Source organism: Caretta caretta, chromosome 8, assembly GCF_965140235.1.
Source record: "Caretta caretta isolate rCarCar2 chromosome 8, rCarCar1.hap1, whole genome shotgun sequence".
NCBI lineage: Eukaryota > Metazoa > Chordata > Testudines > Cheloniidae > Caretta > Caretta caretta.
In genome coordinates, this window is record NC_134213.1 from 86,619,615 (window position 1) to 87,773,047 (window position 1,153,433).

General features: G+C 40.9%; 4 protein-coding genes and 2 long non-coding RNA genes across 11 annotated transcripts; 4 read left to right on the forward strand and 2 right to left on the reverse strand.

Moving 5' to 3' along the window:
• The first annotated feature begins 255,471 nt into the window (after window positions 1-255,471).
• Window positions 255,472-882,065, forward strand: NEGR1 (neuronal growth regulator 1). 3 transcript variants are annotated; one of them, XM_075131735.1, is made up of 8 exons: window positions 255,472-255,901; window positions 536,808-537,040; window positions 647,308-647,433; window positions 692,189-692,320; window positions 741,757-741,877; window positions 752,615-752,766; window positions 790,243-790,284; window positions 864,117-882,065. In XM_075131735.1, the coding sequence occupies exons 1-8, from the start codon at window positions 255,726-255,728 to the stop codon at window positions 864,239-864,241; spliced, it is 1,107 nt and encodes a 368-aa protein (XP_074987836.1). In that variant the 5' UTR covers window positions 255,472-255,725; the 3' UTR covers window positions 864,242-882,065. The 3 variants fall into 3 exon arrangements, with proteins under 3 accessions (XP_074987836.1, XP_074987835.1, XP_048718581.1); XM_075131734.1 differs by lacking the exons at window positions 790,243-790,284; window positions 864,117-882,065 and adding an exon at window positions 789,175-790,039 and having other exon boundaries at window positions 255,473-255,901; XM_048862624.2 differs by lacking the exon at window positions 790,243-790,284 and having other exon boundaries at window positions 255,474-255,901.
• LOC142073055 (uncharacterized) lies at window positions 351,752-442,471 on the reverse strand. The gene is made up of 4 exons (XM_075131940.1): window positions 441,858-442,471; window positions 440,816-441,755; window positions 352,189-352,358; window positions 351,752-351,964 (listed from the first exon to the last, which is right to left on the reverse strand). The coding sequence occupies exons 2-4, from the start codon at window positions 441,657-441,659 to the stop codon at window positions 351,752-351,754; spliced, it is 1,227 nt and encodes a 408-aa protein (XP_074988041.1). The 5' UTR covers window positions 441,660-441,755; window positions 441,858-442,471.
• On the reverse strand, window positions 839,978-841,961 carry LOC142073026 (uncharacterized). Its single transcript, XR_012669719.1, has 2 exons — window positions 841,355-841,961; window positions 839,978-840,853 (listed from the first exon to the last, which is right to left on the reverse strand). It is a non-coding gene; the product is annotated as an uncharacterized LOC142073026 (long non-coding RNA).
• An 80,669-nt stretch (window positions 882,066-962,734) lies between the features above and the next one.
• Window positions 962,735-973,566, forward strand: LOC142073118 (uncharacterized). Its single transcript, XR_012669799.1, has 3 exons — window positions 962,735-962,962; window positions 969,458-969,629; window positions 972,554-973,566. It is a non-coding gene; the product is annotated as an uncharacterized LOC142073118 (long non-coding RNA).
• A 9,096-nt stretch (window positions 973,567-982,662) lies between these two features.
• ZRANB2 (zinc finger RANBP2-type containing 2) lies at window positions 982,663-998,464 on the forward strand. Of its 2 annotated transcripts, none has more exons than XM_048860064.2 (10): window positions 982,663-982,864; window positions 983,972-984,024; window positions 984,136-984,244; window positions 985,593-985,675; window positions 987,007-987,083; window positions 988,130-988,267; window positions 989,381-989,553; window positions 993,103-993,189; window positions 995,813-995,977; window positions 996,514-998,464. In XM_048860064.2, exons 1-10 carry the CDS (start codon window positions 982,809-982,811, stop codon window positions 996,575-996,577), a joined length of 1,005 nt encoding a protein of 334 aa, XP_048716021.1. In that variant the 5' UTR covers window positions 982,663-982,808; the 3' UTR covers window positions 996,578-998,464. The 2 variants fall into 2 exon arrangements, with proteins under 2 accessions (XP_048716021.1, XP_048716022.1); XM_048860065.2 differs by having other exon boundaries at window positions 982,665-982,918.
• A 7,672-nt stretch (window positions 998,465-1,006,136) lies between these two features.
• PTGER3 (prostaglandin E receptor 3) lies at window positions 1,006,137-1,032,300 on the forward strand. 3 transcript variants are annotated; one of them, XR_007357938.2, is made up of 4 exons: window positions 1,006,137-1,007,520; window positions 1,023,961-1,024,158; window positions 1,030,219-1,030,305; window positions 1,031,838-1,032,300. XR_007357938.2 is itself a non-coding variant. In XM_048860063.2 (2 exons), exons 1-2 carry the CDS (start codon window positions 1,006,672-1,006,674, stop codon window positions 1,024,246-1,024,248), a joined length of 1,137 nt encoding a protein of 378 aa, XP_048716020.2. In that variant the 5' UTR covers window positions 1,006,137-1,006,671; the 3' UTR covers window positions 1,024,249-1,029,710. The 3 variants fall into 3 exon arrangements, 1 of the variants encoding a protein (XP_048716020.2); XR_007357939.2 differs by having other exon boundaries at window positions 1,030,222-1,030,305; XM_048860063.2 differs by lacking the exons at window positions 1,030,219-1,030,305; window positions 1,031,838-1,032,300 and having other exon boundaries at window positions 1,023,961-1,029,710.
• Window positions 1,032,301-1,153,433: the final 121,133 nt, after the last annotated feature.

Here is a 1,153,433-nt window from a genome sequence, read left to right on the forward strand (position 1 = left end):
ACAAGCCCTGTCATTATAAGTGTCAGATGAACTTTAAACACTTGGCATACAGTAAGACTACATTTATAAAAACACTGGGAAGATTATTTTTATACATACTACCTGTTGTCAGATGAATATTCGGGAGTGCAAAATTAAGTGAAATCTGGGCACTCCAAATGAAAAAGCCAGTACATAGAGTGGCTTTTCTAAACTCCATGCCATTTTTTTATAAAAAAGACACAAATACAATTGTTTCTAGATATACATTTATATATGATATATCTACATTCTCTCTCTCTCTCTCTCTCTCACACACACACACACACACACACACACACACACTTTAGAAACTATTGTTCATTGAAACTGTTGTGATTCACATGCCAAGGGTGGCTAATGTTGCAACAAATTGTACCTGAGGAATGCATAGCCCAAGGTTCCTGGGTAAACATAGTTTTATATACAATATTAACAAATAAATGGCATTTCTCAGTTGTTTGTATCTAATTTTGCATTTCAGCAAATAGCTCTATGATGTTTGAATTTTCTCTATAGAACGCTGATTCATCATGAAGTTTATGTTGCGATTATCTGTATTCCTCACTGTATTTATTAAGCTTCTGTAGATAATTGGAAATATTCAACTCAAGCTGTCAAAATTCCAAAACATCCATGAAGGGACTTAGGCATTGCTACACTGAGTGTCGTGATATCTAGAATCACAGGAACAACACTCGGATCCATGAAGCCAAGTTAAGCACTCTAGGTTCCCTATACAGTGAATGAGGAGAGAGAATATGATCCACAAAAACCAGCACAGTAGGTGGGGAGCAGCCTAAGCTTGCCAGTGGGAGATGCCAAGCGGAGGGGGGTGAGTTCAAGCTGCAGGGAGGTGCCTAGCTTTCTTTAACAATTCACAAATGGGAACCCTATGGACTTAGGAGGCTTAAGTGCCAAAGCAGTTTCTTGCAGGAATGAGTTATACGCCTGCCTCATCCAGCACAAAACACTTAGAGGAGGAGATGATAGTGGTGCCACCTTATAATTGTTGTCCCAGTGGACAAAGCACTTGCCTGGGATGTGAGAGACCCAGGTTCAAGTCTGCCCTCTCTGCAACAGGAAGACAAAAGGATTTGAACAGGAGTCTCCTACCTCTCAGCAGAATGCACTAACTGATACACTATGCAAAATTCTGCTGATATTCCTCAGTCTCTCCTCTTGAAGCTGTTGCACCCTGGATACAAAATGAGAGTGATTAGAGCAGGGGGACTGAACCTAGGATGCCCCACCTCCCAAGTGGGTGCCCCAACCACTGGACAATAGAGTCATTCTTTCTCCCTGGCCCAATGACTGTTTAAGTAGTTATCCACAGTTGTACAGTCATTGAGCCAGGAGGGAAAGTGAGTGAGAATAATTCTGTAGCCCTTGTACTAGAAGTTATTAATGTGCCCTCAGTGTTCTGGATAGAGACCTCTCTTCTTCAGGAATCCGCCCCATAGTAATTAAGACACATGAAAACACAGTACAGGAAAACTATTTAAATGGAATGTCTCTGAATGAGATTATTTGAGTTTAATGATTAATGGTAAGTATTGCTGCTTAATTGGGTCTGTAATTCTGCTTAATTGGGGTGCCTTTAGGCTATTAAATTATGCATTGGTCTTTTGTGTGTGTCACTCTCATTCTGTGTGTTTGCTTCTTTTTACAGTGTCCAGTACACATAAAGATCCATCTATATCACAATTATAACCTAGTCAGAGGATCCAGACTCTCCAAGGCTTTAGCTTGGTTATACACATTTCAGTCAGGTTGCCAGGCCAGGAAAGAACCATGTTGCAAATGGGCTATTCAAAATATTTGCAGTTAAACTCCAAAACCTAAGTCTTATGATTTAACCATTCACCACCAATTCACAAAAATTGGTGTCAGTTGGTGAAAGATTTGTGAGACTCAGTTTGGGCTCAAAATGGGGTAATTTTTGAGTGGAAATTTTACTCACAAATATTATATTATACATTATCTAGCACCTCTGCCTTTAAAATTTTATGAAGACAAGGATCTGTTTTTGAATTCTAATGTTCTAATTTCTGCATGTTTAAATGATAAAATAACTATTTGTTTTAATGGGGTTTTTTTTGGGTGGGGGAGGATAAAAAATAGGAACTGACTTTACCCTCAAAGCAAACCTAACCCCCCAACCTTTTTCGAGGTTCAGAAAAGTTCAGATTTTTTTTTTCAGTAGGTGTTGTGACCGATATCATACAGTATGTTTGTATTAAATTTATGAGTGCTTTATGTATGATTCTTTTCTACTCTATTTGGGAGGGTTACTACAACTCCTCCGGGAACTAAAAATTGTGTGTGTGGAGGGGCGGGTGAGTAAGGTGGGTCACTGAGACTAGACAACTCTAGAGATGAACTACCCCATGGACAGGTTTCAGAGTGGTAGCCGTGTTAGTCTGAATCAGAAAAAAGAACGAGGAGTACTTGTGGCACTAACAAATTTATTTGAGCATAAGCTTTCATGGGCTACAGCTCACTTCATCAGATGCATGCAGTGGAAGATAGATATATACAGACACACACAGAGAACATGAAAAAATGGGTGTTGCCATACACACTATAATGAAAGTGATCAATTAGGGTGAGCTATGATCAGCAGGAGGAAAAAAACCTTTTGTAGTGGTAATCAGGATGGCCCATTTCCAACAGTTGACAAGAAGGTGAGAGTAACAGGGGCAGGGAGGGGCGGAAATAAGCATGGGGAAATAGTTTTACTTTGTGTAATGACCCATCCGCTCCCAGTCTTTATTCAAGCCTAATTTTATGGTGTCCAGTTAGCAAATTAATTCCAATTCAGCAGTCTCTTGTTGGAATCTGTTTTTGGAGCTTTTGTTCTAATATTGCGACTTTTAGGACTGTAATTGAGTGACCAGGGAGATTGAAGTGTTCTCTGACTGGATTTTGAATGTTATAATTCTTGACGTCTGATTTGTGTCCATTTATTCTTTTATGTGGAGACTGTCTGGTTTGGCCAATGTACATGGCAGAGGGGCATTGCTGGCACATGATGGCATATATCACATTGGTAGATGTACAGGTGAATAAGCCTCTGATAGTGTGGAGTGGTTTGCCTATACAGGCTGGGTTTTCCAGACTGCAAAAAAAAAAGAGGGGTTGATATAAAAGGATGAACTTGAACTGACTTGCAGCCTTCATATTGATTCAGCAAATGGACAGGTTCTTCTGTCCAATGGGAAGTTGGAAAGGCTTTGACTTACTAGGGCCCTATAGGACCAATGGGTGTCTCCTAGTATATTTAGTGTGTGTTTAAATCTTTTAATTATTTTTTGTTTTCTCTGCAATGCTTTTACCTTAATAATAAATGTGCTTGCTTAGAAAGAGCTGTGTGATAGCTTGTAATTGTGGCCAATACATTGTTCAGAGCCCTCAGAAGGAAAGCAAAGCACAAGTGCTGGCCTATGGTCAGAGTGGCTTGCAGGGGATATCAGGGAGCTGTACAGACTTAAAAACTCCCTGATCAGAAAGGAGTGGAACAAGGGTCTCTGTGCAGAGACAGGTGATGGCAGGAGTCCTGAGACCTGACTGGACACTCCTGGAATGGACTGTGGAGGAGAGGATACAGGGGCAGTTACCCTGAAATTATTACAGTCATTTTCACGTTTCTGAAGTTCCTGGTTCCCACCATGATCAGAAACAAAGCACCAAAATGGGGGAGCTGTTGTGATATTTCTGTCCTAGGAAGAAGGAAGGTGGAATTAGCATAATAGAATGCTTATTTTAAGTGAGATCTCTTGCCACTTTTTCTAATCCAAGTGATATAGATCAAACATTCATACATTTGAGTGTTATGCAAACTGAACCAAACTTCTGAAAATGTTCAGGTTCACCCATCAGAAACTACTACCACACTTACAGTGTCTACCAAAGAAAGTGATTGACTTGGAGTATTTGATCAGTACAGCATGCTACCTTTAACTGTGTGTGTCTATGAAAACGATAGGCATACAGAATATAGCCATTAAATCAGTAAAACTGTTAAAGAGAATGGGGAAGAAGCTTACAACAACATAAGTGGCAAAAATATGTCTAGAAGATAAAGGACCATAGCACTAAAACTGAATCTGTTGATTCAGTGATCAGCAGCAACAGAAGAACAGGAAAGAGGTATTACAGAAGCAATTTCTGCACCTGTGACAATAAAACCAATGGCATTTGCATTTCCTCACAGGATGTTGTGCTAAAAGGACTACCCTGAGGATGCATGGCTAATGACAGTGAAAAGCGGACAGCAATTTCTTCCACTCAATCACATGAACTCTTAAGAGATGGTCATCAAAATCCTGTTTTGAGTTTGATCATTCAGTTCTGTCTTCTCGGGGTGGGTAAGACAGAGGAGAGAGAGAGAAAAGTAAAATTTAAGTGAATGTCATTGTCCCTTATATTCCACTGGTATAATAAATAGGTAAAGTACAATGTTCTTTGCACAGAACTTTAGATTGTGACTCCTCAGGATTAAGTTCATGAGCTTTGGAAGCCAACTCATCCATGGTCATACAGGAGTAAGTTAGCCTACCATGGAAAGATCTGTCACTTACTATCTGTATAATCACACACACAAAAGCTATGGTAAAGTAACATTAAGATTACAAAGTCAAGCACTCAAAAGTTAGGAAATGCCATGTGTAGCATTCATGCAGGGTTCATGCACTTGGCAACATTCAGGGCACACCCGGAGTGTTGTGTAGGAGCAGTGCACACACAGCTCCTCTCAAGGGCATGAACCTTGGAATCTCACCCAGATGACATGAACCGTGGGAAGCCTCCCAGGACTGGGCTCAAGGCCCGAGAGCAAGGAATGTGGTAGATAGATATTGGTAAATAAGAATATTAAAAGCCAGTGTGTTCCTTTTATCTGTTGGAGTATGTAATGCGCGGGGGGAGAGAAAGAATAAAAGAGAGGGTGGAAAGCTGACAGGAGACCAGCCCGTTGGCAGACCAGCCTGCTTGCTTGCTTAAAGCCTTGTTCTGTCTTGTATTTGAACCGCAACAGCCATGGTTAAGGTTGCCTGTGCAACTGAAGAAACAGAAATTATGTCCTATGGCACCATATTGACACTCACATGGTTCACTGGCAGGGTTGGAATTTTCAATTCACCACACAGACCTCTGTCACCTGAACTAATGAAGTAACCAATAGCAGTAGTAGCTTTTTAGCCTCTAAGTGGACCAGCAATAGAGGGGGATGAAATGCACGCTTTGCCATTGGGATTCATAGATATTTGCTGACAGCAGAGGAATGATGAGACTAAGGAATCTTGAGTTCCATTCCTGGCTCTGGAAGGGATTGTGCTCAAGGAGTCAGACCATTTTGCCCCTGTTCAGACTAAACCTGTCCTGTTCTGTCTCTGTGTCTTCCCGCCTGTCCCTGTTCCAGTGCTGTCTTTCCCCTACCCCCATCTTCTCGTCCAAGTCCCAGACTCCGCATTCCATCACAGTTTCTTTGCTTATGCAGTCTTATTCTCTGCCCCTGGGCTCCCCATCCTAGTCCCAGTCTTCTCCTTACCTCAATTCCCAGCTGTAGGCTGCCTGCAAGTTTCTACTGAGCATGTGCACATTGCAATTTTTCAAAGGCTTATAACTTGGCCAAATGAGGGCATTGTTTCACATTAACAGCAAAAGTCACATCCCTGACACAAAGGCCACCTTCCGGTGCTCTTTAACAGCACTGAAGCCAGCTGCCCTCACTCTGCCCCCTCCCCCACTATTGGCAGGCCTGGGTTGCCTCTGCCTTTTCCCTCCCCCATTTGCAACATGCCCCTATACCAAGTGGTGGGAGATGGGTGACATAAAACCATCTGCACTGACTTTGTATCACTTAAGATTGTCCTGTGTCAAGGTAAATGCTCATCAGCCCCTTTAGGGGTTGAGCCTACTGTGTATATGAAAAGAGATAAAGGGTCTTGAAGCGGGTCATGTTCTCAGAAGTCACTGAGATACTAAAGCATTGGTGACTGTATGCAGTACCATTCCAGCATACCTTAGTTTTATTTGACTTTGCTTTGATGGATTTTCCTGCCTCCCTTTTCACTGCAGAACTGATGAAAATGTTAAATACTAAAAGCCTAATAGATCCTCAGCTAGTGTAAATTGGCAGAGCTCTACTGAAGTCAATGAATCAGCTGAAGATCTATCCCAATATCTTCACTCTGATTTTTCTCTGACAAACAGATTGTTTGTTTGCTTTAATTTTTGCATCTCCACTGAAAGGAAAACCTAAATCAGTAAAAGCCTGGGCCTGGTGAAAATAAGGGGACTTATAGGCCATTCTCCTGCAGCTTGTGCAGGCATTTAAACCTGTACAAAATGTGTGTACAAAGCTAGTAAATCAATATGGAGGAATTTCACATCCACTTTCCTGTACTTTGCATGCTATAAAAAGCTACACAGAGTGCAGGGCAGGGAAGAATCAGGCCCATTATTTTTGAGAAACCTGCTACAAAAGCAACACCCTCCCACAACTTGGTCGTAGCTTGCCTATTGTGTGAGCTCCCAAATCACTGGTGTGTTTCTGAATTGCAATTCAATGAACAACTCTCAATACACTTTCTCTGCATTGCAGTCTTAATGAACTTAATTTAAACAAATGTTTCCAAGAAATTTCATGGCAGGAAGGGGCATTCCTCAGCCAAATGTTCTAAATAAATGAACTGTTGCTTTGGGTTTGTAGTGTAGCAATCCTCTATAAATCTGTTCAGGGGGTGCTGGATAATGCTGTATAAAACTGGAGGTGGACAATACCTGCCCACCCAATAGCTTTTAACAGATCTACTCAAACTATAGTTTCAAATACAGTTTAGAATGTTCTGTAAATCTTAGAAGAATGTATTTGGCAGCAGAAGCGGTGCCATCACAATGCATAAGTAGTTCAAGTACAGCAAGATATTCATTTTAAGTGAATTAATTTTGGCAACCCAACTGACATAAAGCTCTTTTAATCTGGATTTCTCTGTTGCCAATTTACTTAGAAAATGGAGAATAATTTATTTTTAAACATAAAGCCTGATCCTCTCAAATCTTACTCATGTGAGTCATCCTTATCCATCAAAGTAGACCCAGTGCAGGTAATGTGGACTACTCACATTACTCATGCGAGTAAGGTTTTGCAGGACTCAGTCTGTGTTTTGTGTTAACAAAAATATAATTATAAAGCTCTATTGCAGGCTCTACAGAACGTTCTCAATTATATGACCATTGATTTGGAAGCCTGAGGTTTCTCTTCAGTGATTAATATACATGTAAGGGTCGCCACTGAGTTTATTGATGGGGATTTGAACAGTGGCTTAATAAATAGCATAGATAATGGTGATGGACGTGAGCACCATGGAGGTTGGCAATTTCAGCTGTTAAAGAGTGGCTAAGATTTGCCTTGGTGATAGGGGCCATATATGAACTGAAATAGAATTTTCTCCTGGAGGATATGTGAGCAATGCCAAGAGTCATGACTCCCTAAAGGAGTTCTGTGGTCTGTAGCGTGGTTCAGAATACATCAGAGCTGTCTGTTGAATAGGACTGATAGGAAATTTTCTATGAAAACATTTTTTTCAATGGTTTTTCAGCTAGGTAAAATGATGGAAAGTGCCTACTTACTTGAACATTTTTGATTTTTCAATGGAAAACCAAAGCCCAGTAAAAGTTCAGGGTTTTGCTTTTTCTATTAAAAACCCTAATTTTCCACTGCAAACTTTGACAAAAATGGTGGGGGAAAAGTTTATATTTGTCAAAAATTTCCCAGGTGCAGGGGAGGGGAATTCCAATCAGCTCTTCCGTTGAATACATTTTTAGGGGCAAATTTTTAGCCAGGCTTTGAGCACATGGAAAACTGCAAGCATACATTTTGGTATGCACACGTTCTGGTACATACCATAGTTTGTTGATGTAAGCACCTGCATTCCCACAAGTGCCACAATCACAGCCATAAACTCATTTGTCCCCATAGATACAAATTCTAACACTTCTGTGTAAATAGATGTTTACACTTGCAAAGAGTAAGCATGTATATGTGTACATGTAAGTGAAGGCTGGGCCCTGGATATTTACTAATTACTGTTTAGAATGACTATTAAAATCTAGTCACCATTGGCCATGTAATGCTATGAATAAGGATCCTGGACCGCCTATGGAAGAACTGCACTAAAGTTCTTGTCATCAGAGGTATTTAGCAGAGCCAGACTGATACTGTACTAGAAATTGATCTCCAACTTTCCATTAAGACATATGTGCCATTATGGAGCTCCCTTACTTAATTAATGGTTTGAACTTTGAATTCTTAGAGCCACATTGATTGTGAGAAAATGTATTCTGTCAGTTTGGAGAATACAAATCACACCAAGCTGCACAGTTTTATTAGATATCACCAGCCACAAAATATATCTTATCTCTTTTATGAAGTAAGTAAGAAATGTCTACATGAGAGTGGTATGTGTGAAAGGGGGGGGGGGTACAAATGAATGTCCCCAGTTTGCCTGCCAGTATAAATATACCATGTACATGTAACTGTCAACATTAGAATTCTGCTGTAATGTGCTTTCAACTACAATTGTTCTGGTACATTTCTGTGACTCAATTGTCCACTTTCCCTGTTTTCTAGCTTTTAAAAATAGAAACAGATTTATTTGTAAATATCTTCATCTTCTGCATCCACACTCCTCTTCATTCCCTACTCATATGCTTCCTTTCTGTCATTATACCTTCTACTAATAGGCTTTGTTGAAATTAAATCCAGTCATTTTAAATATGAAATGCAGAGATGGGTCCAGACTGTAACCCAAGATCCAGATATTCAACACGGAGTGTAGGGCTTGAATTGGAATGGCTTGTGGCAGCTTAGTCAGCCCACACTCTTTTGGAAGCTGTTATCTGGTGCTTCAGAATTTAAACTGTCCTATAAAAAATGTGTAGATGGTATGGTTGAAGAAATAACCCTAAAAATGTGAAAGAAAGGTAACAGCCTGAAATAATAGCTCTAAGAAATGTGTGAGCTGCCCCATTCATCTCAATAGAAGTGTTATCTCAGAGGCCCAGTGACAATGCTATCACGCAACTTTATTAATTATTTTGCCAAAAATCCAAGATCACAAATAAGGAGAGGGAAGGACATATTCAGATTTGCACAATCAATGATTGACATCAAAGTTTGCCACCACCGGCAGGTGTCAGTGAAGAACTGCACGAACACATATTTTTCCCAATATGTCTCATATAGCCAACAAGAAAGAGGGTAGAGCTGGTGTCTGAGTCCCATCAAGGAGGAGCCAAGTTCACAGAGACTAGTGGGGCATCCAAGTCTTATCAAAGGGAGCTGAGTTTAAGGCATTTAGCAGGACATCTGATGGTAAATTGAGACTGAGGAACACAGTGGGGTCCAAGTCTAAGTTCAGCACACTATGCATGATATTAGAACATTTGCACTATTTATTACCAGTATCATCTCATTTGGTTGTATCAGAAAGAGGCTAAGCTTGGGAGAGTACCATTGCTTTTGTATTTCCCAATTCAACCCCTGAATGAGGGGTTTCCAAAGCCAGAGCTAGATCTCAATGTTGTGGCATGGGACTCCCTCTACTATTGCATTTAACAATGCACTGAGTTGTGCTGGCTTGTGGTTTCAGTCTACTTCCCATTAACTAGCACCCTCAGCAGAGCTGCCCGGGATTGAATTCGCAGGAAAACCACTAACCTGTCAGCCCTAAAATGAAGCACATAGGGAAGAGGCCCAGCAGTAGCCATGCTGCCGCAGCTCTACTCTCTAATCAGATAGTGTACAGGGGAGATGTTACTGTTTGCAGTAGCATTAGTATCTCACAGCTTCTAGGGTGGTTCTTCCAATTAGTTTTCAGAGTAGCAGCTGTGTTAGTCTGTATTCCCAAAAAGAAAAGGAGTACTTGTGGCACCTTTGAGACTAACCAATTTATTTGAGCATAAGCTTTCGTGAGCTACTCACGAAAGCTTATGCTCAAATAAATTTGCTAGTCTCTAAGGTGCCACAAGGACTCCTTTTCTTTTATTCCAATTAGTGAAGCTCCTCCCCTCCCTCCCAAACCTTAGCCATACCCTCCTTCTTGTTTCTCTGAATTTTATGCAGTCAAGGAAAAGATTGCTTCACAGAGCGGGAACTGCCTGAAGAGCTTCTTCTCCCCTCTCCATTGCCCCATCGTGGCTTTTCCCACAATTTCACAACCTTTTGTGTTGTGCAATAGCAACATTTGTTAATGCTGAGTTTAGCAGCCGGATTTAATTGTCTAGATCAAATGCTTGACCTCTCTGGGTTACCGAAAGAAGGTTAGCTAAAACTGCCCTCGTTTTCGTATTATTTCTCAGACATTTGGATGCGTGTGAACGCATTTTGGAAGCACTGCTCTTGTACAGAATTACTATTGCACATGTTAATCAGGATTTATTTGTGGTTCACAAATAAAATCTATCTCATTTGCCCTCAGCACCTGTAAAAATCTTACATTGCAGTCATGAGGAATATATTGCTTACCATCGTGAGGAATATGCAGTACGTTGCAGATCAAGATAGGTATCCTAACACTATTCACCTTCTCAAAGAAACCTCATCTTGAAATAATTATAATTTGTCACTTAATAGCATCTCCAATGAAAAAAACCCCAAATGGGTATCCTACTTTTTAAAGCTCTGACAGTGCCATTTTATAAGGAACAAGGAAAATCCCATTTATATTAATGACACTAATTTAAGCCTATTGACCAGATAAGGACATATTAGTTATACTGCCATAGGCACCAGCATTACCAAGGAGGAAAACAAACAGAACCCACCAAACCTATTCCTGACAACTGTGGAAACAAGGAGTGAAACCTTGGCCCAGTGAAGTCAGTGGCAAAACTCCAGTGGCCAGGATTTCCAGTGGCCAGCATGTTTAGATAACACATCCTTAGGGGCTCCCAGTTTGACAAAGGGAGACATACAAGATGCAAATTGATGTACTACAGTGTTTGGAACACTGCCTTACTGTGTACTACTATTGTCAATCAGTTCAGAGAGTCCAAAACCAATCAGAGAAATGACAAAAGGCCTAGAGACTAGAAGTAATGAGCAACACTAAACCCTAAGGAGTTAGTTATCAGAAACAATAATTAATAATATATTAAATGAGCCAACTATTGTTAATTGCAGGATTCATCTCAGATCTTGGATGCCTTCCTGCCAAACTTCCCACACAAACGCTCTCCCTTCCACCTCATTTCTATTGACAGCAGCCCACCATCCTCAGTATTGCCCATTCCTGCAAGTCTTCTACCTGGGAGAAATCTATTTCCCATAAGGTCACTGTGTCTTTAGAATTCCCTCTCCTCAGTCCCAATTATCCTGATGCCATTTCAGCAGTTGGGAGAGGGCCAAGGTGTTGTGGTTCATGTTGTTATTTGGTACCTGTGTTGCAGGGGATTTTGCATTGTAGTGTTTCCTGGTGATTGGCTGGCTTATGTTGGTGGGAAGGGGAGAGGAAACTGCTGCTGCATTTGTGGTTTTGTTTTCCTTGAATGCTCAAGGTTGAATTTCCCATGGTTAACAGGGTACCCAGAGCCAAAGTTCAAGATCCTTATCCTCCCTTTCATCACTCAGCAGTCTACATCTCCATAGCTTCTCTCTGCTTCATTCTCACTCTTAACAGCTCCCTTTCTTTTAATTCTTGGTTTTGCATCTTTTCTCATGCTGTCCTTGTATATGAAACAGTCAACAGTTTCAGAGGTATAAAATACATCCACCCCATCTCTTTGTCAGTGCATGGTTATCGCTAACAGTATGTTCATTAGTGCTGCAGCTTGCTCAGCCCATTTAAAAAAGTTCCAAGTGATGGTTCACCATCTCCCCAGGCAGTGTTAGCTGGATACTCAGCCTAAATGTCTCCTCTTCATTTCAGCCCATTACTCCTACTAATTCCTCCACAGTGAACAAGTCTTCTTCATCCTTGGTGTTTACACCCTGCAAATACATTTATAGGCAGTTACCCTGATTAAGCATATTTTTTCAAATAGCTGTTCCTTCTTTATTTTCATGGTTAAGCAAAGAGTGAGCGATGACTGAGAATAATGCAGCCTGTTGTGAAGTATATTGAAGATTATTCTAATTACTGCACAGAGACATCATATTGGAAGCAGAAGAGTTCAAGTCATACTAACATATTTCCTTCCACTGTATTTCCTTGAACACAAATTTGCAGCTCCGCATGCCCATCAAAGGGTGCCTGAAGTATACCGTGTGCTGCGCTCCATAGAACAGAGGGTCCAAGCTCCATCAATATCACTATGTGTGTTCACGTAAATGATGAACTGATAAAATGTAGCTTTTCATTACGAACCCATATAGATCTGAAACATGCCCTGGCCAGCACAGTGAAAAGGAACAAAGACACATCTTCTGTAAAAGGACTCTTGTCAGGGGAGATTTATTATAACTGGCCTGAAGGGTAGTCTAGGAAGTACACTTTTCTACTCCTTGGAACAAAAGTGATGTATATTCCTGCCTAGCAGCTCCTGCTGTCTGCAGCAGTCAGTACATTTCCCCTACCCATAGGCTATGCTCCCCTCAATACATGGGCCCTGATTCTGCAATCCCATAATCCTTACCCCCAAAACAGCTGCAGGGGATTCAGTGCTACTGTAATATAAATAAATATTAATAATGATAATAATACAGTAGGGAATAGTCATGTGAATAACGACTATAGACCTGAGTTAAGGGTTTGCAGGAACAGACCCCAGTATGCATGTCAGCACATTAGCAGGCAGTCCAATTTAGCATTCCGTACAGGGCTCGGAAAAGATCCAGCCCTGATACATACGCAGGGAATAATGCTCCTTAAGTCCTCTTACACATCCTTCTCCAATCCTTCCATGCACCAGGTCAGTAGAGAGCAACATTTAGCTCTGAGTTTCTCTAAACTTAAGGTTGGCAAAAACTTTTATGTTTTGTCATGCATTGACTTGGACTTGAAAGGGATTTTGTACAGATGTCAGGCTTCAGGAATACCCAAAGGGAAAGTAGAGAAATGGAGGTGCAATAGGTTCACAGCTGACAGCACATGAAATGCTAAGAAAGAGCCACGGAGAGAAAATATCAAACACAATTATATGGTCAGATCCTGAGTTCGCTGACTTCATTTGGCCTCCAGGTGGACAAACTCCAATTAATTTCAATCAGAGTAAAAATGGAGGTGATATCTCAGGATTTGACCTCGAAATTAAATGCAAAACCAAGGAAACAAACCATTGTTTTAAAAATAATGACAGAGCTACCTGCTAACATGTAGAATTAAATGTGAATAAAGTACAAACACGCTATGTGTTTCGTCATTACAGTAATAAAATAAAATATTTATTTTGTAAAAAAGCAGCAAGAGAAAAGAAAAACATTGAGCTGAGCACGTATAGTCACAAACAAAATCCCAATTGTCCTTGGCAGATATCTGGAATTGGGGCAGAATGTGAGAGCTTTGCTATTTCAGATCCATAACAAAAATACGTTTTTTAAACTCATTTTGCTCTTAGGGCCTATTTACACTGATAAAAGCCTGCAGTAGCTGGTGCACACTAGCTACTCCGAATTAACTCTCCTTGTGGACACTTACTGCACACTAAGACTGCCTTTGTGCCCATTATCTTAATTCACTTTGCAAGTGTACTAAGCTAAACCTCCCAAGGGCACTCTTAATGTGCAGTAAGAGTGTCTACATGGGGAGATATAGCGTGGAGTAGCTGATATGCTCTAAATTCACTCCCTAACTTAGTGCCTGCTAGCTTATCTGTATAGGCAAGTCCTAGTGAATTAAAGTAAACTGAAGAAAGGCTACCTTCATTCTGAATGTGAGTGTCTACAACGGAGTTTAATGCAGTTTAACTAATCCACTTTAAATTCACATCTTTAGTTCATTCAGATTAATTTTTCTGAACATCCTCGTGTAGATGAAGCCCGGACATAGTTCTGAATCACAATTCCTTCTTACTCTGAAGGTGTAGTGAGTGAAACACCCTCCATGCCTGCTCAACTGTTCTGGCCAATGAATAGATTGGGGTTGGGGCCACAATGCTGCCCATTCCCCACCCTTCTCACCCCTCCCACCCGCTTTTAGGAACAGGAAAGCAGATGCAGATCACCTGTATAATCCCATATGCCAAGTCTGGGTAGGCCATGCAGGGGTGCTCAGAGAGTTTTACTTGCTCTTACACCTTAGCAGGGGAGTGTAGTCCAAGTCAGAGTGTAGCCTTTTACGCAGCCCCACTTTCATATATGTATTCATAGCTTTTAAACAAACAGCTGGATATTGGATTCCTTATGCACCCAAACACTGGACGTTTTGGGTGAAAATGTATTGCAGGAGAAAGCTTGTATTTGCCTTAGTATTGCATATACATCATGACCATGACTCAAAATAGAATAATAGAGCAATGAGGAGAGAGTGGATCTACTATCTGATTTACATTAATGTTCATTATAGAAGGATAACAGTAGCTCTCTTCTCAGCCATGTAATCAGGGAATTGTACAAGAGAGACCAGTCGTGTTATGCCTGTATTTTCTTTCCAAAGTCTATTCCAATCTTTCAGTGCTTCACAGTTTGCTCTGTTTACACTCCACTCATTTTCATCTCTTCCAAGAGTGCATTAGCAGAATGAATGATCCGGAACATGAATGCTTTATCATCATGGGACACTGAGTTTGGTCGGGTACAAAATCATGGCTTCTGCTCTTTCAATGGCAAATTGTTTCCTCACTCTTTTAATCTGTATTGCTGGGCAGATGCTAGGAAATAATAATCTTGTAGGTGCCTTGTACAGTGCTTGTTGGCTTTGTTAATCTTAATATTTAATAGCTTTCAATACTCTCTCTTTGCTGTTCCCATGTGAAAAAGTTACTATCATGGTAACTGCTGCCTTTCTACTATCAGATGACTCTCTCAGGAGCAATTTAATGACACCGCTCAATTACTCTTGAGTAATTATTTTGTACATAACATTAGTAGTTAAAATCATCTGGCCAAATTCTGTTCTTCTTACACCACTGTAAATCTGGAGTAAATTTCTACTCACAAGCATGATTTGGCCTCTGTTTTCTTTGCTGATATGTGTGAACATTTGTATACATTAAGCAGGTGGTCAATAACTACATTATTCTTAAAATATGTTTTTTAAAAGTATTAGAAATGGAATGTGCTAAGCAATTGTCACCCCAAGTTGATTTAAATCATAGGTGTGTAGAAGACAGCCACGCAAGCCAAACCATTTCTAGAATTTGTCTGTTTTCACTGGGACTTCACACAAAGCAGATGTTCAGAAATGAGGCTGTCTGGATTGCAAATGAGGCAGCAGTTCAAGTTGAAATGAAAGCTCATCTGACATCATGGGTGGGGCTAATTTTCCTGTACTGAGGAATGATGGCATGTACTCATCCTTCAAATCCCTCCCCTGGACCCAACTACAGAAATCAGCCAACCAAAGATGACCCAGATGTGTGACAGGCACAGCTGATTCTATTTATTTTTTTAAAAGGGAACTATTAGGAACCATCAAGGTGAATAGAAGCTAGCCTATTAAAACAAAAACAAAAAATGTGATGATGCTTGACCTCCTTTCCCCTTTGAGTCTTGTCTCAAATTGGATTGCAATTTCTGGGACAGGGGCACTCTTTTCCTTTTGTGTCTCTACAATGCCTGCATACTGGGTCCCCACTCTTGATATGGATCTGTAATAATGCAATGGGATTATTTAATCCCTGAGAAGGCAGTGAAATTTGATTGTGAGTGGCTCTAGAATCCCTTTCTTGCCAAACTCAGGTTCATTCAGAATATAATCAACTGTCAGATACAGAATGAACATCATGGGCAGAGATTACCAAAATTGTGAGCCTAAATGACATATTTTGCAATATTTTATAACAATAACTACAGGCAAACTTAGGTGCAAATTCACCATCCTCATGCTGTTACTAATAAAGTACAATCATGCTTTTGATTTGGAAATATGTGAGCAGCCACTTATCTTCATTTGATTAAAGTGATGTCATATAGAGCTGTGTTAGAAAAAGCTTTGTGTAATATTGTTCAGATATAAACTGCAGATGTGAAGCTTGTGTGGTTTCTAGGTTTTGCAGGAAGAAAGGCTTTTGAAACACACAGCAGCCAATGATCAGGAGGTTCTGGACAGAGAGTTATGCAGTATTTGTGACTTTGGCACAGGAACATTTCCCCCTGGTGTTTGGAACTCATTTCCCCTCTTTATTTTTCTCATTTGTAATTGTTTACATGCTGTGGTGTCAGAACGAGAGCTAACTGTGACCTGAAAGTGATTGGGGCATGTACATTGTAAACAATTTTCCCTTAAACTGTGGAGAGTACCTGTTTGATTAGTTTCTCTCTCTCTCTCTCTCTCTCCCCCCCCCCCCCCTTTCATTACTAAATAGCTTTAAACTTAAAATGATGACTGTATTAGTAAATAACTTTGATGTGGGGTGACTCTTACCTCCACTAGGGTGACCAGATGTCCCGATTTTATAGGGACAGTCCCAATTTTGGCGGCTTTTTCTTATATAGGCACCTATTACCCCCCACCCCTGTCCCGATTGTTCACACTTGCTATCTGGTCACCCTAACCTCCACACTGGTAAGTGGGTGCACACAGGACAAACCCTGCTTTTATGCACAGCCAGCATATATAATCTGCTCTGTGACTGCCTTTCAACAAATAAAAACAAGAATCTTTGCAAGGACCAAGCACGATGTTTTCCATCAGGCTGGACATTAAAACCCTACTTCCTGTGGAGCCACCAGACAATATTTTCCCATTTTGAGATTACATCAGTCAGAAATTAATTATTTATGCCTTTTTTAAAGAAATGTGCCAAGAACATCAAAACATTCCACTAACACAGATGAAAGATAATTGAAATCCTAAAGAAATGGGGACCTGATCCTGACAAGCTTTTAGCACCCAAACTTCTACTGGGAACATCTCTGAGGATCATAAACTCTTTTGTGAAAGCTCTTTTCAAATGCACAACCCAGAATATGAGTTTGGGTTTAGATGGGCTTGACATATTGACTACACCAACATAAGCACATGTGGTTATAGACATCAGTACACTTCTACACAGGTATATGGCTATTTACACATCATTATACATACTCATAAATCTTTTATACCCCTTCATGTTTCACTTGATTTCATTTCTCAGGTGCAAATAATCCAGTGGCTAAAGAGGTATATTGACATTAGTAAACTGCCTGAAGGACAGACTGGGGAGAAAATGGATCTTTCCAGGCTGTTTTCTTAGTGCAGATTTGTAGTGTGGTGCTTATAAATGCAAGTTTAAAAGTGATTAACAGAACAGGAAGTGCACTGGGACCCTACATAATGAAAGCACTGCTGCAAGGCTGTCAGCTTATTCCTGTCTAGTGGCAAGAGTAAGGCCAGTGGAGAGCAGCTGGCATCGCAGTGATGCAGGTGCATGCAGAGGATGACAGTTCCTCCACCTACTGATCAACCCTTTTTTACATTCTGAACTCTTGAGATTTACTTCTGCTTGAGTTGGAGAACTCTGCTTAACACTTAGTCATACCTACACGCACACATAATTTCCAATTATACTACAAAGCAACAGCCTTGCCTCCCTACTACCCATTCCACAAGGCCTTGCAGGAATAAGATATTGATTCATAATATATCTTAGATTCCTTGGTAGTGCCGAAGAGCAATCTGAGAGCTGAATTGTTTGAACTGGGAGTGGCAGATGAACATTCCATGTTCTGTCTTGGAGAGGCAAATTAGGGCTTGCTGCCTTCTCATTGGGCACCTGGGGAGAAGGGCTAATTATTGCTTATTTCTATTCCTCTGCAACGCAAAGTAACCTGTGCCCTTTCCATAACAAGAAAAAAGACCTCTCTAAAACACACATTCAACAAATATGTTGGCTTTACTTGTATTAGTACCTTAAATCTTGGACACTATTCAGGAGCATATTCATTTTCCTACCACAGCACCAGCAGAAAATAAAAAGAGGCTTCTAAGCCATTGTGGATTTACCTGCAACTGGAAGAGATTAGCAGGCAGGTTGTATGTGCTACTAAAAAAGTGAATGCTAATGTTTTCACTAACTACAGTATCTCAGCTCTCCTTTGTGTTGAATATATTTTCAAGTTGTCACCAATCAGTCAAGTGCTGAAAATGTAGTCAGGCATCTCCAGCTGTCTAGTGGATAAATGTGTTTCCAGAATGCTTGCTCTTAACAGTAGTTTAATGAGTGTTAATTTTATGTGTTGATGTATGTTGTAGGGAATATGAGAGATCAGCTGAAGGCGTATTTATTGACACCATATGGCAATCCCATAAATCATGGCCAGTTGCAATTCTGCGTTTTCTTCCCCAGGTGTAAGCTAATTGAATAATATGTATGCATCAGGTGTGTGGTGAATTCGCTTGTAAAATGTAAATAAGTGGTGGAGTGATTTTTGGAAGAGGATCCTACACTTTCCCTGCCTGCTGCGGAGGGCAAAAGGGGAGAAATGATCTCAAGTCCATTTGCAAAGAGGTATTTGATGGTTCAGTGGGCTCACCTTCTAGCCACAAGTTTGGTAACAGGTGTTTAGGTGGAGCAGGTATTTAATAATTCAAAATTGATTAATGGTAGATAACTACAAGGGTCCAGATCCTCACCTTGTATAAGCCAATATAGCTGCACTCCACTCAGTGGAGCTGCACCAATATACATCATCTGAGGATCTTGTCCATTGTATTTAGATGAGTTTGATTACTCATGTGTATTGATGTTTTGGTAACGTATGGACAGTGATTGTGTCTATTTAAATACATTAATTAAATATACAGTTGTGATAAAACTGGCTCTTATTCCTCTCTATTTGTATTTTGACTCAGCTCAGATCTGTCATATCCTAGAGAATAGTAGGTTTCAGAGGAGCAGCCGTATTAGTCTGTATTCGCAAAAAGAACTGGAGTACTTGTGGCACCTTAGAGACTAACCAATTTATCTGAGCATAAGCTTTCGTGAGCTACAGCTCACTTCATTTCCACTGAATGCATCCAATGAAGTGAGCTGTAGCTCACAAAAGCTTATGCTCAAATAAATTTGTTAGTCTCTAAGGTGCCACAAGTCCTCCTTTTCTTTTTAGAGAATAGTAGTTTCATAATATTTGCTTTTCTTCCTGACAGATCCCAAGTCAGTGCTGTACCCTGGCTACAGCAGATTTTAATATTTAATGAGATTTATCTGCACCAATATTTCTTAATCTTTGGGTTAAAATTGATTTTCATTCTCCTTGGAACAGAATGGACTGTTTGCTCTTGGATTTTCCCTAGATTGTGACTGAGGCCAGATGGGCCACAGAGTGTCAGAAGTGCAGTTCCCAGTTCAGCTGAAGGATAATTGCAAAGGGAATTACAAAACAGAATCCCAGCAGTAATGTTCAGACTTTCAGCGGGGGACTTTCCTCATTCATCCTAAGAGTGTTCCATTATTCCCTTCGTAGCGGATGCATATTTACGTGGTGTAGATTAAAGTCCGATTTTAATTAAACACATGCTTGTGCTTTGCCCTTTATTAGGTGAAAAACCATTTGTAATCCTATGGACTTTATAATTTATGACCTAGAGCTAAACCATTGTATGACTATGCCTTTTAAACTCTGGAAGGATATAATTCTACACAAAATAAACATAACTTTAGAAAACCTGCACCGAATGTGGCTCTCTTTGCCTAGGTACCTAGATGGCCGCTAATACGGCAGCATTTGAAAACCTCCCCCACACATGCAAAATAGAAATAAGAAGAAGACAGTTACATACCATGGTATCAATATGGTTCCTCATGAAAACTGCCTCTGCCTGTTCCCGATTATGGAATGACCTGTTTCCCTTGATTACATTGAGCCTTGGGAACCTTCTGGAAACCAGTGCCACACAAGTGTCCTTTCTTGACACCAAATGTCAGCAGTTGAGTTTATAAAAGAGACCGATCTAATATTTCTGGGGACTGGGCATGTAAGGCCTTCTCAGAAAGGAAAGCACAGAGCCTTTGCAGCCCATTAGCAATTATCTTTAAAAAGTCATGGAAGATGGAAGAAATTCCAGAGGACTGGAAAAGGGCAAATACAGTGCCAATCTATAGAAAGGGGAATGAGGACAACTGGGGAATTACATACCAGTCAGCTTAACTTCAGTACCCGGAAAGCTAAGGGAGTAAATAATTAAGCAGTCATTGATATTAGAAAGAAATGTTTCCTCCAGGAACTAAATCTCTACAGCATATCATGTGGCAGATTTCTTTAAATCACAAATCCAAACTTCCCCAACCTTTTGGCCAAGCAGAAATTGAGTGAATAGCAACTGTATATGCCTCACCAGGCACATTTAGAGTAGTTCTACAATACTATCCTAATACATGATCCTCTGGGATTACCTTTTAAGAGCAGCATATTTGTTGCAATGATTCTGCCTATTGGACTTTGTAGATAGTTAAGCCAGTCCTGATAGCTTCTATTTCTTTTGTCTGTGCTTTGTAAGGAGGCTGGAGACTCAGTGTAAAGCCATTTCCAGTTCTATATTTTTGTATACCACCAGTGCTTTCCAAAGAACACAATAAGCTATTTTATTTAAGCTAAGGCATGGGTCTGAAGTTCTGCCATTAGTTATTTGTTGTACTACAACAGTGTGCTTGACGCTGAACTGAACTAGTAGAAGTCATGGGGTCCTGACTTCAAGCAATTTATGGTCAAAGATCCACCACCTACACAGTGCATGGTGCCTACAGGGAGATGCTGAGTGCTTTCAGCTCCCAGTGAGATGAGGGCACACAGCACCTTGCCACTCTAGACTCAGAGCTCAATGCCATAAGGTGCTCAGCATTCTTGTGTGGTACTGAGCACCCTCAACTCCCACTGTCTCCAATGGAGTTCAATGTACTTAGCATGCATTGTGGGGTGGAATTTGCATAATCCGATTCTATAAAACCTTTTTCATCTTTACACATGAGAGTAACAGCTGAAATATTGGGTCCTAAATCTGTGTATCTGCCATAAAACGTCTTATTTTGGAGTGGCGCATGGTAGGAAACAAAATCTTGTGCTTCTTGGGGAGCAGGGGGAATCCAGCTGATGCATTTGTCTCAGGAGATTTGTAGTTATGACAATATAAATTGTGAGGAATGAAAAAAAATCACTTTGGTGAGTAAAATTAATAGTTCACCTTTTAAAGTCATCTTTTTACATAGTCTCCACAAATGCAATTGAAATGCTAATCTTAAGAATTTAAATACCACAAAGAAACAGTAGCTAAACTATTAAATTATAAAGAAAGATCACTTCCTTTGTTTTAACCTTTATAATGAAAATTATTTTCTTATTAAAAAAATCAGTGCTATTACTATATTCTTGGGTTTTTAAAGAGGTAATGAGCAGTAAACATGGCAATTACTCACATACATTACTAAATATCATTTGTTAAACAATTGCATACTACGAAGAGGAAGAGATATCTATTCAAGGAAGAAACTTTCGTCCGATTTCATACTCTGTGAATTCTAATTCTTTAATGTGATGCTTGAATAATTTTATGCACAGCACTGCAAATAAAGGTAGAATTTGCTTGATGTCTGTTTGACTATGGACTTAATTGAAATGCTTCTTACACCATCTTGTGTGCTAAGTCAACCAGCAAAAAACCCCAATGTGCTTTTAAACTATACAAAGCTAGATAGTATATCACACTTTAAACATGATATATAGTAATATCAAATAATTTGTGTTGCTTTTACCAAACCACTAGCCCAGGTTTTGCAGATCTTTTTATCTGCAATAATAATTACTCCAGCAAGAACAGTTTTAATTAAATGTCTCTCTTTAAAATCAAGAAACATGTACTAGGTCAAGTATTCTAGGTGAAACTTGTCAGACTATTTTGGGTGATTATTTCAAAGTTTTCTTTCACACTCTTTAATATTTCTGATGTTATTTAAAGGATAATAAATGTTGTACCATGTTTATTATTTTTGTCATCAGTATTGTGTTTTATTGATCGCTCTTTTTTATTAGAATTTGGTCATAGTAAGATCTTCAAATACATTTGTAATGAGGAACTGTATTCGCTGTATAATGTTCACCTGTGCAAAGTATTTAAAATCAACATACAATGGTTGCTATTAAAAAGTCAGTGTAGTTTAGCTGTAGGTTCTGATTCTGCACTAACTCAGATCTTGCAGATTAATTTACATCTATGCAAAACAGCAACCATTGTGATTTGGTAACATTTTGTACTCCCTTCGTACAGGTGTAAATCACTGCACAACATTGAAAGCAGGAAAGAATTGGGGCTCTGGTATTTATAGGAGGCCAATCACTATAGTACATGGGACTCATTATCCAGATTTACATAAGCATAAAAACAGGTTTCAGAGTAACAGCCGTGTTAGTCTGTATTCGCAAAAAGAAAAGGAGTACTTGTGGCACCTTAGAGACTAACCAATTTATTTGAGCATGAGCTTTCGTGAGCTACAGCTCACTTCATCGGATGCATACCGTGGAAACTGCAGCAGACTTTATATACACACAGAGAATATGAAACAATACCTCCTCCCACCCCACTGTCCTGCTGGTAATAGCTTATCTAAAGTGATCATCAGGTGGGCCATTTCCAGCACAAATCCAGGTTTTCTCACCCTCCACCCCCCACACAAATTCACTCTCCTGCTGGTGCTAGCCCATCCAAAGTGACAACTCTTTACATAATCAAGTCGGGCTATTTCCTGCACAAATCCAGGTTTTCTCACATCCCCCCCACCCCCATACACACACAAACTCTCAAAATGAACTCTGCTCATGCCCATGCTCAGATATCACTGCTTGTACTTAGATTCATTCTTTCTTTCTATTTCTCCTCTCTCCAATGTTGAAAGACTTGATCCTGCACTCATTGAAGTCAATGGCAAAAACTCCCATTGATTTTAATGGTGTAGGATCAGACCTTCAGCCTGTGCTATCGTGCTCGCTTAAAAATAAGAGTGTTGCTCAAGACTTTGAAGACATCATGTTGGAGTCATAGAAGTGGCAATGAGGCCCTGGAAAGTTGGGTCCGAGTCCTCTTGTGATGGAGGATGACAATACTCCTTTTCTATGGTTATTTTCCTGCTCTTCCAAAGGCGCCGGTGCTGTCCTTCCAGGCACTCTCCATTCCAGTCAGCTTGCCATCTTCCTTGGTGTCTGGACTCACTAGGCTTGGAAGAATTCCTGCCACTCTTGAATCCACTCTGGTGGCCAGCACATCCAGCATGTTTCTGACATTTTTGATTTGCTCCTTGACTCAAGAATATAGAAGTCTATTTTCTCTTGGTAGGTTGTGGGCCTCCTTCATCATCAATGCATGAGTATTAGAACCAGTGACGGTGTAACAGATGTTATTAGCGTTGGTATAAATGTTAGGGTCTGGGCCAAATAGCTCCCTATAGTCACACATGCAGACTCACTGCCTCCCACCAAAGTCTGTACTTAGAAGGAAAAATCACGTTAGATTGGCTATTGCAATAGTGGTACTGTAGAGCTTCCTTTAGACATTTGAAATAAAAACAGGTATTGAGCAAATTGTGAGTTGTTCCTTATATTGGGATATTCACATGAAAGGGATTTTTTCCTAGGTGAAGAAATACAGAATACAAAAGTGTATTCAGTAATGTAGAATTGTGTACATGAGAAAGATACAATGTGGCAGTTATTCTTTTACACAATGATCCGAAGTCTAAATGCAGTCCACATCCACTATATCTCCTGTGCTTTTCATATTGCAGAGGCTATTATAATTGATAATGCATAATATGTATCAGTAAAACATCTACAGTGATGCACTGCATTGCATTTGGAATTGGCTAATATTAATTTATTTCACTTGTATGCCACACATTTTCCTTATTTTGCATATGAACCTGATTAAATTAGTGTGGCAACTGATTAGATGTTGTTCATCTCATCTGTGTTTCTATGTCAACTATTTCTGTGGGTTTATATATTGGTCCCTGATTCTGCAAACTCATGCACACACTTTAACTTTACTACCATGAATAGTCCCTTTGAAGTAATTGGGACTACTCATAATAGTAAAGGAAACTTACATGTAAGCGTTTGCAGGATTGGGCTTTGGTTACTGTAGTAGCTCCAGCTAAGGCCAACCTAAGAAAAAGTAAGGAATATTTGGAATATCTCAGTAATGCTTCATCTCTGTGTCAAATGCCTCATATGGATCTTGGCAACAATCTTGTTTAAGGAAAGCTCTGTGCTGTACCGTGGGGCTAGGAAGGTTATGCAAGTAGAACGGGGATTCTTATACAACGCATTCAATAACTATGTTTTACCAACTTACAATTTACATCCAGGAGCAACTTTTTGTTGTAATAAAAATAAACACTTAGCCCATGATTTTCAAAAGTGAGTGGTAATTTTGCTTCAGTGTTTTGATGCCCAACTTGAGACTCCTCCAGGATGGGTGCTCACCACTTTCTGAAAATCAGGCCCCTGGAGTCATCTCAAATGGGCAACAGAAAGCGGAATAATCCAAAATCACTACTTGCATTTAAAAATCTTGCCTCTAAGCCTGTAGAGAACACGAAGTATAGTGTGAGGGGCTAACAGACACCCGACTTTCTGAAAGACAGTAGAAATAAATGGTAACCAGGAGCAGCTGCTGTAAAGAGGCAGGAGAAGAGACTCTAGTGATCCTGTGTGGACTGAATTGTAAAGTGTGAAGATATTTCCGTTCCCGAAAACTTGCAGATGTCTAGAGACTAGAGAGACTTGCTAGGTAAGTAAAGGGATAGCAATGAGATTAAACAAATTACGTTGATCTGAAAAGGGGGAAAGTGCTTTGATTGGAAAGAATTAAAATAATTAAGGAAATAAAGGACAATTAAAAGACCCCCCCCCCAAAAAAATCCTTGAAAGTGTCAATGATGTGGTCTGGTAAAATGGAGGGAAATCATGTTTCGTAAAATAATTATTAGAAGTTATAAAATTAAAAACAAACCGGAAGCACCTTTACCAATGAGAATGCTATCTAATGAATTTTAACTGCTAACAGTGAAAGAGAAGTTTCTGAGTAACAGCCGTGTTAGTCTGTATTCGCAAAAAGAAAAGGAGTACTTGTGGCACCTTAGAGACTAACCAATTTATTTGAGCATAGCTTTCGTAGCTCACGAAAGCTTATGCTCAAATAAATTGGTTAGTCTCTAAGGTGCCACTAGTACTCCTTTTCTTTTAGTGAAAGAGAACTGAGTTATTCCAGGAGCACAAAGGATCAGCAGAATTCTTTGATTAGGACGAGGGCACACAAGGCAGGTTTACCTCTGGCTTCAGTTGGCCACAGCCAGAGTGCTAGCATTTGGCCCCGTAGCATCTGAAACCATGTTTGCTTGGTCTTGGTTCTGCAGCTCTATAGTATTTACTTGGGATTCAGACATAACCTCCCATCTATTGCAGCCCATTTAACTTCTACAATCATACAAATTGTGCAGATAAGGACAGAGAAAACATGGCCGTTTGCTGTATCAAAAGTGATCAGCTGCGTTGCCCTGGCTGAATTTAGAAAAAAAGGGTGATTACATGGGGAGCCGTGGTATCTAGCTTAATGGTGCTTATTAGGCCTAGGGGAAGTATGATCTCTACCTTCTGGCAACTGCCAAACCCTGATAAAACTAGATTTTGAGATGAATGATGAATATTGGGTATCCCAACTTCTGCAATATATTTAAACGGAAAGACCAAAAGCAGGTAGGGTTGCAAACCCTCCCAGTTTGGCCGGGAGTCCCCCAGAATCAGGCTTGATCTCCCAGGGGCTATTGAAGCCAATCCAGGAGATTTTGGGCAGCTAAAAGTCTGGTGGTGCAGCGGGGCTAAGGCAGGCTCCTTACCTGCCCTGGCTCCGGGCGGCCCAGAAGCGACCAGCATGTCTGGAGTAGTTCCTAGGCAGAGGCGCAGCCAGGGGGTCTCCGCACACTGCCCCAACTCCAAGCACCTACTCTGCAGCTCCTATTGGCTGGGAATGGGGAACTGCAGCCAAGAGGAGCTGCAGGGGCGGTGCTTGCAGACAGGGGCAGTGTGCAGAGCCACCTGGCTGCCCCTGAGCATAGGAGCTGCTGCTGGACATGCTGCTGCTTCCAGGAGCCACCCGAGGTAAGTGCTGCCCAGCTGGAGCCTGCACTCTGCACCCTCAACCCCTGCCCCAGCCCCCTCCCACACCCAAACTCCCTCCCAGAGCCCATACCCCAAATCCCCTCCTGCACCCCAACCCCCTGGTCCAGCCCTGAGCCCCCTTTCACACCCAAACTCCCTGCCGGAGCCTGCACCTCTCACCCCCTCCTGCACCCCTGCCCCAGGCTCAGCCCAGAGCCCCCTCCCACACTCTGAACCCCTCGGCCCCAGCCCAGAGCCTGCACCCCATCCTGCGCCCCAACCCCCTGCCCCAGCCCAGTGAAAGTGAGTGAGGGTGAGGGAGAGTGAGCAACAGCGGGGCTGACATGAGAAAGGGTGGGGCCTCAGAAGGGGAGGGGTCTTGGAAAAGGGACGGGGCAGGGGTGAGGCAAGGGTATTTGCGTTATTAGACAGTTGGCAACCCTAAAAGCAAGCAGGATTTCCATATCTGACCAGTAAAATGTCTGCTGTAAACCTGATGGTCTACAATAGGTACATTTACAGTCCTAATAGGACATTTAACTGGCTCTTGGTTTCCTGTTGTGTTGTAGGCAGTAGAAAGAATTCCCAAACAATACCCTATTCATGTCTTTTTGACATCTCAGTGGAGTATTTTATTTAGTACCAGTCTTCTGTTACAGCATTATATTTTACCCAGAGAAACTTCCCCTTTGCTATTATTTAGACTAGACCTATGGTTTCCATTTCTCATGTTTAAAAGGTTTAACAGAAACTTTTCTGCTATCTTTAGACCTCCCCCAGGACCAGCTTCTTGCATGGAGGTGATTATGATTTGAAGGGAAGTATTTTCATTGCAAATTTCAGCATCAGGATTACAAATATTTTGTACCACACTATACCATAGCAACAGCACCATGTCTGCTGCAGATGTTTGCATAAGAATCGTGTAACACTTTGCTCAACGAGTTAGAAGTGAGGGGACTAATAACTAGGCTTTTTGAAGTATCGCTATTTATTATGAATTGAAAAAAGAGGAAAGAGGGATGAAGTCAGGCTTTAGAAAAGGCTAAAGGTCCTGAAGGTCTGATTGTGGGGAATTATAAATTAAACATTGCATTTCCACAAATTACACAGGACTGCCCGACAATTTTACCAGTCACTACAAAATTGCCTCATGCCATGCTATATCAGAGAGACTAGGCTCCTTGGGAAAGAGAAATGCTTTTTCCAACAGGTCATTAAACATCTTTGGTCATTTTACAGAAACATAGATTACTTTAAATGGATGTGGTGGTTTTAGTACATTTCAAAAGCTTAACTGTTTCTTTTAGTGTTTTATGTATTTATTTTCTTTCATCAACCAGTTGATTTGGGGCTTGAGTCTGCACTTGTTGAGAAGTACTATATTTCATTTTAGTCCCATTGAAGAGTCTAAGTTGGCATGAATTACATCTTCTTGTGGCCTCCTCAGTGTCTAAGCTGCACATGAGTTAGGTCTGTATCCATTTTCCAAAGTGTAAATTACACCTACCTCTGAGCTCTCTGAATTTAGCCCACTGAGACTGAGATAGTCTAAGATGATATAACTTACATCCCGAGGGTCTGAGAAAGAGGGAGTAATATGGAAAGAAACTACAAGGAGGGTGTAAGATAATGAACGCCAACTGCTTTAACTTACAACTTTTTTTGGTCCTAGATGTGTAAATTACACTAAGTATTCTTGTTACATTTCACCTCTTTTTGTTTTACTTTGCAAGATTATATGTAATAAAGAATAATTCCAGTTACTTCAATGTGTTCTGATGGATTCAGAATGACATGTGGCCTTGTGGAGGGTGTGGACTAGACAGGCCAGATCTAGGAGTCTGAAAAACCCCTTTTCTATAGTTAAGAAATGTTAAGTTTGCTAAATTACAGAGGCTATATGTATTGCTTTGATTTTAAATTAGAGAATTGATTCTTGCATGCTCAAATGCAATCTGGATATGAAGTCTAAACAGTCATCACAGTAGTAAATATCTGCCAAGTCTCATGTGTTCAGTCTCTCACAGGAATTCCTTATGCATTGAACAGGCATATACTTAACTCTGCTTTTCAAATGGGCACTACAACCCACGGGGACACTTTTATGAGCTCTCTGGGGTCACGCACTGCTTTAGCTTGTTTGACTACTCATCAGTCTGATTTCACACACAGGGTAGCAGCAGAATGGTTTCAACCTCTCCAAAAGAAGTGGTTAAATTTAACAGCCTTTATGGGGGCCACAAAGATAATGTACACTCTACAAAACTTTTTTAAATTGATTTTCTTTTTAAAATTTTTGACAGGAAATTGCTGAAATGATTTCATTGTTGGGTTCCCCAAAATGCAATAACTCTAACATGCCTTTTAAATTAACTATTATGACTTTAATTGGGTCAGAATAACAAGAAGAAAGAAACATGAAGTCATGGCATAAAACATATAGGTTCTTTATAACAAACTTCAGCATAGGTTCCTTCACCAGCTAACTCCTACTGCATTTAATCCATCTTTTAAGTGTGCTACGTAGAAATTGCTTTGCCTTAACATGGAAATTACTTTGGGAAAACATTCCCTTTTGTCACCTACCTATAATGAAGAGGTGAGGGTGAGAGGTAGAGAACATTTCCATTTTGGGAAGCCTGCTTTGTATCTTCTGCTCCTATGGTAATATTTGCAAAATTCCTACATCTTATTAGAACTGGTCAGAAAGTTCCCATCAATATGGTTTTGAACAGAAAAGGCTTTTCAACAAAAGGGGATTTTTTACAAATTTCCATTATTGTCAAAATTTGGGGGGAAGAAAGAAAACCCAAACTAAACCCCATTTTTTTCAGTTTTCAATTGCTAAAACCTTAAAAATATTTGGTATTTACTTTTTTGACAAAGATCTATACATTTTGATGAAAATAAACCTTTATTTTCATCAAAATATTTTGTAGGAAAAAAGTAGTTTACAACTAGGTCTACTTCTTATCACTTTCATTCTCTAGTTTATGCACTTTAGATAAAATGGCTAACATAACAAGGGTCCCATCGAAGATACGTTCCTCTTGCCTTTTAAGAAATGTCTCATATTTTAGATCATAAGGAGACACTGTCTAGAAAATTCCTCTGGAAAAATGAGAAGTGAACAAGAGTGGAAAGAGCAAAGCAAATGCAAATGACTTGCAACTTGCTCTATGATAAAAACAGTGGGTTTCAGTTCTGCGTGAACAGGATAACTGATACAAGTTGTTCAACTGGAGCATCTTATGCTTTCTCTGTCTGTACCGCAGATTCCATTTTTGACAATGTAAACCTCATTCCTCATTCTCTCAATGCAGATGCAGTCAAATTAGCTGTGAACTGCTGGTCGCTGTATCACTGACATACAGTTCAATGAAAGGTGAACCTAATATACAGATATCCTTTCCTTACACTAAGAGCACCCATATGGATGCTTTCTGTCAATATATAATAATGCATCATCATACCTGATGGTGTGTACAGAAGAGATAACACCGAAATATCCCCCCCAAAAGTGGTTCTACATAATGTAGCCCTTCCCTGAGGTGTGGCTCAAGCCTCCTCCTTGCTGATTGCCTGTTGAAGTGATTTCTCCCCTCTCCATATATGGGTTTGGTCCTGGGTTCTTTCTTGTGGCACCTGGTGCCACCACCCAACGTGATGCCTCACTGTGTCCAGGACACAAGGGGTGCTGTCCCTTAGAAAACTGAATAAGGCGACTACTGCCGGCAAGCAGTATTAAAAAAAAACAGTACACAAGAAACAATAAAATACATTAACACAAACCCCAGCAAAGAAAAGTCACACCAAAAAATATAACAAGAGGGAACTATACTGGGAGCAGGAAAATAGGATATGGAGAAGGAGAGAGTTATGATTAACTAATAAATGCTACATTAATAAATCAACAGATTCCACACCTCCAAACTTCCATGATTTTTCCCAACCTCAAGGTCGCTCCCTGGCACCTTCCCAGGCAGATGGTACACTGAGGATGAGTCTGGAGGTGATTGCTGTAGTGCTGTGAATATTGACTGGCTCTAACAAAAAAAGGGGTCCTCTTACAGTGTCTTTGCCTCTGGGTAGGATAAGTTCCTCTCCTACCTTTCTGGTCTGGAGCCATGTGGAGGTCTTGGCTGGCTCTCGGTAGTCAGCACCGGCTCAAATCTCTGCCATCCAAACACGTTATCTCCACAGGGCTGGAACTGCCTGACCCCACACTAGATCCCACAGCAGTTCAGACTCCCTTTGTTGGGAGAGGAATTAATAAGAGACTCCCTGAACTGTTCTGCATCTCTCTCAGCTCCAAATTCAAAGCTCAAAACTGAAGGAAACTAAACCTACTCTCTTTGTCTCTGGGTCAGGCTGTCTCTTCCCATGGAGAAGTCAAGCACCCTGTCTCATCATTGGCCCAGCAAACTATTTGTCCATATCACCCCTTGCAGAAGCTGCCCCACTGGCCTCAGCTGTAGTTTCCAGTCTGTTCTGTTTCCATCCCAACTCCAAGCATGCTGGTAAATGGTGTCAGAGGACTCTGGTGACCATTATGGTTGTAGTGATAGGGTAGGAACCCCTAGGAGCTGTACAGAGTTCCAGGAGCTGAGAAACTTCAAGTGTGCCACAACTGTATGTATTATAATTTTGTTTATTTAATTGAACAGCATCATAAACTGGATTATTGGACGGACTGAGTTTTGGAATGTTGGATACGTCTACTCTAGAAGTTGGAACAGAGGATGAAATATACTTTTTCTTTTTTTCCAAATGCTGTGTAAAAAAAGCTTTGTAAAGGGAGATTCACTCTGTAGGGCTTCTGCCTTGACACCTACTTATTTATGGGAGTGTGGTGTAAATTCCAGTATTCCTTTGTCTTTAAGGTCTTGTGCTGTATTCAAGCACAACAGGCTGAGGGAGAATATGAGATTTTCAGTTTGTGGAATATTTGAAATTAAAGATATTTCTATTGTTTCTTGGCAATGCTGAAGCAATTGTCTAACAAGGAAATTTGCTTGCCCGTGCACTTTGGAGACAATAATGAAGAGCTTCTTCTAACCTTACAGAGCCATTTATCATTGTCTGAAGTAGGGATGTCCTTGGGGAAGCTTTGTAAGTTGATATAATATTAGTGGACCTCAGTGCTGGCTTGGGCAAGTTCAAGAATAATACTTACTGTTATAATAATGATGCCCGTTCTTAATTTCCCAGCCACAAGATGATAAAAATCTCCCTTTTTCTTGTCTCACCACTAAGGATACAATTTAGTCATGGAGGTCCTGGCACTTCCAGATGGCGTGACTTTACTAGACCTCTGTGACTTAGTCAGCTTCAGCTGTCAGCAGCTGAAGCTGGGGCTGGAGCTGGGACTGTGCACCCCCTCTGCAGCTTCAGCTGGGCCCATATGCCCTCCCCCACAGCAACCAGGGCTAGGGCCTGGACTGTGTGGCATGCATGGTGGTGGGGTTCAGGCTGCCAGTCCCCCCCAAGTGGCTCCAGCTGTCATTTCTCCCCCCCCCCCCCAGCTCTCTCCCCCTCTCCCAGTTATTTTTAGTAAAGTCACAGGCAGGTTATGGGCTCCTGTGAATTTTTGTTTATTACCTGTGACCTGTCCATGACTTTTACTAAAAATAATCATGATAAAATCTTAACCTTCCTCCTGACCAATGAAGACGTGGTTGAAATGGCAAATGACTGTACTGTACAAGGGATAACGCATGCCTTAGTGTAGTTTCTATCAGCTGTAATTAAAATGTTATATTAGTCTTGTAGTACATATTGATGTTGATCAGCAGAGATCACTATAAAATAAATATATAAACCTATCTTACAAAATTACACAAACCTGTAATTAACTACTCTTAGTAACTATTTTAATCACACTTCTCTCATCTTCCCTCTTCCACTCACTCCCATCTGGTACCCCAGCTTGTTGTATCTTGCCTTAATTGTCTCTTGTCTCTTCTGGACAGTGATTGTACAGTGCCTAACACAATGGGCCCCTGACCAATCTGGGGCCTCTGCAAATACCTTAATAACAATCATTAATAGTGACAGTGTTATTCCCAGTCTTCTATCACCTGAAGGTGTGACAGTATGTTCAGCGACTGAAATAGCCTTACTGCTCCTCTGGCACATTTTTGCTCAAATTTCCAAGCATGTCTTCTAAAAGTGCTATTCCACTTTAGGGCTGTGCATTCAAAGCTGCACCTATCTCTGTTTCTATACATGTTTATATGTTTTCCTGACTTTTGAATGCCCGAGGAAGTTGTTTAAGGTGTCAAAATAACATATCTGATCTTCTCATGACAGTTTCCGTATCTCATGCCCTATAAATATTTTCCTGTGTCATTAAAAAACAAAAAGGAAAAATAAACATAAAAAATACTTGCAAACAAATACTGACACCTAGGAAAGCCCCATATACCAGTTCTTAGAGTTCTTGTTTTGTTTTATACTTACATATTCTTTGTTTATATACAATAACCACAACAATACCCCAAAAAACTATTCCATTAGAGTCTGCAGATGATGTGCCTCTGACTTTGACATAGCAAACTAATTTTCAATAAACAGAACATTTGTATCTAAGAGCCATACAACTAGATATTGATTTATTAGGTCCGGGGCTTCTTTGCACATTCTTGGCAAAATTTCACCCCAAAATGTAGAAGCCAAGCTGACGTGCCTGCGCCTATCTCATTATATTAAGAGAGTCTGAGTGTAGCTGACGTAACTCAACAGAAGACCTAGCATAGAGCCCCATTATCACTTCTGGAAGTGGAGTCAGTTCTATTTCCCACCTCATGCATGCTCATATAGGACAATCTCTAATCATTTCCATTTTAGAAATGAACTATGAAGGGCCTGATTCTCCTCTGCCAGGTGCTTAATGAGTTCCTTTACACCAGTGTAATTTGGATGCAAAATGCTACTAAATCAGAAATCTCCACTCATTCACATTGCTGCTTGCTTTTTGCTATGACTTTGTATAGGTGTAAATGGCTATATAACTGGAAAGTCAAAGGAGAATAAGTCCTAATGTCTCTTATACATCTTGATCCTTTTATAATACAGCTCCTAGATCATGAATTGCTTTTTCTGGCTTGTTTAGGTTCTGATAATAATACATAACAATATTCTGACATGGAATGTAACATCCCATGGTTTCTGCACATTTTGGGTGCATTTTTAAGACCTGATATAATGTATTTCAAAATTAATAACTCTGATTTAATAACTCTGATTTATGAATGAGAATTTTCTTTTTGCAAATTAAGCTAGCATTCTTTTGTGTGTGTGCTTTCAATTATTATCAGATTTAATAAAAAGATTCTGACCAAAAAGAGGCTTTCCTGCCACGAAAGCATTATGAAGGCTTCTGAATTTATGCTCAAAACACATTTTGAACAAAGACAGAAAAAATAGATATATAGGAATGTTGGGAACACTGGGGCATGGCCACTAGGTAACTCGAGGGGATGGAAGACCACGAGTGTCGATGAAGCCCCCTCGCACTAGGCCCAGGTGTCCTTGGCCCCCCCTCCTCCTGCCTGGAGGCACTCGCAGCAGCTCTGCGTGCTAGGCCCAAGTGTCCTTGGCCCCCCCCGCCTGGAGGCACACACAGCAGTTATGCTGAGAATCTGCAACAGTATGTTGCAGAGTCAGACTGCCTGAAACTAAGCAAGGCCAAACAGGGGAGATATGAAAGAACAATGCTAAATAAAGCAGCTTTATGTATAGTTTAACAAATGATACAAAAAATCAGGGAACTAGCTGGGAACTGGATTGGCTGGCTATATGGATACTTGGAGCAGCTTGCTATTGGATAAGTATGCTGGAAAAAAGGATGTATAAAAGCCTGTGTAACTTCCTGCTCTGTTGTACAGGATTTGAGATTCAAATCTCCCTGTACCTTTTTGAAGCTTCAAATAAACTTTTCTGCTTCTCCACCCCGTTGTGATTATTGGGTGTAGCACACCGGGTAACGAACCAACTCAAGCTGTTGTTCAGCCTCTCGGCACTGGGTGCCGGCAACAGCTTTTGGCGTCCCTGGGTGGGCTCGAGGCTGCAATTTAGCCTTGCCCGGACCCCTCCTGGAGGTCGAGGATTGCGGCGAGAACCGACGCCCAGCGCGCACCGGTGAGTTCATCGGGGGCCTCGGAGAAGACGCGATTTGATCGACCCCAGAGGGCACAACGGTGCAACGCACTCATATAGTGGAGAAGCTGTTGTGGACGGCGGTGAAGAACCGGTCCCTTAGACATGGGGGAGGAGCAGCTGCAGGCCACGGTGAAGAACCGGACCCTTGGATAAGGTAGGAACCTTTTAAAATCCGGATTATATGCTCTGTTGGAACCTGGGGACGCCCAGAGTTACCCTGTAGGTATGGGACAGGGACAGAGCTCAGAGGTTAGGGCACGGTGTACGCCCCTAGAGTGCATTCTAGCAAACTGGAAGGTATTTGGTGCGGATCCGATGACTAAGAGCCAATTAAAACGATTCTGTACAGTTGACTGGCCTCAATATCAACTAGAGGACCAGGAGTGGTGGCCACCAGGAGGGTCAATTAATTACAACACGATCCTCCAATTCGTTTTGTTTTGTCAGTGAATGTGTAAATGGAATGAATATTTGTATGCACAAGCATTTATGGCTTTAAGAAATAGAAAAGAGCTGTAATTCTGCAAAGTTGTAATTTGACTCCGACTGGTTCGGTAGTAGCTAATGTTAGTCTCCAGACCCCCACCCCCACTGTAATGGCAGAGCCGGTGTCCCCTTCGGCCCCCACACCCCCACCGTATAAGGGTAGGATGCCTCGGGTTACAGAGATTGTCCCCTCGGTGGTACTCTATCCTTTGCTTACCGAGACTGTTGTGGCTTGCCCAGGGGCAGACGGACGTCAGGCTACCACTATGCAAGTGTATACCCATGTGCCATTCAATCCAATAGACTTAGCAGCTTTTAAAACACAGGCTGGGGAATTCTCAACGAACGCAAGCAGGTTTATTTCAGTCTTTGAGGGGTGCCTCAGTAGTCACAAGCCGATTGAGACGACTGTAATATCCTCCTGAGAACCCTGTTGTCTGAGGTGGAGAGGGATCAGGTTACAGCTAAGGCAAGGGGAGCGTCAGCTTTCAAGCGAAAGAAAGGAAGCTATCTGTCAAGTTCCTACCCCAAGTAACCGTAAGCGGCTCAGGGCATTTCTGGGTATGGCAGGCTTTTGCAGGATATGGATCCCAGAGTTTGGACTGTGGGCTAAACCCCTGTACGACTGTGTAAAAGGAGCGGATCATGACCCCTTCTATTGGACCCCAGAGGCTGACAGGGCATTTAAAATCCTGAAAAGAAAATGGATGGAAGCCCCAGCTCTGGACCTGCAGGATCTCTCTAAGCCGTTTCAGTTGTATGTACATGAACGAAGGGGGGTGGTCCTAGGAGTGCTTACACAGCTGTTAGGAGCATGGAGACGTCCCGTGGCTTATTTTTCTAAGCAATTGGATCAGGTTGCAAAGGGTTGGCCGGCATGTTTACGGGCGGTCACAGCTACTGCCCTATTGCTTGAGGAAGCCGAGAAGCTAACATTGGGAGGGGTTATGCAAATCTATACTCCCCATATGGTCCGAGCCTTATTGGATGCAAAGGCAGGGCTTTGGCTCACCCAGGCTCGGATTGCTCGGTACCAGGCTAAGCTGTTAGAGAACTCTGAAGTCACCCTACAGCCTTGCCCCTCCCTTAACCCAGCCACTCTCTTGCCAGAAACAGAGGAACAGAAACATGACTGTTTAGAGATCATAGATGTCCAGTACTCCAGCCGTCCGGATTTAAAGGATGTACCTCTCCCAAATGCAGATTATGAGTGGTACACTGATGGTAGCAGTACTGTAATAGATGGGCAAAGGAGGGCAGGTTATGCTGTTGTGACCCTCCATGACTCTGTGGAAGCTGAAGGTTTGCCTGCTGGGACCTCTGCCCAGCTTGCCGAACTAATAGCCCTGACTCGTGCACTTGAACTGTCAAAAGGAAAGCGGGTCAACATTTTTACTGATTCAAAGTATGCTTTTGGTGTGCTGCATGCTCATGCTGGCCTATGGAAGCAAAGGGGAATGCTGACAGCCCAAGGCTCCCCAGTCAAGTACGGGCCCTAAATCCTCCGGCTCCTAGAAGCCATACAACTCCCCTCGGAAGTGGCGGTGGTACACTGTAAAGCCCATCAAAGGGAGGATCAAGATGTGGCCAGAGGTAACGCCCGGGCAGATAGAGAGGCTAAGCATGCTGCCACCCTGCCATCCCCTCAGACTGAGAACGCCCATATGCATGCCCTTATCCCATCAGTAGGGGAGCTTCCAACCCCTCAGTACTCTGGGGAGGAGAGACAGCTAACTGACAAACTCTGTCTCCGGGAAAAGGAGGGATGGCTCCATTCCCCAGAAGGGAAGGTCCTCTTACCAAAGGGCCTAATCCGGCCAGTGCTGCAGAAACTACATCAAACCACTCATGCTGGCAGGGAAGCACTTATCCAGCTAATGGGAAAATACTTTATCACTTCCGGACTCCGACCCCTGGCTGCCCAGGTACAAGCGGACTGCTTAGTCTGCCAAAAGAATAACCCCCGACCGGGACATCCTGTGCCACCAGCTGCCCTAGAACCCACTCTGGGCCCCGGACAAGTGTGGCAAATAGACTTTACTGAGTTTCCCCGGACCCAAGGGTTCAAATATCTCCTTGTTATAGTGGATCGGTTCAGCGGATGGCCAGAAGCCTTCCCATGCCGTAACTGCACTGCCAGGACAGTGGCCCTCAAGTTTGTTAAGGAGCTCATTCCTCGCTTTGGACTCCCCCTGTGGATGGAATCTGACAATGGGACACACTTCACGTCAAAAATCATTCAAAGCATCTCACATGCCTTACAGGTCCCCTGGAAACTCCATACGCCCTGGAGACCGCAAGCCAGTGGTGTAGTGGAGCGTACCAATCAGACCCTTAAACGGCATCTCTCAAAAGTGTGCCAAGAAGCCTCACTGCGATGGCCTGATGCTTTGCCCCTCGTCCTACTCCGTATCCGCGTTCTCCCAAAGGGTAGATTAGGGCTCAGTCCCTTTGAAATTATGTTTGGAAGGGCATGGCCCATGAATGGCACCCCGGTTCTGTCAGGAAAATGGGAGTTGGGTAATGTTTTTTTTGTCACAGTATATGTGTTCCCTGTCTGCTGTTCTCTTGTCTCTTCACAGGCATACCAAGGATTCCCAGCCTCTCCCCTTGGACTCTCCCGTTCACTCCTTACAGCCCGGTGACTCTGTGCTTGTTCGCACCTGGAAAGACGAGCCTCTCCAGGAAAAGTGGAAAGGACCCTATACCGTCCTGCTGATCTCCCATACAGCGGCAAAGATCGAGGGAAACTGGATCCATCACTCTCGTCTGAAGGCAGTACCCGCCCCCTCGTCAGCAGAACAGTGGACCGTCCAACCTGCTGACTCCTCATCTAGTGACGATCTCGGGCTAAAGCTACTGTTTAAAAGACACAAATAGCGGGCACCTTAATGCTAAAATGGGCCCACCCAGGTATTGGAGACCTTGGGTTGGGAAGACTCTGGTAATAATTAATTGGGTAACATTGTTATTCTTTGTATTGGTATTTCCAAACTGTGCATATCGGGAGCATAACTCCTTTGTTTTGCTTGCGCACCATGTTGCTAATTTAACAAACCAGACTGATTGCTGGGTATGTGCTCCAACTCCACTATCCCCCAAAACGGGAATGCCCCTTGACATGCTGCCCTTGACCCTAGCAGAATTAGCCACCACCAAAGAGCAGGAAAGAACGAACTCACCGTTCTGGAACAAGACCTCTTTACAGCAAGCCACCTATCAGGACCAGGAGTATTCAGTTGCAGTACTCACTGAGGGAGTGTTATGTTTTACCCAAAACCAATCTGATCCCTATGGGCATCCTGTGGGAAAGAGCTCCTGTGTTATTACACAGTGGGCTGATGGGTATTGGATAAAAACCAACAGGGGAGGCCAACAGTGTGGGTGTAATGGTTCCTCCCCTTTTAGGGAAACACTTACAAATAATCTTACCACAAAAAAAAGGGGTTTGGAAATGTAACTTGCCGTCAAGTTAACATCTCCAATGTAGCAAGCCCAAGTGAGAAAACTCAGAGCCAAGGCTGTTGAGTGTTCTCAAAGGAGGGAGTTGTTGGGAACACTGGGGCATGGCCACTAGGTAACTCGAGGGGATGGAAGACCACGAGTGTCGATGAAGCCCCCTCGCACTAGGCCCAGGTGTCCTTGGCCCCCCTCCTCCTGCCTGGAGGCACTCGCAGCAGCTCTGCGTGCTAGGCCCAAGTGTCCTTGGCCCCCCCCCCCCCCCCCCCGCCTGGAGGCACACACAGCAGTTATGCTGAGAATCTGCAACAGTATGTTGCAGAGTCAGACTGCCTGAAACTAAGCAAGGCCAAACAGGGGAGATACGAAAAGAACAATGCTAAATAAAGCAGCTTTATGTATAGTTTAACAAATGATACAAAAAATCAGGGAACTAGCTGGGAACTGGATTGGCTGGCTATATAGATACTTGGAGCAGCTTGCTATTGGATAAGTATGCTGGAAAAAAGGATGTATAAAAGCCTGTGTAACTTCCTGCTCTGTTGTACAGGATTTGAGATTCAAATCTCCCTGTACCTTTTTGAAGCTTCAAATAAACTTTTCTGCTTCTCCACCCCGTTGTGATTATTGGGTGTAGCACACCGGGTAACGAACCAACTCAAGCTGTTGTTCAGCCTCTCGGCACTGGGTGCCGGCAACAGGAAAATAATAGTTTATAGTCTAAATGTGGGGGACACCATATTTTTCATACAGCTCCAAGTATTGAATTCCATTCACTATTATCTTTGCAATACCTGTGGTCAATTTCACATTAGGGCCCTGATCCTGCAGTGGGTAAACCTTCATGCTTGCATGGAATACCACTGATTTCAGTGGGACTTCATGCTGGAATAAAGACCCATGTAAATCCCATTGTAGAACTGGGGGTTAGTTGCTGATGAGGTGGCCTGGAAAAATGCCTACATGTATTCAAAAAATAGTAGGTCTTTTTAACATTATATTTTCTGGAAAAATATTCCCCTGGATAATATATCTCTGAAGATAAGAAGCCCTGGGAGCTAATAAATCAATATTTATTTGTATGGCTCTTTGCAAAAAATGTTCTGTTTATTGAAAATTAGTTTGCAATGTCAAAGTCAGAGACACATGATCTCCAGAATCTAATGGAATTGTTTTTGGAGGTGTTTTGTTTGTTTGTTTGTTTTTGGTTATTGTACATAAAGAAACAATATGTAAGTATAAACCAAAACAAAGAACTGGTACATGGGGATTTCCTAGGAGTGAGTTAAATAGTCCCCCCCCCCCACTTCTTTTTTCTGTTAGTCATAGCAAATTCCTGATTTGAACTATAAGCTTGAACTAAACTAAACAAAATAAGCTAACGTTAGAAATGGGACGTTCATTTTCTAAACAACATATAGCTGACAAAATGGGACTGCTCAGATGAGTAAAGATTGCAGAACTAGGCTGAGATATTTTCGTAATGTTAATTGGCTGACTTTCAGTATGTTTAATTGTAATATTGCCAGTGTTGTTTTCATTTCCAAACTAAAGGTCTCTCCTAGATGTAAGAGTAAAAGTAGTTACTAAAGTTATAATTAATGGCTAGGACAAATCAATAAGCAAATATACTCTTTCTTGAAGAGTAAACAGATACAAGAAACATAAAGACAAATGAATAGGGAGAGATGCTCAGCTGGTATGAACTGAAGCCAATGGGCTCATGCTGATTTACACCAGCCCATGACATCCACCTATTTTAATTAAATATTTAATATTTAATTTTCTTTGGATTTTTTTTTCTTGATCTCTGCCATTCACCTCTGGGTGTGGGCTCACTGATGTTACTGCTATAATAATTCTGAATTTATTAATGCTTTTTATCTTGAATGATCCCAAACTGATTTATGCATTAAAAAGGATCGGTCACCTTGCCACTGAAATGGAACATGGAATATGGCTGCCATTCAGCCCCAACAACATTATTCACAACAAGGTTTTTTCAGGAGATGTAGAGAAGATTATCTTCTCCAAATAACATTATAGCAGGAATTTAGGTACTCAGAAAGTAATTATACAAGTTGGAATCTGGCCAGGACACCAAGATTAGCCTAACACCCTTACCTTTACGAAAAGTGACATAGGATCTTTAATGACCGCAGCTGCTCTGGGCCTCTGTTTTACATCTCATCCAGAAGATAGGTCATTGATGGTAATATGGGTTAGACTCAGACCAAGAGTAAATGATGCAACAAGCTAAATTTAGGTTTGACCCTCTCCCCTTTCGATTGTGATGCTCTACTTTGAGTTTAACTAAATGAAAAGAAGTTTCATTTGCAAAAATTGCTTTATACTATAAGCTGCTGTCTTAGAACTGCGTCCAATAAAAATAATGCTCTTTTCCCTGTCACTAAATAAATACAAACATAAATACTATTAGCTGTTTCAATCCATTTAATTTCATTTCATATGTGGCCTTTTTTGGCTGTTGGTGGTAAACTGTTATAGGTTGAATAACCTAGCACATTCATGGAAACTGCTTGCCTTTTAAAGTTTCAAATACTGACTTGTCTGTATGATATTAAACTAGCCAAACACATACGCATTTATTCCACTTTAAACATGCAAGTAGTCCCACTGATATCAATGGATCTATTTATGTTAAAGTGACCATATAGTCCTGTTTTATTGGGATTTTCCTGCATTTTTCATAGGACAGCCCAGTGTCTTCTTTCAGGACCTGAAATTAATTTTTTGCACCTGGAATGTCCTTGTTTTTCATTTAATCAATCAAAACATTCGATTGTTTTATAAGCACAAATGGTTCAAGATGTATTGCTATTCACAGTAGAATTTAGCAGGACAGTCCAGTGGAATAAGTGTTTAGTGTGATGAACATTGTTTGGAGCAAACAGAAAAATCATTATTAAAGTTGTTTCTTTTCTGAAAAGTGAATGCTAATGACAGTTGTTCAGTGTTTCAGAATAAATTCATTCAGAACGCTAAATTAGTGGGAAAAAATCCTTTATTGAGAAATGAATAAATACATTGCTGTTGAGTCAGCAGTTGACAGCAGCAACATGAACACACTTCTTTTAGAAAATGGGCACTTTTTTTTGTCTTTTGTAGGAGTGTTAGGTGACTCTGAAAATATTGCCCACACAAAAGTATCTCAGGTTTTAGTTTTGAAAATAATGTCACTGTAATTCATATGCTTAATTTTAGGTACATTCTTAAGTTCCTAGCTAACAAACTAAGAGCACTCAGTATTCAAGGCCAATGTGTCAACTCATCACTGTCTGAAATGTTGATGCCATAGATCCATAATATGGCAAGAGACCACCCTAGCTTAGCCGGGAGATCTTCAATGATCTGAAACTCAAAAAAGTGTCCTACAAAAAGTGGAAACTAGGTAAAATTACAAAGGATGAATATAAACAAATAACACAAGTATGTAGGGACAAAATTAGAAAGGCCAAGGCACAAAACAAGACTAAACTAGCTAGAGACATTAAGGGTAACAAGAAAACATTCTTTGAATATATGAGAAGCAAGAGAAAGACCAAGGACAGGGTAGGCCCATTACTCAATGTGGGGGGGGGGGGGAGGGGGGAGAGAACAATACCAGAAAATTTGGAAATGGCAGAAGTGCTAAATGATTTTTTTGTTCTGCTTTTCACCAAAAAGGTTTATAGAGATTGGATGTCTAACATAGTGAATGCCCATGAAAATGAAGTAAAATCACAGGAAAAATAGGAGAAGAACAAGTTAAAAATTACTTGGACAAGTTAGATGTCTTTGTGTCACCAGGGCCAATGAAATGCATCCTAGAATACTCAAGGAGCTGACTGAGGAGAGATCTGAGCCATTAGTGGTTATCTTTGAAAAGTCATGGAAGACAGGAGAGATTCCAGAGGTCTGGAAAAGGGCAAATATAGTGCCAATGTATAAAAAAGGAAATAAGGACAACCCAGGGAATTACAGACCAGTCAGCTTCACTTAAGTACCTGGAAAGATAATGGAGCAAATAATTAAGCAAACTTGGTAGGCCCTCAAAATTAGGGTCTTACTAAAGACACTGGATTTATGGCTTATTACAACAATCTGTAACCCACTAGCCCCCCCCCCCCATTTTGACCTATGACTGCAGAGATGTTAACAGCCCAATTCACCTTGTATGGTCTAGTACAATATGCGTTAACTACTTGAGATAAACAATCTGTTCCACTTTGTATTTAGCTGTGACACTCTGAGTACCTTTCCCAGAGCTAAAGAAGAGCTCTGTAGTTTGAAAACTTGTTAGTTTCACCAACAGATGTTGGTCCAATAAAAGATATTACATCACCCACCTTGTCTCTCTGATACCATAGAAAACAGTTAAAGCTCATGCTCAAATAAATTGGTTAGTCTCTAAGGTGCCACAAGTACTCCTTTTCTTTTTGCGAATACAGACTAACACGGCTGTTACTCTGAAACCAGTTAAATCCTTTAATCTATAGCAGTTTAACACCAAAAACATGGAGAGACCACATATGAAGTTAGCATTAGTGACTGATCAAAGGGTAACAAATTAGCCATCACTTCCTGTTAGGAAGCAAACTGTTGTTTAATAGGGTGAATGGTTTTCACTTCACTTCAGTGACTTCCAAATAGAAAACGTTGGAAGAATAAGAATCAGAGCTGTACAATAAAGATCAATAGAAATGCTTTTATTTCCTTTCATGCAATTGTGGGATTTTTTAAAACTATATTACATAAGCTTATGAATTAATCTTTAAAGCCAATTCTGTATGTGGAATATCCATTAAATATAGTTCGTTAATATTTACCAGTAGTAGAATGAATTTTGTACAATGTTTGCTAAATAGTCTTTATGCACATACTTACTGGTATTTATTAACATATGAATAATTTATGTGTGTGTGTGTGTGTATATATATATATATATAGTGGTGTTATATTGTATAACGTTGGAATTGGACCAGGTGGAAGAAAGATATGACAGCAGAATGTGGTGTAAACATAACCTCAACTTTATTGCATACATACAACTGGTATAATACCGTTCCAGTACACAGCTACAATACCAAACCTATTAAATTAAGGTTTCCTGCCGCTTAAATCAGACTTATTTGGAGTCAGTACATGAACTACATTTCATGTAGTCTCCTGCAATGGAATCCTGGCCATGTTGAAGTCAATGAAATTTTTGCCCACCTGACCCAAGGTGTTTAAAGATAAAACAGCACGGACAAAATCAGTTAAGGCTGAAATTTTCAAAACTGCCTAAGGGTTTTGGATATCAAGTTTCCTTTAGAAATTAATAGAAATTTGGAATCAGCAGCTTTAAAAATCCCACTGAACGCCATTGCATTTCCATTGGTGTCAAAGCCGAAGAAAAAGTCTTGCATTATGCAAAGATGTGAATTGCAACACCCGTATTTCATGGCGTGTATCATTTTCAGAGATTTACCACTCCCGTTTGAATACATTATATGCAGAAATCTATAGTGTCCAGGGGGAAATTTCGGTAAACTCATTTAAAATATACCACACATAATATAATGTATATACTTGTAAGTAATCAATCAATAAACATACAGTTTAGTTAAGTACTCAGTTGTTTTATGCGTTATGATTTTTCACCTTTCCGTTTCCTCGCCTTTCCTTAGTTTCTCTCTGATCTCCTCTCCTCTCATATCCCATTCACATTCCGGAAGAGCTAATTTTGCACAGTCAGGTGTCTGTGGGATGAGTGGAGTGAAAATCAAAAAGACAGTTATAGAGATGGGGAGTTATATAAATCCAGTATGTAATAACTATACTTAAAATGTCTCTACAGTCAATGGGGAATGACCTGCATCACTGAGTTATGGCTATGTTCCTCGTAGGGATGGGGCCGGCCCATCCCATCGAAATGAATCCCAGTATCTTATTATACAGTGGCTGATGCAAACTACACCTGATGCATATGACACTTGAAAAAAATAACAATAACTGTGAGGAAATGGTTTGACTGAAACTGAGAGAAGCAAGGAAATTCCATATTCAGGCATGCTATCTTCTTTTTCACCACAGTATTGCAGCAGGTCCTCAGGTAACTGCAATTAATTGCCTGGCTTTGGTTTGTTCCACGTCGAACCCCTGGAGTGTTATGTCAGTATCTTTTTATTTATTTATTTAAACTGATGTTTAACACCACAGTTAGACACTAGTATGACAATAAACTGCCACCGATATATTATTGAATATGTGGCTCCTTTGGATCAGTTTTGACATAAACTGAAACCTTTTTTTCTTTTCAAATTTCCATTGAAATCAAGGGATAATTTTTGTAAAAGGGTGGGATTATCAAAAGCACTCAGCATTGGCCTAGTCCTGCTTTCACCTAGGTCGGTGGAAAATCTCCCATTGACTTGAGAGGGAGTAGAGTTAAGGTAAAGATGACTACTTTTGAAAAATGCTATCCTAAATAGCTAGGCATCAAATGCCTGGAGCTTCATTTCAAAGAAGTTACATCTGCATAACTCCAGTCTATTGTAGTGGTGAATTAGGCGCATAGTGTTGGATATTTCTGTTAATGTTGTATTGAATCTGTGCATGACACAGCTCTAATTAGAAGTGAGTTGTAAATTCTCATATAATTCAGCAATTTTCAAGGGAGGGGTTTTTAAAGAAGACCAACAGACTTAGCACTCCGAATCCCACAGAATATCTGATTGAGAGGACCATGGGCACCGGAACAATTTTATATAGAGGGGGGTACTGAAAACCGTTGAACAAAACTATAAAACTTGAATATGATGGAAGCCGCTATTATTACATCAAACCTGGTGCCACACCCCCAGGACCTCTAGTTCTAGTAACCCTGCCAAGGAGCCACAAATCCAATATGTCAGTCCCAGTTTATTGGCATGCTACTTTCTAACATCCCAGCCCCAATTCTTCCTACTTATTATTTGATACAAGCAAATGGGATACAATCCTGGCCCAGCTGAAGTCAACGGTAAAACTCCCATTGACTTCAACAGTCAGGATTTGCCTTAGTGAGCTAATCATTCTACAAGAGACAAATATTTACAGTCCTGACCTTAAAATCTATAGGGCATGTCAATGGGATTTGACATAATAAAAGACAACAAATAGTTGGGCAAATAGTTTTAATAAAAAAATGAACTAATTCAAACCCAGTGAGTATGTGTTATCCAAATGGCACATGAACTTTATAGGCAATGCTCATGGAACTTGCAAAGTTAAAATTACTTCTCAATTTAGCAACCCCAGCGTACACTGTGAAGGCCCAGAGATGTAATAATAATATGCTCTGAATGTTACTGCAGTAAAATGCTGTTATAGTATCATCCCATTTTGGTTACAAACCTGGACTGTGCTCCCATTGAGGTCTTCAGTGGAGCAAGAATGGGTCTCTCTATGATGAATAAAGGTCAAACAAAGGTTCTTCCAATTTCCTCTGCTGACATGACTGCTCTAAGTGATTGCTAATCTTTACATGGTACTGACTGCCCACTGTAATTCAAAGCAAATTTGAAAAAGCAGACACAAAAGCACAGCACGAGAAGAAAGGCATTTATGTTATGATGGATGAAATTAAGCTTCCATTTCCATTGCAAATGGTTGGACATATGGACTGTAATTGGGGAACTTTTAAGCAGAGATTTCAGCTCTATCTCACTACAGCAGTTAGTGCAGCTGAAATGCCTGACAAATGAAAAATGGCATTGCTTCTCACAACTGCAAGGTCACCAGCAATTGATAGCTTGAATACATTTACATACAATTTTCAGCTTCTCTGTAAGGAGAAGCAAGGAGAAAACATACTAAAATGGAGATGATTTTTGCAAATATTTGATGTATGCTGCTCCCCATAGAAAAACGAGGCATATGCAAAGCTGTGTCTTCAGTAGTAGAACAAAGCAACAAAGAGAGCCATTTGACGCTTTCGTCACAGATCAAAGGTTTATCATGTAAGTCTAGTGAAGGCCAAATATCCTAAGGCAAAAGTGTAAAGCTTAATGCTACCACTACAAGCAGGGCCACCATCGCAGGGACAGGTGTGAATGCTGTCCTGGGCCTAGCATTAGCATGGATCTGGGACATCTGCTGAGCTGACTAAATGACACTTTTTAAGGCTGCTGGTTGCCATTCAATTCAAACATGAGCACAATGCATGGGACTGACTCCTTTTAGCACCGAATATCTGTGTCTTCATCTCTCCCGTTGGATCCTGCCCCAGATTCAAGCAAATAGGGAAAGGACCCAGGGGATGATAGGGGTATCTTTCCATCACGCTCAAGAAGAGGAGATAGGAAATCAGAACTCTCAGCACGGTCTTCCATGGGGAGGAAAAGAACATGTTACTCCAATGACCATCCTTGAACGGGACAAGATGATCCTAGCTCCCACTCCTATTGCCTGTGGGGAAATGGAGTGGAGATTTCCCCACTCAGACTACAGAGGAAAAGATTTCTACCGAGTAAATGGGGTGGATGGTCATGTGCACGTGCATGTGACTGGGAGAGGGCATGATCAGTGTACAATGGATGTACAGACGTTTTGCTGTAAAACCATTACATGGGATTTTGAAAATCTAGTTCATTATCTAGTCCAAAATCTATTATGTAGCATCTATAAATCATGATTTAAAAAATTAGAGCCCAGTAATGGGGATCAGGTATCATGTCTGAAGGAATAACTGTTCTTCCACTGTTGTGGTACTTGTCACGCTGTCAAACACAATGAGCTAAACTCTGGCTTCACTTCCCCCATGGAGCAGTGCTCCATTTGAAATCTGCAAGAGTCCGGTGCATAGGTCTCTGGTAGAAGTAGGCCTCATAACATGTATGATTATATTTCTCATGAAATCCATATTGTGTAATCATTGAACCTTAGCAGTCATATCTGGTGATTTATTCCAGAAAAAGCATCCCTGTCAACTAATTAATTCACACATGTCACATAATGGAGTTCTGACTATGACATAATTTATGTAGCACTATATTTGTGCATGCTGCTGTACAGTAATTAAAAAGATACTGGCTGGCATTTTCAAAGGACACATCACGGCGAATTTTGGTGGTGTTTGGGTGCCTTAAGCCCCTTAGGATGATTGAAAATCCCAGCCACAGTCTCTTACCCAAGGACTTTATGTTCCAAGTTACAGGAACAGAATAATTGAATATAGTTGGAAGGGAATACTGCTCTTGGGAAGTATAGGTTGCCCACAGTTGGCATATAACATGCATCAATTGTTTATCATGGTTTTGTCAGTTACACTGGGACAGGATTTGTGTTTGTGCATGTGCGTATGTTGCTTCTTAGTTGTTGTGTCTAACACAATAGAGCCCCATCCTCTTTGGGGCCTTTGGGTCCCAAACTGCCATAAGGAGTAGATTAACAAAAAGATTTCCAGGTACACTCTAGTAAAAATACTTTACAATACTTGTACACCTGTGTTGACTGCATACCTGGAGCATGTTAATTACCTTCCTTTCTCATCCAGCTCAGCGTGTCCCTAATCCACATTGTTTCTCCTGTAAGCTGGTGTCTGTATATAATAAACTTTCTCCAGTCCTTTTTGGTTGGTAACCTAGTCTGACACGTCCCCTTAAATTCCCCCTTTCCATATGTCTGTGTGAGTACAGAGTTTCCACATCCGGTTAACAAGCCCCTCAAATGACACAAGGGCTCCTCAAGCTGTAACACCTCTCTAATCGTTGCACATTAGTCTCTTCACAACTTTTCATACACCCACACAAAGCAATACACCGTCGATGTACTGATGTCTGCATGCAGGGCCTTTGACACATATCATGATGCAGTATGGCTCTTATTTTCTTTGCTTTGGATTTTATTGCTTTTAAAGAGCATTTTTCAGGTGACCCTTTGTGTTTTTCAAGATTTAAAATATGGGTGAATTTAGTGCTCAAAAACTGGGGCTCTAGTTTCAGCCAGGGATGTTGTGGGCAAACGCCAGGAAAGCTTCCGACGCACCTCTGTGTGACAGAGCAGAGGCTATCCGTGGCCTGGGTCTCCCTTGAGCAGATGCTGCCAATTGTATGGAATTGTGCCCAACTCTGTGTTGTTGGATTTTTTTTTCAATGTGGCCAAATGGGGAGTAGGACAAGGCTGCCAAACTCATTTTTATTTGTAACCTAAATAAGGATTTGAACCTAAGTCTCTGGAGAGGCAAAAGCTATTGTAGTGACCTATGGTGCTATCTAGCCTCAATAGCTCTGTAATTAACATTTGTTGTACAACTGTCTGTCAACTACTTTTTGCTTAATTATTGTAGATTATGTGCATTTTTCATTTGCAGCCCAAGTCCAGTGACTTGCTTTGGCAATTACAGCTTTCCTTACAGTACAAATCAATCTATGCATTTACGGAAGAGAATGAAAAGGCAGACTGATAGCTGTCCATCAGAGATGAAGCCCATAAATTATCCTTTACAGTGAACATAAAATGCAAGACAGTCTTTTCAAGGGCTCTGAGATGAATAATGTCTGAGAGGATTCTATTTTTAATAGGCTACATTTATGTGTCTTTGTGAAAAGCTTTGTGAAATCATGAAAAGTCAAAAGAGAAATCATCCCCTAACGTATTTGTTAAAAGCATGATCACTTATAGCTCAAACAATAGTGTATCACCATTGTAAACTCCAATGTTTTGGACTGTGGCTGTATAACATTGTGTTTGGTTTATTTTGGTTTTTAATGATGGTCATCAGTTGAAATCAAACTGTCTAGAATATTCTGTTTTGTGTCAACTGATACCTTTCAGAACCTGAACAGCAATATGATTGGTAGCGACCATTAAGCCATTTCTTGTGCTTTGACACAATTTCCCAAAGTGTTCCCTATTAAACAAGATCAGCCGGTTATTTTCCAGTATTTTGAAATGAAGCAACAGCATGTGTAACATGATGTGTACCTCTTTGGCAGCACATCTAATGTTTTAGCTGTTATTAACTACATACCTATGGCTCTGTGGGCAGCCCCTAAAGGCATGCATTCAGGGCAGATGTGAAGAACCCCTGTGTTCTAGTCCTGGATTCACCACTAATTTCTTCTATGGCCTTGGGCTAGTCCCTTTACCTCAGTTTATTGAAAATAAAAATCTAGCTTGGTGGGAAAACAGCAGTAAAATGGAGATTGTATGGTGATGATGAGATGATCCTGTTTAATTGAGAACACACATGACATTTAAACTAAAACACTTTGAATTGTTGCCTGTTTTGTTTTCTGTGAACCCACAGACAGGTGCGCCTCCCATGGGTTTTATCACCTGAAGAATTTAAATATCAAGAGTGTGAGTTCACCACGGGAATCAATCCACACTGTCATAGGAAATCTCTGCATTTGCTGGTACCTCATTGTTTACATATCTCCCTTTCTACTGAGAAATTGTAAATTGTACATTTTGTATCATGCTACTTTACATAATATAGACATTGAAGCAATGTGAAGTGATTTTTCACTACACAGCATGCAATGCAATTTATTTGTATGTAATTTCCTTCACATTAAATATCATAAAAGGCTTTGCATAAAGTGTTAATCATAAGTTAGATAGAAAGGGCATGTTAAATGGAACGGATTCTGATGAATAACATTGCTCTGGGTTTACAACAGTGTAACTGAGATCCGACCTGATTTAATGAAGTTACATCAAGGATGAATTTGGACCCATACCTCACAGGGGAGGGAGGGAGTTGTAAATAATAAACTAAAAGAAATGCTTAGAGAAAAAGGCAAAATAAGAGAATGGTGGAAAAATTAGATTTTTGCTTGAGGCACACAACAAGGAAAGTTGCACTGAGATTATTAAGTAGAATGAGGAGCGAGAGAGAGAGAGAGAGAGAGAGAGAGAATCTCTGAACAGAAGAAACAAACAGGTCATTACTGCTGGGAAACGGGTAACCTCAGCATTGTGAAAAGACCAAGGGCCATATTAAAAGTACAGATGAGGGAATAATTGATTTTTCAGTTTGCTGGCCAAACTGAAAAATCTGAAAAAAAAAATTGGTTTATTTTAACCTGAAATACTTTTTTTTCCCCTCACAAAAGGAAAAACAAAACAAACAAACATCATTCAGGTCAAAGAAAACGGTTCAAGTGTCAAACTGAATTGACACTGTCTAAACAAAATTTCAATTTTAACCGACAGCTTTGGAGTATCAATTATTTAAAAAAGTTTTAAAATTTAAAAAAATGCAGGGTTTTTTTTTTTTTTTGGAGGGGAGCTAAAATATTTATTGAATGTAACGTGAATTTTCAATTTTTTTCAGTGTCCCAAAATGCCCCACATTTTTTGGAGAATAGTCAATTTACCAAAAATATTTTACCCACCTCTAAATAAAAGTCATCAAGAAAGAAAAGTTTGAAGAGGTGGTCATAGGGCTAAGAGGACAATACAATATTCAGAACTTTTCTAATGAAAGGGGTTGTAGATAGGTTAGCATTTAGAAAGTGAAAAAGACACACAGGAAGATTTGGTTTTTTTCCAACGTAAAGGGAAACATTCAGGCGAAATAAAGTGGTGGTTGGGGGTTGGATCTAAGTGGCAAAGTCAGAACTGGTGAAGAGTTACTTTTCTCATTGATTAAATGAGACTGATCACATTGAGATAGAAGCTGATTATACTCAGTGGTATGGGGATGGGTGCCATACTATTGGTAGATAAAGGAAATATGAGGCACCTGGTGCTCAAGTCAGTAATGGTGGAGTGTATTTGTTGCTGTTTAGCAACAAGACTATAGCAAACTTCACACAATGGTCAGTGGGGAAGATATTTTGGGGAGCGGGGTAAGGAGTCATCAGGAACATGAGCAATGATACACTGGAGAGATTGAGTTGTGCATTCCACATGGTTAATGGACAGTAAGCTCTGGCATATGACCCCAGTTCAGCCAAGAATTTAGGCACATGCTTAACTTTAAATATCCCTGTTCAGCAAAGTACTTAAGTATGTGCTTACCTTTAAGTACGCATTTAATTCCCATTTGATTTTAATAGAACTTAAGCAGGTATCATAGAATCATAGAATCATAGAATATAAGGGTTGGAAGGGACCCCAGAAGGTCATCTAGTCCAACCCCCTGCTCGAAGCAGGACCAATTCCCAGTTAAATCACCCCAGCCAGGGCTTTGTCAAGCCTGACCTTAAAAACCTCTAAGGAAGGAGATTCTACCACCTCCCTAGGTAACGCATTCCAGTGTTTTACCACCCTCTTAGTGAAAAAGTTTTTCCTAATATCCAATCTAAACCTCCCCCACTGCAGCTTGAGACCATTACTCCTCGTTCTGTCATCTGCTACCATTGAGAACAGTCTAGAGCCATCCTCTTTGGAACCCCCTTTCAGGTAGTTGAAAGCAGCTATCAAATCCCCCCTCATTCTTCTCTTCTGCAGGCTAAACAATCCCAGCTCCCTCAGCCTCTCCTCATAAGTCATGTGTTCCAGACCCCTAATCATTTTTGTTGCCCTTCGCTGGACTCTCTCCAATTTATCCACATCCTTCTTGAAGTGTGGGGCCCAAAACTGGACACAGTACTCCAGATGAGGCCTCACCAATGTCGAATAGAGGGGAACGATCACGTCCCTCGATCTGCTCGCTATGCCCCTACTTATACATCCCAAAATGCCATTGGCCTTCTTGGCAACAAGGGCACACTGCTGACTCATATCCAGCTTCTCGTCCACTGTCACCCCTAGGTCCTTTTCCGCAGAACTGCTGCCTAGCCATTCGGTCCCTAGTCTGTAGCTGTGCATTGGGTTCTTCCGTCCTAAGTGCAGGACCCTGCACTTATCCTTATTGAACCTCATCAGATTTCTTTTGGCCCAATCCTCCAATTTGTCTAGGTCCTTCTGTATCCTATCCCTCCCCTCCAGCGTATCTACCACTCCTCCCAGTTTAGTATCATCCGCAAATTTGCTGAGAGTGCAATCCACACCATCCTCCAGATCATTTATGAAGATATTGAACAAAACCGGCCCCAGGACCGACCCTTGGGGCACTCCACTTGATACCGGCTGCCAACTAGACATGGAGCCATTGATAACTACCCGTTGAGCCCGACAATCTAGCCAGCTTTCTACCCACCTTATAGTGCATTCTTCCAGCCCATACTTCCTTAACTTGCTGACAAGAATACTGTGGGAGACCGTGTCAAAAGCTTTGCTAAAGTCAAGAAACAATACATCCACTGCTTTCCCTTCATCCACAGAACCAGTAATCTCATCATAAAAGGCGATTAGATTAGTCAGGCATGACCTTCCCTTGGTGAATCCATGCTGGCTGTTCCTGATCACTTTCCTCTCATGCAAGTGCTTCAGGATTGATTCTTTGAGGACCTGCTCCATGATTTTTCCAGGGACTGAGGTGAGGCTGACTGGCCTGTAGTTCCCAGGATCCCTTTTTTAAAGATTGGCACTACATTAGCCTTTTTCCAGTCATCCGGGACTTCCCCCGTTCGCCACGAGTTTTCAAAGGTACTGAAGTTCTTTGCTGAATCAGGACCTGAATCACTGAATCTCCTGGAACTTTTAGCTGGAACAGGGTTGAGTAAAAGCTAGCTTGAGGGCTATCACAGCATATTTAATAGATGTGAGGGGACCATCAAGGCAAAAAAGAAGTACCAACTCTAATATAAGGCCCAAAGCTGCCTTCAGAATAGACGGAGACTGGAATTAGGGGAGTAATTGCTAATGACAAAGTCAGAGAAAGAGTGGCATAAACAGCAGATGTAACTATTGACTATTGACCCTTACAGAGGGGATGAATTTTGCCCTAGGGCAAGATGAAATGAGACTGAGATGATTGCTTAAATCAGGGGTATGAGGTGGAGGTGGGACATTTACAGCACCTAGATTTTCCAGGCTATCAAGTTTGAATATTAGACTGTGAGACTGCAAGAGTATCCAAGAGGAAAGGAGGTTTACAGGGAAGATGGCCAGAGGTGTCACCTGTGAACTTCCCAGTGTGATACAATGCATAAGAAATGTGAAAAAAACCCTCTGCTTTTAACTGAATAGCACTCCCTTGTGATCACTGAAGCCTGTAATTCAGTTCTACAATGTGTCAGCTACTTATTATTCCAGCCTACCAAATTATAAAACCGGCCATCTTAATGCTTCTCCAGTCTATGCTATTTTATACATTATTTTAAAAAAATTAGCCCAGACAGAAATACAGCACCACATAAGGAAACACATATGCTTTTTAGGAAAGGGTCATGAGAGATAAAAATGACGATGCATACTGCTGTGTCATAATCAAAGTATAATGGTCTCATTAATTAAGATCAATATGCTGTTATATATTGGGTCCGAGAGTGATTAGGACTCAAACGCCTGCTAAAATGTGTGAATTTATATTCTGGTTTACAATTTGCAGCCACACAAAGCATTTGGTGGAGGTTAAAAAGTTCAATTGCTGCTTTAAAATGTACTTGAACTTTAGGCGTGAGTAATCGTCGATCTGCTCTTCAACTAACCAATTCGCAAATTTCAGTGTGGGGTGGATTGTTGGGCTCCCCCCCCCCCACAGCATTCTAATTACTTTTCCAGCACCGGGAAATCTATTTGCTCTCTTCAATATGCAGTGACATAACATTGTACATAATGCTGCCTCACACAAAAGTGTTCCAAGTTACCAGCACCAGCTAAAATTTACTGAACATCCATTGTTCTGTCTGTGATATGCGTCTCTTGTAGTGGGGCCATTACAACCCACCTCTTGAACCGTAAATCATGATGAATGATTTTGTGTGACATAGAACCACACGGAAGATTTACGACTCCACTTATTTCAATGCAAAACTGAGATACTGGATATCAAAAAGTTAAAACACAGATAAGCGACATAGTTGTTGAAGTGGGAATTGAATCATGAGCCAGCTCATTCATTACTACATAGATAATTTGATGAGCACATGTAACTGCAAACACCTAAAAATTCTTTTTTCACAAAATCTTCTGACACTGATCAAGCTAATTTTCATGAATTCCCTGCCAAATGTGAAAAGCTTTGTAACTCTGAATGTTCAGGAGTAATTAGATCAAGATTTAAGCAATTTGCTGTAGGCCCTCAACTCAGATCATCCTTCATATGTCTCGCTGCTAGATCTGTCTTTAAATTTGATATAATGAGCTCAGCAGCACTATTAATAATACAGCAAATCATGGGAGAATATGGTTTTATTTCATTGGTATTATACGCACAATCATGAAGCTTTTTGCTTATCTAAAGTAGGTGACTGCTCAAAGCTTTATATCTTTTAATCATGGAAACCAAATATTAGGACACAGATATTACCAAAAAATAAAATACATTTGCTCATTTTCAGCAACAGTGATGGGTTTAAAACATAAACTTTAACAGATTATTTGGAAATGGCATCATTTAGATCAAATATTATTAGGGCCCTTTCTCTGTCTCTAGAGATTATTTTATTTAAACAGTGTAATTCCTGGTCTTAATAAATGTAGTGGCTGAAAATTGATCCCCTCTAAATTATTCAGTTTCTCCATTTTTGAGTCACAATTGAAAGATTACTGTGGCTGATTAAATATGGGACAGCAGCACACAGTGATTGTGACTTGTCAGCCTAGCATGAAAGTTATAAGTTAGTTAAATATATCTTATGACAGGAGATGGACTGAAGTACTTTGGAATTAGTGTGACAAGTATATTTGCTTCACTTCAATTAAAATGAAATGGCCCCTTCGTTGTGGATATTAAGAGTGCAGGGACTGAGATAATTGCCTCTGTAGTGTAATGTGTCCCCTATCAGTCAGAAACACAGGGAAGTGAAGGAGTTTAAAGTTCATGCTACTTGCTTTTCTGGAAGATCAAGAGGGAGAACACCTGTAGGTCAGCTCACCCTCGCCTGTGGAAAAATGCCTGGGAGAGGAAGTAAAGCCCAGTGAGAATTCTCACAGCGAGATTTCCCACAATCCAATCTCCCTTCCCATCCTCCCCAGATCCATGAGGTTCCCTCTGCAGGATGGGGAGGCAGAGTGTGTGTGATGGAAAGCTGACATCCCCCTACAGTGCAGCCAGTAGCATATCCACACAGAGCAGGTGTCCTCTGTACCCAGATCTAGGAGACACAGTCTATCTGTTGTGGCACCTTAGAGACTAACCAATTTATTTGAGCATAAGCTTTCGTGAGCTACAGCTCATCTTCATCGGATGCATGTAGCTCACGAAAGCTTATGCTCAAATAAATTGGTTAGTCTCTAAGTTGCCACAAGTACTCCTTTTCTTTTTGCAAATACAGACTAACATGGCTGTTACTCTGAAACCTGACATTCTATCTCTGTTTATCCACTGCATTATTCATTATATGTTGAAGGGATTGTCATTAAGAAGTCAGGGCTTGCCAAGGTGCAGTTCACACTGCTATCTGAAATACCACTTCTAAGTGCCTACGTCTCTTTTCAAAATGGGACTTAAGCTCCTAAATCACTGAGTCACTTTTGAAAATTGTACTCAGTGTGTCTTAGAAGTTCCATTTTCCTGCATATTTCTGGAAGACCATAGAACCTTAATAAAGACAAACTATTTAAAAGACTTCTTCATATAACTGAACAGATATTTCTAAAACACAAGCCTCTCGGTCCGAGAGAAATTTATTAGTTCAGCAGTGGCCTAATAAGGGTTGTATCTTGTTCAGGTTTCTACTGTCTCCCTGTTTTCAGTGCCACCATGCAGAAGACTCAGGATGATCTTACCGAAAGTTAAAAAAGCCTCAAGCTGAGTAAAGTCACCTCCTCTCCCAAAGGCTAGGATTTTTTTCTTCTTTTTTTTTTTTTGGCTCTTTGAAATCTATCATTTTAATTTTTGATGTAATAGCATGAAATGGTGAAGCTAATCATTGATTAGCTTGGCTTGACTCCTAGCGAGAGAAGTGTATTTCACTAATTGTGTTGTTCTGGGGCCATGCATTGACCTACCAGTCATTTTTAGTGCCATGCAAAGTGAAGCACCTGAGTAAGTAATGTGGGTAATTTAAAAGCACAAGTACCAAGAAGCTGTGTTTAAACTGCTGTGCTCTGTGTTTGCTGAAAAGCACAGCTGAGCAATTATTTTAAAGAGTATTTGTTTTTAACTTTCCTAAAAATGTTTTTTAAAGACTCTGTTGGGGGCCACCTGTTGTGTGCGATCATTACACACTGAGCTGCTCTGATTTGTAGCTGAGGCTTAAAAACCAAGCCATTTGTTTGAAGTTTTCGATACTACTGTACTTGCAGTGGGGAGGAAGGGAACCACAGACATTCAGCAACAAAATATTTAAGACATAGGCATCTAGGGAGCATGTTTCTAGTCTTGGTATGGTGATGATTTCCTAAGCATCCTCAATCTCTTTCTACTCTGCATGCCTTGCTATTACTTAGACAGTTACTTCAACAGTTGTCTTATTTGCTCTATGCGAAGGCCAACAGCAGAAAAAGAAAAAAAATCACTCAGGAGCTGCCATTCCAAGAAATTAGAAGACTCAGCCAATTTGCGGGTAGACTGAAGACTCTGTCTCCATCTCAGACCCTCTTTATCAACATGGACAGTTAAGAAGCCTACTGCCCCTAAAGGAAAGATAAGCTAGAATTCACAAACACAGGCATAGCTTCCTCTGGCATTTATTGGAGTAATATGGTTCCTCTGCTATCTCAAGCAAAAAGAGATTTCTAGTCCAATTTATACCACTGATCACAGCTCTTATGATTGAGTAGTGGCCAAACGAATGCTGCCACTGGGTCGAGCAGCTACCATTATTATGGAAGGATGTGGGGTGAGGCCATCAAGGCCAAAGGTCATTCTTCATTTTGGGATGGTGACACCCAGATTCAAAGAGGATGCACTGCACAGTAGGCTCAGGTTTCTGTTGTGTTAGAATTAAGTAGCATTTACATGAAAGAATGGAATTGTTAAAATACAGGCTCTCTTGTTTTAATGTAAAGAACAACACTGATACCACCAAAGATAAGAGGACTTGAATTACCACGAGAGATATAGAGAACTCAAAATATAAAAGAACTATAGGAAAGGCCAATGTTGTGGCTTACATGTAACATATCATGCTGCTAAGGACTTAGAGTGCAATTCTTGAGTCCATTCTTTCACTTAGTTGCCTGGCATGAGGTCGGAGATGGAGCATCATGGAAGTGATCCCCTTAATGGCAGTGGAAAAGTGACTAAGTCTACATCTCCACATGGAGCTGAGGGTATGATTCCCAGCTTGAGTAGACATACTCACGCTACCTCTCATCAAGCTCTCAGTTAGAAGTAGTAGTATAGCTCTGATAGCATGGGCAGCAGTGAGTGATGGTATGGGCTGGCTGCCCCAACTATGTACCCACAAGGTCTGGGCAGATTTTTATGTGGCTAGCCCATGCCACCACTTGCCGTTGTCCTGGCTACACTAGTATTTTTGGTGCACTAGCTTTGTGAGTGCTAACATGAGTATGTCTATTCAAGCTGGGAATCACACCCCTAGCTCCAAGTGTGGACATAGCTGTACAGTTCTTGTGGTTGCCTGTATTGGACAATATATGGGAAGCGATGATTTTCTGGAGAGGTCTTAGTGCCTGGCCTCAGAAAGACCCAATAGCAGACATTACTGAAACATTTGTTCTAGATCTCAAAGAGAGAATAGTGTCCTCTTGGATAGGAATGCTCTTGGGAGGAGGAAGGGACTTGAAGAGTGAAAGAATACTTTGTTATGAAGCCAAGAGTTGAATTTCCCCTGCTTCCTGACACCTAAATATTTCTTCTCAGAAGGGCCATGTTATGAAATCTAAGGAGCAGAAAGAAACCAGACAGCTGTTGTCTGGGGAGCGTGCACATTTTGATGAAAGGCAATGTCATTCTTTTTCAAAATAATGTTTAAAATACCTTTAAAGTCCAGTGAAGTCCTCTGTTGGTTTGAGTGACAAGGACGTGCAATGTGGTCAATTACAATGGAACATTACAGTATTTGACATAGACCAAGTGTTGCCTGTGCACTATAGGCCCATAGGGCTCTGAACTGGTTAAAAGACACTTCTTTCCAGGGGGTTGTATTCCCATTATTATTTTGTTTGTTTTTTAACAGCTGAAAGATCAGGGATAGTCAGAAAAATTACTATGTAAAATTACCCGCTTCTTACTCAGCAGCTCTGCTCCTTGTATGTCTGATTCATATCTTCTGACTTGAATGGAATAATGTGTTCAGTCCTGGTTAACCTATCTCACAACATGAATAGCAGAAATAGAGGGGAGATTCAGATCAGGATAATGAAAATTATCAGTGGTATGAACTGACTTCTATTAGGAGAGATTGAAAAGAATGGGACTGTTTAATTTATGCTCTGATTGCCCTGAAGACCAGTGTGCTTTGCATCAGACTCTTAGAAAGGGATCAAGGTATACAAATTAATGAATGGTACAGAGGAGGCATAACAGGTGCTGCTATTTACCTTTTTATGATACAAGAGTAAGGGTAGATTCAATGATGTTGAAAGGCAACACATTTAACATTGATAAAAGAACATGTATGGAACTCAATGCTACAAGATAAAATTGAGACCAACAGCTCAGTAGATTTAAAAAAAAAGGATTAGGTATTTCTATGAATAATGAAAACATTTTCAGTTATATTATATTAAAGGGTAGCTTTAGAAAGAATATAAACTTTTATGCTTCAGGGCATAAATATACCATTAACTAATGTGGGTTGGGAAGAGTTGACCCCTATGAGCAGGTTTTTCCATAATGGTTCACTACATGGTTTCTTACACCTTCAACTGAGGCATTAGGAGCTGGCCACTGTCAGAGGCAGGGTACTGGTCCAGATGGGTCTCTGGCCTGATCCAACATGGGAATTAGAACTGGTTGGGAATTTGTCAATGAAAATGTTTTTTATTAGAGAAAAACTGATTTGTTGAAAGGGTTTCTCAGGCTCAGGATGGAAATTCCTGCTCAAAAATACCAGCAAGAGAGAGAAACTGAAACAGACCCCAGATTAGCCAAGGGGTTGTGGCACTGATGTGGGAGACTCAGGTTCAAATCCCTGCTCTGCCTAATTCAGAGCAGAGATTTGAACCAGGTCCTTGGCATCCCCACACAAAGGTTAACCATTGGATTATGCAGCTAGCTGCTCTCACTGGTGCAATGAATATTAAATTATTTACACAAAGTGGAACAGCTCAACAAACAGCAGTTGGGACTGATTCTATAGTTTGGTGGTTAGGGCACTCATCTAGTATGTGACAGATCCAGGTTCAAGCCTCTCCTCTAAATCTGGCAGAGCAGGGTTTGAGTCTGGCTCGCCTCCTTCCCCTGTGAGTGCCCTAACCCATCCTATTAGCTATTCTGTAGTAGCCCACTCTCTTCATTAAAAACTTCAAATGCAAAATGGAATTCTTCTTTTTCAGCCTGGTCTAATGAGAATACAGCTGAGGAAGTTTGATCCTGTTCAACCTGGTGCATCGTCAGTATAAATTACGAGCTAAGCTCCATTAGAGAATTTTTGTTTCCATTGATTATAGCAGCAGATATTGGACTCTCAGATCTGCAGTTGAATTTCCAGGGCTGACGGTTAGAATAATTGTCTTCTGACTTGTAAACTGAGCAAATCTGATATGAATCTTTGAGAGAGACTAAATATAGCACCCCAACATGTCACGTTCATTGAGTCATTTTCCTGGTGATTATTGTACTCCTGTTCCTAGATAAAAACCTGAGATTATTTTATTGAGTGAGGAATAACCATGCACAACACAGTGTCTCTTCACTTCGCACTAGCAATCATGAATTATGTACTCATCCTGCTCCTTTCTCATGAGAATAAAACCACTCTGCTGGCTCTCATGTAGATTATCCCTTTATCTATCACTATATCCATACATAGATGTGTATATATTATATTGGTAAGGGTGAGATCTGTCACAACAGTAAATTACAGTTTGTAGTATGGAATAAATCCATCTGAAATAATTGATTTTTTCTTAGCTGCATATGTTCAGTTGGCATTTATGTTAAAGGGACCCATGCCTGTTTACAGTGAAAAAAGTAGACTCCCATCAGTATAATTGCCTGTCAACCACACATATGCATTTGGCATCACTACGCTGTCTGTTATTTTGAAATGTAACTGGGACTTGTTGCAATGTTAATCCAGATATTGGCAAATACTAACTCAGCAATGTTAACTAGTCTAGTTGCTCATGCTGCACTTGTTTTGTGGTGGAGGATTTAAGTCTTCTGGCCAATCTGTTTCCAATTTTGAGCACTAAATTGAATGGAGCGGCCAGTCCCTTTTGAAGATCAACCTTGCATATTTGAAGGAGAAAAGTAGAACATTGTTTTAAAAAATGGTTCCTAATTTAAATCTGCCAGGGGGTGGATCTAATTTCCACTTTGAATAGAATATTGCTTCAGTAATTATCCTACTATTTAAGAACAAGAATGATTAGTGTAGTAACCTCAAAGTCTAATAGTACTCACAGCCTGCTGAAGGAATAAACCCTACAATTAGCATTGGGAAAGAATATGAAACTTTTTTTACATAAGTAACTGTTTCAATGCTTTGCTCTATAAGTAGATTATCATTATTTTTAAGGAAGAAAAACCTGGCAGCTTGGAAGGAAAAAGAATGGTATTTAATCAGTGAGAAACCTATAAGAGTTTTTTTTAAAAGGACCTTTAAAAATACACCGTTCCCAGGTCACTTTGACATGATCCAACTTAATGGTACATACGTCTCTTCAGTCATTTAATGAATCAAGCATAACACTTTGAAATCAAATGTCTGTTACTTAGGTTCTCTTCTCCCTTCCTTTTTAGGTGCATAGTTTCCACTGATGTCAAATAGAGTTCTACTCACAAGGGGAGATGAGTTTTTTTCACCATTATACAAATGTCTCATACTACAGAGAACTCTTCTTTGAACCACCTAACAAACAGATCTTTCTCAGCAACTAACCAAATCAGATTCATACATCATATCCCGTAAGCAGACATCCCTATATTTTTTCTAGGTTTCCTGAATTCCTAGTTCTTCTCTCTTGAAGATGGAACCCTGTGGCTCAGGGCTAGATCCAAAGCCCATTAAAGTCAATTGAAAGACTCTGATTGTCTTCAATGGGTTTGGAACCAACCCCTCTTCCCTCTAATGGGAGAACATCACAGTTGACATTGGATCACAGTTTCTTCCCTCTTTAGGGAACAGCAATATGGATAAGCAGTTTTCACTGGCATTGTCTTGTGGTCATCTTGTGTTCAATTTTGAAAGGGGTTTATCAGGATCTGCTTAACCATGTTTCATTTAGAATATTTTATTTCTACCTTCGGATAAACTTTTAATTGACTTTTTTTAAGAGAGAAAATGAACTAGACAGGGATCCAGATAACTCAGGGGGATGCACATCCTTTCACATCTGTATCATTGGTTCAAAGGTAATGACCAAATTATATCATTACCATCTGAATTCCATATGGATGTCAAATTAGTTATAACTCTCAAGTCATTTTTCAGTGAGTAGATTAACAAAAAATACCATCAGAATTGGTGCCATGGTTGGTACAATTAAAATTATTAGCATAGAGGCTGAATACCTCTATACCAACATTTTGATGCCTCACAACCACCTCATTGCCTTTTGTGACCCCCACCAGTAGAGAAACATTGTTCTAGCCCATCAGTCTGATACCTATTATGAGAACTAAGCTGAATTTTAAAAATGGAAGTATACCCCTTAAATACAGAATGAATGTTCTCACACTTGGAGCAAATACACATTTTAAATTTAATGGATAAACTTCCAGTTAGTAGGGACTTTTTATTGAGGTAAATCTATAATGTAACTCAGACACTCTTGGACAGTTGTTCAAATCTCCAGCAAAATGGCACCCATAAGGATGTCTATACATTCTGTTGTTCTAATGTCATATTATAGTGTCTGTATTTTTAAACCATGGTGCTTGTTGTGGCTGAGATATGGAAATAAGTATGAAGTTAGCTTACATATTGAATGCTGTATCTGCTCATCTTTAGGCATTTCAGCAAGTCCTCCTAGTAATGTATGAGCTCTACTCTGTAGGGCAATCACAGAACTCTTTAATGTTCATTAAGATACAAGGTGTTTCCATTGTATTCAGCAAAATTTCACTGCATTTTAATGAGTACCACCATATCCAATGGAGAAAAACTCCTAGGCCCAGATAGGAAAGAGGTGTACTTTTGTACAGAGCATACTGTGTGTGAAATTAAAACAAGGGAGAGGTGTTGGAAGCAAGATTTTCAAAGGCTGGATTTGTAAATTATAATTAGAGTGGGCCCATCAGTTCACATATGAAGCAGAGTCTGTAATTTTGAAGTTGACGTTCACTCAGACAAATGGAGGTGGATCTCAGCATTGCCAGCTCTGACAACTTTATCAAAAGTCATGCAATGTTTGGTGCTTTTCAAGCCTCAGCTGCTGGAGTCAGGTGATAACATGAGAATCTTAGCCTTCATTTTTCTTAAAAAGAAAAGTTTCTAGCAGAGAAAACCTTGAAAACATGCACCCCAAAGGCTCCAATATAGAAGGCAAAACAAGTATCCAAATATTAATATATAAAAATAATAATTTTAAGCCATTGTTAGGGTCTGATGCATGATTTTTTAATGCTTGGCTTGCCGTTACTGAGATCGACCCAACGGATTTGACAAAGAATTAATGAAGGGCATGTAACTTTCAAAATCTGGGGTTCCTTGAAGGCTGTCATACTTGACTGAATTTCTGAGCAGAAGGTGAAGGAAATCTATAAAACACTGATTCATATTCACTGTGTTTCTTATGTTTGATAGTATTCTTTTCTCTTTTTAATAAAGCCTTATATTTCTAACAATACAAAGCACATCACTGAACATGGAATTCCAGATGCACTTGTCTTGACAATATGTCAGTTGGCATGCCAGATTTTGTATTAGTTAAATACTCAGGCCCTTGGGCAGATGTTCAGAGAACTGGCCCTTGGGCAGATGTGACTGGCCTTTGTGATTGGCCCGTGGGCAGATGTGCAGAGGATAATTGGGTATAAGAAGCCTCACTGCCCTACTCAAGAGCCAAGGACAGTCTCAATTCTTGTGCTCAGAGGAGCACAGGATCTGCTCCCTCTGCACTCACTATGCATAAGCAGGTGGGGAGGGGCAAGTAGGAAATGCAGGGATGGTCCCATCCCTCTCCATATTAGGCCAGACGTAGTGTGTGAGGGAGGCTGTACCATCCTAAATGTTGGGTACAGCGTATACGTTTAGGAGCTTGAGGAAATCTGTGCTTATCTAGGAGGTCAAATCATATTTATCTAGAACCTTTGTGGAAATTTCTTCATACAACCATCACTAAATACTGCACAAAGCCTGATGTCTATCCAAGGTCATAATGTACTTTTGTCACGCTGCTAAATCCTAAATACACTTACAGGGAAGCCCTTTTCCTGCGTGGAGGTCGAGGACTGACAAAAAAGTAAAATTATTTAATAAAGATAATATCTATTCGTCTATCCTATCCTCCAGTGCAGATCCTTGAGAAGTGTAGTAATGTATTTAAAATTCGTTGTTTATATCACCACAATGTATAAGTCTATGTTTATGGTTGATTTAGTAGATTTATTTAAAAATAAAAGTAGGAACATTATTTAGAAATAACTGTTCTCTACAGTTCTGAGGTCATTATGTTACCTCCAAAACAGGAGGTCACATACTGGGGCAAACTATTGGTTCAAGAAACTTATTAATTATTAATATCATTATTATTGATTCTAGAGATACCCAACTAAGATCAGGACCCCCACTGTGCTTCAGCACATTACAAACTCATACTAAGAGATAATACATGCCCCAAAGAGCTTGCAGTCTAAATAAACAAGGCAGGCAAAGAGTGGTAGAGAGTCCCGGTTCCTGTATTCAGCAATAGACAATGAGGAGATAATTCATAAGAAGACTACACCTACCTAATTATACATTGCAATATCAAGAAGGGTTTGAAGGAGGGGGCAGAGGTGTAAGAGGATTCCTTCCTGACCCTTGCAAGTAATTCACCCTGAAATTTGAGAATTTATATCCTTTATAACTGTAGGCTGAAACTGCAAATGATCATGTACATATAGATTTTTATTGCAATGATTAGGGCAAATTGTCTTGGAGAACGCTACCTGCTGTCATTGCATTTCACTTAAGCTCCTTGGATCCTCATAATACTGAAAACCAAAGACATTTAAGGTTGATGAATTTTGCATAATTTCTCCCATATGAAGAATTTTCACTTATGAAAGAATAAACTGATCCTTTTTGCCATAATATATTGTTTTTTCCCTTGTATACAGATAACAGCTGAGCTTTAATTCATTTTAATTCTCATACTGTACATAACCATAGTGTGATGTGGTAAGTATCTCTCCTATATTAAAATGGATTTTGCAGTTTATGTTAATCATAAGATTCATATTGCTAAATCTTACAACCCTAGGTCCAGCAATAGGCTAACTATTCAAACCTTGTACTAATTGCTGGGCCCTATTAAGCTGCAAGCTTATTGTAAAGTATTTCAAATATTTTACATCTGATTTTCCCCTGCTTGCATTGTAACTTTAATTGTTTTTATTACCACTTCCTTAATCATCTTAGGTTTTCCTAACATATAGATTATAGTTTGATTGTAGGTATAGACCTCTCACAACCATGTCTGGAGTCAAAGATCAACATACCTAATCAACAGTTTTGAGTTAGTCCAGGCTTCTGGAAGACAAGAATTAAAAGGAAGTATAGTGCAAGTAGACTCATTCATCCTCTTGTGAATGGATGGGGGTAATAAACTAAATTAAAAGGAAACCAGCTTAATAGGAATGTTTTCACTTTTCACAAAAACCATGTGTGTAAAATAGAAGCATGGCTTAATACTGGATATTCACTCCTTCCAATTAATTGCCTACTAGGCATGCATGGTTACTCACGAGAGATATAGGGCTAGGTTCAGTAGGAGAAAGTCAGGCAGGAGCAGGTACTGGAGTAATATAAGGTTCTCATATAACTAGGGCCCTACCAAATTCATGGCCATGAAAAACGCATCATGGACCATGAAATCTGGTCTCCCCCTGTGAAATCTGGTCTTTTGTGTCCATATATCCTATATATTGTTACATATGCAGCCATCAGCACCATCAAAAGCCTGCCTGTTATGAACCAACTCAACGATGAACCGAATGTTGAGGAGCTTAGCCTTGCCATAGATGGCCTCCCACAATGGAAAGACCCCCAGAAAAGACAGCATACCATCCGAGGTCATAAAATGCAGAAAACCTATTCTACTGCAACATCTTCTTGAGTTGCTCTGCCTGTACTGGAAAGAAGGCGAAGAATCACAAGAAATGAGAGATGCCAACATCATCACTCTCTATAAAAACAAAGGTGACAGCAGTGACTGTACCAACTATTGTGGCATTTCCCGTCTTAGTCTTATGGGAAAAGCCTTTGCCCGAGTTGTCTGAACAGACTTCAGACCCTTGCAGACAGAATCTATCCTGAATCACAGTGCGGCTTCAGAGCTGAAAGGTCATGATTTTCTCACTGAGACAACTACAAGAGAAATGCAGAGAACAAAAAAAGCCCCTCTACATAGCCTTCATCGATCTCACAAAGGCTTTTGACTTTGTCAGTAGAAGTGGACTATTCACGCTTCTAGAAAATATTGGACGTCCCCCCAGGCTATTAAGCATGATTCGATTCTCCCATGAAAACATGTACAGCACAGTTCAATATGATGGCTCAGTGTCTGAGGTTTTTCAGATTTGCAGCAGTGTTAAGCAAGGTTATGTACTTGCCCCAACTCTGTTTGGGATCTTCTTCTCCCTGCTACTGAAACAAGCTTTTGGTTCCTCAACCACGGGAGTCTTCTTGCACACAAGATCTGATGGAAAGCTGTTCAATCTTCAAGACTCAGGTCAAAAACCAAGACTCGGGAGGCCCTTATCCAACACCTCCTCTTTGCTGATGATGCAGCAGTGACAACCCACAGAAGCTCATCATCAAAGCCTAATGGATGGTTTTTCCAAAACCTGCCAAGACTTCAGGCTTACTATAAGCCTAAAACAGATGAACATAATGTGCCAAGGAGTTGAGGAAGCACCCTCCATCAAGATCAACAATTATGAACTTGAAGTGGTGAACAAGTTCACATACCTGGGGTCACTATTGCAGTCAACCTTCATGTGAAACAGAACTCAACATCTGCATTGGAACAGCTGCTACAACAGTGTCTAGACTGAACAAGAGGGTATGGCAAAACAACAAACTGAAAGAACACACCAAGATCTGTGTGTATTGTGCATGTGATATCAGCACACTTTTGTATGGGAGCGAGACATGGACCTTATACTCTCATCAGGAAAAGAGGCTGAACAGCTTTCATATGCATTACCTTTGGAATCTCCTGGAAGGACAAAATACTGAGGTGCTCAAACAGGCCAGCATATGCAGAATGCAAACACTCCTCAAACAGAGACGCCTCTGCTGGCTTGGGCATGTATGCCAAATGAATGATGCATCCCAAAGGACATCCTCTACAGTGAATTGGCATCTGAAAAAAGACCCAAAGGATGTCCAAAATTGTGTGTGTCCAAAATTCAACAACATGTGCAAGCAAGACCTCAAAGAAATGGATATGGACAAATGGGAAGATCGTACTCAAGACTGCAATGTTTGGAAACAAGAGCTTAACAAAGGTCTCTGGAGTTCCAAGAGGAAGCCGTCTAGCTTAGCAGAGGAGAAAAGAGCTCACAGAAGTCAGAGCCCAAAAGGTCAAAACATCTCCTTTAAATGTGACAGGTGCTGCAGAGATTGTCTCTCTCGTGTGGGTTTCTTCAGCCACGTTTGCTGCTGCCATAAAACCAACTAAGTAAATCCTTTACCTCTCAGGGTCGCATACCCATGGTCTCTCGAGACTGAAGGATACCTACTACTACCTACTACCTATCCTATAGTATACAGATTTCATGGGGAGACCAGCGTTTCCCAAACTGGGGGTTCTGACCCAACAGGTAGTTGCAGGGGAGTCCAAAATTATTTTCAGAGTGGTAGCCGTGTTAGTCTGTATCAGCAAAAAGAATGAGGAGTATTGTGGCACCTTAGAGACTAACAAATTTATTTGAGCATTGGCTTTCGTGGGCTATAGCCCACTTCATCAGATGCATGCAATGGAAAAATACAGTAGGAAGATATATAGATACAGAGAAGATGAAAAATGGGGGTTGCCATACCAACTCTAACAAGACTAATGGATTAATGTGGGCTATTATCAGCAGGAAAAAAAAACTTTTGTAGTGATAATCAGGAAGGCCCATTTCAAACAGTTGACAAGAAGGTGTGAGTAACAGTAGGGGGGGAAATAGTTTTTAGTTTGTGTAATGACTCATCCACTCCCAGTCTTTATTCAAACCTAATTTAATGGTGTCCAGTTTGCAAATTAATTCCAGTTCTGCAGCTTCTCGTTGGAGTCTGTTTTTGAAGTTTTTTTGTTGAATAATTGCGACTTTTAGGTCTGTAATGGAGTGTCCAGGGAGGTTGAAGTGTTCTCCGACTGGTTTTTGAATGTTGTAATTCTTGACTTCTGATTTGTGTCCATTTATTCTTTTGTGTAGAGACTGTCTGGTTTGGCCAATGTACATGGCAGAGGGGCATTGCTGGCACATGATGGCATATATCACATTGGTGGATGTGCAGGTGAATGAGCCTCTGATAGTGTGGCTGATGTGATTATGCCCTATGATGGTGTCCCCTGAATAGATATGTGGACAGCATTGGCAACGGGCTTTGCCAATGGTTCTTGGGTTAGTGTTAGTGGTTCTGTTGTGTGTTGTGTGCTTGCTAGTGAGCAAGGTTGCTTCAGGTTGGGGGGCTGTCTGTAAGTGAGGACTGGCCTGTCTCCCAAGGTCTGTGAGAGTGATGGGTCGTCCTTCAGGAGAGGTTGTAGATCCTTGATGCTCTGGAGAGATTTTAGTTGGGGACTGAAGGTGACGGCTAGTGGCGTTCTGTTACATTCTTTGTTGGGCCTGTCCTGTAGTAGGTGACTTCTGGGTGCTCTTCTGGCTCTGTCAATCTGTTTCTTCACTTCAGCAGGTGGGTATTGTAGTGGTAAGAACACTTGATAGAGATCTTGTAGGTGTCTGTCTCTGTCTAATTTAGGGGTTCACGATATTGCCACCCTTTCCTCTGTGCTGACTTCAGAGCTGAGTAGCCGGAGAGTGGCGGCTGTTGGCCAGGTACCCATCTTTGAAGGCAGCAGTGCAGAAGTAAGGCCATCCTTCCTTTTGCGCTGCTGCCTTCAGAGCTGGGTAGCCAGAGAGAGGCGGCTGCTGACTGAGGGCCCAGCTCTGCAGGCAGCAGTGCAGAAGTAAGGGGGCCATACCATACCAGGCCATCCTTCCTTCTGTGCTGCTGCTGGTCGCGGCTCTGCCCTCAGAGCCTGGCCAGCAGCTGCCACTCTTCAACTGACCAGCTCTGAAGGCATTGCCACCACCAGCAGCAGTGCAGAAGTAAGGGTAGCAGTACCACAACCCCCCCTACAATAACCTTGTGACTCCCCCACAACTCCTTTTTGGGTCAGAACCCCTACATTTCTAACCCCATGAGATTTCAGATTTAAAAAGCTGAAATCATGAAATTTACAACTTTAAAAATCCTATGACCATGAAATTGATCGAAATGGACCCTGAATTTGGTAAGGCCCTACATATACCCCCTCCTACATATACTTTGCACTAGAGGGCCCACAGTCATCCTGCCACAAAGGTAGGTTGTGTTGACCTGCAAGAAGGAGCTGAGCACATTCACTCACCAGTCCTGCCCTGACTACAAATGAAAGGTGACGTCCTCATTTCTGCCTTCCCTTGCTCACCTCTTTAGAGTCCCAATGGGTAGATTTTTAGTGATGATGCACCACCCCTCTTTGAAAATCCTGATCATCTTCTTGATCCCAGGGAGAAGAGCATTACTTAAATGACTTGAGTTCTAATGGACAATTCTTATCGAATCTTTTTTTTTAAAGAAAGTATTGCTTCCATTTATTAATGAATTCATTTGCTTTGAGCAGAGCTTACCTCAGGACTCAGGGAGATCTCCATTGATCTTTAAGCTAAATAAATACCTTACAATCACCATTTATGCCTCCACATAGCTGGCATAACAGCTGAGGACAGAAAACTAGTTAAGTACAGATCTAATTAAAATATTTAAATTTGCTGTGTAGGGGATGGATGTGCTTTTGCTGTCTCTTCATAGCCTTTGCCCCTGGAGCCATGTGCAACCCCATGTGTGCTCAGGTTTCAATGAATTACAATGCTGCCCTAAAAAGTTGTGCTATCGAAAGAACTGGAGTGCCTAATATAGAAAGACACTAGATTCTAATTGCCTGTAAATTTTAAAATGGAGAAATGTAAAAGGGAAGCCTGTCCAGGAGATCTGTTACTGGCCAGCCTTCTTCAACCAGCCCTGTCTGTGCCATAATTAGCTGCCTCTCAGGCTAAGCGGTGTCAGGTGACAGCCTGGAATACCTGGGCTTCATAAAAAGCCTAAGAAAACTCAGCTAGGGTGAGGGGGGAAGTCAGAGGGAGTTGTGTTGGTCCCAGGATATGACAGATGAGGTTTTATCGGACCAACTTCTGTTGGTGAAAGGTAAATGCTTTTGAGCTACAAAGAACTCTTCTTCGGGTCTGGGGAAGGAAGCAGAAGAGTTCTGTGTAGCTGGAAAGCTTGTACCTTACAACATCAGAAGTTGGTCAGTAAAAGATATTACCTTGCCCACCTTCTCTCTTGTAGCCAATTAGTTCATTTGATCATCTATTTATTATTGTGTTACCATGGACACATGTTGTGTACAGATGTTCATGAGAATAAGGGGAACTAAGAAAACAACCTATGAATAATGAAGGAACTGAACATTCATGGGGTGTGGAAGTACAAATAAGGAAAGAGGCTTGAAACTCCTATGCATGTGCATAAAGTGTAGGTATGGTCGTGACAACAGGATAAAATAGGTTCTCTGGTTAGGCTAAGGAGGGAGGAAGACCCTTGAGAGCTGCTTGGTGAAAAAGTAGACATTTCTGCAATCAAGGCTGGCCTCAGTGTCAAAGTAAAAGTAGGAGATGACAGCTCAATCAGCAAGTGGGTCTGATAGATAGGGCAGGGTTATAAGATGAAGGCCCTTAAAGGCAATTAAATCTCATTGGGATGACCCCAGCAGGAACCACCCCTTTCTCGATGACCACCTATTGAGAGATCCACCCGACTCTATGAAATCTTTGGGTATGTGAGTATGGGTATGGCACTGACCAGTGCATGGACTCTCTCAGCTTGTACAAATGGGTATGCAGGTGTACTGGGTATGTTTGCACACCAATAACCATCCATGGCTGGCCCAGGTCAGCTGACTGAGGCTCATGGGGCCGGGATGTGGGTCTATAAAATTGCTGTGTAGATGTTTTGGCTGGGACTGGAGCCTGAGCTCTGCCACCCTACTGGGAGGGTCCCAGAGCCTGTGCTCCAGCCACTGCCCAAACATCCACGCTCCAATTTTTAGCCCTGCAAGCCTGAGTCAGCTGATCCAGGCCACCTGCAGCTGTGCTGCAGCCTTCTATTCCAATGTAGATGTACCCTTTGAGTCTTGGGCCTTAGAACTGATGAATGCCTGTGTCCCCAGATCTGATCAAACCAACCTTGAAAATGGACTCAAGATTTTCCCCGAAATCCTACTTTATTAACACTATAAAAATAAATGGCATCAATCAAAAGAATCAAATCAAACACATCCCATACAATAAAAGAGCTTGCTTCTAGCTAGGTGTCTGGATTCCCTCTGCACTAGTTGAGTTCTAGGCTAAAAGTGGCATTTTTATGAATTTGGACGGGGAGTGGGTGGGTTTCTCATATGGCGGGTGGCTTGAGAGCTGCTTGGCAAAAAAGTAGACATTCCTGCAATCAAGGCTGGCGTCAGTGTCAGTGTCAAAGTAAAAGCAGGAGATGACAGCTCAATCAGCAAATGGGTCTGAAAGATAGGGCGGGGTTATACGATGAAGGCCATTAAAGGTAAATAATTCTATTCAATTGAAGTAATTCAAGCTTCAGTTTGAGTATAAAATATATGGAATTGAAATTGGTTTGGTCCCAGGTGTGTGATCCTTTGAGGTGCTGGGCACTTTAATTCCCACTCATGTCAATGGTAGCTGAGGGTGCTGAATACTTCCCAGAACCAGGTCTTTACCTTGTTAGAGAATGCTACATACAGTACATTTGATACCCTTCTTAGCAGTATATTGCCCTCTACCTATCCTACAATCCACTTACTCTTTTTTTCCCCATCTGTTGATGATTCATGCAGTATTTGGTGAATAAAAGAATTTGACTATAATAAAAATGATGCTGCTCTGAGTTTATTATCTTTTATTTCTTCCACCAGATCTTTGCATGGTTTCATAAAAGGCTTTTCTTTCCATTTAATATTCATAAAGTTAAAGTAGTTTTCTGTGCAAATAATTAAACATGCCTTTCTGCATTCCCTGGGTCTTCACCTCTCTTCATAAAGAGCTAAACAGGGGAAAAAACATATGGAGGTGGCAGTTATAACAGGATAAAATAATGTTGACCTGTTACCACTTCCACTGGAAATTAGCATTTCTTTTTTTTCTCATCTGATGTACTGTCATTACAGGGATGGTGTGTTCTGGTATTTTCATCAATAAACTTCACAATTTAACAGCTAGGTTAATGGCAATTTTAAAGAAAAATAATAATAATTAAAAAACAGTGACAGCTTTGATCTGGTTTTCTCTTCTTGAAACAAACTGATTTTTAGAGTCTCCTGCATGTAGCCACCCTGTCTTCCAAAATACACAACATATGTGCCAAGGTTGGGGGGGTTGTTTAAAAGTTGACAGTTAATATGCACGGTTTGTACTATTTGGTTGGATATTTTCACTTCACAGAGCCTTTTGGACAAATGCGGATTCATGCTGCCGCAGCCATGGTATTTACAGATTGCTAAATCTTAAAAGGTTTGCATAAACAGGCATCTTGCTATTGATAAGGCAGACAATATGACCATCTGTCTTTTTTCTGTAGCCAAATGAAAATGACATGAAGTATGGGTCTTGTCATTTGAAAAGAAGTAATTTCCTAGCTCTTGTTAGTATTAATTTAAACTCTTATTTTGCAATGTGCTGCTAAAAGGTGATTACTTTCAGAAAGTGTGGCATATCAGACTTTGATTTAGCTGCACCACAAATCGCTGTTGGAGAAAGCAAATGGAGAAGTGTTTGATTCAGCTCTCCAGAGCTTGCCCCACCCCCTCACCCCCCATGAAGATCTTGAAATGTTGATCACAGCACTCCTGGTTCCCTGAAGAATTCAAAATGCCATATCCCAGCTGTAGAGTTACCAATATAACAGTACAAAATCACGGCATAGGAACCTTAATGTTTTTTAATAACTGAGTCAAAAAGTCTGTAGTGTTAGCTTTCCCTCTAACCTTATCTAAAGATAGCTCAACAGTTCAGTGTTTTGAGAGTTCTTTTATGCAGATTCCCAGCTGTGTCACTATTAGTAAAGCCTTTAAGGTTCCTCTATTGAAAGCCAGTCTCTAGGGAAGTCCAGATTTTGGCTTTGTCCTTCGCCTTTTCTTTCTCAGCTCTTCCTTTGCACGAGGGGTAGTAACAAGTTCAGCATGTACAGCTAGAAAAGAAATGCTGGTTTTCGGCAAATCAGAACACGGCATGTGGTAGCAATTGATTCAGTGATGTGTTTTGACTAAAGGTTCAAGGTCACTCACAGATGTCCCTGTTATTTTTCCTTCCACTCTCAAGAAAACTTCTCAATGGACTATCCGTCTTGCTTCGGGGGCTGAGTTCCTAAAACAAGTACTAACTACTCTGGCTGCAATTCAAGACCAGATCTTTTTTTGCCAAGAATAAGACAGTGGGCCCTAGAATGCACAAACAACAAGCTGGCCCTTGGCTGGTTAAGTCACCATGCTGCCACTTCATCACAGACACATTTAAGTTCCCCCCAGGTAAAAATGTGTATATATATATATACATATATATATATTCAAAGCTGTTTATAATTAAGAGATGCTGAACAGGCAGCAACAAGCTAAATGTGCCACAAAGACAATTAGAGAATGTTTTCTTTTTTACTGAAAAAAGAAATCATCAGCTCCTTCAACCATATTGCAACAAGCCCAGATTTATGTTGAGTATGATAACAATCTACAATGTATACTGTATCAGGGATTTACAATATTGTCTTAATGCTGCATAGGAGCATTATAAACAATAACAGTACTTAAGGTCTGTCTATAAATCTTGGGATGTTAATAAAGTGAAACTGAAAATTTACTGCATGTAATTCCAAATTCACCTCCAAACGGATAGTGGATTTTTGTTTGTTTTTATTATTGTCCCAGTGTCATTGTGCACACTGATCATCAAGAGACTCTGCTGAGACTTCCTGTCATTAAACGGGGGAGCATGGGTGCATTGTCCTCTTTCTCTTACCCCCCAGTTCATTTCATACTACCCCGTGGTTTTCATATATTTAACTCCAAATACAGACCTTGTTCTAGCAAGTCACCCAAGTGCTGTCTGCGCTATTGCACAAGATGTCAAGAGCCCTAAAATAATAATAAACCTTGACTCTTTCATTCTGACTTGTGTAAGTGTCATGAGATCAAGTTACCATGTGATCAGCTTTCCTGTGATCAGAAAAGCTTCATGCCCCTGTTGGAAAAGCCCTTTCTCCAGTTAATTTACTGATCCCAGGGACAGTCAACAGTAAGGGCGTGTCTAGTTTCAGAAAATTTGCACTTGTGTAACAACATCAAGGTCACTACCCCACCGCAAATCCTGACTATAGTTACTCTGCACCCATGCTATTTATCCTTGTATGTTACCACAGTACATTGCACAGGTGTGTTCCTCTTCTTATACTAGTACATCTACACTACCAGTTAACACGGGTGTAGCTACACCGGTGCAAGACCCCTCTCTCACACACACACATATGATTTAGTTGGGGATGAGCCTGCTTTGATCAGGGGGTTGGACTAGATGACCTCCTGAGGTCTCTTCGAACCCTAATCTTCTATGATTCTTCTATGATTCTATATACGTTATATAGAAGAAACCCAGTATATTGACTCTATTGTTGGAACTATCGATTGATGCAAATAGCAGTCCTCACACTTGTAGGTGCAGAAGGCAGTGAATGGTTACTCCTGCTGTTAATTGATTTATCTCATTAGACTGACCTCACACTTGGTAAAGCAACCCCCATCCTTTCATGTATTTATACCTGCTCCTGTATTTTCACTCCGTGCATCTGATGAAGTGGGTTCTAGCCCATGAAAGCTTATGCCCAAAGAAATGTGTTAGTCTCTAAGGTGCCACAAGTACTCCTTTTCTTTCTGCGAATACAGACTAACATGGCTACCACTCTAAAACCTACTCCTGTTTTGGGTCTAAAGAAGGAAAGAAATGTTGCCAGGGAGGAAGGTGACCTTGCCTTTATATGTGGATAGGGAAAGAGCCACACATGGAGAGGACCCTCCATACAGCAGCTGATCATGGTCATTTCCAATTCCTGTTATCTATTATTAAATATGTAATGAGCCTATCAACAGAGTAGGGGTTTGTCATTTTGTCTTTGGCCAGAGTTCCCTCCATACCCTCACTTCACATGTTGTCATGCAATTTTAAGTGGGGCAGCTGTTTGCCATCCTCCACCCCAGTTGTGGCCACCCATAATTGTGTATTATGTGCCATATATACGGCATGATCCTGGAATGCCCGTTCAGACAAGGAATCCCATCGAAGTCAAATCCTGAGAGGTGCTGAGTACCTGCAGGTTTCATTAACCTCAACGGGAGTTACAGCTGCTCCTTACCTCTCAGGAGCTGGTCCAGTGACTAGAATGTAAAAAGCAAAATTATTATCATCGTTAGTTCCAAATGCTCTGAAAAATTAGCTTCATTTATGCATGCAGTCCATTCTCCCAGTGATGTGTCACATTTACATCCATAACTCCCATTAGCAGTAATAGGAGTTAACAGCATAAATTCTCCATGAAGCAATAGATGAATGGACTCTTATAAGTGAAACATTGTGAAACACATTAGAATTTTAGTCTTTTCTGATATCATATAGCTCTATGAAACTCAGTTCTAGTCACGAGCAGTATATTTATAAATGGACGCTACAACAGTTTACTAACCTTTCTTAGATATAGCAAGAAAATAAATAGCACTGTATTAGTTATCATTCTAAACAGATGATCTGCTACTGATTCATTTATATCTCCCTTTCAGTCATTTTGTCTATAAACAAAAGTTAATAAGCCTTTGAATTGTAACTCAGCTAAGATAGGTAACTGTGTGTTCCCCTTACAAGTCACCTACTATCAACTGTCTTTTATGTTATGATGGTGCAGTGCACAGGAAAAGAGAGCCATGATCCTGATTTGTATCTTTGGGTACATCTGTAATACAAATAATAAATAATGTAATAATAAAGTCAAGTACCTCCATATGTTGATAAAGAAACACAAAGCTGCAACTACTATAACATTTGATTAACCAGTTAATTTTTTTTATAATCTATGTAGTATTTTAATTGTGCTAGGTCCCAGAACCAGAGCTGGCTGGGAATTTTCCATTAGATTTTATTTTAATTGCAAATGTAGTTTCTGCAAAATTGAAATTTTCCAGGAAAAAAATGTTAATTTTTGACTACATTTTCAATTGTTTTATGGAAAATCAAAACATTTCACTTTGGGTCTGGTCGATATTAAGCTGCATCCACCTGAACTGCCACGGTGCGTCATGGGAGTCATAGTTTAGGTCTCTCATATCCCCATTCTCTCCTTCAGGGTGGGATTCTTCATTGGACTACATCTCCCATGATGCACCACAGTATCTCCTTTGGCTGGGCCCCCATAGTGCCTAAGGAGAGCTATAGTCCAGTGAGGGAACCAAATTCTGCCTGGCCTTTGCACAGAAGCACCAACTGTGGGGAGGGTGCATAGAGCTATTCATCCTTGCAGAGGAACCAGGCACAAAGACTACTCTTTGCTTGTGTCCCGTGGGGCATTAGACCCTCTCCTAAATTGTGGTGCAGGGAGTGCCCTTCCACTGTACACCAGGGAGTTCTAGGAGGCCGTTCCCCTCCCTGAATCACAATGTTTCCCGTACCTCTCCTTGGGTTGGTGCTGCTCTGGATTCCCCTCAAAGTAAGTGTGTGGCTAACAGGCCTAATCTAATTGTTAAATATGGGTTTAATAATGTTGCTATTTTGCTTATTAAAAACCAAAGTAAATCTTATTTTAACAGTTTGTTTTTTTTAAAGATGATTTTAGCTTTTCACATTGGGATGGTTGGGTGTGATAAGGCACTATGTAAGTCTAAATTGTTAAAGGGCTCTAGTCTCTTAATCTCTGTGCATGAACTTCCTTTGTGCTGAAAATCCTTAGGGCTGGTCTCCAGTATTGGGGAGATAGATGCTGCTGCAATTAGCGTGACCAGATGTCCCAATTTTGTTGGGACAGTCCCAATATTTAGGGCTTAGTCTTATATAGGTGCCTATTACTCCCCACCCCCATCCCAATTTTTCACACTTGCTGTCTGGTCACCCTAACTGCAATCAATTCAGCAGGTATCAATTTAGTGGGTCTAGTGAAGACTGCCCTTTGTCCATCCCCACATAAGTTGTGGAAGAAAATCAAATCCCAGCTCCAAATACACACGCAGTATATAACAATTCACACAGTGAACAAGTGTTGATTGTTGATGGCAGGCAACAAAGGTGAAAAGTAAAAACAAGAAGAACAACGCTCGTAGCAAAAGAGGTATGTTTAATAGAAGCTCATGGGTCCTTCTATGATTATGATTTCTTGCATGGAGGGGAGTACAGAGACTGTCACGGAGCGAGACTCACCCCTGTGGCACCTCCTGCTGGTCTCTCAGGGAATTAGCTCTTCCAGCCTCCGGAGCACCCCCTGCAGGCCGGTGTCTCGCTGCCTCTGGCCCCTGTGTCCCTCCCGGACCCCTTCCCACAGATCTGGGTCTCCCCTCCTCAGGGAACCCCCACCCACTATCCCCACCTCAGTCTTTGGCTACTGCCAGTCACCATTGAGCCCACACACACTGGGGCAGACTGCAGTGTTTAAGCCAATCATCAGAGGCAAGGGGGGTTTGGACCTGCTGCCTCTGCCTACCTTTGAGCTGCCCCCTGCAACCCCAGTACCTATCTTAGGCTGTCTGTCAGGCCTGCAGCCTGGGGCTTGGGGCTTTTCCAGTCTGGAGCTTCCCAGCTCCTCTGGCCTTCCCGAGCCCTGCTTAACCTCTGGCATGCTCCCCAGCAGCCAGGCCCATCTCCCTCCACAGCTAGAAGAGACTCCATCTGCTCCTGGCTCACTTCCCTCTTATAAGAGACAGCTGAGCCCTGACTGGGGTGTGGCTACAGCTGAGCCTGCTTCCCCCAATCAGCCTGGGAACTGCTTGCTCCCAGCCACAGCCCTCTCAAGGGCTGTTTTAAGCCCTTTAGCAGGAGCGGATGACCACCCCGCTACAGAGACCATAAACATATTTGCTTTCATTACAGTCTTACCCAGACAGCATTAAATTGACAATAATTGGATCCCTCAGGAGGGCTTCTGGGGCAGATGCGTCATGTCCCTTGCTGGAGTCACGTTTCCATTGAGCTGGGGGCGGGTTGCAGAGCAAAGGAAGTAGACACATGACATCTGCAGATCCCCCAGACTCCACCCAGATCTTTGGCGTTCTACTGGATTGCAGGGGCTAAGCCCCTGTGCTGCTTGGAAAGGGAGACGCCTATGATTAGATGGCATATGAAGGTTAACTCTCCCAGTTAAGTTTTAGGCCAGCTTCTTTGTTTCACTGTAGGAGCATTCTCTGTTACACCTTCTTCCAATTACTTTCCATTTTCCACCTCAGCATATCTCTGCCCCATTAGCACACTGTATATCACCCAGGCAACCTGAAAATCCTGAAGGAAATATGGACAGGAAGACATTTTTTTCTGAGACACATTTACATTGGTTTGCAAATATGTGACTTCTTTTCTTTTTGCAGGTGATAGTCATATATTTAACGTCTGACATGTTTTCCCAGCCAAAACATCCCACAGCAACCCAGCCAAAAGAATTTGCTGGTGACCTCCTAACCATGTAAATATAGGCACAACTCAAACAAGAGTTTTAGAAGGTTACATGACTGCTTTACCAGCCTAAGTACCAGAAATCTTCACAGCTACAGAAAGGGAAAGGGAAGGGACAAAAAGGCAACTCTCAAAAAGGAAAGAAATTTTGTTGCTTTTTAGCAGGCTCAAATGGAACTTTCTGAGAATTCTGTATTTGTAATCCAACTGAGGTGACTCCAATTACCCTCCAAAGCTAGAATTTCTCATTGTGCCATGTTATAAAAGTGAAGCAAAAATTTCAGCCAATCAGAGGCCAAAAAAGAAGCATCAAGTGAAAGTCTAGAAAATTAGATTTAGCAGAGTTGATAAGAATCAAGTTAAAAATTCTGCAGTGTATACACGTTTGAAGATTATAAGACCACTGATAAAGAATTCAGAGGACAATATCTTATTAACATAAACAAGTTATTATTTTCACAATAATTTCTAAAGCAGTGTTTCACATAGCCCTGAACTAGAAAAGACAAAACATCCTTGCGATCTAATTACTTTTAAAATTCTATTAACATAATTCAATATAGCTGTTTTCAGGGTATCCCTGTTTAGGACTTTAGTTCCCATGACGACGGAACAGTTTTTAAATATAGCTTAGAACACCAGGAAAGTTCCAGGAGTCTGGATAAAAGCTAATGCTCTGCTAATATTTTAAAAGGATAAGCGGGATGACCTGGTAATCATAAGCCTCTCAATGTGACATTGACCCAAGGCAAGATGACCGAATGGCTGATACAGAACTTAATTAATAAAGAATTAAAAGGGTAATATAATTAATGCCAATCAGCGTGGGTTAATGGAAAATAGATCCTGTCAAACTTGCTATCTTTTTTTGATGAAATTACAAGTTTGGTTGATAAATGTAATAGTATTGATGTAATATACTTACTTAGACTTCTGTCAGGCATTTGACTTGGTACCATGTGACATTTTGATTAAGAGACTAGAAAGATATAAAATTAACATGGCAAACATTAAATGGGTTAAAGCTGGCTAACTGATAGGTGTCAAAATGTAATTATAAACAGGGAATCATCATTGAACAGGTGTATTTCTAACGGGGTTCCACAAAGATCAGTTTTTGGTCCTATGCTATTTAACATTTTTCTTCATGAACCAGAAGAAAGCATAAAATCATCATTGATAAAATTTTCACGGCACAAAAATTGGAGGAGTGGTAAATAATGAAGAGGGCAGATCACTGATACAGAGCAATCTGGATCGCTTGGTATGCAGGGCACAAGCAAACAGTATGCATTTTAATATGGCTAAATTGTAAATGTGTGCATCTAGGAACAAAATATGTCGATCATCCTTTCAGGATGGGGAATGCTATCCTGAGAAGTAGTGACTCTGAAAAAGATTTGGGGGTCATGGTGGATGATCAGCTAAACAAGAGCTGCCAGTTCTATGTGGTAGCCAAAAGGACTAATGCAATCATTGGATGCATAAACAGGGGGCTCTCACGAGGAGTAAAGAAGTTATTTTATCTCTATATTTAGCACTGGCGCAACCGCTGCTGGAATATTGTGTCCAGGGCTGATGTTCACAAGTCAAGAAGAATGTTGATAAAGTGGAGAGGGTTCAGAGAAGAGCCATAAGAATGATAAAGGATTAGAAAATATGCCTTATGGTGATAAACTATGTAGACTAAGCTCTCTGAGTCTAAAAAAGAGAAGGTTAAAGGTGACTTGATTATGGTCTATAAATAACTGTATGAGGAACAAATAATTAACTATGGACTCTTCAATCTAGCAGAGAAAGGTATAACACAATCCAATGGCTGGAAGTTGAAGCTAGACAAATTCAGACTGGAAATAAGGTGTAATTTTTTAACAGTGAGAGTAATTAACCATTGGAACAATTTACCAAGGGTCGTGGTGAGGATTCTCCATCACAGGCAATTTTTAAACTCAGATTGGATGTTTTGTAAAAGATCTGCTCTAGGAATTATTTTGGGGGAGTTCTATGGCCTGTGTTACACAGGAGTGCAAAGTGGATGATCACAGTGGTCCCTTCTGACCTTGGAATCTATTAATCAGTTTTGTGGGTTTTGGTTTTTCTTTGGCAGAAAATTTCAACAAAAACTAATTATTTTTTGTTCAAAGTTTTTCATGGAAAAAGCCTCCCAATTTCTGAGCAGCTCTAGTGCAAATCCTAAAGTACCTTCCTCCAGTGAGTGGCCCCATAAACAATACATCTATGCTGAAAATGAAGGTGTGATTGCAGCTCGGGTAGGCAGACCCATGCCAGCTTTCATCTAGCTATCATGACTAAAAACAACCGTGAAAACATGGTGGCGCAGGGTTCAGTGCAGGCTGGCAACATGAGTACATACTGAGGTGGGATTGTACAACCCACACTGAAGCCCATGCTGTTGCATCTTCACTGCTATGTTTTAGCCCTGCTACCGAGAATGAAGCTATTACAGGGTTTGCCTACCTGAAGTACAAGGACAGCTTTGATTACAGAGTAGACATATCTTTCATGTCCCAATGCTTCAAATTAGCTATTAGATGTTCAGGTCTATTTCTGAGGAATAAAACCATTCAACCAGTTGTACGCTCCATGGACTTCAATGGAGTTGAGTTAATATACTCTGAGGATCAGGCCTATTGTATTCCCCCCACCCCCTCTCTCCCTCCCTCTTTCCAAATGAATTTGATGTCATAGGGTGGTATATTTTATGCTGCAAAATCATATCTGAAAAACGAATGGAACATAGTGATGGATTTTCTTGATAGCAAGTTCCATCCCCAAACCCAATTTCAGGGAATAAGGCTAGAAAAACATTAGGGTCCTCTGGGATTCCCCCCATTGCAAGCATGAAAACTGGGTACCCTTATTTGAACATTGCTTTTTCATGTAAAATAGAGTCTTTGATAAACTATATACTCATTCATAAATTAAAAGGCAGCATAGTCCAGCGGTTAGCACAGGGAACTGGGAGGCAAAACTCCAAGGCTGATATCTTGGGCCCATTGAAGTCAACAGCAAACACCCATTGCCATCAATGGGCCCAGGATTTCACTCCCAGGTTTTATTTCTCATTTTGACATTGACTTGCTGTATAAGCATTGACAACTCACTTAATTGTCCTGCACCTCAGTTTACCTTTCTGTAAAATGGGGATAATACTGTTTCATAGCAGTGCATAAAGATAATTAAATGTTCATTATCCTCAAGTGAAAGTCATTCCATAAGTATTATGTTATTATTTACTGTACGGTTGTGACATATGAAGAGGCTCACTGGAAAATAAGTTTGTGGAAAGCTTTGTGAGAAAGAAAATGCTAGGACTCACTTACAGGTAGGAAGAAGTAGCTGGGTATAGTTCAGGGATCGGCAACCTTTGGCACTCAACCCATCAGGGAAGTCCGCTGATGGGCCGGGCCGGTTTGTTTACCTGCAGCGCCTGCAGGTTCAACTGATCGCAGCTCCCACTGGCCGTGGTTCGCCGTTCCAGACCAACGGGGGCTGCGGGAAGCAGCGTGGGCCGAGGGATGTGCTGGCAGCCCTTCTCGCAGCCCCCATTGGCCTGGAATGGTGAACTGCATACAGTGGGAGCTGCGATCGGCCAAACCTGCAGATGCTGCAGGTAAACAAACCATCCCGGCCTGCTAGTGGATTTCCCTGATGGGCTGTGTGCCAAAAGTTGCTGATCCCTGGTCTAGTTTAGCCTCAGCATAGGCTGTCAAACAGATTTTTCTATCAATACATACAAGAATAATTCTTGTGATCACATGGATGAACACAACAAGAGTTTCCTGAGATGTATAGTGTATGAAAGCATTGTTCACAGGCCAGTCAGAATGCCCACTGCAACTGACGCAAAGCTAGATAACAGGTTGTTTTGTACAGAAAGATTAGATGTAAAGTAGATAATCACAGGATACAAGTTACACAGCCACAAGTAGTTCTAGGGAGGTGATGAATTGGTGCTGTTCAGAATTCAGCTTCAAGCTTCTGCTCAAGTGGTGTGGTGCTGGGTTGTTTAATACCCGGATGGGATTCTTTTCAAATAGCAGTGGTGATCCACCATAATTAATCCTCATGCCCTGCCAATTTATAGGAAGCAGCTGCACCCAGCATCTTTGAGGCTTCAAGGTTTAAATGCCAGGGTGTGAAAATAGTCCCCAGATTAAAATGGAATCAGGAAATAACATCTGACATCAGGTAAGATAATGTAACACAATGGAATTCAGCACAACTGAATGAGAATAAAAGGAGACCGCATCGTCTAGAAATGAAACAAATCCAAGAATATTAAGCAAAATGAAGAAATGGAAAGATTGTCAATTGGAATGATAACAACAAAATCAGGGACTATTTAGTTCTTAATTTAGTCCATGGGACTAAAGACTGGATTAGGTCCTCGGTTATATGACTTGCACCCACGTAACTGAGCACAAAACTGGGCTCCCTTTTTTTATTATTTTACAGAAATTTAAATTGCTAATAGTAGTAGGAAATAATAATATTTGCATATTAGTCCTACATCTTTGTCAGTCCCTGTACACCAATTTGAGGTAATCCAAGTATATATTCCTTACTTGAAACCTTACTTCTCATGATGCCTTATTCTGAAAATCAAATCTCATGAATAATTGAGGTGTGATGTGCTGAAATCATGACTTGTAGTTTTTAGGTAAGTAAAGCAAATCAGTTGTCTAGTCTATGGGTTTATGAAATGTAATAATAGAGGGCTGCTTAACTATTTGCATTTGATCCTTTGTGGCATTCTGTCATATGTAGAATTATAGGGTATGTTAGGAACAACTGGCAGAGAAATGTCAAGCAATATATGCTTCTTGCTTTTGCTTTTTAGATCCATATGAATTAAATCTATACGTGTTTGGTTTTGTTCCTCACACCCAAAGGAAGATTAAAGGGGGAAAAAATCCTGCGGTAAAATAGATGCTGAAAATGTCTATCAAATGATTTATTAAATTCCAGAAGAACATCTTAATGAAAGTTACAAAGGCAACCAAGTTAGCCTATTTCTTAATGCCTATTGGGCTAAGTGTAAGACCCAGCAAGTCTCAAACGTAGGTCTGCAGAGTTGCCAGGCAATGAACACCTCCACATAGCTGTAACCAGCTTGCACTCCACTACCTACCACCACTTCAGACACACCTCAAGGGGTGAGATAGGCAGCAATCTCATGGCTCCTGATTGGCTTCCCACCCTATATACACCCAAAGGGCATTCCAAGAAGTGTCTAGGCAATGGTATGGATCTCCTGTAGTTGTCATGACCATAACTACTCTTGAACTCTGGTCTTGAACCTTGCCTTGATCTGGACCTCACCTTCTAACCCAGATCCTGAAACCCGATTTGGATACTGATCCTTGGTATTGGGCCTGGAACTTGACTGCAGACTTCTCTGCTACTCTTGGCTTCAGGTTTTACACTGCTCTGACCCTTGGTCCAATTACTGTTGTCACAATCCTGACACTGAGGAACCTCTTTTTGTTACATATATCTTCAGAAATAACTGTGTAGACTGGCTTTCAAGCTGGAAATATATTTATATTCTTTGCAAACCATCACAGATAAAAGCTGCTTCTGAAGTTTAAACTGAATTGGTTTAGACCCTGATTCTGCTCCCATTGAAGTCAATGGGAATATTGCCATGGATTTCAATCATGGCAGGATAGGATCTTACACAGAAACTATTTTCTATTTATCAAAAACCTTTTAGGATTTTCATTGCTCTGTTTCTTTGACCAGATGTCTAGATTCTGCAAATGATTACCATTTGACATCTTTGTCACGTCTTCTGTATGATTCTTACACATTTTATTTCGAAAAAGAACACTCTTTTTCATTCTAATATATGGTTTTATGTCTTTAAGAGCCCTTTCCCCCTCCATTTGCCTACTGGTGCTTTCTTGACAATTTCACACAAAAAGGGTGAAAATGTCAAATTCAAATGAAGTCAAGTATATTGTTGCCATATAGCAGCTATTCAAGACTTTGCTGTAAGTAATGATTACAGTAACAAAAGTGAGTTGCAAAGATAATTTCTAACGGTACTCTCACCAGAGCTCAGATTCTATAAGCACATATAGATCCACAGATATATCTTCATCATTTGTTTCTTCTTCTTTATGCTCTACATCCTCATGTGTATAGAATGTTGACTAGTTTCCACCATTTACTCAGGCCTCTGAATGTCATGTTGATGGATTTGGCTTCTTTCTCTGTTGTTCAGCATAATGTTTCTCAAGCACATTAGCTGACCTCTGAAATTTCCTGGCTAGAAGGCAACACCTTTTAGGAAGTTTATTGTACGTGGGTCAGTTACAAGGTCTGTTGGGTGAAGACATAGGGCCACACAGCTTGATGGAGTTCTCCATATGTTAGTATATTTTGAATAAGCATCCATCACTAGTCCTCTATAATTGGATCCATACAGGCAGCTTCTTGTGCTTCTGGGCCTGAGTGGATCAGATTGCAGGTTTGGGACCTAGAATAATATATGCAGTTTTGCTGTGAAAAGTTGATTTAAATGTGGTTTAAGGAACACTGTTGCTAAGGTGAGGCTAGTTTCAAGGGTATCTGCTGAAAAAATACTGTACAGGGAGCAAATTGTTAAGCGTACACTAATTAGTGATTCTTCACTCCATTATACCAGTTTTAAACTAGTTTCAGTGGAGTTACACCATCATAAAACTGGCATAACAGAATGGAGATCAGGCCCTTTATGAATAAATATTGTAGGAATCAGAGTAACAGCCGTGTTAGTCTGTATTCGCAAAAAGAAAAGGAGTACTTGTGGCACCTTAGAGACAACCAATTTATTTGCGCATAAGCTTTCGTGAGCTACAGCTCACTTCATCGGAGCTTCATCTGATGAAGTGAGCTGTAGCTCACGAAAGCTTATGCTCAGATAAATTGGTTAGTCTCTAAGGTGCCACAAGGACTCCTTTTCTTTTATTGTAGGAATATAAGGTTAAATCCACAGCTCAGATAAATCAGTGTTCTTCCATTGAAGTCAGGGGAGCTACACTGATTTACATGAGTTCTGGATCTCATCCATTATGTGAGTTTATTTGATAAATCTATTGTATAATTCCCAATTAATGAAAAACTGTTTTAGTTAAGTGATTTGGTTAGTAATTGACACAATCAGATCCTCTTTTATTTTTCATTTTTTCTACCAAAGCAATACCTTTCATCTTTCCAGGACTCTGAGGTAAGGCTGCTGCTTCACATACATTTACTTGTTGCCAGGCACAAAAGGTTCTAATCAAGAAATGATTGATAGCTGTAGTTAAACAGAACATTAGGCTAATGACGTACCAAGCTGCAGCACAGTTAACTTATTTTTAAGTGTATTCTTTATAGAGGAATTGAAGTTGCCTACTTTAAATCCAAAAGCCGTTAGGCAGTCTCTCTACAAATGTGTCCTACAGCTTAGTAGGACTTCTCAAAAATTGTTTTGACAGAAAATGAGGTTTTTGACTTAATAAAACATTTTCTGAAAAAATATGTGTTTTCCTAGAAAAATGCATTATTTCACTGAAAAAGTCAACATCCCGAAACTGCTAACCCCGGTGACTCAAGGGAACTGCAATTCAGTTGTCTCATGTCCCCATTCTTTTTTATGGGGCAGGCTCCCAAGTGAGACTTTCTCCCAGCCAGGGAACATCCATGATCACTGTCTTGCCACAATAAGAGGGGAGACTGTGGTCCTACCAGTGAGGCCTATAGAGGTGAATGAAAGCATGAGGCATTTTGACAGCCTCCCCAAATTGAAATATTTGGGGTTTTAATCGTTCACTGAAAAGTTGAAATTTTCCTCCCAACTGTACTACTTAACCTTCTTCTGACAGGCACTGATCAGACACAGTCCATCCAACTGCTTATCACTTAACATCAACCATGTCTGCACAGAGCGCTGAAGGAATGTCTGATGGTACAAGTTGTGAGTGGAAAGGCAAGAGCAGTCAAGATACCATTATTAGTGCTCAGCATTAGTATGGCTATGTTCCAAAACATACACATAGCCTGTGTTCTCTGTACATTTTGCCTCTCATTGGCTCACTCTTCAGACCATATTGCTTCTTTTAAAATGTTTTTGAATGCATACATGGACTGAATGTTGTCACAGTTTTTGGAAAGACTGTTCACTCTGAGCATTGAGGAATGATGGAGCTTTAACAATCCGAGTGTTGCTTTGGCCATGTCTACACTACCACTTATGTCAGCAAAACTTATGTTGCTAAGGGTTGTGAAAAAACACCTCCCTGAGTGACATAAGCTTTGCAAGCATAAGAGGTAGTGTGCACAGTTCTCCTACCGACATAGCTACCCCTGCTCATTGAGGTGGTTTTACTATGTCGATGGGAGTGCTCTCTCCTGTCAGTGTAGTATGCCTACATGAGCGATCTTACAGCGGCGCAGCTGCATTGGTACAGCTGTGCCACTGTACGTTTGCTAATGTAGACGTGGCCTTTGGGTGTATTGGTGAAAGCGTGGTGCAAATCTGCAAGCGGAGAGCCCATGTAACGCACAGAAAGAGAAACATTAGAACTCTTCTCAGTGGCTTGACTTATTTGGTGATCCTCCACTCCGACTTCAACTGCCAGTTTCAGAGCAACTTCTTTTATTTTGATTAGGCTGATCTCAGCAGTTTAACTCTGTTGCTTAAGTGGTCCTGTTAGTTCTCTGATGTCAGGGTGCATTTGAAGTAGTTCTAATGGCACAGTCACACTGGCTCAACCACCAAAGAAAACTTCACAATAATAATCCAGCTAATGGTAAAGTACAAGGTGCTCAATACACAACAAGAACCAATGTGTATACTGTGTTGTTTTTATGTTTCTGTATAAGCAAGGTATCCCAGTTGCATAGAAATGGGTATATTTGCAATAAAAATATGAATGCTCTTATAGTTCTCCAGCCAGCATATCTCTCATAGAATAGGTATGGTAGGGATTAGCCATCTCCTTAGAGTACTCTCATACACAAACACCCCCCACCCCCCGAAAAAAAACAAAACAAAACAAAACAAAACCACACCTAGATAATTGCTTTGACAGTTCCAGTGATGGTGCAGATGTCATTTATACTGCTTGAGTCATTAATAACCTGATTTAACCTATGCAATGAGCAATGTTCAGTCATTGCTTTGGGGTATTTCTTTTATGAACACCTTCTACTTTTCCTGCCCTCTATTACTGCCGTGGCAGTCATATCTTTGAACATCTAATTTGAAAAGGTCAAGCCCAAAGTCAGATGCACTTGTTAAAATTGTTATTGGCTACAGTTTTTGTACTCAGTGCAAATACTGGGACAAAACCCAAGAATTCCTCTTGAACACAGGCACTTCCACACTTCATTTCAACAAACCTCATTCCTGGAGACATTTGTTCACTCTCCGCAATGTATGTCGGCTCATCAGCTAAAATAGAAACCCTACTGATGCATTTGCTGCCTCAACAATATACTTTCTCACTATTTGACCACAGATTTCAAAGAATTCATTTTGCATTCAGGGTGATGTGTAGTGCACCATAACTGAAGCACTTTCCAGATATTCTCCTTGGCTCAGTGCAGAATTCAAATAGTGTTTGCACATTCCCTATGGTGCTGTCCTGTGTAATCAAAGCATAGTGACGGACACAGTTGGGTGCAGCTTTTGGCAATTTTCATGATATACACCACTGAGAATCCTTCATTTAGCTATTCCTCGTGGATGCTATCTTCTTGGGCAAGATGTATGCAAAGTGGGCTGCATGCTCATAAACAACTCAGAGGCATCCAGATATTGTGTGGTGCCTCGCTGCTTCATTGAAGGTCTTGTGTTTGGAAAAATATCTGATGATGTCTCAAGTCACTTTTGGCTAGAAAACAGCATGGAGCTCCTTTCATAGTTGAAGAGTAAGAAAACTGTAGTGAACAGTGGACAAGCAGTAAACGGTGAATTGATCTGGGCCCATCTCACTCTTGACATCATAAATGGTGCGTGGAGTCTATTATGCAGTAATGAGATCATGCTTCAATCTGTGGACTAATAGGTGGAACCGGATCACATATTCTCAGTATCAAGGTGTGTAGTTGATTCTGAAGGGCATGGTTTTCTATATAGTCTCTTTGCCTGAAATCGTTCAACAGAATCTGTGGAGCCTTTCTTGGGCATTTGAAGTTTTCTGCATCTTAAAAAAATTGTGAATATTCATAGCTAACTCAAATGGAAGAACTAAAAAACAGATTTTGAATTTAAAAAATCCAAAGTCTTAAATACTTCAAGTTTAAATCTATAGTTCACAAGGATCTATTGAGAAGAATAGGTGTCACAGTAAGACAGGCTTATTTTCAAAAATGACAAACCAGGCACTAATATCCAAGAATGAGTTAACACAATTTTAAATATTATTTACATCTTCGAAAGATACATAAATCAGTTAATGAGATCATAGGGCATGCTGCAAAATTCCATTCAAAGACTTCCATTTTCATATCTCTCCACGTCAGTTTCCCCATCTTACAAACTCTGCTCCTGCTCCCATCTCACTGGGCCAAACTTCATTTCCTCCAAACCCATGTTGGACTCAGATTCTCCAGGACCCTGCTTCATTCCTGCCTCGTTCCATCTTGTGTCCTGGGAACTCCGACCACCTCAACCCATGTTCTGTCCCCATCACTATCTGACTGTATTCATGCCTTAAAAAAAACAGCATTCCAACTCGCATCCTCTAAGAACCCAACTTACCTCTGCATTCTTCCCTTACTCATCCTCAGGAACCCACCCATCTCCAAATCTAGTCATTCTGCTACCTGCCTCCTTTATGGCTAAATAACAGCTGACATCTGCAGCTCAACTGAGCTGTAGCAAGCCCAGGAACAGGAGCACATTCCCAATGAAAAAGGGGTGAAAACAGTTCTTGGGTAGACAGATTCTCCCCACCCCTCCCCAGTGGTAATGACATGTTAATAACAGAATTTGTAGGGGCCATTATGCAGCTGGGGATAACCTAATCTCAATGCACTCTGGGCATGCTTCATCCTACTTGGGACAATAAGCCTGGATATGGCTGAGAGGAGGTGGTGAACAATCAGCTAAATTAGCAACACTAGAAGGGTTCCCTCATGCCAGTAGAATCCCCATGGCCCTGCTCTTAGTGTACTGCATGAAGGGAGAGCAACATCTTCTTTTAAAGTAACAGTACAGGTGAAAAACATAACCATAGTTGTCCAAGATCAGTTAGTGAAAGCAAATGGCAAAGCTATCTTGTGTGACATATGTTTTAAAATTAGTTAGGGAAAAAGTAGCCTTCTATCTTTAAGAGGGGAAAAACCCATTTACCCATCTCTTTAATGAGATATTTTCCTCGCAGATGCTTTTCAAACCACATGCTAAAAAAGAAACAGATTTGTATCAACAAATCAAAATACTCTTAATTCATTATCTCAGACCAATAAGTGAAACTTACTATTTATTGGGTTACTTTAATTTTGTCTCCCACAAAATTTTAATGGCTACGTGTTTCTTTGCCTTTAAAGATGTACTTTTTCAGTTTTATTATACACTGTAATATAATATGCATTGTTACACAGTGAAATGTATTTTCTATCAAAACTTTCAGTATGCATATTACCCTACATTACATGTAAATATTATGGGACAGATCCTTAGCTAATGTAAACTGGCATCCTTCTGTTGACTTAGTGGAGTAACACTGATTTACACCAGCAGAGACTCTATTTGTTTAATATTTATGGGGAGTGTTTTTTCTAATACAAGTAAAGCCATATCATATCTATCCCAAGTGACTGCTGTTCTTCCTGACCTGGTGTTAGTCTATATAATATATTCTAAATGAGTGTGTGACTCTCAGCCTCTTCTGTCCCTTCCTGTTTTTCCTCTACAAGCTCAAACTGCCAAGAATTCAAAGCCCATGGGACTTCTGTCTGAATTCCCAAATGTGAAATTTGACAACATTTCACACCGGAAGACGGATTTTGCAAATTAATCTATGAAAATGGTTTGGGTCCTCAAAATTTAATGAAAAACCACTTCAGAGAGAATGGGGGGGGGGGGTGAAACACATGGAACTTAATAAAAAACTTTCACTATCTTCCTTCAGCTTTTCTAGCGAAGCACTGATGGAAATTTTGCCCATGCAGGTACCCAAATTGGATAGCACATGCAATCATGGAAATTACACCAGCATTTATACGTACTCTTTTATGTACACATATTTATTGTGCAACCATTGGACATTTGATCATTAAATGTAAAATTAGAATGTGGGAGCTGCTCTGGAAAACCAATGCCAGATGTCATTCTAAAAAAAAAATATAGCGAATAGAAATTCAGACACTTTTTGATATCTTGAAGTCCATATGCCAAACTCAATAAGAGGTTAAGCTTTCTGTGTTCTAAGGGTGAAGATAATCCACCTTGCTCTCAGAAATCTAGAGAGTAATAATATAAATCCAATAAATTAATAGATTTTTCTTAGGAAACCTCAGGATGATAGCCAATATGGCAACAGGCAGTGAGTTACTTTGGTGTCCTACAGTATTCTGGAAAGTTCAACAGTCACCTATTTTACAAGCCAGAATTTATAGTTCAAAAGGAATGGGGGTGGGGAAGACAGAAATGAGAATATTTCCTATGTCTCAAGACAATTCTTTTAGCATGACAAACATAACTGAGGAGCTGGAAGAGGATAGCTTGCTACTTTCTCAGCTAGAGGCCTGGAGCCTGCCAACTATAGTTACTAGGTAGGCACACCTAAGCAGGAGTCAGATGATTTCCCCCTACAGAAGCAGCAGGACGCTGCAGAGAAAGGAGATGTACAGGGAGAAACAATTAGTATCAATGGTTTTTTGGAGCAAGGAACCCTGAATTTTCAGGGAAATGGCTCCAGGCAAGAAGGCCTGGGAGACTCTCAGAGGGATGACTGGGAGCAGGGACTGGATGGGGATTTGAGAATTTTTATTTTGAATATTTTGTTATGTTGATAAATTAGACCCAGGGAGAAGGGGCATTATGGACAAAAAAGCCAGTGTAGAATTTATTTAGGAAGCCCCTTGAAGGGAGAACTGAGGCAGGCTGCCTGTAGAGTGATCTCAAGCCATGAGAGGGCAGATGGGAGGCAGCACACTCATTGACACTAGCATAGTCAGCAGGCTCAGAGACTGCTCCCTTCTCCTAACATGAAGGAAGTTTTGAGGGTCAAGAGGGAGAAAAATGAAGGATGTGGTCTGCGTACTGGCCAAGCAGCAGTTGAGGATTCAAGCCTTCCTTCTGCAGCTCCTGCAGAGTCAGCAGGCAACCCAGGCAGTGCAGCTCAAGGCACAGCGGTGAACTGTTGCCAGCAGGTAAGGAAGATCCTGCTATGCTTTAAATGTGGGAAGCCCACACCCAAACTGGAGTGCCTCAGCGGGCAGTGGGTGCACTCAAAGTGGGCTCAGGGAAGAGACCCTCCAGGGGCAGTCTGGAGGTAGAAGACCCCATCCCAGTGTTTTAAGTGTCGAGAGGAAGGATCTGCCTCTTTAAGCACTGTAACAATATAAAAGCAAAAGAAGATGAGCAACAGGCTAGCTCAACAGTGTCCCCTGTGGCATGCGAGATGCATCCAGCTAGGGCAAGGGTGGGAGAAGATTCTCTTCCCTCTGAGACGTCATTTGCTGTGGAACAGAAGGACATGTGGTAGAGACTTGTCCAGATATGGTTCAGGACCCTGGAGAAAAGAAAGATGGGGTCTGAGACAGGGAAAACCAGGCAATCTCAGAGGAAATAGACCCCAGACCTGCAAATTAACACAGGGAGTACTACATGTGCTGTTAGAGAAACTTGGCAAGCTCTAGGTGCCTGAACTGAAAAAGGCCCTTTCCCAGTTCAGGAAGGAAAAGGAACTTTCAGAACTGATGACCAGTACCACTGCAGAGTTGAGGTCTGAGACAGAAGTAGCTGTGGGGCCACAGCTGTTCCGACCTTATACAGAAGGGTAATTAATGCAGAATGTCAAGAGGAGAAAATAGAACCACTGAAGGCTCAGATAAAGGATGTTAAGTTGGAGACAGGACCAGTCCTGGAGATGCAGGACCAGTTTGTGGAAATGCCTAAGGAGTGGCAGGACAGGGCTGCTGGATGTGGAAAGATTACATACAATACTGTTGGGAGAGAACATTAGTGGTTTACTCTCCTTGAAGGAGAGCTATCAGAAGGAACTATCTGCTTTGGAAGAAGCCAGGCAGCTGGCCCTGAAGGAAAGTGATGAGCTAGCTTCAGATAAACGGGGCATGGGGTGGCAGAGTGGCATGCTAGTGGATGAGAGAGACAGGCTTTGCCTCCAGGCAGCACTGATGGGGGCAGCTTGGGAGAAAGAATGGTTTCTCTTTGAACATAGTCAGAAAAAAGGAGAGCTGGACAGGGTAGAGTGAGAAACAAATCTGTAAGGGGCAACAAAGAAATACAGCATTCCCTTAAGTAGAACTTGTCTTGTGGTGGGCAATATTCGGGAGTGAGGGCCGAATAGAGAGGATAGCTCCAGGTTAGGGGGCCAGCCAATCCTAGTTACTAGGTAGGCACACCTGAGCAGGGGGTCAAGTGATTCCCCTGTAAGAGCAACGCGAAGCTGCAGAGATAGGGGGATACTTAAGGACACCAAGTGGAATACAGAAGCTGCTCGGAGAGTGTGGCCCTGTGAGTTAGGAGTGAAATTATGAGGAAGTAAAACTCCAAGGAGAAAGTGGTGAGAAACCGAAAGATAGACCCTCAGGGAAGAAGGGCTGGGCCTGGCTTGGGATTGGGTGAAAGAAAGGGACTTTAAAAAGACAGACGGGGTGGAAGACTGGTGTGGAAAAGACTTTATTTTTAATTTATTTTATATATTCATAAACCAGACCCCAAGAAGGGGCATTGTTATTGAAAGCTTTTTGTGAGTTACCGAGGACCCCAGGAAAAGGGGAAATTGAGGCAGGGCACATGCAGCAATACCTCAGAAAGTGGCCAGCCTGTTTACAGGAGCCAATGTTCTATAAAAATGTCTGGCAAAAGTGGTTATGCATACGTAATCGCAGAGCTGATGATATTTAACTATAATGTGGGGACTGTAAATTTAACACAAAATGATTAGTAGAGAGTGTTAATAGAAGGTATTATGACACGAGAGTCTTTAATTATGATCAATTACAGGTTTTTAAGCATCAAGTTAATATTTATAAAGTAGCTTGTACCCTGACAAGGTCTAAGTATAGTTATACATTTTATTAAAATGATATAAAATATATGATTTTTTTAATTTAAATGACATTTTTGATAACAACAGGAATGATGGGAGTTCATCTACCAGCTGTAGAGTCTAGAGAACATATCACTACTTCCACCTTCTCTGTGTTAGTTTAAAAGAGGAATAATTATGAATACACTTTCCTCTCCTGCTTTTCCCACGTATATGCTATGACATACACCTCTGCAATCATTCCATAGCCAAACTGTCACTTACAAAGCTAGACTTCACTCACTCATTTTAGCACCATTCTCACCATAGCGTCCCACAGCACAGAACAGTACTATCTAACCCTTCTATCTCTCAAAAGAAAGAAAAGAAATCATCACTTCTTGCACACTAGGCATAAGTGTAGTAAAGGTCAAAGTCATTCAAAAACCACTTACTATCTTCTTTTATCTCAACCCTTTGTGAGCCCTGCTGATCCTGGGAAAGAGAAGTTTCCTATTCATTCCAAAAACAAGCCCCAGACACAAACCGCAGACACATACTAAACTACTGGACCTTATTAATCATGATAGAATTTATTTTAAAATAAAATAAGGAATTCAAGATAACTTTTTTTTTTTTGCTTTTTCTTCCACAAGGAAGATTTGTTTTATTTATCATACTTTGTTGATCAGATATAGAAGACAAGAATCTATTTTGTATTGCTTCATTTAATCTTGCATTTGCAACAGTCATATTCCTCTTAATGATTAATTTTGTTCCTTCATCAAAAGAAATACAAGCATTAATTGCACAGTTAAGGGAGAGAAGGCCATTCAAAATGCCTGTCACTTATTCTCAGTGATTAGCATGATGCCAGGATAGTCTTTTGCTCTCTCCTTTCCTTTTCATATCCATTGTTGGTTGGGAAAGTCACAATCCATAGCTGAGTTGTTCTCACTTGTACCTGCCAACAGATTGGCTGTTGTTCGTAAATCAGATTCCCTTGCTTCCTTACTTTTGCAAATGGTGTCTTTTTATTATGTATCTCTATGGAATATCAGCATGTCTGTACTCTGCATGGAAGGCAAAGCATTACACCAGTACTTGGTCTTGGCAACTGGGAGGTGCACTATGAGGGATTCTGCAGCAGCTGGGGAGGGAGAGCAGGAATATCCCAAGTAGATCTCTCTAAAAGGATCACTTTTGCTGTGCTGTTTTATCTACCCCAGGGTGGAATCTGTTGTTATCCCACTCTTAGACCAAGGCCAGGGCTACAGTGCCCTTGTGTGCCAAACGTGATTCTTCAGCAAGTCCAACCAGGTATGGCGCTTACAAGTCTTCCCCTGGGGAGCTGTGACCAACAGTGAATAGAGTGACGCAAAACAGACTTTCCAAAATGAATTATTGTTTAATCTTAACAGTAGGAACAAATCATAACGAGAGAAAAGGGTGTTAAGTACAATAAAAGGCCTTGGCATTTATCTATCTATATCTACATCTACTTATAGGCTTAGGTAGGCCTAGCTTATCCCAGATACCCCAACCTTTGGGACTGGGGTTCAGCCTTACTCTGTGCCCTGTCCTTCAGCTGTTGTCTTTTTATCAACTCAAAGTTCTTAGTTCCAGTTTCCTTCACTTGGCTCCCTCCCTCCATGGCTACAGGTGCCCAGTGAACTCAGCTGGAGTTTTCGGTTAATGAAGGCACCAGCACCATGCCTTAATCTTGACTTCTATTTCATATGTTTCTGATATCAAAATCAACATCTTTGATGCTATCATCAAATATACAATGCATAGATTTAAAATGTGCAATTTATTTGACTCATTAAATATATTTTGGCATATAATGAAGAGCAAACATGAAGGGACCATGTTAATGAGAAGAGGGCCCTTTATTTTTAGGTCAACAGTTCAAGCCAGCTTAAATTTGCAGTGGATGAAAGTGATTCTTATTACCATTCTATGGCTATTTGGCCACATCCCAAGTGTCAACATTTCCAAAAGACAGTGGTTTTAAACTGCTAAGTGGTCAGCTGAGTGACATTCTGAGCAGAGAGGCCATTCTCTCAATTGGCAGAGAGAATGAATATCCGCTTAACCTTAGTGATAGTGCCTCTAAATCTTGGTTGAGGTATGTTGGCAGGAGACTGGGGGGAGTGGGAGGGCAGATTTACATTGCCAATGTAAATCCTGTATTTGTTCTGTTGATAGAGAGAACTTCATCCTCTGAAACTGCCAAATTTGATATTGTTCATATGCACTGCTGAAGGGTTCATGTAGCGTTCATGCACCTGGAAACAGTCAGGGCACACCCTGACTGTTGTGTAGGAGCAATGCACACATTGCTCTGTTCTATCCAAGGACATGGACCATGAAAACATGGACCATCTGGGAAGTCAAAATAAGGACATCAGACGTGGGAAGCTTCCTCGGCCGAAGCTCAAGGCCTGAGAATAAAGATTGTAGTAGATAGAGGCTAGTAAATAGGAATATTAATCAAAGTCTTATTATTTCCTTTGTTGATGCCTTTTGCGGTCGGTTGGGGTATGTGATGCGCAGGGGGGGAGAGAAATAAAAGAGGTGGAAAAGCTGACAGGAAAGATCCCATCAGCAGACCAGCCTGCTTGCTTGCCTAAAGCCGTGTCCTGTCTTGTATTGAACTGCCACAACTGGCGCCCAAACGTGGGGCCCTCAGCACTCACCTCGCCCGGCAAGGGTTTCAGACGCGTCACTCATCCGCTTCGCGGATCCCGGTATGGGAAGTTCCCTCTCTGCTTTGCAAGTGCAACACCGCTGTGAGCTACAGTATTTGTTGCGTAAGGCTCAGCATGACTGTCCCACTAGAGAGCTTGCTCTCCTGCTACAGGAGGTGAGTGCCCAGTGCCCGTGGTACCCTGAAGCTGGAACCCTTAACTTAGCGGACTGGGAGCGGTTGGGCCAGACATTGCACGAGGAGCCTCGGGCGCCCATGCAGGCTTTACATGCCTGGCACCTCTGCCGCGACGCGATACAGCGTGTCGCCTCGGACAGACCCTCCCTCGCGATGTTGGTGATCTCGCCACCCCCGTCCACTCCTGCAACCATCCCTCCCCCTGCTTCGCCCCCAGGGCCTCTATTACCACCGCCCCCCTGGCCTTCCCCACCGGAGCCGGTGTGTGATCACCCTCCCCCCGTGGGGCCCCCCAGAGGGTCATCCGCGTCTGCTCAGGGGCTTTCGCTGGTGCAACGAATGGTCCATGCAGCGAAGACTCGCTCAGATCTTACAGCGGAGGAGCTGGCTGATCTGGTCTCAGTTTGCCCGGTGACCTGGCAGAATGATGACCAGGGCAACCCCGTGGGCACCTGGACCACTTTGCCATACTCGGTGGTTAGAGAGGTAAAGAAAGCAATTCGTGAGTTTGGCCTGACTAGCACCTTTGTGCGTGGTCTCGTTGCAGGGATAGGTACTGGGTACTCCCTAATCCCTGAGGATTGGAAAACGCTGCTGCGCATGATGTTATCACCCAGTCAGTATGTTATTTGGGTTAGTGAGTATCGGCAGATGGCAGAACGCCAAGCTCAGGTACATAGAGAGCACGGTATCATTTATGAGCATTTGGCAGGGGAGGGCCCGTTTGCTACTATTGAGATGCAGTCTCAACTCCCTCAGGCTGTCTTCCCCATTATTTCCACCTGTGCCCAGCATGCTTTCAAGAAGGTCCCGGATTCAGGCAAGCCTACCAAAAGCTTTGTCAGTATCCGTCAGGGTGCCTCAGAGTCCTTTTTGGATTTTACCAACAGATTGCAGGAGGCTATCCTCCGACAGGTGGATAACACTGAGGCAGCTCACGAGCTCCTGTTAAAATTGGCAGTTGAAAATGCAAATGAGGATTGCCGCCGTGCTCTCCAGGCAGCACAAGTCTCTGGTATTTTAGAGCTCTCAGACATGCTGCGGGCGTGCCAGAACATTGGCACACAAGCCCACAAGGCTGGAGTTCTGGCTGCCGCCCTGAGAAAAACTGGGAAGGAGGGGAAGCGTTGTTACCGCTGTGGTAAGGAGGGTCATTTTCAGCGGGAGTGCCGCTCATCGACGGCGCCCGCCCGCCCCTCAAAGAAGTGCCCCAAGTGTCGGAAGGGCTATCACTGGGCTAATCAGTGTCGTAGCGGGTCAGGAAACCGCGTGACGGGTCTCCCCCGAACCCAGGGCCAAACGGGGGTGTTTCCCACTCAGACAACCGCTCCTCTGCCTTAAAATCCATAGACTCTATGAGGGCGGCGACTGCTGGAAGTGCAGGGCTTGATTTGATCATGCAGGAGGACACTGACTTTTGGCTGCCAGGGGAGGTCTGTGCTATACCTACACAGGTGACGGGACCTCTCCCTGCCGGCTTTGTGAGTCTCGTTCTCCCTCGCTCACATGCTGGGAAACAGGGCTTTTTTGTCATTCCAGGGGTCATTGATGCTGACTACACAGGCATTATTAAGGTTCAGGTGTGGACTCATCTTCCACAGTCGCTCCCGCGTGGACAGTCAATTGCACAATTGATTTTAGTCCCCTATCAGGTGCCAGCTGCGGAGGATCGAGACCGGGGCGGAGGCGGCTTTGGATCGACGCTGGCTCAGTCGCCATCTCACAACACGTCCTCTCCACTTGTTGCTCTAACAATGTCGGTCCGCCCCTCGAAACCTCAGTTAACACTTCTCTTAAATGATGTTCCCTTTACAGCGCTGGTGGACACTGGAGCTGACGTTACGGTGATTCGTGATCTGGAGTGGCCGGTCAGTTGGCCAACAGTTCCTTCTAAGGAGTTGTGGGGGATTAGGGGTAGTAAACCCGGGCGCCAAAGTTTGTCTTGGGTCACGGTCTCTAAACCGGGAGGCCGTGCCCTTGCTACAATCCGTCCTTTTGTGCTCCCTGTCCACCTCAATATTTGGGGCCGTGACTTGCTTACAAAGCTGGACACCACCCTCGATATTAATATCTAATGGCCCAAAACCCTCCCGCACCCACCATGCCTTCAGCATTACCCTTGGTGTGGCAATCCTTAGAGCCCGTACGGATTGACCAGTGGCCCCTCCCTCTAGAGAAGCTGAGAGCACTTCATTCGCTGGTGCAGCAACATTTGCATGCGCAGCGCTTGGAACGCTCCACTAGTCCCTGGAACACCCCGTGTTCGTTATTAAGGAAAAATCGGGTGCATGGCGGCTGTTACATGATCTAAGGGAAATAAATAAACGCATCCAACCTATGGGCCCCTTACAATTTGGCTTACCGAACCCGAATTTAATTCCTCAAACCGATCAGCTTTGTGTGTTAGATTTAAAGGATTGTTTTTTCACTATTCCCCTTTGCCCACAAGACCGCGAAAAATTCGTGTTTACGGTGCCACAATATAATAATCAGCAACCCTCTCATAGGTATCAATGGAAAGTTTTGCCCCAGGGAATGCAAAATAGTCCGACCTTGTGTCAGCTCTTTGTGGATCGGCCCCTTGCTCCTTTTCGTGCCCGGTACCCCACACTAAAGGTCTACCATTATATGGATGACATTTTGCTTAGTGGTCCCCAGGTTACGGCAGAACAACTTGAATCTCTGTCCAAGATTCTCAGCCAAAATGGCCTATTAGTGGCACCAGAAAAAATCCAACGCTCTTATCCCTACCACTACCTCGGACATAAGGTTTTACAAACCTATGCTGCTCCGGTTTGTCTGGAACTAATTCTACCTCAACCCCTAACCCTTGTTAAATTACAACAAGTTTTGGGTCATTTAAATTGGATTCGGCCCTACTTTCGTCTCCCCACTTCAGTGCTGCAGCCGTTGTTCGAGCTCCTGCGTGGAGCCCGGGCACTGGGTGCAGTTATTGCCATCACTGAAAAGCATACTGCCTGCATTCGACAAATCAATGCAGCATTGAGTCAGCAGTTTGTGGACAGACTCCCAGAGGTCCGTCCCTTACGGTTGGTTCTTCTTGCCACCCCTCATACGCCAACTGCGGCTCTGTTTGTACCCCGTACAGACACAGCCGTCTCTATTATAGAGTGGCTGTACCTTTCATCCACCCCCCCTCGAAATATTTACCCGTATTTAGATGCCCTATCTGATCTTGTTCGTAAAGCCCGCCACCGTCCAATGCAACTTACTGGCACTGATTTAGTTGCCATTGTGCTCCCCTTGTCCCGTACTGAATTTGACTCTTTGTGCCACACCTCCTTGGCCTGGCAGGTTGCTCTTTGTGATTATATGGGAGAGATCTCTTATAATCCCCCTAAAGATCCCCGATTGGTAATTACCCAACAGATGCCCCTGGTTGTCCATCGTCTTAGTCGCTCTCAACCCATTGTTTCAGCCGTCACTCTTTTTACTGATGGCTCTCCACGTCGCGGTGTTGTCACCTATCAATTAGGTGACCCCCCTCGTTGGCATTCTCGCTTTACGCTGCCTCAGCGTTCTGCGCAGCGCTCAGAATTGGCTGCTGTTGTTTTGGCCTTTCAACTTTTTGTTGATTGTCCCTTTAATTTAATTGTGGACACCCATTATGTTTATCAAGTAATTGATCATTTACCCCTAGCCCTCATTACCCCTCAGGTCGATGCAGACCTCCTTCGCCTGTTTTTGTCTTTACAGTATCTCATCACCACTCATAATTTCCCGTACTTTGTTGCTCATATTCGCAGTCATACCCCTCTGCCTGGGCTACTCACTGAAGGCAATGCGCGCGCCGATCGCGTGTTACGTGGTGAGGTAAATTCTCTTTTTTCTGACCCCATTGAAAGCCATGCCTTTTTTCATCAGTCTGCCTCTGTTTTGGCCCGGCAGTTTCACATTCCTGCTGATCATGCACGTTCCATTGTTCGTTCCTGCCCCCACTGTGCTGCTGCTGCTCCTACTTTCTCTTATGCCGTTAACCCCCGAGGTACCGCAGCAAATCAGCTGTGGCAAATGGATGTTACTCATGTGCCACAATTCCGCCCCTATTCGTTTTTACATGTTTCCACTGATACCTATTCGGGATTCCTCTGGGCAACCCCACAGCATGGGGAAGCCACTCCTAAAGTTATTCACCATCTGCTAGCCTGTTTTGCTGTTATGGGTCGCCCGAGCCAAATAAAAACAGATAATGCCCCAGCCTACTGCTCCACAGCCCTTTCCGCCTTTTGTGTCCAATGGGACGTCCATCTCACACACGGGATCCCTTATAACTCCATGGGCCAAGCCATTGTTGAACGTGCAAATCGCACACTAAAAACCTTGCTTGACAAACAATTAAAACAAGGGGAGCTGCGTCTCCGAACCTTGGGAGACATTCAGCAACAATTGCATATCCTTTTGTTCACTTTAAATAACTTAACGCTAAACGCAGATCAGCAGACCCCCGCGGATCGGCATTTTCATAAATCCGAGGTGCTGGAAAGACCACGTGTCTATTACCGTCAGCTGCCTGATCCGCAATGGCTGGGCCCAGTACCTCTAATCACTTGGGGTCGGGGATATGCTGCTGTGTCTCTCCCTACAGGACCGTTGTGGGTTCTGGCCCGGTGTGTGCGACCGGCACTGAAGCAGCATGGCATGGCACCAGCGACTATCGAACCCCATACCGGAGTTTCAGCTGACCCTGGAGGAGGGAGCGGTGCCTCCCGGGTCGACAACGAAGGGACGGAAACGGAAGAGGCGTAGTGTCCCAAGCCAGCCCGTGACATGGGGAGCAGTAAAAGCATTGGTCGCCGCGGCTCAATGACGGCTGGCAGCAAACCAACAGCCAGAAACCCCTGAGACTTTGTTTGTGGCAATTCTTGCCCAAATTACTGCTAATTCTGTATTGATTGTATGCCTTTTGTGCCTGCTATTTCCTGTAGGGGTTGGCTCGGGAGCGCTTTCTCCGTTATGAGCCCGAATGACATATAACCTATGGGAAAGATTGGCTTCAATAGCAAATGTTACCCACTTTTGTTTATCTAATTCTGTAGCAGCTGGAGAATTGTTGGGTACATGCCTTATCCCAGTATGTCATCACCCTGAAGAAATAGGGAATGAGACGATGCTCGCTGCTTACGCGAATCTCTCTTCCCAATACTCTGGTATGGCTAATTGGGGCCCGGCCAATTATACTTTGTCTCACACAGCCATATCCCTCCACACACCGTACCCGGCCGGGGCCAACAATGTCACCTGTGCATGTGTGGTTAACTGCACTAGTACAAGGGTGCCCTTGGGCTGTCGGCAAGTTTCTCAACCCTTTTTAAATTGTTCCCACGCCGTAAATGTTTCATACAATTATGGCCATATCATCCTACCATCAGTATGGTTTTTTACCTATGGTTCACGCACCTTTAATTATATTCCTGCAAATTTAAGTGATGGCACCCTTTGCTGTCTTAGTAGAATGACACTTATATTGCCTTTTGCTGGTCAAAAACGTAGTAGAAGAAGTGTACCCCTTTCAGATGATTGTATTGCAGATGTTGAGCTTTTTAGTCGTGCTGAGTATACTGCTTTAGCGGCCTCTATTGTTGGGGTCCCCACGCTTGCCATTTATACAGCCAGAACTTTAAATAACCTGGCATGCTTTGCGGCAAAGGCAATTAATACAACATCCCAGGCAATTGCCCTACTTAACACAGAGCAACACGAATTAAGGGATGCAATTTTGGATAACAGAGCAGCCATTGATTTTTTGCTCCTGAAACACCATCTAGGCTGCTCCACGTTTCAGCACATGTGTTGCTTTAATTTAACTGATAATAGTCGCTCCATAGAAACTAGACTGGCCGAATTGGCCAATCTTACAGCACACATATGCCAAGATCTGGGGTTTGAGGGCTTTTGGGATTGGCTTACAGGATGGCTGCCCTCTCTAGGATGGCTGCGACAACTTTTCGGTTATGCTGTGTTTGTAATTGTTGGGCTTATATTTTGCTGCTGCTGTATACAATGTATTCCCTCCTTGCTAAGGCTTTGCAGAGATCTGCCCTGGTAGGCTCCCTGAGTTATGTCCTTGTCTGTCCGGGAGTTGAATCACTTACAAAAGCAAATTGATGGCTACCATGAGATGGCCGAGCATAATAATAACAAAAGGGGGGATGAAGGGTTCATGTAGCGTTCATGCACCTGGAAACAGTCAGGGCACACCCTGACTGTTGTGTAGGAGCAATGCACACATTGCTCTGTTCTATCTAAGGACATGGACCATGAAAACATGGACCATCTGGGAAGTCAAAATAAGGACATCAGCCGTGGGAAGCTTCCTCGGCCGAAGCTCAAGGCCTGAGAATAAAGATTGTAGTAGATAGAGGCTAGTAAATAGGAATATTAATCAAAGTCATATTATTTCCTTTGTTGATGCCTTTTGCGGTCAGTTGGGGTATGTGATGCGCAGGGGGGAGAGAAATAAAAGAGGTGGAAAAGCTGACAGGGGTAATCCCATCAGCAGACCAGCCTGCTTGCTTGCCTAAAGCCGTGTCCTGTCTTGTATTGAACCGCCACACACTGCAAACTTCTTCTTGCACCTCTAAAATCAGTGGAAGTCTTATTATTGACTTCAGTGAGGGCAGGGACAGGTGCTATATTCAAACATACAAAAAAAAACCCACTAGTAGGGACAAATAAAAGATTAATAAAATCAATGGCTTGAATACATCTTCCAGACTTTTGCCATTATTCTTTTCTTCAGTCCTACTCTTTCTAACCTTGCACTCAATTTAGGATGCACAGCATGTGTATGCCAAAAAATTCTAAACAGCACAGAACAAATATGGTGACACATTATCAAATTAAAGATTAGAAATGAAAATGTTTCTTGTAAACTATAATCCTTGCCTTGACTCATGCATTTAAAAAAATCAATAAAATAATCAGGCAACCATGCAAGTTTTTTTTTAATGACTTGTGTCTTAATAAATACTATATTCATTACAAACCTCCATTGAAATATATTATCTACACTTGCACCATGCTACTTTCCCTTGATTAGAAAGCTTCACCTTGCTAAAGCATGAAAAATGGATATCAGTGGAATGGAATACAAAAATGCTGCTTATTGTTGATAAACCAGCAAGGTTTGCTCTTGTACAGTAAATCTCAAAATTTTAAACGTGATATTATAATGGTGATACATTTCCTCGAGCACCACCTATATTATTTCAGTTTTACTTAAACCAGGAATAACTGAGTGAAGACTTAATTGGTATTATAATAATGGAAATGGTGGATCTAATTTAGGTGCCTAATATTGAAAACAGCATTCTCCAATTCTGACCCTGTTTTTGCTGGAGGGTGGGTGGCAATGGAGCTAAGGGAAACATTGTTCCAGACGTGATTCCTTCCCCACAGATCCCCAAAATTTGTCAGGTTGGAAGGATATCACTTCCAAATGCCACAGTCCCCCAAACATCTTCATCAGAGGGACAGTGCCAGGTCACCTCCATGAGAGGAACCTTGTGGTGTTTTCCTCTCCCTGGCCCTCCCCTCCCTGACATTTTCTGCCAGAGGAGGTTGTCTGGCCCTTGGCTGATGCGGTTAATGCCTATTTTGCTTCAGTCTTCACTGAAAGGGTAAATTGTGACCAGATGCTCCATACAATTAATATGAATAACAAGGGTGAAGGAACACAAGCCGAAATGGGGGAAAGAACAGGTTAAAGAATATTTAGATAAATTTGATGTATTCAAGTCAGCAGGGCCTTACGAAATTCTCTCTAGGGTACTTAAGGAGCTAGCTGAAGCAATCTCAGAACCATTAGCAATTATCTTTGAAAACTTAAGGAGGATGGATGAGGTCCCAGAGGACTAGAGAAGGGCAAACATGCTACCTATCTTTAAAAAGGGGAACAAAGAGGACTCAGGGAATTATAAACCAGTCAGCCTGACTTTGATACCTGGAAAGATACTGCAACAAATTATTAAATAATCAATTTGTAACCATATAGAGTATAATAGGGTTATAAGGAATATCTAGCATGGATTTGTCAAGAACAAATCATGCCAAACCAATCTAACTCCCCTTTTGACAGATGACAGGTTTCAGAGTAGCAGCCGTGTTAGTCTGTATTCGCAAAAAGAAAAGGAATACTTGTGGCACCTTAGAGACTAACCAATTTATTTGAGCATAAGCTTTCCTGAGCTACAGCTCACTTCATCGGACGAAAGCTTATGCTCAAATAAATTTGTTAGTCTCTAAGGTGCCACAAGTACTCCTTTTCCTTTTGACAGAGTTAGTGGCCTCTTGGATAGGGAAAAGCAGTAGATTTGATCTGTCTTGATATTAATAAGGTTTTTGACACAGTCCCACAAGACATTCTCATTAGGAAATTAGGGACACGTGGTCTAGATGAAATTATTATAAGGTGTCAGCAAAACTGGTTGGAAGACCCAATTCAAAGTAATTATGAATGGTTCACTGTCAAACTGGGAGGATGTATCTAGTCAGGTATCGCAGGGGTCAGTCATAGCTTCAATCCTAGTCATTATTTTCACTGATGGCTTGAATAATGGAGTGAAGTGTATGTTCATAAAATTTGCATATGACACCAGACTGGGAGGGGTTGCAAGGACTTTGGAGGACAGGATTTAAATTCAAAATGATCTTGATAAAATGGAGAATTGGTCTGAAATCAACAAGATGAATTTCAATGAAGATAAGTGCAAAGTACTTCAGTAAAGAAGGAAAAATCCAGTGCACTACTACAAAATGGAGAAATACTGGCTAGGTGGTAGTACTGCTGAAAAAGGTCTGGGAGTTATAGTGGATCGCAAATTGAATGTGAGTCAACAATCTTATGCAGTTGTGGAAAAAAGGCTAATATTCTGGGGTGTCTTAACAGGAGTGCCGTATGTAAGACACAGTAGGTAATTGTCCCCATCTTCTGAGCACTGGTCAGGCCTTAGCCCTGCTGGGATGGGTTTAATAACAGAAATAATTCTTTTCTGGGTTAGTGCCACCCCTATCTGGGGTTGATTTTGAACAGAAACATTTCCTAATAATCCTCAGAGTCCCAAAATAGAGTCTGTCACCACACAAAATCTCATACTTGGCTCTGTAGTCTTCTCTCATCACAAGAGCTCTTTTTCTGTCCCAGACTGTTCTCACAGCCAGTCGTAGAATCATAGAATATTAGGGTTGGAAGAGACCTCAGAAAGTCATCTAGTCCAACCCCAACTAAATCATCCCAGCCAGGGCTTTGTCAACCCAGGCCTTAAAAATCTCTAAGGATGGAGATTCCACCACCTTCCTAGGTAACCCATTCCAGTGCTTCATCACCCTCCTAGTGAAATAGTGTTTCCTGATATCCAACCTAGACCTCCCCCAGTGCAACTTGAGACCATTGTTTCTTGTTCTGTCATCTGCCACCACTGAGAACAGCCTCGCTCCATCCTCTTTTGAACCCCCCTTCAAGTAGTTGAAGGCTGCTATCAAATCCCCCTCACTCTTCTCTTCTGCAGACTAAATAACCCCAGTTCCCTCAGCCTCTCCTCATAAACCATGTGCCCCAGCCCCCTAATAATTTTTGTTGCCCTCTGCTGGACTCTCTCCAATTTGTCCACATCCTTTCTGTAGTGGGGGGACCAAAACTGGACACAATACTCCAGGTGTGGTCTCATCATTGCCGAATAGAGGGGAATAATCACTTCCCTTGATCTGCTGGCAATGCTCCTACTAATACAGCCCAATATGCCGTTGGCCTTCTTGGCAACAAGGGCACACTGTTGACTCATATCCAGCTCTCATCCACTGTAATCTCCAGGTCCTTTTCTGCAGAACTGCTGCTTAGCCAGCCAGTCCCTTGTAGTGGTGCATGGGATTCTTCCTTCCTAAGTGCAGGACTCTGCACTTGTCCATGTTAAATCTCATCAAATTTCTTTTGGCCCAATCCTCCAGTTTGTCTAGGTCATTCTGGACCCTATCCCTACCCTCCAGCATATCTACCTCTCCCCCCAGTTTAGTGTCATCTGCGAATTTGCTGAGGGTGCAATTAATCCCATCATCCAGATTTTTAATAAAGATGTTAAACAAAACCAGCCCCAGGACCGAGCCCTGTCTTCCCAGGTCTCCCTACCTGGAGCTCCTTTCACCTGTAAAGGGTTAAGAAGCTAGGATAACCTCACTGGCACCTGACCAAAATGACCAATGAGGAGACAAGATACTTTCAAAAGCTGGGGGGAGGGAGAAACAAAGCCTCTCTCTCTGTCTGTGTGAAGCTTTTGCCAGGAACAGAAAAAGAATGGAGTCTTAGAACTTAGTAAGTAATCTAGCTAGAGATACGTTAGATTCTGATTTCTTTAAATGGCTGAGAGAATAAGCTGTGCTGGAGGGAATGGATATTCCTGTTTTTGTGTCTTTTTGTAAGTTAAGGTTCTGCCTAGAGGGATTCTCTATGTTTTGAATCTAATTACCTAATTACAGAGGTGATTCTTTTTACTTTTTCTTCTATTAAAATTCTTCGTTTAAGAAACTGAACGCTTTTTCATTGTTCTAAAGATCCAAGGGTTTGGATCTCTGGTCACCTATGCAAATTGGTGAGGATTTTTATCAAACCTTCCCCAGAAAGGGGGGGGGTAATGTTTGGGAGGATTTTTTTGTGGGGAAGACATTTCCAAACGGACTCTTTCCTAATAATAATAATACCGGTTAGACGTTTGGTGGTGGCAGCGAAAGTCCAAGGGCAAAAGGTAAAATAGTTTGTACCTTGAGGAAGTTTTAACCTAAGCTGGTAAAAGTAAGCTTAGGAGGTTGTCATGCAGGTCCCCACATCTGTACCCTAGAGTTCAGAGTGGGGAAGGAACCTTGACATGGTGGCAGCATAGATCTCATTGTCCCCAAGGGGGAATCTCTGACCTTAATAGTTAGAGCACAGGGACACTGAGAAGGTGACTTCTGGTACCTTATTCCCAGTTGTTGCCTCTGAGAACAATAGTTCTGCTTGCTCAGACTTTGAGCTGAGCAGCAACCACTGCCTCATCCCCTCAGAAACCCAGCTACCATGCCTCCCTCTCAAGATGTTGAGCTAGACTCAGAACCTTTGAATGAGAGTTTCAGGTGAGCCAACATTTTCTGCAGGAGTGCAGCTGAAGAGCTGTCAGTCAAATACGGAGGGTCAAATCCTGTAGAAAGTTAGACAAGCTAATGTCATGCAGCCAGTGCACAATTGTCTAAAAGCCTAGCCTCAGATGATCTCCCCTACATAGAGCCACCATAGCTGCTCTTGCACCAGCCCTCTACCTGGTGAAAGGGATGTGGCTGCTAGGGGCCTGGTTTGGGCACCCTTGGTTACTAATGATCCCTGGTTGCTATAATGGTCCCAAAAGATCACTGGCAGCTGGTTCAAATGAAAACAGCCCTCAGACTGATCAAATTTGTGAAGAGCATCTCCAGGATCAGAGGTGCGCAAAGTTGGCTAAAAGCCACCACTGTACTCTCCTCTGCATCCACAGTAAGCCCTCCTGAGCTGCAGCAGCGGATTCTGGTCCAGAGAGTCTGCCTGTAATTATAATTTGACACATGTGTTTTCTCACTGTGCATAAGGTATTTCTGCTAGCTCATGAACTTGAGGGCTGTGTAAAGAATTTCTCAGTGAGGCCTGGTGTAGACATACCCTCAGTGTGGTATCTACAAATAGCGCATATGTGTTTTAACTTCTGTTTATGTTCCTTTTATTTGTTCTTTTGGTGGCACACCATACATTTTACAGAATAATAACCTGCAGTTATTTGTTTACCCCAAAACTATCTGATTTAATCAATCTTTCCCTGACTGATGAGCACAAATACCAGGAGGCCTGATTTCTACTAGACATCTATAAAAAGATTTAATAATGATTGGATTCGATTGATCAAAGGGAGCAAGCCATTGTTTTACCAGTACTTGAAACCCTTCCTCCCTCCCTCATCTCCCTAGACCTGGTTATTTGACAATCAGGTATCCAGAATGAGCAAATTACCTGGTTATTTGACAATGAATTAACTAAAATATAGCCCAACCCACCAAATATTCTAATTTCTTTAGAATTAGCCCATTTTTTTCTTTCTAGCTCAACAAAAAGATATGCTCTTCCATCTGCTTGTTAGGCATCATAGTTTTTTTAAAAAAGAAAATACTGCAGTTTTAATTTCACAATGAGATTTTTATAGTAAAGATGAACTAAAGCCTGGAATTTGCACATTTTTTAATTTTGAGGTAGAGATTTGAGACAACTTCTGACTTCCAAACACTTCTCCAGTTTCTGGATCATGTCCACAACAGGCAGGGGATCTTCTGAAATACCCGCCATCTTGGGCTGAAATCTCAGAAAAACAACTTATGACATTTCAGCCATAACCTTACCAAAACCTTTATTTTGACACTGTCGTATCTGAACCAGAACTCTAGCCTAAATCTGATCTAGATCTGGATCCTCACATTGCTTCTGCAGTCCATCTTTCCCATACTATGTACTCAGGGAGCTCCTACTCTGGACAGGTAGAGTTTTATACTTGCAGTTTGTTTTCATATGATAGAACTACTGACTTTTCTACAGAAGGAAGGAGGAATTTGCATGTCAAAGCATTTCAGCACCACCTCTTAAGTGGTAAAAATGACCGCTGACAGAATAGGTGGGGGGAGGGATAGCTCAGTGGTTTGAGCATTGGCCTGCTAAACCCAGGGTTGTGAGTTCAATCCTTGAGGGGGCAATATAGGGAACTGGGGCAAAAATTGGGGATTGGTCCTGCTTTGAGCAGGGGGTTGGACTAGATGACCTCCTGAGGTCCCTTTCAACCCTGATATTCTATGATTCTATGTTGTATGCAACTGTGAGTCCTATACAAGTAGAGTATGTAGCTGTTCTTCACATTGCTGCATATCCATTAGATAAATCTGGCAATTCAAAAAACTAATGTTAGTTTGACTGTGTATCCAATCAAGTAAGCCAGAAAGTCATTAAAAATAGAACCAAAATAATATTGACAAAAATAGCCTTCATCCAACCATTGAGCTTCTATTTAGAGTCCATTGGCTATATTAGATATCTAAAATGATAAATCATATTCAATGGCAAGAAACTTGGTTAACAGAGTAAATGTTTCCCAGTGACAGCTCATGTCCTTCTAGGATGTTGAACTCCGCAAAGCTCCAACTTCAGAAAACCAGGAAATACAGAGGTAAGATAAGTGCTCACGTAACCTTGACGCTCTCCCCCTGGAACTGGCAAGAAACCACTGGCACTTATCCGCATGCAGCAGCTGCATTCAGTGTGTGATTTGTAGCTGTACTGAATGGCTTGAATAGTGGAGGCAGGAGGTGGGACAGGCTGGCAGAGGTGCGTTGGATCTGAGGAGATGGGAATTACTCTGAGGAGCATCACAGAGCTGTGATTCTGATATGAGTAGATCAGGGTTTTGGGCCCATGCTATGTATACTCGTAAAGGAAAAGGAAGCATGTGTACACTGTGGAGCTAGTCTGCATCATTTTATTGAAAAACTGGGTAGGTTGTCTCAGTAGCAAGGCACGAGGGGTGAGGCTTGCCATGGGAATTCTCAGTAGTGAGGTGGGATATATGAGCAGTCTGTTGGTTTAATGATAGGTAAGGAAAAATATAGGTTTAGATGGTATCATGTGAGTCAGTGTGAAGTGGTTGTTGCATTTTACAAGTGTGGCATTCTGTCAGGGGAGCCGGTTAAGTGTTTGCATGTAGGGCAGATGCAAGTAGCTACCTGCAAAAAGTAATATAGCAAAATGGCAGAATGTGAGTATGTGTGTGATGATGAGCGTTTGGGAGCACAGCTCCGAGAGGGCAGTGTTAAAATTACGTTACCTTATCTCTGTATTCCCTGGTTTTCTTAAGTTCTGTGCACAGCTTAGCCAGTCTGGGTCTCTTCTCACATCCTCCAATGTTTTGTCAGTAGGTGCAGAACAGGGGTGTACACATCCATGTGCAGCACTGGAGGCTCAGAGGTAGCCTATTCATCTCAACGTGATGCTCTCACCTAAAAACAAAACACCTCAAGGAGTTGAATAAAGCCTGAAGCAATAGCTCTGAGATGTGTTAACTCCTCCATTTGTGTCAGTGGGTGTTCTCATCCTTTACAATGCTGGAGAGTGTCTGGTATGTGTCAGTCATGCCCCTTCTCAGCTCCTCACTCCAGTGTGTTCTTGGCACATGGTCTGAGCATGCCTATTCTGAGCTATCCACTCGGGGGGCAGGGCTTCCGCAGATCCTGACTCACATGGGAAAGGGGAGTAAAGAGAGGGTGGTCAGACAGCCCCAGTAAGTCAAACCCCTCCCCAGGACTTGGGTCCCATGAACGGCAGCAGGGAGGATGGTTGATCCCCACAGATGGGCAGCTCCCCCAGATCTTGTCACACATGCACTGGAGCAGGGAGGGGACTCAGACACCACTGGGGCAGGCAGAGTTTCCCAGATCCTACCAAACATGCGGGGCAGGGGATAGGGGTAGGGAATGGGTCTCAGACTGTCCATATCCTGGCTCATGCACACACAGAATGGCAGAATATGGGGCTGACAGGTGCCACACCCTATTCTCCCCCAGCCCCCTGCCACTCCCCCTCACCTGAGCCTCCCCAACACCTGTGATAATACAGAATGATGGATATATTTCAATTATTCAAGTTATTGCTTATGAATAGTGTTGTAAACTAATAAGGTTTATGTCTCGCCTCCACTGATGTAAATTAGTAATAGTAACTCCATTGAAGTGAATGGAATGAAACGAGTGCAAAATTGGTGTGAGAAAAGATTTAGGCCCAAGCTCTGTCTTGAGGATGTGTTTGTTTTACACTCATCAAGTTGTCATGGATTGCACTCACATAACATAGTGATGGGCAACAAAGATGAACTGGATGGATAGATTTCACAGAAAATGTGAAGTTGATTATTTGCCATGAAACACACAAAACTTCATTGGAAAATGTGAAAATTAATTTTCTGCCTCTTTTTCACTTCGAGCAGTTTGTCTGGCATAGAGAGTTTACCTCTCCCACATCAAAGACATAACAGTGAAAATCTTGAAGAACAATGCAGTCACAACATATTACCTCAACTGCAAGGTACAGTATATAGGTATATAACATACTGCAAACAGGTATGTGTGGAAAGCCCACATGACTGAGCTGGAATTTTCTAACCTACAGCATATTTTCCTATTGATGCACAAGTGCAAGCCTTTTCAGCAGCTCCTGAAAGATAGAAACCTAGTATTTCACAGAACTGTGCTGCCCAATGTATCTTTGATGGATGCCTGGCTTAACTCTTTCCAAAAAACATTTTGAAACTCTGAAATAGTTGAGGGGAGGGGAAAACAAGTGTGCAAATAAACAGTTTTGTTTTTAAAAAAAAATGAAGAGGATTAGTGCAAGTCATATCCTCTTTTCTCATATTTACATTCAGATTTTTAATGGCACTTGACTCTGAAATCATTCCAGTAAAGCGGAAAATTAATATTTTAATATGTCTACCTCTCCAGCAACTAGAAATAAGTAAAGTGGAATAAGTATTAGAGAAGAAAATATTTTACTATTAACTATATGTATGAATATCTATCATCACTTAGAATCATAGAATCATAGAATATCAGGGTTGGAAGGGACCTCAGGAGGTCATCTAGTCCAACCCCCTGCTCAAAAGCAGGACCCATCCCCAATGAAATCATCCCAGCCAGGGCTTTGTCAAGCCTGACCTTAAAAACTTGCCATCACACATCTGCTTATCAGGTGCCCTTTCACTTATATACACACAGTAAATCACTATGGGAATCACAGTAACAATTATTTTTATGTTGAACAGAAAAGAGGGTGATAATTTATTTTGTATATCTTTGATTAGATTTTACCATAGTTTTTCACTGAATGAATCCAGTGGTATCAAGCATATCTAATAAAAAATCATTATACAAGGGAGTCATGGAATTATACAATTCTCCTTTACCTATAATAAAAAGTGTATTTTGGTAGGGGGATAGAATGCTAGAGGAGAAAACAAATGCATTTCCTTTCAGCCTTCAGCAATGTCTACATTTTTGGTTCTGCTTAAGGGTTAGACTTGCAGAAAAATTACCCACCTGGTTTAGGTCTCTGTATCTTTTTTAATGAGTTTGTTTCAGTGATTCAACAAGTAAATGTCAGTTTTACAGGAGCCTGAACTGGTGGGTGGGTGGATTTTAGCTGAGTATGTTTGTGCAAACAAAGCAGCTACAGGCGTTTGATGAAGAGTAATGCTTCTGCCCCACAGAAAGGCTAATTATACAATCAACAGCTGGATTGTGTGTAGCCTCTTATTTTTCAATTTGGTGGTAACTGGAGGGGATTTTAAGTACTGTGAAATAGACAATGAACGTTTTGGCTAATGCTAGGGATAGTGTTTCCAGGCACTGTGTGAACTTTGCCCCCACCTGTGTTTCTGCTAGCACAGAATCAGACTTGATTTGAAATACCTCTGCTATTCCAGCACTGAGACTCTCCGGAACAAAGGAGTAAGACCATTAAGTCAAGAGGAAGAACTTAAAGTATCAATAGAAATCCAAACCACCATCTGTGGCTATGAGCCTTGCCAAGACCTGGCTGGTGCAAGGCACCCATGAGCATCTAACTTGCTACTTAATATAAATTGTTGATGCTTATTTGGAGAAAGCAATGTTCTACCCTATCTAAAAAAAAAAAAAAAAAAAAGGTAAAGGGCTTCAGTGCCAACAAAATAATGAATGTTACAACTAACCTTACCATCTAATACCACATGCCTAACCCCAGTTCATGAGCAAGATAAATGAGAAGCTAGTGATGAGTCAACTCCATTTACAGCTGATCTCCACCAATGTCCAGAACCCATCACAATCAGTTTTTCAGAGTAGCTCAGAAATGGGGCTGGTGGCACTAGTGGAATATTTCCTCTTAGCCATGTCCATGTTCATAACATTGGCTATCTGAGCAGCATTCAGCATGGTCAATCATAAAGTCTTGCTGGTCCTTATAGACTTGGCACTGTGAAAGATGCAGTGAACTGTCTCAGGCCCTTCTTCTAAAACCTGTCCCGAATGCTGGTGATGGGTGATTATGGTTCTGTCCCCACAGCTCTAACTTGTAGACTTCCTTCTTTTCCCTGTCACATCTGTATGTAAAATTCCAACAGTATGTGGACAATACCCAACGATAAATCTTCTTAACTTCACATGCTAACAACACCTGCACCCATGTCCCCCAGTCCATAAATGAGATCAGTGACTGGATTAAGAGCATCTGGCTGAAACTACACCTGTAGAAGACTGAGGTAATGCCCACTGAAAAGGAAGTAATATTTCAAATGAGATGGTCTCTCTCCCACCACTGCCCACTCTGTGGTCTATTAAGGATAGCCATGACGCTGCGACAGCACAAAGACACTTTGCTCCAGACCGCTTGATACTACACTCCTCCCAGTGTGTTGGGGAGCCATAGGAAGGCAGTGTGTGAGCACAAGAACAGCCTTCCTGTAACAGAAAAGAGAGAAGAAGGAGGGGACAAAGATGGCAGAAAGGAATGTTGACAGAAGGATGAAGGGAGAAGTACTGGCTCTCAGGAATCTATGTCCCACATTTGGTGGAATGTCTGTGTTTCAGATAGCAGCACACCATAAAATGTATGGATGCAGCTAATCTACCTATTTCAGATAATATGGGGCCAAATCCTAGTCTTTTCACACACTTTTTCCCCAGGCAGTGCTCCCATTCATTTAAATGGGAGTGTTGCTATGATGGGGTGGACTAGATCTGGAGGCCCCCTGCTGGAGGCCTCGTGACCCTGTCTCACCCTGCCCCTGGAAAGATCAGAGGAGAAGTCCTCCAGGTGGCCTAGTGTGGCTGAAGGGGGCCAGCCAATCGGAGGGCCTGCTGGAGCAGCCAGTCAGGGGCTAGGAGGGCCATATAAAAAGAAGAAGCAGAGACAGAGCAGTCAGTTGCTTCATAGAGCTGGAAGAGATAGCACTAGGTTCCTAGCTGGCTGGAAGAGCAGCAGGGCCATGGACAGTTCAGTGTGGGCAGGGCTGAGCCTGGGGAGGGTGGCTGCCAAAGGGCTGGGGGAGCTAAGAAGGAGCTTCTGGCTGGCTGCAGGGACCAAGCAAGGACTGAGCTCAGAACCAAGCCAGAACAATCAAGGGTACTGCAATGGGCCCTGTTGCTCTGGTTACAGACTAAACCCGGAGGAGGGAGAGGGGGACTGCTGAATGGAGGGTATCACGATGGGCCCTTTTGGACTGGTATAGACGGTAGTGTCTCCAGGAAGGAAGGGTTGGTGGAAGGTAAAGACTGTATTCCCCAGAAGGGTTTGTTCTGTTCCACTCACAGATGGTGTGTGTGACTTGGCTGGAGGGCTGAGTCACTGAAGACCAGCTAAGGAAACCATTGGCCAGGTGGGGGACTGCTCATGAGATGTAGTTGCCACCCTATTCTAAGAACTAAGAAACAGCAAGCTCACACTCAACCAGAAGGGGTGTGGACCCCGACTTACAGTTGCCCATTTAAGGACTGAATGAGACAGGATTCCAGAATTTGGCTAACAAAGATGCCAGCTTAGACATTGCTCTGGGTGTACCTAAGTTTTCTGGAGGAAATGGGAAGGGGGAAGGATGCTCTTCAAGTTGGCCTAAAACAATATGTCACCTGCCCACTCAGTGACTACATAAATCCATAAACAAAAACTAAGGCTCCCATTTGTTGTAGCTCAGAAAGTTGACATTTCCCCAACTTGTGATTAGTTTAATAATATTTCAAGCATTAAACAGCTCTGTTATCCTCTATCTTTAAAATTAAATAAAAATCCATGAAAATAATAAAGTCTTGCTATTTGTAAATACAAATGGCTCTGAATGTCAGATGCACGTGTCTAAACATCAGGACCCACACACACCACAGCTGTATTTGCTTGTGTAGAAACCCCATGTTGTGGTTGTGCATATCTGTAAATTAGTCTTTCTTCTTTGGATTCTATACAGCTCCCTGATTGCTTGTAAAATATAGGCATGTTTAGCTGTTATTCTATCTGAAAGAGAGGCTAATGTGCTGTTATGTTCCATAAAAATTATGAGTTGTATAATATATTATGCCTCTGCCATAGATAAGACCCTTTTCTGCTGTATCACAGGTTATAGACATGCTATTCTTTCAGGCAGTCTCAAAACTCAAAAGTTTAGGATATCAGTTTGTTTCTTAAAGATAAGTTTAATTTTCTGCTGTTGACTGATGTTAAATGTGGCTAGGAAATAAATGCCTCTTTACTCATTATCTGTGCAAAGTATTTATTCTACACTAGAGTCCAGTTAAAATTGTTAATGTCTATGTTCCACATACCTTTCAGAGTTGTTCTAATTTGCCACCATTTCACAGAGCTCATTATTCACTATGGTGATTTTCTGGAGACTGTTTCTAAATATACCAGAGATGATGGGTATATTACTTGCATAAAAACCTTCCAACCTATAAAACCTGATCTAGTCTTGGCTGAGGAAAATAAGAATGACTGAGACCATATCTAAGAGCTCTCCCCATAAATGACTTGCTTTCAGTACTACAATTATATAAAAATCCCCCACTATCAATGGAACTGGGGAAAATCATCATATTTCATAATTATTTTCACAAATCAGAAAACTTTCATTTTATAGGGATGAGCTGTAAAATGCCTGTGCCACTTTCTGCAGCTCCCATTGGCCGGGAACGGTGAACTGCAGCCACTGGGAGCTGCGGGTGGCCATACCTGCAGACAGTCAATGTACACAAACTGTCTTGTGGCCCGCCAACGGATTATCCTGATGGGCCACGTGCGGCCCGTGAGCTGCAGGTTGCCTACCACTGGTCTAACTGGAATCAAGTGGCCACCTTTCTGCCTTTTACTGTTGACATTTGTTAAAGAAATCAGGTGCACATTTTAAGAACAAGAAAACAGAGAGATCTCATCAAGGAACGGTTGAAAAAACAATAGCCCTTCCCTGTGTATCATTCATTGCTAGCTTCACACCTTGGCAAAGTCGCAGATGAAGGCTGTTCTGCTTTGACTATTGCCTTACAAATGGCTTCCGGTCTTCACTGATGTGATAATGCTAGAACTTGTTGCGACAGCTGATGCCAAGAGACCAGTCAGCTGTAGTTCCTACAAACAGAATTAAGGGAATGATGATTGTTTTTTTAATACCTAGTTCCCAGTTAATTGGACTGAGAAGAAAGAAAAATACTGACTGCATTTCTTAGAATAGGTTACTGGTGTCTATGACCAAATTATGCTTTTTTACTATTCAAACAAAAATGGTATAAACTATACTACCCTCCTGCTAATTTAAATAAATGGCTGAGGTATGCTCATTAATCTGCCTCTGCTATGTTCTGTTTTTAGAAGGACAGTAAAAATGGCAGTCTTCAGCAGATAGTTAATAGCACTGACACCTACTGGTGGTATTGTGTTTCCAAGGTTGGTTGGGTCTAGGCTGAAATCATGTGATATGCTTACAGCTTCTGGAAGGAAACAGCATGCCAAGAAGCGATATGTAGAAACAAGGGACACTGTCTTCCATAATGAATAGAGACGGGAGCTTGAAGTCTGGTGCTTGGGTTCTTTTCCTAGCTCTGCCACAGACTCTATGTACTCTACATAGGGACATAAATCAATATACTTACCAGAGTTCTTCTACAGAGTTCTTCTCTGACTTAAAATATCCTTTAATTTAGGAACCTTCTGTATACTAAAGGTGGAAATTATAATAGGATTTATTTTCTTTCCCTCCATAGGAATCCAGTACCAGTTTTTACTATAAAAGAGTTATGCACACACAAAATTAATTTCCTTTGTCTGAATAACACTCAAAAGATAAATCATTACAGCAGAGCACTTACACAATGCACCCTAGCTAGACTAGCATCACTAACTACAGATTTGTTATTTTCCTTTAAAATGAAGAATATAACACCAGGCCTAACCACTTCCCCTCCCCAAATATATGTAATACCTTACAAAATAAATACAAGGATTGGAACTTCTGCCAAACTGGCGATCTTCTGCTTTCATGTAGGCTTACCCTGGGTATTATATTAACAATTACATAAAATATATAAAAAGAAAAGGAGTACTTGTGGCACCTTAGAGACTAACCAATTTATTTGAGCATGAGCTTTCGTGAGCCACAGCTCACTTCATCAGATGTGTACATCTGATGAAGTGAGCTGTGGCTCACGAAAGCTCATGCTCAAATAAATTGGTTAGTCTCTAAGGTGCCACAAGTACTCCTTTTCTTTTTGCGAATACAGACTAACACGGCTGTTCCTCTGAAACCTGTCATAAAATATATAGTTGTACAACATACCCAATTGTTTCAGCATCTACACTATTGAACGTATACAGAATATCAAATAAAAAGAACTTGACAATTATGTCCAAATAACCTATAAAATTACAGGAAACTGCATTGAGATCCACCTCACAGATTCAGTCTGGGTTACTCCAGGCAGCTCTATATTCTCCCTGTAGGGCTGGGCTAGATCTGAACAGAGCTCACACTGGCTACCAGTGTTGTACCCTGACACAACTCACTACTGACTGGTCAGGAGCTTCTAGCTTCTAACAAAGTGGGGGAGGGAGTGGGGGAGGTGTATGTGTGTACATGCAGAAAAGTCTGCCCTTAATGAAGCCTTCCACACCAGCTTCAAAACTGCTACTGAGCATGGTTAACAACTTCCTGCACTCCTTCTAGTATGCTGAAATAGCAACTCCTTCTTTGCAAAAAGAAAAGGAGTACTTGTGGCACCTTAGAGACTAACCAATTTATTTGAGCATGAGCTTTCGTGAGCTACAGCTCACTTCATCGTGAGCTGTAGCTCACGAAAGCTCATGCTCAAATAAATTGGTTAGTCTCTAAGGTGCCACAAGTACTCCTTTTCTTTTTGCGAATACAGACTAACACGGCTGTTACTCTGAAACCTATCCTTCTTTGCAGTCACTCAGGGCTCTGTACTTGTCTGGGAATGTTTCTGTTATCAGCTCAGAGCAAGTAGAAACAGAAACAGCAGCTGTAATTACAGCAATCAGTGTTTTTGGCTAAACACCATGAAATAAGAAAAAGAAATAGGGAGTTACATAAGACATAGGGAATGTCACTTAGCCTCTGCAGTCCTCAGAGGGCCCAGTAGTCTAGTGGGTAGTGCCCGAGTATCCTTTAACCCCTTTGGGCCTTTGTGATGTCGCAGGTCTGGTTTGTGTCCCCTCCATCCTGTGAAAAGAAGTCCACATTTTTATTTTCTATGCCCGCACAATGGGTCATCTGGAAGCTATACGGCAGCATTGAGAGGTACCACTTCATAATATGTGGGTTGTGGTCTTTCATCAAGTTCATCAAGCCAGTGTACGTGGTCAGCTATTAGGCAGAAGATCTGCTCACACAAGTAGTAGTGTAGGGTATTGATGGCCCATTTCACTGCCAGGGCCTCCTTCTTGATGATCAAGTATGTTACCTCTCACAGGAACAACTTCCTGCTGAGATAGGAAACAGGATGTTCTTCTCCAAATTCTTGAGATAGCAGTGTTCTGAGCTCAACATCGGACACATCTCTATGCAGGATAAATGACTTTGAGAAGTCTGGGTGGAATAGGGGTCACTTTTTCAAGTTCTGGGGATCTAATACTTTATTTGCCTGGATGAACTGCTCATAAGCACTACTCAGAGTTGAGTCTGAGTTCTTTTGTTTTTCCATGAAGTCTACCTTGCTGTACAGCAGGTCCAGACTGAGAGGTGGCAGCAGACCCCTGCTGCTCAGGTTGGGTTCAGGTGAAGGGTCCTTTATCTATGAGGATGGTCTCTCTCCTTGGTCTTCATCCTCCCTCAGAGCCCTCTCTTTCAAGGCCCCCTCTCAGCTACTGCAGCCATCTCCAGCCCCCCTGGGTCTTCCTGCTCTGGCTTAGCCTCTTCTATGGATGTGCCCCAACAACCTTTGACCACTACTTCTAAAAAAGGTATAACTGGGTAATGCAGGTCTTTAGCTACGCCAGCCCATACTGTTTCAATGTGTTTTTGCACAGTCAGATGTACTTCTCTGATTGGATAGGGTCATATGTCTCCATGGATACACTGAATTTAGATCATGCCTCCAGATTTATCTCTGGACCCCACCAACATCTCCCTGTCTAAACTCCGGCTACAGTCTGAGTCTATCAGTCCTGTACTGCTACTCCATCCACTTGCATAGGGACTAACATTTTCCCTGGGCCCCTCTTCTGAGCCCAGTTTTTAACTGTCCAGGCCTGCCTGTAATTACAGTCCATGAACCGGCAGTATCTTCTGAAATGTCCTTGTTGTCCACATGCAAAACAGTTCCCCATGGGAGAAGCTGTTTCTGCTGTTATTCTCCCAAATGGGATGGCCTCTTCAGATAAGGTTGCTCAGTTTGATCAGGATCCCTCTTAGCTAACTGACAGTTGGCTTCCAGGGTCCTCTCTTGGCCTTTGTGTCCCCCTACACTAGGGTTGGGTGTTCAACTTCCCTGAGGTACACTTTGCGGAGTTTAGGTATCTGGGTTACAGCGGGGGGGGGGGGGGCATGCAGGGCTGACTTTTGGTGTTTCCACCTCCAGCCCAAGGGACACCAAGTCATTCTCCACCAAAGACACATCCTCTGCCAAGGTTTCCAGCTGATGTCTTACCACCCACTCATGCCCCCCCATCCCCCACCAGGGAGAATTTGGATGAACTGTTCCATGACAGTCGTCTCTGCCACATGAACTGCCATGCATCCCTCTTGCTAGAACCAATTTCAGCAATTCTCCTTCAGGTTCTGGGCAACAGTCCATGGTCATGCTCCAGGGATGGGGGTGGGGATTTCTAGTGGCAGAACCGCTGCCAGTAGGTTTCAGGTGAGATGTCTAGGATGGTTGCCTTGACATGAGTATAGTCCTGCTCAGCCTTCACATCAAGGCACTTATATGCCGCTGGGGCCAGTCCAGGCAAGTAGGGGGCCAATAGGGTGACCCAGCTTTTCTTGGACCATTGGATGCAATGGCATCTCTCTCAGACATGATGCCTCTGGGCTGTCCATGGGGCCCATTTTTGTCAGCTTTACAGGGATGGGTGGTATTGGGTTAGCATTCCTCCCTCCTGTGGTTAGACTCAAGGCATTAGGTGGCATTAGGAACATTGCCATCTGCTGGATGAGCCACTCCTGTTGTTCTTGCTGCTGCACTGCCATTTTCCTAATCAGCTGCTGCTGTGATGCTGGCAGCTGTTGTTGGGCAGCAAGCTGCTGGAGCAGATGACTGCTATTGCTGGGTGGCCTATTGCTGCTGGTTCTTGAGAACCCACTTCAGCAGTTCCTCAAAATCCATCTCTTTTCTCTGTCTCACACTCTCTGGCCTACCATCAGTCTTGGGATAGTATGTTGCCCACATTCTCCACCAAATATAATAGCGTCCTTAGAGGGCCAGATCATGATGGTCTAATGGGTAGCACACCCAGTATCCAGACTCTCCTCACAGTGGGAAGGCCTTTCAGTCCAGTTCCTCAATTGTGTAGGAGCTTAGCTTCACCTGGGGTTTTCAATGTGCTTGCCCTCTTCTTATCAGAGGGGGAATGGGGTGGGGATGAGGCTACTTCCCCTCTTGCAACAGGGACTGTTGGTAGACCCAGGCTCTGACCTAGGCTCTTATGACAGCCAATAGGTGTTTGGCACCTGGGAGTGCCCTCAGAGTTGTCCCTGGGTCTATCATCCATCTCTCCCCATAGATAATATGTCTGTTTATCTAGATAATCCATCTATTATCCCTATCATCCATCTCTCCCCACAGCTCTAAATCCAATATAAGTTAACAAAAGAAAAAGAAAAGGCAACTAAACCTTCTGCCCCAAACAAGCTCAGCATGCAGTCCTATTCCTCACAGGGAGGCTTCTTCAGCACTTTTGCTCAGGAGCCCTGAGGGTAGGTTTTTCTTTCTTCCCACTGTCCTCCTTCTGAGCTGGGTTGCTCTCTTTTAAGTCTCCTCTCCAGTTGGAGCATATTCTGAAGGTCAGGAAGGGCAGGACTACCTGGGCCCAGTACTGTCTTTTAACCCCTTTGGGGCCAAGTGTGGGGTTTGAATACCCCATCACAGGATAATAATTTACATGATTATAATAATGCTGCACAGATATGTTGTGAGGCTTAATGACTTAATGCTCATAAAATATATTAAGGACATTTGACTACTAAAAAATGCCATCAAAGTGCTGAATAGGGCTGTTGCTGAGAATTAGGGGTTTCCAAGGAAACAAAATAGGTGATACCTTTCAGTAACTCAACCAACTTTTTTTATTTATTTTATTTGTAGTTACTGATCAGTATTGTTTACCTTCTATAAATGCTACTTGGTGTAAAAATTTACTAATGCCATCTAAACGTTTTCCCTTCAAATACTGACATTTTTTACCACAAGTGGAGGTGAACTACATTGACTGGTTTACTGTGATTTGAACTGATACTATATATAAAAGGGTTACACTATAGGATAGGATAAAAATTCAAATATTCAGACGCTAACATGGCTGTAATCCAAATACCACAGAGAATGAATTGCTGTACAAGAATCTAAATTGCAGGCAAAACTGCTGCACTGTAAGCCCTCCATCTCAGAAAGTTGAAGATGATATTAGATATCTGTTATTCATAATATTAAAATCATTGAGGTGTAAAATTGTAGGTGTAGTGTCAAGCACAATGTATTATTTCTCTAGTCAGAAAAGACATATCCTTTGGGCATACCTAGATCTGCACTGCTGCTTTTTTTTTCTTTCTACCAGTGCTAGCTTGGGGCCTACAAATCTTTTGAGGGTATGACAAAGATGTCTTGGCTTGGTCCCATGAAACTGTGATAATTAGGGGACTCCTGTTGGAGGACAGCTGCTTCTTTACATCCTTCCGAATGTCCCACCATATCCCACTGAATGTCCCACCATATGTGCTCTAAGTTCCATAGGCTGTGTGGAATATAATCAAGGCAGCTGCCAGTCCTCAAATATGGGGGTGTTTCTTGGCAGAGTCCATTCTTAAGACTTTGAGACCTATGAATGGACAGGTTTCCATAGCTGCTGATCACCCTGCCACATCATAATACATTTCAAACCACACTTTTAATAATGTCTTGTAAGAAGTTTTCTCTCTCTTCAGGCTGCAGCCACTACCTTGACAGGCTCTTCGCCTTGAGAGGTTGTAGAAAAAGTGGAAAGCCTGGAAACTCTAGATGTTGCAGACATACGTTATTTTTAGTTGTGGCCCTGCCCAACATTTGTTAAGGGAATAATTGGGGCTTAAGTGATGGAGACAGCGTTAGTCACAGGAGAGAACTTTTCCTTTAGAAATTAAATATGTCAGTGTCTTTTGGTCAGCTTCGGAGAGCCCTTCCTACTGCTAATGTCAGTACTTTTTTCAGCATGTAAATTTCATGGATTATATCACTGTGGGATAGAGGTGCAGCTTCAGGCTTCACAGAAGACAGAAGGTTTTTGCCCAAGCCCGAAAATTCTGTTGTTTAGGAATTACAGTATGTAGCTTTTGGCTACATAATCAGAATTAGTCTTCATGGGTGAAATCCTGGCCCCATTGAAGTCAATGGAAGGCTTTATATTGTGGTATTAAATTGTCTCCCAAAAGGCATAATAATTCACTGAAAAGTTATGTCTCCAAATAAATACCAGAGTCCTGGTTCTACTCTCAGTAGAGTCAATGGTCTTTCTGTTATTGACTTCAAAGGGAGTAGAATCAGACCTATGGTCACTAAAGAAGTGAAAAGACTCAGCTACACTGATACAATAAGTTGGGAGTGATTCATCTTTAACTTACACTGGTTCTACACCAATGTCATATCCACACAGTTACTTCTGTTTTATGCTGATGAAAATGAGAGGACAATTATGTTTGCTAATGCTCATTATATATGATATAGTTCCACAAAGCCCAATCTATAATTGCTAAAATGCATGTCTCTGGAAGGATTTAAAAGGGATCTATACATCATGTTTGTATGCTTCCTATACGTCATGAATAGATCAGTTTTGTAACTCCCAATAGAAAACACCTGTATTAGATGCAATGTCAAATTTCCTACTTGTCAACAAAAAAATTCTATACATATTCCTCTGAGAAAACAGTGACCCACTTAAGAATGATTGATAAAATATATCAGTCATAGCTAGCTGACATGTTTTTATTTTTTAAAGCGAGTTCTTGCATAAATTGGAGATGCAAAATTCATCCTGTAAGGTACATTATAATTAAAGCACAATCTAAAAAAATTATAATGTTGGAATGCTATTAAATAATTATGGTTTATTCACATTTTCCCCATATTTCAATGTCTGTACTTTCTCTGTGATGGCTGTATGTTTACAATGAACCACTCATTTCTAAGTGTGAAACTGTAAGACTGAATTATTGATATGAATCCTGTTCAGCCCTATTTATATTTATATTTTTGATACTGAAAAATATTCTTCAAAGATTAAATTTAGTAATTAAAATTTAAAGAAGCAATTTGACAATGCACATTATTAAATCATAAACAACTGGGACAGAAGAAAATGAAAAATAAAACAATGGTGGGTGTCAACTAGCTCTGATGTTTTTCAGTCATTCATAAGTATTAATATAGTTTATTTTAATGGCAAGCTCTACATTTGAAATTACGTACAATAGTGACATGAACATAACTCCTGTTGAATTAAGTGAATGTGGCAGTCCTGTCTCTGAGAGCAAAGGGACTGATCTTGAAAATTTATCAATAAGTAGCCCTTAAACACATGAGTAGCCCCACTGTTATCAACAAGAATGCCCCACTGAATAATATAGGTCTACTAACATGACTAATAACATATAAGCCTGTGCTCAGAATCTAGCCACAATTTATTGAATGTACTGGTGTTTGAGCCTTCTGTGCGTGAAAACTACCTTGCGAAGAATGGTATTGGCAGTGTATGGGATTGGAAACTCTTACACAATCTGATGTGTGTGATAGAAATAACCTTAATGGTCAAAAAAGTAAAGACATTTTAGACATGTTTAGACATTAGGGCCAGATCCTCTTGAACAAATTCTGTTGACATGAGTGTGAGTAACAAATACAGATCAGCAACAGTATATGACACTACTTTGCATTTGACCATATTTTCAATTTATTTTAATCTGGATTTAACATTTTAATATTAATGGAATTTATACAGTGAAAGAATGAAATTTCTATTCTATTCACATTGTATTATGCTGTAGGTCAGACTAGATGACCATAATAATCCCGTTTAGCCTTAAAAATCTATGATTTTATGGGAAGTCCGCAGGCCACATCCTTAGCTAGTGTACATAAGTGCAGTTCTGTTGTCTTCAGCATAGAGCTATCCTAACGTATACCACCCAGGATCTATCCCAGCACTAGGAGCTAAAATTCAGAGATAGACAAAAACTGTATTTCTGTATTTATCCCAATCCTTCAAACACTGGTGTCTGGCTGAAGTGGGGTGTGAATGTGAACTGTCCCTGGTTTTGGAAACCCAAAAGTTGATTGGCATGGTTTTGAAAAACAAATCAGACCTGTTTTTGAACTTCATTGCTAAAAAAAACAGCTGCGGTCAGATCTGCTAGAAATTAGGTCGATTTTATAGAAGTCAATTTTTAGAATTCAATTTCATACAGTCAATTGCGTATGTCCACACTAAGAGCATTAAGTCGGCGGAGTGCGTCCTCACTACCGTGGCTAGCATCGACTTACAGAGCGGTGCACTGTGGGTAGCTATCCCACAGTTCCTGCAGTCTCTGCTGCCCATTGGAATTCTGGGTTAAGCTCCCAATGCCTGATGGGACAAAAACATTGTTGCAGGTGGTTTGGGATACATGTCATCAGTCACCCCTCCCTCCGTAAAAGCAATGGCAGACAATCGTTTTGCACCTTTTTTCCTGGGTTACCCATGCAGATGCCATACCATGGCAAGCCTGGAGCCCGCTCAGCTCACCGTCACCACTGCTGTTGTGGGCAAATCTACTGTGGGGGCTGCTGTGATCCAAGTAGCCAATGCAATCATTGATGGTCTGTTGTCAGGGGTGGTGACTCTGGGAAATGTGCAGGCCTTTTTCGATTTTAGGTGCATCATATTCCTGTCCTTTGTCGCTCGTGAAGAAGTCTTGCAGCCGTACATTGCAGTCTGCTAGACTGTCAACCCCATAGCACTTCTGTGGTTGACACATGTAACAGCTACAGGGCTCTTGCTCTTTTGCCTTGGCCGAGGTACTTTGCCCTACCAGGACCTCCAAGCATTCAACACAGAAGCACCTGCGGCAGCTGGCATTGCTACATAGCAGCAGCTCTTGGGTGCCTTCACAGCAGACGGTGCAGTAGGACTGCTAGCCGTCCTTGTCCAGGGTGTATGGCTCCACCACTTCCGCTGCAACTCTGCTCTCCTGCAATCCTGCAACTTTGCAGCAGACGGTGCAGTAGGACTGGAAGCCGTCCTTGTCAGACATGTAGGTTGGCCGGGGGTTCTGGGAACGTCTTCCCTGCCCAGCTCCTAGCAACCTCCAGGGCATGGTATATGGCTCCATCGCTTACTCTGCAACTCTGCTCTCCTGCGAGCTGGAGTCTGGAGCAGTCTCAGGCTGCTCTCCCAGCTGGCAGCACCGTACGGTCTCACCTACTCCTTGCTCCCATGGCTCATGAAGCTTGAACAGTAGTAAGGAGCAGTTCAACTATAGGCTGAGCAAGTGCAGAATGGCAGTAGAATGTGCCTTTGGATGTTTAAAAGCTCGCTGGCACTGTTGGTCAAACCTCAGCGCAACCAACATTCCCATTGTTATTGCTGATTGCTGTGTGCTCCATAATATCTGTGAGAGTAAGGGGGAGACGTTTATGGCGGGGTGGGAGGTTGAGGCAAATTGCTTAGTGTTCAATTTTGAGCAGCCAGACACCAGGGCGAGTAGAAGAGCACAGCAAGGCATGCTGCGCATCAGATAGGCTTTGAAAACCAGTTTCATGACTGGCCAGGCTACGGTGTGACAGTTGTGTGTGTTTCTCCTTGATGCAAACCCACCCCCTTGTTGATTTTAATTCCCTGTTAGCCAACCACCCTCCCCCCTTTGAAATAAAGTAACTATTGTTTTGAAACCATGCATTCTTTCTTTATTAATTAAAAAAAATGAGATAATGGACCCGGTAGCCCCGGTGGGGTGGGGAAGGAAGGAAGGACAAGGCCACATTGCTTATTGTAGCCACACTACAAATCAAACTGTTTGAATGACAGCCTTCTGTTGCTTGGGCCATCCTCTGGAGTGGAGTGGCTGGGTGCCCAGAGCCTTCCCCCACCCCCGCGTTCTTGGGCATCTGGGTGAGGCGGCTATGGAACATGGGGAAGAGGGTAGGTGGTTATACAGTGGATGCAGTGGGAGTCTGTGCTCTTGTTGGCTTTCCTGCAGCTCCAACAGATGCTTCATCATGTCCATTTGGTCCCCCAACAGACACTTCATCATGTCCGTTTGCTCCCCCATTAGCCTCAGCATCGCCTCCTGCCTCTGCTCTTCATGCTCACTTAATTCTTTCCTGGCCTCTGCCACTGAATGCCTCCATGCATTAAGCTGTGCCCTATCAGTGCGGGAGGACTGAATGAGCTCGGAAAACATGTCATCGCGAGTGTGTTTTTTTCACCTTCTAATCTGCGATAACCTCAGGGACGGAGATGATAGGGGGAGCGTAGAAACATTCCACGATTCTGGGGGGACTGCATGGTCACCTGTGTTGAGTGCTGCTGAGCTCGCCACACTGATCAAACAGGAAACGAAATTAAAAAGTTCCCAGGGCTTTTCCTCTGTACCTGGCTAGTGCATCGGAGTTCAAAGTGCTGTCCAGAGCAGTCACGATGGAGCACTCTGGTATGCCCCCCAGAGGCCAATACCGTCAAATTGCATCTACGCTACTCCAAATTCGACCCAGCGAGGTCAATTTTAATGCTAATCCTCGCACCGGGGAGGAGCACAGAAATCGATTTTAAGAGCCCTTTAAGTCGACAAAACGGGCTTGGTCGTGTAGATAGGTGCAGGGTTAAATCAACTTAATGCGGCTAAATTCGACCTAACCCGTAGTGTAGACCAGGGCTCAGGGGAGATTTTGGCATTTTATCTTTAAATACATTTCACAATTTCTCTCATGGCAAGGAAAGCCTCTTATATTTGACCTTTTGTACTGAAGGGGTGAATAAAATTGATGCTTTAAGTTTTTACCTTTGCAATGTAGACACTCTCCCCACTATGCAGTAGGAACAAAGCTTGAGCATTAGCTTCAACATTCATAACTGGGTACCTTAAAGTTGTCCAGTTTATATTCAGATATGCAGTTGTTAAGACAACGTTATGTACTGGTATTTTAATGTATGGTTTATTGCAAATAAACAAGCTATGCAGTGTTATGTTGCAGTTTTAAACATGTCAGGAAATGCAAAGTTATAGTTCCCACACCAGCAGTTACTGGGTCCTCTTATGCATACTCTATGCAGTATTTTATTTGACTGTACATATTGTTAACTTTTATGCTTTCAGAAACAACCAGAACTCCTACCCACATTTGACCTAACAGGAACAGATTTCTATCATAACAATTAAAATTTTAGGGCCCCGTCATGCAGGCTTTGGATATGTGAATGCTTCAACAATGAGTAAGAGCTGCAGAACCAGGCCCCTAGCCACTTACATTTTCATTTGTAGGCAAGGGTAACATACTCTGCACATAGGTTGATTCCTCTCTCTCCTACCTGGTAAAAAAAAGTAATGTATTTGCCTTGTTCAATGAATGGGCTACTCTGGGATCTGTAGCCAAAATTTATCGAGTAGATGGGGGTAAAACTGGATATATTGTGTGTATCTGTAGGGTGATGTGTCTGAGTCTCACCATATGAAGGAGGAAGAATGTGGAAGGCTGAGTGCCACCCTCATCAGCACCGCTTCCACACAGCTATTACTACAGATTATGGCCTAGAATAGCTGCTACACCATCTCTGTCCCACTCAGAGGGGTAGTGTTGTATGCAGAGCCAGTCAGAAGACTCCCTCTGTGACACTCAGGGCATGTGAATACACATACACCCCATGTGTTCCAGAGTGCACACCAATTGAGACCCATGGTGGAACTACAAGTGAGTTTCACACTGGTTTACTGCAACTGAGTATGTTATCACTGAAATAAACATAGCTGAGTTTACCTCACCATGCATGGGGCCAGCTATACTGATACTATGGGGAAGGAAGGATTTTGGCACCTGAGTACATTGCTAGAGTTTGAAGAACAGAGTTTGCTGTTCTTAAGTCATAGCCAGCTTAGACTACCACAGAGCTGTGCGTCTGGCATTCTTTACACAATCTTCCTTTTCTTAGCTGAAGGATACTTTTCTAATGACCTAAATCTGATTATTAAAAACCATTACATTTTTGCTACTAATGCTCCCTTCTAACCTACATAATAGTGCAAGAAATACTGAAATAAAAGAAAATAATTTATTGTGTTAAAATACATGGATAATAAATATTTATATGAATATGGCAATTTTTTTCAGAGACCCAAGATAATACATATCTTAGCAATTGCATATTAACATCCTTTACCTTACATATGACATTGTGCTGGTTTCTTTTGAAACAAATTAAAATGGAGAGAGAAATTCTTCTGTCTCTTTCATATTTGATAGTAACAATTTCCAAGACATGTTGCAGATGATTTCCTCAAGCTGGTCTTTTAATTTTACGTAACATTAACAGGTAGGGTATTGATAGCCGCTGTAGGCTATTTTAGCTTCTGTCAAAAGCTTTGCCATTAGTGTATCTTGTTTTATGCTACGCAGCATAGTAGGATAATGATAGCAAATGCATTTTCACCTTCAAGAGCAGAGATATACTGTACATAGTATTCTACTTCATTTCTAGAAAACTGCAGGGTGTAATTTTAATTCATTTTCTGCCTTTATATCTTTTTTACTGAATTGTTTATAATTCACTACTTTTCTATACCTTACCTAACTCTATGTACAGAACATGATATTTGTTGCTGACATATAAGCCCTCAGGAACCTATTTGGTCAAACAATGGAAGAATGTTATCAACTTTAATGACAATTTCCCCTCTATATAAACACCTGCTTTCCTGGTATATTACGTTAAAGCATTTCTAACAAGGTCAGTGATACTATTTTATCTTCCATCACTTTGAGGCATAAATATCAATCTTTATGAGCAATAAAGATGTATGAATACCAACAGTTTCTGTAACAGTCTTTGTTACATGTGTAAAGCTAGATTTATATTTTCTTTATGATGTATGGATGCAGAAATTCAGAAATAGAATCTGGGTCCTTAGAGAGAATATTCAATATATGAGGCCAAATCTTCAACTCCACACATAGCCTCTCTGGCCAGACGATGATCTGGGGATTCCTGGAGGGACACGAAGGAAGGCTAGGAGCCTAAGGAAGTTAGGCATCCAAATCCCATTGAAATTCAGTTAAGTCAAGCATATAACTCCTTGTGGTGCCTTTGGAAATTTCACCCTGAAGGAATATTCCCCACAGACAACAGAGGCAGTAGCCTCCATGACCTGTGTGCTCTGCATCTCTGGGAGGAAATAGCTGGTGGATCCACACTTCAGTGCATCCATTGCCTCTGCCCACAAAGCCTTTTGCACCTTGGGATCTCCTGTGGAGTAGGGGCTCTGTGGTGGTATCCAAATTTACTCCAACTTTCTCAGTGGAACACACCAGTTCCATTGGCTCAGGGCTGTCCTGAGCTGTGGAGAAGATGACAGGATGAAGCCCACAGAAACATATTTCGAGTGTTTGTTATTTAGCTACAATAAATATATATATGGCTATTTACATTTTTCTCTCTTCCCCTGAATTTATGGGTGTATCACATGCATGTATCCCAGAGTAGTTCTTGAAAAAGTATCTTGCTTACTATTCCCTCTCTTAATAAAGTACATTCTGACATCCAAGGCTGCTGTTAAGTCCATACTGGCTGCTTTGTTTGCTTACATAGGCACTGTATCAGCATTATTTAACTAACTACTTTGTGAACTACATGAGTTGGAAAGGCAAACTTTGTTTTCTGCTATATTAAAAGACTGTTAATGTTGCGAAGTCAAGCACTCTCAAGTTAGAGAATGCCAGAATTAAAAGTTATTAGTGCAAACTTAATTCAACTCCCTTGTGCATATGCATGATGATAAGAACTAAGGTGAGAAGAAGATGATGCTGAGGGAGGAAGAAACAATAAAGAAGAGAAGGAATGGGTTCTGAATGGGAATGGGAAAACCATCTCCCCTATTTCTGAAAGGTGTAGTAAAATGGCTAGGGCAAAGTAAAAACAACTGAGTAGTGGGGTGAAAGTAACCCTGAATGGGCTATAATGACTGAGCCTGACGTTCTGGGAATTATTCTCTCTTCATTCAGATCTTTTGTTCCATGTGACTTGTTTATCAAAACCTGCTTTCCCCTAGCCTTTGCCAAAACTAAAATAAATGAAGTATCAATTAATACATTCAGGATTCAAACAAACTAAAATAACGGTTTAATTCTTTGGATCTCCCAGTATGTTTCTGTGCCTCATCTTTGTCTGACTATTTATAGTGAGACAAGGCGGATGAGTTTTAGGTCAACAGTTTAGGTGGAGCAATGTGGTGGCCCTTTTCATTTTCTGCAGCCCAGGTCCTGGTCCCCCTGCCCGGTGTGGAGTGTCACAGGCCTCTGGTATAGGAGCTTTGGCTCCAGTGGCCCAATCCCTTAGCTGTCCATGAGCTTGTTACTAAAGTACACTTCTCAGTGTTCTCCTTGGAGCTGTATTGTTGCTGCCCGGCACGTAGTGCAACCAGGTACCTTTTGCTGCCTATTCTACCATGAGTGAGCACTATACAGTCTGTGGAGTCCCAAATAGACTCTTCATTTGGAGAATTATTCCACTATGTTAACAGCTGTGAATGGTGCGTGGAATTGTGATGAAGGTAAATTTACTTTACTCTGATTTATGCTCTCATTTTTCTAAGTTAGGCATTACCTTGAGTGCAAGGTGCCCCAATGGCAGAACTTCCACTGTCCCTGAAAATGCCATTGCATCGAATAATTATTGCTTAAATGAAGGTCAAGTTGGTTGGGCTGGAGAAGCTGGTAGTCCCTGAAATTCTGCAGTAAGAGGGAAAAGGTGATTTTGAACTTCATAGAAAGATAATGTTCTGAGCCTCGTTCATTTGGCAGCAATTATCTAGTTTACACCTTCCTGCAATCCCTACTTCTGTCCCTGCTGATGAGCTTCAGAACTCATAGGATTTGCTTGCTTTATATGGAGTCAGTTAATTGGTATTGTTTTAAGTTTTCCCATTCTCTACCTGCATCCCTTCATGTTCTATATTTGTATAACTTAGGGCAGGGTTGGGCAAACTTTTTTGGCCCAAGCTTTTTGGCCACATCTGGGTATGGAAATTGTATGGCGGCCCATGAATGCTCATGAAATTGGGCTTGGAATGTGGGAGGGAGTGAGGGCTTTGGCTGGGGGTGTAGGCTCAGGGATGGGGCTGAGGATGAGGGCTTTGGGGTTTAGGAGGGTGCTCCGGGCTGGGATCGAGGGGTTCAGAGAGCAGGATGGGATCAGGGCTGGGGCAGGGGTTGGGGCGCAGGGGGGTGGCTCAGGGGTGCAGGCTCCGGGCGGCACTTACCTCAAGCGGCTCCTGGACACAGCGGCGCTTGGGGTTGGGGCGGCGTGCAGAGTGGAGCCCCCTGGGTGCCCCTACACGTAGGAGCCAGAGGGGGGACATGCCGCTGCTTCTGGGAGCAGTACGGAGCAGCCCCCGACCCTGCTCCCTGGCTGGAGCACCGGAGTGACGCAAGCCCCAGACCCTGCTCCCCAGTGGGAGCTCAAGGGCCGGCTTAAAATGGCTGGTGGGCCGCATCTGGCCCACTGGCAGTAGTTTGCCCACCCCTGACTAAGGGGATGTCTATACTGCAATTAGAAATGTGACTGTGGCTCGTGCAGGCATCCTGCACAAGCTTTAATCTAGCTAGCGATGCTAAAAATAGCAGTGAAGAAACAATAGCACCGGCTTCAATGCAGGCTAGCAACATGTGGCCATACCCACGGGGACTGGATGAGCTTGTACAGCTTGTGCTCAAGCCTGTGCTGCTGTGGGCTCCATTGCTATTTTTGGCCATGCTACCACGGATATATCTACTTGAGCAACAATCACACCTCTGACTGCAGGATAGATACACCCTAAGGTTATATACGCTTCAAGGCAGGGTGAGTTTCATTCTCTTTCTTTCTTTTTCTGTGTCACGCAAATGTGCTGTACTATAAAAATAATCATAGTAATAACCCCAGGTCTGGTATGTGTTTTACTTTATATTTAAATAAATACTGCCCATTGTGTACCAGGTTTGTAGATAAACGGAAAGCTTCTGTCAGTCTAACACCTTTCCTGAGCACTCGGTTTACTCTGAGCATTAAATAAAGGACAGAGATAAGTTCTGGGAAGGGGGTTGTTGCAGCTGCGGTCTCCTCTTCATCAGTAACTGTGTACACTACAGCAAGTTTCAGCTGGATTTTAGTCAGGGCCACTGAACCAAGATGAAAAGGAGTACTTGTGGCACCTTACAGACTATTGTTAAAGTCTGTGGAGTATTCTTTTGTTACAGGCTGATTTCAGGAATTCCTTGATATTTATATACATTTACAGATCAGATCCAATGTCTTCCAAAATCCGTTTCAGTCCATGTGCGGTGACACGTGCCTGCATTTTTGTGATAAAAATCAGGCTCCTAGACTTGTATTAAACACCACTGACTATAGATCATGAGGTCCTTTCAGATCAATTGAAACATCTTGTAGGAGTGCCTAGTTCAGTGTTTACCTGGTTTTCTGCTTATTTACTTAAATGGTCACGATTTGTGTCTTATGCATTGAAGTATTCAGCTCAAGTTAATGTAGTTCCCCCAGGGCTTTGTTCTTTGTTCAATGCTTTTTAGTATTTATATGACCCTGATGGCTTCAGTTTTCCAACAGTATGGACTCAATTTTCACGGCTTTGCTGATAAAACTCAACTCTACCTGGCTTTTTTTTTTTTTTTTCTGATTCTGCTTATCCTGCCTGACAGAAGCTCAGACATAAATGTCCCAACATTTATTTTTAAATTTAATGTCTCATAGGAGGAATTTTTATGAACTGGAGCACCTGGTTACAGAGGCATTGCTCATTCTTCTGAAATACAGATTGATGGTGAAAACATTGCTTTTACAGATGTTGCTGTAGTGTTTATCTTAGTTATGTCTTTTGTTCAACATGTATCATCTGTAGTTAGAAAATTGTATTACTATTTAATAAATATTTGGCCTCAGATGTCTTGGTGCGAGGAGATTTATGCATTGTTTGCTTCATCTGTTTTACTATGACACTATTTTACTTTACAGACCCCCCGACAGAGCTGCATGGATTACAAGCTGTGCTGAATGCTCCGGAGTCTTTTATCATCACCAGGCATAGTCTTTATATACACTACCTAGTTCTGAAGTTATCACGCTGGTGCCCAAATTTGTATTGTATTTAAATTGCTATTTTGGGTCTGGATCCTGTGATTCTTGCCTACATGACCTGTATTATGTAAAGTCAGTTTCTCTGATATAGTATCATCAGGGACTGATCCAGCTTACATTGCAGTCAATGGGAGTCCTTCAATTGACCTTAGTGGACAATTGGAATAAGTCCTTAATTTGCAATCAATTAAGTGCACAAATGTGGATGAGATCAGTCTGAAACTGGCTGAAAGCTTGCCTCAGCACACCTGAGGAAGAATTACCAACTCTTATCACTCCCTGCAAAATGGAATCTGAGATGGGGTATATCAGAACATGGGGAAATATTTTTATGAAAAGTTGTATCAAAGCCATTTCCTACTTTATTCCAACATTTTTGAAATTTTCTTATGACTACCTGTCTGAGCATTTTGTTTAAGTTATTTGCACTCAGAGCAGTTCCAAAACCTAACTATTGTGTCCTAATTGACATTTTGGGCAAAAATCCCATTTCCCCACCCTGCTGGGTCAATGTAGAGTTGGTGCTTTGACCTATGCATTTTATCTGTGCTACTCACAGAAGAAACAGAGCTAATGGAAGACAGAGCAAAATCCCCACCAGCTTAGAAAACATCTTGAAGATGTAAGGTACTATACAAATGCTAAATATCATTATTAATAGTAATCATTAATATATTTCCAATTACATTCTAATATTTCTTTGGCTTCCTTTACAAAATAACTTCTATACATTTCTATTTTATGAATAATTGGTTTGTAAAAGCAACCTTTACCAGTGCTTGAAAACCTCGTAAGAAAGCAAGCCTACTAAGAATCCTATCAATGTGTAAAGCTTTATTGTGTTTATATGGTAAAATTTCTCAGTGTTTAGTAAAACTGGATCATTAAAATAAAATCAATTTTAATTTGGAGCCAAGCTAACAAAATTATATTTTAAGAAACCTACTAAATTTCTAACAGGCTTAGGAAACACTGAGGGGCAAAAATGCTGTGGGACAATAAGAAATGTGTTTAAGAGGTGAAAGTTAAAGATCACATAGGGAAAAAGATCAAATATACTTTCATCTTTAAACATAGCTCTCTTCCTTGGCATCTTGGGTTTTCTTATGCTGCAGTCAGAAAGCTTATTACAATATGAGATCTCATGGCTTGCGTCTTTTGAATGAGAACCCAAGCTGGCCTCAGCCTCAGACCCCTCATCATGGTGGTAGAAGGGTCAGTTGCCTCTCTTCACTATACTTTGCAATAATTACCTTCAGAATAGCCAATTACTCCTATTTGTGTTAAACAAAACAAAATTTATTCAACACGGAAGAAAAAGAGAATAAATTAAATTCATTGGATAGCTTCATACTGCTGCTAAGGTTGACACAAGCCTTTTCTAGGAAGGCAGAAAAAATCTTTTCTATTACAGATGAAATTTAAGTTGAAGGTCAGACATCTGGGGTTAAGCCACTGTCTTCTTCAGCTCCCCTCTCACATACTTCCTTCTTTTTACTCTCTATCTCCCTCCCTTTCTACCCTTTCCCATGATGGGTTTATCCATCTTGTCGGGACTGGTTATAAATGCTGCTTTAATTCTATCCATTTATTTGGTCTTGATCTTATTCCCATTGACTTCAGCAGCAGGATCTCTATATATTCAGACATAAAAGCTGCTGCTACTGAAGGCAACTGGAAAAATCTAAGGAAAGGGTTGGATAGACTTTGGGACAGTTACTGTGCAACAGGGAAGAGAAATGTCTAATGTACATTTCAATATTTGTATATAGTGTCTGTAAAAACTGTCTTGTGACAGAGTGTATACCCCACACAACCCCTGAAGGAGTTAATGTGGGCTTGAGAGGACAATTAACATACTTGGCAGCACCTGGGAGAGAGAACAAGAAAACCAAACTTAATTAATGATGGAGCCCAGATCGGGAGAGGGCTGGGTGGTGATTATAAAGTCAGGAAGTTTGGAGCAGTCAGGGCCTGCAGGAAGGGAGGCAGAACCCGTATTTGGTCTCTGGGGGAATAGAAGCAGTTCGGGGAGGTAGCAAGACCTTGAATGCTCACTACAGGGTCCTTAGCATGAAATCCAGCGTAGAGGGAGAGCCTGGATTCCCATACCAGCTACCAAGAACGGTGGGGTGAAAATCCCAGAGAGCTCAGAGACAGATGGAAGACCTGTTTTAAGGTAATTGGACTATAGCTGGGTTGATTTCTGTGCCCACCTGGAAGGGGTGGACTAATGCATGACCTGTCTAGAAGTCCAAGTTGCTAGAAGAGACGCTACCCCAGCAATGGAGTGACTGTTGGCAGGGAGTGCCAAATAAGGAGGTATCTGTCACACCTGGCTACCAGGAGGTGCTCCTGTGGTGAGTGAACTGTTTTACATACCTGATTCTGTGGCAAGTGATGAAGTGAACAACTAATAGACTCAGACCAAGGTCCTGTAGCCTGGTGTAGTGACACAGTTGAGTGAACAATAGAATAACTCAAAGGTGTAGTAGCTAACAGCACCATGGGAGTGCTTCAAGCACTGATGCCTCAGAGCAGAGGCATTAGGCATCCACACAGCTCTGCTCCCTCCATGCAGGCCCCCTAACCAAAACCCTGATCCTTCAATCCTTCCTCTGTATTCCCATTCATGCCCCTGCTACTCCAACATCCCCCAGTGCACTATTTAGGAACTTCCTGCAGAACAAAGAAGCAGTTTGAATGGCTGTGTAGAAAGGGAGTATGAGGGTGATGAAGGATATGGAGAGGAGTAGGGAGTGGAAGGAGCAGTGTTGTGGGGTGGAGACCTCAAGGAGGAATAGTGCTTTATGGGGGCATAGGGATTTACAGTGAGCAAGACTTTGTTTACCTCCATCTTCCCACAGTCGTGTAGGAGGAGATAAGTGAAAAAGCATAGCTTGTGCTGGAAGGGAGAAAGAGGAACCACCAATGGGGTTCATCAGATAGATCTGTGCTCCTCTGAATTACCTGTAGTTTTCTAATGAATGATTGCAAGTAAATACAACATAAAATTTTTATGTAGTGCGATTGTTTTAATACTTTAAAGGTGGCACAGGACAAAGTTTACACTCCCAAATCTGTTATCTCATTTCCTATTTATTATCTTCAATTTTTAGTGGAGCAATGACATTTAAATTAATGACAGTGTGAAGTTATAAGTAATTTTGAATGTAATGATTAATACTGAAATTGTACTTGACAACTAACAGTGGGTGAAAGTGATGGATTTTAGTTTGCTTGAATTTGACACCATATATAATATATATTTGGATTACTGTAGCATGGAAAGGTGGCATTTCAACACCAGAAAAGGCAGCTTTATTAAATGCAGGCCCCTTTTTAATTTAAATTAAGCCTAACTTTATAAGATGACAATAAATTGACTTCCTCTCCTGTCAAAGGTCTGCAAGGGCTTGTTTTTCAGGCAGGATTCATTTTAGGTTAAAAATACGGGGCTTGCCAATGACAATTTTTGTCACCTCATGCAAGCTAACTCAGGCTCTCTAGGTAGTTAGTATGAGATTTTTTTTTTCTTTGTGAACTAGGAGCCACATGACTCCATTGAAAGTAATGTAGCTTGTGTGGCTAAATTCCCTAAAACACATTGGCAAATCGCAACTTTATTTAACCATGCATTTATTTAATGTACAAGCTTACACAAACTCGCCACACAGGGCATTCATCCAAAGTCCCAGGAGCCCTTGACGTACATTTTAAAAACACTGGGACTTAGGGGGTACTACTTTAGTCATTTTTACTTCTTCCTCATGCCTGATCACTAATCATGTGACCAATATAGCTTAAAGCCCCATTGAACTGGGTCTAGCTGCAGGAGAAAGTGCATGACTGTGACACTTAAGTACCTGTTAATAGTTCTAAGCTTTTCATTGGCTTGGACCTTTTAAAATAGAAATAATCAAAATTTTACTTTTACAGAGTATGTTATTCCTACATGATGCCACTTCAATCGCTTGCTCAGGATTTGGGGGTTTTGCCATTCTTGTATTCCCACTGAATTATTAATTAAATGCCAATTCTGTGTTCACTGCTCAATATTATTAATAGAGGAAGGAAATTGTACGTGGCACGTGTCTATGGAATAATATTTATTTCATAATGTACAATACCAGTGTGGAGTATTATAACATGAGGTATGAACTGGTGTATTATTATTTAATTCCTTAGTGTCTCTGCTTCATTTGGTATTTTGATTTTTAATTTTAGCTCTGTTTAACAAATGCAAAAGAGGGATGCAACATCCCAAGACAAATGAGAAGACATTCAGATTTTGCATTAAGGCCCTAATATTGTAAGATACTTAAGCATGTGCCTAGATCTCTAAACACCATGTTGAATTAGGGTCTAATCTTGGAAATAAGTATTTTTTTTTTAGTTCGTTGCATAACATCTATGGATGTTAATGTTAATGTAGCTTCAATACAAGCTACATTACCGCTATCGCATCATTTGAAATTTGTTTGTAATTTCCTCTTTTTTGTTTTCATATTTCAAAAATGTATCACTGCAGATTAAATATCTTAAAGAATTTTATATTATACACAGGATTTTATATTGCACACTTTTGTAGGAAGAAAATGAATTCACATCTATTACTGCAAGGAAGTCCCAGTTGGTAAAGCTCTTGCTGGGAAAAGGTTATTTGTAATGACCAAATTCGTCACTGTTTGGAATCTTGTAAAGGTCACAATAGAAGGTTTTCTCTTGTTTTAAATAAAATTTCTGTATTTTAAAAATAAATATGCTTTACTTTCATTTCATAGAAATATCAAAGCTATTTGCACTATAATTTACTTTTTGAGCTCCTGACATTTACCCAGCTGACTATCTTTGGAGAACAATCACTTGATTTGGCTGGGAAGGTCTATAGGTAAGAAAACTGCAATGCATCATATTGCAATTTGTAATTGACAAAGTGCATGGGTTCTGCAACTTAAAGGATGAGCCTGTGAGGCATATTTATGTCTATTAGGGCACCCAAATCTGAAACTAAGGTGTGTGGGGTTTTTAAGTAGGCAAATTTGATAAACAGAAAATAACTCTGGAAAACTGTCCCAATTAATTTAATTGATAGGGTGCAACATGACAGCTTGTTAACTGTTCACTGCAATCTATGCAGCATACTGGGATGGGGAGTGAAGAATACCATTTGTCAAATGAAACCACAGAAGGAAATTTTGCTGGTTCAGTTGCAATTAACCAAATACAGGACATAGGTTCAAATTCCAGACAGAGGACTGGAAAAATTACTTTTCCTTGAGATAATGGCCTTGGGGACTGGAAATGTGATACAGGCTGCCTCTTCAAATCCAGCCATGGGAGGTGGTGACCAAAAGTTATTACTGTTTGTTGAAGTGAGTTGGTGGTATCAGTCCAGCTCTTAGTGAGACAAATTTGTATTTGGCCAGGATACACGCAAACATCACTAATATTAAGTGAAAGGGTATATGAACATTTACCACAAGTGGCTAAGACTTCAGTTTAATATTTCATCATCTGAAGGATTTCATTCTCTAAGAGCACACATGCAGCAACTCAGTCTTGATTTTAACCACATGAGCCCTTTAAGTAACAACCTTTCAAATTGCAAATCACTAGCAAAATAAGAGATTGTGCTACACATAAGGGTGTAAATCACATGAATGATGTAGTAATGTGCCTAGGGAGCAGACCTATTCAGAGTTGTTGTGTTTGGAGCGATAGCATTTTAAAATCTGGAGATGGATTTTAACAATGGAATTACTAGGAAGCTTAATTCAGCCACACAAGCAAGCTGAGAGAACAGTATCATTCTGGTCAATTTCTGAAATACATCTATGTAACTTCACATCAGCTAATCAGACAAGATAGGACTATACCCTCCAAATACACCCTCATTGTCTGTACATATCCTGAGAAAATGGCTCTTACCTGTACTGACACCTACCAAGAGCTTCTGGCTAACCCTTTCATGGGTCTCTCTCACTCATTTTCTTTCTGCTCCTGCATCCATGCTTCCCCTCCCTAAACCTATTTACCAGGCCACCTCCTTCTTATTCCAGTCCTTCCTAAAAAGACACTTTTGGCATGTAAAAAAGGAGCTTATAAACATAAATTCAGTGGTACTATCAAGATGTGTACATGCCTTACTAAGTAGCTGCCTGATCTTTGTTACTCTTGTCCTTCATCTCTCTCTCCTCTGGCCCCCCCTGCCCTCTTGGTCTGTTTATGGAACACACTTTTTGTGTCCTGTCTGAATTGGAAATGCAGGCTCCGTGTCTGGTCTCTAACACAGTTTTGGGTGCTCAACTGGAGGCATGAGGAGTTACTTTTGAACACGTACATGTATGATTGGCATATTACCAGCAATCTCTTGTCAATTCATTTCCTTGTGCGCCTTGCTCTCATTGTCTTTCTAGTATAAAAGGAATCTTTTTCTCACCCACTCACAAGTAAACAACTCTTGATAATGTGCAGGTTAATTCACAATAGAATACCTCTAATTTTGTTTAACATATTGTTTTGTACACAGAGCTAAACCTTCTAAAATGAAGCTTACAGCGTACACATTGCTGCAAATTGAACTGACAAGACTCCACCAGTGATGCATTATTTTACATAATATTAAACACCCATCTCCAGTGTTTGGTTTCATGTGCAATTAAGTCATTTCTAAAAAGAGGGAGGGTTATGTTAAAACATGACCGTTGCTGAGATGCAAAGTTTTGCTGAGTGAGTTGCTTAAATCAAGTTTCAACAACATAGTATGAAATGAACTATACCTCCCACCTACTGGCTAAAGGAAAATTGGTGACCTAGCCAAATCTTTTCTAGAGACAAGGGAATAATGCTGGCTAATTGAGCTATGCTTTTAGTCTTGGAGCAACTGATCTGCAATCCATGCTGCCTTTTCCCAGACTTTGCTATTCTTTTATCCCTCTCCCCTTGGCCTGATTCACTGGTGCCCTAAGCCCCCTTTATGCTGGGGTGAGTTCCTGTGCTGTGATTATTTCTGGTTGCTGCAACCACTCATGAGACTGTAGGGATCCAGGTGCAAATTAGAGTAGCACTTGAAGTTGCTTTAATCTGTACCTGGGGCTCTGCAGGTCTGCATGTAAGGTAGAGACCAGGGCTGCATGCCTGCCTTCTAAGCAGGTAGGCAGATCCTTGGATCCAGCATCCCAATACACCAGCCAGCAATGGGGAGCAGGCAAAAGGGGAAGCAAGCAGTACCGGTAAAGGGCTGTGGCAAACTATTTTCCTAATGGAGCAAGTGGGGGAGAGCAAGGAAACCTTATCAGAGTTTCTCCTTGGCCAGTGGCGCTACATACCAGCCTTATGTACAGGGCGGGCTTAACAGCTCAATCTAGCTCGAAATAGTAATTTTACAATAAAACTTAATTATAAATTCACACAAAGGAAACTTCCTCAATGTGTATCAATGAAACACATTAATTGAATGAACAATATGATCTCAGGCCCAGATCCTCAAAAGGACTTAGGCTCCTAACTCCCCACTTTATGCACTCAAGCCCAAAGCTTAGGCTCCTCAGAAGCCCTGCTGGGCTGCAGCCTAACCCTATAGGCATCTAAAATCCCTCAATGTCTAAATTTTTGCCATAAGTCCCCTACATTTCTGAGGCTGGGTATGCGCACAAAGCAAGGCTTTGTGCACCTCGAACATCAAATCAGGTGATGTGATGCCCAGCCCTGTAGGTGTGCTCAGATAAAGCCTACTGGATCAGGCCCCATACAAAATCCAGCCAAAGGAGGAGGAGCCTCACTTTTAGCCCACTGCTTAGAGATACACCTGGGATGTAAGAGACCTGGGTTCAATTATTTCCTCTGCTTGATGGGGAGAAAAGATTTAAACAGATCAGCCACCTCTCAGCAGTGTGCTCTTATCACAGGGCTATAAGATATTCTGAGCTAGGCTCCCAGAATCTGTTTCATTTAGGGATAAATAGCCAATCACTGGAGCAGGGAGACTGGATGCTGGGTCTCCCATGTAATTGCCCTAACTGCCAGGCTATACAATCATTCATTTTCTCTCTGCCTCAAATCCCATTGAAGTGCTTATCTGAAGTGGAACAGCTTTAAGAGGGGCACATGAGAGAGTCCCCATAGCTCAGTGGTTAGCCCAGTCGCTGAGTGGTAGGAGACACATATTTAAATCCTTTCTCCCATCAGGTAGATGGGGGAATTAAATCTGGATCTCCCACATTCCAGGGGGGTGTCCTAACCACTGGGTTCAAAATTATAAGGAAGGCACCTCCTCCTCTTATGTCTCTTGCAAGAAACCACTTAGGCACCTAACTCCAGCAGAGGGTTCATGGCTGTGGATCCCAGGAGATAGGTACTTCCCTTGGTTACTTAAGACATGGGGCAGGGTTGGGAAGTTAAGAAAAACCCTTCTTGTTGTCTTCTATTTGGTAGCTTAGCATGCTGGCTCTTGTGGATCCTGTTCTTTGGCACCTATCTCTCCCCATGTATTGTATAGGGAGTCTCAGTGCCTAATTCAGGCTTTCTGGATTCCATTGATTTTTTTTTTCTCCCCAAGGCATTTATAAGTTATGCATCGTGATACTCAGTTTCCATGCCCAAGTCTCTTTGTGGAGCTATACCTTAGTTTCTCCCATTGTAATAGGATATAAAATCTCGGGTACTTTTTAGAACAAAAAGAACTTTGTGATATATGTATAATGTGAGATGACCTACATGGTGGTTGAAAATTATTTACTCTTTAATTTTTTTTATTTCATTTTGTTAAGACCACAAAAAGGACCAGATCTTCAACTGATGTAAATCAGTATAACTCCATGGAAGGCATGGGGCTACAATGATTTGAATCTGCCCCATATATATTCTGAGATCTGTAGGAAACATGCTATGTGCTTGTGCTATACTCTCTATAGTGATTACTGTGAAGGTGTTATGAAGTATAAATATCAAGTATCAAGAAGACATTGATAATGGATTTGAGAATGTGTAGCAATTTCTCTTAGGTCTTCTATTCCTAGCTACTGTTAAATTTCAGTATGGAGGAGGACAAAGATATTAGTATGAGCTTTGGCTTTCATTGTTACATTATTTTTGTGTATCTTTATTCGTGTGTATAAAATGCAGGTGTCTGTCTCACTTTTTAAATATTTAAATAAGCATTGAACTGAGCTAAATACTTCTCTCATGCTCTCTAACATGACTGTCTCTTGAAATATTTTTTTGCTAAAGCTGTACAGTAAGTAGAGACACAGCGGTGTCTGGTTTGCTGCTAGGAGAGTGGGCATAATAGATACCCCATAATAGGTATCTATTATCCCCACTGGAGCAGATAAGCTTTTGAACAGGCAGGCAACTATTTACATGGTAGAATATTTTCATTCTGTTTCCCTTAGTGGTGCAAGAAAGGCCTTTGGGAAAATGTTCCTGCTGGGAATAGATTATGGCTTGGGTAACCTAGTATCTGCTAATAAGTAAGGAATTGATACTTTATCCCTTTGTTGGTCTCTATATGGCAAGGAGAAGAAACTGGTTCATCAGAGTAGTGCTTTGATTTTACTATAACTGCAAGTAGCCCAGCCTCAAATCTCTCCTTTCTCTAGTGGCTATATTATCCTAGGTGGACTCAGTTTATACCTCCTCTCCCCCCCCCAAGACAGAGGTACACTTTTCACCTTGTTAAACCAGCCCTGAACACCAGCAGACCTTGATGATGGCAAGCTGTGTGTGTTCTGCTACCCTTTGCAAGTCCTACTGTGGGAAGACAGCTATTGGGCCTCACTAAAGAAGGCTGCCTTGGGGTGGTGCTGAAGTGGGTGTTCCTTACCAGCCCAGGCTATGTCCTATTCCTAGCCACTTCTGGTTTGCACCGCTATACTTTGCGCCTCCTGCAAAATGACTCTTGCAAGTTCCTTTCACTGACCTAACATTGTTCACATGGACTTTCCAATACCAGGGGGCTTGGGTAGACTGAAGTGGCAGAGTTCAGCATAACCCAGGATGAGGTCTAGACATAACTCAGGGTGAATTGTAGACTCTATTCTAGGAGGATTGCTGTGCATGTACTTTACCTATAATAAACGTAGCTGTTCTGTTTCTGTTCTCGGTGTTTCTGTGCTGTGCAAGTCAGAAACCTGTGGCTTTCTCCAATTCAATGCCCTTTTGAGTGGGGAATGCAGTGCCCTATTCTACCTGTTCAGATTATAATTTGCTACCAGGTGGGTATTCTGCAGCTACAGCATGCAGAACGTTAAAATCTGAATACTACTGTCAAGGTTCCTCCCCCACTCTGAACTCTAGGGTACAGATGTGGGGACCTGCATGAAAAAACCTCCTAAGCTTATCTTTACCAGCTTAGGTCAAAACTTCCCCAAGGTACAAAATATTCCCCCCGTTGTCCTTGGACTGGCCGCTACCACCACCAAACTAATACTGGTTACTGGGGAAGAGCTGTTTGGACGCGTCTTTCCCCCCAAAATACTTCCCAAAACCCTGCACCCCACTTCCTGGACAAGGTTTGGTAAAAAGCCTCACCAATTTGCCTAGGTGACTACAGACCCAGACCCTTGGATCTTAAGAACAATGAACAATCCTCCCAACACTTGCACCCCCCCTTTCCTGGGAAATGTTGGATAAAAAGCCTCACCAATTTGCATAGGTGACCACAGACCCAAACCCTTGGATCTGAGAACAATGAAAAAGCATTCAGTTTTTTACAAGAAGACTTTTAATAAAAAATAGAAGTAAATAGAAATAAAGAAATCCCCCCTGTAAAATCAGGATGGTAGATATCTTACAGGGTAATTAGATTCAAAAACATAGAGAACCCCTGTAGGCAAAACCTTAAGTTATAAAAAAGATACACAGACAGAAATAGTTATTCTATTCAGCACAATGCTTTTCTCAGCCATTTAAAGAAATCATAATCTAACACATACCTAGCTAGATTACTTACTAAAAGTTCTAAGACTCCATTCCTGGTCTATCCCCGGCAAAGACAGAATATAGACAGACCCACAGACCCTTTGTTTCTCTCCCTCCTCCCAGCTTTTGAAAGTATCTTGTCTCCTCATTGGTCATTTTGGTCAGGTGCCAGTGAGGTTACCTTTAGCTTCTTAACCCTTTACAGGTGAGAGGAGCTTTCCCCTGGCCAGGAGGGATTTCAAAGGGGTTTACCCTTCCCTTTATATTTATGACAACTACTTAATGCTGTGTTATCACTTAAAAATATGATTTCCACTCTCTAACAAGCCATTTGTAGACTGTGACTGCTTAAGTTCCAGTTGTTTTGGTAGGTTCTTGTGTTTTGATTTAAGCTGGGAATAATCTGTCCCTGTACTCTTGCTTCCTAAAACGAAAAAGGGAGAGTGATTTCTACCTTTCCTTTCTTTGTAAATGTGCTTTCCATTCAGGTTGGTGTTCATCTGCTCTGTCAAGATTTTTTTTTCCCAGCTGAGTCTAATCCTCCCCACTTGACTTTTTCAAATGCCACACATCTTAGTGATTGAAGACAATGAAAGTAAAGGTGCAGCATGTGTCTCTAACAACTGTGCTTTATCAGCTAATGAGACTATTACACATGAGCATGGTCAGAAATGCATTGTGTTGCTATTCCACAGTGTATGGCAATGCTAACTTGTTATCCTTGCGCAGTGCTCTTTAGAGATGCTCAAAAGTGAGTGTCTGCATGGTATCTGGATACACTTCATGATCAGAATTAATGCAATAGAGCTACACAAGTTTTCCCACTTACATCTATAAGCCCTTGTGCTGGATATCTATAAACCAAAATGTGGGGGAAAAAAGAACCCACCAAAATACTACTAACATCATTCAGGAATCTGAACTTTTTAAGCAGGTGGGCTTGTCAAACAGGCTACCTCCTCATCTGTATTGCAATGAAAAAGGTGTCATCTGAATCTATAAAAAGCTTACAATAAACTCTGTGTAACTGACATCTTTTAACTTACTGGGGATTGGGTAGAACATTCTTGGGGATTGGGTAGAAAATTACAGTAGATACATTTTTGAAAAGACCATTTAATAGCATTTACAAAATATTGTACAAACATCAATGCTTAACACACACCTTAGACTACTGCTATCCACATTTTACAGGTCAATAAACAGACTTTTTTTTTTTAAAGACTTTCTCCAGGGAACACAAATTTAATACTGGGATTGATGCAGAGAATTGCTGTATGAAAGTCTGTGGCCTGTGTTATGGAAGAGGTCAGACTGGGTGATTGCAATGGCCTCTTTTGGTCTTAAACCATTAATAAGGATTAGAATTTGGGAATTCCTAGCTCAGTCTCATACACAACACTGCCTTCCACATTTTGAGGACTATTGGTAGGTTAGAGGCATGTAGAATGGAAATCATTGGCTGCTACTAATGTATATGACTATAAAACCCTAGAATTTCCAGAAAAATATCAGCTTTTTGCAAACAAGAGAGCTCTCCTAAACAGGATGTTTTAATAGCCTTAAAAGTAACCATGAGTGAGTTATTGCTGAAACTGGATTTAAAATAGGCTAGTGAACACTCCGTTTCTAATTAATGTTTGTTTCTTGTGGTTCCTACATATATTGTCATGAAAGGTCACAAGTTAATGATTGGTTTTAAAATATGCTCTAACAAAACTCTTTTAAAAGCCTTTTAAATGTTCTCTACCATCAGATGAGTGGCAGTTTTGCAAGTCACTCTGTCACTTAGGCAGAAAAGTACTTTTTTAAAAAAAGGATAGAAATATGTGAAACAAAGTTCATCTTTTGAATATTAGCCCTTCCTTTTTGAATGATGTATTATTTTTACTGAACTGTCCAAGAATGTGACAATATAAAAGCATGTTTGTATCAGTGACCTTTCATCTTCAGACGCTTGGAATTTAATCTAGTGTAAAACAAAGGTGATTAGTTATCTCAGGTCAGTTTAAAAGTGAGTACAGGAAGACACTAGATTTACACATAACTCTGTGTGGATAGCCATTCTTAATCGGAAATTGTAATGTAATGAGAATACAGACAGTAGTGTGTGATTCTTATCTTAAGAGAGCTGTTTTCCCTGGTGAAGTTTCAAGTGTGGTGGGCTATGAAAGTGCTCATCTGTGGTGCATAGAAATTGAAGGTGAATGTATGGCTTTAATTTCCAGCACTTGCAAATGCCCTTCTTTTCTCTAAACAGCCATGGAAACTTTTATTTTTATATATAATATGGTGGTTTTAACCAATTTCCTTTATGAATCTTTGCTGAGCAGAAAAAGACACTTCAACAGGCTGCGGTTGCATACGGGAAAGTCAGATGTATACTGACATGCCTAGGACCTGGTCCAAACCCAGTGAAGTCATGCGACTTTCTGTTGACTTCCATGGACTTTGGATCAGGCTTTTCTATATTAGTGGTGGACACTTTGCTAATGCTTTAGATAAATGAGATTCAAGTATTGGATCTCAATATTTCATTTGAAAGTGTTTTGTATGTTTGTAGAGAAATGTCTGCCAGTGCCAGATGACCAATATCCTAACCCTAAGCCAGCTTTCTATAACTGATAAGGGGAAAGATAAGCCAGACGCGCCACAAAATCCACCAGGAACTTTGCAATTTGTTTTACATGGAACATGGTCAGGTGCAATGGTGATGAGTGGCAATTAAAAACAGTTAGATAAAACTGCCTTATTATTTTATTATTCATTTGTATTAGCATAGCATTTAGGAACTCTAGTCAAGAACCTGGGCCACGCTGAGCAAGACATTGTACAAATAAAACAAAAAGGTCCCTGCACCAAGGTTACTTTGTTAAATGAGAGCCACATCCTTCAATGCGCTGTGTGTGTACACTGGGGAGGTGGATTGTCTGACTCCTCACCCCACGAAGGCAGCAGAGCAGGATCTCTTCCTTGCCTTCAGGAGAATGGTCTGTTTAGATCCCAGATTGCACGCCAGCCAAAGAGCAGCTCCCTCTGCACTACTAAAAGCAAATGGATAGCGCCCCTCTTCTTAGGGTATGTTTATCCTGCAATTAAACACCCATTGCTCACCTGTGTCAGTTGACTTGGGCTCTGGATGCAGGGCTGTAAAATTGTAGTGTCTACATTTGGGCTCAAGGACCCTGCCGCCTCATGAGGTCCCAGAGTCTAGGCTCCAGCCTGAGCCCAAATGTCTACACTGCAATTTTACAGTCCCACAGCCTGATCCCAATTCCGCTAATATAGGCCAGCCGGGGGTGTTTAATTGCAGTGTAGATGCGACACTGACAGACCCCGGTCGTCAGCGAGTGGGATCGAACCGGGAACCTCTGGAGCATAGTGCATGAGCTAAAAGCCAACTGGCTGTTAGCTAAGACTGTAGAGCAGACTCATATATTTCTTTTTCCTCTCCCTCTCCCCCTGCCTGCCACTAGATGAAACAGAATACCACACCAGGAGGTGTGTGGGTTACACAGACATACCCTTAGCAGCTCTAGCTAGTATGGTGAGAGCTTCCCTCCCTCTTTGTGTCTCAAATACTGACATGGCAACATTCTGAGGGCTAATAAGCTGATGTGGCATACCATCTAGGGGTTGTGGCCAAGTCCACAACTGGCTAGTCTGTATACTGTGATGTGCAGCATGCCTTAGACTGATGTGCACAATTCTTTTTCAAAGAGCAGTAAAAGTAGCCTCGGTGGTACGGCTTCGCCTCACCACGTTTATGACTCCACTCACCAGTGCCTCATGTAAATAGATTATATTTTTTTAAATTCCACACACTAACTACAGTAGAGGCAAATGTTTGTCAGTTTTGTAAAGATAATCTCCTTCAAATCCGTAACATTTATTCATAGCTGCATGTCAGACTATTCATCCTTTACATTACAGCCTCATTTTTAGTTACATGATTTGAGAGGAAAATGAAGATCCTCTTCAATGCACAGGCTAGCTGAGCTTGCTTCTTCAGTAAACTCTCCAACATAGTTTATTATTTATGTAAATAATTAATGTAAATAATTACATTGGCATCAGACTATTAAAATTCTTATCACTGGTTAAATGTTACTATAAAATACAAAAAGGATGCAGAGCTCCATGACTGTGATTTTACCTGTAATATATTGATACATAGAATGCATTGTCCACCCCAATGTACTCACATGCATAACCTCTTCCCCACCATCTCAAACACACCATTATGAGAACTATGACGTGATTGGAATAACAGAGACTTGGTGGGATAACTCACATGACTGGAGTACTGTCATGGATGGTTATAAACTGTTCAGGAAGGACAGGCAGGCCAGAAAAGGTGGGGGAGTAGCACTGTATGTAAGGGAGCAGTATGACTGCTCAGAGCTCCGGTACGAAACTGTAGAAAAACCTGAGTGTCTCTGGATTAAGTTTAGAAGTGTGTGCAACAAGAGTGATGTAGTGGTGGGAGTCTGCTATAGACCACCGGACCAGGGGGATGAGGTGGATGAGGCTTTCTTCCGGCAGCTCACGGAAGCTACTAGATCGCATGCCCTGATTCTCATGGGTGACTTTAATTTTCCTGATATCTGCTGGGAGAGCAATACAGCGGTGCATAGACAATCCAGGAAGTTTTTGGAAAGCGTAGGGGACAATTTCCTGGCGCAAGTGCTAGAGGAGCCAACTAGGGGGGGCGCTTTTCTTGACCTGCTGCTCACAAACCGGGTAGAATTAGTGGGGGAAGCAAAAGTGGATGGGAATCTGGGAGGCAGTGACCATGAGTTGGTTGAGTTCAGGATCCTGACACAGGGAAGAAAGGTAAGCAGCACGATACGGACCCTGGAATTCAGGAAAGCAGACTTCGACTCCCTCAGGGAACAGATGGCCAGGATCCCCTGGGGGACTAACTTGAAGGGGAAAGGAGTCCAGGAGAGCTGGCTGTATTTCAAGGAATCCCTGTTGAGGTTTCAGGGACAAACCATCCCGATGAGTCGAAAGAATAGTAAATATGGCAGGCGACCAGCTTGGCTTAATGGTGAAATCCTAGCGGATCTTAAACATAAAAAAGAATCTTACAAGAAGTGGAAGGTTGGACATATGACCAGGGAAGAGTATAAAAATATTGCTCGGGCATGTAGGAATGATATCAGGAGGGCCAAATCTCACCTGGAGCTGCAGCTAGCAAGAGATGTCAAGAGTAACAAGAAGGGTTTCTTCAGGTATGTTGGCAACAAGAAGAAAGCCAAGGAAAGTGTGGGCCCCTTACTGAATGAGGGAGGCAACCTAGTGACAGAGGATGTGGAAAAAGCTAATGTACTCAATGCTTTTTTTGCCTCTGTCTTCACGAACAAGGTCAGCTCCCAGACTGCTGCGCTGGGCATCACAAAATGGGGAAGAGATGGCCAGCCCTCTGTGGAGATAGAGGTGGTTAGGGACTATTTAGAAAAGCTGGACGTGCACAAGTCCATGGGGCCGGACGAGTTGCATCCGAGAGTGCTGAAGGAATTGGCGGCTGTGATTGCAGAGCCATTGGCCATTATCTTTGAAAACTCGTGGCGAACAGGGGAAGTCCCGGATGACTGGAAAAAAGCTAATGTAGTGCCAATCTTTAAAAAAGGGAAGAAGGAGGATCCAGGGAACTACAGGCCAGTCAGCCTCACCTCAGTCCCTGGAAAAATCATGGAGCAGGTCCTCAAAGAATCAATCCTGAAGCACTTGCATGAGAGGAAAGTGATCAGGAACAGCCAGCATGGATTCACCAAGGGAAGGTCATGCCTGACTAATCTAATCGCCTTTTATGATGAGATTACTGGTTCTGTGGATGAAGGGAAAGCAGTGGATGTATTGTATCTTGACTTTAGCAAAGCTTTTGACACGGTCTCCCACAGTATTCTTGTCAGCAAGTTAAGGAAGTATCGGCTGGATGAATGCACTACAAGGTGGGTAGAAAGCTGGCTAGATTGTCGGGCTCAACGGGTAGTTATCAATGGCTCAATGTCTAGTTGGCAGCCGGTATCAAGTGGAGTGCCCCAAGGGTCGGTCTTGGGGCCGGTTTTGTTCAATATCTTCATAAATGATCTGGAGGATGGTGTGGATTGCAGCCTCAGCAAATTTGCGGATGATACTAAACTGGGAGGAGTGGTAGATACGCTGGAGGGGAGGGATAGGATACAGAAGGACCTAGACAAATTGGAGGATTGGGCCAAATAAATCTGATGAGGTTCAATAAGGATAAGTGCAGGGTCCTGCACTTAGGACGGAAGAATCCAGTGCACCGCTACAGACTAGGGACCGAATGGCTAGGCAGCAGTTCTGCGGAAAAGGACCTAGGGGTGACAGTGGACGAGAAGCTGGATATGAGTCAGCAGTGTGCCCTTGTTGCCAAGAAGGCCAATGGCATTTTGGGATGTATAAGTAGGGGCATAGCAAGCAGATCGAGGGATGTGATCGTTCCCCTCTATTCGACATTGGTGAGGCCTCATCTGGAGTACTGTGTCCAGTTTTGGGCCCCACACTACAAGAAGGATGTGGATAAATTGGAGAGAGTCCAGCGAAGGGCAACAAAAATGATTAGGGGTCTAGAACACATGACTTATGAGGAGAGGCTGAGGGAGCTGGGATTGTTTAGCCTGCAGAAGAGAAGAATGAGTGGGGATGTGATAGCTGCTTTCAACTACCTGAAAGGGGGTTCCAAAGAGGATGGCTCTAGACTGTTCTCAATGGTAGCAGATGACAGAACGAGGAGTAATGGTCTCAAATTGCAGTGGGGGAGGTTTAGATTGGATATTAGGAAAAACTTTTTCACTAAGAGGGTGGTGAAACACTGGAATGCATTACCTAGGGAGGTGGTAGAATCTCCTTCCTTAGAGGTTTTTAAGGTCAGGCTTGACAAAGCCCTGGCTGGGATGATTTAACTGGGAATTGCTCCTGCTTCGAGCAGGGGGTTGGACTAGATGACCTTCAGGGGTCCCTTCCAACCCTGATATTCTATGATTATATGATTCTATGAGTAACACTCTAAATACATGATGAAAATACAGCGAATAAAAATGTGTCCACAGCAATAGTATCTCAAACTCTTCAATCACCTGTCGTGTTACTGTTTAATGTTAAACGTCCATGCTTAAGAGCTTACTTTAGTCATATTGGCATGGAAGTCAAAGAAACAACAATTTTTCTGCTTCCACTGAATGGTTCCTCTGTGGTCACTTCATCATGCTCCACAGTTAGGGCCCTACAGTGCAGACTCAGGCCAAAAGATTGGACTATGAGGAAATACATCAGGTGGGTTGATCATCTTACATTTGGTTCCATCCCTTTTGTCTTGTGAGTAAATAGTGGATTCTATGACGTTATCCTTCCCTTAATGTAGATATTTATTCATATTTTACCACAGTGCATGCAAAGTGGACAAATTACAGTAATTTGTGGCAAGTTTCAAAGTAGCAGCCATCTTAGTCTCTATCCGTAAAAAGAAAAGGAGTACTTGTGGCACCTTAGAGGCTAACAAATTTATTTGAGCATAAGCTTTCGTGGGCTACAGCCCACTTCATCAGATGCATGCAGTGGAAAATACAGTAGGACGATTTTATATACAAAGAGAACATGAAACAATGGGTGTTACCATACACACTATAACAAGAGTGATCCGTTAAGGTGAGCTATTACCAGCAGGAGAGAGAGAAAACCTTTTGTAGTGATGATCAAGATGGGCCATTTCCAGCAGCTGACAAAAACATGTGAGGAACAGTAGGGGGGAAAAATAACCATGGGGAAATAGTTTTACTTTGTATAATGACACATCCACTCCCAGTCTTTATTCAAACCTAATTTAATGGTGTCCAGTTTGCAAATTAATTCCAATTCAGCAGTCTCTCGCTGGAGTCTGTTTTTGAAGTTTTTTTTATTGTAATATTGCGACTTTTAGGTCTGTAATTGAGTGAGTGACCAGAGAGATTGAAGTGTTCTCCGACTGGTTTTTGAATGTTATAATTCTTAACGTCTGATTTGTGTCCATTGATTCTTTTGCATAGAGACTGTCCACTGTACATGGCAGAGGGGCATTACTGGCACATTACGGCATATATAACATTGGTAGATGTGCAGGTGAACGAGCCTCTGATGGGGTGGCTGATGTGATTAGGCCCTATGATGATGTCCCCTGAATAGATATTTGGACACAGTTAGCAATGGGCTTTGTTACAAGGATAGGTTCCTAGGTTAGTGTTTTTGTTGTGTGGTTGCTGGTGAGTATTTGCTTCAGGTTGGGGGCTGTCTGTAAGCAAGGACTGGCCTGTCTCCCAACATCAGTGAGAGTGATGGCTCGTCCTTCAGGATAGGTTGTAGATCCTTGATGATGCATTGGGGCTGAAGGTGACGGCTAGTGATATTCTGTTATTTTCTTTGGCCTGTCCTGTAGTAGGTGACTTCTGGGTACTCTTCTAGCTCTGTCAATCTGTTTCTTCACTTCTGCAGGTGTGTATGGTAGTTGTAAGAATGCTTGATAGAGATCTTGTAGGTGTTTGTCTCTGCCTGAGGGGTTGGAGCAAATGCTGTTGTATCGTAGAGTTTGGCTGTAGAAAATGGATCGTGTGGTGTGTCCTGGATGGAAGCTGGAGGCATGTAGGTAAGTATAGTGGTCAGTAGGTTTCCGGTATAAAGAGTGGTGGTTATGTGACCATCGCTTATTAGCACCGTAATGTCCAGGAAGTGGATCTCTTGTGTGGACTGGTCCAGGCTGAGGTTGATGGTGGGATGGAAATTGTTGAAATCATGGTGGAATTCCTCAAGCGCTTCTTTTCCATGGGTCCAGATGTTGAAGATGTCATCAATGTAGCGCAAGTAGAGTAGGGGCATTAGGGGATGAGAGTTGAGGAAGCGTTGTTGTAAGTCAGCCATAAAAATGTTGGCATACTATGGGGCCATGCGGGTACCCATACCAGTGCCACTGATTTGAAAAAAGAAAAGGAGTACTTGTGGCACCTTCGAGACTAACCAATTGATTTGAGCATAAGCTTTCGTGAGCTACAGCTCACTTCATAGGATGCATCTGTAGCTCACGAAAGCTTATGCTCAAATAAATTGGTTAGTCTCTAAGGTGCCACATGTACTCCTTTTTTTTTTGCGAATACAGACTAACACGGCTGCTACTCTGAAAACTGATTTGAAAGTATACATTGTCCCCAAATGTAAAATAGTTATAGGTGAGGACAAAGTCACAAAGTTCAGCCACCAGGTTAGCCGTGACATTATCGGGGATAGTGTTCTTGACGGCTTGTAGTCCATCTTTGTGTGGAATGTTGGTGTAGAGGGCTTCTACATCCATAGTGGCCAGGATGGTGTTATCAGGAAGATCACCGATGGATTGAAGTTTCCTCAGGAAGTCAGTGGTGTCTCGAAGGTAGCTGGGAGTGCTGGTAGCGTAGGGCCTGAGGAGGGAGTCTACATAGCCAGACAATCCTGCTGTCAGAGTGCCAATGCCTGAGATGATGGGGCGTCCAGGATTTACAGGTTTATGGATCTTGGGTGGCAAATAGAATACCCCCAGTCGGGCTCTAGGGGGTGTGTCTGTGCAGATTTGTTCCTGTGCTTTTTTCAGGGAGTTTTTTGAGCAGATGTTGTAGTTTCTTTTAGTAACCCTCAGTGGGATCAGAGGTTAATGGCTTGTAGAATGTGGTGTTGGAGAGCTGCCTAGCAGCCTCTTGTTCATATTCCGACCTAGTCATGATGACGACAGCACCTCCTTTGACCTTTTTTTTTTTCCTCCCACTGCACGCATCCAATGAAGTAAAATGTAGCTCACAAAAGCTTATGCTCAAATAAATTCCTTGGTCTCTAAGGTGCCACGAGTACTCCTTTTCTTTTTGTGGATACAGACTAACATGGCTGCTACTCTGAAACCTGTCCTTTGTCCTAGTAACTTGTGGATCATTTTGAATTTCCTAACATCTATGTATGTAAAATTGTAAGTGTCTCATTGCAGTCACGTAGTTAATGTCAATGCTTTGTACTAGGATGACTATCTGACTGGCATGCTAATGACATCTTTTATTTGTATCCTGAACCTGCACCAAACACCATACAGGTAGGTTTCCTTTGACTTCAGAGCTTTCTGGGAAGTTCTGAAGGACTGGGACCTTAGTGTCCAGTGATCCACAGCCAATATTCCCTAAGGAGCTTCTTAAGTTACATCTACACTATTATCTAGGTCTTATTTCCCCTGCTCATGTACACATACTAGCATTTCCTCTTGTTTAGCTAGAGAAAATATAAACAGCAATGTAGATGCGGAGGCATGCCTAGAGGCAACAGAGCAATAGCTCAGCTGAAACTGGTGGGTATGTACATGGCCTAGCAAAGCCATGCCTTGACTACCACTAACTGAGCTACTGTACCTACACTGCTATTTATATTTGTATTCTCTCAATGAGAGCTTGCGTGAGTACATGTACATGAGCTGGGGAATCACACCTCTAGCTTGTAATGTAGATTTAACTTAAGAAGGTTTTTTGTCAGAACTGGAGTGTTCTCAGGTGTTACATGTCATGGTCCCTGGGTATACTGCACCACATGAGACCCTCTACCAGTCCCCCAAATGCAGCCCTTTCAAGTGGCAGGCCCATGCCTCTGCTTCCCTTTTGGGTACAATCCCACAATCCAACCACCCTCTGACTGGGCCTCCGGGTTACATCTCCCCTGGTTGCCAACTGTCATAACTGGTAGATCCAATACAGTTGGCACCTGCAAGTTTTTCCCGTCAGGATCTTGTGGACAGTAACAGTACGCAGTAACACAGAAGCAGCTTCTTCAAAAGAGAGTGTGATGTATTTTGCAGAAACGCATATAACACCCTGAGAAATAGTCTTAAAATAAGACTGTTATGTGCATACTGTCATATGTTTGGCATTACCTTCAAACCCTTAGGTAGACATGACTTCACCTTTTTCCCCCTGTTCTCTTGGTTCTCAAGTCAATCTGGCATCCTATGGGAGCCAATGATTCCCCCCCCTCCTTTTTTCCTTCTCTTTTAACAGACTGGTGTCTTTTTCTTATCTTCACATTCTCAGCCTTGGCAAACAGCCCTGTCATCAGAGTTGGGGTTGAGGAGACCCTCTTCATGGCTACTGACGTGGCTATTGGGCCTGAAAGAATGCTCCTCATTTAGGCCATGGTTTTACCTTTTCTGCTTGGTTTCTTTAACAGCCCCTTTTTGATCTAACTGCAGCCAGGCAAGGTAATATCCCACAGATATGTTAAGGTGCATATATTTATAAAAAATACAAATTTGTCAGTTCCCTCTATTATAATATGACTGAAATACTGAGGGATCATGCCTTTCAAAACACTTTGCCTTGTCTCATTCACACAGTCTTCTTAAGTTCTTTGACATGTAGGTGCTCAGCTTATGCTTTGTACAGCCCAAACTATTGATTTATTCACATACCCCCACCCCATGGACTTTTTTCCTCTTGCACGGTTAGGGTAGGGCCTGAAGACCAAAGATTCTTATTCCCTTTTTTAGTTCCACACCACATAATGAGTTCTACCTTGGGGCCCCCTCTAATGGCTGGGTACTCTATTCAGCTGTCTCTGAAAATAATAGAGAAAAAGGGTCTGTTGTGAGGCCAGAGGTTTTTGTATGTCGGGGTTTGGTAGAAATACTGGTTCTCATGGTGGGAGGTAGACAAAAGCGGTCTGCTACTTTGTAGTGAAAAGAGGGATGGATCGAAAGGCATGTTTGCACAAAAAGGAGTCTTTGGAAAAACTAATATTAGCTTTAGGAAACCCGGATTTTACAGTTCTCTAACTCTAAAATAGCCAAATTCCCAACTTTGTCTCCATTTTTACACTCTGGATAGTGAGAGTCTAGCTTCCACTATGAGTGACTGATGCAGACAGTAATGCAAAAAATTGCTTCTTCAGTGGTGCAGTTTGGTAATACACTTAGAGTTCTGCCTTCCTTGCTAAATGTTACACTTATTAGTTGGTCCAATAAAAAAGTATTCCTTCACCCACCTTGTGTCTCCTGGGACCATCGCTGCTACAACCGCACAGCAAACGGTCATCCGAACTCCTTTTAAGAGGCACAAGGAAAGTGTTCACCCACCTTAACCTTTGACAGTGCTACTGCTCCACCTATGATTAAATAGACCCCTTATGAGACTCCTGTACCATATGAATAACACTAGTGTAACACTAGCCACAGGAGTCAGTATACGCTGAGCCACACCTTTTGTGACCCTGATTCACGTTAAATAACTGAGGCCAGGAATTAAAGCTCCATCGCTTATCAGCTTGTCTGTGTATCTAACTTATTGCTGCTAGTGCTGAGACTGATCTAATTCTATCAGGACGCCCCACAAATGTTGTGAGTAAAGTTGTGCAAATTGATTTTTTTTTTTCAGTTTCACTGGCAATTCTGGGAAAAAAACCCAGAAAATACAGTTTTAAGCCAAACCAAAAAAAAAACAAAAAAAAAAAACAATTCTTTGGAATTTTTGGCAAATCAAAAAGTTGAAATAAATAAAGGCAACCCAAACTTTGTTTTGAGATGTAACAACATTTTGTTCAACCTGCGGAAAAGGACCTAGGGGTGACAGTGGACGAGAAGCTGGATATGAGTCAGCAGTGTGCCCTTGTTGCCAAGAAGGCCAATGGCATTTTGGGATGTATAAGTAGGGGCATAGCGAGCAGATCGAGGGACGTGATCGTTCCCCTCTATTTGACATTGGTGAGGCCTCATCTGGAGTACTGTGTCCAGTTTTGGGCCCCACACTTCAAGAAGGATGTGGATAAATTGGAGAGAGTCCAGCGAAGGGCAACAAAAATGATTAGGGGTCTGGAACACATGACTTATGAGGAGAGGCTGAGGGAGCTGGGATTGTTTAGCCTGCAGAAGAGAAGAATGAGGGGGGATTTGATAGCTGCTTTCAACTACCTGAAAGGGGGTTCCAAAGAGGATGGCTCTAGACTGTTCTCAATGGTATCAGATGACAGAACGAGGAGTAATGGTCTCAAGCTGCAGTGGGGGAGGTTTAGATTGGATATTAGGAAAAACTTTTTCACTAAGAGGGTGGTGAAACACTGGAATGCGTTACCTAGGGAGGTGGTAGAATCTCCTTCCTTAGAGGTTTTTAAGGTCAGGCTTGACAAAGCCCTGGCTGGGATGATTTAACTGGGAATTGCTCCTGCTTCGAGCAGGGGGTTGGACTAGATGACCTTCTGGGGTCCCTTCCAACCCTTATATTCTATGATTCTATGAACCTGAAACATTTCATTTCAATTTCAACCATTTTTAAAGGTTTTTGACTGTTTTCAATCATTGAAGGAAATTTCTAAATGAAGTCATTTCAGACCAAAAAATTGAAATATTTTGTTTAGGAAATGCGAAAACAAAATATTTTGACATTTGGAATTTTTTCATTAACAATTTAGTGAAACTGATATGAATTCACAGAACACTTTGCTTCCCCCCCCCCCCCCCCCCGAACTAAAAGCTTTGGCTCAGTGTAGTTGTGGAAAGAATACAGTGGTATCAGAGATGCTGCAAGATTCTCATAAGCAAAGTATTGTATTAGCAAAGTGGCACTTGGAGAGCTACAGACCTGTTCAGCTTTCAAGAAGTAAGCGTTCCTTTCTTTGGTACCCACAGGGAGGGTAGAAGTTAGTTACTATTCTGATTCTCTCTTCCCTACACCGAGAATATTTGAGTACGATTTTCTTTTAAATGTTAAATTTGTATCATGTCACAATTCTTAATGTTGTGAAATGAATCAGCCATTAGTTATGATTTAGACACACCCAGTATTTGTTCAGCCAGGATTAACTCTTGCTGCAGTGAGACTCTGATTCAACATGTTTGCATGCACTGCCCAAAAATTGTTTAAAGGAACAACTATAGTTTTTAACTGGCCTCTTAAATGTTTGACACGGACTCCTGATGATTTATTGAGGAGGAGGGAAACAGAGTAGGAAGCCTGAAGGGAAGTAGGGTTATTACTTTTATAATAAATAGTTTCAAGACTGATCATTTTATATTAATGTACAGTAACAAACATGAAGAGGAACAGAGATTGTGATGGAGGAAAAACATGAGCTTATTATGTGAGATCCACTACTGTGCAGAGGGCCCCATAAAGGCCTGTCCACCACTTGAGTCCCACTTAGCCCAATTTTTGAAGACTCAAGTGGGTCCTAACCAGAACATAAGTCTTGTCTGGGCTAAGCACAAGGGGTGAATTTCACCATAATGAATAATTCCTAATAGAGTATAGCAAAGAGGAATTGGAGGAATCTAACTCTGCAGAGTGTATTTTTCTCTTTTTTTTAAACTGCCATCAGATTTGCTTTATTTGATTTCATAGTACAAAAGTCAAACTATATACAAGAAATCTTGATAAACTACTTTCTAATGACTGCCTTAATTTAATAATTGTAGGAACAAAGCCTGTAAAAAGAACTTTTTGTTGCTTTGAACAACTCACAAATTTAATATATTGAAAATTGAAGTTTGAGCTTAATGAAGAAAGCAATTTAGATGTAAACTAGCTTGAATCAAAAGCCTGGAGATTTGAATAGTCCATCATGCAATGCAATGAATGCTTTGAAAACCAAATGTCTGAGTTGCCTAAAGGGATTGAAATAGGCCCCACGAACGCCTTACCTGAGACCATGCGCATTCAGCAGAGACAAGCCAATGGCGGCTTTGCCATCTTCTTTCCCAAACTCTCTTCAAAATATTTCCTAGCTTTGACAGGTATTTCACTAAAACAATCTGTATAACATACATCATAATGGTTGCCAAACTTATGAGCATAAATATTCAGGAAACGATGAATATTATGATCCAGTGGATCAGCCAGGTATGCTTACATTTGAATGGTTGTACACAGTGGTACTGTAGCTGTGTTGATTCCAGGATACTGGAGAGACGAAGTGGGTGAGTCAATATTTTTTATTGGACCAACTTCCGTTGACTCAAAAGCTTGTCTATCTGTCTCTCTCAATCTCACCAACAGAAATTGGTCCAATAAAATATTATCTCATGCACCTTGTCTCCCTATATTTGAATAGGTCAATCAAGGGATTGTTCACATAATTAGCATATAGAAATTCCTGCAACAGTAAAGCAAATACTCTGTCATTTCAAATAACTGCCGTCAGCTAGAAAAAAATTGAATTTGCTGATGGGGGAGAAATGGTGAAAACTTTAAAATTAAAATAATTTTGTGATTAAGTATATGCTAATTTTAGGCCTATGTGTAAGTCCCACTGTCTTCCGCAGGATTCAGTTAAGCACACGCTTAAGTGCTTTTTCTGAAAAGGGGATGGAATTCAGCATGAATTTGAATACTTTAAATAGGAGCATCAATGCCCACTTTCTGTTATTAGGTTTGAAGATACCTGTATTAGCTGTAATATTCTATTTCTTGGTGCTGTCGGATCATCTGGTTTGAAACAATACAGGGCTCTGCGTTTTAGAATTCTGATGTTATGCTAGTATGACAAGTTTTTGAAACTGAACATCCAAAGGAATACACAAATGGAACCCATCACTGTCACTGTGTTAATTCAGAATGAATTCTGAATTCCTGTTCTGTGAAGATTTGTTTTAGATTTCCTGTGTAGCCAGTAGCCTTGTGAAACATTTAAAAAGTCTCTGCACCTTTCTTTTACCAGCCCAGCTGTTTAACTTGTTTCTTACCATTTTGGGACTAAAAATCTAGCACAAACAATGTTGAACTAATTATAATCTTAGCATTTACTCTTCAGAATGTTTTGCAAACAGGAATGAGACTAGCAGTTATTCTAATAAGACAAGTAACACAGGGAAACAATTTACATTACTTTGTACAAAGAGGAGGTATTGTTCCTATATGTCACAATTGTGGTCAAAAGAGATGACTATTAGAGTTTCCACCTGAGGGGAAAACTCTGCATTGAAATGAAATGATGAGCTGAAATTTGAAGACTTAAAATTGGCATCAATAAAAAGAAATCAGGCAATAAGGCAAAGAGTAAATGAAATTCATTCTTGTGCAAATGGCTCTCATGAGGCCAATATGAAGAACTATTTCAGACAGAAAGGTATTGGACTAATGATGAAGATCAAACATCCAGAATGACCGCTTCATTTAAAAAAGGCTCTTTCAAAACATCACTATGCTGCTCAAAATATTTTTACTCATGTAAATCTCACTTCATGGACTTCTTTGAATACAAAATATTGTTTTGTAATAGCTTTTGAAGATGTATGTTATTTGCTGTCCTGCATGGAATGTCAGGACAATCATCCACAAGAAATCTGAAAACTAATACTTTTAAAAAATCCCAAACTCCGCATCCACTACAAATTCCCATTTGGTGGGAAAATAGAGGTTCAAAAATGTAATGTATTTGCTCTTTCCCATGAGTTAATTTAAGGCCATAGTTAACCATCCATTATGACCTTTGCTACATATGCTCATGAGTTCTTCAGTAATTCACCTTTAGTGCTGAAATAATCTGTTTAGTCTCAGCCATTAGGGAATCTTTTTGTGTGTGTGGAAAACTTGATTGAAAAATCCATTCAACTGGTTTTGAGTTATGGGAGAACTGGGCAGGAAGGTAAAAATCTGTGTACACACTTTATAGATAAAAATGTAAAGACTCGGAATTGGCTGAACAAAAATATTCCAAGGGACAGAATGTCCACGGCTCAGGCTCCCTTACATCACTGTGCAATGCAGAATCTGACCTCTGATATGAGATGTGGATCATCTCCTATATGCCAGAGTGCTTGTGTCTTTTGTGTTAAGGGGATTTAAAAATCACTCCTGAGTATGCTTTGTGACTGTCTTGTAAGATTTCAGCTGCCAAAAGAAGCCCCAGCCCCTACATAAGCATCTAGGAATCCGAACGGCATGCTTTCCCTGACTGTCGGGAGGTGGGTCAGCTAATGCTCTCAGGGTAACAAAACGTGCCCAGAATGGGCATTCTTACACTCCAATACATCTAATTACCCACACAGAGCTTAGTACTCTGATTTTCTTGCATGGATAATAACCTACATGGAGTTTCATTAGTATTTTCAGCTAATAAATTGTTTTAAGCTGGGGTTCATTGGCTAACTTCTTTTCCTTAATGTGTGTTTTGTTTTGTGGTTTTTTGTTTTTATTTTAACTTCTAGCTTGCAGCTGAAAGGAAAAATAGTCAGGGAAGAATTCAAAAGTTAAGACATGATTCTGCCCTCCATCCTTCCAGAACTGAAGAAGCAAAAAGACTGAAGTAGAAAGTACTTTTGTTTTCTTGCTTCCTGGAGCCATGCGTTGATATTTGGAAGAGGTTGAGCTAGCTGTCATCTGTAGCCCAATCTGTAAAAGACTGAGGTGGTTCTAATAAATTGAGGGAAGCCAGTGGAAGATCTGGTGAGGTTTAAATCTACCCTTCTTATTGAGGGCATCTGACTGCCTTTTGTTGGTACAGTTTGTACTCTGGGGGGTATTTGTATTAATTCCTGGATCTCTAACTGCTGTCAGACATTGATATGCCAGTTACTAGGAGGGTCAGGAAATTGTGTCCATTGCTTTAAGAGGTGGACCTTGCTATAATCATCTCTGCCTGTGTCACTTCAAGATTACACTATTGAAATGGAGCTATGTCTTTCACCATATGGTCACTGGTGTAAAAGGGCTTAGGTTTGTTGACTTCAGTGAAGTTATTCTAGTTTATGGTAGCTGAGGATGTGGCCTCATAAGTGAAGCTGAATCTGGGAGAAGAACATGGCAGCCCACATAATAAGTGGTGCATCAGAGGTCTTTGCTCCATGATCTGCATCTTTATAAATTTTGTTACAAATGGTGTAACACTCACCTACCAGCTAGGGTGACCAGATGTCCTGATTTTATAGGGACAGTCCGAATTTTTGGGTCTTTTTCTTATATAGGCTCCTATTACTCCCCACCCCCGTCCCGATTTTTCACACTTGCTGTCTGGTCACCCTACTACCAGCCCCACTTTATATCAATGTAAATGCTGAAAAGCATGTCTCTATAGTTTGTATCCATTAAAATACCACTTACTCTCCAAAAAAGGAGGGATATTTTAGTTTTATTTGGTTTATGGAAATTCAATGGGGTTTGATGGAAATCCCTCTGCAAGGCAGGAAATTCACCATAGGACAAGTAGTATGTTGAGCCTTCAGGACTGGAACAGTATTTGTTGAGAACAATAGGAAAAACTTTAAATATTTCTACATAGCTATTCGATATAAAGCTATAATCTAAGCAGGAAACGGCATTTATGATGATAAATGCCCTGAAACAAATTCTGCCTTCCTTACATAGGCAAAACTCCCACTGATGTAAAATACTCCTGGATATTTTTCCCTGAGGAAAGACTGCAAAATTTGGTACTGTATTTTTTTTCATGAACTTGAACGTTACCTTTTCCTTACTAATATGAGATCTGTCCAGTCTGTAGTAACCACAGTTTACAAGTGAAATAAAACAGGAGGTGGTCCAAATGATTCTGAGCAACACAGCTGTCATGTATAAGTATACTATTGGGTACTGGTAACTTGGATACAAGTGAATTTGAGAATTTCCATTCATCCAGAATATGATCAACTTCTTCCAGTAATATTTACACTATTCTATTAAAAATGCTCCATATGAACCAATAGCATCTTTGTAAGCTGAAAATATTTGCAATAGTGGCACACTTCAAGGGGAAAAATAGCTCACCACCAAAAAAAAAAGGGGGGGGGGCAGTGCTGTATAAATACTCTTAACATGGAAAGCTGCTTTCCGTTCATGCACAGGCTTTCCTTGCTGTAATAACCCAGCAAGATGGCATACTCTATGTACTAAATTCTTTAATGGGAAAACTAAACTACTTCCTAACATTTTTCATGTATGTATTTGTGAATGTGACTATTGTAGGCCAGCCTGCTTAAACAGTGATGAATTATTTTCCAAATAAATTCTTACCTCAGTTGTAAACTCTTTAGGGTAGAGGCTACATGTTTTCAACATCTAGCAAAATGGGACCCTGATCCTTGATTGGGACACTAGGATAACAATGATGACACATTGGGGTGAATACTGGATCCAGAGCACTCTTGAATTCCCACAAGCTTTAGAGGTATTGGGATGGGGTAGGGGTTAGTCTGAGTCAATCTCTGTACATTTGAATTGGATTTATTGAGTATTTTTAGGTGAACAGTTGTATGCCATCTTTTTTGTGAATTCGGGAGTTTAACAGAACATTGTCCTCCCAACTCCACCTATGGTTCAGTGGGAGAAAAGGGCTGTCTGAGATTCTCCTCACACTCGTTTTACACCATCATAATTCCATTAAGTCCATAAGAACTACCTCTTTTATTTTTACTCTGATGTAAAAAAAAGAGTAGGCTACTGTATCTCTAGAGTTGGCTCAAATGGTAATTTTTTTTTCAACTGTGGGTAAACCTTCTGCCCACTAAACGTTTCTGAAAATACCTTTATTTTCATAACAAGGAAATAACCTACATACAAGTATCGGTGAATGCCACAAATAAACTATCTCTGTTTATCATGTAGCAATTTCCCTCACCATTGTAATAAGCATGATGCACCCATTCACGTTTACTTGCTTACTGGTAATCGTGTGACTTTCTAAGTACATCCCTTCTGCACAGTTGGTGGTCTTATAAACTGAATAAATAGGCATAAATGAGATTTCTAAAATAAACAATTGTCAAAGCTGTCCCTGACCCCAAACTTTTCTTAGAACATTGTTTGTTTTTTATTTGTTTTATATGTACACCCTCCTTGTTCACTCAATGTCTTTTGCCTGCCTGCAAAATAGGGAGATCTGAATTTGTACATAAGGAAAAGAGGTTAATACACCAGAAAGCTAGTTGCATAATGCAACTGGAAAAATGTACGTTAAGCCTGCTGCTGCTACCGTAAGCCATGCAAAAGGCTATAGGACTTCATCTCTAACTCAGCAATCTTGATGTGCACTTAATATGTGCAGCTTATAAGCTAATATTTAAGTAAATTCCAGAAGGGAAACAAATAGGGACTGCATGAAAAACTCACAGTGAGAGGCTTGAGCTGAAACATCTGCTGACCAGCCATCAGGCAAACACTATCTTAAAATTGTAAGAGGCTCCAAAACTAGCATTAAACTGGTTAACGCCCATACGCTGAGTGTGGAAATCAATGATATATTTGGAGAGTATTGTCCTTCTGATTTTCAATATGAAAGCCCTACTGAAAAAATGTCGTCTCCTCCATCCACAGAAGGAGTTGCTGCCATGACATGACCAGAAGTTTCTTTGATTCCAAGTTTGATCCTGAAGTCATTTTGATTTATATTCATAGTAACTGAAAGATAAGCTAGTATCTAAGGAAATTACTGTTCTCTTCCCTTTGATGCTTCAGCTAGATACCAGTTGGTCCAATCATCAGGATAAGAGGATGATACATATATTTCCTGGGGTTTCCAGGCATATGACCTAAAGTAATTACTTACTAACTATGCATTTTAGATCTGTGCCCCAAAAAACCCTCCCATCTGAGTAGTTTATTCACTGAAAAATGCAGTTTCAGGTTGACTGACACTGTTGATGATTTGGAGTGAATTTGGCAAATAGCGGCAGCCAAACAAAAATGGAGGGGAGGGGGAATTTTTAAAAAAGTCAATGTTTCATTTCAACCCTTTTTTGGCACAAAACATTTCAGCACTTCATTTTGAAGTGACATCTTGTTAAACAATTATTTTTTATTTTGGAAAGTGAAATATAGCTAAGCGCCCAAAAACAAAATGTATGTTTGAGTCAAACAAAAGGGTTCATTCAACCTGAAACAAATTAATTGTGGGCTTTTCTTTTGGTGATGGAAGGAAAAAAAAAAAAAAAAAACTCTGGGTAAACCCCAAATGAAGGTTTTTATTTTCCAACTCTATTGAACTGAAAAATCAATTATTTACCCAGCTCTATTGAAATTACAATATTTCCTTTAGCAAAAGCTTGACAAACCAGAGCAAAATTCTCCTATTACAGTGACCCACAGGTGGCTTACCAATTGTCAGTGGGTCTCTGTATATAGAAGGTCCATGGACAATAATCTGGTCCCTTCCTTCTCAAAATGCAGATGTTACTGTGAGAGGAGTTTCCCAATACCCTCTGTTCAGACAAGTGGCCAATGTTCAACCATTGACTAGACTCTTTTATGTGAGGTTAAATTTGTGTGTGCAGAATTAGTTCAAGGAAACTTTTCCCCATTGCCATAAAGGTTTCTTGGCTATCCTGAATTTACAGAGAATATCTTAAATGGGACTAATGTTATCTGAAGTATATTTGTTTGCTCCCAAAGGCCAGGGTCATGTCAAAAGACCGTTACATGATGGATTATCCCTGACAGTATTTTGTTGGTGTTTTTAAATAGTCCCAAGTCCCCATCCCCTCCGCCCCCCCCAAAAAAAGTCTGCTCATATGTCACCTGTGCTGAGCCCTTGGTTGAGTCATGTTTATGGATATCAAAGGTTAGATTCCAGAATCAAAAAGGAAGAGGCTGTATTATGTGACTGTGTTACTATACTCAGTCAACTTGTAACACCTGCTTTTCAGATCTGATATGTCACCTAAGTTTTTTGCCATAGTCCCTCTAGCTTGGTGAAAGCTTATTGCTTTTCATTAATTTTCTTACGGCTGCTGTAGTTTGCACTGGACATTGAAAAATGAATGTGTTATTGTCTGTCTTTATTGAAATGCAATGCTATAACTCCTTTCCTGTTCTGGATAAATAACTTTTATTCTGTTTTCTCACCTGATATTCAAATATGATTAAAACTGGTGCCCATTTTGCTCAACCCAGAAGTCTGAAATATCTAAGGTTGATTCCAAAATTAATTCTGTATGAATTTGTGAGTTTACTCTGGCTGATTAGTGGGCTATCCACCCATTTCTACTGGACATTTGTCAAACTTGACTGTTGCTATGATAAGCGTACACTTCCTCTCTTTGCTGCTGGTTGGGGATACTAAGCTTCCTTGGAAGCGTCTCCCCACATACAGTCAAGCTATGACCTGGATGAGAAGGACTTTTAAAAAGGAAGATAAAAACACTCTGCCAGGAATCTCAAAGAAGCCTGGAGCTGTGACAGAAAAACTTTGGGAAACCCTTGAGAACAGGACTGCTGCAGATCAAACTGAGATGTCCTATGTAGAGTTGTTTGTGTGATGAGGCTTGCACATATCTGTCACTGCTATGCCTGGCTTGAGCTCCCACTATCAATGTCACTCATGTACTAAATTTATACAATTTAAAAATAATTGCAATCATCCAGCAAAAAATGACGAAACGTACAAATTAAGCATTAGTTAAGTCAATTTACGATAGTTGTTTACTTAATTCTTCAGGCTTTGTTCGCAGATGGTTTTATTTAGATCTACTCGTTCACATAAAGTGATACATCACACTACCAAAATGTTTTTCTTTTATACCATAAGCCAGAACTGTGCAAACTCTCCAATTAAACCTGACAGCTCCTTAAAACATTTAATCCCACAGATGCAATGTGACAATTCCAAAGTGTACAATGTACATAAGTTGCATTTAGCTGTTTTGTCTTAAGACTGTAGTGTCTACGTTGTGTTCAAATAGTAGAAAGTAGATAAAGTTGGTTAACACATTGACACCATATGTGAAACCTTGTTTTTTGTCACAAGCATGTAAATTAAAATAATTTGGAATTTAAATGTTTACTGTCAAACTCTGTTTCCTTCTTTAACACAAGTGGCATCAGGCAAACTCAAAAAGCCCTAAAGGAACTAGCAAATTATTTATTAGACAATTCCAAGGGGAAAAAATAAAAGGGAATGAGCCAAAGAGATTAGTTCTTAGCTGCTACTGGACAACAGTCCCTGTATTTAAAATGCTCCTTAACTTAGCTCAAGTGTTTTAATTTAAACTTTCTAATAGCAATGGTTTTTCATTCTCCACAGCTATTCAAGATCTTCAGTACTGTGATTAATTGGGCAGGCATGATTTCTTATATTTAGAGCCCACTTGAAAGTGGAAATGAGAAATGAATTGTGCCAAAAGGCTTTGGTCTATTTTTATTAATAGAGCAGTTTAGATTGTTTTCATGATCTATCTTCTAATTTATAAGAGTCAGTCTTGTATCTTGTTAAACGAGAGTTATTATTATTGAACTTAAACCACTGAAGTGTGATATACCAAAGGCCACTTTCTACACAGCAGAATGCTACTGTGACCACTAGCATGTTAACCACATGCTAATAGGGTTCTCAGCAGTCTGATATGTTGTTGATTATCACAGCTTGTATAATTCGTATCAAGACAGCATAGTTAACTGGAATATAAGTGCTTCCTTCTTGCTACTTTAAATGGATTCACATGCTCATCAGTCACTTTATTCAGGGCCATGGTAACAGACAGGAGGCTTTGTCCACAGGTGGATGGAACCTTTTAGTGAGGAGCTGCGCTGAACACCATTAAACTTTGGCCTAGAAAAATTTCAGCTCCTATTGTACCTACCAGTATTAATCTAAACAGTTGTTAAAGTGCCAGATGGAAAAGCAGGTCAAAGCTGCTAGCCATTGTTCTCTTGCTAATGTCAACGTTAAAATGACTCTCGATTTTGTATTTTGTTCATTTTCACATAAGCAGAAATGAAATGGAAAAGGATACAAAGAGTATATGTGATTACAAGGCCTCTGTGATTAAAACCATTCACATTCCGCCAGCCAGATGTATTGTTTTAAATTATTATAGCACAAAACAAAATCTTTGTATAATACCTGACCATAAGCAAAATATGTTTTAAGTATTGTCTTTTTTGTTTTTACTCTATGAGCAAGTGTTATCTTAATCAGAACTTGAAATCATCACAGCCAGGTGTATATAATGACCTTTCTCCTTGCATTTTGCTGCTTATGCTTTTATAATGAAAGATGGAAGGAAACTTGGAGGGGAAATACCACAAAAGGAGGATTAAGTAAAGGGGAAAAATTAGTTTTGTGTGACTTTAAGCATTGTAAAGGGACACATTTCCTACAAACTTTTGGTACATGACAGATGATAAACATATACGTTACAGGAGTTGACAGGCTTTTTTTATTGGAAAGCAAAATAATAGCAAGCCTGAAAGTACACTAACTTTTTTTTTTTTAACTGGCAAATAACTCAACTTTGAATGTAATTTTTTATGGAGTTTTACTTGGTTTACTCAGTGGAAGTCATCTTGAAATTGCACTCACTTGTTAGGCCTGAGTCTTATCTCATTTACACTGACTTCAGGGATCTATTGGCTTGAGTGAAATGACTTCCAATTTACATTGTTGTCAGATTGGTATCAGGCCCATTGTAAATGGAGATCAGCTAAGGAGGCAGTGTTCAAATCTGGATCCCTGTCCAGTTCAAATTAAACTAGGGATAGTATTTTTCAAAAGTGCCAAAATGATTTCCCATTTTCACAAGTGACTGATACTTCAGAGTCTAACCCGATACTTATATATAAGCTGTACAGATAATTAGAATGTATTTTATTCCTTGTTCAGGTTTGGCTGAAAAAACGTATTTACTCATAATGTGACTATCTTATTAGCCTCTGAGTAGGTCAATAATATACTAAACAATGTTAATAAATAATTCAAAAATACTTCATCCTAATTGGTTACCATGAGTTCCACCTAAGCTATTATTTAGACTTAGAATATTAATCGAAAGGAAAAGCCTTCTGGGAGATGATGATGTAGTTAAACCAATTTCTATCCACTTTTTATTAGTTGTGAAAAGGAGTAGGAATTACATTTTTCTACATGGTTCTAAAACTAAGGCCAGTTACATTCACACAAAAACATCACAATTGTGCATTCAATGCCTGCAGCAGTGCAACAAACTAGTCATTTGAGACTGTAGTTACCATTATTTCTTGTGTAATCATAATACATGCACACAAAAATTAGGCATACCAATGTGTGCATATTGATGTTTGCACAATTCCAAAAATCTGGCATTGAATACATATCTGAATGTGCACTTCATTTCACAAAAACAGAGACTGTCCCACAAGGTAAATATGTAGGTCTTAGGTTAATAAACCTAGACATTCTCCTCAATCTTTTTATCATTTTAACTTAATTGATATAGCAATGTTTTATACCTCATTTTTTTGATCAGAATAGCTTGCTTTTTATTAGAACCTGTTTTTTAAAAAAAAACCAAACAAACTGGGCATATATTTTTTTAATTTAAGATACCGTAAGAGTTGCAATATTTGAACTGCCTCTAGACTAGCCTCCTTAAGCGAAGTATCCATTGACTTTTTGTCTTTCAGGTCTTATTTAGGCTGTGGTAAAATGGGAGCCAGATGTTGTTGTTTACTTTTAGCTGAGGTCATATTTGCTAGGTGACCCACATTCCCTGGGGAAGACTTATAATCATTGCCGGACGCCCAGGGATCCTTACCAAGCACTACTTCATCTGGTTTTGACTTCTGCCATGAACTCACCTCCTTTACCGCTGCAGAAACTGACAGTCACTGCCAAGCTTTCTGTGGCTCTCTTGAGCTTTAACTTCTTGTACTGGCTCTAGTTCTGTAAATTAGTTTGGCATCCGTAACAGCTGCTTCGGCCTCTGGTCTAATAATTTAATACAAATAATCTTATATCTTACATACATCCAGTCCTGCTTTTAAATGTGTGTCAATGATCTATATGAACTAGGCTAATATTAATACAAAGTACTACAGGATCTGAAAATATCTGTCTTAAAATGTCACCTGTTAATATATTGGTAAAAAGGAATGTCTCTCACTTCAGATTTGCTATTTTAAAACTCTCCTGATGCATAAAAATAACGTGATAATTAGGCTTTTGTTCTCCTCAGGATAAAATATATTCCATCGTTCAGTAACCTCTGACAATGTCCAGTGCTTTGCTTTATACCTTTTCTATTATAACTATAAAATGCTTACTGGAGAAATATCTTCCACTATTAAGTTTAAGAACAACAAACTACACAGAAGAAATACATACAAACACTGAGAAAGGTAGGAATCACCTTCACCGTAAGAGAAGTGGTAGGAGCTCAGTTGTCGATGCTACTGTATTGTGGTGGCCATTTGGAACATTTTTATAGGGACTGAGTTCATTATCGGACCTACCCCAGGCCATGGCAACTGTTTAGTGGGAGTGTGACAGGGTCTGGCGACATAAAACAAGGCTGCTTGGGTGGATCCCTCTAGCTGTGGCAGGTAGCTCACATAGGAGAAAGAAAACTCGTAAATAAACCTTCCTGAGATGGAATAAAAACATTTAGAGTACTAGGCAGTGTACTCTTATGAAGCCCTGGAGACAGAAGAGTATATATACTCCTCAGAACTAACTGGGTGGCAGTGTACCTACAAAGGAAGAAGCAGCAGCCAGGCCATGGATCTTGTCAGCTTTGCCAGCTGGAGACCTTGATCATGGTGCTAGGTGACACACTGCCTTTTTGTTCTTTTTCAGCTTGCACTTGAAGGGCCTGAGTAGTTACCAGCTTTAAGGGGTGGCTAGTCTGGCATGCTTATCATCCCATTAGGGATTCTTGCAAATGGTGGGAGGGCTCTTTAGCCTTTAGATGAAGAGTTTGCCTGCCTCATGCATGGCAGGACCTGAGCTAATGGGATTCCCAGTGGCTGGGATCTGGTTGTCTTCCCTAGATTCGGGGAGAATAGCCCTAAAGATCAATTACCAGATGAAAATTTGGACTCCTAAAATACATGTCTAACAAATCTTTGCAAGTTACTGCTACTCAATGTTTTGTCCTTAACAGGTAAAGGGATAGAGTTGGCTGAGATGATGGTCTGAAGCAACATCAATATAGTCTGTGTAGGAGACCAGATGGCTAGGAAGTGCAGGCTGAGAACTGGGTCTGGTCTATAAGTTATACTACATGGGTGGCAGTGAAGGAGAAAGGGTTTAAGAGTGGTGGTTCGTGATGAACTTTGTAAAACTGTTTGGGAAATGACTCTCTAATGGCTGGCTAAGTACAAGTAAAGGAGTGTGGGTTGTTTTTCATATCCATATACACCCCACAACAAGGTTGTCCTGAGGAAGAGAAGGAAGAAGTTAGACAGAACCGAGCAAATATGGCTGAAACAGAGGAATTACTACTCCTCCATCTGAGCTCATGTCATTCAGCCTATGAGCACATACTGAGATGGTATACATTAGGATCACAGACTACAGAGAGTGCTGCAGTCCTTGACGTGTTTTAGCAATCAGTGGGTGATTGCAAACACAAAGCAGCAGAGTGAAGATGCACATAGATTTCTTGCTAACCTAAATGAACCAAAGGAAGATGGTTGAGGATTGAAACTGTTGCACCACAACACAAACCATTGGTGGCAACACACATGATTGGCAAATGTACCCAATGTGAGCTTTGTGACAATGAGACTGCATCAGGATGTGAAAACTGTGCAGTGTGACTGCAGACAACTTTAGAGAGACAGTCACAAGTTTTGAGCCAAGAGATATGCAAATTGGAACAGCAGAAGAGTGGCGGATGCTCAAGAACATATTGATCTGAGATGCTATGGGGACACACTAAGCTGGGTACACCATCTTCTTGTGAAGAATGGTGGTGAAGTGGAGAGGGGCAGAAAGCATTAAGAAATGAGAAGCCAAAAAGGTTATGGAAAATTAACTCTTTAGAAAAAGCAGTTTCTGCCTGTAGAGTCTCCAAGCAAGTAGCAAAATAAGCAATCAGAAAGGCAAGAATCCTAGCTTTAGACCTGCTGTATTATGAGTTGAACTACTGCTCTCTATTTGCCAAAAGAAAATATATGTAATTGTACAGACAAACAAAAGGATGAAAGATGGAGTGAACACACCATTCTTAAAGGGTGCAGGAGGCAGACTGCCTGTGACAGGAGACATGGTACAGAATCAGTGGTAAGAATACTATGAGGGTCTACTTAATGAGAACCCTTTGTGCTATGTTGATGACCTGTCAGAGGCACAGGTCAAGGTTGAACTCCTGAAGATGGCACCTGAAAAAGCAGCAAGTCTAGATGAAGTCATGGAGGAAATAAGCAAACCCTTGAGACAGATTGCATGCAATTTGGAAAGAAAAGACAAATCCAAAAGATTGGAGAGAGGCTATACTGGTACTAATATACCAAAAAAAAAAGATGACATTTAACAGTTTAAGTTCCAATGCTGCCCAACTGGGTGAAATTGTCAGAGAACCAAAGTCACATTCATCAAATAGCAGAACCCATTTTAGGAAAGGAGCAGTTCCTTTCTGGAAAGGGAAAAGGGATGACAGATGGCATGTTCATTGCTAGATGGTGGAAAAGAAGCTGGATGGAAATGTTGACAATGGTTGGGCTTTCCTTGATTTGAAAGTACATTGGTGACTGCTGGTACCTCCGATGGAATTCTATCAGGCTATTGAAGGACTTTGTCCAGATGGTGACAGGTTTGGGTTACAGGTCTGTGATAAAAATGGGGGACATCCTTCAGTGTTTTGAGGTTGGGGCTCCACCAGGGAGCAGTGCTTAATCCATTATTATTCGTAATTGTGATGGAATTCATAAGCAAGCAAATCCAAATGGAAGATGGTATGAAGTTGGTCTATGCAGACCAAACTGCACTAATGGCTGACAGTGAGGCAGGCTTGGTCCAGGTGGCTGATGCCTGGAAGAGTGACCTAACAAACTGTGGCCTCTGAGTAAAGAAAAGCCTGAAATCACGTGGCTGACTCATGCAGAACCAAACACCGAAGAAAATCAGTGTTGGGCCAGTGCCTAAATCAGGTTTCTGGGTTTTAAGAACTTTGGGGACTGATTAGTGGCAAATGGAGAAGTCCACAGAGACCTGACAGCAAGGGTGTTGAGTATGGGGAAGTCTGGTTCAAAATAAGTGGAGTGATTTGAAATACAGAGGCTCAGACTACTTAGGGGACGAATATACAAAACCATGGTAAGACCAGCTGTTCTGTACAGATTAGAGACATGGGCAACCAAAGAGGCACTCGGATACATTACCCCTCTTGTTTCAATAGCTTCAATGTTGCTGGATTATATGTGGAATAGTGCTAGCAGGAATGAGACCCAGGTATGCAGTATCAGGGAGGAGGCTGAGATGGTAAGGACCTAAATGAAGGGAATCCTATTAGGTAGGTATTTGAGACTAGAGTTAGTTGGTGGAGTACAATAGGATGGAAAAACGGGCAGGCTAGAATGTGTTTATGGGAGGATGGTGTGGGACTGGACCGGACCACCTTGCCAACCAGTACGTAAACCGCAAGGGATATTTCTCAATGGTGCTGCAAGGTAGCTCAGGTGGGGTGGGGGAGAAGGGAAGGGCAAAGCCACATTGCTTATTGTAGCCACACTACAAATCAAAACTGTTTGAATGACAGCCTTCTGTTGCTTGCGCCATCCTCTGGAATGGAGTGGCTGGGTGCCCAGAGCCTCCCTCTGCCCCCTCCACATTCTTGGGCATCTGGGTGTGGAGGCTATGGAACCTGGGGAGGAGGGCAGGCAGTTATACAATGGATGCAGCTGCGGCCTGTGCTCTTGTTGGCTTTCCTGCAGCTCCACCAGTAGCCTCATCATGTCCATTTGCTCCCCCATTACCCTCAGCATCGCCTCCTGCCTCTGCTCTTCGCAGTCACTTAATGCTTTCCTGGCCTCTGCCACTAATTGTCTCTGTGCATTAAGCTGTGCCCTATCAGTGCGGGAGGACTGCATGAGCTCAGAAAATATGTCCTCACGAGTGCATTTTTTTTCAGTCTTCTATTCTGCAATAACTTCAGGGATGGAGATGATAGGGGGAGCATAGAAACATTTGCACCTGCAGGGGGATAAAAAGGGAGAGTAAAATTTAAGATGATACATTTCTGAGAACAAAAGGGAGACTCTTTCACAGTGAATCAAGCAATTCACAGCAGACAGCACGTGTGCTTTAGGTACAAGGTCGCATTTTGCCTTTTACATTGAGCGCCTGCTGGTGTGGTGACACATCGCACACGGCTGGGCAATAGAATTTGGTTTCCAGGCAGCCATGATAAGCCAAAGGGTACGCTTCTTATGCCTTCATAACATGTGGGAATGGTTTCAAACTGCAACGCCTTCCTTTCCCATAGCAAGCAATGCTGGTTGGGTCTCATTTAAAAGGAGGGGCTGCGATTTTCGGGTGGATGTGCAACACATACCTCCCCCCACCCCACCGTGTGACTATTCTCTGGGATGATCCTTTCACCCCTCCCCCCCACCACATGGCTATTCTCCGGGATGAACCAAGTGCAAACAGCCCAGCATGAACAGGGTCCTTTTACTGTTCCCTTACAAAAAATTCCCCTATGTCAGCCAGGTGACCATGAATGATGATATTCTCCTGAGGCTAACATAGAAAGATATAGACTGAATGTTGCTTGAATGCAACCAAAACCCAGGACCATTCGCTGCCATGCTTTGTGCTGCAATTACCCCAGACTCCTTGCTACTGGCTTGGCATGGTAAAGTGTCTTAGCGTGGAGGCAGGGCCGGCTCTAGGCACGAGCAAAACAGGCAGGTGCTTGGGGCGGCACATTTCTAGGGGCGGCGTTCTGGCACCGGCCATGCCGTCCCTAGAAATGTGCCCCCGCTGCCCCAGCTCGCCTCCGCCCGCTCCCCTGAGCATGCCACCGCCACCGCTCTGCTTCTTCCCCCTCCCTCCCAGGCTTGCCGCGTGCCAAACAGCTGTTTGGCGCAGCAAGCCTGGGAGGGAGGAGAAACCGAGCGGCGGCGCGCTTGCGGGAGGCGGCGGTGGTGGAGCGGAGGTGAGCTGGGGCGGGGAGCGGTTCCTCTACCTGCCCCATTACTTCCTGCACCTCCCCCACCCTCACTCACCTCCGCTCCGCCTGCTCCCCTGAACGCGCTGCCTCTCCCTCGCCTGAGAGGGAGGGGGGAGAAGCGGAGCAGCGGCGTGTTCAGGGGAGTAGGCAAAGTGGGGGGGGAGCCACAGGAAGCAATGGGGGAGAATGCAGCACACCTGGGGGAGGAGGCAGGGCCGGGGATTTGGGGAAGGGGTTGGGAAGGGGCGGAGTTGGGGCAGGGCCGGGGGCGGGGGGCATGGGGGAAAAAAAGCAGGGGCGGACAAAACAACCCTGAAGTCGCCCCCGGCTTGGGGCGGCAAAAATCCTAGAGCCGGCCCTGCATGGAGGACGGAATAAGGCAGCCCTTCCCAGAAACCTTCTGCAATGGCTTTCAGAGTACCTCCAGGAGAGCTTCATGGAGGTGTCCCTGGAGGATTCCCGCTTCATCCCCAGACACATTCACAGACTTTTCCAGTAGCTGTATTGGCTGTCAATGCATTCCAATTCTTCAGGGCAAATCAAACATTTAACACTATTGCTTTTAAACCCTGTACTGTAGTTACAAATGTGCACTCACCAGAGATGCCTTCTCTGGCTTCAGTGTCGAGGATCCTGCCTTAGGAGGGTATTGGCTCCAGGGTGATGAAAAGGTCTTGGCTGCTGGGGAGAACAGATTCACCGCTTGCCTGCTACGCATTCATCTCCTCTTCCTCTTCCTCATCCACAAAATCCTCCTCCTTCTGGCATGAGACTCCCCCCTTACAGGTGTCCACAGACAGTGGTGGAATAGTGGTAGGGTCTCCCCCTATAATGCCATGCAGCTGATCATAGAAGGGGCACGTATGGGGCTCTGACCCGGAGTGACTGACTTTGCCTCCTTAGTCTTTTGGTAGGTTTACCTGAGCTCCTTAAGTTTCACATGGCACTGCTGTTCGTCCCTGTTGTAGCCTCTCTCCACCATGCCCTGTGCAATTTTGGCATATATATTTTTCTTCTTTTTGATTGGAGTTTGGCCTGCACAGATTCTTCTCCCCATACAGCAATCAGATCCAGTGTCCCCATTTCAGTCCAAGCTGGAGCTCGTTTGCGATTCTGGGGGGACTGCATGGTCACCTGTGCTGCTGAGCTTGCCATGCTGACCAAACAGGAAATGAAATTCAAAAGTTCCCGGGACTTTTCCTGTGTACCTGGCTAGTGCATCAGAATTCAAAGCACTGTCCAGAGCGGTCACATTGGAGCACTCTGGGATAGCTCCCAGAGGCCAATACTGTCGAATTGCATCTGCACTACCCCAAATTCGACCTAGCAAGGTTGATTTTAGTGCTACTCCCCTCACCGGGGAGGAGTACAGAAGTCGATTTTAAGAGAACTTTAGGTTGATGGAACGGAGTTGGTTGTGTAGACGCATTCATTTTGAAGTCGACCTAACAGGGCTAAATTTGACCCTGTAGTGTAGACCAGGGCTGTCATATCAGAAGAGTGGGGGAGAGGGGAATTAATAAGCATAGATGACAAGCACTGCTTTTCACTTTGCGAAGCCTGAGAGACAGTTTGGGGGAGAGGTGATAGAGAACAACATATTGCAGAACACCATTAAACAATGTAGGATCAGTATCCTAATATAAATGTATTATCTCTCAGGCCTCATGCCTCTGAGTTTCTGATGCAAATAACTTACAAAAATCAAAGGTGCAATGGGTGAAATTCACTCCTAGGCAGAGGGCCGGCGAAAAGCCTATGTGCAACTTAAGGGCTGAAGTGAGGCTGCTGTGGTCCATAGGTCATGTACTGGCCTTCAGGACAGCAGAGAATTGTACCCAACCCAGAATACTTCTGTGTGGGGCAGAGGTAGACCAGAGATCTAGAATGACTTGCATACCCAGATAATGAGGGATAATTAAGAGGTACAGTAAGAGAAATGGGAAATGCTATTATAAATTCTTAGTAAAAATAGTCTTCAAGAGGGAATGACTCCTCAAGAATTTCCCCCCAAAATTTATAAATCTTACAGGAAATGTTCATTTTTGAGGGGTGGCAAGAACATGTCCTTCTGAGAGAGTGCTGCAATAATGGCCAAAACCACAGTATTGCTGAATGAAGTGGTTGGACCATTACTGAAGAATACTATTATTTGTTTATGGGAGTTTCCGTCACATGCCTGAAATGTCCAGTGCACATATGAAGCTGTTGTTTAATCACTTATGTGATCGTTTCCCCAGGATTCCTGTGTACTTTCTCCATGATTTAATATCTACCTTCCCCCAGGAGAGTGAAAATGGCTGCCTACAGCACCCATCCAGACCCACATGATGGACTCTCTATGAGATGGGGTGGGGCTAGAGGAAAAGACAAATTAATGGCTCCCACTCTGCTCTAGGAATCGGCAGCAAATCCACCAAGAAGCCAAAGCTGAGTTCTGGGAGCTGCACTCTTTGCTTGCTCTGTGGTGAGAGGCAAAAATAGAAATTAACCAGTGGAAAAGTCTCATACCGCTCTCTTGGGTTTTTCCACATGAGGGGGAAATCCTCCTCTCCCTTTATGTTAATGATGACCTTGTGGTGACTCCTGGCTAGCTGTAGAAATTGTCTCAATTGCATAAATAATGGAGACTCGTGGGCGGTGGGTGAACCCCTGGCTTAGGGAGGGTAGCTTCCCTGCCACTTCCACCCGAGGCCCTGCCCCTTCCGTGCCCACTGGAGCCCAGCCCCTACTCTGGCTGCTGGTCCCTGCCCAGCACCCCTAACCCTCCACATGTGGCTGCTGGCCCCTGCCCCAGGCTAGTGCTCTCAGCCCCCCCCCACCCTCCCCAGGGAGCCGAGCAATGCAGCCCCGAGCCTACCTGGGCATCACTGCCCAGCCCAACGGCCACCTGGCCCCTGGGCCCCTGAAGTCGCCCCCCGGCTGAGTGGCCCCAGCCCCTGAAGGCGCCCCCAGCAAAGCAGTCCCAGCTCTGGGAAGGCAGTGTGGCCAGAGCGGCCGACGGCAGGCGGTGTGGCCCCAGCCTCTGGCACAAAGGGAGCAGCAGGCAGGATGGGGCATGGAGGTGGAGCATGGGCAGTGGGACAAAAGGCTGTTTGGGAAGGCAGAGCCTTCCTGTGCCTATGATACCTGCCACCCATGTGTAGACTCTCACTAATTCATGCTAACAACTAGGAGACATGTGAACTACTGCATTTTGCAAATGAGTGGTGGTGTGGTGGGGTTAGGGTGACCAGGTAGCAAGTGTGAAAAATCTGGACGGAGAGTAATAGGCACCTATAAAAGAAAAAGCCCTAAATATCGGGACTGTCCCTATAAAAGCAGGACATGTGGTCAGCCTCGGGGGAAAGACACTTTTAAAAAGCAAGGAAAGATCATCTGAGATACCACAATACTAAATGGTCATGACAATGTAATGTAGTTTTGTTATGATCATCTTCATAAATTACTAGTAGATGTACTGCAGGACGTACTGGAAATAAAAGTAAACTACAGTTGTCAACTGTGCTATAATTTGTGAAAATAACGAAGACTTGGTAATGTAAGCTCTTTTTGCAGCACCTTGCTATTAAATCTTCTGACATGGAGAAGGACTAGGAGTTTTCTGTGGGGATTGTAAAGTATGAGGGTTGGCATAAAGTGCAGATTAGTGAGGTATTGAAATCCTACCTATAGATGAACGCTGCTTCTTCCTCTGAGTGTGTTTCCCCTGCAATTTCCTATGTATCCTGTATTCAGGGGTTCCCCTGATCCCATACTCAGAACAAAACAAATTCTGCCCCTCCTTTCTGGCTGTTTAAAACATAAATTTGAGGTCCCACAATAATCTCATTCTAATAAAAATGTGTGAGTTCCCCACTGAATAGCAAGCTAAAGCATTTGGAAACACCAGGACATTTCCATGTCTATGTTCAGCAGAGTGATTAATCACTCTAACCTACACCTTTTAAAATGCAAAGGCAGTTAAATACTTTTGTACTCTCCTCCTTTTTATGTAAGCAGTGTCAGGATGAGCTCCACCCTGACATCTGGTGGTGAGGTGTGGCAAATTGTGGAAAAGAACTTCAGGGGCCGATCTCATTTGCATAGGCACACCCACCCCGCCTAGAATGAGACCATAGCTGCCCAAATGGTCACTTTGGCTGCTGTGGGATCCCCAGTGTCTCTGTTATTGGGGCAGGAAGAATAAATTGTTATTACCCTGATTATGGGAACTGTGCTTGGAACTGTATGTGGCCTTTTGTTATGATGGAGGGATTCACCATCAACTAAGTAGCACTCGCTAGGCAAGGGTCATGGGTTCCAAAACTGTGTGAATGGAGAGAGGCTGGGGACAAGTATTAATACTTGGTGGCATGGGCCCCTTGGTGAGGGCCTTACATGCTAATTGCACTTCCTCCTCTCTCCACTGTGGAATATCAGAGCTAATTTTGATTTCATTAGAAGTCTAGTTATAGGCTGCTGAGCTCACTTTGGGCTGACAGTGCACCAGCACTGGGGCTCCCCTACTACAAGCTGAATTCACCTAAGAGCTGAAATCACTGAGTGTTGTGTTAAGTAGTGGGGGAGCCTGAAGATATATTGTGGAGCAGTTTGCGGGACGGCTGGTGAAGCAGTTCGACGCGGAGCAGTGTGTGGATGGCAGGAGCGGCTTGTGGGCCGTGGAGCTGAGCGAAGGAGTTCGTGGGGCGGCTGGCGGAGCAGAGCGCAGCTGAGTGAAGGAGTTCGTGGGGCGGCTGGCGGAGCGGAGCGAAGGAGTTTGTGGGGCGGCTGGCGGAGCGGAGTGCAGCTGAGCGAAGGAGTTTGTGGGGCGGCTGGCGGAGCGGAGTGCCGCTATGGAGCGGTCAGCTTCAGATCACGTAAGGTGCCTCTTACCCCCGTCCCATTTCCACCCAGGTTGGGAGGTAAAGCTCCGCAGATAAACTTTCGAACTCTGGGGCTGCCCTGACCAGGGTCAGAGACTTTTGGGGCATTGGACTTTTGGGACTTTGGGTGATTTGGGGTTGCTGGACTCAAGAACCAAAGGGAAAAGGGCATGCCCCAATTTGCCTGGGGTGGGTTCTTTTTTTTTGCTCATGGGTTGTGTTATGAATCCTGTTGGTGGTGTTTCCCCAACATAATGCCACATTGTTTCTCTCTGTTATTAAAAGGCTTTTGCTACACTCAGACCATGTGCTTGCGAGAGGGGAAGTATTGCCTCTTGGAGGCGCCCAGCGGGGGTGGTATATATTTGTCCCAGGTCACTGGGTGGGGGCTCGAGCCGGTTTGCATTGTGTTATTGGAATGGAACCCCTAGATATTGAACCCGGCCCTTGTTGCTGCCAACTCTGACGGGCAGAAGGGTTACATTTATATGAATAAATAGATATGGAAGTGTCTCCAAAGCCTCATCTATCTTGCATTAAATCAACTGTAATTGTAAAAACATCTCAAAGCATTCAAATTCTTCTGTTGTTGCCTGTTAGATCCTTTTCTATAAATATTAGAGTACAAGTTTCCTACTTAGCCACTGTTTAAGGCACAATGGTAATTTTAATAGCCTTTCATTATAAATATATTACTACTGGCTACCATTAGTCTAGAAATTGGGTAGAGGAAGCTACTCTTCCCTGTTGTGTCTTTGAAGAACTCATTTAACTTTATTTGTTTGGTCCAGTGATCTAAGTTTTGGGCCTTGCTTCCAGGTTCTCCTCTTTTATTACCCAATCTAGCTAGAGCATGAGGAAGACAGACAACTTTCATTTAACTGTCAGGTCCTTCTGGGGTCCAGTAGCCATTTGAAAAATGGTTGTACATTGCATTCAATGAACCATGAAGATAGTAAGGACAATAAAAATAAAGTTTCCATGCCCTTAGAGCAGGAGGCTGGGTTCAGTAACTATTAAAGCTGTTTAACAGCCTGCAACAACTGCCAGAGAGGGTGAAAAAAGGTGAAATGCCTCTGTACTGGAGCTCTTTACCTGTCATAATGAAGAAGTTCATCTCTTTTGCAAAAGAAACATTTACAGAAAAGGTGAAGCATATATCCTAGTTTTGTTGAAAATATATCATTCTAATTGCATGGCAAAAAACATTTATATCCGCTTTGTAAATGCGATGAATGACCATTGGTAGCATAAAAATTATTGGTGTCTTTGGTTAATTATACCCAACACTGTTGTTGTCATAGTCAAGTTAGCATATCAGATGCTGCAGAAAGAATATTATGTATCGGGGTCTGCAGAGGAGTAGAGTCTAGTGATGGGAGAAGAAGATCAGGAAGCCAAGACTCCTGTGTTATAGATTAGTCACCCCAATTCTGGGTGACTATGAGAAAGTGATTTAGTTTCCCTCATGACTATTATATTATGAATAAAATGCATGTAACAATCCATGCCTACCTCACAGGAGTTTGGATTGACAAGAGCTTGGCAAACTGTGAGTGAAAGGTGCTAGTTAATAATTATTCTTTGGGTATGTTTCTAAGGCTCAAATCTCAAAAGTATGCAAGGATCATTAAATAAATTGAAAACTGACGTCACTGACCCTTCAGGAGAAGGACCCATTTCATCTTTTCTCCTCCATAAATTTGAAGGTACTTATTTATGAACAGTTAAATTCCAGGAGCACATTGCTGGGAGTGGCCCACACCGTCAATCATCATGGAATGCCTGCTAAATGATATGAAAATTGTAAGATCAGGGTTCTGCTTGATCTCACATAATAGTGAGATGGTGGCTGAGGATCCTCAACAGAGAAAGCTTTGAGGTTGGGAAAGTGCAATGTCAGCTTACCACAACCTCATCCATGCCTGCTGGGGCCTACAGACAAGTCAGCAGCACCTTGTGGTGACTGGATTTAAGGCTGTCGAGAGTTATAACAGCAGTAGAATGTATGTTTGGTCCCATACTCCAAGAAGATTAATCTCTGACTCTAAACCTAACCCTAGTCTGAAGACAAATTCAAGGGGCATTTTGTAGGAGCTGGAGTGTTTGGTGAAGCTGATTAGCTACCACCTTTCTGGTGCTCTTGATCTGTGATAACTGGAGGGGCTGTTCACATTCACTGGTGATTCTTGTTTAAGGGTTTCTGGGATTATGCCTCTCAGAAGAAAGCAGTAGTGCCTACAGGTGTAACCTGTGCTGTCAATAGTCATTAGGGGATCAACGGTCCATGCTACTTAGGTTCACATCAGCTTCCTGCAATGCTTTAAGCACCTTTGCTTGTGAGGGGCAATTGGAAAGCTTCTTGAGTCTACCTATTTAGCTTAACGGTCACTGTAAGGTACATTTTTCTAATCCTTTAATCATTTTCATGGCTCTCCTCTGAACCGTCTCCAGTTTATCAACATCCTACATGAACTGTGGACTGGCCACAGTATTCAAGCAGTGATGGCACCAGTAAAGAGGTAAAATCGTCTCTCTACTTGTACTGGAGATTCACTTTATTTGTGCATCCAGGCACAAATATTGGCACAACATTAGCTTTCTTCCAGTATTCTGGAATCTCCCCATTGTTCCAAGAAATGAAAGTCAACAATAATGGTCCAATGTACTCCTCAACCAGCTCTTTAAAAACACTTGGATGCAAGTTATCTGTACCTGCTGATTTTAAAATGTCTGACTTTCGTAGCTGCTACTTTAACATCCTTGCAAGATACTAGTGGAACGGAAAGTGTGTTGTCATGATATGGCTAATTTATCTTTCCTCCCAAACAAAATATTTATGATTTTTTGCCTCTTTGCATTATTATTGATAATTCTACATATTTCCATCTAGTAATGGACTGATCTCATTGTTAGGATTCTTCCCCCCCCCCCCATATACTTTAAGGAGGAGGCTTATTTATTGTCCTTAATTCTGCTGATCATAGATGTTTTCCCTTTGCTTCCCTTATCAATTTCTACAATTCCTAGGCTGATTTATATTCTTTGTCAAGATAAGGTATAATAAAGAATTCCCCTATGTTGGCTGCAACACTACTTGAGTTACGAAATTGTCATGTATAATATTTAAAATTTTCAGAAAATGTTTTAGCACTGGCAGCATGAAACCTCCAGCATATGTCACTCAAATTGCAGTCCTTCATGATCACACAGCTTTTCCTGCATGTTATAGATGGGTGCTTTCAGGGCAGGTCATATAATTCCCTAGTGTGATTTGATAGTCTGTAGCAAACACAAACTAGTATCCCATCCTGTGCTTTATTTATTAGCACATTCATCCATACACATTAAAGATAATTTTCTTCTGAGTTGTCAGTGACTCAAACACACAATGCCATTTTTGACTTTTGGTGTCACTCGCCCTCCCCTTTTGCCCAATTGATCATTCCTAAATGTTATAACCATTGATTTTTTTTTAAACATTGCAACTATGTGAATCCTCCAAACAGGTTTCAGTAATACCAACTAGATTGAATTTATGCTCCTAAATAAGCCATTCCAATTCCTCTTGTTTGTTATCCAGGCTCCTATTACTGGTGTGTAGGCAACTGAAGAAATTCTTCTCTTCGTATCCTTTGGTTTCTTAATTTTGTTATCAAAATCCTGATTCGGTGCTAAATGAGTGTTCATATCTTCCCTTTTTTACCATCCCCTTTTGTTATTAGTTAACACACTCCTGACTACTCTAGCCAGTCTGTCCCTAAAGAAATTGGTCCCCCTTCTATGGAGGTGGAGGCTATCCAAACTATACAGGCCCAACCCTCTCAAAACAGAAGGTGGACCAATGTTCCACAAAACAAAAACCCTATACCACTTATCTAGCCAGTGATTCACTTCCAGAATCTTCTGCCTTCTGCGTTCCGTCATTTGTGGGACAGGAACATAAGAATGGCCATACTGGGTCAGACCAAAGCTCCATCTAGCCCAGTTTCCTGTCTTCCGACAGTGGCCAATGCAAGGTGCCCTAGAGGGAATTAACAGAATAGGTAATCATCAAGTGATCCATCCCATTGCCCAGTCTCAGCTTCTGGCAAACAGAGGCTAGGGACACCATACCTGCCCATCCTGGCTCAGAGCCATTGATGCACCTATCCTCCATGAAATGAATTTCTGATTTTTTTTTTTGAACCCTGTTATAGTTGACTTTCACAATGCCCTCTGGCGAAAGGTTCCACAGCTTGACTGTGCGTTGTGTGAAGAAATACTTGCTTTTGTTTGTTTTCAACCTGCTGCTTATTTATTTCATTTGGTAACCCCTAGTTCTTGTGTTATGTGAAGGAGTAAATAACACTTCCTAATTTACTTTCTCCACACCATTCATGATTTTATAGACTTCTATCATATTCCCCCCCCCCCACAGTCGTTTCTTATCCAAGTGGAAAAGTCCCAGTCTTTTTAATCTCTCCTCCTATGGAAGCCGTTCCATACCTCTAATAATTTTTGTTACCCTTTGCTGAACCTTTTCCAATTCTAATATATCTTCTCTAGATATCCCAATATTCTGTTCACTTTTTTGACTGCTGCTGCACATTGAGTGGAAGTTTTCAGAGAACTATCCATGACTCCAAAATTTCTTTCTTGAGTGTAACAGCTAATTTAGCATCATTTCATATGTATAGTTGGGATTGTTTTCCAGTGTGTATTACTTTGCATTTATCAACATTGAATTTCATCTGCCATTTTGTTTCCCAGTCACCCAGTTTTGTAAGCTCCTTTTGTACTCTTCACACCATGCTTTGGACTTAACAATCTTGTAGTTTTGTATCATCTGCAAACTTTGCCACCTCACTGTTTACCCCTTTTTCCAGATCATTTATGGATATGTTGAAGGATCTCCAAGATGATTATTTGGACAATATTCTTCTTTAGTACTCTTCCAAGTTCCCTGAAGTCCACCTATTTATATGTGACACCCTGCAACACAGTGTCATTAAGTTAATGTGACCCATCGTCAATTAATTCTTGCCTATGGACTTCAGAAGCCTATCCAATTTTAGTGCTGTGTCATGTCTTGGCTCTGAGAAGATGGCACACCACCCTGCTGTCCCCCGTCTCTTGCAGAATGTAATTTCAGTTCTGAGTATTGAATCCCCAGCAAGGATGATCTGTCTTCCTTGGGCAGTTGGAGAATGCTTTGTGAGCAGCCTTGATTTTCTTACAGGTTGGGTCGAGCAGCCATCCACCGGTGTGTCCTGTACATCTCTCCATACCCCAGGATCAGCTGGATCTTGAGAGATATCTTCTACAGTTTCTACATTGAGAACGTGGTATTGATTGGAAACTTCTAGTTGTGTGGAAATCCCTCCTGATCCTCTTCTCTCTGCGCACTACAGCCTGCCCATCCTCCTCTGTATCCAGGCACATAGAATGCTGCCTTAACCTTTTGTCTCTGCTGCTTACAAAAAGCCAACCCTCTTCTGACTTCCTCGTTCTGACTCCTGGGGTGATCAGTTCCTTTCTTTCTTGAACCTAGGGGACTGCTGTTTCCTGAACCTGACTCTGTAGGAGCTCCATAGCATCTCTACTTGCCCTTCCAATCCAAGAATCTTTTCTTCCAGCGCAGCCACCAATTTGCACTTCATATTCAGGAAATCCTTTCTGGCAAGTCCACTACCACTATTTCTTGCTAAATGTACAGCACACTAGCCTATCCTGTGTTAACTGTTCAGAAGGACATCAGCAGGCACTATGGAACTTTTGCACACAGTAGCAGGGTCCACCTAGCCAGTTGGTGTGTGGCAGGCTAGTGTACTGTATATTCACACGCTGGCTTGCTGTGCAGTAACTGACTGGGAAGACAAACCCTGTGAGAAATCATTCATATGATCATTGAATTTCCCATAGATAAACTCTAGGGAACTTTAGTAGCAGCGTGATACTCATTCAGAAAATTCCATGAGGAAGCCAGTGGGGAGCGTAAAGCAGCCTGCGTAGAAATAGTTGCATTTTAGAAACCAAAGTAAGTATCATCAGGATACCACACTGGTTTTAGCAATGGACTCTCATACCCTGCAGATTTTCTTAAAGGAGTCCTTTCTTCAGGTGAAGGAATTCTTGAATCTGAGGTCAGATGTAAAAAGTATGGACGACACCTCTCCTACCTTCTCTAGATATTTGCTGTAGTGAGTAACCAAGTATTCTAATGTAGATCCAGCTGTAGAATACAAGCAAATCATGAATATATTACTACCAACCACCCAAGGAGCCCTTATTACAGATTTTTTTGTAGTTCAGGTACCTTGAAAAAACAATGGAAATATATATACACTGTAGTATGCACATAATGAATACTAACTTTATGTGTTATGTCGTGAATTATGTGAGGCAGAAAAACCACTACCATTTAAAAAAAGGAAGATGGAAAGCCTTTTTGTAGGCTTTGTGCAGCATAAGCCTGACCTTTTAAATACGTATCCATAGATTACTTGGTTTATGTTTGACAGGAGTTTGTCATCCAGATAAAGTTGAGGATGACTAGGGATTCAACAGAAGCAGATCAGACTCTAAATTCAAGTGTTAACCTAAGAGAGCACCGCATTTAAGTATCCTACCAGAGTAGATTTTAAAATATATATATTTAGTTTAGTATGTTGGCCAATAGATGATAAAAAATTTTGCAGCTAAAATTCTTAACAAATAGAACATTCATTGCACTTGTATACCCAGCTATTCTGCACTGTGCATGATATATAGTCAACTGCTAGTACCACAATAAATGGGGACTTTTTATTAATCAAAGATTATGTTGTCTATGAGTGGTGCTCTTGTGATTTGAACTGAGTGCCTCATTAACAACAATTTGTTTTAGGAAAAAATATACAGGCATATACATTTATGGTTTAAACTTATTTGTAACTGCATGGTTTCTCTATTACTCAATAGACTAGCCAAATTAGGAATTTTTTTTTACATTTAATGCTACTTTAAAGTGAATTTATAGAGTAGCATGATATTGAAAATGAAAATATTAGTCACTAAAAGGAATAATTAATTCATGCTGAACAGTATGGCTGTTTTTAATCTTAGTAGGCTTCTTTCTGGGTTACAATCACACACACATCAGCAGAAACTCCATTGACGTTAGTGGAGTTACCCAGTGTAAAACTACTAAGTGAAGTCACCATCAAGACTTTATGCTATAAAACGTAAATACAATGTAAACATACTTTACCTATTCAGAAATGCATGCAATTTTTCACAATAATACCATGTTTCAAAGTAACACTTTGTGAATGGTGTCACTGCAGTTAGTATTCCTCATATCCCTATGAGTCTGTTAGGTTTTAACAGAGAGATTACATAGCAGAACATTTGTTAAGAAATGTAGCCCAAAATACATTCGTTTGCTGTGATGTTCCTCCCAAATTCAGTACAGTGTAAAAATCTCTTAACTGCATTATATTTGCCATCTTTCATTCTAAAACTGACAAGGCAAAGAACTTCAGTAATAAATCCATATAACCTCTTTAGCCAGATGTACACAGTGAATAAATAATACTACTGTTTCATAAAGGGCCTGGGAAATCCTACTCTACGAATAGCACCTTGGCAATGTATAGTAGTTATTTGGAAAGAAAGTCGGACACTTCAAAATTTGGATGCTAACCAATGTGGTCCTGATTCTCTTATCTCTGCCACTGGAATAATGCCACTGACTTAAATGGAGTTACTCCTTATTTACACTAGTGTCGGTAAGGAGAATCAGGTCTTATGATTTGAAGTGTTTTTGTATCAAGGTTCCTCAGAGCAAATGAAACACAGCTCTGATTCTGAGCTGCTGTAAACTGATAGAGCTCCACTAAAGTATAAAGCAGCATCGTTTCATCATGTGAGGATCTGGCCTGCTGTCCCTATTCAATGTTAGATGTGGCACATTTTCTAAATCAAGGGAAAACAAATCTTCAGCAATTAAAATAGATTTGAGTTTCATTCACTGTTCCATGATTATGGCAAGAGAATATTCCAGTCAAGGACTAGAATAAGAAAAGATCAGTAACCTTTACTTCTTGTGTTTGCATAGCAACTCTCAGAGGTGCCGACTTCCCCAGTTCCCAGGGGGGTGTTCAACCCCTGCTCTACCCCATTCCACCCCCTCTTCCTGCCCCCGCTGCGCCCTCACACCTCCACAGCACCGAAAAGCTCATGGTGGCAGGTGGGAGGCGCTGGGAGGGACAGGGAGGGGCTGATCTGTGTGGCTGCTGGTGGGTGCTGAGCACACACTATTCTTTTTTTTTTTCCCCTATGGGTGCTCCAGAGTCGGCGCCTGTAGTAATTCTACATTCTCCAGTGTCCCTCTCTGCCAGTACAGACTGACTGCTAGCAAATACAGTAGGGGAATGAAGAAATGGTTTGTGACCTCACAAAAGTGGGGAGACGAACCCTGTGTGCTGCCATTTCTCTTCATAGCGGATGGTACTGCATCATTTCTGTAGGTTTACCCAGATGCCATTTCAAAGGGAACCACTTCACATCAAACTTCGCCAGACTGCTTGATACCTCCCAGCTGCTCCTATCCCTCTGTTTTCTGTTCCCAGTCTCTTGTTGTGGGGGGCGGGTGATCTCCCTTCCTGCTCCCTCCTGGATCTGAGTGACTTCATGTAGAGATGCCCCCACCTCCTCTTCTGAGTATCCACTGACTCTGCAGAAGCAAGCATGAAAATTAAAGATCATTTGAACTTTGAAGCTCCAGCATCAGCAGCTAGCAATTCCATAGCTCAGGACTGTTTGGATCTGGTGTTCCGATTTAGTCGGATCTTTACATGCTATATCAACTGATATGTAGGCATGAATCCATTTTGATTTTGTGAAATCAGCAACTGTCTGACTAGCAGTTTGGAAGTCCCTTTATTCGAAGCATGTACTACTTATTCATGATTAGCCAAATGCAGTTCAGTGTCCAATAATAAATAATATGCCTAACGAAACACATAATAGGCACATAAGAATATATAGAAAATGCACTGTGCTATTTAACTGATTAAGTATGACAGGTGGTCATCTATACAATAATAGTTGTAGTCGGTCATTTACTTAAGGCCAAATGAATGTTAACCCAAGAGATGGGAATTGTTCCATTATTTCAGTTAAAACATATTCATTTCCGATCCTTCTAAAGTATCATTTAAAAAAGGAAATTCAAAGTGAACATTATATTTAAATACGCTTGACTGAGAGTTACTTTGACAAATGTCAACACAATCCAAGTTAACAGTGTTAAACCATCCTTCACTTACATTTTGAAACTCCAGAGTTTGGGCCAGACTATCCACTTTCCATGAGTGCCGAGCGGGGATGCTGTGCTTGCATATTCTCATTTCCCTATTTGAAGGAGGATCATGTGCTTCTGCAGCAGTGTCCCACTGACCCTCAGACCTTGCAGAGGCCTTTCCTTGTTGCCTGGGGTCTGCACTTGTGGGAGGGGGTAGAACCTGTCTGGGATGGGAACGGAAATGGACAGGTCAGGGAGATGTAAACTGTCCCCCTTCCAGCTCCACAGAAATCAGTGAAGAAAGATAGTGCTACGTTCTCTTCTCCACTGCCCTCTCCCTCCCCAGGACGAGGAGTCCTCTGTATAGAGGTACAGAGCTTTCACAGGTAAGGCCCTAACCTCCTGAAGGAGCTGCTAGGACTAGGAATATGCCCTGTGGTCTCCCTATGCCCTGTTAAATAGGACCATGTGTGATGGGATCATCATGAAGATGTCTTCCCTCCAAGGCCCATCCCATGGGTATTTTCCATTGGAGGGGATTATTTGGACCTCCATTTTGGGGAGAGAGGCAGGGCTGGAATTTAGCGTTTATAACCTTTGTTGAGCTCAAGACTGAAGATCATCTGCTTGTCCACAAATAAGTAGAGAATGGGTCGCAGGGGGTGCAAGCTTCTTGAAGCTGCCTTGCCATTGTGACTGAACTGTGGTTTAAGGCAGTATTTCTCAAACTGTGAGCCTGGCCTCTTTGGCTAGGTGCCAAATTTTCTAAGCAAAGGCTCAGGCAAGATGAGAAAAATGATAAATGGAAACTCTTTACTAAGTTCTAGATTAAAAGAGGTAAAAGAACCATTTATTGTGTACGGAATGTTTTATAGCTGCTTCTGCGCTTTTTTTTTGCTTGATTGGGAATGACCTGAAAACAAAGATATTGACTGTACCATCTATATGTTCAAAATACCCTATGAAAACGTGCTATTTTCCCTTGGAAAGAGATTTCCTTCTCTATTTAAAGTGGGAGTCCTGAGTATTTTTGTATCTTAGGGGAGAACTAGGATGAAGTTTGCTGAACCTTGATCTACAGCGACCAACCCAACAGGTGAGAGAGTAATTTAACAATCACTAGCATATTCACTGAGGCTCTGTGGGGTTTTAGAATTAGTATTTCTATCGTAGTTCTATGATGGTGGTGGACACCTTCCTACTTAGGAATTAGAATTATATTACTGACTATTTCATAAAATAATCTACTAAAGAACCACTGATGGTAATGGCTTTCTGTTACATTCACATGATACTCTGGGTCAGACTGGAGCCAGTGACCAAGCAATAAAAGGCTCTGACTATTCCATTGCCAGTCATCTGACCCAGTCTCTTGTCCGTCATTCGGTATGTGCATCTCAAGGAGAATCACTCTGTGGTTTGTCATTTCAGCAATGAAACCAGCATCAGGCTCACTTCCGAGTGAAATAGTAGAAGGTGAGAGCTGACACAAAGCAAATCCCGAGGGCTCAGATATTCTGGAAGATCAAACAGTAATCTTATGTGGCATATATTGCTGTTTTGTTTAACTTTTATCTAAGTTGCATAGAATCAAGCAAATTCTAGTAAAACAAAATGCTTTGCTGGCAGACCCCATACTGATCCAAGCTAATGAATACAGTTATTTAATGTGTACATTTTAGAGAAGAGTGCCTCAATGAACAACAAAGTAGGGATTTCTGCTAGATCAGAACACAAGTTTCAAAGATCTTCCTCTACCAGACACTCATTTTGTTTCTGGAGCCAATAATTTAGGAACAATCTTTGCTTTTAAATCAGAATCAATTGTTCTGCCTTCAGAAGATACAGAACGCCATCCAGCCTTCTCAAATAATTGACTTCTCCATATAACTCCTCCAAGAACTGTAGCACTCAAGTTCTCTATGAAGAAGAGAAGCAAGCACTGCTCAAGGGATTTGAGAAGAAATTAATGTAGGTTTTCCATGTCAGGCTTCCACACTCAGATTAAGCCTTGACTGCATTTATGGCTGCTGCTGATGAGTTATGACTAGAAAGGTTGGGAAAGTGAGAGACTTCATGCCAGAAATTCTGGAAATGCCATGGTGAATATGGTTTGGAGGAGAGGCACACAGCAATATGACATTATTGGGAAAAGGCTTGTTCAGATCATTAGATAGCAATTATGCACAGCTGCAGAAGGACCTCTCTGGGGACAGATCAGTAATTATCAGCATATACAGCAGCTATGGTATGTGAGCAGTACTTCCTCAAAGACCTCTGAGGAGTCAGAAGAAAGAAAATGGATACTTGGGAGTCTCCATGTTGGAAGGAAATAAAGATCTCTGCTGACTTGGGGAGCTGGTTATATCCAGTAGAGCAAAGGTGGGTGGTTGTGTTTCCATTGTGGATGAGCCTGCGGCCTGATGTGAACTGCTTAAGCCCTGATTTTTCAATCCTGAGCTGATGTTTTAGATCTCTGGATTCTCTCTGGAAATTGGACACAGAGAGCCCTGGTGCATCAGAACTGCCTGAGTGGAAGTCAGGGGAAGGTGAAATCTTCCAGAGACTGTATATTTGGGACCTGGGAGAAAACTGAAGTCAGGGGATCAGTCAGGGGTTTGCTAGCTGGCATCCTGGAGCCAAAAATCCAGGGATGAAGAGAGCTGAAAGTAGGAGGAACCGCAGAGGAGATCCTCACTGGCTCCAAGCCAGAGCTAAGGGCCAAAGGGGGCTGAAGGCTGGGGAGCAGTGGAGGGGCTTACGTGCTGACCTCTCCAGGACCAGAGATTTGAACCCAGTTCTGCGGAAAAGGACCTGGGGATTACAGTGAATGAGAAGCTGGATATAAGTCAACAGCGTGCCCTTGTTGCCAAGAAGTCTAATGGCATATTGGGCTGCATTAGTAGGAGCATTGCCAGCAGATCAAGGGAAGTGATTAATCCCCTCTATTTGGCACTGGTGAGGCCACATCTGGAGTACTGCATCCAGTTTTGGACCCCCCACTACAGAAAGAATGTGGACGAATTTGAAAGAGACCAGCAGAGTGCAATGAAAATGATCAGAGGGCTGGGGCACATTACTTATGAGGAGAAGCTGAGGGAACTGGGCTTATTTAGTCTGAGGAAGAGTGAGGAGGGATTTGATAGCAGCCTTCAACTACCTGAAGGGGGGGGGGGGAGGTTCCCAAAGAGGATGGAGCTAGGCTGTTCTCCCTGGTGGCAGATGACCTAACAAGGAGCAATGATCTCAAGTTGCAGTGGGGGGAGGTCTAGGTTGGATATTAGGAAACACTATTTCACTAGGAGGGTGGTGAAGCACTGCAATGGGTTACCTAGAAAGGTGGTGGTATCTCCATCCTTAGACATTTTTAAAGCCTGGCTTGACAAAGCTGTGCCTGGGATGATTTTGTTAGGGTTGGCCCTGCTTTCAGCAGGGGGTTGGCCTAGATGACCACCTGAGGTCTCTTCCAACTCTAATCTTCTGTGACTCTAAGAATTATGATGGTCAGGGGAGTGAGGGTTGTTCCCGTGGTTTTTTCCCTAGGTTAGGGAAGGGGAGCTGTGCTGATACAAGAGGGGAAGGACTGCCAGAGAATCTGGCCCTCGTCAAAGGCACCGGTGTGTGATTATGTGGGGCATTGTGGGATGGGGTGTTGGATGATAACTCTTTGCATAGGGATGAGAAATGAACTATGTCTTTGAGGACCTATTTTAGACCAAGGAGGGTACTGTTGTCAGGAGAGCATGCATAGAGTTACTGGGGACTCCTAAGGGGAAACTGAGACAGGTGTGCCTATCAAGCTGTGGCCTGCTGCAGGAGGGCACTCCAGGCAAGGACCACCCTAAGACAAAGATGCTATATAAAATCCTGCTCGAGCTTAATTGCCTATTTAACTTTTACAATATGGTGACTATGCTTTATATAGCTGGCTGCATTCTGACATCTGGAAAATATAGCAATATGAGGTCATCAAGAATTTCAAATTTTCATTATGATATTTTTGGCATCCCAGACCACATGCATATTCATGTTTTTAAAATTACTTCATGTTTCTATAGATTTCTTCGTTGTATGCAGGTGCAATTATAGATTCATGAATACAGCTAATCACTTCTAATACTTACCGGAATGCAGCCATTGCATTGAAATCTTCTGATTTTTTTTTCTGATGGGGCTATGTCGGAAGCTCAGTGAATGAATTATACAATCTAGAGTAGTCTCAAAGACCTGTGGAAAAACTTCTTGCTTAAGGTCAACTCATCAGAGGTTTAATTTCTTTTCTCTTTAGACAGGAAAGAAAAAATACTCTTGGCAATAAGGAATTCTCTTCTCCTATTCATCCAGAAGGTCCAAATTGGCTTTTTTATTAAAGATGAATGAAAACATTCATGGTAGATTTTAACCTTTTTACAATTTGTCCAAAAGAAGATTTTGATTGTTTTGAATATAGTTGCTATTTGACATTTATTCATCAAATAATTATGATGGATTTGGAGCTGCCCTCTGATTTATGATCTCTGTATGTTGTACTAGTTATTAGGGTGTTTTACTATATGAATTTAAAGGTGTAGCTCAACAGGGCGCTGTCTGGAAAAGAAAGTAGCGAAGAAAAGAATGGCTCAAGATAGCCCATTTCTCAGCAAACACTTGAGTTAAGGAACCATGCTAGAAAAATAAACTGTTAAAATAAACAATGCTTTCTCTTTTAGAACGTGGTCTGATCATCGTAGACCCATGGCCATTGGTCCTGAATGGAAGAGTGGCAGTTGTTGAACTCAGCCAGAATAGTTGATGCGCAGGGTATTGTAGCCCGGGCCCCAGTCTACGAGTGGGAGAACTATGAAATTCCACCCCAAGACTGATCAAGGCATGACATCTCAGACCTGAGGGAATGAGCTCAGAGACCAAAAAGGCGCCATGGGTGCCTATAACCATGACCGGATTCTCTGACTGTCCATGTGAAGTTCCTTGAAAGTTTTTAGCATTCAGATTTGAGTTAATACATGTAGAGCTCAAGCACTTGAGAGCAGGGTGTCTTGAGAGAAGTCTTGCAGCCATATAAAAGGTCCTAGAGTCTGCCATCCTATTAAAACTCCTCTCTGGGATTTCAGGTATATTTTTGCATATGTGTGTGGGTGGGTCTGTATAAAATACTTAAGACATCCGAGTCTGTTCACATTTTCTTCATACAGCATAAATCCTTAAGCTCAAAAATAAACTATGTAGAAACACCCAACAGTATTCAGAAAGCAGCTTGTATGTCTCCAGCTCCCTGTGCTAGACTCCTTCCTTCCCACAAAAAAGCACTTGAGGTTTTTCATGGTGCCCATCAGCATGGTACCTCAGACAGACAAGACCCTTTCTAGTGTTCTGAGCCTTACTAGGCTAAGGTTCACCTGCTTCTCTTAATTCAGGAAGGCTCCCTGAAACCCTCTACAGGGATTCAACCCTAAAAACCTGACTACACGCTCTGGTTCAGGATGTGCTTCTCCAAAGGGGTACCAGAAGACTTATGTCGCCCATCCCAAACCCCTCCTCCTGCAGATTTCATTGCACTCACCCAAGCAAGGAACAGAAACCATTCTAAAATCATTGAGAACACAGGTAGAATTTCAAAAACCATCAAATGAACAGTTTTAATGGAGTCATTTCAAATAATGAGTATAATTGTGGTCGGCTTGGAGGCATTCTGTGGGCAGAAAGATGCTGAATTCATGGAAGTCATAGGGCTGCATTCTCTCATATGATCTGGCCTCTTTAGGCACTCAAGGTGCAAAGGGGACATGAAACTGGCTACAACTATACATAGCAGAAAATTTCCTTGGCAGGGACAGACTCCCCAGTAGAGCTTAAGTGCTAAATGCTGGCCTGTACATCTAACTCCTCTTCATGACCTAACAGGCTAGTCAGGGATGGAGTGGGGTGTGTCAGCTTCCCTCCACTATGGTCGTCCTGCTCTTTGCATCAGGGCTGGGACTGACCATGAGAACTGGGGAGCCCAAACCCAATCGCATTAGTCACTGCAGCTGGCTTGCAAAGATCTAGCCACTTCCAGAACCATCCGCATATACTGAGGCACCTACTTCATCTTCAGTTTTCTTCCTCCTAACAAACCCAAACATACTTCGTATTCCTCAAAGTCCCTACTGATCTGCTTAACTCTTTCAATATTTTATTTGTTGTTCTCACCTTTTCTCACTGTGGCTTGTCTGATTATCTCCTCCTGTCCCCCCTCTTTTCAGTACAGGCTCCTCTTTTACCATCCGATATTTGAGCAGTCTATCTCAAAGCCACAATGTCTGCTTCTTCCTTGTATTTTTATGTACTGAAGGAATTATTTATTGCCCCTTAATTAAGATGTCACTGAAAATATTCCAGGCTCCTTTCATATCAGTGCAGTTGGATTCCCCCCTTGTCAGTGCATGGTGTGTTCATCCCCGAGAACTCGTGGGGACAGCTACATCAGAAGTTTAATCTTGGGAAAGGGAGATGCGGGTGCTACAGCTGCTTTTCCCCCAACGTGCAGTCTGAGGAGAGGCAGCTTTACAATTTGTTCAGGCTTCTATCTAAGTCCCACTGGTGGAAGCTGACAGGGAGATGCGTTGAATCTACTTCCCTCTTTTGGACAGTCCCACCTACTTCAGGGACTGAGCCAAATGACTCTTAACACAATTATGGAGTGGGGTTGCAGTCAATTTGCATTGTTGTTCTGCTTCAGGCTGATGTAAGAGGCCCACAGACTTCCAGGGGACAGTTTCTGCCAGTGTACAATGCAGGGAGTGCATCTTGCACATGGAGTTTATACTTTCTCCAACTGCATCATGCTCACTAGATTTCTTAAAATCTAATGCCTTGCAACCCTTTCCTTAGTATTGCTAGGCCAAATGTCATCAAGTGGCATTGTTACATATAGTCTACTGGGTTCTTTTTTTTTTCTTTTTTTAATTGTGTGAGCAAGTTTTTAGTCTTGGAAGAAATACTTGTATGGTTGATCATTTGGTAAACCAAAGGGCCTTTGGGAGAAGTCATGATGAGCAGTAGAAGAGTGCTCTCTGTCTTAATCTCTCCGCTCAAATAAAATCAGTTCTTGTAACAACACTGCTTCCTAGGAGACCTGTATTGGTATATGATTTGTGGAAGAGGGGATTGCCTGCATGCTGTTTGAGTGCCTCTGTTCCAGGACTGCTGCATATATGTAAATAAAGCAAGTTGTTTTGTAGAACATACCCTGAGCCTAAATCACTGATTTCTTCTCCATTGCAAGGCCCCATACTTCAGCTACTATTCAGCAGACTGGCCATGCAGATGATCAAAATGGGGCTACTGGCGTCAGAAGGCAGAGCAACAGTATATTGAATTCAAGTAGCTCATGGGCCCTAGTACCAACCTTCCCTACTACTTTTACATTCTCAGTCAGCCTTCTCCTTTCTTGTCAAAATATATCTAACTCCCTTATCCTTTGCTGTCTAGTCTAATCTGTCGAGGCATTTGTACTGTACCCATCACCATAGTATTAAAACTGGATCCTTCAGATCTCATATCATATTTGATGCCTTAAATTGTGCCCTCTTGAAGGCAAAGGTGTCCTTCAGGAGGACAATACAGAGCCACTACACCACACAGCATTCCAGATGGAGTCTGTCATGCCTGTTGCAATGATTTATTCACAGAAGCAAGAGATCCAAATAGGGACCTCAATCTGGATTCTTTGTGCCAAATTCTGTGATAGAGTATGCAGGTGCATGTCCCTGGAGCTGAATTTGGCCCCTTCAATTCATTACATTGTTTAGATAAAAATATTTTGTGTGGCTCATTAAAAGGAGGAATGGAACAGTCCATTAAAATGCTTCCAAAAATAATCATCAATTTAGTGTGCAGACTGCCTCATCTGTTGTGGTCATTTAGCTGCATTTCCCCCCATCATTATGTGTAAATGCAAGAAGACTCAAATTCTTACACTACAATGCCACCACAAGTTTGATCTAGTTCCCTAGTTCTTTTGGAGTATTTTTGTTTGGTTCCTTGAGTGGTGATTGGCATTCCCTCTTTGCATGTTGTACATTTGTGTGTTTCTCCTTCAGATCTGTTTCTGGAAGTGGGCAGATAAGATCAATTTTAGAAGGAAAAGATCCTTAAGTATTACAAACATTAGTTAGCACTTCAGAGCATGTCAAAATGAATACAGTGAACCAATTAAGTTTTACATTTATATTGTTAGAGATAAAATAAGTGCATTTGGGAAAACCGTTTATCCATCTTACCCTTTGCTGTGAATCAATGTTTCTTAAAGAGAGATGTTGCAATTGCATGCTTTTTTAAAGTAAAGGAGTACTTGTGGCACCTTAGAGACTTGGTTAGTCTCTAAGGTGCCACAAGTACTCCTTTTCTTTTTGCGAATACAGACTAACACGGCTGTTCCTCTGAAACCTTTTTTAAAGTGTTTTCTCTGATTTGAAATTCTAGATGGTGCTAAGATTTCACTGAAGGTGTTTATAAAGCACACTTTTTGGGTTCTGGTTTGCTGTAATGCATCTGCTCAATATGCCTTATGTAACTGAAAATACAAGAAAGGAAGTGGTTTTTCTTTTGTAGTTTATTTTATACTGAAATATGTCTAGTCTCTGAAAATGGAGTATGAAAAGTATTGATGACATTTTTTAAAAGGATGTAGGAGAAACTAGACACCCAAATCAACTGGGCACCCTCCTCCCTTTGGCTTCTTTGAAAATTCCAGGCTGTTTCTCCTCTTACCCTACCCCCTCACCTCACGCCATCTTAAAATGTGCATTCTAGTAGTTAGAATAGGGATTGGGATTCAGAATTCCCAGGTTCTAAGCAACTGACATGCTGTTTGACTTTGACAAATCACTAAACTTCTCGGTCTGAGGTTATGCAGTTGGAAAACACGTTTTCCTCACAAAGATATTATGAGGCTTACTTAACCGTATACAAACTGTTTTCAGGTTCTCAGATAAAAGGCAAAATATGCTGTATGTATTTATTTATTTTCTTTCACTCAGGCTGTGATAGAGAAATTATTGAAACTATTGCAGACAATTAAACCAGGATCCAGACTCACTCCGTTCTGTGTTCATGGTTTGGTTGGGTCAAAGCATCTATCACTTATCTGCTCAGCTATGGAGAACAGCCTGTTTCTTGCAGTAGAAGAGGGCAGTAAATCCAGTAGGGCTGTCACAACACTGTATCTAGTCTTCAGCTCATAAAATAGATCAGACTCCTCATCCTCACTTTCAAGGTTCTGTACAGCATTGCTCACCCTACAACTCAGTACTTGTCTCCGCTGCGCCTTCCCCCCTCACAGTACCATATGCTCTACCAACTCTTGTCTTAACATGCCCTTCACCACCTTTACCCACTTGCAATTCTGTACTGTGTTTCCATGCTGCCCTTATGCCTGGAGCACCTTCCCCCCATTCAAAGTACAAAGCATGAAAGTGTACTGTGTTTCCAGTATTTTGCTGCATGAGACTGAGTGTATCTATAGTAAGCGGCATTACTGAACCACAACTTGTAATGATGTAGTTTGTTCAGAGAACTTAGGATAATGTTTAACTGCAAGGCCTTACATTTGCCAGCATGTACTTCTGTTTGCCGTCACTCCATTTTATAGTGCTTATGTAACCCAGTACATTGCTTTAGTAGGTTTTACCACTTACTTCCAGTATCAATGATTTCCATGCTTTCTGCAGGACCAGTTAACTTCATCAGTTTTATTCCATGGGGAAAGGCTGGCTGCATATTTATTTGCACCATGTATTTTCATGTGACAGCCAGCTTTTTCTGCCAGCAGAAATCAACACAACATAAAATTAGCTTGCAGAAGGGAGGCGAGAATGAAGAGTAGGTGGAGTGCTACCACTGTTGTTTAGTATGACCGCAGGATAAGAACATGCATGTTAGGCAAGAGTAAAGAAGGCAGAGCAGGGAACTGAAGGGCAGATTTCGGAGAAGAGCAGGTGAAGCAGGCAGATGAGCCAAGGATGGCTTGGGCCTCAGCAGAGGAGAAGGTGAGAGGTATAGGTCTGCTGCTATGTCTGGTTGGAGGGGTTGCAGAGGTAGACTTGACTGGCACAAGCAGCGGTGATGCAAGAGGCAGAGATGGAGATGATGGTGTGGGAGTGGCAAAGGAGAGGCAAATCAAGAAGGAAGTGCAGGAAAGAGAGTGGGATTTTCTAAAAGCATTCTAAAGTTCTGGCCTAACTCTGTTCCCATCACACTCAGTGGGAGTTTTACCCTTGACTTTAATGGGAGCAGAATAGGTCAAGGCTGAGCTCTTTTGAAAATGCAACCCTTAACCTTATGCCAGGCTGTAAAAGAAACAAAAATCTTTGCTCTCTCTATATATTTAAATAAAATGAGTGTCCCTTCTCAGTATGTTATTATGAAACAATCACACCTAAAGAACCACCCCAGCATCTAAATTCTAATTGCACCCCCGTACAATTGCAAGGTGGGAGAAGTGGAGGGTCATTGTCCTGCCAAGAATCACCTAAAAAGCCAAGCTTATCTAGGCAGAAGAGGCCCCTTTACTTTTACTGCAATAGGCCAAGAGACTGCACATCTCTCCCTGTTGAAATAAAACCATGACGACATCATGCGCTGATAACTGAAAGGGCTGCTGTTGTTAGTGGTAGTAACAGTATTATGGTAGCTTAGGCACTGTACAAGGAGTAAGAGTTAGGCACAAGCAGGCAAGCCAAGATTTCTCAAGAGACGCAGAAATGGTCCAATTCTTTAAGAATGTAATGTACAAGAGGAGGGGGGGATCCCTGGTGAATTTCTCTAAACAAGAAAATCTCACTAAGACCATCTCTGAAACACATGCTACGTTACGAGTAGGCTTGGAAGGACTCGATTTTTATCAGTAAATGTCGATGTCACTGTACCACAGAAGCAGATAAATATACTTCCATTGATTAATAATCAAAATGTACAGATAGGCAAAGTAAGAGGATTGTTGCTTGAGCACTTAGTGGGGTTCAATTTAAGGCTACTTACTTTCTATATTTTTCACATGTGATTTTGATAGTTTGTTTTCAAGGTTATAAAGCTTTAAGTCTTTGAATTTCAATGTCTGCTGGCATTCAATAATTACTGTCTGAGCCCCCTAATTTCTCGCAACTGTGAACATTTAAATTGATAAAAATGGAAAAAAATGCTTAAATATTGATACCTATTGAAATGATATAAACAAATCTAATTCTGCCAAGCCTAATTATGAGATAGTGATATAATAGTGTGGTCCAGTTCCAAACAAATGTAAAGTCTGTAGAATGGCACGCTGTAGGTGTAGTGTTTCATGGTTTCTATCTAAAACATGAGCAACTGTGAAATTTTAGTTTCCTCTTTTAGGATAATCGTACTCTCAAATTTATAGCTAAGTTAAGGCTTAATCAAGAGTAAGAACATTTATTATTGAAAATAGTTAACTACTACTAATGTGTCCTTCCACACACAACATCAGCTCCTGAATGATCTCCTGTTAGGAAAAAAACGTTGCCCCTTTAGCTAAAGGGAGAATAGAAAAGCCACTTCTACATTGAATCTATGGATCAAAATTGCTGCTGCTTAACCAATTACATTGCTTTCAGAATCCGCGCTTTTTGCAAGAAAAGCCCACTTTTGTTTCTAAAATTCATATGCCGTGCCCTTTTTATGCCCATCTCTGCACCCATTGATTAAGTAGCCAACATGAAGAGAGACCAAGGAAGGCAAGAGTTGGAAACAACAAATGAGGAGATGTGGGAAAGCAAGAGAGCTCAAAGGGAGGCAAGCCACTGAAGTGCCTGTGTGCTTTTAACATTATTTAACCCTGCAAACCAGCCTCTTGAAAAGAAAATGCTTTCTGGGATCAAAACAGTCCATGAGCCTCCATCTCAAAATGAAAACTGTAGAATTCGTAAAATGCTGTAAGTCTGGGAAATAAGGCTCAATCCCCTGCATCGCTTTAGTGTTAGTCAATTGCTAATTTCTACAGTGCCTTGACCCCTCCTTTTTCAGCATCCAGCTGAGGACTCAGGAACAAGTCAGAGTAGCTGCCTTCATCCTCTGTCACCTTCAGAATCCAAAGACTCAAACTGATAGCAGAATTCTTCTGCAACATGACCATACCTTCCTTGGGAGACAGCTGTCGAAGGAACTTCTATAGCGCCAGCGGTATCCTTGATCTTGGAGTACTGAGTCATGGCAGCTCTAAGACTCAGAATTCAAAGGAGTATTTTCAGGAGGCAAGACAACATCTGGGTTCTCGGGCACTGACTCTGACATGTCATGAGACCAGCCTGTAACTCCGCTTCATCCATAGCTTCAGACCCTGTCAATAACCTCAAATGGCGCAGAGGACAAAGTGGTGATGCATTTCTTGGTGGAAAAGACACCAACTTTGTCCCATGCTGCTTTTGAGGAACCCGAGCCGCCAGTCCTCTATCCTGTGATCCCATAATCCTTCCAGGACATAGAGGTTCATCTGGGCAAGCCTCTCTCAGATGACCTTGTTCACAAAATCATATCATGGAATCCAGGTATGCAAAGACAGTGCAATCAATGCCTTCCACACAATAAATCAGAAACAGGTTTAACAAATATTCTGACCAGTTAAAATAATATAAACCTGCCATCAGAGCAGTCACATTTCCCCTCTAAGCTCTTGCAGGCCAAAGGGAACAGTGGAACAGCAGACACAATTTTCCCATACCTAGATCACTTACCAAAGTTTCACACTCACCTACAGTAAGTGAAACTAACTCTTAGACATAGGGATACAGTATGTGCCTACGGTTACTTGTTCTGTACAGTAAAACTATTAAATCCATCTGTGGAGACTGCCATTGTACACTGCTTCCCTTGCTGCCCCTAAAACAATGAGGCCTCAATCTTTTTCATCGTTTTGTGGCTATTTTGCATTGCTCTGGTAAATTTAAAGTAGCCCTAAAGTTGGCATAGCTGGCTACAGCGATATTTCCCCCACCTAGAGAAATCCTAGATTGGCAGCCATAATGGCTCCTATGTCAACCCCTCTCCAGGCTGCTGGCATACAGGGCATAACTGGAGTGTGCTATGCTCTAATAATCTCTGGCTGCAGCATGTCCTCAGGGGTCACTAGTAACCAGAGCAAATGAGAACAGCCTTCAGATCTGGGCCTGAAATACTCCACAATTAGAGGTTAGAATAAGTGCCTTTAAGCTTCCCCCATCTCACTTGCTCTGAGTGTTTCTCAGCTGCAGCTGAGGATCAGTGCCTGCAACTCTCAAAGAATACAGAAAAAAGCATATCTACTAAACGCAAATCCCCATTCCTTCCAGTGATCCTCACTACCCCAATCCCAGGAGAGACTCGAGAAACTGTGGACACCATTAATCATCTTCTACTTCTTAGAAGGCAGAAATAATGTAGTTAGGAAGAGGTCTTCCTTTCCTCTACGTGCTTTGTGCAGGCTCCGCTTTAATAAAAATAACAGTCCTGCTTTGCTCTGAATCTGTGTGACATTCAGTTCATATAGATTGCTCTGATTATTTTTCCTCTCACCCATTTTGTAGAAATGTGCCTTCCATACCTCACCTTTATCTCTGTCTCACCCCCTGTTCCATATATACCTAGAGATTGTTTCTTGGGGCAACAAATAATCCTGGCTCATGAATATCCGATTCATGTAAGTTAGATGGCAAAATCATGTTCCAGCAGGGTTATTTTATATAAATTATAGAAAAGCAGACTTTCTGCAGTGGAAGACAGTTCAGATCTTTAATATTTAGATGTTTGGATTCTGTATAGCACTTTCATTTTCACAGCAGCTGTGGACACATTGTTTCCAAGCCTGTCTGTGTGCAGACTGTTTTGTGAGCCACCTTGTTGAAACACTTTCAGTTTACATCAGTGGAGTCAGTTGGCTTGACTTTATTTTTTTTAAATTCTTGTAAAATATACATTTTGATATTCCACTGCCACATCTGGCATAAGTCAGTGAGAGCCCTTGTGATATTTGTTGTGAAGTGCTACTATAAATTTAACACAACGATGCTAAGCAAAGCAGTGCAAAGCAACCTCAGAATTCTGAAGGCTAGTGGTTGATCACAGAACAATAATATTAGCATTGCATAGCTAGCTTGATCTTTTTTTCTACTGTAATCTTAACACTGTTTCAGACATTGATAAAAAATAAGACAATTTAATATCTAATTATAATTAAGTGGCATTTAATTAAAACACTTTTCCTAAGTGGTCTTTGCTGAATCATTTTAACGGGCTCATTTGGGTTATCACATCGTTTCTGTTTATATCATGTGTAGTGGGAGTTGACTTGATTGGTGAATCTTAATATGCTCTATACAGCTGTTCACCACATACCAAGTAGCTGATGAGCAAATATTAGCTAGCTGGTGAACGCAATAATAAACTGAGATCTGTACCTATTGTGTAATCTGCCACATATATGTGCCAATTACTTTTTGAACCTTCCATTTTGCTTTAACTGTGAATAGCTTTAATATATTCTACAAGCCTTCTTATGGTTTAAAACTTTAAACTTGATTCCCACTTAAATATTTACATTTACACATTTTAATTTCTTTACATATTGTGACTGGACTTTTCTTCAGTGTTGCAAGAGCTATCAATGTTTCTTCCCAGACAATTTAGTGAATTAACATGCTTGCCAGTTTTAAGGCTGCAGAAATGTTCCGTGCTCACTGCTGTGAGCCTTACACTTGGCAAGTGCCCACAGGTCTGCAGTGATGTTTAAAATAACTTTATTCATTGGCAATTCCACCATCATTTATGAGTGTCATCTCTCTCACTCTTCTGACCATGTTCTTCTCCTCCCCACCCTCCTAACACACATCCTGTCTTCTGCTGCATCATATTCAAGCTCTTCACTAGAACTTGTCAACATCTGTCAAACCCTTTTTTTCCAATGGAAAAGGGCACATTTTCAAAATGGAAAAAATTCACAAACATTTAGTTCTTCTGAAATACTTGATGGGTTTTTTTTTTTGTTTCACTGAATTGTTTTTGTTCTAAAGTAATTTTCATTTTTGGTGTCTCACTGGGAAACCTTAGGTTGAGTACAGGCTCTCATGTTAGGTGGTATCTTTCTGACTTGGTTGGATGAGTGTGCAGATAAATTCTTGGCGAATGTGTGTGATATGCTGACTCCAGCAGCGTATCACTCTGGTGTCCCTTTGTGCTTGGAGAAGCAAGCACACAGTGTGTGGGCACATTGGGGTCACTGAAGCAGGCCAGGTACTTTGATTTCATAAGCAGTACTATTATCACCCTCTTGGTGTGAGGTTTTCATTAGTGTTTGCTTCTCAGCACTGCTTGTTCACCTGTTGGGTGGTGGGAAAATATTTCCCTACTCCTGAGAGGTTCAAAGGGGATTGGCAGTGTGGTAAAGACTCAAAAAGGCCTATGGCTAGTTCTTAGTTTTTGAAAGGAGAAGACTGGTGACAAGATTTGGGATAGACCAGTGTCCCATCCTATGAGTTCCTCTGAGCATGGCAGACCACAAACAGAGGCTGCAAAGAAGCAGCAGTCCTTTCAGATACAATTAAAGGGACATCTTTCACCTCCAGCTTGGGATTGCTCACTGGGAAGGGCATTGCCGAATTCCTTAAACAGCCCTGGGAAGGGAAGATGACTCACTAGTGACCTGGAAGCTTCAGGAGAGGACTATTCCCCTGACAAATATTGATGTTGAAGGTTGTGATAACTTGTAATGACATCAATGATGCTGAGGAGGTTTTCCTTCAAAGTGCAGCTCCAGTTAGTCCATCCTTCGTATACTCCTACCAGCATGAGGGTGAAGCTGTGCCAGAGATTACTCCAGGGCATGCTAGTGGCCAGGGAACTATCCCTCTATAAATGCTGAAGGCCTTTTTCAGTCCTGGCATGGACATTTTTTTTTTTAGCTCTCAATTGAGATGAAATGTGACTGCAGCCACTAGCAGTGCAAAGAGGCTTTGTGTGCATTGGTAGGAGGGCATTCCTCCTTCAATATGTCACTGTCAGCAGCAAACAGCAATTTACATCCCAGGTGTCAGGCCCAGTAAATCAACAAAACCATCCTCCTGGCTTTGGAGGTTTCTTTTTTTTTTTTTAAACTGACCAGTTGGACTGTACAAGGGCAGTGACTCAACAGTAGGCTCACAATGTCAGTCTAGGCAACAAGAAATGCTTATGAACATCAGGAATGATGACACAAAATAGGAACACTGGAATTGTTAGTGGCTGAGTTCCAGAGCAGTCACACCCACTGAGTCCACAGAACTGCAAATACCAATGGCAGTACCACTGCCCACAAGGGTGGCAGCATCATTCTCAGTACCAACCTCAACTGACCGCATGCCACCCTCTGTGTGCAGTTTTGAGAAGCCGCATACTGTGCACCACATTGTGTAGAAACTGACCATTGTCACTGGGGTGTTTTTAAAGACCCTGACTTATCACCTGGTTTTGAGGTTACAGATGACTGGGTCAATGTTATGAAGGCAGTGCCTGGTGGTAGACTTTCACACATTCCTTGCCTTCCCATTACCTGAGTCTTGCTGCCTGAGAATTCCTGCGAAAAGATAGAAGTGCCTGTAATTGTCCTCCTATGGCCTGAAAGATCTGAAAGGCTAATGTAGTGCCAATCTTTAAAAAAGGGAAGAAGGAGGATCCTAGGAACTACAGGCCAGTCAGCCTCACCTCAGTCCCTGGAAAAATCATGGAGCAGGTCCTCAAAGAATCAATCCTGAAGCACTTGCATGAGAGGAAAGTGATCAGGAACAGCCAGCATGGATTCACCAAGGGAAGGTCATGCCAGACTAATCTAATCGCCTTTTATGATGAGATTACTGGTTCTGTGGATGAAGGGAAAGCAGTGGATGTATTGTTTCTTGACTTTAGCAAAGCTTTTGACACGGTCTCCCACAGTATTCTTGTCAGCAAGTTAAGGAAGTATGGGCTGGATGAATGCACTATAAGGTGGGTAGAAAGCTGGCTAGATTGTCGGGCTCAACGGGTAGTTATCAATGGCTCCATGTCTAGTTGGCAGCCGGTATCAAGTGGAGTGCCCCAAGGGTCGGTCCTGGGGCCGGTTTTGTTCAATATCTTCATAAATGATCTGGAGGATGGTGTGGATTGCACTCTCAGCAAATTTGCGGATGATACTAAACTGGGAGGAGTGGTAGATACGCTGGAGGGGAGGGATAGGATACAGAAAGACCTAGACAAATTGGAGGATTGGGCCAAAAGAAATCTGATGAGGTTCAATAAGGGTAAGTTCAGGGTCCTGCACTTAGGACGGAAGAACCCAATGCACAGCTACAGACTAGGGACCGAATGGCTAGGCAGCAGTTCTGCGGAAAAGGACCTAGGGGTGACAGTGGACGAGAAGCTGGACATGAGTCAGCAGTGTGCCCTTGTTGCCAAGAAGGCCAATGGCATTTTGGGATGTATAAGTAGGGGCATAGCGAGCAGATCGAGGGACGTGATCATTCCCCTCTATTCGACATTGGTGAGGCCTCATCTGGAGTACTGTGTCCAGTTTTGGGCCCCACACTTCAAGAAGGATGTGGATAAATTGGAGAGAGTCCAGCGAAGGGCAACAAAAATGATTAGGGGTCTGGAACACATGAGTTATGGGGAGAGGCTGAGGGAGCTGGGATTGTTTAGCCTGCAGAAGAGAAGAATGAGGGGGGATTTGATAGCTGCTTTCAACTACCTGAAAGGGGGTTCCAAAGAGGATGGCTCTAGACTGTTCTCAATGGTAGCAGATGACAGAACGAGGAGTAATGGTCTCAAGTTGCAGTGGGGGAGGTTTAGATTGGATATTAGGAAAAACTTTTTCACTAAGAGGGTGGTGAAACACTGGAATGCGTTACCTAGGGAGGTGGTAGAATCTCCTTCCTTAGAGGTTTTTAAGGTCAGGCTTGACAAAGCCCTGGCTGGGATGATTTAACTGGGATTTGGTCCTGCTTTGAGCAGGGGGTTGGACTAGATGACCTTCTGGGGTCCCTTCCAACCCTTATATTCTATGATTCTATGATCTGTGTGAGAGGTGGCTCTGGAGGGTACTGGCCTGTCACCACCTCCCTATACGTGGAGAAGGCAGGTTGCCTGTGAAGGAAGGTTTCCCTGACACCTCTCTGCCAGGGAGTAGAATCTGCCATCCTGTACTCCCTTTCTGTGACTGACAGAAGTTTTCCCCATTCCCTTTCCCCTTCTCCCATAGATATTACTCCTTCATATTACCCGCTCCTGGAGCCCCATTTCTTCTCCTCTCCAGGAGTGCAGGCATGATGACTGACAAAGTATGTCCTCTTCCAGTTTAGTTCAATAACCAAAACATTTTTGGTTTAATTTCCGCCCCCAGAAACTTCAAATTGGAAACATCACGATTTATATTTTAAAAATATTTTGCAACCCTCTTCCCCTTCAAAATATTTAGATCAGCCTTCACCTACAATGTCTTACATAATTATACCCCAGACTACACTTAGTCAGTCTTTCCTTTGTGTCCCTATCTTGTTCCCTCTGTTATCTTTGGGCTTGACCTTTAATCAAGCAAAACTTCATTTGAAATCAACAGCAGTTTTACCTGAATCAGAACTGGCCCTATGAAGTTCTTTCTAACTCTACTCGTATAGAATAATGCTATGGAACTGAGATAAATGAGATTCAAGAAGTGGATCAAAATACCCATTTATTTTAAACAAATTAAAAATGTCCATATCTCTAATTTCTGGAGACCTCATCCAGAGCCCATTGACGTCAATGGAAAGAATCCTGCTAACTACAATTGTACAGAACGGGTCAAAAAGCTTGCAAAACCTACATCATTCTTGAATACATTCTACAGGTTTATAGAGCAATTTGTATAGCATCTTCTGGGTTTCATGCACATTAAATTTTATAGGAGTTTTGCATAAGAATCATAGGGTTGATTTATTTTTTAATGTTTCATGCTGTTTGCTAAGCTGTAATGGTGTCTTGCCTTTTTTCTACCATCCATCTTCCATCTTTTTACTCAAATCCTGACTTAAAAACTGTTTGTTTGATAAATACTGGTGAATTTTCTATCCCAGAACTCTGTATGTGTTTTGTTTTGTCTCTTAGATCATTAAGCTTTATGAAGAGCCCAAATTGGCTCATCACCTCCAAAATGGGCTTCCCAGGACTAACAAGATTGCTATGGATCTTTACAGTGCAGGTCAAAAAGGTTCTTTCAAAAGTGTTTTTCAACAGAAAATGGGAATTTTGACACAGCAAACTTTTCCTGAAAAATTATCTGCTTTCTGTAGAAATGAGTTTTTGTTGAAATCTTTTTAAATGAAAAAAGCTGAAATATTATTTTTGGCTGAAAACCAAAAAAGTCTGGTTTGTACCCAAAAGCTTGTAGTTTTGAGCTCTTCAATTGAAGTCTATTTTTTTCTTTTTGGGGGGGAGGGGAAAAGATACATTTTCTAGTCTGCTCTAGTCATTTAAACTGCAACAGCCCAGGAGCCCCTATTCTGTTATAGTGCTCTCATCAGCAGTTGTGCTTTAAGTACTGTGACTAATACCTGCCATGGGTGGTTCATTCTCTCTCCTAGAGAAGAGAATTGTGTGCGCGCAATGTAATGTTTTGATTTGCTCAGGCTTTGTGTTTGGGGTTTGTTTTATATATACGCCCTGGTACATATTTGTTAGAGAAGGCAAGACTGAAGAAGTGCACCTTGTGCTTGGCAATGGCTCATGAGGAATTATGGCTCTTTAAAAAGCCTCCTTAGGCTCAGGGCATATGAAGGGAAGCCAAACATTCTCCTAAGGGTCTAGAGAGATTAGGGGCCTTGGGAGAGGTGTAGTGTAGCAACAGAAGGTTTCACTCTTTTCTTCCCTAACCCCAGTGCCCTCCTGCCTGGCTGGCTGGCTGGCTGCTCCTGCTTCCCCGCACTGTCACTTGAGCTGCCAATGAGCTGAAATTACTGTAGCTTATCAGTTGCCCATGACCCATGCTTACTACTTAAAATATTCAGAACTTTTTAAAATAAGAGTTTAATCACCTAATCTTTGGTTATGTGCAATACATTTCTATCATTTTACCTCTACTTCTTGGGGTCTCTTTTGCAGCAAAGTGAATAAAAACACTGAAATTTGTGAAAGCTGGACACCTCTTGAGGGGGAAGGGAAGGAAGGGATGTCCTATTTAATTAATGAATCCTTCATACACTAAGCATAAAATCGAGTAGGAAAAATTCTACCTCTGCCCCAGACCGTTACCAATTGAAAGGCTGATATTTCGGTGTGAATTTTATGGGCAGGCAGTGCAAAATCAAGCTTACAATAGAAACTCTGTTGCAGCAGAAACTATGGAGCAGCTGTCACAGATCCACAATGATGGTCTGATGATGGGCTGTCATTGAAATCAGGACCATAGTTCCTCCAACTTTCACTGAATTAACCGGCAGTCAAATAGAGTAGAATGTGGAGAAATGTGCCTTTAAATCTGACTCTTATCCATGGCTATCAATAATGATAGAATCATAGAATATCAGGGTTGGAAGGGACCTCAGGAGGTCTGATTAACACATCACTCTCCCTATTTGACTCTTCAGGCAGATGTGCCTTTTCAAGTGATGATGCTGCATACTTTCCCTTTAGAGTCTGAATGTCTTCATGATGAATGATCGTTCGATAAACATTTTACCTTAATGAGGAGCATGGTGTACATTTTCTTTTAGTTTTGTTTGAGCCAGATGGGAGCCATATTATGCCTCACATGTTGTCGACCTGAATTTGAGGGGGAGGGGATGCATGAGGACGTATCCTCTAACGTGTGTGTTCAACTGAAAATTAACTAATTTGCTTTTGACCTCTCCGTTACGATTAGCAGAACACTAACTCTACTTTACACACCATTTATTTTTCTTTCGAAGTGGACTATCTTTGTTCCTGATCTGGTGACTTCCATTTCAGATTAGGGTTTTTGGAGGCAAAATGCCCTGTTTGGGCTGAATCACAGCCTTTCAAAGAATTTTTTTCCCTGATTTAGATGGAGTATGCAGCCAGTCTAAATACAAATTCAAAGTGTTGAGGTAGACTGAAACCCAGCCATTGTTTCAGCATTGGGTCTGTGTCAGATTTATCCTGTGGCTCTGCTGATGTCATTCTCATTATGGTAAATAGAAAGGGTAACTCTTTTGTATACATGATTTGGATAAGGCTTGAAGTATCATATTCTGAAGTATCCTCCAATGAGAAGCAGCTTTGTTCTTATTGTGTTTAATGACCATCACAGACAGTACAGCGTGAGGCTATTTTTATCCTATTCCCATGTTGGAAGTACACAGATGTAAAATGACCGGTTTCAGAGTAGCAGCCATGTTAGTCTGTATTCGCAAAAAGAAAAGGAATACTCATGGCACCTTAGAGACTAACCAATTTATTTGAGCATAAACTTTCGTGAGCTACAGCTCACTTCATCGGATGCATTCAGTGGAATTCCACTGAATGCATCCGATGAAGTGAGCTGTAGCTCATGAAAGCTTATGCTCAAATAAATTTGTTAGTCTCTAAGGTGCCACAAGTACTCCTTTTCTTTTTACAGATGTAAAAAATGCTATGCTACTGTTCCCCACATAGACCAAGTATGTCTTCTAATCAGACAGGCTTCCTTATTACATGGATAAAGTCAAAGAAGATAGAGATCACTGTACTTGTATTGCAGACAGATCAAATCCACAAGTGTTCCTGTCAGCTAGAGATGACCTGACTTGGGAGTTAGTGTGGAAATACAGACCTTTTTACTCCGTTTTGTTTAGAAATTGAAAAACTGATTACGTTTTTGTTCAAAATAGAACATCCCTTTGTTTTCCTACGCATTGTGTGTGTGGGTTTTGTTTTCTGGTTTCTTTTTTAACAAAACAAAAAATAACGAGATAGTACTGTGGTCCACAAAATGGATTATCTTATCTGGGTAACAGTTACCAAAATTTATCATAACATTGATGTTTGTTTCTAAGTGGTCTACAAACAGTCTTAATCTCTGAAATTTGTATACACTTCACTTATTCAGTAAAGGAAGAATCCTCTCTTATAATATGCATTCTATAGACAATGTGTATTTGTCTCCTGTGTCTTAACTTGAAATGATTTAGCAAAAAAATAAAAAAATAGCTGGCTGTCCCTGATCATCTGTTTTAAAAAATGTACATTAGTAGTATAATCTTCTCCTAGGAAGAGTGCTCTGAAATCCTCTTTCAAAGTTTTACATTAGAGGAGGCTTGAATATATATAATTTGTACTTTATCTGAGAAATAGTAGTCAAAGTTTGAAAATCCTTGGTCTATAGCTAACAAATGAATACTGGCAGAATGTCTGGATGGTTTTGATTTTTTTGTCATGATCTCTAGCTTGATCAGAGTTTGTAAAAACAGAAGAGCTGCTGAGAGAGTTAAATGACATTGGATCATTTTTTAAAATCTGAATTTCTATACTTTCCTATCAACATATTGGAAAAAAGTGGTGTCAAAATTTGACACTGTGTTGTGCCCACTAATTCAGAACATTTTTCTCCCTGTCAATCTTGCTCCAAAAAATATTTTGTACCACTGTACGCTGCTGCTATGAACAAAATCATTAAGCTTGCTTTGGGCATGATTTATTAGCAGAGTCTAGAAGGTACAAATACTACAGTTTATTTGATTTTTTTTTCTTGTTCCTAAAAGATGACACATTTTTTAGTTGTCTACATTTGGTGCCGCTTATTATTGAAGGCAGCATGAGATCTGCACATGTCAAATTGCCTCTGGCTAGCAAATATATTTCTGGGATACATAATGTTTTAAACAGGAAACATAGGAACAAGTCTACAAGCCAATCTGTCTACAACTAATAAAGTATTCATAACATACTTCTAGAGCAAGAAGCTGAAAAGGAAGCACCTGTCTGTCACAAGCTATATGTAACATTTCCTTTTGTTACAAAAGTGAGACATTGACAGCATAACTGCTAATAACAAATCAAAATGAGTTTATTTAAAAAACTCTGGACCATGTCCCTTTTGTATTAAGAAAGCTATCACTTAGGTAGGATTTAAATTTGGCCATAGACTGAGTATGGGTTAGGCCATCAAACTGAGATTTATGAAACTAGGTTTCTAATTCCACTTGAGCTACAGATTTCCTCATATGATTTTGGACAAGTTAAATACTATGCCTCAGTTTACCCATCCATGAAATGGGTTTAGTGATAAGTACTCACCCTTGTGAAGAGCTTTGAGGTCTTCAAATGAAAAGTGCTAGAGAATACTTCACATTTATAAGGAGTACATACAAACATTGTAGGATGTATCTTTTCTGCAAGGTCTTGTGTCCTGACACTTCCTGCCAACCAAAAAACACAATAGGCGTACCTTGTTGTGGTGCCATACAATTTACTGGGAGCTGCAGAACAAGGCTTCATCAATTGTCACTACTCACTGCCTCTTAGTGAATCATCTGGCTACACTCTGTAACAGCAGTGCAAAAACCCTGTCATTCCAGAATGCACCCTCTGTCTTCAGTGCCTGTGATCTAAAAGTGATTAACAGTCCTAGTACTAAGCAGTAACCCAGAGACATATGAGGTGATCCTGTAGGTTAGAGGACGCAACTAGGAGAAATGGTGGGGAATTATTACCTCCACTGGAAGGAGCCTCTCCACTCCTTGTTGTTCAGTCTTGAGGAGCATGTTGGATCCTTTGATCCTAGATGTTCAAGTAGCAGCAGTGGCCAAGAGTGTTCTCTCCCCCACCCCTTCCCCACCCCACCACCCCTTACGTGCTTGACAGATAAGAAGGATGTGACCTTTTTTTTTTCCTGGACTTCCAATGCCTCTGCCTTTACTGATGCCTCCAGACTAGATTACTACTGTGTATTCTATGTGGGACTTGAAAACTCATCTAGTGCAATTGAATTGGGGGTGAGGGGTTGAGCCATTCTGAATTAAATAGGAAGGGGCTAGAAGCAAAGCATTTTCAGTCTTCATCTCTGGAATTTGCATTCATCTCTCACTTGATCTGGCAGAGTGTGGTTTTGATTTTCTTAAGGGTATGTAGTAAGACCTTTATAGTAGCTTGATACTAGATGATTTGTCCTTATGCACTTCCCACATGGAGAGGTTATATGGGATATTATACTGGATGTGGTCTCGGTTAGCTTATTTTCATACTGCTGCTGACCAGGTTTGCATCTGTATGTCTGTGTTACATATGCTCTCATAGCATCAGCTAGAGAAGTCATGTGACTACATCTCTCTGCATAGGTCATGTATTTGGGAATACACAGTCAAATCCCTTTAAGTAGCAGAAGAATGGGGACTCTGCACCTCTAAGCAAAATGGCCTAGTTATAGCATGGGGCAATTGTTCAGTATTAAAGGGGACATCTAGAGCTAAAGATATGGAATGGGTTGATCTGATACCTTCCACTCAACTTTCATTCCCACCTTTTATCATTTTATTTCACTATTTTTATTCCTTAAATTTCCTCTCCTCCTCTTTCTCTTCTCTTTTCTTGTAGTCTTCTTGTCTTCTCTACCTGCTTTCAGCCTATGTGGGGTTTCATCTCAAGTATTCAAAAACAGGTCTACCTTTATGATTTTCATTCTCTTTGAACAAGACAATAGTTGAACATTCTGCATTGCTCAATGCATAGTAAGCAAGTATAGACAGATAACGTCAAAGCTATGCCAAAGGTTTTATACTTCCTATATCGGTCTTCTTTTTGACTGCTGTATTTGTTTTGCATATGCTAGTGCATAAAGATAATAAAGCTAATAAGCACAATAAAGGTCACCATATCATCCATAGTAATGAATGTATTTTAAAAGACACTAAGAACAGCCCTGGCTACATCTTTGATTCCAATATGGAGAAGAAAGGAGGTCATTGTTGACGCTGTCAGTGATCCAATTGCATTAATGCAAATGAAAAAGGTCTATGTGCCAGTCCATTTTAATATATATTAAAATGCTCAGAACAGATACTGCATGATAGATTAAGCTGTAACTAATTGTACTGTACATTGAAGCCATCCCTATAACTTTTTCATTTTTAATTGACATGGCTTCAGTGTTTGGGTGGGTGGATGTTAAAAGCACCTTTAATTATTATTCTAAGTATAAGGGCTTTCTTGCTTTTGCCCTCCCTAACACCCTATATATAAATAATCTACTTCATAACACTCTGTCTGCTTCATTTGTTAGCACTCTGTTTAAATACCAGCAATGTCAAAGCTAGCAATGAACTCCACTTGCAAGAGGGAGTATTGTTTATCTTATTGATAAAATGCATAGATTTATTAATGGGCTTTGTATTCCTGCACAACAATAAAGTCATCCTGCAGAAGTTCTTCCCTAAATTTATATCTGGCATCGAAAAGGGAAAACTGGAATGGCAGCTTATGACTCTTTCGTAAAACACAGAAATGAAACAAAGTAGAAACGTGGAGGCATGCTTAATTTGGTTCAAATTACACTTTACTATTTTGAATATCACTGGCATATACCTTAATTGAAAACACCTGGACTCTAGAAGTTAGTACAATGGGTCTCACTCTCATACATGAGAGGTTCAAAGTGCAGTGTGTTTCTTCTGAATGATAAATGGCCCTATGCAGGGCCAGATACGCTCATCTTGCCAAGCTCTGCTCTGTGCACTGATGGTGGGAGGAGTGACAAAGATAGTTTTATGCTTTGCTTTGCATTCCTTCGATCCTTGTGCTGGTTGGGGTCCAGTCCAATCTTTGACATAGAGCAGAGCTGCCAAAAGGCTATAAGGGACCGTTCTGGCAGCCAGGTATGGCAAGACTGCAACACAGGCTCCCCAGGGCATACTTTCTTACCTCTAGGAAAGCCCCCCGTGCCATGAACCAGAAGGAAGCGTGGAAAGCTGTGCACCATGTAGGGGTAACTTTTTAAGACTGGCTTTCCATATGTTTTGTGTCGCCGGTGTGTCGGGGCATAATCTGGCCCATAGGTTTTTACGGTGGATGTTCCCAGAACATAGATCAAAACATAAATAGTTAGCATTACATGCCCAACCATCCTGATGTGCACTACTGATTGAATATAATATGATTTACAGATTAAATGCACAGTACTATAAAACATCCACTTAATTGAGAGGTGAAATGAGTCTGTCTTTCTGCCAAAAAATGCTTTCAATCAGGATGTCTCTAGATGTTTAAGTGATGTTGGAAATATGTGCCATTGTCAAATATATTTCACTAATCATTTCGTCCTTGCCTCTCTGACATCAGATCTATTTAGTGTAAGCTAGATCATTAAATTATCAGTCATTACTATTTAGAGATACTATTGGGCAATATAAATTTGAGCGCTTTTTGTTATGTGGAGAGCAATACACACAGCTTTTTCTGTACATTTAGAATTGATAGGGCAATCTCTTTGTTCTCTACGTACCAGCCTGAAAGAGAATGTTAGTAGCAAAGAGTTAGTTTTGCCACACTTTACCTAAAACTGAATTGTTGATCAATTAAAAGACAATACATTAGATGTCTTCAATTGCGTTATGGTGGAATTAATCGCTAAACTGCTAATATTAAGTGTATGGTCAGCTCAGACTCCAAATTTCTTGGTCTAACTGCATTGAAATTACTTCAGTCTTGATGAGCAGGTTCTCTCCACCCTGAACTCTTCATTCCAGAAGATGTTTCCTTTCTATGACTGATGCAAAGACTTCTCTTCATACTTTTGATACAAAAGTACTTGGTTATTGCAGTGTTCATTAGAGGGGCTTCCCTGTTACTGCAGTAAGTCTTATCAATAAATTCAAAATGCAGCAAGCTAGAATGTTCAAAGAATTGTTAACTGTACAGTGTGACTGAGACAGCTCCACTCAGCATAAAAATAATCCAGGGAACTAGAACACTTTTCTTGCCCCTCAGAGAATAATTGTATGTTATCGCAGCCATTGTGGATATCTCAGAATCTCTAAGAAGTATAGCCTGGAGACATATGCATGTTTAAGTTCCCTGAATTGGGTATTGTACTACATCCTTAAAGTGTTGGATTAATGTTTTCCTTTCTTGACAGGCAAACCAGGGAAATGCATAGCAATTAAGATGATGTAGGATCTAATCCATTCTAATTTGAGATTATCCTTGTTTACCTATCCACAATTGTCCACTAATCCTTTAAAGAAGCAAGTTTAATAAACTTTGATCCAGTGTGTTGTCATCAGGCAGGCATGTAATGTAGCATGCATCCAAATATCTGCCCAACTCCAACAAAGAAGCAGAGGGTATCTCCATATTCAGAGGCACTAAACAAAAAATAAAAAAATAAAAACCCTAATTGCAATGTTATATTGATTGATTTCACCTGTTATTTATTGGATGTCACTGCAATGAAAATATAATCAATCACAAGTGCTTTATTGAATATATTATTGGGCCAAAGTCTAACACCCTTAGTCCTCTATTGACTGTACTTGCAGAATAAGGTAATAATCAGCATTACTAAAGGTGGCTCAAGGCCCTTTCTGAGCATTTGTACAAAAAAAAATGTTTGTCATAGGATCGGATTCTGAGCTACATACTCTATTTAGGCCAATGGAATTAGAATAGTTACTTCTAAGTTATAGTGGTATAAGTGAGTGAATAACCAGGTCCATGGTTTGATAGATGATAAGCCTTTGGAGGTCTTGTAAAGAAATTGCATCATTTTATTCTTAATATTCATTTATGTTAGAGATGTCCAAATGGGTATTGCTGACATTTTAAGATGCATGTTGGTGTGGTTTTTATTTTTAAGAATTGATTGATATTTTTTTTTTTTTTTGGAAACCGGAAAGGAAAGGAAAGATGAACATTAAAATTTAGCTCCAAAAAGTTTATGGCCTGTAGAATTATGAAGATTTTTCATCTCCGTATTTACACCACCAACATGGCAACTGAAGCTTGTCTTTTATTGATCATATAGGCTGCCTAGAGGAGTTAGATGCTCAACTTCCACTGAATTCTAAGAAGATTTGGGCATTTAATTCAGTCAGGCCCATCTGAGAATCCCAGATGTAATTCTTAGCACACACATCATGATTTTGATGTTCAAAGTGATTTACAAATAATTAATAAGACACATGCTGAACAATCAGACCATAAGTATGTGTCTTAAAAGTTCTCAAGCTGGGGGTGCAGAATGTATTCTGGAAGAGCATGAGATGTTTTAGGGGGAAAAAAACTTTACCCACAGCAATGAATAACTAGCAAAGCTGATTCTTCCAGACATATCAGGTCCTCAGATGATGCTGTGCATTTTGACATACGTCTATTAAACTTGTATAACCTTGTACGAAGATGCATAATGTAAAATCTGGTTTTGTCAAATATATGGGTCAAATATATAGATGCATATATATACACACACATGTTATATATTATGCATCTATACATTAATCTGTTTTCTACAACGCAGTGTGCACATTTAATTGTAAGCATCAACCACAATCGCAGTTTTTTGGTTTTGCTCTTACAATGGATCATTGGCTCTGCTTGAATCAATACCTTACTGTTTTTAATGTTTAGTGAGACTTGCATGCTTTTTGTATCTGTATATGTACTTGTGTGGTGTGGGGTGTAAACTACTACGACACCATGGGGGAAAAGCACAATTAAATACCTTTGAGAACCACTCTTCTATCTACTGTGGAATCATAACACTTTTTTTCCCCAGTGGGAATCCCCAATTAATGGAAGTGGGCAGATAATTACCATAGTGGCTCCTCACTTGCACATTTTTCTATTTAGATCTCTATGGCAAGGACCTCTAGAGAGGTGAGAAAGCAGGTTGGTTGGATGGTCAAGGCCCACAATATATATATAATAGATGTGGAAATGGGAGGCCTGTTCAAAGGCTAATAATGTGTCTTAGGCAATTAAATCACAGCTATGGTATATCAATCAGGATTTGAATGGAAAGCTGTAAATAGATCAAGCATTACTCATCGTGCAAGCCATTAACATACAGAAGGTGAAACGGGACAACCCAGATCATATTACATAGAATCATAGGACTGGAAGGGACCTCGAAAGGTCATCTAGTCCAGTCCCCTGCACTCATGGCAGGACTAAGTATTATGTAGACTATTCCTGACAGGTATTTGTCTAACCTGCTCTTAAAAATCTCCAATGATGGAGATTCCACAACCTCCCTAGGCAATTTATTCCACTGCTTAACCACCCTAAAACCACCACATAAAATAGGCTGTTGAAACTCTGCCAGTAACTGGAGATGTGACCTTTTGTGTCCAAAACAAGTGGTCTCGTATGGACTGCAATGCATATAAACTATACTATCCAGCCAGTGGAACATCTAGATTTTGAGTGAGTTCAAACAATTTTTTTCCTAGAATTCTTTTGTGATTTTTAATGAGAATCCCCATATATTTGACACAACCAGATTTTTCTTCCACAAAAAACTTTCCATTTAATTAAAAAGCAATTTTACACATGGGGGGAAAAATGTTTTGACAGAAATTTTTCAACCATCTGTATATTTGATACATTATGTATCTACTTGTCTTTCTTTTGCTTAGCTCACTTCTGTTGATTTAACTTGCAAGTTTTTCAGAGCAGGACTTGCTATTTTATCTGTCTAGTGCTAATTAGATTGTTGGAACTGAATCTGAATCATCATAATAGAAGACAGCATAAAAATATAGCATAGATTAATGGTGTTAAAGGTCAGCTTCCTATTTGCAAGCATAGGTATTATCTGAATCCATTTTCAGGTAGGTTTAAATATCAAACATCCAGTCTCAGATTCTCCTGTGATTACTTCTGCTGAAATGCTAGACAATCAAATTTGCATTAATTAGAAAAAAATAAATAACTTTAAAATTAAGTTTAAAAAACAACCTGGAATGAGGAGAAAACCAGCCAACTTAGGTTTTCTCTGAATATGGGCACGGATGACAGCTGCACGGCTTTTTCCATGTCACACTGTGTTTGATATTTGTTTGCTTTTTTATAATGCAATATTCTTCCTAATTTAAGAGCTGACAGCTTAATTATATGTGATTGATATGCTTATTTTGGGTGAGCCACTACCAGACTGTAAAATATAAACATTATTCTTACTAGTATTTACTTAGCTTTACAAGTAAAGCATTTCAGAGAAAATGGCAGTGGGACTCCAGGAGCAGAAACAAAAGGCAGAACTAGAACTGGGTGTATTTTTTTCACTGAGTAATAAATTCATCAAAAAATACATTCGCAAATGTGGATTGCTATTAGCTAATAGTTTCGGGGAAAAAAAAAGAAGCTAGGATTTTTTTTTTTTTTTTTTTTTAGAAATGTGAATTTTTGTTTTGACATTTTCAAAATGAACCATTTTAACATTTAGGTTTTAAATCAACATTTCATTTAGAAAAGGCAATTTGTTTGATGTGAACACAAATTTTGTTTGGTTTCAGCAAGAATAAAAATAATCATTTTGGTTCACACTTTTTTTTAATTTTTTTTAAAAAATATTTTCGCTTCTAAAGTGAAAAATCAATTATTTATTCAGTTCTAGTCAGAACCTCCTTGTAAATGAATCAGAAAAGTCAATTATGAAGTGAAGGAGTACTTGTGGCACCTTAGAGACTAACCAATTTATTTGAGCATGAGTTTTCGTGAGCTACAGCTCACTTCATCGGATGCATACCGTGGAAACTGCAGAAGACATTATATACACACAGAGACCATGAAACAATACCCCCTCCCACCCCACTGTCCTGCTGGTAATAGCTTATCTAAAGTGATCATCAAGTTGGGCCATTTCCAGCACAAATCCAGGTTTTCTCACCCTCCGCCCCCCCACCTCCCCGCCCCACACACACACACAAACTCACTCTCCTGCTGGTAATAGCCCATCCAAAGTGACCACTCACTTCACAATGTGTATGATAATCAAGGTGGGTCATTTCCAGCACAAATCCAGGTTCTCTCACTCCCTCACCCCCCTCCAAAAATCACACACACAAACTCACTCTCCTGCTGGTAATAGCTCATCCAAAGTGACCACTCTCCCTACAATGTGCATGGTAATCAAGGTGGGTCATTTCCAGCACAGATCCAGGCTTTCTCACCCCCCCGGGAACACACACACACACACACATAAACTCACTCTCCTGCTGGCAATAGCTCATCCAAACTGACCACTCTCCAAGTTTAAATCCAAGTTTAACCAGAACGTTTGGGGGGGGGGGGGGTAGGAAAAAGCAAGGGGAAATAGGCTACCTTGCATAATGACTTAGCCACTCCCAGTCTCTATTTAAGCCTAAATTAATAGTATCCAATTTGCAAATGAATTCCAATTCACAGTTTCTCGCTGGAGTCTGGATTTGAAGTTTTTTTGTTGTAAGATAGTGACCTTCATGTCGGTGATTGCGTGACCAGAGAGATTGAAGTATTCTCCGACTGGTTTATGAATGTTATAATTCTTGACATCTGATTTGTGTCCATTTATTCTTTTACGTAGAGACTGTACAGTTTGACCAATGTAAATGGCAGGGGGGCATTGCTGGCACATGATGGCATATATCACATTGGTGGATGTGCAGGTGAACGAGCCTCTGATAGTGTGGCTGATGTTATTAGGCCCTGTGATGGTGTCCCCTGAATAGATATGTGGGCACAGTTGGCAACGGGCTTTGTTGCAAGGATAGGTTCCTAGGCTAGTGGTTCTGTTGTGTGGTATGTGGTTGTTGGTGAGTATTTGCTTCAGGTTGCGGGGCTGTCTGTAGGCAAGGACTGGCCTGTCTCCCAAGATTTGTGAGAGTGTTGGGTCATCCTTCAGGATAGGCTGTAGATCCTTAATAATGCGTTGGAGGGGTTTTAGTTGGGGGCTGAAGGTGACGGCAAGTGGCGTTCTGTTATTTTCTTTGTTGGGCCTGTCCTGTAGTAGGTGACTTCTGGGAACTTTTCTGGCTCTATCAATCTGTTTCTTCACTTCCGCAGGTGGGTATTGTAGTTGTAAGAAAGCTTGATAGAGATTTTGTAGGTGTTTGTCTTTGTCTGAGGGGTTGGAGCAAATGCGGTTGTATCGCAGAGCTTGGCTGTAGACGATGGATCGTGTGGTGTGGTCAGGGTGAAAGCTGGAGGCATGCAGGTAGGAATAGCGGTCAGTAGGTTTCCGGTATAGGGTGGTGTTTATGTGACCATTGTTTATTAGCACTGTAGTGTCCAGGAAGTGGATCTCTTGTGTTGACTGGACCAGGCTGAGGTTGATGGTGGGATGGAAATTGTTGAAATCATGGTGGAATTCCTCAAGGGCTTCTTTTCCATGGGTTCAGATGATGATGTCATCAATATAGCGCAAGTAGAGTAGGGGCTTTAGGGGACGAGAGCTGAGGAATCATTGTTCTAAATCAGCCATAAAAATGTTGGCATACTGTGGGGCCATGCGGGTACCCATAGCAGTGCCGCTGATCTGAAGGTATACATTGTCCCCAAATGTAAAATAGTTATGGGTAAGGACAAAGTCACAAAGTTCAGCCACCAGGTTAGCCGTGACATTATCGGGGATAGTGTTCTTGATGGCTTGTAGTCCATCTTTGTGTGGAATGTTGGTGTAGAGGGCTTCTACATCCATAGTGGCCAGGATGGTGTTATCAGGAAGATCGCCGATGGATTGAAGTTTCCTCAGGAAGTCAGTGATGTCTCGAAGGTAGCTGGGAGTGCTGGTAGCGTAGGGCCTGAGGAGGGAGTCTACATAGCCAGACAATCCTGCTGTCAAGGATTGTCAAGGGTGCCAATGCCTGAGATGATGGGGCGCCCAGGATTTCCAGGTTTATGGATCTTGGGTAGTAGATAGAATATCCCAGGTCGGGGTTCCAGGGGTGTGTCTGTGCGGATTTGATCGTGTGCTTTTTCAGGAAGTTTCTTGAGCAAATGCTGTAGTTTCTTTTGGTAACTCTCAGTGGGATCATAGGGTAATGGCTTGTAGAAACTCGTGTTGGAGAGCTGCTGAGCAGCCTCTTGTTCATATTCCGACCTATTCATGATGACAACAGCACCTCCTTTGTCAGCCTTTTTGATTATGATGTCAGAGTTGTTTCTGAGGCTGTGGATGGCATTGTGTTCCGCACGGCTGAGGTTATGGGGCAAGTGATGCTGCTTTTCCACAATTTCAGCCCGTGCACGTCGGCGGAAGCACTCTATGTAGAAGTCCAGTCTGCTGTTTCGACCTTCAGGAGGAGTCCACCTAGAATCCTTCTTTTTGTAGTGTTGGTAGGGAGGCCTCTGTGGATTAGTATCAGAGGATTTAAACTTGGAGAGTGGTCAGTTTGGATGAGCTACTGCCAGCAGGAGAGTGAGTTTATGTGTGTGTGTGTGTGTGTGTTCCCGGGGGGGTGAGAGAGCCTGGATCTGTGCTGAAAATGACCCACCTTGATTACCATGCACATTGTAGGGAGAGTGGTCACTTTGGATGAGCTATTACCAGCAGGAGAGTGAGTTTGTGTGTGTATGGGAGTGGGGGGGTGAGAAAACCTGGATTTATGCTGGAAATGGCCCACCTTGATTATCATGCACGTTGTAGGGAGAGTGGTCACATTGGATAAGCTATTACCAGCAGGAGATTGAGTTTGTGTGTGTGGTTTTTGGAGGGGGGTGAGGGAGTGAGAGAACCTGGATTTAGCACTGTAGTGTCCAGGAAGTGGATCTCTTGTGTGGACTGGACCAGGCTGATGACCCACCTTGATTACCATGCACATTGTAGGGAGAGTGGTCACTTTGGATGAGCTATTACCAGCAGGAGAGTGAGTTTGTGGGGGGGGGGCGGAGGGTGAGAAAACCTGGATTTGTGCTGGAAATGGCCCAACTTGATGATCACTTTAGATAAGCTATTACCAGCAGGACAGTGGGGTGGGAGGGGGTATTGTTTCATGGTCTCTGTGTGTATATAATGTCTTCTGCAGTTTCCACGGTATGCATCCGATGAAGTGAGCTGTAGCTCACGAAAGCTCATGCTCAAATAAATTGGTTAGTCTCTAAGGTGCCACAAGTACTCCTTTTCTTTTTGCAAAGACAGACTAACACGGCTGTTACTCTGAAACCTGTAATTATGAAGTGGCCTACTTGGAAGTTTTACCACTCAGCACAGAGGCCCCAAGCTTGTACAAGTCCCCGTTTAACACTTCTGTCAAATCACTACTATTCTTCCCCCCACCCCACCCCGCCCCACAGGTGTAGATAAGATGGGGAGGTGCAAATCGATGCCCCTTTCCTCAGAGCCCCATGGGATTAAGTTTTTGGGTGGAAAGAGAAGGCAACATTCTCCTTGTAGGTGCTGGGTGCTACTTCCCCACACACAGACAGCTATTTACTGCTGCTTCTGACCTATGTATCATGAGTGGGTTTAGCATTTTAACAAACCCCTGGAAGGAGTGAATCTGACCGGTATGTCAGACTGAAAAAGCTGAAAAACACCCTCAAATTCAACATATTCAGTCCTGTTAAACACATTCAGATCTTAACTTCCATAAACAAATTAAGTCTGTCCGCCAAATGTCCCTCACAAGTAAATGACTTGTCATAAGCAAGGACCTGGTTACACCCACCCTATTCTGCTTACTGAAGAGTGCAGTCTGAGGTCTTAATTTTACCAGAGCTGGCCAAGAGAACATGTAAACCGGGGTGGCCAACCTGTGGCTCCAATGACACACGCGGCTCTTTAGAAGTTAATATGCAGCTTCTTGTACAGGCACCGACTCTAGGGCTGGAGCTAGAGGCACCAACTTTCCAATGTGCTGGGGGGTGCTCACTGTTCAACCCCTGGCTCTGCCACAGGTCCTGTCCCCACTCTACCTCTTCCTCTGAGCCTGTCATGCCCTCACTCCTCCCATACACCATGAAACAGCTGATCGGGAGGTGCGGGGAGGGTCAGCGGGGATGCCAGCAGGCGGGGAGGGGGAAGCTGAAGGGTGGGGACCTATTACTGTGGCTCTTTGGCAATGTACATTGGTAAATTCTGGTTCCTTCTCAGGCTTAGGTTGGCCACCACTGATGTAAACCATGCAGTTGCACATGTTGCCTCTAGGATTTGTCAGCTGTCATGAGCTAGGCAGCACTATACTGGAGCAGTTGGTGGGTTCAGGCAGTAAAACCTGTTAGCTTCTCAAGTTGTTGCTATTGCTTACAATATCTCCTATAGCAGTAAGGTGGCATCGGCATCAATTACCTCCTCCTATTCACCCAACTATTACTAGCTGTGTCACGGCAGGTAGACTTTCTTCTTGCTGTCTTATAGAAGTGACACATACTATACACTACATAAGTGCCCAGCCCATCAGTCACCAGGATCTTTGGGCTGGTCCCTGGGGAAGTCAAGGAGGAATGAAATCAGCAGGCAGGCAGTTTTGTGTTGTATGTGTGCGTGTGCGGTTACAACTTAATCGATGGGTAATGGGGTGGGGGTAGTGCAATAGAGAGGGTGGGGTATGTGCAAACATTCAGTGAAAGGAGGGGGAAACATGGTGGTGTTAAGATTTTAAGATCATATTGGCTACTACATAGTGCTATTGTTGACTGTCATATCCCTTCCTCTTTGTTCTTTCAGTCTCCCCTTTCCTCTTACCAGTATTCCCACTCAACTCCTCCCTCATTCCTGTTGTCTCATTCCTTGTCTGCTGCTAACTCGGGTCCCTATTCTCCCTTGTATTTCCATTTGACTTTAATGATGTTTTGATTGGGCCTCTAAAGGGAGAATATGGCTTGCATATTTATAGATGTCCATAATCAGAACAATAGTTTATGCTTACCTTCACTTTTGTATGTTGCATTGTATTTCAAATTGTTGCTCAGTCTGTGAGGACTTCCCAGAATGGACATTACCAACTCAGGGATACTGAGAAGCATAATTCATCAGAGCTGGATTCAGACAGGATTAATGATCTGATCTGGTTTCTGGAGCATGACTTAATGCCTAATGATATCTTAGATTTAAGATTGAGCCAAATGAAAGGCCGCAAAACAGAGCTCCATCATGGATCAGAGACACTTATCTTTGGGACCTGTGATAGAGTGGGGATAGGGTGACCAGAAAGCTAGTGTGAAAAATCGGGATGGGGGGGTGGGTAATAGGGTCCTATATAAGACAAAGCCCCTCATATCAGGACATCTGATCACCCTAAGAGGGAACCTTGTGTGTTAAATATCACCGTTCAGTCATTTGCAGTTTGTTTGCACCCATCCCCAACCTAAACTTTGTTTAGACTAAGTTCACAGATGATCGGCCCATTATGTTGCCTGTCACACATCTGACATAATTTTGGTGCTACGTAAATAATAATTAAAGGCATTCTTTAAGTCTCTAACATGCAGTTCTAAGATGTGACAGGAAAAGAGTTGTAGATAACATTTGTAATGTGTTTGTATTGTATTGAAGTTCTTCTGGCTATGTCTTTAAAGGTCTAACACACTCTTGGAGACTGGACAATAAGATTTGTGATTTTTTTCTTATAATACTCAACTAAACGCATTTAGACAGGTTTCAGAGTAACAGCTGTGTTAGTCTGTATTCGCAAAAAGAAAAGGAGTACTTGTGGCACCTTAGAGACTAACCAATTTATCTGAGCATGAGCTTTCGTGAGCTACAGCTCACTTCATCTGTAGCTCACGAAAGCTCATGCTCAAATAAATTGGTTAGTCTCTAAGGTGCCACAAGTACTCCTTTTCTTTAAATGCATTTAATATCAGTTACCTCTAATTTAAAATTAATGGATGATATGTCTAAATCCCCTAGGTCTAGATTTTTAGAAATATCAATATTGCAACACAAAACTGATTTAGATGCCTCAGTCATTTTCAGAAGTGACTTAAACATTTTGGTTCCTAAGTTCCACTGACTTTCAATGAGGAGCAAAGATCTTTCAGTCCTTATTCACCTAATGTCACAAGTTTGTATTCATTGATACATGGGTTTAATTTTTGTATTCTCGAGGTAGCTAGGCAGCGAGCAACTAAAAACACCATTCATAGCTGTAAGTGCAAAACAAAAAAAGTAAGCAGCTATGAAAATGTATTGGATGTTCATAATTTGGGAGGACTTGAACATTTTACATGTCTGGTACATATAAATGTCTGGTAAAAGGCCAGAAATGCTAGATATTTCCAGATGAGCATTCTTCTAGCCACTACATGCTGAAGGCTGAAATACATATCTTTCTCTGTAACAAGTGCATCACAGTCATATGCCAGTAACATAGCCTAGAAACACTTTCTGGCTATTGATGTACACAAGCATTCAATGAATTTCACTCTGCTTCAAAGATGACCATTTCTAACACTGCTACTATATAACAGCCTTTGAGACTATCCATTATGTACAAGTGGATGAAGCGAATGTATTAAAGTAGTCCGTTACTACAAAAGGCAACAAGACTAACAAATAGGGCTGGTTGAAAACTTACTGTTAAGATATAGATATTCAGGCCTGTCTGTAAAGGCCTATACTCTAAGAATTTAGGTGTATCACTTGGCTAGTTATAGAGGTATAAAAAAAAGAATCAAAATCACTGTCTGCCAGTGTAAGTTCCTTCTCTTACTGTGACAGTCTGAGACCCTATTCTTAGAATAAGGCCTTTGGCAAGGCAGCAGAGGCAGCCATAAGCTGGGAAGCAACCGGTCACATCCTCACATTCCAAACTAGTCACATTGAAATAAGGTGCTATTGGGCTGTTAGGAATACAATCCTGTCCTGATAGTGCCTAAAAGATGTAAAAGGAAACTTAGTTTGATAGCATCCTGTCTAGCAAGAACTCACTTATCAATAGCTGGGATGTGAAATCCTCATTTCTGTGTTTGTTCTATCACTGTAGTCCCCATTTCCCCATTGTTTGTCTGTATAATCTCTGTCTGGTTCTGTGCTTGTTTCTGTCTGCTGTATAATTAATTTAGCTGGGTGTAAACTAATTAAGGTGGTGAGATATAACTGGTTACATAATCATGTTACAATATGTTAGGATTGGTTAGTTAAATTTCAGTAAAATGATTGGTTAAGGTATAGCTAAGCAGAACTCAAGTTTTACTATATAGTCTGCAGTCAATCAGGAAGTGGGTGGGTGGGTGTGGGGGAGGAATGGGGGTGGGGAAATTGGAATCACATTTGGCTAAGGGCAGGAATGGGAACAGGGACACAGGTGTAAGGCTCTGTGGTGTCAGAGCTGGGAAGGGGACTAAGGAAGGAAACTGGAATCATGCTTGCTGGAAGTTCACCCCAATAAACATTGAATTGTTTGCACCTTTGGACTTCGGGTATTGTTGCTCTCTGTTCATGCGAGAAGGACCAGGGAAGTAAGTGGGTGAAGGAATAAGCCGCCTAACACTTACCGTTGAAGTTTTTTTAAGAGAATACTGGGTTTTCAACTAAACATTTTTTGGAGAAAGTGCCTGTTTTCCTCAGAAAAAATTAGCTTTTGGTCTCACGACTTAAACCTTTGGTCAAACATTTTCAGTTTTCAATTGAAATAATTTTGTGTTTCTAGTGAAAAGTTAAAATTTTCCATGTAAAAAAAAAAATTTCTGACCAGCTCTGCTGCCAACCATGTGTGCAACATTAGAACATGCTGTACAAGGAGTTCAACCTATTCTGCCTGAAGTCAATGACAAAACTCCCACTTGCAGGCCTTAGGAGAGATGTTCAGGAAGAAGTATGTTCATTTGATATCATTAATGATAACTGCACTTAAGTAATAGTAAAATATTTCTCTTGCTTCATTCAATGCATAAACATTTTCTCCATTTTATTAACACTTTGCTGGACCATGGATCCTTCCATCCCACCCCTTTTCTTTTCTCAGTCTTAGAACAAAAATAGAACTATTTTAAACTTCTCCAGATATAAGAATTACATGTTAAATAGTGTTCACTTACCAGTACATGTAGTGCTCAAGTTGAATGTTAGTGCTTGCTGATATTGTAAATCAACCATAATGTTTGTTTATAGGTTTCAGAGTAGCAGCCGTGTTAGTCTGTAACTGCAAAAAGAACAGGAGTACTTGTGGCACCTTAGAGACTAACATTTATTTGAGCATAAGCTTTTGTGGGCTACAGCCCACTTCATCGGATGCATAGAATTGAACATATAGTAAGAAGATATATATAGATATAGATATACACATACATACAGAGAAGTTGGAAGTTGCCATACAAACTGTAAGAGGCTAATTAGTTAAGATGAGCTATTATCAGTAGGAGAAAAAAACGTTTGTAGTGATAATCAAGATAGCCCATTTAGACAGTTGACAAGAAGGTGTGAGGATACTTAAGTATCCAACTTCTCTGTATGTATATATTTTGACAGGGTCGGGCCAGATGGCTACAGGACAGTAATAGAAGACAGATATATTAACCCCAGGCTAAGTGGGTCCCTTTTCTTTGGGTAAGGTAACAGGGAAGGTTCCAGAACAATCAGGAACCTTCTGGAGACAATTAAGACAGGCTGATTAGAACACCTGCAGCCAATCCAGAAGCTGCTAGAATCAATTAAGGCAGGCTAATCAGGGCACCTGGGTTTTAAAAAGGACCTTACTTCAGTTTGTGGTGTGCGTGTGAGGAGCTGGGAGCAAAAGGCACTAGGAGCTGAGAGTGAGAATGCGGACTGTTGGAGGACTGAGGTGTACAAGCATTATCAGACACCAGGAGGAAGGTCCTATGGTGAGGATAAAAAAGGTGTTGGGAGGAGGCCATGGGGAAGTAGCCTAGGGAGTTGTAGCTGTCACACAGCTGTTCCAGGAGGCACTCTAGACAGCTGCATTCCACAGGGCCCTGGGCTGGAACCCGGAGTAGAGGGAGGGCCCGGGTTCCCCCCAAATCCTCCCAACTCCTGGTCAGACACAGGAGGAGTCGACCTGGACTGTGGGTTCAGAAAAATGGCCAAGCTGAGGTCTGCCGTGAGGCTCCAAGGCGAGCAAATCCACCAATAAGTGCAAGACCCATCAAGGTAGAGGAGGAACTTTGTCACAATATATATCTTCTTACTATATGTTCTATTTTATGCATCCGATGAAGTGGGCTGTAGCCCACGAAAGCTTATGCTCTAATACATTTGTTAGTCTCTAAGGTGCCACAAGTTCTCCTGTTCATTATGTTTATGCAGTTCCAAATTTACTTTGTCTTCAGTCAGACTGAATTCATTCATTAAGGATTTCAGAATAGGCTGGAACTGAGTTCCAGAGGGGAAAAACTGGCTGTGTTTCTAAGCCACAAAAATTCAGATTAACCAAAGTGAGCGATTTAGAATTCAGGTTTTCAATTCAGTACTCTTGTCATAACAATTGCTCTGAAAAAGTAATATTTCAGTGTTTAACAGAAAAGGATTTCTTAAAGATAACTTGACTATTAACTTATTTTCTTACTGTCTAGTTTCCAAAAAGAAATATTGCAACTATTTCCCTACTAATTATAATATATTTAATATTAGTCATCTCACTAAACAGTGGTATTCTAGCATTTTTAAAAATATGCTGATCTTTTTTGTTCATTGGAAAAAAAACAAAGGACAAAAAGATGTGGGGGAGGAAGTTGTTAAAGCACAAAAGGTCTCTTCTTTCTTCACAGATAAAAGATGCTCTGTATCAACCTGGGATGATATTCCAAACTAATTCTTCAGTTTTTAATAAAATATATTCAAAAACTGATTAAATCAATTGTTTGGTTACTTGCATGATTTTCTTACTTTATTAAAAATTAGATTATGCTGATACAAAATGACATACTATGTTACTATGATTAAACAAACTATGCCCTATACTACTATTAAGAAAATACAGAAGATTAGAACTTTCTTTTATTTCCTAGGTGACTGAATTGTTCTGTTGGCAGTTTATTCTCAGGACAGTGATTGCATTTGTTTTCCAAATATGATGATCTGCTTGCCTTTTACGATAATATCAGGTGATGTCTGACACGACATTCTGTACTCACTCTACTTTTAATTCATGGAAGATATATCCACCTAATGTCTTTCAATGTATGGCCATAAGGAGGAAGTCTACAGTTTGGGCATGGAGTACTTTATTGAGGTAGAAACCATCTCAGCACCAAATAGAACTCAGTCCACCAAACTCTTCTTCCATGTGCCATTGTCCAGTTCCAGGCCATGGAGGAGATTACATCAGGAGGGTAGGCAGTACTGTACTAGCTAACTCCGTAAATGGTATCTTCCCCTTGTGGGAAGATTCCCTCACCTAGTATGAAGGGCTTTGGGAGTGAATCTGACAAACTGTGAGTCTCCATCTTTCCACCTTCCTATGCTGTCAGGCCTGAGGAAGGATCTGATCTACACTTTCTCTCCTAGGCTTTCTCCCATCAATCCTGCGTTGCTTCCAGTCTCTACTATTGTCAGAAGTCTGAGTACACAAGACCATGCCCATCAGCTTGGAGATACGGAATGTCATAGCTGGATCACTAGCACTTGGAGTGCAACTTCGAGGCACCACTACAGTGGAGAGGAGCCACTGAATGAAGACTTTCAGTTGCCATTTTTCACAACTTGATACATACTCTGACAAGTGATTGAGGAGCATTATGGCCAGCAGACACACAACTATCTCATACACCTAATTTGGAAGAAGCATTTGTTTTTCTGGATATTAGAAAGTGAACAATTCCTAACAGAAAGAGAGGAAACTCCAAGACTGTGAGGAGCAGGGCTGTGTACTGCTTGTAGTCCAGGGGAAGGTAGCAAGCAGTGGTCCCCTTTCTGGGCATGTTGATTATATAGGACTTGAAAAGAAAAACAAATGAATGGGCTAGTCTTTCTAGATCCCTGTGCAGGGGGGGAAATTATCTTGGGCAAAGTGTGCAAGAATGTCAGACCTTTTGCTGGATGATCATTGCCTGAGCAGATCAGATAACTCAGATTGGTAGGATTTATAAAGCTATCTCCACACCACTACATTTCTTCTCTTCAGATTGTTCAGCTCTCACCTCCTTGGCCAAAGTTACACTGAGGAGGTTAAGAAATTAATCAGCATCTCAAAATCGATGGCAGGGAATGGTTAACCCCAAGACAAAAAGTAAAAGATCAGTTTCTGGATCCGGAGTGACCCCTATCCTCCATTTCACATGCTGTATCTTAAAGGAGGACCACTGCTACCAGAGAACGCTGCTAGGGTAAGTATTCTGTTACTGGCTTACAAAGTAAAATATTAACTTTTTATTGCCTTTCCAAGGCAGAAGAGAATAATAATAGGTTTAGAACAGCGGTTCCTAAACTTGTCCCGCTGCTTGTGCAGGGAAAGCCCCTGGCGGGCCGGGCCAGTTTGTTGACCTGCCGTGTCCGCAGGTTCGGCCGATCGCAGCTCCCAGTGGCCTCGGTTCGACGCTCCGAGCCAATGGCAGCTGCAGAAAGCAGCACAAGCCGAGGGACGTACTGGCCACCGCTTCCAGCAGCTCCCATTGGCCTGGAGCAGCGAACTGCAGCCACTGGGAGCCACGATCGGCTGAACCTGTGGATGCGGCAGGTAAACAAACTGGCCCGGCCCGCCAGGGGCTTTTCCTGCACAAGTGGCAGAATAAGTTTGGGAACCACTGGTTTAGAAGGATAGTGTATACGTATACTAGCCATGGGAAAAGCTTAAAAGATTATGGGCTAGTTCCTCATCTGGTGTAAATTAGCATAGCTCTCCACTGAAATTACTGGAACTTCACTGACGTCAGTGAGCAGTACCAATTTATACCAGTTTAGAATTAGACCCTATAGTACCATATTATTAATATTCTGGAACATTGTTCTAACAAAGAGAAGATGTGCATCATACAATAACCTGTTTTTCTAATAATTTTTCCAAAGGAAATATTTTACCCTTTGCTACATTACAAACTTTCCCCTCTGATTATATATTCAGTATGTGGTATGTAGACTGAAGACTCCCAAGAGTAGTAGTCTGTTCCCAGCAGAGCAGAGGCCTGGTGATGGGGATCATGTATTGGACCTTTTTTGCACGGAAATGGAGGGGTCCATTCCTCAGCTGTCAGTCTAGCATGTTTTATAACACTACATTCAATTTTTATTTTTTTTAAAAAATAAATAAACCCCAAGAATATATGTGTAGCAATTTTTTTCTTAGTACAGTACTGGAAATGCAAAATCAGAGCATGCTTTAATTAAAACTGCAGTATGAAAAGAAATCCCAGTCATAAGTCCTTTGCTATATAAATGTACCACCGATAGCTCTGTCAGATATTATAACAAACAGACTTTTTCTTTCCCTTGGGAGTTCAAGTTAGATTACTAAATTCTCTTAGCAGGGGAGAGGATTATTGTGGCTTTTTATTTCACCCACTCTGAGGTTATTGTATTTATTCTTTTCCTTAGCCTTCGTACCACAGATTTATAGTTAACGCTTCCTTTGGATACTGTGTATGTTGTCAAAACCTGTGGCTGATTCTTTGGTTTGATCAGTTAAGTAGTCTTTATATTAACAATATTCAGTAGCTTGGATGTAGTTACTTGTTGCTACTTGTTGATATTTTTGCATCTAACATCCTGTGTCCCAAAAGTCTTGTATTCTGTTTTACTACTTCTCCTGTTCTATCAGATGATTATTGCAGCTGAGTATTTTACTTTTTGGGTGTTTCAATTATGCATTAATGCAGAATGTTTTATGTGATTAAGAGTAATAGATTTCTTTTTGCCATCTGACTGACTTGGTTCATGAACAGACTCAGCTATATATAACTTCTGCAGATTTGCTACAATGCTGTATTTGGTTTTGTTTTCTCTTGATTTCATTTGATCTGATTTTTTCAAGTGGAAGGAGGTCTTTTGGCATCTGCTTAGAAACAGTTAGTTAGTTTAGATTTAAATTGCTTGTTTATCTGCACATAATGTGGTAAAATGCACATGCCTATAGGAATTATTTTATAGTCTAAGAAACTAGGTACAAATCATCACCTCCTTTGGCTCTTGCCTTTTCCAGCAGACTTTGATTTATTTGAACTGTATTCTCAGACAGTATTTGCTTGTGGATTTCTTAGCAATACGCTGCTTCACATTGGAATTCCCACTTACAAGCATCTTTAGAGTCCCTCACTAATACATTACGATCCATTGACTGATTTCATTATTTCAGGTACACCATGGCTACTGGAAATGTTTCTTCTGTGTGTGAATGATCACAGTATTACTTTTGGTGTAGAGGTGTTATTTCAAACTACTATGAGTAAATGCTCACAAATGAAATGAGCAAGTCTGTCCCCAGATTTTGCCATGGGCAATGTGGAATTTCGTAAGTTATGAGTATCTAGTTCTGTTGAAGACTTCAATGCAGCTCACACTTGTCAAATTTACATATAATTATTTCTACCTCTCCAGATTCTGTGCATATGACCATAACATCATCTCTCATTCCAAGTGTTTTAATTTCTCCTTTATTCTAAAATTGATGATGGTTAAATGACACACAGTTTTTCATGCTTTATCATCATTCTTTCAGTCTCAAACATTCAATCTATCCAGCTGATGCTTATTCCTGTAGAAAGTGGAATACCTTTTTGCCTGCAGGCCAAACTTTTTACATTACCATTTCAGGCTTTAAATGTTTCATCTTTGTCTCTGATTTAATTTTGGCCAGTTTTCGGTCACTTATTTCTCAGATTAACAAAAATGTGAGCTAATGCATTCAATTCATCATGATTTGGGACACTTTTTTATGCAGACTAAACTGCTGGTAAATTCTGCAGGTGACACAAATTGGTGGAGTGGTAAATAATGATGGAAACAGGTCAGTTGTACAGATTGATGTGGATTGCTTGGTAAAGTGGGTTCATCAGTACAAGATGCATTTTAATACAGTAAAGTTCATAAATCTAGGAACAAAGAATGTTGGTCTCACAAGTTGGAGGAAATATAGTGACACTGAACAGGATTTAGGGATCATGGAAGATAACCAACTGAAAATGTACCCCCGTGTGATGCTGCAGCTCTACAAGGGTTAATCCAATCCTCGAATGTATAAGCTGGTGAAGATGAAGTAAGAGAAGGGAGGTTATATTACCTCCGTATATGGCATTAGTGAAACTATTACTGAAATACTGTGATTAGTTCTGGTGTCTCTATTAAAAAAAAGTAGAAACATTGGAAAGGGTCTAGAAGAGAACTACAAGAGTGATTTGAAATCTTAAACATGCTTTATAATTAGAGATTTACAGAAGAATAGGTTAATAGGTGACTTCATCATGGTCTATGAGCACCTACTTGGGGAAAGAGATTCTGATAGTCAAGAGCTCTTTCATCTAGCCAACAAAGGCATTACAAAATCTAGTGGTGGAAAGCTGCAGCTAGGGGAATTCAGATTAGAAAAATTGCCAATTTTAGATAGCTAATAATTTTCACATTGGAACAACTTACCTCCAGATGTAGTGGATTTTCTATCACTTAAAACCAAGACTGGGCATTTTTAAAAATGCTATAACTCAAACAGAAGTTTCATAGATTCCAAGACCAGAAGGACCATTGTAATTAGCTAGTCTGACCTCCTGTATAACACAGGCCATAGAACTAATGTGCTCGATGCAGAAATTGCTGGGTGAGATTCTCTGGCCAGACTGGATTATCTTAATGACTCTCTGACCTTAATCTAGGAATCTATAAATTCCCATTGAACCAGTGGGGATTTGCACTATGTAGAATTATAGGATTTTGCTCAAAACTTTTTAATCTTTGTTCTGATTTCCTGTTTATATAAATGTGGTGTTTCTTGCTCTTGCATATGAAGAAGTTTTATTGGTTGGCTTTACTGATCTGTGCATTTTGTTGAATTACTTAGAAATGATTATCTACAAATTAATGTGGAGTGCTTCTGTATAAAATTCAACCTCTGTGCTAAATTGGTGCAACTACATTAACTTCATGGTGTTACTCCCTTTTACACTAGAACAGAATGTCTGACAGTATCTGTTTGAACCATTATGAATGTGTATATCAAATTTATGTACTGGAAATTACAGTTAAGTGACTTTGGCAACATAAATGTATGTGATGAATTAAACTTATTTTACTTGCCTAATATCCACACACAGATTGCAGTTTCCTCCTCTTTTATTCATTATTTGAATTTGACAAATAGTGTCTTTTAAAAATTGTTACACTATGGATGGAGTATGAATATTCAAAATGAGTTATGTTGCTTAGTTGTGATTGGTTAAATATATTATATGTATTTCCTTTCCCTACTGAATTATAATGTTCAAGCATTTCTAATGCAAATACTTCAATATCCAGATTAAGATATGGTTTTCGCACATGGAACATCTGGCTTTTTTTTTTTAATTCATTTTCTACCAAGGAGTGTATATCTTGTAAAACTCGATTGCTCAAATGCCTGTGGTACACAACCACAAAATGGAATTGAGCACATCCAAAGTTCATTTCCACAGCAATTCATTCATGTGATTTTTTTTCTTGTAATATTTGCATTTGAGTCCAAACTGAGCACATACATTTTTATTTGAGACATATAAACTGATTATGGGGAACTGGTCAGCCTTTAGGTTGACCAACTCACATCCATCACACCAGCCCATCAAAGGTTCTGGAACCTATGTTGCTTATCAAAAGAAATAATCATTACATAAAAGTCAACTTCCCCTCAAAAACCAACAGTGTGCCAGTTCAGGCACCAGTTACAGGACGGCTATAGCAAAGGTCTATATATCCTCACCCCATGAGTCACAGAGCTGCCTCTCACTTACTCTGGTGATTCTCATATTTGAGGGCATGTCTACACTACCTGCCAGATCGGTGGGCAGAAATCGATCTAGTGGGGATTGATTTATCACGTCTAGTCTAGATGCAATAAATCGATCCCCAAGCACTCTCCCGTCGACTCCTGTACTCCAGCTCTGCGAAAGACGCAGGTGGAGTCGACGGGGAAGTGGCAGCAGTCGACTCACCACGGTGAAGACCCCGTGGTAAGTCAATCTAAGTATGTTGACTTAAGTTACGTTATTCACATAGCTGAAATTGCGTAACATAGATTGATTCCTCCCCCCCACCCCCCAGTGTAGACCAGGGCTGAGACTTGGACATCTGGGGTGGAAAATGCACAGGCCACATAAGTTTCCAATTTTGTATATTTTTATTAACTACATAACTAAGCAAAAGATTAAAATTAAAACAAAGTGGGTTACTATTAAATCATAAAACAAGGTTCAGGCTGCTTGTCCTATCAAATAAACCAACAACTCCTTAAATTCTATGTAGTAATTTAGGAAGGCAGCAGTCTATTTAGACATCAGACCAAAAAGTAATAGGGTATATACCAATCAATATATTTCAGTCCCAGCTAAATAGCTGATACAGGGAGAGTCAAATCACTCCACAATTGAAGCTACTGTTGAGACTGAAGCTCTGATACCATTTAAAACATAATTTGGGCAGGCTGCCTATCCCCCAATCCCTTCTCCCGCAACACAGGATTACCATGAAAAATTCCAATACAATTTGGGAGGATGCAGTTTGTTACATTTAACATTCAAATGACAAATGTAGGTGAAAATAACATGATTTCTCAAGATTAAATATGCAACTCCTAATCTAGGAAATACATTCAACTTTCCTTTTAGGCAGCAAGGTATTAGAGGAACTATTCCATAAGTGCGTTTCTCAAATAGATTCTGTGGGTTCTAACAACACACTCTTAATACCAGCCCTCTTCTGAAGTTAAAACAAATTCAAGAATGCTCAGGAAGAGGTATCCCATTAATAAGAAAAATTGGAAAACAAAACTCAAAAGGTTAATACTTAAGCAGGATGTTTGTCACAACTCTTGTGGTTTCATTTGGTTTCAGGAAGCTGGCATGTGGTTGTAAAGATCAGTGAGTGGTCTTGTTGATGCTGATATTTAACAATGACGGACTTGCTGGTATATATTGAACCTTAGATGTTGCATGCTACTGAATTCCTACTCCTCAAATAGGAAGGCAGAGGAAACATAGGCCTCTTTGTCATCCACGGTGATACTGCTCATGCAGAGGCCAACAGCCGCAGCAGCAGTTACTGCAGGCAAGCAAACCTGAAGTGAGCAGCAAGGCTTCTTCTCTTAAATTCAGGTTTTGAAGATGGCCTAACTGGTTCTTCCCCTTCTGAGCTCCTCGAAGGAGCTTTTTGGTGAATTAAAATGGAGTACTCTCCTTTAGAGGTCACTGGCATCACCCAGTAGGGTCTTGATAGGTCACCTTCATGCAAACAAAGAACCTCCTTATTCCAGTAACTCTGGTCTTAGAAAATCCATTTATTCAAAAATATATCTGGTCAGTCAGCAGCTCCATAGGTATTTTTATACAGTTGAGGTCAAGAGTCAGGCCATAGACATTATCTCAACCCTGGTAAAGTCCTGACTCAAACGTAATTTGCAATAAAATGCAACGCTAGCAAGAAATTGGAACTAGGAAAAATCCCACAAATCATATTCACTCAGCCATGCATATAGAGGGGCAGTTCATATTTTAGAGAGAGATGCTTTTAACTTTCCCTTTATATTTTGGTATTTGGCAGTTCAACTTTGATCAGAATTTGTTTTTTAAACACACACACCTTCGGGGGTTTATAGGAGGATCAATCACCTCCTGTGCACCTGTTTGTGGTCAGGGATGCCTCTGCAGTGCCTTGCTAATAACTTTTCCACCAAAAAGTCTTAAAGGCCTTCCTGACCAGGCTTTTCTCTTTTCTTTTCCCAATACAGCAAAGCAAAACTGAAAACAACAACATAACAATTCCCCTGCTGATCTTAAGCACTGTCCTCAGGGGTCTCTTTTCCACAGCTCACTGCCAGGCCTTGTGTCTCTGGAAGTCTCAGCAACTCTCACAACCCTTCTTCACTGCAGCTTCCTGCTGCTCGTATAGTGAGCCACCTGATCCAATCCAGGTGTGGCTCCTTTCTACTCAGGGCTGACCAGCCCTCGGCCCATAAGGACAAGCCTCCCTATTACAGGATTCAAATTTTATATGCAGGCCTATCTGCCTCACAACCTGTATTCAAAGACTTGTTTATGTGGTCAGAAATGGAATTCTCTTTAACATAGCACGCTGTTTAATCTTTGACAAGCGCTCCCATGCACTGTGGTGTTTATACGGTCCCTGTTATCATACACAGTGTACTTGATAATCTTTCTTTCCATTTAAACTCTTTTGTTGAATTAGACTTCAGGCATCTACAATAATCAGTGTCTTGTCTCAGCATTTATAATCAATTTTCTTTTTTTATCATCACAGAATTATACTCTCTATGAGGTTTTCATATTCGTTTTTTGGGAAGGTATCAGATCTCTTATAAATTTGTCAAATGTTTTATGTGCTGTTGTGGTCATATAGTACCTTGGATATATGGTACAACTCCCATTTATGTCAACAGGAGTTATGGGTGCAGGTCAAGGACTGTACATGACCTTTTGTAAATGTTGAATGTGTGGCACTCAAACATATTTTTCTGCAGAGTACGAGACTACTCAAACATTTTGATCACAACATCAATATTGTCCCCTTCTCTGTCTCCACATCTGCCTGCTGTAAATCTCCTGTACTTGTATTCTTTTGGAATGCAGCAGATCTTAGTATTGCAGCTTTTCTGATTTCTTGTCTCTTACTGACTTCATAGGTCTGCTTATATTTAAGTGTTTTCTCTTCCTTCTCCAGTTTTCTCATCCATTCCCTCTAAAGTTTTAACTGCCGGGGTTGGTTAACTGCATCCAATTTTGTATGTCAGAAGTGAAATCATTTTTTAAACACACAATGTGATATTTACAATAAGAACACAGCTTCTGTTGTTTCAGCTGTTTTTATTTCACCCTTGGATTTTTTGTTGTTTGGTTTTTTTTACTTAATATTGGGTGGCAATAGAGCAACCATAATCTATTTTGAAAGGGTGACTGCAGTTTTAACTCCAGTTGTATTGAATTAAACTACTTAAATTAAAATTTACATTTCAAGTATTATTCACCTGAACATTTCAAAGGAAAGAAAGTTAGACTCAAACCTCCACCGTTCAACAAAAATGGACCCCCACCATGAACGTTGCCCAGCTTCCTCAGGACCAAATTACAACTGATTTTCCTTGTTTAAACCCAGAAAAGAACACATTTATTGCTTTAATGTTTGTTTGTTGGTTTGTTTATTACAGATGAAGTGGCACAGTTGTGCATGGCAATTTACTGCTATGAATTAAACTAAGGTTTCTGCCTTGGGGATTTATCATCTATTATGCAGCTTCTATTACCTGAATAGAATATATACTGTTGCCTCACTGCTGAGTGGTAGCAGCTTTTTCATGGCCTTGCACGATTGGTTTCTCATTAGGGGTAATAACAGTAGAGCTGGGTGGAAAATGGATTTCCCATTCCACAAGAGCTTTTGAGAGTTCAGATTTTTTTTCCCCATTTTGAACTGAGATTAAAAATCAAAATCTTATTTTTTTGCAAACCAACAATCTGAACATTTTGTTTGGATCAGGTCAGTCGAAATGTTTTACTTCAGTAATTTCCCAATGTTTTGTTTTGATTTTTGACTTTCTTATTTTAACTCTTTTGTTTAGTATAAATGTACTAAAACTTCAAAACAAAAACCTGTTTTGAACTGAAAAAAAAAATCAAAAATGTCAAAACGGATGTTTTTAACAATTTTTTATTTTTTTTCTAAAGAATTTCAATTTTGAGAAAGAAGGGTCAGTTTTTTGTCATGTCATCAGCTGCATCTATATTTTCTGACAAAAAAAATGTTTCAGAAAATTCCTAATCAGTTCCAGAAATCGTTGACACAGAGTGCTAGTATCTTCTTAGTCACTTTTTAAATGTACATTATATACAACAGTTCTTGAGAAGTGTAGAAGTGCTCTAACAGGGACACTGGCAGTCCCCTTTTTCAGGAATCTCAGCCAAAAGACCAATGCCTGATTCCCAGGGAGCAATTCTGCTGTTTGCCTTACTCTCTCTAATTAGCATAAAGTCTCACAAAAAACTTCTCCTTTTTTCCAACTCTACCTTAGAAAGAACAAGCATTACAAAAGTAACAACAGTACAAGTATTTCTTCCAAGACCTTACGCTGCTCGCATGTGAATAATAATAATTGTAAGACTATGTATGACAGCACCATCTGGTGACTCCCACCATATTATTTTATGATATATAGGTCACATACTGCTGACGCTGTATTGACTACCATTTTAATCAGTACACAGTTAGAATGTTGTAGGTAAATAATATGAAATACTAATTTCCTTCTGATGCTTAAAACAGGAAATAATAGTGATAACTGTTAGCACAGTGTTTTTCAACCTTGCAATACTTTGACTCCATATTACAACAGAAAATAGTTTTGGAACTTCCCTTCCAGCTAGTCATAAAGAAATAAAATGGTGGTTCTGACCCCCTGAAGCCTGCTTGCAACCCCATTAGGGGGTCAGGATCCCCCGGTTGAGGACCCAGGCATTGGCAGATATTGATGTTATAATGGCAACTACTCTGCATGGAAGTGAGCTGTCAGGTAGCAAAAGGAAGATATTCAGTTTTTATGATGGATTATTTCTTTTTTTGAACAGGAACATGAATGTTTCTTTAAATTGTTTACAATAATTTTTAATGTGATTTTTAAAGAATACTCAGCAGGAAGTCAACTATTTTAGACAAGAAACCTGCAACGAGTTTAATAAAACTGGAAAAAATAACTAGTATGAACAAAGCTATAGCATAATATACAAAAGTCAATGTTCATAAAGGGGCAGGAGCCCTCTGTATATCCAAATTGATTTAGAAACAGAAATATCTCTCTGTTTTCTGGGGTGAACAAAATGTTTTAAGCTATCCAAGGAACGTGTTGTTCCTTGACTTTAGCAAAGCTTTTGACATGGTCTCCCACAGTATTCTTGCCAGCAAGTTAAAGAAGTATGGGCATAATGAATGGACGATACGGTAGATAGAAAGCTGGCTAGATTGTCAGGCTCAACGGGTAGTGATCAATGGCTCCATGTCCAGTTGGCAGCCGGTATCAAGTGGAGTGCCCCAAGGGTCGGTCCTCGGGACTGTTTTGTTCAATATCTTCATAAATGATCTGGAGGATGGCGTGGATTGCACCCTCAGCAAGTTTGCAGGTGACACTAAACTGGGAGGAGAGGTAGATACGCTGAGGAGTAGGGATAGGATACAGAGGGACCTAGACAAATTGGAGGATTGGGCCAAAAGAAATCTGATGAGGTTCAACAAGGACAAGTGCAGGGTCCTGCACTTAGGACGGAAGAATCCCATGCACCGCTACAGACTAGGCACCGAATGGCTCGGCAGCAGTTCTGCAGAAAAGGACCTAGGGGTTAAAGTGGACGAGAAGCTGGATATGAGTCAACAGTGTGCCCTTGTTGCCAAGAAGGCCAATGGCATTTGGGGATGTATACGTAGGGGCATTGCCAGCACATCGAGGGACGTGATCGTTCCCCTCTATTCGACATTGGTGAGGCCTCATCTGGAGTACTGTGTCCAGTTTTGGGCCCCACACTAAAAGAAGGATGTGGAAAAATTGGAAAGCGTCCAGCGGAGGGCAACAAAAATGATTAGGGGACTGGAACACATGACTTATGAGGAGAGGCTGAGGGAACTGGGATTATTTAGTCTGCGGAAGAGAAGAATGAGGGGGTTCTGATAGCTGCTTTCAACTACCTGAAAGGGGGTTCCAAAGAGGATGGATCTAGATTGTTCTCAGTAGTAGCTGATGACAGAGCAAGGAGTAATGGTCTCAAGTTACGGTGGGGGAGGTTTAGGTCGGATATTAGGAAAAACTTTTTCACTAGGAGGGTGGTGAAACGCTGGAATGCATTACCTAGGGAGGTGGTGGAATCTCCTTCCTTAGATATTTTTAAGGTCAGGCTTGACAAAGCCCTGGCTGGAATGATTTAGTTGGGGATTGGTCCTGCTTTGAGTAGGGGGTTGGACTAGATGACCTCCTGAGGTCCCTTCCAACCCTGATATTCTATGATTCTAACTCATTCCAAGGCAACAAAAGGACAATGTTGCTATTGATTTTATGTACTTTTCACAAAGTAAATATTCAACATCCTCTGATTCTGGACTAGCTCACTCTCTCTTACGTTAAAAGAAAAGGAGTACTTGTGGCGCCTTAGAGACTAACCAATTTATTTGAGCATAAGCTTTCGTGAGCTACAGCTCACTTCATCGGATGCATACTGTGGAAAATACAGAAGATGTTTGTTTTTATACACGCAAATCATGAAAAAATGGGTGTTCATCACTACAGAAGGTTTTCTCTCCCCACACCCCACTCTCCTGCTGGTAATAGCTTATGTAAAGTGATCACTGTCCTTACAATGTGTATGATAATCAAGGTCATGATTTATGTGTATAAAAACAAACATCTTCTGTATTTTCCACAGTATGCATCCGATGAAGTGAGCTGTAGCTCACGAAAGCTTATGCTCAAATAAATTGGTTAGTCTCTAAGGTGCCACAAGTACTCCTTTTCTTTTTGCGAATACAGACTAACACGGCTGTTACTCTGAAATCTCTCTTACGTTGAGGCTACAAATCAATAAGACTACTCACGGTATTAAGTGGTACAATGGGTGACGTTTCTTCCAATTTGGGCCCTTAGTAATCATTAGAGATGGATCTGAATTAGAACCCCGGATCTGAACTATCTTGAACTTGAACATTCAAACCCTATGATTTGGTCCCATCTCTGGTATTACGTGTCTAGGCACGCAAATACCCAGAATATGTAATTATCCACATACCCTCGCTGATTTAAATCTGGGAGACTTGGGTCCCAAGTACAGTTTCTTTTCCTAATGTAATTAATGGAACTCCACTATTACCTTTTAATCAATAAAACAGTGTCACACTACCAATTTCTCCTCTGTGGGGCAGTGATGGTTCTTCTCCTAGAAAATAGACTCCACTCCCAAACCTCATAGACCTCCAGGGATTTGTGGGGGACCAGAACAACCCCATCAGAGGCCTCTTCCCTTGACACCAGCTCCTTGACATGGGCTTTCCCCTCTTTGGTTCTGGTTCTGGTTCCTCTTTGGTTCTGGTTCCTCCTGCTTAGCTCACCCAGTCTTTATTTCATCACCCTGTGGGACCTCTCTCCACAGGGTCTCCATGAGGTTGGGATGATGCTGTACAGGCACCTGTGCAAATGTTGGGAAGATCCTTACATAGAGGGGGCCCTTTCCATTCAAGGATCTAGAAGGGATGAGCTCTCATGAGGTGCTTGTGAGATAACAGGTCCTATCTTGCCCAAGTTACTCATAAAACCTTCTGCAGTAAAATAATATGGGTCTGGGTTCAGATTACAAATAATTGTAAAGTATGAATGTATCAAACACCAAATGTGAGTTTAAATTCTGATCTATTTAGTAATAATAATTGTGCATCTACTGACTAAAAAATATCTAGGAAGCAAATACTTGCTGCTGCTGTTATACTTAACATAGTGCTTGAGCATAATCCATAGCTTCTCAAAGTACATGAAAGTTACAGATGTAAAATCTGGTTAATGGCATTCTAAAGTACCATAATCATTTTCAGTATTCATTCTGAAACTATCTTCACTTCAGATCTAACTTTTGATAGAGCTACCTTCTACCAATCGGCAAGAAAATTTGAAAGACAAAATATTCTTGCAGTTAAAAGGTTTTTTTAGTGTTGTCTATTTCTAAAATCTATTGTATTCCTACTAAGAAGTGGCTTCACTTTTTAGTCTTCAAGCTTGAAGAGTTGTAGTACTCATTAGAATTGCTTCTCCACAAAACCAAAATTCCATTTCTGCTCTGGATACTGAAGATGTCAGTTCCGAAGGAAATAGCAGCCCCAAGAAGAGAGATTTCATATTGGTAACTGAAAACTCCTGTATGTTACCATTTAATTTTAAATAGATAAATGATGGGTTTATGCAGGTATGAACCTATGCCCTTTGCCTGTTTTCAGTGTGATCCAAATCACTACTGGTTGTGATAGAAAAAATAATAATTTATCCTTGTATTTGGAATATATTTTCTTCTTAAAAGCCTCCAATCTGAGGCTTGTTCTAGATGTTTTCAAACTATATTAATTTGTGTATCTTAAAAATAGGAAAATGTAGGCCGTTAACAAGTTGACGGTATTATAAATGTATTTGGCATCAATATTAGTGAGCGTCTGTCATTTGAAAATTATTTCCTTAGTACACCATATGGTAAAGAAAATGTTTTCATGCACCCACACATGACTAACATTTTATTGATAACAGCATGCTGAGCAAACCTACCCCATAATTGTTGTAGATAGTAGGCTTGAAAATCAAGAACCTAAATTTACCTGTGCTCTTCTAACTGACAAGGAACAGAGCCCAGATTTCAAAAGAATATCTTGGATGAGATGCTGCATAGCAGCTCGGCACGTCTTCTGGTTTAAGATAACTGATTTAAGAGGCTACTCTGCAGAACTGCTGCTCCAATTGCCTTTGCAGAGGCTGAAAAAGAGGGAGCAACATCTCTCTGCTGCCTGTGTTCCAGCACTGTTGCTGCTACAGGGTTTAACTGGTAGATATAGGAGTTCCAAACCCTCTCAATAGCACAACATATTTTCATTAAAATAATGTGACTGGTAACTTTCAGTGTGCTTTACTATAAATGTGTCCTTTATGGCTTTCTTTCCATTATCAGTTTTGTGATATTTTTTTTGTATGTTTGTTGTCAGAGCTAGTCCCTGTAAGTTATAGCAAGGTTTCTCGCATGTTTGCGATGAAGACTGCAGCTTAATAGACTGTCTTACAGAGCACTTTCCTTGCTTATTCATGATCACATAATAGACCTGTGTGGAGATCCTATTTTGCACAGGATTTTGAGAATTCAGAATGTGTTTACTGTTATGAATAGGGCCCTACCAAATTCATGGTGCATTTTGATCAATGTCATGGTCATAGGATTTTTAAAATAATAATTTCCATTATTTCAGATATTTAAATGTGAAATTTCACGGTGTTGTAATTGTAGGGGGTCCTGACACAAAAAGGGGTAGTTGCAGGGGGTTGCAAAGTTTTTGTAGGGTGGTCGTGGTATTGCCACCCTTACTTCTGTGCTGCCGTTGGCGGGGTCCCTGCCTTCAGAGCTGGGCGGCCGGAGAGTGGCAGGTGCTGGCCAGGAGCCCAGCTCAGAAGGCAGTGCCACCCTTACTTCTGCACTGCCTTGAGATCTGGAGCGTGGTGGCTGCTGGCTGAGGGTCCATCTCTCAAGGCAGCAGCACAGAAGTAAGGATGGGATGGGGTGCCAGATCTCAAGGCAGTGCAAAAGTAAGGGTGGCAATAATACGACCCCCCTCCCACTACAATAACTTTGTAACCCCCTTGCAACTCCTTTTTGGGTTGGGACCCCCAGTTTGAGAAACGTTGGTTTCCCCGTGAAATCTGTATAGTAAAGGGTAAAAGTGCACACACAAGACCAGATTTCATGGTGGAGACCAGATTTACCAGTCCGTGACGTTTTTTCACAGCCGTGAATTTGGTAGGGCCCTAATTATGAACAAAATCTGAACATTTTTGAAATTCTCTGCAAAAGAAAATTCTCCCCCACAACATAATTTGTTTTGTGTACATCACATTTTTTTAATTAAAGTAGACAATATGATTAACACAGACTTATGTTCTAATTGACAATCAGCACAAGAGCTGTCCTCCAATGGTGCCTTCCACGGTCACTGCCACAAACCATAGAGCTGGGGAGGGTTCTCAAGATGCTCCTGCTGCTACAGTTTGACAAAAACATTTTGTTTGGATTGCAATTTTATTTTATTAGAATACATAGTACAAAATTAAAAATGGAAATGAACAGGTTTTTTCTAAAAGTCTTTGTTCAGAAAATGTCAAAATGATTGGATCTCTTTTTCTCCAAAATGACATTTCATAAAATTGATGTGATTTCACAACACATTGAGATTTTGACAGAACTACATTCTCTAATGGAAAATGGTTCTAAAGAAGTTTTCCCAACCATTCTATCATCTAGCATCCCTGTGGCAAATGCAACAATTTGATGGGGGGGGGGGATAACACTGGGAAAGTATTTGGGATCAAATTTTCAAATATCTTCCAATTTTGGGAGCCCACCTTGAAACAATTTGTTTGAAGTACTGAGCACTGTGTGGGCACTTTTGAGAATTTGGACCTTCATACACAGAATCCAGCTGAACAGCCTAATTGCAGTCTGCACAGTGTTGTCTGGAATCTTATGCAAGATGTGGACTGTAGCACTGATGCACTCCAGAGAGATAAGACTTCTAACTAGTTTAGGTTCTCACTATGCTGAGCTGGATAATGTCTACCAGAATCCTGTGCTCAAAAGTAGAGAGACTTGCAGGTCTTAATAAAGTTATCGCAAGAGGGAGTATTCCCTCTACAGAATGAGATGAACTACTACTTAAACAGTTCTCCAGGTGGCATTGGGATCAGAATCTGATTCTTACCCTCCAACTGGAACAAAAGAAAATGAACATGGCCATTCTCCAGTTTGCTATGTTGCTCAGAATGGAGGAAGAGAAGCATGCAGCTGACTTAGACTTGACAAAGAGACATCTGGACAGTTTTGACAATATATCTGAGGCAAACATGTGTGAGCAATTTCTTCCTTGGACTGTGATATGGAATCCTCAAGTTGTGCTGTGACAAGGAGTCATTGGAAAGGAATTGAGAAATTAGTTGAACAAATATCTGAATTACAGCAACAATGACTTCCTTCTCTAAAAAGTTTAAAAACAAGACTATAGGCTGTAAACCCAAACAGTTGGTTGAATTTGCCAGTGACATCAGAAGTGCTGGGAGCTTGGAGTCTAATATGCATTTCCCAAGCATGCCCAGGTTATGTTTAAAGTGCCCAGAAACAGAGCATATAGCAGCTCCCATTGAGGGACAATCTGGGCTGATACCACTGATGATCATTGTCCCAAGTGTATAGGAAGAAGAATATTAATAAAAATCAACACAAACAAGAATCCCCAAAGAATTTAAGAAAAGGAGTACTTGTGGCACCTTAGAGACTAACCAATTTATTTGAGCATGAGCTTTCGTGAGCTACAGCTCACTTCATCGGATGCATACGACGGTATGCATCCGATGAAGTGAGCTGTAGCTCACGAAAGCTCATGCTCAAATAAATTGGTTAGTCTCTAAGGTGCCACAAGTACTCCTTTTCTTTTTGCGAATACAGACTAACACGGCTGTTACTCTGAAACCAAAGAATTTAAGTCGATCCAAAGAGCCTGTTGCAAAAGAACCACACACTCCATATGTATATTGAAAAGGATATATTAGGAGGGATTGCTGGACCCAGCTTCATTGCTACAGTTATCCATGTCACTATGCACATTGGATCTCAAGTGGCCACCATTTCAGAGACATCCTACTTGAATCACTTGTCATCTTTTCTTGTGTGGTACATCAATCCATCGGAGATCAAAAGTGCAGTTTTCTACTAGCCGTATGTCCCAGTTATCACTTCATTCCCACATTCTTTTACTAGGGCTTCCAAGTGAGTTAAACACACAACACAAAAAATGAGTGAAGAGCTTGTCAGTCTGAACACTTTGCCCAGACTATTAAACGAATACTTACAAATAACAAATACATTCCAAGATAATTGTCCCTGAATGGATACTGATTTGCTAACCAAAAAAGAAGTTAAATTCAGCACAAATATTCTATCATATGCCTTGACCTATTTATAAGTTATCTAATTTTTTAGAGGAACCCACATACAGATCTCTGTAGTGAACATTTTCCCCGTGCCATTGAAGACATTCCAAGTGAGATGTTTTCCTGGAAAACCAGTGAATGTGAAAGGTTTCTGTTTTTCTCCCATGGAAGTGCACTGTGCATGTACACACATTTGGTGGCAGGTGCTGCACAGTCTCAGAAAACAGATCCAGATGAAAGAGTTTAGTCTCCAGAACAACAAAACTCTATTGACTCCTGACCTGGTTTTTCACTGATCTGCAAACGGCCTGAAACCAGGGGATTTAAATCTGAAAATGAAAATACAATTAAAACTTTCATATTGACCTCCATACTATCATTAACTGAGATCTTAAATGATCTTATGTTTAAATTAACAGTATGTTATTGTGGAAATGTCTCTTTATTCAAGGAGCAAAAACTATTTTGAATACTTGAGGTCAAGTAAAAACAGTATTATGTGACTTAATAAATGGTAAATTGCTTTTCCTAAAATTAGATCTACCTGTGCTCTTATATCATGCCGATCACCACAATATGAGTGTATAATATTGACTATTTTGCATAGAGAGCTCAAAACATTTAAATGGCTTCTTACATAACACAACTGCCTCCCTCCCAATTAAAATAGTTGATTTCCAGCTATTCACTAGTCTTTCTCTTGATGTCAACAGGAGGCTAAGAAATGCCTTTATTTACCACTATGAATGGCAACTTGTCTAACAATTAGTGCTGGATGACTTAGTTTCATGCCATTAAGAGATTACATGCTTACGGTAGCTCAGTTATTGTTTCCCTTAATGAAGCTTGCATTCCATATGGTGGTAATATTTTGTTCATTTACATTTCCTAATATTTTTGATTCAATAGATATTATCTGACCAGCTCTAATAACAATATTGCACAAACCCATGACAACAGCTAAATTCCACTCTCTCTTACACCGGAGCCTGATCAAAGTAACTAACTGAAAATAGACCTTTGGTTCAATATTGTTTGAGAGGGCATGCAATCAGTGGGAAATAAAAAGAGGACTTAGGATGGAGCAAATCATGGCTTAAGAACAAGGTAAGACCTGTTTTCCCCATTTGTGTGTTACTGTGGTCCCAAGACTAGCCCTTTGAGATAAGGATGGGTCAGAGCAACCCTTTTCTCCTGTGATAGAATGAATGAGAGTACTCCGTTTGGGGAAGGGATGAAGGTGGATATGGAGGGCCATCTTATATGAGGGGTAAATTCAGGGAAAAGTGAAAAGTTGGCTATTTCTGCAGCAGAGAGGAAGGAATGAACTACTTCTGAAGTTGGTTGAGCTATACTGCTATGACAAATGGCAAAGCATGCTGGGAAAAGAGGAGCCTGAGGCCCTTGAGATACAGACTCTTCTCTCTCTGAACTGCAGTTAAATGAAAGACACGTGAGGAAGGCAGTTGTTTGAATATGATCTGGGGGAAAGGGGAGAACTCGTGGGAAGAGTGGTTAGAGGCAGAAAGGCTCACCTTCTAAGATAGCTCTTTGATGTCAGGCAACTGCTAAATAGTAGATACTCATGGAATCTGATATTTTGAGGACTGATGTGTTCCCTTATCATTTTTGTGTCTTGTTTTTTGTGGTAAACACATTAGCTTTAATAAACCCTTCTGTACTGAGTACCTTTTGTCCTACACTTCTGAGGTGGACGGGAGCATTCTGATGCTCCACTGGGGCCATGTCACAAGTGATTGTCAGAGTGGGATGTCTCTGTGGGGGACTTGGAGACAAGACAACATAAATGACTGAGGGTACAAGAGATTGAAGAACTCCTATTTCTAGAGGAGGAAAGGAAGAATCTAAACATTGGTGTAGAGGTGGATGCCCAAATTCACCCCACTCCTGGGTCTAGAATGGAATGGGGACTGCTCAGAAAAATATTTCCTTGGCAGAATAGGTGTCCACTACTGTTCTAAGTGTCCAGCATTTCTTGAATTGGTAGCAGAAAGGATTGAGATTTTGGGACTGCAGACAGGGAGTGAGAAATATTCCTGGGTTTGGCTAGATTTGCTAGAGTCCTGAAGAAAAGAACTATACTAGACACTCTCCTCCCCTCCAAGCCCAGGCATACAGCAGCATCTGGCTACAGACAACATGTCTAGATAGGAGAGCAGTTTGAAAGACAAAGGGAGCCTACTGAGAGGATGGTAGGAAAAAAGTTAAAGAAAGTTACTTCAGTAAGTGGAAAGGGAAAATAATGAACAAATCTTCACCAGGTTTGAGTGCAGGGCACTATCATGTGAATGGCTGCAGGATGTATGGGCTGTTTATCTAGTATCCCAGATGGCAAAGAAGGCTTCAAAAGCCCATGAGCATGTATTTGGTGAATAATTATACAGAAGAGGAAATAGCTATCCTGTAAAGATGATTATATTAGTGAAGAAACAGTGCCAATAGTTTTGGGCAGTCTGAGCATACCAACAGGCAAAGCACCCACCTAGACCCTGGTGTATCTTACTAGTTTAGCAAGGATGTGGGCCAAACTGTGGGACAAAGATTAAATTCTCAATGTGGTGATTAGAGAACAGTTCCTGACTGTACTGGGGAGGTATGTTCGTACCTCAATGTGAGAATGACTATTAAAAAAAACAGCACGGAAGTGGGAAGTCTGCGGGAGACATATTTAGAATACCAAGTTTTGTTGTCACCAGAGACTGTTTAGAATCCCTCTGAAACTTGAGGCATCAAGAGTGGTGAGAATATTGGACTGGAATTGTCCAAAGGGAAAAGTGGTTGGGGGGGGGGGGTAGGTGTGTGTGTGTGTATGTATGTGTGTATATATATATATATATATATATATATATATATATATATATATATATATAGTCTTTCTCTTGATGTCAACAGGAGGCTAAGAAATGCCTTTATATATATATATATATATATATATATATATATATATATTTGAATACAGGGTGGAAGAGAAGGGAAAGCTCCATGTGACTTTTTACTGTGATCAAATGAGGCTGGGACTTGTTGTACTCAGAAATCAAACATTCTGGAAACTTATATTTTGTGCTCCCAGGAGGAGCCTGAAACCAACCATTTGAGAATTTCACCCAGAAATGCTTTGTGATACTGAAAGTCCAGCTGGTAAGAGAACTCTTGGGTACAGAATGTTCCCACATTCTCTTGTGTATAGTTGGTGGCTCTCCATAAAGGATCTAAACCATCTAAGATGATTTTAAAAAATTGTGTATACAGAGACTGGAGAATTTCCGCTACTTAATATACAAAGGTGAGCATTATATGTTATGCAGCATTTATATCCTGGTGCCAAGCCTTCTATATGACTTGGTATGAGGCTTGTGTGACGAGAAGGGAGGAAGAATGCCCTTCATTGAATTAGACCAGGATCTTTTGCGGTAACTGGAAAAGACGTATAAAAGTGGGATGCAATAAAAGAGGGTGAAGCACAAAAGAAAAGGAGATTAAGACTGCCAAGGGAAGGGGAGTTGGAAGTCACAGGTTTATGGACTGTTTGGCTCTGGCAAACGAGGTGCTAGCTCATGCCAAGGCCTCCATGTCTCAATTGAACGCAGAGAAATACATAGTTGGAATTAGTCTGGCTCACCTGTTAGTATTGTTCAAATAGGTATTAGTTATAAAAAACATGCTTAATGTTTAGACTCTATTGAAAATTTGTAAATTGCTCCAGGTATTAATGTCATTTGTAACACCTGTGCCCTGTATTGCAAGATATTTGAGCATTTGTATTGTAAGCTACCATAACTGTATAAATCACCAGACAGGAAAGAGACATAGATTAATATAAAATGCTGGCTTCCAACAGAAGGTATTAGGTCCTCCTGCCTAACAGCGAAGGCCCATCAATTCTAGACAAACTATTGTGGATCATCAGAGGCCAAAAAACTTTGATTGCTCTTCTCTTCACCTCTCTCCACACCCACATGAAGAGTAGACACGCAAATGAATTCCTCCCATCTGCTAAGTTTGCAACTGGAAGCAGAATGAAGGGAAAGGGAATAAAAATTCCTAACAAGGAAAAGCTATCTCTATGCTGTTTGGACACTCGTGGGAAAGGTTTTCAAGGCATAAGCAAAAGATCCCCAGCATTTAGCCTGGGTTATCCCTAAGGGACACACAGAGCTTGCCTACTATACAAGCTTCTATTACCTTTTGCAACTTAAATGTTTCAAAATCTGTCCTGAATGCCAGAAGGTAACCTATGGTATGAAAAGGCACTGTGCACTTCTTATGCTGTTAACAGTAACTGAGATACCATTCCTCTCAAATAGCCAAAAATATACTGGATCACTTTTCTGAAGAGATTATAACTGATCAGATGTCCAATTTTATATGTTCAGTTATGCAACAACTACATTGGAAAATACATGTCAGCAGGACAAAACCGACCTGTCATCCACAACCTGATGATCGTAAAGAGTTGAGCAGGTGTTGAGGTGGATTTTATAAAAGTTTATTAATAGCACAGGGCCAGACTAGTAGTAGGGGCTACTATTTTCATTTTCCTATAGGAGTAAATGGTTTTGTTTTGTTTTTCCACTCTTTAAGCTCCTTTCTCACCAAAAGTGAAAATCCCCTAGATACCCTGGTAAAGAGCTGGGAAACTGAGGCCAAAACATTGAAGGGCATGGCTAATTACACAGTCTAGATTAGGCCAGTTGGCAGAAATGAGAGATTTACTGCTTTGGACATCTCAAAGACTTTCAGGGAAAGCAGAAGGCCCAATATGTAACTGTTAAGGCAGAAGTGTTAAAATTTATATTAAAGCAAAATTTTGCTTACACACTTTTGGCAAAATGACAACGCTCCTATGAAATCTTAAGGAAAGCTGGATCAGTGATGATATGAGGTTGTGAGATCCTATCAGGAATTGCTCATGCAGATGTTCAGAGATGCTATAGAAAGTTCTGGGAGACAGGATATGGAAATGGATTTTAGTTTACAAATGGACGAGGAGACTTATTTCCTAAATGTGCATCTTAACAGAACTTCAGGAAGAACTACAATGAAAAGTCTTGAAGGTTTGTATTGACATTTGTGGTGAGACCAGGGAGAACTACCTCGATGCATCATACTATTGCCTTCAAAGATTCCATTAGGATGTATCAGTGCCACAACCATTATCAAGGAGAATGACACCAGGAAGTGTGGTTATGCTAGATTTGGATTAGCCCAGTAGTTCTGGGGCTAAAATTATACAATTCCCAATAGACTTCTGAAAACATAATGTGGTATCAAAGTTTGACTTGAATCTAATACTTCCCACTGATGATCAAGCATATACTTTTGGCTAAATATATGTGCACCCTTGACTTAAAGAAGAGTTACTGGCAAATAGCTTTATCCCAGGAGTCAATGAAATAAACTGCATTTCAAATTCCTGAACCTGTCTACCAGTTTACTGCTCTTCCTTTTGGAATAAGAGTTGCTAGGTTTCACAATTTAATGGACACTTTTCTGAGGGGTTGAGAGGTCTATAATGCAGTCCAGTTGGACAACAGAACTGTTTGATACCAGTGGTCCATAGGTGCTCCTTCTCTAAGAATGGGAACCCTCATTGGAGGATTTCTCCCATACTCCGAGGATGGGATATTCCACTAAGGGGAGGTGCCCCATTGTTAAGGGAACTTTCTTTTCTTCTTGACTTGTCCCTCGGGGAGATGGGAGTCGCTGGTCCCTTGGGGATGCGATGTGTTTCCTGGGCGTTGGTTTCTTTTTCTCCCTAGCTCAGAGGGGAGAGGCGGGTTTGCATTCTCTCCAGCCTAGGGCAATGCAAGCTCCTTATCTAATTTAGCTAGGCATTTACAGGCGCCTCATCACTCTTCTCCTCTGCCTAGGACGGTAGATGAAGGCTAAGGTGTGGGTTCCCGAGCCCCCCTTCCACTTCACTCGTGCGCTGGGGGCCCCTTTCCCGCCCCCAAGCTGGGTTCACTGGGGGCGGGGGGCGTCTCCTGCCTGAGGAGGCTTTGGGGCTCTTCACACACAGCCCAGGGGCGCCGGAGCAGAGTTCTCCCCGCCCGCGTAAAGCCTTGGCGGGAGAAGCCCAGCTCTGGAGCCTGCTCGCGCGGTCCGGCTGCTGGCCCGGTCCCGGCGAGGCGTGCGCGCGAAGCCCCGCTGCCAGCCGCGCTGGGTCGGAACCGTCCTGGGCAGCAGTGTCGGGCGTGGCTCCCAGCCGCCGTGCAGGGCATTGCAGCTGGAACGAGTTAGTTGGTGTTTTAAAAAGCCGCTGACTAGCCAACTCGGCTGCCTCCCTCCTGCCTGCAAACGGAGGTCACTCCGCAATCACTGCCTTTAATTGCATGCCATTTATTTCCGTATTGCCATGTCGGTGGCTGTAGCACACCTCCTCCCACTGCCGCTTTGCTTTTAGCTATTTCTCGCCCCCCCCCCCGCCCAGCTCCATCACCAGTCATCAGGACAAGTTGCTAAGGAAACGGCTGCATGGCAACCGGCTCGGAGCCTGGGGGCCGTCTGCTGCTGCTGAGCCTGACGCGGCGGCGGCGGCTGCTGCTTCTTCCCCTGCTCTCAGTCTGCAGCGCGCTGCTCTCCTCGCTGGATGGTGTGCGAGCCAGCCGGGGACAGACGCGTTCCGGACTCGGCCGAAAGCGCCCAGGCGAGGCACAACCCTGCCAGTGCCTTGGCTGCCTGGCGGGAGCGAAGGCTCGTCACGCGCACCGGGGGCTGGGGATTGAGAGGAGCTGGAAGCTGAGCGGGAGCAGCCCGGAGCAGGGATGGACATGATGCTGTTGGTGCAGGGCGCTTGTTGCTCAAACCAGTGGCTGGCCGCTGTGCTCCTCAGCCTGTGCTGCTTGTTGCCCTCCTGCCTCCCAGCCGGGCAGAGTATGGACTTCCCTGGGGCAGCTGTGGACAACCTGGTGGTCAGAAAAGGGGACACGGCTGTGCTTAGGTAGGAAACCGAGCCTCTTCTTTACTTCTCTGGGCAAGTGAGTGAGAGCGTTGTGCAAAGCCATTGCCGGGCGACCGCAGGCATTTCTAACGGGCGCGTTGGTTTAGCTACCCTTAGAAGAGGAGGTTTTATTTTCACTCTGAGCATTAGAAAGATGGACGTTTTGTAACACGCTCCGGCGGCGGCTGCTTTAAAAAGAAATGAATAAATAAATAAAACAGCTCCAAGTCCAAGCAGCCCTGGTTAAGAGTAAGAGGTCCGGGAGAGGCGGTACCACTTTGAAACTAGTGCTCAGTCATTCATGCCAACTCTTCCTATTCAGGAGGGCCAGTCCCTCTGCTTCTAGGAAAGTGTATTTCTCATTTGTCCCTTTCCAGAGCCATCCCAGTATTTCCGTGGAAGTAAAAGGCGGGTCCCTATTATTCTTCCTCCCCGATAGCCCTATTTCTAGATATAGTAGAAGTTCTCAAGCGGTCTCCCTTTGCTACTTCTACTCTGTTAAGTTTGGGAAGTTTTGTTTTAATTTTTTTCCCTCTGGAATAAGTTTGCTACTTCTTCCTAAGTCTCGTTTCTCTCACTCCTTGCTGAGCCTCTGAAAGATGTAATGGCTCATCAGAGATCAGCTATAGCCCAGTTACCTCCCTAAACCGAAGCAATTGCAGAAGGAGATACTCGCAGAAGCTTATTCTGCTTTTTAAATGTAAAGTGATACTCAGCAGTGTACAGATCTCAGCAATTCTTCATAACTGCCCTACTCAGATGTTTGAACACACATTATTCAGACAACTGCTTTATTGTCATCCACTGTGCAAGTCTGTATGTGTGAGTTGTATGGTCTCAAAATACATTTGCAGATGTGTATCTTTAAATATTAACATTGGGTGTCTTTGTTTAATAACCAATGACCAGTGCATTAGTAGTTTAATTCTATGGGTGTGGTATGTAATTATATTAGGAAACTCTTAAATCCTGATCTGTGGTGGAAATCATGTCCTACTTTAAATATTTAGATTTTAACCAAACCTAGTCTAAGGACATAGATTAGCCCTTGGGTTATAAATTCAGAATCCCTACTGGGTGAATTTATGTTTTGAGACAACTATAGACAGCAAACATCTTAATACAGAAGAATTTCTAAGACTTTTAACTAAACATTAGATGGATGCAAATAATATATACCTGCCTTTTGAATAGTAAGTTTGTCAATGGAAGTTTGGAAATTCCTAGTGCTGGATAAAAATTCTACCTGATGGTTTTTAATGTCTGTTATAGAATCTGGTATTCAGACATTCCTTGCCAGTATATTGCTCAGTTGTAAAGATTGCACAGTATTATAAGTGTATATCCACTATGATTTTAGCTTTTTTGTTTCCTAATGATTAACATGAAAAGAACCATCATACAATGACAACTGCGAGTTCTAGTTTTACGCCATTAAGAGACTACATGCTTATGGTAACTCAGTTATTGCATCCCTTAATGAAGCTTGCATTCCATATGGTAGCAATATTTTTTTCCAGTCCAGCTGGCTGGTGCAAAATTTGTTTACCAGTAGTAGTGCACTGTACCTAATGTAGCTGAATCCTTCTATTTGACTCAAATTCATTAATCTTCAGTTTAAAACTGAAAACATTCAAATTTAACTTTTTGATACATTTTACTTCGTCACGATACTTTGTAGTAATTTAAAAAATCATTTTCTTGGTACTTCAGATTTGATACGAATAGGCTGAATCTTCTTGTGTTTTGTAAATCTAGACTTTAATCTGAATAGTTTTAAACCACAAACTATTTGGTTATAGACCATTTTATTTTCCTTTTTGAAGTGGCTGATTTAGGCTTCCAGATTAAAAAGTGACTTAGCCAGATACAGCTTTCATAGATTTTTCTTGGAAAATATTGCATAAGATTTCCTTGAGTGTTCTGATGTAGTATCTTCTGAGAATACAACCAGAGTCTATGCAGTGCAATTGACAGATTTTTTTATTTATAGGAATATACTGTAGTTAGACTCCTAGGTTTTCATTCTAAAACCATGAATTCACTTGCTTTGGTTTCTCTATTTTTGTCGACAGACATATTTTGCTGTTACATTTCCTATCTTTATTTTCAGAGTTTCAGATTTAAAGGTTGCAGTGAACAAGAGTTGAGGAGTTGCAGTTCCTAGCTCAGGACAGAACTCAAACAAATACTGAGTGTCATTGGTGGTTCTAGAAAATAAAAAAAAATCCAAGATTAAAAAATAAAAATTAATACAAATATTTGTGTGACTCTAAGGGTTATCTGTTGGTGGCTTACAGCTAGAATGTAGCACTACAGTATATTAAACTCTGTGAGGCCTAAAATTGTGAGTTCGCAACTCAGTACCTATGCAGCTGGATGGATTACATAAATGAAATTGGAGTTTTAAGGTCAAACAATCATTTTTATCTCATAAGTGAGAGAATATCTGTTTTGGAAGAGAATACGATTAAGGATGGAGTACACATCACTACTTACCTGTAGAACTTGGAAGCCAAAAGCAAATTTGTGCTGAAATAATATATGGGGTATTCATAGTCCCTCTATCTCAATATAAAGCATTCTTCCCACCCTTTAAAGACATAGATGACTTATTAATGAAACCCATATTTTCACATCTTTCTTATCTTTAGTAGGGTTTCTTGCTGATTGATGTTTACAGTATTACAAGTTAATGAGATAACTTTAGAGGGACAATGCACCATCGCTAAAGGAGTGCATAGAGCATTTAATGAGACTTTTGATGTAGACCTTTGCTCCTCCTGAAATTTTCCCCAGAGGATATTCATATCATAAATACACAGAAACTTTTTTTAATTAATGAAAATAAGGAATTTGTTTTTTTATTAGGTCTTAGCACTGGAAACAGTATTGCTCTGTAAATACATAGTCCAGTTTGTTCAGTGAAGTAATTAATTTGTGCAAAGAAAAAGGAGCTTCTTCCAGCTCCCCCAGACCACGGTATTTAGATTTTCTTGATATATGTACACTGTAGTACTCAAAGGTAGCTGTATAAGTGTGATTCCAAGTTGGTACTATGCATCTTTTTTTCTGTAGTGGAGCTCTGTTAGTGCTGACCATTGGTTGTGTGTGTGTGTGTGTGTGTGTTGGCTCCTCACTTAGTGTCAGATTGCTCTCTGATTGTATCTGCATTCGTTATTCCCTCCTTTGCAGGAGTGGGATCTCCAGGGAGTTACCTTTGTACTTTGCATGTTAAAATCAGAAAGCCTCTAATTAATGTATTTAAAACAGCCAATATGACTGCTGGTGTCAAGCATAAAAAGCCTTTTAAAGGAGTTAGACTCTACAAGTCATTCTCCTCACTTTTTGAGTCAGCATTTTATTAGGTGATGAGAGAGATTATGCTAATTCATTTGATTTACAGGTGTCTTGATTATCTGAGAGTCAAAGCATTTTTAATACTCTTGCTCTGAATACACTCTTGTTCAGGTTTTCAAGATTATAACATTTTTAAGTGATTTTGCCTGTGCCATTTAACTTAATTGCACATGAGAGCTAGGAATAGATTCTGCATTCAGTTTACATGTGTGCTTTCCCACTAAAGCAAATGGAGTTGCACCTGAGTAACTGGGGGCAGAATTTTGCCCTTCACTGTTGTTACAAAGCTATCCCTAGGAGCTGAAAATACTATTTAGGGTGTCCTATTGTAGTAAGCAGGTGACATATTTCAATCGATAGGGTGGGTACCAGATTCTGTGAACTGCTATGAATTCGTTCTGGACCTCTCTGCTTCTAAGTTTCCTCATCTGAAAAATGCAAAATAAATGTTTTAAGTGCGTGGAGATTTAAAGATGAAGAATACCACTAAGTATCGTAAGTAAAATAACTAGTTTGTCATTTCATTTTACAAGTGTGGAGGCGTATTAAAGAACAACAAGCACAGGTTTGTAATGTTTTTCTAATGCTAATGGAATGCCATGAAACAAAGCATTAGACAAACATACCATGGGGAACAATCCTGAACTGACGGGATGAGTTACATGCTCCCACAGGTAGGCCTCTTTCATTTTGTAATTGCATTGATTTTAAGATTTTTGAGGTTGGGATTTTGTATTCCTCTGTTCCTACAGCACCTAGCACAATATGGCTAGGCCCAATCCTGATTGGATCTAGAGCTAGGTGAAATTTTTTCACATAAATAGCTTTATTTATGCATGGGTGGCTTTTTGCTAGAAAATGCAGTCTTACTATTCAATGGGGGGGGGGGAGGGGGACGGACTTGAACTTGGTTCTCTTCTCCACCTCGTGATAGCTGAGTGCTGGGCAGAGTTGCTCTCAGTCTCTCTTGTTGAAGCTATTCTATTTTGTATAAATAACTATTCATAGGAACAGGGACTTGAACTTCAGACTCTGGCATCACAGGCGAGTGCTCCTACCACCAGATTATGGAGTTTTTCCTCTCTGGCCCAATACTTATTCAGGATATTAGGCAGAGGGGAGAATTGAACCTGGGTCTTCCACACTGGGTTAAAAGTTGTAAGGAAGGCACTGCTTTCTCCTCTGTGAGTGTACCCTTTAAAAACACCCTGAAACAAAGTATCTGAGGTCAAACAACCTGAATTATTCTAATGTAAGGTTAGAAGGGACCTCAAGAGGTCATTTAGTTCAACCCCCTACTCTGAGGTATAACCAAGAATACCTAGACCATCCCTGAGAGGCATTTGTCTAACCTGTTCTTGAAAATCTCCAGTGGTGGGCATTCCACAACTTCCCTTGGAAGCCTATTCTAGTGCTTAACTCTTCTTATAGCTAGAAAGCTTTTCCTAATATCTAACCTAAACCGCCTTGCTGCAGATTAAGCTGATTGTTCCTTAACAGTGGCATGGAGAACAACTGATTGCTGTCCTCTTTTTAACAGTTCTTAACATATTTGAAGACTTATCTGATCCCCCCCAGTCACCTTTTCTCAGGACTAAACATACCCAGATTTTTAACGTCTCCTCATAAGTCAGGTTTTCTGAAGCTTTTATCTTTTCTGTTACTCTTCTTTGGACTCTCTCCAGTTTGTCCACATCTCTCTGAAAGTGTGGTGCCCAGATCTGAAGAGTGGTACTCCAACTGAAGCCTGACCAGTGTTGAGTATAGCAGGACAATTATCTCCCATGTCTGACATATGACACTGCTGTGTTTAAAAAAAAAAAAAAAGCCAGAATATTTGCCTTTTCACAACTGCATCACATTGTTGATTTGTTCAATCTGTGATCCACTATAATTCCCAGATCTTTTCTAGCAGTATTACTTCCTAGTCAGTTGTTCCCCATTTTGCAATTGTTCATTCAATTTTTTTTCTTCCTAAGTGTAGTACCTTGCACTTGTCTTTATTGAATTTCTTCTTGTTGATTTCAGACCAATTCTCCAATTTAAGAGGTTTTGTTTGTTGGCTAATAGGACTTTTTGGTTCAAAAATCTTAAGACTTCCTTACTCAGAGCAAGCCCCCTTTAACTTCAGTAGGTATCATGTCTGAGCAGGAGGGAGTGATGCCTAATATCTACATACTTTAAATCTGGCTCTGTTTTTTTCCCCCCAAAGATTGTCTGTAATCCTGCCGCACACAGACAGACCCTTGCACCCAAACAAAGACTCACTGGACCACTATTTTTATCCAAGTCTAATTGAAAAGGAAGATGATTTTAAAAAAAAGATTAAAATAGTATTGCTATTACTCCCTCCTGTAATAATTCAAGATAACTTCTAATGATTTAGTATGATGTCATTTACAAAGAAAAGCCACCTCATTCCGGAGGGACGAATTCTACCCTGCAATGTTTGTGCACTGCTCCCATTGATGAAGTCAGCAAGACTTTGATACAAGCATCCCAGGACTGAGCATTGCATGAGAGAAAAGTGTTGTCCAAATTTTTTAAATTGCTAAAAATACTGCAAACAATCATGATTCGTTTAGAAATATATGCAAATTGTATTTATCTAATGACTCTTTTAAAGCCATTGTAAAAAGAATTGAGCAGCAAAGGTTTGGAATATGTCTGCAACATCTTAATAACAGAAACTGCAATTTTAGAAACCACATGCTTTGGGAAGGGACAAATTAAGACTAAACTGAGATTACAATGAAGATGGAGAGCTGCCTTGAATATGTTTTTGCCTCTATTTCTCCAACAATCAAATGACTCTTTCTTATATATTTGTTACTGTCAGAGCCTCCCTCTACTAGTCTCCTTGTTGCTGTACCTGCTTCCTGCCAATAAAACTGCTGGGTGCAGCTCTAGGAAATACTGGAGGGTGAATGTTGCGTATTGTAGCCAAAGATCATTCTACTGGACTTACTGCCCTGCTGATATCACTTCGGGGAAAAAACGGAGAGAGGATTTTACTCTTTTATGCACCTGACCACAATAGCCTAGTTTGCAGCTGGATTATGTATGTGGCCTTCTAGATTTTACATGTCGCAGAAAGTCTTATACATTTTGGAAAGAAGAGTCCTTAAATTGCCCATTGCTGGACATTGCAAATATAATCGCTTAAAAATATCTACATGTATGAGTATGACCACCTACAGATATGTAATTCAAAGTCTAGTTGTGACCATCCTTATTTGGATGACAATATATTTCTTCAGACCTGATCTTTCTTATTAGTTCATTAATAGAAATAACAATTATGCTGTTCTGATGTAAATTTAAACCCAGATTTTTACTTCAGGGCAACTATCCTGGATTTACACCAATGTGAGTTAGGGCAAAATTTGCTCCAAATAACTTATTTACTTTCAAACAAGTTTAAAGTGCCATTCAGTTTTTCTTTTCTTATTATCTAAAATCTAAACCTGTAATAGCCAAAAATATTAGACCTACTTTTGTACACTTATGTCAGGGGTTAGAAAAAGTAAAGATAATTTTCTCCTCTTTTCTTTTTCAAATCCAGAAGTGGATCCTTTTCAATGTAATGAGAGAATGAAATTTACAAATCACCCTATTTTAGAAAGTAGGTAGAAGTGTTTGTTTTCCTTTATAACAATGTGGGAAAACTTGTAATGAAATTCATGTTGTTAAATTGTTGGAGTACTATAAAATAACTTGATGCTTTCCAAGCAGAGAGTTAAACATAGGGTTCTTGTCTAAACTAAGAATTTTTAGATGCATGATTCCAGCTTCATTGGAAGGAGCATTGGTGGAAGCTATAACACAGATGATGTTTAAGTGGACTCAGGTGTGTGTTTTACCATGGTTATACAGGAAAATGGTTAAAAATGTATGAACCTTGTCTATATTGCAATTCCTACCAGTGCTAACACTGGAGGAGTTGTACCTCCCTAGGAATTATGAGTCTGAAAAATCCTGGTGTAGATGTAGCTGGTGAGCTTTGCCCAATGGACTGCAAAACAGCTGGCTGCAACCACCACAAATAGGCAGTTGTTAAAGGTTGTCATGTGGGTTAGGCATTCTTTCGTCTGAATGGAGATTTGTAGAGAAGCTAACTGAAGTAGATGTCAGTTATGGTCTAACCTGGCTGAGGAGTTGAGAGTTAACACCTAGCCCAAATCTGTATTAGCTCATCTCAGTGTTTGCAATAATAGTCTCCAGGTGGTTGTGCCTTGTGACTTTGGGCTGAGGTGATATTGCAGAGGACACTCGTGTCATATGACAGACACCAAGGATTATTCAAGAGGGAGCTGTTTTTCTGACTACAGAAAAGTATGGGGGGCACATTAATATATGTAGTCTCGCTGCTGTTCTCACCATCTTTGCTGAAGGTACTGTGTATATAATGTAAATTTTTCACTAGGAAACATCCTAAGATTTTAGATAAAAATTTAAAAAGGTGTGTAATCTTCATAGGACTCTAAATCCTATTGATAGTCAATGAGACTAGGTTCCCAAGTCACTTAATCACTTTTGAGAATTTTGATCTCTGGCATCAGTTTGTTTTCCAGAAAGAAACTGGCCTATAAATCTGGTAGTGTTCAGCAAAGGAGCACCAATACATATACAGGTGGAAAGCCCCTGACATATCCACCAACGTCATTAGTCCACCATCATTCCAAATGCTGAATTCCTAGTGAAGAAAATGAGAGTTTTTATAGCAGAATATGCCTCTAAATAACTGGCCTAGCATATTTTAGCTGAGATTACATGTATTATCATTAGAGTCCCCTCGATGCATGTCCACACAACTGCTGTATATATTTAAATTCTTTGCTATTTTATCTTTCCTAGTTGCTTCACATTTATTAATAGGGAATTTGCTTGACTTCTGTGCCCCTATTTGGTATCCTTCTACATTTTAGGCTCATACATTAATCTGCTGCTTGCATCTTTTCTCAGATCTTTCAGAAAATATAAATGCACTTTGCCATAGTTAGATTTGTAAAACTAAGAGGTTGCTTAAGCGAGTTTTCACATTCCAAATCTCTGCCAATTATCAGATGAGCACCTTATGGCACTTGAAAATTGTACAAGTAGTTAAACTATTCTTAATTTGCTCCACAATTATTTAGTGTAGCTATCATAAATGTTTCAGATAGTTCCTCTAAATTTTATCACAGATTAAGGAATCAGTAAGACATAAATGGTGGAATTTGATCCATTTAAGACATGCTGTTTTATATCCAAAAGAAAGGGCTTTAACATTTGTAATTACTTTCTTCTTGTCATTGTGCACAAGAGTGGACTATAACCCAAACCTTGGAGAATAGGAGATGGAAGAATCAATTCCAGGGATTCAGGCTATTTGTCCATCTGGGCCATGGCCTCCATTACTGGCTATGGAGAAGAGTATTGGATTGGCCTGCTGCTTTCACTCCCAACAGGGATGTGATTCAGTGGATCCATACATTACATGGATACCTTGGCCACACCTCTAGCACACCAACAATTCACATATACAGTGAGCTGTGGAAACCTGCCACTAGGCAGAGTGTGCCAAATCTCCCTACACAGGGACTCCTGGAGCCCCATGATTCTGAGCCTTGAATGGAGTACAAGGGATGTCCCAGGGTTAGTCTCTACGTGGCCAAATAGTTTACAGTACATCCCAGCGGTAGATTTAAGATGTAACTATGTAGAGTAGATTACAATATTTTAATCTTGAGTTGACCATTTCCTTTCAAAGATGGCATTCTGCCCTCCTGAATAGGTGCACTGACCACCTTCACCAATAATTAAAGCCACTGATTGTCGCAGCCAAGAGGGGCATGTCCTCCTTCCAGCCTCCAACTCAGGGATCAATGCATGCCATAACTCAAACAGTGAAGACCTTGCATTTGTCCCCTTGAGAGATTACTCTTCAACAGTTGAAGGAGGAGATAGTTTGGCCTGAATCTGAATGATTTTTTTCAGAAAAATACTTTAAGATGTGCACACAACTGGTGGGATTTAAATTAGCAATCAAGAGAAGAGAGCCTGGATTAATCAAGATGTCCACAATTGGAGATACATCCATTGACTGAAATTTTGCTGATAACCTTCATATTTGTCTCCTGCTTAGCCATCACATAATTAAGATTAAAAAAAAATATGACACAATTGACCAGATTCACATAAAGACTTCCACCAATGGCTCTCTAGTCATATTTCTTCTTGCTTAATCTGTAAACCAAGATGACTTGAAAAGATAAAGTTGGCAAACAGAATGCTCTTGGCTCTAGAAGAGAATAGAGAACAAAATATTGTTACACAGTCCTATACTAAGCCATTAATGGTAGCCTGTTGAAAGTACAGAGAAGTTCTTCATAGTTCTCTTAAAAACTCTGATTCTATTAGCCTTTGAGAATAGACCCTCAAAACAAGTTCTTTATCCTGACTGGAAAGGCAAACCCTCCTTTAAACCACAGGAGATAACTCATCACAGAGGCAAAATTTCCATTCCTTCAATCCCACTCCAAACATCAAATCAAGAATGTGGCCATCTGCATGAGTTGATCTTTTGAACACTTGAGACAGTCACACACCAGCTCTCTGCCTGTTAATCGAACAGTGCAGAACCCTGGGTAGCTGCCGCTCTTTAAGAATCAACCAAGCAGAAAAATGTTTCCTCATCCTCTTGGCAAAAGTTTAATTTCCTACAAAAATTTACAACTGAGTCCTCAGAACAGGCAAAATTAATGAGGCACCTGGATTTACGTGAGGAGGTATACGTAAAATAGTCCAGATAAAATGTTTAAACATCACTTTAAAATTCTCAAAAAGGTCTTGCCTTAACATGTGTCTCATATTTATTTACAGCATATGGAGAAAAAGTACCTGTGTGGCAGGCAGCTGTATTTGACAGGACCTATACTCTTGATTGGGGTGGTAGGCTATTTTCAGTTGTTCACCTGATAGAGAGAGAGCTTTCTGTGATAGTGAGCACTGCCCATTAACAAGTTCTGTGTATACACCACAACAAATAAGATACACAATTAGGCAGGGTTTAATTGTTAATGAAGCTGTTGCATTTTCATCTCCGATATATTTAGCTTGGAGAGATAAATTTTGGGGATATGTCACATATCCTATGTGGCCAACGTTTCAGATGTATGGCATCATAACTGGATACAGTTTGGTTTTTGAAGCTGCAAAGCTGAGTTAGAAATAAAAAGATAACAAGAACATGTTTTCCTTTATAAGAGGAAAAACAGTCAATCTCTCTCAAAAAAGATTTTCCCTTGGCAACAGCATATGATCTGATGGTCAAACAGGCAAACAGCTATCATTAGTCATGCATAATTAAAACAAAGAATATCCAGCTGTTAGTAGTAACAGTTTTGTCTAGGAAAAATCTAACATACAATATCCCTTGCAGAAATTGCCAATAGTTTTGTGGTTATGCAAATACAAAGTAAATATATAATGTATTTGTGTACAATATTCTGGGATGTTTTAATATTTGAATAAATAAACATATAGGAATAAGAGCTGTCTGATTTAGTATAACATCTATGATGTAGTAGTTAAATTTACATAAAAGTAATCTCATTATATAGTCAACAATATGCAAAATAATTTATTCCCTTGAGAAAACATCCATGTCGTATGTAATCTATTTTACCATTGTATTTTTACTGATCTTTCACTATGTACGTGGAAAGCGCATATTTTATTGTTTAAACTATTGTCAAAGTAGAATGCACTTTATATTTATAATAGATACTGAGAATGAAGACTTGCTTCTTAGTTGGCTACTGTACTGGGGACTCATTTTCCTCTCAGATGAATGTAAGTGGAGTTACATTCATAAAAGAACAAGGCCTCTGGTCTTTAACTTCTTGGGAACGATTAATAATTTTGTCATGTCACATGTTTTACAGACCAATCTGGACATCAGCCTTGGTTTGGATGTTCTCTTATCAGGGGATACATTTCTTTAGAAGACAGTCCCACTATCCTGAAAAAGCTAGTTTCTGATCTGTATGGTGTCTGGGGGGGTGATGCAGAAGTGTGTGCAGAACTGGAAGGAGTTTTTGTTTTTAGGGTGCTGGAGAAAGCTAGTGGGAGGCAGAAGCAGGAAACAGCTGTAAGAGAGACTGACTAACCGAGGCAGTCGTTCTTTCAGAACAGCTGCGGAAAGTTGCAGTTTCTTATTTGTAGGGGATGGGGTGTCTGTAGGCTTGCAGTACTATGGCCCAGGGAATCTACCAGACACCTTTTCTGCCAATGCAGACTTAATGTGGTTAGCTGGAATTTGCACACGGAAAACAGTTTTCACCATTCTGGAAAGAAAGAGGCAGTCAATATATGAATGAACAAGTAAAAGCTAAAAGTTCAAACATAAGCTCACTAAAGTTAATTGCAAAGCTCCCTTTGACCTTACTGGTGCAGGGCCAGGGCCTCACTGATTAAACAGAGGAAGAGATGATGGCTAGATTCTGGGGGGGAAGCATCTGTGGCAGCTACCCCCAGCAGTTGTTTCAGTGGCCAGTTTAAAGTAGTTCAGCATATATAGGGCTTGTTTTGCCATAAACCATTCCTATAGCCATGTAAATATAGCATTATGGTAGCTGTTTTAGTCCCAGGATATTAGAAAGATAAGGAGGTCATATCTTTTATTGGACCAACTTCTGTTGGTGAAAGATGAGCTCTTGCACTTACACAGTGTCTCTCGTCAGATAAAAGATATTACCTCATACACCTTCTCTCTCTCTAAATATAGCCACATGTTCAAGGCGATACGAAATGTATCTTTGTTTTTTCTATCAGTCATTGAACAAGTGTCCTTAACTTCCCCCTGGGCTCCCAATTTGTCCACCTGATACTTGACTGACAGGTAACAGCTCATGAAAGCTTATGCTCTAATAAATGTGTTAGTCTCTAAGGTGCCACAAGTACTTCTGTTCTTTTTACGGATACAGACTAACACGGCTGCTACTCTGAAACCCTTCTTGTTTGTTATTCTGTATGATATTTGACGTTTGAAGTAATAATTCCAAGGGAGAACATCCTTTGTCCACAATGAATTTAAACTTTTAAAGAAATATCAATCAGTGCTATTCTTCAGTTTCTGTCATTTGAATTATCTAAATGTTTCAAATGTAGCTATGTTTATGGATGAGTGCATTGACTACTGATTAATCTTAGACTGCACTGGTTAATGATTCAGTCTCCTGAGGGCTACAGCATCAGGAATGTTAGTAGTATTTAGAGACCCTAGGAGCACATGAGAAACAATTCCAGTTTATTACAAGTTCCTTATTAAAAAATTCTCTAAATGGATAAACAGTCTCTCAAATAGTAAAATATAATAACAGCTAGATGGGACTAAACACTTTACTATAACCGGCATATCACCCATCTCCTGCTGAGGGACTCTGGAGTGCTAATCATTGTTATAAATGTCATCCTGGCATCTCCCTGTGGGTTTCTTCCCTCCACGCACAGGTTTGCCAACACCTTTTATTCTGGGTCATGTTTATACCCACAAAGTATCATACATATGCATAAGGGTTCCAACCCCTTTTTCCTTATCCATACTTCCATCCCTCACTGATCTATGGTGCCCCATTTCTCTTTGGCTGTCCTCTTAGTTCCTTTTATTCTCACTTGCATGGTGACAGGTTTCAGAGTGGTAGCCATGTTAGTCTGTATCAGCAAATATAACGAGGAGTCCTTGTGGCACCTTAGAGACTAACAAATTTATTTGGGCATAAGCTGCAAGGTGCCACAAGGACTCCTCGTTAATTTTTATTCTCGATGTCCATCTATGATGGTACAATCAGGGGTCTTGTGGTCTAGACAGATACATTGTGGTATATTTTCCCAAACAGCATCCACTGGCATATTCTTTACAGTAATCTTGTAATTTACTGATACAGGGTTATTCCTAGGTCACATATTTATGTCAACCACCCTTAGGCCTAAGGCCTAGTACGGCTAAGTTGAAATCTTACAGACCTCAGCCTCTTGGCCTTGCATTACAGCCTTACTTTGCTTGTGTGTATATACCTAATACACACACATCATTCATAAATGCTCATCAGCATTTATACTACTGTGATCCGATCCTATTGAAACCAATCCATCATGCATTGATTATACTTAACCACAAACATAAATCCTCTATTAAATGATTAAATGAAACAACTGGCTACACAAAATATTTGGTCTCCTACTCGACTTATGCTTTTACTTCCTTGAATAATGAAGAATGAAAACAACGATAGGGCAGTGAAAATCAAATAATGTAATGTAAACAAACTTTAGACAATCACTGTTAAGTTGATGGTTCTTCATCTAGTGGTCTGACGTGACTTTAGTAACTTTTACAGTATTCCTCAGAGGACTATGGTCGATATTATAAAAATGAGTACACATGAGCATTACTAGGAATAATTTGGACACATTTAGGAAATATTAGATCACCAAGATGCTGTTCTAACTCAGAGCTCTTTTTATACTTCATTTTTTTCATATTTCTTTGTTAAATTAGGTGAAATACAAAAGCCGTGTCAGGGTTTGGAAGTCCATAATAATTATTTTTAGAATTAAAGTGCTTGCTTTTATGCCAAAGCTGTTAATTTTATGTAGAAGTTGATCATTTCTGCAAAGAGGTAAATTAAAATACTTTTCTAACTTGAATCAATTGACACGCATCACCAGTTGCATCTTCAGTGCATGTTCTAGAAAGTTGTTAGTCATTTTTAAACAGCATTTGTACATTACATGGGGGAAGCTAATTCTGGTGGCAGTAGCTGTGATAGTGATGGCTTGCTTGTGGCAATGCGAAAGAATCACAGAAGATGTCACTTTCTATTAATACTGAACAAGGAACATCATTAGAATAAGTGAAACAGTAATCTCCCTATTCCTACTCTCTCCCTCTCTTTCTGCTTTACTGTAGCGATTTCCCTAGAACCTTCCCTCCCACTTGCCTGGCTTCCTACCCTGTTCTAAAGAAGTGGTACATGTTCCCTTAGGCCTTGTCTATACAAGAAAAGTTTCACTGGTTTAGCTAAATCTATTTTAAAATCAACCTAGTTAAACCAATGCAAACCACACTTACATTGGAGTAACACTTTGTGATGCATGGCTAGAAGGGGTTAAACATCCTGGAAAATAAGTAACCCTCAAAAGACATGTAGGGAGATAATGTTTGTGTTTTTCTGTATTTACATATGTATGAGTAGGGTGGACAATGTAATGGACAGTCCCTGTATATGCTGTAGTCTGATAATTCAGAGGCCAAAAGAACATCCTGTAATGTAAATGAATTGTAAACACGGGATATCTCAGTATTCATCTCTCTTTGAAATGTACTGTGAATGGTGAAGGAACAAGCAAGTCACATTATGACTATAGCTAAGCACCAGTGATGGACCTCCTTCAAAGTCATTCTAACTACTTTGTGTTCCCTGAGGAATTCCAACTTGTCAAAAGACATGAAATTGTATAAAAGATCTTTGGGTCCTGATTCTGTCATCTCAGATCTGCTTAGACTTCATCAGGGGAGGTTTGAGTCACAAGACTGAGGTCCCAGTTATGCTGATACGCCCTGCATATGAGATTTGGACATTGGACTATCACCTATGAACTGAATTCTAAAGTTACTCTTTGCAACTACGAAGCTCACTATCTCTGCTGTGAATCTGCACCTCAATGAATTGAACTCATGTTTGTATGTATATTGATATTTTAACTATTCTCTCTCTCTCTCTGTCTCTCTCTCGTTGTTTAATAAATTTTAGTTTAGTTAATAAGAATTGGCTGTGGCATGTATTTGGGTAATATCTGAAACAATTATTAACCTGGGAGGTAATGTGTCCGATCCTTTGGGATTGGTAGAACCCTTTCTTTTAAATGATGAAATTAGGTTTACAGAAATTTTCACCATATTTGACATGGGTACCTGGATGGAGACCTGAGGTTGGATCACTTTAAGGGAACTGTGTTGTTTGGACGTCTGAGTAACCATTACAGTAATAAAAGAAGCTGTTTTATGCTGGTCTGGTGATCTAAGTATTGGAATATCCACCAGATTGATAGGGATTGTCTTCCCCATTCTTTGCAGTTCACCCTAATTGAGTGACCACAGCTGGCTCCCCACTAGGACCCCGGTCACACGCTTGCTTAAGCTTCTGTCAGTAAATTGAACAAATAAGGACTATACCATCCCAGATTGAGGAGCCAATGGGATGGTGTCCCCGGTCTCTGTTTTTCAGAAGTTGGGAATGGGAATCACTTGATTACCTGTTCTGTGCATTCCGTCTGGGGTACCTGGTATTGGCCACTGTCAGAAGACAGGATACTAGGCTAGACGGACCCTTGGTCTGACCTAGTATGGCTGCTCTTATGTCAATAGAGGGAGGTTTCAGAACAAATTGATAAAATTAACAGTAATAAGTCACCAGGACCAGATAATATTCACCCATTCTGAAGAAACTCTGATCTGAAATTGCCGAACTACTAACTGTGGTATGTAACCTATCACTTAAATTAGCCTTGGTACCAGATGACTGGAGGAGAGCTAATGTAACACTGATTTTAAAAAAAAAAAAAAAAGCTCCAGAGGCAATCCTGGCAATTGCAGACTAATATACCTAACTTAGTTTCAATCCATTTGTCTGGTACCTATCATAAAGAACAGAATGATCAGATACATAGATTAGTATGATATGTTGGGGAAGGGTCAACACTGCTTTTCCCCATCTCAAAAATTATGTATTAAAATTGGAAAACGTACAGAGAAGGGCAAAAAAATGACTAGGGTAAGGAACTTCTCCTATATAAGGAGAGATTAAAAAGACTGAGACTGTTCATCTTAGAAAAGAGATAACTAAGGGGGATATGATGGAGGTCTATAACATCATGATTTGTGTGGAGAAAGTGAATAAGGAAGTGTTGTTTTCCCCTTTACATAACACTAGAACTAGGGGTCACCCAATGAAATTAATAGGCAGCAGTTTTAAAACAAACATATGGAAGTACTTTTTCACACAATGCACAGTCAATTTCTGGAACTCATTGCCAGCAGATGTTGTGAAAGACAAAATTACAACTAAGTTCAAAAAGAATTAGATAAGTTCATGGAAGATAGTCCATCAGTGGCTATTAGCAGGACACAACCCCATGCTCTGGATGTCCCTAAAACTGCCAGAAGCTGGGGCTGGATGACAAGGGATGGATCAATTTATAACTGCCCCGTTCTGTTCATTCCCTTTGAAACATCTGGTGCTGGCCACTGTTGGAACACAGAATACTGAATTCTGAACACAGAATACTAGATGGACCATTGGGCTGACCCATGCTCCAGTGGCCTTTTTATATTCTTATCTATAGAATGGGTTGGAATCAATTTAACTAGATCAGTGGTTCCCAGACTTGTTCCGCCGCTTGTGCAGGGAAAGCCCCTGGCGGGGCGGGCAGGTTTGTTTACCTGCTGCGTCCGCAGGTTCGGCTGATAACGGCTCCCAATGGCCACAGTTCACTGCTCCAGGCCAATGGGAGCTGCGATCGGCTGAACCTGCGGACGCGGCAGGTAAATAAACTGGCCCGGCCTGCCAGGGGCTTTCCCTGCACAAGCGGCGGAACAAGTTTGGGAACCGCTGAACTAGATATATTTAAAAACAGTTGAGTTAAACTGGTGCAATATTTCTCAGAGACAAAACCGTAGAGTAACCTTTGATAATGTCTATTTTGAAGGTCTTTAATCTGTCAGAAGGCTGGGAGACAGCACTAAAAATATGAAAAGGAGTACTTGTGGCACCTTAGAGACTAACCAATTTATTTGAGCATGAGCTTTCGTGAGCTACAGCTCACTTCATCAGATGCATACCGTGGAAACTGCAGCAGACTTTATATATACACAGAGAATATGAAACAATACCTCCTCCCACCCCACTGTCCTGCTGGTAATAGCTTATCTAAAGTGATCATCAGGTGGGCCATTTCCAGCACAAATCCAGGTTTTCTCACCCTCCACCCCCCCACACAAATTCACTCTCCTGCTGGTGCTAGCCCATCCAAAGTGACAACTCTTTACATAATCAAGTCGGGCTATTTCCTGCACAAATGCACCAGCAGGAGAGTGAATTTGTGTGGGGGGGTGGAGGGTGAGAAAACCTGGATTTGTGCTGGAAATGGCCCACCTGATGATCACTTTAGATAAGCTATTACCAGCAGGACAGTGGGGTGGGAGGAGGTATTGTTTCATATTCTCTGTGTATATATAAAGTCTGCTGCAGTTTCCACGGTATGCATCTGATGAAATGAGCTGTAGCTCACGAAAGCTCATGCTCAAATAAATTGGTTAGTCTCTAAGGTGCCACAAGTACTCCTTTTCTTTTTGCGAATACAGACTAACACGGCTGTTACTCTGAAACTAAAAATATGAGCTAGTCAGTGAAACAACATCATCAAAGTGCCCAGGTAAAATAGTTCTGATGATATGTGGATTTTGTTCACCATAGATTTAGTCTTAGTGTTGAAGTTTGGATTGGATGTAGGGAACATGAATATTGGGGGTTTCATGTTTAATTTGGGGAGTGGGAAAGCCTTTACTTCTAACAGTTAATGTCCAGAATGGTAAGTGATTAATCCAAATGTTCATCAGTCTTCTGTATTTACTGAAGAAGTTGTCTATATTACAGTAATTCATAAGGCTTTAATTTTACTACTGTTTTTTCCTCTGCCTCTTTTCCCTGCCTCCCCTTCTGTATCAATCAAAGAAATAAAAAAACAAGCCAACTTCTGTTTCAAAAAGAAGAGACATGCTGGCCAGCTGGCACTGTAGTACATTGACTTTACATGAGGGGTGTGGGGAAATGCAGTCTTGTTTGAGACATTCAGCTGGATGACTGTTGTGTCAACACTTTGTGGTATTTCTTGATGATATCATGCTAGCCTGAAGGGCCCTCAACAGTTATTAATTATCAACTGGTGGGCACTCCTCTGCCTGAAAGGTGAAAATCTTTTAAAAATGTGTAGTGTATGCTCAGTGTAATTATTAAATGCAATTACCAGCTACTGAGATGTGCTATTGGGAGTCTAGGTGTGAGCAAATAGTTATAATGTAGTGTACGGAGAAATTATGGCTGCAGCGATTTGGTATTCAAGCTGCAAAATGTCAATTTACTATTTTTTAATTATCTAAAAGGAGTTTGACAGGGAGCTTAACACTCAATGTTTATTTGTTCCTCTGTGGCTCTGATGCTACCCATTAAAATGTTCAGCTTGACACAGGAACTCCCAGCATAACCTTAGCTTTGGGATAATTACATTGTCATTTGTTTAAAAAAAAAAAAACATAGCTGTGAATGCCTGTCATATTTAAATGAAAATGTTAACCACTGAAGTCTATATTCCTGATGAGTTGCACATTATAGTCTTGAAATAAACACATCTTATGTTGAATGTGACATGGTTCACACTAAAATATAGGCTATTACCATTCATAAACTGCATCATCTATCAAATCGGATATTTCACTTAAGAAGTCAGTCCCTGTACAACTGAAATCAAATCTAATATTGCAAATCACCTTTCTATCAAATAACATGTCCTACGTGAAATATACTATAATACAGTGGTATCCATTTAGTGGCTTGAAGGCCATTTGCATATTTTGAAGCTCTGAACAGCAGCTGTTGAGACCAGTTAAGAAGTAATGTGCATGTGATTATGAACTGAATATGTTCTCTCTGAGCTGTGCCCTGCAATTTTAGATCAAAGTGTCTGAATCAGCCTCATCTCTATGGGGAGGTGGTAGGAGATGTTCTCTCTCCAAGGGCTTTCCACCATTTCTCCTGCAGCCCATGTAGTAGACTAACTACTGTGTGCTGGGAACAATTTGAGAGGCTGAACTATGCTACAGCTGTTCAGCAGGTCACCTGCTGGCTGGTTGCCACACCAGAGAAGGGAGGAGAGAGTAGCTCTGTCTGATCAATTTCTTTCTTCCCTACTGGGCTGTGGGAGCCCCACATAGAGCAGGATGGGAGCTCAACAGGTTCTGTCTGAGCCTAGGGAAGCATCTGTTGAAGTCCCCCTGGGCAGTCCAAGACAGACAAGAAGCAGAAGCTGAGAAACATCATCACAACCAGCTACAACTCACTGAATCTCTGCCCCAGCAGTCTGGAGTAATCTGGGTGGCTCTGGTTTTCTACAGCTCCCAACAGTCCCCTAGGAACTATGTACTAGCTAAGGATACCTGGAATACAGTGCACTCCTGCCACTCCACCTTCCTGTTTCCAGCTAAGGACTGCAAGAAAGAAGAGTAGGAATTAGCTAGCCTGGCTCTAAAGTGGGGATTTCCACAATCTAGGGAAATCCCCAGTGTGTAAAGGCAGCAGAACAGGGCATAGAATCTGCCACAACCCCTAGCCTCCAAGTACTGATTGTGATCTCCTGACCAATTTGAAATAATGTTTGGCCCTAAATTGTTGTATGGTTGGTACATGGAACAGATAACAACACTGTGAAAGAGAGCGAGCGAGCTTGACATAAGAACATAAGCATGGCCTTACTGGGTCAGAACAAAGGTCCATCTAGCCCAGTATCCTGTCTTCTGACAATGACCAGTACCAGGTGCCACAGAGGGAATGAACAGAACATTTACTCATCAAGTGATCCATCCCCTGTAGCTCATTCCGAGTTTCTGGCAAACAGAGGCAAGGGACACCATTCCTGCCCATTCTGGCTAATAGCCATTGAGGGACCTATCCTCCATGAATGTATCTAGTTCTATTTTAAACCCTGTTATGGCCTTGGCCTTCACAACATCCTCCAGCAAGGAGTTCCACAGGTTGACTGTGTGCTGTGTGAAGAAATACTTCCTTTTATTTGTTTTATACCTGCTGCCTATTAATTTCATTTGGTGACCCCTAGTTCTTGTGTTATGAGAAGTAATAAACAACACTTCCTTGTCTACTTTCTCTACACCAGTCATGATTTTATAGACCTCAATCATATTTCCCCTTAGCCGTCTCTTTTCCAAGCTGAAAAGTCCCAGTCTTATTAATCTCTCCTCATACGGAAGCCATTCCATACCCCTAATAATTTTTGTTGCTCTTTTCTGAACCTTTTCCAATTCCAATATATCTTTTTTGAGATGGGGCGACCACATCTGCACACAGTATTCAAAATACAGGCATACTATGGATTTATATAGAGGCAACATGATATTTTCTGTCCTATTATCTATACCTTTCTTAATGATTCCCAACATTCTGTTTGCTTTTTTGACTGCACATTGAGTGGATGTTTTCAAAGAATTATCCACAATGACGCCAAGATTTTTCTTGAGTGGTAACAGCTAATTTTGACCCCATTATTTTATATGTATAGTTGAGATTATGCTGTCCAATGTGCATCACTTTACATTTATCAACTTTAAATTTCATCTGCCATTTTGTTGCCCAGTCACCCGGTTTTGAGAGCTCCTTTTGTAGCTCTTCACAGTCTGCCTGGATCTTAACTATCTTGAGTAGTTTTGTGTCATCTGCTAATTTTGCCACCTCACTGTTTTTACCCTTTTTTCCAGATAATTGATGAATATGTTGAGTAGGACTGGTCCCAGAACAGACCCCAGGGGGACACCACTATTTACCTCTCTCCATTTTGAAAACTGACCATTTATACCTACCCTTTGTTTCCTATCTTTTAACCAGTTACCAATCCATGAGAGCACCTCCCTCTTATCCCATGGCAGCTTACTTTGCCTAAGAGCCTTTGGTGAAGGACCTAGTCAAAGGGTGACCAAAGATAAGCCACTAGGAAATATAACTTTTTAGTGAAACTGAATTTCAGAATATGGCATCCATCTACCCCCTGTAGGGTGACCAGATGTCCCAATTTTATAGGGACAGTCCCGATAGTTGGGGCTTTGTCTTATATAGGCGCACACACACCCCCTCCCAATTTTTCACACTTGCTATTTGGTCACCCTACCTCCCTCTCCCACCCCCACTCCCACTCCCACCCTCCCCTGACTTCAGAAATTGCATTGACTCATTTAGGAACTGGCCCTGCAACCCTTACTTATTTATTTGAGTGGTCCCTTCCCATAAGTAAAGATTACTTATGTAAGCAAAAGTTGCAAGATCAGACATTTAATTTTAACAAATTTAAACATTTTGGTTAAAAAATTGGGCCCAACCTAAAAGGTGATGAGCACCTCAATTCTTTCTTTCGCATCAATTGCAGTTCAGGGAGCTCCAGCTTCACATTATCAAACTCTTAAAGTCTTTAAGGGATTGGATGCTATGCTGACTAAAACCCCTAAATAATTTGATTTCTCAGACTGAATTAGTGAGGAACAAGTTTTCAGTGCAGGCAAAAAGGACAGATGTGGAAAATAACCCTTGTTAAACTACACAAATCAATAGTGCCACTTACTTTCAATAAAATTGCTCCTTCCAGTTAACTGGAGAAAAATTATGACCCACTACCTTAACCTGTGTAGATTAGTAGATTGTTCTAAATTCTTCAAATATTTAAAATTAAAGGCCTCATCAAGTTATTTTATTATGTAAATAAATAAAGGCTATTTCTCCAGTGCGATATCACTTTAGCAGCAATGGCTAAGGTCTTTTCTACATACAAAAAAATTGCACCAGTTTAATTTAAGGTATGATTTTAAACAGATTTAGTTAAATCCGTCCAAGAGGCTGTAATGGACACTTACCAAGTTTCTTTCAGTTTAGCTTAAGTCCATTAGTAACCGGTTTAAACTAAATTGAAATAAGCGACTTGTAAACTGAAATAAAAGGGTCCACACATGGGTTTTCAGTTAACTAAATCAGTTTAAAAAGCAGTGCAATTTCTGTGCATAGACAAGGCCCAAGGCAAACTGATTAACTACTTTGTTTCATGATCACAAAGATGTGTGCATTTGTAGGTACTTAATTGCATTAATTAGCTATTTACTTGATTTTTTTTCAACTTTATAAAATGCTACAGAAACAAACTTGATGATGAAAATATAGGTATGTCATTTAAGAAAATGTTGCATTATCTTTACCACCAATAGCAGCAATTTTGGAGTCTGCATTTCACATGGCTTTGTTTCAACCTCTGTATTTTATTTTTAACATTGCTGTAGATTGTTAAATTAAAATATTTTTAGTAACATATTGGTCCTGAGTCTCATTTAAGGGCCTGATCCTGTAAGGTAATGAGCTGTTGATACTTAGCTTCTCTAAGGAGATGATCAGCAACTCATAGGATTGATCTTTTATGCTATTATAAACCAGGAATAAATCCATTGGAGTCCATGGCAAAATATATTGGTGCAAAATCTGGTATAAGTGAGAGCAAAAATGGGCCATAGATTAACAGTTCTCATGCCCTTTGTAGTAAAAAAATACAAATTAAACTTTATTAATAGAAGTGTTTACAAGAAGTGTGTACACACCTGTACATCTATATGATATGAATTTTCATCCACTCTGTAACATCTATTTTGAATATTGTGTGACTGATTAATCAAATTATTCAGGATACCAAAATCACTTATTTATTTGATTTATGGAAATACTACAAAGGTGATCAATCCATATTATCTATGTGCCATTGATATAACTTAAAAATACATCCTAAATACATCAGTACAATTTAAGATTGAACTCACTGGGCAATTTAAAAAACTCTCATCCCACTCTCACTTCAGAAATTCCCTACCCTTACAGTTCCCTCTCAGGATATTAATTAAGTAAATCCATGGTAACACATTCAACTGTTATTGAAATTCTGATTATAAACAAGAAAAATACCAAAACCAACCAGACAAAAATAACCCAGGAAATGGAGAATTAAGGTTATCACTTTTTTACGCTTTGCTCCAGGTATAAAGGGGGACTCATGTTACAGAATATTATTTTCTATCAAGGCACTGCATGTCGGGCATGATGGAGTGAGTTTCTGTAGGCAGACTCCCTTAATTCCAGATTTCCTTAAGATGGTCTGCAGTATTATTGCAAAGTAAACTTTTGTATTTCACTTCCTCCACTGCAAACTCCTTCAAAGCCTCCCACTCACATCCATTCATTACTATCCTGTTTGCTTACTATTACCACTCACGTCCATTCATGTACTATCCTGTTTGCTTTCATGCAGCTAGATTTTAATTTCTTTTGAGACTTTTCAGTGCTCTAGCAGCCTATATTTTGAGAAATTCCGTAATACAGGTCCCACCAGTGCATAGTTTTCTTTGGCTTTGTCTACACTACGTTGCTAAATTGGCACCACTGCAATTGATGCAGTGACATTGGGTCTGCTGAAGCATCTCCCGTTGACATAGCGTGGTGTAGATGATGCTTTAAGTCGATGTAACTTACGTCGACTTAAGTTACATAACTGATGTAACGTAACTAACATAACTTAGATAGACTTGCACCGTTAGTGCAGACAAGGCCTTAATGGTTTTAATGCAATTCTGAGAGGTGTTAGTGCACATGTTGGCTGACAGTGATAAGCTACCACACAGTTCTCTCTGTGCAAAGCCTATTCTACTCTTAAGGTACAAGCTCTACCGACAAACATCTTAAACCAACACATGCTAATAAACTTACCAGCGATCACCCAAACCCTAACATGGATTCTGGCAAAATCAGACCTTCAACACCCCACCCACAGGGTTTCTTGTGATTACAGGTTCATCACAGCTTCAGCTTAGAACAGGCACTCAGTATTATGGGACCTCAATAGGCCCAGTCCTTCCAGCCCTTCCCTAAGGATTGGGACCCTCTGTGAATCAGGCATCCTGTCCATTTGCTGGAACAGGAGAAAGGCCCTGAGCCAGTTTAATACCAGGCTATTTAACCAAAACCTTTTTCTTTGTCTGTTGGTCCCTGGAGAATCCAGTCTGAATTAGATATATGCAGACCTCTCCAGGGACTTGGCTTTAAAGAGCTGATAATGGATGAAGTACATTCCTATCCCTCTTGTACTGAGAATATACATGCAATGCCACAGTAACACATACACAGTTGCATTTTTAATAGCATCTACCCCAAAGGTACTAACCTAATTCAATAAGATTTAACTTAAACTTTATTGAATTATGGTAATTCCATAAGTTTTGTTCAGGATGTCACAGAAAATTTGTCTGTCACAGTAAGAAACTCAAGTTCTAGGAAAACACTAATCACATTCAATTAGCTATGCACATGGAGGGACAGTTCCTTCTTCAACTGTTTGATGAGGCAGTTTCAGAGGAGAGTAATATAAAACTCTCTTGCCCAACCTTGATGAGCATGCTAATTGTGGCTTCATGAAACAGGGACAAGACCTAACACTGTAATACACTGTTCCATCTCAGGTCCTGCTCCTTGTATTGCTTTTCCTGATCTCTTTCTGGACCTAGGAGACTTAACCTTCCAATTGCCACTTTGGATGTTGGGGTAACAATTCTTGACTCTCATATGCTCGCTCACTTGGGAAATAATTCCTGGGTGGAGGCAGCTGTTCCTCACTTAAGCGATCAGAACCCAAATCCAGAGTAAAATTCTGTCTATGAATTGCACCATTCACTCTCTCTGTGGAGATAAGCCATACTCCCCGAGACAAGGTTTGTTGCCTGATCTATTGATTGTATGTTTTATTGATTACTTAAGAATTCCCAGTTAATATTCTGTATTGGTATTTTTGGGTGTCTGTGTGTATATAAATCTCCTAACTGTATTTTCCACTTTATGCATCCAATGAAGTGAGCTGAAGCTCACGAAAGCTTATGCTCAAATAAATTGGTTAGTCTCTAAGGTGCCACAAGTACTCCCTTTCTTTTTGCGAATACAGACTAACACGGCTGCTACTCTGAAACCAGTTAATACTCTTAAGTTTGGTGCATTCTTGTCCCAAGATCAGGCCTAGTATAAAAATTAGTGTTCAGCTGGAAACCCTGATGTGCACAGTTGCAACACTCACACTTAGGAAAAACTTTCTGCATTTGTAATCGTTTTATTAGCACAGTTGGCAAAGTTACAAACATGCCAACCGAGCCAGGTAGATAGAGATAATATAGAACATGAGTCTGATTATCCATATACTCTCACCATCCCCTTGCAAAAGACCTGAAAGTGTAAATTATTCTCCTCATCAATGATTGTCATCCTGTCATCTCCCAAGAGTTGCATCTCCCCAAGGCAATCAGGCTGGGATACAACTAGTATAATGTGTTATGCTGAGGCCACTATGCCTTATGCATATTCAGTAGGGGTTTCATCCCCTTATTTGTATTTCCTCACCCTACTAATGTTGGGGTGCCCATCGTTTACTAGTCTGTTAACCTCAAGCTCATTAGCATGTATGTCAGTTACTCTTGTGGTCCGATATCTGCTAATGTTCCAAACTTAAAATATTGCAAGCTGGTATAAATGACCATTTTGTGATTTTTCTGTCAGCAGTTGAGTCACTACCGCATTCTATCTTGTGATATTTTATGATCTAGGGTTACTCCTGGTTTGCTGCGTATGCTAAAGTGTTTGGGTCTTATGCCTTGCAGGACTGTGGCTCCGAGCTGTAAAGTTGCTCTGTAAACATTCAGGCTCTGACTGGAGCCTGAGCCTATGTAGACAGACCCTCTAGGCCAGGGCCCCTTAAGCACTCCAGACATCTATTTTGTGGCTCATAACACCCCTTTCGAGTGCTGGTTTAGTATCAAATAAAGTCCACACAACCGTCAGAGTCCATAATCACAAAATAATCCAAACAGTCCTCCATGAATTCCTAATATTAGTCCAAAATCATAATTCACCAGTTCAAATTTAGCTTCAGTTCTTAAGCCACAGATGGAGCTCTTTCTCTGTCAATCTGCTCCATCTGGAACCAGCAGTCTCCAGTGTGTGTGTTGGCTGGCTTGCACGTGTTTTCAACCAGACACCCCCTGCAGCTACCTACTGTCTTTTATATTAGATGACTGGATTTGCCACAGGTGAGGCTCATTTTCTAATCAGGTCTGGCTTAGCTCAAGGCTCTCCAGCCCATGGGCAAATCACCCTGTTACAATACCCAAGACTTGACTGTTACTTCTGTTTTTACACAGAACTCTGTTTTTTCTTCAATTGCTTGCTCATGCCGATTCCATTCTAGTTGTATGCGTGCCCATGTGCCCAGTTGTCGGAGACTTTTGCCTTAGCAGTATCCGTACGGTCGGCTGTGGTGCCTCCTTGAGTGCTGCGCTCATGCGCTGGTATATTAGGTGCCGCTGACCCTAAGGCTTCTCAGTTCCTTCTTACCACCCGTGACGTTGGAGCGCCTTGACTTGCAGCTCTCAAGAGTATTAGCGATTCTTTACACCCTTTGTTTTATCTTCTTTTTATGTATATAGTTTATAGGTACTTAGTTAGCCATTAAGTTAAGTGTTAGGTTAGTTGGTAGTTAGCATCCCGGCCGGGACTTCGCCCTGGAGCGGGGCATGCCCCGCTCTACCAGCTTCAAACCATATTCATCATGCAGCAGGCCAATGCCTATCAGTGACCCTGCCGACAGCTGTTTGAAGTGTTTGGGGGAATCCCATAGAAAGGGAAATCCCAAGTGCAGGATCTGTTAAAACTTTTGACCTAGAACCCAAAAGGAGTGGGATATCTGCTTGAGGGCCCTCCTCTTGGAGGCTGTGCTTCGTACTGCATCAGAGCCCTCTCACTCGGATCCTAAACCGAGCACTTTGCCTTCGGTGCGGTGGACTCCACCCAGCACCATTCCCCCTTGCCAGTGCCTAAGAAGCTCCCTAGTGCCAGAAGGCAAAGAGGCTTTGGGCAAAGGATCGATGTCAGGTCATGTGGCTGCCCCGGGGCTTCATGGGAATATGGTGGAGGTGGGACCCCCTAGCCCAACCAGGGATCTGCCTCTGACTCCAGGGAGCAGCAGAGGACCCAGGTCTCTCCCAGGGCCCTCATTGCCCGAAGTGGCCCCGGCGGCTAAAGAACAAGTAATCCGACCAGCACCACAGGCGCTGCACCAGGCACCAGGCTCGGCTAAGACCCCTACATCTAAGGGCAAGCCGATCATGGGACTGCCTGATGGGGCAGTGGAGCACCTTCGGTCACCAAGCCATTCCGTAAGTCAATGCAATTGTTCGTCATGGTGACCAACAGAATGAAAGATCACCCAGTATCTGCTCAAAGAATTTCTTCCTGGATCACTGCCTGCATTTGCTACTGCTATGATAAGATGAAGGTGCCCCCCCCCAGTGATTGTAACCGCCCACTCGACCAAGGCACAGGCTTCTTCACAGCTTTTGTGACCCAAGTGCCTATTTAGGACATCTGTAGGGTGGCCATCTGGTCATCCATCCATACATTCAGATCCCACTATGCACTTACCCAGCAGGCCTGGGACGATGCTGGCTTCAGTAGGGCAGTACTGCAAGCTGCTAAACTGTGAACCCACCTCCAAGGATACTGCTTGTGAGTTACCTAGAATGGAATCAACGTGAGCAAGGACTCGAAGAAGAAAAAAAAAACTGTTACCTACCTTTTTGGTCTTTGAGATGTGTTGCTCATGTCCATTCCATTACGCATCCTCCTACCCCTCTGTTGGAGTTGCCAGCAAGAAGGAACTGAGAAGGCATAGGGTTGGTGGCGCCTAATATACCGACGCATGAGCGTGGCACTCAAGGGTGTGCCACAGCCGACCCTATGGATGCTGCTAAGGCAAAAGTCTCCACCAGCTGTGCACTTGCGTGCACACACACCTAGAATAGAATGGACAGAGCAACACATCTCAAAGAACAACAGTTACAAAAGGTAGGTAACCGTTTTTTATCTCTTGCCAGCTTTCTAAGCACAAAGACAGGACTTTACAAAAACAATATTTGAAAGGAATACTTACCAATAACTAATTAAACATATCAAACCTATTCAATGGATCAAACAAACATTTCCTTCTAGAAAATAACATGGATTGTGTTCTCGCACTGGTTGGTATGGAGTAGGTTTAAAAGGGCATTGGTCAGCCTTTTGGTTCACAGGTTCTTATCCACCACAGCAGGCCCTCAAATGTTCTGGAACCCATGTTGCTTATTGAGAGAAATGACCAACATATAACTTAACATTCAAAAGCTAATCGTGTTCCTATCTGGCCACCAGTTATGGGAGGATTGTAGGGCAGTTCTATAGATCACCACCAGATGGGTTACAGAGTTGCCTCTTATTTTCTCCAGGACTCCTCCTGTTCAGTACTCTGACATCTGGGGAAGAAACACTTGAACTGCACAGGTTTCCAACTTCATATATTTTATTAACTAAACTAAATAATTAAGCAAAAGGTGAAAATAAAAACTACAAACAAAAGAGAGTGGTTAATATCAAATCAAATTAATTAGCAGGCTGATTAAAATATTAAGTAAATTAACAATTCTTAAAAGCTCTATGTAATAATTGGAGATTATATCAGTCTAGTTTAGCTGTCAGCCTTCAAAGTAATGGGGCTTTATCAGTTTCAGTGTCAATCGATATATTTATGTCCCAGCTAAACAACTGACATACGGAGGGTCAAGTCTCTCCCATGTTGAAGCGATTATTGAGACTACAGTTCTGATACAGTTAAGGCAGCCTCCTCAAATTATGGGTGGCTAAGTCAATTTCTTTCCTCCACAACAAAGGGCTACATGAAATAGTCCAATAAAATTCAAATGCCACAGCTTGTTATGCTTAAAATTTAGATGAACAATTTAGGAGAAAATAGCATAATGTATCAGGATTAAACAAATAACTCCCAACTCATGAACTATCTGCGTGTGTGATCTTTCAGACTTTGAGGTTATTTAAGTATTTCAGAAACTATTGTATAGATGCTGTTCTCAAATTCCGTAGGTTCTGTACACACATGCATGATGGGCATATGCTCATTATCACCGACCTTTTGGAACTAAATAAAAAAAACAAAACAACAAAACACCACCAACAGCAAGAATGCCTAGATAGAGAAGTCTCTTTACTAATTAAAATTGAAGAAACAAAACTGATACTTGTGCAGGATGGTTGTTGTAATTCCTTCTTTCATTCAGCTTCAGAAAGTCGGTGTGTGTTTGTAACTATTAGCCAGCAGTCTTACTGGATCTGATGTTTTAAAAGGACTGATTTGCTGGATGTTACTTGTTTGTAGATGTCAAATCTTTGAGGTTGCATGTTGCTGGACTCCTCATACCTCTTCGTTACCAACCAGGAGTGTGGAGGAAGCACAGGTTTCTTTGTCAGGCATGGTGTCATTGTGTGGACAGAAATCAGCAGCCATTGTGGCTGCAAGCAGGCAGACAAGCCACACAGTGGCTTTTCCTTTTCCTTCACTTTTTGAAGACTTAGGCCAATCTGGTTCCTCTTCCTTGAAATCCTCTTGAGGACTCATTTGGTGAATCAGAAGGGGGCACTGTCCTTCTGAAATCACTGGCATCACCAGTGGTGTTTGAGTAGGGTGACCTGGCGTCCAGATTTAGAGTGGAACATCAGCTCAAAAAGGGATCCCAGCAACTCCGGTCAGCACTGCTGACCGGGCCATTGACTGTCTGGTTGACAGAGCCATGCAGCGGGGCTAGCAGGCTCCCTGCTAGCCTCCGCACCGTGCGGCTCCCAGGAAGCAGCCAGTATGCCTCCCTCTGGCTTCTACGCATAGGGGCAGCCAGGGGGCTCCGCACGCTGCCCCCATCCCAAGAGCCACTCCCTGCAGCTCCCATTGGCCTGGAACTGCGGCCAATGGGAACTGCGGGGGCAGCGCTTGCTGATGGAGCAGTGTGCAGAGCTGCCTGGCCACACCTTCGCATAGGAAACAGAGGGGAACATGCTGCTGCTTCTGGGAGCTGCTTGAGGTAAGTGCTGCCCAGAGCCTGCACTCCTGACCCCCTCCCATGCCCCGATCCCCTCCCATGCCCCAACCCCCGACCCATTACTGATCCTCCTCCTGTCCTTGGAGCCCCTCGGTCCCAGCCTGGAGCACCTTCCTGCACCCCAAACCCCTCATCATCAGCTCCACATCAGAGCCCGCTCCCCCAGCAGGAGCCCTCACCCCCCCATTCCTCAATCCCCTGCTCCAGCCCACAGTCCCCTCCTGCACCCTGAACCCCTCATTTTTGGCCCCATCCCAGAATCCACATCCCCAGCCCAGAGCCTGTACCTCCTCCCACACCCCAACTCCCTGCCTCAGCCCAGAGCCCTTTCCCATACTCCCAATCCCTTGTATCACCTCCCAGCCTGGAGCTCCCTCCTGCATCCCAAACCCCTCATCCCTGGCCCCACCCTGGAGCTCTCACACCTCCTGCACCCCAACTCCCTGAGGCAGTGCAGTGAAAGTGAGTGAGTGAGGATGAGGATGGAATGAGGGGGCGGGGCCTCTGAGAAGGGGCATGGCCTCAGAGAGGGGCAGGACAGGGGGCGGGGAAACGGTGTTCAGTTTTGTGCGAGTAGAAAGTTGGCAATCCTATGTTTGAGAACATATGTTTACGCATACAAAGAACTTCCCCATTTAATTAATTCTTGGGTTGGAAAACCCACAGATCCAAAAGTATATCCTGTCAGCAGGTCTGTAGGTATTCTGACATCGTTGGAGTGTGTGGCCATCCCTCCCAGTCAATCTTGGAGGGAGGCCACACCCCCCCACTCTCAGGTCCCTTTCAGGGGCAGGTTATTTGGGAATTAGTGGTATCTAAAACCCAAAAGAACTTCAGGGCCTGCCTTTTAAACTTCCTGTTCCACCCCTCTCCTTCTGAGCATAGGTGTCCTGGTTCAACTCACCATCAAGTAAGCGGGGTTCCTCGTTACAGAGACAATTTGGTTGATGGATCAATCATGCTACAAAAGTCCCCAATCAAAAACAATTTAAAAAATAAAAAGCTTGCAAAATGTTGAAATTGAAATACTAGGAAAAATAATCAAATATTTTCTTATCCATGCACACAGACACAATTCCTTCCAATTCGTCTTCAACTCTTCCTTTTATATGGACAGGTGAATAACTTCCCTTTTTCTAGTTTGGTATTCAGCAACTTATCTTTCAACAACATTTTTTGTTGCACAAAATTTGTGAGAAAGGTTAGATTTAACTCAGAGAGGAACAAAAGGCTTTTCCGCTTAAATATCACAATTTGGGGGTTCAGTTTTTGTACACAGGCTTATCCTCACAGCACGTTGCTTCTTTGATGTGTGTCTGTTTAGACTGCAAGCTCTTCAAGGTGGGAACTTTCTCCCTTTCTATCTATATAATTTATATAAATAATATCTCTCATGTATATGTATTTGTATGTATAAAAATACACACAAAAATTATATATAATAGTGTCATGTGTGTACTTTTATACACACCCACAAATATATTCACACAATGCATAACAGAATGGTGGGTCTCAGATCTGGGTTAGGGCCTCTAGTCCCTATTGTATTTCAAATAACAATAAATACTGAAAGCATTAATTATACTAAGCAATTACATCATAGTCATAGAGCCTCAGGCCAGAAGGGACCAACAGATCATTTAGTCTGACCTTCTGTATATCACAGGCCACCAATACCACTCAGTACCAACATACTAAGCCCAACACCTGAAATTAGAACAAAGTATTACAGCCCAAAGGAGATGAGTCCATTTTATGTGCCACAGGAAGACAATAGGCCGAACTGAGGTGCATCAATGCCCAAGCCCAAGAGAATTGCAGGGAATATTTTTTTCTCTTTTGAGCGAATGCTCAGTGTCATCTCAGAGCTCTGGCCCTCCCTGTCCAATGTGCTGTCTCCAGCTGTGAGAGTTCCTGATGCTTCAGAGGAAAGAAATTTAAAACAAAACAAAAGCCCACAGAAGACACTGTGGCGGGGGGGGGGGGGGGGGGGAATCTTGATGGCTGCTTTCGTTGTGAGAAATATGAAGGAGTCATGTCAGAGACAGATTAAACCTTGTATTGCCCTGTACTCAGACTAAAAATGTTGCCCATAGGTTTGGACTGTCTAAGAACAGGAAGTAAAAACTAACAAAAAACTTGTTCCTACCTTTTGGGGTTCAGGAAATCAGAGAGACAGCCAGTGGACTTTAATAAAACACTCAGCTAGGGGAAATCAACATGAAAATGACAAGATTTTATTTCTAAAAATATTCTGTGTATTATTGCTGAATATTGCTCTTGTTTGATTTTGCTCTGGGCCATGGCCCATTACTGGGTCAAGTCAGACTCGGCTGCATGGAGAAGAGATTATGGACAGATAGAGTCAATCATAGTGAACATTAAGATATATTTTATCAATTCTTAGGTGCAGAGCTCTAGTCACATCAAAGTAGATTTGATGATGAATAAATAAATTATGAAAATAGCCCAGTTATGATAAGATATTTTTCCCTTGGGTGGAAAAACTGAGCTAGAAAATTATCCTAGACTCTTCATTCTGAAGACCATTAATGGGCAGAGGGTTGAAGAAAGAAAGATATCATTTGTCACAATTTTGTAATATAGTCTTACACGTTGCCACAATTTTATTTTAAATTAACCTATTTATATTTAATTCTGTGACTTTTTGCACTTGTATAAATTCTATGAATGTTACACTCCTAGTCATACAGAGGTGTTGATGTTTAAAGTTTTTAGAAAAAGTCTGTAAATTAAATTAACAGAGCATAGTCTGTTACAGAGGTCCCCAAACTGTGGGGTGTGCCCCCCCAGGGGGGCAAGGAGGAACATTCAGGTGGGCATAGCAAGGCCTGGGCCAGCCCCCCCCAGGGAGCAGGAAGGCAGCGCCACCCAGCCCTACTCTGGCCCTGTCCCTAGGCACAATCCCACCTCCAGCCTTAGCCCCTGATCGCAGCCCGGCCACGGCTTCCGCTTCCAGCCCCAGCCCCAGCCCCAGCCCCAGCCTCGACCCCTGGCTGCAGCCCCAGCTGCGGCCCCTTTGTCCCATCCACGTCCACCCCAACCCCCCTGGAGCTCCTTCCCACAGCTCCCTGCGGGGAGGGTGCAGATGGGGTGGAGGGGATGTGACCGTGAAAAGTTTGGGGACCACTTGTCTCTTACAACTCATTCCAGTTGTTCACCTTAGTGCTATCTCATGGTTTGAAATATGATTCATTAAGCTAAACTTTTTGACATTTTTTGTAATAAATACTATCCAATGAGTTGTATTTAAATCTTTAGTTCAAATATGTAGTGGGCCAAATTCTATTCTGTTTTAAATGGAGGCAGTTCTATTGAAATCCATGGAATTGCACTGGTTTGCACAGCAGAAAATTAGGCCCTTGCTGGGGTGTGTGTGTGTGTGTACGTGTATGTATCTATCTACAAAATAAAGCATGCATAGGTCTAAGTCTTCCCTCAGAAACAATAAAGGTACATCTGTTCGGTATATGAAGGCAGATTTAGATACTGCAGCTTTCACTGAAAGACTGGTTTTGCTCAGAACAACAGTGGTCTCTCTTTATAGTGAAGCAGAAGTTATTGAAAGGGTGCAAAACAGCAGCATGATTTCCATGTCAGCAAATGTATCCCCTCAGATACTTCGAGCAGTGGTGTGTCAATGAGTTAAATGTATCCTTTGTCAAATTCGGGTACATTTTTGCTGTCTGTTAGCTCCCATGCATTATCATGTTTTTTATTGTAGTTTACTTATAATTGGGGGGTACAAGGAAATAACAAGACATTATTTGTCAGTCTGATAGGTAGTGATCTTGACAAACCAATGGCCTAATCATTGTGTAGATATTTTAGGCAAAACTACAAAGGAGAGTTTTAAGGAGGATTTTGAAAGGGGATAATGAGGTAATTTTGTGGTTATTTATTGAGGAGTGCCTCCCAAGCATGAGGGACAGCATGAGAGAAAGCACAAAGGTGCTTGTTTGAAAGTTTAACAGGTGGATGATGGAGGTTGGCATCATCGACAGATCAGAGATGGGAGCTGACAGCTCAGTAGCGAATGGGGTTGGTGGGGACAGGATGTGAAGGGCCTTAAAAGTGAAAACAAGCTGCTTATGTTTGATATGGTAGAGAAGGGGGAGCCAGTGGAGAAATGCAAAGAGAGGGGTGACATGGTTAAAGCAACAGGTTTGGGGAATTATCTTTACAGCAATATTCACAATGGATACACCCTTGTACATGTGTAGAACCCACTGACTTGAGTGGGATTCTTTTTGGGTTAATGGGCCTACCCAAGTAGATCAAATCGCAGGAGCTTAGTCTATGTATTTATTTTGTGTTAATTCTAAATACTCAATCTGGATTTAGTTTCTGCCTCAGTATATCACACAGTATATCATGCTAAAAAAGAATAGCTATGACTAAAGAATGGATGATGGATTTAAACTGAATCTTGGTTGTAGAAGTGTAAAGAGTACTTTCTATGATAAACTGCTTGTGATTCATCTGAGTGCAATAGTTTTGTTTAAATATTTCAAGTGAACAAGCATTCCATGATAATTACTAATAAGATTTTTAGTAGTGTGTAAATAATTTAAGTGATTTGTCCAGCACCACATAGAAACATAGGAAGATGCAGGGTTTGAATCCAATTCTCCAGGGTCGCATTCAGTTTATTTTGCCATGAGACCATCCTTTGTCTTCCTGAAGTCAAAATCAGCTGATCTGTAAGGAACAGCATGGATGCTTGATTTTTGTCCAAAGAGTTTATTGGCCATCTATTCTAAGACAGATTAGCAGAGATCAAGGAACTCTGAGAATTCCATTCTCAATATGTCCTTCCCAGTATATCAATATTCCATAAAGGAATTTAAAGACAGGGTAATAAAAAAAATAAAATGGTTTCAGGTGTTTTAGCCTACCAATGATTTTTTAAAAAAAGATGTTGATATCCAGACATCCTGAATGGAGATGCTGACAACTTCTTCCAATAATAGGCCTACTCTCCTTGCTATATTTTTTGTCAGTAAGAATGAGCATACAAATTGCAGGTTGTAGGACAAAGTTTCCCATAAGCTTCTAGGACTTCAGTGAGCCGAAGAGACCTCATCTCAGTACTGCCTTTTCTAGACCTAACCCTGGAGGACTAGAAAATCTATCAGACCCCTCTGAAGCCTTATGGAATCATAAAAATGAATGTGGTCTCAATATTCTAAATCTTCAGCACTGTTAATGGGCATTGCAGATGGAATTCTCAACATCTTGTGTAAGGTACCCTTTTCCAGCTGATGGAGACCAAATGAGTTATTTCAGTAAAATCATCTTTAGCACAGTACAGATAAACTTGTTTTTCTAACACCCCAAATTACTTTTAAACTTTGTACATTATACACAGTAAGGGCCTGAGTCTGTCACTTTTTATTCATGTTGAGTAACCCCTTGCTTCTGAGTAATCCTAGTGAGCACAATGGGACTGTTGGTATGGTAAAGTATTATACAATGGCTCTAATCCCATTGTAATGTAATGCTATGGAATATCTTTATGCAAAAAAGTAAGATCTTGCTGACTAATTCATTACTTGCTAACTGCATTGTGTTGAGTTTGTGTGTGGGGGGGAGGGAACTTCTGCAACTGTGCCGAGCCCTATAGAATCAATTTATATGCTAAACAAGGCAGGGTCATGTCCTTGGGTAGTGACCTTCATTTTCCAAGGAGAATAAGTAACTATGTTGTATGTTGGGGGTTGGGCAACCCAGCCACCTTATTAAAGCTGATGAGCGTAACAACCACGTTCTGTGCAGGCTAAACGAGGGAACAATTAAATGTGTATTGGAGAGAAGCAGCAAAAACCCCAGAGAAGGCAGCAAGGAAGCTATGATGGCCAGAGAAACAGCAGTATGACTCTGAGAAAAGCCAAGACACAAAGCTTTTGGGTAGAGTGTTGGCCAGAAAGAGGCGTGGAGCAGAGAAACACTCTCCTGCTGTTTGGTTCCTATGGTGTCAAGGAAATAAGACAGTATGCACATTCTTTGTAAGTAAACAGGATTGCATCAAAGTACTCCATCAATTTCTCCTCCTAATGGAATCAACCAAAAAGAACCCCCAAACTGGCTAGCTACTCAGATTAAAGGGGTTAACGGTATTTTGAATGATAGAGAAAGACATCATCTTCGAAGTTACAACAGCATTTTAACATTCCATGGACAAAGCATCATGTTAATCGCTAATTCTGCAGGAAACATTCCAGGCAGTAATCTCTTCTTTTCAATCCTTTCGGATTTGTCAGAAGAGCCTGTGTTCCCAGGATCAGATCTGTACAGAAACTGAAACAATATTTCAGATAATTATACCAACTCTAAAAGTATGTCTTCTGAGTATAAATTTAAAGTAAATAACTTTTCTAGCTGCAGATCTGTTAGGCCTACATTGAAAAAAAAATTGCTTTCACTGGATCGCTGATCAAACTCTTATTACTGATCAATGCAATAGTATTATTAAAGGCTTCTTAGCACTAGAAAAAATAACTAGGTAATTCACCTAGACAAAGATAAGGTCTGTTAAGGAGCTTGTAGTCCTATATGTTCCCCTTTTCTTCATGTAAACCTATACTAAGCTTGCTCTGATTATTCACTGAACAGATTTGGATCAACATTGGGTAACATTTTCAGAAGTGTGTGTGACAGTTAGAAGCCCAAGTCCCAATTTCAAAAATGACCTGGGCATATAGGAGTCCAAATCCTATGGACTTGAAAAGACACTGAGAATTTAAAATGCCTATCACTTCTGAAATATGGGACTTGGGCTCCTAAATCACTTAGGCACTGTCATTCACTCTTAAACCCTTTTCCCTTGTGCTGCATCTCTTGCAAGCCACAATGACCAGTGATGATAATGCAAGAGAAATTTAGATTAGCTTTGAGAGCATTTGATTTACTGTTAAATTTCATGGGTGAAAGCCTTCCCAAATGAAATAAATGGAAATTTTGCCATTGACTTCAGGATTTTTCACCCCATGTATTCAAGCTATGCAGGATTTTTATTTATTTTTAACTTTTATTTTGTTAGTAACCAAAACATCTTTTTCTGTTGGCTGTCTTGTATTGGAATTTTCAGTTTCTTATTCCTTGTTTTCCTGTTGTGCAATTTTTTCACTGCATCTCTTTCAGTGAAAAGTTGCTGTTATACTCGTATATATTTTAGGAGTAAATCTATAGTCTTACATTCATTCTATTCTCACTTAGTTCCCATCCACAACTGCAAGAGATTTGCTTTCTGATTTACACTTGATATTTCCTGAAAATGATGCATAAAGCAGTTATTCATTTGTGCATATGGCATTTCTGTTCAAAATTGTTCTTGGAGATGTCTAAAGCAGCTGAAAGGCTTTTGCAGTTGTCCAAAGCAACAAAGAATTTTTTTGAATTGTTAAAGTAAACTGACATACCAAACTACTGTTAAATTACTGTGCAATAGAAAAAGCACATCTGTATACAGCTTTATCTGAAAATCTCAGAATAAGTACAAGAAACTGGAATATAATACTCAGCAACGTTAAATACAATACTCAGGAGTTTGGAGAAGAATACCAGTGGAAGGTGAAAGGATATTAAGAAGATTGAGGAGAGTGATAGAAGTAGAGAAGAACGCTGAGAACTACAAAGAGAGAGGGCATACATATATAGAGAATGATAGAGAGACAAATGTTGGTTATTGGAGAATTTTACATCTTGGTGTTTTTAGACTCATCTGGAAAAAGTAGTGCATAGGTTTTCAAAAGTAATAGGTTGTGTTTTAGGATTTTTTTCCCTAAGGTGTGGTGCATTCGCAAGGAGTATCAAACTGGGGCTAAATTTGTTTATGCCAAGGATGAATTTGGTCCAATGAGTCCAATCCTGAATTACTGATACCTGAGCAAAACTCCCACCAAAGTCAATGAGAATTTCACCTGAGTAAGGAGTTCTGGATAGAACTGAATCCTGCAATCACTCTGGGTTCAAACCCAGAGTAAGGGGAAGCCAGGGGTGAAAGTAACTTAAAGGACTTACCGGTACGCTGGAGTCCTGAGCAGAGGGGCAGGGCCTCAACAGGAAGGGGCTGAGCCTTTAAATCCCCAGGCCCTTTGAATCCAGCTGTGGTAGCGGCGGCTGGGAGCCCCGGGTCCTTTAAATCACTGCTGGAGCCCCATGTGGCGACAGCCAGTTGCCGCGGGGCTCTGGCAGTGATTTAAAGGGACTGGGGAAGCTGCCTCCTGCCAGTCCCGTCAGCTATGTACTGGCTCTTGCTGGTACGCCATACTAGACCGTACCTGCTTACTTTCACCTCTGGGGGAAGCATACTCTTGAGCTGCCATTGGGAAGGAGAATGGGACTCTGTCTCTCCATCTCTTCCTCATCACTCTCAGCTTCGAATGCTACTCTAGGAAAGGGGTAAAAGGCCCTGGTTCTATACCAGCATGGCACATATTTCCTTTTTTGTAGCCACAGCCTCACTAGCTTCAGTGTTGAGGGATGGAATGAAAGCTTCAACCTTGTTCCATCCTCTCCTGCCCACCTGCACAAGAGGGAGACAAAGTGACAGAGCCTGCTTTTCCTCCCATGCTTCTACCTATGATGAAAGTAGCTGAAGCAGGGTCACAGGGATATTTTATTGCACCTTCTTTGGGAATAGGCAGTGGCAGGTGGGTCTCCCTACTGCTCAGATGCTACACATAATCCCATCATATAAACACTGCACTGTTTTACAGAGCTATAATTTGGAATGAAGTATAAAACTCTGAAGTTTTGTCACACAGTAAGAGCAAAACAAATGATTAACGATTGGTACTGTATATGTCACAATAATTTAGGCCTTTAGCAAATTGTAAATTTAGATTTGTTCCCCCTTGTAGTATGTAATATAGGTAAAGATCTATGGGACAATTCTGTTTTCAAATACCTGTACTACCAAAGTGTGGGTCAGTGAGTTGCACAGTATAATTAAAGGCAGTATTTTGCTCAACAATAAATTTAAAATAGACTTAGTCCTCTGCTTAACAGAATAATTTGGCAGAATGCTTTGTGAAATTCAGTTTACAATTATGTTAATATGTTATACGAAAGATGCAATCATGCAACTTTAATGGAAAAATGACTCTTAAATCAGCAGAATTCTCTTTCTGAAGTCTGGACCGTGGGCTAGGATCCTAAAGCAGGAAACCTGAAAATATATTAGGAAGGAACAGTAATACTACTTGAGCACTGTGTGATGAACCTGAGGAACTCACTGCTGCTAGATGTTATTGAGGAAAAGAGATTACTAACATTCACAAAGAGATTGGAGCATTATATGAGTAGGAACAATATAGGCTCTCAACAAAGTCTCTAAACCGCTTCCTAGGAAAAGCTCCTAACTATACTCCATTCTTATCCTCCTTGACCTGTCAACTGCCTTTGGCATGACCATGATCATCATCTTAAAATCTTATCCTCTTTTAGCTTCCATGACATAGTCCTCTACTTATTTTCCTTCCATCTTTCTAATTACTTCATGAATGTGTCCTTCAGAGGATCCTCCTCATCCTATCTCCAGCTTTCAGTGCTGGCTCCACCGGGCTCTGTCTTTGGTCTTCTTCACTTCTCTCTTCACCTTATATCTGGGCAATCTCATCTGCAAACAAAAATGCAGCTACCACCTCTATGCTGATGACCCACTGATCTACCTCTACTCCAGATCTGTCTCCTTCTGTCCAAACTAAAATCTCAGCCTTTTTGAGATCTCCTCATGAATATCTAGTTGTCAGCTCAAGCTCAACATGGCTAAAATAAAGCTCTTAATCATGCTGCAAACAAATCATCCCTCCCCACCTCTTTGATTACTGTGGCAATATGATAGACCATCCTGTTTCCAGGGCCGGTGCAAGGATATTTTGCGCCCTAGATGAAACTTCCAGCTTACGCTCTCCCTTCCCCACCCCTGCCCCCGACAACCTCCAAAAACTAGTAAAGTTAGCATTATAAACAGCCTTGTGTAGATCCCTTCGATGTTCCTCTTTGTGGGTAAGTGCCCTGTAAGACTTGTGTGGGATGCAGAAAGTTTGTCAGGCCTGAAGTGACAGCTGTTTGTGAAGATCAGGGAACCCTTTGCCAAGGGGTGCTGGTGTCACAGTGAGCTTGGGGTGGCTGACAGTATGGGGCAGGGCACTGAGGCTAGTGGGGTAGGTAACACTCACTGGGCTGGGAGGCAGGTGGTGCCGGGATGGGGCAGGTACTTGTCAGTCTCCAGTGGCAGCCTCTGCAGCAGCAGGGGCAGGTGGGGAGTGTAAGCGCCCTGGGCTCGGGCTGTCTGGCTCCCCGTGAGTGGCGCCCAGTTCCTGCTGCTCTTGGCTGGCAGGTGCGGGGCCCCAGCCAAGCCCGGCCCCTTGCATCTCCTCCGCGGTGGTGCCCCCTGCCCGCGTCCTCCCGGGCTGCTGCGGTGGCAGTGGCTGGGGAACCTGAGAGGAGGAGTGACCCCTGGGCAAGTAGGGGAGACTCCAAGGTGAAGAGGCTGCTGGCCCTGGCGTGGCCCGAGCGCTGAAGACTGACAGGTACCTGCCCCTAAGCAATAGTGTAAAAAAATATTGGGGGGGCACAGCTTTTTGGCACCCCCAAATCTTTGCACCCTAGGCGGCCACCTAGTTCGACTAGTGATTACACCGGCCCTGCCTGTTTGTCATTCAAACCCATAATGGGGGGGGGGTCATCTTTCACTCAGACCTCTCTCTAGGTCTTCATAGCCAGGAGTCCTCATATATTTAAATCTTGCAGATTCCCCATGCATAATAACTCTAAAGTCATGTCTGGGTAGCAGCTTAGGCTAGCTATCTGAGTACAAACATGCCCAGCCCCCGTGGTACATACTTGGATGCCTAGCTCATAAGAATGACCGTACTGGGTCAGACCAGTGGTCCCCCGGCCGTGCATCCTGTTTTCCAGCAGTGACAGGTGCCACGTGCTTCAGAGGGAATTAAAAGAACAGGGCAATTTATTGAGTGATCCATCCCCTGTCATCCAGTCCCAGCTTCTGGAAGTCAGAGGCTTAAGGACACCCAGAGTATGGGGTTATGTCCCTGAACATTTTGGCTAATAGTCATTGATGGAACCTATCTTCCATGAACTTATCTAATTCTTTTTTTTAAATTCCTTGTATTTGTTTTAAATCCGCTGCCTATTAATTTTATTTGAGACCCTTGGTTCTTTCCTTATGTGAAGGGGTAAATAATATTTCCTTAATCACTTTCTCCACACCATTCATGATTTTATAGACCTCTATTCTCCCTTAGTTGTCACTTTTCTAAGCTCAACAATCTCAGGTTTTTCATATGGAAGCTGTTACACACCCCTAATCACTTTTGTTGCCCTTTTCCTTACTGTTTCCAATTCTAATATGTTGTTTTAAGATGGGGTGACCAGAACTACATGCAGTATTTGAGGTGTTGGTGTACCATGGTTCAAATTTAGTGGCATTATGATATTTTCTGTCTTATCTATCACTTTCCTAATTGTTACTAAGATTCTGTTAGATTTTTTGACTGCTACTATACATTGAGGACATGTTTTCAGAGAACTATCCACAATGACTCTTTCTTGAGCATCTAATTTTTACTTCATTGTTTTGTACATATAGTTGGGATTTTGTTTTCCAGGATGCATTACATTGCATTTATCAAAATTGAATTTCATCTGCCATTTTGTTGCCTAGTCACCCAGTTTTGTTAGAGTCCTTTATGTATCTTCACTGTAGCTTTGGACTTAACTATCTCGAGTAATTTCGTATCTTCTGCAAACTTTGCCACCTCACTGTTTACCCCTTTTTTCAGATCGTTTATGAATATGTTGAACAGTACAGATCCTAGTACAGATCCTGGGGTGGCCCTGCTCTTTACCTCTCTCCATTGTGAAAATTGACCATTTATTCCTACCCTTTGTTTCCTATCTTTTTAACCAGTTACTGATCCATGAGAGGACCTTCCCTCTTCTCCCATGACTGCTAACTTTTGTAGGAGCCTTTGGTGTGAGGGTCCTTGACAAAGGCTTTCTGAAAGCCCAAGTACACTATATCAACTGGATTACCTTTATCTTCATGTTTGTTTGACCTCTCCCCCCTCCCCCCGAAATATTCTAATTGATTAGTCAGGCATGATTTCCCTTTACAGAACCATGTGTTGGCTCTTCCCCAACATATTGTGCTAATCTATGGGTCTGATAATTCTGTTCCTTATTATAATTTCAACCAATTTGCCTGGTACTGAAGTTAGGCTCACTGGACTGTAATTTCCAGGATTGCCACCGGAGCGTTTTTTTTTGAAAATTGGCGTTACATTAGCTGTCCTCCAGTCATCTGGTATAGGGGTTGATTTAAGCAATAGGTTACATACCACAGTTAGTAGTTACGCAATTTCATATTTGAGTTCCTTGAGAACTCTTGGGTGACTACCATCTGGTCCTGGTGATGTATTATTTGAACTGCTGCCTATGTTACCCTGGGTATACGGCATGCTCCCAGCTGCAGTGTAAGCTTACCATTAGACATGGCCTTTCCCATCCATTCACACACTAAAATTCATAATCTTACAACAAATGCAATTTTGCCCTGCTCATATTAATTCAGATTGCTGCTCAAATATTGTTTTTGTTGCTTCTCATTTTGACCATATCACCACTCTCTTTGCATTCCTCTAGTGTTTTACTCCCACTTCTTTGTTGCATCAAACAAAAGCTGCTTATGTTTACTTTCAAGGTCCTTCATGGCCTATCCTCAGCTGATCTATCTTCCCTTATTCACTATCGAGATGTCAGCTCCCACGTCTCATCAGCCAATGATGGCAGCCTCCATTGCCCACTTGTTTAATTTTCAAAGAAACACCTCTGTGCTTTCTCCTGTGCTGCTCATCAGACTTGGAAGGAACTCCCCATAAACATTTGAAAAATTAACTCCTTATGCTCCTTCAAAATCCTCCTTAAATCTCTCCTTTTCTTTGATAACTGCAAATACGATCATGATAATGGTTAGATGTTTGGTGGTGTAAGTCTACTGCCAATCATGTTGACCAACTTTGTCTCATTGTTTCCTTATGCTCTCTCATTTGTCTGTGTCTCCGTCTGTTGTCTCTTATTTTATACTTAGATTGTAAGGTCTCTGGTCCAGGGACTGGTTATTTTGTTCTTTGTTTGTACAGTAGCTAGCACAATAGATTTCAGAGTAGCAGCTGTGTTAGTCCGTATTCACAAAAAGAAAAGGAGTACTTATGGCACCTTAGAGACTAACAAATTTATTTGAGCATAAGCTTTTGTGAGCTACAGCTCACTTCATCAGATGCATTCAGTGGAAAATACAGTGGGGAGATTTATATACATAGAGAACATGAAACAATGGGTGTTACCATACACACTGTAACAAGAGAGTGATCACTTAAGGAGAATGGGGCGGGGGGACCTTTTGTAGTGATAATCAAGGTGGGCCATTTCCAGCAGTTGACAAGAATGTCTGAAGAACAGTGGGGGGGAGGGAATAAACATGGGGAGATAGTTTTACTTTGTGCAATGAACCATCCACTCCCAATCTCTATTCAAGCCTAAATTAATTTTATCCAGTTTGCAAATTAATTCCAATTCAGCAGTCTCTCGTTGGAGTCTGTTTTTGAAGTTCTTTTGTTGAAGAATGGCAACTTTTAGGGCTGTAATCGAGTGACCAAAGAGATTGACATATTCTCCGACTGGCTTTTGAATGTTATAATTCTTGACGTCTGATTTGTGTCCATTTATTCTTTTACGTAGAGACTGTCCAGTCTAACCAATGTACATGGCAGAGGGGCATTGCTGGCACATGATGGCATAGATCACATTGGTAGATGTGCAGGTGAATGAGCCTCTGATGGTGTGGCTGATGTGATTAGGCCCTATGACGGTGTCCCCTGAATAGGTATGTGGACACAGTTGGCAGCGGGCTTTGTTGCAAGGATAGGTTCCTGGGTTAGTGGTTCTGTTGTGTGGTGTGTGGTTGCTGGTGAGAATTTGCTTCAGGTTGGGGGGCTGTCTGTAAGCAAGGACTGGCCTGTCTCCCAAGATCTGTGAGAGTGATGGGTCGTCCTTCAGGATAGGTTGTAGATCCTTGATGATGCGTTGGAGAGGTTTTGTTTGGGGGCTGAAGGTGATGGCTAGTGGCATTCTGTTATTCTCTTTGTTGGACCTGTCCTGTTGTAGGTAACTTCTGGATACTCTTCTGGCTCTGTCAATCTGTTTCTTCACTTCAGCAGGTGGGTATTGTAGTTGTAAGAATGCTTGATAGAGATCTTGTAGGTGTTTGTCTCTGTCTGAGAGGTTGGAGCAAATGCGGTTCAATCGTAGAGCTTGGCTGTAGGCAATGTTGTGTGGTGTGGTCTGGATGAAAGCTGGAGGCATGTAGGTAGGAATAGCGGTCAGTAGGTTTTCAGTATAGGGTGGTGTTTACATGACCATCACTTATTAGCACCATAGTGTCCAGGAAGTGGATCTCTTGTGTGGACTGGTCCAGGCTGAGGTTGATGGTGGGATGGATATTGTTGAAATCATGGTGGAATTCCTCAAGGGCTTGTTTTACATGGGTCCAGATGATGAAGATGTCATCAATGTAGCGCAAGTAGAGTAGGGGCATTAGGGGACGAGAGCTGAAGAAGCATTGTTCTAAGTCAGCCATAAAAATGTTGGCATATTGTGGGGCCATGTGGGTACCCATAGCAGTGCCGCTGATTTGAAGGTATACATTGTCCCCAAATGTGAAATAGTTATGGGTGAGGACAAAGTCACAAAGTTCAGGCACCAGGTTTGCCGTGACATTATCGAGGATACTGTTCCTGATGGCTTGTAGTCCATCTTTGTGTGGAATGTTGGTGTAGAGGACTTCAGCATCCATAGTGGCCAGGATGGTGTTTTCAGGAAGATCACCGGTGGATTGTATTTCCTCAGGAAGTCAGTGGTGTCTTGAAGATAGCTGGGAGTTCTGGTAGCGTAGGGCCTGAGGAGGGAGTCTACATAGCCAGACAATCCTGCTGTCAGGGTGCCAATGCCTGAGATGATGGGGTGTCCAGTATTTCCAGGTTTATGGATCTTGGGTAGCAGATAGAATACCCCAGGTCAGGGTTCCAGTGGTGCGTATGTGCGGATTTGTTCTTGTGCTTTTTCACGGAGTTTCTTGAGCCAGAAGAGTACCCAGAAGTCACCTACTACAGGACAGGCCCAACAAAGAAAATAACAGAACACCACTCGCCATCACCGTCAGCCCCCCAACTAAAACCTCTCCAACGCATCATCAAGGATCTACAACCTATCCTGAAGGATGACCCATCACTCTCACAGATCTTGGGAGACAGGCCAGTCCTTGCTTACAGACAGCCCCCCAACCTGAAGCAAATTCTCACCAGCAACCACACAACAGAACCACTAACCCAGGAACCTATCCTTGGAACAAAGCCCGTTGCCAACTGTGTCCACATATCTATTCAGGGGACCCCGTCATAGGGCCTAATCACATCAGCCACACCATCAGAGGCTCATTCACCTGCACATCTACCAATGTGATCTATGCCATCATGTGCCAGCAATGCCCCTCTGCCATGTACATTGGTCAAACTGGACAGTCTCTACGTAAAAGAATCAATGGACACAAATCAGACGTCAAGAATTATAACATTCAAAAACAGTTGGAGAACACTTCAATCTTTTTGGTCACTCGATTACAGCCCTAAAAGTTGCAATTCTTCAACAAAAAAAACTTCAGAAACAGACTCCAACGAGAGACTGCTGAATTGGAATTAATTTGCAAACTGGATACAATTAACTTAGGCTTGAATAGAGACTGGGAGTGGATGGGTCATTACACAAAGTAAAATTATTTCCCCATTTTTATCCTCCCCCACTGTTCCTCAGACGTTCTTGTCAACTGCTGGAAATGGCCCACCTTGATTATCACTGCAAAAGGTTTTCTTCTCCCCCACCCACACTCTCCTGCTGGTAATAGCTCACCTTAAGTGATCACTCTCTTATTACAGTGTGTATGGTAACACTCACTGTTTCATGTTCTCTATGTATATAAATCTCCCCACTGTATTTTCCGCTGAATGCATCCGATGAAGTGAGCTGTAGCTCACAAAAGCTTATGCTCAAATAAATTTGTTATTCTCTAAGGTGCCACAAGTACTCATTTTCTTTTAGCACAATAGAGTATGCTATGACTAGGCCTAATCCATGACTCGGGCTCTTAGATACTATGCTAATATAAATAACAAATAATATGATAACTTTCACTTACAGAAGCAAGGATGAAAATTTCAAGGACTATCTAGCTTCTTGGCTCTAAGGCATACATTAATCACAAGTTGGGAGGAAAAAGAAACTTTCCTGAAATGTAAATATTGCCAGTTAAGTGCAATATTATATTTATACCTTTCTCTGGCTCATATAACTTGGGTCACTGTCTGTGACATGATGGTGAAATAGATGGCCTACTGGTATATATGGTAATTCTTATGTTCTTAAACTATGTACTCTAATTATAGAATGGAAAACTGTGATAAATGGTAAGGAGTGCATTTTAGCACTTAAATGGGTTCAGCTATGTGACACTAAATACATTTCTGTAAGATGATTTAGTTTCTAAATCACTTTCACTCCTGAATTTCAATGATAGTTGTGGATGAAAAACACCTACATTTCATCAGGAGGTAAATAAACTATTGAAGAAAATACTAGGATGTGCTAGTAAATATTTATTTGTGATAGATGTGCATAAGCGAAGGATAGCGTTCAGCATCCACAAAAAACATATCAATCTTATAACATAATATAAGGATTATGAATATATGTATGAATGGTTGAGTGCAGATTCTTCCTCAGCTCTTAGGAGTTGAAGGTCATGCCATGTGTCATTGGGAAGGCAATCCTCCAGATTTGTGCAATAAGGTTTCACGTTTGAACAAAAATTATTCAAGGGCTGGACAAAATGCTTACAGTGAGAGTCTAAAGCAAAACAATGAAGCCCTTCATCAAAAATATTGAGAGGTAACTTTATTAGTGTATAAGTACCTTCACAAGGAGAAAATACATGGTACTAAAGGGCTCTTTAATCTACTGAAGAAAGGTATAACAAGAACCAATGGGTGGAAGTACATTCTATTTATTGTTTACACTCTTGAAATCTGTGACCAAAAAAGGTTTGTAATTAGAGCAATTGTGCAGGAAGCATTGACTTTGTCACTTATCTGCATAATGAATGTAAAGACCGTGGACTACTGTTACTGTTTAGTTGAGCTGATTAATTGGAGGAACTGCACTGGTAATAATTAGTAAGTAGAAGAAAGAGCAGTGGAGTAAATCAATATCTTTGAGAAGAGGCTCTTTGTCCTTTGGGAGTCTACACCATAACAGAGCTGTCATGTTGCAAGGAGATTAGAGTATCCCTGATTAGTGTTGGTAATTTATTTAGTGGTGCCTTTACCTTATATACCTAATACATCAAGTATCAAAAGATATTTAATTTAATAAATTGCATTAAAGCTTCAAGTCTTAATTTTGATAGATAAGCTGCTAACACAGTTTCAAAATTCAATTGTTATGCATTATAATATTCTCCTGCTGTAAATGTTTAGCAATTATATGCTTCACTTCCTGTTTAGTGTTATAATTACGATGAAGGGGATTATATGTCTGCTTTTTTTAGTTTTAAGGATAAGCAGTGTTATAAAGTGAAGCAAATATCTTCCTGTTTTACAACCTGGTTGACAGGAGTACCAGCTCGCAAGGCTGTTCACTTCTGGTAACATGTTGTTATAATATGGTGGTATGATAGATTTGGCTGGACATATCAAAGCAGACAAATGCCTCAGATCCTTTTTCTTACTGATTTTAGACATGACTTCTCCTTTCCCCCATTTAAGCCAGTGGAAATCTCCCACTGATATCAGTGGGAGCAGGAACAGGCCTTTTTGCTCCAAGCTGTAGCAGACTGGAGCCTGGCACCGCTATGGCTTAGGTTTGCTGAGATCTATGGGAGCAACCCCAGGAGACTCAGAATGCATGCAGCTGACTATTCTCTCTCCATAGCTCAAATAATTCCTGCTCCAGATACCAATACGAGGTGTATGGCTATTTCTTGTGATGCAAGGGGATTCAACCAGATATGTTCAGTTAAGGATGAACAATGAACAGAGGTTCAGAGATTTAAGCTAACAGAAAGCAAACAGAAAATTCCATCCAATAATCTTCATGCGGAACCAGGTGTAGGAGCTTATGGCTTTACACATATTTTGCAAAATTTTTACAAATATTTGTTTTAAAAATGGATCTTTCTGCCCTCCTTTTGTGTGAGTGTATGTTTTTGTCCGCATTATGAGTAGTTAGCTCAACTGGCATTTGTTTCTGCTGACTTCCTGTAGAATTATCTGTTACTATAGTCCATTGTTACAAACCTGTTCCAGTTGGTCATGGTATGCAATGGGTTAAAATAACACTTTGTATAGAAGCACTCACCTAGTGATCTGAGGACTACATTGCAGAAAAACTCACCCTCATGTAAAATTCACTATGATTAAAAACTCTTTCTGTGATGCAATCAGTGTATTTTTTGGAAGAGTGTCTTTGTGGAATTTTATGAGTAATACAAACTGGTAATTTTATGAGTAATACAAAATGCTTAACTGTGGCTAGAAGTATCCAGGTTTAATAAAGATATGCTATAATGTTAAGAATCTAATTTACTAACGGTCAGTGCTAATGTAATCTATACAGCAGTAAAACTGCAGATTTGACACTAACAGGCACACAGTCCATTTCAGGGGAGTATAAACATCCAGTCTATGATATACCTATGACTATGCAGGTGAAAGTGTTCATTAATAAAGTCTGTATGAGTCCTAGACAGGTAAAGAACTCCCTCAGTCTCTTAATTTGCTTTGAATAATTCATTAGCTGGAACTTTTCACCCCATGACAGTCACAGGTAATCCCAGACTGCAACTGCTAATTAAAGTTGTGAGATGAAGGGGAGCATCTAATGAAATACTAGATAAATCCTGGAACAATGCAAGTGTAATCTTAAATACATAAAATGATATTGTTCACTTGTTTTCACAGATGGATGGGGAAATTCTGTAGCATTTGTAGTAATAAATAAATTGGAAATGTATATTAACGTGGATCTGGGATGTGAAAGTATTTCTACTTACAGTACAGTGTCCCTAGGGTCAAAACAATATGTGGAAAATTTTGAAATCTTTAGGGGTTATCCATCCTATTGTTATTAAATGCTATTGAATACTTCACATTCCATTCTTTAATGAAAAGAATGAACAAATCTGTGTAAATACTAAATAAAAAATCCTTATTGGCATTGTCTGCAATGTATGCATTCATGTCAAATGATTCTAATTTTAACTAGTAGGTTTCAAGAATTTAAACACATGGAAACATTTTAGATAATAGAATTTACTTTATTCTGGGTTGTGCTAGGATTTTGAAGGTCAAGATCTGAAAATGAATGCTCTGTTAAAGGAGAATGTACTATGCACTGGTATTGCTTCTGGCTGGCTAGGAACAGAAACATATCTGATATTTCAGTATGTTAAAATATGCTTTACATAGGAAAGTTTTCTGAATAAGAGGGGTTAGGCATTCCATTTTTGATGAATAATTAGAATATGCAGAACACAGCAAAGTGTATAGGAGTCGAAATGTATTGAAGCAAAAAGTCTCGTATATTTAATGGCATTGTTAATCATGATTAGAATGGTCTTATCTTGTGTAGATTATGCTTCAACTTTAACTGCACAATGTGTAAAAAGAGGCTTAGTTGGCAGTTAAGCCTTCAATGGAAAAAGTTTATAATTTAGAGAAAATTGTATTCACACCTTGTGGAAGGTAGTGGCCTATTCTTGGGAATAGAACTAAGCTTGTTTAGCAGAGCTGTACTGCACCTGGGAAAAAGGTGGGGTGCAGGACAACATTTTACATCCCAACTAGCCAGACTGCCTGTGCATCCACACTACAGCCACTAATTCAGGGCTTAGAGAAAGTCACCAGATTCTGATGGATGCACTGGCCATGATATTAATCACCTACATCCTCTACCCTTTCATGGAGAACTTTTGAAACTACCATAAATCTTCTGAATGGCACACAGTCACACTGCCAGCCCACAGTCTCTACTGTTGGTGCTCTCTGCAGAAAATTAAGGTTTTAAGATGTTTTGGGGTTTTCCTCAGGTTCAGATGATTTGGCCATGCCCAGAGCTCGAAATATACCTGGTGAAAAATCTTCTGTAGTTTATTTTTATATCTCTACATAAGAAGATTTTAGAAAAATTTAAAATGCAACACAATACTTCCTAAACAGTCACACAAGTGACTAGAGCACATGTAGACTGCAGACATGGAATCAGAGTGTCCACCGGCTGGTACTTTGGATAAGCATTTATACCTGTGCAAAGTACTACCATGAGAGACAGTGGAGAATTATGATGTGGAAGCCTTCTACATCCACTTTGCATAGGTTTTAATAAGTACATAAAGTGTTAGGCAGTAAAGAATCCGGTCCATGGTCTAAAAAAAAGGTGGGGGTAAGGGAGAAGCATTCCACTGGAATTATAATAAATGATTAGTTGCAAAAAAGAGAAGCCCTGAAGTCATAGGAAGAGCATTAGGTTTTATAGTTTCAAAATAAATCTGGGACATATTCAAACCTGCCAAATTATTAAAAATAAAATAACTCTCTAATCATTTCAGAATCAATCCCCAACTCTTGGATTCTCAAATTCCTGCTGTTACTGAGATTTGTCAGTTGAGGTACAGACTTTGTATAGGAAGTTTATACTTTTCTTGGGCCACCAGACAGGCCCTGGAGTGTGCTCTCTCACACACACTTCCACCTTCCTCTACCTTTGAGGAGGAATAGATGCAGCTGTGCTTACTTTACTAAGGATGCTGTTTAGAATAATAATCATGCTGTTTTCTTTGTAAATACACTCTCTGATACATGGGAGGGAGGAAAGGAAACAGTGAAAATGCCGTGATTAGTGATTTATTTTATGCAGCACACTGAGCTAAGACTGTACATCATGCTAGCTAACGGAAAGGACTTTCAGAAGGATTCCCCATCTCATCATCCATTCTCAGTGAAAAGAGTAGTCAGGTGGGGGTGAAGAAAGAAACTGTTAGATATCCCTAGGCTTTGGATGATGATGCCTATGTCCCGGTCTACTTCCTTACTCCTCTTCAAAAGCAATGGATACTAGTATATCTGCATGTTTTCTCCATTGTAAAGTGGTGGCCCGCTTGACTAGGGTGTGGTTTTGAGAGCTATACCCATACAAGTCCACCAGGCCCAAATGGATGACATAATAGTATGCAGCATTTGTCATATAGCACTTTATATGTCCAAAGCAAATAAATGCTACAGACAATAACTAATGAATCCTTACAGCATCCCCCTGAGGTAGATGGAGTGTTCTCTATTTTACAGATGGGCAGATGGGCAGCCTTTTCTTCTGTTTTCTTTTGTCCTTAATAAAGTTGGATGACATCCTGTGAACAGGTTGTCAAAGGAGGTGAAAAGCTTATGGTATTGTGGGGTTGGCAGATTGGTTTTAATGGGGCGCATGGAGGCATTGATGAAAGAGGGCAGAGTTAAGGTTGTATGGGCACCCTAAATCATGCATTTACTGGTTTTCAGAAGCTTGAGTTTTGCTCAGCTCGGTGTTCTGTATGGGGACAACATACCATAATGGAACCTTAACTCTGCATTAATGTGTTATTTTGCCATTGAATTTCCAAGGTGTTCTTTTGTTTTGTTTTGTTTTTAAGTAGGAAAAGACATGTTGTTGGCAGGAGTTAGACATTGAGGCACATTGCCCCACAATTTGCATGCCAGTCTAGCCAATCACCACCTCCCAAATTAGCAGTGCCCCGTCAGCCTTGCTTTGGAACTCCTCCCTAGCCATGCCCCTGACCCATTCACTGCATTCTTCCCTCCAACCTGGCCCCCTCACCGTTTATTGTACCCAGGACCCACCATTGCAAGCAGGGAACAAATCTCTCTGAAGTCCTCACTCTCTGGTATACAAACGTTTCTATTGCCATTATTCTCTCCCCCGACCCCAATAACTTGACTCTCATGCTGTGTCTGGAGCAAAGAACATCTATGTTACAGTGAAATTGTGTTCATGTTTGCGTTTCAGAATGGTTGGAGGGCAGAGTTTGTGACAGGGCCAGCAAGAGGAATCACAGACAGGGTTTCTGTTCCACAATAGTGATAGTTTTATGTTGGAGAAAAAGATCCTGTGACCCCTGCCCAATATATATATCCCATTTCTGAAAAATAGTGAGGTATCAGAGTCTGTAATATTTCTATGCTGTACAGTACATATTTTCTGGTCAGCCATAAACCCTCCAATTTTCTGCTTAGTCATTAACTTATCCTTAGTTATGTTAATTGAATGGTGAGCCATCAATCTCAATGAGGTCTGTGACTTATCCAATTATTAGTACCTCTCAGATTAACAATATAAGGTAGCAGAATGAAGCCACTGGTGGTGGTGGGGGACTGTAACTCAGGAATCCATTGGTCAGATTTGGATCATTAATACTACCCTGCACTCCCATGAGGCACAATATATTTCAAAACAATTTAGGTAACTATTTGGATTTTAGAGCATTTAAAGTTGACCTTTAAAGCATATCAAATGGGGGAATGGAAATCCTCGAGCTGTTTGTCCATATTGGTGCATGCATGCTGTAAAAAAATGTAAATTTCCTGAAACACTACTCTCAATTTGGGTTCTCTAAAGATTTAGCAGGAGCCATGCAGAACCCTGGGTAAAACTGGCAGACTGAGAATATTTTTATCCACATCACTGTCATGGGGTACTGTCAGCACTGGGGTGCCTCTTCCTGTCTACTCTGAGGATTAGCTCTTACAGGCCTGACACCACTTTCCGTCACTCACTGGCACCCCCTGTTGCATCTCTCTCTCTCTCCCCGTGACTCAGGTTCTGTCTCTTCATGCATTGGCCCAATACAGATAGATATATAGATATGGTCACTATATATAGATCACTATAATCTTTGCCTTCGGAGGTATCAAAATCTCTTCATCCAAAATAGCAGTCTTCCATTCACTGCCCAGTCCACGCCACTTCCCCAGTGGCTTAGAGGGGAAGCCAGGCCGCAATTGTGGTCTACTTGTTCCCAGATCCTGATGTTATTTCTCTGGACTCCTTCCTACGTCTTCTGGCTCCTCCCTCTCTAGCTATACCAGCCCAAACTTCCTCCTCCCAGACTTCTTAAATGCAGACTTCTTAATACTGTAGCCCCAAACACACTGCCCTACTCCTAGGGAATGACTGCAGATTAGTTCCCCTTGCAGCCCCTTTCTGCTGCCAACTCCCTGGCTTTATATCAGCCCCACCTGTTGCTTCTCAGCTGGGCTTCATCATCCATCAGCCTGTCAATCCCTGGCTTTCTCCCAGGCACAGTCTTTCAGGTTAATTAACCTAATTTAACCTGCTCTGTTCTGTGTGTGTGTGTGCGCACGCATGCGCCCTACCACAATCACATCAATAGTTTGATCTCTAGTTCTATGTAAAAAACAAACAAACATAAATGGAAAGACCCAACAAAAACCTAAAAACTTTTTGAAAAATGGCTATTTTTTCAGGGCTTATATTTCTGCAATGCTGATCTCAAAAAACTCCAAATTTGGGTCACTAATCCTACCCTGTGAAGCAAACCCAACTTCAAAGGAATCTAACTAAACCTTTCAATTTTAGAGCATTTAGAAAGGTCAACCTTTAAACAGAAGTGAGGACATAACCTTAACTGTAGTGGTGCTCCACTGCTATAATAGAGACAGTCCCTGCCACAAAGCTCATAATCTTACTGAATTAGTGGATATGTTCAGGGTTTGTGCCTGGGTTGGGGTGCACTGGCAGAGCTGGTGGGTGCAGGACATCTGAGGTGTAGGGTGATTGGGTCTACTGGTAGAGTTGGGGCTGCAGGAGCATTGGGGTGCTGGAAGGTTGAGGTTCAGGGTCGTTGGCGTTCACTTGCAGGGTTATGGGATGTAGTGTGATTGGGAAGGATTGGCCGAATTATGGGTTGTTGGGTGTTTGGATTGCATTGGCAGAACCATGAAGTGTATCAAGGCTGGGGTGCAGTGTGATTGGGGTGCATTGGCAGAACTGGGGATGAAGAGTGGGTTGATGTGCACTGGTAGAACTGAGGGGTGCCATGCCTCCCTGATCTGAGTCCCAACCTATCTTCCCTCCTCTAGCACCCATCCCCATTTACTCCTCTCTTCATAACCTTCCTTGCCCTCTCTGTGGCCCCAACACCCCCACCACTTTTGCCCTCTGATATCCCTCCCCACTATAATTCCCAATGCTGTGTACATTCACCTATATCACACTGTGTTCCAAAAAAAATCAATACAGATGTATTCTCTAGAAGTCTGCTAAAATCATTGTGCATGCAGAGTTTTGCATGCTGTAGCCATACTTCCCATGTGAGTTGTTTCTCATGTTACTGACACCAATATCAAAACTCTTATTCCACTTTGGGATTTACTAACTGAACTCTCATGGCTTTCAAACATCCACGTTCCTCCTCTTCAGGTTTGTAGAGTGTATCTGAACTGCAAGCTATTTCTGATTCCTTTTTTTTTTTTTTTGTCTTTCTAGGTACAATAGCCTTCAGTAAAATCAACACAGATTATTTGCTGCCTGAATATAATACTGTCATCCTGGTTTTAGCAGCCATAGAATTCTTCATATATTTGTTCTAACTGTTAAAACAGCTGACAAATCCATATCTCCATATACTGGCATTTACAAGACATGCCCCACTACCTTAAGGATTCCCATCTAGATAGCAGAATGAAAAGGGCTTTGTCTTGTAAGATTTCACTGAGTATTTACATTATGCTGCACCTAGTAAAACAAGCCTTCCCTTTCTTGGAGCAGATTCATTTCTCTACTATGTCTAAGTAGAGGGACGAAGGCCTCTCCCTTGTGGGAAGTATGGTAGATTCATCCTCATTATGTAAACAAGGCACCCTAATCTTTCCAAATAGATGATTAGGACAGGGGATGATCAGTTAATGATTACCTAATCTGTTCGTTCCTTCTGAAACACCTAGCATTGCCACTGTTGGAAGACAGGATACTGGGCTAAATGGACTTTTGGTCTGACCCAGTGTGGCTGGTCTTATGTTCTTATGAGGTAAATCACTGTCTGTCCTCACTTATTTTGCCATATTTGAAGCGAACACTGAGGAATGCAGTCCCACGGAAGTCAATTTCGTTGCAATAGAGATATACGTACTTACACAAAGGTTCAATTTAGCTCCTTAAGGGCCAGAACCTGAAACTCCTTCATTTAGCAGTATTCCTGCTCATGTGGAGTGCAGTTTGCATGTGTTTCTTTTTATGCACTGCAGGCATTGATAAAAACCTCAATTAAAATAAATCAATCTGTCTTGGGCCAGAGATCACAGGGAATAGGACATATTCCCACTTGGGCACTGTGTTAGATTTCCAGGTGGGAAGATTCCCATTTTTTCACTTATCTATTCCTTTCCTAATGATTCCCACCATTCTGTTAGCTTTTTTCACTGCCACTGCACATTGAGTGGATGTTTTCAGAGAACTATCCACACCTCTTGGAATGGTATGTTGAACTTCAGGGGAAAAAAAAGCATGTTAATTTGGAAAGGACTTGTTTGAGTGACCTCTTCCAGTGTGATAGTAGACAGCACTTTCCAGTAATACATTATGTAGGCACCTTTTACTGAAGGGTCTTCTGAACTTAATTGGGAGTGTTCCAGTTGGGAAGATCCTGCGGGCTGCAATCCAGCCTTGGAGACCATAACTCCCATGATGCCTTGGGGGGGGGGAGAGAGACTTCCTCTTCCAGAGAGTGCAAGCATGGGGGGAGGGGCTTGCCTCCATTTTGGGAGAGAAGCTGAGCTTCCTTGGGTAGAGCTCTGTCCATACCAGAAGTTGCTGCTGAGAGCCTGCTGGGGCTTTGATCAAGCAGAGAGCCTCAGAGGAGCTTGGTGGCTTCAGTGGAGCCAGGGCAGAGTGTTGCTGTGCCCAGAGCTGACTGAGGTGAGCCGGCAGTGAGAATAACCACCACCTTTGTTTAGGAAAGTACTTGCAAGGGAAGGGGCAAAGCAAGGAGACTTTAGGGGTTGTCTCAGTCTGAGAAGAGGCAGAGTAGTCCTGTCATCTCACCAGAACCCAGGGTCATCTTAACCAAATGTCAGCAACTCCACTCTTCAGAGGGGTTGTGCAGCTTGTTGCTATAAAGCACAGGCACTGACTTTTATTTTTCCTGGGGTGGGTGCTCCGCCTCTGCTCTGCCCCTTCCCCAGAAGCTCCGACCCGCCTGTTGCTCACTTCTCTCTGCCCTTCCTGAAGAGCCAGCTGCCAAACAGCTGAGCCCCGCCCCCCATTTTTTTTTCTGTGGGTGTTTGATCCCCGGAGCACCCATGAAGTCGATGCCTAGGGTACAAAGAACATATTTAATTTGTCAAATATGGGCTAAGTGTAATACAGTAAAAACTTTAGTATCCGGCATGTTGGGGGGATGCGGGGTATCGGTAAGTAAGAAAATTCCAATTAACTAAGAGGGAGGGAGGCTGGTTGTGGGAGAGGGCTCAGGGCAGGGGGTTGGGGCATGAGAGAGGGTGTGGGGCATGGGCTCTGGGAGGGAGTTTGGGTGTGGAAGGGGGCTCAGGGCAGGGAGTTGGGGTACGGGAGGGAGTGCTGGATCTGGGGGGTCCTCACCTCAGGTGGCTTCCTACAAGCAGCAACCTGTACCTCCTGTTCCTATGTGGAGGCACAGCTAGGCGGGTCTGTGCACTGTCCCCGCCCTGAGCTCTGGCTCCACAGCTCCCATTGACCAGGAACCGGGGCCAATGGGATCTGCGGTGGCGGCACCTGCAGGTAGAGGCAGTGCACAGAGTTGCCTGGCCATGCCTCCACCTAGAAGCAGCAGGAACATGTCGCTGCTTGTGGGGATCCATCTGAGGTGAGCGTCATCTGGGTCCGGCACCTCACACCCCCTCCCGTGCCCCAACCCCTGCCCAAGCCCCCTCCCCCACCCAAATTCTCTCCCAGAGCCCACCCCCCCTCCCGCACTCCGAATCTTTGTGGCCGTTCCTCCGCCTAGAAGCGTCAGGGACATGTCGCCGCTTCCAGGGAGCCACGTAGAGCCAGGTAGGGAGCCTGCCAGCCCCGCACCAACCGGACTATAAACTGGACTTTCAATGAAAATCAGAAATTTTGGTTTATAGATCTTTCCGGCTGGTAAAGTGCCAGATAACACAGCTTTTACTGTATGTAGTTAGGTATGTCTGTGTTTGTGTCATTTGTACTACTGTATGGCAATCTACTTGAAAAGAATCCCCCCAGGGTATGTATTCTGTGTTGCCAGACATCACAATGTCTAAACACAACTGAGTTGACTAAGGGTGCTGTGGAAGGCCTACCTCAGAATGCCTTTCCTTTTTTTTTTTTTTTTTATTTTATGCCTTGGTGTTAATGTTGCTTCAACATGTTTTTGTGACTCATAGTAAAACAAGGGGGAGAAATGAAGGCAGTTGGTTTATAAAAGGCTTGAAAGTCTTTGATCTATTTTTAGCTGGAAACATACTTTTTCGGATGCTGGAGTTATTACTTTTAAACCATGCCCTTCGTTGCACAACTTATATTATTTAAACACTGAAATCTCTTAAAAATCTCATTTTTCAATTCAGTGATTCTTTTCTGTATGGTATGCTGTTATAATCTAAGATTAATCTTAATTTGCTGTAAAGCTACTTTATCCAACTTCATATTGTTTAAAATGTCCATTATAAACTTTCCAGTTTAATACATAGCTTCCTGTAAAATGCTAAATGCATGGCTAACAAACCTTGAAAAGGTCTATTGCTATATTTTCTTTCTGCTGAAACAAGAACATTGGATCAATGTTGTATTATAATACAGGTATGTTATCTGAATTCTAAAATAAAAAATGCATATTGGCAATTTAAAATGCAAATTTTTTTGTAAATCAGTGCTAGCTATAAAAATCAGAATAAAAATAATAAAAATTATTCCTAGAGAAAAATATTCCTAGTAGTCATACATTCTGATTTCTGCCAGTTACAGCTTGATTGCGTACACAATTATACTTGTGCTACTCTGATAAACTTGTGATTGAAACATAATATTCACATTTCAACTAAATGCACCTTGTTTGAAAGTCTCCCACACAATGAAATATAAAACAAAATCCATGCATGCTCTCTGTGTATCTCTCCTTGCTTCCAACACTTGGGAATGAGAAATTTTCTACTCCAGCCTGATGATGAAGATGACTATGATGATAATGCTTAGCGCTTCTACAGCAATTTCCATCTGAAGATCTCATGGTTCTTTACAAATATTAGTCAATTAAATTCTGTAACCCCTTTTAACCTCCACCAGTTCTAATCATCCACTTTCAGCTTCACAGAAATATATGGGAGAGTAAGAAACTAAATAGATAGTGCCTGTTCATGTGCAAGTGAACAAATGAGGAGACAGCACAGGGAGCCCCATCTGCTCTTCCTTGCACAGGGACCAGCCTCAATCACAGTGCTTGTATTTCAGTCTACTGGAACATGAATGTATGTGGAGAAGGAGGGGGAGGTAATGGAGCAAAGGACAATAAAAAATTATCCTTTCCTGTAAAAAATTACCTCAGAGTACTAGAACTCAGGACTGTGGAAATGGTTCTGATAGCCAGAGTTGGTGTGGCCAGTTCATATGGTTGGGTAAGCAAGAGTTCCAAAATTCTTATTTTACTGAGATTCTACATCTCTCCTGGCAACCAGGGCTGGATTAACTCTCCTGTGGGCCCAGGGCTATTAGATTTTGTGGAGCCCCTGGGGGTTTGGAGTGCAGGAGTGGGCTCAGGGCTGGGGCTGGTGATTGGGATGCGGGAGGCGGTGCAGCTCAAGCTAGGAGGGGGGGGCTGGGATGGGACAGGGGATTGGGGTGCGGCAGGAGGTTTGGGGTGCAGGCTCTGGGTGGGAGTTGGGGTGCAGGTGGGGTGTGGGGTCTGGGAGGGAGTTTGGGTGCAGGAGGGGGCTCCAGGATGGGGTAGGGCAAGGCTGGGCAAATTTTTGGCCCGAGGGCCACATCAGAGTTGTGAAACTGTATGGCAGGCTGGGTAGGGAAGGCTGTGCCTCCCCAAACAGCCTGGCCCCTGCCCCCTAAATGCCACCTCCCACTTCTCGCCCCCTGACTGCCCCCCTCAGAACTCCTGACCCATCCAACCCCCCCTGCTCTGCTCCCCGAGATGGCCGGCACGTCCAGCCCCTCGGTGGAGGGGCCAGGCAGTTCTGTACAGTGCACGCTGCCCGTGCCCGCAGGTGCTGCCCTCGCAATTCCCATTGGCCATGGTTCCCGGCCAGTGGGAGCTATGGAGTTGGCGCTCAGGGCAGGGGCAGCGCACAGAGATTCCCTGAACGCCCCTCGTCTAGGGGCATGGGGGCGAGCCAGCACTCACAGCTCCAGCCCCGTGGGGTGGGGGGGCGCTGAGGCTCAGGGACTGGGGTCCGGCCCATGGCGCAGAGACTTGCTGTGGGATGGATCCGGCCTGAGGGCCTGCAGGGCCCCCCTTAGCCCGAGGCCCAGGGCTGCAGCCCCTAAAGCTCCTGTGTTAATCCGGACCTGATGGCAACTGATTTATCTAGTGCAGTGGTTCTCAAACTTTTGTGCTGGTGATCCCTTTCACATAGCAAGCTTCTGAGTGCAACCCCTGCCCCTATAAATTAAAAAAACGTTTTAATATATTTAACACCATTATAAATGCTGGAGGCAAAGGGGGTTTGGGGTGGAGGCTGACCGCTTGCGACCCCGCCATGTAATAACCTCGTTATTAACCCTCCCTACCCCTAGTTTGAGAACCCCTGATCTAGCGAGTATCTAAAATGAATGTGAAGTTCTCATTGGAGAAAAGAACCTCCCTTCAGTGTTCTGAATCTAGTGTCTAGGATGGAGGGGTGAGTAGTGGGTGCCTCATCAAACTTGTTTGTTCTCTTAGAGTGCCAAGATGACCCATTAATACAGACAATACTGTGATCTAAAGGCAACTTATGGGAATGTCTTTGCAATCTTGTGGAAACATGATTACTTATTTTCCCAAAACCTCTTCTCTAAGTGGTTATCTGAAAAAATGGTTGAAGAAAGCCATTGCCATAATGCTTACTTCTATCTTGCTCAGATTGGCCTGGTACATGGATCTGATATTAGTGCACATACCCAGGCACTGGCTTCTGGCCTAGGTACCTGATCTCCCTCCCTCCCCCCCCCCGCCCCAAGGGGCAGCTGTATATCTTGATCTGAAGATACATGTGCTGGCACATGACAGGTTAACACTTCAAGCCTGGGGCTTTTTCTGCCCCATCAATTCAGTCTCCTATCGTTTGCTGTAGAATCTAGAAAAGTTTTGGTGTTGGTGCCAAGATATCAGATCTCTTTATTTTCTACAAAAAGCCCTTTGCAAAAGGTTTCCTACCACTATGTTTCAGTAGTTAGCTAGTGCCCTTGGAAAACACTGCCCTCACTTGTGCAGTTCCTGTTAAAATAACATAATTTACAGGTAAGTATTCTAAACATTGCAGCTACGCTTTGGAATTTTATAAGAATGAAGGTAGAAAGCCCCACTTGATGGAGGTGCCATGATGCCACTCTTCACAGTGGACAACATAGAGTGAAGCTGGTGTAAGAAGACACAAATGTATTGTACTGCTTTGCTGGGTGGTAGGCTGTGCTTGCCTCATTAGTGGGTTGAAAGATCACAAAAATCTCTATCCTGTCTGCTAGGACTTAAAAAAACAAGGATTTTGTTTCAGCTTTCATTTGTTACATATTTCTTCAAGTCCAGGTTCATTTAGGTAAAAACAAAAATCATCATCACTGTCCAAAACTGTATATGCAATCAGACAGTGGCTTGCTGGCCTCAGAATATATCATGACTAGCATGTGTATTTCTCTTCAGTAATATTTTTATTATAATTTTGATTTGATTTTGAGTTGGTGGAATATGTTTTTTCTAAATTGAAAACATTTACGTTGATGTAGCTAGAGTATTCTTTTTTGGACAACTAAATGCTTGGTAAAGGTTCAGATTGTCTAGAAGTTTTTGTCCTGGTCCTCTTATGGCCTGGCAATTTCCAGAATTCAGATCCCTGGGTCTGTGAATGCTATTCTGATCCTGGAGATCTATCAACTCTGTACGTGTCACTCTTTGCAACTTCCATATGTAGTTGTACATGAGCACATAAGGGGACAGAGTCTTATCTGTGGCCACAAGTTGCCTCTGAAGTTCTGATAATTACCCTCTGGGCATGGAGTAGATCTTAAAAATAAAAATTTAAAATTTGAACCCTTTGTATACAGAATCTTGGACATTGCATTTCTTACAATGCTGAAATTCTTAAAGGGACTTTAAAGATCTGTTTGAATAATATTACTAGGCTTTTGTAAAAGCTTTGGAACAGGGGCTTCTCTGTGTAGTAGTAGGTTATAAATTACTCAGGCCATATTATGCCACCAGTTATTATGCAGAAATCCTCAGTGATTTCAGCGCGAACCTCTATTTAATAATTGGATTTTTAAAATGTTTTAATCGCATTTTTAGTTATACAAATTATTGCCTCTAAGGAAGAGAAAATCTAAATTCACACACAAGACTGTTTTTCAAGATGCGGTTAAATAGTCCATTCCAGAAATCCTTCTTTTTCTTGTTTAATTCAAAATTTTGTGTGTCTATTATTGTTGTTGTTGTTTTGTTTTAATTATTATTGAGGGAAACAATATATTTGTCCATGTATGCTGTAGTTATGATTAATATTTGATATGGAGCTCAGAAAGGGCTCACAATAATTTTGTCTCTCATTAGAAGCAGGTATATCTAAGTCACTATAATCAAATCTCAGGGTATATCTGCTATCTTCATTTTCTGTGGTGATACTTCTCTTTCTTCCTTTCTTCTCCTAACTCCTCCCCTCCTTGCTTTTCTGTGCAACTGAATGTGGGTTCTTCTTCATGCACTTGGCTAGGCCAGCCAAAGGTAAATGAAGTCCTGAAGATGCCCTCAAGCATGTATCCAAATCATGGCTCCCCTTTTTTCCAGATGTATTTTGGAGGAAGGGCTCCCTGCATTTACCACTTCATCCTCCTCTCCCATTGCATTTACACTAGAGCAAAAATAATATGGCTCCCTGATCCCGTTATGTCAAGCATTTCGCAGTAAGAACACCGTGTTATATGTGATGTTACACTGAAAATAAAGAACTCAAAGTCTATAATTAAGAATCTGTTAGAACACAGTGGGTTTGGGCAATTTAGGACCATTATGCATGCTGAGGTTCTATGTTCCATTGAGGAAGGAGGGTCAAAGAGCAACTTTCTATGTAATACTGTATTCCTTCCAAATGCTTTAAACAGTTCATAAAATAAAAATAATTCTCCTTTTGTTCTATTCTTACTCCTAATGGGGATTTTTTATTGTTAATTCATATTATCTAAATATGAAGATGTTCACATCACTCAACTTTACTAGTACCATAAAAAGAATATAAATATTTTTGTTCAGTACTCTGCTAAATGAATAAACATATGTCTGGAACTTAAATCTACATTCCACAGTCTTTTTAAATTAATCCTTGAAGCCTAAAACTTCAGCGTCTTTTTTTAAAAAAACTTTAATCAATTCTTTTGCTCTAGATTTCTAAATTGGTTCGCAAGATTTAATGGTATCCATGACATTTATTAATTTACAGCGCATGTTACTAATAAAGTATTATTTCAAATGGTAAAAGTTAGAAAATGAGAACTCTTCATTCACTCCCTTTGAAGAATGTTTAAAATGTATACAGTGTGTCAAGATTTCCTATTTGTTCAGTAATCAAGTTTTAAAGTACACATGTAAACGTTACTCAGTGTTCCTCATACCGCAGAGTGTTGAAGGAAGATTATAGTGCATTCTAATAGTTTTAGAAAAATGAACTGAAGCAAGATTTATTAGCTTTTTCACAGTATGCATAGACGTCAAGGGGGGGTGGGAAGGTTGCATATTGGTGCATATAAAAAAAAGAATCCCTCATGCTGTTTTATAGTAGTTGTCACTCACACTGAATAAAGGTATGAAAGCTGAAATTAGGAAAAGCCTCCCACATTTCTAGCCTGTAAAAGCAGATAGAAATTAATTCAGTGCACCCATAACATGCCCCAAACTGGAGCGTATTCTTGCAAAACCCTCTTTGAGCCAAACTCCCACTGAAATCAATAGGAGTTCCATGCATGGAGGGTTTGCGAGATCAGGCTCCTAACTGTTACAAGTTGATTACAAAAAGAACTAAGGAGCAAAGGAGGCCTCAAACCTGCATTCCCTTCTCAGGCATCTCCTGTTGCCATCAGTAGGAATTTTGCATCTGTAAAATGTGCCGGATCAAGCCTAAATGTTGTAATTAACTGAGTGGAATTCAAACTGAACCAAGTCTTGCCCTTTTATGCAAACATGCAAACCTGCGGGGTGCACAGTCTAAATGAGAGTGTTGTTTGCTCCCCCACTTTTGACAAATAAGGTGGTATTGACTTGCAAATATCTGCTGTTTGATTATTAGCGCAGCATGCAACCTACTAATTCTGAGCAAGAACCTTCCTACTACAGTAAACATTGTTTCAGAGTAGCAGCCGTGTTAGTCTGTATTCACAAAAAGAAAAGGAGTACTAGTGGCACCTTAGAGACTAACCAATTTATTTGAGCATAAGCTTTCGTGAGCTACAGCTCACTTCATCGGATGCATCCGAAAGCTTATGCTCAAATAAATTGGTTAGTCTCTAAGGTGCCACTAGTACTCCTTTTCTTTTAGTAAAAATTGTGTAACACCTTAACAAATGTTTGATTTAAAGACTTCCCATTAAAAACAAATGACAAATAATGCGGACAAGAAATCATTAGTAGAAAATGATTATTACAGTTTACTTTTAAAATGATCTATGGCAGTATTCTTGACAAATAAAGCAACTGACCTTTTATTAAAAGGAATGATTGGTGTTAGTAATTATAATAAGCCACACTAAATGTAATACATCTTCAAAGCGCCCCTGTATAATTTGTCTTTTTTTTCTACATTTGGAAACATTTCTTGCTTTCTTCAAGGTTGTTCTTTTAACAATTGAGACACTAAAATATTTTTTCTCTTTAGTGAATTGAAAATGACTTTTCTAATCTTAATCATAAAAGCTCTTAGAGATTTTTTTTTTTATAAACTGAGATTTTCACTTCATTATAGCACTTTTGTGATGTCAAAAATGTCTCACCATATCATCTTTGTAAAGAAACCTTATCATAGATTGTATTCTAGAAAACCAAGTGCTGATGAGCAGGGTTCTTATCAGCAGAAAAAAGTGTATTTTCAGCTTCCTAGATGTAACATGCTGTGCCTTCTCACCAAGGACACACAGCCAGGCAACAGTACAGTGTATCATGAGCATGTGTAAGGTGAACATCACTTAACGTGAAGCTATAATAATCCTCATTTCCAATTAGTTAGACAAAAAGCAGTTGATTAGCTTAATGTAATATAGGAAGAATAGCTATAGAATTCATAGTATAATTTCAATGACCACTTCATTATTATAATGGCAATTGAAACATAATGCGTTATTAACCAATTCAGTAATATGAAAATCCAGAGTATATACATGTTTTGGAAGTAGAACACAAAACCTTATGTTGTTTTTGTTTGAATATTACTGTGGTTAGATGTTCGGCTGTGTGTGTGTGTTTTTCCTGTGTGCTGTCCCATCTCTGAGCAAACTACCCAATAACCACAAAATCCGTTTAGGTACAAAGGCACCCAGCCAGGTTTATTGTCAACAAAGCATGGTACTAGTATCCCACAAACTCTGCTGGACCACTAATACACGTATGCCCATGACAATAGATGCAGCTCAGTCAGTGGCAGAACTTTCCACTGCCTCCGAGACTGCCATGACTGCTTCTTGCTTTGGACCTTGGCTTGCTTTGGACTTTGCCACCTGACTTAGATTCTGACTCTTGGTATCAACACTGGCCTGGAACCTGATTACGCACTCCTCTGCTACTTCCTGCTTCCAGTTTGCTCCTGCTCTGACTCTTGGTACTGACTGCTTCTATTGGGATCCTGACACTAAAGTCTGCATGCAAAATTTTTTTCCAAGACCTTAAATACTACAGATGTCAAACTAACAGGCCTTTAGTTACCCGGATCTCTTTTTTTTTTTTTTTACCTTTCTTAAAAATAGGAACTATGTTAGCAATTCTCCAGTCATACGGTACAACCACTGAGTTTACAGATTCATTTAAAATTCTTGCTAACGGGCTTGCAATTTCATGTACCAGTTCCTTTAATATTCTTGGATGAAGGTTATCTGGGCTTCCCAATTTAGTCCTGTTAAGCTGTTAGAGTTTGGCTTCTACCTTGGATGTGGTAATATCTACCTCCATATCCTCATTCCCATTTGTCGTCCTACCATTATCCCTAAGCTCCTCATTAAAGACCGAGGCAAAGTATTTGTTTAGATATTGGGCCATGCCTAGATTATCCTTAACTTCCACTCCATCCTCAGTGTTAAGTGGTCCCGCTTCTTCTTTACTTACTAACCATAGGCTCAATACACTTGTGAGTAACTTATTTTGACTTCAATTAAAGTTGCACATGCTTGCGTATCTGATGGCAGAATCTGGTCTGGTGTGTATTGTCTTGGTTACTAGTTTTTGAGCTTACTTAGCTGTACCTCTGCCTTTTTATGGCAATTTAATTTCTTACACTTATCCTAGATATGTAAGATATGTCTGAAGGCTCATTTCCAGTGTTCCTTGTCCTTTTCTTCCTCTCGTCTACCTCCAACTTTGCTATATATGTACTTTGTACTTTATTTTATTCTACATGATTTTCTTCGATCTTCACTAGCATATTATTATTATTTATTGAAAGTATTTATTATTAAACTTTTGTATTTAGTGCCGTAGATATGTAGAGAGAGAGTAAAGGCCTAGGCTCTGATTCTTCTCTCATGCCAGTGTAATTCTGAGTAACTCTATTTAAATCAATGGAATTACACTGAAGTAAAATTGTAAATATGATGCACCCCTACCTCTATTTCTTTACCATCCTGTAGTACTAGCTGTGATTTAATCTACTATATGTATTTAAAATATTCAGTAGTTGTACTAGAAATCTCTAGCTATGCTCTTTCCAGGATGGTACCATATTATTGGTGAAATATTGCACTGAAGTCAGTAGCCAACTTCCACTGATGTCAGCAGAGCCAAGATTTCATCCCAGGCATAGGTTATTATTATCATTTGAAACACCAGAGTTCAAGAGAAATACATTTGTTTAGTTACAATATGTTTCATTTTGACTTCCTTGCCACTTCATGCTGTTTCCTGCCTGAAGAGCATATAGTGGTTACTGCTAAACATTAAATGAGGTGCAATATTAATGCCTGGCTGTAGTTTACATTTTAAATATAGGAAATACCACAAAAAATAAATAACATAATGTATTTGTTTACATTCATTGGTGGCCATTTTATACTATTTTACATCACTCCTCTCTCCAATGAAATTGGAAGTAGGGATGGTATGGTACATGTTCAGAAAATACTGTTAATAAAATATTTCCTGAGGTCTTCAAGCCATGAAAAAGAAAGCTAGAGACTGCGAGATCCTATAAATATCTTTTCACTGACATCAGAAACCAGAACAAGAGGTTTAAAACTACAACTGCTGCAGCAGTGTTGTTCTGTAATCCAAGTAAAAAATGAACCCTAAAAATGGCAAAACTGTCTGACACAATTTTTAATAAGCTTTTTCCATATTTGTAAACTAATTTCCATGAGGCCTGAGGCCTAAGGAGCAAACATATATGGTCTTTGTCTCCATCTGATATTTAATCTCAGATAGGTGACATGCATTTCCGAGAAGCTAAAGGACTTGTCTTCACTTTAGTGTTAGCTTGGGGTATAATTTTAGTGTTGTCCCTAACCCGACTCTCATGCACACACAACAATCGCCAGGGCAGATTAAGTGGTGCATTAAATTCAAGTAGCTGTCCCATCAGGAGGTTTGGGTTGTCGTTCAAGTGCTACTGGTGCTCGAGCTAGTAATGCAGTGAGAAGCATCTATAGGCTATAGTTTGAGTTAGCACAATTCCACTGCTAACCCACTCATTCTGCTAATCAAATCACTCTGTGTAGCTGGAATGTTACTTTGCAGTGTGGCCACTGTCACTAGAGGTAGCCTAGCTTGAGTGGAGTAACCCAAGTGTACTAACTCAAGTTAATTATTGCAATGAAGAAAAGGCTAAAGAGACTGGAGACTATGTAGCTCATGTCCATGCCTGTATTCAGATGAATGCTATGGTAAGCAAGGAGTAACATAAAGTGCTCAAAATAAACACGCAGGGAAGTGGCAGAAACTTTAACATCAATTTAAATATTGGTTTAATTTTCAAAATAATTTTTAGGAGTGTCTTTTTTTTCAGCATTATCACATGGTTCTCTGGGCCTGAAATAGACTGAGGACCAGATTCTGTCTTCCTTACTGACATTGAGTAGTACTTTACTCCACAAAGTAGGCCTGTTGACTTCAGAGATACTACTTGTTGAGAAATGTACTATCATTGTCACTAAAGGTGGTTGAATCTGCCCCTAAGGCTATGTCTACATTAAGAGCGAGGGATATGATTCCCTAGTGTGCTTACATACAGACTTGTGGTAGCTTAAGTATAAATAGCAGTTTAGTCACGGTAGCACAGACAGTGACAGCATGGCTTAGCTGTGCTGAGTATGTAGCCGCCAGTTTCAGGCAGATTTGTACTTGACCTTGCTAAACCATGCCACCGCTGCCTATGATACAACAGCTACGCTACCAGTTATATGTGACCTAACTCTCATTGAGCTACTGTGAGCTATATGTTCAATATGTCCATATGTATTTTGATCTGTAGCAAACCTCAGTTCTCCTATAAACAGTGATTCACTTTGCAGTGACATCTTAAAGAGCGGTGTGCTCTAGCATGATATTTGGTTTGCTGCTTGTGAGCTATAATACTGCTTTATATTCAATGAGGTCGATGTGTGTAATCTCATCTATAAGGTGTGTGACTTGTGTATTTTTTAAAATTAGCAATATGCTATCTGTGATTTATGCATCACAAATAAATGGTCTCATTGCCACTCATTCATTTAATTTAGAAATGGCATATATTGTGCACCCACATCTTTGTCTGTTTCTATCATAAAGATTTGTTCTTGACAGGTCTTTAGCTAAATTTTTGAATCATTAGGTCTTACTAGTGTTCCTTTCAGTGGTTTTGCATCAGTTATTTAGGGACAGATTTTTTAAAGGTGGTATTGTTATTTTCATAGTTCAAAGCACCATTCTGTCTAGTCAGCCACATCATTGAACTACCCTCACCATGGGTGCTCCTGCCACCAGTCCCTGCAACATTGGCTTAGGCAATCTTCCTACAGTCATCCAACTCGCACCTCTTCTTGTGATGATCCAATCAGGTCAGTATTATCAGTGAAGCAGAGATGACTACTTTGTCATCCATGGACGGATACACTCTCCTGTAGGTTTCTGCCAGTGGCTCTTTTTAAGACTTCAAGCCAACTGTTCAAGAGGGTGGGTAATAGTGTGTAGCCCTATCTGACACCTGTCCTCATATCAAACCAACTATTCTGATCATGCCCCACAAGCACCAAAGTTATCATGCTTCTGTGGAGATTTTTATTTCAGCCTTATTATATTTTCACCAAAGCTGACCAGATGTAGGATTCCCAAAAGAGGATTGTGTCATATGCTATCAAATGCTAGCAAAATCCACTAAGACATGGACCACTTTCGTGTTGTTTTCCAGCAGCTTCTCGTATAGCACATGCTGATTGAATTATCCACTGTATTTCTTTTTTGTCTAAACCTGGCTTGTTCTTCAGCCAGATAGTTCCCTATCTTGGGCTCAATTCTCTTCAGGATGATACATGGCAGTATTTTGCTAGTGTGTCAGTAATGAGGTATTGCCGCAGATTCCACAAACAGCCAGGTCCTCCAAAGATACATATAAGTGCCTAAGGTGAAGATAGGCACCTAGCGGAATTTCCAAAATACTTAGACCCCTATCTGCCATTGAAATTAATGGGAGTTAGGTGCCTCGGCACTTTTGAAAATAATACTTGCCGCCTATCTGTGTCTTTAGGCACTTAATTTTTTTTAATCTAACAGAAAATATTCTGTCTAACTTTTCCTCCCTCTTGATACTTAGGCATATTTAAAAATATAACTATATATCGGGAGCAGCTTTAATTTGAGAGGCCATCAGCAATCTCTTGATAATTCTTTTATAGAAAAAATAAGATTCTCTGTAGCTTATCCAAATTTTCAGTCCTTGTCTTGTCAGTATTAAAATCCAGAATTATTTTTCACTTTTGATTTTTGTGTCTCTTGTAATCATGATGTATTGTGGAGATGACAATGGTAGCTTTGACTTTTGATAAAATTTGGGAAAATAGTTTCAACTGGTCACCATATCCCAGTTCAAAGGCAGACTTTGTTGGTATGTTGTAGCTGTATTTAATCAATCATTTGTATTCTCCTGGGCTAATATCTAAAAGAATATTTAAAAGTATATAACCTGCTACTGCACTTATTGAGGTTAGTGGCTTTATGATAAGATTGTTCACAGAGTAAGGTACTAATCAATGTAAGCATGACTGAATTGGGCTGGGAACATTTGAGGAAATAATAAATGGAATAGAAATATTTGGGACAGACCCTCAGGTGGTGTAAATTGTCATAGCTCCATTGACTTTGGTGGAGCTATGACAATTTGCATCAGCTGAGGATCTGCACTGGGGGAGGCAGACAGAGGAACACGTTTAAAAGATAAAACAATTAAAGGTGGGTGACCACAAAAATGAACAAGCACACTTTTCCACTCTCAAAAAACCTGCACCTGTATAAGCAGCTTGGCTAATTAGAGACCTACATTGACAGACCTGGTTTTCTGTGCTGATCACTTGCACCTATGCAAAGTGGTGCAAAATGCTGCCATTATGAGTCGGTACCATTTTGCCCAACTGTAAATACCCAGACAAAGTGTGAAACTGTAGAGGGTCAAGTCCTCTGAGTGCAAGAACCCAATTTGCATGATGAAATGAGAGATTGTGAAGCTAAAATGGTAATGTGCACATTTTTGTGGGCACACTCATATGTTGGCAAATTTGGTGAAAAAGAAGAAATATGTTATCATTGTCTGTTGAGACATTTTAGATATGGGTAAGAAACAAGCACTATGTGTTTGGCCAAGTTCATTTAATTCAATATTATAATGTGTTTGGGACAGATGTTGCAATCAGGTATATGTGCACACCTTCTTTTGACAGCACTGCAGGCATCTTAGAGCAGAACTGGATCCACTGATTTCAGGAAATCTATTTCTCTAATCATATCAGTAAAATATCACTCACACCCATAATATTTGTGGATTACAATTAATGGCTGCTTTTATTTGTTACTATATCAACCTATATTTACTAACTTCCTCTTAAAATTGGAGAAATGTATACTTAGATGTGTTGACTAGGGTACATTATACCAGAACATACTTTTAGTATCTTAAAACTGCCCTCTTTTACAGCTGGGGATAAATGGTCACTTTATCTCTTAAGAGTTAATCCTTTTTGTTTCAAGCTGAATTCTGCAGAGCTGTTTCTTTTTACAGACCCTCTCTAAAACTTAAAGAAAAGCATGCAGCATAGCTACAGTCTATTTGCAGCTAACTCTTTTTTTTTTGTTGTTTTAAACAACTGTATGGTGATGGTTGTGAGTTATCGTGTCTAAGTCACCTCTTTCCCCAGAAACCACAAAGGAAGAGGTGAAAGAGGATAACGTTCAAAGGCAGATTGGAGATTTCTCTTGGATTGTTCCAATAAGGGAGCGAGCTGAGCACTCCCATCCCATGGAACAAGTTGTATGGATTATTCACAACCACCCCATGTTCCCCTAAGGATATGTAGGAGATCAGGGACATCCATCCATGTGGAGGCCCTGTGTCACTGTACTAGCTCTGTGTCACCAGCTCCCTTGTATGTTTCTTCTGCATTAAACTGAGCCTTCTGTGAGCAGCAGGGAAGGGGAGGAAGATGTTGCGGTGGAGGGGGGCAGGCTCTGTGTGTGGAGGGATATAATTAGGCCTTATTCCTGAAGTGTTGTGTTTGATCTTAATAATGGTAATATAGTACTATAGGTTTGGGTGGCCTCTGCTCCTGCTCCCGAGGAGCTTAAATTCCAATGGCTCAATCCTCCAATCCCACTTTTATCAAATTGTTGTATTAAAATCAATGAAAAAGTATTTCCAAGATTAATCCTAAGTGAGATGCAAAATGACATTCAGAGAATGACATGGGGCTAATAGAGGAAGGAATGGGTTCTTCAAGATTTGTCATCTGATTCTGGCCTTTTCATAAATTAACAGAATCTATGAGTTGATTATGAATAGACAGTGTTCTTGTTTTACTTAAGTCAATATTTTTGAATCATATTTTCAAATTAGCTCTAGTGTTGCAAAATCTTTATTGGAAACATATCATCCTTCTATTATCAGACTGCTTCACAACTTTAAAGAAAATAAATCAATACTAATTTTTAGCATGTATTAACTTACAATATCCTAAATTTCCAGCACCGCATCTTAATTATTTTGTTGCATTAATATAAATCATTACCTTACCACCTTTTGGAGAAGTTTAGCAAAACTATAACTTTCATAAACATTCCCAAATTTGATCTGTTTTTGTGAATGTAAATACCATTACTTTGAAGTAAAAACCAATATTCTTGTTTTGCAAGAGATATATTGCTGAACGTATAGAATAACCTTGTGGCAGTGATAAATCATGGATTGTTTTAATATTAATATTAAATTAATTAATTTAATTAAAATTAATTTATTAATATTAATATTAAATAATATTTTTTCTTATTGTTTAAAACATTTTGTATCTCCTTAGTGAGATCAATTTTGTTTGCTGTATTGTCCTTTATAATATTTAATGTTTTTGCTAAAATCAGCTAATTATGATTTCTAAGTGTTGGGTGTTTACCTGCCACCAAACCCTTCTTGTGAAGCACCTGCAATGCTATGCAATTGCAAGTTCCTCTAGTTTGGCCACTGATAGACAGGCAGACAACTATATTTCACTGCCAGCTAATATGGCAAGAATGTTGGGTGTGACACTCCCAACACAGTGTTGGCCCAACTCTTCTGAAATTCCGATGGAATGTTACTTGGGAAAAAAAGGGCCACCACATCTTTCTGGAGCACAAAGGTTGCAACGGATATCAACGGTAAAAGGGTTAGATCAAAAAAATCCCAGAGTTCATTACTTTGGGTGATTCAATTTTTTGGGTGCCTAGCAGTGTGGCTGCTTCTGAAAATGGTGTCCTCAATAAATTAGTAATCACTGGATTAGTTTAGAAGGAATTTGCTGATTGGTAACAATAACTGTAGCAGTGCTTACTTTAGGTACCTTGTGTGGTCTTGCAGCTGTTCTTTTTCAGTCAGAGGCTCTTGTGCTCATAACTGCAAAAAGGAGGGGGAGCTAACTAATGGCAAGACTGTCAGAGTAAATAAATTTCTTTGTATGACTCCTGAGAAGGAGGACAAAAGAAACCTGGACAGATGGAATTTCAATCCAGGTATTTTATGCTCTTTTTCTCTCTTTTCAACCATTAATAGCTTGCAAGTGCGCAAGTCTCTAAAAGTAAAATAGGACAAATTCTACACTAAATTGTACTGAAGTCAATGAAATTGCATTAATGTAAGGGCACTATTTTGGCCATGTAGTTGAACTCTGTTGAGGCAAAACAGGAACTGGCATATTCCATAACAAGAGCAGAGCAATCCCATGCCTGGGCATGAATCTACAGCTTTTCCAGCATGTCTGTCTCTCCAAGGAAAGGATAAGCTCATTCGTCCAGACTCCTGGGGGGTCCAATACATAGCCAACACCCATTTTAAAGATAGGAACATCTCCCTGTTTAATGTGCTATATCAGTGCTTCTAGAAGATATTGCTCTTGCTTCCCCCACTTTAGCCTCCTCTTCATCCTTGGGATTTTTGTCTTTCCACTCCCCACATGCTATTTTCAGCAAGGAAGCATTTAGATGGCAAAATATATTATATTAGATGGTAATATAGCCTCTGTCTTTTTCAGCTAGTTGGAATATGCAGCTGGATCTGAGAACTATTTGTGTAAGGAGTCTTGTTGAATTTTTTATTTTTTTTTCAGAAGATTCTGCATCCATCTGATGCTTTTGAATTTATGTCTGTGCCTGTTTTGAGTGGCTGAGTGAGATCCAGTGAAGCCTGTTAGCACTGTTGCAGAGGGATGCTGGCTGGGAAATATTGTATGCTGTTGGCAGAATAACAGAATGTGGAGATGAAGAGTGTGCCAACCAGGAAACTTTGAGAGAAGAGACAAGGAAAGTTGCCAGCTAGAAAACAGAATGCAGCCAGCAGGTCTAATAAATAGAGAGCATTTTAGGGAGCCTCCTCTCACGAGGGAGAGAATCAGACTGAGAGAACAGTTGTTAACTGCAACATAGTGAGGAAAATCAGCAAGAGGCCTAAATAGTCTGAGTCACTTTCATGCTGGTATAGCCGCCTTGTTCATTGTGAGCTGCCAAGCAATATCGGGTGAGAGAATGAGTGCACAAGGCCACTGCTGTGAGAAGAAGCCATAGAGATAAGAGTTAATTAGAGGGTCTGAGAAACAGAGTCGGTGTGATATATTGGGTGCAGAAAATTTGCTGTGGGGAGTGGATGGATGATAGACTCCCCTGTAAACTCTCGAGGTCCTGAAGGGTTGAGAGAATTTATGTTGGACTCTTTTTGGGCTGGGGCAAGGGGTTGGGGTGCGGGAGGGAGTGTGGTGTGCAGGAACGGGCTCAGAGCAAGGGATTGGGGCAGAGGAGGAGTGCAGGGTATATGAGGGGGCTCAGGGCAGGGGGCTGGGGTGCAGCAGGAGTGCGAGGTGCAGGCAGGGAGTTGGGGGTGGGGTGCAGGAGGGGTTCGGGCTCTGACCCAGCGCCGCTTACCTAGAGCCGCTCTGGGGTGGCAGCAGCGCATACCAGGGCCTGCCCTGGCCCCACGCCACGCCGCTCCGGGAAGCAGCCGGAACCACGTCCCTGTGCGGCCCCTGGGAGAGGGGAGGGCACAGGGCTGTGTGCGCTGCCCTTGCCGCGCCTCCAGGTACCTCCCCCGAAGCTCCTATTGGCCACGGTTCCCTGGTCCCGGCCAATGGGAGCTGCAGGGGGCGGTGCCTGGAGGCAAGGGCAACGCACGGAGCCCTCGCCCACCCCAGGGGGCCACAGGGACATGTTGCTGGCCGCTTCTGAGAGTGGTGCGGGGCCTGTGGCACCACGGGAGGCAGTCCTGTGGGCCGGATCCAAAGCCCTGACGGGCTGGATTGGGCCTGCAGGCCATAGTTTGCCCACCCCGAGATAGATAAACTGATATGAGTCCTTTCAAACTTTAACAAATCCGTTGACAAACTATGGAGCACTCTAACATAATGAAGGAGGTAATCTCATGAGAAGGTGGCACTGAATGTATATGGGTCAAAAGATGATGGGTCATTTTTAAGTAATTAGTTTGGTTAGAAAATGCTGGATTGAATGTTTCGTTCTGATAACATACAGCTTGGGATACCTACTTGTGGGTGGATATTTTGTGGGATGATGTCATACTTAGAAATAGTAACTATCATGACTGTGGTTCATTTTTTACCACCATGGTCTTCCGTTCAAACAGGTGATGCTGAGTGTCTAAGTTTGTAGTTTGGTAAGCTTATTTATTTATTTGTTTGATTTATAAACCAGGGCACCAGGCCCTTCTTGGCAGAAAGTCTTCCTGGAGGGAGTGGTAGTAGCTGAAGTGCCTCCACCTGTAACCCACCTCTTCGTGTTCAGAGGGCAGAACAGGACATGCAGGGGCCATGACTTGAACAGTCAGGGAGATGCTGATTTAGCAGCTGGGAATCCTATGGACCCGTGGCCACAATTTAAAGCTGTCCTTCCCTGATGGAATCTGTGGGGACAGAAGCAGCACAAACACCATATGCTCTCCGTAGGGATGAATAACCTTATAATGCAGTTTCCCTGATAGTGAATAGGTTAGGTGTAAATTGCGGCCCACCAGTATGTACTTAAATTGTGAAAATTGGTGTTAGACTGCTTGTAATTGCCTGTGAGACATTGTGACTAGTCTCGTTACTCTGAGCCATTGTTTCCATGGGGAACAGTGACTTTTGCTCCTGAGAACTTGGACTTAGACATATTAATGCTGTTTGGTTATTGTGTGATAACAGCTGCATTAACATGTGTCACTGCTGTTCTAACACAGAATAAGGTGGTTGCACTTACAGTTTGTTAGCTTGGCTGAGAAGATTTGAAGCTGTACACTCGAAATTTCTTCAGAGTCCTTTCTCTATTTCATAGATATTCAATCATGAACCTGGTTGTAGAATAAGGTATGTACCTACATAATGTGATTGCTATGTTGTAGTATTTATTGAAGAAATGATCCTTCTTTCCATAATAAAGAAGCACAAATAGTTGTATATTATGGAACCTTTTCCATAATTACATTTGGGTAATCTGTTTTTTGGCGATAGCTCCCAAACATCTCAAGCTTCCCTATATTAGCTTCATTTTGTTTTCAGCTCACAGTTAAAAAGTTTTTCTCTGAAATTAATGGTCCAAGAAAGGTGGTCTCCAACCATCTGGCTGAAAAGGTGTGTTTGCTTTGTTGTATTTTAAGGTACTAAAATGCAGGATTAAAGGATGCTTGTGGAGTCCAGATTTCTGTGATTTTTTTTAAAGCAACATACATTTTGATACTCTTCTTGTAAAAACAGATTGAAAACTATCTTTCCTCCATATTGTATTCATTCATTTTTTCCTGAAGTGAAAGCAGAAGGTTTTATACAAAATGTAACTGTCTCTTGTTTTAGTAGTACAGTAAAATTAGTTTTCATAAAAGATTCATGAGAAGAAAGGATGTTTATGAGATGTATTTTAGCTTTAATTATCAAGGAAAGTGAAGTGCAGAGTAAATGTGCATGATTAACTATGGCCCTGATTCAGCAAGATACTTAAGCATGTTGTCTAACTTTTAATTATTTTACTTTTTTTTTAAAGGTAGATAGAAAGAAAACTATAGTACATCATAGAAAATCATAACAGAAACTGCAGTTTCAGAACTAGCCTGAATCTCCTAATGTTATACCAACATTTAACTGTTAATTTTAGCTATTAAGGTATGCTATCTGCATAATTTACTAATAGATATTTAGCTCGATTTTCCTTGTCTATTTAGGTAGAATCTCTGCAGATGGTGAGGATGGCGTTGCAGGCTGTAAAATGGATCTGAGAGAGAATTTCTACACCAGAGTGTCCTGCTGCATTTCTTTGAATGCATACCCAATTTATTGTTTTGGCTGATGAAAATTAAGCCATTTCCTCATCTTTATCCATTGATACATCTGCAGCTAAAGGTTGTTTTTCTAGTCTCTAGTATGAGACATGAAAAAATATACATAATGAGAAGATACCAGCATCCCTAGAAAATAATTGGTACACTCCATGTATTTTACAAACATTTTCTAGTTTTCCCTTTTTGTACACTGATTTCTATAGTCATAAGGCATATTATAGTCTCCTCTTTCTTTTTGGTCTGAATATTCCTATATAGGTTTCCTTCTAATGTGAGGTTTCAAGAAGAAAATAGGCCTAATTTCTAAAACATTGTAAATATAAATTTTACAAAAATGTTAGAAACATAACAATTCCAGACAGTGCCAAAAAGAAAAAGTATTTCAAAGAAATGAAAGCACACTCAGCTTCTCTGTTGCCTGGCTTGGATGGAGTGGAATTTCAAATGGAAAGCCTCTTGAAACGGCAAAACCATTGTCCCCTCACTCCCTGAGCATGTGAAAGTCCCTGATTCTGTGCTACTTATCTGGCACCCGTTATAGTGCTGTGCACAAACTGGATTTTTTTTGTTTGTTTTGGGTGAAGTTTTGTGATTTTGAAATTTCTTCTGTTCCAGAATGGAAGAAAATAAATAAATAAATACAATTCCCACAATCCAAAATTCTGAAAAAAATTGCATTTCAGGACAATCAAAACATTTAATTTTGACAATTAAAATGTTTTGTTTAGTTTTCAACTTTATTTTATATGATATAAAATTTTAAATAATTGAAGTTGAAAGTTGTTTCAAAATAGAAAATAAAAAATTCCATTCCCCAAAAATTGAAATGTTTCGCTTTAAATTTGTTTCAAAATGAATTTTCATCAAAGGTGACACGTTTCTGCAAAACATTTTGCTTGTGATCAATTGGTATTTTGGAGCAGAAAAACTTTGTCAGAGAATTTCTGACTAGCTCTACCATATTACCATAGTCTCTGAGTGCTTCATAATCTTTAACACATTTATCCTCATAACACCCCATGAGACAGGGAGGTGCTATTTATTATCCCTGTTTTACAGAAAGGAAAATAAGGCACAGTCTTGTCCAGTGTTCTAGCTGAAGTAAGGAATTGAACCTGGGTCATCTGAGTGTCAAGCTAACATCGTCAACACTGGACTATCCGTCGTCTGTGCATCGATGCTGTGTGACAGGGGGTTAACGGGGTATCAGGACAATGGGGCTGTCTGGTTGGAGCCTAGACCCAGCAACTGAATTAATGAGACATTATCGCTCAATACTTCATGAATAATCAGTATGCTACCTATTGATACTTTGTAATATTTGTCAAATTGTTTTTCAATATCAAATCAGTTCCAAAAAACAGGACTCATGAAACCAAAAATACCCCAGACTTTGCTCTTTGTTGTTTGACAGATATGTTCAATTATCTTTAGTTAGCAGATCAGGTTCCTGCCCCCTCCTGTTGCCTTCCTGAGCTATGAGTGTTCTTCCCACATACTGTACATCCCCTCTGAACTTCCTAGATCCCCAAGACCCGTCCCCCATAAGAAGATGATCCGAAGTTCAGTCTCTTGAAGTTCTCCTGACTTTCTATTCAGCTCCTGATGTTTTGTTTTTTTTTTTGTTCTCTAAGCGTGGGCGGGCTGTCCAGCCCATGGAGGCAACCATACCTTAGATACCCCAACTATATCCTTTTTCATTATATGTTGCTGTCATTTCTAGAAAAAATGTTTTTAACTAGACCCAAAACTTTCATATCTCTGCTGGTTTGGGGTGTAGTTACGAATTCACAGCTCAGACATCAAAAGTTTTGAACTCTTCTCAGAAACCTAGATCCAGTTTCCAATGACTAAAGGCAAATTTATGTTTTTTCATCAAAAGATGGTGTAATGTCAGTTTCATGTTGTGTTTTAGAGGATTTGATTGAATGTGTATCTGTTTGAAAATTGTGAATGATGTGAACACCGTGCAAATTGAAACCAACAGAAATGTCCATGAAGAAAAAACAAATAGTCAAAGAGATTCTTGGGGCCTGATTCTGAAAAGTGCTGAGCACTTATAATTCCCATTGAAATCAATGAGAATTACAGGCACTTATGGAGACAGACTCTTAGATCTACCCTTAGTTGTACATGCAGTTCCAAGGAGGCCTGCTGTTATTGAAGTCAATGCAAGTGGGATTACAGCACATAATTACCTAAGAAATGAAACCTGTAAGCTTCTCCAAGCAGTTATTTTCTCTATATGAGTCTTATTGATTTAACTCCATCACACACACATCATACTTACATAATTGGCATTTTGGTTTTGATATGATCCTGTAAGTTCCCTCTGAGTTTCTGTAGTTTCACAATTAACCCAGCCATTTGCTCCTCAAAGGGTCGGTCTGTCTGTGTGATGCTTTTGCTGGGAAAAGATCAGGAATGCAGCTCAGAACTCCTGTAAAAAGTTACTAAGCAATCTAGCTAGAAATGCGTTAGATTTCTTTTGTTTAATGGCTGGTAAAATAGCTGTGCTGAATGGAATGTATATTCCTGTTTTTGTGTCTTTTTGTAACTTAAGGTTTTGCCTAGAGGGATTCTCTATGTTTTGAATCTGATTACCCTGTAAGGTATTTACCATCCTGATTTTTACAGAGGTGATTCTTTTACTTTTTCTTTAATTAAAAGTCTTCTTTTAAGAGCCAGATTGCTTTTTCCATTGTTCTTAAGATCCAAGGGTTTGGATCTGTGTTCACCTGTGCAAACTGGCGAGGATTTTTATCAAGGCTTCCTCAGGAAAAGGGGTGTAGGGCTTGGGGAGATATTCTGCAGGAAAGACGTCTCCAACTGGGCTCTTCCCCTGTTCTTTGTTTAACACGCTTGGTGGTGGCAGCATAAGGTTCAAGGACAAGGCAAAGTTTGTACCTTGGGGAAGTTTTTAACCTAAGCTGGTAAGAATAAGCTTAGGGGGTCTTTCATACAGTTCCCCAATTCTGTACGCCAGAGTTCAGAGTGGGGAAGGATGCTGAGTTTTAGTAACAGTTCCCTGTTGCTTATAGGATACAATAAAAGATACAATACTGTGGGACCCAAGCAGGCTCATAATTCTTTCTCCTCCCCATAACGAATATAAAAGCTTGGCCAGGTGTTTCTTATGTACTGAAAACATTTATTTCTTTCTGTTAAGTCCAAGGAATAGTGTTAAATCTATCTTTCATACACACACTGCGTTCTGCACGTATATGCAAGAGGCCCATTAAGTGACAAAGCATTACAACACTTACTTTCTACTTAGTCATTTCTGAATCTTTTATTACACACAATTGTGTTTATGTTTTGCAGTTAAACCACAACCCCCTGGGGTCATAGTATTGGTCTGCCTCATCTGTAAAAACACTTCCAGCTCTATTATTGAGTCAAATAACAATGAAATACAAGAAGCCTTCCAACCCTTACTCCCTTTCGGCTTCCAAAATGAAACTGGTAACTTCCTGGAAGCTTTATTCCCAAAATGTTCTGTTAGTGCAGTATGATGCTGGAATGATTTTAAAATGTCTTGCACATTAGGAGTAACTTTTATGCACAGGACAGCTCTCTACAGTGTATTGCAAACAGCAGACTTAATAGCTATTCAGAAAGGTCTCCCCAGAGCAATGGCCTAGCTCCCTAAACACTGTCAGTGGCATCATTGTCCGGTGTTGAACTGCAATATATGAAAATTTCAGCAGATAGATTTTGTGCATAATGATGCTCAGAATATTCAAGCTGTCATTAGAAGGCTGCAGCTCCATTCATTTTTGGTCCACTGAGTTGGGAGCAGGCTTTCAAGCTGTGGAGCCAAAAAAAAATCTAACACAGCTTCCATGCAGTAGTCATACATCCTATTATTAAACAAATAGATCTCTTGTTATTTCAGGTGCCCCAAATTAATTAAAAATTTTAGGGAAAATAGTGGAATTTGAGGTGAATAATAAAACAAATCTTTATTTAAAAGCCTTTTTGCCGTTTAATTTCCTATCCCACCTGAACACTTTAGGGAATTTAAAAGTATTTTGACATAATATTCTAGTGAGGAAAGTTATAACCAAATAGTCTGTTCTTTTTAGCAGTAATATCATTTGTGCTTCAGCACCTGCTTCTTCATCAATGGTAGCAGCTGTTTGAGTTGAAAAAAGGAATGAGACCTTGATAGTTTCATACTCTACACTATTGTATATTAAGTTAAAGCAGCTACTGTAAACCTGACAAATCTTGGAGGAAGTTTCTAGTTCTAGGTGCCTTTCTAAATATCTGATATATATTTATGAGAACTTTGGGCACCTTTTCCTTAGAAAACAAACAAAAAACTACTTTATCTTATGGTTTCAGCATAGAATTTCACTAAAATGCATGAAAAATTCAATTCTGGATTCATTATATCTTGCACTGTAGTGCCAGAGTCTATTAGTGTTTGAAAGTACAGGAACTGCTTTTGGCAGACAGAATAATTCTTCCTTCTAGATCATTCTACAGCAAGGTTAATCATTTAAATCTTGGCATAGCTGGTGATCATCTTACCAGAGTAAATGTAAAATATGTTAGAGCATAAAATGCAAAAAGCAATGATCTACATGAATGTTCTGTACCATTTGTTACCAATGGTATTGATTCAAAAGCTATAAATAAATAAGGATAATTATCATAATGTTATAAATATTTATACTGCATATTTGGGACCAGATCCTAGCTGATGCAAATCAGTGAAGCTCCATGGCTTTCAGTGAAGCTGAACCAATTTACTTCAGATGAAAGTCTGGTCCTCGATTTTATTATTATTATTTATTATTATTTTAAATGAAGGAAAATCTAGTAAATTGTAGTCAAGTTTTGGACCTCCTTTTGTGAGCATGAATGTTTTTAAAAAGTAGTGGAATCATCATTCTACTGTGTAAAGGCCATGGCCATGGAGAGAACATGTTAGTGTACTCCACCTTGTCTGTACACTGTGAAGAACAGCTCCATTCTGGTTTCCTCCACAGCAGGGTGTAAGACGAATTTGGGAGCAGGTTAGACTGTGGGGGAGTAGCAGGAACATGGCCTCTGGGTCTGCGATTACATGACGGTTTACCAAATCCCCAAGTCAGGAGAGAGTAGCCAGTGGTCTGTAACAGAAGCTGCAGCATTACAGCACTGGTGCTACCTGTCCTGTGCTAGTTTGGGTGGGGAGTATTTCATCCATCTAGCTACTACACATTTCTCGTGCACAAAGCCAGTGTAATTGAATTTTGTGCACAGGTCAGGATTTATCTACAGTATTATTGGAAGAGATAAAATGTGTATGGTGAGCCCACAGCTGTATCACAATAAATATGGAGAATTGTTAGTAATCGATTTGCTCCAATTATTGATATGTACTAGTTGTATGTTAGCCAGAATCACTGTGCAGTAAATCCAGTTGCTAGTTAATCCAGAACTAAGGCATGTACAATAGCTTTGAAATGTCACTTTATGTCAAAATCAACACAAAGTAATGACACGCTCTGTATCTGGTGTCTGAGAATTGTAATTTTCTTAAATAAGTACTCTATTTAAAAATAGCTGAGTTTCATTGTAGGGAAAATAATTTCTTCTTTAGAAAACTGGCTGTCTTGGGTCTAGTTCTGCAAAGTGCTGAGTACCTTCTGGACTGTGCCATGACCAGCCTTCAGCTTCAGGAGGAGTCGTGGGCTTTCAGCACCTCACAGAAGGTGCTCAGCACTATGTCAGAATGCCATGAACACATGGAATATTCAAAGACTATTGTATCAACTTCATAAATGTTATGTGTATCTTCATGAGCTAAGTGATTGTATTCCTGATCAATGGGGAGTTGTGTGCTATTCTTAATACCCTACATTTTTTACTGAATTCTTCCCCACCACCACCCAAAATTCCTGCCTTTTGCAAAAGCAACTATTCAAGTTTTACTGATTTTTTTTTTTACCTGAATTTTGCAAGTGCTGGAACTCCCCTGACCTGCCTCTCCCCCCGACCCCCGCCGGATGGCACAGCATGCTTGCACAGAGGAAGTTAACTGCTGGCTGATGGCTGCTGCTGAGCTGTGTGGGAGTGAGATGAAGGGAGCCGGGTACTGGCAGTCAAGAAGGGTTCCCTGCCCATCTCATTCTCTGACTATCCACCAGAGGGCAGGAAGCTTGTGATAGCCCCCGTCTGCTTTCCCTGCTGGACAGAACTGCCTTCTAACCGCAGACCTGCAACATGGCCCCATCTACTTCTCCTGCCCACTGGGGGAGCAAAATAGGCAGGGAGCCAGGTCTTGGCAGCTGAGACTGACCACTGCCATGAAAGGCCCACAGGAAGCTGAAGGCTCCCTTCACACACAGCCCCACCCATCTCCTGGGCCTTCATTTTTGGCTTTTACTGATTTTTCACACTTTTAATTTTTTTTTCTATAAACACTGATAAATTCCTGGGAAATTTGAAATAAAATTAAAACCAAAATCGAGAGACCTTAGGTTTTCTGCAGGAATGAAAATGACTGGGAGGTAAATTAATGCAAATTCCTGGGCAGGTAACAAGTCTGAAGAAGTCTCATTTCCTGGCTGGGGGGAGGGGGAATTGCATATGCTAGTTTGACCTGGTTCAAGAGGCCTGGCAAACAAAGAACTGAAAACTGTTTAAAGTGTTTTGAAGCTATATTTTCTGTGTAATGCATTTGTTCTCAGTAAATAATACTTTGCTTTATGAAGGCTGGCTGGTCATTGGTTAATCTTGTCATTGCCCTAGAGAGCACAGTCTCTGTAGGTCCTGAACTAAAGTCAGACTTGCTAAAATGAACACAGTAAATTACAGGATACTGCAGCCTAAATCCCCAATCTGGAGGGAGTGGATTGCATGATTCTGCCCCAAGAAAGTGACAGCTAGAGGCCTGAGACCTAAGTGAGATAATCTCAAAGACCACAAAGGAGTTAGAGGTGCAATTACCTTAGAAACTATAACAAGTACCTTTTAAAATCAATCCTTTTATGATTTTACAAAAGATGAACGTTGTATATGCTGACTCAATGTAATGGAATCCTTAAAATGTAGTGACTGACGGCTAGGTGCAAATTTTACAAGCATGCCTATGTTTGTGCAAGCAATACAGTCAGTTGCCTGTGTAATGTCAAATGTGCATGCATTTATGGTTTGGCACACACAAGCATCACTGCATGTGACTGCCACTGTCTTTGTATGTGTTAGTGCTTCCAGCAGTGTAGTTCAAAATTCATTATACTCTGTGATCTGAACCACAAAGCTCTGTTTAGTGCTGCTGAAATGCACTTAAAGTCCATTTGGAACAGGTTTGCAACTTAACTTTTCCTTCTAAAGTGTGTATATATGATTTGGAGTGCAATCTATAATAGATATATAAGGCTAGGTCCTCAGCTGGTGTACATCAGCATAGCAACACTGATTCCAGTGGAACTATAATGGTTTACACCAGCTGAATAGCTGGATCAGAGGTTAGATATAATGAGATAATATGAAACACAGATAAACTCCAGGTGTTCTGCCAATCACATATCTGGAGCACAGTGCAGAAAGCATATAGTGGTATTATTTCATTGCTGTGTAAGATGTTACGCACATAAATCCCTTAGCAGCAATGCAGTTCAGAAATGATTATTCCCTTGCATCTCACCTAATAAGTTCTATTTAGTATTATCAAAGTACAATTATAGTTCACTTTGAACAACTTTCTTGCCTCATTTTTCCATCTAAAGGATCTGAATATTATTCTAAAACAATTCCTATATTCTCAGCATGTACTGGAATGTACATAATGCATATTTCTATAAATGATGTCATGCACATACCCTTTAGGCGGAGTAATGAAGCCGCAAACTGTTCAAAATGGACTTTAATTGCACTTTGATACCACTACAAAGAACTTTTTAGGTGAGATAAGGGTATAAATGAATTCCATTGTCTTACAACTGAGTTTGCGATAGAGTTAAACAAGAATCAGAACAAAAATACCTAACTAGAATTTTGAATCCTGCAAGATTGAGTTTGAGATTGGTTTCAGGAACTGAACTCTACAGTTTGGTTTGATGCAGTTGGAAATGAACTGGCATCTGCATCTCTTGGAGATTTAAGATAAATTAAATTGAACCCCCAAAAGGAGCCCCATTCTACTTAAGTCCACTCTTAGCCTCCTAACAAGTCTCATGGCTGCAATACTTAAAGTTGTTTTCTGAGTGGTGGTCTACTCTTCCCCTAAATGTAAATGCTCCTCTTGGCCGAGGAAGCCCCTCCTTTTGATTGGGGTATTCATATGGAATTTGCATGTTTTGTTGTGCTACAGTCATCTCCCACTCTTGTTCTTGGAATGTATTGCACCTTGGACACAAGCTATGTACAAGAGGATTCAAGGTTTGAGGTGAATGTTTCGTACTGTCGTGCTATTTCAATGACTTGCTCAGTCACAGTTATTAATGAAAGATTGTAGAGACAGAGCAGGGAGGAAGACCATGAATTCTCATTAGTTTGGGAAAGCAAGTATTGCAGGGAAGGACAGAATGATATCAGGATCTTTTCAGAAGAGAGTAGGCATGGAGTGGGGGAGGGGTATCATTAAGTAGGTAGCTATGTAAATAAATTTTTTGGTGTTTCCAAATCAAAGCTTTTGATGATTTCCCTTCATTATGTAAATATATAAGTAACCAATTCTTAAAATAGGTGTACCATAATATATATGATTCTTAACTGTGTACAGTAGTCTAAGATTATTCTACCAATTAAGATTGTCTAGTCTAGATACCATTAAAACCGATGCTATGAAACAATAACTGTCATGTGACGGTTAGCTGTACTTTTTGCTGAAGTAGATCTATAGCTAATTTGAAAGTACAGCAAATATTGCTACAGTAAACTAGCAAACAAGATGGTTTTCAAGTTGTCTGAATGTTTTAGAATAAATAGACGTTTTTCTTCATTAGTGTGTAAAACCTTATTCCCTCTCGGTAATTCTTGCATGTTAACTCTGATAGTTTTCATTGAGAAGAGTAGTGGGTTGTTTTTTTTTAAATAAATGGTGAGCAATTTCTTAAAAAAATATTGGTTTGAAAAATAAAGTCTCCGAAACCAGAAACTCAGAAGCGATAAAAATATTAGTTTTGTGTTTTATTGGTAAAATAAAATCTATGGATAGCATCTGCTGTAGAGAGCAGAACAATCCTATCAAAACCAAGTCTATTTGCCTGTATAAAAGAGGAAGAATATTATCTTAATAGTAAACATGTTGCAAAGGAGAAATGTCTTATGTACAAAGAAATAAGCAGGTGCCTGAGACTATTGCTGGAAAAACGTAGCTTCTGTACTTTCTCTCATCTGTTTTCTCTGCAAAGGTATTTAGTGTTGCTTGGAAGCTTTATTGATGAAGAAACTCTACTTAGTGCTGTGAAACCATTTGGTTTCATTTTACAAATGTGTTTTGTAAAGGACAGCTGAAAATGTTCAGAAAATGATACGTAGACTATGGATCGTAATGATGAAAACAGGTGGATTGAGAGTATATAACAGTCATGAGAGACCCCAGAATTCTGGTTCGACTAGTGTAATACATGGATAAGCTAAGTTTTCCTCTCAAGAAATGACATATTAGCCTCCTGCCAAAGACAACAACTTTAACCTACGTATAGGTTTATAGATTTTCCTTCACTTGTGTATTTACTATTTTGTTTATCTAGTACTGAAGTAAGAGACTGGGCAAATAAAACTCTAATAATATCTGGAGTTTAAAAAAAATGAAAAATCTACCATGTTTAACAATTAATGCCTCATTTTAATATAGTTTACTATACCATATACATATTAAGAAGGATGTTATAGAATCACCTCACCATTGCAAAGAATTGAAAAGTGGTTGTTTTCAAACAACTGTTTGTTTCCAAAAATACAAAATACGTTAGAGATGGCAATTCAAGTTGAAATGAATGGATGCTATTTGAAATGGGTTCTGCAAAGATGCATGCATATGGATAACTTTATATACTGTGAATAACCCAAAAAAATGAATGGTTGGAGTCAATGGGACCACTTAAAGTGCATAATGTTAGGCACATGCATAACACTTTGTAGGATTGTTAAGAAATTATAAAAGTAGAGATTTCTTTTCTACACTTGTAAAGCAGCTATTACTTTAGGCTTATAATAGCTGAGACAACATAATATACAGTTTAATGCAGTCTCTTCTCATATTAGTCCTCATGGTACAATCAGATCTGCCTAGACAGAATGCTGTGCCTGGGAGTAGCCCCACTTTAGTCTGACTGCAGGACTTAGGCCAAGTTTAATGGGTATCTAGGCTCTCTGAAGTGATTTCTTCAGCCAGCTCACAAGACAGGGTCTGTTTAATCTCCCCGAACTATCAAACACAGCAACACGCATCACTACTTTGCGGTAGCTATACTATTGTTACTATATACAGTGAAATGGTACACCCTGGAAATGTATTTGTGCAAGCAATGAGCTTAATTTCCCTAATGTGAAACACAAAACTATGCTCTGGTCTACACTAGGAGTTGAGGTCAAATTTAGCAGCGTTAAATCGAGTTAACCTTGCACCCGTCCACATGACGAAGCCCTTTCTTTCGACTTAAAGGGCTCTTAAAACCTATTTCTTTACTCCACCCCCGACAAGGGGATTATCGCTGAAATCGGCCTTGCCGGGTCGAATTTGGAGTACTGTGGACGCAATTAGACGGTATTGGCCTCCAGGAGCTATTCCAGAGTGCTCCATTGTGACCGCTCTGGACAGCACTCTCAACTCAGATGCACTGGCCAGGTAGATAGGAAAAGGCCTGTGAACTTTTCAATTTCATTTCCTGTTTGGCCAGCGTGGCAAGCTGCAGGTGAGTGCAGAGCTCATCAGCAGAGGTGACCATGATGGAGTCCCAGAATCGCAAAAGAGCTCCAGCATGGACCGAACGGGAGGTATGGGATCTGATCGCTGTATGGGGAGAGGAATCCATGCTATCAGAACTCTGTTCCAGTTTCTGAAATGCCAAAACATTTGTCATAATCTCCCAGGGCATGAAGGACAGAGGCCATAACAGGGACCCGAAATAGTGCCACATGAAACTTAAGGAGCTGAAGCAAGCCTACCAGAAAACCAGAGAGGCAAACGGCCACTCCGGGTCAGAGCCCCAAACATGCCGCTTCTATGATGAGTTGCATGCCATTTTAGGGGGTTCAGCCACCACTGCCCCAACCGTGTGCTTTGATTCCTTCAATGGAGAGGGAGGCAACATGGAAGCAGATTTGGGGAACAAGGAAGATAGCTCACAGCAAGCAAGCGGAGAAACCCGTTTTCCCAACAGCCAGGGACTGTTTCTCACCCTGGACCTGGAGCCAGTACCCCCTGAACCCACCCACGGCTGCCTCCCGGACCTGCCAGGTAGAGAAGGGACCTCTGGTGAGTGTACCTTTTTAAATAGTATACATGGTTTAAAAGCAAGCATGTTTAATGATTCATTTGCCCTGGCATTCGTGGCTAGTACAGCGACTGGAAAAGTCTGTTAACATGTCTGGGGATGGAGCGAAAATCCTCCAGGGACATCTCCGTAAAGCTCTCCTGGATGTACTCCCAAAGCTTTTGCAAAAGGTTTCTGGGGAGGGCAGCCTTATTCCATCCACCATGGTAGGACACTTTACCACGCCAGGCCAGTAGCACGTAGTCGGGAATCATTGCAGAACAAAGCATTGCAGTGTATGTTTGCTGGCGTTCAAACAACATCTGTTCTTTATCTCTCTGTGTTATCCTCAGGAGAGTGATATCATTCATGGTCACCTGGTTGAAATAGGGTGCTTTTCTTGAGGGGACATTCAGAGGTGCCTGTTCCTGCTGGGCTGTTTGCCTGTGGCTGAACAGAAATGTTCCCTGCTGTTAGCTGGGGGGAAGGATGAGGGGTTAGCCATGCAGTGGGGGGAGGCAAAATGCGACCTTGTAACGAAAGTACATGTGCTATGTATGTAATGTTAACTGTTAACAGCAAGGTTTACCGTGAAAGAGTGTACCCATTGTTCTATAAAATGTGTCTTTTTAAATACCACAGTCCCTTTTTTTTCTCCACCAGCTGCATGTGTCTTCTCCTTCCCAGAGGCTAGCGAAGATTAGAAGGCGAAAAAAATGCACTCGCGATGAAATGTTCTCTGAGCTCATGCTGTCCTCCCACACTGACAGAGCACAGACGAATGTGTGGAGGCAGACAATGTCAGAGTGCAGGAAAGCACAAAATGACCAGGAGGAGAGGTGGCGGGCTGAAGCTGATAGGTGGCGGCAGCGTGATGAGAGGAGGCAGGATTCAATGCTGAGGCTGCTGGAAGATCAAACTCATATGCTCGAGCATATGGTTGAGCTGCAGGAAAGGCAGCTGGAGCACAGACCGCTGCTACAGCCTCTGTGTAACCAACCGCCCAAGTTCCATAGCCTCCTCACCCAGATGCCCAAGAACATGGTGGGGGGGCCTCCGGCCACCCAGCCACTCCACCCCAGAGGATTGCCCAAGCAACATAAGGCTGGCATTCAATAAGTTTTAAACTTTTAAAGTACTGTGTGGCCTTGTCCTTCCCTCCTCCACCACCCCTCCCGGGCTACCTTGGTAGTTCTCCCCCTATTTGTGTGATGAATTAATAAAGAATGCATGAATGTGAAGCAACAATGACTTTATTGCCTCTGCAAGCAGTGATCGAAGGGGGGAGGGGAAGGTGGGGGGAAGTAGAGTGAACCAAGGGGGTGTGGGGGGTTTCATCAAGGAGAAACAAACAGAACTTTCACACCGGAGCCTGGCCAGTCATTAAACTGGTTTTCAAAGCTTCTCTGATGTGCACCGCGCCCTCCTGTGCTCTTCTAACTGCCCTGGTGTCTGGCTGTGCGTAACCAGCGGCCAGGTGATTTGCCTCAACCTCCCACCCCGCCATAAACATCTCCCCCTTACTCTCTCTCTCATATTGTGGAGCGCACAGGAAGCAGTAATAACAATGGGAATATTGGTTTCGCTGAGGTCTAAGCGAGTCAGTAAACTGCGCCAGTGTGCTTTTAAACATCCAAATGCACTTGCTCAGCCTGTAGTTGAACAGCTCCTGACTACTGTCCAGGCTCCCTGTGTACGGCTTCATGAGCCATGGCATTAAGAGGTAGGCTGGGTTCCCAAGGATAACAATAGGCATTTCAACATCCCCAACGGTTATTTTCTGGTCTGGGAATAAAGTCCCTTCTTGCAGCTTTTGAAACAGACCAGAGTTCCTGAAGATGCGAGCATCATGTACCTTTCCCGGCCATCCCACATTGATGTTGGTGAAACGTCCCTTGTGATCCACCAGTGCTTGCAGCACTATTGAAAAGTACCCCTTGCGGTTTATGTACTCGCCGGCTTGGTGCTCCGGTGCCAAGATAGGGATATGGGTTCCGTCTCTGTCCCCACCACAGTTAGGGAATCCCATTGCAGCAAAGCCATCCACTATGACCTGCACATTTCCCAGGTCACTACCCTTGATATCAGATCTTTGGTTGCATTGGCTACTTGCATCACAGCAGCCCTCACAGTAGATTTGCCAACTCCAAATTAATTCCCGACTGACCGCTAGCTGTCTGGCGTTGCAAGCTTCCACAGGGCTATTGCCACTCGCTTCTCAACTGTGAGGGCTGCTCTCATCTTGGTATTCTTGTGCCTCAAGGCAGGGAAAAGCAAGTCACAAAGCTCCATGAAAGTGCGCTTACGCATGTGAAAGTTTCGCAGCCACTGGGAATTGTGCCAGGCCTGCAACACTCGGCGGTCCTACCAGTCTGTGCTTGTTTCCCCGGCCCAGAATCGGCATTCCACCGCATGAACTTGCCCCATTAGCACCATGATGCCCACATTGCCAGGGCCCGTGCTTTGAGAGAAATCTGTGTCCATGTCCTCATCACTCTCATCACCACGCTGACGTCACCTACTCACCCGGTTTTGCTTTGCCCGGTTCTGGTGCTGCATATACCGCTGGTTAATGCGCGTGGTGTTTAATGTGCTCCTAATTGCCAAAGTGATCTGAGCGGGCTCCATGCTTGCCGTGGTATGGCCTCTGCACAGAAAAAAGGCGCGGAACGATTGTCTGCCGTTGCTCTGACGGAGGGAGGGGCGACTGACTAGATGGCTTACAGGGTTGGCTTACAGGGAATTAAAATCAACAAAGGGGGTGGCTTTACATCAAGGAGAAACAAAAACAACTGTCACACAGAATGGCCCCCTCAAGGATTGAACTCAAAACCCTGGGTTTAGCAGGCCAGTGCTCAAGCCAGTGCTCAACCCACTGAGCTATCCCTCCCTCTGGTATTTCAGGCAGGACTGAATCTCCATTAAACTTTTCAAGGTGCCCCTGACAGACCTCACCGAAATGACTGTCGGCCGTTGATTTCACAGAGGGAGTTGGGGGGGCGGGGAGCAAATGAATACAAAACAAATCTGGTGTATTTCTTGTTTTGATCCACTCCATCTATCTTTTACATCTTTGGCTGGCAGCAGACGTTGCAGTAGGACTGGTAGCCATCCTCATCTCCTAGCTGCTCACCAGAAGGCGGTGCAATAGGACTGCTGGCAGGACTAAAGAGAATGACCTGGTCGAGTCACTCCTATTCAGTCTCTGCACCCATGTCTGCCCAGGCGCTCCTGACTGACCTTACTGAGGTGGCCAGGAGCACCTTGGACATGATGATGGTTATCAGGCCTATTGCACCGTCTGCTGCCACAAGGCAATGAGCTTCTGCTGTGTAGCAATGCAGTACCACGTCTGCCAGCACCCAGGAGATGTAGGGTGACAGTGAGCTGAGTGGGTTCCATGGTTGCCGTGGTATGGCGTCTGCACAGGTAACTCAGGAAAAAAGGCGCGAAACGATTGTCTGCCATTGCTTTCATGGAGGGAGGGAGGGCCTGACGACATGTACCCAGAACCACCCGTGACAATGTTTTTGTCCCATTAGGCATTGGGATCTCAACCCAGAATTCCAATGGGCGGTGGAGACTGCGGGAACTGTGGGATAGCTACCCACAGTGCAGTGCTCCAGAAGTCGATGCTACTCTTGGTACTGTGGAAGCATGTCACCGAGTTAATGCACTTAAAGCACTTACAGCATTTTGTGTGGGGACACACACAATCGACTATATAAAAACGATTTCTAAAAAACCGACTTCTATAAATTTGACCTAATTTCGTAATGTAAACATACCCTATGAGATATTAAAGAGAAGAACTGTAAAAGGGGGAAATTATTTTAAAAACTGATACATTCTAGATAATTTTCTACTTTTGGAGAAATTGGATTGCAACAAAGGCAAATGGCTCTTCAGAGCTACAGAGCTTGCCAAATGTTAATTATTCAGAAATGGAAATCTGACTGCCTTTGGATAATTGACAGGGCTACTGAAATGAGTGATTTGGCTGCTCTTGAAAGAATGTCCTTTAATTTAAACTGTTATTTGGAAACATTCAATAAAATATGGTTGCTCATTGGAAAGTATGATTAATTTCTCATCAACGTTTAAATATTTAATAGCAAGAATTGCTCATTCCAAATTTAAGATTTTATTCACTTAGCTGAACCTTAAAGCTGGGGTTTCTGTTCTAGGTACTTATTTTATTGATTTATAAGGTTTTTTTTTTATAGCACTGACCACAAAAGAACAAGTGCCTGTGATTGTATATATGCCATACACTGGACAGGTTTCTGTGTCTCTGTGCATTTTAGTGTTTAAAGGTAAAGGTCTAATAAAATGCATTTTTTAAAGCAGAGAAACCTATGTAGTGAACCAAAACAAATAAAAAAAGAAAAATCCCTACAAGCTCACAAGGGTACCATGAGATTATCTGAAAGTAAAAGAGGGGGATTTAAAATGAGGACCCAAATGGGCCACTCCTTCAAAGAGATTAGGATAAACATTTTAGTACATAGAGAGTATTTAATTGTGGAACAGATCATCAAAGGTAGCAATAGGGACTACAGCTGTGAATGGAGTTAACTGTGCCCTTCTGAAAAAGAAACATGATCTGGTAATAAATCGAACTAAGTAGGAGCTATAATGTCCTGAGCCCAATCCAGACTGGGATTGGGTCCTGTCCAGATTTCGTACAATGTTTATAGACCAAATGGCTATCTTAAATTTACTTGTTGCTTGTCAGAGGAAGTAAACAGATATGTGCTTAATCCTGTGTATACTGTCCTGTATAATCATGTAAAATATTAATTAACTAGTATATCTGTATTTTTCTTTATTTTGTGTAAAACACCTAACACCATTACTAGATGAGTATAGAGCGAGACTACAGGAGCATCAGTACAGAAATGTGACTGTATTTAAAAAAAGATGGAAAATATAATGCAACATGAAATGTTACATCACTGCTTTACACTCAGGGCTGGCTCTGCAGCTGCTGTAAACTGGCACAGCTTCACTGACTTCAGAATTATGCTCATTTTTGCCAGTTGAGGATCTGGCCCAGAATCTGTTTGATTACAGCATAGAGGAATATATTGTAATCCAAAGTATATCTAAAGATTCCTATAATGTAATACATTATAGAAATATAAAAGCTACAATAAATTACAAGTACATGAAACAGGGTATCCAAGCTATTTCCAGTAACCAACATGACTGTACTAATTCTAAAAGCTACTTCATGAGTGTATTTTAGGATATATTGGGTGGATTTTTTGTTTTTAATAATAATCTCAATATTGAGGCAACAGTGAAATTCAAATTCAGATACTGGTCTTGTGCTAAAAGCCTTACTGCCACTTTTGCTCTTTAGGCACACTGCAAACATGGTCTGAATGTAACAACTACAGCATTGTATTAGTGCCAACTTTTAGTCTATAGCAGCTTCATGGTCATAGCTGCATGCTGCTCCATTTCAGAAATGCCCTATTTGTGACATGCTCTAATCAAAATGAGTTCAGAACTGTTCATTATTTCATCTGAATAGTAGCAAAGGACCACTGAATTTCTCACATAAGACTTTAAAAATGAACTTCTGTATCCTGATATAAAAAATGTATCGTTAGAAAAAGTACAGAAAAGGAATTCTGAGATTTTTGGGCTTTGCAGTGATCAAGCAGTTGAGTCAAATGAGAACTAGAATTTCTTTCAAATGTATTCTCAGAAAATTCTGTCTTTTGATCCAGTTCCTTTCTCCCCAGTTATTTTTAACCATAATTTGTGATAGAAAATCTTTGCACTATCACTTAAACCTCACACTTTTAATGGGGAAAGCTCATCCAGGGTTCTTTTTTTCATTATACGTTATTTTTAAAAAAATGATAAATTGCTTTTTCTTCCCAAGTCAAAGTGTGTCAGTTACAAATTCATGGTATCTTTCAGGTTGAAAGGCTTGTTCTTCATGACAGGTGTCAGGATCACTGGTGATTCAAATTAATATTAAAGGACAATAAATAAATGTCAGAGGAAATCTGCAAATCTTCTCAGTTTAAGACACTCAGCTTTGGACCTTTAATGCCTATAAAATATGAATTGCTTCTAGGCAAATTACTGAAGGATTCAGGGCAGTGATATGTGAAGAACACAACAAAATAGAGCTGACAGGCTCTTAGAATGCAGACCCAAATATTTTAGATACCGTCTGGACATAAAAATAGCTTCCATACAAGAAAGGTACATAGGGAATCTAGTATACATTTTTGTAGATTTATTGGTATCTGTTCAGAATTTCATTTATTATTTTTCACTGTTAATACACAGATGTAGCGTTTTACAAATATGTATTCCTAAATATTTACTAGTGGAATCTGAAAATATGACTTTTTACAACAATGTTCCAACAGTTTATACATTAGCAGAAAGAACCTGTCAGCCTACTAAGGACTGAAACAAAGAGGACAAAATTTCACTAATGATGAAAATCTGGCCCTTCAAGAACCTTTCCGTTGCCCAGATATGTTCTTTGGTATTATTATTTTTAAACTTGAACATTTTCATTTCACTTCTTACTCTTTCTGTATAGTCTCCTTCACTGTCCTGAAGCTTTAGAAACCAATTACTTGTATTTGCCAGTATGCTGTGTTCAAGGTGTGATAAAGCGCAGACCAACCTTATGATGATTTATTGTAATATGAGATAGGCACAACTGATACATCGAAGGGCCGTTCCTCATCTGAGCTAAGAGAATTTACACCAGTTGAGAATCTGTCCCTACACTCAATACTCTGAGGGCCAATTTCTGCAATCACTGTACGCATAGCTTGAAGTCAGTAGCTAGGCTTTGAGACCACAAAAGTTCAGTGGCTGGAAATTAAAAATATATTGGAAAGAAAACAAGCTTTGCAAATGTTTGGAAAATGTATGGACAAAAAAGGATATTTGACTAGTGATATTTGAATAGCAAGAAATTTGGAGGCTCCCTGCGAGGGAACCAAGGGGACCCCTTTCCATTAATAATGTTCCATTATCAGTTGAATCAAACTATGCAAATAATGACATATAGAAATCTACAACTAGTAATGGGCTGTGAATAGAACCTAAAATTGTCTGTCACATTTTACTCTTGTCAGTGGATAACTACTGAAAAAGAATATAATGAATGTTTTTCTTACCTTGTTTATCCTGAGTAATAGAGTGCTCTATTGACAAATTCTTCTGTCATGTTCTTGAAGTCCAGGGTCTTGCAAATATTGCTTTCTATGGACAATGTAACTAGTCCCACCAAACATTCTTGAGACATGGTAGACATCAGATAAGTTTTTATTAACATAAGCTTTGAAAAACTTCTTTCTGCAGATGCAGCAGAGATTGGAGCTGTGAGAGACACTTGTAGAGCAATAGATGTGTTTCGGTACATCGGGGATAAACCCCTCCTAAAAATGAATTCAAATATCTCAAGTGCAGGTTTCGGCAAAACACCAGAAAGACTTTGGAGTTTATGTACCAGGTGTGTATCTACAGTACTGCCATCAGAACAGATTCCAGGTGACAGCAACATTTTTTAAATGCTCTTTGTTGGGGGGAAAAAAGTTCACAATATTTTTCGCATCACGCTCATATGCTCTTGCAGTAATTCAAAATGTTCTCCCAGCTTCACCAGAGAAGGATCTATAGCAATATTGAAGAAGTCAAATTTAAATCTCTTTTCTTCATCACCAATGACTTGACCCTTTGCTTTGTAGCTGAACAACTTCTTTCTGCGGACTTCAGCTCGTTCCGCAGGCACTGATGTTTCTTCTGCTGTCTGATAGTAATTAACAACGACTCTTCAAATGCATTTTCATGATAATTTTGTATTTGTCTGATTAATTCAATTAATTTGATGACATCATCCAGATCAGTCGTTGAGCTCTGCAGTTGTTTGCTTACAATATTAATTTTAAACACTAAGTTATGTCAAACCACAAGTCAGATGATGAACCAAAATGAGGAGCATTTATCTGCCAATGATCCAGCTTCTGCATCTACCACAGTATCTTTTATTGTTTTTCTCAATTTCCACAGCGCCAACTGCACACCTTGTGTCTGAAACCGCATAGCTTTGACACTTTCAATTTTGCTCTTCCATCTTATGATGGACAGAGGCTTTAATGTTGTTTTTGCATAGGATTTCAAAACTGTCCACCTACTGCTTGAAGCTGCAAATATAATGTACATATATTGAAGAACAGCAAAAAAAAATGTCAATGAGTTTGAGGAATGTGCTGCATCACTCAGCACTAGATTTAAAGAATGGCATCTGCAAGGAACAAAAAATACATTTTTGTTCTTTTGAATTAAACAAGCTAGCACACATTCATGCTGTCCTCTTATGTTAGCTCCATTACCATATCCCTGTCCCCTGTAATTATCAAATGTCGTGTCATGTATGGATAACTCCTGAAGTATCTCATCTGACAAAGCCTTTTTGGTAGTTTCCTGAACATTCAGAAATGATAGGAACTGCTCTTCAATGTTGACTTCTGTTTCTGACATCTTAACATGCCTCAAAATGACAGACTGATATCTGACTGATATCACATGTTCAGTTGAAAATAATGGAATAATATTTCATCTTGTTTATGTTAATAATTGTACCTGTTGCCTTTTGAGGACCTCACAATGATATCATTTTGTCTTGTAGGGCTTAAGTAATGGTGTCTTTCTCCTTTTGCGAAGAACTATGTTATATTTTCTTCATCACAGGCTTAAATTTATCCATTAACTCAACTTGGCCTAAGAAGTTTCCATTTCCACTCTCGTTAAGTTTCTCCATGGATCCACAAAATGCTAGGTTCCATTAAGCTAAGTAAAGAACAATAGCCACAATTCCTTCAAATACACTTTGCAAGTGTTGTGCCTGAGTTTCGAGCAATTATTGTGAAGTGTGGTCAATTGCAGATGCAGTTTTCATTTGTTTTTCCAATTCTTTCCACTTCATTGTATTTCCTATGCAAACATGACTTTTCTCATGAGTTTTGAGAATTTTGTGGATTATTGCCATTCCAGAAAATCACCATCAATGAGCCTTTACTTATGAACACCAGATAATTTACAACAGAAGCAGAACACTACATCCACTTTACTGGACTAAATGCGCCAGTGTCATTGTACATTTTCTCCATGTTTCAATTTTCTTTTTTAATTTTCTTCAGTAACTTGCTCCCATAGTGACTTGGAAAACTTTTACCTTTAACTTGCAAGGGCCCATGTTTCACTATGGGTATTCTTGTTTTGTCATTGATGAATCTGGGCAATGTTGAAGAATCACTGACTTTAAAAAGGGATACTAGAATTAATGGAATGTCTTCTGAGTTGTGGCTACTATTATCCATTTGTTGTGGTATAATAGTATAACAGTTAGACAGTGTTTCTTGCTCCCTGTTTCTTCATGCACCTCTAAACTTTTTTTCTTGATCAGTTTCCTGTGCTGATTCTACATTTGAAGAGGTAACAGGAGTCAAAATCCTTTCAAGGCATTTGTCTTTTAATCTTCACACAATGCACAGTCAACCTGTGGAACTCATTGTCAGGGGATGTTGTGAAGGCCAAAACTATAACAGGGTTCAGAAAAGAATTAGATAAATTCATTGAGGACAGGTCCACTAATGACTATTATCCAAGATAGTCAGGGATGCAACCCCATGCTCTGGGTGTCCCTAGCTTCTGACTGCCAAAAGCTGGTAATGGACGACAGGGGATGAATCACTTGAATCTGTTCATTCTTTCCAAATCTGTTCATTCTTTCCGAAGCATCTGGCATTGGCCTCTGTTGGGACACAGAATACTGGGCTAGATGGACCATTGGTCTGACCCAGTATGGCTGTTCTGACATGCTCATATAATCTGCTCCTCTATTTTTCTTTTTTCCCTTCCTTTTTGCTGTACCTGATGTGAATTTTCTAAAACTTCCTAACATCTTGTGGAGCAGGGCTTGGCTGTGGAACATTTAGAGCTAGAAGGCAAAAATGGGAGTGGGGTGATGCATAGAGGGCCACATCCAGCCCCCTCCCCTAGCCTCTTGTTTGTTCTTTCTCATCATAATACAATGACAAGAGGACATTCAACTAAACTGAAAGGCAACTTTTTATGTTCCCCCTCATGGAGCAAGGTCTCTGAGGCCCTTGCCTTTCCTAATCTAATCATTTTGACTGAGGACTCTGAGCATTGCAGTCCATTCCATAAATAACAAAAATCCTTATTGAGTTTGCGAGTCCTCACAATCAATGAGCATTCATAAGCACTGTGCACCTAATTTTAAACAGCAATACCACAAGTAACAGGGACTTGCAACTGTAAAGCAGAAAGCTTACCCCCAGTAGGAAATATACCATCTGTAAGGAAGAGAGTTGGGGGAGGGAACACTGTGTGTGTGTCTAAGCACGTCTACACTATCATGCTACATTGGCACAGCTGCACCGACGCATAATAGAAGCTTAAATGTATTGGGTAAACAACAAAGTAAAAGAAGCAGTGAGAGACAAAAAGGCATCCTTTAAAAAGTGGAAGTTAAATCTTAGTGAGGAAAATAGAAAGGAGCATAAACCCTGGCAAATGAAGTGTAAAAATATAATTAGGAAGGCCAAAAAAGAACAGCTTTGGAGAACAGCTAGCTAAAGACTCAAAAACTAATACAAAAAAAATGTTTACATACATCAGAAGCAGGAAGCCTGCTAAACAACCAGTAGAGCCACTGGACGATCAAGATGCTAATGGAGCATTCAAAGACAATAAGGCCATTGCGGAGAAACTAAATGAATTCTTTGAATCCATCTTCACAGCTGAGGATGTGAGGGAGATTCCCAAACCTGAGCCATTCTTTTCAGGAGACAAATCAGAGGAATTGTCCCAGATTAAGGTGTCATTAGAGGTGGTTTCGGAACAAATTGATAAACCAAACAGTAATAAGTCACCAGGATCAGATGGTATTCACCCAAGAGTTATGAAGGAACTCAAATGTTAAATTGCAGAACTACTAACTGTAGTTTGTAAACTATCATTTAAATCAGCTTCTGTACCAAATGACTGGAGGATAGCTAATGTGATGCCAATTTTTAAATAAGGCTCCAGAGGTGATCCTGGCAATTATAGGCGTTTAAGCTTGACTTCAGTACTGGGCAAACTGGTTGAAACTATAGTAAAGAACAAAATTGTCAGACATGTAGATGATCATACTTTGTTGGGGGAGAGTCAACATGGTTTTTGTAAAGGGAAATCATGCCTCACTAATCTACTAGAATTATCTGAGGGGATCAACAAGCATGTGGACAAGGGGGAACCAGTGGATATAGTGTACTTAGATTTTTAGAAAGCCTTTGACAAGGCCCCTCAGCAAAGACTCTGAAGCAATGTTGTTCCTTGACTTTAGCAAAGCTTTTGACACCGTCTCCCACGGTATTCTTGCCAGCAAGTTAAAGAAGTATGGGCTGGATGAATGGACGATAAGGTGGATAGAAAGTTGGCTAGATTGTCGGGCTCAATGGGTAGTGATCAATGGCTCCATGTCTAGTTGGCAGCCGGTATCAAGTGGAGTGCCCCAAGGGTCGGTCCTGGGGCCGGTTTTGTTCAATATCTTCACAAATGATCTGGAGGATGGTGTGGATTGCACCCTCAGCAAGTTTGCAGATGACACTAAACTGGGAGGAGAGGTAGATATGCTGGAGGGTAGAGATAGGATACAGAGGGCCCTCGACAAATTAGAGGATTGGGACAAAAGAAATCTGATGGGCTGGATGAATGCACTACAAGGTGGGTAGAAAGCTGGCTAGATTGTTGGGCTCAACGGGTAGTGATCAATGGCTCCATATATAGTTGGCAGCCGGTATCAAGTGGAGTGCCCCAAGGGTCGGTCCTGGGGCCGGTTTTGTTCAATATCTTCATAAATGATCTGGAGGATGGTGTGGATTGCACTCTCAGCAAATTTGCGGATGATACTAAACTGGGAGGAGTGGTAGATACGCTGGAGGGGAGGGATAGGATACAGAAAGACCTAGACAAATTGGAGGATTGGGCCAAAAGAAATCTGATGAGGTTCAATAAGGGTAAGTTCAGGGTCCTGCACTTAGGACGGAAGAACCCAATGCACAGCTACAGACTAGGGACCGAATGGCTAGGCAGCAGTTCTGCGGAAAAGGACCTAGGGGTGACAGTGGACGAGAAGCTGGATATGAGTCAGCAGTGTGCCCTTGTTGCCAAGAAGGCCAATGGCATTTTGGGATGTATAAGTAGGGGCATAGCGAGCAGATCGAGGGACGTGATCATTCCCCTCTATTCGACATTGGTGAGGCCTCATCTGGAGTACTGTGTCCAGTTTTGGGCCCCACACTTCAAGAAGGATGTGGATAAATTGGAGAGAGTCCAGCGAAGGGCAACAAAAATGATTAGGGGACTGGAACACATGAGTTATGAGGAGAGGCTGAGGGAGCTGGGATTGTTTAGCCTGCAGAAGAGAAGAATGAGGGGGGATTTGATAGCTGCTTTCAACTACCTGAAAGGGGGTTCCAAAGAGGATGGCTCTAGACTGTTCTCAATGGTAGCAGATGACAGAATGAGGAGTAATGGTCTCAAGTTGCAGTGGGGGAGGTTTAGATTGGATATTAGGAAAAACTTTTTCACTAAGAGGGTGGTGAAACACTGGAATGCGTTACCTAGGGAGGTGGTAGAATCTCCTTCCTTAGAGGTTTTTAAGTTCAGGCTTGACAAAGCCCTGGCTGGGATGATTTAACTGGGAATTGGTCCTGCTTTGAGCAGGGGGTTGGACTAGATGACCTTCTGGGGTCCCTTCCAACCCTGATATTCTATGATTCTATGATGAGGTTCAACAAGGACAAGTGCAGAGTCCTGCACTTAGGACGGAAGAATCCCATGCACCGCTACAGAATTTGGGACCGAATGGCTAGGCAGCAGTTCTGCAGAAAAGGACCTAGGGGTTAAAGTGGACGAGAAGCTGGATATGAGTCAACAGTGTTCCCTTGTTGCCAAGAAGGCCAATGGCATTTTGGGATGTATATGTAGGGGCATTGCCAGCAGATCGAGGGACATGATTGTTCCCCTCTATTCGACATTGGTGAGGCCTCATCTGGAGTACTGTGTCCAGTTTTGGGCCCCACACTACAAGAAGGATGTGGAAAAATTGGAAAGAGTCCAGCGGAGGGCAATAAAAATGATTAGGGGACTGGAAAACATGATTTATGAGGAGAGGCTGAGGGAACTGGGATTGTTTAGTCTGCGGAAGAGAAGAATGAGGGGGGATTTGATAGCTGCTTTCAACTACCTGAAAGGGGGTTCCAAAGAGGATGGATCTAGACTGTTCTCAGTGGTAGCTGATGACAGAACAAGGAGTAATGGTCTCAAGTTGCAGTGGGGGAGGTTTAGGTTGGATATTAGGAAAAACGTTTTCACTACGAGGGTGGTAAAACACTAGAATGCGTTACCTAGGGAGGTGGTGGTATCTCCTTCCTTAGAGGTTTTTAAGGTCAGGCTTGACAAAGGCCTGGTCGGGATGATTTAGTTGGGGATTGGTCCTGCTTTGAGCAGGGGGTTGGACTAGATGACCTCCTGAGGTCCCTTCCAACCCTGATATTCTGTGATTCTAAGGTAAGCTCTCATGGGATAAGAGGGAAGGTCCTTTCATGGATTGGTAACTGGTTAAAAGATAGGAAACAATGGATAGCAATAAATGGTCAGAATGGAGAGAGATAAATAGTGGTGTCCCCCAGGGGTCCGTACTGGGACTAATCCTATTCAGTATATTCATAAATGATCTGAAAAAAGGGGTAAACAATGAGGTGGCAAAATTTGAAGATGATACAAAACTACTCAAGATAGTGAAGTGTAAAGCAGACTGCAAAGAGCTACAAAAAGGATCTCACAAAACTAGGTGACTGGGCAACAAATTGGCAGATGAAATTCAATGTTGATAAATGCAAAGTAATGCACATTGAAAAACATTATCCCAACTATACATATAAAATGATGGGGTCTACATTAGCTGTTACCACTCAAGAAAGAGATCTTGGAGTCATGGATAGTTCTTTGAAAACATCCACTCATGTCAAAAAATGAACAGAATGTTGGGAATCATTAAGAAAGGGATAGATAAAAAGACAGAAATCATGTGCCTCTATATAAATCCATGGTATGCCCACATCTTGCATACTGTATGCGGATGTGGTTGCCCCATCTCAAAAAAAGATATATTGGAATTGGAATAGGTTCAGAAAAGAGCAACAAAAATTATTTGGGGTACGGAATGGCTTCTATATGAGGAGAGATTAATAAGATTGGGACTTTTCCGCTTGGAAAAGAGATGACTGAGGGGGGATATGATAGATGTATATAAAATTGTGACTGGTTTGGAGAAAGCAAATAAGGAAGTGTTATTTACTCCTTCTCATAACACAAGAATTAGGGGTCACTAAATGAAATTAATAGGCAGCAGGTTTAAAACAAACAAAAGAAAGTATATTTTTACACAACGCACAGTCAACCTGTGGAACTCTTTGCCAGAGGATGTTGTGAAGGCCAAGACTATAACAGTGTTTAAAAAAATACCAACACAACTAGATAAGTTCCTGGAGAATAGGTCCATCAATGACTATTAGCCAGGATGGGCAGGGATGGAGTCCCTAACCTCTGTTTGCCAGAAGCTGGAAATGGGTGACAGGGGATGGGTCACTTTATTATCTGTTCTGTTCATTCTTTCTGGGGCACCTGGCATTGGCCACTGTCGGAAGACAGGATACTGGGCTAGATGGACCTTTGGTCTGACCCAGTATGGACGTTCTTATGTTTTTATGAATGTGCAAAGGGCCATATAAATGTTATGTTTCCCTTAATTGCAATACATTTAATCTGCTCTACGTCAATCAAAATAGCATGGAAACTATGGAGTGTATCTGAGGCTCCCTGAAGCTGCAGGGTTTGGGTGCTATGGCACTGCATTTGACTCTGGGGCCCCATAAAATATCATCTACTAAATGAGCAGCTCACTGGCCATATAACTAAATGTTATCATAGGAGCAGGGCGGAGTCAAGATGTTACACATTTAGGAATATATTCCAAAAACAAAAAAGTCAAAGGCTGCTTCTAATCCAGACCTCCTGTGACAGTTTACCCCCAGGTTTTTTCCAAGGGTGGAGGGAAGAAACATATAAGGGATGCCAGCTATCTGAGCTGTTACTGATTGTGGGACTGGGAGGGCACACCGCAGCCTTCAGGGAGCACTCCAGCATCTGCCAGCCAATGGCAGCCTTGTCATCTTACATCTATTATTGATCAATCCTGGTACTTCTACAATGCATAGCGGGTTGCTAGGTAGAAGTGGAATGCAGACCATAAAAGACAGAACAAAGGAGACCTCTTATTATTATTAATCATGTTTATTATGGTAGTGCTAAGGGCCAACTAAGATGGGTACCTCATTGCACCAGGAACTGTATAAACCAGAGAAGTAGATGGTCTCTTCTTGCTGTGCCCTTGCCAATATGAGTATCCCACCCTCCCTGATGCTTAGGTTAATGGTCAGATGGATTGTCTGTTGCACATGAGATGATCAAAGGGACTTGGGGTTCACTGGGTTGTGTGAGTTCCTTTTGGACTTTGAAGCAATTATGCAAATTATGTTGAGTGGACAGTAGTGACATGGTAGGAGTGTGGGTGTTGCAGGTAAAGATTAAATATTGGACGATACTGATCTTTTGAAATACTTATACCTGAGTTTTAGAGGATTTCTGTCATACTATTTGTCAAGGAACTGGTCATACCATATAATAACTATTACTATCATATCAGTTTATTATGTACAAAATGCCATATTCTATTGATTACCTTATTCATGAAGCACTATAGTCGAGTATTAAACAATGTTCTGTATACCCTTATATGTTTTTATACGGATTGTTTTTGCCATTTTAAATATGTTGTTATATACCTTAGTGCCTAATAAAACTCTAATGAGTTTATTGCTGTTGGGAAGAGTATTATACGGCAAAAGTTTTATAATTTATTTATGTAAATTTTTAATATGCCTATCTTGACCGTAGGCATTCATACAAAATTAAAAATATTACAACCAACAATATCTTACAAGATAATTTGCCATTGCTGTCTAAGCTGCCATACAAGTTCAAGTATCCGACAGTTATTACGAACATTACTATGTAAAACTGACTACAAGGTATTGTTATTTAATCTTCCCATACTATGGCCAATATCAAGGTCTGCCGGTTTTGATCCCTTTAAAGGATCAGACTCTATATAGGAAACCTGTACCGCCTATAAGAAAAGGCCTGTTGCTGAAGATGGGTTAATTGAGGAAGCCTGCAATTACATTTCACAATAAAAATTAGAGAATGCTTTTTTACATTTAACTCTGACTTTGGAAATCTGCTTTTTGAAACCATTTAATAGAAATACAAATAAAAGCTTGACAAGTACAAGTGGACAGTAACTGGCAATAATGAACACTTTTTTACCCAGTGTTATATCTCCATTATTGTGGAGAGCTTGTACCATCACACTCAAAATCTGCATAGTACATATAGTCTGACTCAACCTTTATATTTATTGCCACCTTGGAGCAGTAATATCCTAATCGTCTTGAAGGAAGGAAATGTTTCTTTCACAGAAATTCAGCAGTATTCAATGGAATTCCTCCTGTTGAGAAAGGAATCTCCATGCAGGATAGCTGAGATTTTAAGGCTGCGGGACCACACTAAAGCAACCACGTGAACTTTAGTAGGAATGTTTATTGATATGGTACATTTTCAAATAGCTGAAAGACATAGGGGATGTGGCTAAGTTAAAGATAATTGATGGAATTTCCAATATTCAGTAATGGCCTTGTTTCAAGTAGCAGACTTAGAAAATAAATAAAAAAAAAATCTGTGTAATCTCCTTGCTGCTTGGCAAATTGCATAAATACTGTATATACGAATCCCACTTGTCCTCATGGTAAACCCATAGGGGTGACAAACTCCTTAGGGCTAACACAATCCTTGGATATATAAAAAGGGAGCAGTGAATAGGAACAGGGAGGTGACTTTAAGTCAGTTTACAGCACTAATGAGACCAGTACTGGAATACCATGTACGGTTATTGGTGTTCATATTTTTAAAAGGACTTTGAAAAATTAGAGAGAGTGCAGAAAAAGGAAAAAACTATTTGAGGACTGGAGAAAATATCTTACAGTAAGAGACTTAAACTAAACAGATGGAGCTCTTTATGAAAAAGAAGATTGAGAGGTGTCAAGAAGATCAAGGTGTCTTGAATACAGTGTATAAGTTCCTTCCTGGAGAGAAAATACCAGGTACTCATCTCTAGCAGAAGGGATAACAATAAACAATGTCTGCAAGTTAAAACTAGACAAATTCAAATTAGAAATAAGGAACACGCTTTTTAACAGTGAGGGTAACTCGCCATTGGAACTGACAACCAAGAGATTTGGTGGATTCTCTTTTGATGTCTTCAGATCAAGATTGCATGACTTCCTGGAAAAAATGCTTTAGTCAAAAACAAGTTACTAGGCTCCATACAAGGGTGACTGATTAAAGTTCTGTGGCCTGTGTTACACAGAAGATGAGCCTAGATGATGTAATTGTCTCTTGTAGACTTAAAAAAATCTATTCATTTAGATATGACCCATATGTAATATTTCATATCTCCAAAGATGAAGGCTCTTCTAAAACTCCATATGCATAAAGCTTTGTGGGTAATACTGAGAAGCTTTAATACTGATTTCAACATACATTAAACATAGTCATCACCATCTACTTGTTCCTCTACTTAATTTACTGGCCAATTGTTCTTTTCTTGTTGCTCTCTTTGATTGATGAATAGCTCAAATAAAATCTGCTTTCATATTGCAGGACCTTCTCCTCTGTCTTATAACTTAGGAAAACTTCGATTTCCTCTGTAGAAAACATTCTGAAGGTTTTATGTAACTTGCATCTTGTAGGTGGGCACTTGTTTGATCTCTAGTAACAATACTAGGCAGTGTAGAATTGCATATGCCTACACAAAAAGACATGTGTTTGAGTAGGAAAGCTTCCCTGTTTCCTTCTTACTCAGAAAGACATTATTAACCTTCTTAATGTAAGAAATGTATAGCACGCTGGTAAGAAGGCAAATTTAATTTCCCACCCCTAGTCATATGACAAATCAGGGTTATAAGCAATTATACTTTCTATTAATATTGTAATATCATAGAATATCAGGGTTGGAAGGGACCTCAGGAGGTCATCTAGTCAAACCTCCTGCTCAAAGCAGGACCAATCCCCAACTAAATCATCCCAGCCACGGCTTTGTCAAGCCTGACCTTAAAAACTTCAAAGGAGAGCGATTCCACCACCTCCCTAGGTAACGCATTCCAGTGCTTCACCACCCTCCTAGTGAAAAAGTTTTTCCTAATATCCAACCTAAACCTCTCCCCCTGCAACTTGAGACCATTACTCCTCATTCTGTCATCTGCTCCACTGAGAACAGTCTAGATCCATCCTCTTTGGAACCCCCTTTCAGGTAGTTGAAAGCAGCTATCAAATCCCGCCTCATTCTTGCCCTCCGCTGGACGCTTTCCAATTTTTTTCACATCTTCCTTGTAGTGTGGGGCCCCAAACTGGACACAGAACTCCAGATGAGGCCTCACCAATGTCGAACAGAGGGGAACAATCATGTCCCTCTATCTGCTGGCAATGCCCCTACTTATACAGCCTAAAATGCCATTGGCCTTCTTGGCAAGAAGGGCACACTGTGGACTCATATCCAGCTTCTCCTTCACTGTAACCCCTAGGTCCTTTTCTGCAGAACTGCTGCCGAGCCATTCGGTCCCAAAGTCTGTAGCGGTACATGGGATTCTTCCATCCTAAGTGCAGGACTCTGCACTTGTCCTTGTTGAACCTCCTCAGATTTCTTTTGTCCCAATCCTCTAATTTATCTAGGTCCCTCTGTATCCTATCCCTACCCTCCAGCGTATCTACCTCTCCTCCCAGTTTAGTGTCATCTGGAAACTTGCTGACGGTGCAGTCTACTCCATCCTCCAGATCATTAATGAAGATATTGAACAAAACCGGCCCCAGGACCGACCCTTGGGGCACTCCGCTTGATACCAGCTGCCAACTATTCTGAAGCCTAGAGGCCTCCGCTACAATTAAGTGTGTATTGTGGTAGGCACTGTACCAGCTAGCATCTGTAAGAGAGACAGTTACGGCACTGATGATTTTACAAACAATGTGAAAGGAAAGAGAGGTACAGAGAGGGAAAATGACTTGCTCACACAACAATCAGAACGAGGAACAGAGCACAGGTCTCTGATTCCCAATCCAGCTGCATATCCACTAAATGTGCCCTCCCCAGTGTCACCCTTGTTACATGGACGGAATCATGATCCACTGACTCAATCATTACTGTTAAAATGTCTGTACAATTAATTCTCCTTGGATTATATCACTAGACCAAGGACTACAAGGTCCAGGGAAGAGAAGTAAAAAGAGAGAATAAAACCACAGTAGAGAGTAATGTACTGGATTATGCTTTATATACATAAGAGAGAGAGAGCTATGTAGAAGTGGTGTGAGTTTCTATGAAATTCTTACAGAAAGTCAGTAGGGAGGTGTGATTTCCAGAATGGGTAGACAGACTTCCGCTAGCTGTGCTTGAGCTAGCATGCTGAAAATAGCTGGGTAGAAGTTGTGGAAGAAGTGGCAGCTCAGGCTAGTAACCCACGTTCAGATCCAGTGGGTTGGGTAGGCTTGGACTCCGGTGACTAGCTCAAGCTGCAACCTGTGCTGTAACAGCCACACTGCTATTTTTAGCAGGCTAACTTTTGAGCAGAGCTTGTGTAGGTCTGTCCATGCACACTGGGAATCACACTCCCAGCTGCAGTGTCGACATACCCTAAGAGTCTAATCCAGCTCCCATTAAAGTCAATGGAAAGACTCCAGTTGACTTCAATAGGAGTTGAATAATTATCTGCTAATACATTTATATGACCCTGAATATAACATAGTAGGAAGAGAAATAATTGGGACAGTATTTAACCAGGTAGATCGGCATTAGGAAATCATTTTTAAATAAGAAATTCCTTTGATCTGACGTGGATGGATACCTGTAACATCTTCTGCCTCCCTTCCCAAGGTGGCATAAGACTCTAAAGGTAAAGAGAGCTCCCATTACCATCCTTGACAGGATCTCTCCATCTCAGGGACCCCCAAGAAAACCCAACTCTTTCAACAGCCTTCTTGTTTCCTGCAAACACAGACAAGAGATATTTCCCTCATTTCACCAGTCCCCTCTGACACCCATTGCTTTTATCATACTGATGAGAAACTACTAGTTGTATCTATGTGAATAACCTTTAATGTGCCACTACAAAAGCATCAGAATAGTCTGGGAGGGGAAAAAAGAGGGGCTTGTATTTAGTTACCTACTATGGTTCCTTTCTAGACTTAACAGTTCTACTCTTTGATAAAATGATACTTTCTTGAAAGGATGGCTGTACTGCATGTTTATTTATGAAGATTGTTCTTATATAGTCATTCTGGAGTTAGTTCATCCATTTTTATGTGCTACTGGCTTTTTTATTATCCCATTCTCCCATTTTGCTATAAATTGTTAATTATTACCTCAAAGGCGTTAGGAAAAACTTTTATTAACTGTCATAGTCTGAGTACTGGTTATAGAGATTTACCTTTGTCAGAGTCCTCCAGTACTCTGTTGTTATTAAATACAGCATATTATATGTTATAAAATAGGATAGTACAGTTTCTGTCGAGTTGTTTTTCAAAATTATGGAATATATCCATGACAGCAGCTACAAATAAGTTGTTTGTTTAAGGTTTTGTGGAATTGGACTCTTAAGTACCATATTCATCATTTAAGCAGAGATTTCCATTAACTAATATCCACGGAACTCTATTATCTCAGTTCTCATTACTGGTGCTGTACTGTTATTGTTTAGAAAAATACATTTATTGACATCCCAGCTTTGTATTGATTAAAGTGCAATTCTCTTATGTGCAAATTTTACTATACTTTTTCAAGAAGAAATCACCATGAATAGAGAGATGTTCTATCAATTTGCCAGATCCTGCAGGGATTGTTTTTAATGAGAGCTACAAGATCAAGCCCATAGTAATTTTTAACACTGTGCATATTCTACTGTATCAATAAGTCTTGATCTAATATGCATCAGAGAAGTTTAGGCCAAGATTTCCAAAAGTGAGTAGTGATTTGTGCAGGAGGGGAGGCTGCGTTTTTCAATACCCAACTTGAGATATCTTAAAGGGGCCTGTTTTCAGAACATGCTGAATACCTCTCTCTGAAAAACAGTCCAATGTAAGGAATCTCAAGTAGGGAACCCCAGAATTCAGGTACTCCACATTCCTAGTCACTTTTGAAAAATTTGGCATTAAATACTTAATGGCATGAAAGATATTAGCTTGTCATATAAATTGAAATCTCAGCTTTTAGAACTAAGGAGTTAAAAGCAAATGGTGTACAAAATCTGGGACCAAATTCTGTCTGGTCCTTACACATGCACAGGAAAAGGAGTTGTCAGAAGGGAAATGACAAGGAACAACTCTTGCATCCTGGTCCTAATTCCCCAAAACATGCAAAGCTGATATTCCACAGACTGTTAAGGTCAAGAGCAAGAGGTGGGAGGTACTAAGGTAGCATTTGGGAGTCAAGGATTGTGCTTTTTATCTTTTTAGCTTGTACTCTCTGGCCTACTTGTGACCATTACACCTCTTCTGGTGGAATTATGAAGGTGCCTGGTAGCACCAGAGTTAGGGGTGCATAATAAAATGCGTGTGAAATGAGACATTAATTCCTGGTTTTCTCTAAAAATAGGTGACCAATCGGTGTAAAATTTCACACAGTGTATATTTTGTTTCTTTGCTTTGGATTTTGTTTTCTCTTCCTACATTTTTATTAGGATTTCTTTGAAATTGTGCTCTAGCTGAAATTTGTCCTTGGGAATTCCACTTTTCATTGTTGGCATATCTTTTGTGTACCCTTGTGTATCTGTAGAAATAAGTATAGAGGTGGATTATCAATAGATTAGGTGCAATGGATAATTTTAAAAAATCCTTGAATTTAGAGTCATGATTAGCTGTTACTGATCATAACTGAAGGTTTATGTGCAGGTTGATGGGGCAGGATAAAACCCTGATGGATTGGGGCAGGATAAAATATACAGTTTTCCTCAGCAGCAGCATGCTTCTGCCTCCCATAGGTCCACTCCTTCCCCAACCTATACATGCACAAATCCAATCTTAAGCATTAAAAACACCATTACCACAACTGCCAAACACACACCATCACTTTAACTCTGCCCTGTTAAGGATGCCAGCCTTGCACCACCCCCTTTAACCATCCTTCTCTGCACAATTAACTTCTTCAATCAAATATATACAACTACTAGTGTTGGGGGAAAATAATATTTGAAAGGGATGCATACTGAAGAGCAAAAGGGCATTAAGATTGCAATGCATGGGGTCCATGATGAACTTTAGGTGTGGTAATGGTAAAGTGTGCACCTATGGAATAGAATGTATGTACTGCTGGGTGGTTTAACATTTCATTTCCTTGCTGTTGTGGGTTTGCATAGCAACAGTTGCTGCTTGTAAACAGCTTTACACCTATACCCTGATATAACGTGGTCCTCAAGAGCCAAAAAATCTTACTGCGTTATAGGTGAAACCGCGTTATATCAAACTTGCTTAGGCCTCGAGCCTTTCCATTATTAATAGTCACTTCCTGCCCCTGACTGACTCCTCAGAACCCCCGACCCATCCAAACCCCCCTGCTCCTTGTCCCATGACTGCCCCCTCCAGAGACCCCCCCATCCCAAATCACCCCCAGGACCCCACCCCCTACCCAAACTCCCTGTCCCCTGACTTCCCTGACCCCTATCCACACCCCCACCCCCTGACAGGCCCCCCGGGACTCCCATGCCCTATCCAATGCCCCTATTCCCCGTCCCCTGACCGCCCCGCCCCCAGAACCTCCGAACCATCCAACCTCCCCTGCTCCCTGTCCCCTAACTGCCCCCAAGACCCTCTACCCCTTATCCAACCCCTCGGCCCCAGCCCGGCATCCTTAACACGCTGCTCAGAGCAGCATGTCAGAGCTAGACACGCTGATCCGCCGGCGCACACAGCCCCCTTCCCCCCCCCCCCCCGAGTGCTGCTTTACCGCGTTATATCTGAATTAGTGTTATATCGGGGGTAGCAGTGTATTTGTTTGGTTGTTTTTTTGTATTGCAATATGCACAAGCCAAAAAAAAAAAAAAAGATGGGTGCATACCTCCCCCCACAAAAAAATTCCAAAAGGCATATTTGAAAGCTTTGTAGACTTGGCACGGAAATTCTCATCCCTGTAGTTGGTCTGCATTTCACATAGCTAAGGCACAGCAGTGTAAAAAGTGTTGAGAAGCTTGAATTGCTAGTGTCTGGGTTTTTAGAGAAGTAAAGGAGTTTGGTCTCCACGGCTTTAATTCTGGAACCTCTCCTGAGCATTAAATTCATATTTAAATTTAAACACATGAGAACCAGCCAATCACTGCTAGCCTATAATGGACAATATCTCTGAACCAAAAGACACTGCAACTCTTACTGAAATGATGACCTGATTTTTGATTACACGTGCAAATCAGATAATTACCTGGTGTTATGCAATTGCATGCACATTTTTGCATGGGTAATTCTGAAAATCAGGCCGCAGGTGTCTAATGTTAACTCTTTTTTCACACATGCACTCACTCACCTTTCCATTTTAAAGTCCTGCTTCAGTGTATACATATATATGCCTTGCCATAATTGGAAATAATGCTAATTGAAAGTTCAAGAATGTGTTAGCCAACAATTTCAATCTCCCATAAAGGGAAAAATAGTAGTTTCCTATTTCATTTTCTTTTTCATGCTGTGGTTTGTTGCATAATAGGAATAATCTCTTGCTTTGTGGAATAATAGCAATAAAAAGCTTTGAGATTGATTAAATGCCTTAGCTTTGCTTCGGCCATTAATCAAACTTGGCAGCCATTTATTGCTTTGGATAGTGCAAAGCAGTAGAGATAATCCCTTCAACATAATAAATCCCTTAAACATATTAAAATGCAATATAAATAGTAGCATAGTGATGTAAAAGTAATCTCTTCAAGCTCTGATGTGGTAGTTATATATTGGTGGTAACCAATTTTCTAGGTTTGTACACTTCCAACTAACATAGATTATTGACCTTTATGTGCAAGTTTAACCTTCAAAACAGGTTTAAATTTTGACTTCTTTGTAGGAAAAGAAAAACATTGAAAGATAATTATGGGTTCTGTCAGATGTAATCATCCCCTCATATAGTGCTTTTCCTTCTTATCTCATGGATGTTGTTTTCTTCTGCATCTGCTTGCACTGGAACAGCCTCTTAAAACCACTGGAAAACACCTTAAAACAACATTTCATCCAGGGATCTCAGAGCACAGGCATTGAGCACTTCACTGTATCAAGTTTCTATAGGAACAGGCATGATCCAACTCTCAGAAGGGTCTATAGTTTCACAGCAGAGAAGAGTCTATTATTACCACTTAATTAAAGCTGAAATTAAGAAAAACAATTTAATACAATGGAACACATGTACCTTTGCACTAGATTATATTATGTCATGGTAAAATGCTACAAAAGTTAGCAAAGTGCCACATAATATGAACAGGTTTCAGAGTGGCAGCCGTGTTAGTCTGTATCTGCAAAAAGAAAAGGAGTTCTTGTGGCACCTTAGAGACTAACAAATTTATTTGAGCATAGGCTTTCGTGGGCTACAGCCCACTTCATCAGCTGTATAGAATAGAACATATAGTAAGAAGATATATATACATACAGCAAACATGAAAAGGTGGAAGTTGCCATACCAACTGTAAGAGGCTATTAATTAAGATGGGCTATTATCAGCAGGAGAAAAAAAACCCTTTTGTAGTGATAATCAAGATGGCCCATTTCAGATAGTTGACAAGAAGGTGTGAGGATACTTAACATGGGGAAATAGATTCAATTTGTGTAATGACCCAGCCACTCCCAGTCTCTATTCAAGCCCAAGTTAATGGTATCTAGTTTGCAAATTAATTCCAGTTCAGCAGTTTCTCGATGGAGTCTGTTTTTGAAGCTTTTCTGCAATTTTGCAACAGACTAAAGGTCCATTTATAGGTAGCCTTTCTTTAACTGGTAGCTTCAATTAATCAGTTTTCATGGTGCAGAGCCTTCAGTCTCAAGTTTTAGTAGTGGCTGTCTTTGAAGTTTGGGCTGTTTTTTAAGGCATTAAATCTGAGGACAGAGGCAGCTGCTCTCTCTAGTCTGGCTGTGAAAGTTCAAAATAATTGCTTTGTATGAGGGGTTTTTTTTGTTTTGTTTATAATGGCTAAGGGAAATGGTTTTGTGTTGACTGCATCTCTCAGACTATCAGAGCTGAGAATAGCTAGTTTGTCTAATTCTTGGGTTAGATTTGTGTTGCCAGTTTTTAATGTTTCCCTTGATTTTGTTTGTCCCTTTTCAGGGATTTGTCTGTGTAAAGACTACTTCCCCTCACCACAGAGTACTCAAGGTTTTCATTCCTTGCAGTGCTTTCTGGTTGGCAAACTGCTAGGTGCCCAGACATCCATGACACTAGATTCCTGGAAACAATATTCTGGCCTTTTAGCCATACTTGTTGAAACACTTGATTAAGGGAAGAGCAGGGCAGGGCTCTAGAGGCTAGACTCCTCATTTATCTGACTGTCAGGGTAGGGCATTATGTTGTCGTGTGTGGGCACTTGAGGCCAGGATCATGGAAACTTGGAGGGTTGCCATAGAGGAAAGCCCCATTCAGTCGCCCCAACCATCTATGCTTAAGACACATCGACATACTGGCACCTCAAACTCATTTGAGTAAGCACCTTGGAGGTGAAGACATGCTTGTTCTCCACCTGGAGGTTAAATGCCATTCTGGCACCTTGATCAACACCCTGTAGATCAGGGGTCTCAAAGTCCCGGCCCGCAGGCTATCTGCGGCCTGAGAACCTCCTCACTGCGGCGGCAGAGGAGAGACGCATGCAGCCACGCTGCTGGTAATGTCTGCTGCAGGCCCCACCCCTTTGCAGCTCCCACTGGCTGGGGGAGAGGGCCAGAGATATCATCACTAGTTGCTAGGCAGAGTCAGCATCATTAGTTGCCAGGCAGAGTCAGCCATGGAGGCAGCATCGTTAGTTGCCGGGCAGAGTCAGCAATGGAGGCAGCGTCACTTTTTCCCACAATGAATGTAAACAAGTCAAAATACTGAACACAACTATCTGATGCCCACCTTGCTGCAATCCTGAAGGTTTCAACTGCTCAGTCACAGAGGCCAAACATCAACAAACTGACAGAAATGAAGCGTCGCCAGGTGTCCTGGCAAACACTAAAAACTCTCTGGCAGGCGAAGAATAGTATAAAGTTGTATGACAGTTTTATTATTTCTAAGAAATTTGAAATAAAAATACAATATAAATGTTTTCTTTTCTGGAACACCATCTTCAGTGACAGTATCGGCCTGCTTGGAGGATTTGAGGACTGGCACTGGCCCTAAGGTAAATTGAGTTTGAAACCCTTGTTGTAGATGCTGTGTCCAGAGCAAACTAGTGGCTCAGCCTTAGCACATTGGTGACAGAGAGCTAAAGCACACCAGCTGCTAGGCTTCCTATTACTTGGATGAAGAATATGCAAAGTATCCCCCTTTTAGAGTCTCTGTTTGTGATGATTCTTTCCTGACTGGGCCTTACTTTGCTTCAGTACCTCTCACCGCCCTTCTTGCTGATGCTGGCAGTACTTTTTACCAGTGTATTATGAAACATTGCTTGAGCTTTGCACTCTGTAGCAGTGGGAATCCCATGGGTACAATATAACTAAAGAAGAGAAATGTACTTACCTTTAATTCTGCTTCTTTGAACACATCTGAAAGGATTTCTCCTTACGCAGCCACCCCTTCAGATATAGATGTGTTTAAGGGAGTCTCATTTCCTGCTCATTCAGGGATTGGCTCAGAACGTTCTAGAAGGAGTTGAGGCAGTGGTAGTTGGGATGGAACATGAAGCAATTAGGCAAAAACACAGCTGCCATGGCATCAGGGTGCCAAAGATCTGAGAGCTAGGAGAGTTCCTGAAAATTGGATGCTGAGACTCAAGATAGGAATCAATTCCTCCAAAGAAGCAGGATTGCAGGTAAGTAACTTTCTCATCTTGACATACACAACATTATGCTTAAAAAACAAACTGTAACTTAGTGTCTTCAAAACAAGACATAATGAAATTTTTAAAAAAAGAAATAGAAGTATGATCACTGCTCCTTATCATGTTTCATATTATGTCAACATAATGAACATATTGAAAGAATTAGCACCTCAAACTATCTGGTTTACTTGGCTACTCTTTGGCAGGAGCTCTGTTTTTGCATTTGAGCAAATTAATAGTTCCTGGTTTTCCTGGAACTTCAGGAGTAACCCTACTTATGATTCCTCATTTCTAACTAACAGTTCTAGGAACTGAATTATAGTTTTGGAGAAGAATAATATTTAATCTGTTTTAAGGCCTGGGCTAGGGTCACTAACTTTAGATTTTGTGTACAGTTATCACAACAACAGCAAGAAGACTCTCCACAGAACAGGCTCTCTAACAGCCTGTGTCTTTGTGTCAAGTAACATTACTCTTCAGCTGCCTCTCCTTTTCAACAGAAGTTACTAGCATAGCAACTACAGAAGAGCTAAATGCTTCACCTATACCTGCAGGTTTGAGTGTACCTGACTTATGACTAGCTTGTGTTATACCCAGTGGTGAGCTAGAGCCAGTTCGCACCGGTTCACTGGAACCGGTTGTTAAATTTAGAAGCCCGTTTAGAACCGGTTGTTCCGCGAGGGACAACCGGTTCTAAAAGGGCTTCTAAATTTAACAACTGGCCAAAAGTGGCACCATAGGTAGTGGCGCCATAGCTGGAGCACCCCAGGGGAAAATTTGGTGGGTGCAGAGCACCCACCGGCAGCTCCCCACCCCGCACCCAGCCCCAGCTCACCTCCGCTCCGCCTCCTCCCCTGAACGCACTGCCCCGCTCTGCTTTTCCACCCCGCCCCCACGGCTTCCCACAAATTAGCTGTTCACATGGGAAGCCGGGGAGGGCTGAGAAGCAGGCGGCAGCTTCGTGCTCAGGCCCAGCAAGGTGGAGGTGGAGCCGGAGCGGAGGTGAGCTGGGGCAGGGGGGCGTCTGCGCCACAGCAGGTAACCCGGGGTGGGGCGCAGGGGAACCGCTCCCAGCCCCAGCTCACCTCCACCTTCCTGGGCCTGAGCGCGAAGCCGCCGCTTGCTTCTCAGGCTTCCCGCGCGAACAGCTGATTCGCGGGAAGCCGGGGGGTGGGGAACGGAGAAGCAGGGCTCAGTGGCGCATTCAGGGGCGGAGGCGGAGTGGAGGTGAGCTGGGGCCAGGATTAGGATGGGGAGCTGCTAGTGGGTGCTCTGCACCCACCAGATTTTCCCTGTGGGTGCTCCAGCTCCGGAGCACCCACAGAGTCAGTGCCTAAGGCGCCACTTTTCATGTAATCAGTGGGGGGAGCAGCTGCTCCCCCCCCAGCTATGCTACCCCACCCCTAGGAGCCAGAGGGACCTGCCGGATGCTTCCTGGGAGCCACCCCAGGTACGCACCGCTGGATCTCCCCACCTCGCCCCCCAGCAGGTTCCACTGGGTCTTAGGGACAGGGCAAGGTGGGCACACACTACGGTGGCCCACAAGACCCTCCTGCCCGGTTCTGGGGACGGTCAGGGAACGGGGAGGGGGGTGGATGGGGCAGGGGTCCTGGGGGTGGGGTGTCAAGGAACATGGGGGGTTGGATGGGGCAGAAGTGGGCAACGACCCCCTTGTGGGGGTGAGGAGGGAACTGGTTGTTAAGATGTTGGCAGCTCATCACTGGTTATACCTATAGTTAGTCTGGATGGCTTCTATACTATAAGTTATGCATTCCTATCTTCGTGGCCCCTTCTTTCACCTGGGGTATTTGTAGCACTGTGTATGCTCAGCTACCACCTTTGAAAGTGACTGATTGCATCCTAGAATAAGTGTTCACCTGTAGCTTTGAACTCATCCAAGCTTATGGAAATTGAACCCTAAAGATATAGATTTTGAAAGATATTATATCCTTTAAATTCGTAGAAATAAACTTCGTTTTCCAGCAGGAATTTACAGAAAATGTGAAAGAAATATGGCTAGAGCTGAAAAAAATTGAAATGTGGAATATTTGATTCACAATTTTATATCATTAGAAAACTTCTAATTTTATATTCAGATAAGATTCCAAGATAATGTAGTGTCCAGAGCATAAAAAGGGAGAGCTATTATTTTCACATTAAGATTACTTCAGCTAACTAACACTTTAAAAAATTATACTTAAGCTAAACTCCTGTTAAGATGAAGAGCCCTGGCAATGCAGAAAATTTCCCCGTTCATTGTAGACAGAAAGTAGGACAGAGATGAAGGAAAAGTTCTTCACAAAATGGCAGCCTTCAGGAGATGAAGTAAGAGCCACTGACTAACTTTGAAATATTGAAATTGAAGCAGCTGTTGATTAGAATTGTCAAGAGTTTTTTTATGTGAAGTTCTCTCATGTTTCACATCTGTGCCAGTCAGGATCCTAACTTGCAAAGACTCCATGTGTAAGTAGCATTTTGTTATCACATCTGTTGTGGCTCATGTTCCTCTCAGTTATGCATCCATCAGTTCTATCCAACACCTTTTCCCTCCCATTTATGTTACACCTTCCACTGCACTTTGTTGAAAAAAAAAATCACATAATCACTGAAGCAATCCCTTGCCCATCTGCGGTTTGGCCTGCCTCTCACTGCAGCCATTAGAAACACTCCCACTGACTTGAGTGGGCGTTGGATCAGGTCCTGGTCCATGGGGTTGATGTAATTTACTCTTCTGCTTCCTTGCTGAATGTAATTTTAATTTATTTTAGCATATGATGTTTAATTTTATCCGACCTTTAAGAACCATAACAAACATCTTGATTATCCAACTAAGTAACAGACTATTAAAATGAAAGGTCACCTACATGCACATTCAAGATATGCAGCATATATTCCTGTTTTGTGAAGAGACAATCATGTTATGTTTTGTCACAGAGCAATATTTGGGTATTTATAACCGAGGTAATGACACAAAAGAATAAGTAACAATAATCAGGAAATAAATTAATGGATCATGAGTCCAAAGGAAATCACCACATGGAAATATATAAATGAGATTAAAAAGCAGGACATATTAAACTGATGATGTTGTTTTGTTTCTTTGCAACCGTGGTTTGGCAGCAACTGAGGACAAAACTTTATAAACTTCATGATCTTAGTTTTGAGCCTGTTCTCATTGAAGTCCAATGCAAAACTGCCATTGACTTCATTTTAAGACACTATGGACTTCAGATGAAGCAGGGACATGCTTTTTAAACATATTGCATTTAAATTTGTCCTATTTTGCATGATAGCAATATCAGCTTTGCAAGATATTAGGAAATATAGAGAAATAATTATTTCTTATTTCCTATTCTTTATTTTAGAGGGGACAACTAACTTTGAAGGGCTGAAGGATTGTGTTTTCCCCCTTTCCCTCCCCCCAAAAAAACCCACTGCACATAGAGGATTCTCTGCAAGAAGATATCCTGTCTATGAGGATAGAGAGAATCAACCACCAGAATGACAGGATTCCCTCCTCCCTTCCCAAGTCCTCACAGAGGGCTCTCCATGATGTTGAGATCCATTTAGGAAAAGGAAAAGACTGGTGGTAGAGGCTTGGTGGTCCCATGTGGGACAGCAGTGGAGGTATAGTCATTATTCCTCCACGTGGCCTGTGGATGTTAGGCAGAAAAGGTAATATAGACTGGGATTTATTAGCTTCTCGACAGAGTCTCTTCTATGGTAAGCTACTTCTCTAAAGCAAGGCCTGGGACATCTTCAGAAGGATTTTGAGGTAGCATGGCATCAGTAGGAGCTGTGGAGTAGGAGAGGAGAGATGCTAGAGGTACGCCGTTGGGCTCATAGAGGCACAAGACTTTGTGTAGTTGGCCAAAGCCTTCCTATGCTCCCTGGATCTGCCTGCCAGGAATTTGGGTGGCCCCACAGACTGTTCTGGGGGCAGGGGGAGGAGGGGGGAGATTTTCAGTGTGGTCAGGGAGGGACTCCCTATGCAGATTTCATCCTCCTAGCTTTCTCCAATGGGTTTAACATGGGAGGAGGCAATCCAAGGGATATTTCAGATACTTCTAAGTAGCTCCCATGCATTGTTTCAGTGTTAACTCTGTAGGTCCCTTTAAAATCTATGTAGGAGGATTTTGGAGAGAAGCTGTTGGTGAAACTGTTTACGTCTTTGAAACGGAGGGCATGATGTATAGGAAAAAATGTAGCTTTAGGATCTTGAAAATGCACAAGATTTTTAGAAGTTTTGTGATTTTATGAATTAGCATCTCAATGCACAGCATTCATAGTAGCTCTTTAAAATCTTTTCATAACTTCAGCACAAATGTTCACTTCCACGTAAATGTATAATTTACCTGTATCATTGGAGATCTAGTTTCATGTTATTTATCATGTATATTGTGTGTGATTATATTTCAACTCCAAATTATTGCTGGCAGATATGACTATTTCTTGGCACCTCTGTTTATTATACTTTGCACTCAAGACACAGCAATTCATTTTCCTGATCAACTCCCTGTGTCAGACATACAGGTTTCATGATTTATTGCTGCACTTGAATACTACTTGTCTTGAGTGTCTGTTCCACAGCTGCTGTTTGAAAATGTCTTCCTTTTAAAGGAATATAACTCTGCTGAAAACCCTTTAATGCAATGTATTGCCATGATCCAGTGTGATTATATTATGTAATGTAATCTTAGCTGCTTATCGTCTTGTTCTCCTTGAGCTTTTAAGTACCTACATCCTATAGCAAATGACAAATATTTCTTGTTGTACTTAGTTAGTTTAAACATCAACAGAATCTCAGATTTTAATCTAGATAATTTTGAGGTCAAGACAAATAATTCTTATAGTTATGGGAAACAGTTATGCCAGTGATAACGCAAATAATTTTCACTTGAACTGCTTGTTTTGATGCAATTTTCGATCTCTGTTATATACCATATATCAGATCTCCATATTTATAAAATGGACTAGAGAAATCTGTCAATGATGCCTGTTGCTAACTGTACTGATAACAGTATAATATCATAAGTGGATATTTGTTGGCTGCATTTGGGTCTATTTGTGAGCATTTTGGATTCTCTTGTCTGAGGCAGATATCACTTTTGTGGTGTATATTTGGGCGTTCTTATAGTGACTTTGGAAGCTTGATACAGTTTGCTTAAAATGATTCTTCAAAAAAAGGCAATCAATTTTAACTTATTTTTACATTATACATGTAATGTTTAATGCAATGGATACACTACCAACCTTATTTGGGAACCATTTTTAAATATGGGTAGTATCCTCAACAGGACATCTATATTAAACCTGTGAAATATTCACAGATCTTCTTCCATAACAGTGGGCGGTTGTGTCCCCCCACCTACCCCTACCACGGGGAAATTTTTACCCCTTCTTTTTATGTTATTTTGCACCTCCTCACATTTTGCATAATTTATGCTTTTGATGAAATAATTTATGATTGCCTCAAACCATGTTAATATGATGCAAAAGCTAATTTGGTTCTGTCTAGTTTTGGTATCTTTCCTCATAAATGCCCTATTTCCTCTGGAAAAATTATGTGGTTTCCTCAGAAACATTGTTTCACTTCTCAACATTTTACACAGATTTCTCTCTTCCCCCGTTCCCCCCCCCCCCCCGATGGTTTGTACATGAAAACATATAAGCATTTGTTTATTTGAATTTCTGATAATTAGAATTATGCAAGCAGATTCATAAAATTTCATATCAGTAAGTATAAAGTTACAGGTATAGTTCTATTGACAACACAAGCTAAGCAAGGGAGTTAGAAGCATGCTCTCAAATGGTATTCTCAAACATTTAAGGATTCAAAGAGAGAGACTGCCTACATTTATTTTTAAATATAAATTACAAAAATATATGCAATGACTTGAGTAAACTTCAGATATGAATACTAAAATGTACTGGTTCTTTCCCATTACCTCAATTTTATGATGGTTTCAGGGATAATATCAGTGGTTGTTTTTTTAAAAAAATATCATTTAATGATTGTAACTAAGTTATTTGTGCAATCACCCAATCCTATTTTTTAAGAACTGAGAATTTGTAAATCATATGTAATTCAGATTCAACAGAATCAAAAGTCATTTAGAGAGCTGTATTGCTGTGGAAACATTTCTGGTGTAACTTTGGCACACATTTTAAGGAAGTTGTACATGGGGATAACTTCCAGCCACCTGTATCTGTGAAAATATTTGTGAATCCTTAGAATTTCGTAGTTCAAACCAGAAGTACATCACTTGTTTTAGTTTCCTGTTAAGAATGTTCAGTCATCCAATTAGAGAGCAGAAACAATACCATGTGACCACAGATTTTGGCTCGTGAACAGCTGTAGTGAACAGTTCACAAATGAGTCATAGTCTGGCAATTATTCATCCAAAAGGTACACCAAAACAGTTATGAATGCCAAGCACATTCACATAAATGATGATACTCTGTTCATGACTCATATACCAACCCCCCCCCCACCAATATTCCAACTCCAGATGCTTGTTTTTAATTTAGATAACTCTATATGAGTCTGGCCTCCTTAGAGTCTGCATCGCTCCTCATTCTATTTACAAACAGTTAAGATCAGATCAGATGCTCTCATTTGGGTGAAATCCTAGCTCCAGAGAAGTCATCAGGAGTGTTCACCCTTTGACTTGCATGGCTGGAAGACTTGGGGGCAAGGTGTTCTCATTGAGAGCCCTCAGCTATGGAATTGACTTCCCCCAATGGTCTGAGAGAATTTGAGTTTGCAGACCTGATTAACACCCATTTTTTCATGATTTGTGTGTATAAAAACATCTTCTGTATTTTCCACAGTATGCATCCGATGAAGTGAGCTGTAGCTCACGAAAGCTTATGCTCAAATAAATTGGTTAGTCTCTAAGGTGCCACAAGTACCCCTTTTCTTTTCGTGAATACAGACTAACACAGCTGTTACTCTGAGACCTGATAATGTAGCAAGTCTTATGTCTGTGGCCATTGTTTTGTCTCAAGGGCTAGCTTGAGAGCAGCAGGAGTTAGTTATTTGTGGTTGGGGAGGTTTTTTTAATTCTCCTGTACCAAATTTGTGTTGGTTTAGTCATGGCTCATTCTGTTGGTTTTAGCTTAGCCCTCTTAGAGACCATGCTAGGCACATTTCATAAAATAAAAAAAATTTACAAAAATTCAGGGTATATGTTTACTGAAATGTCTCTTAATGGTGTTGATTTTTGTATTAACTGCTTATGATAAGGAAGGAGCTTCTCTAAAATAATGTTTCTGTTCATTTTCAGACTGTTACAGGGAACTATAACAGTGCTGATTATGCTTCAGTCCGTTAAATCTTTTAAGTATGGCATAAAGAAAATGCAGTAGGTAGTCTGATTCCTGTCATTTGTGCAGCTTTGACATTCTCATGTATACTGTGTGCCCCAGTGTAGCCATAGCCTGTCACCCTAGGATAAAACCATTGCTGATTATTGAGTTGGTAGTGAAACTGACTGTGAGGCTAGTGCTGTGTCAGCCTGATACTGGACTACCTTGCCCTTCTTAGTGACATTTGTCTTTGAGCTATGCATAATTGCTACATTTATATTTTTGGAAATAAGGTCAGATGCAAATTTGTTACATTTTCTACTAGGCATTAAGTGAAACTCATGTTCATTTCTCTGTGCCATACAATATACTTTATATTTAAACATAGGCATTCTATGTAAATGACCCTATCCTATGTCAACCACCCAAAATATTTATTAAATATCTGATAAAACATTGTTAAGGTTGAATAGGTTTAAAACTTTCTATAGGTAGCATCCAGTCAAATGTTTATAGACCTCCCAATCATTCATGTATAGAAAAAATTTCCCTAACCATTAGAAGGTCTGGAAATGCACAATTAAGATATTCAGTCAATTTCCCACTGCTGTTTAATAATAATTGACCATTCTGTCTTACCACAACCAATTTTCACCATCACGCTTTTGTTGTTCAAGTCACCAGTAAGGCCAAACCCCAGGGAACTGGTGTTTTTGTATTGAGTACAGTCTAAATCAATGGATTTATGCTCATTTACACCTGCTGACGGCTTGATCCAGTGTCTGTAGATACTGTTCAGAGAAGGGTTGGAGCTCCCCCTGCTTGCAGGGCATTTATATTTATTTTCTTTTATATTTTTGTTTATATTTATTTTTGGTGTACTTATATATGACCATTTATTTTAACACACAAATACATGTACTCATTGTTGAGCTGGTCTTGGTTTCCAATATACATTTAAAATATATTTTTGTATGCCTATATACATATCCAAAGTAGTGAATAGCACAGTGTTCTAAATAAAGATGAAAATGTGCATATGAAAATAATAGATATAAAGTTAATAAGCATGTAGTATAGAGAGTTCTCTACGTACATGATAAAGGTTCTGAATATCTATTCAGGTAACCAATAAATCTAGAAAAAAAATTACAGTGAAAGGCACAACGCCTCACGAAGACAAAGTAAATAAAACCATCTGTAATTTTAGATGAAAGAATAAGTTAAATGGATGAATCCAAAGCAGTATTGGAAAGAGTTTTAAAACTACTGGGCTCTTTCAAATGTTGGGCACAATGGGGGCCAAATCTTTAGCTCATGTAAGTTGGCATAGCTCCATTCAGTGGCTCTATGATGTATTACACCACCTGAGGATCTGGCCCTGGATCTCAAAATCCAAGTTTCTGCTTTATCTCAAATTATGTAAGAAATGTTATGTAGAGACAGCCTGGGACATACCAAACTGCAAGAAACTTGTTGTTTATTAACTAAATTTAAGAGAGGTGTGAAAAGCAGACTTATAACAGCAGACTTATAAGCATATTTCTTATGCTTTAATTATGAAAAAGCAGTATGTTTCTCAAAATAGTGTTGTTGTCCAAACACGGAAGATGCTTTAATGGGATCCTGTTTTCGTATATTGAAAGTAATTGAACAGGGTTTGTCCATTGCATTAAAACATATGCAGTATATGAGAGAGAGTGAAAATAAGGATAAAGTTTTCTAAAAGGATTGGTACTACACTCCATAATCTTTCTGCCAAGTATTGAAACTGCATATTTTTGCATGTGCATCTAAGGCCATTTCTTTACAAATAGTGTCCTAAGGGATTGTTAACAGTAGATGAAGCTTTCTCTTTATTCACTAGCTCTGAAATTTCGTATTTGCCAACACTTCAAGAGCATTGTATTATAAATGAGAACAGCTTGCTGAGAGCTGTGGTTTAATGTTGTCTGGAAAGAGATGAAGACAACATATTCTGATAAATTTGTAGCAAAATTCAAGAGTTGGTGATTATACAGTTTGCTTCCTCCATACATAAGAAAAAAATTATTATGGAAATGAAGGATTTGTAAATATATTCTTCTGAAAGTCTTTGCAATAAGTAATAGACTGTCTAGACAGAATTTCAAAACGTATATTTGTGTATATTTAGAGGGGGCAACATTTAAAGGAATGGAAGTTGACATAGCAACACCAATTTCTATATTTTTATAAATTTAAAAAACCCACCACTTTTGAATGGATTAACTAAAATTGCATTGTTTGCACTCCTTTAGTGCAGGCGCTGGGAAGTCATAGCACTGCCAGTGGTATGAGCACCTCAAAAGAAACGCTGCTGTAGGGCACTGACTGGCAGTCCATTGTCAGGGGAAAGCGTGTGCAACATCCTCAAAAAAAGACATGTAGTAGGAGGTGCTGCTAAATATGCTGCTCCCACCCCACACTTACAGGGACCTTCTGCTTGTTTCTGTTCCCTGACAAAGGGAACTGACATTGGTGTCATGCACCTTCATTGCACTCCCCAGCAGAATAATTTTGGCACATGGAGCCCTAGGATAAGAGAAATTGTTCAGCTCTAATAAATCAGGGACACTGGAATCTGGAATTCACTGCTCTGAAAAGGCTTTCAGACAACACTAAGCATGTCATTTAAATGACAACACCAGGGTACGTGTAGACAGCACTGGACATTCTGTTTAGGTGTGTCCTTGTCCCAGCAATTAAATCAGCCATCCTTTAATCTGGATACAAGTTAAGAAGATTTTACTGTCAATGATAAAGTAATAAAACTGTGATAAGAATAAAACACCCATGCATTTAAAGGTAAAATAATATTCAGAGGTCACCTGTTAAAGAAATACACTAAATCTGTTAAATATCTTTTATTTTCCAATATACTCTTACAAGCTATTGTAAGGTGCAGCTGTCTTCTTAAATAAAAGACTGTCTTAAAAATGCATGTTTTGCACAAAAGATGGTATTTTAAAAGATAACCACCCAAGATATTTTTATAAAAATGAAAAATATCAGGCCATCCTGCAGGCTGTCTAATTACAGAAAGCAACATGAAGTGGGATATGATTAAACTTTTATTTCCTTTCAATGAGAATTTGCCTGAGTAAAGACCTTAGGGTTTGGACCCATAGGCATAACAACAGTATGTTGTATCATTTAGGTCAGAGGTTTTCAGTTGTGACTGCTGATTCCTCCTCTATATTTCCAGCTGCTAAACTGCATTAAAAGCTAGCTAAAATACAGTGAATACTTTCCTGGTTTATATAGGCAATGCCCGTAGTTACCTCAGGGATAATATGTGAGAGAAGAGAAAGGAGCTGTACGATCATGAGTAAAAGGAGATGTCTCCAAGATACTCTTTGCATTAAAACGTGTACTACACTATAAAAAAGTTTAGTACCCTTAAAGTCAATGTTAAAATAGTATAATTCCGATCTTAATAAAAGCTCACTTAAAGTAATAGCAGCTATGACAAGGATCCAGACAGTTGTAATTTACCCATTCTGTTCTGTTGAAGGGGTTCAGGTATTGATAGTGTAGTTTGGCAGGTGACTTTATTTAAGGTTTCGGGCAGAGAGACATATCTTGGTCTTTATTGCCAGTTTGGTAGCAGCCTGATAGTCTCAGTCTTCATGGTGTTTTTAGGCTTCTTCAGAGGACTGCAAGTGTTCCTTGAGCTCTGTGTGCACCCGATGTAGGTGGGAGGCTAAATCTGTGGTGGCTGGTACTGGGGAACTCACGGGTAAGTCTGGGTGGCAGTGGGGGTGAAAGCCATAGTTCCTAAAGAATGGGCTATGTTGGGTTGAGGTGTGGATTGCATTGTTATATGCAAATTCAGCATAGCACAGCAAGAGAAGCCAGTTGTCCTGGTGGTAACTCAAAAAGCAGCAAAGATATTGCTCTAAGATTTGATTGACCCTTTCTGTTTACCTATTAGTCTGTGCGTGATAGGAGGACAAGATGAGGGCTTGAAGCTAAGGAGTCTCACAGATTCCCACCAGAACCAGGAGATGAACTGAAGATGCTTGTCTAATGCTGGGCCCATCAGTAACCCATGTTAATGGAAGATGTTTTCCGGGAATAACCAAGCGGTCTCCCATGTGGAACAGTGTGCCCTATTTGTTAGGAGGTTGACAACCACCAGGATTACCAAGTGTCCCTGGGAGTGTGGCAGTTCTACAATAGTCAATTGATATCATAGACCAATGCTGCAGAAGTATGCACAGAGGTCGGAGGAGACCTAGGGGTCTGATTGTGGGATCTTGGTACAGGCTCAGGAGGTTTGCAATACCCCTGTGACTTTGATCATCAAAGATCACCACCATAGGTCCTCAAATTGTCCCAGAACCGAGCTTGATGTTTTTCAGGAGCAGAAATATTCAAGCCAGCCTCCCTGGTACACAGGCTGATACTCAGTCCCATTAATTCTCTTGTCTTAAGACAGGTTGGAAGGAAATTTAGTCTAAATAGCTTTTGCTGAGCTAATAAAAATGCAAAAATAAAGAAATAATAAGTAGTGCACTATAAAATACATATTCTTGAAAACTCCACACAAGGTCTCAGAAGAGTTGTTTTCTGTGGTAGATTAGGGAATGTAACACTTCTAAAATGGTTCTAGAGTGCTTCCTTATGCTTTTGCAGCTGAGTCTGTGATAAAAGTAAGAAGCAAAATATAAAACCATGAAAAAAGATCATTTTATTTTGGCACATTTTATCACAGACAGTGCTATAGATTTTGGAGTGCTGAAAGTTCATATGGAACCATTTACATTGTCATACCACAAAAAACACATGAATGGTCAAAATATATTACAAGTCTTATGGCCAAACTCTTAATGTGCTATATGTTAAAACTCATATCAAATCAATATTTTATTTATCAAGCTCAATGACTGTTTTATGAGTTATGAAAATTAGTAGGTTTATTAGCATTATACTCAAATTATATCAAAATAAACATTGTTAATTAAGCTCTTAATTAAAGAATTTTATGGTACAATATGGAAGTACAGCTTTATTTACTTATTTATATTTAATCTTAATACAACCAAATGACTACTGTAAATTAGAACATACTTATTTACTTGCTGTGTGTACTGCAGCTATACTAACTGTTGTACATGGCTCCAACTGCAGGTAGCTGTAGCACCATGCAAAAAAATAATTATCCCTCTCTATCTGCATTTTCATCTCTATAACGTATTTAAATAATATGTAATGAAAACACAGATACTCTTCTCTAATATTCAATATTCTGTAAGAGAAATGGCCTGATGTAAATTCGTTTAGCTCCTTTGAAGCTAGGATCTTGGCCCTAAAGGACTAAATAACTAGAGCTTGTCAAAACATTTCAGTTGGAGTGTTTTTAATTGGAAAATGCTGTTTCATCAAAGTTGAAAGTTTTCACGTAATATAAATGACAAAATGAAATTAATCAAAATGGAAACATCAAAATGGAAAGGTTTTACCTTATCAAAATTAAATATTTCCATTTTATGTAAATAAAATATGATCTTACATCTTAATTGTTTGGAATTTTTGTTCCAGGGAAAATTTTGATATGGAACATATTTTTTAATGTCAATATTTCCTGCAGAATGGAAATTACAGTTTCTGACAAGCTTCTGAATCTATCCTATGGAATATATCACAGAAAGAAAAAGTATTGGCTATTAGACGCGAACAGTACATATAGGTTCAAGGGACACTAAGCTGAAATTTGAAACCAATAGTGATAGATGACAATGGCAAATAGGAAGAATCAAGCAACAAAGAGTAGGTATGATAAGTCTAAATGTTCATTCCCCGCTTCAGAATTTATCCTTTTTAGCATAAATTTATTTAGCTTTGTGCAGAAATCTGACAGTGTGCATGGAAACAGAATTCATCGTGGAACTTCATGTCCCACTTGGGCATTCTGATTATCATAATCTATTGTTAATCAGCCATAGTCTATATGGTTGTACACTGCATGCTAATAAATTACTGTACAATATCATCAGGGCCTGCCACTTTAATTAACTTCTGAATGTATTTAATAAATGACAGACAGAATCGTAGTGTGGTTACAGCACGGAATCTGGAGCTGGAGGGAGGGTTCTAGTCATCCCTCTTCCATTGCCTTGCAGTATGGCCTTCAATAAATGCTTTATCATCTCTGCATCTCAGTTTGCCTCGTTTATTAAACAGGAACAATAATACTGAGCTTCTTACCTCACCAAGATGTTGTGAGGATTAATTACATCATGGAAAGGGCTTTGAACATGTAAATACTAATTATAATTATTTTACTACTCAGTAGTAAATGGCCTAAATATTACTTACTATTTTATATTAAGGGTTTTGTTTAGACAACAAACTGCACAAATCTAGATGTTTGACTGTGAAGAAAGTAGATTTCACTTCTGATTTGTACTTTGCTAAGTTAGTGACAGTCATTTAAGTGGAATGATTAAGGAAACTGCATTAGGACCAAAAGTCAAGAAGACTCAGGTGATTTTGAGAGAAGTGACATACAGGGTATCTGATTCTGTGTGGATATTGAAGCAATTGGAATTGAGCTATATGAAACAAGCCCTAAACAATACAAAAAGTTTTATTTGTAACTATAACTTCTATAGAACACAAACTCCTACTTGCGTTGAAGTGGTAAAAGATACACCTGAATTTTATGCCTTGAAAACTATGTTACAATCCTCAGAATGATGCTCATCCACTTGATTTCTTGGTCAGATGTATGCATACATACATACTGTTTTCCGATTTGGGTGTGTGTTGGGGGGAACTGAATAATATGTTTACTTCTCATAACATTTGTTACTCTTGATCAATAAAATGTCTCCTACATACATTCAGGCATGATCAGCAAGCTGTTTTCAATACATATATTTAAAATCCTGTTAGAAAACGGTTTTATCCCAAAGAATACTTACACCCAGGAAAGGGAGATGTGCCTTTTTCAATTAAGCATTGCAACGAATGGCTTGCAGAAGAAATGTAAATTTTAATAAGAGATGGGTCTAAATATGAATTGCAAAATTGAACACACCTGAATTTGGGACACTTCAGATCTGAACTTTGAAGCTCTGGTCCACCTCAGCATTTAGGGGTCTGACACTACTAATTTGAATAAGGAACGAAAACATTTATGTTAGGTTATAGATAACATTTCTTTCTAGCAAAAGTGCTAAAAAAACAAAGATCCATTGAAATAGGCTACATTTTAGATGGCTCCAGTTTCCCACCTTAAAAACTACTACAAACTGATGCAATTCAATGAGTAGCATTAATTGGTGAGGTCAATACGTGCCCCTTAATTTTACCTGGACAGTAAATGTCCTGGTGGCTGTTACCAACAGACTTGTGAGCTGTTGGGTGAAGGGGAGAGAGTATTGTTATTACATGAATTCAGTTGGACTTCTTTGTGTGGTGTTCAGCAGCCAAAAGTTATGTGCCTTCAGAGCTGGGAGATTTTGCATCTAGAGAAGGGGTGGGCAAACTACGGCCCGCGGGCTGCATCCAGCCTGTGGGCCATTTTAACCTGGGCTGCAAGCCGCACCAGCGGCTCGGCCCCGCTCCAGCTCTTTGGCCGGGGCCCTGGGTCAGGGGCCAGATCATTCAGCTCGGCCCCGCTCTGGCCGGGGTGCTGGGTCAGGGGCTGCACCACGCGGTTCCCAGAAGCCGCTGCATGGTCCCACTGCAGCTCCTACGTGCTCCAGTGGGAGCTGCAGGGGCGCTGCCTGCAGATGGGGCAGGGTGCAGAGCTGCCTGGCCGCGCCTCCGCATAGGAACCAGAGAATGGACATGCCCCTGCTTCTGGGAGCTGCTTGAGGTAAGCGCTGTTTGGCGCCTGCACCCCCGAACCTTTCCCCATGCCCTAACCCCCTGCCCCAGCCCTGATCCCCCTCCCACTCTCCAAACCCCTTGATCCTAGCCTAGAGCACCCTTCTGCACCCCAAATCTCTCATCCCCAGCCCCACCCCAGAGCTCGCACCCCCAGCCGGAACCTGCACCCCTTCCCACACCCCTGCCCCAGTCCTGATCCCCCTCCGAACCCCTCCGTCCCAGCCCAGAGCACTCCCCTACACCCTAAAACTCCTCATCCCTAGCGCCACTACAGAGCCCACACCCCCTCCTGCACCCCAACACAAATTTTGTGAGCATTCACGGCCCACCATACAATTTCTATTCCCCGATGTGGCCCTTGGGCCAAACATTTTGCCCACCGCGATCTAGAGAGTAGCAAGACAGTTTTGAGAGTACTACACTGATAAAAACTCTTCTGAAAACTGAGACAGAGTTTTTATCTGGGTTGGTCTCCTGATCTAGGGGCCACAAAGTTGGCTTCCACACACTTGTGCTATCCCCATCCTCACTGGAAGATGTTTGTTTCTAATGCAGATTTTTTCCATGCAGATAGTTCCTGCAGTCATTTTTTCTTATTTGAAATGAAACTTTATTCTCCCCAAAAATTGTAAATAGCACTAATATAGCTGATCTTTTGTTGTACAGCTTTATTAACATGATAAAGAAACATTATCTATGAGGCTTAAAATTCAGTGTCTCAGGAACATGTGAAAATTGTAATAATTTATGAATGAGGCTGAATCATAGATCAGAGTGTTTGAGTTTCCAAGTAAGCATTAATTCCAGTGATGGTTTTCCTTCTGATTTTGGACTGAATTATGTTAAGAACATTTTGTATCAGTAATTTGGAACATTAATATCTGCTGCACCAATAAATGGAAGACTCCTTTTGAAGTTTGGACAATGTAACTCAGACCATATTTCAAAGCTTTATAAGAAAAAAATATTTACTGTTTTTATGATAAATTGTCTTTTCACAACCAGTTTGTGAACAATTAAACTAACATCAAGAATGACTAATGCTAGTGAATTGCTTTTCTGAGTATGCAGTAGTTATCTACCATGGTTACACTGGTAAATTAAGAAAGGTACAATTACTTGGGAGGTACTGTAGATCCTGTTTGCTTTTCATTCTCACCACTTTTCTAATGTATCTTTTCTTACATTGTTCTTCAGACAAACAAAAAAATTGAAAATGTTTAACCAATTTTGAGAAATCTGCTTCTAAAATGGAAAGGATTACTCCAGACTACAGAGTATCAGAAGAAACTTATATTAAATCTTTTAGCCGTCAGGAGGTAAATTTTCTGCACATTTCATGGCTTGTACTCACAGCTCCTGTTATTCTTAACAGGAGTAATATGTGGAAATCCCCACACAATGTTCTGAAAATTAGCCTTCTGGTGTTTAGAATAGTATTTTCTTTCTGAACTCTGCATTAAATTGAGGAAGAGGTAAGTGTTGTCCTATCCTGACAATATTTAACTGTATTTATTCTTATTAGGGTTTGTGTAGGTTATTCCACGCAACCACATGAAACATTTCAGCAAGCTATATTCATCTTGTTTAGAAGGATACAGGTCATAACATTAAACTCAATAAAGAACATAATTAAATCCACAGCCAGGCACTTCAATAGTTGGTAACATTCAAACATATTTTTGCCAGGGACAATTTTCCAAAAGTGTCCTAGGTCCAGGGCCTCCGTCTTCTCTTCTACTACCCCTGCTCTCCTCCCTCATTGATGCTTCCAACCCTCCTCTCCTCTACCACATGGCTACTTCTGTCATGAACTGGTGCGTGGGCGATCAAGCTTAGTGGTTGAAGGAGGGTCAGCCAGGCCAGGAACAACACCGAGTCAGAGCTGGAGTCAGGAACCAAGCAGGGGAACAGGATTGGAGTGACCTGGACAGCAGGGGAGTGAGGCTGGAAATGAAGTAGGATCAGGGCTGGAGCAAGGCTAGAAGCAGGGCAACAGAGGAGAGATCACAGCCACAGGAGGGTGAGGGTGGAGGTGTAGAGCATAGAATTGTCAACCCTCCAGGATTGTCCTGTAGTCTCTAGGAATTAAAAATTAATCTTTAATTAAAGATTGTCATGTGATTATATCTCTAGGAATTCATCCAACCAAAGCCCTCTCAGAGCAGTCAGAGATCAGTTGTTGCTGTTGGGCTTAGGCTTTTCTCACAGGCTGCTGGAGACTGGGCTGGCACAGCTACAAGTCCTCATTCCTGGCAGCTTCCTTTCCTTCTCTTCCTTCGAATAAACTGACCTTTCATTCCTTTCATGATCCTTGTGCAACACCTTAGTGTTTTTCCTCCCATGCTAGCTGCCTCTCTCTCTCTGTCAGAAGAAACCAGATCCAGGTCTGCTGAGACACAATTGTTACTTCTGGTAAAGAGTAGAATCAACCATGGGATGCTGAGATCTGCTGGGAGAGAAGCAGATTATAAAGGAAAAAAGCTTTCTTTTGGTTCATGCAGTTCTTGGAATCAGCTATCAGGTGACTCTGGTGTCCTTGGTGATATCTGGAGGGTCCCATTTTGTCTGAGGCCTTCCTAGGCCTTCGCTCTCCTTTTAAAATGCTGGCCATACACTCTGCTGCCACATGTGGACCTCCTGGGATCTATATGTTTCAGATACTAGGTGCCCTCAGTCTTGTGAAGAATATGACCAGATTGACTTCAGATACCGGCTGTCAATCTGATCTTTGAGGGCATGTCTACAATTAGACCCCCACGGCTGGCCTGTGCCAGCTGACTTTGCTCATAGGGCTCAGGCTAAGGAGCTGTTTAGCTGAGGGGTAGATGTTCAGGGTCAAGCTGAAGTCTGGGATCTAGGACCCTGTGAGATGGGAGGGTCCGAGAACCCGGGCTCCACCTCAATCCTGAAAGTCTACAATGCAATTAAGCAGCCCTTTAGCCTGAGCCCAAGTCAGCTGACACAGGCCAGCCATGCGAGTGTCTAATTGCAGTGTAGACACATCCTGAGAGGCCCCAGCAAGTGTGTAGCCACTTTGACATTATCACTATAGTCACTGTTTCCATAAAATAAGAAATTGTTTTGATTGTTCTGCAACGCTACAAGTGGAAAATTTGTGAGCATGACCTGGAGCAGCTGAAATACTCTGAAGGTTAGAGCTGGTTGAAAAATTTTTCCAAAAAGTTTCTCCCCCCCCCCGCCTCTCCCCCCAATCAAAACATGTCATTTTGTTGAAACTGAAATCTTTTGCACTAACCTCTGGGATACTGGCTACTTTGAGGTCTCAATCCCTCAGGATTTTTTTATGTGTGTGAAAATTTCTAAATGTATCGCTTTTGTCACACATCTAAACAAACACACATTTTGAAACTCGAAATATTTTGCAAAATGGAATTGTTCTTTTCCAGCCAGCCCTACTAAAGATCTAGAAGAAATAATAGTGAGGACTTTTTTTTTTCTAAAAAGATTTTTTCGGTCCACTTGTTCATGGACTACATTGGTTCTGGCAGTGTAGATAAGTTGCCAGTCTGATATCACTCACCAAAGAAACATTTGTCTTGAACGTATTATTGACAAGGGGAAAAAAAAGATGGATAATGACAAGGCCTTTATCATGGTAGTCAAAATATTTGAATATGAATTTTTAATCAGAAGAAAGTTGAGAGTTAACACTGAAATAGTCTGCTAGCTGCTTTCCCATGAGCAGCCACATCTTTTCTTTTACAAAGAATTTGGAGACAAAACTGAGTGAAATAATAGACTAGCTTGTGACTTTTACTTCCTTTTATCTTTTAGAGGTTGTGTTTTAATATTTAATTCTATTTTAATATTTAATATCACTTCTGCTTTTATATAAGCTTGTTATTCTAGACCCTTCACTGTGATATTAAGAATCTGTCCAGACACTGTGATTAAATTATTTTATATTTTATTGTTTGATTAGTTAAAAATATTCTTGTTGGTGGACAAAGGAGCTCAGAGGCCAGTAGTGCACCATTTCTGCCATTCTAAAATTCTTCTGAGGCACCTTTTGGGGCGTGGGGGAGGGGGAAGGACTTGTGGTTTTCGTTAGGTATAATTCAGCATATTAAAACTGCATAAAACGTGACTGTACGTTACTTTTTGCCCTATAAATCAGGGCCATATTTTCAGACATGCCTTTATCCAGTCTGTACAATTTCTGAATGCTCCGTTTTTCACAACTGTATTTCTGCTCATGCAAAAGCTCAGATTTGTATACATAACTTGACCCAACCCCTACTCGAAAAATAAAACACAAACTGATCAATCCAGAATTCATACAACAAAATAAAAAAGATTCATTGGTTACCTCAGGTATCACAATTCCGCCACCGTCTCTTTTAACTTGATATTTAGTCTTGAAATATAGTTCTTATGGACTATATTTTCAAACTAGCCTTATCTGGGCCTCTGATTTTGTGGTAGTACAATTATGGGTGCAAATAGATTCAGGTTCAGTTTTGTCCTTACAATTAGTTGTATTCAAATTTTAGATTGTTATGATGTCTAAGTGCTTCTCTATACCTTGCAGCACAACACACTAGAGGGGTGTGATTTGTAAAGCCCACTAACATGTTACGCTGTAATGGTCCTTTGTGGATCCTTTCTAAAAGATACCTAGTTCATGTTAACATAGTCCTATTTGAAACAGGACTACATCAAGGCAAACTAGGTTCCTTTTAGACCATACCAGCAGTGTTTACACCAGACAATTACAGCATAACATGTTAGTGGGCTTTACAAATCATGCCCTTTTGGTGTGCTTTGCTGTGACAAGCCCTTTAGTCTTTAACTGCATCTGAAAATTAGGATCTTAACCATCCAAATGACCTAATCTGTGCACCAAAATTGTGCCAGTATTAAATTATACCTGAAAAAAATGGAGACCAGTGACTGAAAATCTCACCCCATAGCCATCATCAATATTTTTTTTTATTGTTGTCTGTTAGGGGCATTGTTTCTGTGAACATTGTTTCTTTATTTTAAAGTGTATGAAAGCTAGTCTACAAACCTTACATTGCACTGGAGACTGAAAAATAGATACAAAATATCTGAAACATTTAGCATTATTTCTAAAAATGCATTTTCTTCAATAAATATGTTTATATTTCATAACATGGACTTCTCTTTTTCTCTCTCCTAAAACATCTAGTGAAATGTTTGCACTTGAGAGAAAAAAGAAAAACAGTTATGTTTTAAATTAGCCAGGACAGGGAATTTTAATAAAAGAGATGTTTTAAAAAATGTTTTCACTCTGAATAGAGTGGCCTGGTAGCTTGCAAATCTTGTTTCATTGCTGGATTTGATGTTATGCTGCATACAAATACAGCCAGGAAATAGTTCAGGGTATAAAAACATCAAGGGTCATTCTACTAGAGGTCTTTCTCTGTCTCTCATGAATCTCTAGAGTGTTAATCTAGTTTACAAAATGGAGAGATAGAGTTCTGTCTATATACTGCTCATCAGCCCTATCGACTGAAATATCTTTGCTTCAGATTGTTTCCACTGGCAGTATTCTTTTTTTCACACTGATGATTTATAGTGCCCCACCTTGACTGCTCATCTCTTTCCTAATGATAATGCATTCTGTAAGCATATGCAGGCTTAATGAAAAAGGAAAACTTCTTAACTCAAAAAATAAAATAAAAAAACCTGTTTTCTAGAGTCTGTATAAATCATACTTGAAACTCTTACATTCTTGTTTCCTTATGGTGTTTGTCACTGAGTCATTGAAAATCTCTTAATTATACATTTGTAAACCAACACATATTGGCAGGATATAGGTTTGAGCATGCATATTCTGAAGAATCTTCTGCCTCTGATAGTATGTGACAACCAAAAATTGTGAATATCCTTCACTTACATGGATTATACAAATTTTCCACACACACAACCTCAAGAGTTAAATTCATCTTCCTTATTCAGTATTCAGCTTCAGGGTATTCCAGCCTTTCGTCACACAGAAGCTCTTGATAGGCTTCTTGTTCTAGCAGCTTCACTTTCTTCCCAAGTCCCTTTTTCTGTTTTACATTCAAGCCATTGGGGAAAAAAATCATAATTTTTCTTTCCAAAGGTATACTCAACCCTTCTGTAAACTCTGAACTTTAGCATTTAGAGTAATCTTTTTCTTTCTCTTACCTCCTTGTTTCATAGTTGTTCACGAGAAAAGAGATCTAAAAGTCAGCATGAGCATATTAAACCAGTATATCTGGCTATATCTCCTGAATTTTCTTCATCATTATGAGTCATACATATAAACAAAACATTATGGAGAAGTGGACAGTGAAATTTTCACATTGTATGTGTCTGGATCATTGCTTCCTGAAATTGAATCTGAGTGCTTGAGCACATCTCTGCTTTTTATTCTGATATGGAACAGTGTCTGCAGAAAAAGTGCACTATAAAAATCTTCACGATAAAAATTCTTCTCTGTCTCTCTTTCCCTATAGTGGCCAATGATAACCTGGTGCAATAGGTGAAAAGATTCACTTTTCTCCCATGCCAGACCACCTTTCATTCCTCACTGCTAGGGCCCTGCGGGGATACAAAATTTGTATCCGCTTCCGATCCACTATCCACAAACATCGTCTCCAGATATCCACATCCACAGATGCAGATATCCACAGATATAAAGCAAGATATCTGCAAATTTGCAGGGCTCTACTCATTGCCTTTCCATTTATCATCACTTTGGGGGTCTTCTTGCATTAATTTATGACTTGCATTTTGCTAATTGAACTCATTGTTTCAGCTGATGTTTGTCCTTATATTGCCTTGAGTTGAATATCATTAGCAAAGTCACAGTCCATTTAAGTACAGTTTTCTGTGTATAAAACTCCAGAGATGACCTCCATCTGACATTTTCTAGGCTTGTCTCATTAAAAATGGCTTAAGAATGTTCACTGGATACTTTATACTCATGAAAAAGGTATGGCAATGGGAGAAAACCAATTTATATGTCATGACATTTTGCAGGTAGTTTCCATTTAATGTTCAATTACAGCAGGTACCTGCCATTCAAATGCAAAGATGTAGTGCAAAAAATCATGAAGACCCGTGTTGCTATACTTTAGTGTCTGTGATTGTAACGATTACATATCAAACGATCATCTCTTCCAATGCTAGCCAGCTTTTTCTTCCATTCTATAATTAAAACAGCATGTTTAAAACTTATTAATGGTATTTTTCTTAGAATAATGGGAAAATACTTAAAATAACTGTGTACAAAAGAAAGATGTCAATCCTTAGGTGCAGCTGAGGAGCACCCACTGCATCTTAAGAGGTGTGTGTGCAAAACTGTCTTTAAGTCATATTTATGCTCCTCTAATCTGGACTATCCTGTGTGCCTATCCAGTTCTCTGGTTTAATTTAGAAGATCAGTCTCTTGGTTGCTTTAAATTATGCTGTCTGCTGATGGTCCAAAGGAGCTGTATGGCAGCAGAGGATCATCCAGGCTGAGGGAAGGATCAAGCCTCTTTTCCCCAGTAATGTTCCTTACAGAAGCATTTGGAAGGTGAAGAGTGCCCTTATGTAAGTCTGTGTTAGGAGGATCCCTCTACACAGGGATGATCCTCCCATGGCTGGCTGCATGGCTGCTTTGCAGATGGAGAAGTGCAAAGTTGCTCTTGCACAGCTAAAGATTAGAGCCACAACTTTTACATAACATTGTTGATATTTGTATTTTACAGAAAATATTCTCTTTATTTAAGTACATATATGGCCCCACAAATTGTTGGACACCACAAATTTGCATGTTTCTAAATTAATTATTCCATGTAAGCAACTTGATCCTGCAAGACCTCCAAGCATGCAACTCCCATTAAAGCCAACAGGATGTAGTATGTTTGCAGGATCAGAGCCAAATAAGGACTAGTTCCATGTCCATTGACTTGAATGAAAGCAGGAGGAGCCCCATTTTCTGCTTAGTTACAGGTCTTGCTTTGTTTTTCTCTCAAGTGGGTGCATTTGCTCATTGTATCTAGTTACCCTGTTTGTTTACTGACTTTCCCCTTTTTCATTCTTCCACAACACTCAGGATCTGAGTTGCAACTAGAGATGATAACCATTGATGTGCAGCTAATTTTATAGGAAAATTGAGGTATTTATGAAAATTAGTACATTTTTCTGTTTGCTACGTTAAATTTAAAATTTTCTTCTTCAAAGTCCTTTAGAACATTTCAGAGCAAATCTCTCAATTTTATTTTTTTAAGAACACAGACTGATTATGTTGAGGACAGAAATATCTAGCTATATCTCTTGCATTTTTCATAGCGCGATAATTTGTTCAGTATACAAATACAGTTTTTAAGAGCTAGCATATTGGTCCTATTGTAAATTGTGTATGAGTTCCTGTATATTAATCAGCACCACTTAACACGTGGATTTCCAGGAATTGACAGGTTATTTATGAAATCTTCCAAGTTTGATCTGCATTCTCCTTACTTTGTGAAAGTATCAGAGGGGTAGCTGTGTCAGTCTGGATTTGTAAAAGCAGCAAAGAGTCCTGTGGCACCTTATAGACTAACAGACGTATTGGAACATAAGCTTTCGTGGGTGAATACCCACTTCATTGGATGCAAGTAATTTGTGAAAGTAATTTGCATAACTAGTTGGTTTCAGTTCTGAAAAATTATTCTCTATGCTATAATTTTATCTGCTCTGTATCCTTTCCATCTTTGGCATTAGTTATAGCGAACAACTGTTTCCCTAGTTATGTACACAGTTCATTGGGTAGCATGTCCTCTTTTCTTTTCCACTATAAAGCTGTTTATTAGTTAACTTGTCTTGTAGCAAGTATTTTTCTAAATTGTTCTTCCAGTTAATTAAATTAATTAATTTAAACAGAGATAAAAATCAGTGAGTAAAGACTGAGCTAATATGCTACCTAACACAGTATTTCATAATGCTTTGTCAGTCATACCAAAATTGCTCATTTAATTCATTCAAATATGCTTGATCTAAACTTATTTCTTTGAGATTTTTTGGACTCAGGTGTCATTTTTTCTGTGTTTGCTGATGGCATATCAAAACTTCAGTTTATGATCCTCCATACATTATCTGTTACTTCAATTTCTTTAAAATCGCTAATTGATTTGACAGTTCTCCATGGAACTTTGTCCTAATCTGAGGGTTACTTCAATCTTGATATGAAAGGCAGCTCTCTTTTCCTTGGGGGATTTATTTAAATGTCACCTTTCCATAATGGCAGTGGCATAGTGACTTCTCTTGTCTTTCAGCTACTTTTGCTTTTATGGTATTGTTGAAGATAGCCACAGCTTCAGTAATATGAGGTCAAGTCCCAAAATCCTTTAGAAGACTTCCTTGCAAGTTACATTAAACTATTTCTTTCTTTTGCTCAATATTCGTACAGTGAAACAAGAATCTAATTATTGAAAAGTAGCTGTGATGGTTGTACTTCTTAAACCTGAGCATGGAATTTGATTGCTCCAATTGGTTCCAAACCACTATTTGTCATCTGAAGGTATGCTTTACATGCCCAGCCACAGGTATATAAAGATGGAAAACAATCAAAAGTATAGGTTTCAGAGGAACAGCCGTGTTAGTCTGTATTCGCAAAAAGAAAAGGAGTACTTGTGGCACCTTAGAGACTAACCAATTTATTTGACCATGAGCTTTCGTGAGCTACAGCTCACTTCATCAGATGCATACCGTGGAAACTGCAGCAGACTTTATATATACACAGAGAATATGAAAAAATACCTCCTCCCACCCCACTGTCCTGCTGGTAATAGCTTATCTAAAGTGATCAACAGGTGGGCCATTTCCAGCACAAATCCAGGTTTTCTCACCCTCCACCCCCCCACACAAATTCACTCTCCTGCTGGTGCTAGCCCATCCAAAGTGACAACTCTTTACATAATCAAGTCGGGCTATTTCCTGCATAAATCCAGGTTTTCTCACATCCCCCCCCACCCCCATACACACACAAACTCACTCTCCTGCTGGTAATAGCTCATCTAAACTGACCACTCTCCAAGTTTAAATCCAAGTTAAACCAGAACATCTGGGGGGGGGGCCCAGAAGAGTTCCCAGAAGTTACCTACTACAGGACAGGCCTAACAAAGAAAATAACAGAACGCCACTAGCGGTCACCTTCAGCCCCCAACTAAAACCCCTCCAACGCATTATTAAGGATCTACAACCTATCCTAAAGGATGACCCAACACTCTCACAAGTCTTGGGAGACAGGCCAGTCCTTGCCTACAGACAGCCCCGCAACCTGAAGCAAATACTCACCAACAACCACATACCACACAACAGAACCACTAACCCAGGAACTCATCCTTGCAACAAAGCCCGTTGCCAATTGTGCCCACATATCTATTCAGGGGACACCATCACAGGGCCTAATAACATCAGGCACACTATCAGAGGCTCGTTCACCTGCACATCCACCAATGTGATCTATGCCATCATGTGCCAGCAATGCCCCTCTGCCATGTACATTGGTCAAACTGGACAGTCTCTACGTAAAAGAATAAATGGACACAAATCAGATGTCAAGAATTATAACATTCATAAACCAGTCGGAGAACACTTCAATCTCTCTGGTCACGCAATCACAGACATGAAGGTCGCTATCTTACAACAAAAAAACTTCAAATCCAGACTCCAGTGAGAAACTGCTGAATTGGAATTCATTTGCAAATTGGATACTATTAATTTAGGCTTAAATAGAGACTGGGAGTGGCTAAGTCATTATGCAAGGTAGCCTGTTTCCTCTTGTTTTTTCCTACCCCCCCCCCCAGATGTTCTGGTTTAACTTGGATTTAAACTTGGAGAGTGGTCAGTTTAGATGAGCTATTACCAGCAGGAGAGTGAGTTTGTGTGTGTATGGGGGTGGGGGGGATGTGAGAAAACCTGGATTTATGCAGGAAATAGCCCGACTTGATTATGTAAAGAGTTGTCACTTTGGATGGGCTAGCACCAGCAGGAGAGTGAATTTGTGTGGGGGGGTGGAGGGTGAGAAAACCTGGATTTGTGCTGGAAATGGCCCACCTGTTGATCACTTTAGATAAGCTATTACCAGCAGGACAGTGGGGTGGGAGGAGGTATTTTTTCATATTCTCTGTGTATATATAAAGTCTGCTGCAGTTTCCACGGTATGCATCTGATGAAGTGAGCTGTAGCTCACGAAAGCTCATGCTCAAATAAATTGGCTAGTCTCTAAGGTGCCACAAGTACTCCTTTTCTTTTTAATCAAAAGTATAGTTTTCTGATATACGAATTTTATTTATTTTCTGATTTTTAATTTTTTCTTTATTATTTGTGTATATGTATGCACTGCCGATCAAATAATAGGAAGGAATCAGTGGTGTGTGTATGTATCTTTCGTTAGATATGTACACACACACACAACCTTCTGTGACAGAAGGGAATCATTAATATCAACTCTTCATCATAACTGAGAGCAAATAGGGTGCCTTTTGTCCTGTCCATGCTCATTCTAAACCTCTCAAGCAAACTTCATCCTTCTGCTTTTGCTTATTCTCACTGATGCATTCATTATTTTTAACTAAAGATCATTCACTTTATAATTAATTTATACCTACCTGATCGCTGCTCACACTACCTTCCTTTCAGGAGCTGTATGCAGAGCACCCCAGGGACCCATGTGCCCACATTTTGTTAGGCCACTTGATCAATCATTTTCTGGCTTCTAAGGTGGCCTGAGATTGGCTGGCAGGGCAGGGCAGGGCAGGGCAGCCATCCTTCTTTAGGAAGGGTCAAGGTGTTGCCTCTCTCTGCCCACAGTGTGATTGCTATCAACCTACCCATTTGCTGGAGCAGACTGGTTGCTATGGTTAGTTGTGTGACTTATAATGATACTAATGTATTGTGTATTTTTCCCTTCTGTATCAGGCAGGAGATATTGTGGTCAAATGATAATTTCATTATTTATTTACATTCAAAACATTTAGTTCTTGCAGGATAGTTCTAGAAGGGAAAATTGCCAACGAACATGGAACATATATTGTGGGGAGATGGTCTCTATCTCCCAACCTGGCAGTCAGGAGATCTGAAATGAACTAAGGGCTTGATCCTGCTCTGATTGTAATTAGTGGCAAACTCCCATTGACTTCACTGGTGTTTGATGAGGCCTTAAGAGAGGTGTAAAGCTGACACATGAAGATTTGTGTGCGCACTGCATTTTTTGCCATTTCTCAGATGTTTATCAACTACTGTTTTTGTAGGGCCTTTTATTGCTAAATATTAAACCTAAAATTAATAGTAGGTGAAGAAGATGCAAAACCTTATTACAGTATATCCCTGGATGTTTTGCGGTGTAAGGCATGCAGAATCATGCTCCAGGTGTGATTTCCTATACTATTATACCAAGTTATAAATGTGATCATTTTAGATACTGATAACCAGTACAAGTTATGAACCAAAACTGCAACTTCAAAGCCCCTAGATGTGGGAATTTAATTGAAATAATAGAGAATGACAGAAATTATCATTTAATAATCATTTGAAATATATTAATTTAAAATGAATCAGAAAGTAGATGACTATACAGAGAGAAATATATTGAACAAGTATATTGAACATGGTATTAGCACAAGAACAAAATCTGATCTTATCTTCATAAAATAAGGATTGTTCCTGGGGAAATTCTGTGCCAAAACATTAAAAATTCTGCATATAATATTTTATAATTTTGCATATTTTATATGTCAAAATAAAACAGTATAATCATGCCAGTTTCAAGTATTTTGGTAATTTATTTAAAAATACCTGTCAGCAAGTATGTCTGTAACAATACAGACAACAAAAAAGATTCAGGAAATATTTTTTGACAAATAGATTTCTTACTAGGCAGATTAATACAGAACTTGATGCATCTTTGTTGACAGTTTTCTGTTTCAGTGAAATTAAATATTTCATTTAAACAGAGTCATTATACAAAAGTATTGTAATGACCTGGTCTATGAGGGTGGTGGTGTCCTTAAGGAATGTTTTGTATTTGTCTGTCATGTCTTGTCCAAGTTAAAGATTCTGTGTGTATTGTAAGGTTTATGGGTCACACCCTGTAGAGGAAGGTGGAGTTGGTGCGTTAGCAGTAGTTCAGTTGTAGGATACTGGGTGGTTAGCATGGGGAAAGGAGACCAAGGTAGTGTGTGTGTGTGTGTGTATCAGGCGAGTGTGTGTGGAGGGGGGTATTGGGTGTGTGTGTGTGTGTGTGTACATGGTTCGCCAGCCAACCCTCCTTCAGTATGTGCCGGGCATGGGCAGGAGTGCTGGGGAGGAGGTGCAGTGACAGGTGGAAGTGGAGGGGGGTGGGTTTAGGCTGGAAGGTAATAGATAAGGGAAGATGGTGCCTCTAGGGTCAGACGAGTGCAGAGTAGAATTCAGGGTGAAGTGCTACTGTATGGTACAAGTGAGACTGCTGCACCCATCAAGAAGGCCTATGGTTCCAGCCCGTATAAAAGAATGAATATCCCTTTGCCCTTTAGTAACTTCACCTGGACCCAGCTGGCTACTTTGGGAAGATATTTGTCCTGACATTTTATGGACTGCTTTATAAACATCACAAATTCTGCATGAAAAAATAAAATTATATGGGGAACGTTAGTTCTGTGCAAATTCTGCATTGTGCAGTGGTGCAGAATTCCAGCAGGAGCAAAGGTACCGTATTGTAAGTACTTGAATAGAAAATGTGTATGTATTTGTATAGAAAATCAAACAAAGCCCAAGTTCAGGACAGTACAACTCCTCTAAAATGTAACAAAGAGCAATTCTTATATGTGGAAATATCTTTTCAACAAGTAAATAAACTAAATGTGCAAGAATTATTTGATGGACTTAAATTTCACAACATTCTTGGAAGACATTGGAATTGGGAGAAACATACTATAGCCTAGCTATTAGGTTGGGAACATTGATGGTCTGGCAAAAAGAGTTTCATAAAATTGGGTTCTGCTTGAATTATATCTGTCCTCATAAGCATTCCAAGAAAGGAGTGTATTACAAACTTTTCAGCATTCATCTCAAAGGGTATTGCTACATATGACAATGTTCTGAGTTGGAGGAAGTGAACAGTGGAATGAAGCAATAATGAATATTAGGGCGAGAATCTTTACTAATGTTGTGGAAGAGGGAATAAAAAGTTAATTAAATGTGTAGCTGATGCTAAATTGGAAGATATTTTGAACACCTTTGGGTACAGGGATATGAGACAAAGGATTCTAGTGAAGTTAGAAATGTGTGTCAGTAATAAAAGTTCCACTTGGCAAAAATGTATGCTGATGTACGTGGAGGGAAAAAAACCTGAAATAAAATAATCAGTGTGAAAGGAAAATTTGGAAGTAGTTGGGTCAGCTAAGTGTCATGAAGAAGATAAGGCACAGGCCTGGGAGTCAGGAGACATGGGTTTTATTTCTGGCTCTGCCTCCGATCTGTTATCTGACCTTGTGCAGTTTTCTCCACTTCTCTATGCCTCTATTTTCCCACCAACATTTTTAGTGATGGATATGTTGGACACTGAATTTTTTCAATGAAGACTGGATGTGCATTTAAAAAGCTTAAATCAGAAGTTACGGACTTGATATAGGTATTACTAGAGGAAATGTTTTGGCCTGTGTTATGCAAGAGGTTAGAGCAGATGACCATAATCATTTATTCTGGCCTTGAAATCGATTAAAAGAGACTTCTGAACATTATGGACAGCAGTTAGTCAATGGGATTCTTTCCACTGACTTTAATGAAAGTTAGATCTATCCCTGTTAGAGCAAAAAACAGAAAAGATTCGACTGAAAGATTGCTCTCATCCAATAACAAGGGAAGTGCATAGCTCATTGTGCTGTGTCATGGAATGAGGATAGCCCAGATAGGCTCCCCAGCACAGAGGTGTAGGGCTACCCATGGTGTTGGCCAAAGTGATTTTGGACTGAGTATGAAGAGGTATAAGTCAGACCAGTGAGTTGGTTCCTTCCCATATAGCTCTGAGATTGGAATGGCACCCCACTCTTAAAGGTGTGGGGCAGTTATTGTTCGGGTATACCAAAAGAAGGACAGGAGACACCTGATATAGTTTTAATCAGGCCGCAACTTGTTTATTAGATGTCTGGAACTACCCAGTAGGTAAACGTGTACAGTGCAGGTAACTCCATGTTCATTCAATATCTACCCCGGGGGCATCCACCAGCCTCCCTCTTTTCCCATCCAGGTCCCCTAGCCAACCCATTTCTGGCACCTTATCACCACCGGCCCCAAACGAGGGTTATGGGAAAGAGAGTTGGCTCCCCACCGTACCAGACATAGGAGCCCTGAACATCATGCCTACCCATTCTGCTCCTTTAACCAATAACTCCTTTTTTAGTCCTTACTGTACACCTTCCCTATGGAGTGCCTGCACTGAACATTTGCCACAAGGAAGCACCAGCAATTAGCTTGGCTGACTCCTCCCCAAACCTAGTCAGGTTCCCAGACATCTCCTAATGCCCCCTTTAATATCAACCAAAAATGTGTCTGCACCCAAGTCTGACAGGTGAGCGTGAACCCCATCCTCCCAAAATAACTCTGGTGCCCTGTATGCTATGCCAGGCTGCAAAATTACCAACCCTCCTATGCCCCAAAGCATTTGGTCACCTCCTTGTTCACGTACCTCCTTGCCTTATCTACCCTGGGATGGGCCCTATGTTGAAGCGTGGCTGACAGCACAATTTTTACTACACGAAAAAGTTACAGGTCCCTCTTTGCTTGGAGCATTAAGTCCACCCCTTTACACATTCGCAAATCGTTTCCCCCAAGGTGTACCACAATTATATCTGGTGAATGTAAACATGGATGTGAATAACAACGTGGCATTCTATTTAGAGAAACTTACTTATAGAAAACTAGGCATGTATTTGAGTCAATTTGGAGAAAAGCAACTAAAAATAATAAAGAAACGGAGGAACTAATATATCAGAAAAGACAAACTACTACAAATATATATCTTAGATAAGTGACAACTAAGGGGCATATTTACAACTCTCATCTTCTTCCCTGAATCTGTGATACCTTTATTGTGCAACTCACCTCGTTTGCACCTATAGCTAGCTGTGTGATCTCAGGAAACATGTTCAGTGAACAAACTCGGGGAGGAAAGAAAGTCCAGTGATTAGGGGGCACTAGCCTAGGAGTCTGGAGATCTGGGTTCTATTTCCAGCTCTGCCATAGCCTTGGATAATCCCTGAGGGCCAGGTGCAGATATGTGCCTAGTGGAATTTTCAAAAGCACCTAACTGACTAACTCCCCGGGAAATCAATGTGAGTTAGGCACCTAGTGCTTTTGAAAACACTGCTAGGTGCCTAGCTGCATCTTTAGGCACATAAATACCTTTAAAAATCTGTTCCTTCGTGTCTATGACCCAGTTCCTCATGTGTAAACTGGGGCCAGTAGTATTTTCCTAACACAAGTTTGTTGTAAGGATAAATGCATTTTAAAAGACTGTGAGACACTCAGATTCTATGGTAATGGGCTCCATGTAGGTACTTAAAATAGACAGACTTGTTTTTATTAAAAAATAAAAAGATACTTCATAAATTGCCTAATAGTTTAGCCTAGCATTATTTTAGTGAAAAAGGTACAGTTTTAGAACTCAAAGAATATTTCTTTTATTGAGGAATAAGAGATTTGCACAGGTAATTCCCATTAGTGCTAGTGCGGGATAAACCCACAGAATTTCTGTATCCTCTGCAACTGTTTGGTGAATTTTACATTTACGTAATTTTTCCATGGCACGAGGTTACATTTTGATGTATAGTGTAATATCGTTACCCCTCAGCTAAGCAGAGGCTGACTTCAGGGCCTAGTGGCAGGCCTCTATCCATTGTTGAAAAAAAATGGCTGTCATGGAGTCATTTGTTTATTTAGACATGAGTCGTGTTATTTTTAAACCGTGATAGCTCCAACTGCAAACCTCTAGTCACAAAATCCCCCCTCAGCAGCCCTGAGAAGCCACCAGGAACAGATGCCTTCATCACTTTAGGTTCCCAGCTGCCATTGCGACCATCCCTTCCTGGCTGCCCTATCAACCTCCAGCAAGAAGCCAGGCAAGCAGCAGCAGATTTATCCTTTGCAGTTTCATCACATTGCCCTCTGCTGATCTATTACTGCTCAGTAAATTCATTATAATTAATTCTATAAAGGTGTTATATCAACCAGGCAAGGTACTAACAAGCTTCAACAGGACTTTATTTTCAAAGTCTTGACCAAGCTGCTGCTGCACCCACTGTAGCTTTCTCCAGGCCTCTCAACTCCTCCCCCTCCTTCCTGTTTCCTGTCCTTTCAGACTCCCAACAGCCAGTGCTCCCAATTCTAATAATTACAAGCAACATCTAAACACCACGAGAGGTGGAGCATATTATATCTCTGATACTTTTCCTGTCTCATCCCGTATGCTTGTATATTTCTGAGAAGACTTAGATCTTGATCCAAAACTCATAGAACATGGAGAGACTCTCACTAAGTCACAAAGTCTGACTTTGGATTAGGCCCTTATTGCCCAAATGGATTCCATGTGTAATATGTTTTAGTTATGATGTACTGTAATTTATAGGGGGAGAGGTGTCATATATCTTTGAAACAGGCAGGGCCTTCTTGAAGAAGAGATATAGTATGTTTCCAGGAAATTACATTAATTTATTCTGTTAGAATTTTTTAAAGTCTTTGATTAAACCAATATGCAGTGATATTACAAAAGGATAATAAGTCGATATATTTGCCAGCATTGCCACCAATATCATCTTCTCTAAGTATTGTGAAAACTGGGTAATCTTAAAAAGATATGATGATGTGCAAACTTTTGGGAAAGGCTGACTTTTTCATGGCACTCCCTGTGTTAGCCAATTCAGTAGTTAAAGCTTAACACGTCCTATAGTGAAATCTCCTAACTATAAGCTCCTTGATGCCACTTTGTTTTATAGTCTTATAACATCCTATGGCAAATTCAGCAGGTACTGGTATGGAAAATTAATAATGGAGATGTGTCCCTTGTATTTTTATCTGTCTTTTGATATAGTTTATCATCTGGAAACAAGGAGAAGAGCTAGCACTATGTGACCAGTAATGATCCTGGGAACCATAACTTTAGTACTGGTGAAAGTTGTACAGGATGACCAGAGTTTCATCATCTCATGTAATATAAAAGTCTTATATATTTTTGTATTATCGCAAAAGGTTTGCTATGCTCTTTCTAATAGGAGAAAGACCTTGTCACAAAAATCTAAATTTTATACTGTACCCAAAGAGAGAGACAGAGAACAAAGAAGGGGTTACGAGTGGACATGATTATGTAAGAATAGATTATTTCTTGTACTTTGTTTTGAACTATTTTATTTTATTCTTTGAATTTTTTTGGTTCATGTCTTATAGGCTTTGCATCAGAAGTGGGTTTCTAGAAGGGATGTGAGTGAGAATGGTGGGATAGACAATACATTTAGAGAGAGTGTTTCTTCCAGGCATAGGCATCAGCATGGAAGGAGGAGTGGAGATGTTTGTGAGAGAGAAAGTGAGTGTGAAAACTGGTGTCATTTTAGTGCCGAATCTTTAATTTCTATGATTCTGTAATTCAACCCACCAAAGAGACTGTCCATGTAAAGGTCATTGCTGTTTTGCTCTGAATGTCAGACTTTGATTTATCTTCCATTGTTGTATTAGTTGACTCTAGCATTGTAAACAATAATTTCATACTGTCCTTTTGACACTGTCATTGGATTGATACATACAGCTTCTCATACTGATTCTCATGAGTCATTTGTTGGTCTACCCAGGATGGCTTTTCATAGTTCAGTTCATACCAGAAAATGATTGATGTGCTTCTTCAATGATTTGTAAAGTTTTTTATCTGAGAGGTGGATTACAGCCAAGGTCATTTAAGAGTTCATTCTGAGGGTATTTTGTCTGCTTTTCTGTGTTAACACCAGGCCTACTAATCTGCTTTTCTTTTAAGCCAAACTACGCTGCCCTCATTTTATTGACTTTTTTTCCAGCAGGTATTAAACTTTCATTGAAAAAGAAAAAATCCTGATTTCATCCATCAGGTCAGAAATATGAGCTGTTTGTGGCCATCTTGTCTGTGAATATGCAATACCACTGTTAAGTCTGTTTATTTTTTATGTTAATTCCAACTTTAGTATTATAATTTTTAAGGTATTGCAGTTTTATGCTACTGCCAATTTCCTACCAAGTCTTAAACAAATAATAAAAAACTGAGGTGTCTCATCTTGCATTAGCAACAATGAATAGTTGCTTGCTCGAATAAACTACATTTAGTTTACTGATTTTTCTGTAAAATTTGCTTTTAAGATTAGACATGATTTATCCTCCTCCTGCCAAAAAAGAGAACATTTTCTATTATGCAAAACTGCAAGATTATATTGAACAGTTTATATTTATACATTCAGTGCACTGAATCCTGCTGTCTGTTACACCCATCCCTGGTGGATTTAACTCAGTAGTGAATACATGTGAATTCTGGTTTGTTGGTATTAGCTTCCCAGTGAATGGCCTTTGCATTTCTTTAGAGTCTTTCCTGCTCTATTATGGAGTTTATTGGTTTCTACTGTGCTTATTTAAAAGCAAATCATTAAATAAAAATATTTCCACAAGCACAATGTATTCTTGTGCTAATCAGGACAGTCACTAATGACTTCATCCTGTGGGGTTCTGAGTGACCTCAACTCCCATTATAGCATTCTATTGCTTATAGGACCAAGGCCTTTACTGGCTTATGTATCTGGGGAGTGTCCATTAACGGTAATGGTTAACACATAGGTCTGACAGCAGATTGGCTTTTATTCCACATTGTGGTGCAAAAATCCTGTGCTACCTGGGCCAAGTCATTTAGGCACCACTTCAGTTGGAGTTCAACCAGTAGTTAATGTTGGTCACCTAGATAATGAAGCACCCAAAATGAGAGCCACTTCAAAATACTGCAGTAATACTTCACTGTTGTACAGAGGTGTGGTGAGCCTTAACCCATTAAGAGGCTGGTAAAAAGCCTTTGAGGTGCTTTGCTAAACTGAATAAATTATTAGTAATCATCATTATTATTTATTCACTGAACTCTGGTTTATGATAGAGTTTTTTCTTTGGTTTCTGTCATAAATATAAAGGGAAGTGTAAACACCTTTAAATCCCTCCTGGCCAGAGGAAAAACGCTTTCACCTGTAAAGGGTTAAGAAGCTAAGATAACCTCGCTGGCACCTGACCAAAATGACCAATGAGGAGACAAAATACTTTCAAAGCTGGGGGAGGGGGAAGGGGAGGGAGAAACAAAGGCTTCTCTCTGTCTGTGTGATGTGTTTGCCAGGAACAGAAAGGAATGGAGTTCTAGAATTTAGTAAGTAATCTAGCTAGATATGCATCAGATTCTGTTTTGTTTAAATGGCTGAGAAAATAAGCTGTGCTGAATGGAATGTATATTCTTGTTTTTGTGTCTTTTTGTAACTTAAGGTTTTGCCTAGAGGGATTCTCTATGTTTTGAATTTGATTACCCTGTAAGGTATTTACCATCCTGATTTTACAGAGGTGATTCTTTTACTTTTTTCCTTCATTTAAAATTCTTCTTTTAAGAACTCGATTGCTTTTTCATTGTTCTTAAGATCCAAGGGTTTGGTTCTGTGTTCACCTATGCAAATTGGTGAGGATTTTTATCAAGCCTTCCCCAGGAAAGGGGGTATAGGGTTTGGGGAGGATTTTGGGGGAAGATGTTTCCAAGCGGGCTCTTTCCCTGTTATATATCTGTTAGATGCTTGGTGGTGGCAGCAATAAAGTCCAAGGGCAAAAGTGTAAAATAGTTTGTACCTTGGGGAAGTTTTAACCTAAGCTGGTAAAAATAAGCTTAGGGGGTTTTCATGCAGGTCCCCACATCTATACCCTAGAGTTCAGCGTGGGGAAGGAACCTTGACAGTTTCTGTTACCAATTTTAAAGGAATGCCCACACCTTTTGAAAAAGCTGTGGGGTCACCAATGATATGTAGTCAGTGAGTTAAGATTGCTGTTGTGTGACTGTTCTGGATTTCTTTAGCAAGTCCCTTCTTTATGGGTAATGATAAATTTGCATTGCTGTACATGGTTTTTAAATTACTCTATTACAAAGAGGAGTACTTTTAGAATAAAGTTATGTGTAAATAAAAATGAACATGGCATCAGTATAGCAAGATGAGTGATTGCTACAGATTAGAGGAAATGAAAAATAAGATACAGAATAACAATTTAAATATTTAACTATTTTCATAATAAAAAGCAGTTTATCTAACATAGAAAGTCTCTGGTAAAATTTTGAAAAGTTCTGGATAAAGAGGTACCATTGTGATTTCACACTGGGCTTCGTAGAGCCTCTGAGTAGGAGGCATGGCCAGAGAAGCCCTGCACAGCTGCTGGAATGGCCCCTTGGGATCATGGGAAGCTAGGCATAAATTCATCTTTCTCTAACTTATTCTGGGGGCTGGACAAGTCCCCATTCAACTGCAAGATTTGGGGAATGATGAGAGCTACAAGAGGCTCTCCCCTCTGCTTCTCCCCCTGCACCCTTTCTCCCCCCGTTCCCCTTCAAAAAATGTCCAAGAATCAGAGACAGGTGGCATCAGCTTGAATGCCACTTATGTGCATTGCATGCCTGGCACCCTCAGCTCCTTGCCATCCCTGCACATCATACTTCCTGAAGAAGCCGAGGCCTAGAGGCCGTGTATATATAACATTGGTTTTCTCCTCTCTGCATGGGAGGAAAAATAAACAAAAACATATTTTCACACAGGGCCTCGGGTAACCTAGAGTGGGCAAGGATATTAAATCAGGAACGTTTGTGTCATTGGAATCACTGCAAAATAGTGTGCTATTAGTGAAGATACACAGTTAGCTAGGTGAAAACAGTAACAAAAAAATTTCCCAATTGTGGATAAAATCTGCTGATTGACTTTGCTGGTAATTGTGACTCCCTTTTATCCACCTGTTAATGTTTAAGGGTGTGATTTTATCTTTCACAGAAAGTAAAAGCATTCTGAATACTAATGCAAATGCATGTTCATAAGCCACATATTTATTCACCTGGATATTTTAAAAGATATTTATGGGTTAGGTGATCCAGCTGGGGACAGATACAATATCATATGACTTAGGTGAACAAATACACAGTATGAATAGTGAATAATATCTAGAGCTGACTATAAAATGGATCTCTCTCCCCCTCCTTACCAAATAAAAGCATTTTTGCATTTTTTAAAATCCCAAATCAGAATGAAAAGTCAAAACTGCAAAAAAATTTGCAGGAAGAAATTGCCAGAAAAATTCCAAAATGTTTTTTTGAGCTTGCTGGCTGCCTGGCCAGCAGATAAAGTGAAATCGACAAGAGCTTTCCAGAAAGGCTGCAAGAAGAAGAGCACCTACCCTAGGTTCATTACTACCCTGGATCTCCACCTCCCTACAACTTTGCTGCCAAAGAGGCAGCTGGCCAGTGAGGGGAGGCAGAGAACTGGGATGCTCATCCTCCCTGCTTACTACCCAGCTGGCAGTGGTTACCTGGCTGCCTACCTTTAATGCTCTTATTTATTTTGCTTTCTTCCTGAGGCAAAAAGTGAAATTGACAAGCACCTTCCAGGATGATAGCCAGGGAGCCATCACTTTGATTTTCCTCATCGAAAATCAATTATTTTAATTGGTAAAATTTTGATTTTGCAAAAAGGGTTTTGTCCATCAGAAAAATCAGTCCAATGGAAAATTTCCAACCAGCTCTAATAAGGTGCAACAAATACTTACCTTGAACAGGTTTCAGAGTAGCAGCCGTGTTAGTCTGTATTTGCAAAAAGAAAAGGAGTACTTGTGGCACCTTAGAGACTAACCAATTTATTTGAGCATAAGCTTTCGTGAGCTTCAGCTCACTTCACTGGATGCATTGAGTGGAAAATACAGTGGGGCAAACTGTTTGCCCAGCAATCCACATAACTGGATCGAGAATTCAGAATAAATTACAGTGATGAATTAGTTCCCAGTTCAAAAGCAAGATAAGAGGCCACCTTTAGGAGGCCAGATTAAGTTGTTTAGCTTTCTGTATTCAAAATTAATGTAAGTATTGCAGATGGGCAAATACTGCACTGAATTTTCCAAAAGCTTCATTCACACTTTAAAACAAGGTTTTGCTGAGTGGGAGTGTTAGTTTTTAATGAACATTTTTGCAGACAAGTTTACTGGCAGGTATGTTCACTGAAACAGCAAGCTTGTCAGCAAATATAATTCACTGAGAGCATATTTGGGATTCATCATTGGTATTACACTGGAACTCTAATTATAATGTTATGGTTTTCAAACCAGGGAACAAAAACATCCACATGACCAGAGTGCCAATAAAAACAAGTTGGAGATAACATGATCAGAGCAAACGGCTTGCAGATGAACTGCAGAATTAATTGTCAAAAGTGTACCCACATGTCTGGAACTGATGTCAAATAGAATGGAATCCATCCCTATGAAGAGGGTCAGCTCAAAGCCTATTCATGCCACTTAAGTCCCACTTAAGCCCCCAGATAGGGCTTAAATAATACTTAAATGGTGCATAGTATTTATGCTGTGCTTCTGCCCTGGGGTGAATTTCACCCATAATAAATAAATTTGAGAAAATTACAGTCTGTTCACAGATTATCCAAGAACATAAAAATAGATGTCATTCATCAGATTGCTGGTTAGGAATGATTCACCCAGTTCTAGCAAATATACGAAACCCAATATATCCTAATATATCTATGAGGCTTGTTGTGCCCAACATGTATGCCTAGTGTCTGTAACCAGTCCTTTTAGCTTGCTTCTGATAATGCTCTGGATATGATTGGGAATTATTTTCTCTATTATATTCAATCTACAGTTCTGGACTTTAAGCATCATCTCTATCATCAGTAATATGTAAGCCATCACATTGTGGTACCAAAACCTCTTGCCCTACTATTATTATTTCTTTGACAATGACTGTGACAGGAGACTAGCCCCTATCTGATAGTCTGCAGATCTTAACACTAATTAGAGTTACTGCCGCTGGATCTCAAACCTGGGCTTCTAATGAATGATTTGTGTAGGTTAGACTGCTTGGGATGCATAAGCAAAGTCATGACAGCAGCATTAGAATTTGAAGTGGTGCTGAGCTTCACTTGCTTCTTTTACTGTTGCTGTACAATTCCAAGGCTCATTTTCTTTAGGCTTAACCCCTGTTGCCTGGGATGTTTTAGAACTCTTGATTTGAGACTAGACTTTAAGTCTCGAAGGTCAAATTAGTTTAGTTTTCTCCTGTCTCAAAGTTTTCCATCAACTGTATTATTATTCCCATAATAATCCCCTGTCCACAAAGATACAGAAACAGCATTTTACTACTGTATGTGAACAGTAGCCATACAAGTGACAGCTTTTTCTTGAGGAGGTGGAAGGTGTAGAGAGTGGGAAGTTCTACAAATACCAGCAAAATTAAACAAAAAAGAATGTTCCTCCCAGCCATCTTTTTACAAAGGTGTGCAGAACTTTTAATGCATGCCTACTTCATGTCATAAAAGAGTAACCAAGGGCTTGTCTACAGGGGGATGTTCAGGAAAATAAATCAAAATTAACTGAAGGTGTGAATTTAAAGTGGATTAGTTAAACTGCGTTAAACCCCTGTGTGGATGTACTCATTCAGAATTGAAGTGGCCTTAATTCAGTTTAGCTTAATTCAGTGAATTAAGACCAACTTAATTCTGAATGAGTGTGTCTACACAGGGGTTTAACGCAGTTTAACTAATCCACTTTAAATTCACACCTTCAGTTAATTTTGATTTATTTTCCTGAGTGTCTCTATGTACTATTGCCTGATCTATGGATTGTGTATTAATTGTATTGATCAACTGGAAATCCCAGTTAATGTTGTGGGTTGGCAGGGTCCTGCCTCTTGATCAGACCCGTAAGTATTAGCATTATTACAGTGATGAGGATCCTTGAGTGCACAAAGGAGATAATTACATTTCAGAAAGACTTTCTGTTCTTTTAATGTTTTTATTTAGCACAATTAGTCAAGTCACAAACACTCCAACCCAGCAAGGTCGTCGTCGTCGTCGTCATCCTCCTCATCACTACCACCAGTGGTAGTCATCCTGGCATGTCCCAAGGTATGCAGGCCAGGATACAGGTTTTATAATGTGTTAGACTGGTTGCCATATACATAATGCATATTCAATATGGGTTACCAGCCCCTTTTCCTCATCTGTATTTCCTCACCCTACTAATGTTGGGGTTCTCTTCTCCCATAGGCTTCCAGGGCTTTTACTTCAAGGTCATTAGCATATTCCCCCATTTGTTACCATATGTTGTATGCGGTCTTGTTGTAGCTGTGTTGGTTGCAGGATATTAGAGAGACAAGGTGGGTGAGGTAATGTCTTTTATTGGACCAACTTCTGTTGATGAGAGAGACAAGCTTTCAAGCATACACAGAGCTTGAAAGCTTGTCTCTTACCAACAAAAGTTGGTCCAATAAAAGATATTACCTCATCCACCTTCCCCCATTAGTTACCATGGCATTTGTGTGGTAGGAACATCAGCAGATATCCAAACTTAAAATATCTCAAGCTGTGGTTACCTGTCAGCAGTTTAGTCATACTTGTTTATTACAGCATGTGATCTAGGGTCACTCCATATGCTAAGGTTTTTTGGGGCTTATGCCTTGATTAGTTTAGCTAAGCTATTGTCTTACAGGTCTTGAGACTTGTAAGCTCATTACGTTAGTGCCTTAACTTATGCCTTACATTGCAAATACCTATACCTATATGCAACAGTAGACAAGCATTTAGATTTATTTCTATGCAAAATTTTAGTGTGGTTTCCATTTTAATCACAACCATTTTGTTCTTACCAACGCCCTGGATTTGGTCCTCAGCTCTGACATCAGTTTCTCATTTACTGTAATATTAACTTGACTTGAGTATTGTAAATAATATTTAGCTATTTGTGTGGATATATTGCTGATGGATATGTGCAAAAACATACTGCCTCTCTTGGGAGTTTTGTTGATTTATCTGCAGTGATATTCCATAGTTTTGTTCATATTAGGCATAGTAGTGAATATATGATTATTTTCATCTGGTCATATGACAATATGCTGATATTACTCAAAGGTTCATGAAACACAGTACTGAAGTTGTATAGTAACATTAAGAGAACCAACATAGCAAGTTAACATTTCTATTCCCATTGAGGTGTTGCTGGATGGAAAATTAAGACATAAAAACAGTGAAAAGAGTACACATTGGAAAAATATAAAGATGATGCTTTTGACAAAATTTTCTACACAGGGCAATAGTTTCTGCATTTTTTATATTTAGAGACCAAACATTATCCTGGACCGATTTGATTAAAAAATATTGATTGGTGAATCATAAGGGAGGAACAGAGACTCAGGACTTTCAGCATAAAGACTCTTACTTGTCTGATACTGTGTTCTGTATTCCTGGGATTAGGGTGACCAGATGTCCCAGTTTTTTAGGGGCAGTCCCTATACTCAGGGCTTTGTCTTCTATAGGAGCCTATTACTCCCCACCCTCCTGTCCTGATTTTTCACACTTGCTATCTGGTCATTCTATCTGAGTTATAAGCCACTGTAGTCATGTAAGACTAGATCTTCATCTGGTGTAAATCAGCATAACTCCATTGAAGTCCACTGAGCATCTAGGCCTAAAGCGCCTAACAAATCCACTAATATAATCAAGTTTACTAGAAAAGTCTACTGTAATGCATCTGAACTTGCTTTTTTCTTGATCTTGTACATTACTGCAGTTCTGTTCTTTAAATAGATCTGAAGGCTCAAAAATAACTGAAATTAAATGTTTTGATTTTTTTTTTTGGAGGGCATTAGGAATTTCAGGTTAATTGTGCTGATACATGACTCCTATAGAAATGTGATTTCCCCTCTAGCAGGTACAACTAATTATATATATATATAATTATATATGTAATTTAACTCAAATTGGAAATAATTCTTCAAAAGAGGAAAAGGCCAGAACATAAAGGGATAAAAAAAAACCTCATCACAAACCCTTGTGAGTCTTTAAAAATAGAGTATTCAAAGGGTTTTGTTGTTGTTTCTATTTTAATTAAGATAAATAATAAGTTGCACAGTATGAAATATATGAATAGGTACCCTACTCTTGTCTGTAAATGGAGTACAGAGTCTCAAGGGATTAGTGAAACTGTATTACTAAAAATCTAAGGAAATAATGCTCCAGATTCCCGTGTAAAAATTGAATCATTGTATCAGGAATATGCAGTGTTGCTGATTTAAAAAAAAATTATGAAAATAGAAATAAACCTATTGCATTTATTGCACTAAAACACTTGCGTTTTATGATTAGACCTTTTAGTATTAGATAAAATGGACCTTTTGTAACAAAAATGACTCACTCTGCAAAGTGATAATATTTTTTAATATTTATTAAGCATTGGCAATGTGCTTAGTTCTGTGTAAAATACAAAACTTGAGATATTTTATTTTCCAAAGAGAGTGCCATCTACAGACCAAGAAATCAGGACACATGAGGAAGTCCAGAGCAGAAAACAAATGTGTGTATTTGTATGCACATAATTAATACATACATAATATATATTCACACATATATATGCTAATTTTTCAAAATCTGGACCCTAAAGTAAGGCTCCTAAATCCATATTTCTGCACCTAAGCAAGTGGTCAGCTTTTTTAAAAGTACCTCAGAGGGAGCTGTTGCCTACTCATGATATTTGAAAATCTGGCCACTTGGTTGGTTGCAAAAGTATTGTTTTAGGAGCCAGAGTTCAGTTTCCATTTTTGAACATTTTGGCCATAATATATTTAGAAACTATACCTCCAATCTGCAAACATTTGTGTGTATGTCAGTAATCTGAAATCTATGAAATTACTCACGTGCTTAAAATTAAGTATAAAATTATCAATAATAATGCAGAAAAGACTGAAAGGATTAATACATATTTCTGTTCTGTATTTGGGGGAAAAACAGATGATATAGTCGATATATGATAATGATAACACTTGATATCTTTTTTGATGAGAATACAAGTTTGGTTGATAAAAATAAAATTGTTGATGTAAGATACTTAAACTTCTGTAAGGCATTTCACTTGGTACCACATGACATTTTGATTAAAATATTATAACTGTATAAAATTAACATGTCGCACATTACATGGATTAAAAGATGACTGATTAATAGTTCTCAAAATGAAAAGGAGTACTTGTGGCACCTTAGAGACTAACCAATTTATTTGAGCATGAGCTCAATAAATTGGTTAGTCTCTAAGGTGCCACAAGTACTCCTTTTCTTTTTGCGAATACAGACTAACACGGCTGTTACTCTGAAAGTTCTCAAAATGTGATTGTAAATGGGAAATCGTCATCAAGTGGGCATGTTTCTAGGGGGTCTTGCAGGGTTCAGTTCTCAGCCCTATGCTATTTAACATTTTTATCATTGCCTGGAAGAAAACAAAATCACTGACAGTTTTCAGACAACACAAAAATGGGGGAAAGGTAAATAAAGAAGAGGACATGTCTGTTACTGATACATGTCAATCAAACTCAGTGCAAGCAAACAATATGCTAAGGTTAGACACAATATCCATCTAGTAAAACTGGTTTCAGGATCATGAAACCAATTCTGCCCTGGTGAAAGTGAAGAGCCATATCAGATAGCTGTCCCACTAGACTCTCTCTCAACATAAATGATTCTATCAGTGTTTTCTTTGAGAATCATTTGTTTTACCGAGTCCAAAAGTCAGTGGTTGGAAATCTGTAGTGATGTCTTCACTGCAGGCTATGCTGGATATAGTGGACTCAGTGGCTGGGTCCATGATTTCTGCAGTGGCAATGCACATGAGCTCTTGGCTGCAATCCTTGGGACTTTCACAAGAGTTGCAACAGCCTTCACAGGACCTGCCCTTTGAAGGGTCTTTGCTGTTTTTGGAGTAAACTGACTCTACGATGCATGGCTTGAGAGACTCTAGGGCAGCGGTGGGCAACTCTAAAGTCTTTGGGGTTGTACACTCCTTTCCCATCCAGAAAGCATTTCCGCCCACAGCATACCCACTGTTGTTCTGCCCCTACTCCTTGGCAGGACCTGAAGAAAAAGAGTAGGGGTTGTAGATGTAGAGCTCCCCCTCCTTCTGCCTCTGTATCAATGCTCATGCCATCTAGACACCATCTAGACTGCGGTGTCACCAGGCATTTTGATGGAACACTCGGAGATGTCATGCCCAGTCTTCAGGATTGTATGCAGTGTTGTTGTAGCCATGTTGGTCCCAGGATATTAGCGAGACAAGCTGGGTGAGGTAAAATCTTTTATTGGACCAGCTTTTGTTGGTGAGAGAGACAAACTTTTGAGCTACACAGAGCTCTTCTTCAGGTCTAGGAAAGGTACTTGGAGTGTCACAGCTAAATACAAGATAGAACAGATAGTTTAGTGTAAGTTGTTAGCACATATTCTAATGGACCATTCTAAGTGGCCTGTTAACAGTCCTGTAGTCATAGGACAAAAGGAGGTGGGAGGGCTTAGTGAGTTACAGATTGTTGTATTAAGCTATAAATCCAGTGTCTCCATTAAGACCATGATTTTTATAGTGTCCAACAAAGTTATGAATTTAAGCTCTCAGGCTTATCTTTTGAAAGTGTTGTGCAGATTTCCTTTGAGGATGGGGACCGAAAGGTCAGATACAGAGTGATTGCTTTGTGAAAAGTGTTCACCCACAGGTTTTTTTTTTTATCATTTTCCTGTGTGAGTTCATCCAAGAGTGTAGTGATTGTCTGGTTTCACCCACATAGTTCTTGTCCAGGCATTTAGTGCACTGGATGAGGAACACCACATCATGTGATACTCACATGTAGAACCTATGGATCTTGAAAGCTGTGTTGTGAGGGTGTTGATCATTGTAGCAGTGGAGGTTTCGCATTCGTTGTTCTGACATAGTCTGGTGTTGGTTTGAGTTGGTATGTCCTGCTCAGCGGAGAGCTTGTAGGATATCATAAAACAACTACAACCCATACTCGATGGGGACCTCATCCTGAAACAAATCTTTCCTGAATCCCCTCTTCTGGCCTTCAAAAAACCCCTTGACCTGTTCAAGCTCATCATCATCAAGTAAGGTCCTACACATACCTATCACTACACGTGGTGTACCTCTAAAAGATCATGGTCAACTGCTCCACCCAAACCTGCTGGTCCTTCATTTAATGGCCTGGACAGTAGTGCTGGAACATTTTTAATAGAGTGGAGGCTGAAAGTCAGCCCCCTTACCCAATCTCTGCCCTCCCCCCCCCCCGAGCTGAGACCGGGACCCCCTGCACCCCTAGTTCCTGCGTCTATGGGCCAGGAGGCTCCATGGCTAAATCCTAGGGATGATTCTTGCTTGAAGCAAGTTCAGCATATCTTGTTTAATAGTAGAAAATGCTATACCAGAGCTGCTTACCCTCAAAATGGAGGCTTTTTTTCTGTTTGGTATTGTCAGTCTGGGGTCTTGCCAATACAGGCCTCTGTGTCCAGCATATCCCGGACAGTCTATTGCACCTATAGCAGCACAGGTTCAATTTCTTTTGTCAAGGCCTATCTGGCAGCAATATCAGATTTCCATCACCATGTAGGTAGCCGTTCTGTATGATACGACAGTCATATTTGTGAAGGGCCTGGAAAGGTTTTACCCTCAAATAAGGGAACCTATGCCCATTCTGGGACTTGAACCTGGTTTTGTGGAAGCTCATGGGGTCACCATTTGAGTCTCTAGCAATGTGCTCCTTACTGCACCTATCTCTGAAGGTGGCTTTCCCAGTAGCTATTACTTCAGCCAGGAGAGTGGCTGAACTGTGTGCTCTGACTTATAGACCTCTTATACAATCTTTTTGAAGAGTGAAGTGTGCTTGCACCCTCATATGAGATGTCTCTCTAAAGTTGTATCCAATTTTCAGATTACACAGTCAATTTACTTACCTATATTTTATCCAAAACCACATGCCAATAGAGAGGAGAAATGTCTGCACATCTTAAATGTTAAAAGGGCATTGGAATTCTACATAGATTGGACTAAACAGTTTTGTTTGTCAACCCAACTATTCACGGCCATAGCAGACAGAATTAAGAGTTTCCCAATCTCTCTTTGCAAAGAATTTCAGCTTGGATAACTTCCTGCATTTGTGTTTGTTATGATCTAACAGGCATTTCCCTGTCAAGCAAAGTGACAGCACATTCCTCAGGACTACAAGTGGCCTCAGCGGCATTCCTTGTGCAAGTCCTTAACCAGGAGATTTGTAAAGCGGCAACCTAATCTTCGGTTCACGCCTTCTCATTCCATTATGCCATTAATCCATACTCCAGAGACTATGTTAAGTTTGGATGAGTTGTATTCCAATCTGCGTACATATGAACTTTAATTCCTACTACTACTTTACCTCTTGTGAGTCACCCATGGTGGAAGGCATGTGCACTCACTTGAAGAAAAAACAGTTACTAAGGTTTTGTAACTTGTTGATTGAGATGTGTTACACATGTCTGCTCCACAACCAGCCATGCTATCCCTCTGCATCAGAGGTGTCCAGCAAGGAGGAACTGAGAGGGTTGGGAGTGGCTGGGCCCTTTATACTGGCATCCAGTGGGGCCCAGCAGCAGAGGGTACTCAAGCCACCATGATGGGTACCAATGAGAGAAAAATGTCCAACTACTGTGCACAGGGCACATGTACAACAAGAATGAAACATACATCTGCAATACATCTCAAAGAACAACAGTTACAAAAGATTAGTAACCGTTTTATCCTGAATATTCATATAGTGACTTCTTTTGTTCACAGTGTAATCTACGATTTCTATTCACTAAAAACTAAGCACCAAAACTTTTTAACCCCACAAATGACATTATTATTGTTTTTTAAAATCAGTTTCTAATCTTGACTAACTCTGAAATTTGACATTTTTGCTGAGTCCACTCATGGAGAACTACCATAAAATTGAAAGCTTTGCTAGCTTGCATAGTAACAAAGAGAAGCTGGGGGAGGGGGGAGCAAATAAATGGTGGTTATTATTATTTGTCCTGATTATTGCAAATGGCAAAGTGTATATACACGTACAAATATCGATCTCTGAGGCTCTTCTCCTTCACTAGGCCCCTTGTTTCTCTTGTATCTGTTTGATTCACCCTGAAGGTTGCAGGGGAATATTTATTGTAATCCCTTCTCCTTCAGTGAGAACTGTGCCAGCAGAGCCATTCATCCCTGGAGGAGGCCAGTTGTATTTCACTGCAGGAGAGAAGGCAATTTTAAACTATGTATGGGGCACCATAAAAGCTCTGGCACTGGATGCTTTCTAGGAAATATTCTCTTTCCTGTTCTGAGCTGTGCTGACAAACTGGCCCCCAATCAAGAGGAGATTTTGTTGCTTGCTGCACTGCATTGTATCCCCAATCTCAGCAGATTTTCCATGTCTGGGATCCCTGGGTTCTACCAGCAGAAATGAATCAGGTTCCCGATGTTTAAAGTACAGCCCCCTTACATACCTTTATGGACAATGATGTGGAGTTTCAACACGCAATGGATCCATGCTGGTAATGTGATGAACACTCCTGAATGACATTGAAGCCATCTTATATCTCCTGAGTGGTGCTTCTACAAATTCCATAGAATTTAATAGAGTATTATAACCTTTCTATAGAATATCTAAAATTTATAAAATTTTATAGCAGAGAGAGAGAGTTCTCCATTAGATTATATTGTCTGAGCTAATAATTCTGTACAAATGATCTTATTTTCTATTATATCTATGATGCTGGCAAACCAAGTGCCAGTTTATGCTAAGATCCCCATGCCTCACTTGGATACTGACAAATACATGGTGAAATTAGTCTGGTTTACCTGTGTGACAGTATTTTTAAAATAGGTAGTAGAGTTATGAAAATGTGTTAAGTGTTTAGATTACTGAATGCTTGTAAGTTGTTGCCTGCATTAATCTGACTTATAACATCTGTATCCCCCATTGAAAGATAATATTTGAGTGTTTGCATTGTAATTCTCTGTAACTGTATAAATCACCAGACAGGAAAATGTGAAATGCTGGCTTCCAACAGAAGACGTTAAGTCCTGTACCAACACACAAGGCCCATTGACACCAGAAGAACTACTGTAGAACATCAGAGGACAAAAGACTTGCTGGTTGCTCTCCCCTGTCCACAAAGTGGAGGCATGCAAAGAAATTCCTCCCATCAGGGGCTCTAACATCTCAGTGGTTTGCAGCCAACCTGTGAAATTCAGTAGGGACTAAGCCCTGGGGCGAGAGACATGTCTTTCACTTGTCCTGTGAAATTACAATTCTGGTTTGGGTGAGATATAAACTGTTGTTTCCCTTTTTTATGTACATTGTTCAGGAAATTTTTAGCAAAATACAATACAATTAATGAACATGAACATATGGCCCTAACAGATGATCTCTGCATCTCAAAGCAACATTTGGGGTAGGAGCCCTATCTTCTGGAGACAGGAAAAGAGAAAGTTGAGCTGGGCCTGGCTCTGCCAAACCCATCCCCGAAACCCAACACAGAGTGTCAGTAGCCCGTTCCCCACCTTCTGGGATAAGAATTCTCACAGACACACCCTGTCAAACAGTCTGCTCTGTGAGGTGAGCTCCATCTCCCTGCAGTACAGACTGTCCGACATGGAGAAAAGTCAGATAAGAAACTTTCCTTTCTCCTGCTGCCACAAAGTGTAATTTCTCCATAGTGTAGCTTAAATTGTAGAAGTCTGTGACGTAAAGCTGAAGATCTGGGGTTCAAACTATGCTGATAAGGGTGTTGTTACATGTAATAAAATTAGTTTTTACATTTTTTCTTTTTTAAAAAAGTAGGAGATTACATTAAAATAAACAAACCTACATTGAAAGAACATCAGTTAAGTTGTGAAGTCCAGCACTCTAAAGTTAGGAAATGCCAGATTGAAAGTAGCACATGCAAACTTCATTCTGCCCCCCGGTGCATATGCATTATGGTAAACTCTGTAATTATATGATCACATACTATTTGTTTGCAAAGGACCCCTGTCTCAGTCAAGCATAGGATGGATGCAAAACTGGGCAGAACTAAGGATGCATGGGCAATCTTAAATCTGGCATTTCCTAAATGTCTGAGTGCGTGATTTTGCAACCTACATAATTAACATGTTTTGTATAATAAACATATAGTTCTGTTAACAATTTTCATAAAGTGTAGTACAGCTTAAAAAGCCTAAAATTTATTTGATCATACTTCTAATATTTGCTGTATAATTTCATAAATTAAAATTATTTAAATCTTTAAAGTATGAAAATAATTTGTGTAATGTACACATTTATTCTTTTCATATGCAGCACTAATAGCTCAGATGAGTAGTGTTACTGTAGTACATTCTGAACCAATATAGGTTCAGAAATTAGGGCAAAATGTCTTCTTTAATAAACTAGACCCTTCTTTACATCAGTTCTTTAAAAAAGTGCCTTCTCTTGATTACTTTTAGTCTGGGTTAGAGAATCTCCCTTCCTTCCAGTGCTGAGGACTTAAAACTGCAGGAACAACAGTGTCCTTCTATAGAGCTACCATTCACCAGACTTGCTTCTCTCTAATAGGTCGAGACATGGGTATCTCACAGCCTTAGAGTTTTGCTGTTTTGAAGGTTTTTAATTAAATTAAAACCTTTGTTTTACCAGTTTGTTCACTGTGAGCTTGGAAGTTTCTCTTCCTTTTCCTCTGATGAGAATAATAGTATATGCTAGTTGCTTTCCAGATAGACAAGAAAGGGATGGTCCCTATTCCAAAGAGCTCATAGCCTAAGTGTAATTTCTTACAGTAACAGTTAGGTTTGTTTGCATTCATTTTGTCATACCCAGACACTCCACTTTGTTATTCTGAAGAGTTAGAAATGTGTTGCTGTTTCTGGTTCTTCATAATTGCCTATAGTTGCTGCTAATTTACTAAACAGGAACATAGGCCCCATATTTTGGGACAGTGAAATTACAAAATTTCCAATTATTCTGCTTGGGTAATACACAGTTTGGACTAGACTAAAAGTAATTGAAAGAAATACTGTTAAAGAATGAAATTCAACTTGTGGTATTCTGTGTATAATACAAAAGGGGTAAAATGGGTATACAAAAAAGGGATAAAATGTTTGTTAAAATTTACTGATAAGGGAAAGATTCTATTTGCATGCATAGAGTTTATAATCAATATCTTCTTGTTTTATGTAACAGTAATGCTTGTATTACATAGTTGTCATTCCAGTGCAAAGAATTGCAAGCCTGCAATTACCTTATGGTGTGAAATAATTTCATTTTCTCATTTAGTGATGTTACTTTATGTGACCAGAACAGCGGACAAACTCAGACCTGATGAAAATAAGGATTAATTTGGCTCTCTTGCCTTAATGTGCAATGTCAAAAGTGTGTGTGTGTGTGAGAGGTTTAAGACCGTGCTCCGACATGAAATGTAATGGCTCGTTATCAGACTGTTCAGAAGACCAAGCTATTTCTACGGTGAGATTCTATTGCTGCTTTCCCTTATTCTAGTATCTGTCTACCAAAAACCTCTTCACTTGACAACTGTTTAGTATGTGATTTTTGGATAATTCTTTTAGTTAAATCAAGGAATAAATTAATTGTCATGTTTGATCTCAGAAGTGAGGAGAGGCTGATTAATGGACAGAATTGTCAGAATAATCCTCCCAAGAACCATTGCATTGTTAGTTCCAATAAACTAGTTCCAATGAACACAAAGTATATTCTTTCTGCATTGTATTTATTATTGTTGGACATTTTTGCTAATAATTATGATTTATCAGAATTATGTACAGGTAAATAATGTAAATTATTTACATAATACCTGTAAAAATCCACAGGTATTATGCTAATTATTCTAAACTGGCAGCATGGGGAAAAAAAGACAGTGCCTAGGGCTGTTGATTCATTTTTCAGTAATCTTTTTGTAATTCCATTGTACTTCCAAATGGTAAAATAGTTCAGAGACAACATGTGAGATTATGATTCCCATAGTTGAAATGGTTTAGTCATATTTAAAATCCATTTTGAATATTCTAAAGATTGAAGATCAAGAGATATTATGAAGATCAAAGCTCACTAGGTATCATTTAAGCCGCTGGAGTTCTGAAATTTTGGAAAACAATACAGTGAATTCCCATGTCCAGAAGCCTGTGGGTTGTCAATAATCAAATTGTTGCATATGCATTGCCAAGTCTTGTTAAACCCATCCTAATGCTGAATCCTGACTTCAGCTTATTCTACAGAGGCTTCCTCCAAGAAAGACAAAAGGGTGTAAACTTCAATATAGATCTTAAGTGCAGAGTAAATCATTCCACTTTTTGAAGTCATTGTCCATTTCCACTATTGCAATTCCATAATAAAATTAAAAGTAATTTATAAAGGCTTTCCTAATTATTTCATTTGTACAAGGATTCAGACAAATATATGTTGTGAGATCTTCAGCGCGCTAATATTTCAAATTTCTTGTTTCAGGTTTCATCATATCAAGATACTTGTCAATCTTTTTAAACCATTTTATTTGCTAATTGTCCCCATAGCAAATTGTTAGTGCTCTATATAACCTGTTGAAAGAAAGATTAAATTATTCAAAGGTTATTTGTGCAGAGAAGAATGATTCACCCTCTCTCCCTTCTTGGTATGAAGATTAGATTGACTGCTGAAACCATCAATTAAAGCTCATATACAGGAATTTGTACATTTAAAAATCAAAGTTGTTCAGTACTAGGAAATGTCATTCTAACTTTTTGATATTTGCTTCAGAAAAGAATTCCATTCAAACAGAAACATTTGCAAAGAATGAAATGTCCTCTTTTTTAGCTCTTAAACCCTTGTATTCTGAGAATATATTACAGTCAGTAAAACCTTTAGACTGAGAGTTTCTGAAATTCAAGTTTTACCACAGAATATTGTATATTGTCTTCTGTAAATGTCATTCTTTATTGTATTCTTGCAGGAAACTATGGAGTGAAAGTGAAAAAGTTAACATTCATAAGAGTATCTGCTAATCAATATTTTATTTAGTGTTCATAGGAATCATAATCAGAATTAGTTAATTGACCAGTAGAGTGACTACTATGCAATAGTACAGGAATTCATTCTAAATTAATATATGAATGTACAATTATGTTAAAATACAACTATGAAAATGAAAGTCATTCATAACATTGCAAAGGATTCCAGTATGGAAGTAAAAGTAATTACTGTTTAGTATGAAGACATGAAGTAGAGATGCCTGAACTACATATAACCATCATTCCAAAATAAATGTTAATTTCATTGGCATGTTCACTATAAATTTCACTATATACTGTGGCAGGTTTACAGAAACTAGGAAGTTGTGTTATGCCAAACCAATTTTCTAGTTACCAGCTTGCTGTGGGTTACTGTTTTGCTTCTATAAGTGCAACAATTCCATTAGTTTAAAAGAAGCTTTTGTATGATGTTTTATGAGGTGAGAGGAAGTACATAAGATGAATTCCACTCTTGTGCTATTCTAATTTATAAGAATAGTGGCTGCAGTCACACTGCTATTTTTACATTAGGGTGTTAGGCCAGTGGATCCAAACAATCACAGATCACTTGACCCTGTTCCAACCCTGCTAACATGATAGCCTAGGTAAGGCAGCTGTGTACGGCACTTACGATGCTACTTTGCTTCCTCTTCACTCAGCCATGCAAGCAACTGGCTTTAAGTGGTACAGAAAAGCTTGTACTGGTCCTAGATACCTGGAGTGAAACCCTGGCTTCATTGAAGTCAATGGCAAAACTTCCATTGACTGGAGACAGAATTCTCCTATGAATGTATGTGCCTGCCTTTTTAATACAGATGCTGGCTGCTGAAATTTTGGCCCTTGATGTAATAAATTTTGTAACCCACAAGTCTGCATTATAGAAATGAAGTTCAAAAAATGTTGATGTTATATATGAAACACTTTTCCTGGTTGAGGCATTGCTGATGTATAGTAATCTCACAACCTAGATGAGCCTCTAAGTATTTTGGGAAAAGGGAAAGAATAAGTATGAAGCGTAGGCATTTGGAGAGAAATTTCAATTTTGCAAGTGCTAGATTGAAGTTATAATTAAAAAAGTTATTGGAGACCTCCAGAAAGCTCCAAGCCAATTTAATTAATGCAGTCCAACCTATTTCTTCACTCCTGCCAACGGAAAAGCAGCAATCAGTACAGTGGTATTTCAAAGGTTACAGAGGTCTGAATTTCACCTATAGTGAATGCTAAACATAATTATAAATTTGCTCATATCCTATTCCTTTTTACTTCTTGGGAGTAAAAATCCTGCCAAAGATAAGTTTACCATGGGATCTACTGTTCATTTCTGCAGTGTTCTAGTGTTACTGAGAAAAACAGTTTGGACCATAAGGTGCAATAGCTCCTGTGTGAGGAAAAAGGAGTCTATAAAAGTTTTCCTTTTGAAGCCAGGAAGGAGAAACTACTGTTGATTGGCTCTATGATTACCAATCAGTGTGTGTTATTTCTGCCAGTTGCCCTTACTTTGGAAGCTTTCAGATAGACATGGGATAATTTGGTTAATAAAAATAAGAGTTTTGAAAGGTGCATTAAAAATGGGATATAAAGAGAGGCATTGTGATTCTCATATTACATGGCATACGTTAATATAGTTATAATATATACTAGTTTATATATAGTTAGTATATGTATAAACTTTTAGGTTTCTTATGATTTTTAAACAGCGATATAACACTATACAGAGAAAAACATTTTCATTGACAATGTATGCGTTACAACAATAATTCTGGGCTGTATGCTTTTAGGGAGCTCAGGGTCTGTACCTCTTCTGGAAAAAAAAAAATAAAACAGTGAATTTGTATCACATTTACACAATGAAGAACACACTTGATTTTACACTGATTTATGAAGGTCAATAGCTTTATACTTGTGTAAATCTGTAAGATCAGGGACTTAAGATTTTGAGCTTTGTGGTGGGACTTTTCCTAGGTATTTGCATAACACTTTCTATTGAAACCCTGATCCTTACTGAGGCACTGCAAACTAACACAAAAATAATAAAGTAACATTTATAATGGTGATAAAATTGCATATAAGTAAGACTCCTTATGCAGAAATAAAACTGCAGTTCTGTTTGTTAAATATAGGAGCACATTTTAAAATACCTTCATCTTCTAAATGTAAAAGGAATGAGTTTTGTGATTACAAAAAGAAGGAAACATAACATCTTCTTTAAGCTGTCATGGATTCTGGAAAACCACTGGTGAGACCACAGAAAGGGAGTTTGTGTGGTGCTTAGAGTAATGAAGCATTGCCACACTATAGGACCTCTAATCTGTTTATACTTCAGTTTTCACTTGTATGAAATGGGCATAATAGTCTTTAGTGCTACTTCACAGGGATGCTGCAAGGCTTAATCAATCCATATTTACAAAATGTTTTGATATGTTTGACTGACAGATGCCATGCATATAGTAAGTGCAAAGTATTACTGTGTACATGGAGTATATCTCCTCCAGCGTATAGGGGAAGTTATGGAGTAGTTTGATGATTACCCTCTATCATGCTCTGTGGTCTGCTACTCAGGTCTTCAGCTTCAGTGGCTACATTGCTTTGATCATGTAAACAAGATGGTGGCGCAGCACTGCCAATTGTTCCGGCTATGGTGTGTTAGGAGGATACTAGTTCAGAGGTTTAACCCTTAAACCTTTATTATGGCAAATTGGAAGGGAAGGCAGAAAAAATTTTTATTTTCAATCACAAGCCAAGTGCTTGTTGTTCCTCTCATAATGGTCATTCACATCTTCAAAAACTCTAGGCCCTTATTCCTGAAGTCCACTTGGAAGGTCAAGCTGGTCAGAATATAGCTTTGTGCCTCTTGCAAGCCCCTCTAAGAATTTCTTTTAGAGTCTTCACTCTAGTTTCCTGTTCATCTCCAGATGTAAGTCAAGGCATTGGTGATACTCTTTTAAAGCTTTGAATAGTGTGGGGCTGCTTCTCACACATCCCCCACCTCAGTATTAAGATCCTCCACAAGGTTCTTGCTCTCTGTTTTGGAGTTGGACTCTTCAGGACTGGTGGGAAGATTCTCTCATCTGAGCACTCCCACCCTTTGAATTCACTCCCTTTGGCAGTCTGCCAGAAATCAGATTGAGTAATGTTTAGAGCAGGGTAAAAGATTTGTTTGTCCTAGTCTGGTTTGAGTGTATTTGTTTTAATTCCTGACAACATAACAATATGGTTGTTAACATTTCTGGAGATGGCAACCGTGCTTCTTTAATGTTACCCACTGTAGTTTTATGTATATGTTTTCAATAGATATGCCATGTTCCCTCCCATATGGGTGGCAAGGCCACAAAGAGTCCACATAAGGTAATTCCAAGATCCTCAGTTCTCTACCAGGCAATGAGCTATGACAGCATTTTCCATGGAACTGCAGTGGAGGTCAGGGAAGGCATGTACTACTATAAGCTAAATGCCTTAATAGTCACGGCCTGGGTGTACTGGCACTCTTTGCACTACCTTTGGATTGAAGAGTAAGGGCTGTTTTTCCTTCAGCTTTACACAGGAACCAGTCTTTGGCCCTGAATCAAACATATTAGCATGTTGCTAACTGAATATTAAAAAGACAACTATTTCTGAAGAGGGCTAAACTGCATTGTATGAGAGTTTCTGAGAAGCTCTGAAATATGAAGAACACTATTTTTCTCTCTGACTGCTTTTCTCATGATCTATAGAGCAGATTAAATGAATGCTCTGTAAATAGGACTTTCTGAATATTATGATGTTGGCATAACTATGGCAATAGTTTAACTACCGTAAGAAGGCCAGAAGGGTGTTTGTATTTTACAACTGATATTTTAATTCTTCTGGCAAAGAATTTGACTAATGAATTCATCTAGATAACAATTTTGAGGTTGTCAACACTGGGTCCTAAACTAGTTGACTGTTACTGAAATTGAAATAAATTTAAATTATATGACATTAACTTTAATTGTAATAACCACTCTTCCATTCATTTTCTATAATAAATAACATATGTATTTCAATGGTGGCTGATGATTTCACTAATTAGAAATATGTTCAGTGGGATACAATGTACTGAAAGTCAAATTTTGGAGCAATAGTTTAAGCACATCACAGTTTCACTCAAGACCAGGAAATTAATCAAATGGATATACTCTCATGCTTAGCATGACTAAAATTTGAGCATATTAACAAATAGGGCATGATCCAATACCCATTAAATTTATGGGTGCCTTTTCATTGACTTTTAATGGGTATCAGGGCCAGAGGCAACTGGATGTAATTCTTTTATTCCAAATCTATGAACAGATTCACTGGAACAATGAAATATATACATGCAACATTGTATTGTATGTTTACTGTAGCTTGTATTCAGAGTAGCAGCTGTGTTAGTCTGTATTCGCAAATAGAAAAGGAGTACTTATGGCACCTTAGAGACTAACCAATTTATTTGAGCATAAGCTTTCGTGAGCTACAGCTTACTTCATCGGATGCATTAAGTGGAAAATACAGTGAGGAGATTTATATACACACAGAACATGAAAAAAATGGGTGTTTATCATGCACTGATCAGGAGAGTGTAGGAGAGTGATCACTTAAAATGAGCTATTACCAGCAGGAGAGTGTGGGTGGGGGGAGGGGGAGAAAACCTTTTGTAGTGATAATCAAGGTGGGCCATTTCCAGCAGTTAACAAGAACGTCTGAGGAACAGTTGGGGGGGGGGGGGGGGGAGGATAAACATGGGGAAATAGTTTTACTTTGTATAATGACCCGTCCACTCCCAGTCCTTATTCAAGCTAAGTTAATTGTATCCAGTTTGCAAATTAATTCCAATTCAGCAGTCTCTCGTTGAAGTCTGTTTTTGAAGAATTGCAACTTTTAGGTCTGTAATCGAATGACCAGAGAGATTGAAGTGTTCTCCGACTGGTTTATGAATGTTAAAGTTCTTGACATCTGATTTGTGTCCATTTATTCTTTTACGTAGAGACTGTCCAGTTTGACCAATGTACATGGCAGAGAGGCATTGCTGGCACATGATGGCATATATCACATTGGTAGTCATTACACAAAGTAAAACTATTTCCCCTTGTTTATTCCCCCCCACAACTGTTCCTCAGACATTCTTGTTAACTGCTGGAAATGGTCCACCTTGATTATCACTACAAAAGGTTTTCTTCCCCCCTCCCCCCACTCTCCTGCTGGTAATAGCTCATCTTAAGTGATCACTCTCCTTACAGTTTCAGAGGAACAGCCGTGTTAGTCTGTATTCGCAAAAAGAAAAGGAGTACTTGTGGCACCTTAGAGACTAACCAATTTATTTGAGCATGAGCTTTCGTGAGCTACAGCTCACTTCATCAGATGTATACCGTGGAAACTGCAGCAGACTTTATATACACACAGAGAATATGAAACAATACCTCCTCCCACCCCACTGTCCACAGTGGGGTGGGAGGAGGTATTGTTTCATATTCTCTGTGTGTATATAAAGTCTGCTGCAGTTTCCACGGTATACATCTGATGAAGTGAGCTGTAGCTCACGAAAGCTCATGCTCAAATAAATTGGTTAGTCTCTAAGGTGCCACAAGTACTCCTTTTCTCCTTACAGTGTGCATGATAAACACCCATTTTTTTCATGTTGTGTGTATACAAATCTCCTCACTGTATTTTCCACTGAATGCATCCGATGAAGTGAGCTATAGCTCACGAAAGCTTATGCTCAAATAAATTTGGTTAGTCTCTAAGGTGCCACAAGTACTCCTGTTCTTGTAGCTTGTATTGAAAATCTCTATATCATATTGGTGACAAGAAAACAGAAAAGCACAGAAAGGTGTTTCATTAGTACAAACAAAACCCCTCTAGAGTTCATGTTTCTTCCTATTTGTGTTGAAATACTGTGTTTTTTAAAAAGAGAGGACATGGGACCAGCCTAAAATTTCTTCCATCTAGTAGGTGTTTTCAAGCTATGAAACTAGAGTTATGATTGAAATTTAGAAAAAAGGTAGAGCATCTGCTAGTGATAGATTTGCATGTGAAGTACATGTTTTTGACTTCACTCTATAAAAGTCAGTAATTTTGAGGGATTTACATCTCACATTCACAGCTTAGAGCTGAAACTTGTAAATTCCAGGTACAAAGATACAAGATTTACATATGTTTTGATGGAAAATATTCTTCCACCCTTTAACCGAGAGAAATATCCTATAACTATAGGCATTTAGCCTACTTCTTCCTTTAGGGTTTTAAATCTTACTTTTAGAGTAGTGGGTTTTCAGGAAATATTTTTAAACCTTGGATACTATACAACGTGAACTTGGACACTATACAAGGTGAAATTAACTTGAAACTGCTAATTCTGGCTGTCATTATCTGTCTATTGAGAATCTTATATAATGTAGTGTTTAAACTCAAATAAAAATAAGGAGTCAGCATAGAGATAGATTAGAAAAAAATCTTGTGAAATGAAGCTGTAGCCAAGAAACTAAGACATGCTGACTTTTAAAAAATACCATGTATTATTTTTCATAAAAGATTGCAAACAGAATGATATAAAATTTTCATGCTTCACTGGGTGTGAAATGTTGGTTAAACTCATCAATATAATCAGGAAAGGATGCAAAATACTATACATTTTGGGGTTAATATAATCATAAGGTTACATCTCCTTATATACTAGGAGAGACAGAACATTAACTTTTCCCTTGAGCTCACTGCCCAGGCAGTCTCCTTCCCACTCCTTGCATAATCAGCACTCCAATGGAGAAGAACCAAAACAGCCTTCTTTTTCCGTTCTCAAGAATTACTCACGATATTCAATCTTGAAAGACAAGTGTTATACTTCTTATTACCAAAGTAAATTAAACTTAAGCTCCAGAAAGTGCCACAGACAAAACAACTCACTATTGTGCCATTATTGCAATACACACATGAGAGAAATACCATTCTCTGGTTAATAACTGAACACATTCAATATTTATAATCACTGCATCAAAAAACAGCAATAAACACAGCCACCAGACTACATTTCTCAACATACTACTGGCAGAGATCAAATCAACACTCTCAAATTACAAAGCCCCAGATTCCTGATATAGTCTTCTCTGTATTAGATTCTCCAGTTGCAGAAAGACCATCTCAGACCAGAAACATGCTTTCCAGCTTTATGTGGCTATATTGGTGCATAAACAAACAATAAAGGAAAAAAACAGATGGTATCTTCTTTAAATCTCACATGTATGGTATTTTAATTACCAAATCTTCTTGTTGTTTTATAGCATTGCACTTGTGGTTTTGTAATATTATCTCTTGCTATATTACCAAGCTCAAGGAGGGCACAAACTTGCATGTGGCAACTCAAAAACACAAGCGAAAACAAGAAACACCAATTACACTCATTTATCTTCATATATATTGTGGCAGAGCTCTGACCTTGTCCCCATGGGTCCTGCCCTTCCAGGCAGTTTATGCTAGCTTCAGAGGCTCACTGTGACCCTCCACATAGCCCTTCTCTCTCTAGGGCCAGGGATACAGTCTACTGAGCCCTTTTCATCATAAGCCAGCAATGGAGGTTAGTGAGAGAATTCCTACAGTCTTTGTTGCTCCTACAGCCTTATGCAAAAATAAGGGCCTGTTTTCCCCTCCCAGGAGGTGTTTCTGTAGTAGTGGGTTGGGGGGAACCCAGCCCACCCTCTACTCCAGGTTCCGGCCCAGAGACCCTAATAGTAGCAGCTGTTGGCAGCCAACCTTTTACTGCCAGAGTTGCTACATTTCCCTGGGCCACTTTCCCTCAGCTCTCCTGCTTCTCCCTTACCAATGACTTGAGAGTGTCTTCATTAACCAGCCCTTCAGCCACACTTCCGCTCCTCTGTACCTGACTGGAGTGAGCCCTTTTATATTATCAGAGGGGCCTTAATTAGAGTCAGGTGGTCACATTAGCTTAATGGCCTCACCTGACTCTTTGCAGGTTAATTGTAGTCAGGTGTTCTCATTAGCCTGGAGCAGCCCCTGCCCTGGTCAGTCAGGGAACAGAAAACTGTTAATCTAGTGGCTAGTATATCTGCCTTCTGTACTCTGCACTCCTGTCCCTGTTGTTCATTAGTTGTCCCCCTTAATTACTTGGTTTTCCAGGTCCTGTGGACCCCCCCCCTTAGGCTGGGGGGGGGGATCCTTTAGCAGTGGGCGGGCTTTGCCCGCCCTCTTCCTGGATCCCAATAAGGCTACTCTGCTGTACCCGGGGCCTGCCGGGGATATCAGTTGGCGGCTCCTTCATGGAGCCATGAGCACGGGCGTGTACTTGGCGCGGTTCACCCTAATCCCGGACACCTGACTCTTTTGCAGCGTGAGGGAAACCCTGGCGCACCTCTACCTGGAGTGCACCAGGCTGCAGCCCCTCTTCCGGCTCCTCATGAATATTTTGTTAAGATTTTGGTTGCATTTTTCCCCTCACCTCCTTATCTATGCACTCCCTGTCCATGGCCCCGCTAAGTCGCTGGACCTCCTGGCCAACCTCCTCCTGGCCCTGGCTAAAGTGGCCATCTATAATACCAGGGTGAGGAGGTTGGCCAATGGAGTCTCCTGTGATTGTGGGGCCTATTTCCGATCCTCTGTCCATTCACGCCTCCGGGCAGGGTTCCTCTGGGCTGTGTCCACTGACTCCCTTGATGCCTTTGAGGAGTAGTGGGCGCTGTCCAGGGTTCTCTGCTCGGTGTCCCCATCTGGTTTCCTTTGTTTGACCCTTTGACTGCACTCCCATCCCTGTTGTTCATTAGTTGTCCCCCTTAATTGTTTGGTTTTCCAGGTCCTGTGGACCCCCCGCGTAGGCTGGGCGGGGGATCCCCTAGCAGCACTTCCCGGATCCCAATAAGGCTACTCTGCTGTACCCAGCTGGCCTGGATCTATCACAATATGCTACGTCTACAGTGTCTTAAGATTCCTACTACTGTAATTGCTATATTGCCTTTATATCAGGGAAGCTTGTAAATGACATTTCCAAAGTAAACATAGTATGGTATGAGCAACACTTTGATGGACAAGAAAAATGGTGCATGTAAGTCCTCCAAGGAAGACCACCTGGCTCTATGTGGGCCAGTTTTCCTATCTATAAAATGTTGATAATACATACCTAACTCAGGTGAGATGAGGACTAGTTAATGTTTTACACAGTGCTTTGAAAATGGAAACTGCTAAATAAGTGCTATTGCTATTATGAAACTGACTTCATGATGAAATTTTAAATTCTTAACATAATGTGTATTCCACCATTATCAATCATGAAAAATTGCATATAGGGAAAATAGAGTTTTGTTCTCTAAACTAGAAGACACTTAATTTGGTCACCAAAATAAACTAGCCATCTTCCTAACTGTGTGTTGCTGCTAGTTTGTGTATTTGTCTTGTCATAATGAATAGCATTTCTCTGTGTCCTTGTTTATATATTCAAACATGGTGAAACTATCCTTTTCATTTACTGCTCTAGAAGCATATGAGCACTGCTGCCTTTATATTCTATTTTGTTGTTTGTTTGTTTTTCACGACTTGTTCTCCTTTCTGGGTGCAGAGAATTGTAACTTGGTACATTTCCATTCTGACCCAAGGCAATCTGCTCCTGGTCTGACACCTCACTACCTGCTTTGACCCCCTTGTGTATATGAATTATACATCTAGCATTAATTATACAGGAATATGATCACATACTATTTGTTCAATGGGCTCCCTGTCTCATTCAATGCACAAGATGCACACTGAATGAGGCAGAAAGTTGCAAGAAGAGAAAGAACATGAAAGAGCAGTCTCTTGTGTTTAAGGCACTGGACTGGGACACAGCAGTACTGGGTTCTATTTCTGGCTCTGCCAGAGACTTCTGATGCAATTTTGGACAAGACTGCCATAACACATACACTCAAATGGCCTAAATTGTAGTAGTAGAGGCAAATTTAATATGGGTGTTTCTTAATTAAGTGCTAGACTTTGCAACCTTTAATTTTCTTTTAACTTTTTTTTTTTGCCTGGAATTTAAAGAATATTGAAACATTATTTGCTAGCATAGAGGAATGTCTACTCACGCTTGCAGTATGAGCCAACATCATCCACATGACTTCACTGGCAATTGAAGGTGCTCAGCACCTTGCAGTACTGAGTCTTTTGTGGGCACACATGCAAGATGTTTACAGTGACACAGCTCTTGTTTGGAAAGGCTGCTGCTCTCTTATTTAAAACAGTCTGGAAGATCATTTGAAAACAAAGTAGGAATGTAAGGAAACGGAGTCTTTCTTTTGTAGTGTAAATTGGATTGATTTTTGGTCCCTCTCAGTCACAGCTTTCCCCCCCCCCCCCCATTTAATTCAAGATTTTGGATCTGAGAACTTCTCATCAATAGTAAACTAAAAATGAATGTCTTTTAATATTTAAAAGTATCACAAGTTATTTCGACATACTTTGTGAATGTTTTTCCAACAGTTGAGTGAAACCGATATACCACAGTAATTTGGCTTATATAATTTATTTTACAGTCATTTTCTTGAACTAAGCTACAATTTACGTCATGGATAGCACTGAACTCAGACTGAAAGAAAATATAGCTGCTGATAGTCTGTTAGGCTGGCTTAGCAGATGTGATTGAGTATATTTACTCAGGGTAAAGTTCTCATCATTTGGAGTGATTTTTATTGTAACTGTCAAATGCAGAAATGGTACCAGAAAAGATAACTAATTTTACTGTTAACAGTGCAGTTGACTGTGCATTTCTGAAAAAGAAGAGAGACATTTCCAAATAACTGTCTCATGGTGAATTTGCAAGCCACAAGATGATGTCCCCCAATTGTAAACTTGTAACGTATGAATTTGTTTATTTTGATGTCTACTTTTGGCTTTCGACATATAACTTTGCTTTGGACTTAGAGTGGGAAACAGAATCATTATTTTATAAATTTTTTAAAAGTTGTCTTTGTTTAAATATTTCACTTTATGATAGTTGTATGTATATCTATATGCTGGAGGGAAAGAACAAATGGATAATATGGATTTAAGAATTTTTCAAAATCTATTCAGTTGAAGGTATCCCAATATTATTAACATACTATTTGTATTTTTGTAGCATGCACAATATGGTAGCTGCCCCAGCCCGGAGCCCCCTCCCACACCCTGAACTCCTCATTTCTAGCCCCACCCCAGAGCCCGCACCCCCAGCTGGAGCCCTCATTCCTGGCCCACCCTACAATTTCCATACCTAGATGTGGCCCTTAGGCCAAAAAGTTTGCCCACCCCTGCTTTATTAGGTGACTAGTTTCTTGTAAGTATCAGAGGCAGCTCTGGAGAAGACAATAGTTAGGAGTTATTCTAACAAAAAAAGGAATATATTTAAATTATTCTAAATATTTGTAGTAAATATGAGTAGCCCAATTGTTTTAAGAAATAAAAAAAACCTTTTGAGATCAGAAAGAAATTAAAAACGTGACTAAAAATTATCACGGTTTTTTTGTACAGACAGCATCCCTTTAAGTGGAATACATGGCTTAAATCTGCATGCAGGGGCAGTATACATAGCCCTATAGAAATAAAGTGCTAAGAGGAGAGAGGTGCAGAAATACTTGCAATTAAAGATCAATAAATACTGAAATTCTGATAATTAGGTTCCTAATGAAACAAAAGACAGTTCACTTCTTTGCTGGATAAAAGTGGGTTTGAAGATCCTTTCATTAAGCACAGAACAAAATTTAGAGTATATGACTTACTGGTAATGGCTATAATAGCTATGTTTTAATAGCCCCAAAACATTCTATGACTACAAAGAAAGTAAACAAAACAATCACAACTTAACATTAACCAAAAAGCATACATTAATTTCTAAGCAACCACAGAATCATGCTCTTGTAACCCAGTTCTGCCTTTTAACTGTTTTGCCACAGTTGGTTCTTTTACTCATATGTTAGGATTTTATTTACTTTTTCAGTTCTTCTGGACAGGGAAATGTCTTCTAAGTGTTCAGTAAAGAACTTAGCACATTATTGAACACCCTAACACAAATAAATAAATAATTGTGATTAGATGCCTAATTTGTACTCCAGATACAAAGGAATTGGGAAGTAGGACCAAATCATACATACGGCCTTATCTCTTGGCAGGGAAAAGTTAGTATAGCAGTGGAGTTGGACTAGTGCTGATGGGAGTGGCCAAAATCCTATTTGCATGAGACGTAGGCAGTTGATTTTATGTAGATGTGGGTACTTGCAACTTTACAAGAAACATCAGTATCATCAGGGTTGCTTAGAAAGCTGCAAAGCACTGTGAGGACCTGTCAAGGTTCCTCCCCCACTCTGAACTCTAGGGTACAGATGTGGGGACCTGCATGAAAAACCTCCTAAGCTTATCTTTACCAGCTTAGGTCAAAACTTCCCCAAGGTACAAAATATTACACCCGTTATCCTTGGAATGGCCGCTACCACCACCAAACTAATACTGGTTACTGGGGAAGAGCTGTTTGGACGCGTCTTTCCCCCCAAAATACTTCCCAAAACCTTGCACCCCACTTCCTGGACAAGGTTTGGTAAAAAGCCTCACCAATTTGCCTAGGTGACTACAGACCCAGACCCTTGGATCTTAAGAACAATGAACAATCCTCCCAACACTTGCACCCCCCCTTTCCTGGGAAATGTTGGATAAAAAGCCTCACCAATTTGCATAGGTGACCACAGACCCAAACCCTTGGATCTGAGAACAATGAAAAAGCATTCAGTGTTTTACAAGAAGACTTTTAATAAAAATAGCAGTAAATAGAAATAAAAAAATCCCCCCTGTAAAATCAGGATGGTAGATATCTTACAGGGTAATTAGATTCAAAAACATAGAGAACCCCTCTAGGCAAAACCTTAAGTTACAAAAAAGATACACAGACAGAAATAGTTATTCTATTCAGCACAATTCTTTTCTCAGCCATTTAAAGAAATCATAATCTAACACATACCTAGCTAGATTACTTACTAAAAGTTCTAAGACTCCATTCCTGTTCTGTCCCTGGCAAGAGCAGCACACAGAGAGACCCAAACCCTTTGTTTGTCTCCCTCCTCCCAGCTTTTGAAAGTATCTTGTCTCCTCATTGGTCATTTTGGTCAGGTGCCAGCGAGGTTACCTTTAGCTTCTTAACCCTTTACAGGTGAGAGGAGCTTTCCCCTGGCCAGGAGGGATTTCAAAGGGGTTTACCCTTCCCTTTATATTTATGACACGCCCCCCAAATCTCAGCTAGGGTGAAACACTGGCTGGGATTTCTTCCTGGAGCTCTAGGAAAAACAGAGTTAATAAGACACATGCCTCTAAATATACTACCAAGTACATAAAGACTAACAATATTTTCCACATCTCAAGGACGATTTTAACCAGTTGATTCTGGGAAACTTTCACGGGAGAGTGCATCAGCCACTTTGTTAGAAGCTCCTGAGATGTGTTGGATGTCGAAATCAAAATCTTGGAGAGCTAAACTCCACCGAAGAAGTTTTTTGTTAGTTTCTTTGACGGTGTGAAGCCACTTCAGTGCAGCATGGTCGGTTTGCAGGTGGAAACGCCGTCCCCAAACATATGGGCGTAGCTTTTCCAGAGCGTAGACAATGGCGTAACATTCTTTTTCAGTGACTGACCAGTTGCTTTCCCTCTCAGACAGTTTTTTGCTGAGAAACACTACAGGGTGGAATTCTTGATCTTGCTCCCACACCATGCTCGGACGCATCTGTGGTTACTAGGAACGGTTTGTCAAAGTCTGGGGCCCTTAGTACAGGGTCAGACATGAGTGTCGCTTTAAGCTTGTTAAAGGCCTTCTGACACTTTCCGGTCCACTGAACAGCATTTGGCTGTTTCTTTTTGGTTAGGTCTGTCAGTGGGGCAGCAATTTGGCTGTAGTGCGGTACAAATCGTCTGTAATAACCAGCCAAGCCTAAGAAGGATTGAACCTGTTTCTTTGACTTTGGGACAGGCCACTTTTGGATAGCATCCACTTTGGCCTGTAGGGGGCTGATAGTTCCTTGACCCACCTGGTGTCCAAGGTAAGTCACTCTGTTTAGGCCTATTTGACACTTCTTAGCCTTAACAGTTAGTCCTGCCTCCCTTATGCGCTCAAGGACTTTTTGTAGATGTTCCAGGTGGTCTGCCCAGGAATCCGAAAATATGGCCACATCGTCAAGGTAGGCGACTGCATATTCTCCTAATCCCGCTAGGAGACCATCTACAAGTCTTTGGAAAGTGGCGGGTGCATTTCGCAGCCCGAAAGGGAGTACATTAAATTCATACAGCCCGAGATGTGTGATGAAGGCTGACCTTTCCTTGGCAGATTCATCTAGCGGTACCTGCCAGTACCCCCTTGGTTAAGTCCAAGGTAGAGATGAACTGGGCCCGTCCCAGTTTCTCTAATAGTTCATCTGTGCGTGGCATTGGATAGTTGTCTGGGCGAGTTACAGCATTTAGCTTACGGTAGTCCACGCAAAAACGTATTTCCCCATCTGGTTTGGGAACTAGAACCACTGGAGATGCCCATGCACTTTCAGAGGGGCGGATTACACCCATCTGTAACATAGCCTGGATCTCCCGTTCTATAGCAGTTTTAGCTTGAGGAGACACCCGGTAAGGTTGAACCCTAATTGGGTGAGCATTACCTGTGTCAATGGAGTGGTATGCCCGTTCAGTCAGTCCTGGGGTGGCTGAGAACGTTGGCGCGTAGCTAGTGCACAGCTCCTGGATCTGCTGTCGCTGCATACGCCCAAGGGTCATGGAGAGGTTCACCTCTTCCACACCACCAGCACATTTCCCTTCGTAGTAAACACCTTCAGGCCACTCAGCGTCGTCTCCTCCCTGGGCTGTAAACTGACAAACCTTTAATTCTCTGGAATAAAAGGGCTTTAGAGAATTAATATGGTACACCTTAAGCTTTTGGTTGGAGGTGGGGAATGCTATGAGATAATTAACAGCTCCCAGGCGCTCCTGGACCATGAATGGCCCTTCCCACGATGCTTCCATTTTATGGGCCTGGAGCGCCTTTAAGACCATGACCTGGTCTCCTACTTTGAAGGAACGCTCTCTGGCATGCTTATCATACCAGGCTTTTTGCTCTTTTTGAGCATCCTGTAAGTTTTCTCTAGCAAGGGCTAAAGAGGTTCGGAGGGTGTTTTGTAGGTTGGTTACAAAGTCCAGAATGTTAGTTCCTGGAGAAGGTGTAAATCCCTCCCATTGCTGCTTCACCAACTGCAATGGCCCCTTAACCTCACGGCCATATACAAGTTCAAATGGGGAAAACCCTAAACTGGGATGTGGTACAGCTCTGTAGGCAAAGAGCAACTGCTGCAACACTAGGTCCCAATCATTGGAGTGCTCATTTACAAATTTACGTATCATGGCCCCCAAAGTTCCATTAAACTTCTCCACCATGCCATTTGTTTGATGGTGGTAAGGAGTGGCAACCAAGTGATTTACCCCATGAGCTTCCCAAAGGTTTTTCATAGTTCCTGCCAGGAAATTAGTCCCTGCATCGGTGAGGATGTCGGAGGGCCAACCTACCCTGGCAAAAATGTCTGCTAGTGCCTGGCACACACTTTTAGCCCTGGTGTTGCTTAGAGCTACTGCTTCCGGCCATCGGGTGGCAAAATCCATGAAAGTCAGTATGTACTGCTTTCCTCTGGGTGTCTTTTTCGGAAAAGGACCCAGAATATCCACAGCTACTCGCTGAAATGGAACTTCAATGATGGGGAGGGGTTGTAGAGGGGCTTTGACCTGGTCTTGGGGTTTTCCCACTCTTTGGCACACCTCACAAGACTGGACATAGGTAGAAACATCCTTGCCCATTCCCTCCCAGTGGAATGACCCCCCCAAACGGTCTTTGGTCCTGTTCACCCCAGCATGGCCACTAGGGTGATCATGGGCTAAGCTCAAGAGCTTGGCCCGGTATTTAGTTGGAACTACCAACTGTCTCTGAGGATGCCAGTCTTCCTGGTGTCCACCAGAAAGAGTTTCCTTGTATAAAAGTCCTCTTTCTACAACAAACCTGGATCGATTAGAAGAGCTGAGAGGCGGTGGGTTGCTCCGTGCCGCCGTCCAAGCTCTCTGGAGGCTTTCATCTGCTTCCTGTTCGGTCTGGAACTGTTCCCTTGATGCTGGAGACATCAGTTCCTCATGGGATTGTGGACCTAGGCTTGGTCCCTCTGGAAGCGATATAGGGGATGGAGCTGTTTCTATTGACTGTGAACCGCTCTCCGCTGGTGCACTATGTTGGGATTCAGGCTCCGGCTGAGCCTCTTGTGTAGGGTTATCGGCTGCTGCCAGTTCAGGTTCGGTGGGGCCCTCTGGTGTTGAGGTTGCAAGTACTGGATTCAGTGCTGGCACGGGGTCTGGTGTTGGTTGTTCGGCTGGTTCCGGTTCTGGGACTGGTTCCGTCTGGGTCTCTGGGACTGGATCCACTACTGCTGTTGCAGACATTGGCCTGGGGTCCAGGTCCATCACCTCTGACTGGGTCCTGATAGAAGTTTCCGGAACAGAGCTAGGCCTCACGGCTTGTTTAGCCTGGCTGCGGGTGACCATTCCCACCCTCTTGGCCTGCTTCACATGATTGGCCAAGTCTTCCCCCAACAGCATGGGGATGGGATAATCATCATAGACTGCAAAAGTCCACATTCCTGACCAGCCCTTGTACTGGACAGGCAACTTGGCTGTAGGCAAATTGAAAGAGTTGGACTTGAAGGGTTGAATCGTCACTTGGATCTCTGGGTTGATTAAATTGGGGTCCACTAAGGAAGCATGGATAGCTGACACTTGTGCTCCGGTGTCCCTCCACGCGGTGACCTTCTTCCCGCCCACACTCACAGTTTCCCTCCGCTCCAAGGGTATCTGGGAGGTATCTGGGCCTGTGGACCTCTGGTGTGATTCCGGTGCAATGAACTGTAATCTGTTGGGGTTCTTGGGGCAGTTGGCCTTTACATGCCCCAGCTCGTTACACTTAAAACATCGTCCAGCTGACGGGTCACTGGGGCGAGGAGGGTTGCTGGAGAACGGGGCGGTGGGACAATAAGGGGTCTGGAGGGTTCTTTGGGAGGTAGGTGGGGCTTTGGGCGGCCCCCGGTAATAGGGTGTGGTCTGGGGTGGTCCCTTCTGGTCTCCACTCCAACTGCGACCAGTTTTCTTCTTCTCTGCCACCTCCACCCATCTGGCTCCAATCTCTCCTGCCTCGATTACAGTTTTGGGCTTCCCGTCTAGGATGTATCTTTCTATTTCCTCAGGAACACCCTCTAAGAATTGTTCCATTTGCATTAGGAAGGGCAAATTTACTGGAGATTCAACACTTGCTCCTGATATCCAGGCATCCCAATGTTTCACAATGTGGTAGGCATGTCGGGTAAATGACATGTCTGGTTTCCACCTTAGGGCTCTGAACCTCCGACGAGACTGCTCGGGTGTTATTCCCATTCTGACTCTCGCCTTGGATTTAAACAGTTCATACTTGTTCATGTGTTCTTTAGGCATTTCAGCTGCCACCTCAGCTAAGGGTCCACTGAGCTGCGGCCTCAGCTCTACCATGTATTGGTCAGTAGAGATGTTGTACCCAAGGCAGGCCCTTTCAAAGTTTTCTAAAAAGGCCTCAGTATCATCACCTGCCTTGTAGGTGGGGAACTTTCTGGGATGGGAAGTGGTACCTGGAGAAGGATTGCTAGGGTTTGTTGGTATATTCTGCTGGGCCTTTATCCTCTCCACCTCCTCCACATGCTTCCTCTCTTTTTCCTTCTCCTCCTCCACATGCTTCCTCTCTTTTTCCTTCTCCTCCTCCACATGCTTCCTCTCTTTTTCCTTCTCCTCCTCCACATGCTTCCTTGCCTCCATTTCCCTCTTGTGGGCAGCCTCCTGTACCTCCTTCTCCAGCCGCATGAGTTCTATCTGTCTTTCATGTTCCCTTTGTCTTTCCTCAGCCTGAAATTTGGCTAATTCCAGCTGTAGTCGAGCTGAGGATTTGGTCATTCTAACCTCTCTGTTTTTAACTAACTTTACACCCGAGGTTTAGAAATAAACAAACAAAACTTGGCTGTAAAATTTTGCTGTGCTGGAATAGAATACCTATTCTCTGATAAAAGAAAAGGAGTACTTGTGGCACCTTAGAGACTAACCAATTTATTTTCTTTTTGCGAATACAGACTAACACGGCTGTTCCTCTGAAACCTATTCTCTGATAGTGATTGTCAGCCTACAGAAAAAGACAATTCCCTTGTCTCTGCTCTGGGCCCAAATTAAAGCAAAAAACCTCCAACTGCTTGGAAACCTGCTTACCCAGCCCAAAGAAAAAGCAAATGGGTAGAACACACACCCCCTATTTACTTTTAGGAAGAAAAGAAAAAAAAAAACAATGGGTTGGAAGACTGTGAATTTCCCTGCAGGAGTTAAGTACCCTGCCTCCAGGCAAAAAAACCTGCAATTCACAAGATAATCCCCTTGTCTCTGCTTGGCCACAAAGCAGAGAGAAACCAAGCTGCTTTCAGGTTTCAAAGCTGCTTTCTGGACTTTCTTTCCAAAGAAAAAAAAATTTCCTTTTTTAAAATCTGTATTTCTAGTTCAAAAAATCTCAACTGGATCTCAGATGATTTCAGGTTAATCCCACCACTGTGCCACCATGTCAAGGTTCCTCCCCCACTCTGAACTCTAGGGTACAGATGTGGGGACCTGCATGAAAAACCTCCTAAGCTTATCTTTACCAGCTTAGGTCAAAACTTCCCCAAGGTACAAAATATTACACCCGTTATCCTTGGAATGGCCGCTACCACCACCAAACTAATACTGGTTACTGGGGAAGAGCTGTTTGGACGCGTCTTTCCCCCCAAAATACTTCCCAAAACCTTGCACCCCACTTCCTGGACAAGGTTTGGTAAAAAGCCTCACCAATTTGCCTAGGTGACTACAGACCCAGACCCTTGGATCTTAAGAACAATGAACAATCCTCCCAACACTTGCACCCCCCCTTTCCTGGGAAATGTTGGATAAAAAGCCTCACCAATTTGCATAGGTGACCACAGACCCAAACCCTTGGATCTGAGAACAATGAAAAAGCATTCAGTGTTTTACAAGAAGACTTTTAATAAAAATAGCAGTAAATAGAAATTAAAAAATCCCCCCTGTAAAATCAGGATGGTAGATATCTTACAGGGTAATTAGATTCAAAAACATAGAGAACCCCTCTAGGCAAAACCTTAAGTTACAAAAAAGATACACAGACAGAAATAGTTATTCTATTCAGCACAATTCTTTTCTCAGCCATTTAAAGAAATCATAATCTAACACATACCTAGCTAGATTACTTACTAAAAGTTCTAAGACTCCATTCCTGTTCTGTCCCTGGCAAGAGCAGCACACAGAGAGACCCAAACCCTTTGTTTGTCTCCCTCCTCCCAGCTTTTGAAAGTATCTTGTCTCCTCATTGGTCATTTTGGTCAGGTGCCAGCGAGGTTACCTTTAGCTTCTTAACCCTTTACAGGTGAGAGGAGCTTTCCCCTGGCCAGGAGGGATTTCAAAGGGGTTTACCCTTCCCTTTATATTTATGACAGGACCGTATCTAAACACCAAGGTGAATGGAGAGAGAGAGTAAAAAAAAAAATGCTAGTTGACATGTGTGCCCATATTCCATTCATATCCAGCCTTAAATTTTTTTATTAAAGCTAATGTTAAAATTATATAATACACAGGTTAAGAGAATAGCGTTGGTACATCTAGGTATAGTGCTTAAATTATTCAAAAGTAGAATGTTTGATTTAGAATCATAAAATACATATAGTACATAATCCGCAATAACCTAAATTTAGATTAATAAATTTAACCATATAGTTTAAGTGTTAGCATCCAAATGTTCAGGTACATCACTCATGAAAAGTTATACAGAGAGTTGGTTGTAGAAAGCAAATATAGCAACGAGTGGAGATTGTCCTTCAGTGGGCAGCTCCATTCAGTGGGACACAGTTGAGCTGTGCTCTATTGATGAACTTCCAGTCAGCAAATTGGTTGAAGCTTCCCCCAGGGAGGAAGTGGTTGCTTGCATCCTACTTGCAAGTCACCTCGAAAGCTTTGCCCTGGTTCGGCTTCTATTTCAGGTTTTCCGCATACTGGCAGTGGATGGCATCCTTCAGGGTCTTCTCCAGCATGGTTCTAGCTCTTGGAGTGATGATTATGTGCTCTGTATTCTTCACCTGTGGCATCGGGACTCCCAGCTCCTGGTGTTCCTCATACCACGTCCAGTGGCAGCAGATATGTTTCTCCAGTCGTTGCATAGCATTGTGGGCATGAGTCCAGAGTGAAGCAAAGTCTCCCCCACCTCTGCCAAATTTGTCTTGCAAAGAGACGCTCAGGTAGGTGGTGACATCTTGGTGGGAGAGAGTCCTGGCAAATCACTTCCTCATGACAATGTGTAAAGCACTCTCCACGATGTTCCTCACCTTGACGTCCGGGTGCGTCAGAAGGTGTGATTGATTGCTGCAACATCGCAGAGATCACCCATTCAAGGGACGTCGGTGCCGCCCTGCCTATGCGAGATGTACACCAGTTCATTGCTGGCTCTTTGGGGAAGAAACATCCACTTCTTCTCTAGTTGCCTGATGGTGTTGTCCTTTTTGTTAAGAAGTACCTTCGCCATGGCGGATCCCCTCAGAATGAATGAAATATGCGGGATCAGGAAGATGTTCAAGGCGTTGGTCTTTTGCCATGGTGTCAGTAGGGAAGAAGTCGATCTTGGCAATGTCTCGTAGATATCCGCAGGTGTCTGCTGCACACAGAAACCCATGGGCGTGCTGAGATGTTGGTGCACTTGCCCATCTTCAAGGAAGATCATGGGTTAATCCTGGATCTGGAACAGCGGTGTTTGAACCAATCTCTTCTACTACCATCGATATGTAGGGATGCGCACTTTCTGGCTTTGAAGCAGAGACCAATCCTGTTGGCATCCTGGCTGGTGACATTGAGCATTTGTTGGAAACTCTCAGGATTGTCTGTGATCAGGACCAGATTGTCTGTATAGGCCAGGATATTCGTTCTATTGCCATATAGGTCAAAACCGCCTAGACCACTGGAGATCCCACAAATGAGCGGCTCCATGGCTAAGTTGAAAACAATGGGGCTAAGGGGACAGCCTTGCTTCACACCATTACAGAAAGGAATTTCAGGCATCTCTCCTTACATGGAGTGGATGGTGGTGGTGCAGCCATCATAAAGTTCCTGGACCAGTTGGAAAAAGTTTTCAGGCATCCCGAACTCTTGCAGAGTGGTAAAAATGTGGTGGTGGGACATGGATCCAAAAGCAATAGCCAGGTCAAGCCATGCTATGGCACATTGCTTCTGTGCCCTTGTCAAGGTTCCTTCCCCACTCTGAACTCTAGGATACAGATGTGGGCACTTGCATGAAAAACCCCCTAAGCTTATTTTTACCAGCTTAGGTTAAAACTTCCCCAAGGTACAAACTATTTTACCTTTTGCCCTTGGACTTTATTGCTGCCACCACCAAGAGTCTAACAAATATATAACAGGGAAAGACCCGCTTGGAAATGTCTTTCCCCCAAAAAATCCTCCCAAACCCTACACCCCCTTTCCTGGGGAAGGCTTGATAAAAATCCTCACCAGTTTGCATAGGTGAACACAGAACCAAACCCTTGGATCTTAAGAACAATGAAAAAGCAATCAGGTTCTTAAAAGAAGAATTTTAATTGAAGAAAAAGTAAAAGAATCACCTCTGTAAAATCAGGATGGTAAATACCTTACAGGGTAATCAGATTCAAAACAGAGAATCCCTCTAGGCAAAACCTTAAATTACAAAAAGACACAAAAACAGGAATATGCATTCCATTCAGCACAACTTATTTTGTCAGCCATTTAAACAAAACAGAATCTAACGCATATCTAGCTAGATTACTTACTAAGTTCTAAGACTCCATTCTTTTTCTGTTCTTGGCAAAAGCATCACACAGACAGAGAGAACCTTTGCTTCTCCCCCTCCCCCCCCGCAGCTTTGAAAGTATCTTGTCTCAGCATTGATCATTTTGGTCAAGTGCCAGCGAGATTATCCTAGCTTCTTAATCATTTACAGTTCAAAGGGTTTTTCCTCTGGACAGGAGGGATTTAAAGGTTTATATTTTATATTTATGACATACACCCCCAAATCACAGATAGGGTGAAACGCTGGCTGTGGTTTCTTCCTGGAGCTCTAGGAGAAAACAGAGTTAATAAGACACATGCACCTCTAAATATACTACCAAGTATATAAAGACTAACAATATTTTCCACATCTCAAGGACGATTTTAACCAGTTGATTCTGGGAAACTTTCACAGGAGAGTGCATCAGCCACTTTGTTAGAAGCTCCTGAGATGTGCTGGATGTCGAAATCAAAATCTTGGAGAGCTAAACTCCACTGAATAAGTTTTTTTGTTATTTCCCGTGATGGCATGAAGCCACTGTAGCGCAGCATGGTCGGTTTGCAGGTGGAAACGCTGTCCCCAAACATATGGGCGTAGCTTTTCCAGCGCATAGACAATGGCGTAACATTCTTTTTCACTGACTGACAAGTTGCTTTCATAGAATCATAGAATATCAGGGTTGGAAGGGACCCCAGAAGGTCATCTAGTCCAACCCCCTGCTCGAAGCAGGACCAATTCCCTGTTAAATCATCCCAGCCAGGGCTTTGTCAAGCCTGACCTTAAAAACCTCTAAGGAAGGAGATTCTACCACTTCCCTAGGTAACACATTCCAGTGTTTCACCACCCTCTTAGTGAAAAAGTTTTTCCTAATATCCAATCTAAACCTCCCCTACTGCAACTTGAGACCATTACTCCTCATTCTGTCATCTGCTACCATTGAGAACAGTCTAGAGCCATCCTCTTTGGAACCCCCTTTCAGGTAGTTGAAAGCAGCTATCAAATCCCCCCTCATTCTTCTCTTCTGCAGGCTAAACAATCCCAGCTCCCTCAGCCTCTCCTCATAAGTCATGTGTTCCAGACCCCTAATCATTTTTGTTGCCCTTCGCTGGACTCTCTCCAATTTATCCACATCCTTCTTGAAGTGTGGGGCCCAAAACTGGACACAGTACTCCAGATGAGGCCTCACCAATGTCGAATAGAGGGGAACGATCACGTCCCTCGATCTGCTCGCTATGCCCCTACTTATACATCCCAAAATGCCATTGACTGCTGACTCATATCCAGCTTCTCGTCCACTGTCACCCCTAGGTCCTTTTCCGCAGAACTGCTGCCTAGCCATTTGGTCCCTAGTCTGTAGCGGTGCATTGGATTCTTCAGGACCCTGCACTTATCCTTATTGAACCTCATCAGATTTCTTTTGGCCCAATCCTCCAATTTGTCTAGGTCCCTCTGTATCCTATCCCTGCCCTCCAGCGTATCTACCACTCCTCCCAGTTTAGTATCATCCGCAAATTTGCTGAGAGTGCAATCCACACCATCCTCCAGATCATTTATGAAGATATTGAACAAAACCGGCCCCAGGACCGACTCTTGGGGCACTCCACTTGATACCGGCTGCCAACTAGACATGGAGCCATTGATCACTACCCGTTGAGCCCGACAATCTAGTCAGCTTTCTACCCACCTTATAGTGCATTCATCCAGCCCATACTTCCTTAACTTGCTGACAAGAATACTGTGGGAGACCGTGTCAAAAGCTTTGCTAAAGTCAAGAAACAATACATCCATTGCTTTCCCTTCATCCACAGAACCAGTAATCTCATCATAAAAGGCGATTAGATTAGTCAGGCATGACCTTCCCTTGGTGAATCCATGCTGGCTGTTCCTGATCACTTTCCTCTCATGCAAGTGCTTCAGGATTGATTCTTTGAGGACCTGCTCCATGATTTTTCCAGGGACTGAGGTGAGGCTGACTGGCCTGTAGTTCCCAGGATCCTCCTTCTTCCCTTTTTTAAAGATTGGCACTACATTAGCCTTTTTCCAGTCATCCGGGACTTCCCCCATTCGCCACGAGTTTTCAAAGATAATGGCCAATGGCTCTGCAATCACAGCCGCCAATTCCTTCAGCACTCTCGGATGCAACTCGTCCGGCCCCATGGACTTGTGCACGTCCAGCTTTTCTAAATAGTCCCTAACCACCTCTATCTCCACAGAGGGCTGGCCATCTCTTCCCCATTTTGTGTTGCCCAGCGCAGCAGTCTGGGAGCTGACCTTGTTAGTGAAAACAGAGGCAAAAAAAGCATTGAGTACATTAGCTTTTTCCACATCCTCTGTCACTAGGTTGCCTCCCTCATTCAGTAAGGGGCCCACACTTTCCTTGGCTTTCTTCTTGTTGCCATCATACCTGAAGAAACCCTTCTTGTTACTCTTGACATCTCTTGCTAGCTGCAGCTCCAGGTGCGATTTGGCCCTCCTGATATCATTCCTACATGCCCGAGCAATATTTTTATACTCTTCCCTGGTCATATGTCCAACCTTCCACTTCTTGTAAGCTTCTTTTTTATGTTTAAGATCCACTAGGATTTCACCGTTAAGCCAAGCTGGTCGCCAGCCATATTTACTTTTCTTTCAACACATCGGGATGGTTTGTCCCTGTAACCTCAACAGGGATTCCTTGAAATACAGCCAGCTCTCCTGGACTCCTTTCCCCTTCAAGTTAGTCCCCCAGGGGATCCTGGCCATCCGTTCCCTGAGGGAGTCGAAGTCTGCTTTCCTGAAGTCCAGGGTCCGTATCCTGCTGCTTACCTTTCTTCCCTGCGTCAGGATCCTGAACTCAACCAACTCATGGTCACTGCCTCCCAGATTCCCATCCACTTTTGCTTCCCCCACTAATTCTACCCGGTTTGTGATCAGCAGGTCAAGAAAAGCTCCCCCCTACTTGGCTCCTCTAGCACTTGCGCCAGGAAATTGTCCCCTACGCTTTCCAAAAACTTCCTGGATTGTCTATGCACCGCTGTATTGCTCTCCCAGCAGATATCAGGAAAATTAAAGTCACCCATGAGAATCAGGGCATGCGATCTAGTAGCTTCTGTGAGCTGCCGGAAGAAAGCCTCATCTACCTCATCCCCCTGGTCCGGTGGTCTATAGCAGACTCCCACCACTACATCACTCTTGTTGCACACACTTCTAAACTTAATCCAGAGACACTCAGGTTTTTCTGCAGTTTCGTACCGGAGCTCTGAGCAGTCATACTGCTCCCTTACATACAGTGCTACTCCCCCACCTTTTCTGCCCTGCCTGTCCTTCCTGAACAGTTTATAACCATCCATGACAGTACTCCAGTCATGTGAGTTATCCCACCAGGTCTCTGTTATTCCAATCACGTCATAATTCCTTGACATCACCAGGACCTCCAGTTCTCCCTGCTTGTTTCCAAGGCTTTGTGCATTTGTATATAAGCACTTGAGATAACCTGTTGATCGCCCCTCATTCCCAGTATGAGGCAGGAGCCCTCCCCTCACAGACATTCCTGCCTGTGCTTCCTCCCGGTATCCCGCTTTCCCACTTACCTCAGGGCTTTGGTCTCCTTCCCCCGGTGAACCTAGTTTAAAGCCCTCCTCACTAGGTTAGCCAGCCTGCTGGCAAAGATGCTCTTCCCTCTTCATAAGATGGAGCCTGTCTCTGCCCAGCACTCCTCCTTCATGGAACACCATCCCATTCCCTCTCAAATAGCTTCTTGCTGAGAAACACTACAGGGTGGAATTCTTGATCCAGTCCTTCCTGCATTGAAACTGCTCCCACACCGCGCTCGGATGCATCTGTGGTTGCTAGGAACGGTTTGTCAAAGTCTGGGGCCCTTAGTACAGGGTCAGACAAGAGTGTCGCTTTAAGCTGGTTAAAGGCCTTCTGACACTCTTCGGTTCCCTGAACGGCATTTGGCTGTTTCTTTTTGGTTAGGTCTGTCAGTGGGGCGGTGATTTGTCTGTATTGCAGTACAAATCGCCTGTAATAACCAGCCAAGCCTAAGAAGGATTGGACCTGTTTCTTTGACTTTGAGACAGGCCACTTTTGGATAGCATCCACTTTGGCCTGTAGGGTGTTGATAGTTCCTTGACCCACCTGGTGTCCAAGGTAAGTCACTCTGTTTAGGCCTATTTGACACTTCTTAGCCTTAACAGTTAGTCCTGCCTCCCTTATGCGCTTGAAGACTTCTTGTAGATGTTCCAGGTGTTCTGCCCAGGAATCCGAAAATATGGCCACGTCGTCAAGGTAGGCGACTGCATATTCTCCCAATCCCGCTAGGAAACCATCTACAAGTCTTTGGAAGGTGGCGGGTGCATTCCGCAGCCCAAAAGGGAGTACATTAAATTCATACAGCCCGACTTGTGTGGTGAAGGCTGACCTTTCCTTGGCGGATTCATCTAGCGGTACCTGCCAGTACCCCTTGGTTAAGTCCAAGGTAGAGATGAACTGGGCCCATCCCAGTTTCTCTAATAGTTCATCTGTGTGTGGCATTGGATAGTAGTCTGGGCGAGTTACAGCGTTTAGCTTATGGTAGTCCACGCAGAAATGTATCTCCCCATCTGGTTTGGGAACTAGAACCACTGGAGAGGCCCATGCACTGCCAGAGGGACAGATTACCCCCATCTATAGCATATCCTGGATCTCCTATTCTATAGAAGTTTTAGTTTGAGGAGACACCAGGTAAGGTTGGACTTTAATTGGTTGAGCATTACCTGTGTCAATGGAGTGGTATGCCCGTTCAGTCAGTCCTGGGGTGGCTGAGAATGTTGGTGCATAGCTAGTGCACAACTCCTTGATCTGCTGTTGCTGAATACACCCAAGGGTCATGGAGAGGTTCACCTCTTCCATGCCACCAGCACTTTTCCCTTTGTAGTAGACACCTTCAGGCCACTCAGCATCATCTCCTCCCTGGGCTCTAAACTGACAAACCTTTAATTCTCTGGAATAAAAGGGCTTTAGAGAATTAATATGGTACACCTTAAGCTTTTGGTTGGAGGTGGGGAATACTATGAGATAATTAACAGCTCCCAGGCGCTCCTGGACCGTGAATGGCCCTTCCCACGACACTTCCATTTTATGGGCCTGGAGTGCCTTTAAGACCATGACCTGGTCCACTACTTTGAAGGAACGCTCTCTGGCATGTTTATCATACCAGGCTTTTTGCTCTTTTTGAGCATCTTGTAGGTTTTCTTTAGCAAGGGTTAAAGAGGTTTGGAGGGTGTTTTGTAGGTTGGTTACAAAGTCCAGAATGTTAGTTCCTGGAGAAGGTGTAAACCCCTCCCATTGCTGCTTCACCAACTGTAATGGCCCCTTAACCTCACGGCCATATACAAGTTCAAATGGTGAAAACCCTAAACTGGGATTTGGTTCAGCTCTGTAGGCAAAGAGCAACTGCTGCAACACTAAGTCCCAATCATTGGAGTGCTCATTTACGAGTTTACATATCATGGCCCCCAAAGTCCCATTAAATTTCTCCACCAGACCATTTGTTTAATGGTGGTAAGGGGTGGCAACCAAGTGATTCACCCCAGGAGCTTCCCAAAGGCTTTCCATAGTTTCTGCCAGGAAATTAGTTCCTGCATCTGTGAGGATGTCGGAGGGCCAACCTACCCTGTCAAAAATGTCTGTTAGTGCCTGGCACACACTTTTATCCCTGGTGTTGCTTAGAGCTATTGCTTCCGGCCATCAGGTGGCAAAATCCATGAAAGTCAGGATGCACTGATTTCCTCTGGGTGTCTTTTTTGGAAAAGGACCCAGAATATCCACAGCTACTCGCTGAAATGGAACTTCAAGGATAGGGAGTGGCTGGAGAGGTCTGGTCTTGGGGTTTTCCCACTCTTTGGCTTACCTCACGAGACCGGACATAGGTAGAAACATCCTTGCCCATTCCCTCCCAGTGGAATGACCTCTCCAAATGGTCCTTGGTCCTGTTCACCCCAGCATGGCCACGAGGATGATCATGGGCCAAGCTCAAGAGCTTTACCCGGTACTTAGTTGGAACTACCAACCGTCTCTGAGGATGCCAGTCTTCCTGGTGTCCACCAGAAAGAGTTTTCATGTATAAAAGTCCTCTTTCTACAACAAACCTGGATCGATTAGAAGAGCTGAGAGGCGGTGGGTTGCTCCGGGCTGCCGTCCAAGGTCTCTGAAGGCTTTCATCTGCTTCCTGTTCGGTCTGGAACTGTCCCCTTGATGCTGGAGACATCAGTTCCTCATTGGATTGGGGACCTAGGCTTGGTCCCTCTGGAAGCAATGTAGGGGATGGGGCTGTTTCCGTTGACTGTGAACCGCTCTCCGATGGTGCACTATGTTGGGGTTCAGGCTCCGGCTAAGCCTCTTGTGTAGGGTTATCAGCTGCTGCTGGTTCCGGTTCTGGGACTGGCTCTGTCTGGGTCTCTGGGATTGTATTCACTACTGCTGTTGCAGACGTTGGCATGGGGTCCTGGTCCATCACCTCTGACCGGGTTCTGGTAGAAGTTTCCAGAACAGAGCTAGGCGGGACAGCTTGCTTAGCCTGGCTGCAGGTGACCATTCCCACCCTCCTGGCTAGCTTCGCATGATTGGCCAAGTCTTCCCCCAACAGCATGGGAATGGGATAATCATCATAGACTGCAGAAGTCCACGTTCCTGACCAACCCTTGTACTGGACAGGCAACTTGGCTATAGGCAAATTGAAACAGTTGGACTTGAAGGGTTGAATTGTCACTTGGATCTCTGGGTCGATTAAATTGGGGTCCACTAAGGAAGCATGGATAGCTGACACTTGTGCTCCGGTGTCCCTCCACGTGGTAACCTTCTTCCCACCCACACTCACAGTTTCCCTCCGCTCCAAGGGTATCTGGGAGGTATCTGGGCCTGCGGACCTCTGGTGTGATTCCGGTGCAATGAACTGTAATCTGTTGGGGTTCTTGGGGCAGTTGGCCTTTACATGCCCCAGCTCATTACATTTAAAACATCATCCAGCTGACGGGTCACTGGGGCGAGGTGGGTTGCTGGAGAATGGGGTGGTGGGACGATAAGGTGTCTGGAGGGTTCTTTGGGAGGTAGGTGGGGCCTTGGGCAGCCCCCGGTAATAGGGTGTGGTCTGGGGTTGTCCCTTCTGGTCTCCGCTCCAACTGCAACCAGTTTTCTTCTTCTCTGCCACCTCCACCCATCTGGCTCCAATCTCTCCTGCCTCGATTACAGTTTTGGGCTTCCCATCTAGGATGTATCTTTCTATTTCCTCAGGAACCCCCTCTAAGAATTGTTCCATTTGTATTAGGAAGGGCAAATTTACTGGAGATTCAGCACTTGCTCCTGATATCCAGGCATCCCAATGTTTCACAATGTGGTAGGCATGTCGGGTAAATGACACATCTGGTTTCCACCTTAGGGCTCTGAACCTCCAACGAGAATGCTCGGGTGTTATCCCCATTCTGACTCTCGCCTTGGATTTAAACAGTTCATACTTGTTCATGTGTTCTTTAGGCATTTCAGCTGCCACCTCAGCTAAGGGTCCACTGAGCTGCAGCCTCAGCTCTACCATGTATTGGTCAGTAGAGACGTTGTACCCAAGGCAGGCCCTTTCGAAGTTTTCTAGGAAGGCCTCAGTATCATCGCCTGCCATGTAGGTGGGGAACTTTCTGGGATGGGGAGTGGTACCTGGAGAAGGATTGCTAGGGTTTGTTGGGATATTCTGCTGAGCCTTTATCTTCTCCATCTCCTCCACATGCTTCCTCTCTTTTTCCTTCTCCTTCAGTTCTTTGTCCCTTGCTTCCAGAGAGCAGCCAATTGGTGTTGTGCTGCCTCTTTCGCACTCTCCATAAAATTCCTGAAGCTCACAAGGTCCTCTAAGGAAGCATGGATAGCTGACACTTGTGCTCCGGTGTCCCTCCACACAGTGACCTTCTTCCCGCCCACACTCACAGTTTCCCTCCACTCTGAGGGTATCTGGGAGGTATCTGGGCCTGAGGACCTCTGGTGTGATTCCAGTGAACTGTAATCTGTTGGGGTTCTTGGGGCAGTTGGCCTTCACATGCCCCGGCTCGTTACATTTAAAACATCATCCAGCTGATGGGTCACTGGGGCGAGGTGGGTTGCTGCAGAATAGTGTGACAGGATGATAAGGTGTCTGGAGTATTCCTTGGTGTGTAGTTGGGGCCTTGGGCTGCCCCCAGTAGTAAGGTGTAGTCTGAGGGTGTCCCTTCTGTTATCCGCTCCAACTGCGACCAGGGTTGTTCCTCTCTCCTCCCTCCATCCATTTTGTTCCGGCTTGCCCCACCTCTCTGGCAGTCTGGGACTGCTCGTATCAATCAGCATAAGAAGCAAGACTTTCTGCTGAGTCCATTTCCTTATCCCATAAACACTGTTTTATTTCCTCCTTGGACATATTCAGAAATTGCTCCTGAGCTATCAAATCACACATTCCGTCAAAGCTAGTGACACCCCTTCCTTGGACCCATTTATCTAACAGATCCTTCATCTGGTTTAGATAAGCCACATTACTTAGTCCAGGCCCTCTCTTTAGGGTTCGAAATTTTACTCTGTACGTTTCAGATGTAATTTGAAATTGCTTTAAAACCAAATCCTTGAACTTATTATAGTCAGAAGCCTCATCAATAGGTATCTTATTGAATGTGTCCAGAGCTCTTCCAGTTAATTTTGCGACCAATGTGGTCATCTTATGAGCTTCAGGAATTTTATGGAGAGTGCATAGTCTCTCAAAGGTGAGAAAATATTCAGCAATATCACTGGATTCATCATACTGTGGACATATTATGGATTGTTGGGGAAGGATGGTTAGGGTTATCCAGTATCTCTCGCTGCCTCCAGTTCCCTTCTGTGGGCAGCCTCTTTGGCTGTTTCTGCCTTGGGCTCTGTCATGTTTGCCTCTCTGTTTTTAACTAACTTTACACCCGAGTGTTAGAACTAAAACAAACAAACAAAAAACTTGGCTTGTCAAAACAAAAATAAGTTGTGCTGTAATCGGATACCTATGTTCTCTGATAGTGATTGTCAGCCTACAGAAAAATCCTTTAAAAAAAAAAACCTAACACCTTTGTCTCCAGGCAAATAGACAGAAAACCCTTCTAGTTGCTCATAGGTAAAAAACAACTTCAGGTCTGTGAAGACTTGTGAATTTCCCTGCAGGAGGTTAACTACCCTGCCTTTAGGTCCAGAAAACTCCAGCTCACAAAAGACAATTACCTTTTGTCTCTGCTCTGGCTCCCAAGCAGAGACAAAAAAAAACTCTAACTGCTTTAAGCTTAAAATCTGCTTTCCAGCAGCCCAAAGGAAAAAAATATTTCCTTTTAAAAAATCTGTGCTTCCTGTTCAAAAAATCTCAAATTGATCTCAAAATGATTTCAGGTTAATCCCACCGCTCTGCCACCGTGTCAAGATTCCTTCCCCACTCTGAACTCTAGGGTACAGATGTGGGGACCTGCATGAAAACCCCGCTAAGCTTATTTTTACCAGCTTAGGTTAAAACTTTCCCAAGGTACAAACTATTTTACCTTTTGCCCTTGGACTTTATTGCTGCCACCACCAAGCGACTAACAAATAAATAACAGGGAAAGAGCCTGCTTGGAAACGTCTTTCCCCCTCCCAAATCCTCCCAAACCCACACCCCCTTTCCTGGGGAAGGCTTGATAAAAATCCTCACCAATTTGCATAGGTGAACACAGACCCAAACCCTTGGATCTTAAGAACAATGAAAAAGCAATCAGGTTCTTAAAAGACAGGTTTCAGAGTAACAGCTGTGTTAGTCTGTATTCGCAAAAAGAAAAGGAGTACTTGTGGCACCTTAGAGACTAACCAATTTATTTGAGCATAAGCTCACGAAAGCTTATGCTCAAATAAATTGGTTAGTCTCTAAGGTGCCACAAGTACTCCTATTCTTAAAAGAAGAATTTTAATTGAAGAAAAAGTAAAAGAATCACCTCTGTAAAATCAGGATGGTAAATACCTTACAGCATAATCAGATTCAAAACATAGAGAATCCCTCTAGGCAAAACCTTAAGTTACAAAAAGACACAAAAACAGGAATATACATTCCATTCAGCACAACTTATTTTATCAGCCATTTAAACAAAACAGAATCTAACGCATATCTAGCTAGATTACTTACTAAGTTCTAAGACTCCATTCTTTTTCTGTTCTTGGCACAAGCATCACACAGACAGAGAGAACCTTTGCTTCTCCCCCTCCCACCCCCCCCAGCATTGAAAGTATCTTGTCTCCTCATTGGTCATTTTGGTCAGGTGCCAGCGAGGTTATCCTAGCTTCTTTACCCTTTACAGGTGAAAGGGTTTTTCCTCTGGCCAGGAGGGATTTAAAGGTGTTTATCCTTCCCTTTATGACAGCCCTAATGGCCATGTGGATGGCAGTTTGAAGGACAAAATTATTTTTGTGACAGCCTTTGCATGACATGAAGCCCTTCTGGATGGAGCTGATGGCTCCTTCGTTCACCGACCAGTCTGTGATCCTAGCCACGACGCAGCTGGCATACAGTTTGTACATGGTGAAACAGAGAGAGATGGATTTCCAGTTGCTAGGGTCATCTTGCTCACCTTTCGTGTAGATGAGCACCATCATAGACTTCTTCCAGGAACTGGGAGTATGGCAGAACTGTTTGCATTCGTTGAAAATGGCAGTTAATACCAGGCAACTAGGGTCTCGGTTTTTTAGGAAGTTATAGTGAATGCCATCTTTTCCTGGGGTTGTGTTTTTTTTGTGTGAGTAACTTTGGTCATTATGTCTTGAGGTGGAAAAAGGCATATTTTAAGAAAATTGGAAGAACTTGCCATTCCACTTTTGCAAGCTGATGGCTCAGTTCTAGTGCTAGGGCTTGATCCTATGCTCATTGGGGTCAATGGCAAAATTTCCATTTAATGATACTGGATTAGGACCCTAATGCAGACAACATTTTTCCTGGATTTGGTCCTGCAATTCTCCTGCATGCGAGACGCAGTCTGACAGGAAATATGTACCCCACACCCAGTTGGCAGTGTATGGATTAAAACACTTCACTGGGGTGAAGTGACCCTGTGCTGCTATAAAATAGGCCAAAAGCAGAAGGCTTCCAGCTCATTAAGTGGGAAGTGCATAGGTTGTGTGCATCCCTTGTGCAGTGTAGAGCTCAGTTCTGCAGTAACAGTCTTTGCACAGAAGGGTGGGGTCAGAATGAATTCAAGCAGAGGGTGGGATGGGGCTAGAGGATGTTCTGTAGTGTGGATCCTCTGTCCTCCTCTTTCTCCCACTCTGGAGGGACTCTTTAGGGCTGCAGGAAAATTATTTGTGAGAATGTTTGAAGAAAGCCAACACAAAGGTGTAAACAGAGCCAAAGCAAATCTCATTTCTTTTTCCAGTGAATCCACACAGGAAATGATGCTGAGGTGTCACCCATCTCTACTCTCCATTGTGGCTTCTAGTTTGATGAAGAGCCAGATCAAGCCCAGCAGTGAATTGACTTTGAACAGTTGTTTTTAAAAAAGACACTTCCACATGGCATTCATAATTAAATGTTACTTAATACAGTCAACGCTTCTGATTAAGAACCAAAAACTAATTTTAAATCAATCCACGTTGTACTTAATATTCATTTGAATGCATCTTTATCTTCCTTCTGCCCCGAGATGTTCCTGAGCTTATTTATAGATCATACTGAGTCACCAGATACCCATAGCAACATAAATAGCTCTACGCATTTTATCTCGCTACTAACCAGATACCATAGAAAATGACAAATGGCTGAACAGTATTTTAATTTAGTACTAATATTTATAAATAAGAAAATATTAAGGTCTTTCACCCAACACTATTAAAAAGCTCCTTTTATTTGGTCTTTTTTTTTTAATTCAAGAACAGATGGTTAGGAAACTGGTTGTCTGTTTTACTTAGTTAATTATTTCGATTCAAGTTAAATCCTACATAGCAAAGTTTTAAAGATTAAATACAAGACAGCAATGGTAAATAAAGTCGGGATCATCCCTTTCTCCCCACTCTGATAGACACAGAGGATGACAAGCATCTCCCTATGTTGTGGGCATCCTTTGATATAAAACTGAACGGAAATTGAGCTTCACTGCTCTAGGAGGGCATGAATGAATGAAGGCAGGATAGAGCCAAAGATGGGCACTCTATGCAGCATTATCCCTTCTGAAATTGGATTACCCTGGGAAAGTCCTTGCAGCATTAATGTCAGCATCTCCCAGCTTACTCAATCTATTCTCTGCTTCCTGCTTACGTGGGATCAGGATGCAGAAACCATGCTATAGAGAGAGGGGAGGCCTGGAAAGTAGTGTGGAGGGACTAACCTTCATGGAGATGCCTCTGACTTACACAAACATTGACCAACATCTGTGAGGATACCAGAAAACTTGTGTGATGGAGAGCCAAGCATCCTATTCCCTCTACAAGTATACAAACATCTTTCTCCCCCCCCTTCAATGGATGATAACTTGTGAACTCAACCTTTATACCTGTTGAGTTTCATGAATAAATTATCCACACGTAAGGGAGAGGATATAATCTGAGTTTATAAATTAAACCTAGGATATATGAAATAAGACCAACATGCTTATTTGTTTTTGTAAAAAGAACAGAACAGACACATCCACATTCTGAAAAGATAAATGGGGATTTCTGTTTTTTACATAAATCACATTTTTGTACCTGGATTACGATTATGTTCCATGGAGATGACTGTATTGCCTCTAAAGTTTCACAATAAATGTCCCCAACTATTAATTTCCTTTCTTTTCCTAAATGAGTCAAGCTCAGGTACTGTACCTTGTTTACAAAACGTAGTTTCAGAATCAGATTTTCAAATGTAGGGCCTACTTCTGATTTCACTTGCATTGATGTACATTAATGCTACCTCAAAAGAAGCGAATGTGGTACGCTGCTATACATATGCTGAAAGTGATATCAGAATCAGGCCCTTAGACATTCAGTTAATTGGTTAATGATTTCCAAACTATAATACAGATGTTCTATATCAGAATGTTTGTTTTAAAATTGACACATGACCTTAACATTTATAAAATAAATAGTTACACGGCAAGAGAGCTGTTCACCAGTTAGTCCATGGCAAAAAAAAAAAAAATACTTTTCAAGGTGAAATCTTAAAAGAGGAGGTTATAAAGGAACAGAGACAGTGGAAAAATAATTAGTAAGGTAAATCCTTCAAATCATTGCAAACATACTTCACAACCTAGCTAAATGTAGGGTAAAATAATTTGCACCACTCCTACCTAGACTGGTGACTCAGTGCTACTGTCTAACCCTAATAAGAGAGGAAACTTAAAATGATTTAGTAGTACGTACTTAACATCTTCTGTAACCATGGTTTCATTTGTCTGCATGTAGAAAATAAATAATTTGCAATTGAGACTGTAGAAAAATACAAGCTTTGTTTGCAATGGAGGTAAATAAATTTGTGATCTAGCTCTTATAGGGCCAGAATCTGATTTTGTTTAAACTGGTGTAAATCAAGAGTAAAAAATTACCAGAATTACTCTGGATTTATTCCAATGTACCTGAAAGTAAAGTGTGGTTCGTAATGGAGGGATGGTTGAGAAGTATAAGTGAAAGAGCTAATACATTCACTGTGTTTACTTTTCAGGTTTATAGACATTCCTCATAATTTTTCAACACAATCAAAAACAAAAGCAGCTCAAAGCACAATTCTGCCTTTAGAATGAAAGTCACCTTAGTGTGATGAGCCACACAAGTCCCTGGGCTCTACTTAAATCCTTAAAGGGCGTGAGAGAGGTCTAATGGTTTCTTTAGTGGTGCATACAGCCTTGTAATCCTTTAAACTAGATTGAGATATTCTTACAGTGGGTCATGCCTTGGGCCTCAATCCTGAAAACACAGTAAGTGTTTGAGGGATTGGGGCCTTACTCACAAGTAATCCCATTGAAGGGTCTATATGTGAAGTAACGCGCTAGTCCATGTAAGTGTATCAAAGTCTGCAATTCAGCGATTAAAAGAATTTACACTCTAATTAGAGAAGACCAACAAAGTGTAGTAGGGCCAACAGAGGCACAGAGATATGAAAGGCAAAATTTTCAAAAGCACCAAAGTTGTTTAGGTGCCTAAATCCCATTGACTGTTAAAGTCAATGGGACTTAGGCTCCTATTTCTGTTAAGAGCTGTTGCAAATTTTATCCAGTGACTTGCACAAGTTCACACATCACATTAGTGTCAGCCCTGGGAATACAACCCACATCCACTGACTCCCAGTCCAGTGCTGTATATTAGACTAGACCTATATTAGGCTTAGACCTATACTACCATAGAGCCATCCAATTCGCTACAAAAATTAATAGTTCCACTTAAATTACTGTAACTATTGATTTTGAAGGGAGTTCAGAATTTAGCCCAGTGTCCTGCAGATATAGAATTGTTGGTTTCATATAATCTAATACATATTTTAGAAGTAGAAAAGCACCTTCAGTCGTTTCAGAACAACTTTAAAATTTTATGACACTATTACATATGGGGAAAATACCTGCGTGATTGCTGTCCATTCTAAATTTAAAATTAGGGCATTCTGAAAATATACTTTTTATTACTTTGTAGATATTATGTTTATGTGCTAGCTTTATAACATAATGTAATATCCTATTTCTATCTTGGTTGGCAAGAGAGAGGGAGGGTTGAGACGCATTCAACTTTTAGAGTTCAGACCAGCAAACTGAAGAAACAATTTTAACCACATGGGAAAAGATAAAAGAACATTGCAGAAGATAGGCAAGCAATTATTTTCTAGTACAGGTAAAAGAATTTCATCTGATCAGATTATGTGAAACAAGCAGAAATTGCCATGTGCTTGTAAAAGCTTAGCTAAACTTGTTAAGGACAAAGATAGTGCCGTTGGCAAAGTCTTAAGTGAATATGGTTGGAACCTGAACAGCTGTACACAGCTCAGCAAAGACAGAGATGAGTAAAAGCTCCCTGGCTGTTGGGCTTTGTAACCCAGCTCTCGAATGCTATGATCCTAATGAGCTTATTTCAAATGTAGACCCCAAAAGACAATTATATATAATATTCGAGTGCTTATTTAATTTTGTTTCACTTTATAACTGAGCTACCAAAGACCTCTTTACTGAACGAAAAATAATACCCTGGACTATTGAAGTAATCTTTGGCAATAGCTGCCCAGTGGTTGTTTACAGAGCTCTAACACAAATCTGGATGTCTGCCTCAATGTTCTTGGAGACTTTGGGCTTTCAAATCCCCTGACATTAGATAGGGCCTGATCCAACCTTTGAGCAAATTCCATTGAAATGCATGCAAGTCTTTCAACTGATTTCAATGGGAATTGTATTGGGCCATTAGAGTTCACTCCATACATCAACTAATGGAAGAAATATGCTAATGCAAAACTCAGTAAAATGACCATATATTTTATAATTTGAAAAGAGTAATGCAAATTTAACTGATTACCGATCAGAATCATTTGTTGTGGCATCTAGAGCTGCGATCTCAACAAATGTTAAGAAATGGCACTAGAATGAGAGATCCCCAAAGGACGCCACAGTACTGAGGGAAAAGGAATTGACAACTGGGTATGTGACCTTCTACCCTCTAAGTCAATTCTGAACCAATGTCCCAGCATAGTACTATGGTGCACTGCGCTGATAGAGATGCCATTTTTCAGATGAAATATAAACCTAAGGTCCCAATCTATCTATCATCTCTCTAGCATGCTTATCACCCTAGTATCTAAACTAGGTAAGTAACCTATGCTCATTAAAATCCCATGGTGCATTTTGCAAATTAAAGGGTGTTAGATAAATTGATTGGTTTAAATTCCAACACTTAGTTCTGATGACGTTCTTTTATTGTAAATGTCCTCTGTAGTTTCAATTGGGTAAGTTAACATTCTTCGCCTCTTGTACTAATGTTTAGTGTTGTTTGTTCTGGTACATCACTCTGCCTCAGAAGTGGATGTATTTCAGTGGTATGTGTATACATTTGTGAGTCATAGTTGTAAATGAATGTCAAGTTACAAAAACACTAGTGGCACTTTTTATTCATTCAGATTCAATGAGGAGTTTGGGCTATTGTGCTGACAATACTGAGCATTGGAATTTAGGGGTATTTTTGTACTAGACCTATTCACTTTAATATGCTGAAAAGTAATTTTAACAGATCTCTATTTCTAGTTTGCCTTCATTTTTTTTTGTTGAAGAAACAAAATGCACAATAGTATGTCTGATTTCAGTTTTATATTCATGTAGATCTTGGCAGAAAATATGAGCTGCAAATTGAACAGCCTGTAAATCCTGTGTTCCAAACAATGACAATCAAATCTCTGTGATATCCAAAATTCTTGTTTCCTATTTCTGTACTTCCTAGCCAAACAAAAATTCATTTTTAAACCACTGATTTTACAAACATTTCCAGCATCCCCTGAGATCTTTACAACATCTTTAGATCTTTACAACAATTTAAAAATAAATTATTTTATAATCTTTGCAAAACATTGTGTTCCTTCTAGTGGACAAAATATTACTTGTAAACTGCCATGCATTTTAACCAAAACTGTAGCCCAGTGGTTATAGTCTTGCTTAGCATTGCGTTGAAATCGCTTGTTTTTAATCTTGTAGAGTTTACCTTTTCAATAAGCCAGATATCTTCAGGACAGCAGCATCCAAATAAATGGTTGACAATGGGGAGATCCAAAGCTGGCACCCAAGAGAAGGGGTGTAAAACTATGCAATACTAGAATCCTGGTTTTTTGCCATCATTGTGAAGAAGTTTCTCTTAGAATCCATATAGAGCCTAATGTATCTGGATAGCCATATTAATACAGATCAGGACCAAGATTTTTCATGGAAAGTAAAGTACTCATCCTTCAGACTCTTAAAACAATAACTCCTCCTCCTCCTCCTCTGGTTAGGGTCGGGTGTTTTGTCTCAGCAAGAATCCATCTCAGTTTACTCTGGCACGTCATTCCTTATTCATCTCATCCTTTCTAGTGAGCTCCATATGAAACCATAGCAACCTTTCCTACTGCACTGTTGGAAGCACAAAAATCAACCTCTGAAGATGAGAATAAGGGTGTCATTCCTTTTCCTTTCATCTGCTCTGTTTGAGCATCCCCAGTGCCTTGGTATCATCTGTTCCCTCTCGTTGCTTGGCTTTTGAGAGAGGCAAATTGAAGCACTGCTTTCTTCACCACTAGGTTCTTTCTGCCAGAAAGAGGTGACTAATAAGTTATACTGGGGGAAGAAGGAAAGATAGTTTCTACCAAATTGTGTGCATCCTGTGCAATCCCTTTGAAATTAGTGCTTTGAAGTCAATGATCTTGCACAGGGTTTAAATCTGTGTAGAATTTGGCTCTTTGTTCTGAAATTGGGCCAGTCCTCTAGGGATCGTCCATAGTCTTCCTTTCAGGTTTAATCTTAAATCTTTATTTAACTCATACCCTCATTTTGCATATGATGAATTCTGTCATCTGGCTGCATAATTCCTCTTGGCACTTTCTTTCCTTAAGGTCTTGTATGTCCTTCCTTTGAGCCTCAGCATTACAGTACTCTCCATTTTCATTCTAGAAGACCACATTCTTGTGGCTATATCCTCAAGAATAGGATAGGACTATAGGACAGTATAGGGAGCTGAATGCCTTTACTAAAGGTTCCACTTTTCTGACCCTATGTTGTCCTTCTGTGGTTAGATACTACCTTTTGCTTAAGGTTATTTCTCCCTGTCCTAAGGATTTTGAAGTCAGGTGTCATTCCTTAGTTCACAAGTCCTTGTGCTTGGAGGATAATGACCCGATGTCAGAAGTTCTCAGTGTACACAACTCCCATTGGCTTGTGAATCTTTAAATGAAGTGTTTGTTTCTTCACTGAGGAGCATAATCTAGGGAAAGTATTTGTATTTAAACCTGAGTAGCTAGCTGGCTTTTGGGTGCATTTTTCACAATATTTCTATCTTTTTGTAAAATACTTTAAAGAACATTTACTGTATGCCTTTTCTAAAAGCTGTGCATGTTTTTCAAAAATCCACATATTACTATGTTATCCATTCCCTAAAATTGAACAAGAGTCATTAAAATTGGTCAGTCCTTGGAAACTGGAATATCAGATCACTCTAACCACGGCAGAAGAGAATATACTTTTTCTTTTGCATAAATTATTTGTGAGTACATTTTGATCATGTAGTATTTTAGATAGAATCTTTGATTAATATTTCATCAAAAATGTACAACTTCATTTAAGAGATTCATGTTCCACTTTGATACAATGGATACCATTTGTGTGCATCATGTTCCATTCTGGGGGCATCAATCCCAGAAACATAGATACATTAGTGAAACACAGTATAAAGCAACACAAATGATTAACGGGCTAGAAGATTTAAAGCAGAGGAACCTCCTCAAATGTAGGCCTCACCTACATGTTTTGAATTATATATAGTTTATGACATCAGGTAAGGTTCAAATTATTTTAAAAGAATTATTCCAGATTTGCACCAGTGTGACAGAATCTCACCCAGTGCATTAGTTTCACCTACTCATTTACCAAGCTCACCAGCTACTGTTGGATAAAAGAACTAAAATGTATAGCTTGGCTAAACAACCATGGGTGAAGGATATAGCGTCTACAAGTATCTGAAGGGCAAAGACACCAAAAAGGGGAAGGAATTACTCAAGGAGGAGGCTTCTCAAGTTTTATCTTTCATAATAGAATAAATATCTAATATACCACCTTTTTGCAGAGTACTGATAGCATGGACCTCCACCCTACCCACTGTTGATCAAATGACATCTCTGTAATAACTACAGCAGTTGCTTACATGGAAAACTAATACTAGACCGTATATGATACATTGTAGCTTCTTTTAATGTATTTTAGCAACTGGAACCAGCCACCTCTCTGCAGTCTACTAATTGTCTGTGGACCACATTTGGGACCACTGCATTAGGGAATAATCTTGTACTGGTTAATTGGTATGGAGAACCAAATAGGTTTTTCCTATCTATGTTGTTTATTATTTGTGCCACTCCCAAAGTTGTGCTAAACTCTTTACAGAATGCACTCTAAACAAGGGAGTCCACGGGATTATAACTAACAGCAATGAGATACAGTAAGAGACATCATAGGGTGGTGACTATAAAGAACTAGTGACTATGGATTAGTTTCTGAAAGGAAACGGGGATAACTCCAGTGGCAGAGACATTTGCAATAGGACCTGAAAAACTGTAGTGTACACACATGCTATAGGGAACACTTTTCCATGTAAGGGGATAGTTTAGATTACCTAATTGTTTGTTTCCATGTCTAATTTATATGATACTGTTAGCATCAGGACCAAAGAGAATAACTACATATAACTAAAATTACATACAGAGCTGGCAAGTGTTCTTGGTTCCCACTGATTAAACCCGATTAAAAAGTTACAATCATATGTATACCTCCTTTTTTACATAAAATCTAAAGTCTTTGAAAACATAATTCAATTTCAGTTCATGTATTGTGTTAATTAATTCATTTATAAAGCCTTAGCAGTTAATTCACTTCATTGTTTAAAGGCTTAACTTTAAAATTCATTAAATTTCACTTCATGTACTGCACTCATTAATTTATTCATTTAAAAAGCATTTGTAATTTATTGACTTTATCCTTTGTACAGTTAAAAAGTTACTATATTTTGTCTTCCAATAGCCATAGAATCATAGAAATGTAGGACGGGAAGGAACCCTGCACAGGGGCAGCACTAAATATTATCTAGACCATCCCTGACAGATGTTTTGTCTAACTTGTTCTTAAACCCTCTAATGACGGTGAATTCACAACTTTCCTAGATAATATGTTCCAGTGCTTAACTACCCTTGGATTTAGGAAGTTTTTCATAATGTCTCACCTAAATTTCCTTTGCTTCAATTTACTGCTGCATTAGTTGTCCTGTCCTCAGTGGACAAGGAGAACAATTTATCATCCTCCTCTTTACAACAGCCTTTTACATACTTGAAGACTATTGTTATGTCCCCCCTCAGTCTTCTCTTCTCCAGACTAAACAAACCACATTTTTTTCAATCTTGCTTCATAGGTCACGTTTTCTAGACTTTAATAATTTTGTTGCTCTCCTATAGACATTCTCCAATATGTCCACATCTTTCCTAAAGGGTGGTGCCAAGAACTGGACACAATACTCCAGTTGAGGCCTTTTCAATGCTGAGTAGAGTAGAATTACTTCATATATGTGTCTTACAACACTCTTACTAATACATCCCAGAATGTCTTTTTTTGCAGCACTATTGCATTGTTAACTCCTATTTAGTTTGCAGTCCACTAAAATGCCGGATCATTTTCTGCAGTACTCATTCCTAGGCAGTCATTTTCCCATTTTGTATTTGTGCTATTGATTTTTCCATCCTAAGTCTAGTACTTTGAGTGTATCCTTATTGAATTTCATCCTGTTTATTTCAGACCCTTTCTCCAGTTTGTCAAGATCAAAAGTGCATGCAACCCCACGCAGTTTGGTATCATCCGCAAACATTGAGTGTACTCTCTATGCCATTATCAAAATAATTTATGAAGCTATTGAATAGAACCAGACCCAGGACGGATCCCTCTAGGACCCTGCTTGATATGCTCTTCCCACTTGACTGTGAATCTTTGATAACTACTCTGTGAGTATGGTTTTCCAGTCAGTTGTGCACCTACCTTATAGTAGGTTCGTCTAGGATATATTTCCCTAGTTTGCATATGAGACGGTCATGTGAGATGGTGTCAAAAGTCAAGATATATCACATTTGCTGCTTACTTGTATTCACAAAGTTTGTTACTCTGTCAAAGAAGGACATTAGGTTGGTTTGACATGATTTGTTTTTGACGTATCCATGTTGACTGTTACATAACACTTTATTATCTCTAGGTGCTTACAAATTGATTACTTGATTATTTGCTCCATTATCTTTCTGGGTAGCAAAATTTAGCTGACTGATCTATAATTCCCAAGGTTGTCCTTATTCCCCTTATTTACAGAGAGGTAATATATTTTTCCCTTTTGCAATCCTCAGGTATCTCTCCCTTCCCCCATGTATTCTCAGAGATAATCATTAATGGCTCAGAGATCTCTTCAGCCAGTTCTTTAAGTGTTCTAGGATGTATTTCATCACACCCTGATGACTTGAAGACATCTAACTTGTCTAAGTAATTCTTAAATTATTCTTCCCTATTTTAGTCTCAGATCCTATCCCATTTACACTGATGCTCACTATATTAGTCATCAGATCACTGCTAACCTTTTTGGTGAAAATTGAAACAAAAAAGGCATTTAACACTTCAGCCATTGCTGCGTTTTCTGTTATTGTCTTTCCCTTCTCATTGATTAATGGGCCTACGCCATTCTTGGTCTTCCTCTTGGGTCTAATGTGTTTGTAAAATGTTTTCTTGTTATCTTTACGTCAATAGCTAGTTTAATCTTGTTTTGTACCTTGGCCTTTCTAATTTTGTCTCTACCTTCTTGTGGGTTTTATATATATATATAAATATATATTATATTCTTTTTTATATATATTCATACTTTTTAATTTGACCTAGTTTCTACTTTTCATGTGACTCTCTTTTGAGTTCCAGGTCACTGAAGACCTTCTGCTAAGCCAGAGTGGTTTCTTATACTTCCTATCTTTCCTATGCATTGAGAAAATTTGCTCTTGTGCCCTTAATAACATCTCTTTTAAAAAGTGCCAACTCTCCTAAACTCTTCTTTCCCTTAGAGTTGCTTCCCATGGGATCTTACATACCAGTTTTCTGAGTTGCCTAAGTTTTCCTTCTTGAAGTCCATTGTCTTTATTCTGCTGTTTTTCCTTCTACCAATCCTTAGAATAATGAATGCTGTCATTTCATGATTACTTTCTCCCCAGTTGCCTTCCACCTTCAAATTCTCAAATAGCTTTTCCCTATTTGTCAGGATCAAATCTAGAACAGCCTTCCTCCTTGTTGCTTTCTCCACCTTCTGTAATAAAAAGTTGTTCCCCATGCATTCCAAGAACTTCTTGAATAATCTGTGCTCTGCTGTATTATTTTCTAAAAACATATCTGGTTAGTTGAAGTCCCCCATCATCACCAAGTCCAGTGCTTTGGATGAGTTTGTTATTTATTTAAAGAAAGCCTCATCTTCCTCTTCTTCCTGGTTAAGTAGTAGCTCTCCTACCTGCTTCCTGAGAGAATCTACTGGTAGACACCTATCACACTGGATGGTCTCACCAGTCTGGCTTTCTGCAACGGGAAAGGCAGGCGACAGTCTCTGCAAATCCACACCAGGACCAGCAAGAATCTCCAAGCAGAATTAAAAAGACATTAAAAAAAGCCTCCAAGTCCTTTTTTCACCTCATCTCAACATTTTCCTTCCCTCTCCACATTGCACACTTCTGGAATTGTCAGTGACTCAACAAAAGTCTCTCTATAGAAGGCAGCATCCCTGACCTCACTAATTCTTCTCATTACTACTATGTGAAGTAGATTGGTTAAAGCCATCAGCCATCATGCTGCAGTGGGAGGCTCATGTTTTCCAGAGCAAGGAATTTATTTAGTGGATAATTTCAGATGTCTGCTTTTTCTGAAAGCAATAATAATTTCTAACTAGATACCATTCTGAGAAGTGATGAGAAATGGTATTGTATCTAATATGGATATGCATTTGGTTAGCTGCACAATTAATACTGCATCAACTGTATTAAGCATCCTGTATTTTTAACAGTTGTTTTATAAAGGGAAAACTGAGAATATTTAGCACAATTACCATTCACATTAGAGCTATATGATATTTCAACATCTGGTAAGTATTGTCAATTGTCATCTACAGGCCCCCTGCTAAACTGAATCTGTTCAGACAACCAGAATCCTGACTACCAAAGGTTGAAAATTATGTGAAAGAGAGATAAAAGATGCACAAACATGGCTTTGCCTGCGTCAACAAGAAGAAGAAAGGTTTTAAGTAGACTGTAATATAGTAGACTCTGTGGACCAGACCCTGTCTCTCTTCATGGTTATTCCAAAATCAGGCTCAAAGGATCACTGTAAAAACAGCACTCATATTCTGGTTTGCCTGGGAGGCACACAAAATCACAGCACATATGCCCACACAGATTATTCAAGCCAGGAGCATGATTAAAGCAAGAGGGACAGAGCTAACTGAGGTCTTGGATAGATCAGGGAAATTTAAGCTACAACACACACATCGTGCCTCTAAACCCCATCCCTTTATGACTTTAAACTCTGAGGACTCGCTGAAGGACTGTTTTTTAGCCAGGGTCAGGACACAATATTTACAACTTGGTTTTGGTATTTTGGGCATATATATATCCAAAACATGAAGATGAGATTTTTGCCTCTCGTTTTTACTTTAAGAGATACGAAAGAATCAGAACTTGTAAATTTGTGCCTGTGATAGAGTGGGAGCAGTGTAGGGCTGGCTCACCACTCTGTACACTTTGTAAGTATCCCTTCATGGGCCAAATTGGGAGATAATTGATTAGGACTGGGTGATTAACCAGTCAACAAGGTGGGTGAGCTCATCAGCTGGAGACTGTTTAATGGGAGACAGGAAGGGAGAGAAGGGGGCTGAAAGAAAGGGAAAAGAAACTCAGGATCTCAGGGAGATGAGACAGCTCTCTCCCGTCCTGTACCTACAGGGATATGTTGAAGCTTGGGAAAAGCCTTAAGGTGATTGGATGTGAGGCTGTGTAAGAGATTGTGAATAAAGTACACTGGCAAATTTACATAAGGGTGTATGAGGACTGTTGCAAAAAGAAATCCAGGGTGTGGGATCGTACCATGTGACAGTGCTTGGGTCTCGGTGCCCCACAAGGATACAAGACTTTTACCCTTGTAATGAACTATGTAGATTTCATTTAAATATTTTTCCTTTTCTCTTCCTACATTAAAAATAGCAAGAGCTATAAGTTTGAGCGCTCTTTTCTCTGTATCTAGTAGCAGGCATGCATATCCAGGCTCAGTACAGAGGTTCTCCCCAAGGGCTGGGAGCAAAAAGAATTCTCTGCCATGCCCTCTCTTCCTCACCCAACATATGGACCAACAGCCAGGCTACTCGGCTGCAACTATTAGCTCCTACATGCTGTTTGCCTATTGCCACCTGGGACAAATGGCCACATACTCATCTTTGTGTATCCAGAATCATACTCCCTTACTCTTTGAAGAGGACCTCATTAGTTCTGCTGCATCCAGAGTTCTTCATGTCCATTGAAGGATTTGCACATTAGCATTTAATTTCTGCACTTGGTTCACAGTTGATCATCTGGGTTAAATTCTGAAATTGGCATGTGGGGATTAATCTTTACATCTTTCATTACATTTAAAATCCCACAGCCCCACTCCAGGCTTTGCTTTGAACTTTTCAGGCTGGATATTTTTGTGAGTTATAGTGGTGCACATGGAATTTTATTTAACTGCAGAGTTCAGGTACAAGGGCTCATTGTCTGTTATCCTGAAGAAGGAGGAAGACACTAATCTTTGTGACAGAAAGATGGAGTAGAGGAGTGTGTAGTTCTAAAACATCCCTTAAGAACATAGAGTCAAAAAGATCCATTTTAAGGTGGCACCGCTAAAAAAGTTCCCCTTTGTTACTCTTTCTCATTGCTGCTTATAAACTAGTGTTGATGTCATGTGTTAGACACTTCAATTGCAGTGTTAAAAGCCTATTCAATTCAACCATTAGCATCAATTTGATCAGTATTTTAACTGGACATTCAAATTATCATCTTTCTTACTACAAAGTAATTGCTCGAGAAATTAGAGATGAACTTTAAGTAGGCATTTGCATAATATTTTCAGCCTAAAAACTCTAGTTCTTGCAATTCTGATTTTTATCAATACTGAGATTTTTCCCCTCAGCCGAATTCGTGAAGTGTTTTAGTTTTCAGAAATTCTGAGTTCCAGTACATATCGCTATTAATTTGGGACCAGATCCACAGCTAGTGTAAATTGGTGTAGCTCCATTGACATCACTGGCACTACACCAATTTACACCAGTTTAGTATCTGGGCCCTTTGATCTTGCATTTACATTGTGCACTTTACCCTGTATGAGTTATAACAGCTTTATAAGCTATTTCTCTGTCATGCATATGTATGTAATATTTTCAGTGCTGTACTTGGTCATATCACTTCCTTTTTTGCCTTTGAAATGAACATTACTGTGTACCCCTCTCACACATAACACAACCACCACCCCCAATCACTGATCTGATTTAGGTCTCAATTCTGTGCCCATTGAAGTAAATATCAAAACTTCAACGGAATTTCATGGTTTAGGATTAGGCTTTTAACACATCTATGCCCCTGCCCAGCCACTTGACACTGAAAGAGGAGGAAGAGTGGACCTTCTGACATTACCGGGCGATGGATTAGCCTTCCGATATAGGTGATAGTTTATAGGTAGACTTGGAAGAATTAGATTTTTATTGGTAAGTGTCGATAAACTTAGATTTCGGTGTAGATGCACAACTGACACACAAAAAAATCCATCCATAGCAATGAAAATTTAGAGATAGGTAAAGTAAGAAAACTGCTGCTTGAGAACTTACTAGAGTTTGGTTTAAGGATATTTACTTTGTATATTTTGACATGTGATGTTGACAGTTTGCGTTATAACCGTTATAAAGCTTGAACTTTTTGAATCTCAATGTCTGCTGTCAATTTAACAATTAAATAATCATTGTTTGACACCGCCCATAATTTCCCACAACTGTCAAAATTTAAATAGATAAAAATTGAAAAAAATGCTTAAAAGCAAGTATCGAGAGTATCCGTCAAAATTGTAAAAAAAATTAAAAATCTATTTATAGGCACGCTGCTGTCTCTATAGATGGCCTTTCTTTGGTATTAGGCATTCAAACTAGCAATTCTGTTTGAACATTCCAGTGTAGAATAACACACACACACACACAGTCCACTGTGCAATCATCCCACACATAATCAGTGTTTTACTGTAGTGCAATAAAAAAAAACAAATAAATAAATAAATAAATACTTGGGGTAACTGATGGGTCAGTTTGTTTATTAATATAATTTACATGGATGGGCACTCTGTAACTGAAGAGTAGTAAACATTCAAATAAATATATGAAATTAATTAAAATGAATTAAACTCTAATTTTCCTTAAAATATGTGGCACATATGTGGTGATGTATTTATTGCCAATCGTTTGGGATCGTTGTTTATTTCTTAAGTGTTGATGATGAGTTGAATATATCAGATGCAATGAACAATTTATATTTTATGATAAACACTCAAATCTACTGGAAAAAAAACAATTTCAAAATAAAGCAGAATTTTAATTCCAAATTCTCATGAATGATTTCATGGTAGCTGCCTTTCTGTGCTTGTGCTACTCCACAATGGTAATTTCCAAACACAGAATACCCTTAGATTTTCAACAGGCAAGTGACATGGTTCTGACAGCTTTACATTTTGTGTTTTCTTAATTATGGTTTATTTAGAATTTTCCCCCCTTACTGATTTACAACCTAGCAGTTCACAGTTAAGGGGTTAGAAAGTTGAGGCCTTTGACAACTGCTAAGTAGATTATTCCATTCTTTTTAATTTCCTTTATTTCAAATAAGACTTGACTGAGGGAAAATTTCTTCAAATGTTTTGCTAGAGCCAATCGTGTGGAACTAGGGAAAAATTTTTGGTGTAGAATTTATTTGTGACAGCCATAATCAAGCTTATTTTCGAATATATTTATGCATATCTCAGTAAGTCTTGTGTGTGCTGTGTAGCTCTCAGGGTATTTATTTGTACCAATTATTCTGGTCTTTCAACCAGTAAAACTATGTAGGAGGTCCTATTTTGCTTACACATTTACTTATTTTGCTAAGGATGTCAGATACCATCATGTCATTTTCCATCATTCAGCAGTAAGGAGCACAAATACATTTATAATTCTTAATATTTCCTGCTCTGATTGGTTAAAGTAACCATAACATTTGCTGCATATGGTTATATTTGTGTGTACAAAAATAAGTTTTGCTTTTTAATGTAATGCAAATACTCCAAATTCCAAACATCACACAATAAAAAATGTTTATAGAGTCAAGGAAATGAAAACTTCTATATTACCCCTCCTGTTTCTTATATTGAAATTCATGGTCTGATTTCAGGTGTTCAGTAGCTGCCCTTATTGTGTGTGTCTGTCTGTGAATACAGCTATACAGATTAGTGGATACTTTGGTGTCTGATATTTATCCATACCTAAACGTAATGGTTAGGAAAAAAATAACATTCCCTTACCTCAGTGTATATATATAAATCATATGTGTTTTGAGGCTGCTATTTTTTTTTTGAAAGGTGCTCATATTCTGGCAGAAGAGAGTACAATACAAATTGCTCAAAGTAAAAATGAAGCAATAAATTATGACAGGCATATGTTTCTGGGTTATTCTAGCATGCTTGGGTGGTATTAGAAGGCACAAGGCTGATTGGCTTTACCTGCTTCTAAGAAGTATAATAATCCCCTAAAAATGCACTGCCTGCAATGTCTTACTTACATTATGCAATGAACTATAAGAATAGAAGTAGGAAAATGTCTTGACTTGAGCATGCCGACATTCACATGTCACAGAAAGCTCCAATTGCGCCTACAGTTCTGAGGACATTTCATTAGTGGTCATAGGGAAAGAAGAACGCAGACCTCAAACTGTTACCTAATACACTTTTACTTAATTATCAACAGGGCTGGTTTCCAGTATTTGGGGGTGGGTGAGTTCTGTTCATTCCCTCTAAAGCACCTGACATTGGCCATTGTCAGAAGACGGGCTATTGGGGTAGATGGGCCATTGGTCTGAGCCGGTATGGCCGTTCTTATGTTCTGGGCTGATGAGGGGGGCTTGATCCTGTGAAGTATTCATCATCACATGTCCCGTGAGGAGCATCCCCAATTCTTAAGGACTTGAATAAGAGCAGAGGGTACTCATAGACACTGGCAGGATCGGGCCCTGCTTTGTTACAACTGGATAATCAATCATACACCGAATGTAATGTGATCATCAAGGAAGCTACAGTACAAAAAAGACTATAGTTCATTTACATTATAACTGGTAGGAAGGTTCCTTCAAGGTGTCCATGCTGTGATGCAGGAAACTAGATGTTTATTCACACGTGGCTAGATATTAAGGCCAAAAAGTTGTACACTAGGGTGCAAAGGCACTTCAGTAATACTACTACTACTACTACTACTAATAATAATAATTAGTAGTGCAAGGCATAGAACTTCACCCATGATTCCTGCACCAGGACCATAAGTTCAGGTTGAGCTAGAGAAGTCAGTAGTTCCAGCTGCTTTTGAGTGAAATTAAGGGACAAATTGTGGCAGTTAGCCACTCACTCTAATATGGGCAGCGTACAGCCACACTACCCCCTGGGAAGGGACTGTGACTCGTGGAAAGAAGGAAGACTACTGTGTGCTGGGGGAATCTCAGACTGCACCATCCTTTACAATAGCATAACCTGCTGCCTCCCCCGCCCCCCCCCCCCGCCAGTGTAACAGGTCTCTGACACTTCCCCCCTTCACCTCTGCTGTCCGCTGGAGCACTCCACACCTCCAAGAGCATGCCAAGGAAGCAGTTGCTGTATTCCACCAAGTGCAGACCCTCATGTGAGCTATTACAATATATAGAGGCTCATTGTGCGTGTTCCCTCCTACCCCAGCACCTGTGCACAAAGGCTCTACCACTTCTGAACAAATCATTCAACTTCCTTTCAGATTTCAAGTAACTTGACATTTTAACAAGTCTTTCTCTACCCACAGCCTGCTAGCTTCACTACTGCTAAAGGATCAAGATTCTTTCAAGCAGTACAAATATTAATCTTACATTATTACTGTACTAAATGTTCAATTGATTTGAATATTAAAATAGCCTAGGGACTGTTCAATAAAATATGTGATTACAGAAATAGTACAGCCCATTCCATCATAGACTAGCTCCTATGCATAACTTAAGCGATTGCAGATTATGGGCCTAATCCTGCAAGGAGCTGAGCATCTCCTGCTGTGCGCCCTCAACAATCCTCTTCTTCAGAAAAGAGGCCTGGACACCAAAGCATGAGATTGCATTTGCCATGTAACCCACAAAAGACATTAAAAGAGGTCCCTTTCTTTCTCATGGTTAATCTTGAGAATATTTGCTATTATGACATCAGCATGCTTTTTAATCAATTTTCATTCTGTGCCAATATTTCTCCTATATAGTAAGTATCTCCTTTTCTCGGCACAGTAGCTTTAATGGTCTATGGCCATGTATACACACACACTTCTCTTTTTTTATACGTTATGGGTCAGATTCTCAGCTGCACCCAATAAGTGTCAGGTACACCAGAGAAAAGGGTAGGAGGTGGTGCAAAGAATCCATTTGTGGCTCCCCAGTCATGGGGCTGATTCTTCATTGGCTTAGTCCTCTCAGTGTACTTTAAAGAAACTTCAAAGTAGGTCTAGATACATCACCAGCCAGTGCCCCTTGGGTTCATTTCAGCAGCAGGGGATTGCTAGCATACAGGGATATTCCAGCCACATCCCCTTGAGGATGGAAGGGATGATGTGGGGCTAGTACAGCTGGATCTATAACACTTGAGGATTTCCCCACACTAGCAAAATCCTTAGCTAGCAGGGTCTTATTTATCTACAGGTCCTCTATGGGACTTAACAAGCACAAAAAGACATAGCCCACTAGATAATTTGACACATTGTCTTTTAAATCCTCTAGCAATTAGAGGATGAAACCCTTACAAAACAATAAATACCTGAGCAAGTCTGACATTGCCATGACTAGGGAGCAGTAATACGCATATGGAACAGCTTGTCTATATGCTGCAATTGATACTTATGTTGCTAGTGGGAAAGAAGACAAATTCATTAAGGCCCACAGCATAATTTTGCAGTGAGACTCTAGGAGAGTCATTATTTGCACAATACTCCATATTATCCACATCCTAAGGAAAGAATATCCCAATTTCACTCATGAGCACAAGTCTTTAACATGATGGCTTATGCTGCTGTTCAGCTGGCTGTTGAGCTGCCTAATTTTGTATATCTTTACAAACATCACAAAACAAAGTTCTGTGACTACAGTGCAAGGCTACCTGTATTCATCAGAATATTTTTTTGTCATACAGGCAATACAAATGCTATAAAAGATATTTTTCTGATTTTTGTGTAAGAATCATAGTGTGAAAATCAGAATTAAAATGTGATGTGTGACCCAGAGTTTATAATTTCAGAATCACTCCACTATAGAAACATTTCTCTCACTTAAAATGTTTGTATTGTTCATCTGAATAATTTTTACTCACTTAAGAAAATCTTACCAAACACAATGGGATCACTTGTAAATAAGGCTTGCTCACATCATTTAGATTATGCTAATTTGAACTACTTTGAAATTATTTATCATGCAATTTAATGTTAAGCATGCAAGATGCCTGGAAGGGAAAATGTAACATCACTTATGGTTTCTAGACTTTAGAATATTCGTTAGAAGTTTAATAGAATTCAGGTTTTCTGGACTATAATTCATTTTGTAGCAAACCGCAATTGAATTGTTACACTATAGCTCTCAAGTGGCAAATTGTTTCAAGAGCTCGATGAACAGTCACATTTACACAATCTGATTGGCTACCCAAAAGGCAGAAGCAATTTAATTATGCTAATATGCGTATAATTTCAGAAATCTGAACTCACCATTCCAAAACGTAAGTGTATATTGTCTCTTTAAAGAACCAGTCTTAAAGCTGTCAGGTTTCATGTTAAAAAGTGAAGGTTGACAGATTTGTAATTGTCAGCTTTAGCAAGCTAGTAACATTCATAAGTTTCATAATAGTGATGAAACGTTTCATTTGACAATAAATACAGTGCTGAATATAGTGATAACCTTGATTGAGTATAACATGGCTGTGGAAACATTCCAGAAAATTAGGTTTTGCATCTTAATGTAGAATTCATAACAATCTGGGGGAAATTATTTGAAAATTTGCTCATTAAGAGCTCAATATAAAAAACATTTTGTTTGCATTGCCTAATAAAATGGGCCAGTAGATACATAATTTTTTTCCTGGAGTGTGTATTTTACAGCTTAAAATGTTCTGGTAGCTTTATGGCACAAATTACTGGAAGATGCTATTTTATGTCAAAATAATCTATTTGATATGAAGATTTGTTCTTAAAATTGAGTAAACAACTGGAAATCTGCATAGGGCAATAGATTACTTCAGCTGTTTATCAGTTTTATTTTTAAAAAATATGTGACAACATCCATTTATTGTCCATTGCATGTGGTTAAAGTCCTAATCGCACATTGAAAAAAAGCCGTTTACTACAAATTTGAAAGATTCCTATTGTTTAAACAAGAAATCAGTATTAGTACACCACATTATTTTTTGGCTCTTTAAGTTTGGAGAGGGAGACTACAGTTGAAATAAGTTAATTGATTGAAACTCAGGACTGTGTGTCAGAAGATCTGCCTTTTATTCCTGGCAATGCCACTGATTTACTCTCTGATCTTGGACAAGTTACTTTATCTCTGTTTGTCCATGGGTAAAATGAGGGTAATAGTATTTTCCTCACAGGGAGAATGTAAGGTTTAATTAATGTTTGTAAACTGCTTTGAAGTCCTCAGATGGGAGGTGCTATTTAAGTACAAGGCGTTATTATCGCACTTGTCAGGGTTCCTTCCCCACTCTGAACTCTGGGGTACAGATGCAAGACCCCCCAAGCTTATTTTTACCAGCTTAGGTTAAAAACTTTCCCAAGGCACAAATTCCACCTTGTCCTTGAATAGTATGCTGCCACCATCAAGTGATTAGACAAAGAATCAGGGAAAGGACCACTTGGAGTTCCTGTTCCCCCAACATATCCCCCCATGCTCTTACACCCCCTTTCCTGGGGAGGCTTGAGAATAATATCCTAACCAATTGGTTACAAAGTGAACACAGACCCAAATCCCTGGATCTTTGGACACTGAAAAAAATCAATCAGTTCATAAAAGAAGAATTTTCATCCCAAGAGTGAACGAACACAGAAACAAAGAACCCAAAACAAAGCCTCTCTCCCCCAAACCCACCCCAGATTTGAAAGTATCTTTTGTCCCCATTGGTTCCTTTGGTCAGGTGCCAACCAGGTTATTTGATCTTCTTAACCCCTTACAGGTAAGGAGGAATTTTAGGCTACCCTTATGGTTATGACAGCACTCTAATGTTGTTTATTTTATGCACACTTTACAGAAGATAGCTCAGGGACCATAAGGAGGTGCCATGGTGAAAGGGAAAAGTCCCTGTGGGACTGCTCCAGCTTGTATAACCTGTAACAGCCCTTAGACTGGTCTAAATGGTGTCAAGGGCTGTTACAACTTCCAGCTGCCCCATAATTGGGGAAACGGAAAGCTGGATTAGAGCCATCTTCTCCCTACAGCCTCCTCAGCTGCGCTAAGTGTAAGTCTGCACTACAATCTGAGGTGTTATTGCAGCTTGGATAAACATACCCATGTTAACTTTTTCCATGGTAGAGTGTAAAAACAGCGTAGATGCAGGCTTCAGTGTGAACTAGCAATGCAAGTAGGTCCCCAGGGTCCCCAACATGCTTGTACAGCCTGTGTCTACACTGCTATTTTTAGCCAAGCTAGCACAGGTAGAGCTAGCACAGGTATGTCTACCAGAGTGGCAATCGCATCTCAGATTGTGTGTAGGCTCACCCTAAGTGTCTGTTTAGTATTTAGCATAGTGATATATGTTTTTAAGAAGTCATTTGTCCATTTATAAGTTTTATAGTATATAACTGTATAGTTGTGTATCTTTAAAGAAGACATTTTTAGGAATATAAAATAGAGGGTTGATATTATTGCACATAATACCTGTACAGGACTTTGCATCTTCAAAGGGAAGATGGGACACCTCCTTAGCCCCCACTGTTTCAGTTTTGTGTATGAAAGTGATAGTTCCATATTCTGTCGATTACTCATAATTCAAACTAGTTATATTGAAAGCCACCCTACTACCTTCTATGAGGCCTGATTAATTAGATCATCTCTTTACAGGAAAGCACTTAAGCACACGCTTAAATTTAAGCATGAGCTGAAGTTCCATTGAAGTTGGATTGTACACTTCTTGGGACAAAGACCTGTCCTATTTATGCCTGCAAAGCATCTAGCACATATATGTGTAGCATATACATAATAAAGCTCCTATGAGTCTTGAGTTGAAAATTATGGTACCAAGGTGATGATGTGATTTACAAATAGTTTCCCTAAGTTTCTTGTCTTCTGAAGAACTACAGACATGTTTAAATGTTACTTTTTATGACAGAAGGCACCCATGACCATAGTATTTGTGTTGTAAGCATTGTGCATATTTAGTTTCACACATATTTTCAGAGCGGGTTGAGTTGTACAGCCGCTGTTAATACTGGCTGATGATTCATGTAACTCAGCACAGTGTAACCATAGTATTCCTTATTCTGAGAAATTTAAGGCTATATGATAGCAAAAGTAGTAAAAGGAAATCATTTTTATCTTCTGACCCTATTATCAATAGAGATAAAATGTAGTTCTGTGGCAAAGCCAGTTGGTACAAACCTACAGTACTCACAGTGTGGCGAGCTTAGGTTTGCCACCTATTTAAACTATTATCTGGTTGTTCAGTTTACTGAGTGGCAACTCTGCTGTATGGTCAGGCAGGGATACAGCATAAGACTAGGAATCGAAACCCTGGAAAAGAATTGCCTGTTCTTTTACTGACTCACTGTGTAAATTTAGGTAAATCACATACAGGAATATAGCAACTGCCATACCAGATTACCAATGATTCCTCAAATACAGAATCATGTCTCAGGTACTGCTTCACAGGAAGTCCCAGAAAATTCCATAATGGACAATTATGCTCTAACCAAATAAGAGATAAGTTTCTTTTTAAACCCTGTCAATTAGAGGTGGGATTACACTCTGAAACTTGAGAGATTATAGCTCTTTTATTTTAATGTAATTTTGCATGGCTTCATTATTCGTATAAAAATCTAATCCTTCTTTTGATGCTACTGTGCTGTTGGCCCCGGTGCTATCTATTGGAAGTGAGTACCACAGGCTAGCTATGGAAAAGAACTATACAACATTTATTTGCCTTTATACTTCTATAATTTATGGATTTCTTATTCTTGTATTGGGAGGCAGTGTTGCCTAGTGGACTGTGCTGTGTCTCCCGAAACCTGGGTTCCATGTCTAGTTTCGTTGCTGGCCCGATGGGTGACCTTGGGCAAGTCACTTGCCTGTTCTGTGCCTCAGTTTATCCACCTGTAAAATGTGAATAATGATACTGACCTGCACTGTAAACTGCTTTGAGAGCTGCAGATGAAAAGCGCTAGATAAGAGCTAGGAATTTTATTATTATTACTTTATTATAAGAAAAGGTCAATAGGAGAACACACTTACCTTTTCTAGACTTGATTATTTTGCATACTTGATCATATCCCCCCTTTTCTATCCCCTGCAAGCTAAATAGTCCAAGTATTTTCAGTCTTTCCTCTGTCAGTGTCTCTAATAATTTTCATTGCCGACCTCTACTCCTCTCCCTCCATTTTTGTTACTTTTGTCTTGAGAAATTTTAGCCAGAACTGAATGCCCTCTTCCAGGATAGAGCATCCACAAGAAGATCCAAGAGGAGAAGTTGCAGCATCCGTTAAATCTAGGCCCGTATCAACATTTTTTTTCTTGATTGTTGCAACTTGTATCACATTACTGTTTAATAGTTAAATAAGTGGAAGACAAGATGCAGAAGATGCTTCCCTGTTGGACTCCTGCTTTCAGTTCAAATCTTTCTGACATTTCCTATTTTATCTTCCTTAGCTCCATGCTAATCTTCCTAGATACTCCAAAGAAGTGCTGCAATATAGTGCCATCACTCTTTTGCCTAGTGAGCCTTATTCCTGTCTGAAGCACACAAACGACACACAGAGATATTTTCTATAATCTCAGCACTTTTGTACCATCCCTTTTACAGTGAATATGAGCACACCCACTGACTTTCCTCTCTCTTTCTATCTTGCATTTTATTCAGGGTTCACGAGCAATAAACTTCTCAGACATGCTGAGCACACTAATATTTCCTGAGTGCTTATATTATTTCTTGTCCCCTTCTTCTATGTGGAGTCGAAGTGCTCATCAGCACCTGCTGTGCAAAGATTGATATTCATTGAGATGCCCATAATCACCTGGAAGGGACTTTATGAAATAATAAAAAAAAATTGATAGGAAATTGAGTCTCTTTATAATCTTTATTTTCCTCTTGTAGCTTGATTTTCAGTTTGTATTATTACTTACAAAATGAAAAGGAGTACTTGTGGCACCTAGAGACTAACAAATTTATTTGAGCTCAAACAAATTTGTGAGTCTCTAAGATGCCACAAGTACTCCTTTTCTTTTTGCAGATACAGACTAACACGGCTGCTACCCTGATACTTACAAAATGTGTAAGACACCCTTCCTTGTTCTACCGAGAGGCCATTTATGTAGTTAAAACAAACTATGTAATGTTATTCTCTTAAACTAGAAAGCAAACTTATTTTGCCAAACCCACCTCTACTAGAGCTTCCTCTCATAACCCACACAATAGAAAATATTCCTGTAAGGGATCCAAGCAACCATTGTCAGGGAAAAACTTGATAAAAAAGACACAAATTGCACTCTGATAGAATGCCATTGCCAGTAGATTCCAGAGTGAAGAACCTATTGCTGAGAAGACCCCAGGACCAACACCTCTGAGTGCCTTTCTGGAGACTAATACTGGAAGTTTCCAGACAAGTAAAACTGCCATGATGGCATATACTGTGGGGGATAAGGGTATACTCTGAGATAACATGATTCTTGGCCCCTTTATAAAAGGATTTTTAGGTACGTAGAAATGCCCTTCAACCACAAGTGAAATGGCAATCAGTCAAGGATTAGTGTAATGTTCCCTTGTCTGTCTACTCTATCTAAAAGACAGAAAGGCATACTCTGCATTAGTGGGTCTTCAGGGATAGAAGAACACATTACAGTAGTCTGTCTTGAAAGTGAGAAGGTTATTGATGACTGGGCAAATCCATGTCAGAGTAAGGCACACAATCTCTTGGCCAGCTGAAGATGGCAAAAGACACTTCTAGCTACTACTGCTATATGTAATTCCAGGGGCAGAGCTTAGTCTCATAGGATCCTATGGCCACAAATTATATTGTTTTAATATATATTTCATATACATATTTATATATTTTATTGTATCACCCTCTCTGGGGAAGAGGACAACAGCCAACTGCCAAGCAGCAAGGTACAGAACAACAGAACATAGAAAAGTTTCATAGGCCTACATTGCCAAGAAGGGTAGATAAACCTCCCCTCAAACCATGAATAGATAGATAGTAAATTTCATTGTACTTATTTGATCTACTATGTAATAATGAAGTCAGTCTTGCTAAATTTGAACCTGGGGTTCTAGGTGGATTAGGCAAGCCAAAACTGAGGCTTAGGTCATTAAATTATCCCCTTCCCCAAAACAACAAGCAGTGGTGAGCTGGAGCCGGTTCGTACCGGTTCGCTGGAACCAGTTGTTAAATTTAGAAGCCCTTTTAGAACCGGTTGTTCTGTGAGGGACAACCAATTCTAAAAGGGCTTCTAAATTTAACCGGCCTGAAGTGGCGCCTTAGGCGCCAACTCCATGGGTGCTTCAGCCCTGGAACACCCAAGGGGAAAATTTGGTGGGTGCAGAGCACCCACCGGCAGCTCCCTGCCCCACCTGCGGCCCCAGCTCACCTCACCTCCGCTCCGCCTCCTCCCCTGAACATGCCGCCCTGCTCAGCTTCTCCGCTCCGCCCCCCGCTTCCCGCGAATCAGCTGTTCGCACAGGAAGCCAGGGCTGGCTGAGAAGCAAGCAGTGGCTTCCCGCTCAGGCTCAGGGAGGCAGAGTGGAGGTGAGCTGGGGTTGGGGGGTGTGAGGGCACGAGGAGGGCCACCTGTGCCGCAGCAGGTAACCCGGGGGGTGCACGCAGGGGAACTGCTCCGTGCCCCAGCTCACCTCCGCCACCTTTGGCCTGAGCAGGAAGCCGCAGCCTGCTACTCAGTCCTCCCCGGCTTCGCGCCGAACAGCTGATTCGCAGGCAGCCGGGGGGGGGGGGGCGCGGAGAAGCAGAGCAGGGCAGTGGGTTCAGGGGTGGAGGTGAGCTGGGGCTGGGCACGGGGTGGGGAGCTGCCGGTGGGGGTTCTGCACCCACCAATTTTCCCCGTGGGTGCTCCAGCCCCGGAGCACCCAGGGAGTCGACGCCTAAGGCACCACTTTTGGTGTGATCAGTGGGGGAGTGGCTCCCCTCCCCAAGAGCCAGAGGGACCTGCCGGATGCTTCCTGGGAGCTACCCCAGGTAAGCACCGCCGGGACTCCCCACCTCGCCTCCCGGCAGGTGCCTCTGGCTCTTAGGGGCGGGGTGGGCACCCACTGCGGTGGCCCATGAGACCCTTCTGCCTGGTTCTGGTGACAGTCAGGGGACAGGGGAGGGGGGGATGGGGCAGGGGTCCTGGGGGACGGGGGTGGGCAACGACCCCCTTGTGGGGTGAGGAGGGAACCCGTTGTTAAGATTTTGGCAGCTCATCACTGACAACAAGTACTTTCTCCTTCTTCTGAAGCACTACTGTACAACAGTATGACAGAGAAACACACAGCAAAATAATAAAATATGAACAGCCAGTGGTATTGCCATGTTTCTTAAGAAACTAATTTTATGTATGGCAGTTGCATATTGCTAGCACTGGATCTCTGTGCATACACAGTGAGCCACCTGTGAGACTCACCGTGCAAGTTAACAGCCATTTTGCCTGAAGAAGGACTGCAGGTTTTGGCTGTCTACTCTACTTGCAATTTCAGCAGGTTATTTAGAATAGCATTCACCTTCCCTTATTTTCTGTTGATAATCTTTGTATTAATTATTTTAATCTGTTTTTTCTGTTGTCAAAGCCTCATTTTTGTAACATTTTTCTTCAGACTCCTTTGTCATTTTCACCTTCAGTGCATTAAGATGCAATTATATACTTTGGCTAATTGCTGGTTGCTTAATGTCAAAGTACATAATGTGTCTGAAATGTCTTGAACTATTTTTCATTCACAAAATCATATATGGCACTATATATCAGCTCAGAGGGTATGAGAGTATGTATCATGCCAGATATTTACCTAAAAATTAATTATTCTGATAGAACATATATTACATCTTTTGGATATAGAGTTATAGGCATTTAAAGTGCATGAAGAGCTCCTATTATATGTATTTGGTTTTGGGGGCCTTTATACAGAGGGTTTATTTACTCAGATTCTAAATTCACCATGTCATTTTAACACATTTCTGGGGGCTGACAATGCTGGAAATACTTTCATAGGCTAATGTAACTGGACACAGAGAAGTGCCACAGTGCATTAATAGAATAGAAATCCATTCTATTTCATGCTTGAATTTACCCTTTTCTAGAGACAGAATTTATTTGCATATTTTATTTCAAATCTATGTGAGTTACACAGAAGAAGGTTAAAATTAAATAAATGCCATAATTAAATGACAGACATAGGAATGGCACACCTGGTTGCCTATCATACACATGTTTTCTAGTCAGATTGATCACCATGATTGATCGGTCCTTCAGCCCTCATATAGATTGTGCCGATCACAACACGTCTTCAATTATTCTCTTATCGTGGCTTTCCTCTTCTACTTGCGACCATGCCTTTTCAGATAAAGTCTTCCTATTTCTTTGGAGGTCGGCCGAGTGGTCGTTTCAGTTCCTGTGGGTACCACTTGGTGACAGCTGTGGTCCATCGATTGTCAGTGAGCTCAGCTATTTGCCTGACCCATCGCATTTCACTGTATCTGCTTTCAACAATGATGCCCTGCACTCCTCTATGCTGTCTGATCGTTACATTGAGGACTCAGTAGTGGATTGAAATCCCCAGAATTCTTTCCATCGCCCTCTCTCTGACAGATAGATGTTGCTGCTCTGACTTCATCGGTGCCCAGGTTTCACTGCCGTACAACATTGCCAGCACTACTGTTGAGTTGAAGAGGTTGGCATATGTTGTCTTGTTGATTTTTCCTTGGAGGACATCCTTGATAGAATAGAATGCGTGCCAACCAGCTTTCTTACTTTTCGAGATTTCACCTTCCCAATCATGGCGCATGTTAATTTCTTGGCCCAAATAGACATATTTTTCAAATTCTTCTCTTTGTTCTCCCTTGGCTATTATTTGGGCTTGAAGCAAGGCATCAGACCACATAAATTTCATTTTAGAGTGGTTCATTTTGAGTCTGACTTAACTGCTTTTTGTGTCGAGTTCTCGTAGCATTTTCTGTAGTTTGATAGTGTTTTCAGCAATCAACATGGTATCGTTTGCAAATCTGAGATGGTTTAACTGCTCTCCATTGACGCTGATTCCACCTTTCCAGTTCATCCACCTCATTACCATTTCGAGACAGACTGCGAAGAGTATCGGTGAAACCGGGTCTCCTTTCTTCACACCTTTTTTGACTGGGATGCGAAGGGGAGTGTCGAACACAGTTGTATCTGTAGTGCAGTCAGAATTTGCTTCCTTTAGTAGTTTGATGTCGTTTTTGCAGATGCCCTGCTCTGCAAGAGCTTTCAGTACTGCATTGATTTCTGTGCTGTCGAACGCTTTTTCATAATCAATTAATGCAATTCATAAAGGGAATTTGTATTCCCTTGAGTGCTCTAATAGCTTGTTTATAATGAAAATATGGTCCAATGTGCTGAAATTCCTTTGAAAATCTGCCTGCTCTCTCAGCTATTGCTTGTCTAGACTCTGTGAGAGTCAGTTTGTTGTTATTTTGGTGATTAGCTTGTAGACATGTGAGAGCAGGCATATTGGACAATAGTTCTTTAGATCTTCACAATCTCCCTTCTTGTACAGCAAAATGGTGTTGGACTCCTTCCAGCTGGATGGTATCTTCTGCATTTCCAAGTAATGGCTATACCTTTGAGCAAGGGTTTTCCAGAGGTCTTGGCCTCTAGCTCTTATAATTTTGGTTATCAGTCCGTCTTTTCCTGGAGCTTTTCCTTCCTTCATTTGGTAGACTTCACGTCGAACTTCACCAACGAGGACCAGGAGTACGCACTCGTTTGTTCTGTTGAAGTGTTGGTTGTGAGACATTCATTTGAGATGCAAACAGTTTGGTGTAGAAATCTTTGCAGACTACTTTCATTCCTGTTCTGTCAATTACTGCTTTTCCATCCTTGTTCTTTAGTGCCATTAGAGATAGGCAAAGTTGTCACAATGTATTTATTTAACTTTGTTTTCTCTCATAAAAAATGTGCCTAGTACAATTGTTTCTGTACCAGCTGTGGCTTCATTGTGGTGTCAAAGGATAGACACATGTAGAATACATTGCAGTAATCCATTCTGGATCTGACAAAGGCATGGATTAAAGCGGGCAAGGTTTATATGTAATAAAAACAGGCACAAAACTCAAGATAAGTATAGATTTGGAGACTGCTCCTGGCCATTAACAACTCCAGGAACAACTATTAGCTAAACCCTATTAGCAAAGAGTGGGCAAACCCCTTCATTTGTAGGGGAAAAACCAACCCACAATGTGCTCTGGCTGCTGTCCTTAAATACCCAGCAGCATAACTTTTTTTCTCCAGCTTAAATCATTAGCCCTCAGCGAGTTTGTTTTCATTCAAATCTGTAGCTTGGCCAGATGCTAGGAGGGCACTAACTCCACATCATCTGGATTATCTGGCAGCAAACAGTCATGAAATAAAACACAGTGTAAATTGTGTAATGAGTTTTTCTACTAAAGCAACTTGTTAATGAACATAAATATGAACATAGTCACAGTAAGACAAAAAAGCTACTTTTAAAAATGTCAGATAAAAAGGGTATATTTTTCAAAATATTTTGTCTACATCTGTAACCCTGATGTTTACCCTTTTAAAATTCTTCTCCCTTTTAAAATTATTCTTTAGCAGGTTCAAATTTGGAATCCTGTAAACTTGTGTTTTTCATTTCCCCTTACACCTTTTCTCCTCTTATACTTGAGCTCTCATCTCATCTTCTGCTGCTCATTCTCTATCCACGGTTGTTTTCTTCTCTTGTCTGTTTTACTTTCTCATTAAGCCTGTCTTGGATCTCTCCATTCTGACCCTGAATGTTTGGTTGGCAGGCTGGATTTCACTATGTTGCTTCTAATCTGCTCCAAGTACAAAAATATTGATATTGTAAAAATCAATATTGCACTAGGCACAGCAGAACAAAGCTCTATGTAGTAAAGACAACCTGGATGGTCCAAAACACAGATAGGTCTCAAGAAATCATGACAAGAGAGAACCTAGATTTATAATATATAGTTCAATCTTAAAGCATCAGTATAGATGCCCACAATGGCAAGGAAAGCACTATGCCATGAATAAAGCATTCTCAAAACAACATTTTTGGCCAAAACAGCAACACTCATATGCCACCTTCAGTTTTTCAAAATTCCTTAAGATACTTTCTTGGAAACTGTGGATGTTGCCCTTGGAAATAGCCCTTTTGAGAATAATATTATGAATTTAAGCAGTTTACACAATGATAATTCCAGGTAGTGGTAGCTTGGCAGTTTCAGAGAATCAGCTTTATCATTTTTACTGTTAAGAAATGAGAGAATACTAAATCTTGAATACACAACTATTTCTCATTTGGACTGTTTTTACAGTTGGACATTCTTTTCTTGCTAGGCAGGAAATATCTCTGCCATTGTATTGTAGTCAAGGAAATGTTCCCTTTTTAAATAGAGAGTCACAAATCATCATCATCATGGCAAATCCCAAAGGGAGATGGCCTCCTTTCAAATCCCTCAAAAACCTCTCCATCTTTTAAGCTCAATCTCTGGCAAGTTGCTTAGGGTGGTCTGATTGTATATCCAGTTTATGTCCATCACTGGCAATCTTGTCATGCTACCAAAGCTTTTGGTGCCCCCATGACCGTTGGCCATGTAGCAGCCGTCCTTGGTACATACCTTGTTGGTCTTCCCCTCTTATACTATCTCCATATTAAGAAAGCTGCTAAAACGGAACCATCATTGCTGAAGGTGGTTGCTGGGTCTGGGTTTGAATAGCCTTGTTTCTGATCTTGTCCTGCCACTTGATATGGAGCACCTGATGGAGATGTCAAGAATAAAAAAGTCAGTTTCATGGGAAGTGCTTCAGCCTTCCTCAATGCCAGTGTTTCATTTCCATACAACAGAGTTGATATAACTGAGATTCTGTAGAACTGGAACTTTGTAGCCAGCCTGATGTCACAACATCTCTACAGAGGCCACTTCAGGGCCCCAAACATGGTAGCAGCTGCTGCTTCTGTGAGTCTCTACATGTTTCAAGAATCCCCCAGTATTGTCTCTGATGCTGTTCAGATATTTGACAGATGCCATCTGTGCGATGTGCTGTCCAGATAGGTTAATATTGAGCTTGCTGTAATCTGGAGCTGGTTGATGGTAATGGCCCTGGATTTAGTTTTATACAGATTAATAACAAGGCCAATGCATACTGCTTCTTGCACTCATATAGGTCATGAGTTGCAGCGATTCATCAAACTGAACCACCAAGACAATATTTTTGGTGTATTCAAGGTCTTGAAGTAGAAAGGTGCTCAACTCAATGCCACTGACAGCTGCTTACTCAAGTTTATCCATCAACCAGTCAATGCTCATGTTAAACAATGATGGTGACAGTCACAGCGTTGCTGAATTCTTATGGAGAAAGGAAACCATCCTACGTATCCTATGTATCTTCCATTGACTCAGCTATGATTTTCCCTTTCATTATAGAGCTCTTCAATGACACTGTCTTCTCAGAGATGCTGAGATACCTTATCAGATCCCACAGATTTGGCCAATACACTGAATCAAAGGGGTAATGGAAGTCTATAAAAATGCTGCTCATGACTTATTAAATTCAATCATCTTCTCAAAAAATTGTCTCACGGTAAAGATCTAGTCAACAGGTCTAAAGCCTCATTGAGTATCCTGACCTTTGCCATGAAATGCATCATTGATTCGAGCCATTATCACTGAAGCACAAACTTTCCTCAGAACCAACAACACTAATACCTATAGTTGCTACATTCAGCTTTATCACCCTTTTTGAACAGCAGAAGAATAATCCCCTTCATCCAGCCATCAGGGATGATATTAGGACACCAAATTGTCTGGAGGAGCCTATGCGGCCATTGTACAACAATACTCTCCATTGTCTTCAGCAACTTGGGTAATGTTACAAAACCCTTGATGCATTCCCAGATTTCATTTTATGGACTGTGATCCGGGTCTCTTCATCTCTACCTGAACTTCCTGCACCTATTCAGATGGAAGAGGGACAGCAGGTGATAGACAATTGAGGAGTATCTTGAAATGATCTTCCCATCAATGCAACTGATCCTGCAGAATCTGGCTGATGCTGACATCCTGACTTTACTGGACAAGCTGCTGCCACCTTTCTCTGTAAACACTGAAAAGTTGAATAGAGGGTGCGGTGATCATGCCTGGCAAGAGTCTCAACAATTGAACAGTTGCCTAGTTGCTGAATTGCTCTGTTCTGTTTTGGAACTGATCTGTAGTTATCAGTGTTACCACATAGATTATCCACTGTTAAGTGATATAGGAGCTAACCGTGGACTTCTCATATTGTCCTCATGTATAAATCAGTTCTTTCAAATACTACATATTATTTCACTAATTTAAGTTTGTAAAGTAGTTTATAATATTGGGATACAAGGCATTATTTAAGTGCAAAGCATTGCTTGTTTATTTCCTGTTTACCTGCAGGTGTTTCTTTTTTCAACCATAAGGGCATATCCTCCGAACACTTACTACCGAGCACAATGTTGGAGTGCCTGTATGACCTGTTCCAGGACCAGGACCATAGCTGGTAGTGCCAAAATCCATAAAGGGGCTCATGAGTTTATGTTAAAGAGAGGGATTTTATCTGAAATACAGCTTATTTCCTGGGGATTAAGTGGGACGGTGTGTTAATTAAATAGTTATTCAACACCTGGAGATCTGGGTTCAACTCTCTATCAGGTGAGCATTGAAGAACATTATAGAGGAAAATATAACAGCAAAGTTTAAAAAAAGCTGAACTGAGGGCAAGCTACACATGTTCAAGTGTAGGGAAGGTCCTTCTAATTGAAAACAGCTAATTAAATTGTAAGAAAATAACCTGATTTTATTTTGTGCAAGAGTGGGCAGGAGAAGGAGGTTTGCCAACCAGAAAGACAACCACCTAGGAGACCAAAAGCAGCTAATCTATCTTTTTGTTGTACTAAGTTTTGACTCAAGAAATTGTTATGTGTTTGTAAAGCATGTTTGCTCTGACTTCCTGAATCGAAGAGGGTGATCTCTATACAGGAGGCATGCATGAAACAAACTCCAAATGTGGAGTTTGGGATTAAGTGACTCATCCCAAAGTGACACTTCCAAGTTTCCTATAGAGGACTGATTCTAGTCATAGTTGTTAATAATCTGTGGCCATTTGTTAGCAATATGAACACTTGTTAACATTTAAAAGTATAACGAATACTTGAGTGTGCAGAATCCCATTATGTTGAAACAACAACACTGTATTAAATATAACACTAACACATCTTTAGTACATAAGGTTTTTGAAAATATTTTTGAAACACCTATCCATCTTTTAAGGCAACCTATGATATTATAAGTGTTAAGCAATGTGATTTAAAATAAGCAATTATATCACATGGTTAGAAATTCTTATGTGACACATTATTTCTGAATTATTTCTAAGAATTTCCCTGGGCAGTGTGTTTAGGATTTTTTATTCCAAATTGAGTTATATTGGCTATAAATAGGGCTGCATATGTGTCACACCATTTTTTATCAAAAATTATGGAGAAGTAACTTTAGAAAAGTTAGTGGTAGTAACTTTAGAAAAAGGCACAAGTTTACTGACTGCTCTGTGATGTCCAGTGTTTTTTAGTCTTGACAAATGAAATTCAAGTCTATCTCTTCAAAATCCGAGCAGCCCAGGATCTTTCTCCTCTTCCATCTCCACCAGAACATTCACCTTGCCTCACAGAGGGGGCACTAACTACCTGCAGTAGCACCTTCCACTTAGCACCCTGATCCCCTGAGGAGGAAATGAGGCTGGAGAATGAGCCTGTCCCATCCCCACCTTACAGCAGAAGATCCTGTCCTGTGGGGTTGGGCCTGGAGTTTTGACAGCAAGCCTGCGCTGCACTTATCCTGGGCGTGGGCAATGGCAGCTCCTGTGTCCCACTGGGCTTGTTACAGGCATTTGAAAGTGCCACATGGGATTGGAACACCACTCAGATTTGGCCCAGCTACCCTATGTCATGACAGAGGGACAGCCAGGCCAAATCTGAGTGAATGGCACAACCTCAGAATGGGAAGCCAAGCCAGTCACAGCTCCATGGGATGTAGGAGCTGTCACTTTGTAGTGAGCATGGGTGGAGCATCCCCGCAGTGGCCTCCCTTCCACACCAGGCCAGTGGGACAACCCACTGAGAGCGTTCCCTCATGGAAGTCATGGTATCTGTGATTTTTTCACCATCATAACAAGCCTGCAGCCCTAGCTATACACATCTAAACAGCAGTTATTAAAATACATATTAATGAAATGTCTAAACTATGCTATAAAATCAATTATTAGTACTGTAGTAAAGTGGACTTACTTATAGATTTTCACCCCAGGGCTTGTTTCTTCACCCAATATGCTGCTTTTGCATTGATGGGACTACTTTGACTTCAGTGGAAATACTCTTGATTCATACTAGTATGTGAGAGAAGCAGACCTGTTTTCTTTACAAGTATTATGGCTCAATTCAGCAAGGTATTTAAACATGTGCCTAGCTCTAGGCACATGAGTAGTCTCTGAGACAAATCACATGCTTAGTGAAATAGCTGCTTATGTACCCTTCTGAAATGTGGCCTATTTATTAATATTAATGAAACTGAGAATATTGCAATTTTTTGTAGGTCAAACTTAAATTTTTGCCACCCTTGCTTTTCCTAAATACTATTTTAAAGCCATTTTTTAACACTGTAAAGACCCAGACATCCCCCCCCACCCTCATACAAATAAACAAATGTGGGAATTTGAAGTTCGTACCAATGCAAATGCCTAATGAATTTCATGGCTTCATGAACTTCTTGAAAGCTTTTGGAAACCTCTTGATTGTGATTATATTTGTTGTTCTAGCCAATATATCATGTTTATTTTTCTAAACACTAATGCCATGTTCACTAACTGTAACTCCACCAACTTCATTTCCAAGAGAAATGCGAGCTGGAGGAAAATACTTTTTGTACCAGGCAGTTGCAGTTTGAACAATGTTATGGCAGCCATAATTAATAATAGAATGCCTCAAGTGGTCAAAACAAGTCAGGGAATTTTGACTAGATTGAAAATGAGGTTGAATAATATAGATCAAGAGATCTTTTAATCGTTTTGACTTTATATTCTATAACTAGTTATAATTTATAACCAGTATTTTATTTGAAAAATATAAATCTTGGGGGTAAAAGTCAACACTGTATATTTCATAATTAAATGATAAAGTTATTAACTCTAGCGACCAGTATTAACAATGGGTGAAATCCTGCCCCCATTGAAGTCAATGGGAGTTTTGCTATTGACTTCCACGTACTAGGATTTCACCTGGTATGTTGTAATCAAGCACTTCGTGGCCAGAGCCTGGACCTTGAATCTTAATGGCAGGTATTTTGAAATATTTTCTTCTTCGCCTCACTCTCTGAAACCCTAGGTAGAGAGACTGAAAACCATTAACCGTACAGCAGCAAGAGTAAGGCTCTTCCAGTTAACTTTCAGAGGTTTAGGAAGGTTTATTTTCCAGGTTAATCTACTTGTACATTAAATTTTCAACTAAGTGGGCAAAGAATTAATTGTGGGTGAAACATGATAATTTTCCTTCAAAATGGGTTAAAAATTTCAGTGGAAAAAAACTTGAAAACTGGCCTCTGAGCAAAACACTAACAATTATCTGCACTGCAGCCTAGATCAAATTCAGGTTAGGTAATTTGCTACATAAATGTATGTTGCTTCAGCTGAAGCTGCCTACGGGTAGCTCTAATTGAGACATCAAACTTTTCTTAATTTTCTCTTAAATCTGTGTTCTGGGATAGGTGCATCTTGTTCATTCGAGACAGTTTATGAAAATTAGACAGGAGAGCTCTTTCTACACTTTTCAGTCTACATTATGTGAAAACCTGGCTTATGTGGAAGACTTCCCTTAGGAATCAGGCCTTTAAAGTAATAGAAACTTTTAGTGTGATCTTAGCATTTTACTTTTCCTGACACACCCTCCTCTGCAGTTTGGATTTTGTTCAGCATTTGAGGCTCTCTGGCACATCATGCACTTGATTAACCTCAGACTGCTTGTTTTGAAGAGTCAGACATTTATTGTAATTTGTGGGCACTTTAAGAACCTGAAATATTTACCAGTATGTGCTTCTTTATTCTCTGTGAAGAATAAAATGGAAGTTGGAATCCCAAAGCGATTTGAATGTTTTAAGTCTGATTAATTTCTGTCTCTTTAAGGGACACAATAGATGGCTTGAACATTAGTGACTGTAAATTCTGAGTTTGGTACTTAAAAGTAAGATTCATTACCTCCCTAGGTAGTCCTCAAAGACTAAATGGTAACAGTAGATCCTTTCTAGCTCAAAAGTGCTGCTAACATTGCATGGTTGATAAGTAAATTACAGGGCAATGTAACAATAAGTGAGGTTTGTAACTGCATAGTACAAATATTTGTACTTTAATTGGATATTTAAAGGACTGAATTTTGGCCATTTTTCGAAGGTAATCAGAAATTGACGTTTTTTTCATTTATACCTTAATGGTTGCTGTATGTTAAATGAGTTCCATAGTATAAATCCATTTACTAGTGGACAGGTGTTCACATGATAAAACACATCATTACAACTGCCCCCATTTTGGCAGGCTCAGTGGATAAGCAAAGAACTGAATGGCTGTGGAAACTGCTCTGCCTTCTCACCTGGAAGATCAGTCCAACTAGATCAGGGTTGAGGCTCACTGGTGTATCAGAATATGGAAACTTTTGCTGCTGCTGTAGCCCCACCCAGCTATTTATATTGTGGGTCCAGATAACTTTGGTGCTCGGAGCTGTAAATCTGGTACCTTTTAAAAGAACTGAATTCACTTATACTAAAATTAAAATATTTTACAAAAATGTTAATGTATAAAAATACTATCCTATGTATAGAAGTGCCTTAACGCAGATAGCTCTCTTAGCTAATGTAGGTCACTCGTCTTGTGATATCTAGAATGTTATTGACCTGGTATTATTTAGCTCTTTACGTTTAAGTAAGAAATAGGATTACCATGAAATCATCATGTTATGGCTTATGTTACAGCTCGTATTTCTGGGACCAATAAAATGCAGATAGTAAAGGAAATATATACAATGTGTGTGTATATATATATAAAAGATATCATGAAGGAGAATTGAAAGAAGTTATGTTTTCTCCTGTTGACACTAGGGAATAAGAGGAATGAACTCTTTCCACACTTTTCAGTCTACATTATGTGAAGATCTGACGTATGTGGAAGAATTCCCTTAGAAATCAGGCCTTTAAAGTTATAGAAACTTTAGTATGATCTTAGCATTTTAATTTTCCTGGCGCTCTCCTCTGCCGTTTGGATTTTGTTCAGTATTTGAGACTCTCTGCCAAATATTCAGCAGTATGTGTTACTGAAGTAGGTTTCTGTACGTCATTTGGCTTGGTACCACACAACACTTTGATTTAAAAACAAAACAAAACTAGAATGATACAACATATACATGGCACACATTGAATGGATTAAAAACTGACAGATATCAAAATATGCAGTATTGTTGTAACTGTGTTTGTCCCAGAATATTAAAAAGACAAGGCGGGTGAGGTAATATCTTTTATTGTACCAACTTCTGTTGGTGAGAGAGACAAGCTTTTGATCTTACACAGAGTGCTTCATCTTCAACATCATCATTTAGTAAGTGTATTTCTAGTGTGGTCCCACAGGGATCTGTTCTTGGTCCTGTGGTATTTAACATTTTTATCAGTGACCTGGAAGAAGACTTAAAATGATCACTGATAAAGTTTACAGATAACACAGAAACTGGGGGAGCGGTAAATAATGAAGAGGACATGTCATTGACAGAAAGCGATCTGAATCACTTGTAAACAATCGCAAGCAAACAATATGTGTTTTAATATGGCCAAATATAAAGTTATCCCTTTAAGAACAAAATATGTTGGCCATACTTACAGACTGAGGGACTCTATATTGGGAAAGAGTGACACTTAAAAAGATTAGGGCGTCATGGTCACTGTTCCCCCTAAGCTGTGCCCACGTGCACACGCACACAGATCCTAAACCCCGCGTACATGGCGAAACACTGCACACACAAAAATTTGCACAGAAGCACAAAAATTTGCATAGAAGAAATTTTTTGCATACACAGTCTGTCAAAAATTTGCACAGAAGAAATTTGTTGCGCACACGGCCTGTCAAAAATTAGAGGGAACATTGGTCATGGTAGATAGTCACCTGAACATGAGTTCCCCATGCAACGCCGTGGCTAAAACATAAAAATGTAATCCTTGGATTTATAAACAGCATAATCTTGAGTAGGAGTAAGGAGTTTATATTACTTTTTTATTTGGCACTGGTGCAACCGGTGCTGGCATACTGTCCAGTTCTGGTGCCCCCAATTCAAGAAAGATGTTGATAAACTGGAGAGGGTTCGGAAAAGAGCCATGAGAATGATTAAATAATTGGAAAACATGCCTGCTACTGATAGATTCAAGGAGCTCAGTTTATTTAGCTTAACAAAGCAAAGGTTAAAGGGTGACTTGATCACAGTCTAGAAGTACCTACAAGGGGAACAAATATTGATAATGGGCTCTTCAATCTAGCAAGCAAAGATATAGCACAATGGCTGGACACTGAAGCTAGACAAATTCAGATTGGAAATAAGGCACAGGTTTTTAATGGTGATGGCAATTAACCATTGGAACCACTTGTCAAATATTGTGGTGGATTCTTTGTCATTGGCAATTTTAAAATAAAGATTGGGTTTTTTTCTAAAACATATGCTTTAGTTCAAATAGAAATTAATTCAGAAAAGTCCTATAGCTTGTGTTACTCAGAAAGTCAGTCTTGATAATCACAACTGTCTCTTCTGGCCTTATAATCTATGAATTATTATGACACAAAGTTGTTCACTGAACATCAGGTTTATTATAAGTCATGTAGGATACCATGTAATGAAAAGCATTGAGTCTGAAAGGCAATTTAAAATATTATTGTTTCAGGAAAAAAGTGTGCATGCTTGAGTGAAAAGGACTGGTGATAAAAATATGATTGCAGTGATCATATTAGAATGCTGATCAATACCTTCAAATAAACTGTGTGTATGGGTGTCTCACTAAAGCCATGTTGCTTATTAAATGGCTAGGCATATTCAGTGGTGAAACAGTATTTTTATATTGGACAGTTCTACTGAAATAGTAGATATAGTTGACCTGTTGGACCTCATTCACTTGGACGTACAGAATGCTTTGTGCTGTGCCAGTTCAGAGTCCTGACAAGCTTGCAGCCACAGGAGACCCCCAGGCGACAGGGATTCCATGCCACCCCACACCAGTCTGATGTTTACTGCTCATGCTCCACTGTTGTGCAGTGCAGTGCACAAACTACCCTATGCTTCATTAGTTCTACAGTGATAATTTAAGCCTTCTGAAAAAGGATTTCTCCCCATCTGTTCTGATCTTTGCATATCATAAGTTTCCCACCTCACCATTTAACATTGAAAATTGCATCCATGGTTCCCTAAATCTCTCCACAACACTTTCCCATTGTGTCTATTCCCACATGTCTCCATTCTCAGGAAATTGAATCCCTTGACTGTTAGAGTAGTGTGGGACAGACGGCGGGGGAAGGTGGTACATTGCAGGTGTACCACGTACATTGAAGGTGGTCCATGCAGCTGAGGAGCCCAATAGAATGGCTATGCTTGGGAGGATCTAGATTAGGCCTGTCTAAAAAACATCAGTTCCATCAATGTTAAGGTTTCATGGTTTTGTTCTGATGTGGAATTATTATTTTTTCTGTGTATGCTTGATAGAGATCGTGTAGGTGTTTGTCTCTGTCTGAGGGATTGGAGCAAATGCGGTTGCATCTTAGAGCTTGGCTGTAGACAATGGATTGTGTGGTGTGTCCTGGATGGAAGCTGGAGGCATGTAGGTAAGTATAGCGGTCAGTAGGTTTCCAGTATAGGGTGGTGTTTATGTGACCATCGCTTATAAGCACAGTAGTGTCCAGGAAATGGACCGCCTGTGTGGATTGGTCTAGGCTGAGGTTGATGGTGGGATGGGTTGATGGTAGTCTGCTAGCTGTATAATGGGAAGTTTCCCCTTCTTTTGAAATACCTGGTATCAGTCACCCAGAGGAAGCCGAGCAGACTAGATGTGACCAATGCTCTGATCTGGTACAGTAAATCCTGCATTCCTATAGATTTTTTTTCTGTTCATTAATTCAGGAGGGAAGACTCCTTAATTAGGGCTTAGATCACACCACAGTTCTGCTAAGGTCTGAGGAAATCAGCTTTTTAGATAAAGTGAAGGAAAAATGGCCATCCCTCTCCCTCACTCACACACACTTCCTTTAGAACTGCCTTTCTTCCTGCTCCACAATAGGGGTATTTAACCTCATCACTGCAATGAAAGATCACATTCATGTGGAAACATATCCCTCCAGTCTGTTGCATTGTTCCTGATAAATTGTGGCTTTCCAGTCAAGTAAACAGTATCGTTGATAACTGCTGGACACAAATATGCTCCAACAATGGTGATTTCTGTCTTTACCCCTCTTTTCATTCTCTCAGTAGTGCACTACTTTACAATTATTTTGTTTTATTAGTCCACTGCTCTATCCTTCAACATACCACTGCAGCCCAGGGAAGTTCTCCTTCCTCCAAACTGCTAATGCTTTTCACTCCCGCTTGTCTTCCTTTCCTATTGAGTCAAACATGCAGCTAACATTGGAGCATGAAAGAATCTCTCAGATGTCCCCTTCCCTGCTTGCTGTCCTCCTGAATCCTGTTTTTCAATCTGGTTTCAGTTCACACAGGTTAGAGAACATGTAATTTGGAGCAATCATGGCCAGCATTCTCTGGAAATGCCTCATGTAGCCAAATGCATAATCAGATGCCAGTGATATGCACAAACTTAAATGGTCAAATCACACACACACACACACACACACACACCTCTGGATTGAAAAATCAAAAATAAATGTTAAGATATTGAGTCAAGTGTTTCCTTTAGAGATGAGCACGTTTGCCATTGATTTCAGTGGGAGAGAAACATGTATCAGAAATCAGGTTTCAGAGTAACAGCCGTGTTAGTCTGTATTCGCAAAAAGAAAAGGAGTACTTGTGGCATCCGATGAAGTGAGCTGTAGCTCACGAAAGCTTATGCTCAAATAAATTGGTTAGTCTCTAAGGTGCCACAAGTACTCCTTTTCTTTATATGTATCAGAAGTAGAACTATGTCTTTTTTTTTTTTTTTTTTACAATAGAAATATCAACTGTAGTGTAAGGAATTCCCTAGGGATTACTGGTTACTTGGAGTTAGATAGGCTAAACATTTTTCACCCTCTAGTTAAAAAAAATGGCCTACACATTCCAACAACTTCCTTTATACTACTCTACCTCTATCACCAATTAATCTGAATTGTCTATTTCTATTCATGTTACTGCATTCAAAAATGGATCCTCCAAAATAGGTAATTAAATCATTATGTTTTTAAATTAATTTTCATTAAATTTTATCATCCCCTTTTGTGATAAAGTGAAAAATACTAAGTCATAATTTTATATCCTTTTCCTTTTTATATATTCTTTCTGAATGGCACCATAAACTTTAGTTAATTGTTTTTCTTACATTATAAATCAGACTGAATATTGATGCATTTGTCAAGATATCTTAATGAAATATCTATATTTTAGCTTATTTCTGATACACATTTGATTTTAAAATATAGGAAAGAGGCTAATTACTAGGTGTGCTTTTATGAATTAGTCCTTCTTTTTTGTTCTGCAGTTGCAGATATTGCCTGCTAGAGACAAGCTGATTAATCTCAATTGTACAAGGTTCTCAAAGATTAATATTCTTTTTGTGATTCATGCTGTTCACAATATGGCTAAAATATTAAAACACATTACTTAAAAAGATATAGGATAAGTTTTTCAGAGTAGACTAGTCCAATCCAGTCACATGCAGCTTGGGTTGAAAATGAGTAAACCCTAAATAGTGTTGTACTTTGCTGTATAACTAACATCCCAATGAGTATTGCTTGGAGTTAGATAGGCTAAATATTTTTCACCTTCTAGTTAAAAAAAAAAATGGCCTACAAAAATTTAAGCAAAAAATTCTCTCATCTAGGAAGAACATTTTTGTTTTCGGTGTCATGTTATCACTGCACCATGTCTAGAAGAACCATCTGTTTGAACTTAATTCCTGCATAATAGTTGCTTATAAAATATTGCTTAATATTAGGCTACATCTTGAAGACCTCAGTTCTTACTCAGACTTACTCAGGGAAAACCAATGAAGTCAATGTGAGTCAGAATTGTGTAATAACTAGGTAAAGATGTTAGTGTTTGGATTACTCTTTTATTTGTATCTAAGAATAGTTGTTTCTTTATTACTACATATCAGTTGTGAAGTATTTCTGCTTCCTCTTCAAGTCATTACCCTCATCCACTCCACTTCAGGGGTGTGCAGGCCCAGGGCAGCAGAGTCAGAGACTTTCCCTTTATTGGTACCCATCAGGGCAGCACAGGTACCCTGCTGCATGATGGTATAAAGGGCAGATCCCTCTCACTTCCTTTTTACTGGTTGGTAGACAGAGTACACTGAGTTGCTACTTAAGTTCTCTCTCTCTTAAAAGAGAAATTATCTTCTCTACTGTAAACAGTTAGATGAGTGTAGGTTTTCTTTGTTGTTTTTCTTGTTTGTTTTGGAGCTTCAGTCCCCTCTTATTATTGGTGTACCTGGTACCAAGATATGCCTTCGTCTGCAGGATTTAAGCTTTGTGCCAGCTGTAGGAAATCCATGCCAGTGAGTGACCCTGCATTCCATCTGTCTAAAGTGCCTTGGAAAGTGTCTTATTAGAGGTCTCTGCCAGATTTTCAGGGGACTTCAAGCCCAAGGACCAAAAACTACAGAGGTGACTTTGTGCCACAGTCTCATGAGTCTGTCCTGTGTCCACCTTTGGAACCTTCCTGCTCAGGGCATGCATCAAGTACTTAGGCATTGGTGAGGAGTGCCCCTCTGGATATTGCTTCTGAACATCAGCATCAATCCGCTTCTCCAATGCTGAGAAAGATGCACAAGAGGGTGGATTCAGGAGCAGAGACTTAGTTCCACTAGACAATGGAGGTCCCTGGTACCATCCACCAGCTTGGGAGGACAGGGAAGGGTGTAGTCCAGGAGAAGGCACTTCCTGGTACCAACCTCTTCTCACTAGGGGTCATCAGTGCTAGCTATGGTGCCTGCGTAATTGAGACTGACCCCTGCTATGCTACCGATTACTTCCAGACAACAATGGAAGCATCAGGAAAATTTCTTGGTACTGATGACATTGGAGACCTATGCAGCAGCATGTGACCTACTCTGCATCTTGGTGCCAGACCTCCCCAGTTGTACCAGAGACAAGCCAGCCAGCACTGGTGGATCCTCAGGGTCCTGGCTGCCCACTTACTCAGTCATGATGAGTCCTCAGTACCATGGCAGGGATAGATTGTCAGAGCCTCTGTGCTTTCTCAGCCTGTGCAGTTTAAGGGTAAATCTAGCATGATATCCCTGTACTGATATCTCCAAAGCAACAACCATGGACCTCAGCACTATCTGGCACACCACCACCACCATGGTCAGGTGACTCAGGGTCCTCCTTGGAGTCTAAGATGAGTTCCTATGCCCTTTGCTCCTGGGATAGAAGACAGCTCTTCTCTTCTCCTTGATCAAGGGAGTTCTGGTACTGGAACTCACTGGATGGTTGCCGCAATCGTGGCTGAGATCCTGTGCGATACCTAGTGCCCTACTGGAAACCAAGGGCCATGCCTCCCACTTCCAGATCCTCCCCAGTTTCTCAGCATTTCAGACCTCCGAGCACACAACCTGCTAGCTCACATGAGGAGGTCCTGATGTTGATATAAAGCAAGCCCTTCCAGGCCTACAGGCTTCAGATTGTCCACCCACTGTACTGTAGGAGGATCGGCCTCAGCCTCCTTTGCATTATTCCTCCTCCTCATCTGATCAGACTGGTTCCCTGGGACTATTCAACTGTCCAAGATGGCTTCAGGGCTTACCAAGACTTTTTAAAGAGAGTTGCTACCTTCCTTGATATTCCTGATTATCTATCAAATATGTTTAATTGTTTAGGCAAAATTTTTCTTCCTGATTTTTCTAACTTTTCAAATGGAGATTAAAATCAGCCACAGCCTGTTTCTGTTTTGGTAACTTCCTGGTTCAGGTTTTGGTAGCACTAGTTTAGTTAACAGCTTTGCAGACAGGAATACACTAACTTACACTACCTCGGACTGTCCATTCACCTGCCAAGCAGAAACCACTGAAAGTTCTTCATGGACTTCCTAAGATTCCAAGGGGGCTTGTTTGCTAGTTAGTTTTAAGGCAGGTGAAATCTGCTTTCTAAATTATTTCAGAATTTCTACATCAGTTCCTTTGAACTTCCATTATTGTTTGGTTTTTACTGTCTTTTCACCCCAACTTCATATTTTCTAATTCTCGTAATCATTTAGCTACATGACATTCATGATTTACTCTTTAGGATGCCCTCTGCACTTCCAAAAAAACCATGGTTAAGCACATTTGTCAAGGCCAAAGTATGTTATAAAAGTACTTTCCTTGCCTGCATGGACAGAAAAATAAGTAATAATTACTTTTGAACCAAGAATTAACACACACATCTAAGTCCCTGATTAAACACTAGCAACATTTTTGAAAAGTTTTCCCCACTGTTGCAGATGAACAAGTGTTAACTTTGGGAGCCCCTTTATGTAGATGACCCACTGGCTGCCTTATCTAACTCTGTTGAGAACAAGTCTAAACTGCATAATGCTGAAAACTGTTACAGTTGCTGGAAGCCTGTCTACATGAGGGCTTCTGAAATTAAACAAACAAATCCCACTTTCCCTAGTGTAGACAAGGCCATGGAGAACAGTGTATTAGCCTTGCTATAACCATAGATCTCTAAAAGTTAAACATGGATTTTTTTGTTTTTGTTTTTTTTACAGTAAAGACAAGAAAACTTAACATAACAAGACTTGACCATAACAATGCTACAGAACTATATTTTAAAGATGTTTTCTAGTAGCATAGACAGCGCCTAAAATCATGCACTCCAAGATTTGGGCTTGAATTTCAGCTTTCATTCTTGATACTCTAACAGTTTGGATCATCATACACATTGATTCTTAACTATGCTTTCTTGCATAAAATATACACTGGGCATGGCTTACCAAGTTTTTATTTTTTTCTAGCCTGGACAGCACTGATAATGTACTACATTTTATATATTTATTCATGGATAGTTAAACTTGGGCTCTGTTTCTAGGCCCAAGATGCTTGGTTTTAACAACCAGAACAAACTTTTTAAAAAATAAACACTTTACTGGAATCAAACAATGTAATTGTTCTGTTGTATAAACTTATTTTAAACTTGAAATAATCTAAACAAGACTGGCAAAAGTATTAGAGAAGGGAAATACTACTGTAGGGAAATTTCTTGTATTGTTTGTGTTACAGTAGCACCTTGAGGCCCTAGTCCGGGTCAGTTGCTCTAACTGAATCACAAAGAGGTTAAATGACTTGCCCAAGGGCATACAATGCCCTTACACCAGAAATGACCATAAACCTTTGGCCTTCCTGAACTCCCAATCTAGTGTTTGATCCACTGGCCCATGCTGCTTCTTTGGGATGCAGTGATACAAACCAGGTTTTCAAATAGAAGTACTAAGTCCTTAAAATGCTTGTTATTTCCTCAGCTAATGTTTATAAAAACAAACATACAATTAATTTAGCTATTGCATCATACTCTAGGCCAATGACCCCCAAACATTTTACAGTCATGCACCCCCCTTACTCCTGTGCGCCTCCCACCCCCAAGGAGCCAGAGCAAAGAGCAGGGCTGCACCTCCGAGGGGGGAGGAGGGAGGGATTTGCATGGCCAGGGATAAGGGAGCCTCGGCCAGGGGCTGAGACTGGGAGGTAGAGCCGGGAGCAAAGTCAGGGGCGGAGCTGAGGGCAGGGCCGGGAGCAAAGCTGTGGCCAGGGGCCAAGGCTGGGGCCAGGAGCGGAGCCCGGACTGGGAGCGAGGGCCCCAGGAGAGCAGGGCTGGGTGGCTTTCCCTCCCCTGCCCCCCATGGGGGCTGGCCTTGGCCCTGCTGTGCCCCCCTGAACATTCCTCCATGCCCACCTGTCATAAATATAAAGCAAAGGTTAATCACCTTTCTGTATACAGTGCTATAAAATCCCTCTTGGCCAGAGGCAACATCCTGTTACCTGTAAAGGGTTAAGAAGCTCAGCTAACCTGGCTAGCACCTGACCGTAAGGACTAATAAGGGAACAAGATACTTTCAAATCTTGGGGGTGGAGGGGAAGGCTTTTGTTTGTGCTCTTTGTTTCCATGTTTGTTCTCTCTTGGGATGAAGAGAGGCCAGACAGAAATCCATCTTCTCCAACCCATCCTAATCCAAGTCTCGAATATTGCAACCAGTATAGGTAAGCCAGGCAAGGCGGATTAGTTTATCTTTTGTTTCATGTGAATTTTTCCTGTGTTAAGAGGGAGGTTTATTCCTGTTTTCTGTAACTTTAAGGTTTTGCCCAGGGGGGGATCCTCTGTGTTTTGAACCTGAATACCCTGTAAAATATTTTCCATCCTGATTTTACAGAGGTGATTCTTTTACCTTTTCTTTCATTAAAATTCTTCTTTTAAGAACCTGATTGATTTTTCATTGTTCTTAAGATGACCAAGGGTTTGGGTCTGTGTTCACCTGTACAAATTTGTGAGGATTATTATCCAGGCTTTTCCAGGAAAGGGGGTGTAGGGCTTGGGGGGATATTTTGGGGAAAGACGTGTCCAAGTGATCTCTTTCCCTGTTCTTTGTTTAAAATGCTTGGTGGTGGCAGTATACTGTTCAAGGACAAGGCAAAATTTGTACCTTGGGGAAGTTTTTAACCTAAGCTGGTAAGAATAAGCTTAGGGGGTCTTTCATGTGGGTCCCCACATCTGTCCCCTAGAGTTCAGAATGGTGAAGGAACCTGGACACCACCTGAGGGGGAACCCCCCACAGTTTGGGGACCACTGCTCAAGGCAGTGCTAATCCTGCTGGACAAGTGTAATTACATTATTGCTTAGTAAGAAGTGATATAATCTGGTGAGATGGAGAATAATCACATTTTTCCAGAATAATTTGTTTATAAACATTAAAAGATAAGAACCTTTTAATATAATCTATTTATCTATCTATCTATCTATCTCAATGTGTTTACAGACCTGTTAATATGTTAGCTTTTTATATAAAGGAGAGTTTAAGATTTTTAGTATACCACAGGTTTGTTACCATCCAGCAACATTCTAGAAAGAGTTTAAATTGGGTCCTTGAACATCAGAAGCTTAGTCCCGGACTCTTCAAAAGATCTTTTAATGGAGAGCAGACAGCTTGATGTTTAATTCACCTTCAGATTGCTCATGTAAGCCTGTTGCCTACATAGTTAAGGTTACTCACCATCTTTACATTAAATAGAAATTTTAAAGTGCAATATCTCAGTAGCAGAGGGCTGTAGACAATGAAGCACCAAGTTAATAGAAACAAAAACTGTCTCACTTTTCCTCCACTGTAAGTTCTGTCACTTTAGGTTTTGTGCTGTTTGAAATAAAATATGTTGTGTATCTTTTCTTTACATTTGAAGGTTGCTGGAAAAAATACTTTTTTAGTGCTGGAAGCCAACTTTAAGGGGGTTCTGGAACTTAAGGTTTGTGGACAAAGCGCACTGTAGTCTTTCCATTGACTATAGTCAAAATTGCCAAGGTAGTTTGGAATTAATGTACTAAGAAAAAACTGTTTTTCTTGTTAACAGTAAGAATCCAGTATACATTTAAACCCTGTGTACTCCTTATTAGAACTGATTAGAAAATTTTCTACAAAAGAGTTTTTCATGAGAAAATGCCAATTCATCAGATCTTTCTTTGGGAAGATTACTGGAAATTCTGCTCAAAACCAGAGTGAAGAGCCAGATGGTTTAGGAACTAGCGATGGGCTGACTATGGCCAGGGGTTAGGGCATGCACCTGCAATGTAAGAGACCCATGTTTAAGTCCCTCCTTCAATGAATATTTAATTATTTATACAAAGTGGAACAGCTCCAACTAGAGTAATTGGGAGACCACAACTAGAATAGCCAGTAGCCTGGTGGTAAGGGCACGTGGCTGTGATCCAGAATACTGACTCAGAGAGAGCAGGGATTTGGATGTGGCTCTCTCCTACATCCCAATTGGCTGTTCTGGGGCTCACTCTCCAATTTTTCATGAAATATGTTGAAAGGTCTCGGTTTTGTCCTGATGCAGAATGGAACATTTTTTGAAATAGCAAAATTTCTCATGGGACAGGAGACATTTTCTGCCCAGCTCTTCTACTTACTTGACCAAAATCCCTATATACATGCCACAAAATCATAGTGTTAATTTTCTTAAGTAGCTTTCCCTTACATTGTGAGGCACTGAAAGGAATAGGTCAGGCACTGCTTTAGGTTAATTTTATCACTCCCCCAGGTTGTGGTAGTTGCTAGCCAGCAGCTCTCAATCAAATTCCCTTATCCCCCACTGAAAATAATCAAGGAAGAGCTTCCAGCCAGATCCAATAGTACAGAAAGTATTCAAAGAAAGAGCTCTCTCAATAAATCTCATAAATAATACAACTGCAAACTTTCAGAGAATTGTCAAAGGAACCCCTTCATTGCTCCCTCTGTCTCTCCCTCTTCATGTGTATATTTTATAAGTACCGCATTGCGTCAATGATTTAAAAAATAATTTTTTGGTGCAGTGTTTGCAGCAGAGTAGTAGGCATGCTCACAAGAACCTCTACACAGGAGTGATTAGTGGCACCTCTTAATTTTTGTGCTCATAGATGAAATAGATTAAAAAACAAACAAACCTGTTTTTGTTCTGTGGCACTGGAGATAAGAAGTGTAAATTACCAAAAGATGTGGTCTCATTATCAAGCCAGGCAGATAATGTAAATGAACATGCAGAGAACTTTGAATGCGAAGAAAAAAAGCGGATTTTTTTCCCAAGGATGTGTGGGGAAATATGTGAGGGGAAAAAAGGCATCCGTGTTAGATATTAATAGAAATCCTGATTGTAGCTAATGCACTGAGGAAATTATTCAAGAACAACTAATCCTAATGTAAAGATTAGCCATGTGTTGTTGCCAGGATCTTTCAGATCTTAGGTTATCTACTGTATAAGAGACAGTCATGTAACTTAGAGCTGATTGTGAGCAGATTCAACTTGCACAACTGACTTTCCAAATAATTATTAGCACTATCCATACATAAATTTGCATTTATTGTATATTTGGCTGGATTGTCCATCCCTCACTCCCTGTGTGTGTATCAATAAGGTGGCCACATGGGCAATAATTAATATGTGTTTAGTAATGCTGATTTCCTACACGTTATAAGGCATAGCCAGGTACTGGAGTTTTTTCGTTTATCATAGACAAATTATTGATTCTCAATACAAATGTCCTTTCAGAATCCTTCAAAGCACTCAGTTTCTCAAAACTTAAACCATTTCCAAAAATAATTTATCTTACATTACAGCATGACTATGTTAAGCTAAACAATTTTCACAATTATATTGGACAGTGCCCTGGTTCAGATGTACAGGCAACAAACTTAGGGCCTGATTCTACAAACACTTACTACAGGGCATAGTACAGTGGTTCTCAACTCTAGTCCACCACTTGTTCAGGGAAAGCCCCTGGCGTGCTGGACAGGTTTGTTTACCTGACGCATCTGCATGTTCGGCCGATCGCGGCTCCCCACTGGCCGCAGTTCACTGCTCGAGGCCAATGGGGGCTGCAGAAAGTGGCACGGGCCGAGGGATGTGCTGGCCGCCCTTCCCGCAGCCCCCATTGGCCTGGAGCGGCGAACCGCGGCCAGTGGGAGCCGCGATCGGCCTAACCTGCGGACGCAGCAGGTAAACAAACCGGTCCGGCCTGCCAGGGGCTTTCCCTGAACAAGCGGTGGACCAGAGTTGAGAACCACTGGCATAGTGATTATTACCATGGGTGGGTCTTCAGTGGGACTATTTGTAAATACTATTTGCAGTGCACTTTGTGATATGTGCTAAAGGTTTGCAGTACAAATATGGCCTTTATCCGCCTTGGCCAGCCCCTTACATGTCCCTACACGAGAGGTTGGTGGGGTGTAGTAAAGGACTATTTCATCAGTCCTACCTCTTCTAGAGACCTCCCTGAGTCAGGAGAACTCTTGGCTGAAGGGATCTGTCTGTGTTTCAGCCACTTCACGCCAACAGACCAGGGCACCGAATCAGGCCCCCATTTTCTGGAAGTACTGAAAGCTAAGGCTAGATTCCATTAAATTAAGTATTTCACTAGCAAGACATAAAGAAAAAATGCCATTTTCCTTATGTCCCTCCTAGCAAATGATTAGTGTATTTTTGCCTGGTGCAAGAACTCCCACTGATATCAATTAGATATTGTCAACTTCAGTTTTGTCAGTGATAGCCCCACAAAGGGGTGCATTTATGGTACACTGGTCTCAGATGTATCAAATTCCATGATGCCATAGAGGTTTCCTGGATCTGCAGTGTAGCTCCTTTCCTTAAGGTACAGAGTTGTCAACTTTCCGCTGTGTGCAACACCTCTTCCTGCTCCCCAAGTACTTGATACTACACCATTAAAGTTAATTGGAGTTTTTCCAATAACTTGCTAGCTCCATGTTATTTCTAGGCCTTTCCCCCCCCCCATAATCTCCCCTGAATCTATCCCTAGTTCACACAGAATGAGGGAGAAACATGTGCCTAAGTGCAGAAATGATTGAAGTATGTAATGCAACAGGTGATCTGCATTACAATATGTAATCCGCTGGAACAGATATTCTGAAGTGGAAGTGGATATTTCTCAAAGTGGATTCAGTGGTCAGAGTTTATGAAGTACATTCTTATAAATTACATGGGCTCACTCAATTTCATGAAGTGTAAAAATGGGACTTCTTATTAAAATTAGATGACTTAAGGTGAGGATTGCCCTGATATTTTTTCCTTTTTTTGTTTACAGCTGATCAGGAGAGCAGTGAAATATTTAAAATTAATTGAGAGTCATATATATTGAAATTTTTTCCTATAAATTACATAATTATTTAATGGATAGTATTTGAGTACAATCAGATGGTCATTAATACAATGTGGTGTAGTTTTCTATCAAGTATACCTGTTATAGCATAAACACATTTAATAGAAAACTAGAGCTATGAACTGTATTCATACCTAATACATGCCTGTTTCTGCGCCATTTTCTTTAAATGTTAGACAGAAGGTAGTTTCTATTTGTTTCTTTCTATCATATAAATAAGAATTCACATTAATAATTAGGATTGAAAAACAGCATGGCTAAACACATATTGAGGGAATGTGTTCTCAGACTAGCTCCTTAATGTAGCAGAACATAGTAAGAGGTTTTTCAGGGAAAATCAGCATGTCAGAATCAATAGCTGTGATTATCCATGTTTAATGTTCATGGGCCATGTTCTTTAGACTGGATTTCTGAGGCAACCATGTGAGTATCTGCTGCGAGAAGACAAAGAGCACCAGTTGAGTGGAGATGACGGTTTTGCTAAGTAAACTACTTCCTTGACTGCATCTTGTAAAAAGCTAAATTCCTCTGGTAAAATTTCTTTTCACAAAGAATGAATCAAATGGAAATACAGCATGAAAAATGAGAATAGGCTCCTGAGGTACTCAAAAAAAAAAGTTCATCCTATTAGCAGTACAGGCACATGAAATCACAAAGCTAGGTACCAACATTTGAAGCTGTACAAATCTTTAATGTATCCTCTTTGATTTATAATACCCTATTCATATCTTAAACCTTCCATCCCATTCAAAAAAATGGCAGAGAGGCTACTTCCTATTGTTTTATTATGATTATTACAACAGTTTAGAAAATAACACATTGCTTTAGTCTTCCTTTGCTATTCGTGTTGTTTTAGGCCTGGAATAGTACCGATCTTTTATCATTCTGTGTACAGTGCAGCAGGTTTCAATCTGAACACAAAGATATAGCAAATGTTGCCTTACCTATGCTAATTAAAATGCCTATTATCCTCCCTGGGTCTGTGTACCACAGAGCTCAAAGAATGCATTGTATATCGTTTTAGGCATTTTTTCCCTCTATCAAAGCTACAAAACTAACCCCTGGATGAAATAGCTCAAATCACAGCATGCTTGTTTATTTTCCAGTGATTTCAAATCCTTTTGTTGTAGTTTGTCATTTAAAAAAAAATATTTTTCCAAGTCTTTTTTTAATTCCTTGCACAATCTTTTGTTCTCCCTTTTTAAACATTGTAGATGAGTAATATTGAATGGAGTGTATCTGGTGTGTTTCTTTCTATAGACTGGGGACCCACATTAGACGCAAGACTAAAGAATATATGCAATACAGTTGAACCCTCTTATAGTGAAGTGTCCCCACTACTCCATCTCCCTCTATCCCCTGAAATTTCACTACGGGTAGAGGAGGGCCTACTTACCTAAGATCCCCTCCATTTTATCACAGCAGTGGTGCTAGGGTTTCTCTCCACCTCCTAAAGATGTGTGGGCTTCTAGCAACTGTGAAAGGCACTTGTAGACTATCTAAGAAAAATTCCACTTTGTTATTACAAAATAACTGAAACATAAATGTGATACACAAGATTCATGGATTTAACAAAGCTTAAATAAGAAATGCAATGATCAGGTTACATTTATTTAAAAGATCAAGGGAGAAATTCGTCCTCTCCCTGCAGCCCTTGTTACTTCTGCAGCATGCAGTGGCCATAGAAATGCCAGAACTGGGTGAAGAAGAATTCCACCAGGACAGGCACTGCATAGAAGATACATAGGCCTTGTCTACACTACAAAGTTTTGTCGGCAAAAGCTGCTTTTTGCTGACAAAACAGGGGAGGTGTACACACTACAAAGCTACTTTTGGCTGCAAAACTCTGCTGTTTTGCCGACAAAACAAAACCACCTCACTGAGACGCATAAAGCCTTTTGCAGCAAAGTTAAAGCGACAGAGCGTCAGTGTAGACACTGTTGTTTGTTCTCTTGTCATAACTGGCCTTCACCAGTATCCCACAATGCCTACCGTGACTGCTCTGCTCATTGTTTTGATCTCTACTGCCCTGCATGCATATGCCCCTCCCATTTCAAAGCTCCTGGAAGTATCTGACAGCTCCGTGCTGCCCCCTTTGGGGAACGAAGAGCAAATCATTAACTGGAATGCTCCTGGTCTGCCCTGCACTAGGAACACAGCAGCAGGCATCTAGACTGTTGCTGTAGGGAGCGGGGCCGGGTGTGTATAGGGGGGAAGTGCTGTGCTGCTTTGATATTCCTCAGCACAGAAAGTTCACAGAGCTGCACAGAACAATAGGCAGGCAGGCAGAGTGGGTTACTTCCAGAGAGACTGCTGTGCCAAGCAGAGCCGGGGGCTGACATGGAGGGGTGTCTTCCTCTCCCTGCCTCAGGATAGGTCGGTCAGCCTGCTGTCTGCCCCGCCCCGGACATACCACTCTCCTCTCCCTCCCCACACACTTCAGTTGAAAAGCAGCTGACAATCTACTAGGATGCCCCAGGAATGATAAGGCTGAGAAACTTCCATCATGTGATGCTGAACCTGCCCCATGAGGCATTGCAAACCCTTCCCAAACCACCCTGCGGCCAGTTGCATGGTGGGATAACTACCACAGTGCACTACTTTGTGTTGATGCAAGAGCTGTTAGTGTGGATGGACTCAAGTGCTTTAATTAAAGCGGCATAACTTGCTGACAAAACTTTGTAGTGTAGACAAGGCCTTAGGCTGTCCTATGTAGGCTCTTTCATAAACCCAGTGCACGAGAATATGCTGGGGTGGGGCTGGGGAAGGATTGACTTGTGTTGTGGATAGGAGGTGAATCCCCATAGTATACACAACTATGGGAAATTCTGGCTGCTTTAGGCTGTGGACCAGCTCACAAACGGCCCAGAAAGAAAGATGATCCATAAATTAGAGCAGCTCCCAGCTGGCTGCTCTACTTTGTACTGAGGGCCTCAGTGGCCCCTGGAGCTGTTCAGAATCTGACAGGCACAAAGGTGATTTACAGCAGCCTCTCTCCCAAGAGATGCAATCCAGAATCTCAACCTAGATCTTTATATATATATATATATATATATATATATATATATATATATATATATTGCTGCTTATACTTATTGCAAATGAAGTTATTGGAAACTAGCAGAAAACTTTGAAAGAATATTGTCACTGTGAGCTACTCAGATAGCACTTCCTAGAATAATGTAACATCATCCAAAACTAACAGAGGAGTGACAGTTCTATTTAATTGTCATTTGTGAGCATTCATTGACAGTAACAATCGCCATGCTTTTCCAAAGAAAATCTGAGTGCTCCTTGTTCAACATTCTGTGTCAGTTTTTGTACTATCAGAGATGTTTGAATGATCATTTAAAATGGGAAATTATGGAGCAAATCAGTTGGATCTTCAGAGTGGACAGCTTTCTATTCACAACTTATGTTTGGCATTTTCTGAACCAACTTTACAGTTATTCAGCTGAAATGAACATTTCCAGCATTTTGGTGTTTACCTGTCAGGTCTCACAGGCCTACAGGTCCCCAGGCAATGCTCAGGCTATGACTGCCACCCAGCAGCTCCCCTGAGTAAGTATTGAAGGGTCCAGAAAAGGCCTAGTTTGCAGAGGGCCCCGCCTCGAAAGCTTCTGATTGAGGGGAACATCCAGCCCTCTGATTGGCTAAGGAGTACTATATAAAACAGGAAGTAGTCTGAGCAACTAGAGAAATTCTTGGCTGGCTGGGACTATGGAACCCTTATGTGCACAGACCACTGCAAAGTATTAAATACCATAGATGTATCACTAGGAGATCTCTCTGGCGGATGACAATTCCATTTCATGGCAACTTTTGAGGTTTCTAAATTTGTTTTTGTTCTGTATTGGAACCTTTGATTTTCAGGGGGTGGAGTGGAAGAGTTCATTTAGGATGGGCATTATCTGATGTATTTTGTATCCAATAGCATACAACTCTAAACCACTGCTTTAAGTGTCAGGATCACAGTGGGACCTTCTAGCCTTGCCTATCCAGTTTCATGTTATGTCATAGGCTTTTCATTATCATTGCATTCTTATCATTATCCAGTGATGATGGCTTTCCTTTGGGCAACACGCATGTCCTTATTTTTACAATGTCAACGAGAACTGTTTTTTTCCCCCTCTTTCTCTTATTTCGTTAAAATAAAAGATGAAAATTGTGTTGTCTTAATTTTAGCTTTTGTTTGGTAAATGTTGGACAAAATAAATATATGTTTATATTTAAACAGCCTCTATTAAAGTCCTGCTTTTATGTGAAGGGATGGTAGCAGGCAGGATAAGTTAACTGGTTACCTTTAGTTAGTTTAGTTGTGTATACAGGTACCTCCATGGGTTGGTTGGTTATCTATATGCCTACCATCTCTACTATAAAAAGACTTTGTAATATCTCAATAATAAATGCATTCATAACCACATCTTCTGTAATCACTACAGTTCCTGAGCTACTATTTGGCACTCATTAACTGAAACTCCCATTCACCTATAATTTATGAGAAGCATACAATTATGTGTTATCAGTACTTCAAGTGATTACTACACTGTATGTTTTTGAGATAATGGCATGCAACACTCCATGATGAATTATGCCGCTATGGGTAGCTTCAATTCCTCCTTTAGCTCTATTATTTTTCTGAAAACCAACCTAGAGAGAATTATGTTACAAGGTTAGCAGTATCTGCTTAAAGTAAGAACTCCAGGCCATGTTGATCCAATAAAGAACAGGACAAGGCACACGATGACATAATATTATACATATTGTGTATATACATGTGTATGTGCATGAGACAGAAAGATACTTTATAAGGTCTGACAAAGGTCCTCCTCTACCTTGGTGGGTCTTGCGCTTATTGGCGGATTTGCTCACCTTGGAGCTTCACGGCAGCCCTCAGTTTGGCCATTTTCATGAACCCACAATTCAGGTCAACTCTTCCTGTGTCTGACCAGGAGTTGGGAGGTTTGGGGGGAACCCGGGCCCGCCCTCTACTCCGAGTTCCAGCCCAGGGCCCTGTGGAATGCAGCTGTCTAGAGTGCCTCCTGGAACAGCTGTGTGACAGCTACAACTCCCTGGGCTACTTCCCCATGGCCTCCTCCCAACACCTTCTTTATCTTCACCATAGGACCTTCCTCCTGGTGTCTGATAATGCTTGTACTCCTCAGTCCTCCAACCGTACGCGTTCTCACTCTCAGCTCCTAGCACCTCTTGCTCCCAGCTCCTCACATGCACACCACAAACTGAACTGAGCTCCTTTTTAAACCCAGGTGCCCTGATTAGCCTGCCTTAATTGATTCTAGCAGCTTCTTGATTGGCTGCAGGTGTTCTAATCAGCCTGTCTTAATTGTCTCCAGAAGGTTCCTTATTGTTACCTTACCCAGGGAAAAGGGACCTACCTAGCCTGGGGCTAATATATCTGCCTTCTGTTACTCTCCTGTAGCCATCTGGCCCGACCCTGTCACAAAGGGTTCAGATATCATAAATAAAATGACATTTCTTTCCTGGGCCTGATTAAGCTGAAGTAATACAGTGATGAATCAGGCCTACCATTTGTTTCATTTTTTTGATTCTGTGATTTCAGTACTTATATAATTGAAGGACAAAGTACATTGGCTCAAGCCAGGCATGATTTAAGCAGGAACTGTACAGGCTTCCTCACATAGCTCTGTAAGTGCTCTGCAGTATTAATCTGTAAGACACCCAGCCATTTGTCTTTTTCTGAACAGACACTGAAAACTTTACTCTATATGGTGGGTTTGTGTGTAAGTCAAATTTTTTTATTTTATTTGTATGCATTATGCATTGGAGCCATAGTCACGGATGAGGACCCCACTGTGCTAGAGGCTGTACAAACAGAACAAAAAAGAGGGTTCCTGCTCCAAGGGACTTACAATCTAAGTATAAGACAAGAGACAGCAGATGAATAGAGATACAGGGAGAGTACAAGGACTCAGCATGACAGGCAGTGGTCTCAGCACATCAACAACCTAACCATTGTCAGATTTTTGATAGGCATCACAACAAATGAGAGTTTTGAGGAGGGAGTGGAAGGTAAATAAGGAGGTAGATTTGTGCACCTCCCAAGGGTTAGAGACAGCCTGGGAGAGCATAGATTCATAGATATTTAGGTGAGAACGGACCATTATGATAATCTAGTCTGACCTCCTGCAGGCCAAAGAATTTCACCCACCACTCCTGCAAAAAACCTCACACCTATATCTGTGTTATTGAAGTCCTCAAATCGTAGTTTAAAGACTTCAAGGAGCAGAGAATCCTCCAGCAAGTGACACGTGCCCCATGCTACAGAGGAAGGCGAAAAACCTCCAGGGCCTCTTCCAATCTGCCCTGGAGGAAAATTCCTTCCCGACCCCAAATATGGCGATCAGCTAAACCCTGAGCATATGGGCAAGATTCATCAGCCAGATACTACAGAAAATTCTTTCCTGGGTAACTCAGATCCCACCCCATCTAATATCCCATCAAGGTCACTGGGCCTATTTACCATGAATATTTAATTACCAAAACCATGTTATCCCATCATACCATCTCCTCCATAAACTTATCGAGTTTAATCTTAAAGCCAGATAGATCTTTTGCCCCCACTGCTTCCCTTGGAAGGCTATTGCAAAACTTCACTCCTCTGATGGTTAGAAACCTTCGTCTAATTTCTAGTCTAAATTTCCTGGTGGCCAGTTTATATCCATTTGTTCTTGTGTCCACATTGGTACTGAGCTTAAATAATTCCTCTCCCTCTCCGGTATTTATCCCTCTGATATATTTATAGAGAGCAATCATATGTCCCCTCAACCTTCTTTTAGTTAGGCTAAACAAGCCAAGCTCCTTGAGTCTCCTTTCATAAAACAAGTTTTCCATTCCTCGGATCATCCTAGTAGCCCTTCTCTGTACCTGTTCCAGTGTGAATTTATCCTTCTTAAACATGGGAGACCGGAACTGCATGAAGGTGCTTGTTTGAAAATTTAACAATTGGTCAACAGCTATTGTGGGCCAAATGGAGGCAGGAGTTGGTATCTCATTAGTGAATGAGAGATGATAGATAGAGTGTGAAGGGCCTTGAAAGTGAAGACAAGTAGCTTATGTTTGATGTGATAGAGAAGGAGGAGCCCACTTGATGGATGGAAAGAAAGGGAAGGACTGGTCAAAGTAACGGGCTAGAAGAATGATCTCTGTAGCAACATTCTGAATGGATGTGAGCAGAGCAAAACAGTATTTGTCAAGGCCAGAGGGGGATGTTGGAGTAATTGATACATAATATGATGCAAGACTGGGTAAGAGTTTTAATTGTGTGGGTGGATAAGGAAGGCCGAATCTTAGAGACATTATGACAAGAACGGGCAATATTTAGATATAACCCAGCTGTTCTCAAACTTTTATACTGGTGACCTCTTTCACATAGCAAGGCTCTGAGTGCGACCCCCCCCCTTTATAATTTAAAAACACTTTTTAATATATTTAACACCATTATAAATGCTGGAGGCAAAGCAGGGTTTGGGTGGAGGCTTACAGCTCACGATCACCCGTGTAATAACCTTGTGACCCCCTGAGGGGTTCCGACCCACAGTTTGAGAACCCCTGAAATAGCCTGAATGTGAGGACCCTAGAGAGTGGTAGAGTTGAAGATGATTCTGCGGTTATGAGCCTGAGTGGCAGGCAGGATGGTGGTGTTGTCCACAGTGATTGGGAAAGGAGGTAGGTGGAGGATTGGGAGGGGGCTGGGAGAGTAGGAGCTTTATCTTAGTCATGTTGGGTTTGAACAGACAGGATCAGGGCCTAAATCAGCCACGTCAAATCACAGAAGGTAGAGTAAAAAGAAGAGCTAATTTTATTAAACCACACTTTTTCCAGATTTCTTCTCATGCTCCATAGGTTGTTAAGCCTCATGCTACAATGTATGCACTTGAGATAATTATATTAGTGATATCATTGGGAACCTCTAGCTTTCTATTGCAAAGGTTTGTCTTTCTGCTGTTTAGGGGCCCAATCCTGCAATCCTTAGAAGCAAAACTCAACTGAAGTACTTGGAGTTTTGCATTGCAAAGAGCTGTCACTTACAGGATTAGGCCCCTAAGTGTGAAGCTAATCAGCAAGGGCTAAGTATTCTCATGATAGGCCCGGGTCCTACAATTGCTTCATGTGTGGAACTCCCACTGATGCCAAAGAAGGTGGTGCAAAGAGTCTCTAAAAGCCCTGATTCCAGTGGGGTGATGATTCCTCCAGTGCAGGAACTGAGGAAAGCAGGTATATGACTCCTTTTGAGGACGCCCTTCCAAGCCCTGCTGTTGAGGCCATGTTGGGAGCCAGGCTGAGGGTGATAGGTGTATGTCATGAGTGGGCAGCAGTGGAGATTCTGTGCAGTGCTGCCACCTATAGGACTGCCCATGGAGGCTGTGTAAGGCCTCTCTAGTCCTTCCACTCTCGGGCTGCTCCAGGGCCTGGAGCTATACTCTAGTTTGTGAGTTCTGTGCTTGGATTCTGTATTATTTATGGGATTATCACCTCAGTATTTAAATACCTTATGAGGTTGATCCTGTGAGCCTCTTGGGAGGTGATGAACGTCCTCACCTCCCACTGAGAGCATCTGAGAGATGGGGACACTTAGTACCGCAGAGAATCAGGCTCATAGTAAGTGTGTGTGCTTGTCCCAACTTTACTTGTGTCTGTTTGTCATGCATATTTTATCATATTTTTTTCTGTTTAATGCAAATCATGCTATGTAGTTCAAATTTCAGTTTCATAGTTAAATCAATGTCAGTGGTATGTGTACCTGTCTCTAGAAACAGAGCTGGATTCAGAGATATGCAATATGTGTTATAGAAACATTATCAATACAATTTATCATGGAGAGAGCAGAATATCTTGTTTTTCAGTAACATACAAGTGTGACAATAATATGAACCTTTGAATCAGAAGGGGAAATCTGTGTTGCTTTTTCTCTATTATTTTATGTAACATAACATGTTTTTGAAAAACAGTAACACTAAAGCCAATGTGCTCCAGGAGACCCAGGCACTTTGTCCAAAGCCATATAGGTAGAGCCTAACCTGGTTGTGCAGGAGCAGGGAATCAGACAGGGAGGAGTTAGAAAACAGAATACATGCAGCTGAGCCTTGTTATTCTGCAAGGTCGAGGTGATAGTTATAAAAGGAGAAAGTCAAAAAGAGTGGCTTAGTTGGGGGGAAAAGGCTGACTCGGTCTAGGACAGGGATCAGCAACCTTTGGCATGTGGCCTGTCAGGGAAATCTGCTGGCAGGCCAGGACGATTTGTTTACCTGCAGCATCCACAGGTTTGACCGATCGTAGCTCCCATTGGCCTTGGTTCACTGTTCCAGGCCAATGGAGGCTGCAGGAAGTGGCAGCCAGCACATCCCGTGCTGCTTCCTGAACCCCCCATGGCCTGGAACGGCAAACTGTGGCCAGTGGGAGCTGCGATTGGCTGAACATGTGGATGCTGCAGGTAAACAAACCGGCCTGCCGGCGGATTTCCCTGATGGGCTGCGTGCCAAAGATTGCCGATCCCTGGTCTAGGAGATTATGGTGTTCTGTTCATACCCCATAAAGAGGAGGAGCACTTGGTTTTGTTTATAGTCTATTCTCAGTTCCTTTGCGGGGGTGTCTGGTACCTGACTTTGTTTAGTCCTGTAAAGAGGCATACATCTCCAAAAAGAGCATGAGAAAAAGTATGCATCAGACAAATTAGAAGAGTGTCCTTGGAATACCCTAGTTCCATGTTAGGTCAGCACTGTGATACTGTTATGGGAGTCCCCCACAAATCACAGCTGCGAGTATTTGATTCTTTCTTCTATGTCCAAAAACTATGGCTCCTTCTTCCTCACAAATGATTTTATTGTGCAACTCATATTTGCTCACATATTCCAGCCAACTGATGTATTTATATCTGCATACAGTTCAGTAGCTTTTCATTTTTCTTTTAGATCAAACTCTTTTAGATTATCCCTGCTCTCTGAGACCTAAGATAATATCAAACATTCATGTGACTATTTTTTAAATTAAACCCTAAAATACAAGTCAGTCTGACCAATAGGAATATGCCTGGACTAAAATGACCTGTATTCCTTCTTCTTTTTTTTATGTTTTTTGTTTGCACTGTAAGAATTAAAAGTCCAGTATGGGTGTTCCATGGCCATCATAATGCATTCATTAGGAAGATGTGGCATGTATGTGAATTTTGCAAGTATAATGGCAAATCTACATTCATTATTTTTTCATGAATGTATCTTACTGTAATAATCTTCTGTTCTCAGTCCTTATGTTTTTGTCAGAACTTATTACATCAGTGATGAAATCTTTTTTCATTTTTAGCCTTGAAAATAATAAGGATCACCATAAGTGTTCTAAACTGAAACAAATGCAGCAGCTAATTATTCCTTGATCTCTATCAGTAACCTAGCTGGTTGCTTTCAGACATATGTATATATAATATATATATGTATGTGTGTTTTTATATTATATGTTAAAACCCTTCCACCAAAGCCCAGGTTATTGAACATTTAAGATATAACAAACAACATTTTCAAAGGCCTGCTTAACTGCTTTGCTGTTGTCTCAGAGCTTATGTTGCTTTTTATTCCTTTAATTTGTGTTTCAGTGTCACATGGCAGAAAACCAAGGGGAAAAATTGTACCATCTGGTTTGGCTGTCATCTGCAGAAATGGTTGACTCATCTTTTTATATAAGACAAACATACCTGACTTTAAGTTTGTCAAGAAGACTTTTTCCCACTGAATGGTTAAACAAAAATATGCAGTCCTTGTTTATATTTTTATATATTATTTTCCTATAGTGACCAATTTTTTCATAAAGTTTAGAAACCAGTGTACGCTAATAAGAACGTAGGATCATATAAGCTTTGGGAATTAAATAAATAGATGCAAAATGTAGCAGCCGGTATATGATGGTTCTTTTTGTAGGGATTGCAAATTAAAATTCCTCCTGTTTAGAATGATTCTACTAGTGTGGGAGATAATCCCTACATATGGAGTGGAGAATATTAGTAGAACCAATAATATCAAACAGATTACAGTTTTAAAGTGTCTCCATTGTATTATTTTTGTTTTTCTATTATGCTTATTTTGTTCACTTTAGGTCTGCAAAATCAATCCATCAACAGCATATGAGAGTGAGTGCGGGGGGGGAGAGGAGGCAGAGAAAGAGAGAAGTTTTTTTCATATAAAAATTCTATAGATAATTCTAATTCATTAGAGTTGTGCCTGGTTATTCCATCTGGTGGAGTTGGCCTATAAAATGAAGAACCTATACTTGATATTTGAAAAATACATGTAACTGTTATCTCAGTTCATTGCTATCTGTTCAGAATGGTGGAGGCTGGAAACCTAGTTCATGAGAACAAACTTTTGTTTGGCTTGGATGATTTAGATATTAAGGTTGAAACCCACACAGATTTAAATCCAGATAGCACTAAATATAGGACAAATTATATTAGTAAACTTGCAAGAGGTATGAAAATAAAATCTCTTTCCATTTACATTTTTTGTCAATTTTTTTTTGTCAGGCAGCTGATGTGTCTAAATTGTTCTGAGGCAGTACAAGAAAATTGGATAAGACCTTTAGTGTAATGCTATTTGTGTAAGTACAGTTGTTACAAACTACTCTACACAGTATGTACTCTAGCTTTTGAAACTCTGCTTTGCAAGCAGCAATCCAAACAGACAAGAAAAATGCTGAGGCACCCTTTCGTTCAGCCACTTTCCTATTGAAATCTTAGTTCATTAGTATACTCTCATAGGAAAAGTTGAAAAAAATCTAATTTACTGGAGATTTTTGTACATTTAGGGACATATTTTAAAAAGTATTTAATTGCTAAAGATGCAGATAGGCATCTAGTCAGATGGTCAAAACTGCCTAGATATCGAACTCCCATTGATCTACAATTAAAATTCCAACTTTACATACAAATCATGATAATGAGAAACATACTATATGGCCTTAAATACGATTTGGCTAATCACAGTTAAAGGTCATACAAAAAAGAAAAAATGTTTGTGTCTAGTTTTTCCTATGAATTGTTTCTCTTAATAGAGAAGGAATTTAAGTTAATATTCTAAGAGACTATAAAGATCCATAATAGAGTAGCAGTCTGCAATGAGGATATGTGGATGGAAGTAGAATTATTGTAGTAGTTGGGGTGAATTCCATGAGGTTCTGCCATTTCTTTATACTACAGAGCAGGGCTTGGAAAATTCCATTTGCTACTAGTGAGCAAGAGGCATTCCCTGGTGAATGAAGGAGGCTGAAGTATCAGTTGCTATAGTATTTAAGCTTTAATTTAAAAAAGAAGTGCCTAGCCCGTGGGATTGCAAAGATTACACTCTAAACGTGACCATAAGGTAAAATGATGCCGTGCTCTTTTCTAAGTCTTCAGAAAAACAGTTCCAGTGTGTCTGTTGCAACAGCAAGTGAAACTAATACAGTACTTTTCAAGTATCGGGGGTAGCTTGTTAGTCTGTATCCACAAAAACAACAAGGAGTCTGGTGGCACCGTAATGACTAACAGATTTATTTGGGCATAAGCTTTCATGGGTAAAAAACCACTTCTTCAGATGCATCCAAAGAAGTGGTTTTTTACCCATGAAAGCTTATGCCCAAATAAAACACTTTTCAGTTTCACTGCTGCTATTTAGATCCCTTTGTGTATTTGGTCCCCATGAACCTGGGGGAATCCCTTTGGGGATCCATCAAACATTATTCAGAACTCTCTGAGCACCAGTGACAATGTCAAGAATCTTTCCCTTTGCAGGTGTTTGGGAAATCTTGAAGAAGCAGCAGAGAAAGCACTGGAACTTTTGCATTTGACCTTTCTTGTGTTCCCCTGCCTTCTCATCTTTCGTATCAGCAACTCGCTGGTAGGTGTCTGGCAAATTTATCAAGCCCAGTCATAGAGCATAATAATGTGGTTTGTGCAGCCCTTACATATAATAAACCATACACAAAATCTCAAAAGTACTAAAGGTGACCTATGAGACACATGTGGATGGTAATTATGTTAATTACTCCTGAAAATTCAGGTAGCAAGTAGCCACTTGATCCATTTATTTCAGGCAGTTTGCCAGTTAAAAAGCACATGGTATTAGCTGTTTCTTTTGAAAAATCCATGGATCATCAGGTATCTCTGGACAGTTTCCTTGATTTCTCCCAAAACATTTACATTTCTCTAGTTCAAATCTATTGCTTCATGAAGGAGTATAAAATATTGCTGGACAACACCCCCAAAAAGTAGAAACTAATAAGTTTGGAAGCAAACTTTTCAAATGAGCTGATTATGAATAAGTATACTGCTACTATATTAAATTAGTTATTTGAATGAAAACACTGGGTAAAAATCTCAAATAAGAATTAGATTAGTTGATGGAGGATAGGTCCATCAATGACTATTAGCCACAATGTCCAGGGATGCAGCCCACCATGCTTTAGGTATCCCTAAACCTCTGACTGCCAGAAGCTGGGTCTGAATGACAGGGGTTGAAGCACGCAACAATTGCCTTGTTCTGTTCAGTCCCTCTGAAGCATTTGGCACCAGCCACTGTCAGAAGACAAGATCCCGGACTACCTGGACCAGTGGTCTGATCCAGAATGGCCATTTTTATGTAAAGTTTTATAAGAGGACCCTATCATAGATAGTATCATGGTTCCCAAATCCTTCCTTGTACTGCCTGCTGTCCCTACACAATAGTGAAGGCACATTGGTGTTGTGGATAAGTTGTATGCTATGAGGGATGAAGTATGCCACATAAATGCCTTCCATCTGGCCAATTATCCACTATTTAGCTCCTTTCTATACCACACAGTGATGGGTAACATATAGGCCTTTGGAGAACATATATGCCATTCAAGGGAGATGGACTGGAACTTTTGAAAATGAAAAAAAAAGATGATAAGCTTTATTATAATATGTATGATATTACTGAGTAGAATTTAAGTGTCTTAAAAAGTAGAATCTCTGCATAGAAAAAGCCAAAGGACAAGAGAGCTCATGTGAGCATGTTTAAAATACCTAGGTGCCAATGCCTACGTATTCAAACAAGGCTTCTCCAACCTCAATTAAGGTGAGGGTGGAATAGAGATTGGACTCTTTCTGATTGTGCATAAGGAGGATAGTGAGAGATTGCTGAGCCAGAAGAGAGGGTCAGGATTTGGCACTTGGAGCAGATGACTGGAATAGGAAGAGGAACTGAACTGTATGCTGAGTTGTAAAACTGGCCAGATGCCTTGTTGTAAAGAAGAGGAAGATGCTGGGAATGATGGACTGTCTGGCTATGGATTTCCTAACCTGAATTCTGACAATGAAGTGAACTTACTAGGGTTAGTTTGTTTCCTACTGCTCTAAGACACACCCTGCAGCATCCACCAAGATTTGTCATACTCTAGAAGGGACTAAAATCTATTCATAATTATGATAATAAGCACTTCTCTTCTTTAACAGTTTGTCATCTAGAGTTGCTCCCAAACTGGAGTGCACAGCTTAAAATGTACAATGTGGTTTCTGCCTTCTGGGAAAGGCAGACAATTCAATATTTGTAAACCTTTTTACTCTGGAAAGGTAGCACTGCATGTGAGAAAAACCCATCATATTTCAGTTGAGTGCTGCTGGGTTATTTTTATCCAGGAAGGCTTTTCTTTAAAAAAAAAAAAAAAAGTAGTTTTGAGGAAGTCAAAAGTCAATCAGATATACTGGGATGAACTGAAAAATCAACAGGAATTGAAATTAGGTTTTCAGGGTACAGCAAATGGTATGATGAAGATGCCAACCAAGATATAGTATCTTACACTCTTTAAACCTATTCAGACAATGTTCCAGTCATTTCCAACCAAAACGAACTTCTCACAAACTGCATTGTCCAAATGCAAAGTAGAGAAAAACAGGGCTTTCCTTGTGTATGTTTCTTTGTATCCCTCCCTAATCTGTGAACAGTATAAACTGTACACAGTATTATAAAAGGCAGATGCGTTGTGCAAAACCATCCCTATCAAGTGAATGAAAATGCCAGAGAGAGAAAGTTCTGTATCTACAACCTTAAACTCTAATTTAAAAATACTGTTCATAGATCTTAAGCTCCTGTTTTATTTGGCTTCCTGGGAATTGTCTGTGCAGATTTCAGTTCCATTCTTTGAACTACATAGTCTCCCTCTGGTGGCTAATTTGACATCTACAAACTCCCTTAACTGTAAATCAGCTGTGTTGCTTCTTGAAGAAAAATGTCTATCTAACGTTGTGAATTCCAATGATGCTTAGGCTTTTTTTTCCCCTCCATTCTGGCTTCCTCTGTGATATTGGTGTGATTCCACTGTGATATGAAATGCTTCAGACATTTATAGAGAGACATTTATTCAGGAGGATCCCCAGACACGTAGACCCCAATTCTAGGCCTCTTTTCCACTGCAGAGAGGGTTGTTCCTGGGTCTTCACGGTTCCAGTTGCTCAGGCACAATGGTGACTGTGCAGTATAATTACTTACATTGGTAGAGAGGTCAGTATCTCTTGCTGCATATAGAGGGTAGAAGATCTCTGTATCTGGGAAGTATTGAGCTCATATATATATAAGCTCGCTAAGCAAGCAACTCCCAATAGGCTTTTGAGCCATCCTGTTACCATAGGGGTCTCTGCAGCCATGAAGCAGCATTAAACACTGTAAACTGCATACACAGTAGGGGAGAGTGACGGGAATGCTAAATATATGGATATATTTGCCTTGGTAGGGATAAGAATTACTGGGCAGTGGGGGGCTGTTTGCTCTCTGCCCTCCATACCCAAGTGCCTCTGAGGTGTGCAGCTCTGTGCCACAGAATTACCAGGGCCAGGTTTTGGCCTGTAATTATTATTAAGCATGGACAAATTAGTTTCGATTAAAAAAAAAGTACCTAGTGAACTTTCACTTAGAGCTGGAAGTAAATCTTCTTTATGGTTCAGACAAGTTCAATTAGCTATGTTTTGTTATCTTTTCTGGTGTTCATCTCAACTCACTGTTTCCAGATAGAACAGTAGTGAAAATCTGAAAACATCAATAGTCTGTGTTTATAATATTTCTATCACTGCCAGAAGCAGGAAGTACTGGAATCCTTGCAAGATTTTTGGCCCAATTATCAGACCCTTGAGGATTGGATCACTCAGATAAGGCTCTGAACTTTTGGATGCTTATCCAAAATTAACCTCTGAACCTTCTGATGTTCCACCTTCACTTACCATTTGATTTAAATCCATTCTATCCTTGGGGAGTGTCAAAAATATTCCATGAAAACTGTTTTTAATAGAAAATTGGGTTTTTATGTAAAACATTTTGCAAAAAGTGTCTGCTTTCCATAGAAAATTTTGATTTTTTTATTTGAAAAACTGAACACCCAGAAATCAAAATAGTTTTGTTTAAAAATAAAAAAGTGATTCTGAAATGATGCTGTAATGCCCCATGGGAGTTGTAGTTTGGGTCCTTCATGCCCTCCTTCCCCTTGATGATCTACACACTCTGGCTGAACTACATCTCCTATGATGCACCAAAGCATCTCAACAAGAGGGGAGGTTTTGGTGAATTACATCTCCCATGATGCATCTCGGGAGCCTAACCCACCAAAGACAATGGGGGCATGAGGCACAGCAACAGAATTGCGAAACCAATTTTGGGGGAGGTTTAGATGACCCAAAAAATGGATTTCAGTTTTTCATTGACAAATCAAAATTTTCATTGAAAAGTCAATAATTGTATTTGTTTTATAAACATTTTCTGCACAGCTCTGTCTTACACATTCTAAGGACATATTCAGTTAAAGAAGCAATTTATAACATATAACATTGTTTTAATTAAAGCCAGGTATAAATAGGAAATGTTCTGTGTTTTTAACTCTGTAGCTCTTGTGTAAAATGACTAACACCTTTACAGCTAGATTCCCACTTTCTCTTTTTCCACCCTCCCGTCCCTGTCCACATGCACAGCTTGTGGGATTCCACGCTTAGCATATGTCTGCATGTCAAGCTGGGGGTGCCATTCCCAGTTCGAGGAGCCAGGCAGTTTCTCGTGGCGCTAGCAAGTTTTAAAAAAATAAAAAAGTAGATGCAGCAGCACAAGCAGTGAGACCTGTCCTGAGATGGGGGGGTTCCATGACCACCACTCCCAAGAGAAGGAGGCGGGTGGTGGTGGTCGGGGACTCTCTCCTCCGGGGGACTGAGTGATCTATCTGCCACCCTGACCGGGAAAACCAAGAAGTCAGCTGCTTGCCAGGGGCTAAGATTCGCGGTGTGACGGAGAGACTGCCAAGACTCATCAAGCTCTCGGATTGCTACCCCTTCCTGCTTCTCCACGTGGGCACCAATGATACTGCCAAGAATGACCTTGAGCGGATCACTGCAGACTACGTGGCTCTGGGAAGAAGGATAAAGGAGTTTGAGGCGCAAGTGGTGTTCTCGTCCATCCTCCCCGTGGAAGGAAAAGGCCGGGGTAGTGACCGTCGAATCGTGGAAGTCAACGAATGGCTACGCAGGTGGTGTCGGAGAGAAGGCTTTGGATTCTTTGACCATGGGATGGTGTTCCATGAAGGAGGAGTGCTGGGCAGAGACGGGCTCCACCTTACGAAGAGAGGGAAGAGCATCTTTGCCAGCAGGCTGGCTAACCTAGTGAGGAGGGCTTTAAACTAGGTTCACCAGGGGAAGGAGACCAAAGCCCTGAGGTAAGTGGGAAAGCGGGATACCGGGAGGAAGCACAGGCAGGAATGTCTGTGAGGGGAGGGCCCCTGCCTCATACTGAGAATGAGGGGCGATCAGGAGGTTATCTCAAGTGCTTATGTATGAATGCACAAAGCCTTGGAAACAAGCAGGGTGAACTGGAGGTCCTGGTGATGTCAAGGAATTATGACGTGATTGGAATAACAGAGACTTGGTGGGATAACTCACATGACTGGAGTACTGTCATGGATGGTTATAAACTGTTCAGGAAGGACAGGCAGGGCAGAAAAGGTGGGGGAGTAGCACTGTATGTAAGGGAGCAGTATGACTGCTCAGAGCTCCGGTACGAAACTGCAGAAAAACCTGAGTGTCTCTGGATTAAGTTTAGAAGTGTGAGCAACAAGAGTGATGTAGTGGTGGGAGTCTGCTATAGACCACCGGACCAGGGGGATGAGGTGGATGAGGCTTTCTTCCGGCAGCCCACAGAAGCTACTAGATTGCACGCCCTGGTTCTCATGAGTGACTTTAATTTTCCTGATATCTGCTGGGAGAGCAATACAGCGGTGCATAGAAAATCCAGGAAGTTTTTGGAAAGCGTAGGGGACAATTTCCTGGTGCAAGTGCTAGAGGAGCCAAGTAGGGGGGAGCTTTTCTTGACCTGCTGCTCACAAACCAGGAAGAATTAGTGGGGGAAGCAAAAGTGGATGGGAATCTGGGAGGCAGTGACCATGAGTTGGTTGAGTTCAGGATCCTGATGCAGGGAAGAAAGGTAAGCAGCAGGATACGGACCCTGGACTTCAGGAAAGCAGACTTCGACTACCTCAGGGAACAGATGGGTAGGATCCCCTGGGGGACTAACATGAAGGGGAAAGGAGTCCAGGAGAGCTGGCTGTATTTCAAGGAATCCCTGTTGAGGTTACAGGGACAAACCATCCCGATGTGTTGAAAGAAAAGTAAATATGGCGGGCGACCAGCTTGGCTTAACGGTGAAATCCTAGTGGATCTTAAACATAAAAAAGAAGCTTACAAGAAGTGGAAGGTTGGACATATGACCAGGGAAGAGTACAAAAATATTGCTCGGGCATGTAGGAATGAAATCAGGAGGGCCAAATCGCACCTAGAGCTGCAGCGAGCGAGTGATGTCAAGAGTAACAAGAAGGGTTTCTTCAGGTATGTTGGCAACAAGAAGAAAGCCAAGGAAAGTGTGGGCCCCTTACTGAATGAGGGAGGCAACCTAGTGACAGAGGATGTGGAAAAAGCTAATGTACTCAATGCTTTTTTTCCCTCTGTCTTCACGAACAAGGTCAGCTCCCAGACTGCTGCGCTGGGCATCACAAAATGGGGAATAGATGGCCAGCCCTCTGTGGAGAAAGAGGTGGTTAGGGACTATTTAGAAAAGCTGGACATGCACAAGTCCATGGGGCCAGACGAGTTGCATCCGAGAGTGCTGAAGGAATTGGCGGCTGTGATTGAAGAGCCATTGGCCATTATCTTTGAAAACTCGTGGCGAACGGGGGAAGTCCCAGATGACTGGAAAAAGGCTAATGTAGTGCCAATCTTTAAAAAAGGGAAGAAGGAGGATCCTGGGAACTACAGGCCAGTCAGCCTCACCTTAGTCCCCGGAAAAATCATGGAGCAGGTCCTCAAAGAATCAATCCTGAAGCACTTACATGAGAGGAAAGTGATCAGGAACAGTCAGCATGGATTCACCAAGGGAAGGTCATGCCAGACTAATCTAATCGCCTTCTATGATGAGATTACTGGTTCTGTGGACATGGTCTGACACGGTCTCCCACAGTATTCTTGTCAGCAAGTTAAAGAAGTGTGGGCTGGATGAATGCACTATAAGGTGGGTAGAAAGTTGGACAGGATGATATCCAATACTTGCAAGTCATCCTCTGATAACTGTTGGAAGAAATATTGAAATATCCCCATGCAGTTATGTCAGTTAACACTGGAAATGATGTTTTAAATCTTCTGTAAAACATTTTTGATTACAGCCTTCCATCAAAAAAAAAAGGAATTACTTTTTCCATTGCACTCTCAGAGTCACATTTTAAGACAGAGATAATCTCCTGACTGTACTATGGTTTAGTCAAAATGTTCTCAAGAGACATAAGATAAATAAGGATTAATATTTCATTTATATAATTATTGTACTACTTGATTCAATTAATTTTGTTATATGTTTGTTCTTTGTTCATAAAACATAACTGGTGCTTCTTGGAGATTGTTTTAAAATTAATTGCATTAAGTGAAATCTTATGGTGACTAGCATGATGTTTAAAGATAAGCAGAAGCTAAAGAAGAAAAAAAGATGGGGCCCATAATACATTCATTATCAATCAGTACCCATTAATTATAATAAACAATTTGGCCTTAATTAACATGACAGATTATGTTATTGGGGTTTATGGTGCCTAATTCAATTTTGGTTTTTGTTTTATCATTCATGAATGATCAATAAATGCTTCAAATAATTTGGATGTAGGGGGCTACAGACTTAAACCTGCAAATGCTCTTAGAATCATAGAATATCAGGGTTGGAAGGGACCTCAGGAGGTCATCTAGTCCAACCCCCTACTCAAAGCAGGACCAATCCCCAACTAAATCATCCCAGCCAGGGCTTTGTCAAGCCTGACCTTAAAAATATCTAAGAAAGGAGATTCCACCACCTCCCTAGGTAATGCATTCCAGTGTTTCACCACCCTCCTAGTGAAAAAGTTTTTCCTAATATCCAACCTAAACCTCCCCCACTGCAACTTGAGACCATTACTCCTTGTTCTGTCATCAGCTACCACTGAGAACAGTCTAGATCCATCCTCTTTGGAACCCCCTTTCAGGTAGTTGAAAGCAGCTATCAAATCCCCCCTCATTCTTCTCTTCCTCAGACTAAACAATCCCAGTTCCCTCAGCCTCTTCTCATAAGTCATGTGTTCCAGTCCCCTAATCATTTTTGTTGCCCTCCGCTGGACTCTTTCCAATTTTTCCACATCCTTCTTGTAGTGTGGGGCCCAAAACTGGAACAATACTCCAGATGAGGCCTCACCAATGTTGAATGGAGGGCAACAATCACGTCCCTCGATCTGCTGGCAATGCCCCTACGTATACATCCCAAAATGCCATTGGCCTTCTTGGCAACAAGGGCACACTGTTGACTCATATCCAGCTTCTCCTTCACTGTAACCCCTAGGTCCTTTTCTGCCCGAGGACCGAAGCTTGGGGCACTCCACTTGATACCGGCTGCCAACTACACATGGAGCCATTGATCACTACCCGTTGAGCCCAACAATCTAGCCAACTTTCTATCCACCTTATTGTCCATTCATCCAGCCCATACTTCTTTAACTTGCTGGCAAGAATACTGTGGGAGACCGTGTCAAAAGCTTTGCTAAAGTCAAGGAACAACACGTCCACCGCTTTCCCCTCATCCACAGAGCCAGTTATCTCGTCATAGAAGGCAATTAGATTAGTCAGGCATGACTTGCCCTTGGTGAATCCATGCTGACTGTTCCTGATCACTTTCCTCTCCTCTAAGTGCTTCAGAATTGATTCCTTGAGGACTTGCTCCCTGATTTTTCCAGGGACTGAGGTGAGGCTGACTGGCCTGTAGTTCCCAGATCCTCCTCCTTCCCTTTTTTAAAGATGGGCACTACATTAGCCTTTTTCCAGTCATCCGGGACTTCCCCCGATCACCATGAGTTTTCAAAGATAATGGCCAATGGCTCTGCAATCTGCCAACTCCTTTAGCACTCTCGGATGCAGTGTATCCAGCCCCATGGACCTGTGCTCTTCCAGCTTTTCTAAATAGTCCTGAACCACTTCTTTCTCCACAGAGGGCTGGTGACCTCCTCCCCATGCTGTGCTGCCCAGTGCTGTAGTCTGGGAGCTGACCTTGTTCGTGAAGACAGAGGGAAAAAAAGCATTGAGTACATTAGCTTTTTCCACATCCTCTGTCACTAGGTTGCCTCCCTCATTCAGTAAAGGGCCCACACTTTCCTTGACTTTCTTCTTGTTGCTAACATACCTGAAGAAACCCTTCTTGTTACTCTTGACATCTCTTGCTAGCTGCAACTCCAGGTGTGATTTGGCCTTCATGATTTCACTCCTGCATCCCCAAGCAATATTTTTATACTCTTCCCTGGTGATTTGTCCAGTCTTCCACTTCTTGTAAGCTTCTTTTTTGTGTTCAAGATCAGCAAGGATTTCACTGTTAAGCCAAGCTGGTCGCCTGCCATATTTACTATTTTTTCTACACATAGGAATGGTTTGTCTTATGACTGTGCTTACTACCACGAGTAGTGCATAAACCCTGCATCTTGTTGTAAGTGATTCAAGTATCAGACCCTGTGACAGAGACCCATAGAAAAGTCAGTAGTTTCAATTCACAAGATTTTCTGCACTGATCTGCAGCTTTGGGCCTGATCTTACTTCCAGTGGAGTCAATCAGGAGTAACTCAACTGATAGATTCACACTATGTAAAATTGGTATAAGTTGAATTGGAATCAGGTTCTGAGTTTTGGGATCAAGCTAACCCCAAAATGAAACTCAGTAGAAAGCTCTGGATTATTCTGCATGAAAACAAGAACTCAGACCAGAGTCCTTTGAATATATTCTCAGGATCACACAAAATTGTGCCCAAATTTTCCTGAAATGGTTGCAAATCTTAGGAAACGTGTCGGCTTCTTAGGCCAAGTTTCAAGTTTGTAACAAGATTCTAAACCTGACCATTTTTTGTCGTGTTTGTATCCTATTTGCTTTGCTACTCTCTTGTAAGGAAAGAGACATTTTAGTAGTGCACTCTCATCAGTGTCTGTCCTTTTATTTTGGCAGTAGAACAGCCTTAGGCACCTCAGTGTAGGGGATCTATAACCCCACCTGACCTCAAACAAGGTATGTACCAAGGGAGCTCTCATCATCGTGAGTGGAAATCAAGGAAGTTGGTCCTATTCAGAAGGTTATCATGTAACATTCATTCACTTTCATTCTGGGACACTTTCCCCCTTCATCTAAGCTTTTCCTGCCCCCTCAGAGATCAAGATGCACATGTTCTGAAAATATTTCACTCACCCTTACAGCTGAGGGCAAATTACCTCTTTGAGGTTGCAATAATGGTGTGAGAGTTGTGCAGTCTGTAGACTTCCCACAGGCACTGAAGGTACCAGTTCAATGATGTTCCTATCAATCTGAGAAGTGAGTTTCAAGACCAAATTTAATTCTTGTGTGGCAGTAGGTGGGATACAAGCTAAGTTGCCTGTCTGACCCTCGTCATTATTTAAATAATGTTAATGGGCTTTAAACCAAAAGAAAAAGGGAAACCCCTTTACAATCTTTGGTAGTTAATTTCATTAGCATAGAATTATCACACACTGTAAAATGCATAAAATATTAAAAGTTAAAGTATTTTTGCTCACTGAAAAAGTGGGGTAGTGAACAGAGATGAGTGTATGCAGCAATTGTGGTTTAAGGGATAAATGGCAAGGAAGAACTAGCACAATACTGCCAAGAATGTATTTTTGAACATTTGAGTAATTAATAAATTCACAAATCAGGAGAAATTTACAAACAGAAAAAATATGAATTCATAGGACAATGTATCTGCAGCAAATAAAATTGACTGGTTGTAGTACACACTAAATCAGGGGTTCTCAAACTGGTGGTCAGGACCCCTCCGGGGGTCATAAGCTTATTACATGAAGGGTTGCCTGCTGTCAGCCTCCACCCCAAACCCTGCTTCGTCTCCAGCATTTATAATAGTGTTAAATATAAAAAAGTGTTTTTAATTTATAAGGGGGAGTCACACTCAGAGGCTTGCTGTGTGAAAGGGGGTCACCAGTACAAAAATTTGAGAACCACTGCACTAAATACTGTAGGCACTTTCTCCATTGCTTTTTTTGCCACCTTTTTGTTGCTGGTTTGGGACAATGCAGCAAATTGCTATGTTCTTACTAATGTTCAGTCTATCCTACATGAAATCTTTGGGCCAAATTCTGCCCTGGCTTACATTTAGTTCAATTTTATTGCCTCAGTGGATTTGCACGGATTGTGAGTCAACACAGAATATGGCCCTTTTTTTTTTTTACTTTTGGAGAAGATTGCTTCAGGGAAAATAATCTTTCTTTCTACACATATTTTATCACTCCTAAAAGTCCACTTTCTAAAGGTATACGCAGAACAGGAACCTGATTTGGAATGTCATTTTTCTTTGAGTTATGTCTCTGTGTTCCAGAAAAGTTCTTGTTTTCAAGGAGAGCCACTGAACCTAAACTGGGAAAGTATGATTTTTGGTTATACATCAGGAAAAGTCCTGTATATGACCTTGCTTGCTCAACCTTGAAAATTGATCCCCTTGTTGTAGTGAGTAAATTATAGTTAAAGTACAATATTATATTTGTTAATCAACTTTAAAGTTGTTTTTTGGCAGATTCCTCCTATCTATTTGTGATGTTCACTTTGGATGGTAAAGGGAATTGGCAAGCAATAACAACTTGGTCTTTGGCACATCGTTCAAAAAGAGTGAGAAACTATCACCAGACCAAATAAAACAGCTGGACGCAATCTAATGTTTATAATATCCCTTTTAAGAACTCATTTATCTCACCTTTTCTCAGCACGAAAGCCTTGATTTTGAAAGAGGTATGTTTAAATGAGGAGCAATGAGGAAACTTTGCAAATTTCAGAACACGTCACAGCATCTGGCTTCTTTGCAGGCTTTTGACAGCTTCAGAACTGCCCGTTAGGGTGCTGAGGCATCTGTGACAGTAAATGGCTAACCTATCCTTTTGAACATCATTTTCATGTGATTTAATTTTGAATCTGAGGAAAAATCCACTTTTATCTTTAGTTGGTACCCTTAAAATTGCTACTTTCATTATTCAACATTTGTGAGCAAAAGTGGCTTATTTTCTTACAATCTAAATAAACCCTTTATTTTTGTGGGGAGGGGGAAGCTGTTTTGCTAGTGGTGTGTGTGTGTATATATACCCATGTATCTGGGCAGAATTAGAGAGAAAGAAAAATCTAAATATTCACCTGGACCCAAAGGCTACCTTCATAAATACTCATATACACCTCACATCAAACTGCTGTAGAGTGGTATTAGAGAAAAAAAATACCAAGTTCCAAAGAGCAGTGTAAGGATTTTGGAGTGTGCCTGCAAAGTGTGGTTTTTATCCTTGCCCCTCCCGAGTCCACTATGCACAGTATCATCTTTTGGATTTCAGGGAAGGTCTTCAAGATTATTGTTTGTATCCCCCAAATCTCTCCAGACCTCCAAACTCTTCCTTTAGGAACCCAAAGCTTTCCACTGAGGTCTGCTCATACTGGTGTGAACAAGGAAGAAAAATCTGAAACATCTCTCCATAGAAGAGCTTTCAATCTCTGTCTTGGTGTCCCAAACATATAGAACCAGACATCTTCAGGGGAGTACAATAAAACAAAAGGAGCATAAATAAGTAACATTTACTTGTCTAAATGTTATGCCTTTTCTTACCTGTTCCCTTCTCCAATTTTCTTATTTCCTTCTCCTTCCTTCCTTCTTCTGGTGTTCTCTATCCATCTTCCTAACATTTTCTTCCTTTTGTCTCAGTTCTGTGTATTTTTAATCTAATTTTCTCTTCTTCTTTCTTTGACAAGCCACATCTCCTTTCTCACTCATATTCTCTTTCATCCTCACCTGATCCAACGTCCATCGCATTGCTCTCTCCTGGATTATATTTTCTCTCCTCCCTTACCGAGCCTTCATGTATTCTCTTTGCTTCCGACATATATTCCCTCCCTGATTACAGTTCAGGAGAAAATTCCTATTTAAGGTAGCAATTAAGAGCCCATTTTAAGCCCCCATAAAATCAATTAGACTTAAGCACATAGTTGTGATTAAACACCTACTTATGTTTTCTCTTGCATATGGGTGGTCTTAAGCATGTGCTTAAGTGCTTTTCTGAATTAAGAAAAGGAGTACTTGTGGCACCTTAGAGACTAACCAATTTATTTGAGCATAAGCTTTCGGAATTAAGGTTTCTCTCTCTCGTTCCCATCTGTATTCCACTGTCTCAGCAAGATTCCCTTCCCTGTCAATCAGTGTCTAATATTTAGAATTTATATAGCATTGTACAAACATCAATTAATGATCAGTCAAAATGCTGCTGTGTGAGGTAGGGAAGAAAGAACTGTTTCCCTCATTTTTAGATGGCAACAAAGCTTTAGGCATCAGAAGGAGTCTGTATGTGAAGGATTAGAACACAGGAGCAATTTGCTTCCAAATTCATGCTTGGTGTGGTGCACAATGCACCATTGAGTTGCTCCCCCCATGACAACCAGTTGCTACCTTGGTTTCTCAGCTGGTTGGCAGATGGGAGGGAGCTTGTGGCAGCTGTAACACAATCTGTGGCAGCTCAGGAGGCTCTGACTCCCTCACTGCTGCACACTGGTCTGTCCAAAAATCAGCTTCTCAGACCACAAACAGCGGCCTTTGGGGCTGTAGATAATATGTGAGTTTTATGAATTATCATGGTAATACATTATCAAGTTAAATTTTAAGGCTTTCTAAGCAACAAAAAGGGCTAGATTTTTCATTTATTTATTTATTTTTAGAATGAAATTTAGCATTAGCTTTTACACTCATTGCATCTCATTATCAGGGATTCAGCTATGAGAAGTATGTACTTAAGTCAGTATTTTTCATTCTGTTTTAAAACTGTTTTAGAAATAGTATTTTATAGCCACTTGATCAAGTGCCATGTGCAGATTTCAACATAAATTTGTGGCCTCACATCATAGTTTGGCCCAACAATCTAATAATCCCTTCTTGATTTTGTGCTAACAAATCAACAATCTGTTTTTATTACTTGTTAGTTAACATGTAACAGTATCCTGTTAAATAGATTGTCTGGCTATACTGAAAGAAGGACAGGAGACATTTGACATGGGTTTAATCAGTTTGCAACTTTATTATTAGATGTCTGGCACTACCCAGCAGATAAAAGTGTACAGTGGAGGTAACCCCACGTTTATTCCATAATTACCTGGGGGGCTTCCACCACTCCCCCTCTTTTTCCATCCAGGTCCCTCCAGCAAATCCACTGCTGGGACTTTACCATACCCGGGGGGGTCTTCCACCAGTTCCCCCTCTTTTTCCATCCACTCCCTCCAGCAAATCCATTGCCAGGATCTTACCATCTATTTCCCCCACCTCCCTAGGAGGGTTAAGGTGGGCTATAAGAATGTGGGGGTTGGCTGCCTGCCGTACCAATCATAAGAGTCCCCAACCGCCTCCCCCCACCCCGCCCCCCACAATGTAAAAGGGAGGCTTGAGGTGCAGGGCTATCCCTTTTAAACCCTGCATTCCCAAGGGATGAGTCACCAACCACAGTGACCCTTTTGCAACAGTTTTCACCCCCCTCCTGCCCCAGCCATAAAGTACCGTTTCCTTCATTCGACCAGCCAGCCAAATACCCTCAAGATGTGGTGCGGTCATTTCTCTTAGCTCAGTGTGCAACAATGAGGAATTTACTTTGATGAAAAACTATATTAGAGAAATATTACAAATGTTTTTCTAATATGTAATGCCATATATTAACAATGGTAATTCAATGCAATGGCTTAATTATCTTCATGGAGAGCTATATATTTTTATGGAATACATACAGAAAAGACGTTCAGTTAACACTGAACTTTGGCTTCTACTAGTTCTGATTCTGCACATGGTAAAACTGACTGCAAATTAGATTCTGCAATATATATTGTTCATAATATTTTTCAACTGATTAATTTCATATAGTTAGCAGTAACCTACCCTGTCGCATTCAGCTTGCAATTTTGTAGCAATCTCAAGCACTGTGTTCAAATCCCTAGTGTTGTGTGTAAAGATGATATGAAACTCTTTCAATGTATATTTTCATTCTGTAGTTCTGCTTTGTACTCATTTAAAAGAATTAGTCTTTAATTTGTAGAGAAAGACTTTCAAAATGAAGTTTAGAAAGACAGCAGTTTGTCACATTCATTGGGAGTATTATCTACATCTTAACGTGCAGGGAGTTACTTGCAGAGCTCCAATTAAATCGCTTAGTGTACCCTATTGCATGTTATTTTTTTTTGTAATTGCTTCTTTAATAAACAATAATTGTACAAAACTACAGTCATGTACTATAAACTAATTACACTAGTTTGAATCATTAACATACCACTGATCCACTTCCATTTATTTTGATGTAGCTGAAATATGCTTCATATTTGCTTGTTGTCTAGGAATGGCAATCTAATAGGAGCTATGCTTACATAAATGGAAAATACTGTACAACATAAAACTTAGAAATGATAAATAAGATGAGCATAAAAAGAAATAGTACAGTTAAATATTTAACTTAATTGTCAGTCTTGTGAAATGGCATGAAAAATAGTTAAGGGAAAATAATTTTTCAAATATTTTACCAAATGAGGAGAAACTCATTTTGGAAGAAAAAGAAGAGTAATTTTCATACTAGATAGCATGTACCTCTATCCCGATCACTACTGGATGGAATTTGAATTGCTAAAATTTCTTAATAATCTGATAGTTAAGGGAGTTAAATGATAGGGAACTGTGATTTTTGGAGCAGAATGAACTGAGTTCTAGGCCTGCTGTCATCAGAAGTGGTCATGGGGTTTAGTTCAGAAATTACTGAAGTCCTCAGAAGCCACACATCAGCAACAATTCAAAAATGCAGACTTAGAGAGGGAGGAGATGATAATGAAGTTCCCTATGTGTAAACCTTTTCACTGCAAGCTATAAGGAAGATTCCCCTGTATTTGGAGCCAAAGTAAACTTGGTTTCTGAATTTCTAAATGACTTGCAGCTTTTTAAGCCATGTCTAATAAGTTGTAGTTGTATGAAATATTGACTCTTAGTGTGAAAACAAATAACTAACAAACTTACAAAGCTCTCTTTATTTTCATTCTGATTATTAATCTTTTTCTTTGGTAATTCACAGGTGTTATTTGGAAGATGGAGCTTCAAAAGGTGCCTGGCTGAACCGCTCAAGTATTATTTTTGCAGGAGGTGATAAGTGGTCAGTAGATCCTCGAGTTTCAATTGCAACAGCAAATAAAAGGGAGTACAGCCTTCAGATACAGGATGTAGATGTGACAGATGACGGTCCATACACTTGTTCTGTGCAGACCCAACACACTCCGAGAACAATGCAGGTGCACTTAACTGTACAAGGTACGTGTTTTAACCAATTGCACAGCATTATTAGGAATGTATTGAAAAAATCAGCATTTAAAGTAAAGCAGTCCTTTTTTAAATTATATTTTAAAAAATATGTTCTCTTCTTAATGCACAGTAACCTTGTGATCAGAATGCATCCTCTAGAATGTCAGTCTAATTTTATTATATTTTTGTTCCATAACCTCTCCCATGGATTTTGGCACCATAATGATTACACTAAGTTCATAAAATCAACACAGAATTTTTTTCTATAAGATATATGCTCTAGTTATAACAGGAGTTAATTCAGGGAAATCCTATTGCCTGTATTATACAGGCGATCAGACTGGATGATCGTAGTGGTCCCTTCTGGCCTTATAATCTATGAACTTTTCAGCACAGCTCAGGCAAAATCCTCAGATCTATTGTCTTGTATAGGTAGATAGTGAACTACCTACTTCTCTATTCAGTTCCCTTTTAAATTCAAGCCATGATCATGAAAGTGTATGTGACCTAGATGATGGGCATCTGAGTATGTTTTAGCCAGCCCCTCATGACCTCATGACATATTGCATAGACCTCATATGTCAGGAGGAAAAAATTCTGTGACCTTTTCAACCATGTAAGAGACTTGTGGTAAGTTTTTTTTACATTTATTAATTACTGTGCACAGCTTTTTGTACAAGATATAAGAATTTTAATGCTAACTGAACAATCCTGCTTTTTTCTCAGTACCTGTGCATTTAGAAAGTAAGGTGGATCAAGAAGCTATTGTGTTAGATAGAGACTTATGCAGTATAGGCTGGAGTTGTTCAAACACATTCTTATGGACAGAATATCACCATATTGATGCCAAAATTACCTTGATTTCATTCCTACATAAGTGGCACTTACGTAAAGCCATTGTCCTGCAAAAGTGAGCTCTGTAGTTATTCTTTTGTGGCCTTTAAATCAGGTATTAGTCTCCTCAAAATGTGGTTATTCTTGATTCCGTCGAATCGTGGAAGTCAACGAATGGCTACGCAGGTGGTGTCGGAGAGAAGGCTTTGGATTCTTTGACCATGGGATGGTGTTCCATGAAGGAGGAGTGCTGGGCAGAGATGGGCTCCATCTTACGAAGAGAGGGAAGAGCATCTTTGCCAGCAGGCTGGCTAACCTAGTGAGGAGGGCTTTAAACTAGGTTCACTGGGGGAAGGAGACCAAAGCCCTGAGGTAAGTGGGAAAGCGGGATACCGGGAGGAAGCACAGGCAGGAATGTCTGTGAGGGTAGGGCTCCTGCCTCATACTGGGAATGAGGGGCGATCTACAGGTTATCTCAAGTGCTTATATACAAATGCACAAAGCCTTGGAAACAAGCAGGGTGAACTGGAGGTCCTGGTGATGTCAAGGAACTATGACGTGATCGGAATAACAGAGACTTGGTGGGATAACTCACATGACTGGAGTACTGTCATGGATGGTTATAAACTGTTCAGGAAGGACAGGCAGGGCAGAAAAGGTGGGGGAGTAGCACTGTATGTAAGGGAGCAGTATGACTGCTCAGAGCTCCGGTACGAAACTGCAGAAAAACCTGAGTGTCTCTGGATTAAGTTTAGAAGTGTGTGCAACAAGAGTGATGTAGTGGTGGGAGTCTGCTATAGACCACCGGACCAGGGGGATGAGGTAGATGAGGCTTTCTTCCGGCAGCTCACGGAAGCTACTAGATCGCATGCCCTGATTCTCATGGGTGACTTTAATTTTCCTGATATCTGCTGGGAGAGCAATACAGCGGTGCATAGACAATCCAGGAAGTTTTTGGAAAGCGTAGGGGACAATTTCCTGGCGCAAGTGCTAGAGGAGCCAACTAGGGGGGGCGCTTTTCTTGACCTGCTGCTCACAAACCAGGAAGAATTAGTGGGGGAAGCAAAAGTGGATGGGAATCTGGGAGGCAGTGACCATGAGTTGGTTGAGTTCAGGATCCTGATGCAGGGAAGAAAGGTAAGCAGCAGGATACGGACCCTGGACTTCAGGAAAGCAGACTTCGACTACCTCAGGGAACAGATGGGTAGGATCCCCTGGGGGACTAACATGAAGGGGAAAGGAGTCCAGGAGAGCTGGCTGTATTTCAAGGAATCCCTGTTGAGATTACAGGGACAAACCATCCCGATGAGTCGAAAGAATAGTAAATATGGCAGGCGACCAGCTTGGCTTAATGGTGAAATCCTAGCGGATCTTAAACATAAAAAAGAAGCTTACAAGAAGTGGAAGGTTGGACATATGACCAGGGAAGAGTATAAAAATATTGCTCGGGCATGTAGGAATGATATCAGGAGGGCCAAATCGCACCTGGAGCTGCAGCTAGCCAGAGATGTTAAGAGTAACAAGAAGGGTTTCTTCAGGTATGTTGGCAACAAATAGAAAGCCAAGGAAAGTGTGGGCCCCTTACTGAATGAGGGAGGCAACCTAGTGACAGAGGATGTGGAAAAAGCTAATGTACTCAATGCTTTTTTTGCCTCTTTTTTCACTAACAAGGTCAGCTCCCAGACTGCTGCGCTGGGCATCACAAAATGGGGAAGAGATGGCCAGCCCTCTGTGGAGATAGAGGTGGTTAGGGACTATTTAGAAAAGCTGGACGTGCAGAAGTCAATGGTGCCGGACGAGTTGCATCCGAGAGTGCTGAAGGAATTGGCGGCTGTGATTGCAGAGCCATTGGCCATTATCTTTGAAAACTCGTGGCGAACCGGGGAAGTCCTGGATGACTGGAAAAAGGCTAATGTAGTGCCAATCTTTAAAAAAGGGAAGAAGGAGGATCCTGGGAACTACAGGCCAGTCAGCCTCACCTCAGTCCCTGGAAAAATCATGGAGCAGGTCCTCAAAGAATCAATCCTGAAGCACTTGCATGAGAGGAAAGTGATCAGGAACAGCCAGCATGGATTCACCAAGGGAAGGTCATGCCAGACTAATCTAATTGCCTTTTATGATGAGATTACTGGTTCTGTGGATGAAGGGAAAGCAGTGGATGTATTGTTTCTTGACTTTAGCAAAGCTTTTGACACGGTCTCCCACAGTATTCTTGTCAGCAAGTTAAGGAAGTATGGGCTGGATGAATGCACTATAAGGTGGGTAGAAAGCTGGCTAGATTGTCGGGCTCAACGGGTAGTGATCAATGGCTCCATGTCTAGTTGGCAGCCGGTATCAAGTGGAGTGTCCCAAGGGTCGGTCCTGCGGCCGGTTTTGTTCAATATCTTCATAAATGATCTGGAGGATGGTGTGGATTGCACTCTCAGCAAATTTGCGGATGATACTAAACTGAGAGGAGTGGTAGATACGCTGGAGGGGAGGGATAGGATACAGAAGGACCTAGACAAATTGGAGGATTGGGCCAAAAGAAATCTGATGAGGTTCAATAAGGATAAGTGCAGGGTCCTGCACTTGGGACGGAAGAACCCAATGCACAGCTACAGACTAGGGACTGAATGGCTAGGCAGCAGTTCTGCGGAAAAGGACCTAGGGGTGACAGTGGACGAGAAGCTGGATATGAGTCAGCAGTGTGCCCTTGTTGCCAAGAAGGCCAATGGCATTTTGGGATGTATAAGTAGGGGCATAGCGAGCAGATCGAGGGACGTGATCGTTCCCCTCTATTCGACATTGGTGAGGCCTCATCTGGAGTACTGTGTCCAGTTTTGGGCCCCACACTACAAGAAGGATGTGTATAAATTGGAGAGAGTCCAGCAAAGGGCAACAAAAATGATTAGGGGTCTGGAACACATGAGTTATGGGGAGAGGCTGAGGGAGCTGGGATTGTTTAGCCTGCAGAAGAGAAGAATGAGGGGGGATTTGATAGCTGCTTTCAACTACCTGAAAGGGGGTTCCAAAGAGGATGGCTCTAGACTGTTCTCAATGGTAGCAGATGACAGAACGAGGAGTAATGGTCTCAAGTTGCAGTGGGGGAGGTTTAGATTGGATATTAGGAAAAACTTTTTCACTAAGAGGGTGGTGAAACACTGGAATGCGTTACCTAGGGAGGTGGTAGAATCTCCTTGCTTAGAGGTTTTTAAGGTCAGGCTTGACAAAGCCCTGGCTGGGATGATTTAACTGGGAATTGGTCCTGCTTCGAGCAGGGGGTTGGACTAGATGACCTTCTGGGGTCCCTTCCAACCCTGATATTCTATGATTCTATGATTCTATGATTACTTGCAAGGATTCATTTATTTTCGGTTACTATTTTATCTTTTCTGTTATTAGAGAGGATATGCCTGCAGTATTTGCAGTGTCAAGTAGTTTATGTTTTAAAAATATGATAAACACCTTTATGTTATATTTTTAAGTTAATAATTGCCTCATCAACAAACCAAACAGGTAACACGCAGACACAGAAAGTTTGTACTTCAGTAGCTGATGTGAGATTACTGCAGTTTTGCAATTACTTTGTTTTCCAGAGCTCAGAAATGAATATAGTAGGTAAGGTAAAAAGCTTAATCATATGGTGCTGTTTGTAAATGTAATTATTCATTTGAAATTGATTGGCATTTAAACAGTTTTTCAGTTATATGAATATAAGTTCAAGAGGGACAAACATCAATAAGTCAAACGGGGTCAATTCAAGCAGTAAGTAAATGTCAGAGAAACAATTGTCCTTAAGGAGAGATGATTATCTGCATGCTAAAACAAGCTGTCTCACACATTTTTATTCTTCAAATTTTAGTAGGTCCCGTCAATGCATGCTTAGATACATATTTTAAAAATATTGTTTGAATGATAAATTTTCAAGACAAGATAAAGTAAATTATTGAAAGAGTACACAATTCTCCAGATTAAGGATTGAGGGCATCCAAAAGCCTTTTTTTAAGGGTTTGGCTTTCTTTGAATAAGCAGCCGAATAATCAACTATTTTTAAACACTCCTATAGCCTAATTAAAAAGTTCTAGGAGACAGGTGGTTTAGAAATGAGCAATGAGATGTTGAACCTTTCATCTGTTGATCAACCATTCAAATCCAGCCTTGGATTGGCAGTGATCAAAATATTTTACTATTTGATTGCTGTCCAGTGGCCAGCGTGAAATAACTCTAGCTTTCTTTCATATGGCAACTGTAAAAGCAACCTTAAAGGTCAATGTCCAAATTTGTCATTCACTCTATAGCTTCTGGCGGAATGAATCAAGAATGAATCCTACAGAAGGATTTTAGAGGGCTGCAGTTCACTAGTTGGTCTATGGTTTGGATGTCTTCTCCACATTCACATCCGAGGCTATGCTTCATTTTCCATTTTCGTAGTAGATAATTGCAACGCCCATATGAGGTTCTGATATGGTTCACTGTGATCCATATCTTACATGGCATGGTGAAGCCAGGTGGTTGGTCTGTCGGACCATAATCAGATCTTGATTCTTGATCCTGTTATTTTTACACAACCTCCACCACTTGTCTTTTGGTTAGAATCCCAAGATTTTAAGAGTTTTGGCCATTAACCAGAAAGAGCTCCTAAACTTAAGGCACCATGTTGGGTTGGAGGGGAGTTTGGAGATCCTCATAGATGGGCAAATCTATGTTTGTATTCCTGCTGCTTCTCTTCAAAGTGATGGTGATAAGATATGCATAAATAAGGAAGGAAACTAGACTTGGTGTTGACTTCAGCACTCCTGAACCAATTTGATTAACAGTGTTCAATTGCACATCGACAAGTTTTGTTTGTGTTACCTACCCATATTGTTGCATAATATTCAGCTGCTGAGAAAATGAGAGCCGAAGAGCCTATCCATAAGATGAGAATGTCTGTTTCCCAACTGGTCACAGCTCATTTGTGGATTATATTGTTCCTAGTCTTTATCATGGCAGTGGTCTTCATCAGATGTTGGCCGTATGGGATGGTGCAATCCAGAACCATTCCAAGATATTTCAGGAAATCCTTGTGCCTGAGTTTTATGTTGCAGAAGATGGCTTTCAGATGCTGCTTTGCATGTTGGTTGCTCAGGTGGAATGTGAACACAGCTGTTATAACTTTAGTGATGTCAGTACAGTGCTTTGTGGCTAGCTCCCCACTACACAAACAAAACATAACCATAACATTGGCATTTTTAATGGGAGTCTTACAAGAGAGGCAAGGATTAAATGGCCATGGAGGTGGCCTCTTCGCTTATTAGCACATGGATAGAGAACCTCAGTCTCCAGGAATATCAACTCAGTTCATTTCACAAATCCCATAACAGTTAAATTCCTTTAATAAGGAAAAAGGTTACCTCTGTGCTAGAAAGCTAAATATCCAGAGTTTGCTGCTGTTCTGGAGTTAGAAACAACAATGGGAGTGGAGGGTGATAGTTGAGGGGGTAGGGTAAGAAGAAGAAAGAAATTGTATACCACAAGTCAAATGCTGCTTTGTTACATTAGTGCAGTACCCATTGACTTGAATGGGGAATATCAAATGAGAACAGAATTTGGCCCAGTATTACTCTTTTTCAGGTTTAATTAAACAGTTATTTCTGACAATAAGAAAGTTAAATAACCATTAGCTATAGCTACACAGTCATTTAACCTCATGTATGCTACTAGTTTGGTTTTCTGCTTCTTTAAGAACCTGTACATAGATTCCCAGCCCTGCTCTGCACCCATTGCACTGCCCAGGCAGCACAGAGAGAAGAATCTATTATGCTTGATATTCCCTTTGAGGGATCAAGTCCCGACTCCCCAGTAAATGTAGAATTGGCATACCAGCCTCCTGTGTCACCTTGCCTCCATCTCCAGTATAGAGCTATGTTGGGGCAGGGAGAGTGCATGGCAGGAGATCACTTCAGCCATCTCAAGTTGGTGGACAGTCTCTTGGAGACTACTGCCAGCTGGCATGGGCTAGAGGAACTCCCAGGCTGTATTAACCTATGCTAGGGTGGAATGAGGCAGAGAATCCTAACTCTAATCAGCTCTCTGATATACTACCCCATCTGCCGCAGCATAGAATGTAGCCCCAAATGTCTGAGAGCACAAAAATTATGTATGATTTTAAAAAAAAAGAAGCCTGAGTGAAAATTATTTCTACCATTTGTGTATTGTTCTCTCTGAGGATGCAAAAGCAAAGGAAGAAGGTATGTATCTAGTATGAGATATATCTGGTAAAATTTCAGACAATGTCAGTACAACATTAAAAAAAAACTTGACAAATGTATTTACTATGTTGACAGTTGAAAATAGAACAAATAAAAACATCAACGAAATAGTGTGTGTGTGTGTGTGTGTACACAAATAGAAATACCAAAAACTTTGTATATTTGAAGTGATCGTGTCTATTGTCTCCAGCAGAGGTAATACGTGTATATCTGTCAATTTGCTGTAGATCTTCTAGGTGGCTCCAAGTATTCTGTTTTGTCATCATTTTAAAATACATAATCATGTGCTAAGTTCAGGGAGGGTTTATTGCCTTTGCATTTTAACACTGATGCCAAATATAGTTGGGGGGAAATATTCTCATTTCCCTTAGGCTAGCAAGGTGCATTCTGCAATACAAGAAGGCACAAGTGTTATATGCAATCTCTTCAAATGGTATGGGAATAAGAAGAAGCCACATAGTCTTTATCACAAACTGGGCATGAAAATGAATATTGCTCTTGAAATTCATAGGTAAAAAGATTTTTATTTAAAACTTCTACGGTATCAAATCAAGACTTTTGGTAGACTAGTTTTGGGGGTTTTGATTTAACGTTTTGATTTCACAATGAGCCTGTATGAGGAAAGGAGGCAGAGGACAATAACAAAGTTGTGTGGCCCTACGTAACACCCTTCCCCAGTGCTTCTGAGGTGGTAGGTAAAACAGCAAGCAGCTCATTGAAATTCATTTGCTTTACATCTCTGCTCCCACAGAAGCCCCTAATGAGACTGAGAACAGGAAGTAATTACTAATGTTGCTACATGCCTAGACAGCAGACCCTGGCTTTCCTCTATTGTTCTCTTGGCATTCATTTAAACTACAAGTGTATATGTGACCTGGCTCCACGATGCTCTCAGTGGATGTCCAACAAAATTTAAAAGAATTCCAGTATTTCATTACAGCACCTCAATTGTGGTGTATGCCATTGTAATGCAAAGCCATGCAAACAAGAATTAAATGACCAGCTTAAAGTAACTAAACTAGACTGAAAGAAACATTTGTCAAATATAGAAATGAACCATTGTTGAAAGGACACACCAACAGTGAAGGCAAAAAACAAGGCTTTTTCTTTTTTAAATATAATAATCCACACTGTTTTCTTTAATCTGCATTCTCACAGAAAATAATAGCTAAGAGGCCTGGCCTAATCCTGCAATTGGAGGCTTTTCCTGTATCACCACTGCAGGACTAGGATGTGATTTCTGTTAGTCTGTGAAGGCGCAGCAGAGCGCTGACTCACCACCGCGGCGCCTCCTGCTGGCTATCCTGGGAATTAACTCTCTCAGCCTTTGTGTGCCCTCTATAGGCCAGTGTCTCGCCCTCTGTTACCTGCCCCTCTGTGGTCCCTTTATCGCCACCATGTGTAGGCCCCACGCAGTTCCCGGACCACAGTCCCCTTATCTTGGGGTGCTGCCCCTCACCCAGGGAACCCCAGTCCCCTGAGCCCACCTCGCTTTAGTGACCCACTGCTGGTCTTCATCTAGCCCCTTTACTCAGGGGCAAACTGCAGTCTGGAATGGGCAATCATCATTGGTTAGGGGTTGGACCTGCTGCCTTTCCCTGCAGCCCCAGTATCTCCCTAGGCCTTCCTGTCAGGCCTCAGCCTGGGAGGTTGCCAGGCCTGAGCTCCCCAGCTTAGCCTGCCCCTACCCCAGCACTGCTCTGTTGAAGGTACCCTGTGCTCCCAGGCAGCCAGGTCCTTCCCGCTTCAAGGCTGGAGTGAGACAGCCTGCCTCCTAGCTCACAGCCCTCTTTATACCAGCCCTACCGGGTCCAGATTGCCTGCTACTTGCCTTTGCCTGATTGGCTCCTCTTGGTAGTCCTTTCCCACAGCTGGTTTTAACCCCTTTTTCTCCAAAGCGAGGTGCTCACCCCACTGCAAGAGGTAATATGTATTGTACTGTTCCAAAGTAAAGAATCCCCTGCTTTGATTATTTTTATAATAGTTAATGCCCTCAAACAAGGAATTGAAAAGCAAAGTTGAAAACTAATTGCATATAAAACATATAAATGAAAGCTTTAAATTAATTAAGCTAATGATCTGAAATAATGAATCAATAGTGAAAAATATGCCTAATTATTAAGCAAAGGCATTTATATCTTCAAAAATGCAAAGTGTAACCTAAGGCTTCAATTTATTAGTGGTTGGTGTAATCATCATTAACATTTTCAGTTGAATCTTTAATGAGTAATAAAGCTATTAATATAAAACAGAATTTAAAATGGCAATCTTTAATACTCCAGATAGCATACTCAAATCCTTTACAAACACTGTATATGAAATCTTTGTCACACTAATTACTTTTAACCAGTGCATCTTTGAACCCAACAATGTCATGTTATAGCTTTGAAAGAACCAAGTATATATATTACATAAAGAACTTTATTTTATTAGTAGGGACAAAAACCTTTGAATCCTCTGAATTTGTAGCTAAGATCGTTTTTTTATAATATTTGTTGTATGCAGTTGTAATGAAAATACTCCCGTAACTGCAGTCATCTGAGTTCAACTAAAACTTTTATGGGATTTTTGTATGGGGAATCATGCCATATTATTTGCATACAATTGGATTAGCAATGGTAACTAGAGGGTTAACTTCTACATTGAAATACAGTAGAGGACAAAGGATCTCTTCAGCCCAATGCATCAATTCTTCTTCATGCGATTGCACACATCCATTCCACTTCACGTGCCTGTGCGCCCAGTGCACAGTTCTTGGAGGTTTTCCCCTCAGCAGTGCTAGTCGAGGCAGCATGTGCTCACTCCATGGCCTCATGATGGTATACAGGGCTGAGCCGCCTCGACCTCCTTCAGTTCCTTCTTACCACCTGTGATGGCTGTCATGTTGTCTAGTCTTGCCTTCACACGGTTTTCAAAATTTATCTATTTTGTACATAGTTGATACTCATTTAGCCATAGTTTTGGTGTTAGGTAGTTTTTAATATTGTTTCCTTCTAGAGTGGTGTTACATATTCCAGTTCCTTTTGTTGGGTTCTGGTACTGGGGCCAGAGCATGCCTCAGTTACCGGGCTTTACCCTCCCTCATTCCTGCAAAAAGCCAATGGCAGTAAGTGGCCTGCACTTCAGTTGCTTGAGTGTCTCAGGAAGTTGTACAGCAGGGACTTGTAGGGACTTGAAATCAGTGACCAAAAATGATAGCGTGGCCAGACTTACATTTCTACTGATGGAGGCAGCTCTGTGTTCACACTTGGAGTCTTCCGACTCAGAACAGCTGCTTTGTTTATGTGCACTCCTGCTATGTTGGCTGACTCCTGGCAGCAGTCGTCTTCCCAAGTGCCAGGGAAGAAACACCACAAGTTGCCTTCATAGGACTCAGCATCTAGTAGAGGGAAACCCTAATACTGAAGTCCAGCAACCATGCAGACAAAGGTAGTAGAGTGTTTATCTTGTATGTAAATATATAGTAAAAGCTGGTTTATCCAGCATGTTGGGGGAATGGAGGGTGCCAGTAAGTGAAACATCCCAGTTAACTAAGAGGGAGGGAGTTTGGGTACAGGAGAGGGCTTGGGGTAAGGGGTTGGGGTGCAGGAGGGGGATCGGGGTGCTGTATCCGGGGGGGGAGGGGGTGCTCACCTCTGGCAGCTCTCTGCAAGCTGAAACCTGTACTGGCAGCTCCTAGGTGGAGATGCAGAAGGCAGCTCTGCATACTGCCCTGAGCTCTGGCTCCGCAGCTCCCATTGGCCTGGAAATGTGCTGGTCAGAAAAACAAATACACATTCCTTTGTCTAGTGTTGACTGGGCTTATGCATTGCTTACCAAACACATTTTAAGACCACAATTCTAGCACCCCATACATACATCACTCAAGAATATTAATGATCAATGAGTCATTAGTTCTCCAATTATATATTACATACACTTTTTGGGTATATATCATGACAACCATGTATTAGGCATAGTGAGTATATCAGGCCTGAAAAGAGTTGCAGACGCAGAGTTAATGAACCCTCAGTGGGCCTCCGTATCACAATACCTCAGCCACAAAGAGGCATCACTTTGGGGATCAGCAGCAACAATACCGCTGCATCTACAGATATTGCTAAGCAAAATTGTCCAGATTTGGTGTGCTGGGCATGTGCACATCTGAGTGAATTACAGATCTGCACCCACATCTCAAAGAGCAACAGTTACAGTATAGATAAGTAACCATCTTTTATCACAGTCACATGACAAGTAGGTCAAGTGGCTAAATCAGTTGCTCGATAAAAGAGAAGTCTCCAGTGAGCCAAAAGAGGGGATAGTGAGTGGATATCTTGAAAGAAGTCTGTCTATGGAAAGGACAGAATTAATAGAGGCCAGCTAAGAGAACCTGATTGAGGTCTGCAGCCGGCCTGAGTTATCAAAGGAGGCCCTAGAAGGACAGTGTGAGACTCCTGGCTTAAGGAGGGAACAAGGGTTAGACCGGACTAATTGCTAAAGACTAATGAATATGCTGTAAGAGACTTAATAAATGAAACCCCTTGCAGGGGGTATCTCAGTTTAAAGTATTCTAGCCTGGGAGTGACTTCCTACAAAAGCCAAACAGGGAGTAGAGTTGTGGTGGGCAACCGTCAGGGTAATCCACTGTTGGGCCGCCAGACCAATTGTTTACATTTGCACAGCCACCTGCATCTCCCAGTGGCCACAGTTTGCCATTCCCAGCCAATGGGAGCAGCAGGATGCAGCGTGGCCCTAGCTGGCGCTTCCCGCAGCTCCCATTGGCCGGGAACAGTGAACCTAGGCCACTGGGAGCTGGCTGGCTGCAGGCCACAGGTTGCCCACCACTGGAGTAGAGGGCAATGCACCTGCAGGGACATGCCATGTGTCATAAATATAAAGGGAAGGGTAAATCCCTTTGAAATCCCTCCTGGCCAGGGGAAAGCTCCTCTCACCTGTAAAGGGTTAAGAAGCTAAAGGTAACCTCGCTGGCACCTGACCAAAATGACCAATGAGGAGACAAGATACTTTCAAAAGCTGGGAGGAGGGAGAAAAACAAAGGGTCTGTGTGTCTGTCTATATTCTGTCTTTGCTGGGGATAGACCAGGAATGGAGTCTTAGAACTTTTAGTAAGTAATCTAGCTAGGTACGTGTTAGATTATGATTTCTTTAAATGGCTGAGAAAAGAATTGTGCTGAATAGAATAACTATTTCTGTCTGTGTATCTTTTTTGTAACTTAAGGTTTTGCCTAGAGGGGTTCTCTATGTTTTGAATCTAAGTACCCTGTAAGGTAACTACCATCCTGATTTTACAGGGGGGATTTCTTTATTTCTATTTACTTCTATTTTTATTAAAAGTCTTCTTGTAAGAAAACTGAATGATTTTTCATTGTTCTCAGATCCAAGGGTTTGGGTCTGTGGTCACCTATGCAAATTGGTGAGGCTTTTTATCCAACATTTCCCAGGAAAGGGGGGGTGCAAGTGTTGGGAGGATTGTTCATTGTTCTTAAGATCCAAGGGTCTGGGTCTGTAGTCACCTAGGCAAATTGGTGAGGCTTTTTACCAAACCTTGTCCAGGAAGTGGGGTGCAAGGTTTTGGGAAGTATTTTGGGAGGAAAGATGTGTCCAAACAGCTCTTCCCCAGTAACCAGTATTAGTTTGGTGGTGGTAGCGGCCAATCCAAGGACAAAGGGTGGAATATTTTGTACCTTGGGGAAGTTTTGACTTAAGCTGGTAAAGATAAGCTTAGGAGGTTTTTCATGCAGATCCCCACATCTGTACCCTAGAGTTCAGAGTGGGGGAGGAACCTTGACACCATGCAACAAGGGAGTATCTTGAGGGGTGTTTTTCTGCCACAGAAATTTTTTATTCTACTCTCAGTCTCCATTTGATGGCTGGACTGTGGCAAGACCACATTAGACCTGTTTGGCCTGCAGCTTCCCAATCCTGCTTTTTCCTCAGACATCAACTTGTGTGGCAGAAGGCAAGTGCCAAATGAGTAGGGATCTACCATATTCATGGGCTTCCTGAAGGGTCTATTTCCTTCTTGTTTTCCCCACGGTTATGAAGATCATAGGACCAGTGGAACTTCAGAGAACTCTGTTTGTACATCTAGAAATCACAGTGAACAATGGAAGAATGCACAAAGAATGGCTTTAATAATGAATTAATTGGTTAAAAAAATAAAAGGCCTATTCAAATAATCCACGTAATTTTATTAGAGTAAACTATTTGTATGTTACTGTAAATCTATTAAACATGCATAGTAGATTTTAAAGAGAGTTTCCTATGAAAAGATAGTTTTTGTTAAACCATGCCCTTACTCTCATAGCTGCTGACTTTTACAAGAACAGAACATGCTTACCAGCAATGTGCTACTCACTGGTTTAAACTTGCTGTCTCAATTATATTTCTTTATTTAAAAGGCTTATAGAGCATCTACATGGTCATTTTGAAGGAGAAAAGCCCTGTTGCTCTTCCATCTCATTTCCACAATTGTCAGCTTTCCATATCAGTAGCTTGCATCTGTGGCCAGGACAATTCCTTTTTGAATGTTGGGAGCTTGTGTTGGTTTTCTTATTCAGCAGTGGTGAGCTGTTTGACAATCATCTAAAATTGAGAGTTTTTCTTTTGGTTTTAAGGAAAGTAGTAGTGAAGTCTTTGTAAGAGGAGACCTTGCTTTATGTGAATATGTTTGTTAATTGTCCACTTTATCTAACTTACCATATGTGGCCAAGCTTCTGAGGAATGTGTGGCAGTATAGATGCAGTAACATCTGGATAGAAAGGATATATATGATAAATTGTCTACACAATAGGTATGGTCAAATTGGGTGGAGTTTTCAAAGAAGAAAAAGCAGGGAAATAATATCTTAAATTAATGCTAGGTATGTTACCTCTAATAAATAGACTTTCAGATATGGATGGACTGGCCTGACTCCAGAACATGTACCCAGGATCTTTTCAGTACAAAGACTCTACCCCTAATTCTATATGAAAAGTAGTTAGGCCCCCAGATCCCAGTGAAATCACCCTCATTCCATAGGCTCCTTTGGAAATCCCAGCCATCACCTTGTAACAGTTTTGAATGATCTGCTCAACACAGTGAAGTCTATGACACAGCAGATAATCAGATCCTGTTAAAGTTCCTGAGAAGCAGGGTAAACACAATGGGAAAGCTCTACAGTATTATTTGAAGGGAAGATGTGAGTTTTGGTTGAAGGACCTAATTTTTTTCAGGTAGCATAAGGAGTAGAATTTCTGTACTCAAAGAGCCTTGGTACATGTTCTGGAGTAAGGCCAGTCCAGGCCAGTCCATATCTGAAAGTTTATTTATTAGCAGTAATATATCTGGCATTAGTGATAGATGTTATTTCCCTGCTTTTCCTTTTTTCCCCTTCAGTTCTTCTACTTGTTCTCTTTTCAGTTATGACAGCCCAGAAGAAAAGAAATGCATGTCAAGCCATTTTTCAATTTTGTGATGCCAAAAAAACCTCCTGTCAAGTCTGACTGCATTAACATGCCACTCAGCCTCTCTGTTCATTAGAACAAATTAGATTTGGAAATCTTTTAACTTTAAACAAACTCACTGCAAACCTGACATATAGTAACAGCAGCAATTATTTTCTTCATCCTTTTTTTATTGCATGGGTTTTATCCCATGTAATGACAGACTAATTGCAGAAATGTTGGGAAAACTTTCAATGTCAATTAATGTAACCTCCACAAAAATTCAACAGCAATTGGAACCAGGAGCATTTTATATCCTAAATAACAGCTTTTATATCAGACTTCACAGTTGAGTACCTTAGAAGAAAGTAGACGTGAAGAAAAGATCTGTAAGCTCGAAAGATTCTCTCTTTCACCAACAGAAGTTGGTCCAATAAAAGATATTATATCACCCACCTAGTCTCTCAAATATTTTGAGATCAACAGAGATATAAGAAGACAGCAAACAATCTTTTTAATTGCAATTAATATGGTAATGCATATAAGTAAGGTAGATCAGGACCTGCTCAATCAGGTGGCTGCAAGGAGCTCTATTTAGTCAAAATCAGAGTTTCTAGGTTTTGGCCATCAACATTCTGAAGCTTAGCACTTGCTATTCAGACTTTCCAAATTTTGCAGCATTAATCATACAGAACTCATAATGCTGACCAGTATTTAACCCTCTTCAATATTTTTTGATTTGGGCTATCAGCTGCATGCCCTCTTATATTCTGTGTATTATACTAGCATGCAAAATCCATATTTTTTAAAAAAATTGCACACCAGATCAAATATATCTTCTGCAAGATGTGTGTGTTCCAGCTGATGAGCTACACAAGGCACTTGATCCAACCTCATGTATTTCTGCTTTGTTACAGTCAACCCATTCTGTTTACACTTTCAAGTATCTTATTACTTTTTTAATCACTTTTGTACATGGAGTTCTCCTTGTGCTTCCTTCCTCTTTCTTTACTTCTAGTTCTTTTTTATTTTTGCTTGCAGTATGGATAATGTGGGGCAAAAGTTCCACCAAAAAGAATCTTAACTAAGTCACATCACTTGGAAAATGTGAACTTAAAAGGCAGGGGTCTTTGGAAAAAATATTTTTATATAATGATGTGCAATATATAATATCATTATGTTGGGAGAGTGTATTTTCCCAGAAACCTCACTGTTTCCCAGAGAAGATCTTCCTCAAATGCTGACTTAGGTATATCTATACTGCAGTTAGACACCCACAGGTGACCTGAGCCAGTTGACTCAGGCTCACGGGTCTCAGCCTAAGAGGCTGTTTAATTGAGGTGCATAGATTGCAGGGGACTCTCTCACCTGTCAGGGTCTTAGAGTCTGGGCTCCAGCCACAACCTGAACATCTCCACCACAATTAAACAGCCCCTTAACCTGAGACAGCTGGCACAGGCCAGATGCAGGTTTTCAATTGCAGTGTAGACATACCCGTAGCATACTAGAAGGACAGCAGCCAGGTACTAGTATTAGCGGTTACAGGGTGTTGTACTCAGTGTAAAATCTGGGCTTATTTTCATTTTTTTTAAATTGTATTTGAGGGACCACATCTGGGCAAGCCTAAAAACCATACTGAAAAGCATATAAAACCATCTTAAAGATGCAATTAAAGTCCAATTGTCCTCTGTGTTTCCCTTTTAATTTTAGTAAATTTAGCCCTGAGGGAAGCTGACAGACTGACAGCTCTGTAAAGAAAAAACATCCCCTATTTATGCACTGAACTGCAACAGCAGGAATAGCAGCACTCAAAGTTTCCCCACAGCATCTCAGCCCCGATCTTGGGCAAGAGTCTATCTATTGGTTCTATCTCCATTCCAATTCAATTCTTGGTCTCTGTGGAGGCTTGCACATAGTAACAATTATTAATTGTACAAAGGTGGTTTTATGCTGTCTATGACTGTCAGGTTCAAAGTGAGATCAACCACTCATTATATACAGGTCTCTGCATAGTCATCAGATTGTAGTCATCATTGCTTGGGCTGGCTTTGAAGCAGCAACTTAGAGATAAAAGGTGGACTAACCTTTATTTATGTAGTCTCCCTTCAGAGCAGTGTGGGCATCAGGTTTCAGTTTGGCTAGTGCCTGACTTCAACTATGACAGGTTTCAGAGGAACAGCCGTGTTAGTCTGTATTCGCAAAAAGAAAAGGAGGACTTGTGGCACCTTAGAGACTAACCAATTTATTTGAGCATGAGCTTTCGTGAGCTACAGCTCACTTCATCAGATGTATACCGTGGAAACTGCAGCAGACTTTATATACACACAGAGAATATGAAACAATACCTCCTCCCACCCCACTGTCCTGCTGGTAATAGCTTATCTAAAGTGATCAACAGGTGGGCCATTTCCAGCATAAATCCAGGTTTTCTCACCCTCCACCCCCCCACACAAATTCACTCTCCTGCTGGTGCTAGCCCATGCAAAGTGACAACTCTTTACATAATCAAGTCGGGCTATTTCCTGCATAGATCCAGGTTTTCTCACATCCCCCCCACCCCCATACACACACAAACTCACTCTCCTGCTGGTAATAGCTCATCTAAACTGAGTGAGTGGTCAGTGGTCAGTTTAGATGAGCTATTACCAGCAGGAGAGTGAGTTTGTGTGTGTATGGGGGTGGGGGGGATGTGAGAAAACCTGGATCTATGCAGGAAATAGCCCGACTTGATTATGTAAAGAGTTGTCACTTTGGATGGGCTAGCACCAGCAGGAGAGTGAATTTGTGTGGGGGGGTGGAGGGTGAGAAAACCTGGATTTATGCTGGAAATGGCCCTCCTGTTGATCACTTTAGATAAGCTATTACCAGCAGGACAGTGGGGTGGGAGGAGGTATTGTTTCATATTCTCTGTGTGTATATAAAGTCTGCTGCAGTTTCCACGGTATACATCTGATGAAGTGAGCTGTAGCTCACGAAAGCTCATGCTCAAATAAATTGGTTCGTCTCTAAGGTGCCACAAGTCCTCCTTTTCTTTTTGACTTCAACTATGTAAACATTTTTTGAAAGGATGTCTCATATTTGCACTGAGAATAAACTCACCCTCCATATTCTCTGGTAAAAAAGGCAAAGATATGAGACTTACACATTTATAAGGAATGACTTTGATCTGGGGATAGATCTGTTTGAAATAACGGAGACTCTTATGAACCTCAAGAAGCTAATTGGTGCTATTGAGCTATATATCATCTCTGCTGAATGGGGTTCATAGGGATGGCATAACTAAATTCTACAGAAGCAGCTTCTGTGTTCTCTTTTAGTTTTGTTCATTCTTTTGTTCTGAAAGACTAGAAACAATGTGTGCTGTTGGGAAAAAAATAAATGAAAATAAAAAGCAAAAAGGAGATACAAAGTGAAAGCAAAATCACTTAACCAAAGTGCGAGTTCTCCCTTTATGTTACATATGGATAATTGGCAGCAGAGTCTGCAACAGAACATAAAATTTTAGAAACAGGAGATTTTTTTTAAGCAAAGTTCCAGTCCATTAAAATGCCTCCTTTATTACATGGTGAATTCTATTGAATAACAATGAGTTCTTGTATAGGAAAAAAAGGGCTTTCCCTTCCTTCAGGGCAGGAAGAATTTGAAGGCCAGGAATTATATGCTACACATTACAAATGAAAGAAAATAAAGACTCAAGCCTTATCCCAAACTCTCAGTGACTTCACTGGGAGCAGGAACAGGTCCCAAGATTGCAAAATCATTTATGATGAAACCCTACTCTCCAAAAGAGTTCCCTGGGTGAATCTCTCTGTTGCACTGAGATCTTTCTGTACAATCATTCCAAACTCATTTTGACTCTTCTTTTGTGTGACATTTTTGCCTGATGTTCTTGATGTGGTCAGTGAGAAAAAAATAGATTTTTAATGGGATAAGACTGTCCTCATAACATTTGACTTCGTACTGCACAAAATTTTGATTAAGAAATACAAAATTCAGATGATACACATTAAATGGATTAAAAACTGACTAACCAAGATGTCTCAAAATGTAATTGTAAATAGGGAAATGTCATTGAGTGGATGTGATTCTAGTGAGGTCCGGTTCATTGATAACTATGCCAAGATATCAATGACCAAGAAGAAAACATGAAATAATCATTGATAAAGTTTGCAGAAGACATACAGGTTGAGGATGTAGTAAAGAGGACAGGAGAACAGGTCACTGATATCAAACGATCCAGATTGCTTTATAAATTAGGTACATGCACACAATATGGATCTAGGAACCAAGAATGCAGGCCATATTTACAGAATGAGGGACTCTATCCTGGGAAGTAGTGACTTTGGTTCATGGTGGATGGATAATCAGTTAAACACGATCTCCCAATGTGATGTTATGGCCAAAAAGGACTAATGCGTTCCTTGGATGTATAAAGAGGGCAATCTTCAGTTAACGTTATTGCAATGACCTTATTAAAGGGAAGTGAGAATTATCAGTAATTAATTACAAGTTTAGAAGGAGTTCTTAGTCAACTCAGTCTTAATCAGAGCTAGATGCTAACTCATGAACTGATGATTTAAGTGTTAGATTTTCTGATATCAAAATCAGAAAATGAAATTGTCACAGATCCCAGCGAGTGCCTCTTCCTGGCCAACCAGTAGAACTACTGTGAGGGGAATCCAAGCCTCTGTGCTCTGGAGCCCCTAAAGCATGTTCAGCTTCTAGACTGTCAACAAGCTAAAGCACTGGTTCCTCCTTTGGCCTCTGGCACATTTCCTGAGCACTGACTCTCAGTCTGCTACCCTTTCTCAAAAATGGAGCTCCTTGGCCCACCTGCCTTGGACCCCCTGGACCAGTGCTGACACCTGAGATACACCTGTTACTTAAACACGCCTTGTCCCAGAACTCCACCCCAGAGCTCAGAAGCTTCTGGTTTACAGTTTAGCTCACTCAGGGGCATGCAGGAGTTGTGAAGCAGTCAACATACAGAGAGACACTTTAACATAGCCTAACAACTTTATGCTCTTTTATATTTCTTCATGTAAAGCGCAGGGGAGTAGAGCTCATACAAAATAATAAACTGCAATGTCCCTCACTTTGTATCTCACCTGTCCCCTGCGAGCCCTTTGGAACCATCTGAGTCCAGGAAGGCAGACATGCAAGATATCCTGTCTTCATGAAGGCTGTTGCATGCTAGCTGGTCCTCTCCCTCTTGCAGCCCTGTCAGGGTTCCTTCCCCACTCTGAACTCTAGGGTACAGATGTGGGGACCCTCATGAAAGACCCCCTAAGCTTATTCTTACCAGCTTAGGTTAAAAACTTCCCCAACGTACAAACTTTGCCTTGTCCTTAAACAGTATGCTGCCACCACCAAGCGTTTTAAACAAAGAACTGGGAAAGAGACCGCTTGGAGATGTCTTTCCCTAAAATATCCCCCCAAGCCCTACACCCCCTTTCCTGGGGAAGCCTTGATAATAATCCTCACCAATTTGTACAGGTGAACACAGACCCAAACCCTTGGATCTTAAGAACAATGAAAAATCAATCAGGTTCTTAAAAGAAGAATTTTAATGAAAGAAAAGGTAAAAGAATCACCTCTGTAAAATCAGGATGGAAAATACTTTACAGGGTATTCAGATTTAAAACACAGAGGATCCCCCCTGGGCAAAACCTTAAAGTTACAGAAAACAGGAATAAACCTCCCTCTTAACATAGGGAAAATTCACATAAAACAAAAGATAAACTAATCCGTCTCGCCTGTCTTACCTATACTGGTTGCAATATTGGAGACTTGGATTAGGATGGGTTGGAGAAGATGGATTTCTGTCTGGCCTCTCTCCATCCCAAGAGAGAACAAACATGGAAACAAAGAGCACAAACAAAAGCCTTCCCCTCCGCCCCCAAGATTTGAAAGTATCTTGTTCCCTTATTAGTCCTTATGGTCAGGTGCCAGCCAGGTTAGCTGAGCTTCTGAACCCTTTACAGGTAACAGGATGTTGCCTCTGGCCAGGAGGGATTTTATAGCACTGTGTACAGAAAGGTGGTTACCCTTCCCTTTATATTTATGAAAAGCCTCATCCCACCTTCTGTGACTTTTCTCTCTCTTGCTCTATGCTTCTTCCTGTCTGGCCCCTGTTCCTGTGTGTTTATTTTAACCTGCCCTGTTTTTGTTCTCCTCCTAGTGACTTTCAACTGCTCCTATCTTTCCCCTTCCCTCCAGACGAATCAGCAAAATGTTTTTTTCTAAGGATGCAGCTACTTTTTGCATAACCTCTGTGTGAAGTTTAAGTACCATTGTTAACCTTAAGTGCTTCCCATTGTGTCTGTCTGGAGTGTACATGCTACAGGCCCTGGCTGCAATGGTGGATCCACATATATGTGGGCACTCATAAAACAGCAGTTTTTCATAATACATCTTCACAATATCCATCAGAATTCATTAGCTGTGCAGACATAGCCCCAATTCAGCACCGAAATACCTCCTACCATCTTGTATTCTACAAACAAAGCTTTGAATAAAGAACTGAATGATCCATCCAAGCTGTGGATGTGTTCCCAAGGGACTTTCAAGGCAGCAAACTCACCAATACTTCTAAGAACCTGATATATGGACTTTGGAGTCTCTATATGTATCTGACTGCTTTACCATTTAACAACTCTCTTCTTGTTCTTTCTTTTTTCTTTATAATAAACTTTTCCTTTTAGACATGAAAGGATTGGCTGGCAGCATGGTATTTTAGGTAAGATCCAACCTAATACTGGCCTGGCAATGTGGCTGGCCCTTCGGGGTGCAGAAGATCATTTTGCATAGTGAGCAGAGTTTTTTAAATAACTTCTCACTGTACTGGACCTAGGTGCTGATTGGGAGCCAGAGAAGTGGAATGCAATAAGGGAGCTGTGTGATTTCTTTTTTTATTATTATTTCTTGATAACCAGTGTGGGAGATCAGAAGTACAGTCTGTGACTGCTTGGTGAGTTTATCTTCAGTGTTAACCCCCAGTTTTGGGAATATCTGCTCTCCCTTTTGCAGCCTGCCCTAACCTTGGCATTTTCAGTGAGGGCTACCACAAGCACGTTGGGTCACAGATACCATTGAACTATACTAGGAAAATGCAAGCCATATTCTAATGCTCTGGCTCTGGAAGAGTTTGAGTAAGGTGCATTTTGAAACTGTTCGTAAAAATAAAGAAGATAGAGGAAAGAAATGAAGCCTTGTAGTATTTAGGAGTAACAGCTTGGTTTCTTAATTCTTCACCTTTTACTGGACAAAGTTAAGACTGACATTTAAGAAGGAGTTCAGTAAGTTAGAGGTCTTATTGCTATCCATGGACCACAGTTTGAAAACTGCTATTATCTTACATAAATACAATGGGACAGAGTTAAGATAACCATGTGTGTTTTATCAAGTGCTTAGCGTGTGACTGTCATTTTTTGCAATTCCATGTTCTTGATGGAGTTTCTCAGGCTTTTTAAAGGAGGGTGAGAACATGGAATGGTGTGGTTAGTATCCCATGCACCTGATGAGGGCTGCAGATTGGAAGGCAAAGACTAAACCTGTGAGGAAATTTTGATTCATTCCACACTGGGCCACATCCCAGGTCACCTTTGGGTCTAGTGTAAATAAGGCATGCAGAATCGGGTCCACATGTGTGAGAGACTTATATAAATTCCTTTTCTTACTTCTCTCTCATATGTTTTTTCTGTGGATTATCTATGTTTTGGTTTCTTAAAACATTTGATACACTTTGCATATAATGAATTGGAAATAATTTAATTGTATATGTATAGATTCAGTCCATAATGATGATCAATGTTTTTGATTTAAATGTTTCATATTTCCAGTGTAATATTCCAGTCATTTTCTTTGTTTAATAAGCCTCCTTAATGCCTCCTAAATATTAATGTATTGATTCAGTCTTTGAAATGTTTGTGAAGTCTAATTTATTTTCTAAATCTGGCCAAGAGGGACTTGCATTTGGAACTAACAAGATAAACCTTGCACAAATTTATTTAAAGTGGAACAAAATAAATATGCAAAATACTTGTAAACTCATATCACCACCACTTTCCAGTTAAAACTGACAACATATTACTTTTTTAAATTGCTGGTACTTGAGTGGGATGTCAGTTTTAGTTATAAAATTAACTTGCTAGTGCCAGCCACTGTTATCATCTTGTCCCTTCTCAGAACAAAAAGAGAAAGAATTAGCAAATTTGTTCCAGATTTAAAAGTAGTTTGGTTAGATTTACTAAACAATAGAAAAGCAGTCCAGTTCTGTAATTTTATTTAGAATCTTTATTATTATGGGCCATATCCATGAATGCTGTGAGTAATGACCAGTCAGAATGTTCTCCCACTGTTTTTGTTTTTGCGGATTGATTAAATGCTTTACAAGCTCTTGCAATTCCTGGCAATTCAAAATGGACTCTAGCAAAATGGACTCTACCTGTGGGCTTGTCTGTACAGTAGGGCAATTTGCACTATGGGGGTGTGATTTCTAAAATGCACTAGCATGCTACATGTTACTTGGTCCATGTAGACCCTGCTGGTGCTCACTAAATGTTCCCCAGTGCACTTTAACATAGTGACATCACTTTATCAAAGCACACTAGGGAACATTTAGTCCACACCAGCAAGGTCTACATGGACCAATTAATGAACAACACATTAATGTGCTTGAGAAATCACACCCCTGTAGTAATTACTCTACCATGTAGACAAGTCCTGTACCTATTAAATCATTTCTTCTTTAATATCCTCTGATAAATCATGAAAACTCTCATCTTACCTGGCCTGATGGTGATCTCACTTGTATTGGTATAAGTCATAAATAATTCCACTGAAGTAAACAGGGTTATCCTAGTGTGGAACCAGAGTAATTCTGGAGTAGTGATAGCTACCTCCACAGTTAAGATTGCAACTGAATTCTCTTTATAAGCCTGTATTTTGCCCCATCTCAAATCCACAAAGGAATATCTACCTCAAAATTGATAGATTGGACTCTTTTTCAAAAGTAGTTTTTTTTTCTACCTGATCTTAAGTAAATTGGACAAGTTGTTTCTGACCTATAAAACCTTTTCAATGCTTGTATTCACTAGAGTCCAAAATGTCTTTTGATGTTTTTTTGTAACAAAAAACGGGAGTGGACATATCTACTTAAGATCTAATGCAAAGGACCTAGGTCCTTTTCTGCGGAAAAGGACCTAGGGGTGACAGTGGACGAGAAGCTGGATACGAGTCAGCAGTGTGCCCTTGTTGCCAAGAAGGCCAATGGCATTTTGGGATGTATAAGTAGGGGCATAGCGAGCAGATCGAGGGACGTGATCGTTCCCCTCTATTCGACATTGGTGAGGCCTCATCTGGAGTACTGTGTCCAGTTTTGGGCCCCACACTTCAAGAAGGATGTGGATAAATTGGAGAGAGTCCAGCGAAGGGCAACAAAAATGATTAGGGGTCTGGAACACATGAGTTATGAGGAGAGGCTGAGGGAGCTGGGATTGTTTAGCCTGCAGAAGAGAAGAATGAGGGGGGATTTGATAGCTGCTTTCAACTACCTGAAAGGGGGTTCCAAAGAGGATGGCTCTAGACTGTTCTCAATGGTAGCAGATGACAGAACGAGGAGTAATGGTCTCAAGTTGCAGTGGGGGAGGTTTAGATTGGATATTAGGAAAAACTTTTTCACTAAGAGGGTGGTGAAACACTGGAATGCGTTACCTAGGGAGGTGGTAGAATCTCCTTCCTTAGAGGTTTTTAAGGTCAGGCTTGACAAAGCGCTGGCTGGGATGATTTAACTGGGAATTGGTCCTGCTTTGAGCAGGGGGTTGGACTAGATGACCTTCTGGGGTCCCTTCCAACCCTTATATTCTATGATTCTATGATTCTATGATTCTATGACCAGAGTTAAGGTGATTAAATTCTAATTTTAAAATTAGATAATAGTCTGAGGAGTAATTTCTAAATGGGTCAGAGATGGGCTTGAATAACATGAGCAGGTGGGGACAGAGGGTGTGGATTCCCTCAGTGGGTCTTCTTGAAAGAGCCTGAGGCAAAGGTGGTGGGAGGGAAGAGGGGAATGACTCCCTGTTCTGCTACTCACATATTTCTCCTAAGCTCTCTGTTGTCTTGCATACCTCTGCTTTGAAGCATTTTGAGATTTATTGATGGAAAAAGTCTATAAAGTGACTATTAATAATAAGCATATATGGAAAAAGAGGGGTTGAGAGACTCTGGAGGGCTTGTGGAAAAGAAGATTGGAGGTATTCTCACCTAACCTCCATTTCTATGACAATGCTGTGGTCTGTCAGAAGTGAACAACTCCCAGTAATTCTTAGGAGTCCGTCTTAGCACCCTCTCTTTCAAGTCTAAGGGGCTCTTAAGTGGCCTTAGGCTTCTAACTAGTCACAATGTCCCTTTTCCCCTTCCTCTTGCAGACTTCTCAAGGTTGGATGGAGTAAGTTCCCCCTTCCTTAGGAATTCCTTCTTGCAGACCTTAGGAACCCCTTCCTGCAGACCTTAGGAACCAGCTGGTCAGTGGAGCCATATGAAACTCAAACTACTTAAAGCATTGAGGAAATTTTCTGAACTATCAGAGATAGTGGCAAATTTTTGGCTGAATAGAATTCAAATTCTAGTTTTATATTTAAAAACTGGGCATATCCAAAAGCTTAGTAATATTTTATTAACTTGTGAGTGAGACTACAGCAAGTGTTCATCATCCTGATCTGAAAACCAGAGTGTTGTTTTGCATGAAAATAATCTATTTGAAAATTTGAATACTTTAGTAAATGTCAGGACAAACTAATTGTTTTTATTTAAATCCTAATAAGTCCAGAATTCCTTCTTTAAAATGAATTCAATAATTGCCATTCAACCCTTCTTTAAATTCTGAAAGTTGTATATGGAGAATATTAAATAGATTTTTTGTAAATGCATTTGCAGTCAAAATGATTTGACTTAAAAAGTGGATAGAATTCATTACTTGGTACCCTGTTGACTAGGAGTACTCCAATGTAGATTGCACTGTAGAAGGTTTTACAGAGCTCTGCAGTGTGCCAGACCTGTTTTTCAACACTAAAATTATTCCAGTAAATAACAGTGAGGAGAGTGACAACAGCTGCTAAATCCTGGGCCACATTCTGCTGTCACGTTGACATAGCTATTGGAGTGCTCCATACATATGGGAATTTTCCCCCAAGTGATTGTATCATGTATTGTGGAAAAAAGATTCTTCTTTTAGGATTGTACTTGAGACTTATTGGGCCTGATGCTGATCCTGCTGAAGTCAATGGCAGAACTCCAAACCAGGAGCCAATTCAGGCCCATGATAAGGCTTGTTCTGAAGCTTCTGGAAGTGAAAGGCTATTGTTTCAACCTGCTGTGTCAACTCATATAGATGTTCAGTAATAAGAAAATAAAGTTTAACAATGTAGTGTGTGATTTACTCTTCCAATCATGCATAACCTTATTAGTGTAATTAAACAATGAACAAGAGTTTCATTTTGAAGGATACTCTGGGTATGTCTACATTGTGGCTGGGAGTGAGCCTCCCAATCTGGATAGACAGACTTGTGCTAGCAAGGCTTGAGCCAGCACACAAAAAATAGTAGTGTGGACATTGAGGCATGGGTGGTGGCTTGAGCTAGTGACTTGAGTGCAGGATTGCATCCCTGACAATCTTGGCTAATAGCGATTGATGGCTCCATCCTCCACATCTAATTCTTTTTGGAACCCAGTTATACTTTTGGATTTCACAACATGTCCTGGCAACATGTTCCACAGGTCGACTGTGCATTGTTTGAAGAATAATATTTGTATATTTGTTTTGAATCTGCTGCCTATTAATTTCATTGGGTGACCTTTGGTTCTTGTATTGTGTGAAGGGGGAAACAACACTTCTTTATTCACTTTCTTCACACCAGTCATGATTTTATAGACCTCCATCTTATCCTCCCTTAGTTGTCTCTTTTTAAAGATGAACAGTCTATCTTTTTAATCTCCTGTTTCTATTACATATGTCTGATCATTTTTGTTACCCCTCTCTGTACTTTTTCCAATTCTAATATATCTTTTTTTAAATGGGGCAACCAGAACTGCACACAGCATTCAAAGTGTAAGTGCACCATGGTTTATATAGTGGCATTGATATTTCTGTCTTATCTATCCCTTTCTTAATGGTTTCTAACATTCTATTAGCTTTTTTGACTGTTGATTGAGCAGATGTTTTCAGAGAACTATCCACAATGACTCCAAGATCTTTCTTGAGTTGTGACAACTAATATAGACCCTGTCATTTTGTACATATAGTTGGGATTATATTTTCCAATGTGCATTACTTTGCATTTATCAACTTTGAATTTCATCTGCCATTTTGTTGCCTAGTCACCCAGTTTAGTGAGATCCCTTTGTAACACTTCTCAGTCAGACTTAGTCTTAATTATCTTGAGTAATTTTGTATTGTCTGCAAGCTTTGCCACCTCATCATTTATCCTTTTTTCCAAACCATTTATAAATATGTTGAACAACGCTGGTCCCAGTACACATACTTGGGGGAACCCACTTTTTACCTCCCTCCACTGTGAAAACTCACCATTTATTCCTACCCTTTGTTTCCTATCTTTTAATCAGTTACAGATCATGAGAGACTTTTCCTCTCATCCCATGATTTCTTCCTTTCCTTAAAAGCCTTTGGTGAGAGACCATGTCAAAGGCTTTCTGAAAATTCAAGTATATAATATCCACTGGATCACCCCGTCCACATGCTTTCTTGACACCCTCCAAGAATTCTGATAGGTTGGTGAGGCATGATTTCCCTTTATAAAAGCCATGTTTATTCTTCCCAAAAATAGTATGTTCATCTATGTGTCTGATAATTCTGTTCTTTATTATAGTTTCAACCAGTTTGCCTGGTACTGAAGTTAGGTTTACCAGTCTGTAATTGCCAGGATCACCCATGGAGCCTCTTTTTAAAAATGTTGTTACATTACCTGTCCACTAGTCATCTGGCACAGAAGCTGTTTTAAGTGATAGGTTACATACCCCAGTTATTAGGTCTGCAACTTCATATTTGGCTTCGTTCTGAATGGGTGAATACCATCTAGTCCTGGTGACTTATTACTGTTTAATGTATCAATTTGTTTCAAAACTTACTCTATTGACACCTCAATCTGGGACAGTTCCTCAGATTTGTCACCTAAAAAGAATAGCTCAGGTGTGGGAATCTCCCTCACATCCCCTTTAGCCAAGACCAATGCAAAGAATTCATTTAGTTTCTCTGCAATGACCTTGTCTTCTTCCAGTGCTCCTTTAGCACTTCGTTTGTTCAGGTGCTAAAGGAGCTGATTGTTTGGCAGGCTTCCTGTTTCTGATGGATTTGACCCAAAAACTAACAGTATTTTTTTGCTAGTTGTTCTTCAAACTCTTTTTTGGCCTGCCTAATTATACTTTTACACTTGTCTTGCCTGGGTTTATGCTTCTTTCTGCTTTCCTCAGTAGGATTTGTCTTCCATTTTTTAAAGGATGTCTTTTTGTCTCTAGCTGCCTCTTTTATTGTGTTGTTTAGCTCTGGTGGCATTTTTAGGTCCTCTTATTCTTTTTTGCATTCGGGGTATATATTTCGTTTGAACTTCTGTTGTGTTTTTAAAGAGTTTCCATGCAACTTGCAGGCATTTCACTCTGGTGGCTATTCCTTTTTATTTTCATTTAACTAACTTCCTCACTAACTCCCCTTATTGAAGTTAAATGCTACTGTGGTGGGTTTCCTTGATATTTCTCCCCCTACAAGGATGTTACATTTAATTACATTATGGTCACTATTACCAAACAGTTCAGCTATATTCACCTCTTGTTCTTTTTCGCCTGTTTTCTGAGGTTTTGTTTTTTCTTTCTTAAATTTTTCTACTTAGCACTGTGAGTAAGCAATGTGAAAAATATATACTATATTAAAGCCTATTCAAATCCTATTTTAGTCAGAAGATATTGATCTCCATTGACTTCACTGGGCTTTGCAGGAGACCCTTAATGAATAAAATACATCACAATGCTATGCTGTACATCAGCATACTGTGCTAACCGTAGCGGTATATATATAGCTTTTATATACATTTTTACATATATAAAAATGTGTGTGTATATATCAAGAGGCTTACACATTTATGAAATGAAGCAGAATAAACATCAAAAATACCAAAAATTAAAATGTGTAGTAAAATACTGTGTATGTAACTTTTTTCAAAATGCTTATGATATAAAAAATAAAGAAAACCAGGCAAATAATCAAAAAAGACATTAACCATTCTGAAATAAGGAAAGCATATCATGGGTAAAAAAAATTACCAATACTATAACAGACATTAGCATAATACAGAGCATAATGAACTGATGGCTAAAGAATAGTGACATGGGTGTATCGCCTTTGTCATGTGACTGAAGACATTGTTAGGTATATGGCTCCTGTGAGATTTTTCTAGATGAAAGATTGAGGTCAGAATTTTGCTGTTAGACTGATTTAAAACTAATAATGTCTGGCACATTAAATACCTTAGTTGAAATGTTATCATCGGATAAAAACCTTTTGTCAAGTTCGGTTAATGGTTTAAAAAGTGAAGTCTGAATTGCACTGAAAGTACAATTCCTAGCATCATTTCTCCTAAAAACTGTGAAGGTTTCAGGGAAATCTTAGCTATCCTGTAACAGCACAAAAGATGAGATCAGACAGGAGTATTACTAGAACCCATTTTACCACACAGAAAAATCTAGTCCTGGGGTCAACTTGTTTATTGTCAAAGGTTAAAGTTTGCACCACTTGCAGGCATGTTAGGGTATTCCCTCAGTTACTGTGAGCCAAATTCTCCTCCCCTTACATGAGAAGTCACACTGGCTTTAACATGCTGAATGTGCATGTAAGAATAGCAACTTTACAAGGAAACATGCAAACCTACTTGAACAGTATTATCATTTAAAAAGAGTATCTGATGGATACGCAGTGTAATATACATACACTAGCCCATATGTTGTTCTACATGAAAGGGACGAATTTGCCTTTATGAAATCTGTTTTCTAATTTTATTTTTATTCATGTTTATTTCTGTACAAATATTTTATACAAATATTTTTTTAACTCACTGGGCAGAATTCTTCCTCTCATTACAGCTGTGCAGCCCCATAGGTATCAGTGGAGTTGCAGAAGTGTATCTGAGGGCAAAAATATTCACATTGCATATTTACAATGGGAAGACAAAGAACTAAAGGGATGAGGTACTCAGCAATAACACTGATGCATTGTCCCAAAAGAAACATATCGTGCAACACAGACTAAAAACAATACCTAACACCCAGACCAATTCCCAGTAGACATTTTAATAGAATGCTCTAAGTGAAGTAAGCTTGTCTCCCATTTCTTGTCTGAAATCTTTTTTTTTGCCATTATTATGAAGGATAATTATATGTTTGAAGTATGTAATTACAGGATATAGAGTATGTGACCAATTCTGTGTTGAGTTACATCCGTGCATCCCCTTTTAAGGCCTTGTAATAAAGAAGAGAATTTGGCCCAGTATCAAATTATATTTTTCTGGTTTAGAGTTTATTTATTTAGATATAAAATAATAGAGGCCTATCCAAGTGCCTTGATATAATTAATTATACTGTAAATATTCATTTCAATCTGAGCAGCATTAAAATCTGTTCAACAGGATAGCCACCTATCCCCTCCAGCACCTAGAAAGCACACTCTCAGCCTTGTCCAGCGACCCTGTCAAACAAAAGTCTTTTGCAGAGTGCACAGAAAATCACCAAGGTTAGGCCACCAAGTGGGGAACCAAGTTCTAGAGTCTTGCCAGTTACTCAATGGTAATTTATATTCACTTTGATTTGTGTTCTACTTTGGAACAAAGTACTATAGAGTGGTTCAGTTCTTGTTACTCTAGAAGTGATAAGGTTGATCTATGAAACATTTTAGAATTAAAGGTTTCTTCAAACTATGGTGACTCCTATAGCTCTGCCATAACAAAACTGTGATTTTACAGTAGAATGGAATATTCTAAGAAAATATTTGAAATATTTATATCTACTAAATATTCAAAAAAGAGAGATAATTGAATAACAAGGTAACTGGTGAATCTCAAAAAATGCACTAACAAATGCTGCATATGCTAAGATGCATTCAGTCTCTGGAGTGTGATAAGTTGACAGTGATATCTGACTTGGGCAAATCAGTGAAAGTGAAGCTAGCTGCTCATATGTGAATAGTTACTGATTGTGGTTATTCACAGGGGGAAAAGAGCAGGACTTAGAAGGCAAATGTGAATATATATGGTACAGCATGAAAGAAAAAATACTAAAAAACTGCTTTTTGAGATTGTATCTGCAGTGTTAGATTGTAGAATAACCTTTCGATAACCTTTGCTTGTGAGTCTTAAAATTAGGGTGGGCAAAGTATTAGAGACTATAATGTTGGAGCAATCTAGCTGACATCTTTTCCATCTCTAACTCTAGTCCATCTTTCCTCAGATGTGATTAATTTATTGTTGAATATTACTCAATCCTTTTCTACAGTAATTAGAACCTGGTTCCCATTTTACAGTACTTAGCTGGCTACCTTGCAAGCTAAATAATTCTAATTATAAGCATTCAGAACATTACATGTATCAATAAAGGCAATTAGCATGACTTGATTATAATTAAAAGTAAAAGAATTATAATTATTATTTTAAAGACTAAATAAATATTCTTAGAATATTCTTTACATTTTGAAATTATTACAGAAATAAATAGACGATTCCATGAATGCAATAAACAATATTAATTCAAAACAGAATTGAGGAGAAGAAGGATTATTTCCCAATTAAACCACTGGACTGGTAGTCACTAGACTTAGGTTCTGTTCCTGGCTTTGTCTCTGACTGTGTGAACTTGAGCCAGTCCCTGACATCCCAGTGATTCAGTTTCCTCACAGGTATCTATAACATGAGGACAGTAATATTTATCTACCTCTCAGGGCATATTCTGAGTCTTAATCCATTAATATATGTAAGGCACTTTTGAGATCCTTGATTATAAGGTGAAGTACACCAATGATGAAAGGAAATAGCTGATTAGAAATTCTAGTGATATAATACATTTCAGGAGCTTTGCAATAAGCTGTGTTATTCTTAGATCATGTGGTGGCCCCTGCTGTTTAACAACTTGGGAAGTGGCTAGCTTCTGAGTTTTGAAGGTGGCCACTAGTGAGTACTGGGCTTCTGGATCCTGGAAATCAGGGCTTCATTGGGACCCTGGGGTAGAACTATTTTGCCTTGTGGACTGCCATCCTTGAGGCCTTCTACCAGAGAACCATCCCTGACCCTGGTTTGCACTTGGAACCTGACCTGACCTTTCCTGATTATTATTTCAAGTTGGAAACCAACAGGGGGGGACAGGGTTTCAAACATGAGCTTAGTCTGTAGGTGGGGAGGAACTGGCAAAGAGTGAGCAACAACATTTTGCAGGGAGCTTGAGTTAGCAGCTGAAGTGAAGTGAGCAGGGCAGTGAAAGACTCTTCACACACTCAGAGGGCTTTCTTCTGATGCTCTGTGTGGAGTCTAGACAGATGAAATAGGTCTTATTTGATTAAATCCAAGGCTCTGACTGGTTGAGCCAGAGAGAAGAAAAGTGCCTGAGATTGAATGAGCTCTCTGTGGTTTATTCTTTCTGTAGAGAGTGCTAAGCATGTGCACTCTTTGGTGTCCTAAAGGTTAAAACATTTCACTTGTTATAAAGTATGACAGCTTTTCGTCCCTTTTTAATAAATTCTTTTTTCTCTCTCCTGTAGCTCTGTGTCAGATTGCTGTGAAAAAAGTTGTTGGTCCATTGCAAGGACATTCAAATATTACCATAGTAGTATCAGAAATTTTTTGCCACTTCACCTTATGGAAGGTATTACTTTCGATACTTGGAAGCAAAGTGTCTGCTGTTCTGGTGATGTTTTGCTGTGCAAAATGAAGAAGCAATTGGACTGTATTATTGTGTTGGTATATACTATGTCTCACACCAGCGTAAATATTAATTCTTTGGGTTAGGATGATAGACTGTACATAACTAGACTATTTTGTAAATAACATGCTGAACAGTATCTGGTACTCTAATTGTAACTCAACTGTGTGAATTCTTAGATTTTTTAATTTAGATTTTAGTAGTGAAACAGATAAAAATGTCCTCTTTTCCTTCAGATCCTGATTTTAATCACACTTCTGTGCTGATACCTTCAGATGATTCTGTCTCCTGATTGATATCTTTTTGAGTTTGCTTGTAGCTGTCTAAACTGTGTCTATTTTACAGCTTTTATCAAACTTAGGTGCTCCTTGGTACAGGGAATGTTTCATTATATGTATTTTAAGCACTGAGCATTGTTACATCAACAGTACACTTTGCAACAATGTGTCCCTCATCATTAAGTACATAATAATGATTCTTTGCCCTATTATAGCTCTATTCTCAAAGATCTCAAAGCATTTATTATTATTATTATTATTATTGTAGCATTTAGGGGACTTAGGGACCAAGGACCCCATGGTGCTAGATGCTGTACAAACAGACCACAAAATACACATGATGCCCTAAGGACCTTACAGTCTATAAGCATGAACGAATTTATTACTAGAATCCCTGTTAGGTAGGAAGAAGTATTATCTCCATTTTACAGATAGGGGTACTTGAGGCATGGAGAGAATTAAACCGAACTTATAAAAAATGTCCAATAATTTTGGATGCTTCAATGTTAGGGTACCCGTCTGAGAAACACTGTGCTTGATTTTCACATGTGCTAAAATCTTCAGCTCCCAGTGACTTAAGTTGCAGTTTGGGGTGTTCAGCACCTCTGAAAATCAGTCTTTAGGTGTCTCAAGTTGGGCACTCAGAAACTGAAGCACAAAATTAGTGGACTCGTACCCCAATTTTTATTGAAGTGACTTGTCCAAGGACACAGAGAAAGTCTGTGGCAAAGACAGGAAGAGAACCTAGATCTCTTGCCTTCCAGTACCATACTCTGTCAGTAGCAGGTGTACAGGTGTTGTTCAAGGAGAATATATTAAAAGAAAGTAGTCTTGTAGAACTGCTATACTACGTTAGAGGTATATGTAGTCTGGGCTGGAGTAAGGAATAGGGATTTTTGAGCCCATGCTATAGTCCTTATCTCCCATGTGATGGCATATGGTCAGACTCTCAGCTTTCACTTACATAATGTTTCTAGCCCTTATGTATGCAAAGGAAAACTTGGAAATGTGAGCTGAATGTAACTGATATCTGCCTGTCTGTCAGTCTTCAAACTGCCTGAAACAGTAATTCCAAGAGGTGTGATCTGACCCATACATCATAACTCTGAAACCTGCTGCTACCACCCAGAGGACTAAGCCCAGTGTGTGGCGCTGGGGCATGGGCAAGGGGTTGGGGCCTTGGAGGCTCTCTATTAGTTGTGACTTAGAGTCCCAGATTTCCTTAATTTAGCCCCATATATAGTACCATTTTGGAACTGCTAACTATACCGTGATGTATTTATTAATTGAAGCTCCATTCATTAATGACCAGTGTATGGCCTTGATCTGTGTTCAGTTTGTTAAAGTTCTTAGGGTTTTTTTTTAAAAAGAATTTATGCATATACCTTGCTGCTTTACCTAACCTGACTTGCTTAGAAATCTTTTCTGCCATAATCCCAAGCAACTATAAAAATGGATTTTAATTTCTTACAATACCAAAAAGTTTCATATCAGTGGCTGGAATTTTAAACTCCTAATTTAAGCATAATCCTTAGCTGGATAATTAGATTGGAATTTCTATGAAGCCTTGAAATGGGATGTGGTTTGGGCTCTTCATAAAATCTGTTGATGGCACTGCTATGAAAATTCCTTTCTATGACACTTAAACTATAAAGCTGTCTTCTTTTGGTAATATTGCTTTAGCTAATTAGCCTTCAAGACCTCCAACACACTATAATTTCATTCTTGTGTCCACAGTCTTCTCTTACATATTTTACATACATGCCTTTGTTTTAAGGCCAGCTAAAATACGAATATGTATAATTCTATTTCTGTAGGAATCTATATCCATTTGCTTTTGGAAAGGACAGGACAAGGGTCAAATTCCCTCATTCATGTCAATGCATAAATAGATTCTATGGGTTCCTCAGCAATCAGTTTAAACTGGCAGATTAACTTTAATAAATCATATCAAACCATAGATTGTCAGGAAAATATGTTATCATTTTTGAGCATTGAAGAGTTGTACAATGTTGTATAACTACCACTCTCCTTCACATGACGCAGTATTAGGTCTCACAGAAAAATCCTGGGCCCTGTATGAAACCTGGGTAGGGGGTGTGTAGGAGGAGAAAATCCACTTCTTCAATTTGCTGGAAAGGTTTGGATCACCAGGACAACCTGGAAAGAAGGGATTTGCCAGCTCAACGTGTTAGTGCAAAACTATGTACAAATCATTTTATATCTTTCTGGAATGTCCAGGATACCAGGTCTTCATGGAAGCTATAATACAGTTTTGGTTACATTATCAGTGCATCCATGTTTTGTAAACTAGATTTTCATCCCCAATGGAGCATTTTAAAGGGTTGTTGTACTCTTTAGAAAAAGCCATTGTGGGGTTCTCTTCTCACTGTGTTTCAATAACTCAAGCTCAGTTTTGCTCTGTTTAAAAGTCATACTGGTTGTTTTCCAACTTGCAGACCTACAATCTCTAAATGGGAAAGTCGGACTGAACTATTTCTGATTTGTACAGCATCATATAGTAATAAAGTAATAAAGATTCTGCATACCAAATTATGTCAGTTCAACCTGTGTGACCCCATTATCTTCAGAGAGGTTGCACAGGTGTAATTAGTGATAGAATTAACCTTCGCTATTGGAACTTGGTTATCAATTTTGATGATGATACAAGAGACAGAATTGAATCCAGTTCTCATACTCATAGCTGGGTTGACTCTGCAGGGTTAAAAAGAGTAAAAATTAGTAAAATTGCACTTTGTCAGTGAACTCTGACCCATTTTGCTTGGTCAGTATGACTCCAAACACACATAGGGGAAGATCTGTATTGTTTTTGTAAGTCAATTTCAGAGTAGAACCTCACTCTAAAAAGACTGTAACACAGGCATAAACAAAACTAAGCCCCTGACCATGCAATGAGCCCTGTGCAGGTATGTTATCTCCTGGATGTGCATATACAAACTATATTAATTTTATTGGGCATTTCTTGCAAGCATCAAGGGAAAATATATCACTTTTCTTCTGACTCAGATGTATACAGGGATGTATTTTTATGCCTGATTTGTTAATCAGTTATGCATCATTTACAAGAAACTTCACACACAAAAACTGAAGGATGCGATAAAAATAGCAAACTTCATGTGTTTCATATTCAACCAAATCCTCTTACCAGTGCTTACATTGCTAATTTGTTGTTTTACCACACAAGTTGAAAATGAGCTAATGAGCAAACTTTGCATATTACAGGAAAAAACCCTACATTAGAAATTAAGAATGATTAGAAAATTCTGCAAAATGTTGCTGTGTAAGTAAGATCTATTTGAAGCCACCCACACTGGCATTCTGCCCACTTGTGCCAGATTTTATTTGATCTAGTCTACTGTTATCATATCAATCATGCTTATATCAATAAATGGATCATACAATCCAAATGCAAGAAATGTCACCATTCGTTAGGCAAGAACACACCAGAAAAATATTCCTTCCCACTGCTACCTTTGGGCTAAATTATGCATGATAAGCACATCCCCAAGTAAGGAGAAGTGCTCTGCTACGCTGCCTTAGATGGAAACTGGGGGGTGGGGGTGGGTTGTTCTTAGCTAGGCACAGTCTCTTTCTCAGCTCCTGTGCATGAACAAGAAGTGAAAAATGTGTAGGCTGCACTGTCCAGCTTGCTGCACCTACAGTGCTTGACCCCCTATGGGGCATAGAGAGGAGGGATTATGATTTTCCTTATCTGCTTTTAATAACTCTTGAGCTTGGAAAGCATCAGAGGAAAACAACCCTTGCAAGAAGGTACTGCTACAGCGTTGCTAATTATTTGCAGGGTCCCTACCACAACCCTGATCACTGATACTAATGTGAGTTCCATTAGTATATCAATGGCAATATATGCCCCAACCCTCCCACTCTTCATTGGTGAGCAGGCACACTGGAAACTAGCTAATGCTAGCTATCACCTGGGAACATTTTCAAGGGTTTCGGAAGCTGCGAGGGAGTGCTGAGCCAAGAGAAAGGGGAGGTTCTTATTTTGGGGAAATGACTTTTGTGGAGCAAATTGCAGCCCATCATTCTTCCCATCCTCTCTAGAAGTTTCCCTTTTATGCTAGCTGCGCTATTGATGTGCCTTGCATCCCCCACTAATAGTTCCTGATACTTCCCACACATCAAGAACCAACAAGAAAGTGTCTAGTGTAGGGGCAAGGAGGGACTAATGCCATGGATGAAAGCAAAACCAGTAGCTGAGAAGAGGCGATCAGGAAATGTAAAGTTCTTGGATTCTAGGGTGGGATCATTCCAGCACTTACCGGGGAAATGAGAGAGAGCTTGGGAGATGAGAGGCTGTATAGGAGCTTCTGGAAGGATGATCCAATTCCCATCAGTGTGGAAAGATTCTTGTTTTTTTTCAGTGGGAATTAGATGAAGCCCAGCATGATTCTATTGTCTTTACTACCTTAATGCCAAACAGTGACGTTGACTATACTTTATTTCTGGGTCAAAGAATTTAAGAGAAAGAGGGAAGTCTCTATTCAGTGCTAAGGAGAAAGAATATTACACAGAACCAGTATTTATATATTGGACCTTTGAAAACTGAGGGCAAAATTCAGATCTGCATGATGGATCTCAACTGCTGTTAGGCTTGATGTATTTTTTAAATAAATGTAATTCAGTCTGGTAGTTGGTAATGTGCACCAATATAACATTCTTAACACATAAACTAGAAAAGATGGGATGACTTCACTGTTGGCATCAATGAACACAACTTCACTGATGCTGTATCTGTTTTGTCATTGGTGATTTGGTCCATTGACGAGAAGGAAGATGGGAGATATAGAGAAATGGGGCAAAGTAAAACCAAGCAAAAAAGCGAAGCAATAAAATTGCTAAATGGGAAGGAAAATACAAAGAAAATGGTCCTGATAATCCTTTCACCAGGAAGAAATGGCCAAAGCAGTAAAATAACTAAATGTTATTTATTCTTAAACTTATAAACTTTTATACAATTATCCATCTTTTAAAGTTTTGAATACATTTCCATACAATATTCATCTTCATTTGTCTTTCTCTTCTCAAATACTTTTTAAGCAAAATCAGCTACATAATTAGAACTAAGTCAAACACCAGTGGAAGTGTAGTTGACTTTTATAGACAGTACATGGGTAGTAAACTTTGGACTTCTTTGATAGAATACTTTCAGTAAAATAAGCTCTATGCTTCTTGCCATGGTTCCATTTTTAAGTGTGGAGAAACCTACTGCACAGATAATTTTCTTTGCCTTTTATGGAGTTACATGACACATAATATTTAAGTATCTGTTTGTGTGGCACTGTTCTGTTTCCTTTCATACTGTCTGATCTGAAAGGGTCACAGTGTAAGGTAAGCCTGTATACCTGCCTTGAAATTAATAAATCCTTGAGAGATGGCATTATTAGCTGGGATAGTCAAATAGAATGTCATTTATATCTTTGTAGCTGACTCTGCTTTAGCAAAAGTTGATTCATGATTTCATAAAATGAGATATATATACACAAGCAAAAATATTTCACCTCTAGTGACCAGTCCATGAATACAAATCTATAAGCAGAAAGGGACAGAAACATCTCAATATGGGAAACAGAAGAAAAAAGTGAAATGTATTCAGTTGAGCTTGATTTACAACGATCATTCCCTAAACCTAGGGGGCCTTATGAAAGGATTGATTGGGCATGGAAACTGAAGTAGAGATGGTCCCTCCAGATCAGATGCCCCGATAGAGTTATTCTGGGAAGCATGCAATGATTTGCTGCAAACGTTTGGTGAATAGAGCACTTCATAGAGCCCTCAGTTGAGCTCATTTCATAACCTTAAAAACAAAAAAGATACTGGAGATAGGTCTTATTTAACAATGTAGTGCCTCTCTAATTTTCAAGGAACAAAAGCTGTATCCATTGTATCTGCAAGAGAATCAGTCTTGAATGTTGACAGGTTTCAGAGTAGCAGCCATGTTAGTCTGTTTTCGCAAAAAGAAAAGGAGTACTTGTGACACCTTAGAGACTAACAAATTTATTTGAGCATAAGCTTTCATGAGCTACAGCTCACTTCATTGGATGCATTCAGTGGAAAATACAGTGGGGAGATTTATATACATAGAGAACATGAAACAATGGGTGTTAACATACACACTGTAACCAGAGTGATCACTTAAGGTGAGCTATTAGCAGCAGGAGAGTGGGGCGGGAAACCTTTTATAGAGATAATCAAGGCGGGCCATTTCCAGCAGTTGACAAGAACGTCTGAGGAATGGGGGAGGATGGGGGAAATAAACATGGGGAAATAGTTTTACCAAAGAGATTGAAGTGTTCTCTGACTGGTTTTTGAATGTTATAATTCTTGACGTCTGATTTGTATCCATTGATTCTTTTACGTAGAGACTGTCCAGTTTGGCCAATGTTTATGGCAGAGGGGCATTGCTGGCACATGATAGCAAAGATCACATTGGTAGATGTGCAGGTGAACGAGCCTCTGATAGTGTGGCTGATGTGATTAGGCCCTATGATGGTGTCCCCTGAATAGATATGTGGACACAGTTGGCAATGGGCTTTGTTGCAAGGACAGGTTCCTGGGTTAGTGGTTCTGTTGTGTGGTTTGTGGTTGCTGGTGAGTATTTGCTTCAGGTTGGGGGACTGTAAGCAAGGACTGGCCTGTCTCCCAAGATCTGTGAGAGTGATGGGTCGTTCTTCAGGATAGGTTGTAGATCTTTGATGATGCGTTGGAGAGGTTTTATAGAACGCCACTAGCCATCACCTTCAGCCCTCAACTAAAACCTCTCCAGTGCATCATCAAGGATTTACAACCTATCCTAAAGGATGACCCATCACTCTCACAGATCTTGGGAGACAGGCCAGTCCTTGCTTACAGACAGCCGCCCAACCTGAAGCAAATACTCACCAGCAACCACACACCACACAACAGAACCACTAACCCAGGAACCTATCCTTGTAACAAAGCCTGTTGCCAACTGTGTCCACATATCTATTCAGGGGACACCATCATAGGGCCTAATCACATCAGCCACACCATCAGAGGCTTGTTCACCTGCACATCTACCAATGTGATATATGCCATCATGTGCCAGCAATGCCCCTCTGCCATGTACATTGGTCAAACTGGACAGTCTCTATGTAAAAGAATAAATGGACACAAATCAGACGTCAAGAATTATAACATTCAAAAACCAGTCGGAGAACACGTCAATCTCTTTAGTCACTCAATTACAGATCTAAAAGTTGCAATTCTTCAACAAAAAAACTTCAAAAACAGACTCCAATGAGAGACTGCTGAATTGGAATTAATTTGCAAACTGGATAAAATTAATTTAGGCTTGAATAGAGACTGGGAGTGGATGGGTCATTATACAAAGTAAACTATTTCCCCATGTTTATTCCCCTACCACCCCCCACTGTTCCTCAGATTTTCTTGTCAACTGCTGGAAATGGCCCACCTTGCTTATCACTACAAAAGTCCCACTCCCCCCCCCCCCACTCTCCTGCTGGTAATATCTCACCTTAAGTTATCACTCTCTTGTTACAGTGTGTATGGTAACACCCATTGATTCATGTTCTCTATGTATATAAATCTCCCCACTGTATTTTCCACTGAATGCATCCAATGATGTGAGCTGTAGCTCATGAAAGCTTATGCTCAAATAAATTTGTTAGTCTCTAAGGTGCCACAAGTCCTCCTTTTAATCTTGAATGTTTTGGTTTTTTTTATGGGAAGTTTCCTCTTACTTAAGAAAACACAGTGTATGCTTCTTTGTAAGATCTTCTAATTGAGGAAGTCTATTCTATCCTCGATGCACATGGATAATTCCCATTAATAATGAATATCCTTGGAAAAAGAGAAATTCCCCAAGACACTATAAAACTCACAAAGAGGATACAATCTGTTGCCAATGATTCTACTGTCTCAGAGTTCTGCTGTAAGTTACTTGATGTACCTCACAGAGGGCTAAAGCAAAATTTATCAGCAGTTGCACAGGTGATTGGAATAACTGGAAAAGAGGAAGCATGTAAATCAGTTAATTTAAATTCCACCTCCAAAGCACAAGGCCCGATTCTACCCTTTTAATTTAGATATGATGCATCTCTGTATCATGTTTCATGATCTGGGAATCAACTGCAGGGAGAAATCATCTTTTATTTTGGATTGGTTTCTCCCTGTATATTTTCTTCCCTTGGGATCGCCTGCAGCTGAATTATCTTCTTTTAGGAGGTGGATTAGAGAAGATGACCTGGATATTTGATATTTTTGAGACCTAAATGGTTATTCCCACATAGTATGTTAAACTGAATAGAACAAAATCAAATGCACATCTTGAAAACTAATCCAAAGGTGTCATAAATATAAAGGGAAGGGTAAACCCCTTTGAAATCCCTCCTGGCCAGGGGAAAGCTCCTCTCACCTGTAAAGGGTTAAGAAGCTAAAGGTAACCTCGCTGGCACCTGACCAAAATGACCAATGAGGAGACAAGATACTTTCAAAAGCTGGGAGGAGGGAGAGAAACAAAGGGTCTGTGGGTCTGTCTATATTCTGTCTTTGCCGGGGATAGACCAGGAATGGAGTCTTAGAACTTTTAGTAAGTAATCTAGCTAGGTATGTGTTAGATTATGATTTCTTTAAATGGCTGAGAAAAGAATTGTGCTGAATAGAATAACTATTTCTGTCTGTGTATCTTTTTTGTAACTTAAGGTTTTGCCTGGAGGGGTTCTCTATGTTTTTGAATCTAATTACCCTGTAAGATATCTACCATCCTGATTTTACAGGGGGGATTTCTTTATTTCTATTTACTTCTATTTTTATTAAAAGTCTTCTTGTAAGAAAACTGAATGATTTTTCATTGTTCTCAGATCCAAGGGTTTGGGTCTGTGGTCACCAATGCAAATTGGTGAGGCTTTTTATCCAACATTTCCCAGGAAAGGGGGGATGCAAGTGTTGGGAGGATTGTTCATTGTTCTTAAGATCCAAGGGTCTGGGTCTGTAGTCACCTAGGCAAATTGGTGAGGCTTTTTACCAAACCTTGTCCAGGAAGTGGGGTGCAAGGTTTTGGGATTTATTTTTTGGGGGGAAAGACGCGTCCACACAGCTCTTCCCCAGTAACCAGTATTAGTTTGGTGGTGGTAGCGGCCAATCCAAGGACAAAGGGTGGAATATTTTGTACCTTGGGGAAGTTTTGACCTAAGCTGGTAAAGATAAGCTTAGGAGGTTTTTCATGCAGGTCCCCACATCTGTACCCTAGAGTTCAGAGTGGGGGAGGAACCTGGACAAAAGGGAAAACAGAGAGAGAGAGAAAACATCTATGACAACGGGGCTGGTCATAATTCTAAAATAATTCAAGTGGGTTCACTGACATAGAATGTACAGTGAGTAGTACCAAAACTGAACCATTAGCCCCCTGCTGAACTTACATTTGGTAGAGTATGCACATTGTTCCCCATTTCATTCATTGAGCAGAAAGGTACACATTGGGATATGGTAAACATCTATTTGTAATGATGCCCACTGTATCCCAGAGATATAGAAATACTGGAAATAACAGGAAAGCAGGCAATGCTAGCTCCACAAAAAGCCATGATACTGCAGACAGATAAATAAACAAACCCACTCAGTATACACATTACACCTCCTCCACCCAGATCCCATGTCTGAAAATAGATTTCAAATTAAAAAATACTAAAAACTGAATAACTGGAAGTTAAATGAAATCAGAGCAATGGAATATCCCACATTTTAGTCTTTTAGCACAGATGGCCTGAAATGGTTCTAGTCCTGAAATGTGTGGGAGTTCATTTTCCAATCCAGTTATGGTATTTTCTGTTTGGGTCCACTTCTAATTTTGATATAGGTATCCCTTACCTATCAGGTCCCTCTTAGTTTCTCTTTGAGAGAGAATCAATTGGATTTTTTTTTTAAATTCTTGCAGTGCTTAAGTTAAACACTGTGTGTAAAATCTTTGCAGGATGAGGCCCTGAGGTTACTTGTAACTGTAGCAAGTTCAAAAACGTCAAACAGAATTGTGATGTTAATCTTAAACAATTTTATGAAATTTTATAAGAGTAAATATAATTGATGACATTTGTGACATTATCTAGTTGAGATTAAATTAGCCAAACAATTAAGAGCTCCAGCTGATTTTTGACTGAGACCTGAGATCAGTTTAGTCATATAAATTATTCTAAATTATTACACCAATACTAAAAGAGTATATCTTCCTAAAATATGGAGAAAGCATGCCTCAATAAGGAACTCTGTGAGAAAAGAAAGGTTAATCTTTCATCAGTGTAAATCTGAAATTTTAAAGTTGTAGAGATTAATTAGCTTTTGCCAAACATCTGCTTTATTTTTGGCTGCATGTCAAAAGCAGTGTTGTAAATTTTTGTAAAAATATTTCAGGCAAAAGAATAATCTATAACGGATTTCCATGTGTACTGTGATATACAGACATGCATCTTTCTGTATGGGCCCGGTCCACAACATTTTGGCACCTGAGGCGGGGAGCTCAAATAATGCCCCGTGTCAAGGTTCCTTCCCCACTCTAAATTCTAGGGTACAGATGTGGGGACCTGCATGAAAGATTCCCTAAGCTTATTCTTACCAGCTTAGGTTAAAACTTCCCCAAGGTACAAACTTTTACCTTTTGTCCTTGAACCTTTTTGCTGCCACCACCAAGCGTCTAACAAAAATAACAGGGGAAGAGCCCACTTGGAGACGTCTTCCCCCTAAAATATCCCCCAAGCCCTACACCCCCTTTCCTGGGGAAGGCTTGATAAAAATCCTCACCAATTTGCATAGGTGAACACAGACACAACCCCTTGGATCTTAAGAACAATGAAAAAGCAATCAGGTTCTTAAAAGAGAATTTTAATTAAAGAAAAAGTAAAAGGAAAATCTCTGTAAAATCAGGAAAGGAAATATCTTACAGAGTAGTCAAATTCAAAACATAGAGAATCCCTCTGGCAAAACCTTAAGTTACAAAAAGACACAAAAACAGGAATATACATCCTATTCAGCACAATTTATTTTATCAGCCATTTAAACAAAACAGAATCTAACGCTGTCATAAATATAAAGGGAAGGCTAACCACCTTTAAATCCCTCCTGGCAAGAGGAAAAAACCCTTTCACCTGTAAAGGGTTAAGAAGCTAAGATAACCTTGCTGGCACCTGACCAAAATGACCAATGAGGAGACAAGATACTTTCAAAGCTGGATGTGGGGGAACAAAGGGTTCTCTCTGTCTGTGTGTTGCTTTTGCCGGGACCAGGGCAGGAATGCAGGTCAGAACTCCTATAAAGGGTTAATAAGCAATCTAGTTAGTTTGTGTTAGATTCTGGTTTGTTTAAATGGCTGATAAAATAAGTTGTGCTGAATGGAATGTATATTCCTGTTTTTGTGTCTCTTTGTAACTTAAGGTTTTGCCTAGAGGGATTCTCTATGTTTTGAATCTGATTATGCTGTAAGGTATTTACCATCCTGATTTTACAGAGGTGATTCTTTTACTTTTTTTCTTCAATTAAAATTCTTCTTTTAAGAACCTGATTGCTTGTCATTGTTCTTAAGATCCAAGGGTTTGGTTCTGTGTTCACCTATGCAAATTGGTGAGGATTTTTATCAAGCCTTCCCCAGGAAAGGGGGTGTAGGGCTTGGGGCAATTTGGGGGGGAAAGACGTTTCCAAGTGGGCTCTTTCCCTGCTATATTTGTTAGATGCTTGGTAGTGGCAGCAATAAAGTCCAGGGGCAAAAGGTAAAATAGTTTGTACCTTGGGGAAGTTTTAACCTAAGCTGATAAAAATAAGCTTAGGGGGTTTTTCATGCAGGTCTCCACATCTGTATCCTAGAGTTCAGAGTGGGGAAGGAACCTTGACAAACGCATATCTAACTAGATTGCTTACTAACTCTTTACAGGAGTTCTGACCTGCATTCCTGCTCTGGTCCCGGCAAAAGCATCACACAGACAAAGAGGACCCTTTGTTTCCCCCCCTCCAGCTTTGAAAGTATCTTGTCTCCTCATTGGTCATTTTGGTCAAGTGCCAGCGAGGTTACCTTTAGCTTCTTAACCCTTTACAGGTGAAAGGGTTTTTCCTCTGGCCAGGAGGGATTTAAAGGTGTTTACCCTTCCCTTTATATTTATGACACCCCCATGCCCCCTTCCTTGGGCCAAAACTTTGAAAGGTCTCAATTCTGCCTTCTTCCTGTTCTACTCCTCTCATGGTACTGCTCTGCTACCTACCCCAAAAAAAGGAGAACGAATAACTTAAAATGCCTTGTTCAAAAATTTTAGGTAACACTTAACTTTCAAATGCCTGAACAGCAAATGTAACTTTTCTTGTCTGCATAGTAAACACTGGCATTTTTATCTGTTTGAATAATCAAAGTGGTGCTTTCGGTGCTTTCTTGGTTGCAAAGATTTGAACTGCTTCCTGCTGAAGGTCCACAGTCTAGGCCAGCTCATGTTCTGTTGAGATGGTTGCAAGGCCGACCAGCCTCTCCTGTGTCATTGTGGATGTGTAGATGTGATTTTATTAACTTCAGCTTGGAAAAGATGCGTTCTCCACTGGCAACTGTTACAGGAAGTGTTAGAAGTATGCGCAGAGCAACAAAAGCATTTGGAAAGAGGGTGGTCATCTTATTTGTGCACATATATTCAAGAACAGCCTTTGGCGTTGATCCTGCTGAAATGTATCTTGAAAGGGCTTTCAGTTCACCTAAATCACTTGCATCAATATCGCAAATGTCATCATGTGTCAACACTGTCTCTAGTGCGCTGCATTGCTGGTGTAGTGAGGAGTTTTGGAATATCATACCACATCCCAAATATACTGCTGTGTTCCTTGAGCTGCATGAAAGATTCTTCAACTGACTATATTGCACAATCTAGCACCTGGTTAAAGAATTCAACTTTGAATTCTTGTGGGGTCTCTTATGGAATTATCCCATGCCTCGTAATCAAAATGTCTTCTTCTTCAGTGACTCTTGTATTCTTGAATGGTTGGGAAAATAGCTTCAGTGTGAAGTTCCTCTGCCAACTTCAGTGCACCCTTCAGAACATTTTGAAATCCCTCATCTGACCTGTAAGACTGTAGGTATGACTTTGCTTTGTCCAGTTGTTCCATTGCTCCAGATATATCAAGGTCAACACGTTGGAGTCTCTTGATTACAACATTTATTTCAAACAGTATGTCATGCCACAACACTAAGCCACATGGAAATTTGAAGTTATGTATGTTTCTGGTGATTCCATTTCCCTCTGCCACTATTCTCCCACAAACAGTTCCTGTCATAGCATTATCCTCCATAATGGAAACTATGGCATCATCTATCTTCCCAATTTGGTGTTTGATAGGCTTTATCACATCCACTCGACTTTCCCATTATGTGGCACTCAGTGGTTTCAGTGTCAGAGAGGATGCTCCCAGATGTTGCTTCAAAATTTGCCATCGATGAGCTGATGCAGAGAAAAATACATAGGTGCTTTGAGTTACATTTAAAAATTCAGCAGCCTCACTAGAAGCTGATGCTGAATCATGGACCACCAAATTCAATGAATGAGAACTGCATGGGACAAAAAAAGCTCAAGGGTTTAACTCTTGGATCCAAGTCTGTACTCCTCGGATCTTTCCTCTCATGTTGGCACCATTATCATAGCCCTGACCTCTCATGTCAGATATTACAATTCCCGTATCTTCCAGCTTTTTAAGAAGCACATTTGTCATACCAGCTCCTGTAGTATCATCAATGTCAATAAATTCTAGAAAATGCTCTCTGACAGTCACCATTGCAGGGACATTTTCACTAGGTTCTATTGTTGTTACAAAACACACCATTAAAGTCATTTGTTCCATATGGCTGATGTCAGATGTGTAGTCCGGAATAACAGTAATATCTTGCTGACTTCAGATCTGCCACAATCTTCTGTTTGACTTTTGTTGCCAGTAACTGTATGATCTCATTTTGAATTGTTTTTCCAAGGTAGTTGTGTGTGTACATTTCTTGGGTGGTGACTCTTCTTAGATGCTCCTGGAGTACAGCATCAATAGCAGCCATCAGCTCCACAATTTTAAGGAAGTTTGGCACATACAGCTGATCTGAAGTGCCACGCGGTGCTACGTTTTGAGTAGCAAGCATTCTCACAATGGCAATGAGCCTTTTCAGAACATTTTGCCAGTAAAGAGACTCTGATTCAATCTTCTCTTGATGCTGATCATCTATGGTGGCCTTTAACCTTAGTCTCATCTCAAGCTCTTTCCACCTATGGAATACTCTCTGGTGATTTGCTGCCTTCTCATGGCATGCTAGATTTCTAGCCAGATTTTTCCAGTCCTTTGTTCCTGTAGAATTCAATGTGGCTGGAACATTAAACTGGAAGAGTTTGCAACAAAAGCTGTATGCAGCATTCTGGGTTTTTGAGTACATAAGTCATGGCCTCTCCACTTTGTCACCATTGGGGATTTCATGGCAGTAATGTGTTGGATGGAAACTTCTATTTTCATTGTCTTTGGGGAACATGAAGTTTTTCACTTGCTGTGGCCCATGCAGTACAAGGAAGTCCCTCAGGCTACTGCTCAAGTGGGTCCACAGTCCTGGATCATCTAGACTTAAGGAACTAAACTCAGTAGCAGCTGTTTCTTGTGCCTCCACTACACTCTTCTCTGATCTACACTTTTCTTCAGGAATGTGCATGGTTACATCCATTTGAGATGGAGATATGGATGCTGAAGTAGCTGCCAGGTCACCTACACTCTGACTAACTGGAAGATCAGGCATCTCCTCACTACTCACATTCTCACTGGGGCCAGAAGGCTCACTGTGAACATTTGTGTCTATGTATCTCAGGAGAGCTCCTTCCTGCTTAGATAGAAAAGCTTCCTTTGCTTTCTTTCTTTTTCTGAATGCTGCCCCAGAGGAGCGTTTTCTTCTTTCACTCATGACTGCTGTTCTGTGCCAGCTATAGTGGCTCTCAACACACAATTGAAGGGGACAAATAAGCAGGCTGGTAGCAGGGCCTGAGTGAGGGAAGATATCAGCGTCTTAAGGGCCTAACTGGCTCCTACTACTTCAGTTGACTTCCTGTTCTCCTCAAGTGGGTTCAGGGAAGCAGCAGGAAACAGGAAGCTCCCTGAGAAGTTGGCATTAATCAGTCAAGGCTCCTGGGGGTGCTAGAGAGGTACATAAGAGGCTCGTCCTCCTCTCTCTCTCTCTGCAGCTCCTGCTGATGTCTGTTATTCCCTCTCACCTTTTCTCCTGCCTGCCTGTTATGTCTCTTGTTCCCTGCTTCCTCCAGCACAGCACTCCACCATCTCTGTGCATCTAGAGCAGAGAGAATACATGTGCACCAGCAGCAGACAGAATTTTCTACATTCTGGGTCCTAGTGGTGCCCCCCACTAGTCTGGCACCTGAGGCAGCCACTTCAGTTCGCCTCATGGTAAGGCCAGGCCTGTTTCTGTACTCCAATTAAGGATTTAAAACAGCTGGAAAGCTATCCTAATTGAGTAAAGCTGTGACTTTCTCTGATGTTTAGGAATACCTGAGCAGTTTAAAACCAGCATATCCAGCTTTCCTCTACCTGCAGACAGCACCTCCACCAACAGATGGGGCTGTATCTCTATCTTAGTGTTAAGTTGTCTCATATATTATTATGATCTGTTTGATCAGAGGTTTGGGGAAGAGGAACTTTGTAGATAGTTCAGTATTGCCTGTGTGCTGGAGTTGGTACTTGCACGATTTCAATAAATCCGTGAGATTTTATAAGTGAATATTGCAAGTCTTTCTCATAGTATGGGATATGCCCCTCCCCCCAGGTAATTCCCAAACAGTGGTCCTTAGGAGCGGCCTGAAACTCTTGTCTTATTTTTTATTTATAGGCTTTAAAATATATGTGAATCTTTCCATGGGATTGTCTGTTAGATTCTCGATGAGCTTGTTCCGTCACCAAGTATCCATGTGGGGATTGAGCAAGATTTCCCCTGCAGTGATGACACCTGGCCATCGGGGTCCCCTGTGGTGCCAACACCGAGTGCAAGGAGACTGTCTTGTCTCTCCTCTCAGTGGGCTCCCTTCGAGAGCTCAGCCAGTGTGGAGCCACTGGTAGAGCTGGTGGCAGTATCAGCAGGTCTTGCTGGCAGGGAAGTGATGGAGACATGGGTACAAGGGGGAACAGACTTGTTGAAATTGGATCAGTTGGTTGGAATGGGCTGGAGGGGACGTGAGCTCAAGGGGGATTATTTGGGGGTGGAGGCTTCCTTTGAGTGCCTCTTCCCCCCCTTGAGTCCCGGGGAGGGTCATTGGTCACATGTCAGATTGAGTTTGGCTCAGTATTTCCATAACTGGATCAAGTGTGCACAGAAACTGTCTCTGAGCTGTGTAAATGTAAAGGTAATAATACTGATTTCTTGCACGTATGAAGGTAGGAACTGAGGGCAAAAAGCTTGGAACAATAATCAGTTCTGTATAAAAACATCTACTGGGTATCCAGAGTATTTATTAATAAATGCAAAGTAATACTGAAATATAGTGCCAGACCCCCTTTGTTCTTATCATATAAGAATCTAGCAATGGAAGGTCTGTAAAATCTTGGAAGCTATGGCTGGGATTTTTCATAATAATTGAAGAGAATTAGGCATCAAAATCTTGCTGAAATTTGATGGGATTTACACATCTAGTTCCCTGAGGCACCTTTAAAAATCAGGACCCAGATCTACTGTGAACCTTACATACTTCGTTCTCTTGGGGTAAAATTCACACTAGATAAAGCTCTAGGCAACAATCTAAATCCTCAGGAAAATTTCACCTCTTTTTCTGAGCAAGCGTGAAGAATTCTCTTGCAACTGATCAAGTATAGTTCCATTTTGCCCAGGGTAGAGTACAGGATTCAGAAAGAAACCATCCTCTCTGTGTCACTGAGCTTAGCTTCAATGGAGGGCTATGTGTACAGTGCTACATATGAGGATAATAGGGGCAGGGGTGGAGTTGGTGGATCTGTTACTATGACTATGAAAGTCATCTTTTCCCAGGGAGAGGCATAAGTAATTCAGAAGCTAATCCAGTTCTGAGGAGCCAGTCGGCTACTGCTCTGTCTCTTGGAGGAGCATTCCTTCCCTGAATGCAGCGAAAACTTCCCAGTGCACTCTGTGCTGTTCGTTATGCAGAGATTAACTAGTAAAAGGACCTTGTGTGAACCCTTTTCACGGTGGTCAATTTCCTGCTGAGACAATTTTTAAATGGATAAATGAAAATTTAAATGAAAATTTATTTTACTAATTTAAGGGGGGGGAAGACCCATACAATGCATCTTTAAAGAAAGGGAACAAATCCAAATAACAAGCAGAAGCACACTCCCTACCCACAAGAAATAAACTTGTTTTATTACCAAAGATAAAAACACCAAGCCCCACAACACTGCTGAATAGTTCTTGGAAAAGTTGAAAAACTCACAGGCTTTCCCTCTGATATTTGAATGTAAGGAATTTGTGAGGAAACTTTAAAATGCATGGCTTAAATCTTCCTGATCATAAAATCCCCTTTTGTAAAAGTTAGTCTTTCATTGTCCATTTTTTAAAAAGATTTCCCTGTTAGGAAAACATTTACAGGTTTTAGATTTAGAGTGACTTTATAATCTTCAAAAGATTTCAGGACAGCAAATAATGAGCTTAACTAACCTGAGCAATCTAGGAAGGGTTCATCCTCTACAGAGAAATTAAAGCCACTGCTATTTCTGATCCTAGCGTTTGAAATACCTTCATAGTGAGATTTAATTCAGGAGGTTTAGGGTTTCTAAATTTGGCCTTCAAAAACGGAAGTTTCTGCTCTTTCACTCTCTAATTGACTGAAGCTAGGGGAGAATTTTCAACTTTTTTTCCCCCGGAAGGTTTGTACAATGAAGTTAACCTGCACACAAGTAAAGGAAATGATCTAGCAGAGGGAATGATAAAATGTCTTTCAGAAATCTTATTGGGACATTCTCAAGAGGAAAGATTGGAATATGGTTTTAAATATGGTTTCTAAGTGATCTTTCAGAAGACAGAGGAAAAAGTCAAAACATGAGATGTAGAAGGGACTAAGGAAGATTTTTTTTCATGTTATTTTTTCAAAGTTTAGGAGTATAGTACAGTCACTAATTTTGAATAGGTCCAGACAGTTATGTTAGAATCCAATTTTAAAAAGGAGGTTAAAATTCCAGTCTCAGATGTGGCACTAATTGCTCCCATAGAAGGGGAGGGAAGCAAAACAGTACATATCATGCCAAAGAGCTTGTGGGGGCAAAATCAGGAGTATCCCCCAGTCGTTCAGTCTCTTTCTCCCTCATCCACGTCCCAGCACCCTCCCTGGATGCATAACTGTGCAGAGAAACCAACATCCCACCCCAACCCCACTTGGTCTGAAATAGACAAAATCTGTTGATCTTCAGGGTGCACAAGCTCCATTTATTCGGGTCGCACCTTAAGTAGGGCTGAGATGTATTGCAGAGAGGTTGGGGAATCTGGGGAAATAAATGAGATGTAAACTTTTTTTTTGGCTATTACTTTATAATTAGATTGGGATTTGCTGTTGGATTTACCTTTTCCCCCCATATAAGTACATTTAATAAAAATAAATTAATTAAATATATTCGTTAAAACTCTTGAACTGTGAGAGAGAGTGGAGGCCTTACCTTTACCTTAAGAAAAGCTTCTGGTTTAGTAAATGTCATATTTTATTGTAGAATATGATTTACTAATTCACTCATACTTGATCTGATCATCTGCATGATTGGCACAAATTTATATGAAAGTCATCTAATATGAACAGCGTGAGTGGAAGACTCTTATAGTATTGAAAACTAGGTAACATTTACTACTGCAATATTTTGTCCTGTGCCGGCAAAAAAAGACATTATCAAACATGAGAGAAACAAGGTGGGTGAGGTAGTAATATCTTTTATTGGACCAACTTCTGGTCTGGAAAAGGCATTCATAGTGTCAGAGCTAAATACAAGAGGGAACAGATAAGGAGTTAACACATATTGCAAGAGACCATTGGCCGGGAATGGGGAACCGTGGTCACTGGCAGCTGCGAGCGGCCGTACCTCCAGACACTCAGGTAAACAAAGGGCCTCGCGGCCTGCCAGGGGCTTACCCTGAACAAGCCATGAACCAAGTTTGGGAACCCCTGCCTTAAAAGAATGGCTCAAGTGTGGGAATCGCCTTCACATCCTCTACAGAAAACCGATGCAAAGAATTAATTTAATTCTTCTACAATGGCCTTATCTTCCTTGAGTGCTCCTTCAACACCTTGATCGTCCAGTGATCCCACTGATTGTTTGGCAGGCTTCTGCAACACTTCAACATTTTTTTTGGTTAGTTTTTCAGCCCTTTGCTAGTTGCTTTTCAAATTATTTTTTGGCCTGCCTAATTATACTGTTAATTCCTTATCTTTCCACCCTTGAATTTAGCTCTTATAATCTGAGTGCCTTTCCAGACCTGAAGAAAAGCACTGCAAAGCTCTGAAGCTTGTCTCCTCCACCAATAGAAGTTGGTCCAATAAAAGATATTACATCAGATACCTTGTCTCTTTCGTATCCTGGGACCAAACATGGCTACAACAACACTTCAAACAATTATTAAATATTACAGACTGTGCCTCATTGGGAGACAATAAATAGAAATGTCCACATATCTGGGATAATCTGCTAGGTTATAGTTCATCCAGTGCATTCGGGGCTAGATCTGGGATGCCTTGTATACAGAGGACTTCCACGAAAATCTAAGAATGCAGGAAGGGCCTCTTAATAGCATTTTAACTTCATTGCACCCAGGAGCTCCCATTCCAGAAAAAAAAAAGCTTGTGTTGCTGTTTCCCTTAAAATAAATGATTATAAAGTTGCTAAAAATTATTTCCATAAGTGGTTTGTAACAGCACAACATAGTTGAACAATAATTGAACTACACAGTATACAATTTACTCATTTTCATAATATTACCTTCTAGTGCTTAGACAAATTTTTCAGGCTTTACATCTTTTTAGTGATTTTTTTAAACTACTCTACATTTCCTGAACTTTAGATCCTTGAGACTGATAAAAAGGTAAGAATTCTCTGTGTGTGTATATGTATATGTATATAAAATAAAAATTTTGTTTTGCTAAAAAATTTCCTCTAAATTTTCTAACTCTTTTAGCTGAAAAATTCAGATGAGACACAGCTTTCATGAAAATTTGTTTTCTTCAAAAAGGTTAAAAATAGATTTAGCTGAAACTTTTAACCCTCTCCGCTTAGCACATGCTGACATATGATAGGTTAATTATTACCTTTTTACTTTCCATTGAAACTTAAGTGAATTTTCTCAAAATAAGAATGGAATGTTTTTGTTGAGCCATGCATAGCCAGTTAGGTGAGACACAGATATGCAGTAAAATTTTCCAAATACACTCACTTTATAGAAATATAAACACTGAATAATAAACAAATAACTGTTACTCTTGATGCTGCTGACCAAAATGTAGTGCTGCTACATAATGGGCCAGATTTTCAGCTGGTAAAACTTAAAACTACTAAAAACAAACAGCTATGCTGATTTATACCAACTGAGGATCCAAGTTCTGGCATGCTGTGACTCTTAAAAAAAACGGAGACATGCCATCATAGCATAATGACCTATTTCAGGATCATAAAGGAGATTTAAATATATTCATTAAATACTGCATTACCAGCAGATTAGTAGTATGCATTTTAACTAATGTTGAAGGATCATGAGTTTTAGAAAATAATTGTCTTATTTCACTTTATTGCAAAGAGCTTGAAATACCAGAAACAAACCAAATGTTACCACTTGCCACCTTTGGTGAAATAACTTCCACTTTCCATATTTAAAGAATTTACTTGTACAATATAAAGTTTACAAGACTTTTTCTTCACTGGAAAACGATGCAATTTTATTTGTATCTTTTAAAATAGTAAAGGAACTAAAGTGTTGTGCTTCTTCAACGTATTTAGTGGAGAATTGGTATGATGTTATATTACAGTTAAATGTACCTTCAAATTTATTGATTTAATATCAGAGATCACATCAATATTTTATTTCTTATTCAATAAAAGGAAAACAATAAAAAGAGGTCTTTCTTGTGACCTGGACTAAGCATCACTCTGAAATACTTTTAGTCTACCAAAAATAAGAAAATAATGTGTCAGCCTTTAATCATATGCATTAGTATTGTGCTAATTGAAAAATGAGTAGACCCCTTTCTGGGAGGCATACTGACATTGCCCAGCCTTGGGCCTTTGTTAACTCACCAAGAACTGCAGGATGTCATCTAATTTGCATAAATGAGCAGATTGTTGCCACTTTCCTCTTTAATTCTAAGACAAACCCCCCCCAAAACCCTACATTAAAATGGAGTTAAAGTTGAAAGTGTGTATCAGTGATTTAAGTATTAAATATATTACAGGGGTGTTGTAATTATCCCAAATCCAAGCATTTCAGAACCAGGAAATTCCACTATTATTAAGTTAAGGATTTAAAATAATGTAAGCATGTTAAATTATGGAAATTCACAATTAAGTCTCCCAAACAACTTTAACTCTGCCCTTTAGAGATACCATGCAATAACTATCAATTTATGATTAAAGCATTTTAGTGTTTGTGGTTCCAGATTAGACTAAACTGATTTTTAAAGATTTTCTTAAAATATATTTTTCCCCTCATGGTGTTACTACAGGGCACAGCTAAGGTTGTTTGGGTGCCTTAACATGTTTCGATTTCTTTTAAGTGTAACTGTAACTCAATTTCCTGGGCTTATAATGGTTAGGGAATAATTACAGCAATGCTGGAAGGTTCTTTTACCTTAAATTACTGATATATACTCTCAGATTTGAACTCTATTTTAAGGTAGATTTTTTTCCTTGGAATGTCCTTAGTTTTCTTAATTGAAAATTTCATATGTCAATATAAACAAGAAACCCAAAGAAAAGGTTAGCATATGGTATTAGAGAGCTGTAGTAGGAACCTTAAATCATCTTTAAAATAATTTATCTTTAAGGGGTAATTCACTGGTGCATCAGAGTCACACAGAACAAGTGGATTGCACTGATGAAGATGGCCCTTAAGAGACTCATGCATTAGTGGGCTGTGTTACAGAGACCATCAGTGTTTGAAAGAGACTGTGTGGACAGCCCAGTTTCTGAGTTTCAATATCACTAGTATGTGGCCACAGAATCTTTAAAGAGCAGTGACAATTGGGCTAAGTAACCTACTTTTGACTCATGTCCAACCTCCTCATACCACTGGGTCATTACATCCAATAAAATTGTTGCATGCAGATTAGCTGTAGAAGAAGATTAATGATTGGCTGAGTTAGCTGTGATGTTACAGCAGCCCCACCAAAGTTACCTAAACTGTTGACTTCACTTTGTAGCCTAAACAATCATAACAATTAGATACCACAATTGTTAATAATTTGGCTTAATTACAACCTAATTTCTAAAAATGTAGCATACAGGTAAGTTTTCAATTAATTTTAACTACATGAAAACTTTGAAGAGTCTGTTCTCTTCCATTATTAAGATCACTGAGGACAAAGAAAAAACTGATTACAGATGTTTAATTAATTAATTATAACTCATAAATTAATTAACAGTTTTACTTGTAAATTCATAGAAAATTAATTCTGTATTCCAAGAGTAAGTGCTGTAAGTTTGGGCAGTATACACTGAATTTTTCATACATAATGAATCCCTACATTAAATGCTTTAAGTGCAAAGTAGAACAGTAGAGTTATGACCAGTGGCTCCATAACACAGAGTGCAGCCCTCAGAGACTGCAAGTCCCATCATTCAATGCTAAGTAGCATTCTGTAGCTAATGCTTTCTGAAACAGGCCTCAGATCGAAAGTCTCCTGAATTCAGATTTCAGTATTAAAAAGTGAAGGTAGCAGGGGTTGCATTAGGTCCATGACCCACACTTGGCCACCATTTGTCCAATTTTAATTGTGAGAACAACAATTTTATTTCAAGGAACTGTCTTGTTGCTGGATAAATATTTGGGAATGTCAGCATATTCAGGGTGACTAAGGAACCTGTAGATTAATCAAAATAATTGCCAAAATGGCACACCAGAATTACTAAGTTATTGAAAGTATAATAGTTGCCAAATTTGATCTGGAAATTTCTGGATAATGAGTATTATGCAGGTACGGTATCATTACCACAAAAAATAAAGCACTAAACATGGATTGCTTTGGAATTACATTTGATATTGCTTTCCTATTGCCTAAACAAATAGAGGGGAGGAAAAGGTTCAAATAACACCAAAAACTATGTATTAAAAAATCCTGGCTTTAAACATGAACCCCACATTTTGGATAAGAATTAGATTTGATCACACCACAATCAATTCATTGTAACAATCAGGATCTCTCTATAAAAGCTGGAGCCAAAGCCCATTGAAGTCATTGGGCTTTGGATCAGGCCCTAAATGTAGAGTTTTGTGACTGATCAGTGTGAGTCAGGTTGATTTAATCCTTCTTATGTGTATAAAATTGCACGGCAGGCTTTTAAAACTATTTTAGGACATTTGAATGAAGTTATTTAAAGTGCTGAGTCCAATGTAGACTAGTGGCTCATTGCTCACATTATGCCTCCTTGGTTATATGTTGTGATATCATTTCTAGCTGTAGATTCAAATTCATAACAGTAATTAATGTGGCCAGTCATTGTCTATGATCTTAGTCAGAAGGAGTGCTAAGAAACATCCACTTTCAGCCTTTTTCTAAACCTATTAGACGACTCTTCATCTGCAGTTAGAACTAGGATTGTATATTCAACCTATCCCCCCAAATTTGCTCTGCCTCCTAGCAAAAACAAACAAAAACTAAAAAACACCACCACTATCTTAATATAAGCTGCAGTTTGTTGGGAAATGTTATACTTTGTTTCTGAAAAATATGTGGTGTACTGACACAAGTGTATAATTTGAAGGTGGAGAGGGGTAAAGACCCTATAGTGGAGGCCAGCGGTATTCTCTGGACAATATTTTTGAATATATCTGTCACCATTTAGTGCTCTCTGTGGGTGATTTCAAAGACCAAAAAATGTTCTTCCGAAGTATTTTATGAGCCACAAGCTTTAGCTGATCAGAATGATGTATCAGGATCTTGAGTAGTAGGTGAACTTCATCAGAGGCAAGGAAATCAGCCAACTCTCCTTTCGAATTGATGGCAGAATTTTAACAAGGGACTCTTAGAAGCCCCCTGGAGTCACATCACTACTCAAAGTCTGTTGTCATGACAAACTTTTATTAAAGTGGGTAATCCAGTTTATTTTTCACTTGTCTTTCCAGTCAGTACAGTGGCCATACAGTATTTCATTATTTATTAACTGTGAGTGCAAATTTGGACTTTCAGATGTTGATTCTGTAAAGTGATATTGCTATGTTAGAGAACAGTGTGTTTAAATGCTCACATAGTACAAGGAAATCAATTTGTATCTAAAGAGCCATAAAAATCACTTCACATAAAGAACTGAGTGAATTAATTTCAGAAGAATAAGCTAGCAAGCAACAAACACATTGCGATACTTGAACACAGCTGCAAACTTGGAGGATACACTAGATTAGAATACTGTTTGTAGCAAATAACAAATTGAAGCCCTCTTTGAGGCAATTAACAAAATCAGAGCATCCTTTGAAGCAAATAGACATGAAAAATGCCATTCTAGCACTGATTTTCCAAATACTTAATTTTGCAACAGTCCTGAGTGTCTTATAGTTGTTCAAAGCCCAGTAGAACTATATATCTAACACACAGATGAGTTTTTGTTTTTATATGAACTATTCATCCAAATCTAAATGCATATTTTCAATAGCAGAAATGATGAATAAGAATTATTAAAATAATTCCCACTGCTGGCTGATGCATAGCTGTAACCAGATAACATTTTGTACTTATATCTCACCACTAGGAGGTGGAAGTCACTGTGCAGAAAAAGGTTAAGCAAACAAAGATTTGGTAGATTGGGGAAAACACGGCTGCATTCAAATGTGAATGTGACTATGTTGCGGAAACATGGTGGTAAATAGTTTTGGTAGCAACCTCTGCTTCCCCTCTTCCATCTACTAACTTTCATTTAAAAGATTCTGGACATACTTCTGTTATTACAGCAGCTATGTAAGACAGATAATTCAACCAGTAATTTCCTTTTGAAATCTGGTGCTTATAGTTGACTTCCATGAAAACTTTAGAACCACTTCTTAAGTTTTAAAGGGCTTCTACTTGTATTTTACTCTTTTGCCCCTTCATTGTGTATAGGCTAGGAATGGGGTGCCCACAAAATTTCCTCTTCCTTTTAATTCTGCCTGACTATAAGATGTGTTACCCTCTTTTATGGGCACACAGGGACACATCCCTGAAAGAAGCTTCAAGGCCATATCTCTTAAAAGAGCTATGTAAAGAAAAATGTGCATCAATAAAACCATGAAGCATGTGTGACTAGATGTATGCTGTAATTCCTGAGGCAATAATAGGCATAATAAATGGTATGGTACTCTATAGTGGAAAAACTCTATAATAAAGGAAAACTCTGACAAGACACTGCTTCTTAATGCTGCAATATGATTCTAACTTCTATTATACGTGCTTCTCACAGATCTTTTATTCCCAGGTATCGGTACAAAAACTTGGGAATCCTACAAACAAAATATTCTAGCCCTAAAAGTAAATTTTTGAAAATCATGCCTAAGAAGATGTACATACAAAATCTGTTCATTTCCTGCATTTCCTGCACTGTTTCAAATATTTCTCTCTCCAGGTAAACATGTTCATTTTAAAAAAAAAATCCAATGGGAGAGATGTGAATTTGAATTCAAGTGCTCTAATTTGAATGGATAAAAAGGACTTAAGGAGTCAGATAATACAGTCACAGCCGTAGGTCTGTGATTTTAAACCTAGCTCAAGGCCATTATTACATACAGCACAGTGCAACAGATGGAATAGTTACATTATTACCTCATCTTTGAGACCTTGTGACACTAAATACTAAATGCAAAAAAAAAAAAAAGTAGCTATACAAATGATGGACTAATTTTATTTAGCTTTGAATTTTAATAATCTGCAGTTTGCATCTTAGTTTTAACATTATTTTCTCTATTACTAACATTAACCTCACCTGCTAGAGGAGGTACAAAGATACATTTCTTAAACTGTTGAAAGTATAGTATCCAATTTAGGCCTCGGTGACCTAAGTGAGTCATGGGTGTATAAAAATCAATTTTTAGTGTAGTCAAGGCATTATATGTATATGACTATATAGTATAGTCAAGGCATTACAGCTCTTTTGTATTAGTAACCTTTTTTGTGTTTGCAGTGTTTCAAAACAAATAATTTATTTGGCATTGTTCATTGGTTTATTATCCTTGCTCCGTTAAAAATTATTATCTGCAACTATTTCAGAAAGTTTGTAGATTATATTAGCATATATTAGGAGTGAAATTACTATTCAGGTTCCAAAATAAATGCCAATAATTTTTGTATTTAAAAGGAAACATTTAACATAAGCCTCTTCATACATATCTGCTGTTGTGCACTCTAAACACCATTGTATTACTTTTTGGTTAAAAGAATTTGATTAAAAATAATTACTCTGTACTTGACTCCTGATCACCCTCAATAACTGACCCTGTATTCACGCCTTACATATGCCAAAGCTGTCTTGTCTCACTGCTCAGATTATAACTTCTCTTTCAAAATATCCCATTTTCTGCAAATAGGGGAATTTATACGTCTGTCAATGTAATCTGGTAAATCATTAATCATGACATTAAATAGTGTGGCACTAATTGTATTTCCCTAAAAGACTCCTTTTCTGTCTTCCAGAATTCTGATTAGACAGTTTGAATCTGTTTGAATCTGTATTTTCCAGTAAGGAAAGACATATTTTAGCCAAAAGAAAAAAAACTTTCTATAATTCTCAGTTTTTATAATAATCCCCTTCTTCCATGTCACAAGTTTTAAAACATGTATATGTATAGCAGCATCTGAAAGTGCCACTATAGTTTATTTCTTGTACACATTTCTAAGCCTTTATAACCTGCATAAAAATTCCTGCAGACTGTGCAGCCTATATGTAGGATGTATATTCTTCTTTCAGTGTGAGTGAGTAACTTTCAGTAATCGTCTATCTACACTGCAATTAGACACTCGCTGCTGGCCTGTGCCACCTGACTTGGGTTCACGGGACTCAGATTGCGGGGCTGTTTAACTGCAGTGTAGACGAGCTCTGGGGCCTTCATAGTGTCCTAGAACCTGGGCTCCAGCCCAAGTCCGAATATCTACTCTGTAATGAAACAGCCCTGCAGCCCAAACCCTGCAAGCCTGCATCAGCTTGCACAAGTTTGCTGTTGATGTCTAACTGCAGTGTAGATGTACCCTAAAAGTTGAAGTTGGTCGAATAAAAGAGACTACCTCACCTACCTTGTCTCTCTCATATCCTGGGATCAACATGGCTACATTAACACAGTAAAGCTATTGGTAGTTACATACCATGGTTGCAATTAAAAACCCACAAAGATGTATTCTACATATCAGATATCAGTGTGTGGTAATGGTAGAGAGAGAGTGACAATTTAGTAGTAACAGCTCTAATACACATGAAGTGGAAAATAATTCTCAAGATATCTTCATCTCATGGACTAACTTTTGGTTGGAGAAGGAAATCTTGGTTCCACTGAAATCAGTGGCATAACTATCATTGACTTCAGTGGGGCTAGCGCTCCACCTGTAATTTTTTTAATAATCAGGACTAGCCATGGTTAAGTTGAAAATAATTAGAAATGTAATAGTTTCATATGTACTTGCATGTCACTGTAACTCAAAAGCATTTATTTAATATGACAAAATACTGTGTTCAATTCTGGACGTATTCATAACAGAATCATTTAGATTAATCATTCTGTTGCCCTTCACATTTGAGACTGGAAGATTTTCCTTATGGAGATAGACAACATGGAAACAATCTGTATAACATGACTAAGCAATGACAAAAGTGGGGACATAAATTGGTGTATTTCAAAGGTTCATCAAGGAAGAAATTATTTAAGGTGACACAAAGGGGTGTAAATCGGAGTAATGGGATGAAGTACAGGAAAATTTAGGCTGAGTATCAGGAAACACATCTTGATTATGGGGTCTGGTAGATTGTGAAATAATCTCTCAAGGCAAGTGGTATAAGGCACTTCATTTAAAGTAAAATGAGACTTGAAAAAGTACTAATTTACATAATATAGGAAACAATCTTGCACGACCAGCTGGATGAAATATGTGATCTAATAGATCTTTCCCAGCTCTAACATGTGGGATGCATTTATTAAAATAAAGTTTTGCAGAGCATTAGTCAATAATATCTTGGATTCAGAGAAGCAAATGAACATAGGAATTGATAGACTGGATCAAACCCAAGGTCTACCTGGTCTATTGTCCTGTGTCCAATAGTGGCCAGCGCCAGATATTTCAGAAGTACGTGTAAGAAGTAGTAGGCAGATGTGGCATAATTTGCCCCTTAGATTAACTATAATCCTAATCTCCAATAGAGATTGTTTTAAAACTTGAAGCACAAGGTTGAATATCCCTTTCAGAATTTTTGTTAGCAATAACAATTATAATCAAAGATTATAATTTGAAAATTGCATGTTTTTTGTTAGTATGGAAACATATATTCTGACTGACATTTAAATGGATTGGTCTAATATGTAACAAATGATCATGTCAAAACAACTCCAAATAAACACTTTTAAAGATTGTATGAATACCTATCAGCATGACACAATTCAGAGAATATTTCAGTATATTAAATGCACATTTGATGTAGTCTAAATTAGGAATGGTGAGCCTTGTGTAGTGTGAGGAATACAAACTTCAGAATTAAGGTTTGAGTTCATACAATCAATTAATTAAATCGCCATCATCTAGGGTATTTTGGGAGGGAGGTGTTTTTTCTGCAATTTAAAGCCATGGTGGGTTTGTTTGTTTTTTTGATGGGTGTTTCAAGTTAAAAATAAAGTGCAAATTGAAGTCACTGGCACAACTCCCATTGATGTCAGTGAGGCCAGGACCCCATATGGGTTCTTTAACATGGTGTCCCTTTGGCTAAATCTACATGAAGGAGAGTAGAAATCCAGAAATGTTCCACTGGTACAAAATATGTGGCCTATAGGGGACACGTGTGATCATCGAAGATACTCACTTTGGTCCCAAACTGATATATGTAGATTCAGTTCTGGGTCCTGGCACTGCTGAGGCAGCTCACTGCATTTGGAAAGTTGCCCTAAAGGGTCAAAACAAAAATTCCCATTCTTACATCTATGCTACCCACCTATTGGAGTATGAGGATTGTTGAGTGTGAAGAGGGGGAAAGGGGCATAGTGGAGTGAATAGTGCTCTGCCAGGTGGTTGGCCACTGAAGCTCTGGAGTTGCTCTAAGATATGTGAAGGGCTTTTTTGGCCCCCAGCCATTTTAAGATCAGGGAAACAGAACGGTGGTATAGTCCTCTGCTCATCAGAGCCAAACTCTTGTCACATCTGAGGCTTCAGTCTTATGAGTGTATTTAAAGTGTCAGTGAATGAAGGGAAATTGTACCCAGGCAGTGAAAAGAAGAAGGCGTGAGAAGATAAATCAAGGGTTTTCTGACAGTTTATGCCTAAAGTCCTTTCAAACCTACAGTGTGATGTTCAGATTGGGTTCAAATGAGGCAAATTGGGTGTGTATAGTGGAAATTCTTGTAAATTCTCAAAATACTTCTATTTTGTGTGGTTTCATTTTTTAAAAATATTTAAAAGTAGTAAATTAAATGTGCATTTTAAGTGCATTTAAGATAACATTAGGTTGAAATTTTCTCAACAACTCCTTAGCTTTGCACCTGCAGAATTTGCAAGCACATCCAATTTCCGAGTGCAAAATGGGTAATTGAACTAATTATTGCAACTCTTCACTTGCCCATGCAGGTACTTTTTTTGTAGGTTGTAATTATGCAGGCACTGTGCAAATTTGACCATGGAAGTCTGACTCAAAACACAAATGAAATGGCATTCAACTTTAAGACAGAAACTCTGTGATAAACTCATTTGCAGGGATCAGCAAACAAGTGATCAATGCTTTATTGCTAAAAGACCAAAAACACAAAAGGGAGGAACAATAGCTTCAACTCTGAATATTCTATTTTTGGTGAAATCTTTAATGTTATTTGAAATGAAGGGTGGGTCGTTGGGTATTATATCTTCAAACTTGCTCTACTTCATAATTCAAATGTTTCTAGAACTTTGGACATAAATGGAGGTTTTGATTGTCATTGATGTCACACCATTTTCAACAATCTCTCTAAAATGCACCTGTTTGATTCCCCCTCTGATTTCCTTTTATAATTTCCATTCCATAATTGCAGGGAGACACTCCAGGAAGTGTGTGTCGGGAAGACTACTGCACTTCACTGGAGTTGAAAGCTCTTGGAACAATCCCCCAGAAATACACTGCCTGTTGTGTTCTATTGCTTAATTTTCCAGACTCCTTAATAGCCAATTCTGGCTATGGTACGTGACCTACAGTAAATTATTTCTTTCATAACTCTCTTTAGAATAGACACATACAGACTGTTCTGAACATAAATTAATATCATGCTTGAAATCTCCATCAGTTTATGTAAGCAAGCCCTTAGCCAATAGTTTTATAAAGGGAAAAAATCCCCCCTTTGCAAGGGCTGCTTGTCAGCCCAGGCGAGGGAGGCACAGCCAAACCAAGAATTCCCAAAAGCTACAAAATATCTTTTTATTTAATTCATGAGTATATACGATTTAAGGGCAAATTGTGATTTGATTCAAATATCACTACTCACTGTCTCCAGTAGTGAAATGCCTGCCAGAAAGTTGTAAGAAGGTACTTCTGCGTGAGGCTCAAAACTTGATATAGCTAATAATGTGTCAAAAAAGCTGCCTTGTTACCATGGCGATTTACATGCCCAGCACTCACTTTATAAAGGCATTGCTGTGGTAACCACTGCTTGGTGAGGCCACAGCAGGATTGTAGCAGATAAAACCAGGCTGCAGAGGGCGGGGATGGGGCCTGCGCCCTGTATCTCCCCAGTACTCTCCACCGTGGGAGGCCCTGTGCATGTGCACAAGGAGCCACCAGGCCTGCCTTGTACCCTGCCCCCTTGCCCCTCACTTTCCTGGATAGCATTGGCCGGGGGGGGGGGGGGCAGATCTAACTCCTGGGTCCACTATAAATAAGGAAAAAGAAAAGGAGTACTTGTGGCACCTTAGAGACTAACAAATTTATTTGAGCATAAGCTTTCGTGAGCTACAGCCCACTTCATCGGTGTCACAAGTACTCCTTTTCTTTTTGTGAATACAGACTAACACAGCTGCTACTCTGAAACCTATAAATAAGGCAAATTTTTAATAGCTATTAAATTCTACATTGGGGGTGGGATGAGGTGAAAATAACTATTTTGTGATTTGTACCTCACCTGTCAAAAAAACCATGAGCCAGTATTGTTCCTTTGTTACGAATTATTATTTTTAAAGTTATTTATGCCCAGATTTTTAAAAAAGAGAGTTTTTTCTCCCCCCGCCCCACTCTCCTGCTTGTAATAGCTATTACCAGCAGGAGAATGGGGTGGGGGGAGAGAAAACCTTTTGTAGTGATAAACACCCATTTTTTCATGATTTGTGTGTATAAAAACAAACATCTTCTGTATTTTCCACAGTATGCATCCGATGAAGTGAGCTGTAGCTCACAAAAGCTTATGCTCAAATAAATTGGTTAGTCTCTAAGGTGCCACAAGTACTCCTTTTCTTTTTGCGAATACAGACTAACACGGCTGTTACTCTGAAACCAGATTTTTAAAGGTATTTAGGTGGTGTTCTGCCCAGTGTTGCAATGTCTAACTCATTTAGGAGCCTAGGTGTCACTGAAAGTCAATCATTTGCAAATTAAATATGAAAACATTGATGGGAGCAAAACTCCTAAAGTTTTGGAGTTTGAGATCAATTTCGATGCCTACCTAAACCAGTGGAGCTCCAATAGGTCCTGAAACCCTCTTAATAGGGAACCCCCCCCTGTATTTCAACAGATACCCTCACTGCCAGTGTTATTTTCATGGGAGGGGAGTGGAGGAAGCCTGGAGCCAGGTCATCTGCGCCCCTCATTTTATGTGAGTAGGCAGCTCCCCCTTCTGACATCCTCAAGGAAGAGACAAGTATAGTAAAGAAGAACAAAGTAAGAAGCATTTTTAAACTGAATAATGTAGAATGGCTACACGTTTATGAGACTTCATTTTGTACAAGTGCATCACTTCAATTGGAAATAATCAGATTTTGGTTTCTTGGTCTCTGTAGGCCATACACTACATTCAAAGATGTATATGCTGTTAGCAAATGTTCATCTGATTACGCAGTACCTGTGTGTTTTTAATATCCATTACTCCTGTTACATTGTTTTTGTTTTGAATGCCTCACTTCTTGTAAACCCTCCACCCGTAAAAGACTATACATATGTGATATATGATCTGAGCTACTTTGTCAAGAGTATCATCTGAAAATTAGTACAAAGCACCAAAACATGAGTCTTTCAAATTGGCAAGTGGAAGTTTCCAAGTTGTGATCATATAACACCTTGGGACTTGTCACAGTATTTTTTCCCACCCCATCACATCTTGGGCTGTTTCTTTGGAATATTATCGCAGATTTAAATTATTAACACTGTAACAACCAAAAATTATCTTTCCAGGTAGGAATATAAAATTGCTTATGAACGCAATCACAAAATTACCATTAACTAAGTCAACATACAGTATGGCAGGAAAGCTTTCCTTTTAATATCTCATTGTGTTCAAATGCCAAGTCTAATTTTCAAAGCTGCCAATACAACCTTGGGCAGGCCTCCAGAAATATACAAATGTACTCCAAGCTTTTCTTTGTATAGAAACATAAGGAGCCAATGGCAGAGTATGTTGGAAAGTGCCATTGTGTAACTATATTAAGTTCTTTAGCTTCCAGGCCAGCATCAATGTAGGTTGACATATCCAACCTTAGCCATTTTCAGTTATTAGACAATGGGGCTCCCCTAGTGTTGTGGGTTCTTTGCCAGCACACAGCTATCATAATGACTCCCTTATCACACCCCTCCCTGGAGTGAAAAGCTAGAATCAGCAGGGCACCTGTAATGGTCTTTTCAAGCTGTTAGCAGCCAATGCAACTTAGAGAGGTCCAAAGAGAGGAACTGGACCAAAGCAGATCAGCCCAGAATAGGGGTTGTGTAAAAGTGGCTTAAAGATGTCTTTCATCCCCCTGCTCCTGAGCTGTGCCAAGTGCTTCTGAGCCTATGTGAGATAGGTATTTCATGATGGAAGGCTCTATCTGTGTAGGCTATATGATTTTCCTTGCATCTCTGATACATTTTCCTACAGAGTATCAAACGCTTTTTCCATATTTTGAGATCTACAAAGCTACAATAATTCTAGGCTTTGAGAGGTTATTTTCTAAGAAATGGTGAAGTGTAGCGTTCAAATGAGACAGATTTAATAGCAGTTACAACTGGATCTGTGTCAAATTCTCTAGATAGCTCAGCTGCCCTTAATCACCATTTGCAGGTGTTGCAAATTTCACTTGGATGCTTTAGTGCCAGACTGAGCAGCTCCAGTCTACCCCTGAACTGTGACAGTAAGCTTTTTGGCATCCTATGAACTTCTTCTCTTTAGACACCTCTGTTTTCAAATTTAGATGCAACTTTTCTTGTTAAACTGCTTTCTATGTATAATTGTAAGGAGATGCAACTTCTGAAAATGTTACTTGCCATTTCTAACTGGTTCCAACAACACTTTGGTTCCATTTTTATAGATCCAAGCTAAGTTTCTCGTGGGAGAAGTTCTTGCCAATTAGAATAGCAAAGAACATCGGAAGAGATTTGATAGCTTTTACTGATGTTTCTGCAATATCCCTCTTTCTCTAAATGGAGGCCAGCAATGATTTTTGTTGCTGAACAAACCAAATTGAATAGCTTTATCAGCTTTTAATATTAAAACATGATAAATTAATCTAGATGTTTCTGCTCACTTATTTATGAAGCCGAGATACTACGCACTTACACAGCATTGAGAGGCTGCTGTTGTAATTTTTAAACTAAAGATGGAAAGTGGTCCTCTGTATTATTTGAGCAAAGTCATTAGCTAGATGTTGAAATCCTAATTAAAAAGGATTTTGAATATTCAGCTGTGGAAGTCAATATTAATTGAAGTAAGCTGGCTATTTTGAATGTTTTTAATCCTTGTAATACTTTTGAATAGTACCACAGATTTGATTTATTCATTATTAGAAGAGACTTTAATTATCATTGTATTTCATGGTATAATTTCATAGTTTCTTTTTTAAAATATTTTTTATTGAATTTCCTGAAAACACAAATCCAAAATAATAATGAAAATTACACACACACATAATAACATAAGTATATATGATATTGTAAAATTTGGCATATATTATGGGGCCATTGTTAGTTGACAACAAAGTTGAGGTTATGTTGAAAATTGCACTTAAAATAAGAATAAACTCTTTCACACTTTAATTATTAAATGTAATCTCTAAATTTGTCACAATAACTCTTCAGAGAATGATACAAGTTTCCCTGTCATTTTAAAATAAAAAATATATATTAATTTTTGTATGGAAAACATTTAAAAAGTTCCCTTTTTCAAATTCTGCCCCGACAGTGTCACTTTTTGGCGGTTCCTGTATCTCAACAAACTCCAAAATTCATTCTCTCTCTCCTCCTCCCCCCCCCCACGCAGGACTTCTTAGAATTTAAAAGTCAAATACAAAAGAATTATTCTTTTTCACCATAATTGAATTGATCTCCACCAAGAAAAAAACAGCTGAACTGCTGAGATCTATCTACTACTTTCTTTTCTGATAATACAGAGGCAGCTGGCTCTGTAGTGGATCTTCAGGGTCATGGTTGCTGATAGGTTGGGCTTTTCCTTTTACCTGCCCCCTATCATGCTGTCTTGATCTCGGTCATTAACAAGAGACCATAAAGGTTCCTGGAAGAGGGAGGAGACTTATTATCTGTGGGCCATTGAGGATGTAGGCAGTGCAGACAGAAACCTAGGGCAAGTTTATCAGACTGGGACTCCATTAAGGCGTTAACAACTATGGAGGATGGGATATAGGTAAGAGGTCTTGCAGCCATAGATGCCTCAAGCATAGAACTATGAACTCCTCTCTGGAGTCTGCTTCCCCTTCTGGTGAGCCACCTGGGGCTCAGCCAAGGGGATTTCAAGTGTAAGGAACCAGAACAGGTCAGTTGGACTGGAACTCTTACTGGAGAGGGCTAGGAATTCCTAGAGAGTCTTGTGGCCATGAGTAGGGGAGCATACATTTATTTATTTGGATTTTAAAAAGTAGCAACAAGAGGCATTGATCTGTCTATAGATGAGTCTAATAAGTGGCCTATATCCCAAACTCTAGGTGATTAAAAACACAATAAATCAGTAGAACCCCACAAAATAGAGAGAGCAGTAACCCATTAATCATGTGTCAGAAATCTAAACGAAAGAGAGGACATGATAGGCTCCTTGTTCCTTCCCTCCCGCCCATGCACTTCATTGTGAATGCCACACAAACCCTTCTCCCTTACTTCCCATAACCCAGAGCTCCCCTTTACTTCCATCCTCTCACATTACCATGGCTTTGGAAGGAGTGAAGCAGGCTACAGAGAAGCTCCATTGTATTTAACTTTCCAGTATATGTCTGTGCGGAGCTGCCATCTGCATCCCCTGTGACTCTCAACGTAAGAACTGTGTGCTGGCAAAGTAGAGGAGGTTTGTTACAGCAGAGCTCCACTGTACTCTGCAACTCCTTACCATTATTCCCCCCATGTGTTTCCACTATGCCCCCTCGCATACAGTCACGGTTGCTACCAGGCTCCTGCCACAGTAATACTTGAACCCATCCACAGTGGCAGCATGTTGAACCATGCTTCTCTGGTCAAGTGAAAAATATTTTAAACTGAATTTAAAAGCATTAGAAAGAGGGTGGCGGTGTTAATTATTAATGTGGTAAACAAATTAACTAATAGGAATGTGGAGCCTTGGTGATGAGATATAAAAGCTCTTGCCCAATTTGGGAATGGTCCCAACTCTAATTGGCAACTTGAATCTTGTAGTATATAGATCTAGTCACACTCCCATATTGCTTCTACTCTCGTACATGTGGATCAGTATCTGGTAGAAAGTGCACTCTCAGAAGCGGGATTTCACTTCTTCTCCCTCCACTAGTCATATAGCAGGATTGATTTATTTGTTTGTGTTCCACTGCAATGTCTAATTTTAGTCTCTCCCCCACTGTAGAAGATACACTATTGTTATGCTTAGCCCTCAGGAGACTGTCTCTCAGAGAGGTAACTACAGGCTGAATTTGTCTTTGTCTGGCATGGATACCTTCTTTAATCAAATTGAATCCTCTAATGGGGAATTTAATAACATTCTTTCGGCTCTCAAATAGTCACTGGCCCTTTACTTGAGGCAATACTGTGGGACTTGATGATTGCTTTTGCCTTAAAACTTTTATAAATATTATTATAAGGACAGAAGTCCCTCGAAAGGGTGATTTTGTTAATGAACAGGCAAGAGTAGAAGAGGGTATGATCTTGTGTGAACATATTGATAATTTCATTTTACTCAGAAGAAATGTTATCAGTTTGCTGGCTGGACTGGCTGTTTGCTGGCTAGTACAGTGAAGGCCAACAGACTCAGTAATAGAATACTTAAGATTCAGGATTTACTATTCACATATTATGTTGTTATTAATAGGGTTAGAGAAATTATTTTAACAAACAAACAAACAAAATCCCACATCTTGTATTCCCTCAGAAACCTGTTCTTTAGGAGTATACCAAGGGATGCAACAGAATGGAGGTGGTGGGCAGAGACTAGGACTGAGTAATTATTTCACACAAACAAAAGTGTACACAGTAAATTCAACATCCTTGTGTTTGAAAACTATCCTTCAATAGACTGTAATTTTTATTTTATTAACTTTCTTGTTTTTTTCTGTTGCTCAATTAATTGTACAAATGAATTTTTGCCTGTGGATTATTTGCAACCTGCTCATTGTATTTTTGATTCACTTAATGTATGATTGGTCACCTAAATCACATACCATTGTTTCTGATCCCAAATTGGGGAATGCTCTACCTCACAAAAAGTCAGCTGCATTAACATTTCCAGTGGAAACAATCCTCTGCATATATTTTCAGAACATTTCTAGTTCTGCAAACTTTCTTGCAAATAAAAATGAACTCACTTGAAATTGCATTAAAAGTTTTGCTAATGTGCTGCAACTCAGATGGAAAAAAGATAGAACCTATCCTACTCAACCTAAACAAAGCACTATTTTTTAATCTAAACCCTTTATGACCATTTAATATTAAAACATTTCAGGTGATAAGTTATTACGTAATTTTTTGTAGTTATGTTTTAAGTGTAAAGATTCTACCTCTCTGATCATTCTATCTGTTTTCTAGCATTTTTCAGTGTAGAATCTAAGTTCACATACTTTAAGTATTAACATAGTGAGCTCTCATGAAAAATAAGGCAAATGAATATATTTTCTCAGGGGTACATATAACTTCTGTTCCCATCAGTGGAAATTTATGCACCTATGTTGACAGGGGAATAGCCCATGTAGAGGGATGCTTACTAATATTATTACTGAAAGATGTAAAATATTGTTTTGTCATTATTTAATGTTTATATTGCAGTAGCACCCATAGGCGAAGCCAAAATGGGACCCATTGTTCTAGACTTTGTACACATGCATACAAAGTCTGTACCTTAAAAAGTTTACAATCTAAGAAGTTCTGGGACCACACATAGAATAAAAAGGATAAAAAGAAATATTGAATAAGTACCCATTCACTGGCAAGGAAGATCATTTTAATGGCTATATTTTGAATACTAGGCAAAATCAAAGCCACACAAGATTTCAAAAAAAGAAATATAATACTTATCACAGGGCTAAATATAAATTGTGTCTTAACTGTCAGATCATACTATGTGAAAGCTGATATTTAATGGCACTTCTGTGCTATTTATGTTTTTACTGGTAAAACCTGTTAATATTCTCACCTTGCTAATTGACAATATTAATCTCTAATGTCTGGTTTTTAATTTTATTTCAGCTCACATGCAGTAAGAAAAATAGGTTTCAGTGAAAACTTCCATACCTACTAATATTATTGTACTCCAACTTGAAAATCTGTCAACCCTACATTGTACATGTTTGTCAATTCTCTATTTTATACATATAGGAGAGCCTAATTTTTTGCAATAGAAAATCATGTTGATTCTATTAGTCACACTAGAGAACTGGCCTCTCGTTTTTTCTTAGAATTAACAGAACATAGAATTGTTACGTCTTTTATTCCTTTATCTACAGTAGAATGAAACAGCAGGTATAAAATTACGGAAGTTTGATACTGTACAGAAGTGTGGCTTGTTTGACCATTAAATGTATGAATCTCTCCCAATTGGTTTTACACCAAATTCAGTGATGTGTTAGTTACTAGTTTAGAGGAAAGTAGTGTTTTGGGGTTTTAAGAGAGAGGATGTGTGTATGCCGTAGTATAATTATTAGCAGCCTATTGATCCCTTTTTGAGGATGTCAATCAATTGCTATGGAAAATATGAAGATAATTATTTGCTGTCTTATGTCTAATGACATGGGAAGAAAGGAAAGTTTAGAATATTTATTGCAGAATATAAAGATGGAAAAAACTTGCTGGCTATTCCTTCCATGTTAAGTAATCAAAGCACCTTAATTGCAGGGAACTGAACTGAGATGTGTGATTGAACAGTATCATTTGGAATGTCAATCTGCAGTGTTTGCCAGTTCACTTAAACCAGTCACAAGAAATGTGAATTAACTCAACTTTTTTCCTGTTCTAAAGGAAACTGCTCAAAGAATAAAAACTAAGCAAAAGTATCAGCCATTTAAGAGGTATTTAACATAATCTTACAGGTAAGAGATGGGAATGACTTATAAGGTGAAGGATGGGTCTCTTTTGTAAATTCTCGAGTGTTTTGTCCATTTTGAATAAATCCAGTGAAGGAGCCTTACAAATTTCTCTTAACTATTTCATAATTTAATTGAACTTGCTATTGGAAAAAAATCGTATTGTTCAGCTAATTTTACTGACTACATTTTATGATGCTATTTCTAGTTATTCCTCACATATCCACTGCAAGGAATTTTCTTCCTGTCTATTATTAATGTTGGAACAGTAGATAGTTACAATATTTCTTTTCTAGTCACTTTTGTTACCTATTTGTAGGTATTTTTTTCTTTTAAAGTTTCCTTGTTTTGGTCATTTTCGGTATTCTTTTTATTATTTCCCCCCTTCATTGCCAGGGTGTCTCTTTGCTATAGTGATACACCTCCAAATGCACACATCACAGTGTTACTTCTCTAATGCTGTATAAAGAGAACTTGTTACATCTGTCCCTGACATTATGCCTTTTATATGTTGAATACAGCTCCATATAACATTAACCTTTTAGCCACCACATCACACTGCAGTTAATTTCTGAGGGCCTGATTCTACTGTCATTTCAGTTCCATGTACATGTGCATATTTAGGCCCTATGTCATTTATTATCAGGCTGAGGTCTTCCTAGGGTTGCCAACTTTCTACTCTCATAAAACTAAACACCCTGGCCCTGCTCCCTACCCCACCTCTCCTCCAAGGCCCCACCCTGCACCACCCCTTCCCTGACACCCTACTCCTTGCTCACTCCATTGCTCCCCACTTTCACTCGCTCATTTTCACCAGGCTGGGGCAGAGAGTTGGGGTGCGGGCTCTGGGGCGGGGCCAGAAATGAGGAGTTCAGGGTCCAGGAGGGGGCTCTGGGCTGAGGCAGTGGGTTGTTATGCAGGAGGGAGTGAGGGCTCTGGCTGGGGATGCGGGCTCTGGGGTACGACCAGGGATGAGAGGTTTGGGGTGCAGGAGGGGGCTCTGGGCTGGGACAGGAAGTTGTGATGCAGGGTGGGTGAGGGTTCCAGCTGGGTATGTGGGCTCTGCTGTGGGGCTGGGGATGAGGGATTTGGGGTGCAGGAGGGAGCTCCAAGCTGGGGTAGGGGGTTGGGGTGCAGGGGGGTGTGAGGGCTCCGGCTGGGGTGCAGACTCTGGGGTGGGGCTGGTAATGAGTGGTTTGGGGTGTAGGAGCATACTCCTCACTGGGACCGAGGTGTTCGAAGGGCAGGAGGGGGCATCAGGGCTGGGGCAGGGAGTTGGGGTGTGTGGGGGGTGAGGGCTCCAGCTGGGGGTTTGGTCTCTGATGTGGAGCTGGGAATGAGTGATTTAGCATGTAGGAGGGTGCTCCAGGCTGGGACCAAGGGGTTTGGAGGGTGGGAGGGTAATTAGGGCAGGGGCAAGGGGTCGGGGCATGGGAAGGGGTGAAGGGTGCAGGCTCCGGGTGGTGCTTACATCAGGCAGCTCCTGGAAGCAGTGGCATGTCCCCTCTCTGGCCAGGTGGCTCTGCACACTGCCCCCGCAGCTCCCATTGGCCATGGTTCCCAGCCAATGGGAGCTGCAGAGCCGGCGCTTGGGGCAGGGGCAGTGTGTGGAGCCTCCTGGCTGTCCCTATGCATAGGAGACAGAGGGGGGACTGCTGCTGCTTCTGGGAGCTGCATGGAGCCAGGGCAAGCTGGGAGCCTGCCTTAGCCCACTGTGCTGCTGACCAGACTTTTAAGGGAGCTATCAAAAACTGGACACCTGGCAACTCTAGGTCTTCCTCATATTTATTGTTTCTAACTATCTTTTCTTCATATATGCCTGTGTTTTGATTATTTTGGCCCAAAGTATTGTGATTAACTAGCTACTGGGTGTAATCAGAACTAGTTAATTGCGTGTGTTGTAACAATACTCTTGTTGCCCTGTTCTGATAACAACTAATGCAAATTCTACTTAAGCTCTACTGGGAGAGCCAATCTTTTGTAGTAGGAGGACTAGATTCTGTCCCTGCTGCTGCCTTGCCATGAAGTTCCTAGTAACATCTGTGAAGATGTAGATGGCTATGGATTTGTTACAGTATTCATAAACATATTAAGTCTGTTTTACTTAATTTCTCTTGTTTTACTATCTGTTTGGATCCGCATGTATTTTTGCTCTGTTCTCCCTTTGCAAGACTTCCTAGCTTTATATCTATGGATGTAATTCAGTTGTTTTCTCTGCCATTTCTAAATCATTTCTAAAGATGTTAGAGAAGCATATATGTATCAGTGCCTCTCCTCGATGCTCAGTTCTTCAGTGAGACTTGCAAACTCAAGGAAAATACATTTTAAAAGATATACATTTAAACAATACTTTTTTTTTTCATCCTGCTGAGTTTCCTTCTCCAGTTTCCGAGTGCATCATGTTTTGGCTTTGTCTCTTTTTTGTTTTAAGGCCCTGATCCTACAATTTGTTCTGTGTTCTTCCCTGAACCCATATGGAGCCCTATTAAAGTCAACAGGGATCTGTGAGAGCAGACAAGTTGGACCCTTCTGAACAGCTTGCATGGTTAGAGCCTTTTGTTGTAAGCTCTAAGAGGCAGGGACTTTTATTTATCCTCATTAATTTAACTATCTCCATTTAACATTAGTGTGAATTTCTCTTTAGTATTCATTTCATCCCTGATAAATTTATTTTTTAAAAGACTTATATTAATCTGTCCCTGTTTGCCTCGCTTTCCCTTCTGAGTTCCAAGTTTAACGCAGTAGTGGGAGTTTTGCTGCATGCACTGAGAACAGAATTTACCTCTGAATTTTCTGTATGATTAATTCACAGAAGTCAACATTTCTAAATGTGTGTCACATTCTAGCAACAACGGAAATGAGTAAAACAACCAAATAGACTTAAATCAAAAACAAAATGGAGAAAGCAAGTTTTCTGTTAGTGTTTTTTTAAAGTGTTTTTTTAATAGAATGAGGAGGGAAAACTTCTCTTTTGCTAACAGCATGTTAAAACTGCATGTCATAAATATAAAGGGAAGGGTAACCACCTTTAAAATCCCTCCTGGCCAGAGGAAAAATCCTTTCACCTGTAAAGGGTTAAGAAGCTAAAAGATAACCTCGCTGCCACCTGGCCAAAATGACCAATGAGGAGGCAAGATACTTTCAAAAGCTGGAAGGAGGGAGAAAAACAAAGGGTTTGTGTCTGTCTGTGTGATGCTTTTGCTGGGGACAGAACAGAAATGGAGTCTTAGAATTTAGTAAGTAATCTAGCTAGGTATGTGTTAGATTATGATTTCTTTAAATGACTGAGAAAATAGCTGTGCTGAATAGAATGAATATTCCTGTCTGTGCGTCTTTTTTTTAACTTACGTTTTTGCCTAGAGGGATTCTCTATGTTTTGAATCTAATTACCCTGTAAGGTATTTACCATCCTGATTTTACAGAGGTCATTCTTTTTACTGTTTCTTCTATTAAAGTGTTTCTTTTCAAGAACTGAATGTTTTTTACATTGTTCTAAGATCCAAGGATTTGGGTCAGTGATCACCTATGCAAATTGGTGAGGATTTTTCCAAACCTTCCCCAGGAAGTGGGGTGCAAGGGTTGGGAGGATTTTGGGGGGAAAGACATTTCCAAATGATGCTTTCCTAATAAAAATAAACCCAGATAAACATTTGGTGGTGGCAGTGGAAGTCCAAGGGCAAAGGGTAAAATAGTTTGTACCTTGGGGAAGTTTTAACCTAAGCTGGTAAAAGTAAGCTTGGGGGGTTTTCATGCAGGTCCCCACATCTTACCCTAGAGTTCAGAGTGGGGAAAGAACCTTGACACTGCTTCATGAACCAAATACTGCTAAAATATACAGTTCGGTTGGATTTATCAGTGAACTCTTCCACTTATCTGATATCATCCCACTTCTTTCTTTTTTTTTCTTTGCTAAGGAACAATACTCAAAAATAGCTTTTTGTGAAAAAAAGTCCATAATAACACATTTGTGTTTTGAAGATAAATATTTTCTGACAGGCTTGTTACTAGAAAGAGACAGGCAAAAGTAGTGCAGAATTATTTGTTTGTTAATCTTTTTGTCTCTTTTTTCTTCTTTTTGTCAAGATATTGGGACAATATGTTAAATTAAAACATGTTGGCATAGTAAAGAGGGTGCAGGTTTATTTAAAGCTGAGCCTTTGTAAATCAAAAGTATCTTCTTTTACTGGCATATTGCTGCCCTGATTCCATTGGCAGGAACCTTGAACAAGCTGACAACTAGCACAGTGAAAGCAATGTGTTCTTTCACTAAATTTGGGTTAGACCAGTATTTTGGAATCTTGTTCTTTTCTCACCGTCTCTTTGTTGTTGCAAGCATTCTCCACTAGAGGAATGGTTTCCAGCTTAAGTCAATTGTAACAATTTGCTACACTGACCAAGCCAATATCTGGTGCCACTCATTCAGTGAGTACATTCCAGGTCGATCAACACAAACTCCGTCATGGGATTAGTGTGAACATACATGAATGACAGGCAGGCAGCAGTGTTTCACGAGTACCCATCCTGCATTAAGGTAAAGTACCAGTTACAAATACCTCTGGCACCAGTATGGGTGTGAATACCAGTGGTCAGGAATCACTGAGGTAGAAAGGACCCTCATTCAAAACTTTGTATAAATTTTATTTCAAGTGAATCAGTGGAATAGGAATTCTTATTCTGATTATGCTAATTTATTCTTATTAACCACACATAAAGTACAGTCAGTAGTACTTAAGAGTGTGAAACATTGCAGGTACTGCCACAGTGTTCATTATCTTGGAGGGATAATCATAGAATATCAGGGTTGGAAGGGACCTCAGGAGGTCATCTAGTCCAACCCCTTGCTCAAAGCAGGACCAATCCCCAACTAAATCATCCCAGCCAGGGCTTTGTCAAGCCGGGCCTTAAAAAAAAAATCCCTCAAAAAATCTCTCTAAAACAATATTTAGCACTTCTATGAAAGTAATCTGCTTATGTGTCACGTTCACACTCCATAAAGAGATTGTAGATGCAAGCTTGAGATGAAAGGACTGTAGGTTAGATTAACAGGGAGTGCAGTGGAGCATAACTTCCTTTCTGCTGAAAAATGAGCATGAGCTCCACCTCATCTCCCAGCCCCCCTCTCCTTCTTGGTGCACTGAAGACTCACCAAGCAGGGGGATGCTGAAGTGGGAGCAGCAGAAGGAACGGGTATCTAGGTGAGGAATTTTTGGGGCTCACAGCTTTTCCAGTCAGTGGGAGGAGCAGCAACAACCTGAATAGGAGAAGATGATGGTGTCTCAGGTGGAAGTCCCCTACCTACAACCCCTCCTCTAAAGGAAGATCTGCCCTACCCAGTACCTAGGCTTCCCTCCAAGGGGAGAGGAGAAGGAGGCATTCCCAACAGATACGCATCTATCTCTATTTTCAAATGAGTGTTCAGGGAAGAAGACAGTCCTTCCCCTAACTCCACCCTGGCATTACTCAGTTTTGTTTTTACATTAGTACAGACATCTAGTTAGAACTTGGCTGGGGAGCAGCAAGTATGTGACCACGCCCAGCTCTGCACAGTGTGCACACACGCACACATTTTTGTATGGCTGGTTCTGGGACATAAATACCTTTTGGAGGTGTTTCTTACTGCATCTCATTGCCCCAAGGAGCCTTCATCAGCACGTGGCAGTGGCATCTGTGATAGGAGGCAACAAACTCTCCCTCTTACTTTGACCTTCTTTAAGCAGAGCTGAAGCATAATGAAATACGTTTTCCAGAAATAAAAGGAGAGGGTAAGCCACAAAACAGAGCTGCTACAAGTTTAAGAGAAAAAGAAACAGTTGACCAAGAAGTACCAGTAAATCAAATACACTAAAGTTAAATGGAAATGTTTTATCACTCTGCATTGCAGGTAACCATAGAAATAAATAACATCCATAATTTTTCAAAGGAGATAGGTAATTTTGTGACTTATAATATTGGTGATTATGGGCACAAAGGTAAGGGGAAACCATATCTCTTCCAGGAATATGCTAATATTTTCAGATCAGGAAGAAATTTCCCCCCTCAGATACAGCACTGTACATTTAACGAATGGCCATTGGAGGTTTTTTTGTTTGTTTGTTGTTTTGTTTTGACTTTCCTCTGATGCAGATCAGCTCATTGGTCCATCAGTTACAGTATCCTATCAGAGGCAGGGTACTGTAACTGATGGACCAATGAGCTGATCTGGTTTGGCAAAACCCTATGTTCCTATAACAATTAATGGCTGTTAAATCTTCTAATTTAGAGCAGAATGATGGAGAGTGGTATGCTTAGTTAGAAATATTATATTACTAGATCCGTGTTTCAGTAAATTTTCTGATTTGAATCAAAATTTTTGCAAACGAATTAACAGATATGCCAGTTTTATTTTGTTCCATCTCTCCTTCTTTTCTAGCATCAAGTCAGTGGCAACAAATATATCTTCAAGGCACATAGTCTAGCTTTTCTACTTTTGTATTTTCTCAGTAATAAATTGAGTACAGTAATGAAAAAAATTTGGAGAGTGATGAAAGGGCTGCAGAGAGAACAAGTACTAGAATCATAGAACTGGAAGGGACCTTGAGAGGTCATCTAGTCCAGTCCCCTTCACTCAACGCAGGACTAAGTACTATCTATACCAGGGGAGGGCAAACTACGGCCCGTGGGCTGGATCCGGCCCGTCAGGACTTTCAGTCCAGCCTGCAGGATTGCCAGCCCTGTGGCGCAGCAGAGCTAAGACAGGCTCCCTGCCTGCCCTGGCCCCGCGCCACTCCTGGAAGTGACCGACACCATATCCCTGCGGCCCCTGTGGGTGGGGGGGCAGAGGGCTCAGTGCGCTGCTCTTGCCTGCAGGCACCGCCCCCCACAGCTCCAATTGGCCAGGAACAGGGAACCGCGGCCAACAGGCGCTTCAGGGATAGTATCCACAGGCAAGGGCAACACGTGGTGGAGCTGCCAGCCCCACCCCACCCCCAGGAGCCACTGCCGGACATGCTGGCCACTTCAGGAGTGTCGCGGGGCCAGGGCAGGCAAAGAGCCTGCCTTAGCCCCGCTGCATGCTGCTGCCACCCCAGAGCTGCTCGAGGTAAGCAACGTCGGGCAGAAGCCCGCACCCTGACCCCCTCCTGCACCCCTCATCCCAACGCCCTGCCCTGAGCCCCCTTGCCCCCTGCCTTGAGCCCCCTGCTGCACCCCAACCCCCTGCCCTGAGCCCCCTCCCACACTCCACACCCCCTCCTGCACCCCAATCCCCTGCTTTAAGCCCCCTGCCACACCCTACGCCCCTCCTGCACTCCAACCCCCTGCCATGAGCCCCCTCCTGCACTCCAACACCTTGCCCTGAGCCCCTTCCTACACACTGCACCCCCTCCCAAACCCCGTACTAGTATAATTAGTCCAGCCAAAAAAGAATTTGAAGAGCAAATGAAACAAAAACAAACTGCAATTAAAAAAAAAAACAGATCAGAAGCAGGAAGCTTGCCAAATAATCAGTGGGGCAACAGGACGATCAAGGTGCCAAAGGAAGATAAGGCCATTGTCCGGTTATAGGAAGGAAGGTCAGGAGACACTTGATATGGATTTAATAAGGCTGCAACTTTATTCTTAGATGTCTAGGACTACTTGGCAGATAAAAGTGTACAGTGCAGGCAACTCCATGTTCATGCAGATAACTATCTATGGCTTCCATCAGCTCACCTTCATTTTCCATCCAGGTTCCCCAGCCAACCCACGTTAAGGTGGGCTATAAGAAAGGGGGGATGGCTCCCTGCCATACCAATCATAGGAGCTCCCAACCCTCCCCCCCCATTCCATTCCTTTAACCAGCATCTCCTTTTTAGGTCCTTTATCAGGACATTTGTCTGCTCACTGTATGCCTTCCCTATGGAGTACCTGCACTGGACATCTGCTCCACACTTACAAACCCCTTTTCCTTCTCACCATGATAGGTCCTGCCTAACATCTGCTGTGGAGAAGGCAAAAAAAAAACCACACTCCACTGAAGCCAACATGGTAGTGTCCTAACCCAACCTGATATTCTCACCTCGAGGGGAGAGAGGGTGGGTGCTGCCTTGCCTGTTGTGTGGAGAAAGGGTTTCTAATGCCAGGGCTTGCACCTTATAAAGCCTTCTGCCCTTATGTTCCCAGGGGATGAGTCAGCCTTGCCCTGCCCACCATCCACCTTTTTGCAGCAGTTTCTGACCTACTTCCTCCCGCCACCATAAAGCCCCCTACTTCCTCCCCCCACCATACCTTCCTCCAGCGAGTCTGGACAACATCCCCCTGCTTCAGGTACAGTACAGTTATTGCTGAGAAATGAAATGAATTCTTTGCATTGGTCTACGCTGCAGAGGATGTGAGGAAGATTCCCACAACTGAGCCATTCTTTTTAGGTGCTGAACCTGTGGTACTGTCCCAGATTGAGGTGTCAGTAGAGGAGGTTTTGGAACAAATTGCTAAACTAAACAGTAATAAGTCACTAAGACCAGGTGGTATTCATCCAAGAGTTCTGAATGAACTCAAATAAGAGATTGCAGAACTGCTAACTGTGGTATGTAACTTATCACTTAAATCAGCCTCTGTACCAGATAACTGGAGGATAGCTAATGTAATACCAAGTTAAAAAAAAAAAAGGCTCCAGAGGCAATCCTGGCAATTAAAGGCCAGTAAGCCTAACTTCAGATAAATTGGATCAAACTATAGTAAAGCACAGAATTGTCAGACAATTAGATGAACACAATATGTCTGGGAACAGTCAACATGGCTTTTATAAAAAAGAAATCATGTCTCACCAATCTATTAGAACTCTTTGGGATGGGGGCAACAAATGTGTGGACAAGAGTGATCCAGTGGATATAGTGTACTTGAACTTTCAGAAAGCCTTTGACAAAGTCTATTACCAAAGGCTCTTAAACAAAGTAGGCAGTCATGGAATAAGAGAGAAGGTTCTCTCATGGATCAGTAATTGCTTAAAAGACAGGAAACAGAGGGTAGGAATAAATGGTCAGTTTTCACAGTGAAGAGATATAAATAGCAGGGTCTCCCAAGGACCAGTGCTGTTCTACATATTCATAAATGATCTGGATAAACAAAAATGGGTAAACACTGACATGGGGAAGTTTGCAGACAATTACTCAAGATAGTTAAGTCCAAAGCTGACTGTGAAGTGTTACAAAGGGATCTCAGTAAACTGGATGACTAAGCAATAAAATGGCAGATGAAATTCAATGTTGATAAATGCAAAGTGATGCACATTGGAAAACATCCCAACTATATATACAAAATGATGGGTTCTAAATTAGCTGTTACCACTCAAGAGAGATTTAGAGTCATTGTGGATAGTTTTCTGAAAACATCTGTTCAATGTGCAGTGGCACTCAAAAAAGCTGACAGAATGCAAGGAACCATTGGGAAAGGGATATATAATAAAACAGAAAACATCAATAATGCCACTATATAAATTCATGGTGTGCCCACACTTTGCATGCTGCATGAGTCTCCCCATCTCAACAACAAAGAAAAAAAGATATGTTAGAATTGGAAAAAGTACAGAGAAGGGCAGCAAGAATGACCTGGGGTATGGAACGGCTTCCATATGAGGAGAGATTAAAAGGACTGAGACTGTTCACCTCAGAAAAGAGACAACTAAATGGGGATATGATAGAGGTCTATAAAATCATGAATGATGTAGAGAAAGTGAATAAGGAAGTGTTATTTACCCATTCACATAACACAAAAATCATAGATCACTCAATGAAATTAATAGGCAACAGGTTTAAAACAAGCACATGGAAGTAATTCTTTACATAACACACAGTCAACCTGTGGTACTTGTTGCCAGGAGATGTCGTGAAGGCCAAAAGCATAACTGGATTAAAAAAAGAATTAGATAAGTTCATGGAGGATAGATCCAACATTGACTATTAGCCCCGGTGGTCAAGGGAAGCAAACCCTTGCTCTGGGTGTCCCTGATTGCCAGAAGCTGGGACTGGATGACAGGGGATGGATCACTCGATAAATTGTCGTGTTTTGTTAATTTTGTCTGAAATATCTGGCACTGGCAACTCCCGGAAGACGCTATACTGGGCTAGATGAACCATTGGTCTGACCAGCTATGGCCATTCTTATGTTCTTATACTGTTTTCATGTGCGGACATAGGTCCAGAAAGCCATGATGTTGACCTATTTCCTGTATGCAAAGGAAAAGCGGCATTGCCCCAAGAGGAAGATGAGCTCAGCTAAAAACCTACCTAAAGTACTTACTTTAGATCAATCATATATATAAATTATCAATAGACCATTATGAGTTAAGCCCAAAATGTAGAATAAGTAATCATGTAGTTTTCTGGGAAAATAAAGATTTACTAAATAGGAGCAAATAATTCATCCCTATTTTGAGTAGATGTAAAGGAGGTGCTTGATGATGGTTAACAAGAAGTCTATGAAACAATTAGCTCAGAAGAGGTCTTTTACATTTAATTCAATTTATGGCAATGCTTTAATTGATGATAGGCTATTAGCCATCAGTTCTTGTCTTCTCATAAATCTTTATACTAGTTTGACTCTAACAGTGGTTGATAGAACCATATGGTTAACAATGCCCTTGTTAAGCACACTATTTTTTTTAAGAGTTCTTTCTCCATTTTTTCATTATGATCTATTTTTATGGCAACATAGTTCGTTGTTGCTGTACTATGTGGCTGATGTTTAAATCAGTCAAAAAGAAATCCATCTGTGATGGATAACTACATTTACATGACAGTATATTTCCAGTGAAAATACAGAGGCTTGTTAAATGCTTTATGTAATTCTGATGGTATGAGAGAAGTATGGGATACCGGTTAATCAAAATCTCAGAAAAGTACTACTTTTTATGAGGTTTTCATATTTTTGCTTCAGCAATAAATTGGAAACAAATGATGTGTCAAGACATAGCCATTTTTCTTTCCAACATATGCATCACTTACTTTGTCAGACCCAGTGCTGATGCTTCCTTTACACACAAGGCAAAGTATATTTAATAAGCAAAGGTGGGGACCTTTAAAGCAATGCTCTTCAATCAAAATGCTGTTAAGAATCTAACAATGTAAATGCAAAAAAAAACAAAAACAAAACAAGCTCCCTATCCCAAACCACATTTTCTGAGTTGGTGATTGATTGCCACATAAGTAAAAGATCAGTTCTACATTAGTACAAAGTGTAGCCGATTGTAGTTTTAGTTTTATCTAAGTAAATGTAGTGCATACTCATTTAAAAGCTTTATAAAATTTACTGTGAAAATTCATGTATATTTTTGAGTATTTTGTGCACTGTGCTAAATATTTCAATTTCACTTATTCTCTTCTTGTCACAATGTTATGGGGGGAAGTTGTGGACGCAATTATGTAAAATTTACTTTTTGTTTTGGTTGCAATAGATTTTTTTCACTGGAGCAAGAAATACTTGTAAAAGGAAAATAATTTAAATTGCTGCCCCTTTTTTTGTAAAGTAGTTTTTATTTATACTCATTAAATCGAGTCTTACCACCACATAAAAAAAGAAAACAGTGTTACACAGGATAAGACAGTAAATGAATGAATAACAAAGTAGCTTCATTGTAGTCCTGTAAATCTCAGCGAGGGTCAGTATGTAGCACTTTCTTTTTTTCTTCTTTTTTACAAAAATAAAACACCGTGGACCAAATTCAGCCTCTATTCATAACTAGGGAAAATGAGGCCAAGAAGGTGGCAACTCTTGTACTCACATAGATTTTATTTAAAACTGGTGGAGTTCACACACAACTTTTGCAGTCCATGGCAGGTCCTGAGATTGACCTCACTTCACATTAGGCAGTGGGGACCTTTGCTGGGCTTGGAAGAGAAGGTGTCTTACCCCTTTAGGGGTGGCTGGAGAACAGAAGGTGTGTTGCCCATTTAAGGGTGGCTAGAGAGCTAGTGGGTAACTTACAACATGAAAGCAGTATATTTACTTAGATGACTTTTTGTTTGCAGGAAGGGCAAATCTGGACAAGTGTGGTAGCCCGAGGGACACCTTTCAGGCCTGGTCTGAAAAATTGGGGATAACTCTAACAGGAAAAAAAGGAGGGGCCTTTCAGTACCCTGACCTACCTGGGGATTGAGCTAGACACATTGGCAACATATATCTCACCTCCCTCAGGATAACCTTCAGAAGTTACGGGGCTCGATTAGGAGAGGTAGAGCAAGAAAATTACAGTCTGTGAGCTGCAATCTATTATTGGGCATCTTTGCCTACTGAGCGGTAGCCTTAGGGTAGATATCTTGCAGCTGCATAGGCATATCGCCACTTTGTGAGAGTTACTAGAGAGATGAAGGGGGATTGGGATGTGAGAACAGTTTCTCAGCCATTTTAATGGAGTGTCATTGTGGAGGGAGGAATAGATACTTGAAGCTGATTTAAAGATTCACTTGGATGCTTTGGGAGGTACAGGTTTTGGGGTGTTTTACCAATACAGGTGGTGTGCCCATAAATGGATACCTGGATACAAATGGTATCATGCAGGATGTAACATTTCTGGATTTTTCCCCCATTTTGGTTGCAGACTTGCAGTGATCATTTGAGGAATAGAGTTTACTAATAAAAAGATGTTTTTCTCTTGTGCAACAAGATGGTGGTGGTACATATTGTCATTCACCAGACCTCCAGATCACACAGAGGTTGAGGTTGATAAGAGCATTTGTACTACAGTGTTTAAGACCTAACATCTGTTCCCCTTCCACACATATGCCTGGGTTTGATAATGGCATAGCAGATGCATTGTTTTATTTTCAGATGTTTTATTTTCAGATTTCAAGAGCTGGCACCAGAAGCCAGCAAGGAACAGGAATGGATGCAACTAGTTCTATGAAATGGTGGCTGTCAGTGTAGCAAAGAGTTCAGCGGCTATGCAAATAATGTGGAGCTATAAAAGAAGTTTTAATGATTTTATGCAATTTCAGGAGTGAGAAGGCCTGTCACCAATATGACCTATTACAGAGGACTAGGTGCTGCAGTACATGGGGTCATTAGCCACCTGGCAACTGGCATCATCAACCATGTCCTGTCTCCTGTTGGGCATTACATTTGTCAGTAGGCTGAGTGGTACCCAGATCCTTGTGGTGAGTTTTTAGTTTGGAGGTTTCTAGGAGGGTTGTCTGGAACCACTGACCATAGGGTGGATACACTTTGTCTTATCACTGTCAATATGCTTAGGGATCTGATGTGGATCCCAAAGTCCATACGACATTGTGGACAAGAGGTGGCCTTGTTCAGGGCTGGATTCCTGGTAGCATTTTTTGACACTCTTAGGATCAGTGGACTAGTACCTGGGTCCTGTTGGGATTCTTCTGGAAGGGCTTTGGAATTGAGGGGTATAGATTGGAAGGGGCGACTGGTGATGTTAACCTTAAGGAGGTCAAAAGCAGATCAAAGAGGCCAGGGTGAAATCCCATTATTTTATAGGGAGGGTGACAAGTGCAGGATCTGCCTTATCAAGGCCATGAGCGCATACAAGACCAGAGAGGGATGGGCTCCTCTTTATTCACAGTGGTGGGAATCCCCTTACAATATACCAATCTATTACAAATGGGGACTGACAAGGTTGGGGCTTCCAGCGCAGGAATTGGGTTCCCACTCATTCAAGATTGGTGCAGCAACAGCAGAAGCACAGCTGGATCTGGGGGCCGAGGCACTTCAGGCAATTGGATGCAAGCATTCTGAAGCATACAGAATACCTGTGAGACCACTGGTGAAGAATCAGTGTTTATTTTCCTCTGTGTTTGCATTCCAGATGCTTTCAGACAGGCCAGGCTGATGGTGGGATGGATCTGCCGGCACAGTATTGTTTCCTATGAACATAGATGGGCTTCCAGGTTGTCTGGAAGTTTGCACCTCAGTTGTGAAACAGTCCTTAGCTGGCATGGGAGGAGGGGCATGTTATGGGACCAACTGTTGCCCCTTGTGTGCATAGTAGTGACCGATGAGCAGACACTGAATACACTGTGGTTCACCTCAGGGAAAACGGCATGGGAATGTGTAAATGCGGGGGGGAGGGGGGAGGATTTAATGCTCAGAGCTAAGAGGGATTTAGGCTTTATTATATGTAGAATAATTAACCACTGATGGAATGCCCATAACAAATAATATTCATTGCGAATTTTAGCCCCTTAGTTCTGTTCAACAATTGTTTGTCTATGAATGTCTTCATTATTCACAAGTAAATAGAAAAGCCAACCATAGATTATCTATGGTTGACATTTCAAGCTGTTCACGTGGACTATCCATTATTCCTTAAATTTTGGTGTGTGATTGTCACATGTTGATATTACAAGCTTGGTTGATAAAGGTAATAGTGTTTATATAATATACTTAGTCTTCTGTAAGGCATTTGACTTGGTACCGAATGACATTTTGATTAAAAAATAGAGCAATATAAAATGTACATGGCACACATTAAATGGATTAAAAGCTGGCTAAGTCATAGGTCTCAGTGTGTAATTCTAAACAGGGAATCATTGACCAGGTGTGTTTCTAGTGGGTCCAGCAGGGATCAGTTTTTGGCACTATGCTGTTGAATATTTTTATCCTTGACCTGGAAGAAAACATAAAATCCTCACTAATACAGTGTGAAAATGATCCCAAAATTGGGAGAGCGGTGTTTAGTAATGAAGAGGACAGGTCACTGATATAGCACGATCTGGGTCACTAAGTTTGCCACAAGGAGACCGTATGCATTGTCATACGGATATAGGTAAATCTGTACATCTAGGGAAAAACAACGTAGGCCATACTTTCAGGTTGGTGAACTCTATCCTGAGAAGCAGTGACTCTGAAATAGATTTGGGGGTCATGGTGGATAATAAGCTGAACTTGAGCTCCTAGAGCAACACTGTGGCTAAAAGGGCTAATGCCATCCTTGCATGCATAAACAGGGGATTCTTGAGTAGGAGTAGAGGTGTTATTTTACTTCTATATATGGCACTTGTGTGACAGCTGCGGGAATATTATGTCCAGTTCTGGTAACCACAGTTCAAAAAGGATGTTTATAATTGGAGACAGTTCAAGGAAGAGCCACAGGAATGATTAAAGATTAAACAGGGTTCAAAAAAGAACTAGATAAGTTCATGAAGAATAGGTCCATCAATGGCTATTAGCCAGGATGGGCAGGGATGGTGTCCCTAGCCTCTGTTTGCCAGAAGCTGGGAATGGGCAACAGGGGGTGCATCACTTGATGATTACCTATTCTGTTCATTCCCTCTGAAGCACCTGGTATTGGTCATTGTTGGATGACAGGATACTGAGCTAAATGGACCGTTGGCCAGTTGACCAGTATGGCCATTCTTATGTTCTTAGAAAACTTGCCTTATATTAATAGACTAAAGAAGCTCAGTATATTTTGCTTAACAAAGAAAAGGTTAAGGGATGACTTGATTACAGTCCATAAATACCTACATGGGGAATATATATTTGATAATGGGCTCTTCAATCTAGCAGAGAAAGATGTAACAGCACTCAATTGCAGGAAGTTGATGCTAGACAAATTCAGATTGGAAATAACGTGTAACTTTTAACATTGAGTAAGTGACCAATGGAATGATTTACCAAGCATTGAGGTGGAGTCTCCATCACTGGCAATTTTTGAATCAAGATTGGACGCTTTTCTAAAAGATCTGCTCTAGGAATTATTTTGAGGAAGTTCTATGACCTGTGTTATACAGGAGGTCAGACTCGATGATCACAGTGATCCCTTCAGACCTTGGAGTCTATGAAAATAGGAAAATAAGCACATCATACATTCCTGGTACAAATTTTCATACAAATGCTTACTGTGCTAAATTTTGTGAAATGTTTAGGAACATGAACATTTTCAAGACTTCCTGGACGCTGTCTGAACAATAGCAAACTGAGAGGTATTTGGTATATAAATTGACAAATAATAGCAAACAGAATTTAGTGCACTTTTTTCTCTCCCATAAAAATATTTATAAATCACTGTTTGTGTTGGTCACCCAGCTCTAATTAATTGGTTCAAGCCATAAAAGGAAACGTAATCAGCAATTTCTTGTCATTTTGGTGATTGCTAGAAACTATCCAAGTTTAGTACAATCAGTGGGCATGTTAGGAAGACAAAGCAATAAGCTTTGCAGAGAAAAATCAAAGAAAGAAGTATCCTTGCACATACCCTCTTCAGTAACTACATGAGACCTCTTGGAGAGGTCATGAGATGTTATGGGCTTCATTGCCAATAATGTACAGCACCCAGATGTACATATCAATCTCCAAACAGTGCCATCACAAAGATGTCTCAATGCCTATAATAGATCATCTGTTGCATAGAGGAGTGTGAGTTCAGACTGAAGAAAACTGAAGTAATGCTAGTCAGAAGGAAGATGATAGCAAAGAACTATCTGAAACACTAGTGCCCCCCTTCCTCCCAGTGAAAGCATCCTCCTTGCCTTAGTGGTGAAAAGCTTTGGGGTCCCATTTAACTTATTATCCCTTGATAAAATGGAAGCATCAGAAGTAAATAATGCCCTATTCTATCTTTAACTTTCTGGGAAACTTTGCCCCTTCCTTTCAGCAAGGAATCTGCCCACACTGATAAATTAATCATTTCCAGACTCACTATAACTCACTCTATTAGAAGCTGAAATGGAAACAATTCAGGGGGTCCCAGCTTTTGTAGAATATCGCTGCCAGTCTCTTCAATAAGACAGGCTACTGTGAATGCATCCCTCTGTACTACAATTCCTCTGTGGTCATCCAGTGTGCTGTTGCCAGTTCAAGACCTCTTTCCAAGAATTGTTGAGACAGCTGTACTCCTCTGGGACAGTGCATCTTACAAATTCCAGGATAAAACATGTGAGAGCCAAAAACAAAGTTATAGGGATGATTAGCCTAATCCAGGATCTGACCAGTTTTAGGATATGCTCCAAGACAATTCTCTTTGATAAAACTTTCTCAGCATAACCAAAAGGATTTACACATAAAAAGTGAAGAACAAAGAAAAAACCTCAACCCCAGGAAGTGCAGAAGAATCCAGGAAGTACAGAAGGTACCTCGACACAGATTGAGTATATCTGGAAAGGGTTTTAGAAGCTACAGTAATGGGCACTACAGAAAACTGTAAGATAGGTTGATTAATCAGACTGACCCATTTTGCTTTGCTTAAAAGGGTGTGTGTATTTGTATCAATGATGGGCAGATCTTTAGGTCTTTCCCATCTTCCTGTTGAAGAAGTAGTGTCCAGCTTTTTTGTTAATTCTCAGTTATAAGGATGTTTTACGTTGGTTTAGATCAGTTGCCAGGAAAATGGCTAGAAGCTTACTTTAAAAAAGGAAAAAGTTGTGATATTTCATATATATTTCTGGTTCAGCCCTAAATAGATAGCATGGGTGGGGGACAGTGGCCACGGGATTTCTGAGGTCTGAGTGTAGTCTCTTCTCAAATGCCAGGACTGTAGCAAACCAGGCATAAAAACCAAGTGTATATATACCACCAATATATATATAATGTAAGTAGTCTAAATATATAGTAGATTCACTCTTTTCAAAACTATTGTTGGACTCTGGCTCCAAATATAATTCACAAGGGGTCCTGCCTATTGATGGTAAAAATTACATTTAGATAGCATCTTTTGTCATAAAGGAGCCTCGAGTACTTTACAAACTGATTTGTAAATTTAAATAATTATTTCACCCACTCCTGAAATGTGGCAACAATTCAAAAGCTCACAGTGACACTATATACTATAACAGTCCAGGCCAAGAGGTTAAGAATATAATAGGTAAAGAATATTTTATGCAATTGAAACTATTAAGGAATAGTGTAAGGGGGAATTTAGGTACAGAAGGCAGAATGTAAATACCTAACTTGGAATCTGGCCAAGACTCTAAAGTTTGCACAACTGTTTATGCAATAATGCCATAGGATCTTTAATAACAACAAATAATAATGACCTCAGCTTTGTCGCGTCCAAACTCTTATTTGAATTGTGAATTATTTGTGAAAAATACTCTGATCTCTCTTCATCGTAACTCCAATGATTGCAGTGAATGACTCCTTACTAGCACCAGTATGAAATCAAAATTTAGGGCTATAATTAGTATTGTGGGTTTACTCACATTTAAAATAAATTACTGTCAGGACTTGCTTGAATTCTATAGGTCTTCATTTTCACTTTTTTAAAAAAATTGCTTTTGGAGACTAAAGGAAATTCCATTTCTTATTAAAGAGCCCTGAAGAAAATAATGTCCCTCATGCTACTGTATATTGATGTGCAGTTCTGGGAATGATGTATTAATTTATTTAACGGTGTATATATAGTGCCTGCAAGCTTTAGCAAATATTTAAAACATACCATAGTGCAAACAAACTAAATAGAGATGCTTAGATTAACTTGATTTTTCTTAATGTGCACACTTTGTTCCAGTTATTGAAACACAGTTATTGTGTAATTTTAATATGTTTCTTAGGAGTACTGAATAGCAGTTCACAGTAACCTCTCTGATTACTTTGAGTCAAATCAATCTCTCCTATGGAAAAAAGTGTGAAGGGAGTAGGGGGAAATAGTTGTCAGAAATTTTTGAAGTTTACCCACTGATTTACCACCAATAATCTGGAAGAAACGAACTCTCAGACATGTGGGGAAGGAGAAAGCGGAGACTTACAGAACTTGTGTTTCCTTGTGAAAAATCATATTCCAACCCTGTAGATTCTTGGGTATCTATACATAGAGCCAGCCTCTTGTTGCCAGCATAGCTGTTCTGAAAAGCTGTCATGTCATTGGCTCCCCGCCATGTCTTCCTGTCTTCCTGGAGAGCATTATTAACTAGAGCTGGCTGAAAAGTTTTACTTTTTCAGTCTTTATCTTGGTAAATTTTCTAGCTACTGGTGTTAACTCCAGAAAATTCAAAACACTTCAGCATGCTGAAAATGCCATTTAAATGCTCTGATTTTCCAGTGGAACTGCCTTTTTAAAATAATATAAACTGGAATGTCAGATTTCCAAATACCCTTTCTCACAGGATCACAGGGCTTTGTGTATGCTCCAGCCTGTAACCAGTGTCTTTGGGAGTGACCCCTTTAGTGCTCCAGGCTCCAAGGACCCACACAGTTCCGCAGGGGCAGGTCCAGGGCCTCCAAGACAGTGAGACTGGCTGTCAAGTTCTTTCCCCACTCGGAACGCTAGGGCACAGATGTGGGGACCTGCATGAAAAAACCCCCTAAGCTTATCTTTACCAGCTTAAGTCAAAACTTCCCCAAGGTACAAAATATTCCACCCGTCGTCCTTAGATTGGCCGCTACCACCACCAAACAAATACTGGTTACTGGGGAAGAGCTGTTTGGAAACGTCTTTCCCCCCCAAAATACTTCCCAAAACCTTGCACCCCACTTCCTGGACAAGGTTTGGTAAAAAGCCTCACCAATTTGCCTAGGGGACTACAGACCCAGACCCTTGGATCTTAAGAACAATGAACAATCCTCCCAACACTTGCACCCCCCCTTTCCTGGGAAATGTTGGATAAAAAGCCTCACCAATTTGCATAGGTGACCACAGACCCAAACCCTTGGATCTGAGAACAATGAAAAAACTTTCAGTTTTCTCACAAGAAGACTTTTAATAGAAATAGAAGTAAATAGAAGTAAAGAAATCACCTCTGTAAAATCAGGATGGTAGATACCTTACAGGGTAATTAGATTCAAAACATAGAGAATCCCTCTAGGCAAAAACTTAAGTTACAAAAAAGATACACAGACAGAAATAGTTATTCTATTCAGCACAATTCTTTTTTCAGCCATTTAAATAAATCATAATCTAACACGTACCTAGCTAGATTACTTACTAAAAGTTCTAAGACTCCATTCCTGGTCTATCCCCAGCAGAAACAGCATATAGACAGACAGAGACCCTTTGTTTTTCTCCCTCCTCCCAGCTTTTGAAAGTATCTTGTCTCCTCATTGGTCATTTTGGTGAGGTGCCAGCGAGGTTACCTTTAGCTTCTTAACCCTTTACAGGTGAGAGGAGTTTTTTCCTCTGGCCAGGAGGGATTTCAAAGGGGTTTACCCTTCCCTTTATATTTATGACACTGGCCCTTCGGAACCAACAAACTGTCTCTGTCCACGGCTCCCTGCAACAAATCTAGCCAAGCCAGACTCTTGCAGGAGGCTTGATCAAGGTGCAGTGCTCTCACTGAGTATTTGAAACTCATTGCAGAATTAGAATCTAAGCTCCTCAGCAGCGGTGTCATTTCAGAAAAATTTGGGGGGCAGGCACAGCTTAAATTGTGTCAGTATATAAAACATATGTGATTATTTTATACCCTGCAAAGATGTGGGGCAGAGCATCAAAAAAGTGGAAAAGACAATGGAGCATACAGATCTATGAAAATCTTGAGGGAGTGGACAACTGCTTCCCTTGCCCCATAGTAAATGATGCTCCTGCTCAGATTTTCTATTATTATTATATTTACAGCACGTAGCTGTAGCACCTGATCTGGGTTGAGGCCTCTAGGTGCTACAGCTCTGCTTTTAATAATAAAATTACATAAAAGCAGTACAGAGCAATGTACTAAGTCTATATTAATAGTACAAAATCACTCTGTTAAATGAAAATAAACTTAACTCTAAACTTGGCTAGATATATCCTTATATAAGTTACTTGTATTAATTTCTGAGTAATTATTAGAGCATCAATTTTCAGTAAAGGGACTAAGGATTTCCTTAAATATGTGCACTAAGCATGTATTAAATATGGACTATATAAATACTTAGAATAATTTTACTAGTATTATAATCTAACCATATTTAATAGCAAATTAATTTTAATTAGAAATGTAAAATCATGTATAATGAAAATACTGTATACTAGAGTACTCATATATATTCCAAATATCAAAATATTATGAACATACAGAATCAGTATGGTATAGCATATTTAAATATTTATTTTAAGTAATATATTATTTGATATACATATTTTATGTGTGTTAGCCCAGATACCTAAAGTTTCCAAAACTTCTAGATAAACATTTCATTTGAACAGTTACCGTTCAAAATCTCATTGTTGTGCTCTCCAAATCATGGTCAAGAGAATGCCCGCCTGCTTTGTAAAGTCCACGTGTTGAGTCCGTGATCCCAAACCACAGAGAAATGCTGGCAAGTTTTTTAGAAGGATTAGCTTCCAGGTTTCTGATCCTTAGTTCAATTACTATTCTTTCTGTAAACTGGTCAGCCATCTTTGAAAGCCCAAAAGGATATCGTCAAGCTTTGTTTTAGGGCTTATCTTGTTTCAGTAAGATAGCTATAGTGACTTAAAAGTCACATCATCTAAGAAATTCATCTTCATTATTTCACCGAGGAATGTGATTAATTCCCATTCATACTAAGGCAAGTTATGTGAGTTCAAAAATAATATATGCAGTTAAATATACATTTTTGTTATATCAGGCATGTGCTGCTTTGTTTGCTGTTACTCTGACAGCAAATTGCACTAGACATTTCTTTATTAAAATTTTCAGATGGAGCATCAGTTATAAAATTAAACAAATTTATTGGATTCCAGAAGGCAAGTCTTCCCATATGGACCAATTCTATCAAAATACATCAACTTTTGGCCTAATAATCTTGACAACATCCTTTTAATTACAGCAATAGTAATGTAATTATTTGCATTGCTGAATGATTAGACATATACGCAGGGCTAGATTCATAAGAGAGACTTAGATACCTAACTGGCCCTTTAGGCCCATATAGCCAACATTTAGGCACCACTGGCATTCACAGAACCACTGTTCGACCACCTCGAAACCCTGCACATCCCTAAAGTTTCCAAGGGCTTGTTTCACTGCCGTGCTACATTGGTGCAGCTGTGCCGATGTCGTGCACCTGGTGAAGACATGCTATGATGACAGTAGGGCGCTCTTTTGTTGCCATAATTACTCTACCTCAATGAGAGGCGGAAGCTATGTTGGTAGGAGAGCATCTCCCACCAATGGCGGTGTGGACGTCTCTTTAAGTCAGGCTAACTTCCATCACTCAGGGGGTGACTTTTTCACACCCCTGAATGGCGTAAGTTACAACAACTTAAGGGTTGTGTGGATAAGCCCCAAGTGCCTAAATTTCTGCTGGTAAAGTCCTCTCGGTGCTTAAATTTTTGCCAGTTGGCAAAATTGCCTGAGTCCTAACATCCCTGAGCAGCTTGGTGCCCAATTCATTCCCTAGCCCTGGTGGGAGTCACAAAGGTGCGTTCCCCTGTCTATTTTACCTGAGGTACTTGATCCAGTAGGTGTTCTCTGAGCATTTCTAACCCCCCCCCATAGAAGATGGGGGCACCCCCTACAACCTAATAGCCAAAGCACTCAGGTAGGATGTGGAAGAGATGGTTTTAAATTCCCACTCTGTCTGATGTGGAGCAGAGATTTGAACCAAGGTCTCCTACCTTGAGGTAGAGTGCCCTAACCGCTTGGCAATAGGGTATTCACAGGTGAGCCTTTTTCCATCTCTCCTGCTGAAAGTGTTCCACTTTTTATAAAGTATTCATTTGGCCAGAATGAGAATTACTCTATAGTCTGGTGCTTAGGGCCCTCCCCTGGGACACTGGAGACCTGGATTCTAGACCTCAATTCCTTTGAGGGGCATGGCTTACACCATACCTGTTTCCTTGACATTTCCTACTAGCTAGTTTAGGTAGCTCCCTGCTCAGTATGCTGGCTTTTGTGAATCCCTATTTTGTGCTCCTAACTCTGCACATGCATTATACAGGGAGCTTCAGTGCCTAACTTGGGGTTGTGAATTTTAGTTAGGCACAGCAATACACAGCATTGCAGCACCAAAGTACCACTCTGTAATCAAGCCCACAATCTTTTCAAATGTTTTATTAATGCACCAATAGTGCAGTATATAATCTTTAGTTACTTTTAAAATGTTTAAAGGATATTTTCTATGGGTTATATGGGTTAATGTTGTTGCAGAGGGCCAGACAAAATCTATGTACCACTCAATTCTAACTTCAGCTTTATTTGTGCTTCTCTGCATAGGGATGAATTTAACTGAAGTTCAAATCAGCACAAATGTAAGGTTCTGGGGAATTTTTAAAGGTTTGCCAACCCCCAGTTCTAACACATACTATGGTTGCCACCTCTTACATACCAAAATATCTGGGATGATCCTGAGCCCAAAAAACTGGACAGTTGGCAGTGTGTACTGAGCTGTGACATCACAGCACTTTCAGCATTCCCAAGGATTTTCCAGCTTCGTACAATATTTATTGCTTGCCCAGTGATTCCAAAAAAGTCACATAACTATACACTAGAGTGAAAGCAAACACTTTCCATTTAAATTCTTAATTTATACCTGCAAAGAAGCTGTGTGGGAGCTAGAAGACACAAGTGCGTCTGGTCCTTGATGTTAGTGTTTAGTTTTTCCAAACTTTATTACAAAAATATATGCAAAACTTGCTATAGTAATGTTCCAAAATACTAGATTTTGTAATAATATTTCTTCAGCGTATGAGAGCATTTATGATAAATTTCTAAAGTATATTTTTTATTTTTAATAAGGAACTAGGTTTCTCCTTTGGCTCAACAAAGCCTCATGTCTAATGTAACATTCTACTACTATTTTGCCTCTCTGACATGGACACAGTAAGCCCAATAGAAGGGCATTTCATTTTATTACAACATTATAAAGATTATTAATGCTACTGTCACATATTGTCCAACAGCACTTTTCTGTCTGATTTTGTTATTTATGTTTATATCTCGGTGAACTCTTTTCCCCCTAGCCCTCAAAGCTACATCTGATCCTTAAACATAATGAAAAGGGAGAAGTCCCAAAAGGGGAACTCTGTGACTATGAGCCCTGTTATTATTTACTAAATACCATTTGTGTGCGAACTGTTATTCAAAACATAGAAGACATTGTCTTTGATCCAAGGGACACAAAATCTAAATGGGACAAAGAGTACAGTTCAGACATAGAATATACCAGATGACTAAGGATTGGAAGGTCGAATCTCAAAGTAGACTAGTTACTTTTTAAATGTTTCTTTTGGAAGATTATCATTGAAAGCTTTGCAGAAGACAAATACTTTCAGGTGATATTTGACTGAAGACAAGGTAGAAGATGAAAAATCTTCCAACACAGAAGAACCAAAAAGATCAGAGTGGACGGATACAAGGGGAGTTAATAAGACAGATGATTGGGTTGAATGAAGAGAGCAGAAGGGGTAATAGAACAAAATGGGAGTGAAGGCATAGTAAAGGCAAGAGAGGAGCTGTGCAGCTGTCAACGAGAACCTTGAACATAACAAGGAGGAGGAAAGATGGAAGACATTTAAATAGGGAGTGACATGATCCAAGTAGCAAGGAAGGAATATAATTTCAGCAGCTGTATTTTAGATGGAAGAGAATTGAGATGGCCAAATAGGAGGTTAAAGCAGACAAAGTGAGATAAAACCAGGGAATACTCAAAGGTTTTGGCAATAGTGAAGGATAAAGAAACATAATAAACATAATAAAGAAACATCAGGATGAGGTGACAGACTCAATATGAGGGAGCAGAGAGGAATCAAATGTAAAGCCTGGTGGATGGAGAGGACAATGGAATTATTAAGAGCCCTAGAGAAGGGAGGAAGATAAGGGAAATGAGAGTTCAGTTTTCACTACATTGAATTTGAGATGGCTGAGGTAACATTTAAGATGAGATATCAGAGAGCCAGTTGGAGATTCAAGACTCAGCATAGTAAGAGACAGATTTGGCAGTTGCCTGGGTAGAGAAGCTGTGAGGATAGATAAGGTAATTGTTGGATAAAATGTAAAGGAAAAATAGGAGGGAAGAACAGAAAGCAAAAAGGGAGAGAACCATTGAAACAGCCACTACGTGAACAACAGGAGAGGGAGTATAGAAAAACAGAGAACATAGAGTTATGAAAACTTGAGGAGAAATAATGATTGTATCAGTGAGTTTGAGGGCAGTTAGGAAAGGGAAGCTAGGAGAGATTTGGGCTTTTTGTTTTGCTTTTTTGTCCCAGGTGCATAAGAGATCAAGGAAGCAGGGCAGAGTAAGGGTGCAAAGTGGGAACAATGCCCATGGAACTTGGACTAAAAAAATCCATGGCCCTTTTCTCCTGTAGAGGAGAGCACACTAACCCATAGATTCCACGAGTGACCACAGAGGTTTACAGAGGAGACATCACCACCTCTTAACCTTCTCTAATTTAGGTAGAAAGCAGATATCTGAAGGGAGGTTGGTTTCTGTCCCCAGCTGTAGAAAGTGGTCTACTGACACCACCAATACTGAGAGCATTCGGGTATTCTCTTGCTGTCCTCTTGTTTGTTTTTTAGGAATACACACATTCTTATGCTCATTTCTACCAAAGTGAAGGCTAAATCACAGCAGAGACCTGGTCTTTCTGTGATGTGTTGCTTTACTATTAGTGTGTAGTGTACTTCCTGCTGTTTCTGCCTAAAGGGACCTCAGCTGTTACAGCTCTGATTTTAAACAATATTTTATATCTTTTGAACAGAAAAATTAAGTAGAGTTGCATCAAGCTATGCAGCAGAGCTTTGAATTTTGGTGAACAAATGTTTGCAAGCTCTCATGATCACTGCTGTTTGCAGTGAAGATTGCAATAAACATTTGTGCATCTAAACTGCCAGAAAAATGTTTGGCAGTCTAAAGGGAGGACTCAGTTGAGCTATTTAAACCACTTACACTGAACCCCTTCATTATTGCTTAATTATGAAACTGTATTAACAAAATAAATATTATCGGGTGCTGACAATTCTACATTATGATGAAAATAGACACGCTTTCTCATATTCTCAAAAAACCTACAATAGTCTACAGGAATTTCATAGAACACTCTAACAGCACAATTGTAAGCTGTAATGTTTTATACCATTACTGTACAAAATTGTATTTTTCTTCAAAGTTTATGCCTGATTGTTTTGGCTTTAAATACAATTGGTTGGAAAAACGTCTACCAATAATTTTCCATCAGAAAATGCAGTTCTGTTGAAATCAAACTGCTTCATAAAATTGTGTAGATTTTGCCAAAATTTTGTTTTGGAGGAAAAAAAAGTTTTGATATTTCATTTTGAAATAACTTTTTCATTTAGAATTTTTTATTTTATATTATATAATATAGAAATAGAAACAGTTCAAGTCAAATATTTTGTTGGAACAAATCATTCTTCTTATGGAGGTTCAGAATTTTGGGATCTAAACTAAACCAAATTTCAAAATCTCCAAATTCTTCATGAAACAGTGTTTCTATCCTCCCCACATTCCTCCTCGCCAGTGTTCCCTTGTTGATATTAGACAGTATCATAAGCCTATGAGAAGATATGATCACCTAGAAAAAGGATATAAAGGAAGATGGGGAGCAGAGGTGCCAACAGTGGGAAGGAGAGAAGGAAAGCATAACTGAAGGGGTGAATAGACGGGGGGAAGGAGAATCAGGAGAGGAAGGAATAACAAAAGCCAAGGAAAGACAAGAATTCAAGGATGAGTGAGAGCAACAGAGAGGTCAAGGAGGATGAGTATGGGATTTGGCCATCAGAAAACTTTGTGAGAGCTTTGGTGGAATAGAGCATGCAAAAGCAAGTTGGAGTTAGAGGAGAGGAATTTGTGGCAGTAGTTGTAAATGATGTGTATGAGTTTAGAGATAAAAGAAGAGAGATGGGAAATAGCTGTAGGAGCAGGTGGGGTCAAAAGTGGGGTGTTTGAGCATGGCAGAGAACATGATATGATTTTATTTTGAGAGGAACAGACCAGAAGAGAGTGAACTTAAGGGGAGTAAAATGGAGGGAGTGAAATTTTGGGGGTGAAGTAGTTTAGTAGCAGTGAGGAAAATGGATCAAGGGATCACGTGGATACGATACAAGAAGAGAACGGATGAAAACGGTAGCAGGGGAGACGAGAAAAAGGAGGAAATGGTGTTGGAAGGAGATAGGAGGTGGAAGATCACATCATTTTCTTCATAAAGAAAATTCTGTTTACCCAGTACGGTTGTATGTGACTAAGGGAGTTCTTGTATCCTATTGGATAAATATAGGTAAAGTTTGAATTGCAATGCTCCTATGCAGTGATTTATGAAGCACAAAAAGAGGCTGAGTTCTACCATATAGTTTTTCCTATTCATATATAATGGTGCCAAATAGAAATTATTTTCAATAGTTTTTTTAAAGTACTGAAGGGACATTGTGAAGTGATTTAAGCCTTTTAAAAGGTCAAATTTTGAACTCAGCATCTCAAATTGCAGGTGCAATTCTGTGTGCACAATTTTGTTTTCAGTCATGATTTTGTTCTTTTGCTTGAAAATTGAATAGTTATTTAATTGGGTAGTTACCTGATTTTTCTATACACACAAAGTTTCCTTGATAAAGTCAACGTTCCTATGTCTAGGGGAAAAATTGTTGCTGCAATTTTGGAAGCCATTTTTGAAAATGTTTCATGGGCCAGATTTTTTGCTGGTGTAAATGTGTATCACTACATTGAAGTAATGGAAACTGTGCCAACTTTCACCAGCTGGAGATCTGCAGATATATCTTTAGAAGGGTATGTTCTGGGACTGATACTCCAAGATGTTTAGGGTCCTCAATTCCCATTGAGATCAATGTTAGCACATTTCCCTCTCCCATATTTTGTACTGGTGTTTGTATCTCTCAGTCAAAGTAAAATAAATCGCTATACTTAACAGATCTTGTGGATGGGCCAGATTTTCCATTCCTCCTTTCCTGCAATGAGCAAAGGAAAGGTGGGGGAGGGTAAGGCAAGATGTCTATAAGATCTATTTGCATGTCCCTAATTCTGGCCCTGATTCCCCATGTAATTTGGAACAGCACCAGAGAAACTATCAATTGCACTGGTTTGTAACAGCCCCATGTTGATTATTATGTCAAAACAGAAAAGCTATTGGACAGTGCCCTATGATAAGTAAAGCTCTAGCTATGTCCCGTATGATAGGTACAGGGAAGTGGGTTGGTGACATCTTTATGCCATCCAAGTACCTCTGGAGCAACCGAGTATTCTGTGGCAGCTAAACATGCCACACAAATAGCCATTAGTCAAGCCCTCCCCTCCAAATAATGTTTATATGTGCATGTACCAGAAAAATGAGAACAGCTTTGAAGGAAGTCACATGGGTTAAGGCTACTGTAAATAGTAATAGTTATTTAACCTGGAAAATGTTCAATTGCGCAAAGTGTATATTTACATCAGTCAGCTATATACATTTACTTGAGAGAATAAATGTTTCATTTGAATTTATTCCACTCTTCCAAATAACTTTCTATGAACATATTTTTGTTCTGTTTTATTTTAAAGATAGAAACAAGGAACTTAAATGTAGAAAGCTATTCATAAATAGCTTTAGGGTGACTAAAGCCAGAACATTTGCTAAATTACTCATAGTATTCTTCTGTCCGTTGTACCTATATACTTAAGATATTATGGTCCCCTACCTTAGGGCCTTGGGAACTGGCTTATTATACATTCCATGTACATGAGAGTACATGTATCATGGCAGGAATTAAGAGTATGCCTTTGAATTTTTTGTCTTTTGCCAATTCATTTTATAATGTGAATGATATCTAACTTTCGTGGAGTTTGTATTTAATAATGATCCTTTGGACTTTTTTCATGACAAATGGGTATATTTTATCTCATTTTTAGGCTATGTAGGTCACAGCTGTCCAGTTTTTTCTTTCGTATAGAACTGTCTTTTGCAGAGTGAATTAGAATAATGGATTAATTTCAGGAATCTACATGGCGAATCTGATTAATAAAATTATTCTTTTATGTGGAAATAATTCTTTTGTATGTTTCTAATCTTGAAAATGCTTGGTAATGAATGTGTGGTTTTGGGGTCATTAAATGAACTGGGAAAAGCATGGATTATTTTTGAAAGTTAGGTTGTGGCACATTGTAAAATATGTTTTTATTTCTGTGGAAATGTACAAACCTATTCCAAACAGCAAGGAAAAGTAATGTACTTACTTGTAATGGGAAATTGAAAAGCCTGAGATTTGCCTTTCAACTGACTCCTGTCTGCCCTACCATCCCACACATTGGCAGCGTTTCTCTCTGCCAATTCAAAATAATGCACTGCAAATATAGTTAGTTTGCTTTAGTGACAAAATGTGTATCCCTCACTTTAAGTGAATTTAGATGATGAGGAAGTCCAAGAATTCAAAAGCTCTTTCTTCTTTGCAGTCTCTCTGGCTTGGAACTATTTCTTAGCTTTCCTTGCTTTTATGATTGTAGTACCTATGGCAGTGAAAGTCTCAGAGGTTGTCCTGAGGGCTCATGGTCTTCCTGGAGTCTGAACTTGATCAGTTTTGAGTAATATCAAGTTTGTATAGCTAATAGAGACTCACCAGTAATCTCTAGGAATAGGTGTGAAGGTACTAATTGTACTTTTGTTGAGGGATGCTGGAAATTTACCAAAGAAGTTAATTGGGTGATCTAGCATAATATCATAATTCAAGAGAGAGCATCTGCTTGGAATTGTACAAGGGAAAAGATACCCATCTCCACAGTCTTGGAATAAGTTATATACTATGCATTTCAATAGGAATAAAAAATATTGTTTTATAAGGGCTCTCTTTTACAAATGGGATCAGGTTTATAAATGTTTAGGTGATCTATGACAAGGTATCTGTAAACCTTGATATAAGTTATATACTATGCATTTCAATAGGAATAAAAAATATTGTTTTATAAGGGCTCTCTTTTACAAATGGGATCAGGTTTATAAATGTTTAGGTGATCTATGACAAGGCATCTGCGACCTTGACTTATTCCAGTTTTTAAAATGCTTTTAGGACTGTATCTCATCAAAATTAGCTTTTGTGATGGATGAATCACAGAAACTGTACAGCGCTTCTTTGCTATGTGGCCACAAACACTGAGCTTCTGATTTAAAAGAGAGAGTCCTTCCCTCCCTCAGCCACCTTCACCCAGAATAGAGACCATGTGTGTCATGAGTACTGCACTGCAGCCTTTCATCATCCCTTCCTTGGATCAGACTATCAAATTCTATCCAGTATAAATGCTGAATAATAAGGTTATGGGACAACCTAACTTGGTGATTGGGTACTCGCTTGGTTGATTGGGAAAATGTTTGAAGGAGCAGAGAAGAATGGCTAATAGTTTCATTTTTCTCAGCTAATGAGAGAGAAATGATCCATTGTGTTGAAGACTCCACCCTCATAGCCTACAAACAAATTGTATAAAGAAAAAGGAAAACTTCAGCTACCACTGTGTAGTGATCTGGGGCAGAAGGCTCCTATCCACCTCACTTTGGTGTTCACAGATGAGTGAGGTTATCCTCCACCCCAATCACACTTTGGCCAATTCCTGTCCTTGTCCATCTTGTGGCCAGTTTCCCATAGGTGGGTCAGCTACAGCAGGAAGACGAAGGAGAGAGACAGGCTCAGCATAGGGTGCTGTGTAGGTAGGGTTTCCAGGTGTCCAGTTTTTTACCAGACAGCCTGGTCGAAAAGGGACCCCAGTGGCTCCGGTCAGCACCGTTAAAAGTCTGGTCATCAGTTCAGCTGTTAAAAGTCCAGTCATCAGAGCAGTGGGGCTAAGGCAGGCTTCCTGCCTACCGTGGCTCCACGCAGCTCCCAGAAGTAGTGGCATGTCCCCCCTCCAGCTCCTACGCATAGGGGCAGTCAGGGAGCATGCTGCCCCCACCCCTAACCCCAGCTCTGCAGCTCCCATTGGCCAGAAACTGCCACCGCCACTATCCCAGGGCTCCGGCAGCAAGGCTCGGGCAGCGATTTAAAGGGCCCGAGGCTCCAGCCGCTGCTACTTCCCTGGGCCCTTTAAATCGCCGCTGGAGCCACGCTGCCAGAGCACCTGAGGTAGCGGCAACGGCCAAGGTCTCTGGTGGGGAGCCCTGGGCCCTTTAAATTGCCGACAGAGCCCCGGGGGCTTCCGGCTGCCACTGCTACCCTGGGGCTCCGGCAGCGGTGCTCTGGCGGCAATTTAAAGGGCCCAGGGCTCCAGCCGCTGCCAGGAGCCCCAGGCCCTTTAAATCACCGTCTGGGGAAGCCAGTACAGTACAGTGCACCAGCTCTTGCCGGTATACCGTACCAGACTGGGCCGGCTTACTTTCACCTCTGCCTGTCCCCCTCCCAAGCCCCAACCCTCTTCCCCAGCCCTGATCCCTCTCCTGCCCTCCGAATCCCTCAATCCCAGCCCAGCCCCGGCTCCTACAATCCAATCCTCTCATCCCCATCCCCACCCCACAGCCCCAGCTGGAGCTCTCACCCTCCAACCCCCTGTCCCAGCCCAGAGCCTCCTCCCACACCCTGAACCCCTCATTTCTGGCCCCACCCCAGAACCCACATCCCCAGCCCAGAACCTAAACCCCCTCCCACACCTCAACCCCCTCCCATATTCCGAACCCCTCAGCTCCACCCCTCAGCATGGAGCCCCCTCCTGCACTTCAAACCCCTCATCCCTGGCCCCATCACAGAGCCTGCACCCCCAGCTGGAACCCTCACCCCCCTCGTATTCCAACTCACTGCCTCAGCCCAAAGCCCCCTCCTGCACCCTGATCTTCTCATTTCTGGCTCCACCCCGGAGCCTGCACCACCAGCCGGAGCCCTCACCCCCTCCTCCACCCCAACCCCCCTGAGTGAAAATGAGTGAGTGAGAGAGGGTGGGGAGAGTGAGCAACAGAGGGAAGTGGGGACAGAGTGAGTAGGGGGGCGGGGCCTCAGAAAGGGTGAGCCAAGGGTTGGCTTCGGTGGGGGGGAGGGTGGGGCAGGGGCATGGGTGTTCAGTTTTGTGTGAGTAGAAAGTTGGCAGCCCTATGTGTAGGACTTTTACATTAAATTTTCATTAAGTCAATTCCACAGCTCCCTCTATGAAAACACAGCCAACTAGTTGTGGGAAGCTCGTTGCCTCTTAACAGTGCATATCAACTCAGCACAGTAGTTTAGGATGTCAACTGAAGAGTAATACCATATCCAATTAAAACTGCAGGGGAAGTTTAGATAGGCTTCAGCCATACCTGAACACATACATACTGAATTTTGAGGGCTGTTCAAACTGCAGATACAGATCTAAATTTTGCAAATTGCTCATATCTTTATAATGGACAGAAAAAAAATTCAAATCCAAATATCACTGAATTTAGGGATATTTGAAATCCAAGTCAGGATCCAAATTTTGCCACTTATACAAATCTCTACTCTAGCTGTTTCCCAAACTGGACACCTATGCTAACATTTATTTTAGTACTGTAGGGTTTGCCTTTGCAGTCTCCTCTCCAAACAGTGGCCAGTACCCAGTTTATAGAATCACAGAAGATTAGGGTTGGAAGAGACCTCAGGAGGTCATCTAGTCCAACCCCCTGCTCAAAGCAGAACGAACATTGACTAAATCATCCCAGCCAGGGCTTTGTCAAGCTGGGCCTTAAAAACCTCTAAGGATGGAGGTCCTACCACCTCCTTAGGTAACCCATTCCAGTGCTTCACCACCCTCCTAGTGAAATAGTGTTTCCTAATATCCAACCTAGAGCTCCTCCACTGCAACTTGAAACCATTAATCCTCGTTTTGTCATCTGCCACCACTGAGAACAGCCTAGCTGCATCCTCTTTGGAACCCCACGTCAGGTAGTTGAAGGCTGCTATCTAATCCCCCCTCACTCTTCTCTTCTGCAGACGAAACAAGCCCAGTTCCCTCAGCCTCTCCTCGTAAGCCATGTGCCCCAGCCCCCTGATCATTTTCATTGCCCTCCGCTGGACTTTCTTCAATTTGTCCACATCCTTTCTGTAGTGCGGGGTCCCAAACTGGATGCAGTACTCCAGATGTGACCTCACCAGTGCTGAATAGAGGGGAATAATCACTTCCCTCGATCTGCTGGCAATGCTCCTACTAATGCAATTTTGCTTGGCTTGTCAGAGAAATGATGAAATCAGAACTTGAAGCTTAATCAACTTAGATCTGCATTTATTCACAGTGACATATGGGTTTTTTAATACCGGAAACTAACCTACCTACAATATTTATTTTAAAAATATTTGCAGGTATAAAATTCTGTTCCCATAAAACTGAATGGAAAATTTCTTCCTCTTTCCATTTGTGACGGGGTATGTGAACCCCAAAGTGGGATAGAAGGAGTTAAGGAGCAGTTTTAGGCCCAAGTGCCCCGACCCATCGCACCTGTAGAGCCTGCTCCAGCAGGAGGAGGAATTTAGAAGAGAACCAGATAGCTCAGAAAGGAGGGGATAGAAGATAGGGTAGAAGAATGGACCTATCCTGGGAGTTCCTGAGTAAGGGTACATCAGGAGTCCTTGCTGCACGGAGTGGGGCTGCAAGTGGTAGCTCCCCCAGGATTTGGGGGAGAGACTAGTTTGTCTTTAAGGGTTAAGGAACCGTTTACTTTATCTTTTCTTTGATTATTTGTGAGACTGTGACCACAGCCTGGAGTTGGAAAGTAAATGGTAGGAAGCGGTTGAGGGAGGCAGCTTTGGAGCACTCCTAGGGGCTTAATATTGCTGCCACTCATAGGGCCCTGGGTTGAAGCCTGATAAAGAGAAAGGGCCTGAGCTCCCATAACCAGCCAGCCGCAAGTGTGGCATAACCTCCCACACCTTGAGATAAGACATTATAAGTGCTGAAGTAAGGGTGTGAGGCCTTTGGGAACCCAGAATTGGGCAGAAAGCTCCTTTTGGGAGGACATTGGACTCCTGTGTTTTGTTGGGCACGGTTACCCTGGAAAGGGGTGGACTTCAATGATGACCTGACCAGAGGCCGAGTTACTGTCTATTGGAAGAGAGACAGCCACCATGTCTGAGTGACCAATGGCAGGGAACACTGGGGACAGGGGAGAGTTGTGACACAGGGACCTAACCACTAGGCAATACCACCAATGAGCCCCAGCCCCATCACACCATTTAGGAATAAGTACATTTTGATGACATGCAACTTGTTTAATGAACAAATATTATACATGCAGAACAATTTAAAGTATTTCAAATGTAGTTACAACCTGTATTACTTCATGAATTCCTCCCCACTCCCATCACCACCACTAAGACCATTTTATCTGCCCAAACTCATTTGTATTCACTCAGGGTGCACTGTGCTGTTTGTGGGGTTTTATTTCTTTATATTTTACTAGTACTACGTTGTGCACACATGGGGGCAGCTTTTGGTTGACTATGTCCATGTGCACATGGCAAAATAACTGGGGCTATCAGTCAGAATGCTTGGTGGAAGTTGGACACGTAGGTCCTAGGCTCAGAGAGACTTACTGTGAAGCCCTTCACATTGTGGAAGAGTATAAACAAAGTGGGCCATCAGTGAGATTGACATAGTCTCCACAGATAAAATCAGCTACTGAAATAATCCCAATGATGTAAGTAATTAATAAACTAGAAATGTATGCAGTGTTGTTGCAGCTGTGTTGGTCCCAGGATATTAGATGGTGGGTGAGGTAATATCTTCTCTTGGACCAATTTCTGTTTGTGACAGAGACAGGCTTCTGAGCTAACATAGAGCTCTTTCTTCAAGTCTGGAAAATGTGCTCTGAGTGTCATAGCTAAATACCAGGTGGAACAGATTGTCTGAGGACATTTCCCAGACCTGAAGAAGAGCTCTGTGTAAGCTTGTCTCTCTCAGCAGGAAAAGTTGGTCCAATAAAATATATTACCTCACCCACCTTGTCTCTCTTAACTAGAAATGTCTGTTAAACTTCCATCTTATTTCCGGAGTTGTGTAGACTGAGAAGTAGTGCTTTTCACATGCAGTGCAGTTTTGAAAAGCGCTGAAGCGTATTTTTTCAAAGATGTTATTCTGTATGTCTGTATGTGGTGTCTGTAGGCCAGATTCAATAAATGCTCCATCCACTCTCTCTATTCTGGAAGCCTGTACAAGGCTGCAAAATTGACTTGTTTGCATTTTTGCAGCCTTACACAGGCTCTTGTGGCAAAGAAACTGGACTGTGTTATTTTTATTGATTCTTGTCCCGTGCAATTTTTATAGATCTATTTGACCAAACTTTTTACCCTGGTATATATCGTTAAAATAATTTTGAATGGTGCAATTCAAAACATCAAAATCAAATGATGGTTACTATTCAAAATGTAATAGTTAATCTTACCCTACATTTGTAATAAATGAGGCTCATAGGGTATTTGTAGCCCAACCAGCTTACGAACATGCTTCTATAAACCAAGGATATTTGGACCCCAGGTCTTGGGTAAAAGAAACATTGTATTGTCTTGATGTACCATACTCCAGGATTCATTTCTTCCTTCCTTTCTCAGGTGTTTATGGGGTAGTTCAGGCTTTCATGTTCAGTTCATACTATGCCTAGCAACAGCTATGAAGAATTACCAGGCTCTGTTTTCCTACGGAGCTGCTGCTAGCAATGTCACATGGCTTCCCCGACCTTTGTTTCTCTCTAGCCTTTGTTTCCTCCTGTCCATCCCAAAACAGGTTCCCCCACGATTGCCTGCCCTAATCAGTTGCTTTTATTGTTTTAGCATGGAACTGCCTTACTCCAAACACTACAGAGAATGCAGATGCCTGGGGACTTGGACATTACTTTTTTTAGGAATTCTACTTACCTTTCCCATATGGCTTCTTTTAGGATTAAATGGTTAATAATTGTACAGTAATTTGAAAGGTAAATCCCTATATCTGCACTAATTTATTTTTTTTATTATTATTTAGTTAGTTAGTTAGCTCTTTCATGGTAAATTATGGTCTTAGACAGCCCAACACACATTCTGTCTGAATTCTCAATATTTATAGTCTCTAGCTGATGCAGAATTCAATGTCTGCGAAGAATGGTACACAGTATATAGCAGATGCTGAGTCATTCAAGCAACTTTTCAGCGAGTAAATGACTGTGATAAAAGAATGTTTACAAAATCTAATTGTACAACACAGCCCCAGCTGGTGCTATTATGGATCACACTGTTTACAACATAGAAATGTGAAACTGCTCATTTTATTTTATTTTTTTTGTGGCCCTCTCCTCTCAAGGAAACATAGAGGCTACCCACTCAAATGCAACTTGGTTTCATTGTCTCTGATGTATGCAGTTTGTGGGGTGGCACTGTCCAAGCCATTTTTAAAAAACATTGAGGGGATAATCATAAACTATTCTTGAATCGGCTATTCTTGGTTGAACTGGGTAAATGGCTGAGAAGAATTTGTGGGCCAGATCATGAATTTGTGGTGCATGTAGTCACAAGCAGAAGGGGAACTATGGGGTACTGTGGCATTCCAGTTTGGCTTTCTTGAAACCCACTAGTAGAGAATTTATATGGGTCCTCTGTGTACTGAGCAGCGGAATAAAATTAAAGGCCATGTTTAAGACCAGAGGTGTGGTCCATTGTTTTAGCCTAAATACTCGCTCCCCTAATCTACTTCCATCCTTTATGGAAGGAAGTGTGAAGGGTGACAGTGTTTGACCCCATATGTTTATAGCTATTTTACCACTGTGCACATCAGGTCAGATTTTAGTTTTAACTAAGACCCTTGTGTGTGATTTGGGAAGAGGGATTGGTGAGCTGCATCAGGACCTTTGAGAACCAACAACCCTTACTTGCAAGTGTGCAGGTCAGAGCCATAGGCCCACCCTCCCCCTGAAACCTTTTGGGGATGTGGGGGTAACACTGCTGCTTGTTCTAGTGCAGGGAATGCAAGGGACTACAGTTGTGGCTGACACCTACACTGAATTTAGAAGGCTCCTTGCATCCACCTCAAGTATTATGCACCTACAAAGGTCCAGTCACAATCCGTCCCATAATACATATAGAAGAGTGTTAATAACCTGGACTTCACTAGTTGCCAAACCCAATAATCCATATGTAAAAAAATGAGTCTCCCTTCTTAGCAAATATTAAATAATGTTGTGGTGAGGTTCCATACTTAATAACTTATATAGAACACTATAGTATATTTAACAGTACTGTATACAACCATGTGAAATACTTTAAACTGCAGTTATCAGAAAAGGAACTTAAAGCATTTTTGGATAGTGTATTCTTGGTCTTTAACAATTGTTTATTCATGCTCTGTTTCATAAAGGGTGTAATAATTAATGAGATTCTAATGTAATTTAAGGTTTCCTTTGGTCTTCTGCTTCAAAAGTAAGGGTTGAAATATCAGGAATTTTTAACTAATATGATCAAACTATTTTGAATGTTTCTGTACCTTAATAATATTTAGGGAATAAACTAAATACTCAAGATCTTCTGAACATTTTCAGTATTTTTTTGTCATTATGAAGGTTGTTGCTACTACAATTTTAATAAAGGAGGTGCCCAGTTAAGACAATAGATTTTGTCCGCAAGAGAGAAGAAATATGTTTTTCTTTGTAAATATTTTTGTTCAAAAAACTGAAATATTATAATCATATTTTTCCTGTAATACAAGCATATGTTTGCATTATGGAACAGTTTTGTTTGAAAACTGCATTTTTGGTACAAAAATGTAGCGATTACTAGAGTTTCATCAAGTTTACTAGAAGATTCCATTATACCAAGGTACAGAATATATCGCTTTTTGCATGTTTGACATTGAGAATGTGGCTGTACTCTAAAAAGTGTTTGCAGAAATAGCAATGTGGTGTTCCCTGTTGTTATCTTTCAATGATTTCCATACTAAAAGTGCTTAGTTAATACCTAAAAAGCACTTCACAAGTGAAAGCTCAGCCTGGATTCCAAAAGTCAACTTTGGTTCTTGTCTTACTGTGCATCATTACCAGTAATAAAGATTCTGCAGGCCAAATGTTACCCTCCCATTTATCCTTGTAAACCTCCATTGTCTTGAAGTTATGCTCTCACTGATGCTTTCAGTTACACTGCTGAAGCCTTATTATATTTTAATTAGTCCTATAAATAGAATTTATTGAACAATTCTGCTTAAGATACAGAAAGGAAAACGAAATCCAGCTCACTCTCTCTTGTCTATATTGGCATTGCAGGACCAACAGTCATAAAAAGCAATAAAAACTTACTTTACTTACTAATGTGAGGAGATATAACTCTAGATACACACAGGCAGCAGATGGAATGAATAGGAAAGTACTATTTTTGCATAATCATTTTTCAGAGAACAATAGCATTTTAATTTAATGTCCATTATGGACTAACATGAGCACGTCCAAATTTTGCCTAAACAAGAGCTACACTGGCAGATTGCTAGGAACCTGAGAGCTATTCCACATTTTCATAATTTGGAGCAGATTGCAGTTGTCCTAGTGTTTAACATGGAGCATCCTGATCCATGGGCGGTACCTTTGTATAAATGGTGGAATAGTTGTGGTTAGAAGTAAGCAATTCTGAACAAGGATTTCTTTGCAAAATACCATGAAAACCAATGTAGATAAAAATTATATAAAAAAAAAATCCCAAAAGTTTGGACTTCAAGATATATGTCTGACATTGGAGGAAATGAATCACTCTTTTTCAATCTAATGCAAAATTCTTTTTTTTAAAGTTTCTCATTGTTCCATTTCAGTTTCTCCGAAGATATCTCGTATTTCAACTGACATTGTTGTGAATGAAGGAAGCAATGTTACACTTACTTGCTTGGCCAGTGGGAAACCAGAGCCTTCCATTTCTTGGAGACATATCTCTCCATCAGGTAAGCACAAAACCATTTTTAACCCAGAGTTTCTCTCTTTCAGAAAACCCGTCGCCATTCATGCCTTTATAGATTAGGAATTGACACCACTAGTTTTGTGTGCCCAGTTTAGGACAATTGGACCAGATTTTCAGAGAAGGTGATCACCCAAAAACTCTAGCTGAAGTCAGTGAGGGTTGTGGGTGCTCAGCACCTGTTAAACTCAGCCCTTAGACATAGGGTTAAACACACAATTTGAGATACCAAAAATTCAACTTTACTTTTGAAAATCTGGACCTAAGTGACTTGCCTAAGGACACAGGAGAGAGTCAGTGTCAAAGACAAGATGAGAGTTCCCGGCTCGCAGGTTATGCTCATTTCAGCTGACCATAGTAATCTATCAAACATCTCAAAAAACAAAGGAATCTTTCAGACACAGTTCTCTATACCTAAAAAAGAAAGATGAAATTTACATCATGCTGATTTAATATTTTTTAATATTTCACTACCACTGAGCCTTGTGATTATGCTGTTATACAGAATAGTTTATCAAAATAGTTTTAAATTAAAGTATACATGAAAAATTGCAAGCAGACATGATATCTAAAGAAATAATTGTCATTCTGATTCCACACACGGAGTTCTTGTACATTGGCCAAACCTGGACAGTCTCTACGTAAAAGAATAAATGGACACAAATCAGACATCAAGAATGATAACATTCAAAAACCAGTTGGAGAACACTTCAATCTCCCTGGTCACTCGATTACAGACCTAAAAGTTGCAATATTACAACAACAAAAAATTCAAAAACAGACTCCAGCGAGAGACTGCTGAATTGGAATTAATTTGCAAACTGGACACCATTAAATTAGGCTGGAACTGGGAGTGGATGGGTCATTACACAAAGTAAAACTATTTCCCCATGCTTATTCTCCCCCGCCCCACACTGTTATTCTCACCTGCTTGTCAACTGTTGGAAATGGGCCATCCTGATTATCACTACAAAAGTTTTTTTCCCTGCTGATAATAGCTCACATAATTAACCACTCTCATTATAGTAAAAAGAAAAGGAGTACTTGTGGCACCTTAGAGACTAACCAATTTATTTGAGCATGAGCTTTCGTGAGCCACAGCTCACTTCATCAGATGTGATGAAGTGAGCTGTGGCTCACGAAAGCTCATGCTCAAATAAATTGGTTAGTCTCTAAGGTGCCACAAGTACTCCTTTTCTTTTTGCGAATACAGACTAACACGGCTGTTCCTCTGAAACCTCTCATTATAGTGTGTATGGCAACACCCATTTTTTCATGTTCTCTGTGTGTATATATATGTATCTTCCTACTGTATTTTCCACTACATGCATCCGATGAAGTGGGTTTTAGCCCACGAAAGCTTATGCTCACATAAATTTGTTAGTCTCTAAGGTGCCACAAGGACTCCTCGTTCTTTTTGCTGATACAGACTAACACAGCTACCACTCTGAAAAGAGTTCTTTTTATATTTTTAAGTAATTTTTGTATGTGACTAACAGAGTTAAACTGTTCTAAGTATGATAGAAAAAAATATTCTTTGGGGGCCTCTCTATATTCCCACTGATGGCAAGAGCACCTTATTGCAAGTTGTGTTCATTGAGGAGTGCTCAAGTACACTAACTCCTTCAAGCTTTCAGTGCCTGAGGCTGTATAAGGGAGTTCCACTCCTCAGCTGTTTCAGTTCCTGTCTCTCTCTGCTGCTGACTGCTGAAGGAACTTCACTTCCGTGTTGCAGAGCTTTGGCTCTGACAATCCTCTGTGTTTTATGTCTAGCAGGATTGCCCTCCACTGCCAGATGAAAGTGGTACACAGCATTGGTGCTGGATCTGGAATGTTTTTATGTGGATATTTTTATTTATTTTAAACATAAAGGGTCTGTTCTACTCTCTCACTCATTTCAAAGAACTTTTCTGAAAACCATTGAGTTGTTTGGGAGTATGCTGTCACTGAATGTCACATTACTGGAGTATAAAGAGAAAAGGAGGACTTGTGGCACCTTAGAGACTAACCATTTATTTGAGCATAAGCTTTTGTGAGCTACAGCTCACTTCATCGGAGCTGTAGCTCACGAAAGCTTATGCTCAAATAAATTGGTTAGTCTCTAAGGTGTCACAAGTACTCCTTTTCTTTTTGCAGATACAGACTAACACGGCTGCTACTCTGAAACCTGTCATTACTGGAGTATAAGACTGATGTAATGATTGTTCTGTAACTAAAATATTATGTTTCCTTTATTTACTTCCACATTAATTATTTAGTTTGAAAGGTTGCTGGAGAGATCACATTACTTGGCATTACATCTGATTGCTTAGTCAAATGTTTGGATACTTTTCATTTAGAATGGATAAATGAATGTGTTCCTACACTGACCAGAGTAATGGCAATTAATTACTGTATGTGGTGGAACATAGCATAGTGTGCCTAAAAGTGAGTCTGAGCAGTAGTTTGCTTTACAAAACAAGATTTGAAAAAGTTACTATTGGCCTTTAAAACAATGACAATGAAAACTATTTCAAGTGACTACTAATAAACTAGAAAATATCAGTTGCATCATAAAGATGTTTTATAACTAAATGTCAATCAAAATAGTATCAGAAACCTTGGGGAGACTTTAGAATGGTAGCTTTATATATGAAGTTGCTTTAAATATGAACTCCCTAGGGTTCCCTGAAAAAATGAATTACATTAGCTGAACCCTACTGCCATCTTGCTAATGTCTTATAAGTGCTTCTAATTGGTATTTTTTATTTTAGATGCAATCCCTTGCAACCCCATTGGCTAAGCTATTTATCTTTTCAAGAGAGGAGCAGTGCTTTGGTTGTGTTTTAATTAAAACTTGTCACATAGATTTTAATTTTACATTCTAGGTCAACTTCTTTATTGCCATTTGAGTTTTGGTTAACCTTGCCTGTTTAAGAGGAATCAGGAGTGAACAATGTTCAGAAAAAATAATTCCTCAGAATAGGCAAGGTTAACCAAGCCCCAAATGGCAATAAAGAAGTTGACTAATTACTGCTTACTGCAATGTAACTTGCATGCTCTCTGTAATTCATTTAACTGGATAAAATGTATTTTCTAAACTACCAATAGTCAAATACAGACAACAGCTCTGAAAAAATAATAATAAATATGTAACTATGTAGTCTATACAGTATAATAGTATTAAAATATATATCAGTAAATATTATTGTTAGAGCTACCTCCCACCAGTTATAGCATATTTGTGTTTGCAATCAAAATTTGGGTCATGAGCTTGTGTGCAGCCAGAGACTTGGAGGGCAGCAGAACCAGTGCACTCAGTCCATGTGGGAGGCAATACACTGGATTGCTTGTGAAAGACTCTTGCTTGTCTTTCTAAAAGATAACTTCTAGATGAGCTAGAACATATGGACTTGATGAAATTTTATGGCTCGTGTGACTCAGAAGGTCATCCTAGAGATCATTATAGTCCCTTTTGGCCACACAATCTATAAGTCTTTTAGCCAAGTAGTGTTAATGGTTTCTGGAAGGAGAAGCATCCAGACCCTTCTTGTTCATTGCATATTATCCACAAGGTATTGCTCCCTTGTTAGGCTAGGTTAGTTCTCATGCTGTTGCTTGGACAGCACAGAGGACACCAAATGCATTATGTGCCTCTATGATGTTCTGTCCTGAGCCAAAATTGGTGTGTTATGGGATAGGATACCTGTAAGGCACAGGTGTCTTGTTAACACTGTCCAGCCATCATGTTTTAGGTCTTCCAGGGGGTCGTTTCCATTCTGCTTTCATTGGGTCAAAGTCAAAGATGATTCTCTCAGGGAAGTTGAAACATGTTTGGAGCAGATGACTTTAGAACCTTAGGGAGCGTAGACTGATCATTTGAGAAAGCAATACCAGTTTAGTTAGGAGGGGTATCTTGTCTTTCAGCTTGAATTTTGTGCCAGTTGATGTTTTCAGTCATTTTGAGATGGTGTCCAACTTCTTTTCAATCTTGACAGTGTGGTGCTTGTCCCATAGGTCAGAATACTTATCACTGAAACATTAAAGCTCTTTAGCACCGAAGCATCATATTGCTATTTACCAGTGTGTTCAATTTGTGAAAGACATTCCTGATGAGGTACTGATAACATATGCAGTGCAGACTTCAGGTTCTTACTTACTGCTACTCATGTTATTGACAACAGAGCCGAGGTAGGTGAAATCACCAATAGTCATGACTGGATGATCACCCACAAAGATGCTAGAGTCCTCAGTGTGTTTGAAATTGCCACCGGGAATAATTTTGGTTTTACATCAACTAAATTTTGGGCTGACTTTTCCACTGAGCTTTTCTGGGCTTTAAGTGTCATAACCAGCTCATCCATTGACTCAGCAACCAGCACTACATCATTGGCAAAACTGAAGTCAGTACGGTTCTTGACATCAAGGTATATACCTAAAATGCATTTACTTGGTGTCATAAATATAAAGGGAAGGGTAACCACCTTTCTGTATACAGAACTATAAAATCCCTCCTGGCCAGAGGCAAAACTCTTTCACCTGTAAAGGGTTAAGAAGCTAGGATAACCTCGCTAGCACCTGACCAGAATGACCAATGAGGAGACAAGATACTATCAAAGCTGGAGTGGGGGGGGCACTTGAATTCTCATACCTTCTTGATAAGCTGGTGCACTGTGAAGATTTGCTTCATCACTGAATGACCAGGAGTGAAGCCAGCTTGAACTGATCTTTTCTTTCTTCTTAAGATATCAGTAGCTCAGGCCAACTAGATGGAAGCAAAAACTTTTCCTAGGATGGATAGAAGAGTAATGCTGTGATAGTAAAATCAGTCTTTGTGCTGCCAGTAATGTCTTTTTGTCATTTGGACAGGTTCTCCAGATTACATTGAATAGTGTCTGCCACAAAAGAATATGTGGTCCAGTGTATTTTAACAGTTCTTCCAGAATTCCACATATTCCTGTCACCATATGTCCCTTAAGCTCTCTTGGAGCTAAATGAAGACTAGAATACTTCTTCAAATGATTTTCCAGTGTTGAAGTGCATGTGCCCTATGTGTGCAAGACGGGATGTTTTTTGAATAATAGTGTCCATTAGGGCAATACCTGTGCCCTTGCCACTTACTCTTCCCGTAGTCAAGAGTATAAGGGGTGGATCAGCTGTAACCTCTATTCAGTTCCATTCAGCGGATGGCTGAGACAGAACCCTGTAGTGCTGTGTCCCTTGCTCTGCGTAAGATGGCTGATGCTGATCTACAGTTTTCGTTGCCCATTTGCATATATTCAAAACAAAACAAAACCTCTTAGACTTAGATTACTGATAGGTTTTCCTGTATAGGGGTTTAACCCTTCCCCCCCCCCTCCCCATGCATGGAACACTTTGTAGAAGGATCTGCCCTGTACAGTAATTCAAAATAGCCAGCACCAAATCACTGAGGTTTAAGTTTTCCCCTCTTGTGATGAGGCAATACCTGTGAATGATGGCTATGCTCAATGCCTATTGTGCCTGGGAGAGGGATGTGCTCCAGAGCATGGTTAGATTTGCAAGTCCTTCTCTGAAAGAACCCAGAAAGTAATGGAGGCAAAACTGAAACTTTTTCTCCTTGAAAAGTCCATGCAAGCAATATCAAACCTTGGCAGACCATCCAAGGAGCTCCAGCTACTGGGTCCACCTCAAGCATCAACTGCCCTGGTGACATGACTCCGGGTTCCCAGAAGACCTCTCATGAGCCCCACTCATCAGGCATCTCAGTGATGACTTCAGACCGGGGTCATAAGGAGTCCCGCTCTGATATGTCTGCACCAAATCCCAAACTGGCACAATGGTCTCTACACACAACAAGCACTGTGCTGCCTCCATTAACGATAATAGGTGCTGACTACTATATCAAAGCCTCAAGCACTGTCTGTGTCTGCACCGAAAACTCCAGCACAGTTTCCCCATACCAAGAACCACTGCTTCAACTCCCACCACTGCCTTGGTACCGACCAAATTCTTACCCAAGCTAGTTTGAGAGCTCTCTTCAGTGGCACCAATGCACTCCACAGCAAGCTGAGACCTTTCATTCTGACCATTTCTGGACTCATCGCTCACTAAAAGGCTGCAGGAAGTTAACCATTCATGGTACTAAAAGGCTGCAGGAAGAAACCATTCCTGACACCGACACCACACAGAGAACACTAGATAGAACTGCGATTCTGCTAGAAGAGGTGTATTTCTCTGTCTCCCCAGAAGAGGTGAATTTCTCTGTCTCCCCAGAAGAGGAGGAACAAAGCAGACATTCCTCACAAGAACATGCCCTGTCACTGTCTTGGGTAGCTCAGTGTGAGTCTTGCAGAGATTTGAGAGAGGAATCCTTGAAGGATACCATCCAGGAACCACAGGGAACCCCCTACCTGCTGCCCATCCATATGTCCCTGTTCTCACTACCCTAATTAACTATGGTCATACTGATTTCCCTGGGTGATCAATCCATGTGGTATGAAACCTGCATTTTCAATTGCATCCAGAGCCAGATTCCCCCCTACACACAATGAATAGGTAGAATGTAAAGAAATAAGAAGCGATGGAATGGATAAGACAGAGTCCGTCTAGGCAAAAATTACATCGGGGAAGAAAACTATTAGAGCCTCCCCTGGGATAGTGCTTGGGGTGTGCTATAGACTGCCAGGATCTAATTTGGATATGGATAGAGCCCTTTTTAATGTTTTTAATAAAGTAAATACTAATGGAAACTGTGTGATCATGGGAGACTTTAACTTCCCAGATATAGACTGGAGGACGAGTGCTAGTAATAATAATAGGGCTCAGATTTTCCTAGATGCGATAGCTGATGGATTCCTTCATCAAGTAGTTGCTGAACCGACTAGAGGGGATGCCATTTTAGATTTGGTTTTGGTGAGTAGTGAGGACCTCATAGAAGAAATGGTTGTAGGGGATAATCTTGGCTCAAGTGATCATGAGCTAATTCAATTCAAACTGAACGGAAGGATTAACAAAAATAAATCTGCAACTAGGGTTTTTGATTTCAAAAGGGCTGACTTTCAAAAATTAAGGAAATTAGTTAGGGAAGTGGATTGGACTGAATAATTTATGGATCTAAAAGTAGAGGAGGCCTGGGATTATTTTAAATCAAAGCTGCAGAAGCTATTGGAAGCCTGCATCCCAAGAAAGGGGAAAAAATTCATAGGCAGGAGTTGTAGACCAAGCTGGATGAGCAAGCATCTCAGAGAGGTGATTAAGAAAAAGCAGAAAGCATACAGGGAGTGGAAGAAGGGAGGGATCAGCAAGGAAAGCTACCTTATTGAGGTCAGAACATGTAGAGGTAAAGTGAGACAGGCTAAAAGTCAAATAGAGTTGGACCTTGCAAAGGGAATTAAAACCAATAGTAAAAGGTTCTATAGCCATATAAATAAGAAGAAAACAAAGAAAGAAGAAGTGGGACCGCTAAACACTAAGGATGGAGTGGAGGTCAAGGATAATCTAGGCATGGCCCAATATCTAAACAAATACTTTGCCTCAGTCTTTAATAAGACTAAAGAGGATCTTAGGGATAATGGTAGCATGACAAATGGGAATGAGGATATGGAAGTAGACATTACCATATCTGAGGTAAAAGCAAAACTCAAACAACTTAATGGGACTAAATCGGGGGGCCCAGATAATCTTCATCCAAGAATATTAAAGGAATTGGCACATGAAATTGCAAGCCCATTAGCAAGAATTTTTAATGAATCTGTAAACTAAGGGGTTGTACTGTATGATTGGAGAATTGCTAACATAGTTCCTATTTTTAAGAAAGGGAAAAAAAGTGATCTGGGTAACTATAGGCCTGTTAGTTTGACATCTGTAGTATGCAAGGTCTTGAAAAAAATTTTGAAGGAGAAGGTAGTTAAGGACATTGAAGTCAGTGGTAAATGGGACAAAATACAACATGGTTTTACAAAAGGTAGATCGTGCCAAACTAACCTGATCTCCTTCTTTGAGAAAGTAACAGATTTTTTAGACAAAGAAAATGCAGTGGATCTAATTTACCTAGATTTCAGTAAGGCGTTTGATACCGTGCCACATGGAGAATTATTAGTTAAATTGGATAAGATGGGGATCAATAGGAAAATTGAAAGGTGGATAAGGAATTGGTTAAAAGGGGAGACTACAACAGGTCCTACTGAAAGGTGAACTGTCAGGCTGGAGGGAGGTTACCAGTGGAGTTCCTCAAGGATCGTTTTGGGACCAATCTTATTTAACCTTTTTATTACTGATCTCAGCACAAAAAGTGGGACTGTGCTAATAAAGTCTGTGGATGATACAAAGCAGGGAGGTATTGCCAATTTAAAGAAGGACAGGGATATCCTACAGGAGGATCTGGATGACCTTGTAAACTGGAGTAATAGTAGTAGGATGAAATTTAATAGTGAGAAGTGTAAGGTCATGCATTTAGGGATTAATAACAAGAATTTTAATTATAAGCTGGGGACACATCAATTAGAAGTAACGGAGGAGGAGAAGAACCTTGGAGTATTGGTTGATCATAGGATGACGATGAGCCGCCAATGTGATATGGCCGTGAAAAAAGCTAATGCAGTCTTGGGATGCATCAGGCGAGGTATTTCCAGTAGGGATAAGGAGGTTTTAGTACCATTATACTAGGCACTGGTGAGACCTCACCTGGAATACTGTGTGCAGTTCTGGTCTCCCATGTTTAAGAAGGATGAATTCAAACTGGAACAGGTACAGAGAAGGACTACTAGGATGATAGGAGGAATGGAAAACTTGTCTTATGAAAAGAGACTCAAGGAGCTTGGCTTGTTTAGCCTAACTAAAAGAAGGTTGAGGGGAGATATGATTGCTCTCTATAAATATATCAGAGGGATAAATACCGGAGAGGGAGAGGAATTATTTAAGCTCAGTACCAATGTGGACACAAGAACAAATGGATATAAACTGGTCATTGGGAAGTTTAGACTAGAAATTAGACGAAGGTTTCTAACCATCAGAAGAGTGAAGTTTTGCAATAGCCTTCCAAGGGAAGCAGTGTGGGCAAAAGATCTATCTGGCTTTAAGATTAAACTCAATAAGTTTATGGAAGAGATGGTATGATGGGATGACATGGTTTTGGTAATTAAATATCCATGGTAAATAGGCCCAATGGCCTGTGATGGGATATTAGATGGGGTGGGATATGAGTTACCCAGGAAAGAATTTTCTGTAGTATCTGGCTGATGAATCTTGCCCATATTCTCAGGGTTTAGCTGATCGCCATATTTGGGGTCGGAAAGGAATTTTCCTCCAGGGCAGATTGGAAGAGGCCCTGGAGGTTTTTCGCCTTCCTCTGTAGCATGGGGCATGGGTCACTTGCTGGAGGATTCTCTGCTCCTTGAAGTCTTTAAACCACGATTTGAGGACTTCAATAGCTCAGACATAGGTGAGAGGTTTTTCGCAGGAGTGGTGGGTGAAATTCTGTGGCCTGCGTTGTGCAGGAGGTCAGACTAGATGATCATAATGGTCCCTTCTGACCTAAATATCTATGACTCTATGAATCTATGAATACAGCGGTCCCATTTTCTTAAGCTCCTCTCCTGTCCCATCCTCTACTAATGGAGGGTGAGGAGGACTATAATGGTGATGATTGCTCTTCTGATCCACAGCATCAGCTATCTGCCACCATCTCATCTTCCTTCCCAGTCGTCGTCATTATTCCTCCTCCAGGGCTTATGGATAAAACAAAAGTCTTTCAGGACTTGCTAAAAAGAATGGTGGAGATACTGGATATCCCACTAGAGCCCATACAAGAGAAGCTCAGGATATTCTGCAACATTCTACTTTTAGTGTCAGGCTGTGGCCATCAGTTATGGACTGCTTGAACCTGCCAAAGTGATCTGGCATACATCTGGCTCAATTCTAGCAATTTCTAAAAGTGCTAACAGAAGATACCAAGTATCCACTAAGGGTTTTGAATATTTTTATCAATACCTGATACCCTGATTATTCAAGCAGCTCAGGAAAAAATCAAGGCAACAAGGTCAGCATAAATCTATCCTTTAGGAGAAAGATCCAAAGAATCTTTGGGAGGAAAATATATTCTTCAGTGAGCCTCCAGATGAGAGTAATGAACTATCAAGTGCTACTTTCAAAATACAACTTCCTTCTTGGGACAGACTTTTTAGTGAGGCTTCTGAAGCAGAAGCATCAGCATAAGAAATAAAGATCTCTCATGGCTGAAGCCAGGCTGACTGCTCAAGTGGCATCACGAGCTGCACTAGGTGCCTCTGATATTGTGGGTAGGACAATGGCTATTGCTGTAGCTATGAAGAGATCTTTCTAGCTGCAGGCATTAGGATTCCCTAAAGAGATCCAAGTTCCAGTTGAAGGCAACAAGCTATTTAATACCTCCATATGCTCAAAGACTCTAGGACATCTCTAAGATCCTTGAGCCAATATGCCTAAGTCCCAAAGAGAAAATGCCAGAGACAAGAGTCTTTCTACAGACAGAGATGACAGCATCCCTATTATCAGCAACAGTGGTCCTCCAAGCCCCCAAGCAGGAGACAGCAATTTCATTGGTGGTAGCCCTTTCTGTTGTCTTCGCTGCCCCACATTCTGGGGCTTCTAGAAAGAACCTGTTTTGAGGTGCATGTTTGGAGCCTGACTGGAGCACCTTTGGATCCTCTTCCATTCAACCCATCCACTGGCAACTGCTTTCCTCCTCCAGCAGACATGGACTGGAATAACTTCGGACTGGTAGGTCCTCAAAGTAGTCAGCATAGGGTACCCCACCCCAGTTTCAAGCTGTGGAAGCCCACCTTCTCCATCCCTTTTCAAGGATCCTTGTCATGAGACACTGTTGAAGCATCTGGTAGATTCCCTTATACTGCTGGGAGCAGTGGAATAAATTCACGAGCAAAGGATTTTATTCCCACTATTTCCTAGTCCCAAAGAAGAAAATGGGGCCCATAGATATCTCAAGGCCTTCATCCATTGTTTCAAATTCCAGATAGTTACCCTAGTCTCCATAATCCCTTCCTTGGATCTTGTGATTATTTTGTGGCTCTCAACTTAAAAAACACATACTGCCACCTTTCAGTATACCCAGTTCACAGGAAGTACCTGAGATTCTTAGCTCACAAATCTCACTGTCAGTACAGAGTCCTACACTTTAGCTCCATAAGTCTTCACCAAAGTTCTGGCAGTCATTGCTGAGTAACTGAGGATACAAGGAATACAGGTGTACCCCTAACTTGATGATTGGATGATATGGGGAAAATCCTCTCAGCATGTACAACTCCCTTCAAAAAACATTAAACCTCTTTCTATTCTTATTGTAGAAAACATATGTGGCAACAGGTAGTTCCTAATAAGCTGAAACATCCCTCAATGGGCCATTTTTATCAATCATCGAAGACATTTTTAATGACACGTATCCCTTATAAATCACAAGTAGTCTTTTTCTGGATATCTGGACAATTCTCCATGGGTCAATAGGGTCAGGGTAAAAATATTATATACATTCCACCACTTAGTCACACACTATATTAACCTAAGTACAAAGTCCCTAGAAGCACAAAAACTAGAATTATAGCTACAACACACTTTGTTCAAAGAATCACGCGGTTTTATATACAAAGAATTATGGGAATACAAAGAATCATAGAGAGTCTGGTTCATTTGCTAACAACAGGAAACCTTTAATCAGACTGATATACAAGGCCAAATGGAAGAGATTTTTCTGTTTGGATAGTTCAGCAAAAATTTTCACCATTGACAACTTCAATTTCTGCAATTCTGAAATAATTACTTTCCCTGAAACAATTGGGATTGTCCCTCAGTTTTATAAGGGTGTACTTGGAAGCAATCTCTGCTAGTCACCCTCCCATTCAAGGCCACATGATCTTCACTTATCCAGCTCTGGTGACATTTCTAAAAGGGCTCACCAATGTTTTCCCACCGGTCAGGGAACTCCTTCCTTCTTGCAATCTTAACCTGGTTTTGACTGGACTGATGGGTTTCCTATTTAAGCTTATGACTACGTGCTCCGCTTATCACCTGTCTATGAAAACTGCCTTCTGGTAGACATCAATCAACTAGGAAAATAGGGGAGATTCAGGCCCCCTGACATGTTCTTTTGTAAGGACAGTCACCCTTAGATGTCATCTGAGGTTTCCGCCTAAAGTAACCATTGACTTTCACATCAATCAGTCTGTTTACTCCTGTTTTTTCTCCCTAAACTGATTCTGCCACAGGTGAAATGAAACTCCCCACACTGAAGTCATGAGAGCCTGGTATTTTTATTTAGAGAGGACCAAGCTGCCCAGGTGTACATCTAAACTTTTTGTGCTTTTGCTGAGCAGGTTAAGGGACAGCCCTTGGAGAGGCAATCATCTCAGAGGCTGTCCAAGTGGGTCTCAGATTGTCGTATTATGATATTGCTAAAGAGACTGTCCCTGGACAAATTAGGGCTCATTATACTAAGACTGCAGCAGCTTCTGCAGCACGTCTGGGTAGCATCCTCACATCAGAAATGTGTAAGGCAGCAACATGGAGTTCTAGACACACATTTACCACTCTCTATTTCCTGGTTCCAGCATCCAGCTCAGATGCTAGTGTCAGTAAGATGGTCCCGGAATCTCTATTCAAATAGGACTCCTCTTGCCCATATCCAGGTGAATTGGCATGTGATTGTTGGACACCAGCAGTGGACTCTATGTGGACAATCACTGAGAGAAAGAAAAGTTACTAACCCTACAGTAAGTATGGTTCTTTGAGATGTGCTTTCCAAAGATTCCACAACCCACCCTCCATCCTCGTTAGCTGAGTCCTATTCTTATGGGATTCTAATTAACTAAGGAACTGACTGCAGGTTGCACCCTGTCCTTTATAACTGTGGCCATGGGAAGCGAGAGGATGTCCGGGACACTGCTATTCAAAATAATCTAATCTCAGGCACTGGGGCATATGTATACCAAGAGTGAAGTCTGTGTGGACAAAGTATCTCAAAAAAACCCACACTTACGGTAGAATAAGTAACTGATCTTAATTAACTTGCGTTTATGTGAATATTGTCTAGGATAATGAAGCTTAATCATAATATGGCTAATTTATTTTGGCTTCCAGCTGCATTTAACCCCACTTCTTACAAGGAGCAAACACTGATAAATCTCTCTTGGCAGAGAACTGAAATAGAGTTTGAATGTATTGTAGCTGATTTACTATTGTTATGGCTCTGTTTTCTCTGGGATAAGGATAGAGGATTTAGGACTGGTCTGTGGGAGAGGAGGAAGGCCCAGAAACTCTGTGAAATAATTCCATGACAATATAGAAACAAGCAGCCCTGGAAACCCAACAGATTATATTCTGTCTGGTAGTCTGTTGTATAAATTGTTGAAGTAATTTTCTTTTGAGGTAACAATGTAGCTGTACTGTATTGGAGCACATATTTTGAAATATAAACAGTTACAAACAGCACTAAAAATCAATTAAAAAGTGAAAGATATGCCCCGATTTATTAGGAAAAAAAGTACAGGATATTTGCAAACTCTAGTTTTCTCTTTTGTGTTTGCATCCTAATTTCTGCAAATTGAGTTTATCTAGAACTAAGGTTCATTTGCCCTTCATATTTTTCATCAGTTCTCTCCTAGAACTCCCACTGACAATAGTGAGGCTTGCATACATCAGAACAAGAATACAGTGCTAAATAATAAAGAATTATATTTAAAAGATTCTGGAATTGTTTGTCAAAGCTGTTACTAAAAGGTAAGATACTGAAATCTCTGTATACAAATGATTCAATGTAGTCTAATTCAGAAAAGTTATCATGGTTTGCCTCAATGCAGCCTCTACTTAGATGAGGTCTTATACAATTTTTTGAACAAGAGATAAAATAAAATGTTAATGTGAATGAAAATAAAATATATTTAAAGATGTTTTTTAACTTAGTACATAAATTATTGGCCTGTAATCTTTATGGTGAATGTTTAACTTAGTCATTATGTAAATGAATTCATTATATAAATATTCATTATACAAACCCATTATGTAAATCCACAAAATCTACACAAACAGTGAAACGCCAAAAGGAATGTGAAACTGTAGTTTGTAATCTGAAATTCTCGTATTGTTGAAATGTCATTTGATTAAATTGGAGATATTTATTTTGTTCTGACATTTAAGAGCAAAGTTTAACATCCATAGTTTAAGAATGAAACCAAAATCTTAAAGAATTAAGGTCTGTCTGAAACATAATGCTAGTTTTAAACAGTTGTTTTCACACCATACTTGTTATATTACCATCTTTGGAAAGCAAGCACTGCAAATGTTACTAAGAGGAGTTGTACACAGAAAGTGGACCCCTATCTAAATACCATGAGGAAGTAATTTTGAAAGGGCCTGATCCACTCCACTGATTAGGTTCATGCCCCAAGTGAGCAAGGGAAGGAGATGATCTGCAGTTCCTCCTCTTCTTTCAAAAAGTTGCTTTGGCAGCTATTTCTTTTATACATGCACAAGGTTTTCAGATAGTCTTCTCTTTTCTCACTCTTTTGGGGTTTGGGGGATGGAGAAGGTAAAACAAGAAGATTGTGACTGGTAGTGAGACAAAAAGGGTTGGATGAAGCTGGCAGTTGCAAATCTGTCTAGATCCCCTGCTGTTACTGAAAAATGCATGGTGCGCTGAATGATCAGGGCCCTACGGAATACATAGTTTGTGATCATGTTATAGAAGACTCTATTAAAGTTTATACAAGCACCCTTAATTCTGGCATTTCCTAACTTTTGTGTGCTTGATTTTTCAAATGGAATGTTTTTTAATGTACTTTTTGGATGTTTTTCCTAGGTTTTTAAAAAGCAAATTGAAAAAACGAGTAGACCATGTTGGAAACATATTCACACCCTCATAGTTCATCAGCAGAATTAAAATGTTTAGATGCATAGCACAGTCATCTGCCACTTGAGCTGACTAGTAGTAGTAGATTGTCATCCTCTATGTGATCCATCCACTAGAAGGAGATGAGGCACAGCTATTTGAGTTTTCTCTAGTGGTTACCCACCCTTTGGCCCCTCCAACTTGTGTTTGTCTCAGTCTCAGTCTCCCTTCTGCCGCTTCTCATCTCAGGTTCCTCATCTCAGTCACCCCACCTCCCTCTGACTCTTTGTTCCCCAGCTCTTTCTCACAGTTTCAACACAACCTTGTCACAGTCTCTCTTCTCCCCATCCCCTTCAGCCCTGCTCCTCAGCCTTCTGCACTCAGGTCAGGCTACTTCCTCTTTCTCCTCACTGCCTGCAGGAGTGAGCATTGAGAGAACAGGGAAAACAGCATCCCTCCTCCCAGTCCTAAAGCCTGGCAACACAGCAGTTCCTGTCTAACAGGAAAGAAATTGTTGGAGAAATCCTCACAGACTGATAGATATTAAGGTCAGAAGGGACCATCATGATCATCTAGTCCAGTGGTTCTCAACAAGGGGTATGTGTACCCCTGAAGATACACAGAGGTCTTCCAGGGGGTACATCTAGATATTTGCCTAGTTTTACAACAAGCTACATAAAAAGCACAAGTGAAGTCAGTACAATGTCTTGTTTATAGTGCTTTCTATACTATACACTGACATGTAAGTACACTATTTTAGTTCAATTGATTTATGAGCAAGTAGTTTTTAAGTTAGGTGAAACTTAGGGGTATGCAAGATAAATGAGACTCCTGAAAGGAGTACAGTAGTCTGGAAAGCCACTGATCTAGTCGGACGTCCTGCACTTTGCAAGCCACACAACCTCACCCGCTCCTGAAATAGACCCCTAACCTCTGGCTGAGTTACTGAAGTCCTCAAATCATGATTTAAAGATTTCAAGTTACAGAGAATTCACCATTTACATTAGTTTAAACCTGCAAGTGACCTGTGCCCTATGCTTTAGAGGAAGGTGAAAACCTCCAGGGTCTCAGCCAATCTTACCCAGGGGAAAATTACTTCCTGACCCCAAATATGGTGATCATTTAGACCTTGATCATGTGGGTAAGACCCATTAGGCAGACACCTCAGAAAGAATTCTCTGTAGTAATTCAGAGCCCTCCCCATCCCGTGTCCTGACTCCAGCAGTTAGGGATGTTTGCTACTGGCATTCGCCGATGGGCCACATACCATCATAGGCAGTCCCATCACACCATCCTCTCCATAAACTTATCAAGCTCAGTTTTGAAGCCACTTAGGTTTTTTGCCCCCATTGTTCCCTTTGGAAGGCTGTTCCAGAACATCACTGCTCTGATAGTTAGAAACCTTCATCTAATTTCAGACCTAAACTTGTTGATGGCCAGTTTACAAGCCATCTGTTCTTGTGTCCACATTGGCGTTTAACTTAAATAACTCCTCTCTCCCCCTGGTATTTATCCCTCTGATGTATTTATAGAGAGAAATCATATGTCCCCCAGCCTTCTTTTGGTTAGGCTAAACAAGGCAATCTCTTTGAGTCTCCTCTCACAAGGTGGTCTCACTCAGTTGCTGTGTGGGGATGACTCATGAACAATACATTGAGACACAGGAGCTGAGAGTTAATGGCACATTCTCTGTGTAGATGAAATCTTCAGAGAATTTAGCTGCCAAATCTTAACAAGTCTCTGCTGAGTGGGCACAAACTGAGATTTTTCAGATGCTCATAACTTGCCCAAATTTTGACAGATTTTCATGGAAAGAACAAAGGGCACATCCCTGATCACTAAGGATGATCCCCTTGCCAAATTTCAAGTCCCTGTGCCAAAGCAAGGAGGCACTAAAGAGAAAGAAATGATTGTAAAAAATGTTAACGTTGGCAAAATAACTTGTTCTGAGAAACAGATGAACCATTTTTGCTGAAGTTTAAAAAAATGAAATAAAATATAAAAATAAAATAAATCAGCCATTGACAGACAAACAAGCATGGGAAATTTAAGCTCAAAGGCTTAAAGTCTGTCAAAGTTATAAGCACCAGAAAACAGGGTCTTACAATGGAAAGTGTTGGGCATCCTTAACAACAGGCACCACTACCTGAGCCATCTAGAGTATAGCTCATGATAACAGCAGAATAATAAACACCTGCAAAGCAGAATATTCACAGCCCGTTCACTCTCCATTGCCTGTAATACACTATTTGCAATTCAATAATATTGGCAGTCTGATGTTTTGGAGGTAGGGTTTTTTTTCCATGTTCATGCTGTGATTCCCCTCCCCTTATTAGCAAACTCCAGACTCTCTTCACCCCTCTCCCCCACCCCCGCCTTCTGCTCTTGTGTGTGTGGGTGCGCACACCATGATTGAACTGAATCCAATACTAGCCCTATTGTTTCTGGACAGTGCTAAAGCTCTGAAGATGTATTACACTAATGTATCATCATAACACTGGTCGTTCTGACGATATATTAGTGTAATACATCTTCAGAGCGCTCAAATGATGGAACTGTCTAGGACGAATGAGTCTAGGAGTTGATTCAATTCAATTACAGGACAAAAGTCTTTGCTAGTCACTGAACACAGAAAGAGAGACTGTTTCCTGCAAAAATCTCACTGGTACAGATTACTACAAAAATCTTGACATTTTATGGAAAAAAAGTTTGCTTTTAGTTTCAGCTAAAAATAACTACCTTGAAAAAATAACAAGAAGGCTTAAAATTAGCAGTAACTATGTGAAAATGTTAAAATACCTTGTTCCATATGTATTTAGTTATTAAAGGGTAATATTTTTTTTCAAAACTTTAATGAATATTTCCGCACAATACAGAAAAAGTAAAAATCCTGTTTAAAAAGTAAGAACTATGTGTGATGGATTTTTTTAAAATGAAAATGGATTTTTTTTTTACTTTAAGTCAATTAGGGGATCAGATTTCCAAGGACTTGTATAATGTGTGAATTTATATTTTAAGATGCTCAACTCTTTTCCTTTAACTCAAAAGTGGCTTTATTTTTAAACTATACTTTGCAGTTGTAGCACTCATACCTAGTGAATTATATATACCCAAGAGTCGATAGAGCATGTGCATGTACAGACCAATACAATAGGTGTTAGTGTACCTAAACTTCCATTAATATAATCACAATCCCAAACAATATATTCAATACAGCAATTTCTTAGTCTATAACAAGCTGATAACTTCCACATTACTCTACAGCGGCTGTCATTAACACTACAGAGCTAATACTAATACTAGTCTCAACTGTGTAAAATAACTAGACATAGACCGAGCTTTTCCTAGCTTTATAATTCAAAGTCAAGTCAAGGATATTTCAAGTACTTTGGAAATGGTCCCATCTGAAAGGGCTCTCGGTTGGATTGTTGATAAGGTGCCACTTGAATTGCTTTGTCCTAGGTATCTTAAATTTTGGGATTATTTGTTTCCTGGTTCATCAGTCTGAACTCCTGAGGCCAGTGACTACTGCCAGCCTGGAGCTGCCAATCATCTGTCTAGTACTCCAAGTGATCACAAGGCACTTCCTTTGCTTCTTTTTAAAGCCTTACTGCTAGTCAAGAATAACTCTGCCAATAGTAAAACAGTTCAGTGATTTAATTTGATAAGCAGTGGCAATGACATGCCTCCCTTATGCCATCATTTTTCTTCTTGTGGGCAATTGTTTGACTGAGACATTAGCACTGTACTCAACTTTCAGGTGAAACATCTGTTCCTTGCAACTAAATTGGAATGGCATACCCACAATCCACAAAAGCTTCAGTAGCAAATCATGGCAGGAAGGATCAACAATGAATAGGCCAGTCTGAAGGAAGCACATCATGCTGGCACTCTGAGCATGTAAATGTCTCAATCTTCAGTTTCAAATCTACCGCAAGGTGGTGGACCTCATGGTCAATTGATGGCTTCCTGGAAGACAACCACTTTCGTAACCCCTTTGTGAAAGTCAATGGGGAAGCTGAGAGCTTAGATCGTTTTGCAGACAATTATACTTGACAAATGTATGTACATAAAACCTACATGCTACTGTACTTTAAATATATTTATGACATTAATATTTTATAGGGACTTTATTCTACTCTGTATAGGTTATTACACTATGGTATCTGAATGCCTTCCAGTAGTGCATTAAGTCACATGTCACATCTGTCACATGTTTAGTTCTCTCATCCTGTCCCCAGGGGAGAAGTATGTGCAGTGGAATGTCTTGCTTTGATAAGGTTTTAGTTGTTCATTTTTTTCAATATACATGTCACTATGTATTTCTAAGAGAGACAAGGGAGGTGAAGTAATACAGTTTATTAGACCAACTTCTGTTTGTTTATTGGACCAACGCAGCTACAGCAACACTGAAAACAACTATCTATTTATGTTAGAGAAGGCAAGGTCAAAGACATGTTCCTGGCACTTGAAGTAGAAGTGGTGAGTGTGACAAATATTGCAACCACATGCAGCATCTTTGAGGATTATATTGTACTTTATATTTAAAGCATGAAAATCTCAAAAAGCCCTTATATTCAGATGGGCCAGACAGCATGAGCTGTAGAATATTTATAGCCCATATTTGCACCCATACAAATGATGATGTGTATTTGTGAGTTCCTGGCTTGCTAAATGGGTTTCCTGGGGAATCCCGGCGGGGGGAGGGTTAATGCAGATCCTCTGTAGATGGGTTAGTGGTTGCCCCTCCCCCTCTGGCTCAGTGGGAGGCCACTTTGCCTCACTATGTCATTGGGGCACCACCAAGTATTAGGGAATTAGTGAATCAAGTCCCAGGGCCTGAGGCCTCTTTGGCGAGGTAGGCCAGAGCAGCAAAAGAGTCTAGGTAGCTCTGACCCTTAGGCAGGGCAGAGCAGCAAAGCAGCCTAGGTAGCTCGGGTAGCTCTGACCCTCAGGCAGAGCAACAAACAGTCTAGGGAGCCCAGGCCCTCGAACAGGACAGAGCATCAAATAGTCTAGGGAGCTTGGGTCCTTAGGCAGGGCAGGGCTATATGCAGTCTTTCACCTGATGTCCTGATTCAGGCAGATGGCCAACAAACGCAGGGCTCTTGGCCTAAGGTGAGTAGGCAACCACCACAAGGGCGGGGCAGCCACAGGGATAGGGGGACCTGGGCCCACCCTACTCCACTGGGTCCCAGCCCAGGGTCCTGACAGCAGTGGAGGACGCTACCACTAGGTCAGCAGGCATCCCACTGCAACATACTAACTTGGGTTCTGACTGCAAAACTGGACCAATGTCTGGTTTCCCTCGGCTACTTCCTACCCTAGGTTGGGCAAGGGGATCCGTATTTCAGGGGTCTCATTGGGGTATTCGGCCGCTGGCAATCCTGGTTGCTCCTCTCCGCTCTCAGTTTCCTCTGGAGTCAAGGTGTTCATTGCTTGGTAGCAGGGCCTGGGGCCTGCAGCAGGCTTGGGACATCCATCTCCTTCCCTGGCTCAGGCTCAACTGAGCTAGAGACTCCACCTCTTGAACTTCCTGAAATATCCCTTAGCTTTCGGCAGGAGGGGTGGGCCTGGCCTGGCTCTGCCCACCAGGGATCCGAGAGTAGCCCCTCCCCCTCTAGCTCAGTGAGAGACCACTCCACCTCACTACATCCTCCAACACTAGTTATGTAAAAGCCCAGCCTTTCAAGCTTGACCTTGCCGGGGAATGGGGAGATTAGTTGTATCTGTTTATCTGTTTTCAAGAGCCTGGGAGACAAAGCAAGATTTCTGGTATAAAAAGCTGAATTTAAACAGACTCTGATTCTTCTGATTCAGCAAACAGACAGGACCTTAGGTCCTAGGGTGGCCCTAACCCCTGCAGAAGGGTTAGAAAGACTTTTGTCCTACCAGACTCCCCATGCAGAAGATGAGAAATTCCTGGTATGTTTAGTGAGGGTTTAATCCTTTTATTGTTTTTACGTTTTTCCTCTGTGATGCTTTTGCTCTCATAATAAATGTACTTTGCTTTGGAAGAGCTATGTGGTCACTGGTAAAAACACTAATTGTCTTTAGAGAGAAAGCCAAAAACATCTGTTGGCTGTTAAGCAGATTGGCTTGCTGGGGATATCGCAGTATATGTATGACACGGGGCTGCATGCAGCCTTAAAACCCGTTGTCAGAAGGCACATGGCCCCCTCCCCAGAGACAGGTGATGGTTAGAGGCCTGAGATATGACTGGACACTCCTGTAGTGGAATACAGAGTGGGGATACAGATTCAGTTACCCTGCAACTGTGACAGTGTGTTTTGTGATTGTCCTTAGTTCCTGGGGGAGTTTATCCCAGAGTCTCAGACTGGCCACTGAGAAAGGTCTGTATCGTGCACAGATATGCTTTACCCTTATTACAGAAAGAAAAGGAGTACTTGTGGCACCTTAGAGACTCACCAATTTATTTGAGCATGAGCTTTCGTGAGCTACAGCTCACTTCATCGGATGCATACTGTGTACATCCGATGAAGTGAGCTGTAGCTCACGAAAGCTCATGTTCAAATAAATTGGTTAGTCTCTAAGGTGCCACAAGTACTCCTTTTCTTTTTGCGAATACAGAGTAACACGGCTGTTACTCTGAAACCTTATTACAGAGCGTTCCACTGTGCCAGAGGAGCATATCTGTCAACTACAGTGTTCATCACAGAGCTTTAGACAGACTTTTAGATACCCTGGGTTCAGCCCTGAAGCACCTAAATAAGGACTGGAGTGCTTGTAGCACCTTAGAGACTAACAAATTTATTTGAGCATAAGCTTTCGTGAGCTACAGCTCACTTCATTGGATGCATGCAGTGGAAAATACAGTGCGGAGATTTTATATACACAGAGAACATGAAACAATGGGTGTTACCATACACACTGTAATGAGAGTGATCAGGTAAGGTGAGCTATTACCAGCAGGAGAGGAAAAAAACCTTTTGTAGTGATAATCAAGGTGGGCCATTTCCAGCAGTTGACAAGAACATGTGAGGAACAGAGAACTTGAACTTGATTTGACAGTCTATAGGAATCCAGTGTAGAGAGCAGAGAACAGGTTAGATATCATCACAATAGCCTGTGTTGTTGAGGAGACACGCTGAGGCATCTTTACTAATTGGAGTTTCCTAAGTGCCAAAGGTTTCATGCTCTAGTCCATCTTATTGTAAAATTACGATTCTGGAGTCAAGTTTGGCAATCTGTCACTAAATCAATGTATTTACTGTATTATTCTATAGCATACACTAGTTTATTTTACTTGCTTAGGAAAAATAATGTAAAACAGTTCAGTGATTTAATTTAATAAGCAGTGGCAATGTTTAATATGAAACACATCTATAGCAGTTTCCCACCAACTCAAGAGGAAAAAGGAGATATGAACCTGGTAAAGGAAATAGACTTCCTCCAACACATAATTTTATTTATCGATTTAAAGCAGGGGTCTCAAACACACGGCGCGATGCGGCCAGTGGGGTTCTTTTGTGCAGCACGCCAAGCTCCCATGGGCCCCTCTGCCTACCCCATGGTGCCGCGAACCCCACGCCGCTCCCTGAAGTGGCCGGAACCATGCCCCTGCGGCCCAGGGGGCAGGGAGCTCCGGGCTCTACTCTCGCTTCCAGGCACCGCCCCCCGCAGCTCCCATTGGCCGGGAACGGGGAACTGCGGCCAATGGGAGCTTCAGGGGAGGCACCTGGAGGAGCAGCAAGAGCAGCACACGGAGCCGTGTTCCCCCCCACCCAGGAACATGGTTCCGGCTGCTTCCTGGAGTGGAGCAGAGCAGAGCGGCGCAGGGCCAGGGCAGGCAGGCAGGCAGCGAGCCTGCCCTGGCCCCGGTGCGCGCTGCTGCCACCCTGGAGCCATTCTAGGTAAGCGGCGCCGGGCCGGAGCCCGCACCCCCCCCGCACCCCAACTCCCTGCCCTGAGCCCCCTGCCGTATCCTGCACACCTCCTGCACCTCAACTCCTTGCCCTGAGCCCCGCCACACACCACACCCCTCCTGCTCCCACTGGGGGTAGGGAGGGGGGCGGGGTTGGGGTGGAGACTTCGGGGAAGGGGTTGGAATGGGGGCAGGGAAGGGGTGGGAAGAGGCAGGGTGGGGCAGGGCCTCATGGAAGGGGTGGAGTGGGGGGGCACCGGGGGCAGCAAGGGTGGGATGTCAGTGATGTGGCCCTTGGGCCAATGCACTAGTCCACATGTGGCCCTCGTGGTCATTTGAGTTTGAGACCCCTGATTTAAAGGCAGCAGTGCAATTAATAGCTTCCAGTGGTTACTGTCTTTCAACCTTCCCTTTATTTTTGCATTTAAGGAAAGAAAATGTATAGTACTGAATCCTCAAAAATTCATAAAAAGAAAAGGAGTACTTGTGGCACCTTAGAGACTAACCAAGTATTGTTTCATATTCTCTGTGTGTATATAAAGTCTGCTGCAGTTTCCACGGTAAACATCTGATGAAGTGAGCTGTAGCTCACGAAAGCTCATGCTCAAATAAATTGGTTAGTCTCTAAGGTGCCACAAGTACTCCTTTTCTTTTTGCGAATACAGACTAACACGGCTGTTCCTCTGAAACCTGTCAAAAATTCATCTATCCTGCAGACAGGAAATGTCTTTTGATTTCAGTTTTAAACTTTACCCTGCAATGGATGAAATCCACTGTAGAATAGATTAGATCTGAGGATTCAGGACTGAAAATCACTTTCAGTATCAAACAGTCCTTTACATATGGAGTCACTGATATTAAACTCTGTGATGAATGGGCTGCCCATTAAACAGTCTCATAAAAATGTCATCATTATGAGAACTGTCCAAATGTTTTAGAATCTCTTTAGGAACAATTAACAGTAATTCTGGAAATGTTCATGTCATCTGTAAATTTTGAAACCCAATGAAAAATTCTGCTTGTTAATGTGGAGTTGTTTTGAGTAGTGAGGGAGATTCGGACTAAGATATTGAAATACTTTGGTCTGCTATGTACTGAGGACACGGTGATAGTCTTAGTAAACCATGGATATTCTGAGTAAAGCTATAAAATTTGGTGATCATTTTTTTAGAAAATGTGTATAAGAATATTTAATTTTTTGTTTCAGGTGATTTTGTATCCTCTTTTCAGCAAAAATGGGCAAAATGATTATCTTTGCATAAAAATCACATGAAAATTAGAATTTTAAAACCATCTTTCATTCAGATTAGGCTTTGTCTCCTCAGAGATGGACTAATTATCACCTGAGAAGTAGTGTGTTTTTTGGTCAAAGTTTTGTGAAATATGGTGGATTTTTCAATGAAATGTCTCGTTCATACCCAAACACAAAGCAAGTACAAACTACAAATAGTTTTGCATTTATTTGTGTATGTTCTTGACATGTCTAGTTCTGAGCAATGTGATCTTCTGGAGAGCAGTGCCTGATTTGGAGGGTAGGAGTGTAGTGGTGGATGATCTCCAAAATATAATGCGATGCTCCAACTTTTTCTTTGCTTAAATTCTTTTACCTTTTTCCCCGGTAGTAAGAACTGGAGAGTATAGTGTAGCCATCTATTAACCTCCTCCCCTTTCATTTTGAGTGCTGGATATCAGTGTAGAAAAGGAGAATAAATGAGTACACTGAGGGGGGGCTTTATTTCTCATAGAAGGGATGAGATGAGTTTTGTGTGTAAACAGTTAATGAGATTGTGGTTAAGTGCTTGAGTACTCTCTATTGGTAAACATATCCTCAACTTTAGAATGCAGTTATAGCCTTGTCTTAATAGGCTACATTCAAAAATCTTGGGAGAGAAAACTGGAGTAATCAGTGGGTTTATTGAAGTCAGATGTTTTTATTGTGGATAAAGTAAAACTGGCAGGATGGAGGAGGATATCACTTTTGTATACCAAAAGCTACCCAAAAGGAGGAAAAGTAAACAGATGTAGCCAGAATCAGAACTGTGGGATTTAAATGTTACAAACACAAAAAAATAAAACTATACAGACTTAAAATGAGATACAAATGCACACATTAACAAAGGGTTAACCATTGAAATGAAGAAATTGTATTAGCATGAGTCACAGATAATTAGCCCCCTGCTAAGAGTCCATAAATCCCCATATAAGAGCTCTGAACTTAGCCCCATGTTGAAGTTAGCCCTAATTATGTTGTTGTTGTTTTATAAATTCTTTACTTCTCCAAACTGAGAAGTATAAATTTTCTTATTTGACTATTTGACCCTGAAGACTAGAGATGGAAAGTCTTCCACAATGAAATGTTTAATATATTTCAGCTCTGCCAAACAGAATTCTGAATTTCACAAAGTAACAAGAATGTCTCACTGTTAAAGGCTAGTGCTTTGACTAAATCTGTGAGAACATATTCTGAATAAAGAACCCTGAATGAAGAAAAAAACATGTAATTCTCTCCCAAATAATCTATCTGTCGATTGAACACTGGTATTTGTGTCTGCACTGCCAATATACCAATCTCTTCCATGCAATACAAAGATTTCCAGAAACAGATCCCCAAAAGTCAAAGGGCATAATCTGGTAGACATGCTGCCCTTTTAGTACACAGATATCCATCAAATCTTTTGGCTTAAATGCTTTTTTTCCCTCCAAAAGGTAGCAACTGATCCATAGCATCTTCACGGTAAGTATTAAAATGTAGATAGTTGTCCTTTTATCAAGATCCTACTTCTAAGGCACCAAAATCAATACACTAGTGCATTTTAGCATATGAGACAGTAATGTTTTCTTTTTTACAATGAGTGTAAAGGGAAAATTCAAAGTTACTTCCAAAAATGGTAACTTTATGGGGCTCAGATATATAGATTAGTATGACAGGTAGTTCTGCTCAGTGACAAAACTTCAGAAAGTGGGGGGAGGGGGTGAATTAAACTTGACATCTTCACTTTTAAAACCAATCTGTACCTTGGTGAGTCAAAACTAACCATTAATAAGCTGCAGCAAATGGGAAGGTTGTGCATGTAGAAAAATATAAATGATTCCTAACAGTAAATTTATCTCTCTCTCTCTATTGAACACAGCATCAAAGGGAAAAAAAAGATTTTCTTCCCAATAAGGTGATGTTTGAGGATTACATATTCATGTTAAAGGAACACTCCAGTGTTTTTAGTCTAAAAATGCTACATGGTAACTGACGGGTTTATGCTGGCATTAACGTTACTTAGTGCTCTCGCGTCATCACAGCTACATTGCTTTGATGATTGACAGTAATACAGCAATTTAATATCTTCAAAAGATTTGTCGCTCTAATGATGCATTTGTGTAATGATGTATTGCTATTATATGTTATAATGCTACTCCGAAACACAAACCTTTAATATGAACACTCAGATGTGCTCTGCACATTTTATCCCACAAACTGTGTAAAAACATAGCTAAAAAGGAATATTTCTGAGAGAAAGTAATAAACACTAAAAGGCTAGAAAAGCCATGCTAGCCTATACAATGTGTACAATCTTCCTTGATTTTTTTCGAACAAAAACAGTCATTACATTGGTAAAGACCTATCTTGATTGTTCTATTCGTGAACTAATTGAAAAATACATAAGTAGTTCATTGTAAGAGTCTAGAGGTGAAATTCTAGGCCTATCTGAAGTCAGTAGGAGTTTTGCCATTGACTTAGTAGGGCCAGGATTTCATCTCAGAACTCTAATTCCCACTTTCTCTCTCCAGTTCATCTATGAGACACTACGGAGCCAAATAGTGAGAAAATTAAATTGTCTTCTGAAATTCTTTTTCACAGACTAGTAATTCAATTTCTTCTCTTTTTCCTATGGCTATGCCTTTATTTAGGGTATACAGTAATCACAATATGTCTTAACTCATTGTCTCTGCTCACTGGTAGATGTGTGTGTATATATAAAATCTTTTCTTCTATTGGGTGGTTGTTGGAATTCTCCAGATGTAAAACAAGATGTTTTCGATATTGAAGATAAAATGTAATAGACATTAGTGACAAAATTAACAAAAATCTATGGATTCATGAGAAAATGTTGTATATACATGCATAGATATATGGCTTTTAAAATAATTATGAAATTCATTTTCCTATTTTCAAAATGTGTAAGCAAATGAGTTATAATGATATATTACCACAAATGTTATATATGATAATGATATATATTACCACAAACTTCATATGTGACATAGGATCATAAAAGATTAGGCTTGGAAGAGACCTCAGGAGGTCATCTAGTCCAACCCCCTGCTCAAATCAGGACCAGCACCCACTAAATCATCCCACCCAAGGCTTTGTCAAGCCGGGCCTTAAAAACCTCCAAGGATGGAGATTCCATCACCTCCCTAGGTAACCCATTCCAGGGCTTCACCACATTCCTAGTGAAATAGTTTTTCCTAATATCCAACCTAGACCTCCTCCACTGCAACTTGAGACCATTGCTCCTTGTTTTGTCATCTGCCACCATTGAGAACAGCCTAGCTCTATCCTCTTTGGAACCCCACTTCATGTAGTTGAAGGCTGCTATCTAATCCGCCCTCACTTTTCTCTTCTGCAGACTAAACAAGCCCAGTTCCCTCAGCCTCTCCTCGTAAGTCATGTGCCCCAGACCCCTAATAATTTTGCTGCCCTCCGCTGGACTCCCTCCTTGTAGCAACTGATTCTATTGTATTCTTGGAAGAAAATGATGGGACATAATGAAGTTAGGGCTTAAAGTTGTTGTTTTCCTCTTGATAAAGCATATGTAATTCCTCTAATATTTTCTGCAATTATGTGTGATAATATTTTGTACTTCTATAGCACCTTCCATCCAAGGAGTTCAGAGGACTTTGTATACGTTAATTATACCTTGCAATTCCTCAGATTACATTGCCATTTTACAGGTGATTAAACTAGGCACAGAGTGGCTAAGAGGCATATTTTCAAAAGTGCTGTCTAACTTTGGTTGGCAAACACTAGACACCCATCACATTTGAAAATAAAGCCATCAATGCGCAAAATTGAAGCACACGAAATTAGAGATGACTTTTTAAAATTTAGGATTAAGTGATATAGTCTGTCACACAGGAAGATTGTGGCCAAACCAGGAATACAGCGCAGATTTCCTGATCCCTAATCCTCTGCTTTAGACACTGAACCAGCTTTCCTTTTATGGTGTGTCCACCTAAAGCAGACACTACCTTTCAGTGAATCCTCATTCGGACGACTCTTTTATACTGTATAAAAGATACTAAGAATATATTATTTAGGACCTATAATCTATTTTTTAAGGATTAGTGGTATAGCTGTCTAGCCCTGATCTTTTTCTCCAGTTATTTTCAGTTACAGAAATCTGCTGTTACATGATTGCTAATGTTCTGAAAAGATAGTTGTACCAGGGAATTTTAATAGGTCAGTATAGCATCCCCACATGTACAGAATAGACTTACAAAGAAGTGCTGACAGACACTTAACAATGGCACCACTGGTACACTCCTCTAATAAGAATCATATAAGCACTCCCAAGTTTTCTTTTAAAAAAAACTTTTTTTGTTTTTATGTAAAATATAAACACATAACAAAACTAAGCATAAAAATACATGCACAAGATGGAAATATCATATAAATAACAAAATTCAACAGTCATCATTTATAAAACATGCAAAACAAACAAAAACAAAAAAACCCTCTAAATCTGTAAACGTCATGCAGGGCATCAATTATTAAAGGGACTACATAGATAAATAAGTGAGAATATAACCTTTGAGTATCAGGGACTAATGTATACTAAGTTGCAAAAGTAGTCAATAGTTTCACATGTGACCAGGCATCCTCATATTTTTTCCAAGCATTTCTATTACACAGAGTGATTTTTTTCCATTAAAGCAGTAGTAGAAAGCTCCCTAAACCAATCTGTGTATGAGGGACGAATTCTAGATTTCCATTTTCTCAAAATAACTCTTTTGGCCACTAGCATACTTAATGCAATCCATTTCTGAGTGCTAACTGGGAATACCAACTTACTCAGCACCCCTAAAATACACAAGCTTCGAGAAGGAAAGAAAGCAACACTTAAAGTTTTTGAGAGGGCACTGAATATGGCATTCCAGAATATATGCCTTTTTGACAGGTAGAGAGGATGTGTGAAAGGTTGTCACGTGGCTGTTTGCATCTCCATGTGAGTTACTAATCTAGCCTTAAACAAATGTTCTGGAGTCCAGTAGTACCTGTTTAGTATCTTGTTCTGGAAGAATCACAAGGATAAGGAAATTGAAGCTTTCTCTTGTGATAATTAGGCTAAGTACTTCTTCCCTTTTTTTTTTTTTTTTTTGGTTGAGACTGAGATTTAGGGGGCAATACAAAGCATAAAGCTGCTGATAAGTAATTCTTACAAAGAGACTTTTGTTTCCATATTTCTTAACATGCTCTTCTAGAGGTGAGAACATTGAAACAGAGCAGTTGTCCCCTATTCTTAGATGAATCCTTGAGCATAGCTGCTGAAAGAAGGAACTGCGAGACAGTGGTAGCTGATATTTGTTGATATTAAATTTTCTCATAAGGGTAGGGGAGCCTTTTAAGTTGTTAAAAGAATAAAGAGAATCAAATACGGCATAACGAAGATTTTTTCAATATCAAACCAGGCTGGTGTGTATACAGAGCTCTGGAGGGGACATATTTGGGATGCTAGATTAATATAAATGCAAATCGGGCAACCCCATATAACCTCAAATTGCTCCAGATTTTTTAAGGGTCTTGTGTGACAAGCGAGGCTATTCTTTATCCCACATGAATTGCATGATAAGCCTATTTATTATAGCAAAAAGCAAGAAAGACACCTGGAAAGGCAATAGGCTAAATAATATAAATTAATCTGGGGCAGATTTGTTTTGGCTATTTTGTTCTCCCCAGTAGAGGGAGGAGATGTCATCTATCTACATCCTTGGAAATTTCTTTTAATATATAACCCATATTTATAGAAACAATATTGAGAATATTGGGATAAATTTCCTAAATAAGTTATTTCCTTTCATATTTGAAGTGGAAAATGCTGAACCTGAGAAAGATCTGGTCTTTTGGGTATATCCATTGCTTGTGACTTATTCCAGTTAAAGTGAAATCCCGAGATCTTTCCAAAAATATCAACTGCATTCAATAATGATGTGATTCATGAGGATGGATTCTTCAATAGTATAAAAATGTCATCAGCATGTAAACTGATTTTGTATTCTTTCCTGTTTAAAGTCAAACCTTCAATGGCTAAGTGCTGATGAATGTACGTTGCCAGTGGTGCAAGAGAAACATTAAAAAGGAGGGGCAAGAGGGGACAGCCCCGTTGTATCCCTCTTTCTAGCTGAAATGGAGAAATAATTGTTTTAGTTGATAATAAACAATGTGAGAGTTGTATAATACACTGACCCCATTCAGGAGTATTGGTCCAAATCCATTTTTTAGGACAGCCATTAGATAAGGCCATTCAACCCTATCAAAGGCTTTCTCTGCATCTAAAGATGAAGCTATGGAGGGAACATCTGACATCTGAGTTTGCTGGATCAAGTGAGTGATTTTCAGAATCCGATGTTCCTTTAATAAAACCAACCTGATCTGTGTGCATAATTGATGGGATAATGGTGTTCAATCATGTCACTAAAATTTTTGCAGTTATTTTGCAATCTGTGTTCAATATCGATAGTGGATGAAAGTTGACACAGTTGCAACAACCTTTATTCTTCTTTAATATTAAAGTAATTATATCAGTTCTCATGTGATGAGGCATGGTTCCTTTTTGGAATGTTTCAGTGAAGACCTTTGAAAGAATATTAGATAACTAATTATAAAACATTGTGTAGAAATCTGCTGGAAAGCCATCCATCCTAGGGACCTTGCCAGAATTCATATTTTTATAGTCTGTTCAATCTCTTGTGTTGTGATAGCTTTGTCTGTAAACAACACTTGTTCTTCTTTGAGTGCTGTCCCTGTGGGTGCTCCACATTAGGTGTCAGAGCATCCTGGCGCCATTGATCGGAGATTTTCAGTAGCAGTGCCTGGTCAGGATGCAGGTGCTCAGTTGGTATCTCCCATCTCGTTGGAATCTTCCTGAGCACCTGCGTCCCGCACCCCCCTCAGTTCCTTCTCAACCGTCCCCAGCTGAAGATGGGACTCGGGGCAGTGCTACTTCTCTTCCCTGGTCTCTGTAGGGAAAAAAGTAACAAAGAATATAGAAATAGTTACTAATTAATCCCAGTTGTTTCCCTTCTTTTAGGTTAGTTACATAGTTAGTTACTTAGTTTAAAAAAAAACAAAAACTTTTCGCTTCAGTCTTGTCTCCTGCTGAGACACTCTCCCCTGCCATTTCTAGTTCACAATGCTAGGGGCTTCAGGATTCAAAAAGTGTGCTTCCTGTCAGGACTCCATGCAACGGTCGGATGGGAACTCACATTGTGTGAAGTGCCTCGGGAAAACCCACATTCCCGCAAAGTGCCTCCACTGTATGAGCCGCAAGTCAAGGGCTCAGCGCTACAGGGACCTGCGGCTTAAAATGCTTCTGATGGAAAAATCCCTGCAGCCGCTTTCAGAGATGGGGAAAGTTAAACCCGCTCCTATGCGCTCCCCAGCCAGATCTGAACCAGTGTGGAGCATTGCTTCACCCTCTTTGGAGCAGAGGCAAGAAGCACAGCAGTCTCATAGGTGAGACTCTGACAAGGGTAAAGGGTCTCCTGCAAGATCCTTACCCTCTGTGCTGACAGGTGCCTCAGCTCTTTCTAAAGCCTCAGCCACTGAGGTTGGCACTCAGTCAAGACATCCCCCTAGAAGAGGTTCAGGAGACACAACACAAACTCCTCAGAATCCTTCAACCCTCTGAACCCTCAAAAATCGTGCTCCCTATAAATGAAGCTCTCCTGGAACCAGCTGACACTCTCTGGAAAACTCCAGCTTCTTTATTACCAACCTGCAGAAAGGCCAAACGTAAATACTATGTTCCTGTTGACTTCCTATTTTCTCACCCACAACCGAACTCTCTTGTCATGGATGCAGTCGCACAAAGGACAAAACAGCCACAATATCGGCCCACCCCACAAGACAAGGACCTTAAACGCCTTGACGTCTTGGGTCGCAAGGTTTACACGTCCTCCACTCTACAATTCAGGATTGCAAGCTACTCTGCGCTCCTCGCCAGCTATGACTTTGATAACTACAATAAACTTTTTGAATTTGCCTCCTACATTTCAGAAGATAGGAGAGTGGACTTTAAATCACTTCTGAGTGAGGGCCAATTGATTTCCAGAATGGCCCTACAAGCCTCTTTAGACATGGTGGACACAGCAGCCTGTACTATTGCAACTGCTGTGGTTACGTGCAGCTCTTCATGGCTTTCTGCATCTGGCATCCCTAAAGATCTGCAGACCAAAGTGGAGAACCTCCCCTTTGATAAAGACACTGTTTTCCAAAAAAAAAAAGATGAAGTATTTCACACCATGAAAGATTCTAGAGCGACATTGTGCACCCTGGGTATTCACCCATCTCTTCCCAGGAGACAATACCAACCTTACCAAAGACTGCATACGCAACAATATTATCGGTCTCAACCCAAACCATATGACGTAAATAGGAATCGCTCTAGATACCCTAAGCACAGACAAAATCAAGCTCAAGCAATCACCTCCCACCCATCCGGGAATAAACAACAATTTTGAAATGTTGGTCGAGGGTCTGCGCAACCACCCCTTGATTCCACAGCCTACTTGCCCATTTGGCCACCGCCTCCAGAGTTTCCAAGATGCCTGGCAGTGTATTACACAGGGTCGCTGGGTCCTCAAAATAATTCAGTCCGGTTACTCTATCCCATTCATATCCTATCCTCCTACCCTTCCCCCTTCCCCGTCCCTCTTCAGGGACCCCTCTCACAAGCACCTACTTCGTCTACAAGCAGCTCACCTTCTCCAGCTAGACGCAGTGGAATCTGTGCTGACCCAACATCGAGGGAAAGGGTTCTACTTCCATTACTTCCTGACCCAGAAAAAGACCAGGGGATGGAGGCCTATACCAGAGCTACGCTGACTGAACAAATTAGTGAGGATACAAAAATTCAAGATGGTCTCACTGGGCACAATAATTCCTGCACTGGATCAAGGGGACTGGTTCACAGCCCTCAACCTACAGGTTGCATATTTTCATATATCAATTCATCCAGCTCACAGATGCTTCCTACGATTCTCAATCAGTCACGACCATTTTCAATACAGAGTTCTTCCTTTTGGCCTTTCCACAGTGCCGACAGTCTTTTCCAAAACTCTAGCCATGGTCATGGCTCACCTCCACAAACATGGGATCACACTTTTCCCCTACCTGGATGATTGCCTCATCAAGGGCAACTCCAATGGCGAGACACTTCAAGCTACCCGTTTTGCCACCTCCTTCTTTCACAGCCTAGGCCTCCAAATAAACATCCAAAAATCCACCCTGACACCCACACAACAGATCGAGTTCATCAGAGCTCATCTCGACTCAATCCAGAGCAGAGCCTCACTCCCATATCACAGATTCCTTGCTATTACGCAGCTCATATGCACGCTCTCTATTCGTCCCAGGATACAGGCAAGAATCTGTCTACAGCTCCTTGGTCACATGGCAGCCACCACCTTCGTGGTCCAGTATGCCAGGCTACACATGAGATGTCTTCAGGGCTGGCTCAATTCCAACTTCAAACCCAACAGACACACCTTAGGGACGCTGCTAACTCCTCCCAGTGTTCTAGCTTCCCTACATTGGTGGACAAGACCAGAAAACCTCTGCATGGGGGTTTCCTTCCAGCAACGATCCTCAACGCTCGTGCTCACCACAGACAATTCGCTAATCGGTTGGGGAGCGCATCTAGGGGGACACAGGGCACAAGGCCGGTGGTCTGCATCAGAGACGTACCTACACATAAGTCTCTTAGAGCTCAGAGCAGTGAGGTGAGCATGCATTCACTTTCTTCCCCTTATAAAGAACAAATCTATTTGGGTCTTAACAGACAACAAAGCATGTATGTACTATGTCAACAGACAAGGGGGAGCCCAATCACATTCCCTTTGCATGGAAGCCATCCGACTATGGAATTGGTGCATACAACATCAAATACAAATCATCGCTTCCTACCTATCAGGCTGCCACAACACTACTGCCGACGCACTCAGCAGACACTTCTCAACAGAACATGAATGGGAACTGCATCCTGCAAGACTTCAAAAGCTCTTCTCCCTCTGGGACACCCCATCAATAGACCACTTTGCCACAACCCAGAATCGAAATGTCGGCTGTTTTGCTCCAGAGCAGGACTCGGGACTGCATCCCTAGGAGACGCGTTCCTCATCCTGTGGAACAACTCCCACCAATCCCTCTGCTACACAAGATTCTTCAGAAGATCGCAGACAAGAAGGCCTGGGTCATCCTTATTGCCCCAGCTTGGCCGAGACAGACGTGGTATCCTTACCTACTCCGCATGTCCTCCCGTCATCCACGGGCTCTCCCCAACAGGCCAGACCTCCTTTCCCAGGACAACAGTCGGGTTCTTCACCCCCATCTCCAAAAACTCCACCTGACAGCCTGGGTCCTTTATGGTTCCAAACCCATGAACTAGCCTGTTCAGAGCAAGTCCGATACGTCCTCCTGCACAGTAGAAAAGACTCAACTCGTAAAACTCACCTGCAGAAGTGGAAGCATTTCTTCCTCTGGTGCTCACATAATCACTTAATGCCCAATACGGTGACCCTCCCTAACATTCTAGACTACCTCCTGAAACTAAAACAGGACGGACTTTCGCTCAGCTCCATCAAAGTACACCTGGCAGCGCTTACCACCTTCCATGACCTGTTAGAAGGTTATTCACTCTTTAGCCACCCCACCATAAAACGAATGCTCATGGACCTGCAAAATCTCTACCCTGAAATTTACCCAATGGCAGCTACATGGAATCTTAACCTTGTTCTTCACGCTCTCATGAAACCTCCATTCGAGCCTTTAGCTACCTCTTCCCTTCTCCATATGTCCATGAAGGTAGCTTTCTTAGTTGCAATAACATCAGCAAGGAGAGTAGGTGAAATAAGCGCCCTGATGGCCCATCCTCCCTACACAATCTTCTCCAAAGACAAAGTCACTCTGAGACTACATCCTAAATTTCTCCCTAAGGTGGTATCCACCTTCCACCTTAACCAACCGATATACTTGCCTACTTTTTATCCCAAACCTCACAAGACTCCACACGGGGCATCCCTGTATACTCTCGACGTCAGGCAAGCAATCACCTTTTACTTAGACAGGACTAAGCCATTTTGTAAATCTCCACGACTCTTTGTCTCCATCACTGAAAGATTGAAAGGTACAGCTATCTGTAAACAACGTCTGTCCAAGTGGATCTTTGACTGCATCAGATCCTCTTACTGTATTCAAAATATTCAACTGCCCGAAGGCATTGGAACTCATTCCACTCAAGCAATGTCGACATCCGTTGCCTTCCTACATAATGTACCCATTTCTGACCTCTATAAAGCGGCTACATGGTCATCTGAACACACGTTTGCCAAACACTGTGCTATCACGCAGTATACCACAGCAGACACCATAGTAGGCCATACAGTATTCTCTATAGTACTGACTGCCCCATCTCCAAAGTCCCGCCAACCATAGTGGGAACTACTACACATTCACCTAGAGTGGAGCACTCACAGGGACAGCACTCAAAGAAGAAAGGGAAGTTACTCACCTTGCAGTAACTGAAGTTCTTTGAGATGTATGTCCCTGTGGGTGCTCCACTCCCCACCTTCCTCCCCTCTACTTTGGAGTACTAGTATAATTGCTCCATGGTAGAGAAGGAACTGAGGCGGGTGCGGGACGCAGGTGCTCAGGAAGATTCCAACGAGACGGGAGATACCAGCTGAGCGCCTGCATCCCAACCAGGCATTGCTACCAAAAATCTCTGATCAACGGCGCTGAGACACACCGACACCTAGAGTGGAGCACCCACAGGGACACACATCTCAAAGAACTTCAGTTACTGCAAGGTGAGTAGTTTTCAGAGTAGCAGCCATGTTAGTCTGTATTCGCAAAAAGAAAAGGAGGACTTGTCGCACCTTAGAGACTAACAAATTTATTTGAGCATAAGCTTTCGTAAGCTACAGCTCACTTCATCGGATGCAATCAGTGGAAAATTGAACTGAATGCACCCAGTGAAGTGAGCTGTAGCTCATGAAAGCTTATGCTCAAATAAATTTGTTAGTCTCTAAGGTGCCACAAGTACTCCTTTTCTTTTTGTAAGGTGAGTAACTTTCCCTTCTGAAGTTAGGGTATAAAAACAACACTTGTTCTGAATTTAGGGTATTGTTCTGAAGTTAGGGTATTCAATGAAAGGGTCAAATTTATTAGAGTCAGATTGGTTGTCCAATTTATATCAATCTTTATAGAATTGTTTAATTTGATTATTTATATCTACTGATTTAAGGATAGCTCCTTGCCTCCCCCACCGCCCATCTTCTTGTAATAAGGAAGAAACGCTGTCGTGGGCCTGTTCCATCTTAAGTCTCCGGACAAGAAGTTTACCTGCTTAATCTCCCCATTCATACTATCTTTCTTAGACGCTGTTGAGTGCAAATTTCACTTGGCTGGATAAGCGTTCATTATATTTATATTTGTCATTGAATAGAGAACATAGAACTTTTTCATTATTTTGGTCAGTTATGTGCAATCTCTGCAACTCATCTATTTACTTGTTCAAAGAGTCTACTATTGAGTCTTTCATTCTTCTTTTGGGAGACATGCTTTATGCATTCAACTCCACGGTAGCTCTCAGAGCTTCCCAGAAGAAGAAATCTGAGGTAACTGAGTGGTTTTTTGTGTGTGTGGAGTTAGAGATGACTGAATCGACTATGGGACAAAACTTTGCATCTTTTAGTAGCAGTGTGTTCCGCTTCCACCTTGAAAATTTTAATGATGTGTAAGAAGGGTATAAGGCAAGTATAATGGGAGCATGATCTGAAATTGATATATTATCAGTAGCTACTTCTAGGTATGCTGGAATTCTGAAGACACAAGAAAAGTCAGTTCTAGAGTAAGATAAATGTACTGTAGAGAAATATGTATAGTCATGCTTCTTGGGGTGTTTCAGTCTCCATATATATTTTAAATCGAATTCATTCATTAATGTAGTAGAACCTCAGAGTTACGAACTGACCAGTCAACCACACACTTCATTTGGAACTGGAAGTACACAATCAGGCACCAGCAGGGGGAAAAAAAAAAGCAAATACACTACAGTACTGTGTTAAATGTAAACTACTAAAAAAATAAAGGGAAAGTTTAAAAACAAATTGACATGGTAAGGAAACTGTTTCTGTGATTGTTTCATTTAAATTAAGATGGTTAAAAGCAACATTTTCTTCTGCATAGTAAAGCTGTTTTGAGTCAATGTTCAATTGTAAGCTTCATTAACATTTCAGAGTTACGAACAACCTCCATTCCCAAGGCATTCATAACTCTGAGGTTCTACTCTAATGAGGGTTGGCCCCTTGTACTTTGAGAGACTGGATTTGTCCAGATGTCTGTCTACCATAGTATTCCAGTAGCCTCTCGGTAATGCAGAAATGTCTTTTTTTATTAGAAAGAATGTCTGCAATGTCTTTGAAAAATTCAGAATCCACTTGGTTTGTAAATGCTTCCTAGAATTAACTTTTTTGAGTTGAAACAGCCTTCAAAAAGAATGTATCTTCCCTCAGAATCAGATCAAGACTGTATATATTGAGAAGTTATTCTTTTATGAAATAAGATGTTTGTGCCTCTGCTCTTAGAATTTAATGATGGATGAAACTCAACACCTAGCCACATCTTCTTGATTCCTTTGGCATCTATTTATGCTATATGAGTTTCCTGCAGTAAAGCTACTTGGAACTTTTTTGACCTGAGGTATCTCAGGATTTTAATTCTTTTGGAAGGTTGATTAAGTCCCCTCATATTCCAGAAACATACTCCAAGAATATTCATGCAAAGTTTTAAATTGTATATTAAGACATATAACCTTATTCTAAAGATACATATTTCCTCACTGATACTGTAAAATCTCTAGGATCTGGTCTGTATTATACATATTAGATACGGGTTAGTTTTGAATGAATTTATGCCTTCAGTTGAGCCTCTAAGGGAGTTAGGTATACAAAAAGATCTATAGTTAAATAATATCATGTGTCTTCCAAAGTATATTTGTAACAGAAAAGAAAAAATTAACAGACTTAAAGCAAGCCAGGGTGGGCATGTTCGGATCCCTGATGGCTTCAGTTCCATCTGCTTTTCCCCTCCCTATATTATCTACTAATAGTCTAAACATTTCTACATGCAAATATATTTGAAGTCAAATATTACCCTGTAAACACCATTGGGTATTCAAAAACATGTATAATATATTTCTACCTACAGAAGGTTTTATGTATACATTCATAAACATATGTATATATACACAGACTCATCACTTGTAAATTTATAGTTGATTTGGTAAATCAAATATAAACTAGTACCAAATCTAAATATGAAAAATACAACAATATAAAAAATTCATGTTCATAGTATGTCAAATGCCCTGCACAATTTGAATAACTAATGCTATTTAATGTTTAGGTTATAGTCTACTTTACACGTCAGGAATATTTACTGTTCCAAGGGACGTGTGATTACCATAACATGACCTATCAGAGGCAGAGCTCTTCAAGAGATTCTGTCTAGCAGTGGCGCTGTAAATCCCAGCTTAGTGTTAAACTGTTGCTTTATGCATCACAGTGCTATTCAGTTGTTGTTATTGCTCAGTCCCAAAGGAGATCAAAGAAAAGTTCAACCTAGCTGGTTATCTTCTAGGAATTAGAAGATTATATAAAGTGAATATTACCATATCTACATAGAAAACATAGGAAAACAAACTGATTTTTAAACTTGTTGAGGTATGCTTTTATGATTCTCAAATCTGGCCTCAGTCTCAGTCTTTGAAGTATCTGCCAAGCTTCGGAGGAGGTTTTGCCAAATGCCCCCGGAGTCTTCTAAATCCATAGTGAAGGTGAATGGGTACTTGATGCTATATCTGACATTGGTCCCCCTCAAAATAATTTTGTATGCCATTGAATGCAGCCCTCTTTTTGTTAAGTTCAGCTGAGAAGTGAGGAAAAGGAGAAATTTTGTGACCTTTGTACATAAGGGTTTCAGTTTTTCTTGCAGCATTCATTAAGATTACTTTAACATTGAACTTCAACAGTTTGAAGATGATGGGTCTGGGCTTAGACTCCTGCCTTCTATTACCAGGCATTCAGTGAGCCCTTTCAATGTCTAATGGGGGAAACTGGGGGGTCCAATTTAAGTTTGTCAGGGATCAGTTTCTGAAGAAAGCTGGTAATATCCTTCTCCTTTAGCCCCTCAGCAATGCCCCAGAGATGAAGGTTCTTTCTTCAAGATCTGTTTTCTAAGCCATATTGTTTTTCTTCCCGTTTGTCTAATCTAAACTTGAAGGAGGCAGTTTCTTCTTTAATTTCACTGGTTTCAATGGCAGTTTTTTGTAGCTTATTTTCCAAGTGGGACATTCGGGATTTTACATGTTTAGAGAGTCCATGAATATCTTTTGAGATTGAATCTAGTCAGTCTTTGAGGAATTCTTTCAGTGCTGTAATGTCTGGGCTAGGTTCTACTATAGCCTTGCAACCTCTCCCTTAAGCTGCTTAGGTGATTCAAACGTAGGTCTTTTGTTGCCTCTCATTTTTCATTGGAATTCATATTCAATAGTTTGAAGTTTATCCAGGGGGTTAATTTAAACTTTTATGTCAGAAATGTATTGTTAGTTTGTTAGGAAAGTAATTATCAGAGATGAATTAATACGTGGGAGTGAGGAGGTCTGGAACTAGGCAGCCATCTTCCACATGGGTACCATGCGACCCTAACCCAAGTTTTCTACATAGTAGTTGTGATGAGTTAGAGCAGTAGCAATTTGTTATTCAACACCCTTTCTCCCTAACAGTACCAAGAAGCAGTCTTTTGTCAATACTTATTTACACATTCACTTTCCCTGCAGATATTGTTTCTGTTGATAATTTTCAACTGGACTGATGACTGCTTACCAAATCTGGGAACTAATGCTATTTGTGTGGTAGCAGAGTTGTGCCGAATACATAAACCTGTCACTTCTGTCAATATGGAGTGGCAGTGATATTGATCTCTGCTGAGGCTGAGTATTATCTCATTCAGACTGCAAAGTAAATGCCACAAGCGTAGTTACAATCAAGGAATGGTTAAGAAGGCTAGAGATAGGAGAGAGGAAGTTGGGGAATTTCCTTATGTTTATGCATTAAAAAAAATAACCTTGGGTTTCTAGTGAGGAGTGTTAGTTAGTGGCCAGTGGGTCTAATCCTGGATATCTATTTTGTGGATTTGCAAGACACTACACTTCACTTACTGTCTTCTTTCCAAATTGATGTTGGTAGTCAGAATTGAAAAAGGCATTAATTACCACTAAGATTAGACATACCCTGTCTCCAAATTTTCACGATTGATCCAATCCCCAAAGAATTTTAGGTTGGAGAGTTTTTAATCTCATAATTTTAAAAGGATTTTTAACATACAGTAGTGTATACTTTTTTAGTGTTTTATGCATTGTTTTCTCAGTGTTATAAACAAATTGTGTGCTTACCTATTGACAGCCTCCCATGTAATTGTTATCTCATAAATTTAGCTATCACAGACTTAGCCTACGTTTGTGTGGATAATCACAAGTAGGATGACTTACCCAAACTGAGTATTGTGATTATTTTTAGTATGCACAGTTACAGTGTATGGAAAGTTCTTTCCAGGGAAGCAGTGTGGTCTAGTGGTTAGAGTAGACCATCAAGACACTTAGGCTGAAATCCTGATCCCACTGACTTCATTAGAAAAACTCCACTAATGTCAGTGAGACAAGGATTTCAGCTTCGATTTCTGTTCCCATATCCACCACTTACTTGCTGTGTAGCTGTGAGCAAGTCATTTAACTCCTCTGTATCTCAGTTTCCTTTGTAAAATTGGAATAATACTCACCCAGCTTTTGTCAGTTGATTTCCTTCATGTTGCAATATGATCTTTAAACAAAAAGCAAGTGGCCTCTATACAATGTGCTTTTAGATGCAGGATTATCATACAAACTGGGAAAACTAAAGAGTCTTTCACAAACTGGAGCAGATCCTTTGGGATGAATAAAAAATACTAACATTTCATATATGATTCACTGGAGCATTGCCCTTTGGGATGTGAAATTTGATAGGGTTTCCTCTGTGTAGCTAAATAAGTTCATGGAGATTTGGTAGCCTTTCACTGAACCCTTTTTGGACTTTGTACCCAGTGCTTCCCATAATATTTTGTAAAGTACACCTCTGATCCCATTGAAACTTTTTTCTTCCTTGTAACTCAGTTCTAGCTTTAAGTGCTCCTAGAGGTAAGGATTAGGATATTCTTATATTACTTTTGTTTACAATCCTCTGTAGGAGATACACTATCACATTTTTAATCTTTTATGATGTAACTTCCCGCAGAGAGGAGTGAGGGTGGATTGTGTATCCTGCTCTTTTTGTGAGTGTGCCAGAGAGCTGTAAGCAGCTACAAATAGAGCCCTCTGGAGGACAGCACCCCGGTCACTTAGGATATGTCTACACAGGGATTACAAACTTGGTTTTGGCCTGGGTCAGCTGACTCAGACTCTGGGGCTCAAAATTTGCTTAAAAGTGGAGAGAAATTGCTGAAAGTGGCTATCATGCAAGGGTAGAGGGTCCGAAAGTTTGGGTTCCAGCCTGAGTCTGAATGTCTACACAGTAATTTTTAGCCCCTCAGCCCAACCCCTATAAGCCTGAGTCAACTGACCCAGGCCAACTGCGGCTGTGCCTCAGGTCTTTTAACACTGTGTAGACATACCCTTAGATCACCCAGAACACTGAGTGCAGTTAGAGTAGGAAGGAGTTAGGTAGCTTGATTGAGTTTGCAAGGGTAGAATGAATCACTTACATCTGTAGAGAGCCTGGTGAACTCAGGAGGTAATTAGCTCACCAACTGGAGAACCCAGGGAAAAAAACAAGCTGTATAAAAGGCTGACCAGGGAGCAGAGGTGGGCCTCCATCTAGCTGCTGTTACACTGTGTTGCACTGGAAATAAAGGAAAAAACAATAGTTAACATGATTTTATATGTTACTCCAGTGAAATCTGTGTGCCGTATGATTTACCAAGAGTGCTTATCAGCCTGGGTTTGGAGGCGCTGAAGAGGGAGTCTGTTCACAGTTTGGTGTTGGTTATTGATATCCTGCTGTTTCTATATGGATTATTGATTGTTTGGGTTGTCTGACGTTCTCCCATATGACATGTCGTCTGCTTTCATTTCTCTAATAGGATAAAATTCTTCTACACACGGAGAACCTGCATAAAACACTCACATCACCCTTTTTACTGAGAGCCAGTCTGTCCCTTGTGGGAAGAGAAGCCAATATATGCTTAACTATCTAGATCCGATTCCCCCAGAGCCTGCAGAGAGGGCATAAAAGAGTGGCTGCTCCTCCAGCCACTAAACTGGATTGCAATCCGTAGGGAGTCTGATGCAGCCCTGTCACCTGTGGTTTTCTTGCTCCACCACAAGCCACAATGACACAATCAATTTCTGAAATGCCACCCTCTATGCCAAATGTATGAACTTTGACAGATTAATCAGCAAAGCGTTCCTTGGTTTATGCAGTGAAATAGTTTTCTTAAGCCAAAATTAGTGTCTGGGACACAGTGTTCTCATACAGAGCCTCAACAGCATACACTGTACAGCGCATTCAAGAACGTGATAGTACATACAAGCAAATATATGTTTTAGGAAGTACAGTACAACGACATACGTTTCTGTTCAGAGTGATATTAAATAACATTTTCCAATAAATTGATTCAACCTGGCAACAGTGGCATATAACAGCAGCCAACCATATGAAAAGTAACAGCTGGTTCTTTTGTGGAAGATTACTTTTCATAATTTATCTCTTATGAACAACATGGGGAAAAACCATCATGGTGCAATTTACTGTATCCTGTACATTATTTCACTAGATTTTATCACTGTTCAGTTCAATTTATATTTTTTCCATTGCAGTTTTTTCATTCCTACCTTTTGGAACTGGTATTTTCTGTGGGATTTTTTCCCTGTGAATGAGCTGGAGTGTCTGGGACCTGTTAGTGAGTGACATCTTGATAAGTATAGAAACTCCTGTGTAGAGAACCTGCAGGAGGCCTATATACCAATTAAATCCTCAAAATAAGGGTTAAGTGGAACTTAAGCAATGAACAGGCCTTGTACTCATCCTCTGCATGGAGTGAATTTCTGATACAACTATTTCAAGATTTTACCATTGCTCTGTACATTGTTTGCAGGGTTCTTAACAGTTGACCAAACCTTATCTGTGTTGTCACAGTGTGGATAGCAATTTCCAGCAATTCCTCCCCCCTTTTAAGCATGTATATTCCAACATGTGATTTATTATAACCACTGTTGGGCATTTTAGTAAGATTTAATTAATATTTTTCAATTTATTTTATTTTTGTTGTGAATGTTTATAACTTTGTGCAGAATTTAAAGGTATTTTATTTATTCTTTAGTCTATTGAGAACTGCTCAAAGGACAGAAAAATGAACTTTCCGTCTAAGGATCTCAAAGTGCTTACAATAAACCTGGCAACACTTCTCTGCAGTGTTGGGGAAATTGAGGTTCAGAGAGTTGTGGCAACTTACTCAAGGTCACAGCTTAAGTTTGCAGCAGTACTGTCAGCTCGGCCCATGCATCCTGACAGCTAGTTCGTCCTTTGAGACATAAACTGTCCTTCTTCAGAATAAATAACACATTCATAACTGCTTCCACAACGAGTGATGTATACACGTACCTGAGTTGTTTTCTGAACTTGTTTTATATCAAATAAATATCTGGCCATTACTGTTAATTATGATAACATTTTTGCTTACTGTGGAATGGGCCGACCCAGATGTCTTTGCTCAGTTTTGACTTAGCTCTTACTAAATCCATTTTTCACTGGCAGTTTGCCTGAGGGAAGATTGAATAAAGAATTTAGTACAATATAAACACTCCTTAGTAGAGAGAGATTAGCTATTCCATTGCTCAGTTATCTTTCTATTTGTTTTGATTCTTGATTAGTTCTTGATTTTTGAAAGCAGGCATCTACAATAATGTATACAGATTTCTGGATGAGCTAGAATATAGTGACAGGTTTCAGAGTAACAGCCGTGTTAGTCTGTGTTCGCAAAAAGAAAAGGAGTACTTGTGGCACCTTAGAGACTAACCAATTTATTTGAGCATAAGCTTTGTGAGCTGTAGCTCACAAAGCTTATGCTCAAATAAATTGGTTAGTCTCTAAGGTGCCACAAGTACTCCTTTTCTTTTTTCTAGAATATAATGGATGTCTATGTTGATAAAATATTTTTATTCAGAAGCTTTAGTCAAAATGTTTTTTCCCAATAAAAATATATAAAATGTGTCAGTTTCCCAGTCAAAGCAGCATGTTATATTTTGTAAAAGTCAATATATACGGAACCATATTGGTGAATTTAATCTACCGTGCTAGAAGATTGATAGATATATGCCCATTTTGCAGTGTTTATCTAATGTATGTTGAACATGTATTAGATAAATGTATAAAGAACATGTGTATACAAGAAAAAAATTATAAGGAACATGTGTATACCCCTTCCTGGGAAGTAGTTGTTAAAGTATCACTTGTTAAACTTTCTCTCTTTTCCTTAAAATTGTTTTCTGTAGGTAGGAGAACAAAGGCTGTAATAATTGCCCAGTGTCATTTGGAATAATTTTGTCAGAAATATCCAGAAGAAAATCATGAGTTTTGTTATTATACCTGAATGATGCTTCATGCACCTCCGGTTAAACTTTCTCTAATTTATTCTCTCTCGTTCTCTTTTCATTTCAGCAAAACCATTTGAAAATGGACAATATCTGGATATCTATGGAATTACAAGAGACCAGGCTGGGGAATATGAATGCAGTGCAGAAAATGATGTCTCAATCCCAGATGTGAAAAAAGTAAAAGTCACAGTAAACTGTAAGTCCTGTTACTTTTTGATCACTAAATCCAGTGGAGAGGAAAACACAGCTGAGAAGAAAACAGACTACTGTAGTAAAGTGGCAACAAGCTGGTGAAATAGTAGCACTTTTCTGTTAAAGTAGCGAAACATCCTGGACACTCGCGGTCCGAGTTAATCCCACAAAAGGGAGACATTGTGGAATAAAGGTTGAAATTATCTATGTGTCCTCCAACCCTTCTGCAAAATGGATGATGGTAATGGTTGACATTTCACATTTGTTGCTTTTGTGGACATAAGTCAGATTCTGGGGTGGTGATATTTTTTCAAACTGGAGATTGAACTGTGTAATTCTCATTATTACTAATAGGACTGGAATCCCTGTATTTGGACATTGAAGGCTATATTCTTTTCCTTTGCCACAGTGTTCTGTGGTTTAATTGTGCGCAGTTGTATAGTAATGTAGGAAGAAGAGATCATTTAGACTGGTCTATCTCAGAGGAAGTATATTAAATAGAAGGTCTTATTATGATATAACCCTGGTACAAATACATGAGAAGCTCTGCTAGAATGCAATTATTTCATTAACATCTTAGTAGAGATGACTGATATCAATGGAAGTGCATAAGACTGGCTGTTAGATTTCTTTATAGTCTGTCAAGTCTGTTCTTACGTGGGCTTTTTTTGTCAGTGGTTTGCTTTCAGATTAAGGCTACTCTACAGTTTAAATCAACATAAATTATGTCACTCAGGGATGTGAATTAGTCACTCCCTTGAGCAACAGTGTGGACACTGCTATGTCAGAGGGAGAGCTTTTCCTGCTGGCATACCTACTACTGCTTGTGGGAGCTGGAGTAATTAAGCGACAGGATAGCTCTCTCCTGTCAATTTAGAGCAGTTACACTACTCTTTTGATTTGAAATATTACACTAATTATATGCTAGTAAAACTACATAACTTTAAGGGGAGGAAATGAGAATAAATTCTTCAGGTGAAACTACAAGGGAAATTTTAGGTAGGCTAAATGCAATTACTCAGATTGTAATTTGGCCAGGTCACCAGGATTAACACTCCTCTTCTCTTGAAAATTGCCTTGGGATCTTAAATAATTACAAGTTGCAAGGACTTTGGTTTGTGTCTTCTTCAAAAGTTAGTGTCGCTAACAGCACAGTGCTTTTTAGCACCATGCTATGAAATTAATTCTGTAATGATTCAGAGAGAGGAGTATGGCTGGCAGAATTGCTTATGCTACTAAATGCATTACCTGGGTTTTCCCTGAAGATATCCTATCAGAACACTGACCAGGCCTGAACTTGTTTACTTTATGAAATGGTATGGCTGTAGGCTATTATGTGCTGGGATATAGTAGATCAATGCAGTTGCCTTTTACCCATAGAGGCTTAGTTGATTGTTTTATTCTTATCATTACAGGCAAGATACTGCCTCACTTAATCACATGGAGTAGTACTTACAATGATGTGAGAGAGTAAGGGAAGCAGAATCCGTGCCTTAGTAGGTTTTTTTACATGTCCCTAAATCACCAGAGGGTTTCGTACAATTGACCATAATTGGCAAACTCTCTGCCTTGGAAAGGTCCAGGGTTGAAATACATAGAAACGTTGATACATAGATCAGGTTTACATTGGTAAAACGATAATATGAGCAGAACTGTTTCAGGAACTGAGTCTGTCACACTGTACTCAGTATTTCCTGTGTCCCTTGTTTCCATGAACATTTTGCTGAATGGACCCCAAATTTTGGAAAGTAAAAATAATTGTTTTAAAAATCTAAAATTAGTGTTATTTTTATGGATAACTATAATAGTTTTATACAACATGTAAGTGTACAGCATTGTTATTCTTCAGTGTTTTGTTATAAAATAGTGTATTACAGTACAACTGTAAATCCTTACAATATTGGTCCTTTATCATTACAGTATTCTAATTGGCTTCACATCAATAAGGTTTGTAGAGTGGGGCCCTTATTTTGTGCAGTGACTTTCATGCAACCTGTGTCCCAGAATCTTTTACAGAGTTAAGTGAGCACCAAGGTGTATACTCAGCAGGTGCACTGCCCTACATCCCATGTACCCAAGGGGACATATTCTGCTGGTTAAGAGGCATCTCCAGCCCCAAGACCCCTTGTGCCTATGCCCCTTGTCACTGTTAGTCACATTCACACTTTCTCCTTGTTAGCAGTACCTGGCAGCATTGTAGCGGTGCCCTCTCAGCCATCCTTGCTGGTAGCTTCAGGGTTGCATTTTTGCCAAATAAACTTTGGTTCCTCACAGCGCTCCTCTTTCTTCCACCTCCTCTTCAAGAGCCACTCAGGTAAAGACAGAATTTTACACCTGGAGGGAAGGAGGGAGCTGGGTGAGGCTGAAAGAGTTGTTTTAGCGAGGTGCTCAATAATAAATACTTTAATCCCTGTAAGCTGTTATTCTGTCATGGACCTCAGTGACACAAATGCCTCCAGTTTGACTTTGCCCCTTGATGGGGGTTATAGCCTTGTTAAATACATCGTTCCTTATACTGAGAGCCCTAATAGCTTCTCCAGTCTAATTTTTAGTCAGTTATACACTTCCATTAATAATGAATATTTCGAATATTATTTTACACTTTGGCTACTTTTAAATATAAATATATAAGAATATAAATGTAATTTTTATTTAGAGCTACAAACTAATTATGTCCAGGATTAAGTGCTGGCCATTTTTATTTCTGTATGAACCTTTTTTTCTGCTAGAGAAAAATGAAATAAAACATCTAGAACAATCTGTCTTTATTTTTCCCACAAAGCAGCCAAATTGATTTTCTCCTGTTTCAAGTAATTTAGAAGAAAATTAACTTCAGCACTGAGAACCTGCAATATGTGCCAAACTTCAGTTGGGATATTTACATAACCAGGAGCAAAGATTTTAGGGCTAGATCCTGACCTCCATGCTCAGCTTTATACAGGTGGTCTCTGTAGAAGTTTGACAGTTAGATTGACCCCGGCTGCAGAGCACCACTAGAGTCACTCCACGTCTGTTGTTTCAGCCTTCACACTTCAGTTGCATCCAGAGTGCCTGTGTGCCCCTCTGCAGAGGATTTTGACCTGCGGTTCTACTAGGCATGCCCTTGCCATGCCTCCAAACAGCCTTTTACTTCAAGGCAGCCCTCTGACATTACCAATGGCACATATACTGAAGGCAAATCTGGAACATAGGACTTGAAAGAGAGACAGCAAATTCATTCTTAGCCCCCTTCCACAGCTAGATAATAGAATTTTGGGAACTTTCTAGTAAAAGAATCTTTGGACCCCTGAGTGCAAATTACATTGTGAGCCTGTCTTCCCTGGTTCTAAGACAGTCTTTCTATTCTCCTCACAAGAATCAGAATCTCTCAGTCTCCTGTGGCCCCCTCTCTATCTTTCTCCCCCTTTCCCTCTGAACCACACAGCCACATCTGTCTCCCTTACCTCAGGACTCCCCATGTCTTCCTCTCCTAGCAGCCTGCTATTTCTCCTTTCTTCTCCTATTATCTGACCCCTTTTCTCGGTTAGAGGGGAAAGAAGGTGATCTTCAGAGCTACCTGGCCTCTTGTGATTCTCTAGGATGAAGAAATGGAAAGAGCAGGGGAAACTTTTGCTATCCCTCCTGCTATTGTTGTACTGGAGAAGAAGGGGACAGGGTATGAGGGAAACATCTGGCTCCCCAGGTTGAGGGAGGGTATTCTTCAGTGAGGAACTCTCTCCATGCTGAGCTATCCAAGGAATTAAAGATTAATTTTTAATTAAAGATTATGTCATGTGATGAAACCTCCAGGAATATGTCCAACCCAAATTGGCAGCCCTAATACAAGTCCAAGACTGCTGATGTACAGGACACAGTGTACGACTAGTCTAATCACTCATGTTTTTTGTCTGAGTGTGTAGGATGTTTGTGTACATGAGAGTTTTTGTTTGGGAGGGTATAGAATCATAGAATCATAGAATATCAGGGTTGGAAGGGACCCCAGAAGGTCATCTAGTCCAACCCCCTGCTCGAAGCAGGACCAATTCCCAGTTAAATCATCCCAGCCAGGGCTTTGTCAAGCCTGACCTTAAAAACCTCTAAGGAAGGAGATTCTACCACCTCCCTAGGTAACGCATTCCAGTGTTTCACCACCCTCTTAGTGAAAAAGTTTTTCCTAATATCCAATCTAAACCTCCCCCACTGCAACTTGAGACCATTACTCCTCGTTCTGTCATCTGCTACCATTGAGAACAGTCTAGAGCCATCCTCTTTGGAACCCCCTTTCAGGTAGTTGAAAGCAGCTATCAAATCCCCCCTCATTCTTCTCTTCTGCAGGCTAAACAATCCCAGCTCCCTCAGCCTCTCCTCATAAGTCATGTGTTCCAGACCCCTAATCATTTTTGTTGCCCTTCGCTGGACTCTCTCCAATTTATCCACATCCTTCTTGAAGTGTGGGGCCCAAAACTGGACACAGTACTCCAGATGAGGCCTCACCAATGTCGAACAGAGGGGAACGATCACGTCCCTCGATCTGCTCGCTATGCCCCTACTTATACATCCCAAAATGCCATTGGCCTTCTTGGCAACAAGGGCACACTGCTGACTCATATCCAGCTTCTCGTCCACTGTCACCCCTAGGTCCTTTTCCGCAGAACTGCTGCCTAGCCATTCGGTCCCTAGTCTGTAGCTGTGCATTGGGTTCTTCCGTCCTAAGTGCAGGACCCTGCACTTATCCTTATTGAACCTCATCAGATTTCTTTTGGCCCAATCCTCCAATTTGTCTAGGTCCTTCTGTATCCTATCCCTCCCCTCCAGCGTATCTACCACTCCTCCCAGTTTAATATCATCCGCAAATTTGCTGAGAGTGCAATCCACACCATCCTCCAGATCATTTATGAAGATATTGAACAAAACCGGCCCCAGGACCGACCCTTGGGGCACTCCACTTGATACCGGCTGCCAACTAGACATGGAGCCATTGATCACTACCCGTTGAGCCCGACAATCTAGCCAGCTTTCTACCCACCTTATAGTGCATTCATCCAGCCCATACTTCCTTAACTTGCTGACAAGAATACTGTGGGAGACCGTGTCAAAAGCTTTGCTAAAGTCAAGAAACAATACATCCACTGCTTTCCCTTCATCCACAGAACCAGTAATCTCATCATAAAAGGCGATTAGATTAGTCAGGCATGACCTTCCCTTGGTGAATCCATGCTGGCTGTTCCTGATCACTTTCCTCTCATGCAAGTGCTTCAGGATTGATTCTTTGAGGACCTGCTCCATGATTTTTCCAGGGACTGAGGTGAGGCTGACTGGCCTGTAGTTCCCAGGATCCTCCTTCTTCCCTTTTTTAAAGATTGGCACTACATTAGCCTTTTTCCAGTCATCGGGGACTTCCCCCGTTCGCCACGAGTTTTCAAAGATAATGGCCAATGGCTCTGGAATCACAGCCGCCAATTCCTTCAGCACTCTCGGATGCAACTCGTCCGGCCCCATGGACCTGTGCACGTCCAGCTTTTCTAAATAGTCCCTAACCACCTCTATCTCCACAGAGGGCTGGCCATCTCTTCCCCATTTTGCGATGCCCAGCGCAGCAGTCTGGGAGCTGACCTTGTTAGTGAAAACAGAGGCAAAAAAAGCATTGAGTACATTAGCTTTTTCCACATCCTCTGTCACTAGGTTGCCTCCCTCATTCAGTAAGGGGCCCACACTTTCCTTGGCTTTCTTCTTGTTGCCAACATACCTGAAGAAACCCTTCTTGTTACTCTTGACATCTCTGGCTAGCTGCAGCTCCAGGTGCGATTTGGCCCTCCTGATATCATTCCTACATGCCCGAGCAATATTTTTATACTCTTCCCTGGTCATATGTCCAACCTTCCACTTCTTGTAAGCTTCTTTTTTATGTTTAAGATCCGCTAGGATTTCACCATTAAGCCAAGCTGGTCGCCTGCCATATTTACTATTCTTTCGACTCATCGGGATGGTTTGTCCCTGTAACCTCAACAGGGATTCCTTGAAATACAGCCAGCTCTCCTATAATGCTAGTTTGAAAAGGGACTCTGTCATTTAATTTTGCTAATGAAGTTTTGTCAGTTTTTTGACATATACTTCCAGTGAACTGTGACTGTGTGTTTTGATTTATTTTGTTTTTGTTTTTTAATGTGATGGAAAGATTCTGAGGTATAAAGATATCTTGCAGTTACAGAATGTTAGCCATATGACTAACTCTGGGGTGGTTGTTTGTTTATGGTTACATTCTTTTGAATCGTGATTGTGTTTTCCAAAATCAATGGTTTGCTCAAGATGTGCTTGCGAGGGGCACTCACCCAGTTTCCTGGAGGAGCGCTCAGAATGTAACCTTCTGCCACATGGAGACAGCAACAACAAGGGCTGGGTTGGCATGCCAGTTGGACCTTGGCCCTCTTCTTTAGACAGTGTTTGCTTATGTAAGCAGGGTCTGAATGAGCTCGCCCCTGACATCTAGTAATGAACTGGGGGAAAAGACTTCAGGAGCAGATTGTATTTGCGTGGACACACCTAGTCTGCCTAGGTGTTCAGCAGACAGAACTGCATTGCCAAATTGATCAATTTTGGCTGATTTTGTGTTACAATTCACTTTGGTATTGAATACAGGGGTAATGAAATGTTGTTATCCTTATTGTATGACTAAAGGGCAGCAGAACTGTACTTAGCATGCCCTGATGGAGGGGGGTCACCCTAAACTGAACCTCACTTGCTAAACAGTGGGAGGGGAGGCCAAATCACAGTGAAAATGACAGAGGGTGGGGACAGGTGTTCTTACCTGATGCTCCGGACTGTGCCTAAAGAATCCTAGACAGTATTTGATCCTCCTCTTTCCCGTGTTTAAAGACACAGCCGATTGGCCTCCATAGAGACTCCTTATTTCTGTTCAGGGATTAGCGGAGCTGAAATCGGTGCGGAGCAGGTCCAGGAGTTCAACCTTAGACCTGGTGTGGGGTCAGTGTTTCAGTGAAAGACTGAGGCAGCAGCGGAGAGGTTCTCATCACTAAGGGCTGTGCTACGAGCTGGAACCTCAAAACACAGGGTCAGCAAAGTGGCAGCAGTGGTAATGGCAGTGGCACAGCTGAATGGTGGCAGAGAAAGCACCAGAGGTGGCAGCGAGCAGCCAGCGGCAGCAGCAGGCAGCGGCAGCAGTGAGCCGGCAGCAGCGGCAATGGAGGCATTGCTCAAGGTGCCCGTCCCCTTTTTGGGGTGCGAGGTGAGCCCATGTAACACACCAATGAACTCTGGGTCTTTGCTGACCCAGGACAACCAGCCGTGAGTGGGGTGCTGCCGAGGAACAGGAGAGTGTCGTGTTAAAGGTATATTTGCTAGTCAGAAACTGAGGCAAAGGACACTGCCCAACGTACTCTGGGGGGGTTGTTTGCCCATGGTTACGTTCTTTTGAATCGTGATTGTGTTTTCCAAAACCAGTGGTTTGCTCAAGCTGAGCTTGCGAGGGCACTCACCGAGATTCCTGGAGGAGCGCCCAGAATGTAACCTTCTTCCACGTGGAGACAGCAACAACAAGGGCTGGGTTCAATATCTAGGGATTTCTCTTAACAGTACAAACAGGACTGGCTGGAGCCCCCACCTAGTGATCTCAGAAAACTAATCAACACCCGAAGGTGCTTCTAAGAGGCAAGAACTGGGGCCTTGTCTATGCTACAAACTTAGGTTGACATAAGCCACATTAAGTTGATCTAATAATGTATGTGTCTACACTACCGCGTCCCTTCTGCCGACCTAAGTGCCCTATAAAGTTGACTTCTGTACTCCACCTCTGTGAGAGGCATAGCTCTTGCTTCGACATCCACAGGTCAACATGGGGATAGTGTAGACATTGCGTTGTGTAATTTTAATGAATTGGCCTCCAGGAGGTGTCTTACAGTGCTCCGCTGTGACCACTCTGGAGAGCACTTTCAAATCCACTGCATGTCAGCCAGGTACACAGGAAACAGCTCCTCCCCTGTTAAAGCCCCGGAAACTTTTGAATGTTCATTTCCTGTTTGATCAGCGTGGAGAGCTCACCAGCACAGCTGATCATGGAGACTCAAGGCCGCAAATGCGCTTCAGCATGGAGTACGCAGGAGGTGGTAAATCTTATTGCTGTGTGGGGAGAAGAGTCTGTGCAGGCAGAGCTCCGATCCAGCAGAAGAAATGCTGACATCTATGCCAAGATTGCGCAGAGCATGAGGGAAAAGGGCTACACCAGAAGACAAACGTACCAGAAGACAAGGGAGGCAAACAGTTGTTCTGGTTCTGCCCCACAGACATGCTGCTTTTATGAGGAGCTGCATGTGATTCTTAGCGGTGACCCTACCACTTCCCCTAAAAGCTCCCTGGATACCTCCCAGGAGCCCTTGGCAACCTCAAGCAACAACAAGGAGGACATTGTTGATGAGGAAGAGGAGGAGAATGTGAGTCAGGCAAGCGGAGGATCCCCAACAGCCAAGAACTGTTTTTAACCCTGCAGCCCATCCCTTCACATGACCAGTTGGTGGTGGAGCATGATGCTGGGGAAGGCACCTCTGGAGAGTACACATTTCCAATCAAACTCTAGGGGTTACATGCTATTATTTTTTATGTTTAATCTGAACAAAAAAGTAGGTGTAGTGGGTATTGGTGGCCACTCCAGCTACACAGAGGGTGCTCTCAGTAAAAGACTGTTTATGTGCATGGGGATGGCCCAGGAATCCTCCATGGAGATCTCTAGGAAGGTTTCATGGAGGTAATCTGCAATCCTTTGCAGCAGGTTTCTGGGAAGGGCTGCCTTATTTTGCCCACCATGGAAGGACACTTTCCTGTGCCATTCCACTATTAACTCTGCTGGCATCATTGCAGCACACAGCATTGTAGCATAACGACCAGGTCTGTACCCAGATGCTTGTAGCATCTGCTCCCTTGCCACCTCTGTTACCCTCAGGAGAGTGATATCGCATAGGGTCACCTAGGGGAAACAGGGAAAGTTTTCAATGCTCACTCTTAAACCGCCAACGAGTAATCCGCCCGCCGTTTGGTGAAATCTGGGTCTCACAACCAGGCGTTCCCAAGTGTGCCATGGTTGTGGTTGGAAGGGATCACCGTGTATTGCAAACAGCACTGAGGGGAAAAAGTGGGAGGGTGGCGACTTCCTGTTTGTCTCCCTCCACAAGCCGGTGCTGCTTTTGTAAAAAAACAAACTATTTGGGGGGCTTTACACTGGTGCCTGTCCTCAAGTACTATCCAGGTTGCTAGGGGTAAGGGGGCTTTTCTCCAGTTTGAACCTGTGATTCCAAGGATGTCCTCCACAAGACCTCTCGCCCAGGCCCTGGGGCCTTACTCACCATGGCTGGAGCAGCAAACTGACTCTTGCAACAGCCAGCGGTTGTGATTACATTGTGACTTGCAGTGAAGTGTATTGAGGGGTGTTTTTTTATTTAAAAGACATTAACCTTGCACCAGAAACAATGTATGCCCTGTCAGTGCTACTCTTGTGCTTTGCATTCCTTGCAGCTGAAACCTTGTCAGTCGGTGCATCCTCCACACCAGGACAGTGACTTTCCCAGATTAGAAGATGGGGAAAAAAGACTTGGGAGGACATGTTCAATGAGTTAATGCACACCTCCGAGAGTGACAAGATGGAGCTCAGAACATGGAGGATTACACTGTCTGAGAACCTGGACTTGAACAGGAAGGACAGGAGAGCATGCAGGGAACAAGAGTGTGCCATGCAGGAAGAGATGCGGCTTATGAAGGAGCAATCAGATATGTCGAGGCATCTGGTTGAGGTTCAAGAAAGGCAGCTTGATGCTAGAGTCCCTCTGTAGCCTATGCTGAACCTGCTTCCATCATCACCCAGTTCTACATCTTCCTCCCCCAAACATCCTATGAAGTGTGTGTGGGGGGGGGGAGTTTGATATCCCTTGCACCCAACACAAGGAGAGGGTACAAGGACTAGAAGGTGTCCATTCCCACACCTTTGATTGTTATTGGAATGCATCTGTAAGCAAACTTTCCTTGTTTCTCCCCCCACAGTGTTATAAGCCCTTTTGCCCCAGTTTATCTTACTTTTCTTTGCTGTCTCTGTGTGTTTGTATGCATAATAAAACTTAACGGATTGAGGAGAAAAGGCTCTTTATTCATTCAACACCTAGTGGTTAGTGCGGGTAGAATTTACAGGGGATAAAATGCAATGGAGGGGACAGTTTGGTAAGGAACAATGGATAAGTGTCACATTACTCTGGCTTATTGCTGAAACTGGTTCTCAAAGTCTCACGGAGATGCAAAGCTTATCTATGTGCTCTTCGTATTGCCATGGTGTCCGGCTGCTCAAAATTGGCTGCCAGGTGATCTGCTTCAACCTCCCACCCCAGCAGAAACTTTTCTCCCTTTGTTTCACAGATATTATGGAGCACACAGCAGGCAGCAATAACAGTGGGGATATTGCTTTCTCTGAGGTCTAACCTAGTAAGAAAACAATGTCAGCGATCTTTTATAATGACAGGTTTCAGAGAAGCAGCCGTGTCAGTCTGTATTCGCAAAAAGAAAAGCAGTACTTGTGGCACCTTAGAGACTAACAAATTTATCTGAGCATAAGCTTTCGTGAGCTACAGCTCACTTCATCGGATGCATCCGATAAAGTGAGCTGTAGCTCACGAAAGCTTATGCTCAGATAAATTTGTTAGTCTCTAAGGTGCCACAAGCACTCCTTTTCTTTTAGCGACCTTTTAAACGTCCAAAGGCACAGTCCACCACCATTCTGCACTTGTTCAGCCTATGGTTGAACCAGTCCTTATTGCTGTCCAGGCTGCCTGTGTATGGCTTCATGAGCCGTGGGAGCAAGGAGTAGGCTGGGTCTCCCAGGATCATAAATGGCATTTCAATATCACCAGTGGTTTTTTTCAGTCTGGGAAGAAAGTCCCTGCTTGCAACTTTCTGAACAGACCTGTGTTCCTAAAGATGTGCACATCATGCACCTTTCCTGACCATCCTGCGTTGATGTTGGTAAAACGGCCCCTGTGAGCCACCAGCGCTTGCAACACCATTGACAGGTACCCCCTTCGTTCTGTGTACTCTTTGGCAAGGTGGTCTGGTACCAAGATAGGGATGTGCATTCTGTCTATCGCTCCACCGCAGTTAGGGAACCCCATTGCGGTAACAAACATCCACTACATTCTCACGTTGCCCAGAGTCACTACCCTTCTTAGAAGAAGTCTGTTAATGGCCCTGCAAATTTGGATCACAACAGATCCCATGATAGACACTAAACTGGGATGACACTAAACTGGGAGGAGAGGTAAATACGCTGGAGGGTAGGGATAGGATACAGAGGGACCTAGACAAATTGGAGGATTGGGCCAAAAGAAATCTGATGAGGTTCAACAAGAACAAGTGCAGAGTCCTGCAATTAGGACGGAAGAATCCAATGCACCGCTACAGATTAGGGACCGAATGGCTAGGCAGCAGTTCTGAAGAAAAGGACCTAGGGGTTACAGTGGACGAGAAGCTGGATGTGAGTCAACAGTGTGCCCTTGTTGCCAAGAAGGCCAATGGCATTTTGGGATGTATAAGTAGGGGCATTGCCAGCAGATTGAGGAACGTGATCGTTCCCCTCTATTCGACACTGGTGAGGCCTCATCTGGAGTACTGTGTCCAGTTTTGGGCCCCACACTACAAGAAGGATGTGGAAAAATTGGAAAGAGTCCAGCGGAGGGCAACAAAAATGATTAGGGGACTGGAACACATGACTTATGAGGAGAGGTTGAGGGAACTGGGGATGTTTAGTCTATGGAAGAGAAGAATGAGGGGGGATTTGATAGCTGCTTTCAACTACCTGAAAGGGGGGTTCCAAAGAGGATGGCTCTAGACTGTTCTCAGTGGTAGCAGATGACAGAACAAGGAGTAATGGTCTCAAGTTGCAGTGGGGGAGATTTAGGTTGGCTATTAGGAAAAACTTTTTCACTAGGAGGGTGGTGAAACACTGGAATGCGTTACCTAGGGAGGTGATGGAATCTCCTTCCTTAGAAGTTTTTAAAGTCAGGCTTGACAAAGCCCTGGCTTGGATGATTTAATTGGGTATCGGTCCTGCTTCGAGCAGGGTGTTGGACTAGATGACCTCCTGAGGTCCCTTCTTACACTGATATTCTATGATTCTATGATAGATTTACTCACTCCAAATTGATGCCCCACTGACAGGTAGCAGTCTGGCATTGCAAGCTTCCACAGAGCTGTCACCACTCACTTCTCAACTGTCAGAGCAGCTCTCATTTTAGTATTGTTGCGCTTCAGGGCTCGGGAAAGCTCTTTACACAGTTCCTGGAAAGCGTCCTTATGCATTCGAAAATTCTGCAATCACTGCTCGTCATCCATAGCTGTATAACAACGCTGGGCCCAGAAATCCTGGGCCCAGAAACAGCACTCAACCATGTCAAGGTGATGTGTGACTGTCGCCAACAACTGCAAATTGCTCTGCTCTATGTCCTCCAGCAGGGCTGCTTGCATGGCATCACATTGTTCTGTGCAGTGGCTCCTGTATTGGCTGTGTAAATACTTCAGGATAAGGCATGAGGTGTTTGTAATGCTCACAACAACAGTGTACAGCTGGGCGGGGTCCATGCTTATTGTGCTGTGGTGTCTGCGCAGGTAATCCAGGCTTGCGAGAAAGGCTTGATTTGTTTGCCGTTGATTTCAGGGAAGGGGGGACATAAGTGCCTCATAGGAGGCTAAAGCCATGTTCCCATGACAACTCATACCAATGTTTTGGTCCCATAAGACGTTGCAAGCCCAACCCAAAATTCCACTCAGGTTTGTGCACTGTGGGATAGCTAGCTACCCACAGTGCAGCGCCCCATGTGTCAATGCAAACTCTGCTGGTAAGGATGCACTCCGCTGACACAAGGAGTGTAGTGTGGACATGCAAGATCGACTTGCTTAAATCAGAGGCTCAATGTTGATTTACATGAAGTCTACTTAACTTTGTAGTGTAGACATGACCTGAGTCTCTGTATAACAAAATACAACTTTTATTACAGGGGAAAGGGAATCTTCAAACTCTGCTTCCCCTTAACTTTGCTATAGGCTTCTTGGGTCTGCATAGGGCCCATGCTGAGTATGTTATCCCTTCGATAATTTTTTCTGAAGAAATGGCAAAACCAAGATTCAGGTACAAGATGAAACAGCTTGTGCATATGAAAAACTTGTAAAAGTCAGCTAATTGTTATACATTTTTGTTGGTCTCAGTATGCAACTTGTCCACTAGCCAGCTGAACTAAATGCAGAAACACTCCCAACATCTGTTCCATACCACAACACTTATTCAGTCTGACTAGGCAGAAGAATGACTTATTATATTCAGGAGCATTTCAAGATAAAACTCACTTACATTAGAAAAGCATAAGCACCCTGTAGTGATCAAACTGTTGTGTATATTTCATTCACATTGAATTTTAAATGTAAAATTACAGTTGGGTAGAGAATACTGAAATACTAAGCACTTAATTCTCAATTGTTCTGAGTGTGAGCTGAGTCCTGGGGCTGCCTGGGGGTCATGCTAGCTATAGCATAAGGGATTGTTCCACTCAAGGGCATTAGAGTACAAAATCCTCTAAGCCCACCTTTTACACCTCCATTTGGTCTTCTCTCAGCTCTCATGTCTGCTCCTGAATTCCTCATTCACAGCAGGGGAAACCGGTGCGCAAGCTTTATACCACTGCTGGATTCCGCTACAGAGAGGACTCTCCAGCTGTCCATTTATAGCAGCTTTAAATTCCCTTTGTGCCCTGACTTAACCAGGGCTGAGAATCTGGCCCGTAATCAGCCTAATTACCACTCAAAGAGTAAAAATATTTCGCAGTGAGGTGTCTTCCGTCAGGCTCTCATTGACTATATGGGCCTAATCTGTGTTCTGTTCACTGCATGAGGTCCATGAAGTGAGGAAAGCACAGAGTTTAGGAATATTCCCTAAACTGCTAGATACATGGGAGATAGTGTGACAACCCTGGCATGGGTTGACAGTGGGGTTTGAACCTAGCACGTACATCTACAAAGCACAGATCTCTGTGCCTCTTGAGCTAAAGCAGTAACCTGGTAGCGGTAATAGATTGTTAGTCTCTCTATGAACTAACCACTAGCTAGGGACACAACACATATTGTGAAAACATGTTACATATTCCAGCTCTCTGGGGAAACTTCTCTTGAGATCCACAGGATTTAAAGCCCCATGCTTCGGCAGCATTGTCCAACATCCCCATATGCACTTAACCTTAGATATTTTACAACCATGAAGCACAGACCTCTAGCACTGAATAGAAAAGATTAACTCCACTAGCTGATGATAGTAATCTTCTGTGGCCCAGGCACACTGTACAAGCATTTTACAAAACCATGCCCCACACACCAGCAGTTAGAAGAACCACCCTTTCCCCTCTCACAAAGAGAGGCCTTCTCACTAACTGTGTCAGCAACCAGGAGGGTTTACACAGGGATTGCACACCGTACCTGCTAGCAGTCATGGGAGGGGGTCAGTGAAGAGCCACTTAACCACCGAGGGCTAGATTGTGAAGTTACAATACACGTTTGTCATTGCACTGTGTCGGTCAGTGTACACGTGGTTCCAGCCAGAGAACAGAGTAGCCTTTTCACGTGACCTTTCATAGCACATTCCCTACAACAAATGTGGGAATGGCCAGTCACATTCCTGTGAAGTAGTGCAGAGTTTCAAACTATGTTTTTACATTCTCAGAGCATTGCTGAATCGCCACCCACAACAGCATGCTGAGATGATTTGTAACATAATCCCACTGGTGGTGTTCCAGTGGGTCACACTGTCCGTTGCAAGGGCATCACCATTCCACCTCATGCTAGCTGACACCATCAGTTCTGCCAGAAGTATCAGATGCTGAACTGAGACATGAGTGGATGCAGCTCATAGCAAAAAGATTATGTCCAACACTGTCTGCTCCTTACCCCAGTTTAAATGCCTGCCTGATGGATAAGGTACATCAGCTAGGCTGGTTGTATAGCGAATGCTCAGACCTGCACACCCCATACTACTCAGGGCTGCATCACAATCTGTGCAAGACGTTTATTTGCCTGTATTTGCATACTGTTCCCTAGGCTCTCATATTGGCCTCAGAGATGCCTGCAGCTGGAAGCAGAATATCACAATTCCTTTGAGTGTGCAATGCTTGCCCAGAGAAGTTTACTACACCTGGTCACATGGATTCCTTCTCTAGGCATCAGTACTAGCTGGGTAGCCTGGTTTATAATCTAGCCCTGAATGGAGTTTCAGTTGCATAGTCAACACAGTGGAATGTCAGGTCTTCATTTCTGTAATCGGTTTGTGGATTTCTGCAGTCATTTAATGATGTAATGGCTCTTCAGCTCTTAGAGACTGAACACCACTATATTAAGACCAGTTTCTTATTTTTATGTGAAAATAATTACATTAAATATGTATTAAAAATTAAATCTGTAAGGTTTTTAACAAAAGAATCATAGAAATTAAAGATGGAAAAGCCTTCTGATCATCTTACCCATCCCAGGCCAGTGTAGGATTGTTCTTAATGGTGTGTTCTTCAGTCTCCTTTTTTCTTTTCTTTTTTCCAAATATACACTGAATAAAATATTCACTTTTGTTAGAAAAGTGAACAAATGAAGATAAAAGCCTGCCTTCCTCTTCTTTGTACCCTTTCTACTATTGAAAAATTCTCATATATAGTATGGCAAGAGACCCTCATATAGTACAGTATATTGTCTGTCGAATCCTGCCCCTTAGATCCCAGTGTACTGTCACTTGTGCACCCAAGTTCTGTCTGATATTGGAGAATAAACTTTATTGCCTTTTCCACTAGATGAAAAGAATGTTTTGGAGTAAACTGCTGTATTAACAAGAGGAGAGAGACCAACTGGCAAAAATATCGTAGTCACTTGGCTCAGTGATCTGGAAATTATATTAGCATTTACCACTCCAGTGCCTTTGGACATATTGGATTGGATTCTGATGTCAGTTACACTGTAGTAATTTGGGAGTAACTCCATTGGCTTCAGAGGCGTTACTTCAGATTAGCAGAAGCATAACAGTATGCACTCTGTTCCAAACAGTATGCACTCTGTTCCAATGGCCTTGATTCTACAATTGTAATTAAAGTAGGTATAAATGTGGATAGATGGGCAAGGATATATGTACAAACCTTGATTTTTCAGTCAGGAAAATGCAACCAACAGCAACTCTAGCAAGACACATAGTGAACTCCATACCATACAAAGCAATGATTATCTGATGAAAGTGTAACTCAAGGTGGTTTAGCATCGCTTAGTTCTTTAAAAACCAGATGAGCATTAAGAGCACAGCTCGGGGTGGAAGGGCAGGATGGAGTAGAGGGAAATATTTGAGGGGGCAGCATACTGCAGTTATCAGTAAAGGAAGGGTTTGTGTTTGGGAAAAAACACAAAAAGAAAAGGAGTACTTGTGGCACCTTAGAGACTAACCAATTTATTTGAGCATGAGCTTTCGTGAGCTACAGCTCACTTCATCAGATGTGAGCTGTAGCTCACGAAAGCTCATGCTCAAATAAATTGGTTAGTCTCTAAGGTGCCACAAGTACTCCTTTTCTTTTTGCGAATACAGACTAACACGGCTGTTCCTCTGAAACCGGAAAAAACACAGTAATTTTCCTAATCTACGTTTGGTATTGGAGGATGTCTGGTTCTGTTAACCCTATTGATAAAATTCATCCTTTGTTGGCTCACTGGTACCTCCACTTCTATTCTGCTCATCTGCCCATCCTTATACTTTGCTGTGGCTGTGTTTCTGGTACATGATAAATTCTGCTAATCTTCTACCTAATTCTCGTGGGTTTTTAATTTGGCTGTATTATTTACCTTCCAGTTCAGCTCCTCAACAGATCTTTACTGTGTGGGTGTGGCCAGAATACCAAATAGTACTCTAGGGACGAATGACCCAATTTTAGCCTTTATATCTCACAAGATTTTTACTTGATTTCTCTGGGACAAGGTATGAAATAGGTGCATGCTCTTTTTAGAAGTAACGCAGCCTCTTGAATCCTCTGTTTGGCTTTGCATTTTCCCTTCTAAGCTCTTCTGATCTGCTGATGTACACTGGATTGATTTAAGGTTCAAGTGATCTTTATGCCATCTCTGTATTCTCCTTGCATATCCTCTTGCATCACAACTTTAGTGTGTTTTTTCCACCTTTGGCCATATAGTGTCACGATTATCATGAACAGTTTAATGTAAAAATATATATAGTCAAAAGAAGTAGTTAATATTTTCCTATTAATTAAAAGTTTACACTATTTACTGCAGATCCAGTATTTGTTGAATAAATCAGGTTTTTACTATGCCCTGTAATATATGGTTGCAGTGAACCCTGAATAGCTATGCTGCGTAGGAAATAGGCATATTTTTGAATATGGATATTCACTGCATATAATAGATGCTCAGTCTTCCAAATATGTACAAGAAAATTATGTGGTTTCAATTAGTTTTTGATTCTAAAGTTTCCAGGCTGGATTACATACAACCAGACATAAACAGCAATTTGCTGTCTGCCCTTGTACCGTAAATATTATAACTTTGTAACCTTTTTTTCTTTGCAGTGGTGTATTGCATAAATTATTTTTCTCTTTAATATATGTGTGTCTCTCGTGCTCTCTTTAGAAATGGTGGTCACAGAATTCATGACTTTTTTGCATGTGCTCAGTGAAGAAAGTGTAATGAGATCTTAGCATCACGTAGTGTGGTGATGGTAGTTTCCAAGTAAGGAATACATTTCCAAATTGAGCTAAAATAGATAAGATATAATCCAATTTCACTTTACCAGTAAATCTTATTCGCATTATCCATTACATTTTATAAGGCAAATACTGATTTACAGATGATAATCTTGAGCCCCCTTTTGGAACAACTAGAATCTTGGATTAACAAGATTTTAATATGTATTCTGAAAGCTGGTCTGTAGTTATACATACATTACTGCAGCTTCACTAACTCTTGTCTGTTTTATAAATGAAATCCTTAAAAAAAAAAATAGAAGCAGTTGCTAAATGCTGGAATCCCTAGAAGCACTGAGGTCATGCTGAGAAGATGAAGAATGAGACACATGCACCATGAAGCAAGCTTTTATTTTAATTTATGTAAAATTGTCAATTCCCTAAATTAATGAATAGCAAATGAGAACTTTTAAATGGACTTGCATTGCAGAATTTCTGTTTTTAGCTGCCTCTTGTAAATTATACTAAAGGTCTGTTCTGCTGTAGCTGTAAAATAAACAGTTTGCTTCAAGCTAGACCATGTGGATTTCACCAAGTAAGAGTCCACTAGCCTTCTAAAAGAAAATGCAGCTATTAAACTGAAAATAAAGGATAAGATTGTTAATTTAAATATAGCTCTTATTGGTCTTGTGCTACAGACCAAGCGCTAGATTCACTGGTGTTGGGGCAGGGTGGTGTAAATTACACTTCCCTGCACCAATTTAGCCTCCTGATCCCTGGAAGGTATTTAACATAAGGGAGGGAACTTATGGATCTGCTTCCTACTCTTTCCCCCTGGCTTTCACCCACTTTTATCCTTTAGTTTTTGACCAGTGCTCCAAAGGAGTTCTGCTGGTACTGGTTGCTTAAGGGGATGTTCTGAGTTAGCACATCTTCAGACAATGTCCCCTTCCCAGCCAGCAACCGTCTACCATTGTCATTCCCCATTAATAAGAGAGGAGAGTTTGCAACTACTTTTCAGTACTGCAACGTACTCCTCTGTTGGGCTTTCCAATGTGAGGAGCCTGCACAGCGTAAGCTAAGCAAATTGGTGCTGTTTGTTAGTTGCATAAGTCATGTGGTATTGTTTCTCTTCTCTGATTGGATGACTTACACAACCAGCAGCTGGAATTTTCACCTAAGTCATTCAGAATTTACTCTTGCCAAATATTAGAATATTTAAGCTTAACATTTCCTTTTCATGATGACAAGTAGGAGATTTGCTAAATATTCATAGAAAAACAAACACAAGGGACATGAACACAACAAAAGTGAATGCATTTAAAGTTTTGATCAAGAATTTACATAAATATTATTCTAATATTCAATCTGCTCTAATAGTGACTGTTTTGGTTGATTTCTACATGTATAATTTCCAATTTGATTTGTTGCTTATGTACATTTTGTACTATTTTTAAAGGCAAATTGAAATGAATAGACAATATTATGCCCAGGGGATGGACTTCATCAACCTATTAGTCTTTTCCATCTCTGCTATGATTCTTACCACTGTAAAATCCAATGTAATGTTTTGCTTCCCTAATGCTAAGAAGTTAATTAAAGAAAACAAAAATATGTAGACACTGTCATTTAATTTTCTGTTTTATTTCTGATATAATGGTTCACTAAGGATTTGATTCTGCTGCCACTTTTTTTTAAATCAATGAGAGATTTGCATGGTTTTGCATAGGAACAGGATAGGGTCCTTAATCGCCTGTGTGAATTTTATTTTAAATGTTTGTTTTTTCTTAGATAGTTTAGGTTTTTGCAGAACAGCTTAACTCATTAGCATGTCTTAGAAGTCTGCCTCACTGTTGCTATGGCAGTTTGCATAATATTATCCATAATGCTCTAATTTTACTTTGAAATCAGATATACTGTACAAGTCACTCTAACCTAATTATATCCGTAACCTTAAAACTACTGTGGAGGAAATTATACTGTACTGTTTGTTGTGCCTCTTACTGTCTAGACATTTCTCACTGTCCTTACTCTTTTAGAAGGTTTGTTACTTTAGAACTGTTGTTCATATTGACGCTTGGCAAAATTAAATTTTTATCCTTTATAAAATCGATATTGATTTTTAAACATTTTTAGCAATTTAAATGTTCGTAGTTGTGCAAAATTATGGGGTGAAGTGGCAGGCAATAGGGACACTAGACAGTCATTATTTAATGTCCATAAATGCAGAGATTGAAAAAGTTAAAGCTTTATAACTATTAAAACACAAATTGTCAATATCACATGTCAAAATATACTAAAGTAAATATCCTTAAATGAAACGCTCAAGCAGCATTTTTCTTACTTTGCCTGTTTGTAAGTTTCTGTTATCTATGAAAATATTTTTGTTTGTGTGTGTGTGTGTGTGTGTGTACAATGAAATCAACATTTGCTAACATTTGCGAATAAAAATCTAATCTTTCCAAGTCTATTCACATTTCATATTAAAGAATTACAAATCACCCACTTAGATTTCATTAACTAAATGCTTAATTTTGGACTATAAGGTGGATAGAAAGTTGGCTAGATTATCGGGCTCAACGGGTAGTGATCAATGGCTTCATGTCTAGTTGGCAGCTGGGATCAAGTGGAGTACCCCAAGGGTCGGTCCTCGGGCTGGTTTTGTTCAATATCGTCATAAATGATCTGGAGGATGGTGTGGATTGCAGCCTCAGCAAGTTTGCAGATGACACTGAACTGGGAGGAGAGGTAGATACGCTGGAGGGTAGGGATAGGATACAGAGGGATCTAGACAAATTAGAGGATTGGGCCAAAAGAAATCTGATGAGGTTCAACAAGGACAAGTGCAGAGTCCTGCACTTAGGACGGAGGAACCCCATGCACCGCTACAGACTAGGGACCGAATGGCTCGGCAGCAGTTCTGAAGAAAAGGACCTAGGGGTTACAGTGGACAAGAAGCTGCCTATGAGTCAACAGTGTGCCCTTGTTGCCAAGAAGGCCAATGGCATTTTGGGATGTATACGTAGGGGCATTGCCAGCAGATCGAGGGACGTGATCGTTCCCCTCTATTTGACATTGGTGAGGCCTCATCTGGAGTACTGTGTCCAGTTTGGGGCCCCACACTACAAGAAGGATGTGGAAAAATTGGAAAGAGTCCAGCGGAGGGCAACAAAAATGATTAGGGGACTGGAACACATGAGTTGTGAGGAGAGGCTGAGTGAACTGGGATTGTTTAGTCTACGGAAGAGAAGAATGAGGGGGGATCTGATAACTGCTCTCAACTACCTGAAATGGGGTTCCAAAGAGGATGGATATAGACTGTTCTCAGTGGTAGCTGATGACAGAGCAAGGAGTAATGGTCTCAAGTTACGGTGGGGGAGGTTTAGGTTGGCTATTAGGAAAAACTTTTTCACTAGGAGGGTGGTGAAACACTGGAATGCATTACCTAGGGAGATGGTGGAATCTCCTTCCTTAGATATTTTTAAGGTCAGGCTTGACAAAGCCCTGGCTGGGATGATTTAGTTGGGGATTGGTTCTGCTTCGAGCAGGGGGTTGGACTAGATGACCTCCTGAGGTCCCTTCCAACCCTGATATTCTATGATTCTATGATGCAACAAAAAATAATTTCTCAAAAGTGAACAATATATATAAAAGCTTCCAAAAGGCTACTTCACAGATCTGTCTCTGATGTTCTGCAGACTTTATTAGACACTGGTGCACATTAGAACATTAGTCACAACAATGTATCAACTTTTTCTGTTTCCTGTAACTTCTAATACAACCTACAGGAAAAACAACGGAGTCCAGTTTAGCCAGTATGTGTTGTATGTGTGATAAATAACCCTGATTATGAGCACCTATAGACATGAAACCACATATCTATAGCTCTGACAGAAGTGAAAAGGAGTTGCTGATATTCTCAGTGTATTGTACTTTTTTTTTGAGTGAGATCTATCTATACCACATTTTCATGATTTCCTTCCCCCATCCACATAGAATTGCAGTTATGACTTGAAATAACTGTTCAGAAAAAGATATTCAAACCAAAAACATGTGTATGCAAAGTACTTTCACAAAACACAATTTCACATTTTTCCCGTCTATGGTTCAGGGCATTAGAGGACAACAAAATTAATTGCCAGCCAGCTCTAAGGTACTTGCTACTCTCATGTGGTCCATCTCATCATGGATTCCTTCTAATTCTCAGTCTCTGACTGTAGGGAATCACTAGCTGTCCCAACTCTTCTCTTTTCCTCTGGACCTTCTTGTACAAAACCCCATCTGACAGGAGAAATCATTCTTGCAAATATAGATGGGTCTTTCATTTCTCATCCATCTCCTCATCCTGATTTGGTCTGTGACCTGATGCCAGAATCACATGTGCTATATACTTACCACATCACTGTAAACCTTTCCTGTCAATGGAAATAGAATCTTGGGTGCTTGATCTTCCAGGCCATGGACTTGGAGAGTTTGAAACTTTTGCAGCAAGCTGTCCTCATCACAAGGCAGAACCTTTGTAAATCTTGTAGCTCACACTGCTAACTATTCTCCAGGATTATCATTCTAAAATTTAATTTGTACTCCATTGGCCTACATGATTATTTTCTGGTTGGCCTCTTCACCCACATACTCTAGCAGGCAGCTCTGGTTCTTGGCTTTTCATTTGTAGTGCCCTGCAAATCCATGGATATCCGCTACATATCCCATTTCTTTTCTGATTTAGAATGCTCCTCCTTGATAGAACTAACTTCAAAAAGAATCTGCACAGAAAATGTTTCTCTGTTGGCCATCTGAATTAACATCCTTGATCTTGAGCATGATTAGCAATGCTACTTGTCAACAACTTCGTAAAAACTGATCTTGTATGTGAATCTAATTCTGTATTTTTTTACTCCCTTAAACTCAAGAAGATTGTGGGCTAATGGATGTAATCTGCTCAGGTACACAGAAGGTTGTTCTATTATATGTTGATGAGTTTCAGAAAACTGAGTCTTAAACTCTGATACACTCACTAAACTCCCATGGACCTTTTGTAGAATCCTAAAACAGTTTCTAGCACTTGCCTTGGTACCAGCTTATAAGGGTATCTGTAGTGCAAGGGGCAGTAAACTCTCAAATTCTCAGGGTGCAATCCATACCAGTGCTGGGTGGTGTCATCACTTACCCTGCAATTTTGGGTGCCTCTCAATGGTTTGCTCTTGTAGCTCCCAATATGGACTGCTCACAAACAGCCAAATAGCATGCAGGTCACAGTGTGAGTGTCTGTGTATAGTTACAACTCTGGTCTAGCAACTCTTATCCCAGCAGCCTGTCGGCAACGCACCAGCCCCACGCTGGCTTCCAGCAGCCTTGGTTACTACCTTCAGGGTGATCCCAACACATTCCCAGTCCTGAATTTTCCCCCCAAAAATGTGTCTTGCATTGTCCATCTCTCTCCTGGCAGTTCAGATATTAAAAGTCTGTTGTCCCTGTAAGGGGTCAATATACTACTTTAACTGGAGTTACCCAAACAGTTCAGTTTTAATACAACACTGGATTAGTTTTGAGTTAAAAAATAAATAAACAATAACTAAAACAAGTTTATTTATTGTGAGTATAGGTAATATAGTCAGAAATGGTTACAAGAGAAATAAAGATACAACACTTTCCATTAGCTGCAACTTAAACTAGACATGGTTCAAGGTAAAATTCTTACCACAGGTTCCGAGCAACACTGATGACCAAATTTTCAGGTCAGGATCTCTCACATCACCACATGGCTGGGTCCTTTGTTTTCTTAGGTGAAAGAGACTGAGAGAAAGAGAGGTGATTGGGTGTTTTTGCCCCCCACTTTTATACTCCAGTAATCCTTTGGAATGCATTTTTCTGACAGTTATCCCTGGATAAAGTTACTTCCTGTTGTGAGGAAGAAGGCATGGAGTCTCCTGGTGAAAGACGTTCTGTGTGGTTGTTTGCTAAAATGCTGATCACTTTGCTCTGCCCCCTTTTGCTGTCAAAGACTGAGTGCCCATCAACTTTGACATGTGGCTAGAGGTTTCCATTGTCTTTGATAAACCAGTTTACCCACTCCCCAAACCTGTCTGGTAAACACACTGAGTCATAATTTCAGTTTATGTTCATAACTCTTAATACACATTTTGTATATACATTTCACCATGATATTACTGACCAGTGAATTATTAGTTTTCAAATGATTTCAAAATACCTGGCGTATTTTGTACAGTGGTGTATAGGGTGTGAATACAGGTTTCAAGGTTCCTTCCCCATTCTGAACTCTAGGGTACAGATGTGGGGACCTGCATGAAAACCCCCTAAGCTTATTTTTACCAGCTTAGGTTAAAACTTCCCCAAGGTACAAACTATTTTACCTTTTGTCCTTGGACATTATTGCTGTCACCACCAAGCATCTAACACATACATAACAGGGAAAGAGCCTGCTTGGAAACGTCTTTCCCCCCAAAATCCTCCCCAAACCCTACACCTCCTTTCCCGGGGAAGGCTTGATAAAAATCCTCACCAATTTGCATAGGTGAACACAGAACCAAACCCTTGGATCTTAAGATCCAGGTTCTTAAAAGAAGAATTTTAATTGAAGAAAAAAAGTAAAAGAATCACCTCTGTAAAATCAGGATGGTAAATACTTTACAGGGTAATCAGATTCAAAACATAGAGAATCCCTCTAGGCAAAACCTTAAGTGACAAAAAGACACAAAAACAGGAATATACATTCCATTCAGCACAGCTATTTTATCAGCCATTTAAACAAAACAGAATCTAACGCATATCTACCTAGATTACTTACTAAATTCTAAGACTCCATTCCTTTTCTGTTCCTGGCAAAAGCATCACACAGACAGAGAGAGCCTTTGTTTCTCCCCTTCCCCCTCCAGCTTTGAAAATATCTTGTCTCTTCATTGGTCATTTTGGTCAGGTGCCAGTGAGGTTATCCTAGCTTTACAGGTGAAAGGGTTTTTCCTCTGGCCAGGAGGGATTTTAAAGGTGTTTACCCTTCCCTTTATATTTATGACAACAGGGGTGCCTTCATTCATATTCTCAATGATCTTCCTTCTCTTGACCTTGTCAGAGACTTAACTGTTTTCCATAATTATTTGGCATGAGCTCACCAAGTGGAATAATCAACCTCTCCACTGGGTCTGGGTGAACTGCCCAAAAACCATTTCATTTTTAACTTTATATCTGTCACAGTCTTTGTCTCACTAACAGATTTTAAAACCTGCCTAACAGCCAGCATTGCATCTCAAAAGAAACACCGCAGGGGCAGATGTCTCCATTGGATGGCTACCTGTAAAAGGTATAGATCCACTATCTCTTAACCTACTAATCTCTCTGTCAATTACAGGGCTATGGGGTTTGGAACATGTGTTAATAACATCATCCAGGAAAATCTTATAACTTCACATACAATGTTGCCACACATATTTTACCAGGGATATAATGACCAGCAAATAATGAGTTTTCCAATGATACCTTACAAGGTATATGTAATACAAGTATTGTTACAATAATGTGTAGGTTGTGTATACAGGGATATATTCTGTCACATCTTCCCCCCCCCTTACAAAGCTACGGTAAGGTTAGCCACCAACTAACCTGTAGGCAACAGGTCAGGCTTTATCTTTTTACATAGATCTGTGATTGCAGATACAATGTCATTGAACCCAGGCACAAACCTTCTGTAAAATTTTACTAGCCTATGAAAGATGTGGACCTGTTTTTTGGTTTGGGGTACAGGCCAATTTATAAGGGCTTCTACTTTTAAGGGATATGGGAATATTTAAACACCCCCTATCCAGTGTCCCAAATAAGGAACTTTGGCTGCTCCAGTTTTACACGTTTATGTTTACGTTTATGGTTAGGCTTGCTTCTTTGAGCTTTGACAGCATAATTTTAAGTGTTTTTTTGTGATCAGCCCAAGTGTTGCTAAATGCTGGGATGTCACCACATTCGCCTTTGCAAAGCTCTGCAAACCATTTAACACTTGGTTGACCAGCCTCTGAAAGGTGGCTCCTGCATTAATTAACTCAAATGGTAACATTGTGAACTCATAGCAGTCAATATCAGTGATGAAAGCAGATTTTTTCTGTGCATCCTTATCTAAAGGAATTTGCCAGTAACCTCTAGTTAAATCAAAAGAGCCAAGATATTTAGCTTTGCTTAAAATATCCAGCATATCATCAGTTCTAGACATGGAATACACATCTAGTACTATGACAGCACTGAGTTTTCTATAATCAACACAAAAGCTTACAGTGTTGTGTTTCTTAGGGACCAAGACCACAGGTGAAGCACAAGAGCTGTTACACTCTTTTATTCTCCTAGGTCTAACATGGTTTGTATTTCTGTAAGAATTTGTTCCTGCACCTTTTCACTGACCCTGTACGGTCTGCTGGGAGGTGACTGTGGTCCTTCTATAATAATTTTATGAGTTAGCAAGTATGTCTTCCCTGGCTTATTAGAAAATGCTTCTTTGTGCTCTTGCAGCACAGACAACACCTCTGAACTTTCAACTGGTGTTGTCACACTGCAAATATCAGTGCTTTCCATAGTTGACAGAGTAACAGCCGTGTTAGTCTGTATTCGCAAAAAGAAAAGGGGTACTTGTGGCACCTTAGAGACTAACCAATTTATTTGAGCATGAGCTTTCGTGAGCTACAGCTACAGCTCACGAAAGCTCATGCTCAAATAAATTGGTTAGTCTCTAAGGTGCCACAAGTCCTCCTTTTCTTTTTCCATAGTTGAGTCAGTTTGGCATTCAGCCTTGAAATCAATCAAAATCTCCTTCTACACATTAAATCATGGCTTGCATTTTGGAAGGCCGTTTGTGGGAGCTGTTTCACTAAGGCATTGTAAGGCAGACAAGGCCTTATAGGGCAGGGGTGACACAGTCTGCCACTGGTCTTGACTGTTCCATAGCAAGTCACACCCATCACTTACACCATTTCTACCATGGCATATCTGTTGACTTCATTTGCATTTCCCCTGGAGGGATGGCCATGCTCTTAGTAACTCTGAAGTACTTGGGTAAGGGGATTTAAGTTAGGGACTAGGCCTTAAATTAAGAATAGCCTACTCCATTTAGAGATATTGGATTTCAAAGCAGGACAACCTTTTTATGGGCGTTGGTCTAAACGTAGGCCTTGTCTGCTCTGGCAAAAATGGGACCTGTAAATCACCACTGGTGTCGTTCCACTGGTAGTAAAAGCAAAGACAGTAAACTCAGTAGTGTAGTGTCATGCTCAGAAAGTTCAGCCATCATTTTTTATAAACCTGCTCTGCATCTTCAGAGGCAATCCAACTTTCTATAAAATTAGGATCTGCTCAGCAAAAACTTAATTTCTTATAAATGCTAAGGAATGTGAATTCCATACATCAGTTTAGGCTGAAATCTGGGGAGGGCAATCTCCTGATTTAAATGGAATGAAGTATAGTCTTAAGATGCTTTGACATCACAGCCCAGATGCAGATGCATGGCACTCAGTCCAGGGAATAGAGAAGGGATACTAAAAATTTTAAGTTTCAGAGTAGCAGCCATGTTAGTCTGTATCCGCAAAAAGAAAAGGAAGACTTGTGGCACCTTAGAGACTGTCAGATTTATTTGATGAAGTGAGGTGTAGCTCATGAAAGCTTATGCTCAAATAAATTTGTTAGTCTCTAAGGTGCCACAAGTATTCCTTTTATTTTTGTAGAAATTTTAAGATTTTCTTTTGGCTTTCAAACTTTTTACATAGCCTAATACAATTATTCCTTAATGTTAACTTTTCAAAATATTCATGGTTAGTGTTTTTTCTGTGAATAAATTTTACAAATCGTTTCAGAAATGTCTTTGCTTTGCAAAAATTTGAGAGAGCTTACTTGGCAGGAAAAAAGAATAAAAAATGTTGAGCAATGATTGTTGATACCACCTATTATGTTAGTAAGGAAAGGGGGAAAACAAGCATTAAGAACTGGTGTCTGCACTACAGAAAATATTTAAAAGACCTTGTGTTTGTGGTTCAGTTGGTACTACATCCAAAACTTCTCTTTTCAGTTGTTTACAACTTTCTCAGATTTTTACTTCTGAGGATGAAGTGTATGGGTCTGTCCAGTGGTGTGTATGGACTCTTTTAAACCATAGTAAAAGTCTGTTTTTCATTTCTGAGTAATCTCGCCATGGACAGAAAGCAGATTTCAGTTGTGAAAATTTTAGCAGATTCTGTCTTGCACGTGAGTTAAAAACTGTTTTGTTTTAAAACTCCATATTTGGTAATTCCTGAATAAGGAATATGTTTTGCTTTGTTTACAGAAATCTAGTTTTGAATTAATGAAGTTAAAGATGTTTAAAAATATCATTCAGAGCGTGAACAGTATATTTCCCTAACTTCAGAAACATGCTGAAATGTGGTGCTCAGATTTTTTGCACTTGCATTTTTGAATGGTAGGGAAAGGATACTTCACCTTAAATTTATTGGCAGAACCAGAGGCAGCTTTAGCAAATGGCAAACAGTAAATTTACATCTGAGGCAAATTCACAATTTTGTCCAGGGAGTAAAATTTCTATCTAATCCACAGTTATACATTTAGATGTTTTTTCAACATGCTTTTATTTGTTTAAATCTCATCTGAAGAAAAGGAAGCCTCTTTTTTTTAAAAATCTTTTGATCTGTGTGATGGTAGAACTTACAAATGGCTGATATTTGTATTAAAGAGATATAGCTAAATTTTGAAAATTAGCCTCCATGCACTGCCTTGATATAAAAGATACAGAAAATACTTTACAGAATAAGAGAACTAGAAATTTTTGGTTGTTCAGAAGGATGTAGGAAGCCAGATCTGTATTGCAAGGATGAAAAGGACATTACACAGAGTTCTTCTGCAGCATGCACACACTATGCGGAAGGGAACAGAGAAATAGTGGTTGATTAACTTGTAGTGTCAAATATACAAAAATATTATACACTTCAGCTAAAGGGGACCTGAGCACTAAAGCAACTGAGACAGAATTTTGACTTCACATTAAGGCTAATAAATACAGACAGGGCAGTTATAAGAATAGTTACAAGACAAAGTATTTTATAAAATTAGTTAAGTACTCATCAGTAAAAATAGGTAGGACAGAACCATGATCTCAAAGTAGGGGATAGGTCTTGGAAGGCTTCCTGCTCTGCTTTAATCTAAAAATTTCCCGTGTTCTTAAAGCTGGAAGGTACTTCAGTTATGCACCCTACAATCAGAGGAAAGAGTTTCCTCTCTGTTAGATAAGAACAAAAGGCCATACTGGGTCAGACCAAAGATCCATCCAGCCCAGTATCCTGTCTACCGACAGTGGCCAATACCAGGTGCCCCAGAGGGAGTGAATCTAACAGGTAATGATCTAGTGATCTGTCTCCTGCCATCCATCTCCACCCTCTGACAAAACAGAGGCTAGGGACACCATCCTGGCTAATAGCCATTAATAGACTTAACCTCCATGAATTTATCCAGTTCTCTTTTAAACCCTGTTATAGTCCTAGCCTTCACAACCTTCTCAGGCAAGGAGTTCCACAGGTTGACTGTGCGCTGAGTGAAGAAGAACTTCCTTTTATTTGTTTTAAACCTGCTACCCATTATTTTCATTTGGTGGCCCCTAGTTCTTATATTATGGGAACAAGTAAATAACTTTTCCTTATTCACTTTCTCCACACCACTCATGATTTTATATACCTCTATCATATCCTCTCGGTCTCCTCTTTTCCAAGCTGAAAAGTCCTAGCCTCTTTAATCTCTCCTCATATGGAATCCGTTCCAAACCCCTAATCATTTTAGTTCCCTTTTCTGAAACTTTTCTAATGCCAGTATATCTTTTTTGAGATGAGGAGACCACATCTGTACATAGTATTCAAGATGTGAGCGTACCATGGATTTATATAAGGGCAATAAGATATTCTTCATCTTATTCTCTATCTCCTTTTTTTAATGATTCCTAACATCCTGTTTGCTTTTTTGACTGCCGCTGCACACTGCATGGACGTCTTCAGAGAACCATCCCTGATGACTCCAAGAACTTTTTCCTGATTAGTTGTAGCTAAATTAGCCCCCATCATATCGTACGTATAGTTGGGGTTATTTTTTCCAATGTGCATTACTTTACATTTATCCCCATTAAATTTCATTTGCCATTTTGTTGCCCAATCACTTAGTTTTGTTAGATCTTTTTGAAGTTCTTCACTGTCTGCTTTGGTCTTAACTATCTTGAGCAGTTTAGTATCATCTGCAAACTTTGCCACCTCACTGTTTACCTCTTTCTCCAGATCATTTATGAATAAGTTGAATAGGATTGTCCTAGGACTGACCCTTGGGGAACGCCACCAGTTACCCGTCTCCATTCTGAAAATTTACCACTTATTCCTACCATTTTTCCCTGTCTTTTAACCAGTTCTCAATCCATGAAAGGATCTTCCCTCTTATCCCATGATAACTTAATTTACATAAGAGCCTTTGGTGAAGGACCTTGTCAAAGGCTTTCTGGAAATCTAAGTACACTATGTCCACTGGATCCCCCTTGTCCACATGTTTGTTGACCCCCTCAAAGAACTCTAACAGATTAGTAAGACATTATCTCCCTTTACAGAAACCATGTTGACTTTTGCGCAACAATTTATGTTCTTCTATGTGTCTGACAATTTTATTCTTTACTATTGTTTCAACTAATTTGCCCGCTACTGATGTTAGACTTAACGGTCTGTAATTGCCAGGATCACCTCTAGAGCCCTTCTTAAATATTGGCATTACATTAGCTATCTTCCAGTCATTGGGTACAGTTGCTGATTTAAAGGACAAGTTACAAACCATAGTTAATAGTTCCGCAATTTCACATTTGAGTTCTTTTAGAACTCTTGGGTGAATGCCATCTGGTCCCAATGACTTGTTACTGTTAAGTTTCTCAATTCATTCCAAAACCTCCTCTAGTGACACTGCCTACCTGGCCCTGCGCGTGTAACTGGTAGCATTTCTGAGAATGCCACCATAGAGGTCCTGGATTTCAGTCTCTTTCCTAGCAGCCTAAATTTGGCCTCCAGGCCTTCTCTCCTACCCTTCCCTATGTCACTGGTACCTATATGTACCACGACCACTGGCTCCTCCCCAGCACTACACATCAGTCTATCTAGATGCCTCGAGAGATCCGCAACCTTCGCACCAGACAGACAAGTCACCATATTGTTTTCCTGGTCATCACAAACCCAGCTATCTATGTTTCTAATGATCGAATCTCCCTTTACTAACATCTACCTTTTCCTAATGACTGGAGTTCCCTCCCCCAGAGAGGTAACCTCAGTGTGAGAGGATACCACAACATCATCTAGAAGGAGGGTCCCAACTGTGGGAAGGGTTCCCTCTGTTCCCACCATCTGCTCTCCTTCTCTGGGCCTTTCATCCTCCTTAACAGTGCAGGGATTGTCTGACCAGAATCCACAACCCTGGCTTCCAAAGCCCGTACACAGTCTCTGAGGGCCAGGAGCTCCTTGCACTGAATGCACACATACGCCACCTGCCCACAGGACAGGTAATCATGGTACACTGAGTACAATAAACAGGATAGCCCCCACTCTGCTGCTGGGCTTCTACCTGCATTTTCTCCTACAGCTACCTAGGTTAAAGATAGGGTTTTTGTTTAAATCAAGACGTTTTGATTATAGATTAGTTTAAAGGTTTTAAAGAACAGCAAGTGTACCTCGCCCCCTTCCCACACTCCCTCTCAAAACTCCCTGTTAGCAGTCCCTGGTTGCTTGCTCACTGCTTTATAAAGCCCTGGCCTTATTGATAGCCCCGCCCGCTAAGTAAGGCTCAGCCAATGAACAGAGGCTTCTAGATTTCAAACCTTGTTTAGAAGCTCACAGCTTCCAACTGCGAGCCACAGCACACAGTCCTTCAAACAAACAGACAGACAGACAGACAAACACAAGCTCAGCACACAGCAAGTAACCCCCAAACACAAACACACACTACAGTCAGCCACTTACCCCAAGGGTCCCATATTTGCTCCTCCTTCACCGGGAGAGCTCCCTCTTGAAACTCCCTGTTAGCGGAGATATGGGACCAAATCCTGATAATTTCACTCGCAAGGGTGATGTCATTGATGAGACTACTTGTGTAAGCTGGGTGAACAGGATTTGAACCATGATGTTGTTATGTCACGTAGTTATATAGTTGTCCAACATGTTTTCCATCATGAATAAGTTTAGACTAAGAAAGACTGCCCATATCCATGAGTTAAGAACCGTATACTAAAATCTGAAAAATAAACAGGTGTTGTAATGTGTTGATCTGAGAAAACATATTTATTCCCATAAATGAGAGAGAGATGTTTTGTTTGCAAGTACAGTGCTCATCAATTATGTCCTTCAGATATGTGTTTAAAATTTGAGAAGACAGACAGAAACAATGTGGCACAAGGCTCTGATTGAAGATCAGTCCTGGTCCTAAATGTACATTGATTTTCTGTTGCCCTGAATTCTGCAAACTCCTGGATATTTGCAGCTTCTTTTTAAAGGATGTTGCTCATGTTAAGGCACAACAAAGTCAATTAGAAATTGTTTTCTTTATGTAGATAGTATTCAGCTCCCATAGCACAACATCAGTTTACGCTGGCCGCATAGAGCAGGGTGCTATATCTAAAGATGTTACAGCATATTAGTATTCAAGATAATCCATGAACAGGGAAAAAATGATAAAGGCTATCTCTTTTAAAATCTCTACCTTGTTTACACCTACTGAGTTCTATGCCAGTGGTAGAGTGTAACTAAAATTCTATGACATCAGCCCATCAAATGAGCCATCTTCTGCCTCCTGTGACAGACCAAGACCAGTGGGGTACAGGACTCTGGTAGAAGGCAAATATAGTGGCCACTGGATGAATAGTTTTCTGTTCCCTGAGAGACCAGAGCAGGGGTGCACTAGAGCAATCAGGAACCTGCTAGAACCAATTAAGACACCTGCAGCCAATTAAGAACATACTAGAATCAATTATGGCAGACAGCCTAATCAGGACAATGGTTTAAAAAGGACCTCCCATCAGTTAGTAGAGGGCATGCAAGGAGTGAGAAGGCATGCTGCAAGAGGACTGAGAAGTACAGGCGTGATCAGGCTTCAGGAGGAAGATCCTGTGGTGAGGATAAAGAAGGTGCTGGGGGGAGGCCATGGGGAAGTAGCCCAGGGAGTTGTAGCTGTCATGCAGCTGATACAGGAGACGTAGACAGCTGCTATCCACAGGGCCCTCGGCTCGAACCCGTTGTCGGGGGCCGGCCCAGGTACCTCCCATCCCCACAACTCCTGATCGGACACAGGAGGAGTTGACCTGGTCTGTGAGCAACACCAGAAGGGAAGGTCTAATTTGGAAAGGTATCTGGCCTGTCCCCGACCCACTAGGTGGGACAATAGAGACTGCAGGGATTGTTCTCCATTTCCCCATGCTGGCCAGTGATGAGGTTAGCTGAGTGAATGGCAGGTTTGAGCCTCTAGCAGAAGCGGCCAAACTGAGAGCTGCACTCTGAGGTGAGCAAATCCGCCAAAAAGCGCAGGACCCACCAAGGCAGAGGAAGAACTTTGTCACGCTCCTCAGAGATCTTGATTAGTTGCATAAAGCAAGTAGGACAAGGATGCAGTTTTGCTCCTTCACTGGAAGATGAGAAGCTGCTTGTCATAACACTAGCATTGTCATCGAGACAGGATAGTTTTCAGTTCAGGTGTCAAGCAGCACAAGTTGATCAGGATGTCAACAGTACACACTGTGCTTTGTCCCCTCCAGGTGAAGACAAGACTGTTTTCAATACCAGCAGTAAGATGAGTAATAATAGGGATTTAAAATATTTTTAAATAAATGTGTGTCATTGCCTTCCCCAAAATTATGCTTCAGACAGAAAACATCAATGTGATCTTGATACAGGCAATAAAAGACTTCCTCAAATAAAAGAGAGAGTTGAGTATTAAGTACCTCTGGGCTTCTTCACTCTGGGTCATTTCCTTGATGGCTAACTCTGGAGATTGCTGTGGGTTTCCTTTTTCTTCTCCAGATAATTTGTGAAAGAACTGCAGGTGGTGGTAGAGCCAAGTAAACTTTTGCTAGTAAGATTTGGCAGTCATTTGAAATGTCCAAAGGCCTATGCAGTTGGTTGTGTCCTTCCAGAGCATTCAAGACCATAAAAATTTTAAACCAGAAAATCTTGACATGATGTAACATTTTCTTTAAAAGAAAAGGAGTACTTGTGGCACCTTAGAGACTCACCAATTTATTTGAGCATGAGCTTTTGTGAGCTACAGCTCACTTCATCGGATGCATACCGTGGAAACTGCAGCAGACTTTATATACACACAGAGAATATGAAACAATACCTCCTCCCACCCCACTGTAAGCTATTACCAGCAGGACAGTGGGATGGGAGGAGGTATTGTTTCATATTCTCTGTGTGTATATAAAGTCTGCTGCAGTTTCCACGGTATGCATCCGATGAAGTGAGCTGTAGCTCACGAAAGCTCATGCTCAAATAAATTGGTTAGTCTCTAAGGTGCCACAAGTACTCCTTTTCTTTTTGCGAATACAGACTAACACGGCTGTTACTCTGAAAATTTTCTTTGAACAAGAAAATCGGCTCCCCCACAAAAGGAAACACTTCAAATAAAATAAAAATTATATGAATGTCAGAAAATTAATATATCTAACCAGGAAATGCACATCACTTAGAGATTAAATTTATCTTATTTTAGGAATTCAGACCACAATGAATAATCTTAACACACAAGGCAGCCCTTCTGATAATGATGAAAAACAATATGCTGACACTCATTGCAAAGGCATTGACTACCTTCCTGGAGCTTCGTTGCCTATTATCTATGATTCATCAATTGCAGGCACCAAAACAGTAGATCCACCTGCAGGGTTTTAAATACAAGTGCACACACTTTCCCAAATCAATTCAGCTCTGTTCTAAACCTGGCTCTAATAAATCACTAACAGTTTGGAAAAAGTGAAAGACACTATGGAACTATATTTTTTGCAAGCAATGTTTTGTGTCACCAACAATCTTTTCCTTTTTTAGAGGATTAGGAGAATATCATACTAACATTCACTTTTTCACAATTAATAGAAAAATATACTTAATGCCTTGTGTATATATAATGATCATAAAATTGAATCCTAATGCATAAATATAGAATACATTGCAGTCTGTTCAACTGCTATGCTGGATTTTGAGGGTGCAAGAATTTTTTAGGGGGTTTAGGGGGGGTTTCTACAGTAATGAAGAGATTTTTCTACTCTGTTGGCATGGACAGGCATGGTTCAGATAAACGTCCCACTCTTTTCAGTTCATGCTAGTATTACACGCACATACACACACACAATTGTGAAGGTAAAAATAAGAGTCCAGGCCCATATACAGTGTGACTGTGTCTCTTCGTTGACTCTCTGTAGGTTCTCAGGATAAAGATTTTACTCTTGCAAGACCCTGGGAGATACACAGGAATGTGGTGCCTGCCTATCAACTTCCTAGGGTAGATGGAATCTTGGCCCCATTGAAGTCAGTGGGAGTTTTGACATTGATTTCAGTGGAGACAGGATTTCACCCTTAATGTCCAAGTTAGTTTTGTGATGGCAGTCTGTGTTGTGCACCTTTTATCTGCAAAGCTATGCTCCTGTGTGGCATGTATTCACAGATCCCGTACTCTTGTCCCCATGACTCTGTTAATCATTTGAACTCCACCCAATCTCTGATTGTAGGTGTAGATTTCAATTATATTGTTAAAGCTTGCTGATTACAGTACTGGTTCCCTGGTGAAGTTATTAAATCAGATTTTTAATAACTTCTATAATTGGACTGGAATAACCCAAATGTTTGGTCCTAGATTTGAGTTCGGAGAGCATTATAAACTATGTATTATTTCTTTTCTGCTTTTTTTTTTGGATAGTGTGGAGCAAAGTGCCAACAACAACAAAATGGTTTTGGAACATAGGTGAATTCTCTGTTTTAGTGTTCATAGATTATAAAGCCAGAAAGGACCACACTATGATCATAGTCTAACTTCCTGTATAACATAGGCCATAGGACCTAGCTGAATTGCTTCCTTTTTGAACTAGAACATATCTTTTAGAAAAACATACAATTGGAATTTTAAAATTGCCAGTGATGGAAAATCCACACAAACTTTAGTAAGTTGTTACAATGGTTAATTACCCTTACTGAAAAATGTGCACCTTTTTTCCAGTCTGAGTATGTCTAGCTTCAACTTCCAGCCATTGGCTCCTGTTTGCTAGACTGAAAAGCCTGTTATCAAATTTTTGTTCCCCATGTTAGGTTCTTATAGACTGTGATCAAGTCACTCCTTACCTTCTCATTGTTTAGCTAAATAGATTGCACTTCTTGAGTCTATCATTTAAGGCATGTTTTCCGTTCTTTGAATCATTTTCATGGCTCTTCTCTGAACTATCTCCAAGTTATTAAATCCTTCTTGAATTATGGACCAGAACGGGAACCAGTATTCCAGCAGCAATTGTACCAGTACCAAATACAGAGGACCTATAACCTCCTTACTCCCTCTCAAGATTCCCCTGTTTATACATATACAGATTGCCTTCGTTCTTTGGCTATAATAACATACTGGGAGCTCATGTTCAACTGATTATCCACCGTGACCCAACAAGTCTTTTTTAGAGTCATCACTTCCAAGGATAGAGTTCCTCACCCTCTAAGTATGTCCTACATTCTTTATTTTTAGATGCATAACTTTATATTTGGCTGTATTAAAAATCATATTTTTTGCTTGTGCTCACTTTTCCAATCGATCCAGATTACGCTGTGTCAGTGACCTGTCCTCTTCATTCTTTTTCAACGCTCCCAATCTTTGTGTCTCCTGCGAACTTTATCAGCGGTGATTCTTATAAATGAACTGAAGAAAACATAAAATGTTTAATAGCATCAGAAAACTGATCCCTGCAGAACCCCACTAGAAATACACCTGCTCAATGGTGTGTCCCTATTTACAATTAGCCAGTTTTCAATCCACTTAACCTGTGCTGTGTTAATTTTATATTGTTCTAGGTTTTTATTCAAAATGTTGTGTGGTACCATTTCAAATGCATTGCAGAAGTCTAAGTATTTTATATCACCGCTATTATCTTTATCCAGTAAATTTGTAATCTCAAAAAATATTGAGATAGTTTGATGGATCTATTTTTCATAAACCATTGGCATTAGTTATATTATTCTCCTTTAATTATTTATGAATCAAGTCCTGTATCAGCAGTTCCATTATTTTTCCAGAGATCAGTGTCAGCTGACAGGCCTATAATTACTCTGGTTGTCCTGGTTAACCTTTCTGTGTATTGGCACAACACTAGCTTTCTTCCAGTCTTCTGGAACTTCATCAGTGTTCCAAGACTTCTTGAAAATCAATATTAATGATTTTGCTCATGAATCACTTAACGGATTCTCTACATATTTTCTGCCTCAAATCTAACCTGCTAATTTTGAGGCCAGTGTGGGGTTTTTTTCTTTTTTTTTCTTTTCTTTCTTTTTTTTTTTTTTTTTTTTGATAGTGTGGAGCAAAAATTAGGCTTATAATAGAAACTCAGTTGTAACCTTACTCTGGAGCAACTAACACTACTTCATAAGAAAGCAGAACAATGATACTTCTTTACGATGAGAGCAAGAAGTCTTTAAACCATGATTTGAGGACTTCAGACAGATGTTATGGGTGCACTACAGGAGTGGGTAGGTGAAGCTCTTTAGCCTGCAGTATCCAGGAGGTTAAACTAGATGATCATAATGATCCCTTCAGGTCTTTAAGTCTGTGAGTCTACAAACACCATTTTGGCCCATGCTACTTTAGCTTATGTTAAACACTTACTGTATCTGTGTGAGTAAGAAGATAACATGCATTTCTGGATTGTAAATTATTATTAAAATGTAATTCACCACATGCTGCATGGCACATATGTCAGTTCACAATGCACTGTACATAGTTGACTTGAAACACTTATCTGCTCACTACCTTTCTGAGTGTTATATTTGACAATATTGCTAATGTCTAAGGGCTTGTCTACATGGCAAGTTAGTGCACGCTGTTGATTTACACCACGCTAACTCCCTGTGTAGACAAGCCCTAAGTAGCATAGTTTCACTATCTAAATAGTTTAGCTTGATATTGTATTAACACCTAAACTAAAAACTGCTGGATTTAGATGTAAAATTGGCTTAAATGAAGGAAAATAATGGCAGGTATTCCAGCTTTTCCAAGTAGTTCTGCCAATTCACCTGTCCTGATGTGCAACATCCTGATTATTGCTGTGATCACCACCTCTGAACATTCCCTTGCTAATGAATACCTCGTAATAATATTGCTCAGTGTTTCTGACTAACGGTGTGCAAAATATTCATACCAAATGTCAAACTAGAAAGTCACAGCTGTATCCTTTTCATAAGGAATTAAAAAAAAAATTCAGAAAATAAGTTGTGATCTAATCCTTGTTTTGAACATTGGCCTATAAAGATGTAAGACAATACATTTAACCCACTCTGCTTCCTAGCATCCAAACAATTGGTTTTTTATCAGTTAAGTTCTGCAGCACTGAGAGAAAATAGAAACTGTTTATCCAGAAAATCTTGTAAACAAGAGCCAAAAAAAGACTGTTGCGCTCTGTATGTTTCAGTTAAATGGCACCATTATCACAATTCAGGTAGTGAAAGTCCTAAATGTATCCCCACATTTTTGCTAATCATGTGTTCGAAGAGACTCCAGACTGTAGTAGTGGCCATGTTCCAAATCATAATGTTTTGTACATTGTCCAAGTTGTTTAAGGAAATTTGCAGAGCACCTGGCTGCATCCACCTCATTATTATTACTAATCATGTTTATTACAGTAATGCCGAGGGGCCAACCAAGAATGAGGGCCTATTGAGCTAGGACCAGTACAAACACAGAATAGCACATAGTCCCTGTCCCAAAGTGTACATGAAAAAGCAATCTGGTTCTTAAAAGAAGAATTTTAATTAAAGAAAAAGTAAAAGAATCACCTCTGTAAAATCAGGTTGGTAAATACCTCACAGGGTAATCAGATTCAAAACAGAGAATCCCTCTCGGCAAAACCTTATGTAACCCTTCTGCCCATCAGAGTTGGCAGCAACAAGGGCCGGGTTCAGTATCTAGGGGATCCATTCCAATAACACAATGCAAACCGGCTTGAGCCCCCACCCAGTGACCTGGGACAAATATATACCACTCTTGCTGGGCGCCTCCAAGAGGCAACACTTCCCCTCTCGCAAGCACAGAGTCTGAGTGTAGCAAAAAGCCTTTTAATAACAGAGAGAAACAATGTGGCATTATGTTGGGGAAACACCACCAACAGGATTCATAACACAACCCATGAGCAAAAAAACCCACCTCAAGCAAATTGGGGCATGCCCTTTCCCTTTGGTTCTTGAGTCCAACAACCCCAAATCACCCAAAGTCCCAAAAGTCCAATGACGCAAAAGTCTCTGTCCCTGGTCAGGGCAGCCCCAGAGTTCGAAAGTTTATCTGCAGAGCTTTACCTCCCAACCTGGGTGGAGATGGGGGTGGGGGTAAGAGGCACCTTACATGATCTGAAGCTGACCGCCCCACAGCTTCATAGGGCTCCGCTCCACTCCGCCCCGCCAGCCGCCCCACAAACTTCTTCGCTCAGCTCCGCTCTGCAGCCCACAAGCAGCTCCCGCTGTCCCACGAACTGCTCCACCAGCCGGTCCACAAACTGCTCCGCGTCCCACCAGCAGCTCCCGCCGTCCTATGAACTGCTCCACAATATATCTTCAGGCTCCCCCACTACTTAACACAACGCTCAGTGATTTCATCTCTTAGTCAGTTCAGCTCCTTGGTGAATTCAGCTTGTAGTAGGGGAGCCTCAGTGCTGGTGCACTATTAGCCCAAAGTGAGCTCAGCAGCCTGTAACTAGACTTCTAATGAAATCAAGATTAGCTCTGATATTCCACAATGGAGAGAGGAGGAAGTGCAATTAGCATGTAAGGCCCTCACCAAGGGGTCCATGCCACCAAGTATTAATACTTGTCCCCAGCCTCTCTCAATTCACACAGTTTTGGAACCCATGACCCTTGCCTAGCGAGTGCTTCTTAGATGATGGTGAGTCCCTCCATCATAACAAAAGGCCAAGTACAGTTCCAAGCACAGTTCCCATAATCAGGGTAATAACAATTTATTCTTCCTGCCCCAATAACAGAGACACCGGGGATCCCACAGCAGCCAAAGTGACCATTTGGGCAGCTATGGCCTCATTCTAGGCGGGGTGGGTGTGCCTATGCAAATGAGATCGACCCCTGAAGTTCTTTTCCACGACTTGCCACACCTCACCACCAGATGTCAGGGCGGAGCTCATCCTGACACTGCTTACACTTAAATTACAAAAAGACACAAACACAAGAATATACATTCCATTCAGCACAGCTATTTTTACCAGCCATTAAACAAACGGATTTCTAGCTATATTGCTTACTAACTTTTTACAGGAGTTCTGAAGAGCATTCCTGATCTGTTCCCGGCACAAGCATCACACAGACAGACAGAACCTTTGTTCCCCCCCCCTTCCAGCTTTGAAAGTATCTTGTCTCCTCATTGGTCATTTTGGTAAGGTGCCAGCGAGGTTATCTTAGCTTCTTAACCCTTTATAGGTGAAAGGGTTTTGCCTCTGGTCAGGAGGGATTTTATAGTTCTGTATACAGAAAGGTGGTTATCCTTCTCTTCATATTTATGACAGAAGAGGTCTTGTGCCATCATTATGAAAGGTTTATATCACACACATTCAGAAAACATATCTAAAATGCAGTGGTTAGAAAGCAAATTCTGACCTGAGACACACACACCTCCATTGTATTTAATTCCATTTTAAGCTGTTTAATTTCTTCCTGATAATCTACCTAATAAGTATTTGTAGCTGTTTAGCTTTCTGACTTCTGTGGTATTTGACTCTCTCAAATATTCACACACGGAAGATAAAACTTATTTTTCTTGGAACAAAAGAAAGGATTTCTTGGAAATTCTCTGGTCTTCAGTTTTATATCCTTCCTTCTTTCTTTACTCAGGCAAACTGCTTTTGATTTTGCAGAGAGTTTGTCTGTTTAATGATTAAAGGACAGTTTCTCATGCTGATATGGAAATTAAACAAGACTATGTAAGTGCTACTCAGTATGAATTAGGGTTGCTGTTTCTGGCCCAATGCAAGAAATCAGGAATTGGACCCTTTTAAGACTTAGTAAATCTTTACAAGAATACATTTATGAATTGCAAATATGCTGTGGTAACATGAATTAATTTTTTCTCTAATATTAATAATATAGATTAAGATGAATATATTACATTTTGGAAAACACGACATTTTACAACTGATGAAAAAGCATGCATTTTTCCCTAAACAAATTGAAATATTTTGTACAGATTTATAAATCTCCATAAAGAGACCAATTTTTACTGTGTCTGGCTGAGTATAGGGTATAAATGACATTTCTTACTGCTGTAAAGACCTTGGTGATTTTCATATTAAGACATCCCAAAGACTTGAAAACTGCTAATGTTTGACTTCCTGTTTCAATGAACTATAAAAAAAACCTGGTCCCTTGTGAGAAAAATATGTTTATTTTGAAACATTGGAGAGCAATTTGCTTACCAAAAGAAGAAGTGAAAGTAACCAAAACTTAAATTTTAATGAAATCTGGCAAAGTAAAAGATACTTTTTTGATATTTACAATTAATTTCACAGAAATGTTTGTTTAATCAGACAGTGTGGTTAATCACACAGGTGAAATTGAAAGTTACTACCACTGAATGATAGTGTAAAAGTTAATAAATTCAGCTCATAATCATTATGCTCATGGTAGTTATAATAATTTACTGTCCATACCAAATCTTTATAAGCATTGTAATTAAATATAAAATGCACATTAGAATTATAATGAGTAATTAGGGCAACATAACTAATATGCATAAAAGTCCCAGAGCTCATTAAAATGTTAAAAGACAAAACCTGTTCTAGCTAGAATTTTTGCATATTTTCTGTAGCTGTATGAATGCCTGTGTACCTTGTGCATTGTTCTTCCTGTTCTTTTATAAATTATGCATTAAAAAACATACTGAAAATCTTTGGTAGGGCAGATTCAGTATTACCTTATCCGGTTTCCAGTTGGAACATGAGATGCAGAATCTCATTTCTAATGATATCCCACCAGCATAAAGGCCTGATTTATCAAAAATGGGATAGTGCTCTTCAGATGCATGTAATCTGAGCAGGAGCAAATTATGGAACAAAGAAATATCAACATAAATAGCAAAAATTTCATCTCCACTCTTTGTTTAATTTATTTGTTGTTTAAGCACAAGAGAAGACCGCAATGTGCAATGAACAGGCAGCATTACTGTAAGAAGAGACTTTCCTAGCCAAGTGAATTATGATCCATCCAATCATTTTACTAAAATGAAACCAAACAGGTCTGTGACAAATGCTTTTCAAAAAGGATTTTTTCTACTTTACTGTTCATTAAGGGATACACTCTGTCCGTGCTGCACATATCTAACTTTAAGTGTTGTAGGAGTTATACATACACACTAAGGAGACAATAGATGCATGAGCCTCTACTACTAAGCACATGTGATGTTCATGCTCAATTGTGATTGTGATGTTGGGAGCCTTTGTGTAGCACAATGTGCAATCTGATTGTGCCCCAGCCCAGGTTCACACGTCATCCAAAGTAAGGTTTAGTGCTAGGTGTAGTTCTCCACGCTGACTACTAGTAAATCTCAGGCCCTCTGCATGCCTGCCCCCTTCCTTGCAAGAGTGCATGGCAAAAAATGGGTAGGAAGTGAGTGGTGAATGGGAGACCATACGGGTTTATGCAAGCACTAAACGACTAATTCTCATCACAAGCCTTAATTTGGCAACTAGGCAATAACTTCAAAGCCATACATCAGCACTGTCATTGATACAGGATCAGGGTCCTGTCCTGTTTGTCACTGTTATGCTTATTTGTGCAATACCACATCTGTCTTGTGCAGTACAGGATAAGAGAGGCACATAGTCGAATTCTGCCTGCCTTCAACCCCATGCACTACCACTGTCAGTGATTAATTTTCAAGACGATTACACAGCAGGGGTCAGTACGGAATTTGGCCTCACTACATGTGATCATAAAAATGGGCACATCATTGCATTTTTCCCAAAATATGATATGCAGTTTTAAAACTGACTTCATTCTCAATTAGTGGAAGTTATTGAACTCTATTTCTACCAGTAATATAATTATTCCTATAGAATATAATTGAAATAGCCAATGCAGCCTAAAAAAGTACACATTCCTCGAACCCCTCCTCAAAATAACTGACATCACCAGAATATTTGATGGTGTTGGTTACTGGAAAGTTTTGTCTCTTATTTAGCAAGACCTGCACAATTCATCATGCAATTGTAAAACTCATGGCAATAAAAACTTTACAGCACCCCTCATCCTTACTCACTTCTTAAGTTCAGCCTACCGAGGGGCCAGTCCTATAAAACTGTCATTGATATATTTTTTGTTTTACTATTTGAATGCTTGATGCTGGTTGTACCAGCAAGTTCTGACTGTCTCCAGCTACCGCCTTCTAGTCAGGCAGCTATGTGTTGGGATTTCTCAAGGGTCAATCAGGGCTGAACAGTTTTACTGCTCTTATCCACTCTGCTTTAGTGATAAACTTAAAAGTTCATCAATAAGGCCCTAGGTTTTTGTTTGTTTTTTTTCTGGAAATTAATCATATATGTAAGTTTCTTTGAAATCCCATTCACTTATGTACAGAGTAAAAGCTGAACATGTATTCACATACTTTGCTGAGTAAGGATGTACCTGAATCATGACCTAAGGGAGGGAGGGTATGTCTGTAATTTGAGTCACAAAAGCTACATGCTAGAACTGATGCATATACCAGTGATATAGAATCCCCTTTTTCTTCATATTGTTACTTCATCTAAATGTTAATCATATTCTTTTACAATATATATATTTTAGCAGGGAATAAACTAATTTCATTATTATAACACATGAGCGATTAAAAATTCTTGTGGAATATCACTATTATTTTTATTTTCATTTACTGTAAGGAAAGTATTAGCTATTCAGTTAGTGTTTTTTCTTGTCACAGAAGGAGTCAGAGCAACAGAATGTTTCAGGACAATGAGCAATGTCTAGGACTATCGACTTCTAAAAGCTCAGACTTTAATAAACTCAGAGAACTAATAGCTAAGGTCCCATTGGAAGACAATCTAAGGCGAAAATGTGTTCAGGAGAGCTGGCAGTTTCTCAGAGGCAATATTAAAGGCACAACAGCAAACTATCCTGATGCAAACGAAAGATCGGAAGAATAGCAAGAGATCAATATGGCTGCATCAGGAGCTCTTTAATGACCTGAAAATCAAAAAAAAAAAAAAAATCATGGACAAATTGCTAAGGATGAGTATAAAAGAATAGTACAGACATGTAAGGACAAAATCAGAAAGGCTAAGGCACAAACTGAGTTTCACCTAGCAAGCAACGTAAAAGGCAATAAGAAGAGGTTCTATAAAGACAAAGAGAAAGACAAAGGAAAGTGTAGGCCCTCGAGGTAACAAAGAAGGAGAGCTAATGGACAACATCAAGAAAGCTGAAATGTATAATGCTTATACCTAGGGAGGTGGTGGAATCTCCTTTTTTTTTTTAAGGTTTTTAAGGTCAGGCTTGACAAAGTCCTGGCTGGGATGATTTAGCTGGGGATTGGTCCTGCTTTGAGCAGGGGGTTGGACTAGATGACCTCCTGAGGTCCCTTCCAACCCTGATATTCTATGATTCTATGATTTTGCTTCAGTCTTCACTAAAAAGGGTAATTGTAACTAGATGGTTAACACAATTTATAATAATTGCACATATTGCAATAGGTTACCTGCCATTTGGGAGTGACCATTGGGATGTATTTATTTATTGTCAGTTTCCTAACCTGTGGCTATATAAAATTTCAGCAGTTAGTAAGGGAGGGAACACAGCAAAGTGTTACTGAGGGCAGCTGGACTTTCCTAACAGAGAGAAAAAGAGGGATCATCTCTGAGAAAAGTTAATAGGCAGCAGGAAAAGTGCTTGAGAAGGAAAGTGAGTTAAACGAAAAAAAATAGGAAATATTTCTCTAAAAATACTAGCAGGATTTTAACTCCTGGTTTTAACTTCTCAGCATGAGCCTGGTGGAACACCCCAGTTGCTAAAGGTTTTTTGTTTTTACTCTTGACCGAAGCGGTAGCAGCATAGAGTATGACCAAACCCCCTGCGATCACAAGCCACCCGGGCCACTTATGAATGTTGGTCTCTGAATGTGCCATTGAGAGGTGTGAGAATCCTGTAAGGTGGTATCTTCAGAGAATCAGAATTATAAGAAAGGCATCCACAGTTGACTTAAATACAAACTGATTTAAAAGGAGAAATATGCAGAAGCAGTTGGTGGTGTTCAGCTGAGGAAGTAGATGTCTGCTTTTTGTGTAACTGAGGGAAGTTAGGTAAGGGGTCTAGGGGTAACAAACAGATATCGTATTTAAACTGTTTTCATTTGGTTGAGTACAACAGAAAAGAAGTTGGGAGTTTGTTTATTGTCATCAATCTGGAACTTGGTCTGGATTCTGACCCCAACTCCAGTCCTTTTACACTGCTGTGATGGCATATATGGTCCTTACAGGGGATGCAACAGGCCCAGGGGAAATCCCTCTGCACAGTAGCAGTTTCAGGCTTATGTAAGCACTATGCTGCCTCACCTTACATGCCTTGGCGTGGGGGTGGGAGTGGGTGAATTAGAGATAGGAGAGGTTATGCTGATAATGTTTCATGCTACGGCAATGCTAAGCTGCAGGACAACCCAAGAAACCCAGATACAGCTTCCAAAAAATAGAGTCATCCTGAAAGCTGCTTTAACTTATGCCAGGAGCTATTTCAGTTTCCCTGGTAGCCCAAAATTGGGGCAGCACAAAGGTGGCATTTGCCGCCAGTCTCAGAGTGCACCTTCTGTGCTGCATCTCTCAGCAGAGACAGTACAGATTCTAGTCCCATGAGGGTTACTAGTTTTCACTACACATATTAGTATGCTTTTCTGTAAAAATGTGGTCCTGATTTTAAATCATGGTAATAGTGCATGTAAATTGAGAACGCCTTTTTATTGCACAGTTGAAAATCTTGTCACTACCAATTAAAGAGAATGGACTGATTCATTCACGCTCTGTTATGGGGAAGAGACAATTGGAGAGAGTGGTTATGGCTGCTGAAATTAAAGGAGAGAAAAGATCTTTTGGTGGCCTTCTGAAGCCAGTTCACAGTGTGCTATGTATTGGTATGGAAAATCATACATTCTGTTCAATCCCATCTAAAATTTTACTCTCCTGTGTGTTTTTATTAGACGCAGGGCTACATCCTTATATTTCTAGCATCCAGGTTTTCTCTTCCCAGACTCCAAATTAATATAAAATTGGATGAGCTCTCTCACATCTCTGGAATACTAATTAATAGTTAATATTTTAATAAATGGAAGCCCAGCGAGATTGTGTTCAAAGTCACACAGGAAGTCAGTGACAGAGTCATTAACAGAACCCAGTCTTCCCAGTCCTGTACTTTAAACACACCATGCTGTCAAACTACAGTGTCTAACTGCCTTTAAGGTCCAAAGATCTGGGACAATATATGGGATTGTGACACAGAGGCTCATTTCTGGTTCACTGCTTTATGTCAGTAGCTCCTCTCAGGCCTGACATGCTCACTATACTTCACACACTGTGTCATGATATTTATATAAAAGGTGACATGTAATATATGGTTTGAAATCTAATAACTCACTGATCATTAATATTCTTATGTGATATATGTAAATATATTTAAACCAGATATGTCGAGGGAGTGAGTAAATTGGTTTGCCCTAGACAAAGGAATGTGCTTTTGCTTCTCTGGTTAGCCCGGTCTTCAGGCAGAGACAGTGAAGGCCCATTTACATTTTAGGTAAACAAAGCTATCAAGCTAACAAGAGGCCGAGGAGACTGTTTCCAGCAGCAAAGAGAAACTTTATGGGGAGGGGGTCTGAACCTCAAGTGATATGCAATTGACTCAACCAATTATATACCGTATAACTGTATTATCAAAGTTTTATCGAGTGAGATGTTGTATGATAGCCTATGATACACTGGTGATTAATATCTTTGTAAAATGTATGTATTAACACTATATGAGGAATTATGGATTGCATTGATATTAAGCTTTCCAGTATGTGTCCAAACTGAGGGAAAACAAGTGTTTCCCAGGGAGGAGGGAATGTCACAGGTGTTTACCTGTCTCCTATGTAAATTAAGTAAAATCAAAACAATGGAATCTCCATTTACATATAGAGGGATGAGAAGCCCCCAGGAAGGGGAAAAAACAGCATGAGGTCACCCTGCCACTTGAAATAAGCTCACTGAACTTTGGAACATATAAGCAGAGCCAGAAAGCCGTTTTAGCATCCATCACTAGAGCGACACAAGGGAACAGAGCTCTTGAAAGCTGAGAAAGCTGGGTCCTTCACCCAAGGCTGGGGGACAGCAGTTGAAATCTCTGTATAGGTGAGAAACCTGCTTAGGAAAAGATATTTCACCTAGGAAGACAAGGGAAGCCAGCACCTTGTACTTCCATAGAAGTTCCTGACTGAGGGAAAGTCAGCCATGGCTGGAAAGAAGATAGACTGGTGAGAGAAATGATCTTGACCAAAGCCTGTACCTTGCCAGATTATTGTTAGACTTTTAGATGCATGTTTTCACTTTTGTTTGCTTGTAATCCTTTCTAATGTTACTCCTCTTACTTGGTATCACTTAAGCTATGCGCTATTTTTAATACATTTGTTTTATTTTTACTATAAACCAACTCAGTGCTCTGTTTCAAAGGAAGGGTGTATTTACCTCAGTTAAGTTAATACACTGTATTGCGCTTTTGTCTCTTTAAAGGCACAATGAACCATATTATTTCTCTGACCTCTCCAGGAGAGGGCTGGACATTGCAGAGCACATGGTTTGGGAGAAATGTAGGGCTGGGAGTGTGTTGGAGTCACCTTGCTGGTTGTAACCGAGGCTGGTGGAAGTCCGAGTAGGGCTGTAGACAGGCTGCTGGGGTCAGAGCTGCTGAATCAGAGCTGTCTAGAACAAAAACACTCAAGGTGTGACCTGCATGCTACACTAGCTCGGAGCATCCCAGGCTGGAAGCTACAGCAGCAAAGCATTGGGTTACAGGGCAGTGACACAACCCCTTGCAGGTCTCGATTGCACCCCCCCCCAAACCCTGTGACAGGGACTCAGTCCAATTGTCATTGAAGTCAATGGAGAGACAGACTCCCAGTGACTTCAGTAATAGCTGGATCATGCCCTTCACTGGCAATAATTCTTGCCAGGTAAAGTGTCCTTCTAAATATTTGTGAATATACTTAGGGCTAATTTCTGCATTAGTCACTGTATAGGCTATTTTAAGGGTCTACAGAAGTGGATACTGCATACGAATGCTTGTTTCCAGACATTTTATTTTGGTACATCATAATTCTACTTCATGTACTTTTAAGGAGATTCACATATTTTTGTTTGTACTTAGTCATGTCCCTATTGGCACATAAAATAGCATTATGAAACTGACCAGCCTATGTAAAGAACTTCCTCATGAACCTTCTGTTTAATATAGATGTTCCTTTTTTTGCAGTACTCGGCTTTCATAAAAGATTATGGCCTCTTAAAATGTCAAGCTTAAAGATGAGTGTTGTTATGAAAAAGAATGGAGGGAGGAGTCATTTCACCTATATATATAACTAGTTTAAAGCAACATCTGGAAAATTGCTTGAAAAACATGAATGGAGTTTTATTTACAAGTTGTATGGGGTTTTTTTTCTGTTTTTAAATATAATTTATATGCATCATAAAATGCTATGAAAATATAAAAAAAGTCTAAGAAGGCGGCAATTGCTTATCTGTTCATGTTTTCCCTTTGTTAAACTATTTCCTGTGCAATTTTGTGGTGTTTAAGGTTGGATTTTCCTGAAAAATTGAGAAATTGGCAATCACTTATCTAGATTAGATTAGATTAGGATGCAACATTTATGTGTATAGTGAATTATGGGAAAAATCAGACTTATTATATAGTTGTGAAAGTGAGTTCTACCTTTAATATGTACAGTCCACATTTTACACTCTTTTGGTTTAATCCTGAATTCCTTAGACAGGTGAAAATCTTAGCAGAGTCTGTGGGCATTGTGTCGTCTTATGCATTTAGGGCCTGCCAGAGTCCTTCTAGTTTTCGATGGGGTTTGTAGAAGTCCCTTAAGGATTAGGTATATTTATAGGTACATACTATCTTTGGTAAGAAATTGAAATATTTTTGAATAATTCCTAGTGCAACATGCAGTGGGCACTTGTTTGTTACTAACACAGGATTATATGTTTGTTGCCTGAGACACACAGCTAAATAAAAGCTGTATATTATATTCTACTTTCAGGGATAACTTCTTTCGTATCCAATTTGAGAAATGTGGTTAACTGTGAGTAGTCCTGTCACAAAAATCAAATGGGAAAGTGTTGATCCATCAGACATGAAAGTGACTTCAAGCATCCTGTAGAAGAAATGAAAAAAAATCTTTAGTGATTTTTCTTTTAAAATTTGCGCTTCAATTTTTTTTCCAGTCGCCCCCACAATTCAGGAACTTAAATCCAGTGGTGGGATGCTAGGAAGTAATGGACTGATAAGATGTGAAAGTGCAGGAGTTCCTGCTCCAGTCTTTGAGTGGTACAAAGGAGAGAGAAAGTAAGTAGCCTGCATGTATTTATTGTATATGTTATACACTGATACCAGTCTAATGCTGTTCTGCACATTATAAGCCTTGTGTTATAAAGAGAGGCATCAGTGGAGTTTGGTGTAGTACTAATGTTCAGTTGATTTACAGTAGAAAAATTATAATGAAGAAACAGAATACTGACAGGGCTTAACTTCTAAGATTGGGTCCATTGATGTGTAAAGAAGCATTTAAAAGATGCAGTCAGTGTATCTTGTGGATAGATTTGGTTATCATGGGCCTGATTTTAGATTATGGGCCTAATATTTGATTCCCAATCCAGTCTCCAAAGTCTTTTCAGTTTTCCAGTGTACTTGTACTCACATGCGAACAGATCAGATGTTTCAGCACATCTGAGGAATACCTGGTATATCTTAATGACACTGCATTGAACATTGGAGTGCTCCCTACTAAACCCAATGCTTGGGTATCAGACATAGAGCAGGAGCCAAGTTGTGTGTACAAATCAAAGTGACTGAAAGAAACAATCCCAGCAGCATGGGAGCCCTGAGAATCCCTCCCCCCGACTCAGAAGGTGAGAAGGAAGGCACTACTGGGACGAGACATCATCACAGCCTCTCTGGAGAATGAGGGATGAAAGCCTCCTCTCTCTCGCAGAAACCAAGTGAAACATTGGAAGAGCCCTCTCCCAGCATTAGGATGAGATGAGAAAAAGCCCAAAATTCCATCCAGCAATGAGAAGGAAAAGATTATGCACTATTGTCAGATACTATGGTAATGGAGGCTATATAAGTGCCTAAGATGGATAGAAAAAAAATCACAAAAAATGGGAAATTTTTACTATCATAACAGTAGTTACAGACAACTTCCGTTTTGAAAAAAAGGCTGTTCAACCAAAAGACTGGGCAGGGGGGAACAAGTTCTGCCATTTGTGGTCTGAGGAACAGATCCTCAACTTGTGTGAATTGCCATCACTCCGCTGAAGTCGGTGGAGCTAGGATGCTCTATGCTAGCTGAGAATCTGGTCCAGGGTTTACTTTCTCTCATCTTGCATGCTGAAAATCAAAGTGTTTTTCATATTTGTTTTTAGTCAGTTTCATTTTTAGATTCTTAATGCTACCTAGTTTGAGTATCCCTCTCCTCCAGGACATCTTTATTTATTTAAAAACAACTGCTTTCATTGAGATATTTTTAATGTGAAAACTGTTTTACAGCTCTTAAGTTTATATAAAAGTTTATTTTTACAAAATTTAAATATTGGGGCAAATTTAAGTGGTCAGTGTCTGTTTAAGGCATATGCCCAAGGGGACAAAGTGAATGTTTACCTTAGCTTTTGGACTTTCCGGACTGTTAAGTGCTTGCTTTCTCAACATTAGCTTTCCATTAATGCTAGGATTTAACACAGAATATTAATGGGCATTCTTCATCAAAAACAATTAGTCAGAACATTTCTGACTGGCCAGCTGCTCTTCTTTAGATTTGTTCCCCTGTAGGAGTATTACCTGCTCCCTTTGCTCCACAACTTCACTGAATGGTCATGAATACTATGTTCAGATGAGTTGCAAAGTGTTTTTTCAATGTGGTGCAACTGAGACTTAGCACTAACAGGTTTCAGAGGAACAGCCGTGTTAGTCTGTGTTCGCAAAAAGAACAGGAGGACTTGTGGCACCTTAGAGACTAACCAATTTATTTGAGCATGAGCTTTCGTGAGCTACAGCTCACTTCATCGGATGCATACCGTGGAAACTGCAGCAGACTTTATATACACACAGAGAATATGAAACAATACCTCCTCCCACCCCACTGTCCTGCTGGTAATAGCTTATCTAAAGTGATCATCAGGTGGGCCATTTCCAGCACAAATCCAGGTTTTCTCACCCTCCACCCCCCCACACAAATTCACTCTCCTGCTGGTGCTAGCCCATCCAAAGTGACAACTCTTTACATAATCAAGTCGGGCTATTTCCTGCATAGATCCAGGTTTTCTCACATCCCCCCCACCCCCATACACACACAAACTCACTCTCCTGCTGGTAATAGCTCATCTAAACTGACCACTCTCCAAGTTTAAATCCAAGTTAAACCAGAACATCTGGGGGGGGGGGTAGGAAAAAACAAGAGGAAACAGGCTACCTTGCATAATGACTTAGCCACTCCCAGTCTCTATTTAAGCCTAAATTAATAGTATCCAATTTGCAAATGAATTCCAATTCAGCAGTTTCTCGCTGGAGTCTGGATTTGAAGTTTTTTTGTTTTAAGATAGCGACCTTCATGTCTGTGATTGCGTGACCAGAGAGATTGAAGTGTTCTCCGACTGGTTTATGAATGTTATAATTCTTGACATCTGATTTGTGTCCATTTATTCTTTTACGTAGAGACTGTCCAGTTTGACCAATATACATGGCATTTGTGTGGGGGGGTGGAGGGTGAGAAAACCTGGATTTGTGCTGGAAATGGCCCACCTGTTGATCACTTTAGATAAGCTATTACCAGCAGGACAGTGGGGTGGGAGGAGGTATTGTTTCATATTCTCTGTGTGTATATATAGTCTGCTGCAGTTTCCACGGTATACATCTGATGAAGTGAGCTGTAGCTCACGAAAGCTCATGCTCAAATAAATTGGTTAGTCTCTAAGGTGCCACAATAACTCCTTTTCTTTTAGCACTAACAGTAGCAGAAGATTATCTTCTTTTGAGGGAACCCCATAAATCCTGCTCCCAAAGGTCCACACTTTGTCTCTCCCCGTTTATTATACCAAAAAACTACCGTTAAGTACAAGAAGGTATTTTGTTTTTTTTACAAGCAATGTTGCAATACTGTTTGCATACTTCATAGAGTCTGGACTCAACTGGAGACTCCTGATTTGATGTCAGTGATATCCATTAAATTCATGGATCTGACTGATTCCCTTATTTTTATGTATGAACTCAAGTTTCATGAGAGCAGTAAGACACAACAGGCAATGCATTTCAGGACAATAAAGTCATTGCCATCTGCCTCTTGCTTCAGTTATTATATCACCTAAGGCTTATTTTAATCACCCAGAAATGCACTACTCTATTGTCTCTTATTGCTTAAGTATTTTTAGTACATGCTTATGTTAAGTCTAATGGTAAATAGTATTTTTATTAAAATGTTGTTTATAGACACCCTGAAGATACTGAACATTTGCAAAGACTCTAGTATTTCTGAACATTGCAGAACCTTCCCATTTTCAAGAAAGTCACTTTTTTTTCTCATACATTGCTGTGTTTCCCAATAATACCCCTGCAAGTGTCATCTCTGGAAGATGAAAAATCTATACAGTACTATGCTGGTAAAGCCAATTCTCTACTCGTAACGGACAACTGAGAAATGTCAATTTTCAAAGGCAGTTCAGGAAAAGATTATGCAGAGCGGTGAGCAGATTATTTATAGGCGTGGCTGAAGTCACTTGCCGGAAATGTTAGGGGCCAATTCACTTCCTTCTGAAGTTAATGGAAACACTTCCATTCCCTATGATCAGAACTGGATTGGACCCTAAATTTAGTGCTGAGTGAATTTAAAAACAAAATTGAGTGTTGAGTGAGTTTGAAAAAGACCCAAGAATATCTGTATCTGAAGTAACTGGCTGTTAAATTTGCAAACTGTTTCATTTACTTGGATCTAAACACAATAAAAAGTTGCCTTTCAAGGCACTAGGCACCCTGGCATCCATTCAAAATACAGTCCATAAAATAAGGGCGGAGGGGAACAGTCACAAACCCCTGCTGCATAAAACAACTAGTCGGGAAAAATTAAAAAGTTGCAAAACAAATTATCAATAAGTCCCTATCAATAAGTTCCTCTCAAACCCCAACCCATCCACCCTTTACACGCGTCTTTTCAGAAAGATGCTTCATGCTCTGAAGGTCAACAAATTCAAGCTAGTTTGGATCAAGGTGAGGAGCAAATCCCAGTATAAAAAGACTTTCACACAAAACATTTCATGGGAAGTTCCATCTTCTGTAGGCTAAGGGATCTCCTCTTCAGTAGGAGGGTGGTGAAGCACTGGAATGCGTTACTTGGGGAGGTGGTGGAATCTCCTTTCTTTGTGGTTTTTAAGGTCAGGCTTGACAAATCCCTGGCTGGGATGATTTAGCTGGAGATTGGCCCTGCTTTGAGCAGGGGGTGGGACTAGATGACCTCCTGAGGTCCCTTCCAACCCTGATATTCTATGATCTCCAGTTCAAGCACCAAATTAATCTCAGCTGTAGCATGTGGGACAAGGAGAAAAGTCAGTTAGTCAGGTCTTAGACCATTTAGAGCTTCATCTGTCAATACCAATACCTTAAACTCCACCTGGAAGCCAGTAGTCAGCCACTGCAGATCTCAGAGCACTGATGAATGTGTATACCATAAAATATGAGATTCCATTTAATATACAGGACAACACATTCTGCAGTAACATTCAACTCATGAATTAATTTAATTGGGCTGGAACCGCCTGGAGAATACAGCTGGATGAAATTTTTCAGACAAAACTTTTTTTTTTTTTTAAGAAAAATGCAGATTGTGGACAGCTGAAATATTTTGCAAATTTGTTGCGAATTTGCTAATTGTTTCAGTTGGGGGAAAAAACAAAAAAAGTTGAAAATGTTTTGTCTCAACATCTTCTAAATGAAATGTTTAGATTTAGATTCAGAACAATTTTGAATTTTTACTTCAATTTTACAAATTTTACTTCAACTTTATTTAATTTTTGTAAGTTAAAAAAATTGATAATGAAATTTAGTGTTTTAGGTTGAACAAAATGTTTCATTTCACCAGAAACAATATTTATTTTACTTTTTCAATTTACAAAAAAATTCAATTTTTTTTCATTTCAGGTTGACCCATATCAAAATATTTTTCTGATTTTTTATTTTGGCCACCTAACTGAAAAATCAGCTATTCACACAGCTCTATTTGATAACGAGTTTTTCATGAGATTTCCTGTATTTGTACTTTAAACCCTGTCTAAAAACCCAGATGACAAAATTGCATAAAAATAGAGATTCAAGGGATTTGTGGAGGATTTATCACTATATTTCAAGATCTCAAAATAAGGATTGGTTTGAGCTGGGCTCTGGAACAGGACAAAGATTTTTTGGCAGGAGAGGTGGAGTGGGATTTTATTTTATCCTACCGATCCACATTGACATATTTTTCACTTTGCCTATAGTACAGGGTTAAACTTTATGAGGGAGGCAGCCCAAAGGTCTTTAATCTAAAAATATTAATTCCATTAAAATTGATAAAGAAAACAAAACATACATTTCAAATAACCTAATAAAGACTAAAATCATTATAATGGTCTAATAGTTTATAGTAACATTAATTGATTCAAATTTGAGACTAAAGATAAATACTCCTTGGGGCTAATACTGATGCATGATCTTCTGTAGTCTGTTTCTAGGTATAATATCTGGAATAAAAGTGAGATCTTATTGTACTGGAAGGCCTCAAGTGCAATATAGAAAAGATACTGCATTCTCTTAAAGTGCAGTTGGTCTCTGAAAAGTGACTTGGTAAAAATGGCTAGAGTTATTTTATTGACTAAGATACATTGTTGTAAGCAAAAATGACAATGAACAGGTCTTGCAAACACCACACAACACTGAGGAGTGAGGATCCTAAAAACAAAGGCAGCAGAATATAAACTTTCATTTCCATGGGAGGTTTCAGAGTAGCAGCTGTGTTAGTCTGTATTCGCAAAAAGAAAAGGAGTACTTGTGGCACCTTAGAGGCTAACCAATTTATTTGAGCATAAGCTTTCGTGAGCTACAGCTCACTTCATCGGATGTATTCCACTGAATGCATCCGATGAAGTGAGCGTAGCTCACGAAAGCTTATGCTCAGATAAATTTGTTAGTCTCTAAGGTGCCACAAGTATTCCTTTTCTATTTCCATGGGAGGCCCTGTGATATAGTAGAGTCCTGGACTGGACCCAGGAGACATGGGTTCTGTTCCTGGCTCTACCTCTGGCCTGCTGGGTGACCTTGTGCAAGTCACTTTGACCTTTCTATGCATAAATTTCCCCATCTTTAAAGTGGATATAATGATAATGACCTTTCCTTGTAAAGCCCTTTAAAAATGAAAAGTGTTATATAAAAGCTAGGTAGTATTATTATTATTTATTTAAAAATAAATGTTTCTAGCCTTATAGTTGCAAAGAAAGCCTTCTAAATTTGCACCATGTTAACCAGTACAGTGCTGTTTTCCTGGTCTGCAGACAGACAGCTTCTGTGCCTTTATTGCTGCTCAAAGCTTTCTCAAACAGTGGCCGAGGGATCAATTTTAGTGTTGCTGTTCAGAAATCTGGAGAAAAGTAGTGAAACTGTCCTTGTCAGTTGCATGTGCTGCTGCTTGAGAAAGTTATGAACCACCGGCAGATACAAGCATTGGAGTTATTCGTTGAAGAGAATGACATGAAAAGGAGGATGAGGGTAGAGTAGGAGGAGACTCTTGAGTGGGAGGACTGTGGCGATAGAGATAGAAAGCTCATGTTCCATTCCTGCAGCTTAAGGGGAATGAAACTTCATATTCCTCAGGGTCCTTTACTTGCTGGATACAAATGATGTAGACCCCAACAGAGCCTAGAGGCAGCACTCTGGTAGGAATCCCAGGTCTCCATCCCTTTCCCAGGAACAGGAGAGCTGGGCTTATAGTCAGTTGGGTATCATCCTAAAATAAATTCACTCTCTCATACAGAAGTTATGGGCTTGATACAGAAATTATTGGTGAAATTCCATGACCCACCCTAAATGGCTCCCAGGGCCTAAAGGGGCACACTCTGCCTCCATTCCCCAATAACAAGAGCAGCTAGTTCCCGCCTCACATCCAAGGGACTGGTACAGTGGGATGAAAGGTGAAAGAGGAACTTGGAAGCACAGAGGAGCATCGAAGGGTAAACAGAGTTAAGAGGTACAGATAGGGGGAAACCACCCTTAGAGGACACGGGAATTGAGGGCAGCTGTGATAGCTGAGGGAGCTGTGATAGACGGAGAGGAATTTGGAGGTGGGAATAGCCTGGGGGATGGGTTGGAGGTCACAGAAATTCAGGGGGGTGGGGAAATGACAGGGACGGGGGAGTTCTGGGGCACAGAAGCTGGAGAAACAGCTGGGAAAAGAGCCTAATAGAAACTAGGTGCCATAGGGAAGCTGAAGGTGGCAGAGGCTGAATACACAGAAATGGGACCCAGTGGACCAAACTGGAGGAAACACAGAGAGGGAGATGAGAACAATGGGAGGCAAGACATTAGAAAGGATGATGGAGCAATAGAGATGAGGAGGAGTAGGAGGAAGCAGAGGTAGGAGGAGGGATGAAGAGTTGATGTGGGAGGAAGCATAAGGAGGATGAGTGAAAGCTGGGGTGGTAGAAACCCAGGAGGACAAAGAGAAAGAGCCGCGGCATTGCAAAGGCTGTGAGCATGGAGAGTGAAGCTAGGAAGCATGAAGTTGGAGGCAGGCAAAGACCAGCATCTACAAGGGCTAGTGGCATGAGGGAGAGAACATGGTGGAAGCAGATAAGAGGGAAGGATGAGGAAGGGAGGAGATACTGAGAGATGGAATGAAGAATGAGGGAGTACAAAATAAGAGGGATTTTGTGAGGAAGGAGAACAGAATAAAGGGAAAGTTTTGACTGTCTTAATAGGTAAACTAAAAGCTCTAACCAAAATATGCTGCTGGCAAAGCCTGGGAAGCACAAAATTCAGTGTGGCCAGAAATCTGGAGAGCTTGAGAGAGGCCAAAGCAGCTCGCATCACCAAAGTCAGTACTTGTAATGCAGGTGGGCTTTGTGTGATAGAAAAGAACTTGTACTGCTTGGAACCTCATAAGGGTAGAGCCTCATAGCTGTGTGTTGGAGGATCTTTCTCTCCTCTGACCCAAACTTTGTGGACCAAAGACTTTCTCTTGTTTGACTTTTTTTTGTTTTTTTTTGGGGGGGGGGGAGATGTTCAGTATTGTCTTCACATCCTTCTGCTGTAGCTGCCATGATCACTGTCATCTATTGGGTTTATATGAAAGCATAAAAGACTTTAATACTTACATTTGGCAGGTCTGACCTCTGGAATGGGCAATGTAAAACCCAGTGAAAGGCCCTTCCCACAAAGCTTTCTATAAGCTTCTTTGCTGATGATCATTAGAGCAGTGAAAATGGTCTTTGCAGCACCAAAGTACTATTTAGTATGTCTTTCAAAATTTCAGTGCTAGATATATGATGCAATGCTGCATGTAAGTTTGGTATTATGTACATGGTACGCTGTTCAACAGCTAAGTGATAAGTTTTTGAGGAGCCCAGAACAGCAAAGCAGGAGCTTCACAGTTTTTCTGTGGGTGGTGGAAGAAAAGAAAGTTATTTCAGAAGGCAAATAGCCATTTACAGTAATATATACTTTTAAAATGAAGGGCCACCACTTTTTTGCCTTTCACAAGTCTGGAGGAAAACATGGATTTTCTTACTATTCTTCTTACCCAAAAAAACAAATTTTCAATCCTCTGTTTTTTCTTCCAGTAAGTTATCTTAGTTTGTTCCTGAAATTGAAGTGTTCACTGGGTAGTACGTAGCCACTGAAATTTGATATATTCTTTTTCAGTGTATGGTTTTGCCAATACACTCAGCCAACGCGTATAAAATTAGTACAGAACTCTTAGTGTGTTGACTTACACTGAGAATATAAAGTACATACTGCAATGAATATCTAATTTATATGCAGGAAAGTATAGTGATTAAATGAAAACTAGAAGCGTTAATGAAATGCAGTAAAATATTCAATAATCAATATGCAGATGTATTATTAATAATGATCATTTGCATTTTGAGGCAGAATATTAAAAGATTGCATCCCTCTCCTGGATTTATGATTCTCTGCTTCCATATATCAAAATTAAAGAGTAACATGTTTATATAAGGCAAAATTCTGCTCTTAATATGAAATATAAGCAATTCTCTGAGTAATCAAGCATAGCTGGTTATTTTCATCATGTAATCTAACTATATTTCTCTTGTGTCTGACTTGGTACAATGCAGCTTATGCATTCTTCCCTACCATGACAAATTATAAAGACTTAGATTTTCCTCTCAGCTTGAGTAAAGTCCCATGGCTGCCCCTCTTCCCCAGATTTTTCTGAGCCATTTAAAAAACCTTGATATTAAATCAGATTTGCTATCTCTTTTAGATATTTATAAGATGCTTATAAAAAGTGCCTGCTTTTTACATAGGATGAATTAGGTATCCCTTATCTTTGGTGAATCTACACAGTGAGAGGGCTCAAAAATTGATGTTCATTTGCCTGGACACACTGTTCCCCTTCTAACTTGGTCAATATCCCTTTCTCCAATGTGGTAGCCATGGTTGTGGAATGACCATAAATCCAAGTAGTTGCTCCTCTAGACACCTGGTTTTTGTTTAGAGAAACAACTACACAACCAGTGAGGGAATCTTGAAAAAGTTCAGTGCAAAAGCTTTCCTGTAAAGCAAAGAGAGATGCAGAGTAATTTTAGGAATAATACTGTTTCCTTTTCCTAATAAAGTCCCTTGTTGGCGTTAGGAGTAAGTAACCCTTTCTGCGCTTCTTTACCATTTTTGCATGACAGGGACTAGATGGAAACATGGGACTCTCCAGCAAAGCCAAAACAAAAAAATGCGGGAGAAGTACGCCTTATTTTGAGCCTTATTTTGTGCCAGATATCCTGGGTCTTATATCGGCTCCTTATAGGGGGCATTTTGCCCTTCATCTCAGGAGCTGGAAACTTCCTCAAACCAGGCGAATCCTCACCTGGAAAGATGCAAACTGCTTTCTGTTTTCTTTGTGCTGCAGGACAAAGGAAAGTAGAGCAGTGCTCAGCACTTCAGAGTTGCTGCTCAGACTGGAGGACCCCTCTCCCTAGGCTTCAGAGCCAAATCTCCAACTTGAGCCACGTCTATGCATCTTATTGTAGTGTGGTAACGTGAGCCCTGCAAGCCAAGGCCATCAACCTGATCTGGGAAGCTCGTTTCCATAGGCTGTGTAGATGGGGGGGGAGGGATAGCTCAGTGGTTTGAGCATTGGCCTGCTAAACCCAGGGTTGTGAGTTCAATCCTTGAGGGGGCCATTTAGGGATCTGGGGCAAAAATTGGGGATTGGTCCTACTTTGAGCAGGGGGTTGGACTAGATGACCTCCTGAGGTCCCTTCCAGCCCTGATATTCTATGAATCTATGAAATGAATCTATGTCAGTGTGACCACACTATGATAATTGGATGACTTTGCTTTATACTTTGTTTGTTAGCACTAATGGCTCAATTTTCAGACTTGGCACTTAAACTTATCACAACACTACTTTACTTGGACACTCAGCTATATGTTTTACACAGTTATGTGCCAATTTGAATATCCAAGTACAGGATTTCACCTTCCTATTAAGGTGCCAAGATTTAAAATCTGGGCTTTCTATCTTACTATTGTAATACTATATGCTCAGTGATATAGGGTAGTGATAGTTAGATGAAAGTGAACATTACATTGAATTATTGTCCTTAGACTATAGAACAAATTGGCAGGAAATAGTACCAACGTAATACTATCCAGTTATTGCTTTGCCAGTGCTCCCCAGCCCCTCTGCCATTGTGTTAGCTTTATACCACTGGATAATTCCCTACTGTTAGCTACTGTGGTTGCAGTCAGGCATCATAAGCAAATAAAGAAAATGCAAACATGATTGATTGAGGCATGTGGTTTACAGAAGATTTTCCTTTTGCCTTCTAGACTGATCAATGGTAAACATGGAATTACTATTAAAAACTATAGTACAAGATCACTTCTCACTGTAACCAATGTAACAGAGGAGCATTTCGGCAACTACACATGTGTCGCTGCCAACAAGCTGGGGGTGACCAATGCCAGCCTGCCTCTCAACCGTAAGTAACATGAATGTATGGCAAAATGTTCATAATTGTTTTTCTACAGTTGTAGATGGAAAAGCATAAGAATTCAGCATGATTGTTTGGGGTTTTTTTCACAGGGAGTGTGAATACCATAACATACATTCCTTAATAACTGCAAATACACAAATCTAACTACTCACTTCCTGAAAATAATACATTGAGCTTTAGAAAGATCCTTATTTGGGGGATGGAGAGAAGCTTTAAGTGAATCCAAAAGTACCACATCTTTGGTGGTGGGGGATTGCTACTACACATGATACTGAGTTTGGTTTCTGTCTCTTTTTCACTATTCTGATGGAGTTGTAACTAGAATCTGTTGTTTTCTGATGCTCTCTCCTTGAGATGTCCAAGAAAGATTCAAAACTTTACATACTGGAGATACAAAAATCCAAGGTCTTATTGCAAGCATGAAATTAGCATGACTGAATAATGCATGCCTAAGATTTTACTGTAAACAAAACAAGAAAACCTTCCAGTCTCTTCGAGGAAGTACCTGAACATGCACAAACCAGGGATTACGCTCATGGAGGTTAACTCTCTCATAACTCTACCCTACAGATTTTATTCTGACACATTTTTCCCAATCTACAGACCAATTCTCATAAATCCCTCAGAAAACCTGCCTGAATTTAAGATTGAATCTTTCTGAAAAGCCAAGAGTGGTTATGATGGACAAAACAGAGTAGCTTGGTGATTAACACCCAATTTCTTTTGCATAGAATGAGTCTCAAATATCCTATTTCAATTATCTTCTACTTTTAGAGTTAAGGCATTTATCTATGGTTGCAGTACTTCTGTAGTTGATCTGATAATCGTGACATCTGTGATAGTGATATATGGAGATATGTATTGTCTATCAGGTGAATTATGTGTGTTAATTTACAGTATTTTAATATAACAGATTTAATGGTGAAAAAGGAATTCAGGAAATGTGAACTATTTGCAAAATTTGGTACATTTTTTATTTTTAAAGAAACCGTGAGTCCAGTGGTTCAGTGGAAATAAATGCTTAAATTCTGAGACTCCTAACTTATAACCTTGAAGTTTCTTAATAGTCCAGTTATTTCCTATCTCTTCCAGGGCTTATATTCAGCTGGAGCCATCCAGAGCAGAGCTCTGGTAAATATTTCCAAACCCATGGGATCCCCAGTGCCTCCTGCTGGGTAGAAGCCCCAGCTCCCTGACCCCAGGGCTAAAGCCCCAAGACTAGGCAACTTCCCAGGTCTAAAGCCACAAGACCTCCCAGCCTACAGCTGAAGCCTGGAGCCCTGAATGGGGGTGCGGGCGGCACAGGGGCTCCAGGAAATAATCCCTTGAGAATTTAAGCCCTGATATCTTACTTGTATTATTTAAAGCAGACAAAAAGAGTCTGAATCATCATAGAGTAGTAGGAAGCCTATTTATATTGCTTCAACGGGGAAAATGTATTTAATGTTTGAGATGTCATTACCCAAATGAGAAAATGGTTACAAATGTTTTTAACCTAAAATACAAGACATAGCACAATACAATACAAGACCCCATCCTCCCAAAACAACATTCCACATGAGAGTTTAGAGTAAATGTAAGTAGTAGAGCTTTCCCTAAATTTCCAAACAAATTGGATAAAATGTGGCATACTTTTATTGAAACAAACATACCTGAATTTAGGGGGAAAGCTCATTTAACTGTATAGCTGTTGTCACTGTGTCTATTAAAGACATATGGCTGAATCCTAACGTGTTTAATCTCTGCTCAGCACAAGTGAGTAGCAAAGATCACTAGAGGCCACCTTTACACACCCAGCTCACTTTCTGGTGAAATTTAGCCTTTGAGTTACTCTAAGTTGCATTGGCTGTTACTAGCAAAAGGGTTGTCCTGCGGGCCAAGGATTACTAGTGCACAGACGCACTCTGGCTATGTTCCTTAAGCCTGGGTTGGTGGGAAGAGGGTGTTGTAAAGTCAACAACAACAGCTCTGTGCCACATGGGGATGTCCACCACATCAAGGAATCTCCAGCTGTTAAACCATCTTTCCACCTGATTAGCACTGCTGGAGCAGCACAAACAAAAGAAGAATCCGGCAAAGATCAGGTCCATAGTGCATTCCATACTGTTTGGATGTATTCAAAATTTGTGCGGGGTCAGAATTTGGGCAGGTGAAAGTCAGAAAAGTGAAAATAGGCAAATAAAAATGTGTTAAAAGTTTTTATGAAATTTGTATCTGTAAAGAAATTCTGCCCCCTTGATAAACTCTAGTTCAGGGAGAAGCCAGAGTCAGTTCAGGGAATGAAACAGTAGCGTATAGTTTCCTTCACTCCCCAGTTTATGTGCAGGAGCAAGTTCAGGTGCTGCAGAAGCCAATTCAGATGGGTGGAGGCGTGATGAGGAAAGAGAGCTGTATCACATCATGTGTGGGAGCCTGTTCTTGGAGATGCAGGGTGGTATGCACCCTTCCTATGCTTTAAAACCAGTTCACTTGAAGTAACAGCTGGTTTGGGAGGCAGCTCAGAGGTTGGCCAAAGTCTGTGTGCCAGCAGCAACAGAATAGAGCTGAGAGCTGGAAAATACTATCCTGGCTCTATTATGATGATAGTAGATACTGGCTGAGCATCTTTGTGAAGCACTCAGAGATGTAAGGATTGAAAGGGATAATAAAATGCAAAGTATTAGTATTGTTGTTAATAGAAATTTTGTGTCATAAAAAATAATGGCAGATCTAAAGTGGAACATAATGACAGAAAATAATGGAACAGGGGTCTGATCCTGCATTCAATGTTGTAGAATATGATAGTCATAGTAGCACTGTGAATGTCACTGAGAGTTTTGAGTGTGCAAGTAATACAGGATGGGGTACTTTATAATATTTTATTGTTTTATATTAGCATTGCGCAAATCAAGTTATGCCTTGTCAGGAGTTAATGAACTGCACGAGAATAAGGAATTCAGGATTTTTGAGATTGTTCCTGTGACATGATTTGCATAGTCCCAGGAAACAGGAAGAGAGATTCTCATGCAAAACTCCTTGAGTAGTGATTCTATTAAGTATTTGGTTCTATGCTCATATGACAGAGAGCATTTTCTCTCTAAAAGATACGGTTTAGTTTGGTGAAAGTCAAAGATATAGCAATGTGTAACACCATAATCTACAAACCATTGTTGTGGAGGGTTTTTTTCAGTGAACAATAAAGAGTTATTTGATGATGAAACGTATTCGTTGCAGGGATAAACATAATCTGGTGGCAACATTGCCTAAAATATTTTACAAATTAGTCTTTGATGTCTTATTTAAATGTATATTAATAAAAATGAAGAGTGTATGTTACAAAATGAGCCATTGAGTGGTTAGAATAGTGTCATTAGAAAAGCTGCCAATAATTACTGCAATTGCAGAGCCGCTGTTGGGTGTACTTCTGAGTTCTTCTACAGAACCACAATCAGTGTACGAAGACAAATGATTTTATCAGGATTCTGTCACAAAGCCCTTCTATATTACAAAAGCAGCAAATATTGAGTGCAAAAGACTACACACCTCTGCTATTAGGTATTGGCAAATTGCCCAATGTCTCTTAGCAATTGCTAATTGGATGCTTCTATGTATGCATCTTTAAAAGGATCTTTTTTAAATATAGCAGTAGAAATCCTGCATTTTCTTCATCTGCAGGTTCATATATAGTAGATACACGACATCTCAGTTATCAAGAACCAGTACTCCTTTCTTAGGGGAGGGGTGGTCAGACCTTTGCTGTATTCTCTTGTAGTAGTATCTCGACAGCAGAGTATTCTTTAAAAGGATTCAAATTAAGGCTATTAAGAAATACAAGAATACTTAACATAGGATTACTAGCAAGGGGAGGATGAGTATCAGTGATGTGTACATTCAGGCTTAAGCCAGCAGAGAGGCAGGAAGTGGGTATGGGGACAGCTGAATTACAAGGTACATAATCTCTTCATGTGGCCTAGGCAGCTGGTTTGGGGGGAGAGTGACCAGGCCACAAGTGGTTGCCTGGGTTAAGGGAGTGACATAACTATGGAATAGTAATACCAGCTGGGTGGGAGGAGTAGAGGGGAAACTTGCCTGAGGCAGTTGTTTTTCAAAGTGGGGGAAAGGTAACCCAGATACTGTTGTGAGCAGAAGAAACTGGTCAGGATCATTTCTATGGGAAGCTGGGAAATAAATCAGAACAGATCTGATGTGAATCTGAATTTTTGGGGGCTCTTCCAGACATTCCAGCTTCTGTGGATATTTTGAGCTTTGCCACATCACTAATTGAAGAACATGATGGGTTCTGAAAGTGTAAGATCTAGCTATGAAAAATCGATCAGCAATAAAGTGAACTTTGCAGGAAGAAACAGAGACCCAGTGGTTCCCATAAATTAATAATGAATGGCGGTTTGCTAATTATTCATGGCTAAATCCTTGGTATATTCCCGATATGTTCTTTTCCAGATGTATTCCTGCGTTTTCTTTGTACAAGTATATGAACTGGATGATCCTCCCAAGGCACCATTTTAGTGTGTGCGCAGGTCCCATCCTGCCATCTATGGGTCCTATTCATCAAATATTTTGCGCTATTTAAGCAGATTTTCCACAGTTTGCAGCACTTAAAAAGAGGAAGAATGCAGGTTTTTCTGATTGAAGCACGGATTTTATGATTCATTAAACCCATTTTCTCAAGGGAACAAGTATTGTTATGATATGTACCCAGAATAAAAGGTTCCATTTACAGAGGAACAAGGCAGGGAGTTGGTGGAGAAAGGAATAGACCTTGATTAAATATGCAGAATCTTCCTCTAAATTAACAGTTTTAAATAAAAGCAGAAAGCATTTTCCTGAAAATGAATGTGTGAAACTGCCCTTTGGGTCTAACTTTAACTCTAGCCACTAACACAGGTTTTACACAAATACTTACTCTGCTGTTCCAGATAAAACAAGTAGTCACAATATTTACTGCTAAAACATGTATCTCATACAGTATTATGCTCTGCAGTTCACTGACTGGAAATGTCAGGTGAGATACCTGTATGTGTGACATAATATATACAGATTATAAAATGGTTGGTTGGTTGATTTTACAAATAAGAGAGTCATGTATTTTATGGTTAATATAGTCAGGTATATTTTTTCTGTTTTTAATTAGTAATGGGAGAAAGAGTATGGAAATGTTTGGGTATTTCCAACAGAAGAATGTTCAGTGAGCCTGTAATGCAGGATATTAATTTTACTGCCTATATCAGTATTCCTCCCACCCATTAATGTTTTGGTGGCACTTAAGAAGAAAAAGCTGAGATCTCATTCATCAAAAGAAAACCTCACAGCCTTAATGCCAGCAGCTGACTTCCCTCAGAGGATTGAGCGGATGAAGGGCGCACTGATACTCTTCTTCAGCAAACAATTCTGTTGCACCACTGGTAGTCCCACCATACGGATGACCTTAAAAGTTATCAAGAACTCTTGGAGAGGCTGGTTTAGATGTTGGACTTCAAATTTTATTTGCCCCAAGAAAAGTTTTCTTGTTTGTTCTACATTGTTCAGATGAGGCAACCTAGCCTAGTGGCCCCCTTAGATAATAAGAGGATTTTTGAGTTAGAAGGGGTCTGTAGTTAAATCCAGCCTCCATGTCAGCTGCATTCAGGAGAACTGCCCTATAGGTATCAAGTCTTATAGAAGAGATTTGAGAGCCAATTCAGCTGCCTCAGAGAGGTCTTGACAGTTTGGATTGACTTGTTTGACAGCCAGAAAAAGAGTATAGAAGAGATTAGACCTTCAAGGGTAGAATCCATATGTATCAGCGATGCTGCAAATGAGGATAGCTAATTACCAAATGCACTAATAAGAAGTATTCCCTCATCAGAAACAGTTTGTCCCCTCTTCTGGGCCAGTTTCCTGAGGAAAACTAAAAAGAAGCTACTGCTCACATTGCTGAAGGACAAAACATGACTTGTGACGTATGATTCAAGTGCCACTGCAACCTGGTCCATCTCAACACCCATCACTGTGTGCCAGTCCTTGTGGCTACACTCTTTTGGATTGGCAGGGGAGATTAGATTGCAAGAGAATACCTGTCCTTTGGAAATCCCATTCTGTTTAGAGGCAGAACAGAGAACTCCTTGGGTAACCCATGCCTACTGGGTGTGGTGCTCTGTCCCCCTCTAGTGGCACCTAGATCACCTAGAGATTAATGAATTTGCTCAAGGCTTGACTAAGAGCTGTGTGGCTTTTAGCTCATGCAGTAGAGGCTCATGCATTTAGCTTTAGAGGTCCTAGGGTGCAATCCCACCCATTGATGATTGGGGTTTGTAGGCATTACATTTATACGCTCTAAAATACCATAAAACCACCCTCAAATGATTGGCCCTTTATACAGCGCTGGCAAAGGAGCCTCCATGCTCTAGCCAAAGACCCTGCCTTCTCTCCTGAGAAACCTCATTCCTGGCATAGACCACATTGGCTCAGAGATTCAATGAGATACCAGTACTAACAGGTGATCTACATTATGTGCTGTTACTGTGGATACACTGATCCTTAATTCTCACCCTACATTCTAAAATTATTCTGATTTCCAGTTAAATCAATCTGTCAGTTTGTCTGTTTTTTCTCCCTCAGGCCTACCCAGGGAGGTTAGGTTACATTGATAGAGGGGATTTGAGTTGCTATCTGAATAGAACTATGCTATTCCACAGGTCAGACAGATTATTTGTATAGTACAGGTCAATCCATTTCTATTCAAGGTATCAAAGTAGATCAGACTCTTGTTATGATATAATAGAGATTCCATTATCTTAAGGGCTCGTTCCACCAGCTCTAAGGCAGCCTCCAAGTATATCTCAGAAATGTCTCTGTGATAGAGATAAGCAAGACTCTGGATTTCTGTTCATACCTTCATCTTCATGCAGCATTACTCCCTGGGCTTAGCCTGTAGAGCAGACACTCACTTTGTGAGAATAGTTCTGTAACATTTCTTTAAGAAACTCCTTAGATCCATCTCTTTAGGTCTGAGGTGATTTGTCAGTCTCCTGCAGCATGGATCCATGTAAACAGTGCTCAAGGAAAAATGGATAGTTACAACAATAATTGTGATTTTCTTTGAGATGTTTTCCTGTATGGCCTCCTGCCACCTTTTCCCACTATTTGAGTTTTATCACAGATTCTTGAATTAGTGGGGAGAATTAAGTGGCCATTGGATCTGCTCTCCTCCACCTTCATTTTTAATGAGAGCAACAGGCAGCTCATTCAGGCAATCATCTTGAACCATAGTTACTGAGCTAAGTAACCATAATTGTATCAGTTTACTATTGTGCAAGGTATTTGTAGTAATCCCCATTCTATGTATCATCTATGCATAGAATGGGGAATACTGCCAATACTTTAGCCAAATGCAAAAATGTAAATGGTACCTTTTTAAGAGCTTCACTGTAGAGGAGAAACTGTCTGTTGCTGTGCCCTATTAAACAGCTGCCACATAACCAGTGCTGAGCTGGAGCCGGTTCACACCAGTTCATACTCACCGGTTGTTAAATTTTGAAGCAGTTTTAGAACTGGTTGTTAACCCGCTTCCCTGCCGGGGGCGCTGAGGCTTTGATGGGCTCCGGCCGGGAAGTGATGTAATTCCTCCTCCAGCCGCCGGGGGCGCTGCACTGCGGGAGCCATGTGGGCTGCCGCCTGGCCCTGGGCACGAGCCCTGGTGCTGCTGCTGCTCCCCTGGCCCTGGGGCTCCTGATGCTGCCTGCCTGGTGGGTCCCCGGCTGCTCTGCTGGGCCTGGGCTGCGTTCTGCTGTTCTCCCCATGAGTACCCACCACCCTGCCCGCAGCCAGCCCCTGCCTCCAGCCACCCCCGCACCCCCTGCCTGCAGCCAGCCCCGCCGCACCCCCTTCCCCCCTTCCAGCCACCCCCGCACTCCCTGCCCGCAGCCAGCCCCCAACTCCAGCCACCCCCTGCCCTGCCTCCAGGCACTCCCGCACCCCCTGCCCTGCCTCCAGGCCCTGCAGCACACACCCCCTGCCCTGCCCGCAGCCAGCCCCTGTCTCCAGCCACCCCCACACCCCCTGCCCTGCCTGCAGCCAGCCCCTGCCGCACCCCCTGCCTGCAGCCAGCCCCTGGCACACCCCCTGCCCTGCCCGCACCAGCCCCTGCGCACTCTCTGCCTGCAGCCAGCCCGTCTCCAGCAACTCCTGCCCGCAGCCAGCCCCTGCCGCACACACCCCCTGCCCGCAGCCAGCCCCTGTCTCCAGCCACCCCCGCACCCTCTGCCCTGCCCGCAGCCAGCCCCTGCCGCACGCACCCCCTGCCCTGCCTGCAGCCAGCCCCTGACTCCAGCCAGCCCTGCACCCCCCTGCCCTGCCTGCAGCCAGCCCCTACCTCCAGGCAGCCCCACACCCCCTTGCCTCCAGCCAACCCCGCACCCTCCTGTCTCCAGCCAGCTCCGCACCCCCTGCCCTGCCCTGCCCGCAGCCAGCCCTGCACCCCCTGCCTCCAGCTAGCCCTGCCCCACGCCCCTGCCTGCAGCTGGCCCCACGTCCACTGGTGCCCTGCAGTTCCCAGGGCAGTAACCCTGCATACCTGCTTCAATGAGGTGGGCAGGGAGCAGTTGGGACCCACACACGTGCACATCCTAGGGTGACCAGACAGCAAGTGTGAAAAATCAGGACAGGGGGTGGGGGGTAATAGAAGCCTATATAAGAAAAAGACCCCAAAATTGGGACTGTCCCTATAAAATCGGGACATCTGGTCACCCTAGCACACCCCCAGGGAGTGGCGGGGACCCACACATGTGAAATGGAGCTCATTTCTAGTTCAGGCCCATCTTTTTAAAAAGAACTTCGGCAGAACATACATCCATATTTTCCCAGACAGGTCAGGGTTCTTGGTTCTTAAATTGCTGTCCAGGAGGCATTTTTAAATTTTAAAAATTCCTCCCGGGAAAATATGGACGTATGGTAACCCTGTTGGTACAAAAAATACATACTGGGGCACATCCCTTAAATTAGAACTTTTTATAGGGAACCGGTTGTTAAGATTTTGGCAGCTCATCACTGCACGTAACTACCCAGATATTACTTCCTGTTAGTGGTGGATTAAATGATCCATTCATACTTGTTACTTGCTTTCAGGTCTTTTGGCATCAGAGAGAAATCCTTGAAGTAATAGTAATAATGATTATAAAATATAAATCATCATGAACAGCTGCAGGAAAAATGTTAGTGGTTACATTTGGAAGAGAAGGTACTGGATAGCAGGATGTGTGTGTGATGTGACAGTATATTCTGTGCTAATTTAATTTCTGCAGCAAAACAGAATTACTCTGTTGAATTAAGCATCCAACTGTGAGCTCATGGTTACTGCGACATGCTTATGATCTTGTCTCAAACTTTCCTAAGTGCCATTAAGCACCAGCCCATGCCCTTAATTTATGTTTGTTGATTAGATTGTGCCCCAATTCCCACATAAAGATTCACACCCAAACAATATCTTTAATAAATTGAGCTCCATGCCTGCAATGTAAAAAAAGAATATTATATATATATTTATATATATTTAAGTTTTAAATTAAGTCTTTGTGATCTCCACATAACATGTAGTAATATGCTATTGCTCAGTCACATTTACTATGCATGATTTGTATACCACTGACCTCTACTGGAATGTCAAACATGCATAGGTGTGTATAGTGGGCATCATTAAACAGTAGATATTTATGGCACTATGCGACATCTTCTAAATAGAAAATACTAGGCCATGTTATTCTTTAATTTTTTATGCAGCATTGGGAAAATTTTACTCTCCAAAGTGAGTAATTTGGTACGTGAGTAAAATACCTTTATTTGTACCATCATTGTCAATATTATGGTAAGAATAGGTGTGCAGATTTTCTCTTTGGTCTGGTACATTTTCATCACATTTTGTAATTTACACAGTGCAAATTGCATATTCATCTCCAGCCATTTTTAAAGACCTAATACTACTCCAGATAATGGAGATAATACTGTTTTTAATCCCAAAATCCTACCCTAATGCCATATATGCACTTTAGTTTTCAATCCATCATTCGTAACCTTGAATTAGTTACAATACATTATATATGAGATTATATATCTGTAAATCTATAGCTAGATCTGCCTATGGCTATAGATATCTATAAACACACACACCTGTGCTACAGAGATGTAATCATAATTGTTGTATTGCTATATAATTAATCTCTGCAGCAGATTGTGTGGCATTCATCAAATAATGATCCACTTAACACATCCCTTACCTGTATACTGTCCTTGGAATGACTGACTGCAAATTGGATTCTGAGTATAGTCTGAGAGAAATTCCTTAATTTGAATGTGTATTTGAACTGCACAAAAACATATACAGACTGAACATTTAGCACCTTATGCATTATTCATCCTCATAGCTTAGAGACTACCTACCAGCGTGTAAAATGCAGGAACAAGTTAGCTTCACTTCATGACGTGAACGCATGCCGGTGCTGTCCACACTGCCACTGCTAATGGCCTAAAAGCTGCTGTCACCACCCCCTCACCTGTGGCTAACACTCCATATGTATAAGCAATGAGTAAAGGCACACACTCTTGTCTTTCAACCTCTGAATAAAGCTTTGTTAGTCTAGTTGTGCGGAGATTTGGGTTTGATCCATGACAGCTTTTTGCTCTTTTTTTCTGCCCAGGATAATAATTTGATACTATACTATTTTATTGATATAATGAAAGCTGTATTAAGTCACCTGGTAACTATATTTGCCTGTCTAATCTGGCAGTAAAATCTGAGTCCCTATTAGGATTTCTCGCTATTAAGTTTATTGTGTATGCGGCCAACTGCTATACCATCCAGGAACATAGCAATCCCATTGGTAGCTGCTATTAATAGGTTTCAATAATTTAAAATAGTGTTGTTTGAAATTATGCACAGTGTGTCACAGGCTGCATAGAAATTCAGTGAGAACTTTTACAGGCTGTTTTATCATTAAACTCTAAGTTATTTTCTTTATTGACTGATAAATAGTATTTTTATGTGTTTGGTTTTGTGGCAGGTTCCCACTAACTTTTAGCTGAATATCACCACTAGCCTAACCATTTTGTCATTTCTGCAAAGAAATGTGCTCTCCAGGGGAATCTTCTTTATGTTCAGAGTTTCAGTTCTGTTGCCTAATAACTTACAGAGGCATTATACCTTCTTGTTTTACTATTTCATTTCACAATGCACTAACCCTAAAAACAAATCAGACTGAAATCTGACTGCTCGTCTATGTTATGTCGGGTCTGAGTTGGAGGGTCTGCGAAATTTGTTTTCAAATTCCTGCAGGCATTAGGAGCTCGGTGCAAAGCCCAATGAGGTCAGTGGAAAGACTCCTATTGATTTCAGTAGGCTTTGGGTAAGGCCCAAAAAACTACGAGGTACATAGGCTCCTGCAGAGACAGAGCACTGGATTGCAAACCAGTATGATGTAGCTAAATCTTTCATTTGAAATGTACCCCTACTGCTGTGGCCTTGTTTTTTCCTAAGAAAATCCCATGGGGTACACATACTCCATCTAGAGATTTTCCTGTCAAGTCCTGTTGTTCTGGTTCCTGTGAGAAGGCAGGCCAGGGATCTTCTCTTCTCCTTGTGGGAAGTAGGTGGTGGAGAGTCTAGTAATCGGGTGGGGAATTTCTTTCAAAGTATGTGATGTATGCAGACACATTTTGTGAACCCCTAAATGTTTTTAAATAATTTGTGACACTTCTGCTTTTGATTGCCAGCTGCTTGTAGCATATCACTTTGCACACCCCTTGATATTGTAAGCTGGATGCAGGTCCAATTCAGTTGAATGCTCGATGTCATGAAACCCTGAAGAGTTGAGCAAAGCATTTTATCTTTGAGGCTAATAATAATAATACTGTGTCTTATGTTTATATACAGCCTTTCATTTCAAAAGAACACAAAGTACTTTATAAACTTGACTGCTTTAAAAATTCTACACATGAATCCCTTCTGATGCCAGTGAAATTCAGTCATTTGTGGGATTGAATGTCCCAACTGATTAAGGGCCTCTTCAGAGCCCATTGAAGTAAATGGGAATATTTTCATTTATTTCACTGGGCTTTGGATCATGTCCTTAGAGTGTACGGCACTGCACAAAAAGTAAGGCCCCATCCTGCACTTATCCCTGCATATATTCATGTTGATTACAATGTAGACTATGCATGAGAGTAAGCATTGCTTATCGGAATAAGGATTAGTGCTGTCAGGTTCTGAGATAGTTAGTGAAGATGGTTGCAATTCATAATTTGATTATATCCCACTAAAGTGTGCTAGGCACTTCACAAACAAATAGAAAAGATAAGATCCTTACCATACCCAAAGAGCTTAGAGTTGACTTATTAGCCCAGGCACAACCGGTGAGAGCAACAAAAAACATAGCGGGGAGAAGAGGCAAAGGTTACAAAACTAAGGACATGAGGTTACTTAAGTGTGTAGATTGTGACTGAAATGTTCAAAGCTGCCAAGAGATTTGGATACCCTGGGAGCCTTGGCTTTGAGGCAATACATCTGGCAGGCTGCCCCAGAGTCAGGAAGCCCGGGCTGCTGAAGAGCAACGAGCTTGGGAGCCAAGGTTTCCAGACTTCCTGTCAGCCTGCCAGGTGGGATGCCCTGGATCTGAGGATGCTAGAAGCCCTGGGAAGCTGGGCTCTCACTGCTCCCAAGCTCTCCAGTCCCTGCTTCCCTTCAGTCAGCCAAGCAGGCTGCCGAGGAGTTGGGAGCTTGCAATCCCAGTCCCCAGCAGCCCACCGGGTGAGCTCTCCGGAAGATGGGGAAGATGGTTTCTGTTAGCATTTCATCAGAACTGACACATTTTCATGGAATATTTCAATTTTTCATGAATCTGCATTTTCTGGTGGAATAACGTTGCATTGGAAAATTTCTGATCATCTCTAGTGTGCATACTAATGTTATAGAAAAGTTAATTGGGTTTCCTATTTCACCTTTCTCATGATGCAACAACAAGCAGATGATCAATAAAATTGTAAGGCAACAAATGTTAAACTGATAAAAGGAATTTTTTCCTTAAAAAAACCCATATAATATGTGGAATACATTGTCACAAGATATTACTGCCTAGTAGGATCAAAAGAGATGGAAGGATTTATATCCATAATGCAGCATGCGCAGTTTCATCGAATAGGATAAAACAAATGGCCATCTCTTCTGCGTGCGTAAATAATGTAGATCTATAGGGATCTGGCTCAGAGCTTTCAGAAGGCATATGAACCCTCATTACTCAGGTAATTAGTCAGCCACTGACTGATGAGAGTTCAGAAGTAATTCCCCCTATGCCCAGTTTATTCTATAACTGGGATTTCTTGCACTTTATTCTGGAGTATATGGCACTGGCTAGTGTCAGAGACAGGGCGAGATGGACCACTGGTCTAATCGATATGGTTATTCCTCCATTTCTTCCTTTAGGTCAGATGGAATTTTAAGATCCCAGGATTGTACCTGTATGAAAATATTGTATTTAGATTTCATAAAGGCTGTAAGATCCTGGGGCATTTACCTTTTCTTATGTCTTTTCTTAAATTGCATAGTTATAACCAGATCTGAGCGCTCGTTCTCAGTCTGTATACCGAATGAGTCACAATGAAATGGTGTAATATAGGGACATCTATGGAATTTTCTTATTGCTAAGTGCAGTCACTCCAACTATTCTTCTATTTAAAAAATGGAACTGGAGGTGAAGTTTATAAATATGTACTTGACTAGATGTACATGATGTCCAAATTTTCCTGACTTTACTCACTAAGAAATCCCATTGAAACAACTAGTAAGCCAAACAGGATTTGACCCATATTCAGAGATATCATGCCCCCCAAAGAATATATGTTGCGTTCTCTTGCTCTTTAGAAAACAGCAGCTTCTCTCCAAACCATAATTTCCTGAAAGGCACTTGTTTGTTTCTACCTTGTGAGCAATCTTGTAGTATAATGAGTTAAAATGTGAAAAATGATTCAGAAGAAATGGTGGTGGGTAGCATACTACCCCAAAAAATGTATCATTCATCTTGCTGAAACTTGCTGTGCAATTCATACACATTTCAGCAACAAATTGGAAATCACAGAAAATTAGGGAGGGGAAAATCTTCAGTACTTTAATGCTACAATACCAAAAATAGATTCACAGATTTAAAACTGTAAGAGAGCTTTTTTTCAGTCACCTCCCTGTATAAACATTCATTAACTTCTGCATTGGATCATCTAGGAAACAAGATGCTGAGGGATTTAACCAAGTCTTTAAAGGAGGAGATTCAAGCAGATTTTTTTTCTTAAATCTACGTAGTGTTATCATGTCAAACCAACAAACTTAAAACCCACAGGAATCTCACAAGCTTTTGACAGTGTTCTGTAATAAACTAAGGATTTATAAAAGCTTCAGGGTTTAAAAAAAACAGAGCAGCTGAAATATGCTAGCAATTGATGTCTGGGTACTGCTTGTAACATTTGAGACAGTTAGAGGTAAAGGCATATAATTTATTTTTCAGAAATGTACTTCCTTCCCAAATTTATTATTACTCTGCATTTTCAAGTTTTTAATCTTTGTAATATTTTAATTTCATAAACTTTATTCTAAGATAAAACGTAAAGCTGGGAACTTGATGATTGAAATTATATTAACACCTGTAATTAAAATACTTTCTCAGGACAAAATGTTTTAAGTATTTCATTTTCAAAATTGTCCTGGAGAGGGAAGAGGAGGTAGCAAATCTTATTGTTGTTACAGTAAGCTAAAACATAATGCAATATAGTAAATAATCATGCTGAACTCTTTGGGCTGTAACTTTTAAATTTTTAACAGCTCTTTGAGAATATAAGGACTAAAAATTCCACAGTAACACAGTTCAATAAGAAAATAACAAAATGGTAAGCCTGAGTTTGGGGTTAGGAATCTTATAATATTTGACCTATTAGCCTTTCGTGGCTTTTAAAACTACAGTTGATGGAGCTGCTGCACACTTCTACATCACCAGCAGCTGCTGCATTTATGTTCTGAGGCAATACTTGCTAAATCTGTTCATTTGGAATTTTATTTCATTATTTATTTTTGCATTAAAGGAATGTTACCCTTCTTTTCCTAGAAGTGAGTTGAAAATTAGACTTGGTAAATTCAGAAAGATCTACAGTATCAACAAGCACAATTCAAAATATAATTTCTCAAAATTTTAAAATTCAGATACATCAAAACCCTGCTTTCTGTCAATCCAAGCTTTAAAATTATGATTAAAACAGGAGGAAAACATTAAATCTTCCTCACATTTCCAGTCATCATCCGACCTATGTTGTTTGGTAATGACGATGTGCCATTAGTCAATCAGAAGGCTAGTGACTTTAACTTGTGAGGATATCTGTCAGGCAGTTTGAAAATAAGAATACTTTTACTGGTCATTGAGCATTCACCACTAACTCCTAGATACTAAAAGTGTTGCTGCTCTGTGTAAATATTTAAAAATTAGTGTCGAACCTGAATGAGCTAACATGATAGAATGTGAACTGAAGATGCAATTCTTGGTGCATGACCATTCATTTGAGTGAGAAATTTATTTTTAATTCTTTTGATCCTTAGAGAAATTATCTACTTCTACATACAATTATTGACTTTTATATAAACCAAAAACCCTGAAAATTGTAATAATATAAGTAAAATTGCCTTTCATTGCTTCTAACAAATAGAAAGTGCCTTTTTCGTTTTTTACCCTATTTTCAAACCCAAACATAAAAAAGATTAATCCAGAAAATCAGATGACCTATTCATGAGTCTTGAGAACAGCATAAGCTTAAAACCAGTGGAGACAGCCCACACAGGCACCAAAAATCTGTCTTCTGTTCTTTCATATTCCCCAAAAATCTTTCCCTGTCTATTCAGAGATCACACAATATAATATAAAACAAAACAGACTGTCTGCCATCAAACTGAGAGCCAGATCCTGGCCCCTAACACAGCTGATCTGGGCCACTCCAGTGTTGCAAAGTCACCTTAAACTGGTCCTAAATAGCCAGCTGGATATTCCGACAGTGTTGGAGCCAGGCTGGAGCCATTGAAGCTGAGTGTAATTTAAAACAACCCCGAGGCTGCTCTTGATTATGCTATTGGCTAGATCAATTTCTGGCAGCCCAGAGAACTGGGGACGCAGAGCTGTGATACAGCAAAATAGTTGAACCTAAAAATGTGTAGCAGACCTGTTGAGCCTGTGAGAATTCCCTGCATGACAGACATGGCTTCGGTCCCAGTCCACAGATAGGATGTATGCAGGAGGATCCTTCTATTTGCATAGAGTATCTCCGAAGTCAGTGGGACTCTGCTTGGGTATATGGTGCATCTGCACATTTTCTGTTACAGAATCAAAGCATTTCTATTATTTCATTATTAGATTTAGACAAAAAAGAAAAGGGGGTGGCTAGTCAAAGCTCTAGTGTTCTAAATCTGCAACCTGTAGCCTCCTTGGAAGCACGTATTGAAATTTCAGGAGAGTATACTCATTCCTTCATCATTCTGAGCTACATAAATGGAGTAAAGTTCATTTGGATTTATATTAATAATTAATTAGATGAGTTTTGCCATTGACCATACCCTTGAAAATGTCCCTTTTGAGAGTGCCTACTGTCATTTTCTCTTTTAACAGTCATGCCAGTAGGTTCACATATTTCTTTTAACAAAATAAAGTCTTTTTTAAAATCTCAAATTAGCATGGTGCTCCATCTTGGAATCCCTGCTTGGTGGGGTTTTATGGTTGCTACAAAAATCAGACACTTACTCCACAGAAATGCCTCATTCTTTAAATAATGGCACTGTAGGAAACCCCTTAAATAATATATTGGTGCTCTGTGCATTCCGCCTTGAAGCTTTGTCTTCTTGTGTTCAACACTGGAGAATTATACCTAAGGACCAAATCCTGCAGCACTCAAATAAAATCAGGGAACAAGATCTAGCTTTGTATGTGATATGACTAGTGCTTGCATCCCTCTTGCAAGCTTTTACCAAGCAAGCCCTGTGTTCATTTTACACTCAGAATTGCTTTCAGAGAGATTGTTTTTGCTTTGAATGTAACCTTAAGTTTCAGCAGCTCCCTTATTTTCTTCACTGGGAGCAATTAGAATTTCCCAGCATCACAGTGGTGCAGTTTTCTGCCTTTGTTTAAGCATATGATGCAGAGGAAGCCTAACAGGCTCTTTCAGTACATGTGATTAAGAGTAAGAGATGAAAGGCACTAAGGTCACAAGGGCTTAGAGGAACTGTGTGATAGTTTGAAACTCTAATGAACAACTTTCTGCCGAGCTAAATAAAACCCAAGTTCACCCAGGGGTTTATTGGTGGTTCAGTTTTATTATCCTGTTTACTGAGTGGAGATTGGGGTCAGCAACATTGTTTTTGCTTTACATTGATGAAAAGGTAGTTAAAGATGTTCTTGACGTACCTAAGAAATTGTTTCTATGTACTTTAATTTCCTGGGATTTTTTAATTATTAGTTTGGTTTTATGCTGACCATTCTACACATAAAAAATAAGTGTTCTGTATTTGGTCTTCAGTAGGCTAAGGGCTATATAGTCTTGTGTACATAAAAGTGTAGTCTGTTTATCTCGTACCACAGAATAAAATGAAAGGAAGACTGAGCTACCTTAGGGCAAGGGTTTTCAACCTGATGATCATGACCACTCTGCCCTTCCCATGCTGCTAAATGAGAAGCGGGTTATGGGGTCTCAGTGTTATCCCAGTATGGAAAAGGTGGAGAACCTAATATTGTAAGTGATCATTGGTTTATTTTACACAAAATAGCACACACAGTTTATATATGCTTATATACTCACCACATTTATTTGCACTTATAACTTATGATTCTGTAGTGTATAGGACTTGTCCAGTCTCTACCCTGTAAGAAAAAGAGAATGAAGCCTAAAATACTCTCTCTGTCCCTCAGTTGTACTGGTCCCTGTTTGGGGTATAATGGCTAGTGGTTTACAGTCAGATCTTAATTTTGAGGAGAGGGACAAGCAGCTAATATCTTTTTGCAGTATATCACTCTGAGCACTAGAAAATCCCCTTGGAATCACAATTCATATCCTTTAAATGGGATAACCAATTCTTTTGTGTGGTTGGGATGGGGCCACACACAAGAGAAATGCATTTTATGATTTAGTTGGTCCTGTGGACTTATCAGTAAGGGGAGAATTCAAACCAGTACCTTACAGAAATACACTTCACTTCTTTCCTGGCTCTGAACATTCCATAGCTCCCCAGCCAGTGAATCTATTTCCTTCCTCTACATACATGTATTTGCTGTTTGCAGTTCCACTTATTATATGGAATAATGAGACACTTCTTTGACTAGTCTTACACCACTAACTATTCTCTCTTACCTATCTATAGCTCATGCCTAATTTCAGCAGTCCATATTCATATAATTTTTGCATCTATTGCCCTCTCCTATCTTCATATGTTATGTGACTCTAGACTCTTTGGAGCAGGGGCAGTAGGTGTTTCACTGCAAGGATATATTGTAATAGGCAACAATATCTTCATTGATTTTTTGTTTTTCCCACACTAGTGAGCAAAAGTAATCTCTCCCTAGTGCTTCAGAGTGCTATGAAGGAGGAATAACTTCAGTGCCAGCCCACATCCTGTGACCTTGGCCAGGATCAGTAGCACATGCAAGTTGGAGTATACACTTCTTTTTTGTGAACAGCAATGTCTTTCCTCTCATTACCCTGCTCTGTAAGTGAAAGGTGGTTCCAGTGCCAGACACATGTCCAGAATTGCTCTGCTGCATATTTCCTTTCTTTTAGCATTTTATTATTGACAGAGACCATAATCTTTCCATAGTTTGTGCTGAACCTAGAATTGCTATTTCTAAGCCTAATTTTGATCCTTCCATCTTCTGTAACTTTATACAAACCAAACTGTCCATAATTTCATGTGTGTGATGTTATGCAGGAATAGATTTTTTGGGGGGAAATTTGAGGCTAATTGTATAATGCGTTTCCTTAAACTACTAATATAAATTTACAACCATAATTCAAGCTTAATTAAGTTTTTTCAGGAATTTTATATGGTTTAGAATTTCACCATGAAGCCAGCATATCTCAATATGTAATTTATACAAATTTGTAACGATTCATTTGATAGACATTAACTGTGGATTTCAATTCATCATGGATCAGTAATACTGTAATTACACAGTAATGATTAAAGAACTTATTCACAAATTGCTATATCAGTAGGAGCTAGTATTGGAGTAAGGTAGGCAACTACTTTACAGCTACTAAATCTTTAAGTCATTTGTTACACAGATAATGTGGCTTTTTGGACATATCCATGGAGACAATAATACAGTGTACTGTCTATGGATTAGCTAAAGCATCATGAAAAATGTAATGTAATTTTGATATAGTTGTGAAATGAGATATTACTTATAACCACACACACACTTCTATTGATCAAATGACTTTTAAAGATATCAATAACAGTCTTAAATCCAGAATTAATTAGGACACAAAGAAGGATTTCATCTGTTTCCCTCTTGTTTTGTTGTTTGTCCACTTCTGTTTGAGTTAGCAAAAGGATTGTGGATACCCTATTATATATCCACCCTCTTCTTAGGATAATAAAAGGATAATGTACTACTCTTCTCCCACACAATCCTTTGGAATAGATTTTAAACTGTCCTTTTTTCACTAAGCCAAGTTTCTGCTAGTTTAATTTAGTGAACATTTTAAGAACTTTCTTTCTCAAAAATGCTCTCGGAAATCCTTTATGCTGGCAAGAGATGCTGAGCACAGTTCATTAAAAAAATATGGGTAAAATCTAATCACTTTAATTGGCTGCAGGCAATAGAATTAAGATATAAAGCACTCAACCCCTGCAGAAAATCTGTTGCTTTCTCTGGATATGTAATGGGTGAATGACGTTTCTGATGACACAGAGAGAGCTCTCTATTGGGCATATTGCACTAAGGTCTTCAATATTGGGGTAAGCTGTTTCATATCAGACTAAGTCTTTTCCTGATATTTGATGAGAGGTGCATATCCTTAACTAGCAGACCAGAAAAAAGGAAAGGAACATCTTCTGGATGTAAAGATAGAAACAGACCAGTAAATCAGAAAGGGGAGGATATTTTAAAAGGATCTTTCAAGGTAGTTGTATCTAGGGTTGCCAGACATCTGGTTTTCTACCGGAATGCCCTGTTGAAAAGGGATCCTGGCGGCTTCGGTCAGTGATGCTAACTGGGCTGTTAAAAGTCCAGTCGGCAGCACAGTGGGGCTAAGGCAGGCTCCCTGCCTTCCCTAGCTCCACGGGGCTCCCGAAAGCAGGTGGCATGTCCAACTCCTAGGTGCAGGGACTGCCAGGGAGGCTCGACGTGCCAGCCCCACCCCAAGCGCCAGCTCCGCAGCTTCCATTGGCCAATGGGAGCTGTGGGGGAGGCGCGCAAAGCTTGGAGAAGGGGCGGGGTAGGGGTGGGAGCTCGGGGAAGGGGCGGGGCAGGGCAAGGGTGTTCGGTTTTCTGCAATCAGAAAGTGGCAACCCTAGTTGTATGATTGCATCATAACATAGTCCAATTTTATGCAGGATTAACACAGGACTGAGAAATACAGAACATGATAGCAAATACTGTAGGAGACAAACTTCTAACTCAAGTGCAGAATTTTGTAGGAGGCAAAAAGTTTATCTGCATGATCCCTCTGGCTCCTGATTCTTCAGGTTGCAGATCTGCATAGTCAGTAAAAGGGGGAAAATTAACAGGCTTTTTGTCAGATGTGTGGTATTTACAGAAGCCAGAAAGTATGTAATTGACTAAAGTCCAATCTGAATAGAACTTTGGTTGATAGCATTGTCTGTTGAAGGCATGCCATTATATAGCAGGAAAGCGGTGTCCCTGTAGTTTACACTTCAGCTCTATCGTATCTCTAATATATAGTTTACTCTGTAAAATTTACTTTATGGCTGGAAGTGAGAGTTAACAATTGTGCAGATTCAAAGAATGACCTCTGAGGACAATGATCTATAATTGGTGGGAGCGGGAGTAGTTCTAATCATATGTTTTTTTAACGGCAAAAAAATTCTAACAGTTTACTGCTTCTACATTATTCATGAACGGAAATTCCTATTTATACATATTAACGAAAGCACAAATTAAAAAGAGTACTAAGAATATTTTGTCACTTTTTCTTCTTTTTGTTGTAGGCTGAACAGCTGTAAAAATTACACCTAAACCAGCTGTTTCCTCTGGAAAAATCTAAGATTAGAAATAAGGATTTATATACAAATATTGTTCCTCTTTGATAGTAAAATATTTTTACTTTGTAAAACAGAATAAAATTATTTTATTTTATTTATATTTATTTTATTTATATTATTTTATTATTTTATTATTTGGTGGAGTTTTGTGCGGGGGGGGGGCAGCTTATTAGATGTTCACCTAAATGTGGTAACTAAATAGGCTTTCTCCATTTGCTTTTCCTTGGTTTCATTACATAAAACATAAAGTACACAGGAGAGGTCTGATTTTTAAAAGTGATGATGGGCACCATCACCCAGTGTTCCCATTGATGTTAGTGGGAGTTGATAATCAGCACCTCTGAAAATCAGACCACGTGCATTGTGTGGTTTCCTTTAATCATTTTAGACTGAGGTGGTTCTGCCACCTTGTTCTGTAGGAAATATTTCCACAGTTTGGCTTCATAATAGCAAAAGGCCAGGAACAGGTTAAGCAAGCATTTATGGATTACATTAAAAAGAGGACATAGAAAGCTCGCTTTTATCTCTCGGTGGAATACAACTACTCACTTTCCTCTCTCTTTTTTTATTTTAATTATAAAATGCACACGATGAGCTTTAAAGCAATGTCTTTACTACAATCTCCATGCTACACAGTGATGGATTTCTTTTTAGAAGTTAGAATATCCTGTATTTCAGGGGTAATGTGTGTATCATGATGTAGAGCTTATCATGGTAAATGCTTACTTCTACAGACTTGATAAGTAAACCATAGCATAAAAATTGACAGAAATGGCCAGGCTTTTCAGGGGCAAGTTAGGTTAATGCTCCAGTCTTTCAGGAAAAATTCTCTTTTGTGTTTACTGATTGAGATTAAAATCCCTATTTATTCCCCTCTCTTCTCTTTGGCCGACAGTCCACTTTATGTCTGGCACATTTTTTCATGGAAGACTAATTGAGTTGTTTCAGGCATGCAAAGAAAGATAATATTACAAAGATTATACACTCAAAGGTTAGTTTTGTGCTTTTCCTGGTGACAGTTCAGGAGGGAAAAGATATAAATAGCATACAAAACTTTGAGGAATATGGGGTCTCATTTGAAAATTGGCTGTGCTTTTTATTACCTTTCATTTTTGAGAATGCTAGGCAGTGTTTTGTAATTTCAGACCCACAATCTCTCTCTCTCTCTCTCTCTTTGATTTACATATCAAATGTGTTGTTTTCTTTTTGTATTTTGGCATAGTGCAAAAAGAATAAATACTTTTAGAAGGTTATTAATCATTTGGACTTGTAGTTTTTGCTATGTATTTGTATTTATTGGCCAGATTTTCCAATGTATTTAAATACCTAAAGATGCAATGGGATTTTTCAGAAGCGTCTGGGTGTTTTTGAAAATCCCTCTAGCTGGCTATCTGCATCTTTAGGCAGCTAAATACGTGGCCCTATGTGGCTTCGCATAGTCCACCTTAAATCTGCCTTAATATTATGGGATGGCGGCACCATTTTTCTCTCTGTAGTTTTCAGTAGAAAAATAAAACTTTTGTTGTGGCCCTGCAGCTGTTTTGTTCTTTAATTTGTGTGAGTGTCTAAATTCAAAATAGAAGTTAGCTTTAAGAGGATATCTCTTAGATTAGAGGATTAGCTCTAAGCATGGTGAGCATGTAAAATGCCTATGGTGCAGAGGATAAGTCTGTCTGTGTGAGAGGAAGTGATCTCAGGGAAACAGACCATGTTGCTGATCCTGGCTTTAGGAGCTGAAATTGTAGTTTGATGAGCGACGTAGGCTGAAACTCCCTCAGTGACAAGTTATGACGCTGGCTCTTGATTGTTCCATTGTGTAACTTTCTGAGAATCAGAGAGCAGGACAAACTGGAAAACATAGTTTACCCATATTATTCCTAGCTTCTGGCAAGGCATTATAGGACATACAGGAGAATAGATAAACAAGATGGGGGGAGATCTGGAGAAGCCTGGTAATGGTGATGGCCTCTCCTGAAAGGTGTGGGCAAGTAAACCACTCTATTTTTTTTTCAGTCTGTAGCGTGATGGAGTTTACAAAACCCTGTAGCATGATGGAGTTTACAAAAACAAGGCCAAGGCAGGGAAAGGCTGGAGCAGTGCTGGGCTAGGAAAACTCTACCCTTCAGGCACTGCTGAGCATGCTCCTGTGGAAGAGAGTCTTCCTTGCCATTCCAGCCCAGAGTCCCCTATGCCTACCCCTGGAATGGCAAGGAAGCTGATCTAGCTGAACCCCATCTGGGGATCCCGGACACACAGAGTGAAAAGGGAGACCGGGCAGTGGGCCCTAACTACTAGCTGAGTGACCTGGCAACCCTGCAACACTAGCTTTGAAGTGACTTTGGGATAAACACTTGTGGTGAGTGTCTAAAACAGTTTGTGAGATTGTGGGCATGTTTGATGGGGGTTTTTTTTGTTTGTTTGTTTTTTGTTTGGTTTTTTTTTTTGGACAAGTCATAATAAAGGCCCTAGCAGTTGGTGCTAGCTTCTGCCATCACCTACCACTGTCTGCTCCACTGAGCAGTGGGAGTGAAGGAGTTGACAGAGGGAGCTGTGAGAGGTGAAGAGAGAAAGTAATCTTGCCTGCCTGCTCAGCAACTGCAAAAATAAGTAAAACCCTTGTAGCTGAGAGGAGGCACTGCAGAGAGACCTGGCTGACTTCCTGCAGTCCTACTGCCTCTTTCAGCTGTGGTGAAGGATGACCAGGGCAGGCTGCAACTTTTGCGGTACATCAGTGACACTGAGCTGGAATGTTTATAAGCTGATAGTTCAGAGACCAGAAAACAAGCTGAAGAGGAATCACACAGGTCTCTAGCTCCTCATGCCAACTCGTTTGTATGTGTGTATCTATAATACAAATTTCTGCTTAGGAGACAAAGTGTTCAGAGAGCTTGTAGTGGTATTTATGTAAATTCTGGTTGCTGAGGGAAGAGTTGCATCCTCAGAACGGGGATGTTCACTCTCTCAACAGCAAAAGGAATGAGCTTTAGAGATTGTGAATGCAGTGTTCATAGGCAGGGGAAATTCTGTTGTCCAGAAACCTGGAACAAGTAGGAGTGCTATCTGGGCAAATAAGTATTTAAGTGTCCTGCCCAACAAACCAAGACAACAGAGCAGGCTGAGGAATGTCAGGCACAGCAGCAGTGGCTAGCCAACTGCCTAATCGCACAAACCCAAACACCCTTGCCCTGCCCCTTCCCTGAGGCCACACCCCTATCCTGCCCCTTCTCTGAGACCCCGCCCCCCACTCCATCTGCTCTCCCCCACCCTCACTCACTTTCACCAAGCTGGGTCAGGGAGTTGGGGTATGGGCTCGTGGGGAGGCATGCAGGCTCTGGGAGCAAGTTTGGGTGTGGGCTCTGGGCAGGAATTTGGGTGCAGAGAGCCTGGGGTATGGGCTGGGGCAGGGGGTTGGAGTGCATGTGAGGTGCAGGCTCTGGGAGCAAGTTTGGGTGTAGGATGGGGTGTGGGCTCTGAGAGGGAATTTGGGGTGCAGGAGGAACGCCAACAGACCCCGGCCGTTGGCAGGCAGGATTGAACCTGAGGCCTCTGGTGCTAAATGCATGATCCTCTACTGCAGTGTTTCCCAAACTTGGGATGCCTCTTGTTCAGGGAAAGTCCCTGGCGGGGCGGGCTGGTTTGTTTACCTGCCGCATCCGCAGGTTTGGCCGATCGCGGCTCCCACTGGCTGTGGTTCACCGCTGCAGGCCAATGGGGGCTGCGGGAAGTGGTGGCCGGTATGTTCCTCGGGCCGCGCCGCTTCCTGCAGTCCCCATTGGCCAAAAGCCATATGGCCCTTAGTTAAGGCTGAAGAGCAAATTCATTAATCTCTCTCTAAGTGGTCTCGGTGCCACTCACGGGGACAGAGAACCACAACCAAGAAGCGTGTGGGTTACATGGGCTCTGGGAGAGAGTTTGGGTGTGGGCTCTGGGCTGGGACAGGGGGTTGGGGTGCAGGAGTGGGTAAGGGAGGCAGTGCTTACCTCAGGCAGCTCCAGAAAGTGACCAGCACACCCCCCTGGCAGCAGCTCCTAGGTGGGGGGCCAAAGGGGTCCCCGCAGAGTTCCTGGCCAATGGGAGCTGCGGAATCAGCACTCGAGGCATGGCAGCACACAGAGACCCCTCTTGCTCCTCCCCAGGAGCCAGAGGGATGTGCTGGCCACTTCCAGGAGTGGCACAGAGCCAAGGCAGGTAGGGAGCCTATCTTAGCCCCACTGTGCCACCAGACTGTCAAGTGCCTAAAATCTCCCAGTTTGGCAGCAGTAGCCTCCGGGAGATAGAGCGTGATTCCGGTAGATTCCCGGCGAAACTGGGGGGTTGGTACCCTAACAGTGGCTGTCAGGGTTGCTTGAATAGGACTGGAGCAAACAGCTAAATTGCATTAGGGCAAGGAAGAAGAAGGAGTTGAACAGAGAAACAGAACTGAGTCAGAGGGAAGGTGCTGGAGAAAAAGGGGTGGTTGAGTAGAGCACAGACCTCAGATGCCACTACGTGGTAACTTAGGTTTCAGAGTAGCAGCTGTGGTAGGCTGTATCCACAAAAATAAAAGGAGTACTTGGGGCACCTTAGACTAACAAATTTATTTGAGCATGAGCTTTCGTGAGCTACAGCTCCGATGAAGTGGGCTGTAGCTCACAAAAGCTTATGCTCAAATAAATTTGTTAGTCTCTAAGGTGCCACAAGTACTCCTTTTCTTTATGTGGTAACTGTTGGTAAATGCTGACTTTGTAATGGGGAGCTCCATAATGGCTATGTAAAGGGGACAGGGAGAAGGGTTATCTTGAATGAAGCCACTTTGTTACATTGCATGACTGTCCAGAAATCCATAGCCATTATGTTCTAGCAATATATGAATCGGGAAGAGGATATCTGAGGATCCTGCATTACAAACACTGGAGGAGAGAAGGTGCAGAGTCATATTTTCTGTATTTGTGATACAATATTTATCTTCATTTTTAATCTGATTATGTATAATTGGAAGATGTCAAGTTTAAATTTTTCAGTCTACATAGTAAAGCAGAGTAAAGATTTCACTCTTCAGATTTATTTACATTGCTTGAAACTTGTATGTGCTTCACTTTTTCACCCTTGAATTTTGTTGGATTTATACCGTCTGTACTGCAAGGAAATACCATGGGGTCAAAAACTAGTGGTGTAAATTTTTATAGGACACTCAAAAAGAAGGTTGTAATATGAAGGTGAACTTGTGAAAAGTTCCCTATGCATAGTGCTAAAATTTTCTCATTTGGTCACTATCCATAAATACACCAAGAATCTTGTAAAAGGCAAAGCCTTGAACATGAACAAATGTGGTATGGATAGTTAAATGAAGTAGCTGTTTTTTTTTTTTGTTTTTTTGTCAGTAGTATAGAGTAATATCACTGTGTGATCCTGTCATGTTTTAAAATATTGTTTTGAATGTTCCAATGGAAAAATAACTTTCCATTTAAAAACACCCCACATTTACAATATACTGAATTAACGAGAAATGTACTTATTTAAAAGTATTTAGAACACTTGACAGACTTTTGCACTCCATTTTTTCCTTTTCAAGCTGTGAAAAATAATTCATCCTGCATTAAATAGGGTGATTTCCAGTCTGTAACCTATGAAGAAATCCAGTATTAAAAAAACAAACAAAAAAAAACCCATATATCCATAGCAGATTGAAGGATTAGCAAAATTTGCAACATTAACAACTGTTGGACCTAATCCTTCAGACACAGGGCCTGATGAGACATAAGGGTTTAACCTAAAGGCTACAGAATTGAATCCATAACTTGCGGCTTTAAATGGTATGTAGGTCTTGTCCTAGACTTCTGCAGAGGGATAAATTTCACCCGTAGTGTGTAATGTAGCGTCTTAAAGACCTAAATATTAAAGTAATGAATTATCATTTTAGGCATACATTAAAATACTGTGTAACACCATTTGGCAAGATTTAAAATATACTTAGCTTTACAAAAATAGGCTGTGATTAAGGGCAGACAGACAATAGCAAATGTACAGCAGTGAATAGTTCTTCATGGTCAGAAAGATGGAATGAATGACCTACTTGATTCTTTCTAGTATCAGGCTCATAGCTATTAAATTAATTGTTAATCATCTTGTACAAATTGAAATATGAATATTTATCTTACTGTAATAAAAGAACAAACCACTCAAGTAAAATAAGCTATTATTTGGCAACTAAGATGTGATAACTCATACCTGGAAAAGAGCTTGACTTGTTATTGCAATATATTAATGATTATACGATACAGAATTAATTAAGGGCATCTCCCATGTACCAATCTACTTAAACCTTTTCATCTGGAAGGCTTATATTTGAGTAAGTTTTTCCACTTACCGTCACATTCAAATAGTCCCTGGCTTACTTTGGCTTAACGAGCCTTTTTATTTAAAAAAAATTATTCATTAACATAAGGTGCAGATTGAAGGAGATTAAATGAAATTAATGTAGTTAAGTACCAATGATCTTAATTGAAAATAGTTATGCAATTAATTTTCAACTCATATCTATACACTAATGCCACTTTTATTTTGGACCTGTCAAGTTATTACCGTAAAATATGGGAAACCTAACCATTCTTTAGGGATCAAGAACAGATTCCATTGATACAGATTGAGGTAAAATGGATGTTTTGATAGGACTGTTATGTTTTACTAAACAGATGAAGAATAATTAATCTTGTAGTACCAATACAGATACCGTTCTTCCAATTAATAGTGTAAATAGTGCTTATGGAACAGGGTGCTACTCAGTTTCAGTAAGGATATAAGAATCTGGCCTATAATAAAGAGTGCATTTCTCCATAATATGCCTTAAATATATAGAACATGTAAATGTCACTGTATGCTATATATAAATATCTAATCATAACTGTTGCAATCCCTTACTGTTACCATAGTGAAAACTATTTCATGTAATATTAACCTAAAATTAATATAACTGCGGAGATTGTTGTAGGAGGAACATTGATCAGTATCTATAATGCAAAACGTTAAGACTAGAGCAGGGATATGCTGGAACTATACTTAGGTCAAATGCAGTGAACATCTTTCCCTGACAATGCTAATTCACTGTATGCTTTTCATTCCTGGGCTCTCCTGAGAGAGGTATTAAGTTTTATACTCTTCCACATAACACATTACAAAACCAGCATTTCAAGAAATACAAGCTTTTATATGCAGAGTAGTTACAGTTGTTATTTTAATCCTTTCACACATGGACCAAAATAAAATGTTTCAGTAATGGAGGGTTTTAAGTTACAGTATTTGAAAATTAAAGGCTTTAAAAAACAATTTATAAGTTCTTCAGTTTGTCTACACCACATTTATTTGGAAAGTGGGATACAATTCCTATAACCAAACATGCAAATAAATAAAAAAGCACAATGTAACCATATACAGTTCCATATCAGTCTGGTATAGGATCATTTCATTTGCCAGGAAATCTGATTTGACCATAGCATATAAACATTTTTTTCATAATGTGCTTTACATTATCTATGTATTATAAAAGCTGGTATCTCAGCAATGGTACGAGTGCACTGCTGCTTAATTTTGGACCCACTCCAGAATTATAAAAGCTGTGTTTCCTTTTAAAGAAATGTTGGACCTCCCTATGGTGATTCTTTTTCAGCTGCTGCTATGTGAAAATCGACTTTAAATAAGTTTTCACTTTTGGAGGGATTCTTCCGACACCAGAGGTTCTTTCAGTTAGTTACAGTTCCATACATAGAACTTGTCTTTTCTATCACAGAGGTTTGAGTTAATCACAAAAGTCAGTTCTATGAACCTTGCAGATAATGTAGACTTGCAAACCTGTGGTAGGCTATACAAGCCTCATGTGGCTCAAAGAGCTGTTTATATTACTGAGGGCTCTTCTTTTGAAAAGCCCCTTTTTAATAGTCTAGTTTATTTCTGAAACAATATTGAATGCAAAATCCACAAAATAGAAGAGAACATCATGATTTTGGTATTGCTTAACAATTGTAATCGCATAATGTGTTTGAAATAGCCTTATCAACACCATTGTCAGCTGATGAACAACATACAACATATTACTTTGAAGCCCATCTTTGCATTCATGGATCCCAGTAAAGTAAAATCTTTCACATCAATGTGTTTTGGATGCACAGTTTTCTCTGTCCCTGCTGGGACTATGCAAATTGGCAAGTAGAAAGATACTTATGGTAAGCTTTCTTGTGTATTCTTTATTCTTAATATGGAAGAGTGTATTTCATTGTTTAATATTGTTCAATATAAAAAAGGTATTTTCTGTTTTGTTTTTAAAGGCCACGATTAGCAGAAGATATCCTTAACTTCTTTATACTCATGGATGAATAGGATATTTTTTCCGTATGTTGTCAATGTGATGTTAAAGTTATGTAGTTGTAAATGATCGGTGCATTTGGAGGAGAACTGCATTTAGAAAAGTCTTCAACGAAGACATTTGGTCATCTTTTCCCTGGTCCTGAGAAACAGGTGATTTTTCCAGTGAGGAAGAAAACAGGCAAGTGGACCATGAGTGCCAGGAGCTAAAGAGGCCAGTCCCTTAAAGTAAGTATTATGTCATTTCCAGTTTGTTATAAAAAAATTGCTGAATACTGTGCCTAAAAGGCAAGTTACCACATGGATAGGAGGGAAAGCATAAGTTGTGTGCATGGGGCCTTGTGTGATTAAAAGTTCTCTATGTTCATTATTATTACACAATATGCAAGGAGTTCAAGCAGAAAAAAAATCACTTTTTCTTATGCTTCTGTTTTGCTTTATTTTTATGTCAGAATAAACACTGAAAAAGAACCAGCATTTCCTCTTCAAGAAAAAGGAGAAACAAGAAAGCAATCTGAGTAGTGCTGGAAGATTGAGCTGATTCTCCTCTGTATGTCAGACTTCTCTAGTTTCTCCTGGTGGATCATGACCCAAATCTTAAATTTCTTGGATCTACATTGTTCTCTCTCTTCTTTCATCAATAAGATTTGAAGATGGGGAAAAAAGCTGGAGAACTCATTTAGGGAATACATGATAGTGTATGGTGGATAAATGTTCTAACAGCATGTGTCCATGTGATGGGGTTGGGACTCACCACCGCAGCGCCTCCTATTGGTCACTCCTGGAAATTAGCTCAGTTCATGCAGAGCGCCCTCTGCCGGTGATGTCCCGTCCATCTCTTGCCCTCGATTTGATTCTCGACTTGTGTTGCTCCCAGCTCACAGTGTCCTCTTCAGGACGCTGCCCTCCAGCAGTGCCCCCAAGTCCACACTCACCCCCTTCTGGGGGGAGGGCGGGGGTTAACAGCAGTCTTTTCACTTCACCCCAGCAGCAGTGGCCAACCACATCCTCAAAGTCTAATCCCTTCTATCAGGGGTCGGGTACAGTACGCTAAAGCCACTCCTAACGGCCAGGTGTAGTACAAGGGGGAAGGGGGGACCCAGGCCCACCCTCTACTCTGGCTCTCGGCCCAGGGACCCTCTGGCAGCAGCATCCCTGCCCTCCTTCGCTCCCTTTGTTCACCTCTCCTCCCTGGGCTGCTTCCCCTTCAGCCCGCTTGCGGGCCCTTCTATCAGGGCCTGCAGCCTGGCAGGTATTGGGCTGGAGCTCTCCTCAGCTCTCCCAAGCCTGCGCTGCACTGTCCTGGGTGCCAGTCTCCTTCACTCAGGAGACAGACCTTCTCCCTTGAAGGTCTGAGAGAGACTGCCTGCTCCCTTTCTGGGCAGCCTTTATATAGTGCCTAGCCTATCCCTGATTGGCTGTAACACTGGCCCTGATTGGCTCTCTAACAGGCCCTCCCTGATTGGCTGCTGCCTTGTGCAGCTGCTGTGGCCTGTTGTAGCCCAATCTGGCATGGGGGTGGCATAAGCTTTCATGAGCTACAGCTCACTTCATCAGATGTGAGCTCATGAAAGCTTATGTTCAAATAAATTTGTTAGTCTCTAAGGTGCCACAAGTACTCCTTTTCTTTTTGTATCACATTGTGTAAATTTCAGTTCCAGCTATAGTAAACATCTGCTTATAATGAACTTATTTTAGGGGAAAATGTCTTCACTGTGGACTCAATCCTGCAGAAATGCAAAAATGGCTATAGATCAGCACAAATTAAACAGCTATAAAATACACTGATCTTGCTACTTACATATTTCCACAAACTTCAGTTAGGGTATTCCAGCTTGCTCAGCAGCTCTGTAGGTCTGCAATTTATGGCAGAACCTTTAAAGTGAGAGGAACTCTCATTCAAGATGTGCTTATTCAGAAATACTGATCTTCATGCGTCCATTTTCCACAGTCACATGGCTCCTGGAAGCACCTTGATGATCATCACCCATTCATACTGTCATTGCTGAGGTATATTTAAAGCAAGATGAACCTTAAAAGACATATATGCACGCTTTCAAAGAAATTACTCTGTCTTGCTTTATCGGATTTTACCGATGTGTTTTAGACTGTGGCTGTACGTGCCTTGGGCTGTGCTCTCCAGAAAAGCCTGTGCTGGGTTTTGCTGTTTCAGTTCCAGGATGCCTAAGATGTGCTTCTACATACACTCCCAGAATCCATTACAACAACTTGGGACTTACAGTAGCTTTTGCGGAGCCACATGGCAGCTGTTGCACACCTGAAATAAATGCGTGGGATCACACTTAGGGCACAATAAGAAGCCTGATAGTTAACGTTAACGTCACATAGTTGGCCTCATATTTCAAAGACGCATTCATTAATCTCTCAGGAATTCACTTGTTATGCTTTATGGCTTGATTTTTTTGTTATGTTTACACAGAATTAAGAGTCTAGATCAGAGGTGTTTAGGTTAGAATATTTCACCCTGTCTTAAACCTTATCCTTTTCCAAAACATTTTGGATATGTTGTTTATTCATGATGCTGTTTGGATCTTCAGAGAGAAAAACAAAACAGCTGGTTTCCTCATGAACACACTGGGCTATTTTAATAAAAATAAAAACTCATTAGTGCATCATTAGTAACGTTTTAATGGGAATGTTATTTGTTGGGTTTAGTGTGCGAGTGATGTGGTGGCCTGTGATACACAGGAGCTCCGACTCGATGATCTGGTGGTCACTTCTGGCCTTAACTCTGATTCTATGAACTTTCTCAACATGTTATTGTTAAAACTATATAAATTATTAGTCAACTAGAGATTTAGTGGTCTCCCCCCAGAAGCAAGATGGGACTCAGAATGCTACCACTAGGAAGCATGATCCCATAGAAAATTCATTTTTCTTTAAGTCTGGGCTGAGAGGTACAACACCACAGTTATGTTCTCCTTTGAGAGTGAGGTGCAGGTTTCATGGATGCAAAAGTTCACGTTAGACCAAATTTATAAATGTCAAAATTCTGAAAGGAGGTGTGAACAGCTCAACTGTTCTACTTCTTTATGACCCAATGCTCATAGGCAAAAATTCCCATTGAAGTCATAGAAGTAAAAAATGTCATGTTTTTATGTATTTTTCAGTTGCATATCATATGCCAGTGTAAAATATGGCTAGCAGAACTGTCCCTCAATATCTGTGATATATGTGAGACCTTGATATTGTAAGAATTCTAGACTTGGGCCCAAAGGAAATGGAAAATAAATGCTAAAAAAAAGCAGAATGTTACTAATGAATCTTTAATGTGTTTTTATTTTTAATAAAATACCCCAGTGTGTTCATGAGGAAACCAGCTGTTTTTATTTTCTCTCTAAAGAGGTGAACTGCTTCATGAATAAACATGTCCAAAAAACAGTTTTGGTACTTGAAGCTGGGGAAGATATTCCAGCCCCAAATAGCTTGATCTATGATTCTAGTAATGTGTAAAGTCAATGGGAGTTTTGTCCAAGGAGTTACAGCCAGATTCTGCCTCCTTTCTGATGCTGAGTAGTACTTTGCTCAGCAAGTAATTGTACTGAATGGGACTACTTTCAAAGTGAGGTACTACTAAACTTCAGTAAAGATGGGAGAATCTGGCCCTGAGTCACGACTACAGAACTTGGCCCAACAGTAATAAAATCCTTATTAATATTGATGTGGTGGAAATGGTGGTTTTCTTTTTAATGGCAAATTACAGTAAAACATGAGTTACCTTGCTGACAGTAGCAAAGATAACTTTGCTACTAGTCTGCAGTAAATGGAACCCAGGACTTCTATAGGAAACCACAGCAATAAGAAGGATTAACTCCTACAATATCATAAGAACAAGATCATGTTATCTCAGGACAACCAGGAAGATGACTCATATCACCACTGTATAATGCTATTGAAATGAAGAGAACAATAACACCTGGGAAACCAGATATGATTTTCCAAAGCATATAGACATGGCAAGGGCTGATATCCACCAAATCAAATGATCAAAAATAGTAAACCAAAAATTAATAGATAGCATTTGAAGTATGCTTATCAATAGTTCCTTCCTACAGTACACTTGGTTTTCAGGGATACCTAATTTTAATCTAATTTCCTTTTTCCTCTGCTAGTTGCTCTATATGAATACAAGCTTTTTTCACAAGACACTTCACTCCTTTCAGACAACTTTTCTTCACCCCCGTTCTATGCACTATTAAAATGTTCCTTCCACTTAGTCCATCCCTAACAACAATGCAATGCTGCTCTATGATATATTCAGCCACTAACCTTCACAGACTCTCACTGATTCTCCACAAAATGAGGCATACATTGCTTGTCAGTGAGGCCATATACTGTCACTCATCTAAGAAGGCAGAGCTGGTGTTGTAAGCAGATTGTTTTAGAGTCTGCAAATAGATAGGGTCCTACCAAATTCCTGGTTCATTTTGGTTAATTTCACAGCCACAGAATTTTAAAAATAATAAATTTCACGATTTCAGCTTTTTAAATCTGATATTTCATGGTGTTGCAATTGTAGGGGTCTGTCAAGGTTCCTCCCCTACTCTGAACTCTAGGGTACAGATGTGGGGACCTGCATGAAAAACCTCCTAAGCTTATCTTTACCAGCTTAGGTCAAAACTTCCCCAAGGTACAAAATATTCCACCCTTTGTTCTTGGATTGGCCGCTACCACCACCAAACAAATACTGGTTACTGGGGAAGAGCTGTTTGGAAACGTCTTTCCCCCAAAAATACTTCCCAAAACCTTGCAAGGGTTGTAAGGTTATTGTAAGGGGGGTTGCAGTACTGCTACACTGTTATTGGTGGTGGCTCTGCCTTCAGAGCTGGGCAGCGGGAGAGCAGCGGCTGCTGTCCGGGAGCCCCGCTCTGAAGGCAGAGCCGCCTCCAGCAGCAGCACAGAAGTAAGGGTGGCAGCGTATGGTATTGCCACCCTTACTTCTGCTCTGCTGCCGGCAGAGCTGGGCCTTCAGTCAGCAGCCGCCACTTTCCGGTTGCCCAGATCTGAAGGCAGAGCAGAAGAAAGGGTGGCAATACCACACGCGGCTAAAATAACCTTGTGACCCCCCCCTTCAACTCCCTTTTGGGTCAGGACCCCCAATTTGAGAAACACTGGTCTCCCCTGTGAAATCTATATAGTACAGGGTGAAAGCACACCGCAAAAAAAAAAACAGATTTCACAGGGGGAAACCAGATTTCACGGTTTGTGACGAGTTTTTAATGGCCATGAATTTGGTAGGGCCCTACAAATAGGTTACCAAGACAATTGAATAACTTCCCAATTCACATCAACATAATAAAGCCCCTGTTTTTTTAAAGGTCAGACATTGCTGGTCAGTCAGTTTAGTTAACAGAACAGGTACCTCACCGAGAGAGCATTATTTCTTTAGGGTCATATAATTTGGTTTTAATAAGTGATGTATCTGTAGAATATATTGGGGGAAAGTGTGTGTGTATAGCACTCATTTAAGCAGAAACCTTCATTTGCAGGACACCAATTCTGGTCCCAGAAGAATCCACTGAAATTATTTTTTTCTATATTGAATTTGCATCAGACTTACTGAAACGAGCAGGCAACAAGAGTGTACAGGGCTGTAGCCTTAGAATGTCACCTGTCCTGCAAGAAATTTCCTACCCCACCAGGGAATTTCCATTGAATAAGTAACAGTGAGTTTGAGAAAGAAAGGAGTCTCCCTTCCTGCAAGACATTCTAAGTCTCCAGGATCATAAGTGTTAAAGCCTGGGGCTGGAGCTTGCCATCCTCATAATGATTAAGTAGATTCTGAGTCCATGTTCTATAGAACGAGGATGATTTTCATTCATTCCTTCCAGACTGATCCATTTGGCTAGAAAGGTTTTGGGATTGGTTCCTTGGGGTGTATATACCTGTACTATGGATGTCCCAAAATAACAGAACTTGTTTTCAACCCAGAACTACCTAACAGATCTTAGCAGAACACTGCACTGCAAACATTCAAGGGCCTTCCCATCTTTCTTGAATGCTCTTCCCAGGCAGATCCCCTGGTAAGAGCTCACTTGTGCTCTGGTTCAGCAGCGCACTTATGTATGTGTATGACTTTAGGCATAGTCCCACTAACCTCTAATATTCACATATATAACGTTACACATGGGTTTCCATGTTTTGTTCTACTGGGGCCTTGGAGACGAAGGCAGCTCCACTCTCAGAGGGTGAAATTCACCCCAGTTCTGAGGGTTCATGGGGATTAAAAGGTGCAGAGAATCTTTACAGATCCTGCATTAGGGTGAGTTGTACCCATCATGCCACAAAGCAGTTATGGTTTACCCATCCCTGAAGTGATTTAAAGCTGTCTCAGATATCAGGTGGGTTTCCTCCACCAGCTGAACTGATAAATGTGGGTAATCGTGTAAACCATCTCTAAGCAATATGTAGGAAACTGAAGCTTCAGATCCATTCATATAAACCACTGTGTATGGCACAAAATGTCAGCCTTTCACACTGCATGGGTTTTAGTTTTCAAAATGAATTGTAAAGTTAATACAGTGCAGTTGTGAATTCCTGCATATATTAATAAAATAATATGTACAGTGTCATGGAAGTGCCAATTCAGAACAGATTTATTTTAAATATCACAATAAATTCATGTGATGATTGAGTTGTCATTTGATACATTTTAAGGACCTGTAACACTATTAACTTGCATTCAAAATAATGCATGATTTTAAAATACATTTTGTTGTTTTAAATGAAGCAGCACTTCTTAAAGAAACCATATTTATAATTAAATGTCTCTCTTTCAGCAAATGTTGGGTGTTGTTTCATTTTGAATAAATCTTACACTCACAGCATTAAATCGAATATGGCAGCTAATATGGAAAATTGAAATGGAGACGACAGAGTGAAGTTCTTTTGCTATGATTTGCATGTCTACTGTTGTCTTACTAGTTATTTCATATTTTTTCAGCAGTTGCATTATGTTTTCATGGTATTTTCATTGTATGGCCCAGGATCCTTTGGATTTAGGTAATGCTACTGTTAAATCTTTTTTAATTAAGAGCATTAAGTTGCCGCTTGGAAATGTTACTAGTTATTTGCACCTGTGCAATATTTATTAAGATTGGTATGTTTGGTTTGTGTAGCACTATTAAATCCAATAAAAGAAATGGAAAAAGTGGAGTATAAAGTACTACCATTGCGAGATAGTGAGATGTCACAAAGTTAATGATTTGTTATACTACGTGTGGAGAATTTTGGAATTGTATATAGCTTCTTTTTACTATTCCTTGTATTGCACCAAGTAAATTAAACTTCTTCAAAATGTGGTTTGATATTGGTGTTTTCAATGTATGTTTTCTAGAAACAGTTTAAACAGAGGATAATAAACAATTATTTCCTCAAGTTCACCTAAGAAAATGCCAGAATTGTCTTAATCATATTTCTTATGTTCACAGTCTTTGTCACTGCTTATGTTTGCAAAAATACTTAGTGTGAAAGAAAGCCTTTTTGTACACAGGTTTCAGTATTTCACAAGAAGAATTCCTTGTGAATTTTGGCTTGAAAACTTTAATGGTAGGTTTAGAAAGCTGGCAGAATGGAAATTTGCAAATTGGAATGTGGTATCCTGTGTACTGTGTATTGGTGATGCATGAATAAAATAGTTCTAAAAAGAAAGACAGTGATGTGAATCTCATGACATAGGTTTGATTTATTGCATGTTTTTCACAGAATCTCTGGTGGTCAGTTGAATCTTTCAATAAAAGGTCTTATGGGTGTCTCTTGCATGACTGTTTATTGTCTCATTTTGTATCTGTGTTCCATGTGTAATTAATATCCAAATGTTCTTTTTTTTTCCTTTTCCCTTTTTGTAGAAATTATTGAGCCTACTACCTCTAGTCCTGTCTCAAGCCCAGGTCAGTATCCACATACATTCACAACGTATGTTTGGGTACTCTCTCTCTCTCTTCAGAAATCATGACTTTTACATTGTCATATCAATAAGTTGAATTGATATTGGGCAGTATTGTTTCTGGTACTGCTGGATTGTCTCTTTCCTGTCTTTGTGTATTCATTGGTCTGTCCTTCCTTGAGCTGTATACTCTGCTCTTTTATTAGTTTCTTTCTTTGAGAAAACTGTTCTGGTTTGTATCTCTCCTGCCTCCCCTCTCTCTCTGTCCAAAGATTATGCAGTAATGCATACAAGGGGACTTAGTTGTGCATTGCCTTTACTTTTAGTACTCTTTGTAGTGTTAGCTGTAGAAAACTGATGGTTGGTTTGTGTTACTATAAACAAGGCATTTGCTTTGGCTTTTGTAAATCTTTTTTCTGTAATATCTAACAAAATGAAGGAATGTATTTAGCTTTTCTGAAAGAAACATTCCAGGTCATCACTACTTCTGAAAAACTCAAGAGAAGGATCTCAGGGAAGTCAGGTTCTCCTCATAGAAGTCGTCTTGTTGAAGGAGGTGGAGTTTGCCTCCATGTAAAAAAGGTTGCAGAGCCTGGCCCTACACTTGGCCCCCATGATCTGTGAGAGGTGAGGATTATCCATACAGAGGCCTTGACCCCTGGGAGATTTCCCATTATTGGTTCCCTAACAATGTGTCTCCATTGGAATCACTCTAACAGGGACTGCCTCAGCCATGAGTGTCCCCATAATGCAGTGGAAGGAGGAACTCTGTAGAAAAGATAATATAGTCCCTGTCTGTATTTATTTTTTTTACTAATGTCCACAGGGACAGGGCAGGGGGAAATGATGTGTCCCCTTCCAGACCTTCCCGGTTGAACTTTCTTCCCCCAGTCCATGTAAAGAATTCTCCACAGGGTCTGATGATGGTACCATGGGTGGCACAAAGGTGGCTAAATCTCCTTTTACACACAAGGAGTGAGATCTGCAAGCTGAGAGGTCCCTCCAAACAGAAACCTAGGAGGCACAATCTGGATCAACAGCTATACAAATTTTGGTTCCATTTTTGCATATAACACTGGTTGTCTTTTGCACAGTTAAATTTAAGGATTTTTATAAAACCATATTTTCTCAACTGGTCAGAAAAACTGACCCCACACATATGATGTGTGAAAAGAAAACTCCTTTCACACAATTATTTTTTAAGAAAATGGTTATTATAATATACTAAGAGTTTTTTATGTTATCAGATTACTAATCTGCAGTGTAGTCAAATGTGGCTTTTAGGAGGAAACTGAAAGCAGTTAATATACCGAGCTGCGTTTCACAAACATGTACTGTTTCTTAGCAAAAGTATCTGAAGGAGAGTCAGATGCTTCCGGGGAAAAAGGGAAAAAATTGGCACAAAACTTTTCCTGAGAGAAGCAGGATTTGGGCCTCTATTCTTCTCTCTGCTGTGAGACATGGTAAAGAAAAAAACAAAAGTAAAATTTAACCCTCAGTTAATCCTCTACAGGAGCAGAAATGGGGGGTGGAGTCAATGTAGCCTGGCTCCTTTCCCTAAAGGGACTGGAGACCAACCCATTGCATCCTCTGTGGCCCTATCTCAGGGGTGGGCAAACTACGGCCCATGGGCCAAATCTGGCCCACCAGCCATTTTAAGCTGGCCTTTGAGCTCCCGCAGGGGAGTGGGGTCAGGGGCTTGCCCCACTCCGGCGCTCTAGCCGAGGACCAGGGTTGGGCACCGCTCCACATGGCTCCCGGAAGCCACGGCATGGGCCCCCTCTGGCTCCTACATGCTCCAATGGCCCCCGCGTTCACTCCAATGGGAGCAGCAGGGGCGGTGTCTGTGGACAGGGCAACATGCAGAGCTGCCTGGCCGCGGCTTCGCGTAGGAACCAGAGAAGGGACATGCCGCTGCTTCCAGGAGCCGCTTGAGGCAAGCGCTGGCCGGAGCTTGCACCCCTGAGCCTCTCCCCAAGCCCTAACCCCCTGCCCCAGCCCTGATCCCCGTCCCACCCTCAAAATCCCTCAATCCCAGCCCGGAGAACCTTCCTGCACTCCAAACCCTTCATCCCCAGCCCCACCCTAGAGCCCACACCCTCAACCGGAGCCTGCACCCCTTCCCGCACCCCAACCCTCTGCCCAAGCCCTGATCCCCCTCCCACCCTCAGAACCCCTCGGTCCCAGATCAGAGCACCCTCCTACACCTCAAACTCCTCATCCTGGAGCCCACCCGCCCCAGCCAGAGCCCTCACTCCCTTCCGCACTCCAACCCAATTTTCTGAGCATTCATGGCCCGCCATACAATTTCTTTTCCCAGATGTGGCCCTCGGGCCAAAAAGTTTTCCCACCCCTGCCCTATCTCCTTTTTCCATCAGGGTAATAGTCACCGATAAATCCACAAGGTGACTCATGGGCTTTCTCCTTCCCCTCCCCCACAGGATTTACTAAAGGAGAGTACAATATAACCCAAAGTAAAGTGTTCACTGGCTAATGATGTAGAAGTCAATAAGGAGGAGGTACAAAAGAAAAACTAAGAAGCATATTGAACCTTCCCATCAAGCTCCAAGGTTAACCTTGAGAAGGCTCTATTAAGATAGAGGCTGGGCAGACTGTAAAGGAGTGTACTTTCCAAAGTCCACAGATACAGAGGCTCCAGTTTCACAGAGGGGCTGCACGTCCATGCTACCATTTGTATCTTCCTTCCCTCAAGAAACTGTGCTGCCTTTATCCACCCCAGGACCTCCTACACCGACAATCCAAAGCATTTCAACTAAACTATCAAGAAAGATCAGTAATGTGGATTTATTTAAGACCATAATATGGCTCTCATAAAAAGGAAAGACAAAATAAAGCCGAGACAGGGGTGAAAGGGAAGGATGAACTTGACCTGCAAAGAACAGACACAGGTTCTACTGAAGTTAAACCAAGCTAGTCAGGCAATTTTTCACTGTTGTTAATAGACCTCTACAGAGTGAAATATAGGTAGATCGAGAAATGTTTTTATGGATAACAGAAGCCTTTAAGGAGTCCAGAACTTTGATATAACTCAGATATTGAATAGCATGTCAACTGTGCACAAACTTCACACTGAATTATTCTTTCTATATGTATTGCAGAATTGCTTTGTTATACAGTGTGTTGAACAGTCTACATGGTCTGTTGCTATTCTGGACCTAATTCAAGGAAATGAGGCAAGAATGATAAATATTATATGGTTAAAGTTAGATGGCATCTAATATTATTCAGTTTGAAAGACTTATGAGGGTAAGTACTGCAGCAAGGATCACAGACATGTCTAGTTTAGGAAAGCTGACTTTGAATTAACATAAAAGGTCACAAAGACTTTTTTATGGAATTCTTAGTAAATGGGAAAATCTACTACAGACAAAAATATATAGTTTAGAAACTAATGAAGTGAGAGACCAGCATCCCAATGTGATATATTTCTCTTAATACTGAAATTGGATACAAGAGATCACTGTGGTTAAGCAGGGATGTAAAAAGGGAGCTAAAAATAAACAAAAGGCATTTGTTTGAGGTACAGTCTGCAAAATAGGAATGGCACACCTTTAAAGCCAAAGAGAAGAAAATTAAGAGAAGCAAAAGATAATGAATAGATATAAATATCATATATGTATGATATATTCGAACTTTAAATAATTTCAAAGATGAGTTTAAAATACATTTGCAAAATGAAAAACGTAAGAGAGAGTTGATCTGTTGACAGTACAGATTTAAAAGTTGCAACAAAATCAAAGAATAAGGGTTCAGTTCAGTCATAATCCTTCCTCATGAAAGTTAGTCCTACTGAAATCAACATAGCAGTTGAATTGTTCTAAATTTGCCTTGCATAACTAGACAAAGTTCCTATGTATTACTTACACTTTTCTATTCTGAATATGTTAAATATCTAGGGTATTCTGTTACTATTACTATAATATCATGTAATTTCAAAGTCAATTAAAAGTTTTCCAGGGCAGCCAAGATCTGAGCCCCTAGCATGCCTCACTCTCAACAGAGGAGGACAACAACGTGGACGAGGATAGTACTGTTGCTGAGGACTTTGTTTATGGGGGGAAATGACCAGAATAAAGATTTTGGTAGAAATTAAAGATTAATAGATTAACATAAAAAGAAAAGGAGTACTTGCGCATCCAATGAAGTGGGCTGTAGCTCACAAAAGCTTATGCTCAAATAAATTTGTTAGTGTCTAAGGTGCCACAAGTACTCCTTTTCTTTTTGCGAATGCAGACTAACACAGCTGCTACTCTGAAACCTAGATTAACATAAGAAACATCCATTCTTTTTTTTCAGAATGAGGGTAGTGAAGTCTACTTAATATTTTATAAAGTCTTTGCCATATCAGTTTCTGATTCAACTAACAGGACTGGAAAATTGAATTATTAACACCATTATTCACAAAAATAAGGTCTATGAAATGTAGCAAGTGTTAAGATTAAAAGAAAACTATACTGTGATCAGCCCTGCAGGGTGAAGGTATAAAAGGTAAGGGGTGTTTTCCACTATGATAAATTGTACAGTGCATTTAAAAAACTAATGTATTTTTTTATTGCAAATGGCATTTCTGAGCTTATTGGTCGCCATTTCGGTAAAAACAGTCTTGTGACCCCATAAATGTTAAAGCAAATACAAAAGACTGTATGCATATTTCCATCTGCTTTACCACTGGTTGAACAATCAAAAAACCATTTTAAATATTAAACTTAATATAAATATTAAACACAGAAATTCCTTTTCTAACTACATTTTGATCATATTAACACTGTAGCAGGTTTACAGTCTTCTCCAAGTTTTATGCATAACGTTTTTAGTGAGATGGTACACTGAAATTATCAGGCTTTACATGACAAATGAATTTTAAAAAACGTAGGTCCAGTCTTTTTCTTACTGAAGACAATGGCAAAACTTTCTTCATGCTGTAAGTTTGCTGCTACATTAAGATTGTTTATTCATAGATCAAAATGCTAGTCAAAATATAGAGTGCTAAATAAACAGTATAATTTCAGGCAACATCAGAGACAATTTTGGGAAGGATTTAATAAACATAATTTGAAAAACAACTAACATAAAGTAGATTTTTGAGAGGCAGGGGTTGTTTAACTAACTGGCTGTCACTGGTTTTCAGAGATATTGCCATCATTACAGAGAAAGAATATAAAGTGGTGATTATATCCTGAAATTTAATCAAAGCATTCATTATGAATTCCATGTTAAAAACTATTGACTAGCCAACAGAATTCATGATGTGAAGATGAAAATACCTTGTTTTATAGAAAATTGGCTCAGGAGCGATATAAAAATGAGTAATTGACAATTTCTGCAGCTGGAAATTTTTTTGGACTTGTGTAGACAAAGTAAATTGATAGCTGTAGTAGCAAAAGATTATTGAATTAGAAGCAGGAATATACAAAAAATATAAGAGCTGCCTACTGTACAGACCAAGAGGGAACTCAACGTTATTGCAGCAAAAATATTTGAAAGCACTATCCTATTCCACATTTGTATTTTAAAAAAGCATTAAAATGCTAGGAAACATCAAGAGAGAGAAGATAAACCTCAAATGAAATGTTTCTTTACAAGGAACAAGGGTCACGATTAATCGCAAATACATTCTTCAATATTGTCACCTTTTCATGGAATCACTGTTTGAGCCAAAACCAGTTCTGTGAACTTATTCATGATCGCTTGTTAAACTATAATCAGTTTCACTTAAATATGTTAAAACTATGTTTGTAATTTATTTACAAATATGGCAGAGAAGCATTTTCACCTGACTGTCAGACTATACAGAGATGCACACATAATGAAATAATTTAGCACCGCATGTGGAACTGTTCACTCAAGTGGCCCAAATTCATATGATAGTTCTCCATAATTACTGAATTGCTTTAACAGCAGAAAGGTATATCATACATTCTTTATTAAAAGAAAAAGTAACCTTCCTTTCATTGTAACAGCCGTGTTAGTCTGTATTCGCAAAAAGAAAAGGAGTACTTGTGGCACCTTAGAGACTAACCAATTTATTTGAGCATGAGCTTTCGTGAGCTACAGCTCATGCTCATGCTCAAATAAATTGGTTAGTCTCTAAGGTGCCACAAGTACTCCTTTTCTTCTTCCTTTCATTGTCTTTCTGATTTTTTCCATGCTTCCATTCCTTACCTAGTTTTTACTGGGCTCTTAAACATTTTTTGATTCTTTAAATACAGTTTACTATTATGTGTAATTCCTCACCTGGGATTCACCCCATTGGTTAACAATTAATCCACCCTGTTTCAAATCATAAACATTCAACATGGCTGCACTTATACATGTATCAAAGTTCCATAACAGTATTTCCAGCCAGGCTGAGTATAAACATTTGGAATAAGGTAAAGTTCCATTGAGTTGACCATCGTGCATTAGGAGGAAATTAAAGATGTTAAATTTAGTCTTATCAAAGAAGAAAAAAAGACTTTTATGTAACTTAATCAGTGCCTTTGAAATAGCTACAAGTTTTTAGGTTTCTAGGACCTAGCTGTTGAAATTTCTTCTCTTCCCTTTGAATAACTCATAATAGATCAAAGAAACTTGACAACATTATACCACTGTCTAGTTTTTTACTTCTGTAGTAAAAGTTATTCAAATGAAGAAGCAGAAGCAAATGTTTTTATTAGGATTTTTTTTAAGCCATCTACAGACTGAAGTCTGAATTCTCTTCAGTCTCCTACACTGCCACCAATTTGAGACAGGAAGTACTTTACCAGATGAAGTTGGTAGTACATTGCAAAGCACCATGGGATTGTCTGGTAAAAATACTTGAAAACCATCTGGAGACGATGTCGGCAAAGTGGAAGAAATGGAAATTAGACTGCAAATAATTTGGGGGCACAATGCAGCATAAAATCTAATATTTTAGCATTTTGTGAAGGGGTAGATTACTGCTGACTGTGACAGTGAGTGCCTAAAACAAGGGTTCTGAACATGAGGATTCTGGAGATGCCAATGGATAGTACAGAAAATTACTTAATTACCTGAAGTCCTGAAACTGAAACTAAAAGACAGCCTAAGTCGTAGGCAAATAGGATCCCCAGGATCCCCTAAAAAGAACAGTGAGATTGTCACTGAGACAGAATTATTTAGGCAGCACAACAGTTGAAACAGAATGAGAGGTATCAGTTCTTGTTCTTCCCTACATCAGTCCCGCTAGGGCATGTTAGACAACAAGAAGTGTTGCAAATAAAGGAGGTTTATTTGGAAGGTGGGCGTGAAGTCTACTATCATGTTGCTTTCAAAGATGAATGTTACTCATGATCAGAAGAGACATGCTCTGGGAGAGTGATTTCTGCAAACTGTTTATAGCAAAAGATTTGGGAAAGTAAGTGAGGCAAGGCCATGCTCATTGAAAGACCTGGGGACTCTTAAATCTGAAATAGCTAAACACGAGTTGATTTTGTTCTGTTGGTCTGTTGTGTCTTTTGATAAACCCGTACAAAAAGATTTGGGAAACTCAAATGTGGGACCTTTTATTTGTTGTTTCACTGTTCTAACCATAAGGTTTTTCCGGAAAAAGTGTGCAGAATCCATGTGAAGTATTTGCTTTGCAAAGCAGCTTCAGGCTTTTTAGTTGATGAAGTGCTAAGCAGTCAGGGCCACCAGCACATCTTAGCAGGTTGTCTGCACCTGGCAGGACTGGGCCATCATTACCTCTCAGAATAGGACATAGAATCATAGAAGTATCATAGAAGTTTAGAGTTGGAAGAGACATCAGGAGGTAATCTAGTCCAACCCCCTGTTCAAAGCAGGACCAACCCTAACTAAATCATCCCAGCCAGGGCTTTGTCAAGCCAGGCCTTAAAAACCTCTGAGGATGGAGATTCCACCACTTCCCTATTGTGACAAAGCTCTGTCCTTGGCTCCATGGGTCCCGCGTTCCCTGGTGGATTTTGCTAGCCTCAGAGGCTCACTGTGACCCTCCACGTAACCCTTCTTTCTCTAGAGACAAGGGTCACAGTCTACTGAGCCATTTTCATCATAAGCCAGTGAGGGAGGTGACGAGAAGTTATCCTTCCTTGCACAGTCTCTGTTGTCTCCCAGTCTCAGTGATTAATCAGGTGGCAAAGGTCGGGGGGGGAGCCCAGGCCCACACTCTACTCCGGGCTCCAGCCCAGGGACCCTAATAGTATCAGCTATGGTAGCTGACCTTTTAGACACATGACATGTACAATTCCCTGGGCTACCTCCCCCACAGCAGCCCTCACTTCCTCAAGCTCCACTTCACCCTTACCTCAGGACCTCCTTCCTTGTGCCTGATATGGTGTGTACTACTCAGCATCTCCAACAGCGCAACTTCCTCCCACAGCTCCTGACATGCACACCCACCTGGCTGACTGAGAGGCTTTTAACTAGTTTCAGCCAGCCCCTGATTGGCTTCAGGTGTCCCAATCAACCTAGCATTCTCCCTGCCTTCTGGAAAGTTCTTAATTGGCCCCAGGTGTCTTAATTGACCTGGAGCAGCTTCCATTTCACTTATCGTGGTACCAGGAATTTGTTTAGCCTGGAGCTAATATATCTATCTCCCACTACTTTTCTATAGCCATCTGGCCTTGCCCCATCACACTATGTAACCCATTCCAGTGCTTCACCACCCTCCTAGTGAAATAGTATTTCCTAATATCCAGCCTAGACCTCCCCCACTGCAACTTGAGACCATTACTCCTTATTCTGTCGTGTGCCACCACTGAGAACAGCCTAGCTCCATCCTCTTTGGAACCCCTCTTCAGGTAGTTGAAGGCTGCTATCAAATCCCTACTCACTCTTGTCTTCTGCAGACTATAGAAGCCCAGTTCCCTCAGCCTCTCCTCATAAGTCATTTGCCCCAGCCCCCTAATCATTTTCATTGACCTCTGCTGGACTCTCTTCAATTTGTCCACATCCTTTCTGTAGTGGGGGGCCCAAAACTGGACACAATACTCCAGATGTGGCCTCACCAGTGCTGAATAGAGGAGGAATAATCACTTCCCTTGATCTGCTGGCAATGCTCCTACTAATGCAGCCGTTAGCCTTCTTGGCAACAAGGGCACACTGTTGACTCATATCCAACTTCTCATCCACTGTAATCCCCATATCCTTTCCTGAAGAACTGCTGCTTAGCCAGTCGGTCCCCAGCCTGTAGCAGTGAATGGGATTCTGTCTTCCAACCATGGGATCCTTCCGACATCACTTAAATATTTTTCTTCCCTTCTCTCCAGCCCCCGTGGACAACTGTCCACAGAGGCTCCAACCAGGTGTAGTAATGGTTCATGAGTTCATTAACATTTTTATATATAACCAATAATTTTGAATAGATATTATGTGTTTTATTTGTTATTTAATTATTACAGGCACATTGAATACCAATGACATACATGTCATTGGTATTCAACTGCATGTTGTATTGTGTTCTTTTTTTATTTTAAATTTAAATTTAAAGAAGTTCAGATAAAAATATTCTGAATGATAACAGAGTTTGATACTCAGGGAAAAGCTACATTAGTGAAAAACTAATCATGAACAATGGAATATTATCTAAAGATTAGAGAATACAGAGGTAAGTTTTCACTGTAATGCATGGGGATTTAAGCATGTGACTCTCATTCAAGTTAGTGAGAGTAATGCAATACTTTTTTCGTGTTGTACTGAGAATTTACTTCCAAGTAAAAAGGAACTTCTAGGAATATTTGAAGTTAACTTAGAATGGGAAATGTGTGCTAAGCCAAGTTCTCTCTCTGTGTTTAACAATTCTCTTTGCCCTTATGACTGAGTGCACAAGCACAACAGTATATCATTGGTATGATAAGCCTTTTGAAATCTGTGTCTCAATGAAGTAAAAGGGGGCTCTTGCGATAATGCTGCTCTAAAACTCCCATAAGAGTCTATCGTGCAATGAGTTCGCATGTGAAGAAGAGTTCAAGTGAGTCTTGACATAAAAGATCAATCATAAGATAACCAAAGGTCTATTGGGTCAAATGTATCTAAATTAAGGAATGAAGAATCCAACTAAGCCTTCAGAGAGTTACATTCCAACATGTCAATAATTGATGTTTTACCGTCAAGTCCTTACATTAACATATGCATGATCTGAAGTGGTTCTTTCATAATGTTGAGATTCTTTTCCACTTATATACAATGAGCAGAGTTAAATATGGGTCAGTTTTGATGTTCAATTTACTAGCTTTTCCCAGTTGAAGTCAGTCAGGCTCTATTTTATGCAGTCATGCTTCTGGTTTAATTTATGAAAACTTTCTAAAATTAATTCAACAAAACCAGAAGATTATATATTGTTTTACAGAACGTTTTCATGGAAAAGCGTGGTTCAAATGTCTGTATGCAGAAACGTTTCAATGATCTCAGAGTCAGACTCAGGTGGCTGGGGTAGACTGACAAAGCTATTTTTCAGGTCCTCCATCCCCAACATAACCAACTCCCATCCACCGTGGTCATATCAATATACACAGGATTTTTGGTAGGACTAATGAAATTATTCCTCAGAGCATCTCCAAATTTAACTGACTGAAGGTATATCTACACTGAAATGGGGAGGTGTAATTTGATCAAGATAGCACACTAAAAATAGAAGTGTGGCCAGGCTGCACAAGGGGCAGGAGGGTCTAAGACCCTAAGTAACTACCCTCTTCTGCTGCTTGCACTGCCACAGCTACACTTCTGTTTTTAGTGCACTAGCTTGAGCAGAGCTCAAGTGTGGGTATGTCTACTCGAGCTGGCAATTACATTTCCAATTCCACTGTAGACAGACCCTGAAACTGTACAAAAATGTGGAGGAAGTCCTCTTGCTCCACTCAGTCTTCTGCTTCAGGAGAAGGGAAAACCATCTACTTATGATAGAATCTGTGCACTTCTATAATTATAAAACATGTTTTGGAGGACAATTCTACAAATAACCTAGGGATCTGGGGGCTGCTAGCTAACCAGCCATTTGGTTCAGGGGGGCTGTAGTATTTACATAGTACTTTACAAAGCTAAAATAATTAACCATCCCCTCAGTCCCTGTGAGAAAGGGAAATAATATTATAAAAAGCAAACAAATGGGGGAACCAAAGGACGAAAGGTTCTTCTTCAAGCATTTTTCACACCGATCCCACTGTAGGTGTGTGCATCCCATGCATGCAAGCCTAGAACCTGTTAGCCAGCAATGTCCACTGGGGCATATGCACATGTGCTCTGTGCACCCTCATGCTTCCTACAAGAAGGGTAATAAGGGCAGAACCAATCCAACTGCCATGCAGTTCCTGCTCACTGCCCATGGTAGTGAGTCAGAACTCACAGTGTCCTCTTACTTTCATGTAGCTCTTAGATAGTTTAGGGTTTATAGCTGGTTAGTTTGATTAGTATTAATGTGGGTTTTGATAAATCTTAATTTAAGCTGGTTGGCTTTATTTTTTTTAAAAAAAGACTTTTCTTTCTTTGAGACTCACCCTAGAGAATGTCCAGAAGATGTCTTATAAATTATTTGACATTTTGCACCTGGTATCCAAGGTCATTCAGCCATGACTGTTAAAGAGAACATTCTTGACCCTGCCAAAAATCTGTTGCAGACCCCATCATCTATCTCTGCCACATCTAAGAGAGCAGATTGCTGAACCAGTTTCCTCCTAAAGGACATTCAAATACATTTTTACCCACCCAATCCCTCTGTCTTTGATTGTTACAACAGCTCACAAAAAGTTTAAGCTGCCTGGGTCCCCTACTCTACACCCAGAGACAAGGCGCCCAAGAAGACACATCTTATAGGAAGAAAAGTTTACTAGTTTGAAGATTCATGTAGCCAACTAACAGGCTTTCTTGGCTAAGTACAATTTTATTCAATGGGGAAAGTTTTTAAGTAAACTGAAAAACTTCTTCTCAGAAGACTAGAGACAAATTGAAGTCAGTGGTTAAAGAAGGCCAGTTGGTGGCGAAGACAGCTCTACAAGCCTCATTGGATGCCTCTGACACTGCAATGAGTTCAAAGGCCATTATGGTCACTGTGCAAAGAACATCATGGTTCCAGTCATTGGGCATTCCAAAAGTGGTACAGGCCACAATTGAGGACCTTCCTTTTGAGGGCCATGACCTTTTTAATTCAAGAATTGATGAAGCACTTCATTCTCTAAATGACTCTGTTTGGTCTCTCGGTCTTTACACCCCATCGCAGAAGAAAGAGCAAAGTAGATTGAAATCCTTCTTCAGGCAAAGACCTCCATCTTCTTTGTATCAGTACAACAGGGCTCCTGATTTTTTCTATAAAAAGGGTTACCTTCTAGAAGACGAGAGGCCTGCCTTCTTTTTTTGTGACAGCAAATTCTTCATGGGCATGAGGTTGCAGGTTTGATGCACTGATGGAGAGTCCTGAACCCAGTTGTAGAGCATCTTTACCATTTCTCTCCTCCCTTTGGAAGTCACCTTTCCTTTTTGTTTGCAGATACATAGTCTGCAATTTTTACTGACCAGTGTTTCTTAGAAATTATCTAGCAAATATATTCCATATCCCCCTTCCCCAACTTATCCATCTTCAGGGACCTGTTTCATGACACAGTGCTGCTTTTGGAGACAGACTCTCTTCTTCAACTGAGTACAGTAGAAGAGGTGCCTCCAGAGTTTTGAAGCAAGGATGTGACAGGGTGCTGGGCACAGGGTTGCTGATACAGCCCTCTGTCACGCCAGCTCCCATTTAGGAGAATAGATTACAGCTGGCTGGAGGTAATCTGGCCCTACTTAGGGAAGCAGGGACAGCTGCCACCTAATTAACCTGGGACTGTATAAAAGCCTCAGAAGAAGGAAGCCAGGAAGAGCAGAAAGAAAGGGAAAAGGTAGGGAGTGGAAGCAGGGAGGTAGCTCTTCTCTCCCTCCCTCCTGCCTGCAGACAGTGAAGGGCCAACTGTATATGGTGAAACGGTGGTGGAAACAAGCCTGTGAATAAACCGCACCAGTGGATACTAACCCCCAGGGTTCAGAGTGACTTTGTAGACCTAGCAGAGGCAGGAACAAAGGGGGCCCTGCTACAAAGAGTTTCTATCCCCACTACTTACTCATTCCAAAGAAGAAAGGAGGATAACATTAAATTTTAGATCTCTGGCATCTGAACTAGTTCATCTGTTGCTTCAAAAGATCTTCCTTTTTTCTATAATTCCTTCCTTGGATTCTATTAATTGGTTCACAACTGCTGACAGGCAGGATATTTGCTTCTATGTGTCAATCCTTTCAGCTCACAGGAAGTTTCTGTATTTCATGGTCAATGTGTTTCACTGTCAGTTCAGAGTCCTACTCCTTGGCCTCTGAATAGCTCCAAGGGTTTTACCAAATATCTGGCAGAGATGGCAGCTCATATAAAGAGAAAAGACTTCCATGTGTATCTCAATGGTTGGCTGATTGGAAGTCATTCATAGCAGAAGGTCACAAGGGATGTTCATGCAGTTCTTCATTTATTTCCCAAACCAGGCCTCAAGATCAATTGGGACAAGCCAGCTTTCACCCCTACTCAATCTAAAAAATGTATAGGGGCAACGTTGGACTCTAGATCAATGAGAGCATAGTCTCTGCAAAGAATCACTTGATCTCTTTCATTCAGTCTCATCCAAAAACCTCACTGATAATCAGCCTCAGTTTTCTGGATCATATGGCAGCTTGTATTAACATGACTCTACACGCAAGACTACACCTCTCGCCTCTTCAGGGCTGGTTAAGGAGGATTTATCAGCCAATCAAACGCACCATGGATGTACAGTATAGAAGTTCACCTGAAAATACTGTCATCTCTGCTTTGGTAGAAAGACCTCAGAACACCTGCCAGCATATTTTGCTTCAACCACCACCTTCTTCAAAGACTCTGGTGACCGATGCATTCAGACAAGGCTGAGGGGCTCATCTGGACTCTCTTCAGACACAGGACATGTGGTCCTGAGCTTAATATCTTTACACATAAATATTCCAGAGCTGAAGGCTGTTTGGCTAGCCTACAAGGTGTTTCTGCCTCTCCTTCAGGGTACCACTACTCAGATATTGACAGACAATAGAAGATTGATGCATTTTTTAACACACAAGGAGAGTCAAGATCATCCCCCTTATGTTGAGAAGAGACATACCTGGTGCATCCTACATCAGATCAGCCTCACTGGCTTTCATCTTCTAAGTATATGGAACAGTGTGTTGGATCAGCTGAGCAGGAAAAGATCTGTAACTCATGAGTGGGAGCTGAAAGTCTCGGTTATAGATTAAGTATTCCAGGAACAGAGAGTCCTCTCCATTGAACCCATGTCATCATGCTCACTATATTACCTCTCTCTTAAAAGAGCATTTTTGGTAGCCATCACTTCGACTTGCAGAGTGAATGAAATTCAGGCTTTGATGACAATACTTTCGTAAACCATTTATCATAAGGAGAGGGTTACCCTCATGCCCATATCCACAATGTTTACCAAAAGGATTTTCATATAAATCAATTTATACCTTTTACCAGTATTTTTTCCTAAAGCACCTGACTCCCTGCAAAGGCTGAACTCCACACACTAGAGGTTCTTAGGGCTATGTCCTTTTACCTTTCCAGAACAAAGACATTTTGTAAATCTTTCAGAATCTTTGCAACTTTGGTAATCAGTTTAAAGAGCAGGCTGTTTGCTCTCCAAGACACTCTAAATACATTCTTCCCTTTCTAGTTTAGAGCACACTATACTAGGTCTCAGTAGATATATTCAGCTGCTTTTAGGGGAGTCTCTATTTTTGAGACCTGTAGGGTGGTTACTTGGAGTTCAGTTTGTGTGTTTACCAATCACTACTCCAGCTTCTAGATCAGATGCCCAGTTTGGCAGCCATTAGTCAGGCAACAAAGGTGGGATCCATGTGGATAAAATGCTCAAAGAAGAAAGAGGTTACTTACCTTACGGTAATTGGTGTTCTTCTCGAGTCTGTGTGGAGTACTTTTGTCCACACAGATCTCATTACCTGCCCTCCTTCTGCACCAATAGAGTCTGAATTTCTGTATTAGTGAAGGAACTGAATGTAGTTGGAGCTGCTCTGCCCTTTATACCCTCATTGTAGGCAATGTAAAGGTGCGAAGGGTACAAGTGTAGCCCCAATGTCACTGTTGGCTAAAATATTCTAAGTTTGTGCACATGGAACACACACACACACCTACAGCAGAATTCTCTGTAACTTGCGTAAGGCCACAGAAGGACTGAATATCAGAGACTGGATTAGAATTAAAGTGCTCTCTTTCCTGTGATTAGTCCACTAGATCATGCTACATCTCATGCTAGGCCACTTATTCTTGTGGCCACAACTACATTAGTGCTCTGCCAAGAAGTCAGTCCAGCAAGAAATAACTAGAATGGGGAGAGTGGCTTTGATAGCCACTCAGCAGCACCCAAGGTAGTACTGCCTTCATAACCACAAATTGGTCTGGACCAATTGGTCCCCCTTCCCCCCCCCCCCCCGGCCCCCGAAAAAAAAAATCACAGGGCCTATGAGTTTTACCGGTGTCAAAAACCAGCTATTGGCAACTATAGAGAGTTGGACCTTTTAAAAAAAATCAGAGTGGTACAATTGTAACCCTATCAATCATTATCACTGGTTTCGATTTTCAGGCTATATCTTAATAAAAGGGGCTAGAAAGTTACTTTTCTAAAGAAAGACACAGGATGGGTGAGGTAATAGCTTATTGGACCAACATCCATTGGTGAAAGAGACAAGCTTTTGAGCTCAACAGAGCTCTTCTTCAGATCTGGGAAAGGTAATGAGAGTGTCACAGCTAAACTGTTAAGCATAAGGTGTCAATATGAAGTGGGCAATTAACACTTTTTTAATGAAAAAAAACACTTTACTTTTTAAAGTAAAAAAGCTGAAGTTCTCCTATACCTTTTTCAGGTGTGCCAACTCCTGAGTATATGGTGCTGATGGGAGATTACAACCACAAGATTTGTGGGTCCCAGAGTCCAGCATGGAATATAAAGTCTAGTAAATTCCCCTCTATATGTAGCCAAGCATCTTTGAAAAAATATGACTCATTTTCATTACTTGATCTACATGCTGACAAAGAAAAAAGTCACTTACATGCTAAGGTGCTAAAATAAATGCTCAAACTCTGCTGGATCTCATTACTGTAGTTTTTTTTTCTTTTTTCCTTATCAGTGTTTTTCTAGCTTTCCCTTAGAACTATTTAGCTGGGGAATATCATTAATAGTCCCTATCTCAATAGGTGAAATACTGAACTGATGAGGCTCCATTGACTTTTAACACTTCCATACTGTGTAAACACTATCAAGACACTATAACATTGAATCTGCTAGACAAATACCGTAGCACAAAAGAACATTCATTTCACCAATTTTCCATGATCAAGTTCAGTCAAGCTATGCTAATCTGCTACTTTGAGTTTTCAATGTTAAAAATTGTCTATAAAACACATACGATTACTCTGTTGGTATGCTTTGTAAGGTTTTATTCCAAAAAGCTTAGATAATATGTGTTTTCATTTGTTATTCCAAGCAGAAAATGTACTACAAATCTACAAAGACTAATTTTAACAGAGTCCTAGTCGTACAATTCTACTTTCTATCTTTGAGATGCCAAAACCAAGCAATTGTAATTCAAGAAGATTATGAATAGGTGAAACATTTCATGAACAAAGTAGTCCCAAAATTCTATATTCACTCAAAAAGGTTATCATCCATATTAGTAGACAGAGGTTTCAAATATTTTTAGCATTTTTACAAAATCCAAATGGATTTTAAATGATCGTATTCTTTAACACAGAACTTCTCATTTGAATGTATTAAACCACTACTAAACTACTTTTTGTCTCTTCTGCAGCACTGATCTGGAGAGCACTTTAAAAAAAATGCTTGGTTAATTAAAGAAAAAAGATTACAAAAAGGGAGCCTAGTTATAAATTTTTGTTACAAATTTTTGTGCTTAGCTTTGGGTGCCCACATTTGGAAAGTTCAAATTAGCAGTTAAGTACTGAAACCAATTTTAAGCTCTTCTATGCTGATCCTAGCACATGGATGTTGAGTTAGTTGCTCACATTTGAAAATCAGGTGCATTGTTGATATTTACTTGGTCAGTCATTTTCTTGAACTGTAGTCTCATGCAATGCTTTAGTCCCTTACCATAATAATAATTATTCTGAAGACAATGCATTGAAGAATCTTTTATGAGGCTACTGAATTCTTGAAGATGACTAAATAAGTAATAATGACAGGACATAGGGAAATAATTGGGGACTCATGATCTCACACATTATTAAAGGACTTATGAAAATTAAAGACATGCAGTGATGAGGGCACTTGCTTTATATAGTTCAGAGGAAAAGTGCATACTGTATCTGTTTCAATACTGTGGGCAGTTTGGACAATTCGTTGAGTCTCCAAATATTTCCCTCTGTCCTGCCATTGTAAATTATCTAGTATATTTTAATATACATAGATACTAAAACAATCTCAATTTTCAAGCAGGCCCTATTAGTCACACGGAAAATCCATTAAGCCCTAGCTTTCTGATCCTACAAAGTCAATGTTCCTATTTTAATCAGTGGCCATTTTGCTTGAATAAGAACTGTAGGACTGGACCCGATGAACCTTAGAATTTACAATGTTATTGAGCCTTTTGGTCAATGCCAGTTTGTAGTAAAATAAATCATCTGACTGGTATTGCTTTTGTGTTGGGAATGTTGTATTCAGTTTTGTTAGAAGAATTACTATAGCAAATTAAATCAAAGTTTCCCCTCAGGATTTTTAAATGTCTTTGCATCTGTGGGTTCTTCCTCTGCTTTCTCAGAAGCAAGGGCCACTAAGCCCTCTCTCTGTTATAGTCTGTGTTAGAGTAAGTAGGCACATTGGAAATAATAACAGTAAATATAAAACAAGTGTTTTCAGTACTGGATTGGGTTGTTTTGAAATTTTGTTGGATCTGGACCTTCTGCTTCTTCTTAACATACCTTTGCAATCATCTCAGGGACCTTATTTTTTTTTAATTGGCTAATTTAAAAAAATCAATTTTCTCGTTGAAGTATCCTTTGCACAGATAATATGATACAATATAATATGCCCTGATTTAAAAAAAAATAATTTTCAGAACACTATAGAGGTTATTTTCTGTGCCCCCGTTGATATGTGTAGTAGTTTACATGTGGGCAATAGAGGCTGCCTCTACAGAAGTTGCTGTCTAGTGAAGTAAGTAAAAAAACTGCACAAAGAGAAATACTTTTTTCAGTAACTTTTTTCCGTTATGCTAATCTTAAGTACTTTTGTAATTACAAGTAGGTATAATATTTTCAGACAGACATGTAATTTTTAGGTAGATGGAGTCCCTTTGAAACTAAATCTAAAGTCTTTTTTTTTCCTAAAGTGTTTTGGCTACAGTTGGCCAAATATTTATTTAAAACCTTGCCCCTTTCCCTATGTTGGATGCCTTATATTTTTCCTCTTTGTACATTTATGCGGGTAGGTTTATTATTTTTATTGTATTTTAGAATGATATAGTAATGTGAATTGTTGCACCACATTCTGGGGGTAGGAAAGTTTGGTTATAAATTCAACTAATATGGCTATTCATCTTCAGATTATTTAGTGTAGCAGTTGCTATTATAAGAACTGTGGCATATTAAAGCAATGTCAGTTCTTAAACCTGTGACATTTAGACGAATGATAAACTAGTTGTACTCTAGAAAATGAACTGCCTTTGAAGTAAGGTATTCATCTGCACTTACAAAATAAATGGAAACTTTGTTTCAGAGATGTTCCTAAATCGTCCTGAGAAAAAGTACATTTTGAAAATAAAAACTGTGGAATTAGGTAAATGTTTCTGTTTAAAAGAAGTACGTGTTTCAAAAAACTCACTGTGTGAACTCAGTGACAGCCTCTAATATTTAAAGACTATATTATTTCAGAAGACTCTTGACCACAGCAAATCATAAGGATATTATTCACTGCTTGCTGAATAAATGCATCACATACGAGAAAAACTATTTTCTGTCAGCTAAAGAACAGGACAGAAGTAGGTCATCTTCAGTCTATTGATCCATACTCTGTAGATCTGTATGCAAAATGTAAGAATACTTTCTGCTGATATAATATTGACTACAGACATGCTCTTCTTTGGGAATTTAAATATTAATAAGCTTTCCAACAAACCTGAGTAGCCTTTCTGAATCAAATAGCTGCTCCGAGACTCTGCCTAGTTAGACTCTGCTTAGTCACTGTTTCAAATAGAAATGAGAATTTCCAAGTTTTTCAAAACCTAATGCATTATTTTGATTAATCAATTTACTCTCTTTGACTGTTGATTTTGGTAAAGATGCAAGTATTTTTTCATGATGCAAAAGGTTCCAATGAAATTTGGAGTCTGTCAAAATATCATAATACAACTGTATAAATCCATGGTGCACCCACATCTTGAATCCTGTGTCCTATTCTGGTTGCCCATCTCAAAAAAAATACAGTGGACCTTGAAAAGGTTCAGAGAATGGCAACAAACATGATCAAGAGAATGGAACAGTTTCCATATGAGGAGAGAAAATCTGGGCTGTCCAGCTTAGAAAAGAGACAACTAAGAGGGAATATGATAGAAGTCTATAAAATCATGACTAGTGTGGAAAAAGTGACTAGAGAAGTGTTATTTACACAATATAAAAACCCAGGGTCACCCAATTAAATTAATAGGCAGCAGGTTTAATGCAAACAAGACAGACAAAGTACTTTTTCACACAACTAACATGTGGAACTCATTGCCATGGGATGTTTTGATGGCCAAACATATAACTGCATTCACAAAAATTGGATAAATTCATGAAGGATAGGTCCATCAATGGCTATTGGCCAAGATGGTCAGGGATGCAACTCCATGCTTGGCACAACCCTTAATCTCTGACTACCAGACGTCAGGAGTGGAAAATGGGTGGATCCTCCATAATTAATCTGTTCTGTACATTCCTGAAACTCTGGTATGGGCCAGTCAGACACAGGATACTGGACAAAATGGACCATGATCTTGACCCAGTATGGCAACTCTTATGTCTATAACAGGGTGGAGATTTGTATTTTTTTTATTTGAAGGGTTATCAGAATATAGCATGCTAAAAATGAATGCTGGCCTTTATTTAGTCTAGAATATATTTTCTTGATCTGTATAGTTCCATAATGTTGTTAGTAAGAGGTAGAAGATCTTTATGCTAAGGTAATCCAAAATTTTGGAAAGTTCCAACTCAGTGGTCCCCAAACTTTTCAGGGTCGTGCCTTCCCTTACTCCTGTCCGCATTCCCCCCGCAAGGGCTGGGCGCATCCCACAGTTTGGGGACCTCTGTTCTAACTAGACATGTGGAAAGAGGTGAATCTGTATGTGTGTGAAATTTTGCTTGAAATGTCTCACTATTTTGGTTGTGGTGATTTTGTGTCTCTGAAATCATATTTCAGCACCTGTTAACATTGAAGCAAGTAAGAGGCAAATTAGTTGGAGAGAAGGCACCACACTTGAAATGCCTGAACACAGCCAAGGTTTAGTCTTTTGGAGACTTTAGAACACACTGGGAAGGCTCAAAGGCTTAGCACAGGGATTAATGTAGTCACTCCCATAGTAACAGTACACCTTATTGCAATAATTCATTTCCACATCAATAACTTGATGCTTATTGTTACATACCCCAGGGAAAACACTACACCTCTGTTTAAAGCAGCTATTGTTATGTAAGAATGCTGCAGAGATCAAAGTTCACCTTCCATTTTGGAAGGACTGGCTCTGGACTGAAGGGAGCTGCCGGCTGCAGACCATGCCAGGTGCTGGGTGCTGTTATGCTCGAACTGTGTAATAATTTAATAAAAATAATGTAAGTGTTAAATACAAACTCTTTATGCCTTGATGAGGAACACATCACACCCTCCCAGAACAAGGAGGGGAGAGTGGAGTCCATAAAAATATTGGAAAAGTAGTTCTTTCTTCCACTTCCTTGAAGAAGATGGGTGGCCTATGAGCCACCTCAAATCATAGCTGATAGAGGTAGCAGGCCAGCAGACTTCCACCCAAACAACATCAAGTGGCAAGAGGAGCCAGAATATGTAATCAGGAAGGGCATGAGGTTCAGAAGGTGGGGGGGGGGCAGTATTGGTTCAGATAAGGATTCAAAACCAATACCACACTTGCAGTGTGGAAGATTCTCTAATCATTGCCTGTCTATGTATTTTGCACTGGTCACTGTGCAGGGTTTTTTTTTTGCTCTCCTCTGAAATCCCTCGTGCATGTTTTATTGTTGTAACAAAACACAAAACAAAACATCAGCATTAATGCCATAAGTCAATGAAATTATATGGGACAGACCACGCAGAATCTTATCAATTTTTTGCATGTTGTGTTTTGTGAGCAGATTTTCAAGAACAGTTTGATAACTATATCAGTTTTGCTGTCCTATAATTAAGATATTCATATTTTAAAACACCCTAAAATTCAATGGAATATGCACACAATTCTCTTATCAGCTTTGGGCCCAGAAGCCTTTAAAACATCATCTGATTTGGAGAATTGTCCATGGACAAGTATTTTAATACTGGCAAATATGATAGTTCTGGAATCAGTATAAAAGGTAACCTGATATGTTTAAGTGATTATGTTTTTCTGTTTGGTGCCATTGTTTGCCAATGTAAGCACATAGCAAATAAGATTGGATATATTAAAACTACAGATGAAAAGCAGTAAAGCGAAGAGCTAACGTTCCAGATGTAATGTATTTTTGGAAAAGTTTTACAGATAGATATTTTTCCTTATAGTTCCAACAACTTTTATTAAATATTAATGCAGATAAAATGTGTGATGGTCTCCATCCCTTTCCTAGTGACAGGTGTCCCCATCTCAATTAGTATATGTTGACAGTCTCAGTACAGCGTTAAGGGCTGAATAGATATGGAGAGTTAACTACAGAACCCCAACCCTTAGAGATGATTCATCCAGATGAACTCTAAGGCACAAAGACTGAAAATGCCTGCTCTGTAACTATTCTGGGGTAGTGACCCAGATTTTTAAATATGACTCTCTATTTGTGGGTGTAGTCTAGGTCATTTAGATGACTGTTTACCTGGGTTGTGCTGGTGAATCAGATTCTTACACATCTAATTGCTCTTAGACCAAAGTGACCATGTCCCGTATTGAGGTTAGGCTGTAAATTTAGCCCAAAGAATGTGCTGTTCTAGGTTTTCAGTGCTCCCAATCTGCAGTCCTTCGATAGCATTAAAATAACAAGAAAAATGTTCAAGATAAACTTTCCAATTTGTAACTTTGACAGGATCAGGACAAAAGATAGAAAAACTTCCTTCAAGGAGCCTGCATCTGAGGTTAAGTTGTGTTTGAGAAGACCAGAGCAGTATTTAATATTTATTGTATTATGAACATATTTTATGTGAGTGTTCTACATGGCCAATAGGTATTTTGACTGAGTTGTACATGTGCCAAACTCAAATATATGGACAGAAAATGGAAGGTTCCTCTTCCTTTTACCATACAAAAGAACTTAGAACTAGAAATGGTCAGAAATTTTCATTGGAAAATGCTGATTTGTTGAAAACAAAACTTCCTTGGGAACCTGTGGATTTTGACAAAATTAAGCTGGAATCCAAGCAGGTTTCTGATACAAACCTGTCTGGCTTCCTGCCAGCTTGGCCATCCAATTCCTCAGAATATTTTTTTTAATTTCTGAATTTCCTGCAAAATGGGGATTCCAGTTTCCAGCCAGCTTTACTTTTAACCTCCTTATAGTATGAACATTTAGATATAATTAGCAACAACCTGTCTACCTATTACACATATAGGGCCCAGGAAATGTTTGGTTATGTAGTATGGGGTCAACTATTTACTTCTGTTGTGCCTAATGTTTAAAACCTTACTGTCTTCATATCCTTTTTTGTTCCAGTTAAATGACTATTACAATGTTCAAATGACTGAACTGTTTCATAAAGAGTTCAGTACCCTTTTCTTCTACACTTCTGATATCTTAAGGACAGCATCAGACATAAAAGATGCATATGATTATAGGATTCTGTGTTTCATTAGGGATCATGTAAAATGGATATGCCACAAGGGAGTTCACAAGTGAATGTGATTTTTTTCTCCCTATAATAGTCTGTTTAATATAAAATATATTATATGTGTCGCTGATTTTACAGGAACATGTGTGTATCCATACATTAAAACACAATAGTGGGCTTGATTCCCCTCCCATAGTGGTGTAAATCAAAAGTAATTCAGTTGAAGTCAATGGCAGCATACCAATGGTGGTAAAATCCTGTGAGTGAGAGGAGGCCCAGGCCCTATTACGTGTAACCAAGGTCAATGTGCATAAAGGTTATCTACTGTATGAGCTTCACAGCTGCTGGTCATATAAGTTACCCAAGAGAGCTTAAAATGTTCTCAGTTCAGAAATGTTTATTCATTTATCAGAACTCTTTGCTGCTCATGAGAGTGCTGGCTCATTATATTTGGCCTCGTTTTGCACAATATTATACCATTTATGCAAGTGAATTTTTTCAGAGTAGTAAATTTTGCAAATGTCCCAGGTATGCCGGCAAATAAAGTGGAATAAGCTATGAATACTCCAAATGGCTTGAATAGACTTAGAGGTAATTTACTCATAGAATTCAGTGTGATGACTTAGATCAAGCAAAATGTGGGGCAGATATTCAAGGTAATTTATTATACATTATACTCTAAAACCTCAGGCACTATGGTTTGAAACTCCTAAGAATTTTCCTCCTCCTAGACCCAGCCACTCAGATGGCTGAAAACTATAGAATCTCATTAATTTTAAAAAAATGCAAACTCTTTCTGGAGTACGGTGCACCTCTGTGTGTCTGCAACAGGATTAGAATATTACACTCTTGAGTCTGAGAACTTGTTTAATATCCTGTACAAATACTATTCAGATCAGTCAACTATAATTCAGGACATGTAATCATGATGAAAAATGTTAAGTGCCTGGCCCAGTTTGCCAAAAATGTCCCAGTGGTCCAGTAAGAGTAGCATGGAAAATGTTCTCATAGATACTTTTGCTCTGATTCCTGTTCATTTTCTGCTACCCATAATTATCCCACTGGATATTAGGGATCCATACAGACTATGGGACTACACTGAAACCTTTGTTAAAGAAAGTGTTCTTTTACATCAAAGGTTTTTGTTTTATGAGCAAAATATTTTGCCTACTGCATCAAGTCAGACATTTTTGACTATTACTATTATTCATATATAACAGGGTAAGATAACTTAAAATAGAAGCTTTCAATGTTAAGCACTTTGGGTCTGATCCAAAGCCCATTGAAATAAATGTGAGCTCTCAATTTATTATTTAATATTTATACTGTTATTGCAAAGAACCCATTGTGTTAGGTGTGACACAACCATGAGGAGGGGAGGGGGTAATGCAAGTCCTGAACCTGAACATCTTACAGCCTAAGAAATAGAATATATTACTAAAATTTCCGCAGAGTAATATTATAGGGATATGACATGTGAAAGAGATTGTTCATTCTCAGTAATGCCCACAATGGCAGGGACTTATCCTTTTAATTAACTATTTAAAATGTATTATGGGACTCACTCTTCTTAATATTTCTGAAGGTGAAAAAATTATAACCTGCCATTGAAAATAAAGGTCTCATTCAACTGACACAGTATATGGAGCCACATTGAAAGAGCCACATTCTCTGCCATACTAAGCTGATTCAGAGAACAACTCACTTTTGAAAAAACAAGAATTTATTTGATTTAACAGAGTATGGATTTTATAATAGGAAAACAGCAAGTAATTAGAATAGTTAGTGGTAAATTGTCAAAGCAAAGCACTTCAATTATACACGCATTCCAGTAATAACTAATGCCTGCAATGCTATTTGTAAGATGTATCTAGAATCTTCTAATGCTTCCCCCTGCCCACCCCCGAGGAATCTCATTTAGAATGGTGCATTTTAAATGAAGAAGCAGCAGCCTTTTACAAAGGGGAAGAAATCCTCAGCCAGCTAAATTCAAATGGTCACTATTCACATATTCTAGAATTAGAAAGAAACCTTCTTTTGTATGAAGATACATGAAAGTTTAGCAGTTCAAGGGTTATATGCAATAGAAATTAGCAAAAACCATTTGCCCATATAGCAAAATATGCCTTTTTCCACTTGTGCAAAAAATATAGAGTATACCCCTCTTTAATAGGTATTGAGCATGACTTAGAACCCAAACCTACAAGGTGTTGAGTACCATCAGCTCCAATTGAGGTTAATGGCAGAGAAAGTTGAAGGCACCCAGCACCTTGCAGAATTGTGCCCTTTCTGTATTACCTAAGCAGGATTATACAGTATTTCTTCTTTTGTGATAGTTTTGGTTAGAGTGTGACAACCCTGAATATTTCTAAAGTTTCCAACATGTAATTAAATCTACTTTAGCAGTTTCTTGCCTTATCTTCCTATATCCTAACTTGATTCCAGGTGCCAAATTTCAGGATGTACATACATACATGTGATGTACCCATCATAAACAATATAGAGCTATTGTAGCCTTAGCACTGAATTAATAAAATGAACCAGGAAGGATTTGAGAGCACTTTTCAGGATTAAGGCTAAAAGGGAGCAAGGAGAGTGGCAGCTATTTGCTGAGTGGAGAGAAACAAGGTGCTGGCAGGGTGAGACTTATGCAGTGCCTTAAAATTGAGGCTGCAGATGTGGAGTTTGAACTTGAAGCACTAAGCAACAGGGATTCCAAGAAGAGAGTCAAGGAGGGGGTGACAAGTTTAGAGTAGTTGTTCTGAACTAAAACACATTGGAGAGAGCAAACAGCAGACAGAGTCGGTGTAATCAGTTAAAGAAGTCAAGACAAGAGAGGACCAAAGCTTAACAGCCATGACATGCTGGCCTAGACTGAGTTGTGGTGAATTAGAGTTGATTTTACCTCCTCTGGTGCAAAAGACTGACTGCAAGATAAATATGTAGTCTGCACAAAATGCAAATCCATTATATGAGGATACCTACATATTTTCTCATGAGCCATGGACACATCAGCACAACGGTTACTCTTCATTTACATGAAAAAAATGCACTGAACAGTCCAGGGCACTAAGAAAATTGTGAGTGCCAAATAGATGGCAAAATCAAAGGCAAAAAATAATTGAGTATTGGAAGGCTAAGAAAATTGTCTATCAGCTGAAGTCTGCTGTTTTCTCATGCACTAGGGAATATGAATGATTTAAAGTTGATCTGACTGGAACATATAAATATAACACAACACTAAAGAGAGTTGAGCTATAATTCACCTAGATTAGAGCTGGTCTGAATGACAAAATCCTTTTCAAATGTAACTTTCCAGAAGGAGGGAAATCTCCTTTCTGTTAAAGTGTATTTCTACTGCAAGGGCCAGATTTGCAAGGGCCGGGGCAGTGCTCAGTGCACCAAAGGAAGGCAGGGCTGTATGCAAAATTGACTTTATGCCACCCTTCTAATCCCAATCCTAGGAGCAGCTTCATGGCTACTGGTTTGTAATTGCCTTTTTGGAGCCATTACACCAGCAGACACTGGAGAAACACAGCATGTTCCAGATGTAATTGTCCCACTTTCAACACACCAGGAGCAGAAAGGGGTAGCACAGAGTCAACTTTGCTAGCTATCTGACTCCTGGGCATTTCCCCACATAGCTGTAGTATGGGGAAGAATCTGATCCTATATGTAGCATACATTTACACTTACCTTTTGCCTAAATTGATAAATGTGTAGGACTAATCTTGGAGCCAAATTCTTCAGGCATACACACTGGAACACACAACCTCACCTCCACCAGGGGCTAACAGCCACTCAGCACTGCTCAAAAGTGGACAGCATTAGTGGTAGTATTTGGAGCTGGCTTAATACATCTCCTGTGGAGACTTTGGGGGAGGTTAAAGTTCCCATGCATGAGCACAGGCATTGCCAATCCTCCCTTGGATGAATTCCCCTTGAGGCACAAGCTGAGACAGCAAAGTACAGCACCCTATGCTCGAGGACCTGAACATGACTCCTGGTCTGCTGGAGGCTGGAGGCAGAGGTTATTGAAAAGAAGTAGGAATTATTTTTCTTTACATAGCCAGATGCCTGACCTCTTCATCATAAAGGAGAAGCAGAGATGGAGATCATTGCGCATGCGTGCACGCACACACAGGCCACAAGAGCAGCCACACAACCTGCCAGTATTTGGAGGCACGGGGCTCTGGTTTCAGCAACATCTGCATCAACACCTGCCCTGAGTACCTCCATCAGCAATTTCTCTGGAGGGGGAAAGCAATCTTTCCTATTAAAGATCACAGATACGGAAAAGATGCTGTCAGTCATTGATTCCCTGTTGACTATCAAACAGTTAAAGAATAAACCAATAAGGGTAAAACAAACAAAGGAATATATCATTGCTGAAATAGATAAACAAAATAAATACATCATAGGACTGAAAGAGAGGCACAGTTAGTGCCTGGACTCTAGGGGTCCAATAACATTACTTACCTCTTCAACTCACTGTACATGGCGTATATCCTGCAGCTGAACAGACACCAGAAGCTACTTTGCCTCTCCTTCCATCAATATCAATAGCCATTTCTCGGGAAAAGGTGAAGAGGGTGAGGTAATATGAATTGGCTGCAGAGCAGAAACTGCAGCATACAGCACAGCTGGAGGCAGAAACAGAACTATTAGAACTCAAGCAGCACAGGCTGGAGGCAAAAAGGCAGAGCCGAGGAGGACACTTGCAGAACTGCGGCTGCCGCTGGGGAGGCAATTAGTACAACGCTGCAGAAAGCAGACCTGATCTTTTTAGGGTTTGTTGTTAAGGGTGAAAAAAGCTTTTCCTGCATACATGTCAAGAAACCTGCGGAACAAAATGTACCTTACCACCTTAGTTCATTACCCTAAAGAAATATAGAGCAGTTTACAGGAAGAAACCTTTTATCATTTTTGTTGTCCTCCTCTGGACCCTCTCCAACTCGTCTACATCTTTCTTTATACATGGCACCCAAAACAGGACGTAATACTTCAGCTGAGGCTAAACAATTATCTCCCATGTCTTGTATATGACACTCCAATTAGTATATCCCAGAATGGTGTTAGCCTTTTGTTGGCTCATATCCAGTTTGTGATCCACAGTAACCCCGAGGCCCTATTTGATTTTTACTTTCCTAAGTGTAGCACTTTATGCTTGTCTTTACTGAATTTCATCTTGTTGATTTCAGAACATTTCTCCAGTATGTCAAGGTCATTTTGAATTCTAATTCTGTCCTCCAAAGTGCTACCAAACCCCTTCAAGATTGGTGTCATTTGCAAATTTTATAAGCATACTCTCCATTCCATTATGTAACTCATTAATGAAAATATTGACCAGATCCAGGACAGACCCCTGTGGAACCCCACTAGATACCTCCTCCCGCTTTGACGGAGAGCCATCGATAACTACTCTTTGAGTATGATTTTTCAATCATTTGTTTATGCACTTTATAGTGATTTAATCTAGACAACATTTCCCTAGTTTGTGCATGAGAATGTTATGCTGGACTGTGTCAGAAACTTTAAATGAAGATAAATCACATCTGCTGATTCTCCCCTACCCACTTGGCCAGTAGCCATGTCAAAGAAGGAAATTAGGTTGGTTTGGAATGATATGGTCTTGACAAATCCATGCTGGATATTCCTTATAACCCTATTATCTTGTTGGCACCTACAACTGATTGTTTAATAATTTGTTCCAGTATCTTTTGTGACAAAGTTCCTGCTCTACCTTGGTGGATCTTGCGCTTATTGGCGGATTTTCTCGCCTTGGAGCTTCACAGCAGCCCTCAGCTTGGCCGTTTTTCTGAACCCACAGTCCAGGTCAACTCCTTCTGTATCTGACCAGGAATTGGGAGGATTTGGGGGGAATCTGGGCCCGCCCTCTACTCTGGGTTCCAGCCCAGGGCCCTGTGGAATGCAGCGGTCTAGAGTGCCTCCTGGAACAGCTGTGCGACAGCTACAACTCCCTGGGCTACTTCCCCATGGCCTCCTCCCAACACCTTCTGTATCCTCACCATAGGACCTTCCTCCTGGTGTCTGATAATGCTTGTACTCCTCAGTCCTCCAACAGTCCGCGTTCTCACTCTCAGCTCCTAGTGCCTCTTGCTCCCAGCTCCTCACACGCACACCACAATCTGAAGTGAGCTCCTTTTTAAAACCCAGGTGCCCTGATTAGCCTTCCTTAATTGATTCTAGCAGCTTCTTGATTGGCTGCAGGTGTTCTAATCAGCCTGTCTTAATTGTCTCCAGAAGGTTCCTGATTGTCCTGGAACCTTCCCTGTTACCTTACCCAGGGAAAAGGGACCTACTTAGCCTGGGGCTAATATATATCTGCCTTCTATTACTCTCCTATAGCCATCTGGCCTGACCGTGTCACACTTTGTAGGTATTGAAGTTAGACTGATTGATCTGTTATTTTTCAGGGTCCTCTTTGCTCTCTGTGTTAAAGATAGGTACTATGTTTGCCCTTCTCCAGTCCTCTGGGACCTCACCTGTCCTTCATGAATTCTTGGTGACAATTGCTGATGATTCCAAGGTTGCTTCAGCTAGTTCCTTTAGTACCCTAGGGAGAATTTTGTCAGGCCCTGCTGTCTTGAATACATCTAACTTATCTACATATTTATTACCCATTCTATTCCTATGCTGGCTTCTGTTCTTTCTCCTTGTCATTAATACTGAGTTAAGTATCTGTCAAAATTAAATATTTTAGTGAAGTCTGAGACAAAATAGGTATTTAACACCTCAGCCTTCTTTATGTCACCCATTATTAGCTCTCATTCCATGCTAAGTAGTGAACCTACATTTTCCTTCATCTTTCTCTTTCTCCTAATGTATTTACAGAATCTCTTCTTATTACCTTTTGTGTCCCTTACTAGGTGTAACTTATATTTTGTACCTTAGCCTTTCTGATTTTGTCCCTTCATGCTAGTGCTATTCTTTTAACTCATCCTTAGCCATTTTTCCATGTTTCCACTTCCTTTCACCCAAGTTGCCTGCCACTTTCAGATTCACAACCAATTCTTCCCTGCTGGTCAAAATAATATGTAAAATGGCTTCCGCATATATACTTTCTCCACCTTCTGAAACAAGAAGTTGCCCTCTACTTATTCCATTATTGGATATTTTGTGGGGTTTGCCGTATTACTTTTCCAACAGATATCTGGATATGTGTCACTCTAAATGTCTCAGTATTGGAGATGCTATGCCTGCATTTCTGGTTTAAATTATGGATATTTCTTATCCTGTTCTGCTCAGAAAGGACTGCCTTGACTTTAGAAAACAGATGAGCAAATGTAGTAATGAATAATATACTCAATTCAAGCCTTAAGCACTGCATTGTTGATATCAGTCCATTCACACATTGTCTCCTGCAAGTTTACACTTTTGCAAGATACCTCCACCCCAAATACTGATTTCAATACAGTTATTGGTTGAGATTTTAAAAGCCACTAATTTTAAAGAGGTGTTTTGTGGTTAATTCCCCATTCCAATTTAAAACTCCCAAATGTTTATGATCTTTATTGACTTATTTTTCATCTGCACAATGTCTCTTGAGTCCTCTGGGCCAGATCATGATGTCCCTTGCATGGCCATGCAGAAAAGGGGGTACACAAGAACCATTCTCCTCTTACACTGCTGCTCAAGCTCCTCCTTCTTAGTAGTAGCCCCTGAATTTTGGGCAGTACAGAGACTGCTCACGCTGGGAGCAACTAGTCTACAAAGGATAGGAAGACAGTGGTCGCCTGCCTCCCATCTCATACCTACACCAGTCTGTAGAGATGGGTTGACATACTGGGATAATACTCTGCATCCACTGAATTGCTTTGTGCAAAATGTGCAACCCCAGGAGAAGTTATGCATGTACAGTATCCCTGTCACTCTTCCTGGGATAAGGGATTTAATTCTACATCCGACACTGAACTGTGGCATAAATGACACAACTAGCCCTTTATATCTAGCTGTAAAAGTATAGAGTAGTTATTGGGGTTGGTTTGCAGTCTTGCTAATCCATCTCTTGCTGTAATCCTTTAAAGCTACAACTCCAAATAATTAAGGCTAGAGAAATGCGTTAATATATTCTAACATTCAAGTCTTTCAGTCAATTAAAATTTTGTATGAAAATAAGCAGGAACACTACCTAGTCTATTATTCAAGGAATCACATTTACCCTTAGGAAATTATACAAATAAACACTCTAGCCAAATAAATGGAATGATAATAGATAGATTTTACTCCAGCAACCCACACCTGTGTCCTCTTTAAAAGGGTGTACAGTTACTCAGAAAATCTTTTTTCTCACAGTTTTACTGTTTTTCCAAATTATCCTGTAAATTAGGACACTGTTCCTTGCTGTAGTCTCATAAAGCAGTGCTCTGTGTACTATATACTGAAATGTAAGTACAATATTTACATTCCAATTGATTTATTTTTATAATTATATGGTAAAAATGAGAAAGTAAGCAATTTTTTAGTAATTGTGTGCTGTGACACTTCTGTATTTTTATGTCTGATTTTGTAAGAAAGTAGTTTTTAAGTGAGGTGAAACTTGGGGTACACAAACAAATCAGAGTCCTAAAAGAAGTACAGAAGTCTGGAAAGGTTGAGAGCCACTGTCATAAAGGATTACTGAAAGTAAGGAATTCAACCTCCTTCCACAGAGGCTTCCTCTCAAATCCAAGGTTCTCTACACTCATCCATCTTCATTAAGTTGAAACTGTATGCTTTATCACAGTGATATCCAAACCCCCAACTAAATTAGTAGTCATGCTTATAGGGCATGCAGCTCTGATTTCTGAGGTAAACTCACTTTCTTTCACCTCTGGATGTTCGCAGGCACAAGTGAGGCACTCCCTCACACAACTTAGATGGTGAAGTTAATTCAGAAGAATTCAGCATGTTTATAATTTGTGAATCAAGTGCAAGCGTTTTGAAACATGCAGCCCCAACTAATAGCTTTTTCACTTCACTTTATAGACATGACAGTAAATATTACTCACTTGTTTCCAGCATCATATTGTGATACTCAAAAAATAGGAAAAATAAGCAAATGATTTTACTTGATTGCATAAGATTTAATCCTTATTCCCTTGTAATACATATGTTTGTTTTTTTCAGCGAAAGACCATTTATTATTAAATACATTGTTTTGTAGCAAAGGCAGAATTTTCTATTTACAGATACCAGTACAATAAAAAGTCACAATTTAGTGTCGGAGAATGTTTGATTAGCTTGTAAGAACACTGAATTCTTCTACATATTTTGCAGATTAGATTTAAATAAAGTTTGTGATGTCTTCACAAATTGTTGAACAGCATAACCAGATAATTTGAATAAAGTACTAGGGGTCTAATCCTGCAATCCCTATACAAGCAAAAGGTTCATTGACTTAAATAGGTAGGGTCTGCCTATGTAGAAATTGCAGCAATTTTTCAGCCCCAGAGCCTGAGTCCCACAAACCCAAGTCAGCTGCAGGGTTTTTATCCCTGTGTAGACATAGCCACTTCTGTCCCATGCACCCTTATGGGGATGTCTAGCATTGCAGATTTTCTTTATTGAGCTTGGGCCCCTCTGGTCCAGATTTTCCCAAAGCTGCACTCCATATAGGAGCAGTCTCAGGACTAGTGCCCAGGGCGTCCACATGCAAAATACGCATTTTGGTCTTTACGGTTGCCACCAGTCCCTCGGTACTCAGGAGGTCCCTTCTGCATGGCATCCCCCTAGTTTGGGAACTGATGATATTCCCTTTTTAAACTCCAGTGGGCTGGCAGTCTCTCAGACTGGGCTGTGGGTCAATGGCTCTGGACTTTTGGTTCAGGGTATCCATGGGTCTCTCAATCCTCGGCCCCCCCTGAGTGTGGGTTGAAGCCCTCAAGATGTTGGCTTCCACAGCCCACTTTCTTATTCAGTGGTGTGGGGCCCTTGGTCACAAAAGGTCCCTGGAGGGGTGTCATCATGAGGGTGTTGGCAGCCATGGCATCAGTCATTGTTTCAGGATGGTCCCGTAACACCCAGTCTTCCCCCCTAGGGGGCAGTATCAGGGTGAACTATTCAAATAGGACCCACTCAGCCACCTGAGCTCCTGTCTTCGTCTGTGGTCTGAGTCATCTCCAGCATGAGTCTCATAGCTTCTGAGCAACGGGGAAGCACTGCCAGAATGTCTTTTTTGAGATCTGTAAGGCGTTGAGAATGGCTGCCTTGACCGGCATATACTTTTGGGCCACAATGGAATCTAAAGTGTAATAAGCGGCTTGCACCACCCGAGTTAGGTACGGGGCCAGCAAAATGGCCCACTAGTCTCGGGGCCAGGGAGCTACTGTGGCAACTCACTCAAAGGTTTCAAGGAAGGCCTCAGGATCATTGTCAGGCCCCAGCTTAGTAAGTCTGATCGGGGTGGGGGCCACTGCTGGTCGCTGGCTTTACTGTGGCAGCTGGCTGTAGTATTGCAAACACCTACTGTACCTGCTGCTAAATCGCGAATCAGCTACTGTTGCTGCTTGGCCATTTGTTGCAAGAGTTGCTGCTGCTCGTTTTGCAGGTTGTGTTCGGCCGTCCATTTTAGCAACTGATCCATCTCCACTAAGCTAGGCCACCCAGCCCTTGGAGCACCCTATCACTTCATTGAAATAGATTATTTTTTCTATATTCAGTCAAACAAATACACTAGCCTAGTTTTTAACCCAGTCTTCACTGGGCCTTGCTTTTTGCACTAGCAAAATTGTGAGGACTAACAACTGTAGGTGTAAATCAGGTACTAAACAGTCCAATAATCACAGGTGCAGTTTGTACCTTCAAATAAAATAAGGAAAGGGGAACTAAAAAGGGAAACTCTTGCCTGCTAAATGCAGCTGGAGGAAGGTTTGCTGTACTCAGAAAGTTGAATGTCTGTAAATGAAAAATGACCAGACTAAAATTATTATTAGGGTGTAATTAAACCAAATTATATATTTACAGTTTACATTGTGGTCCTGCTCATGTAAAGTGGTGCAGTCTATTTTACAACACCTCAACTTTGCTTCTGTGCAAACAACCAAATTATCTTAATGGGTGTTTAAATGACAGACAAGATGAATGCCTTCCCCCTGAGTCATTTTCTGATAAAGAGACATCGCTTAGCTGCAAGATGACAAACTATATGTTCAAAGTGACAAATCATTTAATTAAAATTTACAAGCGGTTAATAACTGTTTGACCCAAATGGAGGCAGTTATCATGAATCAATTTCAGAGGAGGAACAACGCTTTTCAGAAAAATCGATCGCTAGTAGCTACAGTACCTGGACACACGCTGCATATCTCACAGTCTATTTTTTTAAGAGTCCTCTCAGCTGTTTGTAGTATAGTCTAGTTTAGAAATGATTTCAATCAAGTTGAAAAGTAGTAACAATTTTACTTAGGCAGTGTTTGAACTCTCTCTAGTTTCATGAATATTTAATGTCACGTAGAGTGTTCAAGAAAAATGCTCTTGTATCTTAAGAGCAGATAGCTCAGATTTTGATGAGCTATGTTTTTATTGCATATACAGGCCAGTGGAAATTACAATCATCTTTCATGAAAAGGCTGGGTAGTTTTTATTACAGGAGAATAAGGGTGGCCATTTCATTTACTAACTAATATAGTAAATGTAAAATTGCCAGGGTAACATGCTTTATTATTTATGCTGCCAAGCACATAATGTGCTGGTAGTTTCATAAAAATATATATTAGAGGAATTTCATATGCCAGCAAGCTGTAGATCTGTTTTATGTGTGTGACTTATCCAATGTCCTTCTATTTTAGTTGTTCTCCATAACAATTGCATGATTAAGCAGTATTGACATACGAAACAAGCTGGTGAAGTAATGCAGATCTAGTCAGTTACATTTCAAGGCTGCACTATGTGTTAAATGTCCCATCATTGTGATTTTGCTGTTTATTTCATTCACTGCTTTTTTGTAATGTGAGCACTAACAATGATGAATTTATTTAATATTAATGTGATTCACCAGCAGTGCCCACAGTACTTTCACAAATTACAGCATTTTAATAGTTGTATCTGAAAACATTTTTAGCAACTTATGCTGTATGTGAAAGTAACATAGAAAAGGTGAGTAATCAAATATTTAAGAACATCAGCTAAATTTATCCTTGAACAAGATGAATGAAACATAGATCTATAGAAAGCACCTGTCTGCTGTCATATTGGAAGAATTGTTTTAAGATTGTAATCTGCATTAGCAAAATTCTGTATGAAAGTTGCTTTTATATGCAGAATCACCAAAAAAACAAGAAATCTGTTTAACTTAATATCCTTTCTTGAAATCAGAAGAGTGACGTTGGAACAGTCCAGGAACTGCAAAGTTTAATGTAAAAGATTATCATTCACAATATACTATATGACTCTGCTTGAATGCTGGAGAACTAACAAAAAGTTCTTGATATATGGGAGAACTATCAGAGGTTGCCACTGAATACATAGATTTAATATGCTGTTTAATTCAAGAGCTGTTTTACAATGTCACACTTCATTTTGAGAACTGATTCAAACCAATCTTTTAGAATATAGAAAGAATGTTTTTAAAGGTCAAAAGCACAAACATTTTACATCTTAACTACTAATAAATTCATCTCTTGTAAAAATTAGCAGTTCAGCTAATGTCTGTAAAGCTATTTACAATATTATAGAGTAACACTCAACCCCTAATTATCTATAGTAAAGTCATAAATAATTGTCAGGGATGCACACGAAACAAAAATTCTATCGAATTAGAATAATTAGTTCCCAAATATAAATTTAATCTCACATTAAAATGCTTTTTCTTTTCTCCAACATGACATGAACAAATGAAGGAATTATTGTCATTAAAGTCCAGTGGTAGAAGCACTACTGTATTCTGTCATAAGCATATGCATAAATATCTAATTGCATGTGCAATGCATCTGATACTTGAAATACACCTAATAGCTATCTTTGCAACCTGACACTTTTGCATTAGGCAAATCTGTGAGGAAAGAACTCTAGTAGATGGCTCAAAGTCACACCATTCCTTATGAAAATATGTGAATGGGGATATTGGTCATGGATTATTTTTCCTATTGTAGAATGTTGAATAGAGCAATGGCACTGTTACTGGACTTTATTGAAGAGACTTGCTTGACTTTATGTACTGTTGGGCCAATGATGAGAATTCAGTTCCTGTAGACTTCTACTCTAGAGCCATAGAAATCAGATCCGGGGAAAAAAACTGTAAGGGCTTGATGTCCATTCCCATGCCAAATTCAGGATTGTTTGCAACAATGTATTTTCTAGTGTTTTTTTCTAATGCCTTCATTTTGAATAACTGTTTTCATATTAATCCTACATTTTTGCTTAATTTCATACCGTCATTTTAAAATTCCTTGTAAAACTCTTAATAATTCCTCTCTAGTCTTGGTTTCTTCACCCTTTGAGTATTGTGCTCAAACTTGATTGTCATCTAGATGAATGTAATAGATTGGCTGGCCCGTTCAGGGTGGTTGGGCTCACCCACACCTCATCGTGATCATCTGGGTGCTTCTTTAAAAGGCTGAAGAGAGCTCAGGAGAGCGGCCAGAGGGAGGGTGTCTTTTGTGATTGACCCAGAAGAGAAAGGGCAGCTGTAGAGAAGGAAGGGGCTGAGGCAGGCCCTGGGGAACCAGACAGAAGGGGGAAGGATATAGCCAGTAACACTCCAGCTAGGTAGGGCTGGGAGTGTCAGGCAGGACCGACCCCTGCCTAGTAAGCTGCAGGGAACAAGACTGGTTCCTGCAAGAAATAAAGGGACTGAATTGAACTCAGCTCCAGGAAAGAGGGCTGGGGTTTCCAGATTCAAGGAGAGGGAGGTCTGGAGGGTCAATGTGTGTATGGACTAAATAAAGTGAATCCTAATGTAGCAGGGGAGTGTTTTAAAGTGCTAAGGACAGGGTGGAGTTTTTGAGGAGCCCTGTGACAGAGCGCAGATGAGGATAGCACACCTCAAGGTCCGTATTAGGCCACAAGCCCTATATTATTATTATTATTAGGGATAATAATAAGGGATTGGTTCCGTGTTGTGCTAGGCATTGTGCATCTCCAGGGTAAGGGACATTCCCTGTCCTGGTTGGCTTATATTCTAAATAAACAGTACAGGAAACAGTGATGGAAGATACAAAATATGGTCGTTATTAATTTTTTTGTTTGCTACTTTCCCCCCAAACTGTTGCCCTACCCTCACTCCCTCTTCCTTCTAAACACGTGCCCCAGTCCACCGGCACCTCCACTGCTGATCCAAACCTCCTTTACCTAGAGACATAGCCCTCTTCCCTAGTCAAAATCAAAGATCTCTGAAAGTGCAAACTCTGTTCCTCCCTTGCCTGCACCACTACAGCAGCTTCAGCCGCAACCAGACTGACATCCTGTCCTGCCCTGCCTCTCAGGGTTTTGTCCTCAATCCTGGGAGAAACAGATTGTGCCCCGAGTCGAAAGTGAGCCACTGGGGCCATGTGCTGTAGGAACCCTAAGCAGATGGTACCTTGGTGGCCCGTTCTAAAACTGGTTAAGACTGTAATTTGTAGGGGTGAAATCCTGACCCCATAGAAATAATTCCTATTGACTCCCAAAGAATCTGCATTTGGACAGTTCTCTGTTTCTGCCTAAATAAATGTTTATCATAAACATGTCACATGCAGGCAACTAGAGAGAGAGAGTGAATGCACATCACAGTCTATAGGCTAGTGCAGTGTATGAGAATCAGGTTCAAGTCCCTGCTTCTCTGCCTGAGTCAGAGCAGAGTTTTTCATCCTAGCTCATTCCCACTTTGCAGCCTAATACCGTAGCCACCCAGCTATTGTCTCTTTCCATCTACTTCCTGATAGAAAGTTTTGTGGAAACTGGTACATTTCAGCTTTAATGAAACAGCATATTTCGTTAAAATGAAGTGTTCTGACCAGCTCTAATTGAAAATTGTGTACATTATGTCTACATGTCACACATAGTAGCACTCATATATCTAAGTTCATGGGTTCAAGTCCCACTCCAACACTCAGTACTGACAGTGCAGTTGAATATTATAAGGCTGCTACATTGTTAAAGGAGCCTTCCTTTGGACAAGCTACTTAACTGTGGTCCCTTGACAGCTATCATCATTAAATTTAAGGATCACATGGTGCTTATCAGTATAATTAGGGGTTATCCAGAGGGCTATGGCCAATATTGCCTCTATTCATAAAAACAGGTTCTAATATCCAAGGCAGTTTTATGTCAGCTATTCTGAAGTGCACGACGGCTGTTTCATTTTCCTATGATCACTGCACTGCTATCTGTGCAAGGAGTTCTGAGATCCCTTGAATATGAAAGATGCTATCTAAAACCCAATTTTATTCTATTCTTTCTCAGTAATTTGCCTCATAAATACTTCCCCTGATTATGAAATATTATTTAGCGGTAGAAATTAAACTCAAGTGATGTTAGGACTGCACTATTTTATCCTGTTAGACATCAAGAGCATCTGTCTTCTAGTACTGCTTCATTTATCCTATTAAATGCATAATCATGATTCATTTTTTATTGTTCAATAAAAATTTTCATGTTCAATATGATCAAATTTATCTGTGCCTCAATGATGCTCTGCATTTCCAAGTTGCTTTACAGGTAGGCCCCATGACAGATAGTATAGGAGAGATATTTTAAATACTTTTTGTTTTAACAAAACGTATCTGTAACATCTGAAAAGTTAGAGGACACTACATTGTTTTAACACCTCTCTATGAAGATTTTATGATATCCAAAGCCATTTGCTTGAGTAGGAATACATGCTAAACAGCAACAGGTGAGGAATCCATTATTTACAGTGATTATCTAAATTGCATCAGTCCCTGCTAGGGCTGTTAAAAGTCTGTCAAAATCATCATTATTTTAAATTTTCATGAGGTTTCTGACAGTTATAAAAGATGTCTACACACATTGTGGTCTCCATCAAAAAGTCAACATTCACCAACTGTTGTATCTGAGACATTAATTCCCTAGATTTGGACTAAACAATAACTGGAGTACCTTAGAAATCACAATGTGGTAATTGTTGGTAAATGTTGACTTTTTAATGGCAGCCACTGTGTTAAGATTTAAAATTTAACTAAAGTTCATAAACAAGTAACTGCTATTAAATAAAACTTGTACTATACTTTTTCACTGTGAAAGCAGAAGCATATAATATATGTATACTCAAATACATGTTGACTTGATTCCTTCAGAGCTACTGTGGTCTATCATATGGGTTCAATGAGTCAATAATCCACTGAATAAGGGTCCTTAATAGTATGCATTGACATCTCCTTTGGAGCCATTACTAACTATTGTGTCAATGAGCTGCAGATTTTGAACATCTTAAGTAGTATACAGACTGACACTGAAGACCATAACAATTCCTTTTTCATGATCCATGACTAATGGGTCACTAGGAGATCTTTGAACTGTTGCTTTTAATCTACTATGCTGCAATGCATGGAAAATGCATCAAGGTATGTAAAGGCTCAGTGCAATTAGATGCACTTCAAAGCATCATCAAACCACCCTCAAGTTCTATATCTCACACATTTACATGCAGTTTGTAATATTTCTAAAGAACTCATTGGAATTTCAATGAAAGAGCTGTAATGATTCCATTATATGTAGACCTGATGAGGTTTCTGTCTCATTGTGTCATATACCATCTCAATTACACACTTGGGTTTTTTTTATAAACTAAGTAAATTGAGCATAAAAATAACATTAAAAGAATGCGAAGGTTCTGATTTAACTCTTCAGAAGCAAAGAAAGCCAAAATAAGGGTTCTCATTTTCAAGATATTGTGATTACTTGTTAGAATATTTTCCACGTACCCACTGCGTAGCAAGGATCATTCATGTCAGACAAGTGACAACATCTACTCTTCAACAACATGCACATCACCCTCTTCATTATGGAGGTTTCCCAACTAATTTACCAAAATGTAACCAGTCTGCTTGAGATTTCACACATGGTCATTTGACTCAGTACTTTTTTTTTCCTATGTGCGTGGTATATTGGACAAATTGTTCATCGTTTGTAAATTTGAAAAATGAAGGATTTTGACTTATCCAAAATAATCCTCAATGTTTTACTGTACACACTCAAATTGGCTTTACTTTGTTGGCCTTGTCAAGGACTAGTATGCTTGACTGTTTTGGAAAGTTAGTTAGCTTTTGGGAGTTATTAGATTAGATTAATATGAACCTCAGAAGCCCTATATGTAGTTGAATGTGGGCATGATAATTGTGTAATCATCCGATGCTGAATTTATGTCTGCCATAAGGAAATTAGAGTCCTGGGCTTGCTATAAAGAATAATTGCTTGTATGTTTAAAAAATAACTGTAGAATATCAGTAGAAATCAAATATTGTATTTTTAAATAATCATAATTTTTGTAGCTTGGGGAATGTATAGGTGGGTGTGAATACAATGGCATTTTTAAGGTTTTTAAAGATCGTTTAATATTGTATTTTCATGCTTTCCAGTGTTTGGTTTTGTGATTTTGTACTCAGTACATCTTTAACACAGTTTCTATTCTGGAGATGACTGAAATGGTAAAGGGACAATAGACTCTTCTTTGCCCATAACTTGTGAATATACCTATACTGACCTAAGTTTACCTGTGTAAGAACTGTGGAACTTGGTCCACATAGTCACAAAATAGAAGAAAGTCTTTAGTGAATACTTAATGACTAAATCATTTGATGTTATTTCAAGGTCAAGATTAATGAGAGCCAGAGAATGAGGTAAAATCAGCAAGTCTGACATTCGTAGTGTGAGGTTGGATATATTTATTCCTATTTCTTTAAATATTGGGCTCTGTTTACCTGACTGCAGTGTTATTTGTTCTAGACAGCTTGAAATGGCAGGATAAAAAATGTGCTCTTGCAGCAAGAAGCACCACACTAGCAATCCAGCCAACCCATCAGGTTCAAAGTCTCACTTCCCACTCTCAATGACAGGTGTCTCCCTAAGGGGTCCAGATGTGGCCACCACATAGCCTCTTCACTGTGGAGCGTGGACATAACAGAAAAACTTAGGCTTAAAGGTTACATTCAGAATTTATCTTTGGTAATGGTCTGACTCCAGTCAAGAGAATAGGAATGGATTCAGGACATCATGGGTAGACATTTGGAGTGAAATGGGGGGGAGGATTAAATCTAGAAGACAGACAAAGCTAGCAATGTGCAGTGAATAGCGGTGAATGGAGAGAATGTTGCGCATCGCACCCACACGCTATTTGAAAGCTCTATCTTCTGAGGTACTTGACATTTTGAATTAGTATGGACAATCTCTATTGTCTTTCTGAACTCTAAGGCCTCTCTACACACAGCTAAAGGACAAAAGACCCCCCAAATCTATACTCTGTTATGGTGCAACCAATAGCTGTCATATTTTGATTGTCTCAAGTGTTTTTATTACCCCTCCCCAAATCCCTCAGGTATTTCATTATGTTTTAAATCTGAACTAAGTGACAACTTTTTTACACAGATATTTTAGGATACCTTAAAATCAATATCAGACTGAGCTATTACAGTATGTAGTAGAAATGTTTATATATATATATATATATATAATGATAGTTACTGGTTGCATAATGATCTGAAGAATGCAAAATACTGTAATGAGAATTAGCAATGAGCTTACATGTCTAGTGATTCTCCTCCAGAACTCTTGAGTACTAGTGTAATCATCTCAGTAATGATACCTGACTAAAAGTTCTAAAGCAGGGGCTGTTTTTATTTTTGTGTATTGTTCAGTGGCAAACTCATTCTGGGCAGTAGTAGAATAGTAGAATTTAGCTAAGGTTACCTGTTTTCCTTCAAATTAAGGATTTCTTCAGAATTTATTAGTGCAGCAGATTGGACTAATGGCTATACTGCAAATTTATGCTAAAATATTTAATGTTAATGATAGTGCTAACACTGAGTACAAAGAATAGCCATTTCCTGTTCTGGAATCTTAGCAATTACTCCTGTCCAGGCATACTCAGATGCTATTCTAAGCACTCATGATAGATTGAGACCCAAAACATGCCATGACAATCCTTAATTTGCTTATATTGAAAATAGGAACTTAATCAGTGTAAATACATTAGTGTTGAATCTCAAAAATGATGGTTTTGTGTGAAATAGAGATGAGTAAGACTTGCTGACATCCACCTCACTTCCTTTTTACTATAAATGCTGTTGCTCCTTTAGTGGTTCACCTTCTGACTTCCTCTGCAACTGCTCACTTTTGGACAGTGACCAAACCCATTTTTTAAGCCACCAAAGCTTTTCAGCTATATTTCTTCAGACTGTTATCTCAGAATATACGAAAGTAGCATTTATCTCATTTTACCAAAGTAGAATAGTAGATGGACCGCTTTTGTAATCATTTTTATTTTCTGTACCTCTCATCTTTTGTCTTGAAAGGATTTCCAGTGCATTTGCCTCAACAGAGCAAAGTGCTTCCTGATTGGAAAACATACAGGGCCAAGTTTTAGCCAGTTATACCCATGCAACCATATTAACTTCAGTGTGGTTGCATGGGCATAAGTGAGAGCAGAATTTGGCCCACAGTAGAAAATGGGACTTCTGGGATGTAACCTAGGATAGAATGAATCCAGCAACTAGATATTAGAGTCAGGGGTGCTCTAAAATGCAGGCAGATTATAGTGAGTGATTTAGATTAAGCTATGTGGGTATGGATTTTGCCTGGCCCTGCATGGAGCACAAATGGAGAGGAAAGCACAAATAGCCTTCCCTCCTGCCTTGTGTTGGGTGCAGTCCTGATCCTTGCACTCCCAGAGAGTGGGAGAGAATGGAAAGACTAGCACAAAAAGCTAGTTTTAGACTCCCCACAGTTGGTAAGCAGGGAAGGGCCCAGTGGAGCTGGGCTGGCATGACTAAGAGTGAACATTACACTCTATAAAAGGGTGGGGATGCAAATGTTATTCAGGCCTAGTTTTCCACAGTATCCTGTGGGCCATTGTGTCTACCTTAGACACAATAATTCCAGTATAGGCCACTAATGCAGAGCCTCTCTGGTCCAATTCCTTCCAACTTGTGTCATGGCTGAACGCCACAATCATGTCCACATCGTTTGATTCAATATTTACTTAAGAGTTTTGACTGTCCTGTAAGGTGAGACCAAGTATCACTTCACTGATGACTTCTTCCTACACTGTGATTAAACATAATAACATGATCATACTGTGTGACGTGGACTTCTTTCTTTGTAGTTAATTTTTTTTTATAGGAGTGATTCACAGTGGAGAAACATGGGAATAACAGTGGCGTGGTCAGCTTGAAATGGTTCTTGGCATACTTAAAATATCCAAAGTATCACTTGGTCAAATGTTGTCATGGTCTAAGAGGCTTGTCTCTGTTTAATCAAAATCTCCATTCAGCTTTCCCATTTGAAAGGACTCGTTATCTATCTTGTCTCTCTGTATTTAAATTGAATCGTGAATTTTCCATCATTGTGAGATTCATATCTTCAGTGCTTAGCCTGGAGAATGACTGTATTTCCATAAGACTAAACAAATTGGTGGTTTCACTGATTCAGATTTGTGTAAGTTTTTCAAGGTTGTTGTTTGAACAATCCTACTCTGGTCTTCAAGACAGGGATTGCAGTTTCTCTTTTTGACAAACTTTTCTCTGGTCAAAACACTCATAAGTGTGTTGTGGTGCCCTCCAAGCTGATTACCTCTCCTGTCTCAAGTCATCGCTTTCTAATGCAGTCTTTTTATAGACTGTGGAACTGCTCCTCCAAAGTCATAAATCCTCAACTAACTTCAAGTATAACAATATTTAGAGATTTTTATCTGTAGGACTCTACCGAGACTTCAGAGTCCCATTATCTTACAATCTTTTCTTTAAAAATTTTTTTTGAAGAGCTAGACTTTTTCATCATCTTTCTTTTACCACTAAGTCTGACCTTGAGTTGGTTTCTCCCTTCCTCCTTAGTTTGTTTTACTTTCTGCATATAAACTATTTCTTAAGGCTCTCCCCCCTTAATACATCATTAACCTAAATATAATAAAATGTGGTGCCTATTACCATCTTCCATACATAATCTATTTAACAGACTTATTCGTGCTTATTTAGGCACCCTGAAGAAGTCAATGTTTTTATCTGTGGGGTGTCAGTGTTACAGTTTATAATTATTTTCAACAAATGGCTAATGCAGTGGTTGGAGTTTTAAAATGTTGGTTAGCAGAGACAGTATTGTAGTTTTCCTAATCTCTTGTATTAATTAGGGACAGTGATATAATATGACTTTGTTCCCCTTTATTTACTACCAAGAGAGAGGATTGAATGTAATCCTATCTGTGCTGAGTGCACACTTAAATATTTTCACAACTACATAGATTTATAAAATGTTAAGATGATTTAGAAAAACCACTAAAGAAGAGTGAAAGGATAGCTTGATACGTGAACACATGCTTAAAAGGTTCACACTGGGACTTTGGGAAAGGTGAGCTTAGCTTGCAGAGGCATGGTCAAATGATTTGAAGGTGATACAGAACAGTTTTAGTACTGTACAAGAGGGACTTTCTTCCCCAAGGGGATCATTATATTTTATAAATGACTTCTGGGAAATGCATGGAGCAGATATAATGGACAAAAGTAAGAAAAGGACAGACTTTTACTTGGTGTCCAATAATATTGGGTAGACCCACTGAATTTCAAAGCTTTCCTTGGAAGTGGGTGGACCAAGTGCACCAAAGTTCTTTCCATTCTTCAATTTATTCATATCTGCTTCTACCGTAACTAAAAGGAACTTCTCACGCAAATCTGTGATATTATTTTAATGTACTATGGGAGATTACTCAAGCCTGATAATGTATAATAAAGGCACAGTGTAATACATGCGCACAAAACCAATTTCTAACTCGCATTGCTGAGCATAAATTTAAATAGTTTTCTCATGTTCCAAGGCTGCTGGATGCAAGAATCAATGAGCATTAGCTATGTGTTGTGAAGCAAAGGAGAGAGAAATGCCTTCTGGGATAAGAGAGCTGTGACAAAGATGTACAAAAACTGCTGGGTGATTTCATATGGATAAAAAATGTCACTTTGTCTGCTATGTCTCTGTTAACCACCTGCTTTGGTTGTTTTCCAAATAAGAACTTTTCATCTTTTAGAAATCCAAAAGCTTCATAACTTTTTGCCATATTATCATCGGTGCATGAGTTATATATACTGACACCCATATATGATTGTTGATTATTGTTGACCAAGACTCCCCTATGCTACATGTTGTACAAGCACAGAACAAAAGATACTTAGATTGTAAGGCAAAGAGCTTGACACAATTTTGGTCAGCCTGACCGGCAGCAGTTTCAACAGCCTAATCATTGTCAAATTTGTTGTAGGCATCACACAAAAGTTTTAAAGAAGGATCTGAAAGAAGATAATGGGGTAACTTTGCAGATGTTTATGGGGAGCTCCTCCCAAGCCATAGCCTAGATGTGGTGATCTATAGAGAGGTCCAAGTAAAATACTTACTTTTCCTCATGAGTGATGATAGCTATAACTAGCATTTTACCTAACAATATAGTACCTATTAACAAAAGGGTTCTCTAAGATTGAAGAGCACACATGTGCTAAAGTCACTATTCTTACAAAGGCATTTGCATGGGACCTAGCTTTAAAATGAGAGCCTTGAAATAAAACTATTCTGTGGAAATTATCCTATATAGGTTTATTAATTATTTAGAATTGTAGAAAGCCTAAATGTCCACTGGCTTCCTTAATAACTAAAACTCAATGGTTTAAACTATGGCTTGTGAAAGAGCTGCACTTTAAAGCAGCCTGACATAGAGAAGGTGGCATAAGGATTTCAAGGGAATATTCTATATACATTTGGGATGTTCTAGTATTCTAGTATGGGGAGAATGAGTGAAGAAGATTTGTTGAGATAGGCAGTGGGTAAGTATTTACCTTCTTAGTATTTACCAACTTAGATGAAGATTGGAAGGTACTGTAAGAGTCTCATTGGTGTGAATCTGCTGAAGAAAACTCAGTTTGGAGATTCATTAGTCAATAACTGATGGCATCCAAGTTACTGATGATCCATCAGTCTGTCAGCACCAGTGAAAGGAAAATATTTAACTCTTCTACAACCAGCTATTTCATGTTCTGATTATGTTTACTTTTACTGTATCTATTATTTCTGATGTTTTCCTGGGTACTGGTTATTTTTGTTAGTTCTTCTATAAGTTGCTTATATTGATTATTTAGTAAGAGTGCGGCTTTTAAGAAAATGGCACATATAACCTAACTTTGTCTGCTTTGGGAAGAAATTAAAATAGAGAAAAGGGGTACAGGAAGAAATCAGGGAAAGGGATTCTGACCTGAATTGTTAACAAAAGTGGGACTGGTGGCTTTGTTGCATACCATAATGGTATGAACTAGTCAGGTACCTTTCTGAACTGAGAAAGTCAAGCAAAGAAAGCTTTTACAGACTAGTTTGTAACAGTCACCAGTAAAATGGCAAGATTTCCTCTTTGCTGATCAAATACATAATAGAGCCCCAGTTTTTACCTCCAGATTTCACCAGAACAAATTACAGAATGTTTTTAGTCAGAGTTCTATAGGAAGATCAACCACAGCCTACATAGTCTAATCAAATGAAGACTCCCAGAAATAGATCTGCTGGAATGTTGCATTTACTATTTTCGTTTTAAGGCTGGACTCCAGCCACAATACTTTAGGGGTGAAATTTGATAGAGTCAATGAAGTAGACATTGTAGCATCTATAAAATTAAAATGTTGTGCATAAATGAGTAACTGAGTTGGGCCTGTGAGATGGTGAGCATCCTCAGTTCCCATTGAAACTAACAACAGTTGAAGGTGCCCAGCATACCACGCGAAGGACTCACAACCTTGCAGATGTTAGTGCTTATTGACTCTCAAGACAATGCATGCAAATACATGAGCCAGTAAATCTCTCTTAATCTAAAGTGTATTCACTATGAATTGTGCCCCTCCCAGCTATGCAAACATCAAACTGTCACGGAGTCCCTGGGCGATGCTCTGGAACTGCTCCCCATGAAGCCAGTCAGGACTCTGGGGCAGTCGCCTTTCTGTGAGCAGCCTGTCTTCAGGACACACAGCTCACACAGCTTCCACCTTCCTGGGTCTGACCTCGGAGCATTCAGCATCCTCTGCCCCTCCGTGCGCTTCCCACAGCGAGTCCGCTCAGGCGGGGCTCCTGGGGAAGCCAGAGGGTCCGGCACCCCAACTTCGCAGTCAGACGTGACTCTCAGCCAGCCAGTAAAACAGAAGGTTTATTAGACGACAGGAACATGGTCTAACACAGAGCTTGCAGGTGCAGAGAACGGGACCCCTCAGCTGGGTCCATTTTGGGGGGCAGTGAGCCAGACAACCACGTCTGCACTTCACTCCATGTCCCAGCCAGCCCCAAACTGAAAACCCCTCCAGCCCCTCCTCCTCTGGGCTTTGTTCCTTTCCCGGGCCAGGTGGTCACCTGATTCCTTTGTTCTCCAACCCTTCAGCTCTCACCTTGCAGGGGGGGAAGGGCCCAGGCCATCAGTTGCCAGGAAACAGGGTGTCGGCCATTCTCTGTGTCCAGATCCCTGCACACACCTGCCCTCTAGGGCTCTGCAATGATCATACACCCTTACCCCACCACCTAGATACTTAAGAACTGCATAGGGGAAACTGAGGCACCCCCACACTATTCAGAGGAAACATTAAGAACAGGCCCACTTCGTCACATCTCTCCCCCCTTCGAGATCGAACTGAGCGGGGTCACTTTACCCGGTGACCTGGGGAAGTTTGAAGCCACCAATGTTCCCATGGATGCCCCAGCATCTCTCCCGTTCCTTGGTAGGAGTTACACCAGGCCCTTCCAGTTTCACGCCCTCCCTTAGGTCGGGGGTGGTCGATAGCACTAGCAGGCTGCATGTGGGAAGGTTTCTGCAGCCCATGCCCTTTGGCCACCCCAAAACCCCAGGGGGTCAAACTGGGATTGGGTTTTCTCCCAGAGCTCCAGTCTGGAGGGCTGCAATTCGGGCTCTCTTGGTTAAGGGCCCCCATCTTGACCTGGGCCACATACTGTTCACTTACAGAACTAGCATGGAGACATCCCTTTCCCAACAACCTTGTCTCCCCAACAAGCTGGCCAAACACAGCCACTTGGTTATAGGACGGTATACCTTTCTTAATAGCTTTCACTCCATCTGAGACCTTCTCAAAGCTCTCCACACTGGATCTTTCAACAGGAAAGTCAGTGGATCCATTCACAACAGAAAATTTCTGGCTGTTAGGAACTTAAACTTTCTTGATTAAATCACTTTCACACCCTTCAGTGGCAGTAAACTGCTTGCAAAGACTCCATGAGGATTCCTTTCCCGAGGGCTTTTCTATGCAACAATTCACCCCCTCCCAGAAATTCTGCTCTTACCCTCTTTACCTAGGGCTTGCTCTAGGGGAACACTTTCCTGAGCAACTACAGACTCTTTCTGGGTCTCCCTTACATCCAGAATCACCTCTGGCCCATCAGGCGGATTCCTACACAATCCCCTTTCATGCAAACTTACAGACTTCCTAGATAAAAGGTTAGAAGCATTCTCCTTCCCTTTGCCACACACAAGTTCAGGAATCTTTTCCTTCTTGCTACAGGTTTCCACACCCTCAGTAGGTTCCACAATCACATCACCTTCCTGCTCTCCTTGTGCCCTGGCTAGGATCTCACCCTGATTAGACAGAGTTGCTACACCCTTTCCAACAACACACTAGCAACAGGCAAAATACAAGCACCAGAATTGTCTGGTCTCGGGGATTTTACATAGACCCTAACTGGATGCGACCTAGTTACAGGGCCATTCTCCCGAGCAGACAGAAACTTAGGACCCTTCCCTTCCTGGGCTTTAGCTGAATCCAGAACCAGCTCTGAGACAACTGCATGACCCTCAACCATCACAGGCTGAAAGGCCCCTTCTGTCTGCTCCACAGACCAAGAAGAGCCGGACACACTTTCTCCTTTACCAGACACACAGGTTGGGATCTCATTCCCTTTGTCCCAGCACACAAGGCTGGTCACAGACAACTGCTTGGAGATCAGGGTAGCTCCCTCCATAGGCAAGTCAATACCCCTGACAGAGAGACCCATTTCCTTCACTGTCCCAATTCTCCACCCAGCTAACAGGTAAGGTCCAGGGACTCTCATCTTCCACTCTCCTCGCCTTCCCACCCTGCTGACTGGACACAGCCATCAGCTCACAAGGCTGCCTAGGCTCATCCAAACTTCCCTTACCAAGCACCTTGCCACTCCCCACAGATCCCCTGCCCTGCCTGTGTCTCCCCCCACTCAGCTGGGGTCTCAGCTCCCACTGTGCTCAGCACTGCCCTTGCTGTCCCAGTGGGGGCAGGCAGCGAGCTCGCTGCTTTCCTCAGTGCATCAGAGCCAGCGAGAGTCCCCGCTCTGGTGTGCAAGGGGGCAGGGAGCATCTCTCTGTCCCACCCAGCCCCAGGGGTCTGGTTACAGGCAGGCAGGTAGCCTGAGCCTAGGGGCTCCTCCCTGCTGCCAGCCAGGTCATCTGCATTTTCACTGACCATTTCCCTCTCCACCGATTGGTTCCCTGGATTCAAATTCAAACCCTTGGCAGTTACAGGAACAGGGCCTGGATCCTGTCCCAAAGAGACACAGTCACCCCACAACAGGGTCTAGCAGCTGGTGTCCTGGGGCACCCCAACGACCAGCCAGCCCCACTCCTCCTGGGTCTGCACAGGGATCTGGGCCATAGGGAAGGCGAGGGGCTTCGTCCCTGGGACCCTCACCCAGCTCACACAGGCCCTCAGCCTCTGAGGCTGCACCACCCAGGGTCTGACACCAGTTCTCTCTGTCTCAGGGTCTGGCCACCCCAGGAATGTCTCCCCATCGACCATCACCTTCCGCTCCCACTGGGGGTCCGAGGGGCCTGGCCCCAGGAAACTCCACACAGATATATAGGTTGGGGTCAGGAGTGGGAGCGTGTCCACCTCCCCACCCATCTGGCTGATGGAGACTATGGCCTTGGGACCCAGCAAGGGAGCTAGACACCGGGGCTTTTCTGCAGGGTCCCCTTGGTTCAAATCGCCAGCCTGCTCAAAGGCAGTGAGGTGGCATCCACACCCCCCCCCCCTTAACTAGGGGCAGCAATTTAGTCTCGAGGTTCCCTGCGGAACTGGCCCCCCGGGATCTATCCCCACTCACCCTGGGGAGGTCCCCTAGGCCTCTCCGCCCCACCACCGCCAGTTCATGCTGCTGCTGCTTCTGCAGCTCTTTCTCGGGCTCTCGCTGTCTCCCATGGTCCTCTTGCTCTCTCGGACTCAGCTCCAATCCCGTCCGTCTCGATCCCCCGATGGGGAACCCGATCGTGAAGACCCCCATCTGGTCGGGGACAGGAGTCTTGGCGATGCCTGGCTCCCACTCCAGCTGCTCCCAGATCCTGCTATAGCCCCAGTTGGGGTCAGGAATCTGTTCCTTAGAGCGGTCATCCTCCTCCAGCTGCACGATTAACTCTGCTTTGGTGAACTTTCCAACGCTCAACCCTCTCTTTTTGCACAGGGTTACAATGTCCTTCTTAAGGAGACGGGGACAGGCCATCACTCCGCTCCTCCCAAGTTGTTGTGGACTCACAGGCCCGTGTGTTCTCAGCTCCCCACGGTTTCCAGGGAGAACCCCTAGTGTGCCAGCCCTTCTCGAGGTCACCACCTCTTTGCCAGGGTCGAGCTGCAGACTCCTCCGCCCCTTGGACTGCTTGCTGCAATCCCCAGGGGAACCCTGTTACTGCAAAAGTCCTTCTCTCTCCCCGGGCCAAGCTGCAGGCTCCTCCGCCCCTGAGACTGCTCACTGCAGTCCCCAGGGGGACCCCATTACTGCACAGTCCTTCTCGCTGGTCACACACTCCCAGGGGTTAACCGCCCCCCGAAACCGCTCCTCTCTGAGCCTTCAGCAGGCCTGGTCCTCGGCAATCCCCCTTCGTGTTACTGCTCCCCAGTCACTTACTGCAGGAAGCGCCATCCACGGGGTGCAGTACATCCCACCGCTGCCACCAGTTGTCACGGAGTCCCTGGGCGATGCTCTGGAACTGCTCCCCATGAAGCCAGTCAGGACTCTGGGGCAGTCGCCTTTCTGTGAGCAGCCTGTCTTCAGGACACACAGCTCACACAGCTTCCACCTTCCTGGGTCTGACCTCGGAGCATTCAGCATCCTCTGCCCCTCCGTGCGCTTCCCACAGCGAGTCCGCTCAGGCGGGGCTCCTGGGGAAGCCAGAGGGTCCGGCACCCCAACTTCGCAGTCAGACGTGACTCTCAGCCAGCCAGTAAAACAGAAGGTTTATTAGACGACAGGAACATGGTCTAACACAGAGCTTGCAGGTGCAGAGAACGGGACCCCTCAGCTGGGTCCATTTTGGGGGGCAGTGAGCCAGACAACCACGTCTGCACTTCACTCCATGTCCCAGCCAGCCCCAAACTGAAAACCCCTCCAGCCCCTCCTCCTCTGGGCTTTGTTCCTTTCCCGGGCCAGGTGGTCACCTGATTCCTTTGTTCTCCAACCCTTCAGCTCTCACCTTGCAGGGGGGGAAGGGCCCAGGCCATCAGTTGCCAGGAAACAGGGTGTCGGCCATTCTCTGTGTCCAGATCCCTGCACACACCTGCCCTCTAGGGCTCTGCAATGATCATACACCCTTACCCCACCACCTAGATACTTAAGAACTGCATAGGGGAAACTGAGGCACCCCCACACTATTCAGAGGAAACATTAAGAACAGGCCCACTTCGTCACACAAACATAGTATAGAGCTCAAGGCAGATCATTCCATTCAGCAAACAAAATGTTCTGAGTTGCTTGTCAAATAAAATGGAGCCTTACATACCAGATATGGTTAAATAGAATAGCTCAGCAACAATTAAGTCCCTGGACAAAAATAACTGTACTTGCCAGGAACCATGAAAGCTAATTTTATCTTAATTCTATAATAAAAGACAGTATCCCCAATGACTAAAATTGATACATTTTCCTGTATGTGACCTAGTTACATCCATTGGTATTTGATAGGCGATTCCACTGACTGTGGAAAAACACCATCACATTCTTCTAACAACATGCTATACTACCAAATCCCTTAATTTCAGTCTAAAAGCTATCTTCATCTTCTGCCAGTTAATGATTCATCTTCATTTATGGCAACAGCATCTACCTCCATACATCTGATAACTGAATTCACAATAACAGGGAGCCTGTTCAGAGGTGGGGGTCGGAAGGGGAATGATACATTTATGAAGATCAGTATTTTCTTCAGTCTTTTAATTGTTCCATTACTGAAGTCATTAACACTCTGGACAGATTTTGTCCAGTAGAACTTTTATGCCATCTTTATATTTCTGCCAAACTATTCCAACAGTTTTGGTGGACTGACCATATGAGCACTACTTCAACATTGTCACTTGGCATTACAGCTCTACAACTGTCTGAGTCACCTTTAAGATTTTTGGATACCACTTTTATCAGCAAAACAGGTCTAAGTGCTTATTAATATAATTTATTATTTGTCTTACATTAGCACCCAAAGGCATCACACATGCTGGACACGCTAGAGAAATATAATAAAAGACAGCCTCAAAGAGCTCACATCATATTATAGAACTCCAGTTTTAGCACACACACAGGGAAAGCTCTTCAGCTTAAAGAAATAGTAAGAGTAACTGTAAATGGCACCATTTTATTTGATGGATAGGATAGTTATTTCTTATGACTCTTCTCCAAAGCAGAGGAGGAGGAGTTGGCTTGCTTTACTGTACCTCTGTAGCAGTTTGACTTTGATTTTTCTCTATTCACTAATATTATGGTAAAAGCTGCAGATAGTAACTGATAGGTAGCTTTCTCAGATACCCTGTACACCCAAACCTCAGAATTCTTATAAGAGTAATGTGTTATCATATTTTTATTATTACTACAAGGAATAATAATCTTTCCTTTCATGGATGACAATTGATTCTGAACAACATAGACCATAGAGGCAGAGAAATTATCAACATATTAAAAGTAGACCAAAAAAAACCCCAAACCTTTGAATTCAACATGATATGCCCTAAAATCAGGAAATTAAAATGTATTTGATTTAGAGCTTGTCTCTGTGTAGAGGTTGACTGAGCCAATTTCTAGTGGTTTTCTAGCACTTCTCTGGTGGGTTAAGCCAGTTTTGTAGAATCTAAGCTTTATTTAAAAGAATTGAGAGCCAGATTCTCATGGAGCAGAGGGGGTCAAGGGTGTTTCAGCAGAGGAGTCTGTGAGTGCAGGCAGGGAAGCCAGCTGCAACTTGATAGCCACTGGAGTCCCTGGAGAGCACAGCAACAGCACACACAGCAGAATAGACCAGATTATCTAGCCCTGAGTTTCTATTCCAAAGATACCATTCTGAATGCGACACAATTCAGTGCTGAGTCTGCAGATAAACAGAAATAATGCTTTTAAGGCCAATGCTGTACCTCACCCTCATGAGCGGTATGTGACTCCTCCATTTGGGGAGCCTGGGTGTGCCTGGACCATAGCCCCACCCCGAGACCCACTCCCGCTCGGCCTCCTCCCCCTGAAACCCTCCCCACACTCCACCTCTGGCCCTGCTCTGCCCCCTCCCCTGAGATCCCCTGCCCACCCCTGCCCCTGAGGCCTCCCCGCTGACCTCTCATGCCTCTTTCCCCAAGGTCTCACCACCTGTTGAACCTCTTTGTCCTCTCTGCTGAGGTTCCCACCCGCCTACCACTTATGCCTCTTTGCTCCCTCCCCCCATATGGGCGGAGCAGGGACGGGAAGAGGCAGAGTGCGGGCGGGGCTGATGCGTCCATGCTGATGCGTCCATGCTTATGGCAGGTTCTGCTCAATAACAATCCAAAGCACTGCGGACCAACGCATGTTCATTTTCATCCTCTGAGTCAGATGCCACCAGCAGCAGGGTGATTTTCATTTTTGGTGGTTTGGGTTCTATAGTTTCTGCATCAGAGTGTTGCTCTTTTAAGACTTCTGAAAGCATGCTCCACACCTCGTCCCTCTCAGATGTTGGAAGGCACCTCAGATTCTTAAACCTTGGGTGGAGTGCTGTATCTATCCTTAGAAATCTCACATTGGTATATTCTTTGCATTTTGTCAAATCTGCAGTGAAAGTGTTCTTAAAAGGAACAACGTGTGCTGGGTCATCATCTGAGACTGCTATAACATGAAATATATGGGAGAATGTGGGTAAAACAGAGGAGGGGACATACAATTCTCCCCCCAAGGAGTTCAGTCACAAATTAAATTAATGTATTATTTTTAACGAGCATCATCAGCATAGAAGTATGTCCTCTGGAATGGTTGCCAAAGCATGAAGAGGCATACGAATGTTTACCATGTAAACACGTCTACATGTCTGGCATGTAAAAACCTTGCAATGCCAGCTACAAAAGTGCCATGCGAATGCCTGTTCTCACTTTCAGTTGACATTGTTAATAAGAAGAGGGCAGCATTATCGCCTGTAAATGTAAACAAATTTGTTTGTCTTAGCGATTGACTGAACAAGAGGTAGGACTGAGTGGACTTGTAGGCTCTGAAGTTTTACATTGTTTTGTTTTCGAGTGCAGTTATGTAACAAAAAAAATCTACATTTGTAAGTTGCACTTTCACTACAAAGAGATTGCACTACAGTACTTGAAGTGAATTGAAAACTACTATTTCTTTTGTTTATCATTTTTACAGTGCAGATATTTGTAATAAAAAATAATATACACTTTTATTTCAGTTACAATACAGAATACAGTATATATGAAAATGTAGAAAAATATCCAAAATATTAAATACATTTCAATTGGTATTCTACTGTTTAACAGTGCAATTAAAACTGCAATTAATGGTAATCAATTTTTTAAGTTAATCACGTGAGTTAACTGCGATTAATCGACAGCCCTAATAGATAGATAGATTCATGCATCCATTTGAATGTCTGATGCTATATGCACCTATGATTATTTCACTGTGCAGAGGTCCATATGTATATTTGTATCTGTATGTAGCAACTTAGTTCATTGTTAAACATTTAGTGGACACTCTCTTACGTATTGTTAATTCCACGATATTTTCAAACATTTAGAACGTTATTTCTAAACTAAATTGCCTCACATGTCAAAGGCAGCCTTAAAAATTGTAATGAAAAATTTACTAACTTGGGCACAAAACCCTGCTTTCCCATGCTTACCAAGACAATAATGGTGGAGGTGACAGATATTTCAGTTATTCTTTCAAAACAGTTTTGCGTACCCGAGTAGTGGCCTAGTAGTACTGAGGATATATTAAGTTCATAGCACATTTTAATTTTAAGACTAAATTAGCAAAGGACAACTTCCCCACCCCCCAAAAAATCTCTAAAATATTATATTAATTCACAGAAAAAAGTATTTTTTCCATACTCAAAGAACTCAAACAGCCAAAAAGAATTTTACCAAAAAATTCATCTTGGGGTTAGAACAAGTCTGAGAAACTTCAAGCTCTTTTCAGAAAGTTGTGAGTGTTTTACAGTGTGCCTAGAATGAAAGTGCCTCCAAAATAATCACTGTAGAAGAATGTCACTATAATTGGTGCTATTTATTTGGTACTAAGACTAAGGGATGTGCCACTGCTTGTAAGTGTGCTTTGAAGATTACAGATGATCTCAGAACACCTGGAGATTTCCATAAGTTTCAAGGCGAGGAGAGGATGCACTGATGCAGAATAGACTTACCAGATGGTAGCACATTCAAGTAGATAACTCTGTATACATCATGCCTCAAGAGATCTTGCTTGTTCCAAGATGATCCAGCAGCTGGGCACCTGGTTATTTCCATTCCTGTTTCTACTAGCCAGACTTTACTGAGGATACTTTATCCTGAAGGTTATACCCAGACCGAAAACACAAGCAGGAGATTTATCCAGCAAACCATATGGCAATAAGGTTGCTTTAGTGAAGTAGATGCATTTACTGAGAGATCCGTTATGTATTTGAAGAATAATATGATAATGTGTATGTCTTCTCTAATTTTTTATCCTTCAAAAAAGTTATATTTTAATAATATTTCCAATTCCAGTTCTAATCAGAGTGATTTGTGAAGAAAAATTTCAATTTTCTTCAAAAATGGCCAGATGACCTAGTTTTCATTTTAAACTACACAGCCAGTTTTCTGAAAACTTGCTTATTAATATACTATGATGTTTGGGAAATGAACATTCATAGATGAAGAAAAGGTATTTTCAACTTTCTGCAAAATTAGGAAACTAGTTTTATTACACTGAAAATTGTCAACATTTTCTTTTCTGCAATAAAAGCAACTTCTTTGCCCAGGAAGAATCAGATTGCAGGTTATTTGATTCTGAATAGTTATGTGTTTTGTTTTGTCTTGCTGTTCCACCCTGAATGTGACACAGTCAAACATACCCAGTAATTATTAGTCTGTCGATCTTAAAGATAAAAGATTCATCCCAGTCCCCTGTCTGTAGGGAAGCTGAGGTACTAGAGAAGGTATTTGACATGTTTCAGGGTGGGGAGCAGCTTTAAGTTCTGTCTGGAGCTCCATAGGAGCCCTGCCTACAGAAACTGCCCTGGAGAGGTACTGAATCATTGCTTCTCCTGGCTGGCTTGACACTACTCACTTGGGGCCATAACAGGAGACTGCAGGCCTATGACAAAATAGAGGTTGCCAGACAGTTTGAGCTACTGCGTCCTAGTCAGCAGCATGGGTTGGGTCTGCAAAAGCAATCCTGAACTGGGTCCACTTTGGTTTTGCTCCTTCTGTTGGATTTTCAGCAGTTGTTGCAAATAACAGAAATTGAGACAAATTTATCCTTTGGGTGGCCCCTTTGAAGTCATAGTTATGCCAGAAATGAAGTTGGCCCATTATTCCCAGAGTTGAGTCTACCTCACCTGACGATGCTGGTGCTCAAAGATGTTTTAGGCAAATGAAGATATTTATTATAAGGTTCTTACAGCTGAAGTTTTTGTTAAAAGAAACTGCCATATTAACTACACCATAACTAGTTAGTTGAGACTATATATTAAGTCTGTGGATATGTTATATCCATAAAAAACTCATTGGTTCTGTATCCTGTATGTTACTTTTGAGTCTTCATTTCCCTTCATTCAACTCTCTTTCAGATTCTCATTTTACCAGATGTGAACTCAAAGCTACAACTGAACCTAAATTGATTCAAGAACCTAAACTTGCACAGCTTTTCTCTCCCTCAGTAGAACACGTCTTAGTTTCCAAAGCTTTGTATGAGCGATTATTTCTGGGCGTATTATTGTTTCTATGTTTGGCTACGCTGTCACTGCACTACCAGTTCCTAACTCATTGATCTGTAAAGTGCTTTGGCAATATCCTGGATATGAAAGGAGTTATAGAAACCATATCTTGTTTTAGTCTATTATGAACGAGCAATTTAATCATTAGTGAGCTGCTAATTAGCAGCTAAAGGGGCCGGGGGGTTAGTTTTCTTTTGGGTTTTTTTGTTTTTCAGTATTGAATTGGTCTGATTTGTCAGCTTTGGAAAACATTACTTTTTCAGTTACTTACCTGGATATATCATCTTTTTTTTATTCCAAATATTCTAGTGTCTTTGTATTTATACAATCTGAATATGATTTAATAAGCTTTAAAAAGATAGTGCTGGTTCATACCAAGGAAATCAGATTTACATAATTTTCCACTTGCTTATAGAGCCACAGCAGTTCAGATTGTCTTTTACATTGGGGAGATGGTTTTAATATGATAAGATAAAATACCACCTACAGTATGCTTGATCCTGCTAGCTTGACTTTTGTAATAAATTAAAGATTGGTTTGTCATACTGACTTTTAATATAAACTGCCATTGTAATCAAAGGAAGCTAAGGTAAAAGAGAAACCCCTTTCACTTCTGGCTGAGAAGTAATTCAGATTCCTCCAGGGAGGGCCCAATCTTGCAGTTCTTACTCATGTGAATAAACTACTAGCCGCAAAAGGACTTCTTGAGCAAGTAAAGGTTTCTGAATCGGGACCTAATGTTGTCTTTTTGTGTATTTATTTTATTAGCTGAAACTTATGCTTGGGAAGTAAAAGTGATGTTTTGTTCATGTCTCTTGTTCTCCACATAATAAGATTGACCTACATTGAAAATTGGCAAGAACATGGCAACTGTATCTCAGATTTCTTTACAAGGAAACTAGTGAAATTTTTAGTTATTGCTATTCAAAACTCACGTAAATTCCAAACTCTTGGGACTGGAGTAGAAAGCAAACTAAATGTGGTGAACCCTTCAGTCTTTCTTTGTTTCTTCATTTATTTTATTTCTTCTCCTCCGGTTTCAGGTATTCCTTACTCTTGTCATTTTTAATGATTTTTAGTGAAAGAACCAATGTTACTATATGTTATTATTATTATTTATATAGTACCATAGGTGTATATGGTAGGAGCAACTCCAGCAGCGGACAGAGCAGGGACTGATGCACTGGATAGAGGATGTGAAAGAGGGGCCAGCTGGGGCCACCGCTCCCCCCAGCATCCTCTCTGGGCCCCTAACTGTTCGGGGAAGACCCCATTCACACACACTCTGGGAGACTAGGACATAGGTTATGCAACCTTTCCCCTATCCCTCCCAACATGTGGCACTGGGGGAAAAAAACCTGCAGGGAGGAACCAGCCAGAGACTCCAGCTGATAAGAGCAGCTACAGAAGTAGCTAGGGTTGCCAACCCTCCCAGTTTTGCCAGGAGACTCCTGGAATCAGGCCCTATCTCCCAGAGGCTACTGCAGCCAAACTGGGAGATTTTGGGTTCTAACAGTCCAGCAGTGCAGCGGGGCTATGGCAGCTTCCTGCCTGCCCTCTCTCCGCACCGCTCCCAGAAGCGGTCGGCACCATCCCTGCGGCTCTTAGGTGGGGGGCGGAGAGTCTCCGCTCACTGTCCCCGCCCAGAGCGCCGACTCCGTAGCTCCCATTGGCTGGGAACTGTGACCAATGGGAACAGCAGGGGTGGTGCCTGTGGGCATGGGCAGCCCACGGAGCTCCCTGGCCCCCGCACCTAGGAGTGGCTGCCAGAGGGATGTGCTCGTCACGTTCAGGAGCTATCCAAGGTAAGTGCCACCCCCCTCTCTCCCTCCTGCACCCCAAATCTCTGACCCAGCCCTGAGTCCACACCCCCTCCTGCACCCAAACTCCCTCCCAGAGCCCGCACCCCCTCTTACACCCCAACCCCGTGCCCCAGACTCAGCCCGGAGCCACCTCCTACACCCTGAGCCCCTCGGCCCCACCCCCTACCCCAGAGCCTGCAGCACATCCTGCACCTCAACCCTCTGCCCCAGCCCAGTGAAAGTGAGGTAGGGTGGGGGAGAGCAAGTGACAGAGGGATGGGGGCTGGAGTGAGCAGGGGTGGGGTCTCAGTGAAGGGGCAGGGCCTTGGGGAAGTGGCAGAGCAGGGAGCAAGACAAGGGTGTTTGGGTTTGTGCTATTAGACAGTTGGCAACCCTAGAAGTAGCCAAAGCAGGGACCTTAGGACATTCAGAAAACTTTTTACAGGTTTGACTGGACTTTTTCTGCCCTATGTTAATTGGCAGTTTGTTCTTTCCATTTGTCATATCCCCTCCTAACTGACCCCACTTCAAAACCCTAGAAGTAGCCAAAGCAGGGACCTTAGGACATTCAGAAAACTTTTTACAGGTTTGACTGGACTTTTTCTGCCCTATGTTAATTGGCAGTTTGTTCTAACCATCTCCCTCTCCCACCTTAACAACACCCACACCTGCCCCTCTTGCGCTTACCTTCTTCCCTGCCCTGTCCTCCTCAATCACCTTCACTTCAAAGTCACCTCTCCCTTCACTGTTCTTTCCATTTGTCATATCCCCTCCTAACTGACCCCACTTCAAAACCAAAACAAAATGTTGGCACTAACATGCCATTTGCTGCCATCACATTGTTCACTCGGCTGGTGTGTTCTACCCTTTCTAGGGTGACCATATATCCCAAAGGCTGGGGCTGGCATCGCTGCTCATCTGAGCCCTGCCTGCCCCCTGCTGGAGCCCTTCCTCCTCCCACCACCTCTGCCCTATTCCCATGTGGGGCTGGCATCGCTACGACCCCCCCCCATGTTCCTTTGCACCCCACTTTTTTGACAAAAGTGGGCATTTGTCCCATTTGCTCTTACCACCTGATCAAGTCGGCAAGAGCAAATGGGACAAATGCCCACTTTTGCCCAAAAAGTCAGGACGGCCGAGACAGGTCTTAAGAGAGGGACTATCCCAGCCAAAATGGGAGGTATGGTCACCCTAACCCTTTCCCCTACTCCATGTTTGTCTTGTCTATTTAGATTGAAAACTCTTTGAAACCCTGTGTTTGTACAGGCCTAACACCTTCTTCACTGGTCCTTAGGCACTATTGTATTAAACACGATTAGTAATAATGGTGCTTTACAGGCAAATAAATGACAGGTCCAACCCCCAGTGAGTTTTCAATCTGTGAATCTGTTCCTGCAAACACTTACTATCAAGTGCAGTGCTCACTCTCACGAATGGTTCCATTCCATTCTGTTCTTGTCTGTTCAGGGTCTCATACCATATCATCTGACTTGCGCTCCCTGTCATTACCTGGCCTGGGCCGGGGAAGCTAATGATCCAACCAGTGGACCAAATTCGGTGATGAATCCTGGTCATGTGCCACCTGAGACATGTTGTGCATACGCCAAGAAAAAGTATCTTCTAGAAATCCATTAAGCCCATTTGTCATGTAATTCTTTTTCTCCCTTTTTTCTCTCCAAAATTACATAAGGATTTTTAAATATATTTTTTATTTTCTTAGTTGATGTCTGCTGTGCTATGTGCCTTTGTTATTGAAGGCAAGGCCAAAGCAGTGCTTCTAACACCTGTAATGGAAAGTGTTAGTGTTTAAGGCAGTTCTAGGATCACGTAGAGTTTCCTCTATAGCTTTGGAGTGGCCCCCAAGAAATTTCTGTCTCCTGTACAAATGAAATTTACCCTTGCTGTGTACAGCTCTGTTGTGTCTCAAAAGCAGAGTTGTTGACCACAGTCCTCACCCCAGAGCTACAGGAGATCTTTTAGGTATTCTGGGCCCAGATCACTTTGTGCTTTGAATATAAGGATCAAAACTCTGAATTTGACTCTTTTTTTGTGGGTAGCCAGCGTACAGAGAAGAGGACAAGGTTTAATGTGCTTGTGTTAGACTGTGTTGCTGAAGAGATGTGCTGCTGCCTAGACTGTACTAGCTGGAGTTTCTTAAGGACTGATGACTTCATGCCTACTTATATTGCAGTGCTGCTGTAATCCAGCCAGGAGATGCTGAAGGCTTAAATTATTGAGGCCAGGTCATCATTTGTCTGGATGGGATGGAGTCTCCTAGCCAACCAGAGATGATAGAAAGTGTAACTCACAGACTCTGTGTGAGAGCTCAGTGTCAATGAGGAATGCAGGAGTACTCCTAAACTATGGACTAACTTAACCAGTAGTGAATATGTATCTTCAACCAAAGGAGAGTGCACCATGGCCAGAAACTCCTCCAAGCATTTCCCTTTACCAACCATTGTAACCTTCATCTTGCTTGGGTTCAGCTTGAACTAGCTGCTCTTCATCTGTATGTTATCTGTGTGTTGTTGCCCCATGAGCCATGTTTTCTTATTAGTTGTCCTAGTGGCTGCATGTAGATGTTGAATAGGATTGGTGATAGAACTCCTCAAGTTAGGTCTAGTGATGGAGGTGTAGTTTCCCATGACTGTTTGGGGGTATCCCTCCATGCATTCCTCTGAACCCCTTGATAGGGCTATTCTAGATAGTATCCTCTTTGACTGCAAGTTTCTGTAGAAATGCATACTAATTAAGATCTACAATTTAAGGGCCTAATTCTGCAACCATTAGCTAAACTAGCACTCACATGAGCAGGGATTGCTCATATAAGTAAGTGCTACTCAACAAAACGGTTGCACAATCTGGTCCTACATTTTAGAATAACTCATAATAAATGCAGAAAAATCAAATCAAAACGCACAAGGTCCATATGTAATCATAGGAGGACTGGGAATGTATTGTTTCATATATTGGAGTGATATTTTTAAATAGAATCTTTCACTGAAGACCATTGAATATTAAGTCCCCGGAAAAATCATGGAGCAGGTCCTCAAAGAATCAATCCTGAAGCACTTACATGAGAGGAAAGTGATCAGGAACAGTCAGCATGGATTCACCAAGGGAAGGTCATGCCTGACTAATCTAATCGCCTTCTATGATGAGATTACTGGTTCTGTGGATGAAGGGAAAGCAGTGGATGTATTGTATCTTGACTTTAGCAAAGCTTTTGACACGGTCTCCCACAGTATTCTTGTCAGCAAGTTAAAGAAGTATGGGCTGGATGAATGCACTATAAGGTGGGTAGAATGTTGGCTAGATTGTCGGGCTCAACGGGTAGTGATCAATGGCTCCATGTCTAGTTGGCAGCCGGTGTCATGTGGAGTGCCCCAGGGGTCGGTCCTGGGGCCGGTTTTGTTCAATATCTTCATAAAAGATCTGGAGGATGGTGTGGATTGCACTCTCAGCAAATTTGCGGATGATACTAAACTGGGAGGAGTGGTAGATACGCTGGAGGGCAGGGATAGGATACAGAGGGACCTAGACAAATTGGAGGATTGGGCCAAAAGAAATCTGATGAGGTTCAATAAGGATAAGTGCAGGGTCCTTCACTTAGGATGGAAGAACCGAATGCACAGCTACAGACTAGGGACCGAATGGCTAGGCAGCAGTTCTGCGGAAAAGGACCTAGGGGTGACAGTGGATCAGAAGCTGGATATGAGTCAGCAGTGTGCCCTTGTTGCCAAGAAGGCCAATGGCATTTTGGGATGTATAAGTAGGGGCATAGCGAGCAGATCGAGGGACCTGATCATCCCCCTCTATTCGACATTGGTGAGGCCTCATCTGGCGTACTGTGTCCAGTTTTGGGCCCCACACTACAAGAAGGATGTGAATAAATTGGAAAGAGTCCAGCAAAGGGCAACAAAAATGATTAGGGGTCTGGAACACATGACTTATGAGGAGAGGCTGAGGGAACTGGGATTGTTTAGTCTGCGGAAGAGAAGAGTGAGGGGGGATTTGATAGCTGCTTTCAACTACCTGAGAGGTGGTTCCAGAGAGGATGGTTCTAGACTATTCTCAGTGGTGGAAGAGGACAGGACAAGGAGTAATGGTCTCAAGTTGCAGTGGGGGAGGTTTAGGTTGGATATTAGGAAAAACTTTTTCACTAGGAGGGTGGTGAAACACTGGAATGCGTTGCCTAGGGAGGTGGTGGAATCTCCTTCCTCAGAAGTTTTTAAGGTCAGGCTTGACAAAGCCCTGGCTGGGATGATTTAATTGGGGATGGGTCCTGCTTTTGAGCAGGGGGTTGGACTAGATGACCTCCTGAGGTCCCTTCCAACCCTGATATTCTATGATTCTATGATTCTAAGTGTTGTGTAGTTTATTTTCAGTGTGTGCTTTTGGCATTCAACCACTGTGAAACCTGTCAGATATACCAAGAAAAATCTTGAAATGTGACTGAACATCATTTAGGATTGTGGGTCAGATTCACTGAAAGTGGTGCAGGAATGTACAAATTACATCCCAGGGACAGGCGAGCAATGAGACAACCTTCATTTGCCACAAGGTGCTCTGCAGGTGGAAGCTGCTAAGAAGATGCACGGATAAAAGTGGCATTCGTTAGCTATCGCAGCTATGCCTCTTGTCAGCCAGTGCTGCCTATGATTTTAGGCTGTTCTGTCACATAAAGCTCACCCCACTCCAGCAGAGAAGGAGTTGTAGCCATTTCTCTGTTGCAGCCTCCTCCCTTGGTAGAATTTCTGTAGCTGGAGCCCTATGCAAAGGTTTACACCAGCATGAAGCAGCATAATCTAGCCCTAGGTGTCCATTAATATTGTTATTTATCAATGCTACAACACAACTGAAAGTTAAAATACTATGGAAAGTTACTTCTGATTAAGGTGCAGAGAAGTACTGTAGTGCCTTATGTCATCTCCTTTTTATTCAAAGATTCTTTTCCTGATGTTTGAATAGCAGAGATCTTAGAATTATGGGTTATTTTATGTAATTCTGTGCTTCGAGCAGGTAGCACCCTTTACTAGATATACATGTAAATTCAAATGTTTAAGGCACTGTTCAGGGAAGCATCCAAAAAGTTGGCGTTTATTGTTAAGCTCCTTGTGTCTTCAAATTAGGCTAGATATATGAAAAAAATAGGTGTTGACTAGAACCTGAATGGAAGAAGGGAAATGAATACTTACTAAACATTTCAGAAGCTCCAAGAAAAAGTTTGAACTTCCTACCTTTGGAATAGTATAGCAATGCCATCCGTTGATCATTGTCATTAAAAGGTCATTAAAATTAATAAAATATTATATATAAAATAAAGAAAAGAGTTGAATAAATTCAGTCCTGCAATGGGTAAAAGTTCAGTGGGGTTCTTTTTTAATTCAATCCCTACTGCATACTATACGGTACTCTCAATTTACTTACCTAATCTTCAATGTAAACACTTTGTATAGGTTTGTCATAGCTATAAGAGCAATTGTTCCACTGTCTGGCTATTCTTAACATCAGAAAACTTATTCTAATAAACAAAGCCCTGCCATGACTGGAAACTGAGGCCAAACCACAGTAGTGAAAGCACAGAATCTTTCCATGTAATCTATATGGGAAGAAGTAAAATTAAAGGTAGAGGAACACATTCTTACAGAACATCTAGGATGTTCTAATACAATCAATATAACAGCACACAGATCAGAATTCAGAGTTCATTCTTAGATTTGGAATTTGTTAATTTTGAAATCATGAGAGACTGGGACTGGAGAGACTACAGAACATTGTTTGTATGCCAAAGTAGAGAAGTCCAGGTTCAACCAGGCCACCGTTGAATTTTTAGGTTCCATCATCTCCGGGGAGGGCACTCAGATGGACCTGTAGAACATGAAAGCCATCCACAACTGGACAGTACTCTGGAAGCTAGAAAATATAGAGATTAAGTCATTTACTGCATTTTTTTTCGAAGCCTTAAATCAACCCGGGGCTTTGGGGTTGTTTGTTTTGGTTTTTTTGTGCATTCTTTTTCCTGTTGAAAAGATGATACTGTTTTGGTACTCACGTTTCCATTAGCAATTTGTATTCCCAGTTACCAGTAAATTCTTTTGTACAGTTTACCAAATGATATTAGACACCATATGCTAATATTAAGGCTTACATTCAGATAATACTGTGGTGAGGGACTACTTTTACTGGGAATATTGCAAAAATGCCCGCAACAGATTGCAAGAGCAGGTCCAGGATATCCAAGGACATACTGTTCAGTAAAATTGGCAAGACATAGTACTGAAGAATAATATCTGAAGCAATAGTAGTGTCAAGAGCCAAATCAGTTTTCTGCTATGTCTGCATTTCCAAGACACTCCATTAAAAACAAATGTAGCAGAAACTAAATGCTCTAAAATGTAAACTGGTAGATAAATAGAAAAAATATTTATATATAAATAGAAAAACTTTATAGATGCTAAGGCAATCCAAACCCTCCAGATCCCTCTCTGACCAAAACCCACACCAGACCCGGTACAAACAATTGATAGGGTGTTCCTATTGTCAGTACCAGTGACCATAGTGGAAGAGCAACAAGAAATAATAGATGCAATCCACTCTCCATTCTTACCAATAATTCTTGGCATTTCTTGGTTAGAGTGGCATGATCCATGTGTCTCCTGGTGATGGAGGATCATTAGCTTCTCCTCTGAATATTGCCAGAAAGCTTGCTTGATTGACTAACCCCTAGGTAATCTGCGTTCATGGCCCCAGGATTGGATAAGACCCTTGAAAGCGAGAACCTGTTCATCATGGACTAACCAGAAGGCAGCTGCTCCAGACCAGAACCTCAGGCTCCCCAATAGGTGCCACGACTACTTGGGTGTGTTCAAAAAGAAAAATGTGAATTTCGTGCCCCCACATAAGGCCTAAAAGTGTCCAGTAGACTTACAACCTGGAGCAAAAGCGTGCTACAGATGAATATACGCCATGTCTGAATCAGAGCTGGAGGGCCTGCATGTGTATATCCAGGAAAATTTCACAAAGGGCTTCATTTGAAGACCCACCTCTCCAGCAGGGACACCAATCCTCTTTGTGCAAAAAAAAGGATGTGTCACTATGCCACTGCATAGACTATCACATATTGAATCAGGTGATGATTTGTAACCAGTACCTGTGCTCCTCATCCCAGAATTGTTGGATCACCTGAGAACTGCCAGGATCTTCACTAAACTAGATCTTCAGGAGGAATACAATCTAGTTCGCATAGGGCCTGGGGATATATGGAAGACCATTTTTATACTTGGTAGTAGGGGCACTTTGAATACTTAGTAATGCCGTTTGGCTTAACGAATGCTCCCCCCAACATTCCAACATTTCATAAACATTGTGTTCAGGGCCATCCTGGATCAGTACCTGATCGTCTACCTTGCTATATTGGTATTTTCTGAGAACCCTGAGCAGCACTGCCATTATGTCTGGTCTGTCCTGGAGAGACTACAGAACATTGTTTGTATGCCAAAGTAGAGAAGTCCAGGTTCAACCAGGTCACCGTTGAATTTTTAGGTTCCATCATCTCCGGGGAGGGCACTCAGATGGACCTGTAGAACATGAAAGCCATCCACAACTGGACAGTACTCTGGACCCTCTGAAAACTTCAGCACTTCATGGGCTTTGCGACTGTTTATAGATATTCATCGCCGACTTCTCTGAACAAATAGCCCCCAACTTCCTTCCTTCATAAAGCCATTTGATTCACTTGGTCACCTGAAGCCCAGCTTGCTTTTGACCCTCAAGACTGCCTTCACCACAGTTCCAATTATGGCACACCTCAACCCCACCTGCCCATTTATAGTGGAAGCAGACACATCCAACATGGCCCTGACAGCGACACAGACACAGACAATTCATCCTTATAGAGATGGACTATGAAATCCTGAGCAAAGAGCTGCTCTCAATAAAAACTGCATTAGAAGAATGGCTTTGCCATCTTGAGGGATTCTGCATCCAGTACATGTTTTTATTGACCATAAGAACCTTGAGTACCTTCACAAGGCTCAAACTTTGAACCAGAAATTGTGAAGGTGGGCCTTGTTCTTCTCCCAATTTGAGTTTACAATTACCTATCACCCAAAATTGGAAAGCTGATGCTCTATCACAAAAGGGGGAATACTACCAGGAAAACAAGGAACCTACTTCTGACCCCACCCAACTCCTCAAGCATGGTATTTTGTAAATGCCACAATTCAGCACAACTTGAAAAAAGAGCCCTGAAAGAAGAGCTGCTTGCCCAAGGGATACAATCTATGCTATTAGCCACTAAGATGCACTGTTTCGTGTGGGATGGAATAACCTACTTCGATGGATGTATATGTGTCTCCCTGGGGTGTCCCCTACTGGAGGTGCTATGGCTGGGCCACGATGCTTCATTGGCAGATCACTGTGGCAGCCTTAAGATCTTCTGTATAGTTGCCCATTCTTCCTGGTTGTCCCTCATGCAGGTCGAAGTCCAAGTTGATGTGGGTGCCTGCAAGTGTGTGCACATACCAAGAAATCCTGGACCAGACCCCTTGCCATCTTAGTACTCCTGAAGACTCCATCTAGGCTTTGGACCACCATCAGGCTAACCTTCACTGTGGAACTCCCAGCATCTGATGGGTGTGAACTGTCTGACTAACATGGGCCACGTATCCTCTGCTGAGACCACCACCCAGCTCTTGGTGCAAAACGTGGTTCTTACTCTGGTTTGTCCACAACTCTTCTGTTTGCCAGCTGTCTGCCCCTGACTTCCTGGTATCCAGACCCAGCTTGACTGTAACCCCACTATTCATCTCCTGACTACAGCTTGATAACTGACCGGTGCACACCGGCCACCCATGGCCCTGCATTAAATCCATCTCTCGAAAGTTCAGTTCAATCACAATTTCGTACTACATATTTTAGTTTTCCATTTCAGACAAGCTAGAAAAGTTATAATGAGCTATACATCAAAGTGAAAGGAGGAAGTGCTAACATTTTTACTAAATGCCTTTTTTGTTTTTCCAGTAAGCAAATACCTAAGAATTAGCCATACCCAACATTTTGCTGATAACTTTTTAGATTATCTTATTTAAATGAATATTTTCTATAGTTCCATGCAGATAAAGTTGACTTTCTGATAGTTTTTCACCCATAATGTTTGTTATAAGCCTTTTACCATAACCTATATTTTCAATAATGACCAGTGGTTTTAGGTGCCCAACTTGAGACAACTTAAAGGGATTTAATTTTCACAAAGTGCTGAGCTCCTGCCCGCTGAATACTGAGTCCCTTTAAGGTGCCTCAAGTTGGGTACCCAAAACTTAGAGCATGCCAAATCACTAGCCACTTTTGGAAATATATGCCAACCTGTTTTGTGTTTATCCTGTATGCAGGTCAGAGGTCTTCAGTCTAAACTGAGGCCAGATGCATGTTTCAGTGTCTACTGTTATTTGAGTGTACTTTCAGCCTAATTCATGGAGATCTGTAATAAACTGAGTAGCTGTGGTGCTTCATAAAATAATTCCCCCCATTCCTCCAAAAAAACCTTGCATTAAAAATGTCTTTAGTTAGGGAATCAATCATCCAAGAAACTGTATAAAGAATAGGGATATTCTTCCAGTCACATAGCTCAATTGTCTGAAAATTTCTATCCTTATAAATCTGAATGAAGGCTGCCTCACAAAAGGCATAGTATCCATCATAATAGACTATGCCATTATACATTAAACAGATGCATAATGCAACCAAGTGCAACAAATAAGAGGGGGAACTGGGAATTTGTTTTTAATGTTGAATTGAAATTCAAAAATTTTTGTTACTTCAGAATAAATATACACATTGCTCACAGGTAACTTCTATTTGTATTAAAGGGTTTCTTGTTCACAGTTTAGGCAGTTGGATAAAACCCACTTAATTTCTCTTTGTAATCCTCTGACACAATGCTGAACTACTCATAAGGATCCTCTAATATCAAGATACATTAAACCGTGTTTATAATAGGCTGGGTTAGAAAATATTTAGTAAAGTAATAATTTTCTCCTGCAGATTGATTGATTATTAAGATTCATATTCATGGCAAAACATGGAACCTAGAGACTTAATCAGTTATTAGTCTAACTACCCTGTCACCAAAACCAAACGAAAATAAACATAGCAGGTGAAATATTGCTGTATCTTAGTTTTTCTTCACCCTCACCTACGTGGGTCAACTCTGACATAAAGATGAAAATTTTATGCAGAAACAAAGACAAAGACCACACAAAAACTACCTAGGATGAGTTAATAAGTTAATTACAATAAGACTCAGCACAGCGATTATTTCCAGTTTTACCGCTTGTTACCAGTTGAGTTTTTCATGAGCTATCACCATTACATACAGTACTACCGTTTTTCTGTGCTGACGTGATTTTCCTGTAATCCCACACCACTGCCTAAAGGAATTGAACACAATGTGAAATTTTGTAAATGTGTCTCTAACTGATTAAATTGCTCAAAAGATTTTTAACTTTTGTTCTTAATTTTATGAGGGGAAAAATTGATCCCTAATATACATTTATAATAGTATTCTCTATATTTGTTCTTTAGTATTCTTTTTCTCTGGGAATACCCGTATTCATTTTGTATAATTTCAAGCCTTCATCTCAGCCATGAATTGTATCAATTAAAGTTCCTTCTTCCTTTGAAAAAATTGAATTTACTGCTCTTCCAAGTTTGAATGAAAACCTTTGAGATTAGTTTCTGTATCTTCAGTTTTTGAGAAAACAATGAAGCAAGTTTGTTTATCTAGCCTACAGTAGTTTAGCACCCAGATGGCCTTTCCTATCACAGAAACACATTGAACATCATTACTAGTATCCCTAATGCTATGCATAAAATATTCAGATTATATTGACATACAATTTGACTGGGATAAAGTGGTTTACATACTTATCTGGTGAGAGATTTACTGTAATTTTAACAAAAGTAGAGACTAATGGGTTAAGTTTTCAAAATTATCTATGTGATTTAGGAGCTCAAGTCCCATTTTCTAAAGTGATGAGATAGAGACTTAAGAACCTAAATTTCATGGAATTAAATAGGACTGAGGTTCTTAAGTGCTCAAAGTCACTTTTGAAAATTTAACCCTCCCACTAGATAACTAATTTTTTAAACCAGAACTGTGCATTGTGTGTAAAGCTCCCAAGATTCAGTAATTAATAAATGATGATGGGAGGATGGATGGTCTTGTTAAGGCACCAAACTGGCGCATGAGAATTTCTCTTCTGATCCCAGCAGACTTCCCATGTAACCTTGGGAGAATAATTTTTTCTGGAACGAAGAATGAATTCCCCTTTTTGCCTGCATTTTCTGTCTGTAAAATGGGAATTATAATGTTTCCCAACCTCACACCCCGTTGTATGATGAATTGATTGTTTGTGAGATATTCAGATTCTATACATAGAAATGCCATGGAAAAGCCAGTAATAATTAAAAAATTATTTGAGGAATTGGAATTTTGACAGCTAAGAAAATCTATTTAAGGCATTCCAAATCACCAATTCATAAATGCCTTAGATTCCTTGCAGAAACTGGCTAAATGGAAAAGATTATAGGATGGTCTATTTGAAAAATAAATCTGAGGACCCTTTTAACAACCATGTTGTCAACAGCATAACCTTTGAATATATCACTCAAATATTTAGGAGATATCCTGTATTGGGTTACTTGTTTCTTGAGCAAAGTCATAACTGGAGGTGAGTAGGACAACCAGGTATAGCATTACAGTGCTGAAGGAAAGACTGGAGCTGTATCAAGAGCATTTCAGTGTTATGAGGGAGAGGCATCAAACTCTCTCGTAGGAAGTACAATCTAATACCTCAGCAGTGAGTTCAATTCATTATTTAATAAATACAACAAAGTGTCGGACATGCATTAGTCAGTATGGTTAGTGTAGCAGAAACAAAAACAATGGTGCTGTAACACAGTGGGTGATATTTACAAGTGTGCAAATAGATAAGAAAAATATGTGGCTTTACTTTTTACAGGTTGCATTGTTGCAGAATATATACTTGAAAGTAGATGGTTTTTGCGCTCATGAACTTAAGGGAACTAAACAACAGTGCCTAGAACTCAGAGGTAAAATTCAGCCTATGCAGAGGACTAGCTCAAGTCCTATGCACAACTTAGTCCCACTTAGACCTTAGCTTAAGACCTTTTGTTGGCCTTCTGCACAAGAATGCATGTCATGCTAGGCACAATGAACAAGGTTCTCCACGTAGTGATAGCAATGTACTTTAAATCCAATCTGCAGCACTCCTGCTGCAGTCCTCTGCCTCTGAACAGAGAATGTTAATGGGGAATGTGGGGGGAAAGCAGTCTAGGATGTAAGGAGGACTGTTAAAGGGAAGTGGAGGGGGAATAGGCAGTAGCTAAATAATCAAATTATGCAATAAAACATGTTTTTCATTAACCTATTTAGAGACTTCATGATTTGTAACATTGTTACGGTAACTTCTCCATTACTTTCCCCAAAACTTAGCATGAAACATACACTGCTAATTATGTGAAAAAATAGCTATGCATAAAAAAATAAAAATGAAGGAGTATATTACCTTTTCTTTATTTTCTCATCATTATCCAGCAACACCAGGATTGGGATTCCAAGATCCTTTTGCTAGGCCAATGTTTAGTATCACTGCTTTTTTTTTTTTATTTTAGTTCAAATTTTGAGTTTCTGGGGTTTTATCTAAGAGAATAATTAGTGGTAGACATAATAAAATGCAAGATTTCATACTTAGATTGCTACTCTCCTTTAAAAGAAATACCATCTGATTGAAACAAGGGATACTTTAGCATTGCTTTGATTAAAAATAAGATACAGTGGCTGTATGGTAATAAGTAAATAATTGTGGCCCTGGTTCTGGAAAACACTTAAGAACATGCTTAAATCCATCACTTCGGACGTCACTTAAGCATGTTTAACTTTTTATTCAAGTGCTTAAGATTCATTGACATAAAATTCACATGCTTAAAAGTTGTCCTAAATAGAGAAGCTTTCCTGTACGACGGGTTTCAGAGTAGCAGCCATGTTAGTCTGTATCCTCAAAAAGAAAAGGAGGACTTGTGGCACCTTAGAGACTAACAAATTTATTTGAGCATAAGCTTTTGTGAGCTAGTTGTAGCTCACGAAAGCTTATGCTCAAATAAATTTGTTAGTCTCTAAGGTGCCACAAGTACTCCTTTTCTTTTTCCTGTATGAGAGACTGTACTAAGATGTGATGTAAAGTAACACAAGTCTTTTAGTAAACTGTAATTTCCTTTTCAGCTTTGCATATTACAGATATATCCAAAGGCTCAGTCCTTCACTGCTTGTGCATATAATCTGCCTTTGACTTGACTGGGAGTTTTGGTTACATTCAGAATGCAGAATCAAGATCATAGTCAGTATTGTGTAAGAAGCTAGCAAAAGCCCATTTCATAAAATTCTGGTCTGCACTTTGGCACTGTTGAAGCTATGAGAAATCGAGTTGTCAGTGTTTGCACAGTCTTAAAAAGGGGAACCTATGGAAAGGCCCAGATTCTGCATTGAGATTCACACATGCATTTTCAGTTGATTTCAGTAACAGATATAGGTGCAAATCTGAGGGCAGAATTCAGCCCATATTGATTATTAAATCAGACCTTCCAGTGGTTCTCAGCACAACTTTCATCTTATTTGTTCCTTAGGGGTTGTTTTTCTTTTTGCTTTATTAGGATTAAAATAATAATGTTCAGTGATTAATTTTGATATTGTGTTATCTGAAAAATAAAAACCCCACCTCTTTGTATCATTTAGAGCTGTACAGAAAATATGAATGAACAGTGGAAATAATTGTGCATTCTCAGTGGATGTCCAGGATGACTTAATTGTTCTTTTTCATTTCTAATTTCTATAATTTTGTTAAAACAAAATGAACACTTTCCACTTTTGTCTTTCTGTTAGTCATCTGTTAAAGTCCCAATCAAAATAGCCAGCAAGCAATCTGAACACTGCTGTATCAAAATTTGGTTTTTATTTCAGTTGCTGTTCCTTTTAATATACTGTTGTATTTCTTTATTCTATTTGTATGTATTAATTATAACTATTCACTGAGATGTTAAAATGGAAGATTGCAATATATATTTGCATTAAGAAAAGGTAAAACAAATCCCTTTTTAAAGAGAGTGAAAATAAGCATGGACCTCCTAGCCAGACAAAATTGTCAAACTTTGGTGTCTAAAGTCAAGTACCTAAATCCATATTTAGGCATCTGAGTCAATGATCTGATCTTCAGCAGTGCTGAGTGCCCACAACTTCCATTGACTTCAATGGGAACCTTGGTGCTTAGCACATCAGAACATTAGGTCATTGATTCAGGTGTCTAAACAGGGATGTAATTGCCTGATTTTAGGCATCCACATTTGAAAATGTTAATGGTAATAATTATTTATTGTTCTAGGTAAGATGAAAGAATAGACATTATCAGTCTTATTTTGTAGTGTGTCTTTCTATCTTTCAGCTGCATTTTCCAGTTAGCTTCTAGTTTCATATTGAGTATTCCTGAGACAGAAAGAAAAATGCAAAGATTTCCAGATTGCTGTAAAATAAAAGAATTGGAGATGAGCAATAGATACATTTACTTAATATTTATTCTTTTCTTTCCAGCTCCAAGTACAGCCCAATATGGGATTACCGGTGGTGCTGAAGTTCTGTTCTCCTGCTGGTACCTTGTGTTGACACTATCCTCTTTCACCAGCATATTCTACCTGAAGAACATCATTCTACAATAAATATAAAGAACCATGAAAGGCTTTTAAGGATTCTCTGAAAGTGCTGATGACTGGAGCCAATCTGGTACAGTTTGTTAAAAGCAGCGTGGGATATAATCAGCAGTGCTTACATGGGGATGATCGCCTTCTGTAGAATTGCTCATTATGTAAATACTTTAATTCTACTCCTTTTTTTTGATTAGCTGCATTACCTTGTGAAGCAGTACACATTGTCCTTTTTTAAGACGTGAAAGCTCTGAAATTACTTTTAGAGGATATTAATTGTGATTTCATGTTTGTAATCTACAAGTTTTCAAAAGCATTCAGTCATGGTCTGCTGGGTTGCAGACTGTAGTTTACAAAAAAAAAATATTGCAGTGAAAATGTGATTCTTTAAGGCTGCAATACAAGTATTCAGTTCCCTCTTTAAATACAATTCTATCCACAATTATTCAGAAGCATTTTTATTTTAAAAAATCAAATAATATTGCCTTCAAAACATTTCTTCAAAATATAACAGATATCTAGATTTTCTTCTAGCATGATATTCAGGTTTCAAGAATGAGCCTTGTAATAAGACTGCATAAAGCAGTTCTGCTTCCCCACCCCCCTGTAAATTCAGCATGGGTGTGCCTTCATAAAATATTACTTTTCTCTTCCTCTCCAACAATTCTGGAATGTGTATGGTAAATGACAACCTGTAAATTCAAGCGTACCTAATCTCCAGTTGAGGACAAAGATGCTATTGGCTGAAAAGAATACCTTCTCTTCCACCTCCAGTGGGGTAATGGAACTGCTCCAAACTCTGCCCACAACAACTAAATTACTTTTTTTTAACCAGTCAATCAAGAATAGCACAGGTATATTCCCCTTATTTTTTCCCTCTGGTGTAGTTAATCTGTAGGTTTTGTTTGTAAAACAAGTTTTCCCGGTATAAAATACAGCACAACTCTCTTAAGAGACTTCTTGTGAATGTAGCACTTATCCCTTTCACTGCTCTAAGTCAGAACTCTTAAAAGGCTGTATATGTGAGATCGTGACAGTCCCTTTTTTATTATTGGCCAATACTACATGAATTGATATTCTTGTACTGGAGTTGTACTGATCAGCTAACTTAACAATGATACTTTCATTGCAAATGTTTTTAAATCTCAGATAGCTGAGAATATAGGAAGCATTGAACATACATTTAATATAGATATATTTAAAAACAAGTGGCTCCAATAACTATATTTTGGTCCACCTAGCAAAGGCCGACACATTGCATCTTAGTTGCCAGAATTTCATTAATGCACAGCTAAGATTGTATGAATATCTTACCATAACAATTAATTTCACCTTTCATAAATGACCTTTGCAATCCCCACATATTGCATTGACTTCAAGAGAAGTTTTGCCTGGTAACAGATTGGATCCTAAAATAGCAAATTTTATTTCTATGACTGTATAGAGTTGTTTTTTAAAACAGCCTCTAATTTTGCTCCCAATTTATTGAACAATCATGCTGTAAATTAATTGTGAGCATTCAGTTGCACTTGCAAAAAAACTAGAGGCTGAAGCAACGTCCCTTTAAAAATTTGACTCATTATGAAAGTTGACCATAGATGGTCCAGTCCATCACCCATTGTAGTCAATACAAAGATACCACCAGTTTCAATGGAATTGGATTGGGCCCATACAGAAAGAGCTACTGGTGATTAGAAATTCTAATTAAAACATTAATTACAATATTAAATTATCCGGTCACTTGTTCAGTATATAAAACCGCAGTAAATAATAAAAAGACTGTTGCCATGTCAAAAGAAGATTGTCACTGAACACCATATTGCTAATTTGGTGACTTTTTTAGTATCACTGCCACAGAAATTTCACTGAGACATGCTCCTACTCAGTCATTTTTTGCTACTGTGTTAAGCTCTGTAACTAGCTAGCTGGGTACTGTACATATTCAGCACTTTCAAGTTCATTTTGCAAATATCCTGTTTTTTAAAACTCAAATTATGAATTTCTTTAGTACCTTGATCAACTGCCCCATTACTAATATATAAACAAAATATGCAACAAATATGTTGTAATTATTAAATGACGTTTAGTTAAGGAGCATAAAAAGAATACACTGACTCCGTAACAGGGCAATAAAATGTATTGAATCACGCTGTTTATATTCAGTAATGGAGTAGAATATTTCTATTATTCTCTTAAGCTTGTGCGCTAAGCAGGTTCTATTTTCATAAATATGGTGTTTTTTAAAAAATCTCGAATAACATGATGAAATTTTATTAGTTGGGGAAGCAGTGTATAAAACAGTACCACCCATATTGTACACTGTCCTGACATTCTGCTCACTCTTGTATTGCAGCTTTAAAGTGCTAAGCTCTAGAATCCATTCAACAGGAAAAAATGGTGCAGAAAGTATTACATGTCAGTTACCATTTTATGAAGACAGAAACAGATCAAGGAGATGTATAACTCATATGCCTCTTCTCACATGAATTAGGAATTGTTTCTATACTGTAGCTGGACCAAATTCTATATTTAGGCTAATTGTTTTTTGCCATGATTACTGACAAATAGAATGTGAGGATTCTGGCAGCAGACTAGAGTATGGAAACATTTTTATTAGATATAAAAAAATGAAGTATTTACTTTTTTGCATCATGAGAATATTCTTGCCAATAAAGCCACTGGAAAACATAGGCCAAATTTTCAACCCAGCCTCTGAATTTGCACTTGCCATTTTTGTGAGATAGTTTGTAGCATGCAAAAATCCATGTTTCTAGGCACAACATTTGCTTCTGCAAATTAGGTACCTAAACATCTATCAACTCTGCATGTTCAAAAGTGATAGTTTGGGTGTGCAAATTTAAGAGACCAATTCTGCACATAATTACTGGGGCCATTCACATTAACACTATGTTGGTCATTACATGTTTGTAGGATTGGTCTCTCACAGGGTGTTTATGAACACCTGACCATCTAAGGCTCCAATTGTGCAAAGGATTATGCATATGCGTAACTTCATGCACTGAGTAGTCCCAGAGAAACTCCTCACAGTACATAAAGTTAAGCAAATTCCAACGTTTTTGCAGGGTTGGGGCCCAACTCAATATTGGTCAAATAAAGTTACTTGCATTTTAGGTTAATCTGTTCCATATAATAACCTGATAATTGTACAGTTTGGAACTTATTGGGACATTCTTTCAACATGGACTGTGCAGACTGTTGAAAATTAAATACAGTAGCATTTTACAAAATTGATCTTTTAATCTCTGGCAAATATTTACTTTCTAGCTGATACTTTCATGATATAGTCTATGTTCATCCAGTTGATACCCCTTACAGTTCAGATTTTTTAATCAATTATTATTATATTTATCCCAACCATGAAAAAATATAGAAAATAAATGGATTTGCTCCAAGCAGTACAACATTTCTTATGCTAAAACTGTGGTCCCGCACTTGAATTACTAAAGTTTGTAATTCCATAAGTTCCTGAATGTGCAATAACTCAGGTCTATTAACTACCATTGCATTGATGACATAGATGGGCAATGGTGCTGTAATTATAGTGTTGTTGACCATGATTCTTTACTAATATTGAATTTAAGGACGTCTCAGAATTTCTAATACAAACGCAGTTTCAAGGGTTTATAACTTGGCAGGAAAATATATTCTTCATAACTAGACAGCTTTTTTAACTTTTCTATATATATTTAGAAAATATGCTGTTTCTAAGAGACAGGAGTATTGAAGACATTACCAGTGAAAGCTGCTCTTTTGCACATTTTCAGAGTTAGCACTCTAGCAAAATAATGATAAACGTTATGCCTACCAAAATATCTGCTTACCCCACATAACTGTGTATTAAAGAATGTGTATACCAAAATATGTATTTACCTGGAAAAACAATATGCCTTAAAGTCTAAATATGCATTTACTTCTAAGACTGGATCTTGCTCTTCCAGTTTGGAGGTAAATAATCCATATTTCACAATTTGCCATGGAAGATTTTGTTTCTTAAAAAACAAACATGATCAGTTCTTTTTTAAAAGTATGAAATAATTTTAAAGTTCTTGTACAAACTAACATATGTGAGGAAAGGAAAAGTTAGGATGAAACTCTGTCCTGACACTCTGACCTTCTGAATTGCAGACAAATCAACTTGTTCTCAGCAATTTTTGCCCTGAGAAAATGACAAGGAGTTTGGTGGTTGCCACGGAAACTTGTACATTTGCAAGTAGATATTACAGAATTTCCTGTACTTACTAAAGGAAATGCTGTGAATAGGTGGTAGGGTACATTAATGCAAGGGCATATGTAAAGATTTTTATAGGTACCACTGAATGCTCATTTTGAATTTTTCTTCTCTCTCTCCCTCTCACAGGAGCCCCCTCCAGCTGGCCCTATTTCCCTGTCTTTAACACAACACAATAACATTTCTTCCACATCCCAAGCCTTCTGGGATAGAGCATCTCCTATTCTCTTCCTGCCTTCTCGCTCAGCTCCATTCCCTACTCTCTCACATACACACTGATCACTTCCTTCTGATTGCTGGCCTGAGAGTTGGGTCAAGAAAAAATAGCTGGGAACACAAATTATTCCAGGAGTTTCTGACAGTTGTGAGGAAAGACAGTCATATCAGGATTGCAGCCAGGCAGAAGGAAGGTGTCTGGCTTTAGGGAGATAAGGCAGGACTATACTTACTGTATGCAGAAGTCCCAGATGGCCCTATTTCCCAGCTTCTGGAAGCCTTCACTCATTCACAGCATTGTACCACCATTGACAATGGCTTTCCAAAATCCTTAGGGCCACATGCAGCTGATGCTGGCCTAAGTGCATGAATATGTGAGAGCAGAATTTAAACTTTAGAAAACTCTTTGTCCTGAAACCCTTAGAGAACTGACTAATTAACTCATCATATTGTTGTACCTAGTACTGAGCCTACTGTAGCAATTATAACGGTCTCAGAACAGGGCACAGTGTTAAATACAGTACTACATTTCCTAAAGACCTATGCAGCAAAAAGCACTGGCTTGGCTGCTGACCTAAAGACGCTTTACATGCCCCATTAAAGCTGCTTTCTGTTCTGAGGGTTCTGTTCTGTTCTGTTCTCCCAGGTAACAGCCTCATGATGCTAATGTGCAAACAGCTGACTTAGCCCTTCTATCTCCATTCATGTGGCATTCAGAGGTGTTGAAAATGTACTGCTCATGCTCAGTGCGCTCTCAGATGTCCTTATATCAGGTGGACATTCCCTTTGTTGATGGACATTGAGCCTGCTGGGGAAGATCTGTAGAGAGGAAGTATGGTCTAATGACAGTAGATCAACATGACTGAATTCTGACAACAGGAGTGAGCACATTGCCTAAAGATTACTCCTTTCCCCCATAATAAAACAGTGCCTGGGAGGGAGGGATGACAGGACATCCCAAACTATACCTCACCAGCATCTGGGGTGGGGGGAGATACAGCTCATGTTACAAAGAGAAATATTTTTAATTAGTCAAAAAAATGTTTCTTAGGCCAGAGCTGGCTTCTCTTAGTCTTTTGTGAGGCTGTATAATACTCTAGGATGGTTGTAATTTCCTCAGACCATGTGCCTTAGCTGGAGGTGGATAGATGGATTATTGCTGGTGGAGAATTGTGCAACTGTTCCCACCTCCAAGCTACATAACTATCTCTGAGCTTTTTAGTTTATGCCAGTTTTGCCCTCTGCACAGCACAACTTATCTTCTGAATAGGTATACTTGAGATCTCCTGATCCAGAGCCAGTATAACCTTAACTTTTCTGGCTGTGCCAAAATTTGTGTCACATTTTTTGTTCAGCTAGGGAGGGTAGAAGTTGTGAAGTGAAGACTTCAGTTTCAGTTTGACTCATCTTAACTATGTTCATTACACATGAATTGAAACATTAAATGCACTTAAAATGGGTTGGGTCTGCTAACAGTTCAATCATATCTTGCTTTTCTCTATTGAATATTTAGAGGAAGGAGAGCAATTTTAGTCTATCTTCAGAATGGACCCTTACATTATAACTGAAAATAGCCAAGTAAAAAACAACTGTCATAAGGATAGCAGGAAAATGCTGAAGGGATTCCAAATGAGATCCATGTTCTGTCCAATACCTGACTCTGGTTCTCAAAATTAATATAAGTTTGGGTGTAGGAGATTTCCCCAGGTCACCATCACTGCTGAGCACTAATTACTATATGCATATTTATTCTTATCCTAACAAGTCGACTTTCTGTTAACCGTATGCCTAATTTCTAGAGTTTGAAGGCTTCTCCACTTTGTGAACTTCTGCTCTAAAATTTATATATCAACATATTCATTTTACACTTCTGATAAACCAGACATGAATCACAACTAAACTCAAGATGCCCTAAATTGGATTTAAAAATATATTAGAAGCTCAGCTCTCCTATGTTTTGGTCTGACCACATATAAACCTGTATTTTAAAACAAGATTTGGGGCCAGATTCTCAGCCCTCCTATGACTATTTTATACCTCTCCAATGGCACAAAGAAACCATAAAGCTGTTGGATCCAGCCCTTTGAGGATTCCCATTGGAAGGGGAATTGCTGAGTGACATAGTATACTTTTGAGCAGCTCTGCACCATCGACTATCCCATCCCTGGTACAGGAGCATTCTGATACCCCAGCAGTCCTTGGCTGCTGGAATGGCCTGTTGGGGACTGCTCTAACTTATGCCAGGAGCCATCACCATGATTGGGTAAATGTAAAGGTGACATAAGGTCACCTTTCACTTTGATCTTGCTCTGAGCACAGCTCTGCCCAACCAGAGAATTTGGCCCTTAATCTTGAAGAACTTTAAATAAAAATGTAAACAAAAATGAAAAATAATGAGGGGACTGTAATTCTACTTGCAATCAATGTTCATCTATTCACTTTTTTTTTTTATTCACCTTCTTTGGGAACTATTAAACCTGGTGAAACTGAAACCACCTGAAGTCAAATAGATTACATTTCTGCAGCAAAACACAGAATTTAAAGACAGGAAAGAAGACAATATTGTAAAGTTAATGCCAATAAGACCACATGAATCTCCCCCAAAATGTTTTAAATATGTGAATATTCATTATCCTGTCACTGCTTTTTGCAGACTGCAGCTGAATAAATGCCTGTAATGATGTATACATTATATTCAGCGTCCAGAGGGCTAAGCAGTCTGTTTTCCCCAATGAACATCTATCCTCTTTATTAATTTCCAACCAAAAGCAAAATACAATTTACCCATTACAAGATGTGAAATATGTACAATAACATAAGCTTTCCACTTAACAAACCCATTACAGTCATAAGTGCACAGCTCCCATTAACCTTAAAGGCATCTACTTAAATGCGACTCTGAAGTGAGAATAAACTGTAGGGACTTTAGATAACACTGATCTTGCTTTTTTGTATATTTCCAATTGTGGAAAGGGGGGGGGACCCATCCCTTTTCCAGTTTTGTGATTATGTCTTGCCCCTCCTCCCCCAGTATAAAAAGCACCCTTTTCTCACCTTCTGGAAGATTAATTTAATTTCCAAGATACTAGTCATTTAGATGTGCTTAACATTTTTGAGGTATCACTTGAGGTAGTGATACTTCATCAACTAAATACAAATGAGAGAGGTAAAACATTCCGGGAAGCTACAGTAAAAGTTGGCCAGTCTACTTCCACTTAATGCTAATGAGACAGTTTCTTGTAAAAATTCCAACTTGATAGAAACTACAGGAGGTAGCATGGTTCATTAGGCTACAAAAGCTTTAAAATGTTAAAAGGACTGTTTTTCCTCCCTCATTTCAAGTGATTTGCTAAAAGCACTGGGATGTTCCACTATGGAACTTTGAATTCACTCTTCCCTTCATTAATTTTGATCTTTTTACATTTAGAAAAAAGTTAACTTTAGGGTAAGCCACTGTAAATGCCCTTCCCCCCAATGACTGGAAATGTCTTTAAAACTGAAGAGACTATGAGTTTAATACAGTAAAGCAACAGGACTTGTTTTCCAATATATTCTGCCTATAAATGAAGATAATGTGCTAAAAATTAAAGAATGTAAATTGCATTTGAACATGTTTAAATTACCTTTAACCACACTGTATAAATCTGTTGGGTCTTTTTACCCATTTGCTCATAGGAGTAGAAAAACAAACTGGATTATGCTAGTTCTATGGCCTGACATCCTGCCTAAAACACACTTGAGCAGTGACCTAAGGAAAATGTGGTCAATGGCTCTTCTATAGATACTCCTTTAGAAAGTGATGCCTTTGATTTTAAGCTGCTTTAGCTGGTGTCTGTCAAAAATTCTCTCATTGCTTTCAGTGATCTGGAAAATAAGCTTGAAAGCCAGCCATGTGGAGTTTAGGATAATTTCAAATAATAAAAAAAATTACACGGCATAGTTGACACATTCTTCTGAAGTTTTATTCTGAGACATTTCCATAAATAGTATCTTATGCCACAATTAATCAAGCAGACATGGTTAAACCACAGGTGAGCAAAAAGCTTGATCATTATTTTTAAGATTTAATGAACCCATCCTATAGGCATGAAAGCAAGAGAATCCCAGAGAAGCTTTTTTATCCATAAAGTGTTGTTTAGCTGTAAATCAGTGTTGTGGTGTTGTTACAAGTATTCAAGTCTTTGTGGTGATAAAGCAGGTCGGAAAATATTAATGAAGGCACAATTTTGGCAAAAAATTAGAACTGAATTTTTTCACAGTTCCCCACCCCCCCTTGTTTTCTGACCAATTCTAGTGGTGACAACATACATAGAGAGCCAAATCCAGTTCACCTGACTCACTCATGGCCTGCGCTGGCTCCCATTGAAGCCAATGCAAGTTTGGCATTGATTTTAATGGGAGACAGATTAGGTCCTGACTAACCTCAATGAATCAGGTTCCATTCATGGGAGGAGGGTTTGGCCTACAATGTTAATATCCGTCAGGTGCCACTATTAGAGGTGAAAAATATGTGTCACCGTTTCCAAAGTTGGGTATCCAAAATTAGGCACCTGAATAAAAATATTCTGATTTTTTTTTCCTGAGGTGCTATGTGTGCTCTCAATTGATTTTGAAAACAGCAAGAATTTTGAGTGCTTAGCATCTCTGATCATCGGGCAGTGTGTTCAGAGACCTACATATGGACTTAGATTTTTAACGTTAGGCACCCAAGTTTGCAAGTTGCACCCAGAATATTTTTAATCAATAAATAGCAAGCTGCTCTGGTGCAGTTCTTTATTCAAGTCATGGGGGGGGTTACACATTAATTTTATTACAAAGCTGCTAAGCTAAGCTTCTATGTTCTGAATTGTTGTTGTTAGGAGATAGTACCGTGGGGTACAAGACAATCTCTCCTGGCAAGAGCAGAAGGTTGGGAGCACGGACCGTCCTGGGTTCCATTCTTAGCTATAATGATACTTCCCTCCCAGATATGTTGTGAGACTTAATTAAATAGGAGCTCCTCCTAAGATGTGCTGTGGACCCACAATTGCCAGGGAAATTCAGTGAGAGCTGTGCATACTCAGTACCTTTCAGTCTCAAGTCCTTAATGTCTGGAAAGTCCTTTGAGGTCCTGGGATGAATGACGCTATAAGTGCATATTATTCTTATGTAGTCTGTGCTTTCAGTAAGAGGTGTGGAGTTAAAATACTGTCTTTTATTTTATTTATATTCATACAACATGGAGGAGATATTTGATTACAGATTTGCCTTCCCTGTAGATGATTTACTTAGTGGACCAGTTCCAGAGCATTTACAGTATAGTTATTTTTGACATTGCAGTTTTCATTTTTCATTTTGACATTGCAGTTTTCATTTCATTGTGTTCTGAGCTCCTTATTTCAATGTGTTAAACACCATCTCGTATGTGAATATAATGTAAAAGGGTACATATTAAAAATTAATTTCAAAAGTTAATTACCCTTAGTAACTCAGCTTCCTAGAACAGTTGTGAGCTACATCAGATTTAACATCCGCTCCTTTTAAATTGAGATTGTTAGTAATGTTAGTCAAGAGGCATTGATGAGCACTTCTCCCTTCAAGATATTTCTCTCAGTAAGTTTGCAGACAAGATATTCAGTTCTTCTGAAATAAAAAGTTCAGCTAAGGGCTTTGACCTTATATCTGAGTACAGAATTAAACACTCTGGGAAAGGTTAATGCACAGATTGAGAGAGTTGAGAATTACACCCCAAAATACTTAAAGAAATAATTTTAAAATGTAAAGATCACTGATCATATATTTTTTGCAAAGGGTACCTGTTCCTATGCTGTCATCTAATCTTTAGGGACTAGATTTAATGAGAAGATTTACATTGACATTCGTGAAAGGAGGATTAGACCCTAGAAGCATGTGGTATAGGAAAGCATGGAGATGATTTTCCATTAGACAAATACACTTTTTTTTTCTTTTGTAGCTGAATATGGATCCCATGAAAATGACTAATGGCAACTAGAGTTCAGGCATAGCATAGGCAGGCATTGTACAACCTTCCCTACATAGCACTGATAATACACTTCAGTCCTGGCCAGACCTTACTGTTATTTATTTGGTCCTGTCCTCTCAAGACAGTTATACTAAATTTCATGGACCATACTACACTATAGAGGAACTAGGGTGAAATGACCAAACTCACTGGTATTTGTGATTGAAAAGGAATTTACACCCAGAACACCAGAGATGAAAGGCATGTGTATTCATCCATTGTGCCACCTAGTTTTGGTTTATTAGCAGTTTAACAGAAACAGTCTAATCATAGAATCATAGAATATCAGGGTTGGAAGGGACCTCAGGAGGTCATCTAGTCCAACCTCCTGCTCAAAGCAGGACCAATCCCCAACTAAATCATCCAAGTCAGTGCAAGTCTTTGTGCAAGCTTTCCCTGCCATTTTCTTTATTTTCCTCCCAAACTAAGACCAAGGAAAGGGGTATACAGGATTTTCCTTTGAAATCTTTAATCCTATATTTATTTTTCAGGTGGCTTGCAGTTAAAAACTGCAATTGTTCTTTTGTTTCCTTATCTAGCTAAGAGTGAAAGAAAGTACTTCAGCAGTGCTGTGAAATGTATCACTGTTACCCCCAAGCCATTTCTGGGAAAATACCCACTGCAATGGCATAACCTCTGTCATAACCAGTGAGAAGAGGAAACTACGTCATTGTATTTAAAAAGAGAAAAGCTTCTCTTCTCCTTTCCTTCTTTCACCCTCACACACACAAATCAGACTACCATTATGCACTACTGGACCAATTCCCAAACAGCATTGCAAAAGTTAGTTGTCTAGGCTATTACTCACCACTTTATTTGAGCATAAGCTTTCGTGAGCTACAGCTCACTTCATCGGATGCACCGATGTAGCTCACGAAACCTCATGCTCAAATAAATTGGTTAGTCTCTAAGGTGCCACAAGTACTCCTTTTCTTTTTGCGAATACAGACTGACACGGCTGCTACTCTGAAACCTAGGCTATTACTATAGGCCATGTAATCAACATTTTAATAATTCACTTGTCTTAACTTAAAGACACTTGCTTATATTTAATATTCCCACTGGTAACAGACCATATGACTAATGAAAAGTTTTGAAAGGTCTAACTTAAATGTACTGTTTTGGGGGCAAAACGCCTTCCCACATTCCACAGATGCGGAAGGCCCTAAACTGAAACGCATGACCACAATTCCATTGCATAGAGCAGGCAGCAAATAGGCCAGGGAAATGCTTTATCCTTTGCACTACACAGAGCACTGGCTGCAGCCAGAGGACCACTCGCTGAAGGGGGGCACAGCAGCAGATACAATAGCCCAGAGGCTCTGTTAGCAGCTGCAGTAGAGCTCCTGGCACAAGGGGTGGAGAATTCCATCTTAGCTCCCAACCCAAAGAGAGACTCCCCTGGTTAAAGCCAGTTTAAACAAGGGCCCAGGATTGGGCCCTTGCACGGTTTTCAGGCCCTAAGGGCAGAATGTCTGGAAGGAATAAACGGGGGTAGGGTGACCACATGTCCCGATTTTATCGGGATAGTTCCGATATTTTTTTCTTAAATAGGCATCTATTACCCCCCATCCCCATCCCAATTTTTCACACTTGCTATCTTGTCACCCTAGTTGGGGGGAGAGGGGAGGAAAATACAGACTAATGCAAAAAACAAACCTTGTGTTAGTGAGAAATGGCATTTGTGTGTAATTATCAAATTATCAAAATAATTCCAGACTCAGCTTACTGTCTGGAATTCACACTTGATTTAATGTGATGACAAATATAAAGCATATTTATTTAATCTGTTTTACATTCTATTTGTGATGAATAAAATGAGCATATTTTCTTTCTGATGTTGAGAGAAGTCTTACTGAGACTGCTGTTAGTGGGTCTAAGGGCTCAATTCTGATCTCCTTACTTCATTTGAGTTGTACCTAGCTCCATGAGAGGCCCCATTGTTCTCAATGAGGCTACTCAAGTAAGATCCACTCACTGTAAGGGTGGCACGCAGAATTTTTCTGCACAAAAAAATCTTTTTTGCACAAAAAAATCTTTTTTGCAACACTTGTTTGGATTTAAACCAATTCATTTTAGTCTATGACTGGGGACCAAATAATGAGACTGGAAAATACCCAAGCCTCAAACTAGGCTAGGCTAGCCAGTGACACAAACTTAGCAACCCCCCGTCCTCCCTAAGTAAGAGAGCTCTGAGGGGAAAAGGCTGTTGCCTGCTAGTGAGAGGGGCTGCTAAGGCCAGCTCTGATGCAGCATCGCTCATCCCTATGCCAGGTTTTTCCTGTGTGTGTGTTTCCTGCTCTTTCTAGGACATGAGGCCACTTGCAGTGGTGTGGGGCACTGAGGTGTATATGCTGGAAACACATTTTGTGTGGCATTGCAGGCTGGAAGTAGGTCTCAGGGGCTTTCTTTGGTTTGTCTCCTGATTTTTGAACTCTTCACTCTGGCAATACTTGTTCCATTTGCACATCAGACTACCACATGACGGCTCTGGGCCCATCCTGGGCGGCCCCTCCTGGGGCTCCTCTAGTCGTGCACCGCTTCACTTGCAAATTTATTTCACCTTGTTAACCATTTTCCGACTGCTCTCTGGTCTTAAAAAAGTGCTTCCCTGCCCAGGATTTGATGACACGTATATAAATAATACATGCAAATATACTTAAACAAGATATCGCAGGTCTACATTTATTTGCAGTTAAAAATAATAAAATTTAATAATATTAAAAATAAAAATAGCCACAAACAGTATCACTACTGTAAATTGTAGTGGTTTTGAATCATTACTGTAGAATGCTGCAGTTAATAAGGGTAAATTAGCTGTTCCATCCCTAAATATATTTAAATAAGCTCTCTCAGCCCTTAAATATGGTTTTGTTTTCCAAACTATGTACAATTTAGTGGGATTGCTTTAGATTAGGGAAAACAGGAAAGCAAGCAAGCGAGTGTATCATCCATAATGTTCATCCTACATATTCTCCTGTTCCTTTGCAGACAGACAGAGGTTTAACAGGAAAAGAGAATCATAGCTATGCACTTCCAAGTTAGGAGCTAATGAATTTCCATCATCAGGTCATGACAATCTTGGCATTTTTGAGATCACTTGAAGCCCTGAATTATTCCACACCCACCTGGACCCACTTTCAGATAGATTTAACCTCCCCAAGGGACAAAATCTGTTCTCGGATTGGTCTCAGGGCAAATTGCTCATGCTTAAATAAGGGTGGAATTTGGCCCAAGACCGTAAGATCTCATGGTTGTCTTATCCTATATAACTATCTTTCCCAACTGATCCCCTCCTTCCCTTGCTCCACTTCAACCCCACCATGTGTTTCTTACAACACCTCTTAACTTACACACACACAACCTGGCTAGTCATTTGTGTCCCATCTACACAAATATGCTCTTTATTTGGGAAACACTGGTGCAGTTATTCAGAATCTGATGCTTCTTCTTCTTTCTTAAATGCTTTGATCAGCAGTGAAATAGCTAACCATGTTAACATTGAAAGTAACATCACTGGTGTCTTAGATAGTATCCATTGAAATGAATATGGCAGTCCAGTCCTCAGAACTGTTGTTTCAAGCTTAGGCAGACTTCTGCACATAGGTTGCACTTTCTTTATGTTTTAGTTTCAAAGATTTTCTTTGAGAATGTAACACCTAGAGACTTACATTTTTTTTTGAAAATCAAAGCTCAGACTCTGTAGAACTATTGAGGAGTCTGTCTGGGCTAGTTCCACAGAGGGACATCCCCTCCCCCATAAGGATATTCCGATGTCCCCGTATCCAGGTTGGTTTATAGCATACATTTTGTGACTAGGAGTCCAAAATCTCTTCTGTCTCTGAAAGCTGTGGTGCAAGTTGCTAGAGCATATTGCAGTTAGAGTTGTGGCTGAACTGAGAGAGTGGATCTCAAACCACCAAGTCTTCCATCTCCAAACTTGATGGGTCCGGCCAGTCTTTATAAAAGGCCAAATCAGAACACAGAATCTGAACACGCCTGCATTGTGAGAAAGCTTGGATCAGGATCTGAATGCCACTGCTCAGGTTCATCTATGGTTCCAGTGCAACACAAATTGTAGCTTCCCCTCAAAAGACCGAAAGGTCTCACCTCCTGAATACTCCCACTGAGCCAAATAGCAGATATCCTGCAATGGCTCCTCATCATTGGTTCTCAGTAGTGGCAGTAGCTCTTGCTGAACTACAATATATATACAATACGCTACTGAGTTGTGTGGGGGTGTATATAAAAACCCATACGCACCTCATCCTCTGCTGCTGGCATAAACTATATGCCGCTTGCATCCTAATTCTGCAATCCTTATTCGTGCCAAGTTATACTTATTCACAAAGGGAGTCCAGCAGAACCCAATGAGAATATGTGTGTAAGTTGCTACTCACTGTGAATAAGGGTTGCAGTGTCTGGTCTTTCAAAATGTAAACACTTGATTGGCAGTGAAAGCTAAGCCACCATTCATCTAAGTGCACAAAATGTGTCTGTAAAGATGCACCAATGATACGTGTACATGTGAAATTGCAGATGCAAAACGAGAAGTCATTTTTCCAAATCAGCCCCGTTATATCATGATGTCCTGACCAGAGAGCCTTTGTATTAATAATCTTCCTGCTAATTTGCATTTTCACACACATTTTCTTCCCCTTTCATACTTAGCATCTAGCGATTTGGCTCATTCACCTTTAGCTTTCTGAATAAGACAGCATGCAAAATTCTCTAGAGGATCTATGTCAGTTTCACACTGTATCATTAAAAAGAACCCTTTTTCCCAGGTTACAGAGTAGCATCCGTGTTAGTCTGTATTCGCAAAAAGAAAAGGAGTACTTGGGGCACCTTAATCTCTAAGGTGTTAAGTACAAGGCAAAGTCAATTTGTGAATTTTTTCTAAGTACTTCTTATGGATCTTGACTCTAATGTAGATCCTTAGAAAATTAAACAAAGCCTGTATTACTCATTTCAGTTTGAATGCTACTCACAAATTAATGGTCCCATTAATTAGACAACTGAAACTGCAAAAAGGAAGAAAAAAAAAGAGTGCATGGGTGTTTTTCATTTGAAGGTACCATGCTCTAAAAGATGTTAAACAGTTGAGCCAGATTTTAACAAATGCTAAGAGAGGTTTTTATTGGGGCTGACACATGAACTGAGCAATCTTACAGTACATTATATATATGAAGGGTTGTTTTAACTAAAACCTAGAATTATTATGTGTAATTAATGTTATAAATGAACAGATAGGAATGGCATCTTTTTGGTGCCAAGTGAATACTAATGCAGACTTTATTCTCAGCAGGTTCCCTATGCGCTCTCACTGCAGCTTGCTAACTAGGTAATGTTTCACAATAGTAACCTGTTTGGCATCAGATCAGTAAACAAAAGGCACAAGGATAATGTGTTTGCTCTTTCTCCACAAAGACACGGGATAATTTACCTTTCCATTTAATTTACTGTCTGGATCTATCTGTCTTTTGTATTCTGTGTAGCCCTTAAGAATATATCGTAAGTGTCTCCTGAAGTATCAGACCTAATTGAAAAATGCAGTTCAGGTACAACTTGATAGATGAGAATGATTCACAAGTTCCAAAATAGAATCAGCCAATTTTTAAAAGATCATATTCTTTGTTAATTAGGGGAAAAAGAGATTAGCTTATAGAGAGAAAATCATTTGGCATACCTGAGGATATGAGACTACAATATATTCCTGGAACTGCAGCATAGATACATTACAGAGCAGACAGAATGGGGTTACTTGAAATTATTGCTATGACCTATACCTTTAAACATCCTTAGGGGGAAAAAAACATCAAAAGACCTGCACATGTCTACTAATCATTTCAGGGTGGGGGGGAAGAAGTCTCTTCTTTATAGGAACCTACCTCTGTGATTTGTTTTGTTCAAAGAATAGATTTTGCATTTCCATATGCATGTCAAGGCTGACATTAAATATTAAAGCAAGATATTAAAATTTCAAAGAATCTGAATTAAACCAAAAGTATTCAAAAATAAGTGTTCCTGAATATTTAATATTAAGGATTTCATAATTAGTTCCAGAAAACTCTCAAGCTAAAAAAAGAGGGATTTTTTTAAATACTGGTCACAATCATGATCTTTGCATTGATGTGGCGTGTGTGCTACACCACTGAGAAGGGCACCTCCTCTGCTTGTTGTCCTTCTCTTTATTTGTCCAGTGAGGGAATCAACTTAATGATATTCTACAAATAATTGCTATTATGTATATCTTTGCTGAGTAATTAATAGATGTTAGGCCAAAAGGGACCATTATGATCAGTTAGTCTGACCTCTTGCGTAACGCACATCGTAGAATTTCTCCAAGTCCTGCATCATGCACATGGTTCTGGTTGGTCTTTTAGAAGATAGCCATTGTTCATTGAAGATTTCAAGTGATGGAGAATCCTCCACGTCCGTAGGTAAGTTGTTCCAATGGCTAACTACCCTGACAGTTAAAAATGTGTGCCTTATTTCTAGTTTCCATCTATCTTCAGTTTCCTTCAATTGGTTCCTGTTATTCCTTTGTCTTTTAAATTAAAGAGCCCTCAAGCATCAGAAATTTTTCCCTCATGTAATTACTTACAGACTGTAACAAAGTCACCTCTTAACCTTCTCTTGGATAAACTAAACAGATTGAGTTTCTTTAGTCTCTCACTGTAAGGAAGTTTTCCAGACTTCAAACCATTTTTGTAGCTATCTTCGGAATCCTTTCCAATTTCTCACAGCTTTTTTCAATTCTGAACAGTGGAATTGGACACACTATTCCAGTAGTGGTCTCACTAATGCTATATACAGTGATAATACCCCCTCCTACATTTGAAATCAGTAGGATTATGTACAGGATTAAAGATACATTTGGTTATAACTGTTTAAAGGATTGGTCTCTAAAAGAGATATAATTAAGCATATGCCATAGTATAATAACCAGACTTCAGTACCTGAGTAGGTATGTATATTTCTGCAAAAACACACTTACTTCGGTATAACTACATCACTGAGGGTGTGAAAAATTCTGATCGTAGTTACACTGGCGTAACTCCAGAGAAATGCTAAGGAAGTTGGAGTAGTTACTCTAGATTAAATACCAGTGCAAACGAGATTAGAACCTGGCACAGTATAGTATACTGGCACCGAAACACATGCCAGCCGCCTTAGATAGCCAACTATGTATTTGCAGTCAGCCTTTGCAGTATTCAAAGTATTTCATATCATAAATAGAATAATGGGAAGTGCAAGGGAGCACTGTGTATACTGCAGTAACCTGATCTATTTATCCAAGGTAAAACTGGTACACTTTGAAGAATTGTCACTATTATGCAGTCATTGGACACCCCATTTCCATTTTGGATCAAAGGCGAGATCCTCAGCAGGTGTAAAGCAACATAATTTCCATTGACGACACTGAATCAATTCACCACCTGAGAATCTGGCACATATTGTTGGATAGTGTATTGTTAGTAGTATTTATTTATTATTTGTATTCCAATTGCACCCAAAAACTAATCAGGATCATTGTGCTGATTGCTGTACAAACACAACGGATGACTGTCCCTCTGTGAAGTACCTACTGAAGGTTTTTAGTACCCAGTTATCATTCATTAATACAATCAAAGTAAAATGTTATAGAAGTCCCAAATTTTTAAGTTTCAAGGTTATTAATTTCCTGCAATGTGCTGCTTTGAGACAGCTCCCACAGACATGTGAGATGTGAAGGAATTTGGTTCACCTTTGGATAGATGAAAAAGAGAATGTGTTGGTTGTTTACATCTTCTGCTTCCTTTGATTTTCATCTAGCTTTTTGAGATGTATAACGTAATTCCATTTTAAGTAAGATATGAAATGGTGCTGTATAACTCATGCTACCTGGTAGCAGAATATCTTGATTTGTTTGAAGAATACATAAGCCACTAAAATATTGTTATCTATCTTCATTTGTAGAAGGTGCCTAACACTGAGCTGCCTACGTGCCAAAATATGTTATTTTTACAGCATGTCTCTTTTTTTAAACAATATTAAAACCTGGCAGGCACCTAAAGTATATTTCTGCCTCATTTTGTGCAGTGCAGTGATATCGTAGGTTAGTTTAATCCAGTAGTTAGATAAAGGACTAGGAGTCTAAGACCTGGGTTCTATTTTCATCTCTGCTTCTCTGTGACCTTGGGCAAGTCACTTCATGTCCCTGAGCCTCCAGGTTGGGATCAGTAAAATGGGGCAAATGATACTCATCTCCTTTGTGAAGCTGTTTGAGAGGTAGAGATGAAAAGTGCAATATAAGAACTATTGTTACAATTATTTACTCCGGGATGCAGTCAAGAAATGGGAGGAGCTACAGTTAGGATTCAAATGGTTTCCAAAAAAATGTATCATCAAGCTAAAGAGAGCAAATAAAGCCAGTGACTTACAGCATTTACTATACATAACCAAGTTTCAGAGTAGCAGCTGTGTCAGTCTGTATCTGCAAAAAGAACTGGAGTACTTGTGGCACCTTAGAGACTAACAAATTTATTTGAGCATAAGCTTTCGTGGGCTACAGCCCACTTCATCGGATGCATACAGGCATCCGATGAAGTGAGCTGTAGCCCACGAAAGCTTATACTCAGATAAATTTGTTAGTCTCTAAGGTGCCACAAGTACTCCAGTTCTTTATACATAACCAGGAATCCTTCTCACAGTATCATATCCAATAACCTGTTTATAAGCTGGCTGTAACAAGACTGCTATCAGACTAATAAGACTAAGCTACTTATGTGCATTTTCACCTGTATAACTAACACAATATTATGAACAATACTGTTCTGGGATGCTTCTTCCTCTTCAATGGAAACAATGCTCTGTATTAAGTCATATTACAAACCTACAACCTGGTACATTTTGAACCACTGCATTGAAATGCGGTCTTACAGTTTATGAAGTCATTTACACCCAGGTAAAATGAGTGCAAGGTCAGTGTAAACAGAATGTAATGAATGTGGCATTCTGATTTGCTAGCAGCTTACGCTCACTTTGCATAAGATGCAAAGCAGTAGAGCAGCAGGCCCTGATAATGGATGGGGGGCGGGAAGCTGCTATGACCCAACAGTACAGATATTTATATAAACATTCACAAATTTCTGTCCGATAAAAATAAACATTTCCTTTATGTGCACATAAAAACTCATTGCAATAATGTGCGAGACGAAAAGAAAGTCATCAGCCTATAGTCAATGGTGACACAAAGTAATTACACTACCCTCCTTCAGAAGATAAGATAACATGACTTTAACACTGCAAATTGCTATAGCTTCAAATAATTTCCAAAGGAAATAATGACTTGTGCTACTGCAGCCCATTGGGAAACCTCACAGAGAACCATGTGAGATCTCCAGAGGAGACAGTAATAAACTCATATCTCCTCTTTACCTAGCCTACTGCCACTTTGGTAAAAATGCTTTAATATCAATAAGCACAATATTGTAGCTTCTGTCCCAGAGATTTTCCCCTCCTTCCTTTCTGTGTTTCACAAAATCATTAGTGATTCCTATGTATTAGACTCAGCCAGAGTTTGAAGTGTGGCACAGTATGGCTTGGGAGTGCTAAAAGTAATAAACACTGGGCAGACCTCCCACATGTACACTGTGTTCCACTCTCTTTATGGGTTATTATCTTGTGACTGTGTTTATTAATTTGCCGGACTTGTTTTTAGCTCTTCACTCAATAACACGCAGTAGAGCTAAAAACATTTACTTTCAACAAAATGTCATATTATGGTGGGGGGGGGACTTGCAGAGATAAAACCATATACTGACAAAACAATAAAAGAAAAATCAATCTTTATGACAGATGAGAGAGTGAGATTTACAGTGTAATCAGAAAGACACAAAGAGATTCATGGGTTGTAGGGAATGGTATCTAGGCAACATTATTCCATAGATGGGAACACAATCACATGAGCATGATCTGTTTCCTTATTTCTGAACAAATCTTTCAGCTCATTCTGTTGAAGTGCATGGCTGAAGTGCACACATCTTAGTTCTGAATCTGTATCGGCGCAGGTCTCCTTTCACTGAGCTTCTGAACTCCTCAAGCCCTATGCTTTTTTGATGCGATCAGTTGGCACAGAACATGCACTTGGCAAATTGTTCAAGATAAGGGGCAGCTCCAGTGAAAGATGCAATATGTTACATTCTTCTGCTTCTGTGCCGTTAGATATTTAGACCTGCAGTCAGAATAAAAATGAAGAGCTGATCTGCTCCAAAAATGAGCTTCTGGAAATTAAATTATTGTCCCTATTAATTTTGCTCAGCTTTACAGTATGCCTTATATACAAGCAAAACGATGAGTCAATTAGAATGTAAAAAGACTGTTCCTTTAGTTTAATAGCTTCTATATTTTAATTAATACTTTAAAACAACAAAGCTAAACCCTCTTTAAATTGTTTTGGGGCTTCTAATATGCACAAGTTAGAGTCCTGTGGCCAGATCCTCAGCTGGTATAAATTGCCACTTCTTGCTTGTGGAGGAACCATCCACTTCTTTTTAAAATCCCTCCTCTCCTGCAAGAGAGATCCCACCTTGCAGAGTGAAGTCCCTCCTCCCTCACAGCAGCCATTAGGTTGGTTGAAATGCTGGCCCCACTGCAGTCAATGAAGCTGTGCCAGGATTTTAGCCCTAAAGTTTCCTCTTTCATCCATGAGCTAGAGGTGAGTGGACCTTCAAATTTAACAGACACCTTCTGGTTAGAACCTGCTATTATAGACAGAGCCTGCAAACAAGATCCAAAGAGCAGCTATCTTGTTCCCCTTTCCAGCAGCTAGGGCAGCAGAAAGGCTGGGTTTCCTACCAGGACTTGCCCAGAGAATTCACAGTTTAAACCATTCCACTCATACCTTCTGTACCTACCTTTAGCTAGTATGTTTGGTCATCTGCCTAGTACATGTCTGATCATTTTTCAAACCTCAATTATGAAAATGCAGCTTCTGTAATAGTGACAATCCATTTCACTACAGAAATCCTGGCCCCAAATTCCCATTAATACAGCCAGGATTTCACCTCAGAACCTTTGCTGACTTCCTGTGAGGATGCTTCTCTATCTCGTAGGAGATTCCACTGCTAGCTTTTGTGGTAGACATTTGGTGAAGGCAGAAAGGCCAATCAGTCCATCAATAGAAAGTCATGACTCAGTAAAACAAAGGTATTATTCTCACTATGTCATGCAATGTATAGTAAAATGTCTTTATTTATGCCATTCATATGTTTTGTCTAGCTCTAAATAGGTGTGTGGCAGGTCAGTGCTTTAGGTGATCTCTCTTTCAGACTCAAACTGTTAGGTGGGTACAGAGGGCTCAGATACATTTATATACTGTACATTTGCAATAGCGAGAGTTTCATTAGGTGTACCTTCTCTGACTGGAAAATAGATGTTAAAAAATGTTACCCTGCATGAATATAGCTGAAGGGGCAGTCATCTGTCATTAAGACTCAGATATTCTAAGAGCGCAGTTTGGTGATGATAGCTTAAGGTACAGCTTTAGATCTTTTCCCTGGGTCAGAATGGGAAGCTGTTATTTGTGTGGAACTCTTACTTACCCAATAGTTTTGATAAAACTGAGCATGATGATGTTGTTATTATTTGGCTGCATTGTTATTTCTATGAGTAACTGAAAACTTTTGACGTTAGCACTGAAATAGCAATAAATAGTTTTCCATACTGTTGGGAGTATAAGGTAGGAAACTGAGTCACAAGTCAACTGAATTTAGGCTTAATCAATTTTTGCCTTTATTTATACTACTTCAGACAGAATTATTGTCACGTATAGTGTCTGAACATATATTTATGCTAGAGGATAAACAGGTAAGATGAAATTGGTAGGGAGCCAAATTTACTGCATTCCGGGGCACTGGAAGTTCTCCTGTACTTCATGATGGTCATTCCTGCCTTTGATGTCTGGTCTTGTCCTTCCATCCCATTCATTCAGTTTCCCTGTTCCGGTGTTTCTGCAACACAGGTTTGTCTTTTTATATATTTCCTCATCACACATTTATTAACCTTTCTCCAATCAGCATGAAACCCATTAAGCATTTATTCTGGGTAACCCATACAATATGCATGTGCAAGATTCCATTTACACAATTTTGGCAGTTTGCTATTCTGTTTCTGTGTCACCCTGCTCCTGGGTTTTCCCAGTAAAGGGGCTTTTTTGTCATTATAGGTTGGTGTACTTTTTAAAAAAATCTTCCAGCATAGCCTGTTACCTTTGTCCTATCAACAATAACATCAGGTTAACCAAATCAGAAATTCTATATAAAAAGAGAATTGGCAAAACAACACTCATGCCAGCAAGACCTTAGCCTAGAGGTTACCTCATCTAACTCATTCACTGTCCATAATTATAAATTATTGAAGTGTAACTAAAAAAGCTGTTAATCTTACCATTTAGCAATTCTTTGTTTTTATGTTTCAATATCATAATTCAGTACATGTAAATTATTACACCCTTTAACCTATTTGGAGGGCTAAACACTGCCACAATCTCAAAACATCAATACTTTCTTTATCTTCTTTAAACATGGGTTTTCAGAGATTTTTTTCAGTCAAGTCCAGCCTTACATTTGTGAATCATTACAAAAAAAACCCTTGTTGATGATTTTCCTTGTGTTGCATTTTGAGGGGTGTCTTAATTTTAGAGCCTTAATAATCATCATTCTCCAACAATACCACATCATGATACAATCTTTTCCAGAATAGCATCTCAGCTAATTATATTCTGAGCTAATATCATATGAAGCAAATAGATGTCTTTAGGATCAAGATTAAAGGCCATTTTCATTCTGTGACTTGAACTGCTATTGATCTTAACAGGAATGTTACACAAAGATCAAGGATAGTCCATAGCCTTAATACTTATTCATCAGCCCTGGCTTTCAGAAGTTTGCAGAACCTCTTTGGGACCTGACATAGCCTGGGTTTTCATTTAGCCCAGCTAAATCTGCCATTTTCCAACATGCTATTTCTGAAGCAAATGGCTTCATTCCCCTCTAATGGAGACAGTGGGCCAACTCATGCCCCTGAGATCTGGGCGCAGGTGGGATTGACCCTCCACTGTTTCCAAAGCATTGTGGAGGCTCTTTCTAAACAAGTTTAAGAAAATAAATTTTGTCATGAATGGAAAAAAAAAGTAGTGGTAAGTAAAACTAAAGCTAGACTGTAAACTCCTTCGGGCAAGTATATCAGTATGTACAGAGTTAACACAATGGGGCCCTGAGCTTGACTAGCGACTTTGGGCCCTACAGCATTACATCTAATAGTAATTGCAAAACAAGTTTTCTAAAAGTCATTTTGCTCCCAAGTGACATTTGGGGTGTAGATTATTGTACCTGTGATTTGCATCCACAATTCAAGTGAGGGTGCAAATTGCCCCACGAAAGGAAGATATCCTCTTTAAAACTTTGGCCCAGTGGTTACAAAAGACCTTAGGTTACACAGGAAGTCAGATCTATATTCAGAAGTTTCTCCTTAGAGCACTGTAGCTAACATTAAGTTGTCTATGAAGTGTGAATAGGGAATGTCAACTCTCTAGAAACCTATAAACTGTTCTGTAATTATCTTCACATAATAACTAGATGTCCAGTGTTTTTGTTCACATTCAATTTTCAAAGAATCAGGTTTTGCAGCTTAGAAATATGTGTTTTCAACAATATCTGGTGAATCGCTAGCTGTATATTTTTGTTATGGCATTAATGCTCTTTTCCACTAAATCCTTTTCAACTTCCTTATCACCCATTTAACCCTGTGAACTCATACTCCTTCCTCTGGAATGAATCTGAGCAAGGCATTTCACACAACATTCACTTTCACAAGTGATATACTTTTGGCTGGCTGCAAACTCTTGTAAGAAGCAGTTCAATGAAATTGTAATAGGATGTTGCTTTTTCCTAACACTAATTAATATACTTCTAGTTAGAGAATTTCTAGAGTATTGCAGGCTCTGAGGCACTGGAGCAGTTCTTACATGCATATTGGACCATCCAATTCTGCCCTCAAATGAGTGTCCTTTGCTTCATGATCTTTGCATATATGTGCCAGATGAGGGGAAAATTAGGCCATAATTAATTGTTTCCTCTCTTCTGTTCAGTATACGTGTCTAACTGCCAGGAAGCAGTGAGAGGGGCGTATGTGTAGACTAGATTTCATAGTCTTTACATGGGTTTTTAATTGAAAGGAACTCTGGAAGAAGCCTCTCTAAGAGCTATCTCTAACAATAGATCACCTTTAGCATTCTTAATGCTGCTGTAAATCACTTGATTTTAAAGAATGCTCTACTTTTTCAAAAGCCAGCCAAATTTCCATAATGAAAAAAATTGTCATACCAGTAGGGAAGAAACATTAAAAGTGTCTAAGTAAGTTTGTTTACTTGTAGATTTTTAAAAAATTGCCACCTGAGATGGACAAGCTTAGTTTCTCTCATCACTGGCAAAACAAGCTTTGCAGCTCCCATTATAGAAAGAGAACTTTGTAAGTTGAGCACTTAGAAATCCTGACTTACCAGCTAAGGAGCCATTTAGATAACAACGAGAAAATAGACTTGACCAAAAGTGGGACTAGAGCATATAATTGGACATGTCCATATGCTGAAAATTCAGATACAAAAACGCTACTTTTCTGGAAAATACTGAATATAGCCAATGTACAGGTCAGTATGTTCCCATATCCTGTACTCTTTGAGCCATAAATCTAAAAGTGAGAGCTCCCTAAGGGCCTGATCCAGTGTCCATTGAAGTCAATGGGAGTCTTTCTGTTGCCTTTAATGGGCATTGGCTCAAGCTCTAGAAGAGTCATATCAGTCTGCCTTTCCATGTTACACAGTGCTGGAAGAGTTGGCAAATCCTAATTAAGATACCAAAGAGTTAAGACTCAGTAAAAGTGATTCACATAAGTTTATGATGGGTAAACCTAATCTTGTAGCTATACCAGTCCATTGAAAGAAGCTATAATTGTACGATGTAAAGGTTTTATCGACCTGAGTTTGGGATGACTGTAGTGCACGAAAGGGGTGAGTCCATAAGCGAGGTATGTGGGTCATTACAAAAAATGTGATAAAATGTTTGTACAGCACTGTTGTGTATTCTGAATATGCCACACATGCTATAGAAAAGCTATCACAGAAATGTTTTAGAGAAATTTTTTGAAATGTTATTGGTATTACTTCTATAATCCACAGCCTATAAAGCCAATATTTTTAATAACTACAATCAATCTTACACCACTGTAAATCAACAGGAGCTCCATGGAGGTGTAACTCTACTGACCTCCACTGAGTTATTTATTTATTTCCACTGATTTAAATGAGAGCAGAATCCGTCTCGATGAGCCAAACAATGCAGGACATGGAAAAAAAGAAAACTGTAAATAATACATTTTAGAAACCTGAAAAGATTACCTAAAACAGCTTTTTTGAGTTTAGTGATGTTGCCATTTTAAGGCCTGATATCTCAGGAACTTTCAGGACTAGAGGCAATTTCTTTGTGCGTGTCATTGGAGAACTGAAAGTCTCTTTTCTCCAGTGCCATAATAGTCCCTTTTCTATCTCTACAGTGTTGCAAGTTGTCAGAGCTTAGCCATGGTGCAGGAGTGAATAGTGGAGGTGTAGGGCTTTAGGCGGGTGTAACTTTGGGTGAGGGAGAATTCTGGATTTGGGAGGAAAAGAAAAAATGATCTCTTGCACATTTTTGTTGTTTTTTTTTAAAGTTCAACTGTTTGATGTTCTCCAGAGGTTTGGTATGTTAGAAACAGCCCCAGTGGACACGAATTAGTGAGCAGAGTTCAGCTGAGGTGGTCAAATATGCATGATAAATGCAGTTTATCACATGATTCTCCAATTTATAACATGAAGCTTGCCACCACAGATGTGATATGTGTATAATTATACATTAAATAGGTATATGATTGGTTCCAATGTGCAATTTTCATGTTTCACTGCACAAACCATATTAAATAGACTGAGGACAGACAGTGTTTTAAAGAATTAAAGTTAATAAATGCATCCTTCAGGGTGATTAAATACACAAGCAGAGATGAGAGTGCAAATCAGTTTCTGCTTCCCATAGGATGCTTTTAGAGGAAAAAAGTGTTTTTGTCATTTTTATTAGAATGAAATATAATTTTATTTCACTTATTGTTCACTTTGTTTCTAATATATAAGGATTCAGACAATATCTTGTGGTGTGAGTAATAACTTAATGCTTTGCCTGAAATACAGTAATGGGAAATTCATAGATTCATAGATTCATAGATATTTAGGCCAGAAGGGACCATTATGATCATCTAGTCTGACCTCCTGCACAATGCAGGCCACAGAATTTCACCCACCACTCCTAAAAAAGACCTCACACCTATATCTGTGCTATTGAAGTCCTCAAATTGTAGTTTGAAGACCTCAAGGAGCAGAGAATCCTCCAGCAAGTGACCCGTGCCCCATGCTACAGAGGAAGGCGAAAAACCTCCAGGGCCTTCCAATCTGCCCTGGAGGAAAATTCCTTCCCGACCCCAAATATGGCGATCAGCTAAACCCTGAGCATATGGGCAAGATTCATCAGCCAGATACTACAAAAAATTCTTTCCCGGGTAACTTGGATCTTACCCCATCTAAAAACCCATCACAGGCCATTGGGCCTATTTACCATGAATATTTAATTACCAAAACCATGTTATCCCATCATACCATCTCCTCCATAAACTTATCGAGTTTAATCTTAAAGCAAGATAGATCTTTTGCCCCCACTACTTCCCTCGGAAGGCTATTCCAAAACTTCACTCCTCTGATGGTTAGAAACCTTCGTCTAATTTCTAATCTAAATTTCCTAGTGGCCAGTTTATATCCATTTGTTCTTGTGTCCACATTGGTACTGAGTTTAAATAATTCCTCTCCCTCTCTGGTATTTATCCCTCTGATATATTTATAGAGAGCAATCATATCTCCCCTCAACCTTCTTTTAGTTAGGCTAAACAAGCCAAGCTCCCTGAGTCTCCTTTCATAAGACAAGTTTTCCATTCCTCGGATCATCCCAGTAGCCCTTCTCTGTACCTGTTCCAGTTTGAATTCATCCTTCTTAAACATGGGAGACCAGAACTGCACACAGTATTCCAGGTGAGGTCTCACCAGTGCCTTATATAATGGTACTAAAACCTCCTTATCCCTACTGGAAATACCTCTCCTGATGCATCCCAAGATGACATTAGCTTTTTTCACAGCCATATCACATTGGCAGCTCATAGTCATCCTATGATCAACCAATACTCCAAGGTCCTTTTCCTCCTCCGTTACTTCTAGTTGATGCGTCCCCAGCTTATAACTAAAATTCTTGTTATTAATCCCTAAATGCATGACCTTACACTTCTCACTATTAAATTTCATCCTATTCCTATTACTCCAGTTTACAAGGTCATCCAGATCCTCCTGTAGGGTATCCCTGTCCTTCTCTAAATTAGCAATACCTCCCAGCTTTGTATCATCTGCAAACTTTATTAGCACATTCCCACTTTTTGTGCCCAGGTCAGTAATAAAAAGATTAAATAAGATTGGTCCCAAAACTGATCCTTGAGGAACTCCACTGGTAACCTCCCTCCAACTTGACAGTTCACCTTTCAGTAGGACCCGTTGTAGTCTCCCCTTTAACCAATTCCCTATCCACCTTTCAATTTTCCTATTGATGCCCATCTTATCCAATTTAACTAATAATTCCCCATGTGGCACAGTATCAAACGCCTTACTAAAATCTAAGTAAATTAGATCCACTGCGTTTCCTTTATCTAAAAAATCTGTTACTCTCTCAAAGAAGGAGATCAGGTTGGTTTGGCACGATCTACCTTTTGTAAAACCATGTTGTATTTTGTCCCATTTACCATTGACTTCAATGTCCTTAACTACCTTCTCCTTCAAAATTTTTTCCAAGACCTTGCATACTACAGATGTCAAACTAACAGGCCTATAATTACTTGGATCACTTTTTTTCCCTTTCTTAAAAATAGGAACTATGTTAGCAATTCTCCAATCATACGGTACAACCCCTGAGTTTACAGATTCATTAAAAATTCTTGCTAATGGGCTTGCAATTTCTTGTGCCAATTCTTTTAATATTCTTGGATGAAGATTATCTGGGCCCCCCGATTTAGTCCCATTAAGCTGTTTGAGTTTCGCTTCTACCTCAGATATGGTGATGTCTACCTCCATATCCTCATTCCCATTTATCATGCTACCATTATCCCTAAGATCCTCTTTAGTCTTATTAAAGACTGAGGCAAAGTATTTGTTTAGATATTGGGCCATGCCTAGATTATCCTTGACCTCCACTCCATCCTCAGTTTTTAGCGGTCCCACTTCTTCTTTCTTTGTTTTCTTCCTATTTATATAAGTAGAACCTTTTACTATTGGTTTTAATTCCCTTTGCAAGGTCCAACTCTACTTGACTTTTAGCCTGTCTCACTTTATCCCTACATATTCTGACCTCAATAAGGTAGCTTTCCTTACTGATCCCTCCCTTCTTCCACTCCCTATATGCTTTCTGCTTTTTCTTAATTCTGATGAATTAAGCCAATATCTGCTGAAATTAGAGTTTAGGAAAATCCTCCCTTGTGATAATTACAAAACAAGCTTTTGTAAACTAGTAAACCTCAGCTGTGAGTTTGACTCAGCACAATTGACAGGCCTATAGAGACAGCTTTATACCCATAAAGCATAACTGCATTTTATTAACGGGACATGATTTTGGACTTTTTCACTGAATAAGGAACACAATAAGTTTGAAATGCTGTTTTTCTCTTGGTCTGCTTCCAACATAGGGAATAGCCAATTAAGGATTATAATTTATCAACTAAGAAAGCATTTGGCTTCTCCTTTCACTTATATCTCAGTCTGAATCATTTATAAATGAAATCAGGTGAGTTAGAATACCAACTACTGTACATTTCTACATCTTACTGTAGGGAGCTATGACAGTACTGTGGCAAGTTTATTTTCCTAATGATGCAGTAAAAGTAGGATGAATAAAGAAATTAGTACAATTACATATTTCAGCAAAGTCCCTAACACTCACTGCTTTAAAAACGGTCTCTTAGGATGAAACCCTGCTTAGGGAGACACTGCCTGTGGATTCTGGCACACTAGCAAGTCAGTGAACCTTTCTTTGAATGTTCTGCCTGCCCCTTGGATCTGAATGTTACAGATTGGACTGTGTGAAGGCTTTACGCTCTCCCTGAACATGGTCTATGTTCAGCCAATAGATTGCCCACATCAAGATTGTAGATGAATGTGTGTCCTTTGCTCCAGGCCCCCTCCTCCCTCTATCTGACACTGAAACAGGATCCTTAGGTCCCACCTATCTGAATGTAGAAAGCACACCATTAGATCTCTCTAGCTATGTGCCCAGGAAGGAAATAGCATCTTCTTTTCTTTCACTTTTCATCTGCTGTATCTCAGATTTCCTCAAAGCCACCTACAACAAAGCCTAATGCATTCCACACTTCCCCTCCCTCTCAACCACCAACATCAAGGCCAACAGAAAAATATGAAAGCACAGAATTTGAAGGTAACTCTCAATAAAGGTTAGCAATAAAAGATCAGATCCTCCATTGAGCTTCAGACCCGCACCACAAGATTCTTGCCATACAATTAGAACATCCAGCCCCAGGAGGGTCACTGCAATGTCAGGGTATCCTAGTATTGCACAGAGCCTGTGGGCAGGTTCCTGAACCCACACCATCCCTTGCTGCTGGCACAGAGGTTGTGGATAGAGGAAAAGGGACATGGAAGGATGTGCCAATGCCCACCAGCCATTTCAGTGCCTTAGGGCTGTTAACAGCAAGTGTAAATTAGAGCTGCTTAGATTTGCTGCAGTTTGCAGCAGTGGTAGGGAAGCAGTCCTGCAGCCCCAGGATTGCAGGAGTGCACAGGTGAGTTTTAATAAAGCCCTTGCATCCCTCCACAATTTGTGTTGTTTCTCCTCAGCCACAACCTCCTAGTCCAGAGACACTGGCCAGTGGCACCTGCCAGGAAACATTAGCCAAGCTTATTAAACCTCTCCATATGCCTCTTTATTATCTGCCATCTGTGCTCAATCAATCCAGGTTTTGTGTCGTCAGCCACTGAAAACCAAAATCAGACACACTCATGGGAGACAAGTATAAGCCTCACATAGGAGGCTCTCGAAGAGGAGAGGCTCCTAAAGGATCACAGAGTCAGGTATCATAAGAATGGCCATACTGAGTGAGACCAATGGTCCACTTAGCCCAGTATCCTGTCTTCAACAGTGGCCAATACCAGATACCTCAAAGAGAATGAACAGAACAGGACAACTATCAAGTGATCCATCCCCTGTTGTCCAGTCCCAGCATCAGACAGAGACATATGATGGAGCTATAACCACATAAGAGAAAGAGCCCTCTGATAATACCTAATTGCTGCACAACAACATTAGAAAATACCTGGCACTCTGTATTATACAGAAAGCTTTGCTACATCATCACATACTGTGGTTTACAAGCCTGAAAGTCAAATGGCCACCCAAGTATGGTACCATAGCAGAACAAGTTAAACTAATGATCTGACAGGTGGTTGTTGCAATCATCTGGACCAGTTTTCTGTTCCTCATTGCCACCACTATCAACACCAGCTAATTGACACTAGAGAAATTGACTTAACTGGTATAATATGAATGCTACTAATGTTAATTAAACCACTAAAGTTTGGACAGAACTTTGAAGATGCAAAGCGCTGCATAAGGAGTGAGTATTATTATAATACTTGATGTGGTGTTTACAAATTGCAGTGAATTACTTCATCATTCACACACAGTTTTTGCCTCATGATAATAATCTTTCCACTGATACAGGCGATGGTAATGGAAAATTACATGAACCCCTGGCACATTGGCTCACCCAGAAGAGACATCAATTGGCAGATACATAGCCATACCACACACAAACACAGCTGGATTTCCCTTGCTTTGTGAGTGTGTTGCTTCCATTTACACTCGAAGGAGTTACAGTCAGGAATCAGAGTGGAGAAAATCTTGAAGGCATAAGATTTGATGTCACTGTGCTGCAAGTTAAAGCTGACGGGATATAATTTTTAATTTTCCTATGATAAACTCATTGTCTTGAGACTATCATGTGCAAGTCAAGCTATTTGTTTATGCCTCATATTTTCTTCATTTTCAGATTGTTGGCATTGTAGCTTTATTTTTCACAAAGTTCTCTCACTAGTGTTCATCCATAATCATCAACAAAATAACTTAATATATGTAGGCGATTATAATGACAGTAAATGCTGTGTGGGAGGGATAATATATGCTCTATTGTCAATGCATGCATGCTGAATTAAAGACCCTATTCTGGTCAAATGCTAATATATTCTGTGAGCACTTTTCCATAAACACCATTTATAAAACACAGAATAATGAAAAGGTGATCTGAATAATATAATGATGATCATCTCATATATGCAAGTTTAAGAACCAGTGTTTTTATGTAGCCACGTTGCTTGCTCATTGGCACAAAAAAATTGATTTGCAAGAAAATACCTTCATGATAGTAATATCACTTTCACCTTAAATGTAGTACACCAGTTAGGACACGAGTGGCATGAAATCTCAATTGTAACTGATTTATTCTTTTTAAAATGAACTTTGCTACAGCTGGCTGCGCTGCTGCTACCAAAAATTTATATAAATATTCCATTTTGAAGATTTTTTATGAAATATTACACATGAAACAAAACAGCTTAAATAAAAATTCCAGCAGATGCTTAGACTTTCAACTACCACATATTTCAGCCGCAGCACTTCTCTTTCAAGGATTACCTTAAAAATGCTGATGAACCAAACTAGAGCTATAGAGAGCTGTGGGTGTAAGAATTAACCCAGTTAGTTGCCAGAGCATATTTTTTTATATTTGCTGACTTTCTTCTGTCATTAGACCGCATGACAAGATCAGTGCTTACAATAAAATGGTAGAATCCTAGAATAACAGGGTTGGAAGGGACCTCAGGAGGTCATCTCATCCAACCCCCTGCTGAAAGCAGGACCAATCCCCAACTAAATCATCCCTGCCAGGGCTTTGTCAAGCCTGACCTTAAAAACTTTTAAGGAAGGAGATTCCACCACCTCCCTAGGTAACGCGTTCCAGTGCTTCACCACCCTCCTAGTGAAAAAGTGTTTCCTAATATCCAACCTAAACCTCCCCCACTGCAACTTGAGACCATTACTCCTTGTTCTGTCATCTGCTACCACTGAGAACAGTCTAGAGCCATCCTCTTTGGAACCCCCTTTCAGGTAGTTGAAAGCAGCTATCAAATCCCCCCTCATTCTTCTCTTCCGCAGACTAAACAATCCCAGTTCTCTCAGCCTCTCCTCATAAATCATGTGTTCCAGTCCCCTAATCATTTTTGTTGCCCTCCACTGGACGTTTTCTAATTTTTCCACATCCTTCTTGTAGTTATTATAGTCGCCTACATATCACTGATGGAAGAAAAAGCAGAGGTACCTGATTGGAACATTTGTTAGCCTTGCCACCATAACTAAGGGTAGAGTTCTGCAGTCCTCTATTGAGCAAAGCTGCTCTTAACTTCCAATGGAGTTGGGAGCACCCAGCACTTTGCAGCATCAAGCCACAGTAGTGTAAAGTCCAACATGCACAGATCAGGGAGCCGAAAGAAATCTACGAGGGTCATCTCATGGAAATTACTAGTAGACAGCCTCTAAAGTGGGAGAGGATTGGGGACTGAGAGAGCTGGCAGGGAATGAGAATTCCTAACTCCACAGATCCTGGGAATCTACAGGGAGTGATACCCTAAGCTCTGCAGCAGCTGGAGCCGTCTCAGATGACAGGCTGGTCCTCCCTCACCCTGGCAACAGTGGCTGACCACAAATGGCTGAATCCCCCTGCAGCTACTTGGAAGATACTTAGAATTTGAACAACAACATATTTCAGCAGCAGAGTGCCTCATTATGCTTCTATTTTCATCAAAGGAAGCTTTGCTGGAGTGAAGGCTGCTCCAAACAGCTTTATCTCCATCTGAGTTAGTGTATAGACTTGGATATCTGCAGGCTGATTGGGAGTGGCCAGGCTCTAATCCTCCCCCACCCATCCCATAAACTCAGGGATACTCAACAAAGAGGAAAGGAGTACTTGTGGCACCTTAGAGATAGATTTCCCCTCCATACGGCTAAATGCAGTGCCTTGAATAATGACAGGTTTCAGAGTAACAGCCGTGTTAGTCTGTATTTTCTTTTTGCGAATACAGACTAACACGGCTGTTACTCTGAAACCTGTCAACAAAGAGGCTTGCTCTGTGATCAAGGAAAGAAGAGAAGGTTTTCCTTCCTTTTGATCAGATAGAGAAAATTGTGTCTATAAAAGGGAATGCTCTGACCCTCCCATAGCTGGATTCTAATCACTGTGAGTAAACATACCAGAGTATTTAAAGGTAAAGCATTACTTTTCATGAATTCTGTGTTATCCTAGCAGATGATCCTAGTGACAATTAAAAAAAAATTTGCTATGCAAAATACACACTGGTTTGCTATTATAGTACCTAAAATGAGAGCATATTTCAAAATAAAAATCCCAGCCACCTAACTGTGAGTGATCTTAAATTAGCAATGGATGATTTGTGAAACCAAAACACAAAAATCATTTAATCTGTGTAGTAAGAGAAGCACCATTTGTACATTTGTTGCCATAAGCAGAATGACTCTTTACTGGAGAACTGCCATTGAATCTGTCCTGCCAAATACTAAATTAAAGAGCATGTTTCTTTTTTATGGAAACATAAAATTCTGGTTGCCCAAAACGATGAGATAGGTATGCACTGTGTCTCTACAAACAATATACATTGATTGCCTTAATAAAAAGTGTCTTCTGTTTTGAAAGATTTTACCACCTTGAGAGTGATTTGTGATATGAAAATTGGGGGATAGTGGTGGCACTTAGGTTGGTAGGTATTTTATAAGTTCACACCCAGTGGGCTTGATTTCAGAGGAACTGAGTATGCACGGATCACATTGACTTTTCTTGGAGTTGAGGCCACTCATCACCTCTGAAATGTAGGCCAATTTATGGCTAGCAGGGCCGTAACCAGGGCAGGGCTGCTGCCATAGGGCAAAGCTGCAGAGGTGGGAAAATGGGGCAGAAAAATGATGGGGGGGGGGAAATGGTAGGGGGTGCAAATATGCTTACTCACCCTGGGCACTAAAAGGCATAGTTATGGCTCTGATGGATAGCCAGTAAAACAGGAAAGCCCCTTTGTGTTCAATGTAAGGGACATATGGCACCTTTGCACACTGCACAAGGGACAGATTGCCAGCTCTGTCCCTGTAACACAAAAGGCTGCATGACAGCTCTGGTGCTATAACATAATAGGATGTATGTCTTGACTGTCTGAGCCCTGATTTGGAGGAAAAGGAGTATGGCTAAGCCCTGGACCAGTGCTGACCAGGAGCAGATCAGACATGACATGCACTTTGTTTCTGCCCAGAGAATCCGCAACCTCTGCCTTGCAGCCCATTGCAGTGGTCCATGGTATGCTATCCCACACTGCGATGGTAAAAAGCTCTTTGTGCTGGATGGGCCGAGCGACAGTATGTGGCATCTGCACTATGCCTGGTTTCCTCAGCCAGGGCAGGAGTTAGGTTTTATTGTGTCTCCCAGGGAAAAAGAAAAAATTCAGCTACGCTAATGATATTTCTTCCAGCACTGTCATTTTCTAGCCAGCCAAATGAATGTAGATTCTTAGGATTGACATTCATATTACGCACTCAGTGGACTGATTGTCTTGAATGTTTATACAGTACTATTAGATCAACAGGAGTGAGATGGATTGCTTCTCATTACACATGCAGCATGTTCAATTAAATTCAGAGAGTCATAGAGTTTAAAGCCAGAAGGGACCACTAGATCATCTAGTTTGACCTCCTGTGTATCAGAGGCCACCACTGCCACCCAGCACCTGCACACAAAACCCAACTTGTATTAACATGGCAATTTGGGAATATACCAGTTCCATGCTGTCAAATTCTCTTCCGTTTGAAACAAAATGTGAGTGCTTTGAGCTTGATTCAGCCAACAGTTTAGATAGTTTCTGTAAAATCCCTTGCAAGGATGCGAATATGAATAGCTCTGTGCAGGTTGCCGCACTGCATAACAAGAAGGTTTTTTATATTGAATTGGCCCCTTGATTCTAACTTGTATTGCATTGACATTGATCTTTAGTATCTTATCACTAGTGATTATTCCTCTTGTCTAATATAAGCTTGACTTTAAAAAACCTTTTTCCTTTTTCTAAGACTGCAGTAATTAGGAAGCCTTGGGAAGGATGAGATGGAGATACAGTCTCCTGAAAAGAGTGCCTGTAAAGTGCTTGCTGAGTTAATCCTGCTAGCTTATATTTTAATTACTATATATTACTAGTCATATATTGGGGATTTTAAAGAGCAGTAAAAAACATTGCCCTGAAAAAAATCTTGGTTCTGAGCCTTCTGTTCCTCATTCCAGAAATATATTTTCATTAGTGATCCTCAGCAGAAGGCTTAGTACATTATCAGATGACAATAAGACATATTAAAACAATAAACAATACCTGTGCCATGAAGCTTAGAATTCAGAAGGCAGTGTGACAATATGATCTGCATGATATTTGAGCTAATAATAGGTTAGGAAACTGAAGCAATTTTTAAATAAGGAACGCAGGTGAGCATTTAAGGGGATGTGTTTAGAAACTATTTTGAGCCATGAACAGGGAAACTTAGCAATAAGTAAAACGGTCTCGGCATAGCAATATTCCGTTCTAAAATTGTATCTAGTTGTATTACATACACAAAGTATTGCAGGATCTAGGTCTAATTTTATGCTGATTTTTGTATCTTGAATCTGTAATATTTATTTGGGATAAAGAGGTAAGAAAAAGCAAGAAACAGTCTGATCCTGCAAACACACATCAGGCCACAATACGGCTATAAACAGGAGTGGGGTTTGCGTTTTTCAGTTAAAAAAAAAAAAAAGATTCAGTAAATCTTGTGTTACAAATTTGGTGGAAATACATCTCAGGGCAGGTACTCTTTCCAGCCTCAATCATGGGCCTGCCTTAGGGCTGCTCCAGCTCATGTCAGCTGGAATGGAACCCTAGGGGCCATTCCACTGGCCCAGAATGGAGATATCCTGGCCTCCTAGGCTTGGAGCACTTCACTGGCGAATGAGATGGTAAATTAATAGTACCTATTACATTAAATGTATGATATTTACACAACAGTTGACAAAATAAGATTCCATTGTTCTTGATCCTTATTTTGAGCTGATCCCTGCCTGTTACACTGGAAGAGAGCTAAAACATACGTTAGCAATATAAAATCCATTTAAGCATCCTAAATTTCTTTTGTTAAATATCAGGCCAGATGCTCAAATGGAATACGTTGGTGTCACTCCATTGATTTCAGTAGAAGGCAATGGAAGTATGCTGACTTACACCCTTCAAAGATCTGACTCATTGACTTAAAAAAAAGAATCTGTACAGGACCAATGAAACTGTGATGGTGATGTAATTTATTACTAATTTCCTGGCTAATGCCCAAATAATGACACTTCTCACTATTTGAAGGATACTTACCCTTAGTTATGAATTTTTGCTTTACTTGCAGAGTATGTCAAGCTTAATTACTTATCTTTGTAGTATCCCTTTGGCAGTAAAATTAACAAAATGGAAATCATCTAGACAAAAAAAGTAATGCTTCATTGAGGAGGAAGAACAGCTACTAAAATGTGCAGATGTGCAAAATGTTTTGGGATGCTACTGAACCAGGAAGCGGGCTCCTTGGTGGTCCACAGAGTTAGCTGGTCACTGAAATCTGATGACTTAATGTGAACTGTGGGTGGTCTTAGGTTATCTAATTTGTTTCTAAGCTAGACCTCTTTTCAGAGCATATGTATCGTTAATATTTGAACTCTGACGGACTGATTGCTGATTATCATTTGCATCTCTTGCAAAGCAGCTTACCCTAGCTGTTAACATACAATTCTTAGTTTCATTTCTGCTGCATTGTCATGCTTTCTATTGTAGGGGCCCTCACCAAAAATGAAGACAATTGATATGAAAGTCAACATTACTTCTTGCCTGATTATAAAGCTAAAGTAAACATCAATCTGCCATTATCTTTTTATATATTTCTAAGACATGTGTGCCAATTCCATCATTTGAGTACATTTTCATGCAATATATGTAGAAGCAAATTATTTTTAATAATTGATACAAGTCTTCATTTTAACTGAACAGAAGTGTTTATTATATGTGCTGACTTTGGTCTCCAGTCTGAGCGCCCGCATTTGTGTTGGCGCACTTAAAGCATTTGACCTTTAAACTGCATGAGTTTGCTATTTAATTATAGGCTGGTACTAGCTGGACTGCAAAATGGAATCACACCGCAGTAAAATCTGCATGCAACCCAGACCATTAGATTTGGCAAGTATTACACAGTAGGACTCCTCTCGCATTTGGAAAATCATTCAGCAGAATTACAGCTTTTGATGGCAAAGCTACTTAAGAGCAAATAAGGTGAAAAAAAGCATAAAGGAGAATGAAGGGAAAGCCTAGTATTATTCATCAGTTCGGAACATAAAGTGTCTGTGCTAACTGCTAACAGTTAAAGTAAACATTTGAATAACAGTTCACTTACGTAAATCAAATTAATGCTTGAGAATTATTTCTGTTATGCAGTGTGATGATTTCTCTGTGAATAATGGAAGATGTAAGGAGAGGTGGTGTGTAAGGCTTCAACTCTCATGTGCAGCACTGTTGTATTGCTTTCCTGGGGGGTGGGGGGGGAGATGCAGAAAAACAAGTGGTTACTGTTATTTCATTTCCTAAAAGATGCACGGCTTGTGCATTACAACCTTTACCAAAACACCACAACAGTGTTTCCCAGGGCTCAGATTTAACCAAGTCACATTTTTAGTGACATTTATAGGTATACTATATAGGAATAAGTTTTAAATTTTGTAGTTGTGCAGCATCCGCCTTGAGAGTCCCATGGGAAAGAATCAGAGAAAATTTCTGTTTCTCAGTATTTTAAGAAATGAGCCTAAAAAAATCAATAAATACCAGGATAGCTTGGGTCTGACTGAGCCTTTTGCTTTGCAAAAAGGGGGCTTACATAAAACTACCTTTGAAACTGGGGTTATTTTTTCCCTTTTTAAATAATGTGGACATGTGATGCTTTTCCACTTGTAGTACTGTACATCTTCAAACACGTTCCTTTTGCAAAAAGCCAGTATTGCTGTTATTACAAAAAAAATCATATAGCCCCAGTGCTATTCACCAGATAGAACACCGTTCCTTCCACAAGGAACTTTGTTCTTTTTCTTGAAACTTGCCAGATTTGACATGTATAACGAATAATGACCCATAATGAAAAACAACTTTTATTTTATTACAGCAAATAGAATAAGAAAAGGGAGCAGGATTTAATGAAAGTCTAATATTCTTTCTCCTGAGACTGAAAGGGGCAGAAGAGCAGACAGTTGCTAATTTACTTTATGATATTATGGAGCACATAACAGAGGCATGCTGGAAAGTGCCACCATTCTAGTCACTAGCAGAGCTCTTGTTCTATAGATCTGTATATAGTGTACATAGATTCTGGACTTTCAGTGAGGAAGCGGGTTTTGTTAGCTTTGTATCATTGTAGACTTTTATGATGAAAAACCATGTCTTCATCTTTGGTTTGGAAGACTAGGTATGTATCTCTGTGCAGCAGTTTTTTGCTAGTAGTCCTTTCCTGATACCCAGCTGGGTTATTCTGCAGGGCTTCTGTAAGACAGATTTACATGTACCGAAGGTGATATTTGCTGTGGATTAACACTATGTCCCTGATCCTGCTATCACCCCAGTTTTACACTGGTGTAACTCCTCGATTTTAAGTGGAATAAATCTAGTGGACAGTGATGTAAGTGAAAGCAGAATCAGTCCCTATATATTTACTTAAGTATCCCCATGATACAGCCATGGTAAATATTGATATTTTTTTTCATTTCTGTGCAGAAGGAAGAAAAGCATAGGCATTGAGTTAATGTTTACATTAAAATATCACAGAACAGTAAGAAAACCAAGTGATGAACAGGGGGTTTTGATGCAATTATATGGTTGAAATATACAAGATAATCAAATTAGGTCTACAGTTTGGGTTTGCTAGAACTGGCCTTACTGAATGAATTACTTTTACTACTCCAATGAAAGGTTTCAGAGTAGCAGCCGTGTTAGTCTGTATCCGCAAAAAGAACTGGAGTACTCGTGGCACCTTAGAGACTAACAAATTTATTAGAGCATCAGCTTTCGTGGGCTACAGCCCACTTCATCGGATGCATAGAATGGAACATATAGTAAGAAGATATATCTATACATACAGAGAAGGTGGAAGTTGCCATACAAACTGTAAGAGGCTAATTAATTAAGATGTTTTTTCTCCTGCTGATAATAGCTCAACTTAATTAATTAGCCTCTTACAGTTTGTGTAGCAACTTCCACCTTCTCTGTATGTGTATGTATATATATCTTCTTACTATATGTTCCATTCTTTGCATCCAGTGAAGTGGGCTGTAGCCCACGATAGCTTATGCTCTAATAAATTTGTTAGTCTCTAAGGTGCCACAGGTACTCCTGTTCCTTTTACTCCAATGAAATGTGTTACAGGAAACACACACTTCATGTTTACATTATCAGAATAAGGACAAACACCAGATATTAAAAAATAAAATATATTTGGTAGAGCCAAATGTAAAAAATGATACATATGATATCATATGCTATATGATATGTGGGACACAAATGATAGCAAATTAGTCTTAACTAGGGTTGTAAGAAAGAGATATTCTCTTTAGAGGGTGCCCCAAAGTGTATTTTAATTGAATTTAGTTTAATTAAAATGAGATACATTTGATCAGTTGGAATTCAAGATGAGAAAGAAGAAAGATTCATCATGATGCTATCCATTTTTGTAATGAATTTCAAAACTCTAGAACATCCATTTGAGATATTAACCAATTTCAGCTAATGAGTGGAATAATTTATTTTATTCCAGATTAAATACCTGGTTCATAGACTCTAGGCCACATTCTACTCTACATTCTACGTGTATCTTTCTTGTAAATAGATGGTTGTATACAAAAAATCTAACTTGTACTCAAGGAGCAGGATTCTCGATAGTGTTCCAATATAATGTGCCTCTCACCTAGTTTCAGAAGCAGATTTCCTGTCATAGATGAGACCTATCACACCTTTCTCTCTTCAGCTGATGGAATTTCTGCTTTGAATCTAATGTACAGTATCTGTCAAAAGATCAGATATTGTATTTGTTTGTTTTCTAGCTTGCTTTTAGCTGATAACAGTGTGATAACAAGTAAATCCAAGGAAAATAATTCATCACAATACACTGGTCCCCCTAACACAGTTGCAAAAAAAAAAATATTCCCATGACTAATATGAGCCCAATTGCATAAAATCCTACTTAAATATAATCAATCAGCAGTGTGGAAAGCATTGCCCCAAAGCTCATGGAGGGATAGGATTGAATGGAACCAGATTGTATATACTGGCTAAAGCAGTGACTAGGTCAGTGCATTTTCAGGCAATATACCTACACTAGTGACTCATTTCTATTGCACATATATTTTACCCTAAGATCAACATAGTGACTTTGTCAAAGTCACTTTGTTGATCTTAGGGTAAAATAGGGATTTCATTTCAAAGGAGCATAGCAATGTGAAGCTATAAGTAAAATGAAACCACTGCAGACTGCATTTCCTCTGTCTGAGCAGCCATTAGTCACAGAGATGATAAAGCCATTATTACACAGTAAACACATCACTTGTATAAAGGAAGACAATTACATTGCTTTACATTATGCTCATATTCCTTCCTGCAGGGACTGCATTTTATTACAGAATCAGATCATGCATTGTACATTGTGTCACAATTAGAAAATAATGCTTTTTTATAAATATATATATATGTTTCTCTTTTTTTATTCAATTCTAAATAAATCATCTCAAGATGATAGAGAAATGGTTGGGAATTTTAGTTTCAAAACGTGGTTTACAGTAAATACATTAAACGGATGCCTTATTTATGAGGATTGATGGATTTTCTGAATAGAGACAATCCCCTATTCCAAAGGTAACTGCAGAAATCTTAGCTCGGGATATTCTCCCTAGAGAAGAGTGAGAGGTGTGTAGGACATTTCTATGTAAAGCCAGTCTGACAGCAAGTTAGTAACAACCTGTGCAAAATGAGAAGCTGAGGTCTGAAAGGAGCCTTGAAATTTCAAGCCTGGGTTAACTTTTATGGGAACCTAGGGCTAGCTAGACTCATGGTAAACATCAGACACACAAACACTGGTTCTGGCCCTGTGAGTTACTTTGCATCTTCATCTCCCTGTGGGAGTTGTGGGAGCTCAGCACCCCACAGGATTGCTCTAGGAAACAGCTGGTTCCTTTCAGGAGGGTTACAAGCATAGAAAGGATAGTGTATAGACAATGCTACAGTACATATTGCATCTGGCTCATTAATCAGACAGACATTGCTATTTGGAAAAAAAAATTAAAGCCTCTGAAAAAAGAATTAATGGTACTTGATATGTTCAGAAAAATGTTTCTAAAGCCACTCGGTAATTTTCCATGTAACCTTACTACTGTACAATGGATAGGAAGAAAATCACTTTTTTTATAACTTGCCAGACAAATTACTTCGGTTAACAGAAGAATCTCTCCCAGGATTAGAAGATTGTGAAATGCTTTATTTCAGTAGGTTGACCTTAAGTTGATTGAGTCACTAATTCTTTCCAAATCCTAGCAACACCCTGTAGGGATCACTGTACTTATTTCCTTCCTCTGCTCTCTAAATTAAATAAGAAACTGTTTATAAAAATGTTGTCTTGATAGTCCCCAGGGATGTTCTTATAGAAACCTTACATTACAGACATGCTTACTGCTGGTGATCTTTGTATTACAGCATGGCTGGAATCTTCGAGGAAACTTTTTTCTCCTTTTATATTGTACTAATTGTAAGGAAAATATAACACTACTGCAAGGGTGTAGTCCTGGCCCCATTGAAATCAATGGGAAGACTCCCATTGACTTTGATGCAACTAGGATTTCATCCGAGAGCTTTAACATGCCATCAGGTTACAGCAAACCACATGTCTGCAAGACACACAAAGTATCAAATGATCAACCTTGGCGTTATACTGCCAAAAGTACTGTATTTATTCTAATATTTGGGCCATTATTTTTAATTGCACATAGGGACATAAAGGAGGAGTCAGTGTGCCATTAGTACAAAGTGATGTTTAACACTTACTATAAAGTACCGTGTGGAACTATGAACAAATCTTACAAGTCCAAACTCTAAACAATGTACAGCATTTTATGATGCATGTAGTATTTTTAGTAGCAACAGACTATGACATTTGAGGGCTTCAGCCTAGTAGGATATTACAGTGTTTCTCGCTTCTATGTAATATTTTGTATGGGTTTAGAGAAGATGGCCTCTGTTGTGCATTGTTTGTGAAATGTTTCTTATCCCAGAGAGGTGTATGATGTAAAATACGTCAGTGAAAAGTGTATATTTTATGTGAGAGGAAAATACATTTTAATAAAGGTAAAGCTTCGTTAGCTGTAAAAATGGCAACTGTTCAAGTGTACAGTAACTTCTTACTAATGTATGAAAATCTGTGATATTTTTGATTTGATTGTATTTGTATTGCCCAAATAAAACATTTTGGCTGTATTGTTCCTAACTCTTGCTTTTTTGAAAAAACAGAAACGAAAAAAATGCATTTATAACCCATTCATGCAATCTTGTTCCACAAGTATTTTTCATGCTCCTCAGAAAGCAAATGTTCAGAAGAGAGATAAGCTAGAAGTACTGTACAGTGGAGGTGAGTGAAAGCCCCATGTTGTTTCAATGTGCAGGCTGCAATACATTGAATTTCCAAATCTAGGGTCAGATTCTGCTACGGTGACTAAAATCTTCTTCTGTAAGAAGTCCTGTTGATTTCAGTAGAACTACTCTGGAGGCCCTGTTCCTCCAGTGAGCTCTGTGGAAGGACCCAGACAGGATCAGAATTTAAGGCAATATGCAGCATAAGTAAAGGTGGCAGACTCTGACCCCTCATAACCCTCTGCTTCTAGGGAAGTTTTTCAGTGGGAAAAAGGGTTCCTTGAATAAAAGAGAGTTCAAGTTGTGTTCTCTTAATCTTGAGCCAGCAGTACCTGAACCTAAAATACGCAAAGCTCCCATGGCAGGCAAAAGGAGATTGATGTTCGCATTATTTCATTGGGATCTATGACAGCCAAGTCACTTTTTCATATATACTAAATGTTAGTGAGTAAACAAAAGTGTGATGCATTGTCTATCCAAGGTGCCTGGGGGGGGAGTATTCAAGCACTGCGGTATCTTGTCTGCTCATCTGCCTGCAAAATTGATTGGAGAAAAAAGTGAAATAAACTAGACCTTTTAAAAGCTAGTGATGGATTTTTGGACACATCCTAATGCTGTTATACAGTTTTGGCATCCTGGACAGACAGGCTGTGAACTGGAACAGCAGAGCTATTGCTGAAGAGGATCAAGCTGCATGGGCAGAGCTGTGGGGAACCGTGCACAGTACTTTGCGCCTGTATTCTATTTGACTCCAGCCAGTGCTATCCATCCCTCAATTTCATGAGAACTAAATTGCATTAGAGTTTTACTAGGAGGCAAACCAGATTGCCATCAATGGCAGCTATGAGTGAGCAGACAAATGTAAGTTGATAGAAGTTCAGACAAATAGGCTACACTTAGGTTACTGGTTTATCAGTCAAATCATAATATCATGTCAATGCTGGGAGCCAGTGGGGAGATTTAGGAATGAAGGAGTAGCATGCTGAGAAAGACTAGACCCCATGAGACTTGGAGCAGCTGTATTCTAAATTAAACAGAGCTGATGAAGTGTACCCTCCAGTAACCTAGCAAATAATGAATTACAATTGTCTAATGGAAATATTTAAAAAAAAAAAAAGCATCAACTAATATTTCCTAGTCTTTCCTGCCAAGAAATGAACTTACCCTTTAAATATTCTTATGCTGGTCGAATAATAATAGTAATAATAATGCCTTATATTTAAATAGAGAGACAAGGTGGGTGAGGTAATATGTTTTATTGGACCAACTGCTGTTGGTGAGAGAGACGAGCTTTCGAGCTTACCCAGAGCTCTTCTTTGTATGGTGCTTTTCATCCCAAAGGATCCAAAACCCCTTTAGCAAAATTTGCTACAGGAATCACGTCACCTGATGCTGAACTGTAGCTACCTCTGGGGTGAAACATGGCAGCCATTTAAGAGCACACAGGAACACTACATAACAGTTTAGAGCGTGAGATGAAGAAAATTATAATAATTGCCCTCTGCTGTAGTAGGAGCTTATGGTGGGGATTTAGGAATGAGGTAGCATGCTGAGACCGTAGACCCCAGAAGACTTGGAACAGCTGCATTGTTAATGACTCCAAGTTGATAAATTGACACTGCAGAGGGAATTTAGGCAGATAGGAATTTAGGCAGATAGGATACCAAGAGAACCTCAGTTTTACATCTCTTCCACATTATAACCCTGAAAATAGCACATCAGGCCCAACATTTATGTTGGGGAGTTTGTTGAATATTGACCTATGGCTTGAGCTAATGCCCATTAAAGTCCATGGAAAAACTCCCAAGGGTGTTGAATTGAGTCCCAAGAAGATCAATATTATTTCCTGCAAAATCTTTGGTTTTCCTTTTGATGCTGGTGTCCATGTAAGCAGTAGCTTGGCACACCCATGTTTGTGTATCAAGTATGACAAGAGTACAGCTTTGAGTGGTATGGTTGCTCTGTTATCTTGGATACTGAACAAAGATGTCTGCCAAGAAGTGAATAAGGTTCCATTTTACACCAAGAGTCTTAGCACTTGAAATAGTTAAACCAGAACTATTCAATGGGCTAGACCTTATGTGTATTAGTGTTTAATTTGATCACATTCCCGTGCTTTTATCCAAGGCTGAGGGTGGGAGATTCAAAAATAGTCAACATTGGCCTAACTCTGACTTCAAGGGAAGTAGAGTTAGGCCAACAATGAGCAGCACCTTTAAAATCCCACACTGCCTGTCTCAGCGCTATACCTAACTGAATGTGGGCTGCTCTTAGCTGTCAACACACAGGACAGACAGACCTTTGCAACATCTAAAAATGAACTAAGTGAAAACTCGGCCAATAGGGATGAAGAGAGACCTGAAATGCAGTATGTGGATACTAAAAAGCAAAGTCCATAAACAAAGATTGGACCACCAGATTCATGCAACTTGACATGGTTCCCAACAATAGCAACTCACTGCTGTTCACTCAGATGTAACTACCAGGAGTACTACTGTCTGGAAAACACACTACAGCTCTCATGTGACTAGTAAAGAACCAGACTCATTTTCTCTTAACACCAAACAAGGCAATGTATTATAATAAGAAAGATCCACCTTAGCCCTAAAGCTCTCTTTCCTTCTCCCACTCCTTTGTGCTAACTGGAGACGGTCTGCTTAGAACTTCCACAGTGCCATCCTGTCTGCCTTCCTACTACAGATTTAGAGATAGAGTACACCTGTCCTAACATATGCAACAGCAATGTTGCCACAGTGGATATACTGTCATGGGGATGTCACAGCTGGAAACCTATACCGTCCCCTCCCTCTTCTAAAGTCTTTGATAGCTGCTGATTATGTCATCCTTAGAAGCAAAGTGGTTCAGACAGTGACATCAAAGCACAGGGAAATGATGTGCAGAATCTTTGCAATCATTCCCAGGCCTGCCAGTTTAGGGGAGGAGAATTGAATCAGGCCTGGAGATCCTCATCAGTTTGACCTGCCAGCAGGTAGGTTGGATGTTTTGTGAACACCTTCTAAGAACAATAAATACCAGGTAGTTCTCTCCTGCAAGCAACTCCCAGGTGCAAGCCATGTGAAAGACTAAACACATATGACTGACAGAGGTGTGGTGCCCATTGGGTATGTATAAAGCCAGCTGTAGGTTTTGCAGGGCCCCATGTGAACAAACCTGTGAGTAGATCCACCTTGCTGCCTTCTCACCTATGGTAGTGTCCTCCATCACTTCTGCATCCGCACACAGACTGCCCAACTCCTGCCTACATGTAACTGCCCTCTGGCTATGCTGACCCTCATACCATGGGCTCTGTGGCCTCTAGTGCCCTTACCCCATTGTAGAGTGAAAGCTAGGAGGAGTCATTCCTGCTGGCTACCACTGGAGTTGGACAGAATCTGTGAGAACCAATAGAGCCCAGAGATCGTGCTCTGACCAGCAGGTCAGGGTGTATATAATACAGGGTTCCTGGCACAGTGGAACCTAAGGTGACCACACTAGCCTAAAACTGCCATTCTGTAAAATGAGCATCCCATGATGCAGTCATGTGTCTTTAATTTGTGGATGTTTTCAGCCATAGTATTCATACCAGGCACACATCCATAGCCCAAAGCCTATAGATGGGAACTGATAATATGGGAGACAAGTGCTTGAGAGCTTGTAATACACTGCTGGGGAAACCCAGAGCTCTGAATCACTGTGTTACCTTGCTGTCTCAGCAAGAGTGAGCATTGCTGGAGATTAGGCTGTGTGTCAGCTCCCTGCCACACCAGTCTGTCTTCCTCACCAGCAAACTCCTCAAGACTCTACCAGTCTTTAGTCTTGCCTAGCAGGCAACAACCAGTGAATTCCAAGTGCCTCAGAGATGTCTGTGCAATGCACATTACACACATAGAAGATACTAACTTTGCTGCTCTTTTAAAGAGTCAATACATTGCAGCTTACTAACTTAACTGAGGTAAACACACATTTCTCTGTAAACACAGCACAGAGTTGCTTTACAGTAAAAAAAATAATAAAACAAGTTGATTAACACAAGGCATAGGTTAAGTGATGCCAAATAGCAGGAATTAATGTAGAAATAGTAAAAATCCTCAGAGTCCAAGGTGCTGGGTTTCTTTGTCTCCTCAGGAGAAGGATAGCTTTCTGTGTGTCCTTATATCTGAAAGTCTGCCTTTGTTTCCAGGATCAAACTGATCCCCTGGGGTTGTCTCTCCTCCAGAGGGGAGGGGGGTGAGGTGACTTCATCTTGCTTTAAGTGTTCCCTGATGAGCAACTATGGGATGCTTCCTTCTGCAATTTTACATTATAAATGTTCTCTTCCTACAACCTCCGATACCAGTGAATAGCCCACTGAATTTGTCCACACCTGATTTAAGAGCCTCTTTCACTTGTCTGGAGATAAGCTGTTTATCAACACATGTCCCCTCCCCCTACCCCCACACCGAAATGTGCCTGGTTTAAACATCTTTTAGACACAGACTGTAAAGTAGAATATCAGCAATTACACACACAGTGTTGTCATACATTTCACAATGATATTACTGACCAATGTGCACTTAGTTTTCAAAGGGTGTCACACAAGGCATATTTTGTGCCAATATCATTGCAGTAGTGTTTGTAGGGGGTGAGCACAGGGGTGCCCAGGGACCCAGAGCTCTACTGGACAAATGACGCCATGTGGGGCCCTGAGCACAAGCCCTGCCCCAGCCAAAGAAAGAACACCCTCAAGCCACAGGAGGAGACGCTATGGACTAAGGGGGGCAATGTTGGATCCTTTGGTAACAAGGGGACTATCTGATTGGCTGTGAGTTTTGTGGGAAGGGTTTTCCCCTCACACCTGGGTCATCAGGCCATAAGGAGCAATGGTGGACCAGGGGTTTCTGAGTGCCGGGGAACAGGGAGTGAGGGTGGGAATGGGAGGTGGAGGCCAAAAATGTTCAAACTTGGGTGCTTAATGTTAGCCTTCCAAATCCACATTTAAGCCTCTAGATGGAAGATTGTTCAGCAATCCCAAGCAAACCACACAACTACCAATGAAGTTAATGGGAGCAGTAGGCACTCAGCACCTTTGAAAATTAGGGCACTTCCTTAGATGTCTAATTCCAGGCCACCACGGATCCTACCCTGGAAGGCACTAAGGCCCCAGTTCAGCAAAGTATTTAAGCACATGCCTAACTTTAGCCTTAACCAGTCTTCAACAGGACTACGCAGTAGCTTAAACTTTGGAACATGTTTAGTTGCCTTGTTGAATCAGACCCACAACTGAAGGCAACGAAAGTTGAGGCCATTTAGTGTGCTCAGTACCTTGCATGAGCCAAGCCCCAACAGCGATCTGCCTTTATACGTAGGTGGAAAAAATGGCAGGGATAAATTTTTCAAAGCAGTGCACAGAGTGTTAGTCATTTCATTTCCATTGATTTTAATGGGAATTCTATAGTTATAACTTGGCACATCACTTTTGAAAACGTACTCGCTTAGCTCTCCTGTTGACCTGTGCCTACTGTGATTCAACTTACTTTGCCTCAAAAGCACGAGACCCTCTAGTATTGAATGATTTGCAATCTTAAAAGATAACAAAGACACCTACAAGTATAAAAGCATCATTATGCTTATTTCTATAGTACAATTTGTATTTGTATGTTATACAATTAAACTGTACATTACTCTTAAATGTTGGGGGAAAGAATCGCACTGAGTACCAAACCTTACAATATCTCAAGCAATAATATTATAGGATTCCCAAGAATTAATTCCATTCTGTCTTCAAATTAATGAATCGAGAACAAAAATGTCTGGTCTCAGGCAACAATGACAAAACTACTTAGCTGAAACATACCAGCTTTCCAATTGCTAGATTTATTTTACTCTTTTAACTATGCTAATTTGTGATGTTGGGCTTTCTGATTTCAGGACGAAGTACAAGGTCTATATTTCTGGATCTGACTCAGATAATGTCTTTATTTAACCCTGTTTGTTGTTCCCAGGGAGTATTCACCTTTATCTGCTGAATAGAGTCATCTCCATGACAGTAAGGAAAAACAAATTGAATTTTAATCACAGGGTTTCTATGCTGATCACTGTCGCTCTAACCAGAATTTGTAGTTATCAATAAAATGCTAAACAGTGTGTCACTGCTGAACTGATTTTGGTTGTTTGTACCTACCCACTCGCTTGCATTTTTAAGGTGCCTCTTTGCTGTATGTGAAAAAATTTCCAGTTTTTACAGTGTCAGTAATAAGTTTTATATCTGAGGTAGCTAATTGATTCAACTGGTGTTTCTGTGCTTTCAATAAAAGACCAATTAAAAGAAACATTAAAAGGGAGAAATTTTATAGTCCTAACTTTGTAAAGATAAGCTTAGGAGTCAGTTTTAATTAATTAATGCATATGAAGCACGGACTGCTGCTTTACAAAATGGAAATTTCCATCAGATTAAAGAATACCTTAATACACACCTCCTTTTTTCTCCACGTTTAGACGTTTGTGCTCCTCATAGAAACCTTAACTTTGAGCATGAGGATTGTGTTTGTTAAAAAAGAGACAAGGAATTTGTTTATAGTTAATTCCTGTGGTAATAAAAATGGACAAAAAAAACCTTTTAAAATCATATTTTCCTTTACTAAATATTCCTTTCTGATAACAGTCTTCACTAATACATGTAAAATATTTCATTCATTCTCTCTCCAGGGTTACTTACAAAGGGGGGAAATATGCTGTGATGATGTGTTCAGATGGTCTGGGGAGGTTAGTGGGCTACTAACTGAAAAATAATAGTTTGAATACATATGGCAGATTTTGGTTCATAATAAGTTAGAAGTTAATTGATGGTCATATATGCCTCCAAAATATGGAGAGTTTAGCTGCCAGATGCCATCATTTGCCTTTTGCTTCTGGAAGATAGTGATTCAAATGGGCATTTGACCTGAAGCTTTTCCTGTCACTTCTCCACTTGGAGTTTTAGTTTGGTTAGGTGCTCTGCATTCAGAAACAAAACAGCATCCTCCCAGCTAAAGGTGCCTAAAGGGTGCTGGCCAGGGAGGGAGACAGACTTCCGGTGGTGTAAATACAAAGTCCAGGCCATAGTATTCTTTGACCTTCTTCCAAGTGAGTCAGTGGTGATGCCTGATGCCCCAAATGGTAGCCAAGCTTTGCCAGGCCAGCTCTTCATGGGCCTGCCCCACAGAGCTAACTATGGTTTGTGGACCCCTCAGCAATGTAACAAGATCCCAGGCATGCTGATGCTGGCTCAGTCAGACACCAGGGTATGTCTATGCTGCAGCTGGGAGCGAGCTTCCCTGCCTGGCACGCACTCTCATGAGCACACAAACACGTTGAGGCACCAGTGGAAGCTCAGGCTAGTCACCCGAGCTGGGACCCACCTGATCCACTGGGTCTGAGATTGGGTGGCTAGCCTGAGCCCCTGCCAGTGCCACACCTCCACGCTGCGCTTTTTAGCATGCCAGCTCAAGCCTACTAGCACAAATCTGTCTGTCTGGGCTGGGAGGCTTGATCCCAGCTGCAGTGCAGAAATACTCTCTATGGCTTCCTAGCTCTGGGTCCTGACCGAAGCCCTCTTGGAGAAGCTCTGTTATTTTTGCCACAACTGCAGAAAAATATAATTTGCTAACTGGGAAAAATTGCAGGGTCCCAGGGGGGCTGGGTCCCACTGTCAATGCCTTCAGAGTGTGGGGGTGGTTCTGGGCCAGGTCACATCCCCTGATTGGACCCTATCAGTCAGGCAGCTGCTAATTGGGACTGGCCAGTGACAGGCTTGGGCAGGCCAAAGCAATTAGGCACTATTACTGACCACGAGATTCCCCTGCAGGGCTTTCTAAGGGACAGCCTATTGAACAGGTCTTTTCCTGCTATCTCTACCTGGGGAGGCCAGTTAGGGGGCTTTTAAGGGTATTTGACTTGTTTGAACAAATATAGGCTGGGTTAGCTAATGCTTTTCTCCAGTGATAAATCCCACACTGGACTTTTGTGACTATCTGTGGTGAATGCTGCCTTCAGCACTGGTGCTGACAGATCTTACTAGTGTAGGAGCTTCCTTTTTATTCCCTGAAAAGAAATATCTGCAAATATCTTATGCTTCCCTTGCCTATCTGAGAGGGCTCATTTTTCTTTGGAATCTGAGCTTGAAGCAGACATCACTGCCTACACTTAAAAAAATCCTTTTGTCTTTATTAGACAACTGGGTTTTCTAAGACATTGTAATGGCAGTAACTTTCTGTAATTCTGGTGTAGCCTAGAAACCTACTATCAACACAATAGGCATAAAGTGCAAGCTTGCAGTGTCCGTGGATCATTATATCTTTTTAGATGCTGCAGGGTTGAAGATACTGATGATTCCCATCTACCGTCTAATGCCTGACATTGTCATTTCCAGACAAGTTCCTTTTTCTGAAGTGCTCTATATTTTCATAGACTGACACACTCTGGGAGAGTACTAGAGGGCAAGCAGGCCTACCACAATATTATACAGCTTCACACCAGAATGAAAAAATGCCTTTTCCCTTCACACTGCAGAAGGGCTTTAGAACAGCCATTTAAAAATGTTCACATTGCTCAGATTTCCAGGAGAAAAAAGAAAGGGGGTGCAGGGTGACAGTTTTTGTTGAGTATGAATACGTATATGCACGTCATTCATTTTCATTCCCCCTCCCCCCCCAACAGAAGATAGTAAATTGTGGTGGAATTGGAAAGTGGGTGAGGAGACATTGACGTGGCTCCTTGATTGGAGAGGAAGTGATGATGTCTCCCAAATGGTGCCCGCTTGGTGGCACCAAAATGAGACATCACCCTCAGTAAATTGTGCAGATTTGGGCCCTCCCTCTGCGCTCTTACATTAGGAATGAAAAGTTTCCGATGCTGACTCTTAGATTAGCCTCACCTCAGTGAGATTAAATGGGGCAGTTCACACCTCCCAGACCTATTGTTTCATGAGTGACTGGCACCCAGGATAGCCTGCCCTCCATGTGAGTGTCCCCACAGCAAAGTTTCTGCAGTCACCCATGTGTTTGGGGACACATCACATGACTCTGTGTGCTGAGAGATGCTCTAGGATTCTTTCCCAAACAGCTGTGTCAATTGCAGGAAAACGTCTCTGTCCTCAGGGAAAATTGTGGGAAAGTATTGGAGGATTATTAGCACTCAAGTGATTTAGCCTACATCACCACCCAAAAGGGACAGATTCCAGCCCAAGTTAAACCGGAGCCAGGGTTGTAAACCGCCACCCCCAATGGGTAAACAGGCTTAACGCACCTCCAAACCCAGGTCAACAGCCCATGTTGCCTGTGCAGTGAAGACAAAGGATATGTCTTCAGTAGACTTTTACACCTTGAGTTAATTGATTGCCAATTAATGCCAGGTAGTTAACATGTTTGCAAGGGTTGGTGTGGACCTTCCCCACAGATTTCACACAGACTACACGTGTTTGTTCTTTGCCCTATGGCTCAACCAAGGGTGAAGAATAAAAGTTTGTAGCTTGCATGAAATGTGTAGGGAGTCGCCACACTAGCCCATACAAATGTGTTAACTGGCAATCAATTCACAAAAGTTAGTGAAGACAAGCCCATAGACATCTCCCCATAAATTACATTTAGCTCACATTTTTGAGACTTTCCTTGCAACCATTCATAGATTCATATAGTTTAAGGTAAAAAAAGACTATTAGATCATCTAGTTTGACTTCTGTACAACACAGGCATTAAATTTCACATAGTTACCCCTGTATGGAGCCCAAACCATGACAACTAGAGATTTACATTTCTTAATAAAATGAAAGCTGACCCTCCAGAGAACAAGGTAGCCCCCCAGGGGTGCTTGTACGCCATCCCTCATACTGAACCTGATCGTACAAAACACATTTGAAAATTACATTATTTTTGGTAAATAATCCACAATAACAACTCTGCATTGTTATAATTCCTTCTGTCCTAGGATCTCAAAACTATTTGCAAGCACTAATGAATTAAGCTTCCCAGCACCCCAGGAGGCACAATGCGTAAGTATTATTTCCACTTTCAAAATGGAGCAACTGAGATGCTGAGAAGTGGCGTGACCTGCTCACACCCATGAAGTAAATCTGCAGCACAGCTGGGAACAGAACACAGACCTCCAGTCTCCCAGACCATGTAGGCACCTAACTTTAGGCATTCAAGTTTGGAAAATGTCTTCTCTGGTAGATCAGGATTCAAAGCAGATTTGACCTTTAAGGATCAGACCTGTGGCATATTGAGAAGTCTGCATGAGTTCCTCAGAAAAATGGTCCTCTCCACATTGTTCACTCATATCTGCTTTCCTGAAGGTGTGCCCAACTGTGCAACTTTAGTGAGCACTCATGCAAACTGTTCAGCTGAAGTCAGTGGACCTACTTGGAGGAATAAGTGTCACCAAACAGGTTCTTAACAGAAGCATTTGGAAAGAAAATGTATTGCTAAAGTAAGGTCCACTTGTGGCGTAGCTGCAATTTATCTACTTTTCTTGTCCATTTCCAGCTTCCATATAAAAGTATTTTTCTAGGTGGAGGACCAAAGTTCAGACACAAGGTCAGCCAAGCAGCTGTCCTTTTATAAATGTGCTCTCTGAAAGGACTGTAGCCATAGCTATCTCCTATGAAATCTAATTTAATACATTAATGTGGATCCATAAAACAAAGTCACGCATAGTGTGAGAAAAGTTATTTATGGCATTGGAATCTTACTGATTACAGCAATAAATAATACAGAATGTATCACTGGGAAATAATGTAAAGTCAGTTAATCCACAGGAGCAGTGAAGGGAATTGGAACAATGTTGCTATTATTCTGGTTCAGTAATTTCATAACGGCAGCCTTCACGATATCAAGCAATTTCACTGTTCGTATTATTTACTATTGAGGTGTTAGGCAGTTTCTACTCATTTGTTCATAATTTTTTGAGGAGATCCTGTTCTGCTCCTTATTATATGAATGGACCTGCTAGTGCTATTACAATTCCCTTCAATATTCCCAGCACGGTGCCAGCAAGATTTCCGTTTAATCCCAGGGCACAAGTTCAGCCAGTAACAATCATTTCCATTTCTATTGCCGTTTACTTAGGCTTAACATTGGCAAGCTGCCACCACCCTCTCTGTCTGAATGCTATTAAAGCACTTTCACAGCATTACTTGGAAAGCAAAATCTGCAGCTTTCCTTTGCGTTACTATTCGACATAACTTCATCAGCAATTGGGAGGAACACAACCACAACTGGTGCAATACGCAAAATAAAAATCTTCCATCGCTCTTGTAGGTTTATTTCCTCTGAAATTACAGCTATTGCCCTTAATAGGAGAGAAACAAATCTCAACCACATATTTATTAATGTTACCGCCAGATCTTCAGCACAACCTCTGCCTCCCCTGAGTGAGAGGGATGAAATGCTCCCGTGGAACCCAGACACAGCGGCTGGTGATTAGTAACCCATTATTTAGGGCTAGATCATACCACAGATGCCCAGGCCCACTTTGGTAGTCCTGTGGACCACATTGTGCTCAAAGCCTCTGGAAGCTCCCTGGTGTGCAAGTGAAGCACATCCACTGAACTACCTCATACCAGGGTGCTGCATGCTTCTTCCTTCCCTGACTGGCATGGATGGTAGGATCATGTCCTTGCCCCTTTGGAACTGGCCCGTGCACATTGAGATACTAGCCCAGAGCAGCATTCACCTAGTTCTTGCATTTAGATCACCTAGGAGTGATGGCTCCTTGCATTCTTCCCTTCTGACTCAGTGCAGCTGGGCTAGAGTCAAGCACTATCTGGAGCTTGATAGTAGGCCCTGCCAAATCCTCCCACAATACATAGACATGTTAAAAATATTTGTGGAAGTTTTAGGAATCAGTGTAGTGAATATTAAATAAAACTCTGGCAGCAGCTTTCCTGTGCATACTGAGGCCAGTGATGTATTATGCTCTGCTTTTCATATACTACCTTTACTCATCCAGTAATCTTAAACCATTGTTCATACACAATTTACCAAAGACATGGGATGAGATCTTTATCTCCACTTTCAGATCCTTTACACCAGATAAAAGGACCAGAGTGGCATGAAGGGAACCATAAAAGCCCCAGTTTCAGCTGAAAGAGAATTCCCTTTGTACAGGCACTGTGGGAGACAGTCATGAGATTGCCTTCTGAGGAGAGAAAAGTGTCAGAATTTGGAAAAGTGTGGAGTAATGGAAAAGGAGGAGTCAAAATAACTCATAGACTGCTGGGTTCAGTGATGGGGAAGATATTGGTGCTGTCAACAGTGCTAGAAAGGGAGAGAAGAGGAGGAGTTTTGGCAGGAATGATGAGGAGCTGAGTTTGGGCCATGTTTAGTTTATGATGATGACAAGACATCCAGGAGGAGCTGACAGAGAGAGAGGGTGAGAAGCAACAGGAGCTAGAATGAGACAATTCAGTGGTGGAGAAAGAGGTATGTGAGTCATAAGCACACAGATGATTGCTGACACAAGGTGAGATGATGAGACCACCTAAAAACAGGATGCACAGTGAAAAGAGCAAAAGGTCCAGGACAGAGCTGTGAGGAAGCCCCACAGAGAGTGGGAGAGGAGAGGAGGAGAATCCACTGAAAGAGATACTGAAAGAATGGTCAGAGAGGTAAGAGAAAAGTGGGAGAAGTAGGAGGAGAAGCAGGAGAGAACAGTATCTCAAAAGCCCAGTGAATATAAGAGGTCAAGAAGGAGAAAATGATCAACAATAACAAAAGCAACAGCGAGGCCAAGGAAGATGAGGATGGATAGAATCCCTGAGATTTATCCATGAAGAGATCCTAGGCAGACCCTAGGCAGGGTGGTTTCAGCTTAGTGTAAATGTTGAAAACCACATTTGAATGATTCCAAGACAGAGTTGGAGGAGGGAAGATCAATTAATCAGTTGTAAATTGTGCATTCAGTAATTTTTGAGATTAAGGGAAAGAGAAATGGGATTGTCATTGGAATAATGCAAGTGGAATAAAACATAGGAGAAACCAGGACATGCTTACATAGGGTGAGGGAGGAACCAGAGGCCAATGAGAGGTGGTGAGGGAAGGGCAAACATCAGGGCAATGGAAGTAAGGAAGCAGGAAGGGATGGGTGGGTGAGTTAGAGGTTGGGAGAAGAGAGTAGAGCTCAAAGTAACAGGAAAGAAGGAGGACATGGTGTTTGGCAGGCAGGGGGATAATGAGAGGAGTGAGGATGTGAGACACAGAAGATCTTGGTGGATATAACAGTTCTCAAGGCACCCAGGACTGTGAGTCACCTTCTTATCCCCTGCCTCCATCGAGTGGGAGTCTTTCTTGTGGTAGCTGGGTGTCAGCTCCCTAACAACACCAACCTTTCAGCCACTCAAGCACTTTCCTTTGGGCTATGCCAGCCTTAACTGTACTTTGCAGATTATCAATAGGTGCACATAATCCCTGAGTCTCTTTGAATCGTTTCCCTGTGGTATCCAGCCCCTAACACTGGCTTCTCATTTGATTTCCTCTCTGAAAACATCTTAAAGATGCTGTGCCAAGAGAAAGTAAAGGGAGAGAGATTAAGGAAGAGTCAATGGTTAAAAATAAGTGACAGGGACTGCGGGCATTGCACTCAGTGAAAGGAGAATGGTATTGCGGTTTGGCCAGAGCGATGGCAGAGCTGAAGTAGGACAGAACACACCTGCAATGTTTCAAGGTTATGGGAAGCAGCAACAGGACAGGAGTGGAGGAAGCGGACATAGGGAGTAAGTCAGGGCTGGGGTTAATAGGGCAGACTTAATGGTGAGAGAGAGTCAAGGGCACAGAGAAGAGCATGGAATGGAGGAAGTAAACTACTGAAGTGAGGAATAAGAGAGCTGAGAGGAGCAATGAGAGAGCTGAAGTGGAAGAGATCTCATGTACGTTGACAGACTGGAGGTTGCAGAAGGGGACGGAGTTAGTGGGCACGTGATGGGGTAGAAACCCCACACCAGGCAACACAGCGTTAATAAGATAATGTACCACACCTGTGAGAGACATCGGGCTTGGTCCGAGGATCTTAAATGGGATAATCCCAGCACAGTTGGTGGCAGATCAGAGAAGAGAGTAGGTTTCCAGTCCTCAGTTCTTGGAGCAAGGCTGGCTAAAGGCAAGAACTCCTCAGATGACTGCTACCTAAGGGCCTCTCCCTGAAGGAAGGGAGGGCCTGATGCTCATCCATTTGAGAGGGCACTGTTATTTTACATTAGCCAGTGAGCCTAGCTGGAGCCAGCTTCCCAGAAGTTCCTCTGAAGGAAGAGAGTTTTACCACACCTGTGGGACATTTCATTGGTGTTTGTGTTTATTGACAGCCCACCCCATTCTGGGGCTATGCGGGGCTCAGCTGGAGGGCTGAGTTTCTTATGACTGGACTGGTGTGGTGGAACACCTGAATGCCGCAGAACAGAGGCCCAGGTGACTACTGGGGCCTAGCCTGGGGTAGGAACCTCACTAACAAGATGCTGAATGAGACTAGGTGGTGCAGGAGAGAGGGAATTCAGAGAGAAAACAGAAGGGATAGTTTTTAGTGAAAACAAGGTTGAGTAGCCATGTTTGTAAGTGAGAGGATAGAGCTAACCTTGAAGACCATAGGAGATGAGGCCAAGGATTTTGGCAGCTAATGGTTGGAGGGGGACCTGACATGGAAACTGAAGTCCTCAAGGATGAGACTGAGAAGAGAGAAAAAGGGAGAGCCACACTGTGAAATCAGAGAGGAAAGTATATGGGGAGGAGCCAGGGATATGATAGCAATGAGTCGGTGGAGGGAAGAATAACTAACTCCCACATTGCCTCCTTTTCATCCAATTCACTCTCTGAGCCTGGCCTTAAAGTTGCCCTTATGGAAGCAAAGAACAGAAGGAAGAGACTGATGCTTTCAGTTGTGCTGCTCACATTATTTCTTTTTAATGCCCCAGTGCAAATGCAATGTAGATATTAAACAGGATGTATAAACAAAGCCACCCATTTTACACAAATGTATGGTGTGTACTCAGCTATGGTGCTCTGTTTTATTGAATCACTTAACATTTGTAATGCAGGAGAACAAAGTGCTCCATTCCCATTTGGAGGTGTTTATATTTCCTATTTAAGCAATAAGGGTGCACATTAGCTCATCTCATGATGGCTTTCATCAAACGTACAGTTTGGAGCAGTAAATCACAGGGCTTTTGTTTTCACTCTGAGGGCCTGAATCAGTAGCTACTCCACATACAGAGTTTCCATTTAGCCATCATGAGGAAAAACCCACAGCAAACCCAAATCAAAAGGATTTCTTGCAACCAAATCATGAGCATCTGGCTTTCTTTTAGGTGAAGTTGAAAAGCTTGTAGGTGAAGTGAAAAAATATAATCCAACAAACCGAGAGTGTTTGCCGAGATTTTAAAGGGTAGCCAAAATGATCAGACTCTTGCCAAGATTCTCATTAAGATGCATGTTGCTGTCCAGGTTCTCCTTTTATGTGTTTCAGAATACCTGATGGCTACTTCTAGGAGGAATATAATTAACTTTCAATTATCATCAGTTACATTTTCACCTGTTCCACTTGTAACTCCCTGGAACTTCTAACTTGTCCAATTAGAGTGTGAAATTGCCATTAACCACAAAAAGAGAGAGGGCAAAGAGCCCTCCCACTATGCACTTAATTAACCCTTTGCAATCTACCCTGCTGCTTGTCTCTTAGATGGTTTTAAGCCTCCCCTTGAATGATTACATTCCTTTCAATGTACCCATAGAGCGGCATGTTGAACGTTGTACTTCCTTAGCTGGGGTACCTAGTTCCTAGTATGGAGTATACACTCCCTGCTACAGCAGCAGTTCAAGGAAACTACATCAGCTCTAAAACTGCACCATCTCCCTTCCCCCACCCCGTCACCTGAATCATTTAGAAGTGGACTGGAGAGCAGGGCCGGCTCTAGGTTTTTTGCCACCCCAAGCTCCAAGAGCGCAACTACCCAAGCCAAAAAAAAAAAAAAAAAAAGGGTGGCCGGAATGCCGCCCCTGCGATTGTGCCGACCCAAGCACGTTCTTGTTTTGGTGGTGCCTAGAGCCGGTTCTGCTGGAGAGAAAACTTAGGAAAAATCTTGAGTTGCAGGGGGAGAGACGAAATAACACTAACATTTGGTTCTTTCCCTGCCTAATATGAATTTAATTTTGTGTTCTATAAATTTATATAGGAATTAAGCAGCATAGGAACAAGAATTATTTCTCATTGTTTAGAAATGAAGGTGTCCAAAAAGGTGGGGAGGACAATCCAGGGGCTTCTAAGGCTTTATGGGAACTACCTAAACTTACAGATCTCATCCTTTTTAGTCAATGGAATTGGGGAAAGAAACTTTTATTAAATGTGAATTCTTGTAAATAGAGTGCCAAATTCTACTCTCACTTACTCCAGATTTACACGTGACTTTCGTGGAGTTACTCTTAATTTAAACTAGTATAAGTGACAGCAGAATGTAGCTCTGACACAGGAAAAGAAACAAAAAGCTATTCAAAGGCAATGTGAGAGGAGCACCCCTCTTGCATGATTGACTCTATTTGGCTCTGGTGCTGCAAACTCTTAGGCACATGCTTACCTTTAGTGCTCATAGACTTTAAGGTCAGTAGGGACCATCATGATCATCTAGTCTGACCTCCTGCACATTACAGGCCACAGAAACTCACCCACCCATTCCTGTAATAGGCCCCTAAACTGTTGCTGAGTTATTGAAGTCCTCAAATCATGATTTAAAGACTTTAAGTTACAGAGAATCCACCATTTACACTAGTTTAAACCTGCAAGTGACCTGCGCCCCATGCTGCAGGAAAAGGCAACCCCCCCACCCGCAGGGTCTTTTGACCCCAATATGGTGATCACTTAGACTCTGAGCACATTGGTAAGCCTCACCAGCAGACACCTGGAAAAGAATTCTCTGTAGTAACTCAGAGCCCTCCCCATCTAGTGTCCCATCTCCAGCCATTGGGGATTTTTCCTACTAGCAGTTGCAGATGAGCCACATGCCATTGTGGGCAATCTTATCAGACCATCCCCTCTATAAATTTATCAAGCTCAGTCTTGATATCAGTTAGGTTTTTTGCCTCCATTGCTCCCCTTGAAAGGCTGTTCCAGAACTTCAGTCCTTTGATGGTTAGAAACCTTTGTCCAATTTCAGACCTAAACTTGTTGATAGCCAGTTTATATCCATTTGTTCTTGTGTCAACATTCATGCTTAACTAAAATAACTCCTCTCCCTCTCTGGTATTTATCCCTCTGATGTATTTATAGACAGCCATCATATCTCTTTTCAGCCTTCTTTTGGTTTGTCTAAACAAGCCAAGCTCTTTGAGTCTCCTCTCATAGGTAGGTTTTCCATTCCTCGGATCATCCTAATAGACCTTCTCTGCACCTGTTCCAATTAGAATTCATCTTTCTTAAACATGGGATACCAAAATCCTAGCATTCCAGATGAGGTCTCGCCAGTGCCTTGTATAATGGTACTAACACTTCCCTGTTTCTACTGGAAATACCTTGCCTGATGCGTCCTAGGACTGCATTAGCCTTTTTCATGGCCACATCACATTGGTGGCTCATAGTCATCCTGTGATCAACCAATACACCCAGATTTTTCTCCTCCTCTGTCATGTCCAGCTGCTAAGTCCTCAGCTTAGTTAGTCCCTAAATGTATGATCTTACACTTTGTACTATTAAATGTCATCCCATTTCTATTACTCCTGTTCACAAGGTCATCCAGATCTTCTTGTACGATATTCCAGTCCTCCTCCATATTGGCAATATCTCCCAACTTTGTGTCATCTACAAATTTTACTAGGACGTTCCCATTTTTTGTGCCAAGGTCAGTAATAAAAATGTTAAATAAGATTGGTCTCAAGACCAGTCCCTGAGGAACTCCACTAGTAACCTCCCTCCAGCCGGACAGTTCAGCTTTCAGTATGACCCATTGTAGTCTCCCCTTTAACCAGTTCCTTATCCACCTTTCAATTCTCATATTCATCTCTATTTTCTCCAGTTTAACTAATAATTTCCCATGTGGAACTGTATCAAATGCCTTACTGAAATCCAGGTAGATTAGATCTACTGCATTTCCTTTGTCCAAATAATCTGTTGTGTTCTCAAAGGCGATCAGGTTGGTCTGGCATGATCTCCCTTTTGTAAAACCGTGTTGTATTTTATCCCAATTACCGTTAACCTCTATGTCCTTAACTACTTTCTCTTTCACAATTTCTTCCAAGACCTTGCATGCAGTTGAGGTCAAACTAACAGGCCTGTAGTTTCCCGGATCATTTTTTTCCCCTTTCATAAAAATAGGGACTATATTTGCAATTCTGCAGTCATAGAGTACAACCCCAAAGTTTACAGATTTATTAAAAATCCTTACTATTGGACTTCTAATTTCATGTGCTAATTCCTTTAATATTCTTGGATGGAGATTATCCTGCCCCCCCACCTCAGTTTTAGTCCCATTAAGCTGTCTGAGTTTGACCTCCACCCTGGATGTGGTAATTTCTACCTCCTTATCCTTGTTCCCATTGGCCACCTTGCCACTATCCCTGAGCTCTTCATTAGCCTTATTAAAACCTGAGGCAAAGTATGAGTGTTCGCAGCTTTAGGACCCTTGCTTATGCAACAAGAAATGCAGGCCTAAATTTCCAGTTTGAGACACTCCAAAGGAGCCTGACTTTCAGAGATGAATGTATCCAATTGATGGCCAAGAGCTGCTCTGAAAATCAGACTCTTTTAGGGTAGCTCACATTGGGCATCCCAAAATTAAGACCCCTAAAATCATCTAATGTGCCAGGGGGTGCTCAACCCCCCAACTGTGCCCCAGGCCCTGTCCTCACTCCACCCCTTCCCCAAGCCCCCACTCCCACCCCTACCCCCACCCCACCTTTTCCTGCTCCCACTCTATCCCCACCCTGCCCCCACTCCACCTCTTCCCCTAAGCTCCCAACCCGTCTCTTTCTGCCCCTACTCCACCCTTACCCTGTCTCTTCCTGCCCCATTCTGCCCCCTCCCCCGAGTGTGCCCCACCCTAGATCCTCCCTCTCCCCCAGTGCCTCCTGCACACTGCGGAACAGCTGATCCACGCACTGGGAGGGAGGGGGAGGTGCTGATTGGTGGGGATGCCAGTGGGCGGGAGGCACTGGTGGGGTATCGGGGAGAAGCTGACTGGAGGACCCACTGAGTCGGCGCCTATCCTTTGTTTCAAGTAGTGGTGTGTGAAGATGGATAACCACTAGAGCTGATCAAAAAATATAGAGGAAACTATCCAGACAAATTTTTAAAAAATTGTTACATTTTTCTCAAGTTTTCAAAAAAATTTAGATCACTCTGAAAACCAGCTGAAAAACAGCAACGATATTTTGTGTATAGTTCTGAAAGTTTTTTACAAACAAATTTCATAGACATTTTGAAAATTCGAACATTCTAAACCAGCTCCAGTAACTACTTCACCACATCTCCAAAGGGAAGCATAACAATGGCACCAATCCTGCAAACAGTAGCAGTTCCACAGAAGTAGAGTTAAGCACATGCTTAAGGGATGGCAGGATTGGGCCCTATGTCACTGATACTAGAGAAAGTGGAGAAGGAGAGAAATTGGGGTATGACATTCAAATCCTATACACAACAGTTGGCCCAATGCCATTAGGAAGGACTACTCATAGGGGTCAAGATTTGTACAATCTAGACCAAGATTAACTTGAATGCCCCAAAATGACACAGCTGCAAGAGGCAGTCTGTTAGGCTGACATTGAGAAATGTGGTTATTTCTTGTTGTGAGGGATATTTCCATATTTGGGAACGCAGGCTTTATGCCTGCCTAGTGCTGCTTTCACTGTAATGCCTGAGTGCACGCTTTTATTTGTAATTCCTTTCTATTCTATTCTATCCTTATTCTATACAGCTTCATTTTGTTTTTAGTTAAGAGACCTGAAATTCCAATTTCTATGGTTTGGCAATTAAAAAAAGAAAAACATAATAAAACAATGTTGGATTCTTATTGAACTTCATAAACTCCAAGAAATTCAGATATACTGCTAGAATTCTTCTGAGATATTTTTTGTTCCTTCTCCCTCTGCCAAGTTACAAATGTAAATTATGGGAATCTGCACAGTGTAGTGTTTAAAGATAAACTCATGCAGTTTCCAGTAAAAAAATCTCATAAGTACAAAACAAGGTGGTAAGGATTCCAGGTCCAGCCCATGTGTCTATAGCTCTGAAATGCCACAGGAGACACTGTTCTTACATTTTATTCAGGATGTGACATGTCAAAACAATCTGTGCAGCAAATTAATGCAAATGTTCAGTATGTGACATTTATCTAAAGAGTCCAGCCTCTAACCAGCACTTTATCCCATGAATTATTTTAATATGCAGCATTAATAAATTCCAAATTGTTTTCATATTTATGCCTAGCAGTGTTTTTCAGACACCAGTCTGTGGAAAATTCCATCAGCAATTACTCTAAAGATTCCAACTTCCTAAGGATTAAAGATCAAATGAAAGAAATCACTTTTTTTTTTCAAGATAGACTCACTGGCTCACAAGTGGCAGAAGAGATTCCATTTTACTTGGCCCCGTCTTCCTACCTGTTTATCTCTTTCCTTGTTGTATGCAGTATAGTTTCAGCCGTGTCGATCCCTGGATATTAAAAAGACAAGGTGGGAGTGAAGGTGTCAAAAAAAGGAGTTGAGGACAAGCCACCAGACCTGAAGAAGAGGTCTTTGTGGCTTGAAAACTTGTCTGTCTCATCCACAGAAGTTGGTCCAATAAAAGATATTACCTCATCCACCTTGTACCTCTTTCATGACAGGCTGCTCCTATTGTCAGGAAGTCATTCTCTTCCAAAATCAGAGATGTTTCAAGCTACTTTATCCCTCTTTGAGGCCTGCATACTGTTTAATTTGGGTGCAATACAGGGAAGAGATGGGACTGCAGAAAACTGCTGAGGTAAAGAACATATTCCAAAAAGACACAGAAACCTCCAATACAGTCAACAAGGGAATAACATTGTGGAGGATTACAGCAGTATTTTGGACTCTGACGCATTTCACCCTCATAACCTTTAACAAAGGACAAACTCAGGAAAGAAAAATGAAAGTCTTGCTACATTTCCTCACACTCATTCTCTTCTTAAGACTACAAGAACCTGACAGTCTTGCATTTGATCAGGGATCATTGTGGGGTAGACTCACCACAGGGCCTGCACCATCTTTGGAGGGAAGTCCTAACAACAGAAAGTCTACCAGAAGGAGGCTATAGCACCAGAGACAAGATGCACTCATCCCTCTGTTAGAGGGACCACAGGTGGCCAGCACTGCCAAAAAAATGAGTGCTTCTGACCAAGGATGAGTGCCTCTGGCTGGGATGATTTCGTTGGGGATTGGTCCTGCTTTGTGCAGGGAGTTGGACTAGATGACCTCCTGAGGTCCCTTCCAACCCTGATATTCTATGATTCTATGAAGGTGGTGGGGTGGTAATGGAAACAGTTGGATGAGCTAACTCAGTGTATAATCTACTGCTGTTTTACCTGGTTAGAATTTAAACCTGTCCCCAAACAATAGAGCTCCAGGACTGCCTGACCTACACCCCGAAGTGAATCTTCCCTCACATGATCAGTTCCTCATCCACATAAGAACCTCCCAGCATGAGGAGGAGTGAAGTCAGTGTAGATTCTACATGGTGATCTTGGTTCTCCTCCCAGTGTTATCAGTTTTACACCGTGTAAGTGGGGGGAGAAGCTGGTGCTGTATTTTTAGATTTGAAATAGAAATAAAATAAAGGGCCACAACCTCTGGTCTCACTGAGCTCTGGTATGTAGGGATGGCGGGGGGCATGGGGAGCCAAAGGTGGCTTTATGCCTCTTTAGTGGTCCCCACCCCAATCCTCTACTGGCTCAGACCCATGCTGAGGCCTGCCCTGTGTGCCCTTGATCCAAATGGTCCATTCCAGGAGCCAGGCATCTCCAGGCCTAGGGACACTCCAGCCATGCCCCATTTTCTCCGGTCATGCTACTGCACTGCCATACATGGGGTGCTCTGTGCCACCCATGGATAACCCTGCACTATAGGAATTCATCCTCTGGCCACTCCTGCTGCCTTTAGGACAGCTTTGTGGCAGCAGACTGACACAAAGCTGCCTACTTAGCCTGGAGGGTGTGGCCTGAACTTTTTATAATGTCCAATGAAAAGTTTGGTGCCATTAAATAGAAAAGGCCTCATCTATTGTTTATAAAAATATCCTGGGAAAGCAAACCACCAACATGCAGATCTTGGTTTGGTGGCTGTAGCACTCACCATGGCCTGCATTGCAGACAACCATGCTACAACCAATGCTCCAGTGCAGGGGTGGCCAACCTGAGCCTGAGAAGGAGTCAGAATTTACCAATGTACATTGCCAAAGAGCCACAGTAATACATCAGCAGCCCCTGTCAGCTCCCCTTCCCCCGCCACCCCAGCACCTCCTGCCTGCTGGAAGCCTTGCCGATCAGCACCTCTCCCTCCCTCCCTGTGCCTCCTGCCCGCCACGATCAGGTGTTTTGCAGTGTACAGGAGGCTCTGGGATGGAGGGGGGAGGAGCAAGGGTGCAGCAGGCTCAGGGGAGGGCGGGGGAAGGAGCGGGAGCCTTGGGGTAAGGCGTGGAGCCTGGGGTAGAACAGTGGAAAGTTGGCACCTGTAGTTCCAGCCCCGGAATCAGCACCTATACAAGGAGCCACATATTAACTTCTGAAGAGCCACATGCAGCTCCGGAGCCACAGATTGGCCACCCCTGTTCCAGTGAGTTACCTGCCTAGGTCACTATTTGTTTTTAGGTTGTGTTCCTAAATATCAGATTAAGATCAACAATCTTGACAGTGTACTTAAGCTTAGCTTTTGTCTTCTTTCTTGCATGTTTTATATTGACCTAAAGGTCCTCTTGTCCTTTCTTCCTCCAAGTACATATATAGTATAAGCTCTGCACTTCTAGAATGCTAATAGAGTTGGGTCAGGAACAATTGTTTTGATCTTGTTGCTGTAGTTGAATAGCTGCTTGATGAGTATTGAGCTTTGTGTGTGTGTATTGTGTTTAGTTGTTACTGTGAATTTTGCTGTTCTTTCTATCCATCAAAGGTTTTCTTCTCACCCTCACAAAGACAAGAGATGGATTTTTTTTTCAGACACGAACGCCTGGAGTGCAGGGAACTTATTCCCCAACAAAATCACAGGAGGGTGCATCATTCATCAGGAAATACTTTCTCCTACTTCAGGTGGGCCAGCAAATGTTTTTCCAATGCAGATTTTGGTTTTGTGTGCTAGTTAGCAAGGATTGGCTTGAGAAGTTGCAGCGTAGTGAAGCTAAAGAGCTACTTTTCTTCCTTTAGTGATGCTGCATGTTTGTGTACTCTCTTTATTAAGAACTCAGTGTGACACAGCATTTGAGAAGTTCTGTAAGAGCAGTAAGAACACAAGCTTATAAAGTCGTAAGTCTCAATCGTGAGCCTACCTGTGCACCTGTCCAGGGGAATAAGGAGGTGTAGGGTTCTTAACTCCCTCTTGTGGGCTACCTGTATCACCAGAGCATGCACAGGGTGGTGGGGTGGTGGAGGGTATCCACCAACATGCTGTTATTCCACCTCTCATGTAGGTGGGTGGGAACTGGGTGGAGCCTTCCCACACAAAATGCCAGCCAGCACACTGGAGTTAAACTGCACCAGCAGAAGGGCTCTGTAGCACAGATCTCCCCCACCCCTCCACCCCTGGAGCAAAGGGGAAGCAGAGACCAGACTGTGATTTGCAGAGTAACAATCTGGACCCTACCCTGCTCCATCCTGGGGCATAACAGCAATACACTGCCTCTTTATCAGCCTGGGTTGGTAGGTTACTGTCCAGCCCATAATATGTCCTCTGTGCTGTTTTATGTGATTTGAGTTGATTCACAGTATTATCATGGAATAACAGGCTGGAGATTAATTGATATACAACCATTAAGCTCCTGGATTCAAACAAAAATGAAGACTTTAGAGTCAATAAAATAAATTTTAACTTGGTTTGTTTTCCTGAGCCAGGAGCCCTGTAGAGAAACACTGGGAATAATCCCCTATTTCTTTCAAGGGCCAGGGAAGTTGTCTCTGGGCTCCCCTGAGTCCAGAGACTGAAATTCTGCTTGGCCCTGAACTGGGATGAACAAGGGCAAAACTCTTCTTACTGCTTCACACACAGTGCATTCACATGAGGGCTCGTCACAATCTATCCCAAGGGGGCTACTTGCTAAGTAAGCCACTCTTCAGTGGAAGTCAGAGGGGCAAAACTAGGTCCTAAATAAATGTTTTTTCTTTGTATATAATAACTGTTATATATTTAGAGACATGGCGACAAGAGCTTTATAGACTGCTTTAGGTAGACGGCTAGACAGGAAGAGCAGAAGTTAGTATTAAGTATTTGGCTACAGTCAGTATTTGGATACATTGACCTACATCACCATTACAGAGAGGGCTTGACTGTGACCAGGCAGGGCATATTCCAGAGCAGTTTCATCAAAAACATTTGCTTTTTACATTGTCCCAATAGGTCCTTTGTTTTTCTACAGTTTTTCTTATCGAATCCTTGACTCGTGTCTGCACATTAAGTGGAGGATGGGCCAACATGATGCCTACTAGTAAAAAACAAGCCACTTCAACATGACCTTTTCTAGGACTCAAGAAACCCCTCAAGAGTTTCATGAAGCAGAAGATGGGTGAAGAGAGCATTGTTGGCTGGAGGCTGCTAGAAATGAACCAGCAATAAAACAACCCTGAAGGGAGGAAGCTTACAACATAATGATTTACAATGTACTGTTACTAAGACTGGGTCAGTTGGCTCATACAAAATGAGAACTTTCACAAAAAGACTCAAACTGAAATGGAATGATACATTAGTGGAGGTTTGAAACTGTGTGTGTAGCTTTCCTTCATTTTCATTTCTGCACACCTCTGTGCTTTGTAGTTCAGCCCAAGTCCAGAAGCTGTGTCCTGATATACCATACCTGAGATACCATGTTCTGGAATGACCAGAAGATGTAAGTTCCAGGAATCTTATTAGAAATCCTGTCCTTGTAATATTTCCATCCTCATTTTGCAGAAACAAGGACACTGATAGTGATCTCCCTTATTTTTTCTATACCAGTGCAACTCCACTGACTTTCTCCTGACTAGAGCTCGGGGGGAAGAGACAGGGGCGTGGTAGGAAAATGACACAAAAAACTGAAGGACAATGTTTTCCTTTTATTTATTTTATTAAACATTTCCATCCAGCTTTGCTCCTGACTCATATTAGTTTAAATGAGAGCAGAATCAGGCCCAGGTAGATCAGATAGTTTAAAACAACGGACACGTCTATCTATCTTAGTTACTTATACAGCCCCCATTACCAGAATATCTAAGTGTATCTCAATCTTTAATGGTTTTATCCTCATAATACTCTCTAGAAAGCGGAGCTGAGCAAAATTTAGAATTTCTGTCCTGCAGGAAATTCCAGTCGTTCAGCATTTTTTTTTCATTTCAAATTGGGCAAAATGCTGAAATTTCACAACCTTTCAGAGAAGAGCAGTTCCAAACATTTTAATTTTGGACATTTTAAAAAGTTTCATTTAAACATAGTTGAGTGTCAAAATGTTTCATTTCATTTTCAAATGTAAATGGTTCATTTGGGTTTGTTGAAATGACCCAAAACGCTTTCTTTCAAGTCAGTTCAATATTAACTTCATTTTCCCATTGTGGTGCATTGCCTCATGGGCACTGAAGTTTGAGCGCCATATGCCCCTCATTCTCCTTTATGGATCAGGAATGATAGGAATGTGCAGTTTCTTGTTTTATTGAACTAAATTGAAACAAAATGTTTCCAGGCAGCTCAACAAAATGAAATCTTCTGATTCAGGTCAAACAAACCTGAAATTAAATAATTCATTTCAATTTTTCTCAACCGCAAATCAAACATTTTCTACAAGATCAAGATGTTTCCATGGAAAATTTTGAGTTTTGCTAAAGCTGCATTTTCTGTTGGAAAATCATTGTGACAGAAAATTCCCAACCTGCTGTACTAAGAAAGTAAATTCCTTCTCTGATCCTTCTCCTGACAGCCTCTCACTGCTATGTCCAGAGACTTCTTTCATCCCCCTCGAGACCTGCCCCTTGTTCCAAGGCAGCAAAGAGTCCTCCTCACATTTTCCAAAACAGTTTTCTGAAGATAAATAGGACTGGTGAATCTTTGCATTCTCTCAGCCTCCGGGAGACTGCCAAGGGAGGAGAAGAAGGTCCTTTAGCAAGAATTATTAATAGCCACCTTTCAAATGCTTAACTACCTGGGTCAAGTACAGCCTATCACAGACCTTTTTCTCCGGCTGTATTCAGTTATCAGGCCTCCTTTTAAACCTTCTCATCAATTTTCCCTTGATATAAATTATCAACAGATCCCAGATCCTTTGTCACAAGCCCCAACCAAGGGAGGGCCTCCTTATGTTAGGCTCTGTATAAACACAAAGAGATAGTCGTTGCATCAAAGAGACTGCAGTCTAAACAGACATGATAGACAAGGGGTGGAAGGAAACTGAAGCACAGCAAGGTAAAGTAAGTGACTTGCTTAGGGTCACACCAGCAGGTCAGTAGCAGAGCTGGGAAATAGAACCCAGGTCTTCTGAGTCCTAATCTGAAGCCCTGTGCACTAGGCCAGCTGCCTATCTATTAAGCAAAGAGGTTTGGGTTCCATCCTTTATATACCCTTGCCTACACTCCAAGGAGGAATTCTTGAATCTTCTACCCCAGGAACTCTCATATAGAATCGGATTAAACAATAGACAGAGCTTGAACAAAAAGTACCTTTGACTATATTTGCTGCTAAATATTGGACTTTATTTCAAAACCATTATGACATAAAGGTCAAAAAATTCAACTCCTCTCATCTCATCCAGACTTTCTGTGATACCATAGTTCAGCCTTCTAGCCTATCCACATTTAGTCTGGATTCTACCACCTTGTGTTAAATCACATGCATGTACTTATGCCTGATGATAGTGGATTCATTATATTCTAGTAAGCCTACAAGATACTATTGTTTGAAGATACTCCCTAACATGCAGGGGCATAATAAAATTATTGGAGCCTGGCACGTCTAAATTACTGAGGCAGCCAGACACTCAGGAGTATACCTAATTTTTCCCTTGAACAAAAACTTACAGTAAACAATAGGTGTATAAAGGGGGAGGAAAGAGATAACACAGTGCTGGAAAGTTGTTTCTTTGAACACTACAAATGTGTATCTTTGACAAATTGTTCTTTCCTAGCCCTGTTTGCTCCGGAAGAATGATGTACCGAGGCCAATTATGTTAGTGCCAAGGCTTTTGTTTAGCCAAGGCTATTTTCTAAATGCAGTTTGCTGGAAGGTGCTGCTAGTGGCTTGGAATGTTTCTCCCTCTATTCTGTTCTTTGCAAAGACACAGGGACTTTGGTGTGATGGCTTTTCAATTGCATGTTAATTCAAAATGTATCAATAACAAAAAATTTTTAAAAAATAAGAAAGAGACACTTTCTGGTAGACGGGCCCCAAGTCTGTCTACAGCTGCACTGTGGAACTGGTATTTCATATGTGCCAGGCTGCAGTATTGTATGATGCCCACATTCATTAGGAAATATCTTCAACCTGTATTATTTAATAGCATAACTACAGGAGTATAACCTCGCAAAATGATGCGCATGTTTCTTAACTCAAACAAATTGAAGACCAGTCTATGCAGGGAAAGGGTTAAAATCCTGTCTGTCTTTGTGCTTTGAGTCCATGAGGTTGCGTTGCTGTACCTGAGAACAGAAGGTGGCCCATAATGCCTGCTATGACTGCGTGAACCGGTTCAAGGTTTAGTGGCTAGACTATACCTAGCCTTGCGCATAGGATGGAGATTAGAAGATACCAGAACCCCTTCCCTCTCCTTCTGCCCCAGTGTTGGATTCAGGCTCAATCTCAGTCTGCTCCTTGTGGTAGCAGAAACCCTATGGAAGGAGACATTCAGCAAGGGCAAGGCCTCATCTCCCTCCCGCACACCCCCACCCCCACCCCATTTCAACATCAGCCAACAGAGCTGGGCCAGCGCAGGAATAACACAATTTACAATCCATTAAAAGTTGTAGCAGCAGCTTCCTTCAGCTAACTTGGAAGTAATGTGCCTGCCTGAAGAGCAACGTCTGCAAGAGTTGTCGCCAGGGTGCTGTACGCTCACACTCTCCTCCTATCGGCAGTAGCTTAAAGCCACAATTTAGACGGAAGTGATTTTTGTCTTGCTGTCCTTGGCTCACTTGTAACTACAGATTCCTGGCAGTGGAACCTATTAAGGAGTTCCTGTAGCCCCATGATACTTGATTACCTGCCTTTGTGCCACCAATGAACCTGTGAAAAAGATCACTTGTCTTGCATCACCATGGCAACCAAATCATTTTGATTTGCGCGTGTGTGTATGTTCGGTATTCTGGTTTCCATGGCGAAGTCACAGCATGTTAGAGCAATGGAAAGTGCCACACCATGGTGCTGTTCATCCACTCAGCTGCGCTGAGGTAAGTGGACTCCAGGGTTCCAAGGCAGGTGAATCAGCACACTACCAGTCAGGCCGATGAGGGTCATTTAGATCCCCTGCACTATCTAGCCCAGCACAAAGCAGTATTCAGGTATTTTATCCATCTTAGGGGCACAGCATGAAAGATAAGGAGCAGAGGCCACCAAAAAAGGTAAAGAGGCTGACTCAGTACAAGAGCACTTCTAGAAAAATAAAACAGACAGTGTAAATCCCAGGATAAAGAAAAAAAACTAAAAAGATTATACATCTCCTCCTCCTCCTTTGTTTCCTTTTCATGTTCCATAAATCATCTTGTTTATGTAATGGTGGACGATAAAGCAAGACAGATTTAGAAAACTTTTTTTTTTATTCCTGTGAAACAGTAAAATGATTGATGCTCTGCACAGAACGGTTTATAAGAAAGGCAGAGCTTTCAGGGATGATTTACTGAATCCACTGCAACATTGGATTTGGATACTGCAAAATGCCAGGCATTCAGAATAAATAAATTAATTAAATAATTGGAGAATGGCTTTGAGTAGTTAAGACTGAATAGGAAAAAAATATATAGCCCAGCATCGTCTTCTGTACAATTTCACTTGCTGGATTTATAAATAAAAAGTATGAAGAGTACTAGTTTAGCTGGAACATATAAAAACAGAGCAGAACTATTCAACTTAAACAGTGGAAGTCTTATCTGGCTGCCTTGGCATTTATATGACAATGTATTAGTGCTGCCCTGGAATAATAATTCTTTGTTGATTGTAAGCACATTTTTATAAGTCTTGTGTTCTGCTCTTTTTTCAAGATAAAGAGCTAGGATGTACTGTACAATGTACATGTACAGCATGAAATGGCTAATAGAATTTGGATTTATAAAGTGCCTTTCATACTCAAGTTGTTCCCAAGTTCAGTGCTTTAGTTATGTCAGAAACTGGTAATGCAGTAGTGTAGGCAAACAGTGACAGTCATTATGCACTCAGGTACACTTCATGCATAGGCTTGGAAGTCTTTTTTAAAAAATTAAAATATAAACATTAAAGCACTTTTCTGAGAGAGGGGGAGAGAGAAAATGCTAGTGAGGCCATCAGAGTTATCACTTTAAATGTTCCAAGATCAATCCTGCAAACATTAACTCCCACAAGTCGCTTTTACCAATGTGAGCAAGGGATTCCAGGGTCAAACCCTAAGACTGCCATTGAGAGGCTGACATCAGTGTTATATTCATAGCACCCACACAGAAGAGTTAGAAAGAAAAAATAGTTTTTCTGGAAGACTGGAACATAAGAGTTTTATTTCTTAGAATCCAGAACCCTAATACATAAGAATCAAAACCAGAAATGGTATGTCTACATTGCAATTAGATACCAGCAGCTGGCCCATGCCAGCTGACTTGGTCTCACAGGGTTTGGGCTGTGGGGCTCTTTAATTGCAATGTAGATGTTCCACCCCCAGGTTGTTTAACACTATTTACATACACACTTAAAACATAAACCAATTCCTAACCAAGCAGCTTTCTGTGTGTTGTGCTCCCATTGGTTGCTGCCCTCCCATACTGATAAAAAATCATGGATCACAAATACTTGATGCAAAGATCATGCAAGGGTGTCCTTGGCTAGGCATGATGTTGCATGGTGTCATAAATGTAAAGGGAAGGGTAACCACCTTTAAATCCCTCCTGGCCAGAGGAAAAACCCTTTCACCTGTAAAGAGTTAAGAAGCTAAGCACCTGGCACCTGACCAAATTGACCAATGAGGAGACAACATACTTTCAAACCTGGGGGGGGACAACAAAGGGCCTGTCTGTGTGTGAGATGCTTTTGCCAGGAACAGATCAGGAATGCAGCTCAGAACTCCTGTAAAAAGTTAGTAAGTAATCTAGCTAGAAATGTGTTAGATTTTCTTTTGTTTAATGGCTGGTAAAATAGGCTATGCTGAATGGAATGTATATTCCTGTTTTTGTGTCTTTTTGTAACTTAAGGTTTTGCCTAGAGGTATTCTCTATGTTTTGAATCTGATTACCCTGTACAGTATTTACCATCCTGATTTTACAGAGGTGATTCTTTTACCTTTTCTTTAATTAAAATTCTTCTTTTAAGAACCTGATTATTTTTTCATTGTTCTTAAGATCCAAGGGTTTGGATCTGTGTTCACCTGTACAAATTGGTGATGATTTTTATCAAGCCTTCCCCAGGAAAGGGTGTGTAAGGCTTGGGCAGATATTTTGGGGGGAAGACGTCTCCAAGTGGGCTCTTTCCCTGTTCTTTGTTTAACACGCTTGGTGGTGGGAGGATAGGGTTCAAGAACAAGGCAAAGTTTGTACCTTGAGGAAGTTTTTAACTTAAGCTGGTAAGAATAAGCTTAGGGGGTCTTTCATGCAGGTCCCCACATCTGTACCCTAGAGTTCAGAGTGGGGAAGGAACCTTGACACATGGTCATTGTGTTAATCCCTGATCCTTGCATACCTTGCATCATCTACCATATGCATTTGCTGCTTAGGGTCCTGCCCCCAAGGTGGCTGAAGTTTTGTGGTGCTGTATATATAGACTTAGTGAAGTGCTTTAGGGTCCCTTTGAGTGACAGGTGGGATATGGAAATAAAATATCAGAACTCACCCCATTGCTCTGTAAGGAATGTAGCACACTAATCCCTTTTAGATATTTGGCAATGTCCTATGTTGACCTCAGAGGCAAGTGCTGAAGATTCTCTGAACACTAGATTTTTACAGGCTGAGCCCTTGATACGTTCTCAATAAACAAGCTCACACTTCTTAAGTATAAGAGGATTCTTTACTAGGGTGGATAGTCAAGAAATGATGAAAATGTCAGAAATTAATTTAAAAAGAAAAGCAGAGCTTTTCCAAGCAGCACCCCCTGGAGATCAGTCTATAAGGGAGGTTGTTACGGGATTCAGGGGGCAATCCAGACCAGTAAGGGGTTTTGTTATCACTTACCCTGCCACGGAGTGCCTCACAATGCTTTGTTGCCATAGCTCCTAACCTGGGTTGCTCTCAGCTGAAACAAGAGATTTTCTGGCTGCTCTATTCTATGAGAGGAATATAGCATTAAAATCTCTGTCCTGCCACCATTGGCTGAAACAGAGGAAAAGAGCAAAATTTAGGCCTAATCAAACAAACAAAATAGATTGGTGACAGTGAATCATAATGTTAAGATCTACATAAGTGCATAATTTGCTTTATAGTTATAAGGATTTCAAAGTTAATAAAGATGGTTTTAAGTGGTTACAGCTAGGGAAAACAAGGTGATAGTTGCAAGCAATCATAGCCTGAGAAAACAAAATGGCTGTCTTGGAGCAATTAGCAAACAATCAGGCTGAGGTGAGTCAAAGGTCACTGCAAAACCTGAAGGCAGGGGTCAGCTAAGCATAGCACAAGGTCTCAAACAGGTCCAGCTTTAATAGTACGGGTCTTCAAACAGGTCTGGCTTTGATTGACAGATAGGTTAGCAGCCGTGATTGGCCCATAAGAAGGGAAGGCCCAATCAGAGAAATCCAGGATCTGTATATAAGGCAGAGAGCTGACTGGCTTTAGTCAGCCTGAGTAGAAAGCATGATAAAAGAGCTGATATCACAGACGAAGACGACAGTCATGGCTGAAGTAGCAGTAGCAGAGCAGCAGACAATAGCTGGATAGACAGAACAGAAGGCCCATTCAGAGGGAAGGAAGGCTGCAGGAAAAGTAAGCTTGGTGATTTCAGTGATAAGAAATAAACTGAGTAAGTTTGGGATAACAAAGGTGGATGTCTGTGTATATTTGTTATTATGTATATAGTTTTAATGTTTTAAATAAGTAGCTTGTTGCCAGCATCCTATATGTGACTGGCCATCACACATAGAGTGTAACCACTAAAAAGCTATTTCCAACTGCATGATATCATAATATTAAGTACCTTAATATAAATCTGTGCTAATAAAATGTGTATTATCTCATGATCTGTATGTGAGAATTTATGTCTGTATTTTTTTTCAAGTATATGTTTTAGATTTACTGTATTAGGGCATATTGTGTTAAAGAAAGAATGTAAGAATGGCCATACTAAGTCAGACCAATGGTCCATCTAGCCCAGTATCCTGTCTTCCAACAGTGGTCAATGCCAGGTGCTTCAGAGGGACTGAATAGAAAACATGATTATCAAGAGATCCATCCCCTATCACTCATTCCCAGCTTCTGGCAAACAGAGGCTAGGGACACCATCCCTGTCCATTCTGGCTAATAGCCATTGATGGACCTATCCTCCATGAATTTATCTAGTTCTTTTTTTGAATGCTGTTATAGTCTTGGCCTTCCACAGGTTGACTATGAGTTGTGTGAAGAAATACTTCATTTTGTTTGTTTTAAATCTGGTGCCTATTAATTTCATTTGGTGATCCCTAGTTCTTGTGATGTGAGAAGAAGTAAATAACACTTCCTTATTTACTTTCTCCTGGACAGTTAAGAGAAATAACATTTGTTTGTTCTTCTAAAGACCCAAAAACACATGACAACTTATTAATTGGGTAAATACTCTTTCATTTAAACACAACACTGAGTCAGTTTGTAGTAAAAATAGAACAAATTTCTTAATAGGTAGGGCTCCATGTCTGTCACAGAGGTCATGGAAGTCACGGATTTCGTGACTTCTACAGAGGCCAGTGTGACTGACCCCAGGGCTGCCCAAGCAGCTGGCTCTAGGGCCAGCTGCTCAGGTAGCCCCAGGCACAGCCACACCAGCTGCTGCTCCAGCGGCTTCCGGCAGCAGTCGCTGGCTGGCTGGCCGGAGCAGCCCTGATCTGTGGACCCTGGCTACTGATGCTGCTGGCCCTGGGCACCCCCACCCACCCAATATCCCCCCCCCCCCAGCAACTGCCCCCTCCCTAGCACCCTCCCCTACAAGATTTAATCACAGGTATTTTTAGTATGTTATGGACAGGTCAAGAGCCATTGTGTTTTTTGCCCATGACTATCCATGACTTTTACTAAATATACCCATGACTAAATCATTGCATTAATAATAGGACATAGGTTAAGTGATGCCAACTAAAAGGAATAAATTTAGAAAGGGTTACAAGCAAATAAAAGTGAGAACACACATCTAAAAGTTTAAAACTTAATCTAGCAAGGTACAGGATTTGATCAAGATGGATTTTCTTACCCACAGTCTTCCAGCAAGATGGTGACTACCCCACAGCCCTTCAGTCAGGAAATCATTCAGGGGCCCAAAGGTGCTGGTTGCTTTGTCTTCTTAGGTGAAAGAACTTGGGGTTCTCTACCCCTTTCTTTTATAGTCCAGTGAACCTTTGAAATGGATTTTTCTCAGGGTTACCTCTCAAAGTTAAGTTCATGCAAGCTATGAGGAAGGTGACATGGAGTCTGGTGAGGAAGGAAGCTTTGTATTCTTTCTTTCCCTACTGGTGTTTGCTGGAATGCAAAGTGTTCTGTCTCCTGCCATCTCTTCCCCCTGCTGTCTTGAAAGGCCTATTTACTGCTTATATGGAAATTAAGGTAAACAAACATTCCTTTGTTTAGGTCACACCTATTGACCACCCGAACATGACCAGTTTCCACACAGTTTAGTCACAATTCCAGCATATGTTCATAACTTTTAATACACATCTATATACGTTATACAAGAATATTAATAATCAGTGAGATATTGGTTTTCAAATTATACCTTACAATGCATATTTTGAACAAAAATTATTACAGTAGTGCATAGGGTTTGAATACAGGGTACTTAAGGTCACAGAGGTACAAGGCTAGCCTTTCAGGGTTCCTTGGGCCTCCACCCAAGTTACATCTTTAAGTCTACCTCTTTCTGACAGACTTAGACCTTTGATCTCATAAGCCCAGTCTTGCAGTCTCTGGTGCTCTCACAGACACCTAGTGGTCATGTTGGAGGCATCGCTCCATGTTGTCTCCCTGATGCACTGTTTGTCCATTGTTCCGTTACTGAACCGGATTTTTCTCCCAAGGGTGACAGACTACACCACAACCCACCTCACTGCTGTTTGAGGTTTTTCTACTGCTAGTCTTCTGCTCAGGCTGTTCCTTCCCATAACGCTGGTTGAGCTTGTCACAGCCCCTGGCCTGCTCCTCAGCAGCTGCCGAGCCTCTCCCAGGTCCATCATGTGACTACACAGATACTAAGCTGGTCTCCGTCTTTCATCCCGGCTCTAAGATGACCTCTTCCCATAGCCTCCTGCCTCAGTTTCCCTGGGCTCTTTCCAATCAGATCTCTTAATCTGACCTTCCCTCTGCAGCCAGCACCCAGGCTTCTACCTTTAGCCTGCTGCACATGCACTGGCCCACATGCTCTCCTTGTGCCTGATCCTCTGATGCCCCTTGCTTTTCCTGGTCATTCTAGGCAACACAGAGCTCTCTGTTGGCTAGATGTTGAGCAGGATCCCCCGCTGCCTCCCAGAGTGGCCTGTTGCCCAATCCTTTCCTTCTAGGCCATTCTAATGGAGCTAAGCTCAGTTACTTGCTCAGTCATCATGAAATAACCACTCCACCTCAATCACACCATGCCAAAAATGTCACCTTTTCCTAATTTCAAGGGGGCAAAAAAGCAAATGTTAAAGAATCAATGGGTGTGGGCAGATTTATTTGAGCCATCCTCTCACTGGGTTTCTCAGCCTGGACGGTATTGTTAAAAGGGCAGGGGTGTCAACTAGAGCCTGACTAGACAGAAGGAGTATCCTAGGTTGGTCCCAACATGGATATGGTTGAGAACCACAGTGCTTTAGAAATAGTAAAGAATTATATCCCTAGTAAAATCTTTAAGACTTCCATAAGGGAAGTTGGAGAATGTTGGCATGCTGGAAAGACAATTACATTAAGAATGGCAAGTACTCTTTAATCACTTCTTCCATTCCCATTATACATTGTGGACCCTTCTGTGGGGGAAAAAGTTCATTTGGGATTGACTCTGAATTATTACACTATTTCTATATGCAGAATACATGTTGTGAGAAGCTTCTAATGACAGCTAATGAACTAGACTGAGAGAGGTAATTCAAACGGTAAACAATGTTATTACAGCAATTTATAAATATCTTTCATTAAACATTAAAAACAGCTGCTCTCTCATAGTGTTCTTGTAAAATCAGTTGGCTGATGAATTTACAAGTGGTTTGTAGCTAACCAGGTGTCAACTGACAGGTCGACTCAGTCCCCCAGAGGGATTCCAGGCCTCCTCCAACAGAATTTCAGAGCTCTGGATGGATGGGGTCCTTCAAAATGGCATTGCACCATAGTGCTGCTGACCACATATTGGTAGCTGTAAAAACCTGAGTCCCAGTTCTCTCTTAACTTACACCCACATAGCCCTGCTGAAATCACTCTGCCTGCACAGGCTGTAAATCAGGGTGCATGACAGGAGAGCATGGAGGGTATTTTAGTAGCTACCTTACAGCATGTGTCTGGGAGTCAAGAGACGTGGGCTGAGATCCTGTGCTGTGCCAAAGGGAGGCACAGTGCAGAACTCACTGCCTTGCAGCAGGGAGGGCAAAGGTGGCATTCAGTCATCTTGGCCCTCCTATTCTGGGCTCCTGCAAGGGCAGGTGCAGCCTTAGCATAATTTAGGCAGCTCAGGAGGTCATCCCCAGTCATAGCAGCGTCCCCAGGCTGCCCTATGGGAAGTAATACCACTGAAAATCCCCATAGCACTATGTGCTATAGGTCCACTTCCTACTACTCACAGCATACCCCCTACTCTGGTCCTTGTGGGGGAGAGGAGGAAGGAAAGAGGACTCATTGGACAGTATAGGTCTGCCTTAAGCCATAGCTGGCCTAGGGCTTTTACTGGTACACCCGTGTACGGGAACTGCCAGTGGGATGAAGAATCCCTTCCCTAGTGTCTATTCTCAGCTATGCACTAATTTCCCATGCAACATTGAACAAATGGTTCTGGGTATGTCTGCACAGCGCACTAAGCCGGAGTCTGTGGACTCGGTGTTTCCAAGCCCGGGCCTGAGCATTCACACTGCATTGTAAAGCTGGATTTATAATTGCTGGACCCAGGACTCACAGCTATGCTAACATGTCCGTACTGTGCTACACAGACCATCTGACCTGGGTCTGCAGCTTGACCTGCGTCTACACTTTTACCCAACTCATAGTGGGACTTGGGCTTTCACCTACTCCTCCTCGCAGGGTCACAGGAACCTGGGTCCTGAGTGCTTGCTGACCTGAGTCAGAGTGATCTGTGTGTGGATGGAAGGGGACTTCAAACCTGACTCAGAGCCCAGGCTTAGTGTGCAGTGAGCCCCAGTTTCCCCTGCTGTAAAAACGGAGCTGCTCAAATTAACCTGCCTCTGCAAATCACTCTGAGATCTTCTGCTGAAAATACAGTGTGCTAAGTATTATTATCCCTGGAAAAATGCTATGTGAGCTCTGTGTATTGCATCTTGTCTGGTTACCTTATGTGGCAACATAATTCATTATCATTGCACCTGATGAGAAAAGCAAGTTAAAGATAAAGGAACATTATTTCTAAGGGTGAAATTTCAGTGCACAGCTGAAAAGCCCAAACTCCCCATCAGCCATACCACTGTCTGACCTTGTATAATAATGACATAAAAGACCTGGGTTAGTTCACAACATCTTGAATACAAATCTAGTGATTATAGCTGCAATTAACAATATGGGACAAAACCTTTGTTGCACCATAGTTGTATTCTTTTAACACCTCCTCATTGAAAGGCGCTCTCCTGTTTAATGAAATAATTTCATTACTAGTCATGTCTTGTATTTATATAATGTCCTTATGTCAAAGCTGTCAAAGACCTTTGGCAAAGATGAGTCAGCCTTCTTATCCCCATTTTACAGATGTGGAAACTGAGGTACAGAGTGATTAAATGACCCAGTCAGAAATAGAATTCAGGTCTCCTGACTTTCATTCTCCTGCTCTAACCACTAAATATGCTCCTTCCTATTTTGGAACTACATTACCTCTCCCATGCTAAAACCCACAGGATGCATTCAAAGAAAGGAAATTGCTATAAGACTGGGTCCCCTTTATTGGTCCATTGGAGTCAGGGTTTGCCTTCCATGTTGAATAGATCAGTGATAGGTCAGGACCATCTACATGGAGACCATATGACTCTATGCTGGTTCTGTGTACCTCATGCTGTCCCTCTCTCCCCAGATTCCTGGCAGCCTAGTTTCACTGCAGCTACCAGTCACTTCCCTTGGCCACTGCTGCTCTGGGAGTTACTTTCCCACCCCTTGAAGAGGAGTTCCTCACTGTGGAAGAAGTTCCCCAGAAAAGGAAATTCAACCATGGTGCTAATGGGAGGATTAACTTTTCCTTGGAAACTCTGCTGGGCTGGTAGATGTATGAGCTCTCCAGCCTTGCAGTGCACCCAGCTCCTCCACCCTCACACACTGGACCAGTACAGCTACCATGTAGGCAACTTTAACCCTGGTACCACACAGCGGGGTGGATCTACAGGCAGAAGTTTCCCTCTGCCCAAGGAGGTGGGAGGGGCAGCATGAGCTACATCTTGGTTTGATGTACAAGGAATGTATTCATCCATCTGACTTGTTCATCTATCATCAATTTTCAATTGTACTTTACTTTTAAATGCGTTGGGAGTTCATTATTTTCCTATTATGTGGTGTTCTCTTAAAAAGACCCCACTGTATTTTTTTCTGTGGGAGGAGGAATTCATCCTTAACAGGCCTATCTCTTTAATTGATAGCTGTGTAAGTGGACTTCACAGTAATAGTGACTCAAACCTGTATAAAATTTCAATACTAATTCTCTCCTTCTGTAGCCTGTGGTGTTGAGCTGTGCTTCCCTTCACCTCATCTGTGCTTTAGTGTTGTGAGAGCCAACAGACAGTCACTCATGGAAAGTTCTTGGCAGCTGCAGGACCCTGAAGACTGACTTTGGAATATATTGTGCTTTTACAGCAATGACATTTGGGTCTCTGATTTGTTTCTTGGCCAAGCTGTGATAGTTCTACAGGTACAGAGCTGCCTGCTGCCTCACTACAGGGTCAGCATGTTGATTTTGTACCTCTAGACATTGTTTGTCACTTGACTCACCTTGGATTGCAAGACTTTTTTTTTTCTCCCTCCTTAGTATGTTGTTGAGAAGAAGATTATGTGCTGTGTTCCCACAAGAGTTATATGCAGTTTCTATCTCTTCTGTGTAAAAAGAAATGGCTTCTCATGCCCATATTAGCCTGATGTGAAAATTAATCTCTAGCAATACCCATGCAGACTCTATGACCTCTGTGTATCTACGTCAAACATACTCAGGAGTGGATCATACCCTTCTATGCTCAAAGCACACATCAAAGTATCTTTTCTTTTCTTTCCTCCCAACTCACACCCTTGCACTGACTGTACTGAAATCTCCTTCCTTTGAAAATAACCACTTGTTGCTTATTACTGTGCCATTTTTGAGCATTTGAATCTTCTGACTTCAGTGATAATGAAGCTTGTGGGGGGGGGAGGGAATGTAATGGGAGAATTTTGTCATAATCAGGTTCGAAAGCCTAACCATATCTAAAATAGACTCCCAGAGATTAATGATTTTAAATTTCATAATTTTTGAAGCTACATTTGAAGACTATGCAAATGTTTTCTGAAAAAGCTGTTCTTTTTGCTTAAAACCCCAAGCAGAAGTCTTCAGATATTGTTTAAAGCACATTCACAGATGCCTGGGCAGCTGTATAGAAATCCATCAGCAGTTGATGTTGTTGAAGCACTGGCAGTCAGTTTGTAGAGAAAATAAAGTAAAAAGGGCTAATCCTGGATTAAAAGGTATGCAGATTACTCTCATTTTAATGATGAATAAAACTAAAACTACCCCCAAACCCCCTCCCCCACCCCTGACCACCTCAGTAAATAGGAGAAAATATAATAAATATTCTGGAGCAGTCCATCAGCTTTGCAGAAATCTCTGACAGGAGGAATACCCAGGTATGGAAGTACTTTGGGTCTGTCACTTCTTAGATTGGCTGCGATTAGGTGTCTTGCTAAAGTAATAAACTATATTGCAGAGTGGCAAGATGGAAGAATTTATACTTCCAGGAACCATCCATGTTGTCCAGTTGGTATTGTTCCAGCCTTAGAGTATACTTTCTAAACATTAGCTCCCTTGTCCAAATGGCCATCATCAAAAATGGGCCAAATGGCGAGAGGAGCTTGACTTACAGTGACATGTGAAACCCCAAATATTCCGGTTGGGATCATCTGAAGTTAAGTCCAGTAAACCCCTGTATGATGGCAATCAGAGCCCAAAACTGATTGCCAAGTAGGTGGAGATATCCTGTTCAGATGCATGCTTGTCAGTAAAGTGGCAACACTGGCCTTCTGAAGAGCTACATGCGTAACCTGCAGATGTTGGCAGATTGCTTTTTGTGGTCAGAACACCAAAGCTCATCTCCGATTTTATTTTTTGATTTTCAAAGATTGCTACATGCATGTCTGGCTGTGTGAGGGGTTATTAGGTCCACACTTTCCGGCAGACATGTGCAGTGCTTAAATCATAAATACCCCCATGAAGAAGTGCATACTTCTGTGTGAAAGTTTCCTGCAATGTGCCTCATTTTGACTGCTAGGCACCAGATAGCGCCACACTAGCTAATTCTTTACTTGACATAACAGACCAAGATATGGACAGGGAATTATAGTATCTGAAGTTAATTCATTATTCTGATACTTATTATCTCAGCACCAATTTGATTATCCTGTAGTTCAAGATGGTGCCTCTGTAAGTTGTATGGAGAATGAGTGTGCTCATTCTGGGTATTTCACTACCCTCCCCACCCACCCTATACACACACACTCAAACACATGGCCCATCTCCAACTTCTCCCCTGTCTCTGAAATGAGATCCCATCATGATCTTCCTAGTCCTCCCTATGTTCCCCTGTGGCTTCCAAAAGATTCCCCCCTGCCACACGATGCTCTTTTGAGTGAACAGAAGGCTATATTCTCCAGCCAGCCTGCTCCTTGGCATGGAGCTGCTTTGAGCTCCACACACACAGTCTCTATTTTGTGGGCAAAGGAAAGTGCAGAATCTGGCAGCAGAGGGAGGCAGCTCACAGTGGGTCTGATCCAACACTATTCCCTAGTGACTTCAGTGGAGCTGGATCAGTTCCAGGGAGAAGGCCGGCCAAGGAGGGTATGGAGGTTCCCAACAGAGTAGAACAGGAGTGTAATCCAGCAGCAACAGATCTTCCAGTGTCCGCATAGTAATACTCCCTAATGGCCATTAGCCAGTCCTTAGATGACATATGGGGTTAACTACAGGATACATTTTCTTGTGCTGTACAGAGAACTGAAATATTATTTTCTACTTCACAAACTGTGATGGCACATGGCATTTTGATAGGAGTTTTGAACAACTGAGGCTCGTCATCAGGATCTGCAACAGAAATGAGCCATTATCTGATCTCTTTTCCAGCCGTCACAAAGAGATGAGAAAAGCCGGCTACAAATTTTATAGTAACTACCATATAAACTGATGCAGACACTTACCACTTTAGACAAGTGAAGGCCTAAGAACTGACCAGCCATTATAGCCAAACAGCTCCCTGTTGGCTTCGCATCTAAGCAGCCTTCAGTGCCCAATTCATTTCCTATCGCATTATGCTGAATTTAAGATAAATGGGGTAACTTCACCACTGACTTCGATAGAGTTGTGCCTACTTATGCTAGCTGTGAATTTGGCCAAAATATTGGCTTGCGATCAACTTATTTCAAATGGTAGAATATGAATTTGGCTATATCCACCTATTTATGATCAAATCACATTCTTTTATGGAGCGCTGCTATCATAAACTTGAATGGAGTATGGAGATCTGCACTTCTGGGGATACAGGACAATCTGAGCAGGTCAACACTTTAGTATGAAAGCTGCTGGGATGCCCGTTGACTTCAGTGGGAATTAGATCAGATCTTCAATTCATAGACTAATCTAATTTTTGCAAATCCATAGTATACAACTGAGGCAGAACCCAGTCCCAGCTTTCATAGTTAAGAAAAGACAGGAACATTGTAAAGGCAGACTGGTTATCCACTGAAGGAAATAGAGTGCATTGCATTGTTCTTGTGCAAACCATTGTGGCCAACGCAGAGAGCTGTATGGATGGCTGCTGAACAGGTGCTCAGATTCTGCAGTGATGGGTGTCAGTATAATGCCACTTGACTGATGGGCTCCAGGGGAGATCCTGAGTGGAAGAAATGTAGGGGCACCTGGGGAAGAAAAATGGGGGAAATAGAAGCATCATTTTAAAAAAAACATGTAATTATTGGTTGGAATTTTATAATAGGGACTGGAACTAGGAGAACTATAAAGCGCTTGTTACCCCAATCTGAATGTATGCAGATGGAACCTAAAAATTACTCAAATATTTACTCTTTTTGTCAATGGCTTTAATCCATTTTGCCACTTAATTGTATAAAACCATCTTCCACAACAAGGACAAAAAAGCTACAGATGGAGTTTTTATATACAGTTTTCTCAGTAGATGGAATATTGAATCCTTCACCCATTAAATGTATCCTCACCACAAATTTGCTGCACCTGCTATTTTACATCTCAGTATATTTCATAGTGACTATTTATTTATGGTCCATTCAAAATGAAATGTAGACAGTAGCTGTAAATAGCTTTAAATAGCACAACGGTGACACCTACTGGTCAGAGTTATCTGCATTCACTGCTTTGCACTATCAAATTATACAAAACAAAGAAGTCCATACAACTTTAACATGTGTAAGGGATAATGGATATAAAACAAGACGTATTGCAGGCATTTTATAACCCTTTTAATAGGTTTTTTTTTATTCACTTACTAAATAATCACTTTGTTTTGTCACTAAGTCTACACAAAATCCTCCTGCAGAACTTGGAAAAGTGCTCTATAGACCTAGGTTATGCTGGCTTCTGTCACCAAAGTCCATGCAAAGGACTCCTGGTGGTAGAAAAATCTGCCCTGATAGGAGTTGCAGCATCCTAAATTGCTTTCAATCCTTGCCCCACAGTGGGACTCCCACCTGACCACTGCAGTCCCCATAAAAAGGTCAGCCTTGCACTACCCAGAGATTTCACTCCTCGTGTATCAAGCCAAGCCTGTTTTTGAAGCAGCTTTGCAGCCACACCTGAGTCCAGGAGCTGCCACAAATCTCAAAACCTTTTAAGGTTTGCCCGTGAACAATAAAAATACAGTTGTGCAGATAAAGAGCAATGAATGATGCTGTACCATGCAGTCCACAGAAAGTACTACTTGGCCCGCATAATACACTGGATACCAGATGATACCAGTTCTCTGGGCATGGAGAGTTCAGCAGTCCCTATTTGGAACTGGCATCCAATAAGACGGCTAATTCCCTCATAGACATTAGCTGGCATTACACTGGACAAGACTTCTCCCTCTTGGACCTGCTGAATCACACTCCAGTTTCATAGATTCCAAGGCCATAAGGAGCATTGTGATCATGTAGGCTGAACTCCTGTATAATACAGGCCAGAGTACTTCCCCCAAATAATTCCTAGAGCAGATCTTTTAGAAAAACTTCCAATCTTGACTTAAAATTGGCCAGCTATATCCATGATTAAGTGTTTGTGTGCATCAATGGACAAAACATGAGCACACCAATAGAGTGGGCTAAATCCTGGTCCCAGTGACTTGATTTGACCTCCCCCACCCCTCCCATTGCCCCACCACTTTTTCTCCTCCTCGCTTTGATCCAGACAGTGCCTCTTTTTTGCCATGAATGGGTCTAGCTGAATTGTGTTAGAGATGGACAGAATAGTGTTGCCAGAGGTAATTTTCCCCAGGATTCTGTCAGTGTGTGCAGTGACAAAGGATGTTAATAATGCCTGGGGTCATGCCAGAGTACATAATGCCAGAGGCTGCATGAATCACCAGCAGGTAGCCTAGAAATCCATTTGCCCATAAAAATGCGGAATTTTTGTTTTTACAGCAAATCTTTAGTTTTTACATTTTATGAAAAAAGAAAAACATGTATTAACTAACTACATTTTACTGAAAATACCATTGTCACTTATTCAACGTGCACAACTTCCCCCTCTTGTGGTTGATTTTTGAATGTGCTTTAAAGTTATATAACTAAACATACTCCTATAAACTGCTTCCAGTGTATAGAGGTTACTAAACGGCATATAGGGATTCATTTTTTAACACATCTCAGATTTCACTTCAGCCTCCAGACGTGAGTAATTGAAGTATGAAAAGCTGCCGAAAACTTTAAAAATCCCCCAAAGACCGTGTCGCTGAGTTTGGCAAAGACACATTTCATGTTGATGGTAATGTGCTGTTGTGTACCGTATGCAGTAAGGCCATAAATTACATTTGATGGCAGACGATTGTAGAACACATGGAAAGAACTAAATGAAAACTGAATGAAAAGAAATGAAAACAAGAGGCCGAAACAGCCGAGCCATCGACAACAGTAAAGAAACAATGTACTGTGACTGGATCATTCTATTGATTTTATTTTATTATAATGATTGATGGCAGTGGTAGGCTTCAAACTTGCTTAAATTGTAAGTCTTTCAATAAAAGATTGTGTTCAAGTGATACCCATATATATTTTGTGGCTAGGGACATTTTAATTTTATTTTAATTGCAGAAAAATGCAGATTTTTATTATTCTTAGTCAGAGAATTTTGGGTTTTTTCATCCCAGAAAACTAGGATTCCTGGTCATCAGCTCTAACAAAGCTCCATGAAAGTCTGAGAGGGGCCGTTTCTGGCTTCTCATATTGCTTCACCTCTTCCAAGACTGAGCAGCACAAAATGCAGTAACAAAAATATCTCTGTGCCATAAGTGATTGGCACAGCTGCAATCAGTGTTCTGTTTTATTGGGAAAGTTCAATGCCCAGCGATTCCATTCCAATGAGGAATGATTTGAGGACCTAATTTTCATAATTTAAAGCAATTGGGAGGAAAAACAGAGACAAGAAGCTAGGAATGGGAAGAGTAGCTGAAAAAAGGAAAGGAGCAAGGGCAGGCAGAGACAGGAGGGGGAAAGTGAGCAAGCTGATGCAGACCAGCTAAGAAAGGAACAGATGGGACGGAAGAATGTGAGCACTACAATCTCTGTTACCTTTTTTGCTTCAGTGTTTTTTTTTTTTTTTAATTCAATATCGGCTGTTTCTCTACTCCAGCTTCCTTAAACCAGCATTTTCTCTACTAGCCCTCTCTCCACTGCTACCAGTGGCACCCAGCTCATTTTCCATGATGCCATGGCCTGAAAAGGACTCTATATGTGGTGAGTCAGTAAGAATATTTTCCCATATGTGTGGAGGTTCTTTTCATGCTTGGGTATGTTACCAGGCAACTTAAAAAGGCATCAATTCCCCTGTAATGACTGCCACGAAAATCTGAATTCACCAGATTGTTTCCTGATCCAACAGCTTTAGTGCCCTTATAGTTTCTGTTTTGTTCTTTGGTCTCTGTCCATGCTAGACAACCAAACCATAATGCCTTGTGATTTCAGTTGTTGCCAGATTCTGCTCTCACTGACACCTGAGCAAACTCATTGAAGTCAGTGGGTCTGGACTGGTATTAAGAGTAGCTATTAATCCTTACGAGGACTCTTTAGTTTTACTTTAACTATAGAACATTGTCTTTCCTCCATGGAAACACCCACATAAAGCAGAAACAGCACAGCTGCAAAGTCTGAATCAGATCCAAAGGTCAAGGATCTTTCAATCCAGAGTATCAGTTTGAAGGCACATTTGAATCCAATGAAGAACAAAGGTACAACAAAATCTAATAGCTGGAAGTTGAAGTCAGCAAAATTCAAGTTTGAAAAAAGGTGCACTGTTCTAACAGTGATGGCAATTAACCATTGGACCAGATTACTAGGGGCTATGGTACATTTTTCGGTCACTTGGGGGTCTTTAAATCAAGACTTAGTCACTCTAAAAGATATGCTCGCTCAACCACAGAGTTGTTGGATTTGATATACGAGTCACAGGGAAAGTCTATGGCATGTGTTACACAGGGGCTCAGACTGAATGAGCATAGCGGTCTCGTCTGGCCTTAATCTATTAAATCTACGCTCCCAAGCTTTGGGGGGGTCAGATCCAGCGGACTGGCTCATGACACATCTCTGATAATATCAAATCATATTAAGTAGCCAAAAATAGCCTTTAATAGATAATATTAAAGTTTCCACAAACAAAATATTAACCGCAGGGAAATATTTTCTTAAAGGTTAAAAAAGTGGGGGGAGGGAAGAAGGGGGAGAAATAATTATTGGTAAACCCTGTTGCTCAACGGCAAACTGCAGTGCATTAACCTCACCACTGTAGCTGATGTACACTCCTGTTATGTAGCGCACTTAATCTCTACCACTTCAACAGGGATTCTTGACCCTGGCTTTAACCCTTGGCTCTGGTTCCCGGCTTCTCACCACCACTTCTTCAACTATTTGTCCTGACCACCCAAACTCTGGTCTTGACAACAAGCCACAGAGGAAAGAGTTCTTTACTTCCTCTATTGGTGACAAGGGAATAGTGCTACCATAGAGCACTTAATTTGTATAGACTACCCACCCATATTTTCTCTAATGGCACTTGGGTAGTAACCATAACCGTACATGAGTTAGCGGGCTCCCAGAGAAGTTCAGAGAGGGGAAAGAGTTCTGACCCTGTGATAAAAAGTTCATTTCCAAGCAGCCAGGACTCTGCTCAAAGGTCCTAAATTATTAACACTGATTCTCCACTTGTAAGGTGGACTGAATCCACCCTGATCAAATTGGTCCTGTCAACACTGGCTCTTCACTTGTGAGGTAACTCCCTTCTCTTCGTGTGCCAATATATTTATGCCTGCATCTGTAATTTTCACTCAATGCATCTGAAGTGGGGTTTTTACCCAAAAAAGCTTATGCCCAAATCTGGTAGTTTTTAAGGTGCCACCAGACTTCTCGTTTTTCTAAATTCTCTTGTCTCTCCTCGTATGGGGACTTTGCTGCAAAAGACAATGTAGATTAAGGACTTTGCTGTGAGAGTTGACATAGACTGAGGACTTCACAGTGAGAGACAACACAGAGAACAGCAGCAGAGATGTATGAATTGTGGTGAGATCCTGTCTATCCAGTGCTTTAATAAAGCTGAATCACTAAGATGACTTAAGTGGTGGCACCTGTAGGTGGGCAAGCCGCTCCCAAAGGCCTGGAGACAGACCTGCAAAAAAACACTTGGATTATTGCTACTTGCTGGTCCCAACCAAGAGCGAGGTTTGATGGGTGAGTGAAGTGGTACAGTCAAGGGGCTGTATGGGACATTCTTACCAGTGGATGGGAAGAGAGTTACAGATTACTATCAAAGTTATTAGAAAGGGGCATACTTTATTTGCATGTACGGTCTGTTGCTTTGTTTCCCAAATTTATGACTGTGATCCCTTTCTCATAATAAGGATTCCCTCATTTGTACACATACTCTGACTGCTTGTGAGTGGGGAAATTCTGCCTGTTCAGGGCACCAAGGGAGGGTATGTGTAGCTTTCCCAGGCTTCTGGATGGGACTGGAGATAGTTTAGTTAATTGTCAAGAAGGACCCTATATATATTAAACCCAACCCTTTTTGCTGCTGTTAACTGCCTGGCAGAAGGGTTACATGTGCATGTGTAAGAGATGATGCATAATAATAAAATGGAAACTAGTCATAGAGCTTGACTAAACACAATATGTTAAATGGTAACACTGCTACCTTAAAAAAGCTAGATCTCACTCTTGTATGCAAAAATATATGGAATGCTGAAAGGGCATAGGAATTGCATTGACTTCAATGAGAGGCTTAGGTGTGCAAAGAGTACAGTATAAAGCTACTAAACACTAATTCCTAATTTATGCCATTTCAGAAGGAAGACTTCTGGGAAAATGTCTAGTATTATCACATTGTGAAAATACATGTTATCAGAAAACAGAATGACCAGAGCATGGTATAGAGAAATAATGTGCCTAAGGATACATAGTGGACTCTAAAGAGCAATGTGTGTCCCCATCCAATTTTTCTAATGTGACTTTCATTGCATTCCTTCAATCTTACAGCAGTACATGACCTGTACGGGCAAACTACCACCTCAGTAAGTGCTGCAGGGCAAATCTGACTAGACGGAAGTCAATGTGCTTGGTATGCCAATAGTTTAAAAAAGAAGAGAGAAACAAAAAAGAAAAGGTACAGATCGAGAAAGAGGGAAGCATTGAAGTAGGAGGGAAAGAGGGGGAAAGAGTAAAAGTCAAGGGAGAACAGTACTGAGGCAAAGGAAAAAGGAATCAATAGGCGCGACAGACACACTAGTCTAGTGATATAAAACACAAATTGGCCAGACTTCGCTCTTAGATACATATGCTTGACTTCCGTGAATGATGAACATGCCTACCTGAAAACAGAATGTAGAAAACCCTGCTAATAGAAGATGCCTGCTCTTTAAACGACTTTTATATTCAGTTGCTACTCTTTAATAACATCATTTTACACAATCTGCCTATTTTACCCCAGATATCTCCAGTGTTCTGTTAATTAGCAATTTTGATGAAAGATTCTCCTCTTTAAAAGGCTCTAAATTTATGTTTTTTGAGGGCCAAACTACCTGCCCCTGTGGAGATGCCTATAGGAGAGGCAAAGGAAATGCAGGAAAGTCCAAGAAGTTGACTTATTGTTTCCCCCAAATCATTTGCTTGGGGAAAGTGGGTCCATTGAGGAATCTAGGGGACAAGGGCAGCCTCACAAGGCTGCAAATCCTGAGAGAAGCTTTCCCCACATGCGGCAGCATCAAGAGTGGACTATCTTGGTTTGTGAGGGGAATTTAGAAGAGCACAACTGCGTGGCTTTTGTTGTTTGTTTGTTTTGTTTTTGTGTTTTTTTTTCTTCCCGACTCAACCACTGGAGCAATAACATTATGCCATGTTCTGAAGCTATTAAAAATATGCTACGAGTTGCAAGGTATGCAGCTTCTATCTGTTATGTCATGTTTTCTATGCAATTTTAGATGGAGCTATGTCACACTTCATGCTACAGAGGCCACTGCCATTTTGTGTTCAGAGACAGGAAGCATATACACTATGCTCCCTCCTAAAGTCCTTACATTTGTTCCTTGTTGTATTGTTTTCTTAACATAAAATAAAGGCCAAAAGTAACTGGACATCTATGGGTGTTCTTTATACAGAACCAATATAAGTAGAGCACTCTTAAGGTTATAGGGCAGGAGAATGAAGTCACCATGGATAGGCAAGGTGCATGAGCAGTGCAGACTGTGCATGTAAGTGCGTGCATGTGTGTGTGTTGTCACTGATTATAAATAATGAAAATATAGAGAGGAATTGTGACTTCTTCCTTTTGGCATGTGTCATTTTAACTTTGGCATTGTATTAAAAAACCTTCTGCGTTATGAATCATTTGTATCGTAAGAATGACTCACCTGTGTTAACAGAATGACCCATGGTTAGCTTATTTGTCTGCAACAAATAAAAGGATTCTTAATGAACCAAGTCAGGTTATTCTGAAGGTGCTGAAGAAGGGGGATCAGGTGCATTTTAGGGTGTAAAAACAAAAATGTCATATACTTTATCAGGATTTCATTGGGATTTTTCTGACTAATGAATGAAGTTGCTTTAGCATAGTGTTAATGTGGTGAGTGCTGGGTGAAAAAATTCAATTGAAATGCTGTCACAAGATTCTTTTGTTTCACTGACAAGAGTTGTCATGTTCTTGTGACACCTGCCATGCAGAGAGCAAACTGATAAATAGCTTAAAGATGAAATTGTCAGTCACCATTACCTTGCATAAGCAATTATCTTCTGGTGGCCTGCAGTCCTGGGCCAAGAGATCCAGGTTCCTAGGCCCTGTGGACATGTAGAGTTAGGTGGAACCCTGTCAGGATATGGATACTTAGCCTCAGGGAGCAAGGGAGTAACTTAGCCCCATGCAGAAAGATTCTTTAAAGATTTGTCAGTAATAATGACTCTAGAATCATAGAATATCAGGGTTGGAAAGGGACCTCAGGAGGTCATCTAGTCCAGCCCCCTGCTCAAAGCAGGACCAATCCCCAATTAAATCATCCCAGCCAGGGATTTGTCAAGCCTGACCTTAAAAACTTCTAGGGAAGGAGATTCCACCACCTCCCTAGGTAACGCATTCCAGTGTTTCACCACCCTCGTAGTGAAAAAGTTTTTCCTAATATCCAACCTAAATCTCCCCCACTGCAACTTGAGACCATTACTCCTTGTTCTGTCATCTGCTACCACTGAGAACAGTCTAGAGCCATCCTCTTTGGAACCCCCTTTCAGGTAGTTGAAAGCAGCTATCAAATCCCCCCTCATTCTTCTCTTCTGAAGACTAAACATCCCCAGTTCCCTCAGCCTCTCCTCATAAGTCATGTGTTCCAGTCCCCTAATCATTTTTGTTGCCCTCCGCTGGACTCTTTCCAATTTTTTCACATCCTTCTTGTAGTGTGGGGCCCAAAACTGAACACAGTACTACAGATGAGGCCTCACCAATGTCGAATAGAGGGGAACGATCACGTCCCTCGATCTGCTGGCAATGCCCCTACTTATACATCCCAAAATGCCATTGGCCTTCTTGGCAACAAGGGTTCACTGTTGACTCATATCCAACTTCTCGTCCACTGTAACCCCTAGCTCCTTTTCTGCAGAACTGCTGCTGAGCCATTCAGTCCCTAGTCTGTAGCGGTGCATGGGATTCTTCCGTCCCAAGTGCAGGACTCTGCACTTCCCCTTGTTGAACCTCATCAGATTTCTTTTGGCCCAATCCTCCAATTTTTCTAGGTCCCTCTGTATCCTATCCCTACCCTCCAGTGTATCTACCACTCCTCCCAGTTTAGTGTCATCTGCAAACTTGCTGAGGGTGCAATCCACACCACCCTCCAGATCATTTATGAAGATATTGAACAAATATCTCCAACCCCTGGAGCATTCCACTTGATACTGGCTGCCAACTAGACATGGAGCCATTGATCACTACCCGTTGAGCCCGACATCTAGCCAGCTTTCTATCCACCTTATAGTCCATTCATCCAGCCCATACTTCTTTAACTTGCTGGCAAGAATACTGTGGGAGACCGTGTCAAAAGCTTTGCTAAAGTCAAGGAACAACACGTCCACTGCTTTCCCCTCATCCACAGAGCCAGTTATCTCGTCATAGAAGGCAATTAGATTAGTCAGGCATGACTTGCCCTTGATGAATCCATGCTGACTGTTCCTGATCACTTTCCTCTCCTCTAAGTGCTTCAGAATTGATTCCTTGAGGACTTGCTCCATGATTTTTCTAGGGACTGAGGTGAGGCTGACTGGCCTGTAGTTCCCAGGATCCTCCTCCTTCCCTTTTTTGAAGATGGGCACTACATTAGCCTTTTTCCAGTCATCTGGGACCTCCCCCGATCGCCATGAGTTTTCAAAGATAATGGCCAATGGCTCTGCAATCACATCCGCCAACTCCTTTAGCACTCTCAGATGCAACACATCCGGTCCCATGGACTTGTGCTCATCCAGCTTTTCTAAATAGTCCCGAACCACTTCTTTCTCCACAGAGGGCTGGTCACCTCCTCCCCATGCTATGCTGCCCAGTGCAGTAGTCTGGGAGCTGACTTTGTTCGTGAAGACGAGGCAGAAAAAGCATTGAGTACATTAGCTTTTTCCACATCCTCTGTCACGAGGTTGCCTCCCTCATTCAGTAAGGGGTCCACACTTTCCTTGACTTTCTTCTTGTTGCTAACATACCTGAAGAAACTCTTCTTGTTACTCTTAACATCTCTTGCTAGCTGCAACTCCAGGTGTGATTTGACCTTCCTGATTTCACTCCTGCAAGCCCGAGCAATATTTTTATACTCATCCCTGGTCATTTGTCCAATCTTCCACTTCTTGTAAGCTTCTTTTTTGTATTTAAGAGCAGCAAGGATTTCACTGTTAAGTCAAGCTGGTCGCCTGCCATATTTACTATTCTTTCTACACATCGTGATGGTTTGTTCCTGTAACCTCAATAAGGATTCTTTAAAATACAGCCAACTCTCCTGGACTCCTTTCCCCCTCATGTTATTCTCCCAGGGAATCTTGCCCATCAGTTCCCTGAGGGAGTCAAAGTCTGCTTTTCTGAAGTCCAGGGTCTGTATTCTGCTGCTCTCCTTTCTTCCTTGTGTTAGGATCCTGAACTCGACCATTTCATGGTCACTGCCTCCCAGGTTCCCATCCACTTTTGCTTCCCCTACTAATTCTTCCCGGTTTGTGAGCAGCAGGTCAAGAAGAGCTCTGCCCCTAGTTGGTTCCTCCAGCACTTGCACCAGGAAATTGTCCCCTACATTTTCCAAAAACTTCCTGGATTGCCTGTGCACTGCTGTATTGCTCTCCCAGCAGATATCAGGGTGATTGAAGTCTCCCATGAGAACCAGGGCCTGCGATCTAGTAACTTCTGCGAGTTGCCGGAAGATAGAAATAGCTGTTGCTAGAAATAGCAGGGGAAGTGCCAGATAAGGCCATGTACATGCAGGTTTTTAAAAAAATGAAGGAAATGGTGGGAGAGGTGCAGGGGGAGGTCAGAGAGTAGGTGGGCAGTTGTAACTTTAAAAAGAAATCTTTCTAATTGCACTGACATTTTGCATAAATTAGCCCTGAATCTTTAGGCTAGAGTGGCTCTTGGGTATCACTTCAGTTGAAGGGATATCAGCTGTAAGTGAATCCTAAATTATTTAGGCTTAATATGATTGACACTAACCCAGTTTGCCAGGAAAATTGGGCCTTTAAAAAAAAATCACATGCAAGACAAACTCCCACCTCCACCTCTCTGCACTTCCCTGATATCACAGAAAATTGAAAGACAATCTCATTTCAGACTACCTTTGTTTTAAACCCCAACAGTACTGTAAAATGTTGCAATGAACTGATTGAATAATACATAATTGTTTGAAGTTGTTTTGGTTTCTGGGTCCCTGAAGGAAAATATAGGAAAGGCTGTGGTGCAGGATGGATCTACAAAGCTTCCATCATTAATAAAAACCATAATGAATAATATGAGATACACTTAAGGACAAATTGAGCCTACACTTCCATAGACTGGTAGTGACACTTGCACAGTTTTGCTTTTGGGGGGTCTAGGATTTGGGAGTTGCTCAGGTGCACCAGCATGCAGGGTGTGGATGAAGTTGCCTCCTTGGTCCTCCAGGACTCCCCTTGCAGTGGAGACATCCCCAGGCTGAGAGGGCTATTTTAATCTGAGGGCTGAGGTAATAGGTATGAAACAGGATTCCACCTTCTCCTCATGCATTGCCTCAGTGTAGCTATTTGGTGAGGCACTGGTGGTGAACATTTGAGGCATATAGTGCTTTAATAACCCTCTGCTGAATGTATGTTACAGGTCCCTTTCTGTTACAGCCCCCAACTTTAGCTCAAGCTGTACCAGCTCATGCTTTTAGGTTTGAAGGTGCCCCAAGTGCCTCCTGGGTGTGGTGCCAGAACTGCACTGAAAATGCGGTGAGGTCTGATTTTTGACAGAACACCAGTTGTACAGTGGCATAGCTCAATTCACTTCAGTGGAATTACTCCTAATTTTATGCCAGTGTGAGTGAAATCAGAATCAGGCCTAGGTCTGGTATGTGTTTCCTTAGTTTTGCATATGGGCAAAACTATGGTCTGCATTTGGAGCCTTGTAGATAAGGTCAGTATAGAAAGTTTTAGGCTCAAACCCTTTTGGAATTGTTTTCATTTCTTTGAAATCTATTAATGTATTTTCTCCTACTGTAATGTGAGTGAATACATTGTCCTCATTTATGTTTCTAGATGGAATGCAAAAAAATAAATATTTAGTCAAAGACATTTTAATGTATATGCAAGCAGACCTAGTAAAAAAAGAAATCACTCATTCAAATAGACTAGTTAGAGAAGGGTGAGCTATTTCAATGAGCAAGTTACAAATTGACACAGTTAGTACCAACCTGATCTTCCCCTTTCTAGGGTTAACAGGCTGAATTCTGCTCTTCTGTACATCCCAGGTAACACCATTATTTTCAGGGCAGAATTTGTTCTGATGAATTGACAAATGAAAGATCTTGACTGAGAACGGAAACGTAACTGTCATAAATATAAAGGGAAGGGTAAACCCCTTTGAAATCCCTCCTGGCCAGGGGAAAGCTCCTCTCACCTGTAAAGGGTTAAGAAGCTAAAGGTAACCTCGCTGGCACCTGACCAAAATGACCAATGAGGAGACAAGATACTTTCAAAAGCTGGGAGGAGGGAGAGAAACAAAGGGTCTGTGTGTCTGTCTTATGCTGGTTTCTGCCAGGGATAGACCAGGAATGGAGTCTTAGAACTTTTAGTAAGTAGGTATGTGTTAGATTATGATTTCTTTAAATGGCTGAGAAAAGAATTGTGCTGAATAGAATAACTATTTCTGTCTGTGGATCTTTTTTGTAACTTAAGGTTTTGCCTAGAGGAGTTCTCTATGTTTTTTAATCTAATTACCCTGTAAGATATCTACCATCCTGATTTTACAGGGGGGATTTCTTTATTTCTATTTACTTCTATTTTTGTTAAAAGTCTTCTTGTAAGAAAACTGAATGCTTTTTCATTGTTCTCAGATCCAAGGGTTTGGGTCTGTAGTCACCTAGGCAAATTGGTGAGGCTTTTTACCAAACCTTGTCCAGGAAGTGGGGTGCAAGGTTTTGGGGAGTATTTTGGGGGGAAAGACGCGTCCAAACAGCTCTTCCCCAGTAACCAGTATTAGTTTGGTGGTGGTAGCGGCCAATCCAAGGACAAAGGGTGGAATATTTTGTACCTTGGGAAAGTTTTGACCTAAGCTGGTAAAGATAAGCTTAGGAGGTTTTTCATGCAGGTCCCCACATCTGTACCCTAGAGTTCAGAGTGGGGGAGGAACCGTGACAGTAACCATAAATGTTTAAATGCTTCTTAAGCATTCCTGATGTAGCCAAGTAGAATGCCCCAGCTGTGCTGTTGAATATCTAAGCTTTTCCAGGATCTAGGTGGTCTGATACCATGGTGACAAACATACCTAGAGAGAGAGATTAGATAGAATATAACATGACCTAGCATTCCAGGGGTTTCTACGGTATGTTAATTGATGAAGATACCATGTAGCATAACAAGTGCAGTGGAGGGCTAGCATGGAAAGGGCTAATTGTATCTTGTTTAAGTTGGCCATTTAAATGGTAATTCCTTTTCCAACCAAGCTTTTTAAAATGAGATATAAGATCTCTCTAAGTCTCACAATTTCTTTTTCTAGGTTAGCTGAACTTGCACATTAAATATTTTTGATCAGACAAATGTAGTCCTGAAATAACTCGTTCATGAATCTTTGTAATTATATCCATTGTGTTAGATAAGGAACCTTTTTTCATTGCACAGATCTTGAAATTAGAAGTTGTTTGAATATTATCCGTTAAAAAACCATTATTTGTGCATTTAAAGAACACCCAGCTACTCTTCATCATAACGCCTTTCAAAGGTTAAAATATGTCTTCTGCTTTCCCTCTTGGGAGTTTTATTATTCTTTCAGTGACATGAGAGCACAGAACAGCTACTTCCGCACAACCTCTTCCGTCTTATGTTTCTCTGAAATCTCAGACGTGTCATCATTAGAACTGCTGCCACCTGCTCACCTAAACTGTCAGAGCCGAATTCGAGAAACGCCTTTTGTGCTTGCGAGAGATGTCAAGTTACCAAGAGGAAATGTATCCCCGTATAATTTGCAGAGTTCATGGTTCATTCCTAAAAAAAAGGTACTAATGGCAAATCTTTTATTTTTTTTCTGAGAAATCCACTACACTTCTGAAAAATTCTTCAGTCCATTCCTTGAGAGATGTGGGGGTCAGAAAATAAGAGTAATAATAAGAGAAAGCAAACAATGAATAGCTGTAGAACAGTTTAATGGGACTGGTGTAACCTAGTCACATAATAACAGCCAGGACCTTTACACTGTAAATGTGCTTTATAAACAGAAAGGAAAAGTCACTGTGTGCATTTTGTGGTAGAACCTGGGATGCCTGGACCACAGTTCTCTTAATTCTTTTAGACTATAGAGGTGCAGAATATTTGAGGAATATCTAGGTTACTGAAAATCTGAGAGAGTTTGCATTTGATTACGCACACAAAAATGAAATCGTTTTGCTGAGAAATTTGCAAGGTTTGTGAATGTTGTCTGAAGATGGGCCACTTTTCCAATGGAGATGAGCCCATTGTAAGGAAAAGGCAACTTTGAAATTAAGAGTTTGAATTTTTGCATGTTTTTGATACAAAAATAGCATGGAAACCATCAAATTCTGCAGAATAAGCTATACTGCCCAAAATGAAACAGCAAATATGTCTGTGACAAATGCAATAGAAAATGAAGTTTTTAATCTATCCCTTCATTGTGTCTCACTGTTTGTCCTGTAAAGATAATGTTCCATCTCTTTGAGAGGGGCATGGGATCACAAGGTTGGATTTGTACTCCAGCCTCTAATCTGGTAGAAACTAGCACAGAGGTGGGCAAACTACGTCCCGCAGGCCACATCTAGCCCGCGGGATCCTCCTACCCAGCCCTGAGCTCCTGCCCCAGGAGGCTAGCCCCGGCCCCTCCCGCGCTGTCTCCCCTCCCCAACAGCCTCACCTCACTCTGCCGCCCGCGCAACGCTCTGGGCGGTGGGCGGTGAGCTCCTGGGGCAGCGCAGCTGCAGAGCCTGGCCTGACCCGGGGCTCTGTGCTGCGCGGTGGCGTGGCTGGCTCCAGCCGGGCGGCACGGCTGTAGAACCGCCAGCCACCAGTGCTCTAGGCAGCACAGTAAGAGGGCAGGGAGCGGGGTTGTGGGGGAGTTGGATAGAGGGTAGGGGAGCTCGGGGTGGTGGTCAGAGGGCGGGGGGTGTAGATGGGGTCGGGGCCAGAACAAGGGGTTGAATGGGGAGAGGGGTCCCCGAGAGGCAGTCAGAAATGAGAGGAGGGGTTGGATGGGGCGGCAGGGGGCAGTCAGGGGTAGGGGTTCCGGGGGCAGTCAGGGGACAGGGAACGGGGGTGTGTGGATGGGGCAGGGGTCCCGGGTGGGCCATCAGGGAACAGGAGGGGGTTGGATGGGGCAGGAGTCTGGGGGGATGGGAGGGTGGACCAGGCCACGACCCCCTCCCCTAACCAGCCCTCCATACAATTTCCAAAACCCGATGCGGCCCTCAGGCCAAAAAGTTTGCCCACCCCTGAACTAGCATGTTAGCTGACCTGTTAAACCTTCTTTCCTGTGCAAAAGACATTTGTTTGTTCTTTTTTCTCTTTTTTTTTTTTTAGTTTGTCCACTTTTTGAGTGCACAGAAAGGGCCCAATCCTTCAAGATGCTGACTCCCGCTGTAGTGCGCAGTATCATTCTGGATCAGCCCCCAACTAGGAGTCAGCTCGAGAAGATACACCTTACTGTACCAATACCTAGTAACATTAACTGGGTATCTTTGCTGTAGTTCATAAGCTTGTGGACACTATTCAGGGTTAGGGCCTATATAACTGGTAGAGGTAGTGATTTTCCAAACTAGCTCTTCTTTATTTAAAATAATAATAAAATGTATAATCATTTTTAATGTGAACCCCCCCCAATATTTAAAAATTGTAAACCTCTGCATCCCTGAATATAGTTGGCTGGCACACGCACTTGTGTGATTTAAGTAACCATAAAATATTTTTAAATTAAATAACTCATACATTTTAAGGAGATTTGGCTTAATGTTGTGAAGGTGTATGATTAATGCAATTCATGGTGATGGTCCATGTCTTAACTGTTCTTCTGCATATTTGGGGGCTATTTGTTTGTTGGATATGATATTTCTCTTGTATCATGATGTTATTTTGCCTTACATCTTTTTGGGGGAATAATTTTAAAAGCCAGGCTAGGTCTCCAGTGGCTGTAAAAGCAAATCCTAATCTGTATTGTAAATGTCAGCTAAATTGTGGGCAAATAAATATCTAGATTTTGCTGGCAGAATGGTAGGCTCAAGTGCATTATGAGTTCTTATTTATTTTTGAGCAGGAATAGTGCAGCTAAGACAGCAACTTGACAGGTGAAATTTGCTGGAGAAAACGATGCATGTGTATCGCCATACAGATTGGGTGAGAGGCTGTCAGTCAAAGCAGCAGAGAGCTCAATTAGAGAATGTGAAGTTATTGTCCTAGAGAACCACGAAATATAACGACAAAAAGCAGACCATTTTCATGTGACGTGCATTTTCTGCTGAAGTTCTATGTACTTTGGGTGTAATGTGTAAATGGTGTATCCACAGGTGTCTGTGAAATGAACACAGTTTTTTCCTTCCATGGATAACACAATTTCACACACTGTTTAGACAAAAAGGCTCCCAGTCAACATTTTAGAAAACAGAGAAATGTATCATCAATGGGACAAAATCAAATACATTTCTGAGCATTGAAAATATGACTCCAAAAAATAAAGATATTTTATGTGAAAATACCCAATCTGTGCATAGATTATTTGCACACTAAACTGTTAAAATAAACAGATGTTTACACTCTTAACTATAGTATATCTATTTTTAATTGTGTTTTATGTGCTCTCTGAAGGCTTGAACCATTCTTCTAATATAATTATAAACTCTCATGCAATTGATGATCTTTTATAATGATCACATGCTGAAGAACATATCTTTTCTCCAAAACCATGTCAGATTGAGTGACATGTGAGTACTCCTCACTAAGCATCTGTTAGAGAAATTCTATTACTGAATGTCTGTCACACTTGAAAATTGGAAAAAACATTGGAAGACCAATGCAGTTAAAATGTTGTGATGCATTTTTAAAACTTCCATTACCATTACAGTCACAGAAGACATTTTTTTTAGGAAATTATAAACAAATAAGCCTTATTTTAATGGTTTAAGGAATTTCACATTGGTAGTGCTATACTCTCTATTCTTTCAGCAAGAAATCTGTCAAGCCCTGGTGCTCTTTTTTTTTTTAAAGGAGATTAATGTATGCTCAGTTACAACAATACAATGTTGTGATAGTCTGATGTCATCTAATGGAGGCACATTACACTCTGAATTGATAATTCATCAGTTTTAAATTGTTAGTATAATGCATTTGTAGAGGACCAACAAAGTGTTTTAAAGACTTGGTAAAAAAATGGATCCTGCCTCAAAGACCCTAGTATAAGTGGATGGCATATAAATACTATAAGTAAAGAAGGCAAAAGTAAAAGCATGAAAGAGCAATCAAAAATGGTACACATCTTATTGGTTCCAAAATGTTAGCAAGGGGTGAGGGCGGTTTGTTAATTATATTATGAACAGTCCCTGAAGGGCAGTCTAGAGATTATGGGTCAAATCCTGGCCACATTAAAGTCAATCAGAGTTTTGCCATTGACTATAGTGGGATCAGGATTTTATCCTATATGATACAGAGAGGACTCTTCTGCCCTAATTCTGCAGATGGCTCTGTGTAGATGGACCACTGCACCTGCGTGGAGCCAGATATGGAATAAAATCTGAGACTGTCCCTTTCTGTATGTTCATACATCAACTAGCACAATGGGTCTCTAAATCCTGAGGCCTCTTGAGGCTACAATAACATCAATAATCATTTCAATATTAATCAGAGATTCCATAGCGCTGCCTTTCCTGGTGACCTGGGAGTCCAATCTAGTTCTTGTTAAAGTACATGGAGAGGACCCATGTCTTCAGTGAGATCTGGACTGGTCTCCAGACAGTAAATCAATGCCCTGTAGTAAGTGACAGAATACCAGATTGGAGGGAAAGCGTCAATAACAATGAATTTTTGTTCTATTGTTTTAATCCCTGAAAGTAAGTTTTATATTGTACTGCGTGCTACTGCTATTTGTACACAAATATCCCTTTGAGGTACACAGGCATTAATTAAGCCTCGGGGGCCAAATTCTGTTCTTGGTTACACGATGCAATGCCACTGACATTAACAGGGTTGCATTAGTGTAACTAAGAACAAATGCCCTTTGTAAATTAGTGTCACATACATAACTGAATGACAAAGTGCCCATTTCACAAAGGGAAGTGCAATTGATAGTGCAAGACATCAGGGATTTAGGGCCCAATCCTGGAAGGTGCTGATCACTCCTGGAGTGGCTTTGACTGACTTTACATTGTCTCTCAGGGGGTGACCTCACAGGGTAGGTCCCTTAAAGTTTGACCAGTGGCAACAAGGCTATCTTTTGGTTTTGTTGGTATACTCTACCAGTGAAAGGCCTGATTTTGCCTGTCTCTCACTCCAGTGTTTAAGTATCCTGTCTGCTGTAGAAAGCAAATCTGAATAAGTATTTTATATTTAAATATTCTGCTGAGACATCAATTGTTTACCATTGCTCTACTCATGTTATTTTGGGGAGACCTTCCCAAGTTCTGTACCTTTAACTGAAATCAAAGCAATGGTATATGGAGCAAAACACATGTTGTTTAGATGTAAACAGTGTAAAGGAGGGACACACTGCATGGTTCTGATACATCTTGCCAACCTTACGTTTTATAGCAGGTGTATGTTTTAAGTACTTTTGCCTTTCAAAACCCAGCAGGGTCTCACATGGGGACAAACAATTTTGTCTTTTTGCAAATAGATTTTTAGATAAAGTAAATATTTCCCCCATATTTAATAAAAGCTAACAGCTAAAATTAATTTCCCAGAATAATACCCTGGAAGTGTATGTTAAAGTGCTGCCAACTGCACTGAATAAAGCAGCGCATAATGTCACGGCAAAAGCAAATCTTTCTAAACATTTTAGTGAACCACTATAATCTCTTGCTTGTTCTCATGCCTTATTTTTCTTTACCTTGTTCTAAAGATCTATGCTGACAAAGTTGACCAAAGACAATTTGTTTCTATCCATTATAGTGCTATCAAAGCCTCTGACATCTTTCTTAAGTTTAGATTGATTATTCAGTGCCATGAAAGCATGTCAGCTGGAAACAAGTGTTTGTTAATAGCGGTTTTAAACTTTTCAGACTATGCTGCCTGTCTCTGAAGTGCAGCTCATTAAAACTGGCTGTACACCAAATAGCATCGTAGTCTTTTGGCTCTTTAGTTTGTCCTAAATCCCCTGCTCTGCACCAAGCCGAGAGAGGAGATTGTTTGTTTGTTTTTCTAGGGACTGCTCCCCCATACCCATGCCCAGACCACAAGGTAGCAGAGGAGCTGCTCCACAGTTCAGTAGCTGCAGTCCAGTAGCTCTTGCTGTTTTATAGGGGGCAATGGCAGATTCAGGTAACTGTGGTCCCATTGGCCCCATGTCTACCCCCTTGCCCTTAAAATCTATCTGCATGGGAAAGCAGGGGAGCCCCAACAAATCCTGCCCCAGTGCCTAGCACAGTGGACTGCACCGATAGAAGGCAGGATTAGCCCTTTTCCTGATTTACTAGGGCCATTTAATAACTGAACAGAATTTCCTGTGGCAGACAAATCCAGATGGTCCATTCATAACACACCTTCTCCAGAAATCTCTTACTATTTTATCTCTTTTATTAATAATAACGCTGTCACATTGCCTTGTGTACTGGGTAGTGGAAGGTGGTAAATAATAATCCTGTAGCCAGACTCCAAAACAGAGGGTGTTTGTGATTTTTTATTACAAAATGTAGTTACAGCACACTAGTGAAAGTGAATAAACATTACTAGGACAGTCAAAAAGGCTATAAATAAGCACATGAAATATATACAGGAAAATTGGCTTTGACTAAGAAGAGAGAGAGGTCTGCGTCTCTCCAGTTCACTACTTCATTTGAAAGAAAGGAGGGAGGGAGGGAAAGAAAGAAGAGGATGGATGGAAAGAGAAAGATGTATATAAAGGAGGGAGGAAAAAACAGAAAGAGTTAGAAGAAAGATGGCACATGGTGCATCTCCTGTTGTGCCCACCCAGTCTCAAATGAGAAAAGAACAGTATCTTCTCATCTCCACCCACATATCTGTGTGCCTCCCTGTGCAAACATTTGTTTCGGTATTCTTATAATTTCCCCAGTGGGCCATTTTACCCCTTGTAACTGCCATTTTGTTTGAAGGATGCCCTGCCTCACTTTACTCAAATTGGGGAAGAGAGGCACATAAAGGCCATGAATAGTCACACACAACTCCAGAGATCAATCAGGCTGAGTACTGCTGCTCTAGAAAGTTTGTGCTTGGAATCTGGGGGAAAGATAATTTCTGAACACTTCCTAGCTCTTTTTTTTTTAAGGTTCAAGAGCAACTTTTATTGCCTGGAATTCATTTTCCCTTTGTTCTACTATCTACAGGCTCAATCCTGAAGTCATGATGCAGTAAAAACTCCCAGACTTCAAGAAGACTGTTGTCTGAGTCTGGATTTGTAGCACCAGGCTCTACCTCACACCGTTTCTGTTGAGAACTGCCAAGATCATTATGAATTATTTGGCTTTACTGCTTCAACTATGCAAAGCATCCATAAAGGTCAGTGAAGGATTACCCGCGCCTAGGAGAAACCCTGGCTGGATGTTGCAGCTCTCATATCACCAATTGCCACCAGTCACAGTCCCTGATGCAGGGGTCCATGCTGGGAAAAGTGGCTGTAAAATCCCTATGCCCCAGTGTTCCATGGCCAATGGGGCAATTTTTGGGGACCATTGGCAGTTAGCATAAAATAGAGCAGCCCTGAAGCTGCTCTAATTTACATCAGGGATTAGGTAGTCCCAGGATTTGGGGAGCACAATACTACTTCACCTCTGAGATGGGCCATGTGCACCTCAGCTGTAGCACAGAATTGAGCCAGATTGTTTACATTTGCTTTAATCCATATTAGTTTTCAAAAATATGTTTTTACCTTGGATTCATTAGGGATATGCAGTGGAGTTGTAGCCGTGTCAGTCCCAGGATATTAGAGAGACAAGGTGGGTGAGGTAATATCTTTTATTGGACCAATGTCTGTTGCTGAGAGAGACAAACTTTCAAGCCACACAGAACTCTTCTTCAGGTCTGGGAAAGTTACTCCCAGCATGACAGCAAACTGCAAGATGGAACAGAATGTTTAGCATAAATAGTTAGCACAGATTGTAAGGAACCATTCAAGGGAGAAGACAATTACAGTGCTCTCAAATGAACTCACACAGGATAATGATAAAAGACAAAAATACTGTATCACCTGCAGGTGAACACTTTTCACAAAGCGATCTCTCTACATCTGACCTATCAGTCCTCATCCCCAAAGGGAACCTGCACAACACTTTCAAAAGATGAGCCTGGGAGTTTAAATTAATTTTTCTGCTAGACACTAAAAATCATGGACTGACCAGAGAGGGAGATTTATGGCTTATTATAACAATCTGTAACCCACTAACCCCCAGGATTGCAGAGGAGTTAACAGGTCACTCTACCTTGAATGGGAGTACTTGTGGCACCTTATCGTGAGCTACAGCTCAAGAAAGCTTGGGCTGAAATAAATGTGTTAGTCTCCAAGGTGCCACAAGTCCTCCTTTTCTTTTTGCGGATACAGACTAACACGGCTGCTACTCTGAAATCTACCTTGAATGGTCCCTTAGAATATGTGCTAAGTACTTATGCTAAACAATCTGTTCCACCTTGCATTTTGCTGTGAAGCTGGGAGTTCCTTTCCCAGATCGGAAGAAGAGTTCTGTGTGGCTCACAATATTGACAACTTCAAGAAATCAAAAGTCATGAGATTGGCCCAAAGATCATGACCTCTTTTAAAAAGATTTATATTGTGGTTTTAGGTCAATCTCTTGATGTTTGAACTGCCGCTGCCCATCCCCAGCGTGTGTGCATGTGACAAATAGTGCTGCCCACTCTCCCACATGTACTGGATACGGGGATTTTGGCCCCTGCTGCAGGAGCTCTCACCCCCACATCTGCCTGTCTCCTGCCCAGCAATGAATCCGGTCCCCCAGGTCCCCATCAGTTCTGTCCCCACCCAACCCCTCTCAATTCAGCCCCCTGCAGTTCAGCCCCCTTACCCCATCAACCCCCACCACCCTCAGTTCACACTCCCTGTACCACCCCATCTGCTCAGAACCCACCATCAGTACAGGCCCCTGACCCAATCATCCTTCACCCTCTTCACTTCAGTCCCTCTGCAGCCTCCAGCCTCACCTCTGCTCTTTAGGGTTCTTCACCTACCCCAGGGCTGGTAGGGGAGCAGCCACTCAGGACTGACAGCTGGAGCCCCTGCTCACGTCAGGTGGCTGACAGGATTTCTAAGTAAAATTAAGCCTCACTTTTAAAACACTCAATTGTTTCCAGTTGATTCAATTGCCTGCAGCCAGCCCTTGCCGCACCCCCTGCCCCGTATCCAGCCAACCCCTGCCGCACGCACCCCCTGCCCTGCCCACAGCCAGTCCCTGCCTGCAGCCAGCCCCTACCTCCAGTCAGCCCCTGCCCTGTCTCCAGCCAACCCCACACCCCCTTGCCTCCAGCCAACCCCGCACCCTCCTGTCTCCAGCCAGCTCCGCACCCCCTGCCCTGCCCTGCCCTGCCCGCAGCCAGCCCTGCACCCACTGCCTCCAGCTATCCCTGCCCCATGCTCCTGTCTGCAGCTGGCCCCACGTCCACTGGTGCCCTGCAGTTCCCAGTAACCCTGCACACCTGCTTCAATGAAGGGGGCAGGGAGCAGCTGGGACCCACACATGTGCACACCCTAGGGTGACCAGACAGCAAGTGTGAAAAATCAGGACAAGGGGTGGAGGGTAATAGGAGCCTATATAAGAAAAAGACCCCAAAATCGGGACTGTCCCTATAAAATTGGGACATCTGGTCACCCTAGGGTGTGCACATGTGTGGGTTCCAGCTGCTCCCAAACATCAAGAGATTGACCCCAGGGAGTGGCAGGGACCCACACATGTGAAACGGAGCTCATGTCTAGTTCAGGCCCATCTTTTTAAAAAAGAACTTTAGGCAGGGTTAACATACATCCATATTTTCCCAGACAGGTCAGGCTTCTTGGTTCCTAAATCGCCGTCCAGGAGGAATTTTTAAATTTTAAAAATTCCTCCTGGGAAAATAGGGATGTATGGTAACCCTGTTGGTACAAAAAATACATACTGGGGCATATCCCTTAAATCAGAACTTTTTATAGGGACCGGTTAAGATTTTGGCAGCTCATCACTGCATGTGCTTGGTTTGCTGGTGCCTGGAGCCAGCCCTGCACACCCACACACCCCTCTCCCAAAACATTCAGCAATTTTAAAAAATCTAGCATGTGCATATTTTAAGTGACCATTATTTGCATTTCTTTTCACTCTGATTAACTTAATATTGTCCACAGAGCTCCTGGGAAACTGAAGCATTCTCTTAATTTGTAAAACTGTGTTTTAATGTCTTGTATCTTTTTTTTTTCTTTTTTCTTTTTTTTTTTTGGCCTTAAGATCAGCAGGCACTTTTCTCTGTGGATGCCCTGAACCTTTTTTGAAGTACTGAGACAATGTTTGATAACTGCTTTCAGGTCCTTCTACCTCTGTAGGCCTCCGTACTTTGGCAGCTCAGCCACACTCCAGCAGCAACCTGGGATTTTGAACTGTCACAGACCAGTCCAAGTGGAAGCATTTCCAGTTGGACTTTCTGGACAGGGCCAACAAGCAGGTGCACTACCAAAGAGAAGAGGACTCGCAGCAAGTGGAAAGGCACAGACAGGCTGCAGAATGAGAGGACAGAACTGCAGCACATGAGGAGAGACTGGCAGGAACATTGGCGGAAGGAGTAAGAGTACAGTGGAAAGACCTCTTTGAGAGGCTGCTTGTGGTATTGGCCATAAGAGTGCAGGCTTCTCACGTCCTGAATCCCCTCCATGGTACCAAGTGCTACAGACCAGGAACGCACTGGATGATTCCATGGTTAGGTGGCCAATGCACTCCTTAACACACTAGCTGGACAGGGTAAATATACCCCTTGCAGGCCTCTCCGGACCATGGAGCAGCACCAAGTGCATCCTCCATGTACAAGAAAGGAAAAGAAGAATGATGTGCCAAGGGGGACACAAAAGCAGAGGATTTATCTGTTGGCACTGGTCACTGTTTGCACTGTTCAATTTTTGTTTTATGGACTTTCTTTTATTATTGGTTTTGTTATTGGTTTATTATTGGTATTTTGGTGTCCTAATGGCAGCTGGCCTGCCTGGCAATGCTTTAATATTGTGTTTTTGTAAGACAGACATGTTCATAAATAAAGGCTTTTATATTATTAAGTTCATTATCATCACTGCATCCCATCATATAATGTGTATTTCAAATAATAAAGATAAACCAGGATATGGCAAACACAATTTCTCAATGCATCTATATGCATCAATCCATAATGAAAATCCACAGTTCTTGCTGCACAGTGCACCACCCGCCCATTTCATTAGTAATCTCTCAGGCATAATTAAAATCATGACAATCAATCCCCCTGTGACAGGGTGTATAAACCCCACACTAGGATTGAAGGAGTTAAAGAACAACTCTGGGCCCAGACAACCCCGCACAACCACACCTGAAGAGCATGCCTGGGATAGAGGCAGGCTTTAAAAGGAAGCCAGAGAGTTCAGAAGGGGGCTGAGAAGGCAGGGAAAAGGAGCTGCCCTGGGAGGTCCTGAAAAGGGATGCTGCAGCAGCTCCTCTGGGAAATGAGGAACCTACCTGGTAGACCCAGACAGACTAAAGGTGCATTTGATACATTTTCTTCGGTGATTTTTGCTACAGACTGCAAAGCTTGGACTATGGGGGTGTGGTAGAAAGTGGCCCAGGGAGGGCTGTTGCAAGGTGCTCAGGAGTGCCTGGCCTTTGACTACTCTCTCAGGGCCCTGGGCTGGAGCCTGGGGTAATGGGAGTGCCTGGGCTCCTCTGCCAAACCCCCCCTGCACTAAGAAGGAACTGACCTTGTAACCAGTAGGTGACACTTACCTCAAGCGCCAATCATCACACAGCCCCATTCATTGCATACAGTGACAGTACCTCATTTATTGTTAGCACTGCTATACAAACACATTCATAAACATACTATTCTCCCTAGTTCCTCTCTGGTCCGCGCAAGTGTATAGTGTGGGAGCACAGAGCATTCCTGATTTCTATTGCGTCCTGCTCCAGCTGTGACAGGGGCACTTTCTGGCTGATTGTAGAGTTCAGCAATCCATTGCTGCCATAGGTCCATCCAGGGGCAAATGGTTCGCCTTTGCCTTCACAAAGACTCTGAAGAGCACAGCAAGCCACACTATTACAGGCAGCATTGATAACACTGGAATCCAAAGAGTTCTGTAAATTGTGCTGTTGGGATTTCAGTGTGACAAATGCACCTTCTACATCCTTATATTCATAACCTATACACTATTGTAATGATTTTTGTACAAAATATGCCTTGTGAAGTATCACCACTGATCACTAATATACTTGTGTGATGTATGTTTGCAGTGGGCATAAAGAGTTATGGATATATGCTAGAATTATGACTAAAGTGTGCTTAACCCAGGGATGTCAGCAGCAGTTGTTAAAAAGGCCTGCACTAGACAAAGGAATGTATTTTCCCCATCTCAGAGGTACTTCCAAAGTACTTTGAAAGACAATGAGTGTATTTACATATTGTGGAAACAAAGCCATCAAGAAGCAAAGGCAAATCTCACACGAATAAGTTAGGGAGAAGACAGGGTGGCATCTACACTGAACAGGACAGAGAAGCTTGGTCTGGGTTTTACTTTTCAAAGAATTCATTGCAAAGGTTTTTATGGACTATAAAGATTCAGGGGTGGCTGAACTTCAAGTGATAAGCAATTGAATCAACTGATTATATACAATATTACTGTATTATAAGAGTGTATGTGAGGTCTTTTCTGAAAGCTAATGACATGCTGGTGATTAATTCTTTGTGAAATGTATGTATGAACATTATATGAGAAAATATGGGTACTTAATGATATTATGTTTTAAAATGCAGGTTCCCTCCCAGACAGGAGGGAAGGCAGCTATTTACCTGTCTCCTATGTAAATTAAGCCTGGTGGAACCAAAAGTATGGAAGCCTCATGCAAAGGGCTGGGAAGCCCACAGGAAGGTAAGAACAGCATGAGGTCATCCTGCCTCTTGAAACGAAATAATTGAACTTTGGACAATATAAGCAAAGACAGAAGCCATCTTTGGTATCCATCACTAGACAGACATAAGAGAACAGAGCTCTTGCAAGTTGAGAAAGATGGGTTCTTCAACCACTGGAGGTTGAAGCTTCTGGAAACTGAATATAGGTAACAACTCATCTTGAACAATGCCTGAATCTTCTAAATTTTTTAGACTTTTAGATACATATTTTCATTTGTATTTGCTTGTAACCCTTTCTAACTTTATTCCTTTTACTTGGCATCACTTAACCTATTTGTTTTTGTTAATAAACTTGTTTTACTTTTACTATAAACCAGCTCAGTGCTGTGTTAAAATGAAAGGATGTATTTACCCCCATTTAATAAGCTTTGATTTGTTTCTGGGTCTTTAGAGGAACAAACAAAACTTTTTATTTCTCTGAACACTCCATGAGAGGGCTGGACATTTCAAAATACACAATTTTGGAAAACTTAGGGACTGGGAGTGTGTTGGGTCACCTTGCTTGTTGTAATCAACACTGGTGGAAGCCAGAGCAGGACTGTACACAGGCTGCTTGGCTCAGAGCTGCTGAATCAGAGCGATCTAAGCACATAGACACTCAGGGTGTGACTATATGCTTTTAGGCTGGCTGGGAGCATCATAGACTGTGAGCTACAGCAGCAAGACATTGTGAGGCACTCAGGATTACAGGGTAGGTGATGACACAACCCATCACTGGTCTGGACTGCACCCAGAACTGCCATCACAAGTATAAAGAAACCTTTTGCCAGGCCCTCCAAGAGCAGGATACAGCTTCATAAACAAAGACAAAGGGGGTTATGTGGGGTCCCTAGACTAACAGTGGGGACAGTAACTCTATTTATGACAATGTCATTTGGTGGGAATAATGTCTCAGAATGATTATGAAAATTGACTCCTGACTGGCAGAAAACCTTACTGTCATGAACTTTTCCAGTACTGCCCATGCTGGCATCCATAAATCGGCCTCTGAAGTCCACAAGGGCCTGCATAACCATGGAGTGGTACCCTTTGTGGTTTATGTACTCATATGCTCCTTGAGGGGGGACACTGTAGCCACATGAGTCCCACCAATGGCCCCCACCATAGTTTGGAAACCTTGTTCTCTCAAAACCAGCAGTTACTTCAGGAATATGGTTTATGCCCACTACCTTTGGGTAAATCACACACCTGATTGCCTCAGAAACCTCTGCCACCACTTTACCCACAGTTGGCTTTCCAACACCAAACTGGTTAGCAATAGACCTGGAGCCGTCTGGAATAGCCAGCTTCCAGATGGTTAGAGCAACCCCCTTCTGGATTGGCAAGACCACCCTCATGCATGTGTTGTAATGCTGGAGGTTAGGGCAAGCTGCTCACAAAGCTCTAGAAATATAGGTTTCTCCACTGGAAAGTTCTGGACCCATTGCTAGTCATCCCAGGTCTGCATGACAGTGTGACCCCCACCTGTCTGTGCTTGTGGTCCTACTTCAGAAGTGCCAGGCTACATAGGGTGCATCAGCAGCTATACAACAGTGCAACGTGCAAGCTCATGCACTTAGAGACTAACAAGAATTTTTGATCTTAAGCTGGGGACATAGCATTTGAAAGTGACACAGGCGGAGAAAGACCTGAGTATCTTGCTCGATCACAGGATGACGATAATCCACCAATGTGATGCAGCTGTGAAAAAGGCTAATGCAATCCTAGAATGCAATCCCAGGCAGGATATTTCCACTAGAAATAGGGAAGTGTTAATAACGTTATACATGGCATTGGAATACTGTATGCAATTCTGGTCTCCCAGGTTTAGGAAAGATGAATTCAAACTGGAACTGGTGTGAAGAAGGGCTACTAGACAGTGGTGCAAGTAGATTTTAACTCTTACTGGTATGTTGACTCACGGGAGGGACACAAAGGGGGGACACCAGCTAAAGGGGGTAGAAGTGACCTCCCCAGGTGACTCCTCCGTTCCCCACCTCCAGCCCCGGCGCCCCTGTACTCTCCCGGTCTCCTCCCCATCCCATGTTACCTGGCGAGGGGGAGCTCTGTCCTCTCACTGTGCCGGCTTCCCTTGGCATTCGGCTGTTCTTCCTGGCAGCCAGGGCCGGTGCAACCACTAGGCAAACTAGGTAGTCACCTAGGGCGCCAAGTGGTTGGGGGCGGCAGTGGAGTGGAGGTAAGCTGGGGCAGGGGGGCGCGGGGAGGGCCGCCTGCAGCAAGTAAGGGGGGGGCGGCGCACAGGGGAACCGCTCCCCACCCCAGCTCACCTCTGCTCCGCCTCCTTGCCTGAGCACCGCCGCGCTCTGCTTCTCTCCCTCCCAGGCTTGCAGCTCCAAACAGCTGATTGGCGCCGCAAGCCTGGGAGGCGGGAGAAGCGGCAGCGTGCTCGGGGAGGAGGCAGAGCAGAGGTGAGCTGGGGCGGGGAACTGCTGCACGTGGCTCCCCGGGCTGAGGGGAGGAAGGGAAGGAGGGAGGGGGCAGCGGGGAGCTGCCGGGGGGGGGCGGGGAGCTGCCGCGGTGGGGCAGGGGGACGGTGCAAGGTGGAAGTTTCGCCTAGGACGTGAAACGTCCTTGCACTGGCCCTGCTGGCAGCCAGGCCCCAGAGTCACTCCCGGATGCTGCCTGGTGCAGCTCAGCAGCTACCTGGGAGAGTGCCTGGCTCTCCTAGGCAGTGGCTGGGCTGCACCGGGCAGCATCCCAGGCAGTGTGGCTGGAAGAGGAGAGCAGGCTGACCTGCCCTTCCAGCAGGCTGGCCCTGCCCCTTCCTCTCCCTGCCCGTGCCGGTGGGAGCACTTCAGCCTGGGGAGGGTCACCTGACCCTTTGTGTCCCTGCCACCATCGTCACCCCCCAACCCCACCCCCCTCACAAAAAATGTTCCCCTGGACTAGAGCCCTGCATGGATACAAATTTATACCCACGGATACAGATATCCATGGGTAGAAATTGGTATCCGTTGAATCGCAGGGCTCTCCAGAGAATCGCAGTGGTGAAAGGAGCAGAACGTGGGGCCACCAGGTGGCCCCACGCCAGCAGGTCCTCCAGCATGGCTTTACTGTCTTCAGCCCTTCCACACAGCTGCATCTCCTGTCTGGGGTCTGTACAGCCTTGCCAGAGGACAGGGCTGGGGGTGGGGCTGGGAGCGGTACAGCTGTGCTGGAGGAGCTGCTGGTGTGGGGCCACCTGGCAGCCCCATGTTCTGCTCCTTTCGCCACTGTGATTCCCAGGAGAGCCCTGCGGTGTTCAGTGGATACTGAATGTGTCTTTCCGGTACGGCGTACTGGCAATAAATGTCTTAATAGTATGGCATAGCTGACCATACCAGCTTACCTGCACTACTGCTACTAGGATAGCCAGAGGAATGGAGAACCTACCTTATGAGAGAAAAGGAGTACTTGTGGCACCTTAGAGACTAACCAATTTATTTGAGCATGAGCTTTCGTGAGCTACAGCTCACTTCATCGGATGCATACCGTGGAAACTGCAGCAGACTTTATATACACACAGAGAATATGAAACAATACCTCCTCCCACCCCACTGTCCTGCTGGTAATAGCTTATCTAAAGTGATCATCAAGTTGGGCCATTTCCAGCACAAATCCAGGTTTTCTCACCCTCCACCCCCCCACACAAATTCACTCTCCTGCTGGTGATAGCCCATCCAAAGTGACAACTCTTTACACAATGTGCATGATAATCAAGTTGGGCCATTTCCTGCACAAATCCAGGTTCTCTCACCCCCTCACCCCCCTCCCAAAAACCACACACACAAACTCACTATCCTGCTGGTAATAGCTCATCCAAAGTGACCACTCTCCCTACAATGTGCATGATAATCAAGGTGGGCCATTTCCAGCACAAATCCAGGTTTTCTCACACACCCCCCCCACCCCCATACACGCACAAACTCACTCTCCTGCTGGTAATAGCTCATCCAAACTGACCACTCTCCAAGTTGAAATCCAAGTTAAACCAGAACATCTGGGGGGGGGGGGTAGGAAAAAACAAGGGGAAATAGGCTACCTTGCATAATGACTTAGCCACTCCCAGTCTCTATTTAAGCCTAAATTAATAGTATCCAATTTGCAAATGAATTCCAATTCAGCAGTTTCTCGCTGGAGTCTGGATTTGAAGTTTTTTTGTTTTACGATAGCGACCTTCATGTCTGTGATTGCGTGACCAGAGAGATTGAAGTGTTCTCCAACTGGTTTATGAATGTTATAATTCTTGACATCTGATTTGTATCCATTTATTCTTTTACGTAGAGACTGTCCAGTTTGACCAATGTACATGGCAGAGGGGCATTGCTGGCACATGATGGCATATATCACATTGGTGGATGTGCAGGTGAACGAGCCTCTGATAGTGTGGCTGATGTTATTAGGCCCTGTGATGGTGTCCCCTGAATAGATATGTGGGCACAATTGGCAACGGGCTTTGTTGCAAGGATAAGTTCCTGGGTTAGTGGTTCTGTTGTGTGGTATGTGGTTGTTGGTGAGTATTTGCTTCAGGTTGCGGGGCTGTCTGTAGGCAAGGACTGGCCTGTCTCCCAAGATTTGTGAGAGTGTTGGGTCATCCTTTAGGATAGGTTGTAGATCCTTAATAATGCGTTGCAGGGGTTTTAGTTGGGGGCTGAAGGTGACGGCTAGTGGCGTTCTGTTATTTTCTTTGTTAGGCCTGTCCTGTAGTAGGTAACTTCTGGGAACTCTTCTGGCTCTATCAATCTGTTTCTTTACTTCTGCAGGTGGGTATTGTAGTTGTAAGAAAGCTTGACAGAGATCTTGTAGGTGTTTGTCTCTGTCTGAGGGGTTGGAGCAAATGCGGTTGTATCGCAGAGCTTGGCTGTAGACGATGGATCGTGTGGTGTGGTCAGGGTGAAAGCTGGAGGCATGCAGGTAGGAATAGCGGTCAGTAGGTTTCCGGTATAGGGTGGTGTTTATGTGGCCATTGTTTATTAGCACTGTAGTGTCCAGGAAGTGGATCTCTTGTGTGGACTGGACCAGGCTGAGGTTGGTGGTGGGATGGAAATTGTTGAAATCATGGTGGAATTCCTCAAGGGCTTCTTTTCCATGGGTCCAGATGATGAAGATGTCATCAATATAGCGCAAGTAGAGTAGGGGCTTTAGGGGACGAGAGCTGAGGAAGCATTGTTCTAAATCAGCCATAAAAATGTTGGCATACTGTGGGGCCATGCGGATACCCATAGCAGTGCCGCTGATCTGAAGGTATACATTGTCCCCAAATGTGAAATAGTTATGGGTAAGGACAAAGTCACAAAGTTCAGCCACCAGGTTAGCCGTGACATTATCGGGGATAGTGTTCCTGACGGCTTGTAGTCCATCTTTGTGTGGAATGTTGGTGTAGAGGGCTTCTACATCCATAGTGGCCAGGATGGTGATACTCATCTTTATTATCTTAAGTATGCACATACATTAGCCCTATTTCTATTCTATAACTTATACTATAGCTAGCATGCTTATTCTCTGTAGGCTTCTCTACCTCTTGTCTGTTTAGGTCCTTCCGCTCTGTCCCAGCAGCGCTGCTGCTGTTGCTGTTACCCTGCAGTTGCTTCTGATTCCTCCGCTCTTTAGGTTTCTTCTCGTTTTCTTCTGGTTCTCCTTCTTCTCTTGACTTGACTGACTTTTACCGGCTTGCTTTCTGTCTTTTATACAATTTTTGGCCTGTTCTAATGGGCTTCTCAATCCTATCATTAGCATATCTATCCTCCAATCATCTTTAACTCCTCGCTGATTGGTCCATACTTACAGACCAATCACAACTGCTAAATCTAGCTGTCAATCAAAGCTGTTACACAAGTTTTAGTAAGATAGGATGTTTACTGTTATGGGATGGTGACCCTCACCTAGTTTTGGACTGAGAATGCCTGACTCACCCCTCTCTGCAGTGTTGAAATGACCTTTACCTAATCGTAGTCCATATCTGCCTATCAACACACTAGCTATAGGCTACCCTGCTTAAATTGCCAATTCACTGTCCTTGGCTGTGTGCCAATGTTGCACAACACTTAAAGTATCAAACTTTAAACTATAAACCATCACCTTATTTCTCTAGAATACGCTTAATTGTAACTTATACTCCTTAATGTTATGGTCTACCACTACCACCCCATTTCTACCAATTTAGTTAATTTTATTCAGTTCTTCCCCTGTTTTCAGTCAATGGTGGCAAAACAATGTTCTCAGTGCTGTGCTTAAGGCAATGAACTAGAGCTGCTCAAAATCTTTTCATACCAATTTAGCCTAACAAAACAAAGGCTGAGAGGAAATATGACAGTTGAGTGGAGTAAGGCACTACCAGGAATGGGGCTGCCATGTGCTCAGGATAGAATAGAGAATTTGAACACAGAGTGGAATATCATTTGACGAATGAGAATGAAGATTGACTTCAACTTCTTTTTTATCATCACTAGTGGTTTGACCTGATCTTTATGCTATGTTTCCTGGGCTGAAAGAAGTAGGAATTCATCTCTTGCTACTCCCAGTCACAACAGCTACAGTTGAGTGTTCTTTTTCATCACTGAATAGAATTTTGTGTTTTGAAAGAAGTCACCTTCTGCCTGATCACGTGAATGAACTAATCAGCATATCAGTTGAAGGAATGGAAGTACCAGACACATGGGAAGCCACCAAAGATGAATGCATTGCATTCAAGAAGTTCATTAAGAGTTGTGCAAAATTGTAACAAGAAACCAAGAAGGATGTAGTTGTAGCGCTTCACAGAAGGCTTGAGTAGCTAACTTTAATTTGTGTGATGATTTTAAAATCTAATAAAATGTTCATGAAACATGTTGTAGTTTTTACTATGGTGCCATACAGCCCACCTTCACCCACACAGTTTCACCCCTCATTGGCCCTGAACACCCCCCCCTTCCCCATAAATGTGAACACCGCCCCCATTTCAATTCCTGGGGAAAACACAGAGCAAATGGGACAAATGCTCATTTTTGTCAAAAAAGTGGGGTGTGGTGCCCAGGAATGTGCAGTGGGCTGGGGGTGGAGGGCACGAGCAGTCAGAGCTGCCAGCCCCCTCCTGCAGGGGGAAAGGCAGAGCTGGGCAGGGGCGGCAGCGTGCCAGCGGGGCGGGATGGGTTCCAGCAACAGCCTCATGTGTGGGGAAGGGGGGCACCTGGGATGTCCCATTTTCTCTTTGGGAAATAGGGTCGCCCCTACCCCTCCCGCTCCCACCACACTCTCTCTCCCCGCTCCCTCCCTCCCTCCCTCTGCTTCCCTCCGCTTCCCTCCGCCACTTCTCATTCTAAGCCTCAGCCCCGCCCGCGCTCCCACCCCTGGGGTCCTCCGGCCCCTAGGGGGCACTCTCCGCGCCGCCTCCCCTTCCCGGCCGGGCAGGGTGTCTATTCCAATGCCTGATTACAACCCGCGCCGCACGGCTGCCCTTCGGCGTGTTTCTTCGGGCAGGGCCGGGTTGGGCCCTGTGCGCTCCGACACTGGTGGCTGATCGCGGGAAACAGGCGCTACGAGGCAGCCCCGTCAGACGCAGGACCCCGGCCCTGCCGCGACGCTCGGCTCTGGACGTGGTGGGCCAAGATGTCGACGAAGAATTTCCGAGTCAGCGACGGGGACTGGATCTGCCCGGACAAGAAGTGAGGGGGCCCCGGGGCCGCCACGGACGGGGGGCGGGGCCCCAGGGCCTCCCGGTGAGGGGAGGGAAGCGGGACTCGGGGGAGCTCAACGTCCTCGAGTCTTCTCCCTACAGGGCACCGGAGGCGCCGTTTGCGGGGCTGTCGAACGGACGGGTGGCTTCTGCTCAGACGCACCCCTGCCTCTTAGCACCTTCCTCCCTGCGGGCATCCCGGCTGCCTCAGTGGGGCCCGAGATATGAATAACGCCTTTTAGATCGGCGCCCTGCAACTCAAAGGCCTCCCCGCCCGGGGGGCTCAGCTCCTCTACGGACGGCACCGCAGGGTCACTGCGCTCTCGGGGCGGTGACACGATGGCAGCTCTGCACCGCACAGAAAGTGAACGGGCCCTGATCCCGTGTGCCTCCCCAGAGCCCGATCGCTGTCGGTAGGGGTCTGTCGGTGCAGGGGTGTGTCTGAGCAGAAACATTGCAGAATCAGGACCATAAACTGGAAAGTGTCATGGCTACAGGAGTACCGGGTACTTAAAAATCTGCAGTGAAACCCAACAATCCTTCAGGCTTATTTATAGTTCTTCAGTTTGGTTCCCGTGTCTTTTGAGAAAATATTTAATAAAGAAAGTGAGATATTTGCCCGCAGTGCTTTATGAAATACAAAATATTTGCCAACTTTTGCCAGATGTTTACAGTTAATGAAGGTCCTACTGCTATTATTGTGAAGCAGAGAATCCTGACAAAATAAAATTGCCAGTGGCCTTTTTTTGGTTTGTTTTTTGCTGGTCTGAAATGTGTATTTGTACAACAAAAGGAAAACTAGCCACCCTGTTACAAACAGCTTATTTATGTCAGAAGTTAGAAAACAAAAAGTCATTTTTAAAAGGTTCTTTGAGTTTCTATAACAGTTTTATTTTAGCTACAAAAATTAAGTTACCAACATAAAAATCATTGAAGGTGGGAAAATGTCATGATTCATTTTGCAAAACAAAGAAAACTTTATAGGAATTTTCATCTGTAAAATATTTTCCGAATACTAATTGCTATCATCTTTATCCTCTCCCCTTTTTAAAAAAACTGTTCATTGCCCTTCATAAGAATATATTTCTTTTTTCAGGTGTGGAAATGTTAATTTTGCTAGAAGAACCAGCTGTAACAGATGTGGTCGAGGTGACTATCTTTCCCATTTTGATTTCCCTTCTCTCTCATCCCCCAAAAAGAATGAAATGTTCAATCTTATAAGAAACTTCTTGAAAATTATTTTTTTGAATCTGTTTTCAGAAAAAACAACTGAAGCCAAAATGATGAAAGCTGGAGGGACTGAAATAGGGAAGACGCTTGCTGAAAAGAGTCGTGGCCTGTTCAGTGCTAATGATTGGCAATGTAAAACGTATGTTGGTTTTGAAACTTAAATATTATTCCTGCCACAAACCTTTTTAATTGACTAAAAGGTCATGTATCTTGGATATTTAACTCAGTCAGAATCAATGTGGCTTTTAGTGAGTAGGCAAGAGAAATTGGGACCAACTTTTTTTTTTTTTTTGTGTGTGCTTTTTGAAATAGGTTTTATATGTTTTCACATTAGATTAGTTTTTAGTTTTAGTTTTTTCTGGACGACAAATATTTAATCAGTGTGGCTTTGACAGACAGGATGGTCTTTTGATTATAGCACAGGATTGGAAGTATGTGTTCTGTTCCTGATCTGACTGAAAAACTTCCTGTCTGACTATAGGCAAGTTACTTCAGTTCACAGGCTACTGTGTGTGTGGATTTTTTTTAAAAAGAGATGCGAGTGGGAGAATAAAACTTACTTCATAGTGACTTTGTGAAGTTTCGGAAGGTGCAAAAGAAGGGAAAAGTACAGAGAAATTGTTTTTTCACAAACTTCATTCATATGAATACTTGTATTGTTTGAAACTTTTATGGAAACAGATTTTTTTCTGATACCCTGATTTTACGACGAGCTTCATATCTCCTGAGACCCTCTTAGTTTTGATTTATCTATTCCGTCCTTGTTAATTCTACATAAAATTTCCAATCTCTGAAACCTGTACTTATTAGAATATTTTTCCATCTCCAGAAAATGCTAATTGAATTCTAGTTGACGTTTATGTCAAATTTCAGCTTTACAACTTGCACTTGCACCTGTGTTCCTACACTTTGGATTCATGCTCTCCTATCCCCCCTCCACTCCCAATACTTGTCCTTTTCCCACTATTTTCCATTCTTCCTCTGTTGTCTTCTACCTCTGCTGCCTTTTTTTAATAATCCAAGCACCTTTCCCCAATATATATAGAACCCTTGAAAAAAAGTTACAGGTAAAAATGACTTCTGTGCAGTTATGATGTGAAAATTCCTTTTATGCCCGAATATATGCCATTTTATTACTATAATATGATTTGCTCTAGATATGTGCATGTATATGCATTTTAATCTTGATCATAGCTGTGCCTCTCTTGGGGCTCTTTGGGTTGACTACATGACTCAAGCCTGTGATCCTTATGCTGGCAAAATTCTTATAGACTTCTCTGGGAGTTGCGTGTACATAAGTATTGCAAGAGTAGGCCCTGGTGATGTTACAATTGCCTATTTGTTTAGTAGTGAACTTAAATCACAGCTAATTGATATAAATTGATTTCATTTTTTTCTGGAGCATGTTGCCTAATTCCCAAGCTCTTTAACGTGAAATAAAATGTTGCATTTTTACACTTACTTTCTTTTCCCTCCCCCCCATAAAGTTGTGGCAATGTGAACTGGGCCAGGAGATCAGAATGTAATATGTGTAATACTCCAAAGTATGCAAAACTGGAGGAAAGGACAGGTAAGATGAATTTGCATGTTTAAATATTCAGTTCTCTTCATAAACTTAACTTAAATCAAGTAGTCATTTTTAATAGGTGTAGCAATGCTAACTAGTCTTTCTTTTGCATATCCCATCCTTGTAAGTCTATATATGTGCTAAGTATTACTAGTATGTAAAATCCAAGTGTGACAGTGGTTCACCTCAGGAAATCCCCTAAGGTCATACAGTTTAAACCACTTTCTCAGTTTTCATGAAGATACAGTATTAAAACAAATTCTTAAATAAATTTCCAACAGATTATGCTTAAGCCCAGGAGATGGTAATTTTGAATTTCTGATATGTAGCCATAGAGACCATCTACACTAAACTTATAAGTCAGTAGTAGGTTACAACACATTTCCAGTTTGTAATATAGAATGGACCATAACTATTTCATAATCAAGCGATAGCCTTGGTCATGTTTTGGATATAATAAAGTGCCATCTGCATTACAAAATGGAACCATATTATAACTAGGTCAGGGTTGCAACCATGTTGTAGCTGGAACTGAATGTTCTTTAAGCAGAAATGTGCTTTAAGCAGAAATGTCAACTCAGTGATATTCCGTTTTCCTCTGCTTTCCTTCTGAGATCACCCTATAAATGTAGGGTTAAACAAAACGTGCAAAAAATATTTTTGGGGGACTAGATTATCCCCTGAGCCAAATTTGCCTGGCAAATCTATAGGGTGTCAGGGACTGTGTTTCAACTTTCTTGATTCTCAGGCCCACTCTTGATTGTATTCAACTTAAAACTGCTAGCAAGGAATATTAAATTCCACTTCTGCGTTATGGACTATAATGGACCCTACATCATGGAAGTATGGCAGTGGTGGAGCAGAGCCCTCTCTGCCCTGACATGCCCTGTGGGTCAGAAGGAGAGGCAGGGTCTGGCTGCAGCACAGATGCTTCAGCAGGGTGTTCTCCTATGCAAGAGTGATTCTCTGCTGGGCATTTGCAGCCTGATTATGGCTCCTTTGTGGCACTTGGCCCTTTGTTACGTAAATAGTTGCAGTGGAATGTATTTCTTTCATTTACCTCAAAGCTTACCTTAGCTTCTCAATTAGATATGTAAAAACTATTTTTGATACACTTGTGTGAGAACAGTTCAATGTCTGCTTCCTTTCAGATTGCATAACATTCTTGGTGTAGGTTTCATGATAACTTATACATCTAGAGACATCTTCTATTGGATTTTAATCAAATGTGGCATAATAAAAGTATTTACCAAAGACTTTGTATTTAACGTAATTGAATTTACACAATATAAGGGATTATGTAGTGCATTCTTATTTTACATTCTAATTTGCAGGATATGGAGGAGGTTTTAATGAAAGAGAGAATGTTGAGTATATAGAACGTGAAGAATCAGATGGGGAATATGATGAGGTAAGATTATGTATAATTATTACATTGGAGGAACATAAGTTAAAATGAAGAGATTTGTGTTTAAGAGCACGTATCTGGCAGGGAAGCCTGGCTTAAGAAACTAACTCAGGGTATGTCTATGCGGCAAGCACTACAATGAACACAGCTGCAGTTATAGCATTGTAGTGTAGACACTTCTTGCAGCGAAGGAAGGGGGTTTTCTGTTGCTGTAGTAAATCCACCCCCTTGAGATGCGAGGGCAACAGAAGAATTGTTCCATTGACCTAGCTGCCGTCAGTAGTGGGGTTCAAGCTTTGACCTAGCTGCAGCTACCTTAGGTTGACCTGACCACATCCCTCTGTTCATGAAATTTTTCTGAGTGATGTAGCTACGTCGACCTAAGTTTTAGGCGTAGACCAAGCCTCAGCCACCCAGGCTCAGGGTGAGGGAAGCTAGCTGTACAAATCTTTTGAATTACATCTCTTGCCGATTCATATGTGAAGCAGAATTCATGTTGAATCTGGAAAGGTGTGGGGGGGTAAACGTCTAAAAATCAGTTAGAAATTAAATTTAACTGTGGTTCGTGTTTCATTAGTTTAACTGCTTGCAAGATCTGCTTTAGATTTCCTATGCTATTTTCTTTAGGGTGCTCCTACTGCTTCCCAAATATACTGAAGTCTGTTATAAAGCAGTCTTGTAAAGCACATGCTGTTTGATTACATCCAGATTATTGATGAATTTATCAGAATATAGACATTGTGATGTGTCTTTATTTTAGATCTACAGTAGGTTTTTGCTGAGTACTTTTGGGTCATTCAACTAAGATTTCATGGTAGAAATTTGCCTTCTCTGTCTCCACACAGCAATATTTTTTTTTATTTGTAATGAAAGTTGTCTTTACTATTTTTCACTTTTTCCCACGAGTCTTACAAAAGTCTTAGTTCATTATAGTCTTTTCATATTAGCTCGTAGGAGGCTGCTTGTTTAATATACTGTAATTAGTCTTACTTATGGTGGAGTGGGCAGAAACAAAGTGTGTGTCACTCACATTATTTATCTGCAATTAGTTTGGTCGCAAAAAGAAAAAATACAGAGGGAAGCCAGTTGGGCCTGCATCTATCCTGAAGGAAGTAGAAGATAAGGAATCTGAAGGGGAAGAAGAAGAGGATGAGGATGAAGATCTTTCCAAGTATAAACTGGATGAGGTAAAATAATCCTTGTTCTTTATTACTGCTAACATACTGTGTTCTTACTAAGTGAGATTGGCCTTAATTCTTAGCTGCTTGTAAATCAGTATTGTTATACAATACATAAGTTATAAGTAAGGATGATATGCTCTCCTAACCTCCGTATACATCTTGGAGTGGGATATGTGTGTATTGGAAGAATGCATGAGCTGAGGAGAGTTTGTCAGCCTGAACTCTGTATTTGTTGCTTTGAATGACTGCTGTCAGAATCTTATCACTTAAACTTACATTTATATTTTAACTTTGGGAACAGAATTAATCATTGTGAGAAATATATGTTTATATAGGATGTCTTAATAGGTAGATCCAGTAGAGTATGGTGAAAATGCACACTAAAATCTTTACTGCTGCATTATTTCTGATGTTTTCAAAATATCTAAAATAAATGTCAACATGGACTAGACATGTTCCAGATGTCTTCTGTTAAATGATGCTGGCTTTATTTTTAGCTATAAAATTGAAATAAATATTCTCCTGATCTGCAGTTTTGTTTTTAATACAGAGTGATTGTTAAATATTAGTTGTTCCTTTTAGACCATGATCATGAAAAGACTTGTGCACATGTTTACTTTTACACACTGACCAAAATCAGTGAGGAATTTGCAGAATTGGAACCTAAGTTTGGTAGTGGGATAGACTTCCTCTGAGCCTGAGACTTCTGCCAGACATCTGCCCAAAATCTTTGTCTCATTTTTTTAAGACACTGAACTGTAATACAAATGCTGGCATTATAATTCACTACCTAACTTTTTAATTATTCAGTCATTATGCAGGTTTTTGAGGATCACTTTTTTCAGTCCTATTTTATTGCTGTTTCTGAAATTGTTTTTATGTAGCTATTTGATTTTTAACAAGCTGCACTCAATGCTTGAGGGTTTTTTGTTATCTTAACAAAAGAGAACTAAAAAAACGGATTTGAAAAGATTGGCAATATGCTCCAAATAAACTACAGACAAGAGCAAGTAAAAACTACTACTCCAAATGAAAATAGTCTAAAATGTAATCCTGCTTTCTGCATATTTTCTTCATATTTAAGTCTCCAAACCTAACTAACAGTCTGCATGTTTTCAGGATGAGGATGAAGATGAGGCTGATCTCTCAAAATATAATCTTGATGCCAGCGAGGAAGAAGATGCTAATAAGAAAAAGAAATCCAACAGGCGCAGTCGCTCTAAGTCTCGATCTTCCCACTCACAATCTTCATCGCGCTCATCCTCCCACTCAAGCTCAAGGTCTAGGTCAAGGTAAACGGGTACAGGTCAAGGGTAACGCCAGGCAAAATGTCAGTATCTAACTTCTTTATTTACATCTTTTTTTCTTGATTGACTTATAGTTTCAGTTGTTAATGTGACAGTTTTATATATTCAGTTTACGCAGGTAGATTACATTTTTATAATGGCCTTTTGTAGCTCCACAGTTTTAAAAGTGAGGACTTCTTTTAGTTTATCACTTCGCTTTCAGTGAGTTAATGTTTCAGCTGTATCTGTAACAAATATGGCTTATAAAAACAGGAAAGCTAGCATGTTTTCAAAACTATGTGTAGTCCTTTTGGCTTGCTATTAAGTAGTCGCATTTAATGTGAAATAGATGCTTTTTTGGAAGTACTGAGGATTGTTGGGAGAAAAGTAGACAAACTGGGAGGCGGGGATAGTAAAGTAGGAGGTAATGCAATCAGAGCAGATAAAGTAGAAGGCCACTATTGGAAAATGCCTTGAAGGTGAAGATAAGAAATTTGAGTTTCATGTGGTAGAAAAGGGGAAGTCAGTGGAATGATTGATTAAGATAATTATGATGTGGTTAGAGCAGTGGTTCTCAAACTTGTTCCACCACTTGTGCAGGGAAAGCCCCTGGCGGGCCCGGCTGGTTTGTTTACCTGCCGCATCAGCAGGTTTGGCCAATCGAGGCTCCCAGTGGCTGCGGTTCGCTGCTCCAGGCCAATGGGAGCTGCTGGAAGCAGCACGGGCCGAGGGACTTACTGGGAGCCGCGATCGGCCGAACCTGCGGATGCGGCAGGTAAACAAACAGGCGCAGCCCGCCAGGGGCTTTCCCTGCACAAGTGGTGGAACAAGTTTGAGAACCACTGGGTTAGAACATCAGGCAAGGAAGATGATCTTAACTGAGTTTGCAGGGTCTACGTGGGTCTCAGTGAGGCCAGATAAAAGCTCTAATTTGCACATTTAAAGAGAACACAGAAAAGCTTATTCTCAAATCAGTAGCGAAGCAACCATTTAATAAACACATCATTTTACTGGTTGGTTGCAAAATATCTCTATTTCTTAAGCTCCTTAATACTAACAAACGTAAGATTAACCCACAGATATCTAACTAGTAGTAGTATAGCTAAGAATTAGTTATTGTAGGAGGAAGCTTCAATTTAACCATAATAAATTGCCCAAGTTGAAACTTGGTGAATAGCCTCTTGGTTTAGGAGAATTTGCACCCGCAGAAAAATCCATTAGGATGGTCTCAACACTTAAACTGCTTCTCTCTTTAAAATATCAGCTATTGTTTTGCCAGACTTTAAGGTAAGTGAGGCACACTTTGCTTTTGTCTCTGAAGTGGCCAGGATTTCAAATACGTGAAAATCAGCTTTCCTTTTTCATTTGTGTCAGGATGTGTATATTAAATGCTTTACTTGGCCTACATGACACCACATTGCCCCTGCACGGTCCATTCAAAACTCATTTGCTAAGTGCACGATCCTTGCCTGACTTTTGAATCCGCTACTGAATTCCCCTTTTTCACTGCATAAAGTTTCTTCTATACAGAATGCCCTCCATGAACAGATCCATAGATCACTATCCTTTCCTTGAAATGCCTCCATAAGGCCCACATAGGCTATAGTGCCTACAAGAAGCTAACCAAATATTATTGGCAGAGCTGATTGGCACTTGCCAATTTGTTTATCAAAAAACACATTTTGATAGTACGTTTCATTTCTCTTCTTCCACCCTTCATCTTAGAGTCTGAGCTCTGTGAGGCGGGGACTGTGTCATCCTGTGTGAACTGCACCTACTGCATGGGAACTACTGGAATGCAAATAAGATTATCTGTCATATTTTTTTTTTTTTAAAAAGTATAAAGTACTATCAGCTCAGATGAAGGGTCAAACATAAATTCACAACCCTCAAAGTTGATGAAAAGTAGTTTAATTTATTTTGTTTCTCCTGGGATCTCCCAGTGTTGCGTGTAATCTTGTCATGGGTACTTCAATACATATTCTCAACATTGGGCTGAGTCTTCATTTAATTAAACATAAATGTATGTTCAGAGGGTTTTGAGTTCTCCTTGAAGGATTTTTTTGTTTTTTAGAAACATAAATCTTATCTTGCTGGAAATAAAAGTGCAGGCTATTCTTGTTCTGCATAATATGATGAAATAGAGACAATGGTAACAATATTTATTGGGAGTTATGGAATTAATTGACCAAATAGTGCCTGAAAAGATTATTAAAATTTGATTTGACATGTCTTGTCTTCAAAATAATTACAGTTATACCAGCTTGCATTTTAAGGAGACCCCATCAATTTGAAAATTGCATTAGTTTACTTTAAAAGAACAGGAGGACTTGTGGCACCTTAAAGACTAACAAATTTATTTGAGCATAAGCTTTTGTGAGCTACAGCCCACTTCATCAGATGCATGCAGTGGAAAATACAGTTGGAAAATACAAATGGCCCATCTTGATTATCACTACAAAAGGTTTTGTAGTCTCTCCTGCTGGTAATAGCTCACCTTAACTCATCACTCTCGTTATAGTGTGTATGGGAACACCCATTGTTTCATGTTCTTTGTGTATATAAAATCGTCCTACTGTATTTTCCACTGCATGCATCTGATGAAGTGGGCTGTAGCCCACGAAAGCTTATGCTTAAATAAATTTATTAGTCTCTAAGTTGCCACAAGTACTTTTGTTCTGTTTGCAGATACAGACTAACACGGCTGCTACTCTAAAATTAGTTTACTTGTAACTTTACAATGTTTTTAATACCTGAGATTTCCATAAGTTAGCAAAAAAAATTTACTCTTGTGTGTGCATTGTGCCTTTTATACAGAGGAAACAATGAGACTGATTATAGGCAGTTTCACACTTGCTGAAAACAGCCTTCTAAATATCAACAAGTGAATAACAAATCTTGACACTTTTTAAATAATTTGTTTAAGAAACGTTCATGATAGTGTTTTTGGAGTACTATATCAGATACTAGGACTCCTAATTTAATACACTTCTAAAAATCCAAGGTGATGGTGTCCCATTAAGGTGCAAATTCAAGATTTGGGTTGGATTCATGAAATAGTTAATGGGTAAGCAATCATTTTATTAACTTTACCGAATAACTGCTACCCTACTTACTTTGTCTGCTTTCACAATTTAACTAATAGTTCTAATGACAACTTTCAGTATCTTAATAGGAAGCCATTAATAAAAACCTTAACTTCTTTATGCCATTCCTTATATATTGGAACTTCGGACTAGAATTTATCCATTAACAGTTCAAAGTAGATAAATGACTCCAATGTACAATCTGGCAAAACTTTAAAGACCAAATGTGTTTATCTCTTTCATGAATCTGGGCCCCAAGTACCTTAATGTATGATAAATAGCTGCATCTGCATATTGTTAAAAACAATTTATGAAAGAAAATGAATATTAATTTTTGAAAAGTTTCAGATATTAAGAACTAGTATTTCAGATGCTCGTATGCATTGAGCAAAATTCTAGAAGTAATTTTACAATAATCATGTCTCATAAGGCTGTTTAAGTATTGGAAAAATCCTCCATGTTGTTTCAGGTCCCATTCAAGAAGCTCTTCCAGTTCCAGATCAAGATCTCGTTCCACTTCCAGAGAACATTCTAGATCTCGTGGGTCGAAATCAAGGTGAATGAGGTAGTTTTCTCTCTGCTTTGCAGAGAGAAATTAAAAGGGTAGCAGAACTGATTGCTTGTTTGTTTCTCTAAAAAACTATTTTGACTTAACTCATTTTCAGCATGGAAATCAGTTGTTCCCAGGTCCAGTATTCCAAGGAGTTACCACTATTAAATGAAATAATTATTCTTGAAAATGCAAGTTTGTTTTTTTATGAGAATATTTTTAAAAGTCTCGTCTAAAGCTAGGCAAGTGAATAACCCAATGTCTGCTGTATGTGAAAGCAAGAGAATCTGAATGCATATTTTTGCTTAAAATAATTCTTGCAACTTTATTTACTGTTTCCTCTGGCGATTAAGTGTGAAATATTAGAAGATGTGCTATATTCTTATTTTGTATATGTTGGTAATGTATATGAACCCCCCATTAGACAACACTGTTGAAACATTATTGTAAATGTGGGGGAAATATGTGAAATCACTGATCAATTACTCATGTAAGTAACCCACTGAAGTCAGTGAGATTACTCACATGTGATCAAGGCAAGCAAGACTTGGTCCAGATTTTCTGGATATACTCATTAGAGTCTGATTTAGCTGGTCTTTTTGTATAGCAATTATTGAACTGTGCATGGCAGCCAAAGCTAGCAATTAGTCCTTGTGATGAGTTCACTGAGGCTTTCTGTTGACAGAAGTTTCTGCAGTAGAATGCAAATCCACCTCTTCTTTCCATTCCTGGAGATGGCCCCTATGGTGTGAAACAAGTGGGACAGGGCATCTAAAAATAATCTTGCATCCCTTGTATGGCACTGACTTCTTGAGTGTTCTCATTTAAGGGGTGGAGTATAAGCAGGGATTCCATTATCTCCTAAAGAGAAAACTGTGGAAGTGCTCCATACAGCCACTATGGGTATGTCTACGTTGCACACTCCTTATGGCAGCATGTGAACTCCCCTCCCCACCTCTCTGACCACAGTATAAATGGTGTAGATAGTGAATGTTTGGATAAAGATACACCTGACGCTTATGGTAAATACTCTGCATGGCTCTCTACACACCCAAGCAGTGCCTCTCTGTCCACACTGTTGTTTTTAGCAGTGTAGTGTAGGGAAAGACTTTGGCAGTGGGGAAAGGCTCTGCTGCTGGAGCTTTCCTCCCCTGCTGGGGAAGACTCCAACAGTGGACAGAGAAGCTCCAGCAACTCCCTGTGGTAGGGAAAGGCTCCAGCAGCAGGGAGCTGCGGGAGCCTTGCCCCACCACAGTGAAAGACTTTGGGAGGAGGGGAAGGCTCTGGCAGGGGGGAGGGAGTGGGAAAAGTTTCCCACTCCCTCCCCCCTGCCAGAGCCTTTCATTGCCCCATGTAGCTGCATACTGAAGTGTGCACGCATCCTGCTTTTTCACTGTGGCATGGAGCTACACTTACCCTACATGCTGCAGCCAGTGGTGTGCAGTGTGGATGTATCTTCTGAAACGGTTGTTTAGCTGCTCTGAGGGAAGGATTACTCCCTCATTCATCCTGCATTTGCCCAATGTCCATATTGGCTATATTTGTCCTGGGGATTAGTCTGAAATTTAGCATAGTGAGAATTGCAACTGCTATGAAGTTAAGTAATAAAAGACAAAGCAAGTTATTATTTGACACCCCGTTGGTACTGAAGCAACAAGTTCAGAACAAGTTATTTTTAGGGTACAAAATTGGTTTAAAAACTGGATTTCAGACCTTCCTGTCTATTAAATTGCTTAACATTTGTGACAGGTTTCAGAGTAGCATTTGTGAGTACTTTATTATTTACAAAAGATTGTGAAACATTTCTGCAGAAAAATATGCATGTTTGATATCTGAAAAAGTACTGTCAGCAAGTCGTCTTTGTTTGGTGGATTTAACATTGGGCTTGAAGTCAGAAGGTCCTAAATTCTATTTCCATCACCTTGTCCGGCAGCTTTTTCAGATCCACAAATATGATTTTTTTTTCTTGAGAAAGTAGCTGATTTTTGTAAACATAGATGAGAAAATGCCATGCAAGGTATTTTGCTAACATTTTTAGTTTATTAAAATTCAGTTTAGCAAAAGTCTTGCAAACTCAAATAGGTGAATTTGGGTGGGGGGGAATGGCCATTTTTGAGATTTCCAATTTTAGTAATTTTTTTAGGCAGTTTATTTTTGAAGTAGCCTTGGTTTAATGATCCATAATGGAATATGTGTACTAATGGTAAAATGAAACATGATTTTAAATAGCTTATTAAATCTGTAGTTCTCCAGCCTCTCACTTTATGGACTGTACTACTTAGCACGAGTATAATCTTCTTGTAGGCCATCTCTCATCCCAGTCTCCTGCAGTATGTTTAACAAAAAGCTTAATTCTGGAGAACACTGGGAAAAGGTTCCCAAACCACTGGTCCACAATACCATATTTCAAAAGCATTACTTTATAAATAAGTATTTTCATTGTTAAGATAGAAGTTCTTATTGGCTATTAACTAAGAAGTAAGTATTAAAATACCTACAAATACATTTTGTAAAATGTTGTGGCAAATCTTGTATTGAATGTTCTTGGATCTGAACTCTGTAGTAGACTTTTGCTGACTTCTTTGTATTATGCACAAATTAAATCAGATTTATTTCTTAATCAATAAAGATCCAGCTCCAGGTCCCACAGGGGGTCTTCAACCCCAAGAAAAAGATCTTACTCAAGCTCTCGTTCATCATCTTCCCCTGAGAGAGGCAAGAAGCGGAGTCGCTCTAGATCTTCTTCGCCCGGTGATCGCAAAAAAAGACGATCGAGATCACGGTCACCCGAAAGGTTTGGGTTTATGTAGAATAAGAATGGGTGCATTTAAAATGTGTGTAATACACTTTCTGAAGAAATAAAATGAACTGGGAAAGGATTGAATTTTATCAGTTATTCATTTTGGTATTCAGAAATAGGTTTTTGCCCTCCCTCTCCCAATTACCATGCTGTTTTTTAAAACATAGATTTTTTTGATGGTTTTAAAACATTTTCTTTGCAAAATCTCCTGTTAGGACCATGTTCCATAGAAAAAGACCTAGATTACCATTCTTTCAGCGTTTGAAAGGGCTAATGTACTCCGTTGCTTGATTAATTTTCATAAATGAATACTGTGACATCAAGGAATTGTAAATTTAATATGAAGTGTGGCAAATTTAATACTAAAAAGTGTAATACATTAGTGAACCTAAACAGAAGGTTTCAGATTTACATGTTCAGTTTATATACTACCCCATCAAATAAATTAGTCTTCTAACTATTGTGGGTGTGAGTGATCAAATTAATTTGAACTTACTTCTTTGCATGCTTTCTCTGTTTGTATCTTACAGACGCCGCAGGTCGTCATCTGGATCTTCCCATTCTGGTTCCCGTACAAGTTCTAAAAAGAAATAATGTATTAAAGTTCACATCTTAAAAAAAAAAAAAAAAATCCAGTCCAGTGCATGAGGCATATTTTTAAGAACTTGGTGTCTTATTTGGTCAGAAGTGCTAAATCTGCTAGTAGAAGTGCATGTTCGTCCTTGCTTTCTGGGAAACTGCAGCTTTGTTCATTCATTAAACAAAAAGTAAGGTAGCATTTTAAGCCATAAATTCTCCAGAGTAGGTGTGTACTTTTCATTATTCCATTTATCTCCTCAGATGTTGCATATTTGTATTGTTAAACAATGTATAATTGGGCCCACTTATTTTAGTACTACCAAATGGTTTGTTTTTTAATTTTTATGGCTCCAACCCATTACATTATTTACCGCTGTGAATGGAGACAGGTTGATCTGTGAATGGAGTCAGGTTGATATGTGTAGTCCCACCCTCCAAAAGAGAGTTCCCTGCACATAACAGCTCCTGAGCTTCTTTGATGCACTTTTGATAGGACCAGAGGACATTAATACAATTCTAAGGCTAAAGTATCCCATAGGGGGGGTTTTAGGCCAGGCTTCCAATTTTTCTGTATTTAAACAAAAGTTGTGATGAGTGGCAGTTCTCTCATTGACATTTAGTGCAGACGCCCGATTCCCGCACCCAGTACTAGGTTCTGTAATGGGTGCGTGAGACTTCCCCTCTCCCAGCTTGAAGGCTTTTTGGATCATTAAGCACTCTCTTCTCCATAGCTGAGATCTGTCTCAAAGCTGTAAGTCTCTGTGGAGATTCAGCCTATTTGATCCTTTCTCAGCCAAGGAAAAGCTTGCTTTCTGCAGTAGGTTGCTGAGTGCAATTTAATTTCCATGTGTATGAAGTCTGTGATCCTCTCTTAGAAAGGGGACAGTCTTGTATGGACTTATAATGCTGAAATCAACATTATGTAGCTACTTTTGAAGTGATGGGGGACTTTATGAAACTAGTTTATTTGGAATTACAGTACAAGGTTGTAGCCTCTGCAAGCCACCAGTCAAAGATGAATTTGGGCTGGAGAGCTATTTTTTTCCACACTAAATTTTACTTGTGGTAGATAAACTGCATAAGATGTTCTCCTGAAATACAGATAAATCTGTGCTTCTAAATAAATGTGATCAAAGATCATCACTGTCCCCCTAAACTTTATAAAATTTATGGCTTAAAATGCTTTATGAAATTTGTTTTACTAGCAATATCACATTAAAGCCTGGTCACTCTTGAGCTCTGTTTGGTAAAGAAAAATTTGTGTTAACAGTTATCTTCAGTGGCATCATAAGGTAAGTATGTTAAGGGAAAATAATGTTTTTTAAAACAAAAAAGCAATATATCTGTAATTATTTGAGTAGTAAAACTTTCAACATCTTTGACAGTTGCTTTTGTAAAATGAACTTCACAAAGACAAATGGAGCAAAATTGCATTCTGCTTTCCTTTTTTAAAAAAATGACTTTTTAAGTTTATTTTGGACTGATTTGACAGAGCAAAATGTTTTTGTTGTAGAAATATTTTGATAATCTTTTTGCAGAAAAAATTGCCCTGCAACTACTACTTTGTTTTCTTTTATATTTCCTTGCTAAGTGTAGTTTAGATTGCACAAGAACAGTTAGTCTCTTTTAACTGTGCCTCTGACTTCAGGAAAGTCTACCTACTAAATTGTAAAAATCAGATCTATTAGAAGCTATATGTTACCTTTTGGTTTATTCTTGTGCTTTGTATTAAAATTGTTGCTGTACTTAGATAAAAGTTTTTAAATTTAGCAAATGGTAAGCTACAGATAACTCTGAGGAAAATTATGGTTTCATTTGGCTTATATAAAATGTACTAGGTCATTTCATGAAGAAATGATTCTGCAGACAAATGTAAATAAAGCCTGTGAGTCAATTATACAATGAGTGTTTGTTTAGACATGTAGAACAAATCTTTCTATCTGTTGGCTCTCTTTAAACTTTCCGCAACGCTAAGCCTTTTTACTCTGTTTAAAATATCTGTGATGTAAGAAGAACTAGCAACTTAAAAGCAAAAGCAGTTAATCCAATCCCAGCATGTCTCATAAAGTACAAGCAATATCCATTCTTATTAAATAAAAAAAAAACCCTGGGCAGTAGATCAGAATCAGGCCTGCTTTGTGTAAAACATAGATTAATCTTAGGGCTTGTTTCAGGAAAAAGAAATTAACTTCCATAGCCTAATGTTATAATTTGACTACAGTAAAATATTGTTCCATGGCCTTCTGCTTGGCCTTGCACACGTCCTAAGTAAAGACCTTTATAATTAGATTATAAATAACAGCTATAGAGTAAATGTTGGGAGTTCCTACAGACCTCTTTTAAACCTGGAAAACTTAGGGCATGGCTACACTTGCAGATGTAGAGCGCTGGGAGTTAAACCAGCCTTTGGAGGCCGCAGCAGGGAAAATGCTGCCGTGTGTTTACACTGTCAGCTGCAAACGCACTGGCGTGGCCACATTAGCAGCTCTTGCAACGCCACAGAGAGCAGTGCATTGTGGTAGCTATCCCAATGTGCAAGTGGTTGCAACGTGCTTTTCAAATGGGGGTGGAGTGTGACAGGGAGTGTGTTGTGTGTATGTGGGGAGAGAGAGAGTGGGGTTTTGGGGAACTAAGAGCGTGTCAGCTTGCTGTCTTGTAAGTTCAGACAGACCCTGCTCCCCCTCCCATCTGTCTCACACACTCACAGCAAGCATCATTCCACACTAATGGTTGCTTTGTCCTGGAGCAGATAAGCATGCTGGCTGTCAAAAACGGAGCTTTGAAAGGACATAGCCGCATTCTACAGCCGATTCCAAAACAATGACAAGAGTGGCCACTTGACTTAAGGGGATTATGGATGTTTCTGGAGGCCGATAATTGCGCAGTAATGCAACACCTGGTTCACAGTGACCCTGGGGCGTTTCAGCCAAGGCGCAGCGTGGAGGTGGATTACCAGGAGCGCTCCTGCTGCAGAGTCCAGGCGCTTTAAGTGCCTTGTCAGTGTGGACGGGTCGTGAGTTAGGGCGCCTGAGGCTGCTTTAATGCGCTCTAACTTGCAAGTATAGCCAAGCCCTTATATTAGCCCAGATGAAGGGAAATTGGTCTGGTTTGGAATAAAAGAAACGTCTTCATGGAAATACATGAAGCGGTCTTTCAAAACCATAAAGTAAAACTGAATAAAAACAGACCAGTCTAGTTTCATTATCCAAACTGAGTGAAAATGGAAAATGCAAACCATGAATGTAAAAGATGAAGAGTAACTGATTTTTTTTTTTTAAGATCAGCTGAATTGCCTTTTAAATAAATAGTTGGGAGAGAGGAGGATGGGTTGAAATCCTAAATCATTAACAGAATACATATGTAGCCTTCAAATTGCAAAGTAGTACATTTTAAAAGTAAATAGATTTACTTGCCCGAGACCGAAATTCAGTGATTTGTTTCTTCTGCAAGAGGTGAGGGTGACAAAAGATCAAGGAATTGCTTATGTTAGGTATGTGTCTTTCTCTTTCAGGAAAAACATAATAACTTAAGTCCGTTCAACTTAAATAATTAGCATTGTACTAACTAGTAGCAGGCAGGATTAGCATTAGTGTGTCTAATAATTTGGGACACGTTTCCATCCCTGGACTGTGTGTGAAACTTACATCACATAAACATGATTTTTTTACATTTTGAGGTAAATAGCCAGGCTATTACAGACATGTCCTCTGTGGATCAGGCACAGAGGATGCCACGTAATATGCACTGACCACGGGGTTATACTTATGCATGTTTATGTCATGGCAGGAATATGCGAAATGTGTAATCACAACATATGCAAAACTACTGAAAAGGTTTTTTATTTAATTTTTAAACCCATATTGCACCTATTGCTATAGGGAAATTTTACCATGTGAAGGGAAAGCTCTGAATGGAAACTTATGAAATGGTACGTGTTACATTTTGTAAAACACTTCAATTTCCCGTTGATCTAGGAAGTGGTGTGTCTTCTCATAGTCCTACTATCATTCCTCTCCCCTTTTCTACAGAATGAATAGACCTATATCCTGCCACACAATATGATTGATTGAAGAGCTCAGTTGCCATCCCCACAGCAAAAATTCAGTCTGTGCTTCATCAGCAGTTACAGACTAGTCCATCTGTTTGGTATGTTGCTCAGTTAGCCCTCTTGGGCCTGCCTATCATCCACTTCAGTGTCAACAGTGGATAATACAATACATCAGTGTCTCTGCCATTTGTCACAGTCTTGATCCCCTGCTTCTCTCCTAGAGATTTTAAAATATCAATCTGTCCGAAATCTGAGCTTCTGGTTTTAAAAGAAAGCAACAGAGGGAGGGAGGTTGAGAGCAGGACACTTTTTTAATGATCTAAAACTTAAAAAAAAAAAAAAAAAGTTTTCATAAAATTGGACTACAGTGCTCTGTCACTTAAGAGCTTTGGAATTCCTGAAATGAATTGTTTGTATCTATTATCTTTTTACTGTCGGTGACAGCATTGTAAAAGAAGAGAACTTTAATGTCTTTGATACACTTTTTGAACTATTTTGGAGAACTTGTGATATCACCGAGGCCGACTGAGGAAAGAAGTGGCTTTTATCTGGACTATTTTCAGCTATTGGGTATTAAAAACCATTTAATTCAAATGCCTTCTAAACAGTGAGAATACCAGCTGTAAAGATTGAACACCTCTGCCCCTTCTTTTAAGAGACAAGGGAGCTTCAAATCCTCATCTCTAGTTCCTCCACCAGAAACCTCCAGCAAAATAAGAAAAAAAAACAATAGTTGAGACTCTTGATAATGTACAAAATGAAGAGTTTAAAAAAAAATAAAACCACCTTTACAAGATACAAGCCCATCCCTCCCTCCCCTTTAAATTACCTTAAACAATGGCTGACAGAGGATTCTTGTAGCTTCCTAGCTGAATTTGGGCAAAAATCCTTGCTTGGTATAATGTTCTAAAGATTTTTCTAAGCGCTGCCTAGCAGTCCCTTAACACATGCAATATGTAATCATTCTCTTGTTTTGGGTCTTCAGAATTAGTGTAGGGCCTTATTCTTGAGAACAAAAGAGTGGACTCAACATTGCTTTTCTAGCAGCAATGTGCTAGGGCTTGAGAAAGCGGAGAGAACGTTCTCAGCTATATTTTTAACAATGTATGTATGTTAATTTGGTTGTGAAACACCCATTAATGTTAACATGAAATAGGAGGCCTGACCCAGGGCATCTCTAATGTCTTGTTGCTGAACTGAAGAGGACAGGCTGTGACATATCATCCTGTATGTTCCGTTTATTTATTGGAAACTACTACATCAAGGGGGCTAGGATTGGCCAAAGGAGAGTAACTGAGAACAGCAAAGTAGTTGTTGTGAGGTGAGGGAGACTGCAGGCATTTAGGAGTGTTGACATAGTAGAGGAGATCTGACCTAACTGTGTAGCAGTCTGGGAGAAAAGAGCCTCGCAACTGATGGTGGCAGCAGAGTATCTCAGGAACTGGCAATGGGGCACAGATCTTGGTGCCTGTCAGTAACAGCATGAATCTAGGCTAGGTCAGGAGAAAGTTGAAGTAATTGACATCTGATGGTTGATTGACCTATGAGAGATGAGTTAGATGAGGGTTCAGTTGCTAAGGGGTAAGCATCCCCATCTGAAAACTACCATGTTAGTAACCAGGCTTGCTGGTGGTCTCAGTACAGTGCCAAGGGGCTAAATGTGCAAGGAGGCTAAATACAACCCATGGAGAAATTTACACAGAGGGCTGTAATCTCTGTGGTGCTGGTACCCACCTTTTTTGTGAGCCTTTAAGTCACCCAAGAAAAAAACAAGAAAAGCTCAAGACAATTTCTATCTACTGCATTATGTAATTAACCACATGTGCCAGGGTTCAATAAATACAGAAATCTTGCTCACATTCTCATGACTAGAACTGTTGAGTCAAATCTCCAACACCATTAAGATTGATTAATGTGCATAAAATAGCTATTCCACTAAAAATAAAGGCAGAGCTGAATACTCATATACAGATAAATCTATGAAGCACAAATAGCATGTAGTGCCAAAAATTAGCATTTAGTACATTTCTTATGCAAATAATTTCACTTCCAGCCAGATATCAGCTGGCACCTTTCATGAAGAAAGCTGATTTAAATAGTCTCTGAAATACTGTATGAGTGAAAAATACCAAGTTATTAACACAACAAATCACTGGATGGTGCTGTTGTTTCTGACAAATGCAATTCCCTGTACTACTTTAGCAACAAAGTAAAATAAAAAAGCAGTCAGCATTTGAACTCAGCAGAAATGAGATTGCAGGGGGTGAGGGCTTGGGAAAGGAAATGGGGGGTCATTATTATGACCTGTGTCATCTAGGAGGTCAGACTTGTCACTAAGCTGAGCAGAACTGTCACTCCTGGTCTTTAGAATCTGAATTACGGTGCAGTCATGTACCCTTTCCCACCTTAGGCTTTCATGAGCTCATGCACATTTGCTGCAGTATTTATGCAGGGCAGTAGGAGTTGCTGTATCACTGTGCAGACATCTAACACAATGGCATACACCATGGAATTGTCTATACCAAAAAGTTTGGCCAAATAGCAGCACTCAGTGCTGATGACCACCCCCACCCCTTCCACAGGGATTGTGCTGCAAGTGGCTGAGTTAAGCTAATTTAGTGTTCTTCATTTAGGCTGTTTTCTACCTTTTGTACTTATCAGCTACAACAATGAAAATAATCAAGTTGATTTCAGCCTCTTTCTCACAACTTAGATCAAGAAGAGGACTGGGAAACAGGAGACACGTGTGGTGCAGTAATCCTGTTGCTGTTAACAGACGTGTTTGCGATCATGGGCAAGTTCCCTGACCTCCCTAAACTCAGTTGAGCATAGCCCACTTCCACTTTAATTGAATTATCTCATTAGCACTGACCCCCCAACTTGGTAAAGCAACTCCCATCTTTTCATGTGCTGTGTATTTATACCTGCCTACTGCATTTTCCATTCCATGCATCTGATGAAGTGGGTTTTAGCCCACAAAAGCTTATGCTCAAATAAATTTGTTAGTCTCTAAGGTGCCACAAGTACTCCTCATTGTTTTCACTTGTAAAAGGGAGCTAATACAAGAGAGGACAGGTGGTCCAGTGGTTAGGACACAAGCTAAGCCTTAGGACACCTAGGTTCAAGTCCCAGCTCTACCACAGACTTTCCTATGTGACATTGGGCCAGTCACTTAGGCCTAGCTCCTCAAAGATAGTTAGCCTCCTAATTTCCATTGAAAGTCATGGGAGTTAGGACCTATTTGGGTCTTGGCCTTAATCTCTCTGGGCCACAATACCCCATCTCTACATGAGAAGAATAGCTCTGCCCTACCTCACACAGATGATGTGGGGAATGTACATCAAAAATGGTGAGACTCAGATACTGTGGTTATTGGGGCCATATAAGTTAGATAGATACTCTCACATGGGTGCAGTGAGATGTGTGTACTTAGCTGAGATTTTCAAAGCTGCCTAATGATTTGGATATCCAATTTTAATGTGAATTGGGTGTCTAAACCCATTAGGCAGCTTTAAAAAGCCTCAGATGTAATGATTGTAAAGCCTATTTGAGATTGTTGGATGCAGGTGTGTTAGAACTGGTTGTGTTATCTTCAGTTCCACTTTCTGGTTCTCAGTCACTAATAGAATACTGAAATGTTTGTGTTACAAACAGGTTTGTTGCATTCAACATTTTTTCATGAAAATATTTCTGTTAAATTTGGGTTTGTTTGTGTTTTTTTGTTTTTTTTTTTAATGAAACCTGAATTTATCTCTTTGAATGATAAAGTATTATCTGCCAGTGAGGATACCTGAACTTAGCAATTATGTCCCCTAAGATGGCGCACTAAACCTGTAAGCTGGACCCGGATGGCAGGTTTTCATTTATACAAAAGTGAAAAACTAATCAAACTTCCCTAAGATGGCAGAATAGATACCTTAAACTCACTCTGTAGGACTACTTTTCCCCCAGATTTATTATTCATCTATTCAAAAGTGCCACACCTGAATAAAATAACTCCAGTAACAAAACAATGTCCTGCAATGTTAGTTACTTAAAACTAAGACTTCCATTGTTTGGCTATAATGGATTTTTACCTGAAGAAATGATAAAGTGGCCTCAAAGGCTGGGGAGTAGGGATGAAGTTCCCCCACCAAAAATTTTTTTTCCTCCACTACCACAACATTTTAAAAACTGTGCCTCACCCTGTTTTTAGTTTTGCTCTATTCCTCCTTAACCTGATATGAAAGGAGCAACATAAATATTATGAATTAATATCTGGCAAATTTTGATTTCTAAAGAGAAAGCTGATAGCTCATTTTGTTTGTCCTATGCCAAAACAACTCCAATAGTCTATTACAGGGGTGGCCAGCCTGTGGCTCCTCAGAAGTTAATATGCGGCTCCTTGTATAGGCACTGACTCTGGGGCTGGAGCTACAGGTGCCAACTTTACAATGTGCTCAGCCTCTGGCTCTGCTACACGCCTGCCCCCACTCCATCCTGCCCTGAGCCTGCCATGCCCTCGCTCCTTCCCCTTCCTCCCCCTCCCCCAGCCTACTGCACTCCATGAAACAGATGATGGGGAGGTGCCGAGTGGTGGAGCTGCCGGTGGGCGAAGGTGCTCAGAGGAGGGGAGGAGCTGATCAGGGGTTGCTGACCTGTTACTGTGGCTCTTTGGCAGTGTACATTGATAAATTCTGGCTCCTTCTTAGACTCAGGTTGGCCACCCCGGTCTATTCTATACTGATGCTTGATGTTAATGACAACAATTGGTGTTTATGATCCAATAATATTCATAGATACCCACAGAGGTGATGTTTATGTCAGGATAATAACTTGGGTTTCACTAGCAATGATGCTATTGTACTGGATAAAAGAAATTAAGGGCTGGAATCAGTGCAATTTATACATAAGTAAGGATTCTAGGATATAGCGCCACATGAAGAAGAGAAAACAGCTGTGGTGTGAATTTAAGTTGAAGATGAGAGGCAAGAGGAGAATAAAAAGCACCTAACAATTTTAATTAATGTTAAATGTATTTAATGGGCCGATTAATAAGGAAGACAATGGTAAAGGTGTAAATTCCATTCCAGTGTAGCTGATTTTTAAATCGAGAAAGCAGTGGAAAAGCGCTGTCAAACCAGATAATTCCAGGGAAGGATAAAGCATCTTTTCTACTTCCTTTTATTCTTATAATCACCAGTCATAGTGCCAGGTCTATACAGGCACTTGCAAATAAAGTTGGACTTGATTTACAAGCGTTTAAGGTTTACCAAAGGAAACTGCTGGGTTCTCGCTTTATTGGCCAGAAGTAAGAAGGCATAGATACAGAAAATCTATTAAAACTATGGAGCTAGCGACTGTGTAACGTAACAGAGCAGCTGTCTGAATGGATTTTTGCGTGCGTGTTAATGTCTAGCTAGATGGCGCCAATAGCCCCCTTCACTTCTAAGTACTCGGTTGTTCCTTTTGCTCTCGTCCCCCGCGTCCCAAATTACAAAGAAATAAAAGGAAACCTCGTGATTTGCTGTAATGGTCCCGAGTCTCCCCGGACCACACACACACACACACACACAGAGCTCCCTGTCAGGAACAATCTGTAGGAGGAAGAATGTGACCAGCAGCAGAACGGTCTGCGGCAACTTCGCCACGCGTCGCATTGAGCCGGATTGCAGCCCCAGGCGTGATGCGGCGCCGCGCCCGCCGTGGCCGCCCCGCCTGCCCTGCCCCGGGGCTCGGTTACCGCTGTCACCGCTGGAAACCGGGCGCCTCGCTCAGTCTCGTCCGGCAGCGCGGCGCCCGGCGGCTCGCGCGCAGGACGCAGCCAGTGGCAGTCCCCCGCCCCCCGTCGCGCCGGTTTGCTGGCCGCAAGCCGCCCCGATTGCCAGCCTCTCGGGGGTGGGACGCGCCCCCCCTCAAGCAGAACTGGATGAATGAAGCCCCGGGGCCCCGCCTCCTCTGCCTTATAGCTCGGCGGCTGGTCCCTTCTGCCCACTGAGCCGGAGCTCCCCGCCATGGGCTGGGGCAGCGCGGCCGTGGCTGGGCTGCTGCTGCGGCTCCGCTCCCGCGCCAAGCCGGCGGCATGACGCCCCCTCAGCTCTGTGTGTGGGGCCGCTACAACCACACCGCCCCCAGGCCGTGGGGCGGCGCCGCGCGGGGGGCCGGCAACGGCACGGCGCGCCCCGCGGCGGGGTGCGGCTCGGTCTCGGTGGCGTTCCCCTTGAGCATGATGCTGACGGGCACGGTGGGCAATGCCCTGGCCATGCTGCTGGTGTACCGCGCCTGCCAGAAGACGGAGAACACGCGGAAGAAGTCCTTCCTGCTGTGCATCGGCTCCCTGGCGCTGACCGACCTCACCGGCCAGCTCCTCACCAGCCCCGTGGTCATCGCCGTGTATCAGGCCAACAGGAACTGGCAGGAGTTGGACCCCTCGGGCAAGCTGTGCACCTTCTTTGGGTTCTGCATGACCGTCTTCGGCCTCTGCCCCCTCTTCATCGCCAGTGCCATGGCTGTAGAAAGGACCCTGGCCATCAGAGCGCCTCACTGGTATGCCAGCCACATGCGAACCAGGGTGACCAAGACTGTCTTGCTCAGCATCTGGCTGGCAGTGTTTGTCTTTGCCCTCCTGCCCATAGCTGGCTTAGGGCAGTACACCCTGCAGTGGCCAGGCACCTGGTGTTTCATCCACGCCAGGGACAACCCCATTGCGGGCAACACTTTCTTCGCTTCAGCCTTTGCCTTTCTGGGACTTTGCTCTCTGATTGTCACCATGGCATGTAACTTGGCCACGATCAAAGCTTTAGTGGCTCGGTGCAGGACCAAACCCTCAGCATCTCAGTCCAGCAAGCAGTGGGGGAGAATCACCATGGAAACACTGGTCCAGCTGTTGGGGATCATGTGTGTTCTCTTTGCTTGTTGGTCACCCCTGTTGGTAGGTTACCTTTTAATTTGCTGTGTGATATTGCTAACCCCACAGCATTCTTTCACAGAGAATGGGGGGGTGATGGTTACGGTACAGTGGGGGTGCGGGGAGGGAAAACCTGTTACATCCAACTCCCTAAAACATTGTCATTGTGTCCCCCAAATTTCAGCCTGCTTTGTAGGGGAGATGAGCAAGTGGAGGGGGGCGCACCCTGTTGAAGGCGCACCCTGTTGAGTAGGAGGATACAGGTATAAGGGGATCCCTTGGTGAGAGGTACTGGGGATAGGAGCAGGTGCAGGGCACAGTATGTATGGGAGGACCCCTTGGGAAGGGGAGCTGAGGATGGGAGGTGGACATATACAAGGGGACTCACTGTGGAGAGCTAGTAGAGCTGGGTGACCTGTATGAGGGTCCTCTTGAGGAACTGAGCAGGGGTGAGTGTGATGTATGGGACAGACACCCTCCCCCACCCCCGAGAGAAGGCTAAGGGGGAAATGGAGGTTCAGAAAGACCTTGATGAGAAGCTGATAAGGCCTCAACTAGAGTATTGTATCCAGTTCTGGGCACCACAATTCAGGAAAGATATTCAGAAACTGGAGAAAGTCTAAAGGAGAACAGCAAAAATTATTAAATGTTTAGAAAACATGACCTACAAGGAAAGAGAAAAAACTGGGATTGTTTAGTCTGGAAAAGAGAAGACCAAAGGGGACTTGATAACCATCTTCAAGTACATAAAAGGTTGTTATAAGGCACAGGGTGATAAATTGTTCTCCTTACCCACTGAGTACAGCACAAGAAGTTGTAGGCTTAAATTGCAGCAAGGGAGATTTAGCTTAGATATTAGCAAAAACTTTCTCGAATTGTTACACACTGAACTAAATTAGTCCGGATGGTTGTGGAGTCTTGGTCATGGGAGGTTTTTAAGAACAGTTTAGACATATACATGTCAGGGATGGTCTACATCAGTGGTTCTCAAACTTTTATACTGGTGACCCCTTTCACATAGCAAGCCTCTGAGTGCGACTTTTAAATTTATTTAACACCATTATAAATGCAGGAGGCAAAGCAGGGTTTGGAGTGGAGGCTGACAACTCACAACCCCCCATGTAATAATCTCGCGACCTCTGAGAGGTCCTGCCCCCCAGTTTGAGAACCCCTGGTTTACATAGTCCTGCTTCAGTGCAGGGGACTGGACTAGATGAGCTATCATATTTCTGTGATTGTGTAGAATGGGGGCTGTTATAGGCTGTGGCCATTTGGGAAACATTCCAGGGGGGGTGGCAGAATGAAGGTTTGGGACAAGAGAGGTGGGGATGTTTAGGGAAATGAGGGCTTTGCAAAGAAGGAAGAAAAGAAACCGAGAACATGAAGGAAGAATGTGGGTCTTGGAAGAGATTAGAGACACTAATATATTTGGCAGGCAGGTAGTGAGTGAGTGAAAGGAAAGAAGAGGGAGATCGATGGGGATTTGAAAATTCAAAACATCGTCCAAAGACTGGTGTTAGCAAAGAGTCAAAACACACCAAGACTGGTGTGGTTCTGCTGCCTGGATAGCAGAGAGCAGGTTGAGCAGTTCTGTATTCTCTGCACTATGAAGTGTGGCAGGGATATTTTTGCTCATCCAACCACAGCAAGGGATCTACCCACTGGAGCACTGAGAAGCCTAGAGATGGTGGAACAGGCACCAAGTACTGAGGCTATCAATCATCTTCAGGATCTTGGGAGGAAGTGTGTACTGCTGGAAGCCTTATTGTGAGGGGGCCTCGTGTTAAGGGGCAAAAGTGTATTTTTTCTGCACCAACCTTGTAGGCACACATACTCCACTGCTTTGAGAAAGATGATCTGACCTGGGCCCTGTTAGCTACCTCTCACTTGTTACACTAGTTATTTCATTCAAGGGTTGTTGGCTGTTTCATATTTTTGGCTGTTTTCAGAGAAGCTGTGATGACAGTAACCACTGCAACATTTTTGCATTTTTTTAAAGAGGCTAATTACACAACTTTTACCCTTTCTTCTTATTCCGTTCTTTTCTTGCTCAGTCCTTCCTTGTTGATCTGGGACAAACCCCTTTTGAGAAGCAGAGGGCCCTGAATGTAGAATGTGTGTGTTTCTGCTGCATGAGACTTGTCCGAGGGGTAAGGAGAGGGGATGATATCTGTAGCACTGTACACTATGAAGAATGGCAGGGACTTTGCCCCCACAGGATAGAATTGTGAATGGTGCTAGAGCATCCAGCACCTAGACCCACCAGACATGTTCCGATGTGTATGCATGCACGCGTCTCTGAAGGGAAGAGATGTAACTAGCTGTGGGGCCTACTACCACCTTGGGCTGCCTACAGCAGGGGTGCAGGAACAATTTTTATAGTGAGGGTGCTGAGAGCCATTGAACCAAACTGTAAACCCTGTATATAATGGAAACCACTTGGAGCCAGGCAGTGCAGCAGCATCCCTAGTTCCATCACCTGTGGGCCTCACTGACTCCTTTGCCGTTCCTTGGCCTGGTAGGGAGAATTCCTACCCCACAGAGACCCCTGCAGATCTCCCCATGCTAGTACATGGCTCATGTACTAGCGTTGAGGATTTGGCCCTTACCATTGACTAGTGCAGCTACCCTGGGAAGAATAGCTAGTAGTGCTACTGGAATATTCAGTGTAAATAAGATAGCATTAGAAATGAGCTAGTTCTGCCCAATGACTTTATTTTTTGTAAATTAATAACATTCCAGGAAAATCTTAAAACAACCCCGCTTCCCCCTGCATCTTCTGCATGTTAGCTGTACAGAGATCATTAATGGCTTGTGAAATCAGTAACCATATTGCAAACCTAGGAATTGCTTTCTATATGAGAGACAGGACAATGTTTTACTCTTAAGAGCACCAGGGTAGCATGGATTTGACCACACACGCATGCAGGATGCCCAATTTAGATATGATTACTTTTTTTAACATTGACCCTCCCCTCATCATGTGTTCAGTCTTTGATATCAGCGGTTGGTGATTAACTGTCTTTTCCACTATATTGAATCAGCTTCTCTAAAAGCTACATAGCCTCCAAGCCAAGGCTTTGTCAAGCCAGGCCTTAAAAACCTTCAAAGATAGAGATTCCACCACCTCCCTAGGTAACCCATTCCAGTGCTTTACCACCCTCCTAGTGAAATCGTGTTTCCTAATATCCAACTTAGACCTCCCCCACTGCAACTTGAGACCATTACTCCTTTTTCTGTCATCTGCTACCACTGAGAACAGCCCAGCTCCATCCTCTTTGGAACCCCCCCTTCAGGTAGTCGAAGGCTGTTATCAAATCCCCCTCACTCTTCTCTTCTGCAGACTAAACTATTGCTTTCTTGCAATATCATATCTCAGAGGCATAGTGTGAGTTTATGAGCAAACTACAATATCCTTACTAAGCCTTTGCTCAAAAACAATTTCATCATCAAGAGTTTGCCTGGGAAACTAAGTAGAACTTATGGCCCTATCCAAAGCTCATTGAAGCTCATGGAAAAATCCACACTGACGTCATTGGGCTTTAGATTCAAACTCTTAGGTCCTGATTCAGGAAAGGATCCTTATTCAGGAAAGTACTGAAGTACATGTTTAAATTAAGCATGTACCTAAATCCTAAATTGAAGTCAATGGGAAAGCGTGTGCTTAAAGTTGAGTGCTTTCTTGAATCACGGCCTCAATGAGGAAAGCAGGCTTTGTCCTAATATGAATAATAAAATAGGATCTCAAGTCACTTCACAGAACAGTAAATGTTATATTTAAAGATTAAACCCAATATTTGCAGAGCATCCTGATTATCCTGCTCTCTACAAATCTGCACCTTTTCTAATTCATACCCAAACCAACCATCTTACTTCACATCTCAGCAGCAATGTAAGAACAAATGCTGTAGTGAACCCTCAAAGTAGTAAGAAGAAAAGGAGTACTTGTGGCACCTTAGAGACTAACCAATTTATTTGAGCATGAGCTTTCGTGAGCCACAGCTCACTTCATCAGATGTGTACCGTGGAAACTGCAGCAGACTTTATATACACACAGAGAATATGAAACAATACCTCCTCCCACCCCACTGTCCTGCTGGTAATAGCTTATCTAAAGTGATCAGCAGGTGGGCCATTTCCAGCACAAATCCAGGTTTTCTCACCCTCCACCCCCCCACACAAATTCACTCTCCTGCTGGTGCTAGCCCATCCAAAGTGACAACTCTTTACATAATCAAGTCGGGCTATTTCCTGCATAGATCCAGGTTTTCTCACTTCCCCCCCACCCCCATACACACACAAACTCACTCTCCTGCTGGTCTAAACTGACCACTCTCCAAGTTTAAATCCAAGTAAAACCAGAATATCTGGGGGGGGGGGGGGGTAGGAAAAAACAAGAGGAAACAGGCTACCTTGCATAATGACTTAGCCACTCCCAGTCTCTATTTAAGCCTAAATTAATAGTATCCAATTTGCAAATGAATTCCAATTCAGCAGTTTCTCGCTGGAGTCTGGATTTGAAGTTTTTTTGTTTTAAGATAGCGACCTTCATGTCTGTGATTGCGTGACCAGAGAGATTGAAGTGTTCTCCGACTGGTTTATGAATGTTATAATTCTTGACATCTGATTTGTGTCCATTTATTCTTTTACGTAGAGACTGTCCAGTTTGACCAATGTACATGGCAGAGGGGCATTGCTGGCACATGATGGCATATATCACATTGGTGGATGTGCAGGTGAACGAGCCTCTGATAGTGTGGCTGATGTTATTAGGCCCTGTGATGGTGTCCCCTGAATAGATATGTGGGCACAATTGGCAACGGGCTTTGTTGCAAGGATAAGTTCCTGGGTTAGTGGTTCTGTTGTGTGGTATGTGGTTGTTGGTGAGTATTTGCTTCAGGTTGCGGGGCTGTCTGTAGGCAAGGACTGGTCTGTCTCCCAAGACTTGTGAGAGTGTTGGGTCATCCTTTAGGATAGGTTGTAGATCCTTAATAATGCGTTGGAGGGGTTTTAGTTGGGGGCTGAAGGTGACCGCTAGTGGCGTTCTGTTATTTTCTTTGTTAGGCCTGTCCTGTAGTAGGTAACTTCTGGGAACTCTTCTGGCTCTATCAATCTGTTTCTTTACTTCTGCAGGTGGGTATTGTAGTTGTAAGAAAGCTTGACAGAGATCTTGTAGGTGTTTGTCTCTGTCTGAGGGGTTGGAACAAATGCGGTTGTATCGCAGAGCTTGGCTGTAGACGATGGATCGTGTGGTGTGGTCAGGGTGAAAGCTGGAGGCATGCAGGTAGGAATAGCGGTCAGTAGGTTTCCGGTATAGGGTGGTGTTTATGTGGCCATTGTTTATTAGCACTGTAGTGTCCAGGAAGTGGATCTCTTGTGTGGACTGGACCAGGCTGAGGTTGGTGGTGGGATGGAAGTAGTAAGTATCTTTACATTCACAGGATTTAATGCAGCACATTAGTACATGATAGTGAATTAGTGCTGAATGACAGTTGCTAGAATTGACCAAAAAGGTGCACTATCACCCGCTGTCACTGCTTCCTTGTTGAATATTTCCATTCAGAAGCCTATTCAGCCTTGTAGAATGTGGATTGCGGATGTGGTTCCACTGCACTATAGGGCCTGAAGGCAGGAGAGCTATGCAGGATCCTCCTGACTTTGGCTTCATGCATTTTCCCATAGGGCCATCCATACTCACTATTGTTCCTTCAATGGCAGGAGTTCATGCAGCTGTTCTCAAAGCCTATTTGAATAGGCTTTTTCCAGTTAAAATTTAAGATTTAAATGCTTTAGAAACAGCCACAGAGACTTCTCCCTTAAGGACATTCAAGATGGCTGTCATTTTTTGCTGCCATGAAATGGACTAGAATATACAGCAGGCTACACAACTCTGTGGAGACTTAACTCTGCCCCAACACCCCCATTAACAAGCTTGAATTCCTGGCCTTTTGAAGTTATGAGGAATTTTGCAGCTGACTTCAATAGGCCAAGATTTCACTCCCAGTATGGAAAATAATATTTCTCCTTAGCCTTAATTATTTGAGGGTCAATAAACTAGTTGATTCTTAACCCGGCCAGTTAATATAGGGCCATAAACTGAAAATTTAGTCATGTGCATAAGTGTTTCTGGTATCTAGCCCCTAATGAGTGTTTATACAGCCAGAATCTCTACTGCTCACCCAGATACCAGATGTCTCCTTCCACTATCAATACTATGAAAGCCCTATTGTGTGTATCTTGATGGCTTATTTTTCTTGCCGCTTTATTACCTTTTCTAGTGTAATATTAAAGCTATAAGAGACAAGAACAGCTCCATTTTTTGAAACATGGGAGATGTCTGTCATTAAAGACTGTGAAACTAAGTGAGCCAAAGACAACACTTAATGACTTCTTCCTTGTTCACTAGTACCGTACATTGAATACAGACCTAAAGCAATTTCAAACTACTTCCATTTTGTTTGTCATATTTTGCTTTTACTCTTATTATGTAGCTAAGTGCCTAAAATGTGCTAGGTGTTTTCCAAATGCAGAGGAACACATGATCCTCTCTTTAAAAGGTAGAAGGATCTCGCAAGTCTGTTTCACCAAGCCTTATGTTTTTAAGCAAAATGGCCTTTTCTCTTTCTTACACACACACACACAACAAAAAATATCCCCTCCTCTACGCTTCCTGCTGATTTATTTTAAATAACATTTCTGTAGATTAAAAGCAGAAGGACAAAACTACTTGACTTATACTGTAAGGGTGCCCTCCACTTTACTTAATGCATCTATGTCAAGAGCAAAAGATGCACCTATATGCAGAGAGGAGAAAAATGGGACAGTCACAGCAGAAGTTGGACAGACCACCTGAGGCTTTTAAACATCATTGATATTATGAGAAAATATTCAGGGAGCTGTAGAGAGAAGGCAAAGAGATCCTCTAACATTTTGCTATAAAAGGTCAGCAGTGAATGCTGAACTGGCAACCAACCTGACCTTTACAAATCAAAGGCAGGGCCAATTAAAAACATACTGGCCAGCAGACCTTTGCATTTGTTTTATCTTATTTCTTCTGCCTGTCTGCTTGGGACTCTGCTGATACCCAGAGTGAATTAATGAGTTGTATTTGTTTCTCACTTCAAAACTTTTCATGAATTTTCCAGGAGCCCAGTTCCATAAATCTTCTCTCCAGTGTGTAGCCTCTATGCCAACATGTATCCCTCTTGGATTCATAGTCCCAAAGTTCAGTGCAGGCATTACAGAACAATTTGTGGGTTTTTTGTAATAAATAATTAAAAAGATTGGCACACACTAGGAACAATGGGCCTGATTCTGATCTCACTTCTCTCAGAATGAATTGTGAGTAACTGGATGTAGTCAGTAGCGTATCAGAGTAAAACCATCATAAAGGAGATCAGGCCCAACATAGGCCATAGATAGGAAATCTAAAGTATATTTTTTCCCTTGATGTTTGTGTTTAACGCCCATGGAATTTCTTCTATGTGCAGTAAAGGGAGAATTGCCTTTTAATTGCCTTGTCCCTCTTTTCCTAGCATAAATAGACTTAAATTTGGTGCATAAATAGTTTTAACATTATGAGTAATCATTAAAGAACAATTCTTAATTTTTAAAAAAATTATCTGCTGGAATATATTTGTCATGATTACACTTATAATTAGTGCATACAATACTTTGGAATACAAAGCAATTAACCCTTTAAGGCTAACTCAAAAAATAGAGATTTTTTTTCAGGCCAGAAGGGATTGTTGTGATCATCTAGTCTGATATCCTGCATAAACATAGGCCAAAAGGAGAGGCTTTCATTGAAACCCCAGTTACATTACTCATTTTTATTTACAATTGCATTAAAACAACTATTCTGAACATTTTGTGAGTATTTTCCAGCTTAAAAAGTCAGTTTCTCCCAGAATCATTTGTTTATGCTGTAGAGACTTTGGTAAAATGAAATTTGTATTCTGTGGCTTAATGGTTTTTTTTGTTGTTGTTTTTGGTTTTGTTTTTTTTTGAGTAAACCGCTGTTGTTAATGAGTTTTGAAAACTCTTATTATTAACTCATTATATTTATAAAATGAAAACCTTACATGGGCAATGCTCTGTTTTAGGCCTCTCTCTTGGAAACAGGGTTAGGGTTGCCAACTTTCTGATTGCAGAAAACTGAACACCTGTGCCCTGAGGCCCTGCCCCTTCTCCGAGGCCCCGCCCCCTGCTCACTCCATCCTCCTCCCTCTGTCACTTGCTCTCCCCACCCTCACTCACTCACTCATTTTCACTGGGCTGGGGCAGGGGGTTGAGCTGCAAGAGAGGGTGAGGGCTCTGGTTGGGGGTGCAGGCTCTGGGGTAGGGCCAGGGATGAGGGGTTTGGAGTATGGGAGGGGGCTTCAGGCTGGGGCAGGGTGTTGGGCTGTGGGAGGGGGTATGGACTGGGTGCGGGCTCCAGGATGGGGTCAGAAATGAGTGGTTCAGGGTGCAGGAGGGGACTCTGGGCTGGGGCGGGTGAGGGCTTCGGCTGGGGATGCGAGCTCTGGGGTGAGACTGGGGCTGAGGGGTTTGGGATACAGGTGGGGGCTCCGGGTTGGGGCTGAAGGGTTCAGAGTGCGGGAGGGGGCTCACGGCTAGGGCAAGGGGTTGGAGTGTGGGAGGGGGTGCAGGCTCTGGGAGGAAGTTTGGGTGTGGGCTCCAGGCGGTGCTTACCTCAGGCAGCTCCTGGGAAGCGGCGACATGTCCCTCTGGCTCGTAGGCACAGGTGTGGCCACGGGGCTCTGCACGCTACCCCTGTCCACAGGTGCCGCCCTCACAACTCCCACTGGCCGCGGTTCCCGGCTAATGGGAGCTGCGAAGCCGGCACTCGGGGCAGCACCTGCATCGCAGGCATGGTTAGGGAGTGGAGTGCTCCTGGCCATCCCTGCACTTAGGAACCAGACGGACATGCTGGCCACTTCCGGGAGCCGTGCAGAGCTGGCCGCTGCGGCCAACCGGACTTTTAGCAGCCCAATCAGCTGGGCTGACCAGAGCTGCCAGGGTCCCTTTTCGACCGAGTGTTCTGGTCAAAAACCGGATGCCTGGCAACCCTAAATGGGGCTAGTCAGAGGTTACTATGGTGAGGGACAGGCAAGGAGCAGCAAGGTCCTCAAAAGCCCTGGACATCAGTCCTTTATGATGGGAATCGTAGAGGAATTGTCAGGTAGATGACAGTGCCCAGACCCCAAGGAAGGCTTGGTTAAAAAAGGAGGATATAGGGGAAGTGAGGTTGTATTGTTATCGCTTAAAATTAGATAGCTGTAGAGGCTTAAGTCTATTTTATATAATTTAAAATAAAACTGGAAATAATCATGGGCAGAAGTCTTTAAAAAAATAAAACTAAATTAATGGAAGCTGCAATCAGTAAGTTGTCCATGAAACAGGCTATTGTAACCTTTGGGTGGGCTAGAAGTTTACTTCATTGTCCTTCTCCACTGCCTAAAAAAGGACACCCAGAATTCAGTCATTAAGGATTTTCACTAAGGACTGCACAGGGTCAACCTTCCCATATTCAAATCCAAAGAGAACAAAAAGGAATGAAATGTAATTCTTAAGTACCAACTTTATAAAGATAAAGAAACATTACAATTTCTACAACATAACATGGCCACCTTATAATCCACAGACATTATCTTCAGTTATACATAAACTCAAACAAAGAAAACAAATTAAATATAAACAGGTCAGTTCCCACAGAAAAACAGCGAGATATAACTTGGAGTTCCCAAAAGCTAAGATTGAGTTCACCTGAATCTCAGTTACAGTCTTAGCTCACCAAAATCTATACAATCTGCTGAGTCAAAAGCATTGCAACAACATCTTCCCTTCACTTGCTTATAGAAATCTCCAGCTAGAATCATCTTCCTCTGCTGCAATCACTCAGCTAGTCAGCTAACCAATTAACCAACCCCTCAGTTAAGTATCTAGATTTTAAAAAAAAGGTTTTAAAAAACTGAAAATAACAAAATGAGTGACTCTTTCCCCATCATCACATTTAAATAAGATAAAAGTTGGTGAATCATTCTAATTGAGACAATTTAAAATAATTTGGTTAAAATCAAACAACATTCCAAGTATACAATTAAAATAAAAAAAGGTTTCCCTTTCTATAATTAACGCAGCCAGGGCTTCCCTGTTGGAGGCTTAACATTATCACTAACCTGCTGCAAAATGCTTCAGAGTTAGGGGAAAACAGCCTGCTTTCTGCTCCTGTGGCTCAGCTTCTCCCAACCCACAGATAGCCTTTTGCAAAGCCGCTGCCCTGACTAACTGCCCAGCAACAGGGCATACCCAAAACTATCAAACCCAATTCCAGAAACCTCTGAGTGTGGACTGCTAATTGTGCATCTGCCTAGCAACAGTGAACCACACACAACTCATTCCTACCCCACCCAGTAGATTTCCTAAAGCAGGGGTGGGCAAACTTTTTGGCTCAGGGCCACATCTGGGTGGGGAAATTGTATGCAGGGCCATGAATGTAGGGCTGGGGCAGGGAGTTGGGGTGCGGAAGGGAGCTTGGGTGTGGGAGGGGGTGTGGTGTGCAGGAAGGGGCTCAGGGCAAGCGGTTGGGGTGTGGAGTGTGGGAGGGGTGTTAGGGGCTTATTCCTTCACCCACTTACTTTCCTGGTCCTTCTCGCATGAACAGAGAGCAACAATACTCTAAGTCCAAAGGTGCAAACAATTCGATGTTTATTGGGGTGAACTTCCAGGAAGCATGATTCCAGTTTCCTTCCTTAGTGTCCCCCTTCCCAGCTCTGACACCACTGAGCCTTACGTGTCCCTGTTCCCATTTCCACCTTTAGGTAAACATGATTCCAATTTCCCTACCCTCATTCCCTGTTCCCATTTCCCACCCACTTCCTGATTGACTGCAGACTACATAGTAAAACTTGAGTTCTGCTTAGCTATACCTTAACCAATCATTTTCCTGAAATTTAACTAACCAATCCTAACATATTGTAATATGATTATTTAACCAATTATATCCCACCACCTTAATTAGTTTACACCCAGCAAAATTAATTATACAGCAGACAGGAACAATCACAGAACCAGACAGAGATTATACAGACAAACAATAGGGAAATGGGGACTACAGTGATAGAACAACAAAGAAATGAGGATTTCACATCCCAGCTATTGATAAGTGAGTTCTTGCCGGACAGGATGCTATCAAACTAAGTTTCCTTTTACATCTTCTAGGCACTTCCCTTTCTCTGGAGGTGATAGGCACTATCAGGACAGGATTGTATTCCTAACAGCCCAATAGCACCTTATTTCAATGTGACTAGTTTGGAATGTGAGGAGGTGACCGGTCGCTTCCCAGCTTATGGCTGCCTCTGTTGCTTAGGCAAAGGCCTTAGCCTAAGAACAGGGCCTCAGACTATCACAGTAAGAGAAGGACCTTACACCAGCTGACAGTGATTTTGATTCTTTCTTTTATACCTCTATAACTAGCCAAGTGATAAGAATACACCTAAATTCTTAGAGTATAGGCCTTTACAGACAGGCCTGAATATCTATATCCTAACAAGGGGGCTCAAGGCAGGGGGTTAGGGGACTCAGGGTTGGGGTGTGGGGTGCTGGCTGCAGCCTGGCGCCGCTTACCTCAAGTGGCAGCGGCGTGCAGCAGGCCTAAGGCAGGCTCTCTGCCTGGCCTGGCCCCATGCCGCTCCCGGAAGTGGCCAGCATGTCTGGCAGTGGCTCCTGGGGGTGAGGTGGGGTGGGGCCAGCACCTCCGCCTCGCGCTGCCCTTGCCTGAGGGTACCACCCCCAAAGCTCCCATTGGCCATGGTTCCCCATTCCCGGCCAATAGGAGCTGCAGGGGGGCGGTGCCTGCAGGCGAGGGCAGTACATGGAGCCCTCTGCCCTCCCCCTTCCTAAGGGGCCGCAAGAGCATGGTTTGCCCTCCCCTGTCCTAAAGAGATATCTCCCTATTAAGCACATGGGTTATACTGTGTGACCACATGACCTTACCACTGTGACCCTCTTCCTCCCGCCCATATACTTTCTCCAACTCTTCATTTAAAGCCACTTATCATTAGTTGTCTACAGTTTAGATGGAGCATCTTCAGAGTCTAGCACAATGGGGCCTCGTTCTGATTGGGTCATTAGGCATTGCCATAATACAAATAATAATTATGAGATGTAAATATGTCTCTGTGTGTACATTACAGCAAATGGAAACCAAAAGGTAATTAATTAACATTCCCAGCATTCAGGTTATTTTCTTTAGGATCAGTATTTGAGGAACTCTGAAACATGATAGCCCTTATAATCATTTTAATCTTGTTCTGTGATCTCAGAATTCATGAAATTGCAATATAAATTGGCAGATAAAATACAGTATTTATAAAGAATCTGCTTTCATGTGCCAGTTGCTATCTGTTTTGTTTATATTACATAATGCTCCACTGTTCCATGGAATGTTAAATTGCTTTGCTGGAAATTTCACTTTAAACAACATATAAGGTTATAATTCCATGAATTCTACGTTGGCCTATTAAAATAATTTTAACTGAAGTCTGTAAAAGTTACAGGGCTAAATCCTCAACTGGTGTAAGTCACTGGAGCCACAGAGATTTATATCAACAGGGGGTCTGGCCCACAATTTGTATCGTAATGTAAATTAATCACCCTGTTTTATTAAACTATAAACTACATAAAGCAATGGGGCAATTCACATAGAATCATGGACACTAGAGATAATAAAAAGCTATTATGTCATCAAGTACATCTTCCTGGTAGCACAAGATTACGTAGTCTGTATTATACATTTACTAACGATCTGTCCAGTCTAATTTTAAATATCTACTCACAACATGTTATATATATGAAAGCTCAAAGACTCCCAGCAACTTTATAAAATAAAGCAATTTAAAAGAGCATTCATTCTATTTAAAAACAGACAAATTCAAACTTGTGCTAAGTCTAATGTTTCAGCGTGAGAACTCAGCTTCTGGAGACCTATGTGATTGGTGATCATTGAAGACAAAACTACTGGCGAGCTTTCCTGACTTCTGGAGGCTCCGCTTAACTAGTTTTAGCCAGCCAGCCAGCCTCCAGAATTGTAATTTTTAATTATTTGCAAGGATTCTTTAGGAAAAACCATGCCCTTGCTCTTAGGAGCCATATTGGGGTATGGGGAGAAGAGGATGGCATCTGTGCATAGAGGGACCAGTCTTTAGGCAGGAGTAGCTGGGAGGGGAGTCCTGTCTCCACGGAGTAGCCTCTGCCAACCCTTACATGACCTCCTTGCAGCATATCCTTGTAGCATGCATCCTTGTATCCATGACCTTGTAGCAGCATATCCTCCAGCCCTTCCCACTCCTCTGTCCTGCCTCCTGATGTTCAGGCAGCCTTCACAGAGATGGAAGAAGAGCTCTATGAGGAACGAGGGAGTTGCTCCATCCATGCTCCCACACACACTTCCCCCCACCAGCCCCGAGTGTCCATTGCCACCAACCCTTTTGCAGGGGAATCAGGTCTGCTTCCATGTGTCCCTCTACAACATGAAGAAGGGGGGTTGGATTTGCCCTGTAATGTCCAGCAGTATCCTATGACTAACATACATAGCTACCTCTCACCTTATCACCTTAAAACAAGGATCATAACCTACCAGTAAATCCTTTGGGCTCATATCTGCACCCAGGTACATAGATGCTACTCCCATCAAACCCCACAGGAACTGCACCTGTGTAACTGAGGCAGAATTAAGCCTGTTAATTATATTATGCTAATTATCACTGCAAACTCTCTCAGCCTATCGGACCCCAAGACAGTACCCTGTTTGCTTTGCTCTTGGGCAATAGCTATACTTGAAAGGACCCCCAGGTGGTTGGCCTGGGGATGCCCCCCCCCCATGCCACTTTGGCTGTCAAGGGCCAGTATGAAGTCTCAAGCTTCATTAAGTTTTGGAAGTTTCCCCGCAGGGCTTCTCAGGGGGTGAATTGTGCCCCCTCTCTGGTCTCTCCTCCTGCCTCCACTTTGTTCCTGAGATACACAGTTGATCCTCTGTAAATTCCAGGACTGGGACAGATGGTACCATGCAAAAAGCTGATTCTGTCTTTTGCACAGGGATAGCCATGCATAAAGTGCAGATTTCAATTTAGAACTCAAATACGTATTTCAATATTTCCCATGCTGGGAAACAGCCTGGGAGTCAGGAAACCTGTATTCGATTCCTGGCTTCACCCCTACCTTCTGTGTGATTTTGGCAAGTTGCTACACTTATTATCTGATGTGCAGAAGTACCTAGGGGACATAATTATGGACTAGGCCCCCTCTGAGCTAGGTGCTGTGAAACTACATAACAAAAAGACAATCCCTGACCCAAGGAGCTTGCATCATCTCTGTGTCTCTGTCTCCCCTTCTCCCTCCGCCAGTGTGACCTATTTAGAATGCACTTTCTTCAGGGAAAAGATGGTCTTTCATTATGTGTCTGCTTTAAAGTGCTGAGTATCTTAGTTTTTAATTACAAACAAGTAGTGGGGCATAGGCATTGCTCCATTATGCAATTGCAATCCAAATGCCCTTGCAGAAACTTATATGCCAAATTTATACTCAGAAAGAATTTTTGTCTTGTATTTATAGCCCCTAGAAAACAGTTTGTAATATGCTGGACCTTAGCTATAATGAAGCTATAATAAGTGTCTCTGAAATGGTACTAAATGTAAAAGCAGCTAATCTCAATGGAAAAAAATCAGAAAGTAGATACCAATTAAACCATGGAAAAATAAATACATATTTGACAACCTTCAAACTGTGCCTCCTAGTTCTCAGAATTATATAAAGCAGGAATCGGCAACCTTTGGCATGTGGCCCATCAGGAAAATCTGCTGGCAGGCTGGGACAGTTTATTCACCTGCAGTGTCTGCAGGTTCGGCCAATCACAGCTCCCACTGGCCACGGTTCGCTATTCCAGGCCTGGGGGCTGCAGAAAGTGGCGTGGGCTGAGGGATGAACATATCACAATACAGAGAGCCTCTCACCATCTTTTTTCAGGTAATTAATGGATATATCCTGGGAAAACAATAGACAGAGAGAAACTGTGATCTTGTGGATTAAGCAAAGGACTGGGAAGCTGGAGTCTATTTCTAGCTCTACCTCTTTCCTGTATAACCTTGGGCAAATGAACTAAACTCTTATTCGCCTTCATTTCCCTCTCAGTAACATGGGGCTAATGATGCTTCTGTTTTACGAGATTTATTTCATTAATGTCTATAAAGCACTCTGAGATTCTGAGATGCAAAGGGCTCTTGAAGTGCTAAGCATTATTTTGATTGATTGAATTATTATATTACAGTCTTCAATTGATAAGTCTTTAAAAGCCACAAGCCTTGTGGCATTTGATAAACCAACAGGGAAAATTGATTTGCTGAGTTCAAATGTCTATCTGTGCCAACCATCTCAATAAGCAATATCAAGTAATGCACAGGTCTTATCTAAAATCCCCAAGGTCTAAGGGGATCACTGACACATCTCTGTGATGGTGGTATTAGTTTAGCAGCTGACAGTTTGAAATACAAGTGTTAGGACTGCCCTGGAGTACAGATCTTCTGGGAGATAGTATGATTGAAGATCTTCAGCTCCTAGGCTGCTTTCTACAAATTAATAGCTATTGTTTTACCTAGGGTAGTTAGCAGTAACACATCAAGAAAAGCCAATCTACTGATGAAATTTCTTTTGACAGCTGCCAGACATGTTATAGTAGCCAGAGGCATGGCCACTCTGGCCCCATTTTGGGTGGTAGGTACTATAACATATGGGATATGTCGGTCATGGAAACGCGTGCATAAAGTATGTTTAAATGCCCATGATTTTACAATTTGCCTACCTCTTCTCAACCACACCAACTAAAATACTTAGGGGTCAAATGGCCACTCTTATCATTCTTTGTACCTTATTAACTCGTATTATATTGAAGTTTCTTCTCTCAATATGAATTATCCAGCTAGATTTAGCAACATGGGTAAGGATGGAGGTGGCAGAATGAGCTCTTTTAATTGATTTCCCAAGCTCTGCAATTTCCTAGTCTAGATCAGTCCATCTCTCACCAGTACAACTTCATCTAGCCTTCTGCCATGTCCCAAAGATGGGAGATAACAGGCTCCTGGCTGATATCAGTGCCAGATATATTAGATCAAACCAGTGGATAAGGTGGAGGGTAAGATCTTTCTCTCCCCCCATTACTGCTGTGACCTGAAGCACAACCTCAATGTAAATACACACACACACTCTCTCTCTCTCTATTGTATGTAAGGCCTCTTTGAATGAAGTTCATGGGGGCCATTCTTTATTTTCCATGATCATGGTTTGATTTGAGGGAAGTAGCAGGAGGGGATCGGAAGATTCTAATCTGATGGGCCCCTCTCTCATACCTGCCTGAAGAAGTATGGATGTGGTTTATTTTTAATGATACACATTTATCTCACCTTTTCTTAGATTATGATGTTGAAAATGATCTTCAGTCACACATCGGTTGAACACTGCAAGCCATCTGACAACACAGTTCAAAGCATAGAACTGCAGAAAGAATGTAATTTCTTCTTGACGGCTATCCGCTTGGCCTCACTAAACCAGATCTTGGACCCCTGGGTTTATCTGCTATTAAGAAAAATTCTCCTCCGAAAGTTTTGTCAGGTAGCAAATGCTATCTCCAGTTGTTCTAATAATGGATGGAAAGGGCGACCTATCACATTAACAGATGAAATCAGACAAACAGCAGCATGAAAGAATATTGATACACCTTGCATACAAACTACTTTTGACAAGTAGTCATAAGCCTTACTGTGAATTTGGGCATCTGTGGCATGCCGGTCTCCACATAACTAACTGCAGCATAGTAGTACTTTTGAATGGACTTAGACTGCCAGATAATTACGTATCCGGTGTGCCAGCAATACATAAATATAAACAAAGGAATATGGTCTATTATTAACAGTTACCTAAAATTCTGGTCTCTTTTTGATCCACAGCTAAAACCATTCAAGCTAAAGAATATGACTTTTTTTCTGCTGTATACATCATGTTTTCTGGGGATTTTTCTTTCTTTGAAGGAGAAGAATCAATAATTTTTATGTCAGGTAACATTTGAGGCACAGATTCAACAGCTTAAGTTATTAAAGAGACTCATTCCTGTACTTAATTTTGACTCTTAAGATTATTGGCTAGATCCAGATATTATTCCTACCTCCTTTTCTGGGGAAAATGCAAGAGACTTGAGGGGAAAAATAATAGGAGTCCTTCCCTGTCTTTAGATTTCAATGATTTGTTAGAAGAATTGCCAATGCCTTTGTGTAGAATAATGGTGTTCTCTTTCAAGTGCTGAAAGGTAGCAGGAGTCTTATGTGCTACATGGGCTTACCATGGTAATTACTGATTTTTAGTGACTGCAAGAATAAACTCACCTGCTGCAAAGGAGAGGGGGCTTTGGGGAACAGCAGAAATGAACAATCTGCTTTAAAAAAGAAAACAAAAAGAAGATAAACTTAGCACTTTTTTTTTTACAAGTAATACCTGTGAAACACCCAGCAAAGCACTCATCACTATCGTGATGTAGTCTACCTTAACTATTGACAGTAGATGCTCCTTTCACATAGCAAAAAACTCACCCAACGCCTTCAAAGAGCAGCTTTATTTGTGAAGGTCATGATTCTGGGAACAGAAAGACCTTTCAGCTACCCTCTGATGATGGGCGCACCACATACACAGCACCACTTATTTACTTAAGCTCCCAAAGGGTGGGTCACTCACAATATGAAATGTCAGCCAAGAAACAGTAGATTTTTCCTAAAATACAGCTTTCAGAAACATGACAGCCTTGGAATTTTTTTTTCTTTTTTTAAATCAAGCCCCATTGTCAGATTTCAGCTGGAGGATCTCATTAGTCAGATCTTTCCTGGAATAATTTTCAGGGTGGATTATAAGGACTCACGTTTCTGCTGAATCGTTTGACCATCTTTTACTAACTCCCCTTTTTTCCTCCAGTTTTTCATGGGCCCATAACCTCTAACCTGTCCCATTTAATGGCCTCCTTGCTGGATTAGATCTCTATGAAATTGTTTGCAAGAATATACATGCCAAATTCTGGTCTGTTACACCTAAATGCAAGCTTGCTGAGATTAGTGGAGATACATTTTCTTATGCCATATCTAAATTCAGCCATGGAATTTCTATCTGAGTTAAAGGAGGTTTGTACATGGGATTGTACAATAACTGTATTCATATGTTAGAGTATGAAAAACCATTGGGCAGATAAGGCCTTTAAAATGGCATAATTTTACTTAACAGCAGTGCGTAATTGACTGGAAAAATTAGCTCTCAAGTTCAAACATATTTTTTGATATCACACTAGTCTGTCGTTTGGTAATGGGCAATATTAGAAATGTCCTACTGTAAATACTCTTGTAGATAAGGATAACATTCATGACAATCTTCCCGTGTCTGTAGGTACACATTGAAATAGCATGAAATATGAAAATCCGAGGTGGCAGCCAGAAAGCATTTGGCTAATCACTTTTCATGCCCTTGTGTCTAATCTTCACCATCATGATAGACAAGAAAGAAAAGTAACTGGAGTTAGACTGGTAGTTACTATTGTATATCAAAGCCTCAGAGGTGATTACTTTTAATGTGACATCAGGACTCTGACATCTCAATGATAATTCAAGAAATAGTGTAAATTACACTCAGGTACTTTGACATTTTGTAATCCACTGGTTTTACTTTAAATGTACTTGCCTTCTTGTTCAGTTTCACAGTGACACAAAATAAACATGCTTATTCAGCTCATGTCTGACTGAATAAGGAAGAAATCAAGGACTGCATCCAAAACCCATTGAAGCCAATGGCCTTTGGATCAGTCACTAAGGGTAGATCTACACTGCAAAAAAGAGATACGATATTAACTCGGGTTAAACTAGCAGTCAACACAAGGCAACTCATCTTTTAACTCGGGTTAGCAGGTCAAGTGAAGGCCTATAGGGGAGCTTAGGGGACTGCTCTACCCGCTGGGCTATTGGGTATAATGTGGGCACCACAGCCTTTTCCTCTACCTTCTGCAAAAAAAATATTTTTTTTGCAAGAAAGGGCTGAGCTGATTTGGGTGCCTAACTCCAGGAGAGGAGTTCATGGCTTGAGCCCTGTGTGGAGGAAGGCATCTCTCTCTGGCCAGTGCTTAAATCCCTTTGAAGGGTGGGATTTAGGCCGCACCCCTGTCCTCAGCATTTCCTGTTGGCTTGTTGCTAATCAGGGTACTGGCTTCTGAGAATCCCTTTTAGGCACGTTACTCTCTCCCTGCATTGTGCTTAACGTGGGTTTGTGAATTGCACGAGGCAGCGGGGCACCAAAAAGTTTGGTGTGGTAACACTCAGCATTACAATGCCATGGCCTCCTTGTGAATCTAATGCTAAGGTCTGATCCACTTCCTATTGAAATCAATGGGAAATTTGCCATTAGCTTGGAAACAGGACACTGAGACTCCTAAAAGTAATGTTTCTTCTACATAGTGTAGTGGTAGGAGAGAGGATAATGACTTTATGATAATAAAGCAAGATGTAAACCCAATTTAAGGAGCATATTGCTTGCGTCAGTGGAAAACAAACCAGTCAGCCTGCAAGGACACCAGAGAGAAATAATCACAACAAATGGATTCCCACTTTGAATGTAAAAGGTAGGAGAGCAGCAGTCTGTAAATAAGATTTTGATTAGCCTGCGTTCATGGTAATCAGTCTTAATAGTTTGGCTCTAAGCTAAAATGTGAAGTCACCTAGAATTTAATAATGTCTTTTGCTGTTTTTGTTTTGTAATTTTTGCCCTGAATTAATGTGCCTGTTTTAAACTTGTTTTTTTTTTATTAAGTGTAGACTTGGTTAATGGTAGAGTTGTTTCTTTGTGTTCATCTTGTACTTTAAAGAGTTACATTAGAGCTGGGCCAAACAGGTTTAGACAGGTTCTAGTTCCTTTGAGGTTTAGGTACCTGACCAGGAGGTTAATTCAAACTACTTTCCACACTTATAACTTCCCTTGAAATGAATGGTAATAACAACTGAGGCTAGTGAAAGAAAGGGAAATGCCTTGCTAACATTTAAAAAGGCTTTCAGCTATTAAAATATCATTTAGAAAAACTCCTGTATAGTTCCTAAATCCTCATCACATACACCTGTAGGAAGTGCAACTCCATCAAATGTTTTGTGGCCTTCTGTGGCTCACTGTGATTTTCTTGTTTTCATTCATAGTCTCTTAGGAACAGCTGTTCACCAACTGATGTATCTCTAAAGCTAGATAGCTACTCAGAAAAATAAAACAACTCCTGAATATGTAACAGATGTGCAAAACCCATCCAATAAGACTAATTAACCCAAGATCTATGATGTTCCCCGGTAACAGGGCAGAAGACACATCTAACAGCAGTCTAAGTGAGGAAGGCAGCATGTTGTGATATCGAAAGAATTTTTTTTTCCAGTTAGCAAGTCTCCCTTCTGGTTTGCATGCTTTTTGTCTGGGTATTTCTATCTTAGCCCATTTCTGTGATGTCCCTCTTGCAAAAGTTATGTGTTATATTCATATTAATGTGCCTATCATTAAAAAGAAGGCTGATTCAGGTATAGTTATATAAATAGATCATTTATAAATGAAAGCTGCTCTTAGGACACTACTTAGACTAATGTGATCCAATAAGAGCACTATCTTAATAATTTAGTGTCATACCTAAGGCGGAACCAAGGACACACCTTTTAAAAGCAGATCCATTATTCTTCAAGGCATATTAGGATAGTCAGTTATGCACATCCATACAATATGTCTGAGAAGACATAGAGTTTAATTCTGCTTGGACATGCACAGCTCAGTAGGTTTGCACTGGTGCAAAAATGGAGTGGAATTTAGCTGATATTCTGAAAATCGGAAACATACCCTTCAACTACAATAGGTTTACACCAATGTAACTGAGATCAGAATTTGGCATTCAGTGCCTTCTAGGTAATGGAATAGAATACAATAAACTAGAACTACAATGTCCTGGCCAACATTTTCAATCTGAAAAAAACCAGCTCTACTGTCTAACAAGGAGATAATGTTGAGTAAAATGACCACATGTACCTACACAGCATCTGTCCTACTAGTGTCGAGCTCATTAATGGTAAGTGCTTTGGGAAATACTGAGTGAGAAAGATGCTGTATGAAACCAAATTATCCCTTACTCTCTTTGAAAAAGTGCCATGTGCCATTTCGTGCCAAAAGAATGGTATGTTAAAAGCCTGTTTTTCTGTTCAAGAGTTTAGCCTCATTCAGTTTATGCACATTAGCCATTTTTCAGAAATCTGTCCCTTGTAAAGTGGGTCAGAGTGACCTTAATTATTTGAGTGAATTGTGCTCTGCTGGACTTTTCTGTCAATAGCTGAACAGCAGCCTGGTACAATAGGATTCAATTTTCTCTAGTATAGTGTAGCAAGCGTACAAAAAGTCTATGAAATTGAGTAATTTTTGTCCAAATATCACCACTTCTACTGTAGGGGCCACTGGGAAAACAGTTTTTCATATAGACTAATAATGAGATATGCAATGGCAATATGCGAACTGCTGAAATGTAAAGATAGTTTAAACTAATTGTTGAAGGGAACCAGATATGGGCATTATAATGCTCAGAATAATCTTATCCGTCTTGAACTCCTGTTATTAAAACAGTTCCTTTATTTTTTTTAATTTAGAGAAAAGGGGATCATATCCCCTTGGGTGCAGTAATATGAAGACCATTTTATAAAACAAGAAAGTGGGATAGATTATTTACATCTTATTTGTTTATAGCAAAAGAATTTAAGCACTATTTGCCAGGCATGGCGATATGACATGACTGGCAACTGAAGCACTTTCTTAAATGAATTCAAAGATCTTTATCAGAAATGTAAGGATTTGTTTTGTTTTCCCATTTATCTGGTTTTGTGAGAAGGATATTTTTGCTGTACATTTTTGCAGATGCCTTCTATATTATTCTAAAGTATGTAAATTTCACTACAGTAGTATTTCAAAGATCCATTTTGATAAAATGATGTACTTCTGTCAGAGACATTGTAGAAACTGTGGTGTCTGGTGGAATTCTTTGCTATAATTTTGTTGGCATTCAAAACACAGGCTGTTGGTGTATTGAACGTGCATGTGTTATATTTGTCAATGCAAAATAAACATTTAAAAGTTCAGTAGAACAACTGGTCTTTATTTCTTGATGCCAGCTTTTGCCTGCAACGTTTTGCTACAACAATTTCAAGTAACCTTCTGTAACTGGCTTCAATGTGAGCACTATTTGCTGGTAAACATCTTGAGCCAAATTCTGTGCTGACTTCATTAGGACTGACGGCAGAGGGTCTAAGTACAGAATCTGGCCTTTTTTGTGGGCCGGATTCTGCCATCCTTATGCACACCAAGTAGTACTTCATGCCCACTGAAATCAGTGTCACCGTTTGCAGAATAAGGTAGTACTATATGTGAGTAAGGGTGGCAGAATCTAGCACTCTATCACCAGGTTAGCAGCACATTTGTATATCTTGATAAAACAAGATACCTGATTTATAGCATTTGTGTTTGCTGTTGTACATAACTGTCTGGGTTGTTCACCTTACCACTTTTGCAAATCACAGTAGCATATTTAGACAGCTATGGTGACATTGATAATTGCATGCAGAACAGCTCATCATGTATTTTTATTAGCAGTGCCGAAGAGGCTTTCACCCTGCTGTGGGCTAAGAACAGCTGATGATATTGATATGACTCTGCGCCTGCACTTCCTTGTTAAAGGTAAGAGGAGCACCAACAGATCGGACTCTATAGCCCACAGATTCTGAGTAACGGATGAATAGTGTATCTAAGACACCCATTTGGACAGAAGAGCAATCTTTGAACTTTGGGATGAACAATTTGAGCAGCTGGGAAAAAAAAATTCCCTTTCTGTCTCACATAAAGCGTTCCCTGTCTTCTCAGTGTCAGGTAGGAGTTTCCAAAGGGTAGAAATTGGGCAAGAATCCCAGATGGACATGTCTGAGCAGCTGTCTGCCTTCAGATCTTACACCCCTCGATTAATGCTAGTATGACTGGATATGTGGAGGGCTCTACCAAATTCATGGCTGTGAAAAACATGTCCCGGATCGTGAAATCTGGTCTTTTGTGTACTTTTCCCCTATACTGTACAGATTTCACAGGGGAGACCAACATTTCTAAAACTCGGGGTCCCGACCAAAAAGGAGGATGTGGGGGGGGGCACAAGGTTATTGTAGGGCGGTTGCGGTATTGCCACGCTTACTTCTGCACGGCCTTCAGAGTTGGGTGACTGAAGAGCAGTGGCTGCTGGCCAACACATCCAACTCTGCAGGCAGCAGGGCAGAAGCAAGGGGGCCATACCATACCAGGCCATCCTTCCTTCTGCACTGCTGCTGGTGGCAGCACTGCCTTCAGAGTTGGGCTCCCAGCCAGCAGCGGCTGGTCTCGGGCTGCCCAGCTCTGAAGACAGTGCAGAAGTAAGGGTGGCAATACCGTGACCCCCCTACAATAAACTTCGTGACCCCCCAACCCTCTTTTGGGTCAGGACCCCTATAGTTACACCCTGTGAAATTTCCGATTTGAATAGCTGCACTCATGAAATTTACGATTTTTACAATCCAATGACCATGAAATTGACCAAAATGGACTGAATTTTGTAAAGCCCAAGATATGTGCCATTCCTCATCTTCCGCAACTATCAAGCAAGAGAGGGACCAAACCACTATGTGATATTTTGGGGGTGGGTATCTCAGTCTCTCCTGTTGAAGCTCTTCTACTTTGTATAAATACTTAACTTGGCATTGGAGGAGGGACTGAAACTTAGGTCTGCCATCTCCCAGGTGAGTGCCCTAATCACTGGGCTACAGAGTCATTCTCACTCTCTTTGGCCCAGCCCTATTCAGATGCAGGAAGAGGGCCCAAGGAGCCACCCTTCCTGCTCATACTCCCATGCAAGGGTTGGGCACAAGTGCAGTCCTTGTGCACCATTTTTCTGAGGGGCAGTAGTAAGCAGGTGCAGAGCTCGGACAGTGGAGCAGAGCTGGCTGGTTACAGGAGGAAGATGCAAGAGCAGCTATGCTGTTCCTGTCCTCTGTGCCTGTCTGAGTCATGATGCCCTCAGAGCTCTCACAGTGGTGCAATGCCCATCATTCAGGATTGTGCTTTGAGGGGGATTTCTCCTTGGTACAGAAGACCAGCCTAAGGCTGATGCACCAATTCCATTAAGAGCTGGTTGGACATTGGAATTTCATTTCAGGGACTTCTTGATATTTTGATTTTTGTTTTTGTTTCAGATTGGAATGGAATGCTGGGACCAGACAACGGGATGGGTCACTAGATAATTGCCCTATTCTGTCCATTCCCTCTGAAGCATTGGCCACTTTTGGAAGACAGGGCTAGATGGACAATTGATCTGAAGCAGTATAGCCGTTCTTATGTCAACACATATTTTTCAGAGTTTCCTGTGAAATGGAAATGGCAAAAAATTTTCATTTCAGAAATGTTTCTTCTGGGAATTTTGAATGTCATGTTAATTATTTTTAAATGAGTTCATGATTATGCACTGTAATATGACTTAAAATAGTTGAAGTGTTCTATTATTTTATTTTTAAAATCATTAAGGGCAGCTGCTATTTAATCCTGATTGAAACATCTTTCCAGCTCAAAGTGTCTCCGGTTTGTGTTGTAATAAACCAGTTTGACACTTGTCAGTGAAAAACCGTTTCAATAAAAATTTTCTGACTAGCTCTATTTAAATTCTGTGTAAGCCTTACTTTGAAGGTGAAAAGGAGTACTTGTGACACCTTAGAGACTAACAAATTTATTTGAGCATAAGCTACAGCTCACTTCATCAGATGCATTCAGTGGAAAATACAATGGTGAGCTATTACCAGCAGGAGAGCGGGGGGGAGGGGGTAAGGGAACTTTTGTAGTGATAATCAAGGTGGGCCATACCCAGCTGTTGACAAGAACGTCTGAGCAACAGTTGGGGAAGGGAGGGGGATAAACATGGGGAAATAGTTTTACTTTGTGTAATGACCCATTCACTCCCAGTCCTTATTCAAGTCTAAGTTAATTGTATCCAGTTTGCAAATTAATTCCAATTCAGCAGTCTCTCACTGAAGTCTGTTTTTGAAGAATTGCAACTTTTAGGTCTGTAATCGAGTGACCAAAGAGATTGAAGTGTTCTCCGAGTGGTTTTTGAATGTTATAATTCTTGACGTCTGATTTGTGCCCATTTATTCTTTTATGTAGAGACTGTCCAGTTTGACCAATGTACATGGCAGAGGGGCATTGCTGGCACATGATGGCATATATCACATTGGTGGATGTGCAGGTGAACGAGCCACTGATAGTGTGGCTGATGTGATTAGGCCCTATGATGGTGTCCCCTGAATAGATATGTGGGCACAGTTGGCAATGGGCTTTGTTGCAAGGATAGGTTCCTGGGTTAGTGGTTCCGTTGTGTGGTTGCTGGTGAGTATTTGCTTCGGGGGGGGAGGGGGGCTGTCTGTAAGAAAGGACTGGCCTGTCTCCCAAGATCTGTGAGAGTGATGGGTTGTTCTTCAGGATAGGTTGTAGATCCTTGATGATGCGTTGGAGAGCTTTTAGTTGGGGGATGAAGGTGATGGCTAGTGATGTTCTGTTATTTTCTTTGTTGGGCCTGTCCTATAGTAGGTAACTTCTGGGTACTCTTCTGGCTCTGTCAATGTGTTTCTTCACTTCAGCAGGTGGGTACTGTAGTTTTAAGAATGCTTGATAGAGATCTTGTAGGTGTTTGTCTCTGTTTGAGGGGTTCGAGCAAATGCGGTTGTATCGTGGAGCTTGGTTGCAGACAATGGATCGTGTGGTGTGGTCTGGTCTGGATGAAAGCTGGAGGCATGTAGGTAGGAATAGCGGTCAGTAGGTTTCCGGTATTGGGTGGTGTTTATGTGACCATCACTTATTAGCACCATAGTGTCCAGGAAGTGGATGTCTTGTGTGGACTGGTCCAGGCTGAGGTTGATCGTGGGATGGAAATTGTTGAAATCATGGTGGAATTCCTCAAGGGCTTCTTTTCCATGGGTCCAGATGATGAAGATATCATCAATGTAGCGCAAATAGAGTAGGGGACGAAAGCTGAGGAAGCGTTGTTCTAAGTCAGTCATAAAAATGTTGGCATACTGTGGGGCCATGTGGGTACTCATAGCAGTGCCGCTGATTTGAAGGTATACATTGTCCCCAAATATGAAATAGTTATGGGTGAGGACAAAGTCACAAAGTTCTGCCACCAGGTTTGCCGTGACATTATTGGGGATACTGTTCCTGGTGGCTTGTAGTCCATCTTTGTGTGGAATGTTGGTGTAGAGGGTTTTTACATCCAAATTGACCTTGGGGTGGTCATCTGCACAGGGGTGGATTTTACTCAAAAAGTACAAGTAAGCCTTTATTAATAGAAATATGTCTTCATGCTGACTTGTTCATCCACCTACGAGTTGGGATCCCCAAAGCAGGCCTGAGGCACATTGGAGGAACATCATGGCAAAGTGCTGTAACTTACCTTTGGCTTCAGGACTTCAGGTTCCTGTGTTGTCATTCTGGAAACTTTCATAGGAGCCAGTTCCAAAGTCAGTGGAAAAAATCCCCTTGATTTCAGTGGGCTTTGGATGAGGTGCATGAGCAATAACTTCACTCATATCTTAAGGGGGATTTGAAGATTTAGGTCCATTCTTATTCTGGACCTAAATCTTTGACAAGGCTTTTTATTAATGTTACAAAGAATAAATACATTCAGTTATACAGCAAAGTTTGAATAAATATACTGGAGAAGAAAATGGCAATATTTAAATGAAAGATTGCTGTAGGAATCTGAACAAACTGCTAGAGAAGACAGAGTGAAATTTAAGTGCTCACAGGAAAAATTTACTTGGCTAAAGTGACTTCTAACAATGGTAAGGTGACAAAAATATCCTGGTGAAGAGTGTAAGTACTTAGACAGTGAAAATTTCCACTCTCTTTATTTTCTCTTACACCTTAGCTTGCCAGAATATTACTATGGGATATTTACAAGGTTTTAATTTACCCCTTCGTATTCAGAGAGTTAAAATAGATCTCTACAGCACTTTTTTAGTATGCAGAGCGAAGAGTGATCCTATTAAGTTAAAACCTTAAAAATGAAAAAAAAAAACCCCACCTTTTCAATAAAATTAGTGACACTTGAAGATAATACCTACTGATTCCAGAAAGCAAACTTTTATGTTTACAACTTCATTCTATTTTCATAAGCATGCAGGGATGTTCCACCCACTTGCCCATTATGATACTGGTGTTTCTATAGCGCTGTTACTGCATTGTTACAGGATTTGTGGATTTTACTGCATCATTATAGGCTGCTATTTTGGGCCCTGATTCTGATTTTGTTCACATCCTAAACTCACTCATATCATTGGATATGCAAAGAATACATGATCAGGCTCTCTACATAAACCTCTCACATATATCTGCAATATACATACTGTAGCATGCCCTGTGTGATTAGACCTAGCTGACATTCAGGATTTCTGGTTAGCAGAGAAGTGCCACATTTTGAAATTTGGTTGCAATAAATATGGACTGAGACCAAATTTTTCAAAGTTTCCTGTGGCCCAGGGATTCTGAAATTTTTGTTTCAAAAACACTGAAATGAAATATGCTCCCTGGATTCCTGGCAACTGCTAAGTGAAATTAATTATTAATGATTCCACAGCTGTAATGCGTCCAAAGCTACCACGAAGCCAACTCCAGCAGCAGGGAGGCTGGTAGCTCTGGGAGCCACAACTAAACTGAGTCAGGTTACCAGGCAATCAGAGTCTGAGACAGGCCAGACGGCAGACTGGGAGTCAGGGTCAAGAAGCAGGGCACATATTGGGAGGTCAGAGTCAGGCAGCAGGATCAGGCAACCTGGAGAAGCAGTCTGAAGCAAGGAAAAACCCAGCTTTGCTGACAGCTTCCTGGTCCTCTACTTGGTTTAAATAGAAGCAGGGAACCAATTTGGACCCCCCAGGGTTTCGCCTGTCAGATCCCAGGACTGCAGTCCAGTGAAAAAGGAAAGACGTGTGTGAACCCTCAGCAGGCGCATAGCCTTGTACCAGATGTAGGCCATGAACTAGGACCCCCTAACTGGAGGTAATGCACTCTGGAAGGCCATGGACATGGACTTTGTGACTAATCCATAGCTGGGCCTGAGGAACTGAAACAGAGCCATCAAGGGGCCATCAACATTGAACAACTCTACCCAGCTAGACCTATGGAGTTGCTACAGGCAGAGCCACTGACGTTTAACACTCTGCCAGCAATCCTACTTGGAGGCTGTGGTGTGGAAACTCCTAGTGGAAGGACAGGAATACAAAAAAGGTCTCACAGGCTGCTTTTAAAAAAAGTGACATGCTCTCTGACAAGATCAGCCATTTCAACACCAGAACCAGACCACTTAGCAGGAGGAGTGGAGGCAGGAGGGATCTGGACTCCCTGAAGGACTTGGGCCAAATCCCAAGATTGACAAAACGGGGTCAGACCAGACTAAGGGGAGGGATTGCATTGAGGAGTTTGTTGTTTTCCCTAGATCTTTAACGCTCTGGCGCTGTCTAAGAGTAAAGTGTGAGTGAGGTTAAGTTCCTTTGCAGAGGCTGCATTCCTTGCTTTAACTGTCACGTGGTCCCCAAATAGTTAATCCGGAGTAGGTGCAGGGGTGGACTGTGACACTGGTTCTAGAAGGTTAGACTTCATGGTCTCACTGCCTAAGAAGGGTGCAGACACAGAGTCTTCATCTGGGAGTGTACTGGAGAGACCTAGAGAGTTGGAACAGTGATCAGTCACTACCAGACCCAGCTGTCTTGGAAGCATGTGGGATCCAAAGACTGGGTCCTGTTACAACACACTGGTGACCATCTACAATGGAAAGTCAGTCAGGGCTGAAACATGTGGTGAAGATTTTTTTTGCTGCACATTGCTGAAAATTGCTGCACATGTGGTGAAGATTTTTACAAATTTATGTGGCCTAGCCTCTGTGTGTGTGTGTGTGTAATAGTAATTTACAGAAATGGTGTTAAATCCCTACATTTTACTACGGGAAATTACTTTACAATACCACAGTATTGTATACATGTTATAGTTATGTATTTTTCCATTTAAAAAGATATTGGTAAATGAAAACACATATGGCTAACACTTGTATACATACATAATCAGTCTTAGATGTGCTAATTTAGCATACATATTATATTTTAGATTCTAGTGTGTGTATCCCTTTAACCATTATAATTATCACCACTGTGTACTCATTTACCAACATCAGTTTAAGAAAAGAACTATTAGAGTAAATTGTAAGCTTGTTTAGTTTTTATTGATTGAGTCTAGATAAGACTTCATAATATGAATGGTCTTTTTCTGGCAGATAGAAAACATTATCTAATGGTTTGTACTACACTTCTAATGGGGATATTTTGTTTAGTTAGTATCTATGTTACGGCACTTATTAGGATTCTGCGGTATGTAAATCCAGGACCATTTACATTATTACTCAGAGAAGTCAGACCAAGTACTAATAGATTTAAATGGTCATGGAGTCACAGAGGGACTGACTAAAGACTTAGTCCTGCTACTCTTACTCACATGAGAAATCCTAATTTAGTAGGTTGGGGACTACTCACATCTGTAAAGACTGCAGGATCAGCGCCTAAATGAATTCCTAGGGGGTCCTTCCAAACCCAATGAGTTTATAGTGGATGCATATCAAATACTGTACAGCAAGCAATGTATACAGTACCATATGCACTCCTCTTTAGAGTGAATTTTAAACACTTTTAAAATAAGCTCACAACAATGATAGTCTTGTCGTCATGTTTAGTGGGGCTCCGGGGCAATTTGGTTTAATTCCCTAACAATAAACGTGGTCCTATGGCAGATCAAAGCATTTACCCTAGCAGCATCTTTTGTTATCACTCATTTGCATTGAGCATGAGAAAGAATGAAGGAGAGATGAAAGCCTCCATTTCTGAAGATGACAACCTGGGATAAATACTTTGCATTTTTAGCACATTTTAAGCATCACATGCTTGCACCATCAGTCTAACAGTCCTCGGGAACAAAGTCCCTGCCTGAGTTGCATAACAGAGAAAGGTGTACACAATATTTTGTTCACAGCTACAGAGATATAGATATGGTAACTTAGCCTAGTTTTATTCCCAGCCATTAGTAGAATAGTAGCATAGAATTTTACATGCTGTTTATCTATAACTGCTGCAGACAGCATTATTCCCATGCCCACCAGTGCCAGTTTTAGATATTCTCAGAGGGAGAGCAAGAATCATGCATGGCAGGAGAAGGCACCTATTTCTTTTCATCCCACCCACAATAAAACTTCTACCCTCCCATACAGCCTTAATGAAGGTCCCAGGATTCCTCTTGGACACTATGAGCATATGCCACCTTCACCCTTCGTACATAAAGAAAAGGGTACTTTATTGCAGGTGGCCACTCCTTGCCCAGCCCATTGGCTGCTGAGCCGGGAGATTCTAAGCAGAACTGCAATATTTATATACTCCTGGGACCAGCTCTGAGAGCCACACCAAGGGCCGTCTGTGATTGCAGATGGAGCTGGCCAAGCCTGAGATTACTATTACTCCTATGTAATGACATTCCTTCCAGTTCTCAGAGGTTTTCATACTTCCCCTCACACCTTTAGAAGTAAATAATGAGCAATTCTGATGTGAAAAGCTAATGAGAGCCTTTCCTACTGTTCCACCAGAGGATTATACAAATAGCTAGATGGGAGCATGTGTCCTGTTAATATTTTTCTTGTCCAGCCACAGACAACCTAATTTCTGAAGTTTGTTACAGATGAGCATCAAAAAACAGGATCCAAGTTCACACTACTGCAGCATTCTTAAAGCAAGAGGGAGGAGTACCCTGGCTGCAGCTCCAGAGCACCTGTTTCTGTTTCTAGGGAAAACTAGCGTAGAGCACATCTTACATTTATCTATCCATCAGCTTCCCCTCAACATACAGTAATAGCTTTGGACCAGCACTTTCTCCAGGTCTGATTTATACAGTAATGTCCAGACCTTGTGGAAAGTTTTACTCAACAAATACAGAATCTGAGAATCCAAGTAACTGTGCATGTTTTGTTGAAGGAGCACATGGAAATGGAGGAGGAAAAACCCAAACAAACTTCACAAACAGGAAGCAGTGTAGTAGAAAAGTCACTCTGGCTTTAGTTATAGTCCATGTTAGATAACCCATAAATGTCACACGTCAGGGAAAAAATAAACTGAAAAACACGTTTAAAAACTCCTTTAGCCAAAATGCATGTCCAAGCTTGGAAGCAAATCAGCAGTTCCTGATTAACATTTACCCCCTCTTGCAGTAGGCTCCCTGCCCGGCAACTAAAGAGCAGGTTAGCCTAGTTTCTCCCCGGGGGGAGGGTTTCCCCTTTCTTCCTGCCGGACTCCCCATGGAATGCGCTGCAGGACCATCCCACAAACCCATGGAATCCCAGTTTATCTGCGGGAAGCCAGAACCATCCAAGCGGAATCCCTGCACTTCTGCACTGGCTCTTATGCTCCTGATTTGAGCTAGGCAAACTTTTTTGGATGAAACATTTTTGAGGGGAAATATGCAGATTAAGGTCAACCACAATATTCATATCAAATTCACCAACTTCTTTCAGTTAAAAATATAACAAAAATGCCTCTCCCCACCCAATCAAAATGTTTCATTTCAACATTTTTCAAAACAGAACATTGATTTTTCCCAGGTAATCTCTTCATGGCACAAGGGGTGGTGTTCCCAGTCCAAACACCAACCAGTGTGGGACCACCCACTCTGTGACCCCATCCTACCTATGCCTCACCCTCTCCCCCAGCAAATCCCAACCCCTTAGAGCACCCTGAAAGGTCTGGGAAAAGGAGGGAATGCTGTAGAGAATGTAACTGACTTCCCCCACTCCCCTCTGCAGCCTCCTCTGCCCATAAAACCCCAAACACAGTCTGAGCCTCGAAGTGATTTCATGTAGGCTCTCATAGTTCAGCTGGAGGATTCTTGAGGTGAGATGTGATAAATAAGCGTCTAATTTGGCAAACTCTATCCTATGCATGTAATCCTATTCAAGCAGGACCAGTCATATGAGTAAAGGAGTGAAGCATTGGACCTTAGGTCAGGGCCTCATATGGCTCAGTAAAGTGTAACCAGGGAGGGTGGATCAGTCTTAAAAAATGCTTCGGTATTTTGGCACTACCAGGCAAAAGGAGCATTTTTCAGAACTAGATAAGATATCACAGCATTTGAATCCTGCCTCTATTCCATTTCTAACTGTCAGTATTGGCTTCAGTTCCAAGTTTAAAAACCCTAGATACTTACAGTTTCATTTAGAAACATTACAAATTTAAAATGCCTTTTTCTACTCTGTCAGCGAAGGAATCTTTATTTCAGAAAATAGATAGAGTCATAATTTTACTAACAAGAGACAAGTGGTGGCAAGCATCAGCCATTCCCTGATTGTTATTACAGCATCTGATATCCTGTATGAAATACAGAAGAATGTGAAAACAAATCAAAAACTCACAGGGATCTGCTAGAAATTCTGCTGACTGTCTAGTAGACATTTTTCTAGACTGTCTCTACTTTTACCTACTGGTACAATTGTAGAGACAAATATTTCAAAAATAGTTTAGGGAGTTATTATAGGGAGAACAGAACAAGGAGTCTAAATACAGAGCTAGTTACAAACAGAATTGCAGACTGGGATGTTTTAATCACGAAGGATTTTTTCCCCAAAATATTAGTTAACTCAGAAACTATAGTGATGTCATGTATAGTGCAGCATAAAAGAGCAGAACTTGGTCATAAGGAATGCCAGATCTATCGTTTTTGCTAAGATCAGAAGATTAGGATGGACACAAACATTCTGAGTACGTGTGGCATTTGGCAGCTCTAGCAATTATGTTCTCTTCACTTACGAATTCAGTCATAATCAGACACATAGGTAGTACTAGCTTGACTAAAATCAATGGGTTTGATTCTGATCTCACCTACACAGTGTAAATCAGGAGTAACTCCACTGAAGTCCATAAATATACATTGGTGTCAAGCCAGTGAATGGGAGATCAGATTCTGGTCCAGTGAGATTTAGTGACTCCTTTGTTTGGGAACTTTTCACCTTCTGGACCAATATGGAAAATGTTATTTGTTCACTCAAATATCTGTTCCACAAATGGGTTACATTTCTTGTCTTTAGCATAGCTTCTGAATTACACTAAATTTGTATTGATGAATTGTGTCAAAAGGAATCCACTAAAATGTATCAAAAATTTTTCAGACAAAAGCAAATCCCAAACTTCCACCAGAGTCATTAATAATATGCTTTATTGATGGTTCAGAGAAATCAGCATGAATTCCTTTGGGCTTAAATTAAAAGATTTTCAGAACAGAAATAGCAGATAGAGACATGTGGTCTGCCTATTTCAAAGGTCCTGCCTGTTCCCTTATCCACAATCTTATTTATTTATTTATTTTGTGGCAGCATCCACCTCCACTAATTAGGACTGGGGCCTCATCAAACTAGGCACTGTACACACAAAATACACAGAGGCATAATCAGCAAAACTTTTGTTTTTCTGGAAAGAGGACTTTCATATCAGATTAAGGAAAACAGCAAACAGGCAAAGAACAAATATAAAGAGAGGGATCCTTCCCTCTGCTGTGGCCCCTGCACACTACTCTGGTACCATACAAGGGCTATAAAAGCCCCAGAGATGGCCAAGGGAGAATTTCTTCAGCACAGGGGATGGCCCAGATGCAGAGCTGGAAGTGTTCATTGGGGCAGGAGGGACTTGGCACTGAGAAGCCCGGAAGTTGCACATGTTTAAATTCATCTTTAAACTGATGCAAAATCCTTTGTAGACATTCTGATTTTGGTGTAAGAGTGGCCTAGAATGCTTCAGCTTGTGCTTGTAGTTAGAGCTGGCTAGGAAATGCAATGAAAAGTTGTGCAATTTTTTTTCTTCCAAATTAGGATGAAAAGGCAAATTTTCAAAATTCTTCATGGGACCAAAATAACCCTTCTATTTCTAAAACATCAGAATGTTCTGTTTTGATGACTTTGACATGTTTAAGTTGAAAATGTCAAAACAAAAAGTTTCACTCATTTTGAAACAGTTTGGGTCTAAATGAAACGTTTTGACCTTTTTTTGACCCAGAATAGACCATTTCCGACTCGAAAACACAAGCCTCCCCACAGTGTCAAGGTGCAGTCCCCAGTGAAGGCATAGAGAAGCAGAACTAACTTCACTAGAAACAACATGAACCTGATGAATGTAACAAAGGACAAATTAACTGGGGCAGGGGAATGTTGTGTCTTTTAATAGAAAAAGTAACAAACCGACCTTTTTTTTTTTTAAAGTGGAGCCCTTTTAATCCTCCTCCACAGGAGCCGAAAGGGTGCCTGGGACAGACTGATCTCCACGGCAACAGCATGGCTGAGAAGTGGAGCGGTAGCCTTGGCCCACCACTTCACAAATGCCTCCCTCTGGTCCTGAAAGCGGACATGGAGGCAGTCCTCAGCCTCCACTGCCCTTTCCCAGGCCACGAACATTTCCCACAGCACCCCAGCTTGTCCTACCCTCTCCCCTTGAGCCTGCAGCTTGTCCTCCCCCTCTCGCCCCACTGAGGAGAGCCACTCAGTCACCTGTTCCCTCGTGGCTTGTCAGTGCACTCAGGCCTGGTCCCATTCCTCTGGGACAGAACCTGGGTGAGGTGCTATGGGCTGCACCTGGACATGGAAGGGAGCCAGCCCACTGCTTGGGTGGACAGTATGGCAAGGGATCCTTGGTGCCTCTTTAGGTGCAACCAGAGGGCATTGGTCCTACTCTCCCTCTTCCTGGCTACATGGGAGCTCACATCACACTGGTGGCAGGAGCCAAATCTGGTTGCCTGCCACCACCACAACGTGCTCCCATATGGTTGTGCAGTGGCAGCACCTCATGGAGTGGGGAAGGGTTCATTCCTCCATCTCCTCCCCCCATCCCCACTGTCACTCCCCTAGTCCTACCGAGCCCTGCTACAACACTCCCTTCCCTTCCTTGATGCAGTGAAATTAGAAACCAAAATGGCCACTAGTGGACTTACTGTTCTAGGTCGAAAGAGGCTGAAGGGACTATACAGGGTGAAAAGCAAGTCTTCTAAAGTTGGAACAAAATGAAACAGGAAATTTGGAGTGAATTTCTAAAGTCCAAATTAAATGAATTAGGACATTCAAAATGAAATGCTTAACAAAACGATAAAGTAAAAACAAAACAAAATCTTTGATTCCCCCCCAATCATTCTGAAAATATTAAATTGAAAAATGTCATTAAAATCAGCACAATTTTGTGCATTTTTGTGGCATTTTCATAAAAAACCTGTTTCATCAAAAATTTGGAGCCAGCTCTACTACAACAGGTGTTTTACTCAAATGCCTGGAGTAAGAGAACTAAAAGATCCTGGTTTAGACATTTCTATATCTAAATCCCTGAGAGAAGAATCTTATATAAAATACTTTCCTGAAGGGACTATACAGGATGAAATTCATCCCTCTACAGATGAACTAAGCCTGAATTTGTTTTCGTTAGCTGGACACCAGTACCGTTTATGGAAAAAATTGATCCATCCTTTGTCTGCTGCTAAGGGTTTCAGCTGATATTCATTCTTATGCACCTGGGCAGTGCAAGGTCTACGCACTGTGTAAGTTGCACTTAAGTCCCCTAGACAGAGCTTAAGTGGTGATATGCTTGTGACATACAGGAGGTCAGACTACATGATCTGGTGGTCCCATCTGGCATTAAACTCTATGACTGTCTATGACACTGACATAAAGCAGCCTTAAAACATGACAGATCCAGCCACCAGAGAACCTCTCTACTGTAGTGGCTCCTACACCATCTCCCAAACCAGCTGCCAGTATAGGGGCATGGTTAAGGCTCCACTAACCATTGCTTAGGTCTACTGAAGCTGGCACAAGCTAGAGCAGCCTACAGGCTACTCCAGGGATTGGCAACCTTTGGCACGTGGCCCATCAGGGAAAACCCCAGCAGGCCAGCCGGTTTGTTTACCTGCAGTGTCCGCAGGTTCGGCAGTTCGCAGCTCCCACTGGCTGCCGTTCACCGTCCCAGGACAATGGGGGCTGCGGGAAGGGCGGCCAGCACATCCCTCAGCCCGTGCCGCTTCCCGCAGCCCCCATTGGCCTGGAACGGCCAGCGGGAGCTGTGATCGGCCGAACCTGCAGACTCTGCAGGTCAACAAACTGGCCCGGCCCGCCAGGGGCTTTCCCTGACGGGCTGCATGCCAAAGGTTGCCGATCCCTGGGCTACTCTAATGTGTGCTTTGCAACTGGCCTAGCACAAAACAGGACTGGGATATGGCAAAGGGCATCTTTGTACCCTCCCCAGCAACAGCTGAGGATATGGCCCATTAGCTATAAAATCTGTTTTTTCCTATTTTGCCTGCTACAAAAGGCGTGGATTAGTCATGCCACAGAAATGCCTGCAAGAAGAGGTTTTGGTCAGGAGGAAGGAGAAGAATTCTGTGAGGATCCCATTGTGAAGTTTTCCTGGAGTAATTTCTGGAGAGGGAAGGTTTGTCCTACATGGAACAGTCAATAGTTTGATGAGTTCTTGGAGTAATTTCCACAGAACTGTGTCCCCATTACATTCTACAAGGTTTTCCTATGAAGCTCTGGAATAAGCTGCATGTCATAATGAAGCACACAACAGCCAGGACTCATTACACGGACTATCAGAAACACGATTATCTTCCAAATTCTAGGTCTGATCTGCCTTTGGCATTTCATGTTATACTAAAATAGATTAGGCTGCTGTTGGACTGCTACTGTGTAGACTTTATTCGGAACTGAGCAGGATATATTTTGATCAGTTTTGGCGGAATATATACCCAGTTAGCTCAAATATGTTTTATTGATTTATTTGAACATATTATGCAAGCGAGTCCTACCCAACGAGGGGAGTTATTTTTAAAAATGTATTTTCTTCCCTAAAGCTGTGAGGTAATGTAGAGGATTGATCTGTATACTAGCTTGGCAGCTGTATGCCTTATTACTATCTAAACCAGGAATAACCTATCACATACCTTGTTAGCAAAGAAACATTATAGTACTTAAATAAGTTTGTTTATTATATTGATATATTTGTACTGCAGGTCACAAATGACTGCATTGTTGACGACTAAATTTTTACTTCCTTTTGGTGACATATGCTGGAGACAGAGTAAAATGTAGACTGGAACAAAATATAATTGTGGTTCAAACACTGGATTCAGTCCTTTCTTAAAAACATGTTCTTCTTAAAAGGACTGGATCATCTGGAGTGATTTTTAGTCCAAAGTGAAAGGGGAAGGTCTCTGGAGGAGCATGCACTAACAGCAGTCAGTCATTTGTAGAGATTCCCTGATTGGTATAATAGTAAATGTTTAAATATTAAATAAGGGTTTGGATAGGCTGTTGTATGCTTCCTTGTGACATGCAGGGCAATGGGGGATGCAGAGCATGTGACATGCAGAGCAGTGCGGGATACTTCTCAGCAATACAGGCTGCCGCAAGCACATCACACCTGTCCTCCACTCTCTACACTTGTTTCCCATAGAATACGGAGTCAGGTTCGAGGTCTCAAAACTTATCTTCAAGATTGTCAATAGCTTGGCTCAAGCATAGTTAAAAGATCAACTAAGGCTCTGGGATAAAATGTGATACAGTTGCAAAAAAAGGTTATCATTTTGTGGTGTATTAACAGGAATATCATATGTAAGACATGGGAGTCAACTGTCGTGCTCTACTCAGCACTGGTGAGGCTTCAGCGGAGTACTGTGTCCAGTTCTGGGTGCCACACTTTTCGAAAGATGTGGACAAATTGGAGAGAATCCAGAGGACAGCAATAAATATGATAAAGAAGATTTAGAAAACTGGACCTCTGAGGAATGGACCTCTGAGAAATTAGTCCAGACAAAAAGGCCAAGCTGATATGATTCAAGGACTATGTTAAAAACAGATGTAAAATCCGAAATTAATAAACCAAAATTGGTGTGTGTCAAATATTCAGCCTAATTGGTAGACAATAATAAGGGGATGGACTATTCTACCCATCACTGTCTTTTTGGGTCCTTTAAAAAAAAAGATTTTTGGGGAAAAAACACAGACAGAGGTACTGAAGCAAGCTTCACCAAAATGCTGCCACCCTCATCCCCAACTCCTGGGACCCTGGACCTTCTGTATCTTAATCCTATAAAAAAACAAACAAACAAACAAACAAACAAAAAAAGGTCCTAGCCAAATCAGAAAGGTCCTAGCCAAAAAGAAATCCAAATTACATTGCTACCTCTTCCAGCTCCAGCTAAATCCCAAACATTACCTAAAATAAAACAGAATTGAACTTTAACAGCAGCAGCACCAACTCCAGCTTATCTCAATTAGCCTCTTCTCTTTCCCCCCCCAAAAAGCAGTTACCATCTTTAATCCCATCTAAAAACTGCCAAACAAGGAAAGTCTGCCTTCTAAAACTCTCTCCAGCTTAAAAAAAAAGTTAAAGTAGAAGCCTTACTTAACATTTTAGATTTCAAATGCTTTAACTGTTTTTCCATCTACCGTTAACAAAAAGTTAGAACAATGATGTGTTTGCTTAGAACTAAGCAGGCTAAAGTCTCTGTGTACGAAACCCCTAACCTTATTTAACACTGTTTAATATGAAACAGTAACTAAGTTATGTTAGCACCTTTAGCCTATTTATTCCATCCAAATATAACAGATCCCAAGGGTTCACCAAAAGGAGTCATGAAAGATATCTACTGATGGTCAGTATGACATGGGCTATCAGAGTCACTGTGAGAGGCATATATGGAAAATGTGAGCAGTAATGTATATGTACTAAATACTATGTTCTCTCAGTGTATAGTTAAAAGTAGGCCGCTCAGAGGTAGAGTGTTTTGAGGCAAACTTCTCCAAACAGGGGGTTGGAGAAACTTAACTCCCAGGAGGACCATTCTGTATTGTCTAAGTCAAACACTAATGAAAAGCTGGCAGAGACTTTAGAAGGAAATTAACAGGAAGAGGTAAACAGTGTGGAGGGGGAACTATTTTCAGGTGAGTATCAAAGGTCTGTTCTGGTATATTTTGGGGGGTGCATAAGACACCTTGGCATCCTTCAATCTGAGGACAAGCACCAGCTGTCTTGATCTTATAAAGTGGGGCGATCTCAGCCAACCTGGTTAAAAATGCTGGGGAAAGGACTTGTTCTTGCTTGTACAGCATCTATTATAATGGTCCATGACTAAGGCTCCTAGGTGCTATGGTAATACAGCTGATAAAATGATGATGATGATGATGACAGACTGAACCACATATGACAGGTGTTAATCACACCAGTTGATGAGTCACTGGAAAGTGCTCAGATACTTTAGTGATGAGGGTGATAACAGAAGATAGAATAGAACAGAATATATTGTTTCCAGTGATGGGGAGAAGTGGAGAAGAAGAACAGAGGTACGTGTGTGTAGGTTTGTGGGGGGACATTGCAGAGTCTACGTGGGTAGCTAGTGAGCAGGTTTAGAGTTTCAGGGAAGCTCTCCTTGAACTTGATGATCAGAGTGTTCCCTGATTCCTGAGATGGCTTCCCTGACAGACAAGAAGTGGCGTGTGGTGACATGCCTGACCAGACAATGAGCACCATGAATGAGACAAGAGGGGGTAGAGGAGTCTGACAGCCCAGCTGACCATGCATCCTGGCATCTCATTTGACAAAAGTACATTGGAAGGGACACTTGCAAAAGATTTTTCCTGATGCAATCACCCCCGTAAACATGACCTTAGAGATGTCTGAGGACTTGTCTACACACAGTTTTTGAACCAATTTAATTAATTCAATAGAAAAAAGTATTAGTTAAAATCGGTGCCACTCCCTACCTAGGGTGGACACAGTTCTACCAGCTTGCTTGAGTTACTGACAGTGTTACAGAATGTTATTGAAGCAAACCACACCTGTAATAAAATCTCTACATCCACACAAAGTTGTGCCCACACTAGCAGGTTGCCCTGATTTAACTCAATCAGTTCTTCCACAGATTTAGTTTAAATACTTGTGCAAAAACTGTGTTTAGACAGGCCTTGAGAAACATGCCTAGTTGACAGTCTGTTCAGCTATGTAAGACAGTAACATTGAAACCTTGCTCTAATCTGATTGCTGTAGCAGAGCAGCCTCCTCTGAAGTGAAGATAACATTAAGATACTAAATAATAACCTTGAAGCTTGATAGTTAAATAGAACCTGTTCATTTGGAATGGGGGAGGGGCTCTGAAACTCACCAGCTGATGGAGGGAGTTATTTAGAAAAATTAAGTTTTTGATTAATTTAGAATCTCATAGGAAGTTCAGCTTTTTAGTGATACCATATTAGTTCATTTTTAATGAAAGTGGCTTAGCACATCAGATTTTTCCACAAGCACAAATGCCAATAGAGAGTTTGATCAGGACAAAGTAACCTTTTATCTATGTAGGTTATTATGGGATGACTGAAAATTAAGTATGCAACTGGCATGTTAATCAATGTAACTGGTATGAACATAATTAGTAGCCGGGCTAATAGAATCTCTCTGATCTCCATCAATCAGTGAGAGATTGCAGACAGATCCCTTCCAGAAACGGTCAGGATGCCACTAATTATACACACACACCACGTACATATTGTGTCTGAAGATTGTGAGGGACTGTAGACTGCAGCCACAATGGGCCAGTTTCTGATCTCACTCAAACCAACCACAAATGAGAAGTGAGCCATGCCAGGATATTACCCCTGAGTCACACTGGTAGGAGAGCAGAATTTTGACAATTATGTCATTTCCTAGATTCTCCGTTCACCTGGTTTCACATCTTTTTGTTTTTCACCTTTATATTGCTTTGGTATTTAAAAAACAGAAAAAGCTCCTTACAATTTCACAATTTCTCCTACATAAACAGTTCTTTGCCTTCTAATAACAGCTTCATTAGTGGTAAAAACTGGAGCTTTCAACAACTGAGAGGTCTGTTTGACAAAGACTAAATTAAGCAAATATTTTGTCTCCCTCATCTATTATTTCCATATTTTACATTTTTGCCAACAAAGTTGCTTCTAAGAAAGTTTCAGCAGGGTGCAAAGTAGCCAGTGAGTCATCCTTTACTGTGCACAGTATTAGGGTTTTATCTTATCACTGATCAGCATGCAAAACACTCATGAACATCAGTGGGAGTTTTACATACAGAAAACAGGATATTGCTATAAATTTGATACTATTGTCTCTGTACGGTGTGACAAAGTTCCTCCTCTACCTTGGTGGGTCCTGCGCTTATTGGCGGATTTTCCCCCCAACAGCACACCACTGAGACACTTTTCTCAAGCAGAAGCCTGTGGACAAGGCACAGCAGGCAAGTAAAAACTATCAGAGTTGCAATGTTCCTTTCTTTTCTTGCACTACTGGGACCAATCAGACAGATCTCATTAACCAGCGCAATAATGTACTGTTTCAATTCTGACTGAGTCTGGTCTCAGAATAACTTATTTACTTAATGAACAACGAAACACAAGGACTACAGTAAACACATCATTGTTGTTACTGTAACCCAGCCTAGTTGTGTTATCTGTCTCAGGGCTTGAATTGCAGGTATTTAAAAAAAAAAAGTTCAGAAGATGTAAACCTCCACTGACTTCCTGAAAATATTCTTATCACTTCCTGCCCATTTCAAATTAAATTAGATGAATACTCTGCTGTACTCCCATTACAGTTTATAGATCTTGTGACAGGGTCGGGCCAGATGGCTATAGGAGAGTAACAGAAGGCAGATATATTAGCCCCAGGTTAAGTAGGTCCCTTTTCCCTTGGTAAGGTAACAGAGAAGGTTCCAGAACAATCAGGAACCTTCGGGGGACAATTAAGACAGACAGGCTGATTAGAACACCTGCAGCCAATCAAGAAGCTGCTTGAATCAATTAAGGCAGGCTAATCAGGGCACCTGGACTTTTAAAGGGAGCTCACTTCAGTTTGTGGTGTGCGTGTGAGGAGCTGGGAGCAAGAGGCACTAGGAGCTGAGAGTAAGAATGCAGACTGTTGGAGGTGTACAAGCATTATCAGACACCAGGAGGAAGGTCCTATGGTGAGGATAAAGAAGGTGTTGGGAGGAGGCCATGGGGAAGTAGCCCAGGGAGTTGTAGCTGTCGCACAGCTGTTCCAGGAGGCACTCTAGACAGCTGCATCCAAGAGGGCCCTGGGCTGGAACCCGGAGTAGAGGGTGGGCCCAGGTTCCCCCCAAATCCTTCCAGCTCCTGGGCAGGCACAGAAGGAGTCGACCTGGACTGTGGGTTCAGAAAAATGGCCAAGCTGAGGGCTGCCGTGAAGCTCCAAGGTGAGCAAATCCACCAATAAGCACAAGACCCACCAAGGTAGAGCAGGAACTTTGTCACAATCTTTAGGAACACACACATGTTTCCAGCAAAAACATTTAAGTCCACCAATTCCCAAAGCTTGCTAAAGGACATCCACAGGATGAGGAATGGAGGAGCTGGTGAATCAGCATTGTACATTAACCTCAGTCTTTGACACACAGGCCCTGAAGCAGACACTTCCTCCCTATTGCCCACATAGATCTTTGGATTTCTGACATCTTGCACCAAGATAGCCCAGTGCTTGGATGTCAGCTTATGGATGAAGAATGGCTAGTTGAAGCTGAGCCCAAGCAAGATCGAGGTAATGCTGGTGGGAGGAAGAAAGCATTCTAAGGAGTTTGCAACCACAGTGCAGTCTCCTTTCATTAAAGATACATGTCCACAACTGGTCAGTTAAGTCTATGTGTTGGAGGGCTTCTGGATTCCTCGCTGATCCTAAGGTCCCATACAGCACTATCCATAAGTAATGCTTTCTACCATCTATGGCTAGCTAGAAGGCTCAGTCCCAGCTGTCAAACTGTGACCTCAGCATCAATTATAAAACGCCTTCATCACATCTTGGCTAGACTACAGCAATACAATATACCTGAGCATTAAGCTTTCAGCACTTAGGAAACTCCAACTAGATCAGAATGCTGCAGCACATCTCCTCAGCAACACAGGCTACCATGAGCACATCAAACCTGTCATCTGCTCCCTATGCTGGCTTCCCATAGACTATCAAATCTAGTTCAAGTTCTCTTCCTGGTGCTCCACAGCCTGACCCAGATTGACTAAAGCCCCAGGATGAAGACCATGGTTGACAACTTTGCTCCCATGGCTCAGTGGAGCATTCATCAATAAAAGTAAAGCTTAGAATTGTAGAATATCAGGGTTGGAAGGGACCTTAGGAGTCATCGAGTCCAACCCCCTGCTCAAAGCAGGACCAATCCCAACTAAATCATCCCAGCCAGGGATGTCAAGCTGGGCCTTAAAAACCTCTAAGGAAGAAGATTCCACCACCTCCCTAGATAACCCATTCCAGTGCTTCACCACCCTCCTAGTGAAAAAGTTTTTTCCTAATATCCAGCCTAAACATCCCCCATTACTCCTTGTTCTGTCATTGCTACCACTGAGAATAGTCTAGATCCATCTTCTTTGGAACCCCCTTTCAGATAGTTGAAAACAGCTATCAAATCCCCCCTCATTCTTCTCTTCTGCAGACTAAATAATCCCAGTTCCCTCAGCCTCTCCTCATAAGTCATGTGTTCCAGTCCCCTAATCATTTTTGTTGCCCTCCGCTGGACTCTTTCCAATTTTTTCACATCCTTCTTGTAGTGTGGGGCCCAAAACTGAACACAGTACTCTAGATGAGGCCTCACCAATGCTGAATAGAGGGGAATGATCATGTCTCATGATCTGCTGGCAATGCCCCTATATATACAGCCCCAAATGCCGTTAGCCTTCTTGGCAACAAGGGCACACTGTTGACTCATATCCAGCTTCTCGTCCACGGTAACCCCTAGGTCCTTTTCTGCAGAACTGCTGCCTAGCCACTCAGTCCCTAGTCTGTAGCAGTGCATGGGATTCTTCCTTCCTAATTGCAGGACTCTGCACTTGTCCTTGTTGAACCTCAGATTTCCTTATTGAACCTCATCAGATTGTTTATGTGGGAGACAGGGCTTTCTTAGGGGCCAGCTTAAGACTATAGAATGAAGTCTCACAGGAACTAAGGACCATCACAAATCTCAGCACATTCTGCTTTAAGTGCAAGGAATATTTCTTTGACCTTGCCTTCTCTAACATTTACCAACAGGTGTGCATATAGATATATTATTTAAAAAATTCCAAAACACTCCATTGCACATACTTCTTCCCCTGGGGAGAGGATGAGAGAACTAATGCGTGACAGATGTTAGTCACGTTGCTTACACACTACAGAAAAGCACTCAGATACTACAGTAATGAGCGTGGTATAAGAACCTATATACAGGAATGCTGCTTCTTTCCTTAGACATATGGGAAAGAATTTTTGTTGAAATGGGAAAATAAATCAATAGATTCCCCTGATCCCTTCTCTTTGTCATCACACGCACTAATAGGACACAGACCTGAACACAGGCTAAGGGTGTACATCTTGGAGCACATCACAGCCCAATATGCTCTATTTTAAAAACTCTGCATGATAAAGTAGTTCCAGTGGAGGGATGTGTTTGCCACTCAGCAATGTTTTATCAGAAACAAATACCTTTGGCCTCTTTAGCTGCATGAGGATAATTTGCCTATAATATCCAGACTATATTGTTTGCAGAGGTTTAATCATGCATGGGGGCCCTGTTCAGATAGATTCTGCTGCTCCCAATGGCTAGGATTTGAGGTTTTTCATCATGCTTGCAATCAGAATCACAGCCATGGAGAATGTGTTTCTGGACTCTCAGTCTGCTGTGCACACAGTGTTTACTCTTCATTGAATATGCTTTTGGCAGGAATATTAAAAGGATGAGAAATCAGTTTAAGACTACGGAAACTGGAGCACGATCAGTGGGGAAGTGTGGAGACCACTCTGCCAATTAGTGGGGAAAATGAAATCAGACTGTGTGTTACTCGCTTAAACTGATCCTGATGCATTCATTAGGAAAGAACCTCACAAGAATGACTAGAAGACTAACTGCTGAATTTTGTGAATTCATACACAAGAAAGACAATTTAAAAAGCAAGGATAATGCATACTAAAAAGGTACTTTGTTCACTCGACTGTTATAGTTTAATTATTTAGAAAAATACTTCCTAGTACACTGGTAAATGTTATATACTTGCTTTCTGAATAGCCTCATACCTTTCTGATATTAGCAATCATATATTATATACATCATTTTATTTACATATTTATTATTAATTTATAGGTTTCTCTGTGTTGCTCATCACTGCAGGATGACATTTCAGACACAAGACATTGCTTCAATGGTGTTACGCCAGGGATGAGTTTGACCCAATGATTTTACAATTTGAAGTTCTGATCCTGCATTCCCTTAGTGATTATAACTGTGCATAACCATTGAAATTAAAGGGACTTTGCCATTTGCTTCAGGTGGAAGCAGAACTGGGTCTACTCTTAAGACTGATTTAATGAAAGATGGTAAAAAGCACCATCTTTTTACCAACCTTTTCCATCCAAGGACTTATCTTCCATCTAGCCAGGATCCCATTTAGTAATATGGGAAGAGTAGGGTAATAAAGACCACCAGACACCTTTTTGCAATCCTTAGATGGACAACCAAGTGTAAGAAGAAAGGAAGATGAGATCACACAACAGTAAGATTTGGAGTGAAATCCTGGCCCCAGTGAAGTCATTGGCAAAACTCTCATTCTCTTCAATGGGGCCAGTGTGTTTTCTTTGGTTAGTAAAGTGTGTGTCTTGAGGGTTTCCCCCCAAAATTGGAGGGTTAATCATAATTACTTTGAGGAGGAGACTTGAGCTGTAGCATTTGTTGAAAAGGAAAGTGAGAAACTGCCATTTTTGGTATAAGAATTACAAATTAGGAAAATTCAAGTTAGGAAAATTCTACGGCATCAAAATATGAAAATATAGCAGGACCAGAACTAAACAGTGCTGAAAATGTAAATATTTCTTTGCAATCAGAACATATTCCCAGAGAATCAGATAAGCAGTAAAAGGAAAACATTAAGAAAACAAATGACCATGGTATTTCCTGTAGAAATGTACACTGGCTGTCACCTCTGGTATTTCACTACAGAGATAGATGACAATAGCAGAACTCTTAGGATAGAGAAAAGGGTTTTTTCATCACTTCTTGCTTTCAAATCTTGATGATATCAGCCAAGAGCAGAGAGTATTTTGAATGAACACCAAGAAAAAGAAAAATTGGCAGGTAATCCATCCTGGGAGATGAAATCATAGAATATCAGGGTTAGAAGGGACCTCAGGAGGTCATCTAGTCCAACCCCCTGCTCAAAGCAGGACCAATCCCCAATTTTTGCCCCAGATCCCTAAATGGCCCCCTCAAGGATTGAACTCACAACCCTGGATTTAGCAGGCCAATGCTCAAACCACTGAGCTATCCCTCCCCCATCATAAGAGAAAAGAAACTAATCTGACTGTAGCTCCAAAGGATTAGAGAGATGTTCTGTATTATTTATACACCATGAATCACATGATTTATAAAGGTGTTGAGCATTCACAACTCCTTCACTTCCTTAAGAGCTGTGGCTGCTTAATCTGGTTTTTCACACTGCTATCTATACACACACACACTCACACAGTTAGATTTAAATATAGGCAGTGGTGAGCTAGAGCCGGTTCGCTAGAACCGGTTGTTAAATTTAGAAGCCCTTTTAGAACCGGTTGTTCCGTGAGGGACAACCGGTTCTAAAAGGGCTTCTAAGTTTAACTGGCCCAAAGTGGCACTTTAGGCGCCGACTCCATGGGTGCTCCAGGGCTGGAGCACCCACAGGGAAAATTTGGTGGGTGCAGAGCACGCACTGGCAGCTCCCCGCTCCACCCCCGGCCCCCTCCCCTGAATACACCACCCCGCTCTGCTTCTCCACCACCCCCCCAGGCTTCCCACGAATCAGCTGTTCGTGCGGGAAGCCGGAGCGGGCTGAGAAGCAGGCAGCAGCATCGCGCTCAGGCCCAGGGAGGCGGAGGTGAGCTGGGGCACGAGGAGGGCCGCCTGTGCCACAGCAGGTAACCTGGGGGGAGGGGCGCGCAGGGGAACCGCTCCCAGCCCCAGCTCACCTCTGCCACCCTCGGCCTGAGTGGGAAGCCGCCGCCTGCTACTCAGCCCTGCCCAGCTTCCTGCCAAACAGCTGATTCTCAGGAAGCTGGGGGGGGGGGGGGGGAAAGGGGTACGGAGAAGCAGAGCGGGGAGGTGCGTTCAGGGGAGGAGGCGGAGGCAAGCTGAGGCTGGGCGAGGAGCTGCCAGTGGGTGCTCTGGACCCCCCAAATTTTTCCTGTGCGTGCTCCAGCCCTGGAGCACCCATGGAGTTGGCGCCTAAGGTACCACTTTTGAGGTCATCAGCGTGGGGAGTGGCCGCTCCCCCTACTCCCCTTCCAGTTATGCTCCCCCACCCCTAAGAGCCAGAGGGACCTGCCAGATGCTTCCTGGGAGCTGCCCCAGGTAAGCACCGCCAGGACTCCCCTTCACCTCGCCGCTGCCCCCCCCCAGCAGGTCCCTCTGGCTCTTTGGGGTAGGGTGGGCACCCACTACAGTGGCCCATGAGACCCTCCTTGCCTGGTTCTGGGGGCAGTCAGGGGAGGAGGGGGTGGATGGGGCAGGAGTCCCAGGGGGTGGGTGTGGGCAATGACCCCCTCGTGGGGTGAGGAGGGAACCAGTTGTTAAGATTTTGGTAGCTCATCACTGAATATAGGTAAAATATTTTTAATGTGATTACATGACTCCCATGCTGAAGGGAAAGAAGTAGGTGTTGTATCAACCAGGCAAGGTACAAACAAGCTTCAACTGGACTTTATTTTCAAATTGGAAACCTCTATACCAAGGTGCTGCTGCACCCTCTGTAGCTTTCTCCCAGCCTCTCAACTCCTCTCCCCTCCTTCCTGTTTCCTGTCCTTTCAGACTCCCAAGAGCCAGTGCTCCCAATTCTAATAATTATAAGCAACATCTAAACGCCACAGTAGGTCATGGAACATCTTCCAAAAAAGAGCCTCTGAAAGTTCAAAATATCTCCTGAACACTTGAGGTCATAAATGGGACAACTGACAAGAAAAAGAACTACTCCTCTCCAAAGGAGTGTACAACAGAGATTCTATTGTAAAAAGAACTGAGTGGCATCCATTAGGTATGTATGAACTATTGTGAGTTTTAACTGCATTTCTCTAAGGCCCTGATCCAAAGCCATTGATCCAAAGCCATTGGAAAGATTCCCAATTACTTTAGTTCAGGCCCTAATAGAGATGAGGCTAGAGAGAAAAATCTCTAAAAATGACACCAGCCTAAGTTAAACCTGTGAGCCCAAGGATAGGTTGAAAATTAGTTTTGAAGATTGACAGGAATACTATTCAAAGCAATATTTTAAATGGTTTTATGGTTCTAAAGACCTAAGGAATCCAATTTAAGGAAACATGCAGGATATATTTGACCAAAAGATTTATAACTTCAGATAACTACTGACAGTTATGTTTCACATGATACAAACAAACAGAATATTCTTACTGAAACATAACACTATTTTATTTCTTAGAATTCTGAGCAATAATACACAAGAACCCCAAAACAGAGAGACACAAAGCAGTCTGCTGCTTAAAGCAGAGAGGGATGACCAACCTTATTTTACTCTAGGACGGCTGTCTGCTGACCCCAGATCACACACTTCAGTATAGAGCCCTCTAGAAAACAAGCAGGACCAGGAAACACCCTCACCATTAAAGTGATAACTTGCAATTCCAACACAGTCCTTGATACACTACAATAGTGTAATAACTATGCTAACTCATATTTCAGCATTGCCCAAGAGTTCAGTCAGCTTGGTCAGATATTTTGTTTGCAATTGATTTGGTGTTAAATAAGGATATCTAGAAGAAATTCAACTATTGACCATGCTACATAATACCTCCGAATTTATTCTGACAAATCAGTACAATAACCTAGGATGAAAAGTTCAAACCTAGGTGAGCCTGTACTTAGGCTTCTAAATCCACATATAGGAATGAAAACATGTGCTCAGCACCTCTGAAAACCAGATCAAATGCAGCTCCCATTGACTGCAGTGGAATCTGAGGGCAATTAGCATCTCTACAAATCAGGCTACTGTTGTTTTAGTACATAACTATGGAGGTAGGAGCCTAACTTTAGGCATCCAGATATGTAAGTTTTGGCTCAGGGTTAAGGGTTTCTAGGAACTAATCTAGTACTTAAATAATTTTAATGGACTGGAGCTCTCTCTTTCATATGTGCATCCCTGGGGTAACAATGGCCAGATACTATGGTGACTGGGCGATAGGTCGATCATTGGAAACAGCCAAGTATGTTAAAAGCATGACAGTGCCCAAGGTAGGTGTAAAGTGCCCTGCTTATGAACACAAGGTAAAAAAGTGGTGAGCAGGCCAAGGACTACAGGGGAACTCAATCCTGTATTAATAAGAGCACTGTTATGGAGTCATGATAGCTAAGTGTCTCATTAGCATGCAGAGGTCTGCACATCACCCACATCTCCTCAGACCGCCATTTCTATCATATTCTTCCATTTTAACCTTTTGGTAAATTGCGTTAAGAGGGGCATGACATGTAGCCAGTTTGAGACTTGCCAACAGCAGGCAGGAGTATGCCAGCCTGCTGCTTCCCCTCACTCTTCTATGGGAGCACAGCAGCTTTGCACACCCTGCTCCTCACCATGCAGGGACCTGCAGGATCAGAGCCTGGATCAAGAGAGCATGCTACCATTTGGTGAACTCCCTGGGGAGCAATCAGACAGGAATCCTCGCTACACTCTTAGGATTACTACTGCTTTACAGTTTATTCAGGTTATTTCCCCCCCAATATCATCCATTTAGATGATGCCCCTTATGATTAACATACAGCTCAGACCCTCCAGAAGCAGTGAAATTCAATCACTGCATCTACTAATGCTAGTTTGCCTGAGGTCCGTCCTGTCTTTCCACACATCATCCTGTTTTGGGGAAGGTGGGTGGTTGTAATTTTTTAAAATGTATTGTGCTGTGGTTATTTTGGAATTAGTTATGATTGTAAAGCCTTACATATTACATCAGCTAACATTAGGGTTTGATATATTCAGTGTCTGTGTTTGCTTTATTATTAGTATTGTACACCTAGGACCCCCTAATCATGGAGCAGGACACCATTGTGACAGGCGCTGTACAGACAGGGGGGGAAAAAAAGAGCGTCCCTGCCTCAAACAGCTTACAATCTAAATATAAGACAAAAGATGACCGGTGGATACAAAGAGACAGATGAGGGAGTACAAGGAAACAATGATGTGAAAGGAACACAGATGACAGGTAATGGTCTATTCTTCCCTTCTAAAAATACACTATTTGCATAAAGTGACTGAAGTTGAGTATTTGCTTCCTTGGTTACCTATGCCTAGAGATGTTAACCTCAGGCCTTGTGGTGAATGGAGGTGGGAATCAATTTACATCTTTGCTCCCACTATACTTAATTGAAGACAGATTTCTACAAGCTTAACAAAGCAGCAGTTTACCTAGTTGATGCAGGATATAATTCCAACCCTACAGCCTTTATTCATGCAGATCGTCTTTATTCACATAAATATTCCCATTCATGTAAATAGGGCTATCTGCATAAGTATTGGTTGCAATAGAAAGTCTGAAACTTAGCGCTTGATTCTGATTTCAAAGCACAATAAACCAGGAGTAACTTGTTTGAAATCCATGAAGTTACATTGGTATAAAAACAGTATCAGACCTTCTGACTTTTTTAAAGTGAAAATGCAGATGCTGTGGAAAATGCGTACTTTGGGACAAGTCCTGACTTCCATCGCTCTGATGTAGTAGAAAACCCCTATAAAAATGCAGATCTCCTGTACACTGTTGCAGACCTTGAGTCCTTGACCGGCTGCAGACATGGACTTTACACTTACACTAGTACACATTCAGTGACCTCATCATTTGGTGCTAGGATGTCACTGATGCTTAGAGATGAATAAATGGATTCACTTACTTCAGTACACATTCAGAGTAAGTCAATTGAAGTCAATAGAGTGAATTTGTACTGGTGTAGGATGAGAATTGATTCTAATGGAGTTACTCAAGAGTTTGCACTAGTATAGTGGAGATGAGAATTTGGCACAACATTTTTATAGAGACTCTCCACCACATCACAGAATTTTAAAAGCCTTTTAACCTGGGAGGTGTGAGTTTATTTTTAAACTTCCTACCGAGAAACCTGACCACAGTTCAGTTTCTGATAATGACATGTAGATAAAGCATCTTTCATGTAAATGTTCTAAAGCATTCTACACACACAGAAATTAAACAGAGCTCAAGGGTGGGATTTGCTAAAGCTCTTAGCACTGACCCAACTCTGCTCCCTCTGATGTCAAAACTCCCACTGACTTCAGTGGGAACAACTGAGCACTCATGAAAATCCCATCCCAAATGTCTACCCCAAAACTAACTGGAAAAAATTAGATTTAACCTCAGTTTTAAAAAGATGGTTTGATAAATGAACAAAATCAGGGTGCTGAAGTGAGGAAAGTAAGAAGGACCCAACTAACAAAAGCTGTCTAATGGAATTTGGAGGAAACTGCAGGAAAAGCAAGAGCCAATGGATTTAGAGGCCAGGAGGAATGAGAAATTCAGAGGAAATGTGGGGTATGAGAACATAATATTTTATTACATTTATATATCTTTGTCAAAACTTCAGAGAGAATGAAAAAGTTTGTTATTGGGAAAAATCCTGCTTCATTTACTCCAGTGGGATTAATCACGTGAGGTAAGTAAGCAGGTTTTAGCCCCTGGTGAAGTCCTGATTCAGCAAGGTACTTAAGCATAAGTGTAGTCCCATTGACATCAATGAAACTACTTCTGCACTTAAAATTAGACAAGTACTTAAGTGCTTCGTGATTCAGTCCCAGCATGCTGTACAAAAGTAACACAGACAATTTCCAGGGGCTTGGATGAACTTGTTTCTCAGCTGGGGCTAATGTCAGTTTATACTCAAAGTCTAGCAGATGCAGGGTTTTTGAAAACATGAATTGAAACCAGAATAGAAATCACTAAATTTCACCTGGTTCTGGATTTAAATTGGGGTCAAGTTTGCTAGAAAGGTTTGCAAAGCTTCCACTGAAGCTTGGCAGAGTTTTAAGTTTGCAACAAAATACGAAATGAAGCAAGATTTTTATATGGTTTCAGGTTTTGTTACAACAAACCTTACACAAATCTAGTAATAACTGGTGCAGATATAAACTGTGAATAGACTGGATTCTGCTAACCTTGCCCAAGCAAATAAATGCCATTGATTTCAACTGAAAATTAGCTGGATTTGGGCATAAATTAACTCCAGTAAATAATGGGTTAATATTTGACTGATATCCATGAAGTTCCCTGACACAAAATGAACACACAGAGATCATGCAGAGAGTATATGTTTTTATGTTATTGTGGATAACAAATTAGTATTTAATTTTATTTTTTAAAATATTTTTGATGCAAAGTAACAAAAATATAATAAACATTTGCAGTTACAATCAGAGAACTCAGTGGGAGCATTGATTGCAAGAAGCATAAAGTAAATGGGTATAAACAATCTAGATGGAGCTGCTACAAGGTAGGAGCATAATTGGTTGGAAAACCGCTCCCAGAGAGTAATCAGTGGTCACAGTCAAGCTGGAAGGGCATATTAAGTCGGGTCCTGCAGGGATCAGTTTTGTGTCTGGTTCTGTTCAATATCTTCAATGATTTGGATAATGGCATAGAGAGTACACTTACAAAATTGGCAGATGATACCAAGCTGGGAGGGATTGCAAAGGCTTTGGAGGATAGGATTAAAATTTAAAATGATCTGGATAAACTAGAGAAATGGTCTGAAGTAAATAGGATGAAATTCAACAAGGACAAATGCAAAGTACTCCATTTAGGAAGGAGCAATCAGTGACACACATACAAAATGGGAAATGACTGCCTAGGAGGGAGTACTGCAGAAAGGGATCTGGGGGTCATAGTGGATCACAAGCTAAAAATGAGTCAGTGTAACACTGTTGCAAAAAAAGCAAACAGCATTGTGGGATTAGCAGGAGTGTTGTAAGCAAGACTTCCGCTCTACTCCACACTATAAGAGTTCAACTGGAGTATTATTTCCAGTTCTGAGTGCCACATTTCAGGAAATTATTAGGGGGGTAGCTGTGTTAGTCTGTATCCACAAAAACAACAAGGAGTCAGGTGGCACCTTAAAGACTAACATATTTATTTGGGCATAAGCTTTCATGATTGACAGAGCAAGACGGGTACCCAGAAATCACCTACTACAGGACAGGCCCAACAAGGAAAATAACAGAACACCCTGGCCATCACGTACAGCCCCCAGCTAAAACCTCTCCAGCATATCATCAATGATCTACAACCTATCCTGGAAAACAATCCCTCACTCTCACAGCCCTTGGGAGGCAGGCCAGTCCTCGCTCACAGACAGCCCCCAATCTGAAGCAAATACTCACCAGCAACTACACACCACAGAAACACTAACCCAGGAACCAATCCCTGCAGCAAACCTCGTTGCCTACTCTGTCCCCATATCTACTCTAGCGACACCATCAGAGGACCCAACCACAACAGCAGAGGCTCATTCAGCTACATGTCTACTAATGTAATATATGCCATCATGTGCCAGCAATGCCCCTCTGCCATGTACATTGGCCAAACCGGATAGTCCCTACGTAAAAGAATAGAGGACAACAAATTGGACATCAAGAACTGTAACATACAAAAGCCAGTAGGAGAACCCTTTAATCTTCCTGGACATTCTATAACAGATTTAAAAGTAGCTAACAAAAAACTTTGAACACAAAAACTTCAGAAACAGACTTCAAAGAGAAACAGCAGAACCAAAATTCATTTGCAAATTTAACACCATTAATTTGGGCCTGAATAGGGACTGAGTGTGGCTGGCTCATTACAAAAGCAGCTTTGCCTCTCCTGGAATTTACACTTCCTCATCTATTATTGGGAGTGGACTACATCCACCCTGATTGAATTGGCCCTGTCAACACTGGTTCTCCACTTGTGAGGTAACTACCTTCTTTTCATGTGTCAGTATATTTATGTCTGCATCTGTAATTTTCACTCCATGCATCCGATGAAGTGGGTTCTAACCCACAAAAGCTTATGCCCAAATAAATCTGTTAGTCTTTAAGGTGCCACTGGACTCCTTGACATTTCAGGAAAGATGGGGACAAACTGGAGAAAGTCCAGAGAAGAGCAATAAAAATTATTACAGGTCTAGAAAACATGACTAATGAAGGAAGATGGAAAAAATTGGGTTTGTTTAGTCTGGAGACGAGATGACTGAGGGGGGACAGTCACGGGGCACAGACTCACACAGCAGCGCCTCCTACTGGTCGCCATTGGGGAATAAGCATCCAGCCTCCAGAGCACCTCCTTCAGGCAGGTGTCTCACCACCCCTGGTCCCCATGTCCCTCCTGGACCCTGGTGCCCTTGTCTTGGGTGCTGCCCCCTACCAGTACCCCCACAGTTCTGGGTCTCCTGCTCCCAGGGGAACCCCCACCCACTATCCCCACCTCAGTCTTAGACTACTGCCAGTCACCAACTAGCCCCCACTCCCTGGGGCAGACTGCAGTATAAGCCACTCATCACAGGTGAGGGGGTTTGGACCTGCTGTTTCAGCCTACCTAATAGGCCTTTCCAGGCCAGAGCCCCAGCTTCTCTGGGCCTTCCCCAGCCCTTCTCCAATCTAGGTGTCCTGCTCAGCACCTTGCAGCCAGGCCCTTCTCCCTCTATAGGCAGAGGGAGACTCTCCTGGAGTTTCTGGCTCAAAGCCTTTATAGAGCCAGTTGGGCCCTGATTGGGGCGTGGCCCTCAGCTGCGACCACTTCCCCCAGTCAGTCAGGGTTTCACTCCCTTCCCCAGCCCTAGCTCTCTGCAGGGCTTTTCCTACCCCTTCCGGGCTGGAGCAGGTGCTCACCCCACTACAGGGACATAGAATCATAGAATCATAGAATATAAGGGTTGGAAGGGACCCCAGAAGGTCATCTAGTCCAACCCCCTGCTCGAAGCAGGACCAATTCCCAGTTAAATCATCCCAGCCAGGGCTTTGTCAAGCCTGACCTTAAAAACCTCTAAGGAAGGAGATTCTACCACCTCCCTAGGTAACGCATTCCAGTGTTTCACCACCCTCTTAGTGAAAAAGTTTTTCCTAATATCCAATCTAAACCTCCCCCACTGCAGCTTGAGACCATTACTCCTCATTCTGTCATCTGCTACCATTGAGAACAGTCTAGAGCCATCCTCTTTGGAACCCCCTTTCAGGTAGTTGAAAGCAGCTATCAAATCCCCCCTCATTCTTCTCTTCTGCAGGCTAAACAATCCCAGCTCCCTCAGCCTCTCCTCATAACTCATGTGTTCCAGACCCCTAATCATTTTTGTTGCCCTTCGCTGGACTCTCTCCAATTTATCCACATCCTTCTTGAAGTGTGGGGCCCAAAACTGGATACAGTACTCCAGATGAGGCCTCACCAATGTCGAATAGAGGGGAACGATCATGTCCCTCGATCTGCTCGCTATGCCCCTACTTATACATCCCAAAATGCCATTGGCCTTCTTGGCAACAAGGGCACACTGCTGACTCATATCCAGCTTCTGATCCACTGTCACCCCTAGGTCCTTTTCCGCAGAACTGCTGCCTAGCCATTCAGTCCCTAGTCTGTAGCTGTGCATTCGGTTCTTCCGTCCTAAGTGCAGGACCCTGCACTTATCCTTATTGAACCTCATCAGATTTCTTTTGGCCCAATCCTCCAATTTGTCTAGGTCCCTCTGTATCCTATCCCTGCCCTCCAACGTATCTACCACTCCTCCCAGTTTAGTATCATCCGCAAATTTGCTGAGAGTGCAATCCACACCATCCTCCAGATCATTTATGAAGATATTGAACAAAACCGGCCGCAGGACCGACCCTTGGGGCTCTCCACTTGATACCGGCTGCCAACTAGACATGGAGCCATTGATAACTACCCGTTGAGCCCGACAATCTAGCCAGCTTTCTACCCACCTTATAGTGCATTCTTCCAGCCCATACTTCCTTAACTTGCTGACAAGAATACTGTGGGAGACCGTACATGCTAATAGTTTTCAAACACATAAAAGGTTGTTACAAGGAGGAGGGAGAAACATTGTTCTGCTTAACCTCTGAGGCTAGGACAAGAAGCAATAGGCTTAAATTGGAGCAAGGGAGGTTTAGGTTGGTCATTAGGAAAAACTTCCTAACTGTCAGGGTGGTTAAGCACTAGAATAAATTGCCTAGGAAGATTGTGGAATCTCCATCATTGGAGATTTTTAAGAGCAGGTTAGACAAACACCTGCCAGGGATGTTCTAGATAATATTTTGTCCTGCCATGAATGCAGGGGACTGGACTAGATGACCTCTAATGGTCCCTTCCAGTCCTACAATTCTAGTTTTCTATATGCAATAAACTAGGTCGTTTGGCTGCTTATATATTAGAACCATCATATTTAAGAAGACCAACAGATACTAATGTAAAATACAGAAAATATGTTTTAAGTTTTTTCTATGACAACAATCTCTCACACTTTGCCAAACCCAAAAGAGAGCTGATAGACTTCCACTATCGGATGGGAATAATGGATCTGGCAGCAATCTATAGTTGGAGGCACAGAAGAGGGTCAACTGTTGTTGCAGGATATTTGTTACATAACCCAAGTAAGGCAATAGACATTAAAGACGTTAATTAGTGCCCTAAAGGTGCAAACCACCATTTTGCACAATTGGGCCTTATTTACAGCCAAATCCTGCATTTTTTACTCAGGCAAAGTTTCTGTTGAAGGCAATGGGAATTTTGTCTGCATAAGACAATACACAATTTGGCTCTTATACAATCATGTGTACAACTCTGATAGAATCCTTGTCTTGCCTTTCAAAGCAAACTGTTGGAAATTTTATTTTTACATAGGAAATTCTGTCATTATAAAAATCTGAAAATATAGATTCACATCTTCTTGGTACCAATTCTAAACAGCTTTAGTGTACCATTTTGGTATCAGGGTGGATCTTCCACACATATTGTTTGTATGCAAAGGAGAAAGAGAAATTGCCTATAAATAAAAGGGAAGTTAAGCCATTTAATAACATTCCTGCTGAAGACAGAGTACTTTGCATGCTGCTGAAGGGAGAGTCACTTCAAAGTACAGTACACAAGTAGCTGTGGTAAATAGAGCAGATAGATTTTATATATGTTGGGCATTCACTCATTATGTTCCTAACTTCCACTTATTGGCATCACTTTCCATTGAATAGGCCCAGTAACTTTGAACTGCAGTAGAACTGCAGTGCTATTGAAGATCAATACTCTGACAGCAAAGAAATTTTGTCAAGGGGTACAATTTTCAAAAGCTCCTAAGTTACTTAGGAACCTAAGTCCTACTTTCAAATGCGACTTAGGCATGTCTATATAACATCCCACTCTTCCCAGACCAGGTCAACAGACTCGGCCTAGTGAGGCTCTCAGTAGCACTCTACAAATAGCTGTACAGATGGTGCTCTGAAGTTAGGCCTCAGGGTGCAGCTCGAGCTCTGAAGCCCAGGGAAGGGGGTGGGCTTCAGAGCCCAAGCTGCAACTTCAGAGTGCTGTCTATACAGCTATTTTTAGAGCGCGAGTGTGAGCCCTGGTAGCCCAAAGCTGCCACCTGCTCCAAAATGCTGTGTAGATACACCCTTAGGAGTTAAGTCCCACTGATTTTCAATGACAGTCAGGCTCTAAAATGCCTACATCACTTTTAAAAATAGGACTTAGGCTCCTAATCAATTAGACACTTTTGAAAATTTTACTGAAAAGCTTTTACTCATTTAACACAGTTAGATATCAGTAAACACAGGGCCTGATCCTGGATAGTGTTGAGCACCCTCAATGCACATTTAGGTGTACCTTGAAAGTTGGCCATCTGTGCTTAATATTCAAATTTATCTATTGCTAAGTGGATTAAACTTGTCCTCACTAAATCCTAACGCTATGTCCAGCCAGATTTCAAAGGTTAAATTGCCCATTACATCAGGTATCAGTGAATTAGCCCCTCTATGTCCAGCAAGGATTTCCTGTGACAATGGAATATATGAATTTTACAAAACCAACACCTGAAACAACTGCACAAACAAGGAGCTTTGACAAAGCAAAAACTCCATTAGCTTCCATCCACCATTCATTTGGAGGTGAGCAAAGAATATCCTACACCAAAAATGCAAAGGGAAAAAGGATTGTGCCTTTGTTGTGCCTGTTGGCCTAAAAACATTCCTTGGCACCTTGCCTGTCAGCAATAACCAGACCACAGTTTACCCTTGAATTGGCTATTTGCAACTCATAGGTAACCCATAAGGATCAGATGCCCTTGGCCAGCTATTTTGGGTCTGTTGGATCTTCTCTGGGAAGTGCTGGCAACAGCTCAGGGGCAGGAAAAGTATTTATAAGATAAAATTTGCAGATCATAACTAGTCTAAGACCTTGCAATTCAAGATTCAGCTAGTTGGAACTAATGTTCTTATTAATATTTATTGTGAGGCTGCTGAGTCCCATATAAAGCATACTATGTGCATTATTAATCTGCTGCCATTTGATTTGTTTTGAGTGTAGGAGGGTTAAAAGTTAATAAGATGCATTATATTATTTTTATTTTTTACCATGATTTTCTACCTTGAAGTGTGGGAGCTACACAGGCTAACCAGCTATTTTCTACCACATTTTTATTTACTGGAAAGTTTGCTCTGAGGTTATAATGGATCATTAATTTTTAAAACTGCAGCAACAAGATTGATTTACTTATTGCAACAGCCATTGCTCCAGAGTACTAGGCAAAAATAGTCTCTCACTTTGGGGTAAATTTGTCCTGCACATGGGTGCACACAACACCCATTTGGAGGCAGTCAGTTTTGTGGTCATTTGTGATGGCAGCATTTGGCCCATTGGCTCAGAATTCATCTCAGATCAAAAGTGAAAATGCACAAAATGGACAGTCTATATCTGTGCACCTCACAAAACCACTGCTTTGCACTTTTTAGCCAAGCCAGTATCAGCTGAACCTTCTTTCCTAATGTTTCCAGTTTCCTTCCTGGTGGAAAGGAGAGCATTTCCTTGTTAGAATTGCATCCTACTGTGGGCAGTTATGAATGGATGCACCCATGGGAGCATTACAAGTTACTAAGTTTAATAAATGATTTGGCATGATTGCTAGTTTCTGTACCAGAGGGGTCCCACAGTGAAATAGCATAGGAAGGTGTAGGTCAGAAATAAAATGCATTGGCAAAGTTGCAAGAGCCTATCCATGCTACATCTGGTTCTTGTCTGCACTATATCCCTCACTTTCATGAGAATTATACATTTACTCCCTTTTCTTAGAAGTAACTCACATCAAGCATATATTATAGCAAGCTATAAAAGTCCAACACAGGGAACATCTTGACAAAAATGGCAATGTTAGCTAGTATATTGACAGGCTACATGGTTTGGATTGGTAGGGCTGAACCAGAAATGTCAGAGTCCAAACTGTATTATTGATTCATTGTGTAGAATTGGGAAAGTCATTCAGGGTATGATCCAGAGCTGATTGCATGATTTATTTCAGTGGGCTTTGGGTCATGCCCTTAGGACTTAAATCCTGCCCTATTGAAGGCAAGAGGAGTTTTGCTACTGATTTCAATGTACGCGCAAGTAGTCCCTTTTCTGTTCTCTGTCTCTACTTGACAGGATTTGAAGGAATAAGGTGTTGTAAGGCAAAATTACTAGGTGTTGAGTGCTCTCAACTTCCACTGAAGTCAGTGCTATTTGAGAGTGCTCAGAACCATGCAAAATTCAGCCCTAATTAGTGAACGTGCTTTGAAAAATATAAAACAGTATATAAATGCTGAATAGTATTTTTATTAATAAACATTTTATTAATGACAATTTATTTAAATTTTGGGGATATTTGTTTTAATAGAGGAAATCAATGAAACCCCTCCAACGCATTATTAAGGATCTACAACCTATCCTGAAGGATGACCCAACACTCTCACAAATCTTGGGAGACAGGCCAGTCCTTGCATACAGACAGCCCCGCAACCTGAAGCAAATACTCACCAACAACCACATACCACACAATAGAACCACTAACCCAGGAACCTATCCTTGCAACAAAGCCCGTTGCCAACTGTGCCCACATTATCTATTCAGGGGACACCATCACAGGGCCTAATAACATCAGCCACACTATCAGAGGCTCGTTCACCTGCACATCCACCAATGTGATATATGCCATCATGTGCCAGCAGTGCCCCTCTGCCATGTACATTGGTCAAACTGGACAGTCTCTATGTAAAAGAATAAATGGACACAAATCAGATGTCAAGAATTATAAGTTTCAGAGTAACAGCCGTGTTAGTCTGTATTCGCAAAAAGAAAAGGAGTACTTGTGGCACCTTAGAGACTAACCAATTTATTTGAGCATGAGCTTTCGTGAGCTACAGCTCACTTCATAAACCAGTCGGAGAACACTTCAATCTCTCTGGTCACGCAATCACAGACATGAAGGTCGCTATCTTACAACAAAAAAACTTCAAATCCAGACTCCAGCGAGAAACTGCTGAATTGGAATTCATTTGCAAATTGGATACTATTAATTTAGGCTTAAATAGAGACTGGGAGTGGCTAAGTCATTATGCAAGGTAGCCTATTTCCCCTTGTTTTTTCCTACCCCCCCCCCCACCCGACGTTCTGGTTAAACTTGGATTTATGCTGGAAGTGGCCCACCTTGATTATCATGCACATTGTAAGGAGAGTGGTCACTTTGGATGAGCTATTACCAGCAGGAGAGTGAGTTTGTGTGTGTATGGGGGTGGGGGGGCGAGAAAACCTGGATTTGTGCTGGAAATGGCCCACCTTGATTATCATTCACATTGTAGGGAGAGTGGTCACTTTGGATAAGCTATTACCAGCAGGAGAGTGAGGTTTTGTGTGTGTGTTTTTTTGAAAAAAGGGGGTGGGGGGATGAGAAAACCTGTATTTGTGCTGGAAATGGCCCACCTTGATTATCATACACATTTTAAAGAGAGTGGTCACTTTGGATGGGCTATTACCAGCAGGAGAGTGAGTTTGTGTGGGGGGGGCGGAGGGTGAGAAAATCTGGATTTGTGCTGGAAATGGCCCAACTTGATGATCACTTTAGATAAGCTATTACCAGCAGGACAGTGGGGTGGGAGGAGGTATTGTTTCATGGTCTCTGTGTATATAATGTCTTCTGCAGTTTCCACAGTATGCATCCGATGAAGTGAGCTGTAGCTCACGAAAGCTCATGCTCAAATAAATTGGTTAGTCTCTAAGGTGCCACAAGTACTCCTTTTCTTTTTGCGAATACAGACTAACACGGCTGTTACTCTGAAAAATGAAGGAAATATAAGTTATTGTGATTTTTTGTAAAGATATTGACTAAATTTACTATATCTTCACCCAACCCTCCTCTACATAGGCTGTTTCCAAGGGAAGGAATCACAGTTACTAGGGCCATGGCTACTCTTACTGGGGATCGATGCTGCTGCTATCGATGCAGCGGGGGTCGATTTAGCTGGTCTGACCCGCTAAATCAACTGCAGAGTGCTCTCCGGTCAACTCCGGTACTCCACCAAAATGAGAGGAGTCTCCCATTGATGCAGCATGGTGTAGACACGCATTAAGTCTACCTAATCTACATGAACTCCAGCTAAGTTATTCATGTAGCTGGAGTAGTGTAACTTAGGTCGATGTACTTCAGGAGCATAGACAAGGCCTACGTGTATCCATTGAAGAAAATAAATTCATGGGTTAAAAGGCTTTTAAGCCTGTGACTGAAAAGAAATGTATATAGATTATTTGCTTTATAGTACAGTGAACTACAACTTGCAGAATACTGGAGTTCATGTAAGGTCACATAAAATTGGAGCTGATTGTGTCTTTTGCATTTACAGTTCAATGACTATGTGTATGAATAACCCTTAAAAACAGCTGACATGAAATATCCCTAGAGTCCCTTTGTCCAGGTTCTGGCAACAGTTTTTCCTACCCCTCCTGATAAATCTTCTTCTGAAGTCCCAATCTTTTCCCTTTTTCCAACATCACCATTTCTTAACAAATTAAGGACCCCAATCCTGCAACCATTACAGAGTTAAAACTCCCACTGACTTCAGGTGGTATACACCAAACTGTTGGCATGTTATTATTTTATAGCACCTAGACATGTGCTCGATGTTTCACAGCAGATACAGGTCCAAGCCCCTATCTAAACATGAGTTCCTAGGGAAGAGGAGGGGTAAGAAAGGGCAATGCTTACTGCAATATGATCACAAGGTTACTCAGCTTGTGCATGTGTAATGCATTGTGGTGGTTAAGGTTTGGGCTTGTTTTTTACATGTGTGTAAACATAAGGAAGATAAAAGCTCAAAGACTGCATATAGTTGACTCACTTGTAAGTATCACAGAAGAGCTGAGTTTTCAGGAGGATTTCAAATGAGAAGAGGGTGGTCGCTTGGTGGACCAAAGCAGCGAGGCCTTCCACACATAGGATGTAGCATCAATGAAGACATAATGACTTCAAGGCTGCCATCATTTGCAGTGCCAAATTAGATGGGACCACAACCTTTAGGGCTCTGTCAAGAGGAGCGGAGCACCTCACAACTCCTGTTGAACGGGATTGAAGGAACAGGTGTTATTCAGGCAAAATTCCCACGTAGTTTAATGGAACTGTTGCCTTGCCTTGCACGGTCTTAGTCTCACTCTCAGTAGTGCAGGTGCAATCTCACAGACCTTTCTACAGTTTTCTTATTTAATGTGCCATGCTCAGATAAGTATATTCCCTTTCCCCCCCAGCAGGCTATTAGTACCGTTCCTCATGTTTCATTTCATTACTTGACTATGAACTGCTTCCCCTCCCATTCTTTGACTGTCTTGTCTATTTAGGCTAGAAGCTCTTCAATCCACAGACTACAGAGTTGTACAGTGCCTGGCACAACTGTGCACAGAACTTAGTTAGGACCTCTAGGAGCTACTATAAGAATAATAAGCCATTATAATTCATTTTTCACTAAAGCAATGTCATTAAAATTTAAAAATTCTTTTGTTTTGGAGGGAAAAACCAGACCTTTTCAGCAAAGTTTCAGGTTAATTCTAATTTTGATAATTTTGCATTGATTATAGAATCATAAAAATGTAAGGCTGGTTCACTGGAGGAAATACTGGTTACACAAGGGCTCTTTAACCTAGTGGAGAAAGGCATGACAAGAACCAGTGTCTGGAAGCTGAAGCCAAATGATTTTAAATTAGAAATAAGGCACAAATTTTTAGCAATGAGGATAGAACAAACTACCAAGGAAAATGGTGGATTCCTCATCTCTTGGTGTCTTCAAATCATGACCGGATGCCTTTCTGGAAGATATGCTTTAGTCAAACAAGTTTTTGGGTTCAGTGCAGGGTTAAATGGGTGAAATGCTATGGCCTGCTTTATGCAGGTAAGACTAGATGATCCAATGGTCTCTTCTGGCCTTAACAGAGATAAAAGAAACAGATTCATAAATTTGATTAGTCTGCATCTATTTAACAATAAGAAAGCCTGCAATTTACAGGAACTCATATGTGTTGTAATACTCACTACAGAAATACATGATTTACCAGACTCCTTAAAATGAAGTCTCTCCTTTCTCACAGCATCTGTTCTTGTTCCCTTCCCCCAAGGTTACTTGATAAAGGCATTAGGCTAGAGCCACTTTAAATGCCTGCGCTCTGCATTCCAGTGGAAGTGGAATACGTCATTATTTAATATTCCTAAAATTGCTCTATTGAATAAGGTGGTGGTGGGGAATACCTGGTTACTTCAAACCAAAGAGTAACGAATCTCAGCCTGAGTAAAGGGCTTTAATGAAAGTTTTATTCAGAGTAAAAATCCCTGCTTCATTTAGGTATGTCCTTTGTATTCTTTCACTGCTGATTGTAGCAACAGTCAGTATCATTTGGAATAAAAACAACAAGGAGTCCGGTGGCACCTTAAAGACTAACGGATTTATTTGAGCATTAGCTTTTGTGGGTAAAAACCTCACTTCTTCAGATGCATTTGGAATGTAATCAGACATTGTGATAACAACAGGATGGCTGATAAAATAGTCTGTGGATCCTAGCACCTAAAGAAATTCATTTTGTAAGGCACAGGCCGCTCATTTCCTTTTGTCCTTTGTCAAAAATACTGAATCCTATACTGGACAAACTGTTCTGTGAATTACTGAAAACGTATATGGTGTGTTGCTAACTCATTGCTTGCATTAGGTACGTTGGGAATTTCCACTGAAAACCAAGGGCCATATTCTGAGCCTAGTTCCATGCTGTATCCACCCTGTGCTGCGCAGTACTGAGGGGGGTCAGATCTGGTGCTAATGTTCAGCAGACATGAGTCAGTGGTTTGGATGTGCTGTCTGGAGAGGAGAAGGGGACGCTTGTTAAAACAAGCTGACTCTGAGCAACAAGACATCAGTCCCGCCATTCTCTCCCCTGTGCTAGAGCTGTAGAATTTGCAGCCCTATGGCTGTGGTAACTCTCCAAGCTGATCCTGCAGTAGTGAGGGACGGGACCAAAGAGGGGCTACTTACCATTGTCAGATAGAAAAAAAACTTAAAATGTTGATTTTGCTCAATTTCAGACATTAAAAATAACAAGGAGAGCTGAAACTCAAGCTTTGGGGAGTGACAGGTTTCCTTTTACAACTCTTCTGAACTCCTCCTTTCCAAAGTGGCCTGTTGGACAGAGGTTCTTCCCTAAAATACATATATTAGCTAATTTGAATAAGATTAACCAAATCTGGTAGACACCAGAATAGGGCGAGTGCCGTGTTCCCCCTCTAAGTCATGCTATGCTATGCAGAAGGCCATCGTGAGGTTCAAGCACTGGAAGTCGGGGTAAGAGTTTCTTTCTGCAGCATCACACTACACCTCAACTCTGTAGGAATTCTCCTATCAGGACATAAGATGAACCTTGATTCCTGATCACAGCAGGCTCAGAATTCTCTCAGAAAGCAACAGATGTTCTTTCAAGTTACTGGACTTGGAGGGTTCTTCCAGGAGAAGCTTTTGTAATGCAGGATGATGGGAATATAAGACTAAGGGGCAAGCCCAACCCCCTATCATTTCACATAGAATGGAATTCTTCAAATAAATAAACTACATTATTAAAGACTATCTTATAGCTCAGCTGTAAACAAGAATTTTGGTGAAATTAAATTCCAGTACAAGGAAATTCTTTGTAGCCAGAATGGGGCAAAACCTCCCTGGGTGTAAACTGTCATAGTTGCATTGAAGTCACTGGAGCTATGACAATTTACACCAGCTGACGATCTGGCCCTAAGGATATTACAAAAGAATTGTATAGATACCTTTTTAAGGCATCTTAAAAGAGCTTGCTTTTGACATAGACAGGATAAAAAAAAGAGAGTCCACAAACCTCAACCTTACCATTCAAAAGGTAATGCCAATCTCTGAGATCTAGAACAAGACAAGCTACTTCTGCCTTTTTTCTTCCAGCCAGCAGCAACCTCTCAGTGATGACCATGTTAAAAGCATCACAGATCTTTGTTTCTCAGAATAAATGTTATTCATTTTACAAGAGTGACCCTTTACCTTTTCAGAAGTTTAATCAAGGCAAAACTACAGGCATCAAAGATGTTTTCCCAAATTCAGGTTTATTGTTTCATTATTTTTCTTACTGAATATATACAGGAATGGTTTCTGTGAAATATACTTAGCTACTACTGTAAAATTAAAATATGTACTTAGTTTTATATCACTATAGTCTAATCATATTGAATGTGACTGACTCAATATTTATCTAGAGAGAATATTTCCCTCAATCTTTGTGGGTATGACTCAAGGTAAAACAAAGGAAGCTATGGTCCAAATTTAGATCTCATTTACAGCAGCATAAATCCACATGAATGCCAATGAAGACCAAGAAATTACCCTAGATTTATACCAGTGTAACTGAGAACGAACACTTTCCCTAAGAAATTATAATTATCAGAAGTGGTATATCTATCCTCTCTACCTCCTAATGATATTCTTTCATTCCATACCCTTTTCTTTAAAGCTGCATTCAAATCTACTGTGACTTTCCAAGTAGCTCAGGGATTCTGGTTCACCTTCTTATGACCGATGGCTTTAAGGAAGAAATTTTTCTGGTTAAATAAATAACTAAGCCTGACACATTCTGTTTCTAAATACTGGAAAGCACGATGGAATTTTACACAATCAGTTCTATATCACATTCACTGTATCAGAAAACACATGTGCAGATAAGCTTCTTTGTTAATACCTTACACTCACTAAACAATATTTCCTTCTGTCCAAAAAGTGTCCTTCCCTCCTTTCCAAAGCACAGCCTTAACTTTGATTCTGAGACCACACTGGTGCAACGTCCATTCCCAATATCCTCATACTGCACACACAATCCTCTCTCATCTCATCCATTGAGGTTGTAGCTATCCTTCAGTTGTTTTCTGTTAAAAGAATCATCCAGAACTCAGTTCAATAGATGTCTCAGGATATTTTCTGCTTTAGTAATAGATCTGAAATTTCAGTTAGAGTGAATGTGAGACTGGTCTGTGCAGCAAAGGAAAACCTCCCAAAAGTAATATGTGGAAAACATGATTGGATGGGCAAGAATATCTGCTGTCTGGATCTACTTGTGAAGGAGCAAAACATACCAGAGTTATTTCAAATTCTTGATGTGATCTAATGAATTGCTTTGACTCATATAATTAAGAGCCCAATCCTATGAATCCTTAAGCAAGTCATCTTATTGTAATCACTGGGACTCACAGGAGTAGTGACTTCTTGCAGCACGTCCACAGTAACACAAGCATGCAATGTATCCGAACTCTGAAATTCATGTTACACACACACACAGGAGAGAAAATGGTCTGTTCACAAGCAATCATATTTTTTAATTGCTGTAATGGTGCTTAGATACTATGGTGATAAACATATTACAAATGCATCGGATAACCCATGTGAACTAAATCATGCCTTTCCGGATGAGCCTCATTAAGTATTTAGGCCCAGATTTTTAAAGGTATTTAGACATAGATGTTGTGATGCTGTGCACAGCAAACTGATTTAGGAGCCTAAATCTCATTTTCCAAAGGAATTTAAGCACTTCAGTCTAAATTCCATCAACAGTCAATGGGATTTAGACTAAGTGCTTAAATCCCTACTGAAAATGAGATTTAGGCTCCTAAATCTAGGCTTTGCAACACCAAGTGCTTTGCCACACCGAGTGCAGCAACACAAATGCCTTTAAAAAACTGGGCCTTACTATTCAAAATCTGAAAATGAATGGCCATTTTCAACATTTCAGGGCTTAACAGTGCAGGCATTGACTTGCTTTTTGTAACGTGCTTTGAAAATGAAAGCACTATACAAGTAACATTATTATTTATAACAAGCGTTCTCAAACTGGGGGTCGGGGCCCCTCAGGGGATCACAAGGTTATTATATGGGGGGTTGCAAGCTGTCTGCCTCCACCCCAATCCCTGCTTCGCATCCAGCATTTATAATGGTGTTAAATATATTTTAAAGTGTTTTTAATTTATAAGGGGGGGGGGTCACACTCAGAGGCTTGCTGTATGAAAGTACAAAAGTCTGAGAACCACTGATTTATAGGATTATAATGTATTTAATGATTTGCTATTAGCTAATACTTCCTTTTGTGACATTGATTCAAATCTTGTCATTATTTTAGTCTTGCTACTGAACTTGTTTAGATGATCAGCTGACTGAGCTAGTTTACTGCTCATCTGAATTTCTGTCATTAACTGCCGAAACACATACCATACAATCTACAACACCCTTGTCAGAGCCACCTGTACTTCGCCATCATTTGTTCACTGCTAGCTATTCCACTGCTTAATGGACTGTAGAACATCCTAGCCCATTAGCCAGTGGTGACATGATGTATAATGTTGATGTATTTGGTAAGATGACATCTTGTTGCCAGCAGCCAATAGGCAAAGCAACTCTGATGTCACCCTATGGAATGGAGAAAAGTGATCTGGGGTTGAGATTTTGATAAAATGGGTCCAAAAAGTTAAGGTTCTAAGTCTGTGTTTAGCTGTCCAAATAAATGGCCTAATTTTCAAAAGTGCTGAAGAACCAGACGCTCCCATGGACTTTAGACTATGTCCTTTAACACAGCATACTGTCTGACAGGTGAAGTAGCCTTGGTATAAAGGTAAAGGGACCAAGATTGTTTGAAGTGCAGGGAAAAGCATCATTTGTTCAAAAGACCATTGGTTCATGCACAGGTAGCATAAAGGAAAGAAGAACGGAATATTCTCAGAAGCTACCGAAAAGGCTAAGACAAAAGCTACCCTGCATTCATTCAAAAATTGCATCACTAATGTCACTGCTGGGTGGTACAAAATACCCTGCTTTAGGGCTCTGAAATTTGACAAATCTACCTTTCACCCTGAAGGTATCGGTCATTATTACTACGAATACCGGCTCTGCCAGGAAAATGGCATGCCTTACATTTTAAGGACTAGATTGTAGCTCTTAGCCCCAGAGCCAAGCAGGAGGGATTCTGCCCAAGGAATGCAGGAGCATACACACTGCACTGCATCTTGGGATGGTGCAGCATGCACCCCTCTCTGCAGATAGCCAGTGTTGGCTTCGGCAGGGGGTGGAGTGTCTCAGCCCTAGTTAGTTCCTACCCCTTCCTTCATTTGAGACAATCTGTCTACCCGCAGACGCATGACGAGAACTGTTCCTGTACTACCCGGCTGCAAGGACTGATTGTCCTTGATCTTTTTGCATAGGGCAGAGAGGGATCGGGGGGAAGACACCTTGCATTCTACTTCCCCTCTGTGCCCCGATACTAGCTCTAGGAACGATCTGGCCCTAAGCTAATGAACTAGGAAAGCAGTTTGCTCTCTGTATAACTTGGGAAGCCCTTCACTTGTCAGGCATCCTCGACATGTGGATCCCAGGATGCATTAAATCAGTAGTTCATCAGTACTTGTCCAACACCTCTGATTTATCAGAAAGGGACAAGAGTGTTTAGGAGGGAACCCTTCCAGAAATCAGATCATAGCTTTGTCTCTTTGATTATTCAAGCATTAGACTATTTTCTGAGACTGCCAGGAAGGGAGTCAGTTAATGGAATTTTTTATGTATGAAAATTTGCCCACTAGGATCTGGATTGAGACCATCATCTCACTTCCCATAGGAAACCTACAATCCTTTAGGTAAAACTTTCTTCACTAGCAGCCAGGACCAGAATTGAAACAGTATCTTGCAGCAGAGGTGAAATGCTTCATAGCCCATTCCTCACCAATCTCTGAGCCATGTGGTCCCTCAGATACAGGACTAGATACTCAGCCATTGAAATCAGTGATTACACCTGTTTAGGAAATTGTCCAGACTCCTAGAGACTATTTTACTGTAAATCATTTAGTTTCATATTCCTTTTAAAAATACATAAAGTATAACAAACTGAAAACTAACTGGCCACCAAATACTTGAAAGGAATATTTGGGCTGAAAGAGAAATTTATAAAACCAATAAATAGATAAAACTAATCTCCAAATACACAGTGCGTTTAGCTTTCTCCTTTAATACAAACCTTTGTGGCCAGGAAAGAGACTCAGCCTTAAATATGAATGACCTTGTTTTGGTTTATTTTTATTATTGACATGGGACCCTCATGTGCATTTTTGATAGTGAATATGAATACAGCCTCTGTTTCTTATCTTCAGTTAGAGGGACATAAATATGTCCAAATTTCAGCTGGAAATTATCTTTTAAGATATAAGAAACTAAAAAATAAAACGAAACATTTCATATATGGTGACTCGTGTGGTCTTGGGAAGGTATTTTTTACACAATCGACTCCTCGAGCAAAAGAGCTCCCTCTAAATAAGTTTAGAGGAGGTCACTGTGGGGAAATAATCAATTAGACAGCAGACTTTCGGATTTGTAATAAATATAGTCAATTATTGGAGAAGGAGCTTTTATTTTTGTTATGATGGCTGAATGCCCAGGAAATGTGGTGTTTGAAAATGTTTTCAAAAACTGAATTTATCATCAGTTATTGTGTTTATGTAATACAAACACAAAATTACATACGCACACACATACCATGGCACCCACTCAGTGAAACAGCTTCATCTTGAATTTTCCAGGATGACACAATAAAGCTTTAAAAGTACCTCAAGGAAGTAACACTGTAACGGTTACTCATCCAAGTAGGCACTATACTGTCAGGCATATAACACACGGATACCAAAGCACAGCTTGGCCAGATGCTGCCTGTAGCCCTGTCCACAGCCAGCCTCCATTTTTCTAAGGTTCTTGGAGACTAATTATTCTAGCAAGCCAGAACTCAAGACTGCTCTTCTTCTCTAGCTGCTCTGTAAAAGCCTGGGTTTGGTGGTCTGCACTGCCACAATCTATTTTCCAAATATCAAGGAAAATACAAGCACAAATGCTTTTCATGCCTCCTCCTACACGGTGCTGAAGGCTTCCAGTGAGGTGCCAACTCCCACTGAAGTCAATGGGGACTGAGGGTTCTCAGGCCTTCATAAGATCAGGGCTAATTTTTTATTAGGAGATTTCTAAGTGTATATATAGATTAAGCTAGGATTTTTGAGTGCACGACAATTCACCAACGTCATTGTGTGTGGGGGGGGCAAACTTTCTGCAACTATGACGTTCATGAGAGATGTCTGAAATTGGCAAACATCCTGTTCTGAATCTGTATTCAGTTCCCTCAGCCTCCCCCCCAACACCACACAAGAGAGAACACCCTGCTTTCTTTCAGGGCCTGTACAGCTCCCCTGTTCCCAAAGAGAACTACAGGAGCTTTGAAGGATTTTTTCCTTCCACAGCTGCCACTGAAAACTTCCAAGTGTGCATGTAAAATGAGGAGAGGGGCCTATAATATGGAGAGAAAAGCAGCTCAAGTTAATACAGCCTCAGGTTGTATTAAGAGGTGCTGGTTTAAGTTTAGGGATAAGGAGAGTATTCATAAGATCCTTGCCAGTTTCCTTGCTCATTCCCACCAGAGTCTGCCCTCTCCAATCTTGCTGAACCCAACTCCAAACTGCCCTTGAAGAACTGCTTCCTCAGCAATCCCACAAAGGTGGAATCCCCACTTCCAAAAGTGCAGGCACCTTGCCATGCACAGACTTGGAGAAAAGCATGGGGCTCTTACCTGGCTATGTTCTGTATTCTCAAAACAAAGAAATGCTAAATGAGGAAGTGTAGACTGTGCTGTAAACAGTTTAGCAGATCTTGAGCCAGCCAGTTTTCTGACATGTTTTATGTTAAGACTAGTGTACTAACTAAACCACCACTTTATACTGCTATTTTGGGTTGATCTCTGTCTCCTGCTTTTTTTTCTTACATACACACACACACACACACTCTTCCTTATTCTCTGGGATATATTTGAAGAAGAAACACACCACTTAAAACCAAAGTGCTATACTGGACCTTTCTTCCCCTTTGTCTCTGATGCTTTCACACGAAGACTAAACAAATAATTAAATGTAGTATTTTGGATCTTCACTCTCAGGTAACCTGCTTTGCCAATATCAATATAATTCATCATAAATTTTAAAAAAGTATTGCATTTATGTCAATGTATTGGTTGGATTATGGTAATGTACTAATATAATGTAATGTAATAATTTTGTTAATATTTTACTCACTCAGTCATTGCTTGTTATTTTTTTAATTAATTATTGCTACTCTCCATTACTTCTTTTAGCTAAACCATTTCAAGGCGAATTACAAGATGAAGCTCATCTTCAGGTCCATGATGTACTAGGAGACACACTGAAGATTAAGCTTAATTTAAAATGCCAGAAAGAAAAAAAAATCTATTATCACGTTTCATTACAACTTTATTGTAAGAGCTAGGTTGTGTATTAAAATGTCTTTGGTGGGCAGCACAAATCTTCCATTCTGTAAATATATGGATAGTCATCCAACTCAGTTAATTAGATGAACTGGACACAATACTCCAGCTGAGGCCTAATCAGTGCGGAGTAGAGCGGAAGAATTACTTATGTCTTGCTTACAACACTCCTGATATTTGCTTTTTTTGCAACAGTGTTACACTGATGACTTATATTTAGGTTGTGATCCACTGTGACCCCCAGATCCCTTTCCACAGTATTTCTTCCTAGGCAGTCATTTTTCGTATTGTATGTGTGCAACTGATTGTTCCTTCCTAAGTGGAGTACTTTGTATTTGTCCTTATTGAATTTCATCCTATTTTCTTCAGAACATTTCTCCAGTTTGTCCAGATCATTTTGAATTTTAATCCTATCCTCAAAAACACTTGCAACCCCTCCCAGCTTGGTATTATTCACAAATTGTATAAGTGTACTCTCTATGCCATTATCTAAATCACTGAAGATATTGAATAGATCCAGACACAAAACTGATCGGGATCTCACTTGATAGACCTTTCCAGCTTGACTGTGAACCACTGATAACTATTCTCTGGGAACAGTTTTCCAACCAGTTATGCACCCACCTTATAGTAGCTCCGTCTAGGTTGCATTTCCCTAGTCTGCTTATGAGAAGGTCAAGCAAGACAGTATCAAAAGCCTTACTGAAGTCCAGATATAGACATTATTAAGAGCACAAGAGCAAACCATCTCACTGCATAGGAAAAATGGGATGTATTGCAAGAGACCACCATGGCTTAACCAGGAGATCTTCAATGATCAGAAACTCAAAAAGAGAGTCCTAAAAAAGTGAAAACTAAGAGATCATTAAATGCATTCCTTTTGTGCCTGTCCAAAGCTCCTCTATAGAAACTAAGAACATCCCTTTGCCTTGCAGTTGACTTTATCTTTGCATCCTTTGAAAAGGTCAGATTTACTTTCCATAGTAAAAAATGTGGATTTTAGTCACCACTGGAAAACCCTATTACAGTACTCCATTCTTTCCCTTTATTTAGTTGGCTGGTAGAAGATCTGGAAGATGAACTTCCAGAAGTTATCAAAGAATGCTCCTCATTGTCCACATTATTTTTCTCAGAGTTCCACATCAGAGTATTGTAGCAATATTCAGCTATGCCGATGGATGGAGAGAAACATTTTTGAGCTGGCTCACATCTCAGCAGAATCACTGGCAGAAGTGACTGACAATGCATTGGCACATGACAAAGCAGATCCGTCTATTCAACAGGAAGAATATTCAGAGCAGTTTTTTAACACAGCAGTGAGGTTGGCAGCCATCAAAAACTGGTAATGTCATAAAACCTGCCCTTCCGCATCATAATAAACCAATCTGTGGTATGGAGACTTGGCACTGGCAGGAGGTATGTGCGGGTAGGTTGTTTATAGGAACAAGATGTTCTGTTGCACTTCTGAGAAACCTGTTAACAGAATGATTTTTCTATCACTCCCCTAGGAATTATCTGCACAACAAGACTACTTCATGCCTGACAGAAGAACATACTAATGAGTGATCCCTTTTTTGCCAGATTTGCTTTAAAGTCTCACAACCCTGTCTGAAAACATTTCCCTACTACTTTGATAAATTATCAGAGTCCTGTTCCACATCTAGAAAAAGCTCCTTCTGGTCCCATAATAGCAACTTAGTGACATATGGAGCTAAAAGACACACGAAAATTGCCTCTATTTCATGCAACCAGAGGATTTTTAATTTTTTCACAATTTCTGAACCATTCAGATCCCTACTGATCATTTCATTTGTTCAGCCTCTGTGTGAAGGAATGCGCATATCTGAGTGAAACACCAACTTAGGCAAAATCTGCTGCCATTATTTGGTGTCTTGAGGAATAGCCTTTGTCCGCATTTCGTATGTACTATCATGAATCACTGTTACCATGGGTATAATATGTACATCATCTGCCGCATCTTGCCCTAGGCACTACATAGAGCATGAGGGTATTCACATACTTAGGTTTCAGAGTAACAGCCGTGTTAGTCTGTATTCGCAAAAAGAAAAGGAGTACTTGTGGCACCTTAGAGACTAACCAATTTATTTGAGCATGAGCTTTCGTGAGCTACAGCTCACTTCATCGGATGCATACCGTGGAAACTGCAGAAGACATTATATACACACAGAGACCATGAAACAATACCTCCTCCCACCCCACTGTCCTGCTGGTAATAGCTTATCTAAAGTGATCATCAAGTTGGGCCATTTCCAGCACAAATCCAGGTTTTCTCACCCTCCGCCCCCCCACAGACAAACTCACTCTCCTGATGGTAATAGCCCATCCAAAGAGACCTATACTCTCCTGCTGGTAATAGCCCATCCAAAGTGACCACTCTCTTCACAATGTGTATGATAATCAAGGTGGGCCATTTCCTGCATAAATCCAGGTTCTCTCACTCCCTCACCCCCCTCCAAAAACCACACACACAAACTCACTCTCCTGCTGGTAATAGCTTATCCAAAGTGACCACTCTCCCTCAGATAGAGACAAACACCTACAAGATCTCTGTCAAGCTTTCTTACAACTACAATACCCACCTGCGGAAGTGAAGAAACAGATTGATAGAGCCAGAAGAGTTCCCAGAAGTCACCTACTACAGGACAGGCCTAACAAAGAAAATAACAGAACGCCACTAGCCGTCACCTTCAGCCCCCAACTAAAACCCCTCCAACGCATTATTAAGGATCTACAACCTATCCTGAAGGATGACCCAACACTCTCACAAATCTTGGGAGACAGGCCAGTCCTTGCCTACAGACAGCCCCGCAACCTGAAGCAAATACTCACCAACAACCACATACCACACAACAGAACCACTAACCCAGGAACCTATCCTTGCAACAAAGCCCGTTGCCAACTGTGCCCACATTATCTAGTCAGGGGACACCATCACAGGGCCTAATAACATCAGCCACACTATCAGAGGCTCGTTCACCTGCACATCCACCAATGTGATATATGCCATCATGTGCCAGCAATGCCCCTCTGCCATTTACATTGGTCAAACTGGACAGTCTCTACGTAAAAGAATAAATGGACACAAATCAGATGTCAAGAATTATAACATTCATAAACCAGTCGGAGAACACTTCAATCTCTCTGGTCACACAATCACAGACATGAAGGTCGCTATCTTACAACAAAAAAACTTCAAATCCAGACTCCAGCGAGAAACTGCTGAATTGGAATTCATTTGCAAATTGGATACTATTAATTTAGGCTTAAATAGAGACTGGGAGTGGCTAAGTCATTATGCAAGGTAGCCTATTTCCCCTTGTTTTTTCCTACCCTCCCCCCCCCCCCCCCAGACGTTCTGGTTAAACTTGGATTTAAACTTGGAGAGTGGTCAGTTTGGATGAGCTATTGCCAGCAGGAGAGTGAGTTTGTGTGTGTGTGTGTGTGTGTCCCTGGGGCGGGGGGGGGTGTGTGAGAAAGCCTGGATTTGTGCTGGAAATGGCCCACCTTGATTATCATGCACATTGTAGGGAGAGTGGTCACTTTGGATAAGCTATTACCAGCAGGAGAGTGAGTTTGTGTGTGTGGTTTTTGGAGGGGGGTGAGGGGGTGAGAGAACCTAGATTTGTGCTGGAAATGGCCCAACTTGATGATCACTTTAGATAAGCTATTACCAGCAGGAGAGTGAATTTGTGTGTGTAGGGGGGTGGGGGGTGAGAAAACCTGGATTTGTGCTGGAAATGGCCCACCTTGATTATCATGCACATTGTGAAGAGAGTGGTCACTTTGGATGGGCTATTACCAGCAGGAGAGTGAGTTTGTCTGTGGGGGGGCGGAGGATGAGAAAACCTGGATTTGTGCTGGAAATGGCCCACCTTGATTATAATGCACATTGTAGGGAGAGTGGTCACTTTGGATAAGCTAATAAATTGGTTAGTCTCTAAGGTGCCACAAGTACTCCTTTTCTTTTTGCACATACTTAGGGTAACAGAAATTCTTTTTCCTTTATGAGTGATTCCAGACTCCCACAAATCTTTTCTGACCTACAACATTTCTTACACAGGGACCTGTCAATATGAAAATGTAGCATTGGCTTCTTTGAGACAGTGCTGCTCTGAAATGAGTCGTTGCACGGGATAGATAATGTTGTTACCACTTTTTGAGCTCAGCGACTAGCCAGAATTCAGGGTGCATTGGGTTGTTTTGGTAGGGAGAAAAAATGGATGATTGACTCAGATATTTCTTTGGTGCAATCCTATTTATTTACAAAAAATGTGTAAAGTCCTGTTTCCCTGAACACAGCAGGAATCAAACTAGCAGAAGATAGTTTCTTTGCTCATAGTTCCATACTCCTCTGCAGCCAGCACACAGTCCAAAAGCTCTGTTTCCAGACTTTTCTCAGGGTCACATTTCCAGTGCTTGTTCTGGCTGTGGCCTTGACTTTCTGCTGCCTTCTTTGTTTCTTTGCTGTTTCTCCTCCTTCTCTTACTCACACAGACACACCACCACCACATCAAACAATATCCAGTGAAACCCCTCCATTCACATATTTCAGCTTTCTGTACAGCAAAACACATGCCTTTGTTTTGAGCAGTGACATATGCCTGTGTTTTGAGTGGAGCTTCCTATTGTTTCAGCTATCTGGTTCCATTGAAGGGACTTAATTGTTTCTTACATTTATCCTGAATGAAAGGAGGCTGTTACATCCACCAGTTTCAAAGAGGTTTACCCAAACTTATATTTGTAATGAAGAGTTCTAGTGACAGGGAGAGTTTCTCCAAAGGCACAGTGAGCAAACTGGTGCCTGGCACTTACGGAAACTCAATACCTAACTCCTCTCTTGTACCTTTGAAATTCTCTCTCATAAATCACCAGGTACTTTTTCTTCATTGCTCATCTTGCTTGTATGAAATAAATTCTCAGGTACTTCTTGGAAGATGCCCCTCCAAAAATTATGAAAAACAACAGTGGCCACATTCACCTATATTAGCAGCAATATGCATGTTGTCTGTAAGCATTTACACAATTGCTTCCTGTAATTGGCTGGCTAACATCTAAGCAATTTCCACAGGCTCTGTGTGAAATATATCCCAGTGCCTCAGTGGTCTCATAACAGCTCTCACACAGCAGAGCAGGACTGTCAATGATGTGTTTTTAATGAGGTGAGGGAAGAGATAATAAAAGACGTAATTCATCCGAACATTAAAACAAAACAATTCTTGTCCTCCAATGAGCATCCAAAATTGGTCCATCCTCTCCTACCATGGGTGTTTTCAGGATTCATTCTCCCAGCTAAGTTCAAGTGTAGTATGTCCATTACAGTTTAAAAAAAAACAACAGTGTTTGCTAAAATAATCCCTCCGAAGCAGTTTATAAAAATCAGAGTTAAATCCAAAAACAAACAAAATACTTCCCCATCTTTTCCCTGTTTGCCATATACCAGCTGCACATCCACCCTTTGCTATGAGCCCAGTACAACTCACACTGACGTCAGTGGCAGACTACAGCATTTTTTTACTGCTCTTCGCTTGAAGTATATTGTGTGTATAGCTTGCGACCACTATGTAAATTCAACCCTGCTATCTTCAACCTTTTACGTTTGTTATAAATAAGTGTTATAAAATACGGCCGCAACAGAGTTTCTCCAAATACTGTACATACATACCTTGTTAGCCTTCCTAGCCATTTGAACTGACGCGTTACAGAGCTGCACACCTACAGGGGCAGGATTTTCAAACAGGGTGGAGGCTAAGGTCTGTGTGAGATTGTGTGACTGCTTTTGAACATGGAGCCAGGGCTTCCTTTCTTGACAATTTTTATTGCACAATATTTCAGTGCAAATATGTTACTAAATGGGATACACCTTTAACGTGTGCTATGTATTACCTCAATGAAAAAAAATTTGGTTTTGCCTGATAGCTACTGTATGTAAAAAATTCTTTACTGAGCTAAATACAAGATGGATATAAGTCCATGGAATTCAATGGAGTCACGACAGGGATGAATTTGGCCCACTGTGTATTTACTATAGTTAATATTAAAATATTAATGAAAAACAAATAGTTTAAACAATTCATGTTAATTAAACCAAGTGCATAACTTTTATATTGTTACTAGAGTTCAACTGATAATTTGCAACATTTCCCTCTGTTTGTGGACTGTCCATGAACACATCCCAAAACTCCTTCAAGAAGAAAAGTATAAGAAAGTGTTCTTTTGAGATCTAATCTGCATTTCCCTCTTCCTGCTCCCCCTTACCTCCAGTTCTCCATTATCTGCTCACACATGCCAAAACAGTATCTTGTTGAAAATGATAATATAATCCTTCTTTGAACATTATAGTTCCATCTGGGATACACATATTAGACAGAATACTACACACACGGGCATGTTGGAAAGTTGGCACCTGTAGCTACAGCCCCAGAGTCGGTGCCTATACAAGCAGCTGCATATTAACTTCTGAAGAGCCACATGTGGCTCTGGAGCCACAGGTTGGCCACCCCTGATCTAGCCTGACCTACTGCCTAGCACAGGCTAAAACAGCTCACTCAAGGAAAAAGGCCCCATTGTACAATTGGCACTGTACAAACATGAAGTAAAAAAATAGCCCCTATCCCATGATTTTGGTCAAAATTTTTCCATCAAAACTTATTTTCAAAAGAAAATTATTGACTAAATGAACATTTTTGTCAGAAAAGTGAAAAACCAAAAAAGTTCACCCCAAAACTAATCATTTTTCAAAAAAAGAACAGGAATACTTGTGGCACCTTAAAGACTAACAAATTTATTTGAGCATAAGCTTTCATGGGCTACAGCTCACTTCATCGGATGCATAGAATGGAACATACAGTAAGATATATATAAGTTGGAAGCTACCATACAAATTGTGAGAGGCTAATTAGTTAAGATGAGCTATTATCAGCAGGAGAAAAAAACTTTTGTAGTGATAATCAAGATGTCTCATTTAGACAGTTGACAAGAAGGTGTGAGGATAATTAACTTAAGGAAATAGATTCAATATGTGTAATGACCCAGTCTCCAGTCTCCAGTCAAACCCAAGTTAATGGTATCTAGTTTGCATATTAATTCAAGCTCAGCAGTTTCTCACTGGAGTCTGTTTTTGAAGCTTTTCTGTTGCAAAATTGCCACCCTTAAATCTTTTACTGAGTAGCCTCAGAAGTTGAAGTGTTCTCCTACCGGTTTTTGAATGTTATGATTCCTGATGTCAGATTTGTGTCCATTTATTCTTTTGCATAGAGACTGTCTGGTTTGGCTAATGTACGTGGCAGAGGGGCATTGCTGGCACATGATGGCACATATCACATTGGTAGATGTGCAGGTGAACGAGCCCCTGAAGGCATGGCTAACGTGATTAGGTCCTATGATGGTGTCACTTGAATAAATATGTGGACAGAGTTGGCACTGGGCTTTGTTGCAAGGATAGGTTCCTGGGTTAGTGTTTTTGTTGTGTGGTTGCTGGTGAGCATTTGCTTCAGGTTGGGGGGCTCTCTGTAAGCAAGGACTGGTCTGTCTCCCAAGATCTGTGAGAGTAAGGGATCATTTTTCAGGATAGGTTGTAAATCTTTGATGATGCGCTGGAGAGGTTTTAGTTGGGGGCTGAAGGTGACAACTAGTGGCTTTCTGTTATTTTCTTTGTTGGGCCTGTCCTGTAGTAGCTGATTCCTGGGTACTCTTCTGGCTCTATCAATCTGTTTTTTCACTTCAGCAGGTGGGTACTGTAGTTTTAAGAATGCTTGATAGAGATCTTGTTGGTCTCTGTCTGAGGGATTGGAGCAAATACGGTTGTATCTTAGAGTTTGGCTGTAGACAATGGATTGTGTGGTGTGTCCTGGATGGAAGATGGAGGCATGTAGGTAAGTAAAGCGGTCAGTAGGTTTCCGGTATAGGGTGGTGTTTATGTGACCATCGCTTATTAGCACATTAGTGTCCAGGAAATGGACCGCTTGTGTGGATTTGTCTAGGCTGAGGTTGATGGTGGGATGGAAATTGTTGAAATCATGATGGAATTCCTCAAGGGCTTCTTTGCCATGGGTCCAGATCATTTTTCATTTTTTGTCTGTTTTGGGCCAAAACTTTTCAGCTTTTCAACAAAAAGTCAAAATTTTCCATGGGAAAAAACCCCTATTTTGCAGCTAGTTACAAGTTTGTTTTTAATTACAAGTGACAAGAGAAGATTAAACAAACAGATGTCATGGATGAAGAAAGTAACATTTTGCATGGTAAGCAACAGTCACAGCTTGCCATCTCACTAGCAATTTTCAGCAGGCAAGGACGCATCAGAGCAGAGGCAAGTCTCAAGGAGGAAAATGAAGGAGGTCAACACCATGACTTTGCAATTCTTTGTAGAAGAGTCTTTTCCATTCATAAGGGGGAGCATGGGATAAGAAATGAGGGGGGGGTCAGGAAATATAATTCACATCAGCAATGCAGAATCACAGGACTAAGGTTGTACAGGAGAAAGAAAAGGAGTACTTGTGGCACCTTAGAGACTAACCAATTTATTTGAGCATAAGCTTTCGTGAGTTACGCTTATGCTCAACTAAAATGGTTAGTCTCTAAGGTGCCACAAGTACTCCTTTTCTTTTTGCGAATACAGACTAACATGGCTGTTACTCTGAAACCTGTTGTAGAGGAGGTCATTTAAACTAAAGGAAATTCATTCCATGTCGTGTTAAGCCTCCAGGATCAATAACGTTTTAGTCTCTCTCTTTACAGGGGTTTTTTATTACATTGCTCATCCTACTCCCACATCCAGTCCCATGGACTACTGGCATAAAGCAAGCAGACCATATTTAGGCCTTTGCAGATTGAAAGCTTGAGATTAGTGATTAGATACATGCTGAATAGGAAAAAAAAGTCCTTCACATTGCTGACACAATTCAAGTCAGTATAATATAATGTTAAGTTACAGTACATTCTTCCTCTGTCCCAGGTAGTATGTGTTACCATTAAAGTTTAGTAAACAGGCAGCTATTGATAGCTATTACCAAAACAGGTACACGGTTTACACCCATATAATGAATATTTCTTGTCAAAATTCCATAAAAGTAAATTTCTTCCATTTCACCAGATGGAAAACTAGAGTATATATTATATAATCTAACATAGTCTTGATCTACGCTTTTATACCCTACCCATTAGAGTGTCTGAGAACCTTATAGATTAGAAAAATATATAAGGATGTATTTGATATTGTTCTCCCCCACCCCCTCCAGAGGTTGGTGTTTGGATTCTTTTAATCACCAGTATTATTATTTTAGTTATCTGTAGCGGAGACAAAATGCAAGATCACAGAGGTGAGATTCACATTTGGACAAGACGACTGAAAAGTTTGCGTTCACTTTCAGATCCCGTGTGAGTTCCATAGCTGTGTCAATGCTGCTGAGAAATTTCTGTCTGAAGAATGTAGAGGCACACATGCTAGCAGCGAACAGTTCCATTGTTCCTGACTAGAAAGTAGCAAAGATTGAATACTTCATTCATGTAATGCAGAAAGACATTGGGGACAGCACTGTTCTACACTGTGCTTAATGAAACATGAAGAAACATTTGTTGTATTTTATAATCATTTGTAATAGCTAGAAAAAAGATCAATTCTGACAGTGGCTCATTGAATTTCATTTCCCACAAGAATTTAAATACAGTTAGTGAATGCTAAAGAAATGTATGTTCATTTGTCCTGCTACAGAAACTTACCAACCATGGAAAATCTCACAGACTGTGTATTTTCATCATTTCCTCCATGATTTCCAGACAGATTTCTTTTTGATACATACAGAGTGTAGGACATTTCTGACTGATAAGATGCAAGCCGTAATACTTTTCCAGGTCCTTTCCTTCCCCAGTACCAGCCATACCAACAAAAGTAAGCAAGCAGAAAGCACCTTATTCATATACAACAATACTATCTACTCAAACTGATCAGCACACATTACATATATGTTGGATATGTTGGTAATGTTGGATTTGAAGGAGATCCTGGTGATCGGTTAATGGAAAATGAAATATCCAAGGTTGATGGAGGGGACCTGTTGCCTAACAAAAACCAGCAATGACAAATAAGAGAAGACCTCTGTCTTGCTACCAGTGCTAACACTAAATAAGATTGCACACCTTCTAAGCTCTCTTCTGAACTGATATAGCAGTAGCTTAGCATCCAATGCTGTTAGTGACAACAGAAATAGAGGTGGGCCTGAACCCCAGACTTCCCCAAGGTTTAGTGTGTTTTGGCTTCTCTGTAACAGTTCAGTGTAGTACATTAAAAGGCACTGACTGTGGAGTGTGGGTCCAGAGCTGGACTCCTTGGGAGGAGAGCGTAGTTTCACATCCAATGTTACAGTTGGACCCATCTCTAAACAAGAACAGAATAAATACTATGAAAACAAAACATGTCAAACTTCCCTCTCTGCATTTCAGTTCAATGGGCCAGGTCTTCAGCCGGTGTCAACTGGCAGGAACTCAATGCAGCTGTGACAATTTACCAAAAATGAGATTCTGCCGCCATGTTGAATGTTATTTAAGTCACCTTTTTTTTTTTATATTCCTGTTTTGTGAAGCCTAAATGTTAACCTGTAGGAGCTGGGCAGGACATTCCATTCCCACCAGGCCTTGTACAGTTATTTATAAGCAAGCTTCATGACCCTGATTTGACACTGCCATACACCTGGAATAGTCATTTACTCCTGTGAAATCAGAATGGCAGAAGTTTACAACCACTTTGCACAGGTGTAAATGGCTGTAACTGAGGTGCAAGGCAGTGGTGAATCAGGTCTGCCATCTGTCAATCATTTTTATGCAGCTCAAAGGATTTATACAGCTCATAGATTTATGTCTATGTGATGACTGACATTTCTGAATTGAATCTGTAACAACTTGAAAGTGATCAAGACTTTGAAGTCTTCAATGGGAACTTTGGCGTTGCTGGAGAACCAGCTGATCTTTATTGAGAAAATAAATGTCTAGATATATTATGGCCACCATCTGTTCTTTTTCTTTCCCAGATTCATATTTTCTGGCTTTTATGGGCTAAGTTTAACTGGAATCAGTGGATTAATAAAATCTTTGGTGTTGCCTCCTCTTTATTCCTTCAAACAAGCAAACAAAATCCCCCCACCCACCCACACACAAAAAAGTATCAGCCAAAAGAGAGACTGTGTGTGACAAGTATAACAATTAGATTCCATGCATTCAATAATAGAGGGGTTACAAGTGAAGTCCTTGTAGCTTCTCCAACTTACACCAGCTGAGCACATGGCCCAGAAAATTCTATGTTCCTTGTTTCCGTTGTGGAAAGCATGATATTTCCCAAACCAAAATAGTAGCTTTAAGAAGGACGTCTCTACTGACATCTATGCAATAAATATGACAGCTGAGGACAGTGGCATAGTAAGAACTGGGGTATCAATGGGAAATTAATTTAATTTCATCATTCATAACAATTCCAAAGGACAGGAGAGAGCTTTCTCATAGCTTTTCCTCTTCAGCTACATGTGTGATTTAGTTCTCCTACCCTCCCACCCCCGCCATGAATTTGTGTATAGAGAACAGGCTCTCTGCCTTTTACTCTAGCGATGAAATTTTGACCTTTAAATAATATATCTGGGGGGGACAGAGGGAGAAGGAACCCTGTTCAACCAATTTCTTCAGTCATGGCACATGATAGGCTAATGTTCAGAGCTGGTGATAAATTCAGAAGTCTTCTTTCTGTTGAGAAAGGCAGGCTTTATGAACTTCTCTCCCTTATCGATTCTGTGGCCATATATCTAAGAGGGTATATCAAATCCCTTAGTTCATTAAGGGGCAGATTCTACACCCTTGACTCATGTTGACTAATGTCTTACTCCTAGAGTAGTTCTACTGAATTCAATGTTGAGTTTACCCTTTTAAAACCACTTATCAAATTGCTTTAGCAGACAAATTTCAGTGGAATTGAAAAGCAGGGTACTACCCAACATGAGTAGAGGATGCTCAAATCTAGCCCTTCTTATGGGCTTGGTATTAAAAGTGTCTTTATTTCAGTAGAGGCCTCTATGTGCTACTACAATAATAATGGATATGTCTGCCTACCATACAGTCTGTGATTTCAGAGATTTCGTTTCCATACTAAATCACCGTCACTGAATTCTGCATCTGACTACTGGTATTGGGCACTGATCAGTTATATGACAGAAAATACATTTGAGGTGACAAATCCCAACAAGTTCTCTAACGCAATTTGGTGAGTTCTATTTTAAAAAGCTCTCAGTTTCTGCCTTGGAGAAGTGAAAATTATTTATCGTTATTCACATTCACTTAGCTGCAAATAAATAACTTACTGTGTTCATGTATTCTGCTTCTGTACAGGTAACACTTGCACCTTAGCTGACATGGATGAAACACAGAAAAAACAAGTCTTGATAGGGTTAGAAGAAATGCTATTAGAAAAATCCAGAAAGCATATTTTTATCTTTGAACTATGCGGCTGTTGCTGAAATCTCAATTTTTTAATGTCAGCAACTCTGTTTTTCTTAGAACATATGGTCAATGTCCTTTTGGCAACATTTTTCAAAGGGATCTTTCTTGAAATACTTAAACATTTCGTAATATGATCTGAGTACATTCAGTAAAAGTTCAGTCAACCACAGGTTGTGACCTAATCACACTCTCTCAGTACTAGATCTATTACTGATAATAACAGTAATATGTTCCGTAGAGCCTTTTATGACAGAGGTCACAGGGCAAACTTTGAGAAGGAATTAAACACTCTGTCTATATTAATATTAATGAGAGCCACACATCTAAGGAAACATGCTGAAACAAAGAGCTTGTGGTCAAATTTAACTCTAAATGGTATATGGAAGTTAAACCTGTGAAAGGAAACTCACTGATTTTCTTTGACTCAGTGCTCTTTCAGACCAATCCTTCTTACTTTCTCCACTTTAGTAATCTCTTTAGCTTCAATGAGATGACTTGTGCAGTGATTAAGACAAGCAGCATTTGGCCTGAGGTCTTTTTCTCAGCTTTCTCCAATAGTTTCTAGTCCTCTTTGAAATCTCATCAGTTGACTGTAGCGATTATAGTTTAAAATCCCTTCCTGCACTAAGGCTTGCGATACATAGTTTGACGACCATTTGTATTCGGTATTAAAACAATAAAATCACCACAAGACCCCTTGCTTTAAACCAGCACAAGGGAAGTCTGAGAGCTGTGGAGTTCCCCCTGCATGGAGGAGGCTGCTACTGAGTGGGTACACAGGAGGAATGTACACAGGGTGACCAGATGTCCCGATTTTATGGGACAGTCCTGATATTCGGGGCTTTTTCTTATATAGGTGCCTATTCCTCTCCACCCCGCCACCCCAGTCCCGATTTTTCACACTTTCTATCTGGTCACCGTAAATGTACAGCCCCTATGTTCTGCAGCACTGAGGTTCATTCCAGATTCCCACAGCTCAGCAAGGAGGGGACTTTAGGAACACGGAGTGGCCAGGGGACTCGCAGATATGCAGACAGTGTCCATACCCTCCTTCATATACTCCTAGGGGATACGCATGGCTCACAACCCCTGTTCTATCACGGAGTTGGCAGTGCAGCTGAGGGGTTGCAGGGTTGCCTTATTCCCAGGGCTGGATTACCCAATAGGCAGACTAAGAACGTGCTTAGGGCACCAGCAAAGCAGGTGGCACCAAAAAAAAAAATGAGATTTTTTTTAAAAAAATTTGATATTTGATATTTCAAAAAAAGCATCGAAGTAGTCATCGTGGGAAAAATCAGAACTTTGTTAGACTTCCTTACACTCCACTACACACTCTTCCCCAGTTTTTCTTTTCTCTTTTTATTACTTATCCCCACCTAAACCAGGGGGGCGTCCTACTAACGTAGATCGAAATAATGCAAGGAAGTCACATTTGCAGAATGGAAATTTCTTGGGATGGTTGGAGCTTGTGGCTCAGTTTGACCCATTTTTAGCAGGCCATATCTCAAAATATCGGAATACTGGCAAAGGTAACCCATCATACCTATCCAAGACAATATGTGATGAATTCATTGGTCTAATGAGTGACAAAGTTCGTTCAGCTATTGTGGATGAAATAAGTACTGCTGGGTACTTCAGTTTATCTGTCGACTCTACACCTGATCTTTCACGATCAATTGAGTATTGTATTAAGATATGTGTCTCCCACAGACGGAAAACCAGTTGAACGATTTATAACATTCCTCAGTTTGAAAAGCCACACTGGTGAAGAAATGGCAAATCAAGTCCTGCATTATCTGTGCCAAGTTTGCAAAATAGATTTCTCAAAGTGCAGAGGTCAATCTTATGACAACGCTGCCAACATGTCAGGGCGTTATCAAGGAATGCGGAAGAAGCTTTTAGAACAGAAATGCCATATACATACCATGTGCTGCATACACTCTCAATCTTGTTGGCCGCAGTCCTGTTGATTGTTGTCCGGTGGCAGTAAGTTTTTTCTCAACAGTCCAGTTACATTATACATTTTTCTCTGCCTCAACACACCCATGGGCAGTTCTTAAAACATATCTGGGCAATAATTGTGTGTTGAAATCTCTTTCTAATACTCGCTGGGAGGCCCATGCAGTGGCAACAAGTGCAATCCTGGAGTCCTACTCAAAGATTGTGGATGCATTAGAAAGTATAGCTGAAGACCAATCACAAAAGGGAGAAACTATATGAGAGGCAGAAAACACTGCAAACAAGATGCAAGTACTAGAGTTTGTATTCATGTTGACCATGTGAAATGAAATTTTACAACAACACTTTTACCACACAAGTCAAGCTCTCCAAGAAAAAGAATTGGATTTGAAAACATGTGCAGACCTCTGTCAATTATTAGCAGACCACTTACACACTTTGAGGAATGATTTCGAAAGATTTGAAGACATATCAAAAGATATCTTGCCTGATACTAACTACAAAGAAGCCCAGTCCCGCAAGCAAATCAGGAAAAAACAAGCAAAGGATAGCATTGCAACAGAAACAGCATTGAATCCTAGAGACAAATTTCACGTAGCCACCTACTATGCTACAATTGATACACTTGAAGCTCATATGAAGAGAAGAGGTGAAGTGTACAAAGAAGTATCAAGTAGATTTTCCTTTCTAAACTATATGGACTTATCTGACGAACAATATTCACAAGGTTCCCAAAAGCTAGTTGACTCATACCCTGTTGACTTGAACATGAATCTCTGTGGAGAAGTAGGACAGTTCCACTGTTATATGCATGCAAAGTTTAATGAAACAGGAAAAATGAAATTCAGTCACATTGATCTTCATGACACAATACTGAAAGACGGAATACAATGTGTATTTCCAAATGCAGAGATCGCACTACATATTTTTCTAACGTTGATGATTACTAACTGCTCTGCAGAATGTTCTTTTTCTCAGCTGAAAAGAAAAAACCCTCAGAGAACAACGTGTCAGGACAGACTTGATTCACTTTCCCTATTGTGTATGGAAGCGGACATGCTTTGTCGAGTCAGCTTCGATGAACTTATCCAGAATTTTGCAATCAGAAAAATCTAGAAAGAAGCTATTTTAATTTCAGCATACATGTAAATTTATGTCATTTCGAAAAATAAAATTTTATTTTACGGTATAGTATTGTTTTTATTATGAATTACATAGAGGGGGCACCATAATCTTTTCAGTGCTTAGGGTCTCTAAAGGTCTTAATCTGGCTGCCTATGCCCTGCCTGTTTCATTAGCAATGAGTGAGGCTAAATGCAGGCTCCCCGTGCAATGCTCTGTCCATGAGGTTGAGTTGCTTCTAACCTAACTCTGCCTGTTCCCTGCTTCCCCCAGTGTCCCCTCAATAACAGCCTCCTTCATGCAGCAGGAATAGTTCCTCCATAGTCTCCTCCTTACTACAGACTCAGCTGGTTACATAATCTTTGAGATAGTTTAGTCTCCTCAAGAGATGACTACATCAGGAGTGACCTCTCTCTGTCTAGCAAACTCTCTCTCTCTCTCTGGCGACTCCTCCTTCCCTGTGGGGTTGACCTCTGGATGGTTCTCTTTCAGTTCTGTGCTGATTTCTGTAGGCGCACTCTGGGGGTTGTGTCCACTGGGTTATAGCTGCCTCATGTTCCTTCGGATCATATGTTCCTCTTGTATAGTCATCTCATATGACCTGGATGTCACTGCTCCCTTCATGACTCCTTTAGTCCACTCCTTCTGGTGTCTCTGTAGTGGCCAAATCCTCCCAGGAATGCCCGTCACCAGGGCTGGTAGGTCCTTGGCTGACCTGTAGTACTCCAGTGCTTGCTTTTTCTGATTGATGGCCATCCCCATGGCCATCAATGGTATCCCCATCCTTCTGGCTGCAACAAGTCTCCCTTCACTGATAGCAGAGTTTTGGTCCCTCATCCCATCAGTGCCTGCCCTGGACTGTTTTGGCACCCTATCATGAGATACTCCTGTGTGTCAAAAATGCTAAGAAGGAGTCTGAATCAGAAGAAAGAGCCTGTTGTAACAGTCTCATAGCTCATTCCACCTTACCATTACTCTATCTATCTTGCTAGCTAGCTAGCTATCTACTGAGATGGTGGTATGGTGGTCAAAATCATATTTGCATGCATATTCCTTGAATTCTTCCAAACTGGCATTTGTTGTCAATGAATACCATGTCTGGAATGCCACATCTCTAAAAGTATGCTCTCAGTTTGCCAATCACTAATGTGCTTCTTGAATCAGAAAGGCATCAACCTCCCAAAAGTCTGAATAGTAGTCCACTGTCATTAAGAACTGCTTTTCCTTGAATAACCAATTTATTTGAGCATGAGCTTTCGTGAGCTACAGCTCACTTCATCAGATGCATACCGTGGAAACTGCAGCAGATTTTATATATACACAGAGAATATGAAACAATACCTCCTCCCACCCCACTGTCCTGCTGGTAATAGCTTATCTAAAGTGATCATCAGGTGGGCCATTTCCAGCACAAATCCAGGTTTTCTCACCCTCCACCCCCCCACACAAATTCACTCTCCTGCTGGTGCTAGCCCATCCAAAGTGACAACTCTTTACATAATCAAGTCGGGCTATTTCCTGCATAAATCCAGGTTTTCTCACATCCCCCCCACCCCCATACACACACAAACTCATTCTCCTGCAGGTAATAGCTCATCTAAACTGACCACTCACCAAGTTTAAATCCAAGTTAAACCAGAACATCTGGGGGGGGGGTAGGAAAAAACAAGAGGAAACAGGCTACCTTGCATAATGACTTAGCCACTCCCAGTCTCTATTTAAGCCTAAATTAATAGTATCCAATTTGCAAATGAATTCCAATTCAGCAGTTTCTCGCTGGAGTCTGGATTTGAAGTTTTTTTGTTTTAAGATAGCGACCTTCATGTGTGTGATTGCGTGACCAGAGAGATTGAAGTGTTCTCCGACTGGTTTATGAATGTTATAATTCTTGACATCTGATTTGTGTCCATTTATTCTTTTACGTAGAGACTGTCCAGTTTGACCAATGTACATGGCAGAGGGGCATTGCTGGCACATGATGGCATATATCACATTGGTGGATGTGCAGGTGAACGAGCCTCTGATAGTGTGGCTGATGTTATTAGGCCCTGTGATGGTGTCTCCTGAATAGATATGTGGGCACAATTGGCAACGGGCTTTGTTGCAAGGATAAGTTCCTGGGTTAGTGGTTCTGTTGTGTGGTATGTGGTTGTTGGTGAGTATTTGCTTCAGGTTGCGGGGCTGTCTGTAGGCAAGGACTGGCCTGTCTCCCAAGACTTGTGAGAGTGTTGGGTCATCCTTTAGGATAGGTTGTAGATCCTTAATAATGCGTTGGAGGGGTTTTAGTTGGGGGCTGAAGGTGACCGCTAGTGGCGTTCTGTTATTTTCTTTGTTAGGCCTGTCCTGTAGTAGGTAACTTCTGGGAACTCTTCTGGCTCTATCAATCTGTTTCTTTACTTCTGCAGGTGGGTATTGTAGTTGTAAGAAAGCTTGACAGAGATCTTGTAGGTGTTTGTCTCTGTCTGAGGGGTTGGAGCAAATGCGGTTGTATCGCAGGGCTTGGCTGTAGACGATGGATCGTGTGGTGTGGTCAGGGTGAAAGCTGGAGGCATGCAGGTAGGAATAGCGGTCAGTAGGTTTCCGGTATAGGGTGGTGTTTATGTGGCCATTGTTTATTAGCACTGTAGTGTCCAGGAAGTGGATCTCTTGTGTGGACTGGACCAGGCTGAGGTTGGTGGTGGGATGGAAATTGTTGAAATCATGGTGGAATTCCTCAAGGGCTTCTTTTCCATGGGTCCAGATGATGAAGATGTCATCAATATAGCGCAAGTAGAGTAGGGGCTTTAGGGGACGAGAGCTGAGGAAGCGTTGTTCTAAATCAGCCATAAAAATTTTGGCATACTGTGGGGCCATGCGGGTACCCATAGCAGTGCCGCTGATCTGAAGGTATACATAATCCCCAAATGTGAAATAGTTATGGGTAAGGACAAAGTCACAAAGTTCAGCCACCAGGTTAGCCGTGACATTATCGGGGATAGTGTTCTTGACGGCTTGTAGTCCATCTTTGTGTGGAATGTTGGTGTAGAGGGCTTCTACATCCATAGTAGCCAGGATGGTGTTATCAGGAAGATCACCGATGGATTGAAGTTTCCTCAGGAAGTCAGTGGTGTCTCGAAGGTAGCTGGGAGTGCTGATAGCGTAGGGCCTGAGGAGGGAGTCTACATAGCCAGACAATCCTGCTGTCAGGGTGCCAATGCCTGAGATGATGGGGTGCCCAGGATTTCCAGGTTTATGGATCTTGGGTAGTAGATAGAATATCCCAGGTCGGGGTTCCAGGGGTGTGTCTGTGCGGATTTGATCTTGTGCTTTTTCAGGAAGTTTCTTGAGCAAATGCTGTAGTTGCTTTTGGTAACTCTCAGTGGGATCATAGGGTAATGGCTTGTAGAAACTCATGTTGGAGAGCTGCCGAGCAGCCTCTTGTTCATATTCCAACCTATTCATGATGACAACAGCACCTCGTTTGTCAGCCTTTTTGATTATGATGTCAGAGTTGTTTCTGAGGCTGTGGATGGCATTGCGTTCCGCATGGCTGAGGTTATGGGGCAAGTGATGCTGCTTTTCCACAATTTCAGCCCGTGCACGTCGGCGGAAGCACTCTATGTAGAAGTCCAGTCTGCTGTTTTGACCTTCAGGAGGAGTCCATCTAGAATCCCTCTTTCTGTAGTGTTGGTAGGGAGACCTCTGTGGATTAGTATGTTGTTCAGAGGTATTTTGGAAATATTCCTTGAGTCGGAGACGTCGAAAATAGGATTCTAGGTCACCACAGAACTGTATCATGTTCATGGGGGTGGAGGGGCAGAAGGAGAGGCCCCGAGATAGAACAGCTGCTCCAGCTTTCACCCTGACCACACCACACGATCCATCGTCTATAGCCAAGCTCTGCGATACAACCGCATTTGCTCCAACCCCTCAGACAGAGACAAACACCTACAAGATCTCTGTCAAGCTTTCTTACAACTACAATACCCACCTGCAGAAGTAAAGAAACAGATTGATAGAGCCAGAAGAGTTCCCAGAAGTTACCTACTACAGGACAGGCCTAACAAAGAAAATAACAGAACGCCACTAGCGGTCACCTTCAGCCCCCAACTAAAACCCCTCCAACGCATTATTAAGGATCTACAACCTATCCTAAAGGATGACCCAACACTCTCACAAGTCTTGGGAGACAGGCCAGTCCTTGCCTACAGGCAGCCCCGCAACCTGAAGCAAATACTCACCAACAACCACATACCACACAACAGAACCACTAACCCAGGAACTTATCCTTGCAACAAAGCCCGTTGCCAATTGTGCCCACATATCTATTCAGGAGACACCATCACAGGGCCTAATAACATCAGCCACACTATCAGAGGCTCGTTCACCTGCACATCCACCAATGTGATATATGCCATCATGTGCCAGCAATGCCCCTCTGCCATGTACATTGGTCAAACTGGACAGTCTCTACGTAAAAGAATAAATGGACACAAATCAGATGTCAAGAATTATAACATTCATAAACCAGTCGGAGAACACTTCAATCTCTCTGGTCACGCAATCACAGACATGAAGGTCGCTATCTTAAAACAAAAAAACTTCAAATCCAGACTCCAGCGAGAAACTGCTGAATTGGAATTCATTTGCAAATTGGATACTATTAATTTAGGCTTAAATAGAGACTGGGAGTGGCTAAGTCATTATGCAAGGTAGCCTGTTTCCTCTTGTTTTTTCCTACCCCCCCCCCAGATGTTCTGGTTTAACTTGGATTTAAACTTGGAGAGTGGTCAGTTTAGATGAGCTGTTACCAGCAGGAGAGTGAGTTTGTGTGTGTATGGGGGTGGGGGGGATGTGAGAAAACCTGGATTTATGCAGGAAATAGCCCGACTTGATTATGTAAAGAGTTGTCACTTTGGATGGGCTAGCACCAGCAGGAGAGTGAATTTGTGTGGGGGGGTGGGGGGTGAGAAAACCTGGATTTGTGCTGGAAATGGCCCACCTGATGATCACTTTAGATAAGCTATTACCAGCAGGACAGTGGGGTGGGAGGAGGTATTGTTTCATATTCTCTGTGTATATATAAAGTCTGCTGCAGTTTCCACGGTATGCATCTGATGAAGTGAGCTGTAGCTCACGAAAGCTCATGCTCAAATAAATTGGTTAGTCTCTAAGGTGCCACAAGTACTCCTTTTCTTTTTGCAAGGTAAGAAGAAATTGGATACAGCTAACATAAAGGGAAATGCAATATGCACTTTACTTTCAAATTGTCAAATTCAAAATAAAAAGGTTGAATATTTTAGGTAATAAAAACAGAAAAATCAGCAAATCATTAAGGGTGGGGCCTGGCAGATAGTCTAAAAAACTATTTGTAACAAATTATTTTAAAAGCACAATGAATAAGAGACATCCCAGGGCAGATCAGAGGCACTCAAAAATGCAATGCCTATGATGAAGAGCCAAAGAAGTGAGAGGTCAGCTTTGCAGAAGGGCATACAGGGACAGATAATTCTGTCAGATCTGTGTGCCAGGGCGCTAGTTGATCTCAATCCTCCCTGTCATAGGGTCCCTCAGGAAAATTCAACATCTTATGGGCTTGGGTACATTGGGTTTTTTTTTTTGAAGGATGGTAACTAGCAAAACTTTTGACCTTAAAGATTAGTATGAAGTGTAAGAGCGCGAAAGCTACAATAGAGAGGAACATCCTGGGAGAAACATACAAAACTGCAGTGATCTTGGGGACTGACCCTGGTCACTCTTCCTATAGAGATCAAGGGCCAATTTCTGCGTTTTCTTGCATCATGTGCCATCATTTGTATCTGTTCAAAGTCCTACCAGAACAGAATGGTGGCATTTTACCCTCACTGTGTAAAAGATGGCACCCAGTGCTAGTTAGTGAACAAGATTTGCTGTCATTTCCTCCCACCTGGGCAGAGGTTGAGGACTGGGTGTGGCGCTGTAATGAGTATTGCAGGGAATAAATGGTTTCATTTCTAATTTGGGAGGGCCAGATTCTGTTCTCAGTTAAACAAGTGTAACTCCCATTAAAGTCAGCAGGGTTTGCATATAAGTAACTGATGGTAGGATCTGGCTGGCAGAGTACAATCCGAAGCACAAATAAAAGAGGTATCCAGGCTCCAGTGAGTGAGTTAACTTAAGTCACAATTTCTAATGAAAAACTTTGAGGAGTACTTGTGCCCAAATACATTTGTTAGTCTATATACAAGTATTCCTCGGTTTTTTTAATGAAAAACTGATCCTATGTTAAGATTCCCTCTTTTTTATTTCTTCCCGTACCTCTGGCTGAATCAATTTAGACTGCTTAGAGTAGCAGGGGGGTATATGTATGGTGTGTGGGGGGGTTATTACTACTGTCTTCAAGTTTACTGAGAAACAGACCATCTGGCTCTCTGTAAGGTACACAATTCCACTATTTCAAAGTATATAATAAAAACAGTCTTACCAGTTCCCATTACACTAAATACACATGGACAGAGTTGTTTGCTTTCTACTGCCTGGGACTGAAATTCTGTTTTATATGGGATGCATGGATTGTGCCATATTTGCTTGCAAAACATGGAGCAGTGGAGCAGAAACAGGGATACTGGCACAGAGTGCCATGAGATTTTTTTTTTTTTTTACAATAACTCTTGAGTTCCACCTGTGGTGATGAGGCTCTACAGCACTGTCTAATGGCTAGTGGTTAAATACCACAGTGCGGGCCCAGGAAGGGAGGTGTTAATTAGGGTTTGGAAAATGAAGAACAACGAGGAATAATGGGAGGCATGTGAGCTTGGGAAAATTTAAGCTGAATATGAGAGAAGATTCCTTACAGTAAAGCTTCCAAGAAGAGTGGTGATAGCCCCATCCCTTTAATGAGACCAGATAATATACTAGACGGACCAGTCTCTATAATCAACAAGAGAGAAATAAAAAAGGATGAAGTAAAATGAAAGAGGTGTGGGTTAGAAGAGCTACATTTCCTCCTCTGTAAAGTCCGACAGTTTTATTTATTAAAACAGTTATTTTTTCCAGAAGGCAATACAAATGTTCTAGTGCAGATTATTTTTCACCTTGTAGGATGAAAAAATGAATTCATTAAAAAAAAATATATACAGAAACTCAGGTTTCCTTAGCAAGATCTCTTAGAGGTTTTCTTCAATAATATTCTTTGGCTTTGTGTGACTCTAACTTCTATTTTTCAAATCCAAATCCACATCCCTCTCCTCTGCCAAGTGTTCCACGGACCGAGCTTCTCTTTCTTCCCCTAACCCCATCCTAATTTTAGAGTCCTTTTGCAGTCTCCCTCTAGGATATCATTTCTCTCTCTAATCTGAAAGCTCCTGGATAAATCTTCATGCCCATGGCCCAAGGCTAATTTCTTTCTTTTGCACATCTCAATCAGTTTTAAGTAGCCATGGAAACTCCTTATGCATTTTTTAACATTAATGCATCAGATATTATAATGATAATGACTTGCATCATATAGCAGCTTTCATCCAAAAGGATCCTGAAGCAATTTACAGAGTGATTTAATTGCTGGATTAATAAGAGTGCATTTGATTAACAATATGATCAGATTCTGAAAGGTCATCTGTTCTGATGTTACCAGCTGGAAATTCTGGCCTTAACACTTCAGTAGATAATTCACCACTTCTGTATTATCTGTTTGGTTTTATTATTATTAGTTTATTATTTGTATTATCCTAGTGCCAAGAGCTTTAGACATGGACCCATTGCACTAGGTGCCACACAAACAGAATTTAAAAATGGCCCCTCCCCTAAAGGGCTTACAATCATCACACATGCATTGCTATTCAGAGGGCATCATGCCCATTCATGAGGTGCTTCTATGGGCACATTTGAAGATACTGTTAAATATATTTAATTCAGCATTTAGATTTGTTAGCTGGATCGCTATTCTGTACACACCACTGCAACCTTTATAGTATATTGAAATGGTTCTCATTGAATCAGAAGCGTAAAAGCATTTGAATTTGTTTATCCATAGGGCATTGCTTGGCAACATGCCAAAGTACCCAAATGTTCAGAATTTATTTATCTTCTTATCAGTGAATCCTCCAGGCTCATTTAATTTAACTGGTTTTTCCTAAAGTTTCCTCAGTCTTTAGCAGATGGCCTTTTGTCAACCACTTTTATATCTCTTGGCATTTTAGACAGAGATAAATCTTTTGCTGATTTTTATTATATTGTATTATCAATAATAGAAGTCAGAGAACTAGCAACTAGCACTTCATAAAACTTGTCACTTTAAGATTAGCAGAGGAGTTGGAAAGGGCTGAACCCAGGGAATTGCAGTGTTTGCTACCAGCTAATACCTGGGTTTTATAACATTGTCTGGGTGTGATTTGTATTATAACCTTATCAGTGGAGAAGAAACTTGCAGCTTCTTTCAAGAGCTCTCTGTTAGGGTCAAGACTTTTGTTCTTGATGTTGAAGTAGTCTTTTCTAATTTTTTTTCAAAACTTTCTTAAAGGTGAATTCCAGTATTTCTTTAAAAATTTCCGAGAACTTTTTTTGAGCAATTCCATTCGGCTTTAGATTTCCCAGGCCTCAGGAAAACTAAATATCCAAAGGACTCCTTGAGTGAGCAGGATTTGGACCAGTATTCTAGACTTCTTATCTATCTGTATTTAAGGCACTTTCTCAAGTAAACACTGTTTCCCTGCCAAAATAAGTGGCATCGCACGATTATTAACATACATTTGAAAGTATTAGTCCATTCTAAACTCGTCATCTTTCCACACCTTCTGGGTAGCTAGGTTGCCACAGAGAAGCCACAGTTTGCAGCACAGGTTTTGCAAGATCTCTGAAAGGCAATTTGTTAAAATACAGCACTAAGCACAATTTTAAACAGCAGCCCCCGACCCCTTTAAACCTGCAAGAAAAAAAAGCTCGGATGCTCACCTTTAAGTAAAGGAATATTCAGCAGATTGGGAATCACAATGCAAAGGGGGACCTGCTTTCAACAATTCATGTGAACTAAATCAAAGTTTTAATATTTTCTTATTGTTATTACAGTATAAAAATAATCTGTGGCCTTCTAACACTTTGTGATTGTCCCAAGATTGCACAGCATGGCTCCTCAGGCACTGCTTACTGTAAGAGGTTTCCCAATTAAACAAGCCAGGCAATGATCAAATGAGATGAGATCTTTCACAACCATGATCAAGTGGTTACTTTTGTGAAAGTGATAAGAGAAAATTAAATCTAAATTCACTTCTTAAAATTAAATGAAAGTTAAAACAAGTTCACTCCTTTCCCACAATTCTGTTAGTCTTAAAGTGACAACCTTTCCTACGTGCTGGTTGCTAAGCTCCTTGATTTGTATTGCAGACAATGCAATAATAGGAATCGGCAAACAATTGATTTCATCTCGGAAACCCAGCAATAAATTGTACAGTAGCCTGATTTCTCTAGCAAGGATGCTTCCGGCAAGGACTGTGAGACCCAGAAAGGAAAATATTAACATTTTGTAAAATTCTTTAATCCTTATCTACTACATCCCATAAACTATACATCCTTCCAGCTCTCCTCCTGATTGTAACAGTTACATTAAGAAAAGGAGTACTTGTGGCACCTTAGAGACTAACCAATTTATTTGAGCATGAGCTTTCGTGAGCTACAGCTCACTTCATCAGTGAACCATGTCAAGGTTCCTCCCCCACTCTGAACTCTAGGGTACAGATGTGGGGACCTGCATGAAAAACCTCCTAAGCTTATCTTTACCAGCTTAGGTCAAAACTTCCCCAAGGTACAAAATATTACACCCGTTATCCTTGGAATGGCCGCTACCACCACCAAACTAATACTGGTTACTGGGGAAGAGCTGTTTGGACGCGTCTTTCCCCCCAAAATACTTCCCAAAACCTTGCACCCCACTTCCTGGACAAGGTTTAGTAAAAAGCCTCACCAATTTGCCTAGGTGACTACAGACCCAGACCCTTGGATCTTAAGAACAATGAACAATCCTCCCAACACTTGCACCCCCCCTTTCCTGGGAAATGTTGGATAAAAAGCCTCACCAATTTGCATAGGTGACCACAGACCCAAACCCTTGGATCTGAGAACAATGAAAAAGCATTCAGTTTTTACAAGAAGACTTTTAATAAAAAATAGAAGTAAATAGAAATAAAGAAATCCCCCCTGTAAAATCAGGATGGTAGATATCTTACAGGGTAATTAGATTCAAAAACATAGAGAACCCCTCTAGGCAAAACCTTAAGTTACAAAAAAGATACACAGACAGAAATAGTTATTCTATTCAGCACAATTCTTTTCTCAGCCATTTAAAGAAATCATAATCTAACACATACATACATAATCTAACACATCTGATGAAGTGAGCTGTAGCTCACGAAAGCTCATGCTCAAATAAATTGGTTAGTCTCTAAGGTGCCACAAGTACTCCTTTTCTTTTTGCGAATACAGACTAACACGGCTGTTCCTCTGAAACCAGTTACATTAAGCCAATCAGGAAGCAAAAACAATACCATGACTTATGTGACCAATCACATCTAGCCAAAACAATTCAAATGTTAAATATAGATAATTAAATACTTACAGCACAATGGCTTATCAATCAACAGAGGGGGAAAAAGAGTAAATTCAAATAGCAGGTAAGGAAATAGCAAACTGATATCAGATATTCTGTGAGCAGAAAGCTAGGCTAAATTCAATGAGTAAAGTGTTTGCTGTGAATCATTCTCTTGCCTTTAATACACAGTCTCTGGAACTCAACCAGAAGCTTGGGAGTAGATTGCCTTTACCTTTGGTGCAGAAGGAATTGATTATGGTGGGCCGTTTGTAATTAACAGTATCTCCTGTTTATTGTGTCTGACACTAGCAAAGTTATAATTGCATTTCTTTCAGTCAGGCTACTTGAAACGAATTCAGCTGCTTTGTAAGTACTTATTATATAAAAATCTTTCTGGAATTGTTTTTAACATCCATTTCTCCATGGTAACTTAAATTGCAGCTATTGTTTTCTCCAACTACACATTCTGCCCTTACAGCATAAATGTTTTTAAGATCTTGATCTCTTACATCTTTAACTCTTCCTCCAGTACTGGAACATTTAGTAGGATAAGATATTGGGGTGCAGAGTGGAGAGTTAAATCTTTCACAGGAGGGCTCACAATCCAAAATCGCATGCTACCCAATATTGCAGGCTCTGTTTTACCATTATGTCTTTGACCAACATTATAAACTATTGTAACAAAACATATGATTCTCAAAACTATGTCAAGGTCCTACAGACTGACAGTTGTGTAACTCCTCTCCCTCAAAACAAGATAGTTTTCAGCTCCTAATGCAGATAGTAGGTACTCACTCTGAAGTTCCCAAGTGAGGAATTTGCTCCTTCTCTTGGTCCAAAGCTCAAGCTTGTTAATCTTCAGAGAACAATGCAAGGTTCTTTGTGACCTTTGGCAAACCTAAGTTATTGCCTTTTTTCTTCTTTCACTTTTCAATAATATGTTGATGTTTTTATTCCTACATATGATGCACCCAGACATCACAGCCAGGAGCATACTACAAGCTATAAAAAACAATGACTCACAATTCCAAGTCACCAAGTCTTCTCCACCAATATTATTGCAAGAGCTTTGTTAAAGTGGCTTTCAGAAGTTTAACAAATTGGGGAATTGTACCCGATATACTCAAAGATCTGGGTCTTGGAAGAAAGCATCAAAATATACCTATTGGTAGAGCACGTGTGTTTAGATTCTTGGTCTTGGCATCACCTACAGAATCGGCTATCAGAGAATAAAATGAACTCGCAACATTAATATAGCCTTTAATTTGTCCAACCCTTAGTGCTAAATAGGAAATCAGTAATTAATGCCTCTTGTCCTGAAGATTTCAGAATAGTTGTGGTGCTTGAGCAACAGAACGGCATCTCAGCCTCCAACAACAGCAGGACCAGAAGATGCATTATTAACATTTCTATTACTGTAGCTCTAAGAGACCACACCAGGACTATAGCCAGTATTAAAAGACCATCAATTTCTTTCTAGTCAGTGAATCATATGTATAAGTTTGAAATTTTCTGATAGGAAGGCAGTATTTTGTGGAAAATATTTTCATTTGCTTTTTATAAAGGGAATTTTTGAAGGAAGCCACACTTTCCATGGGTCGGCCCTCACTGCAAGATTTATCAGAGCTATAAAAGGCAGGAGTCGGGGGGAGATCAGGGGAAGTTCTCTGACCATCTCAGAAAAATAGAAAGCCAAAAAGTTAATGGGAGCATTGCCACCCCCCAAACTCCCACTCCTTTCAAAAGATCTGCCTGATGCCTTCTCTTTGCAAAAGTGATGCCCCTTTGTCACCCCTAATTTCAAAAATTCTGTATCTGGGCCTCATGTTCCTTGTCAATGCATGGACTCCAAAATACATTTCATCTGAAAGGCAGCCCTTTCGACTAAATGGCCATGTTTTATCACCATGCCAGGCTTTTGGTTTCAGTAGTGACTCAGAGGAAAAGTACTACCTACTGACAGCACTTTGACAAACACCAGGAAGGTTTCACATCCACCTACTGAACCAATGTGATTCTGTTTAGTTACTAAGAACTGCAGGATCACAACAAAAGGCAGTGTGGCTGCTTAAGAACCAGTTTTGTTTATTGGTGAGCTATCACTCCCAACATGACAATCTGCTTTAACCAATAATGAGAATTCATTCACAGGAACATTTGCCACTTTTATGAGTGGTACTTCAGGAATGGTAGAACTGAAGGTGTCTACATAGTCACCGGTATAAAAAAACAAGCAAATTGAGTAATCCAAATACCTAATGTATTTGAATCTCTGAACACCTCTATGTTCAGAAACAATCAACCTTTTCCAAAATTTACTGGTTCACTTATACAAATATATTATACATTGTAGTGCTTTTATTGAAAAGTTTTGCAAGGTCTGGTTCAAGTGCTCTGGGCCTGCATTTTATTTTCATTGCCTTGCCCAGATGGAAAAGTCCTTCAGTTAGTACAAGGTAAATAAAGAAAAGAAGAAATATGTAGTGCTGTTTTCTGTTTTATTACCTGAAGGTTCTGTGGTACCTTGGTAGATTAAGTACTGATTTCATTACACTGCCATATCATAAACTGTGCTGACGCCAAAGTCACATACCTGCTTCACACAGTAAAAAAATATATATGGCCAAATAAAGCAGATGTTTTAGTTGTTCTGACTTGTTCTGCCTGTGTGTTTCCCAAGGGTCACTAGCCACACTTGTAGAGCATACTGGCATCGTCTGTACAGTCTAGGGACACGGGGCATGGATGTCATTTCAGTTCAATAAATCAAAGCAATACAAATTATTTCAATAGCACCTTATGCTGAGGAATTTTAAGATGTTGCAGAGTTCCACTAAAATTAAATGGTCACCCATTCCATTCAATTAACAATTCCGTATCTACCTCTTTAACCTCAATTTTTCATCCTATATCCACTCTCACATCTCCCTTTGAATGTCTCGCTCTCACTTCAAAATTAAAGGGGCCAAATTCTACTCTCCCACTGAGGCCAATGGGAAGGTGGCATACAAGTAACCAAAAAGTAGACTTTTGCCCAGTGGACCCAGAACACCCTCAATGATTAGCCAGTTTTTTTTAAGGGTTAAACATTATGGAACTCATTACATAATGACCTTCAAATGCTTCCATATTCTGCTTATTTAAGGACAAACTTCACTTTTTGAAAATATTAGTGGCTGCTCTATGGAGCACACACATACCTGTCTAAAACAGCAACAGACCAACAGAAACGAGCAAAGAAAGATGTTGTAGAATTATCAAAATAATGATAATTTACATAGCACCTTAATTGTGCAGGGCATTGTTGAGTAGGTAAAAGATGCCAAACAAAATCCCTGCTTCAAAGATTTTATAATGTAGGCACAAGAAGAGACTATGCAGCACACTATTCACTGTATACCCGGTGAGATACCCACTCCTGGATAACTGGCTTAGCAACATGGGTGTAATCTAAGGGAACAGCAAGAAAGAAATTTAATGTAATTGAAATGGAATCATTATGAGAAATTAGAGGATTGGAAAGGCACTGAATTGCCCGTGCACCTCATAAGAATGAGAACTGCATTGGCAATGATTCCCATTTCCACAAGTGAATATGGGTAATGAGTACAATGAGCACTACTATGCATGCTGGTCACTCTAGTCTTTTGATGATTACTAAATGAAGCTTGTGATCCTTGCTGGGCATTCAGTAGTCTGATCCAGGAAAATACCTCCTATAATTGCTTGAGATGGATATTGACAATCTGCCAATATCACCCAATGAAAAAAACATAAGTAAGAGAAGCAATCACATTATGAACATCTGCAGGGAGTGTCTTGTTGCCTTTTGGTGTGAGTAGTGGGAGTCTGACATTAAGGGAGGAGTCTGGATGCAGCTTGTCCAAGCACCACCACTTAGGGACTCTCCCCTGCCCACACATCCTGTGTCCTGAGTGTACCAAAGCATACCCAGTGAAAGACTTCTAAATTAAGGGGGCAAGGGGGAACCTGGATCACCCACTACTCTGGGTCCCAGACCAAGGACCCTGTAGATGGCAGCCATGTGCTGCATCCCCTCCAAGTCCTCAGTAGATTTCTCTGGGCCACTTCCCCAAGGCCCCAGCACCTTCTTCACCCTTGCTTAAGGGCCTCAGCATGCCAGTCCTACCAGCCAGCCAGGAGCTCCCTCTCACTCCCCTGTTCCTGCCCAGCACTGCTCTGTCCAGGGTGCCATCTTTCCTCCACCTGCAAGGCACCCAGTTCTCCCTTCTTGAGCTCCCAGGAGTAACTGACCCTGCTCTACCCTGAAGCTCTTCTTATATGGGCCTGCTGATTGGCTGCTTCTCACAGCCCCTCTCCTATTGGCTGCCCCCCACGCAGCCTCCCTAGGGCTCTATTAACCCCTTACATCCCATTGTGGGGCAAATGCCCCATCACAGAGCTGGAAAGGCTGTGGTATTTGGGGCTCTTATCACTTAGAGGTATCACAGTGGTAGCCGTGTTAGTCTGTATCAGCAAAAATAACGAGGAGTCCTTGTGGCATCTTAGAGACGAACAAATTTATTTGGGCATAAACTTTCGTGGGCTAGAACCCACTTCATCAGTTACCATTCCTGCTATAATCTTTCCTATCTGGTTCAAACCTAATATACCTGATTTTTAAATAATTATTCATTGGAAGGTCAGTAACAGTTAATACAAGTATCTATTTACCTTTTTTAATTTTTATTTAACATCTATCACTATGGACCGGTATAGACGTTGCAGTGTTTTTTGATAGCTTTATTATATTATATTTCTGTATTTTCAGGTTTGTCCCATCTTAATTCAAAAATAAAAGCAGCACTGAAACTGAAACAAAATTAGTTTTCCCATTTCTTCAGAACTAAAAAAACCCCCTCTCCATTCTTAGGTCAGATCATTGGGGCCACAAGATTACTGGCGAAATATATTAACAAGTGCCAAGGGCTTGATAAGTCCAAGAATATGTTAAAAATATAAATAGATCATAGAATATCTGGGTTGGAAGGGACCTCAGAAGGTCATCTAGTCCAACCCCCTGCTCAAAGCAGGACCAATCCCCAATTTCTGCCCCAGATCCCTAAATGGCCCCCTCAAGGACTGAACTTGCAACCCTGCGTTTAGCAGGCCAATACTCAAACCATTGAGCTATCCCTCCCCCAATGTTATCTGACACACTGATGAACTATGCACTGCATACCTGAAAAACATTTGCCTAAACAAAGGCATTCAATTGAAAGCTGAAAACTATAAAATCAAATTCTACTCTCTTGCTACAGCAGAGAGAACACAAACAGTCACCATGAATCACAAATCTATTTAATCACCAATGAAGATACAAAATAACTCTTAGCTCCTCTCTTTTATTCATAGTACAGGGTAACAGCAGCTTTAAGCTGTCCACCAGGGCATTTACAGTGGGGTAAAAATAGAAACACTCAAGATAGTGAGCCAATCATTCCATTTGGTATCTGGGCAAAATCAATTTTAAATCAGCAGATAGTCTGACAATTTAGGATGTCCAGCGGATGTTCCAGCCTGGTATTACTTTATTTATTCTAGCTTTTTTAATATAACTATATCAATATAAGAAAAACAAACCTTCATTCATGAAATTCTGCAGCTGTTCCACCTTAAAGAACCAAAACCTATACAACTAATGGAAGAGGGGAAAGTAGCTTCAGGTTTGGGATAAAGTTTTCCTTCAGACATGGTATTAGATACATGGATGGGGCTGGATCTTCAGCAGGTGTACACTGACAGTTTCTTCAGAGTCAATGGAGCAATGGGTGATTTAAAATAGTGAAGGATGGGACCAATGGTATTAAATCCACAGTCATACCAGAATGACCATCTATGCTGCAGAAATGCAGAGTATTTCACAACTCCGAACAGTCACCAAATCCTGTACTCAGCACCTGGTGCCAGTAACTGGGCAGGAGTGGTCCAAGAGGGAGGAATCCTAGGCCCCAGAGCAACAACAAATATATCCTAAAGTCACTATTTCAGCCTAAGGGAAGAAGTAAGCTCTCCTAATCCAGGTATGCATGCTCTGCAGGGAGAATTGGTGTAGCAGCTGACCCTCCAGTCCCACTCTCTCCCCATAGCCAAAAAGACTCTGTGTGCAGTGGTGCAGACACCTCCTGTGGAGATGAAACCCATGCTGCTTACCCTTTGCAGGGATTTCTGAAATCCTGTCCCTCCTGTTGCTTCTAACACCCACAGTGCCCACTGGGGTGAGGGTGGGCGAAGAGGTTTCAATTGATTTAATTTACAATGTAATCTAATATGGTCAAAGAGCAATGTACATAGGATGGAGCAAACCATGAAACTACAGCGGGGCATTTTTTTAATTTTTTCACCAAGCATTGATTCACGGAAAAAATATATTTCTGCTTGAAGCTATTCAACCCAAATTAATGGAGGTGAGTTTGAATAGTTTTGGCCAAATAAAAAAAATGAATCAAAATAATTTATTTATTTTGACATTTTCTCCTTTTCATTAAAAAAGGAACATTTCATTTAGAAATTTAACTACATATTTACAAGGGTAAAAAAAAATGTAATGAAACAAAAGAAAAAGTGTTTCAGGTCGAACAAAACGTTTGGTTTAGCTTAAATTTCTTTCTGTTTTTCGTTTCAGCAAGAAATACCCAAAAGTTTCAATTTCAGTTCAATCCAAAACTAAATTTATTTCAGTTCAGCCACCAAACCAAAAACCAAAAAAAAAAAAAATTAGTTATTTGCTCAGTTCTATATTAAACTATTGAATTGAGACCATCAAGTCAGTACTATAAGAAATTCTTTTTACTGCTTAAAGAATGAGACTGGCACATTTACCAAGGCAAAACCACTAACAAGACCAAAGAAAAAAAACCTCCAAAATAGACTGTTTTGTTGCGTATGTTCATTAAATAAACATGCATATAAATCAAGATTCTAGGAAGCAAGGAACCATTGCTGAAGACAAGGAATAAGACGATGAAATGTTTTAAATACCTCATTTCAAGCATGGCAATAAAGCAAGTATTATCCTTACAAAATGTACTTCTCTCACTTTATTTAAGTGCATTCATTCATTTATTGCATAGTGCGGAAAGGAATGTTATTATCAATGTAAGGGAAGCAGGGATGGAGAGAAGTCAATGAAATATTGAACTAATATACTAAATGGACTCAACCCTGCACTAAATTACTATGTAGAGAACCATGCCAATAACTGTAAGATGTTAGAGATAAGCTGACTGGAATCAGTACTCTATGCTTTTCCTGAGTCTCTCATTTTGGCTGTTTCCCCAACTACCTTTCCTTAAAACTTCATTGTCTTTTGCTCGTCTTCATTTACAGAATATTCAGCAGCGGATGCAGGGAAAAATATTAATGTACTTTTAGTTTTTACAGCAAAAGGTGATGTGCTGCTCTGTTCCCTTATTAAGGGCAGAATGATCCCACATGATGCTCTCTTTTGCTGAAAGAATGAAGAGTACTTGTGGCATCTTAGAGACTTAGAGACTCTAAGGTGCCACAAGGACTCCTCGTTCTTTTTGCGGATACAAACTAACACGGCTGCCCCTCTGAAATCTGTTGCTCGTCACCTTACAGGGAGCACTCAGCAAGTAACGGGTATTACTGGGGACTGTTTGACAATGGGTACATTATATCCATCTCAAGCAGCAGTCTCTTTTTCAATTCACTGTATATACACACACAGGTAGGTGAGAAAGGATGTTCTCACGGACAAGTAGATAGGAGAGCCAAACTGTATTCTTAACCCTTCCACAGACTTCCTATGTGACCTTGTACTCAGTGCTTTTGGAGCCGTACATTACTTAACAGTACAGGTGCTTGCAAATTTTTGGATGAAGTTTTGTTGTTGGAATGAGAACATATGAATTTCGCAAAACTTCCTATGGGAAAGGGTTTTTTCAAGTCCAAAATGGCATTTCTGGTCAGAGAGTGAAAGAAAGAGACCCTCACCCCAGAATAGAGAATAGTCCCGTTCCACACTGGGATGAAACTGAACCCTTTCAACACTTTTCATGAAAAAAAAGAACCCAGAAAGTCACTAGCCCAGTCACTGCTAGGGCACTTATTGGAGAAGTGAGAAACCCAGGTTCAAATCTCTGCTCTGCCCGAGTTGAATTAGGTACCTGAACCTGTGCCTCCTACATCCCAGCAAAGTGCCCTAGCCATCTGATTATTCTGGGGTGGGGCTCTCTCAATTTCTCTCCTTTCTATGTATAATTAAATACTCATTAGGATGGGGAGAAAGATTCTATATCCTGGTGGTTGGGCACTTACCTGGGATATAGCAGACCCAAGGACTTGAACCTGGATCTCCCACTTCCCACAAGAGTGCCCTAATCATGTGGCTGCTCTGTCTTGTGCGGGCTCTCATTTTTCATGAAAAATGTTGACAGTTCTCCATTTCAGTCCAATGCAGAACAGGGATAATTTCAAAATCTCAAATTTTTGCAGGACAGGAAAACAGTTTTCCACTGAGCTCTACTTAACAGCTCTGTGCCTCAGTTTCCCTATTTGTAAAAATGGAGATACCTGCCTTATAGGGGTGTTGTGAGGCTTACTTCACTAAAAGAAATCCAAACATGTTAAAGAATGGAAATGAACAGTAAAAACACCCAAATGAACAACCTTAACAATCCTGCTTGTAATGACAACATGCAATAAATGTAAAATTTTGATAAGTACATAATGGTGTTTGCAGTTATAAATTAAATGGATTTTTAAAGACACATTAAGGGGTTTTTTTCAGTTGTTTTTTTTCTTCCTGGCATCACTACAGTGTGAGTTAAGGTGGTTTGTGTGCCCTAATTGCATTTCCATAACTAAACATGTTTGAATTTCTTTTAAGCTTAACCTTAGCTCTGAATTTCCTGATAGTAATGCTTGTTTAGGGATAATTACAACCTCCCTATAAGCAGCAAAGAGTCCTGTGGCACCTTATAGACTAACAGACGTATTGGAGCATAGCTTAGTTAGTTAGCATAGGTTAGTTCAATCAGGGAGGATGAAAAGCAGTTTCTCCTTCCTTGGTTTTCACACCTCAACTGCTAGAAGAGGGCCTCATCCTCCCTGATTGAGCTAACCTCATTGTCCCTAGCCTGATTCTTGCTTGCATATTTATACCTGCCTCTGGAAATTTCCACTACATGCATCCGACGAAGCGGGCGTTCACCCAAGAAAGCTTATGCTCCAATATGTCTGTTAGTCTATAAGGTGCCACAGGACTCTTTGCCACTTTTCAAGATCCAGACTAACATGGCTACCCTTCTGAACCTCCGTATAATATTTTTACTCTTCAGTTACTCTCAACATTAATGGCAGTTTTATGTAGTTTTTATCTGGGAGTTTCCTTGTTTTTCTACATATTAAAAATTTCATAGATGAACACTTGACAGGAAACTTAAAGAGAACATCACTATATGATATTTCTGATTTGAAGATACGTAGTAGCAAACTTTAGACTATTGTGTTATTTTAATTTTTAGGGCCAAAGTCACCAGCACTCTAGGAATTAAGTCAAACTCCCCCTAGCTGAGTGGATAGCAGATCCTAACAACACAGGGAGCTAACAGTTTGGCTTCACTCCTATTTTACAGTTGGCTGTAGCAGCCATTTTGAAAGAGGGCACCTTTGCTGAAAGCTGTTGTGGCTTCAGTCCCTTTCAAAACAATGGGAGAATGCATCGATTTTGAAAGATGACAGATTTGATATAATATTCGCTATTGAAAAGAGTTACTAATCAAATGTCAAAAAATGAAACATTCGTTCTTAAAAATACACAAAACATGTAGCATACAGATAGGTTTTCAATTAGTTACTATATGGGAAGTTTGAAAGTCTTTGTGTTATTTTGTTCATGAGATCATTCAGGACAACAAATAGTCTGACACCAGGTACTACATTTTCTTAAACCATCTATTTTTACCTTAACTATAACTTAAATTAATAAAAAGATTTACTTGTAAATTTCAGTAAATTGCTCAGAGGAAGTACTTACATATGTACTTCCAATATAGTCATTGAATTCCTGCCTTACATGCAAAATTCATCACAACTTTAAAATATGGAACTGCCAGTAGTGTTCCTTTAATATTGTCACCCCTCTGCCAACAAATAGCAGTTGTCAGGTACTTGCAGGTAGGTTTGCTGTTAGAAGAGAAATCAGTGAGAGAGCCTGAGAATATTATTTGTGTAACTTGTTTTATGGACACCAATCCTAGAACAGAGGTGCTCACAAATGGCGCGAAGACAATCCCTTCATTCAGGGATCTCAGTCCAAACACCAGTAGTTGGTTCTGAGGGTGCAACTGGACTTCAAGAATTGATTCTAGTCAGAAAGATTAAGGCAGATCAAACTCTCTTGCTGCTGATCACAGCTCCCCCAAAGAAACCTCAACAGAAAAAACAACAATACATGATTTGTTTCAAAACTAAAACTTGTTCACATATTAAGGAAAACAGCTTGTCAGACTATGTGTAACGGCATCATTTGGTGACTCCTCCATATTGTGTGCACACACACACAATGTATATATTATTATTTTCTGAGTTTGATTTTTAAAGAGAGAGGGCTTGAGTCTCTTTTACCCTGAGGCCCCTTTACATTGTTCTAGCAGTGTAGATAGATGGGACTTTAAAGTGGGGTAACTGTAATATAAAGTGTAAATTAGAATCAAGCCCTCAGGTAATTAAGGCAAAAGAAATGCATGCAGTAGTATGCCAATGGTCAAAATCGTGATGTCCTTCTGTATTATGATGATTATAAATGCATGAAATATTGTACCTCTATTGAGCCATCCTGAGACAGAACAATAATTATATTCAGTAATGCTTCATTTTATAATGTAATTTGTTTCCCTCTCTTGTGAATAAGCCTAATGACAAACATAATGCACTTTGAAAAATAGCAGTAGCATTTCTAATGGCATGTCAGACAGCCAATTTTCTAAATGAATTGGATCATACTGGCCTCTAATATACAATAGATCTGCTTACACAATAAAATATGCATATTATCCCTTTGTTACTGGGACAGGTTTTGGTTGGATTTTTTTGTTTAGTTGGACTCAGAAAATATGAATGAGAAAATCATGGAGTTCAATCACCTCTTAGAACTTTTTTCAGAGTAGCAGCCATGTTAGTCTGTATTCGCAAAAAGAAAAGGAGGACTGGTGGCACCTTAGAGACTCATCAATTTATTTGAGCATAAGCTTTCGTGAGCTATAGCTCACTTCATTCCATGCATCTGATGAAGTGAGCTGTAGCTCACGAAAGCTTATGCTCAAATAAATTGGTTAGTCTATAAGGTGCCACTAATCCTCCTTTTCTCTTAGAACTTGTGTGGTTATCGGTGTCATAAGTAATATGGGTCATATTGTGTCATCAGTTTCTCTCCCTTGGAGTAATGAATAATGATCAGTGGCCCAATATGGCCTCATGTGGTGAACAGACTAATAAAATGGAATTGAATATTTTATAATTATCCAGCAATGGATTAAATAATAAAAAATGATAAACTCACGTAATTAATGCCATTGTGCCCTTGCAGGGGTTATATATGCTTTTCAAAGGAAACGTAGAGAATCAGCAGGAGTCAGGATGTGGGATTACTGAGTATTGACTAAAAGAAAAGGAGTACTTGTGGCACCTTAGAGACTAACCAATTTATTTGAGCATGAGCTTTCGTGAGCTACAGCTCACTTCATTCCATGCATCTGATGAAGTGAGCTGTAGCTCACGAAAGCTCATGCTCAAATAAATTGGTTAGTCTCTAAGGTGCCACAAGTACTCCTTTTCTTTTTGCGAATACAGACTAACACGGCTGTTCCTCTGAAACCTGAGTATTGACTAAACTCATGACTGCAATACAGTAAAGAAAGGTTATTTAAAGCTTCAAAACAGTTGCTGCAGGTTTAAGAAGAATTTTCTCCAGATCCAGACTAGAGAAGGGTTTATACAAAAGAGATAAAAAAGTTACATAGTTCTGAGGATATGAGACACCATGCTTGCAAATGACACAAGATTATTTGTTAGTCAGCATTAGAATGTGAAGGACATCAGAAGGACACAGTAAAGCCAGATGAATAGTCAACACTGGCAGCTGAAATGATTTGTCAATAAAACCAAGATAATACATATTGGAAGGAATAATACGAACTATTCATACATTTTCCTGGGTTCTAGTCTTTTCCTGAGTGCCCACGGTTAGTCACTAGTCATTCAGTTCTAGTCACCCCACCTTCACAAGATCACAAAAACAGATGGGTCCACAGATGGGCATGCAAAGGATTAACAGAATAGTGATACTGCACATGAGGAGAGACTGAAAAGAACAGGACTGTTTAATTTAGAGAGGAACTGCATAAGCAGGAACATGAGAACTTTTTAGAAAAACCTTTTTTGTGGTGGGGGGGTGGGACAAAGGGAGGGACCAAAAACGGCATTTGGACAAAAATGGAAGTCTGAGAAAATATCCATTTTTGTGAAAATATACACATTTTCACTGAAAAACGGGAAACTGTAAATATTATATTTTTAGCAACAAAACCACATTCTTTTCTTCTTTTTGACAAAAACCTAAAAAAAAATGGACAAAAACAACAAACAAAAATCTTCATTTTCATCAAAACTTTTTTCAGGACAAAAATCATTTTCAAACTAGCTTGATTATGAGTCCATGGCTTCCTTCCCTCTTGCACACCAGGTTGGTTGTGCTGCAAAGGGCACTGGCAACATCTGTTCTACATGTGCAGCCATGGGAGCCTCTTTCCAAATTCTTTTCCTTGACACCTTCCAAAGATCTTTGGCTGGTGCACCTTGTCCTCTCCATAACCCAGCAACTTCTTGTGAGAGTCAGAACTGAGCCCTTACAATGGAGGATGTAATTGAAATAATCCCCCTGTAGTCCTGCTTTCCCCCAAATCAACACTGTTTGGATTTTATCTGATGGCTCTTTTACATACTTATTAAAATTATCTGAAGACTCTACAAAGCTCTGCTGTGTAACAATATGAGACACAACACAACGGTCTTGAAGAAAGTGTATATGCAGCAGTGATGAGCCAAGCAGTTTCAGGTTAACTTCATACCGTAACAAGGTCTATATTCTCTCATTAACTCAATACATAACCGTGCTGCAGACAGAGTGGAGGCATGAAAGATCATCTTTATTCAAAGTCATTTCTCGGAAAGGACCTTATGTTTCCAATAGACGGTAAAATTTCATGTCTAAGTGATATGTTGGTTTTATATACAAGTTATTTGTTTCAAGGACCTGCTTACTTGAACTCTCCTTAGCCCCAAGTGTACTTCTCCTGGCCATACTGCACTGTTTGTGAATAATAATCACCAGGCTATTCATCCACCTTGTGTTTATTTTTCATGGCATTTTTATGGCTTTTGATCCAAGTCTTCTGTTATTTTGGCAGAATGGTCCTTTCCACTTAGTGACACTAGTTAATATCATCATCACCCAAGGATGTGTTCTGTGTATAAAATACCCAGTCCTCCCCAAGTCACAAAGGCTCCTGGATCCTCTCTTTGTAGATTTAAATGGTGTTGATATTTCTGGTGATAAATTATTAATTTTCTGATGAAGATACCTCAGTGATTTTATTGCAGATCAAGAAACATGTAAATTGAGAGAAGCTTGGATTATTAAAAAAGTAAATCACACCCTTGAGGGATTTAAATCATAACATATTTAATCTTGGTTTAGAAAACGAAAGTTGAAAAATCTCAAGAAGGGAACTGAAAATGAGTTCTAAAATTATTTCTATGACAAAATGCATTATATATTCCTTTCTCTTCATTCCACTTGATTGTATTCTATGCATTTATGAGATTATATATATACACAATATACACACACACAAACTTTTATATATATATATATATATATGACATTAACATATTAATAAATTAGGTACTGCATTCATGATGTCAATATCTTAATTTATATTTTCAGTGCAATGCAACAAAAAGATGAAATAACAGTTGCAAATTTATTAATACAAATGTTTGGATCTTAAATTTACAAGCTCTGAATTATATTAAGGTTTTCTTCAATGTGTGCCTTCTTAATTAAATGCACATAAAATGATTTAATGTGATTACGGTATTTTTTTCAGATATATAACTTCAGTACTATCACATTTCAGCCTTACAAAAAAGTATAAAACCACAAGTCACAGGTATATGAATGTTATTTTCATCAAATACTGTTCCCAGTCCTTTGGATCTGTCTGCATCTGATATCATGCTTTTTCTCAGTCTGTTAGCACTTGGACATCTGAAGAAAGAATATGAAAGTACATTAAAGGCAATACAGTCCTAAAGATGTTGGGTTATACTATTGTACTGTGTCCTTAAAAAGCCACATTTGACTAAACTGAAGTTGAGTTAGTGTAATTCAAAGTTGTATGTTTTCCCATCAATGCAAAAAGACCTTTACATTAAATTAGAAACATTTTTAGCATTTCAACAGCTACTTTAACAATCGCTCACTCTGTTTTAGATTGAATCATTACTGTATTTTCCATACCCCTACTTCTAAGAGGAATCTTACCTTTCATTTATTGTTCAGTATATTAACAAGAAGGTCTATACACAGACTGATGCTAACAGTAGTGAAGCCTTCCAGAAAAGAGGTCTGCTTGAAAATGAGATAAAGAGAAACAGCATTAGATGTAGGTCTCTAATCATCTGTAATATGAGCACTCATTCATTGTTGGAAGCTAAAATAAAACCCAAGACAAAAATCAGTGAGTTAAAACTACCTAAAATGTCTAATATTTCATAATCACAGAGCCTGACTGTCCTTTCACATACCCCAGTGTAAGTCAGGAGTAACTCCAATGAAACCAACAAAGTTACAGCGAGAAAGTGAGAAAGAACCGGGACCCTCTCATTTTTAGCAATAAAAAAATTGAGAAGTGTAGGTCAGTTATATGGTTGGCTTGTCATTTATCCCCTTTTTTTTCTATTCTTTTTCCCTCCCTCAGAAAAAAGATTTGTTCTTCCTCAAAATTAATGGCACTGGAAAACATAGTCCTTTATCCACAGAATCTCTACAGCATGGGTAGCAATGCTACAGCTTCATATTGCATCTCTCTCATCACCGTGTCTCAGCCCAGACTTGGGGGTGAGCATCTCTAGGGGTAGGAGATTATTCCATATCAACTGAATGTTTGTCCTTGCTCACTCAGCAAGAATGCCAAGAAGGGTGTCAATTGTGTAATAAATAATAGTAATTTGCTCTTCTATGGTGGTGTGCCTGTCCCCCTTCTAAAGCCACAGACACTAAATCTTTCTCCAGACCTCCTTTCCCCTATGTCTGTAACAGGTGTCCTGGTTTTGCTCTTTGAAACTCTAGTTACCCTTCATAGAAGGGAAAAGCTCTGTCTCATATTACCAACCACCTGAGATGTTCTGCATTACTTTGCACTTATACTACCATAAAAGTTTTGGGATGGCAGCAACCACTTTTAATAGATCTCTTTATTATATGTATATCACAGTGCCTACTGGCCACAGCTAAGCTCAGTGCTAAGTACTGTACAAAATCTCTTTGTAGGAAACAAAGAAAGTTTACTGCCGATCTGCACTATTGTGTTGCTTTATATAGCTCAGTCTATTTAGCTCTAAACTTAATATACTGTCAAGGTTCCTCCCCCACTCTGAACGCTAGGGTACAGATGTGGGGACCTGCATGAAAACCTCCGAAGCTTATCTTTACTAGCTTAGGTCAAAACTTCCCCAAGGTACAAAATATTTCACCCTTTGTCCTTGGATTAGCCGCTACCACCACCAAACTAATACTGGTTACTGGGGAAGAGCTGTTTGGAAACGTCTTTCCCCCCAAATACTTCCCAAAACCTTGCACGCCACTTCCTGGACAAGGTTTGGTAAAAAGCCTCACCAATTTGCCTAGGTGACTACAGACCCAGACCCTTGGATCTTAAGAACAATGAACAATCCTCCCAACACTTGCACCCCCCCTTTCCGGGGAAATGTTGGATAAAAAGCCTCACCAATTTGCATAGGTGACCACAGACCCAAACCCTTGGATCTGAGAACAATGAAAAAAGCATTCAGTTTTCTTACAAGAAGACTTTTAATAAAAATAGAAGTAAATAGAAATAAAGAAATCCCCCCTGTAAAATCAGGATGGTAGATATCTTACAGGGTAATTAGATTCAAAAACATAGAGAACCCCTCTAGGCAAAACCTTAAGTTACAAAAAAGATCCACAGACAGAAATAGTTATTCTATTCAGCACAATTCTTTTCTCAGCCATTTAAAGAAATCATAATCTAACACATACCTAGCTATATTACTTACTAAAAGTTCTAAGACTCCATTCCTGGTCTATCCCTGGCAGAAACCAGCATAAGACAGACACACAGACCCTTTGTTTCTCTCCCTCCTCCCAGCTTTTGAAAGTATCTTGTCTCCTCATTGGTCATTTTGGTCAGGTGCCAGCGAGGTTACCTTTAGCTTCTTAACCCTTTACAGGTGAGAGGAGTTTTCCTCTGGCCAAGAGGGATTTCAAAGGGGTTTACCCTTCCCTTTATATTTATGACAACTTGTATATGGCCGTGAGGTTAAGGGGCCATTGCAGTTGGTGAAGCAGCAATGGGAGGGATTTACACCTTCTCCAGAAACTAACATTCTGGACTTTGTAACCAACCTACAAAACACCCTCCGAACCTCTTTAGCCCTTGCTAGATAAAACTTACAGGATGCTCAAAAAGAGCAAAAAGCCTGGTATGATAAACATGCCAGACAGCGTTCCTTCAAAGTAGGAGACCAGGTCATGGTCTTAAAGGCGCTCCAGGCCCATAAAATGGAAGCATCGTGGGAAGGGCCATTCACGGTCCAGGAGCGCCTGGGAGCTGTTAATTATCTCATAGCATTCCCCACCTCCAACTGAAAGCCTAAGGTGTACCATATTAATTCTCTAAAGCCCTTTTATTCCAGAGAATTAAAGGTTTGTCAGTTTACAGCCCAGGGAGGAGACGACGCTGAGTGGCCTGAAGGTGTCTACTACGAAGGGAAAAGTGCTGGTGGTGTGGAAGAGGTGAACCTCTCCATGACCCTTGGGCGTATGCAGCAACAGCAGATCAAGGAGCTGTGCACTAGGTACACACCAACATTCTCAGCCACCCCAGGACTGACTGAACGGGCATACCACTCCATTGACACAGGTAATGCTCGCCCAATTAGGGTCCAACCTTACCGGGTGTCTCCTCAAGCTAAAACTGCTATAGAACGGGAGATCCAGGATATGTTACAGATGGGTGTAATCCGCCCGTCTGGAAGTGCATGGGCATCTCCAGTGGTTTTAGTTCCCAAACCAGATGGGGAAATACATTTTTGCGTGGACTACCGTAAGCTAAATGCTGTGACTCGCCCAGACAACTATCCAATGCCACGCACAGATGAACTATTAGAGAAACTGGAACGGGCCCAGTTCCTCTCTACCTTGGACTTAACCAAGGGATACTGGCAGGTACCGCTAGATGAATCTGCCAAGGAAAGGTCAGCCTTCACCACACATCTCGGGCTGTATGAATTTAATGTACTCCCTTTTGGGCTGCGAAATGCACCCGCCACCTTCCAAAGACTTGTAGATGGTCTCCTAGCGGGATTAGGAGAATATGCAGTCGCCTACCTTGACAATGTGGCCATAATGCAGACCACCTGGAACATCTACAAAAAGTCCTTGAGCGCATAAGGGAGGCAGGACTAATTGTTAAGTCTAAGAAGTGTCAAATAGGCCTAAACAGAGTGACTTACCTTGGACACCAAGTGGGTCAAGGAACTATCAGCCCCCTACAGGCCAAAGTGGATGCTATCCAAAAGTGGCCTGTCCCAAAGTCAAAGAAACTGGTTCAATCCTTCTTAGGCTTGGCCAGTTATTACAGACTATTTGTACCGCAATACAGCCAAATCGCCGCCCCCACTGACAGACCTAACCAAACAGAAACAGCCAAATGCTGTTCAGTGGACCGACAAGTGTCAGAAGGCCTTTAACAAGCTTAAAGCGACACTCATGTCTGACACTGTACTAAGGGCCCCAGACTTTGACAAACCGTTCCTAGTAACCACAGATGCGACCCCCTATTTCTTTGCTTAACGCACCACTGAAAAGCACTCAGATACTACAGTGATGAGCACAGTATAAAAACCCACATGTAGTTTGTCCAAGGAGGCATAAGGCATCCAAACTACAACTCTCTTGAGGTACTAGTATTTCTCAATCAAAATGTCCAGTTTTCAGCTGAATTTTTTTGGGGGTTGCCAAAAAGTCAAAATTTTACCATGGGAATTAAAAATGCTATTTTCTGACTAGCTCTAAACTATAATGTAGCTGGAAAGTCCTGAAATCTGAGAAAAAGGCACTGTATGTAAGGAATGACAGGAAAACAGCTTTATAAAAATCAGTAAATCTTTTAATGCAAACTTCTTCATGGAACCAAACTTTGAAAAGTCTTTAGGCCCACTTTTCTCTCACAAGTCATTAGGGTTGCACTGATCAACTGTGAGAGAGGGAAGAAGTAGGCTGTAGTTGTCTTATCAACATATGTAGAATCGGTGGGCATGTGACTACATTCTGAGAAGGGATCATTTTTGAAGGGATCATTACTCCAATTCCCTTTTGCCATATCCTGCAGCACCAGAGCCTGAGACCCTTCCACTCCACTGTGGACCTTTGCTAAGATGTCAGTCTTCACAAACTCAGTGACATCAGACATCACCTGGACTTTAATTTCTACTGGAAGGGATGTTCCTCATTTGGGAAGGAAGGTCATTGTCTAGGATTTAAGTTGGGGGAGGAGAGGACAAATTATATTGGGACGTTTCTGAAGATATTCCAGTGTCCAGAACTATTGTCTGGTGAGATTCAGCCAGTTTTAAACACTGATACTGAAGGTTGTTTTAGTCAAGCTACAGGAACATAGACCTTCTGCTCCCAAGTCAATCCCTTCCTGTCACAGGCAACCACATCATATGATCCCATTCATAAATTTATCAAGCTCCATCTTTAAAATAGTTAGATTGTTTGCCCCCACTACTCCTCGTGGAAGCTTGTTCCAGAACCTCAGTCTTCTGATCGTTAGAAAGTTTCTTCTAATTTCAAGCCTAAATTTATTCTTGGTCAGTTTACACTAACCACAATGTGAAGGGTAGCATATCACCCCCAGCCTTTTTGGAGGCTTGTTGGGAATCTGAACCTGGGATCTCACACCCAAAGTGAGATTCATACCCTGTAGACCAAGAAACCATTTTCAATATTTCACTTTTATAAAAGCAAAGTATTGTGTCAGCACGAACCATGTGCAATACTGATGATGGAAAACAGTGAACTAAAGAGTTGTTTAAAAATCTGTAAGGTTTTTCACACTGGTAGCAAGCCAGGCTCTGTTCTCATAAAAGTCCTGCCAAGATATGCAATATATAATACTCTAAGCTTCCAGAAATTTAAAATATACTTCAGACTCCAAATCTGTCACAGCCTAAATACTTCACATACCTAGTGTGATGAAAGGGAAAGAACTGTTCTTTCTGGTAGCCCTTAGAATCAAAAACTCCCACAGGCTTATTTACATGATAGAGGCTTGGATAGCATGGGCCAATCATGGATAAAGGCAAAGAGCACATATTTGAAGGACAAAATAATCAGATCTTATGCATGTGATGGTCATTGCAGTGGTTATTAACTCTGGATTTTCAATTATTTATTTTGAAATTAAACACAGCAAACAAAGTTTTAATTGCTTAGTAACCTAGATAAGGAGTGAAATCTGCTGGTATTCCTTATTGTTGTGACTGGAGCTTTAGCAGGCAGTCTCTAACCCTCGTGAATGGTCACTCTCCTGATGTCCCCAATTGCTGTGTGTTTTGCATATGCCATTAGGGTAATTTGACTCCTAATCTCCAGTTGGGTGTCATGTGGGGACTGGCTTTCTTCCAGGCAGCAGCAACACTCTGGGTACTGTGGAGAGTGCAGGGAGAGTTCTGCTAGGGGCTAGGACTCTTGCCTGGAGTGAGTTCTCACAAATCTTAATTTCTCCCTGCTGGAAATACTCCCAAGCTGCCATCCTCCTGTGCCCCTCTCCCCTTCTGCTGGTTCTTGGCTATTCTTTCAAGCCCGGAAAGAGCAGACAAGAGGTAGAACAGAATCTAAGGGTGGAGGAGGGGACCTACAAAGCCCAGAGGTGAAATGGGCCTGCCAAGCACTGCAAGAGAGAGACAGGGAGAGTGAAAGAGGCTGAGGAAATGAAAGTGAGTCATCTAGTTCTTATTGTGCTGAGGGTGAATGGAAGGTTTGGTGCAGTCGTTTATTTTCTTTCCTCACTTCCCTCATAAATATATTACCCATGTTCTGTTAAACATTTATAAAGTTAGTGCTGAATTGTCTCTGCAGTGCCAGACCTTGGTCAAACAGACCTCTAAACAAGGCAGGATTTGTCACTTCCTTTGCACACTCAAAGCAGCCGGGGATAAGTAAGTAACACTAACTGCAGCTGTAACCCTTAATGTGTGAGTGGTCTCCAAGCTCATTCACGCCCTAAGGCCAGCCTTGTATCAGTCTTAACATTAAATTGATGGGAGAGGGAGCCTCATTGGGCCCTGTCTTACCTTAACAGAAATGTAAAAGTATATGATATAGCCCAGGGGTCTCAAACACTCGGCCAGCCCGCGGAGTTATTTCCTGTGACCTGCCATAGGTGCCGACTCCACTGGCAGCCAAGCTCCCCTCCCCCCATCCCCTCTCTCCCCAAGCGCACCACATCCCCGCTCCTCCGCCTACCTCCCAGCGCTTCCCGCCACCAAACAGCTGTTTGGTGGTGCTTAGGACTTTCCAGGAGGGAGGGGAGAGGAGCGGGGATGAGGCACACTCTTGGGAGGAGCAGGGATTTGGGGAAGGGGTTGAAATAGGGGCAGGGAGGGGGGCGGAGTTGGGGTGGGGACTTTGGGGAAGGGGTGGGAAGAGGCGAGGCACGGGTGAGACCTCATGAACTCGATGAGCAGTCTGAGGTATGAAGTTCAGCATGTGTGATTCTTTGCTGTGAGTAGTTGGGAAGAATGTTTGTTAAAAGTGGCCACATATTTTGTATGAATAGTTACTTTCAAAAGTTCCTGCCATTACAGCTATGTTGATAGACTGTTAGTGTAGATCATCATCAGTGTTACTGACCACATAAGGAATAGTTACAGATGTTTATATTTTATTAAAACCCCTCTTCGCATTACAGTTTTTAAAAAGTTAATACATTGACTTTTAATAGGATACTATATTACTTTTCATTTTTGACTATACTTTTGTATTGTTGTAGGAAAAGGTTTCAGTGATGCAGCCCTCGGGCCAATGTACTAGTCCTCATGTAGCCCTCGTGGTGATTTGAGTTTGAGATCCTGATATGGGCCCATCAATGGGCTAAATACTACTTTTAGTTCCACCTGTGTCAATGTAAAGTAAAACCATTAAAATAATAATATTACTCTGAATTTACACTGGTGTTTCATGAGCATCTATGTACAAAGTGGGTCTCAGGTTAGGGCCATAATCTGATCTCAATTACTCTAATGTAAATCCAAATAATTCAATTTAAGTGGATGGAGTTATTTTGTACACTGATGGAGCTCAGATCAGAATTTGGACATTACACATCAAGGAATGGGGTATATTCACTTGTAAGCAGCAACAACAATCAGAAATGCCTTCTTTGGTCATTTTGGTTTATTTTATTAAGTGAGATTGGCATCCATGTGCTAAATTTTTATGGGAAGGCACAGAGAGTTTTGAGTGAAGTTTCCACTCACAACTTCCTCTCAGTTTGACTTTCTGAAGCTCAGTGTTAAATGGTGGCATAAATTGCACAGCAGTCGTGTTGCTTGAAAATTTTGCATTAAAACAGTTTGAAGTAAAATTGGGTTTTTTACTAAAATGTTTTCACATAAAGCATCTGCTTTCCATGGAAACTCACACTTTTGGCAAAAGCTTCTCTCTCATTGGGCACCCGCCTTCCTTGGTGGCCCAAGAATACTTAGAATTAGTCTCTGAACTTCCGGTAATAGCAGCAGCCTAAAAAGACATGGATAGTCAGCAAAATATGGCAGATCAAAGATAGCTACATATATATTAAAGGGCATTCTTACAATCCTCTTCTCGCAGTCTCCTAAAGTTATTCATTCAGTTGAAAACACAAGTAGGAGGCCCTTCCATACTCACTCATGGAAAGATGAAGTTGTGGCAACCAGGAAATATTACCAACACCCCAATCAAATTTGGCACAAGCCACACGTGGGTGCTGAATCTCTCCAAGGCAGCAGACCCAAAGCAACATTTACAGCCTCAGCAACTAAAGCTGTAGTATTCTTTGCTGTGTAGCACCCATAAGTATGCATTAAAATAACACAAGTTCATCCACAGCAATCTTCATTTGATTATCTGTTGAGCAAGTTCCTTTACACAATGCTTTATTAGAGAACCTAGCAAAACTACTTACTCTACTTCTGAGAGGTTTCAGAGTAGCAGCCATGTTAGTCTGTATCTGCAAAAAGAAAATGAGTACTTGTGGCACCTTAGAGACTAACAAATTTATTTGAGCATAAGCTTTCGTGAGCTACAGCTCACTTCATCGGATGCATTTAGTGGAAAATACAGTGGGGAGATTTTATAAACACAGAGAACTTGAAACAATGGGTGTTACCATACACACTGTAACAAGAGTGATCAGGTAAGGTGAGCTATTACTGACCAGGGGTATTCTATCTGCTACCCAAGATCCCATAAGCCTGGAAATCCTGGACACCCCATCATCTCAAGCATTGGCACCCTGACAGCAGGATTGTCTGGCTATGTAGACTCCCTCCTCAGGCCCTACACTACCAGCACTACCAGCTTTCTTCGAGACACCACTGACTTCCTGAGGAAACTACAGTCCATTGGTGATCTTCCTGAAAACACCATCCTGGCCACTATGGATGTAGAAGCCCTCTACACCAACATTCCACACAAAGATGAACTACAAACCATCAGGAACAGTATCCCCAATAATGTCACAGCAAACCTGGTGGCTGAACTTTGTGACTTTGTCCTCACCCATAACTATTTCACAATTGGGGATTATGTATACCTTCAAATCAGCGGCACTGCTATGGGTACCCGCATGGCCGCACAGTATGCCAACATTTTTATGGCTGACTTAGAACAACACTTCCTCAGCTCTCGTCCCCTAATGCCCCTACTCTACATGCGCTACATTGATGACATCTTCATCATCTGGACCCATGGAAAAGAAGCCCTTGAGGAATTCCACCATAATTTCAACAATTTCCATCCCACCATCAACCTCAGCCTGGACCAGTCCACACAAGAGATCCACTTCCTGGACACTATGGTGCTCATAAGCGATGGTCACATAAACACCACCCTATACCGGAAACCTACTGACCGCTATTCCTACCTACATGCCTCCAGCTTTCATCCAGACCACACCACACGATCCATTGTCTACAGCCAAGCTCTACGATACAACCGCATTTGCTCCAACCCCTCAGTCAGAGACAAACACCTACAAGATCTCTATCAAGCATTCTTACAACTACAATACCCACCTGCTGAAGTGAAGAAGCACACTGACAGAGCCAGAAGAGTACCCAGAAGTTACCTAGTACAGGACAGGCCCAACAAAGAAAACAACAGAACACCACTAGCCATCACCTTCAGCCCCCAACTAAAACCCCTCCAACGCATCATCAAGGATCTACAACCTCTCCTGAAGAATGACCCATCACTCTCACAGATCTTGGGAGACAGGCCAGTTCTTGCTTACAGACAGCCCCCCAACCTGAAGCAAATGCTCACCAGCAACCACACAGCACATAACAAAAACAAAGCCCGTTGCCAACTGTGTCCACATATCTTTTCAGGGGACATCATCATAGGGCCTAATCACATCCACCACACTATCTGAGGCTCATTCACGTGCACATCTACCAATGTGATATATGCCATCATGTGCCAGCAATGCCCCTCTGCCATGTACATTGGCCAAACTGGACAGTCTCTATGTAAAAGAATCAATGGACACAAATCAGACGTCAAGAATTATAACATTCAAAAACCAGTCGGAGAACTCTTCAATCTCTTTGGTCACTCTATTACAGCCCTAAAAGTTGCAATTCTTCAAGAAAAAAACTTCAAAAACAGACTCCAACGAGAGACTGCTGAATTGGAATTAATTTGTGAACTGGATACAATTAACTTAGGCTTGAATAAAGACTGGGAGTAGATGTGTCATTACACAAAGTAAAACTATTTCCCCATGTTTATTTCCCAACTCCCCCACTGTTCCTCACACGTTCTTGTCAACTGCTGGAAATGGCCCACCTTGATTATCACTACAAAAGGTTCCCCCCTCAACCCCCACTCTCCTGCTTGTAATAGCTCACCTTACCATACACACTGTAACAGGAGTGATCAGGTAACACCCATTGTTTCATGTTCTCTGTGGATATAAAATCTTCTCACTGTATTTTCCACTGCATGTATCCGATGAAGTGAGCTGTAGCTCATGAAAGCTTATGCTCAAATAAATTTGTTAGTCTCTAAGGTGCCACAAGTACTCCTTTTCTTTCTACTTCTGAGCAGATGCCAGAAGGAAAAGTTCAGTCAGCTCTTCCTGTTTAATTTACATATGGACTTGTGCTATTTTATTTGAGTACTTTGTACATTTTGTTGATCCAAGATCAAACACCTTACCTGAAAAATATATATTTCAGAATGCTAACTAACAGCTTGAAGGCTTTCTTTAAACAGACAATAAATCTGAACAAAATGTTGTTTCTATTGAGTCAATTTGAGAATAACCATAAACTTTGAGAGAAGACTCATAAGATTGCACAAGTGGATGGAACATGAACAAGCCTTTAATATTTCATTGTCTCTGTCTTCTTTCCCCCACTTTTAATTGCTGCCAATAACTGGTTCTAAATCTTAAAAACACAGTTACAGTTGCCACTATTAACTACAATGATATAAATGTTTAAAGATTCAAAGACTCTTTCATCCCAAGGTTTCTAAATAAACTTTAAGCATGAAGTATGATTTAATTTTATCATTTAATGCAAACACATGCAGTATGTAAATGTCTCATTACAAAGATGGTTGGGCATTCTGAGCCTCATTTTACAGATGGGGAAATTGAGATGCAGATAGATTAAAGGCCAGATTTTCAAATGAGCTCAGAAATAGAACCCAAGTCATCTGACTCCAGTGTCCAACTGTATTCACCTTCATTATGGAAATCAAGTAAATCTTTCATTTTATACTTACAATTATCTCATTATCCTTATTTTCTTTGAACATTTCAAAAACCAAATCAAGGAATGAAAGTAATAAGCATAGAATTCATATATACAATAATGTAATACATGCATTTCTATTCTTAGTGAATTAGTAGTATAATGTTTAGAAAGTGGCTTAGATAAATTTAGATTAGCATTATCAGTAAAGAAAGGAAAGATGCAAAAATATGAACATGTTGCAAAGATTATACAGGTCTTCCACGTAATTTTTTTCATTCCTCTATGTTATTGATCACAAAAAACCACAACCCATTCATATGGCAATAAAACAACAATTTCCTTGACTTCTGTAATAAATGAGTTACTCTACACAACAGCAATCCAGACAATACAGTAAGACTTGCATTCAGTCAGTGTCCATTTAAAAAATGGACTGTCAATAGCTCAGGTCAGCAAAATGTAATTGTATTCCCAAACACTATCACCAGCCACAAATCAATTTAATTGATTTTACCATCCAACATTTTTCTAATTGTATAAATGTTACCTTCTGATATTTGTCTAATTCGTGTCTATGGGTATGTCTACACTACGAAATTACGTCGAATTTATAGAAGTCAGTTTTGTAGAAAGCATTTTTATACAGTCGATTGTGTGTGTCCCCACACAAATGCTCTAAGTGCATGTAGTCAGTGGAGTGTGTCCACAATACCGAGGCAACCGTCGACTTCTGGAGCATTGTACTGTGGGTGGCTATCCCACAGTTCCCGCAGTCTCTGCCGCCCATTTGAATTCTGGGTAGAAATCCCACTGCCTGATGGGGCTAAAACATTGTCGTGGATGGTTCTGGGTACATATCGTCAGGCCCCTGTTCCCTCCCTCCCTCTGTGAAAGCAAGGGCAGAGAAACGTTTTGCGCCTTTTTTCTTAAGTTACCTGTGCAGACGCCATACCATGGCAAGCATGGAGCCCGCTCAGCTCACTGTCACCGTATGTCTCCTGGGTGCTGGCAGACATGGTACTGCATTGCAACACAGCAGCAATTTATTGCCTTTTGGCAGCAGACAGTGCAGTATGACTGGTAGCCGTCGTCGACGTAGTCCTGGGTGCTCTTTTAACCAGACGCCTGGGCAAACATGGGAGTGACTCAGCCAGGTCATTTCCCTTGTTTCATCTCATGGTGATGGAGTCCTACCAGCAGTGCCCTGTCTTTTAATCTGCAGCTAGCAGAAGATGATGGTCAGTAGTCATACTGCACCGTCTTCTGCCGAGCACCCAGGAGATGATGATGGCTAGTGGCTGTACTGCACAGTCTGCTGCCAGCAAGATGTATAAAGATAGATGAAGTGGCTCAAAACAAGAAATAGACCAGATTTGTTTTGTATTCATTTTCTCCTCCCTCCCTCCCTCCCTCCCTCTGTGAAATCAACGGCCTGCTAAACCCAGTTTTGAGTTCTATCCTTGAGGTTTTGAGTTCTATCATTGAGGGGGCCATTCAGTTTCTCGCAAAGCCACCCCCTTGGTTGATTTTAATTCCCTGTAAGCCAACCCTATAAGCCATGTCGTCAGTTGCCCCTCCCTTCATCAGGGCAATGGCAGACAATCGTTCCGCGCCTTTTTTCTATGCAGACGCCATACCACGGCAAGCATGGAGCCCGCTCAGATCACTTTGGCAATTAGGAGCACATTAAACACCACATGCATTATCCAACAGTATATGCAGCACCAGAACCTGGCAAAGCGATACCAGGCGAATAGGCGACGTCAGTGCGGTGACGAGAGTGATGAGGACATGGACACAGACTTCTCTCAAAGCACGGGCCCTGGCAATGTGGGCATCATGGTGCTAATGGGGCAGGCTCATGCGGTGGAACGCCGATTCTGGGCCAGGGAAACAAGCACAGAGTGGTGGGACCGCATAGTGTTGCGGGTCTGGGATGATTCCCAGTGGCTGCGAAACTTTCGCATGCATAAGGGCACTTTCATGGAACTTTGTGACTTGCTTTCCCCCTGAGGTGCAAGAATAACAAGATGAGAGCAGCCCTCACAGTTGAGAAGCGAGTGGCAATAGCCCTGTGGAAGCTTGCAATGCCAGACAGTCAGTCGGGAATCAATTTGGAGTGGGCAAATATACTGTGGGGGCTGCTGTGATGCAAGTAGCCAATGCAATCAAAGATCTGCTGATATCAAGGGTAGTGACCCTGGGAAATGTGCAGGTCATAGTGGATGGCTTTGCTGCAATGGGATTCCCTAACTGTGGTGGGGCCATATACGGAACCCATATCCCTATCTTGGCACCGGAGCACCAAGCCAGCGAGTACATAAACTGCAAGGGGTACTTTTCAATAGTGCTGTAAGCACTGGTGGATCACAAGGGACATTTCACCAACATCAACGTGGGGTGGCTGGGAAAGGTACATGACACTCGCATCTTCAGGAACTCTGGTCTGTTTCAAAAGCTGCAGGAAGGAACTTTATTCCCAGACCAGAAAATAACCGTTGGGAATGTTGAAATGCCTATAGTTATCCTTGGGGACCCAGCCTACCCTTTAATGCCATGGCTCATGAAGCCATACACAGGCAGCCTGGACAGTAGTCAGGAGCTGTTCAACTACAGGCTGAGCAAGTGCAGAATTGTGGTAGAATGTGCATTTGGATGTTTAAAAGCGTGCTGGCGCAGTTTACTGACTCAGTTAGACCTCAGCGAAACCAATATTCCCACTGTTATTACTGCTTGCTGTGCGCTCCACAATATCTGTGAGAGTAAAGGGGAGACGTTTATGGTGGGGTGGGAGGTTGAGGCAAATCGCCTGGCTGCTGGTTATGCACAGCCAGACACCAGGGCAGTTAGAAGAGCACAGGAGGGCGCGGTGCGCATCAGAGAAGCTTTGAAAACCAGTTTCATGACTGGCCAGGCTACGGTGTGAAAGTTCTGTTTGTTTCTCCCTGATGAAACCCACCGCCCCTTGGTTCACTCTACTTCCCTGTAAGCTAACCACCCTCCCCTCCTCCCTTCGATCACCGCTTGCAGAAGCAATAAAGTCATTGTTGCTTCACATTCATGCATTCTTTATTAATTCATCACACAAATAGGGGGATAACTACCAAGGTAGCCCAGAAGGGGTGGTGGAGGAGAAAAGCACCAGGAGGGGTGGTGGAGGAGGGAAGGACAAGGACAGCACTTTAAAAGTTTAAAACTTTAAAACTTATTGAATGCCAGCCTTCTGTTGCTTGGGCAATCCTCTGGGGTGGAGTGGCTGGGTGGCCGGAGGCCCCCCCCACCGCGTTCTTGGGCGTCTGGGTGAGGAAGCTATGGAACTTGGGGAGGAGGGCGGTTGGTTACACAGGGGCTGTAGAGGCGGTCTGTGCTCCTGCTGCCTTTCCTGCAGCTCAACCATACGCTAGAGCATATTAGTTTGATCCTCCAGCAGCCTCGGCATTGAATCCTGCCTCCTCTCATCATGCTGCCGCCACCTTTCAGCTTCAGCCCTCTCTTCAGCCCGCCACCTCTCCTCCCGGTCATTTTGTGCTTTCCTACACTCTGACATTGTCTGCCTCCATGCATTCGTCTGTGCTCTGTCAGTGTGGGAGGACAGCATGAGCTCAGAGAACATTTAATCGCGAGTGCGTTTTTTCCGCCTTCTAATCTTTGCTAGCCTCTGGGAAGGAGAAGATCCTGTGATCCTTGAAACACATGCAGCTGGTGGAGAAAAAAAAAGGGACAGTGGTATTTAAAAAGACACATTTTATAGAACAATGGGTACACTCTTTCACGGTAAACCTTGCTGTTAACATTACATACATAGCACATGTGCTTTCGTTCCAAGGTCGCATTTTGCCTCCCCCCAGTACGTGGCTAGCCCCTTCCCCCTCCCCGTGGCTAACAGCGGGGAACATTTCTGTTCAGCCACAGGCAAACAGCTCAGCAGGAACGGGCACCTCTGAATGTCCCCTTAAGAAAAGCACCCTATTTCAACCAGGTGACCATGAATGATATCACTCTCCTGAGGATAACACCGAGAGATAAAGAACGAATGTTGTTTGAACGCCAGCAAACATACACTGCAATGCTTTGTTCTACAACGATTCCCGAGTATGTGCTACTGGCCTGGAGTGGTAAAGTGTCCTACCATGGTGGACGGAATAAGGCTGCCCTCCCCAGAAACCTTTTGCAAAGGCTTTGGGAGTATATCTGTGAATGCCAGGGCAAATTAATCATTAAACATGCTTGCTTTTAAACCATGTATAGTATTTTAAAAGGTACACTCACCAGAGGTCCCTTCTCCGCCTGGCGGGTCTGGGAGGCAGCCTTGGGTGGGTTCGGGGGGTACTGGTACAGGTCCAGGGTGAGAAACAGTTCCTGGCTGTCAGGAAAACTGGTTTCTCTGCTTGCTTGCTGTGAGCTATCTTCCTTGTCCCCAAAACCTGCTTCCACGTTGCCTCCATCTCCATTGAAGGAGTCAAACAACACGGCTGGGATGGTGGTGGATGAACCCCCTAAAATGGCATGCAGCTCATCATAGAAGCGACATGTTTTGGGCTGTGACCCGCAGTGGCCGTTCACCTCTCTGGTAGGCTTGCCTCAGCTCCTTAAGTTTCACGTGGCACTGTTTCAGGTCCCTGTTATAGCCTCTGTCCTTCATGCCCTGGGAGATTTTGACAAATGTTTTGGCATTTCGAAAACTGGAACATAGTTCTGATAGCACGGATTCTTCTCCCCATACAGCGATCAGATCCCATACCTCCCGTTCGGTCCATGATGGAGCTCTTTTGCGATTCTGGGACTCCATCATGGTCACCTCTGCTGATCAGCTCTGCATGGTCACCTGCAGCTTGCCAAACTGGCCAAACAGGAAATTGAAATTCAAAAGTTCGCGGGCCTTTTCCTGTCTACCTGGCCAGTGCATCTGAGTTGACAGTGCTGTCCAGAGCGGTCACAATGGAGCACTCTGGGATAGCTCCCGGAGGTCAATACCGTCTAATTGCGTCCACAATACCCCAAATTCGACCCAGCAAGGCACTAATCCCCTTGTCGGGGGTGGAGTAAGGAAATCGATATTAAGAGCCCTTTAAGTCGAAAAAAAGGGCTTCGTCGTGTGGACGGGTGCAGGGTTAAATCGATTTAACGCTGCTAAATTTAACCTCAACTCCTAGTGTAGACCAGGGCTATTTCTTAAAAGAAAATGAGCGTAAGTTTGGAAATGGTAAATGCCTTTTATATCAATAATATTTATGCCATGGGTATCTGAATGCTTTCAAACAAACATTCTGCTCCTGCATTTCTGATAATGAACAAATTACTTTAGTTATGTGGAACAGCAATGCAGTGCTGCCCTACACACAATTTAGCAGGCTTTGGGTAAGAAGCAAGAATATAGAACACAATTTTTGTCCCTGGTGTGGCAGTACACATAGGGATAGCGTGGCCTACAGCCTCAAAGAGTATGTCTACCCAGCACAGAAAAACCCATGCCAGGCCCATGCCAGCTGACTCTGGCTCATGGGACTGTTTCCAAACTTCCAGGCTTAGGCTCTAGGACCCTGTGAGGTGGGAGGGTCCCAGAGCTCGGGCTCCAGCCTGAGCCCTGCGAGCCCAAGTCAGCTGGCATGGGCCAGCCCCATGTTTTTCATTGCTGTGTACACATACCCTAATTTACCCCACCTTAGACAGCAAGGGAAAGGAGAAGACTTAGAAACCAGACTTCTAAGAAGTAGACGTGAGTGTGATGGATCTGCTAAGCATAGGACTACAAATCCCATCAACCCTGTCCCTGGAATATCCCCTTCCTCCTGGCCAGGTGGGGAAAGGGTCCTAAACCAGAAAATGGTCAGACTCTTTTGGGAAAGAGCAGCAGTATGGCAAGCTAGGAGCTACAGAGAAGCCAAAATCCCCAGGATTCCCCGTACTTCAAGGCTACACGTGGAGCAGGCTGTGATGGCCAGACATCAAAGCTGCATCCAGCTCCATGTGGGACTTATGGAGGAGCGGTAGTGACTGGGCAGAGAGCCATCACAGAGGGGCCCCAGTGAGAGATACTAACTGAACTTCGCCTGGAAACCTGCAAGCTCCTATTTGCTTGAATATGGGCCAGACTGGCACTAGGCCTGAAGAACCCTAATTCTTAATTGGACTGGCCCAGAAACCTAAATATTTACTGCTCTGGCTCACCTTGAACTGTAATAGATTATGGCTCTTTAAATGAGGAATTTGCAACCTGTCCTCTTCCTGTTGACCCCAGTAAAATACCTTTTCACTTAGCCATTTATCTGAATGGTTACTGGGACCCACCACAGCTAGTGCCTAGAAGGCCTAACTGATGAAACAACTACAGGGCTTGCCTCAGTCCCAGTACAACTGGCACACTACTGCACCTTAGGGGTATGGCGTGCTCCAGCACTGAGGAGCCCCAATAAAAAACTGTCACTCGCCTTCTATAACTATTGTTCTTCGAAATCATAGACTATCAGGGTTGGAAGGGACCCCAGAAGGTCATCTAGTCCAACCCCCTGCTCGAAGCAGGACCAATTCCCAGTTAAATCATCCCAGCCAGGGCTTTGTCAAGCCTGACCTTAAAAACCTTTAAGGAAGGAGATTCTACCACCTCCCTAGGTAACGCATTCCAGTGTTTCACCACCCTCTTAGTGAAAAAGTTTTTTCTAATATCCAACCTAAACCTCCCCCACTGCAACTTGAGACCATTACTCCTCGTTCTGTCATCTGATACCATTGAGAACAGTCTAGAGCCATCCTCTTTGGAACCCCCTTTCAGGTAGTTGAAAGCGGCTATCAAATCCCCCCTCATTCATCTTTTCTGCAGGCTAAACAATCCCAGCTCCCTCAGCCTCTCCTCATAAGTCATGTGTTCTAGACCCCTAATCATTTTTGTTGCCCTTCGCTGGACTCTTTCCAATTTATCCACATCCTTCTTGTAGTGTGGGGCCCAAAACTGGACACAGTACTCCAGATGAGGCCTCACCATGTCGAATAGAGGGGAACGATCACGTCCCTCGATCTGCTCGCTATGCCCCTACTTATACATCCCAAAATGCCATTGGCCTTCTTGGCAACAAGGGCACACTGCTGACTCATATCCAGCTTCTCATCCACTGTCACCCCTAGGTCCTTTTCTGCAGAACTGCTGCCTAGCCATTCGGTCCCTAGTCCGAATGTATTGCACTTGTTCATTCTACTCTAGGTGTATGCGCGCCCTGCACAAAGTCACCGAAAATGTTTCCCTCAATGGTGCCCGTCAATGATCAGCACTTGTTAATTTAAAAAAAACAAAAACAAAAAAACCCAAACAACTAACTAAAACAGTGATCAGAGCCCAACAGCTTAACATTATAACTCCAAGCTGAGAAGGATGGCCTTCAACATTTTATGCATCTCTTAATATGTTTTTTGCCCTCTGGTTAAATACGTAAAGGTGAACTGTGAAGACCTGCATCTGAAGAGTGGGATACAGATCACTCTCCGCAACACACAGTAAAGGTTTTATAGTTTCATAGCTTCAGACCACCATAGGGCTCCACTTCCTAATTTTAGTACAGGTTATTAAAAAAATAATCTGTCAAGTTTGGAGAAGAGTTTATATTGACCGTTAGTCATCCAGGGCAGAAGAATATTCTGTGTTAAGAGGTTTTGTAATATTTTCTGTATGGTGGCTTTTCATGCTGGGAAAGCTTTCCCCAAACCAAATCTAGTTCTTAGAGGGCATATGTCTCTATGTACTGTGTTGCTGATTTATAGAGCTCAAAAAGTCTTAGCACTTTTACCTGTGACACAGCCCTCAGTACCAATGATTAAAACCAGGAGTAAAATTACAGTGAGAATTGATCATACCCGGAGACATTGAAAAGGCCTGGACTTCTTGTGCCATCTCTTTGTAACTCCATGATATAGTTTTATACATTTGTTTATAATGGGCTGTCCATCTGGGCTTCACCTTACCTGATACCTAATAGCTCACCTTACCTGATCACGCTCGTTACAGTGTGTATGGTAACACCCATTGTTTCATGTTCTCTGTGTATATAAATCTCCCCACTGTATTTTCCACTGAATGCATCCAATGAAGTGAGCTATAGCTCACGAAAGCTTATGCTCAAATAAATTTTAGTCTCTAAGGTGCCACAAGTCCTCCTTTTCTTTCTTTGACAGGGTTACTGGCCCAGTGGATAGAGGGAAAAGTTATAGATTTTATATCAATTTTAGTAAGGTTTTTGACCCACTCTCATATTACATTCTCATGAGCAAACTATGGAAGTGTGGTCCAGATGACATTGCTATAAGGGAGGTGCACAACTGATTGAAAGACTGTACTCAGAGTCAGAGTAGTTACCAATGGGTTGCTGTAAACTGGGAGGACGTATCCATAACACAGCTCCAGGATTTATTTAGGGGCCTGTGTAGCATGTACTGTAACTTGCTTGAAATAAGTTTTCTTTAAAGGCCGTAACTTATATAACTTATAAAACCTACTTGTAAAATTTAAATTCAGGGTGGGGAGTTGCGTGGATTTAAACCTTTTTGAACCTCAGAACCGGTTTGGTTCAGTTTGAGTTTTGAATTAAGTTTTGGAAAAGGGTCTTACTTTACCTCATCCAAGTCAACCATCCTTATTTCAGTGTGTAGGAACTCTGTTCTGATTCAAGCCGTGAAGCAGACTTTTTAAATGACATTAAGTGTAGAGGCAGCATTTTATGAATGCATTTGAACACTAGCTAAACAGCTGTCTTATTAAGAAGAAGATTAAATGGCCTTCATTAATTAGTTCCCAGGTTGAATAAGTCTAATGTGAAAAATAATTATACATAAAGTAAATTAGAATGTTTAAGTTAAAGTAAATCAGGCAAGTCATTTAAATGTCAATTAAAATTTAATAAACCTAAAACAGATGAAGCCTGCAATATACATGCCTTTCAGAACTGGAGAAACGCATACTATTCTTTGCAAAGTTAAATAATAACCTTTTAGACAGCACTCTTCAGCTGTAGAAAATACTTCACAAGATGAAGTTAATATCACCACCACCATTTTGCAGAAGGGGAAACTAAGGCAGAATCAAAATGCCTTGTCTGAAGCCAGCCAACAGACCTAGAACCCAAGTTTCTTGAATCCAAGTCCTGTGTCCTCACCATTGGACCACACTGACTTCTAGTCTACCTGGTTAGACAAGTCTAGTTCAATTGCATCTTATCACTTTGTTAAAAATGGAGATTTTCAAACTGGGTAACTACAGTTGGGCATCTTAAGTCCATATTTAGACATCTAAATGAGCAGCCTGATTTGCAGATTGGAGTCACTGGCACTGCTCGGTGCTGAGCACTTCTAAAAAAATCAAACAAATACTTAGTAATAATATGTTAGCACCTACGTGCCCCAATGATAGAAGAGGGCCACATTATGCTAGGTTCTGTACAAACACAGAATAAAAAGAGGTCCTTGCTCCAAAGACTTATTTAGGTGCCCATCTGTAAATATCCAATTTATACAACACTCTAAGTAGAAAGGAAGAATATATACTGTCTAATGCAGAAAGATGGTCCAGTGGTTAGGGCACTAGCCTCGGACTAGCTGAGTTCAATTCCTCTACTTTCTAAACTCTAAAACCTTCTAGAACAGAGGATAATTGTTGCAATCACCTCCTCTGCAGTAATTTATTCAATACCAGTTTATTTTCACAGACACTTTATGCAGGAGTAAATCACACATGTTCAGATGGCTAAAAACTTGCCAAAAATATGGTGATACTGTATTGCATTTCCTTTATCTTTTTCTTTTCTAGAATACTTTGCTAATGTGTACATATACTGGCATAAGCATATTCTCAGTTTTGTGTACATTAGCTTCCATCACAATTACAGCTACTTATATTCCAACACTGTATTCTTTCCTAGGTTCTCACATCATTAGAATTGTCTACACTATTTTTGCCTAGAAGCAGGTTGCACTGTAAAATATAATTCTGATTTTGTGTATGTATTTTAATATACAGTGTTATTACATTTTTTCTTTGTCAAAAGAAAGCAAGAATAGGGATTTGAAACCTACCTTAATGACAGGTGAGCTGTAGCTCACGAAAGCTTATGTTCTAATAAATTGGTTAGTCTCTAAGGTGCCACAAGTACTCCTTTTCTTTTTACAAAACATACCTTAAAGCAGAAGTTTTGAATACATATGTTTTTATTCTGTTGATGAAAGCCAAAGACATTCATTGAGGACAGGATGAGTAATAATGGGTTTCAATTGCAACAAGAGAGATTTAGGTTAGACATAAGGAAAAACTTATTAACTATAAGGGTAGTTAGGTACTGAAACAAATTATCTACAGAGGTTGTGGAATCTCCATCATTGGAGGTTTTTAAAAACAGGTTAGACAAACACCTGTCAGGAACGGTCTAGATAATATTTAGTCCTGCCTCAGTACAGTGAGCCTGACTTGATGACCTATAAAAGTATCTTCCAATTCTACATTTCTATGATTCTATGATTATTTACCATTTAAAACTAGAGTATTGTTTGAACTTTTCATTATCACTTGCTTATTTCACAAAGATTCATTTAATATATTTTTGGACAAGAGCAAGTCTAGTATCTTTGTATCAGAAGATGTTGGGGGTTTATTCCTTCACATTTTCCCTGCTCCCACCTCCTCCGCCCCTCCCCCCCCCAAAAAAAATGGCAAAAAAGAAGATAGGAAAGAGGAAAGGGATGGGGGGGAAATGAAAACGGACAAATTTTCATTTTAAGTTTCAAAAATGTTTAGGGTTTTTTGTGGAAGAAAAAAGTTTCACATTTTCCAAAATTGCCTACCATTCCTCCCACTGACGCAGTTCCATCAATGGCTGCAACAAAGGGAATGCCAGGATAGACCAGCTGTTGTGGGAGGGGAGGAGAGACCTCCCTGCAACAAGACAGATTACAGACAGCGTCTAGTCCACAAGTTGTGTGTGTGAACGAGACAGGATTCTGTTATGCTTTGTTGTGTCTAAGTCAGTTTGTTAGTTCACATACATAAAAAAACCTAAGAACGATATCTGTTCCAACTGATCTAAGGCAACGACTGATGTTTCCAAGTATGAATCTACTGGAGAACTCCTAAAAGACAAATCCCATGGCTTCTTCTAGTGTCCTCAATAGAGAGCTTTGTCCTCTGAAGCATAGTCCAAGACAGATAGGAGAAACCAATGACAAATGCTGAGCTTTTAAAGTGCTGCTTCACTTTCAATTTTTAATAGAGTTTAGCTTTAGTCCCGATGAGTTCAGAAATTCTGAAATAAAAACACTTAGAAATGAGTGATTAATTGGCAACAAAACTTATCGGACAAACCTGACCTCTGTCAGCTCACAGGATTATCAAAGAAATAGAGCCCCATTTTCAAGACTATTCAGCGTTTTTCCACAATTTTTTAAAATAACTCTATAGGTTGACCACGAACAGTTATCCAAGAGTATTAGGTATTCAGTATTAACCATCAAAGCTGCTGTTAACTGTGATTGGTCAGATAAGTCACATGGCATTGGTTATTTTCACTGTTTGGCTGTGTGTAAGTAATTCCTGGATACGTTTATATATGCAAAACTAAACTTCAGGTTCTGCAGATACATTTCAAAATTTTCTCCAAAAACGAAACAATACAGTGGATCAAAGGGCATTCCCATTCCTGTATCAGCCTTTCTGTTGGCTGATTTTGTATCCTCGATTCCCAGAATCACTGTATGTCACTGAGAGGACAATGAGTCTCACCAACTATTTAAATTAAAATAGGCAGAACCGGAACAAAAAAAAAATAAAGGGAAAAGTTGGGAAAAAACATGGAGCTCCACAGCCTTGCATTCAATCTGCTGGTTAGTCATGCTCCTTCTCAGCACGAATTTGGTAGTGGGAGACAGGCTCGCACCACACTTATACTTGAAATATATGGGCATTCACATTTGTCTTTGAGTGCTTCAAAGACTAGCCCCGTTTGTTGAGGCAGCATAGGTCAGTGGTGAGCCTGGAAGGAATCAGAAGACTTAAGTTCTGTTCTGCTACTGACTTACTGTGGCATTGGGGATGTCATTTAAATGCTCTAAGCCAAATATTTAATAGGGCCTTTACGCCATTTCGTTGGTGGATACAAATTATAGGTATCTAAATATTAACTACTTGGTCTGAGGGTGCAATCAGGGAGCTAGATATTGAAATAATTTGTGCAGAATTGGAAGACTTTTTATCCTTCTGTACTTATCCTCATTTTAAATATGGGAAAGCTCAGTACTCATCTCTATAAAATGTTATTTACAAAATCAGACATCACATCAGTATTTGAAGACAGGTTCTGTGTGTGCTCCTCTCCTTTTGTTAAGTGCCTCTCCGGAGAAGACTACGGTCACTTGGTTTGGTCATTGTTATCCAGAAATATTTAGTGAATTTTGTGAATTTTCCAACATGAAGTTTTCCTAGCTGTTCCCATGAAGCCATTCACAATTCTTAGACAAAGAGCAATATGGTTAGTGTTATTAGCTGGCTTTTGTGTGGGTAAGCTTTCATCCATCCTCATTGCTATGGTGTAATCTCACTCCATTCTGATCAATTTTCACTTTCCTGTCACGTTACCCCTCATCTGAAATCCTTCGCTTTTTCGTTAAGTGTGTTTTCTTTCAGAGACACTCCTATGGCATCAATGAGCGCCAGACGGTCTCTTCCTAGCCTGAATCAGAGTGCTTTCCTTTTGTAGATCAAACATTTTGATTACAGAATTTCAACTCTATTACTCTCTCAATGCTGGGATCCAGTTGCCAGAACAGAGAGCCCATTTTCCTTTAATCTTACTTCCCATAACAAGTGCTACTAAAGAACTTTCTGAAACATTTAAGCTTAGCCTTAATGGGTTCATATAAGTGCAACTCTGTCTTAACATCAGTGTTTTAACTATTCCATAACATCTGATGAAATTCAGTGTTGACAATTGTAAGGTAATGCAGGGAATAATTTGAACTACGCATGCACAGTGCTGAGTTCCAAGCTAACTGTGACCAGTCAGGACAAAGACCTGTGTATCATTGTGGACAGCTCAGTGAAAACCTGTACTCAGTGTGTAACAGTTGTGAACAAAAATCTAAGTGTAATGATGTGTAAAGAATGAGAGAACACAAATCTGAAAATGTTAGACTATCATTAAATAAAGCAATGGTGTACCCTCCCCTGGAATACCCTATTCCTTTCTGAGCAGCCAACCTGAAAAATGACAGAGCAGAAATAGAAGGGGATGACGGACTACAATGTAAAAGATTAGAGGAGCAGAAGGAAAAATTGAAAAATTTAACTTATGGAGGAGACTACTTTACAAGCCCAGAATGTGATCAAGCTAATTGCAGCTATATTGTGAGCATTCATCCACCATTAACTAATAAAATAGAACACCACATAGTTAAGGGTTAATTTGGACAAGCAGGGCTTTTTGGAGCAGCAAGTTTGCAGTTTCTGCTAATCAGAATGGGAGGGGGGAAGAGTCAACAAATTATGAGACAAAAAATAAGTGGATGGAGACCTTGAATTTGGGTGCCTTTGATATAGAAGCTTATTATGGCTAACATTTTAGGAATGTTTTATTGATAAGTAGTTTACTGATGTTAGGAGAAGTGATGACCCAGTAAGGGTCACTATGAGCTCTGTGTTTTGTAAAAGCTAGTTATAAAAAGACTAGATAATAGATTGGGCTCTACGAAATTCACAGCCATGAAATCTGGTCTCTGCCATGAAATCTGGTCTTTTGTGTGCTTTTACCTTATACTATATAGATTTCACAGGGAGGCCAGCATTTCTCAAACTGGGGTTCCCAACCTAAAAGGGGGCCGTGGTGAGGTTGCAAGGTTATTGTAGGAGGATCACGTAATTGCCACCCTTACTTCTGCACTGCCTTCAGAGCTGGGTGGCTGGAAAGCAGCAGCAGCTGCTGGCCAAGCACCAAGCTCTGAAGGCAACAGTGAAGAAGTGCTTTCCTTTTGTAGATCAAACATTTTGATTACAGAATTTCAACTCTATTACTCTCCTAATGCTGGGATCCAGTTGCCAGAACAGAGAGCCCATTTTCCTTTAATCTTACTTCCCATAACAAGTGCTACTAAAAGAACTTTCTGAAACATTAGAGCTTAGCCTTACCATACCAGGCCATCCTTCCTTCTGCACTGCTGCTGGCGGCGGCGATGCCTTCAGAGCTGGGCTCCCAGCCAGCAGCCGCCGGCCTCCCAATGCCCAGTTCTGAAGGCATCGCCACCGCCAGCAGCAGTGCGGATGTAAGGGTGGCAATACCACAGCCCCCCTACAATAACCTTGCAACCCTCCCACAGCCTTTTGGCTCAGGGCCCCTACAGTTACAACACTCAAATTTCAGATTTAAATATCTGAAAGCATGAAATTTATGATTTTTAAAATCCTATGACAGTGAAATTGACCAAAATGGAGTGTGAATTTGGTAGGGCCCTAATAGAGTGTACTTAGGAGCAGTTCTCTGAAGCTCTCCTGAGAGAATTTTTCCCTCCCAATACCCTACTCCCTGGTGAAGAAGCAACCAGCCATTGTTGACCTACTGCTAGATACCATCTCAGATTTTAGGTAATTATTTGGGATGTCCTGAACCTATTGCTTATGTCTGTGTGTGCTTAAATCTAATAAACAGTAGTTTTAGATAAGAGCATGCTTATTTGAATCAATCTTTCATCAGCCAGGAGCATTGTGTTCCCATTGATTTATTCCTGACACTGCCTGAAGTGAAACCATTAGGTTAGCACTGCTTTGGGTTTAAGACCCAGAGTAGCAATGTCGGTTTTCCTGACTGCAAAAATTCTATTTTTAGTCTCTGGTTTTACTCTGCTGATTGGTGCTACATAAGGTCTGAATTCTAAAGCCCCCTACGCACATAAGTAGTCCTGACTTATGCAATTAGTGTTATTTACTCTACTCATGTGAGTAAGGTTTGTAGCATCAGGTCCCAAGTTACTAAAAATTAATGAAATAATTGCATTTCCCTTATTTACTGTGAATTTTAGACTTCAAAGTTTGACAGTGGAAGAAATTTTCCCCACTTCCTAAGAACAATAAAATGACCAAATTTGATTCCTGCAGACTTAATCAGGCAGTGTATTTTCAATCCTGTGAATTCCAAATAATATTTACTTTTTGACACCCAATCATCTTTTAAGTAATAAGAACCCAGGAAACATTTATGAAGTGGCCTGCTGTTAGAAAAAATAACTAAAATATTTTGGCTGTAATAAATTTAGTGCTGGGAGAATTCATATTTAATGTCATCATCCCGAGGTCTCCGACTACCGTTTATTTTCTAAAAACTTATTTTCATAACTCGTAGCAGGTGCAGTTTTAGACAGATTTGTCATCTCCTGGGATAGTACTATTCATTTTACCAGTGTAGATGAATTCTAGAAGTATTTTAAAATAACGTTAATCCATTTTAATTGAAGTGTTTTTAAACATCCCTTAGCATCTAGTGTAAACAAACATTTAACAACTAGTGCTGGTCATCTCTAGTCCTACTGTCAGTAGTTTGGCTTTTAAATGGGTCAGTTAGACACTAGTTCAAGATAGAGAAGAGAAATAGAGGACATCCTAATATGCCCTTGCTGGAAGTGAAGACTTGGGCCCTCTGATAAGACTTTGGGGCTTCCTTTCAAAGAGCTTCTGCAAAGGGAAATAGGAGAGTTGGGCCTCCACCCTCAAAGACAATGATGCATGGAGTTAGTCTAAGCATCTTTAGGGATGATTGAGAGCTTTCCTACAGTAACAGAGAGCTCAGTCTTTCTCCTGATGAAGTCAGCAGCACGTATTTTTTTGGACTTCACTGGGACCAGGATTGGGCCCCAAAGCTTCAGTTAAATCTAACTAAAGTTTTGAATGATCATCTGTCTAACATACAGCCCAAATCTCAAACTCCCCCATATTTCTTCATTTTTATATTAACCTGAATTGATTTTGTTTAATAATATAGCACAGAGAAATTATTAAGCCAAAAGGCCAGCATTTGAGATACTCCAAATCAATGCTTCCTATGCATGGGATTCCTGTATTGATTCTGCATTAGCAATTAACCAGACATCTTCCAAAGCCAAAGTGGCAATATCTAGGAAATTTATGCACAGACAAGAAATAATCAAAACTCAGCTGTTCATTTTAAGCTCTGTTAGAAGCACAAGAGGAGAAAAATATCATTACAAAGGGAAAAAAAGACAAATCAAAAGGGGGAAAAAGTCATTTCCACAGATATGGGTTTTGTTTTTTTAATAAACAAAGCATAAAACTGACATTCAAAGCCACAAAAATAATTGCCAATGTCCTAATTAACTTTGCATTCTACTCCAAAATCTGGCATGTTGTCATTCCTTTTAATTATCCCCTTCCATTTCAGATTCAGTAAAGTGACTTTCAGGAGACCCAGTGCCAGTCTAGTGAAGGTCCTATACCTGGAGAGAGGATGAAGGTCTGTAGGCTCTTAGTTCTAGTGGCAGAGAGCTTTAAAAGGTAGATGGATTCCTAATGTCCTTACACTTTGGCACTTGGGACAGAAGGATCTCACACTTAGGCAGTGTGATGACACCAATCTACTCTGGAGATTTCCTGCCACAAAAGTCTTCCAAGCAGGCTACCCGTTACTGAGACCTGGGCTAGCTGAGCACTGGGGTAATGCAGTCTAGGACACTCTGCAGAGCTGGGCTTGGGGGCTCCCTTGGAAGTAGTGAAATAGTAGTAACAGGCCAGGTCTTTGGAAACCATTGTTACAGAAATATTGGGTATTGCTGAACTTGCAAGTGTTTACAAAAAGGTTCCAAGAATTGGAAAATCCTGACTTGCTGCTTCCTAGGAGATCACAGAGGAGGAGAGAGAGGGGATTAAGGAGCTTTCTGAGAGAGGCAATGGAGACCAGCCAATATACTCACTAACGGAGGCAGTGAACTTGGCTCAGTGCTGCTGTACAGCAGGAGTCTTGGTGGGGTGAGAGCAGAATTACAAGCAAACTATTTCCATGAACCAAAAAGTGAGAGCAAAATATCCAGCAATTTTGAGCTTCATGGCAGCTGATGGACTGAGAAAAACATAAATATTCATTTTTAAGCTCTCAAATTTGTTTGGATCCAGGCTGTTTGGCTTGGGCCCATCAATACCTTGAATAGTCCTTTGCTTCTGAATAGAATAGTCCAACACTTCTGCAATAGGGTCTGATCCTACATGCGTCAGGCCTACTATCTGGAGGCCATCACAAATGAAAAGGAAGAACTCAGACTCTTCCCAACTGTTCCCTAAATAGAAGGGTAACCACCCTGCCATTCATCTTTTAAACCCTTTTATGTATCAAATATTAAATATTAAATCAATAGAGTTTTCTCAAAAGCCAACACATTTATTCAGGTAAGATAAAAACAAAAAACATACTCCCAAATAAGTTACTTCCTGTATAATTGCAAGATACATCCTTGTATGGTGACAGATGTCTAAGGTTTGTGGTATACATGTTACCTGTTGTGTGCTCAAACAGGTCCATGTCATTTACTCTGTTGTTCAGATTACTTTACTTTTAAGGATACTGTTATAGGTTGGGTTAAACCTCATTGAAGCTAGTGGGTATAATTGCTGTCCTTCGTGTAAGATAATTGTTTCTTGCAGCTAAGCTCCCTTACAGAATCTACCACCTAAAAGGCATGTGTGAATCTGTCCAGGAATTACAATTATGTGGGCAGAGATCTTTGCTGGATATTCTGGGGAAGGGTATAGAGGTGGAGAAGGACATAGGAAGAGACTCAGAAGGAAGCTGCAGACACAGCCAGGACAAGCATGGTGTGGTGGCCCTGGGAGATATCTACAGAGGTTTTGTGCCAGGTGCAGGTTGAAAGAGGGTTGGAGTTGTGAGCAAGGAAGCTGTCTCCTGTTGTGTGGTTCCTCCTGTGTCCTACTTTCCCTGAACTTTGTACATTCCTTGTAAATAACCAAATTTTAAAATCAAGAGTACCTGACTCCATCATCAATTTCTCCTAACTGGAACAACCTGGAAGAGTGAATTTCTGGCTAACCACTCAGGTCAACACTATTGTCATCCACCAAAACAGGATCCAGGATATCAATGCTCTAAGCAGAGCTCACTTGCATAAAACTAAATGCACACTTATACACAGTGTGCACAAGTGGTCCCAATAGTGTGTACTGTACAAAATTTGACTTAAGGACAGCATGAGCAGAACACAGTTTTGTGATAACAGTTTTATTCCTCCCTCATGGGAGACTCATGATTAATTTTTTTCACTTCTGAAAAGACTTTTGAATTATCAACTTATCCTAAAATTACTTTGCATGAGTAACCTTATGCTAGAAAAGTAGCATGTGTGCATCTCCAGGAAGCTATGAAATCGATTTTCCCCAATAAAACAGGAACTGCATTTCATTACAGTCACAGAGGAGTTATTATTATAATTCCACATAAAATATTTACAATAATTTCCATCTTAAACTACTTCTATAAATTTTGGTAGGAAAAGAACATTAGCCACTTTCACAAAAAAAGTAACTCAGTCCCATCTTGAAGAGCATAAATAGAAATGCACCGTATTCTCCTGTCAACCATATAGCTAAGGGTAGCATAAAATCCCTCCTTTACCTGTAAGGGGTTAAGAAGCTCAAATAACCTGGTTGGCACCTGACCAAAAGGACCAATATGGGAAGAAGATCCTTTCAAATTTGCGGGGGGCGCCAGGGGAGGTTTTGTTTATGCTCTCTTTGTTGTGCTTTCTCGGGACAGAGAGAGGGACCAAGCAGGAAAAAAAACCTCTCCTAAAACCCTACCTGAAATAAGCATCTAAGATTACAAAAAATTGTAAGTAAAGCAAGGAAATGCATTAGATTATCTTTTGTTTTAGCTTGTGAATTTTCCTTATCCTGAGAGGGAGGTTTATGCCTGTTTTTTATAACTTTGAACTTTTGCGTAGAGGGGAATCCTCTGTGTTTTAAATCTTATTACTCTGTAAAATTACCTTCCATCCTGATTTTACAGAGGTGCTTCTTTTACTTTTTTCTTTATAATAAAGTTCTGCTTTTAAGAACCTAATTGGTTTTTAGTGTCCTAAAAACCCAAAGGTCTGTCTGTGCTCACCTTGTTTACCTATTTGGTTGGTATATTATTCTCAAGCCTCCCCAGGAAAGGGGGTGAAGAGGCTTGGGGGGATATTTTGGGGACACAGGAACTCCAAGTGGTCTTTTTCCTGAATCTTTGTCTAACTCACTTGGTGGTGGCAGCAATACCATCCAAAGACAAGGAAGAATTTGTGCCTTGGGGAAGTTTTTAACCTAAGCTGGTAGAAATAAGCTTAAGGGGTCTTTCATGCGGGTCCCCACATCTGTACCCCAGAGTTCAGAGTGAGGAGAGAACCCTGATATCTCCTGATTCAGAATAAAAAGGTTTAAAACAATTTGTGCACTAGGCAGGGACATGCTTAAAAAGGAACAAATTAATTTCTATGCCCTTGTGCAAATTCAGTGCATTTCAACATGAGGCACAAGAGCCTGCTTCTGTTGAAATCAATGGCAAAACTCCCATTGACTTTGATGGAAAAAGGATTAGACCTTCTTTTATAACCAAATCCTGAGAGGTACTGAGCAGCTGCAACTTCTACTCAGGTAAGTGGGTCTTGTTTCAAGTGCTCAGCACCTTTCACAGGCCATTTTGGCCTTGATTCAATGAAAACACTTAATCACAGGCTTACGTGCTTCATTGAATATGGATGACTTATACATGTATTTCTCCTTTGCTCTCTCAATGTTCTAAAGCCACCCCTATAACAAAGCACCAAGATTACAATCTAAGACTTCATGTAGATATAGAAATAGGTAAATAAAAAGGAAACCATAGACTAGATGGAGGATTTAAAAGGAAAAGTAAACTAATTTAATATGGTTTCAACATTTAAGTGCACAGCCTTATGACTGTTGTTCTTGGCTATCTTCCCACCTCCAAGTCTTCAACTAGTGAGTGTAAGCTCTTGAGGGTGGAGACTGATTCCTATGCTATTTGTATTACTTCCATGCTACAAATGGGGGAAAACTGAGGCACAGACACACTATACGAGTTGACCAAGGTCACACAGGAAGCCTTTGACAGAGCAAGGAATTGAATATGGATCTTGAGAGTCCCAGGCTGGCACCCTAGCCACTGAACTATCCTTCCTCCCCAGAAGCTTAGGACAACAGCCAGCTAGAAAGTGATTTTTCCACCACAGATACAAGCTCATGCACCTTCCCCCCTCCCCCAAACTTCTCCACTTAACTTCCTTCTCATTGCAGGTCCTTTGCTTCCATCCTCTGAGGTACAAGCATAGGGAGAGATATTTTTAATTACCCCACATGCCCAAGATGTTTTAGCACTTCACCCTAGTGCCCTGAGACACACAACACTGCTGGCCTGCCCCTGCATTCTGAGGCTGGGCTGGAACTCCTCCCAGAGCTTTGACACTTACCCTGGAAATGCAGCACCCTGAGCAGCCTATGCCTAAAGTTAGCTCTTTGTCTTTTTATGCCATGAAGTTACAGCTGCCTACAGGCTACTCTGCATTTAAGAGAAAATTCTTTGCAAATGTGTTTATTTTCTAGGGCTCACAAGGCCTCTTAGAAAGACAACTTGAGAAAAATCTTTAGCCTTGCAACTCCAGGCCAACCTAGCAAACAGGTAAAACAATCCACTACTGAGGTAGGGCGTGTATGAGGAGGGGGGCATAAAGAACACTTAGCACAGAGCAGTAGGAAGGTAAAGAACTAAGATCTTTGCCGGGGGAGAATAAATACAACAGGAAGCCAAACCCACTGTAATCTGTTCTTGTGCGCTAGTGTTCAGCACCAAGCTTCACTGAAGATAATTCAGTTGTGCAGATACCCAGAGAGGTCTGCTGCAGTGCTCTTCTTTTCCAAAGGAGACATCCCCAAGGAAAAGGCTTTCTGTTGCCTGACCTATTGATTATATATTTATTATATTAGTGATTTAGTTTCCCAATCAGCACTCTGAAATTTGGTAGGTTCTTGTCCCAGGATTAAGCTTAGCATTATCATCATCACTGTTCCGTTGGGAGCTCCCATGTGCACAGTCACAGCAGTCTCACCTCAGAAATCACACTATATTTATAATAGTTTTATTAACACAGTGAACAAATTCACAAACACTCTAACCCAGCAAGGCAGGTAGAAATAATACAGAATAAGCCGAGCATCCATATATTTACACTATCCCTTGCAAAACAACCTGAAACATTAGTTATCTCCAACGGGCTACAGCTCCCAAAGCACACAGGCTGGGATATAACTTTTATGAGTTAAGTTTATGCCACTATGTCTAGCATAGTCACTAGGGGTTTCAGCCCCTTCTCCTTATTTGTAGCACCCTTCTCCCATAGGTTATTAATCCTTTTACCTCAAGTTTATTAGTATGCGTGTCAATTAGTTATCATGGCATTCTTGTGGTCAGACATCAGCTGATGTCCCTAACTAAAATATCTCAAGACACTATAAACTAGTGTAACCCTTCTGCCAGGCCAAGTTGATAGCAGCAAGGGCCGGGTTCCCTCTCATCAAAGCAAATGCAAAACTGGCTCGAGCCCCCACCCAGTGACCTGGGAAAATCTTACACACCGCCTGGGCGCCTCAAAGAGGCAATACTTCCCCTCTCGCAAGCACAGTCTCGGTGTAGCAGAGAATCTTTAATAACATGAGGTAAACGACATCAGCATTAAATTGGGGAAACATCACAACTAGTGTTCATTAACCAAACCATGAGCAAAGACCCACCCCAGCAAATTGGGCCACATCCTTTCCCTCGGGTTCTTGAGTCCCAGAACCCAAACGTCTCTTGAGTCCAGCAATCCACAAATCACCCAAAGTTCAAAAAGTCCAGCCCCAGAGTTCAAAAGTTCATCTGCAGAGTGTTACTCCCCAGTCTGGCTAAAATGTGCCTGTGGGGGGGGGGAAAGAGATAAGGGGCACCTTACGTGTCCTGAAGCTGACTGCCCCACAGGGCTCTGCTCCACTCTGCTGTCTCACGAACGGCTCCGCTCCACCACAACCGGCTCTGCTCTGCACAGCTCGCCGTCTCACTTCACTCCGCCATCTCACAAACAGCTCTGCTCAGCTTGCTGTCTCACGAACACTCCGCTGTCTCACAAACGGCTCCGCTCTGCACAGCTCACCTCGCCGTCTCACGAACACTCCGCCAGCCTATCCACAAACAGCACCACTGCACTCTAGTTCTTCCGGCTCCCCACTACTTGTCACAGTGCTCAGTGATTCCAGCTCTCTGTGATTTCAGCTCATA

What these genes read in the sequence shown, in the direction of transcription:
- NEGR1 (XM_075131735.1), top strand. Translation starts at nt 255,726, where the DNA reads ATGGACATGATGCTGTTGGTGCAGGGCGCTTGTTGCTCAAACCAGTGG. An exon ending in GGGGACACGGCTGTGCTTAG is followed by an intron (nt 255,902 to 536,807) that starts GTAGGAAACCGA and finishes GGTAATTCACAG; the next exon opens with GTGTTATTTGGAAGATGGAG. An exon ending in TGCCAGCCTGCCTCTCAACC is followed by an intron (nt 752,767 to 790,242) that starts GTAAGTAACATG and finishes CCCTTTTTGTAG; the next exon opens with AAATTATTGAGCCTACTACC.
- LOC142073055 (XM_075131940.1), bottom strand. Translation starts at nt 441,659, where the DNA reads ATGACCAAATCCTCAGCTCGACTACAGCTGGAATTAGCCAAATTTCAG. An exon ending in GAAGAAGAAAACTGGTCGCA is followed by an intron (nt 352,359 to 440,815) that starts GTTGGAGTGGAG and finishes TTATATTTGCAG; the next exon opens with CTTCAAGCAGTAGGTGGACA. An exon ending in AAACAATAAAAGATACTGTG is followed by an intron (nt 351,965 to 352,188) that starts GTAGATGCAGAA and finishes AATTACTATCAG; the next exon opens with ACAGCAGAAGAAACATCAGT.
- ZRANB2 (XM_048860064.2), top strand. Translation starts at nt 982,809, where the DNA reads ATGTCGACGAAGAATTTCCGAGTCAGCGACGGGGACTGGATCTGCCCG. An exon ending in CAGATGGGGAATATGATGAG is followed by an intron (nt 987,084 to 988,129) that starts GTAAGATTATGT and finishes ATCTGCAATTAG; the next exon opens with TTTGGTCGCAAAAAGAAAAA. An exon ending in TCTCGTGGGTCGAAATCAAG is followed by an intron (nt 993,190 to 995,812) that starts GTGAATGAGGTA and finishes TAATCAATAAAG; the next exon opens with ATCCAGCTCCAGGTCCCACA.
- PTGER3 (XM_048860063.2), top strand. Translation starts at nt 1,006,672, where the DNA reads ATGACGCCCCCTCAGCTCTGTGTGTGGGGCCGCTACAACCACACCGCC. An exon ending in CTTGTTGGTCACCCCTGTTG is followed by an intron (nt 1,007,521 to 1,023,960) that starts GTAGGTTACCTT and finishes ACCTTTTCTTAG; the next exon opens with ATTATGATGTTGAAAATGAT.